The 1127986-nt window shown below is 45.7% G+C and overlaps 3 protein-coding genes and 4 long non-coding RNA genes across 15 annotated transcripts; 3 read left to right on the top strand and 4 right to left on the bottom strand.

Moving 5' to 3' along the window:
- Positions 1–102261: 102261 nt before the first annotated feature.
- Positions 102262–106561, bottom strand: LOC125755285 (uncharacterized). Its single transcript, XR_007411274.1, has 3 exons — positions 106348–106561; positions 104893–105144; positions 102262–103463 (listed from the first exon to the last, which is right to left on the bottom strand). It is a non-coding gene; the product is annotated as an uncharacterized LOC125755285 (long non-coding RNA).
- Positions 106562–161775: 55214 nt separating this feature from the next.
- Positions 161776–173769, top strand: LOC125755204 (uncharacterized). Its single transcript, XR_007411069.1, has 3 exons — positions 161776–162062; positions 163510–163793; positions 170280–173769. It is a non-coding gene; the product is annotated as an uncharacterized LOC125755204 (long non-coding RNA).
- Positions 173770–448636: 274867 nt separating this feature from the next.
- GRIN2A (glutamate ionotropic receptor NMDA type subunit 2A) lies at positions 448637–995508 on the bottom strand. Of its 3 annotated transcripts, XR_004816765.2 has the most exons (15): positions 826295–826950; positions 825471–825661; positions 823596–824027; positions 603983–604575; positions 565571–565685; positions 528842–529047; positions 523103–523271; positions 522841–522994; positions 516440–516565; positions 512763–512992; positions 504830–504990; positions 487162–487349; positions 463937–464175; positions 457991–459902; positions 448637–457466 (listed from the first exon to the last, which is right to left on the bottom strand). XR_004816765.2 is itself a non-coding variant. In XM_025416531.3 (14 exons), exons 3-14 carry the CDS (start codon positions 824007–824009, stop codon positions 458103–458105), a joined length of 4395 nt encoding a protein of 1464 aa, XP_025272316.3. In that variant the 5' UTR covers positions 824010–824027; positions 825471–825661; positions 995070–995508; the 3' UTR covers positions 448637–458102. The 3 variants fall into 3 exon arrangements, 2 of the variants coding, with proteins under 2 accessions (XP_025272316.3, XP_025272315.3); XM_025416531.3 differs by lacking the exon at positions 826295–826950 and adding an exon at positions 995070–995508 and having other exon boundaries at positions 448637–459902; XM_025416530.3 differs by having other exon boundaries at positions 448637–459902.
- Positions 536372–542500, bottom strand: LOC112640389 (uncharacterized). Its single transcript, XR_003124013.3, has 3 exons — positions 540260–542500; positions 537653–537774; positions 536372–536606 (listed from the first exon to the last, which is right to left on the bottom strand). It is a non-coding gene; the product is annotated as an uncharacterized LOC112640389 (long non-coding RNA).
- Positions 618873–623723, top strand: LOC125755284 (uncharacterized). The gene is made up of 3 exons (XR_007411273.1): positions 618873–619042; positions 619333–619540; positions 619949–623723. It is a non-coding gene; the product is annotated as an uncharacterized LOC125755284 (long non-coding RNA).
- On the top strand, positions 993508–1048886 carry ATF7IP2 (activating transcription factor 7 interacting protein 2). Of its 6 annotated transcripts, none has more exons than XM_049111409.1 (11): positions 993508–993634; positions 1008914–1009758; positions 1010790–1010914; positions 1015026–1015160; positions 1015739–1015837; positions 1020295–1020452; positions 1036723–1036796; positions 1038110–1038175; positions 1038610–1038675; positions 1046485–1046570; positions 1047356–1048886. In XM_049111409.1, exons 2-11 carry the CDS (start codon positions 1008924–1008926, stop codon positions 1047767–1047769), a joined length of 2058 nt encoding a protein of 685 aa, XP_048967366.1. In that variant the 5' UTR covers positions 993508–993634; positions 1008914–1008923; the 3' UTR covers positions 1047770–1048886. The 6 variants fall into 6 exon arrangements, with proteins under 6 accessions (XP_048967366.1, XP_048967369.1, XP_048967368.1 ...); XM_049111411.1 differs by lacking the exon at positions 993508–993634 and adding an exon at positions 993753–993868; XM_049111410.1 differs by lacking the exon at positions 993508–993634 and adding an exon at positions 993875–993994.
- A 17744-nt stretch (positions 1048887–1066630) lies between these two features.
- EMP2 (epithelial membrane protein 2) lies at positions 1066631–1099552 on the bottom strand. 2 transcript variants are annotated; one of them, XM_025416528.3, is made up of 5 exons: positions 1099424–1099552; positions 1076262–1076394; positions 1073873–1073963; positions 1071463–1071609; positions 1066631–1070190 (listed from the first exon to the last, which is right to left on the bottom strand). In XM_025416528.3, the coding sequence occupies exons 2-5, from the start codon at positions 1076337–1076339 to the stop codon at positions 1070003–1070005; spliced, it is 504 nt and encodes a 167-aa protein (XP_025272313.1). In that variant the 5' UTR covers positions 1076340–1076394; positions 1099424–1099552; the 3' UTR covers positions 1066631–1070002. The 2 variants fall into 2 exon arrangements, with proteins under 2 accessions (XP_025272313.1, XP_035573995.1); XM_035718102.2 differs by lacking the exon at positions 1099424–1099552 and adding an exon at positions 1084607–1084756.
- Between the last annotated feature and the right edge of the window lie 28434 nt (positions 1099553–1127986).

The raw sequence follows: 1127986 nt of genomic DNA, 5'->3' as shown, positions 1-1127986 counted from the left end.
CTTGGGGGGAGTTGGGACAGGAAGGTCCCAGGTGAAGCTGCTTCCGCTGCTGAGCAGCCTCCTGGGTGCCTCCTGTGGGCAGCTGGGCGGGGAGCTGGACCTTTGCCCCCTCTCAACCCGGAACCGTGTTGCAGGACCTGTCCCTGTGCCGGGATAGGGCGGGGTGTGCCCACCACACCCCTGCACACCCTAAGTCTCCCTACCTTGTCTGGAGGTACTGGGTGTCCTTTATGAAACATTGTTATGTGTGTCCTGGCAAATACATCTGCCTGAAAAACAGTACACGGAAGGGACCCTTACCCGCCTGTGCAGACTGCATCCTGCGCCCCCAAAGTTGCTTGGAGAACATCCACCCTCCTCCCCATCGACCAGATGGGGAGCTGAGGCTTCAGTGACTCCTGGCTGCTGCCCTGTGCAGGGCCTGTGGCCACTGCCTGGAGGGCCAAGAGCTTGGTGCTTACGGTGTCCCCCATTTTGGCAACTTCTTGAGCAGCCTTGCCTCAGTTTCCCTGTCTGTAAAGAGGGTTGTGAGGAGGAACTGAGGTAATGCCGGAATGGGCGGGTCCCAGGCATGTGGCGGAGTAGTTAATCCTGGCACCGTGGCCATGAGAGCGGGTGCTCTGCAGTTTGTCCATTGCTCTCCCGAAGTGGGCTGGAAGCTGCCCCAGCGAGAGGAGCGCTCTGGGGGAGGAGGGGGTGTGCTGAGGTCAGCGGCCAGTGTAGGTGCAGCCAGTGTCACCCGGAACAGTTTAGGTGACACCCCTGGGGTCGGCACGGACCCACCTCAAAGGGCAGGAACTGTCTGTTCCCAGTGTTGCAAGGCCCTGACCTCGACCTCAACCTGCCCACAACGCAGGACCAGGGGGGCTCCCACAGAGCTGCCTCTGCTGGGACCTGACCCGCCCAAAGAAATCTGCCAAGTCAGCGCCCCAGCCGGGCTGCCTCCCTCCGTCCATCACGCGTGGGCTTCCCTCCAGGGGCGGAAGCCAGAGCGCAGACAGATGTGCCAGGCACGGGTAGCTGGCCAGTGTGGTCACCGGCCCAATGATGGCAGTCCTGCAATCCTGCGAGGCTCCCGGCCCAGCGGGGGGCGGGGAGTGCCTCGGGGGCGGTCAATTGTTTCCAGGCCCCCGGTGTGGAGCTGACTGGCCCTCTTTGAGGCCGGGAAGGACTGAGCTTGGGCCACATGTGCTGGCACCCGGGCTGGCCTTCCCAGCGGGTGCCAGCAGCGAGGATTTCCCGTCCTGGGTGTGACCCGGCAGGGCCTGGTGTCCACCCCGCTGGAACCTTCGGCACAGGCCTCTCCGTCCTTTAAACACTCAATTCGGGGGCTCTATCAGATGCAGTTCTCTGGCTTACATATGCCCCCGAGCTGCCCTTCTGCCCACTTTTTGAAAAGGCTGTCCTCTTTTCATTTCCACGTCCCCTCATGGGAGAGGCCCCCGACCTTCCACTCGTGCATTGTTGTCTCTGGTCATTGTTTCCCATTACGTCTTGAGATTTTATTTACTTATTTATTTATTTACTGGACTGCTTTTGTTTGGCGTCTGTCTTTCCCGCAGGCCGTGTGTGCTCTGGCTTGTCCCTGTGTCCGTTCGGGAAATAGACGATCAGTAAGTAGTGGTTGGAAGGATGAGGCCATCTCTGCCAAGAAAGGGTCAGGGAATGGCCAAACCAGGATCCTACCCCAGATCTGTCTGGCTCCCTTCCTGTCTCTAAGGGCGCTCTCGGGTTCAAAAATTCACTGGGACTGGGGAGGTCCCCTTAACCGAGCCTCAGTTTACTCTTATGTGAAGTAGGGATGACAAAGGTGACTCCCTGACAGTGCTGTGAGCATCTGTACATCATTCAGCGCATTCTTGGCGTGTGTTCCACAGCCCCTGATGTTGGGGGTCTGGCCAGGGACCCAAAGAGATCCCCGTGTGACCTGCCTGACCCTGGTCAACCCCCATGAACTTGGGTTGAGTTTGAGACCCTGTCACTTGCACGCCAGCTTGTGACGCAAGCAGAGGCTGAAATCTTGTCCCACTCCCCGTTGAGCCAAGCACCCCGCAAAGGCCTGACCCCCACAGGGGGACCCCTGGTTGCCCTTGAGCGGCTCCCTAAGGCCGGGAGCCCTGCATTCTCCTGCCATGACTCACTTCCTGTTTGGGCCTGGAATTTGGAAGACTGAGAAACTGCTCAGCGAGCTCCATGGTAACAGCTGGGCCCGCCCACCAGAGCCTTAAAGGGACTGTCCTCCTGGGCCAGGGCTCCTCGGGGGTGATGGTGGGTCGGGTGTTGCTGAAGTTAGGATTTGAGCCCAGCAAGTCTGCTGCCAGGTCCCACAGCCCTCCTCTTTGCCCCTAAGGACCCTCCTCCCCTGCTGCGATGCCCCATCCAGTGGCCGGGCCAGTTGGGAAGGGCCAAGCTTGCAGCCTATCTTGTCCTTCGTCACCTCTCCCTCTCCCACGAGGCTGGGTAACAATATCCCAGGCTGATGGTAACAGTCCCACCAGATCGGCACACACTCTGGACGCTGCCGGGGACAGGGGAGTGGAGCTGGCACCCCAGAGACGGCTGTGGATTGCAGGCTGCAGGTCTCCTTTAGGACACTCACACTCAGGTGTTTGTCCCTCTGAGGCCCTGTGCACGAGGCTGACCTGGGCCTGCCTTGGTCAGGGCCTCAGGAGAATGTGTGGGTGGATGCCTTCCTAGGCTCCTTCAGAAGCTGCTGCCTGGTTCCCTGGGCCTCACCTTGTCCACCTGTAAAATGGCTTTGGGGTCTGGGATACCGGGCAGTCAGGGGTCTGAAACTTGCAGATACATGTCCTCAGGGTTCAGACCCTGCCCCTCCACCTCCACCTCCCTCTGTGTCCCAGGGTGTACCACATGGGGTGCTGGCCTTGCTCTGGGCCTGGCCTGCCTAGGTTCCTGCTGTGGCTGCAGTTCTTCCCTTAGCCTTTGGCAGAAGGTAAACTGCGGCTACGGACGATGCAGGCTCCACGATGCAGGCTCCGGCCTCTCTGTGTGCTGCCAGCTGGGGACCAGACACAGGAACGGACCCTGCCAATCCTGCAGGAATTGGTGTGATGGGCACAGGAGAGGGGCCAGGCCACCCTCCTACCCCCATTTTTCAACGGTTTTTGGGTGCTTTATGTGCAAATCCCATCATCCCATCGTAAGCTTGCCAACCCCCGAGTCCTGCATGGAAGGACCTGTTTTGCCATTGGAGAAGCTATGCCTCAGAGAGGTTGAGGGACTTGTTGGGGAGGTGCCCACCTCAAACATTTGTTTTTCTAAAAAGTCTTGACTCTCTTCTCCCGTGTGACTTTCCTTACCTGAAAAAGGGCACAATCCGATTTCCTTTGAACAGGAGACCCAGTGGGCAGTGTGACGTTGGCATCATTTTACATGCTTTACTTTTTTTTATTCACTCCAGTGAAATGATGATGTTTTGTGGTCTCAGCATAAGGAGAGAAAAATCGTTTCTTTTTCCATGCAGCCATACTTTTTCTTTATTATAAGAAAGGAATTCTGGGGCAGCCCGGGTGGCTCAGCGGTTTAGCTCTGCTTTCAGTCCAGGGTGTGATCCTGGAGACCCGGGATCGAGTCCCACGTCGGGCTTCCTGTGTGGAGCCTGCTTCTCCCTCTGCCTGTGTCTCTGCCTCTCTTTCTCTCTCTCTGTGTCTCTAATGAATAAATGAAATCTTAAAACACAAAAGAATGGAATTCTTGGGGCGCCTGGGTTGCTCAGCTGGTTGGGCATCCGCCTTCAGCTCAGGTCCTGATCTCAGGGTCCTGCAATCCAGCCCTGCTTGGGGCTCCTTGCTCAGTGGGGAGCCTGCTTCTCCTCTCCCTACCACTCTCCCTGCTTGTGCTCGCTCTCTTTCTTTCAAATAAATGAAATCATATATATATATATATAATGGAATTTTTTATTAAAATTGGTGGTTTAGAATATTAGAAGCACACTATTTAAGGAAGTAGAACACCTCCAAAGGCCTTTAAAAAAGTAACACTGATACACAGTCTCCAGACGTAGCCTGCCTGATGTGAACCCCGGCTCAACCAGGGACGAGCTGTGTGACCTTGAGCAAACCCACTTAACCTGTCTGTGCCTCCGTGTCCTCACCTATAAGACGTGGACAATGGTAGTTTCTGTTTCGAGTTATTAGGAGGCTTAGGTGAGTTTAGTGAGTCATAAACTCCTTAGGATGGCATTTGCCATAGTTAACACAGAGCTTGACATGAAGCAGAGCTAGTGGCCTCTGTCTCCCAAGCCCCAATCCTGGTTCTTTTGCAGAGGCAACCTCATATTGTTAGCTGTCCTTCTACCCCAGGAGTCCACAGACTATAGCCTGAGGGCCAAATCCAGCCCACTGCCTGTTTTTGTAGTTTTATTTAGACTTGTGTGTTTTGCATTACTGTCCAGGGCTGCTTTGGCGCTATGAGGGCATTTGTGACAGGCTCCTTATGGTTCGCTGAGTCCCGAAGGTATGGACTGTCTGGTCCTTTATAGAAAGCTTTTGCTGCCTTCTGCTCCCGGAGCATGTCCTGTGATTTTTAAAAAAATTATTAATATTTTATTTGAGTGAGAGTAGGAATGGGGGGGTTCTCAAGAGGGGGGCAGGAGGAGAGGGAGAAGCAGACCCTCCACTGAGCAGGGAGCCCAATGCAGGGCTGGATCCCAGGACCCTGGGACCAGAACCCAAACCCAAGGCAGACATTTAACCAACTGAGCCACAGAAGTGGCCCACATGCGCTATGATTGATTGGTTGATTTATTTTTAAAAGATTTTATTCATTCATGAGAGACACAGAGAGGCAAAGAGACACAGGCAGAGGGAGAAGCAGGCTCCATGCGGGGAGCCCAATGCGGGACTCGACCCCAGGACCCCAGGATCACTCCCTGAGCGGAAGGCAGATGCTCAACCACTGAGCCACCCAGGTGCCCCGTGGCCCATATTTTTAAAATAAAAGCTTGGGGGGCGCCCACGTGGCTCATTTGGTTAAGCATCTGATAGGAGCTCAGTGTGATCTCAGGGTCAAGACCGAGCTCAGCGGGCAGTCTTGGCCCTCTGTCCCTCCCCTTGCTTGTGCTCTCTCGCTCACCCTTTCTCAAAATCTTTTTTTTAAAGTTTAAAATAAAAGCTTGATTGTAAGTAAACATCACCGATAGAAATAAAAATTGAAAAAGGAAAAAGGAACTGTGACAAGGATGACAGATTTAATCTCTCTGTGTATATCTCCATGGTTACCTACATACACGTGTGCAATATGCACATATGCAAATAAGGAGTATGCCCAAAAAGGAGAAATGGACCCAAAGACATGCACAGGGAGTTTTCAGAAGCAGAAATACAAGTGACCAGTCAATATTATGAATCAAAAGTTCAACTTTAAAAAAAAAAAGTTCGACCTTACTTTGTGAAATTCAGATTTGAAAAGGAGCCTCTGTGTTCTGACTTCGCTTTTGAAAAGAAAAGTTGCTACTACCTCGCCCCGGGAAGCCTGACATGATGGGGCCTGGCACACGCTGTTCCTGATGGGCACCTGGCTGTCACGCTGAAAAGGAGGTTGGTCTATAGGAGGATCTTTAAAATCATTCCTAGTCTCCTGTCCTCTAAGCTCCATTTCTAAGTATTAATCCCAACAGGGGGGAAAACCAACTGTAAAAGGCGTTTCTTAAGCAACAATACAAAGTGCAGTATTTGGATTAACAAGACCCCATAAACCTAACGATTGGGAACTGAGCAAACATACCGGCTTCACCAGGCTGCTATTTATAAATATATGGAGCGTGCTCTGACGGTTATTTCAAGAAACGGGGGAATGCTCTTCATACAGTAAATGTGTACAGCATGGTCTTAATTGGACTAGAACGGCGCCAGGCAGCAAGTTTTCAATACACGTCAGCTACTCTTCATTATGAAGGATTTCAAACCTTCTAGTGACCCTTCATTCATTCATTCATTCGTTCATTCATGTAATTCATTGGCCGGGTGACGTGCATCTGAGCGTCTCCCCGGGTCGGTGAGCCGGGAAGGGCTGTGAGGCGTGTCCCTGGCTTCCCTCCTCCCCAACTCGCCGGCTCCCTGGGACTTCCACTGGCTCTGTTTCTGGCTGGGCACTGCCATCTAGAGGCCCCGGGCCCACAGGACAGCTGCCCCTTGCAGGTCCCTTGCAGCCCCTCACACCGACTCTGGGCGCAGCTGCCCAGACCCTCTCTCACTGCACACGCGCTGCCTGGGAGAGCTGCTTGTTTTCTGGAAGCCTCGGAGGACCGTCACCGCGAGGAAGACCCCCTCCAGTTCCCTTGTGGCAAGATCTTTGTATGGATCAAGGAAGCCTTGGGGGCATGTTTCTTAAAATGTGGTCCTTGAACCCTCATTAGTGTCGGTAGGTGGGGACCCTGATAGTAAAGACCCAGGGCCCATCCCATTGCCCCTGAATCAGACCTCCTTGGGGCAGGGGAGGCAGGGATACTGAATGTTTAGAATTCTACCTCCCCCCCTCCACCCCAAGTGATTCTGATACAGGCTGAAGTTGAAGAGCCATCCACCCAGACCAGTGATACTTTATAACGAAATGGGGCTGGGGCTGGGGCTTGGTGCTGAGCCTTTGACTTTCTCCTTTGAAACATACACATAGGGATGCCTGGGTGGTTGCGCATCTGCCTCTGGCTCAGGTCCTGATCCTGGATCGAGTACGTTGGGCTCCCCGTGGGGAGCCTGCCTCTCCCTCTGCCTGTGTCTCTGCTTCTCATGAATAAATAAAATCTTAAAAAGAAACACATAGATAAATTGTTTAAGAGGTTCCTTGACTATTTTTTTAAAGATTTATTTATTCAGAGAGAGCGGCAGAGACACAGGCAGAGGGAGAAGCAGGCTCCACACAGGGAGCCCGACTTGGGACTCGATCCCAGGTTTCCAGGATCACACCCCGGGCTTCAGGTGGTGCTAAACCGCTGCGCCACCGGGGCTGCCCCTTCCTTGACTATTTTAAGGTTTCTTTTTAAATTAAAAATTACCTCCCCCCCTTTTTTAGTGATCTCTACACCCAGTGTAGGGCTTGAGCTCACAACCCCAAGATCAAGAGTCACATGCTTCTCTGACAGAGCTAGCCAAGCACACCTCCCCTAAGACTTTTTTTTTTAAAGAGTATTTTTAGGTTTACAGCAAAATCGAGAGGAGGTACAGAGATTTCTCATACACACCCTACCCCACCCCTGATGCTCAGCCTCCCGCACTATCCACCCCACCAGAGTGGGACGTGTGTTACGGTCGATGAACCTACACTGACTGCATCATCACCCAAACTTACAGTTTGCATACGTGTTCACCTAGGTGGTGGACCTTCCATGGGTTTGGCCACGTGTATAATGACGTGTATCCGTCATTATGGCATCATACAGACTCATTTCACCGTCCTGAATATCTCCACGGGCTTCACCTATTCATCAGCCTCTGGCGACCACAGTGATCCTTTTACTGTCTCCAAACTTTGCCTTTTCCAGAGTGTCCTGTAGTTGGAGACACACAGTATGTAGCCTTTGCAGCCTGGCTTGTTTCACTTGGTGATGTGCATTGAACTTTCCTCCTTGTCTTTTCATGGCTTAAAGTTCCTTTCTTAGTGATGAATAACATCCCATTGCCTGGATGTACCACAGTTTGTGAATAAAGCTGCTGCAAACAGCCACGTGCAGGATTTTGTGTGGACATAAGCATTCAGCTCCTCTGGGTAAATACCAAGGGATGCAATTGCTGGATCACGTGGTAGGAGTATGGTTAGTGGTGTAGGAAACTGCCAGATTCTCTTCCAAAGTCGCTGTTCGATTTTTTGTTCCTGTGAATGAACAAGGGTGCCAGCTGTTCCACGTCCTTGCCAGTATTTCATGTTTTTGGTGTTCAGATTTTGGCCATTCTAACAGGTATGTGCTGGTATCTCACTATTGTTATAATTTGACATGCCTGATGATATGTGATGAGGAGCATCTTTTCTTTTATAAAGATTTTATGGGGGATCCCTGGGTGGCCCAGCGGTTTAGCACCTGCCTTCGGCCCGGGGCGAGGTCCTGGAGTCCCGGGATCGAGTCCCACATTAGGCAGAGACACAGGCAGAGGGAGAAGCAGGCTCCCTGTGGGAGCCCGATGTGGGACTCGACCCAGGGAATCCGGGATCATGACCTGAGCTGAAGGCAGATGCTCAACAGCTGAGCCCCCCAGGCACCCCAGGAGCATCTTTTCATATGCTTATTTTCCATCTGTATATCTTCTTTGGTGAAGTGTCTGTTAAGTTCTTTGGCCCTTTTTAAAATCAGGTTGTTTCTTTACTCTTGAATATTTTCTTTTCTTTTTCTTTTTCTTTTTAAATAAAATAGATTTTATTTTTAAGTAATCTCCACACCCAGCGTGGGACTGGAACTCATAATCCTGAGATCAAAAGTCGTAGTCTCCACGGAATCAGCCAGCTGAGTGCTCCCTTATTGTTGAGTTTTAAGAGCTCTTTGTCTCTTTTGGATAACAGTCCTTTATCAGATATGTCCTTTGCAATATTTTCTCTCAGTGTGTGGCTTGTCTTTTAATTCTCTCTCTCTCTTTTTTAAAAAAAGATTTTATTTATTTATTCATGAGAGACACACAGAGAGAGGCAGAGACACAGGCAGAGGGAGAAGCAGGCCCCATTCCGGGAGCCGGATATGGGACTCTATCCCGGGACCCCAGGATCACGCCCTGAGCGGAAGGCAGACGCTCAACCACTGAGCCACCCAGGTGCCCCTCAAACTTTAAAAGTGCAGTATCTCTGTGGCAGAGAAGAATAAGCAGAATAGCAAAAAATAGGTTTCCTCCTTTTCTAGGGGATATAGGCGAATGAACCAGCCCCCCTCACATCCCAGGGGGTTTGCTAGCAACGGATGGATCCTGCTATCCAGGGCTCACTGTGGCCATGTCTGCAGCACCTGACACCCTTCACAAAAATTAACCCAAGTTTTTTTTGTAACCACAGACTTATATGTAAAATGTAAAACTATCAAACTCCCAGAAGATAGCAGAGGGGAACCCAGATAGATGAACTTGGGCATGGTGATGAACTTTAGTTTTATAGTAATGATTTTCAGATACAACACCAAAAGCACGATCCATGAAATAAATAATTGATAAACCGGTCTTCATTAAAAATCAAAAATATAATAAAAAGAATCAAAAATTTCTGTCCCACATCCCACAGGGTCACCTGGGTGCCTCCGTCAGCTGAACATCTGACTCTTGATTTTTGGCTCAGGTCGTGATCTCAATGTTGTGGGATCGAGCCCCGCATCAGGCTCCACACTCAGTGGGGAGCCTGCTTGTCCCTCTCCCTCCACTCTTGCTCGCTCTCAAGTCTAAAAAATATTGAAAAAAACTTCTGCTCTACAAAAAACAACATCAAGAAAATTAAAAGACATAGGACACCTGGGTGGCTCAGTGGTTGAGCATCTGCCTTTGGTTCAGGTCATGATCCTGGGGTCCTGAGATCGAGTCCCCGCAGGGAGCCTGCTTCTCCCTCTGCCTATGTCTCTGCCTCTCTCTGTGTGTGTCTTTCGTGAATAAATAAATAAAATCTTAAAAAAGATTCTATTTGATAAAATAAGCAATGATTTGAGCGTAAAAGAGTAGAATTGTCAGTGCACTGTTTTTGTAAAATTTCTGTCTTCTGAGCAACATAGAAGAGTTAATTACTAATACCTTATCAATGCCAGGTGCATGAGAAAAAGTATCACAAAATAGGATTTTGCTGTGACCTGGGTCAAGTCACTAACTTCTAAGTCTTCTCATCTGTACAAGAGAATGAACAACTGTACCTTACTGTGGCAAAGGCTGCTCATTATCTCCCAGGATACTTTCTCCCTCTGTTTTTAGCTGGGGCACATAGCTGCACGGAATAATGACTACACTTTCCAGCCTCCCTTGCAGCTATAGCCGTATAACTGCGTAGCCATGTGACCAAGTTCTGGCCAATGGGGCAGAGATAAAAGTGGAATAGAAAACTTCTGGGGAGTGTTGCCTTTCTCTTCTTTCCTCCATCGCCTGAGCTGGATTACAGGTGTAATGGCTGGAGCTGGAGCAGCCCTCTGGAATATGAGGTCCTTTTAGGAATGAAGAATGGAGAGCATGCATAAAAGACCGTGAAGAAAGTCATTTCCCTGACACCATGGAACTGCCACACCAGTCCTGGATCACTTCATCTCAGACTTTTATATCACAGGAAAATAAATATCATCTCATTTAGGTTACTGTCATTTTAGGTTTCTATTACCTATAAACTGAACTTAAGTCGTTTTTTTTTTTTTTAAGATTTTATTTATTTATTCATGAGACACAGAGAGAGAGAGGCAGAGACACAGGCAGAGGGAGAAGCAGGCTCCATGCAGGAAGCCCGATGTGGGACTCGATCCCAGGACTCCAGGATCACACCCTGGGCCAAAGGCAGGCACCAAACCGCTGAGCCACCCAGAGAGCCCACCTGAACTTATTCTTAATAAATGCATGACCTCATCGATGTCTTGGGGAGATTCAATGAGATACTGTATACAACTCACCTATCACAGTACCTGGCACAGTGTAAAAACTCAGGACATGTTAACTCCTTATTAGTACCTTCTGAAGCGTTTGGGTGAAATAACCATCCCGCATTTCTGGGGAGAGCTTTAAAGAGGAGTTCTGCAAAGGAAAACGATCAACTTCTTTTCGGTTCCAAACAATTGCAAAAAAAGATATCCTCAACAACTAATTCCACTAGAAATAATTTCATTTAAGTTCCTCTGCTCTGTTTACTGTTCAAGCTGACAAAGCCCTGCCTTACAAATTGGCATGGTATTTTAATTGGGTGATAAGTCACACATTCTTTTAAATAGCTGTGTTTACAAACACATAGCTCAGTCGTTCCACATTTGAAACCCAGCCTTTCAAAACAATTTAGTTCCATTCTTCTTGGCTTCCTCTGTCTCAAAACACTAGTGGGAATATTTTTCAGGAATCAGTGGCCCCTGTTCAGCTTTGTGCTCTGTCACGGTGGATGGTTCATTGGTCAACTATTTAATTCTACTGTGTCTAATTAATGTCTCTTGACTTGACTGCCCCTAAGGTCCTGTTTACCTGGAAAAAAGACAGGTTAATTTTTTTTTATTTTTTTAAATTTTTATTTATTTATGATAGTCACAGAGAGAGAGAGAGAGAGAGAGGCAGAGACACAGAGGCAGAGACTCAGGCAGAGGGAGAAGCAGGCTCCATGCAGGGAACCTGACATGGGACTCGATCCCGGGTCTCCAGGATCACGCCCTGGGCCGAAGGTGGCACTAAACCGCTGAGCCACCCAGGCTGCCCGACTTGATCACTTTTTCTTAAATTTCTATTTATTTATTCATAGAGACATAGAGAAAGAGAGAGAGGCAGAGACACAGGCAGGCTCCATGCAGGGAGCCCGACGCAGGACACGACCCCGGGTCTCCAGGATCACGCCCCAGGCTGCAGGCAGCGCTAAACCGCTGAGCCCCCCTCATCATTTGTATACGTTACGATCCACACTGTAAGTGAGTCGGTCACCACACAAAGTCACTACAATATTATTGACTGTATCCCCTGTGCTATGTTCCCCACCCTCAAGACTTACTTTGTTTTTTAAAGATTTTATTTATCATGAGAGACACACAGAGAGAGGCAGAGATCCAGGCAGAGGGAGAAGGAGGCTCCCTGCGGGGAGCCCGATGCAGGACTCGATCCCAGGACCCTGGGATCACGCCCTGAGCCGAAGGCAGACAGATGCTCAATGGCTGAGCCCCCCAGGTGCCCACCCAAGACTTACTTTGTAACTAGAAGTTTGTATCTCTTAATCCCCTCCGCCTATTTTGCCTTCCTCCCTCCTCAGCTCTCCCCACGCCTGCTTTCCAGCAGTCTCCTGGATCCATGGGCCTGTTCCTGTTTTGTCTTGGTTGTTTGTTTTGTGTCTCAGATTCTGCACCTAAGTGAATTCATAGCGCTGTTTGTCTTTCTGTGTCTAACTTGTTTCCCTTAGCGCGACATCCGCCAGGCCCATCCACGTTCTCCCAAAATGGCAAGGTTTTCCTCCTCCTGATTTACACCTGCTTAGTTTTCTTTAGGCAAACGTGTATCAGGGTGTCAGCTGCCTTTCCGTGCAAGACAGGGGCTGAATCCTTTCAACCTGCTAGATAAGGCACGCATCCTTAGTCACAAGGTTTTTTGGTTGTTATTAAAGTGTGCTGGGGGGTCGGGGGGCTGTGTTGCCTGGGTGGCTCCTTCGGTGAAACACCTGCCTTCGGCCCAGGGCATGATCGTAGAGACCCGGGATCGAGTCCCATATCAGGTTCCCTGCATGAAGCCTGCTTCTCCCTCTGCCTGTGTCTCTGCCCCTCTCTCTCTGAGTCTGTGTCTCTCATGAATAAATAAATAAATCTTAAAAAAAAATTAAGGACACCAGTCTTCCTGAATTAAGGGCTCACTGTCACGACCTCATCGTAACCTGGTTACTTACCTCTGTTGGTCAGACAGTGGCCTATATGGTCACGTTCTAAAGCCCTGAGAGTTAGGGTCTCAACATTTCTTTTGGTCTCAGCCAGTTCAACCAGTTCAACCCATAACATCCACCCTCTTTAAGGGAGATCCCACAACGGACAGTGTGGCATGCTTGAAGTCCCCCCAGCTGTCTCTGACTTTCCCCATTCCACATCGTGGCTCTCTAAAAGTTTGAGCTCAGTGTTATCCGTGCAGAAGGGGAGCAGTCGCATGCGATGTTCACGGAGGAATCCCCGAGGGATCCTTGAACGAGTCTCCAGATGGCCTCCATTCTGGGCAAGCAGGTTGAGGACAGAGAACCTGCTCAAGGTCCCCTGGACCCAAGGACAGAACAGGATTCGGAGGAAAGGCTTTGCTTGAGAGCCTGCATAGCCAACTGGTAGAGACGGGATACCCTGGGGACTGGAATTCCAGCCTGCCTAGCCTGGAATCCGGCTCTGGACCGTGTAGCTAAGTGACCTTGGGCAAGTCACATGACCTCGGTGTGTCTTAGTTCCCCTGTCTTTAAAGGGGTCGATGACATTACTAATCACAGAGAGTCACTGTGAGGCTTAACGACCATGCCTTCATTGGGGACATATTTATTGGGATCCTTTACTAGATACTCTAGGGTCTATCTAGAGATAAAGCATTGAACAGGTTCAGGAGGGAATTATTTAAGTAAGTTGGAAGGACTGTAAGTGCTACCAGCAAAAACAAAGCAGAGAATGGGGAAGAGAGAGGGTGGTGGGTTTTGTAAATGGACCTCGGAACAAAGACCTGAAGGGGAAGAGGGAGGGAACTGTGAGGACACAGGAAGTGCAAAGGCCCTGGGGCAGGCATGTGCCCGGTTGGTTTGAGGGCAGCACAGAAGCCAGTGTGGCTGGAACACAGCAGGGAAGTGGAAAGGAGGAGGTGAAGGCAGAGATGTTGGAACTTTGACCCTACAAAGAGGTCAAGTTTAACCATTGGAAACACGGCACACGATTTTGGGGGCACTGCTTTCCCTGGGGACCATACTGGGTGTTGGGGCCTCAAAGAACTCAGCCCTGCACTTGGGGCCATTGGAGGTTTGCAAAGAGGCTTTCTGGGGAGTCCCTGGGGCTGCATCTGGAGCTGCTTAGTTCATGAACCAGGAACGGGTGCTCGGAAAGCCTTTGGAAGCAGAACAAATGCACGCTTTCAGAGTCTTGTGGCTTATTTATTGGAAGTGACTTAAAAATTTCTCCTGTAAAAAAAAAATTTTTTTTTTTTCTCCTGTGAGGGTGAAGCCCGTTGCTTGCCTGGGTTTCTTTCTCCCCTGTGCACACTGGCGGCTGGAGCTTGGCTCACCTGCTTCTCCGGCAGCAAGTCCAGCAAACGCTACCAGCCTTTGGATGGGCACAGATAATATATATTCTTTTGAAGCACATTTTTATTATTACTCAAATCTTTGAAATGCGAGGCTGTTGAATTTGGAGCTTGGCTCCGATGGGGCCGCTGGACGATGGGGCTGCTCGACGGAGCTCTTCCCTGCTACCCCCCCACCCCCCCACCCCCCAGTGGCCCAGCAGTTACCTTCCTGGTTCCCTCTGCTCTGCAGGATGACAGTTCCTGTACCTGTGCCTCTGGATCCTTCCCTTGTTCTGCTCTGTCCCCTTGTCTCTGCCTTGACTCCAGGAACGTTGACACTGGGGCTGGGAGCTTCTGTGTTCGCAGCGTCCCTGCCTACCCCCACCCCCCCAGGTGCCAGGGGCATCTCCCCCTCCCTTCTTCATCTGTCTGTGTCTCTCATTAACCTTTCCTCTCTCTGTCTCTGGCCAACACGAGTCACGGGTTGGGGCTGACCTGTCCCTGGGGCCGGGAAGCCGGGCTGCACCCCGAAACCCCGTGTCTGTCCTGGGTGTGCTCTGCCTCCCGCTCCGCTTCCATGGGGTGGGGTCGTGAGCTGGCGGAGGGGTGGGAGGGCGGCGGGGGGCCAGGGGGACTGTGGGAGCTTCTCCTTGCCGAGTCTGCAGAACCCAGAGGGTGGGGTGAACTCCACCCTCCAGGGATATGTGTTCGAGACCCATCGTTTTGGGCTTTGGACAAACCTGGGTGATAGTGGCCTGTGTCCTGCGTCCAGGACCCCAAAAGAGCAGCCGAGTAACCGCTGGCTACGTCGGGCCCTCCCGCCTCTCACCGGAACCTGAGTCTGTGACTCAGTCGAGTGGCAGGTGTCTCCTGAGTTCTCCTGGCCTGCACCTGGCCCGTCACCTCTACGCGATCAGGTGAGCGCGGCTGGCCCAGGACCCCGAGCGTGTGCCTGCTTCGTGTCCTGGCCGTACTCACGCCCGCTCACAGCCGACGGCCTTGCCAGCGCGGTCACCTCCCGCTCCCCGAACTGCCACATCTGACCCTGACTCCCTTCCCAGGGGAGCTGCTGCCAAGGGGCTGGTCCAGAAGCCTGGGGTGTCAGCCCCCTGGTGTCCCTGAACCACAGAGGGAAGGGGCCACGGCAGGTGCTGCAGGCTGCACGATGGCAGAGCAGAAAGGGCCCACAGACCTGATGCCGAGTCTGTGTGACCTTAAGCAGATCATTTCGCCTCTCTGAGCCTCCGTTTCCTCTTCTGTAGAATAGGGATGACAGCGGGGCACCTGGGGGGCTCAGGGAGTGAGCGCCTGCCTTCGGCCCAGGCCGTGATCCTGGAGACCCGAATTGAGTCCCACATGGTACTCCCTGCAGGGAGCCTGCTTCTCTCTCTGCCTGTGTCTCTGCCTCTCTCTCTGTGTCTCTCATGAGTAAATAAATAAAATCTTAAAAAAAATAGAATAAGGATGATACCACCCAGTGGTATATGTGGCTTATATGACACCCAGAGTGGCTCATTTTTGACACCCTTTACTTACTTTCTTTTCTTTTTTTTTTTTCCGGGGGTGTGTGTGACAACTTTATTCAGAAACAATTCACATACTCAATGCTTCATCCCCTGAAGGTAAAATTAGATGGTGTTGGGCATACGACATGACATTTAAATATTTGTCATAAGAATATATATCACACACAAAAAAGAATATATATCACATAACATGCACCATTTTGACCATGTTTAAGCATGCAGATCAGTGGCGGTGATTACAGTAGCGACAAAATGATCTGCGAGAGTCAGCAGCGATCACAGATGCTTGATTGGTCCTTTCATCATTAGAAATTTATTTTAAAAATTAAAATTTTAATTGAAGTACAGTTGACACATACTATGAGTCTCGGATGCAAACCATAGAGATTTGACATTTATGTGCATTATGAAGACGCTCAGCATGACAAGTGTATTTACCATCTGTCACCGTACAGTGTTATTACAGTATTATTGACTACGTCTCTCCGAGCTGACTCGTTTATTTTATAACTGGAAATTTGTACCTCTTCATCCTTATCCTTCCCCTATTTGGCCCATCCCTGCCACCCCACTCCTCCCTCCTTTCCTTTTAAAAACAAAGGATTAACAGCTAAAAGAGAAGCAGCCATTTCAATTTGAAAGCTGTTACTCTGGGAGGCACTACCCTGTTCCACCGTGAATTGGAATTTGCATTTACAGAATAAAAATAGCTCACCCCACAAGAGCCCACCTTTTCAGGGGCCTAGGCTGTAAACACAAATAAAACCCCCCAAGTTATGTGCCAACAGAATGACAGAGAATGGAAGTAGCCCCAGCTCTGTGTCCCTGTCACTGAGCCCTCTGCGAGTGTGTTAACGCTGCCGCTTGCAAGCAAGGACACAACACCACCGTCCGGGTGTTGGAGACGCGCACTGCACCCAGACAGAGCCCCGAGAATCCACAGCCACCCCGATTTTTCTCTCCAAACAAATGTGGGAGCCGGGTCTATTTGGTTGTGTAGCTGGGCATTCTCAGAATGAACTTCCGGAGAATTCAGTGTTTAAGAAGGGGTAAGTAAGGGACGCCTGGGTGGCCCAGTGGTTTGGCACCTGCCTTCGGCCCAGGTCATGACCCTGGAGACCTGGGATAGAGTCCCAGGTCGGTCTCCCTGCAGGGAGCCTCCTTCTCCCTCTGCCTGTGTCTCTGCCTCTTTCTGTGTGTCTCTCATGAATAAATGAAATCTTAAAAAAAAAGGAGTAAGTGATAAAAATGTGCTGATTTGAAGTTTATGTATATATATTATTAAATCTCAACAGAGCACAGAATAATGTATAGAATTGTGGGATCACTATGTTGTACATCTGGGACTAATATAACATTGTGTGTATCAATTATACCGCCCCCCCCCATCCCCAACAAAAACCCAGTGCTGTTTGCATCAAGTGTTCAGAACTTAGACCATGGGAGGTATTTTGGGGGGAAGAGGATTGTGGGGCTCGCATGGTAATGATAAAGAGCAGTCCAGCTTGTGGTTGGTTTTATTCCTTTTTTAAAAAAAAGATTAATTAATTAATTCATGAGGTGCCATGCAGGCAGTTTCTCCAGGCTTGTTCTGCACCCCTTGACTGTTGCAAGTCTGGGGCTGGCTTTGCTGGACGTCTGTTTGGGTGTCCTTGCTGCCCCCATGCGTGGGCCCTGCATCCATGTCCTCGGGCTGCCAGAAGAAAAGACCACAAGTGGGGTGGTTTATTTTTTATTTTATTATTATTATTTTTTAATTTATTTTTTCATGAGAGACACATAGAGGGAGAGGCAGAGACACGCAGAGGGAGAAGCAGGCTCCATGCAGGGAGCCCGATGTGGGACTCGATCCCCGGTCTCCAGGATCATGCCTTAGGCTGAAGGCGGCACTAAAGCCCTGAGCCACCCAGGCTGCCCTATTTTTTATTTTTTATTTATTTTTTACATTTTTAAAAAGTTTAAATTCAATTTGCCTACTTATAGTATCATACCCAGTGCTCATCCCATCAAGTGCCCTCCTCAGCACCTGTCACCCAGTCACCCCATTTCCTCACCCACCTTCCCTTCTGTAACCCTTTGTTTCCCAGAGTTACGAATCTCTCATGGTTTGTCTTCCTCTCTGATTTTTTGCTGCTCAATGTCCCCCCTTCCCTTATGGTGCCTTTCACTATTTCTTATATTCCGTGTATGAGTGAAACCATATGATAATTGTCCTGCTCTGACTGACTTCCTTCACTCAGTGTAATACCCTCCAGTGTAATACCCACCAGGTCCCAGGATGATAATTCATGGAGTGTGAGTGGGGCTTGGGCAGGGGGATTGCGGTTGAAATATTGTCCCCGGGTCCTGCCTCCGACAGCCTGCCTCTCTCCCATTACCCTGGTGACTGCAGTGATAAATCCTGGCCACCGGATTCTGGGTGCCCCGCTGCGGCCACGCTGGGCCCTACTCCAGCCCTCCCTCCCCTCGGAGTGGACTCTGGGCCTTCTCCCCTCTGCCCAGTCCCTCCTGTCCCTGCTTCTGCAGGACAGAGGAGCCAGGTGCCCTACGGCTCTGTTCTGGGCTACACTGTGCGCCCCCTGCACTCATGTGCGGAAACCCTAGCCCCCAGCACCTCAGGATGGGGCTGTATTTGGAGATGGGGTTTTTATTGTAATTTATTTATTTATTTGCATTTTATTTATTTATTTGAGACAGAAAGAGAGCACAGCAGGGGGAGCAACAGAGGGAGAAGCAGGCTCACTCCCAGGACCCTGACATCAGGACCTGAGCCGAAGGCAGATGCTTAACCAAGTGAACCTCCCAGGCGCCCCCGGAGAGGGGGTTTTTAGGGAGATAATTAAGTAGCAGGAGGTCACTAGGGTAGCCCCTCATCCAGGGTGCCTGGGGTCCTTACAAGAAGAGGAAATTTGGACATAGACTCGCCTGGAAGGAGGGAGCCATGGAAACACGCAGACGGCCGTGCCCACCGGCCACGCACCGAGGCCACACAAGAATCCAGGCTGCCGGCATCCTTCCCTGGACTCCCAGCCTCCAGGATCGTGGGGGATAAGTCGCCACTGTTTAAGCTGTGAGGTCAGCAGTGGCTGGAGCCCATGACCTCGGCCCTGGGACCTGGGGGCCAGCTCAGAATGCACCCCTGCAGCTCGCGCTCGTCCAAGTGTCACTTGCCAGCTTTCTTTCCTTAACTGCACAGCCGAATTTTCCAGGTGAAACCTTACACGGCTCCGCATTCCGTGTAACGGAAAAGCAGGGTCGGTCTGGTGGCCAGGTGCCGTGGGAGGGGCTCCCTGGCTCCTTTGTTTGGCATCCTCATTCTCACCTAACCTCTGGCGGCCCTGGGCACCACTTTGGGGGCCCCCTGGGGGACGCTTCAAACCCCACCACCCAGAGGAGTGATACTCATTTTGCAGAAGACCTGTCAGTGTGGGATGGGCAGGAGCAACCCCTGCAGAGAAACGTGGGGAATGCGTTACTTCCTCCCTGCTGGGTGCTGCTACGACTGGGTGTCATCCCTACAGAGAACCAGTTCGGTCCGGGGCCGGGAGCTGCATTCTGGAACGGCACCCTGGGTTTGCAGGCGGTGCTGGGGTCCAAGTCCCCTCCTCCCCACGTGCTGGCTGAGTGCCGTTTGAACAAGTCCCCTGAGCTTATGAGCCACGTTCTCTCCTCTGTCAGGTGGGAGAAGATGCTGAGAATGTGAGCCTGCAGGGAACCTGGCGAGTTTCAGAGCCAGACAGGTCTGTGCTCGAACCCAACTCTGCTGCCTCTTAGCTGTGTGGCCTCGGGTGAGTCGAATGACCTCGCTGAGCTCGTTTCGCGTGTTGCAAAAGATTCTATTGATTTTTTTAAATTAAGTTTTTAATTTTAATTCCAGTGTCGTTAACACACAGGGTCCTATTAGTTTACAGGTGTGCAGTGTAGTGATTCAACAGCTCTATACATTGCTCGGTGCTCTCATCATGGTAAGTCTACTCTTGGTTTTTAAAATACCGACAAAAATGGAAAAGTTGGGGCACCTGGGCGGCTTAGTGGTTGAGTGTCTGCCTTCAACTCAGGGCGTGATCCCGGGGTCCTGGGATCGAGTCCCACATCGGGCTCCCTGCGAGGAGCCTGCTTCTCCCTCTGCCTGTGTCTCTGCCTCTCTCTCTGTGTGTCTCTCATGAATAAATAAAATCTTAAAAAAAAAAAAAAGGAAAAGTCATACATACCTAGGCCTTGCCCAAAAACACAGTGGGCTACATTTGGCTGGTGGGCCGGGGTTGCTGACCTGCGGGTTAGACTGTGAATTCCTCCAAAGCGTGTGCAATGTCCCTTAGGTTCTCAAGGCCTCACAGGAGGGCCTACTCCTCGTAGCGTCTTTCCACCTCCTAGAGATAGGATTGTGGCTATTGGTGGGGAATACATACACAAACGGCAGGCCTGTGGCAGGTACTGAAGATGATTCTGGAAAGACGGAAGTCCCTTCCAGGGGAATCTGCACGTTAACCAAGGAGTCAGGGAGATCTTGAGGTTTCTGCGATTCTGGCTGCACTGGCCAGGTGCAGTAAGCCTTTTCCAGCTGAGCCAGCAGGGGGCACTGGGGGACCGCTTTCCTCTGCGAGTCTGGGCAGCCGGGAAGCCTGGGCATCGGGGCCCTGCCAGGAGGGGGGACCCACCCTGGATGGCCCAGATGACCTCCGAGTGTCTTTCCTGCCCATTGAATCTCGGCTCTTTTTGCAGAGGAAGGCATGGGGATGAGCTGCTCGGAGCTAGCTGGCAGCAGCCGGGAGCTCAGCAGGAGCGGCCCCCCAGCCCTAGAAAAGAGGTAAAATGAGGACATGTTTGCAGGGGGGCGGTCATCCTGGGGTGTCAGCGTTTCAGAATTCCAGAGAAAAGACAGGGCTTTCTTTTACAGGCCCAGGAAGCACATGGCAAACAGCAGACAGAAAGATGGGCAGGTGTGGGCCCTGAGCTCCCACCAATGACACTTCTAGCCTTGAAAACCTCAAAGAAAGCCCCCTGCGGCTGCCTGAACCATGTGGGTGGGTGCTCGAATGTGATCTGCTCCTTGGTTCCTCGTGTCCCTGTGTTGTGCCCAAGATTGTGAATCCGAGAGACCACCAAGGAGCCGAAACCGATGCAAGCGCACGAGGGTTTATTAGTAAGCTCGAGCTTGGGTCCAAGTATACCTGACACAGCGGAGCAGGGACTTGGACCCCGAAGTGGGTTACAGCTGGGTTTTTTATAGGAAGGTCTAGGGGATTTTCAGAAGGGGTGGAGGTATTTCTCAAGTTCTGTTTACATTCTGATAGGGCATTGAGCTCTGTTCTCATTCTAATATGGGGCTTTCTACCACCGGTGTGGGCTCTGTTGTCTTTCTGATATGGGATTCCCTGCCGAGGACATTCTGCAGTTTTTCCTGTAAAGTTCAGCTCTTATTCACAGGGGCCTAAGATGGCTGTACTTGTGCTAATGCTAAACTTTAGGTGGAATGGCCTTAATTTTTCTCGGCCTCCACACCTGTCTGTCCACGAGGGAGGAAAGATCACAGACAGGCCCACCGCATAGGGCGGTGTCTCCAAAGCATGGATCCCCACCAGCAGCCCTTGAGCTCACTAGGAGCTGCTCAGAAGTGCATATCCCGGGCCCCACCCCAGGGACCCCTGCATCAGACACTGACCCCCGACAAGCCCTCCAGGTGAGTCTGATCTGTGGGTGACCTGCACCCTGGGATCCCTTGGCTTTCAGGCCTCGGTTGGGGGACCGCACCCCAGACCGATTGCATCAGACCCTCTGGGGTTGGGACCTGCACCTGTAGTTGATTCCAATACAACCAAGGTCAAGCCCAGTGGTGTAGTGGAAAGTGGTCTTGGGGTCCGCCAGACTCAAGTTCAACTCCCAGCTTTCGCACTCGCTGGCTGTTTGACCCTGGGCAGGCACACCCCTTTTCTGGCCCACAGGAGCTCATGTTCTGGAGAAGTGAGCTCATCTGTCCCGCCTTACAGAATTGTTTGAAAATTGGGCAAAGCGTCCCGTGCATGGAAGCACCTAGAACAATATCTGGTGCCCTGAGAGTGTTCAGCACATGATGGTTCCCCTTTCTCTGCTCCCTTCTGTTGTACTGCGGGATTTTTCCAGAATGGGAACCACATCATAGTTACCCTTGCATCCCCAGGGAATAATGGACTCGTGTGCGTCCCACACTTCGGGGAGAGAGCTGGGGCAGCGGGCGTGTGACACACGGCGCTCGTGGACTTCTTCCCCCACAGCCTGGCTGCGATGAGCTCCGTGACCTTTCTCTGTGTCATCTCAACTAAGGTCAACCCCGATGTCTATTTAAATTACAAACGCTCAGTCTCCCTGACCTTTAGGAACCTATGCTGGTAAAAACAGAATGCTAGAATATGTATGCCCAGTTACTTGTTGGTGCGTTGTCTGCCCCGGGGTAATAACTGGAAAAATAACTTTAGGGATGCCTGGGTGGCTCAGTGGGTGAGCATCTGCCTTCAGCTCAGGGTGTGATCCCAAGGTCCTGGGATCAAGTTCCGCATCGGGCTCCTCCCCGCAGGGAGCCTGCTTCTCCCTCTGCCTGGGTCTCTGCCTCTCTCTCTCTCTGTGTCTCTCATGAATAAATAAATAAAATCTTAAAAAAAGAGAGACATAACTTTACCTATAAGTGAATAATAGAATAAATCATGGCACATTCAGCATCATGAAACTGGGAAGGAACTGGGAAGAGTTTTGTCTTGGATTTTTTCCTGTGAACCCAGAAGAACCGTTCTGACTTTCCATGGTTTGTAAAGTCAGATGTCTACAGGCCTGCTGAAGCAGGCTGAGCAGCCTGGATGGGGTGGAGGAAGTTGTTACTTGGCTCTGGGGATTTGATGCTATCTGGCAGTGCAGGAAATGTTGCAAGAGAAGACCTATAGGTAGTGATCTAAGAGATGTACTATATATGGTGAAGTGATAAAGCAAATTGCTGATTCATGCCTGTGACACGATTCCTTTTTTTTTTCTATTGAGGAAGAAGAGCCTCATACTCTGCGTGCATGTGTGTGTGTGTGTGTGTGTGTGTGTGTGTCGCGGGCTGGGTGTGGGCATAAAGCTTAAGCAAAGGAGGGAAGAATTTACCTTGTGGGATTGCAGACAAGGGACAAATCCATTTGTTCATTTGTTCTTTCCTGTTTTTTTTTTTTTCTCAATTAATATTATTTAAGGTCTGCTACGTGTCAGGCTTGGAGCTCTGGGGATACGGTCGTGAACAAAACACACTGAGCCCCTGCTTTCTTGCAGCTGGTGTGACCGAATGTCCAGTGTCCCAGGACGCTCCTCGGTCCTGAGCAAACTAGGATTGGAGTGGGGGTGGGGGTCTCCCAAGGAGCTTGCGTTCCAGCCCAGGAAGGACAGGTGAACACCTGCTAGAGCTGGGCGGGTATTTTGGTGGGAAACTGGCTGTTTTGGGGGCTCTTCTGATTTGCTTACAGCGAGAGCATCCCTCCTTGAGGTTCCGATTGGCTGTCAGGGATGGAGGGGTGCTCTGAGCCATCCGAACGCCCCCAGGGTCATTGGCTCCCTCTCGGTTTTGCTGAGTTGGCGGCAGGACCTAATTTGTTAATTAAGAGTAGATGGCGAGCTGTCCTCGTATGTTGATTAACCTAATGGCCTTCCCAGCACGACTCGGGTTTAGCTGCAGACCTCGCTGCAACTTCTAATGAAATGATCTGGAGGGCCACGAGGAGGCACTTCTGGTTATTAGGAGGCTCATCTGCACAGATCACCGCCTGGCCGCCAGCCGGGCTTTGGGTTTTCAGGCCCGACCCTTAATCTTGTAGTCGAGCCTGATGGGTCGCCGGCCTTTTCGGCTTTCACCCAATTTGCTCTCCATTGGAAGCGCAGCAAGGAGACTAGGTCTCCCGAGCTCAGAGGCTGCGGCAGCGCAGCTGGGGTCCTGCCCGGGGCCCCCCCGGCCTCCCCACCCCACCCTGGAGACTCTGCACGGGGGCTTCGTCCCCGGCCTGGGCATGGCTGGAAGTGCTGGGGTGGGGGGTATTGTTGGGAGTCGAATTGTGTCCCCGGCCAAAGATGCCTAAGCCATAACCCCCAGGACATAGGAACGTTGCAGATGTCAAGTTCAGATGAGGTCACGGGCCCGAATCCGGTGTGACTGTGTCCTTATAAAAGGGGAAAATCTGGACGCAGCGGCGGACCGCAGAGATGCGGTGTGAACAGGGAGGCCGAGGTCTCCGTGATGCACGCGCCCCCCCCCCCACCGCCAGCAAACCCCCCCCCCCCCCCCCCCCCCCCCCCCGCCAGGACGGAGGCGCGGAGCCCCAGCCCTGCACACACCCTGACCCAGGCTTCCAGCCTCCAGGACTTCATTGCAGAGGCCACAGGAGACGAGGAGGGGGAGTCAGCACCCCCCCCAACATCCTTCCAGCAGGGGAGTCAGCAGGTAAATACCCCGGAGGGTGCTGGGTCTCCTGGAGGCCCCGGCGGGGTGCAGCCCCCTGCCCACGGCACCACCTGTTGACAAGCACAGCCTGCGCTGAGGGCCCTGCCTTCTTCCTCGTTCCCCTACCTCCGGGTGCTGGTGGGCTCATGGGCACATGTGTGCGTGCATGCCTCTGCGCGCCCCTGGGTACATGCGCTTGCGTGTGTACACCATGAGTGGTAAGATGCCAGTTCGCGGCCTCCGATGTGCAGGGAAAGGAACTCTGTCTTCTGAGCACTCCACGCTGGTGACACGTGACACGCGAGGGCACAGAGCTGGCACTGGGCTGGGGGCGGCCAGGCCTCAGGACGGGGTGTGTCTGCACGGATGCCTCCACCGTCCGCACCCCTGTTCCCCGTTCTCTCTGTCCCGCGGCACCAGCCAGGACTGACATTCCTGGATGGGATCACAGCTGAGAGGCCCTGGGACAAGGGGCAGGACCTGCTCCCTTGGACCCATGATGGGGCTCAGGGTCATCGGAACTTTGCAAACTATGTCATTACTGTTCAAATATATGGAAAACAATAGCGTGGAAACATTTGGAGTCAAGAATGGGAGTGGGAATTCACCTTGTCTGTTGGTGATAGTTCCTTTTTTTTTTTTTTAAGATTTTATTTATTTATTCATGATAAACACACACACACACACACACACACACACACACACACACAGAGGCAGAGACACAGGCAGAGGGAGAAGCAGGCTCCCTGCAGGGAGCCCGATGCGGGACTCAATCCCAGGACCCCAGGATCACGCCCTGAGCCCAAGCCAGATGCTCAATCGCTGAGCCACCCAGACGTCCCAGATTGTGTATGTTTAAATATACATGTCATTGTGCCGTCTTTGTGGTCTGGCCACTCTCTGTTACACTACACAGGTGTCTTGAACGTTTCCTGAAACAAGAACATCTATACCCACTGACTCTTTTTTTTTTTTTTTTTTTTTTTTTTAAATTTTTTTTTTATTTATTTATGATAGGCACACAGTGAGAGAGAGAGAGGCAGAGACACAGGCAGAGGGAGAAGCAGGCTCCATGCACCGGGAGCCCGATGTGGGATTCGATCCCGGGTCTCCAGGATCGCGCCCTGGGCCAAAGGCAGGCGCCAAACCGCTGCGCCACCCAGGGATCCCCCCCACTGACTCTTTTCATCCAGTCCCCTGTTAGTTAACAATTGTGTTGCTCCCATTTCTCCTGCAGGTTTCCCTACAATGCTGCAACACACATATTTTAACAAACAGGCAGATCTTTTTGTATTTGTGCAAGGGTTTCTGTAGGACAGATTCCTGGAAGTCGAGTCCCTGAGTTCAAAGGTAAGGGCTTTTAAAACTTGGGGAGATATTATCCAGTTGCCCTCCGGGAGAGGTTGATCCAATTTATGCTCCCAGAGTAATTTAATTTGAATATTAAAAAGGACCATGACCTTGTTTTGTGTGTTGAGCTGGTGGAGTGGGCTGATCAGTGACATGTAAATAGGTTATGGATCAAGCAGGGCTCAACCGGTTCCCACTCGTCAGGGCTTTGTTGTTTGCTTCCACTGCATGCACTTGAAAGAGAAAATAAACTGCACTTCTTTCATATGTTTTATAATTTAAAATTCCTCTGAGAGATGCAAGACTTTCCATCATGGCCATGAAAAATATGCCCTAGCTGCCCTTACTTTCCAAGGAGTGGAATTAATGCGGAGCAGAGTCATTGTGGGCCCTTGTCGCTTTGAGCTTGATGCAGAGCTGCCCCAGCTGAGTGTGTAGACCGTCACTTGGTACTGTGTATGTGTGTGTCTCTAGGGATGTTTGTTATGCAGCAGTAGCTGACTGATACAGAACTTTCCCCCTGTGCTCTCACTGACCATCCATGTTTACCCCATGATCGCTCTTCCTAAGAAACATTATAATGACTCATTTACTTCTCTAACATCTCTACGAGACTGTTTGTTCCAAGTAGGCAGAAATCGTGTGTATCTTGTTCACCTAAGACTCTACCTGGTACGTGGCAGGAGCTCGTAAAGTGCAGTCATCCACCCTTATTTGTGGATCCACCTTATTTGGTGACCCATGGTTGACTGTGGTCTGGAAGCAGATGCTCCTTCTCCTGACACACCATCAGAGACGGACAGTGTAGCCTAGCGCTTTGTCGCAACCCCTAAAAAATTCCCCTCACCTCATTGCCTCATGGAGACATTTTTTTAAAAGATTTTATTTATTTATTCATGAGACACACACACACACAGAGGCAGAGACACAGGCAGAGGGAGAAGCAGGCTCCATGCAGGGAGCCTGATGTGGGACTCGATCCCGGGACTCCAGGATCACGCCCTGGGCCGAAGGCAGGCGCTAAACCTCTGAGCCACCCAGGGATCCCTGGAGGCATTTTTTAAAAAAGATTTTATCTCTTGATTTGACAGAGAGAGAGAGAGAGCGCGAGAGAGCAGAAGCAGGGGGAACAGCAGAGGGAGAGGGAGAAGCAGGGTCCCCACTGAGCAGGGAGCCCGATGTGGGGCTCCATCCCAGGACCATGACCTGAGCCGAAGGCAGACGCTCACCTGGCTGAGCCACCCAGGTGTCCCTTATGTAGGCATTTTATCATCTCACATCATCTCAGGATGAAGGGTGAGTACAGGACAATCGGATATTTTGAGATAGACCACATTCACGTAGCTTTTAGTACAGAACATTGTTATAACCATTTTATTTTATTATTAGATATTGTGGTTCATCTTTGACTGTGCCCAATTCATAAATTAAACTTTATTGTAGGGTATGTATAGGGAGAAAACAGTATATGTGGGATTTGGTGCTATCTGCACTTTCAGGCATCCACTGGGGGTCTTGGAATGTACCCCCCGAGAATAAGGGGGAACCCCTGTACCTACTGGATGGAGGGATGAATGAATGAGAATAAGGATAAATTCTATATGTTGGCAAATTGAACACCAATAAAAAATAAATTTATATATAAAAAAAGAATAAGGATAAATGAGCTGAGGTTGCCCCAATTCCTTGGCTGTCCTTGGATCCTCCCAACGACACTTTCTTCTTTCTTTTTGAAAAATTACTCTGATTTTGGCCAGCGTCAGGTTTTATTATCCACCAAAATCAAACGTGCACAAAACCCAAAGCTTACCCAATATGCACGCGCTCTGCACTCTACCCTCGACTTTGCTTTATTTCCCTTTGACAACGGTCTTGTGAGGTGTCATTCCTCCCCCTTTCCTGGGAGACCCCGAGAATCACACAGGCCATGACTCGGTGTCGTCTCCCCGGCTGGCACCTGCATCTGTCCCTCCTGCTCTAGGCTCTTCCCCCAGCTGCCTCCCTTCCCAGGGCGGCGGGGGGGGGGGGGGGCGGGGGGCTGCCCCTCACCGAAACGACCGGAGGGGTCCTTCTCTGAGAACATATGCGTCCTGTTTGAGTCTGATCTTCTCTCCAAGAATGTGTCTTTGTCCCCTGGGGTGCAGGAGAATAGAGTGCTACTTTTTTATGGCCGGGAAAACATTAATGAAAAATGAACCATCAGTGAAATTAATTTCAAAGATTTATGCATTCTCCGTGACTAACAAGCCTGCACCTGTTCATTTGACACCCTTTAACAGCTCCCTGCTCTCCCCCCCTTCCCAGCTCCTTAAAATTCTCCTCTGTCCCTGAAGGCACCTGGTTGGTGCGTTGAGCAGTGAAATAAATGTACAGGGGGATAGAGACACGACTTGTTAATTAAAAAGGCTTCTCTGCCACTTTACAGTTAGGAAGCGATGAGCCAGGCCGAGCAGCAGGAGTTACTGACGAGGAGACACCGGCTGGGATGTTCTGTGCACGGAAAAGGCCCTGGTGCAATGGGATGAGAACGCATGGTCCTTAGCTTTCCAGGCCCTGAGCTCCCTCACCTGCCCACACCAGCTCACCTTCCCCCTGCAGCGGTCATGACGGGCACTCTTGTCGGGTAAACGTGCAGCGAGAGGGTCACCTGTCCCTTTTCTCCATCCCACCCCCCCAGCCATCGTTGGCTCCAGCATCTTTTTTTCTCCCTGCCCCTGCCCCTACGTCTTGTCATATTTCCTTGTGCACGTTGATGGGTGGACAACGTCTCCAAGAGATCGACTCAATGGCTCCTTTCTGGTTGGCCGCTCTCAGAGGTCAGAAGCTTGCCTTTTAGTTTTTGTAAAAAGCGACGCAGAAATGCAGAATTTCGATCTGTGACAACCAGACATGGCCCCGTGCCTGCGCACTTCACCCTCAACCACCTTCTTTCAGCAACATGAAAAGAGCAACGATTTGCTCTTTGTTTCTAGAGCAAATCGAACTCCAATAAAAAAAAAAAATACACACACAAAAGAAAATGTTTCTAGAAATTTCTCATTTTCTAGGGTTTGTGTGATCTTTGGCCGGAGGAGGATTACCCATCCCCCTCCTTTTTAATTTTAATTTTAATTTTATTTTATTTAATTTTATTTATTTTTTTAAAGATTTATTTATTTTATTCAGAGAGAGAGAGAGACTGAGAGGCAGAGACACAGGCAGAGGGAGAAGCAGGTTCGATTTGGGATTCGATCCCAGGACTCCGGGGCCACACCCTGAGCTGAGGGCAGATGCTCAACCACTGAGCCACCTAGGTGTCCCATCTATCTCTCTCCTTTAAAAAAAAAAACAAAAAAACAACTTGATGTTTAAATCATATCAGGAAAAAAAAACTTGAAGTTGAGAGATAACATACACGCAGCGTGTATAAAATGTACACCTCTTAGTGTGCAGCTGGATGGATGTTTACATACGTGTGCACCTGTGCACCCACAACCCAGATCAGGATGGCATATGCAGTACTTCCACTTTCCCCAGAAAGTTCCCTCAAGCATATAATTGAAGGTGTCGGAAGTCAGAAGAGTGGTTCTTTCTGGGGAAGAAGCTATTGATGAAAGTTTCTGAGACTTTCTGAAGAGCTAGTTCAGTAAGTTTTAAAAAACCTCAGAAACTTTTGTCATGGTCAATTAGAGGTCATGGCAGGGAGTGGGGTTTTTTCCTCTGATGTACATGGGTTTCTTCTGTGACCATAGATCCTTCTCCTGGCAGGTGTGATCCCTTGTGTGACCTAAGAATAACCCGGATAAGAAAAAGACAGAGCTGGTTGGAAGTAATTCTGAAAACGTTATTGCCTCTGTGAAGTCAAGTCACTTTTCTGGGTGAGAGCCAAGTGAACTTCAAGTTTGCCTAAAGGGACGCCTTTTGGCTTAGGTCTATTTGAATCACGGAGCCTCCTTTCAAATTCAAAGACCATGAAGACTGCATTCTCCGGAGTCGGATTCTTTATGACACCGTGGCTAGCATTGACTCCTGATGCTTCCTTCTCTCTCAAAGCTTCTGAAAGTTATCTCTCTCTCTCTCTCTCTCTCTCTCTTTTTTTTTTTGTGATCTCAATCTTTTCATGCCAGAGGGGATTCTAGGTCTTTGGTGACCAAAGGCTACGTATCAAGAAGGGAAGAAGAGTTAGCAGGCATGTCCTGAAGTCATTGGACCAATGGAAGAAACCAAAGGGAAGTCTACAGGCCGCATGTCTGAGCATTGAAGCCCGTCCGCCCAAATCCCATGCATGGAGTGTGGTTGAGAGTTATGAAATATTGCTGCTGACCTGCAGGGTTAATTTAGAATGTTTTAGAATATTAGGCTTCTGTAATTTGAATACAGGTTTGCAGCCCTTAGACACGGGGTTGGGGGCAGGAGTGAAGCTATTACAATGCCCTCCACGAGATGCGTGGAGAGAAAACATGGACACGGGCAGGCAGGAAGGTGGGAGAGATCTGGGATAGTCCTTTGTCTTTCTTCCCTCTGCGTTCTGGAAATGTGCTCACACGGGGAATTGTAAACGGTGGAGAACTGAGGGCTCATGGCTGGATGGTTGCTCTCTGTACATACCCTGTATTTGAGTCCTGTCTACATCCTTCTCCCCTGGATGGGCTCTAGGCTGTTCTTCTTGGGTTTGGAGGAAGAACCTAGGATGTAGTGACCTGTAGAGACCCCCAGGAGCCAGGGAGCATCATATCTGGTGCTGGGGGCCCTTGCTAGAGGAGCAGCAGCCAGTTCTCCACGGTGGGAGAGACTCCAGGGGTGGGGAATGGAGCACAGGCTTCGAACCAATCTGCACAAGCTTGAATCCCAGCCCCACCACCAGGAAGCTGCTCCTCCTCTCTATTCTTCATCCATGAAATGGGACGATGATAATAACAGGACCTGTCTCATGGGGTCGTGGTGTGGCTGAAACAAGCGTCGTGAACACTGTAAATTTCTGGTCCTGTTATTTAGTTTTGGGCTAATGCAGACTCAGTTTCAATCCCAGGTTCAACATTTGTCAGCTGTACGACCTTGGGCAAGTCCCAGTTCAGAGGAAGCAATCGTAAATCTCACAGGATTGCGGTAACAACGCAAACAAGGCTACCACCATCAAGGAGTGCGCAGCGGGGACTCAAGAGAGAGATCGCTCCTCACCAAACTCATGAGTGGGTTGAGTTCTAAAATTGTGTTCGAGGGCCATGTTTCCCATTAGAAACCAGGCTCCAATGGATTGGTAGTGTCCCAAGAGAGCCCACTACATTCTGTTTTTAAGGTTGAGAACATTTTCATAATGAAATATTTCAAATCTTCAAGAAAAGTACAGGAAATAATATGACACCCATGTACCCACCCCCTGGAGTTAACAGATGTCAACATTTTGTCATATTTGCTTCAGCTCCCTCCTTTACGAGAGGAAGGAAAAATACTCTAGTTATAGCTACGACAAGCTATTTAATCAAGAATATGGCTGAGATCTGGTTCTCATGAGCGTGGTCCTTTGCAGGTACTGGGGACACCAATACGAATGGATGAGTCCCCGGCCTCCGTGAGCTCACAGACCAGGGAACAGGAAGTATAAGACGAGAACAGACTGTTGTCCCACAGTGGGACGAGTGACACACACAGCAGTGGCATGCCCAAGAGCATGGTGCTGGTGAGAGCACGGGCGGTCAGAGAAGGTTCCCTGGACAAAGTGACATCTGAGTTGTGCCTTGAAAAATTGAGTAGACTTTCATTGGGCGGATTAAGGGAGAAATAGGCTTTTCCAGGTGGAGGGAACAGCATGTGCCAAGTCAGGGAGGCCGGAAGTCCTGACTTTTTTGCACTGTGAGATGTATCCGTTCTCTAGGGTTTCCATAACAAATTAGCACAAACCGAATGGCCTCAACAAACAGAAATGTATTGTCTCATAGTTCTCGAGGCCGGAAGTCCTAGCTCAAGGTGTCATCAGGGGCATCTTCCCTCTGGAGCCTCTGGGATGGTCCATATTTTATTTTTCCTGGCATCTGGTGATTGCCTGAAATCCCTGGCGTTCCTTGGCTTGTTGCTGCCTCACTCCTGCTTCCACCATCACACAGCCACCTCTTCTCTCTGACTCTCATATTCTCCTCTTCCCCATCTTATGAGGACATTGGTCATATTGGATTAAGGCCAATCCTACTCCACTATGACCTCGTCTTTTTTTTTTAATTTTTTAAAGATCTGTTTATTTATTTTAGAGTGAGAGCACACATGGGAAGGGGCGACGGAGAGAGGGAGAGAGAATCCCAAGCAGACTCCATGCTGGGCGCAGAGCCCCACGTGGGGCTCAATCTCGTGACCCTGAGATCACGACCCAAGCTGAAACCAAGAGTGAGATGCTTAACTGACAAGCCACCCGGGCGCCCCAACCTATGACCTCATCTTCACTCAACTACTTACATCTGCAACTGCTCTAGGAGCTCAAGGATTTTTTTCCCGCAGGATGCCCCTCCCCATACCGTGGGTACATGCTCCTGTTTGTCTATCCTCATGTACGCATGCATGGACGGAAATACGTATTTTATGTTTTGCTTGTGCTCTTCTACCTGCTGCCATTCTACTTGATAGGCACAGAGACATATTTGTAGCCCTCCTAAATTTCAAGAGCATGAATTCTTGGCTTGGTTTTGCATTATTTAAAAAAAAGATTTTATTTATTTATTCATGAGACACAGAGAGAGATGCAAAGACACAGGCAGAGGGAGAAGCAGGCTCCATGAAGGGAGCTCGACATAGGATTCAATCCCGGGACCCCAGGATCACACCCTGGGCTGAAGGCAGGGGCTAAACTGCTGAACCACCCTGGGCTGCCCTTTTTTAAAAAAAAAAAACAACAACAGAGATTTTGCCTGTGGATTTTGCCAAGCCCAGCCACGGAATCTAATGGATTAGGGGGCGTGTCTGGGACTTGGTCTGGTTAATCCGGTATTTCTGGGCATCTGCTAGGTGCCACATGATTAAGCTGTGGTTGATTCCTTTGTGCCATTTTTAGGCGGCTGATGAATATTCCAGGTGTCAGAAAGACCTAATTCATAAAAATGGGCTTGCGGTATGGTCTGAAAGTAGATGAATGCCAAGTGTGGGCAGATGGTTTCTGGAGTGTTTACGGGTCTGAGACAGTGCACATAAAAGAGCTGAATTTTGGGGAGTTGAAGCAAGCGTCTGGAACTGTCAACACCTGAGGACCGTCTGGGGAAGGCACAATGCTCCATAACAAGGCGCCAGCATACCTGCTCATCTGCGCAGCACTTTGCGGTTTACAAAGACATTGATTTCGCACCTGTTGTCCCTGGGCCCCGCACCATCTCTGTGATGTAAGCGGTTGCATATTTTATGGTTCGTTCCAGGGGTGGGGAAACTGAGACCAGAGAGGTGATATTGTGGAACGGGGGGCGGGGGGGACTTTTTTCTAGGTGATTATGTGGGGGTGTTTGTGCCCTTCCCCCCCTTTCCACATCCTAATGGTAGGCCCCGGGGCCCTGTCTTCCAGAGTCCGGGAAGAGGTGTTGGCTGTGGTCTCAGGATGGGCTCCCAGGAAGGACCCCTCTTTGTCACAGGTTTGGGGCATCCCAGGGCTCCTCTCAATGTCTCTTTCCTGCCAGCCAGGACCCCCTGCCTATTCCCTCCATGCCTCCTCACATCCCCTCCCACCACATTTCCTCAATGAAGATCTAGGGGGTCATCCCCCCAACCCCTCCATGCACCAGGCACAGTGCAGAGCACTTTATATCCATTTTAAACCTTACCACATCACTGACCGGAGGGGACCGTTGCTTCTGTTTTATAGATGGAGAGATCGGGACAATGATAAAAGATGCTTATCTGAAACCACTTAACTGGATTAGAACCTGTTTCAGTGAGGCAGGGTAAGCAGGCTAAGTGTGCGCTAGCTGGGATAATTAGGGTGGGCTCTGGGGCATAAGGACTGCCCCCCAAGTATCCGGTACACGGTCCTGGAGTGGTTCGGGCAAGGGCTGGTGACCCAGAGGGAGTGTTCGAGCCTGAAAAAGGAGGTGGTTGGGGGATGGGCCCTGGACTGGCCAGTTTGCATGTGGAATGTGTGCTTGAAGGCGAGTTGTTTGCCACCTTTAGGAACCAACTAACCCTGGGAAGGTCGGTCCCTTCTGAATCAGCAAGGCTCCACGATGTCAAATCATCAAAAATATAGAAGAAAAACAGGCATGATTAATACCGAGCCCAATCCTTTGGAGTACAAAGCCACATCCTTTCTCCTGCACCCATCCATCCTTGTCAGGGACCAGAGGATACTTCCTTGAGACCAAGAAGAAAGCAGCATCCTTTTTTTTTTCTTTTTCTTTTTGGCCCATGAATAATTATTTCCATGTTCCAGAGTGCGCGTGTTGCCTCTCTGCATCTTTCTCTTCCTGCGATCACTTTCTGTGTGATGTCCAGCACAGCCCCTGTCTGTGCTGGGCCCAGACTGGGTAGCTGTCAGGGCTCTGGTTAGAAAGAAAGCATAACACACTGGCCAAAGGCGTCAGGACAATAGTAACGAACAGACGAAGGATGTTCAAACCTTTCAAGCACTTGCCGCATCTCTTTCCTAGGGCTGTACTGCAGTATTAACTCTTCCAGGCCGGCAGGCAGCAGGATTCTGGAAATCCGAGGCTTTCTCTGCCGCATGCTTGGAGGTGAACTCCAGAGGCTTTGGCTGCCCCGCTGGGCAGCAGAGAAGGGGCCGAGAGACCTAGCTCTGGAACTAGAGCCTGCGTTCGGAGCATCTGCACATTCCCATCGATCCTTGCTCCCTCCGTGAGTCGCGTAGTAATAACGAGCATGATAGTTTACCTTTATGGAGCTCTTCTCATGGGCTAAGCACTCTCCAAGCATCATTTGCTGAATTCTCACATTGACTCTAGGTGGTAGGCGTGGTTATTGCCTCCGTTGTGCAGAGGAGACCAAGGTGTAGAGGGACAGAGGACGTGCAAATAGCAATTAATTGGTGGAGGCATGATTCAGACTCAGGCAAGCTGTCAGGTGGACCCCAGCTCTGAATGCCATTTAACAGATGAAGAGCCAAGACTACAAGGTTAAGTAAGTGACTGTTGGAAGTGAGCATAGTAAGTGCTTCCAACAGCAGTATGTGCTATTGGAAGTGAGCATAGTAAGCGACTTAGTTCCTGAAGATTCTTAACCCTTAGAATCCCTCAGGGGTGATTTTGTCCCCACTCCCATTTTGCAATGTCAGGACAAATTTCGGTTGTCACCATAGGTAAAGGATGAGGGATGCTACTGGGTGGAGGCCAGGGGTGCTGCTATGTACCCTATGGTGCATAGGACAGTTCCCACTACAAAGAATGATCCAACCATGAATATCAATAACACCGGGGGGTTGGGGGGAGAACCTCTGCCTTAAGGTCACATGCTTAGAGCCAAGCCAGGACCTGAGTTCTGGACCCCAGGCCCCTAGCACAGTGCTCACTATATTACTCCAAGCACAGCTGGTCAGTTGTTACCCTCTGCTTGTGCCAGGGCTGGTTATTGGTTCTCCACTCAAGGGAGAGCCTGCAACTCTCCCAGGGGACTCTCCACCCCCTGTGGTCCCAGTTCCTTGCTGGGGGAAGGAATTGTCATAGTGCTCATAACTTTGTCTCTGTTTATTCTCCCTGCTGGACAGTAAACCTTTGAGGGAGAGGCTGGATGATGATGGTGGTGATATGGTGATGATGGTGGTGATGGTGGTGGTGATGATGGTGATGGTGATGATGATGATAATGGTGAGGATGGTGATGATGGTGGTGATGATGGTGATGGTGATGATGGTGATGGTGGTGGTGGTAATGATAGTGATGGTGATGGTGGTGGTGATGATGGTGACGGTGGTAAGGATGGTGATGATGATGATGATGGTGATGATGGTGATGATGGCGGTGATGGTGATGATGGTGGTAATGATGGTGATGGTGGTGGCGACGGTGGTGATGATGGTGATGGTGATGATGGTGGTGGCGATGATGGTGGTGGTGATAATTATGCTATGATGAGTCTTCCTGGAAGTCAAGAGGGAAGCATCTGGAATGAGGATATAAATTTTTTTAAATTTTTATTTATTTATGATAGTCACACACACACACACACAGAGAGAGAGAGAGAGAGAGAGAGAGAGGCAGAGACATAGGCAGAGGGAGAAGCAGGCTCCATGCACCGGGAGCCTGATGTGGGATTCGATCCTGGGTCTCCAGGATCGCGCCCTGGGCCAAAGGCAGGCGCCAAACCGCTGCGCCACCCAGGGATCCCCTGGAATGAGGATATAGAATGCAGAAGGCTCTATCAAGGCGAAGCCTAGCCCTCTTGCTGTTGCTTGGGAGCTTTCTCCCTGTGTGATCTGTGTCCTCCTCCCCTGTCAGACTAGTCAGACCTCACTTTTTCCCCGTCCCTCAGGACCCTGTAGTCTGTCTTAAGCCAGTGGCATCTGCTGGTAAAAAAGTATTTGGCACAGCCCAGGGGTTATGGCCTGGAAAGTGACGTGCGTGAGCCTGGTTTAATTTTCCACTACATTAATATTAATAGGAGACGGTTGGCTCTGGATGCAGTTGTGAGGGGGGAACCCACAGAACAAAGAGTTCAGGGTTCAGGGAGTTGGGAAGGCACAAGAGTCTTGGCAGGGGCTCCACTTCCTCACTGCGGGCCTCAGGTTAACCCTGTGTAAGATGGGGGTGCTGGTTCAGAAGATATTCCTCTCTCCCCTGTCTGTTCTATTCTGACGTTTTGTCTTAGTCTGGCCCCCACCATCTAATGTGCAGGTCTCGAGGATGAGTGATTATCAGGATGTACGTTGGCTCCTTCTAGTGACAGAGAACTCACCACCTTTCTAGAACAGCTCCTTCTTCTGAAGCACAGCCATGAACTTTGCAATTGTTGTTGACAGTAATAGTAATAGTACTGCCTGTGGGATGCTGAGCACTTTGTGGCATGGTTCTTCTTGGCCTTAAAGCAATGCCTTATGGGAGACGTGATGAGACTGAGAAAGGTCAAGAAAGTGACCCACGATTGTACTTGGAGGAAATAGCAGTCAGGACCTTAACCCTAGCTGGTTTGACTTCAAAACCTTGGCGTTTATGTACGTGAATTAACTGTAGGACACAGGTGCCCACATGGGTAATGGAGGGAAGGTAAGTCCCAGCATCCTTGGATAATGGCACTGTCCCTGATGGGTGGCAGCAGAAGGGTGGAGAAGGCAGGGCCTTGGTGTGATCCTACTGAGTCACCCTGACTGAGCACCTACTATGTGCCAGGTACTGTACTAAGCACTCTGTACATTGTACCATTTAATTTCTCCAATACCACCAGGAGGCAGGTACCATTGTTTATGCCTGTTGTCTTAGCTTTCTTCTTTTTCTTCTTCTTTTTTTTTTAAGATTATTTATTCATTCATTCATTCATTCATTCATTCATTCATTCATGAGATACAGAGAGAGGGGCAGAGACGCAGGCAGAGGGAGAAGCAGGCTCCTTGCAAGGAGCCTGATGTGGGACTCGATCCCAGGACCCTGGGACCATGCCCTGAGCGGAAGGCAGATGCTCAACCGCTGAACCACCCAGGTGTCCCTGTTTTAACTTTCTATGGCTGTGATGACAAAAGCCACACACTCGGTGGCCTGAGCAACACAAATATATTATCTTACAGTTCTGGAGGTCAGAAGTCTCAAATGTCTCATTGGACTAAAATCGAGGTGTCAGCAGGGCTGTGTTCCTTCTGGAGGCTCCAGGGGAGAATCAGTTTCTTCCCACTTCCCATCTCTAGGGGCCACCTCCACTCCTTGGCTCATGGCCCCTTCCTCTATCTTCAAAGCCAGCAGCGTGGCAGCCTCAGAGCGCTTTCCTCTCTGACCTCAGCTTATTCCTTCTTGGACTCTGACCCTCCTGCTGCCTCCTAAGGACGCTGTGATTTCCCTGGGCCATCGGGTCATCTAAGATACTCTCCGCATCTCAAGACCCTTAACTTACTCTTACCTACACAGCCTCTTTTGCCATATAGGGCAACGTATTCATAGGTTCTGGGGATGAGGACAAGGACCTTGGGGGGCCATGATTCTGTCTACCGCATCCATTTGACAGGCGAGGAAACCCAGGCCCAGAGAGGTTAGGGGATTTGCTTGGAGCTGCACCGCCCATAGGCCAGGATTGTAAGAGTCGGGTCCTGATGTAGGTGGTCTCACACCACCAAGTGTGTCTCCTACCTGGGATGTCACCACTGCTCCTGGGAAAGCTGTGTTCACAGTGCAATACCTGCACTTGACCTTCCAGTTGGCTGGGAATGGTGGGTATTTTTGAATGGACACTCTCATACTTGGATATAATGGTGGCCCCCTGGGACTATTTATGTGGTTCATTCAGAAAATATTTACTGGGGCTCTTGCTGTACAACAGAGAAAGATCCCTGTTGCTGTGGAGTTTGCAGTCTGGACGAGGGGGCACTAGGCCGAAGGCCAAATAAATAAGCAGATCATCTAGCAAGGTGGAGGCGATGGGCTCGGGTGAGCACCTAGGGGGGATGGGTTGAGCCCTTCTGACCAATGGGCTCTGCTAGGGGCCGGGGTGGGCTTTGCCTCAGAAGGGCCCCTCCCACCCCACCCCACCCCCCTGCCTGGCAGGGAAGGGTGGGGGTGGGCACTGCCCCAGCTTGACTCTTGTGAGCCAGGTCACTAGAAGCAGCAGGTGACTCTGATAGAGCCCAAGACTGATGCTCTCGTTTGTTTTGGAGAGAGCTGGAAACTGCTGTGGTTTATAACTGTCAGCGTCTGCTGCTGCGCAGAACGGCTTTGCTGAGGCCACTCTTTCTGGGAAAAGGAGAAAAATGACATTTCCGATAGCCGCCTCCCCCTCTTCATGGAGGCAAGCGTCACATACCCAGAAGCTGCCTCGAAGAGCTGGTACTGAATTACTTCTGACTTTGCAGATGACAAGAGAGACAGGTTCAAGGTGAAGGTGCATTGGGCCTGACCTTGTGCAGAAATGTCTTCCTCTTCGAACAGGACCCTTTGGAAAAGGTTTGGGCTGTGGGGTCAAAGGCACCTGAATTTGAATCCCAGCTCTGCCATGGGCACTGAACAACTGCCTTGCCTCTCTGGGGCTCCGTTTTCTCATCAACAGTGTGGGGAGGGCTCCGTGACACCATGTATGAAATGACCAGTGTCATGCTAGGGGAGTATGGGAGGGGAGACAAAGTCTAATGCAGGAGGCAGATAAAAATAAGCAAATAAACACAGAAAACCAATGATTCATAAGCACTCATTAGGATAACATGCACTGCCTTAGAGTCTAGGGGGGTGGGAACCTACACCTACTCAGGAGGAGTCTCCTATATGAAGGGAGATTGAAGGGGAAACCTGGAGGGTGAGATGTAGTCAGTCACGGGAATATTGAGGAAATGAAGACAGCACATGCAAAGGCCCTGGGGCTGGCAAGGCACGAGCTCATTCTAGTAATGGATAAAAAGCAGTGGGTGAGGGAGACGGGACATGAGATGAAGTAGGACACCAGGCAGGGAAAAGTCATGCAGCACCTTATGAGGTTTTAGATTTTAATCTAAGTAGGATGGAATTGTACCTTGAAGGGTTTTAAGCAGATGGAGTGTCATGACCCAAATTATGCGTTGAAAATAACGCACTGGCTGCTGGGTACTGGATGGATTGGAGGCAGGCAGTTGGACATGGGTCCTACAGCCCAGGTGTGGGGTGCTGGTGACACGGGCTGGACTGAAGGGGTGGAGATGGACAGCAATGTTTAAGTTCAGGTGTGTTTTAGGGTAGAATCAGTACGGCTCAGTGTCTGTTATTGACTCTTTTCAATAACAGGCTGGTATTGTTTTTATAATAATTTTTTAATGATTTTATTTGTTTATTCCTGAGAGACACACAGAGAGAGGCAGAGACACAGGCAGAGGGAGAAGCAGGCTCCCTGTGGAGATCCTCATGTGGGACTCGATCCCAGGACCCTGGGACCACAACCTGAGCCAAAGGCAGACGCTCAACCACTGAGCCGCCCCGGCGCCCCTCTTTTTATAATAATTTTCAACCCACATCATTGAAATCAAAGACCATGACCTTGCTCTTGACAGTGGGATTACATGAACAGCTTTGCGTTGGTGCCGGGCTTCGCTCTGCATGGTTCCGGTAATGACAGTGACAACAATGGGGTCACCATGGTCCCTAGAGCTCACGCTGGTTGTGGTTATGGTGGCAGACACTGGCCTAATCCCTGAACAGGGTTAACTGCCTTAATCTTCCTAACGTAAACTGTAAGTTTCGTTGTTACCCCCATTCTACAGATGAAGAAGCAGAGGCGCAGAGAGGGGAAGCCGGGGAGAGGCTCACCCAGCCTCACACAGATGCTGAGCGGGGGTGGGGAGATCCGAACCCCATGTGCTCAAGGGCGAGTGCTTGTCCTCACATCAGGAGGTGGCCCCCCAAAGGGTGTTAAGAAGAAAGCAGCCCGGAGGATTTGCGCAGAAGAAATGTGACCCTGGAGGCCAAGTGCAAGGAGGCCGAAGGCAGGGAGACCCAGGTGTGGAGGTAGGAGCTCCCAGGCTCTGCCCCAGAGGCAGCCTGCCTGCGAGAATGGGGCTGCTCATTCATTCATTCATTCATTCATTCGTTCAGTCCTTCGTCCACTTCACGGCTCTTTCTGGAGGACTTCTGTGCACCTGATGCTGTCCCCAGGCACCAGGCACGACGCCGTTTATAATCTAGTGGGATGAGACAGACGCACAAAACCAACATAGCAGAACAGCGGTTGAACCATCGTGCACACCAGCCACCCCCAGAAATGCCGATCTGTGCTGGCAAGTTCTACCAAATAGATGAGGATCGTGGAGGCGGATGGGAGCGAAGGGGACCGTCCTCCAGGTGGGGTGGCCGGGGGCTCTCTGAGGCGGTGGCTTTCAGGCCGAGGCGGTGGCTTTCAGGCCGAGGCTGTGGAAGGCAGAGGGGCTGCCCAGGGGAAGGCCGGGGAGGGGGTATTCTAGGGTGAAAAAAACCTCTCCAGCCAGAATGACTTGGGCTGTTCTAGAAGGAATTGGGAGGCTGGCGCTGGGGAGTGGAGGTGGCTGGGGACTTGTGGGCTAAGGCCAGGAAGTTGGCTTCTAGTCTAAGTGCCAGGAGGAGCCAGTTTGGCGTTTGGAGAGTTTTAAGCAGGAGGGTGTTGTTGGCAGGGTTAGGGGTGGAGAGGCCTCTCTGGTGGGTGCTGGGACAACGGACCATTCTCTGGGAGCTCCTGCCACCGATGCTGTGGGGGCACCCGGGAGATGTGGCTGAGCTCAGCTCCAGCCCAGAATACCCTGTAAGCTGCTGGGAGGAGGGCTTTGGTCTCCCATTAGGAGACGTGACCCCACCGCCGCTTCCACAAGGTCCAAAGGCATCGCCCTCAGATCCCCTAGAGCTGCCTGGAGAGCAACCCCTTCCCACCTCCAGGAAGTCGAAAGCAGGGGTCACGCCCGGCGGGGGCACCTGCACACAGTTCCCCCACCCCACCTCCAGGACCTCCCAGCAGCAAAGTCACGGGGCCTCATCTACCACCAACACATCTGCCGCCTGGAACCTTCCTCGCCGATTCTATTTCTGCTCCCCTTGGCAGCTCTGTGGAAATTAAAAGGCTATTTGCAGTGACTAATGTTGCTAATTCTGATCAAACAATTTAAAATTCATCCTTCGCCATATCGGAGACCCGCTAGGGAACAGAATTAACACATCATTCGTGGCAATTTCTATGACGGTTGGTGGAAAACAAAACAAAAAAAAAAAGACGTGAAAACTGGTTTTAATTCGAACCACTGCTCATTAAACTGCCTTCTCTAGAATATCCCATCTTGATCCATATGATCGCTCCCCGTCTGCTCCCAGCTTAGTAACTGAGAGCAAGACTTGCGGATGTGGACAAGCGGGCTCCAAGGCCCTGGAAACTTGCCTGCAATCTGGCGGGGATGCAGCCTCCAGCCAGGTCCACCTGCCTTTGAGCCACCCTGTCCTGAGACGGGATGTGGCCCCTGTGGCCATAAGTTAAAATTCAGGAAGCCAAGTATTAGACTCGAGCTTCCCTGTGTCCCCCCAAACTTGACTTGTTCGCGTACCCTGTGCCATCTTGCCCACGACCATGTTCTATTATTTCCTTAATCAAAACCAACCCCTTTAAAAATGCTATGAATCCATGAATGTAATTTATACAAAATAATTTAATTCGTCTTTATAACGTGGATAATACATATTGATTAAATTCATAGATTCATTGCATTTTAAATAGAGAACTTGAGAGCGTTATTATAAATGGAAAGGCAACATCACAAATGATAAATAAACACCAAGGGTAAAAATAGATATCATGTTTTAAAAACATTTGGCAGGTGATTTTTTTTTTTTTTTACCCCCTTGGGTTGTGTGTGTGATAAAATGGGCAATTTAAGTGTAATTAAATACCTATCTGCAAGCCTTTTGGCCCTTAGGTAAATGTGCAAAAATAAAAAGCAATAACATGACAGTTGAAACATAAAAGCTTAGGTGTGAAACAACCAAGAACACAACTAAGAACAAGGGAAAAAGAAACAAGGTCTTAGATGCTAGCTGGATACATTTGCCAGTGAAGGCCACTTAGGGAAGCCAAGGGGTAGAGCACAGCCTTCTCTGGAGGACCCGGGAAGACTTCCTGGAGGAGGTGACCTCCCATCCCCGTGACTGTGTCTCTTTGGGGTCCCCAGGGAGGCCTTTCAGCCAGCAGAATCTTAACGATTTAATTGACTTCTTTTTGGGGGGGGGGTGGGAGATCTCAATTACCCAGTGCTGGCAATTACCCAGTTGTACCTGCCGTGGGCAGGTGTGTGTGTGTGGAAAGTGACATAGATTTTCTAAGCTCCAGCATTATGATAATGTCTAGTCTTCTCCAAAGCTGCCCTTCGCATCACCATGGCAACCACAAAACAAAAAAGCCAGGAGGAACCGGTGTTTGATCTTATCTTGCCTGGGGCTTTGTCCAGTCCTTTTATATTCCTGCCCACCCAGCACCTCGAGGAAGTTCAGCATCGTGTGCCTAATACCCCCGGTTACCTGGGTTACCTGGGATTTATTCCTTCCTCGTACTGAATCCCATCCGGGAGGTGCTGGGAGGAATGATGTCGTGGCAGAGCAATTAGCTGGAAATCACAGGAAAGCCATCATGCAAATTGAGGCGGGCTGTGTTTTCCAGAGACCGTGCCCCCTGGCCCAGACGCTGGGCTAGAACCTCGCCAGCCCCATCAAGAGTCTCTGTCCATGTGACCTGGGGCCGGCCCTGGTGGCTGTCCTGACCCACGCAGAATGGCAGAAATGCTGGCATACGATTTTGGGGCATAAAGATGCAACGCACATCCACCTGTGCTCATCCTTGGAAAGTGGCCACCGTGCTGGGAGGAAGCCCAGCCGGCGGGCGGCGTCCTGAGAGGCCTGGGTGAGGGGGAAACGGCTGTCCCCGGCCCCCAGCCCTGGCCCAATCCCAGCACACCCTACCCGGCTGCCTCATGGGAGCTGGGGCGTTCCGACTGACCCCTACCTAGATTATATATGTGCGAGCAAAGAAGAAAAAAAAAAAACACTGCAGTTTGAAGCCACTAAGTTTTGGGGTGCTTTGCTACTTGGCGATGGATAATCCAAACCAGTGCGTGTCCCACAAGGGTTGTTGGCTTTGCGGAGATAGAGATGTGCCAGGTTTCTACCTCTCCGTGTGCGCTTCCAATTCTGTTTTAAAATCAGGCCTCCTAGGGGCACCAGTGCAGATTCAGTCGGTTAAGCGGCTGCCTTCGGCCTGGTGGATGATCCCCGGGTCCTGGGATGGAGAGTCCAGCCTAAGGCTCCCTGCTCAGTGGGGAATCTGCTTCTTTCTCCCTCTCGCCCTCCCCCCATGCACGCACTCTCTCTCTCCCTTCCTTTCCCGGCCCATCCTCGCAAAAATAAATAAAAATCTCCAAAATCAGACTTCCTTATGATGCCTGATGATAGTTCTCCACAGTGGGACCTGGGCAGGGGTTTGAGCTGGGAGGAAGACTGGGGAGTGGCTCTGCGGGGTGACAGGCGCTGCTGGGACAGAGGCACCAAGCGCAGGAGCGCAGGGAGCTCCAAGCCATCAGGGGTTTCTGCAGGGTGGGTGGGTGGGGGCAGCAGAGAAGAAGGGATGAGGATGCACCCATCAGCAGGGCCCCAGCCTGGAGATCCTGCTGGGGATGAGGATAGTCAGAGGAAACTCACGTGGGTCTGGTTCCCAGTTCTGGGTCCCCTGCCCCACAGCACGGATGGGACCTTACCTGCCGTTTTCGGTTCCTTCAAGGCCCTAGAAGGCTTGGAGTGGAAAAAGGACGAGGGTCCTGCGGGGACACAACCGTGACTTTGAGCTCCTAGTTCAACGCCAGCTCCCCACTGTGTCTGCCAGGTGACACACAACTAGTCCCTGGCCGCTCCGTTTCCTCACTTCCAAAGCAGAGGTGACTATGGGCGCATATACCTCACATAAGGCTGTTTTGCAGATTCCACGAATTCACTGACATCAAACATTCAGCACATAGTAGGTGCTCAATAAATGCAGCTCTTACACCTTCGGAGGTTGTGGGGGGGGGGACGGAGGGAGGATAGGAGACGTTAGGGAGGGCGGACACTGAAGACAATCAAGCCTGTAGATAGAAACCTGCTCGTTGGGAAACAAAACGGTGTTCTGATATCTCTGTGACGTCTTTTCAGATTTTCGACACGTTTCAGAGTTGAGATGAGGTGAACAATGGACTCTCGAGGAGGAAATGCAATCTCACGCTCGCAAGAAACAGCCTGCCCTGTGGAAGGAGGCTGTGCTTGATTATTTAATTGAGGTTAGACAGTCCACACAGAGCTCCGACTTCCCTCCCGACCCAGGAATGTGACCCCTGGGGAAATCTGTGCTTTTTAGATCCCTCCCTGGAAGGCTGCTTAATGGACTTTCATTGTCTTGGAGGTGAAATGCGATTCTTTTTGCATGAAAATGGAGATGTGACTTGCAGTTCGCACCCTGTGCAGAGGGAGAATGCTCCTCCAGGGCCAGGACCTGAAACCAGGCCAGGAAAGGTCCTTTCACCCTTCCCGGGGGTGGGGGGTGGGGGTGGGGGTTGCTCATCACCCGCAGGAATGGCAGGAGGGGTGGGATGAATGAGCGATAGGATGAGGTCATGAATGGGTGGGTAAGTTAGAGAGCGAGTCAGCAGCTGGTGAACCCCTGCTTTGCTGATACTTTGCTCCAAGCCACCCTTGGTTTTCCCCTGTTCTCCACCCCCTCGAGGCCTGACCTGGGTTGGAATAGTCCCAAAAGTGGGGCCTGAGGCGGGGGCTTGGGCACAGGTAGGTTGTTGGGTAAGAGACGGGGACAGGTTTTTGGAGCTGTGGGCACGCTGCGGGCAAGGGGAGGAGTTCTGGAGGAGCTGCCGACAGCATCTTAGAAGGGCTCACCAGAGGAGGGGGGCAGGAGTGTCCCCCAGCCCCGGACGGTTGCCCACCTCACGTCCAGGACCCGTGGCTCTCCTTGGGCAGGGAACAGAGCACACAACATCTCCAGGCAGCCCCGAGGTAGGCTGTGGCCGGCGCCCCTTACGGCTTGGCCGAACCGGGTGGCCCTGAGACAGCGCAGGGCAAGGCACCACAGGCTGTGGCTTTAGCATCTCTGCTCGGCTCCATTCTCAACCAGCCGCCTGATGATGGGACCATTCGATCATGGAAACCCCCGCCCCACTCCCTGGTTTAGAACGGTTCAAGGGATGCCCCTTTGTCTTGTGATAAGGACAAAATTTCTGCAGAGAGCCTGCAAGGCCCATTGTGGTCTCTCCCACGCCTACCTCTCCAGCCTCAGGCTCTGCTTCCCCCTTGTTCCCGGAATTCCAGCTACGCTGGCCTTTTTGCAAATCTCACCATACACACCTCCTTCCTCAGGACCTTTGCATATGCTCCTCCCTCTGTACCAAACGCTCTTTGGCCCATTAACTCAGTGTCCGCTGGGCCATTGGGACCAGCCCCTTGCCATTTGGGTTTCCTCATCTGTAAGACAGAGGTGGGGGCTCCACGCCAGGTTGCACGCCGCCTGCACGGACGACCTGCTGCCTCCCTTCCTGCCTCTTGCTCCCTCTTATTCCCAAGACCTCAGCTGGAGACAGGCGCGCAGGGGGTCGGCGGAGTCAGGAGAACGTGCTGGAAGATCTCAAGGGGCTCTCTTTTTACTCCCTCTCCTTGGCTATCGATTGCTGTAACACCTGCAATTTTTGCTTCTTTAAAAAAAAAAATCAATACTCCATTAGCTGGCACCCTTCCTAGGTTGTCTAATGCAGGCCCCTGGGGGCGAGGGCCCACCCGTGTGCCTGTGGGGCCAGGACCCATCCTTGGCTGTTTCAGAAGCAGCCACCTCTGGGGGCACAAGTTGCTGAGGGCTGCGTGGGACGTGGGTGTCTCATCCCAGCTGCCCTCGGCTGGGAACTCTCGCCAGCAATAAAGCAAGAGCTGTGGAAGGAAAACTTGGAAGGAATCCATTTATTTCACGAGTGTCGATGGGAGTTCCTACTCTGAAGGGAGTGGATTTGATGTGAGACACATGCAGGTTTCGCTCTGGGACCATCTCTGCTCTTCGGAGAACCTCTGGGGTTCCCGGCGTGTGCCTGGCATACAGCAGGCACCTGGTGGACAGGTGCTGAGGGAGGTTGCACCTCAGTCCTCCGTCTCTGAAATGGGCATAAGGGTAGCCTGTCCCCGGCGCTTGTTAGGGGATGCCACTCGTGATGGGCGGAGCGGGAACATTCAGGTTCTCTACAAGGGACAACTTGGGCTGCGATGGGGACTTGGGGTCTCTAGCAGAGAGGACCTGGAATCGCATTCTACTTGCACCTCCTCACTTCTGTGGCCCGGGATCCAAATCGTTTCTTCTCTTCTCTAATTACATCCATTTGCTTTTCTCTTTTCCTCTTGTTACATAATCTCAGATATTAGGCTCTTCGGCTGTGAAGATTGAATTTGCTTCTGATTATTAAAGAAATGGCTCACTCTTCTATTAGTTCTTTTTTATTTTTTAAAAAGATTTTATTTATTTATCTATTCATGAGAGACACACACACACAGAGGCAGAGACACAGGCAGAGGGAGAAGCAGGCTCCACGCAGGAGCCCGATGCGGGACTCCATCCCGGGACCCCGGGATCACGTCCTGAGCTGAAGGCAGACGCTCAACCGCTGAGCCACCCAGGCGTCCCCATGGTTTCTGGATTTGCCTCTGACCTGCAGACTTTCTCACTTTCCTGAGGCCGTGTTGTTTCCTCTGCGGGATCTTGTCTTCACGTCGTAGTGATCATCCCAGAAGCAAAGCTGGGCCTTCGAGGACCCATCTGAGGGATGGCTACACAGCTCATTCCTCCTTAGGTCTCCCAAGGAAACAGGAGGGAGGGAAGGCTTGGTGAAGTGGAGTCGAGGGAGGAGGAAGAGAAAGGCCTGACCATTCCCACCCTCTACACTGGAGCTCGGTTTCCCTACACACACCACTCCTGCATCTGCAGTCCCATGGGGGTTCCAGGCTGTGGCCCCATGCTCCAGATGATGAAAGAGAGGCAGGGCATGGAGGGGATATCAAGGGACCCCAGGTGGAGCCCAGGGGAGTTTTGCTGTCTTGGCTCTGCAGCCCCTCGCCTCTGATGCATGTCCAGGGTCTGTGCAGAAGGAAGCTGACAGCTGGCTGTCACCAGATCCCCGCACGGTGGGTCTTCGGCTCGCAGCCTGCAAGTCTTCCCCATCAGCCGGGTCCCCGGAGTAGCCGGAGGGTAGGAATGAGCAGGAGGGGACGAGACCTGTCCTTCCAAAGCCTTTCCTCTGGCGCTCAACACGTGCCCTCAGGGAGGGAGGAGGCTGCCCGCTGCAGGGAGGCTGAGGCCTCTGGAGGCCGTGCTAGCCTCCCTGGGCTCGAGCCCTGAGCAGCCTGTCTGCTCCGGATCTCAGCTCCGTCTGCAGCTTGCCAGGCTGGGGCTGGTGCTCTCCGCTGGGTTTGGAAGATGGGCTGTGTGTATGTGTGCGTGTGCATGAGTGTGCGTGTGTGTGCGCGTAAGGGAGGGAGCGGATGGTCCACTGAGGGAGAGGGAGCACCCAGGATTAAGAGGGAAAGAAGTAAGGAGGAGGAGAGGAGGGCAGCGGGGAAGGAAGGTGAAGGGAAGGAGAGAGGAAACAGAAAAAGAATCTCCCTTCTTGGGCCGTGTTCTTCCCTGCGCCCTGCAGACGGGAGGGGGTGCCACTGGGCACCCCGAGGCTGGGCCCTCCCTGAGCTACACATCTGGTCTTTCAGCTTCCGACGGAGGGAGCATGTCCGGTGGACCTGGTCATTGTTATTCTGCTCAGGAAGCAGGATGCTGCGGGCTCCGAGGAAGAATCTGGAAGCCCACGGGGCCCAGAGCCACAAGCCAGGCAGCCCGGCAGCCCCCGAGGCGCCTCCTGCGCTTGGTTGTTCGGGGCACAGAGTGGAGGAGGGAGGCAGGGCTGCGCGGTGGACCCCAGGCTCACTGGCTGCAGCGGCCGCCCGAGCGGGGACCGAGAACCTACAGATGTCAGAGTCTTGGAGGAGGGTGACCTTCCCGCAGCCTGGCCCGGCCCGGACCAAGGGGCCAGCTGCTGCCGGAGCGAGGCAGCTCCTTTTACTTCCAGCTGGTGTCTGGGGGCAGGGGCAGCCCGTGGGGTCACATCCCGGCTGTACCCCGTCCCAGCTGGGCAGGTCCCACGACTGCCTCCAGTCCCGCTTTCCTCGTTTGTCACGTGGGGAGGATCACAGTAAAAATGGACTTGCTGACATTTATGGAATACTTACTATTCCAGATGCTCTAGGGCATTAGCTCTAATTTATCCTCCTAACGAGGCTGTCTGGGTTTCTATTTCTGCAGAACTGAGTGGCGTGATCGCTGTCTGTCCCACTTCTGTGGGCGGGCTGGGCTCAGCGGGAGCTCCTGGCTTGGGGTCTGTCGTGCAGGTGCGGGGCAGGTGTAGGTGGAGCTGGAGTCACTCTGTCTCCCGAGGGGCAGGCTGGGCGGCCCCGGTGGTTATTTGCACCTGGGATGCTCCTAGCCTCTCTCTGTGGGCTCCCAGCCTCCCGGATGTGTCCTTGTGACCCTGTGTGTATGTGTGTGTGTGCTAGTTTCCTGTTACCCCTGTGACAAATGACCACGCATTTTGCAGCTTCAATAATACCCATTTATCAAGTCGCAGTTCTGGGGCCCAGAAGTCTGGGTGAGGTGGCTCCATGAGTCCCCTGATTAGTCTCACAAGGGCAAGATCAAGGTGTGGAGGGGCTGGTTCCTTTTGGAGCCTCTGAGAGTGAAGCTGCTTGAGGCGCATTGAGGTTGTTGGCTGAATTCACTACCGTGTGCTTGTAGGTCGGGGTCCCGGTTGCCAGCTGGGGGCTGGCCTTGGCTCCCCTCCAGCAACAGTGCGCCGAGTCCCTTCCCTGCTCCGAAGCTCGCTGACTTCTCTTTCTGCCGCGTGGCTGTGCTTCTAGCCAAAGAAAGTTCTCTGGAAAGTTCTATAACCTTAGCACATCTGTATGGTTCCCCCCCCCCTTTTTTAACAGAGAGAGAGAGAGAGAGAGAGAGAGAGGGGGAGACCTAGGTAGAGGGAGAAGCAGGCTCCATGCAGGGAGCCCGATGTGGGACTCGATTGGGTCCCCAGGATCACACCCTGGGCCAAAGGCAGATGCTCAGGCGCTGAGCCACCCAGGCATCCCCCCCTTTTTTTGGTCCCTTTTGTTTTTAAGGTAACATATTCACAGGGTCTGGGGATTAAATCTCTGGACAATTTGGGGGAGGCCTTCTGCACCACCCCCCACACGCCCCCCGCCCAAAGAAGTCTCAACATAGCTACATTCCTTCCGTGGCAGCAGGGTCCAGGGCCCGGGTCCCTTTTGCTGTGTTCTCTTGGGCAGAGCACCACGGGGCCCACCGAGATGGAGGAGGGCAGAGGGGTAGCCCGCATGTCTTGGTGGAGAGTCTCACCGCAGGGGAACATGCAAAGGGGGGGGCATATATTTTTTGGGGGGCCGTCTCTAGAATGTAAAACTGGCGACACCACCCTCGCTCCATCATATCTTCATTTGTAAGTGGGGAAATGGAGGCACAGAGAGGTTACACAACTGGCCTACAGTTCAACAATCTGTAAATGACAGGTGGGGCCTCAGGCAGGCGGGCTCAGCGCCCTTACTCTACACTGTCAGGCAGATAGGGATGCGTGTGAGGGTCTGAGCACAGAGCAAACGCACGACTGTCACCCGGAGTGTCCTTTATTAGCACTTGTAGGGAGACAGTTGGTGATTCTTGGCCTTTAAAAACTTTTTTTAAGACTTAAAAAAATTAATTTATTTGAGAGGGAGAGAGAAAGAACACAAGCAGGGGCTCCATCCCAGGACCCTGGGATCATGACATGAGCTGAAGGCAGGCACTTCACCGACTGAGCCACACGGGCGCCCCTGTGATTCCCAGTCCTCCCACCTTCTAGCTGTATGACCCAGAACGTGGAGGGTACAGCTGTTTCCCTCTGAGAGGGACGGTGCTGGGGATGAGACGGCCCACTGAAAAGGAACAGGTGGCGTTTCCAGGTGTAACAAGTATTTGGGTGGGGGATCGGCAGAGAGCTCTAGGGTGGAGGCTTCACCCATCCGGAGGAGACCGAGGGTCTTTCAGGGAAGGTTGACTTGAGGCCTTACAGCAGGGGGGGGAGGGGTCACAGAGGGAGAAATGCGGGAGGTTCTGGGCTCAGGCTGAGGTTAGTGTGTGTGTGTATGTGTGTGTGTAAATGTCTGACTTCTGGGATCATCCATTTGAGGCAGATGCAGTGGATTGAATAACGCCTCCGCCACCCCATGCCAAATTCATGGCCACCCAGAATCCCAGAATGGGGCCTTATTTGGAATAAGGGCCTCTGCAGATGGATTCGGTTCAGCAGCTCAGGAGGACGTTGCACTGGATTAGGATGGCTCTAAATCCAATGACAAGGGTCCTTAGAGAAGGAGGAGGAGCTCTCTGAGACACGGACACAGCGGCTAGTGGAGAGAGGACCACGGAAGGCCAAGGCTGAGTAGGGGATGGTGCTTCCATCAGCCAAGGAGTGCCCAGGATCGCGGCACCCACCAGAAGCTGAGACGGAGACAGGGAGCGGCTTCTCCCTTAGAGATCCCAGAAGGAAACAAAGTGGCCGACACCTTGATTTTGGACTTCTGGTCCCCTCCCTGTGGGAGGTGCTGTCCTGGAAACAGTGACTCCCCCTAACCCATGTCTTGCTGTGACATCTACACCTCTGGGGAGGCCCCTTCAGGGAAGGGGTCTCCCCAAGATTGAGGGGATGCCTCCAGTGCTGGGGGTGAGAGCCTCCTGGGTGGGCTCTGTTCCCTCCTTCAGTCCTGGGCGACAGGCATAACTGGTGAAGCCTCAGTAGCTTCTACGATGCCCCTGGGACAGACTTGCCAGGGACCATCTCTGCCTAATGACTGATGATCATGACACCAGCTGGGACCACATGTCCATCACCCCATCGGCAGATTTCATTGGCATGATCTGGTTCTCCTGCCGTCCTTTTGGTAGTGTGGCACTTCGGGGCTTTTGGGCACTATTAGCTAAATTTTGCAAACCGGCCTTGGCCACATCAAACAAACAAACCAGAGTTATCCAGGCTCCAGGGGACACATGCATTCCAGCCTCCTTGGGGCCCTCCGGGAGACGATCAAGAGTCAAGGCTCGCGCCTTTGGGAGAGGGGAACTGAGTTGCAGTGTTGGCTTTTCCATTTCCCAGCTGTGTGGCCTTGGACAGGTGGCTTTATCTCTCTGAGCCTCATCTTGCTCATCTGTAAAATGGGATCAACAACAGTAGGAGGAGGGGGCAGTGAGGTCAAGAAATGTATTCTCTTTGTTTCCTCCATGAAAGGTCAATCAGGGTCCAAATGCATCTCTTGACCAAGGGTCACAGCTCTGGGATAGGACCTGAGCCAAGACAGATGGTCAACCACTGAGCCACCCAGGTGCCCCTCTTTTGCATCCTTGCCCCTAAGCACTGGTTCCCTCTTACCTCCCTGGCTCTCTTGGGGCTTACCATCATCTTCCTCTGCTGGACCTTGGTCCTTGCCACCATGAGACAACGCTTCCTTGCAACCCACTTTCTGAGGAATCAGCTAACAGCAGATTCAAGCAGGGGCTCTCCCTCTGGGGTCTATGCATGCTGGAGGATTTTGCAACTGTCTACATTGTTCTAGAAAGAAGGTCCATAGCCTCTGCCTCCCTCCTTCTCAAACCATAAAAGAAGTTAAAGAACCACTGGATCTTAGGTACCTGTCACTTCTCCCGGGATCATCTGATTTTTACAGATGGCTTTTGGATAGCCAAAAGAATGAATCTTTAATGGTGGAATGATGAATTCTTTAGTGGTGGGAGCACATGGACGGCAGGGTGCGGGGCAGCCGGAGCCAGCTCAGCTGGCCCTACACGGACCATGCTTGCCTGACCGCTGGGCTAATGCAGTTTAATGCATAGCAACCGATTTATTTTATTATCCCAAAGTGGGAAAACGAAGTCTGAGAGATTCATGTGGGATTCTAAAGAGCCCACATTTACCATTCTCTAAAACTTTTCCAGAGTGAAGGAAAGAGGTCGATACTCATAAAAAAACAATAGGCTAAATTAAATGGACCAGAGAACAGCTAACACAGTCTATCCCACAACCAGGGAGTTTGGCTGGCCGACGTCGGCTGGAGAATATCTAAGAGGGGAGAGGCAAGGAAAAGGAAAGTTTCTCCCCTTTTTGCGGGGGTGATCTGATTTCTACCTCTAGAGGTTGGGAAGCAGAGAGCCCATTTCTTAGTGACATCATGTGGTCTGACATCAGGAGGAGGGTAGATCTTCGGGGGGCGGGGGGTGGAAATCTTCTTCCTTTTTTTGTCTCTTTGCCTTCTCCTCCTCCTCTCGCTCTCTCCTCTGTCTGTTTCTGTTTTTGTCTGTTGCAGAAAGCCCTGACAGGATGCTAGTTGTGGAGGAAGGCAATTTTACCAACACTGTCTCTGATTTGCAACTTGCCAGCTACCAGACCTTGGGCAGGTGATATTAAGCGAGCTGAGATTTAGTTTCTTTTGTGGGTGGAAGGGCTGTAGAACTTGCTTGAAACAATACATGGAGAGCCATTAGATATTGTCTAGGAGCCACAGTCAATTAATAAATGGGAGCTCTCCTCCTTTCTCCTTGTAACCAAATTAGCCAGCCCCTGCTGCATCTAATTAATAAATGTGCATTTGAAAGATACTGACACAATGAATAAGGAACTGTGTGTGTTCTCTTTCTGTAGCTGAGAAGAGGGTACCTGGACACAAAGAGGCTGAAGTTGCCTGTTTATAAATGTTGGGGGAAGGAGGGGTGGGATTGTGATTCTGGTTTTAAGGTGTAGAGTAGGCCGGGGTGGTTTTTGAAATGCAAATGTGCATTGTGTTGCCATGACAAAGATGTGGCAAGGAAATAGAAAATCACAGAACTTCAGAGGCAGAACAGACTTTCAAACAAAATACCTCTATTTTCTGGGCCCAGAGTGGGGCAGAGGGTCGAAGGGTACAAGTGTTCTTATGGGGACAGTAGGACAAAGCCATATTGTCTAGAGCTTGAGATGCTTTCTTTAAAACCTTTTAAGAGATCTGAAATTAAAATGCCTTTTGTGGGCATTTAATGTAGATTTTTTTTTTTTAATCTAGAAAAGCTGTTATAGTGCCCACTGTGTATCTTATGGGCAATGGTGTCTTAAAATCAAGCAAATAGGGTTCTGAAATCAAAGCAGCCCAAATCAATGATCAGTTCAAAATGAGGCCTCCTTATCCTCTTGGTATCCAAAGAGGTAGACCAGTTGTCCACTCAGTGTCCTCCTAGCGCTGGAGCGCAGAAGGTGTTGATGCTTTGCTTGCCCATCGTTATCCGTCTCTACACACCTCTGCCGTCCTGTGCTTGTGTTCTGAGGGCCCTTGGGGTTAACGGCGTGATCTGCCGGTGCATGGGGAAGGCTGGAAGTGCTAGGGAGTTGCCACCCCTCGAAGCAGCCCTCCACCGACAGGGACTGGGAGTGGGTGGGAATACTGCAGAGTCCTTGCCCCTTCGATGGGAAACTGAGAGGTGTCCAGCACCATCTGCCCACAGTTAGTTCCTCAGTGGTATCGAGCTCCACTTTGCATGCAGGGCATCTTTCTGGATAATGCATACTTTGGTTGTCTGTCTCTCTCTCCCCCGTCTCACTTTCCTGTCCATACACCTGCGATCCCTTCCCAGAGAAACGCCTTTCGCTAGAAAGGCTGTGTGATCGTTTATGTTAGATGTCAGCTTGACTGGGCCACCAGATGGCTGGTAAAATGATCTCTGGGTGTGTCTGTGACAGGGTTCCCAGATGAGATAGATGAGCATTTGACTTGGTAAGTAAAACTTATGGCCCTCCCCCATGTCGGGTGGGCATCATGCAGTCCATTTGAGGATCTGAATAGAATAAAATGGCAAAAAATTAATTGCCAACTTGCTCTCCTTCCTTCAGCACTCCTGGACTGTAAGCTTTCGGAGCTGGAGTGGAATCCTCACCATCAGTTATCTGACTCTCAGACAACCAAAGTACACTGTTGGTTTTTCCGGGTCTCTCTGGCTTGCAGATGGCAGACAGGGGGACTTCTAGGTCTCCATAATTGTGTGGGACAATCCCTTATATTAAATACATGTATTGGTTCTGTTCTCTGGAGAACCCTGACTAATGCATCTTGTCTCAGGTCTGCTCCTGGGGAACCAAGTGGAGACGGCTGGCCATCTGTGACTTTGTGGAAGCATCTTGACCTCAGGAAGGGGCACTGTGAACCTTTTTTTTAGGGGTTCTTGTCAATATTGAAGTAGCTGGGCAGCTGTAGAGTGGTAGATGGGAGATCTGCCTTTAAAGCTAGATGACTCCATTCAGATCCCAGAATTGCCTCTTACCACCTGTGTAGGCGTGGGCACTGTCTCAATCCTGGTGAAACCTCGTTTCCTCATTTGTAAAATGAAAGGAGTAATTTTCTTGACCAGGCTAGAGCAAAGCTCAGAAATAATGTCCTTGTATGTGAAAGGACTGTGTACATTGAAGAAGTGCATGCAGCATGAGCCTTGTAATTGAGAGGTATCATGACTCAGGAGGAGGATCCAGACCTTGGGGTCAGTCCCAGCTTTGTTCAGTCCCCGATTGGTGACATCTCATCTGCCTGCTCTTGGTCAAGTAGCTTAACCACTTTAAGACCCAGCTCCTCATCTGCTGAGTAGACATGCTCATTAGGGCACTAAAGGTGTATTAGTTAGGATACTAAGCTGTAACAAAGAGTCCCCCAAATGCAGTGATTTTAAGTAGATAGAAGATTATTTTCTCTCTTCCACAAGAGTCAAGGTGGGTGCTTCCAGGCTGACATCTCCATGATGTCATGCAGGAACCCAGGTTCCTTCTACTTTGTTGCTCTGCTAATATCAGTGTGGCCAAGTGGGCTCACCAGCAGTACCTCTATGGAATGGGGACCAGCAACTCCTTTGAAGGAGGTGACATGGAAACTCACCACCTCTGCTTAGTTCCCATTGGCAAGAGTTAGTCCCATGGTCACCCCTAGCTGCAAGAGAAGCTGGGAAATCTCATCTCTATCTGAGCTCCAAAGCTGTGTCTTGCTAAAATTTAGAGGGGGTTCTATTACCTCCTTGTCATGAAGCTTAAACTCGATCTTGTCTGCTAAGAGCTGTCACATGCTATATGTAGCCTGAATGGATTTAGTTATTATTTGTCTTTGTTGTTACAGCAGCAGACGGGGGTTCTGGGCCCTGAGGATAAATTGAGAAGAAGGCTTCTGTAATAAGCTGGGATCCTTTCAGAGACCTCTTTGCAAAGCCAGAACCCCTCACTTCCCCACCCTGCTCCCGGGCTACAGCCCTGTGAACATCCCAGCCCTGGTTGCTTGGAGCCCACCTTTGTGAGTGAACTTAATTTCAAGCCACGATTGGGCAGGACGGTGGACTCAACTGGAGGAATTCAACATTGGTGGGGATGACCGAGCACAAGGTATTAAATCCAGCCTCACCCATCTAGCCCACCAGCATCAGTGAAATCCCACCTGAGGGGACATTCATCTGTGGGCTGGCTGAGTGACGGAGAAAGGAGAGGCATATGGTAACTAAGCAAGGAGCCTGGAAACTAACTGAATTCTACTCCTTCCTCTGGCTTGAACCTGCTGAGAGACTCTAGGCATACCTTCGGGTCTTGGCTCTGTTTTTTTTTTATTTTTTTATTTTTTTATTTTTTATTTATGATAGTCAGAGAGAGAGAGAGAGGCAGAGACACAGGCAGAGGGAGAAGCAGGCTCCATGCACCGGGAGCCCGACGTGGGATTCGATCCCGGGTCTCCAGGATTGCGCCCTGGGCCAAAGGCAGGCGCTAAACCGCTGCGCCACCCAGGGATCCCCTTGGCTCTGATTTTTTATGAGTCTGAGGCAGACCAACCAACTAGTATTTATTCACCTCCCCTGGCCTGGCTTTTTCCAGGTTTCTTTGGCAGGCAAAATTCACATTTGGGTTTGGCTTAGCTTGGGATGTAGAAACGAGGTCCATGTGGTCATTTACTCCAGTGGCGTTTATTGAACATCGATGGGGTGCCAGGCTGTGGACTGTCGGCTCAAGTTGCTCAGGGGTAGAGGCAGGTGGAGAAACAAGCAGACTTCCCACACAATCCCATGAATGATGGAGGAGGGCTGTGGGAGTCAGGGCTGACGGTGCCCAAAGCCTTGAGGAGAGGCAGCGGTTTATATTAATAACATCAGGGGCTGCTGTTTGCTGAGTCTTTTCCATGTGCCATGAGAAGGCTGAGGATCAGAGAGGGTAAGTAACTTGCATCAAGTCACACAACTTCTAAGAGGCACAATTGAGACCTGAGGCCAGGCCCGTTGTCAGCAAACCGCAATCCCATGAGCCAAATCCTGGCCCATGGTTTGCTTTTGTAAATAAAGTTTTATTGGCACACAGACACGCCCATTCATTTGCATATTTTCTGCGGCTATTACTCTAGTGGCAGAGTTGGTCCTGCACGGAAAACCGAACCCTACTCTGTTATGTTCATTTATTTAATTCCCACAGCAGTCTGATGATCGCCTCCCCCACCTCCCTGCTTACACCAGGTGGGGAAACTGAGACACAGGCACTGTTGCGTGTCTGAGGTCATGCAGCAGAGCTCTGGCCACAGTCTGGTCTGGAAGTTATGCCGTGACCGTCCTGTCCTTCCAGTCCTCCCTGCAAGGGCTGCAACTTCTGTTTAATTTTCACATTTCATATAGCACAAGGAAGAGAAAAGGTACTTGTTAGAACCAGCTATGAGCAGATGTCAAAATATTTTCTGTAGCACCAGAAATGTGCATTGGGAAGGAAAATCTCGAGGACCGGAACCTTCAATATTTTTCTTTGTGGTGACCACACCTCAGGGACTGGGGAAGCTTTGGCAGCTTGCCTCAAATGGTCTGTCGGTGGGAGGCCATGGGGGCCGGGCTGGAAACCGCTGTGAATGACAGTGGTGTGACCTCTGTGCCATGATGGAGACAGCACTGAGGGCATGGGGTTGGCTGCAAGGGTTAACCAAGGTGACAAATGCCAGGGGTCCATGCATGCATTTGCTCTTCAGGTGTCCTGGAGCGGTTCCCAAGAATAGTCTTAGCTCAGGACAGTATCAGATTGGTGGTGGTGGGGGCTTCTCCCTGAGTTTTCTCACCCGCAAGCTGGCTCTCCTCCCGAGCTGGGCAGCCTCAGCTCGTTGTCGGGGTGTCCATCGTGTAGGCTGCTGGTGCACCTGCCCTCTATTATATGTTCATTGCAAATGTTCCTCCACTGGCCCCACCTAGACCTCCAGGCTGTAAGCTGCCCCAGGGCTCGGGGTGTATTTTAGCTTCCGGCAGCAGAGGGTGAGCCTGAGAAGGATGTGGGATGGAGGGATCCCCGGGGCTTTCTTGCTGCTGTTACTATTATTTTTGCTACTATTACTTCTACTTGGCCTCCAAGCGTGGATGCCAATCCGCAACTTTGGAAAAGGTTTATTTCCCACTCCTCTGGGGGCCAACCCCACACTTGCATCCTTACAGGGGCTTTAAAGAAACAAACCCCAGTTCACTTCTGAGACTTTGTCCCCGGCCAGCCGCATGAAAGCCTTAGAGAAGATAAAAGGGATGCCTCTTTTGAAGCAGGGTGATTACCTTACAGCCTTTAAAGCGATCAAATTATAGATCATCAAAGGGGAACGGATGGCGGGGGAGGGAGGGCGCTTGCTCCCATCGCCTTCCAGATGGCGCCACTTATTAATTCATGTGTCATTGTTCTGCAGGCACTAGGGCCCCCAGGGGAATGACAACCACACTTCCAAGTGCTGAGCTGGAGCAAACTGGATGGGATAAAGGAACTAATGAGTGGACATCACTTTGCACGGTGCAGGCACAGGGTAAATGCTTCATAACCGTGGGCCACTCTTCTTCCCTTGGAATGAAGGCAGCTCCTGCCTGGGGTGCCTTGGGTGCCTGCAAAGCCTTGACTGGCAGCTCCCCCCAAAGGTCCATTCCCCCAGAACAAGGGAATGTGGCCTTGTTTGGAGAAGGGGTTTTTGCAGGTATCATTCATTAAATTAAATTAAATTGAATTGAATTAAATTAAATTAAGGATCCTGAGGGGCTCCTGGGAGGCTCAGTGGTTGAGCGTTTGCCTTCGGCTCACGATGTGATCCCGGGGTCCAGGGATCGAGTCCCACATCAGCTTCCTGTGAGGAGCCTGCTTCTCCCTCTGCCTGCGTCTCTGCGGCTCTCTGTGTCTCTCATGAATAAAGAAATAAAATCTTGAAAAAAATAAGTTAAGGATCTTGAGATGAGATCATTCTGGGCTGTAAGGTTCATCCTGGCCCCAGACCCAATGGATGGTGAATTTGAAAGGGGAGAAGACACAGACCTAGAGGAGGGGATACAGAAGAGACCACTGTGCGATGATGGAGAAAGAGATGGGACTGGGCGTTGACACTCAGGTCCAGGAAGGACCAAAGATCGCGGCAGCCACCAGGGGCTAAAAGAGGAGCAGGAGACAGGTTCTCCCACCTAGGCCCAGAGGGCACCAGCCCGGCCCACGTCTGGATTCAGCTGTCTCATCTCTAGAACTCTGAGAGAACACATTTTTGTGTTTGAAGCTGCCCAGTTGCTGGTAATTTATTGCCAGGCCACAGGAAGCTAATATAGTACCTGGTTTGGACGGTGCGCTTTTCCTTTCAAGTAAACCTGTTTCCTGCTCGACCTGGGGTGTTTGGCTCCCAGTGTCACTCAGGGTCACACAGGGAATCACTTTACAAAAAAGCCACCAAGGGGCATGTCCACAAATTACCCTGTCTTCACAGATGGGGAGCCTGAGGCACAGAGAGGGTGGGTAAGATGTTTGAGGTCACACAGCAGGTGAGTGGTAGAGTCAGGATTTGTTTTTAAATATTTTATTTATTTATTCATGAGAGACACACAGAGAGAGGCAGAGACACAGGCAGAGGGAGAAGCGGACTCCCTGCAGGGAGCCCGATGCGGTACTCGATCTCAGGACTCTGGGATCACGATCTGAGCTGAAGGCAGATGCTCAACCACAGAGCCCCTCAGGCGTCTCTGCAAACTCTTAATTAAGAAAGTGCTCCTTTTTATAGTGTGGAAGTTGTTTTCTTCTGAGCTCCGGGCAGTGGTCCTCATCTTGCCTTCTGGGCTGAACAAGTGTGCAACTTTCCCCCCCTGACAGCCCCTCAGGGGCTTCACTGTGGTGATTTGCAATCCTTCCTCCCCACTAGAACCAATGGCTCAGCTCAGCAAACATTTATCAAGCCCCTGACATGCTGGGCTCACTGCCTGGAAGGTTATACCACGACAGAGATGTGCGGTGGCAGGTTTTTTCCTCTAAGACCCAAAGGAACTTCCCTGTTTCTTACGGTTTTCAGGGAATCGCTGTCCAGAGCCGAGTCTGTGACACACCTGATGCAGGTGGCCTCTCTGCGCTTCCAGGGAAACTTTCTCGGTGGCTCTCATTGGCTTTCCTTTTCTTTGTGGACAGACCGGGGGTCAAAGCTCCCTTGAACTGAGAGGGTGGCTCCGAGGATAAAGATATTGATGTAATTAGTCATCAGGGCAAAAAGGAGGCAGGTCTTTTCAGCTATGACAACAGTAACAGCAGTGGCAAGACGCTCATCATGCTTTTGCTTTCTCTTCGGAGTATCCCAAGGTCCTCCGGGATTGGTGTTCATTTCTACTTTATCAGGACGACAGAGTTGCAGCTGAGAGCGGTGGAGCGGCTTGCCCAAGGTCACACCTGGCAGGGGAGGGGCTGGGAGCTGGAGACTCACCTGTCTGGATCCTATAATATTTTTTTTTTAATTTTTTTATTTATTTATGATAGTCACAGAGAGAGAGAGAGAGGCAGAGACACAGGCAGAGGGAGAAGCAGGCTCCATGCACCGGGAGCCTGATGTGGGATTCGATCCTGGGTCTCCAGGATCGCGCCCTGGGCCAAAGGCAGGCGCCAAACCGCTGCGCCACCCAGGGATCCCCTCACCTGTCTGGATCCTAAACCTGTATTTCCCTCCCATGGAGATCCCAAGAAACTGCAATAGGAACTAAATCCTGCATTTTGGTTGCCCTCCCTCCCTCTGTTCTCTTGGACATTTATTCTCGCCAGGCCCAGGGGATACAAAGCAGGTACAGCCTCCCACCAGGAGCTGCGAGGGCGCAGAGCCACAGGCAGCAGCCACGGCTGACTTCAGATTCCCGTTCCTTGTTTACCATCATATTTGTAGCGATAACGGCCAGGCCTGGGGCCCCCCCTCCCACTGTAGAGCAATTCTCCCACCTGTAAAAGGGACGTGAAAAGAAAAAAAGGAAGAAGGAGGAAACTTGGGTCCAAGCTCACTTTGGGGCCAAAGCAAGGTCATGCTGGCGCAGTGTGCTGGGTAGGTGACGAGCCTTGTAGTGCAGGATGCTCATGTCCCTGATGGGGGCCACCAAGCTGCCTTGCATGAAGTCACTAACATTAGATCATCTTCAATCCTCATACATGGGGACTTCAATATGGTTTGACCCTCATTCTTGCTGAGGGTGTTGCCAGCCGACCATCCATCTGGTGCCATATGATGGCCAACATTTCCAAGTAGAGGCTGGGATCAGCCATCCCACGTAAGGCCTGATCTTCGAATAGAGTATCTAGACAAGAAAACGAAAGGAGCCACCCCAGAGAGGAAGACTGGTGTTTCTCAAAGTGGAGCATGTGTGCCATGCTGTGGGCACGGAGATCATTCCAGAGAGTTGGCCATCAGACCGGATATTAAATAACTTCAAATATTGTGGTGGAAAACCAATCTTTATTTTTTTTTTCAGTTATTATTTTTTTTTTCCCATTTCCCATTGGTAAATGGCTCAGAGCCGACCGTCTTGCCTGGCTCGGTGTCCTCGGTCTTGAACTCCTGCCCATCTCCCATTTAAATAAGACAGAGCAGGCCTCGGGCTCAGCTTATTTTTACAGCCGATTATGGAAAATCATGCCAGTTTTCCATTAATAGTGATAAAAGATCTTGTTGGAGAAGTTATTTATTTCAGTAAGAAAAGCAATTTGGTTTGAAGAACAGTATTAGGTAAGTAATTATAGACACTGCCCCAAAAGCTGATGGTGATACGAACCTTGTGATGTCGGGAGATAGTGCTCTAATTGAAGGCGTGCGTTGGAGTCTACACAGCCTATAAGTTTACTTTTCTGACCATACAGAAAGTCCCTGGGATGCAGGTGTTTATGAACCAAGGTAAATCATTTTGAACAGCAAACAGCAGTGCAAAATTAAAATCCCTGAGCAATTAAAGGGCAAAGCTGTCACCTGTTATGAAACACCCACTGGAATTAATAAAAACAGCAAGAAGGTAATTTTAGAGAGGCGTCGGAATGATACCAATGGCCCCAAACCTAAGCGAATTTTCTCTGCTCTTTGGGTTGGCGGAGGCCAGCCAGATGCCCTTCACTTGACTTGAAACCAAGCCAGTGAGGCCCGCCTTGTAGTTGGCGGCCACATTGCACGAGGGATGCGTGCAGAGAAGAGATAGGTGCCTTGAATCCTTTCTTAACTGGAGGATTGGAATTAAATCAGCTGTGTATAGGATGTTGACTGAGATCTCAAAATTGCAGGCAGAAGGGTGGGAAAGACATTGGGGAATTGATATGTTAAAGCCGTCTTGGGGCACCTGGGTGGCTCAGTGGTTGAGCATCTGTCTTCGGCTCAGGGCTTGATCCTGGGGTTTTGGGATTGAGTTCTACATCGGGGTCCCTGTAGGGAGCCTGCTTTTCCCTCTGCCTGTGGCTCTACCTCTCTCTCTGGGTCTCTCATGAATAAAGACATAAAATCTTGAAAAAAAAAAAGCTTTCTTGAAGAGCTGTGCCCCTTTCAGAAGGAGGGGGCCCTTGCACGAGACACAAGACAGCTAGCCTAGACGCTGAAGGAGCATCGATGAATGGAAGTAACCGCAAGGCAGCCAGAGGCCGTTCTCGGTTACTGAGACTAATGGGACATGATAACTAAGTGAAGTACATGAGCCTTGATTGGATTCTGGGTTAATTAATAAATCAAAAGAAAAGAACATTCCTGGGGGCATTGAGGGGAGATTTTCACCTGCGCTGCCTATAAGGTACTAAAACTGAATGACTTAAATCTCGTGGGTTGTGCTGATGGTACTATTGCACAGTGGTGATGTTGGCGAACGTACTTATTCTGGAGAAATATACGCTGAGGTATGTAGGGATGAAGTGTCATGATGCTACTAGTTATTTTTAAAAATATTTTATTTATTTATACATGAGAGACACAGAGAGAGGCAGAGACACAGGCAGAGGGAGAAGCAGGCTCCCCGTGGGGAGCCTGATGTGGAACTTGATCCCAGGACCCCGGGATCACTCCCTGAGCTGAAGGCAGATGCTCAACTGCTGAGCCACTTGGGTGCCCTGATGCTACCAGTTATTTTCAAATAGTTCAGAAAAAAAAATAAAAAGAATATATATATATATATATGGATAGAGATAAGCAAACATGACAAAGTGCTAACGATTGATAAATCTAGATGAATCTTGGTGTTTATGATCCTCCTATTATTTGAACTTTACTACAGGATGACAGATTTTCATAAAAAAAAGAGGTGGGAAAAATTTTTCCAACTGCACAAATGGGCTGCAAGGAGATGGGGTCAGACTCGTTGCTTCGTGGTTTTCTTTGCTTCCATGGAAATGAGCATTTGGTAGGTTCAGTGTATCCGAGGAATTCCTTAGAGGTTCTGGTTTCAGTGTTTTTTTCTTTAGCACACCCTCTGTGTGAACAAGGCTCGTAGTGGAAATGATTCTCTCCCTGCCTCCCAGGTATCTCAGGCTTATGGCATCTCCCTCTTGTACCAGGGTGAGGATCCTGAGTGTCTAAGCCGGGCTGGCAGATAAATATCACACCTGCTCATGCTCCCACTCCTGTATCCCCGGAAGACATCACTAATCAATTCCAACCCAATGCTCCAGCCAGTCACCACTAATCAATCATGGAGAGATAATCAATTGGACATTCTGGACAATTTCCCTCCCCAAAAGATTTCGACGAAAGCAAGTATAAACTTGAGTTCCTCTAGACATGTTACCAATGGTGTCATGGTCCTTGCGCAGTCACTCATCCCTCTTCTCCTACCAGTGTAATAAAATAGGACGTTATCTTGCCTAAAGTCACTTTTAAACACTTTGTGGGTGTTCTGTGGCTTATCGAGAGGTTGGCTTCCACATGTGGGGACTGCCACTGAGCTAATGGGTGCTGGTTCCCTCGGCCAGGGTACCTCTTGCCTATTTTTCTGACATTGGGATTTCTCTTAGCTGATCCACTGGGATTCTTGGTACCAACACTTAATATCCTGTATCATTCATCCATTTCAGGTGTATAGTTTGGTAATTTTTTTTTTTTTTTTTTTAGTGGGTTTAACAAGTTGTAAAGCTATTGCCACGGCCCTAATGACCCCATGCCCATTAAACGAGGCCTTCAGACTTGGACCCGGGGCTCACATGACTGGCTCTCCTGGTTCTCAGGTCTTTGGGTTTGGACTGGAACCATGCCGCTGGCTTTCCTGAGCCTCTAGCTGGCAGGTGGCAGATGGTGGGGCCTCTCTGTTCCAAAACCATGTGAGCCAGTCCCGCAGAATAAGCCTTCTTCTATCTACGTACATAGATCTCATTGGTCCTGTTCCTCTGGGGAGCCCTCCCTGACTGATACACAGGTCACAACTGGAGGACCGATCATTTCCTTTCCATCCCTGTGAGTCAACAGAAAGGGGCATGTGCTCTGGGCCTGCTTCAGGGCCGTCATGTGGCTGGAGTCTGCAGGAGGGCCCCGGGCTGGCCTGTGCCTCCGGTGGTGTTCACAAAGGCCTCCTCGTTGCTTGTTTTCCTGTGGCTAATCCTGGCAGGTGAATGCTCAGGCGACGCCCTGGCAGATGGACTGGAAGAGATGCCAGTGCAGAGAAATACCTGGAGGAACGGTCCATGGAAGGGAATCGGGGTCCTTTCATCCAAAGCAAACACCGTGGAATTACAGTATCTTGGAGCTGGAGGGCCCTGGGGCGTGCTGAGGAAGCTCCACAGATCAGCCTGGAACATTCACGAAGTCCCCGCTTGCTGTTTGCTCCGCCGTATTGCTTTCTTGCCCTGGGGAGCCTTATTTCGCTATCTGAGTCTGGATCACCCCTGTGGCATCCCTGAAGGATGATCTTCCTTCCTTGACTTGATCCCCTCCCGAGATGGGGTGCTCACTGCCTTACCTGGGTCTGGGTTGCTGAAACGATGCGCTTCTGCTCTTAAATGTCACCACATGCAGAAAGCGATGCCTGCATTTTGATGAGGAGCGTGAGGGAAAGAATGCATCTTTTTTCACTTACCTTTTCCAAATGCCAGGTTCCTATTAGAGGTGAGTATGCAGATGGCAGGGTTTGGATCTGTTTCCTCTGATGGTGTTATTTATTTTTTTCTTCCATTGGTAGTTTCCAGGACAATTTTTAAAATTTTGCTGCTGTTCTTGGTAATTTTCACTCCCACCTTCTTTAGAACAGTTTCTTCTCTTGGTTTCAGTGTCCATTTGCTCCCTTGGGTTTTTTTTTTTCTCCTTGTTCACTGACAGCTACTTTATAATTCCCTTTTCCTACTTCTTCTCCTCTGCCCCAGACAGAATCAGACACTTCTGCATTGACCCCTGGTTTCTCCTGGTGGAGAGCAGTATTTAAAGCCCACAGTCTGGATGCTGGTTGGGGGGGGGGGCGGCTTTTTTTTTTTTTTTGGAGATAAAATACATCTTGAGTTTATATGAGACTTTTAAAATTTTTATCTATTTATTTGTAAAGATTTTATTTATTCATGAGAGACACAGAGAGAGAGGCAGAGACACAGGCAGAGGGAGAAGCGGCTCCATGCAGGGAGCCCGATGTGGGACTCGATCCCGGGACCCCAGGATCATGCCCTGAGCCCAAGGCGGGTGCTCAACCACTGAGCCACCCAGCGTCCCGATTTTCTTTTATTTTTTTTAAATTTTTTTTATTGATTTAAAGACAACAAGTGGGGGAGGGGGAGAGGGAGAGAGAATCTCAAGCTGACTCCACGCTGAGCACGAAGCCCAACATGGGATCCCATCCCGTGACCCTGAGATCAAGACCTGACCCGAAACCAAGAGGCAGATGCTTAACCGACTGAGCCACCCAGGCGCCCCAATACCGAGACTTTCAATGCCAACTCAGGACTAGCGGGTTTTTTCTTAACTTCCTCGATCTTATACATGGATGTATATATATATATCCTTCCACATCCAGATTCCCAATTCCCCAGGAAACCAACGTAGTAACTCACTCGACTTATTTTATCACACACACAGAATGGTCTCTGGGAAAACAATAACACTCCCATCAGTGGTTTGACGAATGAAAACAGACTTTTGTTTGGCACCTTGTTTTTGTCCTTCCTGTATTTCTTACTAGGGATGCTTAAAATTTACTATGTTTTAAAGTCACTCGACTCGCCTTTTTCCCATGTGGTTATGCCACCAAGCTGATATACAGTTAGGCTCATTGGTTGTTTCATTTTGCTTTTAATTTTGAGGAGCTAAAACAATTAATTTTTAAGTTTAAATTAATTTTTTAAGGAGCTCCTGGGTGGCTCAGTTAGTTAAGGGTACGGCTCTTGATCTTGGCTCAGGTCATGATCTCAGGATCAGCACATAATCTCTATCCTGGGATGGAGCATGCTCAGTGGGGAGTCTGCTTGGGATTCTCTCCCTCCCTTGCTCACATGCTCTCAAATAAAATAAATAAGTAAAATCCTAAAGAAAAAAATTAAAAAAATATTTTATTTATTTATTTACGATAGAGAGAGAGGGAGAGAGACAGAGACAGAGACACAGGCAGAGGGAGAAGCAGGCTTCATGCTGGGAGCCTGACACAGGACTCAATCCTGGGACTCTAGGATCATGCACCAAAGGCAGGCGCTAAACCGCTGAGCCACCCAGGGTTCCCCCTAAAGAAAAATTTAAATTAATTTTTAAATTAAAAATATGTTATTCAAAATAGCACAATATTTTTAAAGTCAAATTGAAAATTAAAGTCCATTCCAGCAAAATCTAGTTTATATCTCTTCCCTCTTCTACTGTTTCCTCCCTCCCCTGGTGGGTAGTCATTCTTGTTTTTGCTTTATTTTCCCATTAAAAAAACATCTGTTCATATTTCAGCTCTTTCTGAGGTAAAAGGCGGCAAAATAGACACATTTTTTTCTCCACCTTGCTTTTTTCTTTAATAATACATCATGGCGATTATTCCGTAGCAGAATGGAAGACTCTGGACCTTGCTTTGGCAGCTGTGTTGCTGATGGGTTTGGGTCAACGTACCATATGAACTTAGCCAGGCTCCTTCTAATGCCCCAGTACAGGTGATGCCCAGTCTTGTGCTGTCATCAGTGATGTTGCAGTGACCATGAGCAGCCTCATGACCCCTTTCTTTGTCTTTTCTGCCAGTATATTTTGGGGATAGATGTTTAAGAGTCAGATTTGAGTCAGTGGATAAATGCATATGGAATTTTGCTAGGTATCGCCCAACTCCCCTCCCCGTAGGAGTGGGGCCCTTTCGCAAGCTGACACCTGAGAGGTGACACCTGAGACGACTGTTTCCCCCCGCAACCTACAACAGGAGGTTGTAAAACGTTGGGGATGTTTGCCACCCAGGTAGGAACAGAAGGCCCCAAGCTGGTCTTTGCTCCCACCGGGCGATATGCTCTGTCCACAGCAGCCAGGGAGCTGTGTTTATAATGTTCATGATGTCATGTCACTCCCTTGCCTTAAACCTTGGTGGCTTCCAATGTCAACATCCAACCCTATCACCCTGGCAGTTAAGAGTCCTACACGATCTAGCATCTTTCCCTGCCTGTGACATCATTATGTTACTCTCTCCCACTGGCCTGCTTCGTCCTGGCCAAACTGCCTTCTCTCTGTTCATCCCTCAGCAAGCACTGAGGTCATTCCCTTCTCGGGACCTTGGCATGCATATTGCTCTGCTTGGGACTACTTCCCCCCTTCACACAGTTGCAGCTTCTCGTGTTTGGATCCCAGCTCCTCTCCTGGAAGAAGCTTTGCCTGACCGACCATCCCCAGTAGTACTTTAATCATTCATCACCACCTCGTCCTATTTTTTTTTTGGTATGGAATGATTGATTGATTATAAGTTCCTTAAGAGAAGAATCTTCCTTCTGGGACACCTGGGTGGCTCCGTGGTTGAGAGTCTGCCTTTGACTCAGGGCATGATCCTGGAGTCCTGGGATCGAGTCCCACATCGGGCTCCCCGCATGGAGCCTGCTTCTCCCTCTGCCTGTGTCTCTGCCTCTCTCTCTGTGTCTCTCATGAATAAATAAATAAAATCTTAAAAAAAAGAGAAGAGGGGATCCCTGGGTGGCTCAGCAGTTTGGCGCCTGCCTTTGGCTCAGGGCGTGATCCTGGAGTCCCGAGATCGAGTTCCGCATCAGGCTCCCCGCATGGAGCCTGCTTCTCCCTCTGCCTGTGTCTCTCATGAATAAATAAATAAAATCTTAAAAAAAAAAAAGAGAGAAGACTCTTCTGACTTTTCATCCTAAGATCCCTGGTGCCTTGTACATAATAAAGGCTCGATACAGGTTAGTTCAATGGATGAATGAATGAACAGCAGAGTATCTTGCCTAGGGTAGGATCCTGGTGCTCATCCCCATGTCCCCCAGGAGAGGGCTCTCCTTGAAGACAGACTCACCGGTTGAATCCATCTCTGCAGCCCTAGAACCTCTTCGCCTGGTACTTAATAGGCACTCACGGAGGGCAAATCCAAATTTTGTGCAGCCTCGAGCTTCTACAGTTTGAGGGACGACATCTTCAAGTGAAAGAATACCAAATTACAAATATCAAATTAGGTAGAAGGCTTTGGAAGACACCCATCTGAGAGACAGCCCCTGAAGCTTAAAGACCGGTTGCTTTCAGGGAAACCCATCTCTAGGGCTCATTAAATGCCTGTTGAATGAGTAAATGAGTCAATGGTAGATTTTTAAATGCCTGATTTTTTACTGGTTTCATTTTCAGTGGGTAGAAGCACAAAGAAAGCTGTAGCAGCAGGACAGAATGACCCGCTTTACTTTATTCTTGCACATAATTAGGATATTTTTTATCTTTCCAATTTAAGGCTGCTTTCGACCTCCGGTTCGTACCCAACTGGGAAGAAAATAATCAGGCATTGTGGCATTTCACTGAGGCCACTCTGCTAGGCAGCTGTTATTCCGGCCTTTCTTCTTGTCATACTCCTTCCTTTTGTTAACAGCAAATCCATTTCCTTTCGGAGAATCATCTAGTGCCTCTTCATCCTTGTGGTTCAGGTGGGGCAGATCCAGGCTCCGGATAGAGGGATGTACCCCGGGCCTGTCAAATTAGCACATTTCAACCTCTAGCTCCACTGTTTTGATGAAGACTCGCCTCCATATCCTGTGGACTGTGGACTGGATGCTGTTCTAAGCATTTTACAAATGTACAGCGACCCATTAATTATTAATCACCACAAGCCTTTGAAGGAAGTACACTTATTAGCCCTATTTTGCAGATGGAAAAATGGAGGCACAGAAGGGTTAAGGCTGCTGTCCAAGGTACCTAGCGGGTCGGTGACGGAGCAGGGATTTGAGCCCAGGCAGTGTGGCTCTTGACCGCCACTTGGGTTACATCTCAGTTCGTCCAGGCAAGAGAGGAGAGAGAAGAGAGCCGAGCCAGTGCCCACGGTCTTGATCCCAAGCTTTCAAACTACAGCAGAGGATTTCTCTTTCTGTAGGACCCACTAATTTCACGTGGAAGCTGGAAGCTTCCAGGGCCACCCAGAGGAGGGAGGGACACCCTCTGGCAGAGACCCTGCTGCTGCCACCTGTTCTCAGCCCACGCGGGAAGATCTTCCACTGGGCTTCCCACACAGGTGACCAAGACATTCCCTTTACTGCTGAAGGGAATTTGAGGTGGGTTTTCCACTTTGTGCCACTAAACACAGTGCATCTTGGTTTCTGACCTCAATGACTTTCCATAAAAGGACTTGAGGAGGCAGAGCCTTTGGGGTCCCAGAAAGGAATGATGCTCTCTGACTCCTGGGTACCATCTTCCTGTGGGCAGCATGGCGTTTGGAGAGTATGGGTGGTGGGAGCAGGTGGCGGGGCTTTGATTCCTAGCTGTGTGACGCTGGGCGGGTCACTCAAGCTCTCTGAACCCCGGGGGAAGGGGGGAAGCTGCCTCAGTGGGTGGCAGGTGAGGCTTTACCAAGATAACACGGGCAAGAGGGACACCTGAGTGGCTCAGCAGTGGAGCATCTGCCTTCGGGCTGGGGCCTGGTCCTGGGGGTCCCGGGATCGAGTCCCGCATCGGGCTCCCTGCAGGGAGCCTGTTTCTCCCACTGCCTGTGTCTCTACTTCTCTCTTTTTGTCTCTCATGAATAAATAAATAAAATCTTTGAAAAAAAAGATAACATGGGCAAGAGCTCCAGGACCATAATGGTGCTTCATTCATGTGAGTCCTCTTGTTCTCTCTACCCTCTTGGGCTCTGTCTGTACTTGCTCCATTGGTTTTCCAGACATATATATTATATATATGAAAATATATAATAAATGTTATATAATATATATATAATCTCCTTTCTCTATATGAGGTATATATAAAATCCAATATATTTAAAATCTTTTTCTTTTTTTAATTATAAGGAATTGGTTCATACAATGATGAAGGCTGACAAATCCAAATCTGAAGGGCAGGCCAGTGGGCTGGAAGCTCAGGCAAGAGTGTTTATGCTGCAGGCTGGAGACAGAGTCTCTTCTCTAGGAAACCTCAGCTTCTGGTCTGAAAACCTTCAACTGATTAGACGAGGCCCACCCCACAATACAGAGGGTAATCTCTACCTAATGTCCACGCTGATCGTATCTACAGGATTATCTTCCCAGCAGCATCTCGACTAGCATTTGACCAAGACACCCAGACATCAGAGCTTAGTCAAGTCAACACAAAATCATCATATCTGCTAGTACCGTTCCTGTGGACCTCAGTTTTCTCATCTGTTAACTGGAGAACAGACCCAGTGAGTGGGTGAGTGAGGGAGAGGCCAGGAGCAGGACGGAGATAACTTCTGGACAGGGTGTCCTCAATGTTACGGGGTGGGAGAAACTGAAAGTGGAGGCCTTTTTTTTTTTTTTTAAAGATTTAATTTATTTATTCATGAGAGACACAGAGAGGCAGAGACATAGGCAGAAGAGGAAGCAGGCTCCCTGCAAGGAGCCCAATGCGGGACTCCATCTCAGGACCCCGGGATCATGCCCTTAGCCAAAGGCAGATGCTCAACTGCTGAGCCACCCAGGCGTCCCAAGAGGAGGCCTTTTGTTCCCCGGATCCCTGAGTTATTTCAGGGGAGGGCAGCATAACTTCAGAGCTTGAAGGTGTCTGTTGGCATGTACCAGAGCTATTTATATGACTTCCCAGATCTTCCATGAAGATAATTTCTGCTCCAGAGGGGAGAAAGCACAGCCCACCGTGTAGCTGCAGCTCTGAGCATGTAGACGTGCATGGTTGATCCACCACAATCCTCTGAGAGGCCTCCTTCCTCACCTGGATGCCCACGCTGGAGGGACAGCAGGATGGGGGAGGACGGGAACACAGATGTTTACCGGTTTTGCGGAAAAGGACACACACAGACGCATGGTCACACATATTTGTAAAGGGGAGAGAAAGGTTTGCACTTGCTTCTGACCTCCCCTTATTGTTCCGTCTTGGGCAGGCAAGTCACGGGAACATTCTGACCCTCCGTCTCTTCATCTGGGAATGGGGTCATGGTAAGAACACTTTGCAGCACTGGTGGGGGTGATGCTGCATAAAACACGTGCAGGGGCTTTCACTTCCTGCTGTCTTTACATGGCCTTGTGGAAAATCGGTAGCCCGGAGGGTTGGCTCCGGGCTGCATTTGGTCATGCCCCCTGGGCACCTGCTCTCAGGTCCCACCCAGTGCTGCTGCTGGCCTCTTGGGAGGTCAGGCTCAGGTCTCAGGCCCCCCCTGGGTCTTGCTGTTTATGTTTATTTTTAGCAGTGAATGTTATGGCAAAGGAGGGGAGAGCTATTAATGAACGTATTATTCAATAATGGGAGATCGTGAGCAGGTGCTCTAATTGTATTATGAGACTGTCACTTGAAGTTCCTACTGTGATTCAAGCTCAATGTTTGAAGTATTTTTAAGTGGGAAACCAGGTTTTCAAGTACAGAGGAAAAAAAAAGAGAAAAAGAACAATTACCTAAAAGTGGTAAAATTAGCATCCCTTCATTCCTGGCCTCCAGAAGAGCTTTCTGATTATATATCTTCACAGTTCATCCAGGCCACTGAGGCCAGGATATGGGACACTTTGGGAATGGCCACGTGATCAGAAGCTGCCATGGAATAATTCTTGATACCTGGAAAGGCCAGGTGGTGAGCATGACTGCATCTGGAATGGTTTGGAAGCCACAAGGCGCGCTTACCTCTATCCCAGCTGTTCCTCTCTGGGTGGCGAAAATCCTGAGCCGCAGGTGCTACTGTGCCCATTTTTCAGAAGGTGTTCACAGAGGCTCAGAGACATGATGTGACTCGTCTGAGGGGTGGGGCCTGTGCAGGGAGTTGTTCCAACCACACTCCTAGTCTGCCTGTGGGAGGCCCAAATTAGGTTAGAACAGAGGCATTTTGTCTCTCTGCTTTGTGGAGGGCCAAGCCATGGAAAATTATTGCCTCCTGCTGGCTCTTCCTCTCTGCTCCTAGAGATGGAGAGGGGTAGACAGGGGCAGAAGGAGGAAAAGCATTTTGAGCAGACTCCCTGCTGAGCATGGAGCTCGATGCAGGGTCAATCTCACAACCACGAGATCGTGACCCTGAGATTGTGACCTGAGCTGAAAACCAAGAGTCAGATCCTCAACCAACTGAGCCTCGCAGGCCTCCCTCCTAGTGGCTCTCCCTTAATGGTCCCAGGGTGGGGCGTGGTGTGCTTAGATCTGGCCTAGAGTGCACAGGCTAGCTGCAAATCAGTTCTGAGCTCCGATTCTATATCATCTGGTCCTTCCCCGTGTTCTAGCCCGTTTCCATTTGTCCAGAGTGACTAGATTTCCAAAACGTGCCAGCATCCCATTAGTAGGGTCTCCTCTCGTTCTGGCTTGGAAAATAGCTAGGCACTTATATTTATGGTTACCTTCTATTTATGGCCGAAAGCACTGGCTTTCCAATTAGGGTAGTGATATGCAATCTCATTTTACAGTAAATGCATTTAAGCCTTTTAAGAGTGTGTAGATATAAAAAATATTTAAATAGGTAGCAGACCACGGTGGCAGATATACTAACAATATGCAAAGGTTTATTGAGTGCTTACTGTGGGCCAGGCATGATTCTAGGTGCTTTCTACTTATTAGCTCACTTAGTCTCCACAACCGTTGGGCTTGGTTTTATAATTAGTCCCACTTTGCGAGTGAGCATTTGGAAGACTGAGACTTCACTATCTTGCCAAGGCTGCACGACAAGTGAGCACTGAAGACAGGATTCGAACCCAGACCCCAACTCCAGAGTCTGTGCTCCTGGTTATGCATGTGGGGTGTGAATGAGTGATGTTTGGGGGACACTGACCAGGGGGCTGTGGCTGGGGTGACCAGTGTGCCCTGTTTACCTGAGACATCCTATTTTTTAAAAAAGTTTTTTTTTTTTTTTTTTTTTATTATTTGGGAGAGAGAGAGCACAAGCAGGGGCAGCAGTGGGCAGAGGCCAAGGGAGAAGCAGATTGCCCGCTGAGCAGGGAGCCAGATGTGGGACTTGATCCCAGGACCCCGAGATCATGACTTGAGCCGAAGGCAGGTGCTCCACCAAAGGAGCCCCTCAGACCCCAAGACTTCCTGTGTTTTAAACCTGAACGTCCTGTGTCCAGGAGGCTCCTCATCCTGCTTGCTTACATCTCAAGTCGGCTCCAGAGTCTTCCGAGATTGTGTCACTGTATATGCCGGCGCTGTGAGCCAAGCATATGTAACCACCCCAAACATGCCAGGTCTGTACGGATTGCGAGGAGTAAACATACATAGCTCCCAACGACATACATAACATCCAGAAACCCTTGCCTAAAAATAACCGTAAAGCGCCCGATTGCTGTATATCGTACCAACAGTGACACTTGCCTTATTGGTATAAATAACAGAACGAAAACATCCTATATCTCTATCTATAGCAGAGTAAAAAGTGCCATCTCCGGATATACAGAAATACTGAGCCCTGGCATACTGGCATATATCATGCAGAATGAAGAGACCTCCCTGGCGTGTCGGAAATGAGACCAATGTTAAGAATGATAAAACTGGTGGTAGCTGCCCTGTATTTAGCATCCACTCTGCTCCAACAAAGTCCAGGCTTTATGTGCATTATCTTTAAATTTATTTTTATTTTTAAAATGTTATTTATTTATTCATGAGAGACACACACAGAGGCAGAGACACAGGCAGAGGAAGAAGCAGGCTCCCTGCGGGGAGCCTGAGGTGGGACTTGATCCCGGGACCCTGGGATCACAACCTGAGCCGAAGGCAGATGCTCAGCCACTGAGCCACCCAGGTGCCCCTGTGTGCATTATCTTAATTAATCCATGCAATCCCGGTGCGGTGGTCCTAGGGTTACCATTTCCATTTTACAGATGAGGAAACAGGCACAGAAGCTTTGGAAAATCACTGAGCTCATACAGCTAGGAAGTGATGAAGTAGAGGCTCTAACTCGGGCAGCCTTTCCCCGGGGGCTGGTGCTCTGAAGCCTGGGAGAGGGCATGGCCCACTGCATACATATGGCAGGTGAAAATGTGCTCTGCGGCTCTGCTTACTGCTTTTCATGTTTGTGAAATGTTCCTGAGTGTGGCTGTACTGTAGCTGATACATCTAGTTTCACGCTGATGGACATGCAGGTGGTTCCCATGGTTTTTTGGTCATAACTAGCTCTGTAGTGTGCATGCATGTGTCCATCTCCAGGTGTGTATTGTGGAATGTTTGTCTAGGATGGTGTGGCAGGTGGAGTCTTAAAGATGCTTCCAGATTGGGGCACTAAGGTGGCTTTGTCGGTTAAGCATCTGCCTTCTGCTCAGGTCATGATCTGGGGGTCCTGGGATCGAGCCCTTCATCCGGCTCCCTGCTCAGCGGGAAGCCTGCTTCTCCCTCTGCTCCCTTGCTTATGTGTGCTCTCTCTGTCAAATAAATAAATAAAATCTTGGGGCACCTCAGTGGTTCAGCAGTTGAGCATCTGCCTTCAGCTCAGGGAGTGATCCTGGGGCTCTGGGATTGAGTTCAACATTGGGCTCCCTGCGGGGAGCCTGCTTCTCCCTTTGCCTGTGTCTCTGCTCCTCTCTCTGTGTCTCTATGAATAAATAAACAAAATCTTAAAAAATAATAAAATCTTAAAAAAAAAAAGATGTTCTCAGAGTCCCATTGTCTGGCTATTCAGGCATGGGTCTCGGTGCTCCTGGGATGGGATATTGCAGATGTAATTCGAGTCCAACTCAGTTAACTTCAGGTATGAAGTTGATCCAGCGGCCCAATCTGAGTACACATGCCCTTTAAAAAGCAAAGCATGTTCCCCCGCTGGGAGCAAGTGAGAAAGTAGGAAGATGTGAAGCATGCAGAGGTCGGGGCACACTGTGCTGGTGTGAAGATGGAGAGGAAAACAAGTGGCCTCTAGAAGCTGAGAGGGCCCCGCAGTGGACAGCCAGCAAGGAATTGGGGACTGCAGTCCTACCACCACAAGGATCTGCATTTTGCCAGAAGCAAGAGTAAGTGTGGAAGAGGATCCTGAGCTCTGGATAAGACCACCGTGGCTGACAGACACCTTGATTTCCATCTGAGCAGGGACTCCAGTCACACCAGGCTGAAGTTCTGACCTAGGGAACTGGGAGCTGATACATGTAGGTGCTCTTTTGTTAATTTGTTAGGCAATGATAGAAAACAAGTACAGAGGATTTTCTTTCTTTCTTTTTTCTTTCTTTCTTTCTTTCTTTCTTTCTTTCTTTCTTTCTTTCTTTCTTTCTTTCTTTCTTTCTTTCTTTCTTTCTTTCCTCTTTAGATTTTATGTATTTATTCATGAGAGACACGCAGAGATAGGCAAAGACACAGGCAGAGGGAGAAGCAGGCTCTGTGCAGAGACCCTGATGTGGGACTTGATCCCAGGTCCCCAGGATCATGACCTGAGCCGAAGGCAGATGCTCAACCACTGAGCCATCCAGGTGCCCCAAGTATAGAGGGTTTCCTAAAAGTGAAGTCAAAGCTTAACTGGGTTTGAAATCTTGATTCTTTCAACAAATACGCATTGCCAACCAGGGGCAGACCTGCTCCAGGCTTTGGAGACCCAGCAGGAATAAGTAAGCCACAAAGTCCCCACCCTCCTGGTGCTGACATTCTATAGAGGGGCGTGTTGTGGGGAGACAGACAATAAACAAAGGAATACATAAAATGTATTTATTTCTGGTGATTTGTGGATGCTATGGGGGAAGAGAAGCAGAGAGGAGGGACAGAGAGGGGGGGAATTGTGAGTGTATCTGTGTGGGAATTAAAATACAGCTCCGGGTATGTGACCAAAGACTTAAAGGGAATGAGACATGCAGGAGACTGGGAAAGAGCATTCCAGGCAGAGGAGAGAGCGAGTGCAAAGACCCTGAGGCAAGGACATTCCTGGTGATTTCAAAGAAATTTTAAGGCAGAGTGAGCATGTGGGAGAGCTGTAGGAACTGAGGTCAGGAATGTAAGGGCATGCAGATCTGCTGGACTCCCCAAAGGGCTGTATCAGTGACACACCCCTCTGCCATGTGTGAGGGAAGCCCTCTCTCCACCCTCCTGCCCTTGCCAATACCTGTGAAGATCAGATGCAACATGTTTAATCAGTTGGATGGATGATAATGGTGCCTCTTCCTCCTACTTTGCATTTGGGGATCACTAGGGAGGTTGGGAACCCTTCCTGACCTGTGTTGGTCACGTGTGCCTCCTTTCCTTCCCGGGGCTCTACCCTCCATATGTGCACCTGTGTCTGTTACAAGGTAGAAAGCGTGACATTTCCGTGTGTATGTCACTGGGCGTGAGGCATGGAGAGGCTGTCCCGGGCTTTCCATTCCAGCCCTAAGTTCTCTTGTCCCCCTCCCGCTGGAGAAATGTAATCAGAATGCAGTGAGCGCGGCTGATGTTTCACAGGAATAACCTTGAATCGACTTGTACATATATTTGCAACATTTGGTACTTTATTATTAGCAACAGATTACTTGGTGATACACCTCACAAGTGCTCGCAGCACACCATACCTTGGTTGAGAATCGCTGGCAGAGCGTGGGTGGTGGGTGTGCATGGGCGCATGCATGTGTGTGCGAGTGTGTGTGTGAGTGAGTTAGAGAGAGAGAGAGAGAGAGAGTGAGAGCAGGCTGTCATACTCTCCTCCAGAGCCACGAGGTTGCTTCTTAGGTACTGGCTATTTCAACCTGCCTCATTAACCTGTATCAACATGCTCTGAGTGTTGGAAGTTGAATCTCTAAGAGCCTAGTTTAGGTGACCTTGGGACCTTCCTTTTTTTTTTTTTTTAAAGATTTTATTTCTTTGAGAGAGAGACAGAGAGCGCAGAAGCTGGGGGAGAGGCAGAGGGAGGGAGAAGCAGACTCTCCACTGAGCAGGGAGCCTGATGCAGGACTTGATCCCAGGACACTTGGATCACAACCCGGGCCAAAGGCAGATGCTCAACAGACTGAGCTCCCCAGGCACCCGGGGCCTTCTCTTTGCAGCCAGCTAGGACCCTTCCTGCGAGGTCTTCCCTGAGAACTCTTTTGGATTGGGGCCCCAAGAAGTCCCTTGCCAGCTGCCAAGTACCTTGGGACCCTGGTCATAGCTGTGGGAAGACAGAGGCGGAGAGCTGGGTTAACCCCCTACAAGCCAAGGAACACCAGGATGGCCCACAAACCACCAGAAGCTGGGAGAGAAGCCGGGAACAGGTTTGTCCTCGCAGCCCGCAGAGGGAACTGACCCTGCAGGCACCTTGATCCTAGGCTCTGGCCCCCAGATCATTTCTCTTGTTTAGATCATCTGGTTCGTGGTGCTCTGTTGTGGCAGCTCTAGGAGACGAACACACAGAGCATGAGTGCAAGTAGCTTGGAAGAGTGAAGTGCAGAGTTGGGCTGGGGGCATCTCAAGGACGTAAAGAAAGAGACAAGAGTCCTCCATGAGATTTAAAACATCAACCACCCACTCAGAGGAAGGGGAGTTATGGAGTGAGGGCAACCTGCCGTAGGAAGTCAGGGGAGAAGAAAAAAAAAAAAAAAGGCAAGCCAAAGGCTTTGGGATCAGGCTTGGATTCAAATCCTGAGTCCCCTGTGTGACCTTAGGCTGCTTACTTAGCTTCTCTGAGCCTCTGAGCACCCCTCTTTCCCAAAAGCACCATGCTATAAAGCAAGAGTTTGTTCTTAAGGCCCGTTTTAGAACATGAAATGCTGCTGAAATCAAGAACATAATAAAATAAAATAGCAGTCCATTCTACGTTTTTGCAGACTTTTGGTGAGAAATTCGAGCAAGGCACTTATTGTAAAGCTACAAGGTGACTGTTTCCTTTGGGGGCACCTTTTCTTCCTCCATGGGCAGGGCTGCCTGTGGCATTAAAAACGGGAATCTGAAGCCACATGGACTGACAAGACTGCCTTCTCCTGGTGACTCACCCTGCGGCCGGCGAAGTCATTCAGCATCCTGCCTTCCAGGAGTCCTTGGAACCATGTGCAAAATTAGGGTCACCTACCTGGAACGGATCAATGTCATTTGGACACACATGAATGTTTTTGAACGCCACAAAAGTTTTTGAACGGCAAGTGCCGGGTGGCATGGTTTCCATGGTGATATGGGAAGCCGGTGCCAGCACTGCAGGTGCTAAGAGCCGGTATTAAACACTTGTTTTTTGTTTTTAACTCGGGAGACCTCTTTGTAGGGGGAAATAGTCCAAAAAGTGTGTGGAAGGACAACTGGGCGGCTCAGTGGTTGACCGTCTGCAGCTCAGGTCGTGATCCCGGGGTCCTGAGATCTAGTCCCGCATAGGGCTCCCTGCAGGGAGCCTGCTTCTCCCTCTGCCTGTGCGTCTCTCTCTCTCTCTGTGTCTCTCATGAATAAATAAATAAAACTAAAAAAAAAAAAGTGTGTGGAATCATCATTCCAGGTGATGTGATTGGAGGTTCTCTTGTCCTCAGCGGCCTGTGTAGGGAGCCTTATGTGTCTCCTTGTATGTATGTGTGCAAGTGTGTATACGTGTGTCCAGGTACCTCTGAGTGTATGGGGTTGTGTGTACGTGTGTGTCCCTGTGGGCTCAGTCCCACCCCCAAAGCAGACCAATTCCTTCAAGCCCCTCTGCAGCGCGCCTCCTATGCTATAGCCCCGGGTGGGGGTTGACCACGAGAGGAAACCACTGTGCCTTCCTAGGTGTCCTGTGTCAGGTCACGCTGCTCAGACTGACACCTCATGCTTTCAGAGCCCTTCTTTTTATTCTCTGCCAGAAACTTTCTGTCTCAGGCAGTTCCCCGAGCCCATTCCTCCCTGGGCTTTTGAAGTTTTCTTCTCAGCTGACAGGGGAGCTGTTAAGCATATGGTTTCTGGAAGCAGCCTCCATGGGTTTAATGCTTGCTTTGCCACCTCTGAGTGGGGCAGCTCTGAGTAAATCGTTCCACTACGGAGCCTCACCCTCCTTATCTGCAATTTGCAGATGCTTAGACTGACATCTCCTCCCCTGGGCGGTGTGAGGGCAAAACAAGATCCTCCAGGTAAGGTCCCCAGCACCAAGTAAGCCCTCGATGATGAGCTACGCATGCTAAAGTGACGTTGATCACGTGCTGTGTGCTGGCGTTTCATGGGGCCGCCTTGCGGTCAGTGTCAGGGGGGTGACCTACACCTGCTATGGAGCTAGGCCTTGGGAGGTGGGGTGCCCATCACGGAGTACAAGGTGGGAGGTGGCTCCCCTGGAGTGGTGCCACTGGTGATGCTGTTTGCATGGATTGCCAGTCACGGGGGGACCAAAGCTTGCCTTACCCAGGAGACTGCATGCTCCTGGGGCGCAGAGGCTGTGCCCGAGTCACCACGGTATGCCCAGCGCCTCGCCCGGGGACGGCACACCCCAGGTGCTCAGCCAACGTGTGCAGTATGAATGGGGGAGCGGGCAAGGGCTGAGACACCCCCAATCTTTCTCCGGCAGGCCTGGATGGGGTCAGCGTTGAGGGTCAGTGACCAGGATAAATATTAAAAGTCACATGGAAGACGAATGTGGAAATAAAATCCACAGAAAACTTCACAGAAAATTTTATTTCAAGTGGAAATAAAATCGAACAGAAAAATTGAGACCTGGGGCACGTGGGGGGCTCAGCGGTGGAGCGTCTGCCTTCGGCCCAGGGTGTGATCCTGGGGTCCTGGGATCGAGTCCCGCATCGGGCTCCCCTCAGGGAGCTGCTTCTCCCTCGGCCTGTGTCTCTGCCTCTCTTTCAGTGTCTCTCATGAATAAATACATAAAATCTTAGGGAAAAAACCCCACTTCAGATCCAACCCTGTCCCCCTCAATCTCTGTCCAGGAGGCCATTGAACAAATAGTTCAACGGCTGCCCAGTGGCTTCCTTTAGTGACCTCGGCAGCCAGCCAGGGCGGGGGTTTCACCTCTGGCAGCACCGATGTTTGGGCCTGTGCTCTGCGGATGCCTAGCATCCACCGGATGCCAGGGGCAACCCCCCATGCCAGCCGCGGGACCAAAAAGGTCTCCAGACGTTGCCAAATATTCCCCGGAAGACCACCTGACCCCAGGTGAGAACCACTGGGTCACGACTCCGAGATCCCGGCTGGATGACAGCCACCTATAAATGAGGTAAAAGCTGGGAAAGACGAGCCGGTCATTCCACCCATGTAGTAAGCCAATAATTTAGAACATTCGAGGCAGGGCTGGGGGGTTGCTGAGAGTCCTCCCATGCCCTATCCAAAATCTTAGCCATGAACTTGGACCTTGGGGAACAAGGAGCTGTCGACTAAATGTAACGTCCCCGTTTGTGTTATCAAGTGAGTAGGGCCTAGGTTGTGTGGGGATGGGGAGCGAGCCGGGGAGGCGTGGGACGTTTCTGGGATTTGAGCGACTGTGCATTCTGGTTTGGGGTCAGGCCAACAAAACCTCTCTCTTCCCTTCTCCCCTTCCTTACCTGATTAATTCAGCTCTGTGGGCCCGGCTCAGGTCAGATCCTCTTGAAGGCTTCTCCGACACCTGTCCTCTCAAGCCGGCTGAGGGTCCTTCTGTGGTCCCCTCCACCCCCGTTCCCATGCTTATCCCATCACAGCCCATAATGTAGCAGGTTGTACCTGACGACCTGGGCCGGGCTCTGCTCTTTTGTCCACTTCTGCACTCCCAGGGCCCAGCACGAGGGCCCGTCACAGAGATGGCCATGTCTTCACTCGCTGAGGTTTGTTGATCACCGGCCAGGGGCTCCTGGGGGAGGCAGACACACAGTTAGATCATTTCCAGCCATGGAAACATCCATGAGGGGTGTCAACGCCCCCACAGAATGGGGACATCGAGTCTGTGGTCGGGGCTCAGGCTGTGTGTCCTGTAGGCTGACCAGTCTGCTCGGTTCCCCTAGAACTGAGGGGTTTCTTGGGACACCGAACATCAAGGTTAAAGCGGGCGAAGTCCTGGACAAATTGGGATGAGATGGTTATTCTAGTGCTCGCACCTGCCTGCAAGATTTACTTTCTAGCATGCAGTTTAAATCCTGGCACAACTCTACAAGTCAGCGCCAGAGTCAAACCCCGTTTGGCGGGGGAGAACCAGGCCCCAAAGATGAGTAGGGGAGCAGAGCAGGAATAGGAACCCCAGAAACAGAGAGGCTGGACTGATTTGTTGTCTGGATTCCTAGGAACTAAACAAAGGCGGTGCCCATTTTAGGGGCTCTTTCCCATGCGGGAGTCCTGAGTTTATCTCCACCGATCTCCTGGAATCTGTAGAAGAATCTGAGGGTCTGGGTGGCCCCCAGGCCAGAGAATGGAACCACTGGCTCAAAGGATGTCAGATTTATCTTTGCATCCCACGAGAAGCAGAACCTGTGAATACCACACCTATTTTGTAGAGGAAACTGAGACCCAGAGAAGTTAAGCGACTTGCCCAGGGTCACACAGTGAGTTGACGGCAGAGAGTGGACGAACTCAGGACTTTCAAGTCTTGATCCATTGCTTTGTTGGGGTTCTCAGTTAATACCCGGAGTCTGGAATTCAAATCCTGGCTCTGTCAGATACCAGCTCCATGACCTTGGCTAAGTCATTGAACTTTCCCACACCTTGGTTTCCCCAGCTGTAAAAGGGGTGTAATTCTGTGTTTCCTCTTAGGGTTCGAGGCATCAGGGAGATGGGCCAGGGAAAGAGAGCTCTCAGTAGCACATGGTAAAGCTCCCAGGACACAGTAGCTGCCACCCCTCCCCAAGCCCCCCAGATACACTTTCCTTTGCAGGGCCGGGCACCGAGGCTGGAACCCAAGGGATCCACCATCTCACACCTTCGAGGCCAGAACCAGCCTCCGGGTTCTAAAAGCTGCCCAACTTCCTGGGAACCACGCATCCCTCCTCCCTCCTGGGAGCCCAAATTCCAAGAAATGCAGCTAAAATTGGCCCTCGAACAGCTTTTGCAGAGCACGTCGCGGCTTTTTTTGGGTCTGGAGAGCCGGTTTCCATGATGAAAGTGGCACAGAAGGAGAGACCCAGCTAAAAACAGCCACCGCCCAGACTGGGTTGTTCGCAGGATGCCGCCTCCCCTCGCCTCTTCAGGGTTTGGAGGCCTCACTTCCGCAGCCGCAGGCCCCCCCAACCCCATCGCCACTGGGTGGCAGCATCGCAGCGCGCGGCGGGGACCAGAGGACCGGGGCCCAGAGCCGCTCCTGCAAAGGATGCCCAGAGAAGACGCACCCGCCACAAAATCCTCCATGGAATGGTCTCCCTTTTATTTGGGGGGCCTTGCAGGGGCTCTGCGGAAGCGTGTCTTCTAAGGGCTGCCCTGGCGTCCCCGAAGCACCGCCGGGGACGGGTCCCAGCGCCCAGGTGGCCCTGCAGCAGGGCACTCCCCCCAGCCGCCCGATCTAGCAGGTTCCTTATGCCTCGGGTCCAACCTCATAGCAGAGGTAGGAAATTTTCCAGGAGAGGTGGCCTAGCCTGGGGGTGGGGGTGAGGATGGGGGATGCACCAATTTGGGGCTTGCGGTCCTGCCCGGGGTGGCCCGTCGCTTCCCCCTGTGGGCCTCAGGGATGGAGTTTCGTCTCAGGAGTGTGGCTGCCCTGTGCTTAGGTCCGCAGGTCGCGTGGGGATTGGGACGCTGGTGGAACCCAGCTCCTGGGCCGCAGCGAGGAGTGAATGAGTCACGACAAGAACAGGACGGTGCCTGCCCCAACACGGGGACTCCAATCTGAGCGACTTTCATGTTTCCTCCGCGTCCCCTGGGGCTGGTATAATGGCCACCCCACAAATAGTAACCCAGTGGATCGCCTCGTACAGCCCTTGTTAGGGAGGCAAGAGGGGGAGGTGGGGACGATCCCCAAGGCCGTGATGCTCAAAGCCTAGTCCTGGGCCTGCAGCAGGCAACACAGCTGCGCCCTTAGAAACGCGGGGTCTTGGTGCCCACCCCAAGCCCACCCAGCCGCACTCTCCCTTCACAGCACCCCGGGGGCTTCGTGGTGCCCTGGAGTTGGAGGACACAGCCCCGAGGCACCTTCTGGACCTTCGCGCCCCCCTCCAGTCCTGCAGATTCGCATCCAGCGGAACTGTGGCCCCCATGCAAGCCCTGCCTTAGAACCTTTCCTCCTGCTTTTCTGCAGCTGCCTGGGTGCTTGGGTGTGGCGGGGGCTGGGGGGCAGGGGGGTGACATGCTGCCCTGGGCCCCGGCTCTGCTCCACACTCCCTGGGGCTCCCAGATCCTGCTGGCTCCCTGTGCCAGGCCTGGCCACAGCCATCCCCATCATCCCTGTGACCCTGGGACCAGGAACAGGCTTTGTCTTTGAGTCCCCCCACCACCGCCACCCCACCCTTGCCCCTCCTGCCCCTCAGCCCTGCAGATCTGCAGCCAGAGCGGCTCCCTCCTGTGTGACCCCCTCGCTCTGCTTCCCCGCCCTCCAACTCTCTGGGGACTCTCACCACATCTACCTGGCCCTGCCTGTCTCTACCCTGCCCCCACATCTCCTGATCACCGGTCCCCCAAGCCCCTGAGCCCTTCCCTCTGCTGTCCAAAGTCCTGCACCCGCTTGCTGCTGCTGTTTCAAGTCGGCTCCCCTTTGTTCGGGAGTGAGGGCCTCCCAGGGCCTGCTCGTGACCCCCGATCCGCCCCTGTGCCTTTCGTTCAGCCTCTTTCCCCTCTGGCTCCAGATCAGGAGGCTGGCTCGCGTGGGCGCATGCAGCTCCTGGCCCACGGCTGGCCTCTTCGTTCATTCATGGATCGACTGCGGAGGCTTCCACGTCCTCCAGAGCCTGAAATGCTTCCTCTCTTGGCCCTGGGCACGCTCTGGCCTTTGACACCCCCGAGCCCTCTCCCATTTCTGACGGTAGTGACCCTGCCCAGCCTCGGAAGTCTGGCTCCAGAGCAGCTGCCCTGGTCCTTCCTTGAGTGCGGTGACGGAGAGCCTACTGTGTGCCTGGCGTGTCGTGTGCAGGGACGGTGTCCTTGCTCCTAGGGTGCTCACGAGTTCCTGGCCCCCGCTGCTGATCAGAGGCATCTCAAGAGCTTTAATGTGACAGCTCAAGGCCTCCTGTTTCATTATCGCAGTGTTTTGATGGTCTGAGGCCACGGCCTGGCCCCTGATCCTGTAGCACTTAGCCCAGTGCTGGGCACATGAGTGTCAGGTCACACCGTGAGGGTCACGGTCACACGGTGGGGCCTTATAGTCCATTTGAATAAACAAATGAATCTCTCTCTCCTCCCCTGGATCTGTTTCTGAGTCATCGCCCTGGGGTCTGGACTCCGTCTCCCCCCTGCTTCCAGATGCTTCTTGAATCTTCTTTTAGGCCAGATGCTACTTGTCAGTGCGTCTCAAGCTTTCACATGCATGAGAATCGCCCAAGATCTTGTCAGCATGCAGACGCGGATGCTCTAGGTCTGGGACGGAGCCCAAGGCTCTGCGTTTTCTAGCGCGATCCGGATGGTGCGCCGGCCCACACTCGGAGCGGCGAAGATTGGCTCTCGCTTCTGGTTTCACCCTAGCATCACTTGGGGGCTTTCGCAAGCTCATGTCTGAGCCCTACCCCAGACCAAGTGGATCATGCAGGGGGGTGAGGTGGGGCCCCGTGTCTCCGGGTGATTTCACGGTGTGGCCACAGCCACCATCCTGGCACCACAAAGCTGCTTTTCAGATCTTGTCCCTTCACTTCCAACCTCACTGTCACCTTCACAGGGGTTCTCAGAAGTTCTCAGAGCAGCCGATCGGTGCCACCTGGGCACGTGTAGAAATGCAGGTACGCAGGTCCTACTCAGAGCCACTGCATCAGAACCGCTAGCAGGGAGGACCATGGCCCTGGAAATGCCTGGCCTTGGCTGCACCCATTAGCTCCGACCTGCCCTCCCTGCCTCCGGCCATGCCCATCCAGTTCATTCTTTATCTGGTTTATCTATGTGCTTCCAGAAACGCCAGTTGTCTAGATGCCTCTTCAGCTTAAAATATTCCTAGGTTCCACATTGCCCTCAAACCTTAGAGGCCCTTTGAGGTCCAAACCCTCCCAGCCTGCCTCATACAACATCCCGTGCCCTCTTCCCGCCTGAGCCCAGGAGCATGGAACGAGGGGCGGCCCCCAAAGTCAGAATGTGACTGGTCTCAAAGGACAAAAGTCAGGGAAGGGAGTTCTTTTTTTTTTTTTTTAATTTTTATTTATTTATGATAGTCACAGAGAGAGAGAGAGGCAGAGACACAGGCAGAGGGAGAAGCAGGCTCCATGCACCGGGAGCCTGACGTGGGATTCGATCCCGGGTCTCCAGGATCGCGCCCTGGGCCAAAGGCAGGCGCTAAACCACTGCGCCATCCAGGGATCCCGGGAAGGGAGTTCTTATTGGACGGGTGCTCTATGCTGCTGACCATTTTTAAAAAAAATTTTTTTATTATTATTTTTATCTATTTATTTATTTATTTGTGATCTGAAAAGAGTGAGTTTTCTGAGTTTCTCTGTGCTAACTAGAAATCCACCTCTGCAGAGCTCCTTATTCCCTTGCTATTGGAAAGTGGTTTTGGGGAAAAACTCTGGCTCCTTTATCTCTTGTTTACATTACCCTTCAAGCTGTTAGCAGGCTTTTTGGGGTCACCCGTGTAGGGAAAAGCCATCCACACAATTTTGCTCCCTCCAACTTCGTTTCTCTATCAGCCGTTAGCTCCGGATGTCTGTAACTTTGTCCGTTCATTGGAATCACCCAGGAGCTTATAAAAATGCTGACATCTGGGAGCTTATAAAAATACCCAGGGGTTCTGTTTTAGTTGGTTTTGGGGGCATTGCTATATTCTTTTTTAAGAACTGCATCCCCACTTCCGATGATCCCAGTGAACAGCCAAGGTTGGGGACTTCTGAATTTGGCCGGACACCTGTTCATTGAGTCCAGAAAGCGTATTTAGTAGGAGATGGAAGGATTATTTTCTTGTTCCTGCGGATTTGGGTGCCTGGGTCCAGCTGCTGGAACCCCAGTGCAGACGCCCGGGATCCCGATCTTGGAGGCCTTCACGCAAGCCCACCCCCAAGGCCACATTCCACCCGTATTGACTCTTTTGATTGTTAAGGACACCTGGCCAGGTGGATACCATCTTGATATCTCAGAGTAACCAGCCAGGGTTTGGAGAGCTTGCTCAAAGCTACCTTTCATCAAGAACGTCAACCTGTGCTAAGTGCTTTACATCCAATTCCTTATCAAGTTATCCCACAGATACTCTCATGGAACAGAAGCTCCAAGAAGCAAAACTGGAGGAGTCAGGTCACACGGCTCTTAGACACAAATAAATCTAGATTTGAGACCCTGTTTATTTATTTATTCATTCAGAGAGAGAGAGAGAGAGAGAGAGAGGCAGAGACACAGGCAGAGAGAGAAGCAGGCTCCACGCAGGGAGCCCGACGCGGGACTCGATCCGGGGTCTCCAGGATCATGCCCTGGGCTGTAGGCGGCGCTAAACCGCTGTGCCACCGGGGCTGTCCCTGTTTTTTTTTTTTTTTTAAATATTATATTTATTTACTCATTAGAGATACAGAGAGAGAGAGAGTGAGAGAGAGGCAGAAGGAGAAGCAGGCTCCATGCAGGGAGCCCGATGTGGGACTTGATCCCGGGACCCCCCAGGATCACACCCTGGGCTGAAGGCAGACGCTCAACCTCTGAGCTGCCGAGGGGTCCCTTGAGATCCCTTTTAAAAATGACTCCACTTTCCCAGACCTCTCTAACCTTCATCTCCAACACCGAGCCAACATTAGGAAAAAAACAACAACAAAAAACCCACCCAAACCCGTTAAGCTGAACACAAGGGATCTGCAACTTAGCCGAGGCCACTATCTGTATGCAAATTTCCCCTTATCAGTTGCAGCTATTGGGAGAGATTCTTTTTTTTTTTTAATTTATTTTTTATTGGTGTTCAATTTACTAACATACAGAATAACCCCCAGTGCCCGTCACCCATTCACTCCCACCCCCCGCCCTTCTCCCCTTCCACCACCCCTAGTTCGTTTCCCAGAGTTAGCAGTCTTTACGTTCTGTCTCCCTATCGGGAGAGATTCTAATCCTCTCTGAAGCACGCTGTTTGGAGTTGTGCTGGTAAAAATTACTTTATGTAATGAACTCTTAGATCAATTCTTATTGAAATGAGCTGGAATTAGATTTTTGCTCTTCCCATATGTAATGCTTTCAATTCAGTGATGAATTACCGGAGTCAGCAGCTCTCTGACATTTCAATGCGGAGCACACCGGGTTACAGCTTGCTTGTTTGCCGGCTCTTCGTCTGGGGGCGGGATGGGGGGGGGGAAGCAGACCTACTGGAGTGCATTTTTTAATTTAGTGGGACTGTTTGATAGAGTTTCTTTTTTTTCTTCATTCAGGGGGACATTTGCTGTCTTAACATTTAGATTCATTTGTTTTCACAAATCTCTCTTGGGTCACTGTGTGAATATTAACGATTACGTGCACACACAGATACACGATTCGTGTGACTTAGGGCCGGCCCCACGGCCTCCCTGCACTTTCTCTTTCTTCGTCTTTGAAACGGAAGGATTGCTATTTGCCCACATTCTCTAGATCTTAAGGTGCTAAGAAAAAGATTCGAGACATGTTGGGTTTGGCAAGGTCAGGACCTCTGCTTTCTCAGTGCGATCGGCTCCTTGATGCTTCTCGTGTTCGTGCCCTGCCGTGTAAAGGGAGAGCTCACCCCAACACGCCAGGCCTCTCGCGGGAGGTGTGGGAAGCAGCTCTGATCCAGCTCCTCCTTCAGGGGCCTGCAGAGCTGAGGACGGGCTGCTGGTCCGTGGATCCTTTTCTCCGGCTGTGGACACAGCAAAGGTAGAGAAACACCTGTAATACTTACTACAAAGGTAATTTCTCAGGTGCCCATTCTCTTAGGACTGTATCTTCCTGGTGAAGCGAAGGCTCATCATTCTCTGGTCCCTCTCTCTACCCCGAATCGTTTTTTTTTTTTTTTTTTTTTCTGACTTAGGAACCCTTTTATCTAATACCTATATGGCTACTCTACCTTTATCTTCTGGCGTTTGCCTGATGTGGCTTTCTCCATCCCTTTACCTTTCATCTTTTTGTGTTTGTCTGTGTTACCTTTTTATTTTTGGTTTTGATTTTTTTTAAAGGATTTTACTTATTTATTCATGAGAGACACACACAGAGAGGCAGAGACACAGGCAGAGGGAGAAGCAGGCTCCCTGCAGGGAGCCTGATGAGGGACTCGATCCCAGGACCCCAGGGTCACACCCTGGGCCCAGGGCAGACGCTTAACCACTGAACCACTCACGTGTCCCTCCCTGAAAAGTTCTTGTTTTGAAGCTTTATCCCTAATGTGCTGATGTGAGGACCTTGGCCTTGGGAGGGGTTAGTGTCCCTGTGCACGAGGGCCCCCAGGCCTCCCTACCTCCCTCTGCCACATGGGGACACAGGGAGAAGGTGGCCAGCCATGAACAAGGAAACCATATTTATATTTCTAGGAGAGTCTTCTATTTACGCTGGAGATTAGCCGAAAGATTCTCTGCTAGTTCTTGTGAGACAACAATTTAGAGTTAAACACTGACTCTAACAATGCGCCAGGGAGGGAAATATGATACGGCGGTGGGTCTGGACAACCCTACAGGTAGACACTGGGTAGTGGAGGAGGCTGTGGGGCCAGGAGCATCCTCTGCTCCTTTCCTGGAACATTCTTTTTTTTTTTTTTTTTTTTTCCTGGAACATTCTTGAGTGTGTTATGCTGAAGTGGGTTGGGGAATCCTGTTTCCAAGCAGCCTCAGAACTCCATGAGGAGTCTGGGTATATACACAGAGAGGAATTATTATTATTATCATTATTATTTTATTATTGAGCTTATTGTGCTGAGCTTATTGTGCCCCTGCATTGTTCTATGTGCAGTGGAGGAAGGATGAACAGGCAAAGTGCCTTTTCTCTTGGAGTTCTAGTGGAGGAGCTAGAGTCTCAGGAAGTAAAGAAGTCACAGGGTAGTTTTATTTTTTTAAATATTTATTTATTTATTCATGAAAGACAGAGAGAGAGGCAGAGACACAGGCAGAGGGAGAAGCAGGCTCCCTGCAGGGGGATCCCAGGACCCTGGGATCATGACCTGAGCCAAAGGCAGACGCTCCACCGCTGAGCCACCCAGGTGCCCCCACAGGGTAGTTTTACATGGTGGTTGTGAGGGGTGGGAGAGAAGGACATCTCTGTGAGCTGGAGGTGGAAGGAGGACGGGGAGGAGAAGGATCACTCCTGGCAGAGAGGGGTGAAGGGAGGGGAGGGGATGGCAGTACGGGCCCTGAGGTGGGAAGGCCTCCACCCTTCTCTGCAATTCTTCTTTCTGCAGTTTCGGTGGCCCACAGTCAACCGAGGCCTGGAAGCAGGCGATCCCCGTCCTGGTTGTTGTCAGAAGGTCCGTGGTGGCCTAATGCTACATCAGAGGGTTATGTCACCCCCCTTGCTTGCACCGTGTCATGTCACATGGTCACAAGAAGCAGGGTGAGCATGGGACAGCCAGCTATTTTGAGAGAGAGAGAGAGAGAGAGAGAGAGAGAGAGAGAGAGAGAGAGACCACATTCACTGTACCGCACTACAGCGTTCTAACTGTCCCATTTTATTATTAGTAATTGTTGTTAATCTCTTACTGTGCCTATTTATAAATTAGACTTTGTTGCACATATGTATGTATAGGAAAAAAACATAGCATGTGCAGGGTTTGGTGCTCTGCATGGTTTCGGGCATCCATTGGCGGGTCTTGGGACTCACCCCCCACAGATAAGGGGGAGGACCACCGTGCTTACAGCCAAGTGGTGAAACAAGACCTGCATGTCTGGTACTGTGTTCACTCTCTGTTGCTTCCTAACATTACCACAATCTTGGCTCAAAACCCCACACACTCACCATCTCGTTGAGGGCCAACAGGTCACAGATCTGACCAGGGCTCAGCTGGGTCCTCTGCTCAGGGTCCCACAAGGCTGCTGTCGGGGTGTCAGCCAGATGGCATTTTCATCACAAGGCTCAACTGGGGAAGGATCCTCTTCCAACCTCATTTAGGTTGTTGGCAGAGCCTGTTTCCTTATGGATGCGTGACCGAAGGCCCTGGCTTGTTGCTGGCTGCTGGCTGGAGGCAGCTCTCAGGTTTTAGAGTTTGAAGTTCTAGAGCCCCCTGCAGCCCTTTGCCATTTGGGCTTCCTCAACACGACTGTCCACCTCATCGAGCCAGCAGGGAGCAGAGACCCAGCCCTTCTTTTAAGGGCTTTCATCTCATCAAGCCAGGCCCACCCAAGAAGATCTAGCTGGTGACGAGCTCCATCTACATCAACTGGTTTGGGACCTTAATCACGGTTGCAAAATCTCTTCACTGTTGCCCTCTTGCACTATTGGCCAAAGCAAGTCCTGCCCATCCTCAAAGGGAGGAGGCTACATGGGATGTGAGCATCATGGGTCAGAGGTCATGGGGCCCATCTACTAATTCTACCTCCCATGGGCACACTATGAGTGAGAATGGCAGCCAAGTGGCAGGGGCTGCTGGTGGCCCTTATCAGTAAGGGCCTTTCTTCCTTATCAGGAAAGATAAGGATCTTTCTATTAATTTATAAATAGGCACAGCTAGGACTTTGTTCAGGAGGCAACATGCCCATTTTCCCAGGCTCCCTTGGGGCTACTACTGGTGCTATGGTAGGGTTCTGGCCAATGACTTGTAACAATCTTTTTTTTTTTTTTTGACTTGTAACAATCTAAGGAAAAGTTATCCATGTCCTGATGGAAAGGGACAGACCCAACTGGCATGCGCTTTTTCTCTTTTGGTTCTTTCCTTTCTTCCTGCCTGGAACTTAGACACAAAGCCTAGAGTTGAAGTCACCATCTTGTGACCATGAGGATGGCAGAGCAGGATGATAGAAGGAGCCTGGGTCTCCATGGGCATTCTGGAACTTCTCTGGGCCACTCTTGGACTTCTTGTCATGTGAGAAAAATCTCTCCCCTTTTGGTAATGCAAATATATTTAAATTTCTGTTATATGGAGCTGAACACAATCCTAACATGCAGCCATATTAGGCAGAAGTCAGGTTGTGGAGGTCCTTGTTGGATGCTTTATGGATTGGGTTTTATTCTTTATCGATATTGGCAAGATGTTGAATCAGGTGCCTGGATTGATTTGTATTTTGGAAAAATCTCCTGGATCCTTAGCAAAGAATGAATGCTGAGATGGCACATGTGTGCAAGGTTGGAAGTAGAGGCTCAGGGAAGCTGAGTAAGTGGCCCAAGGTAACACAGCTAGAGAGGGGCAAAAATAGGATCCAGACTGCATGTTTGTTTGTCTTGACAATACTGTTTTTGGCTGTTGTCTTGGATTTTGATCAAGGTCTCTTGTCTACCTGCTGTTGCTGGAGGAGCCCCCAAGCTACCGCTTTGCTCGATTGATCTTTGGGTGTTTCATTCTCTGAAAAATCTCATGATTTTCACAATCATAAAAGAGAAATTCATTCTGGGGCTGGAAATTTTTTCCAGATCAATCTGGGTCAACCTAATTAAAGCTAATGAAAGAAAGATGTATGTGTGTATGTGTGTGTTTGCATGCATATATGTGTGAGAGAGAACTTCTCTTTCTATTATGATTTGCTCACGATTTCTTTTAGGTCCCTATTGACTAATACCATCCAATACTAAATTACTAAAGCTTGGAAATAAAAATGATTCTGCAGCATAATCAGAACTCTAATCAGCTCTAACTGATGCTGAATGCCAAATGAGCTTGAAATGGGACACCTCCCTTGGATACATTGTCGAATTTCATCCAGGGGTTGCTAAGAGAATCATGCAAAACTTGACACAGTAAGGCAGGGTAGTGGCAAAGCATATTGACTTCAGCTCCCAGTTCCCACTGATTTACAAGGTGACTCTGGTAAAGTCACTTTCCTTCTGTGGTCCTCAGTCTTCCCATCTTTCAATTGGTGCTCCCAACCCAGAACAGAGGTTTCCAGTCCATGATCCCCCAAGTTGCTCCTGAAGAAGGAGCTGCCTCTTTGGATCAACTGAGTCTGGAACTGAAGGTCACTAGAGGACAGGGAAGGAGTTTCCTAAGTAGACACCTACAACCTTGTCCCTGAGAGAGCTCATTTTCTGTCATGGCTCTAGTGTTTTGCTCCAGGGGAAGAGGTGGGAAAAGAGAACAAAGCTCTGTAAGTCACAGAAAAAAGCATCTGCTCTAATTAGACCCATCATGGGTAGCAGGTGGCCCCCCTCCAGTCCTCTTGGGGTGCTGGAAGCTAGCCATATGCTTGCTTCCCATGAGAAAAGTCTCCTTTGCTTTCTAGATCTGTGGGCAAAACTGACTTGGTGAATCAGGGGGAGCTGGGGCAGCTCCTAGAGAAGAGGAACGAGGAAATGATGAAGAGATACAGTGAGAGGGCTAGGAAGAAATTCTCTAGAGCTTGGAAACATTAAATCTGTGTGAAAGGAGCCAGGAGGATGTAGGAGTGGGCTAGATGTGTGGGACAGTCCTCTGTAGGATACCAGCTATGGAGGGTCCTGAAGGTTTCATTCACTTCCTTCATAAATTCAATCTGGTCATGTCAACCCAACACAACCAATCCATCCCAACCCAACCAAACCAATCCAACCCAAACCAACCATCCTATTCTAACCTCACCCAACCCAATCCAATCTGTCCGTCCGTCCATCCATCCATCTATCCATCTATCCATCCATCCACCCACCTACTCTTTAATCTGTCCATCCATCCATCCATCCATCCATCCATCCATCCACCTATCCTTTGTTTCTCCACTCACGCATTCACTTACTCACTGGTCCATCCATTCATGCATTCATTCATTTGGCTGAACCACTTCCTATTTTCCTCTACGCCTTATTCATTTATTATTTCAACCATTCTATAAATATTTGCTAAGAACCTACTATATACCTGGTATGTAGAGGAAAATGAACTCTTTGAGTAGCTCATAGTCCCATGTTATAAACAGATATGCAAGCAAGTCTGAAGAGTGATTGTAACACAGGGAGGGGCAAAGTGCTATTAAGTTTGGAAGAAGGAGGAACTGTTTAGGGAGGTGAATCAGGGGAGACTTCAGCAATATCCAAACTGACTCCTGAAGGAGGAGCTTGAGTTTATTGGCTGGACAACCAGGGAAAAGTTTAATTTTGAAGGGTGTGGTCAGTTTGGGGATCTGAAGTCAGGCTCAGCCTTTGCAGACAGGATCAACTCTACTTCCCTTTTTCCTTCCTCCCAAGGTTCAAAAAAAAGTCTGGATTATTCAACTCAAATTTCTAAGCTATTGAAATTTGGGTCTAATTCAACAACTGATTGCTCTTGTTCAAAACATTGGAGGGGAAAAAACATTCAAGGAAAAAATCATAGAAGCTCATAGCAGGAAGTTACCTTAAGCAAACCTCTCTCTCTGTGTGGCATCTCCAGCAAGTGAGAAGCCAACAGCCATTCACTGTGCTGAGACGCCGTGTGTGTGTGTGTGTGTGTGTGTGTGTGTGTGTGTGCTTCTGAGCTAACTCTGCTTCCATCAGACTGTTTCTTAGGGTTTGGTGCTATCTTGCCGAAGGTGTCCCTTTTGTGCTAGCATGTCATATTGTCATCCAGCTCAACTCTTTAGCACATTCAACATTCACCTGTCCACCCACTCATCAATGTTCATTAGCCCTCTTCTGTCTTCCAGGCTTGACACTAGATGCTGAGGGCTGTACCTTGATAGACAACAAACAGAACAGAGTTTGTCCTTAGGGGGCCCACAGTCTAGTGTAAGGGTCAGTAAACTTTTTCTACAAAGGGCCAGAAAATACATATTTTGGGGCTTTGGGGCCCCATGGTCTTGGTCACCACCGTTTCATTCTGCTGTGGTAGTGTCAAAGCAGTCTTAAAGAATAGTAAGAGTAAGCATGGCCGTGTTTCAATAAAACTTTACCAAAACAGATGTGGTCCTCAGCTATAGTTCACTGGCCCCTCATCTAGTGGAGGTGACACACAAGTAACTGGATGATTATAAATTAGTGTGGCAAGCGCTGCCACGAGGTAAACACAGTGTCCTCTGAGAGCACAGAGCTGAGTCTCGGCCCAGGGCAGTGGGGAAGACTGCCTGGAGGAGATGGTGTGTAATCTTAGACTTGGCAGGAGCTGCATGGTGAAGGGCTGAGGGTAAATTTCTTGCAGACCATCTTTAAACTTTGCTGGAACTCTTGAGATGGTTGTGTTTCAACGCCTGCAATGACTTCATGCCTGTTGCCCTGGCCCATTCAATAATATTTTCCATCTTGCTGTGAATCCATGCATGTTGCTTGGAGCACAACTTCCTTGCTCTGTTTTGTGACACACCTACTTCTACTGACCAAGGGTCTTCTTTTATGGGAACAGAAGGCAGTGATTCCCATGTGTACCTGCCAGTGTTTCATTCACAGCCAAACCGTGATTGTATCTGCCTGGAGCTGCACTGGAGTATGGACACAAGGATCTGATTTGCTTAATTCACCATTGCTGTTTCTCTAAAATATCACACGGCCCCTGGCCCGCAATAGGTACCCAATGGAGAGCGGTTGAATGAATGCTAACCACGTGAGCTGTTCTAAAGCTTCGGTGTGCCAGACCAAGATCACTTGAGAATCACAAGGAGTAGTGGAAAGAGTGGAGACTCTGGGTCCTCAAACGTGGAATCTAGTCCCAACAGCACTACATCTCTTGGTGAGATGATCTTATTGAGTGGCCCCTTTCTCATTTCCTGATGGGCCTACTTTATACCTACCTCCCAGGGATTTTGTGCAAGTAAAATAATTAGCAGGCAGCAGGGTCCTCAATAAGAGGTATCTTATTCATAGTTACCAGGCAAGCACCTGGCATGGATCATTCCATGGAGTTGATCACCCAGTCACTACTATAGCTAGAGACTTCTCTAGACTCTCCTGGAGGGTACTATCTTTTTCGCTGTCTCTCTCTCTTTCTTTCTTTCTTTCTTTCTTTCTTTCTTTCTTTCTTTCTTTCTTTTCTTTTCTTTCCTTGACCCCCCCCCCAGGATTCTTTCCCCATTTGGGCCCCAGTCATATAAATCTGAACCTCAACATGCAGAGGGAAGCTCAAGCCAGTTCATGATATGTGTTTCCTACAGCATGTGGCATAGGAACTCTGGATGTTGGAGGCCGTAAGGAACTTAGCAAAACCCTGATTTGTCACCATCAGTGGACAAGGAAAAGTCTGAGGCTCAGAGAGGTTAAGTAATGTGCCCCAGGTTCACTCAGAGAGTCTGTAGTAAAGCCTCAACTTGATCTGAGATCTCCCGACTTCCAAACCCTTGTTCCCTTTCCTGCCCTGAGAGGCCAGTGGTTTCCATTTTGTGATTTAGTGACCAAAGCACAAATGCTGTTAAAGTTGAACCTATAGAGACCCACACAGCACTGCTTTCTGCAGTGTTAAATTAAGCCCCTGATTCAGCTCTTCGAGCCCTGATGGCCCCTTGTGAGGATGGGACGTGCATGGACTGCCATTTCCAGAACGGGCTTTTCAGAGCAGTGCTCCTTTGAAGAGCAGCTATGGCCTTGGCCTGGATATTCTTGTGCGGCAAGGTCAGCCTCTCCAACACGAGTTTTGCTGGTGGAGCTGCTTCCCTGCAGGAATGCAGCAGCTCCTGCTATGAACCCAGCCCCAGGACCCTGGGGTCCTCTTGGCCACATCCCCAGTCCTTACTCTGAGATGGGGGAACGCTTTATACTCAGGTCAGTTCTGAGATTTTGGCTTCCTGATGCCTCTTGAGAGGAAGAGGTTTGGGGGCCAGGCTTTCCCGGGTCAAAGCCCGGTTCCACTACTTGTAGCTGAGTGACCCAGGTGAGGCATCTAACCTCTGCCTCTGTCAGATGGAAGCACTTTCCCTGGGCTTGTGGTGAGTCGAAGCCAAGCAGCGCTTATAGTAGCATTCAGCACACAGTAAATGCTCAATAAGCATCTTTTTTTTTTTTCATCTGTTGTTAATAAACAGAGATGCTGGATCTCACCTTGATTTACATCTCAGCTCTGCTTCTCTGGCTCCTTGCCTGTGCGAGTCTGAGTGAGTTACCTGACTACTCTGAGCTACAACATCCTGTCATGATAATAGAGAAACAACACTGGGTACCTTCCGATTCCCGCATATACATCTTTGGGACAAACTGTCCTCCGGGGGCACACGCGTGGCTTCTTCAGCATGAGTTTGGGTTTTTGTACATCAGTTGATGCAAGGCTGTTTTGACATCTGTGTGATGATGCCTCTTGGCAAACATTTCCTCTCCAGGAGGGTCTCCACCTTTGTCTGTGCAGTAGCATTTGTGCCAAGGACTTTAATATTTTATTGCATTTTTGCAATTACTGTACAAAACCAAGCAGAAGAAGTGCTGATCCTACTGGTAAAGGAGCACAAATCTCATAAACTAAATTCAACTGAGCCAAAGAAAGAGAGGAAGAAAAAAAAAAAGAGATAAAAATCACAGAAGCCACCAGCACAGCAGATCTTTAACTTCAGCTGGAAGATCTCTGGGCTCAGCTTGCTGTCTGCCACTCAGTTGTGAAAGACAAGTATAAAAGGGAAGAACGAGTATGAAAATGCCAGGACTATATGGTCTAAGGCAGCACCAAAAAATGAGGCTTATTTTTTTCTATTTTATTTTTTTAAATTTTATTTTATTTTTTTTTTGATTAAAAAAATGAGGTTTAATGAAGCTTGCATACAGAGGTGATCTTTCCCTCCCCCAACAGGAACTGACTGTTCAGTTTTTTTAAAGAAGATTTTATTTACTTATTCATGAGAGACACACAGAGAGAGGCAGAGACACAGGAGAAGCAGGCTCCCTGCAGGGACCCTGATGTGGGACTCGATCCCAGGACCCCGGGATCATGCCCTGAGCCAAAGGGAGATGCTCAACCACTGAGCCACCCAGGCATCCCTGACTGTTCAATGTTTGTATGCATTCACAGCAGTTGCATTCCATATGTAAGCAGGGCTGGTGATCGCGTTTGAGGTGAAGGACCCCCCCCTCCGGTGCACAGTATGTAGGGGTCCCCCTTGGCTGTTTGGTGGTCATCCCCATCCTCATCCTCCTTATGCTTGTCCAAAAGATTCAGGGTCCAGTGAGTACAGACTGAAAGCCTGGAACATCAGCCATCACTTAGGTGATTCTGACAGTAATGATGATTTCCCTGACGAGTGTCCCCCTAGCTTCTCCCCCCTGGACTCCCCCAGTCTTGGGGAGCTCCTTGCCTACTCTGCAGCCCATCCTGTTTTTGGGTGTGGCTGAGTGAAGCTACTCTGTGTCAGCCTATGTCTCTGGGACAATTACCTACTCTTTACGGGGCCACAGAATCAATGAGACCTCTTTGCACACAGTAGGGCACCTGGACAGGCCACCCATCCCTTAAAAACTCATTCTTTCACTCACCTACAAACGTTTCCCAAGCACCTACTTTCGGCTGGCCTCTCAGCTCAGTGTTGGAGGCGTTCCAGGGCCCACGGAGGAGACAGACAATTGTAATCTGGAATGGTAATCACAGGGCAATTTCAATCTGGGAAGGGAGGGAAGCACCATGGAAGCCCCAAAGAGGCGCCAAGCCCAGCTGGGGGTGGTGGTTACAGAAGGCTTCTTGGAGGAAGGGACATCCGAGGTGAGTTGCAGAGGGTGGGTGGGAGGTGGGGACGGAGAAGAGGAAGGCATTTCTGATGGAATAGAGAGTGTGCACAAACAGATATGTAGCTCAAAAGACTGGGGGTTATGGGTAGAGATGCAGGTTCAGTGTGTGTTTGTGTTTGGAAGGTGTGGGGTGCTGAGGATGGAACCAGTGAGGTTGAAAGGTCTAGGAGAACCTTCATGCCAAGCTAGTTTGGACTTTATTTGGGGGATGTGGAGCTCCTCTGGCAACCCTTCTGGTCACCCTGACTCTGGCATGGGGCCCCCTCCTCTGGGCTAGCGCCCTCCTAGTGGGGTGCAGTTGGTCTCGGCTTTCTGTGTGATGGTTCTGCTGTCCCCACTTCCTTGGCCCCTCCCTCCCTCCATTCCTGCCAGTGGCACGAACTTAGTTTTGGAGCCAAAGACACCAGGGATAAGTCCCAGCTCTGCTGTTTCTAACTTCTGAGCCTCAGCCTGGCTCCTTGACCCCTGGGAACCTCAGTCACCTTGCTTGTAAGGTGGGGACATTTACAGGCAGTTGCGTGTGGCAGGCACTGCTCTAAGCATTTTGCAGGAATTACTCACTGAATCTTTACAGCATGTCTGTGAGTTTGGTACTATTACTACTCCCATTTTATAGATGAGAAGACCGAGGCACGAAGAGACCCAAAGCCTTCGATCTGGTAAGTGGCAGGGCCAGAAGCCACTAGAACCTCTCTGCTAGAGTTGACGTGAAGATGGGAAGAGCTAACACAAGCAAAGTCCTTGATGTGCAGCCTGGCCCAGCAGATACTCAGTAAGTGACAACTGTCATGGTTGCAAGGATGAGGAGAAACATACAGAAGCAGTCCTCAGAGTTCAGCAAATTCTTTCCATCCAGGGAACCCAGGGAAGGCCCACTTCAAGCTGACTCATGAACTCTAGACAATAGCCGATGACAGCTCAAGGCTTCGATGAAAAGATTGGGAGAGCCATTGATTCGAAGCCAGACTTCTTTCTTTCTTCCCCAGTGGATTGACCGACTTCTGAGGGCTCTTGCTGTGGACCTGGAGAGCTAACTGAGCTGTCAGGCATGTTCCCTTTACCTGTCATCATGGTGACGGTGCTGAGGACACCAGACAACCCATAGAGTTCCTCCTGCCCGGTCCCTCCGCTGGAACTCCAGCAGAGCGCTGCAAGGGAACTGAGCTCTCACCAAGGACTGAGTTTGTCGGCCCCTTAACCTTGTGCTTTCCAGCCTCCAGGCTACAAGGAATGTGTGTGTTACTTCAGCCACATGCTCCAGGGTGTTGAGTCACAGCAGCCCAAGCCAAGACAGGGCACTGCAGACAAGAATCGTGCCACACCTCACTCTTTCAGGGAGCTCCTGGAGGGGCGTCCTCTCCTCTCCCATCACCCCTGACTCACTCTCCCCAATGAGAAAAAGAGGGGCCTTTCCAGTAACTGGGGCTTGACGTCCACGGGCCATGCTGGCAGTGGGGGCAGTGACTGTCCCCGACAGTCAGGGAACGAGAGGCAAAGCAAGAAGCTGGCTTCTTCCATCTCTGGTGCTGACATCTCATGGGCCAGTGGTTCTCCTTGAGGATGTGGGGGGCCTCATCCAATCAGTTGAATGCCTTAAGAGCAAAAAGAGATTTTTTTTTTTTGGAAAAGGGAAAAATCTGCTTTAAGACCATAACATGGAACTCCTGCCTGAGTTTCCAACCTGCTGGCCGGCCCTGCTGGGTCCCTCCAGTTGCTGAGATAATTCCTTGAAATCTCTCTGTCTGTGTGTCTTGTTTTCTCTGTCACTCTCTCTGTCTGTGAATCTATCTATCATCTATATCCACCTAGCTATTATCTATCATCTATATCTATCTATCATCTATCTATATATATCTCCACCTATCATCTATATTCATCTATTATCATCTATCATTTCTATCAATCTATCAATCAATCAATCATCTATCATCTATCTCCACCTATCATCTATATCCACCTATTATCTATCATCTATCATTTCTACCAATCTATCATCTATCTATTTACCTATCTATCTAATCTTCATCATCATCATCATCATCATCATCATCATCTATGATACCCACCTACCATCTCTTGGTTCTTGCCTCAGTGTGTTCCAGCTGCCATAACAAAATACTGCAGCCTGAGTGACTTACAAACAGAAATGTCTTCCTCACAGTTCGAGAGGCTGGGAGTCCACAATCAGGTCACTGACAGAAGTGGTGTCTGGTGAGAGTCGGTGAGCCCACACCCATGGCTCCATTGGTTGTCTTTGTTAGTGTTTTAGAACACTTCTGGGGGCACAGATCCATTTAAGAAAATTATGCAGGACTTGGACTTTCCCTCCAGGAAAATGCTCATGCATACAGAACATCTCAGGCGGACTCAGGGATCCAGAGACCCCAGGTTAAAGACCCCTGGCCGGGATGCTGATGGATCCCTGGGCTCTATCCAGTCGACTGCTCTCCTGAACTCCAAACCTACTCAACATCTCGCCTCAGCTGCTTCTCGGAAGGCTCGACCCCAAGTCCAAATCAAGCACTTCATTTTTCTGCCCTACTGTTTGCCAGAGAACGGCACATCACCCTCCCAGGAGAGTGGTCTTGGGTCATCCCTGCATTCCCACCCCCACTCCCACTCCACTCACATCCAAACCATCACCAAGATCCATCAAATCCACATCCACTGCCAGGGCCAATCTTAAGCCACATCACCATCTTCACCCAGATGAACGCATTGGTCTCCTCCTCGGGACCCCGCTTCCAGCCCTGGTCACATCCAATCCGTTCCTTATTTGGAAGCTAGAGTTGAACTTGAAAATGAAGATTTTATTTTATATTTCTCCCACCTTTCTTGAGATACAGTTGGCACATACCATAGTATAAGTTGAAGGTGGTCAGTGTAATGATTTGATACACTTCCGGACTGTAAAGTGATCACCACCATAGCACTTGCTAACACCTCTAGCATGTCATGTAATTACAAACGAATAGGTAAAAAATTTGTTTCTGAACTATGTCTCTCCCCTGATGAAAACATTCTTCAGTGGTTCCACCTTGCCCTTGGGATATTGCAAAGTCAGACGTGGGTTAGGTGACTCTGTAGCTGGCTCTGTGTCTGTCCTCCCACCCTCACTGATGCCACTAACATTTGTTGAGCACTCCTGTGTGCCAGGCTCTGTGCTCCTGGACCTTTGACCTCTCTGTTGCAGAATTAATTATTCTTTCTTCTGGTCTTTACTTCCATATAAAAGATTAGTATCGTGCACATAATTTCACTGACCACATTGAATTATAGTTCTTTATGTACTTTGCTTTTGCACTTGGCTCTATGTATCCTTGTGAACTGGATCCCAATTGTAGTGCCAAGTGCGCAGTGGGTGCTCAGAATGGCTTGTGACATCGAAAGAATGAGTGGTAAAATGAAGATTCAAAACCTGGCTGTTTCAAGGTCCACCTTTATTTATTTATTTATTTTTAAAGATTTTATTTATTTATCCACAAAAGACACACACACAGAGAGGCAGAGACATAGGCAGAGGGAGAAACAGGCTCCCTGAGGGGAGGCCGATGCAGGACTCAATCCCAGGACCCCGGGGTAACGCCCTGGGCCGAAGGTAGATGCTCAACTGCTGAGCCACCCAGGTGCCCCAAGGACCACCTTTAAATATGGGTTTCTCTTAAGAGCGAAGTTGGGTTTTGACTTTGAGATGGCAGTTTTTAAATTTCTTCTTCTTCTTCTTCTTCTTCTTCTTCTTCTTCTTCTTCTTCTTCTTCTTCTTCTTCTTCTTCTTCTTCTTCTTCTTCTTCTTCTTCTTCTTCTTCTTCTTCTTCTTCTTCTTCTTCTTCAAAAGGCTCTGGGTCTTGAAACGTCTATAAGGAGAATTTGGGTTTAACAAAATTGATTTGCTGAATGGCTATAATCATTATAACCAGATATATAGTTCCCTGCAAAAGATGATGCCTGAGGACAGAAGTTAGCCCTTGCTCATATCAGAGATTTAGGGGAAATTTAAAGTAAAAGGATCATTTTGGATAAAATATGTAATAATGATGCATAAAAAGTGATAGAATATAAATGTGAAGAAGCTGGGGTTTATGTTATGCTTGGAGAAAAAAGGAAAAGAAAGAAAAAAGGAGAACCCAAGATTAAGTCTGTAAATGGATGGAGCGCTTGCCTTGAAAATACCCTCTCTCTCACCAGTGACTGACATCTACTCTGTGCCGGATACTAAGTCAAGCACTTACACACATGATCACCTTTAATCCTGACAAATCCCGTTTTACAAGGGAGGACATTCAAGTTCCGTGTATTTAGGTAATCAGCCCCAAGCTCAGGGAGCTAGGAAGCAGAAGAGGCAGGATTCGAATCCGATCTTCCTGATATCAAAGCTGTCGGCCTAAGGATGGAGCACAGACATTACTTCCCTAAAGGGAGTCCACGTGCCGACTCCACAAATAGTCCCAGCTGCTGGCCCCCAGCTCTTTTTTTTTTTTTTAAAGATTTATTTACTTATGATAGACAGAGAGAGAGAGAGAGAGGCAGAGACACAGGCAGAGGGAGAAGCAGGCTCCATGCCGGGAGCCTGACATGGGAGTCGATCCCGGGACTCCAGGATCTCGCCCTGGGCCAAAGGCAGGCGCTAAACCACTGAGCCACCCAGGGATCCCCGGCCCCGGCTCTTTAACCCCAGCGGCAGGACTGGCCCCGGGATCCTGGGAAGGCTGAGCTTCCTTGCCAAGTTCGAAGGATCAACTGGCAGATTCTTGGTAGGATCTGCAGGTGAAATGGTTTAGCTCTGAGGACAAATCCTGTTGGAGAAAATCCACTCCCAGGAGGGGTAGGATTGCTCGCTGTCCGCCTGGGGTTGATGACGGTGAGTGTGTGTAAGCACGCAAGAGTGAGGGTTATTTGCACGGGTGTGTAAACCCGTGTGCACTTGCACAAGGGGGCGTGCATGTCTCTCTGTGAATATCTATGTGTCTCCATGTGTATACTTTCGTGTGTGTCTTGGTGTTGCACGTCTCAGGATCATTTATGCCTCTGCATGTGTGCGCGTGCGTGTGCTCACGTGTGCCTGCATGTACAGACTTGTGGTTGACGTGTCAGTAAGTGCAGGCGTGTGTTGCTGTGTAGCCAGCAGGTGGATCTCAGTATGTTTACCAGTGTGACGCCCGTGTGAGCGCCCGCCTCTAACCCTGTGTGTATATTGTGAGTGTGTGTGCACGTGTAGAAAGACTTACAACAAGGAGGCGATGTGTATATAGATACCTCTGACTTCCTGCCAACCTATTTAACAGGTTTTGGAGAGTGTCTGTTTACCTCTTATTGGAACTGCACTGCAATTTCATTTTCCATTTGATCAAATGGGTTTTGTTTATCTTCCATAAATCTCGCTTTGGCAACTCCAGCTCTGCTGATTCCCACATCTCTCATGGTTCTCAACATTGGAGTGTCTTTTACGAGGTTTAATATTCCGCTGCAGCTTTCATGGGGTGTTCATTTCCTTCTGGGTTATGGCCCTGTTTGGTTGGCCTGGACATTAGGAGTCTGGCTTCAGTAGCTGATGAGCAGACCTGTCCTGTTACCTCTCCTGAAGTATAGAGATGACCTTGGGCTTTGGCAGATTTGGCATCATTGGAGGCAGCATGATATGAGGCACATATATGGGGTCTGAATTCAATGAAGCTATTTTCAATTCTGGCTCAGGAACTTACCAGATGAGTGACTTTGGGCAAGCTCCTTTTGTTTCCTCTCTGCAATGAAACCTCTTGTAAGAAGGAGAATTACACATTCCCAGTTGCAAGGAGCAGCATCATGTATTCAAAACACTGTTTACTTTGTCAGTGTATGGGATAGACATTGCTAGGCAACAAACCATTTCAAAGCTGGTGGTGGTGGTACTGGGGTGTCTGCTGGGCAGAGATCCTCCTCCCAGTGGGGCTCCCTCACATGCTGGTGGTCAGCTGAGTATTTGCTTGGTGGCATTTTTTCCCAGAGAGGTTGGCTTGCTGATGGCTGAGGTGGTCTCTGGATTTCCTTTCCACGTGGTCTCGGCCTCCAGAGGGCTCGCCTGCCTGTGTTCGGGGGGGAGGCGAGGGCCCCAAGACCTGCAGCCTGAATCAGCTCGGATCCACTGCATTCTACTGGCAGTTCAGGTGAAGGCCTTGAGACTACGGGGAAAGAGCCTCTACCCCTTGACAAGAGAAGCCACAGAGTCACATTGGAAAGTTTTGGAGGCAGGGAGGCTGTCACTGGGCAATCAATGCAATCCACCTACTGCAACGGGCACTCAGCGTTGAACCGCCTGGAAGCGAGGAGGCATTCCATGAATATTAATTAACGGCGCTTGGGGTAACCTGTATAAATCCGAATGTGCGTGTGTGTGTGTGTGTGTGTGTGTGCGTGTCTGTGTGTCTGTGTGTGTGGTCTAGTCTCAGCACAGATGTGCATTAAGAGAAATTGCACTAAGGGAATTTCTGGATGGAAGACCAGAAATTTTAATAGAGAAAAAAAACCCTCTTTCCTTGGTCTTTTAAAAATCTTTGGGGTGCCTGGGTGGCTCAGGCAGTTAAGCAACTGGCTCTTGATTTCAGCTCAGGTCACGATCTCAGGGTCCTGGGATTGAGCCCCATGTTGGGTTCCGTACTCAGTGGGCATTCTGCTTGAGGATCCTCTCCCTCCCTCTGCCTCTCCCCTTTCTCCTGCTCTTGCTATCTCTTTCAAATAAATAAACAAATCTTTTTTTTAAGGTTTTTTAAAAAAGATTTTATCTATTTATTCATGAGAGACATGGAGTGAGAGGCAGAGACACAGGCAGAGGGAGAAGCAGGCTCCCTGCAGGGAGCCTGATGTGGGACTTGATCCGGGTCTCCAGGATCATACCTGGAGCCAAAGGCAGATGCTCAACCGCTGAGCCACCCAGGCATCCCAATAAACAAATCTTTAAAAAAGAAATCTTCATGAGCACCTCTCTCAAATCTCTGTCTAAAACCCTGCCCTGGCATCTGGGATCACATCTCATCCTCTCTCCGTCCGTGCTCTTAATTTCTGAAGCCCTGACACACAGCTCAGGTAATTTTTGTCCTCTCCACTCTTGTCTCTGTCTCTGTTCTTTCCCTGTGGGTCAACTCCACCTTTCTGCCCTTTCAACAGAGGAATAGAGTAGGATCCAGGAACTGATCCTGGAGAAACGATCTCACTCTCTACAAATGGTCCAAAAGGAGGGAGAAGGGAAGAGGAAAGAGATAAAAAATACTGATAATAATTTCGTACTATTTTAATTTCTGCCAATGAAGTATCATTTAATTAATTAATTAATTAATTAATTTTTAAAGATTTTATTTATTTATTCATGAGAGACACAGAGAGAGGCAGAGACACAGGCAAAGGGAGAGGCAGGTCCATGCAGGGAACCTGGTGTGGGACTCAAACCCGGGGCCCCGGGATCACGTCCTGAGCCAAAAGCAGATGCTCAACCGCTGAACCACCCAGACATCCCTACTTTTTCTTTTTTTAAATAATATTTATTTATTTGAGAGAGAGAGGGAGCAGAGTGAGAGAACATGCCTGAGGAAGAGGGCAGAGGCAGAGGGAGAAGCAGGCTCTTTGGTTTGCAGCATGGGGCTCAATCCCAGGACCCCGAGATCATGACCTGAGTCAAAGGCAGACGTCTAACTGACTGGGCCACCCAGGCGCCCCAAGTATTGTTATATTTAAAACATCCTTATACTCACTGCTCCAGGCTATTTCTCCAGCCCCTTCTCTCTTTCCAGCTTGGTTGTTTTTGTCTACAGAAGAGTCTGCTGGCGGGTCAGTTCCCTGGGATCTAACATCAGGCACTGGGGTAAGCGTTCCCCAGAATGGTCAATGAGAAGGGTGGGAGAGGTGATGCCTCCAGGTTGTAGGCTGCTCACGGGGGTCCATTTCCTCCTTCCAGAAGGAGTATTCCTTCTCCATCACGTGGGAGCCCCCGGGCTCTCGACCACCTGGAGACAGTAAAGCATCACCTCGAGCGTGAAATATTACCCCTGAATCTCTCCCCAACATGGTCCCGCCTCATCCTCTCCCAGCCCCTACTCTGCTCTGGTTCCTCTGACCTTTCCCATCTGCTCCAGACATTTGTGGCCTTTTGATTTCCCTATTTCCCGCTGTTCTGCTGCACCCACACCTTCGGCTTGTTTCTTTCCTTCCCGCGTGGTAGGCATTGAGATGCGCCCTGGTATCTCATTTTTTCAGAATGATGAGAATAAAAAATATAGTTGGTGCCCACTCCTCTGGGCCCTGGGCTACACGCTTTGCTTGCATTATTAATCTTTCTCTTCCTGCAGCCCTGAGAAGGAGGCACCTTAGCCGTTCCCATGGTATGGGCAAGGGGGGGTGAAGTCACCTGTCCAAGGTCACTGAGCCAGCCCAGCTGGGATTCAAACCCCTGTCAGCCAGACTTACAGTCCATGCTCGAGGAACTCTGATAAACTGTGCCCGCTACCCACGATGACCCCCTCATCCCAGTTCTCTGTGGGAATTCTCTGGCTTTTAAACAGAAAGCCCTCCATCCTAGGAAATCACTCTGTCTTCGGCAAAGTGGGATGGTTATTCTACTCCAGCCGGAGACTCCTTGCCTGGGGCAGGCCTGGCCCCGCATCTAAGACCCCTCCTGCTTCCCTAGTCCCGATCGCTGGGAAGAGGAGGTTCCCATGCCCAGCTGTATCTCTTACTTCCCCTCCAATTCTGGATGCCTGACCTCCTTTACTGCTTGTTTCTGTCTATGCAGCCTTCTGTGCTGTCAACATCTGGTTTGTTCCACTTTGGCAATGCACAAGGCACCACAGGCTGCCTCCCCTGGGATTCCCTGGAGGCCTCCTTGAGCTCCCTAGTGATGAAACGAAGTAAGAATCCAAAATGGTTTGCAGAATCTTGGGAAGCTTGCTGTGTTGTTGATGCCCTCCCAGTCGCACCAGGGGTTGACATCTGTGACATCTTCCAGAAGTCCCCCGCACCACCCTCTACCCCAACCATCCCAATAAACCACAGCTATGAATAGGAAAGAAGGGAAAAAACAAATATCCAAAGGACCACCTCCCACCCACCCACCCGCACCCAATTAAACCTGTTCACCCTTAAGGATCTTATCTTCTTTTTATACATTTCGAGATTCTTAAAATAGGATGCTCCCGACAATTAGCACTCACGCACACCCAGGCGAACCAAGGACGACGAAGCTCAAGCCTCCAGAGCTACGGCTCAGAACCTGGTTCTCTCCCACATGCAGCATGGATGGCTGCCTGGTGTGGATCTGGAGAATGCCAAGGACGAGAAAAAAGGACGTCAGATGTCCCCAAGTGCCGCCTTAGCCACTGCAAAGACACAAAAGAACAAATCTATCAGAAACGCAAAGCCAGACAGGTCTGCTGCAGAGAAGCCATACAATGTGCCCTGTTCCAGGTGAGCAACTCTCCTCTCCAGCTTCTGCGAGCTCAACCTCCGAGGGATTTTGAAGATGCCCAGCAGAGCATGGGGGTGGGTGGTGGGTGGGCTGGGTGTGTGCAGGTGGGGGTTGTGGGGGAAGGACCCCTGTCTTGTGTATCAACCACAGCAATGATTTCTCTGCACACAACGTTCTTAACAAAGACATCTGGGAGACCAAGAGGTAGAGCCACCCCGAACCAATGCGACACGGGCCCTCAGATTGCTCAAAGTTGAAGAGTAAACAAAACCCTCCGTGCCCCATGTTGCTGGAGGCTGATGTGCATTTGTGACATAGAACAACGACAGGAGTCAAATCAATATTCACCTGGAGAAATGGATGAGGAATGAGTAGTTCCATACCTAGCCAAGCGTGCCCAGCTCTCCAGGGGGGTAGAAACGAAGGCTCTCCTCAGTCCTCTGTGCCATGCATGCCCCAAAGAGCACCTAACAGCTCCCCAGGGTTAACTCTGGAATAAATAAGACCTTTGGCAATTGCGATACGGTGAGAATTTCCACTGGATCAAGTTAATGCGGTTTTAAAAGTACTTTGTGGTCATGATTCGGTCCACATTGGGAAAATAGTGGCAAAAAAAATCTGGCAAAAGATGCTTTTCAAAATTAATGCAAAGTAATACTGGGAAGAGATTTCTGGAAATGGCCATGGTGTTGGGTGGACTTTCCATCATGCCAATTATGAGTATGGTTAACATCAAGAGTAATCAATCGGGACCGGCAGCCAACGGGAATCCAAGGAGCTGACTGGTCACGGAGCCCAGGGAGCTGGGGGAGTGCTGGCCTTACGCAGCACGTCAGCTTACTGCCCCATCTTGCTCACTTGCAGGAAAGATGGGGACAGCGCGTGCCTCCTGTCCCCCATTCAGAGTCAGAGTCACAGTCTCCAGGTGGGTGGGAAGCTAGAGGTTGGCAACCCTGCTCCTTCCCAGCATGGCTGCCCATTGGAAGTCCTTGGGAGATTTAAAAAATGCATTCTCAGAAATGCCTTCAGATGCCCCGAGTCACTGTCTTCGGGGTTGGGGTCCAGCAATCCGTGTGTGAAAAAAAAAATCACTATGTCAAAATAGCTACTACCTGGGGAGTGTGTGTGTGGATTACGTGTACCGCATTTAAGTAAACAATCTAGGTGATTCTGTAGCAGGAGCAGGTCTTTGGAGATACGGGGCCAGTCTCTTTTACAACTAAGGAAACCAAGTCCCCAGAGAAAAGGATTTGCTTAACATCACCTGCCACAAAGCCATAGCTACAGGCTTGTGTCTTAACTCAAAGTGAAGCCCTTCGGGTGTAGGCCAGGCCACACAGCTCATGCCGTAGCTCCGAAAACTTCTGGGAACTTACCCCCCTCCCCATGAAGGGCTTGAAACACATCCATGGAGGAGCTGGCTTATTTGGCAGGATAAAAGGCAGGTGTTACCAAGTCTGAGAGTCATTCTGCTGGATCATTTCCCCCCAGAAGCCCCCAAAGGCAGAGCTACGACCTCTTCCTCCCATTGAGTGCCCTCCATGGGCAACTGGACAAAGCAGAGTTCTGCAGCAGCCGATGGATTAGCACATAACGTTTATCGAGCATTTGCTACCTGACAGTCACTTTTCCATCCCCTTGAACCTCACATCAATATCCTGAGGACTAGGGATGTGAACACTATCTCACAAAGAGGCTCATTTTACAAAACTTACAAAACAGAGGACCAGAGAAGTAGAGGGTTTTAACCAAGATCACACAGCTCAAAGATTTATGGAATCGTTATGTTGTACATCTGACGTTAATATAATGTTCTATATTAATGATATCTCTTGAAATCAAAAGAATCTATTAAAAAAAAAACAACCCAAGCCACCCAATTCTACCAAAGATTCAAGCCCAGGTCCTCATGGCTTCTTTGCTTATATGGTGCCCTTCGTAACTCTGTTATCACACTCAAAAAATTCCAGTGACTCTTGCCTAGTGTAGAAGCCAACCCACTCTCTGGGTTAAAAAAAAAAAAAAATCTCTGAGTATCTTTTTTCAGGTCAAAGTAAGCTCCAGAGATGTTATTTAATACTTTATAAAATTTGCAAATGAATAAGGCAAGAAGGGAATAGGACCGTGCAGTGAACTCTTTCCAGTGGATCTCAAAGAGCTTTGAAATCAGAGAATTCTCGATTGTGAGCAGGGCTTGGTGAGGTCAGCGTCCGTGTTAATGAAGTTTTTCATGCATGTGACATTTTTTGAGTGTGGGGGTCAAATTCAGGCGTTTTGTAATCGGTTGATAAAAGACATGTGTGCGCGGCCACGTGGGAAATCTGTGCATATTATCAAATAATGATGTAGAGTATAATTAAGGTTGAGCTATTAAGCACTAATTAATTAAGCTGTCAGATTTTAATCAAGGAATTGATTGTTTCTGTATAGAGCGCTGATGCTTCTGCACCCTTGCAGAGGCCTGGAACCCTGATTTGCGAAGATTCACACACTAAAGGGCCACTCCAAGAGGCATTGAGCTTTTCAGCTTCCTGCAGTGCAGACCCAACAACTCTGTGATTCTTCCAGAAAGCCAATGAGGCAAGTGAGCTGTCTTGGGAAGGATCAGATCTGAAGGAAGCACTTCAAAATCAGTTCCTTGGTGTGATGCCTGGGTGGCTCAGTGGTTGAGCGTCTGTCTTTGGCTCAGGGCATGACCCCGGGGTCCTGGGATCGAGTCCCACATCGGGCTCCCCACAGGGAGCCTGCTTCTCCCTCTGCCTGTGTGTCTGCCTCTGTGTGTCTCTCATGAATAAATAAATAAAATCTTAAAAAAAAAAAACAGTTACTTGGTGGTCAGCATTCACATTCGAAGAAAGCTGTTTCCTGAGTGTCTACTGTGTGCTGGGAAATGCCTGGTCTCGCTTTATCCTCAGAGCACTCTGCTTTACAGAAGCGGATACTGAGGCAGGTGGACTTTCCACTTCCAGAGGCTGAACGCATCGTTCTCTGGTTTGGGAGGGGGTTCTCTTTTCTCATTGCACAGAGACCCCCCTGGCCCCATGGAAGACACCCCTGGTTTTGAAATCACTTTCGTCAGGGGTTAAATCTGGCTTTCCTACTTACTGGCTGTGGAAACTGGAATGTATTATTTTCATTCCACAGAGCCTCCTCTTTCTCATCTGCTAAATGGGAGCCAGGCCACCACCTTGCAGAGAGTGGGATGCTAGAACAGCACGTAGCCAGCGAGCACTTAAAATGTGGCTCATGCAACCGAGAGACAGAACTTTTTCTTTCCTTTCTTTTTTTTAAGATTTTATTTATTTATTCATGAGAGACACACAGAGAGAGGCAGAGACCCAGGCAAAGGGAGGAGCAGGCTCCCTGAGCCAAAGGCAGATGCTCAAACACTGAGCCACCCCGGCACCCCCGTGGACAGAACTTTAAATTTTCTTTAATTTTAGCAGATTTGTATGTATGTATGTATGTATGTATGTATGTATGTATTTATTTATTTATTTATTTATTTATTTATTTATTTATTTATTTATTTTAGTGGATTAACCTTTAAGAACATCCATGTGTGGCTGGTGGCTGCTGTCTGCTGTGTTAGCATGGCTCTAATGACAGGCACCCCATCCTCGTTTGCCAGATGAAGGCTCAGAGAGGCCTTGGGACCTGCCTTTAGGCCTACAGTTTATAAGTGGCGGAGCTGGGATTTGAACACAGGTGAGGTGGTTCCTAACCACCGCACGCCACCAGGTGGGAGCTGTTCAGGAGGCCAGGGCTTATGGAAGCGGGGGCGGAAGCACACCTCCTTGGCTAGTGTGCTGAGCCTCCCACCTGCTAGCTCGGGCGCTCTGGCCCTTCCGAAGAGCTGAGGGACCCCGCAGAGGCCAGGACATTTTGCCGCCTGCTGGGCCGCTCCTGCCACCAACCTCGATCGCCCTGGTGAGTCATCTGTGCACAGACAGGAGAGGGAATGGACATGGGCAGCAGGCCGGCTGTCAGGGCAGAGATGAGTTGCATGGGATGAATTGCATGTGCTTCTTGGCTGGGGTGATCCCATGCTTTGGCTTCCGGTCAGCTGGGGAAGGGGGCTGGTGTCACATGAATGCTGGGTGCGTGCTGGGTGCCGCGTGGGTCTTGTCCACGGACAGCCTCGCTGAGCACTGTTCGGCAGGTGTCTCAGAGATGAGACAACCAAAGCTCTCAGAGGCCCCATGACTTCCCCAAGGTCATGCTGCATGGAAGGGCCTACGTAGGGGTTTAGGGGCAGGCATTTGGCTCTGTAATATATATATATATTTAAAGATTTTATTTATTTATTCATGAGAGACACAGGGAGGGAGAGGCAGAGACACAGGCAGAGGGAGAAGCAGGCTCCATGCAGGGAACCTGACATAGGACTCGATCCCGGGTCTCCAGGATCACTCCCTGAGCCGAAGGCAGGCACTAAACCTGCTGAGCCACCCAGGCGTCCCAGGCTCTGTAATGTTTTACGTCTTCATTTGTTTTAGTCCTTTTCCCTGAGCTTTTCATCTCGGCCGCCTGTCCCTACCAGCCTAGGTCTAGCTTAGGGTGGGTAGGCCACTGGGGTCTACATCCGTAGGCAGCAAAGTAACAGAGGACATGGGGTTTTGTTGAACTTGGCTGTGGGAGCTGTGAGCAGGGGAGGGGAGGTGGGGGCTGAGGAGGGGTACGAGTGCTGGGGAAGAACACCAAAGAAGTCATTATTACAATAATAACGATAGTTACGCTGGTTCTCCAGCCCTCTCTCTGGACACCAGGACTCCCCTGTGTTCCCCGCAGTTCCCCTCCGCAGTTCCCCTCCGGAGCCGTGTGCAGGGACAGTATCTGTCATCCTCAGAGGGATCATTAGAAAAGACTGGCTGTCCTGTCCATGGCCAGTGGAAACGAAACTGCCAAGATTTAAGAAAATGTGTGTTCATTTAATACTCTGTTTCTCTTATGAAGCAATAAGAATGCCAAGATTTACGCATCTCGGGATTCCTAATTGAATCGTGTAAGTGTGGAAAATGTGAGCTCTGGGAATCTCGGGAAAAGCAGGCGGGCAGTTTGTCATCGTCGGGTTGCCACAAGTGCTCCCTTCTGGGACCGCTCGGGGCCGCACATGCGGCGGGTGGACAGTCATCTGCGCTGAGGCGTGTCTGCTGTGGCTCGATGCCTCCCAGGCTCCCTGGATCTCCTGCAGGGAACCTCCAGGGAAACAAAGGAAAGCAAAACAGGCTTTCGGCCCCGGGGAGGTGGTGCCTCCCTGCCTTCCGTCCTGGCCACACCTGACTTCCATGGCTATGGTTTTCTGAGATTTTGAGGCAGTGGGTGAGAGTCAAAGGCTTGGGACTTGCATGCTTGCTCTGCTATGTCCTTGCTGTGTGACTTTGTGCAGTTCCTCAGCCTCTCTGAGGCTCCTCATCTGATTCTGTACAATGAGGTGCATTAAAGTTTGCGACAGGTGAAATAAATGGTGGCCCTCCAAGAGGTCTGTTGAGGTCCTCACCTTCGGGTCCTGGTGAATGTGACCGTATTTGGAAATAGGGTCTTTGCAGATGGGATTTAGTACAGATGAGGTCATGTTGGGGTAGGGTGATCCGGTGATCCCTTAGTTTAGTGACTGACTGGTGTCCTTTTTTTTTTTTTTTTTTAAGATTTTATTTATTTAGTCATAAGAGACACACACAGAGAGAGGCAGAGACACAGGCAGAGGGAGAAGCAGGCTCCATGCAGGGAGCCCGATGTGGGACTCTATCCCAAGACTCTGGGATCACGCCCTGAACCAAAGGCAGACGCTCACCCACTGAGCCCCCCAGTGCCCGTAAAGGTAGGAGCTTTCAACTAGCAAACAAATAAGTTCTGGAAACCTAACGCACAGCTTACAGATCATAGTCCACAATACTGCATTGTAAACTTCAAAGCTGCTAAGAGCCTAGATCTTAATTGTTGTCAACACAAAAAGGAAATGGTAAGGACACGATCATGATGGAGGCGTGAGCTGAGCTACGGCGCTCATCCTACTGTCATATGTAAACGTATGGAACCAACAGGTAGGCCTTAACCTTGCACAATGTTCTATGTCAATCATGTCTCAAGAAGATAAATAAATGAAAAAAAGAAAAGGGTGTTCTGGAAACATCATGGGTTAAGACAAAAACTAGCCCACTTTGTAGTCTTGTCTAAATACAGACAAAACACAAGCATCGTCAAACTTCTTGACTCAAATGACCAAACAATCCCTCTTCCTGGCTAACTGGAGTGACTGCCTTTTTAAAATTTAATTTAATTTAATTTAATTTATTTTATATTTTATTTTATTTTATTTATTTTATTTTTTACCAATCACAGCTTTGGGCTCGGTTTGCTCTTCCCACCTTCTATATGAGACTAATTAAAATCATCCTAGAACACTCCCATTTCCTGATGGTATCCAGCCCAGAACAAAGCCTAGCTTCCTTAAAGGCTTTGTCAAATCACCTAACAGGAGCCCAAATCCTGTAGTACCTCTCCCCCTGACAGCCCTTCCTGTGTGCCCTCCTGATGCCCCACCGTGTGCCATCTTCCTTGTCGCCGGGAGGCCACAAGCCTACCCTTCCCAGCGGCAGGTGCTTTCAGGCAGTCTTTGGTGCTCGTGGCGACCCATGAGTCGGCACGCTCGTCACTCAGAGCAGTCCTGGGACACAGCCAGTGCTACGTAAGTGTTCCCTGGAATCGTGACTGTTGCAGTGACGCTCGAGTGCATTCCCTTCTCCTTTGGTAATGGTACTTCCCGATGCCCCAGGGAGCCCCCCACCCCTTCTCTCATGTCTTGTGCCTTGATGGGAGCCACCTGTTGCCTCTTCCACCTTGTGTAAATGACCTAACCTGGGTCTCTTGCTCTGCACGATGGGGACAAGGGAAGGGTCACCGGGAGGCCTGCCTGTGACAGCACCTTTGGAGCACCCAGCATTGTGCTGGTGCAGAACCGCTCATCCAGCGACCAACAGCTCTGACTCCAGCTGTGAGTGGGTCCACATCCCTTCTGTAAATGCCTGGTGATGGGTGCTCATTTTGGTCAGATGGTGTGGGTCATCCATGGAGGTTCTGGACATGCTCTTGCTTCCAGCTCAATTCCTCTGGCTGATTTGGGGAAGGTGTGGGGGATGTTGCCCCTCTGCATGTCCCACTCCTGCCCAGCTGCGCTCTGATCCTCCTTGTGACTCTGGGACTCAACTAACCGAAGGACCTGTGAGGAGCTGCAGCAGGCTGAGCCCGAGGCCTCAGATGAGCCCGGCCACAGCAGCAGGGGCTGGATGCCTCATGGACCTCGGACGTCCACCGGGTCCCACCTCTGCCTTCCTCCCCATTATTCGTGACACTGGAGTCGCCCAGCCCTGCTGCCTACAGAACATTCCAAACATGCTCTCAGCCCCTTGCCTTGGCAGTGCTTGGAACATTCTCCCTTCGGCTCTTCCCAGGACTCCCTCCTTCTCGTTCTTCAGCTCTTGGCTCAAACGTCACCTGTCTAGGCAAGATTTCCATGACCCCTGTCTAGTTCCAAGATGCCTCCTGCCCTGCAGGGCACTTAGAGCAAGTCCTGATTGGAGATGCATTTGCTGATGGCCTGTGTCCCCCAACAGGCTGGAGCCACGCCGGGTTCTGCTGTCTACTGTATCCCCAGCCCTGAGCACCCAGCCTGGCACGTGTGCCCGTGTATCTACATATGTGCACATGTGTGTGTTGTTCATGTGTCTATCTTAAGGTGTGCAGCCTGATAATTTGATATACGTATACATCGGGAAACGGTCACGACCGTCAAGTCAACACACCCATCACCTCACATAGTTACGTGTGTGTGTGTGTGTGTGGCGAGGACGCTTAAGATCTACCCTCAGCAGATTTCAAGGGCTCAGTAGAGGATTATTAACCATGGTCATCGGGATGAGCACTGGATCTCTACAACTTATTTGTGTTCTGGCTGAAAGTCTGTACCTTTTGACCGACATCTCCCCATTCCGCCTGGCCCCAACTCCTGACAAGCCCATTCTACTCTTTGGTTGCATGAGTTCGACTTTTTAAGACTGTACGTGTGAATAAGATCCTACGTACAGTAAGGTCCTGCTGTGTCTGGCTTACCTCACTCAGCACGATGTTCTCCAGGTTCATTCATGCTGTTGCAAATGGCAGGATCATCTTTTTTTAGGGCTGAATGATATTCCAGTGACTGTAGACACTGCATCTTCTGTACTGAACAACTCAGGGCTGGCTGAACAACCATGGCCCTTGGGCTGGCTGGTTGCTTTTGTAAATAAAGTTTTATTGGCACAGAGCCATGCCCGTTTGTGTACAAATTGTCTGTAGCTGCTTGGGTGCTTCTGCAGCTGAGCTGAGCGGTTGTACCAGAAACCACATGGCTGGCAAAGCCCAAGATGTTTGGCTCTCTACTGAAAAAGTTTGGCGACCCCCAGGCAGGGAATGCAGTTCTATTTCCGGCTGGGCCATGCAGAGGATTTTGTGGGGCAGGAAGGATGAGGCTGTAACTGTTGTTCTGATTCTGAGGAAGGCCAGGGGAGCTCAGGCGCGGGCTCCTTGGAACAGGCTGGGTTGTGTGCCCCGGGAAGGTTCTTTGGCGTCCACAAGGGGGGCAGATGAGGACTTCCCTGTCCTGCAGAGAGTTGTGTGGGGCCGTGTAGTGCAGTGGATGGAGTGTGGGTTTGGCACCAGACAGACATGGGTTACAAACCCGCCTACGGTTGTGTGACTTAACAGAGACTCGTTGCTGCTCTGAACTTCTGTTTGCAGGACGAGGACGATCACAATATTCGTATTCCAGTGTGATCACCAACAGTAGTATTTTGTTTCTGCCTCTGAGACCGCCCCCACCCCACACCCCCATTAGAATCCTTCAGTGTGACACAGTGTGCTTCTCAAATTGGGATCCACACAGCAGGACATAGCAGTGCTGGCGCCAGATGAGAGGTTCTCAAACTGGGGTGACTTTACCACCCAGGACGTCTGGTAATGTCTGGAGACATTTCGGGTTGTCATGACTCAGGGAGGAGAGGCTTTTCCGGCATCTCTTGGACACAGTCCAGGGAGGCTGCTAGACCTCCTACAGTGCGCAGGGCAGCGGCCCCTACAACAAGGAATCGTCTGGCCCCAAATGTCAATAGTGCCGAGGCAGATACCCCGGGACAGTGTCCCTTGTCCACATCTTGTGTTGTTGCTGTTGCTTGATGGTAAAAGGTTTAAGACATCATATTTATAACACATGCAAATATATTACGGAGGAGAAAGCACCATTGGCATGACTTTTTAAACAAAAAACCTGATATTCCAGAAATTACCCTCTGGGAGGGGGCTGCTTCGGGCTCTGCTCCTTCTTCCCCCACCTCCCGTGATTTGGATGCTGCGAAAGCTGCTGTCCTCGGGATGAATCCCAACTCGGTAATGCAGCCTAGGTGTCTTCCACACGCACTCCTTTGTTCCTCTCCCCAGTCTTGTCTGTCCTCGGGAATATTCTCTGTTCCTTCTAGATCACGTGATAATAGGAAGTATCATGTTTTCTATGGGACAGGCATCAGCTAAGCATTTTACCGACATTTTGTCCTTTATCCAAAATGCCAGGAGTGCTCCCCAAACAGACACTCATGTTTTTGCCTTTGAGCTCAAAAGTCCTCCATGGGGGTGCCTGAGTGGCTTAGTCGGTTGAACATCTGCCTTCGGCTCGGGTCATAATTCTGGGGTCCTGGGATCGAGCCTCACGTTGGGCTCCCTGCTCGATGGGGATCCTACTTCTCCCTCTCCCCTTGCTTGTGCTCTCTCTCTCTCTTTCTGTCAAATAAATAAAATCTTTAAAAAAGAGTTCTCTATGCCCCCTTTCTTGATCAAACAAACTCCTATGCATCCTTTAAAACCCAGTTCAGGCAAACTCTCCTCTGTCCAGTGGTTTCGAGCATGGGCCCTGAAGCCAGCTGCCCAGATTGACATCTTCCTTGGCCTTTTACTTGCTGTGTGTTTCTTGGCAGATTGCTTTACATCTCTGTGCTTCAGTTTTTCTTCTAAAGAAGGAGATGACAATAAGACTATTTCCCTTACAGCGATGGTGTGAGAATTAAATAAGATAATATGTGTATGAGCGCTTGGAATGCAAGGTGGCACATAATAGCTGCCTAATGAATGGCAGGCTTTCTCTGACCCCCTCCCCCATCACCGGTCCATCACACCTCGTGGGCCCTGGGTCTCAAAGGGCATCTCTGGGTTTGTTAGTAGGAGCTCATGGGTGTTTCTGGAAAGAAAGAACGGGATATGGAGGTGATATCCCTTAGTCACATTTTGTGGGAGGGAATGCTAAAACCTGAGCAAAAAATCCCAACCTTAAACCAATTTCTGAGCCCCAAATAGAGAGATTGGGCGTCACTGAGGACATCCTATTACAGAGTTGGCAAGAGATGCGCATAATCTGCTCTCAAGAGCCAACTACAGCACATCCAGTTAAATCTCTTATGGTAACTCTACTTCGTTATTCAGTGGTGGTGAGGGGTGGGTGGGTCCTGTAGCGTGGTGTTAAGAAAGCTCCTGAGGCTGTGTCTGGGTACGGACATAGAAAAAGACAGAGTGACATAGTCCCTCACTGCTGTCTGCCAGGGGCGACACCGGAGAGATGCACATACACGCAAGGTACTTACTACCTCTGGATTGATGCAACTACAGGCAGAGGTCCTATCAGGACCCAGCACCCAGTAGATGGTACGTGTTATAGCTGTGCTGACTCAGTTTCCCCATCTGACAAGAAGGGGCAACGTTATTGGGAGGATGGGTTATATGCACGAGGAGAAAGTGCGGGCCTGCGGGGCTCATGCTGGTGTCATGTGAGGGGCGCCTTCCTTCCTTCCTCCGATTCAGCCTGATACTGCAAATGCCTTGCTTGAGCGGCAGCCAAGTCAGCATCACAAATGCTGAAAATCCTGTGACTGATTTCCAAGCAGCGGCGGAACTCAAAATCACTCACAAGACTTCTCGCTCCACTTTAAATTTTCCCCTGAGTTATTCTTTTCCTTTTGCAAATAGAAAAAGAATAATATATATATATATATATATATATATATATATAGAGAGAGAGAGAGAGAGAGAGAGAGAGAGAGAGAGAAGGAGAGAGAGAGAGAGAGAGAGGAAAAAAATGCTCCTTACCCACACTCTGCAGATAAACATCCATAAGTAGTTCAAGTGCAGGCGCGGTCTTTAGTGAAGGACGGGGCAGGCTTGCTTGCGACACACGCTGCGTTCATTATAATCCCTGGACGATGCAAAGCAGGTTCCCAGAGAAGTGCTGACACAGGCCATCTCTGAGTGGCTACTTGTGATACATACAAATGTGTGATACACACACAGATCAGGTCCCGAAATATGGAAGCTGAGCTGGAAATGACCAAAATTCCTGCGTGTTTGGAGGGAGAGCATGGGTCACTGTGCTCTGCTGAGGGCCATCATGGATTTCCCTGATGGCTCACTAGACTCTCGGATTGTCCCTACAAGGTAGCCTCCTTTCCTCTTGGTAGGTGTGAGCTGGAGCTTGGGCTCAAGTAGAGGAGGTACTGCCTCAGTGACACGGATGCTCTGAAGCACAGCCCCGAGGAAGTGAGGGGACAGGTGCGTACACCTGGCCCGCGCGTGTCCTTTTGCTGTGTGCTGTTCAGACAGGTCACTTGGTAGTTCTGGTTACGACGAACCAGAACCTCTCGGCTGATTGGATCCATGGTCCTAAGTCTGCGTCTTGAACTGTGATGTGTACCTAAATCACATGGAGGTCCTGTTATCATGCAGATGCCAAGCAAGTGGGTCTAGGGTGGGCCCCGAGATGCTGCATATTTTTCTCTAAAAATGACAGAGCCGTTGGTTCCTTGCCGCTACTTTGACGAGCTGGGTTTGAAGATGCATGGAGGTGCTTTGTGCTGTTGTCAGGCGTTTAATATGGGAAACAGAGACGTGGAGCTCTTGTCAGCGGCGCAGCGAGGCTGTGCTTCCCCAGCACCTTGGAGCTGTCTGACAGTGCACTGGATTCAGAAGCAGTGGACTAGATGGTAAGTCCCTGCCTCCTCTAGCCTGGTGAGGGGGGAGAGAGAGCGCAAAGGTGTCGGCTCCAGACCGACCTCCGTCTGGACCCCAGCTTTGCTCTTTCACGGAAGTGTGCTCATAAGCAAGTCAGCTGATCTCCCCTGGCCTCAGTTTCTTGCATCTGCTAAGTGGGGATGACATCACCATCACAGGGGGAGCAGAGAGGCTCAAACAAGACGATGCATGCAAGGCGCCTGGCCCAGCACCTGGCACATGGTAGAGAGACACTCCTGCAGGTGTCACAGGCACTCACCTGCATGAGAGCCCAGACCCTTCGAGAGCCCAGCTTCCTCAAGTCAGGGATAAAAGAGGGGGGGCAGCAATATCCCCAAGGCACCCTTCAGCCATGCTTTGAATGAAGCAGAGTCCTCACAACCCTCAAGGCACGGATCTCATGAAGCTGCCCAACTACCAGTCAGGAAACTGAGGCTCAGAGACATTAACCAACGTGCCCAGGGGTGCAAAGCCGTCAAGGGGCAGAGTCACGTCGCGATCCCCAGGAGGCCCAGAGTTCAAAAGCTTAGCCACTAGACTCCATTGTCTCTCCATCAGTTTTCTTCAGAATCTACCATGGGGCAGGGCTGGGCTGGGCGTCGGGGAGCTGGGGGTGGGGGAGCGAGGACCACTGCTTGATGGGAAATAATTACAGGCATGTGTGCTTATTCTTGATGACTTTGCATCTGGGCTCCTTGTGTGATTTCTCTAACATCTTTCTACCAAACACCATGGTTGTGAGATCATACGCAAGTCAGCACACCTGACCTTGCTTGGCTTCGGCTTCCCATCTGTCAATGAGCATGACGGACGTCCCCATCCAAGCACAGCCGCCAGGTTGGGCAGTACAGTGGCTGCCAAGCTTGACCTACCGCACAAAGGCATTACCTCGACAGCTGAAGAATATGCTCAGTGGACGCCAGTGCTTCGTTATTCTTCCCTTCCCTGGACCCCAGCCCCCCGGATGACACTTCTCTTCCCTACAGTGTGTCTAAAAAAGATTGTCTGGAGCACAGCAAGGGGCTCAACAGTTGCAAGTTATATTATCCGAGCAGCAAGACCCGCACCGGGTGTCTCTAGTCCTGACTGTATCCTGTGTTGTCAGGGTGAACAGCTTCTGGGGACCTGTCGATCTTTCTAGAAAGGAAGAGAAACAGCCTTGGGATGCCTGGGTTGTGGGCAAGGCAGCCAACATGACAGCCTGCCGCAGACACCGGCTTGCTCTGCAGCCACGAGGCAGCGGTACAGCTTCCCAATGCTAAGGAGGTCTTGCTTCCCAGAGCACCGCTACGCATTGCAGCAAGTCATGACTAATAAAGCTGTCGGGGATGGGCTTCCTCCTGCCAGCACAGAAGCCTCACCCTCCCCAGGCTGACCACCGTGGGGCTGCCTTTGCTCTACCTACCTGGCCTCTGACTCGCCCTCAGGAACCTGCCGCAGAGAGGAAGCATCCCCATGTCCCTGGGGGTTAGGGAGGAGGTGGAGGCCAGAGGGCAGCAGCTCTGGACACTGACTCCAAGGAGCTTACCTCTATCCAGCCTTGGGTTTCTCATCTGCAAAATAGGGTCACAGGCCTTGATTCGGAGAGGCTGGGCAGTAGAGGGCAGGAGCTCGGCACGTCTGGATCCGGACCTTGGCTTGGCCACTTGTAAGCTGTGCCTTCCTGGGAGAGTTACTTCATCTCTCTGATCCCTGGATTGCTTTTCTGTGAGAAGGGAGATGATGGTATCAGATCTCAGAGTTATGTACAGATTAAAACAAAATAATGTGTGCAAAGCACTTGGCCTGTGACATGGCAAACTGTGACTGTTTGGTCTTGTCTTTCATGGACTTGTTCATTTATTCCTTCCAGATGGTTTGCTGGAGCCGGAGATGCAAAAGCAAAAAAGGCCAGTCAGCATCGAATGAATACTTCTAGAGTAGCTACAAGCAGTTAGGGGAGGTGATGCATGTGAAGGACCCAGCTCCTGTGCTCAGGAAGCCCTTGGGGTCAGCCCAGGCGTGTCCCTCTTACCCACTGTCACCTGCTGACAATCTAACAGTAACACGGAGCTAACCCTTCTATGGCTTGGACTATGGACCAGGTTGTTCTAAGCACCTTATAAATGCTAATTCATTTAATTTCACGGCATATGAGGTATGTATCATTATTATCCCCATTTTGTAGATGAGGAGACTGAGTCACAGGGAAATGAAGTAACCTGCCAGGGTTGCACAGCTGTTGAAAGATGAAGCCAAGAATACGAACCTGGTGGCTCCCTTGACCAGAGACAGAGGCCCAGGACAGTACGGCTGGGCTCCTGATATTGATTGACACATCTCCCCTCCTGTCTACTGCCCATGAGATCGTGCCATCCAAGAGGACTGCAGCCCTAAGGGGCCACCTATTCCAACTCAGTTCGATACCTGACCCGGTTCAAGGCGACTCAACTTGACTCAACACCGTTCAACATGTGCTCAGGGAATCTTAGGCCAGATGTGAGAGGCTCCAAGGAATGATGGAAAATTTGGAGGTCATCTTCCATGCTTGTTCCATTCAGAAGGGCCTGATGGGAATCCTATGTCCTCCATTCACAGAGAATAATAGGAAGGCATTGTGTGCACAAAGATTTTGAAATCGCTTTTGTTTTATAACACACGTGTGGTAAGCCACGCCCACTTGGAAATAAAGAAAAAAAGGAGATTATCATTTTGGTCAAGATTTTATTTATTTATTCATGAGAGACACAGAGAGAGGCAGAGACACAGGCTGAGGGAGAAGCACACTCATTGTGGGGAGCCCAACATGGGACTCGATCCCAGGACTCCGGAAGGCAGACGCTCAACCTCTGAGCCACCCAGGGGTCCTGAAAAAAAAAAAGAGCTTAGACAGAGATCATTTAATTCAAACACCTACTATTAACTGGGCAGCTACTGTGTTCTGGGCAGAGCGCTAGTTGTTCAGCCAACATTATCTCATTTAACCTGGCCCCTGGGGGAATGAGATTATTCTGGGTATTTTTACAGATAAGCTCTCTGATGTGTGGATCAGCTGAGTAACATTTCTGAGTCACAAAGCTGGTAGGAGGCTGAGTGGTTTCCAGAAGCTGTGCCTTCCAGAGCTCCCCCGACTCCATGGGCTGCTCAAGTTCAGGGAAATAGTCTTTACGTTGCCTCAAGAAACTGGGACGCAGGGGAATAAGGGATGACAAGACGCTTGTCCTTCTGTTACCCATGAGCCAGGATCTGAAGGCGCTGCTAGCTCTGTGCCAGCTGGAGGCAGGTTTCCTGCCCCTAAAGCAAGGGCTGCTTTGTGGACCTAGTGTGGTTTCACTCCCTATCCAAGCATAGGATCCTTGCCGAGTCGACACGATGCCTCTATTCGCGCTGTGAATGTCTTAGAGTTTGGGTTGGAGGGAGGCTACAGACCTGTGCCCTTGGCCTCCTTCCCCTGGGCTGTGCGGGCTATGGCCACCAGAGGGGACCCCCTCGAAGCCAGAGGAGCCGAGACCCCGGAGCTCAGGCCTCCACACAGTGTTCACCGGGGTTAATGAAATCAAAAGCTCTAGAAGGAAGGAGAGTTGAGATTTGGCTTTTAAAAACGAACATCAATCACATTATTGATCCTTTTTTCTTTTTTTCCTCCCTCTTTGTCTTTGGGGGCCCTGGGCTGTGCTTGCGGCAGGCTTCACATGCGATAAAAATGATGGTAATTAAAACGCTCACTTGGGCCGAAAAGGAGAGCTCACTGTGCAAAGGGGTAGAGTCCAGCGAGTGAGCCCAGGAAAGGCAAGGCCTCTGGCTTTGAGGTCCTCCCGCTTCAAAGGGAGGTGGCTTCGGCTGAGAACGGCTGCTCCAAGGCCCATCCTTTTTCTTTTTTTTCCTTTTGTCTGGATCCAAGTTCTCATTTCTCATTTGCTTTGAGACATTGGCTCCGGGAGGTGGCACGGCTCAGTGGAACAGCCACTTCAAACAGCCACTTCGAATCCCTTGCTCACTGTCTGTTCGACCATGTGATCTTGACCACGGTCCTTAACCTCCCTCTCTACTTAGCCTTCCTGTTCATTAAATTAGGGTGAGAAGTTCCCACATACTAGATTTCAGCACCTGCATGACTCAACAGTTGGCAATTCATTATTAATATTATTTTTTTTGGGGGGGGCAGGAGGCATCTTATAGCTATAGGACAATTTGATGGCAATAGAACAGATTTTCCCCCTGGGGAATATTTATAAGTTCCCTCTTGGCTCTTAAATTATGAAACATCTTTTTCCCCGCCGGGCCACCAAAAAACCTGGTGGAGCTTCAGACCTCACGGGGTCCGATCGGGAGCCAGATTTGTCAGTGAGAAGGCCTGACACGATGCAGAGGCTGTAGACATCCCCCGGCTGTGCACCAATGCTTTCTTTTTATGGGGCCACATTGTTGAGGTGGCAGGCGGCTCTGTCTCCTGCTGTTCGGTGAGGTTAGGGTTCCGTGAGCTCTTGGCTCGTGGATGATGCTGGTTCTCCCTCTGGCCCAGCCAAGAGTCTTCTCTTGCTTCTGTTCTTGCACACAACTGGTCTGATCCAGCACAGAAGCTAGAGAGCGAGGGAAGAGTTTGTCCCCCGTGTCCAGCCCGGCCTATGAACTCTCGGGAGCCATACAGCCTCTTGGTGATAAAATAAGGCAGAGGAGTCTGATCTTCCCCAGGGCTTTGTCATAGGGAGTACATGAAATGCACGTCAGACAAGCACTTAGCTGAAGACCTTCATGCTAGTTGTTATGATGTCTGTTTTTCTTTCTTCCTTCCTTTCTTTCTTTCTTTTAAGATTTTATTTATTTATTCATGAGAGACACATAGAGCAAGAGAGGCAGAGACACAGGCAGAGGGAGAAGCAGGCTCCATGCAGGGAGCCCGACGTGGGACTCGATCTCAGGACTCCAGGATCACACCCTGAGCTGAAGGCAGACGCTCAACTGTTGAGCCACCCGTGTACCCTAACGTCTGTTTTTTTTTTTTTTAACAAGAAACGATTTCCAGCTATTTCTTCGCCCAACTTGCTAAAATCTTCTGAGCTAGAACACAAAGAGATCCCTAAAAGAATGTTCGAGGTCAAGTACCACTGTGCATTTGCCTTGGTGGCCAGAAGGCCAGCAGGATCTCACTCTGCCATCTTCCTCATCCAACACACAAGATTCCATGTCGGCCAATGCTTTCGGACAGGATGGCAGTTGTCATTTGTATGAGAAATCAGTAGAGACTGGGTGTCAACGTCCTTGGCTGGGTTTTTAATACCATCCATGATCTGGCCCTCACCTGCCTTTTGGCCTCCTAGCCCTCTGCTCTGGCTCACGAGCACACAGCATGACTGCAACGTATGGGGTCACAGTCTCCCACTCCTCTGTGTTGTGACCACCCCTTGGAATGAATATCCTTCATCTTCACATTCATAAATCCAAATGGCTCCGTCTTGCCTTCTCTGTGACTTCCCTGGCTTCCCACAGAGAGGGGGCATCTGTTACATCGGCCTTCCTAAGTCCTTCTTCTTTTGGAAACATCCCTCCCCTAGAGAGTCAGCCTGGCATTGACCCTCATTTCCAGCTTACTGGAGTGGGCCCAATCAGAGCATTCCATTCTTGTGGCAGCAGGAAAAGGGAAAGGGATATCTTTCCTGTCAGCTCCTTCTAAAGAACCTTCCTGGAACTATCCCCTGCCCACGGGCCCCCCATCCCTGCCCCATAGCCTTTTACATCTCATTGGCCAGAATACAGTATGTGGCCACAGCTGGCAAAGGAGTCTGGGAAATGTAGTCTTCCAGCTGATTGCTGAATCTAGGTGTTGATACTGGCCCATAAGGGAAAATCAAAGAGGCACTGTGAGTTTACCCACCACACAGATAGCCAGCATGGTGGTGAAGGTTGGGGAGTCATTTGAAAATAATCTGGGAGCAAAGTGCTGGGAGTCAGGGCTGATATTTGGCTTTCCTCTTGCAGCCTCTTTGGAGACTGTAAATCAAACTGGCCCGGAGGAAAGCCCTCTGGAGTCGGTGACCTGGCGTCGATTCTTCCTTTCGTTGTGCATGGACTTGGGCACCCTCATGGCAGCGGGGGGAAGGAATGGTGGCCTCTCGGGTTCTTTCTATCCCTCTGGGATTCTCATGGAAGCACCCCTGCCTCTCTATCCTGGTTCCAAATTTCTGTTGTCCCTAAGCTTCTTACCATTGTCTTTGCCTCTCGCTTATAAATGTTTAAAAATATTCACTTGACGCACAGTGGGATTATAGACTCTCTCATTTCCGAAATGAAAAGCAGCTCATGCATTATTCAAGAAAAATATTGTATTATTGAACAAAGGATGTGTGCGTTCATCCCTTATTATGCATTCCAGTCTTTGCTATCTTATTAGTAGATATGTTCTGTGAGGATTTTACTGATGGGGTTAGTAAACAAAGGCAGAGATCAAACGCGGGGGTATTTCGATAGCAAGATTAAGAGATGATCATAAAGTTATCAGATTGCATGTCTGGGAGATCATCTGGTCCACCCAGTGCCTGGGTTTCTTCTCCCTCTTCCTATCAAGTGCAAGTCCACCTTTGGCTTAAACTCTTCCAGTGATGGGAAGCTCACTATCCTGATTACATCTTTGTGGAGTTTGTGAGGAGGTTCATCTCACATTGGGCTGAATTCTCTCTTCCTGTGGCCTCTGTTTAGTTACTGCAAAGAGCAACATTCCCCATGATAGCTCTTATGGGTAGATGGTGGTAGCCATAATACACCCGGGTCCTTTGAAAGACTAAATACTCCCTGATTCTTCAACCAAGTGCCCCTCGCAAGAAAGGGGAGTCAACTGGACCTAACAAATATCCAAAGAGCCTGCTCTTCATGTTCCAGGAACTTTGATAAGATGTTTGTAGCTTATAACACTCTGTAATTCAGGGGAGAATTTGTATTCAACTAGCAGGGTTCAAAATCCATGCCTGATCCACATCTCTGCAGCCCTGTTCTCCAGCAGTCTCCTCTCACCCCCCTTCTTCAGCCTCCCTGGCTTTCTAGTTTTCCAACACACAGAGCTCCTCCCTGATCAGGGCCTTTGCACATGCTCTTCTCCCTGGCTGGGATGCTTTCCCAAGGTCTTCGTAACTCTGCCCACATCTCACCATGTAGCTATCAACTGAAAGGACACCTGCTCTGAGAAGCTTCTTGGGCTTCTGTCTAAACCAGAATCTCAATCTTCTTGCTACCCTATCACTCTCTACCCTGTTACCCTGCTTTATTTTTGTGTAGCACTTTGTATTAAATCAGTCTATTCAACAAATCTTTACTGAGCACCTACTATGTGCCAGTGATTGCTAGGAACTTGGGCTACATTGGTGAATGTAACAATGATTCTTGCCTTCATGGAGCTTATATTCTCTCACGAGAGAGAAAATATGCAATAAGCATGGATGAATGATCATTACACCATTTCAGAGATGAGATTTGAGCAAGGACAATTGCAATATATGAAATACTCTTTTTTATTTGTTTATATATTCATTGTCTCTCCTCCCTAGGATTCAGATCTGTGAGGGTAGGGACCTTGTGTGTCTTGTTTCTATCTGTACCCAGTGCCCCGCACATAATAGGCACTTAGCAGATTTTTGTTGCATGACTGTCGAATATCTATATGAGAAAATAAGAGGTTGTGGCAGAGATTTTTGTTCAAGGTATCATATAAAATCCATGCCATTGTTGTCTGTGTCCTCTTTTCCCTGGGATTTGCTTATCTGTTTTTTGAAGGTGTTGCCTTTCTCCTTCCTTTCCCGCAGAATGGCAAGAAGGTGCAGCTGGGTGGCTCAGTGGTTGAGCATCTGCTTTCAGCTCAGGGCATGATCCCAGGGTCCTGGGATCGAGTCCCACATTGGGCTCCATGCATGGAGTCTGCTCCTCCCTCTGCCTGTGTCTCTGCCTCTCTCTCTCTGTTTCTCTCATGAGTAAATAAATAAAATCTTTTTTAAAAAAGAAGAAAGGAATTATTTCCATTTGTGGCTAGTACATCCCATGATGTGGCTAGGCAGAGCAAAGGCTAGCACTCCCATTCTGCAGATGAAGAAACTGAGACCAGAAAGGTCAGGGTCATGCAGGCTTAGTGGCAGAGAGTGGACTTGAACCAGAGTTCTCTCCACCAACAGGAAGACCAGCAGCAAGCCCACTCCCCCTGGCTTTTCCGCACAGGCCCCAGACCAGAGCTTCCTTGAGCTGCAGGAATGGTGCGTCCTCCACGGGGGACTCTCAGGAGAGTGGCCTCTGGGCTCCTCCTCCACGTCAAGCACCGAGGTAGAATTTTCCCCGAGAGTGAACTTGCTGCTTCATAGCTCCCTCTGAACCAGTCAGGTCAGGGCAAATCCTGCTCAGCCTGATGGATCCTCTTAAACAGATCCAAATAAATAAGCAGGAAGCTTTGAATAATTGGCTTTTGCTTCTCAAAGCCAATTGTTATCACAATGAATCCTTCATTCTGCTTCTCTCATTACATTTAACTAAATTGTCTTTGGGTCTCAGCAAAAAGCTTAACTCTTTTATTTCTAGATGTTTTCAGGGCAATATTCCCTACCCTTTCGATTTTTTAAAAAGGTTTTATTTATTTATTCATGAGGCACACACACACACACACACACACACAGAGAGAGAGAGAGAGAGAGAGAGGGAGGCAGAGACACAGGCAGAGGAGAAGCAGGCTCCATGCAGGGAGTCCAATGCGAGACTTGATCCCGGGATCAAGCCCTGGCGCTAAACCGCTGAGCCACCCAGGGATCCCCATTCCCTTCCCTTTCTACAGAATTTTAGGATTTACACAGTACTTTCATACAAATGATGGGACTTCAGTCCACAAAGTACACCATCCTGTGATGTATAAAGGCACTTTTAAAAACTGGGAATCCATGGATGGATGCATTCATTTTTCTGGCAACAAAAAGCTCATCTCCAATGGACATAAAAATAAAGGGAATTTACTGACAGAAAACGGAAATATCCAAAGGAAGTACCAGTTTTGGGTGCAATGTGATCATTACTATGGCTTGATTTCTCCGTATTTTTTATTTATTTATTTTTTAGTTATTTTGCAAGTCAGATTCTTTCTCAAGCTGGCTTCTTTCATGACTGCAATGTGGATACACCAAGTGGTGCTTCACGCGTTCTCCCCAGGGCCGAGAGAGGACTACTGTTTCCACATTCCATGCAAGAGGCTGGAGGCTCAGCTCCCTTGCACTTGCGGGGGTCACATGCCCTCCCCTGGGTGGTTGGAGGCTGACAGATGCTGATGGATGTCAGCCAGTCAGAGCTCCATCCTGTTTCAAGGCTTGGAGTCACGTTCCCTAAAAGCATATTGATGCTGTCAGGGAGAGGGGAGAGGGTACAGATGTTGGACAGGCAGGTGACACATTTGTACTATGGACCACGTGAGGACAGGAGAAAGTGATGAGTAAAGGATTTCTTGGAGGGCATTTGGTTACTTGGTAGTGGAGCAGAGACTAGAAGCCAGACTCACATCTTTGTAGTCCGGACATCAAATTCTCCTCATCCTTTGCCAGTGCTGAATGCATATCTTCCCTTTGTTCAGAGGCTGGGCAGTATCAGCAGAGTGAGATATTAGTGGTGAGGGGAGGCTCCCTTCATGTCTTGTGGAGACCAAAAATCCCACATGGTTACCTCCTTTTGGGTTCTAGCATTGCTCATTCAGTCATCAACAAATATCCACTGAGCTGGGAACACAGGCTGGCCTGGGCCATCTGGAAACCTGCCTTTTAATCAAGCGTTTTTTACTTGCAAGTAGTAGAAACCTATTCAAGCCAGTCTGAGAACAAAAAAAGGAGGGGCTTGACACTAAGTATAGGATTCTCCATCTCATCCCCGATTCTCCTACAAATTATAACATGGTCTTATATGCCGCAATGGTCACTAACTACACACGTTGCTGTGAAAAACTGATTGACTCTCGAGACCTCTATAGCCTGTTGAGTGACTCCTATTGGTCTTTCAGGGTGACACCCTGTTCCTGTCATTCTATCTGGGTTTAGGTGACTTGATTTTTTTAAAAGATTTTATTTATTTATTTAGAAAGAGAGAGAGAGAGAGAGAGAGAGAGAGAGAGTGAGTATGAGCAGAGGGAGTGGTTAGAAGGAGAGAGAGAATCCTAAACAGACTCCATGATGAGCACAGAGCCTGACTCAGGGCTCGATCTCATGACCCTGAGATCATGATCCGAGCCAAAACCAAGAATCAGATGCTTAGCCGACTGAGCCACCCAGGAGCCCTGGCTTAGCTGCCTTCAGATAAAACCTAACTCCATTTGCATAAACTCCAGCTAGCTCATTTAGGCTTAACTAGATGGATGTGTTCGAGAAGAGAGTAAGCCTGAACTTCTCAGGAAATGAAGCTGGGGATGAAGCAGAAATCTGGAAGGCAAAGTCTGCCCACCTCATTATCCAGCTTGGATGCTCTGAGGCCCTGACAGCGAGCCACTTCATACTGAGCTTGTTTTCTGGTTCTGATCCCACCAGCGCAAGCTGGAGACTACTGTAGACTGCCAGAAGGTGTGCTGGCTTTGTAAAATTTCTTCCACTCACTCTCATACGAGAGCTGGGACCATGTGAGTTTCTTGGCCATTCAGGTATTCAAATACCATCTAGACAGAGTAAGGTGACTTCTCCTTCTTCATGTCCTTATGAAGACACTGGACAGCCCTCTTCTGGGAATGGTAACAGAGTTGCCTTCCCCTACACCTGGATTAAACTATTTTGAATGACCCTTTCTGATTCATGGACTCCATAATTTCCTCTCCCTCCTCTGAAGGATCCCAACATCAAGACCACCCTAAGAGAACAGATCCCTCCCTCCAAGAATGAGTTAGTTCCTCCTATGCTTCCCCATTGAATCCTGTAGAGTTTTTGCTCCAGCTGCATAGCATCAGCATTAGCTAAGAGCTTGCTGCAAATGTAGGCTCTTCAATCCCATCCCAGACCTGGAAGCAGAATCTGTATTTTAGTAATATTCTCTGGGTCTCTCATGTGAACTTTCAGATGCACTGTTGTAGAAAATGCACCTCTATCCTGCAGTCTTCTGTTGTACTCGTAGGATCACTTACCCGTGTCCAGGAGAATAGCCAAGGTCATGTCTGTTCACCACTTATCCCCATCTCCTTGGAGAGGCTGGTATCTAGGGGGTATACTGTAGCTGTTGGACGGATAGATGGATGGATGGATAGATGGACGGATGGATGGATGGATGGATGGATGGATGGATGGATGGATAGATGGATGGACAAAGCAAGTTTCACTCCCTGTCAAGGAGGCCACCTGCCCTAGAGGAAGAGGAAAAGAGACAGGTCACTGAGCTGTTTTGCTTCCATCACTGTGTCTTGAGCACCCGACTTCTGAGAGATGGCTTACCTACATTTTATAATGAACATAGAACGTTACCAAGTGGCTATTGATATGACCATTTTGCTCTCGAGCAAGTGTTGGAGCTGCAATTTGAACCTGGAACAATGTTTTTTCTTCCCTGGTGCACTGCCAGCCACTCAGAACATGTGTAAGCTTGAGTTTGCCACCTGACCCCCAGGACTCTCTTTCTGCTTTGGTGCTCCACTCACCTTTTCCCCCCAGCACTTACAGTTCCTGACAACAGCTTCTGTCTGCAAGGAGACCGTGTCTCAGCCTGAGGGCATCCTCCAAGTCTTAGGAGTATGATTGGCCCAAATGTAAGGCAAGTCAGGAGCGTGGGGGATAGGACACCCCCAGGAGGAGCGCTCAACAAGCAGGAACAGGAGTCCCTGCAGAAATGCTGTGTGGGTGGTATAACTCTGGGGGCATGTTTTACCTTGTGTCCCAGAATCTCTTTTGGGATGGAGTCCCACTTGCCCACAGTGGTGACCTACTCAAAATATACCGTTAGTTCCCTTCCTTGTTTTTAATCCCTCTGGTGCTTCCTGGGGTCTCCTCACAAATACATGGAATTCAAATCCTTATCTTAGGATCTTCTCAGAAACCAAATATAAGATATCATCTTCTAATAAAAACCACTGCAGCCAACATGTTCTGATGGTCTGACATTGGAATAAGCACCTGTGTGCTTGATCTCATTTAATCTTTGCAACAGCCCTGGGAGGCAGGTGCTGCTAGATATCCAGACAAAGAAAAATGTGGCTCAGGCGGGCAGAGTGATGTGCTAAAGCTCCCCAGTGGGTAACATGTCGAGCCAAGGTTTGCACCTATTTATGTTTGGTGTCAAACCTCACAGTCTCTATATACTCACCTCCCAAGACTACTTGGAATATCACCTGAGATCATGGATGTGAAGATGCTTGGTGAAGATCAGAAGCACAGTTGTCATCACCGTGTTTCTAGAATAGGCTGACATTATGTCAAAATCTTTCTTTCCAAGGGGTTAGGACGAGTTGGCCAGGGCTTGGATTACAAGGGGTGTGATAAGGATACTTTGGAGGGTCCTAGTGTCAGGGTCTCCAGGGACCAGAGGAAAATGGGGAAGTGCCAAGTCTGGGGACAGGGGACATTTTGTTGAGAGAATAGGATGAGGTTGGATAGTGAAGGATAAGTTGGGGAAAAGCAGGAATGATCTGGGTCCCTCTGTGGACACATCCATGTATGGTGCTTAGGTGTTGGGGCACAGCTGAGGACTGTGATAGTGACTGTGACAAGTGGAGGTAGGATGCAGGATTTTGCATCGTCCATGGCAAAGTTGAGTGCCTGGTATGAACAAATTCTCCATGTCAGAATGGCCACCATCTTCTATCTCACATGTCAGCTCTTGGTAACTGACAGTGGCTTCCTGGAGCCTTGTATGGAGGGCAACTCCAAGGCTGCTTCCCCACCTCAGAGTGAAGGAAAGTCACGATTGATTAGCGATGTCTGCCGGGGGTACGGGCATGGAGGGTGGTGGCAACACCTGCTGCGTGGAGGCACAGACTGGATTCAACATGAGTCAGAAGTATTCTTCAGTTAGGACTGAAGCAGCATTTACATTTCAAGTAGGCTTCCACTTTTGAAAGGGATGATTTTTCCCTTGAAGAGAGTTTATCTTTAATTTGAACATATGTGGCTAAACCCAGGCAATATGCAAAATTAGAGCTTGATTATACCTCTCGAGGGGCAAGAGAGAGAAAAATCAGCACAATTTACTGAGTAGGATGCACATAGACAAGGAACCTGTATGCACTGAGTGGCTTTCTCTCTCTCCTTCCTTCCTTCCCTCCCTCCCTCCCTCCCTCCCTCCCCCCCTCCCTCCCCCCCTCTTCCTTCCTTCCTTCCTTCCTTCCTTCCTTCCTTCCTTCCTTCCTTCCTTCCTTCCTTCCTTCCTTCTTCCCTCCCTCCCTCCCTCCTTCTCTATCACAGTTCCCTCTGTGTTGAGTGGGCTTTGATGAAGCTGAGTCTTATCACAACCTTTTCCAAGTCTGTGATCTGCACCTCCAGGCACTACAGCTTCTTGGTCTCACCTAAGAAGCAGTGACAAGTCCTGATAGCTGGAGTTTTGTTTTCTTAACTTATTGCAGTTGAGGGAGGGAGGCAAAGCACCCCCCCAACACACACAGGTCACGGTGTATGGTGCAATTTGCCTGTGAGGAAAGCTGAACGGGAACTATAAATAATGTAGCCACCTCTGTCCTTGAGTTTGAAGCTTGTGTAGAATCTGCTGCATCACGAAACTTACTGAAGCTCAGCACAGACCTGTGTGGTGGGGAGTTTCAGGCGTACACTCATAGTTTAACCCAGGACCCGTGTCCTTGTTTTTTCAAAGTGACCTTGGGAACCACCTTCTGGCTCATGAGATGTTTTGAAATTCAGCTCAAATTTCCAAAGAGAATTCAAATATTTAGGTGAAGTCACCTGGAATGGGCTTGTCATGAATTCACATTGGGACAATTTCTGTTCATATTTAATTAATAATTGTCAGGTTAAATGGTTTCACAGTGCACTCCACACTCAGAGTCTATAATAGGAAGTGGCTTTTCTAAGACGAGCTTTGCATTCAGCAGATTAATGGGGGAGAGAGGAGATATTGTTATTCTGGTGCAAAAGGATGGTTTGGATTCTCAGCTAGATGGAGCACTGCCATAGAAGAAGGATGGGAAGTCGATTTCCTTGGTTGGCAGTGGATGGTTGGTACTTAAGTAAGTAAAGATAGAGGCTGAGGCTAGGATCAGTGGGATGGAATGCCAAGGTTGATTAGAAATATCTGCCATGGGCAAAGTTGGGGAAGAAACTGTACACTTGCATCTGTGTCATCCCTTCTCCAGGAGGAAGGTATCTAGAAAAATAGGGCATGTGGAACAGACACCAACTGTCCTGGAAGTGAAAAAGAATTGGACAAGGTTCATTCTGACCACCCATTACTGGAGGGAAAATTTTGATTTAGACATTCACAATCTTGAGAAAGAGCTCATCTCTCCATCCTCCACTGTTTCCTAAGAGGAATTGCCAAAAGAATTGTTTAAGACCTAATGCAAATGAGGTTTCCAGCCAGAGGAGAGACAAGAGAGAGAAAAGCAAATGCCTTCTTTTGGCACTGGCCACTGACTAGCAGAACCGTGAAAGAAATTGCTTTGTGGAACCACCTCAAGAATGGTGTTGTGATTTGCCTTGGAATTTGCATCTCTTCTAAAGTAATGACAGTGGAAATCGTTTCTTTGGCTTTGGATACGGATTCAAATACTGATTCCATCATCTATAGCCTGAGTAATGTTGGACGGCTTTTTATATTTTTTATTTTTATTTTTTAAAGACCTATTTATTTATTTGAGAGAGAGACAGCATGAGAGTATGAGAGCAGGGGGAGCAGCAGACAGAGAGGGAGAAGCAGATTCCCTGCTGAGCAGAGCCCGATGATATGGTGCTCAATCCTAGAATCCTGAGATCATGACCTGAGCCGAAACCCAGAGTCAGGGCTCAACCGACTGAGCCACCCAGGTGCCCTGTCACTTGAACTTTCTGAATCTAATTTTCTCTATGTATAAATTAAGACTAAAAATAAAAAAAAAACCACTTTTTGCCAAAAGTAGAATATTAATGCCTTCCATGTGGAATCGACAGATGTGGTTGCAACTAGCACAGGGTCAGGCACCTCGTATGTGACCAACAACATGAATTCACAAAGGGAAAACTCTAAGTTAGGGTCGGACAACCCTGGTTTTAGCCTCCTCTTTTGTTCCTACCCTTGTGGTCCTGGATCCCTTCTTCTCAGAGGTCATGCCTTCCAGAATGTCTCTAGAGAAAAGAAAAAGAGCTTTGGGTCTTGGTAGCTTTGGTTATTTTATCACCTCTATTGATTCAGGAGGTGCTGCAGGAAACAGCAGTGTGGCGGTTCAAGCTTATCTCAGAGGCGATGATTTGGCCATGCTGTCTGGATCATCAGATCCCCTCCTTTATGAATGTCCTGGCATTGGGCTTTAGTTCCTTGACTTCTGCGGTTGGGAGTGGGAGACTGGGACTGCCTCCTACCCACATCTCCATGAAGCTCCCAAGTAAGGCTCACTGCCAGATGTCTTCCTACTATCTCGTTCTTTCTGGAGCTCAAGTTCTGCATCTCATTTTTGAGGTTCTAGAATCATACATCTTTTATAGACCCAAGGAGAACGATGTTTCCGTCAGAGCCATAAAAGACCTCAGACAGGAAGGACCTGGGGGGGATTGGGAGGGCCATTCTTATCCAAGTAGCTCTGCTAGCAGAAGGAAGGCCTGTGCAGGTATGTGGTCCCACAACCCTCTCTGCCTCAAGGTGAGCGATGACTCTAGCAGCCAGTGGATGGGGAATTCAAGTGTTCCTAGCTTGGTGTTTCTACCACCATCCATTCTGGTTAAATATAGTTGAGCTTTTGTGCTAGGAAAAATCCAAATAGTAGATTTTTCTGCTGATACTGCACCCAAGACCCACCCGTCATCCCTCCATCCTTGGCCCTAGCTGTGTAGACACTAGGTCTACCGGAGCCCTTCCTTATTTTGGAATTTAAATCACAATAATTGTTTCTTTTTCCCCCTCCAGCCTGGCTATTGAGAAAAGATCAAGGCTGGCATCCAGCTGCTACCTCCTATTTCTCCCCTTGCAAGCTGAGAGGCCTGGAAATCTGTGTCCAGAGTCAGGCATCTGCTGGGATCGGCTTCAGGGTTGGGTTTATTCAAATGTCCTGCCCACGGAAAAGAAAGGCCCTGGTCTCTGCGCCTCTTTGAGAGCACTGAGACATGGAGCCTGGGAGGCATTTCCCCACGGCCAATCAAGGGAGAAGCTAAAGCCGATTTTTCTGTTTTCTGGCAGCAGACTTTGCTTGCCTTCTCCCTCTGGGGAAATTAGCTTGCTGGCTCAGAGAGAGGGAAAATAAACAAGTCTAACCTGAAATATGCATTAGAGTTTAACTATTTTTGGAGGTTTCCAAGCTTGAAAATGGCTGAAGGCTGACCAGAATGAACACTGGTCATCTGTCCCGAATGAACACTCAGAGGCTTTGCAGGGCCATCAAGGGGGCCTGTGTGCATCACAACACCCGGCTGAGGTTGGCCGTGATCTGTGGATCTGGTCAACAGAATCGGGGGCCGTACCCATCCTGTTCCTCTTAGTGGCTGGCTCCGAGAGGAGGTGGAGAAGGAAGCTGTGTTGAGATGGGTACATATGTTTGGAGTTCAAGGGCTAGTCGGGGCTCTCCACCTTGGCACTGATTATATTTCCCTGAGTGACAGAGTTGGAATTTTGGGCATGTTTTTGACCTTCTGTATCACAAGGGAGGGGAAGTGTCGTTCATCCACACTAGACTGTGCGTTTGCTAAAGGCAGGGATCACCTCTGCTGTGGACTGAATGCTGGTCCCCTGCCCCCCCCAAACTCATATGTTGAAGCCCTAATGTTATGGTATTGGGAGGTGGGCCTTTGGGAGGTGATTAGGTTACGAGGGTGGAGCCTCCTGTGGTGAGGAAGAGAACTAACCCTTCCTCTTTCTCCTCCTTGTGAGGATACAGCAAAAACAGCCGTCTGCAAACCAGGAAGAGGCCCTCAACAGACATCAGATCTGTTGGCACCCTGATCTTGGGCTTCCAGCCTCCAGAACCATGAGAAATCAATGTTTGTTGCTTTAAGTTCTCCCATCATCTGTGCTGTTTTGATACAGCAGCCCGAGCTAAGACAACCTCTCATTTCTCTCTGTACCCGCGGCCCTCTGTAAAATGCCTGGCATGTAGTAGGTGCTCAATAAATGTTTGTTGGGTATATGGGGGTGAAGGCTGGGAGGACAAGTACTGAGCATTGCTGTGGGCTTGCCTCTGTCACTTATTGTGCCTGTCCCCACCTTGGTGCCTGTCGCTCTCTGTGCGAGGGCCATCCCTCAGCCCACAAGCATCATGGGAGTTAAAGTCCCAGGAGCAATGATGGGTGTGGGATTGGAGGACGAATACCCCAGTTTCTTTTCCCTTCAGGTGAGGCAACTCAGTGGCATCATCTACACCATCTCGCAGAGCTGCCTGCTGGGTATCGGACCAGGTGCCTGTAGCAATGGGCTGCTTTTCAGTGTACCCTGTCTCGGCTTCTTCCCTTCCTGTCTCTCTTCTCCACACTTCCCCTTGGGCTCCTGGGATCACCTCCTGAATGCGTTAGTTGCTATGAAAGCCTTCTCTTGCTTGCTCCTGGGGGCTCCAGCCTGAGATTCAGAGGGGCTCTGTGGGCTGGCCCAGGGCATGGAACTGTTAGATAAGGGGTCAGAATGTGAACCAGGTGTGCTTCTCACTCTCCACCCCCTGTCCTTTCTCCCGTTCCTCCCCAAGGGGAAGCTGAGGAGCAGATGGAGTGCCTCTCAGTGCACACACGGGGCCCTCAGATGGCCCTTTCAACTCACCAGGGGGCTGACACACTCGCCGGGTTGCTGACACACTCGCCGGGGAGCCGACACACTCACGGGTTCTTTTTTTGACATGCTCACTAGGGAGGAGGAGCAGTGGCATCAGAAGTGACTTGCATGTGAATCAAGGGACAAGAGTCGAGCCTCAATCTCCCTCCCAGGGTTGTATGATTCCTCTGAGCCCCCTGTGCTCGCCGGACCTCACTTCCTCATCTTTAAAAGGAGGTGATGAAAAACAACCCAAATGTCCACTGGAGGATGAATGGATATACAGAATGTGCTAGATCTGTACTTGGGATATCTGGCCATGAGAAGGTATGAAGTCCTGACACGTGCTACAACGTGCATGAAACTTGAAAACATGATGCTATGTGAAGACACCAGACAGGCAAGGTAACAGGTTAGGGGATGTCGTTTCAGTGAAATTCCTGGAACAGATGAATCCATGGAGACAGAAAGTAGATGAGTGATTTCCAGGGGTTGGGGCAAAAGAGAATAAGGGGTACCTGCTTAATGGGCATGGGTTTCTTTTTGGGGTGTTGAACGTGTCTTGGAACTAGGTAGTGCAGATGGTTACATAATGTTGTGGAGATGCTAACTGCCATTGAATGGCTCACATGAAAATGGTTCATGGTTAATTTTATGTTAGGTGCATTTTCCCTTAAAAAGAAGGTTGTAGCTGGCTAACCCAGGGTGCTCCTTCCCTGGCTGCATATTTGGGTCACCTGGGAGCTTTAAAAATACCGACAACGGGCCCCATTCCAGATATTGTGATTCCATTAGAAAATTTTAAAAGTTCTTCCAGAGATCCTAACCTGCAGCAAGGTTCAGAATCACTGAACGGCGTCTGAGGATCTTGCCATCTCTGTGGTTCCCTGTGTAGAGTGTAGAGTGGATTTGAGTCAATATAACTCTCCTCTCGCACTATTTTAAATCTTCTTTGCTGATTGTGGACTAAAAGGCTTAAGAATTGTTACTGTCGTAAAGATGTTAGAGGCACGGGCTTGGAGGACAGGCAACTTTTGGTGTGGGGAGCGGTGTAGAAGAAGAGTTCCAGGCATCTGGAACCATCCATCTTCCAGACCCGGGGGTGGGTGGGCAGCTGCTTTCAGCCAGAGGAGAGTGTCCCTCCCAGCAGTGCCCTTATCCTCTGTAGGGTTAATACCTAAGAGCACATGGACAACTTCAACCACTTAAAGATATTCAGGCTGAAATGGATTCAGTTCAACCCAAACACTCATACTGAGGACCTACTGTGTGCCAGACAGTCCTGTGTGGGGACCTACTGTGTGCCAGGTGCCGGAGAGGAAGGGGGAGAGCAGCTGAGAGCAATTGGAACTCAGTTCACGAGCTCACCATTGAGTTGTGCAAGACAGAAACGTTGTACAAGAAAACAATGTTCCTAACAGTGGGTAACCCCAATTGACTAATATTTATGCATGCCAGACCCTTCCCTCAGACCATCTCATTCTGAGGTGGTTAAGCCACCTGCTCCAAATGGAGGTTAATTCTGTGTATCAACCTGAGTGAGCTAAGGGATGCCCACAGAGCTGGTAAAACCTTACTTCTGGGTGTGTCTGTGAGGGTGTTTCTGGAAGAGATTAGCTTTTGAATCAATTGAGTAAAGAAGATCGCCCTCACCCATGTGGGTGGGCATTGTCCAATCTGTTGAGGGCCCAAATTGAACAAAATGGCAGAGGAAGGGCAGATTTGCACTTTCTGTTTGAGCTCAGATGCCCATCTTCTTCTGCCCTCAGACACTGGCAAGCCTTGTTCTTGGGCCTTTGAACTTGGACTGGGATTTGCACCTTTGGCTCCCCAGTTTCTCAGGCCTTCAGGTTTGCACTGGAACTATACCTCTTGCTTCTCTAGGTCTCCAGCTTGTAGACAGCAGATTGTGGGGCTTCTCAGCCTTCTTAATTGCATGGGCTGATCCCTTATAATACCCCCCCCCCCACCTCCCTCTCTGTCTCTCTCTCTCCTATTGGTTCTGTTCCTCTCAAGAGCTCTGGTTACACAGCAGGGAAGTAGTTGTCACAGAAACTCAGCTCCTGACCACCATGTTTTCCTTCATGGGTTTCAGGGCTGACCCTGACCTTGCTGCTTGGAGACATGGGTGGTGTTACGAGCAGAGATGAGCAGGTGATTTGTTTCACATGAGGAGGACCTTCCTCAAGACCCCTGCCCACTGTGTAGTCACCTGGAGCTTTGCTGTCCAACATGGTGGCCACAGGCAGGTGGGAGGCAAGGCATTGTGTAAAAGCATTAGGGTGGACAGAGGGAAGGCTTTCTGGAGTTAGACTGCCTGAGTTTGAGTCTCACCTTGTGATCTCGAACAAACATCTCTGAGTGCCAGTTTCTTCACCTGTAAATGGAAATGATGAGAGGCAGAGGCATCACCATGGTAAAAATTAGAAGAGAATTCATGTAGAAGCTTGGCAGATTGTAAACCCTCAAATGTCAGTTACCATTTGGAAGCTAAAAATGCCTTCACATTACGATCTGAATGCGTTCTAGCTTTGGAAATAGCTCCAAATTCCATTTATGTTAAGAACCGCATTCTGTTCCCCATGCCTGTGTGTGTGACGGCCCCTGGGAGTTGGGTGGCCATCGGGTGCTGGGTGGAATGAAGTCCTGTCTGCTCTGAAGAGCGTGGCAGGAGGCTGGGTGACCCAAAGCAACTCCCTTCAGCTCTATGCTAATAGATTTTGGGACTCTGGAGGTCAAAAGCATGCTATGCTTCTACAAATCTAATAGAAATTCTTTCCGCATCTTGAGTGCAATGAAATTAGCTGGTACTGATGTATTTCAGGAAATTCCTAGAATTCCCGGGTTATAGGAGAATATATTTGGACCATTTTAACAATGCTTGAGTATTCTTTATGGTAGTCTGCTAAAATAGTCGTCCCTGTTTAAATGGCCCAGAGATAGCAATTGTACCATCTTTTAAATTAAGAAAAAAATGAATAGGTAATACATGTACATGGCATAAAATTTAAATTTATGCAGCCTCAGCAAAGCAGCTTCCCTGTCCAGAGTCAACTACTGATACTGGTTTCTTGTATGTTCTTCCAGATAGAATCTATGAATTTACGCTCTATCTGTTCCTCTCTCTCTCTCTCTATCTCCTGCACCCAACAGTCGCTTACTATATTCACCATTCTGTACCTGCTCCCACCCTCCTGGTCGATTTTTAACAATATGTCTTGGGGATTGTTCTATATTTCTCCAAAGCACTATTCCATTTTCAGGATGTACCATAATTTATCTTACCAAGAACTTATTTATAGTTTTTAGGTTATCCTCACTGTTTCGCTCTTGCAAGCAATACTGCAAATAACCTTTGTATTTACAGCATTTCCCAGGAGTCCAAGTGTGATTGTAGGATAACTTTTCCCAGTGGAATTTCTGGGTCACATAGTATGTGCATTTTTAATTTGAAAAGTTTGGGCCACTGTTCGTGGGAATGTAAATTGGTGCAACCACCATGGAACACACTATGGAGGTTCTTCAAAAAATTAAAAATAAAACTACCATATCATGCAGCAATCCCACTTCTGGGCACTTATTTAAAGGGAATAAAATCACTATATTGAAGAGATATCTGCATCCTCATGTCCATGGCAGCACTATTCACAAAAGTCAAGACATGGAGACAATCTCAGTTGTCCATCAGCAGATAAATGGATAAAGAAAACGTGATACACACACACTTGTAATTAGATATATTTTACCCACAGGTTAATGGATGGGTTAACTAACCTTCTTGCAGTGGTATTTCACAATATGTACATATATCAGAACAAATTTATGCCAAATTACTCTTCATAGAGCTTTATCAGTTTACCTCCCCAACAACACTGTTGGGGCTGGCTCTTTCCCCACAACCTCGATGACATTCTGTTATTAAACATTTTGATTTTTGCCAATTAGAAGTTCAAGACATGTGATTATAGTTCGTATTTACATGTATCTTGTAATTTGTGTGGGAGAGCATATTTTCAGATGTTCAAGAGCTATTCATATTTTGTTTTTAATTGAAGGACACTTGGTCCATTTTTCTATTGAGCTCTTGGCTTTTTTTGAATTATTTTTTTAAATTTTTATTTATTTATTTATTTATTTATTTATTTATTTATTTATTTATGATAGTCACAGAGAGAGAGAGAGACAGAGAGACAGAGACACAGGCAGAGGGAGAAGCAGGCTCCATGCACCGGGAGCCTGATGTGGGATTCAATCCCGGGTCTCCAGGATCACGCCCTGGGCCAAAGGCAGGCGCTAAACCACTGCGCCACCCAGGGATCCCTTTTTGAATTATTTACACGATTTTTTCTATTTAGGAAATGACCTTTGCTTCTGGTTTGCATAAATATTCCCCCCCTTTTTGTATCTTTTAAAACTTGGTTTTTAAAGGCAGAAATTGCTTATCTATTTGTTCAAATGTATCTTTCTTTTATATGTGGATTCTGAATTTTAGAAGTGCTTCAATGTTTTCTTTTCATCAAGATTTTATAGAAAAAGGAAACCCTTCATGTTTTCTTTTAGCATTTTAATGGTTCGATTATCTTATGTTTAAATCTTGGCTCTCCATCTGGAATTTGTTTTAATGCAAGGTGTGAGATGAGGATCCGCCTTTTTATCTCTCCAGATGCTTTCCCAGTTGTTCCCTTTATGGAGCAATCTATCTTTCTCCCACTGATATGAGTGTGATGCTACTATATATTAACATCTTGTATGTATCGGGGTCTGTTGCTGGATTTTTTTATCTGAAAATTTCCGCACTCAGTCTCTGCAGATGTCCAATATTTTTGTCCCAAGTCCTGCAAAATGTGACAAAGGAAGTTCCTGCATATTTGCCTGGATTCTGCTTTCATGGTGGCTTCTATTTGGGACCAAACTGATGCTGGAAGGGAGGACATATGGATCAGCAAATTCATCTCCTCCGTTAGGCACAGCCATAGCCTCTCAGAATTCAGTGGTTCCAAATTGCTGCATGGGAAGGATGGGATGAAAAATGGGTTGACCTCTTCTCTTGTAGAGAACCAGCTAATGATAATAATGATGACATCGATGATTATAAACTACCAGCCTAGAGGTGCTTGGCAGGCTAAATATGTTATTTCATCGATCCCTCCAGCAACTGGTAAGTTTGCATTTTTTATTCGTGTATTACAGAAGAGGGAAGTGAAGGGATGGGGGGCATCTCAGACAATACAAAATAGATATGGGATTCGGACTCATATATAACTGATTCCAAAGCTCGGGTCTTAGCCTTTCTGGAATGTGGGCTCTCTGGCACAACATAGCCAATGAAATCACACCTTGTTAACTTATTCCCTCTTTCGTGAATTCATTCCTTGATCACTTTGGAGCACTTGGTCACTATTAACAGGAGTCAGAAAATCATATACCTTCGGGGCAGGCAGATGACATAAATGAATGAAGTTGCCCAGATGGGATTAATAGGGAGCCATGAGGATGGTGGCAAACAAGAGTACACATGTCACGCCTAAAATTTGGCTCCTGTCCCTCAGCCCAGACCACTGTTGCTATGGAGGAAGATAAGCCTAGTGTTGCCAATCTTCAGATTTTTAAAAGGAACCAGAAATATAGATTTTTAAAAAGATTTATATATTTATTTTGAGAGAGAGAGAGAGAGAGAGAGTGAGCTCGTGAGTGTGGAGAGAGGGGCAGAGGGAGAGGGAGAAGTGGACTCCCTGCTGAGAATGGAGCCCGATGTAGGGCTCAATTCCAAGACCCATGAGATCATGACCTGAGCCCAAACCAAGAGTCAGAGGTTTAGCTGACTGAGCCACCCAGGGGCCCCAGAGATCTAGATTTTTATGGGGAAGCTCCCAATTATTAGATGTCAACGAATTATAAAAAAATGTATGTTCTTTAAAACTTAATACTTAATTCTTAAAGTTTCCTTGTAGAAAGTACATTAAACAAACATTTATTCAATCAAACATGACTCAGCAACAGAAGGGAATGAATTATTGGTACATGCAGAAAACACGAACGATTCTAATAAAATGAAGCGCTGAGCAGAAGGCAGACACTTAAAAGGACATGTGGGATACATCCACTTATTTGAAATTCTAGAACAAGCAAAATTCAGCAGTGATGAGGCCAAGGATTGACTGGGAAGGGAGAGAAGACCCTTTCAGAAGGGATTGAGGACCCCTTCAGGTCTTCCAAATCTTCACAGGGGTTTAGATTATGCTGATACATGCTTTTGTCAAAGCCTAGGGAATGTATGCTCAACACGTGCATATTTCAATGTATGTAAATCGTACACGAAAAAATCTAGAAACAAATATTGAACTCTCCTTAATGACAATCATGCCAAAGTATTTAGGAGGAAGTATACTGAGGTCTGCAACTTTGAAATGAGCTAAGAAGTAGGGGGATTAAGGGATGGATAGATGAGTGGAGGGACAAAGAGGTAAGTAGTACATCAAGTTTAGTAAAATGTTAATGAATCAATATTACTGTGCACTTGAAAATTTTCATCATAAATTGGTGGGGAACATGACTGAAATAAATAAAACTGTGTATGGGATAATAGGCACACACACCTGCTTCATTGTCTCTGACTTTTGCACCATGCCTCATGCTTCCCCACCATCCCATGACGTTATGTCATCCCAGCAAGTTCATTATCAGGGGATTGTTCCCACGGCCAAGCTCCTTATTGTTCCATCCACCTTGCACAAGGCTTGATAGATCTGGCACAGTTCAGTGAGGGAAGGTATAAGAAAATCCATCACCTGATGACATCATTAACATTTCTCCACCATGACCTGTCTGAGAGAGAGGGGAGCCTGGCCACCTTCTCATTAATCAACAGGAAAGAAGAAAACCATTTTGGCGACAGCTCCTTAGCTCTGTCTGCTAATTCATCTTGCTGCATCGGCGTTCTCTCTCCACGTGGCATTTAAATTCAGAGGGGACAAAGATTAGCCCAGAGCAGTCTCTTCATTAGAGAACAGGGTTTAGGAAGAGTGTTTGCAGGCTGTGCTGCTGTTGCCTGCACAGGTTGACCAGATACCATCTTCATAAATTGGCAGCCTTTTGGAGCAAGTGGCTATGTCTGTGTGTCCTGGGCCATGGTCAGGACAATAGAGACTATGCTCAAGGAGTATCGATGCTTGGAGGCACCATCAGAACCATGGGGAGAAAGGAACAGGGTGGGGGGGTGGTTTCCCTTCTAAACACACCCTCTGAAAGTGGCACCGTTTCAATAATTTTAAAAGGCAATTTGTCATCATCACAATTGTTAGGACTATGATGCATGAAGATCAGAGGAAGCAAGGGTCTGATATGTGATTGATCACCAGGGGTCAAACCTGCAGCCATTTAGATTGTTGTCAAAAGGGAGCACACCTGTCTATGGGCTTTCCTCCCTAAACTAGTTGAATAATTCCCTGGAATCTTTGCTTCCTCTTCCTGAAGGAGCCCAATGCTTCCCTCCCTCAATGATGTCATGCTTTTTGACTTCCTTTGGCCAATGAAATGTGAGCAGAAGTGACCTGAGTCACGTCTGAACAGAAGATTTAAGAGCCACATTTTTTTCCCCTCCCTGTGCCAATGTCAAGCCACAAATTGTGGCTGCTCCAGCAGCTTCGATCCTAGAAGAAGACCCAGAACACAGCCCTGGCTGGCTCTGATGGACACGTAACACGAGTGAGAGATGAATATTTTTGCTGTCAAGTCACTGAGCTTTTGGGGTCATTTGTTCCTATAGGATACCTAGCCTGTCAGCCTGTCCTAACTGATATGCTCCCAACCAGCAAAGGGGGATCCTGACCAAGTGCCACGGACATGGTTCTCTGGACATTAAAACTTCCCCATAAAACGTCTGTCTAGAATAATGAAAACGGCACAGTATAAACTACCTTGGATAAAGATAAAGATAAGACAATTTGGGTATCATGATGTGTTGGGAGGATGGTTGCTAAGCAGAGAGACTGGAGGGCTGGTGAGGATGGGATGGCTGTCAGAGACAAGAGAGCCTAGGGCAACGTAGAGCCCTGGACCTGCTTATTACTAGCTATGTGGCTTTGACCCAAGTCCTTGGCCTCTCTAATCCTCTATGCCTATAAGACGGGGTTGATATGAACTAAAGTCATATAGAAGAATTAGGTCAGTTGCAAGGTGTATGGTTGGGGTTCTTGTTGCTTTTTTTCTCCTCCTCCTCCTTCTCTTAATTGGCCTCAATACCATGGAGGAAGGGTGGGAGATCGTAAGTAGAACATGGCCAAGACAGGATGTGCCTGCAGACGGGAGTGGGCTCCAGCCCGCCCCGGGAAGGGGCCCCGTGCTCGAAGTTCCTGGCAGACGCATTTGGATGGCAGCTTGGCCATTCGCTAGCTTTCTTAAACTTTTTGGCAGCGTGGGCCAAATGGTAAGGTGGGTGAAGACAGATCTCATGTCTGTCTTCATTTTTTTTTTAAATGCATGAAATAAAAGAATCAGAATTACTTAGGGAACCCATTTTATTGCTGTCAAGATATTTGAACATACCAATTTGTGATAGAATTAATACACATATCTCCTTTTTTATTTATTTTTTATTTTTTTAATTTATTTTTTATTGGTGTTCAATTTACTAACATACAGAATAACCCCCAGTGCCCGTCACCCATTCACTCCCACCCCCAGCCCTCCTCCCCTTCTACCACCCCTAGTTCGTTTCCCAGAGTTAGCAGTCTTTACGTTCTGTCTCCCTTTCTGATATTTCCCACACATTTCTTCTCCCTTCCCTTATATTCCCTTTCACTATTATTTATATTCCCCAAATGAATGAGAACATATAATGTTTGTCCTTCTCCGACTGACTTACTTCACTCAGCATAATACCTTGTTAGTGCATTAAATGACTAGCTCTATTGGCAGATCTAGTAACTACCAATACTTCAGGGTTGCACTGAGCACAAACAATGTTACGACGTCTATAAGTATTGTAATGCGATGGGAAGATATGCCTGGTTTCTCCCGGTGACAAAGTCACGATAAAGTAAGTACTACAGAGCCAGTTTGTCTATGTTCAGTTGAAGGAAGTGAAAACTTCCAGGTAGAGGTCATTGAAAAATCTTCTCATTTGTTCCCATTCAAGTCTAGGGACTCGCAAAATTAGACCCAGGACATCTTGAGGGTCTGCAGACCCCAGGTTAAGGACTAGCTACATTAAAAAAAATATTTTATTAATTAATTCATGAGAAAGAGAGAGAGAGAGGGTGGAGGGCAGAGACATGGGCAGAGGGAGAAGCAGGCTCCTCACAGAGAGTCTGATGCCGGACTTGATCCCATGACCCCAGGATCACGGCCTGACCAAAGACAGATGCTCAACCACTGAACCACCCAGGTGCCCCACCAGCTGCATTTTCACAAGGATTTCACATCCTTTCTCTGAGCTTCAAGGTCCTTATGTGCAAGATGGTATTCTCTGTTTTTGGTGTTCTTTCTAAATGTAGAATTTATTTATCCTAGGGTGAGCAGCCCTCGAGGGGCCTTGATCCCCTGGAATAATGGGTTTCAGGGGATGGCACCAAGGTTAGGAATGAGCACACCCAGCCACTTCTCCTATTCCCTGAAGTCCCATGAAAGGACAAGAGAGGGAGCGAGGGACAGGGGAAACAATGAAAGGACATAAAGTAGCAGACCCGAAAACAAGAAAGGGTGACACCCACAAACCAGAATTTGAGAGGCATTCCTGCAGATCAAAACTACATTACGGATTTGTGGAAGGTCGGCCACTGGAAATCACAGCCGAGAAGATACTTAAAAGAAGACCTACATTTAGGGAGCACTTACTGTGTGCCACGCTTTATACTCCCATTGTCCATCTGAATCCTCCTAAGGAACCTATGATGCAAGTTCTGATACTGTCCCCAATTTATGGGAGAAGAAACTGAGGTTCGTTGGGTTCAAGTCCTTTGCCCAAGATCACACAACCAGGCAGCTTCAAAAATCCATAATTTCGTCTCGTCTACTGCACTTTCCCTGGTAGGTAACTGCTGCATTTAATTCTTACGCAGGGGGGGGAGGAGCAAGATGGCGGAAGAGTAGGGTCTCCAAATCACCTGTCTCCACCAAACTACCTAGAAAACCTTCAAATTATCCTGAAAATCTATGAATTCGGCCTGAGATTTAAAGAGAGACCAGCTGGAATGCTACAGTGAGAAGAGTTCGCGCTTCTATCAAGGTAGGAAGACGGGGAAAAAGAAATAAAGAAACAAAGGCCTCCAAGGGGGAGGGGCCCGCGAGGAGCCGGGCTGAGGCCGGGGCGAGTGTCCCCAGGACAGGAGAGCCCCGTCCCGGAGGAGCAGGAGCTGCACCGACCTTCCCGGGCGGAAAGGGGCTCGCGGGGAGGTGGAGCAGGACCCAGGAGGGCGGGGATGCCCTCGGGCTCCCCGGGACAGTAACAGCAACTGCGCGCCCAGGAGAGTGCGCCGAGCTCCCTAAGGGCTGCAGCGCGCACGGCGGGACCCGGCGGGACCCGGAACAGCTGGGGGGGCTCGGGCAGAGGAAGAGGCTCCGTGCGGAGGGGGCTGCGCGGTTCCAGGAGCAGCTCGGAGGGGCTCGGGCGGCAGCTCCGCGGAGGGGGCTGCGCGGTTCCAGGAGCAGCTCGGAGGGGCTCGGGCGGCAGCTCCGCGGAGGGGGCTGCGCGGTTCCAGGAGCAGCTCGGGGGGCTCAGGCGGCAGCTCCGCGGAGGGGGCTGCGCGGTTCCAGGAGCAGCTCGGAGGGGCTCGGGCGGCAGCTCCGCGGAGGGGGCTGCGCGGCCCGGGAGCGCGAATCCACCAGCGCAGGCTCCGGAGCACAGGGCGCCGGGACACAGCCCAGGATCCGGCCTCCCCCGGGACAGGCAGAGGCCGGGAGGGCCCAGGACAGCAAGGACGCTCCTGCCCCAGCTGAGCAGATCAGCGGCCCCGCCCCGGAGCCTCCAGGCCCTGCAGACGGAGAGCTCCGGAGTTCCTGCGGGGGCTGAATCCAGGTTTCCAGAGCTGCCCCGCCACTGGGGCTGTTCCTCCTGCGGCCTCACGGGGTAAACACCCCCCACTGAGCCCTGCACCAGGCAGGGGCACAGCAGCTCCCCCAACTGCTAACACCTGAAAACCAGCACAACAGGCCCCTCCCCCAGAAGACCAGCTGGACGGACAACTTCCAGAGGAAGCCAAGGGACTTAAAGTACACAGAATCAGAAGATACTGCCCCGTGGTTCTTTTTTTGTTTGTTTGTTTTTGTTTTTGTTTTTATTTTGTTTTGCTTTTTGATTTGTTTCCTTCCCCCACCCCCTTTTTTTCTCCTTTCTTTTTCTTTCTCTTTTTCTTTTTTTTTTTTCTTTTTTTTTTCTTTTTCTTCCCCTTTTTTTTTCTCTTTCTCTTTTCTTTCCTTCTTTCTCTCCTCTCTTTTCTCTTTTTCCCAATACAACTTGCTTTTGGCCACTCTGCACTGAGCAAAATGACTAGAAGGAAAACCTCACCTCAAAAGAAAGAATCAGAAACAGTCCTCTCTCCCACAGAGTTACAAAATCTGGATTACAATTCAATGTCAGAAAGCCAATTCAGAAGCACTATTATACAGCTACTGGTGGCTCTAGAAAAAAGTATAAAGGACTCAAGAGACTTCATGACTGCAGAATTTAGAGCTAATCAGGCAGAAATTAAAAATCAATTGAATGAGATGCAATCCAAACTAGAAGTCCTAACGACGAGGGTTAACGAGGTGGAAGAACGAGTGAGTGACCTAGAAGACAAGTTGATAGCAAAGAGGGAAACTGAGGAAAAAAGAGACAAACAATTAAAAGACCATGAAGATAGATTAAGGGAAATAAACGACAGCCTGAGGAAGAAAAACCTACGTTTAATTGGGGTTCCCGAGGGCGCCGAAAGGGACAGAGGGCCAGAATATGTATTTGAACAAATTCTAGCTGAAAACTTTCCTAATCTGGGAAGGGAAACAGGCATTCAGATCCAGGAAATAGAGAGATCCCCCCCCAAAATCAATAAAAACCGTTCAACACCTCGACATTTAATTGTGAAGCTTGCAAATTCCAAAGATAAGGAGAAGATCCTTAAAGCAGCAAGAGACAAGAAATCCCTGACTTTTATGGGGAGGAGTATTAGGGTAACAGCAGACCTCTCCACAGAGACCTGGCAGGCCAGAAAGGGCTGGCAGGATATATTCAGGGTCCTAAATGAGAAGAACATGCAACCAAGAATACTTTATCCAGCAAGGCTCTCATTCAAAATGGAAGGAGAGATAAAGAGCTTCCAAGACAGGCAGCAACTAAAAGAATATGTGACCTCCAAACCAGCTCTGCAAGAAATTTTAAGGGGGCCTCTTAAAATTCCCCTTTAAGAAGAAGTTCAGTGGAACAGTCCACAAAAACAAAGACTGAATAGATATCATGATGACACTAAACTCATATCTCTCAATAGTAACTCTGAATGTGAACGGGCTTAATGACCCCATCAAAAGGCGCAGGGTTTCAGACTGGATAAAAAAGCAGGACCCATCTCTTTGCTGTCTACAAGAGACTCATTTTAGACAGAAGGACACCTACAGCCTGAAAATAAAAGGTTGGAGAACCATTTACCATTCGAATGGTCCTCAAAAGAAAGCAGGGGTAGCCATCCTTATATCAGATAAACTAAAATTTACCCCAAAGACTGTAGTGAGAGATGAAGAGGGACACTATATCATACTTAAAGGATCTATTCAACAAGAGGACTTAACAATCCTCAATATATATGCTCCGAATGTGGGAGCTGCCAAATATATAAATCAATTATTAACCAAAGTGAAGAAATACTTAGATAATAATACACTTATACTTGGTGACTTCAATCTAGCTCTTTCTATACTCGATAGGTCTTCTAAGCAAAACATCTCCAAAGAAACGAGAGCTTTAAATGATACACTGGACCAGATGGATTTCACAGATATCTACAGAACTTTACATCCAAACTCAACTGAATACACATTCTTCTCAAGCGCACATGGAACTTTCTCCAGAATAGACCACATATTGGGTCACAAATCGGGTCTGAACCGATACCAAAAGATTGGGATTGTCCCCTGCATATTCTCGGACCATAATGCCTTGAAATTAGAACTAAATCACAACAAGAAGTTTGGAAGGACCTCAAACACATGGAGGTTAAGGACCATCCTGCTAAAAGATAAAAGGGTCAACCAGGAAATTAAGGAAGAATTAAAAAGATTCATGGAAACTAATGAGAATGAAGATACAACCGTTCAAAATCTTTGGGATGCAGCAAAAGCAGTCCTAAGGGGGAAATACATCGCAATACAAGCATCCATTCAAAAACTGGAAAGAACTCAAATACAAAAGCTAACCTTACACATAAAGGAGCTAGAGAAAAAACAGCAAATAGATCCTACACCCAAGAGAAGAAGGGAGTTAATAAAGATTCGAGCAGAACTTAACGAAATCGAGACCAGAAGAACTGTGGAACAGATCAACAGAACCAGGAGTTGGTTCTTTGAAAGAATTAATAAGATAGATAAACCATTAGCCAGCCTTATTAAAAAGAAGAGAGAGAAGACTCAAATTAATAAAATCATGAATGAGAAAGGAGAGATCACTACCAACACCAAGGAAATACAAACGATTTTAAAAACATATTATGAACAGCTATACGCCAATAAATTAGGCAATCTAGAAGAAATGGACGCATTCCTGGAAAGCCACAAACTACCAAAACTGGAACAGGAAGAAATAGAAAACCTGAACAGGCCAATAACCAGGGAGGAAATTGAAGCAGTCATCAAAAACCTCCCAAGACACAAGAGTCCAGGGCCAGATGGCTTCCCAGGGGAATTTTATCAAACGTTTAAAGAAGAAATCATACCTATTCTCCTAAAGCTGTTTGGAAAGATAGAAAGAGATGGAGTACTTCCAAATTCGTTCTATGAAGCCAGCATCACCTTAATTCCAAAGCCAGACAAAGACCCCGCCAAAAAGGAGAATTACAGACCAATATCCCTGATGAACATGGATGCAAAAATTCTCAACAAGATACTGGCCAATAGGATCCAACAGTACATTAAGAAAATTATTCACCATGACCAAGTAGGATTTATCCCTGGGACACAAGGCTGGTTCAACACCCGTAAAACAATCAATGTGATTCATCATATCAGCAAGAGAAAAACCAAGAACCATATGATCCTCTCATTGGATGCAGAGAAAGCATTTGACAAAATACAGCATCCATTCCTGATTAAAACTCTTCAGAGTGTAGGGATAGAGGGAACATTCCTCGACATCTTAAAAGCCATCTATGAAAAGCCCACAGCAAATATCATTCTCAATGGGGAAGCACTGGGAGCCTTTCCCCTAAGATCAGGAACAAGACAGGGATGTCCACTCTCACCACTGCTATTCAACATAGTACTGGAAGTCCTAGCCTCAGCAATCAGACAACAAAAAGACATTAAAGGCATTCAAATTGGCAAAGAAGAAGTCAAACTCTCTCTCTTCGCCGATGACATGATACTCTACATAGAAAACCCAAAAGTCTCCACCCCAAGATTGCTAGAACTCATACAGCAATTCGGTAGCGTGGCAGGATACAAAATCAATGCCCAGAAGTCAGTGGCATTTCTATACACTAACAATGAGACTGAAGAAAGAGAAATTAAGGAGTCAATCCCATTTACAATTGCACCCAAAAGCATAAGATACCTAGGAATAAACCTCACCAAAGATGTAAAGGATCTATACCCTCAAAACTATAGAACACTTCTGAAAGAAATTGAGGAAGACACAAAGAGATGGAAAAATATTCCATGCTCATGGATTGGCAGAATTAATATTGTGAAAATGTCAATGTTACCCAGGGCAATATACACGTTTAATGCAATCCCTATCAAAATACCATGGACTTTCTTCAGAGAGTTAGAACAAATTATTTTAAGATTTGTGTGGAATCAGAAAAGACCCCGAATAGCCAGGGGAATTTTAAAAAAGAAAACCATATCTGGGGGCATCACAATGCCAGATTTCAGGTTGTACTACAAAGCTGTGGTCATCAAGACAGTGTGGTACTGGCACAAAAACAGACACATAGATCAGTGGAACAGAATAGAGAATCCAGAAGTGGACCCTGAACTTTATGGGCAACTAATATTCGATAAAGGAGGAAAGACTATCCATTGGAAGAAAGACAGTCTCTTCAATAAATGGTGCTGGGAAAATTGGACATCCACATGCAGAAGAATGAAACTAGACCACGCTCTTTCACCATACACAAAGATAAACTCAAAATGGATGAAAGATCTAAATGTGAGACAAGATTCCATCAAAATCCTAGAGAAGAACACAGGCAACACCCTTTTTGAACTCGGCCATAGTAACTTCTTGCAAGATACATCCACAAAGGCAAAAGAAACAAAAGCAAAAATGAACTATTGGGACTTCATCAAGATAAGAAGCTTTTGCACAGCAAAGGATACAGTCAACAAAACTCAAAGACAACCTACAGAATGGGAGAAGATATTTGCAAATGACATATCAGATAAAGGGCTAGTTTCCAAGATCTATAAAGAACTTATTAAACTCAACACCAAAGAAACAAACAATCCAATCATGAAATGGGCAAAAGACATGAACAGAAATCTCACAGAGGAAGACATAGACATGGCCAACATGCATATGAGAAAATGCTCTGCATCACTTGCCATCAGGGAAATACAAATCAAAACTACAATGAGATACCACCTCACACCAGTGAGAATGGGGAAAATTAACAAGGCAGGAAACCACAAATGTTGGAGAGGATGCGGAGAAAAGGGAACCCTCCTACACTGTTGGTGGGAATGTGAACTGGTGCAGCCACTCTGGAAAACTGTGTGGAGGTTCCTCAAACAGTTAAAAATAGACCTGCCCTACGACCCAGCAATTGCACTGTTGGGGATTTACCCCAAAGATACAAATGCAATGAAACGCCGGGACACCTGCACCCCGATGTTTCTAGCAGCAATGGCCACTATAGCCAAACTGTGGAAGGAGCCTCGGTGTCCAACGAAAGATGAATGGATAAAGAAGATGTGGTTTATGTATACAATGGAATATTACTCAGCTATTAGAAATGACAAATACCCACCATTTGCTTCAACGTGGATGGAACTGGAGGGTATTATGCTGAGTGAAGTAAGTCAGTTGGAGAAGGACAAACATTATATGTTCTCATTCATTTGGGGAATATAAATAATAGTGAAAGGGAAAATAAGGGAAGGGAGAAGAAATGTGTGGGAAATATCAGAAAGGGAGACAGAACGTAAAGACTGCTAACTCTGGGAAACGAACTAGGGGTGGTAGAAGGGGAGGAGGGCGGGGGGTGGGAGTGAATGGGTGACGGGCACTGGGTGTTATTCTGTATGTTAGTAAATTGAACACCAATAAAAAAAAAAAAACAAAAACAAAACAAAAAAAAAAAAAAAAAATTCTTACGCAGGAAGAAGGCTTTTTTTTTTTTTTAAGTCCTGCTAGAATCTGGAGGCTTAAGAACTAGGATGTAAACTCTTCCGGCACCACTTCTGGGCTGGGAAAAGCTTAAGCTGCTCCATTCCATTTTCAGGGCAACGCTGTCCTCATTAACCCCTCTGCAGGTCAGGAATGCAAGGAGCCCGCTGACCCTGGGGGCCTCCGGGGAACCCGCGCTAATCCATTTGGGAATATCTGTGCTTGAACACAATTACCTCACTGTTTCTCTTCCTCTCTCCTCTGAACACCATTTGCCCTAAAAATACTCCTTGACATTATGCACAAACATTGGAGAGACACTTATCTGGCCCTGACCTTTGCCTGGTTCCTGCTAAAAGGATTCAGTGACACACAAAGGGGGCTGAATTATTTATAGGCCTGAGGGGAAGTCAAAGTTGCTTTTATTCCTATATTCAAAGTGTAGTAGAAGGCCAAAGGGCACCAAATTAGCTTTGGTGCCTCCCAGAGGGGCTCCAGCAAGACTCAAGGGTGCTTCTTATTAATGCGAGGGGTGCTCTCTCCATGGCTGGGTCTTTGGAGACCCCTATTAACCTGGGCCATTGTTCTTTTAGAATGCCTTGTTGGGGGGCAGAGGTCTGCACCCTCCTTGGCAAGAAGCTACCAGGATGAGAGAGAGTGGAGGCATAAGGAGAGTCTGGGAGCTCAAAGCACCCACACGGTTGGTCACTTATGAACGTATTGAGTAAGTCAAGTGACATTGATCGAGTGCCTACTTGAGGCTTGGGCGCTGGAGAGGGAGAGATAAATTCATTACCTCATTTGTCCAATGCTTCAACAAATATTTGTATGGCGTCTTCTCTTGCAAGTCTTCTACTGTTTTGGGCACTTGAGAAGGGTGTAGCAAGACCCACAACGTCTTGTAAGACACTGTTCCTGGCCTCAGGGAACTCAGCATAATGATGCCTCCTCCTCCTCTTCCTCCTTGTCATCAGCATTGGCATTATCCCATTTGTCTTCTTCATCATCATCATCTTTGACCTTTCTTTTTTAAAAAAAATATTTTATTTATTTATTCATGAGAGATACAGAGAGAGAGAGAGAGAGAGAGAGGCAGAGACACAGGCAGAGGGAGAAGCAGGCTCCTTGCGGGGAGCCCGATGGCAGGACTTGATCCCAGGACCCCGGGGTCACACTCTGAGCCGAAGGCAGATGCTCAACCATTGAGCCCCCGAGGTGCCCTATCATCTTCAGCATTTATTGAATCCTCATCACTTGTCAGGCCCTGTGAGGTTCTTAAAAGGAATAAATGACAAACCATGGGAATAATGTCTTCTTGGCGGGGCGTGAGGGGAGGGTTGAGGGGCACACTTTTTCCCTCCGTCTGTTCCTTCTTGGTGCATTCAGTTCCAAGCCCGATGGCCCAGAGCATCTCAAACTCAGCCTCAGAGGCCAATTTGCTTAGCCTTTGGGGCTGCCAGGCATCCCAGGAAGATTGTGATTTTCTGCACAAGCAGTATGTGGAAAGCTCTAGTGGGAAAACAGAAGAGCTCAATTCATTCTTTTCCATTGTTTATTTCTCTTAGAAGGGCAGAGTGGGGCAGAAATTTGTGATGGGGTCAAATTCTTGGGGGCTATGTCAATTCGGGGAGGAGCCCATAATCACAGTCGGACCTGGCATCAGCAACATGTTCCTTTGAGCTCACCAGCCCCAATTATCATTCCAGGCTAATTCCGTCTGACCCCAGGTTTGGGCTTCATTTCATTTGGCTTTTGGGTGAACACAAATCAGAATGGTGGGGATTTCCTTCTGGGGAAGGGCGCTGCTTTTCAAACTATTTAAATTTACTGATGGGAGCATCATGAGGAGAGGAGGGGGCTGGCCCTGAGCTTCAGAGAAGGCTGTATATGAACTGATTTGAGGCATTGGTTTACAACAGATGTGGGAGGGGAGAGGAATGCTGAACCCTCATTTCATGGCAAGGCAGCTACTTGAAAAGACGGAACTCAGTGTCTATCTTTTCCCCCAAAGGAGGAAGAGAACCCGTGTTGTTTGCGTGGATGTGGGGGTACTTGTTGGGATGAAACGCCAGGAGGTCATCTTTCCGGGGGCCCAGTGATCAGGGTTGGAGGCAGAAGGGATTCACTCAGCCTGGAGCTCCTTGGAGGCCGGGGGTGTGAGAATCATGCCTGTTTTGCACCATTGCTTTGGGCCTAACTACCAGGAAGTGGGATCTTTGTGAGACAAGGTGTCTTGTGTGCATTGGGGGTAGACGGTGAAGAGGTTACATTAATGCCTCTGGCACCCAGAAATCTCCACCCAGCACAATGGTCAAGGACAAAAAAATAGGATTCTGGAAACACTGTTGCTGCCCATGCCTCTTATGGTTACTTCACATCTGCTTTTCCCAGAAGATTGGTGACAAAATTCCTAATGCTTTTTGGAATAGTGGGGACACCCTAGCAAGCACTACAGGCAAGTTCCAGCGGGAAGCAGAGTTACCAAGGAATAGAGTGTGTGAGTGTGTATGTGTGTGTGTGTGTGTGAGTGTGTGAGAGTGGGAGGGGGTGGTGGTGGGAACTCTAAAATAACATCAAGTTAACAGTCACCGAGCTACGGGCAAGAAGCCCTTTCCTGTTCTTTCCCGTGACATTCTTGCCCGGCACGGTTTCTGGTACATTGCAGGTATTCAAAAAAAAATTTTTTTTTTGGATGAATGAATGATTAGAATAGAGCAAGGGGATAATAACACTGGCGAGTGAGGATTTATTGAACTCTCAGGATGTGCTAGGAATTGTGCAAGATGCTTACTCCTTGGTAACCCTATGAAGCATTATCATCAGCCCCATGTGATCGCTGTTGAAAGAAGCTAGAGCTCAGAAGCTCAGAGATGTCACAGAATATTCCCAAGGGCCACGGCCTCATGTGTGGGCTGGGGCTTCCAACCTCGGCTAGCATGATCTCAGAGTTCTGCTCCTTACTGCCGGGCTACAATGCAGAATAGAGACACCTGAAAATAGGGAGGGAGCATAGGAATGCAGCTGACGATCAAGGGAGCACCGTCGTCGATATTTTGGGGGAAAAGGAGAAGGTACGAAAGAAACGGGATCCCATTTCTGAGTTCTGAGCATTGGTTTATTTGGTAGAAGAAAGTTTAGAGCTCCACCCCACTGTGCATAAATTGTAAGTGTGGAATGATCGAGGAGCTCCATGCAAAATAAAAACCCAACTGAAAGCCCTTATATGTGACTAGGAAGGTAAGAAGGAACTACAGAAAAGTGTAAGAAGGATTACGCGTGACTTACTTTAGTCTATTTAAAAATATTTTTTATAAGCACCTGCTATTTTGAAACCGGGAAAGACACGGCAATCCATCTTCCCCCCCACCCCGCTTCCATTTCTTCCTGTTGTATTCTTCTGTTCCATCCCCTGCTCCTTCTCCTTCCCTCTTTTCCTTCCTGTCCTGTCCTGAAAAGAAACGATGAGCTCCCTGACACCCCTGGGGGCTGGGCCTGTGCATCTGTCAAGAGATGAGGAGCCAGGGCAGCCCGGGTGGCTCAGCGGTTTAGCGCCGCCTTCGGCCCCAGGCGTGATCCTAGAGACCTGGGATCGAGTCCCACGTCGGGCTCCCTGCATGGAGCCTGCTTCTCCCTCTGCCTGTGTCTCTGCCTCTCTCTCTCTCTCTGTCTCTCATGAATGAATAAATAAAATCTTAAAAAAAAAAAAGAGATGAGGAGCCAGAGTAAGGCGGGAGGGTGGGGTGTGCGGTGTCACTCTGCTGGCTGCTTTATGCTGGTCTTTTCTCATCGACATCCCAACCCTGCAGCTTCATCGCTCCTGTTCGCAGCATCCTTTATTTTGGCAGCAGAGGGCTTGGAGGCCGAGGGCAGGACACCTCTCCGAGGTGCATCTGCTCCCGGGTCTTTGGCGCCGCCTGCCCCGTGCTGTCCTCAAGGCCAAGTGAACACGGCTTCTGGAGCCTCGCCCCCACGTGCCTGCAGCCTTGGGAGCCTCTCAGCCTGGGCTCCTGAGAATCGAGGTGAAGTGCCTCTTTCACCATGGACACACACACACACACACTTGGTCCCCTACCTTGTCCATAGCCTTCGCCTGTGGGAAGTCCCGCTCTTCTCCTTGAGCTTGGGCCTCTTGGATTTGATCAGAGTCTGACCATAATGTTTACATCTCAGCTAAAAAAGAAAAAAAAAAAACAAAGCTGTAAGTCTCCCAGAACACATACTTGGCCCAGATTCTCCAAGGCAGGGGCGATTCCATGCAGAAATGCTGTCACACAGGGGGACCCAAATGGGAGCACCCAAGGGCCGAGGGGCGGGAGGGGAAAGGGTACAGCTGGCCGGTGGGTGGGGGCCGAGGGGAGGGGGGCTCCTGCAGCGATGCGGCGGCACACCTGTGTACCGCCTGTGCACCCGTGATTGTGCATTTGACCACAAACGATTGAACGTGTCCAGTGGGCCAGGCGGCGGGGGACTGAGCAGGGACCAAGATCCAGTGCCGGCTCCCTGGAGCTCATGGTCAAGTGGAGAGCTGCTGTGCCCTGTTGACACAGGTTGGTCAGAGCCACACGGGGCTGCGACGTGAGGAGAGGCACTCAGCCCGGGGGCGCTGGTGACCAGCACGTCTTCTGCACAAACTCTGAGCCTTCTCGCCAACGCCTCAACCTCGGCCCTGGACTTGAACAAGCACTAACATACTTTCTAACAGCTCAAGGCTGCGTTCCTGGGATGACTCCCGTCCCCTTAAAGTGCTACCTGGGAAGAACTCAAGGCTGCCAAGAGAATTCACTGTTCCGGCCAACACCTGATGACAGCCACCTGCCACCGCTGCCTGCCTCCCAGCCTCTGGGGGAGCGCAGCAGCCTGACTTTGGTGAGTACCGGGGAGCAAACCCCGATGGGGTTCACATGGACTGACCCGCCTTCCCTCCTCCTATAAGTTTTCACTGCCCTGTGTCTGCTCAAGCCCCTGCTACCCTGCAGTCACCTCCACACACATGCAAGGGCTTCAGCTCTTTCACCAGCTGGCAGCCGTTGCCAAATAAAATCCATTCTCACCGCTTCAGCTAATCTCTCATGGTGGGACGTGTGGTCAGGCAGGATGTGTGGATGAAGGGATGCTGCACCAGGGCCTGGGCAGGCCCCAGCTCATGCACAGGACACACGGAGTCCAAAGAACAGGAAGACGCTTGATGAGGGTGGAAAAGCCAGTCTGGAAGGGAATCAACCTGCTGAAGGAGCACCGGTACGGGCACCGTTTTGTGGCACTCAGTGTGCGCTGTGGAACAAGTGTGTTTCCCTCAGAGAGCATCAGCTGGAGAAACGGAGACTGTTTCTAGCTGGAAGAGAACCAGGATCAAGTCAGAATCCGTAGATCATTTAATAAACGTTCCTTTCTCCTCTCCTATTTTGCTTTCCTTTGTTCTCTGAGCTCTTCTGTATCGCGTGATGCTTGGTCTCCCCAATGCCTCTTGACTGGTGAGATTGCAATGTTGTGACCTCTTGGTGGTGGACATCCTTGGGGCCATGAAGTCTTCCTTTATAATATCACACCCCATAGTTTTGTCTATTCTTGTGATCCAGCTCCACTGGAAGCTGGCATCCTCAACCCATGACATCTCTAACTTCCCCAATACATGGTTCCCCATGAGTTCATCCTTCCCTCTCCGTTACCACACCACCTGCCACCTGCCCTGCACACTCCTCTTGGCTTGTTTGCACAATGAAGGGGTCTTGAAAGCCGTGGAGTTCCTTTCTCTTCTTGGGGAGTCTCTTGTTGTCACACTTCTCTTGGCATGCCCGATGCTTGGATGCCCTTGACTACCATACTCGACTCGACGAAGCTTCTGTTGAATTTCTTATCGATATCGTCAGGCACATATATTCCTGATTTTAAGAAAAACACTGTATGAAGTATGAGCATGTGGAATTGGTATCTAGGCCTTAGAACTCTTTTCACACACTGAGGCAATTTGGGGACCGGGACACATTTTTACAAGGTGGTCCCTCCCAGCAAAGTATAATATTGGTGCCCGCTTCTGGCAGTGCTAGCAATTATGTAAGCAGAGAAAGAGAGCTGAACTCCAAAATTTGAAAATGGAGTGTCAGGAGATTTGTGGCCTCGGAGATAATTTTGTTGCATGAATAAGATAATTCTTTTCCTGGCAAGAGAGAAAAGGGATTTTGGAATTCATGCAAAATATTGCAAAGCTCTGGAAAACTCCTCAAAAATCACTTGTCCTATTAACACCGCCAACAAAAAGCCGGAAACCTGGCCACCCATGGTATTTTTTTTTTTTTAATCGATGTTGAACTGCTTTTGTGCTTGGTTTCTGCAGGGAAAACCTATCTCCAGTTTTATAAGAAAGTCAATGAAGAAGCTGGATTTACTTTGCAGATCACTTTCCCGAAATATATCTCTTTGCTAAGGCAACAAGATGCCTACATGGAGATGAATAAAAATCAGTTCCTCCAAAGTCAACATTATCGAAATTGTCTAACGTCGTATTTTTTTGATTGTCACTTCTTCTCCAAGTTGTTCTGGAGACCCACCGTGGGCACCGGGGCACTCTTCAAGGAGACATCCCATTGCGAACATCAACGAAACATCTGGCTATGTTTGGAGATCAGCTGCTAAAAATACCTCCAAATGCCGAGGCCAGTCACCCATGTTGGGAGTGTGTCAGACTCTTTCAATAACACCCTGGCTTGAAGCGTGCATATGACAACTCTTGAAATTCAACCAATGGTCCAAGAATGAAGAGCCCAAGGGAACCCAGGAGCTTCGCCTCTGGAGTCCCCAAGTGGATGGCATGCAGTTCCAAGATGTGATTGGTCTCCAGTGACTATTTTTTCCCCACTTCGCTGCCCTTAGGTCCTGCCTTAAAGTTCCCATATGATATGATGATGTCTCCTGTGGTGGGTTGTGAGCTTCATGGAATTCTGGACTCATGCTCAGCTAGGATTCCACTGGCCAGTGAGCTGCTTACTACTAGGGTACTGTGTTTAGTACCTGACACACACCATCCCGTTGAACTCCTCCTCAACCCAAAGGATCAGGTGCTTGTGTTCCTTCCATGTTACAGATGAGAAAATAGAGGGACCGAGATTAAAGACTGTGAGTCAGTGGTGCAGCTGTCATTGGAACGCATCTCAGTCTGACTTCAGAGAAAAATGTATTGTGGATGGCTTCCCCATTTTTCCATAAATATCAATTAAGACAAGCTGGTTGATAGCATTGTTCAAATCCTCTAATACCCTTGTAATTTCCTGTCTACTTGTCACATTAATTATTAAGAGGACCTCTGACTGTAATTATAGATTTGTCTATTCCTTCTCGTAGTTCTATCAGTTTTGCTTCATATATTTTGAGCTCCGTTTTTGGTGATGAAAGCTTGGTATTGTTGTGTCTTCTTGATGAATCGACCCTTCTGTCTTTGTGGATGAACTTCCTTCTCCTGTAATGGGCTTTGCTTTGAAATCTACATTGTGTCATTTTTGACCAGTGTTAGCATGACCTGTCTTCTTCCATTCTTTTACCTTTGTATTCATCATTTCATTCGTGTAGGCAGCATATAGTTAAATTTCGCTTAAAAAAAATCCAACCTGATCATCCCTGCCGTTTAACTAGGGTGTTTAGACTATTTACATTAATGTGATTATTGATACTCCAGGTTTTGTTCATATTCTTGCTATTTATTTTCTACTTGTCTCATCTGAGAGCTGTTTCCTTTTTCCCTTTTTTCTGCCTTATTTGGGGTGCACTTTATGATTTCATTTTATTCCCTTTGTTGGTTCATTAGCTATAACTCTGTTGTTATACCTGCGGCTTGAGAATGGCAAGGCGACAAGATCTAGACTCTGCCCTCCAGTCCAGTCTCCAGCCTCCTATACCACACTCCTCACTTTGACAATGCCCAGTGAGCGGCGAGCTGGTTCCTCCTCCAGCTAACCTCAACCCCACACCTGCCCACGTATGGCTATTAAGATGTTGTCATGTTTCCTCTGAGTCCCATCAAAGCTCTCCTTTACATCCTGTTTTCAGTCACACTGTCTTGTTTTATCTAACATGACTTTTACCACTGTGATATTTTCCCATTCTCCCCTAGATTCCTCCCAATCCTTTATTTGTTCCTCCTTCACAGTTACATCAACTTTTCTTTGGTCTTTTCCTTATTTCTAATTTTAAGTTATCTCTTACCACCATCCTTTCATGGTGATCGCGAAGAACTCATCTTCTCTTTCCTTGGTTGATTCTTTCTTGAAACTGATATTTCTAAAAAAGTACCTTTAATCGTGCTCTCCTCCCTCCCCCTACCTTTTTTGGTGGTGGGGTGGGGATAGGTGTCATGATCTTTATTTTCTCATTAATTATAGATCCGAATACACCCAGAGCTGGATCAGTCTGCAGTTCTGATTTCTTTTGTCATTTCAAAGTCTCTTATGCAAAAGTCTGGTTTATTTTCTACTTTTTGGCTCTGTGGGTACATTCCCCATCACATTCTGTGCTCACTGCCCAGCTGTTTTGTTCCTGACCTCCTGTGTGGTCACCTGGCAACGTCTGTGCCTCCTGTTCACCTCATTCACCTCCAGCCCAGCAGTGTCTCTGGCTTGGTCACAGGCCATGACAATGACCTGTCTGCTATGTTTCACCTTCAACTTCACCTTCCTGACCACCTGGAGGGGGGCCACTGGGTCAGCACAGGACCCATTCTGTGACTGGATCATTCCTCTGGGTTTCGTCCCGATTAGAGATTTTTGTATTTATTTTTGGATCAGTCCTTTCATATCTGTGACATTTATTTTCAAGGAAATTGGTTTCCTGCTTGATGTCTGAGAAAGTATTTGTTGAGATTCAGTCCCACCAAAAATAATAATAATGGGCCTAGCATCTGCCAGGTGCATTGCCTACATTATCTCTAATTCCCCCAGCAGCCCCGCATGGTAAATATTATCTCTGTTTTGCAGATACATTTTATTTATACCCCACCATGTTCCAGGAAGGTTTCTAGAAGATTTTATAAGGATTCATAAAATGCAGCATCATAATGAAAGGTAAGGGTAGAGAAAATAGTTTTAAAAAATCAGTGTGGAAATGGATTCTCATTGCATTTAAGGATCTCGCCGGCAACCATAGAAATGTCCAGTAGCAGAACTGTGATTCGAACCTGGCTCTTGCAGCTGCTAAACAATCCGGTGTTTATGCTGAGCTGGACTGATTCAGACTGAGTAACAGGAAGACACGGGCAAACTTCAGAGGTCACACTTCCTGGGGGACAGGCTGCAGGTGGGTCATGAGCCATGCATGCCACACTGGGGTCTGTTTCTACTGTGCCCTGGGCTGGGCTGGGCCTCAGGAGACGCAAGGGCCACTCCCAGCTCCACGAGTCACTAGAACAGAGTCACAAAGTTCCTTTATAAAAGCCGTGCAATGACTGATCATCTACTGTGGTCAAGGCATGCCCTGATGGGTGCAGGCTCCAGATGTGAACAAGATAGGCATCGCCTCTGTCTTCGGGGAACTCACAGTCCAGTGGGTAAGGCAGATGTTACGGAAAGAAATATAAGCATAATAAACAAGTTACAGGTGCTATGAGGGGAAAAAGAAGCAGATTCATGGGACTAACATAGGGCTGATTTGGGGTAAGAACGGAGGTCAGGGGAGGGCTCTCTGAAGAGATATCATAGGATTGGACATTTTAGTTGACACCTGCTGTTTTTACTTGGACCTTCTCCCTTTCTTTGATAATAGAGCTTCTTTTGGGGAGACCCATTCATTCCATGTGGATTGGGTGTGATTGTCACCCTACTCTCAGATTTAAGAGTGTGACCCAGACCTGGTCAATCAGAATACTGTAATTCTCTGGCTGTGGTGATGGTCCAGGCAGAGGCAGGTGGTCTGAGTGAAATCAGAATCCATTCTGGGCTCTTCCTCCAATGGGGAAGATGTTGCCATCCCAAAGTGGTGCCACCATAACCATGTGAGTCTAGGGCTTCTGACAACCTTCCTGGACCCACATGCCCAAGAGACAGGGCAAGACTGAACACTGAGGGCCTGCTTCAAAACCCCATATCCAGCTTTGCCCGGAGACTGACTTTTTAGTTACAAGAATCAGTGGGTTTCCTGTGTTGGGGGGCTAAGCTGGTTTGAGTTGGGTTTCTGTTCCTAGTATCTGAAAGGAATCTGAAAGGAATCTGCAGACCTGCAACAGCAGAGATGAGCCACATGGATATTGGGAGGAAGTGTGTTGCAGGCAGAGGGAACAGCATGAGCATGTGTGAGGGGATGTCACTTGGTGGAGGAGGCCAGTGTGGCTAGAGCCAGTGGACAAATGAGCAGTACTGCTATTGGGCTTGTGCACTGTACAATGCTGCCTGGATGAGGGGCAAAGGGAGTCGGTGGAGCTATGCAGGGTTGACGAGTGTCCCCCACCCCCCGCCCTCCAAATTCGTGTCCTCTGGAGCCTCAGAGTGTGACCTTTTTTGTCAATACATCCTGCAGATATAATCGGTTCAGATGTAGTCACCACAGTGGATGAGGGCAGATGTCTGGTGTTTGGAGGAGGCCATGTGAAGACACAGAGGGATGCACGGGGCGAGGCTGCGGGGGAGGAACACCACGTGTCACAGAGATAAAGACTGGAGTGGTGTGGCTGCATGCCCAGGAATACCCAGAATTTCCAGCAATCTGCAGACCCTGGAAGAAGTCAGGAACAATTCCCCCCAACTTTCCCTGGAACCATCCAGAGGGTGGACACCTTGACTTCTAGCCTCCAGAGCTGAGAGGTAATATCCATTGTTTCAAGCCATCCTGTTAGTGGTACTTTGTTAGCAGCCCCTGGAAATGAAGACGGTAGGTAAATACCCCAGATTCTTCATGTCCCAGTGAGAGGACTGTGAGGCCTGTCGCATCGCCATCGTCATGGTCTCCAGAGGGTGGCGTGCTCATCATTGCCTCCTACGCTGGCTCTTCTCCCTTCTCCTTCACTCTACTTCCTGGGGTCACCTCCTAATGACGCTACTCCTGCCCAAATCCCTGGAATCCAAACAAAGCAGATGCCACTGAAGCCAGCAGAGGCCTGATGGAAAGGGCTTGGGAGGGATGCTGGTGAGGTTGGCTGGAGACACATTGCAGACAGATGAATGAGTTCGGGTTCAATCCTCAGCGTCGTAGGAAGAGCTGGGGAGCGGGATGATGTCTGATACTCCTTCTCCAAGGATCCACTGGCAGTCACTCGGACAATGGCTTGTCGAGCGGGGAGACAGTTGCAGGGGACCAATCACAGCGGCACTTCTCCTTTTCATAATTCACCATCCGAGGTCAAGGTCTCCTCTGGGGATGGAGTGAGATGTTCAGAAAGCTCAGCAAGAGGCAGTTTTCTCCCTGTGAGTCTTGGGGACCTCTTGTTATGCTGTAGACTCTCTTAGTTAACGCCCAATTGCTGAGTAGTTCTCATTACCTCTCTTCACCGACAGTGAGCAGCTGACAAGCTTGTCTTATACAACAAGACCCCCCATTAATGTGGCTTAGGATCGGAGCGAGAGGGGGGCACCCACCCCGGTGATGGAGCATTCTGGCGGTGTCGACAGGGATGGGGTGGGCTGACGGGACCGGGGAGTGAGGCAGAGGTGACCTTTTGGATCTGCTTCCCCCTTTGGTTCCCGTCACCCTTTCAGAAAGAAACCTAAGTGCAACCCCTTTGGAATTTGTGTATAATTTGCATTCGCGGTGACATGGGACACATGGGACACATTTTTCACTGGAGACTGGAATTGAATTGCAATCACATAGGAAATGGTCTGATCCAGAGTCTAAATCCAGAAGAGAATAGAAAGGTGATGACGATGTGCCTGTCGATGGAGTGCCAGGCACACAGTGGGCACTCAGTAAATCCAACCATCTGTCCTTCTCTTCCTCTGTTCTTTCCTTCCTTCTTTCTTTCCTTTCTGTGCCCCCCTGCTCACCTTCAAATTTTATTTCTGATGCTTCAATCACCTCTATGATAGACCCGTTAAATGGTATCCAGCCTCACTTACAATACTGCCAGTGACAGGGAAGTCACTCCTTCTCATTCCATCCCAGCTGGGCTCTGACAACGAGAAAACTCAGTTTTTAGATGCTGAGGGGCTATTTATCTCTCTGTATCTCCCACCTACGGGGTCTAATTATGCTTCCCAGTAGAGTCACAAAATGCATCTTGTTTCTCTTTCATTAGTGCTGCTCAGACATATGAAGACAGTGCTTATATCCCTGACAAGTCTTTTTTTGGAGGGAGGCAGACAGTTCTTCAGCCTTTCTGTCTGGTCTTCTACAAACAAATGACAATAGTCTTTATCTGTTTTGAAATGGTGGCCTTGACTCCTGAGGTAAGACCGCACACTGGAGGCCAGACATGGAATATAACTTCTTCTTCTTCTTTTTTTTTTTTCTTGGACACTATACCTCTATAGATGCAACCCAAGATAACATAAGTCTTTAAAATTTTTTTATGTTTAGTTTTTTTGGTGGTAGTTGCATTACCATGCTAGCTCATGTTTAGCTCAGCATCGACTAAGATCCTTAAATCAGGAGCTGAAAAGTCAAATACTGTCAGAGGCCAAGCAGGTAAAACAAATGAGCAAAGCATTCTGGGTGAGGCTTGTGGTGACCTGAAGCGTTCGTGCCTCTTTCATAATGGGCAGCAGCTCTTAGCTGCAGCTGACTGTTGCCATGTAGGGTGTAGGTTTGGTGTCAAAAATTAGGAACTTTCACATACAAAAAATCCAGACTTGGAACTTCTTTAAAAGGAAAAAAAACACCCCAAAGATTTGGCAACTTTGTGCTCATATTCCAACACAACTAGGGCTGAGCTGTGGCTGCCAGAGGCTCTTGGGCAATCCTACCAAAGCAGCCCAGAGAATGCTGGACCCTTTGTGTGTGACCACGCTGACTTCATCTGTCAAATGAGGTGGATCAAACAGTGCCCAGGCTCCTGGTGCAGCAGAGTTCAGAAGCTCAGTTTCCTGATGTCATTTATGGAAGTGATAGCAAAGGGAGAGTCCCCATCTGGGATGTTCTCGAGTCTTAGCATCTTTCACTTTATTATGAGAACTTCTGCAGGCTCATTACTTTAGGATCTCTGGTGGGGAATAGAAGGGAAGACATGATAAACATTTAAAATATCTGTTATAGAGTTGGGGAGAGATGAGGATTAGGATGAGACATAAAACAGGAAAGGAGGAAGTAGTAGAGGTGGGGTGGGGGCACTATTTAGAGAGGGAGTTCAGAGAAGGCTGCTTTGACAAGGTGACTTTGACTAGACACCTGAATGAAGGGAGCAAATAAGCCATGAAGATGGGATGGCAGGGGGGTGGAGGAGAGAAGAGAATGTTCAGGCAGCAGGTGCAAAGACACTGGGGTCAGAGTGCTCTTGGCGTGTTTAACAGTGAGGGACCTGTTACTGCGGAGTACGGTGAGGGCTGAGCAGTGCTGGAGGATGAGGTGGAAGGAGAGAGTGGGGGCAATGTCCTGTAGGGTTGTATGGGCCATGGTGATGATCTGGATTGTCAGTGTGATCCCAATATTCCATGAATATTCACGAGCTCCTATGTGCCAGGCCCTGTGCAAGGTGTTAGAGACACACCAGTGAGCGAAATGGACAAAATCCTTGCCCTCATGGGGCTTAGATTCTAGTGTAGGGAACACGCACGCGTGTGTGTGTGCCATATAAAATAAACAGGGAGTGTATGCAGTATAGACACAGAGAAAAATAAAGCAGGGAGAGGAGACTGATGTGATTTGGGGCCAGCATTTCTGCCTCTCTGAAGCTCAGTGTAGTTATTTTTAAATAACCCCAACAAGAGCTTCCTGTTGCCATCAGGTCTACCCAGCTCTGAAGACCTGTGTTCATTCTTCCAAGATCCAGCAGCCTCTGGATCAGGGCCCCTCCACCTCGGCACTGTTGACATCCGGGGCTGGATCATTCTCGATTGTGGGGGCTGCCCTGTGCGCTGCAGGAGGGTGAGCAGCGTCCCTGGTCTCACCCCCTCGACGCCAGGAGCACCTCCGCCCCCAGGCTGACAACCAGGAATGCCTCCGCCCACCACCAGGTGTTCAGCCGTTGCTGGGGAGCAACCCCCCCAGTTGAGAAGCACTGCCTTGTAGGGAACTGTTGTTTCTGACTTTCAAGGTTCCATGTAAAATCGGGTGAGTCTCAAGTGTTCCACAGGGTGGACAGTGTGTGCCCTGCTCCAGGCCCTCATGGGGAGTCTTTGGCCTGTCGAGAGGGTATGTGGAACGGGGACTCTAATTCACTGTGCCTGGGGTCTGCCCAGGGAGTGGGGGCCCATGAAGGTACCACAACGCCATCAGGGCATGAATAAGAAAACCACGACGCGGTGACAACCCCTGCCCCATCCTGGGAATGTGGCCTCCTACAATGTTTATCCTGGAGACTTCCAAACATACACAACGCGGAGTGAGCATTACCCAGCTCCAACAGCCATCCGCGTAGGGCCAGGCTTGTTTTGTCCTCATCCCCCTCTCCCTCGCCTCCAAAGGCTTCCCCTCCCAAGTTATTTTGGAGTTAATCCCAGAATTATATCCTTTAATTTATAAAGCTTTCAGTATGGATCTCTAAAAGGTAAGGACAATTAAGAACGTAGCCACAATACCATGATTGCAGCTAGGGAATTAATAGTTCTTATATCATCCAACATCCTGTCAGTGTCCGGGGGCTGTAATTGCTTCCTCTTCCTTCATCATCCTCCCACGTTCAATCTGGGAGTCCCGTCATCCTATCAACTCCAGACCCACCCTGATTCTGTCCATTCAGCGGCCTCTCTACAACCTCCAAGCCAGGCCCGTCCAGGGGGATCCCCGACCTCTGTCCACTTCTCGAGCTCACCTGCCCCCTCCCCCCTGCCTCCCCTACTCCCCGCCAGCCGCCAGCCGTGCTGGCCTCCCTGCTGGTCCCCAAACATGCCCCATGCTGTCTCTCCTCGGGGCCTCACGTTGGCCCTCACATCCTCCCCAGTGCTGGAATTCTCTTCAACCAGGACCCCATCCCCAATCTATCTAGGTCTCCGGAGTGTGTCGCTGTCTCAGGGAGACTCTCCTTGTTCACTCTGTATCCACTGTGTCTGAGACAGTCCGTATTAAATCCTCCATGAGTATTTGCTGAGTCAGTGGATTTACTGGGTGGATTCCTTTTTTTTTTTTTTTTTTTTTAAAGATTTTATTTATTTATTCATGAGAGACACAGAGAGAGGCAGAGACACAGGCAGAGGGAGAAGCAGGCTCCATGTGGGGAGCCCAATGCAGAACTTGATCCCAGGAACCCTGGGATCACGCCCTGAGCTGGAGGCAGACGCTCAACCACTGAGCCACCCAGGTGTCCCATGGGTAGATTCTTCTGCCCCAGGTAGACAGTGGCTGTATAGACATGCTACCAAACAGACAAGTACCCCCCTCTCCCTGCCCCAATATTGGGTAATTGAAGCAAAGAATCAGCCAGGTCTGGAAAGCAGCCTTCCTGGGTGGTTATAAGGACAGGCAAGGGTGTCCTCTTGGGTTTGGAGGCCTCATCTCCCAAAGGGAGGCTGGAGAAGCACTGGAGAGGTTGTGGCTCCTCTTACCACCTCATCTCCTGTCTTGAAAATGTCTCCAGCCTCCCAGGGGACCCTGGGCTGATGAATTCTGGCCACTCCTTGGGGACAGCCCACCCCAGTGTCTACTCCTGGACCAGAGAGAGGAGGGCAAAAGCTGTGGAGAGAATTCTTTTTTCCAAAGGTGCATTAGCTGTGGCCAAGACCCAACACGGCCCCAACCCCCACCCCAACCTGGCCCCAGCTTGGGAACCTGTGCTCCAGGGGTTAATGGTGTGTTGCATTAGCTAGCACCAGAATCTCCCATGAAATCCCCCCAAAAAGCAGTGGCCGGAACTCTCCCCTTAGACACAGGCTCAGGGGATCCACACAGGGGTCTCTGCTTTGAGCAGGCACCCTGGAGGCAGCTGAGCTGAGTGGTCCCCTGACCCCACAGTGAGGAACAACAGGCCAGAGCCAGTTCAGAGCTACAGTCCCATCTCTGTTGAACGCTGCTTCCCAGCAAACACAGGAGACTAATTATGCAGTGCTGTTGAGACCTTCCAGAAGTGCTCTGTTGCCTTGTTAATCGAAGCTCCACAAAACCAGGGCTGGAGGTTGGAATAAAAATAGCTTTGTGCAGGTTAAAAGGTAGAATGAACGTGGGCATCAGGAATTTATTTCTCAAGGTTGGGTGTGTGTGTGTGGGGGGGTGGTCAGAGACGTGAATGTTTGTGTCCTAGTATTTGTGTGGGTCATTTGGAACAGCTAAGCCATGTCAGCACGTGCAAACTGGAACAATGAGATATATTAATAACATAATGTATGAGTTTCTCGGGGCTGCCGTAACAAATGACCAGTAATGAGTGGCTTAAAACAACAGAAATTTATTCCGTCACAGCTCTGCAGTTTGGGACCCTGAAATAAGGGGTCGGTAGGGCCCTGTTTCCTCTGAAGTCGCTTGGGGAGACCCTGTTCATGCCTTTTGCTTGGTTACGAGTGTCAACAGGGCAGCCTTATGGACCTTACAGGCTGAGGCTGTGCCTGGTGCATTTAGGTAGTGAGACACATGCTCAGGCTCATCCCTTGTAAAGATGGGCAGAGTCGGGGTCCCTGGGTGGCTCAGTGGTTGAGCATCTATCTGCCTTTGGCCCAGGGCGTGATCCTGGGGTCCTGGGATGGAGTCCTACATTGGGGTCCCTGCAGGGAGCCTGCTTCTTCCTCTGCCTGTGTCTCTGCCTCTTTCTGTGTGTCTCTCATGAATAAATAAATAAAATCTTTAAAAAAAAAGGGAGGGGGGCAAAATCACCTGTGATGACCACCCACAGTTGCAGCCATGTTGACTCTGGTCCCAAGATCTTGGAGTCTCAAAAATGAAGGCAGATATTTCAATGTCAGTGTCTTAGGAGGTTTTGCTGACTGCACGACAGCCCTCCCATCTGGGGAATGAAAGTTGTGTTCCGGACTAAACGAGAGAGAGAGAGAGAGAGAGAGAGAGAGAGGCTTTTCCAAAGGCTATACGTTTCCAAATTAAATCATTTCCTGGATTTTCCTCCACCAGGCCGTGCCCTTCCCCACAGAAGAGCCTATGAGAAGACTGGTGTGTGTGGTGGGGAAAATGAGGGCACATCCGAACCCTCCAGCTACGTGGCCTTGTGTGATCTAACCCTTGTCTAATTCTGTTACCCTCTATTTATTGCTGAACAGATTCATTCAACGTTGGCTCAGGAAATATTCGAGCTTCTGCTCTAAGCCACCTGCTAGACAGCCACGTGGGGGCTGAGGCTACCACAGTGAACAGAACAGACCAAATCTCTGTACTTACGGAGGAGCCTTCACTCTACGGAGGAGCAGACGAGGAACCAAGGAATGAATGAGCCCCTTCTGTCGGCTTCCATCGTGTCCTAAGGAGCTGATATTCCAACAGGCCATGACCATGGGCCCCATGCCTTCCAGACCTGAGAGGGGAGAAGAGATGTGTGAGTCTCCTGCACACGCACCTGGCTGTGGGGAGGGCTGTGTGCCGGCCACATCCCACCCCGGGCAGGCCCGTCTGTGCAGAGGACAGCCTGTAGGCAGGGCCTCTCCCTTCCAAGCCACCTTTTCTTGAAGCACCTAGCTGCAAATTGGGAGCAGGGCCTCAAGGATGAACGTTTTCTGCTCTCTCTAATTTCACTATCGATCCTATTTTCATACCAGAACTGGGTGTGATTAATAAAATCCCAGCCGTGCAGTAGACCGCAGGCAGGGAGAAGGATGGGGAGACACCAAAGTGCACCTCAATTCAGCGTGCACCTCCCAGGGCCGAGCTGAGGGGGAGGTTAGTGAGGCCCTTGTCTGGGGTACAACATTTAAGGAGGTGCCCCAAAACATACCAATTAAGATAAATACGGTCTTAGCTCAGTATTTTATTTTTGTTTTTATTTTTTTTAGCACAGTATTTTAACAGATCAAAATGAATGCAGAAAAATCTCTGATGAACAAAATATCAGACTTTTAAGTGAGATCATAGAGGCAAAGCTCCTAGCTCCAGGCCTCACACATAGTAGGTACTCAGGAAATCCAACACAAGAATGGCAAAGTAGTAATAATACCATGTATGTCTAGTGTTTTTTATTTTTATTTTTATTTTTTCCAGTGTTTTTTTTTTTAAGGAATCCACATGTATATGCTCATTTCATCTTCACGACAATACCTGTGAGGTGGCTTTTATACCCCCATTTCATAGATGGGGAAAATGAAGGCATGCAGACGGGAAAGGATTATTCACATTTTTTAAAAAGATTTTATTCATTAATGAGAAACATACAGAGAGAGGCAAAAACATAGGCAGAGTCCTGCAGGGAGCCAATGCAGAACTCCATCCCAGACCCCGGGATCACGTCCACCCAGGTGCCCCGGATTATTCACATTCTTGCAGTAAGTTAAGGGCTGGAACCTTCACAGTACAGGGAATTCGGGCTTTAATGTATTTTTTGGGGGGACACAATCTACCCCATGGCACATGTATTTTCCTTGGAGAAGAATCAGAATTGAAACCTGGATAATCTGGTCCCAGCATCCATATGAATAACCATTTATACCACTGACGCTCACCGTGGAAGCAAAGGGACCCTAAAGTGTTCACTCTTTCTCTGAGTCCTGTTTTTGGACCAATCTGAACAGAATAAGGCCAATGGGGATATTTCCCAGTGCTTGAGAATAAATACAATTAAATAGTAGAAGGCATCTGTCTGGGACCCAAGAGCTCTGGAATACCTGTTAAAAGTGGAAGGAAGATAACCAGCTCCTGTTGGATTTGACATCAGCCTAATCGATGACACTATTGATTTGATTCATTGTGAGTCCCATGGCAGCGGCCACCAGAGAGGACGATACTCTCAGCAAGGAGGAGGAGGGGGCAAGGCACGAGGGCATGAGCAACTTAACCCCTCTCAGCTGCAGGTCCTGGGGAGAAGTGACCGCCTCTCTTCCAGGACAGAGCCCGCAGGTGGCAGGTCCTCAGCGACAGGATAGAAGAAAGAGGTGTCAGGGCTGACACGTCTCTGCATTAAGAACCAGAGCAGAATTTGGATTGAAAAATTCTGTTTTGGCCTCTTGGAAAGGCAGGGTGATAGGCACAGCCAGCAGCTTGGACGCAATGTCCCCATCTCTGTCAGAGCTCCTTGCTTAGCAACTTCATGGGACCCACCAGCTGGTTATTATTTAATGTGATGCAATTTCTTCACCTGCTTGCTTGTCTACCGCCCAGGCCCACAAGCCCCTGAAGCACTGGTGATCTGGAACACGCATGTCTTCCCAGGTCTGGACGGCAGTGTGGGAGCGTTTACACCTTGACCATGGGCCGCCCCTACAATTAAGGCTCCAACCCCTTAAATGTCCCATCCGTTGCTCTCTGTGAATGTGAATAATCAGGGGCACCTGGGTGGCTCAGTGGTTGAGCATCTTCCCTCAGTTCAGGGCATTGATCTTGGAGTCCCGGGATCGAGTCCCACGTCGGGCTCCTTGCAGGGAGCCTGCTTCTCCCTCTGCCTGTGTCTCTGCCTCTCTCTCTGTGTCCCTCATTAATGAATAAATAAAATCTTAAAAAAAAAAGAGAGAATGTGAATGATCCTTCCACTGCTACAGAACCGAGCTCCTTGGAGATGGACACCACCCTCTTGTCTTTCGGGGGCCGCTTTGCCTCTGGCTTAGGGCCAGGCACATAATTGGTGCTTGGGAAATACCCAAGTCAAGTGGCTTGAAAAGGCCACCGGAGGAGGGTTTGCACCATGGAGATCGGCAACCTGGAAGCTAGATGTCTCATTTGGCTCTTACTCTGAAGAAATCATTTCGACTCAGTTCTGTTATGCTGATTCTGTTGCTACCTTGCATCAGACCCCAGGGATCCGAGGTAGAAAAGTCATAGTTTCTTGCCCTGCAGAGGTCTGGGCGTGGGGTTCACGAGAGGGCCTGGGGACCCGTGACCCATACACTGTGGACAGTGGCCCGAGGACATGCTTGGGGACACAGGTAACAAAATGCTGGGTCAGACTCTCTGCCCATTTGCTGATTGTAACCACCCAGGGTGCACTCTCTGTTTAAGCATTGTGGTGTCAGCTAGAAGTGGACACACATCAGGCCCCGGAGGGCACGGACACCCAGCCCGATCTTGCTGAGCTGGGGGACCCTGGACAGCTTACTTGTCTGCGCCCCTTGCTCAGGTGGGAGGATAGAAATAAAAATAAATAAATAAAACTTACCCACAGGTGGTTTTAGAAGGATCACTAAAGAACAGATGTAAGGGGGATCCCTGGGTGGTGCAGCGGTTTAGCGCCTGTCTTTGGCCCAGGGCGTGATCCTGGAGACCCAGGATCGAATCCCACGTTGGGCTCCCGGTGCATGGAGCCTGCTTCTCCCTCTGCCTGTATCTCTGCCTCTCTCTCTCTCTCTCTCTCTGTGTGACTATCATTAAAAAAAAAAAAAAAAAGAACAGATGTAGGGATCCTTGGGGGTGGGGCTCAGTGGTTGAGCATCTGCCTCCGGCTCAGGTCATGATCCCGGGGTCCTGGGATCGAGTCCTGCATCAGGCTCCCGGCATGGAGCCTGCTTCTCCCTCTGCCTGTGTCTCTGCCTCTCTCTGTGTCTCTCATGAATAAATAAATAAAATCTTTAAAAAAAAAAAAAGAACAGATGTAAACACAGTAGATGCTCAATAAAGTACTCAGTGAGTTAAAATGTGATTGTCTGATGTGTTGGAAGAAGAATATTTTTCCCCTCAAATGCAACATATTCCATTCTCACGTTCTCTGTCTCTCTCCCTCCCTCTCCCCACCCTGATGTCCTCCCAGCATCACGGCATGCAGGGGCCCCAGTCCCCGCCCTCCTTCAGCTGTTTCTAGTCTGGGTCCTGGGTGCTGGGAGGTGGCACGTTCCCCTGGGTCCCACCAGCCTTGCTCCCTCTCCTGCACCGTCTGAATGGCAGGCGGAAGGGACGCTCTAATGTGCAAATGTGAATGTGCGGCTCCTCAGTTATGCAGGCTTCCCCTGGGCCCCAGGATCACGTCCAAAGTCCCGAGAGCATCCATGGCCCTCCCCAAGCTGACCTCCTCACCACCTTCCCTTCCTGCCTTGACACAGGCCTCGCCGAACTACACACAGGTTAAACTGTGCGATCCACCCCCTCCTGCCATACCCAGGCCTTGGCAGGGCCCATCCTCCGTGTGAACAATCCAGCTCCCCACCTTGCTTGGTGTTCTAGTCTCGGGGGGCACTGACCCTCCCTCTAGAAGGCTCCCTCCCCTACGAGCCTGGGCTCCTTGTTGTATGCTACAGAACTCCCCCCCGAACACACACACCTTGGCACGGTTAGTAACCCCATCTGTGGGTGCCACAGCTCTGACACTTTTGCACTAGAAACTGTGGCTTTTGGAGAGTCACAGAGTAGTTTGGGGAATACAAAGACAGAGCCACACACATACACACATACACCTATATACACCCATACATATATGTACACACAAGCACAACTCACACACACACACACACATACACAGACACACACGCATACATATGAGATAGCAGGTCTCGTGCAAGGCATGATGGAGACAGTGAAAGGAGTCTGTAAGTCAGGGAAGACTTCATGTAGGTAGTAGAACCAAGGCAAAGCACCAAGTGAAATTCGCCATCAAGCGATGTCTTACCTGAACAGCTTTCAAAGACCTGCTGTCCCTTGGCGTCCATGAATCCGTGCCATAACCTTTTAATAAGTGGTGGATTTGTGTTCACTCTTGCTTGGATTGTTTTCTACTTTGGATGACCAAACGTCCTTGGGAAACCCCCCCAGCCGCTCATTTGGTGCAGGACAGGGGCCACAGTGTCATGATCTACTGGAAAGAAGGAGCGTATCGTCCCACTTAAACATTCTATCGTTGGCTGAATTAGGTGAGAGGGTAGCTGTCCGAAGGATAGCAGGGGCTTCCAGAATTGGAGAAACACGTGTTGACATAGGCAGGAACCAAGGATGATTCCGAGGCCAGAGGGAAGCTGCCACGGCCAGAGTCATGTGTGGGGGCACGAGATGCTCCTGCAGTGCACCAAGCCTGGCCTTTGTCTTCAGGGGTGACAATGGGATCCCTTGGCCGTGGCTGGACCTGCACCTCGCCCCGGCATTCTGTTGTGGATTGGAATTCACACATGAAGGGGAATTCTTCTCAAGAGGCTCTCGTAAATCACAGGAAGATGGGTGGGCTTGGGAAAAAAAAAGTCAGAGGCCAGTGTCTGGTAAGGTGCTGCCTTCCCAGAGCCTTCCCGAGGGGCTGTAGGCACGTCCCGGGTCTCCTTGGTGTTTGCAGTGGTCTGTCTCCTGCTTAGAAATGGGGAGTGGACAGCAGGGCAAGTCTCAGAGCACCCTAGACCAGGAAGACAAAAAAAACCTCTTTATAGCCGAGTTCTTTTCCTACCTTATATAAACCAACTCCTAAGATTTGGTCTTGGCGATTTCTCGCTAGGGCTGAGTCGGGCATATTGACCTCTTGTTTGGTCCTTAGTAAATAGATCATCACCACAAAGAAAGAACTCATGACGGTGCAGCTTGCCATTCACCTCCTCCTGTCCTCTCTGGCCGCCCCATCCCGCACTCTGGCCCAAGGGCCACACGAGCCATGGTCCATGAGTGTCCGAGGACCTGGATCGAATCCTAGCTCCACCACTACAAAGCTGTGAGAATTTGGGTGATTCACTTAAGCTGTCGGAGCCTCTGTCCACCCACTGGTAAAACACTGTCTACTTTACAGGGTCGTGGTTAGGATGAAATAAAACAATGAGCCAGTGAACGGTGGGACACAGAGCAGAGGCTTAATAAATGGCGATTATTGTGATTATTGATAAATGCTTGTTGCAATCCCAAACCAACTGCTTGGTGTAGTAGAGTGAATACAGACTTTGCAATCAGATGGACCTGAGTTAGAGTCCAGGTTCTACAATTTGTTAGTTAGGTGAGTCAACATCTCCAGGCCTCAGCTTCTTGGTCTGTGAAATGGGTAGGATAATTTCTAGCTGCAGGACAGATACGACTCTCCTCCCCTTCTCATCTGCTCTGGGGGAACACCGGTTGCCATACTGTGAAGAAGGCACAGGCATCCTATGCAGAGCCTCCCTGCAGAGGTGAGGAAATGAGTTCGCTAGAGAGCAGTCGGTGAGGTCTCCAGTCCTGCCAACAAGCACGTGATTCACCTGGGAAGCACATGGTTTCCTGGTGGAGCCTTCAGGTGGTTACAGCTCCGGCTGACATCTTGAACTGAAACCTTACAAGACACTCTGAGCCTGAACCACCCTGCTAAGCGACTCCCAGATCCCTGACCCACAGAGATTGTAAGATAATGAATATTTGTTCAAGCTGTGAGATTTGGAGGGTACTTTGTTATGCAGCAATAGATAACTAACACATCAGCCGATTGACTTCTGCTTCCTTCTTATTGGTTGGCCTGTGTCACATGGTCATCCTATCCTCAAGGGAGGCTGGGAAATGTAGTTTTAAACCAGGCAGGTGGCCAATGTGAACCAAGCAAGGGCTCTGTTTAGCAAGGAAGAAAGGGAGATTGGATATGGCATCAAGTTATTTCTTTCCTGCTGTTTTGTTGTATTTCTTATAACCTAAAGTGACAAGGAGTTGAAAATGGGTGATGGATGACATCTCCCTTTTCCTTTCCTCTTTTTTTTTTCCTTTTTCTTTACTAGTTTGGAGTAGAGAGGCAGCGATTCGGCTTCCGTGAGATGGGAATGTTATGGCTTCATTTGCACTATTTCAAATAAATTTTGGGGACAAGATAAGTATGTAGAAGTCTTATCTCCCTGTAAATAAGTCAGTTGCAAAGACATCTGTATCATCCATCAACCATTTAATTTCTTAAGAGGATGTTAATTTAAGAACCTTTCTACTGGCCAATTGTATGGCTATGTACAGATTTGGAAGGATTTATAGTCTCTTAATTTTTCTAACTGGCACATTCTCTTTCGTTCCTTTTCAAGAGGAGAAGACTAAGATGCCATCATAATATTTCATGTCATCTCCTTGAATATCTGCCACAAGAACATTTTACTTATTTTTCCTAATTAAATAGGGGAGTGCAACCCAGTTTTTATGTTCTCATAAAACACATTAATCACACCAAAAGCCTTTTTGTACTGCTTTCCAGTGGGAAGGAAGCTAACATTTGCTGAAGACCTACTGTGTGCCAGGCACTTACATATATATATATATATATATATATATATATATATATATATATATGTAATCAGCTTTATACACAGCACAATACGCCTATGATAGGGGTCACTATTTTTATGTCTATTTTGTGGATGGAATTCATAGAATTTCTTGCCCAGGGAAAAGTTGAGGTTTGAATCCAGTGCTCTGGTTTCAAAGTCCTTCCATGGCACTAAATTATCACTTACCTTTGCTTCCTGCCGCCCATTTATGGATAAATTGATCCTTCATGACTAACATTTAACTTCCTTCTATTTGTTGGTTTCTTGACCCAGTTAAAAGAAAAGTTAAAGCCAAAACTTTTAGGCACTTGCATAGTACCTAATTGTATTTTTAATATTTGATGTGCTCAGAAACGTATGAAGAATTAGTGCTAATTCTGAGCTGATTATCACATTCTGGCATATTTTCTGGTATGTGATCTGCGGCCTTGGGGACATTCCTGAACTTTTCCCTCTAATTATCACTGGGTGGATGTGAATGATGCTGTTATCCAAGGATCCTGTCAGAACTTCATTTTTTTGTCATTAAATAAAAAAAGATTTAGGAGAAGATGGATCCGACTTTTCTGAAGATGTTGGCTGAATGTCTGATTGGTGGTATTCTGTTGTCTGTGATGGGTTTCCACTGTATTCCATCAAGAAGCCAACCTGTGCCCACATTGTATTTGGGTGGCAGGGTCATCTTTAGGCAAGATTTTATTTTTCTGTTTTTTCTTTAAGTTAAAAATTGTTGGGGAAATTGTTTTAGATTCACATTCAGTTTTAAGAAATAATTCAGAGAGATCCCTTGTATCTTCTACCCAGTTTCCCTCAATAGCAACATCCTGCAAAACTAGGACAATATCACGACCAGGATATTGACACTGATTGAGTCCAGATACAGAATAGTTCCATCACCACAAAGTTTCTTCCTGTTTTCCTTTTATGGCCATACCCAGTTAAGGGATTTTTGATTGCGAAGAATGAAGTCAACCCAGGAGAGCTTAAGAAAAAAATCTCTTGGAAGAAGTAGCTAATATCTGCTGTTGTCTGCCCATCACTTCCTGTTCCATTTCTTCTTTTTCAACTGGGTGAGTCTGATGCAGCTATCAGTCACGAACCCTGTTCCCATGGCCTTGGAGACAAGGTCAAGTGACCCAAACCAATCCAATCACAATAATCCATGCCCCTGCTGACTGGGATTGGTGGTGGGCTAACACCTCTTTGGTTTTGGCCTAGAGACGTTCCCTGGGACTTTCTGATGGGGAGCTGGAGAAGGGGTTTGCCTCTGGGATCCCAGAGCTAAAATGATGGGGAGTCGCTGCTTGCAGCCTATTTCTTACTATGTAGAAAAAGCCTGTCTGTAGGAAAAGGGCATGAATCCCCCACACAAATACGGATATTGGAAAGGTGGCAGATGAGCAAGTGATGGACATTGTGACATTGTTTCCTCTCTGGGCCCAGTATGCCTGAGGTCACCTCCTTCTCTGTACTTACTGGTATGTAAATCAGTAACGTGTATATGTTTTTTTTTAAATTTATTTTTTATTGGTGTTTAATTTACTAACATACAGAATAACCCCCAGTGCCCGTATATGTTAAGTTGGTTTGATTTCTGTCACTTTCCACCCAGAGAACGTCATGAATGCTGGAAGATCCCAGGAAGTCCTTGGATCCAAGAGCCACGAAGCTATTTGAGGGTCTGGAACCAGGAATTGAAGGCACGAGGACCCAGCAGGATGCTCTTCCTGGTTGTGTCCTGCTTCTTCCAATGTACTGGTCTCTTTCCTTTCTCAGCAGCCTGACTTTTTCATTTCCTCCTGCTCATGGCCAGCAGAAGATGGCCACTCCCTCAGCCTCTGCCAAGTGGATGTCTCCTAGCCCAGATTCCATGTTCCTGGGGAGAGAATCCACCTGGCCCAGCTACAGCCTGATGTCCAGCCCTGATGTATAGTTACAGATGCGGGGTCAGGGCCGTGTGCTGCCAGTGGTCCACCTTAGATGGCTGATGGGGATCAGTATGAAATTTGCTCTAGAGGGATGCCATATTGGCCACCCACATTAACATCCCAAGGGGAATCTGAAAATATTTATTTTGAGCACCATCCCCAGAGATTCTAATTTGATCGATTTGGGGTGGGGTCCAGGAATTGGAGCTTCTGAGATGATACCAATAGGAGGCCAAGGTAGAGAGGCATGGGGTAGTGGAGAAGTTTTAAAGGGGATCCAACAATACATCTGGAGCTCACCTGAACCACCTGATAAAGCAATGCGGAGCCCGAGTGCACTCTTCTGGTTCAATTTATCTTATTTTTTCGGTTCACAGGATGAACACAGATAACCACGATTACAGATGGCCAACTGGTACTCCTGCGTCTTCTAAACTCCTTCTCCACAGCTTGTTTTAGCTGACTTGTGGGATTTATGTAATTCTGGTGTTTCATTGATTACTGATGCTGGAACCAACATTCTGGGTAATAGCTGTGTCACCCAGGACCTTCCCGGGACTCGTGGAATGATGGGAGGGCTGAGAGTTCCAAGAGTTCATAAGAAAAAAAAATATCATTAGACCAGACTTCCAGGCACAAATACCCATGCAATGAAAACAAAGGTTGTCTCCTTTCTGATGAAGCCCCTGCTGGTTGTCATGGGATATTGGTTGCTATGGTGATGGAGTGTGGACTGAACCAGGAAGGGACTGTGATGAGAGGTTTTCAGAAATTTACATGTACCATGTCCAAATTCAGCTCCCCGAGTTAGGCATGACCCAGCCATAGCTGGGGCCTATGGTGTTTACTTATTTGGTGTCTTCTAAGACAGAGGAAGGACTGAAGCTCTCTTGTTCATTGTTTCCACTTGTTTATTGCTGCATGACAACTACCCCAAACCTAGTGCAGTAACAGAGCAACCACTTTACGGTGCTAACATATTGCAGGCCAGAAGTTCAGGGGATGGCTCATCTCTCCACCGTGATGTCTGTGGCCCTCATCTGTGTGACTCAGATGGCTGGGATGTCTTATTTGAAGCTATGTGTGTGGAGTGGCATATGCCTGAGGCTGCATGTGATAGATAGGCCACAGATGGGGCTTGAATGTCCATGGGGTGTCTTCAACATGCATCTGGAGCCTGGCTGGCTAGAACAGCTGGGGTCTGGCCACCACTGCCTTCTCTCCACACAGCCTCACCACTTGGCTAGCTTGAGCTTCATCACAACATGGCAGGCTCAGTACACTTAGACTTGTTACATGGCAGCTGGCTCCCTCCGGATCAGTCATTCCAAAACCCAGGAAGTGAAAGCTTCCAGTCTCTTAAAATCTGGGACAATATCACTTCCATAATTTATTGGTCAAGCCGCCACAGAACGCACCCAAAGATTGGGGCAGAGAGCTCCCGTCTCTTGAAGAGAAAAGCGTGAAGGATTTTGTAGCCCCTTGAAACCTATCTTTAGCACTTAGGAAAGGACTTTTATAAAAACACTCATGTGTTTTTGTTGAATGAATGATTCATGAGGTCAACAAACGCCCCATATACTGTGAGTTGGATTGGTCTTTATCTTAATAATTAATTGTCTTAATTAATTTGTCTTAATCCTCCAGGGGACCACAGTCCCTGAGGGAGTGGGGGAGGTCTTGTGCCACAGAAGACGGAAATGCTTTGGGGTCATATTGATCATGGGTCTGATACTTATATGTTGTGTAGCTTTGTGCCAATTACTTCTCCCCTCAGAGCCCCGGTTTCTTCAAAATGAAATGAAGGTAATAATGTCTACCTCTCAGCATTGTGTGGATTAAATAAGATAATATATAGAGAGCACCAAGTGTCTGGACTCTCCAATGGGTCGAACACATCACAGTTACTGCTAATCTGCCAGCTGTTTCACATCAAGGCAAATTACTCAACTTCTCTAAGCCTCTGCTTCCTCATCTGCCAAGTGGGTGTAGTGGGTAGGGTTGCTGTGAGGATGAGGTGGGATGGAATTTGCGGTGCTCTCAGCCAGCCACGTTTCTCTTTCTCAGTGTTCCTTCAGCTCCTCTTCACTTCCTTAACTTGTTTTAAATGGTCACCAACCTAAAGTGGAACTGGCTATAAAGAATAAAAGATGGAAACTTCTTTTTCTTAAAATGGAGACTGGTTCAATGGTCGTGTCCTTGTTGCTGTTGACTCATGTGACACCGACTGGTAACTGACAGGTCATTTGGAGATTGGCCAAGAGGCACCTCTCTACTATGGATACAATAGGCAGTGTTGGGTCCTGGTAAGTCCTTAAAAATGGTAAGGTTTCCCTCCTTCTCTATTTTACTCCTGTCTTCTCCTTTCTCCCTGCATCCTTCCATCCCTCCATCCTTCCTCTCTTCCCTCCATCCTTTCATTCCTCCATCCCTCCTTGTATCCCCTCCATCCCTCCCTGCATTCCTCATCCCTTACTCTCTCCATCCCTTCATCTCCCCCTGTATCCTTCCATTCCTCCATCCCTCTCTGCATCCCCCATCCCTTCCCCCCTCCATCCCTTCCTGCACCCCCTCCACCTCTCCCTCTTCCCCTCCCTCCCCCATCTTTCCATCTCTCTCCCTTCCTTCTCATCCATCCAACAAAAGCATCTCGTCACCTACCCTGGACATTCTGAATAAAGAACAGGGTCCAGAAATGACAAAGGTTGAGGTGTAAGGAGCAGGACAGGTGGAGGGATGGGGACACTTCCTCATTTATTAGGTATGTGAGGACAAGGGTTTCCTTTTCCTTCCCAACAAGAAGTAACCCTTTCCTCACCAAAGACATCCATTATTGCTATAAATTGATAACTTCTTTAACAGAGATTAGTCCTTACCTGGGTGCTCAGGGAGACACACGTTCACTGGGTCCTTTTGGCTCTGAAGGGGAACCATTTTTTCCTTTAAAGAATCAAGTGGGGGTGTTTGCCTTTTCTCTGCTGTCCAGAGGAATGTGAAGCAGGCTTTCTAGTCTGCTCCTGGCACTGAGGATATAACTGGGTTTTATTCCCAATAAGGATATTTTAAGAAATTCTAAAAATCAGTAATGAAAACTGTTTCCCTTTCTCTTACGTTCTGCAGCAAAAACACTTTTTTTCTGGCCAACCAGACTACATGTGATTGAGTTTAGAATTTCTCTGCTGTCTGTGTCATAATCACTGTACTGTTGAAACAACACATCCTGTGTTTAATTGCAGCAGACGCAGATCCAAAGGCTTAACACACAGGCAGAGGTGAGACTAAATGATCACCTTGCCCCGGGGAGCAAATGCATTAGTGCTCTGTGCCGAGTATGGAAATGGAGCCCCTGGGAATGGGGCGATTGCCAGAAGCAGGGCCTCCGAGCCCTAAGAAATGTCCACACCAGCCCTTTTGTGCTACTGTCCTTCCCCGGGTCCCCCCTGCCCAGAACACCTGAGGAGGCAACTTGCGGGATAGGGAGGGCCATGAGATTTCAGCTCCTTTAGCCTGTGGTTGCAACACGAGGGTCATGGTGTTCTGATAAACAGAAGGCACCAGGAGGGGCATTCACTTATGAATATACTACACTCGCCTGTGATACGCCAGGCACTGTGCTAGATTCCAGGGATGCATCTAAGGGAAGATCAAACCTGATATGAGAGACCTGGAGGCAGAAGCTGAGTCTAAAAGTTGCCCCTGCTCATGCCCCACCCCAACCTCGTGAGCTTCTACTTACCTTCAAAACTTTGCTTGGCATCACTCCCCGCCCCTGACAAATTTCCCCTGACATTTATCTTGCATGGAAGATTGCTTCCATTCTTCCATCATTTTTCTGTGTTCCATCATGGGACTCTGAACCTTTCTCTCTGTCTCTGTCTCTCTGTCTCTGTTTCTCTGTCTCTCTCTCTCTCTCACACGCCGCACGGTTCACACTGTGCGGCATCTGTTTGCTTACGTGTCAATCTCCCCCACTAGGCTTCCATGGGCTTTCTGAGGACAAGGCTAGTCTCTTATTTATTTCTGTATCCCTATTTTTAAAACTTGGTTCCTGGGATGGAGCAGGCACTCAAAAATGTTTGTTAAAGGAATGAATAAAAGTTTAATTTTGGATTTGTCCCATCCGTTTCTGGATTTTTCTGTCCTCAACTGCCCCAAATAAAACTTGTCGTGATAATCCCGAGGCCCCTGTAAAGCCCAACATCCTCTGAGTTTACAAAGTGCCAGCTTACTAGGTACTATCGTATCCTGGAGCCAATGGGGATGTGTTCCGTAGATCTCTGAGGATAGGAGGCATTGCACTTTGTGATGGAGGAAAAAAAAAAAGAAAAAGAAAAAAATGGCCCTTCAGGATGGCCTTGGCCTTATTGATGCCTCCTGGTGCATGTCCAGTGTACATCTTGAGACACAAGGTTACGTCCCTGGTGGTGATGTCAGTGGCATGATGGCAGACATTGCTGGATTCTCTTCTCCTTCCTAGACACATGGAAAGACACTTTTCTGGACCCCTTGAAATTAGATGGGACCATGCTGTTTGTTGAGGCTGGAAATGACGTATGGAAACTTCTTGGCTGAAGTACTTTGGAGATGGAGGCTGCTTCTGTCTTTCCCAGCTGTAGCAAACGACAAGCCCTCCTATCTCGATGGTGCAGCTTCAAAGCTGGTGGAGCCTCCAACGGCCTGAGTGACCATGTGGAGCAGAGTGCCCTGATGACCCAGTGCAACACATAGCCATGACTGGGAAATACAATTTTGTTGTGTCACACCACTGAGGTCGGGGCTGTTTGTTACAGCAGCAAACCTGGCCTATCTGACTGAGAGAAGCATGAAGCTGTTTATTGGCTCTTGACTAATGGGCTTGAAAGCCCTGACCCTTGACAGTGGCATCCTCCATGCTATAGCTAGTGCATCTCTGAAACACCTTGATGACATGCTCCACTCTCCATCAGCAAACTGCTAAGCCGAGGAAAGGGTGTATTTGATTATCTTGGGAGAGATGGACCAGGCAAGATCTTGGGGTGACTGTCATTGCAACAAGGAGTTTTGATCTGCCCCCTGTGAATCAGCTCATATATCCTGACCATGCTAGCCAGGTAACAGCTTTATTTCTAAGTGGCTGTGGAGTTGCTTATTTCTCCTTTCTGAACAAGGAGGGGCAGGCCACTTTTGTTAACAAACGAGTAAATCAGCTGGGTAGTAAATCAGTGTCCCAGAAAACAAGACCCAGAATTGGGAGTTTTAGGCCTGGGTTGAAGCTGGTACTCCAGAATGGGAGTCCAAACAGAATCCTTGTGGACCATGGAGAATCAGAAGTAGGGAAACAGGGATGCTGGGGTGGCTCAGCGGTTGAGCATCTGTCTTATGCTCAGGGCATGATCCCGGGGTCCTGGGATCGAGTCCCACATTGGGGTTCCCTGCAGGGAGTCTGCTTCTCCCTCTGCCTGTGTCTCTGCCTCTCTCTCTGTGTCTCCCATGAATGAATAAAAAAAAAAAAAAAAAGAAGAGGAAGTAGGGAACCAGACTGGAGCCTCATGCCTCGGGGCAGAGAAGACAGCAAGTCTGAGCTGGAGTCCCTGTTCAAATGACCCGAGTTCCGATCTCAGCTTCCCATTTTCCAGCTGTGTGACTTTAGGGACATTGCTTTAAGCCTCTGACCAGGGTTTCCTCAGGTGTCAAAGTGTTAGAATGATAAAACCGATGTGCTTGGACTGTTGTGGCTGTTACAGGGGGTGATGTCTTTGTGGCAGGTGGAAATCTACAGCTGCGCAGCGACCAAGCAGAAAAGTACCCTTTTCTCTACCTCCGTTTCATCTTTGTCACGTATGCCTCATAATGGCAGAGCTTCTCCACTTTTCCAGCCCTGACTGATATGCTCATACTGACCTCATCCCACAGGAAATCATCTGGCTACTTCCAGATCCAAGCTGTGGTAGACCGGGGCTTGGAGGCAGCCCCAGGTTCCTCCCTGGGTACCTTTCATGCCGTGTTAGGTGGCATGAAAAATTGCCCCAAACTTATCAGCTTAAAAGAAACAACCTGAGCAGTTATTGCCTCATGGTTTCTGAGAGTCAGAAATCTGCACGTAGCTGAGCTGGCTGGTCCTGGCTCAGGGTCTCAGAGAAGCTGCCTTCCAGGTGTTGGGGGGCCACAGACACCTCAACCTCACCCACCTGGGTGGTGATTGAGGGCCTCAAGCCCTTGCTGGCTGTTGGCCAGAGGCAGTTCCCTGCACGCGGACCTCTGCAGAGGGCAGCTCTGACACGGCAGCTGGCTTCCATGAGCTCGAGGAGAAGAGAACCCAAGACAGAAGCCACAATCTTTGGGTAACTGGACCTCAGATGTGGCATCTCATCGCCTCTGTCATGTTCTGTGCATTAGAAGCAGCTCAAGAATTCAAGCCAGGCTCGAGGGGAGGGCTTACACAAGGGCTGTGGTCTCCAGGAGGCAACAATGACTGGGGGGTTGTTTTAGGACTGGCTTTCCTCCAAGCTGCATCTGGGGAACAAGATACAGGTGCCTTCTCTCAGGGTCCCCGACCCACCCTCTCTCTCTGGCTCTCTTCCCCTGGGACAGGGCCTGGGAACGGATTCAGGGCTCTCTCAGAGACACAGCAGCATGCAAGCCCCCCTGCTCCCTACCACCCTGGCGATCTCCAACTTCTTGAATGCAGGAAAACCCACTCCCATTGATTACACATTCCCCCAAGTCTATTTTTTTTTTTATCAATGGCATCATTTCTGTGATTCTCTCACATTCTCGTTTCTGCCACGAGATTCAAGAGCTTGACTCGAAATTCAAGAGCAAAGAATGGATTCTTCTCGCCATCCTGGGTTTCTGCTGTCACCTCCTTCCCTGGAAGCAGGGAGCACAGAAAACCCGAGCATCCTGGGTCGGCAGGAATTTGGGGAGGGGTTAGAAACATGTCTGCTAAGACATGCGAATATTATTTTGTGAAGCACAGGGAGGACTTAGCATATTGCCAGGTACTATATCCATATCCTTTCTCCTCTCTGTCATCTTTGCTGGAAGTCAGCAGATTCTTAGGGTGAGTGGACCGTGAGGTTCACGGTTTGAAATGAAACTTTAGGGTCTTGTGCAGTAACTGGTTACTGGACTGGTGTTATCCAGGAGTGGGGGAGTCTGGCCAACTGCTGGCAACACAGAGGCCTGGCTGAGTGACATCGGACCCCATCTCCTCAAGGGGGTGACCAGCCCGAAGATGCACCCTTTACGGGCTTCTCTCCCTCCCTGTTTCATTATTCTCTGTGCCCCATCGCTGTCTTCCATGGTCACTTCCCGTACCAACTGGGTAGAGAGGACACAAATATCTAGTTTATAGCAATCACGCACTGAGTCTTCAGGACATCCGATGTGATAGGTGCTCTGACCTCCACTCTACAGGTGCACAAGCAGAGGCTCAGAGTTGAAATGACTCGGTCAAGGTCACACTGCCTGCACCAAGTGTCAGGGATGGGTTTCAGCCGGGATCAGTCTAACTCCATAAAGCATAGCTCCGAGTCTGCTCCCCTGCTTGGAATCGCACATCCCTGTTGGAGCCCAGTCGGTGCTGTGGTGTCTCCTTCTCGCCAAGGGTGCTGTACGTGATTGTTGTCTTTGTCCTACACCTGTGGCCTGTGTCTGCTCCCTGGGAACTGATGTTCTAAAATTGCAGATTCAGGACCATAGCCAAAGGCTGTAAGGCTCCCACCTTCTGAATTCTAAGTACTTTGAAACTCATCTGAGATTCACTGGCTGCTGAAAAAGGGGAAAATGTGCTTGACTTGCTCTTTTATTTTTCTTTTCTTAAAGAGACTCCAAAGTTATTCTGGTAGCGAGCCTGAGAGCCCTGGACCAGTCAGTTCCCGGCTGCTGACGTCGGCCCGGGCTGGCTTTGCTTTGCCCTTGCAAAGACCAAGTGAGTCCTGCTTTGAAAAGCCTCTCCGCGTCCTGTTCCTCTGCAGTGTTGACCTCTGGGATTCGAATCTCATCCCAGCTAGATTGGGATTCAGTCATTGGCATCTGCCAAGTGCCAGGAAACCTCCAACTTCCTAAGTGTCTCACCCCTGTGTGTTGCGGGGACTGCAGTTCCATCTTTCCTGGAGGCAGAAACCAGAATGTGGACAACATCAAGCCGGCTAGGCACTGTGGGTTTCATATGAAATTTCTCCTTCCAGCCTCATGTTCTCATTATACAGACAAGAACACCACAGCCCAGAGGGGATACCTGGCTTGGCTGAGACCACTGAGTACAGGGGTCAGCACCTGAACTAGAACCCTCAGCTTCTGGAGTCTAGACCTGTTCTACCTGCCTGTACTGCCTCTGCTTTCAGAGATTTCCCCCTTTGGATTAAGCCTTGCTCTCTCCCTGGGGGATGGTGAAGAGGTTTTGATGAGTGAATGCCTGCGAGTTCTCTGCATTAGGGAACGAGGGTCCCCAAACCAAGGCCGATGGCTAGAGCAACAATCCTACCAGGATCAGGCTCAGCCTTTGTCGGCGCCTAGGTCCCGTAGCATTGCAGATTTTTCAAAGCATGTAAGACCACAGCAGCCACTTTCCAGGAAGGGGTGATGCAATGCAGATAATTGATTTGAGCCCTGGGAGGGGCGAGGAGCCTTCTGGAAAGGACCATGCAATGCAGACAGCCAATTCCAGCCCTGGGAGCACGGAGGAATGCTCAGGTCCCAGAGCAGCAGAGTCTGCAGAGATGGGGAGTGTCAGAGTGTGGTCTGCGGACCAGCAGCATCTGCATCACCTGGGAGCTTGCTGGAAATAGAGAATCTCCTGAGGGCCCCAGACCTGCTGCATCAGAATCTGCATTTTAACAAGGGTTCTGGGTGACTTGAATGCACGATGATGTCCGAGAAGCTCTGGGCAGAGAGGCTAAGCCAGCAAGCCTCTGACCCTGCTCTGGACTGACGCTGTGTGCGTTCCAAGGAGCTCACACACCTCACCCAGTGGCCAAGGGCGGAGTCTACCAATGAATTATGTGGCCCAATTATGTGGCTTCCTCCATTTCTACTCTATTATTTAACCTTATGTATGTGGTTAACACACACATCGATGTGAACATTCTGCGACACTTTCCTCCATTAAGCCATTTTAATCCAGGATTTAATTTTCTCCACAGCTCAACTGAACAGTTTCCATTTTTTTCCCCATTAAAATCTTAATTTGTAACAAACTTATTTTCCTGGGATCAATTATTTTCTATTTAAAATTTACAACAAACATTTGATTCACCAATCTTTTTCCTCATACCAGCTTTCTGCTGGCTTTCATTTCTGCTATTTTAGGGTTTTCTGTTGGTTTGCTCGTTTGTTGCCTTTGTGGCCAATTTTTCTATCAAGTTCACATTTCCTGGATCAAGTTTTGCAGATTTAAATTTTGTCAGCAGTACTTGTTCTATTTATCTTTTTTTTTCCTGTCTATTTTCAGCCTTTTACAATTTCTTGTGTGCATCATTTTAGACCTGTTCGTTTCACGTGTCACTGATTAGTTCTGCCCGTGATCTATGGTAGAAATCATCACCAGAATGTACGTGAGGGAGGATTTCGGTCTCCTCTACTTCCTCCTCCTCCTTCTTCTTGCCTTATCTTCAGGTCCTAGACCAGTGCCTGATACAGCAGGTGCTCCATAAACATTTGTAGGCAGAATGAATAATAGCCACTCATAATTGAATCAAAGACTGATGGTTTGTCTGTGTTTGTTGGTAAGAAGTCTGTGGGCAACTTTAAGGGGCAGAGATAGGCGGAGACCACTGGGAAAGCAGAGGAGAAGGTGGAGAGACTACGCGTACACATGCTCACACACACGTGTGTTCACACACATATACATAGGTACACACGTGTACCGAAACACACATATACACTTAAAGACACATGTGCACATGGACGTTCCAGGCACACATATTCAGGTGTGCGCAAACACACATGTGTGCACACAGACATGCATGTGCACTACACGTGCATCTGCTCATATTCACACAGTCACACATATACACAAATGCACATTTGAACACACAGCATATATATGCACAGCATACGTATAGACACAGATGCACACATATGTATACATATATAGACACGTGCACATAGACACACTCACATACATATATGCACACGGCCTAAACTCTTTAATGCAGAGTAGAGCAAAATGTCTGTGGCTAAAGAACATTAAAATAAAACTTGTAGGGTAGCCCGGGTGGCTCACGGTTTAGCGCCGTCTTCAGCCCACGGTGTGATCCTGGAGACCCAGGATCGAGTCCCACATCAGGTTCCCTGCATGGAGCCTGCTTCTCCCTTCCATGTCTGTGTCTCTGCCTCTCTCTCTCTCTGTGTCTCTCATGAATAAATAAATAAAATCTTTAAAAAAAAAAGAATTAAAAAAATAAAATAAAACTTGCAGTGTTGGGGCACCTGGGTGAGCCAGTGGGGTCAGTGTGTACCTTTGGCTCGGGTCATGATCTCAGGGTCCTGGGATCCAGCTCCATGTTGCATCAGGCTCCCTGCTCAGCAGGGAATCTGCTTCTTCCTCTCCCTCTGCCTCTCACCCCAGCTTGCACGCTCTCTCTCTCTCTCTCTCCCTCTCAAATAAATAAGTAAAATCTCTAGGAAAATTGTAGAGTCAAAACCTGCCTAACACACTCCTCTCTGGGGTGTTCAGTGTCTCCATTTTACAACTGGTACTTCATTAAACACAGATCGAGGTGAATTGAATATCGGAAAACCAGTTGCCACTTTTGTGCGAATTTATTCAAAAGTTGTACTCGGTCCTTTCTGGGGGTCAGAGCCTCTGAAAATCACAGGATATTGGAGAGGAAGAGTGCTTGGTTCTTGTTCTCACAAGCTCCCAGTCTGCTGGGGAGGTGGATGTGGAAGCTGAGCAATTAAAATGCAGCCCGATAAGCGCTATGCAGAAAACTCCTCAGGGGGCAGTGGGAGCCAGAGCAGGGGTCTCGCGCAGATGATGGAGCGTGGTGGGAGCTGGGAAAGTCCGCGCCATCCCGCATTTCTGCTTGATTCCTTTTGGCGTGTTTGTTACCTAATTATAAAATAATTGTAATGAACACTGCAGGGGACGGGAAGGCGACTGAAAGGCAGAGGGAGGAGGATGTGCAGTTAGAGACCTCGGTCGCCCGCTCAACCTGCGTGAGTGGAGGCAAGCTGCCCTGCTCCCCTGGACCTCAGCACCTCAATTTACAAAACAGGGAATGAAAGCATCTCCCCCATAGGTTTGCTGTGAAGGCTAAATGAGAAAAAGCGTCCAAAAGAGCTCTGGGAATCAAAACACCACCAGCAAGCCGGTGTTGTTAATCAGGCGAGGCTGCAAAGATGTGGGCTCTGTTCTTTGACCAGCCGGTGTCTGCTGCAATAGCAGCGTGTAACAAACACGCCCCGAATCTTGCTGGCTCACCACCTCAAGCATTATTTCTCTCCCTCCTGAGTGTGTAGGTTGATTGGGGTTTGGCGAATCGTGGCTGGATGCAGCCGAGCCTGCCTCCAGGCTGGGGATTAGCTCCAAGTCTTCTCTGCTAGAGAACCAGGTTCTCCTTAACCTGGAATTTCAATCCCATGGTGCTGGGAGAAGTGTCAGGGGGTGAGCCGACCACACAGACACTTTGAAAGCCTACCAGCCCATCGGCCTGTAGTGGCCAAACCCTGCTCAGTATGCACCACCTCCTGTAGCTGCGGGACTGCAAAGTCACATGACCCAGGGAGGGCAGGTGGGACACGGTGTCACATACTGCGTCCCCCAGAAAGGGTGAGTGATGGTTACATGCCCGAGGTTGACAGACTGGGGCCCCATTCCTGGCAGTTCTCTCCCTCTTCCTAGCCATGAGACTTTGGATAAATTGACCCCTCTGACCCTCAGTTTCTTTATCTGTAAGATGGGCACAATAATAGTCCTTTATCTCAAAGAATTTCGGTGAAGACCGTCTGATTTACTACAGCAGCTTTCACCTTGCACCTCCTGTCACCTCCTCCCTGCATATCAGCTGGAGACACCCTTTAAGAGAGAAGTCATCCAGAAAGAGACCTCATGCCCATTTAAGCAGATTAGTGGCTGCCCGGGGCCGGACGGTGGAGAGAAGAAATGAGGAGTGACTGCTAATCAGTATGAGGTTTCTTTTTAGGGTGATGAAAATGTTCTGAAATTGATTGTGGTGATGGATGCACATCTCAGTGAATATGCAGTCTCTCTGCCTGGATGTCTTCTCCCAGATATTCACCCTCATGTCAGGTCCTGGCCTCAATATCATAACCTATCCTTTTTTTTTTTTAAGATTTTATTTATTTATTCATGAGAGACAAAGAGAGAGAGGCAGAGACACAGGCAGAGGGAGAAGCAGGCTCCCTGCGGGGATCCCCATGTGGGACTCGATCCCAGGACCCCGGGATCATGCCCTGAACTGAAGGCAGATGCTCAACTGCTGCCCCAATATCATGACCTATCCTATTCCAACTTGACTCCTCACTGCCGCTCCTGCTACACCTTCCCTGGTATCTGTGACGATCTGACGCATTTGCTAATTCACCTTATTATCTGTTCACTCCTCCTCCTGGCCCCTGCAATGGAGAAAGTAAACTTCATGAAGGCAGGACTGTTTATCTATTTGCTTTGAGGCTGATCCCCTGATGATGCCTGGCACATGTCAAGCCCTCTCTACATGTTTGTTGAATGGGTGATGTAAATAATATAATGTTTATTAAGTGCTCAGCATCTGGAAAGTACTAGGGGCGAATCAGTGCTTGTTTTTATCATCACCATTTATTGCAAATAAGCTACTTAATTGCCAAATTTTCTGTCTGAAGTGACTCTGAGTTGGAGTCAAATATACTCCCCCTGGGGAGTCCTTGCTTGCATACACGTGTGGGATAGACTCCTGTGGTGTCTGTAGATATGACTTTTCAGCCCCAGACTCCTTCCTGCCGGGCATAGCGAGCCGTGACATTTATAAATCTCTGGGCTCTTAATCCCCCGCTGATCCTCAGAGAGGAGTAGTGGTTTGTTGCTAAACACATTGCCCCATTTTGACCAAAGGAATGAAGAGATATCCAGGCATCGATCCAGGGCTGTGACATTGCCTCCACTCTAAGGGGGAGGACGCTGAAACTTGGGCATGTGAACCAACTTGCCCACAGCACCCAGCTGGGGAGGGGGCCCAGCCAAGCCAGAAGACATGCCTTCAGGGTCCTGGTCCTCCCACTGCAATCCTGGAGTTTTGGACAGATCTGTTTGTTTCAGGGCCTTTTCCTTATATTGAGCTGAGCTTAGTAAATCCTTTGTGTAATTCCTGCACATTTCTCACTACCAACTGCCTCGACTCCGTATCCTTTTAAAGAGGATGCTCTGGCACCATTAGAGCAATTCCCAGAGAATTGGGCCCGGAAGCCCCAGTTAGCATGCAAATATGCTACTTTGGAGCACATTCTGGTTGTCATTCGCGATGTGCAGTGTGGAGAGCTAAGCCGGGTCCCCCTGTAATCAGTCACCGTTAAATGGGAACCATGTGGCTGTGGATGGATGAGTTAGAGCCATGCAGGGCAGTGTGCCTGGCTTGTGGCTTGATGAGGAAGAGTGTGGGTGCCCTCGGCAGGTAAAGGCAGCATTTTATTTATATTATTTATTTTTATTTTTAAAAGATTTTATTTATTTTGAGAGAGAGAGAAAAAGCCAGAGACAGGGTAAGAGCAGAGGGGGAGGGCCAGAGAGAGAGAGAGAGAGAGCGGGAGAAGCAGACTCTCTGCTGAGCAGGTAGCCTGATGCAAAACTTGATCCCAGGACCCTGGGATAATGATCTGAGCTGAAGGCAGATGTTTAACTGACTGAGCCAAACATGGTGGCATTTTATTTTTATTTTTTTAAAAAGATTTTATTTATTTATTCATGAGACACACACACACACACAGAGGCAGAGACACAGGCAGAGGGAGAAGCAGGCTCCATGCAGGGAGCCCGACGTGGGACTTGATCCCGGGTCTCCAGGATCCCCTGGGCTGAAGGCGGCGCTAAACCACTGAGCCACCCGGTCTGCCCGATGATGGCATTTTAAAGGCTCCCCAAAGTCCACTGCAGTTGAACCATCAAGGATAAGTATGTAGGCACCAAATGGCAGCCATGGTGGGTTTGCACACCCACCATTTATGGGATGACCTCAAGACTGCATCTTCGGCCATCAGATGATTGCATCTCGCAGGACATGAAGCAGTGGAGAAAGCTGCAAACGCCGGATCAGACTCCAAACCATTTGCCTGCGAGTGGCCGGCCTGTATCAAACATCAAGCCACCTGGACCGGGATGAAGAGGCTACACAGCAGGCCTCAGATGGAGGCGGTTCACTTATCCTCAGGTCAGTTCAGGAAAACTCACTGTGTTCCATCAGTGGGCTGGGGCTGCAGACCAAGCCAGCTTCTCGTCCCCCAGAAATTCACAGCGCCACACAATAGAAAGGCTGCCCTACAGGATGTGTGGAGACACAGGACAGCAGACTTACATGTCATGAGACTGTGTGTAGAGAGACCTTCCTAAAGAATGATAAATATAACACCTGTTATAGGTAATCCTTGCTTTTCTTCGTTCTTGTTTCTTTTTCCCCTTTGCTTTTTTTAAAATTTTTTTTTTATTTATGATAGTAACACAGAGAGAGAGAGAGAGAGGCAGAGACACAGGCAGAGGGAGAAGCAGGCTCCGTGCCGGGAGCCCGACGTGGGATTCGATCCCGGGTCTCCAGGATCACACCCTGGGCCAAAGGCAGGCGCCAAACCGCTGCGCCACCCAGGGATCCCGCTTTTTTTTTTCTTTATGCTTTCTTGAGGTGTCATTGGCATCCCATAGAAGGCACCCAGTCCAAAGGCATCATTCAGTGGCCTTCAGTATTTTTACAGAGTTGTGCCACCATCACTACCATCTTATCTTACATAATTTCCATCACCCCAGAAAGAAAACTCTCTATTTCTTCCTTCAGTTTGAAGCAATCACTAATCTATTTTCTGTCTCTATAGATTTTGCTTTTCTAGACACTTTGTATAATGAAATTATACAATATGTGGTCTTTTGTGTCTGGTTTCATCCATTTAACATAGTGTTTTTGCGGCTCATCCATTAGACACTCAGAAGCAATGTTTCCAGCACCGATACAGACTTTAATTTTGTCCTTTTCCTTCACAATTGAAGCATGATTAACTGGCGCAAATCCGATGAAGCTGAAGACTCATCATCTGCAGCGTGCCTGCTTATTTCAATCTCGAGTGAGATTTGATCCCTGATCTTTAATAATGGTGCTTTTCCTTTTTTTGCTTTCAGTCGTTTCTTATGATGACTCAAATGCCGTGAAACAGCGAAGCGATCACCTCAACAAAGACAGGGACGGTGCCCGAGCCGCTAGTCGACTTGCCCAGGTGGCTCACAGGTAAGCAGTCACATGGTGCACGAAGTCATCCTCTGACCCAGGGGCATCCATGTGCATGGTGGGTGGAAGGGCAGCTGGTTCAGAGCTTGGAAGCGTGAGTTTTGGGGGCTCCCCTGGGTTCCCTGGGAATGTTTCCATCTTCCCCCTCCTCTGTCTTCTGCCTTGTTCTGCTCTGGTCCTCAACAGATCAGATGAGGCCCACCCCCCTCAGTGCTCTGCTGTCCTGAATGCTCTGATTCAAGTGCTAAGCTCATACCAAAACATCCTCATGGATTCACCCAGAAATTCTGGTTAGTCTGAGCACCCCATGGCCTGTCAAATCAACTCACAAAATTAATAAGGGTCAGTGAGTGGGCAGGCAAGGGAGGGACAAGCTCTTTGGATAGAGGGGACACTCTAAATAACTGTCTGGAGGTGCGAGATGGCAAAGGGTGAATTTGGTATTATAGGTAGGTCAAGGTGTCTGGATGGTAAAGGATGAGAGGAGCTGAAGGATGAATCTGGGGGTGGGATTAGAGCATGTTATGAATGTGTTCGGAGCCCGCTGGGGAGTGTGCCTTTATCATGAGAGCCATAGGGAGCTATTGAAGAATTTTATGTGCAGGTGTGATGGGAACCGATTTGAGTTTTATAAAGATGAGTTCCAGTGGGGATCCTGGTGCCTTGGATCCAGGGTAGCTATTCCAAGTAGCAGATGTGAGTCCCAAAATCCTTCAGAGCTGTGGCCAAGGTCTCCCCAGCAGACAGTCACAGTTTGGGGAGAGAGGAGGCTAACACGTGCCACGGAGGTCTTAGGGTTTCCAGAATCCCAGGCTGACATCTGTGGGACAGAACCTGACAGGGATCTAGGAATGGTCCAATCACGCTACCTGACCGAGCAGCCACTGACAACACATTCTCATTTCCTTAGCTAGCAAAGCCTTCCTGGTTCAAAGAGGTGTTTATGGTTTCTTTTATTAGAAGGGCATTCGAAGGTCCTGAGTTGGGAAGGCAGGTGTATGGAAACGTGATGTTCCTTCCCTTGTAAAAGTTAGGGCCTTCTCCCACTTTATAGTTGGCTTTGTTGATCAATATCTTTGCCTTCTGGGATCTGTGACCTTTGCAAGCGAGGATGCATGCCAGTTAAGGAGGTGATCTCAGTGTTCTACTGAATTACCAGAACGCTTCCCCAGCACGATGTGGCCTCAGGCAGATCATTTAGCGTCTCCAGGGTTCAGTTGCTTAGTCTATGAGATGGGAATGCAAACACCACCACGACTTACCTCTTAAAGGGGTCGTAGGCATTGCACGAGTGAATACTCACAGGACATTTGGAATAGTGTCTTGAATGTAGGAAGCCTACAAGTGTTTGTTCAATAAAAACATAGATTTTGAACCACAGCTGGCTCACGTTATGGAGAGCCAGTTAAATACCTGGCTGAGTGATGTCGGCCCATTACTTCCAGCTTCACCCGCCCTGGGGAATGAGGAGGCTGGAATGGGTGGTCTCCAAGACCTCTTTGGGTCTCTTAGCTCTGCCTCTTTTCTCCAGTTTATAAGTTTTACTTGTAAGCTTATAAACTGTCCAGGGAAAGAGGGAAGGTTTGTTTATGTGCCGTGGAAGCCAATGATGAAACAGATGTAGAGAGGTAATGCAATTTGCCAGAAGGCTGGGATTGGAACGAGCTCGAGATGAATGTTTCTTAGCCCTTTCTCCTCCCCGAGAAACATTCAGGGAGCTTCAAAAATGCTGATGCCAAGCCTTACCCCAGAGCAACTGACATAGAGTCTCTGGATGTGAGGTAGGGCTCCAGTACTTGAAAAAGTCTCTCTAGATAATTCTAATAGCAATCGGAGTTGGTTATCATTGGCTTGGATTAAAATTCAGGTCTAGAGGCCAAGCCTGTTATCTTCTAGTCACAAATTTGTGAGGATGGATGATGCTGGTCTGCCCAAAAGCAAAGTGTGATGGCTGGAGCTGATCAAGAGTGGAGTGTTCCTCTGAGTGGCAGCCAAGTACTGGACACAACTCCACACCACAGCCCATTTTACCCTCAAAGAGAAACCGTACGTTTGACAAATGAGGCTCTGAGAGGGGATAGGCACTTCTTAAGGTCCGGGGGTTAGTGGCGGGACCAGGTCCATCTGACCCAAAACTACTTAGCTGCTCACTGCCTCCCACCACCTTGGTAGATGACGCAGAGTGAGCCCCTTGGGGGAGATCATACCCTTGACTCTCGGGTGATTCAGGTCAGCATAGATTAAACCAGAAGTTTCCTAAGTGTGGTCTCTAGACCGCTAACATCAGTATCACCTGGAATTTGTTAGAAATGCAGATTCTCAGGCCCCGTCCAGGACTTGCTGCCCCAGAAGCTGAGCATGGGGCCCTGCAATCTGTGTTTTAATGTCCCCAGGGGACACTAATACTGGTTAAAGTTTGAAGACCACTGTTTCATACCCTGGCTGCAAATTATTATCACCCAGGGAGCTTCCAAACATACTCATACCTAGACCAGTTGGGGTGTCTGAGATGGGGTGGGGCCTGGGCACTGGTACTAAGAGAAACATCCTGGGGTAATTTTTTTTTTAATTTTTATTTATTTATTATAGTCACAGAAAGAGAGAGAGAGGCAGAGACACAGGCAGAGGGAGAAGCAGGCTCCATGTACCGGGAGCCCGACGTGGGATTTGATCCCGGGTCTCCAGGATCGCGCCCTGGGCCAAAGGCAGGCGCCAAACCGCTGCGCCACCCAGGGATCCCCATCCTGGGGTAATTTTAATGTGCAAGAAGTTTTGCCCAGTTTAGCCAACAGCAATGGCAGGCAAAAATGCTGAGAATGTGCCCAGTTAAATTTGAAATTCAGATACACAACAGATGCTTTTTTAGTATAAGTATGTGTCATGCAATATTTGGAACAATGCTATGTGTAATCAATGGTAAGAACCACTGGACTTAGAATCAAGATACTGAAACTTTAGAAAGACGGAGATAGAATAGGAAATTAGGAAATGCATGAATTTTATGTGTGCAGCTCAATGAAGTTTTACTTATAAATACCTGTGTAACTACTACTCAGATCCCTTGCTACTCAAAGAGTGATCTGCAGCAGCATCAAAATCACTTGGGAGCTTGTTAGGAATTCTGAATCTCAGGCTCTACCCCAGACCCACTGAATTGGAATCTGCATTTTCTCAAGGTCCCCAAATGATTTGTGTAAATATTAAGTCTGAGAAGCTCCCATCTAGTCTCTTTTTCGAGCTGCCACCGTTGAAGGGGCACCTGGGTGGCTCAGTCGACTGAGTGTCCAGCTCAGGTCATGCATGATCTCAGGGTTGGGAGATCGAACCTCACATCGGGCTCTGTGCTCAGTGCAGAGTCTGCTTGACCCTCTCCCTCTGCTCCTCTATCTACTCTCTCTCTCTCTCTATCAAATGAATGAATGAATGAATGAATGGATAAATAAATAAATCAAATCTTAAGAAAAAGAACTGCACTGTCCAAGATGGTAGCTACTAGCCTTATGGAGCTATTTAAATGAAAATTAATTAAAAGGAAATAAAATGTAAAAGCTAGTTCCTGAGCCATATTGTAAATGCTCATAAAATACGAGGCTAGTGGCCACTGTTTTGCAGAGTGCAGGTGCAGAACGTTTCGATCACGGTGGAAAGTTCTGGATGGCGCTGTTGTAGAAGTCACCCAAAGTACATTCTTGTGGGCATCAGGGCCTCTTTCAAAGACAAATACAAAAATGGCAATGGGTCAGAGGAGTAAAAGAGGCAGTCGTTCAGCAGAAATGCCCGAGTCATGTGAAAAAGGTAGAGGAAAACCCCAAAACCTCCTCTCAAGTCGGCCAAGCTCTTGGGCGAGCCTGTCACCACTCCGCCAGCAGAAGCACTCCAGCGATGTGGAGCGTTAAGTGCGTATGACATCCACATTATTACCGGATAAATTCATTAGGACGGATGCGATCACAGTGAATAGCAAATGAATTGGCAGAGGCAGGACAATAAATTAAAGTGTTACACAAACAGCGCTCACCCAGTGGGACGCCTCCCTCTGGCTGTCTCTGCCTGTCTGCAGGTGGCATGGGGGCAGGGAACGCATCCGGGGGCTGGCCACTGAAATGTCACGGCGCCTTGTTATGTACAGCAGGGACGTGAAGACATTTGAAAACCAAAAGGCTCTGGAGAATTTGGATCACAGCCTCGGAGTCAGTAGCAAGGAGGCTGGGGCTGTCAAGCGGCGATTATCACCTCTTGGATTTATGCGGGATTCGAGGTGGCAAGCGTTTTGTGCGTACATTTCCCTCATTCGATTGTCAGCTGCTTACAGGCTTTCGGTGAGAGAGACATCAGAGAAAAACCCTGAGAGCCAAAGATGCTTAGAAAAAATGCATTCTCTTCCCTGGGTTTCTGTTCTGGATGCATCACTAGGGAGCTGTGAGTTCTTGGGCAAAATGCGAGGCTCTCTGAGCCTCAGTTTCCTTGTCTCTAAAATTGTTAACTCGAAGGGGTGGTGGGTTGGTGGTAATACTCCGTGCTGGCTCAGCCAGTGGTAAGTGAATATTTTTAGGCTCCATCCATTTCCTGCGAACCTGCTGTGTACCAGGCATGGCAGCAAGGCCAAGATGGGCAAGACATGATTCTGGCCACGCGCAGATTGCTGCGGGTAAGCACAGTGTTCAGAGATCAGGATGGGGTAAAGGAGTTTATGGGGTGCCATGGAAACACGGAAAAGCACACAATTCTTCCTCCCCTGGATCTCCCATTAGGGCTGCTCGGGTCTTCTTGGGATGTGATGTCTGACTTGCCCCAGAGCAAGTGATCCTAGACGGAGCTAGGCAGGTGCTGCAATGTCTACTGTGGCCCAGCCCCAGAAGTCACATTTGTCATTTCCACTATACCCTTTAGGTTACCCAGGCCAGCCTAGCCAGTATGGGACTGACTACTGGGGCTACCTGAGCCCGTGAGTGTCACCAGATGAGAATCAGTGGGTCCATCCTGGAGGCGGCTACCTCCAGTAGGGTGAAGGATTACCCTCTTGCTCCCTTTTTACCCAAGGGAGACTGAGTCATGAAGCTGAGTGACTTTACCCAGGAATCTTGCAATTAGACATTGATGTTGTTTGTTGCCCTGCCCAGGGCCTTTTGATGAGCTCTTTCTTCTCCTTTCATTCCAAGTCATTTCATCAGGATAGAAATCAGGAGGCAGGTGTGGCTGGGATATCCGAGAACTTGGAATTCTCTGCGGGGAGGTCTAGGGAGATTAACGCTCGCAGAAGACCATCCTAATGTCCCACCCCAAACCTAGCATTCAGGCAAGAATAAAGTGTTAGGGAACCCCTGGGTGGCTCAGCGGTTGAGTGCCTGCCTTCAGCCCAGGGCGTGATCCTGGAGACCCAGGATCGAGTCCCACGTTGGGCTCCTTGCATGGAGCCTGCTTCTCCCTCTGTCTGTGTCTCTGCCTCTCTCTCTCTCTCTCTGTGTGTGTCTCTCATGAATAAATAAATAAAGTCTTTAAAAAAAAGAATAGAGTGTTAGGTTCAGACAGAGGCTGGTCTGTTGATGAATGTTAGTTTTTTAAAGGCTGGCTTATTAAGGTTGGATTTCAGGAAGCTCGTGCCGAAGCTAGAAAAATAACCTATCTAATTGTCTATCTGGACCTGTAGGTATAAAGATGGCTCCAGACTCAAGAGTAAACCCCTAATCGGGGTTACTTATTATAAAGTCCCAGCTGGCCTCACAGGGCCCACTGTTTGCTCTCTGCAGGCCTCCTGCCTCATCTGCCCCAATCAAGGCACTCTGGCCTCTGCACTGCTGCACACTCTCCTGTTCCTTTCCCTCTTCTGCACCCTTGCTGATCCCTCTGCCCAGACACCTCCACCTCCCCAGTGACGCCTTCCCCGCCAATCTCGCTAAATCCTTCCCCCCTCAGCTGCGTCTGTCTGTATGTCTGTCTCTTATTTGAGTATAGGTGTCCAGCTTAGTGATTCGATGAGTTTTGAGTTTACACCGTGGGCTATGTTCACCACAAGCATAGTTCCATCCATCCCGTTACATCATGGTCACAATGTCACGGACCATATTCTCCACCTTGTGCCTTTCATTCCCGTGATTTACTCACTCTTTAACTGAAAGCCTATATCTCGGCCTCCCCTTCACCCATTTCCCCCATCTCCCCCCGCTCCTCTCCCGTCTGGCTACCATCAGTTTGTTCTCTGTATTGATAGGTCTGACTCTGCCTTTTGTTTATTCACTTTTTCAGGTTCCACTTATGAGTGGAATTGTATGGCATTTGTCTTTCTCGGTTTGACTTAGTTTACTTAGTATAACACCCTCTGGGTCCATCCATGCTGTCTCCAATGGCACGTTGCATCCTTTTTTATGGCTGCATAATATTCTAATATATACACACATACGTATACACGGACACACATATATATCACATTTTCCTTATCCGTTCATCTGTTGGTGGACCCTTGGGCGGCTTCCATATCTTGGCTATTGTAAATCACACTATAATTAACATAGGGGTGCATATACTTTTGCAAATCAGTGTTTTCGTTTATGTTGCTTTAGGTACTTCTATTTTTAATTTTAAAAAATTATTTATTTATTTATTCATCAGAGACACACACACAGAGAGAGAGGCAGAAACAGAGGCAAAGGGAGAAGCAGGTTCCATGCAGGGAGCCCGATGTGGGACTCGATCCAGGGACTCCAGGATCACGCCCCGGGCCAAAGGCAGGTGCTAAACCGCTGAGCCACTCAGGGAGCCCCTATTTTTAATTTTTTGAAGAACCTCCATACTGTCTCCCACAGTGGCTGCACCAATTTACATTCCCGCCAGCAGCGCACCAGGATTCCTTTTTCCCTCCACCACGTTTTGTTCATGGCTGTGAGCCCAAGCTGCATGTGGAGTCAGCCTTCAATCTTTATTCATCAAATGAACAAACAGATGAGCAATGAATGGCAGTCAAGGCCTCTAGATTCTTCATCTCATTTGATCCAGGCATGCAGGTATGATTTATCCCTAGCCCCGTTCTCTAGAAGGGAGTTCTGGTCTAGAGAGATTCAGTGGTTGGCGCAGTCCCTGGATGAGCTCAGGCTGAAACCCAAGCTCATCTGTCTCCCTTATTGAAGCTGTTTGCTTCTCACCACCCGCGGCATCCTCTGGGATACGGGCCCCCTGCCTCTAGGCGGTGGGGATTCTGGAATGCCAATCTCAGATTCTAATTTTTCTCCTAATTGACCAAGGTGTCACAGAGGTGGCATAAGGAGGCAGCAGGAGGTGCAGAAAGCTGTTAATTTGTCTTTTCCTCTTTTTACTCCTTATCCAGAGTTTCTTTTTGAATGTCCTCTCACCAGGTCTTTAGTGATGACATCGGTCCTCAAACATGTCACTCCACACATGCTTGTGGAAACCTTGCTGGCTAAGTACTGTCAGCTCCAGAGGGACACTCTGGGAGAGGACCGATTCCTCTTATTTCTGCTCGGAGGTGACAAAGCCATTCATTCTTCTAGAAGGTAGTTGTGACACAAAATCACTGAGCTGCGGTTTTCTTCACTTTCCACTTTAAGGACAGCATGATTGCATTCTAGAAAGAGTTTTCGAATGGAAGGTCAGAGGTATTCCTAATTCTGCCCAATATCTCAGCAGCCCTGTTGAATCATGAGCATCCTCCAAGTTAGCAGACCTCTCCCGGTGACAGAACTGGATGAGATGTTCGTTGAGCAGTGTCACGGAGGGAGGCAGGGACAGAAGACCACTAACACACTCACACACACGCTCACACCCACAACCTGGAACTCACACCCGAGCCATGTGGAGTCAGGACTGGTCTTACCTGGTACATGATTCCCTGTGGAGAGAGCAAGTGATGAATAATAGCATTTACCCCCTGTTAAGACATTCACATTCACCATTCACATTTAATCTGGCAAGGTAGCTATTGTTTATTACTGTTCCATTTTACAGAAGGTGAAACTGAGTCTAACGAGGTTAATCGGTTGGTATTCTAGTCTATGGCTGAGCCGAAATTCTGTGGTTGCCCTTGGTGAAGGGGAAGCCACCAGACCATGAGCTTCTGCTTCATTTACAGGCTCATTCTCTTCTGTTGGCAGCGTGGCTCTCAATCTGGGGAGCTTCTATACAATGCTGGTGCCCTGGCCCAACCCTCGGGGGTTTTTATTTAATTAGCATGGGTGGGGGCAAGGGTTAGGGATTGCAATGTGCAGCCAATGTTGAAATCCACTGGGTTCAGTCTTGGCTGAGTTGGAGAGGCCACGGGTGAGATGCAAAGCCCCAGTCAGCTGCTGTCTACAGAACTGGGAGTGGGTACTAGGTTTCACACTTGGCTCTGGGCTCTCGCAGCGCTGGTATGGGGTGCACTCACACTGTGTCTCCTCCCAGAGCCCTGCTGGGTTGCCTTTTGAGAATAATAATGGCATCTATGGCTTGGCATCACCCACGAGTCTTTTTTTTTTTTTTTTTTTAAATTTTATTTATTTATTTATGATATTCACACAGAGAGAGAGAGAGAGAGGCAGAGACATAGGCAGAGGGAGAAGCAGGCTCCATGCACAGGGAGCCCGACGTGGGATTCGATCCTGGGTCTCCAGGATCGCGCCCTGGGCCAAAGGCAGGCGCTAAACCGCTGCGCCACCCAGGGATCCCTCACCCACGAGTCTTGATGGTGATGGAAAGAATATTCTCTTCCTGCCTGAATGTTCACCTTGTGCTTCCCCCAGGTAGGAGGAGAAGCATGGAAGGGTGGGGAGTTCACCCAGGGAACCTGCCTGAGGAAGTGATGGTGGGATAGCAAGGAGACAACCAGGCCCTGGGGGTTCTGAGGTGGAGTGGAGCTGAGGCAGGGGACCCCAAAGGCGGAAGGGAAACTTTGCCAAAGCAGGGACCATCTGTCTGCGTTTCACTCTATCTCCAGCTCCTGGGACAGTGCTTGGGACACAGTAGGCTCTGCGGCAGTTATTTGTTAACTGAATGATGAACACAGTTAAAAAATACCCCTATTGTGTTTTAAGAGTTTCTCTTTATTGGCCTCCAGGATTTGCCTCTTGATCTGTCTGGATATCAGGATAAAGATGATCCAGAACTAAGGGTGTGGCTCTACGGCTGGGAGGTGCTAGGAAGAGTAGAAGCATATGACCTCAGGCCATCACCATGGGCCAGGAATGGGATAGGGCATTTAAGATGTAAGGAGGTGGGAACCAACGCACATGCACACTCAGCTTTGCTGTGAGAACCTTCCAGATGAGACAAGATTGCCCCAAGGGCTGCAACCTGGAGGTCACACAGGAAATTGAGCCCGCAGCTCTTTTGTTTGGGACATCATTCTATTAATCATGTTTTTGTTTCATGACCGACACTGAACATTTGGGAGATTTCGGGGCATCTGGGTGGCTCAGTGGTTGAGCGTCTGCCTTCAGCTCAGGTTGTGACCCCGGGAGTCCTGGGATTGAGTCCCTGCTTCTCTCTCTGCCTAGGTCTCTGCCTCTCTCTGTGTCTACCATGAATAAATAAATAAAATCCTTAAAAATCAAAAAAACTAAAAAAACAAAAAACAAACAAACAAAAAAACCATTCAGGAGGTTTCCTTTAGAAATCTGGATTTCTGACTTCTCTTGAAAATCTAGCAGCTCCAACAGCCTCTGGCCAGAATTCCCAGTGGCAGTAACTGATTATTACAATTTTTATGACCAACTTGGCATTTGTAGGTATTTGAGTTTGAGACTCCACGTGTTATTTCTCTGCTTCTGTCTGGCTACCTCTGATTCTTTACCAGGTATGTATTTTGGGCTCCTTTCCTCACTGGGCACTTGGACCTCAGCCGGCCTGTTTCTCAGCATCTGCAAGTGGTTGCTTCATACCTAACCCAGCATCTGAGGAGTCTCCCCTGCCTATTGTGGCAGATCCTGTTGGGCATTTTGCCCAACACACATTCCCCCATCTTTGTCGTTGTTGTTAAAGGGGGAGTCAATGTGTTCAGCCTCAGGAGATGAGCCTCAGTTGGTTTAAATTATTTGTGGAAACTTCTTTTCACTTTGCCTGAGATTGGGTTAGGGGTGGGCACGTCTCAGTTCTGGCCAAGGGTATCTAAGGAGAGGTCTACTAGGAGATTCTGGCAAGGATTTTTTTCTCCTTTGTAAATGAAAGATTCCTTATTTTTGGAAGGCTGCCATGTGGGGATGTGATACTTGGAATTGGGGCTGCCATCCTATGACCATGAGGCAAAAGCTCATTCTCACAATGACAATAAAATAAGTCAGGAAGATCCAGGGGCTCTCATGATTAACTGAACTGTTTGACCAAATCTAGATCTCCTTATTACGGACTTCTTATTTTGGGAGCCACAAACGCACTTGTGGTTTAAGTCAGTGTGGGACTTTAAAGAATTATCAGTTAAAGCCCCAAATATTTCTAATCCTCACATCTCCCTTGCCAGGTAGGTTGTAAGCTCCAGGAAGGAAGGACTGCATTTGTTTGTCCACCGATACATAAGCTTAGCACAGTGTCTAACACCTGGCTGGCACCCTACAAATAGTTGTTGAATGGGTGAATTAATCCATTTCAGACGTTTCGAACTAACTGGGTATGAAGAAGGCAGAAATATCCAATTTTTGTGCTCTGGTCCAAGTATATAATATACATAAATAAAATTCAGGTTAGTCATCTCAGAGGAGTAATGTGAGGTGAGTAACCTATGTGACTTCATTTTACAGGTGAGAGTTTTGGGTCTCAGATTGAAGAAATTACTTGCCTATATCCCCAGCTAGAGCTGCAGCTGGAGAATAGTGGAGTCTGGGTGATTTAAGTGCAAAATCTGTACTCTGCAGACTCTGGCCCACGTGCTGAGCTCTGCTGCCTGCCATCCTCAAGGGAAGGAATAATGTCTATAGCAAATGAGATAGCTCCTACAGGTTTTGTCTTGCAAAATCCAACAGATGACAGAACTATCCAGCAGAACTTGGTTCCCATGAGCCCTGATTCACCAGATGCTATTTTTGGGCCATTTATGAGTAAAGCCGCAAAACTTGGCATCACGGAACCCAGCAGAAGAAAACTTTGGCTTCCATCCCTTTCAGCTGCCAGCCCACGAACCCACACTGTGGCAGCTAGAACGTGGGCCATGGAGACCAAACGGGCTTGCTTGCAAATCCCAGCTCTGCCGCTCCCAAGGTGTGTGACCTTGGCCATTCAAAGTTCAGCCCTTGGAGCCTCCATAAAAGGCAGGGTGGTCACAACGAGAGGAAATGCGGGACGTGCTTTGCACCACACCCAACACACAGTAGATGCTCGAAGCACATAAGTTTCCGTCTTTTCCACTGTTCCATCTCAGTTCTGAGGTCAACTCTAAGCAAATTTTTATGTTTAGAAAAGTTATTGCATTTTACATAGAAGGCAGATATAAAGGACGTGGAAAATTCTATTGAGGATTTCATAACCCTTCTTTCTAGGTTCTGTGCCAGAGAAAGAAGCCTCTGTTCACCCCACTGTAAAAGAGAAATGACTAAAACTGCCTTCCACCTAATGCACAGTAAAGCTGAGAAATTCTGTGACTTAATTAAAAGCTGCAGACTATCTTCGTATCTACAGATGAATGGCATTTAAATAGAAACCCGTGTTCAGCTACATCATCACCTCCATAGGTAACATACCCCCAGACAGCACGCCTTAGTAATTACTGTACACTTTTCTTAAATACCCTGTTTACTGATTGTCTTGTAGCCGGATAACATACATAGGTAATTTTATATTTATGGATAAGTGCTCTTTCCTGGCAACTTGAACATCTAAATCAGGCAGCACAAAATCAGGTAATTGCAGAGAAACATTTGTCATCTGGCATGTGTGATCTCCAGGTAAATAGCATAATTACGTGGTATCTGTTGGGAATCAATCAAAGGTGGGTGGCCTGATGTTTATCGGTTGTGTTTCTATAATCTCGTTTTTAAAAGCGAAACTCAAACTTACCTGAAGGAATGACTTCTAGCTTGGACAATTCTCATCAAATGTTTGTGCTCTTGCTTTTATAAGCCGATGTTCTTGGACACTGTAGGTACAAATGAACATGTGAAGTAGCTGCGGTTAAAAAAGACTGGCAAGATTTTGTGTCTCTCTTCATCTGATAATAGATCAGGCCAATGGGATTGGCATATGCCTCAGGTCTGACCAGTCACTGGGCTCTATTCCTCAGGCATTAGTAATCGGCTCAATGGGTGAGCATGTGGCCTTAGCAGAGCCAATGAGCATTCTTCCCTGGAATTGATGTATAGATGTTGGAGGAAAGACACTCTTGCTCTGGGCTGGAAATACAAAGGGAGGATGTGAGTTGTAGCTGCCGGCAGTTAGCTTTTTCCCCACCATGTAGAGAAGACCTGTCTGTACAGGTAATGAAGATGAGGAGAGAAGAGGGAAGTAATACACTGATGAGGAGAGAGAGAGAGAGAGAGAGAGAGAGAGAGAAGGTTCTGACAGTGTCAAGTCCAGGCCAATCCCATTGTCTGAGGGCCTCATCTCTGTAGCTCTGCTTTCAATTCTTTCCAAAGTATCCTTCCCAAGACACATGGACCAATAAATTTTATTCTCCGGTAGATGATGTAAGTTTAGTTTCAGCCCCATTTCCTGCAACAAAAGGAAGTTCTGACTTCTCTCACAAGTTCCCCACTCTGAGGCTGAGAGGATGTGCCCTCCACACTTCTCTCTCAGAGTGATCTGCTCTGAGCCCAGTGATCCAGGAGATCTTTGTGTGGCCTGTGAAAAGGCAAAATTAGTGAGTTCTTACTCATTTCCTCAGGGCCCTGGCCTCCCCCTAGGGATGGAGACTGGGTAATGGAAGTGTGACCACTGGGTCGATTTTGGTAAGACCATTTCTTTCCTTTCAAGTCTTTCTGGGTGAATCAAGGGCCTCACATATATTTTTGCCCTTGGACTCAGAAACTCCAATTCTTGGTCTCTATTCTGGAAATAGCACAAGATGGAACAAAGATTTATCCATAACGAGGCAGAGCAAGGCCCTGTCATGCAGCATATGGCATTTAACTTGTCCCATGAAGAATTTTAAATGATACTGTAAATATTTATGCTGTAATATTGGAACAAAAAAGTAAGGTGGAGGAACTGTGACAATCTACATTATGTAAAGAGTCCTGAGTACGACGCCTGGAAGGTAGCAGGCTGTTATTTGACTGCCACTGAATGGTGGGATTGCAAGGCAAATGTTGTCTGGCTTCCTTACATTTTTCATTGCCTTTCAAACTTCCTATAATGATGATGTATTACTTTTATAATCAGAAAGAGGAAGTAAAGCAAAAAATAATAAAGCAAAACAAACCTTGGCTTGACGGCACTCCACCTTCTCTCTGCTTGAGCGAAGGTGTCTGACTGCTTGCGCTTCTGGCTTGGGAATGGGAGCTGCGAAAGCAAATATCCTCTGTGACCTTTCAGCAAGCTCCTTGACATTTCTCTTCCCAGGCCCTTCGCCTATAAGTGGGGATGTGAATTCCTGCATGATTACGTTTCAAAAATGTAAGGAGAGTGAAAAGGTCCATCAATGAAATATTGAACACTAAGGGACTATATATCGGGCGCTGCTTTGCTGGAGGTAGGGGGATGTCTGTAGTGTTCCCTAGAAGTTCCCTGGGCTGAACAACAGGGGACACGTTTCCAGGATGGTGCTCAGGATGATGTCAAAATAGCCCCCACCCCCCTGGTATGCAGCATGCTGTTTTCACAGAGAGGGCATGAGATGAGGACCAAGGGTTCAGACGAGAGAGCATGGCGGCTCTAGCACCAGAGAGCCGCTCCCAGCCTGGTCGAGTGCTCACCCATTTGACTGGTCTCCCATCCATCCAGCAAGCATGGGTTACAGAGCAGTGAAGCAGCCAGAACTCTGGAGGGCCGATGGAGGAAGACAGCTCTGTGGAAACCAATTGATCAGACCAACGCTGTCAAACAGAAATATAAAGTGAGCCACAAATACAATTTTACGTAATTATAGAATTACATAATTTTATATGACTTTAAAATTCTCTTAGACACACGAAAAATGTAAAAAGAAACAGACGACATAAAAATTTAAGTAATGTGTTTTATTTAGCTTAATATAGCCAAAATATTATCATCGCCACATGGAACTGACATAAAAACATTATCTTTCATTCTCTTTTTTATAGCATTTTAAAAATAGACATTATTTTTTGGGCGCTTGGGTGGCGCAGTCGGTTGAGCGTCCAAGTCTTGGTTTCGGCTCAGCTCATGATCTCATGGATCGTGAGATCGAGCCCCGCCGCGACGAGCTCTGCGCTCAGTGGGAAGTCTGCTTGAAGATTCCTCCCTCTGCCCCTCCACCCATTCATGCTTTCTCTCAAATAAATAAATCTTTTTTTTTTTAAATAGACTTTATATTTTAGAGTGGTTTTGTTTTCACAGGATTATTGAGGAGAAGGTATGGAAATTCCTCATGCACCGCCTGCCCCCACACAGGCACAGCGTCTCTTACTATGAACATCCTCCACCAGCGTGGGACATTTGTTACAATGGATGAACCTACGTGGACACATCACAGCCACCCAAAGTCCATAATTTACCCTAGATTCATTCTTGGTGTTGTGCATCCTATGGGTTGTGGTTTATCCTATGGGGCGGATGTAAAATGACATGTGTCCAGCATCAAAGGACCATACGGAGTAGTCTCACTGTCTTGAAAATCCTCGTGCTTCACCTATTTGTCTCTCCCTTCACCCCCGGCAACCACTGATATTTTTATTTTTTCCGAAGTTTTGCCTTTTCCAGAATGTCCTATAGTTAGAATCAGTACGTAGCCTTTTCAGACTGGCTTCTTTCACTTAGTGATGTGTATTTAAGGTTCCTCCATGTCTTTTTTTTTTTTTTTAATGATCCTTCATCCCTATTTGTACTAAACCTTCAAAATCTGGTGTGTCTTTGACACTCGAAGCCCATCTCTGTTTGGAAAAGCCACACTTCCAGGGCTTATAGCCACGGGTGGCCCATGGCTCCCATACACTACAGGACTAGACTGTCTTCAGTGTCTCCTCTGAACATTTGCTGCTGTGATGACCATGAGCTCAGGACTAGGGGCACAGACCAGATACCACTGTGGAGATCCTGAGGGACACACAAGCAGATCCTAGCCCCTGGGGACCTAGGTGGGGAGGCTGGTGGTGGCTCCTGCAGAATGGGAAGTACTGAGGTGTGGATTTGGAATGACAGGTGGTGGCCAGACTGACACAAGAAGACTTGCTGTCTCACTAGACACTTTGATGCGCTTCTCAGCAAGGGATTTTGCAGAGAAAATATCAGCTTCCACCTGATAAAGCTAGGTGGCAGGATAATCTGAACTAATGATTTGGGATTGAACCCACCAGAACTGTAAGATCATACATGTGTGGTGTTTTAAGCCACTAAGTTTGTGGTCATTTGTGACAATGGCCCCAGGACACTACTATGCCAACCAAGCCAAGACTTTGAATGATGAAACATGGGGCTTCTTTGAGAAGCCTGGGAACTCCTGGAGAGAACGGGCAAGACTTTATTTGTTACTTCTACCTCCTTCTGCGGTGACAGAGGAGGGCTTTCAGAAAAAGAGAGTCTCCAGAATTGGAAGAGATGAAAGTGGCTCCAGTGGCTGGGGACGGTTGTGGGGCCCCTGGCTGATCAAGGGGGCAGATTTGAGGGGAGCTGCATAGCTGGTGAAGACCAGTGACCCTCTGGATGTCTGGGCAGAGGTGAAAACTGCAAGCAGGGTTGAGATCCTGTGTGGCTGGGCTGGTGGTCCTGGAAGAGGACACCCCTGGCCATTGCTACTGGAAGCCCATCAGGGCTTTGGAATCCAGGGATTGCAGAGAACCAGGTTCAGCGGGAGGTCTTAGAGCAGAAAGAGCAGTGCAGATCCCAAAGCCCACATCTGTGGCAGGTCCCTGCCCCTCCTCGGTTTTCCAGGAATCAGGTAAGGGGGGTGGGGGGAGAATTTCCCATGGAGGAGAGATGGCCAAACACCTAGAAAGTTCATTTCTTGCTGCCTCAGCAAATGTGAGCTCAGAGTTGGATTCAGTTTGATTTGGAAAAAATAAAATGTTTGTGACTATTTTGCCCCTGAGGGTTGCAGAGCATTTTCAAATGGATTTTGACCTTATTTTCTGTCTGCCGAGCTTCTGTCTTATAACCTAACACCAGGAGAGTTAGAAAAGGCATCCCTGTCCTGTGCTAGCAGCTCTTCTCAGCAGTGTAGGAAAAGGGAGGGAGTGAGTAATTCATTGGAGGGGCCCAGGGGTGTCTGAACCAGCATTTCCTAGAATAAAGAGGGAAAAAGAACGTATTCTGGTGAGAGGATGGACTTCTTTGAAGGAGCTTTGAAGTTGGAGACCAGGTCCTCTCCCCACCCCCCTCGCACTTCCTGGCTGTGTGGCCTTGAACAAATCACACCGACTCTCTGAGCTTCTGTTTTATTTGGTTGTGCGGAATAGATGCAATGAAATCTACTGCAGTGGATCAGGTTCCCTGGGAAAGACTCTGAGGTGGGGATTTGCATGCAGGTTTACTGGAGAACGTTCTAGAAGTCTATAGTTGCCAAAGAGTAAGGGAAGTTGATGGGGGAGAGGGAGGAGCTCAACCGTTAGGCAGTTGAGACTGAAACCTCAGCCTGTCACAATGTCACTGTCACCGGCTACCTGGAGCTGGGACACCCTGCAGAGTTGTCCCCACTCCTGGAGCCAGAAAGGCAGGGCCAGGCACTGGGTTCAGGTTGGCCTCCCGCCCAGGGAGGAAATGTGTGACCTTGGGAGCCTGGTCCCTTCCACTTGGAGGGTATAATTCCTGGGAAATTTGGCTGAGTTGTCAGCCAGCGATACTCCTAGGAACAGGAGCCAAGAGGGCCCCGGCCCCGAAGATGGGGGGGCACCACAGCATCTGCTACAAGTACCAACCTCAAGGGGAAGGGGAGGGGCTCTGATGCATTGAAGAACTCTACAGGATTGGCATAGAGCATGGCATATACTAGTGTCTCAATTAATGGTGGTTGATGATATTGTTATGATTATGATGATTATTCTGCTACCAAGAGTGTCTGTGAAGACGCTAATGGATAAAGGTGAATTCCAAGCAGCCCTGAAGTCGGGGAGATTCAGAGGAAATCATAATCCTCTGCAAGTTCGCTGGCCTTTGCAAAACCTCTAATCACCGAGGAGCTGACAGTAGATTTGCGCCCTGAAAGAGCCTGGAGTCTGCAAACAAAGGAACCAGGCTTGCCTTTGAAGGAGAAAACCGGAAGGAAGCAGAGGTTTCCACAAGGCCAGTTTGCATCTGAACCAGCCCCTGGTTTATGCTCCTCTGGAGACAACGGTGTTCCTGCAACCTACCAGAAGGTGCTGTTTGGTTTTCCTTGGGGCGGTTTTGCCCTGCAGCCTCACAAGGCCTGTGCTGCCTGGGACTTGGCGGATGATTTCCAGCGGGAACTCTGTGAACCCTGGAGCAGGGCCCTGAGCTGAATGCTTTGAATTTACACAGGACACCTTGAGGCCCCTACAGCAGGCTTTGTCCCTCATTCTTGGCCCATTGGGGCAGCCTGCAAGCCTCCCTGGAAAAAAGTACTGGGTCAGCAGGAATGTGCTCCTGGAACCTCAGGAGACACAAAAGAGTCCCTTAGAGCCACTAGGAGCTTGTCCTCAAAACTGCTGCCTTGTCCCCTCCCCTGGGAGCTCCCAGGGGCCTGGCCTCGAGGACTGGCTTGTCATCCATGAGCTCTAGGAGGACATGCCTTGCGGGTTGAGTTTATCATTTTATCCCCAGAATTAGCATGGGGCTCGGTATGTAGGAGAAGCTCAGTGAACACTTATTTATTAGATGAAAATGAACCAATGAACAAATGAATGAATGCATGCATGAAGGAATGAATGAATTCTTCCCCAGAAGGTACTGGAAGGCCCAAACTCACACTCCTGATGTTTGGGTCCTGGGAAGGTGAGCCTGGAGCCAAGCACAGAGATAGGACTGTCCATGCATTTGTCTCCTGGTGCTTCACTTCCCTGACCCCTCGGCCAGGGGGTTGGGTGGGGTGTGTGTGTGTTCTGGGGTCTCCCATGTGTGAAAGTTCTGTAGTGATGGAGAGGCGGAGTATGCCACTTTTCTCCATGTGCCAGAGCCTTTACGCATCCCCCCTCCTAGCCCCCTTCCCTCCTCCTGGCTCCTTCTCACTTACATAAGCCCGGATCATGCTGGGTCCAGCCCAGAGTTGCCTCCCATGGGAGACTTTGCCCCAGACCTCTACAGCCCCTGGATCTCTCTTGACTTCCCAACCCACACCCATCTGCGGGTTCTTTGAGGAAGGACAGAGTTGGATTGATCTCAAAGTCTGAATGGAGTCGGAATGGAGCAGGTGCTCTGTAAAAGGGGTCTTTTTTTTTTTTTTAAAGGAATGAATGAATGAGGTCAGAATGATGTCAGGAAATCCTGAACCTGGAAGCGGTCTGGAAGGGCAGGGGACGTGGACATTCCCAGAGGTCGGAGACAAATCACTCAGAGAACACCACGCTGGAGAGCCTGGGGCCTAGGGAGGCAGGTGGTCTGTGGGCCACACTTGCAGGAATTTGGCATCAGTCCTGCGAGCAATTAAAAAACAGTCCTTCTCTCTCGTTCGTACTCTTTGAACTTAAGGAGTGAGCGGAAATGGTTTCTTATGTAGGATCAAACAGACCATCTGAGGCTAGAGAGCAAGACGCTGGAGTGGATTCCTTCCCAGGGGAGCTGAGGGTGCATATGGTGACGAGTGGGAGGGGGAGGTCATGGCCCAGGAAAGAGGAAAGATGCAGCGGGGAAGTTAATGGGGGAGAAAAGATGGATAGAGGTCCCGGGTAGGTCCTGGAGTTGAACAGTTTTTCCCAGACTTGGAGTCAGGTGGCATTTCCCTTTTTTTTTTTTTTTAAAGACTTTATTTATTCATGAGACACACAGAGGCAGAGACACAAGCAGAGGGAGAAGCAGGCTCCATGCAGGGGGCCCGATGTGGGACTTGATCCTGGGACTCTGGGATCATGCCCTGAGCTGAAGACAGATGCTCAACCGCTGAGCCACCCAGGCATCCCTGAGGTGGCATTTCCATGCGATTGCACGCTAAGGCCACCTCAGTACTGAACTCACGGGACACAGACGCAGAGATGCAGACATGTTATTTCACGCTGCCTTGGCTTGACCCACGACTGCTTCCCGTTTTTCTGGAATCTAAGGGGGTGGGAGTGTCTGGGATGTTCATACCATGGGGAGCTCAACATTTGACAGCCCAGCTCCCAAGGACCATTTCCCTGTGTGTGCACTTTGTGGGGCCTCTCGGCGAAGTCATCCCTGCTGTCCCCTCCCTCACTCCTGCCCTTTGCCCAAAGAAGGAAAGACGAACTTTGCTCAAGAACGCACAGCTGGTGACTGGCACAGCTGCCATGGCAGGCATGGCCCACGGACCGCGTCTCCAGCCTGGTAGCCTTGACCCTGGTCCAGGCAGTCGCTACGAAGGAAACAGATGAAATCTCTCTTACTTCTCCTGGACCGAGAGCAAGATGGGGTGGTTCGCGTCCTGTGCTGTCCCCTGTCCAGCATGTGACCCTCTCTCCGGAGCGTCATGGCCAACAGCTGCTGTAATTTCTGGGACCTGTGACCTTTGCTCACCTCTATCCCATGCTCACCTCCTATCTTCTCCTGTGGGACTTCGCACGGCATCCTGTCTGGTGCTGGGCCTCGGCCCCTTGATCAGGAGGCCACATCCCCAGGTCCCGCTCTCCTGCAGACTCCCTTACAGCAGGACATTTCATCCTCGGCGCTCGGTGACATTCTGGGCAAATCATTCTTTGTGGCGAGGGCTGCCGTGTGCGTTGCAGGAGATGTAGCCGCATTCCTGGCCTCTACCCACTAGATGCCAGTAGCAGTCCCCGTCATACTTGTGTGGATCAAATAGATCTCCAGACACGGCCCGGATGTCCCGGAGGGGTTAGTTGGGCAAATCTGCCCCAGTTTGAAGTTCTGCTTTAGAGAGGCTTCTCCTCGGCCACGATGCCCATGCTTCAGGGCCAGCACACGTGGTTCACAGCACTGCGGCCAGGCTGAATGAAGGCGCTCATCAGGTATGGCCACTTCTGATTGGGAACCCATCAGTAGCTTCCTGCCGCCGCCAGGACAGGCTCCAAAGCTCCTCCTCGCCCTTCCAGAGCTCTTCTCTTCAGTGTCATCTCAGACCACGCGCTTCCCGGATCCCGTGGGATGGATCCTAGTGCAGGGAGTATTGAGAGCAGTGGCGCAGGTTGCAAGTACTTCTTGGGGGAATTGGGGCAGCTGGTACCACAGATGCTAGCACTTGACCTGCTGTTGCAGAGGCCAGCGGCCAGCGGCCTCGGCCTGGTCCCCGTCCCCATGCATGTGGATGGCTTCCTCTGACACTGGGAGGTGCTCTTGGGCTGCCCACTGGGTACTCTTGGCTGAGCCTTGAGCAGGCAAATATGCAAGACAGTGAACGTGCAGGAGCAATCTGAGACGGGTGAGGGGTGGGGGTGGGTGGGTAAGCGGCCAGCTTCCTTACTGCTTCGTGGAATCGTGCTGAAGTGTTTTTCAGACAGCCTCCAGTGGGAAGGAGCCCCTGTCACCCATCACAGGTCTTGCGAGAATGCACTCCACGTTCGTTTTCTCCCTGCCGAACCTCACTTCCTAGCTGCCCCACCGGCGCTTGCCATCACCCCCCAAATAAAGGATTTGCACCCAGGTCCTGTCTCAGACTTCATTTGTACATTCATCATCGAAGGGTGACAAATGCTGAGCATAACGTGGACCTGACCCAGCCCATCCATGTGGTTTGGAGCAGAGACCCCTCGGGACACCCAGCGGTCCTGAGAACGGCCTCACGCATCCCCCGTGGGGCCCACATGGCACGGATCCCCGCCAGAGCCTTTTCCAAAAACACGGAGGGTAACTGCAGATAGAGAGGCAGGCAAGTGTGGTGGGAAGGGGAGAGAAAGGAGCTGAGCGCCGGGTGTGAGCTGTGAGCCCTGCCTCTGTTATGTGACTTGGGGCAAGTTATTTCTCTCACCCCAATATTTTCCTCTCGAGGATCATCACAAGATTTGTCATCTAGACAGGGACACAGGGCACATGAGGACACTCTCAGCAATTATGTCAGAACCATGGGCATGAGCCAGGGATGTGAGGTCCTTTGACTTGTCTGCAAAGTGGGGGTGATAACACTGCCTTTGGGGAACCCAGATGAAGACATATGCAATTATTATAATCCCGGCACACAGGCTGAGACGTGGCACTGTCATCACCCCATTCGACAGATGAGTAAACTGACACCAAGGGGAGTTCACTAACCGGTCCAGGGTCCAGAACTTGCTCAAGTCCTGGTACAGATTTCATGCTCTGGACCATGATGCTGCAACGGTGGGGGGACAGGAGGTGCTGCTGGCGCTGCCAGGTGGCCGTCAGCTCTCCAAGCCCCACATCACACTTACCGATGACATCATCCTATTTGTCCTCACCACTGCCCTAGGGGGTCCAGAAGTGACTGTCATCCCCACTTGCAGGTCTAACCTCCAACCTCCACACTTGTCTGCTTGTTTCTGAGACTTCCTCCCGGTGTTCCCTGGAAAGAGGCTCCTGCAGTGCCCGTCGCGGTGGGCCTGGGGCCCTCCGGGGTCATTCCCAGGGCTCCTGGGAATCATGACTCTCTCCTCACTGAGCATGTGGATGGGCTGAGTCTACATCATGCTCAGCCATCAGTCGTGCTTTAAATATGAACGTATAAATTGAGCCTCTTTTAGTTTTCAAGGCGGTAAAACTATTTGTTTAAAATAGCTCCTGTTCAGCCCATCCTCACGGATAAACATAAATAAATCATAGCACTTTCCCATGAATTATGCATTAAATACATATCTGTAAAGCTTCCTCATCAATGGTAGGACTTTGAACATATGGGCTTTTAATTGGACACTAAATCAATTTTCCCCATCTCCATTGATGGAATTTAAAACTATTCCTAGCTCTATTTCAAATGTCTGTCCTTGTTACGTGATAAAATAAATAAATAAATAAATAAATAAATAAATAAATAAATAAAAAAAAACCCTGCCTCGAATCCCTGTCATCTGGATCCCGACTGCTCGCTTACTTTCTCTAATTCAAATTGCGGCCCAGGTACCTATGATAGAGAGATTAAAGTGGTTCTCGGCGAGCAGAGCCACAGAGCGTGCAGATAGCATTGGAGCGAGAGGTAGAAAAGTGATCGGATTACCGTGCATGTGCACGTGGGGGTGTGAGCAGAGGCACTGTAGCGCGGGTCCAGGTGGGGAGCGAGGTCTTGGCTGAGCAGGGATGTGGGGAGGGAGAGAGGCGTGCGCGCTGGGGGAGGCGAAATTGTCCCCTCTCTGCCGTGTTCTTCATCTCGTTCAGGTCATATTATTTGTCTTTTCATCCGATGAGGCACTGGCTCCATTCCACAGGTGAGAGATCTCAGGTTCAGGAAGGTCAAGCGATTTTCCCAAGGTCGTACCAAGTGGCAAAGCCAGGGCTCTGTCCTCCATGGTTCCGGCGCCCGAGCACTTGCTTTTGCTTGAATGGAACTCAGTGCTCCATTCTGCAAAATCCTTTTAGAGCCCCACTCCCCTGCTAGATGACAATGTATGGCTGCTTAATGTGTTGCGGGGACTTGACACAGGAGAACCTGCTTTGTTGGTCAGTTTCCGACTTAAACGCTATCGTTTCTCAGGGGTCTCTGGGGTAAGACATAAGATCTTGTATCTTGGGTGGAAATGAGCTCCCTGTCAATGGAAGTAATCAAGGAGAGCCTTCTGGTAACTGCTCCAGGATACTGTCGCGTGAACTCAGACGTCCCTGCAAGTGTACTAACAGTAGTAGTTTAGGCTCTCTGTTCAACCACGGGGGAGAAGGAGTGTTCTCCGGGTCCCTTCAAATCAGAGCCCTTTCCGCATCATTTAGGACGTTTGTTCTATTCACCTTTATGCTTGGGACAGTGTCAGGAATGTAAAGAACAAGCCTGACAGTGGAGATGGGAAAGGCCCGGCTGTGACTCCCTGCTGTGTGATTATGGCTGAGCTCCCACCGCAGCTCCAAGACTCAGTTTTCAACCTGGAAGATGGGGCAATAAGAGTACTGCATGTCTTAGGACACAGTATGTGTATTGCCCACATTCACGTCGATGTGTGAACCTCCCAGGACCTCAGGGTGTGACCGGATGTGGAGGGGGGCCCTTTACAGGACTAAGTCAAACAAAGGCATATGGGTGGGGCCCTGATCCATTCCGACAATGGGTGTCCTTCTAGGAGGAGGAAAACTGGATGGAGTCGGCCCTTGGGGTGCACAGTGGGGAGCCGGAGCCGCGTGAGGTCACAGCGAGAAGATGGCCATCTGCGAGCCGAGGAGGGAGGCCTCAGGGAAACCCGCCCCGCCGGCGCCTCGAGCTTGGACTCCTGTCTCCCGAGCGGTGAGAACACGTGCCCTTCTGTTGTTGAAGTCCCCAGGGTGTGCAATTGGTGATGGCAGGCCCAGAAGCCTCGGATGCCACCTCCAAGTGCTGTTTGGGGACTTCGGTAGGTCAAGGTGTGCCGACCACCCTCTCCCAGGGGGGCCCAGAGAGGTGCAGACCATATCTGGAGGTCACCCAGCCGGCGAGTGGCCGAGCTGGGACCGTGAGCCCCCCGGGGCCCCGGGCCGTCTGTGGCTCCTGCCACCTCGCTGCCCCCAGGCGACACCGAGGACCCCTCTCCCCTGAAGGCTGAGCCTCCTGGGAATGGCTGGCCTGCGTTCACATGCGAACCGGCCTGGAAGGGCCCCGATGCTTACTTAGCTCCTCATTATTTTGATTCTGAGCTTCTGCAAATTGAAGACTCGGCAGGACGAGGCTGAGGAAATTTTCTTGCCTCCTGCAATGGACTTCCTCCTGAATCGGTTGTCTCGAGACAATTATTTGAGGCCATCGGACTCCTCCCGCAGGCAATCAGACAGCGCGGCTTTGCACACTCACACACGGCTTAGGGCTCCTTTCACCCCTTGCATAGACTCACCAATGAGGGCAGGGAAAGGCACAGCAGCAACACAAGTGGCTTCTTGACCAGAGCGAGGGTCCTGCAAATGCAAATTTTCCGTGCAAAAAGCACGCATCGACTCCTATCTGCTCCTCCTAAATCCTCATGACACGGGCTCTACTATGTGCATTTTTCAACTGAATAAAACTGAGCAGCACAGAGGTGAAATAAAATGTCCCGGCGAAGAGAGCAAGAGGTAAATCGCCTCTTTCCTGGCTTGGCACTTACTGGGATGCAGGCTTATCTTTTATTTAACTGTTTTGGAGAGACAGCAGTGTGAGGAGGTTAAAAGGACGAGCTTTTGGGTCAGAGAGATGTGGGGTTTGGATGAGCCTCCACTTCTCATTAACAAGGTAACCTATTAGCTACTGAACTGCCCTGAGCTGGTTTCCTTTTCTGTAAAGTGGGGGCAAAAAGAGAACTTAACTCACAGAGTTCTTTGGGGGAGAAGAATGTTTTTAAAGTAGGGAGAACAGGTTCCTGCACATTACAGATACTCAGGAGAGCATAGCCCACCTTGTTGACGTGGCACTGCTGTCTGTGTCTGGAGCTTATGAAAGACGCCGAGTCGGATGTCCGGGTCTCAGATCTATGGTTGCAAATTCTAGCTGTGTGGCTTTGATCAAGATGCCCACATTCTCTGAGTTTCATTTTCTTTTAAGATTTTATTTTTTGGGGCAACTGGGTGGCTCAGTGGTTGAGCGTCTGTCTTCAGCTCAGGGTGTGATCCCAGGGTCCTGGGATCGAGTCCTGCATCGAGGTCCTTGCAGGGAGCCTGCTTCCCCCTCTGCCTGTGTCTCTGCCCTCTCTCTGTGTCTCTCATGAATAAATAAATAAAACTTAAAAAAAAAGATTTTATCTATTTGAGGGAGAGAGACATATTGAGAGAGAGAGAGAGAGAGAGAGCATGAGCAAGGGGGAGAGGGAGAAACAGGCTCCCTGCTGAAGGATCATGACCTGAGCTGAAGGGTGACCCTTCACCAATGGAGCCACCCAGGTGCCCCTGAGTTTTGGTTTTAATGTAAATTCTGTCCAATGGGGATATTGGGTTTGGCTCTGTTGGCTTGACAGGAGATTTGTAGGGGCTTCAGTGGCACCAAGGGAGCCCCCCATGGCCAATGGCCAAGAGACGTTTAACACAGGTGCATTGAACTAATGGATTAAGTCACTTCACACGAACATTTTTGAAAATCCCAAAGTTCTTTATAGGCATAAAGGGCTATATCAATATCAATATCAATAGCGTAAAGGGCTATATCAATATCAATAGCTAACACCGGGAAGGAAGGAGCTTTAGAGGAAATCGTAAGGGCACCTGCTTGTGTACCCGACGGTGGTGGCTGAGAGTCAGACCTGGAGTCCGACGCTTTGGCTTGATTCCCCACGTCACAATTTTCCAGCTGAGCTCTTGGATGCAGGACATATCCTTTCTGGGACTTTGTTTCCCCAACTCTAAAAGTGCACCAGTAATACATCTATCATAAGGCTGCTGTGAGGATGAATAAGACCATAACTGTGCCATGTTTACCACGGAGCCCCAGACACTGTTGGGCACTCAATATTGGGATTAGCAAGGTCACGGATGATTTTAGCAAAATCACACATTTTTGCTAAAGAAAAATCCTTATTTAATTCATATTTTTTTGGGAATCCTTATAGCAACCCAAGAGGGAGATGCCATAAGTATGCTCTGCGTGTTTACAGATAAGGCTCCAAGACTAAAGAGGAACAGAGTAGTTAACCCAACGATGCGCAACTGGGAAGTGGAAGAGTTAGTTTGATCCCTGGTCTGTCAGACTCCAAAGACCTTGGTCCCCACTCCTGGGTGCAAGGACAGGAGCTGAGGAGGAAGGACGGGCCGGGGCACAGGACCGGAGTGGCCCACACAGAGGCAGCTGCTGGGACTGGTCTTGTGTCACTGCGGAAAAACACTTCAATTTTGCTCCGAGCAACTGCCAGAGCTGTGATATTTTAAATACTTTCCTTTTTTAAAAGAGTCTATCAAGACTTTTACAACTTCTTGACCTTGGGAAGGCTCCTACAAATGCTTTGGAGCACAGCCCGTGAGGACAATATCTGATTCTCAAGCGGCAGTTGGAATGAGGGAGGCAGAGGGATCCTTGGTGTTGGTCTACAGAGAAGTGTCTTCCTTCATTTCATTGACCACCTGCCCAGTTCCTCACCTGGACCCCACCACCCACCTGCTCTTGCTGTCAGCTCTCCACACATTGTTCCAGCTGGTTCTGTGTCCTCACTGATGACTCTGAGCTTTCTAACATCCCAATATAAAGAACAGGGACAAGCAAAGAGTCAGGTTATTTTCAATGGGCTTTTTCCTTGATGCGTTCTCCACGAGTGGATCTGCTCAGGGCATTCTGACAGCCCTGAGAGTTGCTTTTGGGGTCCCCTGAATCAAGCCAGCTGTTTTGATATTCCCCCCATAGCTGTTAAATAGCAAGATACGACTGCTGAGGGCTGTGGCCATAAGGCACCCACAACCTGATGGCACAGTTTACGTGGGTAATCTTTTTGGATGTGTGCTTGAATGGCATAGAGGAAAAAAAGGAGGTTGTTTCCTTGCTTTTATTTAGAAATGTATATAGAAAATGTTCCTGCATCAAAAAGTTGAAAGGTCGGTGTCCACTTCTAAGGGACAGCCCCGAGCTCGGCTCAGAGTTCAAGCACTGTCTCACTGTGGCCGTGCACTGGGCCTTCTAGAGGAGAGGGGCTTATGTGACATGTATACTGACCTTTGCACCAGGGACTTGGGCTCACTCGTTTAATTTTCACAAGTCCCTGTAAAGACGGTATTCATCACCTCCAATTCATTATGGGGAGATTGGATTTTGGAGCCGGGAAGCTGAATTGCCCAAGGTCACACAGCTGGTGAGGAAAAGATGTTTATTTCAACCCAGATATAGAGGTAATGTTTCTTTGAGCTGAAGGGAACTGGCCAGGTGGCCAGCTGAGTGGGCACTGGGGCAGGGGTGCTGGCCATCCTGACTGGCAGCAGCTCCCAGCTGCTCACCTTCCCTGGTGCTCAGTCCCTTGCAATTCTAGGGGTCAGGCTCCCCTGTCCTGGAGCACCTCCACCCAGCCAGGATGAGGGCTGGAGGAGATATGTGGTGTCCTCTTTTAATTGGGAACATATTCTAGAAGCTGTGATTGGGTAATAGGTAGGAGGAAGGGAAAGATTCATGGCTTTCTTGTGTGGCATATAAATCCTGAGTATTTTGGGATTCTGGCATAGGATGCTGGAGGAAAACCCAAGTACCCTCGACACTCATAGTTGAGAGAGAGAAGTATGGCAGCAGATGGGGCTGCTAGACAGCTCCACTGGGGGGTACTGTATGTCAGATGTCTTAAGAATAGGAGAAGGATTTGAATTGTGCCATTAAAGATTCAAGTGTCAAATCATTTCTACCTCTCTTGCTATTGACTTGATTTTTTTTTAATTGGATGCAGTTTTTCAGTAACAGGATTTGGGGGGCATGGGGAGACATTTTGAGACCATAAGTCAATGTGGGTCAGAGTTCCTCTATGAAGTCTTTGTAGAAGTTTCCATAATGTGTCATTAAGGGCTTTAACGGTGTGTTAAATTCTTGGCTTAGCACCCAGCATCTGGTAAAGCGGGCATTAGATGTGTTAGCTCTTATTATTTTTGATACTTTCAAGGACTCAGATTTTGGAGTCAAGACAGATTTGTGCTCCAATGAAGCTTTGCCATTTGCCTGGTAGCAGAAGGTCAAGTTAATAACCCACTCTGAACCTCAGCCTCCCTGCCTGTAACATGACAACAACAACAATAAATATGTAACTTGCAGGCCTCTTGTGCATTTAAATGAAAGGCAGAGCTCATTACACACTTAAAAAACTGCTTGAACCCTGGAAGCACACAAGTTGTAATTGGCATGATTTTCTCTACTCTTGGTTTTGCTGGAAAAGGGGCCTAAAACCCCCAGGTTTTAGGAAATACTGGAGGTGAGTGAATATGCAGAAAATAGGAAAGTCACTGGTCTGTGTTCTCAGCATTGTCCAAAGAGCTGACGAGACCTCCTGAGGGGCCCAGTGTCCTCATGGTAGCAGGGAAGACAAGCATGTGTGAAGCACAGAGCCTGGTCTGTTTGCAGCATGTACCTCAGTGGGGCTCCTGGGACTGGGAGCAGGGTCGTGCATGGATCTGAGGTGTAGAGGGGAGGCTGGCTGGAGGAAATTCTGCGCATCTCTCTGCCACTCACCAGACATCTCAGCCCAAGAGTCACCTTTGAAGGAGAGGAAGATCCCACCGGGAGATGAACAGGCCTGTCGACTTGTGTTAATCAGGCAACGCATTGTAAAAATATAGACTGGGCTTCTAGGAGCTCCCTGTCAACTGTTTATGGATAAGGACACCACACCTGATGGGGTATGGACCCAGCAGGCCTGCTCCAACGCAATTATTTCTGGAATACCCTTGAGGATTTGGTCTTTGCAGCTCAACCATGTTGAGGGCATTGGGAAGGTACATGCATGTGAGTGTGTGTGCACGTGCATGCATGCGTGTGTAAGATCAGTTATTTTCAATTCCTGCTCCCTGGAGCCTCTCTTCTCTTGGCAGGAGCCCTCAGGGGCCACTTGGCAGATGGCTGCTGTTCCTTTTCTGCAAAGAGCTGTTAGTCACGAGGCAACTCAGGGCTGACAGTGTTTCACAAGGGTCCTTCTGCCACCTTAGGGCAATTGGAACTAGGAGGCTCCAGAGAAAAATTTAAAAAGGTGAAACAGACTCATACACACTGTAGGTTCTTCATCCAACACGTTACTGGAAACCACTAAGGTGGCTTCTTCCTCAAACTGTTAAAACAGCACTAATGATGGTTGTAGCACGGCAGTGTTCCCCCTTGACCACAGGCCACCCAGATACAGCTGGCTCAGTGACCTTGGCACCAAGCTTGTGGGGGTTGAGTGCCTTCATCAAGGAAGGTCTGTCCTGCACAAGTTTGGGGACAGTGGAAGGGAAGCCAAATTTAAATGAGTTAAATTCAAGAAAGGATGGGGCAGCCAGGGTGGCTCAGCGGTTTAATGCTTCCTTCAGCCCAGGGCCTGATCCTGGGGACCTGGGATCGAGTCCCACGTCAGGCTCCCTGCATGGAGCCTGCTTCTCCCTCTGCCTGTGTCTCTGCCTCTCTCTCTCTCTCTGTGTGTGTCTCTCATGAATAAATAAATAAAATATTTTAAAAAATCAAGAGAGTAGAATAGCAATGTTAATAAACCAAACAAAATCTCATAGAGTGGGGTGCTAAGACCAGGGGTCCGAGATCCCTGGGGGGCCAGTGACTTCACAGCAATCACAATGGTGATTATTCACTCGTCTGTTCACTCCAAAAAAATGTGTTGAAAACCTGCTTTGTGCCACATCCTGTTCTTGGTCCTGGGATTGCAGGCGTGTCCTGACCTTCACAGTCTAGCAGGGGAGACTGTCATTCAACAAATGATTTCACTAGTGGGTGTGATTACAGGGAAATGTTCATGGCACTTTGAGATTGCACAAAAGGGAATCAAGTCTAGGCTGGGGTTTAAGAAAGTGACATTTAAGGTGTTAACTATTACTGCAGCTCTTCTGTCACTATGGTGGCTAGGACCAGCCTGTTCCTCTCTCCTGTGTGGGTGAGGACACGCAGAAATGGAAATGTTAGGTAAGGGCCAGCCACATGGTTACAAGGTAAGAAATGCTGAATCCTTATTAAGTCTCATTTCCAGAGACAAGGGTGGATAATAACATGGACAGAGGAGGTTCCTGGAGGAAATCCAGGATGCTGGGGTCTTTCTCAAACTGACCCATTACTGATTCATTTCTTCCTCTTGTCTCTACACGGGGGCGGGGGGAGGGGCAAAAATAAGCCACATTTATTGGAATAGAACAGTGTTAGAATTGAAGTACAAAGAATCATATTTTATGGGCAGCTGTTGGGGACAAGACTGGCTCAGAATTTATGCCAAACTTGGAGACATATGGGTGAAGTTACCAAGAGATAAAACTGGAAGTCCACACATAGTCATCATGGAAGATCTGGGGAGGTTACCTTTGTTTGGTATTCTTGAATCTGGTCCCCACATTTTGACATACCAAAGATTTATTTAACTAGTGTTAATTCATCTTTACATGCCAGGCATTATGCTTAGGGCTTTGTCAGTATGATCTTAGTTAATTTGAATGCCAATTGATGAAGCAGGCACCATTGCTACCTTTACTCTCCAGATGAGGAATCTGAGCTGTAGGGTAGGTAAGCAGTTTCCCCAAGGTCAACGGACAATCCGTTGCCAAGCTGAGGTTTAAACCTGGCTCTGATTCATGCCGGTGACTAAACTCGTAACTGGTTACACAGTGTGGCCCTTGAATATTTTTGTTTGATGGTTAGTTTTTTTTTAAAAAAATGTTGGCCACTAGTTAAAAAATTGAAGATTTTACAAAAATCTGACCTTGGAACTCATCTTAAAAAATATGACCATCTACTAGCGCTGCATATTCCCACCTGGCCACACATGGCTGATCCTGAGCAGTAGCTGCCCTGCGCAGCATGGTGTTGTCACTCATCTATGTAACCTGCTTGGCACCTGCAGGTACCTGAGATTTCAACCTTTGGCCAAAACCGCTCTGGCATGTATATAGGTGGAGAGAGAAAAGGGGGAACAATGCCCGTATGTGTTTTGAACATTCTTCCTTTTGGATCCTCTACCTTGTGGGCAACATGACCCAATCTGACCTTGAGTTTGACCAATTCATCCTTGGGCTAAAAGGACGGGAGACTTCCTTGCCCATCACTGTGACTTCAGAGGTGTAGAAAAAGGTAGGAGTCTGGGCCGCCTTAGAAGCTAGTGAAAGGACTCAGGCATTCTCTCCAAATCTTCCTTTAGCTTTGGAAAAGTCCTGAGTTTCAGAATTCTATAGGTATCCTGAAGCTAGATGTCAGGTCTGGGTCAACCCCCTAACTATCACAGCCATAATTCTGGTGCCCAGAGGGAGCAAAGCCAGGTAAAAAGTGCTCCCGCCCGTTGGCTGAATTCTGTCTTAACAAGGCTTATTTATGTCTCTGTGTGCTATGGGTTACAGCAGCATTGTCTTTCCTGTACATAAATAATGTATAATTTGTGTTAAGTCACTGTGCATGCTTTTCAGTCCTCGGGGAGGCAGAAGGACGAAGGAATCAACCTTACACAAATACTTAGAGGATACACATCTCTACCCTTCTTGCACTTAACATAGCATTTGGCCCACTCTTGGAGAGTCATGAATTCAATGCAGTTGCCAGTTAAGGCCATAAACTCACTGCTGGGTGATGGGGATGGTGGTGACGATGATAATGAGATTGCGCCCCCACCGAGGGCACCTGTTATGTGCTATATTGGATGCTTTCTATGCATCACCTCCAAACTTCATGACAACCCCCAGCAGTCGGTCTTACTGTTTACACTTTGCAAGTGAGGAAGAGTTTATGGGTCTGAGGTTGTGAGCTAGAGAGAGAGAGTCATAGCTGTTACTCTAGAAACTTCCACATATGTAGATTCTCCAGCAATTTAAATTAAACTATTTGAGCTACCCAAGAGTACAGTTTGGAAGAGCTCCATCTACCTCATTTCCTAATTATCCAGTGAAAATCTGAGTCCAAGAGACTTCAAGCATTCATCACTGTATAAGGTTGGGGCAGCTTCAAGAAGTGTAGTCTTTAGAACTCATTTAGAATGAGCATGGTGAATTAGGGAGCTAGTGAGTGGTGGTGGGCCACTCCTCCCTCCCAAGATTACCCCTGACAATGCATGAACCCCTCTCCTTGACAGTGCTTTAATTAGGCAAAGCACAGAGAATGCATTCTGAAAATTGCTAAATGGTTTAGTGGCTGCTCTGTATTAAGAAATGTTAACCTTTTATCCAGAGGAGCTCAATTAGCACGAGTTAACCAGTGGTTAATAATAATAATAACATGGAATGATCACTGACTGAAAGGCTTGTATTTTCATTTCACAGAAATCATTTGTTAAATGCGAAGAGGCTTTGCTTTATCTCTAATTGAAGACAGAAGAAATGCCGTGAGTGTATCTCTTAAGATGATAGGGAAAGGGAGTAGGGGAGGGCACTTCATGAAATCCTTTCTTTGAAGCTCAGGATGGTGCTAAATAGATCTTTCTTCCTTTCTGCTTTCTTCCCCTCAGTGTATTTATGCATCACCACACATTGCCCCCTCTCTCCAGAGCTTGGGGCATCACACACCAGGAGCCTTGGCTCCCAGATGCTCAATGGAATGTCAAAGCCTTGAGTAGTGAGCCTTTAAGAGGGAGAACGAAAGAGTAAGGGGCTTTCCTCAGTCTCAAGTGAGTCAGGAGCAGGGTTGAGAGTGAAGGAAGTGCAGACCTCAGGTAGGTGAGGTGCCTTCTGACCTAGGCCTGGGGGAAGCAAGGGCCTCCCATTTCCTGACCACCTGCTCTATGTTGGGCTCTAGGTGTTTTAGAGATCCCTGTGCAAGGTGCTCTTATCCATAAATTATGGATAAGAAAACTAATAATTATTAATCCCCAGTGTCCCAGCCAAAGAAAAGTATAGCTGGATTCAAATTTAGGCCTTTTTCTGTGACTTGGTTCCCTCAAGCCCTTCAAGGGGATGCCTTCAGCTATGGGTGTGTCCTGTTCTAATCTTAGCAATAAAAGGAATGAAGCACTGACACATGGAAAAACTTGAGTTTTCGAATCTCAAAAAACATCATGCTGAGGGAAAGAAGCTATACAGGAAGATTGCATGTGCATAATTACATTTTTATGAAGTTCTAGAATGGAGAAGACTAACCAAGAGGAGGAAGATTGAGAGTCATGTTGGGGTAGGGATAGACTGGGAAAGGGCACAAGAAAATGTTCTGGGGGATAATCATATTTTATTTTTTTATAGGAGCTTGCATTACACAGATGAATGCGTTTGTCAAACCCACTGTATTGGTTTACTAGGGCTGCCATAGCAAAGCAGCACAGATTGAGGGCAGTAAGCAACAGGAAGTTATTTCTGGGAATTATGGAGGCTGGCAATCCACGATCAAGGTTTCAGCAGGGCTGGTTTCTTTTGAGGCTTCTCTCCTGGGCTTGTAGATAACCATCTTCTCCCTGTATCCCCTCTGTAGGTGCCTAGGTCTCAATTTCCCTTCTTTTGAGGACCCTGGTCATACCCAATCAGGGCCCATCCATATGACTCATTTTAACCAAATCACCTCTTTAAAGACCATGTCTCCAAATACAGTCACATCTGTGGTAGCAGGGACTAGGACAATTCAACATATGGATCTGGGGGAGACACAATTCAGCCCATAACGACCAGCAAATGTACTCTTAAGATTTGTACACCATGCTGCACATACATTTTCATCAAGAGAAAAAAATAACTGAGAACAAATATTGAAGTTAATGATGTGTATGCTGAAGTATTTAGGGGGAAGCTTACTGATATTTGCAATTTGCTTTGAAATGCTTCAGAATGTAAGATGGATTAATGGATGGATAGATAACAGAGTAGTTACATGATAAAGCAAATATAATATGATTTTAATGGTAGAATTTAGGTAGTGAGTATATGGCTTTTTATTTTAAAATTCTTTCAATTTTGCGATGTTCGAAAATTTTTATAATGAAATGTTGGAAAAATATGGATAATGTGGATAATGTGTGTCAGGTACTGAACAAAGTGGTCATAACTGAAAAATGAGCAAGAGAGACACGATTTCCGTCTTAATCTGTTTTAGCTGCTATATCCATAGACTGGGGCGGGGGTGCTTACACAATCATGACTTCTTTCTCATAGTTCTAGAAGCTGGGAGTTCAAGCTTAAGGCAATGGAAGATCCAGGGTCTGGTGAGAATCTGCTTCCTTCTCGTTGTGTCCTCACATAAGCAGAAGGGATAAAGGAGCTCTGTGGGGTCTCTTTTACAAGGGCATTAATTGCGTTAATGGGGGCTCCACCTCTATATCATCACCTCCCAAAGGCCCCATCCTGGGGGTTAGGCTTTCAACATGTGAATTTGGGGAGGACACAAACATTCATTCCAAAATAGTCTCAATCCTCACAAGGCTCACATTTGGTAATAATTCATTAGCAGTTGTGGTTTCCAGGGACGCATCCAGTGGCACATTCATTTATATGTCAGTCAGAGTTGGCCTGACCTCTATGGGCACCATGCACTTCACATTTAGCTGCTCAGTGAACACCAGCCCTTTGGTTCTCTGCCTCTACTCAGATGATGAATGCTACAGCAGCTTCTAGTTGTGCAAAGATAAATCACTCCAGATCCAAGTGGTAAACCACAGAAATAACAGCAATTTAGGTACACCACAGGAGTCCCTTGAGAGAACTCCTTCACTATTTACAATGCATAGTGATGAAAGTTCAAAACAAAAATGGGAGTGGCAACTTTATTTTATTACCATCTGCACCCCACAAAAGAAACCCAAATGGAAATGTGCACTGGAATGCCAGTTAGGTAGGAAACCACCACGACACAAAATTTATCATGGAGAAAAATGGGCATCCACACAAAGCTGCAGCAATATTTCCAATACTGGCGGAACGTTTCTGAATTGGAACAAAGGGATTTTTCAATACGCTCAGATGACTTCTGGGTTTATGGTCCACATCCCGGTGAGCACAATGTTGCACCAATTCAAGTCATGATAATAGAAAAGAAATCATTCTCCTGCCAGTGTTTACATTCAGGGGATTGGGAAACCTGGACTGAGCTGGAAAAACAAATCTTTGCATGATGCAGTATGAGTTTTCTGTGATGTTGTAACCTATGTGTTTGAATTCTCATTTTTGCCAGGCAAACTTAGGTAAGTTTCTTTGTTTCTTTAAGTCTCAGTTTCTTTACCTGCAAAATGGGGAGAAAACTACCCAGTCAGAATGTCCTAAGAATTGGAAACAAGGCACAGAGGATACTTAACACATCCTTAGTTCTCTCTGGCTTATCATTAGTATTAGGAAAGTGGTAGTGATGATGATGGTGATGGTGATGTTGGTAATGGTGATGGTGATGATAATGATGGTGATAAGGTGATGTTGGTGATGATGATGGTAGTGATGATGATGATGGTGATGGTGATGGTGATGGTGATGGTGATGATGATGGTGGTGATAATGGTGATGGTGATGATGGTGATGGTGGTCATGATGATGATGGTGATGATGGTGATGGTGGTGATGATGGTGGTGATGGTGATGATGATGATGGTGTTGGTGATGGTGGTGATGATAATGGCGGTGATGATGACGATGGTGATGACAATGATGATGGCGACCACCATGGCAATGCTGATAGTTAGGGCCACAAAGGTGGTGAAGTAGAGCAGCAGGACACGCAGATGGAAATTGCCTAAAGCAAACAAGGAGGCAGCTATTCTGTCTCTCAAGGAGTTAAGTGGCATGGAACCCACCAAGCTAATTTGGACAAAGGGACTTATGGCCAAAGGCTTGAGTTCAGGAAAAAGAACCAACAGAAGGAGACCATCTGATAGCTAAGGTACATGTGATTTCTCCTTAATTGTCAGTCTGCTTTACCCAGAGAGTGTTGTATGCTGTGGGTTAGGACAAGAGGCACAGAAACTTATGTGAGCTTCCAGAGTCCAATGAAGGAATCCCAAGCCAAGTTCTAATATTTTGCACTTATGGATACTCACATAGTTTAATATTATTTGGGTGTGTCTACCTGTTTGGTTTTGAGAAGAAGGGCCATCTATGTATTATTTATTAGTGCAAATATTAATAATGATTTATTACTTTAATATAAATATTAATAGTGACTTACTAAAAATCTTTATTCCCTTTTAATCTCTAGCACATAGACAATTCTCTGGTGCCTGGTGGATGTTGGATCAAATTAGAAATGTTCTAATTCTGATACTGAGTAGTCAGTACTTATAATATTATGTTCTGTTTGGAGTGGCGGGTATTAAGAACATTGAAACTTTCATCCCTCTGCATGGATGCATGAGGGAAGATGAACAAGGTGCTCTGCTAAAAATATTATGTGGAGTCTGTCCTGTCATTTGCTCTATAGCAATGAATCTTTGTAAAGATTCCAGTGGCTGGGTTTGCCATTCACCTTCCAAAGCTGTTTATTTCCTTCTCAAAAAACCCACCTTTGTTCTAGGGCAAGTTTGACTCAAAAGGGAAATTTTCACTAGATTCTACACGCAATAATGTTATAAGTTTTCCCGATTTCTTCCCATTTATAGTAATCCATATGGCACGGAGAGGGAGAATTGTTTATGATGCTTTTGTTTCCAGAGGCCTTATATTTGTCTCTCAGCATTCAAGATTTACAGCACCACTGAGGTAAGATCCTTCTGAAGGATTCAACCCAATGCCCCACAAATTATGAAGGTTTCCAGTTTGACGGGTAGCAACAGGCACTGTTCCCAGCCCTGTTTGAGTGCCAGGCACTGTTTTCTCTTTTTGGGTGATGCCTTCTGCAGCCTCACACCCAGGTAGGTGTTCAGTCCCAAGGGGACCCTCTACAGATCTCCGGGGCAGGTCTCTGCTCTCTGGTGTATCCTGCAATCTCTGGCTACCTCGGATTTGTGAACTCACGGTTCCTTCTTTCAACTGAAAGAGTCTCTGAGGCTCTGCCTTCCTCAGCTGCGTCTTGGAAAATCTCTCAGGGCAGCGAGAACCACAGAGCTGATCTTGTTTGTTTCTGGCCCCATAGGGATCATCAGACTTGATTGTCTGCTGTCCACTGTCTTTAAAACCGCTGTTTCTCATATCCTGTCTGGTTTTTACAGTTACTTTGGCCACAAGGGCGCACATCTGATCTGCGTTACTCCATCCTGGCTAGAAGTGAACTCAGAAGTAATAGTCTATGAATCTTTTCCAAGTTGTAAATCCTGGCACACAAAGGGGTCAATAAAAATGTGTTGATTTGGTTAGGTTTTCAATTTTATTTCAGCAAATGGCTCTGTAGATTTCTTCAGAAACCATCCCAGAAACCAGAGTCTCTGTAGGAAGCTGGAAGTTTCAAGGTCAACTTGTCCTGTCCTCTGAGGAGCTCATAGACACATTATGATGCTAGGTTCTGCTCTCTGTGACAGGCTTTTTTTTTTTTTTTAATTTTTTATTGGTGTTCAATTTACTAACATACAGAATAACGCCCAGTGCCTGTGTGACAGGCTTTTTAAAAACACACAAAGGCATCTGGTATGGAATAATCGTTTCCCTTCTTGCCTTCACTATCTTCACCTATGGGACGGGGGAGAAGAGATGCGGAGGCAGCACAGCGTGAGTTGTGACGTTAAAAACACCAGCTTTGAATGCTAGTTCCGGCTACTTGGTAGCTGTGTGACCTTAGGCACTGCACTTAGCCTCTCTGAATCTCTATGAAATGCAGAGAAAAACACTTCTTTGGAAGAGTGATCGAGAGTTGGAAAGGTGATATGTAATTGCCTTATGCTATGCCGGGAGCATAGTAGGTGCTCAACAGACAGTAGCTCATTTTTGGTATTATGGTTAGATAAGGGGAAGGCCCCCCCCAACTCCACCTCCCAGGCCTGACCCTTGAGGAGTCCTCGACGCCTCGGGAAGTGGGAAGACCACTTCTATGTGCCCTCATTGTAGCTTGTCCACAGCAGGGCTTGTCTCTGTGGAAAGACCGCTGAGTGAGCACAGGCAGGGGACATCAGCCCCCCTCCTCGGGAGGGCAGGAATCTGGGCACTGCTCAGCAGCAGGTAATGCCCAAAGCCAGGTAAAGCATACTCCTTCGTCCCCTCCTCACTAGACTTCATAACCGCATTAACACAGGCGGGGAGCTTAAATAAGCTCAGCTGGATTGGATGGCTCTGCTCTACCCCCGCCACCGGCCTGGGGGGCTGGTGCCACTGGCCTGCCTGGGACTGTCCTCTGGCTCCAGGGAAGTGAGCCTTCCAGCAATAACTCCTGCACCGGATGATGCCAGATTGCTACAGTTGTGGGAGCATCAGGACAGCCACCACTTTGTGAGTTCTTATGATGTGCGTTTCCACCTCTACCCTGTAGAATTCCTTCAACAAGCATTATTGGACCAATGTCCTCGTGGCTACTCTGGGATAGGTCACATCACCTCAATCCCTTACCTCAAAACCCTTCAGAACCTTCTACAAACCATCTCTTAGGCTTGAAATAAAATCCAAATTCCTAACCATGCCCTCAAAGTCCTACATGATCCGACCCTGCCACAAACAAAGTTTCTCCTCCCTCCCTCCTGCTTTCCCTGCTTCAGCCACACTGTTTTTCCTGATTCTTTTTTTTTTAAGATTTTATTTATTTATTCATGAGAGACACACACAGAGAGGCAGAGACATAGGCAGAGGGAGAAGTAGGCTCCCTGTGGGGAGCCCGATGCAGGACTTGATCCCAGGACTCTGGGATCAAGACCTGAGCCCAAGGCAGATGCTCAACCACTGAGCCATCCCAGCATCCCAGAGTCTTTTTTTTTTATTTAAGATTTTATTTATTTGTTTGAGACAGAGAGAAAGTATGCACATGTAAGCAAAGGGGGGGTGCAGAGGATCTCAAGCAGACTCTGTGCTGAGCACAGAGCTCAATGTGGGGCTCCATCCCACGACCCTGAGATCATGACCTGAGCCAAAATCAAGAATTGGACGCTTAACCAGCTGAACCACCCAGGTGCCTTGTCCTTCCTGATTCTTGAACGCACAACTCTTTTCTGCCCCAGGGCCTCTGCACCTGCTGTTCCCCTCCTGCCTGCCTAGGATATTCTTCTACGCGATTTTTGTATGTCTGACCTGGTCTCATCCCTCACATCTTGGTCAGGTGTCAGTGGCTTAAAGAGGTCTCCTCTGGGCATCTAAAGCTGCTGAGTGACTTGACTGATGCTGTGCAATTAGGAGCCATCATTACTTCCATTTCACAGGTGATAAAACTGAGGTTTGGAAAATTGATTGAGTCTGAAGGCAAGTGACTTTCTCATTGTTTTAGAGTAGGTTTGATGTTTATCGGGGAACCCTCCCTCCTTCTCTTCCTGGTGCTCCTCTTCTTCCTTTGTCATTCATGGTCTAGTTGATTCACACTGTATCTCCTTTGATGGGACACACTCAGAACATGTTTGAGTAGGGGTGTCGGCGAGCTTCCACACCCAGGTGGCAGCCTCTTCTCCTGCATGCCACTGTGCCTGTCAGTTCTCTCCTCATAGACAGGAATGGAACAGCATGCCATGGAGAGACCACAACTGCCAACACTAAACGTGCCTGCTTTCAAAAGCAGTTTGTGAAATAAAACGGGCAACGTTTTCTCTTCCCTGGGCCGCCCTCGTTTTGTATAAAGATAGATCTCGACTCCAAGTCCAGAAACTCCCAGGCTCCAAGACTTCTCTGTCTGTGGGGCCACCACCGTAGGACCCCCGTCCATTCCCATGCCCACTGAAGCCCAGATGCCTCTTCTTCTTCACTTCTCTTTACCACTGCCAAGATAGGTCAACAGTTGAGAACATCACTGCTGGATGTTGCCAGGAGATACATTTCTCCTTCTGCTGAACCCCTGGTGCTGCTGGGCTCTCAGGGGAGGTCAGCGTGAAGAGCATTGCATTGGGATCTGAAACCCCAAGTTCAAAGCTCAGAGCTTCTACTCTCCAGGGAAAGTGAATTTTCTCTTTCTGGGCCTCAGCTCCTTCATTACTTAATTACTGGGTAGTTAAAAGAAATAAAAAAGAAATACATTGGAAATTTCCTGGTCTACACTGTACTGAGATTGGGGCCATAGAAGGGTGGCCAGAGGCTCAACCACTGAGCACCCAGGTGCTGCTGCATAGAAAAGCCCTTTCCCTCTGTCTGGGATTTAGAAAGCAATAAACAAACATTATTATCATGTTTAACATTTTGCGACATTTTGCAAATATGTCAACAAATTTGTTTTTGGTTGTTGTTCACTCTGATTGTATTCTGTTTTGCCAGGATGCCAAGATCTGTCTCCATAACTAGGATGGAAGGAGATATGCATGATGGAGACTCATTTCCCCTCACCAACCCTGGGCTTCTGCCTTAGTTACTCTGTTCATTTAAGGTGAGTTGTTTCTCAGAGGACACTTTGTCTCCTTAGCAAGTAGACACCTGACCTGACCATCTGGACAGGTCCCAGCATACCAGGTCCCAGAAAATGCACAGCAGGGGCTTCCAACCCACAATACCAGTGTTCAATGTAACTTAGAGAGGGGGAGTGGTTTCTTTGAGAAGACGGCCTTCACCGCGAATCAAAATGCCCACTAATCATTCCATGGGCAACCCTGAGTGGAGAAACTGGCTCTGGATTAGCTCCCCTTTCTGTAAACACTGTAAAACAAAACAAAATGTATGGATCAGTTGCTTTACATCATTGGAGAGTCAGCATCCCAAGTCCATGATGCCTGAGTGCGGGGATGAACTCAGGAAGCAATGGTTGTGCTCCATGCGGGTGCTGGCTGCTGGGGAGAGCTGGCTTCTGGAAAGCAGGGCAGTGCTGCTGAGCCAATGAAGAGATATCACAGTTCGGGGCTGCAGGGGTAACTGAAGATCACAGGATAGGTTACGGGAGAGGAGGAAGCCACACAAAGAATATTCTAGAAATCTGTGTCAGGATTCCTCAACCATCTGGATGAAGGGCAAAGCTATGCAAGATTTATTAGGAGTTTTGCCCTGGGCAGAGAGAACAGAGCCCTGGAGGTCAAGGAGTCCTAGGAGATGTTGGGGTTCTGGCCTATCCAGAGGAAGAGACCTTGTTGACATCTTGGCCATCCAGCTAAAGAACCAGAAAGTTTATTCCTCAGGAATAAGAAATACCCCCCAGAATAAGGTCTACTTTAGACCTGAGCTAACCGAACTAAAATCTAGGCTGCCCAACATCTGGAGAAAAGTCTGCATTTGGAAGTTTGGTGCTTCTAAGTTAGAGGGGCCTGGGAAACATCTTAGGCTTTTATAGATCCATGCCACAGAGCATAAAATCAAGACTGCATGTGCTCCGGTGACTAGAATTTCTTCCCTCTAGAACAAAAATTGACATCTCTTCGGGGAAGTGAAAAGAATCCAGAGTGTCTAGGTTTTTCTTCTTTTGATGTCCAGTATACACTATAAAATTATTAGACATGAAAAGAAATGGGAAAATGTGAGTCACAATCAAGACAAAATGTAGGCAGTATAAATTGGCTCTGAGACAGCCTACGTGATGGATATTATGACAGAGAATATAAAGCATTGATTTAAGTATGCCCAAGGTCTTCAGGAGAAATAGAGTTTTCATGAGTAAACAGATATGGAATATCAAAAGAAAACTGGAAATCATATAAAAGAATAAAATAGAAATTCTTATTTAAAGACACAGTAATCAAAATTAAAAATTTACCAGATGGATTTGATAACAGTTTGGAAACCCATTTATGATTAAAATCTCTCGGGAAACATCATCTATTTGTCTAAAGGATATCTATGAGAGACCTAGAGTTAACATATTTAATGGTGGAATAGTACATACTTTCCTCTCTAATGTTAGACACAAGAAAGGAGTATCTGATCACTTTTATCAAACATTTTACTGGGTGGAGGAATTACTGCAGTAAGGCATCAAAAACAAAAACGAAAAGTATAGAAAATTGAAAGAGATGAGTAAAATTTTTCTTTTCTTTCAGATGATGTGATCATTAAGGTAGAAAATCTTACAAAAATTTCTGGAACTAAAAAAAAAAAAAAAAAAAAAAAAAAAAAAAAATTTCTGGAACTAATAAGTGAGTTCAGGGAGGTCACAAAATTCAAGGCCAATATATAAAATCATTGCTATTTCTATTTGCTAATACTAAGGAATTGGAAAATGAATTTAAAATACTAGTTTCAGTCTAATACAGCATTGTATGTTAACCAACTGGAATTAAAATAAAAATTTTAAAAAAAGAGTCTTAATATTTAAAAAAATTAAGTTTTGCTCATAGCTATGTGACCTTATGTATTTGTCTTTGATATCTTTTATTGTGACTTTGGTTAAACAGATAATTATTGTTTCATCATTTTAAAAAAATGCTAGTTTCAGGGACGCCTGGATGCCTTAGTGGTTGAGCGTCTGCCTTTGGCTTGGAGTGTGATCCCGGGATCCAGGATCGAGGCCCACATTGGGCTTCCTGCATGGAGCCTGCTTCTCCCTCTGCCTGTGCCTCTGCTTCTCTCTGTGTGTGTCTCTCATGAATCAATAAAATCTTAAAAAAAAATGTGAGTTTCAGTAACATCAACAATGAAATATTTAGGAATAAGTTCAATGAAAGATATGCCAAACTTCAGTGTCAAAACTAATAAGCATTGTTAAGAGAAATAGAAGGAGGAGGAGGAAGAGGAAGAGGAAGAGAGAGAGAGATCCTGTTTGTGGATTGGCATACTCAGTATTATTAAGGCAACTAACTTCTAAGATGGCTCCCAGTGGTCTCCACCTCCTATTAGACATGCCCTGTGTAATCCCTCTTCCCTCAGTATGGCTGGATTTAGTGAATTATTTCTCATGAAAAGAATACAACAAAGGTGATAGGATTGTACCTCTAAAATGAGATTATGAAAGACCATGCCTTCTATCTTCTTCTAACTCACCCCCTCTCTCTTGCTTATTTTGATGGAGTCACTCACCATGTTGTGAGCTTCAGCAGGGAAAGACCCACATGGCCAGGAACTGAGCGTGGCCTACAGCCAACAGCCAGCAAGGATGAGGTTCTCAATCCAACAATCTGTGAGGACCGGAATCTGGCCAACAACTATGGACTGAGCTTGGGAATGGATTTGGTCAAATATGGAGGTGACTGAAAAAAAAATATGGAGGTGACTGCACCCTTGTGAGGGACCCTCCCTGAACTCACTTATTAGTTCCAGAGCTGGAGGACCCTGCTAGATCATGGCCAGATTACTGACCCACCCGAACTGTGGGATTATGAATATCGTTGTTTCAAGTTTTGGGATAATTTGTTGCACAGCAATATATACCTAATAAAATCATGTTTGTTCTCCATGTTTGGAGGGCTTATCTATAGATTCAATATAATCTCAATCAAAACCCAAGCAGGCTTTTTTGAGTGCAAAAGACTTAGAATAGCCAAAACAATTTTGAAAAAAGAAGGGTAAAATTAGAGGAATTATACGACTTGATTTCTAGACTTATTATAAAATGACAGTAATCAAGTCTGTGCAGTATTGGTGTAAAGATAGAGTCCAAATATAACCTGCATGTATATAAGCAATTTTGGACAAAGGCACCCACAGCACTCACTTGGGGAGGGGAATGTTTTTTTTTTCAAGAAACAGTGACAGAAAAGCAAGATATTTTGAACCTCAATCTCTGCTTTACATTGTACATAAAAATTTCATTTAAAATGGACCATGGGCCTGAATACAAAAGCTAAAAATATAAAACTCTAAGATGAAAACAGGAGAAAAATTTCATGACCTTGAGGTAAGAAGAGATTTCTTAAGACTGAACACAAAAGAACAGTGACCATTAAAAAGAGGAGAAAATATGAGCAGAGCATATATCTGATAAAGAATTTGTGTCCAGAATAGGAAAAGAATCCTTACCACTCAATAAGAGGTCAGAAATCCAATTAAAAAACAGGCAAAAGACCTGAAGAGACACTTCACTAAATAAGATATAGAAATAGCCAATAAACATATGAAAGGGTGCCCGGCTATCTTGCTTGTTGGAAACAAGTAAATTAGAACCACAATATGCAGACCTATTGGAATGTCCAACATTAAACAGACTGACCACACTCAGTGTTGCTGAGGGTGCGGAACAGTGGGAACTGACTCACACACTTCTGGTGGGAATGTAAAATGGGTGCTACCACTTTGGAAAGGATTTGTCAGTTAGTTCAATGGTTAAGCATGCACTGTCATAAGGCCCAGCAATCCCGTCCTTAGCTATTTTTTACAGAGAAATGAAAATGTGAGCCTGCAAACAGACTTAGACATGAATGTGCACACCAGCCTTATTACTAATAGTCAAAAAACCCCACACATCTGTCAACAGGTGAATGCAGAAACAAATTCCGGAGCAGCACTGTACAGTTAAAAGGAGCAAACTACACACGGTGACATAGCTGGAACTCAAAAACATGCTGGGCGGAAGAAGTATCACATCAAAAGTAAATGCCGTATGATTCCATTTATAAGAAGTTCTAGAATAGGTCAGGCTAATCTATCCTGATCGAAATAACACCAATGGTTGCCTGGGTGGAGGGTTGAGGATTCATTTCTTTATTTCTTAAAAAAAAAAAAAAGAAGATTTATTTATTTATTTGAGAGAGAGAGAGAGAGAGAGAGAGCGAGAGAGCGCGAGAGAGCTTGCACATGTGTGGGAGGAGGAGCAGAGGGAGAGGGAGAAACTGTATCTGCTGAGCTCAGAGCCTGATCTCACAACCCTGAGATCATGACCTGAGCAGAAATCAAGAGTTGAACACTTAACCGACTAAGCTACCCACGTGGCCCAGGTTTTTTTTTTGGGGGGGGGGTAGGGGATGGGGTAGGGGGATTCATTTCAAAGGGGCCCATGGCAACTTTCTGGGTGTTGAAAATGCTACCTACCTTGATTAGGGTAACAGTGACTCATCCCAACCTAGAATACTTCTCCACAAAGGTACAAGAGAAAAAAAACACAATTTCATCATTGAATAGCCACTAAACCAGAGTGTGAAACACATCACAGGCAATCTGCTAGGAGATTTCAAATAAACAAAACCCCTCCCTGTTCTATCGGCAAGCAGATACAACCCATGACTTACATGTTCTCAAGATAAATGATAACTATGCTCAAGTAAGAGGACCCGACAGCACCATTTGTCACACGTAGTCCATCCTAGATTCACTGGTAATTGAGGTGGCCATCTGGGTGTGCTAATTGGCTTTATCCAAAGGAAAAATGAGCTTCTTATTCTGAGCATTTATGACAGAAGGTAAATGTGCTACTCGGAGGCGGGCTCCTACCCTCCCACAAGAAATGGGGAGATGGAGGCACCGTCTTCCTTGATGATGTATATTTCAAAGAGATGGTTCTCCTGTTGGTGAGAAAGACATCACTGGTTCCTAAAGCTGGCAACAGACTTATTTAGTCAAACGATTTACGCACGATTCGGAGTCAGAGAAAGAACTTAAACCTATGAGCTTCCTAAAGTAAATGTATACTCTAAGGAAAGGGACCAGAGGGAAGTCATGTCCCTAATTTCTAACACAGAGAATTAGGCCTCTTGTTTTTAACTTGTACTTGCCCTTACGTGACATAAGTGTATGTGTTTGTCCAAATTATCAGAGTGTACACTTAACATACACTTACGGTCATGAGCACCTGGGAATGGATAGAAGTGTTGAATCACTATACTGTACCCCTGAAACTAACAGAACGTTGTGCGTTAATTGTACTGGAATTATAACAAATAAAAAATAAAAAAAAATACAAGGCTGTAGTACACTTAAAGTGTGTACACATTTGTGTATGAAAGTTATATCTCAAAACAGGTGATTTAAATTATGCCACAAATCATCTGGAACACTCGCATGCTTTTACCCAGACTAGGGCACTTCGAAAAGCTTTCTATGCTTTCCTTGAAATTTTCACAAATTTCTCTGAGTTATTTCCACTGTCATAACAATGTAAGAAAAATTGTAGCTGCATTGAGCCAGGTACATAAACACTCACGGTAAAGAAATCCTCTTAAATTTTTGTGCTAATGAAGCCCAATCCTTTAAATAACAACAACAACAAAATACAATTCAAAAAGAACGTAGTGAAGAATCCTAAAATAATTTAATACCTACCATTTGATGAAACACATCGTAAACTGAGAATTTGCTTTTTCTCTCTCCCCCAAAATGTAACTGAGCGTCTACCATGGTCTATACTTTTGCCAGGAGCTAAGCATATAATGGTGAACAACATAAATATGGTCTCTACCACTGGGTCTCATCACAAGTGCCCCAGAAAGGATTTCCCTGACCATCCTATGCGAAGATATCCCTCTGTCACTCATTCCCTCCACGTTGCTTCCATGAGCCAGGTGATGTCAATGCTACCACACACAGACCACAATTTGAGTAGCAAGATTCTAAGGAATTCCCTTCCTTGGGGAGAGAAGAGAGGAAGGCATGAGGTTCGCATTTTTGTCAGTGGTCATTGTGACTGCAGGGAATGACATTGGTCTCTCTTTCTGTGGATTCTGTGAGCCAACAGCTCTGCCAGTCTCCCATCAAAAAAAAAAAAATTGTCATGGGACACCTGGGTGGCTCAGCGGTTGAGCATCTGCCTTTGACTCAGGGCATGATCCTGGAGTCCCGGGATCGAGTCCCACGTTGGGGTCCCTGCAGGGAGCCTGCTTCTCCCTCTGCCTGTGTCTCTGTCTCTCTCTCTCTCTCATGAATAAATAAATAAAATCTTAAAAAAAAAAAAACAGTCATCCCAACACTTGTGTCAAATGCTGAGCCATGTGCTTTTCTTACACTATTTCGTTTAATCCTTAAACCAACTCTCACTTGCCCTGGAGAAATCCAAAGGTCAGAGAGGTTCAGGGATCTCACAGCAAGGACGTGGTTGAGCAGAATGTCATTCCTGATTTGTTTGAAGCTAGAACTTTCCTCTTTCTACCATAGTTGACAGTCTCTTTGAAGTTGTACTTAATTTTTTTTTAGAGATTTTATTTATTTATTCATGAGACATACACACACACACAGAGGCAGAGACATAGGCCGAGGGAGAAGCAGGCTCCCTGTGGGGAGGACCCCAGGACCCTGGGATCACACCCTGAGCCAAAGGCAGATGCTAAACCACTGAGCCACCCAAGTGCCCCTGGAAGTTGTACTTTAAAACTGATTTTTCTCATGAGAGTCAAGTTGATGGACAATTTTCTAGGAAACTTAGAAAATATGTGGAGAACATCTCCCTGGGATTTACTAAACACTGTCACATCTGTGCCTCTATGGTCAGGACAACCTGTCAGGTGGGCTTGGACAATGGGATCGAAATTCCCATTTGAATCCCACCTGGTGAGGAAGTCATATAAGCCATCCAGTCTTGAATTCTTCACCCATACAATGGAACTGCTAATAGCCATTTCAAGATTTGCAAATATGAAACAGAAATGCAGGTTCACCATTAGGCAGAGTAGGCTTTGGATGGGTGATGGGTGGGTATTAGTTATCATTAAGTTCACACTTTTATTTTTATTTTTTTATTTTTTATTTTTATTTTTTAAGTTCACACTTAATGGCTGTCATTACGGTTAATGGTCAGCATCAATCCTATGCTCATTAGCAGAATCTCTTAGCCAATGTACTGGGCCAGGAGGACCCCATGGGGCACGGGTCACCGGGAGGTGAGTTAGTATAGCCACGGACACCTGTATCTCACCAGCCAAGTTGTAGCATGGCTCAGTTCATATCTCCCTTTGGTTACCAGATGCCAACCCTTGGAATGAGACCGTCACACGAATGAATTGTGTTGCTCTTGTGTTACATTTGTAAGACTCCAATCATTTCTGGCCCCACAGACACTACCACAATCTGTCTAACTGAACTCTTTGGCAAAAGGGTGATTTGTTCTCATCTTTGCCATCTGAATCAGAGGCACCCACGGATTGACCTGGCATTGTTTCAGGAGAGGCAGGGATGATTGATAAAGACAGCGACAACACAACCGTCTTTATGACCCGACATGCTTCTCATTTCTTTTCATTTGTCAAACAAATTAATCTGGATGTGTCTTTAAAACACAGCAGCGATGCTCACTCATAGAGCTGAGGATGGGGAAGATGGAGGAGATGTCCATTCTTCAGGCGGGGAGAGGGAAGTCCTGCCAAGTTTCACGCAATGATGAATGTTTCCAGTCTTTTATTCTTCTCTGATTGTTAGAGGATGTTCATTGTCTTAAAGCCCCTTAACATTTGATAGGATGCGTATCTCCGTCCCTGGGAAAACCATCTGGGATAGTGAAAATAAGTAAAAGCCTCTGTGTTTCCTTTTTATTTTATTTTATTATTTTATTTTATTATTCATGAGAGACACACACACAAAGAGAGAGACAGAGACAGAGACAGAGACAGAAACAGGCTCCATGCAGGGACCTTACATGGGACTCCATATCGGGTCTCCAGGATCAGGCCCTGGGATGAAGGTGGTGCTAAACCGCTGAGCCACCCAGGCTGCCCTGTGTTTCCTTTTTAAATTGTCAGGTCACACAAAGGCTACTTTGTTCGGTAAAAAAAGAAAATTCTTATACTGCAGTATGGTTGAAAACAGAATATGTTTGTCCATATTTTACTCAGTCTGCATAGAGGGCTAACAAATTTTGTCTTCGTTTCTTTTTTCTTACTCAAAAACAAGGGAATGGTAACAATATTGTTGCGTCCATCAACCAAAAAAACCCCAAAAACAAAAATACAAAAAACCCACCCCAGCTCATAATATTTTATTTTTATAGAGTTTACATGTTTAATAATTTGCCAGTGTTGAAAAGTATGAATTTTTAAATACAGAAGTATGGATTTCGGAATTGAAAAATGGGAGAAACTTGGCAAAACCTGGTCTTCCATTTTTATGTGGTAACATTTATCTGGAACTGAGCCAACTGCTTCCATTTGCCAGAGTAGGAACTCTCTGGTCTCCCAGAGTCCCCACTGTTCCCTATTGTTCTTATGCACAGCCTACAGAAGAACAGTATTTATTTGAGGGAGAGAGAGAGAAAGAAAGAGAGAGCGAGAGCATGAGCTGGGGGGTGGGGAAGGTGCAGAGGGAGAGGGAGAGGGAGAAACAGACTCCCCATGGAGCAGGGAGCCTGATATGGGACTCTGAGATGGTGACCTGACCCAAAGGTAGACGCTTAATGGACTGAGCCACCCAGGCGCTCCAGTAGATGTGTTTCTGACTCATTTTCTTCGATGGTCTTCTTTCCTCCTCTCCCCCTCCCTAACAGTGCCTGTGGTTTCTTAATTTTCCAGACTGACTTTTTTTTTGGCCAAGATGTCCGTGTTTAAGCTGACCCCAATTCCCCCCTGGCCGGGCTTGGAGACAGGTGGAAATCTGAGCTCCTTCAAGGGCTGTGTTGGAGGGAAGGCAAAGGTCTTTCCAGTTCTGCTTTGGGAAACAACTTTAAGACAAAGCTTTCCCCTGGTAATGACTGACCACCTCTTAGCATACGTGCAGCTTATCCCAGCCCTACAAGGGTCTCTGTCTTCTCTGCTTTCCCCGATGCACACCTTCTCATCTTAGCTTGAAGAAAGTCAAGATGCCAGAATTTTACCCAGTGGGAAGAATTTCATGTACTGGGAATGGAGTGAGTTGGAAGTTTTCATCATGTCACAGTAGAAACCTTGGAAAATATGAAAAATATTGGAAAGCAGAAAAAAAATCACTATTAAACACAATGCAAAATGTTGGCCACTCCAGTAATTTCCTGCGGTATCTTTTCATTTCTTTCCCCTAGATGGTTGAGGATAAAAGTAATACAATTTTGCATCTTCATTATTTTGCGTGTCATTGCTGAATAAGTATTTCCCCATGAAATTAAAAATGCTCATAAACATAATTTTAATGGCTGTGTAACTGTTCATCATATTAATGTATCCTCATTTATTTAACCAGCACCATGCTACTGGACAGCTGGGTTGTTTCCTATTCTCTACATTGTAAATAACATTGCCTACAAAACTGTCTGTGTTTCAGAATATTTCCTTATAATTTCTAGAAGGAGGATTTCTGGATTAAAAAGTTGGACATCGTAAAGCTTCTGGTTACCTTTGCCAAATTGAAGCTCACATTTTCGTACCTGTGGGAAGTATCTTAGTCGTACAGATATTGTGATTGGTATAATCCTCCAAGGGTCTAGATGAGCAAGGATGATTAAGAGAGATTCCGGCATTGGGATAATTGATGAGGGATGTTGGAGCTTTCTTGAATGTAAAGGATAGTCAGATTCTGAGGTCCTCCATGGAAGTGCCTTTCATTCCTGGCTAAATGATTTCCAGAAATTAGCTTCTTTGTTAGTTTCCTCTACTGTGGGCATGTCAGATCATTTTTGAAATCATGCCATGTTTCTGCCTGAATTTGACATAGAAATTCATCTTTCCTTCCTTCCTTCCTTCCTTCCTTCCTTCCTTCCTTCCTTCCTTCCTTCCTTCCTTCCTTCCTTCCCTTCCCTCCTTCCTTTCCTTCCCTCCTTCCTTTCCTTCCCTCCTTCCCTCCTTCCTACTTTCTTTCCTTCTATATATGCTCTAGGTCATTACCATGTGTTGAGTGCCTACAAAGGACCCTGGCACCACATGGATCTTGGCATCATTATTCATTCTATCCTTTCTACAACAGTACTGAGTGGCCATTTCCAACCCAATTTTATGAGCAGGGAAGCTGAAGTTTGGAGAGGTTTTCCAGTGTGTGGAATGCAATACTCCTGGCTGGTGAACAGGAGAACTGGACTCAGCTCTCAGCTCAAGCCCATACTGTCCCACCAAGCCCATCAATAAACCAGCTCATGGATCTAACCTGTGTTGGGTTAGTTGCCAGATGGCTGCCCCTCATCACTTCTTTGAGTGATGCATTACTGATGCTCTACTAGAGATGAATCCTGTCTGATATCCCTGAGAACAGAGGCTTGGTGTTATCATTTCTATGTCCTTGGTACCCAGCATGTAGTAAGCACTTGTTTTTTTTTTTTTTTTTTTTTTTTTTTTTTTTTTTTTTTTTAGTAAGCACTTTTAAATATCTATGAAATGTATTCTTCTGGACTACCTCAAAACCCCACTCATCACGCTCTTTGTAAGCCACTGGATTGATTGATTGACTGATTTGCATAAAGTCTAAAGTTCCTGAGTGGCTGCACCAGTTCCTCAAACAGTTAAAAATATACCTGCCCTACGACCCAGCAATTGCACTATTGGGGATTTACCCCAAAGATACAAATGCAATGAAACGCCGGGACACCTGCACCCCGATGTTTCTAGCAGCAATGGCCACGATAGCCAAACTGTGGAAGGAGCCTCGGTGTCCAACGAAAGATGAATGGATAAAGAAGATGTGGTTTATGTATACAATGGAATATTACTCAGTTATTAGAAATGACAAATACCCACCATTTGCTTCAACGTGGATGGAACTGGAGGGTATTATGCTGAGTGAAGTAAGTCAGTCGGAGAAGGACAAACATTATATGTTCTCATTCATTTGGGGAATATAAATAATAGTGAAAGGGAAAATAAGGGAAGGGAGAAGAAATGTGTGGGAAATATCAGAAAGGGAGACAGAACGTAAAAACTGCTAACTCTGGGAAACGAACTAGGGGTGGTAGAAGGGGAGGAGGGCGGGGGGTGGGAGTGAATGGGTGACGGGCACTGGGTGTTATTCTGTATGTTAGTAAATTGAACACCAATAAAAAAAAAAAAGTCTAAAGTTCCTGTTTAACCAGGCACACGGCAACTTCTGGAAGTTTTTCAACTCTTTTGCATCCAGCACCAGGAAGACCAAAAATGCTAAAGACTCATAATTAGTATGATCTTAGGAGCATGACAGTGATGGACTGTCATGTATTTCAGCTCTCATGTATCACAGCATTCCCCTCGCCTAAAAATAGGAGACTCTGGAGTGGATTGGCGTTTACAACCACAGACAAAATCCTTCTATTTAGAGAGCATGCAGCAGTCAGTGATGGCTGAAATGATTTTACAAGCACTTTTTAATTTTCCTCCCAGATTTCTCTGCTTATGAAAGGCAGGCTCTCAATAGGAGCAATTGTGAAGCTGATTCAGGCAGGTAGATCACACCTGTGCCTGGCAAACAGTTCTTGAAGTGAGTCCTGGTTTAGATCCAGGCTTTGTCACTTCCCAGAGTTATCGTTGGGACAGCAGAACCTCAGTTTCTTCATATCTGTATCTTGAACTACTGTAATAAAAATTTGATGTTATGAATGCAATTTATTTAGCAGGGAGTCTGGCATTAATTATTGATAAGACATTCCTATTATTCTATCTATCTATCTATCTATCTATCTATCTATCTATCATCTATCCATCCATTTTTTATCTACACACCTACCTACCTACCTACCTACTTATACATCTGTTTCACAACATTCTTTTGGGTGGTTTATCCTTCAATATTTTCTCTCTACTTAGTGGTATTTTCAGCAGAGGGACCGGCTCTATTTGCCTATAGGTGTTAAAACCAAGTTTTGCTTTCCTAGCTCCTTTCCTCCTGCTGGCACATCTTTATGTATAATATAGGGAGATGACAAATAAATAGATAAAATACTGCCATGAGCTGATGATGTTATGGAACAAAAATCAAGGTGAAGCTATGAAGGAGGCTAGGGTGATTTTTTTTTGAGGGTGATATTTTAGATCAAGTGATCAGGGAAGGCTTCTTACAGGAGGTGGCATTTGTACAAAGACTTGCATGAAGTGAGGGAGCACGCGTGTTCTGGGTTGGTGGAACAGAAGACACAGAAGGCAGAAGTGGAACTGGTAGGTTCCAGAAATATCCGTGAGGCAAGAGTGGCTGAAGTGGAGTCATATAAGATGATGTCAGGCGTGGGGAGGACTTGGTCCACACATAAGGAGGGTCCATAAGGGCTTGGGGAGGGAGGAATGGGATTTGGCTCCCTGCAGAAGCAGTGTTCTGGTGCTGAGTGGGTGGAAGGAGCAGCGTGGGTCTTCCAGAGATCCAGGCAGAAGATGAGGAGTGGCTTTTGCTACAGGGCTGTGATACTGCTGGTAAGGAGGGTCAGGTTGGGCTTGGGCACCTGCTTTTGTGGTTTTGTGTGAGTGTGTGTGTGTGTGTGTGTGTGAGAGAGAGAGAGAGAGAGAGAGAGAGAGAGATGGCTGGACTTGGAATCATGTCACAGGAGAAGGTGGGAATAGTTCAGCCAGTCTAGGGAGACTCAATATTCATGAATCCAGAAGAATGAAGAAACCCACCAAACTGCATCTTTCCTAAAATGCAATATAAATTCAGCAAATGGATAAGCTAGTGCTACTTTTTGTTTCTATTCAACGGAAGAACAATTACAGCTAAACACCTTGGAGAAAGTTACCCCTTCTCCAAGTTTGCTCATTCTGTTTCTAAAATGGCCCTGAAGTCTTCAATCACTCATGGTGGGGATAATTAAAACTAATGAAGTGAATTTAGGGGTGTGCATCAGAGACTGAGCAGAGAGAATGTGACAGTGATTACAGATGCTGTGGCTTCTTTGAAGGTAATTGTTGAGCGACCCTTCTTCATTTGTATTCATGGAGATAAGGAGCCATTTCTGTGAGGCTGGTAAACATTTCAGAGAAGCCATCCACATGTTACATTTTGGAATTTAGAATTCCTCATTATGTTTTAAGAGTTCCAGGATTTTACATACTGGTTACAAACGACTAAGCACGAGACAGTATATGTCTTATATCCTTATTCTGAAGGATGAATTTAAGACATGAGAAGCCAGATGGGAGGGACAAGAGGGAGAAAAGAAACCCATTTATGTATTTGAGGTATAAATATTTATTGAGCACTTAGCGCTAGACCCCATTGTGTGCCAGATTGTGCTCAAGGTAGTGAGGAAACATGAACAAAATAGACAAGGTCTCTCCTCCTCATATACTTACATTCTAGTTGAAAGAAGCACAGACAGGAAAAGATGTGAGTCGCTGACAGGTGTACACACGAATAAAAATAGGGAATGGCTCAGAGGGAGCTGGGTGGTCAGGGCAGAGGTGGTGACTTCTAGCCTGAGATTCAGTGCAAGAAGACAGACAGCTAGTAATCAAAGGGAGAGCCTTTGATGCTAAAGTAATGGGAAGCGTGGGCCCCGATTGGGCAAAGGGACCAGAGTGTGTGAGCCAGGAAGCTGTGGCCCACGGAAGGTGGGTTAGCACAAGTATGGACAGGTTGAAGGTAGGCTTGGAAGGGCAAGGACTTTGGATTTTATTTTAAATGTAAAGAGAGACCAACAGAGGCTCTCTTGTTGGGGAATAACAAGATGCGTTTTGTTTGCAGAAGCTCTCTTTGATGTTGCTCGGAGGGTAGACTGTAGAGGGGCGTGAGAGTAGACTGCGGGGGGCTGGGGGCAGGAAGCCAGGGAGGAGTCCTCCACAGCTGTCCAGCTGCAAGGTGATGGAGTAGAAGCCAGGGAGAGAAGTGAGCAGTCCATCACCGGGTGGGAAGGTGGCGTTGCCATGGAAACCACCTAAGTGTCCGTCCACAGATGAATGGGTAGCGAAGATGTGATCTATACACACACATATATATTTATATGACGGTTATCCAGCCATTAGAAAGAAGGAAATCCTTCCATTTGCAACAACACGGATGAACCTTGAGGGCATTATATCAACTTAGCTCAGTGAGCTAAGCCAGACAGAGAAAGACAAATACTGGATGATCTCACTTATATGTGAAATTTAAAAAGCCGAGTCTAAAAGTGGAACTGGTAAAGGAACAGAGTAGTTACCAGTCGGGGGGTGATGGTGGGGGGAGAAGAGGAGAGGTGTTGTTTGAGGGCACAAACTGGCAATGAGCAAATAAATAAATGCGGGAAATCTAATGCACGGCATAATGATTACAGTCGACAATACTATGTTGTAAGAAACCAACTTATTCAGAGATCAGATCTTTTTTTCTCTTTTTAAGAGAAGGAAGGGGTGAGGGGCAGAGGAAGAGGGAGAGAATCTTAGGCAGGCTCTGGGCTCAGTGCAGAGCATGATTCGGGGTTCAATCTCACGACCCCAAGATCATGACCTGAGCTGAAATTGAGAGTCAGTTTCTTAACCGACTGAGCCATCCAGGCACCCCACTAAGAGATGAGATCTTAATTATTCCCACCACAAAAGGAAAGGAATACTTAGGTGCCGTGATCGAGGTGTTAGCTAAGACTATAATGACAATTATATGCAACGTACAAATGACTGGATAATCAACATGCCCGAGTCTTAAGCATATATACAGTGTTATATGCCAAATATATTGTAATAAAAAAAGGGTGGAGCTACCATATTTGGAAATGAGAAAGAGAGGAATCAGGATGGCCCGTGAGTTTTTGGTGGTACGTGTTCAGCGGTGGGGTACCTTAGAGGAAGAGCGCACCGGGAGGGGTGGGTTCCAATCCCCTAGTCTGGGTTTAGCTATCTCAACACTGAGGTGCCAGTTACAATTTCAAGAGGGCAAGTTGAAATGAAATGATTCCGAGGGACAGGCACAAAGGCAGCAGAGAGGAGGAAAGAGACAAAGCAGAGATGCTAAGATACTCCAGGTTTTTTGTTTTTTTTTCTTGTGACACCTGAGCCCCTTTTCCCCTTGTCTTCACATTACAGGACACAGTATAGTGATTTAAGCTGTCCCTTCAAGTGCCCTGTCCTTATTCTCCAAAAAAAAAAAAAAAAATGTTCCCCAGTTTTTCCTGAGGAACTCTACTCAAAATTGTGGCTTTGGTGCCCTACCAGTGCCAGTTCAGATCCAAGGATTATCCCTTACTAGATGTGGGATATTAGGCAAGTAATCTAATCTATATCTGAGCCTCAGTTTCTTCAACTGTAAACTGGGAATAATAAGAAGACCTACCTCATAGGGTTCTTGAGATGGCAATGTGAGCCTTTAGTAAGCATTTTTGCATCATATGCATTATTGCACTTAATCTAGCACTCAGCTCTAGGAGGTAGGGGCTCTTGTTGCTCCCATTCTACAAGAGGAAATTGAGGCTCAGAGTTTGCATGACTGATCCAAGACTCCATATCTGGAAACAAGAAGCGATAAGGTGACTTTTCCAAGTTTCTGTCACTAGGCCAGTCTCTGACCTGATCTTCAAACTGGGCAGTTGCTCTTTTTTTTAGCACAGCACAGAATGAGGGCTCAGAACACAGGAGTTGCTCATTTTCCACTCTTCTTGCTTTTATTCCCAAGTCATATGGAAAATCCATGGACTGGTTTGCTTTCCCATCAGACTCAGTAATTGCTTGGGGGCAAGAGGTGTGACTCATCCTTGGGCCATGTCCCTGGTGCCCAACACAGTGTGGGGCACTCAGCAGGTGCGTGGCGGTAGATGCTGCTCAAATGAAAAACACAGCAACAGGGAGGCCAGGCCTGATCCCTTCCTCTGTGTGCAGGACTTCCGTGCAAGTGGACTTCCTCTGTGTTTGAGAGAACGCTCCCTCCCTTCCCAGATGGAACAAGCCATATCAGTCTGCAGCAGGTGAGGCAGAGAGGCAATAAATATTCCGGCAAGTTCTTCTTCCCCTGAGCTTTACCCTCAGTGAAGCAAGTGTCTCCTCAAAACAGGAATGAAAGCAGTAAGTGGCATGAGCCAAGTGCCCACACAAGTGCTAAACATAGCATAAGGGAGGGAAAGACTCTTCGAGGCAGAACAGGAAACTTCTAATTCATTCTGCTTCCAGCATGTGAGACAGTGAGTGTGTTGTGGGCAGGACAATTAAATTGAAATATGGCCCCGCTAAGCATAAGAGCTGTTCTAATGGGAAACTCAAGAAACGCAATGACAAACATGTGGGGGAGGTAAGCAGAATGAGTTCCCTGAGGTGAGGTCTGATGATCTTGGCCATGTCCATTTCAGAGCTGGGGGCTGGCCTAAAAAAACAACCACCCCAAATCCCCAAGTTCTAGTGAGATGGTTATTTAATAAGAGGAATGGAGGTGGTTGATTATAACTTTGCAATCAGTACGTGCATCCTAGGCCGCACATCTGAAGATGTGGGCTGTGCCTGTGTGTACCTCTCCTCCTGCAGTGTGGGTGGCTGTGAAGATGGCTAGTTGTAGGGGTGTGAGGGCAGGGAGAGGTAAAGCTGTGGCTCTCCCCTTTCTCCATGTCTCCTGAGATCCTTTGAGCACCCCAGAGAGGAAATGGATTGACCCGAAGCAGAGAGGAGAGCTTATGAATGTCAGGACCAGGGCATGGCTCAAACAATGACTCCTGGTACTTGGAGATGTGGGGGCGCAGAGCCAGCAGGGAGGGATGCAAAGCTCAGAGATGCACCTGCTCCTTGGAAGGGAAGGGCTAAATGTCCCCGAGGCTACTTGGGGGACATTCAGCCACCTGGTACTGGCTACACTCATCCATTGCTATGAATCTCAGACTCCTACTTGAGCCTCTTGTCTCTCCTCCTACACCCCACTGAGCCCCCAGCAGGCTCGATGTGGGAAGAGGAACAACTCATTTGGTGCCTTGGGGGAACCCCAAATCCATTTGGCCTGGATTCTACATGGCTCCTGTTCCTGCCTCTCTTCTCTCTCCTGACTCACAACACCACCACCACGGACTTAAAACCAGTTTTCTGGAATCGCAGAATTTTATAGCATCCAGGGACTTTAGAATGTGGTTCAAGTTCCAACCCAAAACTTGAACTTGGGGAACGTGAAGATGAGTGTTCATCTTTTGTTCAACTACCTCTAAGAAAGTATTCTTGGTCGGGACCAATGCCCAGGTCCCTGGCCTGCCTTCCTCTCTGCCTATGAACAGATCTACTTCGAAAAACGTCTTTTAGGTCAAACATTTTACAAGGGTAAGCTCAGCTCAGGGCCAGTGGGAAGGTAAATATTTGTTTTCTCTTGAGCTATTAAACCAAAGTTTGAATACACTGAAGGTCTCAGTTATAGGCTGAATTGTGTCTCTTCAAAATTCATATGCTGAAGCCCTAAAGCCCAGGACTTCAGTCTGTGTTTAGAAATAGGGCCTCGGAAGAGGTGATTAAGTTAAAATGAGGCCGTTAGGGTGGCTTCATCCAAGCTGACCTGTGTCCTTATAAGAAGAGATTTGGACACAGAGAGGGCACCAGGGATGTATCAGGGAGTAATGATTTGAGGATACAGTGAGAAAGTGGCCAACTGCAAGCCAAGGAGAGAGACCTCACCAGAAACCAAACTTCCTGCCACCTTGATCTTGGACTTCTAATGTCCAGAATTGAGAGAAATAAACGTCTGACCACTCTGTAGTGTTTTGCTATTGTAGCCCTAACAGACCAAGACAGTCCCTCTAACTTCCATAGTAATCCTAGCAGTAGTCACTGTCTACCTTCAAATGGAATTCCCACTTAACCTCCATAAAAACTCTGCAATAGAGGTGTGATTGTTTCTTTTTCACACATGAAGAAGAAACTGAGGCTAAAAGGAATAAGGATGGAGTGAAGCCTGTTGGAGATCCGAAGCCATGGGCTTTCTCATCACTGGGCTGCTGCAGTAAAACCCAGATAGGAGGGTCAGGAATGTTCAGAGCAGGGAGACCATGCTGGGCATCACTTCCTATGATACAGGAAATGGTGAGAGCAGTGGAAGCAAGCCAGAGGTGTGGGCCATCAGTCTCATGCCTTTCATCTGCCTCCTTTTGGATCTTTAGTCAACTCAAGAAATCCTTCTGGCTTCTACTGTGTGGCAAGCCCCAAGCTGTGCCCTGGGACCATAGCATTGAACACAACCAACAGGACTGGTGTTGCTGTCACAGAGCTTGGATCTAGGAGTCTTGCTGGTTTCTCTTTCTCTGCATTTTCCAACTTCTTAATGCTCTTCTTTCCCCAAGTTAGAGGGAAAAAAATGAGACAGTAGCCCTGCTTCTTTGACTGTTTTCCTTTCTTTCCATCTTCTGACAGCAATACCTCATGTCTGACAGGGGAAATGATACTTCTCGACAGTGATAAATTTATGAGTTTTGACTGTTTGTGAAGTTCCCTAATTAATTCTTTATAGACTTCTATTGGCAACCAAATTTGTGTTTTGAGTTAAAAATGGGAGTTCAGATGAAGTATCGTTGAACATTCTGCTCCCTTTGGAGAGCTCACACCCCGTGCTGTATGCTGTTTATCTCTTCGCTTTCCAATGGCACCATTTGTCTTGCAGGGATGCCCAGCAGGTGGTTACCATGGCACAAGATGAGAGTGCCAGCACTCATCCTGTTGTTGTTGAACCCTTGGGCCATTTCCTGAGCAACCTGGAGAGGGCTTCCAAACTGTCCATACCACCTCAGCACCACCAGGGTTGCTTTAGCATATTTTTGTGGGTGGCCTGAGATTTAGCCCTGAGTGGGAGGCTGATATGGCTAAACAAATATGGGGTAAGAGCTGCAATGAATCTCTGTCCAGAGGGGAGGAAGAGAGAGGGGGAGGGAAAGAGAGACAGAGAGAGACAAAGATACACAGTCAGAGAAAGAGAAAGGAAGAGAATGTACTTGAAATAAAGACACAGAGATCAAAGGGGATAGGAGAAATACATTATGATAATGATGGAGATGATGGTGGTGGTGATGATGATGGTGATAGTGATGATGATGATGGTGATAGTAACGGTGATGATGGTGATGATGATGATGGTGATGATGTTGGTGACAGTGATGATGATGATGATGGTGATAAACGAATGACTAACATTTATTTAGTCTCCGTCTGTGCCAGGCACTGTGCTAGATGCTCTACCTGAATTACCTCATTTATTTTTCATGAGACTGTATGAGGTAAATTCTGTTATTTTCCTTACTTCTAAAGTGAGAAAATGATCTCAGAGAGACTAAATCAATTATCCAGGTTCATACAATTCTTTTTTTTTTTTTTTTGGTTCATACAATTCTTAAAGTGGGGAGCCAATCTGCATTCAGGCAGACAGACCCAGAGGCTATCCTTTTAATTACTATGGTTGAGAGAGGATTTGAGAGATATAGAGACACTGAGAGAATTTACCCAGTCCCATAAGTACACACACAGGGGGAGGGAGGGAGGGAGGGAGAGAATGGTTAGAAAAAAGAGACAGAGTGAGACACAGAGATCCCGAGAAACAGAGAGGTAAAGACATATGCAGAAATGGACTGTGGTAATTGAGCCATATAGACGGGAGTTATGGACAGAGGTGGAGAGAGAGAACGTTTCCAAAGAGAATACTATCCCTTCATGTAAAATGAAGATATCTGGGCACAGCAATAGCAGGTATTGTGTGATCATCATATGGCAGACACTGATAGGCACTTTTGTCTTCTTTTTATTCTGCTCACATCATCCTTCACATTTGGGAATGCTGAAATTCACTACATAGCTTGTAGGATGCGTAGTCGGTTTTCAGAGGTGCAGGTGTCTGAATCCAGAGCTCTGACCCCATAACATGCATTTTCCCTAGTGGTTCTGAGTGTGGGGGTTGGGGTGCGGGGGAGGCCTGGGAGAGGCAGCACAATGTTTTGCAGGGGTGTGATGGGTGATGGAAGAGAAGGAGAAATGGCAGAGTGGAGGTCATCTGAGCTCCTCTACCCCCTGCAGAGGCCAAGCTGGCTGGTAACTGGAGAGCTCTGTAGGAGCACTGACACCCTGGGAGCCAAAACCTGGCCATTGGACACGAGGCATCTCATCTACTCCTCACAACAGATTTGTACATTTGGAATATCATCCTTATTATATAAATAAGAGGACTGAGGCTCAGAGGGGTTAACCAGCCTAAGTTCTCATGGCTTGTAGGTTGCAGAAGTGGGAATAGAGCCCAGCTGAGATCAAGAGCTCTTGGCTGTGAGCCTCCATTGAGGCCAAAGAACAGGAGGAGTACTGAGGGTTTGCAGCCCCTGGAGGAGCAGCTGCAGCACTTTTAAGCAGCCTCTCAGGCCCTGTTTGCAAGGAGACGCTGGAGGGCAGGGGCATCTATCATGCGAGCAGGTCAAATGCCTGGAAATTATAGTAAGGAAAATAAACCCACATTAATCAGAATGCAAACATTAGGAAATCTCTTTCTTTTAAAAAAGATTTATTTTGAGAGAGAGAGAGAAAGAAAGAGAGAGGGATTGTGTGAGTGGGGGGAGGGGCAGAGGGAAGAAGGAGAGAGAATCCCAAGGAGACTCCCTGCTGAGCGTGGAGCGTGATACAGGGCTCCATCCCAAGACCCTGAAATCATGACCTGAGCCAAAAGTCCAGAGTCAGATGCTTAAGGAGGGCACTTGATGTAATGAACACTGATGAATCACTAAATTCTACCTCTGAAATTAATTAAAAAAAGACATTAAAATTTTGTTTTAAATAAAAAAAGTCAGACACTTAATTAACTGAGCCACCCAGGTACCCCAACACTAGGACATTTCTAATTTCCCACAGCATAAAACCCAGCAATGCTGAACCCTCCACAAGTGTTGTTCACCATCATCCCTGACACCAAATGAAATATATGAGGTGTTTCCAGACAGTTTCCAGTTGAATCCTGTGATGCTGAACCAACAATCCACAATCCAAGGCAGGGTAAAAATCCATCTTCCATGTGTCCCTGACACTGATTGGAGGCATAATCAATTGAAAGGTCTCTATGTTAGGTCAACATGGGATCTGGAAACAGAAGACGATCACTGTCATCAACAAGAGTGAAGCCCAACACCAAGCCTAATTAACCTCTAACATACTAGGAAGGCAAGATTAGTAGAACTTGGCCACTGGGGAGCAGGACAGATGTGTTTTTGAACTTGTTGGACTCTGCCACTTATTTGCTGTGTGATCTCTGGCAAATGGCTAAACCTCTATGAAATGCAATTCGATTTCAAATTTCATGCTTTCAGCATCACACGAAACATGGAAGCTACCTGAAACATGGTCCTTGCTCCCGTGCAAACACGTGGTTATCTACTTAACTGTGGAGGTGAGAGCCACATCAAGACCATCCTCAAAGGTTGGGAAGATTGGTGAGGGAGTGGAATTCGGGATGAGATGGAACTTGAGCTGCACCCACTGACACTGACAACATTAACCACCAGTTCTTGAACCTTAGTTTTGAGCCAGCATGACACTACATGCTTCATATCGTCTACCTTTCTTTAGGCCTCAGAGCCACCTTGAATTATTTATCTCACTTTATGTAAGTGGAGCCTGAATCTCCAAGATGGAAGTTCCCCTGTTCAAGATCGTGGAGCTGGAAAATAGCAGAGAGAGAAGTTCCAATCCACCTGTGAAGTTCAGGTAGACCTCAGAACAGATGCTGATGTATTGCTTTACCCTCTAGCTGAATGTCTATGAAGTTTCTACGCCTTTTCACATTGGAATTGAGTTGTACTTTTCAACTGGTTTCTGTGCTGATCTTGGAGATAATTCATCTTCATCATCGGGATCTCTTCAACTTTTCAACTCTCTCCAGCTTTCCCAACTTCAGTTGATGTTATTTGTGGTCACGATGTTCTCTCAGCCTCACTGCCAAGTGGTTAATGGTGTATCAACACATGTTTCAGTGCCCCTGGGATCATGCTGCTAGATTTCCCTTTGGTGGAGTGACAATTTCCATTGCTCTGGGAGTGCAGGTCCCTGAATTCTCCGGAGAGCATGTCTATCAAAGACACATTTAACTGACACCAACACGCCACTGCTGCTCCACGGAAGAGTGTTTCCTGATTCCACTTCTCAGTAGAGCAGTCCCTCAGCATTTATTAATAAGATTCTTTAGTTTTCTAATAACAAAGTGTAACCTGAATCATCTTGTGCAAGAAGCAATTTGTTAGAAGGGTACTGGGGCATGGCAGAGAATCCAAGAATCCAATTGGGTTGCAAAAAAAAAAAAAAAAAAAAGGCGGAGAGGAAGAAATGCTTCAGGGACCTAAGCCCAAGGAGTTCATGGCCCTTTCTCTTAAATTCTGAAACAGATTGAGCTGAATGGGCTGGGTGGGCTTTTACTCTGGATCTTCCAGTATTTCCCATTTACTTTTAGTCACATGCTGGAGCCTAGCTTGAACCCGCTCACTAGGACCAATTATTAAATTTTCAGGAATTTTGTCACTGAGGTGTTTATACCATTGGTCACTTTAAATCAGCCATGGTTGCTGTGCCACGCCACAGAAGTTGGGAGATGCCACAAAGGAGGGAGGGATTTTTCTTTCTTGGAGTGATGGTTTACCAGTACTCCCTTCCCCCAACTATGACCATTATGTGCATTAGTTGTCCAAAGTCATGTTTAAGAATACGACATTTGAATCAGGCTCTGTGGGTGTGATTTCTAGCTGTGCTATTTCCCTACATTGTAACCATGAGCACATTTCTTAGCCTGTCTGGATCTCAGTTTCCTTTCTTCTAAGATACAATAATTCTACACCAAGTAAAGTTTGTCGTGAAGACTGAGTGAGCTAATCCATGGTGCTTGGCCCACGGAAAGCACTCTTTGCCATCCTCCATCTATTTGTTGACTCTTTTCCAGGGCCTTGACGTCCTACACAGTTCTTGGTAACAGTAAACACTGAAACTCTGGAAGAATGAGTAATTAAAGAAGGAAAGAAAGAGAGTGGGACCATGGGAAATATGCCCATCTGGCTCACTGGGATGTCCCCAGCCCCTAAAACTGTGTCTGACACATAGTTGGTGCTCAGCGAATATTTTTTTTTAAGGAGTTACCAGATGCCTAAGCCCTAAATCTTCTTTTGGATACTCTGTTATGTTCTTAATGTCAAGCGGACATCCTTCCCTTGTGTAAATTCTATTCATTATTCATGTTCCTACTCTTTAAATAACACGAATCGGGTCATTTCCTATCTTTGCATAACAATATTTTACATACTTGAAATAAGATATCTCTTCATGTTTTTATATCTCTGGGATGAGATTTTCAAAGAGTCGGTGCAGAGAGGGGGAAGTATATGTCTGTACTTTAGGGTGGGGCCCAAGTCATGGTGCCTTCATGACTCCTTAGAACTGGGCTTCCAATGGTACATTTCTGGATACATAGATTCAATATTTTCTCACTGTAATCTTCCCCAAGGCCCATTCATGGGGGTAGGTGGATGGACCTGCAGAGACTTCTGATCTCAGCCACCCTTCTTACCTGGAGCTAGACATACAACCAGCCCATCCTCTGCATCCCAGCATGAAGAGCCAAGGCACATTTTGTGACAAAGGCCCAAAGGAGAGACTTCCCAGGAGTTGATCATAAACCAGTTAAGATGAGAATAGTATAACAAAGGGACATTTGTGGGCACAGGGGTGTCAGCTCTGGGCTTGTGACATGCCAGGACCTTTCCTCTCACTGAGTAGACTCTCGAGGATCCTTAGAAACTCGAAAATACTAAGACAAAGCTGGCTCATAATGGTGGTGGAAATTGAATATCCATATCGAGTCTCTGGAGAGCCACGTGATGTCTTCGCAGACAAGATTTCCAGTCAGGATTCAGTGGATTCAGAAGTCTCTCTCCACACCAGCACAACATGGGAGGAAGCGGGGGGTCATTCTCATAGACTCAGACCTTCTTCCTATCAACTATGGGGTTTGACACCTTTCCTGATTATTTCCATCTTTCTGGGGCCAGGAGGGGCATCTGGGTTTAGAAGCTGTCATTTAAATTAAAACAACAACAACAACAACAACAACAACAACAAAACAAGCAAACTTTTACAGACCAGGAAGTAATGTAGGACCCTAGTGGGGCATAAGTGTTACAGGTGAAAAAGATATTAAAGATTATTAGGGAAATCCTCAAACCATTAGGATGGAACAAAAGGACTGGCTTCCTTCACGCTGGGAGAGTACTCACCAGGTGCCTCTGGCTTGGCTAGAAACTCCCACTCTTACCTCCTTGTCTGGTTACAGGAGCATGAGGTCAATATTCATGTCTCCACTATACAGACAAGGAAACTGAGTCACGGAGCACTTAAATAACTTTTCAAGGACACACAGCCAGCACATAGCAGAGACACAGACACAGACATATCTGATTCTAAAATCCATGTTTCTCCTCCTCTCCTTGGCGGCTTCTCTATATTTCATAGATCAACCACATTCCAGAGACTTCTCCGACTCCTTCGACCTGGATGCAGAATCTATAGGAAAAAATATGTACGTGCCTTTTGCGTTCAGAGTTTTAAACTCCAGGGAAGCGTTGTGGTGGTTGTGGCTGCTGTTTTCTTTTGTGACGTGAGGGAGGATACTGGAGAGGAATCGAGAAACAAACATTAGGGGCCATGGTGTAAGATGAAGCATATCTGTTACCTTCTGTGGGAAATGGCCACGTCTGGCAGCAGGCCGAGTACTCCCTAGGACTGTTTTCCAGGGAAGACACTTCCATTTCCAGAATGCAACCTGACAGCCACATGGGGCATGTTTCCACCCAGTGTTTAGAGATGGCAAAAACAGCCTAAACACCCCCTTGTGAGTCTGATGGTGCACTGGGGCTCACCAGGGTGGGAGAGAAACTGTCACCCTGGGTGACATCCTGGTGGAAAGGACACGATGAGATCCTTCATTTCGGCCTTCTGGACGGGGAGCTGGGATGCGGAGAAGTGAGAGGGGAGCCCCCCATTCCTTGCTTAGGAGCAGCATGAGCACATGGTTAACGCTCATTAAGTTAGTGAAGGGTAGGACTTCCATGGTAATGACATGAGGCCTGCACGCCCTGCACGTGGCCCAGTGAGATGCATCCCTGGTGCATCTATGGGCTTCCTTCACTGGCGCGGAGCCCCGGTGGCTAACTGAAGCCTACCTACCGTGTTTCTCCAGAGAAACCATCCGCGAATCTCATACCTGGCCAGACTCACGGTCTTGCTGCTAGTATTTATTCTTGAGTTGTTTCCTAGGAACCATCAGCTTGAGGGAGGAGGATCTTTTTTTCCCCCTCCAAAAAATGAACTTGTAGGCAATTTGTGAGGCTACAAAGCTAATGTCAGCCTGGACTAATTTTCTGGACATACAACCTGGGGTTTACTGTGTTAGGTTGTGAAAACGTATCCCAAACACGAGTTTGTGTGTAGATGCTGCGCTTTGGGGATAGAACTCGCTCTGCCTTAGCTAACCCTTCCACTGCTTTCCTTACCTCGAGGTTCAGTGGGATGCACTTAAGTACAGGTGTTTTGCTTGGTCCCAGATGGACTGGAAGCCACCGTGGGATGTGTTCAAATCTACTCGCACCAGCAACAAAACCCAGCTCCTCACCTTGTCAGCTTTGTGAGTCAGTTGTTAAACCACTGGTGGTTTCATGTTGGCCAGGGGAAGAGTTCTTACATCGTAGGAACTGGCAAATGACACAAGTTCAAGCTTTCTAATATCGGCTGGAGAGGTGGTTTACGGGCACACACACACCCCCTCTGAAGAATATTATTGCATAAACTACAGGGTCACATTTAAGGACCTGAGTGCTGGTGCCTGGCTGGCTTGGTTGGTAAGCGTCCGACTCTTGGTTTCTGCTCAGGCCATGATCTCAGGGTTGTGAGAAGGAGTCCTGCCTGCATGGGGTTCTGTACTGTGCGTGGAGCCTGCCGAAGATTCTCTCTCCCTCTCCTTCTGCCCCTTCCCTCATGTGTGTGTGTGCGCATGTGTACTCTCTCTCTCTCTCTCTCAAAAAAAAAAAAAAAAAAGTACATGAACTTTGGGATCAAGCTCTGGATTCGATACTTAGCTTTGGGGATAGTAAAAAGAAAATGAGTTTTGAGGATTTTAAGATTTGGGGTCCACATCTGGCACTATCATTTACCCACTTGACCTCAGGGAAATTATTTCACCTTGCCGAGCCTCCGTTTGTTCAAACGGAGGTTGGGGATGTTTTGTCATAATTACGATGGCAGTCACCTGAATGTGTACATTTATCCACAGACATGGAACCGTAATACACCACAAAAAAACCAATCATGTGACAGGATGGAGGCGTCAGCCAATGCCATGATGGTAATTCTGTAATATATAGATGTATCAAAACAACACATTGTATACCTCACACTTGCACAATGTTGTGTGACAAATGTATCTCAGTAAAGCCAGAGAAAAATTTTAATTATAACTGAATTAAAAAATATATATCTATTAAAAAAAAGGCCTTCACGGGTTGCCATGAGGTCAGGATGAAGCGACTGTCCAAGAGCTGCTTCTTAGCACCAGGCACTGTTCCAGGGTCTTGAAGAATATCTGAGGAACACCTGGGTCTTGCAAGACATGTGTCGAGTTGGGAAGGATTCAGGGATCCTACAGGATGGCATCAAGAACAGCACTAGGATTGATGAGCAATGTCTGTCCTGACCGCAGGTGTGGGAAGTGTGGAAAAGCAGAGGCCCAATGCCCCAGGCAGCAGGAGCAGAAAATGTAAATAACTAACATTAGGAGATGCTTGTGATATGCCAAACACTCTTCTAAGTGATTTATAATATGTAACATTACCCTGGTTTCTCCTCCTAAGAATCTAGTAAAGCAGTGGTTCCCAAATAGGAGTAACTTTGCCATCTCCCTGGCTCATCTCAGCTCCCAATTTCAATTCCCAGGGGATATTTAGGAACGTCTGGAGGCTTTTCTTGGTCATCATGACTAGGGTTGGCTAGCTGGTTGCCATGGGCATCTAGTGGGTAGGGACTGGGCATGAGGCTGAATGTCCCAGAACACACACAGGGCAGCCCGGCACAAAATCGTCTGACTCCAGGTGTCAGTGAAGTATGAAATACTATTATCCCCATTACACTGATGGGGAGAAGTGAGGCCCAGTGAAGCTCACGCAATTTCTCTAGGCTGTTCAGGCCGGAAACTGCTGATGTCGGATTCAGACCCAAAGCTCAGGCTCTTCCCCTCTGCGGCCACACAGCCTCTGGAGTTTAGAAAGGCAGGAGGTAGGGAGGAGGGAGAGGAAGGGGAGGAGATTGAGAGCGATTTCTGGGAGGTGAAAGGCCAGCTGCAGCGAGGGTGAGTTATTATCCTTAGCTTTTGCTTTGCCCGAATCTACAGCAGGCCTCCCCCCAGGCTTCCCCCCGACCCCAGGCTGGCTCCTCTGAGCCCCTGCTGAGAGAGTTCATTTCTGTCTCAAATTTCCTCTGGCATGGGGTCCCCCTTCCAGCTAGGCTGCTCCCAGCTCTCCTCCACCGCCAGCAGGGCTAGAGGCCGTGAGTGTGATTTGCTCTGACACGCTGCTGCTGCTGCGGCTGCTGCTGCTGCTGCGGCCTGTGTTGCTGGGAACCAAAGCTGAGCTGCATAGGAACAAAATACCATTGCTGTGCTTCTTCTGGAAGGAGGGCAGGGCTGGGCAGCCCTTGGGAGCCGCTCCTTGGGATGCTCCTGGGTGGCCTGGCTGGGTGGGTGGCTGCCCAGTACAGGGCCAGTGAGTCACCTGGAGTCTCTGGAGGCTGGAAGTGGGAGCCAGCCTCTCCTGAGGGCTGCCTTCAAGCTTCGAGCCTTTGCTCTATCCCCTCCTCCTGGGTGAGCAGGGAGTTTCGAATATCCTCAAATATTCGTTCTTTTTAAAATGAATAGAGGAGGAAGAGTGGTATAAGACCCGGGGAGCTGTGTGACAGCGAGTGAACTGCTGTACCTCTCTGAGCCTCATTCCTCAGCTACGCAATGGGGACGATGATGTTGTGAAGACCGCAACTTGCTACGTTGTTGTTGTGAGGATTACAACTTGTCACGTAAGGACATAAGCACAGATAATTGCTAAAACGTGAGAGGGCATCTAGAGTCCTCGGTTAGGAATGAAACCAGTTCCATGCTCTTCACGGCAGCTGCTGAACTGAGCAGGACCCAGAGGTCAGGCCCAGCTTCGTCAGGGAAGAGCATCTGATGGATGAGTGATGTCTGCCGTGGGTGTAAGCGTGGGGAGGGGCGGCAGGTGCACCTGCCATGTCCCCACGAGGCCCCGCCACAAGTAGATAGTCCGTGGACACCCAATGACCGCCGCTGTGGGTTATTTAAGTCACCGTAAGGGATGTGTTATTTAAGACAGGCTAGGGATTGATTTGAGAGTGAAGAGAAGTGGCCAATTTTCTCTTATACTGGCGATTCCTAGGAATGGAATGGTTCAGCTTCCAAGAAAGCTTTAACACGTTTTGACAGTGGGTGCAATTATCTGCCTCACTGACGATTCTGCTGCCCATGCAGGTTGGCAGTGACGCGGATGCTCCCTAATGACGGCCTCCTGGTGTTTCCCCCAGTGGAGGCGAAGGCTGCCGAGTGGCCGCCTGGGCCGCTGATCAAAGCAGACTTCTATTAACGGTTGATTTGGGGAAGGGTATTGATATTGAGGGGGAAAAACTTAAAAACACCCATAGTTGGTGAACGTGGACCAGAGTTTTTTCCATTTCCAGGTACTACTCTTTGGGTAAGGGCACCCACGTTTCAGTAGGGAACTGGCTCCTCTCCCAATCACGTGTGGGCTCCTGACGCAGGTCTGGCCAATTGGAACATGACATCCCTGGCCTCCGGGATAGGTTGAGGGATGGCCACACGGTCAAATCCAGTCTGAGAATTAGGTCCAGGAATTTTTCTGGAATGACTGGAAAACTTTCTTCCCGTCCTGTCAGCCTCGCTGAACAAACTGGCACTCTCTTAATTTGGAGTTGCTGAAGGCCATTGTTGTCAGGACAGGGGGATACCTTCCTGAATATAAGCCGAAGCAGAGCAAAGTGGAGATGAGGGATGGCGGGAAGCGGGTTTCTGACAACATTTGAGCGTCTGGATCCAGCCATGCCTCTGGATATTTGTGCTCTTCTGCTTTAACCAATTTATGATGAATCTTTTCCTTATCAATGACAAAAGACAGGATAATTCAAGTATATTGGGGATGCCCAGGTGGCTCAGCCAGCGAGGCTTCTTCTTTCGGCTCAGGTCATGATCTTAGGGTCCTGGGATCGAGCCCTGTGTCAGGCCCTCTGCTCAGTGGGGAGTCTGCTTCTCCCTCTCCCTCTCCTCCTCTCTGTTTGTGTTCACTCTCTTTTTGTTTCAAATAAATAAAAATCTTAAAAAAATAATTCTAGTAGATTCTCAATGAGAATAACTTCCATAAACCTAATACCTACTACGAAGTAAGCCTGAGCCAGGTGATTTTCACCGTTTTTACTAATTTAATAATAATCCCATAGCGTGCTCTGTTTTCCAGTTAGGGAAATCAAGAATCAAGGAATTAATGGATCCTGCCGCATGTTCCACAGCTGGTTACGTTACAGAGCTTAAATTTGCGTCCAGCTCTGTCGAGCTCCAAGATCCACGCTTCCAACTTTGCTCAGTATGGCCTGTTGAGAAAACATAAGACACTTACCATGGGCTTACCACGAGCCAGGCACAGGACTGGGCCCTCGGACAGGCTTTATTCTTTTGAGCGAGGTGACACTCAGGCCACAGAGATTGACAACCCAAAAGATCAAGAAATGAAAAATCTGTGGGCAGGAGGCACAAAATCTGCTCACCCAGAAGCACGGAGCTCATTATGCAACTTATGTTCAGATAATTGGTCGAATGCGGGTCATCAGCTACTGGGATACGCGGTGATGAGGGCGGGCCGTAGCGCACCTTTCATCTCTGGGCCCCACCGGCAACTCCAGGGAAGCCCACGAAGGATATTATTCCACGTTGCTACTCAAGCCATTCCTGGAGAGACTTGAGGAAGAGGTGGGACAGGTGATCCTGCTTCAAGCACTTTTTCATAGCAATTGAAATAACACCTGATCACCTCCCAAGGTGCAGGCCGGCTGGAAGCACTCACGGCTCCTGACGCTGGAAAAGCCTGTCTCAGCAGCCAGCCCGGACAGCTCCTTGACAGCTAACATGTCACTCTGTACTGAGCAATTTGTCCTGGGCTTGAATGAAAGCCAACCTCTCTTTCTTGAGACCTTTGAAGCACTGGTCTTAAACTACTCTCGGGGCAGGTGGGAGGGGGGTGCGTTTTCAGCTGCGACATCATAAATGTTTTCCAGCATCGTGAAAATTAGGTAACACCCGATCCAGTCTATGCCTTCTTGCATTTCTTTTTTTCTCACCTGGGTGTAATCTGACTTCAGAAAAGGGCAGCCACTGCTGGTGACTGGTGATGAGAGTTTCAGGCAGAGGAGAGGTTGCTGGGTCATTCTTGTTCTTATCACCTCACCTCTCGGGGTCTTTGCTAGAGGCTACGCCTCTGCCTCGACTTCTGTTTCCTCCCCAGCTTCTCTCCATCCTCCTGCCTTTGCATTTGCACCCAGTTTGCTGCTACTCCTTCAAATTCTAGGCTCATTTCCCAGATGAGCTCTCCTATTACACATTTTCTTAGTTCCTGCTGTTTCTCCCAAATCAATGTACCCCTTGGTGATTACATAATCCTGATTCTGTAATCTTTCTTTACAGCACGAGCTGGGTACGTACATGGGTGCACAGGCACGTGTGTGTGCTTACTTATGTCATTGTTCTGTTTTACAATTGCGTGTGTGGTGATGTCCAGCCCCATTTTGGAAGCTAAGCTCCACAAGAATGAACACTGTTGCATTTTTTTCTTTTTTTTTTGCTCACTATGATATTCCCAGGGCTGATCCAAGAGCCCGACATGTAGTCCGTCCTCAGTAAGTATTTGATGACACACCTATGCAATAGGCGGACGTAACTAGTCAGATATTATAGAGGAGGAAATAGAGGTGTGCAGGGAAGGCTGAATAATCTGCCACAGATTGAATCCAGTTCCATTTCCCACAAGCTCTGCCCCTCACCACTAGGCTAGTCTGACTCCTTCCGGATTCAACCCTGTTTAGTAGGGTTCAAAGAGCGAGGTGGCCATTGATGAGCCTGGAGACCTGTTTAAATATGTCCCTGATGGGACTCCTGGGTGGCTCAGTGGTTGAGCATCTGCCTTGGGCTCATCCTGGGATCGAGTCCCAAATTGGGCTTCCCGCAAGGAGCCTGCTTCTCCCTCTGCCTGTGTCTCTGCCTCTCTCTGTGTCTCTCATGAATCAGTAAATAAAATAAAAAAAAAATAGGTCTGCATGATGTCAGAAGTCTTCCTTTCTTCCTTTTTTTTTTTTTTTTTGGTTTTAGAATTCAAAGTCCAGATTCTTTAGATTGGTAACAAGACACTTGATAATCTGGTCCAGTGTTTCTCAAACTGGCAATTCACAGGAATCACATGGAGAGATTAAAAAAAAAAAACAAAAACAAACCACTGAGTCCTGAGTTCTGTGTTCCATCACCAAAAGATTTGGATTTAATTGGTTTGGGGTGGGAACTGGGCATTAGTATCTTTTTTTTTGTAATGTTCCCCAAATGATTCAACCGTGTACCAGGTTGAAAGTCACTGATGAAATCTTGCCTGACCTCCCGGGCCACCGTCCAGGCGCATCTGTGTGCCCACCCTTCCGCCTCCATGCCAACCTCCTTCTCCCACTAACGGTTTCCTAAGGAGAAGCCATATTTGCCTTTTCTCCTTCCATGTCTGCCGTTCTGCTTTCTCAGTTCTCCACCGACACCCTGTACCTGTTAGTTTCACGGTGCTTTCCCCCTGTATTCAAGCTCCTCACGTATCGTTCTGATTTAACTTTCTGGGGCAGCCCTAGTGGCCAGCAATCCAGTTGAGGTCACGGGCTGCATCTTATCCAAGGTAATACGTGAAGTGCCTTTGATAGGAACGCACGATTGACAGGTGAACAAAAAAGAGTCAGTGAATAATACATAAATGAAACGCGGGGATGATTTCATCTATTTTATCGTTCCCACCCTTTCCCACTTGAAGCACATGTCCCAACAGTCAAGAGATGTATCGAAGGCCATCGAGATAAAAGGTTTATAGCAGAACGGCTCTCTCTACTCATTCAAACGAACCCCGTTGCTAAAATCAGCATCTGGGTTTGGAAAGACTATTAGGGGTTTCAGGATTATTCAGATGTCTTGCCTGGAGATCTCATCTAGCCCAGTGGCTGGTTCCAAAACGGGCTGCCCACCCTACCCTGGTATTGGCTGGTAGTGACAGTGGTCGCCACCCTACCAACTGCCATATGCACACCTTGCGGGCCCCCTGTGCACCGGGAACCCAGGCATCTATCATATTTCAGGAGTTAGCGCAGGAATTCCGCACTCCACACACCCTGGGTTCTGACCATACTTTTCTTACTTATCACACATCGTCCTACAGACACATTCTAGAAACCTCAATTGGCTTTCTCTTCAAAAATGGAAAAGAAAACCCCCACTACGAAACACCATATTTTCTGAGTTTTTCTAACTGATCCTTTCTTGTCTCCATATGGTAAACACATTCATCACGCCTTTCATTAAAGAGCAAGAAAGGGAAGACGATTTTTTTTTAAGTGGACTTTTTCGGTTGTAGTCTGGCATAAATGTTTTGTTGCTGTTGTTTTGAGGATAAAAAAAAAAAGTCGAGTGTGGGAATATATTATTGATTCCTGCCTGTTTTTCAAGAGCATGCACTATTGATTAAAGCCCTCCACAGCCCTAACCTTTGCTCCCTCATCCCGAGGGAGCAAATTTGTAGAGCTGCCAATAACCAACCGAAACTCTGGCACGGAGATGCTGATGCTTAGTGAGCCAGCTAGACCGGAGATGCTCAGAAAATTCTCATCAGTAGTCTGAGAGGCTTCAGAGAGGGAGATGTAAGGGGCACAGACTGAGTGCTCACAGAAAGTTCTGTGATGCTAACAAAGCACACACCCGCCCAAGGATGGCCATGTCTTTCTCTGCAGGTATTTCAGTCTATGCATCCGGAGTGGCAGTGTGATGGGTATCTCTCCTCCTGTTGCAGGTGACAGACACTTGACTCTAACTGGCACCCACAAAGTCAACTGGGGCTTTCTTGGCTTATGTAAGTAGGGATAGCAGGGTAGAGCTAGTTGCATTAGGCACAGCTGGATCCAGGAGTCTGAAAATCCCAGCACTCTTTTTCCTCTTTTCTCTTCATTTTGATTTCATTTTCTCCTGCAGCAGACAGGCTTCTCCTCATAGTGGTTCTTGCTTCACAAGAATTCCAGATTTAATTGCTCCATCTCCTTTCTTGCAAACATACCCCTTACTCAAGTCCTCTGTATGTCACGGCTTACCGATGACATGAGGTTTCTAATTGGTGGCTCAGAACCAATCTCTCTCCCTTGGGAGATGATGAAGAAAGAACAATGCCAGGTTCAAGTTCTGGCAAGGCCACTAATGAGCTCTGAACCACCGGGAGACCACCTAACCTCTCCAAGCTTTGGATTTCCTCTTTCTTGTCCCACTTCCCACAGCCATGATGAGGATCAGATGGAAATTCATATTTGTGGGTAGCTTAGTGATGAAAACAAGATATCTTCGTATCTCCTCCCAACAACTAACCTGAGTGTTAGAAAGGAAGCCATCCTTTGGTAAGCAAACTATGAGATCAATGTACAGTGTAGATCAGGGCAGAGATAGACAGCAAAGAAAGAGCCCAAGTTTCTAGGCTGGAGAAAGACATAGTGAAGTTATTAATAACTAAAGACAAGGTGACAATAAATCGATGCTCTGGCAAGAAATAAAAATGCAAAGAAAAAAAAGAGTTTCAGAAAGGTAATTGGTCCTAGTAAAGCTAAAACAGGGTAGAGTGTTCTCACCAGTGGATGTTGAGTATTGGTTCTTGTGGTGTGAACATGGGTGCAGTTACCCTAATGGAGCCTGGTGCCATTACATGTGGGCAATAATATAATGGACCTGCCTCTGTTTGCCTTCAACCTTCTGTTGATACTCAGTCCAGGTCAGGCTGAGATGAAATGAGCATCTTCACATGTGGCTGGTATGCATATGCACACCCACATCATTTCCAGAGGGACAATTTGCGATGTGAATCCAGAGACTTGAAAGAGTTCTTACCTCATGACCCAAAATTCCACTGCTGAGGAGCTGATCACCAATGCGGACGAAAAGTTTTATATAGGAGACTATTCATCACAGAGTCATTTATCACAGCAAAAAAGTTGAGATGATCTCATTGTCTGACTGTAGGGGAATGGATAGATTCATTATGGGACAGTCTTAAGATCAAGTAGTGTAATTTTGGAGAAAACCAATGACATGTGGAAATACTGATGAACTATGCTATCTGAAGGTAATTTGTATAATTTTCATCCAAAAAAACCCAAGTAACAATGATGTGAAGCAAATACAAGTAAGATATGACGCAGCTATGTAATGTGATCCAGAACGTCATTGGTCATTTCCACCATGGCTGTTTCAACTATTTGCTTCCATAAATGACCGTCATCTACCACTGCCAGATGTCATTGTGTTTGTATAGGTGTGTTGGTGTAAAAATGGAAGGAAGTAACAACTTATACTTTTCTGTATTTGCCAGAATTTCCATGATGAATATGTGTTACTTTCACAACAGAAATATGTAATTTTCAGTTGTGGGATCATAAACTTCTCTGTAATAACCCCCTCAAGGTTCATGCTTATTTATGAGTCTTAAACTAATTAATGTACTCTGGCTAGAATTCAGTGCCCTCCATCAAGAGCACCTAGCTCTCTTCTTCCCCACTGTCCCTCAAAACTTCTTAGATTCAGCTGGGCTCACCACCTTTGGATCATTTAACACAAACTCTTACTAGGCTCACCACCTTTTGATCATTTAACACAAACTCTTACTAGACACACTCTGTGGTGTCTGCCCAGCCCAGAAACAATCATCCCTTTGCTGAGAACTGCCCTCAAACTCACCAATGGTCTTTTCTAGCCACAGTGCTGGTGATCCCTTGGATAAGCTCATTGTATGAAAGGTGGACTGTTGTCTCAGTCTGGGCCAATCAGATTCACTCTTTTGGGGACTTGAAGTTGAATGGAGAGGTAGTCATCTCCCACCTTGTGGAACAAGAAGCAAAGGAAGCTTGTCTGCTATGAAACAATCAAACAGGGAGGAAAGATGGAGGGTGCTGTCTTGGCATTTGAGTCCATGATTCCAATTAATGCCTGATTCAGTGGTGCACTACCATCTTGGGTACCATATTCTTATATTAAAATTGGAAACCTGTTTGGCCTAGGTTGACTTGAGTTGGTTACCGTTCCACAAAGTTAAAGAGATCTAACCATTATCAATTCCATGCTTAGATTTTTCTGAGAAAGGTATAATTCTAATTCCTTTCCTTTCAGGCAATCTGAATCCCACTCTTCCTGCAGCCCACTTCCTCTGGGGAGTCTTCCCTGATTAACGCTGTTCACGCTCATCTTCCAGTTGCTCATAATTGCCTCCATCTGTCTATACATCCACCTACCTCATTGTATGTTGGCATCTGCTGTTTCATAACTGTGCACTTTGTAGGCATCCTGGGAACTAAAAATTTGTCTTTTTCATTTCCTTTGAATACCACAACACCTACCACTCTGCCAGGCAGAAATTAATTTCCTGAATGGGAATAAAACTTCAGGACAATAGCTGAGAAAATGGCTAGGGAAGACTTCAGCCTGTGTTGACAACCCCACATAAGTCCTCTCTTACTTTCTGAACACATATTCTAAAAGTGCTCCCTGGCCAGTGCTTTAGCAGGCAGGTTGATTCGGCAAGCCCAGGTGGGTACTGGCATGTTGTGGTGGAGACAGTTTTTAAGAGTGAGTCAGATTCCCCCATTTCCTAGCTTTGTGATTATTTAATCTCACCGAGGTTCAACTGTTTTTTAAATCTTAAAAAGGAGCTGGTAATAACCCTCTCTTTACATTTTTTTGAGAATTAAATGAAACAACATATTTATCGTCAAATAGCGTGGTCCTTAAGAAGGCAGGTTCTGGGGATCCCTGGGTGGCTCAGTGGGTTAAGCGTCAGACTCTTTATTTTTTATTTTTTAAGCGTTGATTGATTTCAGCTCAGGTCTTGATCTCAGGGTTGTGAGATCAAGACCCATGCCCAGTATGGAGGCTGCTTCTGATTCTCTCTCTCTCTCTCTCTTTCTCTCTCTTCCTCTGCCCTTCCCTGCCTCCCCTAAAAGAATGCAGATTCTGGAGTCAGAATATCTGGATTGAAATCATATCCCTACCACTTGCTAGCTGTGAGATCTTAGATAAGTGCCTTAACCTTTCTGTGTCCAATGTAGTGATGGCCCTAGTGTATTCAGGCCTCTCTCTCTCTCTCTCTCTCTCTCTCTGCAATCCCTTCTGCTGGTTCTCTAGGATTAGCCATGTAACTTGCTCTGGCTAATGGCATCACAGCCAATGTGATGCAAGCAGAGGCTGAAGAAGCGCATGTCCACATTTGCTGCTTTGGGACACTGATTCCATGTAGGGAGCTCAAGCTAGCTGGCTGCATGGTGAGAGGGTGAGGATGCCTTGTCCCCTGGCCAAGAGCCTTCCACCTCCACTTACATCAAAATGGGTGAGGCTGTCCTACATCACCCAACCATCAGCCAACCAAAGGTGCATGAGAGAGCTCAGCCAAGATGAGCTGAGCTGGCTCAGATCATAAAACCCTCAACTGATTCACAGAACCATGAGCTACATAAATGCTTGAGTTTTAAGCTATCATGATTTGGGGATGTTTCTTAGCAGCACAAGATAACTGATAAGCTCTTCATGCCCAACTTTTCCTCATCTCAATAAATAATAATAGTACTTATTTATATAACCTTTTGTGAGAATTGAATGACTTAGTATGTGCACAGCACTTCCAAAATGTCCAGACAACATGGTGCATAGAATGCATTATTCATCATTCCATGCATACTCTTTGGGGTCCCTACTCTCTATTCAATCAGTATTCATTTCCTTTTCTCTTAAAATGTGTTCATTGATGAATTGAAGTACAAGTTAAACCTCAGGCTGATTTTCATCAACTTTTTTAGTCTAAGAGAAACCATGGGATTGCCACCAATGATGTTTCAACTAACCTGATCTGAAAGCGTCCATCATCTCCTGACAAGACCCTTGAATCAAACTCTTGAAGAGAGTCTGGCGTGATAAATGCCCACCCAGCTCTTTCTTCTCACCACTTCAGAGACAGCTGAGTGAATTGTGTGCAATCACCTTGGGCATCTGGGCAGCAGGCCTCTGAGATGAGCGGAGGGGGATATGTCAATCTTCAACTCACAATGAGCAAGAAGTCCTTTTATTTATTTATTTTTTAGATAACAAAAGATAAGGCAAGATACATATCTTAAAATCAAAGGGGATTGACAGGCAGGAAGCACAATTCTCTTTGTCCGGACATGTCTTGGTAGAGTCAGAGACAGAATGACCATCAGAAGGTCCTGACAGATGCAAACCTATTCCTTTTTTAGCTAACACATGTAACATGGGGGAGATTTACAACACCTTCTGTTTATTTGGTGGCTATAAAATCCCTCTGTTTCTGAGATTTAGAGTCATTGTTTTCAATCTGCCAAGAGGTTCTTTTCTCCAATGAGGTGTGATGAAGTCTCTCCAGAAAAATGGACTATTTATAAACCAGAGTGGTGTCAAGAAGAGGATGAAGCCCGTCTTACTCTGACCTATGAAAGTCTCCAGTCATATTCAACTGAGCAACTGTTAGGCATAAGAGCCTGGGTATTAAGAGCATTGTCTTTGAAGTCTGTCAAACCTAGACTTGAGGTCTGGCTCTGCCCTTCACAAGTTTAATGACCTTGGGCTGGTTGCTCAATGACTCTAAGCTGTGGTCTTCACATCTGTAGAGGTAAAAAGCAGGAGTTCGAACTAATTGAGATGTTATGCAGATTAAATAAGATAAATGAAGAATATTTGGCTCAGCACCTGGCAAACAGTTAGTGCTCAATAAATGATAGTTATTAATACTATTCTATCAAATAATTTTGGCATATCTATGGGGTACCAGCACTGATGCTGAGGGACATAAAAAAAATTATAACCTTTGTCCTAGAGCAGAGAGTTGGCAAATGTTTTCTTTATCTTTTTTTTAAGATTTCATTTATTTATTAATGAGAGGCACAGAGAGAGAAAGAGAGGTAGAGACACAAGCAGAGAGAGAAGCAGACTCCATGCAGGGAGCCTGACGTGGGACTCAATCCGGGGTCTCCAGAATCAGGCCCTGAGCTGAAGGCAGCGCTAAACCACTGAGCCACCACCAGGGCTGCCTGGCAAATGTTTTCAATAAAGGACTGGAGAGCAAATATTTTAGGCTTTGTGGGCCAGATGGTCTCTGTTACAAATGCTTAACTTGGACATTGTAGCAGAACGGCAGCCACAGACAACAAACAAATGGACATGGCTGTGTCTCAATAAAACTTTATTTACAAAAATAAACAGTGGGCTAGATTTAGCCCATGGGCTACAGTGTGCCAACTCCTGTCCTAGAGAATTGCACAGTTAGGAGTGCCTTTGACTGCATGTAACAGGAGAGACTCCTAACTCTGGGAAACGAACTAGGGGTGGTGGAAGGGGAGGTGGGTGGGGGGCGGGGATGACTGGGTGACAGGCACTGAGGGGGGCATTTGAGGGGATGAGCATTGGGTGTTAACACCAATAAAAAATAAATTTATAAAAAAATACATGTAACAGGAAACCCCACCAATATGAAATCTTGAGGTAGGCAGCTACTGATGTTGGTTCAATGCTCCAAAGATGTCAACAAGAATTTTTATGATTTTCTAGGTACTTCCTTTGTGCTTGTTAACCATATCACATCCACATTCAAGACAGGAGCCCCTTTTATAAGGAGAGCAAAGACTTTTTCCTCAAGATTTCCTTGCAGACTTCTGCTAGGTCAGACTTGGCTGGACCATGTCACACTCTTAGCTGCAGTGTAGGCTGAGGAGGTACAACTTTGTCACTTCTGTCATTTATAGTGAAGGTGGGCAGTGGGCAAAGAGAGGTGAGAATGGTGTTAGGTAAGTCAATGAAATGGTCTATTATACTACTGGGTAATGTCATTCATCCAGAGAGAGATGCATGTAGAATTACAATTACACTACAACATGCTTAATCATTTCTCTCTCTTTCTGTTTCTATCTCTCTCTCTAAAACACACACATACACACACCCACCCCAAAATGAAAGACATAATGGGAACTGAAAAGGGAGAACCTAATTCCTTGTTAATTCAGAATATCATAATTATGTATTCATTAAAAGTCTACTGGAACAAGGAAATGTTGCAGGTTTCTGCATGGAGACTAAAACATTTGATAAGCAAAATGAATTATAGCAAGACTGAGCATTATAGCAAGACTGTTAAATCGATGATGTACTGTTCAAAATACCTACTCCCTCCAACCTCCGTGAGAATAATATGCTCCCTGGACCTGTTAATGTTGGGTCTGGCCATGTAGCTTGCTTGGCTCCATAGAGCACAATATGTACTTGACCATGAGCTCAGTCCTCTGACTTGGCCAATGAGATGGTAGCAGGTGGCAGTCATGAAAGAGGCAGAGAGACTTGAAATGTGTTTTGGAAGTTAGGCTTGTCCTCCTGCACCTATGCCATCACCATGGGAAGAGTTTCCCCTTTGGTAACTACTGGCCCTTCAACGTGGGCCCAGAATGAATGTGCCTGGAGTAGACCTAAGTCAAACAAGCAGTGAGCAGTTGAGCCCACTCTGAGACACTGAGCTGCTCATCCGAGTTTAATAAACTCCTACCCTACCTACAGATACAGGTGCCTGAGGGGGAATATATGACTGTGATTTTTTAAAAGATTTTATTTATTTATTCATGAGAGACACACAGAGAGAGGAAGAGACACAGGCAGAGGGAGAAGCAGGCTCCCCATGGGGAGCCCGACGAGGGACTTGATCCCAGGACCCTGGGATCACGACCTGAGCCAAAGGCAGATGCTCAATCACTGAGCCACCAAGGTGTCCCAATGACTGTGATTTTAAACCACTGAGCTTTGGGGTGGTTTGTTACACAGCACCACCTAACTGATGTGACTGTGGGAAAGTATGTGAACCAAATGCACTAATCCAGACCTATGTTAGTGTGGACTGCCTTCATTCACCATGGTTTTGGGTGGCACATGACATTCTATACCTTCTGCTAAACTCTAGGGATACTAAGATATGCTAAATTTCAACACAGCATGGAATGTTTGAAAATACAAATGGAGATGAAAGACAGGTCTCTGAGAAAAGGGAGAATATTGTTAATTCTGTGGAGAAGATGAAAAAGAACCAGCCAGTAGGGAAGGCTTCTTGGAGGAAAGGAGTATCTGAATTGCCATTGAAAGTCAAGTAGAAGATCACGAGGCAGATGAGATGTGGGGAGACAGTGGGAGGGGGCCTTTCTGAGTAGAGAGATCAGCATTATGCACTGTCCAGGGGCAACAAGGAGCAACTTAAATGTGGGGGACCCATTAGCAATTTGGTATTTCCAGAAGGTCAGAGGCGAAGGGCAAAGTGGCCAGGGAAAAATCTCTTGAGGAGGGCCTCCTATGCGGTACCAAGGAATTTTTGCTTACCCACGAGGGTAACAGAGAGAATGTCCATGTTTTAATTTATTCAAATTAGTAATAATTATAGTAGCGACAGCAACATTTATACAGTGCTTCCTATGGTGCTGGGACCTGGGCCATGCACATGTATATCTCCCAGCAACTGTAAGTGGTAAATATCATTACTATTTCCTGTTTCATAGGTGAGAATCAGAGGCTTTAGATAGGTAAAATGTCTTGTCTGAAGTCACAGGGTAACTGCAGGGGTGGGGATTTGACCAAAGCTGCTCAGCTTTAGATTCTTTCTCCATAACCACCTATTAGTGCCTTTCTGTGAACCAAGGGTAGGAGGTGGTCAGGTCATTCAGGAAATTACTGCCAAGCACACCAGAACTCATATTCCTTATATCTACAATTTCAACACGCCTTACTGACTCAGGTTACATGAAAGTCACTGTGCTGGTCAATGACGGGTTCAAGTATGAACAAGACTTGATGTCTTCCCTTCAGAAATCTGAGTGACAGAAAAACAATACACAGTACCAAGAATTCTTATCTGTTCATGAAGGTCACTTCCTTGAGGCCATGGCTCCTGAACATGGCTCTGGGTCAAAGCACTTGAGCAGAGAAGGGTTTTATTTTGGTTTTTAAATATATAGCTTTCAGGCATCACCCCAGACCAATTGGAATAGAATCTCTGGGAAGCTAGTCTTGGAAACTCTCTATCTCTCTCTGTCCCTCCCTCCTTCTCTCTCTCTCCTTCCTCTTCTCAGATGATTCTCTAGTCCCCGTGGAGGTAAGTTTCCACACAGCACATTGGCAATTCCTGTTGGTTCTCCTTGGACTCTGACAATATGGCGTGCTTTGGCCCAGAGTGTCCTCCAGCCACTGGTCATGGATAACCAGTTGGCCACTTCATCTCAGGTGAGGGGTGGCTAGAAGCTGATCATAATGCCAAAGGCTCTCCACTGAATTCTGAGAACTCCCAACCTTTACTCTTTCTGTGGACCAGTTCTTTGAAAGTGCCCACTTGCCTCAAGCCATGTCAAACCCACAGCATAACATCTGGTATGACATTCCTCCCGGATTCACTTGTGGCTCCTCCAGTCATTTTGGGGTCAACAGTGTTCACCAGAGGAGGAATAATGGCAGAAGTCTCATTTGCAGTGCAATGAACACACAGACAGAGCTGTATCCAAATTAAGGTTTGCCGAAGTTCGCTGGACAGAGGAGGAACCAACTCCCTCTGGATGGAGAAGGGATACGCTCACTCTGCCATTCTAGTTGATTATCCTAGAGAGCAGGAAACAAAATTACCCACGCACGCTTTTTGTTCATGACTATCGTGGATTCGAAAGAACATTCTTTTTTAATACCAAAATATTTCTGGGACAACTAGCTTACTAACCAATCAGTATTTTCTAAGTTTGTACTAAATGATGCAAGCCAGAGCATGAGAATTTCGAGTCTGCATTTTCTTAAGAACGGTTTTAGAGCATCATCATTTCAGAAAAAATCCTATCCAAATAGTTGGAATGAAGGAGATTTTCCTATTATTTTACCAGCTTCATGAATGTAGAACCTCAGTGGGCTGAATGGTGCCCCTCCCCAAATACGTCTGTGTCCAAATCCCTGGAACCTGTGAATTTGGCCTTATTTGGAAAAAAAAAAATAAAAGAAGAGGTTTTGTAGATATAACTGAGTTAAGCTTATCTTGGATTATCTGGGTGGTCCCTAAATCCAATGATATGTGTCCTTATAAGTGTGACAGGAGAAGAGGAGGTGATGGGGCCACCAGAAACTGGAAAGTCAAAGAGCAGATCTTCCCTCCAGCCCTTGGAGGAAGTGTGACCCTGCTGACCACGTGATTTTGAACTTCTGACCTCCAGAGCTATGAGAACATGAATTTTCTGTTGTTTGGGGCCAACCAGTTTCTGGCAATTTGTTATAGGAGCCACAAGAAACCTATACAGGAACTGAACAAATCCCACGTACAGACCAAAAAGGGCTGAAAGAGTATGTGAGAGCAGGGGCACCTGGGTGGCTCAGTGGTTGAGCATCTGCCTTCAGCTCAGGACTTGATCCCAGGGTCCTGGGATCGAGTTCCACATCGGGCTCCCCGCAGGGAGCCTGCTTCTCCCTCTGCCTATGTCTCTGCCTCTCTCTCTCTCTCTCTCTCTCTGTGTGTCTCATGAATAAATAAAGAAAATCTTTAAAAATAGAAAGAGTATGTGAGAAAGCTTGGAGGGACTTGGGGATCCAATGGAGGTCCCTGATAATGATAAATAAAAACCAGACCGGGCAGACAGCTGAGTCCTTGAGGGAGAGGTGGACTCCCACATCGGGTGCAAGCCCAAAGGCTGTGGTGGGCTTCTTCGGCATGACCATCAGCTTCAGAGCTCTGGGAGTATTCTTGCTGCTTTCTCAAACAGGATCAAGTAAGGCAATCCGATTTTGCCTGGATATTTACATCCACAGTTAGAAGCCTGATTTCTGCTGATTCAATGAAAAACCTCTAAAAGAACCCACATCTGTACTCAGTCATATATTCGTAGGAGGATGGTTTTAACTCAGGTTCCAGTGTGTGGGCCTGCGTTCAGTAAAGTTTAATGAAATTTTGCTAAATGTCTATTCTTTTCCAGTCCCTGTCCTGAGCCTTGGATCTACTGAGACGAATAAGGCGTGGTCTCCACCTCAAGGAGGCCACAGTGCAGTGTCAGAGGTGATCGCTCAGTGCAGCACAGCACGCTTTCCGCATATTTGTGCCTATATGGCATGGATATGACTACACGGTAGTTTTGTATGTGTGTGCCATGCATGCATGCGTGTACCTGTTAATGCACGCCACACAGCTGCCTGTCCGTGTGTGGACGTGTGTGTGCCTGGTGTGCAGATCCATGTGTATTTTGCTTTTGTCCACGCAGCGTGTCTGTATCCATGTGCAATCTGCATGCGTGTTTTCCAAGATGAATATTTGAGCTGACCTATTAGAAAAGGTTTTGTGGTCTCTGCACAAAGACTACTGCTTTCCTCTTTCTTCCCATTGTCCAAGGTGGTCCCAACAAGGGCTGAGCACAGTAACTGACACCCACTCACCTTCAGCTAACAGTTCACTTATACACTGTCACATGAACTAACCAGATTGGCTGGTGGACTCGCCCAGTGGATAAGCCTCCCAGGTAACCCCTTTTTATCTCTCCTTCCCAAGACCCTCCTTCGCCTCTTGGTGTTGTCTAGAAGGTACAGATTCTACCGTTTGTCCCACTGTCTCGGCTGTGCCCTAGATAGGCTCAAGCATCATTGCCCTTGGGGTTTTTTGTTTTTGTTTTTTTCTGCTAATCTCCAGTTAGGAATGGATGGATATCCAGCCACTGAATTCAGGGAAGTTATATCCTTTGAGGACCCAACCCTGAACCTATAAATCATACCGTGCACAGCTGGTTAAGGGAGAAAGTTAAAGCATCCAAGGCCAGCCGAGGGCATCCAACCGAGGACCCTAAGCTCACTTGTGGTGTCTATATAATGGCAAAGTCACTAAAAGAATTTGCTGTTCGACATTTGAGAATAAAAGAAAAAAAATAGTGGAGGGGAGAGAAACCAACGAGGAGCAGACCTTTGCCAGGAAATGGCACTGGATAGAGGTCTGCTCTAGTCTTGGCTCTGCTTTGCGCTGCTGTGTGAACTTGAGCCAGTCATATCCCTCTCTGAGCTTTACAGGGCTTGGGCTAATCCAGCTAAGCCATTAGAAGCATCTGAAAGTACTGATTAAAAAAGAAAATTGCCTGGGCCCTACTCCAGGAGTACGGAATCAGAATCCTTAAGGGATGAGGTCCAAGGACCTGCATTTTTAATATGTTTTGCACATGATTCCTTTGCCCTCTGGAGTTTGGAAACAAATGGACAAGTCAGCCTCTCAAGTCCCTTTGAGATACTCAGGCTATTATTCTGGGAGAGAAAATATTGGCAGAGAACAGATGGGATTTTTCTCAAGGAAAGGAAATGAAAACCTTATATCTTGCAAGAAATAGAGGGAGGGAAAAACTATTTGAGGAAGAATCACATCAGGCCAGCAGGAGAGCGCCTAGGGCTGGGTGCCTGACCCAGAATGTTAAAGCCGGGCTGGCAGGGCTCCAGGACCAAGGACACTCTGCCAGCCTCTCCCTATTGATCCATCTCGCCAGCCCCCAGATCAGGGGAGCATTCTGCTCCTGGAAGCATTTTGCAGCAATAAATTAGAAACTCTGCAGTTTAATAAACAGCTGTATTGTCCCGATTTGTGCAACACACTGAAGTCTCATTTTCCAATTGTTGGTTTGTAAACTGGGTCACACAGGTGAGCCAGTCCCTCTGCATCATTAAACAGAACTAATAATAACAACAACTTAAGATTCATTGAACTTTTATCATATACCAAATGCTATGCCTAGCTTTCTACAGGAATTAACCCACTTAGTCCTTGCAGCAACTCTTTGAGATAGGTGCTATTATCATCCACATTCCAAAAACAAGAAAACTGAGGCCCAAAGAGGCTAAGTCACTTGCCCAAGGTAACCCAGCACAGGGCCTCTGGCAACCTAGAGGACTGTACGTGGAAAAAAAAAAAGACACTCCCTTTTGAACAAGGACAAAATACCTTTTTGGACAGGTAACAGCTCAATAGGTATATGGCTTGGGAAGTGATTAGCACCTTTATGTAAGAGAGAAGCATCTCCTCGATCCAGATGGAGCCAACCCCCAGCCAGCTTGCCTAGCTTGGCAAATACAGGGCAATCTGGATTTCAGCCCACAGTCACCTCTTCATCAGTATGCATGTTGTGCAGTGCACAACTTGCACAACTGCACTGACCTGGCCCACTACCACCTGGTGAAGCCAGGGTTTGACCCAAGCTGTCTGACTCAGAGCCGTATGCTTCTGACCATAACAAATTTCTCAATTCTTGGCAATATGTAAAAATTACATATACCTTTCTTTTACAACAGGGAGACAGATGAGAACTTTTCAGTGTGCATTAGGTGGGCATGCATAGAAGAGAGAAGAGATCAAATGGGAGTATTCACTGCTTAGTTGCCAGGTGGCTAATCACTTGGCAGTATGCTGGCTGCCAGAGAATTCTGACCACTGTAGTTTTAATTTATGTGTCTGTGTGCATTTTTAAAATCGGATATTTTTAAGGGATACCCACTGGACTGTTGATTTAAAGTAAGATATATAAAAGAGATTCTGAGACTGAACTATGCATCACTGAGAGGCATGATAATTCTGCAAAGGAGGCTTAAGGCGGTCTTTCCCCATGTCCACAGGCAGCATCCATCTGATCAGAATTCTGATTTGGCACACCCAGCATCTCAAAATGAATGTTAGAAAGAGAAATTCTTATTAAGAACTCTCACACTCCACAGCAGTGACACAAACAATCCTATTAGAAAATGGGCAAAAGACATCAAGAGCCATTTCACAAACAAGAGATACAGATGGCAAATACGCACATGGAAAGATGCTTAACATCATTAGCTAGTAGGGAAATGCAAATTAAAACCATAATGAAATTTCACTGCAAGCCTATCAGCAGGGCTAAAATAAAAAATAGTGACAACACCATGTGCTGGAGAAGATGCAGAGAAACTGGATCACTCATACATTGCTGGTGGGAGTGTAAAATGGTAAAGCCACTCTGGAAAACAGTTTGGTAGTTCCTTTTTTTTTTTTTTAATTTTATTCATGAGACAGAGAGAGAGAGAGCGGCAGAGACACAGGCAGAGGGAGAAGCAGGCTCCATGTCGGGAGCCCGCCGTGGGACTCGATCCCCGGTCTCCAGGATCAGGCCCTGGGCTGAAGGCGGCGCTAAATCGCTGAGCCACCCGGGCTGCCCAGTTTGGTAGTTTCTTACAGATTAAACACACACTTACCATACAATCCTGCAACTCCCCTGTGGGCAATTATGTCTGAGAAATGAAAACATGTTTATATAAAAACCTACATGTGAATTGTTCATAGAAGCTTTACTTATATTAGTCCCAAACTGGAAACAACCCAGTGTCCTTCAATGAGTGAATGGTTAAGTAGACTCTGGTACATCCATACCGTGGGATAGTATTCAGCAATAAAAAGGAATAACCTATGGATGCATCCAACACACTGAATGGATCTCAAGAGAATTATACAGAGTTAAAAAAAACTCAAATGCTATAATATGGTATAGTTACATTTAAAGATTTTATTTATTTATTTATTTACTTAGAGAGAGTGTGAGCCAGGGGGAGAGGCAGAGGGAGAGGGAGAAACTCAAGCAGACACCCCGTTGAGCATGGAGCCTGGTGTGGGAGCTCAATCCCAGGACCCTGAGATCTTGACCTGAGCTGAAATCAAGAGTTGGGTGCTCAACCGACTGAGCCACCCAGGTGCCCTGAATGAAGAAGATTTTTATGTACAAGCATGGAAAGGTATCAAAAATGTCCTTGGGTGAAACAGAGGGCTGATTTTCTTTTTTAACATTTTATTTATTTATTCATGAGCCACACACACACACACACACACACACACACACACACACACACAGGCAGGGGGTAAAGCAGGCTCCATGCGGGGAGCCTGATGAGGGACTCGATCCTGGGACCCCGGGATCACGCCCTGGGCTGAAGGCAGACGCTCAACCACTGAGCCACCCAGGTGCCCCCAGAAGACTTGCTTTTTATTTTTATTATTATTATTATTTTTAAGACTTGCTTTTTAAATGTTTAAAAGAACTTTTACTCATTAAAAAAAAAATCCCTATTTCCCCTTCCCCTCAGCACCTGGCCATCACCATGCTACTCCCTGCTGCCAGGAATCTATTTTAGATACAGAAAGTACACAAACAAAAGCACAAAAGATACAGAAACTCACACAAGAATTTGTCCTTCTGTGACTGGCTTGTCTCACTCCATGCAACGCCTTCCAGTTTCTTCCTTCTTGTTGCAAATGGCAGGATTTCCTTCTTTGTAAAGGCTGAATAATACCCCTTAATGCTCATTTCTCTCTCTTTCTCTGTTTCAGCTGCTCTATCAGCTCACATGGAGGAAGCCTTCCCTGACCTCTCTGTCATCTTTCTGAAGTCATCCTTCTATGTCACAGGTTCTCTTCCCACTGTGAACGTTTCCTTTGTGCCACTTCCTCTGCCCTAAACAGTATCCAGAGAACCAGCAGTGGAGTTAGCCATGTGATCCCTTTCTCTCCCTCTGGAAGGTGAGGTTCCATGAAGACAGAGGCCACATTTGCGCTGCTGAATGTGGAATCTCCAGTACCCCTCCCCACAGCCCTGCACAAAGCAGGTGCCCAATAAACCCGTTACATGGATCCTACATTAAAGATAAGATAAAGTTTTCATGGTATTACAACCATACTGAATATAATAAAATATTTGGTGATTCGGGATCTTGCTTTGTTTATTCACTTAAATGCTTTTTATCTTATTTATCCCCTACAATATTCTAGGTTTTTCTGAGCACTGGAATACCATTGGTGACAAAACAGATACCCAATTCTTGTCTTTAAAGGCAGAGTTTACCATCCAGGATGGAGGGGCCCCACAGTGGGCCTTGAGAAACTGAAACCTTGTATGAATGTTGCTCAGGGTGGACGCAGTGGGTCTACTGGGTGGGCCCAAGGGTCCCTGAGGCTGGCACCTGGCTTAGGGTCCACTTGTAGCCTTTCTAAGGTACCTAAAAGGCTCTCAGAAAAGCCCATGTGTAGTCTACCTCTCTCTCCTATCCCCCAATTATTAGGGCAATTTCACTGCTGCCTCAAAGTCCCCTTTGAGGGATCCCATTGGCACCATGGAAAAATACTCAGGTTTAAGCCAGAAAATAACTGGGAAAAATAACTGGATCCAGCCTTCCCGCTTAGAGCTTTGTGACTTTGGGGAAGTCACTCAGACCCTCTGAGCCTTTCTTTCTTCATTAGCAGAAACAGGTTGACATGTACATCATAGGGGTTTCGTGATGATTAACGAAGGCAATGCACATTATGTGTCAGGCTCATGGCTGGGGCCATAGAAACCACTTCAGGAGCTCCTGTGCCATTTCAGGCCTCAAGGAGGACCCTGAACATCCTGTTATCCACAGGGCAGAAAAGGAAACTCAACCCTAATTAAGCTTCTGGGACTTCTGATAGAGTTCACTCCTTGATCAGCACTCGCCTGGGTTTCGAGAAACAGAAAAATCCACGCGTCCATCTGGCTGCTATTTCAGCCTCCCACCCCCCTGCCCTGGAAGCTGATGTTCCTTAAGATGAAGAACCACTTTGTCACTGGAATGTCTAAGGATGGTGTTTATCTCCCTCCTTCCATCCTCCTCTTCTTTGTTCATTCATTCCTTCTACCTTTTTCTATTCCTTGTCATTTCTTGTCTCTGAGCTGATGACTAATATCCTGTCACCACCACCACCACCACCACCACCATCATCATCTCCTGGTTTTCCATTAGATACGTTTTTCGGGGAGTCGTATGACATAACATGATACTCCTTACAGAGGAACACATCAAACAAGTGGAGCATGACTAGATGAATCTGCTGGTACATTTTTATGCTCCCCTCTCTTATTCCTCAGTGCTTATAAGGAGAGAATGAATTGAAGCTAGGAACGAAAAGAAGAGAATTAGAGAAAATGCCTTTTCCAGACTCTTGTACAGATATGCTTGGCATATCCTCTGGGAGGACCAACAGGTATGTATCAAACTCAACCTCCACGCACCTGCTCCACCATATCCTTCCCATCTTTGAGGGCAACCACACCTTCCCAGGTGTCTGAGCTCATCTTCGAGCTCCCTTCTTTTCACACCCCACATACGGCCCATTAGTGCATCCTGTTGGCTCTACTTTCAAAACATGATCAGAATCCACCCCCTTTCAGCATTTTCGCTGCCCATACCATTCTCACCCGCAGCCGCCATCCCTCACCTGGGTTCCTCAAAGCCTCCCAAAGGGTTTCCCTGCAGTCTTTTTGGTCTTTCCTTCACGGTCTGTTCTCAGCACAACCACCTGAGCAAACCATTTAAAATGTAAGTCGGATTGCATTTTTCTTATTATCGTTCTTTGGTTTAAAACCTCGCAACGTCGCCCCAATTCGCTTAGTGTGAAAACCTAATTTCTTGCAGCATCTGGTGTCTCATTATCTCTCTGACCCATTTCTCACCCTCTGTAGTCATAATAATAGTAATACCTAAAGTTTATCATGTGCTTATTATGTGCCAGGTGCTTGGGTTTTATAGGTATTACTCACTCAATCCTATAATAATCCTATGATGCAGGTACTATGGCTATCCCATCAGTTTCACAGATAAGGAAACGGAGTCAACAGAATGATTAGGTGGCTTGCTTACAACCCACATCTTGGAAGTGATGGGTCAGGAGGTCACCCCCACATTCCCACCATTCTTAGCACTCACTAGGGGATCTTGCCCACAGCACTGATCATTGTGGTGTAAGAGGAATAGGTCTTGAACTCTAGCTTCACCACTCACTCATTGTGTAACCTTAGGCACATCGCTTCTCCCATAGAAATAGAATTTATAACAGGGTTGGTATTATCACAATGATAAATGAGAGCACTGGAAAAATGCTTGTCACATGTTAGGGACTCCATTAATACAAGATCTCTCTTGGCTCCTCTCTCCTTCTCCAAAGAAATGATGAAATGTTATACTCATCCAAGAGACAAGATACTAAAAAGAACATCGTTCTGATACCAGCTGCCAGGGTGCATGGAGATTTCAAGACTTCCAGCAACACAAAGCACTCCAGAGCTGCAAGTAGCCGTAGGAGCCTTCTTGCATCTTTGACAGAAGGACGTTTGGGGCTTCCTGTCCGTGCACCATAATGCACATTTTCTAGGGGGCATATCAATTATGCATTCTCTTGCCTCCATTAATATTTCAGGCTTCATAAGCATAAATAAAACATACATTAATTAGGAGTTTGCAATCAGACCATCCTTTCTCCATCTTCTCTCGCCACCAGCCTGATTTCCAAAGCCAAGAATTAGGGATGGATGGTCCATGGCCATAAATCATTGAGTGCTATCCTTCCACAGCAGGGGGTGTGCTCCCCTGCTGGGTCAGAACGATTGGTTCAAAGAACCCTGGTGTGCAGTCACCGAGCACCAACAGTGACCCCAATTCCATTGTGTTTCCTCTTTAGAAGAAATTAAAATTATTCATGAGGTGCCGCTTAGCTGAACACTTGGATCCTCCCCTCCCACAGCAGGGACAGGTTTCCTGGCCAGAAGTTGCTGCCGAAGAATTTAACATTGGTTAAAAGTGAAGATCTCCTCCAAGGGGGGACATTAATACACTTAATGTTTAGGGAGTCTTGGCATCTCTCGCTGAGAGGCTGCCAAACAAATTACATTAGGTAGGTACTTTTGCTCTTGATGGGATTAACAGGTGGCCCTGGGACATCAGGCCTATTTATTCATTTGGAGCAAGTGCAAGTAGGTGTGCACTATTCATACCTCCAACGCATGGATTGACCGGCGCTCTCGGTAGGTCTTTGGACAGGTCCACGTGCAAGTCGCCAGGTACAGCAGAACTTGTGCACCATTCTCACTTGTACCGGTAAGGGTCTGGGCACCTAGAGTAGTCTTCTCCCAGTTTGTGGACTTGGCAGAGGATGGGAAGGAAGCAGATTTTTGGCCTGGAGAGCCCCAATGGAAGGGTAGCTAACTCAGATGCCCACAGCCCTGCGATGGAAGCGAGCAAAGCAGGCCGAGGTTCAAAGCTGTGCAGGCAGCATCACCTCCCCCCAAATTCCCAGAACTGGTAGCCATCACTCCCAACATCTGCAGAATCCGAGAGAACAAAAAAAATCTCACCAAGGCAGGGCAGCTAGGACACACAGATCGCATGTGGTGGAGCTCGACTTTGAACGCAGACCTGTCTGGCTCCAGAGTTTTCAAAAACTCTTGTGTGCATGACCTGGATCATGCGATAAAGCGAGACAAGCCTCATAAATCAACACACGGCCAGAGAGTTCTGTTGTAAATCATTTCACGTGTCCAACTCTCTGAGGACAGATGAATGGTCATCCTCCCCGTTATGGACAGAAAAGACAGGGGTTTTGTGGCTGCGGGATTCATCCACGTTCTTCTGTTTCTGTCTCTTGCTCCTCTGAAGCGTTGTGCTCTGGGAGCTCCAACAAAGGCAGCGCTGCCACCTGCTACGTTCTCTCGTTGAAGGCATTCGGCCTTTGGAATACCTGGCTTTCTCCCTCCTCTGTGTGTGGACCTCAGCTTCAGTCACTCCTGCGCTGAGCGGAAGTTGGATGGAGCCCGCAAGGTCCCCTGCAAATTTCAGAGTTCCGAGTCTGACTACAGAAGCACAATAGCCCCCTGTGCACCCATCACTGAAGGCAGAGTGTTTTGACAGTCATCCTGCGCCCACTCTGGCTGAATGTCACCTGGGTGAATCCTGTATCAGTTCACCGATCAGTTTACCTGCCAGACCATCCTCGTCTCTGGCGTCCGAAATGCCATTGCTCAGCGACCCATGCCAGTCGGCAAGGACCTGGTTAAAATTCTTTACACAATGGGTGCTTTTATAAATTGCCAAGGGCTGGGGAAATTAGTGCAAACCTTTGGGGAAAAACAAGTTGGAATAGAAATCAAGGATTCTTAAAATTGTTCCACGGCCTTTTTCTCAGCAGTTGTGGGAATCCATCCTAAGGGAATCCTTCTTCTGTCCTTATACTATTTATTGAGCACCTTTTCTGTGCCAAGCCATAGTTTACATAAACATCTCATTTATATCCTCAACACCGCCGGGGGGCAGAAATAAATATCATAGTCCCAGAAAGCCAAGGAAAGTACGATTCAGAGAGGTTGAGTTCCTTGCCCAGTCCTTCAGCTGCTGGGTAAGAAAGGATCCAGTTTTCAGCCCAAAACACTTTTCCTTTAGACAGATTGGCCACACATTTGGCCACATTCCATAGCAATGCTATTTTGGAAGCTCCATTTAATAAGTTAAAATGAATTTTATGGGCAGCTGAGTAATTATCTGACTCGAACCCAATTAAAAATTGAGTCCATTCTGTCTGAGTTTGAGGGGTTTCTTTTGATTGATGCTGGACAAATGGATTTCTCCTTTTAACCAGAACTCCGAGGTCCAGATGGCCAGGCTGGCTTCTGTACAGAGCATCCACAACGAGGTTTGCAGGATGGACCCACACGTGCCCACTGGTCCATGTGACTATGTGGCATGCACGTGCACTGAGCACGAAAAAGACTCTTGACTCTTGTAACCATATATTTGATTTGCATTTCTAGCAGCCAAGTGGTTTAATGGAAACATATTTCTTCTCAGAAGGTCAGGGAAGCTCAAAGTGCATGGGCTATAAAATCCCCAGATCAGAGCTTGTAAACACGCCTGGCTGCTTGGCAGCTGTATGAACTTGGACGAGTCACTTTGCTTTCTTGGCAACATTTCTTTCATTGGTAAGTGATGGAATGAGTGGTTAGGGACTTTGGTTGTAGGAAGCAGAAGCTAAACACGGGTGTCCTAAGGAAGCTCACTACCAGAGGACCAGAGTTAGGTTCAAAGTTGTGCAGGTGGCATCACCTCCCCCCAAATTCCCAAAACTGCTGGCCGTCACTCCCAGCATCTCCCTGCAGCCTGTTTGGTCCTCAGCCCCAGCCCTGGATATGGGGCATGCTGTTGACCCAGGGCTCTTCATGGAAAATGGAAGAAGCCGCCACGATGGCCACCATCTATTATCAAAATGATTGCAAAATGTCCCCCATTTTTTGGGTGCCTGTAGCTCCAATTCCACTCTAGAGCAGACACAACAGATCGACAGAGGCTGGCAATCACCAAGACTGGAGGAAGTGGGTATTTGGCATCTTTGCCTTCTAAAGTGTGTGTGTTGCGGGGGGGGGGGGGGCGGACGGTGGGCTCTTCTTTAAAAGGTGGGGAAAATGCTCTGGTAACAGAAGGAGCTTCAGGTGCCAGATCGCCAAAATGAGAATGCCAGACACCTACTCCACATGGGAATAATCACGTCCATCTGCTTGGTCCCATCATTCCGTCACTCACTGCATACGTATTTATTGGGCACCTATTATGTGCGAAGCCTGGGGAAGCAGCCAAAGCAGGGGCTGACGGTGGAGATTTGCATTACTGTTCAGGACAACAACATCACTGACGCAGACTCTAGTTTTCGATCTTGTGCCAGGCACAACACTGGGCACTTGATGCCAATCGTCGCCCTCTGCAAGTTTACGAACCGTTATCTCCAAAAGATCACGGCACGGCGCTGCTGTGCCATGCTACACATGCAATAGCAGGTGGCCAATAAAAGTGAATTCTCTCTCTCCCTGGCCCAACGGGTTCAGCTTATGATCCCGAGAGATTAAGTTTTCTGGCTTTCCGTTTAGACATCAATAAGCTCACAACTCAAAACAGGGAAACCTGGTGATTGTGTCGAAATGCATGATGTCAGCTGCTCCAGCTCAATCATGGGTGACAGCTGCCAAGCAGGTGACAAATGGGATGAAGGGCGCCAGCGGCGTTGATGCGCAGCTTGCAAAGGTTTGCCACTTGCGGACTCAGATCATCCGTCGCCAGACCCCTCCCTGTGCTGAGTTAAACTGATATAATTACAGGCATGTTTCTATTTGGGAAGTGATGGACCGAGCTGGCTTTTGGGGCTTTCACATCCGTCATCCTGGCCTATTGCTGTCTGGGGACCTGGGCTCTGAGCACGGTTCTTCCTAAACTTTCAACCATCCTGGGACTCCATCAACTTATTCATAAAATTCTCACAAAGGCGATACCCCATGCTGTGGCTCATGAGAACTTCAAAGGGGTAAATGCCAGCAAAGTGCCTGGCTTAGGACATTGTAGGAGGCAGTTGCTCCTGCTGTTGTTGTTATTATTTGTCTGCCCCCGGCTCTGCCACTTGTGGCATGGGCTTAGTCAAATCACTTGTTCTTCTGTGCCTCAGTTTCCTCATATTAAGCTGAAATGCCTTTTCCAGTCCATCCCATGGAAACACCATTGATGTCCACCATTGATGGGCAAGTAGGGAAGGCAGATAGTCAACATTTTTAAATTACCTTATGAATATTGTGAAAATGTCTATGCTACCCAGGGCCATTTACACATTCAATGCAATCCCTATCAAAATACCATGGACTTTCTTCACAGGGTTGGAACAAATAAGATTTGTATGGAATCAGAAAAGACCCTGAATAGCCAGAGGGATATTGCAAAAGAAAACCAATGCCGGGGACATCACAATGCCAGATTTCAGGTTGTACTACAAAGCTGTGGTCATCAAGACAGTGTGGTACTGGCACAAAAACAGACACATAGATCAATGGAACAGAATAGGGAATCCAGAAGTGGACTCTCAACTCTATGGTTAACTAATATTCGACAAAGAAGGAACGAATATCCACTGGACAAAGAATAGTCTCTTCAATAAATGGTGCTGGGAAAATTGGACAGCCACGTGCAGAAAAATGAAACTAGACTATTCTCTTACACCAGACACAAAGGTAAACTCAAAATGGATGAAAGATCTAAATGTGAGACAAGAATCCATCAAAATCCTAGAGGAGAACACAGGCAACACCCTTTTTGAACTTGGCCACAGCAACTTCTTGCAAGATACATCTATGAAGGCAAGAGAAACAAAAGCAAAAATGAACTATTGGGACATAAGATAAAAAGCTTCTGCATAGCAAAGGAAACAGTCAACAAAACTCAAAGACAACCTACAGAATGGGAGAAGATATTTGCAAATGACGTATCAGATAAAGGGCTAGTATTCAAGATCTATAAAGAATTTATTAAACTCAGCAGCAAAGAAACAATCCAATCATGAAATGGGCAAAAGAAAGAACAGAAACTTCACCTGAGAAGACCTAGCTACCTACCTACACATGGCCAACAAGCACATGAGGAAATGCTCCGCATCACTGGCCATCAGGGAAATACAAGTCAAAACCACAACGAGATACCGCCTCACACCAGTGAGAATGGGGAAAATTAACAAGACAGGAAACAACAAATGTTGGAGAGGATGTGGAGAAAGGGGAACCCTCTTGCACTGATGATGGGAATGTGAACTGGTACAGCCACTCTGGAAAACTGTAGAGGTTCCTCAAAGAGTTAAAAATAGAGCTACCCTACGACTCAGCACCACACAGGGCTGTGGACCATGCTGAGCAGCATGGGGGCAAAGTATGGTGAGGGGAGCACTAGAGCATCAGCGTGCCATTGGCAACAGGTGCAGAGACTGATGTGAGGATCAATAGACACCATGCATTTCAAGCCCCACACCCACAAATCCTGGCTAATCAAAGCATTCCCCGTATCAGCTGTCACTGGCCAGTTTGGGATGGGGGTGAGGTGCTGCAAGTAGAAAAAAGAGCCAGTGCTCTGTGTTGAGCTAATTAATTACCACCTCCTTGCTAATGAAAAAAACCCCCAAAGCTGCCACTATTCTAAGCTTATTTTACTGTTGTTGTTTTTTAAAACACCATCGATACGATGGAAATTGTGGTATTTAGCACAGCAGGCTGTTTTAGGGAATGCATCCAGCACGTGGTAGTTGTCCCACAGGGAAGGCGATTTCCCCATCTCTCCTGGTGCCTCGTGTCACTCACTGTAGTGGCTGAACAATGGCACCCAAAGATAATCAGTTTCGAATCCCTGCAATGTGTAAATGTGACCTAATTTGGAAAAAAGGTCTTTGCAGATGTGGTTCGGCTAAGGGTCTTGTGACAAAGAGATGGTCCGGTGGGCCCTAAATGCAATCACAGGTGTCCTTATGGGGGAGAGGCACAGGGAGAGCCCGCAGACACACAGGAGAGGAGGCAGCAGTGGGTGTGAGTGGGGGGGAGAGGAGTGGCGCAGAGAGGTTGGCAGGCGCTGTCCTTGAAGACTGGAGGGGACCCGGGGTCCGACAGCCACCAGGAGCTAGAAGAGGCAGGAGGGGATCCTCCCAGGAGCCTCCGGAGAGAGCATGGCCCTGCCTACACGGTGGTTTCAGCCCAGTGACAAGTCCAAAAGCCCTGAAGTGTTAGCAAATGCATTTCTAAAAAAATAAAAAAGTAAAAAAATAAAAAATAAAGAAAATGCATTTCTGTTCTTTTAGACTACCAACTTTGCAGTGACTTGTTACAACGGCCACAGAAAACAAAGGCGTCCACCTCCATTTAGCAGCTTGCTGCATCCTTACTGCACCGCAGCAAAGAAATGCCCTGGCGGGAAGAAAGCAAATTCTCAGTCTCCTAGGCAGGCACGCGTTGTAGGAGGGATGATGCTCAGCCCCAACAGGGCATCTCCCAAGTGAGCAAAACCAGTTTGAAACAATTGTTGCATCATCTCAGCAACTGGCAGCCACCGGGAAGGTTCCTGACATCTTGTCCAGGTAAGACCTTCATCTGAGTCTATGTTTAATGACGGAGCTGCGACGCAGAGGCAACTTGTTTAGGGAATTTGGCTTCGTGGAGCAAATAGGAGGATCGAGGCGTGGACGAAACAGAAAAGTCGCAAGGGATATGTCATCGCTACCAAACATGCAGGACTCGGGGACCGGGTGTGGGAACCAGTGTGCCCAGAAGTCATATCCCTGCGATCATCTCATTCTTAATTTTCTAAGGTAAGGCGGTTCTCAATGAGGAATCTGAGGCTCAGTGAATCTGCCCAAGGTCACGAAGTTGGAAGGGCCAGAGCTGAGATTTATTCCCAGGTCCTGATTTGCACGGGCTTTCTCACAGTTGGCTGACGACTGAGGAAGGTCTCCCAGGTGTGCCTGCCTGGGGGTTGCACTTCTGTGTCCTTTCCCCACCTTGCACGTCTGCTTGCTGCACAGAGGCCTGGCTCTAGCGCTACTATTTTTCCGGTGTCTTTTTTAGGTGGACTTGTGCCAACACCGACGTCCAATTTTTTCTGGAAGTCCTTTGGGGCTGATTTATTATACTCGAGCTGAGGAAGAGTGCCCGTGCATGCATGTGCACACGTGTGCACGCATATTTGGTCTTATTAGCTCACTTGTCCGCGGCTGTGCTAAACTACCTTCTTTTGGAAAAGAACCACATTGCCGCTCGGTGTCACGCTGATTAATTCCTGTTGCAGCTACGATGAAAAACAAACCACATTTCTGTCCCAACCTTGTTACATTCTGCGTCTTTTGTGATTTCTTTCCCCCCTTCTTAATCTAGCTTCGGAATCTTAACGGCTTGTGTAATCTTCATTGGATTCTGTTGGACTTTCCTATGCGACTCTTTCTGAGAAAATTGGGGGAAAATTACATTTCTTGGGCTTCTTACAAATTCTCGGAGGTCATGCATAGTTCCTCAAATTACGGGCCGTTTCATCATAGTCTGATGCTATCATAATTTCCTAAACCCTGAGTTTAGGAAACCCTGGCAGTTCCCAACATATTTCGTGGAAAAGATCATCACAGCTAATAGAGAATCAACTGCTTAGCCCCTGTTGTATGCATTTTACATATATTGACTCATTTTAAACTACACAACTCTGTGAGGTGGGTACTCTTATTAACTGCATATTAGAGATGATACGGCTGAGGTTCAGAGAAGTGAAGAAACTTTCTCAAGGCCACACAGCTAGCTATTAATTCTAGGATGTGGATACAGGTGCTCAGGCTAAGAGTCCATGCTCCTGACCACTCTGCAAAGGTTCTATATTTACTCCAAAGCTGTTTTATTACATTATAAAGCAGCGAGCATGAGTGAGTCTTTATTATGTGCCAAATGTCTTGTGGGGTGCTTTATACACATGTTGGTTCCCAAGTCTGGTTGATTATCACAACTACCTGGGAACTTTAAAAAGATTCAGATGCTCTGGGTTCCATCTCTATCAGTTAGGAGAAGTGAGAACAGGAAATCTGTACATTTTGAATTCTAGGTTAGCCTGCCCACCAGACAGGTCCTGGACAACGTAGGAGGGAGAATAAGACAGCTTTCCTTCCTTCTGTTCTCGGGAAGAATGATCATAGCCCCTCAGTCACCCACAACTGGCTCAACTTGAAGAGGCCACTCCCAGTGGGGGAAGAAGCAACCCAGACTGAACACTCAGCTCCGGCCCCTTGTATCACCCATCTCCTCCACCACAATGCTCCAGCCATACACGTGCCTTCTTTCTGCCTCAGGGCCTTTGCACTGAAGATCTTCTTTCTGGACCACACAGGCTATCCCCATGGCTAGCTCCTGCTCCTCCAGGTTTCAGCTTTTTAAAAGTTGCATCCTCAGAAAGGCCTCCCTGGCCACTCTGCCTACATATATCCTCCCCCTGTCCCTTTCTCCTCCCTTTCAGAGGTTGGTAAATATGCTGCAAAAGGCCAGACAATAATACATCTTTTAGGCTTTGTGGGCTACCTAAGGTTCATGTTGCATTTTATTATTTTTGCTTACAACCCTTGAAAAATGTAAAAAAAAATCATTTTTAGCTTATAGTTTGCTGACCTTGATTTGACTAATTTGGCATCTAATTCATATTCTATCCATCACTGCCCTTCTCAGGTTGGTTCTCTGAGAGCTCATTACTTTATATTTACTGCCTGTCTTCCCCACTAGGCTATGGGCTAGGCTATGGGCTCCATGAGGGAGACTCTGTGTCAAGATCTCCAGTGAGCATGAGGCCTTGGTCTCGCGTCTGCCCACAGAGGATGGTTAGCAGATACTGGTTAAATAAAGGGATGGATGTGAGAATTATAAATCTGATGCCTCTATCCACTGCCCCAACCCCCCCCCCCCCCCCGCAAACACTGCAAGGAAGCTCCAGGCCAGGATGGCTTAGAGTTACCAGATATCTCTACTATGTTTCTCTGACCCCCATTCATTTCACAGTGAGGACTTAGAATACTTCTGTTGAACAAATGGGTTCCCAGCCTTTGGACTCATAGAAACCTGCCCATCCCCACAAATATAGGTAGAAGTGGGAAGAGAAGAGCGTAGACCCCTGCCTCACCCAATACTTCGATTTAGATGCCAACAACAAATGCTCAAATAACTCCCAACTTCCATTTATTTGAAAACCAGGTGGTCAACTCACTGACTTCTCTAGTTAGACTTCCTACAGTGGCTACCACTGGACATCAGACACCAACTATGCCACAAATATGGCAAAATTCAAGCATCCCAACCCGGCCACGACCTGAGTTTATTTGCAAAGATGAAGATGATGATGGCGATGACAAGAATGATGATGATGGATTTTTGTTTTCTCTTTGGAAGTGAATAAACTATTTTTTTTTATCACACAGATAATTTGTGTGACTTTAAGAAACTTTTACCTAATACAAGAAAGGATAAAAAGACAAATAGGTCACCCAAATTCCCATTGGACCTACATAACTTGTTGGCCACTTTCAATATCTTAAAGAGTGTATTTCTAGACATCTTTCTAGGGCTTAAAGAAACACACACTGAGGGAGGTACTTGATGGGATGAGCACCGGGTGTTATACTATATGCTGGCAAATCAAACTCCAATAAAAAATATACAAAAAAAAAAAAGCAAGCTGCTTCAAAAAAAGAAAGGAAGGAAGGAAGGAAGGAAGGAAGGAAGGAAGGAAGGAAAGAAAAGAAGAAAAGAAAAGAAAAGAAAAGAAAAGAAAGAAAGAAAGAAAGAAAGAAAGAAAGAAAGAAAGAAAGAAAGAAAGAAAGAAAGAAAGAAAGAAAGACACACCTGTATAATTTACATGAGTGGGATTATATGATGCGAGATGTTCTATAATTTTTTTTTTTTGCTCCGATGATGGTGATTTTAATGGACAAGTAAAGCAGAACCAGAATAGGGAAATATGTCCTCTATCAAAGTGACAAATACAAGCTCGAGGCTCTTGGTCTAAATGGAAGCACTGACCCCTGGGGGTGCAGCCAAGAAAAGAAGGAACATGTGCCAATTTCCTGGAGCTTACTCCCTGGATTCTCTGGCCAGAATTCACCGACCCCAATATCTGTACCTCAAACAAATGTCTTCCCGACTGCCCTCTCTCCGTGGCCATGCAAGCCCATACACTATTTACGTACGATGTGAGCCCCGATCATCTCCTTATCAGGGCAAACAGCTTCCAGAATTACTCTGGGCCCTCACAGACTGGGATCAGAGATAAAACAATGGAGGTGACTGCTGTCTCTTTGACTCAGGTGAAGCCTCTACACACTGCATCCCCGCAAAGTGTAAACAGGAAGGGTCAAAGATGACACGGGGGAGGCATCATCATTTAGGCCAGTTCCCAGGATTCTTCTGCCCAAATGGAATCCCCATCTGCATGCTCATTACCTCGTCCCCCCCCGCCCCCCCCCCCACAAAGAAGGTTTGGAAGTAGTCTTGATGGAAATAGGCACGTTCCTCAATTCAGGGAGGTCGCGGGGTGTAACAATCTGAATAACTGGTACTTATCTCCCCTTGGGTGTGTCTGGCGCTTGGAAAGCATCCTGCGTTTCACACCCAGGACACCCCATGTGGCAGTGCCCTCGTCTTCCACGCTGAACAGGAGAGACTGTGGGGCTCCAAGCAGGCAGGTGGCTGGCCCGGGGTGCCTGGCCAGCCAGCGGCCAAGCCAGGAGCTGGGCCCAGGCCTGTGGGAGTGAGTGTGAGCTGCACTCGGAACTGCTATGCTAGCACACACCCTCCTGATACGACTCAATCCATCCTGTCAGGGTCATCCGGCTGCTGTGTGTGTGTGTGTGTGTGTGTGTGTGTGTGTTGGGGCTGGAGGGGGGCGGGAGCACACAGACCACCAAGGGGCCTCCTGCAATTTCCAGAAGAGTCACAACAGGGTCCGTGGCCAGAGTGTGAGCACTGGGTGTGGCGAGGATCAGCTGGATTCTCTTTGTACTTTAAAAAAGAATCAATGGGGTTTTCTGATAAGACAGGTGGGGGGGGTGGATAAAGAGAAGATATAGGAACAAAATACTCCATCGTCGTCACGCCACTCCTCAGTATTGAGGTACAAATAATAAAAGAACAACCTGATCCCCTTGTCTCCTCTGGAGCAGAACAAGCCGGCCCTCACTCTTTGCTGTCCCGTGACCTCACCTCTCGGAACCACTCCTCCACCTGCTAAATCCATGGAGCCTCCACCAGAGCGTGTCAGTATGGCTACGTGCACGTAGCTTGGGCACTTGCGTGTGGTCAGTACAAACCGGGTGCTGGTCCTTAATCCTTTCTGGAGTCACAGCGGCCCATGCTTTTGTCATGAGCTGGAGTCCTCCCCGTGAGGTCACCGCCGGCCCCTGTGGAAGATGCGTCAGTTTAGCACCGTGGCTCAGATCCGAAATTAGAGACTCCAGGATCAATGAAAAGGCAGCCGCGGCTGTAACTGCTGGACCCCTGGGTCAGGGCGTTCAGGTCTTTTAGGCCTCAGTTTGCTCACCTATGAAATGGGAGACTAACAGCCTCCCTGCAGGGTTGCCAAGAGGACCAAACGAGGTGACACATGTGCCGAGCATGGAGCTGTCCCTCAATCACACCTGCCTCTCCTCTCCTTCCAGGTCACCGCTCTTGGTTGCCAAATACCTGCATTGAGACTTGCCCTCACCCTTCATGCCTCCCCCGGGTTGCAGGACATTATGCTCCTGTCTGCTAGCATTTGGAGCTGCAGCTGGTTCTGGGGCTGGGGATTTAACGTCTCTGCGGATTGCCTGGTCTGGCATGGACTGTCCTCTGCTTGTCCTGCGTCTGCTCCCACGCAGAGAGACAGCTGCAGGCTTTGTTCTGAGCAGCAGCCAGGCATGCTGCAGCCTGTTCGTCGGACATAACTGAGAGGAAGGACTGGGATTTTAAGTCACTTTAGTATTGGTTAGTGAGTCCCCTCCTCATCTCTTACCTGGGTGTGGTATCTAGTCTCCCAGACCCACGCTGGCTCCTTCTGCTCCCTTCCTCACTTGGCTGCCAGAGGCCCAGGGTACACTTGAAAATGCCTGAGCACATCACGGAGCTGCCCACACTCTTGCAGTGGCTTCCACTGGCCTCAGGAAAAAGACAAAGTCCTTCCCAAGGCTCATAAACAGTGTCCCCTCTCTCTCTAAATAAATAAATAAAATCTTTAAAAAGTTAAAATAAAATAATAGGAGACTGCATCATACAAATTTATTTCCTAAAATAACACACATTCATGCATCTCTCTAGACCCCTGATTTTCTGAAACCCTGAACTTGTACTTAATTTGCCAACTGGGAATTCCAGCAACTGGAGTCAAGTGTAGGCTTTTTAGAACAAGGAAGAAGAAGGTGTTAAAAGAGAGCAGAGCAATGAGTATTCGAAGAAGACAGTCTCCAGAACATCATCATCGTTTTTTAAAATAACGATGACCATAATGGTAAAGTCACCCATGCACTGGCAGGTGCTTCATTGACTCCTGCCCAGAACTCCTCAAGGAAGTATTCATATCCTCATTTTGTTGGCGAGAGACGCCAGAGACTCGTAGCCATTGTGTTGCCAGCTCTGGGTCCAAATTCCTTCTGCTTATAAGGACACCACTCCACTGACTCAGAGCCCATCTTCCTCTCCTGTGGCCTCACCGTAACTTGGTCACATCTACAGAGACCCTATTTCCAAATAAGGGCACGTTCGCAGGGATCGAGACTTCCATGTATCTTTTTTGGGACAAACGATCCAACCCATGACAAGGGGCGACAGCAGGGGTTTGGCCTCCTCCCCAGGCCACGTGGAGCGAGTGCCCCTGCTGTTTGCTAGTAGAAACTCCGGAGGCTCAGAGGATGGGAGTGGTTCCAAACAGTCTGGGGGCAGGTCCGGGACTGGCATCATAAAGGAAGAGGCAAACGGAGATGTGCAAGCGGGGATGACATGTCAGCTGTGGGCGCTCCCTGTCCACACCTCCTCTGCAGAGAACCTGCTTCCCGGGGTTCGATGGCTGTGGCACTTGTGGATCTACCACAGAGTCTGTGCTGGGGCTGTGTCCCCCAGAACCAGGCTCAGCCAGGGCCTGGTGTCCAGATCTCCGACCACTTGGCATGCAGCAGTGAAGTGTACCTGGCTGGGGACACCTGGCCCTGCCACCCTGCCACTCTCTGTTGTTGTAGGGGCTGAGGGAGGGATTTGGGCTCAGTGGTCCCTTCTCTACTGTATCCGAGGAGAAGGGTGTGTGCCAAAGGCACCAGTATCCAGGTGCGAATGGGTGGGATCCCCAGGGGGAGTGGGCTGGGGGCGGGGTGGAGGGGAGATCCCTGCCAGGGAGGCCACAAAGGCAAACAAGGCCCAGCCGCTCACTCATGTGTCCTTAAGGAGTTAATCTCTTTTCTTGTCTTTTAAAAAAATTCAAGTCCACTTTCTACATCCCCCCCCCAAAGGCCCGCATCTCCACCAGCTGAAAGTGAATCACCCCCCACACTCGGAGTACAATTGGGTGTCATGTTCTTTACTTAATATCAGCAGTAGTAACACTCGAGCACCAAAAAAGCCCAAGTAATTATACGTCTGTTTTCTCCGCTGTTATTATTTGCATGTAACCAAGGCACCTGCCATGTTAATTGTGCCCTTTTTATAAAGATCTTCTCCAGCCAACTGATTGAAAATGCGTTTTGAGGATGGATGGAGGAGGTAGGCCGGAAGGGAAGGATTCATCTTTACATCAGATCTTTAGATTTTTCCCTGAGTTCAGTGATGTGCTCATTCATGTGCCAAGCCTTCGCCCCGACTATCAGGGAAGATGATTCGCTGAACTTAAAAAGAGAAAAAAAGAGAGCAAGAAAATAAAGAATCCTTGGAGTAGGAGAATCTCGAAGGAAGTCAACCGAACCTCCCTGCCTGGCATTCAAAGTGCTAGCATCACAATGGGGAGGAGGTTTCCAGAAGGAAAATAGAGAAAAAGAAACATGCATGTCACAGCTGTATCATCCAGGCATTGTGAAATATTCCTTGACAGCTTCCCCCACCCCCAACTTATATATAGAAGCATAATGTACGGTAAAGGGCATGTATCTTAAGTTACAGTTTGATGACTTTTTGGGAAGATTTTTATTATGGTAAAATGTATAAAACCTAAGATCTGCCATTTTAACTATTTTTACCTGTAAAAGTCGGGGGCATTCAATTATAATCATAATATTGTACAACTGTCACCATCACTCTTCCTGAACTCTTTCATCATCCCAAACAGAAACCCTGTAACTATCACGTGTGATTAATATTTACATACATACAATGTGTAGCCCAAACCCAGATGGAGATAGAGAACGTTTCCAGCTTCCAGCAGTCTCTCTTGTGCTCCTCCCAGTTAAAACCCCACTGTTCTGACATCTGTCACCATGGATTAGTTTTGCCTGAAAATTCGTATAAATGGAATCAAACAGTGTGCACTGTTTGGTGCCTGACTTTGGTCACTCAGCAATGCCCGTAAGGTTTATCCATTCCTTCCCCTTGGCCATTGTGTTAGTCTGTGGGAGCTGCTGTAACAAAGTGCCACGGACCAGGCAGTTTAAATAATAGGAATTTATCTTCTCACCATTCTGGAGGCTGGAAGCCAAAGATCAAGGTGTCGGCAGGGACGGTTTCTGTGGACTCTTGGCTTGCAGATGGCAGGCTTCTCCCTGTATCTTCGTGGGGGTCTTCTCTCCATATATATCTGCATCTCAATCCCCTTTTCTTATAAGGGCACCAGTTATACTGCACTAGGTCCTACCCTACTGACCTAATTTAACCTAATTATCTCCTTAAAAATCATCTCTCCAGTTATAGTCACACCCTGAGGTTCTGGAAGTCAGGACTTCAACAGGTGAATTTTGGGGCACGGTGGCGGGGGGGGAGGGGACACAACTCAGCCCCAAACAGCCACAGTACTTAGGAGTGGCATCACTCGGTCACGAAGGTGCAAATATCCAGTGTTAACACACATTTCGAGTTGTTCAAAGTAACTGCACTGATGTAAAGCATGTGAGTTCTGGGTCCCCCGTATCCTTGACAGTACTGGATATTGTCAATCCTCACTTGATCTTGGCCGCTCTGGTGGGAGAGTGGCAGCCTCTCCTTATGGTTCCCCAAGCACTTTTTGAACAGTAACTGTGTCTGATTTGAGATTTCCTCTCTAGTTCACATACTATCAGAAAATATTTTGTGGTCATCCCTTGGAAGCTGCTTAGTTCACAAAGATCCTTGGGCCATGCTCTCCTTCACAAGTCTGGGAAGCGGGTGTGGGCCCCTGGCTGGTTGGAGAAGTTGTGAGTGATCTCAATTTACAGCTTTATATGTTTATGAAATTTCTCAAAACTCCTTCATTAGGGGATCCCTGGGTGGTTCAGCGGTTTGGCGCCTGCCTTTGGCCCAGGGCGTGATCCTGGAGTCCCGGGATTGAGTCCCACACTGGGCTTCCTGCATGGGGCCTGCTTCTCCTCTGTCTGTGTCTCTGCCTCTCTCTCTCTCTCTGTGTTTCCCATGAATAAATAAATAATAAAATCTTTAAAAAAACCCTCCTTAATTAGTGCATTTTACTTTCCTAAGGGTAGGAGAGAAGACTTATTTTAAAAAGGCAGGTGGAAACATCAGGTCTCCATGGGCATTCATGGCAGGAGCTCTGCAGAGGGGAGTCTGGAGTACAGTGATGACTGTGCTTTTTGATTGGTTTCCTTCTTCAAAGAGCTCAGTCATCAGAGAGCATCAGGCTACCCAGGTGCTATTGTAGAAGCTTCTGGAAGAAGACAGAAGCTGGAGCCTGATGGTTTGGGATGTGCATGCACACGTATGTCTATGTGCATAATGGTTTGGACACACATATACACTTTTTTTTGAATGACATGTAGCAGATGCTATGCTCAGAATCTCCTCAGTCATCTTCATAGCATTCTTGAGGAGATTTTTGGTAGCACATAGTCAACAGTAATAGTTATCATTGTTATTATTTATTGATATTTGGAGAGGTTAAATGACTCACCCAAGGTCACACAACTTATAAATGGCAGAGTTAGGGGGTTTGAACTGAGATCCACTTGGCTCTCATTTGATGATACCCTACTGCCTCCATGATGAGCCCGGGCCTTTCCCATGCTTTACCTATAGGCTCTTTAATGCTCATGCTGCTGCAGGGTAGGTGTTATTAAGGACCATTTTTAAGGACAAAGAAACAAAAGTACCTGCCCAAAGTCATGTGGTCAACTGGCAGTGCCAGGATTCAAACCCAGTTGGTATGCCTCCTGAGTGTGTGATTGCTATCATTATTCATGTTATTGCAAATCTCCATCCAGCTCTGGCACAGAGAATGCTGGCTTTGCACTCCCCTCAAGGGACAGGTCCCTCCAGCAGAAAGTTGTCCCTCGTATTGAGCCAAAATTGGCCTCCTTGCAACTTCACCCAATTGCTTCCAGTCCACAGCCCAGCACTTAGTACTTAATTATATCGTGTCTGCTATTATGTACTAATTGTCTCTTGTGGTTCCTCCCTTCTCCTCGGCTCGCTTGCCAACTCCTCCAGGGCAGAGACCAAGTCTTGTAGGCTGAACACCTTGCAGAGAAGCAGAGTAGGAGCTTATTAAATAAATACTTGTTGATGGAAAGTCCCACCAGACATTCCCCCCTGGGGCCTCATCCCAGGTGTGTGGAAGACAGTGCAGCAAGGTCACAAGGGATTTGCAATTTAAATATGCATGGAGTTTGTGTATCATTTGCATACTCCCTCAACAGACTGTACAGTCAACACTCAGCAATTTGCATTTAAAATGATATTGGTGGAAGGGGAGGAGGGCGGGGGGTGGGGATGAATGGGTGACGGGCACTGAGAGGGGCACTTGACGGGATGAGCACTGGGTGTTATTCTGTATGTTGGTAAATTGAACACCAATAAAAAATTAATTCATTAAAAAAATAAAATAAATAAAATAAAAGCCAAAAAAAATAAATAAAATGATATTGCTCCTCCGAAGACCATCATTTCTTCATCTCTCTCCTCTTACTTTGCTCAATACTGTGTTTGGATCAAATCAGAAACTGAGGAGTTGACATCCTACATGTAAAGTGAAAAGGGTTGCAGCAAAAGGGTCAGGGTGAAGTTGCCTGGGCTTTGACTGCCTTCTCAAGGCTAATTGTCACCTGTGTTTGCCAGGGCCCCCAGACACCATTACTCACTCCTGCATTACTTCATTCACACCACTAGTAGTACCCTTACACTGTGCATCCTGGCCAGAAACCAGCATGCTTTCTGTTGCAAATGATGGAATTTGTCCTCTGAGTGGTTTTGGCAAAGAAAGGGAGCTTGAGTTCACTGGCTTCTGATAAGTGAATAGTCTGGGGACTTCAGGCATGGCTGGATCTAGGGACTGAAGTAATGTCATCCGAGTTCTTCAGGATGTCTCTTCCTTTTTCCCCACTCTGCTTCCAGTCCCAGTGGAAAGAACTTCACTTGCCCAACAGATGAAGTTAAAAATCTCAAGACTGCACCTCATTGGTCTCACATGGGTCATATGACCATGTGTAAACCAATTACCATGGTTGGAGGCAAATTGATTGGCTAGATGTTGAGTGAGCCCCCCCATGCCCCCAGTCATGTGGTTGAGGAGTGAGTGAGAAGGAGTTTCCCAAAGGGTAGTCTAGGGGCTTTCATTAGACAAAGCACAGACATACCCACAGACGCCCACCTACAGCAGGTCTCTATGGCTAGCCTGGGGGCTCCTGGAGGGCAGGATGAAAGTGGGAGGCTCCCCATGACAACGTGTAAAGGGGTAGGAAAAAGAAAGCTTCAAGGCATCAGAGACCCCTTCCTTTCCCAACTGTGCATTGAGTGATAGGTACTGGATGATAATGGACAAACAGACGTGGTTGCTGCCCGCCACGGGGCTTACGGTTGCTGGTGAGGAATGCATGAGACTGATGTGAATAGAGAGCGATGTTCATTATGCTGGATCCGTGAACAAAGACTGTTGTTTGCAGCTTAGAGCACCTGAGATGATAGGATAAGAACAATACCATCTTATATTCTTCTCGTCAAGCTCTTTCGTAAACCTTCACAGAAACCTCTAGCACAGTCGAGGCCATAGGTTAGGAAAGGAGAGTCCAAAGGGAAGTTGATCTACATCGTGCCAGTAACCAGCAACACTATGCCCCTTCACATAGGTGACCCTTTTCTCATTAATCTTCCCAACAGCCTCACCAAATGTGATCTCATTTTATAGATGAGGAAACAGCACCTCAGAGGTGAAGAGAGGGCCTGGGCCCAGGTGATACAACTGAAATGCCCGGAGAAGCAACTCAGTGTCCCATGACACTTGAGTCTAGGTCAGGACTCACTGCCCGAGCTCACAGCTCCAAGTCCAGTGCTCATTCCTCAGCCCCACTGGGGGCCCCCTGCCCTCAAGCCTTGCCCCTCATCGGGGGTCATCCCAATAGGTCATTAGGTAATGACTCTCCCAACTGGGCAAACCATGATCAGCGGCAGCCTTGTCCCAGAGGGAGGAGCAAGATGTCCTTTCTGTTCCCCTTGCCAGAGTCTTGAAACCCTGCCCCAGAAATGCCAACCTCCTTTTCCCCAGGAGGTATTTCTGTCCCCTGCATCACTCATCGCTAACCCTGTCCCAGAAGCCAGGCAGTGACAGCAGCAGTGGCATGCAGCCAGCCCCACCAGGGCTTGGCTGGGTGCGTGTGGCAGCCGAGATCTGGCCTATTTTGTGCATGTGATGAGCAGCGGCCCGCTTGCTCTTCTGCTGGTGTGTAGTGAGAGAAAGGGAGGATTCAAGAATGACACCCACATTTTTTTTTTGTCTGGACAACTAGAAGTTGCTGCTCACTAAGATGGGGAGAAATTGGCCAAAGCAGATTTCTGAGCAGGGGCTGGCAGGGAAGGGGGGAGCTGGTGGTCAAGAGTTCACTTTTGTACCTGTTACGTTAAAGATGCTTGTTGGCCACCCAAGAGGAGGGATTTTGAGGCAACTGGATCTGGAAAGGGCATGGGACTGGAGCTTTCGCCCTGGAGCGTTGCAGCCTTGGACGACAGGAGGTGGCAGCTGGCAAAGACAGCAAAACCACCCATGGTTAGCCGGTGGGATGATAACCAGGAACAGGGCCAGGAAGCCAAGTGAACAAGGTGTTTCAAGAAGGGGGCGATTCGCTGCATCAAGTGCTGCTGCTAATTTGGTTGGATGGGGACTGAGGATTGACCTTGTTTTTAGTACATGGTGTGTCACTATGACCTTGGCAGGTGTGGCATTTTGGGAAATGAGGGGAAAAAGCAGGAGAGAGCTGGAAAAACACAGTGACCACCATTCTTTTGACATGTTTGCAGTAAAAGAAGAGCAAAGCAACGGGCCAGCGGCTGGACAGACCAGGGATGACTCTTCTCTAGATGAGATCCTGCAGCATGTGTGTGCTCTGATGGGAATGACACAGCCAAGGGGGACAGTTTATGATGCAAGGGGGGCGAAAAAATGGGGCAATTGCAAGAGCAGTGCCCCCAAGCAGATGGAAGGGGATGGGCTCAGCGGGGTTCAGTGGCCAAGCGGGGTGTCTGGTGTCCAAAGCTGCACTCTCCACTCTGCCAGGAGGCCTCTCCCTGCCAGGATGCGTTCTTGACTTCTCTCCCCAGAACTCTCCAGACGTCGTCATGCTGCCGAATGCTCAGGCTGGAGGGAACAAAGCCTAGGATGCTTGCTATTTCTGCTAGCGATAACCATGAATTAGAGGGAAGAGGGAAACAGGAGGTGGCAGGAGACTTTGAGCTGCTGAATTTAGGTGTGCACTGTGAGCGCGCTCACCAAATCACCTTGCCGGAGATGCTGTCAAGGTTGGAGGCAGTTTCGAAAGGAACCCGAGACAAAAATGGACAACCACCACCGAAATGTAAGCAGCAAAGCCATCTGGGATGTTTACAAATGACGCAGCATTTATATTCGTCTCTCCGACTTAAGAGCAGTTGGTATTTAAGAGGTTCCTTTCAAGGTCACCAATGCAACAGATGTCAACCAAGGCAGAGGACGAGGTCCTGGAGGCAGAGAGAAGAGATGGCCTTTGTCCTCAGGGAGATGCAAGCCCAGGAGGCAGCCCATGTTGTTGAGAGAGAGTTACAGATGCACAGGGCAGGGTGGGGTAACCCACGTAAGGTGGGAGGAGGCAAGGCTTAGGCCAGTGTCAGAGAGGACAGGACTCTAGGCTGGGAAGCATAAGGACAAGTGTGCTCCTGATACAGAGAACAGCATGTGCAAAATGTTTGTAATGTGACGTACCAGGGCCCGTTCGGGAAACTCTAAATCACTCCGGAGTGGGGACTTCATCTGGAGCACCCCGAGGATCTACTGCAAGATTTTAATTCAGGACCAATTGGGGTGGGCATGTTTAGAATTCAGAACATAGAAGAAATATAAAAGCTGTGGTCTGTTTCCAAGACGTTCCTCCGTGAATGAACAGGCTATCCTGCGTATCCTGTGGCAGAGCGGAGTTACAGAACCATCCAGGCCTTGGGGGCCTGGGGACAGGTGTGGAAAGGAGGAAGAGAGCTTTTCTGTTTCATGATCCTGTACCAAGCCAAGGTCTTGTGCACAATTGTGAAACAACCTTGCTTCAAACCAAGACTTAAAGTCAAGAACCAGGGCGCCTGGGTGGCTCAGTTGGTTAAGTGTCTGCCTTCAGCCCAGGTCATGATCCTGGGGTCCTGGGATGGAGCCCCAAGTCGGCTTCCCTGCTCAGCGGGGAGTCTGCTTTTCCTTCTCCCTTTGCCCCTCCCCCATTCAATGTTCTCTCGCTCATAAATAAACTCTTTCAAAAAATGAAGTTAAGAATCGAGTTTTCTAAGTACAAATCTCTAATCCCTGGGACATCTTCTTGTAATCATTTCTTGAACGCTTCCATGAGAAGTGCTCAGTTTGGTGCTAATCAATCCTCTTCTCCCATCTCTCTCTTTTTTTGTTTTTCCAGTTGCCTATGGTCCACGTACCTGGTCCATTGATGTGAAATGTCCTGAAAGGGCAAAGCTAAGTAAGTAGATCAGTAATTGCCTGGAGCTGGAGGTGGCCAAGGGGAGGGACTGAAATGGGCATGGTGTTTGCTTCTGGATGATGGGGAATGTTCTAAAAGTAGGTTGCGGTGATGGCTGCACAACTCCATAGATACACTAGAAATCGTTGACTAGCGCACTTGAAACAAGTTGATTTTATAGTCAGTAAATTATATGTCGACAAATCTGTTGAAAAACTGGTAGAGCGTGCGTGAAGGCCTGGAGTTTTGGAGGCATGGGGCCATGATGGTAGGATGGTTTTCAACCTGTGCCCCTCACACCTGCCCATGTTGAAGGAGAACATACGAGATTGTGGCCAATCAGGGCTGGCTCAACACCGCTCTGATCTGTTCTTGTTTTATAAACAGTTCATGGAGAAACATGGAAATAGCCAGAAATGAACAAAGCTCCCACCAGAGCAAAGGCTGGTTCGCCCTGCCCAGTACTGGCGGATGGCATAAACCATTGCATGGGGCCATTTCAAGTCTAGGTCTCATGGTTTATTTATGAAGGTGACTCATATCTTATTTATGATAAAAGAAAGGTCAACATGTAAACATCTTTGAATTAAACCTGGGGCACAGGGCAAGTGAGCGTACAGAACTTGGCTTTATGGGCATGGATGTGCATTTGTCACTCGTGCAGTGTCAGGACAGTGGCACCCATGGACTCTAACCCCTCTGCAGGTTGCGGAGTGTCCGATTTGGACTTTAGCTGATGAGTGCACTGGAGGACAAGGTCCCTAAGCTAAAAATGCTGGAGAACCCCTGGCTAGAAGACTCGGGGCGGACACCACCATCCCGGAGTTTGGTTTGGTTTTCTATACTTTCTGCAAATTGTAGTAATTACCATTTGTGATTTCCTTTATGGATAAGCAAATGAGGGCTCTGAAAGACAGCTGAGCGAATGACGGGGTAGGCCAGCCTCCCTCATGGAAATTCCATCTGCATGAGGCCGGCCCTCATTGTACATAGAGGCAACAGTTCTGGGGGAACTCGTCCCAGCTGCGGGTCCAGCCACCTCTGCATCCTCTGCATGCGGGGCTGGGGCTGTTCCCCAGCGGCAGCTTGCTGTCATTCAAGTGTCACCTCTTCAAGGGCCTTAGAGGAGAAAACTCTGCTAAAACCACAGCAATCCCTGGGAAACAGATAAATGAAACCACACCACCGAAGTCCCTCCGGTAGCTTTACCTGGTTAAGAATAAAGCCCACGTTATAACCTTACTGCATGGTAAGGTTCTCCACGATCTCCATCTGTGCCATCCACATGGGACAACCAACAATACGGACAGTCTATGTTCAGGTGCCCCGTTTTTTAAGCATTTGGAGTGAATAAGAATAAAAAATAATCTGAAATAGCTCATTAATAACTTTTAAACATTCTTACCATTGAAACAAAAAATATTATGACTATGTTGGCTTAAATAAAGTTGATAAGGGTTAATTTCATGCCCCCCCCCTTTTTTTTAAAGAAGTGGCTTCTGGGACATTTAAAATTGCATTTGTGAGTCTATCGCATTTCTATTCGGCAGTGCTGATCTGGCCCCTGCTCGTTCCCTAATAGTGACTCTGGCCCCTCATTTCTCCTTGAATGAGACAGTCATGCTCTGGGCTCTGGCACCTGCTCTTCACTAGTGGTGGAGAACACTTCCTTTTGATAACATAGCACATGGGTCCCTCCTTTGGCTCATCCAGGTCTCTGTCCTAATGTAATCTTAGCAGAGAAGGCTTCTCTGACTATTTTTCTAGAGAAGAAGCCTAATCACATCCAATTACTTTTTTTTGGTTTTGTTTTATAACTATCTTCATAGTACATGTTGTTGATGTTACGCTATACATCAATTTGTCTGTTTATTTCTATCTCTCCTGCCTGAACGTAAATTTTAAACAGAAGGGGCTTTGTTTGATCCACCACCGAATCTTCCAGTGCCTTGCACAGGTAGGTGAACTGCCTGCTTAAGTAGAGCTCTCTCTCAGAGGGAGCAATAAGGTGGAATAAGAAGATTTCTTGACTGCATTATGGTAAGTGTTAAAAGGAAGAGGTATAGCCTGCCAAGGTAGGCAGGGGAGGATGCTCTTCTTACTCGCCATCCATTCCCCATCTTCTTTAGCAAAAGAATCTCACTGTCCCCCAGGTATCCACACCTTCCCTACAGCCAAGGGATTCATGGGGAGGAGACCCTATCACCACATGGTCTGATTCTCCTTGCCAGTGATTGGTTCACAAGTGGAGATGTGACTCAACTCTGGCCAGTGAGGATGGGAGGACTGATCTAGGAGAGTCTGGGAGAATTATAGTCTTTCCCAAAAGAAGAGGTGGTCTCTCTTTTGTTTCTAAGCATCGTCATGTCTGGACATGATGCCTGGAACTTCTGCAACTATCTTGTGACAGCCTGAGTTTGAAGCCAGCACAGAAGATCAGTTGTATGATGGGGGAAGCATCTGGGTCTCTGAGAATGTCACTGAGCTAAGGCACTGGCTCACTGTGAAATCTGGATTAGTGTTGGATTCTCCAGAAGAGATGACCAATGTCGAAGTGCTTAAGCAGTTTTGAGCGAAGATTTTGGTAACGTGCAGGCAGAAGTCGCCTCAACCTACGTGACCTAGTTTTACGGGTTGTTGAAGAAGGCTTCTGGCTTCCATCATGTTCTCCAAGAGGTAGACTCTAAGTTGGAGATTTTCATGCAGAAGATTTATCAGGGAATTCCCTTGGGATCAGCACCTGTTGGGGAGTGAGGGAAATGGAATGAAAGGAGGGGAACTACAAAGGAGGTAAGCAACAAGACCTCAGCTGACCCCATTGGAAGCTCTGAAGCTGGGATGATTCCAAGAGTTGTACGCACTTGAGATGAAGGGGTAAGGTTGCTGTACAGCCAGGTGAACAATTAGTGGATGTGGACTGGCTCCAGAAGGGTGGAGTGACTTTGGGTGGGGCAGCTCCCTTTGGTTGAAGCCATTTCCTAGAGAGAGATGTTGGTGGAGTTGTCAGCCACTGACATACTAGTAGCAGGAGGTGAGCCTGGGTCACTGACCACAGCAGTGATGACGGCCCACTGGAAGAAGTGGTATCTGAGCTATGGTGTAGATAAGTAAGAGTGATCCCAGTGGAGGGTTGGGAAAATGGGGACCATCAAAAGAATAAGCAATAGTATTTGAAAATCCGGGAGAAAAAAAAAAAAAGAAAATCCGGGAGATAACAAAGAGCATGTGCACCCTGAGAATGGAGAAGTGACCCTTCCCCTCCCCCACCCTCTCAGGTTCAGTTGGGTTTCCTGTCACTTGAACTCAATGAGTCTTGATTGGCACATACAGTTTCTAGGTGGCAGAGTCAAGATTTGGAATCTGTTCTCTGTGACTCGAGAGCCCATGAGGTTATTCGATATGTCATATTGTCCCTCCAGTTAAACATTTCCCCGCATCTGAGTCACCTGAAGTGTCTCTCAGTGAGGTCTTCTTATGGCCACACTTTGAAAATAAGGTTAGATGACTCACTGCCAGTATATTGAATCCTACATTTTTTTGTTCCACATGTTTGCAAAGCAGCTTTTATTCCGCCTCTTCTAAATTTAATTTCTGTTTGTGAGCCTTTCTTTGTCCCATTCCTGTACAGCAGGAGTCATGGAAAGGGAGCACCATGGAAAAGGCTAGAAGGTCAGGCACTCAATCATAGCTGGAGTTCCATAAACTAATCCTAAGGATGGAAAGGGATTATTTCATTCACAGTAAATCAGTCACTTGCAGGCAGGGCTTTTGTCACCGCTGAAGGCCAAATGTGTTTTCTGGAGTGAGTTCATCAAGTAAAAGTAGCATCTAGAGGCCAATCAACATAATGTTGAGGGAAGCAAACATCCTGGCTCCCAGTGCCCTGGCTCTGCAGCGAATGTGTCACGAGGAGCTGTAGAATTTCCAGTAGGCTCATTAGCTGAGCACTTGCCCTCAAAGCAGCCACACACCCAGGTCCAGGGAAAGAACAGGCTCATCTCTGCAGTGAAAACCACGATCCAATATGTCCCCACCTCTAGACTTTTGTACATGCTGCTCCATCTAGAATGCCTTTCCCTTATGTTTAGAAAACTCCTACACATCCTTCAAGACCCAGCTTGTGAAACATCCCCCATTGCTCCCAAGGATAAGTCAGTCCTTTCCTTGGATCCTCCTCCGCAATTCTCATGGACCCTTACTACAGCATTTTTCCTTGGTACATGAGACAATGTGTTGTGGTTCTTGGTCTGGGCATCTGATTCTCCTCTAAACTATAAACTCTGTAGGGGAGGGACATAGGCCTTTGGTTGCTATGATCCCAAGGTTGCCAGATACATGATTTGTCTTCAGTAAGGCTTTGAAGGATGAATAGAGGGATGGATGAGTACGTGGCAGAGGGAATAGGTGTTGACAGTGCAGGAGTGAGAGTGCGTTGCCCTGATGGTGAGCGGACGACACCATGGCTGAATGGTGTGGTGGTGTGTGTGTCAGTGGGAGCTTGTGTTGAACCCCGAGTGAGGGAAGGATGATCCAGGTGATGAAGGCAAGTTTCTGAATGAGCACCAGACTATGGAGGTGGTCTTTAGCTCTGACCTTCTCATGGTTTTATTTCTTTGTTCCCAGACTTGGGCACTCCCTGTAACCACCAATCACCGCATCATTTAGTGTAATTAGGGCAAAACCGTTATTCTGTCTAAGCACTGGAAGAGTCTGCTTCCAGCGGTGAAGGAAGATGATGGGGCATGTCAAAGCAGGAGCTACTGTGGTTAGAGAAAAGCAAGAACCTCGAGCGGGTTGAGATGATAGAAAACCTGGAGATTGCTCCCAAAGTCCCTCAAGGTAAAGGCAAATACACCACTACTCCTGAATCCCTAAATGCTTAAATTTTGGGTTTTTTTGAGGCAGCTCCTTGGCAATAGGACAAACTCTATGGGTCTTCTCAAAAAGTACATATAAACACACCCAAACACACATACACACACACATGTCTAAACAGCTAAGACAGCTAAGGCTTCCCCTCAAACCTGGCTAAATGACACACAGGCCCTGATTTGGGGATTGCACATCTCTGTTGCAGCTTCCTATGGATTCTGAGGATGTATCACATAACACATAATATAGAGCAACAAGCATTTCTACCAAATTGGGTTGAATTGAAATTACCTAACTTGAGATACAAGGCATGGACAGCTGGCTTTCCCAGCCTCGTATACCCCAGGCATCCCCGAACTGCACACAGTGCGGCCCCAGGAACTGGCTCTGTGCTGATAAAATAATCTTTCTAGACACTTTCCATCTTCAACCCTCACCAGGACATGCAAGTCTTTCCTCCCAAAAGCCTCTTAGGGGAAAAGACAAGAGTATAAAATATGATTCACATCTGGATGAGCAAACAGAGCTCCGTGTTGGAAGAACCTAATTAATGGTGATGCCAAGCCCTTGGCTTTGTTTCTTCAGTGCCATATGCTATGCAAATAACACCCAGGCCTCTACTCCAAGCAGGACTCACTAAGCCCCAATCAAGAGAGGGCAGCCCAGATCAGTGAAAAAATTAACAGCTGAGGTGGAACGGAATGAAAATCCAATTTATCCTGAACCTGGCCCTTAATGAAGAGTGTTTAATTTCATTAATACAGTTTAGAGAGTCTTTCTGTTCAGAAGGATTTATATGAGGGCAAGATGAATAACTGTCAAGTCACTAGAGAGGCAGGATGGCAGAGATTGAAAATGACAGGAATGCGCGGTTGGGCCAGGATGTGGGAAACAGGCATCTCACATGCTGTTGGAAGGAATGTGAAATAAGCAGATATTTTGGAGAGCAATTTAGTATTATCTGTTAAAAAGGAAAAAAAAAAAAAGGGAGTGTCTGTCCTTTGATACAGACATCCCAGTATAAAGGTGTTTTCCTACAAATGTCCTCATACCTGTGTGCAATGAAGATGTTCATCGTCTCTAATAGCACAGACTGGAAGCAACATTAGTGTCCAACAATAGGGGACTGGCTATGGTGCATCCTCACAATGGCATTCGCTATGGCATTTGGGAAGGAGAGAAAATAGCCCCTCTGAAAGCCCAAATGAAGAGTAATATTCATGATATATTCTTTCAGTAGATAAAAAACAAGGTGCCACACGATACTTAGAGCTCACTTCTAGTCATGCAGACAGGGATATGTATAGGCTGGAAGCGTCTCAGGAAGGCTACACACACACACACACACACACACACACACATACACACATGTGCATGCACACACAATTTTCATGATGATTACTTCTAGAGAGAACTAGGGGAGGGACTCAGAGATGGAATGAATACTTCATTTTCATGGTACATGTTTTGTCTATTTTGAATTTTTGCTATGTGCATGTATTGCTTTTATCAATTAAAATCACGTTTTCTGAACAAGGAATTCGTTTTAAAAACAAGCACTGATTTCTTATATTCATCTGTTCATTCATTCACTTCAACACTGACTGAGATTGGATCATCCAGGCTTCCAAAAAAAAAAAAAAAAGTGACCCAGTATTCAACCCCTAAAAGAGTTGAGTGGAATGACATGCTTTTTACAATGCTCCCCAGTCACAACCATGTGGCGGGCCGCGTGTGTCCCCAGGTGCACTTGCACTGGGTACTCTGTTTACCACCTACCCACCCTGCTCTTGTCATCACCAAACCCCTAGCACCCAAGGCAGGGCCTGCATCTGATTGGGCTTATATATAAGGAAATGAATGAATGAATGAATTTATTTATTTGAATGAATTTAGAATGAATGAATGAATGAATGAATGAATGAATTTAGATGCATGGTCCCTCCAGGAAGACGAAACAAGTGGCCTGTAGGATGGCTAAACCTGGGGCTCAGAACTCCCACTGAGCTGCTGAGGGCAGGTTAAAAGAGTTGGCTTTTGTGGTGCCGTCTCTGGGGAAGTGTGTGCAAGCATCCCCCCCACCCTCTGCAACATTCATGCTCAGGTTCTGATCGAGGAAACCTCAGGCAGCGCGTCCCTAGGAGGCCTGTTAAATATTTTAACAGCATGTATTTTAAACATATATCTCTACCATATACTGGTCAGTTTCTATCCCCACTTATTATATGCTTTGAACCCGGAGGTTCTATCCACTTCCTGGAAGAGTTGCCTCTGTGGAAAACAGTCTTGCTTCTTCCAACAGATATTTGCTTTTATTAAGAATGTTGTAAAAAAAAAAAAAAGATTGTTGTTTGAGGGGCGCTTGGGTAGGGCAGTCGGTTAAGTGTCTGATTCTTGGTTTCAGCTCAGGTCGTGATCTCAGGGTCGTGAGATCGAGCCCCCCGTCAGACTCCGAGCTGGGTGTGGAGCCTGCTTGGGATTCTCTCTCCCTCCACCCTTCCCGCTCATGCTCTCTCTTTCTCTCTCAAATAAATAAACAAATCTAAAAAAAAAATGTTCAAGAAGTCACAATGGACCCTTTCTCTCTTTAAGAAATGCTTTACCCTCCTCTGGCCTTAATGTTTGCTCAGTGTGACTTGTGTTCGTTGCTTGGAGACACAGGGGATCATGGAAGAGTTTGAGGGTCTCTTTTCCCAACAGCTACTAGGAAGCTCAGTATCTAGCTGTGTTGTCTGTTTCTAGCACTTTCCATTTTGTCTATATAGCTGGCTCTCCAACTCTTCTCCGGCTTCACATGGCCCTTTCCTTAATCTTGTTTTATTGTGTGTTAAATGAACCCCACGAAGATCTTTGGGAACAAGCAGGTGTATTAGCTTGCCTAGGGTTGCTGTAACCAATACCCACTAACTGGGGGCTTCAAACAATACAGATTTATTCTCACACGATTCTGTGAGGTCAGAAGTCCAACATGAAGATGTTGGCAAAGATGGTTCATTCTGGAGACTCTGAGGGGGAAATGTCTTCTCTGCTGCTCTCCTGGCTCCTGGACTCATCACCTTGGTCTGTCTCCCCATCTGCAAATGGGAATAGTGGACAGGATGTCCTAGAATCTTCTGGTTCTGAAGTTCAGTGGCTTCTACAATGGGGAGGGCTGACTGACCGTCACTAGACTTTGTGGATTCATGTCTTGGGATATGGTTCTGAAGGCAGAGTAGGGAGGACTGTCTGAGCCAGATTGAGCAAGGCTTCCTGGTGGTCAAGGGACGTGGGTCAAGGTGAGCAGAGTGAGGGGAGAGACAGCACAATGACCATAAAGGGCAGCATCCTCCACTATATTCCCAAGGGTCTGCTGCACGGATGGAGTCCAAGAGCAGCACGGAGGGAGTCCAAGGGCAGCACCAAGGGAACACAAAATCCCGGGGCCAGGGGGCTGTCTGCCATGTTCTCAACTGCGAGTCTCTCGCAGAAAGTAGGGTTTCGAACAGTATCCGCTGACTGCCTGGCTGGGGAAATCACATAGATCTGCTCCAATTCTTGCCCACCTCTTGGACAGATGACTTTTTCAGCCTTGGGAGACATATCTGTAAAATGGGTACCACGATGGCTGCCTGGCAAGACTATTCAAGCCCCACACCTAGAATTTGGTGATTGAGAATCTTGGCTCCAAGGATGGATGGTCTGAGGTCCCATGCTACCTCTCGTGTGTATCAGCTGTTAGGTATTAGGTAAGACCCCCCAGACTTTCTGTGCCTTGGTTCCCTTATCTATAAAAAGATGAGGGGCCCCTGGGTGGCTCAGTCGGTGAAGCATCTGCCTTTGGCTCAGGTCATGATCTCCAGGTCCTGGGATCGAGCCCCACACTGGGCTCCCTGCTCAGTGGGGGTAGCTCCTCCTCCCCCCGCTGTGGTCTCTGTCAAATAAATAAAATCTTAGAAAAAAAGGTGATGCCATGCCATTGAGGATAAAATGAGACATGCAGAGGGCTGTAGAAGGGGAGGTGGGTGGGGGGATGGGGTAACTGAGTGACAGGCATTAAAGAGGGCACGTGATAAGATGAGCACTGGGTGTTACACTATATGTTGGCAAATTGAATATAATTTAAAAAATTGAAAGAAAACGAGTAAAATGAGATGTGAGTGTGATGTGCTCAGCCCAGGGCCTGGCCCTCTGTACATGCTCAATGATTCTCTTCTGTTCTTTACTTTGCCCGCGGGGATGCGGGGTGCGGGTGCAGGGGAGGCTTCCCTGCCGGCGCCGCACTTAGCCGAAGCAGGGGGAGACTTGTCCTCTCATGGCCCCCAGACCCCAGCTGACTCAGGATCCCCGCTCGCAGCCAGTAACCCTCTTGCTGGATCAGGAGGCTGGGGCGGCACCCTCTTAATAAAAACTGAGAAAAGAAGGGTTTTTTTCCTTAGATGGGCTCACTTGCTGAAGAACCCTCAGAAACCCATTAACTCCAGTATTACTGAACATCTGAATGCAATTTGCAAGCTATAATAACATCTCTCTAGTTAGCAAATGTTTATGCCTCTCTATAATTTTCTTTTCCATATGAAAATAGACCTGTCATACCAACGTGGTCGGCCAGCTGCCTCTATAATATCGTTAATAAGCAGGAAGGATCATCCTTTCTGCTGTGTGACGGGCTTGGTCTGCATTTCTGTCCCAGAGCGGGCTCAAGCACGGGTGGGCCTGCCGCTCTGGGGGTTACCACGCTTGGGTCACTCGATAGGTCGACAAGGTGGGACTCCCGGGGAGAAAAGGATTTAGGAGCTCAAGGTGTAGTCCCGACTGGCCGGGGAGATTGGAATTCACATTTTTAAAAGCCCCTCCTTTGTGCTGAGCAAGAGACTAGGCTTTTACGTATTTCAGTAAGGCCCCAAATTGTGTGTGTGTGTGTTCAAGTCCCTCGTGGGACTTCCTACAAATCCAGATTCCTGGGTTTTCACCCCAGACTTGCTGAATTAAAGACCCTGTGGGTGGTTTCTGGGCGTCTGTATTTTAAAACATTTCCTTGACCGCCTAGTGTTTTTTATGCATTTCAGAATATCAAGGGGCTGAATTCTTATAGCTCGGGGCGGGGGGGTGCGGGGCAGGAATACAGTTGTATTTCAGGGGCAAGGTTCCTTTTATTCAGCACATAGGGATCACTTAAACTTCCCCTGAACGTTGACTTCCCTTCAAATCCCTTGATATTTTAAATCCTGATTTGGTCTGATGCATCAGTTCAGCAAAACTGAGCGCCTACTGAATGCATATATATATATATATATATAAAGACATAGGCCCTGCCCTGAGGGAGCTCACCCTCCAGAACAGACAATTAGCACAAAATATAAACCGCGCAGCGGATGCCCGAGGAGGGCCACTGACCCAGTGTCAAGGGCCCAGGAAGGCCACTGAGAGGGAGTGACAGCGAAGCGACGCGGACGAGAAGGACAAGCAGCAGTTTGCCAGGGTAAGGGCGGGCGTGCCAGGTGGGAGGAGCGCCACGTGACTGGGTCCCAGGCCTAAAAGGAGCTTGGAAGGTCAGAGGGACCGCAAACTTGCTACAAGGCTGGCATGTGGAGTGAGAGACGGAAAGTGCTGAAAAATGAGCTCAGGCTGGAGGGGAGTTGGGGCGGCACGATGGGGAGCGCAGACTGTACCCCGGGGGCCGCGGGTAGAGGGGACAGCCCCGTCATGGGGCTGTGTTACCAAGATGACTGGGGTTGTTCTGTGGGGCATGACTGGCGGGCACAGGTCCAGCCTCTGGGAAACCATTGGGGTCGGAGGGAGCTGTTGCCACTGTCCCCGCGAAACAGGGAAGGGACCCGGGCCGCCACGGAGTGGAGACCAGTGTTCAGGCTCAGGTTACGCTGGAGGCGGCACCTGTGTCAGGTGTGTGATCGGGCGCCGGACAGTGTGGGAAAGTAACAAGGAAGCAGGATCGCCAACTGAGCCCCTTCCGAGGCGACGACGATGACCTCTACTCCTTCCCAAGCTCCAATTGTGTCTTTCTTCTCATTCCACATGGCGCCTCATGCGTGTCCCACACCACGGTAAACTCTTCATAAATGTTCCGGAGATCTGAACACGTGCGGTTCTGTTCAGTTTTGAAGAACACGCGGTGTACACCAAATGGCACACAGTCGGTGTCTACAGTGGGATGGGTCTGCATGCACGCAAAGACCGTGATACCATCGCCACCATCAAGGTAACAGGCACATCCAGCGCCTTCCAGAGCCGCCTTGTGTCCCTTTGTTTCTGTTCTTGTGGGAAGCACATGTGACAGGAGAGCTACCCTGTTACAGATTTCTAGGTGGTGTCAGCAGTAGGGACGGTGTTGTACACATTCATCTGGCATAACTGAAACTTCATACCTGGGGAGCAACAGTCCCCTCCTTCTTCTACCTTCTGGTCCCTGGAAGTCACCAGTATCCCCTGCACTTCAATGAGTCTATTTTAGTTCCCTGATGGAAGTGGGATCATGCAGCATTTGTCCTCCTGTGTCGGGCTTGTTTCACCTAGAATAATGCCCCCCAGGTTCATCCACGTTGTCACAAATGGCAGGATTTCTTTTTTTATAAAAAAGCTAAAAAAAAAAAAAAAGCTAAATAGTATTCCATTGTGTATGTACACATATATATTTGTATGTGCATCCATATATATACACCTATGTCTATATATACACTATATGTGTATATATATATTTTTTAAATATTTTATTTATTTTTTCATGAGAGACACAGAGAGACAGGCAGAGACACAGGCAGAGGGAGAAGCAGATTCCCTGCAAGGAGTCTGATGTGGGACTTGATCCCAGGACCCCAGGATCATAACCTGAGCTGAAGGCAGATGCTCGAACATGGAGCCACTGAGGTGCCCCTACACTATATTTTTTTTATCCATTCATCTGTTGATAAATATTTGTGTTGTTCCCATATACCACCATGATTTATTTAAACGATCCTTATTGCCAGACACTGAAGTTATTCACATATTATGTTTTACTGTAATAAAAAATGCTACGGTTACTATATTTTAAGTCACATCTTTCCCCATATTTTGGGTTCTTTTTGAGCATCCTCATTAGACACTATTAGAGAGGGCTTTTTTTAGAGGGGGAGGGGCAGAGGGAGAGAGAGAAAGAGAATCTCCAAGCAGATTCTGTGCTGAGCGTGGAGCCTGATGCAGGGCTCGATCTCATGACTCTGAGATCATGACCTGAGCTGACATCAAGAGTTAGACACTAAACCAACTGAGGGACCCAGGCGCCCCTTAGAGGTTTGTTTTTATTTTTTTATTTATTTTTATTTTTATTTTTGTTTTATTTTTATTTTTATTTTTTATTTATTAATTTTTTGTTTTTTGTTTTTGTTTGTTTTTAAAAGAAGGGAGCCTGGAGGGAACCCTGGGTGCTGGTTTTTTGGGCAGGCCCCTCCCCCTCTCCATCCAGCTTCCCCATCTCTGGGGCGGGGTTCTCCATGCAATGACCCCTGAGCAGCTTCCATCGCTGTCATTCTCTGCATCTGTTCAGACTTCAAGTGCAGGGCAGCTGCCCACCCTGACCCCTACTGGGGCTCTCAGGAGGTCATTCGGCTGGTCTTCCTCTGGCTGGCAGCTCCTACATGGGCCCAGATGAAGCACCGATGGGCTGAGGACCCAAAGTCAGAGTGGTGGAGAACATTCTGTACAATTAGACATGGGTCTGAATCCACTTACCAGCTGTGTAACCTAGGTCAGGCTTTTTAGCTTCCCCAACTCGGTTTCCTCATCTGTAAAATGGCTATAATGATAGGACTTAGTTTATTGGGTTATAATAAGGATCAGTGAGAAGGAGTATGGAAAGAGCCTGGCTGGGCCGCTGGAGTGCTGCAGTGGGTTTGGTGTCGGACTCCTGATTTCTGCTCAGGCCATTATCTCAGGCTCATGGGATGGAGCAGGGGGTCTGCTTGAGGCTTCTCTTCCCCTGCCACTTGCCCTACTTGTGCGTTCATGTGTGTGCTCTCTCTTTTCCTCTCTCTAATCAATAAATATATCTTAAAAAAAAAAGAAAAAGAGCCTGGCTGATTGCAGGCAACCAGTGAATATTAGCTCCTATTACTGTTGTTTTGGTCACAATACCTCCAGGGCTAAGCAGTAAGTCACTGCATTATTCGAGTGCAGACTCTGGGGTTCAAGTATAGGCTCTGCTGCTACTGGCCCCATGACCTTGGGCAACCTTTCTGAACCTCAGTTTCCTTGCACGTAAAAGGGAGAGGGTAACACACCGCCTTAAGGAGGGACTGTGAATTTTGGAATCTATTAAAGGATGTGAAGTGTGTGGGGTGCCTGCCACACCCAGAGTGCCAGGGTCGTGTGAGCTGAGAACTCATCTCCCTTCCAGCTGATGTGGGTGCTGCCTCAGGGGCAACCCCTGCTCCCGGTCAGGATGCTCACAGGCGGCACTCACGCCCCCCCCACGACAAAGAGCCGAGGCAGGAATTAGGAATCATCCTCCCTCGCAGACCCGGAGGGCAGGGTCAAGGTGAGATCACCTGACGGGCCCAAGATGCTGCTTTCAGAGGGAGGAGCTCTTTTTCATGACGGGCTCTGTGTCCTTCCTGCGACATCGTGCGACATCGTGCTTCCTGCTCCGGAGGAGTTCTGACCACTGCCTCCGAAGAGAGCCGGAGAGCTGCCAGGAGAATGGTGTCCTTGAAGCGGGGATGAAAAATGATCACTTTTCACTCTCCGAAGAGCCGGGATTCTAATTAAATTGCTGGTTCCCTTTGCCGAAGGCTGGTCCAAAGAACACCTGCTTCGTAAAACGACCCTCTGTGCCGGAGGGTCAGCCTGGGCCTTGGAATCTGTTGTATCTTTTTGAATCGGTGCCAGTGGTCTGATTTGCTGTCAGAGGCCTCCCGAATAAATGAGCCAGTTTACTCAACTACCCAGTAAGCTTGCCAGGACTGGGAGGAGGGGAAGAAAAAAATAACCAAAAAAACCAAAATAACAATAACATCTTCCACGTGGCTTTCAGGCTGCAGACAGCAAGAGGGACAAAGCCACACAGAAACAAGGAAGAACGAGAAGGGACAAGGAGAGAGGTATATCATGACACTGCTGAAGCTAGTTCGAGGCTTTTTTTTTTCTTCCAAATTTGCTACCACAAAATCCCAGATGAAGTTGTCAGCGTGGTAAACAGCAGCAGAAGAGTTTTGTGGCAAGAGGCCTGGGCAGGAGAAGCATTTTTGTAATTCATGACATGAAAGCAGCCCCTCGTCTGCCTGCCTCTATCCCAGCACCAGGTGCTCTGACTAACGGAGGCTCAAAATGAAGCAGGGGTCTGAATAAAGATTCAGATCAGCAGATGCCACGCGGGGAGGATGGCTTCGGAGTTAGGCAGACGGGTTATATCCCGGTTTTATCCCTTACTGGCTGTCTGGCATCGGGCACGGGCTTATTTACAGTTTCTTCTCTGGAAACTGCAAATATTCATACCGATCCTTCTAGGTTGGTCTGACAATTGCACTAGTGAATGCAAACAACATGCATGGCACAGAGCAGGTGCCTAATACATGTTGACAGATACCCAGGAATGTGCAGAGGTCCCCGGTTCTAATTTTTCAGGGTGGGAATGGGACCAGAAATTCCCTAAAAAACCTGGCTGCTTCAGTCTCTACAAATGTCAAGACTCCAGAGTCTCCTCTGCCAAGGCGTTTATGAAATATTTGTGAAAAATGGAAAGTCTATTTCCCTTCTGCTACTGAAGGGACCGCTTCTCCATCAACATCTGCCAGGATGAGGCCCGGGACCGAAAGGCGTGCCAGAGAATGGTTCTTGCTTCCAAAGGCAACACGGAATACGCCCGTTCAGAAGGGGAGCTTCCCCAGCTGGCTGTTACCCATCCCTCGGGTCCCAGCTCACTCATCACTTCTCCAAAGTGTGGTCCATGGGGCACCAGGGGCAGTAGCAGCAGCAGCACCCGTGCCTGGGCCTGTTATAAATACTGACTCCCAGCCCCAGCACAGACCTCAAGATGGAACCTGTGTGTTAATGAGGTCCCTGCTGAATCTCACAGGTGCTGAAGGAGCACTACCCTGAACCCTAGACTGGGCTGGGGCCCCCACGACCGCCTCTCAAGGATCCTGTGCGTCTCCTCTGTGGCATCCATCTCTCATGAAAACAATCAACAAATCTGGTGTTTTTTTGTTTTTTGTTTTTTGGTTTTTTTTTTTGCTTGATTTCTGCTTTTCCTTGCTAGACAGTTGACTCCCCCAAATCAAGCCCCATGTTTGTCTTACTCAGCTCTGTGTCTCCAGATGGTAGTATTCCTAAGGACGCACAAGGAGTCACTTGATTATTAGGGGAGGAAGGAAGGAAAGATGGAAGGAAGGAGGAAAGAATGAAAGGAAGGAATGGAGGGAGGAAGGATGGGAGGGTGAGCTTGAGGTTCCTGAAATGAATGAGATATTCATGCTCAGGGCTTCTAAATCTTCATCAGTGGGATAAAGGAGTAGCTGCCAAGACAGAAAAGCATCCAGGAATCCATCTTCTTCCTTATCCCCAACACACACAGCCCAGGAGCCTGGAGCATCTGAGCTTTGTGTGGGTGACACTGAGAAAAAAAACAGAGGAGAGGACCCCCCAGTATAAAAATGGTTTGTGAGTTTGGTCAAGGAAGGGTCATGCTGTGATAATACCACTGGTGTGTGGGGAGAAAGGACAGATTCCATGATATCTGGTGCACATCCCACGCCCTGGGTTTCCCATCTGTCAAAATGGAAATCCACACATGCCCCCGAAAACCCCACATGGTGTTTGCAAGGGTTCAAGGGTTCGTATGCAGTGGCAATCCCTAATAATTATTGCATGGTGTGACCATAAAAAGGAATAAAGTTCTGGGGCACCTGGATGGCTCAGTAGTTGAGCGTCTCCCTTCGGCTCAGGGTTTGATCCTGGGGTCCTAGGATCGAGTTCCGCATTGGGCTCCCCACAGGGAGCCTGCTTCTCCCTCTGCCTGTGTCTTTGACTCTCTCTCTATGTCTCTCATGAATAAATAAAATAAAAATTTTTTAAAAAAAAGAAATAAAGTTCTGATACCTGTGTAGGGAAGGAAAATGTCTTTCTTGGGCTGGTCTAATAATTAAATTGATATAAAACAGATTAAAAGTGGGGGGCACATTTCAATTTTCCTACATGTGGTTGCTCGTAGAATATATGAGCCTCAAGGAAGTGACCAAAACTGGCAGCTTTTAGACCTTTTAGACAAAGAAACGATACGTTTGTGAGGAACTGACCAGATGAAGAAGTTTGAGCTTGGGGTAGCAAACTGGTGAAGGAGTAATAAGGTTTGTTTACATAGCCTTCTTGGCTTTGAATTCTCTGCATCTCCAGTAATAAAGATGTCTCTCTACCCTCTGGTACAGGCAGGGCACCTTTCCCACAGGAGATTTATCTCCTCCTTTCAGGGCCGGGGGAGGGGGAGTGGCTGGGGGACCTAGGAGGTCAGAGTGTCCTTCTTGTACCAGCTGCCTCTTAAGTAACTTTAATTGAAGATAATCAATATGCCAGAGTGGCATATTTTAGGAGCAGTCTGCCCTGAACACCATCACCTGCTACAACACACTGATGAACCCTGAGAATATGCTGTGAAAAACATGAGACACAAAAGGCCATGCACTGTATGATTCCACCTTCACGCAACATCCAGAATAGGCAAATCCCTAGAGGTGGAAAGCAGACTGCAGGTTGCCAGGGCCTGGAGGGCAAGGGGATGCCGGTGAGTCAGGGGTTTCCTTTGGGGGCCTAAGAAACATTCTGAATCGGGATGGGGGGTGTGTGTGCACCGAATGGCCCTGAACTGTATACTTTATTTTTGAAAAGGATTTTTAAAGATTTTATTTGTTTATTCATGAGACAACACAGAAAGAGGCAGAGACATAGGCAGAGGGAGAAGTAGGCTCCCTGCGAGGACTCGATCCCTGGACCCCAGGATCACGACCTAAGCTGAAGGCAGACGCTCAACCACTGAGCCCCCAAGGTGTCCCAGAACCGTACACTTTAAAATGGTTCATCTTATGCTTTGTGAAGTTCACCCCAATTCAAAACAAAAATCACATGATGGGTTTTAAAATGCCAAGTGACCAAGCCCTCTGTCTACCCTGCTAATTTGGATTCTTCTGATCTGAAAAGAGACCCAGACACTGGTTATTTTACAAAGCTCCCCAGGAGGTGACAATGGGCCACCAGGGTTGAGAACGGAAGGCTTAAAGAAATACATTGTGGTGAAGATGGTGTGCAGCCCACCGGGTCGGGGTTCCACCCCCACCCCCTAATTGCTACTCCCCTGAACCTGTTTCCTCGTCTGTGAAAATGCAACCATAATGTTTACCACTGTGGTTTAAAAATCACATTCGAGCGCATCCCTGGGTGGCTCAGGGGTTTAGCGCCTGCCTTTGGCCCAGGGCGCGATCCTGGAGACCCGGGATCGAGTCCCACGTCGGGCTCCCTGCATGGAGCTTGCTTCTCCCTCTGCCTGTGTCTCTGCTTCTCTCTCTCTCTCATGAATAAATAAATAAAATCTTAAAAAAAATCACATTTGATCATGTTGGTAAAGCATGGGGAATGGGCATGTATGAGGCACAGAATAAATTATAGTTATAATAATTGACAGTTGTTGTGCAACTTGATTATAAAGGTTAGAAAGAGCCATTCAATATAAGGTGATTATTCCAGGACACGGGTCTCTGTCTGGGCTGGGAAGCGCAAAAGAGGAGTAAGGACACAAAGTTACCTAGCAAATTCTTTTCTCTGCATATCAAGGTGGGTTTGTAAAACCAGACGTATGGAGGAGAAAACATCCCATAAAGGCCCCTGGAGCTTTCTTTTGTCTTTGTAAAAAAAAAAAAAAAAAAAGAAAAAAAAAAAAGAAACAAAATAGCAAGCAGAGGGGACTCGCACTTCTTGGCACCGAGTTGGGGTTCCTTTTAAGGCAATTTTATTTTTTTTTTAATTTTTTTAAATTTTTATTTATTTATGATAGAGAGAGAGAGAGAGAGAGAGAGAGGCAGAGACACAGGCAGAGGGAGAAGCAGGCTCCATGCACTGGGAGCCCGACGTGGGATTCGATCCCGGGTCTCCAGGATCGCGCCCTGGGCCAAAGGCAGGCGCCAAACAGCTGCGCCACCCAGGGATCCCTTTTTAAGGCAATTTTAATCCCATTTTTAACATCTGCTTTCTTTCCTCTGCTTCAGGGTGGATGAGTTCAGTGGCAAACCCATTTCTCCTTCCACCCAATCTGAGGGCTCAGGACTGTTGTCCACGTGGCACATGGCTGCCTGATTTGAGATTGCACATCATGGAAAGACAGGACCCAGACAACCTTCCCTGTGTCCCTCTCCAGGATTCTCCTGGGGGAGCAAGGGATTTCTGGTAAAGGCGAGGAGACCATCAGACCTAAAGAATACATGGCTATAGGATGCTTTTGTCCTAGATCTGGTCTGTTGATTCCCTTCCTCCACTGGAAAGAGATTTATTAATAATAGCAATAGATGATATTTTTCAAGCACATACAATGAGTCGGGGATCATGTCGCGTGTTTTACGTATAACATCACATTTAAATCTCAAAGCCCAGCCCATGATATGGGCACTTTTTATTAATCCTGTGTTTTAACAACAAGGAAATTGAGGAGCTAAGAAACTTTCCCAAAAGTCACACAGCGAATTCATTTTAGGTTGGGTTTGAACCTAGGTGCCTCACCCTAGAACCTAGGCGCTTAACTATTGGGCAAGTATCTCTTCCTCACAATGATCTTTTTGTCCAAGCCCTTAGCTGGACAAAAGAGGCGACAGCTTTCCAAAGAGGGGATGTGACTTCCCCTGAGCCAGAGACAGGAACGAACCCAGAGCCAAAGCTAGAATGCAGGTGTCAAGTCTTGCTTTATTTGCCCCTTGGTATCATCCTGTAGCCAAGTTCCAAAGTGATATGCTTTTTTGTGGCAGGTACTATCTTCTGGAAATTTTTTGGATACTCCAGACTCCTTTCTTCTCTGATTTGTCCTGTCTATGCCATAATATGTAGAATTCAGATCTAGAGCCTCATGTTTGGGATTTGAGCTCATTTTTCTGGACTCATTCTCTATTAGAGGACACTTCTGCAAATATTTAGTACTGACTGCATTTAGGGCTCTACACAAAGTGTGGTCTGTCCTCTCATATGCCATTCAGGATCTTCTCTTCTCTAATGCCTTCTCTTAGTTCCTCAAGGACAGAGTGTTATTTAGGGCAGCACTAGTTGCTATAACTAATAGATCCAAAGTTATTTATTAGCTGAAACCCCAGTTGACATTTATTTTTTTCTCACATAACAGTTCAAGGAGATTCCAAATCCAAGGAGAGGTTCTATTCCATACTGTCACTTAGGGACCTGGGCCAGTGGAAGGTCTGCCTTTTCCAACACGGTATTCCAAGGTCACTCCAGAGAGAAGAGAAAGGGGATTTTAGTTCACAGGACACTGTCTTTGCCACAGAAAGCTAACTTCTTTCTTCTCTTTTGAACCCTAATTCTTCTACTGCATGCTGAATATCCGCATCTTATGACATCTTTCATCCCCAGGATTCTAGGTAGGTAGTTAGAACAAGGTCTTCTACTCTTTGGGAAGACCAGTCATCTTTGCTACCTTCTACCATCTTCTCATGGGCATTTCATTCTCTAGTGACCAACAGAGCCAAGATTCTGGCTGGGGGTGCTGGCAGTGAGAGACTCTCAAAGACTTGTGGTCCAGCTATAATTGTGAGGTGGAGACTATAGGGCATCTCTGGGAATGCCAGGGGCCTGGTGTTTTGGAGCAGCATTTGGGCATCCAGCATTCCTAACCACTCATCACATCTTGGATCTTAATTATCAGACCACTGTTGAGGAGGAAAAATTTTACTGTACCCTTCAAGGTTGTTTTGGCTGGCCCAAGAATTGAACTGACATGAGACGGATTAACAGAAGAAAATCAAATTTAACTACCCAAGAAGAGGAGGCCCACAGGCAGTCAGGCACTTAAGGCTTCTATGGCATCCAGAGCTAAGGAGAAGGGGTAGGTATCTGGGACTTCAAAGGCAGAGGGAGACAATTCACAGGAAGAAGTAATTGTTTGATAAACAAATGCTTGCTGGTCCCCTCAGAAGCAGTGGGACACAGAGAGGAATCATAGACTTTGCCAACTTCCTCCCCGTTTTCTGCACCTTGTTCCCATTATACTGTGGTTATCATGTGGATTGCTTCCTTCCTGCAGCTGGTCCTCTGTCTAAATTCCTTCAGGTAATTAGGGGTGAAGCTCACAGTTTCTTTCTGAGCCTTATGTTTCTTAAAAATAATCAGACTAGGAGCGCCTTGGTGGCTCAGTGGTTGAGCCTCTGCCTCTGGCTCAGGGCGTGATCCTGGGGTCCTGGGATTGAGTCCCTCAATGGGCTCCCGACGGGTAGCCTGCTTCTGCCTCTCTCTGTGTGTCTCTCATGAAATAAATAAAATCTTTAAAGAAAATAATCAGCCTAAAAGAAATCCACATGCCAAAGAGACACATTTTGGGGTGGCAAAGTTTGCTCCCCTACAGGGTTTAACTTTCAAGAACAAACCCAGCATCACTAAGCATCAGCACAGAGTACTGAAAAAAAAAAAAAAAAAAAGAAAAAAAAAAAAGAAAAGCAGCAATTTGCCGCAGCTGCTGTAGCTGGGCGCTCACCCCTTCCCAGACCTCCCCCTTTGGGGAAGGGGGGCTCAAGTGTAAGACAGTGCTGCAGGCACAGAAACAATATTAATTCAAAATCAGAAGAGAGGTGCTAGCTAAGCGCCCAGAGACCTGCCATTAAAACAGATTTGGAAATGAGCTCCGACCAAAAACTTCAAACTCACCAGAGTTCCCGATCCTCTGCCAAGCCTAATCAATTGAACAGCTGTGAATTGTGCATGGATTTCTTTTGTTCTTTCTACTGCCCAAATCAATTGTTTTAGAGACCTCTGCTATGACAAGTAATCCCTCCCACCACCACCCCCAACATATAGGACCCAATCCATTGATTTGTAAATTTTAGATACAGCACTTCTTCAGAAACCACTCTGATCTCAAAAATAATCACAGGATGAAAAAAAAAAAGCCTCTGGACAAGACGTCATCAGGAATTTGCTTAAAATGAAAATAGAAACCAACAAAAATTTTCGAATACTAATAGAAGTGGTTTTTTAAAGATTTTATTTATTTATTTGAGAGAGAGAAAAACTGAGGGAAAGCATGAGCAGGGGGACGGGCAAAGGGAGAAGCAGACTCTGTTGAGCAGGGAGCCTGATGCGGGGCTTAGACGCTTAACTGACTGAGCCCAGGTGCCCCTAGATGTTTGTTTTTTGTTTTGTTTTGTTTTGATTCCTAGCCTTGGAATAAATTTTAAAATTTGACTTAAGTTGCTTACATTTTAAGGCTACTTTCGTTCAAAAAAATAAACCATGATTTTTATTCCCTCTTTACTTTCTTCGCCATTGAAAACTCATGAGTCACTGTTGTTTGAGAGATGGGGACAGCTTTTACGACAGCAAGACAACTTAACTTGCTCCATTCAATCTGGGTTCTTATTTAAAACCACTGATACCAATTTTGGATTCTTGTGCCACAAAGCTTTCACAGTTTATATATTGTGATGGTGCTGACACTATTTTTACTTTTCAAGTAAGATTTGCCCTCACGGAAAGGAAGTGCTTGACTTAATAGCATTCCTATACTATTCCCTCACCTAGTCAGTATGACCGCGATATCGTTATAGTGCCAAGGAACTGCAAACATCATTCTTCTGCCCTGCAGTATTTTAAAGTAAAATGTGAATTTTACAAACCAAATAAAAGTTTGAGAAGGAAAAGAGGATCTGTCTTCTTCTCTGTATTCCATGGTGGCACAAGGGATGGAATTTAAAAGTTGCTATAATTTTGATGTGGAATAAAACTTGGTCAGAGCTTTTCTGTCTCAGCTTAGGTTTGGGGCATCTGATTCCACAGTGCTAGGGTCTCTAAAAGCTGAGAAATGTTCTTTGTATTATTGGAGGCTTCCTCAGGACAGTAACTGTGTGGAGGGTTCTGGTTGCTGCAATTCCCAGAAGGAAGGCCTCAGCTTCAAGGGCAGGGGACTACATCCCCATCATTGACAAAAGTCACCAGGACAGGATTTTTAAGAACAGCAGACATGCGGGGGATGTCAGGTGCAAACCTGACAATCTTAGCCTCAATCTTCCAGCAGATAAGACCTTCGGAGTCCCATTATGTATCCTCAAGCCTTGAACACTCTGTAGATAGATACCAGGGTTGCATTGCTAGGGCCTTTAACAGCCACTTCCTCTTCTCCTAGCTAGACCCTCCTACTCTTCCTTCAAAGTTCATTTCAGGCCAAGACTGCTAGATGAAGCCCTTGAATTATCCTCTACCCTTATCAGGCCATTCCACTCATAGCTACCCAGAGCCCAGAGACCGACTTTACTCGGGATTAAACACATCATGATAAACCCAAACTTTACATAACCATGCCTAGAAAAGTTTTTGCTTTGAAGTGATTTGCTATTTACTCCTCTACCTTTCTTAAAACATTTTCTCAAAAGTAGAAGAGACTGAGCTCAGGTTTTGTGGTGAGCAAGAGCCTTCCCTGTTTCCCCATCTGGGCATGTCACCGTGCTCTTAGAGCACACGCTGTTATATGACACTTCCACTTTCCATTCTCAACTCCTCTTGCCATCTATGAACTTCCATGCAGACCTTGAAATCACTAAGAATAATATATCTTAGCTACTCTCACGATTCCCACTTTACAGATGAGGATCTTACATATCTTTGGGCTTAGACATCATAGGACTTTCTGTGGAGAAGTCCGCCCAGCTGGGAGTGGTGTAGCCTAGTAGCTTCAAGTGCAGGCTGTAGAGTTAAACTGCCTGATTCAGAGCTTGGTGTTGTTACTTATCAGCTGTGTGGTGTTGGGCATGCTGCTTAACCTCTCTGAGCCTTGTTCCCTCACTAATAAAATAGGGATAATGTCAGCATGTACCTTTCGGCCTGAGGATCAAATGCATTAATGCATTAATGTCTGGAGGTCAACCCAGTGTCCAGTTCACCATAAATACCCCCAAAATGTCAGCTATCACAGCCCACGCTGAATAAGTGACTGGATCAGGCAATGAGGAGATCTCTAATCTTAAACCAAGAGCCTAAAGATGTCACTTTCTTCACCGTCAAAAATCTGTGTGGTGTTTAATGGCCAAGGCCCCAATTTATTCATGCTTTGATGTCAAATGGTTGGCCCCAAACATCAATCCTGATACATGTTAACACCCAGAGACAATCAACAAACATGAAGGGGAATCGTAGAATCCTTGCTTGAAGGGGACCTAAAAGGTCACTTGTTCCTTCTTCCTTTCTTCTCTTCCATGATCCCTTTTATTTACCTCATTCTAATGATGAAAACATTAATTTAAATGAGTACATCTCATTCGACGAGAACTGAGATTTTTCCCCAATGCCATGAATGGTAGATACTATTGACCTCCTATTGCCAACTAGGAAACGAGGCACAGAGAGGGTAAGCAGCTTCCCCTAGTTCACACAGCTCATCTGGAGCACATATGAGACCAAGCTCCAGGCTTCTCTGCCCTTGCGTGTTTCACTGCCTCCGTTGCCTTCAGAAAATGTAAAGCATTACTTGCTGAGCTGAATGAATAGTCTTTCCTCCCTTTAGAAATAGAGGCATGATAGTCAGAGCCTGGATTTCAGTAGAATGGCATTTTTAATGTCCTCTTCTGACCCCATTTACAGCCTCTCTCCTCTACTCTCCCGGGGAGCAGTTCATAAAGCAGCGTTTTCCTGGGTGACACTCTCCTCAATGCAGGGGTTGAAGTCCTTGGTCTCTGGGAAATAACCTGCTAATGAGAGTGTCCCTCTGAAGCCCGGGGGATAATAAATAGCCTTTTGTCCCTTCTCAGCAGCTCCTGCCTCCTCAATTTGAGTCAGATGGCAGCTGCCCCTGATACGGGTCTTCTGGAACATGCATGGAGCTCCCTACTCCTTGCAGTAGGGGGTGGCGATGCCGGGAGAAGCAGGCAGAGACATCGGCAGCCAGAGGACTTCTGTCCCAGCTCTGCTGCTTCTGAGCTCTGCAACTGTGGGAGAGTCACTTCGGCCCTCTGAGCCTTACCTGTAGTGCGAGGGATAATGTAACAGGTGTGCAGGTGCCGGGTGCTGTGCGGGGAGTGAATATAATCCCTATCCTGTTTTTTTTTGCAAATCCCCTATGCTTGGACAGCAGAGTTTGGGGGGAGAGGAACAAGAGCCCCACAGGGGTGTGGGCAAAACTGCAGGTGAGCCACGGCCCACAGGTGGAAGCAACATGGTGCTATGTGAACACTTAGCAGAGATGGACCAGGTCTGCGGGAGGGAGTGTTCACATCCATCCATCAAGTTGGGACCTCAAGGATGAAGAATAGTTAGCCAAGACGAGGTCGAAACTGAAATAATGCAGAGTGCCATGTCCGGCACTGTGGGCATGACCAGTGGTCACCATATGCTATGTCCCTCCACCCAGGGGCTCCCTTTCCTCTGGGTCGGAGTGGATGTGGCTCTGCCCGATGCTCTCCCTCCGTGATGGGGAAGTCCTCCCGGGAGGACATATCTACCTACATTTAGGTAAATTAATTTCTCTTTTGCTGTTCTTCAGCACATTGCACGAATATGGATAGATACTCTTCAACCACCCAGGTTTTGGAAGGTGCATTTGGAGTGGTTCAACAAAACACAGGTCATGCGGCATACAGGGAGTTCCTGCACAGAGGAAGAGCTGACGTGGAGAAGCATCTCGAAGAGGGAGCCAGCCAACCACCAAAGAAGCAGACCGAAATATAACCAGAAGCCAACAAGTCTGCAGACTGGGGCAGAAACACCGTATGTGCTTGGTGCGGAGGATGGAGGACGCAACTGTGGTTTCCAATGTGACCCCCTAGGTGTAGGTCAGGGCAGGCACCTACACTGCAGGGGTTGATCTGTGACTCAGCTGCTTCTCACTGGGCCATATCTGGGTCCCAGGCTCCAAGAAGTGGAGCAATAAGCATTAATTTATCTCACAGTTATCAGAAAAGGTAGCTAATTCCAAATGTGTTGAACCACAAGTATATTAATTCATTTATTTGCCAAACATCAGAGCATTTTCTCTGCGCCAATCCCTGCTGTTGGATGTGGATACGGAAATATAGACACTGTCCCCACCTTTAAAGAGAACACAGTTTGATTTGGGTATGAAGGCATTTGCCCTTCTGGAGGTTGAGCTGATATTGCAACTCAAAGCCCTCGCCCTAAATTGGATGGACAGACTATCCCCTGTGGCCAGTCTCCACCCTAAATCGCACCGTGTGACCCAAAGCCCCCAGGCAAACAAATAAACTATCAGGCATGCCATTCCAAGGGCTTAGAGATTATCCCTCAGAAGCCAAGGGCCAAGCCCAGACCTCTCTTTGGGCAAGGTTAAATTCTTTACTACCTACCATGTGACGAATGGCCACTTCTTTAGCTTCTTTGAGTCTTTGGATTTCCTTATTTGTAAGCCAGAAATGAATAGAACTACCTCACATATCTTATGGTGGTGATACGAAAGAGGGGATGTGAAGTTGCCACCCATCCCTAGTTTCAAAGATGGTACCCATGATGATGATGATGTTGATGATGATGATGATGACGACAATGATGGTGACCAGCGGGAGGAGGAGGCAATGCTGAAGGTGCTGATGATGTTGCTTAGGAGGTTCTCCCGGGAGGGGAAGACTGGGTCGAAGCCACTTCTCACCGCTCCAGCCTCACCCCTCTTGCACAACATCCTAAACCCTCATTCTCGTCCTTGGAGCCATGTGCCAGTGGGCTATTCAGGAAGCCTCCCCTCTATCTTCTCTTCACACAACTGTTCTAGAAACCATCTGCTCAACATGGTCCCGTCCCTATACACCAATGGCAGCTCACCCAACAAAAGGCACCTCAGAGAAATGGTCTTGCACCTCCTCACAGGAATACTGCTCACTTTTGCCAGGTTGGCTTATTACGGTCCATTGTCTGGCCCGCACAAAGGAAGCCTTAATGGGAGACACTCTTGGCAGAGGGATTTGTGCCTGAATGGTGTCTTTCTGCTGTTTTAAATGGGTGTTGAGGAGCCATTTCAAAGCTCCTCATTGGAACAGGCTCGAAGATAGTCTCTGTCTTAGCTGTTTCCAGGGTCTTCTCTCCAATGACAGTCGAGCCCTATCAACTCCCAACATCCCCTTCCATGTGGCTCAGGGGAGGCCCAGAGACCTGACCAGGTGGCACAGCCCGAGGCTGAGACACATAATGGACACCACACACAATGTCTTTACCACAATGCCGATGGCAGGCCACAGACAGCAGCGCTGCAAGCTGTCTGGGGGCCTCCAGGGAGAGGAGGAGCGGGCAGCAGAATGGCAATGACGAGACATGACCAGCTTTGTTCAGATGGGGCTGGCTTCCCACCCGAGTTCTGGAAATAACTCACTGGGTGACACAGCGGATCCTCTCATCTGTCAAATACAAATGTCTCACCGCACAGTGCAAAATGGGCTGCATGGGTTATTGAATTTGGTCCCCACATCACATCTTACGAGGAGGCAGGTGCTATGATTATTAGTCTCATTTTATAGATAAAGACATAGAGGCTGGAAAGAGAACGGACTTGCCCAAAGTCACAGCCATTCAGTGTTGGAATCCAAATTTGAACCCCGAGCTGTGGGAGTCAATCAGTTCCCATTATTTCTCACGTCACCTGTCTTTCCTCGCAAACCGGAACTCCTGTCCACACCCAGGTGGAGAATCTATGTTGGGTCAGATTGTCAGCTGGAAGTTGCCACCTGAACCCCATTTAAGACTCAGAACCTGCAGGGCAAGTTATCTGAGGGCAGCAGGGACACCAAAATCCAGTCAAAGACAAATTTTATTTTTTTAAAATATTTTATTTATTTATTTGAGAGAGAGAGAATGAGCAGGGAGGAGAGAGAAGCAGGCTTCCTCCTGAGCAGGAAGCCTGATGCGGGGCTTGATCCCAGGACCTTGAGATCATGACCTGAGCTGAAGGCGGATGCTTAACCCACTGAGCCACTGGGTGCCCCCAGATTTTGTTATTAACCAACATATCTAGGCAGAAGTTCCTCAAACGGACCTGTACTTCTACATCCATCAGGGTACTTAAAGTTAGCTATTGCACCAAATGAACCCTGAGGTCTGGGTGGAGCAACACAATAAAATTTTATTACACAAAACAAGATGTATCAAGACCCAACGCCACCACGGTCACTGTGACAAGGGGAGAGAGTGTTGGGCTCAGCTGGGTCTGAGATGTCCTTCCAGAGAGGTAAGGGGCACACAAGAATACCATGGTAGGTCAGTCAAAGCCTCTAGCCCAAGAACGTGGCTCAGTAAGAGGAATATAGCTCTGCAGTCAGGATAATTTCTAAGCAACTGGCTCTTCTCAGAGTAAGCTGCCTCTTTAGATCAATGTTTGGGGTGTGAGGTAAGAAATGCCTGACCAAGGTGCTCAGGGAAACCTCTCAGATACACATAGAGTGGCAGAGAGCCCCAAAAGCAATTCACAGGAGAGAACGGTTTATTCAGAAAAGAGGGGAGTGATGTCCAAGGCTGGAAACAGGCTCAGTTGCAACAGAGATTCCTTCTGCCTGCCCCTGTCAGGGCTCCTCTGCCATCTTCCTTGCTCCTTGCCAAGCCCCTGTGCACGTGGTGGCTTGTGGCACTCAAAGAGCCTGGGTTTTGGGGTCAGGATCTGAATTCCAGCTCCGCCATGTGCCAGCTGTGAGATTTTGTTTTATCTTAAATTTTATTTATTTCTTCATGAGAGACACACAGAGAGAGGCAGAGACAGAGGCAGAGGCAGAGGCAGAGGAAGACACAATCTCCTTATGGGCAGCCTGATGTGGAACTTGATCCCAGACCCCCAGGATCACGGGATCCCAACCTGAACCAAAGGCAGATGCTCAACCACTGAACCGCCCCTGTGTCCCGCAGCAGTGTTCTCTGTTCTCTGTGGTGCTGCTCAGGAATTAAATGAGCCACCTGACCCTGGTACCCAGCACGGTACCTGGTACACAGTAGGTGCCTAATAACATTTGGTCTCTCCCTTCATGATCCTTTCTTATTGCTGTCAAAAGTTCCTCCCCTATGTCCCATTGCCTCATTCTCCCAAAGTCCCACTATTCTCACCTTTGAGGATCCTTGCATCATGCTGGCTTCGTGGGCATACCACCTGTGTGGTCATTTAGGGTCCTGTGTTCAAAAGAGCTCCACACGTGGTTTAATCCTCTGTTGCTGCCATTTGGCAATTCTTAACTTTTGAACAGAGTGTCTTGCATTTTCATTTCGCACTGGGCCTTGCAAATCACGTAGCTGGTCCTGCCCAGCATCCTGTATCAAAGGCTGCTACCATGGGTCTGAGTCTCATCATATTTAATGAGTGTTATTCCTGAAGAGGAGAAAATTGTCCCCAATCTCTGACCTTTATAACTAAGACTGGATAAATGGGTCGGGCACAAACCATTAACCGTCTTCTTTCTCTAACTTCTAACCTAAGTGAGGCCCTCTGCTTTCTCCTTTTAGGAAAGTTGCTTTTTTAACTCTTCTCCCAATTTTTAGACTGTTGATATAGTAATTGCTCATGTAGGAATTTATCATAAGGAAATAATCACAAATGAAAACAACTGAGCATATATAAGGATGTTTAAGAAACCATTATTTGTGATAATGAGACTGGAAATATTCTACATGTCCAATAGAATAATACTAATTAGGTAATACTAATTAGTATTATGGGATATCCATATGACACAGTATTATGCAGCCATTGGAAATAATGTTTTCAATCCTTTTTATGAGATAGGCAGTGCTTACCAGCACTCTGCAACTTATGAGCTATATAAAAAGATATGCATCCTAATAAAATAGGATGGCAACAGCAACATTCCAATGATACAGTAATATATGGAAGGACTGTGGTTGATATTTTACTTTATTCCTTATTTGCCTTGATCTTCCAGGTTTTCTCCAATAAACACATATTGCTTTTGTAATTTAAATAAAGAACAGAGGCACTTGGGTGGCTCAGTCAGTTGAGCATCTCACTCTTGGTTTTGGCTCAGGTCATGGTCTCAGAGTTGTGAAGCCAAGGCCTGCATTGGGCTCTGTGTTCAAGACAGAGTCTATTTGAGAGTCTCCCTTTCCCTCTCCCTCTCCTCTGCCTCTGCCCCTCTCCCTCATTCATGCATGCTCTGTCTCTCAAATAAATAAAATCTTAAAAAAGAGAACAACAAAAGAACAAATAAAAATGGGCAGCCCCGGTGGCACAGCGGTTTAGCGCCGCCTGCAGCCTGGGGTGTGATCCTGGAGACTCAGGATCGAGTCCCATATCGGGCTTCCTGCAGGGAGCCTACTTCTCCCTCTGCCTGTGTCTCTGCCTCTCTCTTCGCTCTCTCTGAATGAATAAATAAATAAATCTTTTAAAAAAAAGAACAAATAAAAATAAAACCACATATATTTTGGGTTTGGAGGAGACTTATTAAGTGGAAGAGACAAGTTATCATTCTGAATCTTTAAGCAGGAGTAGTACTGGCTACCTCTGCAACCATGGGGCTGATTGCACAAAAGAAGGTTCCTTTTAAAAGTGATGCTGAGAAGCTCTGACAAGTGAGGCTGGAGACAGGTAGGCAGGTGCGATTTATCTGTCCTTTTCTCCCGAGTAACAAAGGAAGCTTGCCCAGCTCAGGGACTGGCCCCTTAGCTCTGGTTTCCTTATACTCATGCATCTACCCATCTATTCAACACTGTGTCTAGCACTTGTTTTGTGCTGGATATGTTGCCCAAAGCCCTTGAATTTAAATGGGGAACAATACTAGGAAGTCTTAATAACATATGTAACAAAGACTGCTTTTGTTCCTAATAATAAAGTGACTTGTAGATTCTGCACGAAGTCACTTAACCAGCTGTATGATCCAGTACAATCATTCTTATGTCCTTCATTCAGTCAATCAACATTCACAAAGCATACACAGTTTTGGGGATGAAGACAGCATTCTCAATATAAGAAGAGTACGTGATATACATGATATTCATGTGATGATTGCTAAAAATCCCTATTTCTAGGTGCAAGCTCTGGGGATTCTGATTCGATAGGTGTGAGTAGTCTGGGAAGCCACCTTTTCAGTAAGGGCCCCAGGTGACTGGAGCTGGCAACCTTACAGCACACTTGAGAAACTCTATGCTGGGCAGGCTGAAAATGCCCCCAAAATAACCAACAAAGAGTACTCTCCAGGAGCCTATAGTCTAGAGGGCCGTATCAACAATTGTTAATTTATTAGAAAATTCAACTCATGTGAAAACAACCCCAACAGCACAGCTAGAAAATCAGAACTACCTTTGACTTAAGACTTACTGTGAACCAGGAATTGTATGAAAAACACTTTATCCCATTTAATCCCCATAGCTACTCCAGAGTTGGGATTATTACTCTCATTTACAAAATGAGGAATGAATGAATTTACCCATGGAATACAGTTTATAAATGGAAGATCCAAGCTACAAGCTCAGGGTATCTCACACCAACACTGTGTTCTTAATCAGTCCAAGAGCCTGTGCTAGGAAACACAATGTGGTGAAAAATGGTTTGAATTAGGCACCCCTGGGGCCTGGGGAGCCTGAGAGTACTGGGGAGGCTTCAGGGCAGTGTGTCAAATGTCCAAGCTAAGTGTCGAAGATGAATTGGAGCTAGATGGGCAAAGAAGGGAGAGGTCAGGTTTGGGGCCAGGTCTGAGCTTGGCCCCGCTTTGAGAAGCTGCCAGGACTTGGAGAGAGCTGTACTCCAATGAATGCTAGGCAGATGCAGCTAGCAGGCTGGAGAAGGTGTGGAAATCCCAAGGTAATTTCTGTTACTGCTCTGGGGCTCTGGATCTTATACTGAAGACACCAGGGAGCAATGGAGTGAAAATCATCAATTTTAGTTTTTTGAAGGATCACTGGGCTGGGAACAATGACACAGACCTATCATTGTTTATAGGTAATGCGATTATCGAACCCAGAATAAGCCACCTGAAAACGTCTTGGAATCCAAAAGAAAAGACCGTAAAATGGCTGTGCATGCAACTAAATACACAGAAATCGATAGCTTTCTTATATGTTTGCAATAAGATGTTAGAAAATACAACGGAAAACAACCCCATTCTTTCCCCATCGCAGCAAAAGTAATTTGCAAAAATAATTTGTTTTTAAACCCTTAAGGAATAAGCTCGACTCAATGAAGAAAATTGCAAAACTTTACTGAGGAACATTGACAAATACCGCAGCTTCATGTAGAAACACATCATCTTCCTAAAAGGCAAGACTCGATATTATAAATAGTTTTTTCTTTTAATTAATTTACTGGTTTAATGCAATTACAATATAAATCCTGGGAGGGTGGGGTTTTTTTTGGGAAATGTGACAGTGACTCTAAAATGCATTTGGACCAATGGAGGGGTGAAAAGAGCCAAAATAAAGAAATGAAGGAAAGTAACAAGGTGGGATTATAAAAATATGTGTGAGTGCTGCGGGGGTGGGCAATAAATTTTAAGGGGTGGCACTTTTGCAAAAAGACAGATTACTGGACCAAAGGGAAGAGGGTAGCAACAGATACTAATAATACACACACACACACACACACGGAGTAAATTAGTGATAAAGGTGCTGTTTCAAATTGGTGTGGCACAGAAGGATTATTCAATCTATAGTGATTGAACAGTTGGTTAACTGGGGAAAAAATAGAAGGCTCTCTACCATAGCAATACACCAGGGAAAATCCCTGGTGGCTAACTTCACCATTCTTACGGAGTTTATAACTCACTTTCTCCAGTCATCTGAGTTTGGTACAACTCTATCCTGCTTGATAAATGCTATTGTGGGAATGGGCACATCTGCCTCCCTCTGGTCCATAAACCCAAGGAGGGCAAGATGGCTTAAACTTGGCAATTCCCAAGCACTATAAAGCATGCTTTAAATATAACTCTCAACAAGTATTTTTTAAAAAGATTTTATTTATTTATTCATGAGATCCACACAGAGGAGGCAGAGACATAGGCAGAGGGAGAAGCAGGCTCCCTGTGGGACTCGATCCCAGGACTCCAAGATCATGTCCTTGCCCGAAGGCAGGCACCAAACTGCTGAGCCATCCATGGATCCCCTCAACAACTATTAATTGAGTGCAAAGATCACAATCACATCAACAGCTGTTTCTCTTCTCAACTTTTTTTGAGCTTTTGTGTTGTTTATCATCTTAGCTATTGCTCTTTCATCTCCTGGGTGAATTTAAATAGATCAAGGATGGGAGGGACCCCAGGAAAAAACCCTTTCAGTATCTGGGACATATTCCTTCTTCACTCCTTCATTCAACACATGTATGTCAAGCACTTAGTACATGCTAAGTAGAGTTTTGAAAGCCAATGAGTCTAGGTTGTAATGGTCTGGGTTTGGGCAATTTTCTGTGTCTTTTCTCAGCTTTTTTTTCTATTTGCTGACTTCAGAAAATCATCAGTATTCCTGAGTCACTCTGTGATGTGTCTTCTTTTTGGGCCACAAGAAAGAGGAAAATCACCAGCAAAGTTCTTCATGCAGCAATAATATCCACTTGAAATGGCATCTTCTGGAAATTGCCTTGGTTTTATGGAGAAGCTTTCATCCTTCAGCTGGGGAGATGCCACTGATCAAAGCTTCAAAGCCACACAGGAGACGCTGGCATGCTTTCTCTTCTTTTAATCAGCAGATCCTTTCTTTGGTTCCTATCTGACATGGCTCGGTCACTCCCGGTCAGCATGGGCTTGCCTTCCACTTCCTGTAGAAATATCTCTTGATACCTTCATTGCTACTGGCTCTACAGCTCAGGCTCTGTGATCAAATTGCAGTGGCCAATTTATTGGAACACACGTACCCATGGGGGTCTTCTTTGGCCATAAACTCAAGGAAGGCAAGATGGTGCTTGGGAATTGCCAAGTGAACTGGATTCACGACAAGACATGAAGTGATTATATCTAAATTCTTTGTGTGTCTACATTGCAATCACCTTTACCTCTTTCATCACCTCCAGGGACTAAACAAGGAACCTGGGGCTCATTCTCAGAGATTTTCTTTATCATCATCATCATCACCTCCACCATCACTACTTGCCATGGGCTGAGCACTGCATGTACATTATGACCTTGAACACATTCAGTTCTCAATATTGCCTTAGGAAATGGACTGTTTTTGAGGCTATTAGCTTAATTTAGCCAATTTAATTTTTGATCTATCTTTGTATTATGTAATACATTCAGAGCAAGGTCATTTCCTCTGATTTCTATTTTAATTTTATTACCCTTATTTTCGTCAGGATCAATTCTTTGCATAAATATTGGTGAAAAATGTTCTAGCGTCATTGTGTTGCTGCCACTTTTGATCTTGTGAATATTTAATGCCATCATTCTTATCTGGTAAATATTCAACAATTTTGATGTGTGGGAAAATTTTCTGTATTTTTATTTTATTTTTAAAAAAGATTTTATTTATTGATTCATAAGAGACAGAGAGACATAGGCAGAGACACAGGCAGAGGGAGAAGCAGGCTCCCTATGGGGAGCCTGATGTGGGACTCAATCCCAGAATGCCCTGAGCAGAAGCCAGATGCTCAACCACTGAGCCACCCAGGCGTACCATTTATCTGTATTTTTAAATATAGATCTTCAATTAGAATTTTCCCCAAATGATCAATTTATGTTGATATGGCATTTTCTTTTATGAATTTTATTAAATCAGTTTATATCACCATTTTTCTATACAATTATTTTTTTCCCTAAAATTCTTTTTCCTTCTCTCTTTTCCTTCTTCCCTACCCTCTTCCTCCCTGACTTCCTCCCACTGGTTTGGATTGGAGCCAGTGGGTATGCACATGGTGAGGAGGCAACTCCTGTAAGGACCATAGCCTGGGTGGGATGAGAGAGGCATCTATATAGTAATGGTGGGAGATTGGCTATGTACAGGGAGTTTGAGCAAATACGTAAATGTATTTATGTATAATATGAGCATAGTTTCCTCTCTGTAGGATAAGGGCTTACAAATACAGAAAAGGAGAAAACCAGTATGAATATATACATATTTATATATTATAATTATATATTATATATTATGTTTTATAATATATTTATAAAGAAAAAATATATATCCTAGTTCTGCCTGGGAAAATAACACTCCAATCACAATAAGCACAGGAGGAAATATCTGACAAACCCAAATAGAGAGAAAGTTTACAAAATAATTGGTTTATAATCCTCAAAAGTATCAAGGTCATAGAGTCAAAGAAAGACTTTGGAATTGTTCTAGATTGAAAGAGACATTGTACCAAAAAGGTAGCACATGATTTTGGAGTTGATCCTTTTCAAGTAAAGGACATGCAATCAGAGAAAGACAATTATAGGATTTCACTCACATATGGAATTTAAAAAACAAAACAGAAGATCATAGGGGAAGAAATCAGAGATGGAGACAAACCATATGAGACTTTTAACTCTAGGAAACAATATATGCAACTGATGAATCACCAAACTCTACCTCTGAAACTAATAATACACTATATGTTAATTAATTGAATTAAAACAAATAAAATTTAAAAAAATAAATAAAAGAAATAAGAAAAGAAATGATTAGGATAATTGGCAAAACTAGAATAGCATCCGTTGAGTAGATGGCAAAAATGCATCAGTATTAATTCCTGATTTTGACAGCTGTAATATAATTATTTAAGAGAATATCTTTGCCTTGTAATATATTAAAATATTTGGGATTTGTGAAACATTACGTCTGCAAAGCATTTACAAATGTTTCAGAAAAGTCTTATCAGACTACTCCTACAATGTTTCTCTATGTTTTAAATTATTTTGAAATACAAAGTCCGAAATTCATTATTTTAATTGTTAAACTATTTTATATAAACCAAGAAATGTGCAGACAATAATTTCGCAGACAGACAGAAAAAGGAACCAAATAAGAAGCAGGGTAAAGTGAAATACATATTGAGGAACACAAACATTATGACCAAATTTTCTGGGTTCTATTCCACCATCTGCCTTTATTAGCTGTATGATCTATCTGGGCAAGTTTCCGAAAATCCCTCTGCCTCAGTTTCATAGGTGTAAAATGAGAGAATGTTACTATCAATCTTCCAGTCTTATTTGAGAATTGAGTAAAATAAATCACACACAGTGTCTGTCATATTGGCTGATCATAGACAGCGCTGATTAGTGCTCGCCATTTAAAAAACATCATTACAAATCTTTTTTTTTTAACCAAATCAAATTTTCCCAGGCAGAATTCTGCATGTCTACACTTTGTCAGGAATATTTGAGTCTGTCAACAATTCTCCCTCAACAACAGATTTTACCAGGCAGCACAATTTTAACTGTGACTAGTTGTACCTTCTTTTAACCCTCCTACCAAGTCTATTTTTTTTCCCTCGGGTCATCTGTCCTTTGCAGATTGCAGTGTTATTAAAAAGCTGTGATTCTTCAGTTTTTCTGCTATCACATATTTTGCCATGTGAAGATTTAACACTTGTCAGTTTTAGTTTGTGTTGTACGATTCTGTGAGTCCAACGTATTATGAGTGGTGTTTTATCCATCTCTTGTATTGGAAAAACACTCATCTAAAAACTGGGTGTGTAGACATAGATGCACACAAGAGTCAGGATGGCAGGCATGAAGCTTGTCCCATGTCCTATCATTCATCTGGGATGTAGAGGACTGACCAAGTGAGCTTTAAGATTCTTGTAATCCGAGATCTCAGGATGCCTATGGGAAATTTTGCACATACATTGGAAGGCTTCAGCGAGAAGCCTAGAAAGAGCTTCTAGATGATGATGATGATGATTCACGATGATTACCCTAGAAAGAGCCCTGGTTTTTGAATCCAATAGTCTTGATCGTAGATCCCAGGCCAACCGCACCTAAGCAACATGACATTGGGTGAGACCCTTGGCCTTCAAAGCACTAATCCCCTGAGCTGTAAATTGGGGAGAATGCTGTTTACCTATAGAATTTTGAGGATTGAGGGAGATAATATATGGAATGCATTATTCCTAGTGCTTGATAGACAATAGATGTTCAACGGTGGAACAAGAAAAAAGTCCTTCAACCATCACAGTGATGGGATGGCGTGACCAGATGTCGGTGACTACAAGACCTAGCCCTGCACTGTCCAAAAGAAGTTCCTGTGATGATGGAATGTTCTATATCAATATTGCCCAATATTGTTCCCATCAGACACATGAGACAATTATTGAGCATTTGAAATATGGCTAGGATGAATGGGGAACTGAATTTTTAGTATAATATAAACTGATTTAAATGTATATAGCCACAAATGAATTGGCTACAACATTGAACCACAGAATCATAGATGTATACACTTTCCAACTTCCCTCCAACACACTTACATCAATACCCCCAAATTGACTCATGTCGAACCACATAGACCCTGATGGAAGGGACCAAAAGTGCCACAATTTCAGGATTCCAACTATTTCATGAAATACCTACCATTCCACTTCTCTGTTTTCCATACACAGCAATATTTTGTGATGTGCTACAAGGCCCACTACAAGGTTCCAGAGAATGGCAGAAATAAACTCCAGAGTAGCCAACTGTTTCTGGGGGCTCCTGGGTGGTTCAGTCAGTAAAGTGTCTGACTTTGGCTCAGGTCATATCTCGGGGTCCTGGGATAGAGTTCCACATTGGGGTCCCTGCTGAGTAGGGAGCCTGCTTCTCCATCTCCTCTGTACCACACCCCTTTACACTCCCTCTCTCAGAAATAAATTAAATCTTAAAACAAACAAACAAAAAATCCAGAGTGGATACTTTCCAGGATATTGTGGTAAAAGTCACACTTGCTCAGCTCTTTGCTTGAGATCTGTGTCTTTCTATGGCCTCAGACAGGTAGGTCCCTTCTCCATTCCTGGTCTCAAGTGCCACACATTGACTGATTGATTGGTTCAGTCATTCATTCACCAAACATTCACTAGGAGGATATTATGTTTCAGGCATGGCATCAGGCATTGGAGAGAAATCAGAAAACACAAAAAGAGCTCTGTTATCATAAAACTTACAGTCTACTGGGGACTTGGCTTTAACAAATGCCTCTGATGCCCATAAGATTCCATGCATAACTCAAGTCTTAAATATTAAGGGCAGTGAATCATCTAAAAACTTAGTGGCTTAAAATCATCGTTTGTTCTTTCATGGCTTCTGTAGATCAGGAATTAGAGAACAGCTTGGGTTGGCAATCTGGCTCAGTAGGGGGTAGCAGGGGGTGGCGGGGGGCGGTGAAAGTCTCTCATGAAACTGTGGTTAGGTTGTAACTGAGGTGATGGTCAATTTTCCTTGGCCGTTGGTGCCAGAAGGACTCAAAGACATGGAGGCCAACGTAGCTTGGCCATCTCTCTCTGGCTCTGAGACTCTTCTACCTGGCAGCCACAGGGTCCATGGGCTCCTTGCTTGGCTTAGGCATCAAGGGCAGGAATGGAGAGAGGGGGAGAGAGCACCAATTGGATGCTTTTTTGTCTTTTATGACCTGGCCTTGGAAGTCATGCAGTATCACGTCTACTTTGTTGTATTGGTCAAGGTGGTTACAACGATCCACCCGCCATCCAATTTGAAGGAAAGGGGATAAAAAAAAAAAATGAAGGAAAGGGGATATAGATCCCAGTACTTGAAGGAGGATCGTCAATGTCACATGAGGAGGAGAACACGTGGGGCTAGATATACACTGGTGTGGTCATCTTTACCAAAAATAGTCTCCCATGGCTCCTGATTTTAGCCTCAGCTATAACAGACAGCTCTGTGTGACCTCAGAGTCACCTTGTGATGAAGATATCCCACCACTAGTATGCACCACGGGGTTTTCTGCTCTCTATCCCGGAACCTTCTCCATTGCTACAGGAAACCATTTGGCCCATGTGCAAGCAAAGCTTGGAAATGTGGGCAGTTAACACTCCTTCAGGGCACCTTCAACCCTTAGGGAATGGGAGCCGATGGCTACATGCCCCAACCAAAGTGTCTTTCTGGAGAACATTCTCTGGAGTCTTCAGAATGTCCTGTTGGAAAGGTCTGCTTAAAAAGCTTTGTCATTTACTAGCTGTGTGACTTTCCCTGTGCCTCAGGGCCTCATCCGTAAGATGGGGACAATAAAATGATCTACCTCCTAGGATTGCTGGCAGATTGATGGGATGATTCAGGCAAAGCCCTTGGCACATAACAGTTCAACAAGGGGGTGGCTGCTGTGGTGCTGACAATCCCTGGACTCTGGAGGGATTTCTAGAATTTCTCGTGGTTGGGAATACAGCCGCAGCTTCTAAGTGAGGGTCACTGTGTGTGACAGCGAGGAAGAAGCAAACTCCTCCTCCTGGCCCCCAGACTGATGACCTTGGAGCTCAAAGAAGTGAAGAAGGGGAGGTTGGCTCACAAGAACGACCTCTAAATCGGATTGGAAACTTAAGAGAGCCTCCCCCGCTGCCCCCACCTTCTGCTTGCTGAGAAGGAAAAACAGTTCTATGAAGATAAGAGAAAGGGGATTTAGTAACCACTGTGATATGCTCTCATGGTTTTATAAATACATTCTCTTATGGTAAGCAGTAGTTTATCACAATGTCTGGATTTGACAAACTATAAGGAGCTGGTTTATCAGATGATGCCTTTTGCATGAGCCCCATTTAATATTTCTGCAATAAGGAATGACGTATGTGCATTTCTAGCATTTTTATGACTTGAACAGATTATAAACCATATGTTTTGAAAGGCCTTGCAACTGATCAAACTGAATGGGGTGGGGGTGGCACCCAAATCCCAGGCATTCTCTTTGAGCTCTGTGACCTTGGAGACATCACATGGCTGCTAAGTCACATGATTTAGCCAAATGACCAAAATGGGCTTTGGAAATAGAAAATCTGGCTCAAATCTTGGATTTACCAGATTGCAGTTGTGTCGGCCTTGGGCAACATACCCAGCCCTCTGGGAACCTCACAGTTGTCAGCTGGTAAACAGAGAATGAGAACACCAACCTAGTATGATTGCCTTGTGGACACATTGAAATCAGGTGAAAACTGTAACAGTGTTTGACACCAAGCGGGGGCTCGATTAATGTCCATACTTTTGGTTCTCTTTTCTTTCATCAACGGCCCTGCCCCCCTCCCCAGCTATCTCCTCATCTTAAAAATGGGGCAATTTCTAAGTATCCTTTCAACCCAAAATAATTCTGGCTAATGTCTGGGGCTAATCTCTAAGATACAGATGGGTCATGCAGATGTGAAGGCACATCAGAAGCAAGATGGGATGGGGAAGGGGGAGCAGGTGTTAGGGGGGAGCAGGTGTTAGGTGGGTGCAAGTGTGAGGTTGAAAAAAGGCAGCTTGTAAGTGAACAGGATCAAAGATACATGGCAACAGTGACTATCTTTTTTATGGGGCAAAATGGATGCTTCAGCTGAAGCATCTTGGACCTAGAGAAATCAAGTGCAATGAGTAGTTAAATGGATGGGTCATGATATTATTATTATTATTATTATTATTATTATTATTATTATTACAGATGGAATAAGGCCTAGTTATTAGGTGCCTAGTTGAGATGAGACGTGTGCCAAATGAAGGCAGGGCCTGGCGGTCAGCATTCTTCATCAGTTAAGTGCCACAAAAGGAGACGCCTCCACAAGGCTTAAAAATTCACATAAGAACAAGCTAGATTCTTTCACGCATGGACGAGGCCTTGCTGCAAACCCATTATGTTAGTGACGTCATTCCTGACATTCACCTTGCAACACAGGTACCAGTATTGTACGAGGCATAGGAAACGACGTGGCCCAAGATCACAGAGCTTCCAACAGGTGCGGTGAGAACTCAGATCTTCTGGCTCCAAGGACCCGGCTTTTAACCACTGTTTCTGCAAATCATAGGACCTGTACACCTTTTAGAGCCATCGTGGGCTCAGGCTCCAGAGAGGTCTGCTTGGTGACCAGTGGCATTCAGTGGCCAGCCTTGGGAAGGATGCAGCTGGTCACATGAGCATCCACTCTGGTTGGGGCATTTGGGTTGTATCCATTTATCAAGCAGTGGGTCACCCAGTCAAGCAGCCAACAGGCTGAAAATCTGTGACATACCTTGCCCCTGACTGTCCTGTGGTGGACAGCTTCTCCCTGGATATGGTAGTTAATTCTAGCTTTTAGTAGCTAGTATTAGGGGGTCATCTCTAACAAAACTAAAGCCAGAGACATGCTCCCCATGCAGGTCCAGTCTCAAGGAGAAGGACATGACTGTGAGGCCATAAGTAACACACGTATCTGGAAGCTTATCTTACTCCCAATAAAACTGAAAACTTTCATTTGTGATGGAAGAGCCAGGAGAATGATCTTTCTATAAACCCCACATCCTTTCTGAGTAAGATTTTACAGGATTTTAGGAAGGGAATTAAATTTTATTTATTTTTACAAGATTTTACTTATTTGAGAGAGAGAGAGAGAAAGAGAGCGAGAGTGCATGAGCCAGGGGGAAGGGCAGAGGGAGAGGGAGAAACAGACTCCCTGCTGAGTGGGGAGCCCAATGCAGGACTCGATCCCAGGACCCCGAGATCGTGACCTGAGCCAAAGGGAGATGCTTCACCGATGGAACCACCCAGGTGCCCCAGGAAATAAAATTTTAAAAAGCAAAACTAATTTGAGTCCTTGGGGTTGGTTTTGACTCCCTGTTCTGTTATTTGTTAACACTGAAACCTCACTTTGCTTCCAAGGAACTTATTTCATGAATCAAATAACCCACATAAGTGGTATGTAGAAGCAGCCAGACATCTCGGGCCGAAGTCAGCAGAGAGAAGCGAAGTGGGTCATCCCGAGTACATCCCAGCAGCCCCCAGACTCCAGCAGAGGAGAACCCCTTCCTTCTGCTTCACTTAAGACCAGTTGGTAAGGGGCCCGACTCCTCCCCACAGATGGAGGTCAACGCGCGTGGTAAATGCAGAGCAATGCTTCTTAAATTTTCATGTGCATACCAATCACCTGGGGCTTTGTTAAAATGCAGGTTTTGATTCAGCCAATGTATTCATTTCCTTGGGGGTCGCTTTAACAAATTAACACACACTTGGTGGCTTAAAACAACAGAAATTTATTCTCTCACAGTTCCGGAGGCTCGAAGTCTGAAATCAAGAAGTTGGCAGGGCTGGTTGTGCCTGGAGAATCTGTTCCTTGCCTCTCTCCTGGCTTCTGGGGGTCACTGGGAATCCTGGGCGTGCTTGGCTTGTGTGTTTGCGTGTCCTCTCCTCTTCTGAGGACACTGGAGGGTGTGATTGGTCTCAAGATCCTGCAGGTAGTATCACCTGCAAAGACCCTTATTCTGAATAAGGTCACCTTCTGAGGTATCAGGTGGACAGATCTTTTTTTTTTTTAATTTGGGGGGGGACACTATTCTACTCCTTATGGAAGTTCTGGCGTGTGGCCTGGTGCTCTGCATTTCTAACGAGCTCCCGGGCACCGTGCAGTAGATTCACAGATCACACCCTTAGAAGCAGAGCTCTACAAGGGGCCACAATATTTGTTTTTGCAGCATTTCAGGTACATTACATATCACTTGGATGCACACACAGATCCCCTATAGGTTACAAGTTGTGTTAGCCAAAATTCTAGAACTTTTCAAGAGTGCAGAGTGAATGCACAGGGTGAGAACAGCAGAAGCATGATCTGAACAGGGATTTCTCGGGTCTCAGGCCTCCTCAAGTAACACTTGGCTTCTGATGACAATGTCCAAACAAGTAGGTCCTTGCCAAAATATGAAAGCAAGCAACAATCATGTTTCTGCTATTGTGTTTTTGTTCTTGGGGCTCAACAGGAATCTCTCCACCTGCCAGAGTAACTTTGACTAATAAGGTATGTGTTTCTATTAAAGGGGATGTTTAATACAAATATCCAAGTCTCTTGTTACTTAAATAAACTCGCATCAGCAAGGCCAGAATTTCATCTAAGAGAGAAGCCAGGATCAGCAGCCTGCTGTCCCTAGTTGAACCCACTGCCTGGGTTCAGATCCAGGCTCCGTCATTTATCAGCTGTGTTACATTGGTCAAGTTTATTGCCTTCTCTGTGTTAGTTTCATCATAGGAAAAATATGGAAAATAATAGTACTTATTTCATAGAACTGTTTGAAGGTGTAAGAGCTAATACATAGAAAGCATTTGGAATAGTGCCTAGTATGTAGTAAACATTCCCCAAACGTAGCCATTATGATTATTATATTTATTATTATTTCCTTGTAGTTCACTCTGTAGTTCTGATGTAATGCCACCTTCTTATCTAGGTGTTCTTCAAAAAAGATCTTATTTATTTATTCATGAGAGACACAGAGAGAGGCAGAGACAAAGGCAGAGGGAGAAGCAGGCTCCCCACAGGGAACTTGATGTGGGACTTTTCCCAGGACCCCAGGATCATGACTCAAGCCAAAGGCAAGATGCTCAACCACTGAGCCACCCAGGTGCCACTCTAGTTTTTTTTTAATAGAGAGTTTGGTCCAGGGACCACGATAAAAAAATCTATTTTCCTGTGCCTTTTAATATTTCATTTTTTATCTATTGATTTATCTCTCAGCTCATCCCCAGAAGGATATGAGGACAGTAGGAGCTCTGTAATCCATAACACTGACTATCTAGGGCTGGGTCATGGTTGTTTCCTGACCTTATTCCTTGGCATGTGTGAGTTGCCCATGGACATTTCATCCCAAGAGGTGCTACGTGGAGGAGATGATGCTGCCCCCCAATATTCGGGTTGACAGTAAGAAACTGGAGAAATGTTGACCTCTGATCCCTCGAGAGCTGGTATGGGGGAAGGGCTGTGACAAGCCTTTCCTAAAAATCTGTCTTTAGAGGGCATGTCCTAAGTGACAATCAGAAAGCGGCCGTGCTGCAGTAAGAAGCATCCGGAAGATGACCCCAGAAGATGGTCCCAGCCCAAACCTCTTCTTCCCTCCATGGTAAAGATTACTTTCAGATTGTTAAGTGTTCTATTACCCAGAATTCCTCCTTCTGGATATAGCTCTTGGGGGGATAGAGTGATGGATGGTCCATCCACTAAACTTTAAATATTGATAAACAGAAATATGGTTTCCATAATAACAAAATCTTTTAATTTATGGTGCATAAATTGTCTATTAGGGACAATACTAGACATCTTATATATGGATCCACATTTAATGCTCATTATAACTCTGTAAATTAGGCACACTGTGCTCATTCTGCAATGTAATAAATGAACTGTAGAGGATACATAAATTCCCCAAGATCATAGACTTTGCGCATAGAGGAACTGTTGTTTATTTTGTTTTCCTTTTTTGTTTCTTTAAAAAGATTTATTTATTTGAGAGACAGAGAGACACAGAGAGAGTGCATGAGCAGAGAGAGGGGCAGAGGGAGAAGGAGAAGCAGACTGCCAACTGAGCAGGGTGCTGGACATGGGGCCAATCCCAGGACCCTGGGATCATGACCTGAGCTGAAGGCAGATGCTTAACCAATTGAGTCACCCAGGTGCTCTGAAACCAATGTTTTTTTTAAGTTTATTTTTATTATTTTATTTATTTATTTTAAAGCTTTTATTTCTTTATTTGAGAGAGAGCATGCACACGAGTTGGGGGAGGGGCAGAGGAGAGGGAGAAGCAGACTCCCCGCTGAGCAGGGAGCTGGACAATGCTGAGCTTGATCCCAGGGCCCTGGGATCATGACCTGAGCTGAGATCAGATGCTTAACTGACTGAGCCACCCAGGCGCCTGCCTATCTATCTATCTATCTATCTATCTATCTATCTATCTATCTATCTCTATCATCTATTTATTTATTTTTAAAAAATAATCTCTACTCCCAATGTGAGGCTCAGACTCACAACCCCAAAATCAAGGGTCTCATGCTCTACTGACTGAGCCAGCCAGGCACCCTGGGAGGAACCTATATTTGAACCCATGGTGCCTGACTCAAAAACTTTTAGGTTGTAATACAGGATATAGTATATATAGCATCCAAAATGCAATGTATAACATATAATAATGCCCTGGATACAGTGTTTCAATCATATACTTTACATGATTCTGAATGCTTCCCCATTTGCTGTCATGCACATTTGTTATTTTTCTAATATATATCTGTATTTTAAATATATCTATTTTAATATGTATTTAAGATTCTAATATGTTTCAAATATAACGTATTTGTGTGTGTGTGTTATATATATATATAATTATATATTCTTTTCAGCACTTTAAAGCAACTAACACAAAGCCAACCTGACAGGAGATGGTGATGAATGATAAGCTTTTCATAAAATTCCAGGCAAATGAGGCTGAATTCACCTGCGGATTTCAGAAATAACCTGAACAGGCCATTGAGTTTCATGGTCTGCTCAAAGTCAGTGTCACAGTGCATGATGGATGCTTTTATATATTTGTTGCATATGAGCAATCAGTGGCTAACTGGTAAGAAAATTACCTGTCAGTTTCCAGAAAGAACAGATGTCAATAAGCAAACCATGCTGTCGTACACATTGGAATGACTCGAACTTACTAGACATGTTTTGGACAATTGCCTTCTCTTGGAGCTAGAAGTTTTGATTCAAACCATCTTTTGATTAGTGCAGTCAGGTGGACAAGAAGGAAGGAAAGAGAAATATGGTTACAAACATTTATTGAGTTTTTATTATATGTCAGATACTGTTCTGAGTGCTTTGTGTGTGGTAAAGCATTTACTTCTCACAAAAGATCCACTAAGTAGCTACCATTCTAGTTCCAGTTTTACATATAAGAAAACACATGTGCTGGATATTCTCTGTCCCTCCAGGCTCATTCATTCTCCATGTATCTCCACCCTGCTCTATGACCTGGACACTGAACACCATGAACTGCTTCTACTAGGTTCCCTGGCCACCTGGCTTCCGATCAGGTTTGGCCAATAAGAGGCATCAGCTAGAAACTGGGGTGTGGAAGGGAAGAGAAACTGGAGATATTTCTTCCCCTGCCCCATCCCGGGTGGGCTGTGTGTTGGCAGTGACTGAATTCCTTTGCTGAAGACCACAGTTCATGTCAGGTGGCCCTCTCTAAAGGTTCTTGCAAAATTCTGATAAATGTTCCCTCTTCCTATGCCTGCAGGGAGGGTGACTCTTTGCCTTTGCTGGTTCAGGGTATTTCAACATGCCTCATCAGGTTTTCTAAACCTTCCCATACCTTTGCACACACTTCCATCATTAGACTCTTCCATGGCTGCACCTTTTCTGACCATGGCCCCAAGAGTTAAGGGGAGCTTCCGGAAACTTCCCCAAGTGACACAGAGAGTGAATACAACAGGGAACACCAAAGAATGAGCAGATTTGGAAGTGAGAGGAAAGCTGAGTTAGATTTTGGACATGTTGGATTTGAACAACCTAGTGGAGGGTCTAGAGACAGCTCATACCAAGGTCTCAAGCCCTCAGAAGTGGACTGGGCTGAAGGACACAGACAGCAATGGAACGGAAGCCATGGGATGGTGTGAGACTCCTAGGAGCATGTTTCAGAAGAAGAAGAGTAGAGAGAACAGAACCAAGTCATGGGAAAAACCAACATCAAGGGCCCGGGAGGAGGATAGTCAGGGGTCCCTGGAGAGTGTAATAAAATAACACGCACCTTCAGGTCCTAGAAGTCAGTGGGATGAGAAGATGTCAAAGATGAAGGAGTGGTTAACAGAGTGGAATTTCCCAGAGTGGTCAAGTATACCAGGAATTGAGAAGATACCATGGCATGTTTAAAAATTGGGGTAAAATACACATACCATAAAATTTACCATTCCAACCACTTTAAAGTGTACAGTTCGATGTGAGTTTGCACAACTAGCCCATAATCTAGTTCCAGATATATCTGACTTATTACAAAGCTGTTTTATAAAACCCCATGGTAGCAGCACAATGAAACCCTTTTAAGTCAATGGTATGGTCTGCAGAGCCCAGAAATAGACCCAAACTTATATGGTCATAGATGTGAAAACGTTCCATAGGGAAAGAAAACTTTGGCCTCCTTCTTAAAACATATAAAAAAATTAGTTAGGGATGAACCACGAGCTTAAGCATAAAAGGCAAAAGTTTGAAGTTTTAGAAGAAAAGATATGCAAATAGTCACACAACCTGGAAGTGGTTAGAAATTTCTTAAGATAAAGAAAGAAAGAAAGAAAGAAAGAAAGAAAGAAAGAAAGACCTTCATCATCAAAATGAAATACTTTTGCTCATCAAAAATTGGAAAGAAATATTTTGCAAAACACCAATCCAACAAGAGACTTACATGAGAATATATAAGGATCTCCTGAAAGTCCATAATAAAGAAACAAACAATCCAGTTGAAAAGGGACAAAGCCTTCAGCACCCTCTTATAAGCAAAGATACATAGATGTCAAATAAGCACCTGAATATGTGCTCAACATCATCAGTCATTAGGCAAAAAAGTAAAGCTGCAGTGACATATCCCCACACCCTCACCTGACGGGCAAAACCAAACAAGATTGACAACATCGAGTGTTGGCAAGGATGTGGAGCAACCACAACCCTCATCCGTTGTTGGCAGACATGTAAAATGGTACGTCTACTTTGGAAAGAATTGGCAGCTTCTATGCAATAATGAAGCAATTCTACTCCTAGGTACAAACTGAAGAGAAATAAAAATACACATCCATGAACAAACTTGTTTAAGAATGCTGACAGGAGCCTCGTCGTAGCAAAAAGTTGGAAATAACCAAACTAGGCATAAACAGCAAAATGCATAAATAATTGGCATCATACTTACACAAGGGACTAACGACTCAGCAATAAATAGGAATGAACCATTTATCTATGTAACAACATAGATAAATCACTTCAATACGCTGGGTGAACATACTGGATGATTCCATTTACATAACGCTTTTTTTTTTTTAAAAAAAGATTTTATTTATTCATGAGAGACACACAGAGAGAGGCAGAGACACAGGCAGAGAGAATAGCAGGCTCCATACAGGGACCCCAGTGTAGGACTCGATCCCAGGACCCAGGGATCACACCCTGAGCCGAAGGCAGATGCTGAACCACTGAACCACCCAGGCGCCCCTACATGACATTTTAATATAAGTAAAACTTGTCTAGTGGTGAAAACCATCAGAAAAGTGGCTGCTTTTTGTGAAGAACTGACTAGAAACCGGGGCAGAAGGGAATATTTTCTGGTGTGATGGAAACGCTACATATATTGATAGGATTATAGATTCCACAGATGTATGTGTTTTCCAGAGTTCATGAATTATACATTTAAGATCTGTGCATTTCATTCTATGTAAATCTTACAAAAAAAAAAAGAATTAAAAACAAAATTTGAACTCTAGTTAATTGGTTTGCTTTTTATAGTGGCATGAGTTAGCAAGTCTGAAACTACTCTTGTGTATCTTGGACTCGAGCAAAAGAGTAAATATTTTGTGATAACGAGATCTAGGTTTCTCACTATTAGAAAGGGAAGCTGTAAATATGGGGGTGAGGATCCAGAACTTTCTCTGAGCTGTGGGATTAGAATTAGGAGTATCACTATAAACTCGTGGTTTGTTGTTGTTGTTATTTGTTTTTAAAGATTTTATTATTTATTCATGAGAGACACACAGAGAGAGGCAGAGACACAGGCAGAGGGAGAAGCAGGGAGCCTGATGCGAGACTCAATCCCAGGATCCCGGGATCATGCCTTGAGCCAAAGGCAGACGCTCAATCACTGAGCCACCCAGGTGCCCTAAACTCATGGTTTTTAATACAGGTGCATGTGTAGACATGTATATATTCTAGTTGTTTCTGCTGCAAAAGTCTAGGAGCAATGTGCACATTCAGACTCACATCTTTTTGGTTTTTTGTTTTGTTTTGTTTTGTTTTAGTTTTAGCCTAAATTTCAGTTAGTTAATATATGGTGTAATATTAGTTTCAGGTGTACAATATAGTGATTCAACACTTCCCAGATGTACATCTTGGTTTCCAAATATCATTATCCTCTGGAAGGCACTTGATTCCTTGGAGAAAAGGCCAATTCAGGGCTGGAGATCCATTTTGTGCCAAAAGATAAGGACATACTCAAGAGTGATGCGGATACGTCAAAAGGACATGGCCTCAACATGAAGGAGTTCCTGCTGGCTTAGTCTGGTACTGGTTGAGCAGGGAAATAAAAAATAATAATAGATTACAGCTCACTGAGTAAAGTAAGAATCCACGAGTCCAGAGTGATACAAATGATAAATGTATAAATAAACGCAGAAAATGGACAGAGTTTGAAAACCATCAATTAATGTTAAACCACAGTTGTGAACGTTTGATAAAGGAACAGGGTATGTACAGAGTTCCAAAGTATCTATGGACAAATGATGAATTTTAAAGGGAATTCAGTGCATGTGCCATGAAGAAATCTGGTAGGTACCACATTAACCAAGTGACTTTGAGGAACGTGCAACGAAGTAACCAATTGGAATCCTCAAAAGATTCAAGGTCAAGAGAGACAAAGACCGAGGAACATTCCAGATGAAAGACCAAAGAAACACAACCACTAAGTAAGTCAATGAGTGTGATCCTGGGTTGGAGGGTGGGGTGAAGTGGGGTGGGGGCTACAGGAGACATCACTGAGGAAACTGACAACATTTGAATACAGACCATGGATTTCACATGGTATTATGTTCACGTTATGTTTCTCAAATTTGCTAACTATTTATGCAAAAGAATATTCTTGATCTGAAGAAATACATTACAATTAATGACAAAGGGGTATGATGTCTCCAGCCTCTGCAATGCTTCAGAAAGAATACTTATGCAGCATGAGGAATGAGATGGGCACCATGTTAAGAATATGGTCAAAGGGTAGTAGGATTTTTCTTGGACTCGTCTTGCAGCCTTTCTGGAAGGTTGACATTATATCAAAACCAAAAGTTGAGGGAATGAAAGAGAGTACGGCCCAGGAGGGAACCCCTGAAGAACACGGCCTCAGGCCAGGCCCTTAAGCTCCATAAGCTCTGGCTAAATAAGACAAGGTGGAGCCTGGGTTGGCAGCTGCTGACAGGCAGAAATTGATGATTAGAAGTCTGTAAATCAGGGAGCTGGTCTAGACCATAAAATTGGAAGTTAAAGAAACGCATGTTGAGCTGTAGGCAATTTAATTCCTTTGCATATATTATTCTGACGGTTACTTTATAATTACAAGCATAATTAACACAAAGTTACATACTTTGTGGTTAAGGTTTTGTAGAGGAAGGAAAACGGTTAGCAGCTGGAGCTAGCGTTTCCATGCCTGTGTATGTGCCAGGCACCGGGAACCCACTTCTCTGGGTCTTCTGGACACCCGTCTCGGGGAGATGTCACCTGCATCGTCCAGAGCAGGGGTGTGTTTGCAAACTGGCCCCACACACCGAGGGCAGGGAGAGAAGTCGGCCACTCCAGGTAGCCAGGTGACAGGGTTAATAAGCAAGGAAACTTACTTAGGAGGCTTGTCCCAGGTGACACAAGATGAGTCCACACTTGCTGCTCAGAATCTTAAAAGATGATAGAGAGGCCTTAATGGGGTTCAGGTGCATCTATCTCCCAGATGGTCTCCACAACACATTGCTTTCTTAAGGCTGCATCCTTGAAAGTGGCTTCCCCTGTAGGACCAGGAAGGGGAACCCACCTTCCAGGAACTAGGGGATGGGGTGTGGAGCCTGGCATGTCTAGGAGCAGGTCCATCCATCAATCAGGGGTTGCATCCTCTCCATGACTGCCTCCAACAAGGGGAAAATTGATGCATTGGAAGCTGTTGTAGAAAATTGATGTTTTGAAAGTTGGTCCTGCCCAAGGTCACACAGCTAGAAAGTGTTTCAAGAAGGAGGTTGGGGGCGAGGGGGACTGCAGAGAGAATGGAAAATCGGGAGGCTTTTGACCTCATTACCTCCTCTGCAAGGTAAGGCCCAGGGAGTTAAGGGTCTTTGCCTACTCTGTTCAGGGATAGAAGTCAGAACCTAGAACAAACATCGCTCAAAGAAATGCTCAATAAGTAATTGCTGCATGAGTGAATGTACTCCCTCTTGGCTTTGGCTGGACCTAGGTCATTGTCAACTTCTGGTGACGGTCATTTGCAGTCAGGTGGCTCAAGGGGAGGATAAGAGGGAGTGAAGGCAATGAGTTAAGGCAACTCTTTTGAGGAACTTTGCTCAAAGGATGGAAGGGAAATTGGGCATTACCTGGACAGTGTGTGGGTCAGTGGAAGGAGGTCCTCTAGGACCTGTTACGTCGTATTTATATATCAGTGGGATGATCCAGTTAAGATGGAGAAATGACACAGGAGAGAAAGGGGATGCCAGGATCAGATGGGTTCCACAGTGACAGAATGTGGTCAGAAGGGACAGCATGAGAGCAGAACGTGCCCAAGTCTTTTTTTTTTAATTTTTATTTATTTATGATAGTCACAGAGAGAGAGAGAGAGAGAGAGAGAGAGAGAGGCAGAGACACAGGCAGAGGAGAAAGAAGCAGGCTCCATGCACCGGGAGCCCGATGTGGGACTCGATCCCGGGTCTCCAGGATCACACCCTGGACCAAAGGCAGGCGCCAAACCGCTGCGTCACCCAGGGATCCCCGTGTCCAAGTCTTAAATACAAGCTACGGTGGAGTGTGCATGTTGTCGGTGCCTAGCCCCTCAAAGCAAGCCACTCTACAAGTCCTGGGGAGGATGTCTAATGTCCCTGTGTTATGTTATGCCAGTCAAAAGTTACCTTCCTGGTTTCTTTTTCCTCGGGGAGAAAAAAATCCCATAAATGTCTCATTTCTCTAACAAGCTTCTGGAAACTTCAGTCTGAAAAAAAGAGCTTCCTTCCTGAATATGCATTTTCCTAGAATGTGTCAGGGTCATATCAGATGCCTCATTGAAACCCCACAGTGATTATTAGGAAGTCTGTATTATAAAACCCACTTAATGATGTGGAATCGGAAGGCTACAACATTCACTCACTCATTATTTTTTTATTTTTAAAGATTTTATTAATTTATTCACGAGAGACACAGAGAGAGAGGCAGAGACACAGGCAGAGGGAGAGGCAGGCTCCCTGTGGGGAGCTGATGCGGGACTTGACCCCAGGATCATGACCTAAGTCGAAGGCAGATGCTCAACCACTAAGCCACCCAGGTGCTGCCCCCCCCCTTTTTAGAGATTTTTATTTATTTATTCGTGAGAGACACACAAAGAGAGGCCACAACATTTAAAGAGCTTTCTAAACATCACATAGCTAAAAGTAACTTTCAGGAACTGACCCAAGTTTATCTGTCTGGGTCCATACTTTTCTATCACATCTTATGGGCTTTGTTGCTTATTTGTTGATGGCTTTTACGGGGTTCCCTGGACCAGAGAGCCCAGCCCAGAGGGAGAGCCCTGTGTGCTGCAGTGTGGCTCCAGAAGCTTCTGGCCAACCTGCTTCTCCGGTAAAAACCCCCAAGAGTTTGCCAGCATTTCCCCTGCCAACGTACTGGGGTAGGGCAAGCCAGACCCAGTGATTTTAATGTCACAGCGGGGGTGATATTTTTGCATCAATGGAACGAGCTTTCTTTCTATTTCTACAGAGAGCTTTCCAAATATCAGCATTTCGTCATTTATAATGTGCTTTCTCCCCACAGAGGAATGGAGGAACAACCTGAAGTCTATTCGTTCATAGAAAGAACCAACTACCCACATGTAAAAATACGAACGAGTCTCAAAAATATTATGTGGAGGGGCACCTGGGTGGCTCTGTTGGTTGAGCATCGGCCTTCAGCTCAGGTCATGATTCCAGGGTCCTGAGATCGAGTCCCACATTGGGCTCCCTGTGCAGCGGGGTGTCGGCTTCTCCCTTTCCCTCTGCCCCTCCTCCTGCTTGTGTTCTCTCTCTCTCTCTCTCAAATAAATAAATAAATAAAATCCTCAAAAACAGTATTATGTGGAGCAAAGGAGGAAGACACAAAAGCAGTGTGATTCCATTTACATAAAGTTCAAGGACAAGCAAAACCAGTCTACAGTGGTGGAAGTCAGAATAGGGATGGGTATTGATTGGCAGAGCTCAGGAATACATTTTCTGGTGTAGTGGGAATTTTCAATATTTTCATCTGGGTGGTGGGTTCACAGGGGTTTATATCCATACAAATTAATTGAGCTGAATCGTATATCTTGTAGGTCAACTATAGCTCTGTTTTAAAAGATTTTTTTCCCCTGAGAACATGGTCTTGGGGCCAGAAGGGTGAATATTCAGAAAAAGCATGGGGTGGACAGTCTTTCAGCAAAGGAGACATGAGACGGACTTGGGTGGTTAGGGGAACAAGCCAGGAGGGGGGTGTCTCTGCGGGCCACCAGGGCACTCCCAGGAGCTGGAATTCCCTGAATGGGAGCTGGGGACTGTCCGTGTCCTCAGCTTGGTCACTGGCGGGGCTGCTATCAGAACCAGAGGCCAGCAGAAGAGCTTCTCCCTTGTTCTGTGCCTTTGCACACTGCTGGGGAAGGAGAGACCTTGGAGCGCAGAGCTCTGTAGAGTCCATCAGGTTCAAAATCCGTGCAAGCACTGGGTGTTATTCTATATGTTGGCAAATTGAAGAAAGAAAGAAAAGAAAGAAAAGAAAGAAAGAAAGAAAGAAAGAAAGAAAGAAAGAAAGAAAGAAAGAAAGAAAGAAAGAAAAGAAAGAAAGAAAGAAAGAAAGAAAACGAGATAGAATTAAAAAAAAAAATCTGTGTTTGTGTTTAGGTGGCCCTGCTCCCAGGAAGCCACGGAGCTGCCCTGGGAAGCTCAGCAGAATGGGCTCTGGTCGGGGATCTCTGGGTGGCTCAGTGGTTTAGCACCTGCCTTTGACCCAGGGTGTGATCCTGGAGGCCCGGGATCGAGTCCCGCATCGGGCTCCCTGCATGGAGCCTGCTTCTCCCTCTGCCTCTCTCTCCCTCTATGTCTATCATAAATAAATAAATCTTAAAAAAAAAAAAAAGAATGGGCTCTGGTCAAATGCCCACACCCAACATGCGCGCCCTGTCCTCCTTTCTCCCTCCTTGATCCCTGGGTCACCAAGGTAGGTTTGGATGGGGTTTCAGCCGAACGCTCTCTCTTCGTCCACCTGGACGAGCCATTTTGTGGGACTTCATTCCAGAGTATTTTTCACAGAGCATTTCAAACAAGATCACAGGCTGTGCTTAGGACCTCAGAAGGGACGAGGAGCTGGGAGCAGGGGAAGCGGGAAGGAAGGGCAGGAGGGGGGCGGGCAGTGGGATGGAGGGGTGACAGGCAGCGAGGGGAGGATGGGCGGTCAGGGGAGGGGAGGAAGGGACGAGGGGGAGAGGACACACAGATTAGAGATGAGTCTGCTCTCCCTCTGCCCAAATCTTCTGCCCACGTCTCGCTCACACCCTGCCATCCTCACGTCCACGGGTAAAGAATAATATTCAGCCACAAGAGCCACTTGTGACCACATGGAGAGACGTTGAGGGCATTATGTTGAGTGCTATAAGCCAGAGAGAGAACAACAAATACTGCAGGATCCCACCTATATGTGGAATTAAGGAGGCCAACGTCGTAGAAACAGAGTAGAGTGGTGGTCACCTGGGGCAGGCAGGTGGGGGACTGCTTACACAGCATTGTAAAGTCCCCTGGTTTTTCCATCATGTTCATTAAGGGTTCCAGACAACAAAACCTTTTCAGACTCTTTGGAGGAGAGAGAAAGAAGAAAAGGATGCAAACCTTGGGCTACCTCATCTTTACAGCTCCTAGGAGTAAGGAATGAATGGCCAATTTTGCTTAACTTAAAATCTTCTCTCTCAATTGATGCTGAGCACCTCCCTGTGTCCACAGGTGCACATCGATTACATACTATATGCAGCCCTGACACGCTTCACTATGCGAAAGTACAAAAGAAATAAAAGGACTGATAAAGACACATATGTACACAGCGTATCAGTTACAACCACAAGCACAAGTAGATTTCTCTATTACGAGGCAAAAACTCCTTGTAAAATCTGTCTTAAAAACCCAAGTTATGTTGCTTGTGTCTTAAATGAGAAATAAAGGTGGCAAGTAGAAACTAGCAAGCAAACCTTAAGGAAAAAAATATTAAAAAGAAGGAAAGCAGACTTGGTCATATTACAAAATGGGCAATTTATTTATCTTTTTAAAGATTTTATGTATTTATTCCTGAGAGACACAGAGAGAGGCAGAGACACAGGCAGAGGGAGAAGCAGGCTCCATGCAGGGAGCCCGATGGGGGACTCAATCCCGGGACCCCGGGATCACAACCTGAGCCGAAGGCAGATGCTCAACAGCTGAGCCACCCAGATGCCCCCAAACCAGGCAATTTAAACAGTGTATCAGAATGAAAAGAATTTGGGTTTTGGACTTTGATCTCAGTTTCTATCTTCCCCTTGACTGATTATCAATCACCTTATTGAAAAAGTTAGGATTAAATAATACATTTCAGGCTTGTGATAATGAAAATGAATGATAAAGCACATGTATGGAACTCCCTAAGTATCTTGGCTCATGGTACCTCGCTCAGTATAGGGTGATATATACTGTTTCGATTATCACTATCTTAAAACTGATTCCTGCTCTAAAAAAGAGACGCAGTAGATCATCAACAATTTCAAGATCTAAGTCCTGAAATATGTACAAATCCTTAAATTCACACAGAACAACAACCAAACAAATAGTCCTTGTTATATATTTCTCTGAATGCTCACAAATAGACCAAACCCCAAAATGACAAGACCTCACATGATATCGAGCTACTAAAATCAGCTGTCTAGGCCAGGGACTGAAAAATCAAATCCATACAGAGATCAAGCTGGAAAGAAAATGAGCGAAACTGTCTGGGTAAGATGTATGCTTTCGACACAGACATACCGCATTTATATATTAAACACACAGGACGCATTTCAATTCCACAATCCTAAATTTTCTTGTGTTCTTGTGAGTCTGTATTTTGAAAGAAATGGGTGTAATAAATATTTCACTTTTCCCTTAATTATCCCAAAAGGAAAAGAACCCAAATGCGATTATAAACGTTAAGATGCACTTGAATTTAGGCTCAGAGAAGCAATAGGGAGTGGTGGGGAGTAGTGCAAATCAGTAAGTGAGACACCGTCACCTCCAAACAGGTGGTTGCCAAGTGGGTCTAGCCTTGCTAGATTTCTCAGTCTTTCCAAAGACACAGGAAATCTGGATTTTTATGGAGGAGGGGGTGTAACATTCCAATATTTAAATAAGGCTTTAAAAAAACAAACAAACATGATGTGGGCTGACATTTCATGAGCCAAACAAAATACGTTTATGGATGTCTGGCTGGCAAAGGTCCTTAATAAAAACCACATGGCCATGGAATCATCTTATAAAAAATCAGTTATTAATTTACTCCATACATAGGCACTTCTTCCTCCTGAGTTCCAAGCATTCATGCTAAACACCAGAGGAGGCCTCAGCCTGAGGACACTGGAGTAGAGTCTGCAACTATGGCTTTTGGAATCAGACATCCTTCTTTGGCACCTCAGCTGTGCCACCTCTGAGCTCTGTGTGCAACTGGGCGATATGCCCATCACCAACCAATAAAGTGGGAGTTATTCCTAATTTTTTAGGGTGTTATGACAAATGACATAACATGTCGATTGTTCGTAGCGAACCTATATTTGCTGACTGTTCACAGCCTGGCACAAATAAAGGCTTACCCGTATGATAATTCACAGCCCAGCCATAAAGTCCTGGCATTTTGTCCCATGTGTCTGTAATCTTCCACGGCCACCTTCCTGCCAGCTCTGGCTGGGGTTCCTTTTTCTTTTTGGATAATGCCCACTCATCCAGCTACCAACCAAATTAACACAGCTGATGGAGATACAGATGCCTCTTCTCTGGACATTTCGGCCGTCATGTTGAATTATGTGGCTCAAACCTCATCGTGCCACCATGCCTTGTAACAGGCTGTTACATCGGATGCCGTGAATCACCCAGGCCTGTTAGACCCAATTTATGTCCAGCTGCAGAGCTGTATTTTCTTGTGTCATGTCATGTTATATGCATCCTTTCTGGCTCACTGAGGCGGTGGCTGGAAGATCCCCTAAATTCAGAGTCCTGGAATGTGCTGCTGTATCAAGGAGCCCCTTCCCTTCCCTTCCTGGCTCCGTGCACCCATCCTCAGCGTTCCTGGAAGACTCCACCTTGTTCTTACTAGAAAGCTCACATTCTCAGGCCCTCTGATTCAGGCTAATTGCTTTCCTACTTCATGACTTCTCCAAAAGCTTGATGGATCTGCTTATCCATCTTGGGTAAAGAACTGATGCTGGCTGCATTCTAGATCGTATACACCCTTACATCTTCACGAATGCTCTTTCCGGCCCTTGTGTATTTTCCCCTATACTCTTATTCAATTTTGAGGACTTCCAGAACTCTTATTTTTATGACTTCTCTCATATTTGGGAAAAAGGATCATTTATGCGTACAGCATGACATAAAGAAAAGTCTAAAACCTCTGGGGTCAGGTAGCCATGCATTTTGAGCTCCACTTACGTGCCAGCTGTTTGACTTTGGGCGGGTTACTTTTCCCCTTGAGCTAAGACTCATCATCTGTTCAATGAGGTTGTTCATGTTACCTGATTCATACAGCTGTAGAGCCTGAGTGGACAGTGAGATTGACCATCAGCATTTCTGGCACATAATCAACACTTGACACATGTTTGCTTGCTCATTATAACAGGAAAAAATGCTTATTATAATATGCCACAGGATTTTAACTCCTGAGGGTAAGGACGATGACTTCATCCTTTCTGAACCTACTGGAGAGGCTAACATGTGAAGGAAGAGAGATGAGTGTGTGGACAGGAAGCCCTTCTAGAGGACACGAACCCATAATGCAAGCCCCTTGCTTCCCAAAGTAAACAGAGCTGTCAGAATCTTCCCACCCCCAGCACCCACAAACTTCCCTCCAAGTGTGGGCTGAATCCTTGTAACACTTACACTAATCACTCAGAGGACATCAGAATCACCTGCAGGGTTTGTTCAAACAGACAGGTCCTTAACAGGTCCTTAACCACCACCACCCATCTTCTGATTCAGTAGGTTTTGGGGGGACCAAATGGTTTGCTTTTCTAACATGTTCCCAGAGGTAGCTGCTGTTGCTCTAAGAAGCACACTTTTGAAAGCCATTGACATTTTTATCACCACTCCACTCTTCCTTAGTGGTTCTCAACCAGGGATCAATTCTGCACCTCCCAGAGGACATCTGGCAAAATCTGGAGACATTTTTGGTGGTCACAACTGGGTTGGTGGAGGTGCTATGATAGACAACCAGTGGGAGAGGCTGGAGATGCTGTCACACATCCTACAGGGCACAGGACAGCCCCCCATGACAGAGAATGTCACTTGTGTCCAGGTTGAAAAGCCCTGCTCTTCCTCCCCATCCCAGGAGGTATTCAGAATGACATCCACCCGGAGGTCAGCAGGCCTCCCCTGCTGGTCCCGTCTCATCCCCTCTGCCTTGCAGAGACAACACCATGGTCTCATTCCCCAGGGCTCCCCACTCTGCAGCCAGAGCCATCTGATCACACCACCAGCTTGCCTAGAGCCCTTCCGTGGCTCCTCGCTGCCCCTCTGACAAAGACTAAGACCCTGCCTGTGGGCCGGCCTCCTCTCCACACCCACCTCACCGACTTTATCCATCAGCCACTCAGATCTGCCCTCGGATTCTCGAACAGTATGAAGCTTCCTCTTACCCTGGACCTTAGCTCATTTGCTCACTGGTCTAGAATGTGCCTCCTCGGCTCTGGTACCAGTCTGCTAGAGCTGCCATAACAAAGCACCATAGTCTGGGTGGGTGGATTAAGCAAGAGAAATTTACTCTCTCGTAAGTACGGAGACTAGAAGTCTCCATATCAAGATCAAGGTGTTGTCAGGATTGGGTTCTCCTGAGGCCTCTCTTCTGGGCATAGAGATGGCCATCTTCTCCCTGTGTCCCCCCATGGTCTCCCTTCTGTATGTGCCTGTATCCTAGTCTCCCCTTATAAGAACACCAGTCAGATTAGATTAGGGACCACCCTAATGACTTCATTTTAACTTAACTGCCTCTTTACCTGACTTCATTTTAACCAAACTGCCTATTTAAAGACCCCAAAAGAGCCTCATTGGAGGTTCCGGGAATTAGGACTTCTGCATACGAATCTGGGGGCACACAGTTTAGTCCATGACAGTAGGTCACCAGAATTTTCCCTCAACTTCAACTTCCTCATCTCTCAAATAGGGACGATGATGGATGGAAAAGCCCTGGCCCGGAAGAGAAGTTTGGTGAATAAACATGTCCTTCCGAGTACCAACTCAACGGCCCATCATTTATCTAGCTTCTTTTCCAGGGGGGCCAGAGGTGGGAGGGTTGGAGGAGGGACAAGTGTCTCACGCAGCATCACCGTCTGGAATCCTGCTCCTTAGAGCGTGGTCACTGAACCGTCAGCCGCACCTGGGAGCTTGCTGGCAATCCAGACTCTCAGGCCCCCCCTCACCCCCCAGACCTATAGAGTCAGATGCAACATTTTAACAAGATCTTGTGGTGACCTGTGTGCATATTAAAATAAAGCAGTGCAGGTATAGGCAACGCACGGAGTCGTTCGATTGCCTCCCACTGCAACATGCCTCCCCGGCCCTGACTGCACTTCCAGAGCTAGGAGTTCTGTTTACCATGCTTTTCAAGTCCCTCTTCTTCTTCCTGTTGTCATTTCTCCCAGAAGACAAGAGGAGGAAACATTTTCTCAGAAAGACAAGGTTCGGTCCTGACATTTAAACCCTGGGGCCTGCAGCCTGTCAATCGGGGGAGGCCCGGAGGTCACCCACCTGATCTTCGTGTGGTTCGGGCCTCCTTGTCTGCTCTTGAGAAGGTCAGCAGGCCCAGCCTTCGAATTAACGCAGCAGAGAAGCAAAATCACCCAGGATGGGTCATTAACACGCAGCAGGCAGACAGCATGGCTAGGAATTCATGGTCCGGAATGTCAAACTGCTCTTAGACCTGTCAGGAGACATACTCCATTAATTCTGTCCTTTAACATCTGCCCGAGAAAGGTCTCTGCACAGAAGCGCAATCCACGCTACCAGGTCTCAGAGCTCACCTGCATGCTCCTGGCTTGGGCGTGTGCCCCCAGAATCTGGGGATGCTGGCTCCAGACACACCAGGCACATCCCACTACCAGCCAAGTGCTTTCAGCTGTGGCCACGCATTCGGAACCAGGAGAACTTCTGGCCCCAATTTCAAAAAGGCTGCCTCGTTTTTCAGCATGGCTTGGGTCCCACGGCTCCCCTAGGGCCGCTGTGCTCTCGGTAAACACGGCTAACCCCACAAAACAGATTAGCATCTCAGCCTGCTACGTTCTGCTGCCCAGACGCTGCCGTCTGTAGTCGGACCCAGCTGCAGCCACAGCAGCCACAGATGGAGCGGGTTAGGAGACAGGGACAGCCGTTTTGTGTCCCTGTGCATGGGGTTCTGAGCAGCCTGGATGAGCGGCTGAACAATTTCCTAAGGCTCTTCGGTCTGTTGCCCAGACACCTGGGGATCCCACTGCCGTGTTCTCTGCAATGCCTCATTTCTGGCAACCTACCACACACGCGCTGTTAAATATCCATCCCCAAATGTCAGCCAGGCCCTTGCCTGATATCCACATCTGAGGGTTTCATTCTGTGCACCATCTCAGGTACAAAATAGCCCCTCAACCCACGGGATGCAGCCCTTTGATTTGTACGTGATTCCCAGGTGGTGCTAGCACTGATGGGCGATGCTCTAAATATGTGCAGGAGCTACTTGACCTATGTCAGCACCTGTTTTTTATAAAGTTATTTTACTTTTAAAGATTTATTTATTTGAGAGGGGGAGAGAGAGAGAGAGAGATTGAATCTCAAGCAGACTCCCCACTGAGCACAGAGCCCAATGTGGGGCTTGATCTCACAACCCTGAGATCAGGACCTGAGCCAAAATCAAGAGTTGGACGCTTAACCAACTGAGCCACCAAGGCACCCCGCATCAGGTTTTTTGAATTAATTTTTAATTTTTTAATTTAAATTCAATTTGCCAACATAGAGTATGACACCCAGTGCTCATCCCATCAAGTGCCCTCCTCGGTGCCTGTCACTCAGTCATTTGATCACTTGATCCCCCCATCCCCCTCCCCTCCCACAACGCTTTGTTTCCCAGAGTTAGGAGTCTCTCATGGTTTGTCTTCCTCTCTCATTTTCCCCACTCAGTTTCCCTCCTTTCCCTTATGATCCCTTTCACTATTTCTTATATTCCGCATATGAGTGAAACCATATGATAATTGTCCTTCTCTGATTGACTTACCTCACTCAGCATAACACCCTCCAGGTCCATCCATGTTGATGTAAATGGTAGATATTCGTCCTTTCTGATGGCGGAGTAATATTCCATCGTGTATATAGACCATATCCTCTTTATCCATCATCTGTTGAAGGATGTCATGGCTCCTTCCACAGTTTGGTCATTGTGGACATTGCTGCTGTGAACATTGGGGTGCAGGTGTCCCAGCATTTCACTACATCTGTATCTTTGCGGTAAATACCCAATAGTGCAATTTCTGGGTCATAGGGTAGCTCTATTTTTAACTCTTTGAGGACCCTCCACACAGTTTTCCAGAGTGGCTGCACCAGCTCACCTCCCCACCAACAGTGCAAGAGGGTTCCCCTTTCTCCACATCCTCGCCAACATTCATTGTTTCCTGTCTTAATTTTCACCATTCTCACTGGTGTGAGGTGGTATCTCATTGTGGTTTTGATTTGTATTTCCCTGATGGTGAGTGTGTATTAGTTTTTTAAAAGGTGAATGGTTTTGATTGAATTTGTCTCCTTGGCCCCTCTGAAACGTTGTGAAGCTTAATCAATGGCAACCAAGTAACGGCAATGATGACTGGCAGATGTCTGGTGGTGTCGCGTGGTGCTTCCCAAGTGAAAATATTTCTGTACCACTTTTTTTTTTAATTAAACTTTTTTTTTAAATCAAACTTATGTGAATTCATGCAAAGTCGTAAGAATTCAGGCAGAGAGTTCCAGCATACCTTTCATCGAGTTTCCCCTAAGCGCAATGGCACCCAACACTATGTACAATATCACAACCGGGCTGTTGATACTGATACAACCAAGATACAGAGCACCTGTCCCCACAAGCATCCTTCGTGATGCCCTTTTATAGACATACCCGCTCTCTCTTCCCCCGTGTGACGCAAATATGTTGTGCTCCATTTCTAGAACTTGATCACTTCGAGGAAGTTATATAAATGGGATCATATAGTACCTAACCCTTTGAGATGGGCTTTTTTTTTTTTTTTTTTTTTCACTTAGAATCATTCTCTGGAGATTCGTCCAAGCTGTGTTTATGTGTCATTTGTTCCCTTTTATTGCTGGGCAATATTTCATGGTATAGATGTACCAACTTGTTTAACTAGCCACCCACTGAAGGACATCTGGGCTTTGGCTATAATAAATAAAGCTTATGTAAACATCTGTGTACAGATTTTGTGGGAACATATGTCTTCTTTTCTCTGGGATAAATGCCCAGCAGTGCAATCGTTGGGTTATATGGTAGCTGCCTGTTTGATCTTTTTTTAAAAGAAACTGCCAACTAGTGTTCCAGAGTGGCTGTACCATCCCTCACTCCCGCCAGCAATGCAGGAGTGATCCAGTTTCTCCACATCTTTCACAGCATTTGGTGGCGTTGCTGTCTCTTATTTTAGTCACTCTGACCGAAGTCAGAGATGTATCGTGATAGCCCATTTGTTTTCATTTGTATTTCCCCGCTGGCTGTTAATATTAAACATCTTTTCACGTGTTTATTTTTATCTGTTTATCCTCTTCGGTGTAACCTCTCTTTATAGCTTTTGCCCATTTTATATTTTTCTTTTCTTTTTTTTTACGGTTGAGTTTTGAAATTTCTTTATACATTCTAGATGCCAGTCTTCTGTCAGATGTGTGGTTTGCAAATATTCTCTCTCCATCAGTAGCTTATCTTTTCCTCCACTTACCAGGACCTTCCATAGAGCCAAAGTTCTTAATTTTGATAAAGTCAAAATTTGGTCTTTTTTTTTTAATGGATCATGTTTGTGGTATCAAGTCTAAGAATTGCCTGATCCTAGATCTCCAAGACGGTGTTTTATTATTTTTTAAATGGTTTTACATTTCAGACTATAGTTCATTTGGAATTTATATATAAAGTATAAGACTTTGGTGGAGATTCCTTTTTTATTTATTTTGCCTCTGAATGTTCAATGTCTCCAGGATCTTTCATTGAATCTTTCTCCATCAAATTACTTTTATGCTTCTGTCAGAATAAGTCAGGTGTATTTGTGGGAATCTATTTCCGCATCCTCCATTCTGTTCCACTGGTCTATGTGTTCATCTATCAATACCATCAATTTTTACTATAATTATTATAAAATATTATAAAATTATGTAATTATTATAGGCTATAGCTATATAACAAATCTTGAAATCAGGCTGATTACCTCACACAGTATTTTTCTTTTTCAAAAATGGTTTCACTTATTTTAGTTTCTTTGCTTTACATATACATTTTAGAATAATCTTGTCTCCCATAAACTTGCTGAACTCATTTATTAGTTCTAGGAGGTTTGTCTGATGGGGCTTTTTTGTTTTGTAAGTAATTTGGGGGTTTTCTCTATAATCATGTCATCTGCAAATAGGGACAGTGTTTTTTCTTGCCTTATTACATTTGCTGGAATTTGGAGCACAATGTTGGTTAATGAGGGTGAGAATAGATGTTCTTGCCTGGCTCCCGCTCTTGAAAAATATTCAGGATGTTCTAAAAAATTATGAAAGTTTGTTTCTAATCCCTTTTTCTGAGTTTTTCTTTAATCAAAAATAAGTGTTGAATCTTGTCAAATACTTTCTCTTTGCCAGTTGATATGATCATGTGATTTATTCTTTAATCTGTTACTATGGTGGATTACATTGATTGACTTTCAAATATTATATCCCTGAAATAAACCCCACTTGGCCAGGTGTGTAATGCTTTCTATATATTGTTGTTCTGTTGATTAATATTTTGTGAAAGATTTTTGTATTTATATTCATGAAGGATACTAGTATGTGCTTTTCCTGTTTTGTATTATCTTTTGTGTGGTTTCGGTATCCTGGTGTCAGGATAATATCAGCTTCTTAAAATGAATTTGTAAATTTTCCCTCCTCTGAAAGAGACTGCATAGATTTAAGGTTGTTTCTTCTTTAAATCTGTATTAGAATTCTCTAGGGAAAACATCAGGGCCTGGAGGTTTCTTTTTTAAGAATTTTATATTACAAATTCAATTTCCTTAATAGCTATAGGGCTATTCACATTATCTGTTTCATATTGAGTAAGTTGCAGTAATCTGTGTTTTTCAAAGAAGTGGTACATTTCATCTCAGTTGTCAAATTTGTGCGTATAGAGTTATTTATAGGGTTCCCTTATCCTTTTGATAGCTGTGGGGTCTCTAAGGATAGCCCCTGTTTTATTCCTGATTATGGTAATTTGTGGCTTCTCTCTTTTTTGCTTTTTTCAGTTTCACTAGCGGTGTATCGATTTATCTTTTCAAAGAACCAGTTGTTTCATCATCATCTCTATTGTTTTCCTGTTTTCAATTTCATTGATTTCCGCTGTTGTATTTATTATTTCCTTCCTCATGCTTGCTTTGGGTTTACTCTGCTCCTCTTTTAGCTTTTTGAAGTTGGAGCTTAAGTTATTGATACTTATGGATTAAATTATTGCTACTTCTCCTAATGTATGCATCCAGTGCTATACATTTCCCTCTCAGCACTGCTTTAGTTGCGGGCTACAAATTCTGATATTGTTGTATTATCATTTTCATTTAGATCAATATATTTTTAAAATCTCCCTTGATACTTTCTCTTTGCCCCATGGGTTATGCAGGAATGTGTTGTTTAGTTTCCAATTGCTTGGAGATTTTCCTGTTATCTTTCTGTTGATATCTTCTTTGATTCCATTGAAGTTGGAGGATGTACTCTGCATGATTTCAAACCTTTTCAATTACGTGAGGATTATTTTATGGTCCAGGACACAGCTGTCTTGGAACATGATTCCGCCAGGTATTTGAAAAGAATCTGTATTTCGTTGTCAGGTGGCATGTTATATAAATGTTGATTAGATCTTGTTAATTGATGATATTGTGTTCTCTCACATTCTCGCTAATTTTCTGTCTCACTATTCCAACAATTACAGAAGGAGAGGTGTGGATGTCTCAGCCATCATGATGGACTTGTCTCCTTTTATGTCTATCCATTTTTGCTTCACATACTTTGCAATTCTGTTGCTTAGTGTTTACATCTTTAGGACTGCTCTGTCTTCTCCTTTGAGGAACACTTTTACGTTTATATAATGTTAATGTCCATGTCTGTTTCTGCCCTTTTTTTTTTTTTTTGGTTTTTGCTATGACATCATTTTATCTGATATTAATATTGACATCCCTTTTCTTCTATTAATATTTATAGCATAGGGCAGCCCAGGTGGCTCAGTGGTTTAGCGCTGCCTTCAGCCCAGGGCCTGATCCTGGAGACCCAGGATCGAGTCCTGCGTTGGGCTCTTTGCATGGAGCCTGCTTTTCCCTCTGCCTGTGTCTCTGCCTCTCTCTCTCTCTCTCTCTCTGTGTCTCTCATGAATAAATAAATAAAATCTTTAAAAAAATTATAAAAAATATTTATAGCATATATCTTTTCTAACCACTTACTTTAAATCTGCCTATGTTGTTATATTTAAAATGAGTTTCTTGTAGATAACATGTATTTGGGTTATGCTTTTGAATCCACCCTGCCAATCTATGTCTTCTAATTGGTATATTTAGATGATGTGCATTTAATATAATTATTGTTTTGCTGGGGCTCTAGTCTTTTTTTTTTTTCCTGCTTTTTCTTTCTGCTTTTAATTTCTCTGTTTTCTTTTCTTTGCTTTTCTATAAGTTACATGAACATTTAGAATTCCATTTGGAAGTATCTATAATATTTATTAGTGTATTTCTTTGTACAGATATTTCAGTTGTGCTGTTTCACTCTCTATACAGAAATTATCACAATCTACTGCCGTCATCACTGTACCAGTATCTGCAAAGCATAGAAATCTTGCTTACCTTTATGCACATTTACCATCCCCATTTATAATGTCATTAGCCTCTGTTTTTTTTTTTTCTTTTTTAAGTCTGTGCCTACTGGCATTTCTGGGTTGCCAGCTCCTTCATCTCTGTATCTGAGAAGACATGCAGAAACCCCAGAGAACTCAGCCTTGAGTCATTCCTCGGTCTCCAGGGTCCTCAGCCAGTTTGTCTTCTCACCATCTTTCAGAATCTTCTTATACTTATTTTATATGTAACTTCTAGGATTTTTATTTGCACTTGATAAGAGGAATAGGGAAAGCAGGTCTACTCCATCTTTCCAGGAACAGATGTCTACCCTCATTATTTTTGTCATATTTCATCAACTCTAAGATGATTTTGTCACATATTTTTATAACAACCTTTTTGAGAACCTTATTCACATCCCATAAAATTGACTGTTTTAAGTGTTCAATTCATGGGTTTGGTGTATTAGGGAGTTGTGCAACTATCACCACAAACTGACTTTCGGACATTTTCATCACTCCCCAAAGAAACTCTATACCCATTAGCAGCTATTCCCCATTTCCCAGTCCCCACACCACTGGCAACCGCTAATCTACTTTCTGCTTCTGTGAGTTTACCTGTTTTGGACATTTTGTATAACTGGAATCGTACAACATGCAGTGGTTGGCTTTTTATTCATAATATTTTCAATGCTCATTAACATAGCAAGTATCAGTACATCATTCCTTTTCTTTATAGCTAAATAATATTCCATTGTACAAAGAACACGATATTTGTTTATCTGTTCTGCAGTTGATGTATGTTTAGATTATTTCTGTTTTTTGGCTATTACGAATAATGCTGCTATAAATATTCATGTACAAGTTTTCATATAGATATAAGCTTTCATTTTTCTTGAGTAAATACTCAGCAGTGGGACTCTGCTGGGTCATATGTTGACTCTATGTTTACCATTTTGAAGAACTGCCAGACTGTTTCCAAAACAGTTGCAAAACCATTTTGCATTCCCATCAGGAATGTCTAAGGCTTACATCATACATTTTTTAACATCTCTGAAGTTGGGATGTATCTTTTAATCGATGACACTCTAAAATGAGAATTGGCAATGTCTTTTTTCTTTCCTAATGGCAAATAAAATGACCCATTTTGCAATCCACAGCATCTTAGATTTGATGGTACATGGTAATTGTTCATCGTCGTATAGACATGACCAGTCTGGATAATAATGCAAAAGCACAGGTGATATAAATTGAGTGGTGGGTGAGGGAGCAGAGTTGATAGGTGGAATTTAGATTTCACCTCTGGTTGACAGAACAAGGAAAGAAGATATGTAGGGGATATTTACAATAAAGGGACTTATAAATGTGATATATTTGAGAGGAAGAAAGAGGTGAAGTAGTTTAAATGAAGCAGATCCTCATCTATCATAGCAAGGAATCAATAGATAATGCATAAAACTCATTGATCCATAAACAGCAGAATGAGCACATTACTTAGAAATATGGAATTAATGATCATAAGAAACAATGAAAGGTGACAAGGGTGGTTGGTGTCTTTGTCATCATGTATTCTAGGAGTGGGAGGAATGTGGGGTTGGTGATGTGCAGGGGCTACTCCTTTATAAGTCCTTTTGTTCTGTTTGTTGTTCGGCCATGTATATGGCTTTAATAAAAATGTCTAAAATCCATACTAAAATGAATTTTAAAAGACATTTTATGAAAGTAAACTCCTTGCGAACTTTGACAATGCAAAGAAATATAGGATGACAAAAAGGAAGGAAGTAATGCCTGCCAATAGATTGAACAAAATTGCCCACTACACAGACACTATTTATCCAATGCCAGTTCCATTATATCCATTACTTAGGCTATTTCTCCAAGACCCAAGGAGACCATAAGCTCAAGAAGAGAAAAAGAGAGAAGCATATTTTCAGTTTTACAACATACTAACGACTCCAAGTTTTGAGGTGGAGGAGGTTAACATTGGGATTCAGATTCTCTTCCCCGCATTACCCAGATGCATGATTAAGCTATTTAATCTCTCTGTGACTCAATTTTCTCATCCCTAAAATGGGGATAATACTCGACTTAGTTCACAAGACTGTTATGAAAATTAAACAAAACTGATGGTATAAAAATTCCTGGACAAGTATGGAGTGTGGGTAAGCATTCCTTGTTAAGGCTTCTTGCACATTACCAAAGTAGGCATTTGTAATTATGACATGGGACTCCCTAGGCTTTCCTGGGAATTATTAATATTTGACAATATGGAAGCTAAGCTTCCAGTTTTGCTTTGCTCCTCTTCCTTCAAAATATTAAATACAAAGAATCAAAGCATTCACAAATCATCTCTGTACGAGTCATGATGTAAGAAATGTATATGTCACATGCCAGTTGTCAATAAAGTGTGACTCTAAGGTCTTGTGTAGTGTTTCATGAACCAGGAAACATGCCTTGGGCATGTGTGAAATATTCTTGTGTGGCAAATGACTGAAGGCTTCTGTTTACATACATATTTTAAGATACTCCATCTGGTTCTTTCGTCCCAACTCAAATGGACATGGGGCATCACAAGCAATTCACCGTCGCCCACAGTAAGACTGAAAGCATTTTCTAGACGACGATCATTTTTTTGACTTTTAGAAACATATGTCATATGTCAGAACAGAGTTAGCTCTTCCTCTGTGGCCTCTGTGGACTCCAAGAGTGTAGGAATGAAAGTCTGTTGACATGTGTGGCATGCATACAATGAGCCTCAGCACTCAGCTTTTTGCTGGGCATGGAGCCTCTCATCTTACACAAATTTAAGGCATGCTGTTCATTCTCCCCACCTTACAAATGAGGAAGCAGGCTTAGAAAGATCGGCCAAATTGTTCAGAGTCAATGGACTAGAAAAGGAGAAGCCAGAAGTCAAGCACTACCTTGGAAGGCTGAGCTCTTAATCAGGTGGTGTGCACCCCTGTTGTGTACACCAGGAACTGACTGAAGATCCAAAGGGGAAGAGGCCTTAGTATCTATCATTTAATCTTTGCAGTAGCCCCGAGGGATTGATTTTATGATCACCATTACTCTTTTCTTCTCACCAATGAGAAAATAAAGAAGCAGAGACATGAGGAGAAGAGGGAAGTAAAACAGAGGCAGGGTCAGAAGTGATGGCCATGCAGTCCATGGGAGGTAGGGAGGAAAAAGCTGGAACAGTGTATTGGTGGGTGGAAGCCAAGAAGCAGGTAAGGGGTGTCAAGGATTCTGGCTCAATGCTCAGCTTATTATGATGTGCCCTGGCCTGGAAGTATCATGAGCCAACTTTATAGTGAAACCTGGAGTTGCCCATGGGACAATAAAGCTAGAAGGCAGTAAACATGGTGCTGGATGCCTCTTTGACCCCATTTGGGAAGTTGGTAATGAAGCCAACACAGAGGTCACCAGAGCCAAGAGATGGAGTGAGAAACATTCCTAATGATGTCATTTTGGCACCTGGATCCGGCTACGTGTGAGGTCACCACTGGACTCTGTCATGATGGCCAATGCCCTTCTCCCTTGTGCTTAGTCTGAAATGAGTTTCCATGCATCTAAGTTGCAAGAGTTCTGAAAACAGACGCCTACAGCTTTTCATGGCACAGATATCCAACTGTTCTATCCATAGGACCATGACGCTATCTGGGACGCTGTGGTGGACATGAGGGACTTCCCCAAGGTCACGCTGCCAAACACAGAGGCTGAGATTCAAGATCCAGAATTGCACTCCCGATCTCCACCTTCAACCTACAATTGGGACAAAATAAGGAGGCTTTTCACTATATGGATCTTGTTAATTTTCTTTTGGATTCTTTCGATCGTGTTCCACAACTAGAGTTTCGCAAGCAACTGGAGAGTAGCTCCTTTTTTGTAGTACTTGGGAAATCCTTTTGGGGAATAAATGGATGAGGCATTGTGTAGGCATTTGGGGAGAGATTATTTATCTCATTTATTTCTCAAATTAACTCTCAAAGAGGATTATTCTCATTTCCACAGGGTGGATGAAAAATACTAAGAGTCTAAACTCAGCCAGCTGATCCCATATCCCATACCTGTAACAGCTTCACTGTGGGGCTTTCTACACAGTGATATGGGGACGGGGGGTGGGGGGTGGCTGTCCTTGAGGAGCTCCTGCACATTCTGTATAACTTGTAGCAGAAAGCAGCTGCGAGATGAAGCTCATCTCGCCTCCATCTATCAGCCGTGATTTGGACAAGTGACATCACTTCTCTGAACCTCTCCGCTTCCCATCTGTAAATTTGGGATAAATCAAATACCTACGGGAGTGTTGTGAGAATTGATTAAATACACGTGCAGCTACAGTAATCCTCACCACCACAACAAAATAAAGGAACCGAGTGAAGTGATGGATATGCTAATTAGCTTGATTACAGTGATCATTTTCCAATGTATGCGTGTATCAAATCATCATGTTGCACATCTTAAACATATACAATTTTTATTTGTCAATTATATCTCTATAAAGCTCAGGGCGGGATGGGGGGTAGGGTGGAAATAGCTTACAGAGCATCTCCTGCATGCCAGCAGAAGACGGTGGGGGGGGGGGCATGATGGAAGCAGTGAACACAAGGGTGGGGAGTGGGTGTCCCGATGTTAAGGGAATTGATAGACAGGCTCAGGCACCTATAAGTTGAGCGATTTTGAGTAAATCCCCTGACATTCTTAGACTTCGTTTTCCTGCTATGTAATTCAGGGACAGTGGTATGATGAATGACACAGTGTGTATAAATCGCAAAGCCTGAGCCACATAGTATGGGACCTCTATTAGGTGTTGCTGCTACTCCCAGACATCAGCACTGGATGGGGGGGGGGGTTCTTCATCTTCGGCTGCCTGCATATGAAAGTCGCCTGGGGAGCTTTTAAAATTTTGATTCCCAGCCATACTAGGCCAACTAAATCATAACCTTCGAGGATGAAAGCCAGAGATCAATATTTTGTAAAGCTCCCAGGGTGACTCCAAGGTGTAGCCAAGATGTATCTTGTGGCATGGAATCAAAGATGATTTTAGGGAAGCTCGCCCTCCCTCTGGGAACCTCACAGTCTTCCTGAGAAGCCTGGCGCGTAATTAGATTATACAGACGGTGATTCTATATTCCAGGTACGGGCAAGGCAGGAGGAGAAAACTGCAGGAGGACTGGTCAGTACTAAGGTGTCTTTGAATCAAAGAGGCATAAAAAGTAAGGAAAAAAAAAAAAGAACCTCATACTATTTTTCTTGTTTTATATTCAGAAGAAAGTAACTGCCGTTGAGTCATATTCTGGAAGAAGGTGCTTTTTCATGAAAGTCACTAGGTCACTCCATCCCAGCCTGACTCCAGCCACCGGCAGTTACAGAGAGGTCCTGGGTGTCTGTTAACCTCTCGGGGCCTCGACTTGCTCCTTCATGAGGTGGGAGAGTAGCTGTAATGCTCTTTCTAGGGCCTGCCAGATGGTGAATCATTACCTGCCTCCAACAGGTGTTCAAAGAGAGCTGTGGAGCCCAGGAGACTCACCGCAATCCGCTCAGGGTGTCTGAGATCAGAACCATCCTCTGTGATCAACGCTGCCATCCCACCTGCACAGCCCACATTCCTCTGGTTCTTTTCAGTGAAAGACTCTTGATAAGTCAATGCTCAATTCAGAGTTCACACCAAGGACAAAGAAGCCTGATACCAACGACTCTTGATAAGTCAATGCTCAATTCAGAGTTCACACCAAGGACAAAGAAGCCTGATACCAACCCGTGTGGTGTTATGGGTTGAATTGTGTCTTCCGCCAAGAGATATGTGGACGTCTTGATCCTCAGGGCCTGTGAATGTGACGTTCTTTGAAAATAGGGTCTTTGCAGATGCAGGTCTTAGTGGATCCAGGTGGGCTCTACAGTAAGTGCTGCTGTCCTGATAAGGAGACGGAGGTATCGACGTGCAAGGGGAAGAGGCCAGGTGACAATAGAGGCACAGATCAGAGTGATCAGAGGCATGCCAAGGACTGCTGGTGGCACAAGCTAGAAGAGACAAGGGACCCTCCCCTGGACCCTTCAGGGACACCTTGATTTTGGACTTCAAGTCTCCAAAACCGTGAGCCAATACATCTCCGTTGTTTTCAGCCAGTCGGTTTTCTGGTCATTCGTCACTGCAGCCCTTGGAAACGACTACAGCCAGTGACCTCTCCCTTTTCAAACAGGAGCAAGAATCAGCGGAAGCCAACTAGCTCTGCCCAGAGAGCCTCAGAGCAGAAAGATCACTGTCCACTGGGGACTGAGATTGAGTGTGTTGGCTCTCGCAAGCCAGGATCTCAGGTGTCTCAAGCTTCCTAAGAATTGTTCGGAAGGCTCATTGCCTTTATTTTGCTCATGGCAGATGGAACATGGCTTTCAAAGAATTTGGTAAAATCAATTGGGTTTTTAAAAGACCTTTACTTTTAAAAGTGAAGATTTCTGGGGGGTCTGGGTAGCTCAGCTGGTCAAGCGGCTGCCTTCTACTCAAGGCATGATCCCGGGGTGCTGGGATTAAGCCCTGCATTGGGCTCCCTGCTCAGCAGGGAGTCTGTTCCTCCCCCTGCTTATGGTCATTCTAGCTTAAATAAATAAATAAATAAATAAATAAATAAATAAATAAATAATTTTTAAAGATTTTATCTATTTATTCATGAGAGACACACACAGAGAGAGAGAGAGGCAGAGACACAGGCAGAGGGAGAAGCAGGCTCCACGCAGGGAGCCCGATGTAGGACTTGGTCCTGGGTCTCCAGGATCAGGCCCTGGGCTGAAGGCAGACGCTAAACCACTAAGCCACCTGGGCTGCCCAATAACTTTTTTTAAAACATGAAGACTTCTGTTGGGTCATCTGGCCATAAAGGCACTAATAATAGCAGGACTCTCCCTACCCCCATAGTAAAGAAGGTCAAAGAACCTTCCCTTCCATTCCTTTAGCTTCTTGAAAGCAGACCATACTTGGCTTCAAGCCAGACTCAGCTTTACGATATTATCTCTGGTTTCTTCCCAGGCCCGCCCCCTTCAATAATCACAATTCATGACCAGAGTTCTGCATAAAATAGATGTTTCCACCTTTCTAGGACCTCCTGAACACTATGCAGACAGATTCGCTCACAATCCACAATCTAAGTCCTGTTATCCTATTTATGTCTAACACACCCTTATTTGTTCATTCAGACACGTTTATGGTGTCTTTTGTCTTCATAGAATGGAGGTAGATGCTGGGGATGGATGGAACAGAACAGAGCAGGCAAGCTCTCCATTCTCCTGGAGCTCGGGTTTGGCATTATCAGGAATCCTACAATATAGAGTCTGCAGATAACAAAGAGGGGCCGGTGAGACCCCTGTCAAGAGAGCTTTAATACAGGAGATAAGAGGAAAAGCATAGGTGGGAAAAAGGTATTTTAAAGTGCTTAGCTGGGAAAGCAGAGAGGAAGAGAAGGATCAATTATGGAAATAAAGGATTAGTTCTTGAGAAGTGTAGAGACGCTTGTTAGAACACAAAGGTAAGGGAGGGATCCCTGGGTGGCGCAGCGGTTTAGCGCCTGCCTTTGGCCCAGGGCGCGATCCTGGAGACCTGGGATCGAATCCCACATCAGGCTCCCGGTGCATGGAGCCTGCTTCTCCCTCTGCCTATGTCTCTGCCTCTCTCTCTCTTTGTGTGACTATCATAAATAAATGAAAAAAAATTAAAAAAAAAAAAGAACACAAAGGTAAGGGAGAGAGAGAGGTGTTTTTTCTTTTTTTCTTTTTTTTTTCTGGTCCTTCCTCTTGGGTCATTTCCATATGTTTGAATACCAAGCCCCAGACTGCTTGGTGGGATTACAGCTGGAGAATGCTGGTTTTCATACAGAGGGAGAGGTAGGAAGGCCAGGTGGGCAGGGAAGACCCAGTCTGGGCCTCACCCCTGCCAGCCCTGGGATTCCGATAATTTCCCTCACTTCTGGATACCTTGGTGTTCTCATCTATATGTATTTTTTCTGGAAGGACCTCCTTTAAAAACGAGATAACTTACTATACACAGCAGCTGGGAAGGACTCAAGGAGATAATGCCTATAAAATGCACCTCGGGTGGTTGGCAAATAATGTTAGGTATTCTTTTCACGGGTTGTATATGAAATATTTACCACGATAGCACTCCTATTGGGTGGCTTCGCTTGCCGTGCTTGGATTCACAAGCCCCTAATTTGTTTTCCCTGCAGATGCCAAGCACCGCCTTCCATTTCTCTTCTCACCTGATATCTGGAATCCAAGGTGAGTGGCTCCTCTCAAGAGAGAGAACAAGAAAATACACATAAAATAAGGACAGGTATCATTCAATGCTCCAAAAGACACACAAAGTGAACAGTAATTGTCGGACGCTACCGCACATTATCAGAGGCTGGGGGAGGGGGGGGTCCCAGGCCCCTGAAGACCACAGAAGTGGCATTGCAAGCTGAACTAATGCTGCAACACGGAGTGGTCTTCGTTTGGATGTTCATTAGCTATGACAGCATAGAGGTCACCACAGGCCTGCTGGTCACTCAGCAAAAGCAAACGCATGCGGGAGGCGAGGATTTTGCCAATAGCTCCTGTAAATTCTACCCTCTGATCTCCAGTTACATTTACCACCTTTGCTCTGACCCTTAGATGTATGTTTGCAAGAAGGAAGGAAGGACAGGAGGAAGAGGAGGAGGAGGCAGCAGCTAGCATGGCTGTTCAGAGATAAAACCTGCCTTGGTCTTTCTAAAAAGGTCATTGTGGGATTTTAATTTCTTCTCTAAGCAGTAAATGGAGATGAAGTTTGCCCCCCCCCCCAAATAATTTGAGAATATTGCTTCTTCATTTAATCAGGAAATTCCCGCAGAAGTATTTTCACTGAAAAAAAAGAATAACTCAGTTAAGTATAATCAAAGAAGATAAGCATGCAGATCTCGATGGAGGAGGCAACTCAAAGCTTGGTGGTGGAGGGAGACTCTCAAAGCCCTGGGAAGGCTCTCCAGTGACCCACGTCTGCCTCTCCTCTCCAGAAGCTCTGTCCTACCAATGACTTTCCTCTATCACCAGGTGGAGAGACCAGGGGGCTTTGGCAAAACGACAGGTGCCAGGGTGGTCAATGTTGGTGGATGGACTTTGACCACCTCTGGGTAAAGGGACCCCAGTGGTGCTCTGCCCTGGCCCGGATGACTGGACATCCTTTCTCCCCACCACCTTCACCTTTCTCCCCTTCACCACCTTCACAGCTCTTGGCATATATAAGATGCTGCTGCCCTGGGAGATGGTGTGCTGCGAAATGCCTTCAGAATAAGAAAAAAACCCTGCTTGGTCGCCTCCTCTGCCTTGGACTGTGAACCTTGCCTCTCAGGTGGTGTTTTCTGCTTTGTACAGTAGGGACCTGAACACGGGGATTAAGGAAACGTCAGCATGTGTGTCAATTATCTGGCACATAGTAGGTACTCAGTAAATGGTTTCCAGGGTCTTCATTGTTGACCTTAGAAAATAAGAGTCCAGCCATAGCCAGAGGGTCCTGAAAGCAGAGAGGGACTCACAGCTTGGCTGAGGGTGGGAAGATAACCAAAGCAGGAAGAAGAGAGATGCAGGAGTTTGAGTCCCTCTGTCTCTCTGGCCACCTGAGTCACTCTCCTAAGCTGCTTTAGCCTGTGCCCACCTGCTTTTGGAGATACAACAGAGATCTGAATGAGTGGGATGAACACTACCACCACCTTCCTATCCCTGCTTCTCTGATCTGTTATTTGACACTCACTGGTGCCAGAGGAAGTGGCTTCAAGTTCAGTTATGACAGTGACCTCCAGAGCAGGACTTTTCAGCTTTCAGGGGGATTCTTGCAAATAGCATTTCGTTGGATCATCACAAACATTTTTTTGAGACCTTGTTTGCCAGGTGGGTAACTGAGGCCCAGGACCACCAATGGACTCATGCCAGATCCAGAGAGATGCAGTCAGACTTGAACCCAGTTCTCAAGACCAAGGTGTCAAGCCAAAATCCCAAGTGAGAGCCTCTTTTTTTTTTAAATAAATATTTTATTTATTTATTCATGAGAGAGAGAGAGAGAGAGGCAGAGACACAGACAGAGAGAGAAGAAGGCTCCATGCAGGGAGCCCGATGTGGGACTCCATCCCCGGACCTGGGATCGTGCCCTGATCTGAAGGCAGATGCTCTACTGCTGAGCCACCCAGGCGTCCCCCAAATGAAGGCTTCTCCATGGTGCCTTGTGCCCAGCACACAGCAGCACACACCTCTGTTGAAGCCAAGTGAATCCATGCCAGAGGCCAACTCCAGAGGCATGAAGGAGAGCCACTGAACAACACTGTGGGACACACCTTTGTGGTTCTGAGGCCAGGGGAAGGAGAGCTGACGCTCACCTGGGCTTGCCTGCTCTTTCCTCAGTACACTTCTCCCATGTGGCACAGCTGCCATGTTCTGTGGCTTCTTTCTATGCCGTTGGCTTTGATTAATTGCACCTTTCATGATTCATATTGCCCAATTGCTTTCTAAATGGGTTATTCCTAGGTGGTAACCTTATGAGAGAGGTTTGTGGGTCTCCAGAGTGCCTTAAGTATGATGTTGCGAAGCTATAACTAAATGAGGCATGATCTCCTGATAGTACAAGGCAGACACAGGAAGGATGTTGCGTATTCTCCAGAGCAGTGCTGTTCCACAGAACCTTCTGCGTTGAGGGAAATATCAGACACTATCCAATGCAGCAGCTACCAGCCACATGTGGCCATTGAACACTTGAAATGCGTGGCACTCGATTTTTAATTTCATTGAATCGGAGTGATTTTAAATTTATATGTAAATAGCCACACGTGTCTGGGGGCCACCATATTCGACAGTGTAGCTTGAGAGTAATCAAAAGATTGATTTCGCAGAATGAGATTCGAATCCCAGCTCGGCCCATCACTGCCTGCATGACCTTGGACATGCCAGTTAAGCTCTCTGAGCTTCAGTTTTCTCGTCTATTAAGCAGGCTAAATAAATTTTTCCCCTGCAGCTCTCATAATAATTTGATCATATACTGTATATTAAAGGTCCTGATCAGTGCCAGGCACATAAAAATGGAAGCCATTCAGTGACAGCTGTTAATCTCACGCTTCCAACTGCAGGTGTTCCTTTTGGGCCCCAACATGAGAACAAATGTGGCTCTGACTCCCGTTAATTCAGGAGCTAAGGGACCAAGACCCTTACACTTAGGTATAAGTTGTTGAGCCTCAGAAATAGCCCTGCATGACTCCTGGGGGTGGGAGCATGTCCCCACATCCCTTCCCAATTCCCAGGCACTTATCATGTAGACAGCTATAGTAGAATGATTTACAACTACTCCGTGTTTTCCATCAGGAAGCTGAAAAATGTCACATATTTTGTAATACCAATTCCAGAGCCTCTCACACAAAGTGGCCACTGGTGACTTTCTGCAGACCTGCCTACCTTTGTCCCCGACCCACACATACTTTCTAATGAAGGGCTCAGCTGGCCCGTGGCAGTCCTGCCTTGACTTGGCTCTAAGCAGCAGGGAGGGACACACATTGAAACCACGGCAGTGTGGAGAAAAAGGTATACATTTGTGGGTTTTCTAAGTAATGAAATCTCCCTGCGTCTCCACTGGGCTTCACGTAGTTTATTAAACTTTCACATTCTCCTTCTTCATAACAAATGGACTCACTTAACAAATAAGGGTTAATACTTACCGAAGCTCTTTCATGTGCCGGATGGTGGGGACACTGAGCTGGAAAAAATACCCAGCTTCTGTCCCCACGTCTCGTTGGAGGGAGGGGGATGGCACGCTGCGCTGTGCGGTGTGATAGACATTATGGCAGGGTCAGGGTGGGGTGCTATGGGACACAAGGTTGGGAGGGGGCTCTTGCTCTGCTTGAGGAGATCTGGGAAGGCTTCACAGAGGAAGGGGGCATTTAGGTTGTGCGTCTGTGGCTTGCAAAAGTGAGAAGGCTGGAGGGAGGCGCAGGCAGGGGGAACAAATTTGGGACAGGCCTCGGGGGCATGGAAAGCTGCTTGTACCTGACCAGGCTGTGGCACCAATCACCTGATCAAACCCTAATCTAGGTGTTGCTCCAAGGGTGGGTTGGAGGTGGGAAACACCTATCGTCAGTCGATTCCAAGTAAAGGGGAGTATTGGCTATGATGTGAGTGGGCCTCCCTCAAGGAGCTTAAAGCGTGTAGGAGCCAAACCGAGGTTTTCTGCTGAAGAAATGCATCCTCAAGACTAGTACTAACCTCTGCCTGGGCTTACAGCTTGAGGGGCTGCTTTCTGGATTTCAGATCTACCGGCCCGCCAAGTCCTTGAGCTAAATCTCTCACAATGATCATGTCTACATCCTTCTCTTTTTCCCTCTTTGCCTCAGTTCTGTTCCTCCGCAGAGCCCTGGTTGGCAGACCCAGGTTGGGTGCTAGCTCTATTACCCACCAGCTGTGCAACCCGGATGAGGCTCCCCTGCTCTCTAGGCTTTGGGCTCCTCTTGCACACACGAGGGCACAACAGTCCCTGCCTTACAGGGTGGCATGGAGGATGAAGTAAGACAGGGCCTGTGCAGTTGTGCTGGGCATCTCCTTCTCCCACATCAACCCTCTCTGTGCTCCGAGAGCTGAAACCCCTCAGGCTGTGGCAGCCTGGGCTCCCTTGCCCCTTCAGGCTGAGTGGTCCCTGGTTTCTCAGTGGGCTAGCCCTGGGGTACCTCACCATATCTCTTAACTTGCCCCTATCCTTGTAAATGGGCCTCTTATTAAACTGAATTACCTCTTTGGTGTATGTCCACCACACTCCAATACTCCAATACATGGAGTTGTTATTATAATTATTATTCTTACCATATTATGTTTCTTATGATCAAATAGAGATACAAAGAGGACATTTGACTTGCTGAAAGTCCTAAAGAAGCTAATGTTTAGCGGGAACCCTGTGTCTGCTAACTGCCTCGCACACACAGGAACCTTCAGTCCTCATTGTTGGTCTCATTTCCACTGACAAGCAAGCAAACCGACGCACAGAGTGGTGAAGACACTTGCTTGAGTTTGCACAGCTAGTAAAGGGCAGACCCTGGGTTCAAACCCAGAACTTTGGGGGCTTGCCCCATCCCGCAGCGACATCACCTCTTCGCTCTGGCCACCCTGAAACAGCCAGAGCTCTACCCTGTGCTGTCCTCCTTCTTCCTTCACCTGCCAAGACATCTCTGCTTCCCATCACAGCCATCCCCACCTCTCAGCTGATAACATTAGACCACGAGTCCATCCGTCCGCAGGAGCCAGGAGGGCCTGGGAGGTGCGTGGGGTTGGGATGGGCCAGTCTCAGCCAAGTGTATCATTGGAATGAGGTCCCCCTTTCCTCTCCTGCCTGGGTTAGGTCACCTCCTCCCTTCCCTGGAATCAAACCAGTCTGCCGTCTCCAGATCTCCCCGAACATCCTCCCCGTCTCAATCATTCTAGATGCCTGGGAGGATTTGTCAGGTAGTTGGATGCGTCAGCTCCCCAGGATGAGGGCTCACAGGGTCAACCCTGGCCCCCCGGCTGACAGCCTCAGGGATTGGGTCTCTCATGTGAACAGTTTGAGTCAATACCGCGCTGTCATTAATTACGGGCCAAGGCTGGGCAGCTAGTTGTCCATCAGGCCTTCACAGGCCGGCCAGACCCGAATTGTCGGGATCCCGTGGCCCCTTCTGCTAGCCTAGGGCTTGAGCTCCTGCAGTCAGGATGCAAAAGCTCCTGTTCTATCCAATGATTTGAAATTTCTTTGCAGCTGAATTGTTGGTGTTTGTTGGGCTCTAGCTTCGTGAGTGTGTAATGTCAGAGCAATGGGATTTTGAGGTCCAGAAATTCCTTTAATTTCATTTCAATTTCTTTTCTTCTGTTATGTACAGGAGAAAATTTGCTTGCTTTGCTATTTCTTTATTTATGTAGGACACAGAGACCAACGCAAGGCCTGAACTCACGACCCTGAGATCAAGACCTGAGTTGAGACCAAGCGTCAGATGCTCAACTGACTGAGCCACCCAGGTGCCCCTGGAGAAAAATAATTTAATATTGTAGTTCCAAAAAGTCAGGATACTATGGTCCCTTTTTTATGAGCTTGTATCTATCTGTTGACCTCCTATCTATTAGTACATAAGCTTAGAAAGGTGTCCAAAGTGATCTTCCTCAAGCGTTAACCATGGCTGCTTCTGGATGGCAGGATTTGGGGGTAAGTCTGGCATTTATTTCTCCTCTCTACTTCTCTAAATTACTTAAATGTTTTACAACTGTTAAATATCATTTCTGAGAAGACCATCATAATTCTCTTGAGAGAGAGAGAGAGAGAGAGAGAGAGAGAAGTATAGGAGCTTATAGGTAAGAAGAGGGCCTCCAGAGTTTCTTTTTTTTTTTTTAATTTTTATTTATTTATGATAGTCACAGAGAGAGAGAGAGAGAGAAAGAGGCAGAGACATAGGCAGAGGGAGAAGCAGGCTCCATGCACCGGGAGCCTGATGTGGGATTCGATCCCGGGTCTCCAGGATCGCACCCTGGGCCAAAGGCAGGCGCTAAACCACTGCGCCACCCAGGGATCCCCGCCTCCAGAGTTTCAAGTTCACACTTCCATAACATAGATGAAGAAACAGAGGGTCAGAGTTACAGAGTTACCTCAGGTCATGTGGTAATTTGATTGGTGAAGCAAAGCTAGATCTTAGTCTGGACTTTCTCCAGTGTTCATGCATTCACTCATCAAACCTTTCATGAATATGTAGAGATAAGAGGAATCCAATGCCCTCAAAGAGAGAGGGCTGAATCAAGGTGTATATTGTAATCACTGAAATTATGGAGGAGGTCACAGAAGCATGAGGGGTGGACCTAGCCCAGGCAGGAGAGGAAAGGGGGGCCCCAGGAAAGCCTCATGGGGGAGAAGTTATAAGTAGCTACGTTAGATGAGGAAGGGGTCCAAGGCCAGAGAACGGCATGAGCACATCCATGGACGCTAGAGGGAACATGAGCCACTTATTTGAGAAGCAAGAATCACCATGTGGTTAAAACCATGTGAGAGCAGCAGTGAGGGCCAGGGGAGGTATCGAGCTGGAGGGGTGATGTGGAAAAGTTAGAGTGGATCTCCCTAGAATCGAGAGCACAGACTTTGTCTTTCTTATTCACTGCAGCATCCCCAGCTCCTACGATAGATGGGCAACAGATTTGTTACAGAAATAGCTTAGCAAAAACGGGTACCCCTTGCTGGAAGCCTTCTCAGCTCCCCCTCACTCCGGTGCCAAAATTAAACTTGCAAACAAAAAACAAAAACAAAAACAAAGAAACAAAATTAACCTCACTTCTATTCCTTAGACCTTTGTCAATTTATATCAACACCGATAATAATTTGTCTGGTAGAAGAGATTTTTTTTATTTTTATTTATTTATTTATTTATTTATTTATTTATTTTTGAGATTTTTTTAAAATGTCTGTCTTCCTCACTAAAAAAGAAATGCCTGATTCTCCTATGTATCACCCCAGAGTACCCAGCACACAGTAGGTACTCAATAAAAGTTTACTTTAAAAGAAAAAAAACAACACCTATAATTCCAAATCTTCCCTCCCAACTTACTCGGAGCCTTTCAGTACACGTGGCCACAGCGTCTAAAATTCTAAGCACCGACCTAAAGGGTTCCACTAGGATCTTCAGGAAGGAGGAAGGACTCTCCTGGGATGGTGAGGACTACAGTGGGTACCTATGGCTGCCACCTGTTTAGGGATCATCCCCCTTCTCTTGGTCACCAACACTTGTTTTCCTTTGGTGAGCTACCCATTGAATGCAGTTTTGGTGGGAATGTCAGTCTAGGGGATCCATCCAACCCTGACCTGTGGTTGACTGACAGGCTGGGCCAATTGACTCGTCTCTTCCAGGATTTTCAAAAGCACACAGAGTGATGCCCCCAAAAAATATTTGGAATGAATTCACCCCAAATGTGTTTCCCCATCCTTATGGCGAACAGAATCTGCTTCTGTGGACAAAGCCAATGAGATCAAGGGATGACTGAGTTTCGGGACAGGAACATGCTCTGTCATGTGGCCCTCAAAGGCCCCTGGGCCCCCAGCCTGTTGGAAAGTCAAGGTCCCGGTACTCACGCAGCAGATCAGTGCCGCCTGTATGACCCAGCTGGTCTTGAAACTGGAGGTGACCATCTTCTCCTCTAAGGCCAGGGAATCTATGACATTCTCACACTGTACTTGGTCTGCAGGGCAGAAAGGAGTATCGAGGGGGAGACATGTGCCCAGAGGCACAGGATGCATCCCTGGATGAGGACAGAGCCCCTTCAGCCTCCTCCACTGGCCTCAGTTCATCAACCGCCTCCAAAAGCGACTCTGTCATGGGGAGTGGGGCTGGGCCAAGGTTATAAAGCCTGGTCATACATCATGATCATGAAGCTCTGGAGCCAGACTGCCAGTGTTCAAGCCCTGACTTGGTCAGTCCTAACAGGGTGACCATGGGGAGACAAGCTAGTACCCCTGTACCTCAGTTTCTCCATCTGTATTGTCTGAGTTTTAAATCAAGAGTGTTTAGCAGAGTCTGGTACATAGGAAAATTCCAGGAAGAGCTAGCCATGATTGGGACACTTGGATGGCTCAGCCATTGAGCGCCTGCCTTCAGCTCAGGGCATGATCCTGGAGTACTGCAATCGAGTCTTGCATCAGCTCCCTGCATGGGGCCTGCTTCTCCCCCTGCCTGTGTCTCTGCCTCTCTCTCTCTCTGTGTGTATCTCTTATGAATAAATAAATAAAATTTAAAAAATACAAAGTAGCTAAGCATGATGGAATCTAATTACATGTTGTAGATGGGGATACAATGATGAGCTTTGTATTGTGGCCAGATGCTCATTGACTGGAACTACACTGGCTTTTTTCAATTTCTTGTTGTCACAATGCTCTTCTCTCCACAGGACCTTTGCATATGCTGTTCTTTTGAGTTCTCCAACCTTCTTCACCTCTTTAACACCTCATCATCCTTTGGTTCCCAGAATTAGCTTCATTTCCTCAGGGAAGTCCTCTCCAACTTCCTTACCTAGGTTAAAACTTTCTAGTATCATTTGCTACTACATCACAGCCCTTATCATACAGCCCTTTTACATATACTTTACAAACACTGGGTTACTACCTGCCTCTTCCAATAGACTTTAAGCAACACGGGAGGAAGACACTGGATTTTCTTTTACTAATCACTGTATCCCCAGGACCCAGTATGGTGTTGCATTCAGCAGGAGAAGAATATGCTTTTTTTTTTTTTTTTTTTTTTGTAAGAATGAACAAATAAGTGAATGAGTTTGGGATTCTCCCAGGATCTGCTTGGAGAGTTTGGTACTTTGGTTTCTAGCCTACATTCGGATGATAATTTGATTCCCATCTCTTAAATGTCACTATAACTTAAGCTCTGTGAGGACAGCGGGTCTTGTCTGCTTTGATCTGTTGTAACCCAACACTTGTCATGTTTTAGATCATAATTATTTTTTCCCATGCCACATCTCTTCACCACCTTTGAGACTCGGGGGAGCAGGCGTTAGATCCTGCCCCCTTGTGTGACCATGAGTCATAAACCTGGAACCAGAACTCAGTGATCCCGTGTCCCTGTTGCAGGGCACCGCTTGGAGCCCCTGCAGACAGTTTAACGTGGACGTCCTACTCAAAGTTGGACTCACCAGTCCCCTAAATCTTCACAGAGCTCACTCACTGACCAATGAAGACATGCAGGTTCCTCTGGTACCCAGATCTCCCTCGTTGTGTCACAAATGATGTACAAGAAGGCATGACCTCGCCCCTGCCACTGTACTATCACAGGGGCAGAGGATAAGAGTTCCAGGCAGCATGGAGAGGCAAGGATCTGAGTTCAAGCTACAACACTTCCACGCTACTAAAAACACTCTTATAACACATCTCTTTAACGCTACACACACACACACACAAAAAAAATAAATAAAAAAATAAATAAATAAAAGGAAGCAATTAGCCGCGAATGTGGTGTTAAGACCATCTTATATATGGTTTCATTCTATTGATAGTAAGTCTATAGAGCGGGCAATACTCTATATCATTTTAATAACTAGGAAATGGATATTCAGAGGTGAAAATCACTTACTCAAGGTCCTCCTGCTGTTAGCTGGTAGGGCAGAGAAGAGAACCCAGACCTCTCTGACCCCAAAGTGGGGCTCTTTCCTCGACACCAGCTTGCCTTCGACCCTGGCTGTTCGACCCTGAAGAAGCTGCTTAACCTCTCTGATCCTTCCCTTCCTCATCCGGTGACGGAGATGATCACCTCCAACGGCTGCCCTGAGGGTCCAATGATAAAGACAGCACGGATTTAAGGCAATTACAAATGTCAGTTACCGTGCTCAATGTCCACAGAGATCAGAAAGCATAAAGTCATTCGTTTGGTGTGTTTAAGACAGAAAGAGCTCTTACTATTCCTGAAAAAGTTATCACAGCCGGAGAAGCAGCAGTACGATTCCTGCAATAAAAGTGAATGTATTGGGGGTTGGGGGAAGGGAGGAGGGGGCTCCAAGGCAACACAGCTCTGTCTCTTCCAACCCAGCCTGGTTTCATTATTTATTTTATTTTATCTATTTATTTTTATTTTATTTTATTTTTTTTACCAAAATGCAATTTCAGATTAGATTGGTTATTCTTGGTTGGAGGTATGAGAGTTTACAGCCCAACTGTTGGGAGCAAGCGCAGAGTGTTAAACATTGCTCTGCACCCTGGCTCCCTGCCAGCCGCCCGACACACGGCTCAGCCCACCTCGCTCATCCCCCTGAAACTCTATCTCTGTGCTGCCTTCTGCTCTGTACCATGTGCCCCACCTTTCCCTGTGCGGGGCTGTTTTCCTACCTGTTGAAAGGGTCAGTCATAGTCACAAGGTTGGCAGTTAGCAGGATATCCAATTTGGACCCTAATGATGCTCCAAAGCTCCAGCACCTTACCTTGACTCAGTTTACCTGTTTCCTGAGAGTTGCTTCTGAATGAGTCCCCTGACCCACCACCGACCCCAGGGAGGTGGGGTTGTAAATGCTCACAATGCTCAGAAACCCAGTCTCTTTTTGCAGCATAGGGAAGACAAGAGAGCAAATAATGACCCCCGAGTGAACAGAGGGGAAGAGGCCACTTGACTGCCCTCAAAGAGTAGACCATTCACAAGAAGACAGTCATGCCATCACCTCCAGAGCTCAGCGTGGGCCAGGCATCGCTAAGTGTGTGAGGCAATTTACCACGTTTGAATTTCACAAGTCCAAGAGGAAGGTATCATGATTCCCCTCCTCATCTTACAGATAAGGAAACTGAGGCTAACTAAAATCGTGGCTCATACCAGGTGGGAGGAGGAAGCTGCACACCAAGAGTCTGTGCTCTTAACCACTCTAGTATAGCTTCTGTGATTACCGTAGCCTATCGTGTAGGCTTGATGGAGGGGAGTTTTAAAGACTGTGCGTGGACAAAGGGATTCCAGACAGAGGCAGCCACACACACATGCAAAGTCCCTGAGGTAGGTGCCAAAGGACCTGCAGAGATAGGGAACAAAAACCCAGCTCACGTCAGTGGGAGCATGACAAGGCATGGGGGAATGAGGAGATACAGATTCCATGAGACAGGAAGAGTGGGTGGTGGCCGAACCATCTGCTTTGGTCTCCTGCATTTGGAGAGAGACGGCGGGGCGGGGGGGCCCTCAGGATCCCGACCCCCCGGGGTGTCCCTCAGCCTGAAGGCCTGTGTCTTGGCAGTAGTGTGCCTGTAAGTAACCAATACGTGCTCATAGATTGGATTGCTAGTCCCGCAAGGGATGAGAGCTGGCCGGTGAGACCATGGGCAGAGAAGCCTGCTGCCCTTCCACGACTGAAACGTCTAATGATAACGTCAATTTTCTGGTTATTCGCAAAGGACAGAGAGCCACTCCCTAGCCCACAGGAACTCTGGAGGGCATCTGGGTTTTGCCTGCCTTGGGGGCAGGGGGCACCTGCCTGCCCCCCTCCCTTCCTCTGTGATGCTCACCGGGACTTGTCAGCCAGCTTCATTTCCCCCACGGTGACTGGCCCAGGGGTGCACATAGGCAAGGAGGATCAATCAAGAGTTCTGCTATGAAATCTGACCGATGGATACAGGGTCAGAGCCAGCCCCTGCTGGGACATGAAGCCAACACTCCCGACGTGCGTTAGGGAGTGAGCCTAAACACGAAGTGACATCCAGGGAAAGGGGACTGGGGACGGGGAACGATGGAATCTCCGTTATATAATTGAGCCCTATTGACACAGCTGAGCCTGAAGTCAACCCAGATCTATTTGCAAATTCACATCCCCTCTCCAAGGCCGCCAACAAATTAGAACTCAGTCTCACCGGCTCGTCCCCGTCCCCCAGTCAATCACTGAGGTCAAGGGGGTGGAATATGCTGGGTGGCCAGGCCTGAGTCACGTGACCCCTACTGAGGCCAGGTGCTGGGCCTGAGTTGGGCAGGGGGCGTTGGGGGGGTGGGGGTGGGCTACGGGCGTTGGGAGAACCACCACAACAGAATCACACAAATAGGAAGTCAGGGTCAGGGGCTTCCCAGGCAAAACCAAGGTCTTATTATGAGAAGAATGAGACATGGTTTCCGGGCTGGCAAGAAACAAGTCGTACTCTACAAACTTCTGCAGGACAAATGTTAAGGTGACATCAGTCTCTCACACTCAGGAGGCCTTAGACAAGAACTCCCAGGTGAGCACAGGTGGGATAGGAGGTAGGGGGGTGAATGGCTGTCTTCATCTCAACACCCCCCCTCCTCTGTTTTCAGCCCCATCTCCTCGTTACTCTGTCACCCAAAGCCACTGGGGTCAGCCAATACACAAAGTTTTGTTTCTGTGAGCCCGGGGCCTCTGCTTCTAACTTCTCCTGCCTTTGCCCTCACATTAGCATCCATGGACTCAGGCTGTCAGAGAGTCTCAGATAATTAGAGGCGATAAACAAATGCTAATTAGCACTCTGACTGTACCCAGAGGATGCCCCAGGCAGAGACCCAAGCCTGGTGTGTGCGTTTCCAGGATTCCTTGAATTCCCACATCTAACAACCCTTTACGAAGCTTCTTGATGCAAGAAGGCGCTCAGAGGCAGTACGGCATTTGGTGGAAGGCTTCTCCACCTCAGCTCGCTGCTTACTGATGCTAAATCTGTAGGCAAGTTACCCAGACTCGCCGAGTCTCAGTTGTCTTATCCATAAAATGGGAATAACAATCATCTCAACTTGAACATCTTTTTATTATGTGAACTAAATAACGCTTCCAATGTGTGCAGTACTTGGCACGTGACACTAATGTATCATTTAGCAAATGAGTTTCCGTGAGTTTATAGTAAAATACAAGGGGGAGGAGGACGGTGGTGATGGGAGGGGACACGTGAAGATCTGGGTGGAGAGTCCTCTGTGCTCCCTCCGTCCCCATCACCACTCTTTGGCTTGACGCGGTCACCGTTCATGTGTGGACCTCTGCAGCGTCCTTTGGTCTGGTTGCGATTCCTTCTCTATCTTCTCCCTCCAGATCGTTTTCTGTGTTTCCTAAGATTGCTGTGACAAAGTGCCATAAAACTGGCAGCTTAAAACAACATCAACGTGTTGTCTCGTGCTCTGGAGGCCAGAAGTGTGAAGGCAAGTTGTTGGCAGGGTTGATTCCTTCTGGAGGCTCTGAGGGAGATTCCATTCCTTGGTTCTCTTCCAGCTTCAGGTGGTTGCCAGAAATCCTTGGTGTTTCTTGGCTTGTGGACGCATGTCTCCAACCCCTGCTTTCTGACTCCACGTGGCCTTCTCTTCTTTCTGAGTCTTCCCCTCTCTGTCTAATCTCCTTCGAGACTCTGCCCTTAGAAGGACCCCTGTCATTGAGTTTGGGGCCCACCCAGGTAATCCAGGGTGATCTCAAATCAAGATCCTTTAATTACCATCTGCAAAGACCCTTTTTCCAAAATGGGTCATGGTCACAGGTTCTTGGGGTTGGCACGTGGACATATTTTCTTGGTGGTGGCTCAATTTTCCACCTACTACATGTCCCAAATGCCCCATCCCATTTCAAGGTTGATCTTTCCCAAAACCATCTGTGTTCCTGGCATCCCGCCACTAACATGCCAAGAAGTCCACAAAGACTTTTCACATTTTCAACCTAAAAGATCACGTTAGTCTTCCACATGAGGCCCTCCCAGAGCAGACCCCAAGCCTCTCCTCCCTTCATGCGCCCTTGACGGCAGGTGCTAAGCTTCTGCCTCCCCACTGTTTCCTCTTCCCACCTCTTCCGAGGTCCTTCCATCTAAGTTCCCATCCTGGGCTCTGAATTAATTTTCTTTTGCTGCAGACAAAACCACTGCTAATGGAGGCGCTTAACATGACATGCATTTGCTGTCTTATAGTCTCTGTGTGTCAGAAGTTTGGAGAGAGCATTGTTGGGCTCTTTGCTCAGAGTCTCACAAAAGCACAACAGGGTGTCAGCCAGGCCGTGTTCTCAGATGGAGGTTTGACTGGGGAAGAGTCCACCCCAAACTCATCCGGGGATTGGTGGAATCCATTTGCTTGCTCTGGAGGACTGAGGGCCCATGTTCTGCTGGCTGCTGGCTGGAGGCCACAAGGAGTTTGTAGAGGCCACCCTATTGACACACCATACGTCCTGCCCACCCTCAAAGGGAGAGGGTTGTATAGGACATGACAACCTGGAGGCTGGAATCTTGGGACCACCTTGGAGTCTGCCTGCCACTGGCTCACTTGTGCATCAAAGGGGAGCATCCCCCTCTACATCCCCAACGAGGCCACTCTTATCCAGCTGGATCATCTCTCCCTCTTCCTAAGTCCTGGTGGCTTTGTTTTTACCCTTCTTAAGGCATTTATCGATTTATTTAAGAGGCAGCAACACAACAGCAGACAAGAGTAAAGAATAAGATCTCAGGAGTCAGAGAGCCCTGGGTTCATCTGGATCCTCTACTTATGCAGTGTGGCCCTGGACTACTCACCTTTCAATGCCCAATTAGAAACATGCACAAGAATCTCTTCCTGGGTTGTTATAATGATTGGGGGTGCTAAATTATCATACAGTTTGCAGTGTCTAGTTCACAGGAAGGATCCAAGACAAGGTTATTTTGTACAGAGTCAGGACGGGCTAGGTTACACTGCAGTAACAAAAGGCCCCTGACCCAGAAAAACTCAGGGGCTTAAAACAAATATTCCTTTCTTCCCCCTGCTGCATGCCCACTGAAAGTTCGCAGGGGAGTTCTGTGCATGTTTCTCTCTTGGGGTCCCAGGCTGATGGAGTTCCCATCGCACTAAAAGTCGCTGGTTGCAGAGCTGAAGAAGAAAGAGACCAGGGTGGGTCTCACCAAGTGAATGAGTGGTCCAGCTCAGAAGTGAAGTGGGACACTCATGTCCACAGCTCGTTAGCCAGAATGAGTCACATGATCCCATCAGGGGGCCAGGAGATAATCCCGCCCCCATGTCCCTAAAGGAAGGAGACCCATATATAGGTGCTCATGATGGTATTTCTGTTAATTTCAAGCTCATTTCTCCATAAGGAAGAATAGGTTCTCACCACCCTTTATCCATAAAGGCGCTGACCACAGTGCCTAGCGCACAGGTTGGGTGTAAGAACCAAACGTCAGAAAGCCTAACTCTAAAAATAGAACAGTTCCAACGCACAGAAGCCACCATCGTCTTTATAATATAGTTTGAAGAGACAAAAGTTCCCATCTACCCTTAAATATTTCCCTTCTTCATGCACTCCCATGTCTCCTATTTCTGCCAGTAGCTTGATCCATTAGGGGTTTTCGAGGTACATTTGTACAGCCCAAGGCACTGCACTGTCCAGGCAGGGTAAGATATTTGCTAATACACCATTTGTTCAATTTAGCCTGTTACTGGGGCTGCCACACAATCCACCCAGTATTTGTTTAACTCGGTGCCAGGCGGCATGCTTGAAGCCAGGACAGTTTCCAACGCAGACCCAATCCTCGATCTTCAAGTAGCAGGCAGGGTCTCAAGAGGGGACAGGAGACTGATACATTTTGGAGGAGGAAATAACAGTGCCAGCTAATAATTACAAAGTGCTTGGCTAGGCAAACATGGATTTGTGAGACTTAACCTTCATAACAACCCTCAGCAGGGTGGAGGCTAGAATTTCCCTCTATAGGAGGCAGATGGGAGAGGATTTCCACTGCTCCTTCACAAGATGGGTCCTTCCAGGAGGTACGAGGATGTTCTCAGGACTCCAATAACGTGGGGGCAAGAGGACAGAGAACATGACATTAAAGTTTTCCAGAAGCTGCCTTTGCTACAAACCCTGCCGGCCCCTCACTAGCAGCGTGAACTTCTCTGGGTCCCAGAGTCTTTTATGGTCATTGTGGGCTCCTGAATTCTCCCCAGGGGTTTGGCCCTGGTGTTATTCTCAGACCAGGAAGAGCCACAACAGCACAGAGACACTGAACCAAATCCCTGGCTAAAAAACTTAAAAACTTTTGAATGATCGGGTAATTTTTTAAAAATTCATTTTTAAGGAGCGCCTGGGTGGTTCAGTCTGTTAAACGTCTGCCTTTAGCTTAGGTGCTTAGTGGGGAGGGACTCTGCTTGTCCGTCTCCCTCTGCCCCTCCCCCTTATGTTCAAATAAATAAATAAATAAATAAATAAATAAATAAAATCTTTTAAAAAATTCGTTTTTAAGACGATTTTCAAATAAGTTAAAAAATTATTTTCAGAGCTGTCTAATAGCACTGATTCAGACTGGGAATACTGGAGATGAAGTTTTGGAAAATGCAAGCTATTAAACTCTATTAAAGACCCCATGTGCATTTTTTATGTAGAGAAGCAATTCCAACAGTTGGGTGTTGATGTGTGATCAGGGCTGGGCTCCAGCACTTGGGGTGTTGGAACAGAAACCCCTGCAAACTGCAGAAAGCGCATTCGGCTTGCCTTGAGCGACACACAGATAATGTGCGCTCGATTGTTTGGGACTTGGCGGCAAGGAGCAGTGGAAATAATTCTTTGGGAACGAAGAGAATCAGCAAAACATGAGGCAAAAAATAGACAAACGGAGAGAGAAAATGGAACAAGAGAAAGACGGTCGGGAACGGGCCGGTTTTCTCTGCCTCACGCGGCTTTGGTGGCTTGCAGTAAATGAGTTCCTAACGATGTTTTTAAAGAACGGGTCTTATTTATCGGGGCTGACGCAGCTCCTGCAGCGTCTTGGGCTGTGTCCTGGGGAACCAGATGAAAGCAGGAGGGAGAAGCTTGGGCCTCGGCTGTCTTTCCCTTTGTCCTCCTGGGAAGGACCCCGGCCAGATGCTTGTCCCGTCCCCACTCGCAGCACTGGGTAGTTGAGCAGACCCTCCTCCTGTGTGCCCTCAGCCCTGACCCTGGAGATTCTCAGCATGTGTGTGAAAGCCACACAGACACACAGTGATAAAGCTGTGCTAAGAAGTGTTTCTTTGAATGACTGAGGGGTGCCAGGGGAGGTTATTTTTTGAATGAATGAACAAAGGAGTGAATGGATGTGTGAAGCACAAGGTACTCTGTGGGTCCGGAGATAGCGTGTGCTCACCTTGGGAGGAAGGAGGGAACACCGAAGGCTTCCTGGTGGAGGTGATGCAGGAGAACTCAGGAAAAGATGACACACATGGGAGTTTGAGGCAGAAGGGATGTTGAATGAATTCATGAAGGGCTATTGAAAAGCACATCCCAGTCCAGGAATTTCAGGTCAATCCCATCTGGGTAGAAGGTGTTGCGGGGAGGAAAAGTAATTTTTCCTCTACTCTTGTAGGTTCTTGTCTACCCCCTCCCCATGATGAAAGATTAATAGGAAACAAAGAAAAAGGAGCTAAATAACATGTATACGTCCTGTATACATGGGACCTACCCAGGAAAACTGAGTAATTCCCTGGAATGGCCCAAGCCACCAGCTTAAACACCCAGCTAAGGACAAAAGAAGACACTGGGGGGCTGGTGGGAGCCAGCAGTGGGGAGGCTGTCAGGAAAAGCATGGTAATCACAGGTGAGGTTGCTCTGCGGATTTAGATCCTTGTCTTCTTTGAAGAGAATTTCTAGAGATTTAGTTAGTCTCTCTTCCTGATACTGAGAGGAAGACACCCCTATGAATAGAGGTTTTCCCCAAAAATGTACCTTTCTCTTATAAAAGGGTAACTTCTACTTGCCTTGCCAGAGCTTCTCCTGTGTCTGCTGTTTCTTAAAAATAATCAGCCTAAAATAATCCTTATGCCAATGACGCTCACTTTGGGGTGGCACATTCTGCTCCCCTTCAAGGGTTTTAGAGGCAGGTGTTGGAAGCTGATAAGGATGGCCCTTATCAAGCACATGCTGTGTACCTGGGGACATCTGGCAATAGCTAGAGACAGTTTTTGGTTATCACAGCTAAAGCGAGGAAGGGGGTGCCACCGGCATCCAGAGGGATACAGGTCAGGGATGCCTCTAAGCCTCCTGCAGTGCTCAAGACAGCTAACTCCCGAGGCCAGATATGCACAGACTAAGGAAACTTGATGGATGCCAACCTTGGAGGGGAGGGGAACACAGCTCATGCTTCAAATCCTTTCATTCTCATCATAGCCCCATGAGTCATGGACTTATCCCCATTTCTCAGAAAGGAAAATGAGGCTCTGAGAACTTCAGTCACTTGCCTAAAGTCACAGGGTAAGAGGCAGAGTGTGGATTTGTACTCAGGCAGCCGAGCTCCAGCTCCCAGCTATTAATGACCACAACTGAGAAATCCATGGCCCTGCCGTGAAGGTCTCTGGATGTACGTTACAGGGTTTGGGTGTACACCTGTTCTGTAATTCCTAAATATTTTTTCATCTTCAGATTTGTCACCTTCTCACTCACTGGAGTACTTTCCCCCTAAGAGGTGAGTGCTGGAGTCAAGTGAATTTCCCATCTGTAAGCAGAGAGACAGAGCAGAGGATTTTTCCAACGTGTTCATCGAATTACGCTCCTCCCCGCCTCCCTCCTGCCAGGCCAGACAAGCTCTGGCCCATCACTAAATACAATGGCAAGAGCAACTGCCCGAATTTATTCAGAAAGTGCCTTAAAATGTAATTAATGGAAGTCTCCCACTGTGGCTTCAGGTTTTCCTTCCTGTGTGGTAGGAAACCGGAGTCCTAGTGTGTTCTGTTATTATGACATTTCCTTGAAACGGTAATCAGGTGCACAGCGATTTCTCTGCAGGTCCTTGCAGAGGTGCAGGATTCCAGTGCACACTTGTCAGGTCTGTTTTTCCTCCTAATGATGTCACATGGGCCAGCTTCCCCTGAGCAGCATAGGCCACTGCAGCTTAGAGAAGAGGAAGCTGCCTCGGGCCTCACGGCAGCAGGGACAAGCTCAGAGTTTTTGCAAGCAGACATCTAGAAACAGGACAGTGATGGCTCTTGCAGCCTTTGGTTGGATGCCAGCTTCAGTACGGGATCTTCTTGTGCTAATACCCCTAGTGTTCACCACAGTCTCGAGAGGCAGCAGTTAACCCTCCCACTGGACAGATTAGTAAACTGATCTCAAAGAACCCAAGTCATAAATGTCCCGCTGGCATGCAAACCTGGGCACTTCAACTAAGCACAGGGTGTAATGAACCAACAGGCTGGCCATTTATTTGTTTAAAGGCTTCGGAGCAGAAGCCCTTCTGGTTTTGTGTCCTGATCTTAGCACAGTGTCTTTGCTCAATAAAGATTATGTCAATCACATAAAGCAAACTTATCACAGACAGATGACCCCTGCAGGGAGGTTCTTGATTCTGATCTCATTCCTTTTTCTCTAAATATGTAACTCTAATAGGATGAGAGATTATGGTGAATTTCTCTATTTCGCAACTTGTTAAGAACACAGGCTCTGGTGAGAACCAGGTTTGGGTTTGAATCCTGGCCCTCACCCTCCCTGGCTGTGTGACATAGGGCTAGTGAATTCACCTCTCTGAGCCTATAAGATGGAGATGATAAACCCCCACTTTGCTGAGTTGCTATGAGATAAACCAAGAGAAGAGGAAATTCCTTTATTGACACTGTACTATGCACATGAAGTGATTATTTAATTCCCTAATCATATTTTCCTTAAGGCTTTTACTCATTTCAACACAAAGTTTTATATTCCCTTTGATAATTGAAGAAAGGCTCAGAGAGTTTATGTAACTTGCCTGGAGACACACAGCCAGAAGGTGCCATAGCTGGGATTTGAATGCAGAGCAATCAAACTCCGCATTTGCCACTTTCTGATATACCTTCTCAAGCCCTCCTACAAGGGCTTGAGAATTTGGAATTTTGATTCCAAATGTAGAGGGTTTGGCGGTGAAAGAAGGGGACAAGGAAGTATTTCAAATGAGTGGGAAGTAGATGAGGAAATATCTGTCTTTAAAAGTGAGCATTGATAAGTCTGAGTTTGAGGAAAGCTGATTCTGCTCTTGGTCTGTTGTATCTGGGGCTTTACTCTTTTGAGGGAGTAAGTACATTACATCAAATCCCTTCTCTGATGGGAAAGGATTATAGAACAACAAAAAGGGACACACAAGATAAGAACAGAAATATGTATTTCCTGGAATGAAACACTGACATGCAGTCTAGAGGAAAAAAAGGCTGAGGGGTTGAATGTCTGGTCTATAGAAACTTGTACCCATAATATATAAAGAACTCTTACAAGTCAACAATAAGACGACAATCTGATTTTTAAATTGGCAAGAGACTTGAATAGATATTTCTGCAAAGATGACATACAGACAGCCGGTAAGTACATGAAAAGGCTCAACAGCATTAGCCCTCGGGGAAAGGGCCTGAAGCCATGACGAGGTACCACTTCACACCCATGAAGATGGCTAAAATAAAAAAAGAGATAATAACCAGTGCTGGAGACTATGTGGAGAAATTAGGACCCTTACCCATTGCCAGTGGGAATATAAATGGATAAGTAGGATGCAGTCACTTTGAAAAATACTGTGACAGTTTCTCAAAATATTAAGTCTAACATTACCGCATGACCCAGCAATTTCATTCCTAGGTGAATTAAAAACATGTTTGTACAAAAGCTTGTACATGAATATGTGTAGCCGCATCCTTCATTACAATTGAAAAGTGGGAACAACCCAGACGTCCATCAAGTGATGAATGGATAAACAAAGCATGGTCCCTCCATACTGTGGAGTATCATTCAGCTGTGAAGAGGAAGGAAGAACTGGTATGTGCCACACATGGGTGAACCTCAGAGCATTTTTGCTAAGTGAAAGAATTTGGGCACAAAATGTATTTGGGCACAATACATTAATTCCATTTATATGAATTTTTCAGAAAAGGCAAACTTATTGAGACAAGTAGATGATGAGTAGTCACCTAAGAGATGGGGTGAAGGAGGGGGACTTGGAGAGTGACTGCTAATGGACATCAGATGTTTTTAAAGATTTATTTATTTATTCATGAGACACACACACACACAGAGAGAGAGAGAGAGAGAGAGGCAGAGATTCTCAGACTCAACCACTGAGCCACACAGGCATCCTAGGAGTGAAACTTTAAACATTAAAAAGAAATTAAGAAAGAGCTTGTTAGGGATTGATTTTTTTAAAGATTTTATTTATTTATTCATGAGAGACACAGAAAGAGAGAGAGGGGCAGAGACACAGGCAGAGGGAGAAGCAGGCTCTCTGCAGGGAGCCTGATGCAAGACTCGATCCCAGAACCCCAGGATCATGCCCTGAGCTGAAAGCAGATGCTCAACCGCTGAGCCACCCAGGCATCCCGGACATCAGATTTCTTTTGGGGGTGATGGTAAGATTCTAGTATTAGATTATGGTGATGGTTGCACAATTCCATAAGTGTGCTGGACATCACTGAAGTATATACTTAGAATGGATGAATTGTACCGTAGGCAAATTATATCTTAAGCTCTTAAAAGGGGTCTGGGCCATTACCCCGGCCAGTGAGTGTCACCCTGGACCCTAAGCGGTCTGACCCCACTCTTGTGTCCACCGCACAGCACAGCCCTCCTGCAGCGTGAGGCTACATTCTAAACTTACTTAGATCACAGAAGCTTTTTCTCATGGGGCCCAGGAACCCAACTTGGATGAAGTCAAGCTCCCGGTTTGTTCCCGAGGGAGTCATTACTACGGGGCGCTCCCAGGACAGTCACCAGCCAGTCCAGAGGCCAGAGGGGACCCTCCCCGGTAACATCTCTGGCATGATTAAGTCAGCAATCTCCAATGTGTCTGTTAGATTTGTATCAGGGCTCCCCCTACCCCCCCACCCCCCAGCCTGGCTGGCCATTCATCCAGGACTTTGTGGGATTGGGCCACCAACTGATTCATCGCTGTATCAACAAAACCCAGGGCTGGCCATCTTCTGATGAATTATATTGTTTAAATGAACTTAACAGCTGCATTAAAGAAAGAAAACAAGGGAAATCAATAAAGGAGAATTCCCTCCATCAAAGAGTCAGCATCTCTCGCGGACTGGAGGTCAGTGTGGAGATGAGCACTTAGCACACAGCGGAGATGCTGTTTGTCACTGGCAAGATGGTACCTTGCTTACACACAGGATCGTAAAACAAGAACAGCAGAGCCCTGGAGCCCAGGAGAAGCAGAATGGGGCTGGCATGAAGCCCAGACTCTGGAGTCCCTGAGACCTTGTTTCAAATACCAACAGCTCTACTTCCTAGCCATGGGTTGGGGCAAACCACCTAACCGGGGCCTTGCTTTCTTTTACCTGCAAAACAGGATGATAACAGAACCAATATCTCAGTGTTGGTATATCGAGTGTCAGGATTACGTTCGATAAATTGGAGTAACATCGTAGTTCTTGCTAAATAGGTGCTCGATGAAGGTGTTTGCCATTGACCGTGTAACATTTTTCTCATGTTAAGAGGCTTCCAGGAGCAGAGCCTCCTCCTTCCATCCTCCTCCATGACAGGTGACATAGTGGCTGCTTTTTAAATTTAATTTCTTGGGACGCCTGGGTGGCTCAGTGGTTGAGCAGATGCCTTAGGCTCAGGACGCAATCCCGGGGGTCCTGGGATCAAGTCTCGCATGGGGCTCCCTACAGGGAGCCTGTTTCTCCCTCTGCCTATGACACTGCCTCTCTCTGTGTCTCTCATGAATAAATAAAATCTTCTAAACATATTTTTAAAAATTTTTTTTAAAATTTAATTTCTTAAATCGACATACGTTCACATAGATGTTTTTGGTGTGAAGTTTTTTTTTTAAGATTTTATTTATTCATTCATGAGAGACAGAGAAAGACAGAAAGAGAGAGAGAGAAAGAGAGAGAGAGAGAGACAGGCAGAGGGAGAAACAGGCTCCTCACAGGGACCCTGGGATCACACCTTGAGCCAATGACAGACACTCAACCACTGAGCCACCCAGGCATCCCTTTGGTGTGAAGTTTTATGAATTTTAATACAAGTGTACATTTGTATAAACCACCAACCACAATCGTGTCTTAGTCTGCACGGGCTGCTACAACAAAACACCATGGATGGAGTGGCTCAAACAACAGACATTTATTTCTCACTGTTCTGGAGGCTGGAGGTTCAAGATCAAGGTGCCATCAGGGCCTGGTTTCCAGTTTCTCTCTCAGCTTTCGGACATTTTCAGACATTTTTCAGCCTTTTTACTCTGTCTTCATGGGTCAGACAGAGGAAGCTCTGGGGTCTCTGCCTCTCCTCGTAAGAGCACTAATTCCAACACAGGGGATCCACCTCCTAATACACTGTATATAGCAGGTGAGGATTAAAACATATGAATTTGGGGACACGGAAATGTGCAGTCCGTGACGATCTGTATACAGAACAGACAAACACCTGCTCCTACTTGTCTCAGGCTATCCTTCTGCAGTGACATCCTACCCTCTTCCTACACCTCGCCCCTGGCAACCACTGATCTGGCTCCATGCCCATAGCTTTAGCTTCTGGAGAATGCCCCAGAAACGGAATCACATAGCACACCGCATTCCAAAACCGGCTTTAGTTCGATTCTTTTTACTGCTGAGTAGTATCCCAGTATGTGTGGACGTACCATATGGTTTATCTGTTCATTCGCTGGAGAACATCTGGGCTGTTTAGGTTTGGGTCGTGACGAACAGAGCTACTCTAAATGTCAATGGACAGGTTTTTGTACATATGTTTTTGCTTCTCTAGGGTAAGTACCCAGGAGTGGGAACTCTGGGTGGGACACTAAATGTTGCAGTACATTAAAAACTACCACTCTGTTTTCCAAACAACATATTTCTTGGCCCTAGCAAACTATGAGTGTTCTTTTTTTTCAATGTTTAAGACCTTTCTCTTTTTTATTATTTTATTTTTAATAGGCTCCACACCCAACTGAGAGCTCAAAATCAAGACCTGGAGACCCAGAGTCACATGCCCTATCAACTTAGCCACCTGCCCTAATTTGTCCGAATCTAGGATTAGATATTGACAGTTCTGTCTACCTCAACCATCTCTATAATGTTTGGTAGTACTTTATTGTGCTTTTAAGTTGAATTTCCCTACTGGCTAATGATGCCAAACAAGTTTCCTGTGCTCACTTGCCTTCTATCTACCCTCCTCAGCAAGGTGTCTGTTCACATCTTTTGCCCATTTTGTAATGTGATTATTTGTCTTCTGGCAGTTGGAGCTGAGAGCTCTGTCTCTGTTGCGGGCATGGGTCCTTCATCAATTGCACCATCAGCAAACTCACGGTCTGTAAGTTTGTCTTCATTCTCTTCACAGCATCTTCCATGAACAAAGGATCTAAATTTTGATGAAGTGCAATTCATCAATTTATCTTTTATGGAGTGTGCTTTTAGCATCATGTCTACTTCTCCTCCTATATTTCCCTCTAAAAGTTTTATGGCTTTGCTTTTTACACCTTGATCTATCAGCCACTTAGGTTGATTTTTGTCTAAAGGTGTGAGGTGCAGGTCAAGGAGTACTTTCTTTGCACGTGCACATCCACCTGTTCCAATACCATTTGGTTGAAAAGACCACCCCTCTCCATGGAATGTCCTTGTCAGCTTTTTGAAAATCGCCCAGACACACTCATCTGGGTCTATTTCTGAGCTCTCTATTCTTGTTCATTGATCTATGTTTGTCTGTCCTTTTGCCAATCCCATAGCGTACTAATTATTGTATTTTCTCCCAGTAAATCTTAAAACAGGGTGGTATGATTCCTCTAGCTTTGTTTTTAAATTATTTTGGCTCTTTTACGTCTTTTGACTTCCCACATAAATTTTAGATTTGGGTCGAAAGATTGTTTCTTGGAAGGCTTTATTTTTTAAAAAAATTTTTGTTTTACTATGAATTTAATTTCTTTTATACAACTACATCCATTCAGATTATCTGTCTCAGCTTCGTGAATTTGGTAGCTCACACTTTTTAAGGAAATTGGTCCATTTCATCTAAATGCTTGAATTTATGCATATAGAGTTGTCTGTGAGGTTCTCATATTAGTCTTTTAATAGCCACAGGGTCTGTAGTGTTATTCCCTCATCCATCCCTAACATTGGTAATTTGTCTTCTTACATTTTTTTCTTTTCCCATCTTAGAGGTTTATCAAGATGCACTGATCTTTTTCAAAGGACCAGTATCTTTTGATCTCATTAGCTTTTTTTCTCCCCTATACTCCTTTTCTATTCTCAAGTCCACTGACTGCTACTCTTCCCTTAATCATTTCCTCATTGCAAGCAAATAGAATAGTGTTATAGAATAATGTTATTCTATTTGCTTTGAGATGTTTTGCTCATTATTTTCAAATTTTTTAAAGTGGAGGCTTAGGCTGTTGATTTGAGACGTTTCTTCTTTTTAATGCTATGAAGTTGCCTCCTGCATTATTCTGTTTCCATCCCACCAATTGTGCTGTGCTCTACTTTATTTCCATTCAGTTCCGGTATTATTTTCTGATTTTTCTTGATTCAAACCTTTTTGAGCATCCCATTTTCATTTATAAATTGTAGCTGAGTATATCTATTGTAAAATTTTGTTTTTGTAGCAGTTGCTCTAAAAATGCTTAACTTCACAGCTTATTTAGAGTCTTTTTTTTTTTTTTTTTACCATGCCAGGTGGAATATGGAAATACTGCTGCTGTACGGATCCCCTTGCCCTCTCTCTTCATGCTGGCGTGGCTTATGTATTGCATCTGCATACACTATAAATCCCACCAGACAATGGTATTTTGTTGGCTTTCAACAAGTCTACTTTAAAGAATTCAAGAGGAGAAGAGTAGATTATATTTCACCCAGATATTTTCTACTTCTGTAATGCTCCTTTCATTGCTAATGTTCCCAATTGTTTTTCCAGTTTAGTTCCTTTAGCCTAAAAGAATTTCCTTCAGCATTTTTTTTAAGGAAGATCTACTGACAACAGATTCCTATTTCTCCTTCATGTAAGAATGTCTGTATTTTACCCTCATTCTTGAGGGATATTTTCTCTATATATCAAGTTCTGAGTTGACAGTCCTTTCCATCCATGTTAAAAATATCGTTCTTCCTTTTGGCTTCCATAGTTTCTGATGAGAAATCCAGTCACTCAATGTGTTGCCTTATAAATAATATACTTCCCCCAGCTGTGTTCAAGATTTTTATTTTAATTAAAATTTTTTGAAGTATAAGTGACACACAATGTTACATTAGTTTCAAGTGTACAACGTAGTGACTTCAAGGGCCTGTAGGTTATGCTGCACTTACAAGTTCACCAAACAACTACCTCTGTTCACCAAACAACACTGTTACAATATCATGGACTGTGTTCTCTATGCTGTACCTTCATAAGATTAAGTTCCTTGACTTATTCTTTCCATAGCTGGAAACTTGTACCTCCTACTCCCCTCCACCCCTGTTGTCCACCTTCATTTTTAATTTTCTGAAGGTTATGATGTATCTGGACAAGACGTTTTAGGGGCTACCCTGCTTGGGGTTCACCAAGGTTTTGTAGGTTTATGTGGTCTGGGCAGGGGAAAGTTTTCAGTGATGATCTGAAATATTTTCTCCACTCCCCGTGTTCTTCCACTCATGATATGAATGGTACACGTTTTAGTATTACCTGTGTGAGTGTGTTCTGTTTCTAAAAATGTTATCTCTGTGGTTCAGATTGGATAATTTCCACTGATATGTCTGGAGAATCATGGACTTTTTCCTATTTCCATTCTGCTCTTACATCCTTCTGGAAAGCTTTTTAATTTTTTATTGTATTTTCAGGTCTGAAATTTCCACTGGGCTCTTCTTTCTAGCTTCTCTTTCTTTGCTGACACTTTTGATGTTTTCATTCATTTCAAGGGTGTGTGCCTATTGGAGTTTTGTCACAGATGCCTTAATGTCTTTTTCAAATAATTCCAACATTTGTGTCATCGTGGAGTTGGCATCTGTTGGAGGGTCTTTTCCCATGCAAGCTGAGTTTTTCCCAGTTTTTCATAGTCTTGGTAATTCTTGAGCATATCCTTGTATTACATTCTGAGACTGGACATTGTTTAGATCTTATCAAGAAGGTTGTATTTCTGTTTTAGTGGACTACTGACTCTGTTGGCTTGAGACCACATATTCCTACTGCCCATGTATAGCTTATGGTTCAACGTCACTTTACTTTCAAAGGATTTGCAGTGCTATTTGGAGCTGGCTCTTGCGTGCGCCACCCATAGTCAGTCTGGGATCTAGCCAGTGGTCTACTTTATCGTGAAGAACCAAACCCAACCCATGTGCAGCTCAGAGATGAGCCCAGGAGCTCCAACAACATTATGTGGGCATTTCTCTAAGCTCCCACCCTTCTGAAACCTTCTAGTACTTTCTGAAGCCTTTCTTCTTTTTTGGTCCTTCATCCAGGGAAATAGGGGTTGTTTTCCTCACTCTGCTGAACACTCTCATTGTTGTATGAAAGCAGAGAGGGAAGGAGCAAGTTTTTGCCTCGCTGCCCCAGAGGCTCCCTGCTGCTGCTGCTGCTCTTCATAGGAGACCCCTTTCCTGTTCTGGAGCCTGACCTACAGGACTTGTCCTGGTGCTGTCTTCACTGATGCTTGCATCCTGGTTTGGGGGCTATTTTGAGTCCAGGCTAGGGGATATCAGAAGAAATAAGGCCAAACTTCTTGACGATCCTGGGGTACCATCCAATTATAGTCTTCCCTCCAATCTGCCTGCTACTTTTTACTTTTCAGAGTCCTCAAATGCTGGTTCACACCATAGACTCAATTTTTATAGCTCTGTTCAGTCAGAGAGGCAGGGGTTTGGATACTCCCAGCGTACCCAGAATTGGAAACTTCTAGCTGTTTTGAAAGCACGGTGATACCCTTAGAGACTAGAAATAGTTAAGGGCTTATTCATTAGTGTCAATGTAACTTTGAAACCTGTTACAGGTTTGCCCAAATAACTTGTGAAATTAATTATAGAGAACACATTGATGGTCCCCAGAGGGGAGGTGGGTGGGTGGGGGATGGGGGAAACAGATGATGGGGATGAAGGTGAGCACTTGTGATGAGAACTGGGTGATGGATGGAAGTGTTGAATCACTATATTGTATGCTTGGAACTAACAGAACACTGTATGTTAGCTATACTGGAAACAAAACTTAAAAAAATGTTTAAAAGAATTACGCCATTTTGTGAGGGCTTACATAAACTAAGCAAATTCCCTGGAGCACACGGCTGGTCATTAGCATAAGTAGAATTTGAACCCAGCTCCTGCTAGGTCACAGACCCACTGTTCTTTCAGTACCACTTGCTGCTATCACAGAATTGGCTTTTTACCTACAAGCACAAAGCTTATGCTTACCTTTCTTAGAGAGTGGTGACTGATGGCAGCCCTTAAGTGCCACCATTGGATTATCAAGTCCCAACACAATTTTGTTCAATAAAACAATAAAAACCTAAGACAATTCATTGCTTTCTGAGCCTTTGTTCTTTCACAGAGATTTGTGAGGGGGAACGGCCACCTTCTCTGGCTTTATGCCTTATCCTTTGAAAATACAGCTGCCCTAGAATCCTGACCCTTTGCTCCAATTTTGCAGATATCCATTTTGGAAAAGAGAGCAGTCTCCTCGTGTTGAATGCAGGGAATATACTTAAGCAAAAACAATTCACTCTGTACTTGTGAAAATGAGGGACATGTAGCTAGCAGCTGAGACCCAGACAGAGATTCAGAAATTACTACGTGCTTTATCCCCCGTACATCTGCCCAATAGTTCTGTTCCCTTTGGAGCCAAAGGGTTCAACGAATATTGGTTGGTTTTAGGAGAAAAGGTGTTAATTCGCCTAAGCATCTTCCTGACCCACTGGAATATCTCAGTGAATTGATACCTTTTCATCTGATGTCAAGAAAGTCCTATTGTATTCAGACTACAGAGAATGACACTAAGGAGGAATGATGGAAAGCTCTGACATTCTTTCAGAAGAGAATGGGGCTCTGAAGTCTCTGCCAAGAAGTTTTAAAATCACAAATGCAAGGGGCAGAGCCCTAAAATAGAAGTCAGGAGGCTGCATAAGTTAGGATTATTTTAGTCGGTGTCAGAAACTAAATTAGCTTCAGGAAGGGAATAGAAAGTATTGACTGAAAAAAAATGTCTCTTTGCATTCTAGGAATGGTCCTAGCTTCAGGCACGGCTCAATCAAGGCGCTAGACAACAACAGGAGCTTCTCTACATACTTTCCTGTGTGCTGGCTTGATTCTTGAGATGACTGTCCACATACAAAGGCAAGGATGATCACCAGTAGCTCCTGACTTCCATCCCAGCTCTTCAGCAATCCTACCAGAAAGACAGCATGTCCATCTCAATAATTCCAGAAAAGGCTTTAGGGCAGACTCTCATGGACTGTTCTCAACCAGCCTGGGTTATACGACCACTTTCGACCATGACTGTGATCATGACGACGCATTTCTCTGATAACCCATGGCTAAGCCTGGATTATCCAGTCATTTCTGTAGCCTCCCCCTAGGAGGGACCAGGTCAACCTGAGTCACAAGGACAACGAAGGGAGAAGAGGTAGCATCCGAAGGAGAACTGAGGTCTTGCCAAACGAATGGAGAGGGCAATGGTGGTGCTAGGTAGTAGAATAAAATAGGAAGGCAGGGAGGAAAGGGGGGTGGGAGGAGAAAAAGAGAGAGAGAAAAGCCTATCTGCTACGTCTGCTGTCTGGTACTGGTGCTGCCGTGTACTACTTCCCTGCCGCCTTGAGCAGATCTGTTCCCATATTGACCTTCCATTTCTTCATGCGCAGAAATTAGGGATGTGGACAAGCATTTAAGATCCTTTCCAGAGATGCCTGGGTGACTCAGCGGTTGGGCGCCTGCTTTCGGCTCAGGCCATGATCCCGGAATCAGGGATCGAGTCCCACGTCAGGCTCCCTGTGAGGAGCCTGCTTCTCCCTCTGCCTGTGTCTCTGCCTCTCTCAGTCTGTGTCTCTCATGAATAAATAAATCTTTAAAAAAAAAAGATCCTTTCCAGTTCTAAGTATTCCTGATGACACACGATGTACACTCAGATGCTCCTCAAATCCCACATCACGGACAGTATGGGAGCCTGAAGCAGCACCACCCCTGGACCTTAAAAGGAGATGATTTAAAAAAAAATACAAGAACCACCTTCCTCGCAGAATTTATTGTTTGGAGAACACAGACTCTGGAGCTGAATGCTTAGGCTTGAATCCCAGATGACTGAGAAACTGTGGCAAGTGTTTAAACCCCAGTGCTGATGTGTACAGTGGATATCATAACAATACCCACCTCAGAGAGTGGTAATGAAGGGCATGGCACACAGAATCCTAAGATGGCCCTGTGGTTCCCACACCCTGGCACCTGTGCCCCTGCATATTCCCTCTGTATGAGAAGGAATCTGCCACCTGTTTTTTTTTTTTTTTTTAAGATTTTACTTATTTGAGAGAGAGAGAGAGCAAGCAGGGGAAGGGGCAGAGGGAGAAGCAGGGAGCCAGACACGGGGCTCAATCCCAGGACCCCGAGATCACAACCTGAGCCAAAGGCAGATGCTTAACCGATGGAGCCACCCAGGCACTTCCTGTGAGTTTGCTTCTATCCAACAGGGTATGGCAAAGGGGATGGGACAGTCACTCCTGTGCTTGTGTTGCATTATGTAAGGCCCCATCTAATACACAAAAAAGGAAAAAATCTAAAATTTTACCATTTGAGAGAAACTTAAAACACAGGTGGTTCCTACAGGTTTAGCCACCTGGTGCTAGAGTTTTTCCTGCTCTTCTTGTGGCAGGAAGCTGCTCTGCTAGGAGGGGAGGGGACCAGGACAGGGACCAGAGGACAGCCTCCAGGGCCTTCGAGAGGTCTCAGGCTGATGGCTGACAAGAATATAGGGACCTCAGTCCTATGAGGATGAGAATGTGGATTCTGCAAGAAGTACCTGGGGAAGGTTGGAAGTGAGCTCTTCCCCAGTCAAGACTCCAAATAGGAACGCAGTGTGACCAATACCTCAAATGCAGTCTTAGGAAATCCTGAATAGGGGACCCAGCAAAGCCTAGAATCCTAATCCTTGCGAAATGGGAGACAATGCACATTTGTTGTTTTAAGTCGCAAAATCCGTGGTAATTTGTTATGTAACAACAGAAAACTCATACAAAGGATAAATGAGATAATGCATGTAAAATGCATAAACTTAGATGGTGCGTAGCTAAGTATTCAATATTAGCTATTTTTTGGATTATAATGAAAGAGTCGGGTGTTGTAGATTCCAGACAATACCAGGCTATAAATCTCCCTGTGTCCTTCCGAGACAGCCTTCTGGGCTGCAGGGAGCCCACTCTGGGGCCATCCTTCAGTACAATGAACGCCATCTCCGCGGACATCTATACAGCCAAGTGATGGCCAAGGCGATGAGCCATTATTTGCAATATAATTTATTATCATCCAATTTCAGCAGAAACTGGCTCAGTACAGTGGGAAATGATCCAGAACATTAGTGCTGGAGGGGCACTGAGCCTCCATGGTGAGATGAGATGAGATCAGGTAAGGGAGGAACAGGTGCTTCAAACAAGCTCAGCTTAAAAATTCTAAAATTGGGTTCATCCAGGCTTTGCCGATGAGGAGAGCACAAAATAATATTCATCGAGCACCTGCCAGATGGCCTCAAACACATTATTGCCTTTAATACGAATCACCCAGAGGAAAGAAATTATCCTCTTCACTCTAAGGCTGGAAGAGATGAGAGGAAAGAAAGTGAGCCCAGGGAAGTTAAGTGACATGCTGAGGGGCACCTGAGTCTCATGGACACTGCTTGATGACTTTGACAACTGGGAGAATTGGGAGCCCACTGTGAAGGGGATTATAATGTGTGTATGGGAACAGCAGCTAGCTCACAAAGGGGGAAATGGGCATGCATGAGTAGGAGCAGAAGCCAAAACACCTTGATTTGAAAACTTTGAAAAAAAAAAAAAAGAAAACTTTGACATTTGGCTCAACTCGTATCAAGTCTGTCCCAAGAAAAGAACCATAAGGGAGACAACAGGACAATAGATGTATCCATTTCTGAAGCCTCAAGAGAAAGGGGACATGAAGAGCAGACACCTTCCTTATTGTTCATTTTACTGTAGTAAGAACACTTAATATGGAGATCTACGCTTTTAAGTTTTCAAGCGTACAGCACAGCATGGCTATATATAGACACAGTGTGGCACGGAAAGCTCTGGGTCTTCTTCATCCTGGTATAATGGAAGGTTTATACCCATCGGTTAGCAGCTCCTCGTCTCCTCCCCTCCTGGGGCCCTGGCAACACCATTCTATTTTTTGCTTCTATGGGTTTGACTCATTTAGATACTTCGTGTAAAGGGGATCATGTGGTGCTTGACCTTCTGTGACTGGGTTAGTGCACTGGGTCAGTCCACTCAGCATAGTGTCCCCAGTCTCCATCTGTGTTGCTACACATCACAGCCTCTCCTTCTTTTTAGGTGGAATAATATTCCATTGCTCATACACACCACATTTGCTTTACCCATTCTTTGGCCGATGGACACGTAGGTTGTTTCCATATCTTGGCTATTGTGAAGAGTGCTGCCATCAACATGGGAGTGATCTCTCTTCAAGACCCTGGCTTCAATTCTTTTTGGGTAAACACCCAGGGGTGGGATTGCTGGATCATAGGGTAGCTCTATTTTGAATTTTTTTGCAGAACCTCCATGCTCTTTTCCACTGTGGCCATATCATCTTGGATTCCTACCACCAGGGCACAAAGGTCCCCCCAATTCTCCCAATCCCTACCAATGCATTTTTTAAAAAAATAATCGTCATTTTAACAGGTGTGGGTTTTTTTTTTTTAAGATTTTGTTTATTTATTCAAGAGAGAGAGAGAGAGAGAAGCAGAGACAGAGGCAGAGGGAGAAACAGGCTCTCTGCAGGAAGCCTGATGTGGGACTCAAACCTGGGGCCCTGGGGTCACAACCTGAGTCCAAGGCAGATGTTCAATTGCTGAGCCACCCAGGTGTCCCAGAGTGTGGTTTTGATTTACATTTCCCTGTTGATTAGTGATGCTACATGCCTTTTCACATACTTGTTGGTCATTTGTAGGTCTTCTCTGAGGGAATGTCTATTTTAATCTTTTACCCATTTTTAAGTCAGATTAAAAAAACCACAGGTAACAAAAGCAAAAAAATATATTAAAAAAATAGAAAAGTGGTATAACACCAAGCTAAAAAACTTTTGCACACAGCCAGGTAAATAAGGAACAGAGTGTAAAGGTAACATATGGAATGGGAGAAAATATCTGCAACCCACGTATCTGATAAAGGGTTAACTTCCAAAAGATACCTTCCATTTCTAGGGTGCTTATTCCTCATTTTCTTGGTGGTAACCTCTATATTGAATTTTTTTCTTCCAAAATTTTTTTAATTGATCCCTGAGAATTGAAATGCTAGAGGCTGTCAGGTTCTTTTTTTTCTTTAATTTTGTATTAGAATGTTTCTATCCTAGCTTGTTTCAAACGGGATTTGAGGCAGATATGAAAGAAAATATACAATGTTTCACATATGATACATCATAACTAATTAAGAAGATGCAACCTCCCCCAAAACACACACACACACACACACACACACACACACACACACAAATCAGTCAAGTGAGGGAGAGCCATGGGCAAGATTTGTTATACAAAGTCTGTGCCTAGGAGTCCTGGATGCTTGCTGAATGCTGGCCACAAATTTGCGTCTGTACCTCCCAGCATCTAGCAGGATGAGGCAATGACAGTTATGAGTTACGTGTCTAAGCACAGGCACAGACAGTGGTGAGCTTTTACCGAGCACAGACTAAATCCCAGGCCTGTACACACTTTACCTCCTCTAGTCCTTACAACCAACCTGCCAGCTGAGTATCACTGTCCATGTTTGAAGGGGCCTGAGAGAGAGGCTCAGGTTTAAAGAGCTAAAAAGTGTTAAAGGAGGAAATTCACATCCAAATCCCATCCCTCCAAGACCTGACCCTTCCCACTGCCCTGTCCTGCGTCTCCCCACCAGCAAAGTGTAGCTTTCTCTTGTACTGAAAACCAAACAGAACTTCTCTGAGGGCTTCTCAGAGGGACAGCTCCATGTTAGGTAATGAGCTCTGCTGCCAACAGCAGCCTGAGAGCAAACACAGGAACCTGGTCCCTCAAAGCAAGTGGGTGGCATCACGCCAAGGTAAAGTTTGGCAAGAAGGCACCCCCACGGGGAGATATCCAAGACGTGATGGGTCATTCCTATTTTATTCTTTAAACATGCTGATGGGAAACCTACTCCAACAGAGAAACTTCTGGTCTGCTGCGAAGTCTCGGAGGCCCCTGCAATCGGAGTCCATGTTCCACGTCTGGCATCTGACTAATGAACCCCAGAGAGGTCAGCTCTGTTTCAGTTAGCACCTGCGGGGAGGTAATGAGCTGCAGCCGGGCCTGCAGTAATTACCCAGGTTAGAGGCAGAGGCTGAGCGGGGCCCGTTTCACTGGACACAGAGCTGCCAAGAGCAAGAGCATGATGGGTGTGGGTGAGAGGCAGGAGAGATGTGTCTGGGAGACCGCGGATTTCAATCAAGTGCAGGCTTCATTAGAACTGAAATGGCTAAAAAAGTAAAACATCTTCATGTACTCTCAGAATTACCAGCCATGTACATCCTCATCTTGGCCGGATCCTAGATTCCAGTGCTCTTCAATCACCTGTTCACAAAATACCTACTGTGCAGCCTCTGGGGGCACGGAGTGAGCCCTGCCCTCTTGGGGATCCCCTTCTAGAGCATCTGGGCTCTTATCCCTACCCCAGGCAGCTGGGAGGAGAGGGAAACACCTCAGGGAGACAGAATGGAGATGCACTTCGCTCCGATGGATGCAGATAAAGGGGTCTAGCTTTCTGGAGTGTCATGCACTTGGTACTCCTGAGCCTATGCACCCCGAATCTTGGGGATGGGGGACCAGCTTCCGTGTTGGGGGGTAACGAAGGCTGGGATTGGGCTCTAGTTTGGTCGGACTGGAAAGTCCGATTCCCTTCACAGCATCTCGCGGTGCTTGACGAGACGATCAGAGGTCTGGGTCATGATCCAGCACCTGCAATGGAAATGCCTCCCTTGAGCTATCTGTAGCCTTCCCCCTGGGGGAATCTCGAATGAAATAAAACCCCAAACCTTGTTATATAGATCTGATGTGTTGTTCGTATGCCAGTGGTCATTTTCAGAGCAATCTTGCCTATTCAAATCCTCAGTGAGAAGCAGGGATTAGCCAGCAACCTGACGCCAAAAAACAACAGAGGATCCCAAAGTAATGAGGCCAATATTGCTCAAAGCAAACCCTGGACTCTGAAGTCTGTGATGGAGGCAAGATCTCATGCTTTGAACTCGACCAAAGAAGGGGGTGAGGCGGAGCCTGGGGAAGCAGGTATAGAGGGGCAGCTGACAGCCCCACAGAGGAGGATTCAGAAAACCTGAAGAGTCCACACAGCTCAGAAAGCTCATTATTTCTAAAAGCCAGCCCACCCAGCCCTGGATATTTCCAAAGCCTCAGAGCATTATCGGACTTGGGGAAGTTGCCAGAGAGACTGTGTGCTGAATAGTAATAAGTCAGGGTTACCTGGGCATAGCATGACTTATACTGAGGTTCAATTATTAGTTAAAACAGGATTGGTATGGGGAAAAAAAATCCTGATTTTTTACAGCATCCCTGTAATGCCCCCCCACACACACACACAACTGATATTCTGATAGATATCTGATATTATCTCTAGGAAGATGACCATGCATGGCCATGTATTAACATGATTACTTTCATCCCTTTGGGCATTTCTGTTGCCCTAATTCCTTTAAAATACCTGTGTTATTCCAGGTGCCTGGGTGGCTCAATCGGTTAAGAGAGTCTGACTCTTGATTTTGGCTCAGATCGTGATCTCTGGGTCGGGAGATCAAGCCCCACGTGGGGCTCCCCACTCAGTGCTAAGTCTGCTTGAGATTCTCTCTCCTCCTCTCCCCTCTGCCCCTCCCCTTGCTCATGTGTGTGCACGCTCTCTCAATAAATAAACAAAATTTTTAAAAATAAAATACCTGTGGGCAGCCCAGGTAGCTCAGTGGTTTAGTTCCACCTTTGGCCCAGGGCATGATTCTGGAGACCCAGGATTAAGTCCCACGTCAGGCTCCCAGTGTGGAGCCTGCTTCTCCCTCTGCCTGTGTCTCTTTTTCTCTCTCTCAAGAATAAATAAATAAAATCATTAAAAAAATAAAATACCTGTATTATTTCCATTCACCCTTCAGATAGGTGCTTAGGCCCATCAATATGGAAAACATGGATTCATGGGGCATCCTCAGAGCACAGGACTGAAAGTAAGGGGTGGTGCCATAAACTTTGGAGGCATCAAAGGGGAGCTCCCCTGACCCATCACGTTGCCATGGTGATGAGAGCTTGGAGGAGACCAGGCAACATCACTAACCAATGCCATCTGGACAGAACCTCCTGGGCACCAGGCACTGTGCATTCAGCTTTAATCTGCAGAAAGACTCTCCCAGGGTCTGCTTTTTACAGATGAGGAAACCAAGGCATGGGAAGTTAAGTATCTCATGCAAAGCCTTGCATCTAGAGGATGCCACAAGCCAGGATCCAAAGCCAAGCAGTGTGGCTCCTGGTCACTGAGCCATCACTAGCTGCTGCCTAGAGAGGGGATGAAACGTGGCGATGCTCACACTATGGATGCACATGGTCCTCTCCGATTCCTGCTGCAGGACAGGTATGCTGGAGGCAGCAGCACCTCATACGGTGACCCTAGAACCACGAAGGGGCCGCCACGGCTCAGAGGATGGCTCCAAGGATGCTCATCACCTCGAGTGATGAACTGGATTCTTCCCTCTAAACTGTTCTGAAGGTAGGAAACCAGTGGGTGACAAAGGGGGACAGTCAAGGGAAAGAAGAAGAAAGTCCACGTGTTTTGGTTCCATGAGAAACCCCAGCAGACATTCCACAACGAGCGACACGTAGGGGTTCACACCTGTCGTCTTTTTTGGCAACACAAATTCTGGTTATTCTGGATCTGCTCAAAGAGAAGAGTGTACCGTAGGACCTGGCTGTTCCCCATCTAGATACTTACCCAGAAGAAATCAAAGCGTATGTCCAAACAAAGACTTGTGCGTGGACAGGGAACAGTGCCAGCCAACAACCCAAATGTCTCCCAATAGGTGAGAAGACGAATGCATCGTGCTGTATCTATTTGCTACGGGACAGTACGCAGTGCACCAGTCAGTCCATGGGGATAAAGTGCTGATACTTGCAGCAACCCAGATGAAGCTCAGAAAGACTCCAAGTGAAAGAAGCTAGACCCCAAAGAGCCCACCCATGCTGCAGGACTCTACTGATCTAAAATCCTAGAAAGTGCAAACCAGCCTCTAAAGGCACAAAGTGGACCTAGTGTCTTCCTGGGTGTGGGAGGCCTGCAGAGGGACAGGAGGGAGCATCTGGGGTGATGGGGAGGGGTGGTTCCTATGCTCCTCTAGATCGCAGCTATGGTTTTACAGGTGCATACGCTCATCAAAACTTCTCAAGCTGCACACTTGAAACAGTTGTATGCATGTCAGTTGTGTCTCAATAAGAGGACAAGCGTGCATGACAGGCCTTCTGGTAGAGGAAGCTGCTTGCAGGAAACAAGGGGTGGGAGGCCCAGTGGTGCAATGTGGAGCTTTAGTTCCAAAGGACTAGCTCGGAGAAAACAGAGTGGATGCAAGGAAGTCATAGAACCAAGCTGGGAGGCGGTGGGGTAATGTGGCCAGGGGTACTGGGGAAGCCGGCAAGGAGACAGATGCCGCCAAGGGATGGTGTTCTGGGGTGGCCCTGGGCACGTCAGATGGGGAGCAGACATTGAGGGGCAACAGGGGGCAAACTAGAAGTACCCCCGTGCTTCTGAAGTTTCCAGAAAGCTTCTCAGAGCCAGTGGGAGCTCGGTCAGCAGGCCAGAAGACCTGGCTGCTGGAACACAAAGCTTCCTCAAAGGGCTTTGCTTGTCCTTTTCATAGAACTGCTGTGTCCTTGAACTAGGGCAGTGTGGGTCACCCAAGGTCACCTGGGGAGAGGGAATCTCCAGCCACCGTGGATAATGCAGCCGGCATGCCTCTCCTGCAGTGACCACCACAGCTTCCTGAGGACTCAACATCTACCACCTCGAAGCCCTTCCAGAACATCCTGCCCCTCATGGGCTGTCTGTTCCACGAAGGTCTGCTTCACAAAGCAGTGGATGGACTGCCGGCTCCTCCCCAGGAGTGAGACAGACCCAGGTTGGGGGGGCAGGCCAAGGGTGGCCAGCGTCCTTTGGTGCCTTCATGCTCCCTAGGCCCAGGGAAGGAGCAGAGGCTCCAATATGCCTCCCAGCCGCCTCTCCACACAAATTCTGCAGGCAGCTCTTGGTCTAAAGCCACAGTTTCAAGGAAGTGTCTCTGGAAACGAAGGCAAACAGATCTAGCGAAGGTGGGGCTGGACCCGGAGGTCACATTCAGGTGTCGCTCAGCGATGGCCAGACTGAATCACTGACCTGTGCTTGCTCCCAACATGCAAATGCTTTGTCTTTCACCCCTCAAAAGAGTTTGTGTCTCTCTCTTGGGTTCTAAGAGCTAGAAAAGATCTTGGAAACACAATCTAGTCAACCATCGGTGAGGGCAAGGCAAGGAATCATGGAAAGCCATGGAGCAGTGGCTTCAACTCTGTAGATGGTGGGGCCTGGGTCGAGGTGGGGGTGGAGTCGCAGGGTGAGAGATGGGGAGGCCCCGAGTCACCAAGGGGCTGGTGTGCTTGCCTTGATCCTGAAAGCTTGGGAGTGATGCTCTCAGATTTGTACTTTGGAAGATCATGATGGCAGACTTGAGTAAGATAAAGCCAGTTCAAGAGGCGGGAAGACCATCAAAGTCCAGAGTCTGGTCTAAGGTCACAGAGGTACGTAGGTAGGGACACAGGAAGGGCCAGCATGTGTGCTGGCTGGCTCAGAGGTCATCCCCTTCAACCTGCCCACCTTCCTGGCTCTGCTCTCTGCCTGCAGCTTCTACTCCCTTCCTAGCCCTCCCTTACAATCTCCAGAGGCCCCAATTCCTCGGCTGGTCTGCCACAGGCCCTGACCTCTTCCCAATTAGCCTAAACCAGGGCCTCCCACATCGTTTCTCTGGCAGGAACTCCAAGAAATTCACCTGTCTAATGTCATCCTGTGGCTTGAGCCCTCTCAACACTAATACAAGCACACAAACCCTTTGGGGTCCCTCAAAGCACCAACCTCATTCCTGCCTCAGGACATTTGCACATGCTGTCCCTGCCTTGCCCATCTCTGCCTCGAATGACCTTCCACCTCACTGCTTCTGCAAATGTCTCATCCTTCAGGGCTTAACATTTATCTTCAAAGCAGACTTTTTTGGTTAAATCTCCCACTTTCCCACTCTCTACCCCAGCTGAATTAGATTTTTTTTTCAATTTAAATTCAATATATACTGTATTATTGGTTTCAGAGGTAGAGTTCAGTGATCCGTCAGTCCTAATAACACCCCAGGACTCGTTACATCCCCCAATTAGCCCATCCCCTACCCCCCTCCAGCAACCTCCTGTTTCCTTTTTTTTAAAATTTTTTTAAAAAGATTTTATTTATTTATTAGAGACACAGAGAGAGAAGGAGGCAGAGACACAGGCAGAGGGAGAAGCAGGCTCCATGCAGGGAGCTGCATGTGGGATTCGATCCCCGGTCTCCAGGATCACACCCTGGGCTAAAGGCGGCACTAAACCACTGAGCCACCAGGGCTGCCCTCCAGTTTGTTTCCTATGATTAAGAGTTTCTTATGATTTGTCTGCCTCTCTGATTTCGTCTTATTTTTCCCCTCCCTTTTCCCATGCCCCTCTAAGTTCCACATGAGTGAAATCATAATTGTTTTCTCTGATTTATTTTGCTTAGCATATACCCTCTAGTTCCATCCATGTTGTTGAAAATGGCAAGATCTAATTTTTTCTGATGGCTGAGTAATATTCCATTGTGTAGAGATATATAATAAATATAATATGTATATTATATATATAATATATATACCTCCCACATCTTTATATATCTCTATCTTTATATATATCTGAATATATCTAAATATTCCATTGTGTGTAAATATATCTACGTATATAGTATTTATATATATGTCTATATAGAACATATCTAAATATAATATATATTATACATATACATATCTATATATAGATATGTCGATGGACATCCTGGCTCCTTCCATAGTTTGGTTATTGTGGACATCGCTGCTATAAACACTGGAGCGCAGGTGCCCCTTCGGATCACTATGTATCTTTGGGGGTAAACACCGAGTAGTGCAATTGCTGGGTTGCAGGGTAGCTCTGTTCCCTTTGTTTTTCTTAATAACACTGTTCATAGTCTGAAATTATATGACCCATTTATTCTATGTTAACAACAGTCCTGTGTAGTAGACTACACAGGGCAGGGAGTATATCTGTTCTGTTCAGCTCTGCATCCCCAGCATTTATTTCCGTGCTTGGCATAGAGTCAATGCCCGATAAACGGTTGAATATTCAGGCCTATCCTGCAGCTTTGGTTCTGCTCCTCCCTTGTCTGACACACAATCAGTTACAGGAAATATCCTCAAGTGGTTTCTAATTATTATAACAGTCCTATTACAAAGGAAACCTATTTAGTGGACCTTTGGCATCCCCAAGACCTGGGTTCGAATCCCAGCTCTACCTCTGAGTGGGATCATTAATTTTTGAGTCTCAGGGTTCTCATGAGCAGAGTGCAAGATCTTTACTTTATCCATGTGGTTTCTCCAAGCTTCAAATACAACTATACATCCATCCCTCAGACAGTGCCCAACATCTATTAAGCATGTGGGAAAGGCGAGTCCCCTCTCCTCACGACCAGGTGTCACTGGCCAGGAAATGGCTTCTATTTAATAGAATTAAACATTGTGATATTGACCAGAACTAGAAAATACAATATTTGAATTCAGTTCCATGTAAAAAATAAAAGCAATTTCCTGATTCCCACCATAAGTGCATTAGCCACATTTTCAAGTACAGAAACCTTAAGTACACGCAACGGTTTATAAAACATGACTCTGTAACACATTTGCATTCATGCCATAAAATCGTATGTATCTGTAGCTTCAGCATGGGGCTTGAAATCTGACTGCCGCTCACAAGCTGAGGGACCTCAGCCCCTAGGAGCCCATTTCCTCAAATGCACAGTGCAGATGATCACTGACTTCACAGCAGTCAATCTGCACAGAAAGCAGAGAAGTGAGGTCTGACATGTAGAAAGTTCTAGGTGTATTTTGGGGCGATTAATACACTTCGGGACGGTGCCTGATGCACAGTAAATAGGACTCACGTGGGCTACGATCAACGTGCTTCTTGCTGAAGTCTGTTGGGTGGGATCCAGGAGCAGTGAGAAGCGGCAGGGCGAGGGGTCTCGGGCAGCTGGTCTACACAGGGCTGGGGGGCTGCTGTTGCTTTAAGAGAGAAAGTCAAGGATGCTTTTCCTCTAAAACCCACAAACAAGTGAGAACGTCAGGAGGAGACTGGGATTCAGATGCACACGTTTCACTTGACATGTTCTAACCTCACAAGTGTGAGCCCACGTCTCCTCTGTGGCGTACTTTCATGGATATATTAAGACTGTCTATCCAGGAGGTTTTGATTTTTTTTTTAAGCACTTGGAAATATTTAAGGCTTTCAAGCAAGAGCAAGAGAGTTTGGAGCGAAGGGTAGGAAAGAACCCTTATTTTCCCTCTGAGATCTTACAGCCGAGCCTCCTCCAGAGAAATAAAATGGGAGCAATTTGGTGGCCAGTGTCAGGGGCACGGCACCTCCATCCGGTTGAAATTGGTTTCTAGCTTCTAACTAGTAAACTAGCACATGCTTAGGCTGCCCGGGATGTAATTCTCTTTAATGACTGGTTTCCTTGGGCACCTCAGAGTGGCTCATCCGGGAGAAAAATTAGAGGTGCCAAAAGAACACTGCTGTTTGCTGGCTTCTGATGTCACGGGTGGGAGAGGCTATGCAGTGAGAAAGAGCTGGAACCCCGAGAGCCATTTTTCAGCTTTGCAGGGAGGAAACTGCAGCCTCAGAGGCCTCCAGGACATTGGGCAGATAAAGTAGCCTGAGCCAGCATCTGAACCCAGGACACTGGGGTCTCTGGGTCCAGGGCTATTTTCTCTGACACGTTGAAGTCTTTATTTATTGACCCTCCCACTCTTGGGGAATCACTGTCCAACAGCATCTCATCTATCTTGGTGCATGCATGCCATATCATGTGGTCTCAATTTGGGGAACCCCACCCTCACTTTGGAGGGCCAGACAAGTCCTCACATCGTGGACCTGACTTAGTGACACCCAGGATGGCATATACAGCCACTCCTCCCTCAACAAGCCTCCACTGAGCACCCAGAATGGAGCAGAGGAAATCGCTCAGATGGCTGCAGGTGCTATTTTCTTCACTAAGACAGGGAAGTCCATGAGCTCCCAGAACTTTACACTTTAGTGAGGGGACACGAGAATGAAGAGATGCCTACCATAATTTCAGATGGTGGTAAATGCCATGAACACAAAACAGAAGCAGGTCACGGAGAGAGACTGGAGATGGGGGGCCAAGGTATACAGAGCAGTCAAGGAGGGTCCCTGGGAGACACACGATGCTGGGGTGCACAGCTGAATGGATGGAAGGAAACAGAACATTCTTGGAGGTGAGAACAGCATTCCTAAGAATGAGCCTGGTGTGTTTGAGGAATAGTCATGAGCCCCCAGTGCCTGGAATGAGTGAGGGATGGGAGTCTGGTAGGCGATGGAGTCAGACACAGAGAGGCAGGAGCCTACTGCCTGTGAGGTTATAGTGGGTTGAGTGGAGGCCCTCCAAAAATATATGCCCACCTAGAACTTTATTTGAATGGGATCTTATTTGAAAACAAGACCTTTTCAGATATAATTAATCTTGAAATGGTATTACCCTGGATTAAGATGGGCCTTAAATCCAACAATTGTCCTTTATAAGAAAAAAAGAGGAGGAGAAGATACACAGATGAGAGAGCGATGTGAAGACTCAGGAAGAGATTGGAAGGATGCACTGAGAAGCAACCAGAAGCCAGGGGACAGCATGGAGCAGACCATCCCTCAGAGGCTCCAGAAGAAACCAACCCTGCTGACACATTGACTTTGGACTCCTGGCCTCCAGATTTGTAAGAGAAGCAGTTTCCTTGGTGTTAGGTCACCAAACATGGGGTAACTCCTTACAGAAGCCACAGGAAACCCACACAGGAGTCATGACTCAGGGCTGACTCCGAGAGCCCACCACTGTTCGGCTCCAAGCTGGTGCTAGGGGTCGGCACCCCATCCAGCTCCTGAGGAACCAGGTCAGACTCCCATCAGCTCGTCACCTCTCCCAGAAACATCTGCCTCTCCATTCGGAATGTTCTAGGAACGCTCAAGAGACCATCATCACTTGAATTCATGCACTTGGAAAGATGACATCTGTGTGTTTGAAAATTCAGCTCAATTGTTGAGTCCGCCTTGGCAGCCATCCTTGCACGGAGCTTAAATTATCTTTCTGGTATCATCGAAATTCAATAGCAGAATTGTGCTGGGTCCAGCTCTAAGGGCTTCAAATAATTATTAGCAATTGCTCATTATATCTTTCGGAAACCCTAAATATATACCTATTTTTTAAGACATTGGCCCATCAGGACGGGAAAGAGAAAGACTCAAACTCTTGGGACTGATGTGAATCGGGACATCATTAGGAAAGCGAAAGTTTGTGGGCTGCTGGATGCCAACTGGAAATATTGATGGTTGGGACATCAGCCTCAGCTTTCAGATGTGACACCCGAAATAAGACATGGGGGACGAGGAGGGAGCTGTTTCACTGTGTTCTCCAAGCCATCCAACTTTGTCTCGGGGATGCGTGCCCATCATTTGTCAGACCCCCACCATGTCCTACCTTAGAATGAGCGAGCTGGTCTCACACACGTACCCACGGTCAGCTGAGCAGGTGGCAGGGGCGGGTGGGTCTAGGATGAGCTCACTCACATGCCTGGTGGGCTGGCTGGTGGCTGGGGTGTCAGGGACTGGGTCACACGTCACTTGTCATTCCACAAGCTAGCTGGGCTTGCTCACAAGGCAGCTGGGTGAGTTTCCAAGAACAGGGGCGCGAGTCCTGGAGGCCTCAGCTCGGAACTGGCCCTATCACCCCCACTGCATGCTGTTTACTAAAGCACATCCTTGGGCCAGCCTGCACTCCAGGGGGTGCAGAACGGGCCTCCAGCTGTGGATGAGAGAATCTGCAAGGGCACCTGACAAAGTTATGGGTGCAGGGAGTGGGAAAGACTCAGGGACCATTTTGGAATCAATCTAGCACACACAGAGGTTCTAGATGAGGAAGGCGAGGCTCAGAGAGGCCCAAGGCCCTGGAATTCTGATCCAGGCAGTCTCAGCTCAGAGCTCAAGCCTGGAATATGACATTATCTGGTGGGCATGTCACTGCCCCTTCAGAGTCCCCATGGATGGGATCATCTTTGCCCAACTGGTAGAAGGTACATAAGGAAAGCTACTAGTTTCTCTGCCCCTGAATCTCTCAGTCTGCAAGGGGCTTCAATCTTGGGGAGGAGGAAGAGAACGGCTTTTGGACTTTAATGAAAGGATCCAGAATCAATCTAGGGACCGAGGGCAGAAACAGACACCGTGGGTTCTGCTCGCCCAGCCTCAGGTCCTGCACTGGCTTCCAGGACCCCGACTTTCCTTTGGGAAGCACCCCTGGCACACATTCCATCTCTTGTCCACACTGATGGATTTAATGAAGCCTGTCAGAGCCATTGAGAGTTAGCCCTGTGACCCTGGGCATCTTGGGGAAGGGAAACTCTCCTTCAGGTGGTTGCTGAGTTGCTACAGTGAAAGGGTGGCATCTCATCACCGCACATGGAGAGCACATGGCAAATAAAGCCAACACGGAGGAAAGCGAGGACAAGAGATGGAGGGAAATGCAAGATCCATCCGTGCCTGAAGCTGCACATTGCTGTTAGTTATACGAGCCGCTACAGTTCTGTCTCCCCCTCTAACAGTCTCTATTTCTCTCTTTCAGCTTATGCAAATTTTTTTTTTAAAGATTTTATTTATTCACAAGAGATGCACAGAGAGAGGCAGAGACACAGGCAGAGGGAGAAGCAGACTCCTCGCAGGGAGCCCGATGCAGGACTCGGTCCCAGGACCCCAGGATCATGACCAGAGCTGAAGGCAGATGCTTCACCACTGGGCCACCCGGGCGCCCCAGCTTATGCAAACTTAAGCTGTGTTTCCATCCACTGAAACCAGCAGCCGCACGCAACATGGAAATTCAGCCATAACTCCGTCAATCTTTCTACAATTTTTCTTAACCAAAAGTCCTTCTTTCTTCCCCAAATAAAATGGCCTTGCAAATCAATGAATGCCAAGAGTCTGGCGTGACCAGGAGAGGTGCAGCATAAAGAAGACGCGACCTGCAATCGGCTGTGTCTGAGCCACCCAAGATCCATACTTCTTACACACATACACATGCACACACAGACTCTTTCCCCTGGAAAGCAAGGTTAGATGAACTGAGGCACGTGGTTTCAGGTCCCATGACGTCTGTAGCCCTTCTGTGGGTTTTCTGTCAATCTGGGAGGGAAGGGGTGGTAGGATCTTGAGGTCACCTCTGACTTCAGGGTCCGAGTTCTCTCAAGCCTCCTCTGTTCCAGCCTTCCCTGAACAGTGCGAGATGCACGCCCTCCCGAAGTGTACACATACACACAGATACGAAGATACGAAGCACTTGTGATTATCGATTGAACAAACACAGAGACAACTGCACAAACAGCTTTAAATGGAGTGACACAGACCCTCTTCTTTCAAGTGTCCATCCTCTCCCCAGAATCTCCCCGCTGGCGCAGAGCCTCACACAGTCCTGGGCACTCCCCCTCCTTTCCTTTCCCGCTCCTTCTCCCGAGCTAGGAAACCTCCCTCATTCTTCCACACAAGGAGCGCCTCCCTCCCTGAACCACACCAATATCCCCAAGCTCATCTTCTACACCAAACAGCTCTCCATTGTATGATTTCAGATGCTAAAAGACATTCATGGCCAGATCTGAAGATAATATTTTCCCTTTATACCTTCCTGGAGAAACCTCAGATAAACTCTAACATATTAGCAGTAGTCAATTAGGTTATAGGTGGTTTTTATTTTCTCCTTTAAAGAATTGTATTCCTAACTAACTTGCAGTAGGTGATGTATTGCATTGTTGTATAAGTGTTCCGGAAGAGAACATAAATTAATCGGTTATTCTTAGACTCACAGAATGTGGGCTTTTCTGACAATACACGGGCTCAGGGAATGACACCTGAGCCACCTGATTCTAGCCTCATTTTCTAGAAGGACTTCAAGGACACTTTTTCCTGCTAAACACAGATACTCAGAGCTCAGAGAGGTCACGGAATTTCTCAGAGCTCAGAGAGGTCACGGAATTTCTCCGAGGTCACACAGCTGGAAAGAGGCAGAGCCCAGATTCAGACTCACACATCTGAGTCTGAAGACCATGATCTTTTCACTGTTGTACATCTCTGCCTGGAGACCCTGAAGCTGCAGGTTTCTCACAGGGCTCCCCAACATGACTATGAGTGCCCAGGCATGGGAATGTGCTGCTGGGGGTCGGATGATCTTCATGCTTCGCCCCCAAGCATGCCTGAGAAGATATGCCCAGCATTCCTCACCACCACTAGACACACTTCGCCTGTGTGACACAATGCTGGGGAGGGTCTCCAGGACAATTATTCCTACAAAATGTTGTGATTGAAACATGGCCTTTTAAAAATGAATGTAATCAGGCTGAATTTGGCTATAGTCATTTGAGACACTGACTCATCACACTTTTATTAGAACCAGAGGATGGTCTCCATGGTTTTCTGCCTGGGAGAGAGGCATCCCCCCCGCCCCCCCCCCTCCCCGCCACCATTCTGGAGCAAGAAGAATATAAGCTGTGGATGATGTGTGTCCGTCCATCCATGTGAATACTTGTGATTCTGCATTTCGTGTAGGGGCCAGGGAAACAGACCCCACCCTGGGAAGGCAGGCTCTCCTCCTCCAATCCCCTCTCTGAGTTTTGGGCTCTATTTTATCTAGAAGGCAATAAAACAAGCATCAAAGCCCAAAGTGATAAGGCCCTAATAATAACCATGCAGAAGATGGAAGCACAGTGATTAGAACTTGACTCAGGCGGGCTCCTTTGGTCAATTATTCCACAAATACTTATTGTACACCTACTATGTGCCAGTCACTAGACAGTACCCTTGCTTTCATGATGTTTCAGGTCACACTGAGGGAGAGAAATAGCTTATAAGCAAGGACCTAGCAATGGCATGGGGTGACAAGGGACAGAAACCCAGGGTGGGGTGACGAGGGGAGGGGGATGCAGGGCTTGGGGGCTGCTTTCACTGTGGTTGCAGGGGAGTGGTGGTGATCAGGGAAGATCCCTTTGTGGAATGGCTTTCAAGTGAGAACCTGGAGGATGAGAATCAGCCAAGATGAGAATTTCTGGCAGATGAATGCCATGTACTAGTTGTGACCTTGGGATAGCTCTGAACCCTGCAGGGCTCAGTGTCTCATTTACAAAATGGGAGTAATAAAAGACCACTGTTAAGACTGAATGCCATGACCCATCTGCAGGCCCAGCACCCCGCATGAGGCCTAACCATAGGAGATTAATGATGCCTGTTTCTGGCCCATAAGACGGCATGTTATATCATCCAACTATATCTCTGTTTAATTAATGACAACTATTACTATTCATCATTACTGTGTATTGAGCCCTGGCTATGTGCCAGACACAGTCTTGTTTACTTTTTCTTAATATGGCTTCTAAGCTCTACAATTTAACAAAGTACACATCATGAGCTGCATTTTCTAGACTAGGGAATCGAGGTTCAGAAGAGAAGTCATTTGCCCAAGGCCACAGGGTCAGTTACAGGGACTGTCTGTCCCCAAGCTGATGGTGCTCCAGCAAACCCCCTGCTGCCATGGCGGTTCCAACACAGCCGCCCAGAAGGGGCTCAAATGAGCCCCTTGGAAGCTGGTGCTGCTTCCCTACATCCAGGATGACCAGGAATGCCTTCAATAACCCTGAAGATCTCCCCAGGCATCCCATAAACTCACTTCCCAAGTGTCATTTCAAAAAGGCTATGGAAGTTTCCCTAAGTGGCATAACATCTGGGCTAGGATTTGTCACAAGTCTAAGATAGAAAACTCTAAACAAGCTTTAATTAACCCCGTGCACATGGAAACCATCCAGGAGGCTTTAAACAACGGGGATGCCTAGGTCCTGACCCCAGGGATCTGGATTTGATTGGGGCCAGCACAAGTATATATATATATATATATATATATATATATATATATATATATATATATATACATATACACACACACACACACACACCACACACACACATACATAACTCTCTCTCTCTGGAATATTACTCAGCCATCAAAAAGATCTTGCAGTTTGCAATGACATGGATGGAGCAAGTAAGTGAAAGGAGTCAGAGAAAGACAAATACCATATGATCTCACACACATGTGAAATTTAATAAATAAATGAGCAAAGGGGGAAAAAAGACAAATCAAGAAGCAAACTTTTCACTATGGAGAGCAGATGGTCACCAGAGGGGAGGTGGGTGGGTGGATGGGGGAAACGGGATGAAGGAGCACCCTTGCCATGATGAGCACGGGGTCATGTATGGAAGTGTCCAATCACTATATTGCACACTCAAAACTAACTCAACGCTGTATGTTAACTGAAATTCAAATAAAAACTTAAAAAACAAAAAACAACCCAGGACATTTCGTGTAAAGCTAAATAAACCAGCTTTGGACCAGTACTTCAGGACAACACTTCTGAGTTTCTCCTCTCTGCCCCAAGAGAAAGCTAGCAAAGGAGAAAACAGCATATTCCCTTGGTTAGGGGCAAGAATGTGCACTAAAAACCTGTGGGAACATGAAAGACTCCTAACTCTGGGAAATGAACTAGGGGTGGTGGGAGGTGGGCAGGGGGTGGGGGTCACTGGGTGACAGGCACTGAGGGGGGCACTTGACGGGATGAGCACTTGGTGTTATTCTATATGTTGGCAAATTGAACACCAATAAAAAATAAATTTATTAAAAAAATAAAAAAAATAAAAACCTGTGGAAGTCTGTTCCTGACCTGCTGTGTGACCATGAGCAGGTTACTGAACCTCTCAGATTTCAATTTCCTTATATGTATAATATGGACGGTGAACCTACCCTGTGAAGATACTAGTCTCTCTATATATGAAAACATATATACAATACGATAGTTATTCTGTAATATACACCTATCACATGTATCCTAAGTATATTATACAAATATGTTTATAATATGTAAATACACATTTCTAACATTACTGTATCTACTTAGCAATGTGCCTGCCTAACACATAGGAAATATTTAAGTAACAACAGATGCCATTTCTTAAAAGATATAGCAGGGGTTAGGAGGCAGCCATCCCCCTGGTTGCAGCAGCAGACATTTCTGGGTGATGGCACCCCAGACCATTCCTCCTGCTGTCCTGGAGCTGGGTGTCACTTCCATTTTACAAATAAGGAAACTGAGGCTCAGACTGGTTCCCTGGCTGTTGAGAGCACATGTTTCCCAATGGTGAAGCTGCAAACTGGATTCAGGCATAACTTTCAATTCTGCCACTGAGCCATTCAAAGACTTGGATTAAAATATAAAACATGAAATTACTCCTGGAGCCTGACCACGGGGGTCGGTTAACTGTTCCACCCGATGGCCGGGCTGAGCCTGCAGATCAAGAGCAACTGCATTGCCTTGGTGGACACCATATCTGAGGCAGGAAGGGATTCTTGGGCTTTTTCAGGTTTCCTACAATGAAGGCTAAAGCCGGAGGATGTCCCTCATTAAAATCTCTCCCACCTGTGCTTGCTCCAGGACGCCTCAGCTGTTACCAATTCATTTAGAGCCAGAGCTGAGTCCAGGTGAGCCAGAGAGGAACCGCACAGAATTAGGGGGAAATCTGAGATTCATCAGAATCGCCTGAGAGCCTTCCGGATGCTTTTAAATTCAGCATTGAGAAAGGACTTAGTAAGATATTCTCAGTACACACAGTTGGGGCCCTCGAGTCTGTTTTTACTGGGCACCCTGGGTCTGATGCCCATGTGAATGAACAAAGGCTGCCCAAAGGAAAATATCGGGCTTCTCTCTACAGGCTGTGCATTGTGCACTGCTTCTACAGACGTTCACTGAGCATCTATTACGTGCCAGCAGTGATACCAAATGTGGGAGATACAGACAGTAATGCCATTCCAGTTGAGTACATCATATTCACTGACTGGGGTTAAGTTTCTTCCTTCAGAATCTTTTATTTTTTCAGTTTTATTGAGATATAATTGACACTTAGGAATAGAGTGCATTTAAGATACCGAGCTTGACATTTTGACATGGGTCTACCTTGTGGAATGAGCATGATGATCAGGTCAGTTAAGGTACGCATTACCTCCATTGCCCTAGACTGTTACCTTCTGTTTTTTTTTTTTTTTTTTGTAGCGAGAACACTTAAAGTCCATCCCCCTAGCAAATTTCAAATATGCAATACAATATTGACAACTGTAATATTAGTTGGTAAATTGGCCCAGCACACACAAGGAGGGCAGGGGGTTAGGGGGTGGGGGGAGTGAAGAGAGAAGCAGGCAGCACCAAACCGGCAGGCACTGAGGTTGGTAAGCAAGGGGACTTACCTTCGAGGCCTGTCCTGGGTGCTGTGAGGCAGGCGGATCTCTGCACCTGCTGGAGGGTCTCTGCACCTGCCGGGGGAACCCTGATTTTACAGAGAGACCCTAGGGGGCCAGGCCACATCTATGATGGGAGGGTCTCCACCCCGCCTCACCCTCCAGGCTGCTTCCTTGCCCTGGCTCACACCCCCTGGGGCTGGGTCACCGGGGTTGTGCCCTCTGGCTGACCTCCTGCATCATCTTCTCCATGGCCAGGCCTGGCTTGGTCCCCAGCACCAAGGCCCCTCGGTGGGTCGGGGGGCCTGTGCACTCCTGGCCCGGTGCAGGGTGACCAAGGACCCCAGCGTCCCCTCCAGCTCGTGCACCCCGCGGGGTGGGCACGGAGCGCTGGCAGGCGGTGGGGCGCCCACCCTGGGGGCCGCGGATCGGAGGGTGCGCAGAGGCCTCATGGGGCTCGGCTGTCCGCATGCGGGTCGCCCCCCTGCCCCACACCTGACTCTCCCCAGGCCTGGGCCTGGCAATGCCTGCAGGGGGCAGGGGGTACAGCAGGCCTTCCAGAAAGGTCTGAACGGGGAGCCGCCCACCGCGGGGTCAAGCCCTCGCCGTGACCCGGTGCAACAAATCTGCATGCTGTTCTGAAGGCCTGCGGAGCTGGTTGGTCCGGCCTAACTGAAACTTCGTACATTTTACCACCATTCCCCCCACCCCGCCCCACCCCACCCCACCCCAAAAGCCACCCTTCTGTTCTCTCTGCCTCTGCGAGTCCAGCCACACAAACTCCTGCCTCTAAGCGAGTTGATTCAACATTCAGCCTTGTGCATCTGGCTTATTTCACCAGGCAAAATGTCCTACAGGTCCATCCTTGTTGTTCAAAAGGTAAAAATTCCTGCTTCTTAAATAACGTCATATTCCATTATCTATGCCTTTATCCGTTTGGCTGCTGATAGATGCTTGGGTTGTGTCCGTGCCTTGGCTGTTGTGAACATGGGCACACAGATAACTCCTCGAAATTCAGAGTTCATTTGCTTCGGGTAAATACCCAGAAGTGCGATTGCTGGGTCCTATGGTAGCTCAATCTTTAATTTTTTTCGAGGAACTTCCATGGTGCTTTCCACAGTGGCTGCACCAATTTGCATTCCCACCAACAGCGCACGAGGGCTCTGCACATGCTCACCAACACCTGTTGTCTCTAGCATTTTGAGGGCAGCCTTCCTAACAGGAATGAGATAAGAGCTCATTGTGGTTTTGATTTGCATTTCCCTAATGATGAGCGGTGTCTAGCATCTTTGCAGCTACCCTTTGGCCACACGTGTATGCACTTGTGTGTTTTCTTTTGAGAAATGTCTGTTCAGGTCCTTTGCCTCTCTTTTGGTTGGGTTATTTATCTTTTATTGCTATTGAGCTGTTTGAGTTCCTTATATATTTTGGATATCCACCCCTTACCAGCCAGCCTCATGGGCCGCAGATGGAAAAGCCGGGCTACCAGATGTACAGCCTGCCCCTTCCAGGTGAGAAGCTGAGGGCTGGGCTCTGTCGCTGGCCTGACTATGAGGAGGGGGTCATGCTTGCACCTGGATGTTTAAAGGCACCAGTCTGTTTTCTGTGGCCCTGGAAGGATGAGCGAGGGCTGGGCCATCAGCTTCAAGAGATATATGGGTTGGGAGCCAGTCCCTCGGGGAGCAGCTTAAAATGGATCCCTAGATGTGTGGTGCAAACCCCTTGGTTCTCAGTGACATGTTGACCGCCCTCTGCTGCATAGTGCATGATGGGAACTAGTGCTGCAGGCGGAAGGGGGGTGAAGGAGATATGGCCTTGCCCCCAGCAGCACGCACTGGCATGGATGAGAGCCCAGAGCGAGTAAGGACGTGCAAAATCCACTCAACCACTGCTGGGAAGGTACACCAGGGTCTCCAGGGACAGGGCGGGCAGGAGAGCCAGCGGGCTGCCAGGCCTCACCCCCTCACCTGCAAGGTGGGTTCATAATAGTACCTTTGTTGTGGCTTCAGAGTGACGATTGTCCTGAACAACAGATACATGGCTTGAGTCGCTGCCCCGCCCTGGATAGATCCTCCCTGATAGCAGGTGCCCCACCCTGTCTGGTGAGAGCAGGTTTTGACAATACATCATATGCTTTGGGCCAAATGGAGTTTTTACCTGGCTGTGTGCACAGCACATCTTGTCTGCATTACCATAGCTCACCTGGATTTGGGCACCTTTCAAAAATCCCATTTCAGGTGACTCAAGCAATATATTACTTTTCCTTGTCCCCTAGGACATCTGACATGGGCCAGATAGGCAGAGATGGAGACTACAAATCACTTCGCATTGATAGAAGTCAGTGGGGCTATTTATTCCCTGGGACTATCTTGCATTTGAAGCAATAATCATTAGCAATTTTATATAATCGCCATCTAGGAGACTTCGACCACAAATCCTCTGCACAGCTGTATGCATGTACTGTGGGCAAGGTGGCGAATTGGGAGTGGCTGTGCATTCCAGCCACATTTCCTCCTCAGGGCCTTTGCACAGGCTGTCCTCCACATACAGCACAATCTGCTCCAACCAGCTTTACCCAGTTAACTCTGCTCAGCCGTCCCTTCATCATGGATGATTTTCCTGTTCTCCTCATCTAGCTCAGGTTTCTTTGATAATCTCAGTTCCATAACCATGTTCTGCAATTAAGCACCAAGTAGTGAAATTGTTTGGTTCTTCTCCGTTAGACTGAGGACTGGCCATGGGAGCAGGGACAGTGGCTTCTTCTCACTGTATGGTTCCCAAAGCATGCGTGGTATTTGCTTCATAGAAGATGTTCACAAAATATCAATGAGAAGAAGGGAGGAAGAGAAGAAGGAGGGAAGTGGGGAGGGAGGAAGGGAAGGTGGTGGTTCATGATCATCTAAAATGGAAGCCCCAGGCATTTGGAAGCAAGACACATCGTTCTTGCTCTTTGGCCAGGAATTATCTTTCAGTTGTTTGTATCCTGAGATCACTGACCTAGAATGACTTAAAACGATACAATCCATTATCTGTAGCTGGCCAGAGTGGCATTCAAGGATTGGGTACCAGATAACAGGACAGTTTTATCATTAATCAAACATCTTTGGTGGGCTATGTCTGGGGTCAGACACTTTGCTCTGACCCTCTGTTTGTGCTGCAGTCAGCCCATTATTGCAGCACTTGCCATACTGGAGAGTAATTGTTTGTCAGTGTCCCCACCTAGATTCTCGGAGCACAAAGGCCTCGTCCAGGGGGTGCTGGGCTCCATCCTAAACATCTCTGTGCAGTAAATGAACGGGAATCAGATGGCTCCATCCTGTAGGGTAGCCATTAAAAAACAAAAAAGAGCGACCATCTCAGGGAAAGAGCCTCAAAGAGTTCAGAATTATGTCGTAAATAAATGAATGGCACACCGTGTAAACTGCCTTTGTGAAAAAGCCAAGAGTTTATCTGAAAAATCACAATTCTTTTTCCTCGCATGGGAGAGATGAGCAGAGAAGGCTGGCAATGCAATTGTTTGGTGAAGCTGCAAGCACCTGAGGGAGAAGGAAAAGAGAGCGACATACGTGACATTGAGCCCTACCAGGCACTCAAGCATCAGGCTGGTGCAGTGAACAGGTGTTGATTCTGGAGTCAGGATGACTTGGGTTCGAATCCTACTTCTACAACACCTGAACTCTGGGAGCCCTAGAGAAGTTACTAAGCGGTGTGGCTTTCTCCTAAAAGAGGGGGAAATTCGCCTATTTCGCTGAGTCATTGTAAAGTATAATCAATAATGAACGAGCGAAAAAACCCAATGATCAAACCAGAGAGCATATGCACAATGCCTTTGCACTGTGGATTATACCCCTGGGGAGGGTCTCTTTGAGAAGGTGACAATTAGCTTGAGGTGACAATTAGATCTAGAGGGTGAACCAGAGCCAATGGAGAAAGCAGGAGAAGAGGGGTCTTGGAGATTAAAGGCAGGTGGTGTGGAGGTCCAATGTGTAACAAAGGTTGGCATATTCAAAACCTGACTTTTGGCCAGTGCACTTGGAGCCCAGGGAGGCCAAGGGCTGTCTGACTCAGGCTAAGTCACTCCATGCCTTCAAGGTCCTTGATGGAGGCTGGCTTGCATTCTAAGGGACAAAGAACTAGATTCAGGGGGGGGGTCAACATAGAAGCAGAGAGAACCCAGCTGTTGCAGCGGAGGTCATGGTGGACGTGGTCGGAGGGAGGAGAGCAGGACGGGGCTGTGTGGTGGGTATGGGTGAGGCTGGGAGGGAATGCTGTGCTCTCTGTTGTGATCGCGGAGGCTGGAGGCACCGGCTGGCCTCTGCAGCGGGAAGGCTGTAGGATGAGTAACCGGACTTTGGGGAATGAGCTCAGGATTTCAGTTTGGGGAGTGTCAACTCTAAGATTATTGTTGGAAAGCCAAGTGGAAATGTCAGGTAGGCAGACGAAAATTGCCAGCCTGAAGCTCTCTGGGGAGGTCTAGACCAGAAATAGGAGTTTGAGAGTCGTCAGCCTATGGCGCGTGGCGAATGCCATGAGAGGGCCTCACAGACGGAGTCCGTGCAGAGAAGGAGACAGACCTTCATCTGTAGTTCAACACACACACCTGCTGTGAACAATGAACTTGGGGACACGGCTATTTGAATCCTGCCTCTGCCCTAACTTACAATTGTTGGAACTTTGGGCAAGTTATCCCACCTCTCGGACCCCACTTTTCCATAAAAGAGGAGAAGGTCTTCCGGGGGGTCAGAGATGATACGCCAGTGCTCCCCGGGCACGTGACCAGGGCACCGCAAATGAGAGTTGGTACGGGTTGCCCTAGACCCCCTCCCCAAACACCCCTCCCACATCCCCAGCCTTGCAGCTCCTTGGTTCACACCACACTTGCTCCTAATCTCATTCCAAACCTCCAGCAGCAAAAGGCAGACCATTGATAACTCTCTGTGGGGTTCCCAAGATTTCAGATATCCCTCCAATTTCCCTGCCTCTGAGTAATATCTGCCTCATCTGAGCAATCTCCAAACTTCTCATGTGGAAAAAGAATAGACTTTGGGGATGAGCCACTTTTGAAGCTGCATGCTAATAAGTGGCGTTCTTATTGTTATTATATTTGCTTTCAAATCAGCAAGAATTCTGATTAGATTGTGTGGATGGGGGACAATATTAGCCAGTGGTGTGAAGAAAATAAAAGCTATTCTTAGCAAATCTCTCTTGATTAGACCCTGCTGCTCATTGGGTAGTGGATAGTGTCAGTAGATGATCCGGAGAGGTGCTGGTGGGGAAGCTGAGGGGATGGTGAGGGTGGATATCTGAGTGTGGACCGGGGTGTGGCCTTCTGCAGGGCCACCTTCCCTCAGCAGTTGCTTCCAGGCCGGGACCCGCACCAGGCGCATCTGTTTTATTTTTTTATGTATTTTTAAAGATTTTATTTATTTATTTGAGAGTGAGCGAGCACGAGTGGGGGCAGGTGCAGAGACAGAGGGAAAAGCAGACTCCCCGCTGAGCAAGGAACCTGTTGTGGGGTTCCATCCCAGGACCCTGAGATCCTGGCCTGAGCTAAAGGCAGACGCCTAAATGACCGAGCCACCACCCAGGCACTGCCACCAGGCACATCTTCAATATCAATCGTGAGGCCGAGAGAGGACAATGAAGGGTTCAGGCTGGGGTCCACCCAGGATGGGTTCGATTGCAGTCTTTTCCAGTTGCTGTGACCTTGGCCAGGATACGAATCACCCAAGGTTTCTATGTCCTCTTCTGTATCACGGGAGACATGATGCCACCTGCCTTGTAGCTTTGTTGTGAGGATTAAAGGGGACAATTGTGGTAAATACTCAGGACTTTAGTAGGGGTTGGTGACTGCTCCATAAATGTTCCTTTTTATCATCTCATTATTTAGGATGGGTGCCAATATCATGTCACACAAACACACACCCCTGCCCCCGGCCCATCATCTCTTTGCTCAACTCACCCACAATGAAGCTCAAAGAGGTTAAGGACTGATCTGGAGATCTGGAGAAGATCCAAAGGGACGGTGTCTGATCTAAGATTTGTTTTTTTTTTTTTTTTATTTTTTATTTTTTTTATTTTTTTTTCTGATCTAAGATTTGAATCTGAGTCTTCCCTGACCGGGTCCGGCAGCCTTTCCACTACACCCATAACCGGAATATGTGCCAGAAAACCAGTGATGCGCCACCGTGGTGACCCGTAACTGACAGATGGTGGTGCTCTTGAGTGTGTGCAATCTGCCCAAAGACGGGCCTGTCATACTCAACACACACAATCTGCAAATACCAATTGAGCTCCCAGAAGTGCCGCCAGCTGGGCCAGACGCCAAGGGAGTCAACGTGTGTGTGTGTGTGTGTGTGTGTGTGTGTGTGTGTGTGTGTGTGTGTGTTGGGGAGGGTGGTGTGGAAGGTGATGCGAATCTCTGTCCTCCCACACTGTGTCCCTGACTCCCCGACCTAGCTGGAGGGCTCAGAGACAGCTTTCTTGAATAATTATAATAGTCATCACGTAATAATAATTATTAATGCATTTATCACATTACTATATGCCACTCTCTGGGTTTTCTTGTCCTGCTTTACCTATTATGCTCACAGCAGCCCTGTCGCATATCGCTACTGTGAGGCCCATTTTTAGAGATGATGGGGGATGCCTGGGTGGCTCAGTTGGTGAAGCGTCTGCCTTGGGCTCAGGTCATGATCCCGGGGTCCTGGGATTGAGCCCCGCATTGGGCCCCCTGCTCAGAGGGGGAGTCTGCTGCTCCTTCTGCCCCTCCCCTTGCTTGTGCTCTCTCTCTGTCTCTCAAATAAATAAATAAAATTTTTAAAAAGGAGAGATGAGGAAACTGAGACCCAGAAAGGTTCAGTTAATTATTTGCTCCAGGTCCCAAGACTGGCAAATGGCAGAGTGGGTCCAGGTGGCTGGCTCTGAGTCTGTGTCCTTAGCTGGGTGGAGGTGTGCAGGATGTGGAGGCACTAAGCAGGAAGGAGGGGAAGCAGAGGACGGCAAGCATGGACCCCTCCATAGTGGGGGGTGCAGACTGCCCAGGCCTGGGTGAGCTGGAGCTCATGAAGATAGGGGAGCCGTGGGACAGCAGGGGTCACTGCTGACAGGGGCACGGGTGGACCATGAAGCCCCGCAGGCCAGGTTAGGGGCTTTGGTCTCTAACCTAAGAACTGTGGGTGTTCATGCAGGATTTGCATTTTCCAGAGTTCACTGTGACTGCTTCATGAAGTACAGGTTGAGGAAGTAGCAGAAGCAGCAGCAGGGAGACCAGTGTTGAGAGAATCTCGTCCTTTTCCAGGGTCTGGTGACAGAGGCCCCGACTGCAGGGTGACCGCAGGGCCGCAGAAAAGGTGACACATGAAAACCCAGTGGGGGGTGACACAAACAGGGCTTGTGGGTAACCGGAGCTGTGGGTAGGAGTCCTGGATCAAGGGCATGGCGAGCGGGTCACCAAAGCCAACACTGGGAAGGAAGACGGAAATGGTTGTCAACAGTCTGTGATCTAAAAAGACCCAGTAGTTTCTAGTGTAACTGAAATAAGTATAAATTCTTAGAATCGTGCCCTAAGGGGTGCCTTGGTGGCTCAGTCAGTGAAGCGTCTGCCTTTGGCTCAGTTCATGATCCTAGGGTCCTGGGATTGAGTCCTGAGTCAGGCTCCCTACTCAGCACAGAGTCTGCTTCTCCCTCTCCCTCTTTAATTTCTCACTCTCTCTTCTTGTTCTTTCTCTCAAGTAAATAAAATCTTAAAAAAAAAAAAAAAAAAGAACGAGGCCCTAAATGTGCACCATTCAAGGAGGTGATGGGGACGTCATTTCTCATCAGAGCACATGGTGGGAAAGGCTTTGGGCACTGAATTAGCTGGAGATGGTGAATCGTGTGCACAACACAACCACCAAAAGAATCCCATTGTCTCAGGTTGTCCCGCCTGCAGGAGGGGACACGTACCCTTTTCTGAGATGATCAGAAGACACAGTGAGCATGACACACAATCCTGCATGGCATGCATTCAAGGAACCATCACACCCCAAGTGTTGGGACAGCATCCAGGATGCTGACAGGGAAACACATCCCCTCTTAGTCCGACCATTTATTCCATATCAAGCATTTGTGAGGCTCTTCACACATGTGGGCCCTAATTCTCTGAATCTTGTACTATGTTATTGCTGTTGACAAGGGGACAATGGGAGCTCAGATATTAAAGTGACTTATCAAAGCTGGGGCATCTCTTAAGAGACAAAGGAGAAACTGTAATTTGGGATCGCCTGGTTCAAATGTTTATGCTTTTTCTAGTATACTGTTTACAGTGGAAGGATGTTTAGCCTTGAAAATAAAGACTTGGTATTTATTTTGTGATACTTGCCCGAGGTTCCTCCTCTGTAAAATCGAGATGATGAGAATACCTAGCTTGTGGGATTATTTTAGGAGTAAATGACATAATGCTCATAAAACACCCAGTCTTGTGTCTGACACCTAATCCTTTAGAAACGTGAGTTCTTATTACCATTATTATTATTGGTGGCACAGTTGTCATTGTTGTTGAAAGGAAATTGAACTTATTTTAGGTGAGTCCAGAAGATGAAGGCAAAAAATGAAGGTAGATGTTACGGAGAAGTTGGTATGTCTCAGTGGGGGGCAGGCAAGTCTTTCAAATGGGTAGAGCCAACCCACAGTGCAAGGAACAGCCTCAGAAAGGGGTGAGCTCCCCATCCCAGGAGCTGCCCAAACCTCGGCTAGACAGCCACTCACAGCAATGACAAATGACAGATGTGCTCATCAGATTGAGTTATAGAACCTCCAGGGGCCCCTTAAACCGAAAATCTGATTCTACCCTCCCCCTGCTCTGAAGTGCCAATTTTATTGTGACGTCGAGTAAATCTAGGGCACCTGTACCAAAAATAGCCTCAGCGTAAGGCGGAAGGAGGGGTTGGGCTTGTGTACGTCACCTTCCCTTTGACTCCCTCCTCCTATATGTCACAAGGCCAGACGGGAGGCGGGAATTGACCAGTCCTTTTGCCCCATCCTCTGACATCCCGCAGCGCCTCACCTTGGGCAGGTGCCAGTCACTCCATCTGGCCCTGGGAGATCCAGTGTGGTGGCGGCTCCTAAGGGGCAGGCGCCTACCTCCGACTGAGGCGTCTGCCCCAGGGACTCTTGGCCTGCCCTCTCTAAGGTCCTGATTCCGAACATCAAGAAGCCATCACTCTAAAAGGAGGCCAGGCTTTTGCTCTTAAGACTTTAGGACTAATTCACCCTTAGGACTTCTTTGAGGCCTCACCTGGAGGATTCATTGATGTTAAGCAAAGCGAGGGCTCCTTGAAGCTAAAGGTTATATTTATTCCTCTTTGTAGGCCTTGCAGTTTAGTCTGGGGTCTTGCACATGATACATGCTCGGTGAACATATGTGAATGCACGTATGCAGTGATGAGCAAACGCTGAAACAGTGGGATCTAGTCATCTGACAAATACGGCTCTACTGTCTTCTAGTTCAGCTCGGTGTTGACAAGCAGAGGGGTGCAAGTTAATGCAAGTATTAGTGGGTGGCTACAGGTTCAGGCAACATCTTTAGGTGAGGAAGAGTTCCAAACTTGGGGAGTACAACTGATATTTACATTTCTATGGGCAGGGCTGGGACGGATGCAAGATCCACTCCTATGCAGCAAAGACCAGGAACAGAGCAAGGATTGAACCACCATGAATAAAGTCAGGTCAGATATACTTGACTCTTCTCCCATACTTGGCTCTCTCTGCCTTGATAGTGTGTCAACATATGGAAACAAATTCTTTGATATGCCTCATCGCAAAAAAGTGAGGCTTGATTCCCTCTTTTTGAATGTGGGTTGGGCGTAGTAACTTGCTTCTGTAGTGTAGGCTATGGTGCAAGAGCTGGGTGTCCACTTCTGAGGCTGTATTACAGAAGGCAGGGCAGCCTTACCACCCCTTCCCACCCCATCACTAGCCCCTCCTGGACCAGAGGATTTCACATCATGAGCACACTCAAGCAGCCTGCAGAGAGGCCCCTGGAGTAAGGAAAGGAGGTCTCCTGTGGTGGGTACATGAGTGAGCCTGGGGGTGCAATCTCCAGCCCCAGGCGAGCCTTCAGATGACCGGAGCCCTCCTTACCATCTTGACTACAGCCTCGTAAGAAAGCCTGATTTAAAACCACCCAGCCAAGCTGCTTTCAGATTCCTGACCCACTTTAAGGTAGTATGTGCCACTACTTGTTTGTACCCACTACATTTGGGGACAGTTGGTTTGGTAGAAATAGATACCGAATGCTGTTCTCTTTGCCATGCTTGGTGCCACATGTTGTGTTAGCCAAGACCCAATCAGATAAGGAGCACAGGAGATGGATTTGTTACAGGGACCTGAGCTTGTGTGGTTCTGGGGGCTGATTAAGGAGTGTCTGTGAGGTTTCTGTCCTCAGCTCTAATGCTGAAGTCTGAATTCTGCAGGAAAGGCCTCAAGGAGGGGAGGCTGATGTAAAGGGGGAGGGAAGGGAAGGGCAAGAGCAGTATGAAACCCATCAGCATGAGCCTGGGACCCTTGCCTTTGCCATGGAGCTCAACACCCACCTGGCTCCAGAGTCAGAGAAGCAAAGGGAGACCCAGGGGGTGGTGGAGCAGTTGCAGGGCAGCTGTGACCCACCCCAAAGAGGTGAGTAGCAGATGAGCAGCATGTAGGCATGACCCTGACCTTCCAAGTATAAATGTGATGACATCTCTCCCTCTCCATATCAACTTCTCTTTCTCTCACGGCCTATCCTGACTGGGGGGGGGGGGGGGCAAGGGGTGGGTGGGCGGAGGCCCAGTGCAAATCCAACCCACTCTTCCAAGTGGTGTTATCCACATCCTTGGCTTTAATTATGATCTGTATCTTAGTGGCTTCCGAATTACCTCCATCCTTCCCCTGTGCCTCGTATTGGTCACTATCTTTTTGTCAAATGCTTTATTGAGGTATGATCGACCTGGAAAGAGCTTTACATATTTAATGTGTACAGCTTGATGAGTTTGGGGATCAGCACACGCATGTGAAACCATCACCACCATCAAGATAATGACATATCTGTGGCCTCCCAAAGTTTCCTCCTGCTTCCTTCTTCTGCCTCTGCTTCCTTTTCTTCTTCTTTTCCTTCTTATCATTGTAAGAATATTTAACATAAGATCTATCCTCCTACAGGTGGCTGGGTGACTCAGCCAGTTGAGTGTCCTACTCCTGATTTCAGCTCAGGTCATGATCTCAGGGTCATGAGATTGAGTCCTGCATTGGGCTCTGTGCTCAGTGGGGAGCCTGCTTGAGATTCTCTCTCTCTCCTGGTCCCTCTGATCCTCCCCGCCTGCTCACACACACACTTTCTCCAAACACACACACACACACACACACACACACACACACACACTATCCTTCTAGAAAATTTAAAGTATGTAATCAGTGTTTTTAGCTATAGGCCCCATATAGTATAGTAAATATCCAGAACTTATTGACCTTGCATAAATTAGACTTCATATCCTCTGATGAGCATCTCCCCATTTCCCTGTCCTTAACCCCCATGCCCCTGGCAGTCACCATTCTACTCTCTGCTTCTATGGCTTTGACTGTTTTAGATTCCACATATGAGTGAGATCACACAATATTTGTCTTTCTGTCTCTGGCTTATTTCACTCAGCAAACGTCATCCAGGCCCATCCATGTTATTGTCGCACATGGTAAGATTTCCTTCTTTTTGAAGGCCAAGTAATATTTGATTGTATGAGCATGCACCGCATGTTCTTTACCCATTCACCCACTGTTGGACACTTACGTTGCATCCAGGTCTTGGCTGATGTGAACGATGCCGTGCAGAAGATTGGTGAGCAGATATCTATCTCTCCAAGGTAGTGATTTCCTTTTTTTTCTTTGGATCTATACCCAGGAGTGGGATTGCTGGATCAGGTGGCAGCTCTATTTTTGACTTCTGAGGAACTTCCTACTGCTTTCCATAGTGGCTGCACCAGTTTGCATCTCTACCAACAATGTAGAGGAGACCCTTTGCTCCATCTGCCCACCAATGAGTACCTCTCATCTTTTAATACTTGACATCCTGACAGGTGTGATGTGATCGCTCATTGTGGCTTTGATTGGTATTTCCCAGAAGAAGATTGATGGGGAGCATCTTTCCGAACCTACCTGTCGAGTCCCACAGGCCATTATCTTTAAGGGGACCCTACCAACAGGGGAGGGTAAACATGTAAAGGGACACGTGACACACTCCATTGGAGAAATGTGTGCACAGAAAGGCAGGGGTGTCCTGAAGACAGTGCCACTAAGTCTGGGGGAACAGAGAAAGGGCTCATGCAGGTGATGTGTGAGCCAGGATTTAAAGGCTATCCATGTGCTTGCCGGATGGTTACAGGTTATTTATGAAGAGGAAATAGTATTCGAGGACCCACTGGAGAGGTTCCGGAGGTTTGTTTTGGCTGGATCTGCATGTGCGTGCAAGGAAGCAGTGGGAGACGAGGTTGGGGGGTCAGTGTCTGCAAAAGCAGACCAGGAGCCTCCTTGCCAGACTCGTCACGGGTTTTCGTCTTCGCTTCTGGGCAATGGGGAGTGAACAGAAGAGTTTCAGTTGGGGATGACATGGTCGGAATTTTATTTTAGAGCAATTACTGTGGCAGACAGATGGAGAAAACTCAAAGGTGGGTCTGGATTGGAGGCAGGGAGACTGTCACTAGACCATCACCATCAGTCATGAGAGAGAAGGTCAGAGACAGAAGGCAGGACGTGGGGACGGAGGGCAGGGGACAGCTGGGTTGCAGAGACCAGGAGCATTAACCAGAGTAGGGGAGGGACAAGAGGACAAGGGAGGAAGGTCAGGACTTGGATCTAGTGGCTGGGGACTGATGCTGCTCCTCTGCTCTCACCCGGGGAGACTCTAAAGGGGAGAAGCAGGTGTTGGCCACAGCAGGAGGAGGATGCATTTCACTTGGAATGTGTTAGGTTTGGAGGGCCTTCAGGATATCTGGGAGGCAGCCAAAAGTATGTATGTGCATTATTGTTTTTACTTACCTTATCTTTGATGAATGAATGTGAGCTTCACGATCCTGAACTTTATCCCTTAAGGTCAAATGTGAAAAATGCCCCAGACCAGTTAAACACTTTCCCCATGCTGCAGGCAACACAGATGCTCATGCTTCCTCCTCTACATTGTCCTCCCCTGCAGCTTATGATGGCAGGGCTGGGGCCAGGGTAGGGGGGGGGTGGCGGGGGGAAATGTAGAATGGGCTTTGTGGGTAGTGGATTCAGAATGCCCTGGATTGCAAAGCCTCTTGTGTGTGTCATTTACACTGAAATAGGCTCGTGGTGCCACAGTTTGTATTCTGATGACCTTTAAAGATCTTTAAGTCCAAAGAACATGCTATGGTTCCATGAGCCGGACTGGACCCTGGCTTCTTTATATTACTCTGAGCATACAAGGGAGGCCACAGAGAATCACCTCCTTGAGCCACAGCATCATAATTTACAAGGGGAAATCCATTGTGTTCGGTGAAAGGGGAGACAGTGTGGTATCTGAGTGCCCATGGACAGGGGCTGGCCCCTCTTCTCTCTCTCTTTCTCTCTCTCACTGCACATCCCTATTCCTCAGCTCTTGTTCACATGAAAGGCCCCAAGCAATCAAAAGTACCAGCAGCAGTGAGCACATCTGATGCCGATTGTTCCTGGGCCCCCACCTCTGACACAGTGACCAGGGTTTCTTATCTGCTCAGGAAGGAATGGGAGAGAAGGAGGCTGTCCTTCAGATGGCAGGGCCGCCTGCAGCCCCGCTGAGTTAAGAAGAACAAGGCAGCTGCTGCTTCTTCCCGGGAGAGGCCCGGGAAAGAAAGGGGAACTCTGGCATGTCAGCAGGGGTTGGGACATGGGGGAGACTTGGACTCTTCTTCAAGAGAAAATAAGGAATTTCAAATGGAAAGTCACAGCACGGTCTGTTCCCGACGTCTGCCAGCATGCTCGCTGGATGGAGCTTCTTGCCAAACCAGCGTGTGTACGCCTTTGTATCAACATCCCCAGAAATTTTAGCACCTTGGGGCTTCCAGAAGCAAAAGTGGGGACCTCTTTTCTATCTGCCTTGGGGTGAAGGCTTTGCACACTGAGCCCTGGAGCTTACAGCACCCTGGAACGTTCAAGAACAAAGCTGGTGGCCACTTTTCTCTCTGTTCCCTGAGAAGAAAGGCATGATCCATGACCTCTGATTCATGGGTCATTTTTCCCTCCAGGGAAAGATACTCCTTGTCCCCAGTAGAGCTGGGGCCAGGTGGCATAGACTTCCAGCCACTTCATAAGGAAGCTGTTTTTCCTTGGACATGCCCTGAGCACAACTTTTAAGTTCTAGAACTAAAAAAAAAAAAAGTACAAAAGGGAGTTATCTTTTGCAAGGTATGGTTAGTAGTGTTTCTGCACATGCCTATGAGGAGAACAAGCTGGAGCTAGATGCTCACTTCAGAGATATGAATAAGAGGACCGTGTGAAGAAGCAGAGGAGGAGGGGACTGGCCAGAGGTCACGTGGCGAGGCTGTGGCCAAGGACCCAGACCTCCTGGCTCCTCTCTCAGCTCCTTGTTTACTGAAAAATATTTATCGAGCATTTATAGTGTATAAGGCATTAGGCACACAGGCAGTTCCTGTCCGCCCTCCACCAGAATCTACATGACAGTAAGCACAGAAGTAGAGATGAAAGATCACAGAGTGTGGAGTCCAGCTGACAGGTGCTCACCCCTGACCCCGGCGACACAGCTGCCCGGGTCACCCCAACTCTCTGAGCCTTGGTTTCCTTTTTTTTTTTTTTTTTTTTTTTTTTTTTTTTTTAATTTTTATTTATTTATTTATGATAGTCACAGAGAGAGAGAGAGAGGCAGAGACATAGGCAGAGGGAGAAGCAGGCTCCATGCACCGGGAGCCCGACGTGGGATTCGATCCCGGGTCTCCAGGATCACGCCCTGGGCCAAAGGCAGGCGCCAAACCACTGCGCCACCCAGGGATCCCTGAGCCTTGGTTTCCAAATATGTAAAATGGGGATTATAATCCCCACTGCAAAGGAGTGCTCTCAAGATTTAAAAAGGGTTCTTTACAAAGTCGGGTTGGTTTAATGACCTTGGGCAAGTTTCCTCAGCACTTTTGGAAAAGAAGGTAAATGACCCCCAAACTCCATGTATAGGAGAGGACTACAGGATCTTCCAAAGAGAGATCTTTCTGGTCCTCTGAACTATAGCAAATTTGACTGGTAAATGAGAGCTTTGCCCTCCCGCAGGACAGTCTGTTAATTAAGTTTGGTCTGCTGTCTGGTCATCTGACTTCAGCCAGCAGAATCTTGGGGTGGAAAAGAAAGAACCGAGCCATTCTGGAAAGCCACATCACTGGCAGAAGCCAGTGTCCCAAGTTCCAAGTATAAATCGCTTTCTAATTAGGAAATAATTATGCCCCCAAATGGGGCTACATGGATGTGAAGGCATCTCACAAATTGCCGATTAGTTTCATAGCAGTGATGGTATTTAGTGCCACTTCAGTTCATGGAAAAATGTGTTGGAAATGGCCCATCTTCAGCTGCTCAAAAAAAGTGAGAAAAGGTCAGGGATGAGAAGCCCAGAAGAGGGGGGATGAGGTAAGAGGACAGGGAAATGTCTGCATGTCTGCCTTCTTTTTTTTTTTTTTTTTTTTGGGAGTGTGCAGTCATGTCAGAGTGTAGGGCACAGAGTTATTACAGTGGGAAAGAATTTTGACTTTATTCTCGTTGTAATGGAAAGGTAGTGCAGCCTCGAGAGCAGGTGAGGGATAGGATCAGATACCTTTAAAAGATTACCCTGCTCCTGCTGGAGAATGGCCACATGTGGAGGGTTGGAGAGCTATTATAGTCATACACGTGGGAGGTGATGGAGCGGAGGGATGGTGGTAGAAGGGCTGAGAAGCAGTGGCTCCTGAGTGGATTTTAAAGATGATACAGACTGAGCTGGCCAAGGGGCTGGATGTGATGGGGAGAGAGGGATGAAGGGCAACCAGCAGGTGTTCGGTCTGAGAACCCAGGTCCATAGCTATGCCACTTCCTGCAATGGGAACACTGGGGAGGTCAGGTATCTGCTGGGAGGACTGGTCCTGAGGACTTTTCAAGGCATTTTGGAATGTGAATGGCTGTAACATCTCTAGGCGATGATGTCGGTAACATCTCTAGAAACTATAGATATGGATATAGGAGTTGAGAGTGTATGGAGGTGGTTGGGCCCAGATATAAAACTTTGGGGGTAATTGGTGGCATTTAAAGTCAAAGGATTGGGTGAGATATGGTAAATAAGGTAGAGAGTGAGGGAAACCAAGAGCAGGTCCCGAGGCCCTCCATCAGTCTGCCCCCCTGACCCCCACAGCCATCCCCTCACCCACCAGCCATCCACTCTTCCAACTAGCTGTCCCTCCATCCACCCAACAGTACTGAGGAAATGCCTTCTTTGAGTCCGATGCTGGTTGCTGGCATTCAGAGGTGAACAGTTATATACCCCTTGTCCTGGAAAAGCTCACAGATAGGGAGAGATAGCACACTTCACAAATATGGCAAACCTTGTGAGTGATTTGACAGACGCTTGTACATGGGGCTGGATTGTGGAGAAGTCACCTGTTAACTCTGCAGCAGGGGAGAGTTCAGAAAGGCTAAGGAGAGGTTTCGTTGAAGATACACCTCAGAGGGGGGTGACCAGTGTCCCAGGAAGATAGAGGAAGATAGATGCGGGAAGGGAGCTCATGGTGTCTCTGTGGAGGAGGAGGGTCACGAAGACCTTTGATGCAGAAGTAGTGTGAGGTACTCGGTAAGAAGGGGCCTGCCGGCGACCGGAGGCTTTGTGTGCTGGGCTCTGGAATCCAGGTTTTTCCTGTGGGCCACTGTTTTAAGCTGAAAAGGGGCAGTGGATGTGGCTGCATTTGGGTTTTAGGAATATGGCTTGATCTAGGGAAGAGAGGGGTCAGATCAAAATCCAATCTGGATTCCAGAAGGAGAGATTTTATGGAGGCAACTTATTTCAAGGGGGAGACGGGACTATTAAAATAGGGGGATAGGCAGTAAGAGGTTTTCTTCCACAGGGAGGAGGAAATGAAAGCAGAACAGGGGTTGAGAAGTGAGGTGAAGGGGGATGGCATGGGTGGACAGATCAGAGGATGTGGGGTCACCCTGGTCCCAGGGGAAGGGTGTGTGTTGACACAGGTCGACCATGTGCGGGGGCCTGGGAGGAGAGACACTTAACCATCACTTGGTTGACAAGCATATGGTTCCATCGAATGGTGGGGATATGAAGTTCAGCTAATCATTTGTGGGCAAAGACCTGGAGGGTCTGTGTCTGGCCATGACCTGAGGGTTGCCTGCGGGTCATATCAAAGTCAAATGGACTTTGAGGCAGTTCTTCGCAGTAAGCTGTTCCCTGGAATTCAGAAAGGAGGGGAGGTCTTTGACCACCACTTTTTTTTTTTCTTTTTTGCAGAACCAGGAGTCACAGAAGCTTGGTGAAGTTCAGCATTATCAGAGTCAAAGCTGCAAGCACAGGAACTGCACAGGAAGATGATAACCAGGTAAGGGACAGTGGCAAAGCTTGCTGCTAAAATCTGGAAGCCGAGCCGTGGCTTCTTTGCGGCGTCATGCTTCCATCTACACTCCTATACTGGACAGAGAGGGAAATTAAGGTCGTTGCCCTTTGTACAAATACTAAGCCTGCCTGAAACGTTAATGGTGCCCACCATGGCAGCGCCAAGGACAATAAAGACCACAACTCCATGTCTCGTTTTCATATCAATCGGCAGAAATTATTTTTATTAGAAAAATGAGATTTTCCTGTATTTACATTTTTACACCATTGGACTGGGCACTTTTGTTGCCTTGGGAGTTATGTACATATCAGTTTGCACACACATTTCAAACCCCATTCCTTAAAACAGTTGATAACACGTTGAACGAAAAGAAAAGACATACTACAAGAAGACGACCATAGTATATACTTCCTCTATCATAGAAAGGTGTTAAGCAAACGTGTAATTTTGTAGCTATGCTTGGAAATATTGAATACAGTTATCAGCACTTCCTCATGCAGTGGATTAAAACATGACAGGTATAAACTGCCGTGATTGGTAAGTGAATGTCTATTCCCAAATGAGAACCACCGAGTAGAGCATACAGCTTGCATGGGGCTCCACCATACAAGAGATCAAGCCAGTTCTGACGTGGGTTTTGGACTGTGTTTGAGTGTCACTGTGAATGGGAACCCTCTGCATATGGAGTTTGATCCTGCCCATGTTGGGTTAAGGATGGACTCGGACATGGGTCTTCAAAGCTGCTTTTATCCATGACTTCCTGTGGGCAATGACCAGCTTGTGTATTATGTACGCAACAGGTCTCATAACGTGACTCAAGGATATGAAGGGTTTACCCTCTTTTTTTTCTGTCTGAGAAGGCCACTGTTTGTGACTTATCTGTTTCTTATTCAAACCACCAGTGAGACTCACCTAATTCTTTCTGAATATTCAGCTTGAAATATATATACTATACATAGACACATACGCACAAACATTCTATTGTGATCAACTACAGTGAAGTCTACTGACTAAATAATTTGGCAAGTATATGCTTTTAAGTTGGCTTTAGCAGGGGAATGAACAAGATTAAGATTTGGAGCTCCAGAACAACCGGTAATGAAATCTTTGGAGAACTTCAGGCTTGGAAGGCATCTGAGCCACAGCTGGCCACATAATTAGTGGTATCGAGTAGTTTCCTGACTTTTCTATGAAAATGTTATCCTTGACCTTATCTCTGACTTGGGGGAAAAATAGGCAATTGGCCTCCTTTCCTAGTGAAAAACATGGGGAACGTGAATGTTACAAGTGCCCCTTTCATCTTTGCAAATCCACTAGAATTTTCAAAGATGATCACCTGAATTTGACCCAAAATAGTCTGAATCTTCAATTTCTCAACTGGAGCATTTCCTTAGCGGCCATGGCTTCAGAGCTGTGTCTACAAACCTAATAAACTTAAGAGTTTTTTTTTTTTTAAATAAAATGGGTTTTAAAAAGTCAATACTGCTCATTTATTTGAGTTAGCTAAACTGAGAATAGAAATAATTCAATAGGTCTTAGATGTAATGTAATGTTAAAACCTCAGTTGAATTCGAAAGGCTATGATTATTTTTCATGGAGAAAACTGACAATGTTTTTATATTTCTGGACCTTCACTATTTGCTCAGCTATCAATAGTCTTTGATTTGAGCCCTTTAAAAGCTTAAAACAGCAAAATGTCAGATCAATGAGAAGCATTTAAAATGGCAAAGACAAACTTATGTTTGCTGGAGAACAATTAACCTTATTAATTTAAAAGGCAGCTGTGGTATTGGCTACGTGTTACGTTAATATTCTTTTGAAGGCTCATCTTAAATCCTTCCCAAAGGTGTGGGAGAGAATTAACTGGAGGAGGTTATGACCCAGGGCTATGGCTAATGAGGAATGTTCTAGACTTGCAGAGATGCAAACTTATCGTTTCATGGACCTGGTACCTAAGAAGGATATATGAGTGATAATTTCAGTTTCGTTTTGTTTGTCTCTGCATACTGCTGACACCTTACTTGAGGAAGTTAATCTGAGAAACGAGTCCATTGGAAACAGTTTGGTTCTGGCTCCCTGGAGAGCTATGTGCTTTGAAATCCAGCCCCAGAGAAGAAAGCCTACTGGCCAGATGGTTCTTTTGAGTGGTCCAGTTTCTCCACAGCTCAACAGCCCTGGGAGGATGTTCTCGTTCACTTGCAGACCCAATGATGGGATCTCAAAATAGGTATCAAATAATGATAACTATTTTTTGGCTTATGAGACTTTTTACTGCCAGCTTGAAAGATGTCAACAGCTAAAGAATTTCTCGGGGACAATGACAACGGTGCTTGGTTAGATTAACTGACCCTCCAGAAGGACTGGATCACAGAACCTCCCAGAAAAACATCCCTTCGAGTCCCAGTTCAGTTTCCTCACCTATGAAATGGACCTAATGTGGCCCCAGTTCACAGAAAACAGAAATGCCTGGCAGGAGGAGTGTGGCTTAGGACACATGAGCAGTGCAAGAAAGGCATGCACAGGCTCAGTGTCGCTGCCTCCCCAACGCATAACGCATGCCACCATTTTGGACTCGTAGAAAGCCTAATGGAAACATTCCAATTTAGTGCTCTTGAGTGAGGCAAACTGAATGAGCACTCAGTGGTTCAGCAGTTATCTTGGTGCCAGTGATGACCTAGCAGGGACGGTCACTTGCAAATACCATGACCTTTCTGAAAATGGGCCACACTGTTTAGGAGAGCTTTGATTGGGGGGGGGGGTAGCAGAGGGAAGTGTGTGTGCCCACACACATGGGAGGGTCTACTACTTTGCAAATGTTTAATGGAATTAACCCTGATATCTACTGAGAAAAAGAAGAGAGATTTGGAAGGGGATAGTTAAAATTAGGCACATGCTAAGTAGACAAAATAACTCCCCAGGAACCAAACAAGTGAATGCAGAGTGCAAGCAGATGGGGAGAGACACAAACGGCATTCAAGTGTCAGAAGGGATGGGAACAGAGGTGAGATCCCCTGGAGTTCTCGATACACCCCAAACCAGACGACGAGGGGTGGGACACTAACAAACCTCCTCTCAACAGAGGCTGAAGCGCAAGAGAGAGCCCAGGGGACCTCAAAACAGCCTACCTCTCTTTCCAACTTTTATTCTGACCTCCCTGGGGGAGGTCAGGCACTTTGAGAATTCACCCAATGTTAGGGATTTATTAGCAAACTCCTGCTGCTGATGAGGCTGAGACCAACCTGAGCCTCAGTTTCCTTATCTATAAAATAGGAGCAACTGTACTTCTATCCTATGGTTATTTGGAGGATTTCAGTCTAGGATATGCCTGGAATCAGTCTACACTCAATGTGGATGCATCTTGATACTTCCAAACTCATGTGCTGACCCAAGGCATATACGTGGGATAAGCAGAGTATCTCACATTCTGGCAAGGCACGGGATAGGACGGACAGAGAAAAGAAGCTCCCTCTGCACCTTGCCATTTTCCCGAAACACATCTTGACTCCTTTCACCATCTCTATGCCCCATTTTGTCTCTAGGGAACCTGATACGCTCTCTTTTGTCAGCCAGACAGTAGGCACTTGGGACTCAAAGAGGATTTCCCCCCACTCCCTTCCCTGATACATTTATACCCTGAACAATCAAAGGTATTCTTCATAAGACAAAAATAAAAATCAAACAAAAAAGCTTTCAGGAAATAGGCTTTTTACATCGCGGTCTGTTTTCTAATCCCTTGGAGGATTTCTTTCAACCTCTTCTTGAAGCCCATGCCATAATGCAGGGCTGGAAGGAGGCAGGATCTGGCAAGGGCTGGAGAACCCAGTGGAACCACAAATGCAGAAGGGCAAGTCTGGTCACCTGTTTGGATGCTCCTGGGTTTCCCAGATACTGTCTTTGAATAATCAAGGTTCAAGAACCAAGGATATCTCTCCAGGAGCACCAACTATATTCTCCAGAGTTATGTACGGCTTTAGGGAAGGATGGGTTGTTGGATTGTTTGGTCATGGAACCAGATTTTCATTTCCTGGTAAGAACTTGATTTCTCATTTCTAGTTTTTACACACAGTCTGTGTTTGTGTTTCAAGGACCCTTAGTTGTCTTTAGTGTTAGGGAGCACAATTTCTAGACCGTAAGCTGCTTATGGGAAGAGACTATATTTTCTGTCCCCTTTGCATCTCCCAACCTCAAATTGGCCTTAAAAGGAGAGTAGATACTCAGTCAAGTGCTATCAGCTGATCAGTGTCCTTTGTTCATCCTTGGCTCGAGAGAACTAGAACTCTATTATCTCAATGATCACCACCAGCTTTCATCTTTGGTTTGAGGTTTTAAACTATATCCCTTGTTGGCTCTTCCCAGGGAATTAGGTCCCTGAGAAAAGTTTTCTCTTCTCCAGGATTCTGAGGCAGGGAGTACTGGGGAGCTTAAGAGAAAACCAAATCCAAAGGGGGATGTATGGGTCTGTATAAGGCAAGAGGCAAAGAAAGCAGGGGCAATTCTACGATGTTCTCTGGCTCTTATCCCAGAGGTACCTGGAGAGCACTTTTGAGAGAAACCTAGAACTGAGTCAGCCTGGCAAAGGGAACCAGGCGAGGAATTAATTGGATCATGCATGAAGGTCTTGGTTTCTAGACCTGGCTCTGATATTGTCAATCCAACGATCCCATAGCGATTCTGTCCCTTTGGGAGCCCAATCTCCTAGTTTTCTCATCTCCCTTCCCCCAGATCTTGGTGTAGTTCTGTAAGTTCTATTTTTCTAAGACCCTTCTGGACAGGCACCTTTAGCTGATGCCATATCGAGAGTACTTCCAGGCACAGAACAAGTGGGCATGGAGAAGAGGATAAGGAATTGAAACAGAGACTGTGCCCTTTGGTGGGTTTACAGAAATCACCCACGTGTCCATATCAGCATTGTCTTCAGAAGTTAATGTGAGCAGAACATGGGCCACACCCTTAACCCCAGATGTCTTTTTTTGAAAAGAGGCCAAGAACACCAGCACCCAAATCCCACTTGGGCCCTGCCATTCTCCCTCCCTAGAACTGAGATTATTATTTAAAAACAAAAACAAAACAAAAAGAAAAAAGAAAAAAAAAACCAATAGCGCCCTCTCTTCCTAATTATCAGCCCATTGATAATCAGAATGGGTTTTCCACATGGTAATAAGCATCATCATGACTTAATTTTTAACATAAACTTTACATTATATACAATTTTATTTGGATAATACACTTTACGTGTCAGTGGTAGAAATCAGGCATGTATAGTATGTACATGTGTACACGAGCATTGGTATTCACAGGATTAAGTGCATTTTCTCTCCTCCGATGTGTATCAGGTGGCAAGCTGCCCTCATTGCTACGACTAGATGTGAACACAGTACGATGTGTAGGGGTTGAATGGAAAAGCACAACCACGCGTTGGTGTAGACCCCACCAACCCTCTCATTCAGCACTTCCGACCCTGTTGGCCAAAAGAAAACGGGGCATCCAGAAGGTCTAATTTTGTCTCAAATGAAAATACTGCTTTTGCATTGAAAACCACCTTCACGTGGAATCCTTAACTCCTGTTAAACACCAACCAATGAGTTTTGTTCCCACATACTCATTTTTTTCTCCCCCTAGAACTCCCAATTCTGTCCACTATAGCCGCGATTCGTACAAACAGTTTCTGCTTCAGAAACAATTCATGTGCCCTCTGCAAGGATTCACAAGCCACATCTACGCACAAGGAAACAGTATGGGGATGTGCCTGAAGTTAACGAATATATTCAGCTCTTCTGAAAGATACTTAGGTTTCTCAAATTAGTATTTATTTAGGTCTTAAACTGTATGGGATTTCAGTGCAAGGTATTTATTTATATGACAACTGATTATTAGAGCTGCACTTTTTAGGTTTAAAGGAGATAAATTTTTAATCACCATTTAATTAACATCAACCTTTACCACCCCCCTTTTTCATTAGCAATTCTATTTGCAAAGAATTCAGGGCATTTGTCATTTCCTGAGAAGGACGTAGAATATTAAATACACATTGGCAGACATATCAAATAGAATAAACAATGCGGGACTATATGGCTGCTATGGATCTTTTGACTAATTAACTGCCTTGGCGAGAATCCCATTTAAGTGAAACTATTTCATTTGTAAACAAGGTATAATTTTCTTGTTTCTCCCTTGAAAATAACTGTGAGTCGATGTGACTGATTTTGCGGCACTGGGTGAATTTTAATGGTTCTCTCAGAGCAGCTGAATATGAAAACTTCTCAGGCTCTCTGCAATGGGGAAGAGAAACCAGGTATAGGCCACAAGACATCTGGTCATGGTGCTGGCTGCAGTTTCGAAGTAAGATTCGCAGAGGGCGGAGGAGGAGTGGGGAGGTTATAATCCTGCACCTCTCAGGAAAGCAAGCCACACTGGCAGAAAAAGAGACCCATTAGGGACTTGTCTTCTCAGAGCATTGAAGCCAGGAGTGGCCTGGGACCTGCAGGGGTAAGGACAATGAAGCTTATTTTCTGGGGGCTCCCCAAGGTTTCCAGGGTAGAATTCATCCCCTGGAAGACTCTTTTCTTACAACAGACTATTTTAAGTTGGGCCTGTGTGCACTGTTACCCGTCGACAGAAACGTGAGTGTCTGCATTTACGTGTACCTGTTGGGGCCCTCTCAAGGGGAGAAAGCCACGTAGAGTCATGGAAGTACCATTACGGATGCCAGCTCCGACTTGAGTCAGGTGAAACTCAGGCCTGGTTTTGGGTTCAGAAATTCTGACTCTTTGGCATCAACGGATCTCAGATCTCAGGCTGGGATGTCAGAGGAACCCTCTATAAGGGATCCGGAGTTGGGAGGGCTTTCTACTGATGTCTTGATATTCTTTTTCCAAAGAACAGAACTGACTTGAATCACTTTCAAATAGCTCTACATCAATATCTTTCATTTGAAAGACTGCCTGCCTGATTAATGGTCGATTTTTATATGCTTGGGATCATTACAATTGAGAGTCAATGAATTTGTGCAGGAAGAGAATTGTGTATTCATTATATATAGCATTCTAATCCTCAGTGTTTATTTAAAGAAAACAAAACACGTTGGGTTTGAAAGGAACCACATTACTGTCGGTTCTTCCCAAAGCCTAATTTTTGGTCTTTTTCTATGTGAAAAAAGCATGGGGTTAACAGAAATAATGCTGTTATTAGAAGGGCTTTTGATCTATGGAACAGTTCTGACTGTAATTTGCATTCTCCCTGGAGGTCCCTGTCTTTTGGCAGGTCCCCTGGGCTTTAAAGACATGAGAGGAAGAGAGAAAGCCTCTTTGGATTGATGACATAGCACTGTTCCATGTGCTGGGGAGATTTTTAAATTCATGTCATGTCATGACACGCCAGTCTTCTGGGGAAATGAGGTGATCCTGGCTGGGGGTGGGGACATAGGTCTGGAAAGCCATGGGAGGACAAAGGCAGGATGTTCTAAAAGACAAAATAATCAGGAGCGTGCCTAAGAGTAGATATGGGGGTGAGGCCCTTCAGTCTGGGCTTCTCTGTTGTTGGGTCTTGGGGCAGCAGAAGGGCCAACATCCAAGAAAGAAAATGCAGGGGTTGGATCCATTTGTCATCAATGTCTAGCCAGCCTCTTCTACCTGTCAACCTCAAAGATGACGAGAAGACTTTCTCACCCGTGGCCGCCTCTGCCTCCCCACCAATGATCCTGAAACTTCCTGCAGCCACTTCTCGCCATTACTGGGTGCGCTCGCCCAAAGATGGGGCCATTCGATGAATCTGAGCTCTGAGAGAATTACTCCCAACACCTGCCCCCTCAGAAGAGAACACTCCCTACAAAATAGGACATGCTATAAGTAAGAGAAACAGGGTAACGTTTCAACCTGTCACTCTGTCCGCCCACTCCAGGAACCTAGAGCAAAATGCAGAAGGAAGCCAGGAGATGACCAGGCTAGTTAGCCTCGGCTGCGTGTCGCCCAACGGACTCAGCTACACTACGAGACCTGATGGCTAGTTATCCTGGATGTCTCAGGGACCTTCAGGAATTTAAAATACACTGAATTAGAACTATATGGAAATGCTGGGCTAATACCATTTGTGGGTTTTACAATACTTAATTTTTAAACTACAATAGTCTGGTCTGTAGTGACACAACCACTACCTTTTTGTTTTTGGCACTTGGTGTGTGCCAGGCCCGTGCTAAGAGATTTCCGTGCTAAAGACTCCCCTCCTTCCTGAATGAGTATCATTCCAGATCACATAGGCACAGATCTGAGTAAAGTAAGAATGGGACAATAGGGGTGACTCGGAAATGACAAATGCTCTGAGGAATTTTTTTTTTTTTTAACATATCCCTGTCGGTGTCAGTGAAGCAGGTTGGCTCCAATGGAGCGAACGTTTCAGAAGAGTGAAATCACTTTCGCCACTAAAGTTGATCCACAATTTGGAGGATGCTCAGAGTGGATGCATGAGTGTCTCTCATGTTTTGAAGGCTTTTGATCTGAGGAGGTTGGGGTGGAAACGAGTGTCCAACCAAATCTCACAATGCTCAGGAAGAGAGACCTAGAACCATGCTAGCCTTCAGCGGACAGATGGCATTGTTACTTCCTACAGATCATAGTACACATATGGCTGCTGGCACATGCCACCACGTTAACCCGGGGAACGGCAACACACACTTAATTAGATGCCACCATGGCTGTTTGGGGACCAAACGGGCCATGGTCACTCGGGGAGGGGAGGGGTAACAGATACTATACAACCCTGAGTCGTCACCAGAAGGGGGGAAACACAAACTTACATATACGAGAGTCTTCAGGATAAACTACAACAGCCGCTGTGTCAGAGACAGGAGATCCAGAGATCAGAGAACGGAGACACGTTCTGTGTTTGTGCAGCTCTGAAGGAGACCATCGGGGCCAAGGGTGAGAGAGTGGTCTGTGGAACGCACGAGTCGACATCCAGAGAGATCCTCGTAGCTCTCCACCTGAGGGCCCTTCTGGCCTTTTATTCCAGATGTGTCTTGGAAATGGACTATAATGAAGGTAGTAGCATAGTTACTGTGCACACGGATTGGCTATTCTTTGGGGGAGCCTGGAGTTCTGGGGTTGGGCCTGGGCAGTGATGGGAGGCATAACAGTAAAGCTGAAACGGTTACAGAGCCAAACTTCCTAATCTCTTGCACATCCATCTCGCTACAACGCAGACGCATTCGTAACTGTTCTGTGTCAGGTGTACATGCATACCATATTGCTTATTCGGAATGAGAGAGACCGTTAGGCATTTCTGATGAGGAAATCACATGGTGGACTGGTCTGAATGGAATTTGCAATATAGGAAATCATAACATCACCATGGGCATCCAACGCATTCTTATTGCCAACATACCCAGCGGGCGTGTCCAGGAGACTTGCCCTTGTGTTTGTGTTTTTGGTTAAGGACTCACCTATCTGGTATCTGCCATGCTCAGCACACACCTCACAAGATTCCTTGAGTGGAAGACTACGGCATGGAGCCATGTGCAAAAGAACCAACAAAAAAAAAAAAAAAAAAAGTACCTTCCTAAATCCTCTTCCTCTTTGCAGGGCACCATCGGACATCCGACATTTACCCTCCGGAACAGTGGCCGTTACGTATGTTTCCCTATAGATAAAACATTAATGGAAGGTTTTAAACATCAGATTCAATACTAGGCATTTTCTTGTACACACGTCTATTGCTGCAGGAATTCAAAACCCTGGGGGTAGAGTACATACTGTTCTTATTCGCAGCATAAGGCATAACATGCTCTGAAATATACACATCGTTGTGGCCTCTACTGTCTCTGGAGCAGTACGATGCTGTCGACCTCAAGGACGACCGAAGGTAGCTGTCGTTCACGGCCGGGGATGGCAGCGAGTGTTTGTAAGGGTCTGAGGGACATCTCCCGATGACTAAGCGTTGGTCGTCCCCATAGCAACGGAGGAAGGGGTTATCGGAGGTGTGGTCTGGCAAAAGGGACTTGCTCCGCTTCCTGTCCTCCAGACCCTGGGGGAAGAGGGAGCTCTTGTTCCCCGAGAGTTTGCTTGAGGGGACGCTAAAGAGACTCCCGTACAGATTGCCCTCCAGGAGCCGTTCCCGGTCCTTGAGGCTTATGCTCCTGGAGGGCCGGCTAAGGTCCATCTCCCTGGGCTTGTCAACGATGTTATCGTAGGAATGCTGACGGCTGATCCTGAGCTTGTTCTTCTGGAACTGGAGGGTGCTGTTCTGCGCCCAGTCCTGCTGGTAGACCTCCTCCTGGGCGGCCGGGCTCCCGGTCTCCTGAAGCATCTGGTCTTCATCGATGTCGTAGAGGTTCCCCATCCGCAGGCAGGCGTCGCACTTGAAGGGGGACCTCACGGTGAAGTGGCCCGAGTAGGTGGGCAGGTTGGAGAGGCAGCTCCGGCAGTGCGTGGAGTTCTGCCGGTAGCGGTCGCTGCCCTCGCTGTGAGGGGAGCTCTTGTCCTTCAGGGTGAAGTGCTTGGAGTAGAATTTGTGTTTGTCGTTGTTGGGGAGCACGTCTTCATTGTGCGTGGGGTTCCTGTTCGTGGGCAGCGCCGGGTCCCCCTTGCGGAAGTTTTCGTTGGGGTCCTGGTACGGGTCTGGGAAGTCCACATTCTCGGGGAGGGCCATGTTCTCCACAAACTGGGGAGGGTCTAAGTGGAAACTGGGCTCCTTCTCACCATCGATGGTGTAGATCTTGTCCCTGGGGGAGCTCGCTTTGGTTTTCAGATAGGAGCGCTCAACCTCGCTGCAGTCCTTGGGGTATTTGGAGGCCGCCGACCTTTTGAAGTTGTCCTTGGTCTTGTGGTTCTTACTGTTGTCGGGCTCCCTGTGGCATGTGGCCCGACTTGAAGTTTCCGAAATGTCTGAGTGGGCCACCTCCTCCGGAAGGTACCGAGGACTCTTCAGGGAGTGGGTCCTGTTCTCTGCTGCAACCTCATCCCTCTGGGAGACTGGGTTCTGGCTCAGTGAATCCTGGCGGAGCGACTCCATGGATTTCTTCCAAAGCTGCCGGGGCCTGGAGTTCGCCTTGGACTCTGTGCTCACGGCCACCTCCACTGTGTTCGGGTTGGACTCGTTGAGAGTAAGAGGGTGCTGTCCCTGGAACACGTAGTTATTGAGATTGTCCTTGTGCCTGTTGGCCACGAACGTTTGCAGCTCATTCATGTTGTCCCCAAACATGTTGTCCTTCCCCTGAAAGGATCTGTTGTCTGAATATATCAAATTCCCTTTCTCGGAAACCATGTCCATGATGAGGGAACCTCTTTGGATGAAATCAGCAGCCCTTTTGGGGGAATCCATTCTGGAGGAGTTCACGTTGGACACGTCGGAGATGTTTTTGGCTGACCGAAGGAGTTTCAACATGTTGCTCTGTGATCCGGTCAGGTTGAAGTCTGGAGACTTCTTCTTCTCCTCGATGTGCACTCCATGAATGCAGCTGTAAATACCCTGTGGGAAGGAAAATGAGACATAATCAGCAGTAGCAGGAGCACGAAACCACCACACACTTGGTCTTTACCTGCGAAGGTGAGAGGTGTTCTTCTTGGAGGAGCCTTGGAAGGATCTTAAAGTCCAATCTGAATCCCGGGAATGTTCCTGAAATCTATGAGACCACAGTTGCCAGGCTTCTTTCGTCTCTCTGGCTCAAGATTATTACTTTTGTGGATGGTCATATATGTTGGGTTTGAGAAAGGGAATCAACTAATGCTTATGTATCTATAAAGGTCACAGTGCCCCCGAGTTGGCACGTAAGGAGATTGAGTTGATCCCTGGTTCACTAGCTCATCTTTTGCCAGAGTTTCCCAGGGTCATCTCTAGAGTCTGGATACCAGACTCAGCTATTAAACTGGGCTTAAAAGGACCACCAGTTATTAATTCTTCAGGGGAAATGGCACCTACCCACATACTGAAGCTATTGGTAAAGGCATGAGACCCAAGCAGGTCAACCAGAAATCCCTTTCTGGGTGCTTCAATGCTGGGCATAAAAATCCATGGAAGATCAATCAGCCATTTTGGGGAAGGAAAGCTGTAGAAGCTGGGCTAGAAGGAGCAGATGCAGGGGACTAGTCTTGCCACCATGTGGGATGTTAGCCTGAGAGTGAAACCATCATAGAAAGGAGCGGAGCACAGGGGATAGTTTGGACAACACTTGGGCCTTTTCACATATGCCACTTAATCTATTCTGTGTGTGTGTGTGTGTGTGTGTGTGTGTGTGTGTGTGTTCCACATGGTCAGAGTTGGGTGTTAGCCACTAGGAACAGTGAAGACTCCTGTGGACATAGGAATGAAGCACTAAAATTCATCCAGGGACGGAGTGACTTCAGGACTTCTGGGTGGCTCAGACATGATGGGTCTCTTGTTTTCCACTGCGCCTTGTTCCTTTCTTAAAAATAGCTGTTTACTCTGACTTCAAAGTAACTCGTGCTTCGTGGCACAACATAGGCAGGGCGGCTTCAGGGACATTGTGATTTATGTTCCCCTTCCCCACTGCTACCCCCAGATGGTGGCAGCCGGACATAATGGGGACAGTCTGAACAGGACTCCTGGGTCTGGGCTGGTCTCCCTAAGACTGACAGGAAACCAGCCCAAGAAGGGGTCTGGAAAGCAAACGTGGTGGCTGCTGCTGACCAGGGCATAAACCAGGAGATGCGTCATTTCAAGGAAATATAAGATGAAGCCAAAAGAGTCCTATTCCAACCTTTGGGGCCTCAGTTTCTCCATATCCACAGGATGGGTGTGATTACATCAAACTCACAGGTGTCGTAAGGATTAGAGAGGATGGAGGAAAGCTATCTGGCCCTGCCCTTATTCACACATGACATAATTCATTGTGGGGTTGTGGTCTTGCCTTTGTGGGAAGGTAGGTTCTCAGCTTGGGAATTGCCTGTGGAGATTTGTTCAAGTAAATGATTATGTGTGTACAATGAAGACACTTGTCTGTGTGTGCTCTCTGCTCTGTGTAAGGAATATACACGTAAGGTGGCATATGTGTGAATGCCCATAAGACAAGCTTTAGACGTGTGTTAGCCCTTGATGAGAAAGGAAGAGTGTTTATTTAGCAACCCAGAAGCCCCAGAAATGGGAGCTGAGCCCATTTCAAGTTCCCCTAACAAACGAGAGAGGCAGGAAAGTATATTAAATATGAAATCCTTCTATTCATGCATGTTGGGCTGTGCTAATTTTAAAAGACAGATATTATCTGTGGAGAAGGGTGGGTCAGTGCAGAAGTAGGGCTCCCTGCAGCCTTTGAGGACAGAGGAGTGATGGTGGCTGGGAGTCCCCAAAAGGGGCATAGAAATCCTTGCAGTGCTCCTATGAGACACAGGGTCTTCTCTCCCCCAGGGAGGGGAGACTAAAGTTCAGATTCCAGGATGCCTGCTCCTGTGTGCCCCAGTCCCCTCCAATCCCATCCCTCAAGATGCTTGGAAGGGAAGTGAGGATTTAGTTCATTTCTCATAACGACGATCCTCTCAGCCTGGCTTCCTTAGTGGTATCTCAGACAAAGGAAATGGTCTTCCAGATACAAGCAGGATTTACAAGGAAAAGCAACAGTGTGCATTTGCTCATGATAATCCCAGAGTCATTTGGATATGGAAAGCCTTTAGTAATTGGTGGAGAGAATTAGCTTAACGTTGGCATAATACCTAGCTATACGCATGCACGTTGTTATATTTAAGCAATCTGTGTGTTTAGACGCCATCAAGTTAATTAGGAAATATGTATTTGCACAGAATGCAAGTTAAGAGTGCCACTGAACAGAAAAAAATAAATCATCCTCACTAAGCTAATGTGTGCCTTCTGAATCTCCAAAGTTCTTAAAATCACCTAATGCTAAGAATATACAAATCCCCTTAGACATAATTGTTTTGTTTTCCCAATAACCATTAGCATATAAAACTAGGTGTTTTTAACCAAATGTGTTTCACCATGTTTCATATCCTCTTTAAATTTGTTCAGAGTAAAATCATTCCAAGGTGAGCAAATGGGAGAAATAGCTAGATAAATAGACAGGCAGATGGATGGATGGATGAATGGATGGGATGGATGAAATAGGTGGATGGATGGATGGAAAGATGATCGGCTGCACGACAGATAATGCCATGTTTTGTTAGAAGATGAGTGACTATGTACATACGATGCAACTAAGTGACAAGATTGTGTTGAATATGTAAACATGTCAGGTGTGTGCACATATGTGTTGCATAGTATAGATTTCTATCAAATCTCTTGTGTTGCTTGCATTGGATGTTCATTGCTTGTGTAAGAGCATGTGCTCTGGCTGGTACCACACCACCTAGATTTGAGTCCCAGCTTCACCAAGACTGTGCAGCTTTGAGCAATCATCTAACCCCATAACGTTGAGCTTCCCTATAATCTAGGGCTAATGACAGTTACCCACCTCACAGAGATAGTTTGTAGGTTAAACGAGCTGAGGAGTACACAGCCCTTACAGGGTGCCTGGCACATATAGGTGCTCCACAAATAATCATCATTTTCTGTGATTGTCATCATTACTGATGAATTGTAGGTGCTGTTTTATGGTAACATACACATGCTGCATTGTGCCACACGAGAGGGGTTACTTTGAATACTGTGTGAGCTCACTACAGCACGTGTGTTCTGTTGCTGTGGTTTATGCTGGGTTCAATGTTACTTTGGTTTCTATTTGATGTGCCAGGCATTTTCTCATGGTTCTTCCCATCTTTGTTCCATTTGAGACTATTGCATCGCACAGCCTACTTGTGTTTTGTTAGACGTGTATACACACAGCATGGTCTTGTGTGTAGATTTTGTTTTGGTATACATGTTCCACTGGAATGGCATGTTCCACTGGAATGGCATGTTCCACTGGAATGGCATGGTCCACTGGAATGCATGCATGAACTGTAATGTCTTGCATAAGGATTTTAGGAGCATCATAGAGCACATCCGGCTGCTAATGGTGGATGCCACATATAGACTGCTTTGTTTGGCCTACATGGTTTAAAAAAATTGAATTAGTTACTAATATTTAAAAATGGAAAGGTTTCACATAAAATCAGATGACTGCATTCTCTTTTAAAAACTAGAATACCTGATAATATTGCCCTTGCATTCCCATAGATAATACTCAGCAGGACTTGAGGAGGGCTGACCCCTTCAGGTGGGGCAGGGCAGGCATACTTAAGTGTTCCCTCACCCTGACGCCCAGGGGCATTTGCTGTTTTTTTTCATCGCATTTGTGCTATTTTGTTGTGCCCAGCTTGCTTTACCCCATCCTCCTCCCCTCTCTGGCCTCCACAGTCACCTGGGATTGCAGTGGCTGGGTTGTGAATGCACAGACCTGGATTCCTTTCCTACACGCCCAGGAAAGGTTGGTGAGCGAGGGGGAGGATGTGCTGACCGTCCCCACCCTGAAGTCAAGAATCCCGGATTCTCTGGAAGCCCCCGAGCTCCTGTGGACCTGCCCACAGCATTAGGAAGTAGCTGTCTGAGGTACTGACCCTGCTGATGGAGAAGAGGAGCCCTGGCCGGTCGGAGCACACGCCCGTGAAACAGAAGCGCAACTTCCAGTAGAAGAGGTGTTCCCAAATGAAGGTGATGAGGCTGAGGGCCATGGCGGCCGCCAGCATGTAGAACACGCCTGCCATGTTGTCGATGTCCAGCTGGCTGCTCATCACCTCGTTCTTCTCGTTGTGACAGATCCCCGTGAGCCACAGCGTCTCCAGCTCCTCCATCTCGCCTGCACAGAAGACAAGAAACACAGGCCGTGAGGGAGCAGGGCATGCACTCTGGGTCCCAGTCACTTACACTTCTGGGACCTTAAGGCAAGTGACTGAGCTCTCCAGGCCTGCGCATGCTCACTTGAGGGCTGACGCTAATCATGGTCAGGGTACCCACCTAATATTGTTGGAGGGAAGATGAAATAGGATGATGTATAGTTACGTCCAGTCCCTATTGTGTTTTCTTAATTATTGTCACTATGTTCTGCTTTACTCCACCTGTGTCCCCTGCCACCCACCCATGCCTGGAACAGGATGGGACATAAACTCGCAGCATGCTACCTCGGACACACTCGCCTTCCAGTTATGACTATATCATTCACTAGCTGTGTGACCTCAGAGCCACATCTCTCCCGTCTGGGAAATGAACAGAATAAAAGTGCGCACTTCCTAGAGTTCTGATGAGGACCAAAGGAGCTCGCGTATGCAAATACCCCAAAAGAATAAATTTTCATAAATAGTAGTGTTGACGGGATTGTTCCAGAGGAAGTGCCCAGCACAGTGCCTGACACACAACAGTCCTCAAATGTATTAATTTCTTCTTACATCTTCCTTTAGAATGTCTGGGATTGTTCCAAGATGCCACCCACTAGCAGTGCACTGAGGGCAGAAAACCTTGAAACGAGACATCCCAATCAACTCTTAATGGCCCCTTCTGAACTAAACACCTCCTCACTTCAGTAAGCAGGTAAAGAAGCAGGTGGAGTTTTCAGCGAGAAAGAAAAGGTAGGCCGTGCTTGGCGTTATTTTGTCTTTCTTTTGTGTGCATTTCATCCAGTTGCCATCTAGGAGGAATATCTCTGATCTGAATGTCTAGCAATTAAGCTGACTGTCTAGCAATTCACTAAACGATGGCACTTACGCTGTAATTCAGACGTTAAAAATTATTCTTCAAGGACAGTGAAAATCCAAGAGGATGCATGTACTGTTAAATGCAAAGTATGACTGGGTTGTGCGTGTTTGTGTGACTAAGATACAATATGAAACGTACAGAGGAAAGGAAACACTCCAAATGTTTCTTTGATTCTCCTTTGAAGAGGTTAGCATAATTACTGCTTTCATACTGCTGTCTTTTTTAAGTTTCGTGAAATTAGCGTGTCATGCTTTTGGCTTGTTCGCGCTCTGGAATGATTTGGCTGAACAGAGAAATCTAAGTTGCTCCTTCTTTTTCCTGGACCTTTTGAAGATGTTACTGAGTTTTCTTCTGATATAGATTATGGTTGTTGAGAAGTTGGCTAATAATCTAATTGTCACTACTCTCTATGCCATCTGTATTTTTTCTCTGATGGTTTTGGAGACTTTCATTTTGTCTTTGGTGTGGAAAGTAGGTGTGGACTTGCTTTATTTTTTGTTCTGCTCTGGACTCAGTGTCTTTCTTCAATGTCTGACTCATAACTTTAATTCTGGAAAAAAAAAAAACCTCACCCATTCTTACTTTGAATATCAACTCTCCCTATCCCTTTTTAAAAAAATATATTTTACTTATTTATTTTTTTAGAATAGTTTCAGGGTCATAGAAACATTGAACAGGAAGTACAGAGGCTACAGAGAGTTCCCATACACTCCTCCTCCCCATTGCCTCAGTTTCTCCTATTAACATACATCTGGCATTGGGGTGGTTTCTTTTGTTGTTGTTTTTTACAATTGATGAACAAATCTCAATACATTATTATTAACTAAAGCCCACAGTTTACATTAGGGTTCACACTTTGTGTTGTACCTTCTGTGGGTTTTGCCCGATGCTTAAAGCCATGTGCCCATCGTTACAGTATCATATGGAAGGAATAGTCTTGTTGCCTTAAAAGTCCCCTATAGGGCCCCTGGTTCAACTTTCTTCATGCCCCCATCCCAATGCCTGGCAACCACTGATCTTTTAATGGTCTCTATAGTTTTACCCTTTCCAGAACATCACATAGCTGGAACCACTGCATACATAGTAGCCATACATAGTAGCCAGAAGACTGGCTTCTTTCTTTCTTTCTGTTTTAAAAATATTTTATTTATTTACTCATGAGAGACACAGAAAGAGAGGCAGAGACACAGGCAGAGGGAGAAGCAGACTCTCTGCAAGGAGCCTGGTGCAGGACTCAATTCCAGGACCCTGGCATCACGCCCTGAGCTGAAGGCAGACGCTCAACCACTGAGCCACTCAGGTGCCTCCAGACTGGCTTCTTTGATGATAACAAGATTTTTTTTTTTTAATGTGAGCAATCATCTGATTTGTACAAAGATGAAAGAAAATTTAAAATGATATGAAATATCAAGTTCCAAACAACATCAAAAAGTGTACTTAATCATACTCAGCTCCTAAAAGAGCAAATGGATAAGAGGAATGATCCCTGGCAGTGCATTTTGCTATATGAACTGGCCACAGAAAAAGCTGATAAAGGGAGGTAGAGAAAATCCATCTTTGAAGAATTAGAACTGAGGGGCTCTGTAATCAGCTCTATAATCATCTCTTATGGTTAGAAATGTCCACGATGGGAACTCCAGGGATCTTTTGGATCCTTCCTTTAAGGTCCCTGTTACCTGTGGCCACAGTGTTAACACTTGTGCTGAGAACAATACGCGTTCAAGTTCCTCTACTTCTTTCCATGGCTTGACCACTTCCTTTTTTTTCTTTCTTTCTTTTTTTTTTTTTTTTGCAAACATTTTTCCATTACATAGATGGACAGTTTGCCTATCATTCACCTACTGAAGGACATCCTGGCTGCTTCCAAGTTTTGGCAATTATGAATAATGCTTCTCTGTACATCTGTGTGTGAGAGGTTTTGGTGGGGAATGAGTTTTCAATTCATTTGGGTAAATACCTAGGAGTACGGCTGCAGGATTGTGTGGTAAGGATATGCTTAGCTTTGTGGGGCACTGCCAGGCCCTCTTCCAAAGTGGCCGTGCCACTTTGTGTCCACACCAGCAATGAACAAGACTTCATATTGCTCCACATCCTCACCAGAATTTATTAGTGTTGTCAGTGTTTTGGATTTTAGCCATGCTAACCAGGTACGTTGTGCTATGGCATTGTTTTAATCTGCAAGCCCCTAAGAATGCATGATAATTCTATGTTTCCTTTTCTTCTAAAGAATGGTGTTTAGGATATTCTAACCCTTCTCATTCTATCCCTCTAGGTTATTAACTTTATTTTAATATTTTCCACTCCTTTATGCCTCTGTCCTACAGTTAGATGCTTCCCACAGATCTATTTTCCAGCTCATTTATTCTTTCATTAATAATATTTAGCCCTATGCTTTCATTTAATCTATTTTAATCAGATATTCATCTGGCCATCTTAAAGTTCTGCCCGTTGTTTTTATTGTAAAACAATAAATCTGCTCATTCTTCTCTTATGATTCTTAAAAAACTTTTAGACATTTAATCATTTCAAACCCACTGTCTTCCAGATTATTCTCTTGCTCTCCCTCCTCCCCACCACCTTAGTTCTTGGGATTCACATTTGTCTGCTTGCTGTGTGTGCTGGCTCTTATGGTGGATTTCTTTCTTGTGATGTTTTATGTTTTAACTTTTTGAGTATGAGCTCATCTTCAGCAAGGCTGGTCTCCCTCTAAGTCCCATGGGGCCCCCAAGCACACTGGGCTATAGAAATGTTCCTACAGCGGGTTCTGCCCGCTGCTCCTGCCACGGTTCCAGGAGCTTCAAACGTACCCGTTCTTGTAGGAGAAAAATGTGATTACCACTGCCACACTCTGTAGGTAGTATACATTTGGACTTCCATACTCATCTAGGTTTTAATTTCTCACCCAGAGCTTCAAACAGATGGTGAGACTTCTTGTACTTTCTTGGTTTTGATGGACAGTTTTCCCCAGTCTTTTCACAGATGCGCTGAGTCGCTCCCGATCTCAGATTCATGCAGTGGTATCATTTTCTACTCTGCATAGTTCAGGGCTCCCATGTGGATGCTAAAGCCTCGGTGTCCACCCCTGGGCTCTATGTCCTCTTAGGCTGCTGCACTCCACAGAGAGGTGCTGTGAGAATATTCCATTCCCCTCTGTTTCCAGCACCTGAAGAAAACTTCCCTTTGCTTCACTGTGCTTTGTGCATGCATGTGTGTAGGTATGAGCATGCAGTTCGTGTGTGTGTGCATGTGTAAGTGTACGTGCTTCTAATCCTGCCCTGCTTTGTGTTTGTAACATGAAAGGGGCTCCTGTCACTTTAGTCTCCCATCATGCCATGACCATATAGTCATGCATAACTTTTGTTATCATGGCTAAAAGAGAAAAAAATTCACATTGATGGGAGTTAAAAATGGGAAACCAAAAAAAAAAAAAAAAAAAAAAAAAAAAGGGAAACTTATCCCTTTGTAGATTCATAGCCCATAAGGAAGGATGCTGGTTAATCAGAGGTGCAGGCAAAGTTATGGGAAGGGATATCTTCGTCTCAATTCCTTTCCTTCCAGCAGCCTCTGGTCCTTTCTTCATACAGTCACACTTGTCCTGGGAGCCTCTGCTGTCCAGCCAGCAGCTCCACCTGCTTGTCCAAACTCATGTGCCTCAAGATTTACATCATTGGCTTCCTCTTCTCAAAACCACTGATGCCATCTCTTTGGAACTACAGCACACTGTTGACTTTTCTCTACCTTGGGAGTTTGCGAGGACACAGAAGTGGGTTTCCTCGCCATGTTTTTTTCCTGTTGGTGTCGTCCCAAAGATAGCCAAGTTTGTATGCCTAGAACAGGGTCAGTCTGGGTAGAAGAAATATCATTAGATTCTTTTCATGATGTAAATATACAGATCTTTCCTCTGCCTTCTGACCAAACACCTCTCTTTGAATAAGTCAATTTGGTAAACCAGACCCGCGTGGTGAGAGGAGGCCAAATGCACATTTCTCAATCCCAATTACAGCCTGTTCCAATCATTTTGCAGTTATTCATTTCCTGCCTTGTGGCCTTCCACTAGTGCACTGAACTGTAGTTCAAATACTTTCTTATTTCGTTTTTAATTTACTCAAGTATATTGTAATCTCCTTGGGGGCGATCAGGGACCGTGTTTTATGATTTTGATATTTCTCATAGCCTGCAGCACAGAGCGAGCACTGAATCCATATTTTCTGTTTCTATTTCTTTCCTTGCATTCTCGGGCTTAAATTAGGCAGCATTGCAAACATGTTCAGATCTGCCGGGTGAGTTTTTCTGCCATATAAATAGAAGGAAGTACAGATCAAAAGGGAACTTGCCACAGGCCTGGGAGTCAGAGGTGGTGAAGTCCGCATGTCCTTAGCTGGGGTGAAGCAGCAAAGGTCATTTTTCCAAGGAGCAGCTTTCAGATGCTCATTCTGTCGTCTGTTTCCTCCGTTACCAAGAGGCCATGATCTTTGTCAATGTGGTCCTGTGAACTGGAGCTGGTAAGTGGGACAATAAAATCTGTTTCCCGAAGCAGGCATTCTTGCTGGGAAGACAAAAGCTAAACGCTCTCCCGGGAGCCAAGGGAGCCTGAGCCGCTGTGGGTTTGCAGCCAGGCTACAGTCTTCCTGCCTACACCCAGGAGGACTGGTCCCTGCATGATGCCAGAAGGTCCCCCTTTCTCTATTTATACCTCTAAGGACAGGAAGCTCATGTGCACCAGAGAACACCTCTGCATCCGTGCAAGTCATGTCTGCTCAGGAGCCCTTCCTGGATCTGGCTTCAGGGGGAGCTGTTGCCTGCCACAGGTCCCCCTGCCGACCTCTGGGTTCCGTGCCATCCTGAGGAAGGCCATAAGGCCAGCACACAGAGCAGGAATCCCAGCTCCCTCCCTGTCCAACGCTGCTATTAAAAGGCAGACTGGTGGGGCTTTAAGAGGCAGGAGCCAGGAAGTTGTACAACCTAAAAGGGAATGCACAAGAATAATTGAGACGGCGTTGTGCATATGCCTGAGATGTGCTTCCGTTAGTGGCTGGGATGCTACGCAAGAGGCTGCATGGTACGCATCCCGCTACTTGCTCACTCACAAGGTACAAGCCATGGGTTTCTAATTTGCAAAAAAGGAATCGATGAAAATTCAAGTAGACACCATCCCAAAAATCACAAGATAGAATGTTTCAGGTAGAAAACACTGGAATGAGCCACAAAAGGGAGCGCCCTGCCCTGACGGGTTTGGGGAGCATGGCAAGTCAGTGTGTGAGATCTAGATGCCACAGGAGGTAGGATGAGGGTTGCCTGCTGGCACCCAGTGCCTTCACCCACTATGACTGGTCTGACCTTGGTCCAGGTACTCTACTTCCCTATCCATCCACTCATCCATTTCTTAATCTATTTTCCTATTCTGTGATTTAACAAAGTTACATAAATTCCATCCCATTTCAGGCACTGTACTAGGACTTTCAAAAATTAACCCATGAGGCCCTCCTAGGAACCCAATGTGGCTGGTGCCATTATCACGGCCGTTTACAGACGAGGCACACAGAGGCATTTGCTTGGCCTCTCTAGCATCTACTAACTGGAGCAAAACAGTATTTACCTCATACGAGTCGTGCTCGAATTAAACGAGGCTGCACTGCACACAGCGCCTGGCACATCCTGATTACTCAGTAAGTATCACTGGAGACACCTCTCTTTGCTGCCTGAAGCCAGGGCCGCCGGGGGTGGGGGGTGGATCGCATACCCCTCCCTGTGCCCTGCCAATTCGTGGAGTCTGTGATTCTGGAGAGGCATGTCCAGAGAGAGGGCTTAGCCCTCCAAGAAGAAATCTGTTATGTCCAAAGTAAGAGAAATCAGTTCCTGATTTGCCCTCAGACTCATTCTCTGTACTTCCAGAGGGACTGCAGTAGCTTTTCAGATTAGATTTCACTCTATTCCACAAGACTGTCTGAGAGCTGAGGGGATTACTCCAGGAAAGGATTTTATAGCATGCAATGTGACTAGCCTTCAGACTTCCTGAGCATTTCTCCCCCGAGGTCGGTTGTAAAAAGTTCATTTTGAACCTGTAGCCTTTAGGCTGTCCAGGGCCTGTGAATATGCTGGCTTGCATCTTCGACAGTCAGCCCACACAGAGACCCTAGCAGGCGCACATCTATATAGTGTTTGTCTTGTTTTCTGGCCAGAGCACCTGACCCTACGCAGTGATGGTACTGGGAGATACCATGTCTGGTTTTGAGAGGCTGGCTTTGTGTCCTGTCTCATTACCAGTCAGGGAAGCTAATGCTTTTTGGTTCTCAGAGGACTTCATTTGGTTTTAATCTTCTTTATCTCTCTCCCTCATTCATTCATTCACTGAATTCATTCATTCATTGGAAAAGGAACATTTCTAAAGCACTTAGCACACATGGACAGCGGCATCTCTGTATTTTCATAGGGAGACAAATTGCACCTAGTCTTTGGGCTCCATGAGCTCAGAGTTCTGTGGGAGAGAGCGTCCTGCAAGCCGGTCATTCTGGCCAGATGAGATGACTGAATCCGCATAGGGCTGGAGGCAGAAAGAAACATGGAACATTTGGACATCAGAGAGAGGTTCAGAATTTGGGGGAAGGAAGAAGTGATGAAAGGAGAGGCCAATTGCAAAGGACCCAGCCTTTGTGCTGAGGAGTTGGGGTATCCTGGGAATACTGGGCGGGGGGCAGTGGATGAGACCAGCTGTATGCTTGCTGGACCTACGATTCTTAGTTGTTGTGTTCTCACACAGAATATAAGGCAGGCTGTTACAGATGGGTGCTGTGGCAGATTTGAAGGACTCCATCCTTCTCCAGCAAACTCCATCCCACTGACATAATCACTGCGGGGTCCTGTGGTAGTCTCAGGGGCAGGCAGGACATGCAGTTGAAACTCTCCTGCTCCCAGGCTATGTGGTGACTAGAGAGAAACCCATTTGCAGGAAGTGACTGATAAGGATCCACTCTGAATTGTCATCCATATCACCGTCGCCCGTAACAATTTACTCTGGCTAGACCAGCTGCATGGTATCAGGCTGAAAACTTGCCGATGGCTACCTCTGGAGCACAGCTCAGAGGTCTCCACTTCCACGAAGTCTTCCCTGGGTGGACAAGGATGTGCGTATGAGACAGTTTCTCCTTTTACAACATCCTGGGTTTCTCATCAGTAGAGAATCTGTCACACTAGAGTCTAATCGCCATTTGCTCCTAAGTCCTTCCCTTTGGGAAGTGAGTTTATTCAAGGGTGGGCATCTTGCCATATTCTTTTTGTATCCCCAGTCCCTGGTGTGGGCTCGACACACAGTAGGGGGTCCATACAACTGTGTTGACTGCCAATGACACAAGACTCTTCCTCCTTGATCAGCTTGTGATACACTGTTCTGAGCATCAGCAAAAGCCTGAGAAAGGGAGGAATCTGTGAAGCCCCACACAGAGGGGTCAGGGATAATATCTGAAGCCCAGAAATCAAGGCTGACTCTCGGGGCAAGCAAGTTCCAATCAAAGATTCTAGCGGTAGAGTTTGGTGGTTCCCCACAGGGAACCGACTTCCATCTATAGCCGAAAGACGTCAGAATGATGTTGCTGCTGATCCCAGTAGGGTTCACTGTGAACACCAAGAGGGGAACTGACCCCGTTTCAGTCCTGTTTCATGTCTTGCCCAGGGATTGGGCACTCCAGGTTTCTCAGAAGCCCGAATGGAATTGGAAATGGCAAAGGAACAATATTCTTTGTAGAAAATCTAGGGCACCATCATCGACAGGCCCATGTTCTCGATGAGGACGGATTCAGGGGCTGTGAGCTCTGGAATGTGGTCCCTGGAGTGAGGACAGCTTGGGGGCTGCAGGGTTGAGGCCACGTGCTCTCCTTGCCTAGTTGTCCTGGAAGGAAACTGCTGGTCAGATCTGGGATGTAGTCTGTGGACTTGGAACAGGGTAAGATTAGCCAGTCCATTCAATTACTGACCTTGGTGTCTTAGCTTCATTCATCCTATACTCTTGACTCAAAGCCAAGTCACCTTGGATCTGGAAATAATAGCATTCTGGAGCCTCAGACCTCTGTATCCATGACCTATGAGGGTCACTGAACAATTTGCTGGAGAGAAAAAAAAATACCTTCAGGGGTTGTGGTGGTGGGTAGAGTCCAAGATTCTGGACACAGACTAAATCTGGAAGGCGCATCTCCCTTATTTAAATGTCAGAATATTCCATTTCTGTATATTGCTGAGAAGTCACAAAAGCAAAATAAAAATAGGGCTAAGCTTAAAAGTATCCAGTTAGATGCAGAGACAGGCTGTCTTTGGTATAAATGTTTTACTACCACCTTCCAGCTGAGGTCCGATGGCGCCCCAGCCCTGCCGGAGGCACTGCTGTTTGCCGCCATCTGGCTGGTGTTTCGCGGGCCACAAGATCAGCCATGCAGGTTGGAGTTGGGGCTTTTTGTGTGCACAGGTCCCCAACCTGTGTCTCTTGAAGAAGAAAAAAGGAAGAAGAGTGCTGAGGTTGGGTCTCCCCATCAAACACCAGACAACGTACTTGGTCACAATTTTCCAATGGGGGTTGGGGGGAGATTGGCGAGAAACAATTCTCTAGAGTAAGGCTACAGAAAAATGTCACTGATGAATTCTGTGTATGCCAAGCACCTCTGGAGTCTGCTTAGTCCATTTGTCTCACCCACAAATAGATGGTCAAGGTGCCATGACTTGGAAGGCACAGGTGCTGGCGTGCATAAACGAATTCGCAGTAACTTTAACAACTGTACCCTGTCTCCATCGACAGTCCTGAAAATCCTGTGATTCTTCGTGAAAGAGTGGAGTGCTTTTCAGTGCCACAGAGGGGTTCCTTGTGTTTTAAAAGGTTGTCGACATAAGGGGAAGGAGAAGAAAAGCATAGCAATAATCCAACATCCCAGGTTGAGAAAGCTCTTTCCTTCTTTGAGCAGGTAAAATGGCATCCCCACTTTTTGGTTCCTTTTTTTATTGAAGTGTGGTCAGTGAGCTTCCTGAGGCTATGGAGTCCTTAAGCAAAGGGATCACAGCCATTGTCCAGGATGGTGCAGGGACTTAAAGGCATTCAAGTCTTGGTTGTGGCATGGAGGAGAGAGAGGAGGAGAGGGTGGGGAGGGAAGCAGAGAGGGAGGCTGTGAGGGGAAGACAAAGAAGGCAGAAGAACAGAAAGGGGAAATGGGACCTTTATAGGAAGGACCCTGTATCTGCTGGCAGTGCTGCCCCTCACCAAAGCAGAAGGCAGGCTCAGTTTGTCTTTTTATGGAGAGAGTGGGTTACAACTTAAGAGAGCTCTAAGACCTCATTGATGACCGTCCTCTCCCCTCATTACAGGTGGCAGCGCTCCTCTGGCCTCTTCTTCCTTCTCCCAAGTTGGAATCACCAGGTAGGGGTGAGACCACTGCCAGGGATGAGTGGGAGAGTGTATGGGGATGGGAGTATGATTACATTCAGATGCCAACTCAGGAACGTGTTCAGGGCAGATACTACTGCATCTCCATTCTGCACAGGAAGGGAGATGGAGAACCATGGGCTACGATTGTACAACAACCTTCAACCACAGCCACTGATGACCACACCTACAGTTCAGGGACACAAGCCCCCTTTACCTCTCTCCTGGAAGGGAGAGTCAAGGCACTCAGAAATTACAGGGACCACATACTTTGCTGATGGGAACGTAAACTGGTCGTTCGTTCTCTTAAAATTCTTAGGAAGTATCTACTGGAACACAGTATAGGCAAGTTCTGTGACCCAACAATTTCACTCATAGGAATATTCCCAGTTAAGTGCCTACAATGCACTGAAAAGGTATGAGGATGTTCAAAGCAGACACAAGTGAAAAATAACACAAATGTCCATCAATAGCAAATGTATAAGTAAACTGCAGTGTGTTCGTACAATGGAACACTGTGCAGTAATAAATAGGAGTTATATGCATTGATGTGGATTAATGTCCTAAAGGATACAAATGAATAGATGTTGTTATGATTCCGCCATTTATTTACAATTCAAAAGGAGGCAAAGCCCATCCGTACTCATGAAGGTCAGAATGGTGGTTACCTTTGGGGGGAATATTGGCTGGAAGGGAGTTTTCTGGGTACTGGCCATGTTCTCAACTCTAAGTGGTAGTCATACAGTTGTATAAAAATTAATTGGACATGAGATTTGTGCAGTATAATGAATGTATATTATAATTTACAGAAGGAAAAAAAAAAGTAACGGGCATTCTTCCATTTTGGTTGTCAAGAGAGAAAATAAGAAGCAAAGGGGAAGAAAAAGGACTTTCTAACCCAGAAAGAGGAAAAAAAAATCCTCATTTCTTTTTTAGAAACATGACTTTTTTTTTTCACAAAGAAAAAGTTCTTAAAGGATAAAGAGGGATGAGTTATGTTAAATTCTTCCATATTGTTGTAATTATTTTAAAACAACATGTTGTATTTTTATTGTTAAAGCTAAAAGTCACCAACCTTTCTGAAGAGGTCTAATTAGTAAATATTCTCAGCTCTGTGGGCCCTGTCGTCTCTGTCCCAACTACCCCGCTCTGCCCCTGCAGCACAAGAGCATCCTTAGACACATACAGTGATGTGTCTGTGTCCTAATAAAACTTCATTGACCAAAACAGGCAACAGGGCAATGTGGGCCATAGTTAGCAGAATCGTGATTTAAGTGATTTTTTTAAAACATGATTTTTTAAAAAGTATATATATGAACAAGAATAAATCTCAATTTAAGGAGACTCGAATCTTTGTTATGATCTATGATAACGTGCTGAGTACCTACCGATGGGTACTATACCTAGCAGTTCTCATACATTATACCCTTCAACTTGTTGAGGTCGGTTCCATGACAATCCCTAATTTAAAGCGGAGGAATGTGGCCCTTACAAAGGGTAAATAACTTTCCCGAGACCATAGAGCTAGTAGAGATCAATTGTACATTTGAACTCGAAGCCTTTGGTCTCAACTATATCCTGTGCTGCTACATTTTTTTGCATGAAATACTACAATCGAGGGTTTAATAAATTACTACGATATACAAACTATTAAAATCTATAAAATATAAAGTATTTTCATATAAAATAAATATGAAATAAAGTATATTTTAGTATACTTTAGTATGAAAGTATAAAACTATAAAATAAAGGATATATAAAATATATACAAAGTATATAAAATATACCTTAGTTAAATGGTCAAAAAAGATGAAAAGACAACTCATTTTTTTTTTTCATTTTCATTGCTATTCCAAGGAATTCTAAGGCAATGCTGAGAGGCGCCTTCTAAAATAGCAGAAAGAACCATAATGCTCAAAGCTGCTTGACTGTTTTAAAATTGGTACATGGATTCATTATTAATAGTACTTTTAGATGGGAACAAACCTTTTGGGCATTCATATGACAGTAGAGATCAAGACTCCTGATGGTGTTTATAGCCATTAACCCTTCAAATTCTACATCTAAGAGTTTGTTACAATTAGACAATTCAAACAAAAAATGCGCATGAACATGTTCCTCCCATCATTATATATACATATACCAGCCAAAAAAAAGAACGTTTTAACATTAGGAAAAATAATGTAATGAATTATGGTTTAATAATGACTATGACATTTTATGCACAAATTAAAACAATTGTGGGGACCCGATTGTGTAATGACATAAACAAAAGTTCAAAACATAATGCAAGTGAAAATAATGCAATATAAAAGTGCCTATAACCAATCATTATATATATTTAAAGCAATGTGTCTGCAAGAAAAAGGTCCAGAAGGTAATATCTCCACTGAAAACAATTATGTTAAGGTAGTAGGCAGGGTGATTTTATATGGATATTATATTGCCTTTCCAAATAGGTGTTTACAAAATCATAGACTGAAAGGGATTTGAGGCCAGTGTTTATCCATCCCGTAATTCCCACATCAGATCCTCTGACATCAGCTTTTGACTTACCAGCGTGCCATTCATTATGTCTTATTTCAACGTTGATGGTTCTCTTGACATTTGACTTTCCCTGGTTGGAGCGATTCACTGCTTGTCAGGCACAAATCTGGCACCACTGATCTTGCTCTAATCCTGGCGTCGGATTGATAATAAACACTGCAGCTCTGAATCTCAGGAGACCTATCGGGGAAATTCACTGAGAACTTAACGCATATGAAAACCCTCAGCGCTCTCGAGCACACAGGGAAAGTCAATGGCCCTCCAGGATATTTATGGATTTTTATCTGTTTCTTAAGTAAGTGCTGTTCCATTATTATTCCAAATATGTCTCTAGTTAAAATTAGGAGGGAGATAAACAAGTCTAATTTTTATGATACCATCTGGTCACAGGCCAATGAAGAAGCAGTTAAACCCTTTATTGCTAATCTATGCTTAGGACCAACACATTTCTTCCTCTCAAAGCATTTCATTTCTGAATGAATAGTGTGCCATGGACATAGTTTTTAGGTCGTAGGAGGGTCAAAGTGACTTGGTTGCTGGGGGCATCAAAGTGGTCACTGGTCATCACCCTCTTTGGGGGGTTGTGGCATCAAAGCTGCTATTCTGTGTAGAAGTGAGGTTGGTGTGTGGATGTCAGAGTCATCTGCAAAGAGCATCACCTCTGTTCCTTATTGTGGGAGCTGTGCCAGCTGATGCTTACACGTTCCACACGATTTCTCTCTTGGGTTTTCACAATCTCCAAGGCCTCTCGATATGGAAAGCTAGTTAAGAACCTTGGGAGAGGAGAGTGGATAAAACTCAGGATAAAGATGCAATTTCATGGACCCTAAATGAGTGATCTGTTGGCCACTGGCACTTGTGTCCAGTACTTGGTAATTAGAGAATAATGCTTCTAAGTGCTAAATACTGTTATTCTAAGGAGTGGCTCTTAAATCTTACTGGGTATTAGGATATTCCAGAGGGTATGTAAAAAAAAATGCCACCATGGGGTCAAAGTTAGGAATCTATATTTTCAACAGGCTCTCCAAGTGAGTCTGATGGACACAGATGTGCCACAAGCACTTTATAAGGAAACTATTTGGGGCAAATAGAGCGGGAGCCTCTAATCATTTTTATATCCCACCACCTGGAGCTTAGAAGCTGCTCAGTTATTCTTTGTTGAATGAACGTCTAGAGGCAGAGTGAATGAATGAATGAACAACTGGGTTAATAAATCAGGGGGGCTTTGTCAATGGCACCCGGTCTCGCTAACTTGATTAGAAAGTTTGTGATTTATAGAGTAGCCTAGCTCAGACCAAACTGTGAGTTCTGCCTTTGAAGTCTCAATTTGATTAAAACACGTTTAGCAGGGAACAATAATTTTCTGAAATGCTGAGGATTATGCAGCTCGGAGGAGCTCTGTGGGGAACAAGCAATTCCGGCAACCAGGGATGGTCTTTGTGAACCTGGAGAGGCCGCTCTGCGAGCCTGTATCAGGGCCAAACATCTGACTCCTCTTAATTACATTCTGTCCTTGTTTCCTTCCTTCTCATCTTTGGCTTCTGGGTCCAGAGTTTTCCCCAAACTGCCAGGGCTGCATGATCTCAAAAATTAGGCTGAGCCTGTTCCCATGGTGCCAGGGCCTAGGGCATGGACAAGTCTCCTCCTCCATGGAAAAATGGGAAAAAGCATAGGGTCACTTGCTCTCCCACCCTCAGCCTCTGTTGCCAAGTTAATTCTGCCCAGAATCATCTGCAGGAGACTGATGCTATTCCTTCAGCAAAAGGAGGAACAAACAGTGAATCTGGATTCGGACCAATCTGCATGTAAATTGCAGCTTTGACCCTTTCCAGGTAGAGACAGAGAGAGACTGCTATGAGGGTTATAGCAAAGGAGAAACAATACTGCATCGTGGTTAAAGCAAAGGCCCTGTGGCCCATTTGACCAGTCCCAATCTCTCAGGTCTACCCCTTAGGAGCCACACCTTACTTAACCTGCCTGTGACTCAATTTCCTCATCTGCACACAGGGCTTAATGATCATAGCTCACGCCACCTAACCATTGTGAAGACTGAATGAATTAACACAGAGACAGAGATGATTCTGTGACCCCCAGTTATCCCTCCCTCTGCAAGTGTCCCCTCTTATTATGAATGTCGGTAACAGTGATCAGTGGGGCTGCTGAACAACTTCCCTTTGGAGAACTGGAAACCGTCTCTGCCACTCACATGGGGCCTCTCAGATCATCGGCACCTCCTCTCCCCCCAGCCCCACCCCGCCTCCCTCCAGTCCTTATTTTGGCGTTTATCTCTTTAAATGGGCTGAGGATGCTGGTTGCAATAGGGTGCTGCTGAGTCATCCAAGGACACGGGGACCTATGTCACGAAGAACTGCTGGCAGGGAAGCAGCGGGAGACAGATTAAGAGGCCTCGGAGGCAGAAGTGAGTCAGCCGGGGGTCTATGCCTCACTCCAGCACCGAGCCAGCTGAGATAGGGGTGGCCACTGGCTTGCAGACTTTTCCAGTTTCTGCTGCACCGAGGCTAATTGCTCTAGATCTGTGGACGCCCAGGCTGAGTCCTGCCTGCCCGGTGGCCCCTATACACCTCCCTCTGGTCTGCTCTCCTCCGCTCCTCTGTCTCCTCCTCCTCCTCCCTCCCCATCAGGCTTGCTCCTTCCCCATCCCTTAGGAGAACCGGACAGCGTAGGTTTTCCAGCCTTCTCTGCCCTTCTTGTCTCTCTCCAGACAGCCTACGAACAGAAGCCGTCACATTTTCTATGAGGGGCCAGACTGCAAATATTTGGACCTTGGCAGGCGGCGCAGTGGCTGTCGCGGCCACTCAACTGTGCCAGTGCAGGCTGAAGGCAGCCACAGGTGGTTCCTGAGCGAATGGATGTGGCTGTGTCCCAATAAAACTTTCTCTTCAAAAACAGGCAGTGGTTGGAGTCTGCGCCAGGGCCATACTTTGCCAAATCCAGAGGAAAACACCGGTTTTCCTGTCTACCTGCTTGACTCAGAGACGGTAAACTTGGTAACCATTTACAATGTACTGCAATTCTAAAAGCCAGGAAATACATAATCTTGCCAGTTATACCCATCCTAGAAAATCACGTTACAAAGAAAACGCAAATCCGATGTTTGACTACAAGAGCACGGAGAATAAACAGTGGAAGACTGTGCTTCTGTCTTACAGTGAATCCAGGGCTCAGAGGCTTGGGTAGATTTTCAGATTAGACAGTGAATTAGTGACTACTTCCCTGCGTCCCTCTCCCTAGAGGGACATCTCGTGTCCTTCCTAAAGGAAATGACGTTCCCTTCATCAGAGAAGATATTTAATTGTTGGAATAAGCCCTGCAAACATGCACCCGTGGCATTTTTGAATCCATTTGTTTGCCCATTCATCCATGAGTTCCATGTGAGCACCTACTGTGTACCAAAGTCAGTAGTGAGTCCTAAGGGAGACAAAAGGGGAACAAGAATGGGTATGATAGTGTCCGCCCTCCAGGGACTAAGAACGTAGTGCCCCTCGGTGGGTTTGGTGGGTCAGGGACAAGGGGAGGACAGCGGTGAGTGGGCATCTAATACGTGCTAAACACCAGGCTCTTTCTGTTTGCTTTCACATTTAATCCCCGAACAACTCCAACATAGAGATAAGAAAACTGGAACTCAGAGAAATTAATTTGCCCAAGATCATCCAGCTTGGAAGTTGTAGAACCTTCCATCTTTCCCTGTTACCGGTCGGGCTTTGCTAAATGGCACAAGAACACTGTAAGCATAGAGCTAAAAGGGTTCACAGTTTATAAACTTTAGTGTAAAGCTGTGATCTTTAAGGAAATCTTAAAGGAAGACATCGACAGAAGGATAGGTCAGATACCGAATTGGGAAATGGGTTTAGGAGGAGATAGAAGAAGGATTTTTTTTTTTTAAAGAGAGAGAATCTTAAGCAGACTCCACACCCAGCACAGAGCCCAAAGCGGGGCTCGATCTCACAACCCTGAGATCATGATCTGAGCTGAAACCAAGAGTCAGACTCTTAACTGACTTAGCCACCTACGTGCCCAGGAATTTCATTTTTAAAGGAGTTGCATAGAAGATTCCATGCTTATCTGAGAAAACTTCCAAGTAGTAGAACTGCAGACACTGTGGAAAGTGGAATGAGGAAAACATTTACGAGCTCCCCAGTGATCTCCTCAGCCAACACTGCCAAACATTCCTAAACCAGCCCCGGAAGACAGGCTGCAAAGGCCACTTAGGGAGGAGCCCAGCCTCGGAGTGGAGGCATGGGCAGTTATCACCACCCAAGCTGCGGGCATGTCCAGCTCTCCCCGAGACTCGGACATTAGCCCAAAGATATTAAGCTGAGAAGCTGGAGTTGGGCAGTGAGGAGGATATTAGCAACCCATCCAGTGGCTCAGAGCAATTTATGAGAATCCTAATTAGAGACACAAAGAGCTTCTGCAATCACACGCTCTCTACTCTGGCCAGCAGCATGGGGTCCCTCACCATCAAGAGCCATCCTGCATGCTTCAGTGAAAGAGAGGTCAACAAACAAGCAATCAGGAACTGTTAACACTGACTCACTTGGAAGCAGGGAGTGGGCTTCTCCCCTCCAGCACTCCCCACTCCAAGATCTGTGAGCATGAGCATTGTTATCCTGGAGTGGTGCTTTCCAAAGCTCTAGAGTCTATGGTAGCAAGGTGTCTTATTAATACAAGAGCAGAGGGTTAGGTCCCTTCCAATTTGTTATCAATCTGGAGGAGTCTTTATGGTTGCTTGAAAAATTGCAAAGTGTCCCAGAGTACCTATCCAACTGAAATGACATATATAGTATTTTTCAAATATTACCGTATGATACTCATATATACCCAAATAGGATATAACTGGGGTCACTAACTAGTTTTAAACTGAGCAAGTCCCAGCAAAATGGATTGAGTTAGTCACCCTATTCATATAATATTAGCATATAAATAAGGTATAAAGATATATGATAAATACATATATTTGGTTTTATTTGTCCACTGAATTCAGATGAGCTACCGGGGACAAGTAATGTATTTCTGGGTTTAAAAATAAACCAGCAACCATGAAAACTGAGCAAAGTACAAAGAGGAAGATTAAATGCTTCTTGATGCTGGAGCGTATTATTTATAGCTAAGGTGATCTGGCCACTAGCAACCAAGATTTTTTTCCCTGGAGCATGGTTTAATGGAAAGACGATCAGAACTGGAGTTACGTGAACTACAAAAATCCATACAGGGTGTTGTCCAGAGACCAGCAGCATCAGCATCACCTGAAGCTTGTTAGAAATGCCAAATCTCAGGCTCCCCATCCTCAGACCGACTGAAACAGAATCTGCATTTTAACAAGATCCCCAGGTGATTCCTGTTGACATTACAGTTTAAAAGTTGTGCTGTAGCTCATTTAACCCAATGGAGCCTCATTTTCCTGCTCTGTGACATGGAAATAATATGTACCTGAGAATACTGTATGAAGCGTTGGTAAGAATATTTGTGACTCACTTGGCACTGCACTGGGCCACTGAGTATGGGCTCAAAAACAATTATCTCCTTCCTTTTCCTCAGCATCATTTGCTGCTGAATAATATTATTATACACCCTTGTTCTCCTCAATTTCTTTTTGTTGGCCTCTATATGCCAAAAGAACTTTAACCTCTATGTCTTCCGTCTCTTCAAATCCCAGGATCACATTTAAAAAAAATTACAGAATCCATAAGATTGATGGGACCTAACAGATCTCCCATTCAACCTGATCTTTGAAGCTGGAAATGCCATTTTTTAGGTCCCAGACTGACTCATTCTTTATGTTCTCACTCAAGTGTCACCTGTTAGGTGCCAGGGAGATACCAGATACTCAATAGATATTTGCTGGTCACTGGATAAAGTAATGAATGACACTCTATGAACTCTGGCCCATTCTATTCTTCATTGAAATCTTACTTTTCTTTATGACTTACTCTACCTTTTCATCTTTCCATTAAAAAACCCTGTATCTCATATTTCTCCTTGATTCCTCTTTCACTTATCCAAGATAAGAATATATACACACATACGTATATATGAATTCACATATACGAATTATTATCAAATATGTTCATATTTTGAGATGAGATATTCTAAGTTTATATATTGCCAATCAACATGACTGTAAGTTCCTTGAAGGAGAGATGAAAAGGACCATGATATCCTCTTCTTGGAACATCAGTGTCTAGGAATGTATGTTTCTCAGTAAATGTTGGATACTGGTGATCAATGCTGAAAAGTACCCATGTGTTGTTACTAAAGTACTAAGAATTGAAGATCTCCATGGTGCACTCTACTATCTCAGAAAGGATACAACAATTAGACAAGGAAGGTAAGGTCTTACTGGGATCCTGTGTTAGAGAAATCAACAGTCCTTTTCCTAGGGAAATGCCTGGCAGGCTTCATGTAAGAGGTTCTCCCAATAACCAAACACTCCACTCAAAGGTTATATTTACACAGCTCATTAGGAAAATTTTTTATACTTTTGACACTCATTAGACTCGTAATCGTCCACTGAAGCTACTCTATAACAAGAGATAAACACTCCATTCTAGAGGATGAATAATAATTAGGTACTGCTTAGCACTGTGCTCTTTACAGGTCTAATTTTAGAGCATAATTAATCCTGCTGAAGCTGCATAAGATAAGTGAAATATTTATGCAGCTGTGTTAATTCATGTATTTACTCCTAGAGAGACATTCAGAATTGGACATGGCTTTCCGGGAAGATTATCTTAAGACACCCCCTGGAGCAATGTCATTTTCTCTCCAATGTCTTTGCTTCCAGATGGTCTCTAAAGATGAAGCTGAGAAGACACGTTTCCCAATCCCTACAGTCTGACCAGGGAAGCAATGAATTTAGATGCTCTGCTAGTACAAGGAACACACTTCTGGCCTATCTGGATGCCTTTACTTTGTATTTTTTATTTGCCACAAAGAGGACATTTTGTGTTTGGCATCATAAGTGTTGTTTTCATGATACTCTTAGCACCAATACCCAATACAACACTAAATAAGCTATATTGAATACTGAAGTTGTGGATGGACAATGAGGAGGAGAACGAGGTGGAAAATGGTGAATGATGATCATGCTGGTGATAAAATGATGGTAGTGTTGGTGATGGTGGTGATGACCATGATGATGATGATGATGATGATGATGGTGGTGGTGTTGGTTCTGATGGTAGTGGTAATGATGATGGTGATGATGATAGAGGTGACGGTGATGGGGGTGGGGGTCGGGGTGGTGGTGGTGGTAATGGTGATGGTGGTGGTGATGATGGTGGTGATGATGATGGTGGTGGTGGTGGTGATGATGGTGATGGTGGTGATAGTGATGATGATGATAGTCATGGTCATGATAATGATGATGGAAATGATAGTAATAGCTAGCATTTATTGAACCATTTCTATTTCCAGGTGCTGTGCTTAGCTAAGTTCTTTACATATATCCTCTCATTTCATCCTGACACCAACCCTATTAGGGAAATATTTCTGCATGTATTTATTCACAGATGAGTAAACAGAGGCTAAGAAAGATTACCCACTTCATAGAAGTATTTGTCAGTAGGACAATAGATTTAGTTCAGATATACACTAAATTACTCCTTTCTAAAGGATCTATAAATCTCAAGCACCTAATTAGCCAACTTCAATAGACATCCTAGGGAATTAAATGAAGCAGTTTTACATAATTGACCTGCTTCCAGAGCAAGGCCCCTGAAGTAGAAGCCCTACCACTTACTAGCTAGCTCTCTGAACTTCTGTTTTCCCCTCTGTAAAATGTGTAGAAGCAACAAAAAATTTCATAAAGTCATTATGAATATTGAAGAACATAGGTAATGTATCCAATATGGTAACTGGCATATCCCACTCCCTAAATATGTTGCTGTTCCATAGCAGATGCTGCCAGAGTAACAGCAAGGAGTTAACAGTAGGAATAGAGTTAGAACTCACTTATTTGACAGCTATCCATCATATTTAAGAGTTTCCTGTCAAATGAAATATATTTCAACACTGACCATTCACCTGTGCATGTGTTTGTTCATTCATTCCTTCATTGACCAGTTATCGGGTCAGGATAAGCTCAGGATTTTGTGGTATTTACTGATGGAAACAAGACTCATTTGTTGAATATTCACTCTGTTAGGGGGACTTGGGCGACCAGTGTGGTAGGTGGAGGAAACGGTCGCAATTGTTACCCCCACCCTTCTCTGCGTCCACATCCCTTGTCATTTAATTCCAAATTCCTCCTGTAAAAGGCAGAGTATACCTCTGATCCCTTTACTCTGGCGTCGGCCATTTGACTTGCTTTACATGGAAGTGTGTTCGTAGATGTGAACAAGGCAAAGCAGAGCCTTGAAATGCACATATACGATTAGGTATCCTCCTCTATGCCAGTGACATAAGCAAGAAAAGACCTTCTCCCAGGCGACTCTTACTCTCTTGGCCTGAGACCCAGAATAAACACATGCAGGGCAGACACCGCACATTTTAATCCATGGCTGCACAGCAGGGGACAGAGCCATCACGCCATCACAGCCTGAGACAGAGCTCCTCCACTCAACCTGCACTCCCCTGAGCAAAATAAATGCATAGTGGCGTATGCCTCTCAGATTTCACAGCCAGAGCTGACCGACACAGCCACAAATCACTGTTACACAATAGAGAACATGGCTCATGATCAGAAGAAGGTACAAATGCCCCATAGGGAATTTGGAGGATCAGATGTTCTTATTTGGGAGTTAAATATAAAACACATTTAGATGTTTTGATGGCACTTGGAGAATCCAGGGCTTAATTCTGGGAGCAGAGAGAGGAGAAGTTGCAAGGAGATAGGTACCTGGTTCAAATTCACACCACACTGTGCACTAATGTCAGTGCACTTCAGTGTTGTGTTTGACCCACAGTGGTTGCCGGATTCTCCTCTCCCAGCTCTGGAGAGCTACGACAGACTCTGCAACCATCTCTGAACATGGCCTCCAGCTGCCTTTGCATGCAGCTTCTGCCCTGGGCTTGAGCTTTTGTATCCCATTCACACTTACTCAAGTTCTCGGGATCAACCTGCCATTTCTGCTTTACCTTTCTCACTGTTGGGAATTCCAAAGGAAACCAACATGCCTTTTGAGCCAGGACAGTATCCTAAAAACCACGTTATGGAACTCCATGCAATGAGATCAGCAACTGGGAAGTACGAGGGCAGACTGAAGGCAATGCTGCTGGAGACATGGTCCACCCAAGTATCTATACTGCTCCCTAAATGCCATGGTCCCGTTAGACTGTAAGACCCATGGGGGTAAAAACTGTCTTTTGGCATGAGAAGCAGGTAGGTTTTAGTGGAAACCCAAGGGATTTCTGCTCATGTTCCTTTTCTAGAGATTGCTTCTCCTTCACTCCTCCACTGGATAATATCAGGAGCCTCTGTGTTAGTACAACATAACCCCACCCCTTAAGCACTCCTGATGGGTCCAGGAAAAAGTCTTCGATTCAAAAATGCACCAGGAATCCTTCCTCTTAAATTTGATATTTAGAATCTAGAGAGCAGAGATTAGGGCCAGAGCCAAGTCATGTAACATCATGGTTCCTCTACCCCAGAGCTACTAACCTTTGAGGTCAGACAATTTTGTGTGCTGAGATGAGGGGGCCGTCCTGGGCATTGTATGATGTTTGCCAGCATCCCCGGCCTCTCCTCACTTGATGCCAGTAGCAAACAGCCTCCCAATCATGACAAACAAAGATGTCTCCAGACATAGCCAAGTGCCCCCTGGGGGGCAAAATTGCCCCCATTGAGAATCACTGCCTCAGTACAAGACTTATGAATTCCTGCTATTAATATTCCAGGATTGCTCTGGTTCCTGTTTTATTTTTTTTCCTAAACCTATTTGCTCAACTCTTTCCTAAATTCACTGAGATAGACAGTTCTGCATCCTTAAAATAAATTTCTTTAGAAAATGTTGTTGTCTAAAATTGGTTTCCATTATAAGCAACCTAAAAAGCCATGGTATCGTGTGAGAGGCACCCAATAAATAGTGAGCAAACTCATCATACGAAAATCCATTGGAAAGCCAATCAGCAACAAGAAAGAGTGCAAGGGTGTCCAGTCCCCTGAGAGGGGGTCACCCAAGGTCTTACCATCACCCACAAACTGGAGCAGGGCCAGGTCAATCTGCCTCTTCCACGGGGAGCCCTTCTGGAGGGCAATCCCATAACCAGTGGTGGCAAAGATGTACCCACTCCCAATGGTCACCAGCTTGCAGCCTTCATCCCTCCCAGCCTTGTAATTCAAGACTGCCGCATCGTAGATGAAAGCGTCCAGTTTCCTGCAATGACAAGAAAAACAGGGGGTCATGGGCATGGCCAGGTACCGTTTTGGGGCCCAGCTCCCAAGGCCTGATCCAGCATCACACACTTCCTTTCACACTGTACAAGGTGACTCATGGCCACTCCATCCCCTCATCATAAAAGGATCTATTTTTAATGAGGAGATAAAAGCCAGAACCTTTTCTCTCCAAGTTACAAGAGGCAGCTAAATAAAGACATGAAGAATCCTTATGCCCAAGTGAGTAAACAGTTGAGTTTGCTGGTTTGCTAAGTGTTTGGCCTTAGCACTCCGAACAGTGGGGAACAGCGGCCTATTTAGAAAGGTTTGCATCAGACCAAAATAAACCATTAAGGTTCAGGAGATTTGGTGTAGGGTGCAGGAAAGCAGAATAAGTAAATAGGAATGATGTCTTACTTCCAAGGGACACATATTTACTATTTATATTACAAAAAATATTACATGATAATTTTTAGAAACTCAAATAATATAGAAAATATAAAAAATGCAATTGACATTTAAATTGCCTGATAATTCCATAATTCAGAGGCAACCTCTGTTAACCCATTGGTGAATAGCTTTCCAAATTTCTTATGTGTGTGTGTGTGCACGTGCATGTGCGCAAATGTGCACACCCCTTTTAGAATAGGAGTTGGCAAACTTTTTCTGTAAAGACTAGATAAATAGTTTAAGGTTTATGGGCCATACAGTCTGTATCACAACTATTCAACTCTGTTGCTGTGGTCCCTCCACCCCTCAAATCCGTATGTCGAAGACCTAACCCCCAGCACCTCAGAATATGATCTTATTTGGGAAAAGGTCATTGCAGATGTGATTAGCTAACATGAGATCACATGGGGGAAGGGTAGGCCCCCACCCCAAATGCTGGGGTGTTCTCATAAACAAAGAAGGAAATCAGACCACAAACGCACAAACAGGGAGACCACCACCATGTGAAGATTGGAGTTAAGACCCCTGCAAGCCACGCAACCACCAGAAGCAGGGAGAAGGACCGGAATAGATGCTACCCTCGTGCCTTCAGAGCAAGCACAGCCCTGCTAACACCTTAATCTCACACTTCCAGCCTTCCAGAACCATGAGATGGAAAGTCCCATTGTTTAAGCCTCTCTGTTTGTGGCACTTTGCTATGGTAGACCTACGCAGTGAATACACAGCACAAAAGCAGCCCTAGATAATACATAAATGAATGAATTCAGCTCTGTTCCATAAAAGGTTATTTACAAACACAGATTAGCCCATGGGCCGCAGTGTGTCCTTGTTTCAACCCCTAAAGCTTATTTCAAATCACATGTGAATGTATCTCTATGTCAATAAACATAAAGCCTTTTCCCCTTCATTGATGTGCTTATTTTTATTAACCTGCAACACATCTGCAATAAGTGGCGAGGTAAATTTTTGCATGTGTGTCCATCCTGGAAATCACCATGCAGATTAAAACATCGAATGTTATCACCTCAGAAGTCTTGCATGACCCAGCCCAGTTCTCACCCCCAAAAGGCAAGTGTTGAATCATCCCTAGATGGCATGGCTGTGACTTATTCATTACCTAGGTCACTACCAGTGGACCTGAGGACTTGTTCTCAATTTTTAGAGTTATTTCCCAAGGCTGGAGTGATCACTCTTGTGCATGGGGATGGATGGCTCAAAACTAGGTAGGGATGGGGTGGGGATAAGCTAAAGTAGGTTGGAAAACTAAAATGGAGATTACTCAAAGTCCTGACACTTTCTCAACGCTACTGCCTTTCTTTCTTTCTTTACCAAGAGCACATAAAACAGTGAAGCAAAGAAAAATAAAAATGGCAGGGAGAGGAGGTAAAATGTTGCATCCTTTCAGAGACAGCTGCCGAAGGCCTCCCGAAGGGAACAAAACTATTTGGAATGTTTGCGGCTGCATGCTTCATTTTAATTTTTCTGTTTTTGTGATGGTGAGAGGTAGGGCAAGACTACAAGGCTCATCTCACCAACACAAAGACTCTAAAGCCTTTCTCCCAAGGCTGTAGGATTGGAGGTTTGGTGTTATGCTTAGAGAGTATTAAAAGGAGATCAGATCATCCAAGCGGAAGGGGAAGGAAACGAAGCATTGTTAATGGTGATGGTAAACCAGAGCTGACGAACCGAGAGGAAACAGCCTTCTGGACAGCCAGCAACATCGAGAGCTTTGGAAATACGGAATGGGGAGTTAAAAGTAATTTGTATGTGACGGCAGGAGCTGTGTGATAGGAGCAGTTAGGAGGGGATCTGGTTTCTACTCTAGATTTGGATGGTGACAGGACCTCAGGAGAGTCCCTTCCTTTGGATTGCGGGTTCCTCATCTGTGACATGAGGTGGTCACTTTGGGCCTGTTGAGACACTCATCTAGCCATGGCATTTTGATTCCTCAAGCCAATAGTCACCTGCTGTGACTATTGACAAGAACACTGAGACACTAGATGACGAGTATCCTGAAGGCTTCAGGCCATGGATGGCATCTGTCCTTTTGATGAAGCTGGGGTGTTTGCAACGTCAATACCTAAACATATCAACGCTGCCATGGAGATGCCAGGAGCCCGGGTTTTACTGAGCCCTTCACACCTTCTTCTCTTCATTGCTTAAAAAATAAACAAATACACACATACCTGTGCACAGAGGCATTCAAATACTAAGGCCATCTGTTTGTATTCGTGTGGTAAAACCTTTCCCTGTCCTGCTAACCCACCACACACTGATGCACTTCTGGGGTGGAATTCTAAAACTGCACCTGGCAACCACACAAAAGTCACCCAACGGCAGCTTAAATCAGTATTTATGGACAGGCACAGATTTCTGCAAATCATTACCATATTTCATGACAAAATACTCTTTAGCTGAGAAACAGCCAGATGAGCAGAAAGAAAACAGGAAGTTTTCTCAGGCGACAAAGTTTACAAAAGTAAGATGCTGGCAAGTCAGAGGGAGGACAGTCACAAAAGATGTGAGCGAAGCAATTACACAGCGGCGTGCGTGGGGTGGGCTGGTGGCCACAGTGGGCCTGCCTTTCATGGGCTGACTGTGGTCTCGGGGCCACATCGGAACCAAAATGAGGATAGCACATGAGGAGAGCTGCAGAGTACGTGATGTTGGTTTCTCTCTGTCATCAATGATTCTAGAGAGCTGGGGTCTAAATGCAGTGGTCAGAGATGCCTGCATTTTACAAACATCCAGGGGTGGGACGCCTGGGTGGCTCAATGGTTGAGCATCTGCCTTTGGCTCAGGTCATGATCCCAGGGTCCTATGATCGAGTCCTGCCTCCCCAGGGGGAACCTGCTTCTCCCTCTGCCTGTGTCTCTGCTCCTCTCTCTGTGTCTCTCATGAATAAAATCTTTAAAAGAATAATAAAAAAAATAAAAACATCCTGGGGCTTGCACAGCCCCCTCTGATAGACAGGGCTTGTTTGCACAGTGCTTTACAAAAGCGAGTCCAGTGGAAAGATACACAATTATTATTATTATTATTTTCCTATGTTGTCTCTGAGCGGAGGAGGCTCCACGAAGCAGCCTGAAGCTCATCAGTATTATTTCTAAGTTCTGTATTGCAAACTCTCTATGACAGCGCTGTCTAGTACAGCTTGCTTGCTGAAAGAAATGCTCTAGATCTACGCTAATACAGCTATCATGCGCTTGAAATGTGGTTAGTGCGAACAGGGAACTGACTTTTTAATTTTATTTCATTGCATTAATTTCGATTCTGACATAAATGGTCACGCATGGCTGGTGGCTCCTCCAGTGGACAGCAGAGCTGTAAGCGGGCAGGGGAAAGCTCGGAGAGCAAGGCTCTGGGTTCCTTCCTCGCTCTGACTCAAAACGGTCTACTTGCTCTCTTCTCCATTGAAAGAAAAATGTTCCCATTGTTAAAAAGGAAAAACTAAGACTGGCTGATGTCTTCAAGAGTGCGCTCTGTTGGTCAAAGTCTTGGAGCAAGGGGCCTGTGTTTCCGAGCCCCAGTCTCCTCTCTGTAAAGCAGGGCAGACGATCTCTGCCCTCAGAGGGCTTTGGGAGTAAAGAGAAGGTAGGTAAGTGTGCACCACGCCTGGCACAAAACAAATGCTCAAAACATATGGGTGCATTCAATCAAATTTGGAATTTATGGCAGTGCTTATGGCGTTTCCCACACCATTCTACGCATCCTCTGTGACAGATCCAGTCCTGGATACTTTACACGCATTATCTCATCCCGTTGACTCCTACCAGCATAAGGATGAATGTGCTACTGCCCATCCCCACTGCCGGATAACGAAACTGAGTCACTAAGAGGTCAGGTGACTCAACGCCACCACCCAGCTTCCAGGTGTCACCGCAGCATTTGGACTTCCACAGTCTGATGTTAGAGGCCGCAGACATAACTGCTGTGACCACGATGTCCATGACACTTGTGGCATAAACAAAGGCAACTCTGTCTATTGCTCATGAAATTCAGACGGTGGTTAGAGCTCTAAGTCAAGCCTGGTGTAATGGAAACAGCAGCCAGGATGAGAGCTGAGCAGCCGGGTTTAAAGAGCTTTGATGGGTAGCTCAGCTTCATTTGTCTCTTTCCCAGCAGGTGCACAGCCACATAAGGGCCAGAGTCACCCCCCGCAGAAACCTTCTCTTGCCCCCAGCACAGCCTACGCCTGCCTTCTGGAGACATTTAGGCCTAGAAAGCCATAGCTCCTTGTGAGGGTAGAGGGTAAGGAAGAGGAAAGCCACCCGAAACTAAAGCCCAATTTAGGCCACAAGCATCTGGGGGACTGGAGCTGAGGTCATGGGAGACGGTGATGCATCAGGTTGCAGCCTGGTAATTGGCAGCCCCCGGTCTGGAGGAACACAGATTAAAGGCTGGCTCTGCAGGAGAGCAAGCCTCAGAGCTCCCAGCAGTCAGCTGGAGGCTGGCCTCCCAGGTAAGGAAGCCAGTTATGCTGCTCCGCTCTGTGTTTCTTGCTCCTGCTTTGCAAGAGGAAACCATCTCTGTCTCCACCTTCCCAGCTCCTGCCCATGTCCCACAACTGTCATCAGCTTAATAATAGCTGCTCCCACGGGCCCAGCGAGGCTCCCGGGAGTGGGTGTGAGAGCAGTGATGGGGACAAAGCACCCACCCAGGCCCATCTTTCTGCCTCCGCTCCGCACAGAAGGGGTCATCTCTTCTCCAAACATTTGTGACAAATGAAAGGACACCTCGGCTCCTCAGCCTGAGGGCCGGAACAGAATCGATGCTCGAAACGAAGGCCTGCCCTGCCTTGCTCTGGCCTCTGGTGCTATGCCGCGCTGGTGGCAAGATGTCCCCTCTGCCAGGCCTCGTGGGGGTGCCGAGGGTGTGTCATTCTCTCCCTGCCATGGGCAATCCTCAAGGAAAGCAAATGATTAAAAATGACAGTAATTCAGAGCAAGAGGGGGAAATAAGATCTCCTGTCTGCAAATTTGCGGAGAAGCAACGTAAGGAGTCACACGTGTCCCACACGACTTTCAGCTGGTGGTTTCCTGCCAGTGTTTTCGACAGCTCTCAAGAGCTGCTCTGGCTTCCTGGGGGGTGTCGATGTGACCCTGTTACTTCAGCCGGTCTCTGCTGGACCTGCGGTGATGGCCTGGAAGTTCACTCCCAGCCCCCAGAGGGTCTGGGGGCGCATCCGCTGCCCCCTCCACAAGGCAGGCCATGGCCCCTTTCGGGAAAGGAGCTTGTACCGTCAGGCAGCTTGACGTTTCCTAATCAAAAGTTTCCGGTTTTAGCTCATCATCTCCTTATGCGTGTTTTCAGATGCTCTCTGGGGGTCTCAGCACATTTAAGGCTAATTATATAGTTAAAGTTAATTATTCATTCATTAACATTCAAGAAGGCTTTAACAAGACACTGACTTGTTCTGATGAATTAATGAAACTGGAGTGTGCACGGGCGTGTGTGTGCGTGCGTGCGGGTGCGTGTGTGTTTTAGAGTCTAAAGTGTCATGAAAATTAAACATCTCTTTGATGATAACTGAGTGCACTTTTTAAGGTCCCATCAAAGCCTTGCACAGAAGGGAAAGGTATCAGCCAGCCATATGGGCCAGTCCGCACACCCAGGCCCCTCTCTGCCCGCTTGGTGGAGGAGGCCCCATCATGGGACTTCTCTGAGGTTCAGTTTTCTCATCTGTAAAAGGGGGAAATAGCATCTCTCTCCAGGGGTGGCTGTTGGGTGGATGAAGACGGAAGTGAAAGTGTTGTAGAGATTCAGGTGCAAATTCAGGACGCTGACATGGCAGTGACAACATCACCGTGCACAGAAGCAAGGGCAGTGTAATCCTTAGCCAGCACCTGGACACAGGCTGTTGAGGGGTGGAGGGTGTTTCTGCACCCAAGAAACAGGACCACTGAGGCATGACAGCCTTTGGACGTGCCTGCTTGGGGAGGAGACAGCGTGCTCAGAGACCATGTTGGCCATCAGCACAGGATGGCCTAGAACTGGCTTTAGGAAAATGTCCTGGAATCACATTTGAACTCTGAGTCTGTGAACACAAGCTGTAAAATCAGTGTTATATGGACATGGATGCATTTTCACCAGGGAAGCATTTTTGTTTGTTTGTTTTTTTGGGGGTTTTTTAGAGCAAACTCCATTAAGCTAATCTAATTCCTAAATTGATGTCTCCCACAGCCTAAACTGTTTCCTACATTTCTGGAAACCGTTTTCACTGGGATCAATTCCTTTGTGTTTAAAATTCTATAAGGATTTGATTCACTAATCAGTGTTGGGACCGCAACCAGCTTTACCAACTTATAGCTGCTGCCATTTGGAGCTTCTTACGTGGTTACGATTTCCACTGAGTTTAATTCTCCTGGGTCAAAATTGTGTAGAGACTCAAAGTTGCTGAGGAAGATTCAAGTCCTCTCTGGATATTTTGAGTCTGTAACAGGTCTCAGCCTGTGTGCTTTTAACTGTTGTCTGTTTAACTTGCATTGATCACATCTGCTGGTAATAGTCACTATGAGCAGGGTTTTAAAAAGACCCATGGTTAATATTTATTTTTTCACTGAGAACTTTCTTAGAGGTTTTGTGAGACAGAGAAAGGCAGAGAAGGATGGAGACTGAGAGGGAGGGAGAGAAGCAGAGGGAAGGAGGCACTGAGCAAAACAGGAAGACAGAGAAAGAACGAGAAAAGACGAAGTCAGAAAAAGAGATGAGGAGGGCGCCTGGGCGGCACAGTCGGTTAGGCGTCTACCTTTGGCTCAGGTTATGATCTCAGGGTCCTTGGATCGAGCCCTGCATTGGGCTCCCTGCTCAGTAGGGAGTCTGTTTCTCCCTCTCCTTCGGTGCTCCCCCCCACACCGCTAATAAGTAAAATTTTAAAAAGAGAAAGAGATGAGGAAGGGGGAGACAGAAAGACACAGACAAGGAGAAATCAGGGGCAGATGGATTTATGGAGAAAGAGAGAGAATGTGAGAGCAAACAGGGAGCTGGGATGTACCCCTTACCTATTGATTACTAACCTCTAAAGTAAGAAACAGTTTAAAAAATACAGCCAATCCTGCTTTGTTTCTGTTAAGTTTAACCCTGGACCCAAACCAGCTGTGTCCAAGGAGTTGGTAGGCCACACAATGCAGTCTTTTACTACTTCAGATAAGCAAATGGAGGCCCAGGGATCTTCGTGATAGGGTCCATGACTCACCCAAGCATGTGCCTTTGGGACACTGCTGCAGGGCCATCTCATGTGGGATGTGGGGTCAGAGGAACAAGGCTGTGGCACGTCGGGTGAGTGTCTTTCTCTAAGCCTTGAGTTCTCCACCTGACCAGAAGGAAAGCAGTCTCTCCCACACGGCTATATGCTGGTTGGATGACGTAACGACTGTAAATTTGCTTGGTGAGCTGTAAAGCACTAGGCATATGCTGTTCTTCACTCTACCGCTCATGACATTGGAAAAATATTGATTCCTTCTGGAATATAAATCTTTTATATAGAGTTCCTTAGATTACACTCCTCAAGGGGTGGGATCATGCTAACTGCCAATTCCATGGCACATAGCATATTATAAAGAACGTTCAGAAATGTGTTCCTTGGGATCCCTGGGTGGCGCAGTGGTTTAGTGCCTGCCTTTGGCCCGGGGCGCGATCCTGGAGACCCGGGATCGAATCCCACGTCGGGCTCCCGGTGCATGGAGCCTGCTTCTTCCTCTGCCTGTGTCTCTGCCTCTCTCTCTCTCTCTGTGTGACTATCATAAATAAATAAAAAAAATTTTTTTAAAATGTGTTCCTCGTTCAGACTTCTCTCGAATGTTTACCAGAGGCCAGACGCTACGTTGTTTCCTTGTCTATCTCATTTAACCCTGCAACGTTCTCCTAAGCAGAGGAGCCAAAATTAGCATCATTTTGTAAATAGGAAAACTGGAGTCTAAGAGGTTAATTAACTTGTCCAAGGCCCCACAGCTGGACCTCGGCAGAGGGGGCTCAGCTTAAAGCATCACACGATACTGCTGGTGGTGATAATGATGCTGTTGAACTTGTCACACACCAGAACTCAATGGTGGGGAATCCCAAATACCAAAAAATACCATGAAAATGAAAGAAAGAATGGAAAAAGGATCAACATTGGATAAAATGCTAGTGTGTGTCAAGATACACTGCTGAGCACTTTCCCTAAAGTCAATTCATTTAATTCCAGGGGACAGGATTGTACAGTTGGGGTAAAAGATCAGAGAGGTTATTTATTTGCCAATGGTCACACAGCTGGTCATTATCACAGCCAGGATATGAAGCTACTTATTTCTCCCTCCAAAGTTCATGTTCTGTACCACGTGTCCACTCATAAAATAAGCCAATCAATCATCTGCAGAAGACTAATGTTTTTCAAGAAGGTATATAAATACTTTGAGTCAGAAACTCTACTTCTCACAATCGTTCCTAGAGAATGAGTTGCAGAGGTGTGCAGAGGACTCATCACAGCCATGTGACCAACAGTCCCCAAAGGGAAATGGCTAAACAGACCTGATGTGTGTAGACCATGGAATTCTTCCCAGAAGAGAATGAAGACAAAAGACACCTACAGATACAGAAGATGTGTCAAAACATATTAATTAAACATCCAATTGTGATATACTGCATAGAGTTTGATAGCATCCCACAGAATGAATTGATTATTATATGTAGACATGTCAATACATGTGGATGCATAGAACAAAGGTCTAGGAGAAATGGCATGTACTAGCAAACAGATAATAGTGCCTACCTGGTTGTGTGTGGAAGGGTTGTTGTTGGTGGTGGTTTGGGATTGGGATGTAGTCAAAAGGGTACTTATTTTTCTGTATTTTTGATTTTTTACAAGGATTTATTTTTCAGTGAGAAGTAGTACAGCATAGTGGTTAAGGGCAAAAGTGCTAGAGCCAGTTTGAATCCCAGCTCTGAAGTTTATCAGCCCTCGCCTGGGCAAGAGCATGAACCGCCACAGTCGAGCCTTCCTGCCTCATGACAAAGGCATCCAACTCTCCCAGGATTGTTCACCTGCAGAGAGTTAGCATCCATGGGTAGAAAGAGATGTTGGGTTGAGTTTGAATGCCAGCTCTGACACTCACTTAACCCTTAGGCAAGTTTCCTCTGCTCCCCGAGCCTTGGTTTACTCTTCTGTAAAATGGAGAGAAGGCCTATTTGGCAGAGTCCAAAGCAGGATGAAATGAGATCGTATATTTGAAGTCTCCATGTGAGTTCAGGAAGCAGTAAGAGGAGGCAGTCCCTTGGGAGATGGAATCTTCCAGGGAGCTCCTGCCTCTCTTCATGGTCTCCAGGAGAAACTCTGAACCATGTGTATCCCAATATAAAAAATATATCCTTTTGGGGGGGGGGTTGTTTTGTCCTTGACTACATTTCTTCTCCCCATTTCAATGGAAAGAGAAATATTGCCCCCTTTCAAAGCAGCATTAAGATTGTCAAAGGAAACAAAAGACATTTTAAAGTTAAAATGTGAACAAAATTGGTTTGGTTTTGTATAATAGTGGGCAATTAGAAGCAGGCTAATTGTGCAATGTTACGGGAATGTTCATATTTATTATTTTGAATTGTGGCTCAAAGCCTGGGCTCTGGAGCAAGTGTGACCCAGACAAGCTATTTACTCTCTCTCTCTCTCTGCCTATTTCCTCCACTGTAAATAGGAAATCATGATAGTGGCTGTGTCACAGGGTTGCTGTGAGATTTGAATAATGCAGGCAAAAAATTCAGGACAGTACCTGGCATGTAGGTAAGCTCCCAATAAATGTTATCTGTTTGTTAGAAATGCCTTGCTTGGTTCCCAGAAGAATTCAGGTAGTTTATTACAATTGCAACAGAATAAGGTTTAAACAAACGGATAAAGCCATCTGATTGAGTTAAGGGAATTCAGAGGTAGGACAGTGGCTAAGGCCTTGGGCGAGTCAGGAAGCAGATATTCAGGTCACAAGCTCTCCACAGCTGCTAACAGCAGATCATAAATTGAGCTCTGAATTACAGCGTAGCCGAAGCAAGAAGGAAACTCCGAGGAGTTACAGGGATTGTGCTGTCCACCAGACAGAAGCACGCCTTCCAGGGGACTAGAGCAACACCGTTCATGGTGCAGACGTCTGAGAGATGGTGGAGGATGGTGTTCTTAGCGAATTGGTCTACAATAATAATATCAGCCAGCTCTCTAAAATAGCTATTTCTTGTAGGGGCCCCCAGCGCCAGCCGAAGGAGAATGAAAATGCAGAGCAATGCCAGGTAAATTAATTAATATTCCTTTCGCTCAGTGAAATATCTCCCAGTGGTTAAATGTGAAAACAGTCCAACAGAACAGTACAGGTTCAACTGGGAAAAGCAAAGCACGGATTTGCATGCACAGCACGGATTTGCACGCGCACCGATGTGTACAAACTGTAGGAACACCAGACACCAGGAGGAAATGAAGTGTTGTGTTCAGAAGAAACTTCTTTCCTGATGACTGCAAGTGATACTTTGGTTGCAGAATGTTTGTTACATGTACAAGGATATAAAGGAGACCATATAATCATCTAGCAGCATCTCTGATAACACTTTGGTGTAATTCATTCTTGCTTCCTTTATATCGCTCTGTCCTGCTCGCTCCATCTCTGGGTTTACAGAATTGGGACCTCACTCTAAACTTTCCCCCATTTGTTCCCCTTTTTAACGCTTTATGGGGTGGCCCTGAAAATCCACTAGGATCGTTGTAATCCAGTTTAACAAGAATTAATTGCAACCACATACACACATGCACAAAAAAAAGCTGCCTGTGCTTTCCTGAGTTTTTATTAAGAACAAAAAAATTCCTAATGCTGTGATGTGGTGGCAATTACTTCTAAGCTTTATTTGCAGTGTGGGGGTGGATCTCAGAAACCAGGTCACTGTCCATCTGATTTTCTCTGGAGATGATGCTGTCATCCCCTAAGATGACTTAGGAGAACGGCTCACCTCACCCTGACGTCTGTGCGTGCTCTTGAACACAGTAGCTGAAAATGAACCCTTTGAGTTTCATTCTACATGACTGATAAAATATAGCAAATAAAACCCACTTAAACAGCATCCTGAAAAGAACACACTCTGCATAGCAGCTCACTGTCTGGGAGGATCCTTATGCCTCCCCAGTCCACCTTTGCCTCGGCAATCTCCAAGTCTCTGGACCATTTCTTTTGAGGATGGAAATGAGAATGCTGTGACCTCATCAACTCTCAGATAGATAGTCAGTTGATACATATATAGCATAAAATAGATGTATGTTATATGCAGTATTAAATATGTATATATACTTATATAGATATAATACATAACTTGAGTCTCTAAATTCTTCCCTGAGCTCTAACCTCTTCCACCCAACTGCCAAGCTGGCACTGCCAAGTGGGGAGGCCAGCCCAATAATAATTCTTAATAATTCAAACAATATAATTACTTAGTCAAATAGCCTTAGTTAAGCTCAGCTTCTTCAACTCTTGAGAGAGATAATGATATCTAGCTCGTAAGAGTGCTGGGAGGAGGGGTGCCTGGATGTCTCAGCTGGTTAAGCATCCAACTCTTGATCTCAACTCAGGCCATGATCTCAGGGTCTGAGATTGAGGCCCATGTGGGGCTCTGCGCTTGCCAGGGAGTCTTGCCTGAGATTTTCTCTTGCTCTGCCCTGCCCACTCATGCTCTCTCTTAAATAAATCTTAAAAAAAAAAGTGCTATGAAGATTAAATGACATTATGCCTATGAAGCACCTGGGACTGCATCTTGGAAACTGTTAGGTTTCAATTAATGCAGGGATGAGATGGCTATTTGATGATGCTGTCTCAAAGGCACTTCCAATTGAACATTCCCAAACCGTCCTCTGGGCCTCCGCTCCTGCTATGCCCTCCTCCTGAAATGCCCTTCCTCTTCCCTGTCCTGTCCGCTCCAGACAGAACACCATTTCCACATATTCAACCAACAAACCTCTCAAAAGCCATGGACCACCTGTATCTGAGTCACCAGAAGTGCTAATAAAAACATGGATTCCTCGATCCCACAGGCTTGGAGACTCTGTGCTCCAGAATAGGGGTTCAGTGCTCACCCTTTATCACAAAAGCAGTTCTGAGGCATGCAAGAGGCTGTGACCACTCCCCTGATTTTATTCTTACAGACACATCACTGGGCACAATGCGAGCCTTGCAGTAAAGGCTTGTCAGTCAAAATGCAACCTTGCCTCCCAATTCTTCTCTCCAACTACTCAATATAAGGGAAGCCAAAAGATGCCAGCCTGTTTGCCAACATCATGGGGCTGGAAATGAAATCAGATAAATAGGGGACCAGGTGGCCAAGAGCTAAAGATGGATGCTTCTAAAGGAAATCACGACTTTTCATAAACTTATGTACAAATAACCGTACATGACCATCAGTTAAAATGAACATAAACCATCCCACTATGTCTTGAAATATTAGGCTCTTAGGAGTCCTGGGGATGTTGATTGTTTCATTTAAATCTGGCATAAATGCTTTGCTTGCAGTTCTGCCCACTTGCCAAAACTGCTTGGAGAACGTCAGCTTCTGATGACGGAGCATTTGTAAATCTAAATCTGCCTCCACTCATTTCAGTTTCAGCTCCCTCTTCTAGAGCAGATGTTCTCAAAATTGGATTAGTGCACGTCAGAATCACCTGAGGAGCTTGCTGAAGCATGCAGGTTCCCCGGGCCTGCCCCTGGAGATCTGGATTCTGCAGGCTTGGTGGGGCTCAGGAATCTACCTTTTTATTAGCACCCCTACTGACTCATTACTCAGGCCACCCTCTGGGAAATCCTGTTCTAGAAACCTGCGATCACAAACCACTTATCCGCCTTTGGTTCTGGAGAGCCCCACATGTCACAACAGACCTATTCCTATCGACGTTCGCACGTCAAATCTTGTTTTCTCATTGATTCGCCTGATAACCTCTGGAATGGTTTCTCTCCATTTATCTTAAGTTTTGATAAACAATGAAACTCAATTTAGTTTCAAGTTTCTCCCTACCTATGCTTTTAGAGCCATTATGAATCCCAGAGATAAGCTACATGGTTATATTGATTGGTCTACTTTTCTTATGTTGTCTCAATAAAACGTGTTTATGGAACTTACTCCTTCAGAACAGTACTTCTCAAAATTCAGCATGTGTCAGGATCACCTGGTGCTTGTTAAAATGCAGGCTCTCAGGCTCTAGCACCATGAGAGAAGGTCCTATGTCAGGCCCAGAAACTTGCATTGAACACGTAACCATGTGACTCGGGTAGAGTTGGTTCACTGGTCACGCGTAGAGACCCCCCCAGCCTTGGAGACTTATTCTACATCCTTTCTGCACAACTGACAGCATTTATATACGTGGCTTGTCTAGATTTTGTATTTTTGGAAAGTTCTAAATTAAGTACTCAAGCGTTCAACCCAAACAAGAGAGTATCAGGACCATTTCAGAGATCTAAGAATTCAGCGTTTTAACTTTTTAGATGGGAAACGGAGACTCTGAGACATGACATGATTAGCCCAAGGCCATGGCTGGCTAATGACAGAACCCAGGCTGAGACCAAGCTGGAACTCTTAACCATAATCCAAGGCCTCTGTTGTGTTCCAGGCTTTTCCAGGCTGTATAAGGGAGCCTCCACATCCATTGACCCTGGTGTATATGCCCACGTCTTCACTGAGCAGCAGATGTCACAGACCTGTGTGCACATAGGCAGGACCCAACAGCTGAACTATGCTCTGGTTTTCTAAGTCAGAGCTCACTGGATTTTAGGGTGCTGAGAGCCCCATATAGGGAATGCCCTCAAGTTTAACAATTCAGGGGCACACAAGGCATCTCTATCTTCCAGAGGGATAGAACCTTCCAGAGATGCTTTGGTGAAGGAGGGGAATGACTACATTTTTAAAGCCAGGTGGTGGGTACATGAGTTCGTTTTGTTATTATTATTCCTTCAACACTATATCCCCATGATATTTACTCTTGTAAAATTATTTCATACTATACATCATAAATTAAAATAACTTATTTCATGATGAAAAATTTAAAAAGGAAATGAGATATGAGAGGGACAGAAAAGATCAGAAGTTAAGCAGACACGTAAAGGACAGAAGTCTTGGAGGAGGAGGAATAGAAGCAGAGATGACCCACACAGAGTTGGGTGGATCTTGAGAGCAATTCTATGGTGGCATTTAGCTTCTCATTTTCACTTGAGATCACTTGAGGGGCTGTAGTCATAGCTCATGCTATCTACACCAAGAGGAAGTCAAAACATGAAAAATGTAATCAGAATAGAAGAAAACACCAAGAAAGTAACTTTCTGCCTTCAGAGTGGAGATGAACTTTTAAATTACGACTCACAATCCAGAAGCCTTAAAAAAAGATTGATAAATTTGACTGTAAAAAAAAAATAATAATAAAAATCAGCATGAAAAAAAAAAAACCATCTGGAAGCTCAAAAGATAAGAAAGCTGGGAACACCATTTGTAACTGCACCACCAACAAAGGGCTTATTTCTCCAATACATAAATTAATAAGAAAAAGACCAATAGACCCATAGAAGAAAAAATAATGAATGTTTTCAAAAAAAAAAAAAAAGGAACTGCAAAAGGCTTTTAATTACGCATTGATTGATCTGGAGGGACACAAGGACACTCAGGAAATGTGGTCACTGTGGGGAGCATTCGGCAGAAGAGAAACAGTGTGGGAGGAAGTTTCTTCACTGTTTAGCTTTTTATACAATACTTTTTGATTTTGTATTATGTAAATGTGTTCTCTATTCACAATTTAATTTAACTAATTTAAATAATTAACTAAGCTGCTCATTAAACTTGTAGTGAGTGGTTTTCCCAACCTCAACTCCACCAAAACTGAACCTTCTGGAATGATCATGGTTAAGCCTTCACCCTTATGGGCATGCAGAGTTATTTCTTTAAAAAAGACTCATAGCCCCTCTAGCTCTGAGTTTAATGTAACAGCACAAAACGTCCCCCACATGGAAGACTGAGTATAGGGTACACTCGCCATCTGCCCAAGTTTGCTGGGATGGATGTCATAATTATTACAGGGCTTCCAAAAAGCAATTTGTACAATTTATGGCCAGGAACTGTTTCCATTCCTCTACTCCGTTTTGTTCGTATTGTTTTTTAAAAAATGGAAAAAGAAAGAAAATGCAGTTTGTGCCCTGGGTGACAGATGGATAGAGAGGAGGCGAGCGAAGCTTCGCTGGTTGTTTCTAACCATTTTCATCTACGTTTGCGTTCACGGTCTGTCCGAAGTGATAGGACGTGTTGATGAAAAGACCATGGCAGAAACAAACAAACAGAACCCATACCTGGGGCTCAGCTGGAAAGTCATCAGAATTTTCTGGTATCTGTTAGAATCGAACATACATGTAACCTATAGCTTGGCAATTCCTGTCTTAGGTATATACCGAGAGCGGCGTGCTCACTCATGCAACCAGAGATGTGGTGAGAGTACGCCTAGAGGCCCTACTCGCCATGGCCCCGAAAGGGACACTACCCTGATGTTTACCAAGATTAGAAGAGAGGGGTGACCCCATCATGAAACATCATGCAGCAATGAGAATGGAAGACCTAGAATGACCTAGAATGACATGCAATGATGTCACAAACAGACCTGCAAGCTAGAAGATGGACAGAAAAAACGTCTGGTGTGATTTCATTTACATGTTAGAATAACAGGCCAAAAGCATCCTCAGCTTTAGAAGTGAGGCGGGCCACTGGGAAAAGGGTGTGCTGGGGTTTCTGGGGCCTGGCTACATCTTGGGAATTGACCTGGATGGTCCATTTTTACAGTCATCAAGCACTATACTTCATATGTGTCTCTTCTCTGTATCCCCATTATGCTTTAATAAAACATTTTTAAAAATCACCCCGGGGCCAGAATGAGCAGAATGAGTCTGGGATAAGTGACTGGCGCTCTCTCTCTCTCTGCTTCTCAAACCCCTGCTGAGGTCCCAAAGAGATTCCACAGAGACAGAAGGGACAAAATGCTACCAGCCAGAGATCCCAGGAATCATGCAGAGACGGGGCTGAGGGTTTAGGCGGGGCCCATCTGCCCTCCCAGACACCACGGAGGGGCCCCAGTGGGCCTGCAGAACAGCCGAGAGGGAGAGGCTGTGGATGAAGCTACAGGCTAACCCATGACAGTCATGTCTCCGAGTTCAAAAATCCCTGATGACTGACATGGCCCATGGAAATTCATTTTCTAGATAAGCAAAACTGCCCTCCTTCATTTAAAACAGAATTGTTTTTGATGGCACCTTCCCCAAAATGCACTTCGCATGTCCCCGACATTCTGAAGGTCCCATTATGATTTCCATCTTACAGACGAGGCTGAGAACAATGAGGTATCTGCCCAAAGTCGGAAACAATAGCAGCAGGGGGAGGAGAAGCACACTCCAGCTTCACATCCTAAACTGGCCTCTGTGAGGTCTTTTCATGACAGCTCCTTATTTCTAGTGTGCACGCTCTGTACCACCAGGAACATTAGCAGCAGCATTACAGAGGCCAAGTTCACATTGCTTTTCTCTCCCTATTTCCTTTCTCCTTCATCGATGGTATGCTACTGGCTTCCACACAAAGCTGTACCCCAAAAACTCCTACCTAAAATCAGATAAAAATCTACAGTGCTTTGTTTGCAGAACTTTAAATAAGCTAACAAACTCTTTAGATCTTTCTCTGTGGCTAACATATCCCATGGAGTTGGGCCAAGTTCTTTATCAGTCTAAGAAACCCCTCTGGTTCTCTGCATTTCAAAGTGTCCTGGATTTGCTTTTCCTTAACACAGCTCAGAAGGAAGCCTATGATGCTCATCAGGTTCACAAAAGCAGCCCTCAACTGGGGTTCAATCTTAACCACAGCTGCTTTCCAGAAAATACAGTGGTGAGGGCAGATAAGCACCAAGGCATGCAGAGAGTCATTTTCTGTGAGGTTTATGGGCTGGCAGGCCTGCGAGGGGAAAACAAAACAAAACAAAACAAAAAAAAAAAAACCAAAAAAAAACAACCAAACAAATCCCATCATCCTTACCCTGTTTTCAAGCTGACCAAGGCATCCTCCACTCCCTTCTGATTGAATTTGGTCATGTACTGATGCATGTAGGGGTAGTTATTACGAATGTTTCTCTCCGTACTGCCATTAGGCACCGTGCCAAATCGGAAAGGTGGGGAATAGTCGTGAGGTCTCTGAAACTGGAGAGAGACAGACAGACAGATGGAGAGACAGGACAGAGACAGAGAGAGAAAAGGAGGAGAAGTCAGCCACCATTCTGTCTTGTGTCAGGAGTTAAACATACGCCGCATGCCCTAGCACAGGACAGATGAAAAATCATTCATTTCTATGCTTCCTTTTTTTTTTTTTTTTTTTTTTTATTTAATCACACCTGCTACTGGCCTGTGAGCTCTAGGAGTTTGGAAACAATGTCTGCCTTGCTCCCATCTGTCCCCCAGTATCTAGCACAGGGCCTGGCTGGGTGTGCAAGAGATTTTTGTTGGATTGATTTTTCTGGCCCCATTCTAGACACTAGCCTTGTGGTTGGCACATGGGCCATGCTCGGGAAACACTAAGCTGGAATTAAGATATTACTTTAACTCAGTTTGTTTATCTACCTTCTGATGAAATTTCCTGTTTTCCTCACCAATCCCTCCCTTCTCTGAATCCCATTGACAATTACCATCACCTCCCCCAGGAAATGATGAAGAGCAACCGAACATGTCATCCCAAAATATGCCTCTTTGGCATAAGCATCCTCTTAGGCTGGTTATTTTTAAGAAACAGCAGAGACAGGAGAAGCTCTGAAGAGCAGATGTTAACCCTTTCGTAAGAGACATTTATACTGAGAAGGGAAAGCTCTACTTATAGGGATATCTTCCTCTCAGCACCTGGAAAAGGAATATGACTAAAACTCTAGAAACTCTTATCACTTTTGAAGGCACCAACTTCAATCTTCATGAATCTCACCCTAGTTTACTATGCTTTTCCTGACAACCTGGCCTCTCCACCCCAGCTCCCAACAATTCTCTTCTGTGGTTAGCTGGAGGTGGTGTTTAAGCTGGTGGCTTAGGCCATTTCAGGGAGTTACTTGGTTTTCCTGGGTATGTCTCATGTCTACAGAAAGGATCCATATTATTAAACTTGTTTGTTTCTCTCCTGTCAATCTGTCTAGATTAACCCAAGAACCTAAAAGAGTAGAGGGAAAATTATCTTTCCTCCCCTACAATGACTGTATGTTTGCCATTCACTCATTCTCCATGCATACAATACTTATGGGGGAGCCCTAATATATTCTAGGCATAATGGCATGCTCCATGAACATTTCTTGAGCTGAAATTCTTCCCAACCATTAGCTTCCTGAGGATGCCCATGTCTTGTACAGCTCTCATGCCTCAAAAAAGTTGGATGTCCATACTCTGCTTGTCTTTCCTCATTGACTGACATGGTTTGTTCACAACTTCAGTGTTTGGAGAAACTCAACCAGATTAAAAGTCAAGAATTCTAGGTCTACTGAGGTGCCTGGGTGGTTCAGTTGGTTAAGCATCTGCCTTTGGCTCAAGTCATGATCCCTGGGTCCTGGGATCGAGCCCTGTATCAGGCTCACTGCTCAGTTGAGAGTCTGCTTCTCCCTCTGCCCCTCACCCCATTTGTTCTCTCTCTCAAATAAATAAATAAAGCCTTAAGGGAAAAAAAGAGTACTAGGTCTGAGTCTCAGACATACAATTAAAATCTAGAGTCAGCACAGGGCAATAAGTTCAAGTGTGAGCTTAGGTTCAAAGGTTAAAAGTCAGATTCTACCATTAATAAACTGTGGGATCTTAGAGAAGGCACTTCACACTGCCTCCATTTATTTTCTGTCTCTACAGTGGAAAACATACCAGTACTTCCTTTGTAGGGTCAATGGGAAGTTCTAAAACTGCTAAAACTTTTTCAAGTAATTAAAATAGTACCTGGAACAGAGTAAGCACTCAAACATAAAAATTATTATTACTTTTTATTTTTACTATCAGAGTGGGCCAAAGAAAGGGGCTTCATTTTTTCCATGAAATACGAAATTCTGGAAGTATAAAGTAATTATAATAATGAGTAGCACTTTTTGAGGACTTGCGTGGGGCCAGATTTGCTAGATCACTTGCTAGATCATTTCATCCTCACGATGAACCTGTCAGGTAGCTAATCTCAGAGGCTCCATTTTACAGATGAAGAAATCAAGGTTCAGACCTATTTAGGATCTCTCATGAATAAATAAATAAAATCTTGAAAAAAAGAAAATCGTGTCCCCTAAATTAGGCATGCTGCCATGTAATAAGCAACCACCACTGCATTTGGGGGAAGTGGCCATACATTGTCCAAATGAGATCCTCCTTCTGGTGCCTTGCACTGCAAGAATGTGTGTGCATGTGTGTGTGCGTGTGTGTACACATGCAAATGAACAGCAAGATGCTCTTTGCACTCACTCTGGCAGGCAGTGCCTCAACTCATCACGAAAAGAGGAGGAGGCACCAGCCCCCGCTCGATGGCACAGCAGCCACCTGCTTTGGGGACAGAGGTAATGGTGTTGTTCATAAATCTAGGTGTTACAGCAGCTGCTCTAATCTCCAGAGGCATGCGAGATGGCCCATTTGACCAAATGCCTTCCACTTCACTCCCCATCTGCTGCAGAGGAGCCACGTAGCTCTTTAGATTTCCTTTCACCTCTACCTCTGGTTTGCACAGTGACAGAGATGGATATTTAGCCTCAATGATGAATCTCCACACTCCTCCGGCCTTGACTATACCCTCCCCCCACACACAATTCAGCCCAGCACTGAGACCCAAGAACCTTTCCTGCCGGGGTAAAGACTGTCAGACTTCTAGAAGCACGACTCTCAGTACTTGTCCCATGGACCAGGACATGTCTTCACGTCCACCCTGTCCACACACACATGCACACGTGTGCCACTGCAGAGCACTCTTTCTTTCACAGAGCACATGTGATATACTCTGATGTCATCCGCTACGGTCTATTTATTTTTTTAAATAGTCATGATCCTTAAAATAATTTCATGGCTCACTAAAAAGCCAGGACATACAGTGTGGAAAATAGGTAGGGGCAAGCATGGCTCATCTCTTAAATCCTGGGGCCTCCCACTGAGGGCATATTCCATGCAGCTTATAGGAATGTTTTCTAGTGCAACTTTCTCCCAGAGAGTTCTGTGTGCAAACAGGGAGGAACAACGGTGGGCTCTGGCAAAGGAAGGGGTGCTGCAGAGGTGTCCACGGTCAGCAAGACCACAGAGCAATGTCATCATGATGCCCAGGGTCTGGAGAACTCCCTGGGGTTTCTCTCTCCTTCAAGGCTCCCCTCACTCGTCATGTTAACTGGCTTCACCTGGTCTTGTGCTTAGACACTGCAGCTTCTCATCAGCCCCTTGGAAACTGAGTCATTTGGGGCAACTACTTAACCTCTCCGAGCCTCAGTTTCTCCATCCATAAGTGGAGGATTGCTTTTGCATGCAGTGCTTGAAAGAATACCTGGTATCCCATATTCTTGATACATATCACCTTGTCACCTGTTGTCACCCAAAGTGATGTTAGCCAAACAATGGAGCCAGTTTCCTTCTAACTGGAAAACAAAGGACTAGGAGATTATTTTCTAACATTTTTTTTGCCATTCACTAAGTGAACAGGTCTGAAAGTCATCCAAGAGCATAAGACATGGCAAGCCCTTCAGTTTGGAGGAAGTAGAGATGCAAAATATGGGGAAAATGTTTAGGGAAAACATGGCAATTGACCAGGACATTTCTGCCTTCCTCTGACACATCCTAAGTATACATTCATTAAAAATATCTGTCCTCCTGGGTGCCGGACACTGAGGTGGGCACTTGACGGGATGAGCACTGGGTGTTATTCTATATGTTGGCAAATTGAACACCAATAAAAAATAAATTTATAAAAAAAAAATCTGTCCTCTGTGGCTATAAATAAGGGGCATTGGCCCCTAAAGCGCTGTATTTCAAGTACAGTCTTCTCCCACTGTTGAACTGCTGCAAGCTTCTGGAGGTCAGCATCAAACAACCATGGCCCTGAGGAAGGAGGAGAGGCTCAGAGGCCTCTATTTAGCCAGTGACCCCTCGGCAGTAGAAGCACAGCGCTCAGAGATGGCACAGCTCCATGGGGACACACTCGTGGGCTCCTCTACCAATGGATGTTCCCCAATTATCCCATTGTCACCAAGGCCAATGAGTGCAGTGACACTTTAGACCCCAGAAGTGAGGAACAGCTTATCATACAGTGAGGCTGATAATGCGGAGGAGGTGGGTGATGAAGAGGAGGGGAAGGGGCAGTGGAGGAGGGGAGCAAGAGGAGGTGGAGGAAGAAGCACTTATAACAGGATTATCTACCCTGTGCCAGGCACTGTGTGAGGATTATTTTAAGCCTCATATCAACCTTGCCAGAAAGGTATTAATACCCGCCCCCACTCTTATTAGGAAATGAAGCCTTGGGGATACTGACATACTGAAGGCCACATGACCATTTTATGGCAAGGTCAAGATCTGAACGCAGGTTCATCTGACCCTGAATACAACATTGCTCTTCCCACTACATTAATCTGCCTCCCAGAGCTGGAGCTCATCTACCCTAGTGATCGCCGACACGTTGGAAAGCTTCCACACCAACATTTCAACTTTCCTTTAGTAACTCCTAGGGGAAGATCTACCCATGAATCTATTTATAATTGAAGCCCAGGCTCATCTGAGCTCACCGTGGGCTTCAAAGGTGCTTTTCCCAGCAAGCACTAAGACTGCAAAATGCTTTAAAAGCATCATAAACCTGAGTTGTTATACAGGTAATCATGATTAAAAAGAAAAAAATATGAAGAAAGTGAAAAACAAAACAAAACAAAAAAACAAAAAAAGCCCACTGTGTACAGTATTAAAATGAATTCATTCAATATAGATTTTTTTTTCATTTTGCAGACTTTCTTGGTGTATCCGCTATTAATCTTCTGGGATCACTTAGCTTATTTACTCCAAGAATTTTTCTGTTTACCTAATTGTATCAAACATTTAATTAAAAGAGCTATCTGCTTGCCACTAATGCTCCCAGCTTGGAAGCTGAGCTGCGTCCCGTGAGGATGTGGTATCTGTTCCTAGTTGTCTCCAACTCAGAGAAGGTCAGTCAAACTATTAGTGGTTCTAATTAGTTTTCCCACAAGCGGTCATGTTCCTTAGACTCAAAACTACGGAACAAGGGATTTCTTTTTCCGCCCTTGCCTTGGAAAATAGCAACAAGAAGCAAAACAGGTTGCCAACTACTTTCTTTTTTTTTTTTTTTTTTTTAGTTTTTTTTGTTTTGTTTTGTTTTTTAAAGCTCTATGTTTTTTTCTTTTAATTTTTATTTACTTATGATAGTCACACAGAGAGAGAGAGAGAGACAGAGACATAGGCAGAGGGACAAGCAGGCTCCATGCACCGGGAGCCCAATGTGGGATTCGATCCCAGGTCTCCAGGATCGCGTCCTGGGCCAAAGGCAGGCACCAAACTGCTGCGCCACCCAGGGATCCTGACAACTACTTTCTTGAAAAGCCCTCCACTGAGGACATGGTCCCCATTGCTTCTGCTGGAGCTCCTGCTGCTTCTTCGAGGAACTATCTTTTGCTCCCGCAGGGTGATGGGAGTCATGGACCCCCACTTTGTGGCCGTGGGGGATTTCATAGGCTACAAGGCACATTCACGATTGCTGTCTCCTCTCACGCCCACTCCTACCTCTTCTCCCAGATGGACAGGGAGGAACGAGGAGGCACGGCCAGGTTCTGTGACCATAAGAGCACCACACAGCCAGTACCTGGTAGAGGGGACAGGGACACAGCCTTCCTGACTTGATCTGCTGTCTCAGTGGCCACATGCTTTAGAAGCCAACCTAAGCCAAGGGTTGGGCGAACATGACTTAGTAAGTTAGGGCTCCCAGAGAAATCAGGAAGGGGGTGGAGGTAGGAGAGGAAGCCAGCCGAAGCTGTGATTTGGGGCCAAGTCTCTGTCTCCACCTGATCCCGCGGGGAGCCTCAGGGGGTTAACCCCACTCTGAGTTTGCCCCGCCTGGAAGCAACAGTGCGGCTGGGGTCTTGTGCTCTCACACTGGGGGTGGTTACAGGTAAGGGGTTGGGGGTACTCAAATATCCAGGTGTTCACTGTTCTAGGGCCCCAAGGTAAGCACCCTGGGAAGATCCCTGGTAGGAGCCTCTGTCAGCAGAAATGGGATGTGCACAGAGAACTGGAGTGGGGAGGCCAGGAGAGCCAGATAGGGTGCCTACCGTGTCCTACATGGCACGCATTTCTCACTCAGCACACAAGCGTGTCCTGAGCACCTACTAAGTGCCAGATAACTCTATCCTGAGCATTCTCCTTGTCAGCCCCTTCCCCAGCCACCTTTAACCTCATCAGTCTTATCTCCTTTATAACACTTGTTCCTGCCTGGAATGTTCTTCCCCATTTATGTTTACTTGCATATTGTCTGTTTCTTCCAACTAGAATTGGAGTTTCACGGGAGTAGGAGCTCAGGCTGTGAAGTTCGCCACAGTGGATGGGAGGACCTCTCCCAAGAGGTCATATATTTCCCTAAGACTTGAAAGTCATGGAGAAGCCAGCCATGAATAATGGGGAAAAAAATATTCCAGGCAGAGGATGTAACAAGTGCAAGATCACTGTGGTGGAAAGATGCTTGGGCTACTGAAGGGACATGATGGTGGTGGGGGATGCAGCTTGTGAGCAAGAGGGAGAGAACTGATAATTCAGGGCTCTGTGACCACGGGAAGCAGAGTGGCATTTACTCAAGCTGCAATGGGAAGCCGACAGAGAGAGGCCAACCACTAGCCCCCGCCCCTCATCATCTCTCTGATGACAGGCCTTCTCTGTACCCCTTTCAAGCCCAGCATATGTCACAGATAAGCTGTTAGGGCTTTTCATGGTTGATTTTCTATTCAGCAGTTTGTTGATGAATGCCAAAAGAATATACGTAGACTTATGTCAGCAAGACACGCTGGTGAGATTTTATAAAGAGAGACGATTAGCCACACGCACGAGACGGACAATCTTTGCCGTGTGGCAATCCCCACACTGCTGAGCTTAGCAAGTCAGGATTTGTTTCCTGAACTTAAAATTTCAATGGGAGGATGCACCCAGTTTACATCCTTTCTTCCTCCGTGTAGCTTTCTGAATAGCCACTCACATCCTGCACCCCTCGCGACACTCGAGCGGAGAAGGGAGACAGCAGGTGTGATTCCTGCCACCTTATTGATAGGGGATGCACAGCCCCATGGGGGAGGGCTGGAGATGTGTGTGTCAATGGAGCTGGTGGCGAATGAAAAGCCTCTCTGCTCCTTCTGTGTCCCCTGAGGAAATTTCAGGTGAGTCGGAAATGTAGGTAGTGGGGCTGCCTGGCTACTACCTGGGTAAAGAGGAGCTGCAAGTTTTGTCTCTGGGTAGGCCTTAGAGACAACTTTTTTCATGTCATAGGTGAGAAATCCAAGGCATGGAGTCTATTAGAGACTCAACCAAGGCCAGAGAACGGGGAGGTAGCTACAGCCTAGAGCACCCCACTTCACCCTTTCTCCTCGTCTAGGCTCATGGATCTTCTGCAACATCACACACTCTCTTGTAGGGAGAGCTCCAGCCAGGGCTCTAACATGAGTCACAGTGCCTTGGTAAGCATCACACTCATGATCCTATAAATAAGAGAAATGACCACTTGGGGAAACTATGCTTCCACATTGGATCTGGAATCTTTTAGAACTTGGAGGGCCAAGCTTAAGGTTCTGTTTCTAAAATTCTTAGAAATGTATCAACTCAAGTTAGGAGAAAAACCAAAACCCCTCTGGCTTTGTGTTTTTAGAGTCGGTGGGTTTGGATGATAGGAATCCGTGTGGTGCTCTGCTGAGGAGAGAGCATTTAAGATCTACTCCTTGGCATCGAGGAAAGCAAGGTGACCTTACCTTTTTGTCACTGAGGCCGGTTACTTGGTCCACAAATTCCTCCTGGATCATGAAAGCAGCTAGATTGGCTGTGTAGCTGGCCAGGAATATGACGGCAAAGAAGGCCCACACGGACACCATGATCTTGCTGGTGGTCCCTTTGGGGTTCTGGACAGGCACGGAGTTATTGAACACCAGGCCCCAGAGAAGCCATATAGCTTTTCCAATCGTAAAAGAAGGCCCGTGGGGTGCTGCAAATAACAGAAAGGGCATTCTCAGCATTTTCTCCTAAGGGCTACTTGGCAGCCTCCCGCAGCCCCGCCAGCTGCCAGAACACAGAACCGTCTCTTGTGCTTATACCCCCATCATTGCCCAGAACCAGAGCCACCACCGCTCCCTTGGTCTTTAAAAAACAAGCATTCTTCCCACATTTCTATCTGGCTGGATTTTTGCCACGTTTCTGAAAAGAAGGGGACATAAAAAATAAGCAAGAAAGGAAGAACAAATGGCCATGCAAAATGTGGGTCTGGATGAGAAGTCGCATTAGGGCCGGTTTTGAATTTGGATTCAATTCCATTTGGGGGAACCAATCACCTTAATAAACGTAACAAGCCTTTATGAAAATATGTGTGTGTGAGGGGGGGAGTGGGGGGGCGCTGCTTCAGTTCTCATCGGCTGCACTGCCGCTGCCGGGTAAAGACCGTGTAGTGGGACTGATGTGTGGGCCTCTAATCCGACGGTCCCTAGCAATTGCTCTCGTTCAAACTCAGATGCAGAGAGTGCACAATATAGTAATGAAGCCAAACTAAAACCCTCCACAAATGGAGACATCAAAAGACAGGACAACAGAGCTTAATTCTTCCATCACGTTGCAGATGGAAGACATTTAATTGCAGGTCATGGAAAATGAGCTCTGCTATCACAGCACTTTTTCTCCTTCTGTGTATCCTTGCAACAGCCACGGGTCCCTTTTAAGATTCTTAAATGTTCCTTGTAGCCTCTTAAGAGGCAGGACAACATGGCACCGTTTATTGGGGTGGGGAGTATGCACTCTGCAAAACGCACACGTTAGGGCTTTTGCATCTGTTTTGCACAAGGGGAAAAAAAATTCAATTTATGCCCTCATTTCATGGGAAAGAGGTCTTCCTTTAACAGAAGGTTAATTTTTATGTCATCTAAGTAAATGAAGATATGAATAAATGATCTACTCAGACTTCAGCTGGCAACGCAAGCAGAGCAGACAATAAATAAAATGGCAGAAGTGAATCACTGATGGAAGGTATGAAGTTCTGGGCAGGGAGCCTGGGAAAAGCAAGCTTTCTACATGTTGGAGGCCAAACTCTGGCTACAGCAATATTTATAATATCCCCGTACAGCACATTAAAGGGAAGGCAATTAATTCTGTTATGCTCAGTCTCAAACTCTTCTGTCTCTCCTTGCCTAGTTTTATAATCTTCTGGGCTTATTCCCAAGATGCCAAGAACTCTTAGGAAAAAAAAAAATAATTAGAGTCAATCCAGTTAACTGTATGAACTATTTAGTTTTATTAGGGACACATGTTGATCAGAAGTGACAGCTGTTTGGGAATCAGAAATAGGCACTTGCGGGGGTTCTGTCCAAGACTTTTGGGAATTCCCGATTCATGGATCCTATAATTGAGCTGTACATAAAAATCTTCCCCATAAAGTTCAGTGAAATGTAAAAGAAAACCATATTACACCAACAGACAAGTCACTATCATTTCTGGAGAGCTTCCACAAGCAGATGAGCAGGAAACAAAAAGCCTTGAGGTAATGGTTGGGCCGGGGAGTTGGCGTGCTAGATTCCTTGCTTTATGATAGTCTTTGAAGTGTGCGCTTCAGCCAAAGGAGGAACGACTGCATGTGATAGCCTCTGGATCTTTTTTTTTTTTTTTTGTCTCCCAAGATATATCCCTGATTTATCTACTTATCTCCAGCCAAGTCCAAACCACCGTAATCCTTTCTCTCAGAAAACTGACACCCTCTTAATAGAAAACTAACACCTAACTAACTCGCTCCATCCACTGCTACTTGCCCATCCTGTTGTCCTGACAGAGCAGCCCTAGTGATGTGACCTTCCCACATTGCATATGTTTCGTCCCACCTCTTCCCTTCATCTTGTATCACTGCCCACCTTACTCATTGACATCTTTTCTGTTCCATCAAGATTGATTCCCTGACAAGGCCTTTGCATTTGCTGTTCCCTCTGTGTGAAATGCTTTTCCTTCTGTTTTTCACTTGATGTCTCATCCTTCAGATCTCAGCTCAAATGTCATGTCTTCCAAAAGTTCTTCCCTGATTGGTCATCTCATCTAAAGTAATGGCCCCCTCCCTCATCACTTCACTTTGGTTTCTATTCCCCTTTTCCTTGAGATTTATTGTGTAAATAAATGTATAGATGTATGTGTTCACATGTGGTCTTCACAACTAAATCCTCAGCTCTCTGGGGGTCAGCAAGTCTCTATCCAACCTACCATGTTGTCCCCCTGCACTAGCACAGTGCCTGGCCCATTGTACTCACTCAGTAAATACTCATTAAAGAAATGCATGAATTCACAAACAGCACAAACTCCATAAATGTGAACACTGAGGTATGGTCACTCACAGAATACCATCTCAGGTCCCACTCTGTTGGGAGCTCCTTATAGGTTGGTTACATGACCCTCTTAGTGGAGGCTGAAAATTCTCCCATTTTAACACAAAATGATTATTTACAGCATTTTCACTGTGTTTGGTTGATGGGAGATGGTTTACGTAGTAACCACCACTTTTCAATGGTGAAGAAGTGGGAGGCTTTCTTTAAAACTAAGTTCCTAACAGATTGCCATGACCTGCTGGCTGTTTCCAATTCTGAATCTTCCAAGTGAAAACAGTACGTGGCAAATTCAAGTGCCTTGATTTTGCATGACTGTTATGAAAGGCCTGCTGTCTTCTACCAACTTAAGTCATGTTTTGGGAAAGAGATTTGGTCCTGGCAGCAGCCTTTGGAGCCATCCACTTAGGACTTGTTGTGCACGGAGGAACATTCACTCAGAGTGATGTAATGTGTTTATGTCTATAACATGAATATTAGTTTTGCATAGGAGCCTCTTAATAAGCTATAGCCAATGAGTGTCACCCAATGCAATTTACTATCTCCTGATGGCAGTTTTATCAAGTATAATGCACTAAGGTCAGGCACTGCCAAGAGGAAAATGTAATTCTTTGGGGGAAAGTACCACTTTATAATTATTTTTATCATCAAATGAACACAAGCGTGATTCAGTAGTCTGGAGAATGTTCTTAAGCTAGGTTCTATAAAAGCCATTTTCTCTGCATAGACTGAAGGCGAGATTCACTGCAATCTTAACATTTCTTTTGACACAGATTTTAAAAGTTAATTGCCAGAAAGACTTCTTCAAATCTGCTCTCTCGACAAATTGTCAGTAGTTTCCACCTAACAAGTACAGGTTCCACATGATAACAGGATGAAAATGTTTCATTTCGTTTGATCCCCTTTTCAGTTGGAGCAAGCAATCCACAATTGTATGGAATTATGAGTCATACTGGTGACCCAGCTCCATTCATATCATGGGATAGCAAGACAATACAGGGCAATGTGTTCTGAATCAGAAACCTTTGTGGGACATAAATTAAACAGCATCAACTTTGGGTCATACTTATGAGAGGGGGTCTCACCTTTCCCTTTGGCTAAGTTTCTGTTGTATCCAACAGGACTGAAGTACTCGAAGACAAAAACAGCGATGGCGGACACAATGAGCAGCATCACAAACATCATCACCCAGACGGAGGCGCTGAACGGTTCTGCGGGCGAACAGGCCAAAGGAGTGGGACATGGTCAGTTGGCGCATCCTCACAAGCAGGGCTGGCAGGAAGCCCAGAGGTCCACTTGCAGGCTCCCTGAGAAACCCTCCCTCACGTGCCTCCCATCATTCAAAAGAAGCTAGTCATTGTGGATTCATACATCTGCACCATCCTTCACTCCACAAAATATCTGAGGTATTTTATAAGGCTGTATATATAGTAGGATAAAAATAGAGAAAACTGTATGACATTTTCCAAATTGGGCCAAGGATAGTAAAAACAAAATGGGAGAAAGAATGCAAATAAAGAAGCCATCGGGTCCTATGTGATCATAGCATCATCCAGGGGATCAACACTCCGGGGAAAGCAAGATTAGATCCAAATGGTCAGTCCTAAGGCTTCTGCAGATCAGCAAGGGTTTAATTCTTATTTTCATTTTTATCCTTACATGCCAGAGGGATGAGGTGCAGGGAATTCCAGAAGGAAAGAGAGCATTACAGCCTGTTAGAAAAGGCTCATAAAATCATGGGGTTGACAGCAATATCAGAAGGTCATCATCTGCCACCATGACCACCACACTCCCCATCCTGCCCTGAGCTCTGGACCAATGAGATCTCTACAAGTTTAAAATCTTGTTGATGTTGGTCATGGCCTTCAATGTATTTGAAAAGTCATTTGAGGAGATTATGGTCATGGTAATTCAATGAGAAAGCATTGCTTCAAGAGTATAGGCAACTGAAATTATAGATGGATAAATGGTTATTTCTCCCCCAAGGAGTTTACGTCAGCTCATGTTCATTCAGATGTCTCAGAAGGGCAGGCCAAATCACAGGGTTCTAAATCTTAGAACACTCTAGAAAGTTAAGAGATTTTATGTAAAATAAATTAACATTTATATTCAGTCCAATTGAGGATATGAAAAATGAGCTGAATGGAGTCACTGTATCCGTATGTGACACAGATTTGCTAGAAAATTGACAGAGGCTAAAATTTTGAAAAATGAATATATCTCCACCTGAATGCATCATTGGGAAGAAACTGCCCTTGGATACCAATAAACTTATAATCCTTTTCATCATAAGCAAACATTTTCTGAAGGTAAAATATAAGAAGCCCAATAACACCTTTTGAATAGTAGACATTTTATTATTTTTAAATTGTTTTTCTGATGGAGGTGGTAATAATCATAAAGAACTAGACTGGTAGCAAGCCACCTTATGATTAAAGTCTGTGACTACCTAACACAGCTAGAGGTCATCATAAATTCCAATTTAATGAGCTTACTACATCACAAGAAACTAATATGTCCGAAGCTTTAACTACACAGGATAATTTAGAAACTGGAAGGAACGCTTTGCAATGCAGTTTCAAAAGTGCGAATATGTTAAAAAGGAACCCGTAACAACACAGCCTACTCAGTTTGAATAACACAAGATGAATTTGAAGAAATCAATGAGATTGCAACTATATTTTAGTTAAAATTACCTTGGGTAATAACAATATTACATCCCTGAAATCACTGCAATCACTGTAATGAGGTGTATCCAAAAAGGAGAACTAAAGGAATAATTAGGGGATTAAAAATACTGAATATTCAAGATAGGAATAAATGGTAAGGTAATTCTCCAAGTAGGGTATGTTAAAGGCCTGGTGTGTCTTACCAGATCACCATGAGGGGTAAATGAGCATGCACACGGAAAGCGTGTGGTGGTGTGTGTTGCACACTGTACACATGATAAATTAAATGGAATAGTTATCTGATTCTATGGTTAAAGCCAGACCCGATGGTGGTGGTGTGCTGTGTAGGGTCCTGAAAAAGGCATCTTGGTTTAAAACATTATTAACATTAAGTAATCCGGTAACTTCTTTTCTCTGCAGGCTGTGGTAACATTATGAAAACTATTAGGGGGCATCCTTCCTGAATTCTTCATTCACACGTCAGAATCTGTAAACCTGCAGTGGACTTCATTTGGCAGTTGATGCATCCTCATGGGGACACTTACTGTTCCAGAAATTGGGTGGGAGCCTGAACAAGCAACTGATTGTCCAGACGTTTTCCCATTTAGCAGTGACATCTGTCCCTTGAGTTGTGAGCATGGCAGGGGGATAAAAGGATTCTGCTGCACTGTTCTGGTTTTAGTAAGGTAGGTACCTAGGAGTGTCCTGAAGGATTGCTATTCTCTCTACTACCATCACCACCACCACTACCATGGAGAAAAGCGCTGGAATAATGGTGAAGCACCATCTATAATGTCTAAGGAGTACCCCAGAAATATCTTGGGTAGATATGGATTATATCCTCTACTGGTTTATTTTTTTAATATTTTATTTATTTATTCATGAGAGACACACAGAGAGAGGCAGAGACACGGCAGAGGGAGAAGCAAGCTCCTTGCAGGGAGCCCGATGTGGGACTCAATCCCGGGATGCCAGGATCATGCCCTGGGCCGAAGGCAGGCGCTAAACTGCTGAGCCATCCAGGGATTTCCCCCTCTACTGGTTTAAAAGCAAATACAACATTCATCCACAAAGGGACTTCAATCTAGGATACTCTGGGTTGGCATTTCTTTGGATCAAACAATCCAACCTGCTTGGAAAGCCTTTCGGAAGTAACTGAATGGAAATATTGCAAGAGATGCTGCCTCTGTCCTTGAAGAGCTGCTGGTTACATTTTTACACAAACGCTCAGAGGCATTACCTGCAAGTGTTTCCAATGTGAGTTAATGGAGTTTGCGGAGAGAGGATAGGAAATAATGACGAGCAATGCAATCAGATTTTGAATGTTTGGGTTCTTCCAGATGACTGAGCCAGTGAATGGAAAAATGTAGCTTAGCATGGTTGGTTCATTATGACTTTCAAAACCTGCAGATAATGACCATAAATAAGGGGGTGCACAATCGAATAGGGATGTAATTTAGTGACTGGAAAAAATATTAAGCCTACTGTGTCAAAACAGCTTTGAAAATAGTTTCCTCTGGCTACGATGTATTTTATTTTCTTTTTAAAGATACAGTAGGAAGAATAAGGAGGAAAGGAGGCTTGGCTTAACTTAGTAAAAATACCTGATTTGTTATGGAAATGCTGTACTAATGCAGGTAAGACAAAAATCTAGGGGGGGATCCCTGGGTGGCTCAGCAGGTTTAGTGCTGCCTTCAGCCCAGGGAATGATCCTGGAGACCCGGGATCGAGTCCCGCATCGGGCTTCCTGCGTGGAGCCTGCTTCTTTCTCTGCCTGTGTCTCTGCCTCACTCGCTCTGTGTGTGTGTGTCTCATGAATAAATAAATAAAATCTTTAAAAAAAAAAAATCTAGGGGAACCTGGGTTGAGGCCAGATTTTATATTAGCGACCCCCCCCCCGTTTTTTTTAATGAGCCAAGCCAGTTGATGGTATTTTTTTTTTCACTCTGTTTGAATTGGAAAAAACGTTCACTCTAGTTCACTATGGAGATATGTCAACAACTTGTGAAAAGAAACAGATCTCTGGGAGCGCCTGAATGGTTCAGTAGGTTGAGCGTCTGACTCTTGATTTTGGCTCAGGTCATGATCTCAGAGTCAAGATGGAGCCCCAAAATGGGCTCCATGCTGGGCGTAGAGCCTGCTTGGGATTCTCCTTCTCCCTTGTCCCTCCTGCTACTCGCTCTCTCTCTCAAAAAAAAAGATATGAGGAAGGGAAGAAGGAAGGAAGGTGGAAGGAAGGAAGGAAGGAAGGAAGGAAGGAAGGAAGGAAGGAAGGAAGGAGTGAAACTGAACTCTTTCCATTCTTTCCATGAACTCACTTCCTCTAAACTTTTTTTAACCTCCAGGGCCAAAGAGCCCTGTTAAAGGGTCTGCTAGGGAGTGGGACACCACGACAAGGAGAGTGGCTCATGCGCGAGGGTCCACCCAATCATTGTTAAGAATCTGCACGTTGTCTCTATCAGCTGCATTTTTCATGGTGCTGTGAGGCTCCTTTACTGAGAGAGGGGTCCCTTATCCATATCAGACCAAGACACAAAGGGAACATAATGAGGTGTGTATCTGTCAAGGTCCACATTATTCCAATAAAGGTGACGAGAATGGAAGCGGGGAGTGCAAAATCAAATCCACGGAGAGCGGTAAGGATTTCAACGGCTTAAATGGATTATCAAAAATGGAAATAGCAAATCCGTATGTCTCCGTGAGTGAGGCAGTATCCAAAATCCTGTTAGTCAACGTTTCACTCAAGAGAATGAATGAAGCACAGACAGCTTCCCTGGAAGCCATCGTGACATACCAAAGAAGATGGTAGGAGAACAAGACTGTGGGCTTGAAGCGTGTGTCCACAAAGTGCTAGCTCTCTAATAGACAAAGGTTCTTCTGTGTGGGTCTGGAAAAATGCAAGAAATTTACTGACTTTGATCTGGCTCCCCTGTATCATGCAATTTTCTTTTGGGGTCAGTGTTTGCCTTAGCCTTCCCAAATCTGGGACAAACCCACGGATGACGGGGGTGCTAAGGAGAATGAAATTTGAATCCTACAATCTTCAAGGTAGTCACTGTCAAAAACTGTTGATAACCAAACATCCCACACAATACTTTTCTTTAAAGAAAAAATAAGTAATGCTTGCCTTTGTCCCATGCAGTTTCTGCCTCTCTGACCAGGCCGCATCAGGCATATATACACACAGCGCTAAAGAAAACAAGATGAGGGACAGAGGGACACCTGGGTGGCTCTGCAGTTTAGTGTATGCCTTTGGCTCAGGATGTGATCCCAGAGTCCCAGAATTAAGTCCCACATTGGGCTCCCCTCAGGGAGCCGGCTTCTCCTTCTGCCTGTGTCTCTGTCTCTCTCCCTATGACTCTCATGAATAAATAAATAAAAATTTTTTAAAAAATTTAAAAAAAAAGAAAACAAGATGAAAGTCGAGCTCTACCTTGCTCTAAAAAAAGAAAGAAAAAAGAAAGAAAGAAAGAAAGAAAGAAAGAGAAAGAGAAAGAAAAGAAAGAAAAAGAAAGAAAGAGAAAGAAAGAAAGAAAGAGAAAGAAAGAAAGAAAGAAAGAAAGAAAGAAAGAAAGAAAGAAAGAAAGAAAGAAAGAAAGAAATCCTGCCCTACGACACAGCAATTGCACTGCTGGAGATTTACCACAAAGATACAGATGCAGTGAAACGCCGGGACACCTGCACCCCGATGTTTCTAGCAGCAATGTCCACAATAGCCAAACTGTGGAAGGAGCCTTGGTGTCCATTGAAAGATGAATGGATAAAAAAGATGTGGTTTATGTATACAATGGAACATTCCTCAGCCATCAGAAATGACAAATACCCACCATTTGCTTCAACGTGGATGGAACTGGAGGGTATTATGCTGAGTGAAGTAAGTCAATCGGAGAAGGACAAACATTATGTGGTCTCATTCATTTGGGGAATATAAAAAATAGTGACATGGAATAAAGGGGAAAGGAAAGAAAATGAGTGGGAAATATCAGAGAGGGAGACACAACATGAGAGACTCCTAACTCTGGGAAACGAACAAGGGGTAGTGGAAGGGGAGGTGGGCGGAGGGTTGGGGTGACTGGGTGATGGGCACTGAGGGGGGCACTTGACAGGATGAGCACTGGGTGATATGCTGTATGTTGGCAAATTGAAATCCAATAAAAATAATTAAAAAAGAAATCTTTTATATCAAAACATAAATTTATGAAATAGTTGAGAGTAAGGAATTTCATCCCTTACAAACCAGACAGCTTGAAGGATAGTCACATTTAAAGTATGATTCCATTAATTTTCAATCAGTGTATGCTCTTCAGACTACTTGTATTTTGTTTATCGGAGTGCTGGTATAAATCACTGCGTGGTCATCATCATTTCACCCTCACATCCAGTAAATAAATGGCTGTCATGCCAGCGAGGGATGGAGGATGGGAACGAGGATGCCGGATAAAGGCTTATGGGCTGATTTAAATGAACTGTGGACAGACAGGTTTATTTATTTTGTAACGTTTTCAAGGCTCTGAGACATATATCCACTGATCTACATTCTACACAATCAAGACCAGTATCTGAATATGTGATTGTGTTTTCAACAGATAGTTCCAAGTCAGAGAGAAATGAAAGATGTTAATGGCTGGGGCAGGGGCGGGGGTGGGGGGAGGATTGAATTGAAATGATTCAAATAGGACTCACTCTGGAGTGTGCTGATGGCGCTACATGGAACTGACCAAGGTCCTACCTGGTTCCATCCTTTGAGCAAAGACAAATAGCTACAATTGCTACAGTTCCCTATTAGGAAAACAGTAGTGACCGTGACGTTCACATACCTAGAAAAGCAGAAGGTGAGACAGTGCCGTTGCTTCTTGAAACCATGACACTGATCCCTGTCTCCACGAAGGGCACAGAGAAATCCACCACTTCAGAGCGCTCCTCATTGATGGTGAGGGAGCCAACGGCCATGACCGCCCGTTGGTAGACCACCTGTATGCAAGGCAAAGGAGGACAGGGATTTAATTTTTCCTTCCCACCACTCCCAAGCATCGCAGGTGTAGAGGCCGGATGGGAGCCCGCAGGAGGAAGGCCACTTACTTCGCCAATCATCCCGTTCCACACGTTGTTGACTTTCTTGCCATGCTTCCCGTTAGTCACCAGATAAAGGTCGTAGGTGAACTTCACGGTGCGGGAAAGCTTCTTCAGGATATCGATGCAGAAACCTTTGCAGCATTTTTTAACGTTCATTCCCTCATTGGTTGAATTGCTGTAGGAAAAACCCCGAGATTGTAGAGTATTAGCACCGCAAGATTTGTTCATAGTCATTACCAAACACACTTCCACTGTTTTCCGTGCGGGAAAACATGAGGAGGTGGCTTTTTCGAGGACATGCAGTAGTTTACGTCGGCAAAAGTAGAAAGTGTTCTTAATTGTGACAGCAGCCATGACAATGGCTAACTTTTACCGAGTTATTATTATTTTTACCGTGTACCATGCTTCCTAACCATTGTTGAAATAAACTTCAAGGTATTTCTCTTAGTTAATAATGTTTCCCCCATTGTACCGTTGAGAGTTGCCACCTCTTATTCTTAAGTTTATGACACCTACAGCATCTTTAGGCCAGAGTTCAGGCACAGGATCTCAGCAGAATTAAAAAGCTTACGGGAAAATGGAAAAGGGACAGAAGACATGAAATTCTCCACCGAAGGAGGGTTTTGCTTTATCCTATCACCGCAAATAGAGGTTTGCAACCAAAGAGAAGAAATAAAGGTGACTTACTTAGGGAAGGCACTTTCCTTCCTGAGGAAAATGTGGCTGAGAATCAGAAGACCCAGGATCCACCTGGTGCCTGACTCCATGGACTTAATGTGTCTTGATGGAGTCATCTGTCAAGTGCGGGCTCATTCCTAACACTTTCCCACCCTCCCTATATGGCAGGAAGTATACAAAGTGACACTATGAAATAGCAATGCCCTTTTGCAGGAAAAATCCCTATTACTGCAGTCTTAAAAGCCATCATCACCTACCAAGGTGACATACTTTGCTTTGTGCCAGCCACCTCACTTTATTTACCTGGCCAAGTCCTATTCAAAGGACGTATAAAAATCAGAAATGCCTTTAAAAAGGAAAGAAACAGGGTCTTCCCAATTAACAGCTACTACTTAGATGACTCATGGAGGAAGATCAAGACCTCTCTGGGCAATACACCCGGTCCACCTTGCGCTGGGGCATTTGGTTTAGCTCAACTCCCCGAGTCATGCATGTCATGAGATATGTGCTCTGGATATTCCATGGCTGGCACACCCACACATCAGATGGTTACCTAAGCACTACATTGATGTTTATGGAAATCCAACATCACAATAGGAAAATACTTCCATTTCCATATCACAGGGGAAAAAAAGTAGGTTACACAGTGTTACATACAGAACAGTCCTAGCTATATAAAAACAGATGAGCTTATGAAATATCTGGATGGAAAAACAATGAAATACAAAGCACAGCTATTTTTGAATGGTGAGAAATTACTTTTTCTCTTTTTCCTATTTTTAGGTTTTTCCCCCACAAATTAACTGCAGTGAGTATATACTACATATATAATTAGATATACACACACATCAAGTACCATTGATGTCTATCTATGCCCATGAAAGGGGGTAGATTTGACAATGTGACTTTGAGGAACGGAAACAGGTTGCAAAATGCCATAAACATGATAGAAATGTGTCCTAAGTACATTAAACCAATGACATGTCCAAATATGACCTCCTTGGTACCTATCTGTGGCTCATTAAAAAACATGCAAGAGCCAACTCTCTCTTTTTTCCTGGCCACCATGGGCCACACATTGATGCTCCTTCTCTACCTCTTCCCTCTGCTCCCTCCCTTCCTCTATCACAGGGTCTTCCTTCCCCTGGTCAGGATTCCTAGGAGAGTCTGGATAGGAGTTATGAACGCCCCTGGCTTAAGATCCAGGGTCACAGGCACACGGTGATATTCTTTGGCCTCATGGAGAACCTCAGCCAGTTAGTGAGTTGATTATCTCCCCATGTCTCCTAATGCCAGGTTTATTTCTAGATACAGCCATCATTAATACATTTTCAACCAACAAGCCACCACTGAGTACCCACTATGTATAAGACATGCAATTAAGCACTAAGGACAAGGGATGAGAAGACATGTAGCAAATGCGACAGATGAATTTCTCAGATTTCTCAGAGAGATTATGAAAACACAGACCAGCTTGTAATTGGCAACTTTCATTGGTTCCAATCACAGCCCTTGTGTACATGTGAAGGGGGGTGTCACTTGACTATACAAACATCTGAGAAATGGCGCTCGATGCATTCTTTCCCTGCTCCCACCAATCACCCGAAAGTAAAGGTGGCCCATAAAAGTCAATGTGGGGAAACGACTCCAATAAGGAATCTAGTTCAGCTCCAGTTTCCCAGCATGCCCAGTGGATAGGATCGCAGCCATGCAGGTTGACAGCACTGCCACCAGGTCCCAGGTCTGCTCCTAACAACCAAGAAGACACACATGAGTGTCTTCACTAATGAGCCTCAGTTTGCTCACTTGCAAACTGAGAAGGCTGATGCTTACCTTGCAGGATAGTCGGGGAGATTAAATAAAATAAAGCATCTAAAGCACGTCTCGCATAAATGCTTAGAAATACATTTCCTCTCTTCTCACCGACAATCTGACAGTTTGGGGGATTAATCGACAGTGTGGCCATTTCCCCTGACATATCAAGCCAGATCATTTTTCCTCAATTTTCTCTTCATGCCTTAACACCCAACTAACAGATGACGAGAGATGCTTGATTTCTCAGCTCATTTCCTCTTACCTATGTTTTTAGAAGACTGATGTGTGTCCTAAAGACCCCACCATTCACCAGAAGTGAGAGACAAAGAGTTTTCCCTGGGAGACTATCACCAAGAAAAATATAACCATGTTACCTAACAGAATCCTTCTTAGAGCCAATCAGCCTGCCTCAAAGATATTACCTGTAGGAAATGCAATTGATCTGATCTGTGTTAATGTTGGGATGAATGGGTCCCAGTGATTGCCTATGGCTTTCAAAGACTTTAATGACACCTAGATGTGCAGTCAACTTGTCATGTCGCCAAGTGGGGAAGGGAAGCTGCAAGCCGCCACCTCCCACAGCAACCAAAAATGTGCATTTGAACCTGTTAATCTGTTTATAGTCTCCAGTAAAGAAAAAGTCAATTCTTTTAAAGAGAGTAATTTATTGGGGGGTTCATTTTCTCCATACAAATGTGGCTCAGGGCTCACTGCCCTATGTTGTCAGCTCCAAGGCTTCTGATGTTAAAGATTTAAAGCTCCTATTACTGGCTGTGAAGCCCAAGAGGCTCTACTCGATTGGCCTTATTGAAACAAAGAAGGCGCTGCTGTCATAAAGGAGGTCCCCCTACAGAGGGAAGAGTCTTTGCTTTGTGACAATCTCTCTGCTTTCTTCATCTGACCAAGTTGTGCTCGAAGAACGCCCACCCCAATCAATATCTCCTTGGACAACTTTCCCACATTTACCCCTTCTGTCTCCTGCCCAGCTCATCACTCTCTGGCATTGCCCTGGGCTTCCTTTTGTTTCCCACACCTGCTGATCTCTTTCCTCCCCCAGGGCCTTTGCACCTGCTGCTCCCTCTACCCGGAAGGCTCTTCCCTCTGTTCTTCACATGTTCATCATCCTTTTCTACCTCATCTTACGCCTCACTGGTGTGAGCTAACGAAGCTCCACATACTTCAAGTTACTCTCTCATCACACTAGTTGTATCTTTCACAAGGTTTATCATAACATGGATATGATGTCCTGGTCTTTTATTGGTTGACTTGTTTTCTTCTTAACTGTGTACACTCCATACTGCAAGACCCTGGTCTTCTCTGTTCACTGATGTATGGTCTGTTCCCAGCACTGTGCTTAATGTATATTTATTTATTGACTAATCTATTCAGAATATTAACTCCAAAGAGGCTCCTCATTGATTAAAAAAAAAGAATTTTCTGCAAACGAAAATGTGCCTTCAAAATACATTTTGCAATCATATTTTTAAAAAATTATCTTTATCCCAAGTGCTGAGCTCTGGGGATCTGCATCTCGTATAATGACTTACATCAGAATTCAGAATGTGGGAAGATAAGTAGCCATTCACTTGTCTGTTTAAGCATTATCAACACTGGTGTGTCATATTTCATGCTTGTCACTGAGCATACAGACACGTAAGCCATGTTTCCAATATTTAGGTAGCTCATACTCCAGTGGGCAGGGGGAGGTGGGGCTTTATAGGCCATAAAAACAGGTGATAGAGAGATCCAACGGTATGCACTGAATGTTTGGGTTCCTTTGAATTCATATGTTGAAACCCTAAACTCCAGTGTGATAGTGTTAGGAGGTGGGGCCTTTGGGAGGTCCAGAGGTCAGAGGGTGAAGCCCTCATGAATGGGAGGAGCACCCTTAGAACAAGACAGGAGAGCTTGCTTCCTTTCTGTCTCCGCTCCAGCATGTGATGATACTGAGAGAAGAAGGCCGTCTGTAAACCAGACACCTTGCTGGTGGACTCCCAGCCCTCAGAATTATGAGAAACAAGTCTCTCTTTTTTTTTAAGCCACGTCATCTGTGGTGACTTGTCACAGTAGCCTGAACACACTAAGGCACAGAGACACACCCTGGGTTCTGTGGAATGAGGGACCACAAACTCAACTTGGGAAGGAACTTAAAGTTCACGGGAGAATTATCTGGATGACAGGAAGGGCTCAGAAAAATATGGATAGGGGTGCCTGGGTGATTCAGTGGTTGAGCATCTCCTTTGGTTCAGGTCGTGATCTCTAAGTCCTGGGATCGAGTCTCCCATCAGGCTCTCCTGCAGGGAAACTGCTTCTCCCTCTGCCTGTGTCTCTGCCTCTCTCTCTGTATTTCTCAACAATAAATAAATAAAATCTTTAAAAGAAAAGAAAATATGGACAAAAATACTCCAACGGTAGGCCTTTTCCTTTGGCAAAATCCCCACAAGGATGTGTCTTTATTTGTGTTTGCACTAGAAAGACTAGACTCGGGGTCATGGACTTGGTCATGAAGCTTTATGCTTCCCTAAAAGGCTGACAGGTTAAGGACAAACTTCACCAGAAGCTCTCACAAAAACTGTCAGTTCTTCCTTCGATTGTTAATAAAAGAGGAAACGGCACAGATGTGATACTGGCTTACTGTCGGTGAGCTAGGAAACCACCAGAAGGGCAGGTCTACACTGATCACATCAGAAAGTCATATGGAAGGTGTACAATGACCCCCAGCTGGAGAGAAGTTTTCAAAGTTTTTGAAGAGTTTGTATCTGGGATATATATTAAAAAAAAAAAAAAAGATGGAAGGGAGTAGATGGATGTGCAGGGTTGGAGGACGAACCAGCCAGAAAAATAAAAAAAGTAATAATAATTTAAGGTGAGACCGAAGGGGAAGTTTGAGTCAGCACAGTGGTTAAGAATATGGAGTTGGACGGAGCAGCGTCTGAGTCCTAGCTCATCCGTTCACTCATTGAATGGCTTTGAGCATTTTTCTGAATCTCCCCATAACTCAGTTTAAATACCTAAAACCACTTACCTCCTATTGCTGTTGCTGGAATTAAATGAAAGTAAGCCACCTGGCGCAATTCCAGTTATTTATTTCAGTCTTTAAAACACCCCTAATATCATAGATCATCATACAGTATTATAATGGTCTATTTTATATGACATTTTATTATGGTATTATGGACACCACCATTGTCGATGACACCGGCTATTTGTAAAGGATTGGGTGCGTTCACCCAATGGCCTCCCCAGACTCACTTGATCTTGACGAACTTCCGACATGGCACGGTGTTCCTCACACATGTCTCGGTCAGCGGGTCTATGTCTTCCACGATGACAAAGGGGGCTTCCTCTAGGGTGACGATGCTCAGATGGTTGTCGTCTGGCTCACAGTCTGAGAAGGATTTGTACCTCGGCCACACGGCATGCCTCAGGCTCAGGCTCTGGTTCTCCCACTTGCCCACCTGCATCAGAAAGACAAAGGCACATCTGTGCTTTCTGGCAGCGCCAACTTCTAGAAAGGTGAGTCCTTCCCCATAAGAGGAACGAGAACCCCTCCTGATCCTCAGGGCTTTGCTGCGACCTACTTCAACATATGCTTCTGTTTATATGCTAAGAAACATAAGGATAAAGGGAAAGCAGAATATTGGGCAGTCTCCATGCCCTGGCCTCCCCCAGGCTAATGAATACGGTGGTGGCGCCCATGCATGGAGAGGAGTAGAGCTTCCTCAGGCGACCCTCATGTCCTGCCAGAAGTCGGGGACCCCTGATGTCATGAGAGCAGCAGGGGCTTTCCTAATCAGAGAAGTCTTGCCTGGGATCGCCACCCTCTGCCACTTTCTAGCTACACAAACCCGGGGAAGCTCTGAACCACTGTGAACGTCTGTTTCCTCCTCTGTAAACAGCACACCTCCACCTGCTTTATAAGGACCTTGTGGCGATCAAATACGATGATCTGTGAACAGCACGCAGCCCAGTGCCCGGCACGTAGCAGGGACTCCATACTCTTAGGTACAGGAGGGAGATGGGGAGGAGATATTTTTAAAGATGCTAAAGCGAAGAGGAAGAGGAAGAAGAAGATGATATGGAAGAGCCAAAAAAAAAAAAAAAAGGCAGGAGGATTGACGGGAGAGTCGACACAAGGAGGACGCACAGGAGAGGAAATCAGGAGTGTCACATCGAGCTCAGATATGGTTCTATTTAAGTTGCAAAGTAACGTGAGCTGTTATTAATCTGGCCCGGAGCGGAGACTTCCAGCGCTCAGCACTGCACCAAGTCCTGTCAAAATAGGATCGATCTGTTCCCTCTGAGCAGCAGTCGGCATGTTAGTGAAATCAGATTGAAGGCTGTATGTTTTGAACCTTGATTTTATTTGACAGCTTATTGGCACTATTCATATACACACCGGGGAGGGAAAGCTGCTCCTAGCATTGCGCTTCCTCCTTCCTCCCGCTCCCAGGCGCAATTGCTTGACACCACAGGTCAGCGCTTTATTTGTAATACCAACCTCAAGGAAACACCTCGTCTGAAAAGCTAAGTGCCAAGTCCGGGCTTGTCTGTGTTGACGTGACTCACTGACCTCCCTTCCTGTAATGTGAGTGTCGCCAGAAATGAATTTCAGGCCCGTAAAGAGAATTCAGACACGCCGGGCACCCGAAGGGGTGATGGGGTGGGAGGAGATGCTCCCTCAGATTGCCTTGTCATTTGGACCTGGAAAATGTTTGCTGCTCTTACTGAAACATTCCACGTGGCCGATTACAAAACTGTCCGGCATCGCTGATACCCTCCCTTTTAAGACAGGAAAGGCAATAGAATGATTTGGTCAAACAGACACGTTCATCTCCCCGAGCTGGGATGTGTAACGCAGGCTGGAGAGAATGTGGAGCCCATCAGATTCATTAGTCACTCAACGCGGATTTACTGAACACCAACTATGTGTGTTTGGTAAGTTCGTGTTGAGTGTGAAGGAAGGGGTCAGATGATGCAAAGCCTTGCAGGTCCTCGTAGGGAGCTGAGACCGATGATGGATAAAACTGAATAATCCCTGCCTTGGCAAAGTCACTTGACCTCTCTGAACTTCACGTTCTCTACCTGCAAAATGCAACAGGATGTGCCCTTAAGGACTGTAAGGAGCTTCGTTCGGGTGAGCCAAAATGTCCAGGAAGCGTTGAGCCCGTAACATACACGGTAACTGCCATCATTTTATTATCGCTGTGGTTTGCATTTAAGACTTTGCTCAAATATCAACTGACCTCTAAGGGCATACCTGCCTTCCCTAGTAATAGAGAACTTTGCACCTGTCCACCCCAGCTCTTTGGCGCTATAATTATGACAGTGTCACTTTTGAGCTCTCCTTTGTAGTCAGGAAATGTATCGATATCGCCAGCTACTCTGAGCCCTACAGATCCCCAGGGTAAGGGCTGTTATTCCAACTTTGCAGTTCAGAGAACTGAAGCTGGGAAGCAGTTGGGACCAGGGCCACACCACAGGGCTGTGTGAATCCAAAGGTGCTTCTATTAAGTGACCCGTGGTAACCATGTTATGGCTCAGAGACCCTTGCTCCCCTGCAGAGACAGCCCTGAAAGTCCCAAGAAATGGAAATTAAGGCAAAGACCATTTAGCCTTTGATGATGTCATTGAGGGCGTCACTGTACCCTCACCTGTGGAGTCAGGCAAAGGTTCCCGCCCAAGGCCGACTGGCTCCTGGGAGAGAGGCCATGAAGGTTTATGAGTTCCTGGAGTTCAGTGACTCCCCAAATCTCCCCTAAGTTATTCTCTCCCTTCTCCTGGCTAAGTAAGCACCCACCAGTCAGCCAAGGAGGCTGGAAGCAAGCTATGAGTGGAAAAAGTTGAACAGAGCCAAAGCCTCTGTGTCAGGGCTGCGCTGCATCTCGAGAGGTCCCATCACCTCCTCTGAGTCCAACAGGCTGTCCATATAGGCTCCCCAAGTCCCCAAATCCCCGCTCCAGGATTCTATATACCCCCACATAAGGGTAGGAGGAGACTTTCCCCTTCTATGTGCACGTTCACAAGGGACTATAACTGAGTCAACCCAGTGCTTGTAGACAGGATTAAGAGGGATCCATTCAATCCATAAGGATTTGTGGAGTGGCTACTAGGTGTCAAGCAGCACATGAGACACCAAGGAGACCATGGAACACGCAATGAAGTTTTTACTTTGCACGGAATGTCTATGCTAATTGGGAAAACAGGCCTGAGTCAGATAATTGCACAAAGACACACCATACAACCTGGGTGGAAGAAAGAAAAAAAAAATGGGTCTAAGAGAACAGATGAGTGAAGGAAGGGGTCGGATGATGCAAAGCCTTGCAGGTCCTTGTAAGATGAGCACTAGGTGTTATTCTATATGTTGGCAAATTGAACACCAATAAAAAATAAATTTATAAAAATAAATAAATAAATAAAATTAAATAAAAAAAAAAAGCTAAGATTTACCCTACTAGTGTATCTAGTCTGTTAGCCAGGGTGGGAAAGCTGGATGGAAGCCACCAGGGATATGCGTCCATATGTAACCTGCCCGGAGTCTTATGTCCCCCTCAGTTCATCTCTGTCTTCTTTTTCATGATGGAAAATTTTAAACTCATACGAAAGCGGGAGAGTATAATGAATCTCCATGTTCCCATTATCTAGCTGCAATAATTACTAACTCATGACCAATCTCATTTCGTTTATACTGCCACCCACTTCTCCGGTATCATACTGAAGGAACTCCCAGACAGGGTAACATTTCATTCATAAATCCTTAAATCGATTTAAATATCTAATCTCTATTTGCTTAATAATATTATACCCCAACAAGCTATGTCTTTCTCTGATTAGATTACACTTCCCCAGCCTAGGAGGGATTCCACACAGGCAGTGATTGGTTTCTCTGAGGTCCACAGCTTCTAACTCAGGGCCCTGCACAAGAAGAGACTTAATGGGACAGGGACAGCTGTCGATGGAATGAAGGAACATTCGACCTGAATTTTTAAAAACGTCTATGAGTCAGAAGATACTAGTAGACTCGATCAGCCTGTCCATACTGGCCTCAGCTACGGGATCTTGCACTCTGAGAAAAATATTGAAATACCGAACCTGCATTCTCTCCCTCACTCATGCTTCACTTTGACTTCAGTCCCCCGGACGCAGAGCCATTGAGAGTGGCTGCCCAACAGCCTGTGTATACATTTTCCAGACAGAGCCGAGACCATCATGCCAATGCCGATTTAATAGGGGCTCCGGCCGCACTGAGGTGTTCAGGAGGATGGCAAGCTTCAATGGAATAAACTCTGAATTGAGAAGAAACTTCAGTCACACCATCTGGACTTGCCTCAGTGTCCACAGGCACTAAATGGATACAGAATATGAATGCTCCACATGCCTTTCTCTAAAAGTCATGTCCAAGACAGAAGAACCCTGTACCCTCTGAGGACAGTAGTAATCAATCTCTCTCCCTGCTCTCATCTTTGAGCTGATAGTGACTGTCCTGCTATGCTCTAAACTGAACCTTCTCCTGGCTCCCAAACCCCTCCAGAATCGTGCATGCCCCATGGGGCAGAGCCTGTAACTTTAGATCAGCAGTTACTGCCTGACCAGGAGGAGCTGTGCATTCCCAAGCTGCACCACATTTCCTCCCAGGGTAAGTTTTCTTTTTTTTCTTTCCCCCAGGGTAAGTTTTCAATGCATCAGAGCAAATGAAGTGATACAGTCTCTGTTGAACACACGGTCCTATTTCTGAAGCTCAAAGGGAAAATGAAGTCCCAGGAGGCCTTGCCTAGTCCACAAGACTAGGACAGGAAGGTGTACCTGTGTGTGTGTGTTGGATACAGGCACCTACGGATCCATCGACGTCCCAGGGATCAGCCTCATCCCTACGGGACCCTTCCCTTCTCTCCCTCACATGGAACAGAGGGAAAGTGTTCAGAATCATTAATACCATGATCTTCAGAAGAGTCAGACAGGTTCAAATCCCACCACGGCCCTTAGCTATGTGACCATGTGTGAGTCACATGATCTTTCCGAACTTCAGTTTCCCCAACCACCAAATGACAATATTTCAATTTTGTCATTGTGAGGGTTTTAAGTGACACAATGATGGCAAATGTCTCTGAATACACAGTTCCTGGCGCACAGCAAGTTCTCCATATGTGGCACTATTATCATCGATTCAACATCTTTTAAGCCTCTCTTTGGGAAATCGGGAAACCTCTGCATCAGAAGCACTCACTGAATTCCCATGACAACATGCCTTTGACCTTTAATCTCACTGGGTCTTGGTCTCCTCTCCTGTAACAGAGAGATGGGGGCTAAGGGTAGACTGATGATCTCTATAGTTTTTGGGACCCAAGGTTCTGTGCCAAGTGCAGGAAAAGTTGCCCTCTCAGCTTGCTCCTTACTGGGATCAGGGCAATGACTAGATCATTAGGAAGGGGTCAATGATGATAGCGTGGCTCACAACTTGATGTTTAATTCTGGAGAGTGGCCACGTGCCACCAGAGGCCGGGGAAATGACATGCCTCACTCTGAAGAAGACATGATAGTTCTGAGAACCAAGCTGGAAGACCAAGAAGAAAGAATGAGGTCACTAGAGCCTTCCTAGTTGGGAGTTCTCTCCTGCACAGGAGCTGGTACTGCTCAGACGTGAAGCTTCTCTCAAAGCTGACTCTTACTCATTCTGCACAGAGGAGTGTGGGTTCAAATCCTGACTTGGCCAAGTCCTAGCTGGGGCAAGTCAGACAATAAGGATCAAGTCAGTCGTTAACATTTATCAGGTGCTTTACTATGTGTTTCCAGGCTCAGCGCTGAGAGTTTATCATGTATTATCTGACTCAAATCTCAAAGCAACTCTAGGAGGTGGTGAACGACGACTACACTTATTGCTTGGTGGTAAAGTGAGGCTCAAAAAGATGAAGTATCTTGCTTAGGTCACAATGTAAAGGTCAAAGCAGGAATTTAAACTTGGTCAGTAAAGATGAGCACTGCTAGGGATGCCTGGGTGGCTCAGTCAGTTAAGCGTTTGCCTTTGGCTTAGGTCAGGATCCCGGGGTCCTGGGATCGAGCCCCAAATGGGGCTCCCCACTCAGCAGGGAGTTTGCTTCTCCCTCTGCCTGCTTGTATGCTTGCTGTCTGTCTCTGTCTCTCTCTCTCAAATAAATAAAATCTTTAAAAAAGAATAAGCACTGCTTCATCTCTACCTTCCTCTATGAAATTTGGTTTCTTCATATCTTAAAGGTAAATAATAGTGTCTACCTTATAGATTTGGCATAAGAATTACATAAGATCCTAAATTAAGTCTTTCTGAGGGCACCTGGGTGATGCAGTCAGTCAGTCAGTTGAGTGTCTGACTCTTTTTTTTTTTAAGATTTTATTTATTTATCCATGAAAGACAGAAAGAGAGAGAGAGAGAGAGAGAGGCAGAAACACAGGCAGAGAGAGAAGCAGGCTCCATGCAGGGAGCCCGATGTGGGACTCAATCCTGGGACTCCAGGATCATGCCCCGGGCTGAAGGCAGGTGCTAAACTGCTGAGCTACTCAGGGATCCCGAGTGTCCAACTCTTGACTTCAGATCAGATCATGATCTCAGGGTCATGAGACTGAGTCCTGTATCAGGCTCAGTGCTCAGCATAGAGTCTGCTTAAGATTTTCTCTCTCCCTCTCCCTTTGCCCCTCCTGCTCATGCTCTTTCTCACTAAAATAAATAAATAAATATTCTAAAAAAATAAGTATTTCTGTTTCCACTATTCTGGGAATTTTAAATATTAATTCATGTAATTCTAAAAAATAGACTGGTGAATAAGATATTATACTATTATCACTTCATTTTATGGATGAGGGGACTGAGGCATGGGGTTTAAGCAACTCGTTTAGTCCCTGCAGCATGGGTGGGAGAATCAGGATCTGAACCCAGGACTCACTTTTAAATAAGTGAGGAAATGCAATGAGAAGGTTTTGCTAGGGCAAAAGGGGGAGGGCAGGGAGAGGAGAAAACTTGGATAATGCAGAAACCTGACAATCAGCCAGATGGTTAAGGTCAATTCCAACAGGGATAGGTCATTTTGATAGTATGTGTGGTCTTCCTCCAAAAGCACATAACCTCACTCTGATCGTTAAGAAAAATATTGGAAATTTCCCAACTTTGGGGCATCTTTGAAAAGAGCTGACCAAAACTCCTCAAAACTGTGAAGGTCATCAGAATACAAGGAATGGCTGGGAAACTGTCACAGCCATGAGGAGTGTAAGGAGACCTTGTGATTGAATGTAGCGGGGTGTCCTAGATGAGACAGTAGGATGGCACAGAAAAAAGACAGTAGATAGAAACCAGTGAAATCTGAATGAAACATAGGCGTTAGTCAACAATAACGAATCAATACTGGCTCATGAATTGGGACACACACCATATTAGTGTCAGATGTTAGTAATCAGAGTAATGTGAGGCATGTGAGAACTCATTGTATTGCTTTCTCAATCTCTCTGTAAATCAAAAACTATTCAAAATACAAAGGTTAATTTTTTTTCTGAATTCGAAAGAGAGAATTTTTAAAAATAGCACATATACTCTCAGAGAGACAAGAGTAGGAGAGTTGCCACAAGTGTGAACTGTGGAACCAGGTGTCCTGGCTTCAGATCCCAGCTGTGCCACCTGGACATACAGTTGACCCTTGAACAACATGGTTTTGAGCTGTGTTATATGCAGCTGGTCTTTGATCAAGACAGCATGGTACCATAAGTGTATTTCCTCCTGCTTGTGATTTTCTCCATAACATTTTCTTTTCTCAAGCTTATTTTATTGTAAGAATGCAGTACGTAATAAATAGGACATGCAAAATACATGTTAATCAGCTGTTTATATCATCAGTAATGGTTTCAGTCAACAGGCCATTAGTTGTGAAGTTTTTGGGGGAATCAAAAGTTATACTTGGATTTTCAACTGCATGGCGTAGGGGGTAGGGTAGGCGCCCCTAACCCCTCTGTTCAAGGGTCAGGTGTATTGCTTGCTGTCTTTCTGCTTCAATAGCATCATCTGAAAAATACAATGATGATAGTAGTATAACTCATGTTTTTGCTGAGAGGACTAACTCGGTTACTCTATGTAAGACACAAGGAGAAATGGCCAGCCCAGGGGAAGGTGCTGTATGTCTTTTGTCGTGGCTTAAATCAATGACCAAAAAAAAAAAAAAAAAAAAAAAAAAAAAGCTTTTAAAGGGGAGTTCATATTGGGGTGCCTGGGTGGTACATTCAGTCAATCAGTGGACTCTTGGCTTCAGCTCAGGTCATGGTCTCAGGGTCATGAGCTGGAGTCTGCCTCTGCCTTTCTCTCTCTCTTTCTCAAAAAATAAACAAATCTAAAAAACTAAATAAGTAAAGGGGAGTTCATATCATTTCATGTTCTAACTCCATAAAAACATTTCTACTTTCTTTTTTTCATAAAGGCATTCCTGGATACTAACCTGAGTTAGTTTTTTTCCTCCCCCACAGCAGGGATTTTAGCAACATGTCACCATCTTCTCCACATTTCGCCCTAGGGTTCTGTAACAACCTTCTGCTTCGTGCATGCCCATTGTCAGTTTCCCGTGTTTTTAGGTGGCAGCATGTTGGCTTTCCTTCGTTGAGATCCCTGACTCTAATTTTGAGAACAGGCACGTGGCCCTTACATGGCACATCTGTGCATTTGGCCTCTGAGCCATAGTAATTTCGGCTCAGGAATGTGCATGTGACCTAGGCTGAGCCAATGGGAGTTTGTCCTGGGACTTTTGGGATGATTAACATAGGGTGGTCATGATGGAAGAACCTATCAGAGAAAGGCTGCAGAGCTAAGCAACAGGAGACAGCAATAAAATCTGAATGGCATTGCTTGAGCTCTTACAAAAATAAAAGCTGACATTCACAAGGCACTTAGTATGTATTAGGTGCTATTCTTAGCACTATTTTAATTCTTATAAATACTCTACACAGAATACATAGGTGCAAGCAGATGATTTTTACCTCTATCATGAATTTTTTAATAATTAAGAACAGTCCCAAACCCACCCAAATGTACTGTGTGGGAGGAGGAAAAAAAATCTTTACCTTCAAAATAAACTGGATTTTGGTGATAAACCTTTGAGCATTTTCGGCAAATATACTGAAGTCTTGAGGACAAAGAAAAATAATTGACCTCTGATGGAGAAAAGCGATTCTGTTAAAAAGAACTATAAAAGGGGGAAATTAACTTTGCAATGATTTTTTTATCCATTTTTATTAATAAAATTTAAATACAGTGCCTTTAGAAAGCTAATTGCTCTTCAGCTCTTGGAAAATGTTTTCTGAAAGGGCAGTGATTAGTTATCAAAATGTTCAGCCACTATTTTCTTAGAGCAGAGATAATTTCATGTCCAGAAATTGTCATAAGTTAATGTTCACCCCTTCATGGCTGGGTAGATTCAGAGAGATGTCACAGAGGCCGTACGGGGCTGGAAGAAATTAGGTTAATAGGTGTTTGTGGCTCTCCTCTCAAAGAGCTGTGTTTGATTTTTATTTGATCTGTTCATGAAATGCTTGCAAGAGACAATTAAAATCTCCTCGTAACTGGTCTCCTGAGCCACCCCCTAAAATCACATCAAAACACCAAAATCATGCCTCTACCCTCCCTCAAATCTTTCTATGACTCATAGAGTCCACAGAATCAAATGCAGACTCCCCTTAAGATGAATGGACTAACCAACGGATCTCACCACCTTCTCTGCTCTCTGCTTGCTCTCACTTTTCCTCTCTCTCAGACGCCCTATGCACACTCTCACACATGTAGGCATCCGAATGCACATATACTCACACCTACACATACTCATCTATGTGCACATGTACAGATATACATATCATTATACCAAAACATCTATACATAAACCCAAAGGCAAACCCACATCTATACAGACACATACTCATACCTGCCCAAACTTGCCATACGGCCATAGATGCACTCACATCCACCCACACATGCACAACTACACAGCTACACAGACATTGCACACACACTCACATGTCTACACATCCACAATACTAAGCCACAACAGTGCATACGCTTTCTGCTTCTCACCAGACACACCCAGGCTGACACCCACTTCCTTGCCTTTGCCAGCACTATTTCCTTCTCCTTGTCACCTCCACAAACTGAAGTCCTACCCGTGCTTTCCAGATCCAGCTCATATACCACTTCTTACATGAAGCCTGATTCTCCAGCTGGAATGCAATTTTGCATTTTCTGGGCTCCAGAACACCCTCTCTTGCCCTTGAATTCTCTCATGTGTTCATTTATGGCTCGATATGTGCATCTGGTGCTTGACACCATTGCAGGCACTGTAGGAGGCCCCAGGGCTACTACAATCATGAACAGTGCAGGCCTGGCCCCTGTCTTCAGCATTTCCACTCTGGTTGGAGAAGAGAAGTCAAAGCTCAACAGCAATAGAGAGAGATAATGGCCGCGCAGGGAGTGAGCACAGGATGAGAGAGTTTCCTGCTCTGGAAGGGGACCAAGAGATACTTCTAACAGGAAGTGACTTCCAACAATGAACCAGAGCCCACGTGTGGCTTGTTAAGGGGTTCCATCTTTATTTAGCCTTAGGATACTTTTTATCAGGGAGGGATAAAACCGGTCTGATGGATCAGAATGCTTCTTCTCAATGCAGTGCAGAGAAAGGGTTTGTGGCTAAAAGATTTTGGACATGGGGAGATAGGGCTAGGAGGCGGCTGCATTAATTTGGATGAGCAGGATGCAGGACCACCAGGATGAGGCTGGCATGAACTTGAGCTCTCCAAGTGGCCCAATCACCAGAACTCAGAGACTGACTGTATGACTGTGTGGGTATGGGGAAATGAAGGCCCAGTTTGTCTTGCGTGGTAGTTCTGTTAAAGGGTTGACCTGGCCAGTCTTGCGCAACCATGTCAGCCACATCAAGCTGCACCACAGTGCTCACCCACCAGTCAGCTTGATAAATATTTGCTGAATTGAACCTGATTCAGACTGCCGCACACCCTCCATTTTTACTCAGAATTCAAAGGTAAAAGAGGAGAGTAGAGTAGCCTGTTTACTCAGCTCCTCTCCTTGGAGACAAGACAATAGGGATTGCTAAATTAAAAATCAGAGAGGAAATTTATTAAAACCGACAATGGAAGCAGAGTTCACACTATCTAGGCTCCAGGTTGACTGGCCCCGCTTAGCTCATTTCATAACCAAGGGACAAACAGGCTTTAAAACAAACACTTGGCGTGTGCGAAACATCGGAACGCATTTCACTCCAGATAATAAGCAGTGATTTACTCCCAAGCTGGAGAAAATATGAGTAATTAACTCTTCAGGAAGATGAATTTAAGGAGAAAAACAAAGCAAACAAGAGGCCAATTTCTCTCTACCTGAAATATAAAGTCTTTCAAAGGACATGAGATGAATGGTCGTGAAGGGAATCTAAAATGATTTAATGTCCATATTTAGCATAAACAGCATCATCGATTAGCATCACTTCTTGCCTCAGCATGCAAATCTAATGCAAAAGCAAGCTGGTGGCAGCTTTACACACGAGTAATTCTATGTCTTGGGTTGTTCCTTGAAACCAAAAGCAGATCTGAATTTGATTGATCTGGAAATCACAACAAGGATGCCGGAGTCCCAACCATGGCCTAATAGGGAACTGAAATGCACTCTACCTGGAGCACTTTGCAGTTGAGCCCAAAGATTTTTGTTTTAAACCAAGATCCGACCTAAAGTTCATCCAAGGTGGCTAGGGTCTTCTGAAACCAGAAGTCACACCGGAATCCGCTTTCTCCTGCATGGTGTATGTGAACAAGCTTCTGCAAAGAAACCACTGAAGAGCAGTGGGGCCAAACCATTTTGTCTTTGATGCCACAGGGCCTCAGATGGGGCCAACTGGCAGAGTCAAACCAAGAGCTGCTTTTCAGTAATGAGGTACAATGTCTCGTTTTTTTTGGTAGTGTCCCCTTCTTTTGAATGCCTGGGTTTAAATGCCATTATCCAAGGTGGTGGTATCATGAAACTTTGGTGTGAATAAGACCCTTTCCTGGGGGGCTGATTCAGAATGCAGACCTAGATCTTTAGAGTGCCTGCATCAGTAGGTCTGGGATGAGGCCTGAGAGTCTGACTTTTCAACCAGGATCCTAGGGCGTTCTGCTTTAGGTGGTCTGAGGATCATATTTTGGGAAGCACCAAAAGGATCATACCTCTGGCCACCAGCAGGATTAAATCCGGGGAAAGTAAAAGACGGAAATCTTTCTTCTCGGGTTACTTATGTAACCAGTGGCAATTGCCAGCAGATCTAAAATAAGTTTAATCAGCTATTAGAGCCTTAATTAAATTCCTCTCAGTTGAAATTTCAGAATTGCCTAATTGTTACACAGCTCACATTAGAGCAGTTGCTTTTTTTTTTCCTCCCATAATAACTGCTCTCGAGATAATCTAATATCTTTATGGATAGCAGCATCAACTGTCTTAGAATCCAGCACTGATCTGGTAATTCATGGAGATGAGTTTTGATCGCTGCTATTTCCATAAACAACCTGCATATTTGCTTTCATTCTTCTCTTGAGGTTCAGCCAACGGAAGAAGAGCTCCAAGCTTGTTCGACCACAAATTTAAAAATGAAAGTCTCTGGAATGATGGGCCACCATTTTCTTCAGCAGTTCACTTAAAATACCTCATCCTCCAGAGTCCCTGTGTTCCCAGGTCCCGAGAGAGGGATAGAAGTTCTATTTCTTTGGTTTACTTTTTTGTGTGTGCTCTTAGAAGTGATGTGACCTGATAATTAGCTCAACAGTTAATCGCATTTTCTTTGTCTTCTTTGGCTCTACATCGGAATGATACAACATTAGAAACTTGAAAATTCAGCAAAACATAAAACAGAGCTAGCTTATAATTACTAATTAACTTTTTGCACATGCTCTTGGGATGTATCTGTCGGCCTTCCCTGGGCAGCAGTGATGATTATTAAATAATTAATAACTACAAGAACTGCATTTCTTGATGCCTTTTTTCATCTCACTCTGACAGCCCTGTAAGGAAGAGCCCATCATCACCCTCAACTGACCAGTTGAGAAATGGGGAGCTTACGTGGCTTGTGGCTTGCCCAAGATCAAACAGTGACTGTGACTTGAGAGCCTGGGGCCATTGTCACTGCCTGTCTTGTTCCCAAGGCTGCCATCATATTTGCTTCAGTAAATACGAGGACAGACAGGAGCAGTTTGCTCTGTTGAGGGAATATTCCATGGATCAATCGGAAAGACAGAAAAGAGCCATATCCTGGGCAGCTGGGACTCCTGAGAAGGAGAGAGAACAGCCAGAGGTGGTGGTCTCACAGGTCTCTTTCATGTATGGCAGTTTTCCTTCCTCAGTTTACCTAATAGCTAATTCTTCTAAGGACCCTGGACTCCTCCATGGGAAAGGCTCTAACAGCAGAACTGTAGTCAGCCCTTACACTGCTACCAACACCCCACATCCAAAAGGCGATTAGAATAATAATAGATCAGGGGGAGAAAAAAATCAACCGCTCAAATGTGAACTGAGTGACAATTAGGTAATTTGGGGATTTCGACCAAGAGGAATGTAATTAAGGCTCTAACAGCTGATTAGACTTTTTCTGTGCCTCTGTGGTAATCTCCAACCGTTACATAAGGAGCCATAGAAGGGAGGATTCCATCTTCCTTTTGTATCATGGTTACTTGGGATGCTGATGGTCAAGGCCTCGTGTCTCCAACTACAGTGCTGCATGGGTTATTATCAAAACTCAGACATAAACTTGGTGGAGATCCTTATAGGACTGTAGCCTTGGAGAAGAAAACCAGAGTGGATACAAGTCTGCAAATTCAGCTCAGAAAGAGACGTGATGGGGAAGGGGACAATCATAGCATCACGTGGGTGGCCAGGGCTGGGGAGGCTTGGGGGTGGGTAGGAGCAGTAGGCATAGAACACTGACCTAAGGAATAGAATAGGCATAGAATCTGACCTAAGGTCAATCCTCTGTAACAATAGCAGGGATAATCACTATCATTTTTAACACCTTCACAAGGACACTTTAGAAATACGCTCATGGTTTCCCTTTTGACCTTCCAATGTACTTTTTCTGGGTAAATTTCAGAGATCAGGGTGGTTTCTACCTGTGAGATAAATGAAATGCCATCTGTAATGTGGCAGAGTAAATAGCTCTTTCTTGATTGTTTTACCTGAATGATATTTAGCAGCTCTCACTGCCTTGGCAGAGTTGCCAGTAAACGTTAGGATGTGGTCAAGAGAGGCAGGCTCAGACCCAGACTGATACCTAGGAGGACAGCTCCTTGGTTGGGATTATCAAGTCATTCTTCATTCTCACTAGACTGAAAATTACGACAAGGCTGGGCATGAATATAGATGGGATGCCTCCTTTTCACCCTGGGTAACTTTTTTTTAAATGAAAACCTTGAAAAGTGGCAAACATTTTGGGCTGAGTGTGTAACAGTTTATAAAAGGAGATAAGTTCCAGGTAATTAAATTGCAGACCAAGGAAGCAAGGGACTTCAATGCATCAAACTTGACTTGAGGGATGGAACAGGCAAAACCTGATGGATTTCCTCACTCAGCATTATGTAAAAAAGCCAATTCCATTTGGATCTCGGCCCTGAACGAAGTTAACCTCATTGACAGTGTCTGCAGAGTTTTAAAATAAGGTTAAAAGACCTGAGGGTATCGATTAGCTGCAAAGCATTTCATCCCCTTGCCCGTGAAGTTCCTGGGTTGTCAAAGTGGGGTGCTCAGAACTTGGTGTCAGGTCTCTGATGGGCATTTGTTCTTCAGTATCTGGGGAAAAATAACAAATTTAAGTCTTTGAGCTGGACGGTTTCCTCCTTCCAGATGAAAAGGGAAAGCCAGGGGTTGGTGCCTGAGGCCCTGCTAGTTATTAGGAGGATGCTAACCTAAACTCCCCATATGTGGGTAAGACCTATTGCCGTAATGAAATGCACTGATCACAGTTCCAATTCTCCTTAGGTGAGACGGCGTTTTGACAATCGTTTTTCTTTGCTCAGCTCAGGCCCCAAACTACTTTGCTCCAGGCTTGTCTGAGCCCTAAAGTCTTCCAGCAAGAGGATGCTTTGAAATACTAAAGCCAACAGAAGATTTAATGGTGAGGAAACAGTAATAAGCTTATCCACAGCTTTGCCCACTATTAAAAACATGATTAGTAGGAGGCAGTGGGGGAGAGGAGGATCCCCTTAGGATCGGCTAGATAAGATTCACTATTTCAGAACACTGAGCATAAGTAACCCTCCACTGTCGATCCAATTTCACCCAAACCAATTATCCTCATCTTGGACACTAATGAACAATTCCAGAGCGCTGTCCATACTGGGACGAAATTCAGATCTTGGTGTCCAACCAGGCAGCTACTCAGCATTTCCTGTTGAATTATACTGGCAACCTCATAGTTTAAAAGGCTCCTGGAGTCAAAAGATCCAAGTGCAAGTTCAATAATGCTAAGTATGAGCTGTGTCACCAAGGTTAAATTAAAGCTTTTCAGACCCTCGCAAATTGTTTCCAAAGATTCTGAGCATCAACAACTGATAGGCAAAGCTAGTCTCTAGGCTTTCAGCCACTTAGGGTTGGAGTACATGGATTCATGGGTGACTTTATTCAACAAATGCTTACTGAGTGCCTAGCATGTGTCATAAACTGTTCGAACACTGGTGATACAGCACTTAGTAGGCTCAAAGCTGGGGAACGGTCAGCAAACTGCAGCCCAAAGGCCAACAATACTTGGATAGCCCATGAGCTAAGAATCGATTTTACATTTTTAAGTGGTTGAAAAAAAAATCAAAAGAATCGTATGCCATCACATATGAAAACTGTACAAGATCTGAATTTGTGTCCATAAATAAAGTTTGATTGGAACACAGCCATGCACATTCCCTTATGTGTTGTTTAAGGTCGTTTTCACACTAAAACAGCAGAACTGAGTACTTGCCATCTAGACAAATGGCCCACAAAGCCTACAATATTTACTAGCTGCCCTTTACAGAAAGTGTTTGCCAACCCCTGATCTAAGTTCCTATCTAGAAGAGACCCACTTACTAACCAGGAAAATGAAATAAAAGGCCACAGAATCAGTTTTAAAAAATATATTATGACAAGTGACAGAAGCAGAATGGTGAAATAAATTGGTAGGGGGTGGGCACCAGGAGTGGGAGAGCAGATCTCGTGGGAGAGATGAGAAGTTACAGGTAGAGGGTCAATGGGGGGAGGGGGAGTGGTGGTTTGCAGAGAAGGCGCAGAAGTTGGAAAACCAGAACGGGGAGAAGTGACTTCTAGGATGAATGAATTGCGTGGACAAAAGCATCACAATTTAGCCAAGGGACATGTTTGTTGAAGGAAGTTCAACAAATTGGATGAAAGGTAGTTGCCTGAATTGGATAAAAAGACACACGATATACAAAGGAGATGAGAGAGAAAGAGGGATAAAGGGATACATCAGAACGGGATGACAGAAACCCTGGGATGTTGGGCTCAAATACGTGTATGTTGGAATTTGGTTGCACATGAGTTCAAACTGGCAATTGGCCTTGGGGCCCCCGAAGGATTTGCTCAATACCCAGGGATAATATGGTGACTTTATCCACGTATGGCTGGTTTTTATCATCTCCTACATCTTTTGGAATTGTTGCATTTTCAAATTATTGTATCGTTTCCTTCATAAATACTTTCATACTTGTCGGACCATATGGATCCAGTTAGAGGTCAGTTTTATAACTTCCCTACATTGTCCCCTTCCAGTCCACTTTAGCCATCCTTCCTCATAGGGGGAAATTCACTTAGAATTGCTTGATTTTGATGACTTTAAATTTAGCTAATCCACAATTCCACAATGCCCTCCCTCGGCACAGGTCTTCCCTCGCATCCCTCTGGCATGTGTCCCTGGGGCACTCTATTTTTCTCCAATTGGTCTACTCACTCATGCCTTCACTTCCTCCCTGTTCCAAACTAGTCCTCTTCGTCCATCACATTGCTCGATGTTTTGCCTACCCACAATAATCCCATCCCTGCTCTGTCCCTCTGTCACACCCTCCTGGCATCACCCTCAGGTCATCAATCTAACCACTGACTTGGCTGTAAACCACTGAGTGCAGGTGGGGATCACATAACCACAGAGATCAATATCATTTCAAATGCAAGGAATCCCTCTCTGCCCCAAAATCCTGCTCTCCTTTCCTATCCCATTCCCTAAGAACTATTTCAAACCTTCACACCTGCCCACGAGACTGCAGCTCTGCCAGCTACATCCTCACTCCCGGGTGATGTATCTGTCTCTTATTTCATAAAGTCTTATGGACAAGCCACACAGCCCATAGGCTTACCTGCTGCGGGACACCTGTCTTCCTTCTTCTCTCCTTCAGTAATGAAAGAGGCCTTCTCCTCAAGCCTAACACCACCATTTGTCCTCTAGTCATTGTCCTTTTGTGCAACCAAGACCACCAGTGGCTTTCTCAACACCAAATCCAGCAGATGCACATGTGACCTTGAGAGACCCTCCCATCTTCCATGAGTCTCCTTGCTCTGGACAGTCACACTCCTACCCTTTCTCTGCACATTTTACACGTCCTGATCCTCCCCACTGGCCTCAGACCTCCATGTTCATGTTTCTCTTACTGCCCACTCCTTGAGTATCATCGCTCTGTTGACCACCCTCAGATCTGTCTTCCCTCAGTTACTCTCAACTGCCTTCAGGAAACTTCAAACTCAATAGACTTTGAGTAGAACTCACCATCTTACCTTCAGTTGAAAAATATGCATACTTTCTCTCCCAGAGGCCAAATATGAGTTCTGGGACTCCCAACCCTGGAAATATGCCTTAATTCACCTATCTCCCTGCACCACCATATATATTAAATCAATCAGCAATCCTTGATAGCCTTAATGTTTGAATAGTTTTCCTTGACCACTTCTTCCCTAGTTTAAGATCACTACTTCATGTTAGCCCTCACCACTCACTGGTTTCTGTCACAGCTTCCAGACTGGTTTCCCTGCCCCAGAGAGGGCCTTTCAGCCTATCCCTTCCACAGTAGCCCTAGCCAGCACTCTAAATATCTCTGCATATGTGATTGGTCCACTCTCTCCCTTAGAGCATTTTGATGGCTTCTCACTCCACTTGAAATAAAGCAGAAATGCCTGATCATAGTCTAATCAACCCTAGCCCATTCCCAGGTCTCTGTAGCTGGCTGCATTCATGCCAACATAATTTCTGACAACAAAATCCCCGTTCCACCCCTACCCCCTACACATTGACTCTTGAATCCCATTGAACTAATCATAGCCTTCCAAGTACATCTAACTCCTCCCGTGCTAGCTAATAATCAACACCTGCAACTCACCCTGCAAATAAAATACTTTCCCACTCTCTACCTGGCAGCCTCCTACTTGCCCTTTGAAACTCAACTTAGAAGGCAGCTCTTCTGGGAAGCAGTCCCTAACCCCACAAAACCGGCCAAGTGACCTCCTCTTTGCTTATGTCATCAAGGATTTTAAGTACCCATCAAGTCGCCTGTCTGCCCCAGCAGACTCACTGAGGGTAGGGACTGTGTTCTGTGCCTTAGCATCCCTTATATCCAGCCCAGAGCCTCTTGCAGAGTAGACACGTGTTTATTATGTAAACAATTGAATAAATAAATGTATCAGCATGGCCACCATCACCATGATCTTCCTGTAACCAATTGCCAATTTCCTGTGGTATCATCTGGTAAAACATACTGAGAGTAATGTGGATTCCAGAGTTGGCTGAACCTGAGCACCAGCTCTTCTGCTTCTTAGCTGTGTGACCTTGGCCTTTGCTTCCTCCTCTGTAAAGTGGGCATAACACAGGTAACCATATCCTATGATTACTGTAAGAATTTTTTTTAAATGCCTACAAAGACTTTATTATTCCATTTGTCATGTGGTCATAGTACAACCAGTATCAGGTGTTTTATGATATACAGGGCTCTGGAAAATATTACATGAATCCATTTAAATGAACCTTCCAGCCTGTTCCATCACAGGTATTCAATCAAGGTTAGGGCCATCATACCTACAGTGTGCACGTCTTCACGAAGTTGAAGTTAACCCCTGTATGTAAGTCCAGAACTGGAAAGAGCAAGGCACTAATTTTATCAGAACTCTTATTTACCAATATGACACTTAGGAAATGCATTTGCTCTTTTCCCCCTCAGGGGAGACAGATATGCTCATTCTTTACTGTTCTCTATTTTAGATGGAACGGGTATTGTCCTATTAATATAATTCTGTGCACAGAGAAGAAGGTCCTGCCAAGAGCAGCCTGGTGTTATTTTAGCTCTATCCATAAATCCAAAGGCCTGACAATTATTTTTAATTCCACTTGCTAGTTTGAGGTTCTGCGCAATTAATCCATACCATTAATTTCATAACTATAAATATAACCCAAGTTTTCCTGGATCCTTATGCCAAAAAGTGCAATCTTATGAATATACTTGTTAGTGTTCCACTGGCTAAGAAGCTATATTGGGGAAAAAAGAGAGAAAAGAATCAGAAAAAGGAAATTTCAGATAATAGACACACTTGGAAAAGCATCCTGGCTGGAGTGCTACGTGTCATTACATGGATAATAATATAAAATCCCAAGCTTACATAGCCTTTTATGGGCTACCAGTTGCTGTTTATTATCTCATGTTGTTTGAGTCTTATGGTGGATGGTCACATACAGAGAAGGAGATAGTATTACCATTTTTCAGAGTGGTAAACTAATGTACATTCAAGGAACGTGGACCAGAAAGTTCAGCACATTGATGAAAGAACTGGAGACAGTTTTCTGGCCACAGGCAGGACCTGTGTGATTGTATATTTTGGTATTCATCTTGTGTGGGGTGCAAAGAGAAAACAAGTGGACAATGATGCCTAAATATGTTCATCTTCAAAGTCTGAGCCTAGCTCCTCTGAGAAAAGAAAATGCTAGCAATAGGCTTCTAGAAATCTACTCAAAATGCAAAAAAAGTCCTAATAATCCCCATTTAAAAATCCATATTGCACTGTGCAGAATAGTTTCCATTTATTAAACTCCTTTTACTATATAGCAGGCCCTAGGCTAGATGCTTTATATACATTATTTATAATCCCCACAAGTTATGAAGTGCCTGGGTGACCATGTTCCAATGAATTACTTCACTGGTCCTCAACATTCTCATCTACAAAATAAAAATAATTATAATACTCACCATTTAGGGTTCTGGAGAACATAAAATGTGATCATGTATGTAGTATGTTTGGCTCAAAGCCTATGTCATGGTCAATGCTCAGACATTGTTATTAGGCTTTTTGTTTTCACTGTTTGAAATTATATAGAAAAAACTCCATGCTTTTCCCATTTGAACCCCCTGCCTCCTGCAACACTGGATGATGTCACCTGCATAATAGAATTTGGTTGGAAAAAAAAAAAAAAAGAACTAAGTGGCCAGAGCGTGGGTTTCAGAATCAGACAAATGGGGGTTCAAGCCCAGTTCAGATTCTTGGAAATTAACTTGTCCTCTATATTCTTCAGTTTTCTCATTTATGAGATGGAGATAATAATAGTACCAATCCCATAGAATTTTTGTGTGAATTAAGAGAAACTAAAAGCTCTTTCTGCTCACAGGAAGTATTTAATAAATGGTAGCATTAATATCCTCACAGGAAGCCTGTGGGGTGGATGATATCATTAGCTCCGTTTGACTAATAGAGACACTGATAATCTGAGAAATACAAAAATTGCCAACTCTTCAGGGTTGGTTTGGATCTCAGAACTAAGCATTACCCATGGCCAAACTCAATCCTGTAGAGTTGCTCAACACCCTCCCCCCCTTAAATGTCTCAGCTGCTAACCAGTGCCATGCTCTAAGGGGCAGGAATGGAAGAGGGCCTCCACCCATTTCTGCTGACCATGGTGGTGACCTCTCTTTGTGTGGATCACTCCCCTATCTTTTGAGAAGGATTTGGGATTGAGACTCTGGATTAGATACATCTTTGTCTTCAACTTCTTTTTTTTTTAAAGATTTTATTTATTTATTTATTCATTCATTCATTCATTCATTCATTCATTCATTCATGAGAGGCACACAGAGAGAGGCAGAGACATAGGCAGAGGGAGAAGCAGGCTCCCTGTGGGGAGCCCGATGCGGGACTCTATCCCAGAATGCCAGGATCATGACCTGAGCCGAAGGCAGACGCTCATCCACTGAGCCACTCAGGTGCCCTTGTCTTCAACTTCTGTCCTGATTGATTCATAGTATAACTTGATGACTATTCCATATTTTTTTTGTTCCATATTTTTTTGAAGGCTCATCCATTTTCAAAGAGACGACAATTCCTGAATGCACAGCCTAGGGTGTCATTTTGGTAATGGAATTCAAATCTGGCTGTGATGATTCAAGTTACCAGCTCAAATGCTATTTGGGGAGCGAAATGTGTTCAGTCCTTTCTGAGAAACCTTGAACAAGTCGCTTATTTTGCCTGAATCTCCATGTCCTCACCTGTTAAAAGGAGGGAAATGTTCCTGTTCTCCTTACAAAATTGGTGCTTGTTGGAGGTTGATCCAAATCTGATTTTTGCCCTCTTTTTCTACCTTATATCTGCTTGTCCTATTTTCTTCAAACACATTTTAATCATGAAAATAAAAATATAGATAGCATCAGCTCTAATCTGCTGGCACGCATAGAGGCTAGTGTGGTGGGAAATGACACGAAGAATCAAGATTCCTCCGACTCAGATTGTCCATTTCAACATGAAAATTAAACACAACATAAGAGAGAGGCTATTGGTTTCTTCACATCACTCTACAACTCCCTTCAAGGAAATAAAGGTTGATTATCTTGTCTTTTTCTCAGTTTCACATTTTTCTCCTATATGCATTTCCAATGGAGTCTTTATTTGCACACTGAGAGAAACCAAGATGGTTCAGCCCCTATCTCATTCCTTCTCAAACAGGTCCATTCAGTCTTTCTAATTTACAGAATTATAATTCAAATGGGAGGAAAATAGACTCTAAGAACTCTCTAGATGTGATTGTGATGAGTTTTAAAACACATTTTCGAGACAGTGGCTATAGATAACGAACCGTGTGGTAGAGTAATGAGGAATGAACAAGCAGCACCCTGCAGGAGTCAGGGGAATTTACATCTTCAGGTTTGCAGAGGGATGCTGACTGGTTTTGCACAAAGCTGCAAGAGACTGATTATGTGGCAGATTTGCATGAGGCTCAGTGGGATGCTCTGAGCAAAGCTCAGGAAGACTCCTGGTCCAGCAGGGAATCTTGTACCTGTAATAGCTCTTCTTGCAAACATTGGGAGCATGTCAGCCATGCAGGGATGGGGGACTCCCAATGTAGCTTGTCATAATTAAAGCAATGGCAACCTTTACTACTAACATACAAAGAACCTCTCTCTCTACCATATGGTGTTGTTGAAATCAAATGGACCTCAGCATCTAACACACATGAGCCAGAGTCTAGAAGTTGCCACTTCCTTGCTCTCTAACCTTGAGCAAGTCATCAATCCTCACAGAGCCTTGGTTTCTTTAGATATGAACTAGGGGAAAGACTAATAGTACTCTTGTTGAACTGCCTGTTAAAAAAGAATCAAAGTAATACATATAAATCCCCTAAGCTATAGCCAGGACACAATATTTTTTTCCATTGTTAATTATTTTATACAATGTGGGGAATTATCTTGAGGTACAGAAAGCTAGTTTCTTTGTCTTCAGAGTCTGAAAGCACCCTCAGTGCTTCCACAGCTTAGAGACCAACACTGGGAATATTCAAATCACTCTCTATCTCTGCCTCTCCCTCTGGCCCACCCAGGCTCCAATGCCAAGAAAAACAGCATAGTGGGGAGTGCAACCTCTGCTGCCAACAGTACAAATAAGAAAACCACACTGCAGCTACAGAAGGCAGCCTGACACAGCCACTTGTAGCCAGAAGCAGATTGCCGGGGTACACCACTTCACTGTTCTCTTTTCTAACAGACAAATGTCATTCCTGTCTGCACCAACAGCATGTACATGGGGAAATAAGAGAAACTGACAGAGACAATGTTGAGAAAGTCGAGAGCAGTTTCAGACAACAAACCACTGAGGTCTGGTAGTCGTAGGTGGGGTGGGAAGCAATCCAGCTGCTGCCAGCCAGATGAACTGTGAAATGAGAAAAATATGAGGAGCCTCTAATGTTTATGATTCAGTTCATAAAGTGGGTCAGATGACCCACTTGATGTCCCTTGGATAACTCTTCTCTATCCTTTAGGACTCAGGACACGTGTTAGCTCTTTCAGGAAGCCTTTGTTTGTTGCTTTCCTCACAGCCAGGGTGGGTAGACATTGGGCAGTGCCCGAGGCTTGCCTCTACTATTAGCACTCATCTTACTATGAGTATGCCGTAATAGAAAGTTCGTTTCAGGGCTCCTGGGTGGCTCAATGGATTAAGTGTCTGCCTCTTGATTTCAGCTCAGGTCAGGATAAAGCCCTGTGTCAGGCTCTGTGCTGGGCATGGAATCTACTTAAGATTTTCTCTCTCCTCCCTCTGCCACTCCCCGCTCCACTCTCTTTCTCTCTCAAACAAAGTTCATTTCTCCATGTCTCCCACTAGACTGTGAGCTTCCTGAGGTCAGGGACATTGTATTATTCATCTCTGCTTCACCCATAATTACCACAGTCTTGGCACAGGTCGGTAATCGATAAATACCCAGCAAAAGATCAGTAGGGGTAACTTGGTAGGTTCAAGAGTGGATGACCAACATGGATGGATGAGAGATGGTTTGTCAGATGAGTTGATGGATGGATGGACAGACAGATGGTTTATTACTGAACATTGGATGACTAGATGGATGAATGGGTGAATAACTGGATGGGTGGGTGAATAGTTCAATCGTATCACACACTCATAGTTAGTAGTTACTTTACCCCAAAGAGTAAGATTTGAATCTATGTAATAGGCTAGGTATTACACTAGCCTCCTAGCCCCCTCCACTCAACTTTCAAGGCAGATATAAGCCACAAGAATCTCTAGGCCCTTTATGAAAATTGGCATCATTCATCCTAGAAACTGTACAACATGATGGAACAAGCACCAGATGTGGAAACTCCTAAGACCTACATTTGAATCTTTTATCAGCTATTGATAAAAAATGTCACTGAATATCTCCAAGTATTCCCTACTCAAAAATCCGAGAGTACCAGCCACTTCACAAGATTATCACGCAGCTAAAATTAAATTGTAAATATGAAAGCCAACATTGTAAGGTTTGGCATAGAAGATTTGCATTATATTCAGAGGGCCATTAAAGTTGATCTCCTTTGTCTACTCATTTTCAAATTTGTTTTAGAAATATTCTATCTTTTCCCCAAATGAGAGCTCACTTGGAATACCAATATACCAATCAGACAGAGCATTACCATCTCTGGTTAAAGCTGGATCCTGTCTCATTAACCCCTATCCATTCAGAGACCACTGTGGCACTCTGGAAGAATCTGGCATCCCGGAGAACGCAGGAAAAAGCTCTCCCCTATATGATGCAGGGAAGTCTCATTCTATGTTCTGCAGTGTTGGGCTGAAACCCTGCTGTTCTACTTATCCTCCCTCTCCTTCTCTTCCCCCTTCTGTCAGAGGAGCACAGGGCTTTGCATTCATCTATGCAAAGAGGAGGTGATGACCCTGTCAGAAAATAAAAATGGTTTTCATCTGTCTCTTTAGGAGTTTCTAGAAATACTTCTGACTGAGAGGCTCTCTGAATAATTCACTCATCTGAGATCATTTAAATAATCTATTCACTCATTTTCATAATTGATGGCAATGGCACACTATCAAGGGTACAGCCTTTGCCTTACATTTATACCATCTATCAGCTTGATCATGCCCCCATCACCCTCAGATAGCTTCCTTATCAAGTTGGGTTTATGGGTTCCATAGACATGGATTCTCCAGATGACATCATGGTTGACTCTGGCTCTCTTGAGAGAGATACTGCTGGGGTTCCAATTCTACCCTTGCCACTGTCTCCTTGGGCAAGTCATTTATCCTATGCAGCTTCTGATTTCTCTCCTATGATATGGAACTCCAATTATAATTGAAGCTGGCGGGAACCCTGGGTGGCGCAGTGGTTTAGTGCCTGCCTTTGGCCCAGGGCGTGATCCTGGAGACCCAGGATCGAATCCCATGTCGGGCTCCCAGGGAATGGAGCCTGCGTCTCCCTCTGCCTGTGTCTCTGCCTCTCTCTCTCTCTGTGTGACTATCATAAATAAAAAAAAAATTTAAAAAAAAAAAAAAAAAAAAAAAATAATTGAAGCTGGCATTTACTGACCATCTACTTTGTGCCAGTCAGTATTATAGGCACTAGATAAACATATTTTTAAAATTTCCCAACAACCTATGAGGTATGTACTATTATTAGCTCCCTTTTAGATATAATAAAATGCAGAGAATGTTGTGATATTTAAACAAGATAATGCCCTGAAAACATTTAACTGCATCATATAATAGGAACTCAACTATTGGCACCTGTTACTATCATGACCCTCACATCAACCAACACCACTACCATCATCACCACCAAACATCCTTATTATTAACATTCCCATCAAAGCATGTTCCCACAGAGATATCTTGTCTGTAAACTGCTTTTTTCCCCTAACTTCTGAAATCGAGAAAATTTTTAGCAGAATGTTGCCTTGCAGGAGAGCACTGATTTAACTGCTATTCTTTTGGGAATTGTTTTGATGATACAAATGCAAAGAGAGAAAGAGAGAACCAATGCAAGACAGAAACAGAAACACACACACATGCATACACACACACACACACACACACACACAGAGGGAGACCGTACCACTTACCTCAGTTTCAAGTGTTAATTTGCTAGAGACCTACTATCTTTTCCCCACTGTGACCTAACATATTGTACTGTGTAGGTATTTAAAATAGCCACAATGCATGACTCTAGGGAAGTCAGATGATCATTTTAAATCTTCTGTGATGGCTTTACTTTCCCTCTCTAGGGCTCGCATCATTTGAAAAACTTAATGATCATTACATAAGGAAACAAGTCAAATTTCACACAGATTCTGCTAAGGCAGTGGAATCACCAAACCCATTTTACAAATGGGCTCTTGACTTTAGATGTGGCTTAGGAGGAAAAAGGAAAGGGACGCCTAGGCAGCTCAGCAGTTGAGCGCCTGCCTTCGGCCCAAGGCATGATCCTGGAGTCCCGGGATGGAGTTCCACATTGGGCTCCCTAAATAGAGCCTACTTCTTTCTCTGCCTGTGTCTTTGCTTCTCTCTCTGTCTCTTATGGATAAATAAATATCTTTTTTTTTAAAGGAGTAAAAAGGAAAGAAAGAGAGAAAAGGAAGCAGGGGTCAAGGGGGAATAAGGAAAGAAGGAAGACAAACAATGTCATTAATGGGCATGACAGATTTCTTCCAGAAATACTCAACCCAGAAATGCCTAAGGACAGACCCGAGCCTAAAAATTAAAAAAATATATATATCTGACTGATTCTGCTCTGTTATGAATCTCTCAGCCAATCATCCAGTGAATGCTATGTGCTTCCAATACCCTTCTGAGGTTCCTTTCAGATCCCACTGACACTGTCCTCTTCATACCTACACTTCCTTTAAACCAAGCTATTTAAACAGCCCCTGAGAATTTATTCCAAAGATCCCTACCAATCACCACTTCATTTTTAAAGCAGCAACAGAGTTCACGAGTTCACATCTAAGAGAACAGGCTGTGGCTCTGCAACCCTGTGCTAGTTATTGAATTTGTCTGGGCTTCATTCCCTAATTTATAAAAGAGGGTAACAACATCTGTATTCCAGTGTCCATGTGAGGACAAGATGAGTTTATATATTTGAATGCTTAGCGCCCTGCATGGTGCCTCGTCAATGCTAAACAAATGTTAGATATTACTAATCATTATTTTTCTGTTTTCTTCTCCTTCAATAGCGCTCCAACAATTACTGAATAAAGTCCTGCAGCCTAGAATTCACATTCCAGCACGGTGCTTCCTTCTCATCGTTTCTTCCCAACAATACATATTCATTTTCTGTTGTCGCGTAAAAAACGGCCTCCAACACTGTTCTGCAGGCCCAAAGTCCAGTGGGGCTTGACCGAACTCTCTGCTTGGGGTCTCACAAGGCCAAAATCAAGGTGTCAACCAGTCTGGACACATGGCTGGAGGATCTGGGAAGAATCCACTTCCAAACCCATTTAGGTCATTGGCCTAGTCCAGCTCTTTGAGGGCTGTGGGACTGAAGACCTTGCTTCCTTGCTGGCTGCTGGCCAGGGACAAAACTCAGCTCCCAGTGACCCCCGACAGGCTTTGTCACGTGGCCCCTCAGTCCTCAAGCCTAGCAGTCAAATCCTTCCTGTGCTAGAATCTGTCTGGCCTCTTCTGCTGTTGCAGAAAAGTCTCTACTTTTAAAAGTCTCATGTGATGACATTAGGCCCAGCCTGATAATCTCTCTCTTGATGAACTCAAAATCAGCTGACAACCCCTTTGGCTCCCTAACATAACAATGATGGAAGACCTATCTCATCATATCCACACACCCTCCAGGAGGGAAAGATTACAGGGGGCAAGGGGCATTGCCCCCTACCACGCAAGCTATTTCAAACACATTAGAATGTTGAATGTTGGAACATTAGAATGTTCCTTACCTTAGAATGTTGCCTACCACACAAGCTATTTCAAACACATTGAACTCCTTGATACTGGGCTTGCATTTATAATGTTCCTTCTACATGGAATGGCCTCCTACATATATTCAGAAGTCCAGATCATGCTTATTCTCTGACACTTGTTCAAATGAGAAGTCCTCTGTACAGATGCCCTCAATCTTTCTGCCTATACATAATGCATATCTTCTCTAAATATGATAGAGTTTTATCAAAACATCTTTTGTGGCACATATCACACTGTCTTGTGGTTATGAGTAATCCCTAGTGCCCTACTAGACTCTATGTATCTTGAAGACTGGTCCATGTGTTAACCACAACTCTCCACAATGACCTGCACACAGTAGCTATTTTGAACATCTTGTTTGATGGAGTACATGTATGAATGAATAAGCGTTATGCACCCCAAATCCAACCACCTCTGTTTATGCAGGACAGATTTAACAGAAAAATAAATCATTTAATAACAACAGTTATGGAGAATATACCAGGTGACAGGAACTGATCTACATTATTAAACAACATTTTCTTTGACATTGGTACAGTCTCATCAGAGATTACTCAAGGTGCAACAAAAAATCTCCTTATTTCCTTTTCTCTTAGGCTTTGCCACTAAATATTGTATTCCAAAGGAAGAAAGAAGTGCAAAGACTAAGAAGCAGAGAGTCCTAATAACTAGGATGACATAGATAAAACCATTTTTTCAGGGTCACAAAGAGTAGATCTATGCCCTAAAGCTGTGCTTCTAGGTCTTTCAGGGGCATGAGAATCATGAGGAGAGCTTGTGAAAAAAGCAGAATCGGAAATGATCATTCTGTAGGTTTGAAGTAGGGATAAGACCTCCACATCTTTCCCACAGTGATTCTGATACAGGGAGCCCCATGAACTATACCTGAATGACCAACCAACACTGAAAAATGCTCCTCGTATGGGAAAGTTCATGAAAACCAATCTTTCCATCCATTCTTACATCCATTCTACAAATACTGAGTCTCAGCATTTAAGCACCAAAAATCAAATGGTAAGAGAACAGTGAAAATCTGAGAACAGTGCTCTCTCAGGGCTAGTCATGGCCAGAGTGCATGGCTTCATCAATGGGCTGCCACTGTCTTCCAAGCAAAGTGAGCACATAGAAGAAGCCAGAATGTCCTTCTCCCTCCTTGTAGTATGTGTAAACCATGCTCTTCACTTTCAGCAATGCACACAATTGTTCTATCGATTAGTCATTTACTAGTGGTGTCTCAATTTTAATTTTCTTCCAAGACTTCATTCACATAATCACTGGAATATGTGTGTGCAGAAGCCAAGTACAATGTTTGCATAAATACTTCACTCCTTTAGCAGGATGAACCTGTTTGCAGATTATTGATATTACATGCAAATACACACACACAAGCAAACACATACTAGAAATCTTCTGCACATTCTCATGAGTTCTTGAGACTACTCACTGAGTCATTCTGGGCTAAACATGGTGGGTAACTGACAGTGGGGTAGTTGAAACACAGTGATCTAGAAGAGAGGGAGTTACAGCAATCTGCAATTAGGAATCACATCCTGTCACAATTGTACCCCATGCATACACCACTGTTGGTGAAAGCCTCCCTAGATCTCATCACCCACTGACATGCCATGTCAGAACTAGACATTCCAGACTTCAGTCTAAGCTTTTTCAAAGACCTCCTGTATCATATATGCACCAGGAATTCTTTAAGAGGCATCTCCTTCATTATGCACAAAAAACAAGGGACAGGGTATGATCCTGGAAGATGGAACTGCTATAGACCAGAATAAACCATGGCCTGTGAAGTATGATAAATATTTATCCCCCAAGTTCCAGTGAGTTGGGTTTGAGTGGAATCTGCTGCATCTCATGAGAAAAAGGAAGTGGATGTCACTCTAAGGTGGGGGGTAGAGGGAAGAACTCTCAATTTCTCCTCTAAAATATCCCTGTGCCACTGCCAGTCTTTCCTTAAGATATGATTAGGAATGCAGTCTTTGGGGTCAGGCCAACCTCCACTCATACTCTTTTTTTTTTTTTTAAGATTTTATTTATTTACTCATGAAAGATACACACACACACACACACAGAGAGAGAGAGAGAGAGAGAGAGAGAGAGAGACAGAGGCAGAGGGAGAAGCAGGCTCCATGCAGGGAGCCTGATGTGGGACTTGATCCCAGGTCTCCAGGATCACTCCCTGGGCTGAAAGCAGGTGTTAAACTGCTGAGCCACCTAGGGATCCCCTCATACTCTGCCTCTATTACATACTAGGCTGGGGGAATCTGAAACCAGTCATGCTAACATGAATTTCTGTTTGTGAGGCAGGAATAAGAAATGCCTCCTTGAGATGAGTTGTGGGAACCACTAAATGAGATCATGCATGTGAAATTCTCACATAGTTCTTGGTGCAGAGTAGCCCTAATGAATGGTAACTGTAATCTGAAGTCCTCATTACCAACAGATTGTACAGAGACCCTTCTGGATGCTAGAAACAAAGCCCTATGGCAAGGCTAAAGAAACATGGAAGGAACAGACCTTTTCTCAGGTGGGGCTGGTGGTCTAATCGGAGATAAATATGCAAGCAAACAATGACAATGCAAAGTGACACTCTTAGGAGTTAGTACACAGGTCTGTAGAAATGAAGTGGAAAGGGCCCCACCCACTTGAGATTATCCAGGAAGGTTGTCCTTGGCAAAATGAGAAAAACATTCAAAGGATCAAGGACATCAGGGAGCACAGCATAAGCCCATGACAACCGAATATGAGGGCATGCGGCGAGGGGAGGGGGGGCAGGGGGTTTGGTACTGGGAGGGTAAGAGTGAAGATGCCTGTGCTGGGACACAGGAGAATGACCATACCTTAGACAAGAGGAAGGTGGAGATCTGTGGGCTCTCTGAATGGGGGTGTTGTGCAAGCAAGAGTGGAGATCGGAGGTCTGGGCTGGTGCAAGGGATCTGGGAGTCATCCCATGTGGAAGGCAGCTGGCACCAAGGACATCAAAGAGAATGCAAACAGGGAGGAGGAGGAAGGGGAGGCAGATGCATCAGAGCATGGGAGCAGGACTTTTGGTTTGGGAAGACATGATGGGTCTCTCTCATGTCTTCTGGGGCATTGCTACCATCCTTAATTACTGCATCTCTAGAAAACAAAAGGATTATTTAACTTTAATATATATATGGGTTTGGTTCTCTTTATGCTTGAGGTCAAAAATTCAAAACTGCTTTCAAAATCTTTCTGTGAATCTCTCTCTCCCTGTCTCTCTTTCTAAATCTATCTCCATTTTAAAGCTAGTCTGTACATACGTGTATATATGTGTGTGCATATACACATACATATTTTCATTTTAAAGCAGTATAACCTGAATATGATGAGTAGAATTATTCCCAAAGCATTTTTTCAGGTCATTAATAAGAATATTATTCAATTTGGAGAAATCCTGTCTATGCTCAAACCCTAGCCCCGAAGGCCTTACCCTCTTGGAGACTACCCCAATGGGCTGAGTCAGGTTCAACCTTCTCACCCCAGTGAAGGCTTGGTTATGAGCCACTTGAAGAGAAGGATGGTTCCTACTCACCCTTGGATAAGTCCTAGTGCCTGATAGAATGATGGCCACAGAGTTGGTGCCCAGGGAGTACTGGTTGTACTGGCCTGGGCTGTCAATTGCCTTGCTTCCATGGTACTGTTTGCAAACATCTCTGGGAAGCCTTGGGCCCACCAAGCTCCAAGGCAGAGCAAAACCACTAGAGAAAAGGAGAGGCAAAGAACATGGAAACCCTGATTTATAAGAGGAAGCCTTCTTAGCACTGAATTCTATGTCTGCTGGACACAAGCATGCATTGGTCTTGGCCCTGGAGTAATCCACACCAGCCATACACAAGGGCCCAGCAGAAAGCAAATGCCCCTCCAAGAGCTTGTCATAATTTCCAAGACACCCTCATTACATGCTGCTGCTTCCAATGAGGCCAGAGATGACCTCAGAGATAAAAAGAAGTGGCAGCTGAGCCCCAGGATAACAGCTCCCTCCTTCCGTAGGCCATCCCCTCTGATGACCTGCTGAACCTCGGATGCTGCTGGCAGGCAGGCTTAAGGATAACATGACTGGTATTTACCTGCTCCACTGCCTTCCTCTTTCTTTAAGACAGAAGCACAAGGAGTTTTTTTCTGAAGCACCTGATCCCCTGAGTGCCAAGAGAATAGCCCAACTACAGGAAGCATTTGTACATTCTAAGCTCAATTCGGCAGTAATTCCCTGAGCTGCCTATTTGAGAAATTGTTGTATTTCAACAAGAATTTGAAGGAGGACACACAAAATATTAAAAGGCCATTTTCTGTTTCTGGAAGCGGAGGATGTCAGGGGCAGCTTTCTTTTGTGCAATGTTATCACCTGCGAGGCAGTGGTCTCCCTATAGACAGGCTCCCTGGCAAATGAGCTAGATCCAAAGGCAGCACTGACAATTCACAGGTGTGAGCCAAGTCTGACCCAGGACTGGTGAAATCCAGCCAAGGAGAACAATTTCACAGCTCCACAAGTGATCCTCAGGTTGTATAACTTCAAACAGCTGAAAAATAACCTCAAAAGGCAACACCATAAGGCAGAAAAGGCCCACATTCCCTCCCTCCTATTAAGAACAGGAAAAAAGTAATTTGCATTTGGCTTTGCCTTTGTAAGAAAGAAAATCCAGAAGTTGAAGGATGGATAAAAGAAGGTGCGGGTACAGGAAAACATTACACATTAAACAAAACAAAACAAAACCAGCATGTTCAGTGTCCCAGATGCACAAAGGAGCCCAGCTCTGTGATGGGGAGGTGGGCCACAGGGTATATCAGATGCCAGTTAAGTAGAACCCAAAGCTTTCCTCAAGCATCACTCAAGGCACAGACTCCTACCGCCCCCCTCCTGTACATACAGACTAGAATCTAAGTTTCATGAGTACAGAAATTATTTTTTTGTTCACTGATGGATTCCAAGCATCAAGAATAGTGCCTGGCATACAGTAGGCACTGAATAAATATTTGTTGAATGAATGAATGAAGTATAATTCAGTGCTGGGGTATATTACCTAGAGAAGAACTAGAGTAAGTGTTCAATAACTAGTATTCGTGTCCAGAAGTTAAATGCAAAAACTCAGTAAACACTGGTAGTTAATCGTGCTGGGTATCTCAATTTGAAGGGTTTCAAAATTGTTTTTAATTAAGATGTAATGACATGCAATAAAATAAACAGATCTTGAGTGATAATTTGATGAACTTTGACAAATGTTCATGATAGGAAATATTACCATAACTCTAGAAAGCTCCCTGTGCCCCCTTTCTGTTGATTGCCCTCCTCCACAAAAGCAGTCATTATTCTTGTATCTAATCCCATAGACTGGCTTTGCCTCTTCTTGAACTTCACATAAATGGAATTATACACTATATTCCTCAATGCCTGGCTTCTTTTGTTCAACATAACGTTTTGGCAACTCATCCATGTTCTAGGTATTACCACTTCATTTAATGAGCAGCATTCCATTTTATGAATATACCATAATTTATTTATCCATTCCTTGTTGATGGACATTGGCATTCCTTCTGATGTTTTGCTGTGATGAATAAAGTTGCAGTGAACATTTTTATACAAATATTACTTTTGGGGCATATGTTTACATTTCTTTATAGTAAATACCTAGGAATGTAATTGCTGGGTTGAAAGGTTTGTGTAAGTTTTTCACTTTGTGAGAAACTGCCAAACACTTTTACGTAATGGTTATAATTTTACATTTCCACCAGCCATACAGAAGTGATTCGGTTGCTCCATATCCTTACCAACACTTGTATTGTCAGTCTTTTTCATTTTTAGCCATTCAGCAGGTGTGAAATGATACATCATTCTGGCTTTAGTTTGCATGTCTCTGAAGGTCAATGATGGTAAGCACATTTGAGTGTCTAACTTAATTTTCTGTTTTTATGTTGTTTTACTTTTTATTGTTCTATAGTTCTTTATATATTCTTGATATGAGCCCTTTGGGATATACACAGAGAGTTAATATTTTTTTCCCCAATCTACGGCTTGCCTTTTCCTCTTCCAACTGTCAGTACATGAGCAAAATTTAACAATTTTTAAATTTTGATGGAGTCTATTATTTTTACTATACACTGAATGCCTTTTGCCTTCTGCTTTCTCAGATCACAGTAATATCCTCCTAAATTTTCTCCCAGAAATTTTACAATTTTAGCTTTTACATTTAGGTCCTAAATTTATTTTAAGTAATTTTTGTGTGTAATGTAAGCTATGGACATAGGTATTTTTTTTCTACATAGATATCTGGTTGATATAGCACCATTTATTAAAAAGATTTACTTTCAGGGTACCTGTATAGCTTAGTCAGCTAAGTGTCTCACTCTTGGTTTTGGCTCAGGTCATGATGTCAAGGTCATGAGATTGAGCCCCGTGTAGGGCTCCATGCTTACTGTGGTGTTTGCTTGAGACTTTCTGCCTCTCCTTATTCTTCTGTCCCTCCCCTACAGCTCATTCCCAAGCTCTCTCTGTCTCTCTAAAATAAATAAGTAAATCTTTTTGGGGCACCTGGGTGGTTCAGTAGTTGAGCGTCTGCCGTCGGCTCAGGTCATGACCCTGGGGTCCTGGGATCAAGTCCCACATCAGGCTCCCCACAGGGAGTCTGCTTCTCCCTCTGCCTGTGTGTCTGCCTCTCTCTCTTCCTGTGTTTCTCATGAATAAATAAATAAAATCTTAAATTTTCTTTCCTTTCCCCCATTGTCATAATTATTCATCAAAAAGCAATTGAATGCATGTTTGTGGATTTATTTTCATCATTTCATCACTATATGAGATGTCAGTTATAGGGTTTTCATAGATAACCTTTATCAGATTGAGAATTCTTCCTCCTTTATCATGAATGGATATATTGGATTTTGTCAAATGCTTTTTCTGCATCTAATGACATGACCATACAATTTTATCCTTTATTATATTAATATGGTAAGTTACATTGATTTATTTTTTGAATGTTAAACAAATCTTGTGTTCCCAAAATAAGTACCATTTATCCATGATGTATTATTTTTTAATATATTGCTGGATTATGATTACTAATATATTGAAACACTATGTAGATTGGTGTTATTTCTTTTTAAAATGTCTGATGGAATTCACATCAAGGCCATCTAGGTCAGGAGTTTTTCTTGTTTACGAAATGGGAAAGATTTTAGTTATGAATTCAACTTCTTAGCGAGCTTAGAAAGAGACTCCAGACTATTTCATTTTTAGGTCTTTTGGAAATTTTTAGGTTTTTTTTTTTTCAAAAACTATACCCATTTTATCTACATTGTAGAATTTGTTGGCATACATTATTCATAATGTTTTTTACCATTTTATTGTCTGTAGTATCTGTAATGTCTGTAGTGATATTCCCTCTTACTTTTTAGTATTTTTTAGTAGTATTTGTGCTTTCTCTGTGATCACTCTTGCTAGAAATTACAAATTTAATCTTTTCAAAGAAACTATCTTTTGGCTTTGTTGATTTTCTCTATATTTTGTGTTCTACTTTGATTTTTACTCTTATGTTTATTATTTTCTTCCTTCTATTTCATTTGGGTTTAATTTGCTCTTCTTTTTCTAGCTTCTTAATGTAGAAGTTTAAATTACTGACTTTACACTTTTCCTGTTTAATTATAAGCATTTAAAGCTATAAACATCCCCTGTAGTACATCTTCCACTTCATTCTTCAAATCTGGTATGTTGTGTTTTCATTGTCATTTCATTCAAAATAGTTGCTAATATCTTTTGACTTCTTCTTTGACCCACGGGCTATTCAGAAGTTTTATCTTGGGGACCTGGGTGGCTCAGTGGTTGAGCGTCTGCCTTTGGCTCAAATCATGATCCTGGAATGGAGTTCTGCATTGGGCTTCCCATGGGGAGCCTGCTTCTCCCTCTGCCTCTGTCTCTGCCTCTCTCCCATGTCTCTCATGAATAAATAAATAAGTAAAATCTTTTTTGAGAAGTTTTAACTAATTTCCAAACATCTGGGGATTCTCTGGATTTATTTTTATTATTAACTCTTATTTTAACAATATGTGGTCAAAGAATGCATTCTGTATTATTTCAGTCCTTTTAAATACATCGAGACTTGTTTTATCCTCCAGAACACAGTCGACTTTGGTGACTTTTCTAAGTACGCTTGAAGGAAAGTTTCTTTTGTAGCTGTTGGGTGTAGTGGGCAAAAATTTATCCAAAGCTTTCTCTTCATCTTCCCTTCTAGGAATCTATCACTGATCCCCCAAAGTCAATGCTTCTGTTTGCACAGTATTTTCTTCTGATCCTAGTTAATTATAGTATGGCTCCCACACCACATCCTGCATCTTCCTACCCCTAGGATCTCTCAAGCCTCCATCTGATGTGCAAAGTGAAGAGAAATCTCAAGCTGCTTGAAGCAGTTTAGAAGTCATGCCTTGCTTGTCAAAAAAGACAAGATAGCGACCCAGGCTTCCTTTTGATATCTTTTATTCTGCTCTGTATGTGATAGTGTGGTGACTAACTTGGGATTTGGTGGGAGAGAGGGCAAGTGGGGCAGATGTTGTCATCCTTCATGTGGGGTCATCTGTAAATCCCCTGTGACGTCTCCCCTGTCTGACTCAGGACACGGCTTGGGTGGGACGTGTGATGATTTTTTTCCTGCAGAGCTTTGTTTTATATTTTTATATTTTTTATTTTTTTTGTTTTATATCTTTAATAGTTAATACACATGTAGCTAGACAGTGTACTTCACAAACAACAGAACCTCCCTCTCCAACCTTTGATTTACAGAAGTGATACACTTATGTCCTGGAAATTATTTGACTTTAAATAAATGACTATGTAAATGAAAATACAGGGGTTCATCTCTATGGCCAAATGTGTAAATAGGGTACCTAATATGGGGTTTAGGAAAACTGGTGTGATCACTGCTATATAGTGAACATTTGCTATTACAACAATGTGAACCAAACTGTAGTCTTTAAATTATTTATTCTAAGTCCTTAAAGGACCCTTCCTAATGAGATTAGAAAAGCCAGCACGAGGATCAGCACACAGTTACCACAGTTTACCCAGAAAAAGCATTCCAGCTACACCTTACGATATTTGGTCCATCTCGTTCCAAGAATGATCTGCTTCTGGTCATGGGATGGGATCTGGAGCAGTTCAGCAGGAAATGTATTGGGAAAAGGAGTAAGTTGGCCACCTCTGTTGCCCATGCTTTCATCCCTCCCCGGCATCTTCATACATGCAGAAGGATGCTCACCTTTTCCCATTCTCGGTCCTTGTTCAGCACGATCACTACCAGCCTGGGGTGCACCTGGTAGCCTTCCTCAGTGAAGGACAAGTCTTTGCCATCCCATGTCACATTGACCATAAATCTAGAGAGGGGAAGAGAGAAAGACAAGATTTTAGGAAAGAAGGAAAGAGGTCAGACGAGTGGATGGCACCATCTGTGTAACACTCAGAAAGTGAAGCCTCACATGGCCATCATCACTCATGACAAGTGGCCTATACCTGTGTGGGTATTAGTACCCAGGCAGGCACTCATTTCCATGGGCCTATGCTCACCCTCAGAATCTCCCATCCTGCACAGATGTTATCAATTGACTGTAGTTAGCACATGGGATGGAAACTTTCTGTCCTGCCACATCCATAGACCTCTGTCCAAATGATACTACAGGAGGATCTTAAACCATGTTCTGTTAAGTTTAAACAAGTTTCCCTAAAGGAAGCTGATGGCTCATTAACCATATGGTATGCAACTTCAAAGAAATGGTATGCCACTAGTCATTCCACTAATGCTTATTAAACACTTGCTACATGCCAGGACTCAGCAACTTGGCTGAGGATGAATAAGGAAACAGATATGATCCCTCTCCTCATGAAGCTTAGAGTCTAAAGGAGAGGACAGGCATTAATTACAGATCTATGACAAGTGTTGTAATAATGAGGTGGATGTGCTATTTGGAAGTAAAAGAGGGGTCAGGCAAGGCTTCTGCAGGGAAGTGCAACTTCGCCCGAAGGATGAGTTAGCATTAGCTGGGTTAGAAAAAGAGACATGAGCAGATTCCAGGCAAAGCAGGCAGCATGTGCAAAGGCCCTGTGGCAATGCACACAAAGGACTGACTGCAAGCCAGTGAGACCAAAGCAGAGAGAGACAGAAGAATGTGGGATGTTGTGTGGCTAAGAAAGTGAATAGGGGAGATAGTGCAAAGCTTCTCAGGCCATGTTAAAGAGTTTTGTCTTTGTTTTAAAACGGTAGGAGCACACTGAAGGTTTTAATTAAGGAAGCAATACAATCAGACTTTTCTTTTCTTGTATAATATGCCCTGAAGGCTGTGTAGAGAATTGGTTGGAGGGGACCAGCGTGGATACAGGCGGGGGTAAGTTATGGGATGTTTATTATCCAGGTCAGAGCTGATGTTGGTTTTGGCTCTGTTGTGGCCCCAAAAGAGGAGGGGGAGAAGGGAAGAGTACAAGTCGTCATGAATAGGACCAAGTAGAGAATATTTAGCAGGTATGTAGTGATGTGAAGGTTGGGGAGAGAGAAGCAACAAGGACAATGCCTCAGCATCTGTCTTATATAACATCCGCAAGGTCAACCATCGGCCTAGTACATCAGTGCACATGACATTTACCTGCCTTATGGTATTCTTGCCTCCACCACTCCTCCAAGCCACCTTGCCTGGAGGCGGGCTGGACGCAGATGGGGAGGGAGGTAAGGCATAGCTCGCTTCCCAGGATTTGGGAGGGAGGGTCCCCGGGAGTCCACATCTCCTTGTAGCTTGAGAAAAAGGTGATATTGTTGGAGACTTCCAAGGGAATACACCACTTAACAGGTACTCAATTAATGCAGTACGGTGCATTGAAATATTCGGAGATCCCCCAGAGAGACAGGGTATCTCAAAACCGTGGCATTTTCTGCTTTGTGCTCCTTTAACACCAAAAGCAGCTGAAGAAGTAAAATATTAAGGAGGAGAAATAGACTATAAACAATTTCAAAAAGGAGATATGGACCTAACCGGTCACTGTGTGCCCCTGGACTGCCAGAGTGCAGGCTGTGTCTTGTGGATGGAGAGTCAGGTCTCCCAGGAGAAGTTAAAGAAATCAGGGAAAAAGGCAAAGAACAAATAATGCGTATCCATTCAATGAACTATTTGAGTTTTTAAAAATCATGTCTTTGATGACAAGTTAATGGCTAGGAGAAAATGCTCACTGATGTTAAACAAGCAGAAGAGGATAAAAATAGGGTTTGCTACGCATAAAAGGATTAAGGTACCTTTTATTCTCTTTTGTGTATCTTTGTTTTCTCCAGGTTTTCTGCAAAGTGTTTGTTTAAGAAACAGAAAAAAAAAAAAACCCACTGCAATTCTAGGAGCAGAGAGTAATCACTCTTCTATTTGGTACATGTGCGGTATCTGTGATCATTTCCTAGGAGGATATTTTGTTGATTCAACAACTATTTGCTGCATGTCTATTATGTGTCAGGCCCTATGGGGAGTCCTATAGATACAGAAATAAAAACCCCAGTGCCTGTCCGCCCTCCTACCCACATCTTCATCACTCAGTGACACAGGCATATAAACAATGACAGCACACAGAATGCTGCTGGTGCAGAGATACACAGTAAGTGGAAGAAGTGAGTGCAGAGAAGGCCCCTCACTCAACCTAAGGGATTTGGGGTGGGGGGGCTTCCTGGGGAATCTTGAAAAATGAAAGTATTAAGAAGAGGTGGGAGATGGGCACGTGGGTGACTCAGTCAGCTAAGGGTCCAACTCTTGGTCTAAGCTCAGGTCTTGATTTCAGGGTCATGAGCTCAAGCCCTCCACTGGGCTCAGGGCTGAGCATGAAGCCTACTTAAAAAAAAAAAAAAGAAGATGGGGCACCTGGGTGGCTCAGTGGTTGGGCATCTGCGTTTGGCTCAGAGTGTGATCCAGGGGTCCTGGAATCGAGTCCCACATTGGGCTCCCCACAGGGAGTCTGCTTCTCCCTCTGCCTATGTCTCTGCCTCTCTCTCTGTCTTTCATGAATAAATAAAAGTAAAATCTTTAAAAAAGAAAAAAGATGAAGGAGGAGGAGAAAAGAACTCTGAGCAAAGGAATCACCTTGAGTAAAGAAGAGTCAGCAAAGGTCGGCAGCATGACACATGCTGGGCAAAGCAGGGAATAGCTTTAGTAAGCTGAGGCGCAGTGGGATTTGTCTGGAGAGGATTCCTGAAGCCAGATCCTAAAGGAACTTGGATGCCATCCTAAAGGGTTTGGATTTTGTTCAGAAGGTCAGAGGGATCCATGAAAGATTTTAAATAAAGGAGTGATGCATAGATTTGCTGACAAGAGAGGCAGAAGTAAAAACGCTTCTATCTCTGCATCAGAGGACAACTTCCAACATTTACGTTTATGGTTGCTAACCTTTCATTAATGGGGGGGGCTAAATTAGGCTATTGATATTTTCCCAGTTGACTTTTTGTTTTGTTCCCCATGATTATTTTTAGGCTTGTTACATTGTCTGGTACACTGTAAGGCTGGAGTTCATGTCTGGTGGTTGAGTGTGTTGATAGATCACCAGAAGTGCCAACCATCCACGTCTACAACCAAGAGCCCATCCATCTTGTCCCTATGTCCATCTATCCATCCATCTGCCAATCCATCAATCTATCCATCCATCCATCAATATGTTCATCCATCTATCCATCCAATAGAAATACTTGCATACACCTACTATGTGTCATGACCTGTGCAAAGAACTGTGATAGGAAAAATGATACAAAAATAAACAAATATATTTCAATCAATAACTGCAGTACAGAACAGTAGGTGTAGGGACACCTGGGTAGCTCAATGGTTGAGTGTCTGCCTTTGACTCAGGGCATGATCCCAGAGTCCTAGGATCGAGTCCCACATCGGGCTTCCTGCGTGAAGCCTGCTTTTCCCTCTGCCTATGTCTCTGCCTCTCTCTCTGTGTCTCTCAAGAAGAGATAAATAAAATATTAAAAAAAACAGTAGGTGTAAAAGTAGAGATATGTATTAAGTAGGCTGGTGAAGAGCATTAAGAATAGAGTGGCCAGGGATCCCTGGGTGGCGCAGCGGTTTAGCGCCTGCCTTTGGCCCAGGGCGCGATCCTGGAGACCCAGGATCAAATCCCACGTCAGGCTCCCAGTGCATGGAGCCTGCTTCTCCCTCTGCCTGTGTCTCTGCCTCTCTCTCTCTCACTGTGTGCCTATCATAAATAAATAAAAATTAAAAAAAAATTAAAAAAAAATGCTTCATCAACTTTAAAAAAAAAAAAAGAATAGAGTGGCCAATTCTATTGCAGAGGCAGAGCTGGCAAAAGGAAACAAAGTGGAAGAGCATGGGCTGGCCGGGTGAATGGCCAGGGATAAGGGGTGGTGAGGCACTGCAGGGAGGAAACCGAAACGCCAAAGGCATAGAACAATGGAAGAGGATGGAATACTGTTCATGGAATCTCAACGTAAACACTGCAGACAAAGCAAGTAGTCTTTACGTGAGCTCACAGGCAATCAGTGATCAAGTCTCTGTATCTGCTACCCCAAACTCGGAGTTAGGTCAGCCAATTTGCTGAGGTTTTTAATTTATTATTCTTGTTGTTGTTGAATCAAGTTAGCTATCAAGCCAGGTTTTGATCTGTCCAACACTTTGGGATGGATTGAGTTCAGGTTGGATCTACCCAATGACCCAAAGGCGAATGAACTCAAATTGTCAGTCAATTCTCAAAAGGTTCAAAAACACCCAGTTTGTTATCTTTTTGGAAAAGGCAGACCAGAGAGCAAATGCTTTGGTTTTGACATAGACATGTGGCCCTGGCAAGAGCCATCTGCAGGGTTACATGTCGTGTGACCTGAACATCACAGTCATCTTTTTAATCAAGGAGCTAGCATGTACCACTGGGCATCCAGATCTTTTGATTTGCCAGTTGAATTTACTCAAACCTCCCTTTCTTTAATTCCCCATCTTTACTTTCTCTACTCAATCCCATCTTGTGGTGAAATCAGATGGAATGAGCAAGGTGACTATTTAGATGTGATCACTCCTCTTCAGATAGTATGGAAACCACTATATGGATGTGCTCCTTCATTGTCTGTGTTCCTTTAAGATTCAATATCCTGGACCGATAGGTCTGTATACTCCACATTAATATTATTTTTTGTTTCTCCTTTCTTGTTTTTTTTAGTGACAGTCTTCAGCCCCTTGTGTGTATTTGGGGGGGGGGGGGCTCTAACAGAATTTTTTGCTGAACAGTAATTTCATTGTGAAGTTGTCAGGATGCAAGCACCTATTACCTTAATTCCCCCATCCAATTTCTAGGAATGACAATCCATATTTTCTCAGACATTCCTCCCATTTAAACTAGCTCCAGAGCAAAATTCTTTACCTAGGGAAATCCCATTACACACCCCATTGCTTGGTCCCCATTAACACCTGCTGGGTACTTGTATTAAACAGTAAAATCTTATCACTGTTTTGTTTATCTCTCAAAAATGGATTATAAACTTTTAGTGACCAGATGAAATATTAGAAATTCTGGTGGCTGCTAAGCTTCAAATTACATCTTCAATATTTCCATTAGGAGCAATAAATACAGGAAAGCATGCTGGCAAAATGTGGCAGGATGGAGGCTCCAGGGGTTTGCAGAGGATTTTCTCCTGTGTTATTATCAACCATTGATAGTAAAGCCACGTAGTTGTTTTTTTTTTTTAATTGTCAATGACGTACATCACGTTAAACTAGAAAATATGTAAACTACATGACATACACACGTACAAGACTCCTTTGGTATCTACTTAGGTGTATGAAGCTAAGTTCAGGTGAAAGAAACACTTGTCTATTATTTGTATTCTGTGCCCCGTGAATGGCTGATGTGAGGGGATCAGAAATAACACTGAAGAACAGGCCATTTTTCCTAAATTATGACTGCAAAAGAAATTAGGCCTGAATTATCAAGTTCTCTCCAGACCTGTACTGTCTAATCTAATCTAGCAGCCGCCAACTACATGTGGCTATTGAGCACCTGGTTAGTCTGAATGGAGATGTGTCACCTGGGCATAATACACACTAGATTTGGAGACTCCATATAAAAAAAATCACGTAAAAAATCTCATAAATCATTTTATATTGACTTCACGTTGAAATATTTTAGACATCTTGGGTGAAATAAGACATATTATTAAAATTAATTTCATCTATTTCTTTTTATTTGTTTAATGTGATGCCAGAAAGTTTAAGATGACACGAGGCTTGCATTCTACTCCTGTTGGACAGCTGCTCCTTGACTGTCGTTGGCTTGGGTTTTTTTTTTTTTTTTTTTTTTTTTTTAACCAGTAGACAGTACGCATCATGAAGGCAGGGACCTCTTCCATGTTTAGTATCATATTTCCAGTGTCAAAGAGAGTGCCTGGCACACAGCTGGTGCTGATGAATAAAAGAATGAATTGCAATTTCCACGCCGTGGAAAACAGAACAGGGATCAAAGCCTGGCTCCATGCTCCCGTCTGTGTCACTTTGGGCAGTATATTCAAAATTCTCTGAGCCTTCATTTCTTTCCTTTTAAAAAATGGATCAGGTTAAACCGTATGAAGTAACCAAGACAGTCTCATGTGGTTTCAGCTAACTGTTACCTAACTCCTGGGTTTAGGGGTAGCACGAGGGATGGTACACTAAAAATGCCTGGCACCATGCCTGGTTTATGGCTGTCACCTAATAAACAGTAGCTAAGATTTACAGGCATTTCCTAGCATTTTTGTTGTTGTTTCTTTACTACTTTTCCAGCCTGTCATATTTTCTAATACCCCATCCCAGATGCAACCTGGTCTTTTTAAGGCCATGCTTATTGTGGCTACTCATGCGCTCCTTTCCAGGGTCCCTCTGTCCTCCCATCAAAAGTCAACCATATACAGGCTGCCGAAGTGCCTTGAACTCTCACTTAAAATGTCTCATTCCCTCTGATTTCTATTTTCTCTCTTTTGCCTTTACGGTCATAAGTCTCCCTTAACTTCCAAAATCTGATTATTTGAAATGTTCTCGAGACATATTTATTATTCACTATTTCCCTTCAGACTCTAATTCTCTTACTGTCTCACAAATGCCACTGTAACCCACTTAGTGTTTCTCAATTTTTGGTTAATTTCCCATCTGCTTTGCCATTTCCTACATTCCCCCTGGGTTTTGTTTTTTGTTATTTTCCCCAAGTCACGCGCTGCCTGAAGTGCCTCCTGGAACTGCTTTGGGTGTCACCCTTCTTCATCTGTCATGTAATTTACATGTTTCTGAAAACAGAGTCACTGTTCTCTGGAACCTCTTTTCACTCCTCAGGACACTCCCATCCTTTGCAAATGTTTTTTGCTCTCTGCAGCATCCTCGCAGTGTGTGGTTTGGAATCCCATCAACTCTGATGCAGCGTCTGAGGGCTCCCCCATCTTCCATTAACCCTTTCTCCATTACAGGCCAGACGCAGGGAGCTTTCACCAGCTCCCACCCATGCACTGGCCCTTCCCTGCACACACGCGTGCACCACTTCTTTCCAGTAAGCCTCCAGATGACCGTATTTCCCTCTTTGCCCTGGTGCTCGATTTCCAGGCTCATCGATGCTTTCCCACTTTCCCTGAACAAATACCAAAGGCATGACGGCAGAGCTACAACTTAATTGTCAGGACAGAAAGAAATGTAATCACTCCAACACACAGATCACCATATATTCTAGGCCAGTAGCATCTAGAACGGGCTTAGAAAAACAAGGAGGAAAAAAAATCTGGATTTAAAAAAAAAAAGAGGGAAGTATTTACTTTTTCAACTCAAATTCTATTGTGGCCCTTTACAAAAATAATAATGTCACTTGCCTTGACTGAGCAATACTGAATTTTTAAGAATTAGAACAGGAGATGGTAAGTTCCATAAAGGCAGGGATCTTTGTCTTGATCACTGCTTTTCTAAGACACCTAGAGAAGTATGGTTTGCAGCATGAACTGAAAAGCAGGCATAAAGAAATGAATGAATGGCAGACACAGGCATCCAAGACCTTGTGCATTTAAGGCTTATGTCCTATGCAACAGCCTGACCAGGGCGAGTCTGTGAGGCAACTGTTTAGTCTGGAATCAGCCTGGGTTAGAATGCTCTGCTGTTGCTTTCAATCACAGGTAAGTATCCTAAATTCTCAGAGCATCTGTCTCCTCCTTTGTAAGAACAAGGTTGTAATAGCCACGCCACTGTGTAATTATAGAGGTAAACTTAGATGGAATGTATCGGGGTAAATGAGTGCCATGGGCAGCAGAGTGTTTGGCACGTAATAAGTGATGGTGGCAGGGGTAATAGGAGTTGTCACAGTTTCACAAATTTATCTTTTTTCCTCTGAAAATTTGAGATTAAACAGCTTTCATCTTTTAGATGCTGGAGGACTATTTTGGTTGCTAATCCCAGTTGTCCAAGGGAAGTGATGTGCTCCCGTGGGCCCTTACACCTCAGGAAAGAGGAGAAGCTAGTCCAATGGCTCAGCGGCCACAGTACCCCTGGGCCAGGTTATGGGGCAAGGACAGTGACCCAGCTGCCAGCCTTCCCTTCACACCACCTGGGCTCCCCATCTCTCTTTGGTGAGCACGTCGGAACCAAAGGTGGCTTTTTGGGGACATGTCCCACATGCTGTCTTTTGTAACACAACCTCTAAGTCTAAAACTGGTAGTAAGTGAGGGCAAAGCTTTTTCTGTGAATATGACCATTCCCTCTGTCCTCATCGCCAGACAGCATACTTGAATCATCTTGCCAAGGATTACACTGGGAGCAGGAAATAGAGAGTAGGATCTAAGAGGCATGCCCTAATTATACTTTATCAGGAGTTTTTGGAAGCCCAAGCGTCCACTAATAGAGTGATTCTCAGAATCCCACATGTGCTTTTGTTCCTTATATGTGTACTTCTCTCACGAACCTGGTGGGGTTCTGGAAGTTTCTGAAATCCTGAATAGTATTTTTTTTTTAAGATTTTATTTATTTATTCATGAGACAGACACACACACACGGGGGGGGGGGGGTGGGCAGAGACACAGGCAGAGGGAGAAGCAGGCTCCATGTAGGGAGCCCAATGTGGGACTCAAACCCTGGCCTCCAGAATCAGGCCCTGGGCTGAAGGCAGTGCTAAATCACTGAGCCACCCGGGGCTGCCCCTGAATAGTATCATACACCACCACCAACATAGCACCAAATATATCACCATTAACTTCTAATGGCTCTGCCTCGCCTAACCATTTGGAACTGGCTGGCACAGGGTTAATGGAGCCATCTCATGTCACAAGCATCTATTCCAAGATAACCAAAGGAAATAAACAACAGGTAATGCGACAAGCAGTTTCCATGAGCTCATTCGATCACCTGTGTCTATGCAGTCACACTATTCAGGATCTCAAACAGGCAGTATACATGGGAGTTGCCTCCTCACCACCCCCAACCCCCAAACGTAATATGTAGAATGAGATGATGCGAATCAATTCAAAGTGCGATTTTACCCAAGAATTTCTGGATACCCCCAACTCTGGAATATAGGCCCCATAAGGACAAGGCATTTGTCTCTTGTTCTCAGCTGCACCCCATTCCAGAACTGGGAACTGTTCCTGGCATAAAGCAGATGCTCATTACCTGCCTACTGAGGGAACGAAAGGTCTGGGTTCTGTCCTATTTTCTCACTCTCTGACAATGAGCCCTACTTTATCTGTCTGTCCAGTGGGCGTCTACCTGGGGATCCGATGGATGAGGGAACTCAAAGACAGAGGAGAAAGACTGGGGGTGGGGGAAGCCAGTGGGCTTCTAGGATTCCCACCTCTGCCTGAATCACCCATACACTGCACTTCCTTATAAATTATTATTGGGAAAAAAATTCTACCACTCATATCAATCAATTAAACCAACAAGCCAGAAAACACTTAAGAAACTGTTCCTCCACACTGTAGCACACGAAGACCCTGGTCTTCAATTCAGCAGAAGCTCTTGTTCTACCTCCCCGGATATGTAATAACAATGACCTTTAAAAGTGGGGGGGGGGGGATGAAAACATATTTAGCACCGAATAGGTATTAAATGCTAGACCAGATACTTTCCATATGCTACCTGAATTTTTACCTGAAGAACTAAATGTGCATTATTCCATTTTACTGAGAAAGAACAGAGGCTCGGAGGATTCTATGATGGTGCCAAAGGCCACGCAGGGTGTCAGACTTTCTGGTTGTTCTTCAATATCCCTGCTTCTCAAAAAAAATATCCTTGCTTCTCTCCCACTTTAGTAATCAGAAACCCCCATTTTTAGCTGTGCACATAGTCTTCTATAATAAAGTTTACATTTTCTAGCCCTCCATGTAGCTAAGCATGATCATGTGGTTATGTTCTGGCCAAAGGCAAGGAGGAAAGCATGATATTTAAAACGTATACGGAGGGAATGAACCCTTCTTTGCTCCTTCTTCCTTCCTGCTGGTTGCAATGCAGACATGATGGCAGGAGCACTAGCAGCCAGTTTGGACTGTGAGGTGGAAGCCACTGGTTAGCCATGGCAAAGCCACAAGGCAGAGAAGCCTGGGTCCCTGACATAATGCAACACCAGGCAAGTCCTGGGGATAATGCCTATAAGTGGCCCACAACCCCTGAGTTCAGGGGTTGGAGCTAAACTGGAGTGGTAAAAAAATCAGAAGAATCCTACAAAGAAGAATGCTTCTGATACAATAAATAAAATTCTGTAACACAGTCCTCTTTGGACAATGGGAGTATGATGTCCTTGGAATGTATTTTTTTGGATGACATCTCGTCATCATTGATATATAGTTAGCGTGTTGATTGTTAGTCCTAGTGCTAGTCGGGTTATTGAGTTGAAGTGAAATCATATGATTAGGTTTATGATGTTATAAGAAGGGCTGAGAGAGCTCCTGTCAGTGCTCATGGACTTGGATTAACTATATGATATGCACGAGTTTGGTGGGTCATTAGGTGTTATCATGTAGATATAAACTTACTAGTAGGGTGAAGATGTAGGCTTGAATTAAGACTACAGTGAATTCAAGAATGGTTAATAGGATTAAAATAATAAAGGTAATAAGAGTTGTGGTAGTGCTAATATTTATTAAGGTGTGAGTAGCTCCTCCAATAAGGTGAATTAATAGGTGGCCTGCAGTGATGTTGGCTGTTAGTCGTACGGCCAGGGCTATGGGTTGAATAAATAGGCTGATAGTTTCGATGCCTACAAGTATTGGGATGAGAGGGAGAGATGTTCCTTGGGGAAGGAAATGTGCTAGGGATACCTCTGGACTTCATTTACAAGAGAGGCAATTCATTCAATGCCTATCCCATTGAAGCCACTTTTATGTTTTGGGCTTTCTGTCACTTGAAAACAAAATTGATCCTGACTGGTTTAGGTGGTATAGTGACTATCTGAACCAAAATAGAGTCCAAATCCTTTGAATTAAGCTTCACCAGTTCCTAGTTGGCCTCTCTGCATCTCAGTTAACCTTCTCTCAAAAGAATGGGCATAGTACTATATATTTCTTTGTTTCCTTCCTAGCTTCACAGTATTTGATCCTCTCTCCTGATTCCCCTCCCAGTACACAATGCATTTGGGCCTACTCCCCTCTTGCAGTATATGCTGTTCCTCTTGCTCAAAATGTCTTTCCCCTCCACTATCTTTAAACTAAACACAAGACTTCCTGGGGCAGGGTAAAGCTAAGTATCAAGCTCTATTTCTCCCATTGGTCTTTCCTGATAATCTTTCCTTCCTTAGTTCATTTTTTAAAAAGATTTATTTATTTTTATTTATGATAGACACAGAGAGAGACAAAGAGGCAGAGACACAGGAGGAGGGAGAAGCAGGCTCCATGCCGGGAGCCTGACGCGGGACTCAATCCCAGGACTCCAGGATCGCGCCCTGGGCCAAAGGCAGGCGTCAAATCACTGAGTCACCCAGGGATCCCCCCTTAGTTCATTTTAATCCACACCTCCTGTTATAGCCCTTAGCAATACATCAACCCTGACTGTTCCCTAAAAAATTCACACTCATACATTTGGTCTCAACAAAAGCAGAGAGCAGGTCTTGGCTTCAGTCATTCATGTTTATCTAGCGCCATGCTGTCGGGCACAGCATACTCAATAGTTATTGACTTTATTCACAAAGCAGTGTATTAATCTTCACCCCAGGATCACGTTTTCCCCACTTAACACCAAATCCAGGACTGAATGGTGACAATAAGCCAGGCCATATGTCTTTGTCCACACAATATTCGGTGGCTATAATTCCTTCTCATCTACCCCCCCCCCGACCATGTATACTGGCCACCCTTCAAGACCAACTCAAATAACATCTCCTCGACAAAGTCTTCCCTGACACCTCCAAATCAGATACACCCTCTCTCAGCTCTCAGCTGTATCAAGTAGTATGCTCCCCTCTTTGAGGACCTCCATTATTTATGTGTCATCCCAACCACTTGGAATGACTTTTTTAAAGACATCTATTTCAGAAGATCTTTGTGAGGGTTAATTTTATGTGACTGGGCTAAGGGATGCCCAGAGAGCACGTAAAACAATACTTTTGAATGTGGCAGTAAGGATGTCTCTGGAAGAGGTTAGCATTCAAGTTGGTAGAGTAAATAAATAAGACTGCCCTCACCAGTGTGGTGGGCACCATCCAATCCATCGAGAGAGTGTGAATTGAATAAAAAAGCAGAGGATGGGGAATCTGTTGTCTTTGCTTGAGCTTGGACGTGCATTTTCACCTGCCTTCATGGATCTACATGCCTGCTTCTCAGACATTTGGAGATGAACTGGCACCACAAACCACACCACTGGCTTTCCTGAGCCTCTAGCTTGCAGACAGCAGATCATGGAACCCCTCAGCTCCATATTCATGTGAATTAGTCCATCGTAATAAACCTCTTACTTTATAGCTTCTTGGTTTTGTTTCTCTGGAGGACCCTGGCTAATACAACCCTATACTACCATCTTCTAGAAAAATAGAAGAAAATCTCTGATGAATGTGATGTGAAGGGAAATTCCCAGGCTGGTGTTAATCATAACCTGCATGACTTCACCACCTATGCTAGACTAGAACCTTATTGAAGACAAGAGTTCATAACCCAGGACTCTGAACTCTTAGAACATTGTCAGGTAGAAGACAGAAGAGCAGGTGTAGGAGATGAACTGGGGTTGAGTTTTAAATCTACCATTACTGGCACTGTCCCCACAAGCAAGGCCTTTGAGATTCAGCTCAGTCCCATGTCAGATGGGGGGTAACACCACTGTCTTAGCCTGCTGTTCCTGCTATAACAAACTACCATAAATTGAGTGGCTTAAACGATGAGACTTTGTTTCTCACAGCTCTGAAGGCTGGAAATCCAAGATGGAACCCTGGTAGATTTGGAATCTGGTGAAAGCCTGCTTCCTGTTTATGAATGGCCATCTTCTCATCATGTCCTCATGTGTCAGTGAGGGACAGCATACTCTGGTCTCTCTGTCTCTTCTTCTAAGATCACTTATTCCATCAGGAGAGGTATGACTCTAAGACTTCCCCTCCAACTCACCTCTGAATCACATCACATTAGGGATTAGGGTTTTGACATATGATTTTTGGGAGGACACAAACATGCAGAGCATAGCACCCACACAGTGTAACTGAGAACTTTCAGGGCAGGACTATGAAGAGTGCAATGAGGGCCTAACATGAACACATTTCTTGACTGACTTCCATAAGTAATGTGAACAATTATCTCACTTTTCCCAGCACAGAGGGGTTTCCTGGGGCATGGCACATTCAGTGTTAAAACTTGGACCATAAGTTACAGACCATGAATTCAGAGCAATATCTCAAAAGCACACCTATTGAAATGCTTCAAATCCATTTTCTTAGCCAACACATTTGTTGAACCATCAGTTCAAATAAATATTGCTTGAGTACCTACTATTGGTTGATTGGTTAAGTACCTACTATATGCCAGCAACATGCAGGAGATAAGATGATAAGTAAAAAACTTGTGGTTCTTTCACCAAAGTCACTTAGAGTTTAGGGAAAAACAAATAATCATTATCAGGAAGTAATTATACCAACATAAATAATTACAACAAGTGTTAATATATTTGTAGCTGATGTCCCTGATGCCATAGCAGTATTAGTGGAAGATCTAATTGTCAGAATACTGGTTAGTCTTCCATTATCCCATTTCTACTTTTTTTTTTCCCCAGGGCAAACAACAAGTTGAGTTCTCAGAAGGAAACACAAACCCTCATGCTTTCTAGGATAGGGCAGGTAAAAATCCATGAGTAAAATGGGCCAGGTACAAGATTATCTATTGAGAGCAGTGAAAATCCCAGCTAGAGGTAACCAAATTCGTTTAAAAACAGTATTTTAAGTGAAATAAAACACATCTGTGGACCATTCATTTGAACTCTGTTCTAGTTTCAAACTTAAGAATTTTCATGTTCCTTCCCCTAGCAAAACCCGGGCTCTTCTCCTATGGTGGCTTATTGGTATGCAATAAGTCCTCTTCTTTGGGAAAGGCCTCCTCTATATAAACCTGAATGTTTATACGTCCTTCAGATATTAAAAATAGGTCTGGTGGGAGAAGGGGGTGCCCCTTCCCAAGCTGGATCCACCACACTCTCTCTCCTAAGAACTTGAAGACTGACAGGTAAGAGAGAGACTGGGAATTATTCATCAGACTTAGGACAATAGTAACTTTCCTCCATCAATGACTGTGCCTCACCTTCTGACCTTTCCAAAGCTGGGCCGCTCAACTTTTACTTTTTTTTTTTTTTTAATTTATTTTTTATTGGTGTTCAATTTACTAACATACAGTATAACCCAAACTAGAAGTCCTAACGACGAGGGTTAACGAGGTGGAAGAACGAGTGAGTGACATAGAAGACAAGTTGATAGCAAAGAGGGAAACTGAGGAAAAAAGAGACAAACAATTAAAAGACCATGAAGATAGATTAAGGGAAATAAACGACAGCCTGAGAAAGAAAAACCTACGTTTAATTGGGGTTCCCGAGGGCGCCGAAAGGGACAGAGGGCCAGAATATGTATTTGAACAAATTCTAGCTCAACTTTTACTTTGATTTGTTAAGATATCCCAGTCAAGCCCCAACATGTTTTCTATTATTCCTTCTTTATTGCCTACTATTGATTAAATTAAGGGAGTCAGAGTTCACTTCTGTTGCTTACCACCAGAACACCCAAAGCAGTACTCACTCTGCTCCAAGCCAGACCTTTATAACATCTTACCTGGCCCCCAGATTCCCTGTGTTATCATCCCCACACTCAAAATAAGTCTACCTGCCAGATAAATGTTCCTAAGGTTTGGTCCTGATTATGTAAAACTCTGCTCAAAAGCCTAAAATGGTTCCCTATTGTCCAGAAATAAAATTCATGCTCCTTAGCCAAATTTAACTTCCAACCTTACTTCCTAAAACTGTTCTTTACATATCCTGCATTGGAGCAAACCCAAACAACTCATGATGTCCTTGTGATTTCCCACTTCTTGGCTTCTGCTCCTACACTTCCTTCCATTGGGAAAGCAGTAATACCTTGTTGTTTCTGGCTACTTCCATTTCCTTATATCTTCCCCTACCCAGCCAAGAGGAGTATCTCTGACCATGATGATTGGTTCAGGGGTGGATACTTGACTCAACCTCATCCAATCAGATTCCTTCTCTGGGACTAGTTGCAGCTAGAGAGGATAATTATCTCTCTTGACTGAAGGAGATGTGGTAATAAAAGTATGTGAATCCACACCTAGATGATGTTCTTCCCCAACTCATGTTGGGAAACAGTGAACCATAACAGACAGAAACACAAAAGAGATAGATAGAGAGAGAGAGAGAGAGAGAGAGAGAGAGAGAGAGAGAGAGGTCTGAAAACATCATTTGAACCTGGATCTAGATATGCTAGATAACAAGCACACTCCATCCATTCCAGTTGAATGGGCGGATAAATCCTTCTGGTTTTGTTTTTCTTTTGCTTTTGCTGTCAATGAGAGTTGATTTTCTATCACTTAAAATCACAAAAGTCTCACCTAATACAAAGATTTTTATACCCTAAATATTCACATGTTCAGACCATCTAAAACTGAGTTTACCTCTTCCCAAAAGGTTCACTGAGATTCCAGCCTCCACTCCATCCTGAGAATTCTCATCACATTCTCTGCATCTCCCTTTCCACCTTGTTATTATAGTTTTTCACACACATGTACACACACACGCACACATACAATGTCCTTTGCGGGAGGCTAAACTCCGGGGGAACAGAGAGACCATGTCTGATTTTTGCTGTATACCCCACACCCTGAGCACAGCGTCCAGCATATGGTAGGGGATCAATGACCATTTGCTGAATGAACAGGAGCAGATTTTCATCTGGCCAGTGCTGGAGTCCTCAGCAGCATGAAGAATGTCCCGTTGTGCTGGATGACACCTCAGAACCATCAGGACAGAGTTAAATATGTCCTGGCCTAAATAGCAGTCTAAATGCTGCCCAGTCTCATAATGAAACTTGACAGCCCTGTGTAAATTCAGCAATAATAATGTCTCACATCCTGCCACGGATTTCTGGTGTGGAAATGTGTCCCCCAGAAGACTCAGCTTTGCAATCCCAGCCACTGCCCTGAAATTCCTATCTTCGCCCATAACTGCTAGGCTACTTCCCTGTTGGGGAAGAAAATGATGCATTTGCCTCCTAAAGAGCAAAGAAGAATGGCTAGACCAAGCAGGGACTTGGCAACTTTTTTCTTTCTGTATAAGTCATAGAAAGAATACAGTTTTTCTTGTTTCTTGTATCACTCTTCCTCCTACTTTTTTTCCAAATAGTTAAGGGTTAATTTTACAACTACAGGGAAGTAATTGTGGGGAGAACAGAAAGAAGAGTAAAAGGACAAAAGGAGGAAGAGAAGTTACTAAGAAGGAAAAGCTACAGAAAGAGAGAGCAAGACAGACAAGACAGTAGAGAGAAGCGGGATAAAGGAGGGGCCATGTCTTCTTACACTTGGATAACAAAACAACATGGAATGTGAAGCAGAGCAGGGCCCTTCAGGAAATCTGGAAAGTGCTATGTGGGAGGAGATCCTCGCATCAATAGCACAAGAGGGAGAGAGAGTGGCAAGATGGAGTGAGGCCAGAGCTGGCCGAGCAGCAAGCAGGAAGGGGAGCGGCGAGAGGAGGTCCCACGCTGTGGTTTGGCACCAAGCCCTCCCTGGTGACATTGGGAAAGTAGGTCAGTTTGAGAGCTGGCTGGGGGATGAATGGTCAGCCAGGAACAAGTGATAAGAAGTGCGGATGTTGAGTGAGAGATTGACCTAAGCATGGGATCTGGAGATAGGGTGCTTCCCTACTATAAGAAGAACAAAAGCCAACTCTAGAAAATACTGGCCAACTGACCTTTCCCCAAGGATGGAAAAGTCATATATTTTTGATGTCAGAGATGGTACCACTTGTCACCTGTGGCTATCGCACTTGAAATATGAACAGTATGACTGAGGAACTGAATTTTAAATCTTATTTCATTCTAATTAATTTAGATCTAAATAGTCACATGGCTAGTGGCTGCCATATTAGACAACTTAAATCTAGGGAAAGGAGCCATGTGGATCAAATTCAAGAAGGAATTGACGGCCAAGAGAAACCAAAAGGTTGTTTTCCTAGATGTCATCGGTGTGATTCAGGTGGTATACTGATGGGTACATTTAGATAGTACATGGGCTAGCTTTATTTTTAGAATTAAATTTGTTTTAATTAATGTATATTCTTATATGGAACCAATATATCAAACCCACTGTTTCATAGATTTCATTACTTAGGAAGAAATTACAGTGAAATTTTATATCTCTAAAAAAAGTAAATCAATGTAAATAAAAAGAACTATGTGAAAAATATTGCAGAGGGTTTGTTTACAGAGATGAAAAAAAGTAATAAACATATTTCATATAAGTGGAATCACAATATGTGGCCTTTTGTGTCTGACTGACTTCACTGAGCATACTATATCTTCAAGATTCATCCATGTCAGGGCAGGTATGAACATTTCATCCCTTTAGGGCTGAATAATCTTCCACTGCATGGATACACATTAAGCTTATCCATTCATCTGCCAATAGACATTGGAGTTGTTTATACCTTTGGGTTACTGTGAATAGTGCTGATATAAACATTCATGTACAAAATGGAAATTTTTATATGTATTTTGCCACAGTGAAAAATTATTTTTAAAAAAGCAATGAAGACAGTTAGTAGAGGCTGAATAGAGACTGAGCTAATTTGAATGATACAATAAATAGTCTAAATTGGGATGTAAGGTTAATCAGAGTTCCAAGTTATTTAGATTCAGCATTCTACCCAACAGTCATTTCTACAATACCTCCAACAGAAACATGAGCCTGGACACCAAAAGCACAAGCAACAAGAGAAAATAAAAAGCAAGTGGAACCACATCAAACTAAAAAGCTTCTGTAAAACAGTCAACAAAATGAAGAGGCAATCTACGAAATGGGAGAAAAGTCTTTGCAACCCACATATAAGGGGTTAATACCCAAAACATATAAGAAACTTACATGACTCAATAGCAAAAATAGTAATACTCCAACTTAACAATGAGAATAGTCATTTTTTTCAAAGGAGACATAAAAATGGCTCAGGAAAAGATGAACATTCCTCATCATCAGGGAAATGCAAATCAAAGCCACAGTGAGATAGCCCCTCACACCTGTCAGAATGGCTGTCATCAAAAAGATAAGCGATATGTGTTGGCAAGAATGTGGGGAAAAAAGGGAACCCTGGTGCACTGCTGGTGGAAACGTAATTGGTACAACTCTCCCACTTCTGGGAATACATCTGAAGCAAATGAAAAGAGAATCTCAAAGAGATACTATACTCCCATGTTCGTTGCAGCTTTACCCACAAGAGCCAAGACAGGGAAACAACCTAAGCGTCAACTGCAGATGAACAGATAGAGAAGATGTGAGACACACACACACACACACACACACACACACACACACACACACAAATAACTTTCAGCCACAAAAAAGGAATGAAATTCTTCCATTTGTGACAACATAGATATACTTTGAGGGCACTATGCTAAGTGAAATCAATCAGACAAATATCATGATCTCACATGTGGAATCTAGGAAACAAAACAATACAAACCAAACTTATAGATACAGAGAACAGGCTGGTAGTTGCCAGAGGCAAGGGGTAGAGGTAAGAGGTAGCAAAATGGGTGAAGGAGGGTAAGGGTAGAAATTTCCAGTTATAAAACAAAAAAGTCCCGGGGATGTAATGCTGTGGCATGGTGTACCATGATGACTGTAGTTAATAACACCTTACTGCATATTTGAAAGTTGCCAGGAGAGTAAATCTAAAAAGCTGTTATCACAAGAAAAAAAATTTTAACTATGAATGGTAGCAGATTAACTAGACATATATGTATATACAAATATATATTATATAATAAATAGAATCATCACAATATGTTAATTATTCTTCGAATAAAAATAAATACTTATGGGGCTGCTGTAAGCATTAGAAGAGGAAGGTACACAAAGCACCTTGTGCCAATCCTGGAACATCGTAACTGAAGAATAAATGTTAAGTTACACTGGTATCAATGGGCATAATCGAAGCTGAAGTGATCTGGGCCAGGAAACAAATGCTATGAATTTCCTATCGAAGGAGCAGTAAAAGCTGCGCTGTTGAGCAAAAGTGGATGGGAAGAGTCCAAAGCAGAAGGGTTATAGGGTTATTTATCTAAACTGAGGAACTACCTCTCCTCCACACATTGTACAACCCCTGTTGAGAAGCAATCATTGTCTGCGTGATATCCCCCCACTTCTGAGGAGGGTCCCTTTCACTGACAGCTCAAAGTGTTTAGCAAAGACTTCCTTCCACTGAGCCAGAATTATTTCCTCAGGAATTCAACCACTGGCTCTAGTTCTCTGTTATCAGTGAAAAAAACTTATGACAAACCCTCAAGATGCTGAAGATGACTTGCGTCACCCCTCAGAGGCCCCTTCTGTGGAATCTTTCACCCATTCCTCACACAGATATATATTAGACACGGTGCTGCTTCCTGTCCCAAAAACACACTTGTGGATTCTTCTCCCTTTTGTCTCGACAGGATCTAAAATTCTCAGAACATTTTCAGAATGAGATCCTATCCTAGGGGCCTTTTGGTAAAGATTTCTAGGCATTCACTGCAAAGAGCTACATATTCTTGTATTTCTGGCCAAAGAAGTAGTTGAAATGAGTTGCTTTATATTTCACCTCTATGTAGGATTAACAGTAATGTTAAATTGAGGGTCGAACATGTGCTGGGCTCCGTGCTGAGTGCTTAACATAAGTCGTCCCACTTCAGATTCCAATAGCTCCATAAGCTAATAAGCAGAAAATACAATCGAGAGTGTTCACGTGTTTTGGAAATTGGGTCTTGGATCCTGGAAAGGAGCTCTATTCTGTGCTTCATTTGCACTTCACTCATAAAAACACCCTTTGGTAAGAGCCATTTGATGTACAAGGTCCCTCTTTTTTAGCTTTTGGCTTTAACTAAGAGGTCACGTTTTGTGTTCTCTGACTCAGTCCTCAAAGGCTCTCAGCCTGCTTAAAAATGTAGAAGGCAGATCACATTGGTGAGGACTTGAAGGTGGGGGAAAACATTTTCTTCCCCATCTCTTCTTTGGGAGGGATATTGTTATTTTAGCCACAGGGGTTCTTTCTACTTGTTGCTGATGTTGAAAAGAAAAAAAGAAAGGAAGAAGAAAAAAATACAAAAATCTATTATGCGAGGACATTAAAATCGAGTGTGAGAAAACAATTTAGAAGAGGCTCTTGAAAACCTATGATTTAAAGAGAAATAGAAAATCATTCTTGGTCAAAAAGATAAGGCACTTGCAATATTAACATGAAATCAGAGACGAATTCCTTCTAGGTGAAATGGAGCTAGGAGTCAAAAATGCCAAGTCATCATTAAAAAGAAAAAAAAAAAGGGCAAATCTTCGCATCTCTCTGACGGAAACACCTAGAAAGACAATAAAACTTTACAGAACTGTCAATTTCCAACATGCTGGCAGCCAAACCCAGCAGATGTACAACAAGAAAGGCAGACCTAACCAGCCGAGCAGGGGCATCATTTGGCAAGTGGACGGCCTGCCACCATACTGGTTTCTATTTCAGACAACAAAATTGTCCAACACAGTCTAATAGAGTTAACTCAACCAGCTGTGTGGCTGACAGGTCTGCACCTGCTTGCAGCGTCAGAACTGGCTTCTGAACAGCACGGTCTATTCTGGTTCTTCTCACCATGGTAAAACACAGCACAAAATTTCCCAGTGTACAAATTCGAGAACTAGCTCAGTGCGTGTGATATGTTCTGGCACAGAAGTTAGGTTTATCAAAGATGTACAAAGGGCCCCAGAGTGAAAAGTACTAAGGGGCTTTCAGACCCAAGGCGGAGCGAGAAGTCGGTGACCCGAACTTGCTGTGAATGCCACGTTAGCTCCCTCACCTGGATATGAAAGCAGCAGTCAGACCAGCCCCCGGAGATGAAGAGCCTCAATTGGAAGCTGAAGCTTCACCCTTGCAAAGGCAGCTAAGCAGCAGAACAGCCAACAGCGACATTTCCCACATGCAGGGAGGTGCATATGTTTCCATTTATTTGCATCCTATTGACTATGCAGAATTCTTAATAAGGCAAGCGGAAGGAGCAGAAGCTGACAGCAAAATACAAGGCAAGAAAATAGGAATCAACTGGTTAAGGAACACATCAAAACCAGGAAGGCTGGAACTGAGGCTGCTATCCTTAACAACAGCAGCCGCCTTCCTTAGGAAGAAGGGCGGGGATCTATGCAACTACCCAAACATTCTGATTCTGGTAGAAGATACATTGAGGAGCAATTTTTTCTATGATGGCAGCTCCACAATCCGATTATTTATCATGGTGATTGCTTCTATTACTCGTTTCTATTTGTTTACATGGAAAGAACATAATGGCATCCTATTCCTAAAACTTTCTTCTTCTTCTTCTTCCTTTTTTTAATCAAGAGTGAGCAAAAAAATTCACAACCAGGAATATGCTTAATGCAATGAACTGGTGTGATTCCCATAAGCCAAAAGCATGCCCTCAGTGGAAGCAATGTAAGAGGTGATAATGATACCGTTAAACCGTTGGGGTCTGGGAACTATCTCTGCAATGTGACGATTATACAAACTGGGGGTGTTTCCTTTACCTCTTTGAGCCTCAACTTCTTCATCTGTTAAATGGACATAATAACACGTACTTCATGGTGGTGTTATGAGGACTGAGTTGGTTAATCAATAGAAAGAACGTAGCACGGTGTGCCAGGCACACTCTAGGCACTCAACCAATGCCCAATGTTGCAGAAGAAGTAATTCTGTTAGTTCATGTTATTCATAGGCATCTTTACTACCCCCCACCCCGGATTGTTGAGAGAGGTGGGACCACATCCCACTTCCACTGCTTTGCACCCTTTATCTTCTGGATTTGGAGGCAGAGAGTTGGGTCATTGTCTTTGTGTGATCTTGAAGACATGTCACCTCTGTGAACTTTATTACCTTCACTTGTTATGTGGGAATATATAACGTGTGACTTATAGAATTGTTACAAGGAGAAAAGGACCTTTGTATTTGAATCTCACAAGCTCTAACTAATACTATTGTGACTGTTGTTAACCGTGTCTATGCAGAAGCAGAATCAGGCAAAATGATGGTCGTGTTAGTCATAGATCCTCCCACATAATGCAAAGCTTCAGGATGTGAGTCCTTGGGAAAAGGAAAAAGGAAAGTGACATTAAAGTGCCACCCAACCTTTCAAGGGGTCGAAGGGATTGAGAATGAGAGCTTTCCCTATACCCTGAATCCGTGGCTATTTGTAAATGGCTGGGTCCTCTCACTCTGTGGTCCTCCTGTTGGGAGCGAAGATGCTGGAGGAAACCATTCTGGAGCTAAAAGGCACAACTTTAAGAGCCACAGGGGCAATGTGCCTTCCAGTTAGTGGATTAACAGAGACGTCTCATGTTCCAGCAGGGGGCTGGGAGCTGGTCCGAAAGGAATTATCCTCTGGAGGAGTAAGTTCTTGATGTGAGATGATGGACATCCCTCTGACAACCACTGCTCCATGGTCCTTTGTGCCTTTCACTCAAAAGCTCCTTCTGCAGAGGCAGGGTGGCCTCATGGTCAGAAAGATCTGGAAGGGAGTCTACCATCCTCACATTTTTTTTCATTTCCTTATACACACCGAAGTCTTTCTCAGCTCAGAGACTTTGCAAACTCTGTTCCCCTTGCCTGGAAGGACTTTCTCTGGCTTTGCTTTTTCTTCACCTAAGAAAGAAGTGCTCCTCCCATCCTTGATGTTCCTCATTTCAGGACCCCATATCCTTCCTTCTCAGCTGACATAATGAAGGACAGTTATTTTATTTATTTGATTCCCTTCTCATCTTCCTTAGAATTCCCTATGAGGCCATACTCTCATGAAGATAAGAACTATACTCTTGTTCTTCCGTCAACGATCCCCTTCCCTTGAGGACAGTGAACAGGAGTTAAGTTCTTCAAACAAATGGACGAATGCAATTGTGACTCTTGCCCACCAATGATATGATCTTGAAAAAGTCACTGAACTTTCCTGAACCTTGATTTTTTCATCTGTAATACAAGGGGATCACCAGTCTATAGGCCATTAGAGCACTGGACATGGTAGTCACTGTTACTCTAGTGACCCAATTTTAAGATGCCCATCTCCTGCATGCTAACCCTTTAAAAAAAAGATTTATTTATTTATTTGAGAGAGAGCAAAAGTGGGAAGAGCAGGGAGAGGGAGAAAGAATCTTAAGCAGACTCCACTCTGAGCACAGAATTCAGTGCGGGGCTCCATCTCAGAGTGGCGCTGAGATTACGACCTGAGCCAAAATCAAGAGTCTAATGCTCAACAAACTGAGCCACCCAGGCACCCTGCATGTTAACCTTTTTGAGATAAAGATCTTTTTATAATAGCTTGGGTCTTAGATTATATTCAATAGAGTAACATCTCACTCTTAGGCAGGACCCACATTCTCGTTGCACTTAATGAGGTCCTCTGGAAAGCCGTGGTGCTGTGGTTCCAGGCAACAGCTATTTCTCATTTAAGAAGGAAGTTAATATCAACACGAATGCATTCAACTCCACAATTTCACCATTGCCTCCCTCTAATTTCCCCTGTAAGTCCAGTCTCCTCTCTACTCTCTTAGTTAATGAGACGACTTTCCCAAATTTTTAAAATCTATTTTTCCTTCAAAAGCCCCAGGGAGTTAGAATAATGAAACACACTTAATTAAGCTATGCAGAACAGTCCTGCCATGTAGGTGGTATTTTTCGTCCCACTTTCCCTCGTTGTCCAGAGAATTTTTCTTCTTATGAAAGAACTAACATTCATAGCATCATGGAGCATGTGCCGGGCATCGAGCTAAATGCTTTTCATGCTTTACTAGATTCTCATAGACTCCCCACCATGAGTGAGGACCAGCACAATCTCTGTTGTACAGATGACAAAAATGAGGTCCAGATGTATTTAATTACTTCCTCAAGATCCCACAGCTAATATGTGGCCGAAAAAGTTAGGATCTGCTTCCAAAGGCTGTGGATTTATAGGCTGGTATCCTCCAGAGGCTACAAAACATGTATTGAGCACAAATTTTGTCCATCAAGGAGTTTTCTGTCTGCAATTATAGAGCTATACTTGTCTTGTATAAAATAATCTTTCTAAAATTTTTAGTTATAATATCCCTCTGTTGGTCAAATTCAGCTTTACCCAAAGCAACCACATTCATTTAAGGAGTATAATACATGAATTAATTAGCATACTACTCCAGATGAGCTGCCAAATACGCACATCCATCAAAATTCTTTTGGTTGCAAGTAGCAGGAAAGAAACTTGAACCAACTTAAACCAACAAGGAATCTGGTGGTTAATATCTGAAAGGATCAGTGTTAGGGTGAACTTCAGGTGCAGTTTGATCTTGTCTCTGGATTCTTCTTTTTGTTCTGTCTCATGTGTGAGTCACCTCTATCCTCAGCTTGATTGATATTTTTTCATGGAGGAAAAATGGCAGCAAAAATTCCATGCCTCTCCTCTGCACATTTCCCATATATCAAATGGATAGGATATATGACCTAGTAGACCAACTCAGATCTCATGTCTGCTCTTCAACCAACTGGCACAGTGAGATGGATGGGGTATTTCTTTATTAGCTGTGGCCAAATAGGAGCTGCCCACAGCACAGGCTGCATAATGCAGGTGGGGAAGAATGAAGAAGCAAGTGCCTTATACTCCACAGTAAGTAACACTTGTTGCTAACAGGAAAAGAAATGGCACAGGGGAAGAAAAAGACAAATGAGGCTCAGGATTCACTGTGGAAGCTTACCTCACAACCCTGCTAAAACTCTCCAGCACCTTCCCATGACACTTGAAACAAAGCCTGACACCTTACCCGTCGCCTCCAAGACCCTATAACTTGGTCTATCTCTCCACAGGCATGTTCTACTCACCCATCCCGCTTCTGCCACTTGGACCTTCCTGCTGTTCCTCAAACCATCCAGGCAGTTTTCCAGCTCTGGTCCGTGCCCGTGCTGGTCTCTCACCCAGAATATTCTTTCCCTAGCTTTCTTATTTACTTCATTCGGGTATCAGCCAAAACGTCACCTCCCCAACCACTGAATCTAAAATAACCCTTTTCATGATGGACATGATGAGGGCACTTGATAAATTAGTACTGGGTGTTATATGCAACTGACAAATCACTAAATTCTATCCCTGAAACTAATATTATACTATATGTTGACCTAACTGAATTTAAATAAAAAAATCAATATTGGAAAAACAAATAAAAAATAAAAGGGCCCCTTTCATTCTCTATCCCCTTACCCTGCCCTATTTTTCTTCCTATCCCATGTCCATCCCAACTTGACATTATATGTACAATCATCTATTTGTGGTCTCCCCACCAGAATGGGAGCTTTAGGTGGGGAGCCTTTGTCTGTTGTGCTTGTGGCTGCCTGTGTCTCATACCTACTATAGGGTTGACTACATGAGTGGGTCCATGCACAGAAACAAATGCAAGCATGCAGGAATGAATGAATGGACAAATGAAAGAATGAGATGCAGGCAGCCAGTAGATGAGCATGGATAATAGATGCCAGGGGGCCACTTTTGTTCTGATTGTTTTTGTTGTGTTGTGTTTTCAGCTGAAGACAAACACTTTCTCCCAGTCCTGTGTTCAGAGCTCAGAATCTATTTAAGAAAGGCTCTGTTTTGAAAGTGGAAGATTTCTTCAACTCAAGCTCTCTAAATGGCTTAGAGGCAGGCACGATAGCTTCTTCCCCCATCTCCTATACTGAGTGGAAGCTGTGAGCCGGTGGTTTGGCCTCCCTGCACGCATGTGAACACTTTAAAAAATCAAGGCAGGGGATCCCTGGGTGGCGCAGCGGTTTGGCGCCTGCCTTTGGCTCAGGGCGTGATCCTGGAGACCCGGGATCGAATCCCACGTCGGGCTCCCGGTGCGTGGAGCCTGCTTCTCCCTCTGCCTGTGTCTCTGCCTCTTTCTCTCTCTCTCTCTCTCTCTCTGTGACTGTCATAAATAAATAAAAATTAAAAAAAATATTAAAAAAAAAATCAAGGCAGATCACCCCCATTATGACCTGCCACACACCCAGTGTCAAAATTGAATATGGGTTTTCTCTTCCTTTCTGCCTTTTATTTTCTTCCCTCTGCCTAAGCCAGAATTACTGAGGCTCCCTTGTTGATGTTTTTTCGCTCAATTCTTTGCATCCAGTTAATATTTATTGGCACTCCTCAGAGATGCACAAAGTCTGAAGGGACTCATTCTAGAACTAATTTAAAGGGAGCTGATGACTCTGCAATTGAGCCTTTGACTATTCTCATAAAAATTCTCCCAGGAAAGGTCAACTTCCCCGCTTTGTTCTCCACTCTTTTTATTTTCAACAACGCCAACGCTCATCTCTATGCTAATGGCAATAATAATAATTGATGTTGATGATAAGGATATTAACATTTTTAGGAAAGTTTTGTGATTTATAAAATGAAGTCCCATGCATTGCATTTCTGTGAAAAGTTAACTTGCAAGACACTCAAGTGACTCCTGCCCACAATGGGCGGATCTCCGTACCTGCCTTGTTGCACTGGAAGACTCCCTAGGGCCTCCTGAAAACACATCTTGAAGGTCTCTTTCCTGGGGTGCCAGAGGGTCAGAGGAACAGGTGCTAAAACCAGAAAGGCAATCTTGGTCCTGGCTCTACCATTAAATAACCTGGGAAAGTCATTTTTATGAGATTTTTTTTTCTCATGCAAAAATGGGAATAACGGTAGCACAAGTTTCATGGAGTTGTGAGGATAAAATAAAATAATGCTTGTAAACATCCTTAATGTAGCATCCCAATAAGAGCCAGTGCTGCATTAGCAGCTATCATTATGCACCTACTGACATGCGTTTAAGTGTCTACACTATGCTAGGTAGTGGTATACACAGATAACATGGACAAAGTCCCTGGAGTTGTTCTTCATCATCATCATCATCATCATCACCATCACCACCAATACCACATTATTATTATTATTATTATTTCACAAAGGATCTAGAACGAAAGAGGACACAGGTGCAGTGGAAGCAACCCACTTAAGTCTGGGAGGAAGGGAACCTGTGTTTCATATGCCTCTGCCATTAACCAGTCTCCCATCAGTGAAAACTGAGCCCTGTATCTTTCAGGCCCCAAATTCCTCACCTGTAATAAAGCACAGAGAAGTAATGGACAATTTCAATGTTATAAAACTAGTTGAGAATAATTTGTAACAATTAATAATATATTTTGTGGATTTTGAGCCATAAAGAAGAAAAATCAGCTTAGAAACACATATTTTACAAGGTTTAAATGATAAAGTGGCCTTGTCAGCAGTGACCCTTGACACGTGGTATATAGGTTCCACCAGAGTCCCTTGTTTGCCATTTATTTGACAGATTTCAGGATACTGCAAAAAGCTGGAACCCATCCCTTTGCCTCACTACCACCCAGAAAAAGTATTTTCTTCCAGCTTCACAAGAACATCTACAACTTAATCTGAACTGATGGGTGGGAACTCCCTTTGGGTAATTTAGTAAGTTCTTGTCTTTCGGCAAAGTCACTATAAGCACAAACAATTCAAATTCCCATATGTAAGTTGAACAGAAAAGTAGGTTTATGAACTAGGGCCACAGAGAATGACTACTTAGTCCCTGATGACTATGTTCTAGGCACCCCCAGCTGGAACTTTAAAAGCCTGTTATGTTTTGAGAAAACGTGAGTGAGAGATTAGAGGCACCTCCCCAATATTGTGGGGCCTCTCATCACAGAGAATCACACACGAACAGTTTTTTATGTGATTTCACCAGAATGTCTGTCCAGTAATGCTGAAAGCATACAGAATGAGAGAGACTCATGCTTTCCATAGACCTAGTTGTACAGACCCAAGTCTAAAGATCTCTGGAGGTGAGATACCAAAACTTCCTGTTATCACTCATTCTAAATATCTACCAGCCTGAAGGTCCATCAAGTTCTTGTTTTGGTGATGATTATTAAGGATGATGATTACAACAAAGCAATAAAACAATATAAGATACCTTGTTACAAAGTAGAATGCTTAAAGAGGCCATAGATGTAATATGAATAAATGGTCCAGGTGAGGACTAAGATGAACTGGGAAGGGCTTCTTGACAACACCCAGTTGACTGCCTCCAGATAGGAGGAAGGTTCTGGTCCAAGATGGCAGCATAGAAGACTCCTGAACTCACCTCTTCCCATATACATCAAATCTAGAATTACATATGCAGCAATTACCTCTGAAAGAAATTCACAAACTAGCTCCATGACTCCTAGACGTCAAGTGAACAAGAAAATGCCCATATCAGAATGGGTAGGAAAGGCCAAGATGCTCTTTCCATAAACCCTACCACCTGCACAACAACATATAGTTAGGATGTGACTCACAACTCCCAGCTTCTCCTTGAGGAGGGAAGGGTTTGGACCTCAATACCTGGAGCTCCAACTTTGAAGACTTTGAAAGAGGAATGTGGAATTATCATTTTTTTTGTATTTTTCAAGATTAGCTGAAAATCTAATTTTTGGTGATATCTTTCCATTTTTAGACGTTGAGAGTTATTCAACTTTTGAAAACATCCTGTGAGTCAAACAAACAGAATAGGAAAATACCACAACTTCAGGTCAATTTGCAACCACAGGAAGGAGTATAATGGGATTTAGATCTACACAAAACTGGATTTGAATTCTAGCTCCATGTTATATTAGTTGTGTGGATTTTGTCAAGTTGTAGAACTTCCTCATCTTAATATAAGTTGTTAGGATTTATGATTTGACCTTCTGGTAGTCTATTCAGCATCCATTTTCCTTTCCTCTTTCCTTCCTCAAAAAAGGTGGCTGGAGTTAACAGAATTCACATTTGTTGAAACTTTATGCTTCCTGTAAGATTCGATAGGCTCTGGAGGGAGCTCACCCAATCCTCAGTTCTTTCTTAGAGTATATCTAGTTTGGCTTAATGTAATCCTATTTGCCTTTTCAGTGATTGGACTAGAAGTCCAGAATTAAGCCAGTCAGTACAGGGCGGTTTTAAAATGGCTCTTATTGGCTCAACGATAGGCATATGACCTAATTTGGCCATGAACAAAATAAGTCATCCCAGGTGTTGCTGACTGCCAACTTAAGGTCACAGAGGAAGATATTTGATAACAAAAACTATAATTTCCAAAGCACAGAGTCAAGAGATCATAGGGAAAAGAGCCAGAATCTTGATCACACTGCATCTGAAGTCTGTGCTACCTATGGAATTCCAATCAAGTAATTCAATCATATAACTGAATTTAACTGTTACCTGCAGCAAAAATATCCTAATTCATATCTGAAGAATTAAAGAGAATGTATTTAAAGTGACTAGCACATAATACATGAACGTTGTATCATTAAGGTTCTTTAAATTTTCCATTATATCATACTTTAAAATATATATGCTTCTGTAACATTATGTAACTTATAAAACTTGAAGTTTCTCTGCCCCTCCCACACACACATAATGATGTATTAATCAAACTGTTAAAACTTCCTTTTACTAACAGTGATGGAAACAAAAAGGAAATCAGTCCATGTCTCAGCAGAACTGTTCTCCATCACACAGGAAATGGAGTGGTGTGTGTATTTATTCCTTGTGTTTGGACAGGACTTAACCAAATGAAGCAAATCCTAAGGAACTGGCTGTGGGGATTTGGACAAGAGTACACCAGGCATCAGCAGGTCAGCCAGTTCAATCCCCAAACTGTGGGGCCTGGATAAAAATGTGGTTGGCCTCCCATGCCCGTTCCAAACCTAGCTAGTATCACCAACCTAACAGTGGCTCCTCCATCCCTGGGATCCAGAACAGGTACTGAGGTACCAGGAGGCTGCATGGGGGCTCAGTCACATCTGTAGGCAGGCAGTATCCATGTGAAGGCAAGAGAAGGGCAGAAGCTGAGAAGCAAGGGGACAAAAGCAGAGAATGGGTGGAAAGGCTCGTTCTGGCTGTCTAGCTCCCATCTGGAAGGGATGACAGGGAGGGCTTCTGTCCCACATGTGAGGAGGTGCACAGGCAAATGCTCTTCCAGAAGAGCAAACAAAAGACAGCTTGTAAATAAACCAGCCCTTCACACTGGACCACTGGGCCTCCCTTGTGCTGGAGAAAATTTTTGATTTGTTGCTTTGTGTGACTTTGGATGTTTTTCAGTTCATGCGAAGAAGGTAGCAAAAGCAGAGAATTTTTTCCTTCCCCTTTCTTGAAGTGTCATCTCCTCATCCCTCCTAATCTGAAGCTCAGCTTGCCATCCAATCCCTGGCTCCAGCCAAGTATATGGTACTGGTTTCCTAGAACTCCAAGAATTGGCTGCTCTGATGACCTGCCTGGCACTTCATCATGTGATAAGTTTTACTTTCTCCATGTATTGATTAAAACTGCTCGTAGGATTATTTAAATCTCTTGGGCTGCACTAAATCCAGGTATATTAGCAGTGGCCATAGATTATAGATCTTTGTAAGGCTCACCGTACCTGCCACGATGTCTAGCGTATGGCAGACACTCTACAGACACCCATCAAGCTCCATAACAAAAGTGGGGGGACAGACGGTCTCCATGGGAAAAAAAGGCGGCTGGAGTTCCCAGTCTGACCCTCTCTCCCTAGGATTCTTCTTTCCCTCGGGGGTTATTTGCCAATGAATGTGAAGTTCCTCGGGGTTTGAGTCCAGTCCCTCTTCTGATTTTTTATTTCCCCTCTCGGTGATGTTACCCGGTCCTGGGGCTTTAAACACCATCAACAAGCTCACAACCTGTGCCTTGCAATTTGCAGTCTGAACTCAGACTCTCCTCTTCAATTGCCTACTTGAGATTTCCACTTGAATGTCCAGAGTGTGTTCCCCTGAGCGTGTTTGAAACTGGGTGTTTCTCCTGACCTCCTCCTCCCCCAATCTGCTTTTTCTCTAGTTTTGTAAAAGGCACCATCATCTATTCAGCCATCCGAGTGAAAAATTATTAGTTGTTTTATCTCTTTTAACACTTCATATTCATTCATCTGTCGGGTCTTACTCATTTTACTCCAAAACATGCATGAAACTCACCCACTTCTCTCTGAATACCCGGCTATTACTCTCACCCAAGTCACCGCCTGCTCTCTCCTAGACTATGCCACGGTCTCCTAACTGGTCTCTGCGCTTACACATTAAGACCATCTGTTCCCAATATACTCTCTGTCAGCAGGTACCAGGGTAGGGAAGATGCTGTTTTTCTTTGCTTTATCTTTTCACAGAAGAGAATTGCAGCAAATTATTAGTATAGGTCACCGAATTAACAAGTCTGAAAATGAAAAGTGTCCTCCTGTTCAGCCCTGGAGGAAACAGATCAATAGATCTTTTTGTTAGGCATGCTGGTCCCCAAATCCAAAGACTTGCATCTGACTGAGGCAAATGCGAACAATTTGTGTGCTTTATGTATGACCCCAAAACAACCCAAACCACCTTTCCCTCAAGGCAAAGGCATGGCCAATTTCTGGTCCTTTCAACTTGCCAGCATCAGGTTTCCACCATTTGTCGAGCTATTCATTGGATGCCAGTTGGAAATGATTGACTTGCATTGCAGGGTTGGCATACGGTACTTTTGACTTCCAGCCAAAAAAAGAGATGTCTGTGTTCCAGGAGAGAGGCCACAAACAGAGATGATGCTGAAGAGAGGCTGTTGACTTAGCTGTCAGGCTGGACACCCACAGAGCACAGTCCACCTCTCCTGGGTCCATCAAGACATAGGCGAGGGCAGATCAAGCTGTGCATCTGGCCCAGGGAAGAAGGACAATTAACATCTGTAGGGTGCCAACTATAACGTAGATGCTTGGCTGAGTATATAACATGTATTTAAGTGTCACCATGGTTCTCTAGGGTTGGAATGATCTCTGTTTGCAATCAAAGAAGTGGAGGCTCAGAGAAGTTCAGTAACTTGCCCAAGATAACCGCAGTGAGAGGGTGTGACATGGCACCATCCAAGCCCACATTCCACAAAGTCACAGAGCCTGGTGGAATGTGCTTTGGGTTCTCAATTTGGCACATGCCCCTGGATCCTCTCATATCTCATTTCTACATACCTCTTGCTAATTTACTTTGAGGCTCAGCCTTCCCCCACCACCCGATTGCTGAGTCCAAAGTCTCACATTTACAGCACAAACCCACAGAATGGCTTGGTCTCCTGGGTAAGCGGTGCCATTGCCAGAAAGCTTGTGGTGCATATGGTGATCCCACAGATAAATATTTGCAAAGAGTTATCACGTTCACCCAGGGAAGTTTTCACTCTGGTCAAGCTCTGAGATTTAACTGAGTAGGCTCTTTTATTGGCATTAAAAAAAGAAACCAACAGTGATAATTTTGACTATCAAATAAAACTATGCCAACCCAGGTTAGTGCAGTCTCTTAATGGGTCATTAAGCCAGGAACTTTTCCTGTGGTTATTTTAGAAATGAAGATTGAAAAAAGTATCAAGGTAACTTGGATATGAATTAAACGCACATTCAGGTATATATCTTCCTTCCATTTCCTCTTCTGTCAGGGTAATAATTTACAGTGTTGTTGCTTCTTAATGCAGAAGCCTGACTTCATAAATCAAGGAGTTAATGTAAAGTACGTAAGTGGTCAAGCCAGGTATCATCAATTAAAGCCAAATAACTTCTCTTCAACATGAATCCATAACTCTCTCGGGAGAAGATGTTCTTTTCCTCCCTCATTTGTGCTATAGATCTCCTTGAACACCTCTGACTTCCAATGCACTCACCTCTCCACGTCCTACTCCCTTAACCAAAATAGGAGCCGCCATAGGACACACAAGTCATAATTCCACAGTTAAAAAACAAGGTAGAAATCTATTTCTCACTTCCCTGTGAATACCCCGCAGTACAATGAGTATAAATTAAATAAATAATAACAATGATCACTACCACAATAATAATAAGACAATAATGACATGACCATTATTTGTGAAATGTCTACTATATGCCAGGCACAATGGTGTTTTGCGTATGTGATTTCACCTAATTCTGATACAACAAGATGATTACAACACACATACACACACACAGACATAAGTGCACTTTAGAAAAATTCTGGGTTTAGGATGGTTAGTAACTTACACTTGGTAAGCCATATGTGGCTAATTCCAAGCCTGGCCATGTGGACTTTTCTATCACACTACCTTCTTCTTCACATGGGCTGTTCTCCTCCCAGGGCAATCCTTTAGTCAAAGGGTTTAGGCCTTAAAAACATCCACCTTCTCCCTTCTATGACCTCCTCCCTCCTCAGTGAGTGGCAATGTGTCCCCTGACATGTGGAAGAGGTAACACGTAGGAACACATACACACATGCACACACCGCTCACAACACAAATTTAATGTTTTGTGTCCTACAGAACTGCAGTCCTAAAATGTGACACGGACTTCTTCTGGTCTACAAGCTTGAGCCAAGAGACAGAGTGAGTCTTACCAAGTATTACTAGAGCTGTGGTATCAGAAGAAGGAATAAAGGCCACCAGGAAGAAGTCTGGGAAATATTAGCAGAGCATCGAGTCCTCCCAACTCCTGAGGTGTTCTGTTTCCCCAGAGGGACATAATACCCTTTCCTCCAACCTACTGATATGAACCTCTGCTATGGGACAGGTCCACTGACCCACAGGCCTCAGAGACAACAAGACACAAATGGTGACTCTGTCTCGCCTAATATTCACATGGGGGTTTCCTCTGTCTCACCATCTCTGGAGGGTTGGTGTCTCATGTAGGGAGGGTACTAAATACCTTTTTGGGGAATGAATAATTGGCAATGTTGTGAACTATGGTGTGCAGATACATTGGGCTCATTCACAACTTTATACCTGCAAGTTTTATCATAATAATAACGATTGATAGATTGCTTTCCATGTGCCAGGCTCTGGGACAAGAAGTAAACACTTTTCTTGTTCCCATTTACATCTCAGGAGGCAGACTTGGAGGAATTAAGGGACTTGCCCAAAGCCTTAGATCTAGAAGAGTTCTGACCCAGGATTTAAACCCAGGGAGGTTGGCTTCAGTGCCAGATGCTCCACTCTGATGTCACACTGCCTCCCAGGGGGCCCTGTCCACCTGCGGCCCAGAGGCACTCTCGGGACAGGACCGGACAGAACAGCTTTGGTTCCACGCCAGCAGAACAGGTAATGATCTACCGTCACGATTCCAGGAGTTACCAGTGATCTGCCCTGAGCCTGGGAAGGGACAGATGTTTAATAACTTTGCAGTAGCAAGGAGGAGGTTACATAACACGGCTGAGCTATTTTTGAACTTTATAAAATGCTGACTGCTCTTTTCAAAGTGCCTTCTGTAAAACCAGAAATATTAAACATAAAGAACATTTTCCCCTTTCCCCCACCTTTTTCCCCCCTGAAATCCCAGGGACAGAAACAGATCCACGTCATCCTCGGCAAGTAGTCTTTTCTACTAGGTCCCACATCATAAGCAGTAAGTCATGGTTACAGTGTCCTAAGTACACAAGCTCTGGGTAGATTACAAGCCATGTCCCTGACGACCACAGAGGGACATGTGTAACTGATTCCAAGATGGTGCACTCAACCAGTCAAAGCTGCACCCCAGACCCCCGCACCAGTGCACCAGGATACCCATTAGCATGAATTCATCAGAGCTCCTTCTGAAGCTTTGAGCATCCTCCTTACTACACAGGGGGAGTAATGGGAGCTGCTTGGCTATTGGATGCTTTGGAGAACCCTCAACTCCAGAGTCCTGGGCTTCTGCTGAATAAGCGGATGAATCCGACGCAGTCTACAGATACTAAAGATCCCTTACCAGTGACAACATAAAAGTCCATCAGAGGGGGATGATCAAACAAACAATGCAACAGTTATACAACAGAACACAAACAGCAACCATGATGAATGTACTAGAATGACATGGGTCCTCATAGATTCATCTTGAACCACAAGGCTGAGGTAAAGGAAACTTGAAGGTATCAGATACCACTCAGGTGCATTAAAAAGAACTGTGCGTATAAAGACATCTATACTAGAAGTACAAAACAGGCACACAGGTTTGGATCCCTACCAAATTCAGGACAGTGTTTTTCCCTCCCAAGGAGAGGAAGGGAAGAAAGTGGGACTCAGGAGAGAGAGAGAGAATCAGGACTGTTACATCATCAGTCATGTTTTATTTTTTAGAATTTTGAAACAAATGTGACACATTCACCTTTGTTCTCTGTGATGAGTGTTGGGGTGGGTGTTTTATCAGACTCTGTACTATTCTTTTTTTTTTTCTCTCACCCTAATATTTTTGAAGAAAGTCCTTGCTACCCGAGTTTGTCGTGAGACAAATTTCGTCTATCTTCACCAGATTGTGCATTCTTTGAGAAAAGAAGTTGTATCTTCATTCCTGTCTGTATTTCAGGGACCAGCACGGGGTCCATTTGATGGGAAGAATGACCAATGTAGGAGAGAATAGTGCCCTGAAGGCTCTTCTGAAAAACTGCTGTTTTGGGGGGGCGGTGGGGAAGCTTCCTCCAGCTCCCAGTCCCTTCCTTGCCTGGCAAGCTTCTCTGATTCCCTGGGTGAGTTTAAGAAACACCATGACAGTGGGCAAGTGTGGGAAGGAGCCACTGCCTATGCTGCATTCCAGCCTCATATGTGGGGTGAGCACTGTCAGTGCCCCATGGATGGAGAGATGTTTCATTAAACACCAGGCAGTGGGTGACGGCTTACCACACTTGATGCATTGCTACTCTGGGGCTGAAACACCATCTACAAAATTGCTGCATTCAAACATAACTCCTAGAAATAGCATGACAGCATTTCACAGCAGTAGGATTTTTTTTTTTTTTTTTAGAAATGGAATTCAGGGTGCTCACTGGAAGGAGCTTTGCATGCCTTGACGATTACCCTTCTCAAATTCCTTTTCCTGTATATATTATATTTCAATTGCCCTAAAATTGAGTTACGTTTTCATCAGAATTATACATTTCTGCATATTCCAGCTGTAGGGCACTTCTTATGGGAAGGAAGCATTCATTAGCCCAGCCCTTGTCTTTGGGCTGGCAGGAATCCTGCCTCCATAAGAGGCTTCCATGCCTCATACTGATTGATCTGAGTTCCTTCCTGATATTTAGACAATTATTTAAAATGCTGGAAGTGGTAATGTAGAAAGAGGATCCCTAGAGAGCAAATGAGGAGATGGGAGGGGAACATTTCAAAGGACCACAGGTTCTTAATTCAATAGTTCATTTTTTAGGTGTAAACCAATTTTAAAGAAGTATAATCTCTCTATCTTGTTATACACACACATACACACACATGTCTCCAGACTCCGCTCAGAGATAATGCCTGAACTGTAGCAAATTCAAAGTCATAAAACCTCCCAGAGACATTTGAGAGTGACGTGTTACTCTGCTGATAATCAATCAGCCCAGTCTGATGACTGTAATTTCTGTTGACCAAAAGCAACTTCACTGGTCATTCTACAGTTATTTGATAATCACTGGGTGCCAGGCACGGTGCTAAGCAGTACTTTTCATGCATCACTTAGGCCTATCTATAGAATATTGGTTCTCAATGCATGATCCTTAGACCAGCAATATTGAATCACTCAGGAACCTGCTGGAATTGCGAGTTCTGGGGGCCTACCCACCCCAGGGCTACTAAATTACAGACTGTGAAACCCAGCATTCCATGGTTTAGCAAATCCTCCTGGTGATTCTGATACATACGGAAGTTTGAGAAGCGCCACCTAGGAAGTAGTGCTATTATCATCACTTTGCAATGAGCAACTGAACCCTAAAAAGGTAAAATGATTGTCCTGAGGCACATAGGAAGTAGACAAGATTTGAACTCTAACAAATCCACCTCCAGATCCCAGTCCCCTCATCACAGAACTACACTGCTCATTATCTGAAGAAGGAGTGTGGATTCAATCACCAAACAACAGGCAAAGGCATGCAAAATGGATACAGGAATGATCATCCTAAATCTCAACAGCTGAGCCATAATGATGGGCCACAAAGAACAATGACATTTCTCAGAAATATAAAATTGAAATGTCTACCAAGATGGGAGTAGTTAAATAAATTAGAATGTACCCATAGGATGAAATATATGCAGCTTTAAAAGTGGTATTTGCCAAGATTCTCAATGACCTACAAAAACAGGACATAAAAAGGGAAGAAAGTCAGATGCAAACTCAGAGGATAGAAGCCCCAACATGGGCAGTCTTCCTGAAGTGTAACATGTTGGTGAGGATGTGGGAAATCTAGTGACTTCACAAACTGCTTGTGTGAATATAAATTGGTAGAGTTCCTTTGTAGGACAATTTGGTGACAGACACTTCAATTTTTAAATGCAGGTACTCTGTGACCCCAAGATTCTACCTCTTAGGATTCACCCTGAAGAAACAATTTGCACATGTGCACAGAGATGTGGGATGATGAGCACTGCAGCTTAGTTTCTAATGGAAAAAAATCAGAAAACACCTAAATTTTTTATCATTATGGAGACTGGATAAATAAATCATGGTATATCCCTGTTGAGAAATGCAATGCATAGGTTGCGACAGATACACACACACACATATATCTACACATACATATCTATCTATATACCTTCATACATGTGAATATTACGTATAATCCATACATGTGTGTCTGCATATAAAAATCCATCTATATCTATATATACACACACATCCACAGGCACACGTGATATATAGCTATAGATAGAAAATGGATAGAGAGATACATAGTTGGATACATAGACAGGTCTTGGGCATAGGTTTCCAAGGTAGATTGTTGAGTAAAAGAAAAAAGTTACAGAAAACAAAGTATGATGTAAGTTATAAACAAAAGAGGAGTCAACAGGAAGAGAGAAGAAGAGAGTAAACAAAAAGAATCCCATAAGCACACATGCAACATTGTCTACTTGTAGCGCACATTTCCAGTAGGAATTATGTACGAATTGCTCTGACTATTCACACACACAAACAAGCACACAAACAACAAAACTCCAGTCCCAATTGGGAGACAAGCAAAGATCGCCCTCTTACTGGTGCAGAGTGTGCAGTGGGGTCTCTGGCTTCTCCGTCTGTCCGTAGCAGCTGGCCTTGGCCTCAGGGATGTAGGAGAACTTCTCCAACATGGAATATGCGGCAGTGGTTAGGATGCCCAGGCCATCCCTCACTCTCGCCTCCAGGCTGTAGTCCCAATCATCGTAGGAGACTGAAATGAGTCCTGATGGAAACTCCTTAGGGATGAGTTCTGTGTTCCCAGAAACCAAGCTGGGAACAATCCAGAAGAAATCATATCCGGTGAGGCCCAGGGAGCGAGCCTCACTCAGGATGAGGACAGCCTCATCTTTGGAACAGTACAGCAAGATGACGGAAGAGTGGATCTTCTTCAACTGGACTTGCGTCTTTGCATCCTCAAAGGAAGTGTCCAAGGTGATCACATTCTGCATGTCCCAGCCCACAAAGCTGTTGTCCACTGTGGTCTTGATGAAGCTGATGAAGTCCCTGTAACCAGGGAAGATGGTGGTCACTAGGGAGAAGACATGCCAGTCGTAATCCTGCATGATCTTCAACATGACCGTAGCTTGTTGCTGGATGGACGCTCCAAACTGGAAGAAGGTTGATGTCGGATCCTGCCAACAACAGGTGTAAAAAAAAAAAAAAAAAAAAAAAGCAAAACAGAGGATGAGGCAGAAGGCGGTTTATATAGAACCATCTGTCTTTATAGGCTTAAAAAGCGCCTCCTGAGAAGGGAGGGAAAATACATCACACACCTATCCATTTGCAAACATTCCTGAGCACCTACTATATGCCACACTTTGGAACAGACACTGGAAATACAGAGGAGAGAGATCCTGAACTTGGAGTCTGCAGCCTCATGCATGAAGGACACCTGTTCTTTTTGCCTCTGGTTTATCCCATTCCTCCTGCCCTTTAGACCCATGTGGTTTCAAGCCCCATATAGTTTCAACACAACAAACTCTATCTGGCCCCTGGCTCAGGACTGAAAAATGTAAGCCAAGAGAGACAACATCAGGACATAGAGGCATCCAAATGATGACACACTTGGAGCACCCAGACTCTACCATTTACTCTGGATCTGTTGGTTAGAGAAGCCAATAAGTTCCTATGATCACAGGAGCCAGTTTGGGTAGGATTTCTGTCACTTGGACTCTAGACTCCTGTGTAACATGAAGTATAATAAAGGCTAGCTGGACACCTGTCTCAACATCTATCTAAATAAATGAGTATTTGTTGAACATCTAATTATGCAGAAATGCTATTTTAGAACTTGGGGAAACAATGATAGATAAGACAGACACAGACATGGTCTCTGCCTTCCTTCATAGATCTGGTAGGAATTTGAGGAAGAGCAATTTCCAGGGACTAGAGGCTGAGAGAAGTATAAGGGGATGCTGAAGGAGTATCCGGGTCAGGAGGAAGGGAAATGGGAGGACATTATAGTCAGAGGAGTTCTGTAGATACAATCTTGACTATTTTTAGGAGCTGGAAACAAATGCATATGGCTCATGAAGTTGGGGGGATGTGATGATGTTGAAGAGCTTGGCAGGAACCCTATCATGTATGGCCTCAGGGATTTGTTCAGAGGCTTAGAGCTTATTCAAGCATAAGGGGGAGCTGCTGAATGCTCTTACTCTGGAAAGTGGCATGGCAACTTGTGTTGGGTTAAAGGGCCTCTATCAGTTCTTTTCTTTTTAAGATTTTATTTGAGAGAGACAGAGAGAGAGAGGGGGTGGGGGAAGAGAGAGAGAAAGAGAGTGAACAAGTGCACCAGCAAGGGAGAGGGGCAGAGGGAGAAGGAGAAGCAGACTCCCTGCTGAGCAGGAAGCCCAACTCGGGGCTTGATCCCAGGACCCTAGGATCATGACCTGAGCTGAAGATAGATGCTCAACCCACCGAGGCACCCAGGCTCCCCAAGGGCCTCTAATAGTGCTAACACCTCCCTAAATCATGATCTGATCATGACAGCAATATTCCACTTAGAAGAGGCAGGCAGCATCAGGGAAATACAAATCAAAACCACAATGAGATACCACCTCACACTAGTGAGAATGGGGAAAATTAACAAGACAGGAAACAACAAATGTTGGAGAGGATGCGGAGAAAAGGGAACCCTCTTGTACTGTTGGTGGGAATGTGAACCAGTGCAGCCACTCTGGAAAACTGTGTGGAGGTTCCTCAAAGAGTTAAAAATAGATCTGCCCTACAACCCAGCAATTGCACTGCTGGGATTTACCCCAAAGATACAGATGCAGTGAAAAGCCGAGACATCTGCACCCCAATGTTTATAGCAGCGATGCCCACAATAGCCAAACAGTGCAAGGAGCCTCGGTGTCCATCGAAAGATGAATGGATAAAGATGTGGTTTATGTATACAATGGAATATTCCTCAGCCATTAGAAACGACAAATACCCACCATTTGCTTTGACGTGGATGGAACTGGAGGGTATTATGCTGAGTGAAGTAAGTCAATCGGAGAAGGACAAACATTATATGGTCTCATTATTTGGGGAATATAAAAAATAATGAAAGGGAATAAAGGGGAAAGGAGAGAAAATGAGTGGGAAATATCAGAGAGAGAGACACAACACAAGAGACTCCTAACTCTGGGAAACAAACAAGGGGTGGTGGGAAGGGAGGTGGGCAGGCGGTTGGGGCGACTGGGTGACAGGCACTGAGGGGGGCACTTGATGGGATAAGCACTGGGGGATATGCTATATGTTGGCAAATTGAACTCCAATTAAAAAAAAATGTTTTGACCACCGCTCCACAGCAACACCCTGAACTTACAATCAGGGGGTTATATAACATTGGGGAAAAAATTTCATGAAACAATAAAAAAGAAAGAAAGAAAGGGCAGGCAGGCAGCGCATACAGTTGTAGAATTTACAAACTACCTTCACACCCCTTAACACATAAAATTCCCATGATGACTCTATGAAGGTGGCGTTGTTGGCAGGGGGAAATGAGGCTCAAAATGAACTTGGGTTCTGGTTCCATGGCCAGCCCCCTTTCCAAAACACAGCCACAACTTTCTTGGGATCATTGAAGATCTGCAGATAGCAGATGCTTAAACCATGCTGTTGACGGACTGGCATGGTACAAAAATGCCAGCTAAACAGAAGGTATGTCTGCGTGTTACAGCAAAACACAATTTGACAAGTGCTGAGATATTATTTTTCTTTCCCTGGGACCTAAAAGAATTCTCAAGGAGTCATTATAGTGTAGCCATGCTTTCATTTTGCATTCTGTGGTTACCGTATGCATTAACCTCAATAGTAGGAATATGGGGATTCCATTGTATTTGTGTGTATTAAGAGTGGATTGATTCCATTCATCTTTCAAAACAATAAGGCTGTGCATGTCAACCCTTTCAAGAAGTGGGCAGAGTTTTCCCTATGGGTGTTCACTGAATAGAAAGTTTTATCCGAATGGGCCAAAAGCTATAGTTCTTCGAAATACTTCCCTTTTCTAAAATGCATAGGTTTGGGGGATAATTCAAGTGCAGCATGGCCTGAAGGCAGAGAGGGAAAAAAAACAACAACAGGAATAAATGCCTCTGGGCTCCTTCCAACAATACAATTTTATGAATTTTATCTAATTAAATCAATTAAAGTGGGTAACAGATTTAAAGACTTTGGATAATTATCTTTTTCCCTACAGTAGCTTTTGGAGAAATCCAATATTCTTGGATTGATTAATCATTTTTAAATCATGCCTCAACAAGACCATGAATGGCTCAAGGGCAGAGATTCTGCTGTCCTCGTCTCTGTCCCCAGAACCTGGCAGAAGGCTTGGCACATGACACATCAGGGAATGCAGCATGAGGGAATGCATGAGTAAATGAATGTGTGAATGAAATCTAAGAGGAATGTCCTTGCTTTAAAAAATATAACAGCAAAACAGTAGAATTCAGTGTCTGAGATTGTATTTTTTATGGCTCTTGAATGTCATGTCCAGAAAATAAAATCTTTCAACATCACCAACCTACCACTCCTCCATCCAATGTCTGAAATAAGGGGTGACCTTTATTGATCAGAAGAGGAATACAGGAGTCCTATAAGCCTCAACAGCTGTCCATAGGACCTCATTAAATACCAAAAAACAGCGACAACATAAATAACCCAACAATTGAAGAAGGCACAGAAGTCTCAAGGCAGTTATATTATCCATCAACCTTATGCGCTGTCAGGTGCTTCTTGGGATGGGACTGAGAAGTTCCAAACTTAATTACAAAGGATATGGAATAATTCCTATGGAGCAAGGAAGCTAGTGACCGGAGTCAACATTAGGACTGCAAAAGGCAAAGGGATCAGGGTCTTCTTGCACTGAGCACACGTGGAATGGAGAAAGATGTCAGGAGGGCAAATGCTAAGGGCACGATCAGAACCCAATTAAAAGGGTCTCTGGGATGATCCGTACATACACACTTCTTAGGAATAATCGGTATTAGTGTAGAGGTGAGGATGAAGCATGCTAGATGCGGGGGTTGGTGATGTTTGGGATGCTCCAACACCCCTGCTCTGTGTGCTATGAGCCAGACGTTACTGTATCTGTGAGCAGCTTTGTGCAACAGAGCAGAGCTGTAAGCAAGTGCAGCCTTATCTAATTCTCCATGTGGGGAGGAGGGCATGGCTGCATTGTGAACTTGGTGAAAGAGAAAGATAATTATAGGGACAGCAGTTCATTAGCCAAGAGCTCACTTGGCACAGCTATCTGTATAAGAATATGTTCCAGCTCCTTGCCTGTGCCATTCCTGCTCTCCGATCTTGCAGGGCTTTGTCCAAGCTGCATCTCTCCTATAACTCTCTCCTGATCCCCATTAGTACCTTCTCCCCAGGACGGACAACACTGTAGCTTCTGGGGTCATGCTATCCAGGTACCAGTCCTAATTGTGCGGACTGAAGTAGTGAAAAACTACTTCACCTTTCCAAGACTCAGTTTCCACATCTGTACAATGGGTAATGGCAATGCCAACAGTTATGCTAGTTAATGTGCCTACGAGAGTCATGCAGCTCAATGCTTTCAATGTAGTGTCTCATTTAATCCTACCCCCAACCACCTTCCTAAACTGGTACCAGCATTGTCCCCAACATACAAATGAAGAAACAGACCCAGAGGCAGGACACCTCTCCCAGGGTCATACAAGGCAGTGACTCAGGTTTGCCTGCTTTGGAGGTTCCAAGCTTTTCATCCCTACAGTATCTGGTTGGTGATGATAGCACTTCCTCATTGAGCTGTGAGGATTAAATGACCTTGTATAAAAGCAGCCAGTATAGTATCCATCACATATCAAGTACTCAACAAATAGACGTCACTGTTATTCTCCCCGTGGGTGAGGACTCTTGGTGTTTCACATCAGGGGCTCATGGTACCCACTCCCTCACAAGAGGCAATTCCCACTCTGGACTTGAGCATTCCAACAATTAACCCCATTCATGACTACCTGATTGAAGTTCCTGGTTGAACATTGCTTTAACCATGCCACTCTTCTCCACTATGGTCATCTGTGGCTCCCCTAGATAATCACATTAAGTATAAACTCTCCAGCCTCCCCCTTAATGCACACTAGTCATGTTATAGTTGAAATAGTGTGGGCCCTGGGGTGTATTGGACTCAAGTTGAAGTGCTGGCTCAGCACTTGCTAATCACGTGACTGTTAGTAAATTCTGAAACTCTCTGCATCTGAGTTTCTTTGCCTATAATGTGGGCATAAAAAGCACCATCCTGGGGGGGGGGGGCGCTGTCATGAAGAAGGGCTGAACCGGTAGGATGACAGGCTCATCTATCACCTACACCTGATTCCTAACAGTCTAGGAGCTGTCCTCTCCATGTCCGCAGTCCTCTAGACAACATGGACAGAGCCTGAAACCTAAAGGGATCCTGATCCTATTTCAGAAACCAGTATGTCCAGATCCACTGCCATGCAAGTGTCACATTGCCCCTCCCCTCCACACACTGGCCTACTCGCTCTGAGCCCAAGGAGATTGCATGAAGAGAAGGAACTGTCTCCTCAGTGATGAATCACGCTTTGGAGAGAAACTATCACTCATGTCCTTCATGGACTTCCCGCAGTTACCCTACACCACTGTCATTTCCATTGGCATCCGCATCTTCAAAACCCAGGATGGACCCAAGGCACTGTATGCCTTATGGAGGGATGGAAGCGAGAAGTTATTTTCAAAACATACGGCACCACAAGACACAGAAGAGGCTCACGTTTAGCTCTGGATTTTTCAAAGGTATTTTTATGGACTGGCAGGAGGTGATAGAGGAATTTGGCCACACTCCCAGGGCCTGGCATCTGATATGCCACATGGCCCTGTTTTCAAGGCCCTGAACATTCCTCCCGCTTCCTACCTGAGTAGCCGAGGATGTCTCTCCTGCACTCACCACCTCCTGCCATCCCTCAGCCTGTCCTTTTCGGATTCCACAGACCAGTCTCTGACCACCTCTGGCACCGGTTTCCTCGGCAGTGTGCAGCCGGGGGAGAGGAACAGATTTTAGACACCCACTTTGCTTCTGAAGCAAGAGCAGCTCTCTCCCCAGGCTCGCTGCTCTGCTGAAGACAGAACAAACTGTTTTAAACACAGAGCGAGGGAGGCAGGGGGGTGTGGGATTCTGGGATTCTGCTCTCAACTCTCCGCTTCAGTCCTATCCTAACTGAGGTCTCATGAGAGTTCCTGATCTAATGTTCCAGAATGTTCCAGAGCTTGCTGAGTGTTCAGGGTGAGACCTGACTCTGTGGGTATTAAGGCATGATGTTTAATAGAGTTTAATACCAACTTTCATTTCACTTACCCATTCACAAAGGCTATAAAGGACACTCACACTCATTGTCTCTTTGATTGTAACTACCCACGGGATGAGGTGTTGCAAGAAGTTATAACCCCCATGGATGGCATTTCTCATAAAGACACAGGAAGAGGGGTTAAGTGATTTCCCTAAAATCTACATGGCCCCATGCTGACAACAGTTTTGTTACAAGATGCAAGATGTCATCCAATGTTCCCTTGCACACACCAGTGGCTCTTGTTCCTGCCTGCACAGGAGAATCACTTTAGGGCTGTAAAAAAAAAGAAAAAAAGAAAAAGAAGAAAAAAGAAGAAAGAAAAGAAAGAAAGAAAATGCCCATGCTTGTGCTTCCTGCCAGTCCAAGTGAAGGTGAATTCCTGATCTAGGTATGTGAACCCCAATGCTGATTTGTTCGTTTTTCTCAGTCTTACCCCAACAACAGCATGAGTATTATTTAAGTTAGTATCTTCAGAGCCTAGCACAATGTCTGACACACAGTATGGGCTCAATATATATTTGGTGAGGAAATAAATGAGCGGGAAGCTCATCCCTAGGAAGCATGAGAGAATTGGTCACTGTTGTCAACCTTGCATCCATGTCCATAGCTTCTCTTTCTTTCTGCCTGCCAGGGTGGATACCAAAAAAAAAAAAAAAAAAAAAAGATAATGATGCAGGTGACCTAGCAAAAATCGAGAGGGGCTCCTTGGGAATTTTGTTTCTCTTGTGAGAGGATTGTCCTAGTGAGCCTTGGTGTGTTTTATGTCACTCTTATTGTGTATTAACTGAGCTTTTAAATATATTTTGTTTCTGCTTCCGTGGATGAGAGGAAAAATAAAGGCATCAGACTTGATAAGACTGAGGATTCAGAAGAATAGCATGCTCACATACATATAAGCTGGTTCTGTCCCACTGAAGGATCTCTATCCCATCATCAGCCATTCTTCTCCTCCTCTTCCATCACTACCTCCATTATCATCTACTGTCATATCCTCTGCCAGTATCATTATCCACAACCATCATCATCTATCACCACCACCACCATCATCATAATCCTCCAACTCTACTATCTACCATTATATCGTCTACCACCATCATTTTCCACAACCATCATCATGTACCACCACCATCATCACTTACCCTCATTCATCATCTACCATCATCATCATCCACTAGCACCATCATCATTATCCATCATCACATCCATTTTCCTCCTTCACCTCCTCCCTATCATCCACCACTGTCATCATCGTCATCCACCATCATTGTCCATCATCACATTCATTCATCCATCCATCCCTTTCCTCCTCATCAGAATGATCTTGACCGTCACCATGGTTATCATCACAGCTAACATTTACTGGGCATATTTGGTATAATGTAGCATGTAGCAAAAGGTCTTATTATTTTCCCTATGTTACAGATTCTAAAACTCCAGCTCAGAGAAGGTAACTTACCTAAACATTCACAGCTGGTACATGGTAGGGTCAGGATTCAAGACCAGGTAATGAATCTAGATGCTTAGCTAGTGGGAAACACAGATTCCAGGTGCAGAGAACAGGAAACAAGTAGGTAGGTAGGGGTGTGTGTGTGTGTGTGTGTGTGTGTGTGTGTGTTGAATAACCACCAGTCATTCTTCAGGCATCCAACTAGAAAAGAAAATGCCCAGAAATAGGAAACCAATGCCAGTGATCTCACATCAACTGTCAATCAATTGATGCAGAAAACTGGGGCTATAAGGAGAAATTGTACCCAGGGGCCATTGCCTCAAAACATATCAGCTCCATCAACCACAAACATGCAATTTCACTCCAGGCAACCTCCATTTATTGATTGTTTTATAATTTATGTTCTATCACTTATTTTTCTTCTTTCAAGATAGGAAGGATCTCTTCCCACATTTACTACTGCACTTAACCACCACTCAAACATAGAGGCTATCCATTATTTCTTTTTCCTTTCCCTGTTGTACCTGCCCACGTTCCAGACCCTTGGTGGTTCTCTCTCAAACAAGAGTGAGAACCTCCTGTATGGAGTCCCTACCAAGTCCTGTCCCTCTCCCACCCACCTTCCACACTGCTGCTCTAGTTACTTTTTTTAAAGTTCAAACTGGAGCATGATGTCCTCCTTCTTAAATTTTTTTTTCATTAGTTCTCACAACATTCAGGATAAAGTTAAAACACACACCAGTCCCATGACAGTCTGGACTCAAGTGTTTCGGGCTCAGTGCCCATCTCAGTACCTGAGAGAGGTCAGGTACCCCCACATACATGCAATAAAGCAAATTTCTCAGTGAGCTAATGAAGCCAAGTGATGTATACCTGGGAGGAAGACCAAAGAAAGTCTTCATATTTTACTCCTGTCCATCATTTCCCAAGAGGCACATCACCTCCCTCACCAACACCGAATTCCACTCTAAGCAACCTCCACTCATAGGACCATTTCATGATTTATACTCTCCCCCATTTTGCTTCTCCTGTGAGCTGATCCACCACCATTCTTCTAAAATAACCTAACACAACCTTTCTTTGTTCTCTCCTCCTCTCTGTTCAAATGAGAAGTTTAACCTTAAATATCTGGTGACTGGTGGGTTTCCAAAAAACTAGGGTGGCTGTCATGTTCTGAGTTGGAAACCAAGAGAGACACTCCAGTCTTAATTCAGTCTGTGAGCTAGGCTCTCAGACTCAGTGGGAGAAGATGGATATCATGTAAAGTAATTCCTAAGAAGAGCTCTATCATTGGAGATGAAATGAGGAATGGAACTTCTTACAATGACCAAGACTTCCACTTCATCCTAGCCTGGGTCTTCAATACAGCACCTACTGGCCACATGTGACAATTTAAACTTAATTTAAGAGTATTAATTATTTGGTTTCTCAGAAACACTAGCCAGCAGTCTTTAAACTTTAAAGCAGATGCTCTCCCACCCCCACCGGCCCCACACTTAAAGATGCCAACTGACTGGGTCTGGGATAGGGTCCAGGATTTTTAAAATTCCCTAGGTGAATGTGATGTGCAGCCAGGGTTGAAAACGCTAATCTAAGTCTTCAGTATCCAACCCTGTAGCTGTGCTCCCCTGGGGGGAGGGATTTCTCCTACCCTCAGATTTCCAGGCTCCAAGCCACCTCCATTGAACCAGAATCTTTATTTAGGAGTTCTAGAATATGTGTGTTCTCCAGAATATGCTGATATTCAGCAAGACTTAGTCCTGCTAAGTCCAATTTCTCTATCTATTTGCTAGGTGAGGAAATGAAGTTTCCAAAATCTTGCATGACTTACTCCATATTTCACATAATCAGTGGGGACCGCAGGAACAGAGACAGGGTCTCTCCCCCCAATTCAGTGCTATAATAATGTGTCATGACACCATCAAGTGTGAAACGTTTTCTACACAGAGAAACCACAAGGAATGGGGGCTGTGTAGGAAGAACATGGGCTTTGCTGGCAGCCTGAGCAGCATCTGCTTCTTTCTGCAAGGAAGTTGTTTGACCTAAGCCTCTGTTTCCCTACCTGATAAATGGAAATGACAATAGCAGGCACCACCTTGGAGGGTTTCTATGCATACATTGAGAGATGATGCACATAGAGCACTTGGCATGTAACACGGGCTCGGTCAAGCTGAGTTGGTGATGACAGTGGTATAGACAGTAGCCTTGACCGTCAAGCCCCAGCTCCCACATCCGTCATAGACTCCCTAGTACTCCCACTTCTGAATTTCCAGCACCTCTCCCTTTCTATCTCATTCCTCAGCCCTGAATTGTATGCGGTTGCTTAGTTACTGAGAGGCATGCATCTTGCCTGCTCCTCAGACTAGAATTCTTGAGGGCAAGGCACAGTGTCCTTCTGAGACATCCTCAGTACCTTGCATGGCACTGGGCCACTGCTTTGGGGATAAAACTGGGGGCATAATTCTGAGTCTGCAAGGATGCCACTGGCTGGAAAGAGAAACTAGCACTTTATGTATTTGAGCAGAACTGCCACATATACTGCTTGAGAAATGTTCATCTATTGATTGCTTTCCATCCACTCAATGAATCTAACAAACTCCAGCTATGTACCAGGCATTGTTCCAGGGGAGTGAATCTAGGGAAAGAGGATACCAGAAGTGAAGGTCCCTGCTTTTATGAAGGGAGCAGATACACCAAAAAAGAATGAACTCAACACACAGAATAACTTCAAGGAAATCAGATGATGTCACAGTTTGGGAATGGCACGGAGAAGAGCACCACCTTAGATCAGCTGGTCTGCTGCCCTAGTGCTGTTCAAAAAAGATATGAAGAAATCAGCCAGGCAAAGATGAGGTATGGGGCAGGGTAAGAAGAGCCATCCGAGAAGGAGGAGAAGCATGTAGTAGGAAGGAGCTTGGCAAGGTCAGGGAACAGGAGGAGCATCAAAACAGCTGAAGTTTGGGATCCCTGGGTGGCGCAGCGGTTTGGCGCCTGCCTTTGGCCCAGGGCGCGATCCTGGAGACCCGGGATCGAATCCCACGTCAGGCTCCTGTTGCATGGAGCCTGCTTCTCCCTCTGCCTATGTCTCTGCCTCTCTCTCTCTCTCTCTCTCTCTCTCTCTCTCTCTCTCTGTGACTATCATAAATAAATAAAAACTTAAAAAAAAAACAGCTGAAGTTTAATGACTGAGAGAGAGAGAAAGAGAGAGAGATGAGAGATGAGTTAGGACAGGAAGCAGAGACCACAGGGAGTGTCCTGAAGATCATGGTAAGGGGTCTTATTTAATTCCTAGGCCAATCTTATTCCAAATAATTCATCTACTAAATGCACCAAGTAGCATCTTCCATCTGGGGATGTTAGGGCTTTACGTGAACCAGCTCTATTCTCCCCTTTGGAATTCTGATCTGTGCCGAGAGGGGAGCCTGCATTCAAAGCGCAGTAAGGCACATAAATGTCTGCTATATTGTTCAATCAACTGGTATGCTAATCTCAGAGAGTGTGGCTTTAACTCCCATGTCTACCTGAGCATTCCAGACCTAGTTCATCATCCAGATGCAAGCTCTCCCTCTAGCAAGTAATGCAATGTTGAAGGCAAGAATTCACAAACGCATGGAGAGACGTATTCCTTGAGTCCCACTGCAACTAGTTAAAGACAGCCCAACGCTCTCTACATTCATCAAAACCACACGGTGATTGCTGCTCTTGGACCCAGCCCTGCTTTCTAGATCATTAGCAGGCTGACCAAGAAGAGACACCTGCTGAGCCTGAGGCTCTTATATCTATGCAAGGACAGAGAAGTCCCAAGCTGGCTTCACCCAGTGCTCTGTCAACCTGCGGGTGAGCGTCTGACTCAAGGCTTCAAAACAGGGTCGTTAGTGATGATGGATTAACCGAGGCCAGGTCCAGCCATTCCCACACAGAAAACCAAAGGGAAATTCTTTGAGTCAGGTCTCTGAGTTGCTGATAAACCCAAGTACAGGGATCTTTTTTGTTTTTTCCCCTGCCAGTCCCAACTGTGATTGAGCTACTGGCCTTGATCAATGCACCAGAAGCCATTTTTTTCAGATTTGTTTTCTTGGAGAACCACAAGCCTCTCTGAGATACACCATGGACATTTGTTATTCCAACCACTGAGCATCTTTCTTTCTTTGTTGGTAATAGTGAATTTTCATAGAGAGCCATCCTTTCCCCGCTGTCAGCCAACCCCATTGGCTCATCCAAACCCCATAATTCCAGCAATCAGTTCAAGGGTAGGAATGTGTCCTAAAAGGTCCAATCAGAATGACTCTCAGGGTTTCTGGAATACGTGACTAGGAAAAGACAGTTTCTCTTATTGTTAAACTTGAACCTGGAAGGATGTTCAGCCAGGATTTCTGGCAGCCATGATGCCACCATGTACCATCCTGAGAAGGAAACCATCACAGGCAAAGGCAAAGCTGAAAGATAAAGAGTTACCAAGTCCTGATATCTCTGTTGAGCACTTCGTTCAACCCATACCTGAAGCCATCTTACCCTGTCACTGCCATGTCCCAATTAATCATCTCATTTTGCTTATGACAATTTGAATCAGCTTTTCTGTCCTTAGCAACCAAAGATTCTGGACACCACTTTGGCTCAGGGAAAAAGTGGAGAACAATAGGACTCCTTCTGCTCTCATCTTCTGAACTTAGATTGGAAGACCTCAACAATGATGGAGTGGTGTATTGCCATTCACCATCCTCCCCTTTTCTGATCCATGCTTTTACCCTAGGGGCAGCTGCCTCCCTCCACATAGCTCTGTCTTCCCCACATGAGCTCTTCATCCTTCCTTTGTTTCTGTTTTGTTCTTCTTTAATAGGCTACTGAGATTGGTTTCCTCTCTGGGAGTCTGACAGCCACCACTGCCATGACCCAGACGAAAGACATGACAAGTTGCCGCCAATAATAATCGCTTGTCATTAGGCTGTTCCAGCAAGGAGAAAATGCAAACAAGGTCCTGTTCATTATGTTTTTGTCTCTAGCTGTCATACACACAGAGGCTACTGCTGGACTGAAGGAGGCAGCTTTATTTTTGGAAAGAGGAGAATTTCAGGCTTTCCCATAACCTCTGTGAGGGGCAGGTCCTGGCAGTAAACATTAGAGTAGAAATGTCCTCTTCAAAATGACTCTGTCCTCCAAGAAACACCTACAAACAGCTCTGAGAGCTGAACCTCGGGAGGTAATGGCTTCTCCCCTTGGGAGTCTGTATGCCGGTGGGATTGAAGGCACAGAGGCTGTCGTCACACAGACAGAGGGTTCAGTCTCAGCACCTCCTCTTACTGAAGTCAGGGCTTGTGCAAAATACATGGTATCTGCAAGGCTCCATTTTCTCATTTGTAAGATGAGGGGGATTTAGTCCCTACTTTAAGGAGGTTGTAGAGACTGAGATAATGCATGTGCCACTCTCTCCAGTCGAGAGATTGATTCATGAGGGCTACGATTATGAGGGCTGTTGTCCTCACAAAAGAACCAACCACGTTGGTGATGATGAAACCCAAAACAGTACAACCAGCCAGCACAGTGTCAGTGCAGATGTGAACAGTTCTCCTGTGGTTCCTCCCCACGTGGCTCCTAAACGTCCTAATAATGGCACTCCACTCCATGGGAGCTATTACTGTGTGCCAGGCATGAGCTGGGAGAAGGTGGACAACTCGTCCCAGGGTTAAAACCTGAAGTCCAGCACCCTGGAGCCCCTTGGCCCTGGGCAAACCAGGGCAAAACTGCAGCCATACAGAGAGCTCTGCATGCACTAACCTGTCAGGGAAGGTATTTCTGATCCCATTTTACAGGTGAGGAAGCTGAGGTTTATAGAGAGGTCCTTATTTATTTTAATGAGCCCAGGAATCACTGGGGGATCTAGTTCTACCACTGATTTGGATTCAGCACACAAGGGCTGCAGTGTTGCCAGCAAGCTTCCAGGTGGCACTGAAACAGCTGGTCCATGGACCGAGCTTTGAGTAGCAGCGCTACAGAGGTTTTCAGTCACATGCCCACAGCCACCCAGCATTTGGCAGAGCAGAGGCTCAGACCTACAGATCTGACCCCACAGAGGCCTCTGTCTTTCAGGGAAGAATGGGGAGTGATGCCAGACAGTGTCTGCTGACATCCTCACCTCCTTGTGCTTCCATCCAGCCTCCCCAGCTGAGACAGCCACATGTCACAGCCTGTCAGTCCCCTCATCTCAACCAACAAAGCACTTTGGGGAAGATGGGGGACCCCGTGAGGCAGAATGTACTATGGGGGAGCAAAGGCAGAGAGGCCTGCCTGGGGTGAACTGCTCCACTCCCGGGAGAGAGCCGGAGCCATCCAGGAACCAGGCAAGTGGTGGCCACCAGGCGGATGGTGCCCGCTCCCAGGTGCCACATGAGAAAGGACTCCACCGGGCATGCCACCCTCTCTCCCACACGCAGGCCCTTCTGCAAACCGGAGCCAGTCACTGAATCTCCCTGTACCTCCCTGTTTTTCATCCGTAAAGTGGACCTAGCGGGACTCTAGTTACCTGGAGGGGTGCTGGGTACCCAGGGCTTGGCGACGCACAAGAGCTCCATGAACCACAGAGCACAGACAAATGCCAGCTCACCCACTGCATGTCGAGCGGCTGCCACCTCTTCTGTCCTCCCTCCCCCACTCCACCCCCACGATGCTCCCAGAACACACTGTCCACGCCTGTGCTGTCGATCTCGTCAGCAGGTATTTTGAGTGTCTATTTAAATATCTGTCTCCATGCAACTAGATTCATGCGAACTAATTCATCCCCGCGGCAACAGTACCCAGCCCGGCTCCTAGTAGCTGATGGAGCTCAGAACACGTTAGCTGAAGGTATGAGTAAGCTGAGGCATGAATGAACGAGAGTGGAGGAAAGAAGGAATGTTTGGTGGAGAAACTGCGGCTGCGTTAGGAGCACGGATGGAGCTGGGGACGGGGGTGCCTGCGTGCTGTGCGATTGGGGGCGTAAGATGAAGGCGCTGGAGGTGGAGCTCAGAGTCTGAAACACAGGAATCCTTTGCTGCCCAAACTCCTGCGGGCAGGAAACAAATGCACAGTTTGGGGCGGGGGGAGACTGGGCCAGCCTTCCTCACTGTCTCAACTCTTGCTACTTGGCTCTCCAGAACTGGGGAACCAAACTGATGCAGACAGAAATGGTAGCCCCTGTCTACCCACGCCCCGGAATGGAACCTGTGTCCACACCGCTCAGGGCTTCCCCAGCCCACACCCGACTTCCGAGCGGCTCACCCGAGGTATCCCCAGCACAGGAGGCTGGACACAAAACACCTGCGTCTACTGCAAGGCTCCGATTATATGACACGTCTGCAACAGGTGAATCATAGAGGTGGGAAGCGTGGCAGTGCGTGCCAGGGGCTGGGAAGGAGAGAGGGACCAGAGATGGCCCAGGTGGAAGGAGGAAGCTCCTGGGGGTCTTGCGGAGAGCACACTGCCCACCCCCCAACCCCCTGCCTGAGTCCCCAAGTGTGCCAAGTTTCCAAGCAGCCCAGCGGTCATCACGCAGCCCCGACCTCGCGCTCCCCCCAACAGGAGCAGGCTCTCACATCAGCCTGCTCCAGACACGGCCCGTCCCCTTCTTTGACACACTCAAACAGGGCGGCTATGCTTGCTTTTCATGAGCACGGACCCAACGGCATCGTGGGAAGGGAGCTGGTGGGGTGGAAGGCACGGGGATCTGGGGATGAGACATATCTGAGCTCAAACCTCTGTTCTCCCACATAGCAGCTCTGTGGCCTTGAGAAGCTGACTCAACGCCGTGAAGCCTCTGTTTCCTCCCCTATGCGACAGGAAAAGCAACCGCCACCTACCTACCTTGTGGAGGCGATGAGCCACACACACAGCCGGGCAGCCCAGGGCCTGACCCACCGTGGCTACCGTCTCCCCGTTGTTGATGACGGTACCTCATTTTATCATGAGTACAAACACATGGAGTCAGCAGTATTCAGGTCAAAGTAATTTAAGTTGGATTTTGTTGGATCCCAAAGCACTTGCTCACCACCACTGAGCAATGGCACCTTCCTCTTCATCAGTTTTAACCTGCCAGGTTCCTTTCCTTCCACCTTTCCTTGATCCGTGTTCCTGCTGCATGTGTTCAGATACCACTGGAAGATCATCCCTTCCTGTCATCATCTCCTAGAAGTGATGCTTTCAGGTATTAGAATGAGGCCCAGGGACGGCTGGGCGGCTCAGTGGTGGAGCGTCTGCCTTCAGCTCAGTGTGTGATCCCAGGGTTCTGGGATCGAGTCCCGCATCGGGATCCCTGCATGGAGCCTGCTTCTCCCTCTGCTTGTGTCTCTGCTTCTCTCTGTGTGTCTCTCATGATTAAATAAATAAAATCTTTAAAAAAAAATGAGGCCTGGACCAACACCGAGAGATTAGCAACCGAATCTGCCCCGTGTCGCTGGGGCCTAACACTCTGCTTCCTAACTGCTTCTCCATGAAGCTAGTGGAATGTGGAGCCTCCTATACCATATGCAGACCTAGGAATTTTCAGAACATCAAATTTGTTCATCTCTCACACTTGGAAGACTAGTGGACCAAACAAAAAATACCACTGGCTCCTTTAAAAGAGCAACACTTGTTTCTCACGTGCGCATTTGTGCTCTGTGCGCACGCACACGGCAAAAAGCTACACCTGCTGGTTCCCTCCAACAAGGACTAAGCCAGGACCCACCAGAAGCTCAGAAAAAGAGGATGGACTAATTGGGACCAGAGTTCGCCATCACAGTTGAACCCCGAGCACAAAAGGCATTAGGAAACGTAAACAGGAGTGGGAAGGGAGAGATTTTAACAGAAAAATTGATGGTTTGAGTGTTTTCCTAAGAAGTGGCATAAAAGGGAAAATTGAATGTCAATTCAATGTGGATTCAAAGTGACGTGCAGCCTCTGAAAAGCGTTCCAAATGACTGTTGGAAAGGAGAAACACATAATCGATGATGGTCCATTTGTGCTCCTGCTCAGCCCCAGGGCCTCCAGTTCCGGCCATGCTCAGTGCTGGCTTCAGGCCAGGGCCCAGTCAGCTGCCCAGCTCTGCAGGCTGCAGAGTCATTGAGCACAGAAGCGACCCCTTCCTCGGGGTCTCCGAGGCAAGGAGTGTCCCAACGTATCACCCTCTGACCCTGCCCCAGTGAGGCCCTCACCCTCAGGTGGCAACCCTGAGACATTGGCAGATGGCTCTCCTTCTTCCCATTCTGTACATGAGAATATTGAGACTGGAGGGTCGGGGGGCTGGCTGGGTGGCCCCCTAGACTCACTCAGAGAGAAAGCCACAGGGCTCGGCTCCTCCTCAGGGAGCCCACAGTCCAGAAGGGCCGACAGCCGAGACCAGGGAATGAACACGGAACCAGGGGTGGATTCAGAAAGAGGGAATCCACCTGACCCAGCCAGTGGGGGGCATAAGGGCCCAGAGCTGGTGACCCCTAAGCTATTTCTGATTGGAAGGCAACTGGGCACAGGCCAGAGAGGTGTGGAGAGAACATCCTGTGCCAAGATGCAGAGGTACGAAGAGCATGGTGTGCACTGAGAACGGCGAGCAGCTTGCTGCCAAAGAAATGTAGGCAGAAAAGCCAAGAGCAGGGGAACCATGAGGCTGGGGGAGGAGGTGGGCCCAAGGGGAGACCTATGCTTCTGGCACAGAGGCGGAGTTCCACACAATCTGGTGTCAAAGCACACAACACCTTGAATGTGCCGTGGAATTCACACGATTTCCTTATCAGGCTTGTTGCTTCCTATATGGTCCCCGATAGAATATAAGCTCTATGAGGTCGGGAATATTTTGTTTGTTTGTTGATGTATCCAAAGCGCTTGTCGCAGAGCCTTCCGTGTGATGGGACTTAATAGATAATACCTGTGGAGCTGAATTGAAGATGCTCAAATCATTGCTGGAAGGATGGCCAGAGCTCAGAGTGACCCAAGGGACGGAAGGGGACCAGACGGCAGGAGACGGTAGAAGAAGCCCCAGCCTTCCTGTGCACCGTATCTGGAGGCAGAGAAGACCGCTCTCTGAGTTGGGGTTCAGGCCCCTGGCCATCCCACATCTCATGGCCTTCGTCGCTCTTCCCATCCGCCAGTCCTCCACGTCCTTCCTCCCAGGCTGGGCAAAGACACGCAGGCAGGAAAACACGAGAAGTTCTAAAGTAACGCCCTCCGCACCGAAGGACCCCGGGCTGACTGTTGTTCTGTTTGATTCTCAAATGCATGCTCGCAACACACAGCATCCAACGCTGAAGGCTGGCATTCCTCAGATCTTCGCTCTGGGCCTCTCTCTGTCCTTGCCGGACAAACAGACAACCTGGCCGTGCTCGGCTCCCAGACGCTCAAGTCCCTATAGCCAATTGCCTGAATCAGGAAACGGTTTCACCCTCTTGATACCATGAGTTTACCTCCATCTTGGCACTGACCCCTCAGTGTCAACTGGCTTTTGGGACAAATATCACAAACCACAGTGTGCATAATACCCTCCAGTTCCATCCACGTTGAAGCAAATGGTGGGTATTTGTCATTTCTAATGGCTGAGGAATATTCCATTGTATACATAAACCACATCTTCTTTATCCATTCATCTTTCAATGGACTCCAAGGCTCCTTCCACTGTTTGGCTATTGTGGACATTGTTGCTAGAAACATCGGGGTGCAGGGGTCCCGGCGTTTCATTGCATCTGTATCTTTGGGGTAAATCCCCAACAGTGCAATTGCTGGGTCGTAGGGCAGGTATATTTTTAACTCTTTGAGGAACCTCCACACAGTTTTCCAGAGTGGCTGCACCAGTTCACATTTCCCACCAACAGTGTAAGAGGGTTCCCTTTTCTCCGCATCCTCTCCAACATTTGTGGTTTCCTGCCTTGTTAATTTTCCCCATTCTCACTGGTGTGAGGTGGTATCTCATTGTGGTTTTGATTTGTATTTCCCTGATGGCAAGGGATGCAGAGCATTTTCTCATGTGCATGTTGGCCATGTCTATGTCCTCCTCTGTGAGATTTCTGTTCATGTCTTTTGCCCATTTCATGATTGGATTGTTTGTTTCTTTGGTGTTGAGTTTAAGAAGTTCTTTATAGATCTTGGAAACTAGCCCTTTATCTGATAGGTCATTTGCAAATATCTTCTCCCATTCTGTAGGTTGTCTTTTAGTTTTGTTGACTGTATCCTTTGCTGTGCAAAAGCTTCTTATCTTGATGAAGTCCCAATAGTTCATTTTTGCTTTTGTTTCTTTTGCCTTCGTGGATGTATCTTGCAAGACGTTACTGTGGCCGAGTTCAAAAAGGGTGTTGCCTGTGTTCTCCTCTAGGATTTTGATGGAATCTTGTCTCACATTTAGATCTTTCATCCATTTTGAGTTTATCTTTATAAGTCAATCGGAGAAGGACAAACATTATATGTTCTCATTCATTTGGGGAATATAAATAATAGTGAAAGGGAATAGAAAGGAAGGGAGAAGAAATGGGTAGGAAATATCAGAAAGGGAGACAGAACATAAAGACTCCTAACTCTGGGAAACGAACTAGGGGTGGTGGAAGGGGAGGAGGGCGGGGGGTGAGGGTGAATGGGTGACGGGCACTGAGGGGGGCACTTGACGGGATGAGCACTGGGTGTTATTCTGTATGTTGGCAAATTGAACACCAATACAAAATAAATTTATTATTAAAAAAATACAAACTGAGATCCTATATATGACATGTTTATACAAAATGGAAGATCATCAATGTATTAGTTTGGGTGTCAATGGATAAAGATTAAGAGAGAGATTGAGAGAGATGGGGAGGGACAATAGACACAGACTTTGGAGTAAACTTTTTTTTTGTTTGATCATTTCTGCATACACTCCAGATTCTTATGATAGTACAATTTAGGAAAGTATAGTTTGGTATGGAGCTGTTGGCTTCAATTCAGACTGGCCTGCCCAAGTCCACTTTCAGTAGAGTACTCAGATGAGCGTAACAATACTGTGAATCGGGACTTTTGTGATATGATGAAGCCAAAACAAAGAACAACAAAGAAATACATATAACCAATGCTGATGTAAGGCTACAACTGTTACCATTTACCTTGTTAAAAAATTAGTTCCTAAAAATAAAAAATAAAAATAAAAAAATAAAAAAACCACAGTGTGGCCTGTAGAGGCCAGCGGTGTCTGAACCCTGTTACCTTAGAGGCTCGTCTCACACCACACACTGCCTCAGTTTCTCCCCTCCCACTGCAGTAATCTCTCATGCCCTCATGTCTGCCACAGGGCCTTTGCTTGTACTGTTCCATTTCTCTTGGAAAGCTCCCCCTGTAGGCAGGTTGGGCGTCAGGGTTCCCAGAGAAAGAAAGACAAGACGTAGCTTCCTTAACATGAGAGAAATCATTTTAGGCCCCCAGCCGTTTTGTGCTTGATGCCTGACTGGCACTACTTGCCCAAGCCCGTTTCTTGCAGAACTTCCTGGGCTGTGTCAGAATTGCAGAAAAACAGACCTCAGTAGTTAATGATTTTAAGGGAACAACAACAACAAAAAATGCAAAAACAAACAGGACTACCAGGCCAGGAAATACCCTAACTGTATCAGAGATGATAAATCAGTGGCAAAATGCCCAGTGATGTTTCGAAAGTAAAGATTGACCTAACACACAATTTTGAGTCATTTTTGCAGGATTTAAGCCCCTTTGAGCACTTACTGCTGGACTAAATGGAGCCGGAAAATTCATGCGGTCAACTCTTGCCTGCCTCCCAGGGCTTTGGCCCACCAGGACCCTGGGCTTCGGCCCACCAGGACCTCAGGGCTTCGGCCCACCAGGACCCCGGGGCTTCAGCCCACCAGGACCTGGACTCTGTCAACTTACTGGATGACTTCTGCCTGATTCTAGACCTCCTTTGCCAAGCCCATCATGAATACGCATGCACCTTTAGCTTAAAACTTCCCCAATTTAAAAACAAAACAAAACAAAACAAAACAAAACTTCCCCAATTTTATTGTTCGGTGGGGACAACTGATTTTGGGAAAAATCATCGGTGGTCTCCCAGCTATTGCAAGTAAACCCCTTTCTCTCCCCAGTGTTTGGCTCAATTGTGTCTCTCAGCCCTACAGCAGCAAGAGGCGATCCCTGGTTCTGGTCACACCTTCTTCCTCATCCTTCCTTTCACTGCTGAATCACCAGTTTGTAAGGTATGCTTCTCCTGCCCTCCTTGATTAGGTAAACTTCCTCCCTTCTACTGCCCTTCCTTGTATTTTCATAGCACTTAATATGGCTGATAATTGACATTTATTTATGGGCTTCCTCTTGTGTGTGTGTGCGTCCCCCCTGGAATATACATCGACTGTACAGAGGCAGGTACCGTGTGTGATGTTTTATTTTGTTTGTTCAACTTCGTTTTACTAATTACTGTATCCAGCGCACAGAGGGGTCTGATCCAATTTTTGCTTTTGTTTTGGTTGACTGGTTTGTTTTGAATGAGGCTAGGAGTCCTGCCCAAGTGTGTCAGCGTGAATTAAGTCTTCTAGTCACACAGCACCAAGGAAGACACTTAATTCAGGCTCTCTCTCTCCACATCCAACTTCAATAAGCCAAGAAGCTCAGCCGGCTGCACAACCTTTGGGCAGAAATGCCCAGTGGCTCACATACACATCGTCATGCTGACAAATCTCAGCCAGGCATTGGGTGCTGGCTCCTACCATCATTCCATTATTTTCCACATTGTTCCTTAAAGTTGCTTGTGTCATGATCAGAAGGTGTTCCTGCCTCAAGCTGGTGGCAAGGTACAGAAGACAGAGATACAGAACCATTCCTGGGGCTGGAGTCAGCCCCTGCCCAAGCCTGCTGCCAGGTGAACACGAAGGTTTGTCCCAGGCAAATTAAAGGCAACAGTTAGTTGACCCAGAAGTAAAGAGCTCCATCCAAATCCATTGTCCTGTGTGCTTTGTTGTCTCTTTCAATTCTTGTTTTTGTTGTTGTATGCTTGTTTTAAGCTAAAATTTTAAGCTTCTACTTTTACTAATAAGCGACCTGATGCCCACTAGAACAAAATCTCAGATACTCCAGGGTTCCATACACCTTCCAGTTTATGAGGTGTGTGTTTGGGGAAATTTGATTCATGTCACTGATCCCAGAGCTTCAGTTTCTTCATGGGCATGACAAATAGCACAGGCTTTACCAACTTCCTAGAACTGCACCAAGGTCCAGATGTCAAGTTATCACTGAACAGTATAGTATCTTTCTTTAGTTAGTTAATTAATCAATTACTTCCATTTATTTATTCATCTCTATACCAGGCACCATGCTGAAGGCTGGAAATCCAGTGGTGAAAAAACAGCCATGGAATCTGTACCCACAGAGTTTATGGTCTCAAAGGGAAAGACAAAGATTAATCAAACAGTCACATGAATGTGAAATTGGTACTAACATTTGTATTTTGAAGGAAAGCTCTATGGTGTTTTAAGAACCCACAGTGAAGGAAACTGAACAATCTAGGTAGTCAGAGATACCCTTGAGGAAGGAGTAGGAATGATGTTGACAAAGAAGAGAAGAAACATCATCACATGCAAAGGCCCTGTGATTTCAAGCAAGTAGGAGGGTCTGAAAGGAAGCCATTGGGGCAAGGGTGGGAGAGAGCTGTTCTCCACTTATAAAATATAATTTTATCCCTTTATATACAGAATACAGGCTATTACCTTTCTCTCACTTCTCAGTTACCCAGGGATCTTTTCACAGTTTCTATTTAATTCTCTTTCAATAATTCCCTGGCTGCTAATCAGAGAAAAGGTGCTAATTACCTTATTAGCACTCTGCTTCTCTGTGATCACAAAATGCTCTTAACTTTCTCTACCATGGGAACTCCATTGGCTTGTCACTCTGGCCCTGCCCTCAGCCAGTTTTCAGCTAGGAGTGTCAGGAGTACCTGGCACCAGGCCCTAGTTTTACTCATGGGGAAGATGAGTTAAAGGACCTACCCCAGGTCAGCTCACCAATGATGGTTCCAGGCTGGCCCTACAAACAAATCCAGAGCTGCTTGGGCTGCATGACACAGCCACAACTTGCCCCATGGGCCATCCAAGGAGGGGCACGGTCTTTCACTTCCAAAAGACTCCTCGGCATTTGGATGCAAGACTGTGGTTTCCTTTAAGGAACCTTTTTTTTTTCATGCCTCCCCTTGTGAAACTCCAATTTACCTTGTAAGATGTTATCAGGAACAAAACTGCAATCCACAGTTTTTCTCTGATTACACTGGGCAACCAGAGTAGCAGAAATGAGGCAAATAGAAACCTCGAGGGGCAATTCCTAGAGGAAAGGAGATCACTAGAACAATGCAATTACATTGTGCCCAGAGACGGGGTGAGAATCCCCAGCCATGGGAAAGGCTGCAAGGGAGGGGGCAATGTCAAGTCTTCTTTGATTAGAGTCTGACAACACCAAGATGATCAAAGATGACTATGAAGGTCTAGGTGGCTCAGAAAGGTATTCCCTGAATCTCTCTGTACCTTACCCAAGAACTGTTCTATAGATCTAGGCAGGAGAACGTTGCCTGGACCTCTTCCTGGAGGTTTCTAGCAACCACACTCAGGGTTCCAGAGTGTGACACGGGTCACCCTCATGAGCAAATCTGCCAGTGAGATAAAAGTCCTCCTCAAAGGACAGGCTGGCTTGGTATTCACATTTTATGGTACATGTTTCTCTTATCTTTTCTCTCACTTATACTGGAAGGAAGGATATTGAGAAACTGCATTAGGATTCCAACTCTGTCATCTTCACGCTGGGCAACTTAAGGCTATTTGTTCAATCTCTCTGTGCCTTGGTTTCCTCCTCTGTCCGTGGACATAACAATTGTACATTATGCATAAGAGACTATGAGAAGAGGCAATGATGTAAAAGCACCTGGCATGCAATGAACTCCAAATACACTTAGCTATTACTATAACTGCCATTATATATAATCCAGCATTCCTTGAGCTTCCTACAAGTCCATCCTCCTTGAATGCTTACTGGCCACAGGACCATGGTTCCCCTTGCTGAAGTGGACAGTGTTGGGTCTCTAAAGCCATCTTTGCTGGCAAACCAGATTGTAAGCTGCCAAACTTACTATTGGGTACTCCTCAAATGTATCAAGGACCATACACACACACGCACACAGTTCAGTATGCTCTCCATATTTTTATCCATGATTCCCTATGGCCCTATTCCCATATATTTTATTTGGTATCAGTAGCCTGAGGTGTGGCACAGGAATCTTTATTAAAAGCAGATTCTGAGTCCTCTGGCCCTCAGATTGGCCCTAGGACCAACCCCGTGGGATAGAAGCATTCTTGCCAAAATGTATAGTCAGTTGGGAAAAGAGTATTTGCTTCATGTTAAGTATGTGTTGCACATTTTAACTTTCATCCAGATTGCAAAGTACTTGAGGGCAGAAATTGGCATTGAAGAGCTTCATACTTCTACCTCCCCCTGAGCCTCAGAGAACAGGTGCTCAATAAATATCTAAAGTATTTATTTAGACCATGGTTCTACCCGAGCAGACTACAAAGCTGTTTGTAGCTGTACTGGCTATGTGGGCACACAGGAGGTGTTCACATTTTACTGAATGAATTAATTAGCAGATGAATATAGTGGAACTGGTATAGAAAAGACAATGCAAAGAATCAGCATCAATTTATATTGGTATAGAAAAAATGCTCAAATATTCCCCTTGGCACACATTTTTACAGCCATCAAGCCTCCAGACAGCCTCATGAGTACCTGTTTCCATTCACATGTTTGGTCTTGAGTGTCACAAGGTTGAGTTGCCATCCAGACCAGAGAAATAGGCTGGATTTGCATTCATCTGCTGCAATGCCCAGAAATCTGTCTCACAGGATTCACAACCCTCTTGAAAAGATCTTCTTCAACCCCCTACGGGATACAAAGTCTAGCTTCAGTGGCCCATCCCTGACCCACCCACCAGCTCTCATCTCTGAACCTCAGGGGAAATTACCTGACATTTGTCTCCTCCTATCTCAATTTCTCATGCCTTGCACGTTCCACAAAAAGAGCTCATAATAGGCCTGCAGATGACACCTGATTCTGAAAATCAAGTTATGGCACTAGGGATTTGGAATCCCTTCAATCTATTTGCAGAGCAAGCCTTGTTAGTATTTAAATATGCAACCCGAGCTCCCGGTATGTGATATCTGAACTCCTCACCTGCAATGATATATTCCAGAGTCCCTGCTCCAATTTGTTACACAGGATTCCTGGTGAACAAAGCACAGACCCCAAGGGATATGTGGGGAATTGTTGATGGTGTTCTTGTGGTTTTTCTTCTTTTATTAATTAAAAAAAATAGCACAAAGCAGCAAAACTAGGAATTCATTAAAGGCACATAATCCAGGAATGCCAACACTCTAAGCAGGAGATGGTATGGCTTCCTGGTTGGGATCTAGCTACACTGACTCCAGTAGGGGACAGTAGAGCCTAATAGTAAAGAATATGAGTTTTGCATTGTATTCTGCACACAGGAGGGCTCAATAAATAATGTTGCACAGAAATAATCCATATATATCAGTTAGATGAGTACTGAATGAAATTCACGGGGAATCTGGGTGGCTCAGTTGGTTGGGAGTCTGCCTTTGGCCTAGGTCATAATTCCAGTGTCCTGGGATGGAGTCCTACATCAGGCTTTCCGCAGGGAACCTGCTTCTCCCTCTGCCTATGTCTCTGCCTCTCTCCATGTATCTCTCATGAATAAATAAATAAAATCTTTAAAGAAAAAAAAAGAAATTCACCATAGCCACTGAGTTTATAACAATCCAGGAAAACGTTACATGAAAAAGTAAGGTAAAATAATAAAGATGAGAGCAGAAATATATGAAATAGAACTAAAAAAACCACACACAAAAGAACAGTTCAATGAAATCAGGAGCTGGTACTTTGAAAAGAACAACAAAATTGATAAACCTTTATCCAGACTCCTCAAAAAAAAAAAAAGTGCTCAAATTAATAAACTCAGAAATGAAAGAAGAGAAATAACAACTGACACCACAGAAATACAAAGGATTATAAGAGAATATTATGAAAAGTTATATGTCAACAAATTGAACAAACTAGAAGAAATTGATAAGTTCCTAGAAACATATAACCTCCCAAAACTGAATCAGAAAGAAATAGAAAATTTGAACTGCCCCATAACCAGCAATGAAATTGAACCAGTCATCAAAAAACTCCCAAAAGACAAAAGCCCAGGACCAGATGGCTTCCCAGATGAATTCTACCAAACATTTAAAGAAGAATTAATGCCTATTCTTCTCAAACTATCCAAAAAATAGAAGTGGCAAGAAAGCTTCCAAATTCATTCTATGAGGCCAGCATTGCCCTGATATCAAAATCAGATAAAGACACTACAAAAAAAAGAGAACTCCAGGCCAATATCTCTGATCAACATGGATACAAAAATCTCCACAAAAATATTAGCAAACCAAATCCAATAATACATTTAAAAAATCATTCATTGCAATCAAGTGGGATTTATTCCTGGGATACAATGGGGACTCAACATTCACAAAATCAATCAATGTTACACACATCACATCAACAACAGAAAGGATAAAAACCAGAAAAAGTGTTTGACAAAGTACAACATACACTCATGATAAATACCCTCAATAAGTAGGTTTAGAGGGAACACATCTCAACTATGAAATTCCCACAGCTAACATCCTCAGTGGTGAAAAACTGAGCTTTTCCTCTAAAATGAGGAACAAGACCAGGATGTCCACTCTCACCACTTTTATTCAACATAGTACTGGAAATCTTAGCCATAGCAATCAGACAATAAAAAGAAATAAAAGGAATTTCTATTCCTTTTAAGGAATATGAACATGAAAGGAAAGAGGAAGTCAAACTTTCGCTGTTTCCTGACAGTATCATAGCATATGTAGAAAACCCTACAGAAGCCACCAAAAAGCTACTACAACTAGTAAATGAATTCGGTAAGATTGCAGGATACAAAATCAATACACAGAAATCATTGCATTTCTATACACTAATAATGAAGTGGCAGAAAGGCAAATTAAGAAAATAATCCCATATATAATTGTGGCAAAAATAATAAATTACCTAGGAATGAACTTATCCAAGGAGGTGAAAGACCTGTACTCTAAAAACTATAAAACTTTGATCAAAGAAATTGAGATGACACAAACAAATGGAAATATATCCTACGTTCATGGATTGGGAGAAGGAATATTGTTAAAATGTCTATACTACTCAAAGCAATCTACAGATTTAATGCTATCCCTATCAACACGCCAACAGCATTTTTTTCACAGAACTAGAACAAATAATCCTGAAATTTGTATGGAATCACAAAAAGAAAAAAAAAAAAAAAACCTGAAAAACCAAAGCAGTCTTGAAAAAGAACAAAACTGGAGATACCAAAATCCCAAATTTCATGATACATAACAAGGCTGTAATAATCAAGACAGTATAGTACTGGGACAAAAACAGACACATAGGTCAACAGAACAGAATAGAGAGCTCAGGAAAAAACTCACAATTACATGGTCAACTAGTCTTAGATAAAGGAGGCAAAAATATGCAATGGGAAACAGTCTCTTCAACAAATGAGAACTGGACAGCTACATGTAAAAGAATGAAACTGGACCACTTTCTTACACCATACACAAAAATAAATTCAAAGTGCATTAAAGACCTAAATGTGAGACCTGAAACCATAAAAATCCTGGAAGAGAACAAAGGCAGTAATTTTTCTGACATTGGCCATAACAAAATTTTCTAGCTATATCACCTACAGTAAAAGGAAACAAAAGCAAAAATAAACCACTGGGACTACATCAAAATAAAAAGTTTCTGCACAGCAAAGAAAACAATCAACAAAACAAAAAGACCACTACTGAATGGGAGAATATATTCGCAAATGATATATCTGATAAGGGACTCGTATCCAAAATATATAATGAACTTATAAAACGCAACACCAAAAAAACAACCCAATTAAAAATGAGAAGACAAAAACAGACTTTTTTCCAAAGAAGGCAAACAGATAAAACAACAAACACATAAAATTTACTCAACATCACTAATCATCAAGGAAATGCAAATCAAAACTGCAATAGGATATCACTTCACACCTGTCAGAATGGCTAAAATTTAAAAAAAAACAAAAAAAAAGAAACAAGTGTTCGTAAGGATATGGAAAAAAGGAATCTTCATGCATGGCTGGTGGGAATACAAACTGGTACAGCCACTGTGGAACAGAGCATGGAGGTTCCTCAAAAAAATCAAAATCAGAATTACCATATAATCCAGTAATTCCACTATTGGGTATTTACCCAAAGAATATGAAAACACTAAATTCAAAAAGATATATGCCCCCTTATGTTTATAGCAGCATTAGTTACAATAGTCAAATTATGGGAGCAACCCAAGTGTCCCTTGGCAGATGAATGGATAAAGAAGATGTGAGATATATATATATATATATATATATATATATATATATATATATATATATAATGAATATGACTCAGCCATAAAAAAGAATTAGATCTTGCCATTTGCAACATGAATGGACCTAGAGAGTATTATGCTAAGTGAAAGAAGTCACTCAGAGAAAGATGAATACCATATAATGTCATTCATTTACTGTGGAATTTAAGAAACAAAACAAAGAAAAGAGACAAAATAAACACAGATCTTAGCTATAGAGAACAAACGGATGGTTACCAAAGGGGAGGAGGGTGGGAGGATGGGTGAAATAGATGAAGACGATGAAAAGTACAATTATCATCATGAACATGGAGTCATATATGGAATGGTTGAATCACTATTGTACACCTGAAAATAATACAACACTGTGTTAATTATATTTGAAGTAAAATTAAGAAAAATATAAAAAGCAACAGAAAAAAAATAAATACAAACTTTTTCAAGCTTTAAAAAAAAGTAAGATAAAAATTTTACAGGTGCACCATGACCATAACTATATTTTAAAAACAAGTACTATGCTGTACATAGGAAATAATAAAAGATGTAACATACCCGAAAATATTAATAGTGATGGTCCCGGGTGGTGGCACAGAGATGCCAACATGGATTACCAACAATGGATTACCAACATCCATTCTATGTTTTCTTCCTCCTGCTTTTCTGTATTTCTCAAATTTTCTAATAATTACCCTGTTTGCTTTACAAAGGAGAAATCAATTTACTTTAAAAAGAGACAGCCCAGGGGTACCTTGGTGGCTCAGTCAGTTAAGCATCTGACTCTTGATTTCAGCTCAGGTTGTGATCAGTCATGAGATTGAGCCCCTCATGAGGCTCTTTGCTCAGCGTGGAGTCTGCTTGAGATACTCTGTCTCCTTCTCCCCATCCCTCCATGCATGATAGATAGATAGATAGATAGGTAGATAGATAGATAGATAGATAGATAGATAGATAGATAGATCTTTTTAAAAATCAAAATAAAATAGACAGCCCTGACTAGTGAGGAGAACATATTCATTGCAATCAACCAGTCTATCACTCTTTAGCATAGGATATGGGTCAAACCTGCCACTTTATTGGTCTCAATTTCCTGACTTATATACTAAGGATAATAACATCTACCATCTACCATTCAAGTGAGCTGTTGTTTTCATTTACATGAGACAATGAATGTAAACTGCTCAGCACTACAGTGTCTGGTATATGATAAACCCCCAATAGATGTTAGTGCTTGCTCATGTACTCATTTATTTAATGGCCCTTCATTAAGTCTCAATATGTACCAGCAGCCACTTTACCATTGAAGCTGTCACCCATGAGCCAGACACTCTGAGCTTGAATGACCACGTACCATTCAGATGTCTAGAAGGAGCCATAATGCAATGAAAGGCTCATCCTCTAGTCTGGGAGCTCATCTAAGAGAAAGGGGATCACTGGCCGAATGCAGAAATAAAAGAGCTTTCTGCATGCAACATTATGGATGAACCTCAAAAACATTACACTACATAAGAGAAGCCTGCCACAAAAAGAATGTATACTATACAGGTCATTTATAACAGAACAGGACAAAAATTTTATATAAAGCTCAAGAACAGTCAAAACTAATTTATGGTGATTGATTTCAGAGGAGTAGTGCTCTTGGGTTTGATGGGAAGGGAGTAAAAGAGAACTTTCTGGGGCACTGGAAATGTTGAGTATCTTGATCTGGGTGGTGATGTCATGGCTGTATACACATGTAAAAATCCAGTGAGTTGTACACTTCAGATTTGTATATTATACTATATATAAATTATACCTCCATAAATTATCATTGAAAAAATAAATAAAACACTTTTCAACAATTACTACAGGCTTACCAACATCCATTCTCTGTATATGTACTAAAAATGTGCTACTCACTAGGTCATCCATTCAACAGACATTTATTATGTACCTACTATGCTCCAGGCACTGTTCTAGGCACTGGCACACAGCAATGATGGGCGAGGCAGATCTAGTGCTACGTCCTGGTAAAGAGAGGCAGTGTGATCCACAAACTGGGAGAGCTCCGTCTGGTGGGAAGACAGACACAGGCAATACTGTACTGTGTGGAAGGTGCTGTGATAGGGCATGTGGACCTCTTTGATGCTACTGATACACAGGAAAAATGGGTCCTGTGGCCTGGCCGCAACTTTGGAGACACAACATAGCCTGAGTGGAGGGCTGTAGTGGAGCTTCCAGTGGATCTTTAGAGGAGACAGGACTATTCTCAATGGCGTGAATTCAAAAGCACAGCTGAAATGGTGGGGAATGGATGCTCAGGGATCCACATGGAGTTTGATACTGTGGCACCAACATGACATCTCTGTGCATGTGTGGCTCTGGGACCAAGAATCCAATCCTGGTTCTACAACTCGATAAACATGTAACATTGGGTGTTTACTCAGCCTTGGATTCCTCTTCCCAAAAACGTGACTAATATTAGTAGTTTTGAGTACTTTTGAGGTTTTTGAGGATTTATTGAGATCAACCATGGTGTATTAGTGTCCTCTTGCTGCTATAACAAGGTGCCTTGATGGCTTAAACAGTACAAGTTTGTTTGTTACAGTTCTGGTGGTCAGAGTCCAAAGAGGGTCTCTCTGAGCTAAAATCAAAGTGTTGGCAGGGTTGTATTCCTTTCCGGAGGCCCTAGAGTAGACTCCACTCCCCTCCCTTCCGGTTTCTAGAGGCACTGTATTCCTTAGCTCATGGCTCCTTCCTCCACCTTCAGAGCCAGTTGTGCAACATCTCTCTGACCTTTCTTCTGCTACCACACTTTTCTCTGATCACAGCCTAGAAAGGTCTTCTGCTTTTAAAGATTCATATGATTAAATGAGGCCCATCTGGATAATCCACAGTAATCTCTCCATCTCCACGAGAGTCACAACTGCAAAGTCCCTTTATGTCATGTAACATAAAGAATTCACAAATTGTGGAGATGAGGACATGGACAGCTTTGGGGAGCCATTGTGCCTACGGTATACAACACTACTTAGCACAATGGCTGGCTTACAGCAGTTGCTGGAGAATGCTTAGTTGTTATGATATCACTCTTGTTATTATGACGCCAGATTCAAAGAAGTATGAGAAGGAAATGCCCGAGCCACTTGGGGCCAGTAGGCATACAAACCTGAACCAAACTAGTTGTAAATCCTGGGCATGCTCAGGTCTTAATAAATGGCTCCAAAGGATGTACAAATCTGGAATTTCCATTTGGACAAAGTTCCTAATAAAGTAAAGACTTTCTCACTCGATACTCCCCATTGCATGCTCATATGCTGGCAGAACAAACACTGATGGTGTTTCAGCATTTCCATACCAACAGCAAGAACAGATTCCTCTCCTAACTCCCTATGCTGGATCAACCAGCTGGTCTTATCTGACTCATAAATGATGATGGCCTGGTGGTGGGTGACGAGAGCTCTGTGAGCCATTTGCAAAGAACCCCCAGCAACTGGTGGGGTGGAACTGAGAATGCTCCCCTAAACTGCCTCAATCTCTTTAAAAGTTGGGCAGTTAGGAAACTGGAAAATTGAGTGCAAGTATATTGGGCAGAGCTACAGAATAGATGCTCTTTGGGTAGCTAGTAAACTCTCTCCCCCACATTACGATGAGCCATTGCAATAGATTTCAACACTGTTCAACTATCTACACACACACACACACACACACACACACACACACACATACACTGGATGAGACCACAAGCCCCATAAGAGCAAGGACCTCCCCAGGAATCAGCAGTCATTCTCCCTGTGTGCCCAGTTCAGTGTCAGGCACATGGTTGAGACCTAATAAAAAGTGTTGAATTAAAGAAGGATGGATGGATGGATGGATGGATGGATGGATGGATGGATAGAGAATCACTGATGGGAAGATGAGCAAACCGGGATCACACCCAGGGATGACACTTAGATTCTAAAGCAGGAGTTGACAATCTGTCGCCCAAAGGCCAAATCTAGCATGCAGCCTGTTTTCTACGGCCCCAAAACACAGCCATGCTCACTCTGTAACACACTGTCTTTAACTGTTTTCTGCTACAGCAGCAGAGCATGTGGCCTCTTTGTCTGCCAAGCCTGGAATAATTACTGTCTGACCCTTTACAGAACACATGTGTGGACCTCTGCTTTACAATATATTATGGTGGCTCAAGAGAGTAACTGTGGGACAATTTAAATATGTAGTCACATAGGACCAGGATCTGTATTTACCTAGTTTTTCATGGTTGAGATTCTTTGCACTAAAAGAGTACCGAACTGATTTCACAAGGACATGGTTCTAAATGTTTATATTGAACCAAAATCACCCAAAAGGCTTGTGAAAACACAGGCTGACAGGCCCTACTCCCGAAGTTTCTGCCTCAGTAGGACTTCATTGTAGGCCCAAGAAGGTATACTTCTTAGTCCTGTCCTCGGCTGCTGCTGCTGCTGCTTATCTAGGGACCACACTTTGAGAACCACTGTATCCATCACTGTTCAAGCATCACTCATGTTCCACATTATCGGCAGCAGATTCTGGGTTGAGTGGAGGTGAAACATGGAGTGAATTCTTCCTGCAGCTCTGCGGCAATAAAGGGTAGAAACTTTGAATGCATGAGGAGGCTGAGGTAGCAAACTGTCAGAGAGATACTTAATGACTGTGGCTGAATTACTTTCGTAAAGTGTTTCATCCCCTACAAAGTTCATCTTCATCTATCACCTCATTTAAATCCCAGAACAGGGATGCCTGGGTGGCTCAGTGGTTGAGCGTCTGCCTTCAGTTCAGGGCATGATCCCAGGATCCAGGATCAAGTCCCACCCACATCGGGCTCCTTGCAGGGAGCCTGCTTCTCCCTCTGCCTGTATCTCTGCCTCTCTCTCTCTCTCTCTCTCTCTCTCTCTCTCTCTCGATGTGTCTCTCATGGATAAATAATTAAAATTAAAAAAATAATAAATCCTAGAACAACCCCATAGGGAGGCATTATTACTACATGATCCTCCTCCCCATTTTTCAGAATGAGGCTCAACAGGGTTGATGGTAGAGATGAGATCTCTCTCTTTCATGCCACCCACCTGACCAGTGGCAATCTTTCTAGGCCTGTCTTGCTTCATTCTTTCTTCCTAACTCACCTATCATTTCTTCTCTATTGACTCTTTTACCCTTGGCCTCAAACACGCCCAAATCTCCCTTCCTAAAAATAAACTTTGTTTATTTTACTCTGCCTCTTACCCTAAGATGACAAGGAAAACATAATGCCAGCCACATATGTAATTTTACATTGTATTGCACAAACAGGTGTAATCAATTTTAATCATGTATCTTATTCAACCCAATATATCCAAAATATTATCATTTCAATGTGCAATCACCATAAAAATGATTAATGAGATATTTTATGTTCTTTCTTTCTCATAGCAAATCTGAAATCCAATATGAATTTTATATTTATAGCATATCTCAGCTCAGTCGAGCCACATTTCCACTGCTCAGGAGCCACATGTAGTCAGCCGCAGTGTGGCCACCATATTGAAGATGAAATCTGGTAGATATATCCCATGAACCCTTTTCAGACATGGTATTAGTGAATCTGTCTTCTATCATCTCTTTTTACTCCTTGCCAACTCTTCTTCTAGTGTTTTCTGAAACACTTTCTTTCTCGTTATCCTTCTCCTACATCCATGATTATTTCTTCTTATGGGCACCTCTCTTCCTTCACTCACCTCTTAAAGAGTTGGTGGTGTTCCCAAAGGTTGTTTTCTGCCCATTGTTCCTCTCTTGGTTCATCATTTACTTTATCCATTCTTCATGGTTTTAACTATATGCTGATGAATCACAAATCCATATCAGTAGGCATTCATGGTACCCTAGAAGCTGACTGAATTCAACAGGCTCTAAAACTGACCGTATAATCCACAACTTAAGCCTGCTCAGTGAATGATATACCAATCCATGGGCCATCTAGACCAGAAACCCTCAAGCCATGGTTCTCAGCAGGGGATGATTAGACACCCCCCCCCCCAGGGGGGCATTTGGCATTATCTGGAGGCATATTTGGTTGTAGCTTTGGGGAAGGGGGTGCCACTGGTACTAATGGGTAAAGACCAGAGATGGTGCTAACCACCCTGCAGTGTTCAAAAAAACTCCATCCAATACAGAATTATGTGGTGAAATTGGGTTCTTATGCTAAACCATACAGAAAAAATCAACTCAAGATGGATTAAAGGCTTAAATGTAAGACCTGAAACTGTAAAATTCCTAGAAGAAAACATAAGGGAAAAGCTTCATGACACTGGTCTTGGCAGTGATTTCTTGGATATGACACCAAAGCACAGGCAACAAAAACAAAAATAGACAAGTAGGACTACATCAACCTAAAAAGCTTCTGCACAGCAAAGGGGAAAAAATCAACAGAGTGAAAAGGTGATCCCCAAAATGGGAGAAAATATTTACAAACTATATATCTAAACAAGAGTCAATTTCTAAAGCATATAAAAAAAGTTCTACAACTCAATACCAAGAGCTAAATAACCTGATTTTAAAATGGGCAAAGAACTTGAATAGACATTTCTCCAGAGGAGACATTTCTCCAAAGGACAAGAGGTATATAAAAAGATGCTCGACGTCACTTATCATCATGGAAATGCAAATCAAAACCATGAAATATCACCTCACACTTGTTAGCATGGCTATTATTGAAAAAACAAAAGATAACACCTTGGATGAAGAGAATTTGGAGAAAAGGGAACTCTGATATAGCTACTGTGAAAAACACTACGGTTGTTTTGCAAAAAAATAAATAAATAAAAATAGAACTACCATGCAATCCAGCAAGTCCACTTCTGGGAAACTTAACAAAGCCACTGAAATCCAGATCTCAAAGAGATACCTGCACTCCTATGTCCATCGCAGCATTATTCACGATAGCAAAGATCTGAAAACAACTTAAATGTCCATCAATAGATGAATAGGTAAAGAAAAATGTGACACATACATACAACAGAACATTACTCCACCTTAAAAAAGGAAATTCTGCCATTTGTGACAACATGGAAAAACCTGGAATACTATGGTGAATGAAATAAGCTAGACACAGAAGGACAAATATTGCATGACAGCACTCAAATGAAGAATCTAAAATGGTCAAAATCAGAGACGCAGAGAGTAAAATGGTGGTTGCCAGGGGCTGGTGGTGGTGGGAAATGGAGAGTAGTTGTTCCACAGGTATATTCTGTTATGCATGATGAATAAATCTAGAGATCTTCTGGATAATATTGTGTCTATGGTTAGCAATGCTGTACAGTACACTTAAAAATTTGGTAAGAGGGTTGATCTCATGTTATGCATTCTTACTATAATAATAATTTTAAAAGATTAAGCAGCCTAAAATGTCAAGAGTTCCACTGTTGAGAAACATTGCTTTAAAGCCTTGTCACTCAAAGAATAGCCTAGGGACCAAGTTGCTTTAGCATCATATGGGAGCCTAGTGGATATGCCATTCTTGGGCTCAACCCCAGACCTACTGGACTAGAATCTCTGGAGCGTGGCCCAGAATTAATGTTTTAACACATGATTTCAACCTTCAGAATCCAACCTCCTGGGCCTCCAGGTAAATAATTTGACTCTTTTTTCCATTTATTAGCATTATTCCAGAAGAATCAACTCATATGTTTCATGGTCCAAGGCAACTAGTATTTGATGCACAATCTGCTTCTTGGTCATGGAGCTCAGAGCTGATTTCTTCGAGTTTGAAACTGAGAGAGACAGAGAGAGAGAAGTGCTTGGTGCATTGCCCATTAGAGGGACCAATGCAGGAAAATGCTCAACTCTTTCCACCCTATTAAACTCAGCTTATACTCTAAAATATGAAAGGATGTGCTCTTGAGAAGTAGGATAAAGATGTAGCCTGGATATACTAAGGAAAATGGACCTTGAGGATTATTTAGATTTATTCAGCTGCCAGAGAACCCTAGAGGGAATTAACTTACAGAGAAATAAATCTGGAATCTACTTCTGGTTTTGCCAACTGACCATGTGAATTAAAAAAAATCATTCTCGTTCAAGAAATGTTTATTAAGCATTTCTGATGAGCCAGGCACTGGGAACATAATCAACAAAACACACATAGTCCCCCAACCTTAGGGAGGTTGCAGGCTGGCAAACTCTCAATTGAAGAAATGGTGGATGAATCAAATATGTTTGGTTACTTCCCTTGAGTAATTCAGACTAGTTGGTGAGGAAGACAAAGAGGTCTTGTAATTGCAGAACAATGTGAGAAATGCTGAGGTATGTACGAAGTGCTAATGATAACAGAGAATGGAAAGTTCATTAGCTCTGGGGAGTAAAGGAAGTCTTTCTCTCTCACTCTGCTCTCTCCCTCTCAAACAAATAAATTAAAAATCTTTAAGAAAATTAGCAGAGCAGTGTTTAACATACATGGGATTAAAGTGCCTGAAGAGTAAGAATGGGTTAGAAAACAATATCGAAGAATAATGGCTAAAACCCTCCCAAATTTAGTGGAAGACACAAATCTACAACTTCAAAAATCTCAGAGAACCCCAAACAGAATACATGTGAAAAAAACCATGCCAGGCACATTGAAGTCAAACTAATGAAAATCAAAAGAAAAAGAAAATCTTGAAACTTGCAAGAGAAAAAGGACATTCTATACAGAGCACAATGTTCCAGAATTTCAACAGACTTAGCATCAGAAATTATAGAGTCCAGAAGACAGTGGAATAATATCTTTAAGGTGCTGAAAGAAAACAAAATTCCATATTTCATGGAAATTCCCATCAAGAATGAAAGCAATTTAGGGCACCTAAGTGGCTCAGTCATTAATGGACAACTCTTGATTTTGGCTCAAGATTATGAGATCAAGCCCCGAGTCAGGCTCACATGGGGGGTGAAGCCTGCCTGGGATTCTCTCTCTCCCTCTACTCCCACCTCCCTGTCAAATGAATAAATAAATCTTTAAAAAAAAAAAAAAGAATGAAAACAAATTAAAGACTTCTCTGATAAAAGAAAATGAAAAGTATTCATTGCCAGCATACCAACACTCCAAGAAATGCTCAAGGAAGTTCTTTAAGCTGAAGGGAAATGATCACAGAGGGAAATCCAAATTCCTCCAGGGACAAATGAAGAGCATTAAAAATGGTAAATATCTCAGTAAGTGTAAAAGATTATTTGTCCTCAATTAAAAAAAAATACATATGCATATGACTGTTTAAAGCAAAAATTCTTATATCGTCTCCCGGGGTTTTAATGTATGTAGATGCTATGCATATCACACTATATGGTCCATAGAACTAGGAGGGGTGGTCATGGGCTTATATAGTGAAAGGTTTTTACATTTCACATTTCATGTGCAGTGGTACATTATTAACCCAATGCAGCCCTGTGAAAAGCTACGGATGTTTAACATAATCCCTAGATAGCCACTTTAAAAATACAAGACATATGGCTAAAACTGATAAACAAGTTAAAATGGAACTCTCAAATGTCCTAAAATTTTTTCTTTTTAATTTAAAAACAGGCGTTGTGGATAGAATGGTGCCCAAAGATGTCCATATCCTAATCCCTAGATCCTGCAAACATGTTGTACATGGAAAAGCGACTGCAGATGTATCTAAGGACCTTAAAAGCAGCAGGTTATCCTATTGTGCCCGGTCTAATCGCACGTGTCCTTAAAAGCAGAGATTTTCTGCATCTGAAAGCAGAGACATGTGGCAGAGAAGCTGGAGAAGTTTAGAAATGCCATGTGTGAGAGGAACGCAACCCACCGTTGCTGGAGGGGCCAAATGGAAAGACAGGGAGGGATGTCGGCAGCCTCCAGAGACCAGCTCCCAGCCCCACAGACAGCAAGTAAGCACGGACCTCAGACCCACAACCTTTTGCAGTTAATTTGTGACAGCAGCAATAGAAAATACCGCAGCAGGGCAGGGAGAAGGGAGGAAGGAAAAAAGTAATAAAATGGTCTATCTAATCCAAACACATCCACAGTCCCATTAAAAGGCAGTGGGCTAAAAAGACAGAGATTATCATAATGGATCCAAAAAGCAAGAGCAACTCTTTGCTCTCTCCAAGAGATGCACTTTTAATATAAAGACACAAACCAATTGAAAGTAAATTAATGGAAAAAGATACGCCACACCACAGGCAAGGCCGAAGCATCAGATAAAATAGACTTCAAGACAAAGGGGACAACCAGAGGGACATTTTGTGATGACAAAAGGGTCGATTCATCAGGAAGAGATGACCATCACAAAAGTGTATGCACTTAATAACAGAATCCCAAAATATATAGGATGGTATTAGAGGGAGAAAGAGACAACGCTACAATCAGTTTCTCTTCAGCTTAAATCCCAGACATTTGCCATTACTCATTATTGTTTCTAAATCAGCTCACTTTTTAAAATATAATTAAGATATTTTAATGCAAATTTTATTCCCATGCATAAATGGGAGACTGTGTCCCGTACATAAATAATCAATGTAAAAACAAAAATAATCAATGTAAAAAACAAAGCACACCGTATTATTAGATCCCAGAGTTACTGCAGGATACATGCCAGCTCTGTGAATCTGCGTTCTTTAATCTGGGGCAAACCCCCACGAAACCACGGCATTCACCAGATGTGTCCCATGTTCTGGGAAACACAAATGTAACCCAACTCCTTCACGTGTGCAAAGGGAGTAACTGACTGGACATGTCACAAACCATGTTATAACCAAACCCCCACCTCCTCGATCCTCTGCTGAGTGCTCCTTCCTCTGACCTGTTCAATCTCCTGCTCGTCGTAAGTGCACCCCAAGTCTCCCCCTTGAAGTCAGCATTTAGAGCCCAACAGAAACCCCAAGGTCCCGGAGCCAGAACCAACTTAGAGTCACCTATGGGTATTGCATAGACTTTTAATTTTCTGTATCTTAGGATGTTCTGACATCTTTAAAAAAAAAGCTTTCTAGCTCAGAAAACATTGCCGCTTCTGGGGCTACGCAATTCCTAGAGATGCCCAAGGGCTCAGTGGGAGCATGGCTTTGATAGGCAGCCCAGAGTCGTAGCTCCTCTATCTGGGCAGGACACACGAGGAAATAATACTCCTCGGCCTTGACCACCCCAGGACCAGGTACCAGGCAACTAGGGACCACCCCTGTAGCTCAGAGGCCACTGAAATTAGTCAAATTAGCCAATCCTACACTATCTACCCCATCCTGTCCTGCCTGTCCCCCAGAAACCTCCCAAAAAGCACTAGCCTGAATTTACCACTGCTTCCTAATCAAAAGCTGGTGCTCCTCCTCCATGGCAAGTCACGTGCCTCCATACGTAACGTGAGATTTTTCTTTCAATGGCAACGGCCTCTCTGTGACTCTACTCAGTCACCTTTACAAATTAAGACCAGGCACAGAACAGTCTTGGTAGCAGTCAGCATCCAAGAATACTCAGCGTCAAGTCTATGCTGTCTTTCTAATATGACCGATGTCATCAGTAGAGTTAACAGAAGACTGGGAGTGACCACTCCAGTCACAGAAGTGGACTCTCAGGCGAGCAACTCCTCCCCAACACCCCACAGGAACCTCACGAATGATGCATGCCCTCCGAAGCTGTTCAGTGGTGGGACGTGTGAATTGATCCTTGCGAGGAGGCCTTTATTCATCAGGTGGCCAGACTGGTGACACACAGGGTGAGGAATGAGACCTCAGAGTCCAAGGCTCATCAGGCAAAGGCTGCCACATGAGTGGAGCACAAAACAGCATGTCTTGCGTATGCTCAGCTCCCTCTTAGAAATGAACGGCGTCTGAGGCCTGAAACAGGAGAGCTTAAAACAAGATAGCTTCTGCTTCCAGTAACAAAGAGGGGCTTAACTCTCCTCCATGCCCCCCACTTGATCCATGATGGTGATTAATCTCCAATCAGCCACGTGGGTACCTGGCCCCACTCCACGGGAAGCTGGTATGCAAGGCACCAATTGGAAAAATTAAACAGACTGGGGTTTGAGTCCTGGGCCTGTCATTTGCTAATTGCGTGGTTTGGGGAAGCTGGCTAAATCTGCCAATCTCGATTCCTAATCTGAAAAGCTGAGGAAGTATTATTTATCCCACAGTAAATGGGAAAATTATAAGAAAAATTCATCACGTGCATTAAATGCCATCTGCCAGAAGCTGGGCCGAGACTTTTAGGTGTCCTGGAGCATGAATGCAGAATGTACAGGAGAGCTGTCTACACATCCAGGGGCTCAATGTACAATATATGGCCCAACCTGGGCTGTCTACACATCCAGGACTCACTGTACAGTATGCTGCCCAAATGCCGGCTATCTACATATCCAGGTGCTCACTGTAAAGTATGCTGCACAAACCAGGGCAGTCTACACATCCAGGTGCTCACTGTACAGTCTGCTGCCCAGACCCAGGACTGTCTACATATCCAGGTGCTCAGTGTACAGTCTTCTGCCCACCCCGGGGCTGTCTAAACATTCGGGTACTTATATTACAGTATTCTGTCCACACCCGGGACTGTCTGCATTTCCAGGTGCTCACTGTACAGTATGCTAACCAAACCCGGGGCTGTCTATACATCCAGGTACTTGCTATACGGTATGCTATCAATTCCGGGGTTGTCTACACATCCAGGTGCTTACTGTACAGTAGCCTGTGCATACCGGGACTGTCTACACATCTAGCTGCCCACTGTAGAGTGAGCCTGTCTATGCCTCCAAGTGTTCACTGTACAGAATGCTGCCCACACCCGGGCTGTCTACACATCCAGGCATCACTGTACAAAATGCTGGCCACATCCTGGGCTCTCTAACACCCAGGCACTCACTGGACAGAATGCTGCCCACACCCGGAACTGTCTACACGTTGAGGTGCTCACTGTACAGTATGCTGCCGAATTCTGAGCTGTCTACACATCCAGGTGCCCATTGTACAGGATGCTGCCCACACCCGGGACTGTCTACACACCCAGGTACTCACTGTACAGAATGCTGCCCACACCCAGGACTGTCTACACATCTAGGTGTTCACTGTACACTATGCTGCGCACACCCAGGCTATTTACACATCCAAGTACCCTTGTACACTATATGACACACACCTGGGTTGTCTACATATCCAGGGGCTCACTGTACATTATGCTGCCCACACATGGAGCTGATTACACATCCAGCTGCTCACTGTACCATATGCTGTCGAAATCTGGGCTGTCTACACATCCAGTTGTTCACTGTACAGTATGCAGACCACACCCAAGGTGTCTACACATCCAGGTGCTCACTGTACAGTATGCTGCACACACCCGGGCTGTCTACACAACAGGTGCCTACATTACAGTGTCCTGTCCACACCCGGACTGTCTACACCTCCAGGTGCTCACTGTACAGAATGCTGCCAACACCTGGGCTGTCTACACATCCAGGTGCTTACTGTACAGTATGCTGCATACATCCTGGGCTGTCTACATACCCAGGTGCTCACTGTACAGAATGCTGTACACAACCGGGGCTGTCTACACATCCAGGGGCTCACTGTACAGTACACTGCACACACCAGGGCCTGTCTACACATCCAGGTGCTCACTCTACAGTATGATGCCCACACACATGCTTTCTACACATCCAGGTGCTCATTGTACAGTCAGCTGCCCATACTCTGGGCTGTCTACACAACCATGTTCTTACTCTACAGTATGCTGCCCAAACCCCTGGCTGTCTACACATCAGTTGTTCACTGACTGCTTTATACCCACATTGGTGGTGTTGACAAGTCCAGGTGCTCACTCTACTGGATGCTGCTCACACCACGGGCTTTCTACACATCCAAGTGCTCACTGTACAGTATGTGCCCACACCTGGGGCTGTCTACACATCCAGGTACTTACTCTAAGTTATGCTGTCCACAACCTGACTGTCTACATATCCTGGTGCTCACTGTACAGTATGCTGCACAACCCAAAATGTCTACACATCCAGGTGCTCACTGTGCCGTATGCTGCCCACACCCGGGCTGTCAACACATCCAGTTGCTCACTGTACAGTCTGCAGCCAACACTGATTGGCTACACATCCAGGGGCTCACTGTACAGTATGCTGCCCACACCCCAACTTTCTACACATCAGGTGCTCACGGTACTGTCTGATGAACACACCAGGTCTGTCTTCACATCCAGCTGCTCACTGTACAGAATGTTGCCCACACCTGGAACTGTCTACACATCCAGGTGCACACTATGTAGTATGCTGCACCAACCGGGCTGTCTACCCATCCAGGGGCTCACTTTACACTATTCTGCCTACATCGGGCTGTCTACACATCCAAGTGCACACTGTACTGTATGCTACCCACACCTGGGCATCGATACATCCAGGTTCTCACTTTACAATATGCTGCCCACACTGGGTCTGCCTACACATCCAGTAGCTCACTGGACAGTATGCTGCACACACCCGAACTATCTACACATCACATACTCACTGTACCCTCTGATGCCCACACTGGGCCTGTCTACACATAATGGGCTCACTGTACTATCTGATGCCCACACCCGGAGCAGTCTACACATCCAGGTGCTCACTGTACAGTATGTGGCCACACCCGGGGCTGTCTATAGATCTAGGTGCTCACCGTACAGTATGCTGCTCACACCCAGGGCTGTCTACACATCCAGGTGCTCACTGTACAGAATGCTGCCAACACCCAGGCTGCCTACACATCCAGAAGCTCACTCTACAGTGCGATGCCACACCCGTGCTGTCTACACATCCAGGTACTCACACTACAGTCAGCTGCTCACACCCAGGACTGTCTACACACTATGGTGCTCACTCTACAGTATGATGCCCACATCCCTGGCTGTCTACACATTAGGTGCTCACTGACTAATTTATATCCACACTGGGGTGGCTTACATGTCCAGGTGTAGGCCACCCGGACAGTCTACTCTTCCAGGTCCTCACTCTACTATATGCTGCCCACACCTGGGCTGTCTACACATCCAAGTGTTCACTATAGAGTATGCTGCTCACACCACGAGCTGTCTACACATCCAGGTACTCACTATACAGTATGTGCCCACACCTGGGGCTGTCTACACATGCAGGTGCTTACTCAAAGTTATGCTGTCCACAGCTTGAATCTCTACACATCAAGATGCTCACTGTACAGTATGCTGCTCACACCGCAAGCTATCTACACATCCAGGTGCTCACAGTACAGTATACTGCCCACACCGGGGGCTGTCTCGACAAACTGGTGCTCACTGTAGAGGGTGCTGGCCACACCCGGGCTATCTACACATCCAGGTTCTCACTGTACACTTTGCTGCCAAAACCCGGGTTGTCTACACATCTAGATGCTCACTGTACAGTACGCTGCCCACACCTGGGGCTGTCTACACATCCACTGTACAGTCTGATGGCCACTTCCAGGATGTCTACACATCCAGGTGCTCATTGTACAATATGTTGCCCACATCTGGTCTGTCTACACATCCAGGTGTACACTGAACAGAATGCTGCACACACTTGGGGCTCTCTACTCATCCAAGTGCTCACTGTACAGTATGCTGTACACACCCAGGGCTGTCTACACATCCAGGTGCTCATTGTACAGTATGCTGCACACACCTGTGCTGTCTATACATCCGGGTGCTCACTGTCTGTCTAATGCCCACACCAGCTGTGCCTAGGCATCCAGGTGCTCACTGTTCACTCTGATGCCCACTCCCAGGTTGTCTACACATCCACGGGATCACTGTACAGTCTACTGCCCACATTCAGGCTGTCTATGCATTCAGGAACTCACTGTACAGTATGCTGTGCAACCCAGACTGTCTACGCATCCAGATGCTCACTGTACCGTATGCTGCCCACACTCAGAACTGTCTACACATTCAGGTGCTCACTGTAGAGTATGCTGCAGACACCCAGGGTTGTCTACACATCCAGGTGCTCACTCTACATTCTGCCTCCCACACCCAGGGCTGTCTACACATTCAGGTCCTCACTGTACAGTATGCTACCCACAACTGGGCTGTCTACACATCCAGGTGCTGATGGTACAGTATGCTGCCCACACCGGGGCTGTCTATACATTCAGGTGCTCACTGTACAGTGTCCTTCCCACACCGGTGTTGCCTTCACATCCAGGTACTTACTGTACATTATGCTGTGCATACCCAGACTGTCTACACGTCCAAGTGCTCACTGTAATTATGCTCTACACACCTGGACTGTCTACACGTCCAAGTGCTCACTGTACCATGTGCTGCCCACACCGGGGGTGTCTCCATATCTGGGTCCTCACTTTAGAGGATGCTTCCCAGACTGTGGGCTGTCTACACATCCAGGTACTCACTGTACAGTATGCAGCCCACACAGGAGCTGCCTACACATCCAGGTACTCACACGACAGTCAGCTGCCCAAACCTGGGGCTGTCTATACACCCTGGTGCTCACTCTACAGTATGATGCCCACACCCGTGCTATCTACACATCCAGGTGCTCACTGTATAGCATGTGGCCCACACCCAGGGCTGTCTACACATCCAGGTGCTCACTGTACTGTCCACAGCCCACAACCAGGGCTGTCGACACATCCAGTTATTTACTCTACTGGATATTGCCCACACCCCTAGCTGTCTACACATCAGGTGCCCACTGACTGTTTGATGCCCACAACCGGTTTCTCTACACGGCCAGCTGCTCACTAAACATTATGCTGCCCACACCCGGGACTGTTTAAACATCCAAGTACTCACTATACAGTATGCAACCCACACCTGGGACTGTATACACATCCAGATGCCCACTGTATACTATGCTGCCAACACCTGGACTGTCTATACATCCAGTTGCTCAAAGTACAGTATGCTGCATGTTCCTGTTCCTGGGCTGTCTACACACCCTTGTGCTCACTGTACAATCTGCTGCCCACACTCGGGTCTCTCTACACACCCAGGTGCTCACTGTACAATCTGCTGCCCACAACCAGGAGTTTCTACACATCCAGGTGCTCACTGTACAGTATGCTGCGCACAACCGGACTGTCTGCACATGCAGGTGCTCACTGTACAGTATGCTGCCCACACCCGAGCTGTCTACACATACAGGTGCTCACTGTAAGGTATGCTCTACAAGCTGGGGCTGTCTAAACATCCAGGTGCTCAATGTACAGTGTACTGCCCAGACCCAGGCTGTCTACACATCCCAGTACTCAAGGTACAGTATGCTGCCCACACTTGGGGCTGTCTACACATCCAGGTGCTCAGTGTATAGTATGCTGCTCACACCCAGTATGTCTACACATCCTGACGCTCACTATACAGTATGCTGAGCACACCTGGGGCTATCTAAAAATCCAGTTCCTCACTGTACAGTATGCTGCCCACATCCAGGCTGTCTACACATCCAGGTTCCCAAGGTACAGTATGCAGCTCACACCCATGCTGTCCACAAATCCAGACGCTCACCACAGTATGCTGCCCACAATGGAGCTGTCTACACACCCAGATTATCACTGTACAGTATCCTGCCTACACTCAGGGCTGTCTACACATCTAGGTGCTCACTGTACAGTATGCTGAGCACACCCGAATGTCTACACATCCTGATGCTCAGTGTACAGTATGCTGCCCACACCAAGGTGTTTACACATCCAGGTGCTCACTGTAGGGTATGTGGCTACACCTGGGCTGTCTACACTTCCAGGTGCTCACTGTACAGTATGCAGCCCACACCCAGGCTGTCTGCACATCCAAGTGCTAACTGTACAGTATGCTGCACACACCCAGGCTGCCTACACATCCTGATGATCAGTGTACAGAATGCACCCCACACCCGGGCTATCTATACATCCAGGTTCTCACTGTACAGTCTGCTGCCCTCACTGGGGCTGTCTACACATCCAGGTGTTCACTGTATAGTATTGTGTGCACGCCAGGACTGTCTACACATCCAGATGCACACTGTTCATTATGCTGCCCATACCCGGGCTTCTCTACACATGCAGGTGCTCACTGTACACTATCCTGCCCACACCTGGAGTTGTCTACACATCCAGGTGCTCACTGTTATCGTGGGCTGTGCACACTCAGGGCTGTCTACACATCCAGGTGCTCACTGTACATTATGCTGCTCTTACCCAGGCTGTCTGCACATCCAGGTGCTCACTGTACACCTGCGGACCCCACTCAGGACTGTCTAGACATTCAGGTGCTCACTGTACAGTATGCTGAGCACACCTGGGGCTCTCTACACATCCAGGTTCTCAGTGTATAGGCTGCTGCCAACTCCTGGGCTGTCTATACATCCAGTTCCTCACTGTACAGTATACTCCCACACCCAGGCTGTCTACACATCCAAGGGCTCACTACAGTATGCTGCGCACACCCGTACTTTCTACACATCCCTATGCTCAGTGTACAGTATGCTGCACACACCAAGGGCTGTCTACACATCCCAACACTCACTGTACAGGATGCTGAGCACACCTGGGGCTATCTACACATCCAGGTGCTCAGTGTAGAGTATGCTGCCCATTCCTGGGCTGTCTACACATCCAGGTGCTCGCTCTACCATATGCTGTGACAATTGGGCTGTCCAAACATCCAGGTGCTCACTGTACAGTATGCTGCTCACTCCATGGTCTGTCTACACATCCAGGTGCTCTCTGTACAGTCTGCTGCCCACATCTGGGCTGTCTACACATCAAGTACTCACTGTACTGTAAGCTACCCATTCTTGTGCTGTCTACACATCCAGGTGCTCAGTGTACAGTATGCTGCCCATTCTGGGGCTGTCTACACATCCAGGTGCTCACTGTACAGTATGTAGCCCACACCTGGGGTTTCTGAACCTCCAGGTGCTCCCTGTACACTATGCTGGACATACCTGGGCTGTCTACACAACCAGATACTCACTGTACAGTATTGTGTCCATACCTGGGCTGTCTACATATCCAGGTGCTCAGAGTACAGTCTGCTGCCCACACCCCGGGCTTTCTACACATCAGGTGCTCACTTACAGTTTGATGCCCACACCACAGGCTGTCTACACATCCAGGTGCTCACTCTACAGTATGCTGTCCACACTGGGGCTGAATGTGGGGGTAGAACTGTTCTTAGACTATCCGCCACTGAATTGTACCCAGCACATGTATAAATGTGCCTGGTCCCCACCTGCCCCCCCCATGTGTGCACGTGCACACACACACACCTCAACTTAGCTGCTTGGCTCTCCCCAGAGTAGACTGTGGTGACCACCTCACTTAGCCTATGTCCCCACTCCAAGAAACTGCAAATCCTCCCAGTTGAGAAAGGAAGGATGTCCTTAATTAGCCTGACGCTGGCGCTTAATCACACAGGAAATGAAACAGAAGACCTTTGGCAAGATCAAGGCAGCCATGGTTTGAGAAGGCAGTGAACGTGGAGTTAGGACTTGGCTCCTGGCTCGGCCGCTCATTAGCGGGGCAGTGGGGACACATTCTTCACCTTTCAGAGCCTCTTCTTGCGTGCAACATGAGACCGCAGGATGCTACATTTCTGGAATTGTATGATGCTACAGCATAAGCAGGCACCAACCCCTCCCTTCTCAAAGCACTTGTGGAGAAGCTGTGGGCTGCAGGGAAGAGTGGTGCACAGGCCACGTTTCACTTCCTGCTGTCTTGTGTGAACGTGGGCAGGACACTCACCTCACTTAGCCTCAACTTGTAGAAAGAGGATTATTAATGCCTAGCCTGGCTGGGGTTTTGTAAGGATTAATGTGAGTGTGTAAAGTGCTCCATAGGCACTATTCCTCCTCCTCCTCCACCTTCCTCCTCCTCCTCCACCTTCCTCCTCTTTCTCCACCTTCCTCCTCCTCCTCCTTCCTCCTTCCTCCTCCTCCTTCCTCCTTCCTCCTCCTCCTCCCTCCTCCTCCTCCCTCCTCCCTCCTCCTCCTCCCTCCTCCTCCTCCCTCCTCCTCCTCCTCCTCCTCCCTCTCCTCCTCCCTCCTCCTCTTCCTCTTTCCTCCTCCTCCACCTTCCTCCTCCTCCTCCTCCTCCTCCTCCTTCTCCTCCATAAAGGGAGCATCTACTCTCAGTGACCACATCACAGCTCTCTCCCTCTGCATCCCGGGTCAAGTTCACCATGAAAACAATCGTGTCAGTAGGAACATGCTCCAGAAGCCTTTCTATCACTTTCCTCTCTGAAGAAGGGCAAGCCGGGAATCAACAGTTGGCAGCTCCCACAGGATAAAAGTTGCTCCGTGTTCTGAGCTGAGGCTCCACCGGAATCAGAGTAATGCCTTCATCTCTGTTCTGATGACAACACGTGGCTTTGGTTCTTCATCTCAAATGGCAGGTTACTCAGCAAGACCGAGGGAGAGCAGCAGATGGATGTGACAGTAAATTCTGCTATGTACCCACAGACACTTCTAAGGCATTAAGAAGTTGTGCCCACATTTCCTACTCCCACGGCGGAACCCGTGAAGAAATCCTGATGTCAGTTGGAGGAGCACGTGGGATCTCGCTTCTCTCTGCCACACAAGGTGCCTCCCTCAGGTCACGTCACACGCAGCTGAAACTGACCTCTCTGGTTGTGAGAAAGGGAAGGCAAAAGGAGACCAAGGCTGTAAAGGGTTTATTTTGTCTGCCTGGTAGGAACACCAGATCTGGAGTCTCGGAGGAGACTTGGGGAAAGGATCTGAGCTTTTGTTCTGTGACTTGGTAGCAAGGATACGGGAGGGCTGCCTTAGGTGTGACATCTGTAAAAGGCGAGGAACGAGAGAACAGCCCCACATGGTTATTCTGAAGACCAGATTAGACCCCATCCCCTGGGCCACTCCCTGCTCATTGATGACACTCTAACCACCAGACTGCGACCGTTTCCATACTGTGACAGGCGGGTTCCTGGCTTAGCGGCTTTGCACTGGCTGTTCCCTCTGCCTGAAATGCTTTTCCCCCAGCTCTTCCCATCACTCGTGGCTCGTTTTCATGCTTCAGGTCTTAGCTGAAGTGTCACCTACTCTGAGAGGTCCTCCTCTTCTAGAGCACAGCCTCATGCCCATGAGTCTTGACCACAGGCTCTGCTTTTTTATTTCCCAGAACACTTCTCCGAATCTGCAATTTATTTACTTGCCTGTGTATCCATGTCTCCCTACACCAGAAAGTAAACTAGAGTCTAGTTTTTTCATACTGTATCCTCATAAACCAGTGCAGCGCCAGCTACCTAAGCATTTCATAAATAGTCACTGAGTGAATGAATGTACTAGAAAGCACGGGGGACCTGTAAAATCCTATATACGTGTAGGGGACGTCATATGCACACCCACATACCAGACGCAAAGTGAAATTACAGACTCATGCTGGTGATCTGGGAAGACTGGAGATCATTTCACCCAGGGGTCCCCCAGCACACGGGAACTTAGAAGAGGAACAGAGGGTGTCATGAGCTCCAGAATGAAAAGACACCAGTCTCAGCACTTGTCATGCACCCACCAGGAAATGCACAAATTAGCATTAGAATAAAAACTGAAATGCCATCCGGGCTGTCTGTTATTAACTTCCTGACTCCACGGATTCTCCTCTATAATCTGAAGGCAGCACAACCATGCCGTTCAGAGTCTCCAGAGATGTTTAAAAGAAATTGGGTTGGTGGATGCTTACCCATCTGCAAGGCTTTGTGATAGCCCCCTTAAGTCGTTTAGGGGAACGTTTACAGAAACTCAGGTCACTATATATTTTTTTTGAACTTGCTATCATGAGAAATGGCAAACACAGAAAAGAGAAAGAATATTATAATGAACTCCTGCATGCCCATCACCCAGCTTCAATAATTTTCCATTTCAGACGGTCTTGCTTTGTCCATATTCTTACCAATGTCCTCCTTTCCCTGGATTATTTTAAAGAGGACCCCCAGATGTCATGTTGGTTCCCATGTCAGTATTTCAGAATCTCTAAAAGCCAAGGACTGTGCTTTCCAGATATCACAACACCATCATCACACTGCAACATGTTTTTAAATCCTTAATATTATCAAGTATCTTTTCTGTGTTCACAATTTCCCTGATTCTCCTGAATATTAAAAAAAAAAAAATGGAGGCACCCCCGTGGTACAGTTGGTTAAGCTGATTAAGTATCTGACTCTTGGTTTTGGATCAGGTCATGATCTCAGGGTCATGGGATGGAGCCCCGTGCTGGGCTCTGTGGCATGGAAGCTGCTTGGATTCTCTCTCTCTCCCTTTGCCCCTCTCCCACAACCCCCTCTAAAAATAAATAAACTTTAAAAACTTTTTATTTCTTTTAATTAGACACAGAGTCCATAGAGTATGATTGGCCAATTTGGCTCAAATCTCTTTTATAGATTTAGATAGATATAGATAGTATAGCTAGATAGATAGATATAGATAGTATATTTAGATAGATAGATAGATAGATAGATAGATAGATAGATAGATAGATAGATAGATATAGATGATAGATAGATAGATAGATAGATAGATAGATAGATAGATAGATAGATATAGATAGTATATTTAGATAGCTATAGATAGTATAGCTCCTCATTCCACCTTTGTATTTCCTTGGTTGAGAAAACTGGGTCTTTTGTCTGTTTCTTGCCCTCTGGATTTTGCTGTTGGCATTCCTATGGTGGTGTTAAAAAGAAAACCACAGGCCCGAAATGGAAACACTCAGGCCAAATCACCAAACTAGACCTCAACACCTAATCCAACTGCAGTTTCAACAACCCCCAGAGCACTGGGTGTTATACTATATTTTGGCAAATTGAATTTAAATTAAAAAAAGACCCCCAGCTCTTCCCCCTAAGGGAAGGTGACCTTGCCTGGAGCAATCCTTTCTTTCCTTTTGCTAATAACTTCCTTGCTGCCCCCCTTCTTGGAAAAATCAATTTTCTTTAACTCTGGAGCTCCTCTCTACTTGCTGGATGGGATCCTCCTAGATTCATGAATTGCTTAACAAAGCCAATTAGATCTTCAAACAGCAGACACTGGAGAAGCCAAAGTTAAGTTGAATTTTTGTTCTTTAACAATGTCATTTATCAGATGTTTTCCCCCTCCTGTTGGAAATCGGTAGTTGAATCTAAAGGTTTGCTTGGATCCAGATTTCATTTGTTTTTCCAAGACTATCTCATAGGTGATATGTGTACTTTCTTTAGGTGACAAGAGTTTTCTAGTCTCTTTCTCTAACATTAACAAGCATTGATGATCATTGCCTAGATCCATTAATTCATTAGAGTTTGCAATGTAGTGACAGTCCAATTCTAACACCTTCTTCACTCATTACCTTGAAACAACGCCAACTGTCACCTTTGGAACAATGACAAAAAGAGAAACGCTGCCCTCATCAATATATTTGGTTAGCCTGAAGGACAGTTTATCTAAGAAAGACAGAATAAATGCAGAGTGTTTCCCTTTACATAGATTTTTAAAGCAAGGAGTTGGCTTTTTAGCATCCTCCAAAGGTTCCCATGAGTTATCTTTTAAAACATTTTATCATAAACTCAATGAATGTATTATTATAAACTCATGGATTTTGTAGGCTTCAATCCCTTGCAGTATCCTTATTGATGACCACATTGTTCCATCTCTGGCCAGTGGGGATTTCATGTTGGCTTCCATCTCTTTGGACCTGTCGTCTTTGCTAACTGCTGTGCTCTCTGCTATGGAAAGCCGCTCTGAGAAGGATCAGCCCCTCACCTTGAAACAGCCTCTTCCAATTTGAATGACTTTTATTTCTTTTTGTTGCCTGATTGCTGAGGCTAGGACTTCTAGTACTATGTTGAATAGCAGTGGTGAGAGTGGACATCCCTGTCTTGTTCCTGATCTTAGGGGAAAGGCTCCCAGTGCTTCCCCATTGAGAATAATATTTGCAGGGGGCTTTTTGTAGATGGCTTTTAAGATGCTAAGGAATGTTCCCTCTATCCCTACACTCTGAAGTGTCTGTCAGGCTCTGCCAGAAATGAAACTATTGACCAAAGTTACCTGATACTTCAGGTCTCTGACTATGCCCCTCAGCTGATCTCCTAGGGAGGTCAATTCCCTTGCTATCAGTAAGAACAAACCAAATGGTATTATTACAACATCCAGCTATGAGGCCAAATAATCTATATGTTCATTTCTATTTGGTTCTCTATATGGAATGGGAAGAAATTTCAACTTATCCTTCTGATTCCTATCTATCTTCATCACCAGCAAGTAATGTTTTATTACTAATACAAAGTGTTTTAAAAGGAAAATACATTGAATGAGGTTGTAACTTGGCCAAAACCATATGCAATCAGAGTCATTTTGCTCCTGGCTAATGGAGCGTTCTCAACCATTTGGCTGGGACAACAACTTTGAAAGAAAATAGTAGCATCCATTTTCCTTTGGGAACAGAAACCATCGACACCTCTATCCCTTCTGCCTGGGTACGAGGATATGCTGATAAGAAAGGAAATCCCCCTGATGGAATTTTCTATACCCAATAAAAAGGAATTCTACAACCAAGAAAGCAGTGTTGATGGAAAGGTTGTAGTAAGGGAAATGCTAAGATATTGGAGATTAAAAGCAGTATATGCACAAGACAATCTTAAAAGATGCTCATATGCAAAAAGAAACATTGAAAATTATACCAAAATGTTACAATAGAGATGGGATAACAAGTGATCTTTCTGCTCTGTTTTATAATACTTTCTATTTTTAACAACATGCATTTATTATAATAAACAAAAGGCTTTTTAAAGAAATAAAATATGCCAATTTTGTCAGCATTTTGTTCATTTTTCAAGATCTAGAAGTCATTCACCCTCTTCCACAAACCCTACAAGCCCACATAGGGATTTTCCATTCTCCAAATTTTGAAAGTGCTAAAAGCAGTAACTTGATAATTTGATGAACACCAATATCACTCAAATGAGCTCTTTAAAAGGTATATATCTGAGTTCCTCTCCAGTCCCACTGAATCAGGATCTCTGAACATGGTGCCCAGGACTTTGTATTTTGAACCAGCATATCTGGTATTATTGATGCAGGTGTTCCTGGACCCCACTTGGAGACACTGTGTTAAGGACCTGACTTTTCATAGGGCACACAATTTGATACTGGTATGGCTGTTTGTTATTGTGGAGTGTGTCTAGTGCCTATAACCAGGTTGATAATTATGGAAAAAAGAGCCACAACTTGTCCCTGAACCCTTTAAAATGATTCTGGGCAGCAGACCAATAAAGATGACCCCAAAATGTGCTCACCTCTTCCTTTTTTTATGGAGTTGCATATCAAAGTCTATTCACTTCCATCTGTAACTTAGAAACTACCAGAGTAGCAGAAAAACAGCTAGAATAATGTGATTTTATTTGTATACCTTTAGGCACATATGTGGAATCTACCTCTTTACTAAGAATAGTATCTGTCTGATAACGGCTAGTTTATGCCCTGTCCAGGTGCCGTAGAATAAACAAGGGCATGTGAAGGTAAACAAATATGCCCATACATATTTTAAAAGACGCATACTAAAAATATCTAGTCACCTCTGCCTTGAGCTAAGCTGAGAAAATAAAACCAACAGCCCCAAAAAAGAAGCAAACTATTAGACATTCAAGTTGTATACGTTTGGCTTCAACAAAGGCAAAAGAAAAAAAGACAGAGAAGTTGTCATTCGTATGAGATCTGTTTATTCTGCTGAGCCCAATTCAGAGGCAGTCGTCTTACATAGTTCTTGGGGTACCTAAACGAACTCACATCTAGACTGAATATATATGTACCCATTCTAGAAGGGGAGATTTCCCAAGCATGGAGCCAATTTAATAAACATCAAGAGGTTGCGCTTTATAAGTTGATGTCTTTCCAGACTGCAAGTAGGAGGATGACTCTACCCACTCTTAAATCCAAAAAGTGTAAGGCTAATATTTCAATGGCCAGCACTGTGCTAAATAGTTTACCTGAATCGTCTCTAATCCTCCAGCAACCATTCTGCAGACAAGACATCTGAGTCTTGTACAAAATAAATCCAAGGTTCGGACCTTAATTTCTCTGCCTCCAAGGTCCATGTGGCTTCCTCTTATACCAACCTACCACCTAACAGAAGCAGTGGAAGAATGCTGGGCCCAAAGGAAAATATGAGCCTAAGTCATATTCTTTGTCAGGGGCAGGAATCAATAGTGCAAGAAAGGAAGTGCCAAGATGTTCTGGGATTGTGTTTCTCCTGGACACTGAAGAAAGAGGTCCCTTGTTATAAATAGGCATGTGTGGGTGTGATAAATCTCACAGATACACATTTTTAGTAAAATTTTAGTACATGAGGATGGTGGACAAATTGTTACAGTATACCACTCAATTGATTTTTTACAGTGTGAACACACCCTTGTAACCACTTCCGAAAGCAAGTTACAGACAGAAACCTACCTCCAAGTCTATTCACTCAAAGGCTCTCTGTGGCTCTCTGGTCATCTCTTTCTCTCTCTCTCTCATCCTCTGTTTCTCTCTCTCCCTCTCAATCACACACACACACACACACACACACACACACATACACACATACACAATTTTTATAAGGACAAAGAATATCTAAAGAGCACCTTCTTGCAAGATACATCCATGAAGGCAAAAGAAACAAAAACAAAAATGAACTATTGGGACTTCATCAGGATAAGAAGCTTTTGCACAGCAAAGGATACAGTCAACAAAACTAAAAGACAACCTACAGAATGGGAGAAGATATTTGCAAACGACGTATCAGATAAAGGGCTAGTTTCCAAGATCTATAAAGAACTTATTAAACTCAACACCAAAGAAACAAACAATCCAATCATGAAATGGGCAAAAGACATGAACAGAAATCTCACAGAGGAATACATAGACATGGCCAATAAGCACATGAGAAAATGCTCCGCATCACTTGCCATCAGGGAAATACAAATCAAAACCACAATGAGATACCACCTCACACCAGTGAGAATGGGGAAAATTAACAAGGCAGGAAACCACAAATGTTGGAGAGGATGCAGAGAAAAGGGAACCCTCTTACACTGTTGGTGGGAATGTGAACTGGTGCAGCCACTCTGGAAAACTGTGTGGAGGTTCCTCAAAGAGTTAAAAATAGACCTGCCCTACGACCCAGCAATTGCACTGTTGGGGAGTTACCCCAAAGAGATGCAATGAAATGCCGGGACTCCTGCACCCCGCTGTTTCTAGCAGCAATGTCCACAATAGCCAAACTGTGGAAGGAGCCTTGGTGTCCATCAAAAGATGAATGGATAAAGAAGATGTGGTTTATGTATACAACAGAATATTCCTCAGCCATTAGAAATGACAAATACCCACCATTTGCTTCAACGTGGATGGAACTGGAGGGTATTATGCTGAGTGAAGTAAGTCAATCGGAGAAGGACAAACATGATATGCTCTCATTCATTTGGGGAATATAAATAATAGTGAAAGGGAATATAAGGGAAGGGAGAAGAAGTGTGTGGGAAATATCAGAAAGGGAGACAGAACATAAAGACTCCTAACTCTGGGAAACGAACTAGGGGTGGTGGAAGGGGAGGGGGGCAGGGGTGGGGGTGAATGGGTGACGGGCACTGAGGGGGCACTTGACGGGATGAGCACCGGGTGTTATTCTGTAAGTTGGCAAATTGAACACCAATAAAAAATAAATTTATTATAAAAAATAAAAAATAAAGAGCACCTTCAGTTCACCTCATTTTAACAACAGTCTTTTGAAAAAAATCATTGTTCCTCCATTATGACCAAGTGGGAATCAAGGCTCAAAGATGGCAAAGAAATTTCCCAGGATGATATAGTGAGAAATAAGCCAAGGCATGATCTGACCTCAAGTCAGACTAACCGCAAGCCCATGGCCTTTCCATACCACAGAGCCCCCAGTACGCCCCCTTTGGATGCAATGTAACCTAAGATCCCCAAAAACCAAATGTCGCCAACCAGAAAGATAAGAAGGAAGAACATATTATCAACATAGCTATCTAGCTAGGGGTGCCTGAATGGCTCAGCCGGTCAAGCACCTGCCTTCTGCTCAGTCATGATCCTGGAGTCCGGGATCTGGCCCTGCATTGGGTTCCCTGCTCATCAGAGAGCCTGCTTCCCCCTCTCCCTCTCCATCTGCCCCTCCCCTGGCTCATGCTCTCATTCACTTTTCTGTTTCAAATAAATAAATAAAATTTAAAAACAAAAACAAAACAAAAAACCCATACCTATCTAGCTAATAGTTTCCATCCTACAACCAGCCCTAATTTTTGCCATAAGTCAATGTGGAAAATTTAATATGTTGGTCCATTTTTCCTGACTTAATAAGGAGATGAAATCTGAATATGTGTGTATCTTGATGTGTGATGGTGACTCAGGCAGGAGTCTTACCCTGAACATCAATACTCTTTGCCGAGGGATCAAAAATACAGAGTTATGGTAAAAATGAGCACTGACACTAGATTCTGTCTAGACACAGAATGTTGACTACACTCTTAACATTGGCATTTCTTTCACCTGCCTTTCTCATAAAGGTCAAGTGTAGGAGAAATTTTGCCTAAAAGAGCTTGTAACGTAGGTGTTAGATAATACAGTTTTCTTGTTTTAACAAATAACCTGATATTTATAAGATGCCAATGTCCTCATTAAAAGAAAAAAAGGAAAAGGCAAGTGCCTGGCATTTCTTAATGAGGCTCTACACTCAGCATATCACAGAAGATCTGATTTAATGCTCCTAACAATCTAATATCAGGTACTATTTACTCCATTTGCAGTTTAGGAAAGACAAGCAATGACATCCGTGAGGTGGAGAAATAACCAAGCCTTGGTCGTTGGACCCCATAATCCAGTTCTGTATTATTAAGTGGCCTAACTGGTAAAAGACAGGCTGAAATTTCAAGTTGCAATCATAGTTCTTAGTATGAAGGCTTCTCAGATATTAAGATAGTTTACAGAGAGTGCTGGAAGAAGAGAAGACAGGGATTTATGTGCCTAGAAGCTCTTGGGCTTATGTTCCCATGTGAAGATAGAACAGAGAAGAGATATTCTATTTGCTCAGCAGAAAAAGGGTCAGCTTCCCTCTTGGCCAGTTAACTGCAAAGTGTTTGTGTCCTATTTCTTTGTGCCATCAAAGGTAAGAAACAGGTCAATATATTTCTCAGTTCCCAAAGTGAAGGAGAAGCTATCTGTGGCGAAAATAACCTGTTCTGTTTTAGCTCCTTCAACCAGAGGCAAAGTACAGGACCAACAAATTCACTTATTGTGAGTAATGTTCTGAGTATTTGCTGATGGGGCAGGTTATAAATTGCTCTTGATTTTGCACAGAGGTTCGCTTTGCATCAACCAAGGCTAATAAATCAGGCCAAAAAGGAATCAAAGCAGCCACACAAATTGCAGTTCATGGAGAAATGTTGACACGGGACAAATCTGAGACAGAGAGGCGATGCTCCGCTAAGTAACTGAGTGGTATGCAACAGAAAGTACAGTGGGTACCACACTCAGGCCCCAATTTATCTCCTTTCAGTCTTGTTTCCAACACTACTTCTTCCTGCAATAAATAATGATGGTAAACTCTCACAATGTTTTAAAGATTTTATTTATTTATTTATTTATTTATTTATTTATTTATTTATTCAAGAGACACAGAGAGAGATTGAGAGGCACAGACACAGGCAGAGGGAGAAGCAGGCTCCATGCAGGGAGCCCGACGTGGGACTCGATCCCGGGTCTCCAAGATTACACCCTGGCCGAAAGTGGTGCTAAACCACTGAGCCACCCAGGCTGCCCAAACTCTCACACTTAAAAATATATATATATATTGTTTCTCTAGGAGTGGAGACTCTTTGATTTCAAATTTCTCCCATTCATGGAATGTGCCTCCATCCTGTATTTCAGGTGATGACATAGAGACATGGGGCAATTGGATGACTTCCCTAAAGGCACCCAAAACACTCTTGTCAAAGGGAGAACTGGGGCCATAACCTAAACCCACCACATTGGCAACCCCCTCCCACAATGGTAAAGATCCTGGGCTCTGGATCAGTAGAGGCAAGAGGCCCCAGGGTGCATCAAGAATCAGGAGAGATGGCCTGTACAAAAAAGAGAATACAATCCTTGTCCTTGTTACTGCCCCAGATTTCAGAAGCATCATTGCCATTGTCTGATGTTCTGTTGTACTATCATTTCTACTCAGTTGCAAAGAGTAGTTTGCTATTGTACAGGAATTGTAGGTGGACTTATTCTCAAACATTCTGGAGCAAGGGAAGAAGAAATACATCACATGGATATCATCCTGCATCCTCTACCCTCACATCTTTAGCACAAGCGCCCAGCAGTAAGGGCTATACTGTGAAACACCTTTCCCACTTAAAAGAAAGTCTCTAGATCATCAATCTGGATCATTTTCCCAATTTCCAAGGCAAACTGCTAAAGGGGTCCTTGCACTTGTCAGAAGACAAAACCCATTTGTCAGCTCTTGGATAGTTTCTTTCAGTTATTTGAAGAGGTGACTTGGGTTACTCATCTCATATTGCCTGTGTCCATGCCTTGTATCTCCTTCTTTCCAAGGCAATAAAGCAAAATGTCATTGTTCGGGGGACCATGGAGCCCTCCGCATCCCCAGGTGAGAGGTGGAATGAAAGGTTCTCTGTGCAGGGATCCAATCAATTAGGAGGAAAACATTCTCTTAACTGAGTTCTGCCCCCAAGGATCGACTTCCCCAAGATGCTAACCTTTGTGTGCCAATGGAGAGGGGAGACTGGAGAGTTGGTCTACTTTTCTAAATGCAGGGGCAAGATGAAGGGAACTATTGATTTCTGTCAACATAGACAAAGAGCAAATAGAAGTGAAGACTATGGACAGGGATGGACTTGAATACAAATGGAAACCACCAGGTATAACATTGAGAGTTTCTGGGCTAAGTTTCATTTCAGGCCAGGGGCAACTACATCACCAGCAAACAAAAAAATATTAAGCAAAATGCCAGTCTCAACATCTCCATGTCAGTGGATTTCCAGTATCCTGAGAGCGTTTCCCATTGCCTGTAGTTGCTATGGTAATGAAGGTGTGCTTGGCCAGGATCTTGACAACAGTAAATAAGCAAACAAACAACCTAGTTTCAGCTAGTTATAAGGGTTAAGAAGCAAATAAATCAAGCTGATGGGATGGAGTGTGATAAGGGAGGGGGGCTCTTAGAGACTGATGAGACAGTACAGATGCCCAAGAGGTCCAGGGATGGGCTGCAGGAAGCTGAGAAATCCCTTGAAATTGGGGGTAACAAAAATCGATGTGAATACATGCATGTTCCTATACATCCTATACATCCAAGTTCCCAGCTTTTATCAAATGCTTCAAGATGTCTTCTCTCCCTCCCTAACCGCCCTCTACCACCAAAAAAAAAAAAAAAAAAAAAAAAAAAAAAAAGTTTAGGAATAACTTCAAGAAAGAATCATGAGATTCTCTGAGGGCCCAGATTACAAGAAGAAACCAAGCAGAGCTGGGGAAATACAAGGGAGAGTAAGGCTCAGCTGACATAGTTGATACAGTGATGGTCAAGAGAATTTAGGGAACAAACAGGAGATGAGAGACTTTTGAACAGGTTCATGGAAGGGATAGAGGAGATGATAGGATCTTAAAAAGACCTTCTAAGTGTTCATCTCCTCAGGAGCTTCAATAAAGAAGAATTTTGTTGTCACTTTGGCTAAGATATCACGAGGAACTCCCACTTTTTCCAGCTATACTGGCTAAATTCAAGAGGGAAGGCTGGGGCACATGTGAGCAAATGGAGGAAGGGTTCAAAAAACCAGTCTGACCCATGGCCAGAATAAAGCATCTCCAAATATATAAATGTACCCAAAGTCCTGGTCGCCTAATAACAAAACTTCCCATGTCCTTGTCTCCCCTAAGCTCACTCCAGCAACACAATGAGTAACACTGTGCTTAAAATGTTAATGATTCCTGCAATCCACATTCCCCAATGTTCTCACTTTTCTTTGAATGTATCTTCAGAATGCTTTTTCCATGCAAGGGGTTAATAGTCCCTAGAACTGTCACTGCCACCCATGGAGGGGTAATGAAGTAATAATGCTTGCAGGGTCCATGTGGTCCCTTGGATGGGTCTAAGATATGGGGGAGGGGGTGGAGCTTGTAGGGAGGGAGAGAAATAAAAGGAACAAAGATTGGGGATCCCTGGGTGGCACAGCGGTTTGGCGCCTGCCTTTGGCCCAGGGCGCGATCCTGGAGACCCGGGATCGAGTCCCACGTCGGGCTCCCGGTGCATGGAGCCTGCTTCTCCCTCTGCCTATGTCTCTGCCTCTCTTTCTCTCTCTCTCTGTGTGACTATCATAAATTAAAAAATTTTTAAAAAAAGGAACAAAGATTGTTGGGAGTACACTGAGCAAGGGTGAGAAAAGAGATCAAATAATAGACTAAGGAGAAAATGGGATGGGACCAAAAGAGGGCAGGGACAATCAGGGAAGAGAGAGGAAAGGAAGAGAATGGAAGGAAAGAGAAAGAGAAACATGTGAAAATAAAAGAATAAAAGCATGGAAGATGACGATGCCAGGAAAGGAAGAAGCAAGACTACCGAGAAACTCAGAGTTAGGCAAGGTGGAAGGTCATCTCCAACACTTAGGACCGACCATGTCATTCTGTGCTGCTTTCTGCCCCAATGAGTCAGCTGCGGACAGAGGAAATCCAAGTCTCTTCCACAATCATGCACCATGTCAGACCACGTCTGTCACCACTGCCATGACGCGTGTTCCCCCAAACAGCCAGTCACTCCGACTGGGGGGTGCATGGATTCTGAGTTCAACTAAATTCACACCAGACTCTGAAAGACAGGTTCCTGCTTTACCGTGGTCATTAAGAGAGAAAATAATTGTCTAAAGCCAGAGTGTGGAAGTCCAACTAGAGGTCTCTTCCCAAGACATGTGTCCCTGAGTGGATGCTGTGGGCACACCTGTAAGTTATAGTCCAAATTCATCTGTCTACACAGAATTTCCCTTGTTAAGATTTATAACCACATATACCATAGTTGTGGTGGTGGTTGTTGAATATCCATCTCCCCTAATACACTATAAACTCCATCCATGGGGACAAGCCATGGTTAATTTTTTTAATCCCTTAGCATTTTGTGCCTACTAACCACTCATTAAATAATTCTGAAGAATGGGAAAATGAATAGGGATGGAGATCCCAGCCCAGAACTCACAGTTATTGACAAGGAAAGCAGGCTAGAAGTATACTGCTCAATTTTCTGGTCTGATTCCTCTAACAGGTTTTTTTGTTTGCTTTGTTTTTAAATCTTAAGATTGTTGGAACGCCTGGGTGGCTCAGTTGGTTGAGAGTGTCCGGCTCTTGATTTGGGCCCAGGTCATGATCTCAGGGTGGTGAGATAGAGCTCCACATAGGGCTCTGTGCTGGGCATGGAGCCTACTTAGGATTCTCTCTCTTCCTCTCCCTCTGTCCCCACCCCAATCCCCCACCCCTGCTTGTGTGAGCTCTCCCTCTCTTTAAAAATAAAAAATCTTAAAATTATTTCTCCCACATTGAATAGTTAATTGCTATAAAGTTGCAAACAAATGGCGCCAATCTTTACACAATTCCGAAAGCTATGATCCTCCATTCTTTTTTAGCAAACCACAATTTTATCACCACCATCCCCCAAATTTATCATCCTGACAACACAGAAAGAACAACTTGATTAAACTTGGAAAACTTTCTCGAAAATCGAAACACTGATTGTTGAGTCAGACTCGAAACAGTAGATGTGTCCTGAACCGGCCTCTAGACTTTCTAACATGGGAACAAACCGATAATCACCAGCGTTGGAGATGCTATAATTAAAGTCGGTTCTTACAATGGGGAGAAGGCCGAATCTAAAATCTCTCACTGTTCGGCACTCCCCCACTCATGCTGTTCCGCTCCAAAGCGTAGAGTAATGATGTGATGGATGGTTTCACCCAAATTCCACCCCAGGGCATCTCAGTCTTTGTGGGCTTCCCTCTGTGCCTCTTTGTTGGTTTCTTTCTCTTTGTCTTTCCCTCTGTCTCTCTTTTTCCTTTCAATCTGATTCACTTACATGTACACATTCTGTATATAAATATATTCTTCTTTGGCAAACCCAGACATTGAGAGGCAAAGCTGAAGTCCCCTTGACCACCATCCCAATCCCAGGTCATCCCCCCACGGCAACCACTATTGTGTTCTTTATTTGTTGTATACCCAACCAAATCTCTGCCTGTGCATTTATGTCCCTACATTTATAGAGAGAGTTATATCACCCCATTTCATAACTTTTTGCATAAATAATAGGATATGCTTTTTGTTCTAGAACTTGCTGTTTTCACCCAAAATGGTGTCTGAGAGACCTCTCTACATCAGTCTAAGACTCTACTTCACTCTATCAAGTTTTTCCCCCCATGGTGCATAGTTTAGCCACAGCTCTACAATTCTCATAGTTTAGCCACAGCTCTACAATTAATATTTAGTCCACGTCTAGTTGTTGGTGTTGCCCTCGAAAATACTGTGCTACGGTGAAAGATGCCATTTATAGAAGTGCCCAGGTCAATGCATACAGACAGATCACAGACTGGTGGTTGTTAGGGGATAGGGGGAGGGAAGAAATAGTGAGTGACCACTTAATAGGCATGGGGTTTCCATTTGGGGTGATGCAAATGTTCTGGCTCTAGACAGGGGTGATGGCTGCTCAATATGGTGAACGTACTTAAATGCCACTGAATTGCACACTTTAAAAATGGTTAAAATATTAATCTTTATATTAGGGGTATTTTAGTAAAATAAAACTTGCTGGATTACAGAATATATGTTCCTTTAATTTTAATAAATATTGGTAAATTGCAAAATCTTACTCCTTTTCCCTGGTGTTTGTATGACCATGTATCCCTTTCTATATATCTTTCTCAATTGATTTCAGCGTCTGTCACTCCCTCTCCCTTTCCCCTGCCCCTCTCTCTTCGTCTCTCCCTTGCTCCCTTCCTTACCCCGCAATGCTATGTTCAGGAAACCCCCCTCTGACCTTCCTCTCTGCCTCTACAAATCGTTCTGATGATAGTCACATAGTCACAATTGCTCCTTCTGCCCCACAAAAAATTCAGATGACGTGTCGTTTGGAATTATATGTGTGGCCTTCCCCTCCCTGTGGCTCACAGCTGACTCCCTGGATGGCTGATTGAAGAACATAAACACGCTGAGTGTGAGGACACATGGAAAGCTTATCCCTGTAGTCAGGTCAGAATCAGGAGAAGCACTGCATCAGTAGAAGAACCTAAGTTAAATCAGAGGCCCCAGTGGGCCACAATTCCTGTTACACAAGTAAAGGATTTCCTTATCAACAGCACCAAACTCTGCATGTCAGGCAATTTCCCAGGTACCTGCTGGCCCAGAAAGGACATTTCAATGTCTAAAACTTTCCAGCTACAGTGCAGTGGTTAGGAACCCAGGTTCTGGTATCGAACTGCCTGGGTTCAAATCCTGACTCAATCACCTAACTAATGAAGAGACTCTAGGTATATTAATCTACCTCTCTGGGCAGTATTCGGCAATTTTTACGATGAAGGATGGATTACAAAGTAAGCAAGAATAATGTGTATAAAACATTGAGCACAGGCCCTGTCATGGGCTGTATCAGTTTCCAATCACTGCTGTAACAAATTACCATAAGCCTAGTGGCTTAAACCAACACATACTTCTTATCCGACAATTCTGGAAATTTTAGATTACAAATGAACCTCACTGGGCTAAAATCAAAGGGTCCACAGGGCCGTGTTCCTCTGGGTGCTCTAGAGCAGAATCCACTTCATTGATTTTTTTTCCAGCTTCTAGGATTTGCCACCTTCTTTGGGCCCTCCCCCATAACTTCCAGCATGCTCATTACTTGGACCTCTGCTTCTTCTGCTTCTGTCATCATGTCTCTTCCTCTGCTTCTGACCCTCCTGCCTCCTTCTTTCACCTAGAACAACCCGCGAGATCCCATGGGGCCCACTCAAATGATCCAGAATTATCTCCCCATTTCAAAATCCTTAACGTAATCACGTCTTCAAAGTCCCTTTTGCCATGTGAAGTAATATACCCACCATTCTGAGGACTAGAACATGGATAACTTTGGGAACCCATTATGGTGCCTACTACATATGGTGAGACTCATGTATTAGCTGCTGCTGTTTCTGTGTTCCTCCTACTACTACAGAGAAAGAGAATCTCTTGTCCTCCTGAAAGGAAAATGAGAAGCAGTCATGGCTCAGCTATCAAGAAACAATATCTTTCTCTCTTAAAATTCCTCTCAAATGACTTAATAAAACATTTCCTTCCTTTTTGCCAATGGGCCACCTGTTTGAAGTACTAAGCACTGAGTTATGTTCTAAGGCATTTTTAGTGGCCCTAAAGTACTTGAAGGTACTTTGGCATAAAATATCCAAGGGAAAAGAGAAGAAAGAAAAAGTGTTCTGGGTGTCTTGGCTTAGCTGAACCACACGAATTTCATTGTGTTAAAGAAGAGAGAAGGGCCCGGATTCTTCTTTTATTCCTCATGCTTCTTTTGTTTTAGATAGCATCTCATGAGCACCTTTTTCCTCTTTCTCTGGCCTTTTTCTTCTTTTTCCTTTTTCACTGTCTTCACTCACTCCCTTCTCTCTCACTTTTCAGAAACTGTTGCAATACTGGGTATCTCCAGCTTTCCATCCCTATTGCTTTGGTCCTAGTCTTGGCTACAATATGTAGGCAGACTCCACAAACAAACTCCAGACTCCTGCTGGTTCCAGGATGCCTATTCCATCACCCACTGTATCCATGATCTGTAGGCAAGGGCTCTAGATCAATGAGGAAAAAACAACATTTAACTAGTATGATAAACCAAAAAAAGAAAAAAAAAAGGAATAAAGGTGCTGTGATGTGAAAAAGAACAGTGCACTGGGGTCCAGCCCACCTTAGCCTTGAACTCCAATTGACTTGGACAAGTTCTTTTTCCTTTCTTGGCCTCAAGTTCCTTGTCTGTAAACATCACAGGCTGGACAGTACAATCTCAGTAGTCTCTTTCAGCTCTGAAATTCTATGATTCTATGGAAAGAAGGTCTATCCAAACCAAGCAAGGAAGAACAAATGGCATCGATTTGGGGGCTAGATGGTTCTGGGTTTGAATCATGGCCCCATTGCTTGCTACCTACTCATGTATCCATATCTGGTTGCAAATGACAGAAAATTCAAACCATCTTAAGCAATAAAGAAGATCATCAGCTCATGTGACTGTCATGCTATCATATGACTAGCAGCTCATTTGACCGAATGACCAGTGACAAAGATGGCTTCAGGATTATTTGAGTTGGTGGACCAATGCTGCCATCAAGATTTTGTTTTTTCCAACTCTTGTTCTGCATTCCTTATGCTAAAACCATGCTATAGGCACAACCATTCCATGAGCCACATGCATGCTCCTCCATGTCCTAGCTAATAAAAAGAGGGCTGCGTCAGAAGGTTCCCAGAATCCCCCTGACCAAATCTTCTCTGATGTCATTGTTTTAACAGTGATTCATGCTAAGCAAGGAACCAATCACTGCAGCCAGTGAATGAGAATTGCCCTGCTTGGTTTAAGCCTGAGACCCATGGTCTGTCTTCCCCAAAGGACAGGAACTGCATGGGGCGCAGATGGATATCCAAAGGAAAAATTATGGCAGTTACCAGAAGGCAGAGGAATCGGTTTTAGAGAAACAAACACAATGTCTACCACAATGGTCTCTGAGAATACATGTAACAGCTCTGAGCCTCAGTTTACTCATCTACAAACTAAGATAATACCTACCTTTAATTAGGGTTAGACACAATAATGCTTGTTAATCACTTATTCTGGCATATGGTTTACCCTGGCTGCAGTTTTCCAATAAAAGATAGCTACTAATATCATTATCATTATCAACACACAATTATCATTATAAAAGCTAACATAAATTCCTTTGGATCCTGCCAAGTGAACTTTGAGAAATCTCTCAGGTGTCCACATACATCATACTGGAGCTTCCAAATGGCATAAAATAACTAGATAAAGAATGTTAGAGGATGAAAAGGCATCCTCTGGTGCTTTATAATTAACACAGTGCAAATGTTGAATTACAGCCCTTAGTGGGCCTAAGCCCTTGGGAATGCAGTGGAAACAAGTCTGGGAGGGGTACAATAATCCACATCAATGCCCCATGAGTATACCTCCAACCAAAGGAGGTAAGAGATGAAAATGTTACTTCAATCTGCAGAGGAACTTCCTTCCAGGGAGAACTGATTATAGAAGGAATAGCTACATGGGAAGGTGATGAGCACATCACTGGAGGCTCAAAGACCGGATTCAAGATATAGGAAAGGGACATTCATGGATGAGGTGGGTGAGGGAGGGGTCAGTGTTGATGTCTATATGATGCCTTCCTCCTGTGAGCCCAGAAGACAAGCTGCAAACTCAGATGCCTACGTCAGGCAGATAACATAATTGAGCAAAGTAGGGTGGATAAATACCAGATCAAAATGAACCAAAGATTGCCACCTTATCCCCATGGGCAGCAAGTGCTCAACTCCAGCTATCTATGGCCATACAAGAATGCAAGCTTAATCTTACCAGATCTTTCAGTTTTTTAAAGATAACCCAGAAATCAGGGTTTTGTGTGAAATAATCCTATTTTAAAGGTTGGCAACTCACCCACATTTAAGATCTCATGAGAACCCACTGGTGAACCAGAAGCATCCAATGCCCCCCCCCATCTTGTGGCCTCTGTGAGAAAGATAATTTCCATAGATGACCCCATGAAGTCTTTTATTCATGTCAAAATTCATCAAAATTTATGAAATGTAATAAATTTTAAGCATTAACTACTAAAACTGGCATCTTGCTGCTGAGTAAGTATATAGCTGCAGGTACTGAGACTTATTGACATTAAGGCCCAACCTAGCTCTTGAGACACACTTATTTTTTTTTATTTTTTTTAAGATTTTATTTATTTATTCATGAGAGTTAGAGAGAGGCAGACACACAGGCAGAGGGAGCCTGATGTGGGACTCGATCCCGGATCTCCAGGATCAGGCCTGGGCTGAAATCGACACCAAACCGCTGAGCCGCCTGGGCTGCCCTTGAGACATATTTAAAGAGAAATAAAATATATAGCAGTCAATGTAAAATTAGAACCACATTTCTTGGGAGGCCTCCATGTGTCTTTGTATGTGGGGAATACAGAGTCCCTGATCCTCCATTCATTTCGATTGGTCCAGTCCAGATGTAAGGAAGCAGAAATAGAAACCCTGGATATGGAGTCCAATGGCAGAGGTGTGGAGTAGTCAAGAGTGGAAAGGAAGAGAGAGTAAAGCCCATGTTGAAGGGGTTGAAGGTAATTACTATAGAGGGACTTCAGATAGCAAATCCATTATATAGGAAAAGGAAAAGACAGGGTTAGGAGGAATTAAAGAACTAAGTTAGTAGATGCAGGAAAAACTGTATAGACCTGTTAAAACATTGATTAGAAAGAGATAAAAATGAACAGGCTTGACCACGGAATGGTTTGCACTATTTTGGCTCCAGGAGACACGATAACCAAAAACACAGTGGGAGCATCCCAGGTAGATCCGAGTTCTTGGACAAGACCAGAATTGTGCGTGCTGGCGCTTATGGTTGCCCTGGCAACGAGACTCCTACTTTATACTAATGACATTAGAATGAGTAAAACCCTAAGCAAAAGACTCCTACTTTATACAAATGACATTAGAATGAGTAAAACCCCACACTGTGATTAGAGGCATCTCCTGTGACATGTAGTCTAGATGAGAACACCATGGCAGAGGAAAGTTTAGAATATTGTTTGGCTGGGCCTGTCCAACAATGAATGAGGTCACAAAGGAAAGAAATGGAGTTAAGAATAAAAGGGGAAAATGCTTGAGAAAGACTGAGTTTTCCAGACCTGTTGGTTCTCCCACTGATTTGCGTCATTATAGATAACAGATCATATAGTCATGTTGTCCACATTGCCTCATCTGCTCTATTTTTCTGTGTCCCTCCTGGAACAGGAATCACAGAATGGGGAAAGATGGTGGCTTACTGTCCTAGTCTCCTGTGCACACTGCCTCACTGATACACCCAGAAAAGAGAGTCAAAAGGAACCTGGAAAAGTTTCATGGAGTGACTTATGAACACATAAAGAAACAGGCCTGTTATGGAATGTAATAGCTTCTTACAGCTGCTGTGACAAACTGCTACAAATTTGATGGCTTAAAACACCTTCTCCTATAGTTCTAAATGTCAGAAGTCCTCAATCAATTGCACTGGGTTGAAATCAAGGTGCCAGTACTCTCCAGAGGCTCTGGAGGAAAAGCCATTCCCTTGCCTTTTCCATCTCTGAAAGCTGTAGTCCTTTCGTTCCTTAGCTGGTGGCCCCTTTCTCCATCTTCAAAGCAAGAAGCATAGCATTTTATTTCAGCCATCAAATGCCTTCATCTCTTTCCATCACAGAAGCTCCCTCTGCCTTCCCCTTGTTAGGATATTTGTGATTGTATTACTGAGTCCACCTGCAAAGTCCAGGATAATCTCCCATCTCAAGATCCTTAATTCAAACACATCTGCAAAATCTCTTTTTGCCATATACAGTGACATATTCACAGAGTCCAGGGATTATGACATGGATATTTTAGGGTATTATTATCTAGCCTACAACATGGAGCAAGAGAGAGTAGACGCAGAGGGGAAAGGTGATTTTTATGAATCATTACTTAAAGTGCTTTATATTATAAATTATATCCTCATTAATTTGTTGGGAAGATACAAGTAAAGATGGGGATTTCTGTTAAATAACTGTTAATTATATTTCCTCTGAATTTGACGCAGTTCTGATACTGGACCACAAGCAGTGCCGGCATATATGTAGGTAACATACATTCATCAATTAAAATAATCATTTGGGGGAAATGACGTCCAGATACATGCATCACTTAAAGTAATCATTTCAAGTAATGACTTGTTTGCCAGCATTTATTTTAAATAAGTACTGATGTGCAAAGCAGCAAGATAAGATTTAGATATCAAGACACCTACTTATATTCCAAGCCAGTGTAATCTTAAATGTTACTCCCTCATCTGCTCTCTCTCAGATGTCTGCTGTGTGTATTGGTAACTGTAGGCAATTATATCAATTAACAAACATGGATATATTGTTTTTTATTACTCACATTACTGCCATGTCCCATTCTGAAGGGCAATGGATGAGAAATATCAGAACAAAGGTCACAAAACCAAACCCTATAGGAGCTAAGCATGTAACGTAAGTCCCGAAAGTGGGACAGGTGGGAAAAGTGGCAAACCCGGTGGGGTACGTGCCCTACCTAGAGAAAGAAGCCAGTACTCACCTTGATCTTGCTATAACCATTGCAAAAGGCAGTATCACCAGAGCTTTTAAATATTTGCAGGACATTAATATCCCAGAATTTCATGCAATATTTCCTGATTGTCAAATGTTGGAGACTGATTCAAAACACCATGCAGACCAAATAAAGCTCATGTTACCTGTGGCTTGACACTGTGTAAGCTCCACTGTAAGTTGTGCTAAGTATTTTTGACTTTTCAACCTGAAGATACAGAGATTTCACTGAGTGGCAAGATATGGCCATGTTTGTGTTAATTTTGTTATTTCTAATGCAACCACGTGCACGCACATATATGCACACACACACACACACACACACACACACACACACATCCCTACCTAGACCTACGATAGTGCAACTGCATCATTTCTGAAACCATAAATTCTTAAAGGATAGCTTTTCTCCTCACCTTACAGCTTTGGCCAGCACTGTCCAATAATTTGTTTGCCTACAGTGAAGATCTATTTAGGGCTATTGGTTGTTATAATAATAACCTACTTGATATAACAGAAAACAATCCTCCCAAATGCAATGTGACCAGCCTCAGAGGTCTATCTAGGCAAAAGGAGCCCAGAAACCTGCAGCCGAAGAGGTTACTAGCCATGTCCTCCTGACCTGTGGTTAGGTCTTAAATGGAACTGTCCTAGACATATAAGCATTCACTCAGATTTCAAAATCTAGGTTTCTTTTTTTTTTTTAAGTGACTCCAAAGTCCACACCAACAAATAAAACATGTGACCAATGAAAATGATTTTGTAAGATAGTGAGAAGAGCTCTGTGCAAGACAACATAGGGCACTGAGGTAGAATGTGATCAGAGGGGGAGGTCAAGAAAGATATGCCACTCCTGAGGAGGTGACATTCATGCTGTGAAAGAAACCAACCATGGAAAGATTAGGGAGCTAAATATTCTTGGCAGAGGGGAATAGAAATGCAAAGGCCCTGTGGCAGGAATGAGCCTGTAAACTCACATGGCAGAAAGAAAGCTATGGGACCTGGAGCAAGGTGGGAGAGGAAGCAAGTGGGATTAAAGTGGAATTAAGGCCATTGGCAAAGAACAGGTAAGAATATGGGAGTGCTCTCAACTGGAAGGTCTTCAGGAAGTCATTTTTGTCTTCTTTACATTTTTGGAAGAAGTAGAAGTCATTCTACTTCTTTGAGCCTCTGTTACACCCTCTCTAAGAATATTAGCCATAATATTCTTGTTTTATAGGACTCTTTAGACAGTTAAATTGGATCTTGAGCAGAAGGCATCCAACATACGGTAGGCGCACTATGAAAGTGAGCTGAACCTGTGCAAGTTGAGCAGTTAGAGCGCTAACTCCATGGAGAGGAGGTAGGGGCTGCAGGTAATGGAGGGAACAGCTCTCCTGATCCCTGATGGCCCCAGCTCCTAAGAGAGATTGTGATGGCATGGCAGGACCTCCCCACAGCCTGGACCTGATCCCTCATGCTACAGCTGTGCCCCAACTAGCATCCTACTGTGGCTTCCAACAGGAAAACTAATTTGGTTGTATGGTACTGAGAAATCCACCTTCTAATATAAATGTAACAGGTTAGCAGGCAAAGAATAGATTGCTGGGGACCACAGAGGTTAGCAAGACAGACTGGGCAAAGCTGAACAGGGGGCATCTGTTCTCTCCTCCCATCACTGCAGCTCTGCAGAGCCAAGAAAGGGGGTGGATTGTTTCTAACAGTAGCCACCAGCACACAGTGAAACAATGAGGCAGTATCTACTCCAAATCCCACCAACCACAATCTGTAACACAGCCCAGCAGTTCCCTTTTGTAGGGAATGTCCTGGAGGTGCTGAAACCTATAGACAGGGAGGTGTGTGCAAACATGTTCAGGGCATCTTATCTGTAATGGCAAGAGATGAGGAACAAGCTAGATGGTCATCAGAAGGGGACTGGTCACCTAGGTTAGGAGACATCCTCATCATGGATGTACATTCTCTGCAGCTGATTAGAAAGCAAAACTGGGCTGACAAAGAACAATTTGAGAAACACAGTGCTAGACAAGGAAGGCAAGGTCCAGACTGGTGTCAACAGACAGCCACCACTCGTTAGAGGAGTGAGAGGTCTATTCATCGATTGACTGAGAGCCTTTTTTGGTGCCAGGCACTGGGGCTACAGCACTGAGGCAAACAGACCGTGGCTGCATGGAGTTTACAAACTGATGAAGAAAGACAGACAAGCACAGGAAAATACATTATACATCAGGTGGTGAGAAAATACAGGTACCATATTTCTGCTTGAATTCAACTGAACCACATGAAATTGCCAGCATTCAACTACTCTGACCTATAAGGTAATTTCCGAAGGTCTAACCTATCACGTACACAGACAAAAATGATATAAAATGAACAGCGGGTCCTCCAGGTAGGGAGAGTAAGGAAGAGAAACGCTGGCTCTTCATGTGGTGGGCTGATTATTTTATCACACGTATGCATTGCCTATTCAAAACAAATAAATCTCTTAAAATATGTAATCATAGGAGGAGAGGAGACTTGGCACACAGAGAAGGAAAAGGTAGATATGAATGGAGTGAGGATTAAGAGCTAAAAAGAGGTGGAATATTTTAAATGCAAAAGTCAGCAGGTACAGTGACATAGTGTACAAGGGTATGCTCAGCTTGAAACTCAAAGTGGCCTTTGATTTGTGATTCAACTCAGCCCCCAAGGACAGCACAACCCCTAGACACAGATCAGGAGAGACCAGTGGCAACTGGGGAGAGACCTGGGCAGGATGGGGTGCAGTGGGCTCTGTGTCTAAGCTCACCAGTGCACCTGCTCCAGATGATCCTCGTCGTGGGTCTTTCTGACCTGCACTCGCGCTGATACCAGGAGGGATTACAAAAGGTCATTTCCCATTGTCACCCTCCACGTCCTCAGTGCCTCCCTCAAATGGGCAAACCTGCTAACCCATCTTTCCTGCAAGAAATGAAAACCAACATATATTGTTCCAGCACAGACCAGAGAGGCGTCCAAGCAGCAAGGTCTTGTGGCCAGAGGCAAGCTCCCCAGGGAGAGGTTCTTATGGGACCGAGGTGAGCAAGAGACGGAAATAAGATGGGATGACGGCCAGATACACACAGAGACTGGACATGAGGTTCCTGAAGATGCGGCCTGGCACGAAGCAGCCACTTATTCTGGGCCAGACACAAACCTAGTCCACTCTACCCTATGCGAGGGTGGTGACGCCTGATGAGACATGAAAACTTTGAACTCGGTCCACATTCCAGCTCTCTACTGCCTAGCTTTGTGCTCTGGGGCACACCAACAACCATCTCTGAGCCTCTCAGCTCCAGCCTAAAAGGCAGATAAACACAAGACCTATCTGATTGGTATCCTCATTTTATTATTAATTACCTAGTCATTCATTTTCACATGTATGTCTTGCTCTTTGTATAACTCTAAATGTTTATGCAAGAATAACCCCCACCTACGTGAATTCCCACATCCTTATTTTTCAGAGCCCTCCAGAACTTTTGAGGTAGGAGCTTATTCTAGAAACAAGACAGTATTTGGTCTTGAGAGGATTAACAATTGTACCTACCCCTGAAAATCATTGTAAAATGTATTGTAAATTATTTTACTTAGGTGCAGTTCCTAGCACTTAGTAGATTCTCAATAAAGGCTTCCCATCATTATTGCCCATCCAGGAATACCATGGGTATGCAGCATTAACAAGGGATAAGTGGGCCTGGGTGGCTCAGTTGGGTAAACATCTGACTCTTCGTTTCAGCTCAGGTCATGATCTCAGGGTCACAGGATCGAGCCCCACCTTGGGATCCACACTCAGTGGAGAGCTGGCTTAGGATTCTCTCTCTCTCCCTTTCTCTCAGAAGGCTGAGAGAAAGACTTCAGAGATTGTGAGAAACCTTACAAGTAATTAATAAAATCTTAAAAAAATAAATAATCAAGGGATAACTCAAGAGCAAACCTGAACCCTGGACACCCTTCTCTTGCCCATCTAAGGCCTTTACCCTGGTCCCCAGGGAAACTTTTGTGCATTTAGATTGTGCTGGTCTCTCAGCCAGGACTATTACTTTGCACAACTGTAGAGGGCAGCATTTAGATAGTATTCCATGAGCACAATCTCCCACAGGCATCTGGGGTTGTGCAACATGGCAGTCCTTGCATGCTAAAGCTTTGGGTTTGTTAGGTTATCACCATAGCATTTGCTTCCATGGTACCTCACCCTGACTCTTCACAGCCATCCATCAATGCCACACTCCTTCCTTAGCAACCATCACCCACCAGCAACTGGGCAGATACGGACCTATTTTTCTGATTCATGAATCAACTTGAAATTACCGGGAATATTTGTGCCTTTTATATGGAGATGGTTCTTAACATTAATTGCAGAAAAATGTTAAACTAACTTTTTGAATGCTATGATGATTTTGCCCGGGGCTTTATGCCAGATAGAGTTCTCAGCTGGGAGGTGAGAGGGGTCGTAAAGATGTTCCATGCTGTGCTCCCCACTTTAAGAGAAAAAAGTGAAGCCAAGGAAGGAAAATAGATTCGATCAACTCCACTGAGCTCACAACAACTCTCTGCACTATTCCACATCTCCAGCTCACCGTCCCATACTTAGATGATGAGGGACCTCAGGAGTCACTTGGGCCTCAACCTAAAAACCATTTCAAGTAAAAAGCTGACATCAGCATCCAACTCTTCTTGTATTAGTAGCAATATCCTATTTCCCTTTGGGAATCAACTCCCCCCAGTCACACCAGTAAAGGCATCAATCAAGGCACCTGCCCTCCCCAGGTCAAGGTGGGACCAATAAGACTCATTCCCCCAAGAATTCACATCTCAGAGGGAAGACATACGTTCAGAGCTGATTCACCCAGGCTGCTGAGTATTAATGTAACTGCCCATCAGATCCTGCCTCATTGGTCCCCAGAGAGACCCTCCTTCCTGCTCTTATAGAGGTGTGCTTTTTCAAAGCATCCCTGACACCTACCTGTGAATCATTTTTCAATCTGATCTAGCCAAGCCCTTTAACTCAGAGATCACCAAGGCAAATGTCTACAGTGGAGAGGTAGGTAAAGGAACTACATAAAACCCATTCAGGAGCCTAAAGGGGTGGCCACGTGGGGTGCATGGGATAATGGCCCCCAAAGATGTCCACATCCTGATCCCTGTTACATTACACGGCACCTTTTGCCATGCAAGGTAACATAAAACAGACCCAAGTACAGAGACCTGTGGCATACCACCAGAGACCTGCTTTCAGGTGACTTATTCAAGTCCGCGACAACGACTAGCTTCCTCAAGCAAGAAAAAAAAAGACTTCCTGCTGATTCTGAAAGCACTTCCAATGTCTGCATATACTTAAAATTGGAAAATCACTTTGCCCTTCTGCATGTAGTGTGCATTAGATTCATCTGCATGCATTTAACAGTGCGGTCTGAGCGTGCTAAGCCCTTCACCTGTTCCATCACCCTTCACTGCATTCCTTCAACAAACATTTACTGAGCATATACTATTTACCAGGCTCTGGCAACTGCAGCAGACAAGGGGGCAAAACCACTCAACCCCTGCTTACAGGGAGCTCAGGGGCAGTGAGGGAAACAGGCACCCAAGCAGATCCTCCATGTTGATGGAGCAGATAAAGCAAACGTTCAACACAATGCCTGGCACGTGACAGGGGTTCAGCATATGACAGCAATTGCTTATTTTCCTTTCCTAATCATTGCTATCATCACTTTTATTAGGCTGTGAGTATTAGAATTAGATCATGCATGTAAAAAAAAAAATCCATCAGTCTGGCACATGGCCAAAGCACAAGAAACGGTAGGCATCGTCCTAAGGGTGGTGGGGAGGAAACAGCAAAATCTGGGAGGCACTTTCAAGAGGAAAACTAAGATAGTATTTCTAAGAAGAATCTGTGGGGATACATCAATGTAAAGGCAAAATGCATTTCAGGGCGCCTGAGTAGCTCAGTGGGTTAAGTGTCTGACTCTTGATGTCAGCTCAGGTCGTGATCTCAGGGTCACAGGATAGAGCCCCAGGTTGGGCTAGGCACTGAGCGTGGAGCCTGCTTGAGGATTCTCTCTCTCCTACTCCCTTTGCCCCTCCTCTCTCTCTCTCTCTCTCTCAAAAAAAAAAAAAGAGAGACCGAAAAAACAAATTTATAATTAGTAGCGTTATTTGCACGTAAGACAACTTATCTACCCAAGGCAAAAACAAACACAAAAAACAAACAAACAAAAAAAAACCGGTTTGCTCTCAAGGGGATTAAACCACCCCCGCCTGTGCCCCAATTTCTCTTTCTGCTCATCTGCTTGGCCAGTGCTTTCCTCTGAGACTGCAGCCAGATCAACTTCAGCCTAGCACAGAAAGGACTCAGAACTACAGATGTCGGAAGTAATGACTCCTGGGTTTGCCTCACACTGACTCCCCTGCCAACTTAGAAATTACCTTGAAGACATGAAGAGTCTCCGTAGCTCCATGCCCAGGGTGTGACACCACAGAATTGTACTTTTCCCCCACAGGTGGCTGGTTTAGAACATTTAGTCTCTGATCTTAAAAGGAAGTTTGTCACCGATGCTACTGTGGGGCAGAAACTTGGGGGAATTGTTCCGTCTAGGAGGTGGTGCTATAAGACAGCGACCTGCGTTTTTCTGTGTTGGAGATGGTTCATCAATGAAGAGGGAGAAGAAAAAAAGCAGGCTCATGACACCCGGGCTGCTGAGCTTAGCGATGTTGGAATTGCAAAACTGGTCCAGCTGCTGGCTGGTCCAAGCTCTGCTTCTCTGCAAGTCCGTGAGGACACACACAAGCTGTCCCTGCAATTTCAGGGGCAGTCAGGCCTCCAGGGGCTGCCCAGACCTGACCTCCCCACCAAGTACTGACTTCCCCGTTCCTTTTCCTTTTCCACCATCCATCCAGGGGGCCAGGGAATGCACAAGGACTCCCATGGAAAGTGGCCTCCAATTAAGCAAAGGCACTTTCAAGATCCTCCAGAAGGAGAAGGCTGTCCCTGAGCTACTGGAAGGAAAAAAAAAATAGCCCTGAGCTGGGATTGGAGATGGTACTAGATCTGGCTTGACCATGAACCTAATCTCTCCAGCCCTCAGCTTCCCTGTCTGTGAGACATGGGGAAAATAGGGAATAATCTCCATCTGCCACCTCTCAAGAACTGTTTCCAGCAAAATATTGGACATAAGCATTCAAAAGCCATCTTAACCTTCACTTTAAAATATATATATATTTATTCATGAGAGAGAAAGAGTGAGGGGAGGGGCAGAGGGGGAAAAAAATCCAAAACAGACTTCTTACTGAGCAGAGCCTGATGCAGGGCTCAATCCCACAACCACAAGATCACTACGGAAGCCAAAACCAAGAGTCTGATGTTAAACAAACTGAGCCACCGAGGTAGGTACCCCATAGGGTACTTCTTAAAAATTCAGATGCCTGGGCCCCACTTCAGAAGCACTAAATCAGAAAGCCCTAGGGTTGCTAATGGGCACAAGGGGTAGGGAGCCACAAGGCAAGATAAAGACGAGGTAGTGCAGAAGCATGTGCCTCTCAAGGCATGCTGCCCCTCGTGAGGTCCACGGACCTGTTTGTTATGAGTCCTGGACAAGATGATACAGAAATTGAGACTAAAGTGTCTAGAAACTTTTATAAGCAATTTGGCACTGCTGCAATGTCCAGCTGTAGGATCATTTGTGTAGTAATTAATGTTGATTACATTTTACAAAAGTTCCTGACAATGAAGGATTAAGAATTTAAAAAATAAAAGTAGATCTCCTCTCCCTCTCCGCCCCGTAGCACAGAGTGATCAGCTGTGACCTCAGGTGAACCTCTATCCAGACCCAGGCTCGGTTTTCCTTCATGGCACTGAAGCTCCTTGGGTCCGCTTTCCTCATCTGGAAAACGGGAATCTGCATACGTGCCCTGTGTTATTTTTCTGACCAGCCCAGGAGTCATTTATGTAGAAAACACCTTTTGTGTGCAGATGACCAATAAATATAAAATTTAAGTTCTGCAGATTACTGCAGTACAAGGGGGAAGTTAAACACATAGGGCACATAGTAGGTGCTCAATAAATGTAAGGTTAGATTTTTCCCTGCTGAGTTTCTGAATAACCAAGGAGAGCTTGGACTCTGGAGTCAGGGGATCAAATGTGCTTACTAGCTCTACCATACAAGGTGAATTAATTCAGTGTTCCCATCCTCAGCTGCAAAATGAGGGTAAAATAATCATGGTATAACTAACCCATGATGTTATAAGGATGAAATAAAATTAAGTATATATGAAGCACCACGCATAGTGCTTGGCCCTGGTTACATGTTAAGTAAATAGCAGTACTGTACTGTGATGATAATCACAGATCTGGCCCGGGTCAGCCCCCCCGGGCCTAGAAGACCACGGATGCAGAGTCTGGCCACGTCACTGGGAGCCGCCGTGGGTCTCAGCCAGGGCCCCCGCACCTCTGCAGCCTTTGAGCAGTGCCATCCCATGGGCTTCTCTCTCTCACCTCTCAGTATGTGTGAAACAGCTTACCAGGCAGCTTCAGACTCATTAACATCTCATCAGTTGTAATTAGCTGCAATTCGGCAGACTGGGCTGTGGGAAACGTTCTCCTAGGGGGCAGGTGGCTGCTAAGATCCACACGGAAGGATACCCGTGGCCTTTGGGGACCAGCCACTTAGAGGATGAGAGAGGAAGACCAGAATTAGGTCCTTGAAGAAACTGTGCCTCCCCAGCTCTGAGGCAGCCACAGAACATAGGCATTGAAAGAGGGAGTGAAGGACACATTGACCAAGCGTGGGCCTGTTCACACATACTTACTGAGCACCTACTATATTCAGGTAGTGTACTAGGTACTGGTGGTACGGCCCATGAATAGAATGGATGGTTCCCTGCCCCCATGGAGTTGAGAGTCTTGTGGGGGAGATAGATCAGAAAGCAAGAGAACAAAGGCACTAAAATGACCAGCAAACATTGACCACCTATGGTGTGTCAGGTTCTGCTCTCCCAGAAGCCCTTCTTGAAGATCCTATGAGGAAAGGTGTACTATTAAACCCCCTTTTCAAGAAGATGAGAATGGAGCCCAGGAAGTTGGCCCAATCTCCCAGCAGCTGGTAAGTGGTGAAGCCAAGAGTCTCACCCCAGCAATCTGCCCCAGAATGAGCAACCACCAGATATCAAGATGGTAGATCCCAATAAGGCTGACCTCATACCACATTGTAAATAATAGGATGACCACCAGATGCTGTCAGTATTCCAGGTGCATTCCAATGCTAGACATTTCCAAATTTGGAGTGATTCAGCCAACAAAGGCAGTGGCTCTCTAAACACCACCAGGAGCCAAGGAGAAAATATGGGGTAGATACCACATGGCCTCTTTGCTATTTTCTCTAATACTTGTGATTTTTCATAATGACTCTTCAAAGTCTGTATTACGATTACAACTTTACAGATGAGGAAACTAAGGACGAGATTTGTTTAGTAATCTGGCAAAGCCTTAAAACCAGCTGAAGGGGACACACCAGGATTTAAACCCCAACACAAGCTCATTTTCTACTATTACCACTGATGGTTGAGAACTGAAAGTCCTCAGTAACCAGAGATGGAAGAACTATGTATGATGGAATTAACAGAGCAGAGAGAGCCTTCTGGAATTTCCTCTTGCCCTGGTTCAGTGACCTCTCCTGGGAGGAAAGTTGTCAGTGTGTGTTGATTATAAACAGGCATTGTCGTCTTGCTAGTTGAACCTGCAGACAGAAATAATATGAGCAGTACCAAGTCCACACATTTCCACAGGTGTTCCTAAGAGGGCTTTGATATATGGTGTGTCAGCTAATCGCCCCACGGCCCTGGGAGGTGGGCTCTGGTGCCATTTTATGAACAAAGGAAGTGAGATCCCAAAACGGTGAGAACAGTGATGACAAATTTATATTAAGTATGTGCCTTTGGGCAGGCACTTGGCACATAATGCCATTCAATCCGCTCATGTGAAGCTGTCATGGTATCCCCTTTTTAGAAGAGCAGAGTGGGGCTCAGGGAGGTTAAATGACTCACCCAAGGTCCTATAGGTGGTCATCAGAGCCAGAACTCTCACCCAAAGACATGCTCTTCACCAGCAAGGCCTCCCGCCTCTTCCCAAGACAGACAAGGGTTCACCCTGCATTCACCAGACTCCCAGCAGACACCTGCCAGTTTGTTTGGATTTGTGGCTCATTACAGACTTTTGTGAAGACTTCCTTGATGCCATACACAGTTCTGAACAAAGATGTATTTTGGTCTCAGCCAACCGAGGTCCTTGCCACCTCTTCCCTGTCTCCTGTTGCCTGCTGGAAACCGCATGATAGACCACAGGGGGCCCAGCTTTCAGAGACTTTCCTGTTGCAATCCCATTTGAGCCACAGAGTTAGAGTGGTACCCACATGAGAGGCCTCAACAATACTGGGGAGACCCGCATTCAGGCATCACCCCCCTATTCCCCGCTCACCGAAGATGCAGGCACAATAGCTTTCCCACTGCTTGGCATTATTTTATGTCAAGCGAGAATCATCGAGCGGCATGAGAGACCACTTGTAGACACAGAATAGCTCTTTGGTTGGTTGGTTGTTCATTTGTTGAGGAAACGGAAAGAGCTTTTAATTCCAACACAACCTCCAACAAACCAACCCAAGAGTGAACAAGAAGGAGGTGACAGCTGGAGTGAAGAGAGTCTGTGGAGACCAAAGGGTCTGACCGGGAGAGGGTCAGGGAGGAGGAAGAGTGACAGAGGGGTGAGGAGAGGAGACGGTGGGACGAGACCGTGCAGGAGAAAATAAAGAAATGTGGCAGAGACTGGGGGGCTGACAAGGAAAAAAAAGACATGATCCCTGGTGCAGCTGAATCATAAAACTTGCATGTTTATTAGAAACATGACTCCACCTCTGTGTGTGTGTGTGTGTGTGTGTGTCTCACGAATAAATCAATAAAATCTTTAAAAAGAAAAAAGAAAAAAGAAACGTGGCTCCAGGGTTTCACAAAAGGTGCAATGCCTCAACTTGCCAGACTGGGGAAGCACCAGGACTTCTGGAACATGCTGAAGTAAGGAGGCCAGAATGCCTTGTGATTGGACTCCAGGAGAAGGATGGTTTGCCCCAGAGGTGAAAATAAGGGCATAAAGTTAGCATAGGGAGCAGGGACCACCTGAGGGTACTCACAGGAGCCACCACCACGTAGTGTTGCCCGACTGTGAGAGGCAGGCCAGGGCGTGCAAAGGCTCACTGGCAGACACACAGTCTGGCTCCCGAGGAATCCTGCTGCAGACCCAGGAGACTCCCAGGCCAGGCTTTGGACAGGGTTGCAATGACGTTATGTATTCCAGGCAGTGGAAGTTTCCTCCAAAGGAAAAAGGGAGGCAAGAGGCTTAAGCAAGGCAGGCAAAGCACACTTGGGCAGCCAGAGCCCTGGAGTAGACCCCAAGGCAGCTTCTCCGACCCACAGTGCTGTCTGGCTCCATGGCATTGCCGTTCTCAGCCTCCTGCCTCCCCCCTGGTTGCAACAGCCCTGGACGCTCACCACGGAGAGCAGACACAAAGGCAGAAGGATGAGGAGAATGATGTCGGGAACCCCCAGCCACTGGCAGCCACAAGGACACAACTCAGCTGCTCAGGAGCTGGGTTCAAATCCAGACTTAGGTTCTCGCTAACTGGGTGATCTAGGGGAAAGGCACTTCACCTTCCTAGGCCTGTTTCCTCGTTGGTTCAATGGAAGTAACAAAATGTGGAAAAAATGAAATGCCTGATGCGCCGTCCAGCAGGTATAGGAAGCTACTGCTGTTATTGATTACTGTTCGTATTTGCACCTGTTCTTCCCTCTCTCGCAATGCTCTTCCTCAAGCACCTGCAGCGATCACACCTTCTCCTACTCGACCCATCTGCTCTCAAACGGCTCTTCTCAGAAGTCCCCTCTGATGGCTCTACTTAGAATCGAAACCCCCAATGCACCAGCACCCTAACCTTCCCTTTTGCCTTCCCAGCTCTGTCTCTCAGCTGATGTATCACACATTGTCTTTGCTTACGTCTCTCTACACCTTCTCCCTAATAGGCTGCAACCAAAAAAAAAAAAAGAGAGAGAGAGAGAGATTTTGCCTATTTTATGTCTCTGCAGCACTCAGAGCTGAAAGAGAGAGAGAGAAAAAAATAGTTGAGTTGTTTATAGCTCTGCATGAAGGTGTAAGGGAGCTCATACAGCAGCTGTCCATGTTACCAATGAGGAAACCAAGATCCAGGGAGGAGAAGGGACTGGTCCAAGGTCTCTCAGCAAAGTTTAGCAGTTCAGCTGGCAAGAACACTCTGATACCACTGTTTGAATGCACTGCATGTCCCCTCACTGCTTGGAGCAATGTTCATCTACCTCATCTCAGAAATGATGTCCAGTATCAAAGCAGCAGGGTGGGAGCCGGGCTGCCAGCCCCGGGTCTGCGCTGACCAGCTCTGTGTGGTTGGTGCATCCCTCAGTGATTCCATCTGGCCATCTGCACAATGGAACAGTAAATCCCGCCTTTACCACCAACCAGGGCTACACTGAGCATCAGTAGAATATTTTGGAAAGTTTCTCGGCTCCCGTGGCGGAAGAGAACCTAGTGAGACATGGGGCGCTCTTGCTGAGTGCCACAGGGAGTGCTAAAGTCAGTGTGCTCCCAGCAGGGCTGGCCTAGTGCCTCAGTGACTTCTCACTCAGACACTCCCCCGCCACTTGTCATAAGCAAGGGGATGTTGTCTCAGTAAAGGACAGAAGCAGGGGTGCTGCTGCACCCACGAACCAAGCACTCTCTGCCTGCCCACCTCTGCCTCTCCCCAGGCATTCCATAGACATCATGTGCCTTGGACAGAGGACCCTTCCACGCTCTGTCTGTCCCCACTGTCTTGGCCTGGATAAATCTCTCCAGGAAGCATACACACAGCTTCCCCCAGAGAAGAGCTCTAAAGGATGTTGCTCATACACCATTGGGGTTTTCTGGGAAGTCACTGGAAATGTCATCATGATCGTCGGTGACTGACTTTTCTGTCTGCCCCAGGCCAGACCTGTGCTAAGCACTGCACACAGCACAGAGGGTTCCTTGCTCCTACAACAATTCTAAGAGGTAGGCACTGTTGCTACATCCACTTCCAAGATGTGGAAACTGCACAGTGTTTGATTAAATTCCTCAAAGTTCCACAGTCAATAAGCAGCAGTGATGATTCAAAGTCAGGCATCCAGCATGGCCAGGAAAGAGTAGGGTGGTGACAGCTATCTGCCCAAAACAAATGTGTGCTCCCTATTACATAAATAGTATGGCCCCTGCGCTGGAGGCAGCTGCTCAGCCACGGACTACATTTCCCAGCATCCCTTGTACTTGGGCGTGGCCACGTGACTAGTTCTCACCAATAGGACGCGAGTCAGAGTTCTAAAAAAAGGTGAAAAGCCTTCTCCTCCCCTTCCTTGCTGCATTGGCTGGCTGTGGAGCACTGCAAGGTGTTGGAGGATGAGGGAGTCACAGGATGATAGGAACCGAGTCCTTAAATCCCCACATGATGGGAAGCTGCCTGCTGACCTGCCCTGGACCACTGGATGACTAAGAAATAAGTTTTATTTTATTTTTTTAATATTTATTTTATTGTTTATTTATTTTATTCTTAATCAGAGGTCAGCAAACTTTTTTCCCCGTAACAGGCCAGAGAGCAAATGTGTTCACCTTTATGGTTGACCTAACTGTGCCATTGTACCATGAATGCTTCTTTAGGCAGTCTGTAAATAAACAGGTATAGCTGCGTTCCAATAAAAACTTTATACACGAATAAAGCAGACCTCGGGCCAGATTTGGCCCACAGGCTGCAGTCTGCCAAACCCTGGGGTAAGCCATGGAAATGGGGGGTGGGGGGGAGCATTGGTCTTTGCAGCTAATGTTAATCGGGTATTATGGGGGAAGGGAGAGGAATGGTCATAGTCCTCATTGGTCCCCTGATCATCCATGACCCTACACACTCGAAAGGATCTCAGGGCACGGTCCCATGTCACCTCCCCTAAAGCTCGAGCAGGCCACGAATCCAGACCATAGGCTTCACCGCCTGTGGGAAACCAGAAGGGGGTGTCCCCAAAGAGGGCACTCCACTTCCCAGCCAGTTCGCACATTCTCCCAAAGGCTGCTGTCATGTGGATTCACATGAAAAAGAGCATTTTAAAAAGAGGACATGCTGAATAAAACGTTAAATAGGAGGGAAAAAAAAAAAAAAAAAACAAGCAAAAACCCAATGCAGCACTTAATGTTTCAACATTTACTTGGGGGATGAAGCATATGTCTCACCTCATCTGTGATTTAAAAGTTCCCTGCCTTACTCGGCACAGCGGCTTTTTGGTTGTTTGCGTCGTGCAGCCAATGAGAGTAGAAATAGTGGGTGGACTTTGCTGACTGTGATGGAAAGGGAGCACCAGCAAGGGGCTGCACCCTGCTGCCCGCAGGTGGGAAGAAATCCTTCCAGACCTCTCCGGAGTCATCTCTCCAGATGCCACCTCTCAGGAGGGGGGGCCACAGCTCTCCGCATTCGCATCCGGGGGCTCTGTGGGCAGCGGGCTGTGAAACCTGAGGGTGTTTCCTTTCCGGCTCCTGCCTGCACTTTCTTCTGCGGATCCAAGCCACCCCGGGGAAGGTCCCACACAAGCACCCAGACATTTTCATCTCAGGTTCCTTCTATGTGCACTCCATCTCAAGCCCATTGACTTTTTCTTTTGCACTTTTATAGTGATGAATGACCAAGGGGCCTCTCTCCCTTCCCTGTCTTCTTTCTAGCCATCGCCCCCTCTTTTCCAGCCAAACCTCCGCTCTCCAGCCAGGAGGGGTTACCTAGACATGTTAAGTGTAGGGTGATCATCTACTCGCTCAGCAAATAGTCCCTGATGTCTACAGTCTCACAGCCTACTTCAGCCTCGGAGGCACAGTGGTGAGCAAATCACAGCGGCCACCAAGACGCCTACACTCTGGTGGGGGAAAACAGTAAACGTCTAACGTGTCACCCCCAAAATGAAAAGTAATGCCTCCTTGGTTTCACCTTTCCTACACCTTTAGGGGATGGGCTTTGCTGCCCTGGCTTCTGGCATTAAAAAATGCTAGGGACCCAGGGAGAAATCCGAGCTTGGGAAAACAGCCTGGGGTGTCTTGGAATTGGAAGACTGAAAGGCCTCAGCTGGAGTCCTCCTGCCACTCCCTTCATGTCATTTCCCATTTCCACAGGCCTCTTCTCACTCCCTGAACAGAGTTGAAACCCTCAACATGGACTTCAAGACCCCCACGTGATCTGCTTCTGCTACTTCTCTGCACACACCCTCTATTCCCTCTCTCCGGCCCACTGGCTTCTTTCTTGTTCTATCCACACAGAGCTTGTTTCCGCCTCAGGGCCTTTGCACTTGCTGTGCCCTCCCCCTGGCTGCTCTTCCCCCAGATAGTCACAGGGCTGCTGCACTCACTTCACATGTCAGCATCTCAAGAAGTCTTTCCTATCTAAATGGCAGTTGAAAATTCATGTTGAAATCCTAACCCTCAGTGTGATAGTATTTGGAGGTGGGGCCTTTGGGAGGTGATGAATGGGATGGGTGCCTTTATGAAAAGACAGAAGAGCTTTCTGTCCCTCCCTCTCCTCTCTCTCTCTCTCACTCTCCTCGAGTCCCTCTCCTTCTCTGCTCTCTGTCACGTGAGGGCACGGCAAGGAGACACCATCTGCAAGCGAGGAAATGGGTCCTCACCAGGAGCTGAATCTGTCAGCACCTTGATCTTGGACTCCTCGGCCTCCAGCACTGAGAGAGGTAGGTGCTTGTTGTTCAGGCCACCCAGTCTATGGTAACAGGATGCAGCAGCCCATAAGGGCTAAGACACCAGCTTTCAGGTCTTCCCAGCCCACCTCTCTTCCTGCCACAGTATCCGTGCGCTCGCTGCTCTCTCTGGTGTCCTCCTCCTCCAGAACATCAGCTCTCGAAGGCTGATCCGTGGATGATGAATGCCGCTTAGCAGCTGTAACCTACTGTGCCCACTCTGCTCCCCTCCTGCCAGCTTTCCATGTGGCTGTCAGAGGATGCTTCCAGAAGGTACATCTGATGCTTATCACCACCCTCCATCATGTCTTTACAATCTTCAGTGGCTTCTCTCTGCTCTCAGGATACAGATACAACTTCCCAACGTGGCCCTCAAGCCTCTGCACCTGCCACCTCCATCCTCACCGTCCAAGCTCCAGAGTCTTCTGTGGCATTTTTTCAGGCTTTATGTTTGCTCCAGTCTCTCCTGCCACAGGGCCTTTGCCTGGGCTGCTCTCACCACTTGGGACACTCTTCTCTCCTCATCCAGTCATCACCTGCTCATCCTCATATCACAGCTTCTATCCGTGACCTTGGGAAACCTCTGACATCCCTGATGGGTCAAAGCCCTACCTCCTGCTTTCATGCCTGGGTTTCACAGGATTTGTTATGGGTATTGCACAGGATTTGTTATGGGTATTGCATTTTTATTTGAGTGATACTTTTTCCCATATCTGTCCCCTCTTCTGGACCATAAGCTCCAGGTGAGCAGAGAAAGCATTGCTCTTCCTCCCCATTTTATGCTCAGAACCTAGCACATAGTAGGCTTTCCAGAAACACGTGAACAAATAGCTAAAGGAACATGATTTTCAAACAAGCTACTTAATGCTTGCCAAGCCTTGGGCAGTAATGGCAGGGATGTGGGGGCCCTTGATGAGATAAAACTTAAAAATCAGGATAAAGCTTTGTAAATAGAAATAGGCATGCATCACACAAATTAACTGATTATTTAAAGACGTGGCCATCCTCCCCCAACATCTATGTGTGTTATCTGATCTACTGACTTTGAAAGCTTCCACAAGACTCATGAACCCACATAACCACCTCTGCTCAGTTTATCAGTCTTTTGCATATTAAAAATCAATATTTTAGAGGATCTCCTGGGGCTCAGTCAGTTAAGCGTATGATTCTTGATTTCAGCTCAGGGTCCTGAGATCAAACCCTGAATCTGGCTCTGCGCTTAGCACACAGAGTCTGCTTGTCCCTCTCCCTCTGCTTCTCCCCCAGCTCACAGGCTCTTTATCTATATATTTCTAAAATAAATAAATAAAATCTTAAAATAATTTTTTTTTCAGAGTATCTCCTCACCAAACCAGCAAGTTGAGCATTTACTGTGTGTCTTAAGTGCTTTACGTGATGAACACATTCAGCTCTTACGACCTATCTTTATTTTTGTTGTACAGATGGGGAAACTGAGGCATGCAGGAGAGAGAGGGCCTGCCAACACACACACACAACTGGAATGTGGTGGATTTGGGGTTTGAACCATCACCTAGCAGCAGTGGAAGTCACACGCAAATGACAAACAAGGAAACAGGCCTGGACAGGGTTTCTTGTCTGCCTGACTCAGAGTATGAAGCCACCATGCATGAAAGAGACTAATGTCCAATGTCCTCACCAGTGGGGAGCCCCTTGAACCCATCACTACAGCATCCTCCCTAGCATACCCAGGCTCCCTGGATGCCTGCGATGCCCCAGCCAGGCTGCACCTATGGGTGCAGTTCACCTGCACTCCTGGGCAAACACTTATACCTGTACTGGGTCACTTCTGCGACTCCCCCAGGTGCATGTACCGGGTGCCCCCACCTGTTAGGTCAAGCTCAGGCTGTAGTTCCATTCCATCAGCACCCATCAGGGTTCTACTACATGGAACAGGGCAGAGGGAAAAGGCTACAGTGTGAGGCTTTAGTCAGGCCTGTGTTCGAATGATCCATTCCTTCACTCCCTCATTCCTCTCTCTGTTGTGGAAGCCTGCCTACATGATGGGGCTGCACGATGCACTCAGGATACCAAGGTCAACCCACCAGGCAGGGGCAACTCAGAGCCACTGAGACACCACACACGCGAACACACAAGAAAATCAGTGGTTGTGCTTCACACAGGGATGGAGGTAAGCAAGGTGATGTGGCATGAGGAAACCAAGAGTGAAGGGTTGGAGAGATCTTTAAAACAGGGCCTGGGACCTGCCCGACATGTTCCATGCCTTTGGGCTAGTCACTTAACCCTCCAAGCCATGTTTTCCAGATCCTTGGGTGGGGATGGCAGTAGGTACTGCATAAGTAAAATGGCCAGAAACGAAAGCTACACTTTTCTTAAGCTGGGTGCTAGGCATTCAAGTGTGAGTAGGATATTTTCTGCAGCCCAGGAAGGGAGAGACCATAGGAAGGCATGTGCCACCAGCCTTTAGGGGACACCACAGTTGATCCTCCCAGGAGCCCTAGCCCCAGCTCCTCTCAGTGCGGCCTGCTGGGGAGAGTCCGTGCCTGTCCACCGCCCACCAGAACTGGCGAGCTCTCCAGGCCCACCCTGCCCAGCAGCCAGCCGTGAGAAAGGCAGCGTGACGCGCCTTCCTCCTCTCACCTTGCTGGGTCATTGAGCAAAGAGGAGACAGAGGCAGATGGGCCCACTTTCTGACTCTGTCTTGTTTTTTTCCTCTCGCCCCAGGTCAAAAAAGCCAGCAAGGAGTACCTGCTGAGAGACGTCATAGGAAGAGGCCAGAGCTTGGCATAGATGGATGTCTTCATGAAGCCAGGCTGCCATGAGAGCCGAGATTAGAAGGGTGACGGGCAGACAGCCCTACATTCTATCTGACCAAATCATATTCCTCCAGAAACAACAGCCCATCATTCTCTGCCTTCAGGCTGGGTCCGCGATCAGGGGAGCTTAGCAAATTGGGTCAAAACCGACTCAGATATGATAGAGCCAGGCTCTGGTGGCGGGGAAAGAATCGTGATTTGCTGTCTAATGGTCAAGGTCGAGAGATAAAGGATCACTCATCTTTTAATAGCCCCAGGTGGGAGAAAATGGGTATGTCTATTTGGGAGATTTGTTGGCTTGTGGTATTCTTAAAGATTCCCCAAATCAAGGCATTCTCGGCATCCCCACTACACACATATGCACATATACAGATACACATGCATGTATATAAAGGGATACAAACACATATGTACACACACACATATACATAGTGGATAGACACACACATGGCACATAGACACATATGCAAACATGTAAATACATACACGTTTCCACATATAATGATGTGTGTATATGCAAACACCAAGGGACATTATATGTAAAGACACATACATGTAGAGACAGAAAGACATATATGCATATAAATGCACGCGTATGTAGACATACACGCCCGCGCAGGCACTGCTGTCGTCTCGTATCACATTCACCCTAAAAAAAAACTTCAGTGTCCTCCATGAAGAATAAATTCCTCCTTGCCCTAAGACCTCCACAATTTGACCTCACCTTCCTTATACCCAACTGTTCCCTTTTTTAAGCATTTATACTTTCCTTTTTTTTTTTAAGATTTTATTTATTGGACAGAGTGATAGAACCTGAGAGCACAAGTGGGGGGAATGACAGAGGCAGAGGGAGAAGCAGGCTTCCTGCTGAGAGGGAGCCCCATGCGAGGCTCGATCCCAAGACCCCAGGATCATGACCTGAGCTGAAGGCAGACGCTTCATTGACTGAGCCACCCCGGCGCCCCAACATTTATACTTTTCATTGCATCTTCTACACTGGTATCTCCTCAACTTCTATCCTACAGAAACTACCTTTGTGATTTTTTTGCCGTGTGTTGCAAACCACCTGTTTTATTAGTGACTTAATATTTTTTTAGATTGGGTTAGGTTTCACCTAAATCAATTTATTCTGAAAGACAACTTTATTTGCAGTACAGTAAGTGAAAAGCCAGTGCCATTCACCATGACATCAAGGCAGCCATAAAAGTAAATGCAGTGAATATGAGAGAAAGCTGGTGAATTCCTGCTGGGGACAGGAGCCAGGCCAAGGCCCTCAGTCAGAGATCTGCTGAGGGTTTGCTAAGGAGGAGGAGGAAAAGCCAGTGCTGGAGGTGGGACACCTTCAAGTAGCACCTTTTCCTCAACATGATCTGGAAAACTGGAAAAAACTTGAAACGGGGGTCTGTGATTCTGCTGATCTAATCTGGTGTGGTGTGGCCCTTCCCTTCATCTCGAGAAGCACCAGACTTCAGCTTCCACTTCGAGAAACAGTGGCTGAGACGCGTCCTCGGTGACTTGTCGAGTGGAGCATCCTCACGTGCTCAGCCTTTCTGAGTGTCTTTTACACAAATTACCCATCGATGCTTCATCCTACAGCAATCGTCCTGAAACTCCTTCAGGGGCTCCCCATTAAATATGAGCTCTCCTGGCATTGGAATCCTTCACGACATGACAACGTCCTTGGCTTCCTCCTCACTTCTCACCGCGTGCCTTTACTAATTTCCACTCTCTTCTTCATGTGCTCCACCCCCGGGCAGACTGAGCTGCTCTGTTTCCCCTAAACGTGTCTCATGCTTCCACATCTTCCTGTCGCTGCACCATCTGAAATGTCCTTCCCTGGTCTTCCTGAAGCCCTACCCATCCTTCAAGGAGCATCTCCAGTGTCACCTCCATCACGAAGCTTCCCTGGCCTTCTCTTGGGTCTCAAGTACCCTGGGCCAGTGGCTCTCAACCTTGAGCATCTGGCAGCACCACTGGGGGTTTCTGTTGCAGGAGGGAGGCCCAAGAGCTTGCACTCCTCGATGATGCTGATGCTGCTGGTCTGGGGACCACACCTGGAGAACCACTGCACCAGGCGATTAATAGATTTCTGTAAATTTCATTTCCTTTCTGCCTCCTGCCTACAGGTGAAAGTGGCGACTGTGTGGTTGTTAGATCCTTCTTCTAACAACTCCTCGCTTGTGACACTGAGATCAGAGGGTCTTTCTGAAATACACCAGGACCTCCTCCGTCTGTGCATCCCGATATATTTGTTCCCAGTGCTGACAGAGCAAAGATCCACTAGTGAGTGGCTTGAACAACAGACACTTATTCTTTCACAGTCTGGAGGCTACAAGTCTATGATTAAGGTGTTGGCAGCATTGGTTCCTTGTGAGACTGGGAGGGAGAATCTATCACAGGTCCCTCTCCTGGCTTCTGGGGGCCTCAGGCATTCCTTGACTTGAATATGGTGCTCGCTCATTTAGGCCATTAAAAAAATATATTAGTACTTGCCTATTTTTAAAAAAATTATATATGTCTTGGGGCACCCGGATGGCTCAGTCGGTTAAGCATCTGCCTTCGGGACAGGTCATGATGCTGTGTCCTGGGACTGAGCCCCCAGTAGGGTTCTCTGCTCAGTAGGGGCCTGCTTCTCCCTCTCCCTCTGCCTCTGCTCATGCTCTCTCGCTCTCTCTTTATCTCAAATAAATAAAATCTTTTAAAAAATTATATATGTCTTCACATTACCTTCCCTCCATGCATGTCTAACTCTGTGTCCAAAATTCCCCTTTTTCTAAGGACACCAGTCATTTGGGACTATGGCCCACCCTCATGACCTCATCTGAACCTGATTCCCTCTGTAAACACCCCATCTCCAAATCAGGTCCCATCCTGAGGTCCTGAGGGCTAGGACTCCTACATGTATGAGGGGGAAAGGGGGTGGACACAATGGGACCCATGATACCCTGTCGGGTCATACCTATGATCCCAGGAGTCCCATGTTATGGAGACAAACAACTCACTTGCCTTGATGACACATCATCCCAAAGGGATCCCTCGTCACCAGTCCAAGCTCTGGGGTTTGGGCTACCGGAGAATTCTGCTCGAGTTAGCAAAAGCAAGTTGCTCATATTATTGTGCAATGTGCTGACCCGGTTGATAACTTCAATGAACGGGCGCTGGCAGCCATGCAAAACGTTGGACACACATCTCACCAACGCTTGTCTTTCCAGAGCTTTCTTCTTGAAATATAAAAACGACCCTGTTATGTAACTGCATTCCACAGCACTGAGTTAACTAAGCTGACTCTAAGCCCTTCTATGGAAACAGTGATTGCCTCTGGGCTGGCCTGCAGTAAGAGACCCCTGCCCAGGGGGCCAGCCCTGTCTCCTCCATCCCACTGGCCAGTTCCATTCCTCTCTCCCCTTGCCCCCCTCCTTGCAGAGTGACCTTTCTAAAACCAAACTTAATCATGACACTCCCCTGATGAAAACATTGTAGCAGACCACCTCACTCCAAGATAAAGGGACAGTCAAGCTCTTAGCAGGACAGTCAAGCGTCTTCCTTAACTCGCACATGACAACATCTCTATTCCCATTTCCAAGCCCTCCTCCACAGCCGGCAGCCCTTCCAGAAAGGCCCAGCTCCCTGAAGCTCCTCTCTCACAGTACCCGGAATGCCCTTCTCTTCTGTTTTGCCTGAGCCTGGAGCTTCTCAACTTAATATTGCCCACATTTAAGGCTGGGTAGTTGTGCCTTGTGAGGGGCTGTCCTGTGCGCTCCAGGATGGTTAGCAGCTTCCCCGGTCTCTATCCACTGAAGGCCAGTAGCAACTCTTCCCCACACTTGGTACTGACAACCAAAGATGTCCCTAGACATTGCCAAATGCCCCCTGGCCTGGATAATTCCAACCGGTCCTTCAAAAATCAAGGCAGTGTCAACTCCTCCAGAAAGCTCTTCAGTCCCTCCTCCAGGACCCAGTGTGCAATATCCCGCTTTTTACTGCGCCTAGCACACTGCTTTTTTCTTTTTAAAAATTTTGTTGATTGATTGATGAGAGACACAGAGAGATAGAGGCAGAGACACAGGCAGAGGGAGAAGCAGGCTCTCTGATGCAGGACTCCATCCCAGGACCCCAGGATGGACCTGAGCCAAAGGCAGATGCTCAACCCCCGAGCCACCCAAGTGCCCCTAGCACACTGTTTTGTGTTTACTTTGGGTCTCCCCCAAATTAGAATGGACTGTGTCTGCTTTATTTTGAGCCCCTGGTGCTAACACAGCACCTGCCTAGCAGGAGGCAGGTGTGTTTATGGACCAAGCCAATGAAAAAGCGGTGAGCAGAGAAGAAAAGGAGAGAAGGGGCTGGTCCTGCCCCCTGGTGCCAGGACTTAGGGAGGTCCTCGCTGTGTCTGCAGAGGCCTTCTGAGCTGTGCTCAGGCTCACCATTCAAAGGCAAATAAGGAGGTACCTGTATAAATCGCCTGCCAAGCCACACCACACCTGTTCTCTATCCCTGGGGTCTCAGATAAATGTTGCCTTGTTTCAACTACACTCACTAGATTTTCTTTTCTTTGCTTTTTAAAAATTTTAAAAATAGGTGTGATTTTTTTTTTAAGGCAAGAAGCTAAAGTCTTAAGGCTTTTGCTGAAGCTAATCTTCCCAGATGCAAAGATGGGAGCAAGGTTTATCAACGCTGCCACCTACAGAACAGTGCGGCCGCCAGGAGCATTACGGGAGAAGGAACGGGCTGGAGGGGCCAGGCAAGGACATCCTCCAGGAGTAGGGCCCAGGGTCAGCGCCGTGGAGAGGCAGGCTCCTGGTCCCTCAGCTAGTGGGAGGAGACTGTCTTGCAGAGAAGCTCTGAGAACAGGGCGAAAGGCAGAAATCAGTCCCCTCTCAGCCACAAAGGAGCTGGGCTAGAGGAGAGAGAGAGAGAGAGAGAGAAACCCATTGTCCCAACTCACTCAAAGGAAGGGTATGGGGGCAGCCACACACACACATTCACAACCCTCCCCCCCATATGCTCAGCACACAAAGAGTCAGACTCACACACACACTCACACACACACACAAACACACATCACAGGCAAAGCAGGAATGCTTTTGCATACACATTCACACAGATCACATATACACACAATACACTCATACTGTTGTGCCTTTCATTTTCTTTACATCTGCCTCTCCCGTCCTCAGAAAGCCCCTCTGGAGGCTGAGGTACAGCTGCGGGGTGAACGCAGCCATGGAGGGGGTGCTCTTGGAGGGTGTCCCACAGTGCTCCAGGCTGGGCTGCAGTCCAGGTTTGGCACGAGCAATCACAGCTCGTAACTTTCCCTTCTAATAGGTTTGTTTGGGTTTGGGTTTGGGTTTGGGTTTGGGTTTGGGTTTGGGTTTGGGTTGGAGCAGGGGGTTCTCTGCGCTTCCTGTGATCCCCTCCCAGCCTCTACCTGACACCAAAGCATCCTGGCAAAGTAATCACGGTTGACACACTCCCTCCTCCCTCTGATACTCTATTCCCATACACAAGGGATCTCCAAGTGAGTGGGTGGAGTTCCAGGTGTTAATTAACAACAATTAATGGGTTTTTACTTCAATAAACCTTATCATCTTTATAATTTTTTTAAAAATGAATTTAATTTTTAAGACCTCACATCCGCCATGAGACCTTCCCACTTTCACAAAACTAGTTTTTCAAAGCTAATTGTTCTAACAACCTTGTCCACAGAAGCTACAACACAGAGTAGGAATTCAGGGGGAGATATGTGCAAAGTAAATCTTAATAAATTTTGAATCATATTTTCAATGTGCTGGGTGGGGTGTGGGCTTGATAATTAGGGAGATTCTTTAGTAAAGGTTCAATAAAATGACAAATTCTTTTGTAAAGAGATTACTCACTGCTGTACCTACTCCCTAAAACTAAATTATTATATAAAAAGCCTGACTTCTAACAAGGTAGTCACGTTTCTTAAGGCAAGACGCTGGCTCCCAGGTTGGCTGAAACACAAGGATCCCATAAGCAAGTATTCTGAGTGGAGCCTCTCACCAGCGACTGGGGGAGCACTTGAAGTCAGGAGTTTGTTTCTCCATCTGTAAAATGCAGATAATATTGCCTGTCTCCCAGAAGTGTTATAAGGGTTAAAAATACCCATGTACCATGTGGTATTTTATTAGGTGTTCAATGAATGCTAGTTAACACGTTTGGCAAAGTCATGCTCCTCACCAGCCCCAATCCCCATCTCTGACCATAGATCTTCCAGTTCAAAGCCTACCTCCTCCAAGAAGTCTCTCCCTGAATGTGGAGAGATGTGAATGTGCTTATCTGAAGTAAACCAATTCCTTCTATAATCTACACCCACCCCTTAGCACTTCAGCTGTCTCGCTCCTGGGGCACCTTCAGCTTTCTAGATCATAATACAATTACCAGCATGTCTTACCACAATTACCAGAGTTCATGTCTAACTCACCCCTATGCCTCCCTCAGCACTCAGAACAATGAGATGCACTCAGATGCTCCATGTGGGTCATTTATATTAGTAGTAATAATAGCTTGGCAGGCATCATGGTTGGTTCCCCAATGTGCACTTTACCCCTGAACACTAGATAACTAGTTCTAAGACAATCATGGATTTTCTGTTGCACCATCCATGGGGTAGTTTTAAAATATGTCCCCCAAAATATTTACATACCACTCCTCCTTCAAAGAATGAAGACTGATCTCCTCCTATGCACTTAGTGATTCATTTCTAATGAATGGAAATGTGGTAGAAATAATAGAGACTACTGAGATGAGATCAACAAAAGCACTGTGGTTCCCTTCTCTCTCTCGTGGATCACTCATTCTGAAAATCAGCTGCCATGACCTGAGGACACTCAAGTAACCCCTTGAAAAGGTTTTCAAAGGGAATAAATGGAGCCCAATGCCAATAGCTGTGTGAGCAAGTCCATCTTGGCAGCAGATACTCCATCCTGGTCCAACCCTTACCCAACCGCAACCCTAACCAACGTACTGACCTCAACCTCGTGAAATACCCCAAACCAGAATCCACCAAGTTGTTTCTGAATTCCTTATCCACAGAATGTTTAAGATAATAAATGTTTGTTGTTGCAAACTAAGTTTGGGGATTGTTTGTTATGCACCAAGAGCTAGCTAACACATTCCATCAGCACATGGTTCCGAAATTTGGTCTGATCCTGGCCAATGATACACTTAGAGGAAACAGCTAAGGGAGAGAGGTCTGGAGAATACTTTTTTACTCATTTCTAAGGGGGTCATAGGAAGATAAAATCTCTCTTCTGCTACAAGATGTTTGTGTCTGGATGTGATGCCTTTTGGTACCAGTCTATGAGTGAAGCCAATACTGAGGATGGTAGGCAGCAAGAAGGAAGGAAGCTGGGTGATGACGGTGAACCACTATCTCCAACAATCCCAAAGCCTGATCCACTTCAGTTTCTGGTCACATGAGATAATAAACTGATACACTGAACAAGCTACTTTCAGTCAAACTTCTCTCACTTGCAAGTAAACACACCCCAACTCATTCAAAGAGCTACATGTAATGCACTTGTACTTTACATTAAACAATATTGTCCTTGACACTTCCTTGACACAAATTATTTCTAATCTCTCCGGGATCCTACAATCGTACAATTTAGATATTACCATCCCTATTTTATTTTATTTATTTACATATTTTTAAGGATTTTATTTTTTTTTATTTATTTGAGAGAGAAACTTTGCAAGTGGCGAGGGGTTGGGAGAGAAGCAGAGGGGGAGGGAGAGAGAATCTGAAGCAGATTCTGTCCACATTGGAGTGTGGACCCCAATGTACGGCTCAGTCTTATGACTGCGAGGTCATGACTAGAGCTGAAACCAAGAGTCAGACGCTTAACCGACTGAGCCACCCAGGCGCCCCTACAAACCCTATTTTAAAGATGAGGACATTAAAGCCCAAAAAGGTCAAGTAACTTGTCTGAGTTCACACAGCCAGTGAGAGGCACAGCTGGGATCCAGTATATGCCTTTACTGAAACTCCAAGTCCACATTCTTTCTAACACACCATCCCGATGAGCAAACGGAATGCTTAAACAGTTCCCCAGGATTCACTCAGACAGGCAGCCAGAACTACAACAGCAGCAAAACTGAACCTGACATGCTAACTCCTTATCTTTGTGTGTAGCTAAACACTGCCCTATGCCATGTAGCCTCCCAAAGCTGGACAGGTCTTGATGTGATTTTCCACTTCTCACTATATAAGGTATTATTTCTCAATATCCTACAAAGACACCACCAACCCTCAATTACCTCAGCTGGGTATGCTTCTGCAACCACTCTAACCCACGGAAGGCTCCCTGCTCTGAACCCCTACTGTATGACAACCAGAACTACATAGTTTCACACTGAAAGGGCTTTCAAATTGCTTCCAGCATCCAAACTTGCCTCCATCATCCCAGCTGTCTGCTTCTTTAGATCAAATCCCTGTGCGGAGTTCTTCTCTATCCGGAACCCAAGTCTATGTATCAAAGTATTAGGTATAATGTGGTGCCTAATACATGCTTTCACACTGTCTGATCAATGGAAAGGGGCTGCAATATTATTTTTTAAATCTTGTTTCCATGGCTTTTTGCTGCATCAAAAACTTTGACTTGTCTGCCCTCTGTGACACCTTTTGTTTTCCCCAGGCCTTTGCTCAACCCTTGTGAAATCTGTCCTAACACCATCCTCAACCCCCCCAAATTAAGTCAGTTTCCTTCTAGGCTATCATTGTGATATAGATATATATATATATATATATATATATATATATATATATATCTCTTTAATAAAGCAAAAATCCTATTGCTTTATGATTATCTGCCCTTGAAAAGCTCTTGGGGATTCAGGTATGTGAAAAGAAAAAAAAAATTTTCAATTCCCCAAGTACCAAAGGTTGGTATTTAGGTATTATGGTATTATGCTTAATAAGTATTGGTGAAATGAAACAAGCACATTTATGATTCAAATGATATCCAGTGTCTGCTATGCTTCGGCAACAGTGACCACCTGTCTCAACCCACTACGTTGCAATTATATGTGCGAGACTATCTCCTACACTGGACTGAGTTTCCAAAAGTAAAAACTGGATTATTTTTACCAGTGCAGCTCTAACATCAAGCATAGGGCACAAGGCAAGCATCCTTGCCTTGGTTGGAAGCAAGTGGTTGTTACCTGTCTAGTTAAGCATAAATGGTTGATTGTTCCTCAATCAGTCACCAGTGAATTTTTGGACAATACGAAGAAACTGGTCTTGAATTAAAAATTTACTATATACAATATCTGGTGGAAATAGTTCAAAAATTTTAGAAAATATTTTTTTGGGGGAGGACCATTAGTTGAGTCATAAACTTCTTTGAATCAGTTGACAGCTTCCTGCCAACTGGCCAAAACCTCGCATAGGAAGGCTGCAGACCTAACTCAAAGGTTCGTGATAAGGTCTGCCTATGAAAGTGTATCCCAGGAGTTTAGCAACACAAAGTGGCATTTGAAAAAAAATACAGATTCCCTCTGCCAGGAAATTATTATTTCCTTCCCTGCATAAAAGGAAGTTAGGGACACCTGGGTGGCTCAGCGGTAGAGCATCTGCCTTTGGCTCAGGGCGTGATCCTGCATCTGGGGATCGAGTCCTGCATCAGGCTCCTGTGAGGAGCCTGCTTCTCCCTCTGCCTATGTCTCTGCCTCTCTCTGTGTGTCTCTAATGAATAAATAAATAATTTTTTTAAAAAAAGAAGGAAGTTAAAAAATGTTCTTCCTCTAATGAGGTACTGTATGTTGGCTAATTGAATTTAAATGAATAGAGAGAGAAAAAAAAGAAAAAGAAAAGAAACGTTCTTCCTTTTCCTTATATTCACCAGGGGTCTCTCACTAGTCCTCCGCCCTTTGCATAGCAGGCTCCACCTCAAGCCTCCTGGAAACTGGTCGGAACTGCTCAGGCTGCAGAAGAGAGAGGTTCAAAGTGGGACACAGCTTCACCATCAATTAATCCTGACTGATCTCCTGCCAGAGGTGACGTCTTATCCTCGGGGTTTGGCAGCAAGCCTGATGGAGATAAGAAATGCCAGACTGGGTCAGACCAATGGCCTGTTCAGGCCACAGCAGTGTCTGACGGAGGCATCCAGAGATGTTTTGTAGAAAAGAACTGTATGTGTCTCCTGTGACATCAGTCACCAAAAATGTGCAAAGCCCTTCTGCAGCAGACTATCCTGGTGGCCCGTCCAACTTCTCTGCCTCCCTTCTTCCATGCTGATGGAGTCCCCATTTTGTTCAGGTGTCCATGCTCCCACTATGAAGGTTGGGATTCAATCCCTTTTGCCCCACACCAGAATTTGTTGACCTCTCCACTACTGATATTTTGAACCAGATAATTATTTGCTGTGGGGACTTTGTAGGATTGTGCATTACAAAACATTCCTCAGCATCCTTGTCACTTTGTGCAATATACTAATACAACCCCCATCCCAACACCAAATTGTGACAACCAAAAATATCCACAAACATTGCTCTGAGGGGGAAAGGAGACAAATATTCCTCCAGCTGAGAAACACTCTAAGCCAATATGGTAGCCCCACTGCCTTAGCCAGTCACTGGTTGAAGGGTGAACATATGAACCAGTTCTGAAAATGAAACATGAGGGTAAGTCATTTTCAGGGCATCTTATAACTACCCTGAATGCAGCCAGTGAAAAGGATGAAAAAGTTAAATTTTAGAAACCCTGGTTCCCCAACTGACTTGACCTACCTGACGGCCAGCATTCAAGAACTTCTTGTTACATGAAAGAATAAATGTAGTTATTGAGAAACAAATCTGAGTTGGGACTTTGTTACTTGCAGCCAAAAGCACACGAATAGATACACCTTCCTATCTTCTCCATAACCTACTTGGCCTCTAAGTAAATCAAAATGTCACCTTTGAATTCACTCAATAGCCACGTGGGATAGTTTCAAGGGCCCAGGATGTTGTTAGTAATCATAATGCAATACATGAAAGTATCAAACCAATGGGTGTACCTCAAATGTACACAACGTTATCTGTCAATTGCACCAGTAAAAAAAAAAAAAAAAAAAATTTTAAGGAGCCCTGGATTCGGAGTCAGACCGCTAAGTGCAAGCAGTAGCTCCACATACAGCTCTGGCATCTTCAGAAGTCACTTATTTTCCCTCATCTTTATGATGGTGAAAATATCATCAATTATGTATCCCTTTGGGATTTTATGATGGTCAAATGAGATCATGCACATAAATATGCTTTTGGTGAACTCTAAATTCTTCATGAGTATTCTTTTCTTTTCAATCCCTACCACTCTTTGAAGAGTGCCACATCCACACATTCATCACCAGTTATTGAGACATTCAGCTAACATTTATTAAGCCTGTACTCACCACTGTATAGATCAGTTTCCCAACCCCCAGCACTGTTGGCATTTGGGGGCAGATCATCCTGTGTTAGTTGAGGCTGTCTTGTGCATTGTGGGGGATTTAGCAGCATCTCTGGCTCTACCCACTAGATGCTGGTAGCAGCCACTCTCCCAGTCATGACAACCCAAGATGTCTCCAGAAGTGATAAATAGGGGACATTTGTCTCTGAAAGACAAAATGGCCCCTCACTAGAAACCACTGGTGTAGGGACACCTGGGTAGCTCAGTGGTTGAGCATCTGCCTTTGGCTCAGGGTGTGATCCCGGGGTCCTGGGATCGAGTCCTGCATCGGGCTCCCTGTATGGAGCCTGCTTCTCCCCCTGCCTGTGTCTCTGCCTCTCTCTCTCTGTCTCTCATGAATAAATAAATAAATTAAATCTTAAAAAAAAAAAAAAAAGAAACCACTGGGGTAGATGAGGGTGACATATAGATGAAAAGATTTGTTCCCTGACCTCAAGGAACTGACACTCTTGGGTAAATAATCATTTATTTTCATACTGTAAAACCAGTACAACTATTACTTGGGAGCACAGAGATCATAGATCTACATTCACTCTCTTACTAGCCTGGGGCATTACTGTCTCAAACTCAGTTTCCCTATCCAGAAAATGGGGGTAACAAGGCCTACCTCATCTGGATCATTTTCAGATTTAAATAAGATAGTGTGTGCAAAACGTCTAACAAAATGCTGAGCATACAGTTAGCACTTAATACATGTTGGGTTTGCTTATTATTATGTTCTTGGTTCAAAGATTGTCTGGTTTTAAGAATGAGGATTTAGTCCCTATTAACCCTCTTTACTTCATTCCATGTCTATACCGACTTGGGTCTCACACCTATAAAACAGATGTCGTTGGTGATCCACTGAAATACCATTTTGTCAAGGCTAGCTTGACTTCCCCTAGCCAGTACCTGCATCCTTGCAAGAGGGCAACCCTGCAGATGTTGGGCCCCACATTCCCCAGACCCTTCCGACCTCCATGCATCCTCCACTGGAATAGTTTTTAACTGATGACTGATAATGGGTGGGGGAGTATAAATACCCCCACTTACCTCATTCCTCTGCAGGGATAACTCTCAGGCATATGTTTTATATGGATTCCTAGAACTTCCCTGCAAGATAAACTTTTAGCTGCCTACCATGCTATCAGGCTTAATAACGTACCCATCTTGTATCACCTCTGCTCTCCCCCCGCTGGTGCTTCTGCATGCCCTAGATAAACCAACCATGTGCACTGCCCTTAGTCAGGGTCTGTTTCTAGGGGGGAATTTAAAAAAAAAAACACTCTCCTTTGAATTTAGTGATTAGGAGTCCAGCTCCTATACTGAGAGCTATACTGTCTGGTTAGAATTCCATTTCCAACATCCATTAGTTTTGCAGCCTTGGGAAAGCTATTTACCCTGTCTAGGGCATCATTTCTCTATGTAAAATTGAGAATATAATACCTACTTCATAAAGTTATTATGAGGACAAAACAGGTTAATATTTGTTAAATACTTAAAACAGTGCTGGATACCTAGTCAGTCCTACGTAAGCAATTATTCTTTAAATGCCTTCGTAATGAATCTCAGTCTCCTTGGCATTCTGGGTCAAGTTTCCAGGGTTTAGGATTGCTTCCCATCCTCTCAAGCCAAACACATCAAGACCTGTTTAAGAATCTAATTTTCAAACACAGTCAACAGCGAGAAGGAAGCTTCTTCCATTTGCCCCAAGCACAATCCCAGTCTTCCTTGGTGGAGACATATGTGGGGACATGTTGCTTGCATATTGTCTGGATTTCTGAACTTCAATTAACACTCAGGAAATATGCCTGGTTAAATATGCAACTGCTGAATAATCCCTCTGACATGGGAAAGACCAGAGATACCAGTGTCCCCAGAGGCTGACACACCCTACTACAGTACCTGGCAGACACAGGCATTCATTTCCCAGGTGGTGGAATGGGCAAGCAACCATCCATCCTGCAAGACAGCAATGCCACCACTCTTAACCTTTCTTGGGCTGGTCCTATCAGTAGCCCAAAATGTTTCAACCTAGAAAATATTTCTCTCCCCACTTCCTCTCTTCACTTCAACCCTGTAGGATCTCTATTTCCCAAAACCTTTCTACACTGCAGTTGGGATCTCAGTGCAAACTCCAGAGCCAAGTTCTACAAGTCTGTGATCTGCTGACATAGGGGAAGGAGCAAGAGAAGACTTCTCTGGCCCCAGTCTGTCCAATATTCTTTCATCAAAAACTTACTTTCCCTATTGTGAGTTATTTGCCTTCCACTTGTGGCTATTCCAAAAGAGAGCCAAATGGGAGGAAAATCTCTAATAGAATCTTAATTTTCTACTATGTCATACTCCATACTGAAATAGACCTTCCGAAGTTAAGAGTGCCTTTTGGCAAAAGTCCAGTGAATTTCAGTGAATCTTACCATCCTGAAAGACTGGATTTTGTTTTATGTGTGGTGGGATAACAATAAGGGGATAGATTACCTATTTATGTATTTAGCTTAATTTCTAACCTACATTTAAGAGAATTTACACTGTGCCAGGCACTGTCCTAAGCCCTTTACATTCATTATCTCAAATGTCACCTTCTCAGGGAGCTCCCAGCATTCTCCACTCTCCTCCCTGCCTTGATTTTCGTCCATCACACTCAGCACCCTCCAATATATTACATCATTTATGCCTTTGGGTTTTTTTAACTTCAAATTTTATTTCATTAACTTAGAAGGTGAACAAAATGTGTATTTCAAATCTTATTAAAGTCATTTATCTTAAAGGTGTTTACAAAGAGGACACACAGATACAAGATTTCAAGTAACTTATAGTAGAGTCCACTGTGCATTTAAAAATATGCTTCTTTCTTCCACAAAAGTGGCATTAAAAAGCAAAATAAAATAAAATAAAATAAAATAAAATAAAAACTTTCTTTTCTATTGCGTAAGAACTAGATGCAAACTTCTGCTGTAAATTTATTTCACTGTCAACTCTGATGCTGAAGCTGGGAGGCACACGCACTCATAGCTCAATTAAGTGATGCAAACAAAAAGCTTCTGTTTCTCAGGGCACCTGGGTGGCTCAGTCAGTTGAGCATTCAACTCTTGGTTATGGCTCAGGTCATGATCTCAGGGTCATGGGATTGACCCCCATGTCAGGCTCCACACTCAGCAGGGAGTCTGCTTGGGGATCTCTCTCCCTCTCTGTCTCTCTCAAATAAATAAATAAATAAATAAATAAATAAATAAATCTTTTAAAAAATAAGCTTCTGTTTCTTTCAACACAAATCAGAAGCCTCCATTCATGGATGTCTCACAATAGAATGATACATTTTATTCTCATAACAGGGCACTTCTTTCCTTCCACTTTCTCACTCCCCTCTCGTTGAAGACTTGGTTACTGCCTCGTGTTTTTGGGGGGGTCCTTGTGTTTAATTTAAGTATCATTTCCATGACATACAACTTGACCTGACTCACGATGTGAACTGTACAGGCGGAGGATGCCATCTTCCTATTTGAGCTGGACCTGGACTCTGCACTAGGACTGAACACAATTCCATTCGCTTGAGTACATGTTATTTTTCTGAAGAAATACATTAAGTACAACTGCTGAGCATGTGTCTTGAATCTCTGCAGCTGTAGGGGTTCAACAGCCTTACCTACAGGGATTTGCCTCCTCTCTCAGATGGTCTTCTTGTTATTAAAATAAGCAGGATAGATGCAAATGAATCTGTCCCAGTCAGTGCACAGCCCTCCTCACCGAGGCCCACATTGTACCAACCCAAGGCTAGCAGTGAAAACAGTCACAGTGATCCTGCTCCTTTACTTTGCTTGTCTATTTACCCTGATTAGAATGGAAACTCTATGAGGACAAGGAATTCTGTACTTTTTTGGGTGTGTGGGCAGTGCCCAGCTCATAGGAACCATTTGATTAACATCTACTGAATGAATGAATGAATGAATGAATGAATGAATGAATATCCTGGCACCCTTCCAACAACCCAATAGGAAAGCCAAGGTTATCATTATACCATATCATTTATATCGGCCAGGCAGGATGATGCGCCCTGCCTCCAACTAAAGATGTAATTACCCTAACAGCAGGAATCCATGAATATTACCTTACATGGCAAAAGAGAGTTTGCAGATGTGATTTAGGATCTTGATATGGGAAGGTTATCCTGAATTATCAGATTGGGCCCCATGTAATCACAAGTGTCCTTGTAAGAGGGAGGCAAGAGGGTCAGACAGAGACAGATATTTGGAGACAAGGTGGCTAGCTTTGAAGATAGAAGGAATCATGCATGAACCAAGGAATGAATGCAGGGGCCTTTAGAAGCCAGAAAGGGCAAGGAAGCCTGTTCTGTCCTTGTTACAGAGAAATACAGCCTCGCTTTTTACACACTTTGTTTTTCACCCAGTTAGATCCATTTTGGACCTCTGTCCTCTAGAACACATAACTTACGTGAAATAATAAATATGTGTCACTGGAGGTTAATATGTTTGTAGTCACCTGTTATAGCAGCAAGAGGAAACTGATACACCCATTACTCAGATGAGGAAGTCAGGACTAGGATCATATCCCAGGTCCTGCAGGCACTTAGGTGGTAGAGCACAGATGCAAACATAATCACCCAAACTACCCACCTCTCCCTCTTAATTTCTTTACAAAATAGAGCAGTTGGAGCTCAGCATTTTGGTCAAATGAAAAGAAATAAACTATGTGTAACACCCAGCTCCCAGGACATTCATACCATTACATTGATCATTCACTCTGCAGTTTCTACAGCACCTACTATGCCTTCAGGGCATACTTTTTCCTCTGTGTGCAGTTGTTCACCTCCTACTTCAAATGCCTGCAGCCAACAATGAAAATGCACAAGACACTGCCACATGTGATCTCAGAGTTTAGTGGAACAGACAGAGTCATAGATGAACAGCAGTAAAGCACCAGGAAGATAAATTCCATGGGTTCAGGGAGTCTGCCTTGTCATAGAGCCTAGATCAATGCCTGACACATATAGTAGGTGCTCAATGAATATTTGTTGAAGGAACAAATGAGTGAGTAGTACTCAAAGTAATCTTTTACAGCATGGCCACTTTTATTATAATGAGCTTTCTTTTTGGCAAATAACACTTCTTCTATGGTTGAAAGTTTCAATATGTATGTAATCCTTGATTCTCAACATTCCTTTGTTTAATTCTTGAGAATAAACCTGGAGTGATCATAAAATACCAGCAAGAGAGGGGCCATGGAATTCATAGAGTTTGTTTCTCTGTCTTCTCCCTTCCTTTTATAGAAAAGTCTACCTCCTTCTTGGACCTAAACAAACAATGTTAAGTTTGGCCATGCAGGAGGTCAATGTTCTAATCCTTGGGACTCACTTTTCCTTCCCCAACTATATTGACTTATAATTGACAAATAAATTTGTATACATCTAAAGTATACAATGTGAGGTTATATGTACACTCTGTGAAATTATTGCAATCAAGTTAATGAATACATCCATCACCTCACATAGTTACTTTTTCTTTTCCCCTTTATTGTCAGAACATTTAAGATTAAATGATTTAGCAAATTTCAAGTACACAGTACATTATTAACTATCATCACCATGTTTTATATTTGTTATAAAATACCAGCAAGACAGGGGCCATGGAATTCATAGAGTTTGTTTCTCTGTCTTCTCCCTTCCTTTTATAGAAAAGTCTACCTCCTTCTTGGACCTAAACAAACAATGTTAAGTTTGGCCATGCAGGAGGTCAATGTTCTAATCCTTGGGACTCACTTTTCCTTCCCCAACTATATTGACTTATAATTGACAAATAAATTTGTATACATCTAAAGTATACAATGTGAGGTTATATGTACACTCTGTGAACATATATTTATATGTTTTATAAATATATATTAGATCTTTTATATTAGATCCTCAGAACTTATTCATCTTATAACTAAAAGTTTGTGCACTCTGACCAGCATCTTCCCACTGCCCCCACCCCCCAGCTACTCTCTATTCTACTCTCTGTTTCTATGAATTTGAATTTTTTCCTTTTTTTTAAGATTCCACATATAAATGACACCTATGCAATATTTATCTTTCTATGTCAAGCTTATTTCACTTAGCAGAATGCCCTCCTGGTTTATTCATCAAAGTATTTTTATAGTGCTTTGGGCATGCAAAGCTGGAAGAGATTAATTCTGCCCTGGGTTTGTGTATGAATAGGGGCACAGGAAGGGGAGATATCAGGGAATGAGCCATTTGAAGTGAAATTCCCAAGACTCATAAGATTTGACCAGGAGAAAGGGCATTCCAAGCAGGGGAACAGCATAAACCCAGAGCAAAAGAGGTGGGAAAATGGTAGGGAAGGCAGGTTATTTCAGTGCAAGTTCAATACTGGGCAGGTGGCTCAAAACATGGGAGATGGGCTGACCAGGTGGTACCTGACCAGCCTGGCTGACCTGCTCCTGTCAGCCACCGGGCCAGCACAGATGTTCAAGCAGAAGGGCGATTGGTATTTTATAATAAAAAGACTACACGTGTAGCAATGTGGACATCATAATGATGCATTTTCATTTCTCATATCACTGTCAATTCAAAAAAACAAAACAAAAAAACAAACAAACAACCCTTTTTTTGTGTTGAGGGATACCAAGCTACCTGTTTTACTGAAGACTTTAGTAGAAAAACTGCAGAATCATAATGGGCTGGAAAGAGAAGTCCCTGAAGGACAAAGATTGAGGCCAGAAGACATCATGCATGCTGAAAACAATGTCGTCAGGAAATTCAAGAAGTTATTAAATCTTACCGTAGAGGAAAATAACAGAAAGGTAATCTTAATGATAGATGTATTCTTGCAATAATTTAAGCTATTTCCCATTTGGAATAGGAGAAAAGGAAATGACTCTTCAAAGAGCCTATGATGTTCAATCTTTCCCTGAAGACCAGTGAGGTAAACATAGCTATCACCATTTTATAGTTAAGAAGACTGAGCATCCACTATGGAAACAGCATGGAGGTTCCTCAAAATTTTAAAATAGAACTACCATATGATCTAGCAATTCCACTTCCGGGTATGAATCCAAAGGAAATGAAAACAGGATCTCAAAAAGATATCTGCACCCTGCCATTTTCAACACGGATGGAGCTTGGGCACATAAATCAGAGAAAGACAAATCTGTATGATATTACTTATATGTGTAATCTAAAAAAACAAAACAAAACAAAACAAAAACCGAACTTGTCCAAACAGAGAATACAGTGGTGATTACCAGGGGCTGGGAAGTAGGGAAATAGGGGATGTGTTGTTTAAGGGGACAAACTTGAAACTAATCAATAAGTAAGCCCTAGAGATCTAATGCACAGCAAATTACATCTAGCAATATTAAATTATAAACTTCCAAGCTGCTAGGAAGTTTATAAAACTTCCAATCTTAATTGCTCCCACCACAGGAAAGAAATTATACTTATGTGATGGGGTATTGACTAGCAATATGGTGGTCATCATATTGCAGTACATAAACATATTAAATCAACATACTATATACCTTAAATATACATAAAGTTTTATATCAACGGTATCTCAATAAAAATACATTTTTAAACCAGAAGAAGACTGAGAAGGTTGAGCCAGGTGTACCAGACCAGAGTCAGAATTTTAACCCAGGTAGTAACAAAGCCATGCACTACACCATAGCTATGGCTATCTATTCCATGCAAAACATTTAAAAAAAATTATAAGGAACTCAGTAATGTCAAACAAGATAGGTGAGACAGTATGTAGAAATTTTAAAACCTCATTGAATGACTTAAAATAGGTCCCAAATAAATAAATGAAAAAGCTATACCATATTCATGAATGGGAAAATTACCTACCGGATGTTGATTTGCTCTAAATTGATCTGTGAATTCAGTACAACTTTAATCAGTCAATGGAATCAGTGGAATGTTTTCTATAATACGACAAGCTGAGTGCAAAATTTATATCTAAGGATAAAGGCCAATGAAGAGCAAAGGAAATTATAATAAAGACAAACAAGGCAGAGGGACCTAACCTTAGAAAGTAAATCTTATTATAAAGCTATATTAATGCAAAAAATAAATAAATAAACCAATATGAAAAAGGTATGAGGATAAATAGTTCAATGGAACAAAAGAATCCAGAAAGAAGTGTATTACTGAGGAGTTATTACAAATTTGTGAGAAAATGATGTGATACTCAACAAACAGTGTGAAGTAATTGGCTCCCCATGTGAAAATTAGATCCCTATTTCACATCACATACAAAAGATATTCTAGATGATATAAATATCTAAATGTGAAATGCAAACCTTTAAACTTTAAAGGGTCTATCTCTATGCCACTGCAGTAGGAAATGAGTTCTTTTAAAGGATGCAGAAAGCAAAACCCATTAAGAAAAAGTTTCCTAAATTCTCATTTTTTAAATTATGAGACCCAATTTATAATTTTAAAAGATAAAGACTGGGATAAAAAAAATATCTGCAATGCATTCAGGAGATTCAAAACGTAATATCTATGATATATTTAAAAATGCCTATAAATCAATAAGAAAAAAATAAACACCCCAATAGAAAGGAAACCCAAATGGCCAATAAACATGAAAATATGTTCAATTTCCCAAGTAATAAGATAAATGCAAATTGAAAAAAACAATAAGACTCCATCTCACACCTATCCTATAAGCAAAAAGGGACAAGACAAGATTTGAAAAGAATGCATGAAAGTTGTATCATTTGTTCCTTGCTGTGGAAGTGAGCATAGCCTGGCTCAGTCATTTTGCAGAACAAATTGGCAATCTCCAGTGATGTTGAAGATGCCCACACCTTGTCTCTCAGAAACTCTATTTACAGGCAGATTTGCTTGAGAAAATCTCTTACATGTGCAAGGATTTTTCACTGCTTCGTAGCTCAAAATAACAAAAAGGTTGCCCACCACTCAGTTTGTGGATAGGTGAAATTTTTACACATGTGTACAATAGATACTATAAAACAGTGAAACCAACTGGAGCTAAACATAAATGAATCTCAATAACATATTATTGAGAAAAGAACAAGTTGCAGAAGTATATGTAAAATAGAATACTGTTCATAAAAAGCTTTAAAATATTAATACCATCTACTCTTTAGGTTTGCACACATAGGGAAAGACATGGTTATCCACTTCAGGGTAGAGGTCTCCTCTAATGAGGGAGACAAGGAAATGGCATGAAAGTGAAAGGCTTCAATGAGATATTTATATTTTTATATTCTGAAATAATTGTGACAAAAATGTTAACTTTTGTTACAGAGGTATTTGTTATTTTACTCCCTATAATTCTCTGTATGTCTGAAATATTCTAGCATTTATAAATCTTTTCTCCTTAGAGAGAAATAGAAAAGTCTTTAAGCACAATAGGACTACTTCTCTGAGACTTCCAAGTTCACATACCTGGACCAATGCTAAAGAATGCTCTGAGCAGACAAAACGTCTGAGATCTTTGGCATCTGATGAAGTGCATCCATCTGGCACCAGCCTGCAAACCTCCCTATTAAAAGAGTGCTGGCAAATGCAAATCGCTTAAATAGACAACATCAAAGCAGGTGCTTTTAAATTCAACTAAACCCTTCTCCAGACAAATAAAACCTTCAATAGAAATCAACACTCAAACTTTAGAATCATCAACACTGTAAAATTAATTGTTGTCCAATCTGAAATCATGAGAGCAAATGCGGATACCTATGGAGTATTTATCTGCCACCAGGTTTAAGATTTTAAATATATAACAACTAGGATATGAAACAGTTGTACCTATAAATATTTTTAGCTCCTAAACAACACAAATTATACCCAACATGTAATTTCTTAACAGAGTTGTTCCAAAAGCCAGAAACACATTCCAGTCTGGACATAAATCCAGACTGGTTATCACACCAAGTGAATACACACGCACACACACACACACACACCTCTCTGATGGAGGTTCACAAACCAGGAAAGCAATCAGTAGCCACTGCAGTGAATCTCTTAATGCAGAGAAAACAAGACAACAAATATTTAATAAGCACTTCCTGGGCAGCCCGGGTGGCTCAGTGGTTTAGCGCCACCTTCAGCCCAGGGCATGATCCTGGAGTCGCAGGATCAAGTCCCACATCAGGCTCCCTGCATGGAGCCTGCTTCTCCCTCTGCCTGTGTCTCTGCCTCTCTCTCTCTCTCCTCTCTGTGTGTTCTCATGAATAAATAAATAAAATCTTTTAAAAAAATAAATAAACTTTATTGAAAAAAAATAAGCACTTCCTAAACACAAAGTGTCATACTTTGTGTCAAGTATTACAAGTGTCATACTTGTAATAAAGACAGAGATAAACATACATGCCATGAATTCTACTACGAAGAATTTTATAATCTAATTGATTCATCCATCCATCCAACCAGCCATCTCTCCACTCATTTACCCTTCTACCCATCTAACTTTCCATTCAATCTGATATCCTTTATAATCATCCATACAACCTCTTCACCCATCCATCCTTCCACCCTTCCAACAACCTTGATCCTCCCTTAAAGTCTCCACTCACCCACTCAACTCCCTTCATTACTCCACACATCCATCCTTTCAACTCTCTAACCATCTTTACTGGGTTAAATAGTGTGCCTCCCAAATTCATCCCCACCCAGAATCTCAGAAGGTGACCTCATTTGGAAACAGAGTTTTTACAAGTTTAATTAGTTAAATTAAGATGATGTCATATTCAATCACAGTGGGTCCTGATCCAATGACTGGTGTCATTACGAGAGGAGAAAATAGACACAGAGAGACACACACACAAGGAAGCTGCCATATAACAAGGGCAAAGGTGAGAATGATGTGTCTACAAGCCAAGGAATGCCAAGAATTGTTGGCAACAACTAGAAACTAGGAGAGGCAAGGAAAGATCTTCCCTTAGAGTCCTCAGAGAGAGCACAGACCTACCAACACCTTGATTTTAGATTTCTGACCTCCAGAACTCTGGCACAATAAATTTCTATTGTTTTAGGCCACCAAATTTGTAGTACTTTGTTTCAGCACCCTTAGGAACCTAAAACACCACTCTTCCAACCAACTACTCCTTTCTACATCTCCAATCTCCAACCAGTGATTCTTCCAACTATCCAACTCTCCATCCATTCACTCTACCCAATATTCCTTCCATCCATCCCTCCATCCATCCATCCATCCATCCATCCATCCGCCCACCCAACCATCCATAGTCTATTTAGGGTCTATGTGCCAGGTATTGTTCTGTGCACTAGGTATACAGGTAACAATGGCAATAGCAAGATGATGTCATGAGTTCTGCCTCCCATAGATACCAACATCCCCACTAATATCACCAGATCCTAAGTATAAACTAAGTAAATATCATGACTTGCTAAGCAAGCAAGTTGAGCTCCAAGGCATGTTCCCTAGCCATCCCTGGCATCCCTAACCACAATGGTGGCACTTAGGCCCTTCCAAAATAAAAATTCTGATACTTCCACTAGGTGATGAGCAAAACATTTGTGTTTTCATCTCCTACAAAGACATTAAGCAAATAATCATACAAATAAATACATATTCGTAAGCCATGCTAAGTTCTTCGAAGGAAAAAATCTCAATTCTGTGAAGAAGACAGCAACACTGCACAGGCCAGGGTGCTAATTATAAATGAGAAGGACTCTAGGAGTTGGAAAATGAAGACAAACTCATAAAAAGTGACACATCCCCTCTCAAAGGGGCTTTATTGCAGGATCAAGGGTTTATTGGGTTTGCCAAACATATGAGTAAGTGCTACACACTTTTGAAGGAGGGGGAATCTGCTGTGGGATACAAAGACTTTTTGGAGAAAGATCTGCCTGGACCCTGAAAGAAAAATGGGATTGAAGGGGTGTGGGAGAGAGAGGGAGAGAGATGCTCCTATTCTTACGGGGGTGCTCAATAAATGAAAGTGCTCTCTCTCTCAAATAAATAAATAAAATCTTAAAAAATATATATTAAAAACAAGTGAAGAAGTTACTCATTCATTCCAAGGGAATGACTTGACTTTTTTCTGCCCAAGGACCACTTTGGCAGGCGGGTGAAGCCTTCAAACTCTTTCTCAGGACAAAGCTATTATGTGACTAAAAACACATCAAACTACAAAGGAAACCAGTTATATCAAAACACAGTTATATCAACAATTTAAAAAATAAGAAATTTATGAAATGTATATGTCTATATTAACATGTTAAATAAAAAGGTCTATGCTCTGTCTAGTAATGACAATGATCTCAAAGTAATCTGATGAAAGTATACAGTAATTCTAAGATATCTGCAACAATGGTGATGTGATATGAAAATATAAGTGATTTTTCTTGGTGAAAAGAATCAGGGAACTGTTACCATCACTGTGGTTTGTTACTGCCATTCAAAATGAAAGGAAATAGAATTTTCAGTTACAGGTGAGTGGAAATAGGTGGTTTCCCCCATATCCAAGTTATAGACCACTGAATTCTATCCACAGACCCCTTGGGGGCCCTTGGATCCCAGGTTCAGAACCCCTGACTACATGTTTAAATATTTATTCAGTGAACTACTCACTTATCCATTCATTTGCTTCCCAAATCCTGAGTGCTTATGACATGCTTGACTATGGGCTTAAGTGCTAGGAACACATTGGCACAAAAAAGACAGATGTGGTCTTTGCCCCAAGGAGCTTATATCCCAGGGGGCAGAAATAGTCAAGAAGCAGGTAAATATACAAGACAGTTAAAGAATGTGATGACTTCTGGGAAGGGAGTCTGCAAGTGACATAGTAGAGACAAACTACAGTAGGGACAGGGGAAGTACGCTTGGTGTGAGAACCCATGAGGCTTGAGCCATGCCAGAGCCCAAGCCACTGCCAACCAGGGAAGAACGCAGAACACAAAGGCCTAGAAGGGAGAGGAGCTTGGGATGTGAGGAACGGGAAGAAGGCTCGTCTCGTTGGAGTGATGACAGCAACAGGAGAGGTAGAAAGTGAAAACCAAGATGGAACAACTGGACTTTGCAGACCATGGGAACAGGTCTGGGTTGCACTTGAAATACAGTATATAACCACTGACGTTAAGCAGGGAAAGAAAAGGATCATGGAGCATTTGGGTGACTCAGTTAAGCATCTGACTCTTGATTTTAGCTCAGGGTCATGTTTGAGCCCCATGTGGGACTCCATGCTGGGCATGGAGTCTGCTTAAGATTCTCTCTCTCTCTCTCTCTCCCTCTGCCCCTTCTCCCCATGCTCACAGCCTCTCTCTCAAAAAGAAAAAAAAAAAAGGATCTGATCCTACTGCTTTAAAATATTTCTTTGGTTGCTGAGTGGAGAATGAATAGTACAAGAGAAAAGATAACTGGCAGGAGTGACCAGCTTAGAGGCCATTGTATTCATCCAAGTGAGAGGCAATGTGCGTTGTGTTGGGGCTTGGGCTGGGGCTGGGGCTGGGGCTGGGCTGGGGTGAGGTGAATGAGGCATCTAGGGTACAAAAGAAGTATCAAGGAAGCACTCACTCCCAGGGCTGTTCAAGTGCAGGGTTACAGGGTTCAGATAGCCACGGCTCGCACTGGTGGCAGAGATAGAAAAGTGTGGGCAGCTAGAAGATATATTTTGGAGGTAATGGGCAAGACAGAAAAAAAGAAATTATTCCGGGAATATAAAGTTCAGAAGTGAGTAATAATTTTAGAAAGGAGCTTACGCAACAGTATATGGAGGGTCTTGAATAATGGAGAAAGGAATCTTGACTTTCTCCAGTAGCAAATGAAGACTCACGGAATTAAATAAAATTATATGCGTTGTCCTGACCAAAGACTGTGGTGCTCCAACATCCATTTAGGAACATGCAGCAACTTCAATGACACAAACCATATACTTAGGAACACAAGAAATGCAGAATGGGCCTTGATCTATGATGACACCATGAAGCCATCATGGCAGCCTGACCACCTACCTCCAGGCTGCTTTGAGCTAGTAGAAAGTAAAGGAAGTAAACTTCTACTTCGTTTTAGCAACTCACTTCCAACCTGCCCGCTGGCAAATACAACTCCTAACCAATGCAGGAATGTGCCCACAATGGCTTCCTAAAATCCACATGAATAGAGATCCCTGTGCATACTCATTTCCACTCACTCATTCTGATTTTTTTTTTTTTTTTACTCATTCTGATTTAAATACAGTCAACTGTGTGTCTCACTTTGGTTGATTGAGTGTCATCAAAAGGAGACCTTTCTCCCTTGTTGCTTCAGAAAAAGACTCTCAAACCCAGAGTGAAATAACTCTGGGGCACAGAGAGGTGGTGTGATATTATATATGTCATTATAAACTCTAAGTGCCTCTTTTCCAACTCAGAGAAGGTTAGTAACAGCCAAGGCACCAAAAAGTCGCAGTGATGAATAGAACACGTTGGACCTAATGAATGCCAGCTCTGACAAATGCCAGTTGTCAATCCAAAATGAAGAAAGTAAGGCTTTCGCTCCAAAGGTGGGGAAGGGGACACCTTCACAAACAGAACACAAGGCAACACAAGGCAGCCAAATGGAACGTGCTCAATCCGTGCCTGGCATCTTGTCAGCCCATAAAATCAGCTTGTCTGCTGAAGTCAGCCAAGTTCTGCAAGGGACTTCTGGAATCAGTTGTTCAGTGTCCCCGTTCTGTGATGCAACGGAGGCCCAGACAGGGTAGCAGCCTGACCAAAGTCAAAAGGAAAATTAACGGACTAGGACAGGAGTCTGGGTCCCATACTTCCCTGTTTCTCCGTTGATATACTACCTCCTCGTGGATTGTGAGAATCAGCTTTTACCTAAGGCAGGAACTGCAAACCCCTCTGCAGCAGGTTTAGGTCTGAGAGCCCCAGGGTCTCCATGGCAACTCCCAACTCTGCTATTGGTGCAGTATGCACCCTAGCAAACAACTGGGTGTGGCTGTGTTCCAACAAAGTTTATTTAGAAAAACAGCTAGATTTGACCCACCATGGGCCAGAGGTTGCCACCCCCTTACTTAAGTCACTGTTATCCATGTGGGCCCTGCTTCAGCAGCATCAGCAACATCTAGAACTTGTTAAAAATGCGGATCCTCAGTCTCCCACCTCCAAACCTTCTGAATCATGAATTCCAAGGGTGACATCCAGAAATGTTTTTGTCACAAGCCCTCCAGATGATTCTGACACCACACCAAAGTTTGAAAACCATCAAGCTCAAACAGAATCACAGCAAATCACTGTCCTACAGAGTCATTCTTAGCACACAGTCTCCGGTGTTTGGATTCTAGTAGGTGCCTGAGAGAGCAACTACTAGTTCCCATCAAAAAAATCTATTCTACTCTTCTTCTTATTGTTAGAATCCCAAGTCTCAGCTGGACTTACAGCTACTCAGAAAAAAGCCTGCATTTCTACACTTTTCAGGTTCCCTTGCAGCTTGGTTTGGCCATATAACTAAATTCTGACCACTGATGTAAGGTTAAGTATTGAATGGCAGCTCCTGGGGAGCTCCATATAAAGAGAGCCTCTTTCTCCTCTTTCCGCTGTCTGAAATGTAGACATAATGGCTGGAGCTCTAGCAACCATACTGAACCATGAGGTGACCTTGGGAATAGAAGCCATGCAGTAAGGAACAACAGGATAGAAGAAACTTGTACTTTTGTCCTCATGTGGCCACTTTACAGGAATTGAGCTGTCTGCCAGATTTCCATTATTTGAGAGCAAAATAAAATTCTGTCTTGCTTCAGTCACTGTTAATTTTTCTATCATAAACCACCAAACCTAATCCAATTGGCTCATTGTCCGGTGAATATCTGTTGAATGAATAAATCAAATGCAAGTAAATGAAAAGAATATGGATGGCAAGTTACAGGGAAATTTGATTAGTATAAATGATTCTTCAAAGCAGAATGTCCACGGGGCCAAAATAAGAAGGACCACATTTGGTGGTGAAAACATTGGAAATTTCTATGCATATGGCAGGCTTCATTTCTTGCACTGCCCAAAGCCAGGCTGGTAATGGAACAAAATCCCCCTCCCTCAGGCTCCCAGAGGAGGGGTCCCCTATATCCCTGACCCAACAGTCCCTTCATCCTGGAAGTCCTTCCTAATTAGAGCATTCCTGGCATTCCAGGGTTTTGTGTCTCACAGCAATCCTATAGGATTGTTTTGTCCTGCTTCATTCAATTCCCACTGATCTGTCATTTTGCAGTGATTCTCAAATTACTTTTCAAGCAGAGAGCTTTTCTAACGCGTGGTAAGCTCTCAATCGATAACCTGTAGAATTGAACTAACTTTGTTGGGGACTGTTTTGTTTCTCTTGCCAGAACAGAAATTCCTTGAGAAGCTGGGACTGACTTTTCCATTTCCGAAGCAATGCCACCCCACTAGCCACAGCCACCTGCTTGAGCTCTGCCCCTGCAGGCATTCAATGAGTGGTCTTTGGTGCATGAGTGCTCCTGAGCACATCCCAACACTTCCCCTCCCCGGCCCATTTTCATGCACCAGAACAACTTTGACACTGACCTCTCCTCATCTCCACTTTCTGGAGACTGAGGTCTAGCCTGATCCCCAAAGCCCTAAACAGAGGTCCTCAAACATTTTCAATGATGACCTTAGATAGCAACCAGAAAAAAGTTAGCAATTTTGCTGTGCATCACACCAGCAACTACATCAAACCAATGCTTCTTTCTACTGCTCATGCCTTTACACTAGTGTTTCCCAGGCTTTTATAACCTATGTCACTTTAGTACACGTTTTCAATAGCTTTATTGAGATATAACTGATATACAACTGTATATACTGATATACAACAAACTGTACAGAAAGCATACAATGTGATGTTTGGATATATAGGTATACCTGTGAAACCACCACCACAATATCAAGGTAACTGCCTATGCATCACGTTGGTGTCTCCTTGTGTCCCATGTATGTTTTGTTTTGCTTATGGTTAGAACACTTATAACTTAAGAAGACAGATCTCGTGTCAAGTGCATAACACAGAACTATAGACCACAGGCACTACATCTCTAGAACTAATTCATCTTGCATAACCGACTTCACACCAGTTGGACAACTCCTCATTTCCCCCTCCTCTTGGCCCCTGATCACCATGGTTCTATTCCCTGCTTCTCTGAGTTTGACAATTTTAGGTACCTTATGTAAGGAGAATCATCCAGTATTTGTCCTTCCATGACTGGCTTATTTCACTTAGCATAACGCCCTCCAGGTTCATCCATGTCGTCACAAATGACAGAATTTCTTTCTTTTTTTTAAGGCTAAATATTCCACTGTTTTTTTCTTTTTTTTTTTTTTAGGATTTTATTTATTCATGAGACACACACACACACAGAGAAGCAGAGACACAGGCAGAGGGAGAAGCAGGCTCCATGCAGGGAGCCCAATGTAGGACTCAGTCCAGGGACTCTGGGATCACAACCTAAGCCAAAGTCTGACGCTCAGGTGCTGAGCCACCCAGGCATCCCTCCACTGTTTTTCTTTACTCATTTATCTTGATATACATTTTTCACTTGCACCTTCCTCCAATGCTATTTGAAATTTCAAGATAAATTAACATTGTGACTAAACATGTCAAGTCATGTCAATGTTCAGCAGCCTCTACAATCACGACCCAGGAACACTACACACATATGCCTCAACTAGAAAATCTTTGCTACATGTGCTATTCTTTGACTCTTGCTTGTTCAATCTGTTTGACTCCATAGACTAAAGCAGGGGAAAATCTCCAATGCTTAGGACAGAACTCATATCAGGCCAGTTGTTAGATAGTTGGCATCCATTCATTTGGTCAGTGCATCCATTCAAACTGACCAGTGCCTATGCATGACCAATTATTGTAACATGTAAGAAGACTCTCTACACATCTCCTCACACAGAATAAGAGTGTAATAGATCTCTGGTGCGACTGTGAATTCAAACAAGCCAGTAAGTTCTGTGCTTTATTTTAGCTTTTTTTTTTTTCTCTTAAGTTCCAGCATGGAGCCCAGTTTGGGGCTTGAACTCACAACCCTGTGATCAAGACCTGAACTGGAACAAGAGTCAGACACTTGACCATCTGAGCCACCCAGGCACTCCAAGTTTTGTGCTTATTTTAAATAAATATATATGCCTGCCGCTACCCACCTGGGAGCCCATTGTGTGGAGGTATCCACCAAAGAAACAACTAGTTAGCAAAATAATGCACCTGCAACTCAGAGCGTTTAGCCTTATGACTTCCTATTTAGGGCTCCTTGTTCAAACCAGTTTCTTTCTCCATCACTACCTATTTCTCCACAGTGGCTTCAGGGTCTGCTCACTCCCAAAGTTCATTGAATGTACATTTAGGTCACTGTCATTTGCTCCCTGTGTGGTCTTGGGCAATTTACTTAACCTCAGTTTCCTCATCTGTAAAATGGAACTAAGAATAGCCTCTACCTCATAGGGTTTTTAAAAGAGTTCAGTGGGATCATGGATCAGAAGCAGGCTTGGTGTGCAGCACATTTTCAATAGTGTTAGTACTTACAGGACATTTCGTTGGCCACTAAACCGGTAAAGGGTTGAATGTACCATTAACTGGAACCCTGGCCCATACTAAGACCATACTAACAGCATGCTGAGAGCTCCCTGTCCATTCCTTACAGGCTGTTCCTTGAGAGAACGTTTGGAAATGGACTGAAGCACCATGACTTCAACAGCCAGGAAATCATTTCTCCTGTCCTCCTGACATCTTCTATCACCACTCACACCCTCATCCCATCTCAGGAGCTGAGCAGAAACATCCTTCAGGCCCTGGAAAGCAGATGACACTCTGTCCTGCCACAAGATTTCATATCTCCCAGGGTCACAGCAGGAGCCTGACAGCCTTTGAAGTTCAGAATGTATCTCTCTCTATGTGCCTCTGGGGGTCTTCTGCTACACTGCACTCTGGGGAGGGCTAGCTAAATGCTAGCTCACAAAGTGGCCCCTGGGGTCCTTCCCAGATTCTGATCCTGTCTGTCTCATCGTGTCCTTCTTCCAAAAAGACCACTAACTTATTATCTCCCTGTCATAAAAAGGAAAGAGGGAAGGAGTGGCGGCAAGTTTCAAGGTTAGCCAATGTCTGTGGAGTCTAGATGGTATGTGGCGCAGCGGTTTGGCGCCTGCCTTTGGCCCAGGGCGCGGTCCTGGATATCCGGGATCGAATCCCGCGTCAGGCTCCCAGTGCATGGAGCCTGCTTCTCCCTCTACCTGTGTCTCTGCCTCTCTCTCTCTCTCACTGTGTACCTATCATAAATAAATAAATAAATAAATAAATAAATAAATAAATAAATAAATAAAAATAGTGATATGAAGCACATACTGGGCAACAGAAACTTTAAATACACACCCCTAACTGTTATACCAATGCTGAAAGGGGAATATACAGTCATCACCACCTCTCTGGGCCTCACTTTCACCTGATGGTAGTGCTGACCTCATAGGGCAGCTATGAGAGCTAAACAAGATCACCCGTGAGCAGGCATGGCATGCAGGAAGCTCCAAAGAAACTGGCTGTACCAGCAGCGAGCATATGCAGCTCACTCTCTCTCTCTGGCCCCTTCTAAGCTGCCTGCTGAAAGTGAGCAATCTCCACTCAAGACATTTGCTGTAGTTAGAAGGAAGGATGAGGACCCCCTGGGATACGCCCAACTCCCCTCTTCCAGGAAATTTTCCCTTATTGCCCCCAAGACAGGCCTTGAGGCCTTCCTCAGACTACCCTAGCCCCTATGCCTCCCTCTTCCCCACCATGACATACTGTGTCGTAATAAATGTTGACTTGTGTGTCTTCCACAGACACCTAGAACAAATTTGTACCCAACCCCCAGCACCACTACACTCCCTAGCATAGTATGTCTGATGGATGAACAGATGGACAGACAGATGAATGGGAGGATAGACAGAAAGACGGACAGAAGGATGGATGGATGGATGGATGGATGGATGGATGGATGGATGGATGGAAGGAAAGAAGGAAGAAAGGATAAATGAATGGGAAGGTGGGTGGATGGATGAGTGAACAAAAAAGGGAGTCCTACCCTCTAACTCCTCTGGGTAGGAGCTCACTCACATTCTCTTTCTGACATACATACTCCTTTTCTATGCCCTTATTCATCCCTTATACTTAATAAGACACTTGCCTTTGCAGCTTCTTCTGAAGCTCCATCTCTTGTACTTTAGAAGACATCTGTATTTGGGAGTGAATTTCATCTGCCCCTCCAAAAAGGCAGGAAATAAATTCTTACCTTAAAATCCACACAAAACACCCAAGAAAAATTCACACTTGTCCTTGAATGAAGAAAGTCTGAGCGTCTAGGCTGTTGTGGTGGTAGAGCCACACGTCTGTTTTGACAAGTTATCTCCTCATAAACACACTGGTTTATCTCATGCTAAACAATTAGACGTGCCATTTAGGCAAAGGAAAAAAAAAGTATTGCAAATTTTCTAGGCAGTCTGTTAGTGTCCATGCCAATGACACAAGCAGCTGACATAGGGCTGATGTTAAATAAACCAGAAAAGCAAATGTTTATTGCAACACTTGGAACACACCATCCATTTGCTGCATTCCCAGAAGGATACACAGGAAGTCTGCAGGAAACGATGGGATGAAGAAGAGCCCACAAGAAAAACAGTGGCTCTCTGTCTGAGAGGACTAGGACAGGCAGGGATCAAAGCAGGGGGCATAGGAGAGGCTGAAATTATCCACAAGCTGAGCTAGTGATCCTCAACCAGGGGCCAGTTTGGATCCCAACATTGAGAGGGTGGAGGCCAGGGGCTGTGTTAAATGTCCTAGAGTGCACAGGACAGCCACCTCTCCCACCCCACAACAAAGAATTATTTGGACCCAAAATTGTCATGCCAAGGTCAGGAAACCCTGGGCTAAGACTAAAGCAGATGCAAACCAGCTCTGCTGCTCAGTGGCTGTGTAACTTGGGCAGGCTGATCCAAGTCTCCAGGCCACAGCTGAACATGAGAGCAATCTGTGGGAGAGAGTAAATGAGACAGTAGGTGCGTAATGCACACAGTAGGTACTTCGATGAATGTGAGCCCCTTTCAAGCACTCATCCCTGTCCTCTGCTTTTGCAAAGCTTAGTTATTCACTAATTCATACTCTCTTTTAATCATTAGGTGTTGAGTATCTACTCAGAGCATAGACCTGGGCACTGAATATTCAACAGTGGACAAGGACGGCCGGATCCCTGCCCTCATAGAGCTAACAACCAAGCAGGAGAAGTAGACAATCAATGATGCACAGACCAAATTTCTGATCAATACCATGAAGGTAAACTACAGGTGTGAAATGCAGTGAGGTCCGTGAAAGTCTCTCTGAGGAAAAGATAGCAGAGGTCAGAAGGCAGCAGGAGCTAGCAGTAAAGACATACTTTTTTTTTTTTTTTGGTTGGTTCTAGGCCAAGGAACAGAGTCTACAAAAACTCTAAGAACACAGGATGTGTTCGGAAAGGAGAGAGAGCCAGTGCAGTGGGGCACAGATGGCAAAGGGAAGAGGGGTAAGAAATGTGGGGCTCTGAAGGTCAAGAGAAGGCATGGGGATTCCAGCCAAGAGGCCATGAGAAGTCTTCGAAGGCTATAAGAAGAGCAGTGACCTGGCTGCAGTGGGAAGGATGGACTGGAGAGGGATAGAGGTGGGAACAGAAAGACCAGTTAGAAGTGATTCTAGAGGTCCGTGGGAGAGATGATGGTGGTGGCAGTGGAGACAGGGAGGACTTTGAGATATATATTTGAAGGTGAATAATTATAAATTGCCCTAGACTGGGTATGAAAGAAGAGAGAAAGGGGATATCTCACTGTTCAGTGGGTGGTCAGGCTGCATGACCAAGTTTAAAAGACAGGTAAGTGTCACCCAGGGAAGAGATGAATGCATGACGCAAGGTCACTGAGAACAGAAAAAACATGCACACTGGGCTCAAATGGTCCAGTGCTTACTTACAGCAAGAGGAGAAAGAGAATGTACAAGATCCAGTCCTTTGCAATATGTCTGTCCCCATGGCCAGGGATCCATACCAGAGCCGATGCTGCAGTGTGGCTGCACCCACTTCATGCTGCAGGAAAGGATCCCAATCCCTCCCCACTGGGAATAAATAGAGCAGTGGGGGGTGGCCAGGTGCCATATGACACACATACATAAGCAGAACAAAGAAGTACATGTCAAGCTCAGAACAGGGAAAGATATGCCCAAGCAAGGACACAAATCCAGCACAGGCTGTGAGGGCTCTTTATCTCTTTGCAAGGAAATGTTCCAGGCCCACGGCTGCCCTTACGCAGCCATGCAGGAATAGTCCAAGCTATGCAGGCCTGAGAAAAAAGGTCAGCACTCAGGTCTCCGGTTTAAGCAGTTGGGGGAATGGTGGGTATAATTACTGAGCAGAGAAAGACTTGAGAAGACACAGTTGGGGGCAGGAGGAAAGACAATCAAGAAAAGTATCTATGTGTTCCTCCTCCCTGGCCACTCCCTACTCTCCTTCCTCCCTGGATCATCCCTCTGATCATCCCCTACTCTCCTTCCTCACTGACCATCTTCTACTCTCCTTCCTCCCTGACCATCCCCTACCCTTCCTCCTCCCTGACCATCCCCTACTCTCCCTCCTCCTCGACCATCCCCCACTCTCCCTCCTCCTCGACCATCCCCTACTCTCCCTCCTCCCTGACCATCCTCTACTCTCCCTCCTCCCTGACCATCCCCCACTCTCCCTCCTCCCTGGCCATCCCCTACTCCCCTTCCTCTTTGACCATCTCCTACTCTTCCTCCTCTCTTTCCCTAAGTAAGCTCAATGTCAATGTTCTCAACTCCAGCAGCCATGAGATTTTGAGAGCAACTTCTCTACCTGAGAAATAGCCAAAGAGGCTGATTCTTTACCCTCCCCTAGAGGAGTCTCCAAGCCCTCTCCTGGACAAGGACTCCAGAGATGCCAGCAATGCTTTCTGGGTACCTCAGTTGCTGCTATGCTACCAGGAAGGACCTCCACTCAGGCCCCTGCATCTGTTTATCAAGCATTCCTGTAGCCTCACTACTCATGGTGTGGTCCACAGACTGGCAGCACGGCATCGCCTGGGAGCTTCTTACAAATGCAGAGTCCCAGGCTCCATCTCAGATCTGCTGAACCAGAATCTGCATTTGAACCAGATCTCAGATTCGTGAGCACATTATAGTCTGAGAAGCGCTGGTCTACACAGCTCAGACGCCAGCCATCTATAACATTCCTATATGTCAGCTGTTTGTAATTATGGTAAAAAATGCTACCAGCGTGGCCTGAGATGATTTGTTCTTAAACTTCAAGCACCACCCGGGGGCCCAGGATCCTGGTGGCATGGAGATATTTATGTTATGAATTTTCCCCTCATGTGTTGTCTGAGCACTAATCATCAGATTTTCCAGATAGTAAATTTTAAGCAGGCCCTTCTTTTCCCTCTGCTCCCGTCGGGATCTCTGTGGCTTCTCTCTGAGATTTCATGAACTGGCTCAAATTGTTTGCTTGGGCTAGCCAGCTCTGCAAGCTGCCTCACACGCAGACCATCTGGGCCCGATGGTTTAAAAAAAAGACATGTTCCAAGTGTCCTCTTTCCTTTGCCTGCCTTTCTCGGGGGAACTTTCTCCTCCAAAAAGTCGGCTCCCTCTGTCTATTCAGGTTTGCCCTCCTCTCCCCACTCCTCTGCTTTTGGGAGAGCCGCTGGCATCAACATGGCAGCTCCCTGAGAGCTGCCCTGGATGTGGAGATCGTGGGGACTCCGTATCCTCCTAGAGTGACAACTGTCATTTATCCAACACTTTCCCGGTGCCAACAATGGGCGGCATTGATCAGAAGGGGAAATCTAGCATGTTGAAACTGGGAAATCAGTTAAAGTAATCATACGTAAAAGAACCATGGCCAAATGTTGAATACTGTTGAACAAAAACTTGGGGCTTGTGGTCGGTTTTATAAAAGTATAATCCTGTAGATGCATAAACTTGGAGATATTCTAAAAATTATGCTAGTAGAAATGCAATGTCGTTAATTTACTAGCTCAAAGAGAACATGTCATTGTCAGTCATTTGGATCACAGCCAGGTGAGGTAACGGCAGAGCCATAAAGAGTCTACACTCTACAATTGCAATACACTCAAACAGGATAGTTGGGAGTCTGACCAGGTGAGACATGATCTCGCCAAGAAGAGGGACACGTATCCCTTCTGGTTGCCTCAACAGGAACGGACCATCCTCACACTGTGGACATTATACTGAACAAAACTGCTAGTGCGTTAGACAGCCAAGATGGAGCTACATGGTGTTATCACAAGCTGTGCCTTCAGAGAGAGACTGTTGTGGAGTCTGGAAAGGTGTTAAATAGAGGGCAAATGATAGTCTCACCAGCAGGGCTGGGGCAGTAAATGAGAGGGACCTACCAAGCGTGTGCCCTTGAGAGCATTCTGGACGAGGTATCCAGCCATTGTTTCTATAGCTGGCATGGTCCCAAGCACCCCCCTGCCTGTCAACATTGCTGCTTGGAAGGTAGCCCTAGAGAAAGAAGGGGAATTGGCATCAGCCATGGGCTAAATATTTTACATGGATCATTTTGTTTTAATTCTTAAGACAATTCTTTTTTTTTTTTTTTCTTTCTCTCCGGAAGCTTAATCACATTCATCTATCTATTTGTTTGCTTATGTTTATTTTTATTTTATTGGAGAAAGAATGCTTCACATGAGATCTATCCTCATAAGACACTTTTAACTACACAATATAGGACTGCTGACTTATAGGTACAATGTTGTCCATTAGATCTCTAGAACCTATTCCTTCTGCTGAACTGAAACTTCATTCCCATTGATTAGTAACTCCCCATTTTCCCCTCACCCCAGCTCCTGGCAACCATCATTCCACTCTCTGATTCTATGAATTCGACTATTTTAGATTCCTCATATATTTGGAATCATGCAGTATTTGTGACTGGCTGGTTTCATTGAGCATAACATCCTCCAGATTCATCCAAGTTGGCCCATTGCAACGTTTCCTTCTTTTTTTAAGGCAATTATTCCATTATGTGTATATATTCTTTATCCATTCATCTACTTAAGACGGTTATTCAGTACCTTTTCTGTATCCCCACTACACAGATGAGAAAACAGACTCAGGGAGGACCTGTAGTCCACCCACCTAAGCAGGAGAGCTAAAATCCAAACCAGGCAGCTTGACTCCAAAGTCTACACTGTTTTTAATAATATATATTATTTATTAGAGAGAGAGAGAGAGAGCACGAGTAGGAGGAGGAGTAGGAGAGGGAGAACTAGACTCCTCACTGAGCAGGGGGCCTGACACAGAGCTCGATCCCAGGACCCTGAGATCCTGAGCAGAGAAGGCAGACGCTTCACCAACTGAGCCACCCATGCACCCCAAAAGTCCACATTCTTTTTTTTTTTTTAAAGTCCACATTCTTGACCACTTTGTAGGACATCATCCCCAGAAAGATCCTGGAGCCACAAGTTCACAATCAGAAGCTGACAATCCCTTTCTCTGGGGGTTTGGGATGTCAGTGGCTCCCTCAAAAAGCCCAGGTCAATCTAGTGCCATCATGAGAACGAGTAAAGATGTGTCAAGTGTTGTCCTGTGTGGTGAGCAAAGCATTGTCGTAGGAACTTGGAGATGTATACACCTGCCACCTCTTACAATCTTGTGCCCTCAAATCTGCAGCACAAGAATAAAAACCTGCAGCATAGGTAAAAGAGAAGAGTCAACCCCAGAGTCCCACTTACCTGAGTGGGTTAGAGGGCTCAGCAAAGGAAAACAGCACATAAAATTTACAGCTACCAGTGGAGGCAGATTATGTAACCTCTGATTTTCAGCCCTAGCTGCACCTTGGAGCCACCCAGGGAGCTTTAAAACCTGCTGATGCCTGGGTCCCACGCTCAGAGATTCCGATTTGACTGGTCCATGCTGTGGCGTGGCAGTCAAGAGGTTTTAAGATTCCCCAGGTGACTCTAATATGCGGCCAAGTTTGAGAACCATATCTGGGGCTTACCATATCTGGGGCCTCGGGACAAATTGGAGCATGTAGGTCAGCGCCTCTCAAAGATGTGGCCTGTACCCTCAACCCCACATCCTAATCGCCTGAGGATCTAGTTAAACACACACATCCCCCAGAAATTCAGATTCAGTGTTTCTGGGGAATGGCCCAGGCATCTGCAGGTTTATGAGCAAGTTTCCGGGGCGGGGGGGTTCTGACACATGTTGGGGTTTGGGACCCCCAAGAATTGAGTGCAGCCAGAGCCTGCAGTTGGTCTTCATCAAGGAGGCTGTGGGGACGCAGAGGAAAAATGAACTGTGATAGACGCAGACACAGACACAGACACAGACTGAGGAAATACAGGACAGGACCTCATAACTCTTTAGTGTTCCTGACATCTAGGGAGGGAGACAGAAAGTGCTTGCAGGTGAGGTCCAAGGGAGACAGGAAAAAACATTCACAGACAGATGCTTCCAAAGAATGGGCTGCTTCATCACACACTGATGTCAGGCAGGATTGGTCTAGGAAAAGGAATCTGAAGCCGGGGAAGTGATAGAGGCCACAAGGTGCTAGCTCTGAGTGACCACATGACCCCTCTCAGCCTGAGTCTGGGGTCCGCCAAAACACAGAGGGCTGGTCTTCTTCCTTCCAGCACCAGCAGAGCACTAGCAAGTTCCTAAGCCGCAGTCATGGATGAAGACAAGAAAATGGGACCAGAGCAGGAAGCAGATTGTAAACAGCAATACTAGGCAAGCTTCATCCAAGCTAAAAAGTTTCCCGCATCAAAGGACACTGTAGACAAGTGAAAAGACAACCCACAGAATGGAAGGACATATTCAAAATATCATATATCTGATAAGGGTCTACCATCCAGAACATATAAAGAACTCTTACAATTCAACAAAAGACAGGAAAAAAAAAAAAACAATTAAAAATAGGTCAAGCACAATGTCCTTCAACAGATGAATGGATAAAGAGGATGTGGTCTATCTATACAATAGAATATTACTCAGCCATCAGAAAGGATGAATATCTACCATTTACATTGACATGGATGGAACTGGAGGGAATTATGCTGAGTGACATAGGTCAATCAGAGAAAGACAATTATATCATTTCACTCATGTGGAAGGAATATCAGAAATAGTGAAAGGGACCATAAGGGAAGGGGGGGGGGACATTGAGCAGGGAAAAATCAGAGAGAAAGACAAACCATGAAAGACTCCAAACTCTGGGAAACAAAGGGTTGCAGAAGGGGAGATGGGTAGAGGGCTGGGGTGACTGGGTGACGGGCACTAAGGAGGGCACTGGATGGGCTGAGCACTGGATGTTATACTATATTGTTGGCAAACTGAATTTAAATAAAATATTTTAAAAAATAAAAAATAGGCCAAGGACCTCAGTAGACTTTTCTCAAAAGGCAAAATACAAATAGTCAAAAAGCACATGCAAAGATGCTCAACATCACTGTTGATGAGGGAAGTGCACTCCCACGTTCACTTCAGCATCATCCACAACAGCCAAGATGGGGAAACAAGCCAAGAGGCTGGAGATGGATGAGTGCATAAGGACAATGGGATATTATTGAGACTTTAAAAAGAGGGAAACCCTGCCATGTGCGACAATGTGGACGAACCCAGAGGACATTATTCTATGTGGAATAAGGCAGACACAGAAACACAAATATTGCTCATATGTGAAATCTAAGCATCATAATAATCATGAATAGTAAAAATAATAAAAGCTTAACTCAGTGAGTGAGAGTACAATGGTGGCTACTAGAAGCTAGGGTGTGGGAGAAGAGGGAGAGAGGGAGGGAAGGAGGAGGGAGGAGGCAGGTACAGGAGGCTGGAAGTAGGGAAATGGAGAGCAAGTGTCTCATGGGCACAGGGTTTCAGTTCTGCGGGATGAAGAGTCCTGTGGAGGCTGGTGGAGGTGGTCGCACAATATGATGGACTTAATGCTATGAAACTATGCACATCAGAATGGTTAAGATGTTAAATTTTACATTATGTATAGTTTACTACCATAAAAAAAATGAAAGAAAGAAAGAAAGAAAGAAAGAAAGAAAGAAAGAAAGAAAGAAAAAAGAAAGAGAAAGAAAGAAAGAAGAAGAAAGAAAGAAAGAAGAAAGAAAGAAAGAAAGAAAGAAAGAAAGAAAAAGAAAAAGAAAGAAAGAAAGAAAGAAAAAAGAAAGAAAGAAAGAAAGAAAGAAAGAAAGAAAGAAAGAAAGAAAGAAAGAAAGAAGGAAAGAAAGACACTCAGCCCTGACGTTGCTGGCTGTGGAGTGCTGCATCAGCCATCCTGTCTCTCTGTGCCTCAGTTTCCCATTCCATATACTGGAAGAAACATTAGTGTCCAGGACCTGGCACACAGTAAGCATCTAGTAAGTGCTGGTGATTATTTTCACAACCACATGCAATTGGGCAAGGAAACAGAGCCAGAGAGTTGACATGAGCAGTCTAAGATCCCAAGGCTAGCATGGACAGCTCAGAATGAAGGCTGGGGGACTCCGGAGACTGTTCTTAGCCATGGTGCTTCCAGAAGGACAGTGAGTGAGAGAATTCAAATGGTCGTAAGGAAGTGCATTCTGAGACCCACCTGCAAAGGTAAAGCGCGTGCCTGCTGTGCTCTGTGCTACCCTGGGAAGGCCCAGGAAAATCAGGAAGTTGCTTGTGCTCAGACACGGGGCAGACCTGAGCAGAGATTGCCCTCGTCCTGCATTTGGGATGTCAGCTAGCAAAGCGGGTGAAGGATCCCACCCCCACAGGCTTTCCTCTGAGTCCCCAGTAGGAAGTGCTCTCCTGCTGCTTGTTTTTATTTACCCTCTCCACTGTTAGGCACTGCTAAACTCTGCAGATTCACTCACGGCGGGATCCAGTGGGCCACAGAACTGGGCCTTGACCCAAAAACCATCCACAGGAGAATGTGCATGTGGCAACATCTGCTGCATCCGTCCCACAGAACCCCAAACCACAGTGCCAAGTCCATGTGCAGAGTGACAAAGGTGGGGACCTGACGGTCTGCCACTGGCTCTTAGGAGACCTGCCATCGCCACGAGGCCGGGCAGAGAATGGGTGTCGTTGGCTGTCCTGAGAGCTAGGCCCTGGATCTCCCTTGGGTCACAGATGAGTTTGGTGCAAAGTTGGTCTCAAACTATATTCATGTCACATTCTTTGGGGTGTGGCTCTCAGGAATAGAAAAAGGAAAAGACACAGGCTCTGTCCACACAGCGCTCAGAGTCTGGAGGACAAGGAGCCACAGGCATGGAACAAACAGGACATGCGAGTCCAAAAGAGCGGAGAGGACTGTGGGCCACCCCCCAAGCTGCAGCTTCAGCTATGCCTCCCCCCCCCGAAATCCAGACTCACACATCCAGCTGTCTCCCGACATCTCCACCTGGACACATGTGCCGGCTGGCAGGGCAATGACCCCAAATGAGTCCATGTACTAATCCCTGGAACCTGTGTGTTCATTACCTTACGGGGGCAGAGGGAGATCTGCAGCTGTGATTCAGAAAGAAAGAAAACGTTATGAAGAAAGTCATAAGGAAGAGAAAGTACATCTACGGTACTGTATTTACTAGGAAAAAAGAAAATCCATGTCTAAGTGGACCCAAGTAGTTCAAACCCATGTTGTTCAAGGGTCAGCTGTAACCACAAGGGTTCTTAGAAGCAGAGGGCCGCTCCCAGGTTTGGTTGGTGGCAGATGTGGCTGTCAGAGAAAGGCACAGGGATGCGATGTGCTGGCTCTAGAGATGGAGGGGGGAGCCATGGGCCAAGGGAGGCAGGCAGCCTCTAGAAGCTGGAAAAGGCAGATTCTCCCCTAGGATGTTCAGAAGGCACCCAGCCCTGCTGATACCTTGATTTCAGCCTGCAATGGATGCCCAGGGAAGACCTCACTCCATCCTATAAGGCCCTCTGCAGTCCAGCTACAGTCCTACCCTTCTGCTATCATCAGTTTCCCAAGCCATCCTGGCCTCTTTAATGGTCCTCAAGTGCCTCCACCTCAGGGCCTTTGCACATGCTGTTCTGCTTCTTAGAATGCTCTTCGGAATGGTCTACTCCCTCACCTCTGTGGGGTCTTTATTCAGATCTCCTCCTCCTTGACATCCTATTTAAAACTACAGCCTCATCTCCAACACCCTTCACCTCTAAGATGAATGTCTTAGGGCGTCTCTAACGTGAACATACACTTGTCCAAGCTGAGATGTTTCTGAGACTATCAACGATCACCCTGCAAAAACAGATCTAAACTTGGACAGAACCTGGAAACTCCCTCCCTGATTCATGTTTCTCCATAGCAGCTTTACAATGTTGTAACTACAGATTTACTCATCGATCTCATTTATCTTCTCCATCTTCCCCTTCCTCCTACTCAAGAAGAGAGACATCATAGGGGCAGGGATTTTTGCCCACCTGGTTCATTTCCCCAGCACATAGTAGCTGCTCAGTAAATATTTGCTGAAGAAAGAGAGGAATGGGCCTCAGGAGAGGGGTTCTCAACCCAAAGGGTGGGTCATGTCACAGAAGGCTTTTGGAGAAGGGAATGGCCTGAGAGCAAGGAGTGAAATAGTCACATGGAAGAGGGGGAGGGAGAGAGCAGAGGAGGTGGCCGCAAGAGGACAAGTTAGTTCGAGAGTAGGGACCAGGTGGGCAAACGTGTGGTTAGTAACCAAAACCACCACCACCAGCAGCGGTAACGGCACAGCATATCCTGGGGCCTTGGCTCCGGTCTGGACGCCATACTAAGCATTCATCGGGTGTTGCTGAGTCAGTGCACAGAACACACACACGGGTCAGTGCTACTACTATCCTCAGTGATGAAACCGAGAGCCCAGAGATTAAGAGACTTGTCCGAGGTCACGAAGCTGGCAAGCCGCAGAGGTGGGCATTAAACCAGGCAGCGTGGGGCAGCCCGGGTGGCGCAGCAGTTTAGTGCCGTCTTCGGCCCAGGGCCTGATCCTGGAGACCCGGGATCAAGTCCCACATCAGGCTCCCGGTGCATGGAGCCTGCTTCTCCCTCAACCTCTTTCTCTCTCTCTCTCTCATAAATAAATAAAATCTTAAAAAAAAAAAAAAAAAAAAACAGGCAGCGTGACTCCATGGACTAGCAGTTCAAGGAGATGGAGAAAAGATACTCTGGGTCGGGGAGGAGCAAGGAAGAGCAGTCCAAACAAATGCATGGAGTCTAAGAAAAGCACCCCAAAAGCATCCAGAGTGTGAGCGGAGAAACACGCACAGGATTTGGGGGAGGACCGTGCACAGGATCTGCACAGGCACCAGGTCCTGCAGTTTCCAGGACCTCCGGAGTCCAGCTCTGGGGAACTGGGATGCCACATCTAATAACACCCATCGGGTTTTCCCCAACATCCCCAGGTGCCACTGAGCTGAGGAGCCTGGAATCAGCCTATGGGTTTGGGACGCAACCAGTAGGTGATTACCTCCCTGAAAAGCCGGAAAGCTGTCGATCTAGACCACCACTCTGCCCTCACAGAGCTGCCCGTCTCATTGTTGTAAAGTGAGCTCACTGACATGGTGTCCAGCTTGCAGGCGGTAGCGGTATGGGCCAGGAGACCAACTGACGCCAACACAGCTCAGGTGGCTTTGCTCTTCAGCGCTGCAAACCGCCAAGCGGGTGTGAGCAATCGTGCCTCCTCCGACCGCAGCAGCAGGGAAATGTCCACTACCCAGGGAGGCGGTGGTGGGGAGCTCGGGCCCAGGTCAGGCAGTTCGGCCTCTGGCCACCAGGCAACCCAGGAGAAGCCACTTACGCCTCTCAGTCTCTGTTTTCCTCATCGGTAACAGAGGCACGCAAGAAGGCTTGCACAACGTCACAGTAATGGTTTCATCCGTGTGCGTGTGTGTCAACACTTGCAAAGTCGTACAGTTTTTTGCAGGTCAACTGTGCCTCAACAAAGCTGTTAAAATCACACTTTTAATAATACCGATAATGTAGTTATTCCAATACCTGAAACATTTTCATTAAATGTGAGATGCTAGGGGTGCCTGGGTGGCTCAGTCGGTTGAGTGACTGCCTTGGGCTCAGGTCATGATTTCTGGGTTCTGGGATCGAGACCCGCATCAGGACTCCCTGCTCAGTGGGGAGCCTGCTTCTCCCTCTCCCTCTGCCCCTCCTCCTGCTTGTGTTCTCTCTCTGTCTCTCTCTCTCCAAATAAATAAATCTTTAAAAAAAAATATGAGGTGCTGATTTGTTGTCATTAGTGGGATGGGACAGGCTCCATAGGATTTTATCAGCCAAGTGTCCCAGACAGTGCCGGGGAAATGTCAGCCCCATCCAGTCCTCACGACAGCACCATTGGTCACCATAATCCCCATCTCACAGGGGAACAGAGTGTGACTCAGAGGCCACATGGGTCGAATGTTCTAGAACAAAGTCCTGTTTCTGGCAGGTACTCGTGACAGATGATATAAGGCGTAAGAGAAGGAAGCAAATCAAGAGGCTGCAAAATAAGGTGCTGTGAGGGCGGCAGCCAATGGCACCAAGGATTCTCCGAGCACCGGACAGGTCCCCAGCTCCTGAAGTTCGGTCCTTAGGGAGAAAGCAGCCTGCACCCTCAGCTCTGTGCTGGGTCACTGCTGCCCTGCAGAGGCACCAGCACAGACTGAGATTCCCTCTTTTTCTCTGCCTGCAGCAGCTGCGTGGGATTCAGGGCACTGCCCCCTTCTCTGAGAGAAGGGTGGGGCAGGGCGGGGGGCAGCTGTCAGGGAGCTGATGTCTCTGTCACCCACAGAGTCATTGCAGAAGCAGAAACCTACCAAGCCACCCCACAGTTGGCAGACAGGCCCCCCCCCCTCCTGTCACCCTGGAGGAGAGGCGCACGCTGATGGGCTCTCTTGATCCTGGTTCTGCACTGCAATCCCAAATGTTCTGTTGTGCCTTCACAGTGTCCGATGTCTCACCTCTTCACCAGCCACAGTAATGAAGGTACTAACAAAGGCCACACAGCCTCCCACTCACGGCTTCATCCATCCTGACAACAAGGCATCCACGATGCCTGAGATTTGTCCTGTGCCTGTGTCCCTCCCCTGACCATGCACGAATATTTACCAAGGACCCACCACGCGCCAGGCTCCACCTTAGGGCTACAGATATGAAGGTCATTGAGATGCACGAGCTCCACACCTCCAGGAGCTTACATGCAGTGGGGATTGGCGGGGAGGGACAACTGGATTGAAGCGAACAAACCTGGGAACGCCACAATGCAACAAGGACTGTGAAGGAAATAAAGTGTTGAGCCACAGAACAAGAGGGAAGAGCTTAGCGGATACTCCGAGAAGGCCTGCGGAAGAGCTGGCCCTCAAGCTGAGCCCGGGAGGACGAGAAAGCCCCACCTCAGAGCTTGAGCAAGTTACCCTGCGTGTCCTACTGCTCTCAACTAGCAAATGAGGCACCCAAGTCCTCCAACTGTTGTGAAGACTGATCTAGTTAATTCGAGGGAAGTGCTTAAAACACAGCATGTAGTAAGTGCTCAATAAACGTCAGCTATTATTTCTATCACTCCCCTGCCTGGTTGCTGGGATTCGATACCAAAGAGCATGTTCAGGGCTTAGTGTTTAGCTCCGATTCACCTCTGCAAGATGCCCCCACTGAGTTCCTTGTTGTGGTTGTCGCTTACAAGGCAGTCGGTAAATATTTGTTGAATGAGCAAATAAATGAATGAGTGGGCTTCCTGATTACCTTATCTCTGAGCCACTGAAATGCACCATCAGGTCTCCTTATGATTAAGATTTCCTTTGTAAGCTCTGTGATCTGGCCTGGAGTGTTGTGTTCCTGGAATTTGCAGGAAGAGAGGGTGGAAGGGAGATGGTTATTAGCCACTGTCTCTGCAAACACCAGGCCATCTGCACCCCATTACCTAAGTACAGACCTCTGTGAGCACCGAACTTCAGAGCCCTGAAAGTTGGAAGGGATTCCGAGCTTGGATCCCTCGGGCTAGGCTATTCTTGGAAGCTGAGCACCGTGCCTGCCACAGGGAGATGACTCATGCACAGGGTAAAGGCTTGATGGATTTCTCCGCAAGCGCAGCTATTTATCGGCCGATCTGTGTGCCCCAGAGCCCCGGGACGGGACTGGACGCGAGGGGAGGGCTGGGTTCCGGCCTGATGCTGCTAAAGCATACCATCCTCGCCTGCATCCTTGCACTGTTACCAGGTAACACCAGGGACCCTCTCACCATGCACATGCCCACCTCAAGGAGGCCAAATGTGGTCCTTTGACATACTGCCCCCGGCCACATACGCGCAGCCCTTCGTAGAGCCGGAAAAGCAGTGCCTGGACACGGCTCCCCCCTTCACGCCATTCGTCAATTCCTATCTTGTGGGTTCTTTCCCCCTGAGGGCCCTCGCCTTCCTGTAGGGCTCTAAGATCTTCGAAGGTCTTGTATGCAGAGTTCACCATTGCTCATAAAACTCCACGTTGCGCCAGAAGGCAGAAATCACAGTGGTCTTACTTCGTTTATTTTTTGCCCAGTCCCAACTGTAGAAGAGAGTGACATGCCATAAACAGCGTGAAAGCCAATGATATAAATAGTCATTGGGGGGGGTGGGATCGGTTTCTTAAGATCCAGTTGTGTTGCCCCAAGTTCAGCATGAAGCACCCACACCCACCGCTCTGGCTTTGCACACTTGTCTCAGGGGACAGCGGGCTGGGCCTGGGATGGACAGGGGGCCCATGCACCTGATTTGGGCACCTGGTTAATCCCACCTGCCTGGTTTCCTCTGTGCTTTCCAAACTGCCTGGCGACGCGTCTCGGATGTCAGCCTCCGATGGCACTTCTGAAGTCCTGCTCCTCACATTTGCTCCCAGAAAGTTGCTCCAAGTGAAAGCGGCTTAATTAAAAACCACATTCAATCAAACTGTCACGTTGTTTATGAAAAAGTGTCGAGTGGCTGGAAATGGCAGGAACAAGCACTAAAGATTAATGCTCAAGATTTGTTCTGATTAAAAGTCCGATGGAGGCATTAAGAAAGAAAGCCTGTGAACCCGCGGGGGCCGTGAGCCCGACACCTGGCCGGCTCCAAACACAACTGGGGATGGCTGCAGATACAAATACAACTTTTCTCTGCCTAGAGGGTTTCTCTACCTTCATGCAAAGCATCGAGCTGCAACTCGATGAAAGGCAACATACCGGCCTGTGCCCACCGGTATCTCTCCCCACACCTGCCTGCTTCTTAAATGGCACATGTTCCAAAGGTGATGTTTGCTGGATCCGGGTGACACCGTGGAGCTGACATTACAACGAGGAGGGACCCCATGCCCCCTCTGACCCTACTCCCTCATCTCTCAGAGTGGGAAGCTGAGACCTAGGCACACAAGGCACAGACGGACACAGACCTGCAGTCGGGAGGCCCGAGGTTAGCTTCCCCTCCAGAACTGGTCAGCCTCTAGAGCCCTTGTTTCTCCCACAGGGTTACAAAGCCACTGCCCTATTTCTCCAGGAGAGTGACCAGTTCTAACAAAGCCCACCTAGAAACAGGTGGCTTTTACTTGGCTCCAAAAACAAGGGGTGCTTCTTCTGCTTCCACTTTACCCATATCTGAAAACCCCAAAATACTTGCATGCCATACGCCACCTCCTCTTACAATGGCATCAGGAGAGGGGTTCACGATACAGCTGTTCTCCAAGCCAAAGATCAGCAAGAAGAGGATAGTCTCTCCCTCCGGCTTAGGTTACCAGCTCTGGCGGGCAGAGTCCAAGCTGGCCCCCACCCTCACATGCTCATGGCTGGCTCCTGAATATGATGGGGAACCACTCCTGTGACTATACCACATCCTATGATAAAGGCGAAAAGATTGACAGATGTCACGCAGGGCCCTAATCGCTTAGCTTTGAGTAAATCCAAAGGGAGAATAACCTAGGTGGGCCTGACCTCCTCAGGTGAGTGCTTTAAAAGAGGGGTACGAGGGGTGCCTGGGTGGTGCAGTTGGTTGGAAGTCTGATGCTTGGTTTCAGCTCAGGGTGTGATCTCAGGGTCATGGAATGGATCCCCGCATTGGACCCTTGGCTCAGCGTGGGGTCTGCTTGAAGATTCTCTCTCCCTCCCCTTATGCCCCTTCCCTCCCACACTCCCTTTCTCTCTAAAAATAAATGCATACATCTTAAAAAAAAAAAAAGAGGGGCTAGACTTTCCCTTCTCTTCCCTCTACCCCTCCCTCCCTACTCCCCCTACCCCCCCCCACACACACACACACACAAGGCTAGTTTTGAAGAAGGACGCCTCTAGGAGCTCCGCACCCACAGGGAAATGATTCTTGCCACCTGCCAACCATCTTGTGAGCTTGGAAAAAGACCTGGGCCCCAGTGAGACCCCACGGACACCTGGATTGCAGCCCTGAACAGAAAACCCCGCTAAGCCACCTCCAACCTCCCGACAAAGTCTGTGAAATAATGAGTAGATGTCAACCACTACGTCTGGGGTAATTCGTTACACAGCATTGCACCAGCCGATGACCAACGATCCCTAAGGAGGCCAAGGTGGGGATGACGTCAGCAGTACCAAGATGAGGAACTAGCTAGCACTAGACATGCCCGGTGTGGACCTCCTCCAATTATAATAAAGCAGAAAAGACTTCAAAACCTAACTGGCCCATTTCCTTTACCAGTGGTTCTCTTTTTGAAAATTAAAGGCTAACACAGGCACCCCGGGCGGACTTGATCACAGCAGGAGTAGAGAAGCTTCTCCTAAGAGTTCAAAGGACTTTGTTAGCATAGGAGGAACAAGTTGCTCTTTGAGAGAGAGAGAGAGAAAGAGAGAGAGAGAGAGAGAGAGAGAAAAAAAAACATGTTTTCAAAAGGAAACATTTGAGTCTCAAACCTAAAAAAACAACAATTTGAGCCAAGAAGAAACTCCCACCATTTGGCATTTGCAGGAGCTAGAGGCGATGATGCAAAAGGGAACCAGCTCTGCGTGTGCAAATCTGACAGGTGTGCAAGACACAGCACTCCCTACATCGGGTCCTCTCATCCCAGGCCCCTAGCAGGTGCCTGGACACGTGAGCAGACAGGCCTGGCTGCTGGGAGGTGGGATGAAACTCGTGAGACAGTATTTAATGAAGTGCTAAACTGCTGGTCACTGGGTTTCAGCGGTGACCTTTGTGCGAAGCCAGTTTGATCATGGGATGCTTCCGTGTCGGCAATTACTTGTGTGGTTACCCAATGCCGTTGGGATGAGAGTCCAAGCGATGGAGCGAGGCCTCTAGAGCCCCTGGTGTGCTCCCCACCGCGCCCACCTCCCCGCCCCACCATCCTCACTGCTCGTGTCCGTGTCCGTTCTGTCCTGCAGGCTCACCAAGCTCTCTCGTGGAAGCAGCTTCCACTTACCATGTGCTTCCCAGCTCCAACCTCTCCCCACCTGGACAGATACTACTCCTTCCTCGAGACGTGCCTCAGTCACCACCTCCAGGAAGCCTTCTCGGACTTTCTACGATACCTAGATATCCCAGGATGGCCTGTGCCCAGTTTCCTTATCGGTCCAACCGTGACAAACAGCGCTTCAGCTGTAAAAATTAAATAAGTTCATCTATATCAAGTGCTTACGACCTGGCGACACATCTTCAGCGCTTAACGAGCCCTCGGTGAATATTTCTATTATTCGCTGAGCACCTACTAAGTATAAAATGTTATGCAGGCCGCTGAAGTGCAAAAGCAGGCGCTGGCCCTGCCCTTTCTCCCAGCACCAGGTGTGTGGGCCCAGCACAGGCCCCTGCACAGAGCAAGCCCTCCTCATGTCCTTGCCAGGGATCTGAAGCTGGGACAAAGGCCTTCCCGGAACCCATGACCCTAATGCCAATGCTGTTAAGTCCAGAACTAAGCCCGGGGTCCTGATCTCATTTGGAATCCGTTTATAGGAGCGGAGAAGGACAACGACGACGATACTGCAACGTTTCAGCAAGATCTCATTTGGGGACTGGATGTTGGGTACCAGCCTCCTATGGCTGTATCGTCACCTCGGCTGCTGGCAGCCCTTCTGGAGAGGCTTTCATAACCTCTGCTCATTAGGAATTCATCTCTCCCTCCTCTGACTTTTCTAGAGTCTGACTGGAACCTCTTGTGTACATTTCTTCCAAGCCCTAACCACCGGCTGCTGCATTATATATTTATTTGTCTGTTTTCTGTCCTTCCGTCCTCTGAACTGTAAGCTCCCCAGGGGCAAGGGTTTGGATGTGGCTCATTGTCCTGTGATGAGGACCCAGGTCAGAACTTGGACTTCAGTAGATGCTCAGTAAATATCTGTTGAGTGGATTATAGGAGAGGAACCAACACTTTGATAGTGCTGCCTCTGTACCAGGAACTGCTCTGAGGGCCTTCCGTAGATTTTGTAATATGGTGATATTAGCTCATTTAATCCATGCAACAACTCTGTGAGTGAGGCACTGTTATTAGCTGAGCCACAGGGCATTTCAGCCACTTGTCCTGTCAGACAGCCAGTGTGTTAGAATGAGGATGCAAACTCGGGCAGTGTGGCTCTAAAATGTATGCTCTTAATCACAACAGTGGAAAGAAAGAAGGAAAAGAAGGACGGAAGGGGGGATTCCTGGGGGGCTCAGCGGTTTAGCTCCTGCCTTCAGCCCAGGGCGTGATCTGGAGTCCCGGGATCGAGTCCTGCATCGGCTCCCTGCATGGAGCCTGCTTCTCCCTCTGTTTGTGTCTCTGCCTCTCTCTGTCTCTCATGAATAAATAAATAAAAATCTTAAAACAAAAAAGAAGGAAGGAAGGAAGGAAGGAAGGAAGGAAGGAAGGAAGGAAGGAAGGAAGGAAGGAAGGAAAAGGGAGGAAGGAAGGAAGGTAGTTGGCTGGTTTAAAAAGATATTATCAACGGGGTGACAGGCACTAAGGGCACACGATGAGATGAGCACTGGGTGTTATATGTTGGCAAATTGAATTTAAACAAAACAAAAATAAATAAATAAAAAGTTAATGTCTATCACATCTGCACATGTGATGCCTGGGGTTATTGGAGGATGTGCTTCTCTGCTCCCCAGGGGTCTTCCGGAACATCATAACCTCTACACGAAGCAAAATCCCATGCCTTGCACAGAGTAGGTACTCCGGAAGTGTTTCCTCAACTGGATCCCACCTGAGTCAGTACTTCCAGTTATGCTAAACACCTCTCCCTGCAAATCCCCAGCTTTCTTTCCCATGGAGATTCACAACACCTAGGCAACCAGATGCAGGGCTGCTGGTCCTTATCCAGAGCTTTGGACAACAAGCAAACCAAAGCCACAGTGCCTCACGGTGACACTGCCACCAACTTCTGGACCATAAGAGTGTTCGATACTTGCAGATGAGTTTGGAAGAGCAATGATGCCAATGGCAATCACCACTTCCTGAGCCTTCAGAATCTTCTCATTCTCCCTGAGGAGGGAATGTGCATTCCGCCTGCCCAGGAGGGGAGGCGAAGCTGCAAACACATAAGACGTCTGTGGCAAGAACCAGCAGGTTCCTGGCCAGACTCAACTGCAAGTGAGCAAATCCCACCATCTTCGCTGGCTCAGAAGCAGCTGCAACATCATGGTGGGTCCCCAGGAGAAGCTACACCATACAAAGGGGAGGAGCAGTCAGCGGAGAAGGGAAGCAGAGAAAAAAAAAAATCTGGCTACATATCTACCTGGGACAATCTGTTTTCCCAACAGCACAGAGGACTGTGTACCAGGACCAGGCAGGCAAAGCGCGGACATATGCCACTCCTGGGTTAATCCACGGACCGCGAGGAAGAGCAAGCAGCACTGCAAGGCTGCTGAGCTCTAAAAATACCCAGCACATTCCCACCATGGCACGAACAGTTAGCTCTCTCGGTGGACAGGAATCCTGCCAAACAAATGGCTAGCTGGACACTCCAGAATGAGTCTCCGGGCTGGGCACTCTGAAAACGTGGAAAGCAGCTAGGGAAGTGGTTTTCTCTTGAGCACTGTCAGGGATTGGTGAAGCTTTAAGAGACTGGTGTGTTTGGATTGCGCTGAGCTGGAGGGAGGGAGGAGGAGAGGGGGAGAGAGAAGCCTGCTGCCACAGGTTAAAGCCACAGGCTCTGGAGTCACATTGAGTCCATTTATACTGGGGATCCAGCACTTAATAATCACACAACACTAGAGAAAAATTCACTCCCTCTGAGCCTCTGTTTCCTCATCCATAAAAAGGGAAAGATAATAATAACATTAACTACCTCATTGATTTTTTTTTTAAGATTATTTATTTACTTGAGAGTGTGAGTGTGAGTGTGAGCAGGGGCAGAGCAGAGAGGAGAGAGAGAATTCCAAGCAGGCTCCATGCTGAGCACAGAGCCCAAGGCAGGGCTCGATCCCATGACCCTGAGATCATGTCCTGAGCTGAAATCCAGAGTCAGACACTCAACCGACTGAGCCACCCAGGCGCCCACGCTCATTGACTTCTATGAGTTCAATAGATTGCATTGTTGTTCAAATATTCACTGCCCCTTTCTGCAGGTCTGCAGGATCCCTCTGTACTGGGCAGCCAGAGTACCCCCTGATGTCAGATTCAGAGCCACTGGAAGTGATGTGTGCCACTTCCAAGAAGAACCTTTTTTTTTTTTTTTTTTTTTTTTAAGTAGCTCCAAACTGTAGGGGCCAAGACGGGGCTTGAACTCACAACTTGAGCTGAGATCGAGAGTTGGATGCTTAACTGACTGAGCGACCCAGGTACCCACAAGAAGAACCCTTAAGATCCATTTGATGGTCTATACTTTTCTCTTTTCCCTGTACCACGAGACTTGCAATGACCCACATAGGAGCTACTTGTGCAGCCCAAGTCCTGCCTCTAAGATATGAAGCAGAGCCACAACTAACTTAACATAACCTGTGGGCAAGAAATAAACTTGTTTTGTAAGCCATTGACATTTCGAAATTGTTTGTTACTGCAGCATAAATATGCTTAAATTGACTGATATAAGGATTAAAAGAGATAATGTATATAATGCTACATATCTGGCATTTTCTAAGCACTTAATAAAGCCTATTTATCATGACTATTATCCATATTGTCATCACTGGTTCTTACCCTTTTGGAGATGTCACATGCCTCATTGGGAAATGAGTGAAAGCTCTGGATCCTCTCCCTTAAAAAATGCATTTTCAGACCAAGTACGCACGCTGCTACAGGTGGCTCATGTGTCCCAGGCTGGGAGCCCCTGGTAGAGACATCCAGGCTGAGAAACTCATGGTGCAATCTTGAAACAGATTCCCCAAGCTCCAGCATGGAAATTGCCATCATAGCATATCAACCATTACCGGTACAGATGGGGAAAAATGCCACAGAGCCGCTTTCTATCCTAGATCAACAGGCCCAGACACACAGAGGACACAGATCAGTAGATATGGAAGGGAACTGGCCATGGCTAGGTCTCCACTGCTACACTCAGGTTGTCAGTGACGATGGCACAGAGAAGATTCCGGATCTCCCTGAGACCTGTCGCAATTCTTGCTCTGTTCCTGCAACACAGCTCCTGGCTCCTGATTCTGGTGCCCAGGACTCAATGGAGAACATGTAGCTCTCTGGTGTTTAGGTACCACTAGCTAATTTCTGTGTCCGATTTCAAAGGAACTGTTCTTCCCTGGAGGAGATTCTACTCAAGGGATATGCTATCTTTGGCTCCCACCTACTCAGCTTTGTTGTGGGAAGCCAGCATTTCCACTCACTCCATCCTAACCCTCCCTTTTACCCCACTTTGAGGCCACAGCATGGAAATCCAAACGTTCCCCAGACCTCTCCATAACCTTATAATCCCCTCCTCCCACCAAAAATGCAATTCAATACAGTGCAGAGGCCCTGTTTCCAACCAGAAACAAAAGGATCACTTCATTCATTCTGTTTATTTATTCACCTATTTTTTAAAACTAAATACTTATTGAAAAGCTTCTATATGCCATGGCATATTGCCTGCGTGACTTTGAGTGTACTACATAATCTCTTTTTCTCCATGCTTCAGTTTCTCATCTACAAAATGAGATGATATTAAGCCAGCAAGGCACAATAGTGATTAAATATATTAATATACATACAAGACTTGTTTGATATTTTGCAAGGCACTGTGCTAAGCCCTAGGGATCAAAATGATGAGTGAAAACAAATACAAATCCTGCCCCTATGAAGCTGAAGATTCCCTGGGAGAGATATATATTAATCAAATAATCATACTAATTAATATTTTAAAATGTAACTATCAGCAAGTGTTACCAAGAAGTACATGGTTCTATGAGGGTATATGATACGACAATGATCTAGGAGATTCTTCTCTAAGGAAGTGATGATGGAACTGAGGTCTGAAGGATGCTTACAAATTATGTACATGAGGATTTGAGGGTGGGGGTGATTCTACATGGGGGTGGGCATGCTGTTCCAGGCAGAAGGAGCAGCATGAACAAAGGTGTCTTTCCATATCCCACATTTTAGACATATAAAACCTTCTGACCTATAGCCTAAGTGGTAACTATACGATAGCACCAACAAGTTATCTTGATAAAGTTCTTCCCTCTCTCAAAAATTTATAATCAACACCACTTCAAGAATTTCCCAAATCCTCTAGGATCAATTCCATCCTCCTCCAGGAGCGGTGACAGGTGGGAAATGAAATTGAAAAGGACACTCAAGTATTATCACATTAGAGGATTTAAAAACCTTTGTGAATTTGTGAATTTCACACTCTCTGATTTGGTCCAGAATCTTTCCCTGCTCTCAAGGTACAGAGGGTGCTATGTGATCAAAAACTATCTTAGGATATATTTATCCATTTCCTTAACAGATATTTTAGAGTATTTAGGTTCTAGCAGGTAACACATGAGATACTAAAGATGTAGTGGACAGCAAGACATGTGCGGCCAGGGTCTCTATCTCCTGTCCTCCATTTTATCTTACCCACCCCAACCCCTAACAGACACTGCGGGAGGAGTCTCCAAGAGCTGCCGCAAAATAGACTAAAATAAACAGCTGAGGCAGCCTTCAAATAAAAATGATGGTAGTTAGAAGAAGTGAGGGCAAGAGGCAGAGACCGCTGTCCCCCAATGAGATGGAGGAGGCCTATAGCACCAGCAAGTCACCTTTTCTCTATAGCAGAAAGATGGAGCTGAAGTTAAATAATAAAATTCCATATGAAATTTAGGATTTTTCCCCTCTATTTCTGTGGAAAATGCCATTGAAATTTAATAGGTATTTCAAAAAATCACTTTGGGTAGTAGGGACATTTTCACAATTTGATTATAATGTGTCTTGGTGTAATAATCTTTGAGTTAATCTTGCTTAGAGTCTTTTGAGCTTCATGTACCTGGATATCCATATCTCTCCTAAGATTTGGGAGTTTTCAGCTATTATTTCTTTCAATAAAATTTCTGCCTCTTTCTCTATCTCTTCTTCTGGGACTCCCATGAGGCAAATGTTCATTCACTTGGTGATACCCCATAATTCACACAGTCTTTCTTCACTCATTTTCATAAAACTTATTTATTTTAAAATATCCTTAACTAGACTGACCAAGAAAATAGGAAAAGATTTCAAATTACTAAAATCAGGAGTGTAAGAAGATATCCCTATCAGCCATACAGAAATCAAATGGATTAAAAGGGAATATCATGAACAACACTATAGCAACAAATTTAACAACTTAAACGAAATGGACACATTCCTAGAAAGATACAAATTATGAAAACTGACTCAAGAAGAAATAGAAAATTTTAATAGCCCTATAGCAAGTAAGGAAATTGTATTAGTAACTAAGAATTTTCCTGGAAAAGTCTAAGCCTAGATGGCTTCACTGCTAAATTCTATCAATTATTTTAAAAATACATAGTACCAACCCTTCACAAACAGGGGAGGGCACACTCCCCAACTTATTCTATGAGGCCTGTGTTACCCTAATATTGAAACAAAATGTGGACAATAAAAGAAAACCACAGTCCAGTATCTCTTATGAATATAGATGTAAAAATCCTTAACAAGATATTAGCAAACTGAATTCAGCAATATGTTAAAAAGGATTATATACCATGACCAAGTTGGATTTTTCCCAAGAATGCAAGGTTTGTTAAATATCTCAAGTTCAATTAATGTAATATACCATATTAATAGAATTTTTTAAAAAGCTTCCTCATCATCTTCATAGACTCAGAAAAAGAATTTAACAAAATCCAAACCATTTATGGTAAAAACCCTCCAAAAGAGAAGAGAAGGTTACATTCTAAAACTGATAAAGGGCCTCTATAAAAAATCCACAGCTAACACTACACTCAATCGTAAAAAACTGAATGTTTTCCCTCCAAAGATCAGGAGCAAGGCAAGACTTTTTCCATTTCTATTCAGTATTGTCCTAGAGATTATGACCCATGCAATTTGATAAATAAACAATATTTAATTAGCTAATTAACTAAGGCCATCCAGATAAGAAAGGAAGCAGAATTGTCTTTATTCACAGATGACATAATACCAATGAAAATCGCAAAGAATCCAGAAAAAACAAGTTGCACTAATGAACTAATACTAGGAACAAAATTTAGAAAACAAGTCCATTCATAATAGCATCAAAAAAGAATAAAGTATTTGGGAAAGAATTTAACAAAAGAAGCGCAAGATTTGTACCCTGATGGTTGCACAATATTCTCTGAGAGGATTAGAGAATATCTAAATAAAAAGAATGACATCCCATGGTCATGAATTGGAAGACTATTAGATCCAATACAATCCCCATCCACATTCCAGCAGCAGACATTTTTGTAAAAATTGACAAGCAGATTCTAAAATTTATATGTAAATGTAAAAGATATGGGATAGCCAAAATACTTTTGAATAGAATAACAACGATGGAGGAATTACACTACCCAATTTCAGACTTAATATAAAGCTATGGTAGTCAATCAAGTGTAGTATTAAAGTAAGACTAGACATGTAGATCAGTGGAATATAACTAAAAGTTCAGAAATAAACCCTTATATTTATGTCAACTCATTTTTGACAAAGATGACTCAATTGGGAAAGAATAGTCTTTTCAGCAAATAACACAGGGAAAACTTAGTTTTCATATGTAAAACAGTGAACTGAAGTCTTATCTTAAGCCACACACATATATTAACTCAAAATGGATCATAAACATAAAAGTAGAAGCTATAACTACAGAGCTTTTAGGGGAAAAAAAACTGGAGAAAGTCTTTGTAACTCTGGGTTAAGCAATGAGTTCTTAGACATAGCACCATTTTTTATGAGCCAATATTTTTTATGAGAAAAAACATGGATAAATCAAGACTTCATTAAGCTTAAAAAAACCTTTGCTCTCCAAAAGACATCATTAAGAAAATGAAGACACACTACAGACTGGGAGAAAATATTTTCAAATCATGTATACGATAAAGGGCTTGTATCAAGAATATATAAAGAACTCTTACAGCTCAATAATAAGACAGACAAACAACTCAATTGAAAAATGGTTAAAAAGACTTAACAGGTATTTCACCAAAGACGACCTACAGGTGGCTAATAAGCCTATGAAAAGGTGCTCTCACTATCAGTCATTAGGAAAGGAAACTCAAAACCACCTTGAGGTACCAATTACACATTCAATAGAATGCCAAATAATAAAAAACTGGCAAGGAACTGAAATTCTCACTCATTGCTGATCGGAATGTGAAATGGTACAGCCACTGTAGAAAACAGTGTGACACTTTCTACTCCTAGGTGTCTACCCAAGAGAAATTAAAACATGTCCACACAAATAGTCATGCATGAATGTTTGTAGGAGGATTATTTATAACATACAAAAGGTAGAAAGCAACCCAAATGCCCATCGCCTAGTGGATGGATACACAAAATATTATATGTGCACACAACAGGATAATATTTGGCAACAGAAATGTATGAAACACTGATACATAGATACATACTATGACATGGATTAACCTCAGAAACATGATCCTAAGTGAAAGAAGCCAGACTCGAGAGACTACATGTTATATGACTACATTTATGTGAAACGTCCAGGAAAGGCAATTCCATATACAGAGAAAGCAGACCAGGGGTCATCAGTGGGTCGGAAGCAATAACTGACTATGTACAGGCTCGGGGGAATTTTGTAGAGCCGATAAAAATGTTCTAAAGCTTCCTAGGGTCATGGTGGCAAAATTCTGTAAATTTACTAAAAAATAAAAATCACTGAATTTACAGTAAGCGAATTTTATGACTTGTAAACTGCACAGCATTAAATGTGTGAAAACAGAGAAAATAATTAAGCTCCCCCCACTCCCACCCACAAGCCCACCCAAATAGTCTACTCCTCTGTGTGGCTTGCTGTAACCACCAACCTTTCCTTTCAACAAGGGGTAGGAGAGTCTAGTCAGAGGATGGGGTCTTTGAAGTTGGAGAGGTTCTTAACCTCTTTCTCTTTAAATAATCTTCCCCAAACAATATTTAGGAAGACTTTTTAAAAACTGACACAAACAGCACATGGTGTCAGCAGCAGAGTTACATATAATTTTAATCTCTTCAGCTCTAGAAAGGGAGTCTTATTACAGTCCAGCAAAACTCAGTCTTTATGCTGAATAATAAATCAGCATTTCAGCAAAAAGGCAATGTTGTGTGAGATCTTCCGGCGCCAGCATTTAGTCAGACCGCAGGGAACAGCAGCGCCTCCAGGGGGATGAGGAGCCAGGATGGGCAGCGTGAGCTTGGTAAATTCTTGACAAGTGCATTCTCTCTGAAATATCAGAGTGGAAGGGAACCTCTTTTATCTGATAAAATAACTTCTCAGTTCCAAAAGAAGAACTAGAGATTTTTTTTCTCTCTCTCAATGATTTGGCCTTTAATGATAACTAACTCTTAATCAATGCTTACTTTGTGTCAGTTATTGCTCTAAGCACTTTATTATTTATTTATTTATTTATTTATTTATTTATTTATTTATTTATTTATTTATTTATTTTTACTTTTGAGAGAGAGAATGTGCACGCATGCAGGAGCTGGAGGGCGAAGGGTGGCAGAGGGAGAGGAGGAGAGGATCCCAAGCAGGTTTTACACTCAGCGGAGTCCAACAGAGGACTCCAACTCACGACCCTGAGAACATGATCTGAGCCCAAATCAAGATACAGATGCCCAGCCGACTGAGCCATCCAGGCGCCCTCCACGCACTTTATATGTATTAACTAATTTAACACTCATAACAACCCTATGAGGCCAGTTCTATGTTATTCCCCTTTTACAAACGAGGAAATTAGAGCACAAAGAGCTTAAGTAACTTGCCTAAGATCACACAGCAGGGTGGTATAAAGGAACTAGTATTTGTACCAGGAAGATAACTAACTCTAGAGTCCCTTTTCTTAAGCCCTCCACCTCTTGTACTCAGAGGCAGTAAATCTCAAAGTGTAAGAAAAATATAAGTAATTTAAAAAATATATTGTATTTATTTACTAAAGAGAGGCAGAAGGAAAGGCAGGCTCCTTGCAGGAAGCCCAATGCGGGACTCGATCCAGAGACTCTGGGATCATACTCTGAGCCGAAGGCAGACGTTCAACCACTGAGCCACCCAGGCGTCCCCAAAATACAAGTATTTTTAATGCTATTTCCTATCCCTCTGAGACCTAGAAAGAAAAAAAATAATAAGTAAGTGGAAGTAAGAGTTACAGTTCCCCTGCCTTGTAGGCAGGATATGTATGTCATAATAGCAGACCAGGGTACGATAAGTGGTTCCAGCAGCCTGCAGGTCCCAGAAGAAGCCGTATCCCTTCCTCTTGCCTGGTCAGAACCCACCTATCCGAGGCACATCCTCCAGGGTAGTGTCCTCTTTCTCGCCGGGTCTTCCCAGATACTGGACCACTAACTTCAGACCTGACTTGCAGGAGGGGCCAGGCATCCATAGGTTCTAAAAATACACAGCTAACATTCGGTGTTACTCCCCTATTTGCCACACAGCGCTGGCACCTTAACTCCAGTACTGTATTACAGTCAGGTGGCATCAACCAGCTTTATATTTAAGACCTACAGTCTCTGGTTACTTTAGGGGACACCCTGGCAACCAGAAAAGCAAAGAGAGGAACCTTTTGTGGAAGATTATATTCTCAGCTCAATTCTTCGCTCCTTACTGTGTACGTATCCCTTGTTATGGGATTCTGTGGTCCTTTCCAAGAAAGGGGCGAGCAGGGGCTGTATTTCCTATCACTTTACTTTGGGGTTCAGCATGTGACCTGGTTTGGCCAATAGCATGAGACAAGAGTGACCAAGTGCTGGTTCCAAGCCTAGGCCTTATGAGACCTTGCATGTTTCTGCTTTGTTCTCTTAAGTCCCAAATTAATCATCAAGGGGAACTTCCCCAGAGAGCAGCTGCCTTCTCATCTAAGCCACAGAACAAACACACACCCCAGAGCAGCCCTGAGCCCAGTGCTCACAGTGCAGCTAAGCCAGGCCAAAATCAGTAAATTCCTGCCAACCCACAGGTACCCAAGTGATAATAGGTCATTATTGTTTTCAGGGTAGTTTGTTACGCAGCAATAGTTAACCAGTGTACTTTGTTACAATGTGGCTCTTGCTGAGGGGGGTCCAGGATGGGGATGGTCCTAGGGACCACTGACCAAGACATCGGCATAGGGCTCACACGGTTTGGTCTCTTTCCTTTTATAAAGGAAACATGTGGCCCAAAGAGGGGAACTGATGTGTCACCCAGTGATCTACATTGTAAACCCACATCCATCATCTGTCTTCCTAATCTAGCTTACCACCATCCGACATCCCAGATGTCAGTCAAATCATCTGAAACCCCAAGATTTTACTCAGCAGCATATTTGTTTGCTAGGGCTGCCATAACAAAGTATCACAGGTGAGAGGTCCTCAACAACAGGAATTTATTTTCTCATGGTCCTGGAGGCTAGAAATGTGAGATCAGCAAGGTGCCAACAAGGTTGGTTTCTCCTGAAGTCTTGACGTGCCTTGTCCTGTCCTCACTTGGTCTTCCCTCTGTACATATCTGTGTCCTAATCTCTGCTTCTTAAAAGGACACCAGGCATGGTTGACTGGGGTCCACCCTCTTGGCTTCTTTTTTAACTGAATTACCTCTTTAAAGACCCAGTCTCCAAATACAGTCACATTGTGGGATACTAAGGATTAGGATTTCAACATACAAGTTTGGGTGGAGCGAGGGGGAGGGACACATCAGCTTGTAACAAGAAGTTACCGTCTGCTCTGTGCTGTGACAAGTGTTATGAGGGAAACACATTATAATCAGAGACCCAGTCATGTTCTTTATTAGTACCTCCTCCATAGCACTTGGCATATTAACCTGTGATGGAGCAAATGAGTCACACCCCTGAGACAGTGAGACATATACACACCAAACAGTTAGGGGGCAGCAGGGTTTGGTTTTTGACAAGCGCAGCCCTGGCAATCAGGAGGTAAGAAAGGGTTGTCGGCTCAGGTCTGCCACGCGTCTGCTATGTGACTTCGAACAAATCCCTCCCCGTCTCTGTCCCGGCTTCCTCATCGACACAGTGTGGGCGTGCAGGAGGGGGTTGCTCAAGAACTATAGTTCTCGAATCTGGCAGCATTGTATTCTCACCTGGGGAGCATATTTTTAAAAAAGAACCCAGATGCCTAGAGAAATAACTGATGGCTGACTCCTGGGTTAATGCAAGGAAAGTACAAGATGAGCCTGAAACATCCTGTTGTTCCAGAAGGTAAGTATGCAAAAAACCAAGGGGCATGCTATGAAATGAACTGTGCCCCCCAAACCCCTCTGTTGATGCCCTCAACACCAATGTGACTTACCTTTTTTTATTTATTTATTTATTTATTTATTTATTTATTTATTTATTTATTGTGACTGTGTTTAGAGATAGGGCTTTTAGGAGGTAAAATTGAGGTTAAATGATATCATAAGGGCAGGTCCTAATCAGACAGGGCTGGCAGCCAGATAAGGATAGGAAGATATCTTTCTCTCTTTCTCTCTCTCTCCAGCCATCCCTTCACCCTGTCCATGCACAAGTTCATGCACCAAGGAAAGGCCATGTGAACACACAGCAAGCCAAACTCCAACCATCTCGGAACCCTGATCTTGGACCCCCAGCCTCTAGAACTATAACAGATAAATTTCTGTGGTTTAAACCATCCAGTCTAAGGTATTTTGTTATAGCAGCCCTTGCTAAGACAGTAACATGTCAAAAGAACACAAGAGCCGGGCTGAAGAGAGGCTGATTGGCCAAACCTGGGAAAATTTAAGCATAAAAATAAATTATAGTAGCAGACTATAGCCCATTGAAAAAATTAAGAATCCCAAGTCCATACTGATAAAAATAAATGAAGAAACTCTTCCTTTTTGCGGAAAACCAACAAAGAGAAGGAATGATGTACTCATAGCACAGCAATGGATGCTAAAACTAGTGAGCAAAAAAAAAAAAAAGAAGATGGGAAACAGGTGTATATTGTCACCTCCTCTCCCTGCAAATCTCTTATTAATTGCAAAGAGGAAAACAGTAACTTTGCAGTAAAGACAGCAAACCAGCAAACGCTACCTTAACCAAGTAATCGAAATGAGTCTCACCAATATTGGGACCAAGTGACATCGCATGCATCTTGATAGGAGGACAGCACATCACTTCAGTGATGTTCCTGCCGGAAATGTGTAAAGAAAATAGGGCAAAATGTAAATAGTTGGTGAATCTGGGTAAAGGGCATATAGAAATTCTTTCTACTATTCTTCCAACTTTTCAGTAAACCTGAATTACATCAAAATACGCAGTTTAAGAAAATATATGCATCCAGGGCCCATCCCAGACTCATATGCGATTGGATTCACTGGGTGTGGGGATGAGGCACGTATATATTTGTTTTTATGTGTGTTGTTTATGCTCCCCGGGTGACTGTAAAGTTCTTCCTGGGTTGAGAACTCCTATAGGTCACACGGAGGACCCTTACAAACTGACCTTCTCTGGAGCAGTGCACACCGAGGTGAACGGTCTACTTCAGTGCAGCTCACACTGCAGCCCCGAGCCAGCAGCAGCATCACCTGGGAACTTGTCAGAAATGCATATCCTTGGGCCGCACTCTGACCAATGAATCAGGCCCAGGGGAGGCTGTTTTAACAGGTCTTCTGGAAGGCTCTTCACACTAAAGTTTGAGAGTAATAGTTTGCACTCTTTCTCAGTTATTTTTAAGGTGACTGATTGTATTCCTCTTTTTCCTTGATTTTTTTTAAAAGATTTTATTTATTTATTCATGAGAGACACACGCAGAGGGAGAAGTAGGCTGGATCCCTGCAGGGAGCCCGATGTGGGACTCGATCCCGGGACTCTGGGATCACACTGCTGAGCCACCCAGGCATCCCTCTCCTTGATATGTTTTAACTTTTAGTTGGGGTTTTAAAAAAGACCACATAAGATAAAATTTACTGGCTTAACATTTTTTAATGTATAGTTCAGTAGCATTAAGTCTATTCACAGTGTCATGCAACAGGGCTCCAGAATTTTTTTTTCATCTTGCAAAACTGAAATGCTGTGCCTATGAAACAGCTGCCTGTTTCCCCCTCCCTACAGTCCCTGGCAACCACCTTATTTGTGTTTCTATGAATTCAACAACCTGAGATACTTTACCTAAGTGGGGTCACATGGTATCTGCCTTTCTGTGATTGGGTTATTTCACTTAGCAGAACATCCTCAAGGTTTATCCATATTATAGCATGCAACATGGTTCCATTCCTTTTTTAAGGCTGAATAATATTCCACTGTCTGCATATACCACATAATATTTTTCTTTTCATCTGTGGATGGGCACTTAAGTTACTTCCACTTCTTGGCTACTGTGAATAATGATGCCATGATCATGGGTGTGTAACCTCAACTGTAGTATTTATACAAATCACCTGTGAAGAGATCTTAAAATACAAGGGATCTTGGTGGGAACTCCCAGATTATGTATTTCTAACAAGCTCTGAGGCTGATACTGCTGGTCTACAGACCACATGTTGAACAGCAAAGGTCTAGACCCAGTGAGAGGAGAGAAAGGAGCTCAGAAAAGTTTTAACTCAGTGTAGACCCTAAGCCCCAGATCACCTTTCCCAAATGTCTCCCAAAGGACAAAGTCCAGATACAACAGTGCATTTGTGCATTTGGCTTCCACTATTCCAACCCATGCCAGATGCCCTCCTACCCATGCTACATACTCCATCTTTTTACTTTCCCTGTAGGTCAGTACCCCACGCACTGCCCGGCTACAATGACCACTGACTCCTTGAAACTAACCTGTCTTCTCCATCACTCTCATGCCAGGCACCCTGACATGAACAATAAAAACCAATCTACAGAATCACCTGATTCAGGGTTGTCTACTGGAAAAGGCTAGAACACTTTCCCAAGTGTGAGGCTGTAATACTGGTGTTAATGTGATGGTTTTTAGGTGGTACAAGAATGCAGAATAAAGTAACATCAAATCACCTGGTGACAAAGCCTCTCCCTCTCAAGTCTGTGTTCAACCCCTCTGAAAAAGGTCAAGGAAAGAGTCCCAAACACCAAACACTTGCCGATCTTCCTTTCGAACAGAGATCAGGCCTTGGGCTCAGGGCCTTAGGCAGGCGGCAGTCTCCAGCTAGAAATGAAAAGCATGTTTGGTCTTTGTTGTATTTATTTTTGCACTTACTTTCTATTTGTGGGAAGTGATCCTGATTTTCCATTTATGGCTCTGATGCCAAGTTGCTTTTTTTTAAAGTAAATGTACTCAAATTTAAAAGCAAGTGATTTAAGGCACACATTAAACAAATAATCGTAGAAATGTTTGAAGCTGGAAATCCGAAAGGAGGAAGACCTGGGCGTCTTCCCTGCCATGCTCACACCACACATGACCCTGTGTCTCACCACACACATGATCCTGCATCTCAGAGGTGGCATCCTCTCGTGATCTAACCTATAAAGCATCAGGGAAGGAACAGAGCCTCCAGCCTGCCTGGAGAGCACCTGTTCCAGTAGAGGAACCAGCAAAACCTGTTTTCACCCCTCCTTCTAGTCCCTGAAAATCAGGGGCTGGAGAAGGACCCTGACCCAAGTCTGCCACAGTGGGAAGACCCTCTATTCTGTGGAGCCCAGATGGACAGCAGTGGAGACAGGAGAAGGCTGACCCATGTGGTCAGATCCTTAAACTGCATGCGGGCTTCCCGCACATTCTCTCTTAAACTCCCCCATCTACAGGAATTTGGATCAGAGCAAAGAGGTTTCTAAAATTCTCCATACTGTGTGCATCTGACCAAAGATTTCCTCCTTGACCTTAAAGACTTATAAAGGGCATCATTATGGGTAATTGCAAAACCATTATGAAAATCAACTACCTATTTTGAGATGACTCCACATGTTCAGTATAAAAGATACTTACTCTAAAGCTTTTGGTGTTTTCATTCCAAAAGGAACTTCTTTTAATGCTGCGAGAGCAGCATTACAATTTTAAAAGAGAGGAACATTCTCAGTAATTAAATGCAAATCACCAGAGCTCCAAATTCAAGGCCCTGTCTCCGGGAGTGAGTGCACCTAGATTCAGCACTCAGGGGAAACAAATAACTCAGGAAAGAGGATGTTGTCCTACCTCCCTCTCTCCTACCCGCCTCCTCAGCTCACCGATGCTCCCGGGCTCAAGGAAAATGCGGAAGCAGGTGATCATTCATGAGGCCGATGTGAACTGGAGCTGCTTTCTTCCAAGAGCAGGATGGATCAGAAGAGACCCGTTCATACTCTGCTTCCCAGTCCTGCCACGTCTCTGAAGTCCTGATTTGTTGACTTGTTTACGAAGGCTAAGACACAGAATCCAAGTAACTGGCTTCAAAGGTTGGATTCCAATGCTCCTTCTTCCAGAATGCCATCAGGACCCTCCCTCACTACCACTTAAAGGGACTCTGCTTTCCATGGTGTGGAGTCAGAACGTTCTCTGTTCAAGCAACAGCGCTGGGACATCTTCCCTTTTCAATAAGTTCTGGTGCACCTGCTATGGGCAGAACACTATGCTGGGTGTGAGAAATCCAGCAGTGAGGACAAATAGGTAATTCTCTATCCTTCTGGAGCTTAGAGTGCAGGGAGACAGGAGCTAGTCAAATAAGTCGCCAAAGTATGTGGACCATCACAAATTGTAGTGAGTGCTGTTAAGATGCCGGAAAGGCATTTACTAGTCAAAGAGGAATAGTGGAAGGAATGCCAGGTGCCAATGGCCCGTGTCAGAAGGAAGCAAGGGACTGTGAGGGGAACTGCAGCGACAGTATGGCTTGTGCACAGAGCAAGGGAGCAGGGGAGACAAGCAGCTGGGGCAGCAGCTGAGAAGACCATGGAGACCCAGTTTATTCCAATCACCACAGTGAGGGAGTCATTGAAGGGGCATAAGCAGGGGAGCGATAGGACAGGTGTGTATTTGCTAAGATCCCCTGGCTTCAGCAGACAGGAGGATTGGAAAGAGGGGCTAAGACGCACGTGGGAGAGCAGTGTGAGGACCTGCAGTGGTTCTGGCAAGAGATGCTGAGGGGCTGGGCCACGGAGGTGATGGCGGAGATGGGGACCAGCATTTGCACAGTTTGTGCGAGGTCAGTCCGTCCCTCCTCTGCACCCTCCATTTCCCCACCTGTAGAGCAGGAATGACAACACCCACACCTCCTAATGAAACGAGATGACCTGTGGCAGCCGGTCTTCCGTTAGGACTCAATAAATGTCAATGATTTTTATAATGATGTTCTTCTCTGCACCTCTCGTAAGACCCTTGTCCATTATACCTTTTAAATGATCGTTTGGCCATGCTTCTCATTTCATCTGCGAGGCTCTACATTCTTCAAAGCCAAGGTCCCTGCTGGGTTCACTGGACAGCAAAGCAGGCTGCCCACCAGGGTGACTCGCATCCAGGCAGTGAATATGTGTGGAGGGAACTCTGCCAGCCTCCCTAATCTTTTTTTCCTCCTCCCTAATCTTTTGAGTTTACCCATCATAGACCGGCTGGCCTCCAGGTATGACTTCTATGGAGTTCCAGAACATGTTGCTCTGCCAGAGGAGCACAGTTCACTTGGCCTCCAATGAGAGTGCCCTCTAGATCATTTCCGCTTTGGAGCTGAGGCCACGCCTTACCCAGTAGTCCCCAGCCAGTGACCAAGCACAGTGGGAACACTGGGGCCTGGCCATTCCTGCCCAGTGTAGAACTCCTCCAATGGATGACCTCTGCTCCAGAGCTTTCTCTTGGGTTGGCTGAGACTTTGTCAGATCTGTATCTTGGTCTCCCCCTTTGCCCAATCCTGCTTGCTCCCCACCTCGTTTTATTTTTCGCAGGCATTTACCCTCATCTTACACTCTTGACTCTGACTCAGCCTCTGCTTCTTGGAGGAGGTAATGGGCCAACCTTGGGAGAAGAGAAACTAACTGCTACCACATGAAAGGCACAGAACAGAATGAGGTGAGCTAAGTAACCCAGCACTATCTGTTCGCTCAAAGGATTAAGAGCTCCAAGAGCTATAAAAGAGAATGGTCTAATTAATTAAGTTGGCTCAAATTACCAGGAAGCCTTCTGAGTAATAGCAGATGTTGGGGTTCCAGGAAAGATGGCTCCCTGCTTTTGGCCAGAAGCCCAGGGGTCATTTAGGGCTGTGATTAGGCAGTTCTCCCCTTCGGGCCAACACCTCTCAATCCATTATTTTGGATACTAATTATAAACTTGGGACAAAAGCCTAATCTTCCAGCAAAAAAATACTCAGGGATGTCAGTCTACTTTACCTCTGCCTGCCTTGAAAATCAGTGTGAGTCTCAAGCTAAGAGAAATCGGATGGGGAGACATAAAAAAACATAGATACACATCATACTACCATCCCTAAAAGACCCATCCCTAAAAGACCTTCCAAATCCCCTATTGGAGACAGAACACTACTCCAAGAAGGAATTGCCATTGCTAGAATTTGGGGGATAGTTTGGCAGGTTTGGGGGAATCCACTCAAAGTTTAGTCTAGTCTCACTTTCTAGGACATCAAGTCCCCATCGAGAAGGCAAAGGTGATAGGCTAAACTGGCAACAGGGTAGTAATCTTAAAGATAATATTTAGCAACTGGTGTTTCTGAAGCAAGCAGTATGTTTCTAGAACAGAGTGAGGTATTTTGACACACTTAACTCATCTATTCATCACAGGAACTTCCTGTCATTGGTGATCCTATCAGACATGTTTTCAATGAAGACACAAAGGCTCAGAGAGGTGAAATAACTTGTTTGAGGTCACAGAGCTCATAAGTAGTAGGGCTAGGATTCAAAGTGAGGTCTCTCCAGAATCAAAGACTACATTTATCATCCTTCTCTCATTGTCCTAGAGCTCTCCTTCTCTGGGATTTCACTTATTCTCTGAGACAGTCACCCACTCACAGACAGACATGGATGCTTTGGTTGCTGCATCATGTGACAAACATTTATTGTCTACTCTGAGCCACACCTTGTACTAGACAATGGAAAGAAAGGAATGAATGATCTCTGACACCGAGAAGCTCACAAACCAGTGGAGGAGATGCTATGCAGCAGTTTCTCTTATGCTCTCTCGTGGGAGACCCACCCTCAACTCCCAGGAGTTACATGTTTTTAAGGATGGAGAAACTGAAAAGGGAGGACACAGACTTGTCCAAAGATGAACATCGGGTCATAACAAAGCTATAAGCCCAAGCTAGGTGAGCCAACATATCCCAGCCTCTGGATCACCACCACCAAAAGAAACAACACATGTGGGGAGGGAGAAGGCTCTCCTTGCATAAGTCAGGATGCAACTTACAGATATTGTGTGGAACAGAAAACATGTGAGTGTCTGAAGAGTGGTGATCAATCATTTCAGCCAACTTAAGCGAGACCAGAATAGATCCAAAGAGAATCACAACTGCACATAATTCTAACAGTCAAGGGTATGAACTAACCTCCAGAATATCTCTTCTTGAAACTCTATGGCCATAGTTTTAGCAGTGGGGTGGATAACAAGAGATAGTAGTTTAGGTGGCTGAAGCAATATCTATCTATTAGATGGGACTATTGCCTGAAGTCCTAATAACCTCATAGAACTTGGGGGAAAAGAGAGGTTACACACACACACAAGTCAAACCTCATGCAAGAACACTCACTGGAGCCTCTGGGAGATATGCTCATTCAGACTATGACTCTCCAAAGACAAAGAACTCTAAACCATTGTTCTTTTCTATACTTTACAGAGCCAGATTCCATCTCTTCTGGGCTCTACTTCTTCCTTGAGCTTCTAGAGCACCATGGAACACATACAGACCTTCAAATAATCACATATAGCAAGCTACTCAGCCTTCTCCCTCCTTCATTTGTCTCCAATCCCAGAAACACACACACTTATCTTCCCATTGATGTTCCTAGGGAGCCATTTCCAGCAGCCTGTACCACCCCCCAGACATTTTCCTCTTAACAAGCTCAGTCTATCACTATCTTTAAAATACAAAACCCAGACTCAAATACAGCCAAAGAAATCGTATTTGTGAAGGTGCTTTGAAAACTATAATATATTAGATAGAAGCAAAAGAATTTTTCCTCCCCCTGGAACCAAGCAAGAATAAAAACAACAGTTCTCTGAATACAAACTGGTTTGAAGAAACTATGAAATTCATTCATTCATTTGTTCATTCATCTCGCAGATCTGTGCTGGTTATAAAACTGTGGACTAAAAGAGCACACCCCAAAACCATAAAGAAACTCAATCTGTTCTTTATTGGTCACCATCAATGCTCAGTCCATGATCCTCTTCTCTTCCCTCCTAGCGTGATCTTATCTGCCTCCAGCGAAGCTTCTGGAATGCTCACCAGCCACCCAGCTCTAGACTTCTGTCAGGATCACCCACAGCCTCCTCCAACCCAACAAGTTCAAAAAAGAACTCCTCGTTTCCCTCTCTTCAAACTAACCCCCCATCTCGGTGCACGGCACCACCATCCTGTCACGTGCCCAAGCTGAAACTCTGTGATTCTTGCCTCCTTCCTTTCCTTCACACTCATCCCCAGTCACTATGCCCCCTATTTACTATTCAGATCCATCCATCCACTTTTCTCATTTCTCTCATTCCCCAACTCCCCCCTGTAATCTCCAGGCTGAACATAATCAGTAACATCTGAGCCTTTCTTGCTCTTCCATGGTTTCCCCCTATAATCCTTCCCCCACCCAGCAACCAGGGAGATCTTTTAAAGAACAAAAATGTCAGGGTGACCTGGGTGGCTCAGTCAGTTAGTTAAATTCTACCTTTGGCTCAAATCATGATCCTAGAGTCCTGGGATTGAGCCCCAAAGTTGGGCTCCCTGCTCAGCTGGGAGTCTGCTTCTTCTTCCCCCTCTGCCCCTCCCCATCGCTGTTCTCTCTCTCTCTCTCTTTCTCTCTCAAATAAATAAAATCTTAAAAAAAAAAAAAAACAGACAATGTGATCAAGTCTGTTTCCTGCCTAAGTAAAACCTTCATGGATCTCCTCAAAGTTGCCTGCTTATCTCTACATGGCCTGGCCTCTCCAGAGGCCACCAGCATCATTCCATTCCTCTACTCTCAACTCCCTGATCTTCAGCATCATTATTTTGACCTTTTAATTCTTTAAACTCACCATATTCCTTCCAACCCCAGGGCCTTTGCACATGTTGGAATGTTCTGCCCCTTTGCCATTCTCTCCTCCAACCCTTGTCTTTACCTAGCTAACTCCTCACTGCCCTTCAGAAATGGTTCAAACATCACACTTCCTTAGAGAAGCCTTCCTTGAGCACCACCTTCTACCCTGAGACCTCCCCCCCCACACACACAGCAGTCTGTAATGCTCACGCATTGCAATACGGCAATTACAATTAAACAATTTGTTGCATTCTTCATTATGTGGTATTTCTCTCTGATGAGACTGGAAGTTCAATAAAGGCTGAGATTTGCATTCCTGTCTTGCATTCCTACAAATCACTCATGGCTAGCACCTTGCACTGTATATAAAATAGGTGATCAATAAAAGGACGAATAGAGGTACAAAGTCAGAAAATACAGGTATGGCAGATACACATACGAAAAAAAGTATGACTCAACTCCATCAAAAATAAAAAAGCTGGGTAAGAAAGTTGAGTCCAAACTTTTCCTCTTAACCACTTTATGTATATAGACACAGCCATGATTCAGACATGGCTATGAACTATTTATGTTTCAACCTGAGGCTCCCAAAAGAATCTCACCAAATATGATGCTCATTTTTCATAGCTCCTGGAGAAACTCTCTTTCCCCATCCTCTCCCAACTCCAAGAAAGAAAGAGAGTGGGAGGTGGGCAAGTGGGGAGAGAACCCAGAACACGCTGTTTGTTTGTGGGCTTTTTTGTGGAAGGATTTGAGGGAGAGGGACAAGCAGACTCTGCACCGAGTGCAGAGTACAGAGCCCGACGTGGGGCTTGATCTAATGACCCCAAGATCACAAGCTGAGCCGAAATCAAGAGTCGGACACTTAACTGACTGAGCCAACCCAGCACTCCCGCTTTTCTTTTGCCAAGAACCTGGCATGACAGTAATGCTCCTGCCTTTATCATTCTATTTCCCTACTGTGGATGAGTCTCTAAGTTCCATCTGTCTTGTTTACTGATGTATCCCCACCACCTCAAACAGCAGTAGACCCTCAATAAATATATGTTAAATGAACAATTTCAGACGTGAGAGTTGCACGAGGCTAAGAAAAAAATGTTTTCAATTTTGTTATTCCCGGTGCCTCGCAGGGGGGCCCTGAATATCATAGAAATCCCAAACATACTGTCGGGATAAATTGTTTCATGAAATAAATAATAAATATGTAAGCTACATTAATTCTCCTACGCCACCTAATTTCACTTAATGATAAAATGCCTTCTTCTATTTGGGGAGCTTGCATGTGCGTGATTTGAGCTGCAGGGAGGAATGGTGTCCCCCTCCGTGTGTGTATACGAGTCTATATGTATTTTCCGGTTACTGGATGCTTTGGGTCACCCGCATAACAATGCCAAGTTTCTATACCGAGTCCTGATTCCCTGGAGGAAAAGTGAAGGGAATACTTATAAATAAATAAATACCCAGCCTTAAAAATCGATAAAATGATCCCTCAGCCCCTGGCAGGTCAATACGTCAGACCCAACTGTGTGTGTGCAGGTACACCAGCAGATGCCTGGGATACAAAGAGAAACAGACATTTACACATCCTTCATGACCTCAAAGTCTCTGAGAAAGACCGATGGACAAGCCAAAATAAAATAAAATGAAAAGACAACACAGTGTGATAAGCAATATAAGAGAAGCACATGCTAAGTGTTATGGGAGCACAGAGGAGGCATAAAATAAAAGCCTGAAGTCAACTTTTAATTAATTGCCAAAAAAAGTCTTTGGTCTTCTCTGCCAAAATTAAAACAATGTTGCCCTGGGTCTACCACCAGCAATCATGGTCCCAAAGGAGCCAAGGTTCATCCTAAATCTTTTCTGTAGATGAAGCCCAGAGAAGTTGTTCACCAGAAGCAAGAAGGTTCTGAAACCCTGATAAAAAGCTTAGGGATCCTAAAAAAAAAAAAAAAAAAAGCTTAGGGATCCTTACCTAGCAACACCGACCATGACAGTTAAAAACTGAAGCTAATCCTCCAGAGAGGAAAAAGCCTTGCCCTTTAGTGAAGCTGCCAAAACTCTCCAAAGTTAGCAATTTGTACGGTGCTTTTTGCAGACACAGAAAAATGACAAGGGAGACCTAAGGGTCACATCAAAACCAGGAGAACATTGGGCTATGAGCCATCATCTCAGGCCTGGGCGGTAGGACCAGATGATCCAACGTTAATAGAGACACTAAAAATATACAAACAGAAGGAAACTACATTTAAAAGTCACAACGAGGGTGCCTGGGTGGCTCAGTCAGTTAAGCATCTCAGTCTTGGTTTCGGTTCAGGTCATGATCTCAAGGTCATAAGATTGAGCCCTGCACTCAGCACAGTCTGCTTGCAATTCTCTCTCTCCTTCTCTCCCCCCTCTCCTAGCTCATGCACTTGCTCTCTCTTAAAAAAAAAAAAAAAAAAAAGATCACAAGGGGGCGGTTGGTTAAATGTGTATGAACCAAGCCATAAGATAGAGCATGTGGCAGCTATGATAAACATAAGTAATTTTAATGCCACACAGGAATTCCTTATGACATCCTAAATAAATAAAGCAAGCTAAAAGTTATACAGCAGACCACTGTGTTAAAATTTTTTCTATAGCCAACCTTGTACACATGGAATTTTTTTATAGATTTTATCTATCTGTCTATCTATCTATCTGAGAGAGATGTAGAGAGCGCAAGCAGGGGGTTGGTTGGGGAGAGGGAGAAGCAGACTCCCCACTGAGCAGGGATTCCCAACTGGGGGCTGATCCCAGGACCCTGAGATCATGACCTGAGCTGAAGGCAAATGCTTAACCCACAGGTGCCCCTACACATGGAATTAGGAATGGAGAAAGACCTGCATTCCCAAGAACTCCGACTATAAAGTGAGACAAGCATAGCTCCCCATCTAAAACATCAAAGATGATGAGCATTCTAGAGAAAGAAATTCATGGGAAGTTTCTTTGGTTTGGGGTTTTCTTTTTCTTTTTTCTAAATCCCTATTACAAAATTTTTTTAAAGAAAAATTTTTTAAGTAAGACATAGTTCCCAAATGCCACCACCTGAACACAGCCATGCTGACTACACCAACACACAGGAGACAGTTTGTAGTGCCCTGCTCTAGGGCCCAACTCTAAGTTTCTTGATGGCAGGAGTGTGGCTAATTTGTCTCTGAATCCTTAGTGCCTGGAAGCAACCTGACACCAAGAAGGTGCCCACATCATGTTTGTTAGATGCAAGTGTGAAGGCAGAAGAGATGTGCTTTTTTAACAAAGTAAAATGGCATTCCAAGAAATGGAAGCCTGTTTCTCCACTTCTGGGGAAAGGAGGAGAATCAGAGGCAAAAATTCAAAATACTCTTGTGAAGATCCATGCGATCAGCAGGGTAGGTGTCCATGAAGGGAGAGAAGGGAGGAGAGAAAGGAGAAGGACTGTTCTTCTGGGGTTCACAAGATCCCGGAAGTTCCCTTCCCTGCACAGGGATCCCAGCAGTCTAGAAGATTCTTGAGAGGAAAATGAACAGCTCACCTGAGATAAGCTGTGCATGTGGAGTAAACCTGTGTATTATTCCATCCTGTGAAGAACCCTTCAAGGTAGGCATGCTGCCATCATTAAGTTCAGGTGGAGAAAACAAGATAAAGGAATCGGAATAAAGAGATAGTGTTCACAAATGGACATGTGGAAACCTGAACCCATGTCAGCCGGCTTCAGATCTATAAAACCCTAACCCTGAAGGAACATTGTGAAGCTAGAGCATGGTGCAGGGGGATTGCACCAAACTTCCCTACTGAAGGAACACTGAACCAAGCATGTGGGCAGCAATCCTAAGCCCACAGAGGAAAGTTCTTTCTGCATTTGCAAGGACCAGGTGTGTACAGCACTGTTCCTATGCCCTGCTCCTTCTCCTAGGGAACAGGACACGTTCATGTAGGAAGACGAAGAACAGCTCTATGGGTCTCCTAGCACCAAAGGAGACCTCTGGGCATGAACAGCAGCAGCCCCTCCCCTTCCCTGAGAACATGACACACACAACCTCTTTCCTCAGCTCTGGTATGGAAACTGCCAGGAACCAACTTTAAATTCATCACGGGTGGTTGCACGGAAAATACTTACAGGATCCTGCTGAGTCTGTTTTTTACGTTTTATCACTGAGTCCTGTAGCCTTAGAATAAATGCCAGTGCTCCTGTCAGGCCAAGTTAGCAAACAGCACAGTGCCATGTTTGGAATTTGCAAACCCAGGCTGGAGGAAGATGGGCATGCTCCTGTGAAAAGGAACTGTTCTTCTGGGGTTCACAAGATCTCAGAAGTTCCCTTCCCTACGCAGGGATCCCAGCAGTCTAGAAGATTCTTAGGAGGAAAATGAACAGCTCACCTGAGATAAGCTGGTGCCAGCAAAGATGACCAAAGGCTAAATTCTAAGGCTACTATTTACCTGCTGAGCTTTGGGGCACTGAAGGCAGAGCTCAGACTTCATAAATAAGCATTTTACAAGCGCTTCTAAGTGTCTGCTCTGAGCACACAGTTCTAGGTGGTGGGGATATAGAGGTAGGCAAAACATGTAAAGTGTCGGCCACAGGGGCATTTACCCTCTGGCAAGAGGAGCTGATGTCCTTAGGGATGGAGTCTGAGGGAGGAGTGCTCCATCCACACAGACAGACCCAGGGCTAGGTCTTCCTTAAGCGGGTCTCATGCAGGTCTCCCCAAAACCTCACAGTTGAGTACTCTGTCTATGAAATCATTTTACAGAAGAGAAAACTGGGGCTCAGAGAGGTCAGTGGTTGCCTCCAAGGTCAAACAGCCAGCAAGCTGGCAAAGACATAACTCACACCCCAGTCCTCCAGCTCACAGAGCCAGTGTTCTCCACTGCCACACTGCACAGCCCTCCTCTCGAAAGGATCAGAAACCATGAGAGAGGACTTTGTGACTCACAACATTTGTAACCCATGCCATTGCACGGAACTCTTGGCACTAGCATTCTGTGAGATGGGAGTAACAGTACCTGAGGCTTGTCACAGCAATCAAGAGAGTCCCCAAACCACCCCAGGCTGGCATGCTCTGGGTGCCCAGCTGGGCTCTCTCATTTACAAGCTTTTAGCAGCAATGATTCAGAGGATCTCATGCCATTTTTGTCAAAAATCATAAACATTCAGGGCAAAAATCAATTTCCCAAAATGTTCTCCACATAACTTTATTCTGCAAGATGCTTCCCAAAGAGCTTTTTTAAAAAGGCAGCCTGGGGCACCCGGGTAGCTCAGTTGGTTAAGCATCTGACTCTTGATTTCAGCTCAGGTCATGATCTCAGGGTGATAAGATCCAACCCCATGTTGGGCTCTGTGCTCATTGGGGAATCTGCTTGAGATTCTCTCCTTCTCCCTCTGCCCCTACCCCCAACATATGCTTTCTCATGCTCTCAAAAAAGAGAAAAGAAAAGCAGCCTGCATTTATTAAGCTCTTACTGTGTAACAGGAATTGTGCCGAAAACATATTAACTCATATATCTCCCACAATCCCATAAGTTTCTACTTTACAGATACAAAAACTGAGACCCAGTGAGGTTGGTCAACCAGTATGTGTCTAAGATCACATATCTAGTAAATGGTAAAGCTAAGATTCAAGTCCAGATTGGCCAACTCTAAAGCCTACTCTTAACCAGTAGTGTTATTCCAATACTCTCAGAAACTGCCATGTGTGTCCATGGAAATCTGCAAGGCACATTAGCGTGTTGGATAGAAATATTACTGTTCATGAATATCTGAAAATTATGTAACAGCAAAGGCACATAACAAACAGATGATGAGCAAATAAAGAATATAAGTACATATGCCACTTTAAGTAGAACGGAAACATTCTTCTGAGAAGACATTTAGGCAGACATGTAAATGAAAAATAACAGAAAAACACCAATGAAACCCAAAGATGGTTCTTTGAAAAAAATCAATTAAAACTGATACTTAGATTGATCAAGAAAAAGAGAAGACAGTAGTGAAAATAAAATAGGAGACATCATTACAGACCTTTCAGGTATTAAAAGGACAGCAAAGGAATATTATGAACAACTTAGAATATTCTGACAGCCTAGATGAAATGGACAAATTCCTTGAAAGATGCTCTTCTGGTGTTCTGAGACCAATTTCAATGTGTTTGGGCGGGCAGGCCCACTCCAACAAGCAATTCTTGGTCTCAGTAGAGTGTCTAAGAATTCAACTCAATTCAACTCCATTTTACCTCTTTTCTACCTGGATACTGCATCTGGTTCCACAGGTAAGAGTCCAGGTCCCACACAACTGCTCCCCACCCCTTTAGACACCCATCACAAGTCCAGGTAATCACCCACGCTTCAAAGCAACTGATTATACATCAGAGGTTCCCACAACATCCTCCCTCCTTTAATTAACTTGCTAGAGGGGCTCACATAACTCAGAGAAACAGTTTACCTACTAGATTACAGGTTCTTTACAAAGGATGTAACTCAGGTACAGCCAGATGAAAGAGAAACCTAAGGCAAGATCTGGGGAAAGAATGAAGAGCTTTCATGTCCTCTCCAGGCATACCTCTCCTGGAATCTCCACTAACCTGGAAGGTCTTTGCCTTTTTTATGGAGGCTTCATTACACAGGTATGACTGATGAAATCTCTGGTCCTTGATAACTGATTCAACCTCCATCCTCCTCTCCCCTTCCCAGAAGTTGTGGGGGATGGGACTGAAAATGTTCCAACCTTCCCAAATCACAAGGTTGGCTCCACTGGCAACTATCCCACCCCTCCTCAATCCCATGCCTATGCTTTCCAAAGGTCACCTGATTAACATAACTAAAGACACTTTTATCACACTTTACATTTAGAAAATTCCAAGGGCTTTAGGAGCTCTGCACCAGGAACAGGGTCAAAAACCAAAAATATATTTATTATAAATCATGGTGTCTCAAATGCAAATTACCAAAACTCTCCCAAGAACAAAAAAGCTGAATAGCCCTATACCAATTTTAAAAAACAAATTCATAATTTAAAACATTTCCACAAAGAAAATTTCAATCCCAGATGTCTTCCCTAATGAATTTTTATCAAACATTTAAGGTGGGAGGGACACAATCCCACACAAATTATTGCGTAAATCAGGGCGGGGAGGGAGGATACACTTCCTAGTTCATTTTATGAATCTAGTGTTACCCTTGAATCCAAAACCAGAAAAAGCCTTGGTAAGCAAACTAGAGATCAACATCCCTCATAAACATAGATGTAAAAATGCTTCACCAAATATTAGCAAATCAAATTTAAAAATATCAAAAGGTGACGCATCTTAACCAAGTGGGTTAATCCCATGAATGTAGGCTGAGATGGATAAGTCAGGGGATACTCTGGACAAAACCAACTAGATGTAGGAGATGAGAAGACATTGTGTAACAGGGTCTGGATAAGTGATCACAAAACCCACTTCCTTTCCTTATAAAGCCTCCTGTGCTCCTCCCCTCCCCTTCCATACTCTAGGTAGATGAGCCCAGTGGCCTCAGAAGCCACGTGGTGAAGCAGGCAGGGACAGGAAACAGAAGGAGCTGAGTCCCTAACTTGCCACTAGGCAAAAAAAAAAAAAAAAACTTTCCTCTGAACACAAACACCCTCATCAAACTTCAAGTGATTGAGAAAAAATTTCTACAGGGTTAAGTCCCTGATGTTCAGTGCTTTGCGTGGTATGACAACCATTCTTAACCTATTATTTAATCCAGAAAGAAATCAAGAAAAACTAGTTTACTGGCTTGACCAGTTGACCAAGTGGAGCTTTACTGTACCCTTACTTCAGCTCTTATAAGAAGAAATAAATGAATTTAACAGAAGTTAGACAGCGGACTCTCAAGAGATGAATTTGATCCCATGTCTAAAAGCAGTCTCTGCTGGGGAACCTTGGTGGCTCAATCAGTTAAGGGTCTGCCTTCTGCTCAGATCATGATCCCATTGTCCTGGGCTAGAACCCCATGTCCCCTGCCAATCAGGGAGCCTGCTTTTCTCTCTCCCTCTGCCTGCTGCTCCCCCTGCTTGTGCTCTCTCTCTGTCAAGTAAATTTTTAAAATCTTTTAAAAAAATAAAAGAAATCTATGCTAAAAAATAATGAGAAATATAAAGATTTATGCACAGGGACGTTTATGACAGTGTTATTTCTATTTAGCAAAAATGTCCATGCAAACAGCTGAGACATCCAACACTGGATAAGTGGTTAAACAGCACCATCAGGATATGGCCTTAGGCAGGCATTAAAAATGATGCTTACAGAGAATTTGATATTAAGTGAAAAAGGCAGATGCAAACTTTATGTATAAATTATTCTTAATTATTGGTTAATGTGTGTGTATAAACACGCATACGTGCATACACACACTCTGCTATGGACTGAACATTTCTGTCCCCCCAAAAATCACATTGAAAACCTAACTCCCGGGACGCCTGGGTGGCTCAGCAGTTAAGCACCGGCCTTCAGCCCAGGGTGTGATCCTGGAGTCCCGGGATCCAGTCCTGCATCAGGCTTCCTGCATGGAGCCTGCTTCTCCCTCTGCCTGTGTCTCTCTGTCTCTCTGTCTCTCTTTCTGTGTATGTGTCTCTCATGAACAAGTAAATAAAATCTTTAAAAAAAAAAAAAAAGAAAACCTAACCCCCAAGGTGATGGTATTAAGAGAGAGGTGGGGCATTTGAGAAGTGCCCAGGTCAAAAGAGTACAGTTCCCATGAATAGGATTAGTGTCCTTAAGAAGAGATCCCAGAGAGATCAAATGTCCTTTCTGTCATGTGAGGACATGAGGAACAGCTGGCCATCAAGGAGGCATGCCCTCATCAGACACCGACTCTGCCAGCACCATGAACTTGGACTTGCCAGGCTCACAAACTGTGAGAAATGAGTGTTTGTTGTTCACAAGCCACCCAGGTTATGGTATTCTTGTTACAGCAGCCTGATCAGACAAAAACACATACAGACACATACTGACACACACATCTATAGAAGGAAATGGGAGGAAAAATGCTTTTGTGTCTAATACGGATGGCAGGATTATTGATCATTTTAATTGTATTCTGTATCTCCCAAACAATGAAGATAAAACATTCTTGAGATCAGATGAAAATAAACTATATACAATGAAAAAAAAAAACTATATACAATGAATATCATTTTTGACTTTTATTATTTTTTATTTTTTATTTTTTTCATTTTTGACTTTTTAAAACACCATCTCATGACCTGGAGGAGTAGAGTCCTGAAGAGCATCTTAAGAAGTGGTTCAATCCTTCATAAAATCATAAAACTATAGAACAGGACCTAATGTCACTGTGCCCTGCAATACCGTTGCTGAAACGTGCTCTTGGGGAGCCTAAGCACAGGGGAACCTACTTGGATACTTGAGAGAGAGTTGAAGGAGTTATTTTTGATCTGCTCAACAAGGTATAGGTGTGCAAAGCCAAGAGAACTCCAGACTTAGAAGTTCCACCCTGGGTGAAATGAACCCAATGAAGCAGAGCAGAGAGAGGATGCTGTAGGCCACTCACCCACAGAGGAATCATAACCTTTGCTAGTCGATTGTGTAAACACATGACAGAGAGGAGGAAGATGTATCCTCTGTGCCCCAGCAGTCCCCAGGCCCCAGCCACATCGATCCCAGGATGTCCATGGCTGATTTGTTTTGGGAAGCTAAAAACAATGCCCACTCGCCAAAATAAAAGTGGCTTCTGCAAATAGTTATGCAGCCATCGATTCCTCCAGCAAGTATATCCCAGACAAAATCCAGACCTGTGCTCAAAAAATCTGGTGATCAAAACCGAGGAATTCACAAAAATGATAGTGTCCTACCGGAGTCAAGTTAGCACAACGGCCATGAATGAACTCATGCCTCCTTTGATGGGGCAAAGTCAGGCCCCCAATCTATCAGACCAACAAGCTGTTTTTAAGACTTTTTTGTTGGGACATGTGGGTGGCTCAGACGCTGAGCATCTGCCTTCGGCTCAGGGTGTGATTCTGGGGTCCCGGGATCCAGTCCTGCATCAGGTTCCCTGCATGGGGCTTGCTTCTCCCTCTGCCTGTGTCTCTGCCTCTCTCTGTGTCTCTCATGAATAAATAAATAAAATCTTTTTAAAAAAAAAATAAAACCTTATTGTTTAACAATTTTTTTAATGTAAAAGTAAGGTTATTTCATTTACAAATCTCAATTTCCAGTTTTTTTCTGAAAGATTGGAAAAGCTGACAACAGCAAGCCTGTATTCCCTGGTGGCACTGATCGGGTGACTGGCTTCTGGTCACTCAAAATTCGCCACTGTCTTCTTTAATTTTTTGAGTTTGCAGTCCCTACAGTAGGTGAGTTCCCTACCACTTAAAATGTGATGCTTCCAATCCTCTTCTGGAATTGTGTGCAAAGTCAGATGATTCTCCTTTGAATAAAGCACATAGACTTCAAGACTGTTGTTGCCCGTGATCTAAGATTCTTTTTTTCTCATCTTACTTTGTGATTTTTTTTTAAGATTTTATTTATTTATTTATTTGAGAAAGTGAGTAAGCAAGCATGAGGCCGGGGGTGGGGGGTGGGGTGGGAGGAGCAGAGGCAGAGGGAAAAGTGGAGTCCCCCTGGAGCAGAGAGCCCGATGTGGGGCTTGATCCCAGGACCCTGAGATCATGACCTGAGCCGAAGGCAGACACTTAACCAACTAAGCCACCCAGGTGCCCCTCTATCTTATCTTTTCTTTTCTTTTCTTTTCTTTCTTTTCTTTTCTTTTCTTTTCTTTTCTTTTCTTTTCTTTCTTTTCTTTTCTTTTCTTTCTTTCTTTCTTTCTTTCTTTCTTTCTTTCTTTCTTTCTTTCTTTCTTTCTTTCTTTCTTTCTTTCATTTTTTTTAACTTTGTGATTTTCTTACAGGTTCAAGGTGCCGGATAACTGGTCTCCAGGTTAGTGGAACACTGCTGGGACCCTTTAGTGAAGCTGCTGATTTCAACATCAACTTAGCATTTGCAAGCACATTTTCACTCATAAAGAGTAGGAAAGACACCTTTTAAAAGATTTTATTCATCTATTTAAGAAGGAGAGGGTGGGGGGGGAGGAGGAGCAAAGAGGGAGAGTGAGAAGCAGACTCCATACTGAGCAGAGTGCCCAACATGCGACTCAATCCCTGAGATCCGGACCTGAGCCAGAAGCAAGAGTCGGACATCTAACTGACCGAGCCCACCCCAGTACCCCAGGAAAGACACCTTTTTAGAAGATCACAATTCTTTGTCCTCAGGCTCAGCAGCAGTGAAGGACAAGAAGATGGGCTTCTCAGAGTAGCACTCAGATTACCCCATACGTAGCTTCCTCCTCTGGAGTCACAACTGAGGCTCTTATTCTGGGTCCCTGTGACCATGGCAATCGTACCAAGGCAGCTCTCTAGAAACTCCAGGAATACAAAGGCACAAGCTCATCGATTTCCATAACACCAACGCAAGCCAAGGCACCAGCCCGGCCCAGCCGCACATCAAGAATTTCCAGGCCACTGTGACTGAGTTGAAATCATCTTTCATTGCACAGGAACGTGGGGGTTTCTCAAAACTATGACTCATGGCAAAGCACCTAGGCAAACATGAAGAAAACCTTTCTTTCCTGGGAAAGGAGGTAAGCAAATGTTAAAACTTTTGACATTCTGATACAGCTCTGGCCTTGGCCAATTTGACTCGGTATGAAAGATTTCAAATAACAGGAATGCTGTCAGACAAAAAAAAAAGAGGTTGGGGTGGGGGAGAAAGCAGAATGTGCATAACATCTCCCATGGCCCTGCAAACAAGAGGGAAGCGTGATTTAATTAAAAGAAAGTAAAAGGCTGTTTCCAGGCTCCTGAGCACGCTTCCCACAGGTTTCGTGTCAGAGGGGCTTAGACACGACATCCAGCGGCATGGGCCCGGCTGCCACTCTCCCAACATCTTTTCTTTCTGGCCACTACCAGCTGTGAGATTGGTAACCTATTGATGAATATGTCCTTTTTCCAGCTGCACCCATCCTCAAGAGCTTAAGCAGCAAAACTCCCTAATAATACCTGGCCCCGAGTCAGAATGCATTATGCACCTCCTGTAGCCAGAGCCAGAAAAACGCAGAAGAGACCTGGCACCGTGCAAAAGGGCCCCTTTTTAGCATTGGCTGTCCCCTTGCAGTTCATTAGAGCTGGAGGAGTATTAATCCAAGTAAAATCTCTTTCAGGAGACTCTTGGTAAAGAAGCTACAAAGAGGGAGGGGGAGGGGGAGGAGCCCCAGGCTCTGCAAAGTAAAGGAACATTACAGCAGGTTAGGCTATTCAGAACGAGCTATTTTCTCCCAAATCCTGTAATTGCCTGGAGCACGTGATCTCTGTGAAGGTCATTAAAGACATGCTGCTGTCAGATTCCTCCCAGAAAGTTTCTGCTTTGATTACTTTCCTGATGCTTATTTCCTAAAAGGCTCTTTTTGTCCCTAAAAAAAAAAAAAAATGAGGAGCATTAAAATTTTGAAAAAGGAATTGGATGAATAACCTGCTAAACGGAACTTGGCAAGATGAAAAGAAACAGCAAAGTAATATGGAAATGGCACTGACCTTGCTAGGATCCCCCCACCCACCCCCTGCAGGCTCCTTAGAGACAGGGTCAGCAGAGCCCCTCCCCAAAACTAAGGTGCCTCCTAGGTACTTGACGTGAATCCTCTTCTACGCAAACCACCCATCCTTTTGACTTGAACGGGACCACAGACGTCGTTGGTAGAGCTGACGTGGCCTCACAGCCTCTGGGGCATTTATAGACTGGAAAAGATTTTTTTAAAAAGCCTCTCCCTGTGTATAAGGATGCAGGTGGCTCAGAGCATCTAGAAGGATCTAATGAAATAAAGAACTGCGAGCTCAGTGACTGACCATTGACAGCGATCGCATCTATAGCTCACCATGCCAATGTTCCGAATCAAAGAAGGAAACCAAAGTATCTCCTCCAGCACAGCAAGATGGAGCCAGTTCCTTTTGGATCAAAGACTCCTTTTGTGCTCGCCACATCTGCAGACATGTGAGTCACAGGCAGACCCAACGTGATAGTTACCTTTCCAGGCCGTGGAGACGCAGCTTGCCAAGAATCCACCAGCCATGTGGACGCCTGCAGCAATGCTAGCTCGGAGGCTCCCCGGTGGTTTGGATGTAAGACTGTGTCAATAGTGTCCTGGAGACTACAGCAGCCTCCTTTTATTATTATTTTTTTGTTAAGCCTTGGATCAACTCTGTAAGTTCCACTTGCTCTTATTTTTGTCGAAGGTACTAAATTAATTTGTCATCACTCATCCCTCGAGCAAAGGAGGCAACTGCTCGTTAACTCCATAATTTGTAAGATACTGAACTCACGGGCTGTCTTCCACAACCCACATGCCCTGAACCTCCAGCTTTTGACTTCATTAAGGCCCCACTTCCTTCACATTCACACGGCTTCTGGGGTGGCGCATCTCAGGCGTCACTGGCATATGGCACATGCATCACCACTGGGGGGATTTGCTAAAATGCAGATTCTGACCCAAATGTTCGAGGGCGAAGGCCTGATACCTGGCATTTCTAACACGCTCCCAGGGCTGCTGGGATCCCATGGATCACATCCTGAGGGGGTCAGAGCCTAGGAGGCTTTACTTAGCTAGTCAGTAGGTACATGGTGGTTGAGCCCGTGAGCCCTGAAATCAGGTTACCTGGGTATATCCGTATAAAGCACTCCACACAGCATGTGGCCCCCAGTAAGCACCCTGGATGTGGGCTGTTGCTGCTCTGGCATTTTTCCCCAGTCCCCTTGGGTCCCCTCCTTCCTTGCTGAAGGAAATCAGGGGAGTCCCAGAGGCAGAGGACGTGAAATTGAATGTTTCTGACCCTCACGACTCTAGCCACCGACTGGCTTAGTCCTTTTTGAAAAGTAAGGTGTTGCCAGGATGCTCACGACAGCATCCTAGTTTGAGAAGGTGTGAGTGTGCATGTCTTGCAAAAGCCAGGGCGCACCACAGAGTGGACAAACAGCATGGGCTTTGGAGTCGGGCAGCACCATGTGCAAATGGACCTCTGGCAACTTCTATATCCTCACCTGTGAGGTGGGGATGGTAAAACCTACGGTGGAGGGATGATGCATGCCAAGTGCCTATGCCACGTGCAGCAGACAGTCAGTAAATGGAGCTGGTAATGTGCTGCTACCAAAACCCCATGGGCGCAACGACAGGAGAGGGCACCAGTGTAACCGGCAACACAGCCTGGAGGACTCTGTCCACCCCGGGCAGGACTGCTCAGTGCCTGGGGGCAGAGCTTTTCCGTGACCTCTGATACAAGGGCACTGAAATGGGTGGATGCAAGTGGCTTCTCCCTGAGGCCCAGGCATGACTGAGCTGAGAGGGCAGGAAAGCTGTTTTCCTAGAGAGTTACCATTCATTCGTAATAATTTTGGGTTGGCCCTCGTGCCAGCTGCTCTACCAAACACCCAATGGTGAACGAGGCGGAGGCGCCACCCTCAAGGAGTGCCCATGTCACGGAGGACACAGAACCACATAAAGGAACGGGTAAGGGTCCGGTCTGCAGTGCAGGGCTCCTAGGAGGACAGCTAGCAGAAGTGTCATGGAGAGCCTCTCCGGGGAAAGGCATTTAAACAAGACAGGGAAAGGATGAGTCTCGAAGGATGGGAAGGAATCCACCTGGTGAAAAGTAGCAGAAGAATATTTTAGGCAGAGGGGACAGTAAGTGCAAAGGCCCTGGGGTTAGAAAGGAGAAGGAGGATGGTAGGAAACAAAGCCTCAAGCAGGTTTAAACAAAATGCCACACATCTGTCCTACAAACCCAGAGACTGAACACTGCAGGAATCAAGAAACCTTGGGGTCTGGCCTTGTCTTTTAAAAGCCTCTACATCCACGGCATCTGGGTGGCTCAGTTGGTAGGTTAAGTATCCAACTTTTGATCTCAGCTCTGGTCTTGATCTCAGGATCATGAATTCGAGCCCCGCATTGGGCTCCACACTGGGCATAAAGCCTACTTAATAAAAAAAAAAAAAAAAAAAAAAGAAGAGCCTCTACTTCCTCCCTCCTCCTAGGAATTGAAAGTCCTTGACCCTGGGGACACCATCCCAGTATGGAATTTCTTAGAGCCTTTTGCATTCAATAACAAAAGAACAGAGGAAGCAAAGTACTTTTGGAAGTCCCTGGAAGCTCTGGATAGATCTGCCCCAAAAGCTTGTTTGAGAAGTGAGCGCTCTGGGAGAAGGTGCTGAGCAAACACGCCGCTGACCATCCCTCCATCATGGGCTCTGCACTCCTATGGAGCAAGTAAATCCTGCCGTAAATTGCCCTGGCAGCCTCTTCAATTACACAAATCCAAGACATGACTGGTGAGCTGCAGAGAGATTCTCCTCCAGTGACTCAGAAAGCCCAGAGCAAAGCGGAAGAGCTAAAATCTAATCCCCACGCCATGAAGGAAGCAGGGCTCCCCAGGTCCCCTGGCCCCTGGCTGCGTAGCTCAGCCCTAGGTCTGTCTACCCGAGGCTGGGCGGTCAAGGGCAAAGCGGCCTCCTTACCCTCTACGGCGATGTTCCAGGCACTCTGGGAAAACGAGAGGGAGGGTACCTTCTTCCTCTGCCAAGAAACTCGGGCATCCTGCAGGGAGCAGGCCTAAGGGAAGAGGCTGGGGTAGGAGGAGGCTTGAAGGCGAGTCTTTCCCTGTCCTCAGCTCACTGGAGTATAGAGTTCTCTCCCACTCAGAACAGAAGGAGGTCTGACACATGCACACCTGCTGGGAAACCAGGGTGCAGGCAGTGGGAGACAAAAGGAGGGCACAGGAAGCTGTCAAACCACAGAGGGGAGGAGCCCAGACCTCCCTCCCCTCCCCTACGCCGCTTCCCACCAAAATGAAGTAGGAAGGCCTCGGAGAAAACCCCTTCCGACTGCCCTGTTTTGTGTGCTTGTGGTTTCGTGGTCCTTAAATTATAAATATAATACGGATCCCCTCTTAACACAGACTGTATTCACTGATTGACTTCTTTATTTTGTTTCAAAAATCTTGCATTATTAGTGGGCTTTAGCATTTTCTCAGGGGTTATTAACCTTTGCGTTTTTATTCTCTAACCGCTTATTAATTTTCCCGGCCTGTTTTTCATTTGGCACATTTGCCTTTTTCTTAATTTGTAAGTAAGCTTTTTGTATACAATACTAACCTTTGGCCAGTATCGCCAACTTTTTTTCCCCTCCTGTTTGTTGGTTCCTATTGCTTTTTCATGGCGTCTTGAACTCTCTGAAAGGACCACACAGCGGCCATCTAATTCTGCCAAAGAAATATTTTCTGTCTTTGAAATCTGATAATCACTCATCACCAGGGAAATACAAATCAAAACCATGAATGAGATACCACCTCACACCTGTCAGAATGGCTAAAATCAACGGCACAAGAAACGACAGGTGTTGGCGAGGATGCGGAGAAAGGGGAACTCTCGTGCACTGTTGGCGGGAATGCAAACTGGTGCAGCCACTCTGGAGAAGAGTCTAGAGGTTCCTCAGGAAGTTAAAAATAGAACTACCCTGAGATCCATCAATTGCTCTATTAGGTATTTACCCAAAGGATACAAAAATAGAAATTCTAAGGAATACATGCACCCCCGAGTTTATAGCATCATTATCAACAATAGCCCAACTATGGAGAGAGCCCAGATGTCCATCAACTGATGAATGGATAAAGAAGATGTGGTTATACATATAATGTGGTGTGTGTACACACACGTGCGTGCGTACACACACGCGCACACACGCTGAAATAGTACTCAGCCAGCAAAAAGAATGAAATCTTGCCATTTGCAACCACATGGATGGAGTCAGAGCATATTATGCTAAGTGAAAGAAGTCAGGTGGAGAAAGACAAATACGCTCATATGTGGAATTTAAGAAAGAAAACATGAATATATGGGAAGGGGGTAAAAAAAAAAGAGAGAGAGAGAGAAGGAAACAAGCCCTAAGAGACTCTTAACTCTAGAGAACAAACGGAGGGTTGATGGAGGAAGATGCGGGGGTGGGGAAAGGGCTAGATGGGGGATGGATATTAAAGAGGGCACCTGTTGTGATGAGCACTGGGTATTGTATGTAAGTGATGAATCACTGAATTCTACTCCAGATACCAATATTGCACTGTTTATTAGCTACCTAAAATTAAAAAAAAAAAAAATTGGGCATCCCGGGTGGCGCAGCAGTTTAGTGCCGCCTGCAGCCCAGGGTGTGATTCTGGAGACCCGGGATCAAGTCCTACATCGGGCTTCCTGTATGGAGCCTGTTTCTCCCTCTGCCTGTGTCTCTGCCTCTCTTTCTCTCTCTGTGTCTCTCATGAATAAATAAATAAAATCTTTTAAAAATAATTAATTAATTAATTTAAAATATTTTTAAAGAAATATGGTTTCAGAATCTCCATGAATCACCTCCCAGGCCCAAAACATCTCAGAAATCCTTTGCTTTTATAAACAACAGCGTGGTCCACAGCACCACTCTACACTTTTTCTTACCCTGTAGAGTTTATGACCACATCTGGGAAACTTCTGAATCACACTCCGAAGTCCTGAGGTCACTATAGACCAAGGACAGTTTTTTTGATAACTTGGTGATGCCCCAATGTCAATGAAAACCGCATCGCACTCAACCCCTTCTATTCACCTCCATTCCTTTTTGTCTAGAACACATCCTAACAGCAACAGGGTCAAGAATCCCTCACAGAAACCCCAGTTTCTTGGTTTCCATATCCAACTGCACTGGCACAAGATGGAGGAATCTCTGATAGTGTTTGTTGACCACACACTGAATATGAATCACCTGTGAGCTGTAGCCTCCAAAAAAATGCGGAGTGCTTCATGCTCATCATGTGCTTTCCCACCCCCACACCTTTGCAGTGATCTTCTTTTACCTAAATACCACCTCCCACTCCCATACACCACCTGGGTTGGCCACCTTCTAGTCATGTGTCCAATCTCAGATTAACCACCACAGCCTTTGGAAAGCCTTCACTGTCAGCCAGGCTGCAATAGCATCCCTCCACCAAGAACCCTTAGAATCATTTCTAGCACCATAACTGTATAATTATCTTCGAGTATAATTGCCTGTTTACCCATCTGTCTCCCCAGCCTTTGATGGCTTGAACTATGTCTTTCACCACTGTATCCCTAGCAACTAGCAAAGAGCCGGGCTCATGGCTCACAATCAATATACATTTGTGGAATCAATGGATCTTTTCAAGTGTTAGAACAAGAAAAGGGCTAGGCCCACTGCCATCTGCAAAAGTCCATATCAGGAATGTCAGGTTTAAAAAAAAAAAAAAAAGGAATGTCAGGTTTAACTTTTATGTAGTAAAGAATTAAATCTTGCCCAAAGGAGATCTGGTCTTTCCCTTGGCTTCTCACTAAATGCCTGGAAGGTCATGGCTGATGGGAGTGTTTCTGTCTCCCTGGGAACCTTGTCTCAGATTGGATAGTCTGTCTAACAATGTGATTTAGGGTGGGGACATTGAGTCCCACAGAATCAGCTCAACTGGAGACTGAGATGAGCCATGTGGGCAGTCAATCACTCAGTTAATCCTCTGAGCACTAAGGCTCCAGCAAGCTTCTCTGGTTGACAATACTACATGCTTATTGTCACACGTCTTTGCAGGAAAAGTAGCACTGTCCATGACTCCTTAGGAAACAGACAATGGGAGGCTCCATGTTTGGAACCTCCCCAAACTCTGTTCTGTGTGCTTCCCTTGGTCCATTTTAGTCTGGATCCTTAGCTGTAATAAAACACAACCGTGGGTATGACAGCCTCCAGTTCTGTGGGCTTCCAGCGAATTGTTGATGCTAAGGGTGGTCTTGAGGACTCCCCAACTTACAACTGGTACCAAAAGTGGGGGTGGTTCTGGAGACTGTGCCCCCCCACCCCCACTCCCAGATTTGCAGTTTCACTTCTAAGGACAGTCTGAAGGCGGTGGCTGTAATAATAACTCATCTGGAAAACGCGAACCATAAAGGGCAGGCCCCCACGTACAGAATGTCGAGACTGGCAAAGCCAACACTGTGGATGCTTCATTCATTAAAACCAGCCTTGGAATGCAGACTGTTCCTCTGTGTCCCACCCTTCCAGGATCAAGATGGGCAGCACCCTCCAGGCAAGAGAATGAATCATGAGTAGCTGTTCACTGCTCCCCCTCTCTCTGACAGATGACTGGGCAAAAATAGACGAGAATTCCTCCTTTATAAATATCTTTACATGCTAAATGTCTCCAAAAGGCACCATGTGCCAAGCTAGTCTGCTAAGACACAGATGCAGCACAGATGCAATGGCCCACCAGATAGCTGAGAAGTTAGAGGATTTTTATTCAACAAGAGGCAGAAAAGTTTCCTGGGAGCAAAATATGATTCAGGACAGCCTGAGGCAGCTAGTGAGCCACAGATAGTCTGGCTCCCAGCTATTAACATAGCATGTCTTACCAAGGCAGTTTCAAAGCATATACACATGTGTGTGTGTACTTTTATTACATCCCTGTGTTCACTCTTTATTCATTCATTTAGTAGATATTTATTAAGCATCTACTATATGCACAACTCTATTCTTGAAATAAAGGATATAGAGATATAGAGGTTACCATGACACGTAATTTCCCTGGTAGCGAAGGACACATTCTAATAGATAAAAATATGAACAGAATAGTGTTTCGATAGACCTGCGCAAGGAAGAAAACAGAGCTGATAACATAGTCATGCTGAAGGAGGAGGCAGCCTGAACTCGAGTGACCAAGAAAGGCCTGTGAGAGGCAGCAACAGGTGAGGTAAAACCTGAATGATGAGAAGAAGCTAACAGAGATCTGAGGGAAGACCATCCCGGCAGAGGAAACAGCAAGAGCAAAGGCCCCGAGGTAGGTGGGAGGATTGTTCCAGGAAGACAAAGAAGGAACAGGGGAAGGGAGAATAGGAATTGGTCTGGTAGATGATCAAGAGATTATGGCAGGCTTTCTGGGCCATGGCGAGGCATTGATTTTAATTCTTGGTAAAATGGAAAGCTGTAGGAAGGTTTTAGGATTAATGTGATTAGATTTATGGATTTTGTTGTTACTGTTCTTAATCACCCAGGCAGCTAGGTCATGCAGTGACTATAGGGTATTGAGACTGGAAACGGAGACCCTCTGAAGGTGTTGCTGTCATCGGTGGTGGCTTAAGTAGTTACAGCGTACATGGAGAAACATTTTATGGCTATGTTTTAAACGCAGAGCTAACCACGCTTGCTGATGATTTGGATGTAGCAAGTAAGGGAGAAAGAAATCAAAGACGACTCCTAGGCGTGTAGTCTGAACAGCTAAACAGAAAGGGGGGGCCATTTAACTCAGACAGGAAAGGTAGAGGGAGGCATAGATTTGGGGACAGACGAAATAAGAAATGAGACTCAGAAAAGCCAAGAGATTCGTTCAAGGTCACACAGCTGATGGGATCCCTGGGTGGCGCAGCGGTTTGGCGCCTGCCTTTGGCCCAGGGCGCGATCCTGGAGACCCGGGATCGAGTCCCATATCGGGCTCCAGATGCATGGAGCCTGCTTCTCCCTCTGCCTGTGTCTCTGCCTCTCTCTCTCTCTTCTGTGACTATCATAAGTAAATAAATAAAAATTTAAAAAAAAAAAAAAAAGGTCACACAGCTGGAACATGAGGGAGGCAGGGTTTGAACCCTGGTCCACGGGCCCCCCCGGGGGCAAAATCCAAAAGGCAGAAGCAAGTGGAATTTCCAAGCCAGGTTCAGAGAGGACTTGAAGGGAGAAATCAAGTCGGTAACCCAGGCAAATTCAGGGCACGCCACGTGGCAGATCTATTTTTAGCACCCACTCATGTGAAGGCTACTTGTAGAATCATACAATTAATAGAATTTTCGAGCTGAGCAGATCCTTAGGCTCAAAAGGGCACCTGCGTCTTTGCAAACATGATTCACCGAGCATCCCCTGAGTAGGCAGATGGGTCAGGCTGCTGAGTAGACTTTGCTTTGAATGGAGCTCTGGACACAGACCCATCTTCCCAACCATCCTATCCGCTTCCTCCCCCCACCTCCCCCGCTGTCAAAAGGAACAGGACATTATATAAACCTCCTGAAATGCCAAAAGGAGGAATTCTATATTTAACTCCCCTCCCAGCATCCAAACATCACGTGATGGAATGTTGAGGATCCAATTCAACAATATTGAGTAACGAAGAGATAACCCAAGGGACTCTCCCCTTCTCTCTTCTCCTCTGACTTCCTGTCTCCAGCCACCCACTGTCACATCTTCATTAAGGAAGTTCAGGAGCCGTGTGGCTCCGGCAGTTCCCCGGGAAAGCAAACAGCTGGGGGAGTCAGAAGGATTATGCTAATAGAGATGCTATTAACACAGGCGTCGCTACCGCTACCGGGGAGCTGGAACTCAGAGCCAACCGTGGGCTTTACCTCGCCAGCATTCCCGAGAAGTGTGGGAACTGAGGAATGAGAGGCAAGTAGGCTGCTAAATAAAAATCCAAGGCCCTCAAGGCTCAGGAGACAAATCAAATGGAACTTCAGCTCCTGCCATCTCCACTGCTGCTGGGACTTCAGTTAGAAAGGTGCAGGTACCAAAAAAAAAAAAAAGAAAGAAAGAAAAAGAAAAAGGTCAAGGCACGTCTACAAGGTCGCAAGAGAAGAGCTGGGGGACGGAAGAAGCATCAGGAACAGATCAAGAAGGCATGGAGAGAGGCTCCCAAACACACTTATTGACCAGACTGCATGCTGTGGGCGATCAATAAATATTCAACACAGATGCTGGTAGAAGAACAGGTTTTAATGAGGCCAGGAACACGGAGAGAGTGGGCTGTCGTGGGAAAGGGCCATGGAGATGCTAAGCAACCAGCTGCATCTCTGCGGTCCCATCCACGCCTTTCCCTGCAGTGCTCTTAGTCACAAAAGGAAAAAAGCAAACCAACTCTGGGGAAATTGGAAGCTGAGGGGCCTTCCCTGGCATAGCTCAGGTCTCATCCTGCCATTCATTTGATTAAAAAAAAAAAAATCCACAGGACAGAATAAATGAGAGACTGAGGGAAGCTCTACCTTCAGCAAGTTTCCAGGTCCCTGGGGCAGGTGCCAAGCATACTGATGATACTGGAGTAGGGAAGTACTTTGTGGTATACAAGCCCAGAGAGCAAGAGAATCCGTTCCAGCCAAGGTCAGGGAAGACTTCCAGGGAGAAGTGGCTTTGGAACAGAGAAATGAACCAAAGAGAGCAACCAATGTAAGCAGCAGAGAAGGCTGGTCCAAGTGGGGAACGTGGCATTTGCAAAGGCTTGGAGGACTTGCCTTCCCCACGTTACGTGCTCATACCCCTTGTGCACCACGGATCTTGTGTTCTTTCCCCCAGTGTCACTTTGCCGAGAATTCTATAACAGGTGAGTGATTCGTCATTGTTATTATATAAGTCAGTTGTCTTGTTATTACCATCACTATCATCATCATTATTATTCTATTAAGTGCCAGGAACTGTGCTAAGCATTTTACCCACATTTTTCTCTTTTAAGCCCCACGTCCCTATAACGACAGATACTACTGGCTTCCCCATTTGTTTATTTTTTATTTTTATTTTTAAAACATTTTATTTATTTATTCATGAGAGACACACAGAGGCAGAGACACAAGCAAAGGGAGAAGCAGGCTCCCTGCAGGGAGCCCAATGCGGGACTCAATCCCAGGACCCCGGAGTCATGACCTGAGCCAAAGGCATATGATCAACCACTGAGCCATCCAGGCATCCCTGGATGGTGAGGACAGACTCAGGCCAGAGAGGTAAAAGGTGACCCCACTGGTAAACATGGCAAACTGGATTTGAGCCAGGCGATGTGACTCCAGTGCCCTTGGACCTCTGCTCTCCCACTTGCCACTGAGCACCACACACACCTGTGCAAAGCCTCCCAGTGAACTCGGTCCTCACAGCCCTCCAGCCTGCCTGTGTGTGCCCCTCACGTCCCTCAGCATTTATCATTCGGGACCTCATCCATACATGCTGGAATCAGCTGGAGGTGGGGTTAAACCCCAGACCTCTACCTACGGGCTCCACCATTTTAGGCAAGCTCTCTAAACTCTGAAGGCTCCCATTTTCACAGTCACAAGGTGGGGACAACGAGGCCCCGATCCTGAAGGGCTGCTGAGAGCATCAACAAGATAACAAGTGCACCCGAAGGTCTAGCACTGGTTGTATTAGTTGCCTACCACTGTCATAAGAAGGCATCACAACCCCAAAACAATGTAAATCTATTATAGTTCTGGAGGTCGGAAGGCTACAATGGGCCCGTAGGGTTTCCTAGAACTTCCCTCTGAGGACTCTTGGGCAGAATCTTGCCTTTTCCAACTTCTGGAAGCTGCCTGTGTTCCTTGGCTCATGGCCACGTCTCTCTGAACCCTGCGCACACTATCACTGCTCCTTCTCTGACTCTGACCCCCTACTTTCCCATAAGGACCGCTGTGATTACGTTAGGTCCCCCAGGTAATCGAGGCTATGCTTCCCATCACAACATGGGGAGATTCTTCACTTGATCATACGTCAAAGTCTCTCTGCCATAAAAGTGAACATATTTTCAAGTTTCTGGGTATAGAAGGTGGCTATTTTGGGGGGCCTGTGATCCTGTTTACCACTGTCCACTATCTGCCCCCAAAAGGGTCACAACTGTCCCACTTTCAAAGTATATCCCTGAAGGTTTCAGCCTGTTACAGCATCAACTCAGAGTCCTAAAATCTCCTTTTAAATTTCATCAGCCCCATCATCTTACTTAGGTGTAAGTACGAGACTCTGGGATATGCCAACCTGGGGCCCAACTTCTCTCCATCTATGGACTTACAAAATTAAAAACAAATGATCTGCTCCCAACATCCTATTGTGGGGCAGGCACAGGATTCCAGTTATAGGGACACCTACATGGCTCAGTGGTTGGGTGACTGCTTTTGGCTCAGGTAATGATCCTGGGGTCCCAGGATCAAGTCCCACACTGGGCTTCCCACAGGGAGCCTGCTTTTCCCCCTGCCTGTGTCTCTGCCTCTCTCTATGTGTCTCTGATGAATAAATAAATAAAAAAATTTTTAAAAAAAGGACTCTAGTTATGGGCACTACTGATCTAAAAAAAAAAAAAAAAAAAAAAACCAGAAAGAAAAAAATATTTACAAAAAAAAACCCAACCAACCAAACAAACAAACAAAAACAAAACACCTAGTTACCACACCCAAGCAATGTGGAAATCCAGTTAGGCAAAGTAGCATTAGGGTTTCCAGGCCTGGGAATGATCCCCAGGGTCTCCTTGCTCTGCCTTCTGAGTGACCCTCCCTTTATGAGAAGGGGCAGCAGGTGTCTGAAGCCTCATATTTAGGAAGCCCGTCTCCTGCCTGTGGAATCTGGGAAGTGCCCGGCCTTCTTTCATCTCATCTTTTCCCTGTTTCTTTGGTCCAAGTTGGCAATGTTCCTGCTGGTATGAAATTTCAAGAACCTTGTGGGTCTTCTGTGTATTTCACAGGGATTCACTGCATCAGACATGAGACTCCGCCAGAAATCTCTCCTAGATAATTCTATCTCTAACCCGGCTTCTGGGTCGATGACCGAGGGGTCCATGAGTCACATACATAGTCTCTTTCAAGATCCCTCTGTATGATCAAATACTGTGACTTTTTGATCCTGTCCAGGTACTCGGAAAAATGTTACCTAGCCATGCCCTTGGTTTTCTCTCCAGAGTGCCTTTCCTGGCAGCGAGTCTCCTATTTTAGCATCTTTTATAATTTCGATAGGCTGAGACATTTCCCAGGTCAGCCCTTCTGTCTTACCAGTTCTCCCCTCAATCTATCTCTTCTCTCACATTTTATAAAAGCAGCAAGAAGAAATCAGGGCTGCGCCTCCAACATTTTGCTCAGAAATCTCAGCTAACTACCCAGGTTCATTGCTTGCAAGTTCAGATTCCCATATAACTGTAGGACACAATTCAGCTCCGTTTTCTGCCTCTACCTAACAAGTATCCTCTTTCCTCCAGTTTCCAAAAACATGTTCCTCACTTCCGTCTGAGCTAGCCCTCACAGGTAGGGCCTTTGATGTCTTTATTTCTACCAATAGTGTGTTCATGATGATTTAGGTATTCTCTAAGGTCATATGTGTTTTCTCTCTGATGCCCCTGTTCTTTCTAGTCCTTGATCCCAGAGTTGTTACTGCTCATATTTCTGCAACAGCATGTTCAGGAAAATCTAGGGTTTTTCTATGATGTGTCTCAAAATTCTTCCAGCCTCTGCCCACTGTCCAATGCCAAGGCCACTTCACTCTTATAAGTATATTTGTTACTGCAGCACCCTGCTCCTGGCCCTAAAATCTGTATGAGTCAGGGTTCAATCAGAGAAGCAGACCAGTAGGTGATATAGATAAGAAGACTTATCACAAGGCATTTGCCCGCATACTTGTGGGGAATGCACAGACACATCTGAAATCTGTAGGGCAGGCTGGAACCCTGGGACAGGAGCCGAGGCTTCTATCCTCAGGTGGAATTCCTTCTGGGAAGGCTCAGTTCCACTGGAGGCCTGTCACTGATTAAATCAGGCCCACCTAGATTATCTAGGATAATCTCCCCTGAAGTCAACTGATGACAGACTTTAATCACAACTACAGAACAGCTAATAATCCACACTGGATTAGTGTTTGATTAAATAACTGGTGAAAGTAGCCTAGCCACGTTGACCCATAAGACAGACACATAAAACCCATCAAGTGGGTGCTATCTTCATCATGCTATGTTCTTGACATTCAAGACAGCCTCTGATGCATTCCTACCTCCCCTTCCCAACATCCAGAACCCAGAATAAGCACACATTAGTCAAATGAGCAAGTTTACAAACAAATAAACTTCCTTTATCACTGCTTTTTATCACCCTACCACTCCTGCCCCACCACCCAAGCCCAACTGGCTTTGAAGATGCCCTGCAGTCCTTCCCTCCCAGCAGGTGCATCATCTTACAGGATGGGAAGCCAAAACTGCAAACACTGGAGCATAATAACCCACAGCATAAACCCTATAATCCCACCTCTTCAACAGATAAAAGCTAATGAAAATCCACGAGTAATTCTCTCTGGCCCCCAACAAGGACTGCAAGCTTGAATATCAACAGAAACTTCAAAGATGAGGTTCTTTTGCAATGAGGTTCTCACAAAACCAGTTCTTCTTGCAAGAAAATCAAAACAGGTAACTCAGAATGACCAAATGCAGATGCAGAAAGTACTTGACTAATCATATTCCCACAGACCTGCCATCTGTGGTGCTGAACAAGGACTGAAGGTTAAAAAAACTGATAAATAATTAATAAACTGTCTCCTTAAAAAAAAAAAAAAGAAACGATTTCAATACTTTGCTGCACACACGCTGGGTGACCTTTTCCTTCACATTTTTCTTCATAATTTTGGATGAACTTATCTGTCAGTGCAAATGTCTTGAAAGAATGAGCTCATTCTACCTTCAGAATGATGATGATGATGATGATGATGATGATGATGGTGATGATGGCCATGATAGCAGGTAGCATTTATCTTGTGCCAAGAGACTGTGCTAAGCACTTTAATATAGCATTTAATTTGATCATTTTAATAACCTGTCATATTTTGAGTTCTCCCAGCAGGAGACCCTGACACAAAGATACATCCAACACATCTGAGAAATGATCCCAGAAAACACTGGTGGAGGCACAGAGAAGAGAGACAGGGAAGGAAAGGGGAGCAATAAATGGTATTTTTTTAAAGCAAACTCTGAGCAACTGAACCTTATTACCACTGGGGGCATCTGGAATCTAGCATAGAACATCTACATCATGGTCATTCCACTTAAAAGGCGAAGGCCTGAGTACTTACCCACAGCTCCCTATCACTGGCTGCTTCCCTCCATTCACTCACCTGCACAGCCCGAGGTGCTGGGAAGACACTGGATGGAGAGTAAGAAGCCAGAGCCCAAATCTGGCTCTGCTGTTCTCTGGCCACATCAGTCTCAGACCCCAGTTCTGCCATCACCAAAGTGGGCAGAGCACCATCCTTAAGGTGGGAGCAATTAAAGACTCTGTTGATCATGTTCTGTGAATAGCGAGTTTCCTTCATCGAGCATGACTCATGTTCGTTCATACGTGTCATGGTTAAAAATGCAGACTCAGAAGTCAGAGAGAGCTGGGTTTGAATCCAGGTCCAATCACTTACCAGCTGTTTGCCAACTTGGTTTCATGTCGATGAGCCTCAGTTTTGTCATCTGCCAAATGGGGCTAGGAATACTGACAGCATCACAGTTAGTATGACGATTAAATGAGATATTTAAAGCACCTGGCACAATGCCTGGTGCATAGCAAATTCTCAGTACTTGCCAAATAGTAACATTACCATTATTATTAGTATGCCATCATTATCAGAATGCTTCGACTGAATGAAAGCTGAGAAAAGAACATTATCAGCTAAGGCCTGGCAGTGCCTGGATTTCAGAATTCTTCATATGGAAGTTCTCCGCTGGGGAAACAAAAAGCGTCGCAATTAAGAAACCTGAAAAAGAACAGAACAGGCCTGGCCAAATTGCCTAAGCCCAGTCATGTGTGAAATGCTTCAGAACACTTGATGGGGATAGAGCGGGGCAGCCTGTGCCAAAATTGAAATCATGAGAGAGGCCTGGGGGTCTGGAATTTGCAGAGATCGGAGGACCTGGGGTCAAGCCGGCCTTCTCCAACAGGGCAAGATCTCCAGCTGTTTAGAATCTTGAGCTTCACAGAGCGCCTTCCCCTGTCATCTGTGAGTGGCAGGAGGGATGGGACAGGTCTCTACTAGCAGTCAGGCAGGAGAGACAGGAAGAGGCCTGGGGCAAGGAATTTGGGGGAGGAACCATACTAAAATGAAAACAGAAAAGAGGTCAAATCAAAAGCCAATGTATGACACCGCTCCGTTCAAATGCAGATTCTGGTCTGGCTGGAGTAGGGTGGACATTTGCGATTTAAACAAGATACCCCAGGCAATACAGATCCTTCCAGTCCGTTGGCCACACTCAATAGCAAAGCTCAGATATTTCTTAGCCCAGCGTTTCCAAACCTCCTTTGTAAGTCACCTGGGAGTCTCTTGTTAAAAAGGCAACTATCCAGACTGAGCAAACCCACTGAATCAAAATGGGTGGGATTGGGGGCTGGGGCGGGGGCGGGGGGGTGGGGAAGCTATCCCAGAAGCTGTGTGTTTAAAAAGCAACGCCCAGGGGCCCCCGAGTGGCTCAGTTGGTTGACAGACCAAACTCTTGATCTTGATTTTGGTTCAGGTCATAATCTCAGGGTTGTAAGATGGAGCCCCAGGTCCCTTCGGCACTGAGCCCGGAGCCTGGTTAAAATTCTCTCTCCCTCTGCTCCTCCTCCGCTCTCACTCTCTCGCCCAATCTCTCGCTCTCTGTCTCTTAAAAAGAAATGAAGAAAGAAAGAAAAACAAAAAGGAACTCCCGGTTATTTTTAACATGAGGGAGGTTTAGAAAATGCTGATTTGGTCTGAGTCCTGTGCAGCAAATTCAAACACCCCAGAACCCATGATCTACAGTGTCCAGATGTAACAACAGGCAGGGACCGGGAGTGTACTTTGGAGCAGCATGCCTCGGTTAAAGGAGGCAGCCAGTTCTCTGCTAAATCAGACACTGCCAGGAGGAAACCCAGGCTGCATATTTCCAGATCTTTTGATTTTTCAGCAGAAACTCCAGATTCAGATTTTTCGGTGAACTGTCTTGACATATTTTAAGACTCCTGCATGAGCAAAACAAACACATCTGCAGGCAACCATCTGTAACTCCTGGGGCTCAGCAGATGAGAAACTGGGATCCCCGGCTGTGCTGAATATTCATAAATCTTGGCAGAATTCAGGCTGCCCTCTGGCCATTCCGAGGACTTCATCCCTCGGCCGCAGTGATTGGCTCAGTCGTGGTCACGGGGTGCAGAGAAGTCCAATCAGACTTAGCCCTGGCTCTTTTGATGGAGCTACCAGGAAGGAAACTCTGCACTCTGGTTTCTCAGAGTCATTTAACCAGTGGGGGGAAGATGCAAAGTTTCTGGCAACGATCTTGCCCCCCTGAGCACCAGGGTGAGGGGTATAATCCCTGGGAATGAAGCCAATCCAGAGAAGAGCCAAGCTGGGAAAGGGGAGAGACCAATGGCTTCTTCTAGCCAGACTAGAAGATGACTCCTGGCATTTCCAGGTCCATCACCCAGCTTCTGACTTTGTACAGCTGCCAGCGCTTAATAATAACTACAAAACTGATTTTTTTTTTTTTTTTGGTACTGAGATTTAGATTTTACAGATAAAGTTTGTTTGCATTATGGCGTGTCATCCTCAAAGCAACTCTGAGAGGTAAACAGGCTACGGGCTGTTTTCCACATTTTACAGATGAGATGCCAGGGCACAGAGGGGAGCATTGCCTTGCAGTAGGTCGCACAGCTCACCAAAGGCAGGACAGGGGCAATAAATCTAGTCTCATAACTCCAGTTCAGAGTGCTTCCCAGCTTCCACGCCTGCCTCAACTAGGAGACGTGTCCGTCTCTCCTTTAACACTCAACAAGGATGTGTCTGGGAGGCTGGCTCCGGCTCCAAGCTCCACTGCAAAATTCTTCCAGGCTGCTTGTTCTGAGATACGGAAAGAAGAACAGTACATCCCAAAAATGCCCATGTCCACACAGTCCAATTTGTGGAGGGACACGAACCCACAAGGAGAAGCTGGAAGATTTACCAAATCACAAGAAGACAAGAATAAAGTAAGTGCAACAAAGAAGACAGAGCCCAGAGTCGGAGTCAGCTGGAACAAACAGAGCTCAGATGCTTACGTTCAGAGTGGAGAGTAAATTTTAAAAACAAGTAAATAATAAGGACCCAGGGTGCCCCAAAGGCAAGAGCTGCCCAGACTCAAGTTCAACCAACCCTAGACATCCAGATGCTCTCCAGTTCCTTCCCTGGTGCACACAACCCCTGCCTCAGAGTCAGGCCCCCTAGCTCCGATGGTCCTCAATTGTGTTCCCGTGTAAAATTCTCGGGTCTCGTCCCTTTCCCAATTAGGTACTTAATACAACTTGGATCCTTGTGCCACCACATAATAATTTACACAGAACACTTAATTAGCTTCTTAGATAAAAATAACATGTAATTTGTTTGGTAATTATATGTTTCCACAACTGCTGAAAGCAACTCATTATAGGAATTTGGTACACTTAGGATAGATTACCTTAATTCTATTTTCTGTTTATCCAATTATATCTGTCGGTCTTAATTGTATTGTAAATTGTGTGGAGCTGGTGAAGGTGACTGTAAAGCTGTTGTTCCTTCAGATGTCGTGGCTGGTTTACAGGTCCCCGGTGTTCATGCCAGGCACCAACTGGCTCTGGCGGCATGGTGGGAACAAGGGCATGCTAAGACCCTTCCCATGAACAAAGAAGAAACTCGGTAGAACTTTCTGCCAAGTGCCTCCTTAACATGGCGGGTCCCAAAGTGAGGGTGTGTGGATATATTTTCTTTCAAAGTTTTTTAATAATTCAGTAGCTATTCTAATGTGCATGAGAAAAAATATAAATAGCATTTCCAAGCCATAATTCCAAGCAAATTGTTGCTTGGAATGAAGCTTCGGTAGGTATTTATGCTTAAAACATTGAGACAATTTATGTGTAACCGATGGTATTAAGGATTTATTACCTTTTTAAATGTAATAACAAAATTACATTTATATTCAACAAATGGAGCCCTTATCTTGTAAAATACATACTGGAATTTTATAATAAAATGATAATAATTCCCGCAACATGTTTTAAAATAATCGAGGTGGTGGGTATTGAGGAAGATAGGATATTAAGAAAACAAAATTAGCCATGAGTGAATGCTAGATTGATGGTACATGAGGGTTCATTATATTTTCTCTCTACGCTTTTGTGTTTGATAATTTCCACAATAATCATTTAAAAATCGAGTCAACCTAAAGAAAACATTGGTTAAATAATAATGTAGGCCAGAGGTCAGTATACTTTTCTGTAAAAGGCCAAAAAGTAAATATTTTAGGCTTTGGGAGTCATACAGACTCTGTGATGATTACTCAACTCTATAGAAGTATCATAAAAGCAGCCACAGATGCTATGTACATGAATGGGGACTGTTCTGTCCCAATAAAACTTTATTACCAAAAAAGGGACAGATCTTTGATTAGGTAACACACCAATATGGCAAAAATCATGAAGGTAGTACAGAAAAGACTGTTAAGAGGAAGAAAAGTGCTCAATTCTTGGAACCTTGAGACTCCTTCCTTTAGGGTAATCAGTTCTTATTGACTCAGTCTGAGACACAACTACCAGCCAGGTCCTGTGCTAGGCAGAGACACAGATAAAAGGGAAACAGGGATAAGGTGGGAGCAGAGCAGCATATCCATTCATCTGCTCATTCAACAACATTTCATAAAGGACGACATCATACCATGACACCACTAGGGGGTGGTGCAAGGGGACTTAACCCATTCCTTGTCACTTCCTGCTTCTGCTGAGACCAGCTCACAGATCTCCCTCCATTGTGTCTAATACTGTGGGAATAAAGGCTCCCCCACCGAGTATAAATTGGTACAGCTATTTCAGAGTGAGGGCTATTAATATTATTATTGTTCTGACTCTGAAAGTCCACTAATCTTTGGGTTTCCATCTAGAGGTGAAGGATAGGCATTGGGGAGGTGACTCTAGGGGATTTCAAGCACTAGCCTGAATACTAGAACCCACAGTTAATAGTCACACTTAAGAAAAAAAGCACCTGGGTGGCTCAGCCAGTTGGGTGTCTAACTCTTGATTTTGACTTGGGTCATGATCTCAGGGTTGTAGGATCAAGCCCTGCTTTGGGCTCCATGCTTAGCAAGGAGTCTGCTTGAGATTCTCTCTCCCTCTGCCCCTCCCCCTGTTCACACATGTATTTGTTCTCTCTCTCTCACTCAAAAACATAAATCTTAAAAAAAAAAAAAAAAAGATAAAGAGTTTCCTTAACTCTGATATCCACTTGCTTCTGGAGAAACTATGTGACAGTGGCCCTCCCAAGCTGCTGAAGGAGGTGTGAGGTGAGAGACCTCAACAGTCCAGAAATTGCATGAGAAGTGACACCAGGATGTGATTGTCTCCATGATGATGACTACATAGCCCTCTCAAGTGCAAATCCTGTATCCCCAGCAAAGATCAGACATCCTGAACTCTTCCCTGCAGACTTCCCTTCCTTCTCCATTGTGTCATCAATAAATCAAAACCCTGCTCACTCAACAAAATACTTACCAAGCCTTTAATACACAGCAGGCACAATATTAGGAACCAGAGAGATCTAGAAGAATGCACTGAGTTCCTGCCCTCCCAGGGCTCACCTTGTAACTCAGTGGTTCTCAATGAGGAGCGGTGGTGTCCCTAGGAAATATGTGGCAATGTCTCAACACACTTTTGTTTATCTTAACCAGGTGAGGGGGGTGCTATTGTCATCTAGTGGGTAGAGGCCAAAGATGCTTCTAAACGTGTTACAGTGCACAGAACAGCCCCCGCGGCAAAAAAATTATCCAGCACCAAATACAAATGCACTAAAGACTGAGAAACTCTGCCCTCATAGAAGACATGGATTTTAAATAAATGGCCACATGAAAGATTCAATTATAGAAGTGTGTACAGGGTACAAGGGCAGAAAATGGTAGAGATCGGCTCTGAAATACAAAGCTTCTACCTTAAAAACAGAAACAAAATCCCGTGTTTGATCCCATGCCCCTCTCTGGATAATTTCCATTTCTCGGTTCTCTTTTACAGCAAAAATGATCTGAGTTGTCTATAGCGACCACGGCTACTTCTTCATCTACCATTCTGTCCCCTACCAACTCCAGGCAGGTCTGGTCACCATGGAGCTGCTAAAAGGCTGTCATTAAGGGCCCTGCCACCTCCATGCTGTGAGATCCACCTGACATCTGACCCTGTGGATCCCTCCTTTCTGGGCTTCCTGCCCCCCTACTGGCGCAGACTCCTTGCTGATTCCTCCATGCCCTCCTGACCTCTCAACACTAGAGGCACCTAAGAGTTTACAGCCTGAGGGCCAAATCCAGTCTCCCGCCCTGTTTTTGTAAATCAAGTTTCATTAGACCCCAGCCATGCCCACTCATTTAGATATTGTCTAGACTGCTTTCTCTACACCGCAGGGTTGAGTTGTCACAACAGAGACTGTATGTTCTACAAAGCCTAAAACATTTTCTATTTAGCCCTCATAGAAAAGTGTGCCGACCCCTGGCCTAAATTATTGAATTTTATTATTTTTGCTTAAATTGACTCCATTTTTAAATGAATTTTTCATTAGAGAAATTATGAAATATACAAGAGTAGAGAATTCTATGATGTTAAGGAACACATAAATGCAGGCAGCAGTGTCTACAACCCAGGCTCTCTGCTGACTTCCCAATTCATGTAGCCAGCCAACTTATTTGACATCTATCTCCACTTGGATATAAAAATGACATGATACTATGGCCCAAGAAGAACTAGAGACTCTCCTTCTTCTCTATATCTTCTCCCATCTCAACAAATAGCAATTTCATCCACCATGTTAACCATATTAAAACTCTGGGATTTGGGGGCACCTGGGTGGCTCAGTCAGTTGAGCATCCGACTCTTGGTTTCAGCTCAGGTCATGATCTCTGAGTCGTAGGTTCTGGCCCCATGTCAGGCTCTGTGCTCAGCATGGAGTCTGCTTGAGATTCTCTCCCTCCCCCTCTCCCCTCCCCCCTTCTCTCTCTCTAAAATAAACAAAATCTTTTAAAAACCACCAACTCTGGGGTTTTACCCAGTAGGGAAAACCAGCTGAAAGGTATACTGAAATTGTCTGTATTACCTTTGCAACCTTTCTATAAATCTGAAATTATCTCCAAATAAAAAAGTTCACTAAGTAAAATTCTTAGGAGTCACTCTTCCTCTCTCATTCCTGATCCCTCTTTCTCTCATTCTGCATATCCAATCAGCCAGCAAGTAAGAGCAATCTACCTCCCAAGCAGATACCAAATCTGACCATTCTCATCATGCCCAACAGCACCTGCCAGCCCAAGTAACTCTCCCCAGCCACAGTCTAGTCTCACACCCGGATTACTGCAATACCCTCCCAACTGGCCTCCCTGGTGCTCTTCTTGTCCCCTCCTCACACTCTTCTACTGTCAACACAGCAGCCAGACTAATTTTTAAAAGCATAAATAAGGCTATGTCACCCTTTTGTTCAAATTCCTCTAATGGCCCACAAGTTCCATGGGAGCTGCCTCTGCCCACCTCCCAGAACCTGTCTCCTCCAACTTTCCATCTGATCACTCTGATCCAGTCGTCCAGATCTGTTCCCTTTATGTGCCAAGCCTTCCCACCACCACCCCAGGGGCTAGACACTTGCTGCCATCCTCTGTTCATCCTCCACACAATTCACTCCCCCTAACTCCGCAACTTAAGTCTCTACTGAGATGTCACCTCCTTCAGAGAGACCTTCCTTGGTCAGTCTATCTAAAATCCTCTACCTCGCCCATCCCCAGTACTCTGTCTCTCACCTCACCCTGCTTTATTTCCTTGCCCAGCACTTATGGCTACCTGAATTTATCTTCTATGGTTATTCATTCCTTCATTATTTATCTTCCCCACTAGAAAGTAAATTCCTTGTTGGCAGGGGCTTTGTCTATCTTGTTGATCGCTGCACCTGGTTGCTTTGAACATGCCTGGTGCATAGTAGATGCTCAAATATCTGTTCAATGTTACATATTGAACGAACTCTGCCTAGAGAAGTCAAAGAAACTTCCATGAGGAGATGACCATTGAGCTGGGGCCTGAAAGATGGTGAAATGCTCACATGTTAATTTCTTTGCCAGCAGAACAACCACCACTACCATGAATGAATGCCTTTGGGGAATCTTCACCCTTGCCATCCACCATCTTGGAGAATCTGTTACATGCCCTCCCCTGGTCAAGATCTGAGACATGGGATTGGGAGGGAGGGGTTTGTGTGGGTTTTGAGTCGCTTTTATTCCTCTAACTTCAGGAGCTGCTTTGGCCCTGCCCCTTCAGCCTCTCAATTTTATTTTATTTTATTTTATTTTTTTTTTTAGGACAGCCTCTCAATTTTAGATGCTAACCAACCTCTCTTCTCCTGGCCAGAGAATGTGCCTACAAGTGACTTTTACGATTGGGTGTGGAGGGGCATTCTAGACACAGGGAAGAACTTGACCAACTGTAGGAAGCATAACAAAAGGAAATGATGAGGCATGAAAATCAAGTCCCTTCAAGGTACAGACGTACTGTTTCCAAACTCTGAAACTCCCTAGGGATTTGATTCAAAAGCTGCAGAGCTATTTTCCTATAACATCTCTGACTCACAGAAAACAGGACATTTTCTGCAAGATCAATGTTGGGCCAGTATTTTTTGGGCCTCCATTTTTGCATCCTTAAAATGATATCCACTGGAGAGCTCAAACTTTCGTCTTATCTTTATCATAACTACTCTAACAGTCATTCCCATCTTGTTTGTCTAGTAATTTCAGTTTTTCAAAGAGCTTCCAAATCCACGAACACAGAGGTGCTTCCAAAGCCTCTGAGTTCAAGGCATTAAAATACCAACATGTTAAAACAAGAACAAAAACAAAAAACCCTCAAAGTCACCAAGAGAGCCCAGCTTTTTTGTGACCCCTGATCCTTCTTATCAGACACTGAAGCTTTTCTCAAGGAAGCTGCAGGTGAGACATTCATTCAAACCAGCAGGAAGGTAAATGCTGAGCCTGCACACTTAGAACCTTCTGCTGACTTAGTATCATGCCAACAGAGATGCTGAACTTGTCACTCATTCTGAGGAGTCACCACATGCCCAAGTGAGCCAGTCTCAGGCAGCTTCTCCCTGGCAGTGGCCACTAGGGAAGCTGGTACAAAGGTGTCTGAGTAAAGAGGCCCACAGGACTGGGTAAGCAGTTCCCAGAAAGTCAAGACACCTGGAAGATCCAGGAACATGTTTGGATCCTATTTCCATTTGTGTCAAATTAGAGTCAAAATCAAGAAGAGTTAGGGGTAAGATGCAAACACCCCATGCTCCAACCACAACCATCTATGTATTGTTCCCCTTATGCACCGTGTACTTGGCCGCCTACATCTTTATTCATGCTGTTTTCTTTTGCTGGAGAAGTGCAGGGAAATTGCTTATTTTTGCCAAAGTCAGCATTTAATATGGACATAATTAATGGTCAAACACCCATGTGGTGATCTCCTCCTCCCCAGCCCCAAGCTCCACAATTGAAATTCTACTCATCCATCAAGCCTGTTCTTCCTCCCCACAAGCTCTCACTCTAACCTGGTTCATTTCCCTGTGGCGTCAGCTAATTGTTCCTTAGCTTCATCATCCTCCTTGACTTGGTGTTCAACTCACCATTGCCTTTCCCAGATAAATTCACTCTTCCTCAAGTTACATCCATTTCACCAATCAATAGGCAATGGCCCTGAAGTCAGAACTCTTTCCATAGTCAAACCCTGAAAAATGGACAGCCTTCCCTTCCCTCAGCCAACCAGTCCATAAGCATTGGATGTACTGGTTGTCCATCACTTGCCAGGCACTCATCTAGGAGCTAGGGATACTCACTAAAGGAGACAGACACACCCCTGCCCTCTTGGAGTGTGCCAGGGAATCTGGACAGTGCTGGAGTCACTACAAAGACAATAACGCCATCAGGTATACACATGGGTAAGCACTGCCTTTCCTCTTTATATGCATTTAGTAAATATTATATGGTTAGAGTGACTTTGTATGTTTCTGTCTTGTTTCTTGGCTAAAACATAAGATCCTTGAATGAAAAGTCCTCAAAGAATGGGTCAAAGTAAATCATGTAGCCAGAGGCAAGCTGAATAAACTGATTCTATGTCCTTTAGCTGAAAGACTCCAATATGAAACATCATTGTTTGGGCTGGTTAGATGTTTTGTTCCCACAAACATGCATGTACCTCTATCTGTCACTTGGGCAACCAGAATAACAAGATCCCATAAATGCAGAAAGTCCTGTAATTCAAAATATTCATTCAACAAATATTGCCTGGTCACCTACTCATGCCAAACCCCTTTCTCCTCCATCATGACAACCAGCCACACTCCATGTGGCACTCCATGTGGCCCTGCCCACCTCAGTGCCCAAGTGAAGGAATGTGGAGCAGAGCTCTTCACTGACCCTCGGTGGAAATGCCGCGTAAATGAAAACTAAGCCTTCATTGTTATGAGCCACTGAGATATGGGGACTATTGTTTCTGATTGTTTCTGCAGTGTAACCTAACACATCCTAGCTGATGCAGCTTTTTGGAAATCCCTAAGCCAAAGGGCAACTCCAGTCATCCTCTGTGTCTTTTCTGGCATTTATCTTAACACTTACCACAATCTGACATTATCTAATTTGTCCTAAGTTCTTATTTTGTCCCCAGTCCCCTTGAATGTAAGCTCTCTGTCCACCCTCACCACCACCCCAATCCCCAGCATCCTGAGTACCTTCAACTGTGTGCCTGGACACAGGAGTCACAATATGTATTTATGGAATGATTCAGTGAGTGAATGAATAGAAATAGATAAGACATGGCTTCTATCCTCAGCAAGAATATCCTCAGCAGAAGCTACAAAAGCTCAGCAAATACATCTCATCCCATGGGGGTTAAGGGTGCAAGTTTTCCCAAAGGGCAGGACATCTAAGATGAGTTTTGAAGGATATGAGAGAAGCAGGAGCAGCAGCAGGGGCCAGTGCCAGAAAATGTGAAAGATGTCCAGCGTACTGAAGCCACCAGAGCAATGGTTTTGTTTTATTTTATCAAGCCAACAAGAACAAATGTTGTATAAAAAAACAAAAGGGGAGTTTTACGGTCAAATTGATGTAGGAAACAATTTAAACACAGTTTAAAAAATGTCTGTAGCACATGACTTCTCAGAACCTTGAATGGTCTAACATGTTTTGTAAATGTCTGAGGGTTTCCTGACATTCAGTACCTTCTTTTTTTTTTATTTTTATTTTTTTTTTATTTACTTATGATAGTCACAGAGAGAGAGAGAGAGAGAGGCAGAGACACAGGCAGAGGGAGAAGCAGGCTCCATGCATCGGAAGCCTGATATGGGATTCGATCCCGGGTCTCCAGGATCGCGCCCTGGGCCAAAGGCAGGCGCCAAACCGCTGCGCCACCCAGGGATCCCCATTCAGTACCTTCTAAACTTATTTTGGCTTAACCTCTTCTCTGGAGAGAACACCTTCTGGAACTCTCTCTCTGGGAAGTGTAGGACAAGAGCAAACCACAAAAGGGGGAGATAACTGAATAGCGGTGAGAGAGTGTTGGGCAGAGGTCAGAAATTAGGGAAAGGGGATTTGTATGGCCAGCAGTTTACAATTAATCTGAAAGCAATGTGGTGTAAGTGATGAGTTTGCAGCAAGAAGAGGTTTTTCTCACCAACCCCCATCATAGAAAAAGAGTGTCACTGCTGTCCCTTTCAATAACACCAGTAACCAACACCTGATGGGCCAAGAGGCTTGTGGCCTAGGACTCAGGGAGGAGGGGGCCTTTCAGCAAGTCCGTGAACCTCTTGGAGCCTCATATTCCACATCTGCCAGACGGTCCAGCTAAATACACTCTCTCTATGGACTCTGTCGATTAATGTGACTTCGATACCATCAACGATTATAGTGTGAGGTATAAAGGTCTAAGGAGCCGTCTTTCCCACTGAAAGAGCTCAAAGGCTCAAAAGATTTGAAAAGAAGCAAAGAGAGTAGATAATTAAGCAAATAATAATAATAATAAATACATTTTACGTGGAAGGGACCCCAGACAACGGAAGGGATGGCTTAGCCCGGAGACCAGAAGTGTTCGCTCTCCTCCCCACCTCCGCACCTGCACATGTACCTGCCTCCTGACTCCCCCGGGACGCCTGGGTCTCCGCGCGGTCAGGCGATTTTCAACACTCTTGCCACTCAGGGAGTCAGCCATTCTGTGGCTCCACCCAAACCTTCTGATGCAAAGAGCAAGAGGGAAAGAATCATGCCACGAGGCTGGGCTGCCTGCTAACTAAGTGTGGTCGGCGGTAGAGCACGATAGACATTTTCAAAGCGGAAATGATTAAATTGTCACCGTGTGCAACCAATAGGGCATGAAAAATCAGCAAAGAGGATGGAGCCAGGGCAGCTCCAGCTCCCTCCACTCCTGGTCCAGGAGACGAGACACTCTCTCGCCAGTTTGCTCTTTCAAACCACACGTACTAGGCTCTGGGGGCAAGAGCAATGGACAGGCTGCATCAAGGACAGACAAGGACTGCACTCAGCCACGTGGGGAGGCTCTTCTGTCTGTCATGTGGCACGAAAGACACCGAGGGCACAGCACACAGGGAAGGCAACTGCTTCGAACTTAAATGGAAAAGGCCCTGGAGCCCCTAACACTGAAAACCTACAGACCGAAGAAAAAGCAGGACCAGCAAGGACATGTTTTGCACTCGTATTTCTTTTTAGAGGGTTCGAGGTCTCATTTGATCTTCGTAAATCCTGAGAGTTAGGGACGCCTGGGAGACTCAGTGGTTGAGCACCTTTCTTCAGCTCAGGTCGTGATCCTGGGGTCATGGGATCTAGTCCTGCATTGGGCTCCCCACAGGGAGCCTGCTTCTCTCTCTGCCTGTATCTCTGCCTCTCTCTCTCTCTCTCTCTATCTGTCTCTCATGAATAAATGGGTAAAATATTTTTTTAAAAAATCCTGAGAGGTCAACTGAGATGAAGAGTGACACTGGTGAAGCGGGGTGGGGGAGGCCCTCAGGGACAGCATCAGAACAGTGGGACAAGCTCTCATTCACCTGATGGGGACAGAAAGAGCTGGAAATAGGGCAGATTGCAGTGATTCATGGGCACCAGGCTAAGGGTTTTTTTTTTTTTTTAAAGATTTTATTTATTTATTCATGAGAGACACAGAGAGAGAGAGAGAGAGAGAGAGGCAGAGACACAGGCTGAGGGAGGAGCAGGCTCCATGCAGAGAGCCCAACGTGGAACTCGATCCTGGGTCTCCAGGATCATGCCTGGGCTGAAGGCAGCGCTAAACCGCTGAGCCACCGGGGCTGCCCAGGCTAAGGGTTTAGATGTGACCCTGGAAATCATGGAGATACCACCAAAGCTGCAAGAGGCCAGAGCAATGTGCTCCAACCCCTCCTTATATGGTACGAGCAGTGACTGATGGTGGGCATGTGAGCAGGGATATTAGAAGACTGAAGGCAAAGTCAGGGTCGGAGCAAGAGGTGAGAAGGACCTGGTGACAAAGACAGGAAGGAGATCTCCACGAGGTGGGGGGATAGAACCTGAGGGCCAGGTGTGGTACAGAGATGCTTCCATCCTACGAGGCAGGCAGTAATATTAAAGCACAAGGGATAAAAGCCCTGATCCTTTTTTTGATCCCTCCAATTAGTTGATGAGAAAGTCTCATTTTTGGAGCTAAGAGATCTTCAACACCTTTCTAACACTTACTAAGCTCTCCTTTTTAAGGAGCATGTAACATGCTGAGTCTTTAGTAGGAAATGGCACCTAGTTATATTTTAATAGCACTGTTGCATTTCCTCTTTTTAAAATTTTCTTTTGAGGTTTTTTTTTTTTAATTTGTGTGATTTTTATTTGTTTGTTAGTTTACTGCTGCCATCTATTAATGGCAAGGGAAACTGGTTTCTGTTTTTGGTGATGGTATGGAATTTCCTTTTTAAATATATTTACTTTTCTTTTAAGATGTAAATTCTAGCATTGGTGGGGAGGCACAGTGGAGAAAAGGAATAAAAAAAAGTCAATCCCCCATCAATTCAACATAGCTTTACCATTTGACCCAGCAAGTCTACTGCCGGATATATACCCAAATAATTGAAAATAGGAGTTCACACACCTGCAAAATTGTATAAGAATGTTCACAGCAGCAGTATTCACAAAAGGTAGAAAAAAACATAAATGTCCACCAAGGTGTGAATGGGCAAACTAAATGTGGTCTACCCCCACAATGGAATGCTCTTCAGCCATAAAAGGGAATAAAGTTGCCCTGACACCTGCTACAGTGTGTTTGAACCTCGAAAACATCATGCTCGTTGAAAGACACCCGACACTAGAGGCCATGTAGTCTATGATTCCATTCCGTCAGGGATAAGTAAATCTACAGAGACAGAAAGTCTAGTGGACGCCAGGGCAACAGGGAAGGAAGCGGGGGGTCATGACTGATTAATGGTTATGGGGTCTCCATGTGGAGTGATGAAGATGTCCTGGAACCAGAGAGAGGCGAAGGGTCATACAATAGGGTCATACACTAAGCACCACTGAATCGTTCACTCAACCTATTTATTATTATGTGTTCTTTACCACAATTTTAAAAAATAGCCAAATGGCCCCAAAATTGTGAAGGTGGCATGGGAAGAACTGGAGCTTAAGAAGCTCTTGTGAGAGGGATTCCTGGGTGGCTCTTTTGTTAAGTGTCCAACTCTTGATTTTGGCTCAGGTCATGATTTCAGGAACGTGGGATTGAGCTCCACATCTGGCTCTATGCTCAGCACACAGTCGGCTCAGGATTCTCTCTCTCTCTCTCTCTCTCTCCTTCTACCCCTCCCTGCCACATGTGTGCACATGCATTCTCTCTCTCTCTCTCCCTCTCTCAAATAAATAAATCTTTAAAAAGGAAAAAAAGAAGCTCTTATGGGAAAAAACACAGGCTGTGGGGTCAGAAGACTGGAGTCCAAGTCCCAGGTCTATTACCTACTAGCTACATGACCAAGGGCAAGTAGTTACTACTCACTGGGCTTTACTTCCTTGCACACAATGAAGGTGGTGCTCCTCCATTACCAGCCAGCAGCATGCTGCCTGTACATCTAGGAGCTCAAGTTACATCCACCCGTCCTTCCCCTTCTGAAAGCATATGACTTGAATAGCAGAAACATCAATGACACAGGGGACCCATTATGAGGATGAGTCAGGAGGGGACAGGTTCTGGGCACGTTCAGTTTGAGATGCTCATGGTTCAGCAGCTCCTGCATGGCTTGTGGCTTGTGGATCACTGCACAGCATGTGCTACTTTATGTCAAGGGGAGGAGCCCACCAAGCAGCTGGGGGAATGGGACATAACCCAGGGCAAGAAGTTGGGACTACAGGTACAGACTGTGCATCTACACAGCTCCAGCTAAGGAATACCACATCTGGAGAGGAGCAGTTGTCAGAGATGTTTTGAGGGCCTCACCTGTACAGGGGCACAGGTCTCACTCACCTGTACAGGGGCACAGGTCCTGCCTCACCTGTACAGGGGCACAGGTCCTACTACCAAGTAGAAAGAAGGCAGATTATTATCAGCCAAGTTGGAGGGACTCCTGACCCCCAAGCAGCAGCAGATCCCCATTATCAAGGAGGGGCACTTAAACCAATCCCAATCCCATTTTAAAGATAAAGAAAGGTGAGGTCCAGAGAGGACAAAGAAACAAAGAAGATACACTACCAATGTGTGATTTCATAGATATAAAATTCCTTTTTGACAGGGGAAAATGTTGAAAGTCAGATGCCATCCTGGGTCTGCCTAACTCAATGGCCCCAAGTTTCTAATATGACCTGCTGTTCTCACCACACAGCTCACCCAGAGGAAGAAAGATGCTTAAGCTGGAAGAGCACTCAGCCCAACCTCCTCACCTACAAATGAGGAAACTGAGCCCCAGAGCTTTCCCAGCCTTCCCACCCAAGCTCACTCTACTAGCATGGTGGTGTGAAGGACATTCGCTAGCATGATCCTGCTGTGTGCCCTGTGATGAGTCAGTTATTATGACCCCTGTAGCCAGCTAACCCATGGCCTCTAAGATACCTGGGCCCTAATCCCTGGTAATTTGCAAGTGTTCCTTTAAATGCCAATAGATCCTGTAAGTGTGATTAAATTAGGGATCTTGGGGGGGCACCTGGCTGGCTCAGTTGATGGAACATGGAACTCCTGATCCTGAGTTCAAGTCCCACATTAGGTGTGGAGCATACATATATACATACATACATACATATTTGTTAGTTTATAAAAATAAATAAATTAAGGATCATGGGATGGAGGGAATATCGTGGATATTTGGATGAGCCTTAAATGTCATCACAAGAGTCCTTATGGGAGACACGACAAGGGAGGCAAGATGCTACACTGCTGGTTTTGGAGATGGAGGAAGGGGCCAGAAGCCAAGAAGTGCAGCTCTAGAAACTGGGGAAGGCCAGGAAACACATTCTGCCATAGAGCCTCCAGAGGCAGCACAGCCTTGCCAACACCCTGGTTTCAGCGTAGTGAGCCTGAATTCAGATTTCTGCCCTCTGGAGCTGTAAGAGGATGGCAATGTGTTGTTTTCAGACACTGAGTTTGTGATAACTTCTTTACAGCAGTGATGGGAAATGGATACAGTCCTGGCCCTAGCCCTTCCTACTTACCCACTATTTCTCGTAAACATCTACTGAGCACCTACCCTGCCTCAAACCAGTGTACTGGTTCCTGGGAATAGAGATCATAGATGGGGTCATAAATAGAATTGGGGTACAGTCCCCACAAACCAAGTAGGTGGGAGCACATGCCACAGGAGGGAGTGGACCTAATGCAGGTGAATGGTGGATGGGACATGGACTTGGGCAAGGCTAAGTCCAGCTTCTAAGTCCTGCCCCAACCAGGATGTGACTTTAGGAACAGAAGAGAAGGCTGCCTGAAAGGCCCTCATTAAAACTTACAATCTCAGTGGGATTCCTGATAACGGGTGGGATCAGAGATCTGTCTAGACCTCGCCTATTGTAACTGTGTGGCTGAGGATTCATATTCTTGCTACAACTGCTTGGAGGAGGACGTATGGTCAGAGAACAAAAGCTTTCCTGTGTGCAGTTGAGCCAGAGATCTTGGCTGCTTTAATGAATTCTTCCAACCAATTGCACTAACCCAAATCACCCATAAAAGTTAACAGATTCACTTAAGAAATAAAATTTGATCTCAATGTATTTTGGAGAGATGCCCAAATTTACAGAAAGCTCATTATTAATTAGTTTTTTTCTCTTTTCTCTTCCTCAAGTATCTTGAATTTCTTGACTCTTTTTTTTCCCCATCCAGGTCCAAGAATGATAGGGAAATTGCTCATGAAGAATTTGGTGGAGACACTTTTATTTTTCAGACAACTCCCCGTAAGGCCACGTGTGAGCTACATGAATCATCCCTCTCCAAAAGGATATTAAGCACCGATGTGCACAAGCGTCTGTGCCTTTTGCAATCTGCTCAGTGCCCTTACTCACTCTGCCTCATCGTTTCTCAGCTGCCAGAGAAGCCAACAAGAAGTGTTAACACACTTGCACAAAACGTCTCTCGTGGTCTTGACACCAGCCCTCAACTAGGGGAGTAGATTCCACAGGACACTGGTTTGGTAAAGAGATAGGAACATTAACTGACCCTTGTCTGTTCAGAGCTTTGCAGGTTTTATGAAACATGGAAGCCCAAGTGTAATGATGACTCTACTTATCGAGCACCTGCTGTGTGTGTTCAGTATCACACAGTGATCAGACCTTAAACCTTGGAACCATGCTTCTCAACCAGGGATGAAAGTCACCCCCAGAGAATATTGAGCAGCGTCTGGAGACAACTGGGGGCGGGGGGGATGCTACTGGAATCCAGTATGTGGAGACTAGGGATGCTGCTAAACATCCTGCAGTGTACAGAACAGCTGCCACAACAAGAAGTTATCCAGCCAACATGTCAGTAGTGCAAGTTTAAGAAACCTTGCCAGAATGCCAAACTAGCTGGGTTCCAATCCTGGCCTCCCCTACTTCCTGCCTGTGTGAATTCATGCAAATTATAATAACATAACTTTACCCATCAGGCTGTTGCAGGGATGAAAAGTGTTAATACATAGAATAGATTTGTATTAGAGCAGTGCTCACTACATGGCACGTCCTAGTGTGCTATACGCTTTTCAAAGATAATTGTTGGTCTTTACAACAACCTTGCAAGACATCCGTCTTGCCACCCATTTTATAGATAAGAAACTTGAGGCTCGGAGTAGTTAGGTGACTTGCCCAAGGATACAGAGCTAGTAAGTTCAGGAGCCAGGTTTTGAGTTGTCTGGATGGAAGGCACACACCCTTCCAGGATCCTCACATAGAGGTAGGCACAGCCCAGTGGTGCATACTTGCAAGGAACGAATATAGTAGAGTGTCCTAGAGTATTGATTTTGCTTGACTACTTGATGAAGGGATAAACTGAGACATCTATCTGGAAAGTCATTTTAAAATTGGGCAGCCCGGGTGGCTCAGCGGTTTAGCGCCACCTTCATCCCAGGGTGTGATCCCTGGAGACCCGGGATGGAGTCCCACGTCAGGCTCCCTGCATGGAGCCTCCTTCTCCCTCTGCCTGTGTCTCTGCCTCTCTCTCTCTGTTTGTCTCTCATGAATAAATAAATAAAATATTTAAATAAATAAAATAAAACTATTTTGGCTTTAATACCAACACAGTTATGTTATGAGATGGAGTGAATTTTCAAGGTCACGTGCTGAGAGAAGGCCACTTGGGGCACAGCCTGCCCTCCAGCACATGTTTACCAGATTCTCCCCTGTACTGGTTTCCAACAAATTACCAGAAACTTAGTGGCTTAAAGTGACACACATTTGTCCTCTTATAGCTCCAGAGGTCCAAAGTCTGGAATGGGCCTCACTGGACTGAAATCTAGGTGTCAATGAGGCGGTGTTGCTTCTGGAGGCTCCAGTGGACGATCTATTTCCTGGCGTTTCTCAGCTGCTGGGCCCCCCTGTGCTCCTTGGCTCATGGCCACTGCCTCCGTATTCACAGCAAATCACTCCACCCTGGGCTCTGTCATCATCTCTCCTTCTCTGGCTCTTCTAAAGATCCTTGTGATTACATTGGACCCACCCGATAATCCAAGAGAATCTCATTTGAAGATCCTTCACTTACTCCTATTCACAAAGTCCCTTCTGCCATATAAGGTAACGTATTTGTGGGTCCAGGCATGGGGACATCTTTGGAGGGCCATTATCCTATCATAGCCCCTAGAGTAAAAATTTTTAGGAAGCACTGAGCCTGGACATCCTAGACATGTCCCAGGAAGGATTCCAAGACAAGGACTTAGTTCTTCATGTGGGAACCCTGCTGCCAGAATGGAAACCTCACCATGGGAAGTCAGTTTTAGAGTGGATATGGGTCTGGGTTCTGAGCTGGGGCACTGTAACCTCCTCCCAGTTCGGTAGAAGAGCACTAAGGAGCCTTAGAACTGAGCTTCATGTACCTCCCCACCTCTCTGTACTGGTTTGCTGGGGCTGCCGTTAGAGAGTGCCAGACACTTGACAGCTCATAGAACAGTTTCAGAGGCTGGAAGTACAAGATTAAGGTGTCAGCAGGCTGGTTTCTCCTGAGGCCCCTCTCTTAGGTGTACAGACAGCCATTATCTTTTCTTTTTTTTTTTTAATTTTTTTTTTTATTGGAGTTCAATTTGCCAACACATAGCATAACATCCAGTGCTCATCCCACCAAGTGCCCCTCTCATTGCCCATCACCCAGTCACCCCAACCCCCCGCCCACTTCCCCTTCCACTACCCCTTGTTCATTTCCCAGAGTTAGGTCAGACAGCCATTTTCTCCCTGCATCTCCATATGATCTTTTCTCCATGCATGTCAGTGTCCTAATCTCTTCACATAGGGACATCAGTCATATTTTTTTAAGAGAGAGAAAGACAGAGTGAGCATGTGTGTGCATAAGCAGGGATGAAGGGGACGAGGGAGAGAGAGAATATTAAGCAGCTTCCACACCCAGTGTAGAGCCCAATATGGGGCTTGATCTCATGACCTTGAGATCATGACCTGAGCCAAAACCAAGAGTTGAGACACTTAACAGATTGAGCCACTTGGGTGCCCCACACCAGTCATATTGTATTAGGGCCCATTTTAACCCAAATTATAACCTCATTTTACCTTAATTATCTCTTTAAGGGCCCGAACACCAAGTACAGTCACATTCTGAGATACTGGGTGTTAGGACTTCAACATATGACTGTTAGGGTGACATAATTCAGCCCATAATCTCGCAAGCAATAAATTCCAACCCCAGGCTCCTCCTACCCTCAGATGAAGCCCGAGGTGTGCCACTTCCCCTGGAAATCACTAGAATTTTAAGACCTCTATGCACAAGCACAGGGGATGGAGAATTTCCCATTCTGAAGGACAAAGGGAAGCCACAGACACAACCAGCAAATCAAGTACATGATCTCATTAAGGTACATCCATGGCCTTATTTTGAGAATTGATCTTTAACAAAGCTTATTTAGGTTGCAGAGTATTTCCACTGAATTACAAGATTATTTTCTTGCCTCTGCAAGTGGCCACATCACACTCCAAAACCAGAGACTGAAACAGACCCTTTCATCCAACCCTAGGGAAAACAGGAGTTTCTTGGGAAGGTCTTACCCTGCAGGACAAGGGGGCAAGGGGCTGGAGACAAAAGCTGGCTTTGGTGTCTCACAGTTCTGGAGGCCAAAAGTCCAAGATCAAGGCACTGGCAGATTCAGTGTCTGATGACAGTTGACAGTCCATGTCCTGGTTCATAGATGACCATCTTCCTAGCGTGTCTTCACAGGGCAGAAGAGGTGAGGGAGCTCTGTGGGGTCTCTTTTATGAGGGCACTAATCTCATTGGTGAGGACTCCACCCTCATGACCTCATCACCTCTCAAAGGCTCACCTTCTGATACCACATCATTGGAGTTAGGATCTCAACATTCGATTGTGGGATGGGGCGCACATTCAGTCCCTACTAATGATCATTCTATACTAGTAGTTAAATATTTTGAAGACTCCCCCCACAACTGCTAATGGCAGTCCTAAATCCCTTCTACTTTCGTTTAAAATTCATTTCACTGCCCTCACCCCCGCCATGGGAAAGAACAGCTACTCATGCCGCCCACATGATATCCCTTTCAGATTACAGGGCAGCTACTGTCACATCATCACCCTGCCTTCGCTCTTCTAGAGAAAGGAACAGCCCACAGCTCCAGATCCCTAAGGTTCCCCACAAAACCCATGTCGCGAGCACATCCCAGGCCCGCTAGGACAAGGTTCTCTATCGCGCCTCCCAGCATATCATAATAGTCCAATCCCACAAAATGATTTTCTGCTGGGAAATCTTACATTGTAAAGCAATTCTTGAAGCAACATTGATACAGACACAATGGTTGAGCAATGCCTGGTGACTAAGAATGAATAATCACAGAACTCTCTGCCAGGCTTCAAAATATTTATTATTTTTTAGAAATTCAAATTATTTCACTGTACTTTATATTGGAATCCATCATTTTCTGAGGTTTTCCATTTACACAACGAAAAATATCAAAGAGGTGAAGATGTACAACACCTAGGGATATGAAAGTCTGACTAAATTAAAATATATTCCGCGGCAGGTGCCATAAAAGAGATGCAAATTAAGACAACGAATGAGGTAACATTTTCACGGAACCAATCGGGACAACTTCTGTTTCAAGAGCAGGCCAGAGTTAGGTGAAGGAGGTACTTCAGTGTAGCTACTCAAAGTGTCCGTTATCCAATCCTTCTGGAAACCAATTAGCAGGATGCATCATGAACCTTAAAATTATTCACACACAGTGATCCAGTGATTTCAGACATAGGATTTGATTCAAAACCAATAATTTGGGGTGCCTGGGTGGCTCAGTTGGTTAAATATCTGACTTTGGCTCAGGTCATGATCTCGGTGTCCTAGGATCAAGCCCATCGGGCTCTGCACTTGGTGGGGAGTCTGCTTATCCCTCTGCTCATCTCCCTGTGTGTGCGCATGCACTCTTTCTCTCTCTCATATAAATAAAATTTTTTTTTTAAAAAAAAGCCCAATAATCTGCAATTCAGACATTTCATTATGAAGATGTTCACTGGGGGGTTGTTTTTAACAGTAACAAATGTGAAGAAATCCAAATTATCAAAGAAATCATGTGCCCGTGGAATGGAAAAGTAGCAGGTAAGAATGCTTACAAATAATCTGAAATGCTCACGAAAAAATGGGAAGTAAATTAGAAGCCGTCCATGAAATTATGTGATTGATATGTATGTGTGTTTGTATAGCAGGTACAGAAAGGACTAGAAGGAAATACACCAAAATGGCGAGAGTAGCTGTCTGCGGTTAGGGACATCCAAGGTAATTTTTATTTTCTTTATACGTCTTTCAATCTTTCAAATCCTTTGTTAGATTACTTTTATGTTAGCCAAGGCTATTTTTTTTAATAGTTTGCAAAATTCTCTGGAGATGTACATCGACATATTTGTAGGTGAAATGAATAATGTCAGACCCGGTGGTGGGGCGACTGGGAGTTGAAACAAGAGCAGTCATGCGATGGTAACTGTTGATGCCAGGTGATGGGGACAGGAGGGCTCAGACAATTGTCTCTACTTCTGGGTGTGTTTGAAATTCTTCATGATAAAAGTGTTTCTTCGAACACTGCCAAAGAGCTTTACAAAGGAATGAAAAAACCAGACAATAACAGTACCAAAAACGAGTACCAATTAACCAGGGAAAAACCAAGAGCAATGAACTAAAGAGCAATTTGATTGTGAAGCTCGGTCTTCACCTGACGGCGCTGCCTCTTCCAGAATCCCGTTGGTAGAAGCATTGCTGACCACTCGGCGCCAGAGCTGCAGCAAGCCTGTCAGCTTCTAGAGCTTAGCACCCTCTCCCGCATTCTGGCTTCATTCACCCGAGTCAACCAATATTGCATTTCCCCAGCCCGACAAAGAGCTTTAAAACAATTCGTCTAGAAAATATGTTGTTTTTCAGCCCTAGGACTACAGACATGCAAGACAATATGGATTTCAAATGCCACTCACTCTTTCTGGCTAGAGTTTCCTAATTTGGAAGAGACGAGATAGAGCAGGAGACATCCAGCCATTTGTGACAACAGAACAGAAATCGGTGAAAAGCTCAATGTTTTGATTGTGAGAACTGCCATCCAGAGGAAAATTCACGAGCTATCAAAACAACACTCAAGCCTGGCAGCCTGGAACATGTCAACGGGAGGGAAAGGCCTAGACTATAAGCTGGCACCTGGGCCTCCGTGAGCTAGCCTCTTCCACTCTGCAGTTCATCCTCTGACGCCATGAATGTGACCTGCGGGGGCAGACATGTGGGATGCCAGCCTCTTCTGGCCTGGAGTTCTCAAATTCAACTCTAGACCACAGCCCTCCAGGGCACCTCCTTTGACAAGCCCCTACCTCATGCCTCTGGATGAGGTGCCCCTCTGCTCTGTTCCCACAGTCCCCTGGAGCAACCCCAATTACCGATACCTCGTTCTGGTCTTTAACTGCCAGTCTCCCCCAGCCAGGTGCCTATCAAACCAAATAATCTGATCACAGAGAGAGCTACAGAACATTTTTGGCACTGGGTACAGGCTCAATAAATGTTTGAAGAATGAACATATTAATAAACCAATAAATAAATAAATAAATAAATAAATAAATAAATAAATAAATAAATTCCAAGGAGATCTACAAATGGGTTCCAGAAGATCTACGAACCCCTAACAATTGCACATAATGTTGAATGCTTGCTTGGGAGTTGAGTGCACACTCCTCTGGAAAGGGTCTATAGCTTTTATTAGCGTATAAAATGATCATGACCCTACCTGACTCACTCTGAATTATCTTCTATTCCTTGGGTGAGTATGTGGCCCCAGCTTTGATTTTAAAGAAGTCAATCTTATATTCCAGAGTGAGTTTTTATTTTGTTTTGGGAAAACAAGCATAGTTGGGGACCCATAGAAAATGATTAACCTCTTCCAAGTCAGCAAGACTTTGGAAGAAAAGATCCTTGTAACATATCAACTCCAGCAAAAATTACAAATGGCAACAAGCTACCACTCCCGTTTCATATTTTTCCTCTTTGAACAGGTAATATGGTCACCTCCAGAGAGAGGAACATGTGTCCGAGGAGCTGCCATGCATGTGTTGAGCAAATATTCCTTCTCTTGGACTCTGTGTTGTTATTGTTTGGAGTTTTTTTTTACTCTAATTCTAATAAATAAATAATTAGAATATACACCATTTCCATCATATGGCACATTGTAAAATTTGAATGCAAAGACAAAGCGTTTGGAAAGCAACTCTGGATTTTGTTTTTTCTTGGGAGATGTGAAGGAGAAACAGGGAAGGGAGTAGGTAAACAATGACTAGCACCCAGAGCCATTACTGCCGTAAGGAAATGTTCAAAATGCAAGGGGTACAATAGACAAGAAAGAAAAACTTGACAACTGGAAGTTCAGAGAAGGTTCTGGCTCTCTCTTTAGGATATGAAAGTATTCTTACAATAACATGTACAAAAACGTGAATATACTTCAGTTAAGTAATCATGATTAACTGATGCAGTAGCAAAAGCTCCCCATTTGGAGATTGTTGGCAATTATTCTAAACATCGTCTTCAGTAGCTGTGCTTCTTAGCCAAAAACATTCCCACTAGTAAATATGACGCCGGCTGACCTACTTATGTTTATATTTATATATGTGTGTGTGAGTTGGTATATACATAGGTTTTCTGCTTTTCAAATACTGTCTACCCTTCAGGATGATGTAAAGTCCTTTGGGGATTTGAGGTGATGATGCTGGGATCATAAATTCGTCCCCCAAGCTGGGCAAATTTATACTGAATTACTCACACGCTTGCAGAAAGTGAGGATGTTGGTTTTCAGCCAAATCCAAAGGCCTAAAGTACCAGGACTTGGGGATTTAAAAAAAAAAAAATCGAGGGTTTAAGAGGTGCAGAGTCTCTGAGTTAGAAAGAATCTCAGAGGTGACCCCATCCAATCTTGCCACTAGGAATCCAGCTCGCCACCCCGTTCCTGACAGATGGGCAGTCACTCTAGGCTCAGGCACATCCGACAGACACTCATTCTATGAAACATCACAGCCTGCAGTCAGGGACCTAATTGCCAAAGCTGAGCCTCACATCAAGCTGAAACTTTACTCCTGATAATTTCATCTTCTGGCCTCAGTTCTGTGCCCAAAATAATAAAAACAAAAATTAGGACTAAACCTTCTACCTCATAAAAGCCCATCTTTCACATCCTCTCTGAGACTTCTCTTCCCCAGGCTGAATTACCCTAAATATTTATTTCTGAGACTCTTACCATATGTCATTTAGATCCTATGCAATCCCCAAAGCTTTATTGCCTCTGGACACACTAGTTTTTCAACACCCATCTTTAAATATTATCCACTAAAACAAAGGCAAGTCTACAGATCATGGTGCTTGTGTTGCTAGAGACATCATCAGTTGTATCACTTATCCATTGCTCCTACACTCCTGCTAACAGCAGCAATTTTTGCATTGGTGGCAATTATCCATTCTTGGAAAAGAATCTTGACTTTTAATCTCTACCAGTGATGTTCAAGGGGTGGCATGTGACCCAGTTCTGGCCAATGAAATGTAAGGGGACATCAACTCTGATGGAAGAAAAGAAGGCCTACAAGAAAGCTTCTTTTCCTCTCCTTTTTCTTCCCATTTTGAATGCTGGCGTGTGAAGATGTGATGGCCGGAACAGAAGCAGCCATCCTGTGACCAAGAGGCAACAACAGCTGAAAGAGGCAAAATAGAAAAATGGAAAGGACTTGAGTCCTTGATGGGTTACTGAGTCACTAAATCAGACCTGGGGCTCCTTGTTAAACAAAAAAACTACATGTTTTAATTGTTAGAGCTACCACTAGTCAAATATTCTGTAATTTGCAGCTAAAGGCACTCTTAACAACAGAAAAGGTATAATGGAGCTACCGCCTCTTTTGATTTGGACATTGTATTTCTAGAAATGTAGCCTTCACTTTTTTAAGAGTCATATCACTACTCAGAATCTGCTGTGCATCTGGTCCAAACCAAACAAGCAAATAAACAAAATCCCTATGACTGGAGATCACAATCTCAAATGCTTGCAGAGACCAAGCAATTAACATAAATGGGTGAATCTGGCTAGATGTGAGATAATAGAGAACAAGGACATTGAAATTCAAGCATTTTAAATACTATATTAGTGAAACAAAATACTAATATATCTATGAGGAAGATTTGGCAGGCAGTCCACCAGTTCATGACCCTTGCAAAAATCATCCTCAAGCTTGACAGCTACATATCCCCGTTCCTGTAAGAGTATCATTTCTTCTTAAATCCTCCAGTATAGCCTGTAGTTTAGTCTGAGTCTTTCATTTCAATCCAGAAATACAGTCCTGAATTTTAATTCTATCACCCAACATCTTAATCAATTTAGTTAAGACAACCAAAATATTAACATCAAAATCTACTGTCCCTCTTTAATCTAAGCCTCTTGCTTAAACCAGCAGGATTCACAATCGTTGATTTGAGAAGGCAATAAAATAAGAGTGTAAAGAATAAGCACATAAGGATTCTTTAACCAAATACCTTTGGGGCTGCCAGGTTCCCTGGGCTATCACTGAGTTATTTTATCCTTGGCAGAGACAAAATGAGAAACTATATCTGTCCACACCCTAAAGACCTAAGCCCGGTGCAAACATATGGTCCAATCGGGGGAGTTATTTACTGCAAAGCTCACTGAGACTGGCTCCTCTCGAGGTCATTTCTGCACTGGCAACATTTACCTTCAGTTTGCCGGGATAAAGCCCCTGGCAAATCTGAAGAACTAAAAGCTCCTGGTTGTCCCAGGAAATTCTTATTGCTATTCATGTTCATGTTAAGGAAATGTGAATCAGTTCGTGTTGGACTCGCCACTTCTGAGAGTTCTAGAGGATTCATCCCCGGTTGTTTGCAGGGCTTACCATCATATCCCCACGTCACCCTTCATCATTTCTCTAGTTCTTAAAAAGTACATGACCATTTGACAAAAACAAAAGCTAGAAAATACAAACACAATAACAAGAGCATTCCCATAGTATTTTTTATGAGCCAAGCAGTGAGCTATTCTATGAAATAGGTACCATTTCTGTCTCCTCTTTAAAAATGAAGACACTGGGGGTAGGCTGGGGCCAGAAACAAAGCAACAACAAAGACCCTAGGCTCAGAGCCATTCAGGAGCTTCCCCATGATCACCCATCTGGTAAGTGAAAGCTTAAATTTAAACCCAGACCACCTAACTCAAGGTTCAACTTATTAACCATGCTGGAATGACATTTTTTAGACGACTGAAATAGCCATAAGTCTATCACTCACAGATAACCACTGCTCACATGCTGGCATGTTTCTTGTCGGTCTTTTCTCGAAGGTGATTAAAATTTTCAGAGCTGGGAAGAGGCCTCAAAGATGGTATCATCCCAAACCTCATTTCACAGGAGAAACTAAGGCCCAGAAAGGTGAAGAGCCTTCCTCCAGGTCATACTGCTATTTGGAAATGGAATTTAGGCCCTCGGACCCTTCGTCTAAGGTTTTTCTGGGGCCTTCTGACTCAAATTGGTTGGCAGTGGCTTTCGGGAGTACCATGTTGAGAAGGGTTTAAGGCCTGTGGGCTCAGAGGTACTACAGTAGATTAGTGATGGCGACAGTGAACACAGCAGCATGGCCACATGCACATCAAGAATTTACCACCTACCAAGAAGCAGCCCCTGGAAGAGAAGGAGAATGTCCAGGAAAGGCTGCTTTTTTTTTTTTTTTTAGATTTTATTTATTTATTAGAGACACACACACACACACACAGAGAGAGAGAGAGAGAGAGAGAGAGAGAGAGAGACAGGCAGAGGGAGAAGCAGGCTCCATGCAGGAAACCCGACATGGAACTCAATCCCAGTTCTCCAGAATCACTCCCTGGGCTGAAGGCGGCACTAAACTGCTAAGCCACCAGGGCTGCCCAGGAAAGGCTTTCTTAACAAAGACCAGGTATGTTCTTCCCCTATGTCGGGGATCTCAAACCCCAGGGCCTTCAGGGCCAAGTCTCTAACATGAATGGGTGAAGTGGGCAAGTGCAGAAATGAACAAAGAAGAGCACCAGCCAGCTCCACTTCATCTCCAGCCAACTGTTGCCTCCCGAGGGGAAAGCTGGGGCCGATGCTCCCAGGCCTTCCTATTTTTTCCAATGAAGCATGAAATTCAGATTTTTTTTTTTTTTTTTTTAGAAATGTGATGTCTCCTAACTTTAATGCTGGCAACTAATTCAAATTGGAATAATAAACAGGCAGTGTAGGACAAACAAAGCACATCAGCTAATAACATTACAACCTCTTGTTTTCATGATGGCCTTACCAAAAGTTATCATTCTGTATTACAAACCCAAGATTCTATTTGTATTTTTCCTCCCCTTTTCTCTCACTCTCTCCTTTTCTACCTCCCTCCCACTCCCCTTTATCTTCCTCCACCATTCCATCTAGAGAAGCATCCTACCTGGGGCTACCAAAAAGAACATGGACACTGCCCCTTCCAAACCCACCAGAGCACAGCTATGGAGAGTCCAAGTGATTACCAATGACCCCGAGGACCATTTGGGAAGTTAGTCATGCCTCTTGGGGTGATGCCTTTTGCTCTCCGATGACTTATGTAAGGAGGAGTAGATGATTGCATCTGACATGCCTCATCGCAAAGGCTAAAGATAGGCCTCCCCACTCTCTCAGAAACTACCCGATGCCTCCATAGCAGGAGCTGAGTGGGCTCCACCAACATTCTGATGTGCGTGTCTGCCCTTTCCATGAGCTTTCAGTGTTTCACTCACAGTCGAACACCAGAGCTGCCAGGTTATCAGAGAAAGTTCCCCTCCTGCTGATGACCTATTACTCAGCAGCAGCAGCCGGGCCTTTTGTATGGAACCCCCCAATTTCTGTTAATCCCAAGGATGGCTAGTAATTATCTGCCCACTAAAAAGAAGAGGAGACTTGGCACACACCTATGAAATCAATCAGCATTTAGGGAACAAACACTGCATGGAAAGCCCTGAACCACAATGTGATAAGTTCATCTGGAAACTGCAGCAAGCAGGCATCAGAACCAATAACTTGATTCATTCATTCAATCAACAAACAATTACTAAGCAACAAATACAAAGGGCAAGATCAGAACAAGGTGTCAAAAAGAACACACTGTGAACAAGAAATCAACCTTACTAAAGGTAGAAAAATAGAAGTATTAGTTTCAATAATTGTGGTATAAACAGAATACTCCACAGCCATTTAAAATCATATTTGAGAAGTCTATCCAATAATAAGGGAAAATTTCATGAATACATAATCAGGTTTGAAAAAAATAAAAGCCAGATGTGAAATATAATTGGGTCAAAATCAGAGTGAACACACTGAGTAACCTCCCTTTTCTGTTCCTAAGACACAGAACTTATAGATAAATCTTTAGATGTTTTAAAATTTACATAGTGCTGCTTAGAAATAGGAAAAGGGAATCACAGATCAAAAATAAAGAGGACTCCCTGAAAATAAATGAATCAAAAGATAGGACTCTACAATTTCAAAATCAAAGCCACATAGTTCATGGGGGATGGGTCCAATATGAGCCATGGAAGCAAAGGTCCCAACATCTACCCAGGAAATAACAGGCAAAACTGTACCCAAAACCATACTGCTAGGAGTCACAGCCAAAAAATATGCCCCTGTCTGTGGCAAGGAGCCAAAATGAAGTAACTTACATGGGACTAGTACCCAAGCCCGCACCACAAGATATATAGAGCAACGAGAGAGCTCTGAGCGGCGATGTTGACATGAGCTTTAGTTTAAAAGCACATACCCTTGCGGACATAGGGCAGAAAAAAAATCACCTTAAAATTCACAAACAAAAATTAGAGGACATATGAAGACATCCAATGATCAGAATCTATAAAGTGAAAGAATTCATACCTGAAGAAACAAAGACACTAAAGCAATCAAAGAAGGACTTCACAGTATTTTATTCTTTAAAATCCTCAAAAGGACAGAGGAAGGATTTACATTCACAAGTGAAAAGAGTTTTTTATAAAACAAACAAACAAAAAAGCAGGAGGGTATAAAAAGGGGCCGATTATTTATCTTGGAAATATGTGAGCCACTGTTGAAATTAAAAGCTCAACAGATAGGCAAAATAAGACACCAGATACAAATAAAAAGAGTTGGTTAACTGGAATATAGAACTGAGGAAACCTTCCCAAACAATGCACGGAGAGATAGAGAATTGGAAAAAAAGATGTTTAATTTAAGATACCTGGAGGACTCATCGAGAAACTACATATGGAGAGAACAGAGAAAATGTTGGAGAGGAAACATCCAACACATAATGGCTGAGATTTTTCCGGAATTAAAGAAAACCCTGGATCTTCTGACTAAAAAAAGCCCACAGAGTGCAAAGTACCAAAAAAAAAAAAAAATCCATCCCATATATACAGTATAATCCTAAACTGATAACTAACTAAATGGAGCTTAGAAGGAAATAGACCCACATGTCCAACTGTGGTTACTCCTGGTGAGAGGACATAGAGGGGAGAAATTTATTTTTTCTTTAAACATTAATATACTAAGCCATCTACAATGAAAAATTATTTTTATAAACTGTGGAGGAGGAGTATTCATTATTTCAAATACACATAAACACACTTTAAAAAAAAAATTGTCCTCAAGGAATTTACTGTCTAGTAGAAGAGATGAGGCATGCATAGAAACATCATATAAAGCGAAGTCCATGTAGTAACTGACATGGATAGATGTAGCTGAAATCTAAGCCTTGCCTTTTCCCCCAGGGAGCCAACAGAAATAGAGGAGAGGGAGGAGGATGTGAGGACACCGAGCAGAAATGTGAAGGTTTAGTGCATATGCCTGATTTATTAGGGGCTATTGCTGCATCCAGAGTGTATTCCATTTGGAGAGGATCAAAATGGCCAAACCAAGATAGGATTAGAATTTTATCTCCATCAACCATTTATTTTTACTTCTAAATTAATTATATTTCAAGACCACCCATTGACAGGAGCAAAAATTAACATCTCTATTGTAAATTTACACCACAAAAATCTGCCACTTAACAGATTATTTCTATTTTTATATTTCAATTATTATAAGGCTTTGTTCTTTTTTTCATGGGTCAAGTAGACTGAGGGAAAGGTAAAAATAGTGTGGAGGGGGCAGCGTTCAATTTACATAATAATCAAATTAACTACCACTCCTATCCATGGGGGCACTATCAACTATCATGTTATCAATTTGGAAGTGAAAACAACACAGGTATGTTCTGGGCTTTACCAAATGAACATCTAAATCATAGCGGGAGACAGAAAGGCCTTTTCAGTTTGGGGAGATTCAGGCTTTGGGGTCATAACACCATTGGCACACTCAACCAAGCAAGGTAGGGTTTTAGGCAACGTCTCATGGCTGCTTCTTAAGAGCCAAACAAACTGCATGCAGCGTTCAGCTCCAAAAGAAACAGGTGGCAAAGGCACAAGCCAACTAGATGTGCTACTAATGGAAGGAAGGGCTGTTCACATCTCAGACAATCTCTTTCCTTTTTTAACACATCCAGGTTTCTCAAAATACCACTCTTTAACCCACCTCCTGTCAACATCACCTGCTCATCCCACACATGGGGCCCAACATATACCCCAACATTATCTGCGCTCACTTCTTTGATTCCCTGCCATCAAGACCAACTCGGAAAGCCTCGACAATAATGAGGAGTAACCAATTCCCTTCACCATTTTTGAATCAATGTACACTTTCTTTCCTCTCCCCTTTCTCCGCTCTTAAATCTCTCTCTAATCTTGATTTCTCTCAAAATGTCCTTTCTCATCTTCTGCTTGCCATTTCCTGATTCTCTTTTCCTTCTGTACTATTAAGTGGGATCACGCTCCTGTCCATTCTCCATAAAGCAGTTTCATTCTACAGGAGCAGAGAATGCTTCCACGCACATCCTCAAAACTCCCTCTTAATACCCCTTAAGGGAGGAACAGCTGCTGGTCCAGTAGGTCAGAGCCTGACATTCATGGTGGACAGGGTCACCGTATATCAAACAGGTGCCCAACTATGAGCCCGCTCTCTGTTCTTACTTCTTTGCATGGGTAGGTCCAGTAAGAGCCTGAGCTACACACCTGCCAACTCAGACCTCCCAGCCTCAAGACACCTCCTCTACGTCGGATTTCACCAGATTTCCTCTTGATTGTCCTGAGCCCTAGTCTATACATACGTTTCACTTTCAGCATGGCTACTATCTTTTGTGTGTTGCCTCTGTGGTCAAAACTTTAGAAGTGGAGGAGGAGTCGGGGGTAATATTTAGATCCCCAAATCATACTCTAAACCCCTACTAGGAACTGCATTCTTCTTCATGTCTTCATCAGAGGGCTGGTCATTCCTTATGCATAAGCCCTAGGCTCTGATTCACTGCACCTCTCCATGGCTTAGTACTTCCTATATAAAATGGAGATTAATTCCTTGACCCTCTTGAAGATGTGATGACAAAGTTAAAGAATAGGCTTAATTTGCTGGAATGTGAGATCACAGGTTGCAAACGGAAAACTGAGATCTAGTTCCATTGTCCACCATGTGGCCTCGGCCAAGTCATTACCTGCCCCCTATGCCTCAGGCACGCCATCTGAAAGTTGTAGAATGCTCTAGTAGATTCTAAGACCTTTCCCAGTTTGAACAACTGGTGGCAGGGCACAGCTGCTCCTTACTTTTTTCATCCTGGAAAGGAGCCCCCCACCCTGCCCCCAAAACTGAGAGATAGTTGGGAAAATGCTCAGCCACACGAAGGATTTCTGCTAGGCTGTAAACCATGTAAAATGAATGTTTAATAAGATACCGCATCGGTTGTATACTTGGGCTGAATGTGCTGCAGCCCAGGAGACCTGAAAGAATTAATACTGTTCCCAAAGGAGCTGGTGGGAATTGCTGAGGCAGAGGCAGCATCTGATTTGATGAATATAAAAGTGCTTTCAGAGCGTCAGAAGGAAAGTGCTCTGACAAATGTCTGCTCACTCCATTAGGATGTCTCCTGCTATCCAAGGAACACACTCCAAGAAGGTCTCAGGGCTGGGGCCCATGGCACACAAATACACCCACCCCCTCCTCCGTTCCTACCCCAGCTGGTCCTTTCCTGGGGCTCAGATGGAGATCCTGTGTGCCCCCGTAACTCCAATGTTTTTCTCCTTCCTCACCTTGCTTCTCCCTTCTGACCCTCTTCCGATCCTTCACTTCTGCCTGACTCTCAAACCAGGCCTTCATATAACCTCTCACCCCAGTCTTGGAATCTTTCTCTCCTCTTCCCCAAACCAACACTCTCAGACACTCCACAGAAAGACTTTACCTCTCATTCTAAGTCAAGGGCTGTGGACACACCTTCTTTCATTAGGACACTCTCCCAACTTCATGCCAAAACCCATCCTGGGGAGGCAACCCCTCCATCTGAGGTTCTGGGTGCCCCTGTCAGCCCCACTCGGGGAACATGTAGGAAAATGCTCAGGGTCTGCAGTCAATTGTCTCCACTCACTCCTTAGAGGAACATTCTCCTGGGCACCTCCAGCCCAGGGCTTCTCAAATTCTTTACCCCACTTCCCCCAACAGTAGACAGTCTATGGAAGCATGACATTTCTCTGCTCTTTTGTGCTTCACCTAAAAACTAGGCATTCTATTCCAATAACATACCCACATTTAATCTTTTTTTTAAAAATAGTTTTAGTCACTTACCACGGAGGGGGAAAAAATGACATTTTCCCACAAATCCGGTAAAATTGGTATCATAGAAATATGAGCCATAGTGTGGCAAGTGCCCCTGGCTCACCTCTGTGCACTACTTGGAAACCTCCAAGCATCCCACCACTTCATTACACATCTGCATCTTCCTGGCACACCCAAGGTGCCTCTGAGTACCCCACTTTCAGAACCAAGGGAAAAAGCATTGACATTCATTTCTGGGTTTGGAGAAGCAGGACTTGGCTCTCACCAGGGCCGAGCGGCCACGACCCTCTTTCAAATCCAAACAGATGCCAGAGGCTCCCAAAGACCTGTGGTGGCTGCGGTATGCTTGGCACACTCCCGGGTCCCGGCGGCCTATCACCTCTCCGACTTACCTTGTCAGCCATGATCATAGATGCGCCCCCGTGGATGCCCAGGATGGGGATGAAAGTCTGTGAAGAGATAAAATCCAGCATCTGAGCCACGGCCTCCTGGTCGGTGTCGTCTCCAAACACAAGGCCATGGATGCGCGCCCCAGACATGAGGTCGCACACATGCGTGATGAGGCTCTTGGGGTCTGTGCGGTTCATCAGCAGGGCTACCACGTTCACGTCCAGGGGCAGGCCTGTTGCCTGCTCAGGGCCCCACAGGTTTCGCAGTTCGCGCTCCGTCACGTCGTGGCTGTGACCCAGCAGCACCGCAATGTTCAGCGCCGGAGGACCCTTCTCCGCCGCCGTGCCCTGCGCCGGACCGCGCCAGACCAGAAGGGCCGGCAGCACCAGCAAGGTCCAATAACCCAGTCTGCCCATAGTCGCCACTTACGGTCCCTGCAAGGCGGAGAGGGAGAGTCAGGGCCGGGGAGCAACGGTTCTGGAAGGAAGGGATCACCGACCCAGCCCTTGCGCTAGGAGCCACGTGGAGAGCCCATCGCCCATCCCCAGAGCCCGCCGACAGAGTCACCCACTCCGCTCCCCATTCCCAACGCCATCCACATCCCTCCACCCAACTCTATCCATAACTCCAATCCGAGCTAATCCTCCAGCCCTGGCCCCATGTCCATCTTCGCATCCAACCTCCTCCCCCCCCCGTGTCTCCAGCCTCCTCTCCACACACCTAGCTCTGCCCACATCTCCCACCACACCCCCCAAGGTAGCTGGGGACCACAGCCCCCGAGCGTAGGCGCTCAGAGCAAACCCGGCACCCGCCCCCTCCTACCCGGCTAGTGCGGATCAAGTTACCGACCCCGCCCCCTGCTCCCGGCGAGGGGAGCGAACTACAGACCAGCCCCCGCGCGTGCGGAGGAGAGGAGGCGGAGGAGACGGTGCGGAGACTCCGCAGCCCCGCTCCCGCGCCGGGCTAGTTGGCTGACCCCGCCCCCTGCGAGCCCGCGGGGCGCAGCACAGGCCTGCCTCCGCGGGGCACCCCCTCCCAAGCGCAAGGCAGCGAGGACACTCGCTTGTGCGCCCCGGGGTCCGGGGTGCCTGGGGGGAATTTCGGGCCCGCGCCACCTCCCTTGGAGGGATCCCGAGGCGACTTCCACTCAACTGAAGGCGGGCTCCAGGGCCCGCCCCCTACACGCGTGCATGTGCACACACACACATACACACACACGCCCTCTCTCACGCTTGCCGCGTGCAATGCAGAATCCCGGAGAGGAGAGGAGGCGCGTCCGCCCCCCCCAGCCGTGGGCCGGCGCGTGGGAGCCGGCTGGGAACGTGCGTGGGGGGAAAGGTGGGCTCCTAAGCCGCTCTCCAACCGACGTGAACCCTACAGCCCCTCCCCAGGCTTTGCAGCCCAGATCCTGTTACCAAGTGTTAGGGGCACGTGGGCAGTGGGCTGCACAGCCTCTCAGGCACGCGCGCATTGCTGCGCACAGCCGCAGGCCGCCGTGGCGGTGCCCACGGCCATCCGGAGTCCGCACACGTCCTCGGCCGGTGCACACACATGTATCGCGCCAGGTGCACAACTGCGCGTGCCTGCAAATACCAGCACGGTCGTGCACGCGTGCACAGGCGCGCGCCCCTCGGGCCCCGCGCCCGCCGGAGCCAGGGGAAGTTGGGGAGAAGTCGTTCTGGCCGACGCGCTCTTCGGGGCGAGCGCCGCGGAGCGCGGAGCCGCAGCGCCCCCTGGTGCTCCTCCCGCGCCTTGCCGCAGATGCTCCCTCTCCCGCTCTCCTCTCCCTCGCTCTCCTGATCCTCCCGCTCTCTCTCCTCGGGTCGAGTCTTCCTCTTCCCCGGCCGGCCCAGCCCAGGTCTCCCGCTGGGACGTACCTGTAGCCGGAGAAGGTCGAGGATGCAGTGGGGCGCGCTGCGCGCACGAGCATCTCGGCCGCCTCAGCAGCCACCGGGTTTAGCGGGTTCCCGCATGCTGCGGCCCCCGCGCGCTCCCCTGGCTGTCCCGCGCTGTCCGCATCGCCCCCACGGGGGGCGGCTATCCCAGCCGGAGGCTCTGCAGCAGGGCTCTACCGGGGTGGAGAAGAAAGAGACAGAGAGGCAGGGTCAGCTCCCCGGCAGGGGAAGGGGAGCTGGGGGGGGGGGGTGCGGAGGGCAGGCTGCAGTCTGCAGTGCTCACGGCCCCCTGTGCGCACAGGGGGCTCGCCCAGAGAGGGGAAGCCGGACCTCAGTGCCCAAGACCCGCTGTGCGTACCCTCAGACCCCGCGGCCGATATGGAGAGCTCCGCTCCGGGGCGCACGGGAGAACCGGAGCCCCGGGCTGGCCACGCACGAGAAGCTAACTGGGCATCTCCACCCTCACCCCCTACCACCTCCCCGGCGGCGCCGGCTGCTGGGAGTTGTTCGGCCAGGAGCTGCTGCGCGAGGGGGGTAGGGAGAGAAAGAGGAGGGAAGGGGGGGTGGGGGCTGGCTGAGTTTGCGATGAGCCGGCAGGAGAGGGGGAGGGAAGGGCTCGGGCTCCCGCGGTCCCGGATCCCCGAGGGAGGGAGGTGCGATTATTCCCACACAGCGACCCTCTTGCGGTCCTGCCGCCCCCTCCCATCCAGGCCTCCCACCCTCTCTCTCCCCCCCACCCCCACCCCCACCTCCACCCCCACCCGCGAAGGGGCCGCCCAGGCCCCGCGTCCCGCGCCAGCACTCACCGCAGCCTCTCTCCACATAGTTCTCAGCAGTGGCCGCTCCTGGTCATCTCCAGGGCTGATGGCTGCGGCCGCGACTCTCAGCGCTCACCCAGCCCCATGCTCCGGCCAACCCCGCGGCGCCTCCCTCCAGGAGCCGGAGCTCGGCTTCCTGCCCCACTCCGGACAGCAGCTGCCCGGTCCTCTGTGCGCGCCCAGAGAGCCCTCTCCGCAGCCCAGGCTCGGGGCTGGTGGTGTGTGCGAGGGCGAGTGTGTGTGTGCGAGTGAGTGTGGGAGCGCGCGCGCGCGTGTGGCCGGGGATCCCCGCGGTCCCCGGCGGGGAGAGGCGCGGGCGGAGGATGGCAGCTCCCCCTCCGGGCCCTGCGCTGCGGGGCCGGCTCGCCGCCGGGCGGGCGTTCAGCTCCCCATTTCCCGACGGGAGTCCGGAGAGCGCCTAGCCACCCTGGATGCCGGCACTGGCCACGCTGGGCTTCTGGGGCGTGCTTCTGCTGCGGTCGCCTCGGAGGAAGGGGAGGAGGGGGGCAGGGGCGCCCCCCACGCCAACTTGGGGACTTGTTCCCGGTCGACTAGACGCAGCAGCCCCCGCGACAGCCAGGGAGGCTTGGAGCTCCGGTGGGCGAACGCATCTCCCGCCCGTGGCCGCCTCCCCGGGGGCGGGCCGGGGCTGACCCCGCAGTCCCTGGGCCGCGGGTTCCCGGAGCGCACGGCGGCGGCCAGGCCAGGCCCGGCGGCTGCCTGGCGGAGGGGGCGCCTGCGGCGGCGAGCCGCTGTCCGTGGTGCTGAAACCACGCTCTCCGCCCGCTCCCGAGCGTCTGGTGCGGCTGAAGAATCAATTATTCACATCTCTGCTACCGCTTCCTCCTCCCCCAGTGCCTCGCGCTGGGTACAGCAATCCCCCTCCACGCACAGGCGCGCCGACACACACACACACACACGCACACACACACACACACACACCCCACAGAATCTGCTCCAGTGCTTCTCCCTGTGCCTCGCCACCCCCGGAAGGGAACCCACTCCTCTGTCTCAGGGAGCCAGAATCCTAAAAGTAAAGACTTCTCAACATTCCCCCACTTGCTTCCTTCTTGTTTTCTAAGTTACATCAAACAAAAGTCGCCCTGAGGCTGCCACTTCTAAGCTACCAGCAGGGGTGAGCCAGAGAGCATGGGACTGCCTGGGTGTGTGGCGGGGCCTGGCTGGCAACCTGGCATGAATGAAGAACATTGTCAGATGAGGACCTTTGCCCCTTTTACACTCAACTGTATCTCTCCTTCCAATTCCCTGGTCCCTGTTTTCCTTACCTCAGGTTTGGAAAGAAAGAGGCCTTAAATTATAAGAGGTTTTCCCAATCACTGTTCTTTCTAACCCTGCATCCTCCACTCATCAGCCTGATGTCACCTTTCAGCTTGCTATATATTTAATCTTCCCTTATCAATTCCTAATCTGAAAAGTGAAAATATCTATTTCTCGGGGTTATCTCAAAAAGAAACTGAGATAGCCTTGGTAAAGCAGCCAACAAAACCCAGCACATAGTAAGTAGGTGCTTGATCAACATGGGGTCCCTAGAAGGTAGGTTAAGAGCACAGGGCCTCTTTCTGGGAATGCTCAATACTGATATAGAGACAAGAAAGGACACAGTTTAGAGAACTATGGGTTTGTTATCAAGATGGCTGTTGTATGTTAAGTCTCTGGAGTTTTATTATTCAAAAGACAGAAAGAATGGAAGAAAATCTGGAAGGAAAACGAAAATGGTGGGTTGTGTGAAATACAGCAAAGAACAGAGAAGCATTCCCTTTCTTGAGGCCGTAACTGGGCTGAGCTGGATTGACTGAAGACAACAATGCGGATTGTATCCATGGAGCTTTTTAAAATACAGGTAGTTGTACCCACTTTAGACCTACTCCTTCAAAGTCTACAGGGGTGAAGCCAAGCATGTCTATTTGTTTAACTTCCATAGCTGATTCTGAGTATGCCCTGCTTAATAACCCACCATACCTTCCATACTTGTATATCATCGTGGACCCTGAAATAGTCTCTGATAAAAATTATTGGCATGTAGAGCTTAAAGTCATTCGTGACCAGACCCATAGAAAGGTAGATCAAACAGGTGTGGTCTCTTTTGAATAGAGAAAGAAGACAGTCCTCCATTTGAAGGAACCATCTATCTCTGCAGACACAGGCAGCTACAGTTGCCCCAGGCTGGACATCTCCCCAGGGTGGAGAGCCTTTTAGGGCCAGACACTTCGAATTCCACCACACAGGTGAAGACTGTAACAGTGTGTATGTGATCACGACAATTTACCATGTTCTGTGCTGCAAAAACTAAACCTACCACAGAGCCAAGGACACTGAGCAGGATTTTGCTACTCAAGACTTTCAGATGAAAAACCTTCATAGCAGCTATGCTGACAAAAACTATGTGAAAAAAAAAAAAAAGAGCCCCTAGTCACACTGTTCTGCAGTCAATTTTGCCAATTGGTTTTATTGCCAGTCACATCATTAAAGTGACTGAAATTACCTAGTCTAGTCTTAAGGAACAAATTGTTTCAGTTGTTTTCAATTCGATTGATTTATCTCCAAATGCTTCACTAAAGAAATGACCCCCATGGTTGCCACTTGCTTTGAGCCACTTGAATGCTGTGGTTAGAAACCAACCACCATATCGTGTCATTTTACAGAGAAGTAAAATGAGCCAATCATTGATTGTGCTTCTGTTAATATCTCTATTCTCAAAGGAAACAAATAAAGAATGGCAGCATTTTAGCTGAAAGACCTTTAGAGATGATCCTGTACTGTGCATTCTGTTTTCAAGTTTAGGGAACTCTACTTACCTGAGTCACTTTAAAGTGAATTCTTACATTAAAGGATCTGAGAAGTCCTGTGGGTTAATGTGTTTATTAATCCAGCAATATTCCAAAAAAAAATTGATCATGGAAGCCTGCTTTATTTCACATAAAAGTTGCTGCCATCCTATGGAACTAATGTTTCTCTGAATGCTTTATTTTTTTTTAATTTTATTTATTTATGATAGTCACAGAGAGAGACAGAGACATAGGCAGAGGGAGAAGCAGGCTCCATGCAAGGAGCCCGACATGGGATTCGATCCCGGGTCTCCAGGATCGCGCCCTGGGCCAAAGGCAGGCGCCAAACCGCTGCGCCACCCAGGGATCCCTCTCTGAATGCTTTAAAAGAATTTCAGACCTAGCCCAAAACCTTTCTTTTGCATATGGGGAAAGTAAAACTAATGAACTTTAGTACTGTGAGATAAGAGGTCAAAGGCAAAATTTGAACCAAGATCCAAAACTTTTGTTTTATGTGTTTCTGTGTAAAATAAAATATAAGTGTGTTTGCGTTCTACAAGGCTATTGGGGTTCCAAAGCAGGGTGATAGAATCCTGAGAGAGAAAGAGTAAAAGAGAAATTTAGGGTGGCCAAGAAACCTGAAACACCAGCCTTGCCACCACCTTCAGTCCTTGTTTCATCACTGGTAATCTATCTGTACCATCCCTCCAAATTCCAGCCTGTGGGTCCACCTCTCATGCTAACCATGGTCCCTTCCTGATGTTATCTTTTACATACTAGCAGTTACATGTGTACCACATGGATATATACACAGGACTGGCGAGAGCACACTACTCACCTGTCCTGTCCTGTGCCAAGGCAGACATCATTAATCAATTTGTGAACTCTTTCTTTCAAAATTTTGATAGAACATCATAAGCTTGCTCAGTTCTAGGCATTCTGGGTGGCCCTGTCCATTGATCAGAACTGGCTCCACTTTGACATTCCTAATGGCAAGCTCTCATAGATATCTGAGTGTAGCATAATCTGACTCTGATTACCTATATCTCCTTTACTTTCTCTCGGATCCTTACTTCCATGTTACCAGGTGACCTTAAAGACTTTCTCCTCTTTAGATCTCAGTTTGTCCGTTTGTAAAACAAAGGTTTACACAAGCCATGATGACCTCAGAGCTGCCTTCCATGTTTGATGCTCAATGATTCTGTAACTTTTTTTTTTGAAGGTCTTGACTTTGGGATCAACCGAGGTGCTAGTTAACCCTCCCATAATATCCAAAAGGCTTTAAAAATCCCTTCCTGCTCCCATAACTCATTGAGATATCAATAGTTCTAATCAGAGAGTAAGGTTTTTTTCTAAACAAATCCACTGCTAGTCTTGAGAACTAAAATTAAGAGAGCAACAAAAGATTTTGTACCTTGTTGGTCTTCACCCAATGCAACCCAGTGTCCTACCTTAAACCAGACAGAGGCCTGGGAGACACCACAACATGCCATTGAGAAAGGAATAATTGTACATTCTACCACTTAGAGAAAAGTCATGAACCTTTCCAGGTCTCAGTTTTTTCATCAGTAAAATGGGAGTAAAATCACTCTGCCTCCCCCCAGCACCACAGTGAATGTTACATAAGAGTATGTTTTAGTGTGAATCCCTCCAATAGCCTAACGGTCCTACACCCAATTCCAAAGTTGGGGGTGGGTGTCCCCACACCACCAAGCAATCTTTGACACCAGTTGGGTGTCCTACAATTCAACTCAAATCTGACCCTACATGGAGATACCATCAGACTCCATAGGTTAAGGACTCAGTCCCTACCCTCCAGTTCAGATGTCAACTGCAAGTCCAGGCTGTTTCCTGTGTTTCTGATTGGCTATAAATCAGAGATTCCCACGGCCCCCTCCTTGGGTTTGATCAATTTGCTAGAGCAGCTCACAGAAGTTAGGAAACCCGTTTACTGACTAGATTACTGGTTTATTGCAATAGATATTAAAGGAATCAAATCAACAGCAGAGATATGCAGATATATAGACTATAGAATATAGATTATCATATATAGGGCAAGGTATGGGGGAAGGGTGCAAACCTTCCACATCATCCCCAGATGCACCACTCTCCCAGTATCTCCATGTTTCCACCAACCTGGAAGCTCTCCAAACCCTGTCCTTTGGATTTTTATGGAGGCTTCATGACATAAGCGTGATTGATTAAATCATTGGCCATTGGTGATTGAGTTCACATCTCCCCTCCCTCTCCCCTCCCTGGAGAGCCAGGGATGGGACCAAAAATTCCAACCTTCTAATCACGTGGTTGGCTCCACTGGGCAGGTAATCAGCTCCCATTCTTAGGGGCAAGGAAAAAAAAAAAAAACACCTTTTATCATAACAAAAGGCACCTTTGTGATCTTATCTCTTAGGAAATCCCAAAGATTTTGGGAGTTCCAAGCCAGAAACAGGAACAAAGAATATATATCTTATTATAAATCACCATATCACAAAAAGACCCTGAGATCAGGATCTGAGAACCTTAGTTTATTTGGGAGATGATCTAGAAAGCACAAAATGAAGTGGGAGAGGAGGAAGCCAATAAAAAGCATGTTTAAAGGAGAGGGGTCAATAGGGGCAACTCAGCCCCAATTCAGCTGAAGACCAGCTGAGAGACTGTGCACAACACACTCAGGATTATCACACTTCGTGGCAAGGAATGAGGGATGGAGGGCAGAATTAATCCACCCTCTCATCAGATGAAGCTATTAACTCTTCTATTAACCACCTTTCTAGTGTGCCCTGTATACAGACATACAGGAAGGCATTGAGGTCCACTTAGGCTTCCTACTAGTGACCCTATGGACAGGGTGGGCCAGGGAGATCTGAGTGGAGCTAGGACCATGCTGCCCAACCAATCACAGGGGCCTGGATCAAGTGAAGGCACCAAAGTGAGTGGGACAGAAGAGAAGGGCCAGAAGGAGAGAGATGGTCAGGCCCCTGATGTGAAATGAGCCTGAGCCTTATAACTCCTTGGGCTTCCGAGAGGAGGAAACCAAACATGTGTGTCACCTCTAAACAACCAGTCACCTTGCTCACTAGAAAGCATGGCTCCATCAGTGTTCTGAAATCTGACCAACCAAATCAGAAGCATCTTGTCCAAAAGAAAGAACAAGGAGGGGCTCCTGCACCCCCCTGCAGGCTACGCTGTTATACCCCAAGGAAGTGTCTTGGGTGCTCTTTCTTGCACTCACCAACACAGGGAAATTTCTGTGCTCAGAGGAAGGCAGGCCTCTCCTTTAGAAATTTCTTCCCTTCCCTCCGACTTCAGGGTGTGGAGAGTCCAGCCTGACGTCAAGCTCTCTCACTCGGCTGTGGCTGGGTCAGAGCAGTCCCTCAGAACAGGGCTTTGAAAGCCCTGCAGCCAGACCATTTGAGGCCAATTTCCCAAGGCCAGGAATACTCAAAAACTCTCATCACTCACCTCACAGATAGAGAGGGACACTCGGTCAATTATGATTCTGTCTGATTCATGAGTCTGCATGTAGGGAGAAGACTTCTCGGAGAAATGTCTGGATGCCAAGGAGAGAGGTCATATTTCCCGGTGCCTACAATCATTGAAGCATGCCATCTTGAAGCTTCAGGGGCCCATGGGGATCATCAAACCTCCAATACTGCTCTTTAAAGGTGAGGGCACCAAAGCCTAGAGATGTGAAGCTAGGTGCTGAAGGTCACACAGTTACTATGGGTCACACACAGCTTCTTATTTGGGTCTTTTTGTCACAGGGATGGCCCTTCTCTAACCCCGAACACAGACTCTGTGGGGCACGAATTGCAGTAGAGGTTGCCAGACGGAAAGTCTCTACAATTGTTCTTTGAGGTGGGGACAGTCTTTGGGTACCCCTGGTATCTGCATCTAACTGGGCAGGTCCAAAGACATTTGACTTGGAAATTAGGGCTGGGAGTGAGGAGGGGAAGGAAAGATGATCCAGTTACTGAGTTCTTTCACTAGAGGAGTAACTTGGGACATCACTATCCCTCTTAATGGTAGTAAAACAGTGCAACAGTGCAGTAGTCAAGAAGTCAAGTAGGCAAGTCAAACACTTGCCTCTGACCAAGAATGCCAAATAGTACCAGGCAGAGCTAGGGCTTGAACCCATTTGTGTCAGGCTCCAGAACCCGCATTTTGAACCACTGCATTGTCTAAGTCACCAATATGCTGGATCTATTTAGATGGGTCCCTTAGTCTCTCTAAGGCTTCTCTTCCTCCTCTTCTAGGATATAAGAAGGTCAGGTCAGCAATTGCTAATGCTCATATCCTGAGTAGCAGGACCCCTTCTGCATGCCATCCCTCACAGGAAGCAGTGAAGAGTGGTGCTTTGATCCCAGGTGGAAAGGGAGTAGGAGGTTCCTCGCCCCTTCCCCAACTCCACCCCCACCCACACATAGCTCCTGGAAGAATGCTAGGATTCTGATGAACGCAGTTTGGAAATGTGGTCCAACCCCTGCACTGTAGAGGAAGAGACTGAAGAACTATAAGGAGCAGGTGACCACACAGAATTGCTCATCAGGGAGTCACTGAGCCAAGATCAGAATCCAGGGCTCATGAGGCAGCCAAGCAGTAACAAATAGAATGTGAACCTGGCTCTTAAACGTATAAGCTGCGTGACTGTGGGTAGGTCCTGTAGCCTCTCTGTGCCTCAGTTTCCTCCTCTATAAAATAAGGATGATAATAATAGCACTTAATTAAATATGGGGCTTTGTAAGGAGTAAATTAGTGAGACAATACACAGCACTTAGAGCAGCCAGCCATAGTCAGAATTGTTAGTAAGCTTATTATTGCCTGACAGGAACCTTTGGGGGCTTAAAGAAGAGGTTCCCCTGGGATGATCTGTCCCCTGACAGATACTTCCCTCAACTGAACACTCCCCGTGTACGCTCAGGGAGGTGAGGCCCACAGGGCGGGGGAGGCAGCCATTGGCCGGCCCTGGCTCCCCCGGCTCAGTGCATCCCAGATGGTGCCCACAGGGGAGCTGGCCAGTGACACGTTGGCAGAGTCTCCCTTCCTTACACAGTTCACCGAGCCACGCAGGGCCCAGGAGCCTCGGGCTGTAGCCCACTGTGCCAAGGCGGCAGGCTGCCCAGCCAGGACTGATGGAGCCAGGCGTGGTAGGCCCCAGGGAGCTGCTTGTGCCTCTAGCCTCTGGAGAAGGTACAGGTAAGGCACTTGTCCGGCCACCTCCCCAACCTATCCCAGCACCCCAGCTTCTCTCTGAGAGGGAGAGGGAGGGACCGAGTCAGAAGCCAGCTCCTGCTCCACCTGACCTGGGTCCATGCCTATCTTTACACTTTTGCTGAAAGCAGTAGCTCTTAGAACACAACCATGCAGTGGAAGATGATGATCCTCTCCTTAGTCAAATGGCAAGTCAATGTCTTCAACCGTAAATGGAAATAAATACGATTCCCACCTCAGAGAGTCGCCTCGGGGATTGAGTGCTATATTGCATACAGTGAGTGGAAGAGTATATGCCACACAGATACGGGACTATATGTGGTGGCCACTGTCTGTGTCTGTGTTACATTCATATTTGTATCAATATAGTAGCACAGTGATAAAAAGCAGACTCTGGAACTCCTCTGCCCAGGCCCAATCTTGCATGTAACCCTTCCTATTTCTGTGGCTGCCCGCAAGTTGCTCCATGCCTGACCCCTCAATTTCCTGATCCACAAAATGGGGAGGATATCTGTACCTCCCTCCCTGATGGGATTGCTGAAATTAAAGCAGGTGATAGACATGAATTCTTTAACCACAGCACCTGATACACAAGAGATCGACAAGGAGAGGCTATCGCTATTATATTAATGAGCATTAATATTATTGCCCAACAGCCAGTTAGGACTAGAATTGGTGCCTCCTGCCTCCCTATTTGGTGCTCACTCTGCTACTTGCTGCTGTCTCTCCTCCAGTTGAAGTTCCTGGCTCTGCCCTCCGAGAGTCACTGTTCCTAAAAAAGAACTCCATTTTTACTGGGAAGTCACAAAACAAAGTGTCGCCAAGTCCAGCGGTTGGGTCCAAATTGCATAAAGAACATTTCTTTTCATTAGGCAAAGCCGCCCAAGGATCCAGGCTATAGGGAAAGGAGGAAAGACCGAAGTCCCAGCAACCAGACTCAGGTACCAACAGACCTGGCTGCAACCACACTTCTGTGCCTCCCCTCTGGTTGCACAAGTACAGGCAAGCCATCCTGCCTTCCGGGGCCTCAGTTTCCTTGTCTGTAAAATCACAGTGGCGGCGAGAATGAAATGAGGTAAAGCATCTGGCACATACTGGGTCTGTAATAAATGTAATAAAAGTAATCATACTTCATAGCTTTCTTTGTTGAATGTGATATTTGTGGGGCTTGGGGTTTTTTTTGTTTGTTTGTTTGTCTGTTTCATTTTGTTTTGCTCTTAGTGAAAAGATGGAGGATTTTTATGCTTTCTGCCGATGGGCGTGTTTTGCAGTTTCTAGGGCTCCTCAGCCCCTGGCAGACAGCTGGATCTCTTTCCATTGGAAGAGATGGGCCAGGTCAGCCAGAATGAGCTTTTCTGGAAAGCTCAGGGACATAGGCATGCTGGAGCCTGAGGCCCTGCCTTGGCCATGGAGATCCCTCCCCTTTGCTACCATCAGGGTGTTGCTTTAAGCACATCACCCATGCCTGCCCTGAGACTGTGAGCACGTGCAGACACCCACTCTCACACACCAACACAACCACCCACTACATCCTTGCCATCTTGGCCTTTTACTCATTTCTTTTTTTTTTTAAAGATTTAATTTATTTATTCATGAGAGACACACAGAGAGAAAGAGGCAGAGACACAGGCAGAGAGAGAAGCAGGCCCCATGCCAGGAGCCCAACGCGGGACTCGATTCCGGGTCTCCAGGATCACGCCCTGGGCTGGAGGCAGCACCAAACCGCTGAGCCATCCGGGCTGCCCATTTTTACTCATTTCTTAAACAAAAGGTAATATTTGTGCACGTCAAAGACAAACCAAGCCCTACAGCGAGAAGCAGCTCTCCTCTCTCACTTGTCTCTCTCTTTACTGTCCCTTTCTTTGCTCTCTTTTTTCCCTGCCCTGGGCACCTAGTTTCTCTCCCCAGAGGCAACCACTATTGCCACTTCCTCAACAAGTGGTTCAGTTTATGAAGCCTCTTTTACTTCCTCAGGTAAATACAGCACAGGAAAGGTGTCGCTAAGTGACTACTGAGGCTAGACTGTCAAAAAGCAATGTAATTCCACCTTGTTCTCATAGGACATTCACTCTTGGAAAGTGTAGCTGCCATGCTGTGAGGAAGCCCTAGCATCCAATGGAGAGGCTTCCATAAAGAAGAACCAAGGCCCACAGCCCAAAGCCTACAGTCCTGGCAGGAATCCTCACCAACAAGCACACTGATCTGCCAGCCACGTGAGTAAGTCACTTTGAAAGTGGATCCTACAGGCCCCAGCTGAGCTGCCCCAGCAAAGACAAGCTGTTACTGCTAAATGCTACCTGAGTTGAAGATTCATCAGCAAATTAACTATTGTTGTTTTAAGCCACTAAGATTTGGGGCAGTGTGTTACGCTGCACTTTTAACAAGCCTCCCACCTGTCATAGGTGACCAGAAGTTAATACTTTGGGAAGTTAATACTTTGGGAAGTTAATACTTGGCCAACCTCTGTGAACATGGGAGGCACCTTAGTGAATCCACTACAGGGTTTATAAACACCAAAGCCACCTTCACAGAGAAACTTTGAGAATCCCTTTTTCTACAATGGGGTTGATGAGCAAAACCTGGGCCTCCTTTGTACCCACATATGTTTGCACCAAAGGCTTTCCCAAGAATGCTTGCAGCTCTCCCCCCTTCTGAATAAGCAAAGTCAATTTCCCATCCATATTTGCAGAGGTATTTGTTACCTAAGCAAGAAGCAGGTTTGCAAATTCTTGGGTAAATAACACAAGTCCAAGAACAATACTCCCATGCCAGTAGCCACGAGATGCTGGAAATGACAGATCTCTTGGGGACCGCTCAATCTCACAGACTCAGCAAGGCACTGACTTCAAAGACTATGTGGCCCCTGCTACTCTCAGCAGAGCAGGAAGCTGAAGGCGAGACAGAGCACTATGATTAAACACGAGGACTTGTGTTTGCATCCTGGCTCTGTGACTCACTAGCTGTGTGACTTCAGGCAAGTTGCTTAACCTTTATGAACCTCAGTTTTTCACTATGCAAAATAACACTTTCCTCATTGGGTCACTATTAAGATAACCATGAGAATCATCTAGTGCAGGGTAGAACTTAGTACATACTCAGTAGATGGTAAGAGCTACTATTTTTTAACATGTTTTATTATTATATGCTGCCCAAATAAAAAGTAGGCAGAGGAGGCCCTGGGATGGAAGTCAGGAGACTTGGAGTCTTATGTTGTTTTTGTTACTTGCCTGCTCACCTATCCAGGCAAGGTGATTAACAATGCTGGAGGTAGTTGTAAAATAAGGTAGAGGGACCAGAAGGTGATCTCTAAGCTCTGGGAACACCCTAGCTTTCTCTTTCTTTGGACTCTGAAAGGGCCCTATTGCCTAATATCTCAGATATCTATCTATCATCTATCTATCTATTTATCTATCTATCATCTATCTATCTTATTTATTTTCAGATACCCTTTTAAATGGCAGAAACAACCTCAGAATCACTTAAGCCAAAAAAGGAGGGGGCGGAGCAGAGAAGGAGAAATGGTTGGCTCAGAGAAGCCAAAAATGGGTTGAACAGTCAAACCCCGAGATACAGTTTGATCCCAAGGACAGCTGGAATCTGGCTTCCACATGTCTCTCTCCCTCTTACTCACTGCATTCACCCTCCCTCACCAAACTGCCGTCCTCTATAGTCAGAGAGCGTATTTGTGCTCCCTGTTTCCAATAAACCCTAAACCCAGAGGAAAGAATGACTGACCACCCTCCCTCTCCGAGCCCAAACAGCCCAAGCCAATGATTCATTGGCCCAGCCTGCGTCAACTGCCTGACATCTTGACCAATCAACCGTGACACTGGGGTAGGGTCATGTTAGAACATGGCAGCTCTCCAGGAAAGCATACGCTGCTATCTCCCCAGCCAGGGCAGCACATCTGAACTTGCAACTCTTGCAGTGCACCCTAGAGGGGAGCTCTTATACCTCCATCATTTCTTTTTAAAGCGCTCCCACTTCTATCCCTATATAATCTTATAACAACCTCACATCAGAAATAGAAGTGACAGCTTTAAATCTGACATAATGCAGAAGGACACTGGGGCTTAGGGAAGCCAGACACCATGACCAAAGACACTTAGCCTGTCCATGGCAGAGGCAAATCTAGCTAGGAACCCAGGTGCCTGAATTCTCCTAGTGTCCTTTCCCAAAGGCACTGTGTCCTTTGCCTGATTTTTCTAGAATGAGCATGAATGCAGACCCAAGAACGGAATAGTTGGAGAATCCCATGTGTCCCTTACCCTGGCAACTACGAAGGCTCTCTAGAGGGCTGCTTTCTGGGTCTGATGTCTCCTTGCCTATAAATAGCAGACTCTGGAACTCTCAAGCCCAGACAAGGAAAAGCACAAGCTTCTTAGGGCCCTTCCAATCTGCTAAGAATGGAAGAAATGGAAGGAAAGCAGGAAAAAAAAAAGGTGAAGGAAAGCAGAAGGAAGCCCTGGAGATGTTCAGAACAGCTCCAAGCTCTGGCTCAAGGAGAGACTTAATCATTGTAGATGCCACTCGATCCCCTCCCTCCAGACTCCTCCCCAGGCATCATGGCAAGGTCCCCTCCCTGGAAGATGGCACTGAGTATCCCCAAGGGAAGGGGGAGTTGGCTTCCCTAACTTCCTCCTTAGTTTGCAGTGCCTCTTTCAGTTCTTTTAACACTGGGTGGTGGTTAAGCATGCTGGCTTGAGAGCCGGTCTGGCCAGCTCTCCAGCCCTGCCAAGTTATTTCACTTGTGTGCCTCATCTCCATCATTTATAAAATGATTGAATTTTTTTTAAAAAAGAGTGTTTATTCCTTGAGTTTATTGTGTGAATTATTTTCTTTAAGACTTTATTTATTTTTTTGAGAGAGAGAGCACGTGTCAAAGAGCATAAGCAGTGGAGAGGGAGAAGCAGGCTGCCCATGGAGCAGGGAGCCAGATGCAGGGCTCAATCCCTGGACCCTGGGATCATGGCCTGAGCCAAAGGCAGCTGCTTAACCCACTGAGCCACCCAGATGCCCCATTATGTGAATCTAATAAGATACTACAAATAAAGTGCTTAGACATGGCACATGTAGTTGCTATTGCTGCTTATGCAGTAGGGAGAGTGGCTGGGAACTACAGAGGTGGTATATTTTGTATCACATTGTTGTCCTATTATAAAAGCAACTAACCAGAAAGGAAAAGCTAATGCAGAAGCTGAGACATTCAGGGGAACACCTGGCTGGTCTGTGTTGTGCATGATTTTTTTTTTAAGATTTATTTGTTTATTTATTTGAGAAGGGGGAAGGGCATGAGCAGAGGGAGGGAGAGAATCTCAAGCAGACTCTGTGCTGAGCATGGAGCCCAATGCGGGGCTCAATCCCAGGACCCTGAGATCATGATTTGAGCCAAACCAAGAGCTTAACTGACTGATCCACCTAGGCACCCCCATCATATTATATATATTAATATATAATATATATTAATTATATATTGATATATTTTATATATTAATATATTTAATATATATTAAGGTACAAATGGGGAAATTTGAATATAGAGTATGTATCAGATAACATTAAGGAATTATTCCTCATTTTGTCAAATGTGATCATGGTATGATGATTAGGTAGGAAACTACTCTTATTTTTTTTAGAGATACATATTAAAATATCTAGGAAGAAAGTAGTATGATATCAGTAACTCTAAAATGTTTCACCCAAGGGGCACCTGGTTAAGCATCTGCCTTCAGCTCAGGTCATGATCCCAGAGTCCTAGGATCGAGCCCCACATCAGGCTCCCTGCTCAGCGGGGCATCTGCTTCTCCCTCTCCCTTCCCCTGCTCATGTTCTCTCCCACACACATGCTCTTTCACTCTCTCAAATAAAGAAATAAAATCTTTAGAAAAAATTTCACCCAAAAGAAAAATAAAGATGAATTGAATATGGCAAAATGTTAACAATCATTAAATCTAAGGGATGGGTTTATGTTCATAATATTTATTCATAATACTAGCCTCTCTATTTTTGGGTATGTTGGGAAATTTTCATAATAAATAAAACATACTTATGCAAAAAATTAAAACCTACAGAAACCACACTGAAGAAAATAGTAATTCTAACACATGAAGAAAAAAAATCACTAAAAATGTTCCACTGTATCTCCATCATGTTTTTATTCTGTTTTAACATCACTGCAATCACAAAGCACACGACATCCTGCGGTCTGCTTTTCGTAAACTTATCATAACCTGAGCATTTTTCCCTGTTATTAAACTGTCTTTGCAAACACCATTTTTAGTGGCTGCAGAATATTCTCTGAGGGGATGAACCAGGAAACTTTTTAATTCCTCCCCTTCTAGGCTTGGAATTATGATAGTTAAATATAATTTTAATTCAAATTATAATGATAATGAAAATGATGATTATGAAGATGATGATGATGGCTAATATTCACTGGGTGCTTACTATGTGCCTGGCACTTTAACAAAGGACACCCCTTTTAATCTTTGCAACCTGTGAAGTAGCTATTATTATTACCAACTAACACTCAGGGAAGTCTAGTGACTTATTCAGGGTCACACAGCTAGGAAGGGGCAGAGCACAGACTCCTATTCACAGGCACAAATGTAAGCTCGTATCTTTAATTTCATTCCTTTATTTATTCACCAAACATTAGTAGGGTCAGGTAAACGGCTGTGAACAAGGTCTGTGGCAGGAATGCTAACAATTTAAATCTGTCAGACCCAATGTCTCAAGAGCAGTGATTCCGGAGGCTACGATACCTGCACTCCTTCTCTGAATAAGCCAAATAAGCCAAATCCCAGACTTGTGGTAATGACTCTTCCTGTCCAGGGAAGAAGGGATCCCTGACAGCCAGAGAGAGGGTGGGGGTGGAGAATAATTTATCATTGATAATTCCTGACACCAGAAACCTTTTAATATTCAAATTATTTATTCTTAGTCCTGCCTGCCTGAACCAGCACTAATAGTTCGTTGTTAATGAGACTGAAGCATTTTTAAATCAACTTAATTGACATTTTTATGATGTTCAGAAGGGCCTAAACATAGGATTTTCAGTGGGGAGCTGAATGTGAGCTATGGGAAGGGACAGGACCCCCGGCGCCTGGTGCGGAGGAAGGTCACTAAGGAGGGGCCGAGGGGCAAGGAGCCTCATGGCTCCCCAGCTGGATCCAGGAATTCTAACCCATGGCTCCTTCTTGGTCCTCCACTTCGTTCCCATCACAACACTGCCCCTCCCTCCAGCCCTTGAGGTTCCGCTAGTTCTGCAATGTTGGGCATGGGACTGTAACTGCTCAGTGCCTCGATTTCCCCATCTGTAAAATGGGAATGAGAACAGTCCTTTCCTCACAAGGTTGTTATGAGGGTTTAAATGGGTTAACATATGGGATGAACTTAGAACCACATCCGGTACTTTGCTACTGTTGGTATCATTATTGTTTATAAAATGAATTTTATAAGGTTTCCATGGTTGATTTTGATGATGTCTTCCAAGGATTCTGGATTATCTCCTATGTGAGTTTTATGTCCCCACCCTACGGGACTCAGCAGTGGCCATGTGACTTGTTCTGGCTGCCGACATACAGGTGGAATGGACATGTGTCACTTCCAGGCAGATTTAACATTACTCACCACGTCTTCTTTTCCCCCCTCTCCTCAAAACTGGCATGTTCCACGCAGTGATACTTCCATCTGCCAGATCCCAGAGTGAAGATGACATGGAGAGAGGCCGTGGGTGGACAGGCGATGTGAGGAAGAAATGAACTTTTGCAGCTGGAGGTCACGAAGCTCTGGGGTTGTTTGTTACTGCAGCAAAACCCAGCCTATAGTAGCTGACACAGTATCTTGCCTTAAGGTGCCCTTGGTCCCAAGGGGAAGACATCATACACAGAGAGGGCTGTGACACTGGAGCTCAAAGGGGTGCCGGGATTCCCAAGGAAGAACACCAGACCCAGCCAGGAAGGACAGAGGGGGAAGAAACCAGCCTGCCAGTTTGAGCTGGGAAAAAGCATTACATCACAGGGCGGTACGCTAATGTTGATCGATTGCTTACTCTGCTCCAGATAGTTTTTCATGTTCTCCATTTAATCTTCAAAACAGCCCTAGGAAGTAGTTACTGTTATTGTGATGACTTCTTCTTTTTTTTTTTTTTTTTTTAAGTAGGGGTGATGAAACTTTAAAAGTTTCAGTAAGTAAGTAAGTAAATAAATAAATAAATAAATGTTTCCGTAATCTGCCCCAAGTCTCATAGGAGAGGATTGGGACTCAAGCAGAGTGTACAGACTTTCCACCACGTTGTATTGTCTCCTGTGCAGGCCCTCACCTTCCACCTGCATCTGAACCCCTGGGAGCATGGGGGCAGTCGGGTCATTAAAATGAAGATTTACAAGCCCATCCCAGGTCTGCCATAGGAGGCAGAATTTTCAGATGTCCTCACATGATTTCCACCCCCTGGTGTTATATTCCGTACAGTCCCCTCTCCTGAGTGTGACCAGGGTCTGTGACTTGCTTCTACCCAATAGAGTATGGTATCTGTAACTGGGTACCTTCATGTTCTCTAGAAAGTAGGAAATAGGGGCACCTGGGTGGCTCAGCGGTTGAGCGTCTGCCTTTGGCTCAGGTCATGATCCCAGAGTCCTGGGATCGAGTCCCACATCGGGTTCCTCGCAGGGAACCTGCTTCTCCCTCTGCCTGAGTCTCTGCCTCTTTCTGTGTGTCTCTCATGAATAAATAAATAAAATATTTTTTAAAAAAGAAAGTAGGAAATAAGGCTAAAGCTATAATTGATGGAGATGCAGCGGTCACTCATATTCACCAGGATGGGTTTGTAGCTTGGACACGCTTCCTGTTTTGTCTGTGTTCAGACAGGACTGCAGAGTGGTCTTCTCTGTCTTGACCCATCAGGGTCACAGAATGGCCTTGTCTGATGCCGGCGATCTATGAAACCTCTTCTGCTCAACAGAACACCGAGGCCCAGCTATGAGCACCAGGCCAGCTCCCAGCCAACAGGGGCTGCTTTCCTCTTGCTCAGAAAGGTGGAAAGTGAGGAACACAACAAGAGGGAGAGAGAGGCAAGAGCCAGTTGCACAGGGGCTTCCGCATGGAGACCTGGCCCCTTGGAGGCCGTTAAAGAGACAAGGTCTAGCTGTTTGGAGGCTCTCACTCCAAGCTTAGGGAGCAAGAGGAAGGATCTCTCCTTCCTTCCCTTCTCCTCACGGCTAGGAGCTGGCATCACTTAGGACTTGGGTTAGGAATTACAACCATGTCGTTGCTTGAGAAATAATGACCACCCAGCTGGGCTTTAGCTCTCCCCTCCTCCACCCCTGGAGACCAAACAGTTCTTGATTCCTTAATTCATGCATTCATTACTTTATCTAATATTTATTAAATGCCAACTGAGTGTCAGGCACTTTGCCTGAGCATTATTGATAGAACAGAAAACAAGACTGATGATTGTGCCAGCCAAGTGATTTTCAACAAAATCCCTTTTCCCCAAATTGCATGCTTTCCTCTTCTAGCCTCCAATGCTCTCACTCTTCTCCACACCCTGCCTATGAAAACCCCAACTATCCATCATTTGAGGTCCATCCCAGAAGCTTCCTCCTCCATGAGGATTTCTAGATCCATCCTGGCCCCGAACAGGACACTCCCCCATAAGACCCTTTCCCCAGAACCCTTTTGCATGAAGAGGTGCTGCATGATTGGACAAGGGTCTGATGGGCTTGATACTGGTTGGGTCTGAAAGACAGACAGCCTAAACCAACAAGAAGAGAGAGTGGGCCCAAGGGATCAGTGAGGGCTGATGGTCATCACTCCCTAATGAAAATGGAGAGACTTCACCAAAACTGGGAAGCCCCAGGAACTGGGCCACCAGGGAGCAGGTGACCAGTGAAGTGTGTTGGGGAGCCACCCACTTGCGGACTTTCATGAGTTGGAAGACAAGACTGAGACCTAAACGGAAGGGCTTCCTTGTGCATTCTACTAAACACTAATCATAGAGACTGTTGGGTGCGGCCCTCCCTCGGGTGCAGAGCTGGGTTCAGTGCATTCCGGAATCATGGTGGTTGCAAGGTCGAGTTCCCAGCATGCACAGCACTCTGGGCAAGACACCAGCCACCAGCCAAGTTGAGATCATGCCCCTGAGAGCTGAGACATTCACCCGAAGACTGGGGCTCCCAACACACTTTAAAGAGGCTCCTTTTCTGCTTCATCAGCCCAAGCTGGCTTCTATTAAGAACTCTAATGGGTACACCCACCATCCACCTACTCAGGGATGATCACCATTAACTCCACGGGGTTCAGATTTCCCAATCTTTTTCTGGTCATATATGAATTAACACTTTTTCATAAAAGTGGAACTGCATTTTATATAATGTTGTATAACCTACCAGAATTTATTTGAGCAATTCACTGATTGTTTGAAGCTTTTTTCCTACTAATCCTCTATTTTTGAACAATCTGATTGCTCCACCTAATCCTTGACTGTTTCCAGTGCTCACACAGAGGAGCACTGTCTGACTGATAATGGTTTACAAAAGAAGAAAAGCTCCTCACCACCTCTAGTTCTTTTAAGGCAGACAAAATATTAACGGCTGACTACCAGGTTTTTAGTGTTTATTTTTGTATCAGGGAATGTTCTAAATTCTTAACATATATTATCTCATTTAATCCTCACCAAAATCCAGCATGGGTTGTGAGAGGTGGGTCATTCTCCCCATTTTTTCTGGATGGGGAAGCTCAGACCTAGGGTAGGTCTGATGCTTGCCAAAGACCACACAGCCTGAATATATATATCTATATATTCAAATCTATATTTTCTGATAAAAATCTCTAGGCACACCACAGCAGGGAGGATCCCCATCTCTTGTGGATGTTTGGAAATATCCACGTAGGAACAGCTCATAGGCAGCTCTGACCCATCCACCATTTGCTTCAAATATCTGATAAGGTCTGACCGTTCACTCCTCTGAATTTCTTACTACCCCTGCCATTCCCTCCTCTCTTCCTCTCCGGGACTAACTCAGTAACGGAGAGAGCTGATACCACGCATACGCATGTCACTGCTCCCTTATCAAAAACCCACTGCAGACATTGCCAATCAATCATGTTCTTTTTCCTGATGGGTCTGAATGGACCTCAGAATCTTTCTTAACACAGTACCCCCAAGCACTGTCAATCGGTTAGAGTTGACATACGAGACAGAGCCTCTTTGCCATCTCTATTCTAGACTATGAGTATTTCCAGAGCAGGAACTGTACATTATTCAACCTTTTAATACAATTAAAAAAAAATACCGGCGACAACTACCATTTTATATGCTTTTAATGTACTTCAGACACTGTGTTTAGGGGCTTATAAATATCTTCTGCCTTAATCCTTAAGGAAGATATTTATAACGCCCATTTCTCAGATGAGGAAGGAAAGGCATGGTGAGCTTGACCGAACAAAGCATGAAAATTGTGCTGCTAATAAATGGTGGAGGCAAGACCACAACCTATGCCGTCTGAGTAGCAAAACACGCTCTTAATCATATGCACCATCGCCACTGCCCCACTTCCAAAGTCCCCAGGCTCCATCCAGCGCGTGGCACGCAGTAAACACAAACTCAGCATTCCATAAATGAATGCACGCACACATAAATAAATGGATTAGATCAAAGTCGGGCTCCAAGGGGGCAGGGCAAGGTGGTTATCAGCCTCTCCAGGAGGCTGGGCTGTGGGAGACGGTTTCTGACTCAGACCCAGCTCCCAAACCGGGCAGGAAGAGCTGCCTCCCTGCTTCTCAGCCTGAGATTCAAACCTTCCAAGATTATAATTATCTGGCTCGCCCCGCCCACGGCCCTGCTTCTCCATGGAGCCACCGCTCACGGCCTGGGGGCTCCAGAGGAGAGGGGGCGGCTGAGGGTTGGCAGAAGGGGGGCCTCCGGGGTTCTCTTAGTCAGAGAGGGAGAGGAATGAGCCAGAGGGGGCTGCAGCCCTGGGGTGGGGGAGGTAAGCCTTGGAGGAGCCACAGGTCATCAAGAGTCCCCTCGCATCCGCAGCTGATGCCAGGAGCAGGGGGTGGGGGCACACAGGCAAGGTGGCAAGCAGACACAGAGAGCCAGGACTCGGTGGGTGGGGCCCAGCTGTGCCCCACTAAGGCACCCGGTCTTCGATCGTTCATTTCTGCTACCCAGGCCTCCACTGGCCCATCCTGAAAAGTGGCAGAGGAGCAGGAGCCTAATGTTCTCTAACTGGCACATTTTTCATTGCACAGGAAGCACATGTGCTTTTCCCCCTCCTACCCCCACCCTGGCTCTCCCTTTGGATCCAGCCTGGAACCCTGGTGCTCAGACCTCCCCGCTCCCCGCCCTTCACCATCAGCATTTTCACCACCCAAAGCTGTCTAGGACCCACCTGAGTCGCCGCCGGTCCCTCCCTCACCAGGCATACACGGGGAGGCCACACAGTCTGGCACCACAGACCTTATTTGGGCACTTATTTTAGGCATGTATTTTAATATCAGTAAATCATCTTTTAGGCATTTTCGCCTTTGCTTCTGGACTTGGTGGCTACCCTACAGAAGGCACCCTTCACAAATGCGATGCTGGAAATCTCCTGGGCTTTGCCACCAAACAGGCTGAATTCCAAACCAATTCCCACACCGACTGCCTGCATGGTTTTGGGCTAATCTCCCCCTTCCAGAGTTTCGGCTTCCTCGTCTGCCCAAGGGAGACAGGACAGGTGCAAGGAGAACAGGTTTTTGTTACTAGACATACGGTAACTATCTTGCCTCCTCAGTCGTTTTGCTAACTCCTTTGCTAAGAGGTTTTTCCTACTCAAGACCAGGCAGGGTAGCAAAGGGCCCCCGCCCAACCCCCCCCCCCCCAGGAACAACCTCTAGTGAATCCCTGAGCTGCCCCCTTGAGCATCTGGGCGCACACCGTGTCAGGAACCGGGGAGAGCACACCTGCTCGATGCAGGGGAGCAGGTGATGTGTGATGGCTTGAAGCCCCGTTGTAGTAAACAGTTAATGTCAGCTGTAGCCATCATCAAGGGGGAGACGTGAGCCACCCGATGGAGCAGATAATCTGGCCACCTTCTGTGCTCACAGCATGTGTAAGTGGAATAAGAAGGAGAAGCAGGAAAAAAAAAAAAAAAAGAACGGAGTCCTCTGAGCATTGGTCTAGCCTGAAATGAGCCTAGAGGGACCAGGTTGCCAAGAATCTGTAGCTTTTCTGGCATTTCCGTCTGGCCATGGCCAGCCACTCTGCATCTCCTTTCAGCTAGCAGGAAGGGGAACGAGATGAAAATGCAGAGAGAGTCTCGGGAGACACAAGGAGAACGTCCTGGCTGCAGTGGAAAGCATGGGACTCCAGGCAACGGACACATGGCACGGGGTCTTCCGCGCATCCTTCCTCCCTCTGCCACCAGCTGTGGCTGCAGCTGCGCCTGACACCATCCCTCCTCAGGCTGCCATGGCCCTCCATATTTCTGTTTCGGGACTCTTTCCAGAATGATAGAAGCTCACTCAGTTGGGTCTCCACACACAGGGCAGTCTGGGCTTGCAGAGAAGTCACACCCTGGTGCGATCGTCAACCACCGAAAATCGGTGCCCAAGCTCCCGTGCTCCGGAGGGACAGCTCTGAAGTATATTTTGGGTCCAAGAAGCACCAAGGCCTAGGTGCCTACAGGTCAATAATACACTTCTTATTGGTTTCCTCCCTTCCAAGACATATCGTCCCTTGTCACCTCTGTCCTGTCTCCTGGGGTCCTCTCCCAAATGAAATACCTGCACCCACATCCTTGTGCCGGGTTCTACTTTCAGAAAAGCCTGAACTAGGACTAAACCTAGAGTGACATCACCTCTGTCCTCACTCCAGGACACCCCTGTTGACCTCAACCCCAGGCTGACTTGATCCTGCATCTCCAGCTCCGGCCAACATCTGTGCAGACATCCGCATGGTCCACCGCATCCCACTCTACAGTCTCAGGGCATCTGCGAGCTCACTCCTAGGTGCTTGCAGACCGAGACATCTCCTCATCACTGTAAGGCTAAAGGCACTCCTTATTCTATCGCAGTTGTGATCATCATTATCAACAGACACATCGGCTCTGGCAGCCTCTACACTGACATTTAGCTTTTTTCTAGAAGGTAATGTGGTGCTCTATGGAAAAAACAGAGTTGACAGTTAACTTGATTACCTGATTCTTAACTATTACCTGTGGATTCAATAAAGTAATAGTTACATGAAAAATGACAGCAACAGACTACTTTGCAGCCATTTATGATTTTAAAGTATTTTATTATAATAAATTTTGCTGAGCACTTAGGATATACCACACACTGGGGTAAAAGGTTTTAAATGCATTATTTCATTTGATCCCCACAATAACACTACCATATAGGTTCTGGTATTATTATCCTTATTATCATTGCTGTTACGTTACAAATGAAGAAATTGAATCTTTTATAAGATCGATGATTAATGCTCATAATGTAATATTGAGGTAAAAATTAGGATATAAATTTGTTTGATATGTCAGTTCTGTTTAAATATATATGTGGAGGGGAAAAAGACTAAAAGGTAATGTATTAAAATGTTAGCTGTTGTTGTCTCTGAATAATGAGATTATAGGCAACATTTCTTTCCTCTGAGTATATCTAGCTTGGAGATTATATATAATTAATGTCTTTGGGTTGGGTCCCAATGGCTCTATCTTCGTCTCCCTGAGATTCAGGATGGGTTCCCAGGGCTCCATCTTCTCCACCCTGAGATGCAGGCTGGATCTCCAGGGCTCCCTTCTCCTTGAGATGCAGGTGGATCCCCAGGGCTTCATCCTCTAGTCCCTGAGATTCTGGTTGGGTCCCCAGAGCTCCATCTTCTCCTCCCTGAGATGCAGGCCGGGTTCCCACAGCTCAATCTATTCCCTAAGATGCAGGTTGGGTCCCCAGGGCTCCATTTTCTCCTCCATAAGAAACAGGTGCCAGAGCCTATGAACCCTGAGAGTCCTGAGGAGCCTTCCTTGGTTAAATGTGCCAGAATTCTACAATTTCAGTGTCGAGAAGAAATTGCCAAGGAGCCAAGCAAGACCCAGCATACAAGAGAGGCTACAGCAATTATGCTGGTCAGACCACTGAAACAACTCACAAGACTCCCAACAAAAAAAGTCATGAAAGGCTTTGTTACAGGAAAAACTCAGAACAACAGGGTAAGGAAACTTGGAGGAACTTGAGGAAGATATGCCAACATCCATGAGCAGTTGCTAGGGCCCCTTGATCTCTAGACCATTATCACCTAGATGAAGGATCTCAGCCTCAGGGATGCCAAGACATAAGTTTCAATGAGACATTTGTTCATTTTATCTCCCCAGACTGGGCTGAGCTACCCCGCATAATAACTGAAACCAGGTGCAGACCATACATCTATGTTTTTACAATAAACTATGTAGCAAATTAGTACATGGCACCTCCAGGCAGTTTTGGACTTCAGACAGCGCACTATAAATCACTGATTAATACATCCCATCCCATCCTGGCCAAGTCTCTGGTTCTAGTGTCTCTGGAGATAAGCACAGAGTTACATAGACCAGCTGCAAATTGGCCCTATTCTTAGAAGGGCCAACACTGAAGATTCCTGGGTCCCAAAAAGCCACACCCAGCCATGCTCCAGATAGGAAGAGTGGCAAGTGTGCAAGAAATCTCCTGGTCATGGAGAAAGCATTAAAAAATGTCCCCCTAGTGCCTGGGTCCAGACTGGAGTGTCCCTTTCAGTCACCACTGCTCCTTCGATTCTGGCAAAGTAAGAGCAGTGGAAGTGAAGACAAAAACTATTTTCCTGCCTCTTCACTCCCACATCCTTTCCCACCTTCCCTCCCCATAGACCTCTGCCAACATCCCATGGCCTGGCAGAGGAGAGAAAGCTTGGGATGGAGTGGGAACCAATCAACCCGAATTCCATCTTCCTTCAAGGACGGTTAACTCTTCCCAGCGTGTCAAGAGCTGTGCCAGATGCCATTGAGTCCACGGGACTAGGCAGAGACCATCCCTATTTACATGGAACTTACAGCCTAGCAGGAAAGACAGATATTTAACATTCAAATAAATATATGACTTCAAATCCATACAAGGGAAAAGAAGCAGGTTGTCATAAGAGAGAATAAAGGGGGTTGGAGCCTGCAGGAGACCAGAGGCCAAGGGAAGTGATACTCCCTAAGGGACTGACACCTGAGACCTGAAGGACTGGCATAGATGAAGTGGGAGGGTAGGGCATTCCAGTGGGAGGAAATATCATGTGCAAAGGGCCTGCAGAGGGAATGCTTGTTAAGTTAAAAGAAGATGGCGGTGGGTGCGCAGTGTGGCCGAAAGGCAGCAGGTGCTGGGGAAAGCAGTAGAAGTGAGACTGGAATGATGAGAGCCCATCAGGCCTGGCCCTGCAGCCACAGTGAGGAGTTTGGATCTCACATCAGGCCTCACGATATTGTGAATTGAGTTCCCCAGAACTCAAGCAGAGCCTGAGACGAGGGTTTGGAGCAGGAGATTTATTGGGGAGATGACTTCAAGAAGTAGGAATGAGGCTGTGGAAAATCTGGGAGGGGAAAGCCATCCACCGCTGAGGGTAACAGAAGCCCAGAATGCTGTTGGGACCTCCAAGAAGTGAGCAAGGAGGCTCCCAGCAATTTCCTCCTGAAGGAGGGAGGGTAGTGCATCTTTTCTACCAGCTCCGCTGGTTAACAGATGCCTCCTGGACTGTTTACTCTTGCACTTTTGCACGGATTGAGTAGGTTCCGGCAGCATCTGAGAAGGCCCTGGGGCAGAAAGCAGAGGATGCTGGACATGCTCTTGAGGTGGACAGCTATGAACACGAGTGAGTCTCAGCTCAGAGGAGGACCACAGGGATAAGACGCAGGCACAAGGGATTTCTGCCACTGATGGGGAGTCTCGGAAAGTCTGTAAGCAGAAGAGGCCCATCTGATCTGCAAGGTAGAGGACATTTGCCCAGCTATGCAGGCCAAGGAAACAGGAAGAACCTTTCTGTGTATGAAGCATCTAGCCATGCACCAGTATTGGGACCTCTACACACATCATCTTTAATTCATCACAAGAGGAATATTATCCCCATTACAGATGTGGAAACTGAGACTCAGAGGCATGAACTGATTTGCAGGAGGTCTCACAGGGAGCAACGGAGCTAGGAGCCCCTCCTGGCCCCCACTCAGACAAGACTGAGCCTCTGACAAGAGCAGGGGGCCTGTGCCACTGTGTTCTCCTGGGGTGGGGGGGGGTCCACAGCCCATAGGCTCTGTCCAGCCCAGGTAGCACTGAGAAGCCAGCCCCCCAGACCCCCCCCAGGGCCTGCAGGTGTTTGCCTCCCCCACACACAGAACTGTGCCGCCAGGAAGACCAATTATAAATGCCGGGTATTTATAGTGACTTTCTCCACCCAGTACTTCCAGCACCTCCAAGGAACTATTTACGGAATCCTCCCAGCACCTCGGAGAGAAAGGCAGAGCCTCAAAGGGGAAACTGAGGTGAAGCTGAGGGGGCAGGGTGCCCCCGAGGAAGGACCCCGAGCTGAGGCGACTTTGCAGGTGTCCTCTGAGGGATCTGACAGGACAGCCGCAGGCAGAGAGCAAGCCAGAGGAAACCCGCAAATGCCCACGCGCCCACGGCCCTTCCCAAGCATCCGCCCCCTTAATCCCTCGGCCTTGACTTTCTCGCCTGTGACATGGGGCTGCCTCATCGACTTGTGAGATTTCAAGGAGCTCAAACAAGTACAGAACAACTCCTGGCAAGGCGTAAACCTCAGTAAATGTCAGCGATTTCTGATTTTCATTATGATCATCCTTACGACTAACCCGGTAAGGCAGGGAAGCGCTATGTGCAGGGTTTGAGCTTCAGAAAGCTAATGATCCTAATTAAGGTTTCCAGTTGTTTCCTCCATAACGTACGATTGTATATGAGGCTATTTGGGAACCAAATTAATAAAGGCCAAGGCAGGTCTTAATGCCTCCACCCAGAGCAGAGGACAAAGAAAAGTGGGGACGGTCAGGGGATACACAGACAGACTTGTTTCTGGCTCTATGCTGACGGCCAAAGCATGGTGACCCACACGGCATGTGACAGATGAGCTGGCAAAAATGAGAAACTGGGACAAGATCTTTGGGGGCAGCCACACAACCATACCTCCCACCTTGCAGCAGGGGCCAAGCTAAGAGCTAAGCACGGGTCACTCAAGTTTTCAGCTGCCAGCGAGGCTCCAGTGGCTGAACCAGAGAACTCTGGAGATCCTCCCCAAAATGTGCAGCATGAAGTGGTTACCATCTCCCACCTTTCAAGACCTAGTGAGGACAGGCCAATAACACACGTACAGAGTTACTGGTGCACGGTGTGGCTTTTCCAAAAACGGTCACCATTATTTCCTTTATGATTTGTTTCTTATCCAGTCTTTGGTGTCTTTTATATATGAAAACTATAATGTGTTTGGTATTAAAAACAACCCAAACTGTAAAGCAGGATGGAGGCAAGGGGGAAAAAAGGCCCCTCCTCCTTTCTCACCCCCAAATTGTCACTGATGTTGTTGCTATTATTTTTGCTTCCTTGGGTCGGGGCAGAAATCCTCAATCCAGAAAGGCAAGAGTCTGACTCCTCTCCTAGAATAACCAGCAACCCTCTGACCTACCTACCCCGTGCAAGCCATTTTCACTCCATGGGAATTGTCCTCTTCTGTGTCAGGAAGGAGGTGGATTAGACCAGCCATTCCTAAACTGTGCTGCACGTTAAAATCACCTGGGAGGTCTGAATGATCCCAACGCCCGGGCCACACACCAGGCAGATGAATCAGGTGGGACCTGGGCATCAGTGTGTTTTTCAAACTCTCTAGGTGGTTTCAATGAGCAGCTGTGGTTGTAGGGAACCACCCCAGGGCCTTCTCGGACTTCAGCATGTGTAGAGATTGTTCTAGGTCTTGGCTAAAATGCAGATTCTGATTCCTCAGATTCTAGGGTAGAGCCTGAGACTCTGAATTTCCAGCAAGCAGCCAGGCGATGCTCATGCTGCTGGCCCAGGGATCCTATTTAGAGCAGTGAGGGACTAGACTCCTGGTTGAAAAACTTTGTTAGCCTTGGACATTTTAAAGGAAGGAAATTTTACATGGAACTAGTCTGGATGAAGTAAGGAATAGGAAGCAGGGGTCCCACACTCAGACTTACCCCCAACCCCCGTGTAAGGGAGAATCATGGCCCCCAAAGACATCCTAATCCCTAGAACCTGTGAATATGTCCTGTTACATGCAAAGGGGAAATTGAGATTTCAGGTGAAATTAAAGGCTGATAATCAGCTGACCCTAAAATATGGAGACTATTCTGGATTATCTAGGTGGCCCCACTTCATCAAAGGATGTCCTTAAACGTGAAAGAGGTCAGAGATAAGAGATATGAGAACCCACCCCACTGTTGATGGCTTTGAAGATAGAAGAGGCCACGAACCAAGGAGTGCAAGCAGCCTCTGGAAGCCAGAAAGGACAAGGCAATGGAGTCTCCCCCCAAAGCCCCCAGAAAAGAACACCTTGATTTTAGCCAAGTGAGACCCATACCAGACTGCTGACCCCCCAATACTGTAAGATCAATTTGTGGGGTTTTTTATAAGGCAGTCAGAGTTTGTGTTACTTGATTACAGCAGCAATAGGAAACTAATACACGGCCGGCAGCATCTCCTGTGAAGTTCTAAATCACGAAGAACAGCTGGACTAGATGACCTTCATCACCACGGATCCGTGACGGGGCTGAAACACTCTAAGCTTGCCCTACACAGCGTCCTCCTGGGCAGGCAGTGTTCCAGGACTGCTAGCACATCCTAGTCCTGTGGAACCCGCTTCCTCGGGGCTCCAGGGCCCCCACTGCCCCTCTTTCTGGCAGGAGGGGAATCCCCAATAGACTCCTCAGCAAACTGGAAGTTATTTTCAGCTCAGCAGTTGAGCATTTCAGCAAAAAGCAGCTTGGAAGTGTCTCTTGGCCCCTCGGGGAGGCCTCTGTTGCTCTCCTTGTGGTGTACACACCAGATTTAGCCTAACACCTGCCCGCTCCCCACTACCATGCTGCCCAGAACATCTCTGGTCCAACCAACCAAGCCAGAGCAGGACTGGGTGAGGAGGAGACCCTGAGTCTGCCCTAGTCTGGTCTCTATTGCAGAGGTGGATGCTGAACTGTTCTGTAGAAGAGCAGGTGGACAGAGTCTCAGGGGTGTCCTGGAACAATGAAGCACTAGAACAGTGGTTCTCAGCTCTGCTACACACTAGATTCACCCAGGGGCATTCAGACTGATGATGTCCAGGTTGTGGCACCCCAACTCAGTTAAATCTGAATTTTTGGGGGTAGGGCCAAGGTGGCAAGTTATGGTTTGGTTTTGTTTTTTTTTTTTTTTAAGCTTTCATTGTGCAGTCAGGGCTGAGACCTGCTAGACCAATGGTTCTCAGAATGTGCATCACAGATCAACAAGGTGAACATCATCTGGAAGCTTGTTGGAACGGTAGAGTCTTAGACTCCAACCCAGACCCACCAGGATCAGACTCTGCATTTTAACAAGGTCCCCATGAGGGTCCTGAGTACATGAAGTTTGAGAAGCATGACTGCAGAGCTTAATAGTTAAGACTGCCAGCTCCGGGTCAGACTGCCTGAGTCAGTGGGAGGGTCTCTACCACCTCTTAGCCACCAGGCCTTGGGCACACAACCTCTCAGCAACTCTACCTTTGGCTTTTCCCCATGTCCCACATTGGGGTTGAGCCAGGAAACCCCAAGAGTCCACAACATTTCAGGAAGCCCAGGGGAGAAATCCGAAAGAACCCACAGCCTGTCTTGGAAGAAGAGGTTCAGGGGGACCCGAGCACCGAGACAATCTGGAGGCCCTCCCAGAGAAAACGAATCTGAAATCCCACATATAAAATCAGATGCATCAGGAAACGGGTCCAATTTTAAGTACTCTGCCCCTCTGACTCTTTAAGTACTCTGCACCCTCATCAGATTTCCTGTCCCGACTTCCGGTTCCCAGAAAACAGTCTTTTTGCGTATGCGTTGGATCCATAATCTCGGCCTCTGGAAAAATTAACAACCCATCTGTAGTAGCTGAAAAATACCAGAAGCTTCAGGATGTTCAAGGGAAGAAGGATTACGGAAAGCACTTAATTGAAGCACCTCCATTGATGTCATCGGGGACTAGAAGAATGTTGGAAAAGCCAGTGCTTCAGAGGGAGAACCAGGCAGCTCTCTGAAGAAATTTTTAAAGCAGGAACAAGGATTTCTCAGTTTGCAGGGCTCTCTGGAAGCGGGCCCTTTCGGATGAAGGCAGGCAGGCTATACTTAGAAAGAGACGCATGGTGAAGAGCAGTTCTGTTACTATAAATTCATCTCCAAAAGCCAAACATATGTGTGTGCGCACACATAAATACCATATATATGGAGGAGATAAATCAGCGTATGACATTTAGCCCTTCCTAAATTGGGAAATATATAAATTACTACTTTTCTCTCTCTCTCTCTCTCTCTGAGTGTGTGAATAAGAAAGAAGACCTCTCACTCCTGTAAGATCGATCTGATAGAGGATAATCTATATATCTGAGTGTAGCTCATTCATTGACTCATTCAGTCTGCAAATAGTTGAGAGCTTCCGTATGCCAGTGAGGAACAAGACTGACATAATTCCCGTCTTCGTGAAGACCGCAACCCGGTGCCCACCTCTCCAAGTGTGGTCCTGGACCTGTCAGCGTTGGCCTCTTCTGGGAGCTGGTTAAAATGCAGGTTCTCAGGGCCCGTCCTAGACCTACTAAATCAGAATCTGTACTTTATTTCAGCACGGTCTCCCAGAGGCGTGCATACACAGCAAGGCTGGAGAAGCACCGATCTAGTACAACCTAGTTTCCAAGTCTGCTTAGCCACAAAGGAAAGTTGATTTCACCTGCGAACCGCAGATAGGGTGTTGTTAAATGGGAAGATTAATAAAGTTAGCTATACCCAACCCGATCACTTGCCCCCACCGACGCAGATGATGAGTCCAAGACACTGCCGATTTATGTCCTCACAGAAGACGGTGGAAATTGGCAACAGCGATAAGGGAAGCCGGGACGTATTATACAACCATTTCATGATTCATGGGTCCAGGAACCCTCTCAGAAAGGAAGAGATGGGTTCAAGTTGCAGGGTGAGAGGGTTTGGAAGAAGAGCTTGCTTATCTTGGTACAGAAACTGAAAAGTGTCAGATTCCAACTCTGACACTCAAGCCCACTAATGGATGGACTGACTCCAAGTTCGGCAGGGTAACAGATGGAAGTGGAAGGAAAAAAAATATCATTTCCCCCAAACTTGCTGAGTCCGAGGAAGATGTCGGAAGATTTGGATGCAGCCAGCATGATTAATCTTACTGACTTTACCTTGAGCTTCGTTTTTGGCGGGGGAATGGCATCGGCTTAAAAGTTAATTACAAGCAAGAAACAAATCATGCAGCTGATGTGCACATTACAAACAAATTAAGTTCTTAAAATAGGCAACACACCACTTGGAACAATGGTTTATGAGCCCAAGGGTGCATGAAAATAATTGTGGAAGGTGAGCAAACTAATAGCTGATATAGATGGATTAAATGAGGGCAAATTGCAGATATTAACCAAAAAAGAAAGAGAAACATAGTCAGCCTCTCATTTTGTAAACAACAAGCCAAGCGGAACAATCCAGAATGCAACCCCCCTGTGGAATGGGGGGGGGCCTGCCAGAGACGAGGCTCCCCAAAGATGCGGAAGCAGCCGGAGAGCTGTGAATCAGGCCAGGAGGAGGGGCCGCCGGCAGGGGAAGCTCAGATCGGCGCTGGCAGGCAGCAGCCCACCAAGAGTAAATTCAGAGGTGTGTGGGAGAGAAAGTTTCTGTTGTACAAAGTTGGAAATTAAGCCCACAGTCCTCATCAGGAAATGAAACCAGGCACGGAGAGCAGAGGTAAATCTCCCAGGGTAGCAGAGCGAGTGTCAGAGTCCTGGCTCGAACCCCAGGCTGCCCTCCCCAAGCCGGACTTCCTTCTCATTCAGCAGGGACTGCAAATTCATGTGCAGGCATGCAAGAAGCTGGCCTGATGGGGGGGACCGCAGGCCGGCACCGTCCACAGAAATCTGCTGAACTTCATGGGCAAGAGAGCTCTCTGGAGACTCGAGTCTAAGGCACTAATCCCATCCGTGAGGGCTCCACCTTCATGACTTGAAAGCCTCTCAAAGGCCCCACCTCCTAATACCATCACCCTTGGAGGTTAGGATTTCAACAGATGAATTGGGAGCGGAGAGGGGACCTGAACCTTCAGACCACAGCACGGTGCTAGCCAGAACGGATCTGAGAATCATCATGGGGGCCACCGTCTCCCAACCTGCATCTTACACCAGGCTACCTCCTCACCCCCACAAAGAGCAACTTCTTTTTTTTTTAATGTTTTTTCTAGCAACTTCTTTAAATAAGCATCTTAAGCATCCTTAGGAACCTCATATGAATCATTAACCAACCACCCTTATTGATGAGTTCAAGTCTGACCCTGTCACTCCTCCACTACAGGAAATTTGGTGAGTTAACTTCTCTGGATGTCAGTTTTCTCCGAAATGGGAATAATCTCTTTCATGGGCATGTTTTAAGGGCCAAATGAGAAGATTAAATGGAAAAGCATCTCGTAACTGACAAAACACTGCCCAAACATAACGGCGGTGACTGAGACATCCTCGGAGACTAGGACATGGCTAATAGGGCATGCGATGCATCTGAGACCTCACCTGCCACCGTCACTGGGATTCCAAGCCCTGCCTGTCCACACCCCACCCCTGAAGTACAGAAGAGCCTTCTTCACCAAGAGTTCTCTGCCTTTCTAGGCCCCTTGTACCCCCTGTATTACATGCCAGGTGGACACAGATTCACTTGTTCACTCAACAAACAACCACTGAGCACGCACCTGGCATCAGTTGTTCTGGGAACGGAGGGTAGATGGTGTATGGACACTGTCCGTGTCCCCCTTATCAGGTCGCTGCTCCTCTCCCACATTCTGTGTGCCCAGCTCACTCCTGCCACCTTCTTCAGAGGACTGCCTTTGAGCTACAAGATCACCATCACCCATATCTCAGCAGCAGTGCCTGTGAACTGACATCCCCAGTGACTCACGTGGGCAGGCGTACACAAGCCCAGCTGCTCCTTGGCTCAAGAAGGGACAGACTCTAAGATGTCATTTATGCTCCAGAGCTCCCCAGGGATCAGTCTGAACTGGGTCTGAAATCTCATCCTTTTAGGCTGCATCCCCTTCCCTGTCCTATTTCCCCCCTTGCTGTCAATTTCTCCCTTGCTGAGAGCACATTCCTAATAAATCACGTGCTCAGGAATCCTTGTCCCAGGATCCGACTCTGGGGGAACCTGACAAGGACACACACGTTCACACACAGCCCCTGCCCTCAAGCAGCTCTCCAGCTAACTGGAGAGGCTGACGTGTCACAAACTGGAAAGCGTTTTTTTTTTTTTTTTAAGATTTTATTTATTGATTCATGAGACGCACAGAGAGACAGAGAGGCAGAGACACAGGCAGAGGGAGAAGTAGGCTCCATGCAGGGAGCCCGACATGGGACTCGACCCCGGGACTCCAGGATCACGCCCTGAGCTGAAGGTGGTGCTAAACCGCTGAGCCACCCAGGCTGCCCTGGAAAGAGTTTTATTCACCAGGATTCCCTTTGGGGAAAGTGCTATATTGGTTTGCAAGGATGCCTTAATAAATTCACCAGGGGCAACACTGATTCCCTGTGGGCATGAGTGACGCTGGTGCCAAGACTTCAATAGAAGAGGAAGAAAACTGCTCTGTGTGAGACCACAAGAAGGATTTGTTTCTTCCCCAGAGCAGAAAAGGAAGGAGGGTTCTGGGCATGGAGGGGAGGCCGGGAGCAGTGTGCTGTGGCATGATCCCCTCATCGTCCACAAGTTACAGAGCCAGCATGCGGACACAGGCACTAGAGACAGAAGAGACCACAAGGAACCGGCCCTTGAGAAATCACGCAGAGGGCTTTAAGCCATCTGAAACCACGGTATCAGGGATCTCTGAGGCAAGTTTGGGTGCTGCCACCAATACTCACTAGGAAGACTGCAGTAGGCTCCTATGCGGGCTCCTTCTTCTGTACCTGTCCCCCTTCCATACACGGTCAGTTCTCTACCAGTAGCCAGAGGGAACTTTTGAAATGCAACCAGGTCTTGATAGCTACCTTTAAAAAGTCCCCGAGTCCAGGGCTGTTTCAAACCCTGCCTTCCCATTGCATTTACAACAAAACCCTGAGTTCTCACCCTAGCCTTCATGACCCTGTAAAGTCCTCCTTTCTGTTCCTTGAAAAGACCCATCTTGTTACCACCCCAGGCCCTTTGCACTGGCTGTTTGTTCCACCTCGACCACTCTCTCAACTCCCATATCTTCCCAGGGCTGAGTGCTTCTCATCGTTCAGTTCTCAGCTCAACTATCACCTCCTTGCTCGAGTCTTTCTTCCTCAGCACTCTATGGACTTGGGCGCCTCCCCCTAATCTATAGCATGTATTCTATATCCGTGTCTTCAGAACACTATCATCTGAACTTGCACTATTGGCTCATGTGTTGCTTATTATCTCTCTGTCCCCAGAACATAAGCCTCATGAAGGGCAGAGACCTTATCTTATTTACCAATGGGTCTACAGGGTCTGACACTTAGTAGATGCTCAAGAAACACTTGTTGAGTGACAAAATGAGCTTCTGAGGGACAGGGGAGCCCCAAATGGCATTCAGATGGTGTGAACAAGTGATGTTGACAGAGAGTACGTGAAGGAAGGATGTACCAAGAGATACAGGGGGGCCAGAGAAGGTTCCCCAGAAGAGAGGGTATATGAGCGCAGCCTTGGCACGCTAGCCTTTGCCTTGTTCAGACTGTTCCTCAGAAGCACAGAGCTCCTTCTGATTCAGGCCTTTAGCAAATGCTGTTCCCTCTTTCTGGGAAGCTCCTCTCCATTCTTCACCTGGAGAATTTCTTATCACACTCCAAGTCTCAGTTGGAATGCCACTTGCTCAGCCAAACATTCATTCCTTGACCCACTCTCATCCAAATTAGATCTCCTTATTGTTCTCTCTCCAAAGATCCTATCTTCTTCATTCTCTTACTCTCTGGGGATCCTCTGTTTAATGGGCTCTCCCCATTAGACTATAAGTTCCATTAGGGCAAGAACTGTGTCTTCTTCACTATTGTATCCACCACTCCTAGAATGCCGCCCAGCACACAGTAGGTGTTCAATAATTTCACTAGCAAATGAATCAGTGAGAGAGTCCACAGGCAAGGCAGAGGAAAGGGAGATTCCCAAGAGAGTTAGAAGCATATGCAAAGCTAGTAAGCCTTTGGGAAGTCACACATTGTTGAGTGTGCCAAGAGAATAATGTGCACATGGAGAAACGACATGAGATGCGGTAAGAGAAGAAGGAAGATGTGAGATTGGGATGGAGATTTTCAATCACCCCTGTTTTCCCTGCCAGCTAGACAGGTCCCTACAATCACTGGCTGCATCTGCATCTTTGCATGATGACGGAAAGAGTGGGTTTGCTTGTCCAAGTTCTCCTGGGATAGTATATGTGCTGCCGAAGTGAGCACGGTTCTCCTGGGATAAAAGAAGAATCTTTGTGGCTACCAAGGGGAAGAAAAGTCCCATGTGCCAAGAAGGTGAAGATGCAGAAAGAGTCAACAGCTCTAATAAATTGTAGGTCACTATGGGTCTGGACCAATGAGACCAGGCAACACAGTCACCTAAGAAGAAGAGATCCAAACAAACTGCGATCCAAACAAATGTGGGTCAACCTGTGTCACTTTGGATCATCTACTTTTTCCTTGCGATGATGCTTTCTGAAAAGGAGTCAATCTGTGTTGAGAGAGATGACTGGATGGGAAATGGAGGACAGGAGATCCTGTGAGAAGTGTATGTAATAATCCCAGTCAGAGAAGATTTGGGTCCCAAAGGTACCTGTTGAGGTCGTCACCACCGATTCACCAGATGTTCTCCAGCTTCCGTCTTCCAGGTTCCTGGTGGAAGAGTACTTCTGGGACCTTTGCCACACGGTGGAGCCACATGACTAGTTCCACACAGTGAGTCATGCACACAATGGTATGTGTCACTTCTGGACTGGGACATTTAATTGACAGCACAAGACCTTCTATACCTCTCTTTACCTTGGTCTTTCTCCAGAATGCACCATTATTTCTGCTAAGCTCCCCTCTCTCTACCCCCCACCGCACAATCTAGGGAGAAGCCTCACTCTCCTCAAACTCCATTGCGATTTTGAGTGATTTCCCAATCACTCGGGAATTTTTCTGAATCCTTTTCATTCTCCCAATGGCTGAGACGTTTGAAAGCTAAACACTAAAGTCAGGCACTTGCAGACTTTCTTCTTTATACTGTCCCATATATTTTTTATACCATGCTATTCCTCCCCCCTAGGAAATAGCCCAGCCATCTGTTTAGCTTAGGGTAGAAGAAGCACGGAGAGAAAAAGGAAAAAGGAGAGAAAGTACATCAACTAATACTTCAAAAATACCATTGATCTATTTTCAAATTCCCTGACTCTTTCCTCTGTCATCTTTATTCTGCTGTTTTAACTCTTTGCCATGGATATTTTATTTCAGTTATTATACATTTTAGATCTAGAATCTCCATTTCCTTCTTTCCCATCATTTCTATTTTTGGCTGAGATTTCTTATCTTTTCATTTATCATGAGCAGATTTTCCTTTACATCACTGAGCACAGTTAGTCATGCATCCTTTAAAAATCCTTGTCCGCTAATTCCCACATCTGGGTCATCTTGGGCTCAGCCTCCATAGATTGTCTTTTCTTATGAGAATGAGTCACATTTTCCTATTTCTTTGCATTTCGAGTAATTTTGGATTGTATGCTAGATATTTCCAATGTTATGCTGCAGAGACTGGATTCTGTTCTTTCTCCCCCAAAGGGTGTTGATTTTTACATTTGTTTTAGGAGGCAGTGAACTTAATTGGACTCAAACTGCAAATTCTACCAGGTGGGCAGCAGTGCAAGTCTGGGTTCTTCTCTTTTAGCCTCATCAGAGCTGCTTAGGGATTGTCACAAGCAAGCATGCTTCAGAAGTCAGCCAGAGATTTGTGCAGATCCATCCATGGATTTGAGGCTCCCCACTCTGTCTCCTTTTCTTTGACAGCAGTTGCCCAGAACTCTGTCCTCTGTCTCTTCAGGTCACAAAGAGTCCAGGTTTCCTATCAGAGTTTCCTGCAGGAGTTGGAGGTTTTTTAATGTTTTTTCTCCGCCAGGGTTGATATTTGTTATCTATGGAAAGATCAGTTCAGTCAGCACTTACTACATACTTGGCCATTATTAATAGAGCAAAATTCCATATTTCACTTAAGAAAGGATTTTAAACTAAAAAAAAAATCCAAAGCACATCATCTCATAATAAAGGACAAGTCTTGAGAGACATATGTATCTTTATTAATAATTGAATACACGTTATTTTTCATTTTGTCGCAAACCTGTGAAAACATCTGGGATATATGAGAGTCAAAGAGAAAGTTTGGGAATGACTCTGAATTTGTAACCACTTCCCACCTCCCCTGTAGGTGTGGCTCCTCCCTAGAAACCAAAGGATGAAATTGATATTTGTAGGGTACTTTCTAAGTATCCAAGCCTTTGCTAGACAATTTGCCAGTTTAAGACACAGACTTGCCCTCATTATATCGATGATAAAACCTGGGCTTTGAGAGAATAAGTGGATTGGCAAAGTCTCAAAGTTACAGAGTGATGGACCTGGAGTTTGCCCTCAGGTGACAGGAGTATTCCATAAAGGTAGATGCTGTCATCAAAGAAGACACCTGCCAGGCACACACACCCTCCTCCACACTTGAAAAAGCCAGGTGTGTCTATCTTCTCTAAACAATACTACCCATGCTCAGCCAGAAATCACACAGCTAGAGGTGACTAAGCAGGTCAAGAGTGTTGGGATCCCTTCAATGTCATATTTAATGACGTTCCACATGATTCTACGTTGTGGTCCTATGTAAGCCACAAACTCAAAGAGATCCCAGTCCCACTCTGCCTGCTTTGAAATTTCTCCAGCATGCCCTTATAAATGACAAATATCAACCCTTTCCTTATTCTGCTGGTGGGGCTATAAATTGCCCTTTCTAGGGGACAATTTGGCAATACCTCATTAAAACTGTCCAGACCTTCTCACCAAGGAATTTCACTTCTAGGAACATAGCCTGAAGGCACAATCATAGAAGCACACTGAGATTTATATACAAAGATGAACACTGCAGTATCATTTATAATGGTGAAAAATTGCAAAAAATTGAAATGTCCAAAAGTAGGGAATGGCTAAATAAAATATGATACAGCCATACCATAGAATATTAATATGCAGCTGCTAAGAATCATGTTCTTGGAGAATATTTAAGAACATGGGGAAATGCCAATGGTATATAGTATTGAGCTAAATAAAATAATGCAGAACACAGGTCACTGTGTAATACAATCCCATGTATAGGTGTGTGTGTGTGTGTGTGTGTGTGAGCATATGGGTCTGTTTGTATATGCATATGTAGGTATGTATCTGTCGATCTCTAAATGTATCTGAAAGGACATACAACAAAACGTTAATGGTGATTATCCCTGGGGGTTGATATTACACATAACTTTAAAATTTTATCTCTCATACCATATCCTGAAGTGAGTATGTATAGTTCTTAAAACGAAATATTTAAATTGTAAATGCTATCAAGAGAAACCAGAGTGTCAAAGGGTAGAGAAGAGGGTAATATAGATTCTTAAATACTGGAATTTCAAATATTCAGGGAAGATAAGGGCATTTCAGATCAGATAATTAACAGCCATGTATCAGTTAACCTCTGCCACAGAATACCCATAAAACCTCAGGGTATGAGGTTGACGTATGACAGAAGGCATTCATTACATTCACCTGTCTGAGTGGACTAGGGTTGGCTGATGGAGGCTGAGCTCGCTACTGTACCCCTGGGCTGGCTGAGTTTGGGTGGCCTAGGTGGAGCTACAACAGCTGCATGGGGTAGCTACAGTGGCAAGGCTCTGCAAGTTCTTCCTATGCTGGTGGGAGTGTACAAGACAGCAAGTGCCTTCATGCAAACGATTTTGCCTCTCCGGGGACATTATATATGTTGCCATTCTATTGGCTAGAGTGGATCACATGACCAGACCCAAATTCAAGGGGCAATCCTGCCTCTTTAACAGGAGGAAGCGCAAAGGCATATGAATGGCCCCAATATGAAAAACTGGGGCCATTATTCTACTTACAAGTGGTCACCACCCTACTTGACAGATGCTTACGCGTGGTGTGAATTGGAAACCTTAACTTATGAGGGCCATTCTGTGTGGTCTGAGACAGACTGCCCAAGTCTACCAATTCCACATCCACTAAAGCCATCCAACTAATACTTTTTGTTCCACGGATATCAAGCATGCCAAGTTTCTCGATGACTGGTTGTTTGAATTTGTTTGTTGTTTGGTTTGTTGGTTGGTTGGCTTTGGCTTTTTTACATCATTCAAACCATTAATTATCTTTGAGATGCCTGTTAATTTGTCCCATTGCATGTTTCACTGTTGCATTCCTGATGACACAAAGAATAATAGCAGTGTTCTAAAAGTCACATGGCGTACTTGAGAAACACAGACGTGAAAACCACAACGTTTAGCCACACAGGCTGGGCACTGCAAGACTTCAGGGCAGTACTGTCCAAACAGTGGGTGCTACTGGAATTGAAACTTTAGCTAACTAAACTTAGGTGAGATTTCATTAAAATTAAATACAACTTAAAATGCTGTGTCTAGGTCGCACAAGACACATTCCAAATACTCGATGGCTACATGCGGCTGGCCGGTGGCTGCCCTACTAGACAGTGCAGAACAGAATAGATCCGTGTTTGCAGAAGGTGCTGATGGACAGCACTGCTCCAGATGACACCACAGACATAGACCATGGTGTGGATGGCGCCCCCTGGAGTTGTGCCATCCAGCAATCCTGATCCACCGACCCAGCTAACTTGTGCCTGGGTTTTTGAGCAACATTCATAAAGGCATTGGCTTCCTCCCTTCTTTCAATGTAACTGAAATGAACCTGCTGCCCTTTTAACTAAACTAGTTCCTGCCAACCCCGTTCATCCGGGATGTTTTTCAGAGAGTAATGGGTTTCTCTGACATTCTAGTTCCTTCACTTGGCAGCCCCAGCCCTGGAGCATCTTTCAGTTCTCATCCCCCAACACTCCTTACCTCATGCTCTTGCTCCAGCACTTTGTAGTTCAGCACATATGGTATATTGTTCTGTGTCTCTGGACTTGGGGACTTTTGGACATTCTGCCCCTGCAGCTAGAATGCTTTTCTTACTCATCACCTGGTCTTTTAAGACTGAATGCCAGCCTGCATCCTGGGGATGCTTTTCCTAACGACATTGATTCAGATGCTTCCCTCCACCCTCAGGTGCCCACAGTAACCTGGGTTTGCCTTTATCATTGGCCCTGTGCTCCACTGCCTGGCTTCCTTTCTAGGATGTGAGCTCCCTCAAGTCAGGACAGATTATCATGATTTTGTCCAATTCAGATTATTAAAATGGTCTGGAGCCAGACCCATCTGGATATGATTGCTCCTCTACCACTTGCTAGCTATGTAATCATAAACAAGTTGCTGTAGCTTATCTATGTCTCATTTTCCTCAACTGTAAAATGGGGATAATAATAGGGTGTTTTAGGGATGACTTGCAATGATACCAGAAGGAAACTTAGAACAGTACTACCCACACACTTTAAGTGCCTACTATGTGTCAGCTGTTTCTCCTTATATGGCAAGAGTCTAGCATATAAAAGGGACTCAGTTATTGCTGCTTGAATTAGCAAAATGATAGGAGACCCAAATTACTTTAAAAGAAGTCCCTGTGGATTATCATAGTGCTACAGAACAACCAGGCACTTTTAAATAATTCTCCCAAGAAAAGCTTAGAGCTTTCCCCCTAAGGTCAGGAACTAGACAAAGATGTCCACTCATCACTTTTATTTAACACAGTACTGGAAGTCTGTGATTGCCACAGCAATCAGACAACAAAAAGAAATAAAAGGAATCCAAATTGGTAAGGAAGAAATAAAACTTTCACTATTTGCAGATGACACAATACTATATATAGAAAACCCTGAAGACTTCACCCAAAATCTGCTAGAACTGATAAATGAATTCACTAAAGTCACAGGATACAAAATCAATGTACAGAAATCTGTTGCATTTCTATACACCAATAACGAAGTGGCAGAAGGAGATATTACGAAAACAATTCCATTTATGATTACAGCACAAATAATAAGATACCTAAAATAAACCTAATCAAAGAGGTGAAAGACCTGTACTCTGAAAACTATAAAACACTGATGAAAGAAATGCAAGACAACACAAAGAAGTGGAAAGACATTCCATGCTTATGACTTGAAAGAACAAATGTTAAAATGACTATACTACCCAAAGCAATCTATACACTTAGTGGAATCCATATCAAAGTACTAACAGCATTTTCCAAAGAACCAGGACAAACCATCTTAAAATTTGTAGAGACACAAAAGACCCTGAATAGCCAAAGCATTCTTGAAAAAGAAAAGGAAAGCTGGAGGCATCACAATTCCAGACTGCATGTTATATTACAAAGCTGTAGTAATCAAAACAGTATGACGCTGGCACGAAAATAGAATAGAATAGAAAAGCCAGGGGATCCCTGGGTGGCGCAGCAGTTTGGCGCCTGCCTTTGGCCCAGGGCGCGATCCTGGAGACCCGGGATCGAATCCCACGTCAGGCTTCCGGTGCATGGAGCCTGCTTCTCCCTCTGCCTGTGTCTCTGCCTCTCTCTCTCTCTCTCTCTCTCTCTCTCTCTGTGACTATCATAAATAAGTAAAAAAAAAAAAAAAGAATAGAAAAGCCAGAAATTAACCCATAACTATATGATTAATTAATCCTTGACAAAGCAAGAAAGAATATCCAATAGGAAAGATAATCTCTTCAACAAATGGTGTTGGGAAAACTGGACAGCAACATGAAAAAGAATGAACCTGGACCACTTTCTTACACCATACACAGAAATAAATTCAAAATGGATAAAAACCTAAATGTGAGACCCAAACCATAAAAATCCCAGAAAATAACAAAGGCAGTAACTTATTTGACATCATCTATAAAACTTCTTTCTAGACATTTCTCCTGAAGCAAGGGAAACAAAAGCAAAAATAAACTATTGGGACTTCATCAAAATAAATAATAGATTCTGCACAGCAAAGGAAACCAACAACAGGGACGCCTGGGTGGCTCAGCAGTTGAGCACCTGCCTTCAGCCAGGGCCTGATCCTGTAGTCCCAGGATCGAGTCCCACATTGGGCTCCTTGCATGGGGCCTGCTTCTCTCTCTGCCTATGTCTCTGCCTCTCTCTCTCTGTCTCTCATGAATAAACAAATAAAATCTTAAAAAAAAAAAAAAGGACACCAACAACAAAACTGAAAGGCAGCCAACTGAATGGGAGAAGATATTTGGAAATGACATTATCTGATAAAGGGCTAGTATAAAAAAATATATAAAGAACTTATAAAATTCAACACCTAGAAAAAATAATCCAAGTAAAAAATGAGCAGAAGACATGAATAGACATTTATCCAAAGAGGACTTCAGATGGCCAATAGACACATGAAGAGATGCTTGAGGCACCTGAGTGGCTCAGTTGGTTAAGCATCCAACTCTTGACTTTGGCTCAGGTTACGATCTCAGGGTCATGAGATCGAGCCCCGTGTCAGACTGCAGTGTGCATGGATTCACACTGTGCTTAAGATTCTCTCTCTCCTTTCCATCCACCCCTCCCTGCTCACATGCTCTCTCACTTTTTCTTTAAAGAAAAAGGGCAGGGGGAAGATGCTCAGCATCATTTATCACCAGGGAAGTGCAAATCAAAACTACCATGAGATACCACCCAACCCCTGTCAGGATGGCTAAAATCCATAACACAAGAAACAACAGGTATTGGTGAGGATGGGAAGCAGAACCCTCATGCACTGTTGATGGTAATGCAAACTGGTGCAACCACTAGGGAAAACAGTATGTAGGTTCCTCAGAAAGTTAAAAATAGAGCTACCCTACGATCCAGCAATCATACTCCTGGGTATTCACCCAAGGAATACAAGAACATTAATTCAAAGGGATACATGCACCCCTGTGTTTATAGCAGTATTATTTACAATAGCCGAGATATGGAACCAGCCCAAGTGTCCACTAAATATATGGATGGATAAAGATGTGGTGTGTCACACCACCGGGGGCATCATAATGCCAGATTTATGTATATATATATATATATATATATATATATATACACACACACAAACACACACACACACACACACACACACCACATAAACACATACACACACACAGAGGGATATTATTCAGCCATAAAAAAAAGAATGAAATCTCACCATTTGTAATGACATGGATGGATCTACAGAGTATAATGCTAAGTGAAATAAGTCAGAGAAAGACAAATATATGAGTTCACTTATACATGGATTTTAAGAAACAAAACAGGCAAAGGGGGAAAAATAAGAAAGATAAAGACACAAATCAAGAAACAGACTCTGAATTATAGAGAATTATAGAGCACACTGATGATAACCAGAGGGGAGGTGGTGGGGATATGGGTGAAACAGGTGATTGGAGACTAAAGAGTGTACTTGTTGCGATGAGCACTGAGTGATATGTGGAACTGCTGAATCACTATATTGTACACCTGAAACTAAAAGAACACTATATGTTAACTAACTGAAGTTAAATAAAAACTTTTTAAAAATTAAATTAAATTAAATTAATCCCCCTGAGACAAAGTACAGCATCCTTTCTTCTTCTTCTTTTTTTTTTTTTTTCAGCAGCCTTTCTTGATTAAAACTCCTCACAGTATAGGGATACAGGGAACATACCTCAATATCATAAAACCCATATATGAAAAGCCCACAGCAAATATCATTCTCAACAGGAAAAAACTGAGAGCTTTTCTCCTAAAGTCAGGATGTTCACTCTCACCACTGTTGTTCAACATAGTACTAGAAGTCCTAGCCTTGGCAATCAGACAACAAAAAGAAATAAAAGGCATTCAAACTGGCAAAGAAGAAGTCAAACTCTCACTCTTCACAGGTAGCATGATACTTCATGTGGAAAACCCAAAAGACTCCACCCCAAAACTGCTAGAACTCATACGAGAATTCAGCAACATGGCAAGTTACAGAAATCAGTTGCATTTCTATACACTAACAATGAGACAGAAGAAAGAGAAATTAAAGAGTCAGTCCCATTTACAATTGTACCAAAAACCATAAGATACCTAGGAATAAACCTAACCAAAGAAGCAAAGGATCTGTACTCAGAAAACTATAGAACACTCATGAAAGAAATTGAGGAACACAAAGAAATGGAAAAGTGTTCCACACTCATGGATTGGAAGAACAAATATGTTAAAACGTCTATGCTACCTAGAGCAATCTATGCATTCAATGCAATCCCTATCAAAATACCATCAGCATTTTTCACAGAGCTGGAACAAATAATTCTAAAATTTGTATGGAACCAGAAAAGACCCCAAATAGCCAGTGGAATGTGGGAAAAGAAAACCAGAGCCAGGGGGATCACAATGCCAGATTTCAAGTTGTACTACAAAGCTGTGATCATCAAGACAGTATGGTACTGGCACAAAAACAGACACATAGATCAGTGAAACAGAATACAGAACCCATACAGCCCTCGACTCTATGGTCAACTAATCCTCAACAAAGCAGGAAAGAATATCCAGTGGAAAAAAGAGTTTCTTCAACAAATGGTGTTGGGAAAATTGGACAGACATGTGCCGAAGAATAAAACTGGACCATTTTCTTATACCATACATATAAATCGACTCAAAATGAATGAAAGACCTAAATGTGAGACAGGAATCTACCAAAACCCTAGAGGAGAACACAGGCAGCAGCTTCTTTGACCTCAGCCACAGCAAGTTCTTGCTAGACACATCTCCAAAGGCAAGGGAAACAAAGGCAAAGATGAACTATTGGGACGTCATCAAAATAAAAGCTTCTGCACAGCAAAGGAAATAGTCAACAAAACAAAAAAACCTACAGGATGGGAGAAGATATTTGCAAATGTCTTATCAGATAAATGGCTAGTATCCAAGATTTCTAAAGAATTTATCAAACTCAACACCCAAAAAACAGTCTAGTCAAGAAATGGGCAGAAGACATGAACAGCCATTTCTCCAAAGAAGACCTACAAATAACCAAAAGACACATGAAAAAATGCTCATCACTCAGCATCAGGGAAATACAAACCAAAACCACAACAAGATGCCACCTCACACCAGTCAGAATGGCCAAAATTAACAAGTCAGGAAACAACAAATGTTGACAAGGAGGTGGATAAAGGGGAAATCCTCTTACACTGTTGGTGGGAATGCAAGCTGGTGCAGCCACTGTGGAAAACTGTGTGGAGGTTCTTTAAAAACAGAGCTACCCTGCAACCCAGCAATTGCACCACAAAGTATTTACCCCAAAGATACAAATGTAGTACTCCAAAGGGGCACCTGCACCCCAATATTCATAACAGCAATGTCCACAATAACCAAACTATAGAGAGAGCCACAATGTCCATCAACAGATAAATGGATAAAGAAGATGTGGTCTGTATAATGGAATATCAGCCATCAAAAACAATGAAATCTTGCCATTTGCAACAAAGTGGATGGATCATAGAGGGCATTATGCTAAGCGAAATAAGTCAAACAGAAAAGACAATTGTATGATTTCACTCATATGAGGAATTTAAGAAACAAAACAGAGGAGCATAGGGGAAGGTGGGGGAGATAAAACAAGATGAGATTAGAGGGGAGACAAACCATGAGAGACTTTTAATCATAAGGAAACAAACTGAGGGTTGCTGGAGGGGAAGTAGGGGGGATGGGGTAACTGTGTGAGGGCACTTGATGTAATGAGCACTGGGTATTATATACAATTGATGAATCACTGAATTCTACATCTGAAACTAATATACTAGATGTTAATTAACTGAATTTAAATTTTTAAAATAATTTAAAAATCCCCCCAAAAGGGATTGGGAACAAAAACTGCTGACTATTGCCAAGGAGAAAGCACAGCTCTTTGGGATGCTTTTCCCTTCAGGCTACCCTAACCAGGGAGAAGCTCCAGATTTTCTCAAGAGGTTAAGGAATTCCCAAAAGGACTTTTCTGGCAGCCTAGCTTTGAGATAGCTTAGGGTCCAATCAGAATAATAATCATAAAATGCCTATCATGTAATGGGCACTTACTATGTGCCAATGGTTCTTAAGTAAGAGCAATTTCTGCCCCCTTCCCCTGCTCCAATGGACACTTGTCCATGTCTAGAGACATCTTCAGTTGTCACAACTGGGAGTGGTGGTGCTGCTGGCACCTAGTGGGTAGAGTGCATGGGACAGCACCCCCACAGTGAAGAATGATCCAGCCCCAAATGTCAATGGTGTCAAGGCTGAGAAACCCAGTAATGTTCCAAGACACTGAGCATCAGAAGCATCATCTTATTGAACAATTTGTCAGTGAGGCACTGTTGCTACTTTCAGGGTTCCCACCTTCCAGCGAGGAAGCTGAGGTTCACTGATGCAAACTGTCCACAGTCACATAGCCAGAAAGTGGGAGAGACTTGATTTGACTCAGGCGCCCTGACACGGAGCCCATGCTCTTAGTATGTGCCACACAGTGGCAGGCACAACACGCTCTGATCCCTATGGGTTAGCAGAGAGAACCTGGGCCATCATCACTCAGACCTAGGTGGGAGGCCTCACTTGAGCCATGTGATCTTGGGCACACCACCTGGTAAGCCATCTAAGCTTCTATTTTCCCCATCTGTGCAATGGGGGAAGGATGCCCACCTCACGGGGTGGTTTAAGGCTTCCATCTGACGATGACTGTAAATGCCTGGGGAAGAGCCTGCCACTCATTAGATGGGAGCTGCTTCTGTACTGTTGTCCTCGTCAACATCACTATGATCATGCCCATTGCCTTGGAGGCCTGGACTCCCTCCCACCCGATCCTAAGGAAACAAGAACTCGGTTTTGTAGCTGGTCCCGGTGCGCCAGCTGGCAATCCAAGACCAGTGGGATGCTGCCTCCCCGGCGCCAGATTTCTCCCCTGTAGAAGGGGGCCTGTGCTTCGGGAAGCAGAAGCAGCTCAGAGGGAAAGAGGCATGTTGCTCACATGCTCAGGGCTGTGAGACCCCAAGCAGGCGGCTGGGCCACTTGGGCTGCGCCCTCTTTCCCAGATGGGGTTAGTTCTTTCTGGTCCCCCCACCCGGAAGCACTAGAGCCCTTCAATATGGGAAGTGGTGCTCCTTTGGCCCTGCCCCAGATTCATGCTGCCCTCAGAGGCTCCGTTCCCCAACACTGGGAGGGAGATGGTGGCCAAGGGGGAGAGTGGAATTCTTTGAAGAGAAAAATAATTTCTCTGCTAACTGTCTGGGAATGCCTGTCTTTTGGAAGGTGCCAAGAGAGTACAACAGCCAAACTGGAGAGAATATGCTAGAAAAGCTTCCAAAGCATGGGAGCCGGGGTTGATTAAGGCAGTGCTTCCATGAAGCCTCGCAGACCTAAGGCCAGCTTCACTTCATGTCTCTGTTAGTTAACAGAGAGAAGAAGATGATGAGCCACTGTGTGTGGGGTGGGGTGGGGTGGGAGGCACTGTTATAACTACTTCTCTTACTTCACCATCTCTAACCTTGTAATTGGCGTACCCCTTCAGAGGACGGACTGTTGTGTCATCACATAAACGTTGCCTTCAAGGGGGGCAAGATGACAACGTTCGCAATCAACATCAGCATCACTACAACAATTGCTACTATCACTGCCCTGCGAGGTAGGTATTGTCTCCGTGGAACAGCAGGGCAAACAGAGGCTCAGAGGGGCTGATTTGCCCAAGGCCGTGAAGGAGGCAGGAAAGCACAGTGGTGAGGCCAACATTCAAACCCTGATCTGGCTGTTTAGTAACCACATGCCAACCTGAGCAAGCTATCTCCCTCTCTGAGCCCTGGATGTCCCTCCTGCAAAAGGAAGGAATAGAATAAAGGCCAAAATGGTGATTCAACCTGCTTGTTTCATTATGGAAACTCATCTCTCCAGTACAGAAAGTGCAAATCAGACTGATGTTTTGTGAAGATTGAGCCTTCCCTGCCCTTACGGGGAAAAAAAAGAACCAATTTTGTGTGGCTAGTACTATGCAGGCTCCACTGTTAAGGGCCAGAGAGGATCATCTTGCCCCGCCTACCATAAAGGCCACCGTGGAAGACCGGAAGACAGGCAGGATCAGGGCCACTGAGGTGAAAGCGGTGGAGAAGGAATCCGACACAGGAGGCCCTGTACCAAAAGCAGTTCAGAGTGGTACCAATCCCTAGGAAATGCCAGGTGAGCAGGACCCTCTCTGCTAGACCAGAGGCTCTCCTGCTGCCGCCCCTCTTCGGCGGATCCTGGAAGGCAAGAGAGGCATCTGCCCCAGAGTCAAGGTCTTCATTTCTGCTGTGTGTTGATGGTGCAAGAACACACCCTTCCCCACCCCTCGACAGCCATAAAACCCAAGGCAACTTCTAGATGCCGAGAAGGGCAGTGAGAAAGACATACACACGCACGCACGCATGCATATAGGGTGAGTTAAAGTGATCCCACTTGGGTATTCCGAGATGAGACAGTGGAGCATGGATGCCCCCATCCCATTAACTGCTGTCATTGTCACTACCATTCATCATCCTCAGGCTGGGCTGCAGGTTGAAGAAGAATTCCCTGAACTCTGCTCTCAAGTCCCTCCAAAGCCTCTCTGACTCTCCAGCATTGACCTCTTTCCTCTGCTCATCCAGCCACCTGGAAGCAAAGCTGTCCGTGCTGCTTCTCTCCCCCACCCAGCGCTGCAGGCTGGTCAGCAAGCCCTCCCCTGGCAGGGAATGGGAGTGCAGGAAGTAGCCTGGGGCCCTGCTTGCTAAGCCTCTGAGGCAGGGGGTGGTGTTGGGGGAGGACAAGGCTTTTGTACACAAAGCAGATGCGCCAGAAACTCATACTCCCCGGGCACAGACACTCCGGGGGAAATGCTGCCGATTTTACCCACTCATTCCTCTGAAAATAACTGCACACACTACCTGCCAAGTTTCCGGAACAGAACAAGTGCTGAGGAATAGGGACCTGATGGAGAGATGGGAGTTTGGGGCGATAGGAAGTCAACCACACTGCTTTGCCCAACTGTAGGTCTCTGACAGAGAAGGATTTGTACTGGACTCTATTATGTCAACTGTTTTTAATAGCAGTGATACTAATTGCTACCATTTCTAAAGCAGCCATCCTGTCCTGGCTCTATACTTTACATACATGGTTCCATCTAACTCTGCTGGTACTGGTAGTGTTCCCATTTTCCCATTTTTACAGATGAGTTAAGTGAGGCTCTGACAGGTTAAGTAACTGGCCCAAGGTCATAGAGTAAAATATAATCATGATTCAAAGCCAGGTCTCCCTGACTTCTGAACCTGTCCTTTCGAAAGCTACCTCTCAAACAACCCATCCACCTGTGTTTCTCAATAACGGATGGATGGATGGATGGATGGATGGATGGATGGATGGATGGAATTAAGGACAGAGATAGATAAGAGAGAGATAAGTAAGTAGGTAGATAGGCTAAAGATAGATGGATACATAGATGATAGATGATTGATAGATAAATAGAGAGAGATATGAGAGAAAGAGAAAACTGAAAACTGTGATAAACATAAGACATATCTCAACCACCCACTTTTCTAGATGAGGCAGCTGAAGTGCCTAGGGGTTGAATAAAACTTGCTGCAAGTCTTATAGTCAGCTGAAATCAGAACCCATCCATCTTGTACTCAAGGACTACGTGCTGAGGGTCTACTTTGCGTCAGGCACAGCATTAGGCACTAGTGATGAGGTCTGCTCCCATGAAGTTTAAGTCTGACAGAGAGGACAGAGTTAAACAAGCAATAACAGCAAAGGTGGGTCTGTATTGCAATACAGACCCCAAGATAATGGGGGGTCTGGGAAGGCAGCCTTGATGAGGAAGGGCCCAGCCTAATAGTCTCTGGAAGAACAAGTGCTGGGGAAAGAGGGAAGGACTAGAGACAGCGGTCAGCTGGGGCGTCCGCCGGTAGGACCAGTGGCAGCAGAGAAGATTCAGTTAGCAGCCAGACCACACAGGACTGTAGGGGTTAAGCTTATGCCTCTGAACATGATCCTGACAGCACTGAATCCTTACTGGAGACTGCCAGCAGGCAGTTAGCATGACCAGTTTATGTTTAAGAAAGATCCCCTGGGATTCTGGGTGGCTGCAGAGGCCAGTTAGGAGGCTGCTGGAGTCATCCAGGTAAGGCACAAAAGTGGCTTGGAAAGGTTGGCAGCCGAGGGGATGAAAGGATAATGGGCACACTGGAAAACATCTAGAAGAGAAGAACTGCAAGATTTGGCTAGATATGGTGACCAGGTGTCCCATACATCTGAGGACCTTCCCACTTTGAATGCAATGTTCTATTATTTGACCTTATTGTCCCAGTTTTTGTTCAAAAATCTATAATCTGGGCAGCCCAGGTGGCTCAGCAGTTTTGTGCCACCTTCAGCCCAGGGCGTGATCCTGGAGACCCGGGATCGAGTCCCGCATCAGGCTTCCGACATGGAGCCTGCTTCTCCCTCTGCCTGCTTTCCCTCTGCCTGTGTCTCTGCCTCTCTCTCTGTTTCTTCAATAAATAAATAAAATCTTTTTAAAAAATTTTTAAAAAATCTATAATCCCCTTAAGGGACACCTGGGTGTCTCAGTGGTTAAGCGCCTGCCTTTGGCTTAGGGTGTGATCCTGGAGTCCTGGGATCGAGTCCCTTATCAGGCTCCCTACATGGAGCCTGCTTCTCCCTCTACCTATGTCTCTCATGAATAAATAAATAAAATTTAAAAATTTATAATCCCCTTAAATAGTTACAGGCAGGTGTCCCAACCCCTAGTTGAGTATTTATTCCTATCCTACTGCCCACTTTTGTATGAGGGGACACCCTCCATAGACAGAGATCTTTTGAGCAAATGTGAAAGCAGTTCCTCACAGGTGAAGCCCCACCATGGTCACAGAAGACTGCTCTTCGCCCAAGATGTTCACTTCCTAGTCCCCAGAACATGTAAATATGTTACCTTACCTGGCAAAGGGATTTAGAAAATGCAGTAAAGTAAGAATTTTGAGATGGAGAGATTATCCTGGATTATCCAGTTGGACCCAGTGTAATGCAGAGGTCCTTATAAGAGGAAGGTGGGAAGTTTAGAAAAAAGAGAAATGATGGGAGAAGCAGAGGTCAGAATGAGGGACTGAAAAGGTAGAGAAGGAGCCAGGAACCTGGGGAATGCAAGCAGGAACCCTCCAGCAGCTGGGAAAGACGAGGAGATGGATGGATTCTTCTCTGGAGCCTCCAGAAAGAATACAGCCCTGCCGACCCCTTGATTTTAGCCTCCCTCAAACTGACTTTGGACTTCTGACCAGAACGGTGAGATAATAAATTCGTGTTGTTTTAAGCCAATAACTTTGTGCTAATCTGTTACAGAAGCCATAGAAAAATAATAAATGGGTTTCCTGACTTAAAATAAAGCTGCATTTTGCAAAGAAGCAATTAAAACATTTTAAGTCTGCATTACATTCATGCAAGGGGAGATGCAAAGAAGCAGTGGTATGGGAGGAGATTCAGAAAGAAACAGATGCCACCACAAACAGAAACAAGAACAGAGTTCAATAGATACCTACTGTTACAGGGACTGAATTGTGTTTCCCCAGAAGAAGTATATTGAAGTCCTAACCCCCAGTACCTCCGAATGTGACCTTATTAGGAAATAGAGTCAATGACCCTAAGTCTCACTGGAATAGGATGGGCCTCTAATCCAATAGGACCGGTGACCCTATCAGGAGAGGGAAATACAGACAGAGGCACATCCACTGGGAGAAGTCCACATGATGGCAGAGGTAGAGACCAGAGGTGTACAGTCGCAAACCAGGGGAGGCCAAAGACCACCAGACACCACCAGAAGCTAGAGAGAGTTAAGAATGGATTGCTCCAGGTTTCAGAGGGAGGGTAGTTCTGCAAACACCTTGATCTCAGACTTCCAGCCTCCAGAAATACATGTTAGGGAACACATTTGTTTTAAGCCATCCAGTTTGTGGTCCTTTGTTAGGGCAGCTCTAGCAAAATACAACACCTGCTTTCATGAAGCCCCATCTACTGGATTTGGGGAATATTGTTACTAAATATGTTGCATTTTTGTAGCTATAGGCATAGACTTTTCAGCTCCCCCAAAATCAAAGTCTACCATACTTTCATGTTTCTGAAACTTCTTACCCCAACTATTTACATTTAATATAAACGTCTTCCTTTCTTTGTTTGTTCTTTTCTTTCTTTCTTTCTTTCTTTCTTTCTTTCTTTCTTTCTTTCTTTCTTTTTTTTTTTTTGTCTCTTTCTCTCCTTTGCTTTTACTACCAAAGGCCACCCTTCAATTAGTGGGTGCATCTTATAACCAAGAGCATTTTAGAATCAAGAATACAAAATAAGTGGATATCCAGGAGACCGTAAGCAACATGAATGCAGGATGCCTCTGAATCCCAGTACTTAGACCAAACACTGGCAGGTGGAAATCTTATTGGATAAGTGACTGTGTGTTGAAAGAGAGGCATGGAGGGAGGTCAGGGGGAAGGGAGAGAAAGAGAGTCTGGACTAGAAGGAACTGATCTAAGGCTGGATGAGGCCTCAAGCAGAAATATCCCCCACCTACATGAAATACTGGTTTCTTCTCTGAGTCTCATTAAGCTCTAGGACTCTGTAATTCTAACAGACCGTTAATTTCCTATTAAGAATTCCATGTGTTTACATAAACTCCCTTTAAAGTTGGAGAAATCCTCTAAAGCCTCATCAGTTTCTGAAGAACAGTGCTCTGGAAGTTGGGGGAAATGACAAGTCCCCTGGAGCTGGGAGAGGGGCTTGGGGCTAGGGAGTAAAACAGTTGGAAAAGTCTCAGAGGTGCATAAGCCCTGGGAGACATCCCCTGGGACGTGGCCCAGGACAGGAGGGCAATATGTGCAGACAAGTGGGCAGCTCAGCACCAGACCCAGACGTGGCCCTGTCCCTAGCCCAGTGGAAGATGACACCTGTTGGGGGCCTCAGGTCTTCATGTGTACAAGAAGGGTCTGAGACTAAGTTCAAGAGTGACAACTGGGGCCATGCCAGGGAAGTAGGTCAAATGTGAGGCTGGGAGTCAGGAGTGGCAGAGTTAATGGCTCATAAGCAGGGGTTCTCAACCTGGGACAATTATACCTCTCAGGGGACACTTAGAAATGTATGGAAACATTTTTTGGTTGTCACAGCTTGGGGAAGAGGTGCTACCAGCATCGAGTGAGAAGAGGCCAGGAGTGCTGCTCAACATCCTACAATGCACGGCCCCTTAGATGACAAGGAATTATCTGACCCAAGATGTCAGTCGTGCCAAATCTGAATAACCCTGGCCTGCAGTCTACTAGCATTCAGTTTGTTTTATTAAAAAAAAAAAAAAGTAGATGGAGGGGGGAGGTAGAAAGATACAATAGACGGATGGATGGACAGGTGGGTAGATGGATGGGTGGGTGGAGAGGTGGGTGGATAGATAGATCAAAAGAAAAACACAGAGAATGTCTGTGCCATCAGTCATCTGTTTGTAACTGGGACAGAGAAACTATCTCACATTCTACTTTGAGGACAAGCACATCCCAAGTAAGGTTACAAGACCTTCCACCGGGAAGAGGTCCTCACTTCCCAGGCTAACCCACAGCAAGGAGCTATTGGGGAGCAGGTCTGACTGGTTATGTCATCACAGCTGCCTCCATTTTGTGGGCTCATCTCCATTTGCCTCAGTTGCATGTGGAAAGGATGTGGGGTCAGGGAGCGGCCCAGAACACTTTGCCATTGGACAGGGAGTTGGGAAGGAGACACGCTCCCTAACAACCCCCCAACTTGAGTCAGGTCCCCCTTTTATGTGCCCCACTCTTCTGCATAGCACTTGCCACAGTGTGATTCAGTAACAACCGGTATTACCATTTAAGGATTATCTTCCTCCCGCCACAATACACCGCAAGTTCCATGACACTGACCCCTTACGTGTCCTGCCACTGCAGCATCTCCAGCAACCAGCAGGGTGCGTATTAGTTGTTGAGTGAACAAGTGACCACAGGTGATGAGTGCATGATGGGAACGAGAGCCCCATGAATGAATATAGCTCTGACAAACAAGATGCCCAGAGGAGGGCTGTAATCAAGGCTGCCTACCAGGATCTGAGTGGTCACATCGCCACCCGTGGGGGGTCACCTTTTCTTCTGTCTGCTTAGGGATCTGAGTGGTCACATCACCACCAGTAGGGGGTCACCTTTTCTTCTGTCGGCTTAGCTTCATCATCCGGTGCCTCAAAACCAAGGGGTCCACTTGGAGTCTCCCCCGTTCCCAGCCATATCTAACCCAGGGAGGACTGTGGAAAACAGTGCTTGAGAGAGCAAGTCGGAACATTCTGGGTCATGTGAAATCAGGGTCTGAAAAAACACAAGCGTAACTAAGACATGTGTGGACACGTTTGGCATCTTTGTTCTCCTTCTAAGGACCAATTATTCATCCTGGACCCAAATAGTGGCAAGTCTCCTTCCCAGGGGGACAGACGGCAGATGCCAGAGGACAGAGGTGGCACCCGGGGGTGGGCGAGGAGGGCACAGGATAGGAAGACTGGACGCCACCTTTGCCGGGGGAGGGAGAGCGGTGGGAGTGGCTACCCTCCAGGGCACCCTCCTGCAAGGTTATCTGTAGCACTGGCTTGAAAGGCTTGAAAGCCACGGGGCAATAAAAGTGAGTCATCGTCACCCAGCAAGAGCCGACTCAGCCGCCTGGGGCTCCGTGAAGCGTGTCCCCAGATGCAAAGTTACTCAAATGCTGGAATGAGTTTTGCCTGAATAAAGGGCATAAAAATGTCCAGGCCCATAAAGACCGGCTGCTGGGTATAGCCAGTGTGGCTGACTATGCCAGGGTGATCAGCTGACAGGCACCGCCTGAAATGCGCCTCATGCTGGAGACAGACAGTGTCATACCCTTTAGAGACATCTGTCCTGAGACGCCTAACCCAGCTCCCTGGCTGCCTAGCTGTACGACCTTGGGCAGGGATATCTCCTCTCTGATATTCGTGCTCCGCACCCCTAAATGATCCCTACAGTGCCCTTCATACTCTGAGACGCATGCAATAGCTATGAATAGCTCTGTGTATTATTCTTCCCAGGGCTGATGTTTGCATTTTAACCAGAAGTGTCTGCTCTCTCCAGGAGCCTACTGGTGAAAATCATAGATCCGAGAATCCATTTGTCCAGGTTCGAAGCCTGGCCTCATCGGTGGTTAGCTCTGTGACTTTAGGCAGATCACTCAACCTCTCTGAGCCTTCACTTCTTCATGCGAAGGGTAATATAACCAATGGAAGGGCAGGGAGTCTTCTCCCAAACCCCCAACTTTTGATTGGATTCCTCATGGTCCAACATCTTTGGGCTGAGGTTTCTGGGTGCTAATGTTTGGGGCAGAAGCCGGAGCATCATGATAACCAGGCCATTTGCTCCACAGATAACAGCTGGCAAAGGCCCTCCGCCAACATGCTTTCTTGCTCTCCTTCATTACTCTGTGTTATTTTTCTTTCTATGCCTATTCACACCCAGAATTATCTATTTCGTCTATTTACTCATTCGCTATGCACCTTCCTCCACTGGATTTCAGCTCCAGGAGATCATGGACTTAGTGTAATTCATGACTGTATTCCCAGCAACTAGCATATTGCCCGGCACATAGCAAGTGCTCAATAAACACCGGTCAGTGCATGAATGAAGAATGAAAGAATGAAGGAACTGCCATTCATCAGTGGCTTCTCACATCCACCTTCCCAAACTAAGTTTCTCTGTATCTCTGCTTTGCAGATGAAGGAACAGAGCCTCGTGGGGTGGGGAGGACCCAAGGTCACCTAGCAGTGACTGACACGCAGGTCTGCTTGCCTCCAAATCCCACATGGCAGCCCTTCCCAGGAATGGGTTTACCCTCTAACAAGAAAGCTTGGCGAAGGCAACAGCACTAAAGAGGTTATGGGGCGTGAGCTGTGAGCCTGCCAATCCCAGGTCGGCACTATGATAGACTCACTCGGGCAAGGGACTTTTTTTTTGGGGGGGGGGGACTTAGATAAGGATAAATTTATTTGAAAGGGTTATTATAAGAGAGAGAAACTGGCATGAATGCAGTAGGAGTGTAGGATGATGATCATGGGGAGAAGATTCAGACTGTGACCTGTAAGAGTTTCATAGGTTAAGCAGAAAAGCCTCTTGTTGGGACACCTGTGTGGCTCAGCGGTTAAGCATCTGCCTTTGGCTCAGGGCATGATCCTGGAGACCAGGGATCAAGTCCCATATCGGGCTCCCTGCATGGAGCCTGCTTCTCCCTCTGCCTGTGTCTCTGCCCCTCGCTCTCTGTGTGTCTCTCAAGAATGAATAAATAAATAAAATCTTAAAAAAAAGTCTCTTGTAAAGGGAACCTATAAACATGGTTTGAAAGAACCTAGAGTGAGCAACCTTGGTGGCTCAGTCTGTTGAGCATCTGATTATTGATCTCTGCTCAGGTTATGACCTCAGAGTACTGAGATCAAGCCCCATGTTCAAGCCCCATGTTGGACTCAGCACTCAGTGGGGAGCCTTTAAAGATTCTTTTCCAGGGGCAGGGCAAGATGGCAGAGGAGATCCCCAGGTCATCTATCCCCACCAACTTACCTAGATAACTTTCAAATCATCCTGAATACCTACGAATTCGTCCTGAGATGTAAAGAGAGAACTGCCTGAATGCTACAGAGAGAAGGGTTTTCGCTTCTAACAAGGTAGGAAGGCAGAAGAAAAATAAAAAAGCACCCAGTGGGGGTGGGGGGTGGCCCACGAGGACTTGGTCAAGGGACTTAACCTGGGCCTCAGTCTCCCCATGAGCAACGGGAGGATAATACTGCCAATATGTTCCTCTTAAGGCTGAGATTATCAGGACAGATTAAGCCCACTGTGCACACTGCACATAGTAGGCCCTCAATAAATGTTAGCTCGTATGTGTTACTACTTGTACTGCAGCCTTGTGGAGAACCCCACGGGCTGTTCCACTCCCCCTACAGAAGCACATGGGGGCCTGCCATAGCCCACACCACTCTGCTGTCCACATCAGGCCGTGCGCTCCCAATGATGGCCCCCTGGCCTCTGACCTCCCCAGCCACCTCCTGCACCCACCTGCATTCCCATCGGACCCACTCCTGTGGGAGGAGAGCCCCACCGCCACAGCTGATCAGGAGAGCAAACCTCACTGCCCCTGGCTCCTTAATCCACTGCCATCGGGCTTCCTCCCCAGGCTGCCCACACCTGCCCTAGCCAGGGCCATAATGCCTCCCACGCACCATGTCCCCCATCTTTCTTAGGTCCTGCGTGTCTCCTGGGAGGGAACACGTAATGTTGATGACCACCACCTCACCACCTACCTTATTCTGACTCCCTCCTCTCTCAACTGCTCTGACCCTGCCCACTCCGACTGTTCTGTCCCTTTCTGTCCAGACTCGCTCACTCCCACACTCTTCTAGTCAACTTTTAATGCGATCCTACCCTCAGCTGAACATTGCTGGGACATCATGAAGAACAGGGCAGACCCTGAGAACAATATGCTCCTATGGTAGGAGGTTGCATCAGGATCACCTGAGATCAACTCCCGGCTCTGCCAACCTGCAAGCTGTGTGTCATTGGGCAGCCCCCTTACCCTCTCGGAGCCTGTACTATACGGATGGAGGTTTCTGTGATTTGTCCTGCATAAGTGACCACCCAGACCCAAACATATGCAGGCAGGCTAAGAATGTTCATGAGGCTCGTGCTGCATGAATGATCTAGGGAGACCAGTTGTTTGAAATACATTATGTGGCCTCCAGGTCAGAACTGGCCCTTCTGCTCTGGATGCCAAGAGCTATAAATCTTGCCTTATACCCCCTCCTGCTCCAGGCTGGGCTGGCCCCTTAGGATGGAATTGGGGAGGGGAGATGGGCACACGTAGCCCAGGCTCCTTGAAAATGTAAAAGCCTGATAACATGGAAATGCAGCTCGCTCCAAACTGCATGTAGGAGAACAAATGCCTAACTTCAGACCCCATCATTTGCCCTATAAATTCGGCCCTTATGGGGAGGGTCAGCTGAAGTGTCAGCTGAGAGGAGGATGCTCTGCCCAGACCTCCAGCCTGGCTTTCCAGCTGGTGAGGCTGGAGGTTGTAAACACCTGACCTGATGTAACTCCGCCGCCGTAGTCTTGGGTCTCGCCCACTGTTACCTTCATCTGTGCATAGGTTCCTTTCCTCTTCTGTTTCTATTAGATTTTTAGAATATCAGTATTTTTCCCTTTTGAAACAGGAAGTATGGCTGTCATGAATCTTTTCTTTAGAACAGGTCCTCAATGACCTCCTCCATAAAATGGGGACTGACTGTGAGATTTACACGAGGCCCATAAAGCATTCAGTGTGGTGAGTTTCCATTATTGTCTTGTGCCACCTTAGCCCATTTTTTGCACAGCAGCCAGCATGATTTTGAAATATAAATTAGGTTTTGGCAATTGCTCACCTAAAGCCCCTCCAAAGGCTTCCTGTTGCTCTGAGCATAGAACCCAGACTCCTCACAATGGCTTGTGTGGCCCTGTGATCCTCTCACCTCGTGTTGGGCCATTCTTGCCTTGGTTCAGAAAATCCCAGCCTGGGATTCCTTCATTCCTTATCAGGACTAACGCAGTACTGTTCCCTCTGCTTGGAATGCTGAGCCCTGCCTTCTTGTCCCTCCATGTCCTGGGTCTCAGCTTCAACGCCACCTCCTCAGGGGCCTTCCCCGACCACTGGGGACAAATATTATTGTGTCCCATCCAGATCCCCATCACCAGGCCCTACAGGTACTGGCCACTCCTGGCTTACACCCAGAGGACTAGCCTTGGCCATAGGGAGCTGCCTCACCTGGAAATGCTGGCAGGTAATGCCCTCCCCAGGCCAGTGACTGATGGGACATGTAGGACCACAGCATCCTTGCCCCTGGGTGAGACCCCAGAGCCCATGGGAGCAGATCAAAGCTAGATTTCTCTTGCAGTAGCATCTTCATGCAGCTCCTTTCCTATCGTCCCTGGCATCCCTCACTGTCCTTTCTCCTGAGAGCATCCCTCAGTAAATTATTTCCCTGGGGATCCCCCATCTCAGTGTCTGCTTTTAGGGAGTCCAACTTAAGACAAGCTGGGTCTTGTTATTTACTTTGGTTTCTTTCAGAGCACTTCGTTATTAGCTCTACGGAATGTTTGGCACACATCTGTCTGTCTGCCCCACTACAGGGCAAGAATTGCACCTGTTCAATCCATCCCTTTGTGCCCAAGGCCCAGCATGAGGCATGCACGTAGGAGATACTGATAACTATTTCCTGGATTCAGGAAATGGTGTGTTACAGGCCATCCATAAATGGATTTTGGAGGATGACTTCTTCTCCACCTTCTCCTCTCTCAGCTGTCTTGTTGGTCCACAGTGTTTCCCCTTAGGTGACCTGCCAGGATCAGAACCAGGGGGTCCAGAGGAGAGTTGACCATCCACCCTTGGGAGAAGAGCTCTACCCCCGACTTCCCTACATCTGGCAGGAGCACCAGCTCTCCAGGACCAATGCCATAAAACGCGGATGTCCTTTCTGACTCGCTGAGGTTGGTCCTCCCTGCAGCTGGTTGGTGGCCCAGAGGTGTCCAAGCCAGCACATCCACATGGTCCTCTCTCCCATGCTCTGTGCTCATAGCCTTTGGGCCAGCTCCAGCCCACATATGAAAGTCCTGACAGTTCACAGAACCACGTTCCAGTGCTTTGCCTGAGTCTGGCATTCAAAGCTCCCAATAATAAATCCCCAAACCACCTCTTCCAGCCTTGTCTGTAATATTACTAAAGGTGAGAATAATAGCAATAGTGATAGAAAAGGCTTACAGAGCTATACTGTATGCCAGGTGGGACCACACACCTTTCTGAAACCCTGATAGCACCTGCCTCCCACATAACAGCTACTGGATATATATTCAATGAGGAAATTATTACAATGTGCTGGGCATGTTCTTCAGGTTAAATACAATCTGATTGTATTTAACCTGAAGAACAGCCTATGGGGTGAGGACACTGAGGCTCAGACACATGATCACTTCCCTCCAGCCAGAGCCGAAAGCCAGGGCCAACCAAGCCAGAAGCTGGGCACGGAATCGCTATGCTCCCAGCCACAGCTTCCCTGACCCATGGCTAAGCAGAACTAGCCTACCCATTCCCTAGCTCACACTCTACCCCACATTCATTCCCATGCCTTGTAAGCTTTGTTCAAACTGGGTATTTGCTTGCAAAGTCCTCTTATGTTTCTGTATACTCAGATTCTTTATAGCCTCTCTTGAAAATATCATGTCCATCAAGAATTCTTTTATATCTATCTCCAGCCATTGTGTCTTCCATAAAATCCCCAATGGATTTCTACCCAATCCTTGCTCATAGATTCACACAGTCATTCAACAAAAACATTACCTGAGCACCTACTCTGGGCCAGGTCCATACCTGGTGCTGGGCATAAAGAGATGGATCACAATCCCTGGGCCTCAAGTCAAATCCAGTAGTCCGTCCATCCATCCATCCATCCATCCAACCATCCATCCAACCAACCATCTATCCATTCATTTGGTAAATAATGACTGAGCTCCTACTATATGCTAGGTATTATCCAGGTTGAGTGGACAGCAGTGACAAAAATAGTCACAGTGTCTGCTCTCACAGAACTTGCATTTTAGTGGGAGAGACAGACAATAAATAATAACCCCTAATGTATGTGGAGGGCTGATGAGCTTACAGGCACTCTTCTAAATATGTCACACCCCATGCTGATTTGATCCTTACAACTAGAAGTGTCATTATCTCCATGTCACAGATAAAGACTGAGGCTTGGCACAATTCAGTAATGTGTTCAAATCACATCACTTGCAAATGCAAAGTGGACCCTAACCCAGACCATAGAATCTATGCTTGTAACCATGCTATACTGTTTCCCTAGTAATTATCCAAATAAACAAGGAACGTGTCAAATGGTGGGACATGCTCTGCACAAAAATAAAGTAACATGAAGGAGACTGGCAGGCCATGAGGGGTGGTCAGGGAAGGCCTCTCTGAGAAGATGACATCTGAGCCCAGCTCTGACTCACAAGAGAGAGCATATGGTTTTCAAACTCTGGGGCACCTCAGAATCCCTTAGGAATGTAAAAATACATAAATTCCTGAGGTTTACCCTGGATCTACTGTGTCAAAATCCAGTGATGAAGGCTGTATTTTTTTTTTTAACAAGCTTCCTAGGAAATTCTGTAGGGACACTTAGAATCCACAGGTCAAGGATCAGAGAGATGGATAAATGGACGGGAAGACTCATAAATCAATAAGTTGTGGGGTGCCTGGGTGACTCAGTCAGTTAAGTGTCCAACTCTCAATTTCAGCTCAGATCATGATCTCAGGGTCATGAGATTGACCCCTGCATTGAGCTCCACTCACTGGGGAGTCTGCTTGATATTCTCTCTGCTTCTCCTTCTGTCCCTCCCCTCTACCACACACTCTCTCTAAAATAAATAAATAAATTTATTAAAAAAAAAGTTGTAACAACGAATCCCAGAGCTATGTCTAAAGAGCCAAAAGCACAAAAGCACTGAAATTCTTTCTTTCTGGGAAACCCAGGAAGGTATTAAGGACGAAGGTCTTAAAGGATGAGTGGTGTGCTAAGGGAAAAGAGAAGGAAGTGAGCTCCAGATAGAGAGAGCAACCTGCAGCAGAGGCCCTGGGCTATGGCAAGAGAAGATCACCAACAGGGAGCCATGATTACATTAGGAGTCAGCGAAGGGCACAGGGGGCAGGTGGTGTGGGAAATATAACTGAGGCTGGAGTCGGGGCACTGAAGACCAGATGGGGAAGGGCTGTAGGGTCTCTTGATTAGGCTGGAGTTTGTTCTCACGTCACCAGGAGGCACCACAGGTCAAGCGCGGGATTGGCTGGAGTAGCTTCCCTTGGCTGGGAAGTGGCCCTGAGTGGGGTTGGTAGTGAGGTGGCTATAGCAGTGAAGAGTTCATAAAGAAATAAAAAGGCCTGAATGAGGGCCATAAATGCGATTTATAGCTTCCACAGCATGTCTTTTGGCCTGTGTTAGAATTAGTGTGTGCCAAAGATAAACTCAATATGGTTGAAAGATCTAAATGTGAGACAAGACTCCATCAAAATCCTAGAGGAGAACACAGGCAACAACCTCTTCGACCTCAGCCACAGCCACTTCTTGCTAGACACATCTCCAAGGCAAGGGAAACAAAAGCCAAAATGAACTATTGGGACTTCATCAAGACAAAAAGTTTCTGCACAGTAAAGGAAACGGCCAATAAAACTAAAAGACAAACTACAGAATGGGAGAAGATATTTGCAAATGACATATCAGATAAAGGGCTAGTATCCAAGATCTATAAAGAACATACCAAACTCAAAACCCAAGAAACAAACAATCCAGTCATGAAATGGGCAGAAGGCATGAACAGACATTTCTCCAACAAAGACATGGCCAACAAGCACATGAGAAAATGCTCCGCATCACTTGATCAGGGAAATACAAATCAAAACCACAGTGAGATACCACCTCACACCAGTGAGAATGGGGAAAATTAACAAGACAGGAAACAACAAATGTTGGCGAGGATGTGGAAAAAGGGGAACCCTCTTGCACTGTTGATGGGGATGTGAACTGGTATAGCCACTCTGGAAAACTGTGTGGAGGTTCCTCAAAGAGTTAAAAATAGAGCTACCCTACGACCCAGAAATTGCAATACTGGGGATTTACCCCAAAGGTAAATATAGTGAAACGACAGAACACTTATACCCCAATGTTCACAGCAGCAATGTCCACAAGAGCCAAACTGTGGAAGGAGCCGCAATGTCCTTCAACAGATGATGGATAAAGAAAATGTGGTCTATATATACAATGGAACATTATTCAGCTATCAGAAAGGATGAATACCGGGATGCCAGGATGGCTCAGGGGTTGAGCGTCTACCTTCTGCTCAGGTCCTGATCCTGGGATCCGGGATCGAGTCCCACATTGGACTCCTTGTGGAGAGTCTGCTTCTCCCTCTGCCTGTGTCTCTGCCTCTCTCTCTCTCTTCTCTCTCACTGTCTCTCATGAATAAATAAATAAAATCTTTAAAAAAAATATAAAGGATGAATACCTACCATTTATTCCGACATGGATGAACCTGGAGGGTATTATGTTGAGTGAAATAAGTCCATCAAAGACAGACAGCCATCATATGGTTTCACTCATATGTGGAATATAAGAAATAGTGAAAGGGATTATATGGGAAGGAGGGAAACTGAGCAGGGAAAAATTAGAGAGGGAGATAAACCATGAGAGACTGTTAACTCTGGGAAACAAACACAAGGTTACAGAACGGGATGTGGAGGTGGTTGGGGTAAATGGGTGACGGGCATTAAGGAGGGCACATGATGAGATGAGCACTGGGTGTTATACTATATGTTGGCAAATTGAATTTAAATAAAATACTAAAACATTCTTAAAAATTAGCGTGTGGGGACACTTGGGAGGCTCAGCAGTTGAGCATCTGCCGTCAGCTCAGGGCGTGATCCGGGATCTGGGATTGGTTCCGGCATTGGGCTCCCTGCAGGGAGTCTGCTTCTCCCTCTGCCTCTCTCTGTGTGTCTTTCATAAATAAATGAATAAAATCTTTTTAAAAAATTAGTATGTGCATTTGGCACATCTCTGCACTGACTCAGATGGAAGCAAAACTTGTATAAAGTATTGCCTAGAACAGGGTTTCTCAACGTTGGCACTGATGACATTGGGGGCTGATGCTTCTTGTGAGGATTGTCCTGCGCATTACATGATGTTTAGCAGCATCCCTGACATTCCCACTAGAGGCCAGTTGGTAATCCCATCTCAACTAGTGATGAGCAAAAATGTCTCCAGACATTGTCGCCTGTCCCCCTGAAGACAAAGTCCCCCTCAGTTGAGAACTTCTGGGTCTAAATGAAGGGCTGAGCGGTTCTACTCTGTCTTGGCTCTGCCACTTCCTGGCTAGGTGCCTTGAGCCGACGTCTGTCCCCATTTTACAGATGAGCAAACTGAAAGGCATCTCTCTGTGCCTCTGGTTCCTATCAAGTAGGGACAGTAAAGGATTGGCTTCATAGTCACTGTGAGAATTAAATGCTGTGATTGACGGGGAGGGCGCGCATGGTGAATGGCATCAGATCTCAAGGAAACGAGCGCTAGACATATAGGAAACCTTTAGCAAATGTTGGCCACTGTTGCTCCTGCCCTTATTTGCTTACTCATAACTGCACAGCTCCTCCTGGCACCTGGATGGGTCTTGCACATACACACTTGCCAAAGAAAACTCAGTGGATGGCAATGAGAGGGGAGGATGCCTACTTTCTAAGATGTGACCTTGCCCCTGCTGGTGGTGTCTCGCCACCTCTACGCACACTAATGCTGTGGGGGTGGCTATGATGCCTACGATGAGGCAACTACACCCCCAACCCAAGAACTCCCTAAAGGTGCATCCCAAGGGATACTAAACTCGAAAGGTATTTCTCCTAAAAACGGGTTTTCAGGCTGGAAAATGCAAGAGACCCCGTTCCTTTTTGAACCAACTAAGCGTGTTCAGTGAAAAAAGGCTCTGAGAGGCCCTTGATTTTAAGCTCTGGGAAGTCAGGGACCAAGCCTAGCTCACTACAGTATCCCTGCTCCTTGAATAATGCTGAACAAAAGGGGGCACTCAATGAGCATGTGATCAGTGAACGCATGAAATGAGTATTTACATGAATGAGCTTGTTTGTTAAAGAAGCCGGTTTGGCTGTGCCTTAAGCAGTGTTCTCAAACTTTTTAGATCACTCCGCCGTGCATAACATCCCCTACAACCAGAGTCGCCCCAGACCTGCTTTGGAAAATGTGACCCGTCCCTAGGATGGCAAAGCAAAGGTGAGAGACTACAAAGGCAGTACTCACTACTGGCTTCTACAATTCCCAAGGACTTTAGGTCCACCCAAAATAAATTGAAAACATTTTATTTTAGTTCCAAAATGAGCCCAGAGGGATTGAAAAGAAAATGCACTCTTAGGGACTCTTGACAAAAGGACTCTATTCTAAGAGGAACCTGGCACTCTGTGTGCCATTTTGTGTGCGGTGGAATGGCGAAGCAAGTGTCACCCATAGAGGTGATACCAACCTCACTCCTCATGTCCACAGCAAAAACCATAGCTCCTACACCCGAGAAGACTTAAGTTTTTCCCAAGTCCTGGTTCTATTCTATGGCAATTCTGCCCCATGGCACTTAGGGCAAAGGTCAAGACAACTACCAATGGCAAACTCAGTTCCGGGTTCTGATTTTTCAAGTATATGTGGTTAGACAAATGCCCCCCTTGTTTGCAGCTAAAATTTCCACCTGGATGCACAGTAAGCCAAACAAACCACTGTGGTAAATGTGCTCCAGAGGCATGAAGACTGTGCAACAGAAAAGGGGGAGAAGCGCGCTGTGCTCACTGTATGTCAGATCCCATCCCAGGTGCTTCACGGGCAACAAGCTCAGTCCTCCAAGCAGCCCTACAAGGCTGGGTCCTGGCATTGTTCCCATTTGACAGAGGGGTCCATTGCAGCTCTGAGACTAAAGTGACTGAGCCCAGGACAGGAGCTGGCATTTGGACCATAGTCAACACTACCCTCTATAACCGCAGGAACTTGCAGGAATCACCAATGCTGTTCTTGTTTTCGGGAAAAGCTTTAACATGCACTGAGGTGATCCCCTTATCAACTAAGGCCTGGGTTAATTATCTGCTAGGAATATGGAACGTGTAGGGAGAAAGAGTCCCTTTCCATCTCCAAGATCTACTAGATTCCTTCCGGTGCTTCATTGCCCTCTGACCTGGAGGACATACAAGGCAAGGTGTAGTTACCATTCAGCAGTAAGAGGCAGTTACCAAATCTATCCCTTCTTTCGTGCTCCTGGTATGGTCCAAAAAGGTTTAAAACAAACAGAAGATGTCTGGGATGCCAGCTCAACTTGCACAATTTTAACGAATCAATTCCCAAAAACATTCAGAACAGTTAACATCCCCACTTCATCCCCTGGCCTTCCTCTGCCCACCCCCCCCCCAAAAATTATTTGATCCCTTTATATACATTGGTGTAGTAACAACCTATGGTATCTCATTTAATCCCTGGCTTAATGGGAAAAGCAGAACATAGTCCCCATTTTACAGATGAAGAAACTAAGGTTCAGAGTGGCTAGATGCCTTGCCCAAAGTCACAACAGCTAAAGGACACAGGGAGGGTTCTAAGCCAGGTCTCTGTTTCCAAAATCTTCAGGTCCTGCTGTTTTATGGAGTCTAAGGTAAATTTACCCAAGAAAAAAAAGTGGGTTTGTTTTTTTTTAAAGTTTTTTTAAAAGCCCCAGAAAAAATTTTTTTTCTAGGCAAATGTCCTCATGAGAGCTGGAGATGTTGTAAATGTTACTGAACTTGAGATTCTGCTGGCTGGGAACTGTGACCAATTACATAGCTGTCTCTCTGTTCTGAGCTACATCAGGCTTGTCGATGAGACTGGCAGGTCAGCAGAGCGAAGGTAATAGTAACTCTGAGGCATAACACCAGGAATCTATGGGAGAAGACAGACCAGATCTGAAACCTAATATGGGTGGAGCCCAGGGTTGAGGCCAACAGCTGTAAATATACATTAATAGTAACACCTGTGATATCCTTCCCACCAATGAGAATGTTATGTGATGTGTAAAAAAATTTGATATGCTAAAAAAAAAGTATTATCTTTATTCATACAGATCAAATGGAGACATTAAACCTCTCTGTGGGTTTCATTTCTTTTGGGTACAAACACATTTTGTCATATTCAAACACAAAATCTCTGAGGCTGCTGCTTGCTCTCGAAAAACTAATAATAATGCATCAACTGCTACAAGCTATTCCTTGCTCTGGTTGAAAAATTTCAAAAATCTCCAGGGGGACCATTTTTTTTTTCACAGGGCTTTGTACAAGGTTGCTGCTCTTTCCAGGGTGCACATCCTGAAATGTGGGCATGAGGGTGAGGTTGGGGAAGGGTCAATGCCAGAGCTCTCATCTAAATATTTGAATCTGAATTTAAAACTTTATTTTTTAATTCAACAAACTGTTTCTGAGCGACTGCTGTGTACAAAGAACACTGCTCCTGACCCTGAGGCTTGAAGCAGGGGAAGAAGAGGACCAGGTCTGCCTCCTTGGAAGTTTATATCCTGGGGAGAAGGGGCAGGGTAAGCAATAAACCAGACAAACTCCCCTCTGTAATGGGTACAATTATGTCCCCCTAAAAGATATGTTCAAGTCCTAACACCCAGCACCTGTGAATATGACCTTATTTGGAAATAAGGTTTTTATGTCAAGTTCTGATGGGGTTCTGCTGGGTTTGGGTGGGCAATAAGCCCCTGCGATGGGCGTTCTTGTAAGACACAGGAAATTCAGGCACACACAGGGCAGAAGGCCATGTGAAGACAGAGGCAGAGACTGGAGTGATGCATCTAACGAACTAAGGAATACCAAGTACCAAGGATTGCTGGCAGCCACCAGAAGCCAGGTAGGAGAGAAGCAAGGAAGGGTGGTCCCTGGAGCCTCCAGAGGGAGCATGGCCAGGCTGACACCTTGGTTTCAGAACTCTGACCACCAGAACTACAAGAGAATAAACTTTTGTTGTTTTAAGCCACTCTGTTTGCAATACTTTCTTACCTTGGCCCCCCAAAAGGAATACAACAGCTAACATGCTACCAAAGAGTGCCAAATGGTATGAAGAAAAACAAGCAGGGTAAGGGGATGAAGAGTAACTGGGGAGGGACTATTTCCAATAACGGAGTCAAGGTGGGGGAGAGTGCACAAGGATGGGATTGTCGGGCCAGTGCCACAGGAGGCAGACATTATCCGAGCTCTGGCTGCCACGACAAAATACCATAGACCCGATGGCTTAAAGACAGACATTTATTTCTCAGTCTCCTGGAAGCTGGGAAGTAGCAGATCAAGGTGCCAGTAAGGTAGGTTTCATCCTGAGGCCTCTCCTCCGGACTTGTAGGAGGCCACCATCCACTGTGTGCTCACACGACAGCACACAGCACAAGTGTGTACCCTTTGTGTGAGTATGTAGCCCTAACTACTTCCTTACTGTAAATACGGCCACACTGGGGGGTCAGGGCTTCAACATTTGATTGGGGGGTGGTGGGAGGGGAGTGGGGTCAGCCACACATACATGACAGAGAATCTCATCCAAAAGCCAGCTCTACCAACGATGCAGAAGATACAGGTGCCCCTAAGACCCAGGTGAAGCCAGCAGGATTCCTCCGGCCCTTCCTTGTGCATTAGGACACACTCAGGCCTGGGATTTACATCCGAGGCCTCTAAGTGATTCCAGGCAGGACTACTTTTGTGATACAACAGCTCCATTTTATATCCAACAGTCTATTTTCCAAAAGTCTATTAATTCCAAGTTGGCTTATCATCAGTAAATTCAACCAGCCAGGGTTAGCCTGCTGGAAGCATTCTATACCAGGAAAAAGGCAGCGACCCAACGCCAACCTCCAGTACAACATATAATGAGGGATGCTCCGTCCAAGAATTACTGAAGAATTTCAAGATGATGACCACGGAACATTAAACAAAGTGGAGGGGGTCTAACCACAGACCCCCGTGTGACTGATGAGGCCTGGCCCTTATCTGTCTGTGGTGAATACCAGCAAGAGGAGCCAGGAGCTTGTTCACTAGGAGATCTGACCTTATCATGTCTTTCTTTTACTGTCTTCTCTTCCCCGGCTTCTCCAGGTGAAGGTGGAGGACTGACCAGCTGTAACCATTCTTCCCCAGGAGGCTCGCTGGGTGAGCTGGCCCTGGACCACAGCCTTCTGAGGAGGAGAAGGGCCATGAGAGGGCCCTGGGGCCTGGCAGACTGGGCCAAGGGCTTTGGCTGTACTCCGTGGCGATGAGACCTCATGGGCAGGCTTCCAGAGAGGAAGTCACATGATCTGACATTTCTGAATGCTAGTCCAGCTGTTGTTGTGAAGAATAACCAAGACCCTCCTTGTGATCCTGAGAGTTATAATTGTGGGACAAATGCCCAGAACTGCCATGCCCACCTAACAGCAGGTAACAAAAAGGTTCTGCGTTAGTGACCTGACTTTTAGATTTTACCTTCATTCTCGGGGCTAGCTATGTAATGTTTACCTCCCCCTGGTCAACCGTTAGCTCCAGGATCAAAGAAGTGTCTTGCATGCAACTGTCTCTAGTGCCCAGCACCTTGTCCCACACAAACTAATGCTCAATAAATACTTGTTAAATGAATTAGTCCTATTGAAGCCAAATGTTTTTGTTGTCATCTTTTTTTTTTCATTCTTAATTGTGGGAAATATTCATAAAATAAAATTTACTATTTTAACCATTTTCTAGTGGCATTAAAGTACATTCACAATGTTGTCTCTAGAACTTTCCAACAGCCTAACTGAAACTCTGTCCCCATTAAAAATAACTCTCATTATTCCCTCTCTTCTTGCCCCTAGTAATTATTGTCCTACATCCCGTCTTTATGAATTTGATTACTCTGAGTACCCCATATAAGTGGAATCATACAATACTTGCCCTCTTGTGTCTGGCTTATTTGATCTAGCGTAGTATCTTCAAAGTTCATCCGTGCTGTAACACTTACCAGAATTTCCTTCCCTTTTTAAAAGCTAAATGTTCACTGTATGGATAGACCACATTGTGTTTATCCATTCACCCATCGATGGACATCTGGGTTCTTTCTACCCTTTGGCTATTGTAAATAATGCTGCTAACATGGGTGTGGAAATATCTGCTTTGAGTCCCTGCTTTGGATTCTTTTTTGTGTGTATCTTTTTAAATTAAGCTTTTTACTTTGAAAAAAAAATTGAAAACCTCAGAAAAAATGCAAAATATCAAAATGAAACCCATGTACCCTGTGCTTCTATTCTTCATGTTAGATTGGAAACAAATCTTAATAGCTTTTCTCAGTTACCCTGGATTCAACTGGGGGGGTGAAGAGGAGGCTGGTAAGAGGGAGGGGGCTGAGGGGTTATTATTTGAAAGCAAGGAAGAAGTTTATGTTCTTGTGCAGAATGAGAATGGGGGTAGCCTGGGTGGCTCAGTGGTTTAGCGCTGCCTTCAGCTCAGGGCGTGACCCTGGAGACCCGGGATCAAGTCCCGCATCAGGTTCCCTGCACGGAGCCTGCTTCTCCCTCTGCCTGTGTCTCTGCCTTTCTCTCTCCCTTTTTGTGTCTCTCATGAGTAAATAAATAAAATCTTTAAAACAAACAAACAAAAAAAAGAATGAGAATGGTAGGCTGATGGGAGCAGCATAGGTGGGGGGTGATACAATTTCTCCAAGCCTCACTTCCCTGTATTGTAGAATGGGAATAACTCATAGAACTAATTCACAGGATCATTGAGAGAACCAAGATGATGTGGGTGCTGTCTTATCACAGTGTCTAATTACCCATAAGTGTCAGCCATTCTCATCACTAATTATGATTAGAGAACTGTTTCTTTCTTCCACCTGGTTTCATTTGAGGGCTCAGAAGAATTAGAAGTTTCCAAAGTCACAAGAGGCAGTCTGAGATTGGTGCACGGGTTCAAATGGTGGAAGAAGGCTGAGACTTGAACCCTTTGCTTTACATCTTTTGACATACTCTTGGCATTTGAGCAAAAAGGAGTTTCATTCTTTCCTAAAGGCTGTGTCCTTAAATCATATCTTGATGGGATTTGGATGGTCAAGCAGGACAAAAATAATACATTTTCAAGACAGAAGTGCTAAATATGACATATTTTCTCTTTGGAATAGGAGAATAATCAAAATCAGTAAGTATAAATTCCCTCTTTCATGTGAGCATGCACCCTGGAATCCTGAGTTTGTTTTTACCTAATCAACAACTTCAGGAGATTCAAAAAGTCATATAAGGCCATCAAGAGTGTAAAACATTTCTTGATATCCACATTAATTAATCAGACTCAGCAAGAGTGGCTGACCAAATTAGACAGGATAAACAATTAGGCAAACTGAGTTTTCACACTGGGAAACCGAAAAGCCAAAATTGTTTCCTCCAAGGACAATGAGCCATACCCATCATTGGGTACTGCTGATTAATCCAAAACTGACTCAGAGCAATTAGCAAGCTACAGCTGACAGATTTGGGCTCTTCCATAAAGGCATGTAACATTTGCACTTATACCTTGCTTGTAATTTTTAATCACTGGTTAGGATTATGTTAGATTAACTGTATGATTCACATGAGTTTGACTTGACATGTCAACTCTTTGCGCTAACACAATTTTCTTAAGGAAATTTCCCCAGGGATCCCTGGGTGGCGCAGCGGTTTAGCGCCTGCCTTTGGCCCAGGGCAGGATCCTGGAGACCCGGGATCGAATCCCACGTCGGGTTCCCGGTGCATGGAGCCTGCTTCTCCTTCTGCCTATGTCTCTGCCTCTCTCTCTCTCTCTCTCTCTCTCTGTGACTATCATAAATAAATAAAAATTTAAAAAAAAAAAAAGGAAATTTCCCCAAAGTGAAAATTACATAAAATTCTGAAACCAAAAGAAACTTTATAAGATTAAAGTTGATTTTTTTGGAAACTGAAATTTTGGAAGTGAGAAAAAAAGGTTTGCACCCTTAAAATTCTGATCCATATTGTCAAGTTGAACTTCCTTCAGAGAGTCTTAGCCACTTTCAGTGACACCAACACAGCATGAGCATGTCCCCTTCACACATACTCACACACTGGCTCTGGACTCAGTACTACCTTTGTCCACTGTGATCAGTAGAAAACAAACTCATTCATTAGTCTCAGTAGGAATAACGCGATAGTCTGGGGAAGAGAAATCAATCAAGTCTTTCCAAATTAGGATGCCACTTCCTTGAAGGGACCAGAAGAACATAGCAGCTGTCAATCAGCCATGTCCCTGTATCTGCCTTCCCAAAGGACCTAAGCATTGACACCTGCCGACCACCCATCTCAGTTATACCCAGCAACAACCCTTAGAAACACCAGACTTTCAGGACACCTGGGTGGCTCAGTGGTTGAGAGTCTGCCTTTGGCTCAGGGTGTGATTCCAGGGTCCTGGGATCGAATCTCTCACCAGGCTCCCCACAGGGAGCCTGCCTCTCCCTCTGCCAATGTCTCTCATGAATAAATAAACAAAATCATTAAAAATGAAAGAAAAAATAAAAATAAAAAGGAAAGAAAAAAGAAATACCAGACTTCCAATAAAAGTAGAAGGCTTTGGGCCAACTGAGAGTCCTGTGTATATAGGAGCCAGGGCACTGAACTATGTACAAGGCCATCAAGAGTGTTGATGCCCTGGTTTTGCTCTCTTGTGCCTGCCATTTCACTTCTCTGGGATATACAGTTCCAGGGACTACAGGTCATTCAGTCCAATGAAATGGTTCAAATGAAATGAATTTCAGAGACAACTCTGCAAGTCTCCAGCTTTACAAAGGAGGAAACCAAAGCTCAGAGCACTTAAAGTTCATCTTTTCTTCACTCAACAGGTATTTGTTGAGTGACTAACGTGCTCAGTGGCAGGCATGGTGCTAGGAGATTGGGACAGAGAGGGAGACTGGACAGGCTTGTTTCTGACCTCACAAAGTTCACAGCCTAGCGCCGCAAAAGAGGTGGGCCTTAACTTAATCTGGGGTCAGGGACCACTTGGAAAATCTAATGAACCCTACCCTCACATAAACACAAGTCAGCCTATGAATTCTGGTAGATGCACTGACTCCTAGAAGCCTATCCATGGATCCCCAATTTAAAAATTGTTCATTAACACGAAACACACTGTCATCACAGTAAGCCATTTTATTTGGAATCTTTACAACAACCCAGTAAGTAGATAGAGATTCATAGTCTCATTTTACGGAGGAAGAAACCAACACACAACAAAGTCAACGAACATGCTCAGATCATTTTGCAAGCTGTTGTTTACATTAGTTGCGTTCTTTCAGTGCAAGTAATAGGAATTTGCTCTGGCAAGCTGATGAAGAAAAGGAATGAATGGAGAAGATATCACATACCTTGAAGAATCAAAAAGAAGGCTATGGAATTGGGCTCAAAGCAATAGGAGTCAGGGTAGCTCTACAGTGATTGACCTCTGGGTATTATGACATTTTGCAGTTTAACAGACATAAGGTCATAAAAATAGTGGTTATAACAAAAAAAAAAATAGTGGCTATAGACAAGATGGTGTGTGTCCCTTATGCTAAGCCCCTGGTATCTCATTCCCTACTGGTTTTAAGATTATGATTCAAATCATTGATTCATCAACACTTGGTAACAGGTTATATGTTGGCTTTATGAGTAGTAGTTTTACTGAGTTAATCTGTCGTTTAATAAAATTTATGATCTAATTGATGATACAGGGTCCTATTGTTATGGCTAATAGCAAGAAGATGAGGGGTCCCACAGCAGCTGACACAAGGGTGGTGACCCATGGTGACCAGTTAAACAGGTTTTCGAACCACTTATTTTGTTATTTCATTATTTTTTTTAGCTTCGATTTTGTTTGTTCATTTTGACTAGAGACAGGCTCTTTTATTAGAGTTGTTAACATAAAAACAACAATTTTCTCCTAGGGCTACACAGAGGCCTCCTTGTTGGAGAAAAAGGAGGTCCAGGCCCCGTCTGTTTTATAAAACCATTTCTGCTAGAGGATTCACTTGGCTCTCAAGGTGTGAAATGGAACTTTCGAGGTGTCCTAAGTCAGCATCTATTTGAGTTGAAAGCTCACCAAAAAAAAAAAAAAAAACCTCACCAATACTGATGTTTCCTTTTATAAGGACTGAGGCCCCTATAGCTGTTGATCCTGCAATTTTGAGCCCGACAAGAATGGGCATTGGGATTGGGACTCATTTCCAGTGATATGAGGAGACGGTGCTAAATAGATAAGGGTTCTTTCTCCATCCCCATCATATAAGAGTATCTGGGGTAAAATGTAGACCAAAATACAGAGCCGGGGTTTTGATTGATTTGTAAATTGAGTAACGGCCACATATTTAGTGAGCACATTTGTACAGGCTAGCCAGGTTTGATTTGGAGCTTGATAAAGGGTTCCAGAGCTATTATTACTTATTAGAATAGTCTGATTGCAAGCTTAGGTATAAGGTAATTGCTGGAAATTATAGTGGGTTGAAATTAAACATGTTCCTGCTCCCTTTATGTCTCCCAATGTTCGTTTTGACTGTTCCCAATAAAAGTTTTTGGGGTTTTGGGTAGATGGGATGGGCCCAGGAAGGCCCATTCCTATATAATATGGTGGTTTTGAGTTAAAGCATAACCAGCAATCAGCTCCTAAACCTGGCTAGGAAGCATTTATAAGCCAATAGACAGTATCTAGTATATTTAGTAGAGGCGGTTCCCACGGGAAACCTAGATGGGGGCGGGGAGGGAGGCGGTAGTTGATTTTGGGGGCCAGGTTTAGACAGGGTAGTTTCTATAGAGGCTGTGGGTGGCCCAGTAGGGCTTTTGTTTATGGGTATTGGCAAAGCTAAGTCAGCAAGGGGCCCATTGGTCTCCTGAGCGAAGATGAGATTCTTTTTTGAATAGTAAATAGGGTTCCCAGGTCCCTTCCTGATACATAGAGTCTAATTCCCCATGTTTTTCCAGTTTCCCATGAGCCTGAAGCAGAGTAACCTTGTTTAGGTGTGAATTTCACCGGGTTATATTCTCCTATTTTACAAGCGGTGGGGATGGATTCCCGACTAAATTTTAGGTTGATATCCCCATTTTTGTGATACCCATAGACAGTTGATAGGGTTTCACAAGCCTGCATGGGCAGAAGTATTCTCCTGAGTTTAAACATCGAAAGTTAATCTTTTCTGTGCCCTGGCAAAGGTAGATTCCTATCCTTTGTAGCTTTTGTTTAGCCTTTTTAGTTCCACATCCCCAAGGTGCTCCTCATCCCTGCCCTATACCTATTTTTATGTAATTTCCGAACAAGGGGCAGAGGTCTGTTTTTAGATTAGTTTCTCCCCAAGTGGTTTGTGTAACATTTGTAAGTATTTCTCCAGTAATCCCATTTCTGAGTTCCCATATAGCCTGGGGTTTAGGCTGGTAAGGGTCTACAGATTTACTTGCACAGAATGTGATAAGGGTTAGGATTAGGGAACATGTGAGAGTCTTATCTTTAAAGGATCTTGGGTTTCCTGAACCTTCCATGTTGCTTTTTTCTTTTTGACACAGGACTGACGGAGCCAGATGGGGATGCCCCTGACTTTAACGGCAGTTGGCGTGGTTAAGACAACTGTGTGTGGTCCCTTCCAAGTGGGAGTTAGTCCCTGGGTGGTAAACTTCTTTATCCAAACTAAGTCTCCAGGCTGGAAAGAGTGTACTGGATCTGTTGATGATTCAGGCAAAGCTTCCTGGACTTGTTTACGAACCGCCTCCTGGGTGAGTTGTAGGGCCTGTACAAACTTGGTTAGAGAGTGATGATGAATTTTAGCCTTTAACTCCTCTTGGAGTTTGGGAAGAATAGGAGGGGTCTTGAGAACATAATTTTTTTTTGAGAACATAATTTTATGGGGGATGAACCCATCCCTATAGTAATAGGGGTACAGGAGGGCAAGAGGGAGTAGGGTGGTCCAGGTTTCACCAGTTTTCAGGGTGAGTTTTGTCTGGGTTTCCTTTAGAGTTCTACTCATTTGCTCTACCCAAACTTTAGGGGCGATACACACAATGTAATTTCCAATTAATATTTAGGGCTTTAGCAATGTCTTGGGAGATTTTAGCTGCAAAAGCAGGGCCATTATCTGAACCAATAGTTGTTGGTAAGCCAAATCTAGGAATGATTTCCTGGAGTAATTTCTTTAGTGCCACTGCTGTTTCCGCCCTTGTAGGACAGGTTTCTGCCCATCCAGAAAAGGTATCTACAAAGACCAGGAGATGTTTATATCCTGCTGTCGGGGGTTTTATTTCTGTGAAGTTTATTTTCCAAAATTCCCCTGGGGAGACTCCCCTTAACTGAATTCTAAGAGGAGCTTTCTTTCCTTGCATTGTGTTTACCTGTGCATAGATGGTACATCTAGAGACAAGGTGGTCTATTAGGCTGCTTAGGTTAGGAATATAATATCTATTTTTTAATAGTTCATTGAGCTTTGTTTGACCTAAATGTGTTGACTGGTGCAAACGGTTAATTAAAGTCCGACCTAGAGCCTCAGGGACCAGTAACCTTCCGTCTGGTAGGGTCCACCACCCATTTGTTTCCAGGCAGGCCCCTTTCCATGGGCCAGGATGTTTCTGCTTCCATGTAAGTAGGTGAGATAGGTAGTTCTGATCGGGTATAGTCATTAAGATCTGTAAAGGCCCCATTGGTTTTTGTGTGACCCCTCGGGCTACCTGGTCTACCATTCGATTTCCTCTGGCTTCAGTTGAGTCCCCCTTCTGATGTCCCTTGCAGTGGACTATGGCAACTGCCTTGGCAGCCATATGGCCTCTAGCTAGGCTAGAATTTCTTGTTCTTAACGTCCTTGCCTGCTGAGGCTAGCAGTCCCCTTCTCTTGATATATTGTGCCAAAGCCATGTGCTGTGGAGAATGCATACCTGTTATCACTATAGATGGTTACAGTCTTTTCTTTTGTATATTGGAGAGCCTGGATGAAGGTAACAGTTCAGCCTTTTGAGCTGAAGTTCCTCTGTTGAGGGCTTATGCCCAGATGATCTGATCCAAGGTTACTACTGCTGCCCCACGTACCTGATTCCTTCCTGGACATAATTGCTGCTGTCAGTGAATAACAGCTCATTGGAAGCAGGCAGTGGCGCATCCTTCAGGTTCAGGTGAGCAGTCTATACTATATCAATTGTTTCCAGGCAGTGGTGTATTGGTTCCTCCAGGTCATTATCTGGGAGCAAGTTTGCAGGATTTATACCCAGAGTTTTTTGAAACTTAATACAAGGCTGATCTAACTGAAGGGTCCTGAAACTGAGTAACATGAGCATTTGACATCCAACGTTCCAGTGCCCCTCGGAGTAGGGTTTCGACCGAGTTAATAAGAATTCTTGCCCCAACATCAGTTTGTCCACTTTTTTGACCAACAGGGCAACTGCAGCCACATCTCGGAGGCATGCTGGCCATCTGGCTGCAACTGGATCCAATCTTTTGGACAGGTAGGCCACGGGTCTCTTCCAGGGCCCCAGTGTTTGGGTTAGTATCCCTTTCATCATTCCCTGCCTTTCACGTATATAGAAATGGAAAGGCTTTGTGACATCCAGTAAGCCCAGTGCAGGGGCTGAGGTGAGAGCCCTTTTTAACTGTTCAAAGTCCAATCAATAAGTTTCAGTCCAGTCCAGGGGCTGGGTACCCCCATGTTGAAATATAGGGGCTTAGCAATCTCAGCGAACCCTGGAATCTATAGGTGGCAATATCCAACCACTCCCAGGAACTCCCATACCTGCCACTTTGTTTTAGGCATGGGAATTTGTAGGATGGCTTTGACACTATCAAGAGAAAGGGTCCGTTCACCCTTGCTGATATTGTATCCCAGGTATACAACTGTGGGGGAGCATAGCTGAGCCATTTTGGCCGAGACCGGGTAGCTCAGAGTCTGCAAGGTTTCTAAGAGATCCTCAGTAGCTTCTTGACAATTAGCCTCATTATCAGTGGCTAATAGAAGGTCATCCCCATACTGGAGTAGGGTGCATTTAGGATGTCCCTGTCGGAACATGTGGAGGTCTGAACTTAGAGCCTCGTCGAATAGGGTGGGAGAATTTTTGAATTCCTGTGGCAACCTAGTCCAAGTTAATTGTCCAGAGAAGCCTCCTTCTGGATCCATCCATCCAAAAGTAAAGATGGGCTGACTGATGGGTGCCAAGGGAATGCTAAAAAAAAAAAAAAAAAAAAAAAAAATCTTTTAAGTCTAAAACAGTATAGAACTTGCGTTCTGGAGTTAGGAGGCTTAATAAAGTATAAGGGTTAGGGACGGTGGGGCGTAAGTCTCTACTCGTTTGTTTACTTCTCTGAGGTCCTGCACCAGCCAATAGTCCCTAGTTCCTGGCTTCTGGACAGGAAGTAGAGGGGGATTCCAAGACACCTGGAGAGGGACTAGAATTCCTTCTTGTCCCAGTCTGGAGATATATATGGTGCTGCCTTTTTTTGCATCCAAACTCATGGAGCATTATTTTACCCGGACAGGAGTGGCGGTGGCTAATAGCTGCACTACCACTGGGGTCTGATGACTGGCCAGTCCCAGAGGGCTGTCTTCCACCCACACTCAGGGAAACTTTTCTCGGAGTTTTGAAAGATATTTGGAAGGCTCTGGAGGGCCAGTACTCACCCTTTCTTCTAGTATATATTCTGATAGTGGACAAGTGAGGAAGACCCACATTGGGGGTTGAGGAGTTTGTTCTGTGGGTTCCAGTCCCTGCCTGATGGTCAGGGTGGCCTTTGCCCTTTCAAATGAAATAGCAGCTTGGAGCTTTTGTAGGAGATCACGCCCGAGCAGGAGGTACAGGCATCTTGGAATGACTAAGAATAAGTGAGTGACTGTGTTTTTTCCTAGATCCACAGTTCGTAGCGTGGTCCATGGGCATGAGATGGATTGCTTGGTGGCCCTCTGAATGGAGGTTTTAGGAGAGGTCAAAGATCCCATCGGCTCAGTCAAGACTAAATGAGTTGCACCACTGTCTATTACAAAATTAACATGCTTGCCCCCTATCTGCATAGTGACCAGGGGCTCCCGAGGGCTCAGCAAAAAGGAGCACAGACCCCATCAGTTCTCTTAGGCTTAGGACTTTTGGTATCTATGCCTGTTGAAGGTCTCTTTTCTGTTGAGATACTCTTTTTTCCAACGTCCCTTCTCTTTACAATAGGCGCATTGGTCCTTCTTCAGCTGTATTTTAGGACCTTTGGGTATTTAATTTCCTTTTGTGTTTCCTTCCCCAGGTCAGTTTCTCTGATGGCTGTTACAAAATCTTTGCTATTTTCTTATCTTGTTTTTCCCCAGGGGTGTCCCTGTTGTTAAAAAACCTTCTGTGCGATTTCTACCAATTGAGATTGGTTTGTATCTTCGAACCCTTCCAATTTTTGTAGGGTGGACTGCATGACAAAGGCAACATTTATCGCCCTCTGATTCTCTGGAGCTTCTAGGCCTATTGGGGTGTAGACCCAGTATGCTTCTTAGAGGCCTTTTAGAAAAGCAGCAGGCAATTCCTGGAGTCCTGGGGTTGTTTCGGTAGCTTTTGACAAACTGGTTAGTTTGGGGGCTGCTGCTTTTAAACCTGATACAAGAATACAGTGAAAAGTGTCCAGAACATCCTTTCCAGCTACTGTTTTTGGGTCCCATTGTGGACGCAAAGAGGGGAAGCCTTCCTCAATTGTGTCTCTATTCTCCTTGAGTGACCCTCCTCTTGGCCCTAAGACCGCCTTTTTAGATTTCAGCTAGATTTTTTTCCCTTTCTTCAGATGTGAAAAGAGTAACCAAGACCTGCTGACAGTCATCCTAAGTGGGTTGATGTGTGTGAAAAACCAATTCTAACAGACTAGAGCATGTGATTTCTCTGAGAAAGGGGGATTTGGGGCTTTTCAATTGTAGAGGTCATAAGTAGAGAATGGGACATATACCATGAAAGGCCACCCTCCCAAGTCCCCATCCACCCAGGGAGCTTCCCTGAGGGGTAAGACAGCCTCTCCTCTACAGCTTTCCTGTGTATTTTCTTCCCGAGTGTGCGGGGATGAGATCACAAGTGTGCGGGGATGAGATCACAGACTCACTACCGTCATTTTTTTTTCTCTCCCTCTTGGCCTATCCCTGGCTGTTTGAGGGTTGTAAGGGGGCGGGAGGTCAGCCTCGTCGGGGTGTGACTGGAGGACAGAGGCTCCCTCTCGTGGGCTCCTCCTAGTTGCTAATTTTTGTTGTATTATGAGGACATGGGTTCCAGTTTTTAGAGCATATGTTTGTAACCAAGGGGATGGATTTGGACTAGGGTGAGCCATTGGTCAATATATGGGAACTGGTCTGGGTGGCCTAGCCTTCCATCACAACATTCCAAACAGCCTGTGCGAAATGGAAATCAAAAGATCCCACATCTGGTCAACCAACTCCAAAGGTGGGCCACTCAAGTTCGCATAGTGTCCTCAGAGTTCCTGGGGTTAACTTAACCCCATAATCACAGTTTTCCTCAAATGCCTGCTTGAAATGTCTTAACATGCATCCCAGTGGGGTTTTAGCCATGCTGGGGCATCCCCCCACCATGGAGACTGAGATCAGAAGGGGAAAGAGTTTGAGGGTTGTGGGTAGAGCCAGACTAGTCAGTCGTCCAGCATGGGCGGAATAAACGTCCTCCAGGAATTATATTAAGGTTCTGATAACATTCAGGAAAAAAACAGAAGAAGAACCAAAACAAAGGTCACGAAGATTCCAAGCAGGATCAGCCAGTTAGTTCATGAATGAGGAGACACAAAAGAGGAGCATGAACAGAAGGAGGAACTGGGTTCAGGTAGGGCCAACATTCCCTTATGATGGGAAGGGGGATTGACCGAACCCTTCACCTGAGTCTTAAGACCAGCAGCCACGCTACTCACTTTTAAATGGCTGACCCGCATTGGGTCCCTTAAGTAGAAGCCAGGAGGGACCCCCACTTGGGTCCCCTAAGCAGAATCCAGGAGGACCCCCATTGGGTTCCTTAAGTAGAAGCCAGGAGGACCCCCATTGGGTCCCATAAGTAGAAGCCAGAAGGACCCCCACTGGGGCCCTGCAAGGGGGCTCGTGAACTCCAAAATCTCGCAGCCGCCGGCTTTTAATAAAGACTCCTTAATTTGGCCTTCTGACTGTGGCGCCCATCTGTGTAACTCGTGGCTCTAGATATAACAAGTTTATCTTTTAACACTGTCCTCAAAATTTAAAGCCCTGTGCCACCGACCAAGGCTCTGTCCTTAACCAAGCTATAGTCAGGTTCCTCGGAAACCTCCTCTCAACTAGTCCCCAACCTCTGGGTGTCCTCACTCACCACAGCAGTGCTTTATTTGAGCAAAAATCCTGTCATGTCAGTGTAGCCTGAATCCACACCTTCCACATTTGATCAAATTCCTCACCTGCTGCCGTCCCCGGAGGCTTTCTGCTCACCTTGGGCTGCCTTCAGCGAGAATCCCATTAGGTCAGGTAAGCAAGAATTACCCTGTTTCTTCCACCCACTCCTTGCCTTAAATCCCCACGGTTCATGCTGCCTTTGGGGGTGAGCCCAATCTCTCCCCCCTGCTGCCCTGTCCCACCGCAGTGGTCCCTTGAATAAAGTCCTTGGTACTGTTCTTCAACAAGTGTCAGAATCATTGTTTTTTGACACTATGGGGCAGGTTCCCCTAGGTGGGTCAGGTGTACATCCACGGCTAGAGCATGGTCTTCACAAGGCTGTGTACTATGGGAAGGCAGATCTCTGAAAGGAAAGTGGAATGCATTAACTAAAACCAAAGTAGGGAGGCCATAAGGACCCACGAACTTACAGTAAAAAAAAGGCATGTGTAGAACCACAGTTTCAGAGCAAATCCAAAGAAGGTATCCCCACCCTCCTTTCAAGATTCTTTCATTTGAACAGAAGTCAAACTCACTGGTAATTAGTCATTGTATCTAATTAATGTTTCTCTCCACCCTGAATTCTTAATTCAATTATCCTAATGATATTCCAGAAACTTTGAGCCATCTCTGACCTGTGAGCTCTCAGAAAGTAAATCTAAAGCCAAATGCATTGTTAGGCTGCATCCCAGGCCTTGGATGACTCATGAATGTGCAGACGTCATGGAAGGATGTAGTTTTGCCTTCCCAGCATCTATCCCTCCTTCTGCTGATAACAGCATCCTGATTTTCCCCTGCTCTGTACTCCAGAGGGTGTATAGGAACCAGGCAGAAATAATCAGCATTAGTCCCAGGAATGAAAATATCGGGCAAAGTATTGGGAAACGCATGTGGTTTTTTCCCTAGGTTTGCTAGCCTAGAAGGCAGACTCAGGCTAATGGGTCATTATTTCATCATTTAAGCACCCTGATCCAGCCATACCTGAAGCTTTATGAACTTTTTTAGTTAGGTCATTTGATGTTGTGTGTGTGTATGTGTTTTAATATTAGGTTTATCACCTGGAAGCCTATTTATCTATCTATATATCTATCATCTATCTATCTATCTTACATGAGCGTATATGTATATTATATATACATATGTATATATAGGCTAATATAAAGGTTAAGTTTTACCATGTCTAATCATGTAGTGATACCAATGATTTTAGTTTGTTAGTACAGGTATTTTGTTTTGTTTTTTAAATTAATCACATAATATAGTATAAACATAGAACAGGAGAAACAGAAGAAAAAAAAAAGAAGAAGAAGAACAGGAGAAACACAAGAGAGCAAACACAAGACCAGCTCACTCTTCCTCTTCCATCCCTATTTCCAGGCTCCTTTTTTTATAGGCACCCAATATTATCAAGATGCTGGGTTATCCACCATTCACAACTTTTACTAACAAAATTAAATGACCAAGGACCCAAGATTTTAATGTATTTTTGTCACTGCAGTGGTTTGCATTTTAAGAGCCACCTTTAAGAAAGGGCAACATATCCAATGGAACCAATTAATAATGGTGGGATTTCAGGGGCGCCTGGGTGGCACAGTTAAGTATCCAGCTCTTGGTTTCAGCTCAGGTCATGACCTCAGGGTAGTGAGATCGAGTCTCGCATCAGGCTCTGCGCTCTGCGCTCTGCTTAAGATTCTCTCTCCCGGGGATCCCTGGGTGGCTCAGCGGTTTAGCACCTGTCTTTGGACCGGGGCATGATCCTGGAGACCAGGATCCCTGCATGGAGCCTGCTTCTCCCTCTGCCTCTCTCTCTCTCTCTCTCTCTCTCTCTCTCGTCTCTCGTCTCTCATGAATAAATAAATAAAATCTTTAAAAAAAAAAAGATTTCTCTCCCTCTGCCCCTCGCCCCACTTGCATGCATACACGCTTGCTCTCTCACTCTCTCAAACAAGTAAATTAATTAATTAATGGTGAACTTCAAGTATTTATCTAATACAATGGACTGAATGTTTATGTCCTACTCAAATTCATATTTTGAGATCCTAACCCCCAATGTGATGGCATTAGGAGGTGCAGCCTTTAGGAAGTGATTAGATCATGAGGGCAGTGTCCCCTTGAATGGGATTAGCACTCTCATAAAAGAGACCCCAGAGAGCTCCCTTGCCCCTTCCAGCTGGTGAGGACACAGCAAGAAGATGTTATCTGTGAACCAGCAAGTGGGTTCTCACCAGACACTGAAGCTGCCAGCATCTTGATCATCACCTCCAGAGCTGTGAGAAAGATGTTTGTGGTTTACATCACCTTGTGTGTGGAGTCTTTGTTATAGTAGCCCAAATAGACAAAGAGGACCTAATAAAGATTTACTGAGCATCTACCACGTGCCAGACAAGATACCATGATACAAGAGTATACAAATGTTCTCTTCTCGCAGAGAATTTGCAGACAACTTCAGAGAGCAGCTCCGTGTTAAGATGATGCTGTGAACACATTCCCTGGACACCTACCCTCTGGGAGAGGGAGACGGCCACCAGGAGCAGCTTCCTCTAACCTAGCACATTATTTCTAGTCTGAGCACAGCATCTAGCACACAGTGTCTGCTCTGTAAATATGAACTATGCAATGGAACAAGCTGGTGTGAGCCTGAGTGTTTTGGGGCTGCGGATCTGCCTCCTTTGGTGCTACACCTCAGCTCTCTCCAAAGGGCACACCATCAGGCTAGGCAGTGTTTTCCTCAGCCTCAGAGGGGCGGCCAATCTGCTCGCCTTGTTTACTCTGCTATGGTCTCTCTCCCAGTCACTACCATCCTCTTGTCAGGGTCGTAGGCTTTGGACTACCAGCAATTAGTCAGGAAGTTCTGCACAGGATAAACAAACAGGGAACTGCTTTAGAGCCAAACTCTGGCATCTGGAGTGGCAGTGTATGATTTTGAATACTTGAGGAGAGAAGGGTAGGTGATTTAGGTTGAGCTCTGGGCCTGGCTGCAGCTACCCTAGAACAATTACAAAGGAAACTGAGAAGGTAGAAACATAGTCCAGCAACCCCCTAATTATGTCTTTTTTTAAAAAAGATTTTATTTATTTATTCATGAGAGACACAGAGAAAGAGAGAAGCAGAGACACAGGCAGAGGGAGAAGCAGGCTCCACGCAAGGAACCCGACATGGGACTTGATCCCAGGGCTCCAGGATCACACCCTGGGCTGACGGCGGTGCTAAACTGCTGAGCCACTAGTGCTGCCCGGCCCCCTAATTATGTTGATCAAAGTTAATGAATTATGGTGAAAAGACACTGCTGTCAGCCAGGAGGATCCAGGGTAGATCCAACTGGCAGCACTTGTAATGTCCAAGATCAAATTCCACACGTTAAAAACAGCATACTTGAGTATTGCCAAGCAGAGGGAACAGAGATGCAGGACAGATTGGCAAAGACTCAGAGAGAAAAAAAGGAGGGAACACTCATGGAATTAGACAGAAGCTTCAGGTGTATAACGTGTGTGTGTGTGTGTGTGTGTGTGTGTGTGTTCGTTCCCCGTGCTCTAGTCAGGGTGGAACTCCCCATTAGGCACAGGGGTCACAATAACTAGGGCCCATGTTACTTGTAAGTATCATGTTTTCATTTTATTTTAAAATCAGAAATAAGAAATGAGTATGGCATTACTTATCCCAGTTTGGATTTCATTCACCTTGATACCAGCAGGGCTGCAAAATATGATTTCATTTTTTTAAAGATTTTATTTATTTATTCGTGAGACACACACACACACAGAGAGAGAGAGAGAGAGAGAGAGAGAGAGGCAGAGATGCAGGAAGAGGGAGAAGCAGGCTCCACGCAGGGAGCCCGATGTGGGACTCAATCCCGGGTCTCCAGGATCACACCCCGGGCTGCAGGCGGTGCTAAACTACTGCACCACCGGGGCTGCCCTGATTTTGTATTTTTTTTAATGGAGGAAAGGACCTATGACAGCAAAAGTTGCCTAGGGCCTATAAAGTCGTAACGTGGCCACGGCCCGCCTGTCTAGAACAGCTTCGCTCAATCACTACATACGAATTATGATCATCTGTTACCCTAATATTCCTTTCTTTCCCTGGCAATATCAGCTCCACTCCACAGAGGAGGCCACTGCTGCCCCAAAACAGGCAGATCTGCGGTGACAGGACAGGCTGGTGACAAAATGAGTGCTAGAACCCAGGCCCCACCTCCCACTTCAAGCTCTTTCTTAACACACTACGCTGTCAGAGCTTCAGCACCTGTTGGAAGGAGCCCTGAATACAAATCACTGCGGTAGGAGCATGTCTACCAATCAAGAGCAGCAGCTTATATGGGATGCACCACCACCGTTTCATCTCTCTGGTGATCGATGCCTCAACCCTCTGGTCCTGCTCAGCCCTGCACTGGCTTCTCCAGCCAGTGCTTATTAACCTCAGGGTTGGCTAGCACCAGAATCTCTATCTTCCGGGAGATTTTAGAACCATAAACTATTAGTAAGGAGCTGAATGTGTTGACTACCATGGTTCCACCCAGCTTGGAGCCACCTCGCTACTACCACCAGACACAGCCTGAATCCCATGGAGCAAGGTTTTAGAGTCAACACTTAAGATGACCAACACATGTGAGTAGAATTACCCTTGAAGGCTCCCACTCGGAGACCACTATCCTGCACGGTCTCCAGTAGGTCCAGTCCAGCCAGCATCGCTTGCTTCCAGTAAAGGGAGACATTGCTAGTTTCTTCCTTATGTGTTAGGTGGTATGGGTGAGCTGCACTTAGGGGCCAGGCTGTACCTTAACAATAAGCCATCTCTTAATACGTAGCAATCTGCTTATCTATTCCAACTCTGCATCTAGGAGAGCCATGCTGGCCCTGAGTGCCCAAGGGACTCGTGGTCACATCTCCCCACTGCACAATCGCCCCAGAGCACAGATCACAGAGTGGAATGTGGGATGCCCCACACTATTTTAAACTCTCTCCTTCCTTTTCTCCCTCCTTCTCCTCCTTGAGTGAGGATAGCTGAATTTACATATGTTATTTGCATCTAGGATACGACTTCATATTACTCAACAGAATGTGGTCTTTGGAGCAGTCACCCCTGGGTTCAAATCCAACTCTTCCACCTCCTAACTGAACCCTCAGAAAGGCAACTTTGCTCTGCCCTAAGCCTTAATGTCCTCATCTGTTAAGTGGGAATGATTCTCTGGGTCCACAGGTTGCTATGAAGGTTAAAAATAATTTATGCTTGGGCAGCCTGGGTGGCTCAGCAGTTGAGCCTCTGCCTTCGGCCCAGGACATGATCCCAGGGTCCTGGTATCGAGTCCCACATCGGGCTCCATCCATGGAGCCTGCTTCTCCCTCTGCCTGTGTCTCTGCCTTTCTCTTTCTGTCTCATGAATAAATAAATAAAATCTTAAAAAAAAATACCTTATGCTTTATTGTGTCCTTAGCAACAAAAGGGCATTATAGCACAGCAAACTCCATTCCCCAGGCCAAATTCAGCTTGCTGCCTGTTTTTGTGAAGAACGTTTCATTGGGACACAGCACATCTGTTTATTTATATATTGTCTATGGCTGCTTTCCTGCCACAACGGCAGAACTAAGTGATTGCAACAAAAACTGAACAGCCCACATGGACTAAAAGATTTTCTACCTGATTCTCTAAAGAAAATGTCTACTGACCCCAGGCACAGTTCATTGCAATAATAATGACATTAAATTAATTAAACAAGGACGCGGTTCTAATACCTTAGCAGCCTACATAAGTAAACCAAAACTTAACCCAGGCAATCAGAACCTGCCTGCTCAGGTGGGTACCTAACCTAACCTAAAGACTCTTTGTTATCCCGAATAAGGAAGGTCACCCTGCGTTAACCAGTGTTTGCCTAGGCTGACTTCCTTCTTTCTGCTTACCTTGGGCTATCAAACACTTGTTGCTTTGTCCGCTCTTCAGAGCTCCTTTCTATTTTCTAGACTGGATGCTTCCCAATTAATAAATTGCAAAATAAAGTCAACTAGATCTTGGGCTCCTGGGTGGCTCAGTCAGTTGGCATCTGCCTTCAGCTCAGGTCATGATCTCTGGGTACGAGCCCCACATCAGGGTCCCTGCTCAGCAGGGAGTCTGTTTCTCTCTCTCTCCCTCTACCTTTCCTGCCACCCCTCTCCCCCCTTGTGTACACTCTTTCTCTAATAAATAAATAAAATCTTAAAAAAAAAGTCAACTAGATCTAAAAATTAAGTATCTGTGGGATTTTATTTTAACAATGATAAAGATTTTTTTTTAATGTTTTCAGGTTCAAAAGAATGTAAAGACCTTTTCTAGAGGATCCAGTTGCTTTTGTGGGGGTTCAGAATGTCACCCCGAAATATGCCACTTTGGCATACTGATTATTTTGAATTAAAGACGTTTCAGAAACAGCCATTACAAGAAAAGCACTCTGACCCTCCTTTGTCCCCCTGAAAGCAGGAGATAAATCACTCAAATGAAAAGTACTCTCCCTGTGCCCCGAGGGTAGAAGGCATCACCAGAGACAGGGGATTTGGGGCCAAGAATTCTGTATAAACAAACAAAGCTTGTTACTTCTTCATTATTCTACTACTCCTAGACCAAACCCCTTCATCTTGTCAATTCTTCACAAATTGTTTCTTTGTCTAAAAGGTATAAAAGCCTCCTGCTTTGGTCACTTCTTTGAGACTTATATTTTTGTGGGGTTTCCATACATATGTCACTAAATTTGGCTTTCTCCTGTTAATTTGCCTTTATTATGGGGGAGAGTGGCAGTGTGTGGGGGAGGGGTTCTCTGCCAAGAACCTAGAAGGACAGAGGGAAAATTTTTTTCTCCCCTACACTTTCTGCAGGAATGTGGGGAATGTAAATGGAGCCCCTCCTCTGCCTCTTTCAGCTCTCTCAGTAAGTGAGTTCTTTTTTTTTTTTTTTTTTTTTTTTCTTGGCTTCTCAGCTCTTTTTTTTTTTTTTTTTTTTTTTTTTTTTTTTTTATTTTTTTTATTGGTGTTCAATTTACTAACATACAGAATAACACCCAGTGCCCGTCACCCATTCACTCCCACCCCCCGCCCTCCTCCCCTTCTACCACCCCTAGTTCGTTTCCCAGAGTTAGCAGTCTTTACGTTCTGTCTCCCTTTCTGATATTTCCCACACATTTCTTCTCCCTTCCCTTGTTTTCCCTTTCACTATTATTTATATTCCCCAAATGAATGAGAACATATAATGTTTGTCCTTCTCCGACTGACTTACTTCACTCAGCATAATACCCTCCAGTTCCATCCATGTTGAAGCAAATGGTGGGTATTTGTCATTTCTAATAGCTGAGTAATATTCCATTGTATACATAAACCACATCTTCTTTATCCATTCATTTTTCGTTGGACACCGAGGCTCCTTCCACAGTTTGGCTATCGTGGCCATTGCTGCTAGAAACATCGGGGTGCAGTAAGTGAGTTCAAATCTTGCCTCAATCATTCAGTTGTTTGGAAATCTGGACCAGGATGCTCAGTCCCTGGCATAGCCTCCTTGTCTTGGGAGTTACCTCAGATTAGTCCTCTATACCCCCAGCCCACCTAGAAGAGTCTTTCCAATGAGCATTATCGCCTCAAACCTCTGTGTTGGTCTTCCCTGCCTTGGGCCAGTTTTCAGTGTTTTTATTGCATCTGGCTCCCTAGAACAGACTTGAAAGGAAATTGGGTCCCCTGGGGGAAGAGGCTGGGGACAAAGAAAAGAGGTCTCTTGTCCAGTTTAAGGCAGACCAGTCAGCCCTCCCAAAAGGCCAGGAGTGGTCTTTATCATACTATAAGTGCCTTTTTCTTTTCTCCTTGAGTTGCATTATAAAAGACCTCCTGCTATCCTGGCAGGGTGGGGGTTGACTCAAGGACAGAGAGAAGGCTGGAGATGGAAATGAGGGGTGGAGTTTTCTGCCTCATTCTGTGTCACACAACTTCTGGCACACACAGTAGTGGCTGCCTTAACAGATTTGTACTTTGAGCCAGTCATGGTGCTAAGAACCTTCCTGTAGTCGTCATCCCAGCTCCACTTTGAAATTGGCTCTATTCTTATTCTTTTTCTTATGAATGAGGCCAAAGTGGTTAAATGATATGCTTCTGATCACAGAGCTACAGTGTCAGACCCCGGTCCTCAAAACCAGGATGGTTGAGGCCAAACCTTATACTCCATCAAAGCGTAAGTCTCCAAAGAACATTTTTTTAATAATTCTCATTCAAACAGATAATATGCACGTGTCCAAGTCTTATTTAGCTTATTTATGAGGGAAGCAAAATAATGACAAGCCTACTACGCTGTGAGAAATTGAAATGTTGTAGACACTTAAAAAAAAAAAGCTGAGATAGAATTGCTGTTACCAAATTAGACATAAAATTGGTTAATATCCTACAGGGCAATAAAACCATAACCTTTAGGTTAATCATCTCTATTAGACAGAAAAGTCATCACACCTTATTAATTCTATAAAATGATAAGGTATCTGGACACTAATCAGTTGTGCAAATAGAGTTGCTTTCCCCAGGGTATCAACTAAGCTTTAAGTAGGTTCTTTAGATGTCCTCGCAGGCTGTGATCATCTTTTTGCCTTATTTCCAAGTTTTAGATGGTTCTCCTTAGCAAATCTTAACCTCCATATTATTGTTATTGTAGATGAGAACAGGGCCCTGCTCCTTGGTCTTCTCAATGAATCCCCAACTATCCCTATGCTGGGGCTTTTCTGTGATCCCATTTCTCTATTGCTCCCAAGTTTGGTCAGGACCAAGATGTGGAACTTCTCATCAGGCAGTAATCAAGTCTGACACTTGGTCAGGAGCTGGGGACATGAACTTCCTTCCAGCTTTCAAGGATGTGACTCATAATGCAGAGAACAGGGAAACTTGCGTACCAGGATCTTTACCCTCTTGGCTCTGGCCACTCTTGTATTTAAAATGTCGTCTTCTCGCTGCCTGTCTCTATTAACCTCACTTTCTGTTGGAAAGTCAAATGCCTCCAAGGAAAGTCATCGTGTTCAGAGGCAAATGAGCAGAAAATCCGCTACTGGCTAATTGGGAAATGTACCGTGAGCAAAAAGTCGTCTGTTGAAAGGGGGCCCCTCTGGTCCTGCCCTTGTTTTCTGAGGAGGAAACTAAAGATGAAGTTGGGGGAGAAATGGCTTTTTTTTCCTCCCCTTGCTAAAGTTCACATTTTTCCCCTGGAATAATTTTAACTGTCCCCAGAATAATTTTAACTGTCATGTGATATGAATTTAAAATATTCATAACTTAATCCTGATGTTGTGGGGTCGCCAAGTACAACAGCCAAGAAAGAATTCTTGAGATGCTGTATGGTGTAACTTAGGAAACTTATTTAAGTAGCATGGGGATAGGACCTGTGAGCAGAAAGGGCTGCATCTTTGCTGTATGAAGCTGGTGGTTATGTGCTTAGTGCTCAAGAGGAAGGGGATGTGCAGGGAATATTAAATCAAGAATGTCTTCTTCAGGGGATCCCTGGGTGGCTCAGCGGTTCAGCGCCCACCTTTGGCCCAGGGCGTGGACCCGGGATCGAGTCCCGCATCGGGCTCCCTGCATGGAGCCTGCTTCTCCCTCTGCCTGTGTCTCTGCCTCTCTCCCTCCCTCTGTGTCTCTCATGAATAAATAAATAAAATCTTTAAAAAAAAAAAAAAAGAACGTCTTCTTTGAATTTCTACTCATAAAACTACTTTCACAAGATTTTTCTGGTGCTTATCACTCAGTTTGCTATTAACTTTCAGTGAGAAATACAAGCAGTTGTGAGACTCTTTAAGAGTGTAACACCCTGCGTGTATTTGATCTTCATCAAAACTACACAGGCTACCCGGTCAGCCTTCTGAACATTTTCTGCTTCTATTCTTCATCACTGGTGTTTCCTTTGATTCAGAAAATGGGCCTATGGATAAGGAAATAATATCTCATAATAATGCTCACAGTAAGGACAGGCACTGGCTTGTGAAGAAAAGAAACTCTACATTACAATGGCTTATAAGAGCAAACATGAAAGTATATTTTCCTTTCCCCTCCAAAAAATGCAAGCAGCTTTAGTGGTTCTGCTTTGCAAAGCTCTCAGGACCCTGGGAGCCTTTTATTTTTATTGTGCTTTTATCTCTAAGGTGTTATCCTTATTCTCCTGGCCCAAAGTCCACACTCCAATCAGTAGAAAGGTGAAAAATGACTAACAGAAGACACAGCTTACTTTATAAGGCAAAATCTAGAGGCTATTCACAGCACTTCCTCTCACAAACCATTGGACCAAAATGTAGTCACATGGACACACCTTATCACAAAGGAGCCTAGGAAATGTAGTTTTTATTCTGGAAAGCATGTCCAGCAAAAACCTAGTGGTCCTCTAAATAGAGGAGAGGGGAATGTCTTTTAGAGAAAGGCAGGCAGGTTTGTGCTATGGCGAGGTAGCTGAGTATTTGGCCATTTCCAGACCTCACTGATGATTTTCTCTTTGCAAGGGGCTTCTTTAAGAGAAATGCACCCAAGACAAAGTTGTTAAATACTTAGAATTCTTTCCAGTGAATTATATAACAAGTGAAAAAAGTGAGTTCTTTTTATGGATGTGTATGTGTGCGTGCATATGTGTGTGTGTGTGTGTGTGTGTGTACATATATATTTATCTGCCCTGGAAATTTCTGAAAGGATACTCCGGAGACTGTTAAAAATGGTTAACTTTGGAGAGTGGAACAGGCTGTGAAGAGGAGGGAGGCTTTACATTTCATTTTATTCCCTTCCATGCTGTTAAAGACACTTGCCATGTACATGGATTTCCTTTATAATAATGAGAACTAGTTAATAAAAATAAGTGAGATTCTGGCTTTGATTCAGAAGCATACAATTTAAAGTTGGAAAATGGGATTTAGCAGAAACTCAAGTTAAGATATACTATCAAATGGAGGGAAGCAGTTGAAGATTCAGTTTGACTACTATGATCCTGTTTGGGTTTTTAAATTATATGTAGGATATAAATATACACATGTGGGTGTGAATATAGATAGACATAGCTACATAAAAAATTGGAGGAGTACACATCAAATCATGAACTGTACTTATCTCTGGATGTTAATGATGTGGAGGAGTTTACTTCCTCTTTTATTTATTTTCGTAATAACATTATTATTATATTGGCTCACGTCTTAATAAGTAGAAAGACAACACCATAGATAAAAATGGAAAGATTCCAACAAGGGTTTTTTTTTTTTTTTTCAATTCCTTCTACAAAAGCTCTAGCATTCAGGCTCTCATTAAATAATTTCAATAAAGGAGAATTCTTTCATTTATTACAGAAAAATATATGAAATATGGCCCACCATGGTGGGCTCTAGGAATACAAAGATGAAATAAATCCAGAGGGGTCTTTGCTCTGGAGCTCCAAGCAGTCAAACAAGGATAAAAATGGAAGAGGAAGTGGGGACAAGGAGGTGGCAAGTCAAGAGAAGAGCACTATAAGGGTAGATCGTGCCTATCTTTCCATGGTTGCATCCCACTTCCTAGACTAGGAGCTAGCACATAATAGGTGCTCAGTAAATTTTTTTTAAATAAATGAGTAGCAGAGGAAGAAGAGATGGCAAATAATCTGATTTGTCAGATGGAAAGATCATTCTGTCAGCAGCGTAAGGAAGAATCAGGGATAGGATAAATGAAGGCAGCAGTCATGGTCAGTTAGGGGGCAGGGAATGCAGAACTGGATTTCTGAAGAAAACAAATGCAAAAGACATATGGGGTAACCTCTAATTCTGTCCTTTCTTTTGTCACATCTTCCTCCTTACACCTTCCAGTCATCTGTATTTTGCTATATAAATAAAGGTGTTATGCCGGTATGGTGATTAGAAAGTTAGTGATAGGGGCAGCCCGGGTGGCTCAGTGGTTTAGTGCCTGCCTTCGGCCCAGGGTGTGGTCCTGGAGTCCTGGGATCGAGTCCCACAGTGGGCTCCCTGCATGGAGCCTGCTTCTCCCTCTGCCTGTGTCTCTGCCTCTCTCTCTCTCTGGGTCTCTCATGAATGAATAAATAAAATCTTAAAAAAAAAAAGTTAGTGATAATTACAATTGCTTCCTTTGGTTCTCCTGCAATTAGACTAGATATTTCATGTGGTATATACATTTTATTCAATTATACTGAGCTGACTTTGATGATGGAAAAATACAAAAGAGTTCACTGATCATTATAACAGGATATTTAGCATAATTTCCAAGGAGTCCCAGATTTAGTTCATTCTTTTAGAGTGAACCTCAAAAGATGAGTTTGAGTCTCCTTACAATTTTTTTTACTTCAACAATCTCTCCACCATGAGATTGTGTTACCTCTATAATAATACTTTGTAGAAAAAACTGATAACAATAAAGCCACCAAAGATTTTACTTCTGTTCTAATCACACCAAAAGTTCTGGGGGCACTAAGTATCACCAGCAAAGGGGAAAAAAAGAATTTTCCAGGCTGCTACAATGGAAAGTGACCACTCCCCCTTCCTCTTGCCAGAATGTTTCCATGAGAAATCTACTGGTTATAAATCCTTTCTCTAACCTTTCAGTATGTCTGTAAATTTCCTTAGAGGTAAATAAGCTTCTTGCCCATTTTACAACCCGGAAACATTTTTGCAAAATTCTGGAATTCATCCCTTTTGAAATGTGAACTTCTGAAAAGGTAATAGCCCTGTCTCCCTGTCACCACGGGTACCATTCTCTGAGCTAGCAGGGGAAGGAAGAAAAGTCATACTGCAAATTTTCAGCCCCTCCAGGCAATGAAGCCCACTATCTTCACTATCTGTCTAAATAAAAGAAAAATTCTTTGATCCTTCAATACACTGTCAAACTTGCATGTACTCAGTGCCACTGGATATGGATAGGGTTCTCTACTCAGCACCTACAGCTTCAATCTCTCTGGCAAACCAGGTAAGATTTCTTACAGCTGAACTGGAAACAAGGAGTCTTAAATTGTAGTCTCAGCTCCACCACTGATAAGAAGAGGGATCACCTCTCAAAGGTATCCCTCTTCTTCAATTTCATTCTCCATACAGGGGAAGTGCTAAATCCTTTCCATTTAAATTACCAGAAGATTCATTCAGCCTTAGCTGGGCAGTATGTCTGGTATCTTTTCCTCCCACTTAAAGGAGACAGTGGATTGAATCTTCAACCAACATTAATATCCCACAAACCTCTGCCAAGAATTTGATTAATGTATGCCCCAAAGTGCTACAGACAACCAGTGCAAAAAGTACACGTTGGAATGCCCGGCCAACTCGAACGAATCCTCCTCCTCTAGGTAATGTCTTTTTGAGTACTCTAGACAAATAAGGGATTTATGACAAATAAGATGATGGTTTTCCTTTCTTGTCCAAAAACCTAGATGGTAATTACTGGCCAAACGATGCAAAAAGAAAGAGTGAATGGGTAGCATCATCCAAGCAGTTCCTACAAAGCCAGCACTTGGTGTTGAGTGGGCTGGTTAATGCTATAATAAATATTCATCATGTTTCTGGGAAATTCAATCTAGGAGAAATACAAATACAAAAAAAAAAAAACCCTACAGTTTTTTAATTTATCTCTTATCTCAGTTCAATGGTCTTTGCAAATAAAGAGCAAAATTTAGTGAAATGAATAAATCTAATACAAAGAATGAGGTAAGATGTATCTTAACCAAAAAGGTGTTCAAGAACAAGGACCAGATCAGGCCTCAGATGTCACTGGATGGTGATATTTGGAATAATATAAAAGAAACAGCAGGTCTATAAGATTCAGAGCTAATTAGTTTTGGTCAACATTTATGCAGTCAACAAATAATGAGCATGTATCACGTGCCTGACATGATGTGTGGTGCTGGAGTAAAACCAGACATGCCCCCGTCCTCAAGGAGCTTACTGTCACATAAGGGAGACAGACATTTATCAGACACCCAGATAAATGTTTTATCTCCTATGTCCTGAATGAAAGGGTCCCAGATAGGTGGTCTTAACCCAGAGAGAGCAGAGGAGGCTCTCTTGATGAAATGATGCTTATGAAGGATGAGAACCGAAAGTAAGAGGAAGCAAGAGTGATTAATAGAGGGGACTAGCAGTGCCAAAGTTGTGGCCAAAGGGAGAGGGACAAATACACAGGACAGAAGGAGCTCATGCGTGGGCAGAGCAGAGAGAGCTGGAAAGGGGACAAGGACAGCTGATTTGCATTTTAAAAGAACTCTCAAATAAGCTACCAAGCCCTGAAAAGACCCAGAGGAAACTTACATGCATATTACCAAGTGAAAGAAGTCAGTTTGAAAAGGTGAAAGTGAAAGAAGGGATGAGGGATGCCTGGGTGGTTCAACATTTGAGCGGCTGGCTTCTGCTCAGGGTGTGATCCCAGTCTGGGGTTCGAGTCCCACATTGGGCTCCCTGTGAGGAGCCTGTTTCTCCCTCTGCCTATGTCTCTGCCTTTCTCTGTGTCTCTCATGAAAAAATAAATAAAATCAAGAAAGAAAGAAAGAAGAAAGAAAGAAAGAAAGAAAGAAAGAAAGAAAGAGAAAGAAAGAAAGAAAGAAAGAAAGAAAGAAAGAAAGAAAGAAAGAAAGAAGAAAGAGAAGGGATGAGTAGATGGAACACAAAATATTTTCAAGGCAACGAAACTCATCTATATGATGCTGTGATGCTGGACACATGTCACCATGCCTTTGTCCAAACCTAGAGAACATCCCACACCAAGAGTGAATCCAAATGCAAGCTATGGACCCTGGATGATAATGAGGTGTCCATGCTGGTGTCAAAGGACATTAATTCCTACCTTTTCAAGGGTCTATCTAGCTAGACTAAGAATCAAATTGATATGAGATAAATTCCAGTAGAAAATAAAATTTAATAGCATAGGTATAGGAAATTCACACAGACATGAAAATGCCAAAGACAGGCAACATGAGGTATATATGTCATCCTGAACTAAGGACCAAGGGGCAGGCAGGGGTCTGAGATTGCAGAGAAAGGGAAAGCATTTCACAGGGTGATAAGAGCAGATGTTCCATAATGAGATGTTTGCCCTGCCATGAAGATGGGTCACTTGGATAAAATTTATCTCTGATAATAACCCTTATGCTGGGAAACACCCCCAGTTGAGATTCTTCTAGGTAGTTAAGGGAGGAGCAAAAGTTTCTCTTGAGGGGCACCTGGGTGCTGCAGTCAGTTGGACATTGACCTCTTGGTTTTGGCTCAGATCAGGCTCTTAGGGTCATGGGCTCAAATCCCAGATCGGGCTCTGTGCTCAGTGAGGAGTCTGCTTGAGATTCTCCCCCCTCTCTCCCTCTGCCCCTCCTCATTACACTCATGCTCTCTCTAAAAACAAATAGATAAATCTTAAAAAAAAAAAATTTCTCTTGAGCCTGCAAGATCCCAAATGCCTTCAGCTCAAAATAATCCACATGCCAAAGTAGCACGCTGGAGGGGGGAGGAGGGACTGTCTTGAACACCTTCATAGGTTCACCAATTATAACAAATGTGCCAATCTGATCGGAGTGTTGATAACATGGGAGGCTGTGCATGTGTGGGGACAGGGAGTGCACAGGAAATCTCTATCTTCTGCTCAGTTTGGCTGTGAACCTACAACTGCTCTGAAAAATAAAGTCTATTAAAAAAAAAAAAGAAAGGCACCTCTAGTTTCACAATCAAGAATGGGACAGGTGGGAAATTATGCAAAATGAAAGTTAGAAGGCATCTACAACATTCCAGGCAAGAGATGGTCACGTCTTAGACCAGGAAGGTGGAAATGAAGATGGAGAGAAGAGTACTGAAAAGTACTAACACATTTAGGAGATGAAATCATTAGGACTGGGTGATAGATGGATACAGAGGTTGGGGAGAGGCAGGAGGCATCAGCAATGGTGTGCAAGAGCCGATTCAGACTGTCTCATGAGAGCTGATAGTTACATTTCCAGAAATTCTGCAAGCTGATTGTTAAACAGCCACTATTAGAAGTTATAAAATTATAAAAATTATATTTCTTTTTTAAAAATTTTTTTTAATTTATTTATGATAGTCACACAGAGAGAGAGAGAGAGAGAGAGAGAGAGAGAGAGTCAGAGACACAGGCAGAGGGAGAAGCAGGCTCCATGCACTGGGAGCCCGACGTGGGATTCGATCCCGGGTCTCCAGGATCGCGCCCTGGGCCAGAGGCAGGCGCTAAACCGCTGCACCACCCAGGGATCCCTAAAAATTATATTTCTTGTTAAAAAACAAAATACTCAAAATTTATCACTTTCTAGTTATTTCACTACATTTTACTATTATCTACACTCCTGAGATTAGTTATGCTCACAGTATTTATGTGGTGGGAATATTACATCATGGGTGGCTCCTCTATGTTTCTTCCCAATTCCAAGTTCTGTGACATCATGTCAGTAGCTTGAAACTGGCTGTGGTGGAAATGTTTATGTCACAAAAGTTGGCAAAGGACACAAATCGAGTTTTTATTTTCCCTAAAGAGTAAGTTGTTGAACGTTTACTAGCAAACTACCGGTGAGGGAATAAAACAGCAGTGAGGGTTTCTGCAAATCCACAAGACAGAAGATCACTATAAAGTCTATACCAGAAACAAGAAACAAGTTATTACTGTGAATTATGATTACTCTACCACCAAACATTTACTAAGCTCTTGCCAGTGTTGTGTTCACTGCTCAACATGGAGTCTTGCTTTAGTCTTCATGGCAATCCTAGGAGACTGGCGCTCTTGGTGTTGTCCACTTTCCTGGTGAGAAAATCCAGGTTCAGATAGGTTGGGTGACTTGCCAGGGGCAACATGACAAGTAGGCAGCACAGCCAGGACTGGAGGCTGAGTCTGTCTCCCTAGAGTCCCGTTCTTTCTCTTAAGGGGATTAGAACCAAACTCGATTCTGAGGCATCTTGAGAACAGATCTAGGGCTCCTTAATTCAGAGAAAAGATGTATTCTAGAGTCTTCTATTCCCCTCCCCTTGTCTTTTCTTGTCTATGTCTTTCTCTCTTCCTTCCTCTCTCTGCTCCTTCCCCAATTCCCCCCATTTCTATTTCTCCCTGACTCTATGCCTTATAAAACAGCTCACAGGACACCTGAGTGGCTCAGGAGTTAAGTGTCTGCCCTCAGCTCAGGGCATGATCCCTGGGTCCTGGGATTGAGTCCTGCATTGGGCTCCCTCCATGGACTTGCTTCTCCCTCTGCCTGTGTCTCTGCCTCTCTCTCTCTCTCTCGCTCTCTCTCTCTCTGTCTCTCATGAATAAATAAATTAAATCTTTAACAATAAATAAGTAAGTAAAGAAATAAAGAAATCAGTTCACAATTTCCTCATGGGATAACTAAGAAATGCAGATTATCACTCTTTTATTCAATTCATAACAAGTATTAAAGCTATAAATTATCAATGCAAGTAACACCGAAAACAACTACACATCACAGAGGGTCAAATTTACTTCTGCTTAAAAACTGACAAATGAAAAAAAAATTGACAAATGAATCACATTTTTCTCGACAAAATGTGCATCTTTGCTAAATTTATCCCAGGAAAATAGAACTTGGCAGAAATAATGGTCTCAAAATGAAATCAATAGTAAGTTGTAATCAGTGTATGGGGGAAATAGTAGATTAAATAAAATTTGTCACAAAACTTAAGTGGAAAACAAGTGATTTGGAACGCCTGGGTGGCTCAGTGGTTTGGTGCCTGCCTTCAGCTCAGGTCATGATCCCGGGGTCCTGGGATCGAGTCCCACATCAGGCTCCCTGCATGGAACCTGCTTCTCCCTCTGCCTCTGTCTCTGGAGGCATGAATAAATGAATGAATAAATAAATAAAATCTTTTTTAAAAAATTGATTCCCAGTCCACTAATTTCAGCAAACTAAAAAAGAAAGAAGATTCAGGGAAAAGTAAGAATAACTTATTGACCCAGGTAGATCATTGATCACAGAATTAAGTTGACTTAATAGAACTCACTTTAGATAATGCTTTCTCATTAACAATTCATCCATGTTGATATCATTCTAATACAAACATTTACATTGAAAATATCCTTTGCATCACATTAGTGTGTAAAAGAGGGTAAAAACACTTTTCTCTGGCCCCTGAGACCAGTTCTACCCAGTTCAACATCCTTGCTTGTTTCTTAAGTCTCTTTCATCCCAAAGTGTCCTTACTAATCCAGAAGACAATGAAGATCTTTGGGCTTCCTGTAAAGGTATCTTTTTACAGTCAAAACTAAGTAGGAGTGGCAAAGCATCCCAGGGTCTTGGGAATCAACTCTGGCCCATTGCACTTCTGAAAGCTGAAGATGAATAAAGATTTTGCCCTTATTTACAGTAACTGGTATATAGTAGCTGTTCAAAAATGTTAGAAGGATACATGGCTGAATGGGCAAATGTATAGATTTACTGGGGGAACAACATACCCTTAAAAATCCATTTTTTGTCTTCTCTCCTTGGCTCACCATATAGTTATAAAAGTTAAGTATGGAGGTACCAAGACCATCCAGTCTAGCCAATAAAGTAAAACTCCTAGAGATATTAATGATTAGGTTAGCTAAAATGTCTAGACTGCTGATACTTCACATACCAAGAAAATTTGATGAAAAGTTTATTGCTCACACAAGGGACTTCTGGGGAGACCAGAGTAGACACTAGCAACTTGAGACTGGCTACAGGGAAGTAGAGAGAGCAAGTGGGACCTTTGTAGTGGCTAAGGGGTGAGGCTCAGGGAAAGTTCCTATGCACAGACTAGAAATTTGTAAAGTCTGAATTTCCTACCAGCCCCAAAACAGGAAGGACACATGGGCTTTATTGGCCTGTCCAGATGTGGGCCAAAGGAGAAAGGGAGGGTGAGGTCAAAAGAAGAACATCAAGGGGTTCCTAGGTGGCTCCATCAGTTGAGTGTCAAACTCTTGGTTTCAACTCAGGTCATGATCTCAGGGTCATGAGATGGAGCCCCATGTCAGGCTCCACACTTAGTACAGCGTCTGCTTGAGATTCTCTCTCTCCCTCTGCCCCACCCCTCCCACTTGTATTCTCTCTGCCAAATAAATAAATAACATTTTTTTTAAATGTATATGCTGTTAAAAAAAGAAGAATGGGATACCTGGGTGGCTCAGTGGTTGAGCATCTGCCTTCGGCTCAGGGCGTGATCCCCAGAGTCCTGGGATTGAGTCCCACGTGGGGCTCCTTGCATGGAGCCTGCTTCTCTTTTCTCTGCCTATGTCTCTGCCTCTCTCTATGCTTCTCATGAATACATAAATAAAATCTTTTAAGAAAAGAAGAAGAAGAAGAATGTCAAGAACTGGAGTCTATATTGTAACCAGAGCCCATGGGTGCAAGAGCACCTGGAGTCCCAAACAGACCAGGTTCAGCCATCCACCGCTGATAAAATCCAAAGACAGAGAGACGAGTGGTGGTGAAACAAGGAATTTATTTTAGGGAGGCCAACACCAGGAAGACAGTGGACTAGCATCTCAAAAACTGTCTCCAAAGTGCTGAAAATACTTCTATGTATATATTAGAATGGAGGACAAAAGTCAGTGGATACATGGAAATGGGAAGTAGAGGTCAGGTAAACCATTGTCTTGAGACCAATCAAGTGGGGTCTTCCTGGCATCAGAGCAGTTGTTATTGATGGAGGGGTAGTTTTTGTGCCCATCACGGATGCTTTGCCCACCAGTCTCTTGCCTCTTGCCTTAGTTAAGAGAAAACCTATAAAGAAGAACTTAATCAATTAGAAAGTACAGACTGAGGTCAAAGTGGAGGCAGCTGAAGTCCTCTTTCATTATCACAGTAACGTGTGTCCTACCTATCACACCAGCTATATGAAGATAAAAATGAGAAAATGTAGGTAGCTTTAATTTTTTATGAAATTTTTTTAATTTCATATTTGTGTGTGACTTCATCATTACCAACAATGCAACAGATGAAGGGTCGGTCACTAAATTTTTCTGTAAAAGGCCAGATGGTAAATTTGTTAGGTTTTGCGAGCCATTCAGTCCCTGGCGCAACAACTCAGCTCTGCTCTTGTACAAAAACCACCATGGATGATACCCAATAAAAGGGCATGGCTGTGTTCCTGCTAGCAAGGAGGCAACAGGAAGTTCTCAAATAAGAGGGCTGAACACTACAGCAGAAGAGAGGAGAGGAAGGGACAAAAGAAGGGAAGAAATGTGTTTCGGTTTGCAGAACCAATAGTTCCAGCCAAGGAGACACCCAAGTGTCTGATAGCCCTTTATGTGAGCCAGTTTGAGCCAGCCTGGAGTGAGAGTCTGCACCGAAGCCCCCCTGAGCTGACCTGAAGTTACCTTTAGCTCATTATAATACTAAGATCTCTTCACAGGGGCAGAGTTTTCAGCCATTTTTTGAACATGTGATGTATGCCCTCGCATGCTGGCACGTTAGGCATGTGCCTCTGCAAGCTCCCTGCCTCTGCCCCCATGCGCTGAATAAAAGTTTCCTGTACTAACCCCCGGGGGGTTTGCTTTGAGAGCTATCTCCCTGTCTCCTCACTTGTAACAAGTAATGAAAATTCTTGGCTTTCATCACTTCCTTGGGTTGTGTTCAATTTGGTATATGTGAAGCAGCAAGTCTCTTGAGTTTTGTTACATTCCTGTAAAACTGAAGGGGCTCAGAACAAGTCTTCCCAAAATGTGCCATTGTGGCAATGTGGCCTATTTTGAGCTGAAGATGACCAAGACTCCACAGTTTCAAAAAAAACCTTTTACCTCTCCCTAGAACTGTCACAAGAGATAACTACAAAAATATGGACTAAGTGTGATAAGTTGGTGGGAGCTCAGCAGAGCCTGGAAATGGGGTCCTCTCTGTACCCTACTGTTTCTATATGCCCAGCAAACATTTGTTTACCAAACATTTACTCTTTTTCATTTTTCTGTGCATTATATCTCTCTCCTTTGAAGTCTGAGACCTCCATCTCCGTCTCCTCAACTCTGGATGGCATATAAGCCTCAACTGCCTGACCATCTGTCTAATTTTAAGGAACCCTGGAACTGAATTTTTCTCCTATTAATTTGTCCTATGTTAATTTGATTACTAGGCTAGTAAAGAACCAAGAAAGGGAGAGAAAAAAAAATGTTTCCTCTAAAAGGAACTTGATTTATGGACACCGAAACTTGAATGTCATATAATTTTCACATGTCATGAAATCTCCTTTTTATTTTTTCAACCCTAAAAAAAAATGTAAAAACCATTCACAGCCCATAAGCCATACAAAAACAGATAGCACTGTTGAAATCAACAACACAAAAAAACAACAGGTGTTGGTGAGAATGTGGAGAAAAAGGAAACTCTCTTGCATTGTTGGTGAGAATGCAAACTGGTGCAGCCACTGTGGAAAGCTATATGGAGGTTTCTCAAAAAGTTAAAAATAGAACTACCCTACAATCCAATTCTTTGAGTATTCACCCAAAGAATATAAAAACATTCATTCAAAGGGATAGGTGCACCCCTATGTTTATAGCAGCATTATTTACAATTGCCAGGATTTTACAGAAATATATTTACAGATATTTACAGAAGCAGCCCAGGTGTCCATCAGTAGGTGAATACATAAAGTAGTGTATACACACACACACACACACACACACACACAGGAATATTCTTCAGCCACGAAGAGGAATGAAATCTTGCCATCTGCAACAACATGGATAAATCTAGAGAGTATAATGCTAAGTGAAAAAATTCAGTCGGAAAAAGACAAATACCACATGATTTCACTCATATGTGGAAATTAAGAAACAAAACAAATGAGCAAAAAAGGGAAAAAAACAGAGAGAGAAAGAGAGACAAACTCTTAACTATAGAAAACTAATGGTTATCAGAGGGGAAGTGGGTGGGGGATGGGTGAAATAGGTGATGAGGATTAAGGAGGACATTTGTCATGATGAGCACAGGGTGACTATGGAAATGTTGAATGACTGTATTATACACCTGAAACTAACATGTCACTGTATGTGAACTAACTGGAATTAAAATTAGAACTTTAGGGACGCCTGGGTGGCTCAGCAGTTGAGCATCTGCCTTTGGCTCAGGATGTGATTCTGGAGTCCCGGGATCAAGATCCACATCAGGCTTCCTGCAGGGAGCCTGCTTCTCCCTCTGCCTGTATCTCTGCCTCTCTCTCTGTGTCCCTCATGAATAAATAAATAAAATCTTTTTTAAAAATTAGAACTTTAAAAAAAGAAAGAAAAATAAAGAACTGGGTGGATGAATTATGAGAGCAAAGTATACAGTTGATTTCAAACAAAAAAAGAAACTTGTAATTACATATTTTTTTTCTCCTCCTCCACCATTTCCATTGATGGAGTATATTTCCCACCTCTACTGATGCTAGACTTGGCCATATGACTTGCTTTGGACAATGAGATATCAGCAACTATGGTGGATGTAAATAAAGATATGAAACTGTGATTTATAATAAGATATATGTGGGCAGCCCGGATGGCTCAGCAGGTTAGCGCCGCCTTCAGCCCAGGGTGTGATCCTGGAGACCCTGGATTCGAGTCCCACGTAGGTCTCCCTGCATGGGGCCTGCATCTCCCTCTGCCTGTGTCTCTGCCTCTCTCTCTCTCTCTCTCTCAGTCTCTCTCTCTCTGTCTCTCATTAATAAATAAATAAAATCTTAGAAGAAAAAAAAAGAAATATGTATTTTTGTCTTCATCCCCATTTCTGACACAGAGATCCTAAAATCCTTAAAATTTCCTAAGTGATAAAAGAAATAAAGCTTTCTTTTGTTATTCATAACAAGCCCCTTTCAACCACACCTGAGTTTGTATTAATGAGGTGACTTTTAGAAAGCCAAAAGGATGGAGGCTGGTTGCCAAGGGGATCAACCAGATGAGAAAGTTAGACCTTTCAGCCCCAACTCCCACAACCTCCAAGGAGGGAGGCCAAGTACCAGTGGCCAATGATTTAATTAATCATGCCTACAATATGAAGCTTCCAGAAAGATCCCTAATATATGGGGTTTACAGAGCTTCTGAACTGGTAAACATGCAAAGACGTGACACACCCAAAGAGGGCATGAAAGCTCTGCATCCCTCCCACGTACCTCGCCCTATGCACCTCTTCCATCTGGTTATTCCTCAGTTATGTCCTTGTATGATAACCAGGTACTCAAGTAAGTAAATTATTTTCCTTAGCTCTATGAGCCACCCAGGCAAACTAACTGAACCCAAGGAGTAGTTTAATGGGAACATCTTGGGCAGCCCAGGTGGCTCAGTGGTATAGCGCCGCCTTCACCCATGGCCTGATCCTGGAGACCTGGGATCAAGTCCCACATCAGGCTCCCTGCATGGAGCCTGCTTCTCCCTCTGCCTGTTTCTCTGCCTCTCTCTCTCTCTCATGAATAAATAAATAAAATCTTTTAAAAAATAATGGGAACATCTGATTTATAGCTGGTAAATCAGAATAGCCAGTCAGCATAAGTAACAACCTGGATTTGTGATTGGTGTTTGTGGGGGCATGGGATTGGGGTCAGGCATCCTTGTAGGACCAAAACTATAGGGGCCAAAGGCAGGCCACTCCAAGATGTCACTTTGGCATGCAGGCTGTTTTGAGCTAAAAGCAATCAAGTCCCTAAGGGCTCAAGATAAACTTTTTGCTCCTCCCTTAACTAAATAGAAGAATCTAAATTGGAGGTCTTCCCAGAATAAGGGTTATTAACAGAGATAAATTTTATCTGAGTGACCCATCTGTATGGAAGAGCAAAGATCTCTTCTTATTGCCCTGGGAACTGCATTTCTTTCTGCTGAAATCCCAAGAACTCCCTTCTCTTTAGTTCAGGATACCTACACACGTACCTCATTTTGCCTGTCTTTGGAATTTCCACATCTGTGGATTCCCCATACGTAGGCTATTGAATTTTATTTTCTCCTGTTATTTTGTCTCATGTCAATTTGATCCTTAGTCCAGCTAGGAGGACCTAGAAGGAGACGGAAAACTCTTGCTCCCCACAAACCTTGAGCCTGCAGGATCTAATGCTATTTCCAGGCAGACTGTGTCAGATGTGAGTTAAATTGTTGGACATCCAGTCCAGGTTTACTGAGAATTGGAGAATGGCTTGGTGGTACTGAGAAAACACCTCAGGAAAAGTTAAAAAGGCACTAGTAGAGTTATGCCATCACCTAAAAGGGCTTCTCATGGGTAGCTGTTGCCACGTGGCCTGGGCCCCAGAATGAACACACCTGAAGCAGCCCTAAAAATGTCAGCAAAAAACCAGGACCAGCTAGACCAGCTTCACAGCCTAAAGCAGAGCCACCAAAAAAGCTCATCAACCCCTAGCCAGACCTGCAGATGCCTGAGAAATAAATGCTTACTGTTGTATGCCACTGAGGCTCTGAAACTATTTGTTACTCGGCAACTGCTGACTGCTGACAAGCAACATCATTATTTTTAAAATATTATCTCTGCCATGCATTCACTTTATTGTTAGGCATCACATAGATTGCTTTATGTTATTTAATCTTCATTTCAGGAGATGAGTATTATTCCCCATCTTATAAATCAGAAAATTGAAGCTCAGAAGTTTCTAAGAGGCTTGAAGAACAGGAAACAAACCCAGCTGTATCTAGCCCCAAGGCTACTGTCTTTTCCATTAAGGTTTCAAATAATAGTAGTGCCACTCACCTGCTATCTAACATATTAACCTCTTTGAGGCTTTTTGCATCTGAAAAACCCAGGTAACAAATATAATAAACTTCAAAGGGTTCCTTTGATGACTAATTAGAAAATACCTATAAATCATTAATTTCATCACCTGATACACAGTAAGTGATAAATGGAGCTGCTATTGTTATGTTGAAATTATTATTAATAATAGTAGTATTGCCTACAAGTATCGTCTACACTGCTTCCTTTCCCTGCAATACCCTTCCTCCACATTCTTGAGTGGAATAACTCATTACTCGACCTTTAAGTTTCAACTCCCCTGAGCTCTCCTGGCCTCCTGGACTGACAACCTCACAACTCTTTATCCCCACTGCACTTGTATGAGCTTCTTTCTGACACCAATCAACTCTGACACCAACTGAATGTCCAGCAATTCAACCCAATTCTGACACTAACTCCAGATCCCACAAGTTCAAAGGGCTCCATCTCACAAGACTGCTCCCATATCAAATGTTAGTCATGAGCCCTGGGCCACCTGTACTCCAGACCAACCACATATAAAGCAGAGGTTCCCAGGACTCCCTCCCTCAGGTTTGAAAATTTGATAGAATGGCTCTCAGAACTCAGGAAAATACCTTACTTATGTTTACTAGTTTATTATAAAGGATACAAGTGAGGAACAGCCAAATGGAAGAGATGCAAAGGGCCAGTATGAGAAAAGTGTGCATAGAGCTTCTTGCCTTCTCTGGGTATCTCACATTCCTAGCACCTGGAAGTGTTCATCAACCTGGAAGTTTCTTGAACCTCATTCTTCAAGAGCTTTTATAGAGCTCAAAGTTCTGCCTCCTCTCCCAGTGTGGGGCAGATGGGGCTGAAAGTTCCCATCTTTAAACTACTTGCTCTTTCTGGCTATCAGCCCCATCCTGAGGCTATCTGGGGCCTCATCCTAAGTCAGCTCATTAGCATAAACTCAGGTATGATAGTAAAGAGCCCCTTATAAATAATAAGACATCCCTGTCACTCGGAAAATTCTAAGGGTTTTAAGAGCTGTATCAGCAACCACAGACAAAAACCAAATATATTTCTTATTCTTCCACAACATGGCTATTTGTTTCTCTTCCTCCTAGATGTTTGAATGCCCAAGGGATAAGTCTAGTTACTTTGAATTTCTACCGCCTGGCACACAGTTAGAATCAATATATAATTGTTGGTTTTATTAATCTCACCATGACAGTTGTTCTTTTATTAGTAGTATAATATCTACCTCGCAAGAAGTTACTATGGCCGAGTTCAAAAAGGGTGTTGCCTGTGTTCTTCTCTAGGATTTTGATGGAATCTTGTCTCACATTTAGATCTTTTATCCATTTTGAGTTTATTTTTGTGTATGGTGAAAGAGAGTGGTCTAGTTTCATTCTTCTGCATGTGGATGTCCAATTTTCCCAGCACCATTTATTGAAGAGACTGTCTTTCTTCCAATGGATAGTCTTTCCTCCTTTATCGAATATTAGTTGCCCATAAAGTTCAGGGTCCACTTCTGGATTCTCTATTCTGTTCCACTGATCTATGTGTCTGTTTTTGTGCCAGTACCACACTGTCTTGATGACCACAGCTTTGTAGTACAACCTGAAATCTGGCAACGTGATGCCCCCAGATATGGTTTTCTTTTTTAAAATTCCCCTGGCTATTCGGGGTCTTTTCTGATTCCACACAAATCTTAAAATAATTTGTTCTAACTCTCTGAAGAAAGTCCATGGTATTTTGATAGGGATTGCATTAAATGTGTATATTGCCCTGGGTAACATTGACATTTTCACAATATTAATTCTGCCAATCCATGAGCATGGAATATTTTTCCATCTCTTTGTGTCTTCCTCAATTTCTTTCAGAAGTGTTCTATAGTTTTGAGGGTATAGATCCTTTACATCTTTGGTTAGGTTTATTCCTAGGTATCTGGTGCAGCCACTCTGGAAAACTGTGTGGAGGTTCCTCAAAGAGTTAAAAATAGACCTGCCCTACGACCCAGCAATTGCACTGTTGGGGATTTACCCCAAAGATACAGATGCAGTGAAACGCCGGGACACCTGCACCCCGATGTTTATAGCAGCAATGGCCACGATAGCCAAACTGTGGAAGGAGCCTCGGTGTCCAACGAAAGATGAATGGATAAAGAAGCTGTGGTTTATGTATACAATGGAATATTACTCAGCTATTAGAAATGACAAATACCCACCATTTGCTTCAACGTGGATGGAACTGGAGGGTATCATGCTGAGTGAAGTAAGCCAGTCGGAGAAGGACAAACATTATATGTTCTCATTCATTTGGGGAATATAAATAATAGTGAAAGGGAATATAAGGGAAGGGGGAAGAAGTGTGTGGGAAATATCAGAAAGGGAGACAGAACGTAAAGACTGCTAACTCTGGGAAACGAACTAGGGGTGTTGGAAGGGGAGGAGGGCGGGGGGTGGGAGTGAATGGGTGACGGGCACTGGGGGTTATTCTGTATGTTAGTAAATTGAACACCAATAAAAAAAAAAAAACAAAAAAACAAAAAAAAAATATCTACCTCATGGTTGCTTAGTTCTTTCAGTGACATGAGCTCTGTGAAGTTATTTAGTAGAAGATTTAATGAATACTTTTCACTATCCTTTCCATGTAAGTCCAGAGAAAGCTACCTACTGTCTTGGCCAAGGCACCCTAACTCTTTGGAACAGAAATCAAATTTCTTGACTCTAGAGTACTCATTTGATTGCATGCTCAAAGATACCCAAAAAACTTTTTAGCATATTGGCCACTGAGACAAAAGAATTTCCAACCACAGTGACAGATCCCAACTCTGACTTCCTGATTCCCTTTTTCATCTTACTTTCCAAGGTCATCCTTTCCCCATGGCTGTATAAAATAGATGGAATCAAATGAACCCCATTATACCCACTGCTTCCCTCCACCAGGGCCAAGAGCAGCCCAGCTATACACTGCTCACTGAAGACAGACATTGGTCAAAGCGCTATACTCCTCTTTCCTTCAAACCAAAAACAAAAACAGCTGGCTGTCTCAGCCAGTAGAGCATGCAACTCTTGATTTGGGGGTTGTAATTTCGAGCCCCATGTTGGATATGGAGATTGCTTAAAAATAAAATCTTAAAAAAAAAAATGAGACATTACTTCTGTAGTCTTTCCCCCAAGAACTGATAACCTGTGGCTGATCATGAGAAAAATATGAGACAAAACCCAATAAAGAGACGTTCCGTAAAATACCTGACCAGTACTTCTCAAAACTGTCATCAAAAACAAGACAGTCTGAGAAAATATAAGAGTCCAGAGGAGGGGATCCCTGGGTGGCTCAGCGGTTTGGCGCCTGCCTTTGGCCCAGGGCGCGATCCTGGAGACCCAGGTTTGAATCCCACGTCGGGCTCCCGGTGCATGGAGCCTGCCTCTCCCTCTCCCTCTGCCTATGTCTCTGCCTCATTCTCTCTCTCTCTCTCTGTGACTATCACAAATAAATAAAAAAATTAAAAAAAAAAATAAAAGAGTCCAGAGGAGTCTAAAGAGACTAACAACTAAATACAATGTGGTATTTTGGATGGGTCCTAGAACAGAAAAGGGACACTAGGTAAAAACTAAGGAAATCTGTATAAAGTATGAATTCTATTTAATAATGATGCATCAATACTGGTTCATTAATTGCAACAAATGCGTTGTACTAATACAAGATAATGATGCGGAAAACTGACTGCAGGGAGTAGAGGCTGCTTTTAGACGATAGGCTTGAGGAATGCCTGGGTGGCTCAGTGGTTGAGCATCTGCCTTTGGCTCAGGGTGTGATCCTGTAGTTCCAGGATCGAGTCCCACATCGGGCTCCCTGCATGGAACCTGCTTCTCCCTCTGCCTATGTCTCTGTCTCTCTCTCTCTGTTTCTCTCTCTGTCTCTCTCTGTCTCTCTCTCTCTGTTTCTCATGAATAAATAAATAAAATCTTTAAAAATATAAAAATAAATAAAAAACAAAAACAAGACCATTTTTTAAAAATCTCTCAGAAGTATATCAATGTAAAATATTTCCTAAAATATTTACATTCAAGAAGGAGCTTCAGAATAGACCACATGAATAAAATATAGTAAAAGCTGCAGAGAAATTGATTTCTCTAGAGAGTAAGAAAATAATAGCCAGTACCTATTCAACAATACAAGGGATCAAAGAAAGAACATGCCAAAGGAAGGGAAATTATTCCAATTGGTCTCCTCCTGCAGAAACTATAAATATAAAGATGAAATTGTGCTATGAATCTCTCTTTGAAAAAGGGGAGGTGATCAATAGCTTACATCTAGTTTCACTGCCCCGCTGAGATGACACTGTTTCTAAAGGGGGAAAAACAAGCTGCCAATGAGAAAGCATTCAGATGACTAAGAAAGACATCATCTTGGGAACTTCTAAATGGAGTCTGACTGTTAATCCATTTGCAGAGTGGTTGTTATATGTCAGTTCTTCTCCAGAAGATGGAGCTTTAGTCTAAAATATGGATGCAAGACAAGTTGGCAAACAGAGCCAAGAATGATAAAGTTCAAAGAAAATGCATAAAAATGCAGTCTATATCAAGGAGGGTTTCACAAGGATCTTAAATCTCCTTGGAGATGAGTTCATTTGACCTGATTCTCCTACCCATTATAAACATCCATTGCTTCAACTGTTTTATCCAGGCAAAAATGAAAATTGTAGTGGGAGTCATAAAAATAATTATGTATCATCTTTTCCTATGGCATTTCTCTTCCCTGAAGTCTAAAGGCTCAATATTAACTTGTTGGGCACTTTTTATGTTGAAGGAGGTGACATTTAAGTTCACTGTTCTGGTAAATTTATGACACAGTTATGAATTTTCTCCAAAATATTCTGATGTAAAATTCATCTCTCACGCTTTATTCTAAAACAGATCGATCTGACCTGGCCCATATCTCAGTCATATTTTTCTCATTTCTAGCCTCCGTATATAACATATATGGGAAGAATTCTGATTGGCATTTGTTATTTACGAATATTTATGTCCCCACAAAATTCATGTGTTGAGATCCTAACCCCAACAGGATGGTATTAGGAGGTGGGGTATTTGGGAAATGATTAGGTCTTAAAGCCTCATAAATGAGATTAGTGCCCTTATCACAGAACCTCAGGGACCTCCCTTCTCTCTTCTACCACGCGAGGATACGTCTATGAACAAGAATGCAGGCTCTCTCACCAGACCTAATATGCCAGTGCCTTAATCTTGGAGTTCAGCTCCAGAGAATGAGAAACTGTGTTTTCCAGCCACCCAGTCTTTAGTATTCAATTAGAGCAAACTGGATGAAGTAAGACACATATCTTGATTTACCTGCTCATTTCAACTCATCACAGTTGACTATGGGAATGGTCCCATGAGGAGCCAGGATGGCTCATGTGCGCATTCCTACGTGTAGCCAGCAATGTGGGATAACATGACTGCCTACTGCCTACTTTCTTTGAGGCCAAGGAATCTGAACAAAATTTATATTCTGTTAGTTGGGAAGAAGGGATGGAAATAGATGTTTTTAGGCAATAAATAGTCCCCGCCATGTTCTTTCTATCCAGTGAGCAACCGCTGCACAACAAATTGCCCCAAAACTCAATAACTTAAAATAATAGGCATTGGAGTCTATATAGGTCAGCTGGGTGGGTCTGCTCATCTCAGCTGGGCTCACACCTGCATCCATGTTAGGTGCAATTAGGTAGGTGGCTTTGCTGATCTAGGTTGGGGTCTCACATGATGGGAGATGGGCTGGAAACAGAAGGAGATAGGTGCCTTGACTCATTTCCCAACACAGGCCTCCTTCTCTAGCAGGCTAACTTGGGGTTGTTCACATGACAGACAGGGTTCTAAGAGAAAGAGTAGTAGAGACCTTGGACCAAAACTGGCACACTCCCAATTCTACTGCATTCCATTAGCCAGAGCAAGACATCAGGCCATCCTATACTGAAGGGCCAGGAACATGGGGCACCTGGGTGGCTCAGTCAGTCAAACATCTAACTCCTGATTTCGGCTCAGGTCATGATCTCATGGTCATGAGACTGAGTACCACGCCGAGGTCCCCATGCAGTGAGGAGTCTGTAAGGAGTACCCCCTGCCCTCTCTCCCTCCCTCCCTCCCTCCCTAAAATAAATAAATAAATCTTTGAAGGGTCAGGGACAGTACTCTGTCTCTTGACAGGAGGAGCAGCAACGTTATGTTATAAGGCAGTTATGGAGAATGAGATAAAGAATTGTGGTTGTTTGCGCAATCAATGTACATTATGTTTTTTTTTCTTTTTCACATGATGTTTTTTATATAGAGTAAACTCTGAGCATGCTTGATCATATTTATAAGTATAGATGGATCACAACTGAATTGAAAGACTGATCATGCAAAAGGGAATTTCATTATCCTCACAACCCCCCTCCCAACACACACATATTATGCAATCATATCATTTGGAGCACTGCATTTTGGTGGAGGGTTTACTGCACTTTCACGCTGTATACACATGGTATATAAAGGTCGGCCATCAACTCTCCAAGGATCTCAGATAAAACCTGTTGACCGAGCAAAGCTGTTTATTGTGTCCACTGCAGTAAGGAAGAACATCATCTCGACAAGATCTTGATAGTATCTCAAGATGGAGAAATCAGTATCAGGGAGGAAAAACTTTTCCTCTACTGTCTTAAGTTTTTTATCTGGAGCCTGTGAGTTAAACTAGCAAAAGACAGATTAACAGGGGGAAAGTCACTGCATGCAGTAATGTTTGCATGCATGGGAGTTCACAGAAAAAAGTGAAAACTCAAAACAGTTGTTAGACCCAGGGGCTTATATACCCTTTTAACAAAGGAAAGAGGGTTTGGGCTCCAAGGGACAATAAAGTATGAGGAAAGGACAAGGAAATCTGTGAGAGAACTGATGCAGAAAAGAGTTATTTTAGTAGGATCTGTTCCTACAAATTCTTCTTGCTGTAGACTCCTCATCTATAATGGTAAAGATTGCTTTTCTCTCCCTGGTACTGGAGGGAAGGGGATAGTACCTTCTTCAAAGGACACTTGTGCCCTGCTCTCAGTCAGCTTAGGGGAGGGTAGTTACTTTTCCTGCATTTGTTGATTCTATTATTATTATTATTATTATTATTATTATTATTATTATTTTAAATGATCTCTCATGGGGCACAAACTCACAACCCCAAGATCAAGAGTCACATGCTCTATGGACTGTGACAGCCAGGTGCCCTCATTTGTTGATTCTTAATTGACTTGAGCACCAAATAATCCTTACACTAAAGTGGCATATTTTGGGGTGGCATATTCGGATACCCTTCATTAGCAAAGGGCATTTGTAGGATTTTAGGGCCCGGGGTTGGGTGATTTTCATGTGGGTTTCGCAAGGTAGGGATCCAACAAGGATTGAACATAGTTTATGATAGACTGCTCTGGATAGGTAGACCCTACTGAGGGGGAACACAGGGCTAGCTGAGGACAAGGCACGAGCCCAGGGCAGCACACTGACAAGTCCTTGAAACAGGCAGAGGGACATTCCTCTACGGACTCAACTGCCTCAATGTTCATACTTTGCTGAGGGCAAAAGGCAATCTTAGCCTGACCCTCAGGAGCCTGTAAGTCTGCTTTAACATAAAAAAATTCCTCTAGAAATTTCCCTTTATCTCTAAACCCCCAAGATTCGTGTTGGCGATCGTCCCCCAAGCACAAGGCCCACCGATACACATCTGAAGGGTCTCATGACTCAGGTCCTGTTAGACTGGTAACAAGTGACCTTTTCCCAACAACAGCTAGCCCCCTCAAGGTCCTGGAAACCTTGCTTCCAAAATTCCTTAGAGAGTCCGCTATCCTCAAACCCCTCCCAACTCCCAGGTATATAAGCAGCCTCCCCTCACAGGCCCAGGGCGGCCACTCTTCCTGCCCACGGATCCTGTCCTGCTTTCATAAAACTACCATTTTGCACCAAAGATGTCTCAAGAATTCCTTCTTGGTCATCGGCTCTGGACCTCACCTATATTCCAAAACTTCATCACTATGACTTGAAAGTTTTATTTATTTTTTTAAAAGATTTTTAAAAATTTATTTATTCATAAGAGACACATACAGAGAGAGGTAGAACCACAGGCAGAGGGAGAAGTAGGCTCCATGAAGGGAGCCCAATGTGGGACTTGATCCTGGATCTCCAGGATCACACCCCGGGTTAAAGGTGGAGCTAAACCTCTGGGCCACTGGGGCTGCCCGACTTGAAAGTTTTAAAGCAAATTCTGATCTTTTTCTGGTTCATAGTCTTATCTTCCAGGAAGACGTATTTCCTAAAATCAACAACTGAATGTTTATGCTTGGTCTCTGTATTATTTAATAGAGGCATAGCAGAGTATACCTGGCCCTAGTATGGTTTAATTCACGGACAGGAAATTATGTCAGTTTCCGTTCTCATATACATTCAACGTGTTTTATTGAGCCCCTACTTTTCTTTAACTCTGGCTGTGTCTGGGTATAATATCCCATGACCTCACCTCTTAAAAGCATAAGATGGTTTTGAACTGCAAACAAAGTTTAAATTCAGGCAAAACAGTCAACAAAATACTGAAAAAGCTAGCTCAGTTCCAAGTAGGGAATTAGTTGAAAGGCCTGATTTCACTATTTTTGCAAACAGGACACAGACTCCCACACAACCTCTTTTAAAAATCACTTCATCTTCAGAAAAGCCAATTTTCTCAACCAAGGTTCAGTACATTTTTACAGTAACACTGTAAAAAGCTCTGACATTGACAGATTCCAAAGAAAATGAGGCAAGATATAAAACTTAGAATACTACTCATTGAACATATGGCTAGACACTTTATTTAAAGGAAAAGACAAGGCATTCAGAAAGGCTATAATTAGAAGATGACTTCACGTATTGCTCATAGGAACAAGGAGTTTTCCTAGGACCCTGAACATTTGAGATAATGGCCTCTGACATTTTGAAAAATGGCCATATTTTATCAAGTCAATAAACATGAAAAGACACACTCTGTGAACAGAAAACTGGGTAATGTGACATACTTTTTGCTGTCTACTGATGGAGGAAGTTGATGGACTATTTTCTTTGTTCCTTTGACAATCATTTTCCTTTGTAGGATGGACAACTGTGCCATAATTTGGTGAGTTCAACCAAAGCCAAAACAAGTGAAGCAGGATGGGAATCTACCATCTTTTGCTGATATGATCAGGACGGCCTTCTATTCCCACCCAGCTCCATTCCATTCTTCAGGCAGCAGTAAGCACCATCCTCAACATGATCAATCATTCTCTACATAAGTCACACCGCTGTTTACAAAACCCATGAGTGTTGTCTCCTTGGATTAGCCTAACTCCATAACCTGGCCCCTGGATCTCTCACCAATTTTACTTTGTGCCAGTCTCCCTTGAACCAGTTTCTCATCACTGGAAGGTTTTGTCTACCCCTGCATAGCTGTTCCTTCTGCTCAGAATGGTCTCCCCACAGACCCCTGCATGGCTGACTTCTATTCCCCCCTCAAGTGGCAGGAAATTTTGCCTTTACAGAAAGGCCTTCCCTGCCACCCTAGGTACTCTAAGTCTTCCCTCAGCCCTTGCCTCTTTCAGCTCTCAGCTCTCCATTTGTTTTCACCATAATTACACCAAATTGTAAGAATATCATCTGTATCTCCATTCACTAATTTACTGTCCTTCTCTCCTAATAAAACATGACTCCCATGAGAATGGGGACGCTGTCAGCCTCGTTCATTGAAATATCCTCAGTGCCTGCCACATCTAAACTCAACAGTATTTCTTGAATAAGATAAATGGAATGATAAAGGTCCAGCCAGCAGAGAAATGAATGGAGAAAGGAGGGAGGAAGGAGAGAGAGAGGGTTATCTGATGGCATGATCTGAGCTGTGCCTGAATATAATGCCTGTAGGCTTTTCAATTAGGTGAGTCAAAAATTCTGTATTTACTGTTTAGGCCAGTCTGGCTTGTATTTCTGTCCTTTGCCATTGAAAAATCACTCTAAATCCATATTTTTGTTGTTGGTAGTGGTGGTGTATCCTTCAATCCTAATATCTTTCTATAGATTTGGTTTTTGAAATGGCCGCTATTGAATTCCCATGTGCAAGTAAGTTTTTTTTGTCTGGTTATAAGGTCTTTCCACACTCTCCAGAACTAGTTATGGAGGATGATCTTAGCTATAGATTTTTATTAATTCCGATTTTCTCCCTAGAAAAACACCTGTAGTCATATACAGGTGGGGGTGGAGGAAGGGGGCACTCTGGGAAGAGGAGAGAAACCTGTGACCTTGTCAGCATGAAAACTCAAAAGGAATGCAGAATTGTTATAAAATCCTTGGCTTTCCATGTGACCTCAGACTTCAAAAACGTATTAGAAGGGACCCCCAATAATATGACTTCTCAATCACCACTTCTCTCAAGCCCCTTTCTTTAAAGCAGCATGTTAATTCAGTTATTCTATTTAGGGGCAGCGGCTCTCCACCGGGAAAATAGATAATGAGCACTGTCTCTGAGGATAACAAATGTGGTCAGCCTTGGGTGGAAGGGAGTGGAAAAGATAAAAAGTCCTTGAAAAAAGGAAATAGGAGCTAAAAGGTATCACGTGTCTTTGAGAAAGAGAGAGATCACTATAGAACAAGATAAGCAAATACTGGGAGGCTTGGTTGGGATGGAAAACAGGACCTCACCTCTTGGGCAGGGAAAGGAGGAAGTGGTGGGGGTAGGTCTGCACCTCCTGGGAAGAACAACTTAGAGAAAAGAGAAGAGGTATCAGGGGTCTGTAAGCCATGTCTGCAGCTGCTTCCTGGACCTCAGGAGCAGGGATGTGTCTTCACTCCATCAGTTGGGAGACTGATGTAAAGTCTTCAAAATTAATAGCAAAACTAAGCCATATAGGGTTTACTGTGTGCCATGTATGATTCTAAGTGATTTTCAGACATATGCCCAGTTAGCCCCATCAAAGAAAACCCAGAGCTGGACAGTGAAGTGGCAAAAACCAATTTTATGCAGGAACTATCGTAACAGGGTGGCGAAGACCACAGTGTAAATCCAGGCTTGACTGCAAGGACAAGGAAGTGGGAATTTGTACCCCAGAAGCAGGGAGGAGGTTGGTTGAGTAAATTTTCTAAGAGGAAACATCAGAGGTCAGGGGGCATTCTGACTAACCCTACCTAACAGGACTCTGACTGAGAGCAGGTCAGGGTGTCAGACACCAGCTGGGGGTTCCCCAGGGATAAGGAATGTGGTTGGGTACCCATGATGATCAGATATTGAGAACAGGGATTCTGGGTCACCTGACTTCCTTGACAGGACCCTTGCTAAAATTGGAGAATGCAAAGAAGACTGAGGTCCAAAGTTGAGGCCTAGTAGCAAAGGGTCCGGAAGAGCTTGACTGAGGTTTGGTCAAGAAGAGAGTCTCTGTCAACCCTTCAAACAACAACCTGGATAAACAGTATTGTTCCTTCTACAAATGGGAACACTGGGGTGTTCACAGGCCTGCTTGCTGCAGATTGAGCATTCCGTGCTCAGCAGTGTAATTTAGAGTAGGTGTGGAAGGGGGCTGTTGATCTGTCATGCATATGGCTAGGTTTGGCCAATCAGCAGCATCCATGATGCTCCCCTTGTACCTCAGTGTCAGTGGTTTGGAGGATGACTACCTTCTTTAAGTATTCCCCGCAAGGCCTTCCGAAGTGAAATCTGTATGTTCTTCATCGCCTATTTTTCAAGTGAAGGGGATCGGGATATGTCACTTTGGCAAAAGAATTGAGCTGAACGAAAGGTATCTGTGTTCCTGAAATCCCTTATCTACTTAAAAGCAGCCGCGCCCAAAAGAACTTACTTTCCTAAGGACCCTCTCAACCACACCCAGACTGACGCCATCACAAGACTTTCCTGTCTCCCATCTGATCTCCTAAGGCCCCTTTATCATCCAAAAAAGCCATTTGCTTTTCAATAATAACCCTTTCTCCCCCTTCCCTTTGCCCTACCAAGTTGGGTGGACAGACCACAAATCCTAACTATGTCTTTGAACTATTCATCCCTTGGTACTCCCCCCTGTATGTGCCATGCATGTGCTAATAAACTTCTGTCAGATTCTTCTCTTGGCTTTTTATTTGTTTTACATTATTCTTTTGTTAATGTGTCTTTTGTCAGTCTAATTTACAGGGCCCCAGCTGTAGAAGCTATGATAGATAGAGGGAAAAGATTTTTTTTTCCTCCCCTATACAACCCAGAACATCTTAAACACACCTTCCATGTTTGGTGGAAATCCATCCAGTCTTTTTTGCCCAATTAAGTGAGTTAGGGACAAACGGAGCTAGGCAGGGCTAGGTAGGGGGCCACGGAATCAGGCTCACAAAAATTCCAAAAATGCTGAGGTGTAAGGAAACCAGAGATAAAGAAACAAGCCAGACCACTCTGCCCTAGCTGTGGATGGTCATCCATAACCAACAAAGAATAACCAGACCCCAAAGAAGAAGTAAGCCATTAAAGGTGTTATCACTGGTCCTTACTCAATGACCATATCAATAGATATGTTAAAAGGATTTAGGTTCCCTGGTTAGCTTTCAATAAAAGATCAACCCTACAAGCCCTCAGCGGCAACCCTATCGGGATCCCTCTCACTTCTGAGAGCTTTCTCTGTATATTTGCTTAATAAACTTCTCTTGCTTTACTCACTCTCTCCTTTGCGAGATTGATTCTTCAACTCCGTGAGACAAGAACCAAGCTCTCCCATATCAGAAACAACAAGTATTTTTGGAACCTGGTCTTATCTACACAGATGAGCACTCTCATGGCATGGCCACATTCCCTGATGTCTCAGCTCTGAGGTTTGGAGCCTAGAGGTTTGAGAGAATAAATTATACAGGGTGATACACTCTATTTCTTCAGATTTTAACCCCAAGTGGTACCCAAGTTTTATGATGCCTTTGCATTTTAAACTGTCTTAGCAGAACTGATCTGGAGAACTGTGTTATTTACTGACGTCTAACAAGACACCTCCAAACATAGTGCCTTAAAACAGCAATGAGTTAAGTTTTTTTTTTTTTTATCATTCTGTGAGATGGCTGTGATGAGGGAGCAGGGCTCGCTGAGGACAAAGCACAGCTGATTTCCCACAAACAACCCCCACCCAGGGTGGGCTCTGTGTGACATTCTTCAGGAAGCTTCCAGTTGTTTTAATGTTAATACCTTGCTAGAGGAAAAAGCAATCTTTAACTTGACAATGGCAAGGCCTCCAGTATTTTGTAGGTCCTACCTAGCATATGAAAATCCTTTTGGAATCTCCCTTTTGCTTACTTTCCCCAACTCCTGGGTATATAATCAGCCACTCCTCAGAGGGCCAGGACAGCAGCTCTTCCTGCCCACGGGTCCTGTCCCCGTGCCTTAATAAAACCACCATTTTCCACTGAAGACGTCTCAAGAATTCTTTCTTGGTCGTTGGCTCCGGACCTCACCTATATTCCAAAACTTCATCAGCTGGGCATTTTTGGCTGGCCTCACCCAGGGTCACTCAAGTGGCTGCATTCAGCTGGAGGGTCTACTGGACTAGATGGCCACAATGTCCCCACTCACATGTCTGCAACTGGTGCTACTGTTAGTTGAGGCACCTTTATCCTTCTCATCATTGCATCTGTCACCAGCAACTCGCTAACAAGCTCCGAACAAGCCACAATTACCCACTTTTTTAATCCTGCTTACAGGTGTTGCTTGTCATCAGAAACTAAGGCCAGATGACAGAAGCTACAAGCCCCAAAGAAGCCCCCATAACCCAATTTTCGACAGTTTGATCCAGTTCAGATGCCGCTAACCCTCCAGATGACCTTGAGATCATCACTATATAACTGTAATAACCAAAAAAAAAAAAAAAAACACACACACACACACACACCCATGAGAACCATGACAGATTCAACTGCACCCATTTGAGGGAAGAAAAGAGGTGGCACTCTGATTCCCAGAAACATCCTCTCCTTTCCTTAGAAAACCCCAAAATCAGCTTACTTACAAAACCCTTAATTACCCTGACCCCATAAAACCCTGTCCATGAGACCTAACTGCAGAGAAGGCGCCTTTAAAACATAAGGTCCCCTTCTCCATTTTGCCCATTGAATAAATTACCTCCTTGCCATCAAATACTGTTGGGGTTTTTTTTTTTGGCTAACAGTATGAAGTAGGAAAAGAACATTCCACCATGGTGACATAGCCATACTGTAGGCTCCATGAGCTTCCTCACAAGGTAGTCTCAAGGTAGCACTCGGAGAGAGCAAAACCTCCTGAGGCCTGGGCTCAAAAGTTAACACAGTTTCCATCACATTCTATTGATGAAGGCAAGTCACAGGCCAGTCCCCGTTTATGGGCAAGAGAAATAGATCCCACTTTTAGATGCAAAAAGGGTCCTATTGCAATGTGCGTATACAAAGCAAGGGGAGAAACTGTGGCAACCATTCTCAAAAACCACTGCAAATCACATGTACACTTACTTGATAGTGAATTTATTAGCAGAAGGAACCAACAAAAGCAAAAGGGTTTTTTCGGTCATAAAAAAGAATGAAATCCTGCCATTTGTGATAACATAGACAAACCTTGAGGGCATTACCCTAAATAAATCAGAAAGAAAAGAAGAATACCATAAGGTCTCATTTACATGTGGAACCTAAAAACAAAACAAAACCCCCAAAACCAAGGACACAGATATAGGGAACAACAGATTGGTGGTTGCCAGAGGTGGACGAGGGGGGCAAGTTGAGAAATGGGTGAAACACGTCAAAAGAGGCAAACTTCCAGTTATAAAATAACTCCTGGGGATGTGATGTGCAGCATGGTGACTACAGTTAATAGTGATGTGGAAAACAAAGGCAGAAGAAAAGTTATCAAGTTTCCTTACTACTGGGACACCTGGGTGGCTTAGCAGTTGAGCATCTGCCATTGGCTCAGGACATGATCCCAGGTGCAGGGATCTAGTCCTGCATCAGGCTCCCCACAGGGAACCACTCTCACTGTGTCTCTCGAATCAATAAATAAAATCTTTAAAAAAAATTTTTTTCCTTACTACCTACAGCCCACTGACATGTCCCTGAAATATGTGTATGACCCACTAATATGCATCTGAAAGGTCTCATACTAACGGTTTTATTAGACAATAATAAATGACCTTTTCCCAGCAATAACTAGCCCTCTCAAGGTCCTGGAAACCCTGCTTCCAAATTCCTTAGAGGCTTACGCTATCCCTAACCCCCTCCCATCTTGAAAGTATATGACAGGCCACTGCTCATGACCCCACTGCAGCTCTTTCTGCCCATCCATCCTGTCCCCATGCTGCACCAAAGATGTCTGAAGAATTCTTGGTCATCAGCTTCGAACCCTAACACCTTTTCCTACATCAATAGCACTGCATTGCATATTTGAAAATCACTAAAAAAGTAGATTTTAAAAGTTCTCATCATAAGAAAAAACTATGTAAGGTGACCGGAAATTATCTAGACTTATTGGGGTCGTCATTTCACAATGTATACAAATATCATATCATCATGTTGCACACCTGAAGCTAAGATAATGTTGTATATCAATTATATACAATTAAAAAAAAACAGAAAAAAGGTGATTTAATTTTTTGGACAATTTAATTTTTTTAAAGATTTTATTTATTCATTTGAGATGTAGAGATAGAGATGGAGAGAGAGTGAGAGAAAGAGAGAGAGAGAGAGAGCATGAACAGAGGCAGAAGGAGATTCCCTACTGAGCCTGGAGTGGAAATGGAGCTTCATCCCAGGACCCAGAGATCATGACCTGAGAAGAAGGTAGACACTTAGCTATCTGAGCCACCCAGGCACTCGTTTTGGACAATTTTAATCTTCTCAGCACATTCTCCTTTTCCAGCCACTTCCCACATCCTGGCTTCCTGGATAAATATACCACTATGAAAATTAAAGCCTGTTGAACACAGAACATATAAAATCTTTCTCCCTAAGCGGCTCTATTTGCAGCATTTTTCAACTCTTAACAGTACACAGATGTAACCACACATATCTGAATCTGAATCATAATTCCCTTGCCTCTCTGGCTTTTTTCTTGATTTGTTTTTAGCGGTTTCCTTTTCATTACATCAAATGTAATGGCTGCATCTGTTAGGATGCTCTGAATACCAAGGAACAGAGATCCGTATCTACCATCTTAAAAAATTAGCATCATGGGGACACCTGCATGTGATTCTTGATCTTATGATCATGAGTTTGAGCCCCATGTTGGGGGCAGAGTTTACTTTCAAAAATAATAAGAAAAAAATAGGAAGAATGTATTGCCCCACAAAATTAGTAAGCCCAGTGAAGAACAGACTTTAGCTGAGACCTAACAGAGCCACTCAGCAATGGCACCTATGATCTGATTTCTTTTGAACTATCTTTTAAAAAAAATATTATTTATTAAATGAAGTTTTGTACCGAACACCATTTTGTGGCAAAATCTATATGTATTTTCTTTTGAAACCTGTGTTGCATATTTTTTGAAGGTTTGTTGATTTTTTTTACTTTTTAGTAATTTCTATACCCAACGTGGGGCTTGAACTTACAACCCTGAGATCAAGGGACACGCACTCTTCCAACTGAGCTGGCCAGGTGTCCCTCTTTTGAAGTATCTTTGTCTTCTCTAAAACTGGCTTCAAGCTAAGGCCATAGAAGCATTCAGAACATGCCACCCCAAAATCTGCTGTAGGAGCAGAAAATTTTTCATTTTACCCTTCTACGTTCTTTGGATAGTCTAACAATAAAATGACAGAAAGTAGATTAAAAGGAGAAAAAAAATTTAATTTTATATGTATAGGAGTCCCACTAAAAATATGACGACATTCAGGGGCACCTGGGTGGTGCGGTCAGTTAAGCATCTGTTCTTTTTTTCAGCTCAGGTCATGATCTTAGGGTCCTGAGATCAAGCCCCATGCAGAAAGTCTGCCTGGGATTCTCTCTCCTTCTCCCTCTGCCCCACCCTGCTCTCTCAAAAGTAAATGAATCTTTTTTTAAAAAAGTGAGACCCCAGGGACGCCTGAGTGGCTCAGCGGTTGTGCATCTGCCTTTGGCTCAGGGTGTGATCCTGGAGTCCCGGGATCGAGTCCCACATCGGGCTCCCTGCATGGAGCCTGCTTCTCCTCCCCCTGCCTGTGTTTCTGCCTCTCTCTGTGTCTTGTATGAATAAATTAATTAAATCTTTAAAAAAAGAGAGAGAGAGAGACCCCAAAGCAGTCAGGCAGTTAAGGCTTACATAACATCCTGAGCTAGGGAATGCGACAGGGGTCTGGGGCTTCACAAGGGAGGAGAGTGATTCACAGGAAGATAAGAAGAGCAGATGTTTGGTAATTAGGTGAGTTGGATAAAATGTTACTCTCATTCTGGGCCAGGAACCCCATCTAAATTCTTGTAGACAGTTAAGAAAGAGGCAAAAGCTTTTCTTGAGTTTGCTAGGTCTTGATTATCTTCACTTCAAAATAATCCACTGCCAAAGTGGCCCATTTGGAGGTGGCATATTTCACTCTCCTCACCACGTTGGCATATTGATTACCTTGAGCTGAAGGCATTTGAGAAGCAGCAAATGCAGGAAGGGCTCTCTAACCTTTCTTTCTACCTAAAAGGAAGTTAAAAAATTTGGCATGAGAAAGTTACCCTCTCTGCACCAGGAAGAGGAGAACATTCTTTTTTTTTTTTTTAAAGATTTATTGATTTATTTATTCATGATAGACACAGAGATTGAGAGAGAGGCAGAGACACAGGAGGAGGGAGAAGCGGGCCCCATGCCGGGAGCCCGACGTGGGACTCGATCCCAGGACTCCAGGATCGCGCCCTGGGCCAAAGGCAGGCGCCAAACCGCTGAGCCACCCAGGGATCCCGAGGAGAACATTCTTATCACAAGACTGGTAGTCAATACCAACAAGGATCTGTCCAGACCAACCTGCTAACAGAATCCTTGTATTCATTTCATCAGCTTTCCCCCACATATTTCCTAGCTATTGTCTCACACTTTACTGCCCCTAGCCCAAGCCCCTTGGCCTCCTGTTACATCCCCACAATTTATTGCTCCTTGTGAACTTTTAGGTCTCATGGTTTCTTGGGGTCTTCATTTTCCTCATGAAGACTCCCATGTATACATGAAAATATTACATAAAATGTGTATACTTTTCTCCTTTAATCTATCTTATGTGAATTTAATTCTTAGCCCCAGCTACTGAACCTAAGAGGGGAGAGAAAGGTTTTCCCTCCCCATATCGGCCTCCAGTGTGGTCCCAAGATGACTGCAAGGACATCCAGGGCTATAGACTTCATCCCAATTAGAAGACGCCTCTTTCCCTGTACTGTGTTAGAAAAGAGAAGAAGCCTTTCCCAGAATTAACCAGCAGCTAATTGCCTCTTGTAGGGCAAATCTGGTCACATGGACATATATTCTTAAGGCAATCACAAGTCCTAGGAAGTGAAGTGGTTTTCGGCAATTGCATTAAACTGAGTGGGTACAGCCCCCGAATCTGTAGGTAGGATCTATCCAGTTATGACCAATGGGAAGGAATGGGTGCTAGGCAGCAAGCAATAAAGTTCAGTTATAATAGCTTAAATTTAATAATTATGAAATTCTTTAAACTATGTCTCTGCCTTCTAAAACATATTGGGACAAAAAAACCTTAAATATTGGTAGGAAGCTTTGTAAAAGTACTCCTATTCATATCACATGTGAATGAGGGAAAAATGCTGTCCTTGGTTTACCATATATTTCTCTCATTTCCTCCTAGAATATGCAAATAATAAAACAAGTCTTCTTTTTTTTTTTTTTTTTTTCATTTAAGTCATCAAATGACCCAGCTGGTCCTGTGCCCTTTTCCTATGTTAAATCTGTTTTGATGTCATGTGGACATGCTCATCTCATTGCTTTTCTTCTTAATTTATTGGGGAGAAATATCTCAGATCATTTCTCTTTCATAAGGAAGGTTATCTGGACTAGTCCTAGGATGCCAAGAATTCAGGATGAAGTATAGAAATGAGTTTATGGGCATTTTTGAGAAAATGCCCATAAGGGGTAGGTGGCTGAACACACAGACACTAAGTCTGGAATAGTGTTTATTAGAGGAGATGATAGAGATGGGGCAGTGGCAGGTGTGTGACCCCTCTCCCCTCCAGTGCTCACTGTCTTACCAGAGCCAAATAGGAGTGCAGGAGATGAACTCTAACCTCTGGACTTACCAGTTCTGTGGCTGAGGATACATAAGCCTCTCCTTGATGACCTTGGGCTGTGGTTCAATTCTTGTGGATACAGACATTTGATAGGACATACTACCTCAACCCAGTTTCACTACATCAGCATTCTGCCAGAGTGTTTATTCTTTTCACTCTCAGCTTTAACCAGCTTCTGTAACCCAAACAGACTCTGTCCACAGGAAGTCAACTTCCTCCCTAGGAAGCCTGTCTATGGGGAAGCAGTCTCTGGACATGTTTATCCTTGCCTCTCAATCCTTCTAATTTCAAAGGATAGCTGCTGCGTGTCATATTCCACTCTACCAGCAGACTTGTACCTGTCCCTGTTGAACCATAAGGATTGTGAGGCTACTACTGTCTGGTTTTGCTGTAGGAGACACTGAAAGATGATTAGAAAGGCAAGTAGGAAAAGGAAGATCCTAACACCTGAAGCCCTCCCCAAAACCAGAATTAAGGGATCCCAGAGCAGACAAGAGAAGAGGTTCTCGGTTGCTGATCAGCCATTCTACCTATTTCTAGATATAAGAGTCCAATTGCTCTACCTTGATACCAGTTTTGAACTAAACAATACAGTTGGGTCAGGATACAGTCCACCCCTTGGCTGGCCAACAATAGAGAGTAAGAAACAATTCTATTGTCTAAGACCACTCTGACCAAGACATCCAGACTGGCTTGCTTGCACCCTAAGGCTTGAGCCATTTCACCGGCTACTTGGTCTATTTAGCAGGGTGAGGATTCCCATAGGAATCTCTGCAATTAACAGCACCCCTAACCCAGAAATAAAGCCCCATATGAAGTTATATTATCATGTACAAAAAACAATTTTAGGCTTGAGGATGGTTGCAGATCCCAGGAGGGAGTCCTAGAAAACTTGGACTGGTCACCCCAGAGTGATGGAATGACCACCCCATAGTGCTCACCCCCAGAGTGATGATGAGATGCATTAAAGGCAGCCTGCAGATGACTATTGATCCAGATAGTTAGAACAGATACAATGAAGTATTCCAAGAGGCCAGGACAGCTGGGAGCAGACCCTGGGACAGTGGCCAACTTTCTCTCTCCACATGTAGTTCCAGACTGATGCCCCACCTTGGAGACCAACACACCTTCTCCCTAATAATCAACACAGTAAGTCTTCTCTCCAAGTTTAGATTAAGTTGTACATTCACGAACACCAGACGAAGTGCTTAGCTTGTGTCTGGAGGCATGCCGAACAAAAATAGCTGCTTTTCACATACTAGAGCCACATTCTGGGCAACAAGACATACATTCTATGACAAGCACCACTTCAGAAGTCAGGCTTGGGAGAAAATGCAGATTTCTATCTCCCAATTAAGCTCAGCTGGATGGGACACAGGTCAGCAAGTAGAAACCTGTGTAGAATCTGATGACGAAAAAAAATATAACTAAAGCCTTGGTATATAAAGGAAGCCATTTTAGATTTAGATTTTTTTTTCTAAGTCAGCATGACTGGACATAAACTTTATTTAAACCAAAAACTTGACTTATGGCCAGTCAAGCATGCATTGTGCATCTGCCTTGCAAATGAGTAGCCTAAGGAAACATCTTGTCCTTCAGATATTGATCAATGTCCCCACTCCTTACATTCCATGACGTTAATACTTGTGATTCCTGCCTACATGTTAATCTATAATCTTTTTGAACTTTTATAAGAATGTACTCCTAACATATTGACTTATGGCCCTTTCTGTAAAAAGTATATATAATCCCATAAAACGCGTTCATTCTGTGGAGCACTTTCCTCCCTCTAAAGATTGTGTTTTGCAGGCAGCTGTCCTACTAAGGCTCAAATAAAACTCTGTATCTCCTTCTTATATTACAGTTTTTTTCTGTTCACTTTATGTGAACATTTATTGGTGTACTCAGCAGTATATCACAGAAACCCACCTGAGGCCTTTCTGAGGTCCTCTAGAATCTGATAAATGGTTTCCATGTGTCCCTCCAGCTTCTCAGCAACCTTCCTGTAGATTGGTGAATTCTCCTGATACCCAGACATTCTTATTTTAACTTGATGGTCTTAACTTTCTTTTGAGCTGTTTTTAGACTGATTTTGTTTGTATTGGTATGATTTTCTAGCTAGGAAATCTAAAGGGAAGGGAGTAAAACTTGAGCTGGCTAATTCGTATTTGACCTTGATTTTGCAATAAAACTTCAAAGACTGTACAGTGCTGACTGGTCAGAAAATGAGAGACTGAATTATCCAGCTCTGAAGATAAAGGACACTTGCTCCTTCCAGCCAAAAGGCATCCTCAGGTGACTGAGAACTTAGTGAAAGGGTCTGGAGTTTATTCCTCTAGACAAGCAGTCCCATAGGGAATCCCATCTTCTTCACATAGTAAATAGTTTAGCTTGTCCAGAGACGCACATATAAGGGTTCATCATAGGATGCTCAGAGCCTCCATGGTGGTTTTAGACTATTAGTGGGAGAAACTAAGACTCCTAAAAGAATGCTTCACGGTCTTCTGGAATGATGCTCATAAATGGCACACTTCGATCCACTACATTCTCCTCTCCCAAGAGAACTGTCCAGATTTTATACTAAAACTCAAATCAAAAGAAAACAGAATCATGCTTTCAAAGCCTAACAGCTCCCAAACACACAACAGCCACCCACAGAAACTATAGCAGATTTTACACATAATACATACAGAATTTATATTTGCAAGTGTTTGAACAGGAAAATTCAACAAAAGATAATCTAAGTGTTAGAGGGCCAAAATGGCCAAAATTTAATTTACCAAAAATAGTTTTCTTGCAAGCACAACTGGAAAAAGCCAGCTATAAAGTTACACAAATGGAATGGCAAACTAATTTCTTCATTTACTTATTTATTTATTTTGTATTTTTTTAAATTGGAGTTCGATTTGACAACATATAGCATATCACCCAGTGCTCATCCCATCAAGTGCCCCCCTCAGCGCCCATCATCCAGTCACCCCATCTCCCTGTCCACCTTCCCTTCCACTACCCCTTGTTTGTTTCCGAGTTAGGAGTCTCATGTTGTGTCACCCTCTCTGGTTTTTCCCACTCATTTTCTCTCCTTTCCCCTATAATCCCTTTCATTATTTTTTATATTCCCCGTATGAGTGAACCCATATAATGATTGTCCTTCTCCGATTGACTTACTTCACTCAGCATAATACTCTCCAGTTCCATCTACGTCGAAGCACGTGGTGGGCATTCGTCATTTCTAATAGCTGAGGAATAGTCCATTGTATACATAAACCACATCTTCTCTACCCATTCATCTTTCCGTGGACACTGAGGCTCCTTCCACAGTTTGGCTATTGTGGACATTGCTGCTGTAAACATTGGGGGGGGGGGGCAGATGTCTTGACTTTTCACTGTGTCTGTATCTTTGGGGTAAATCCCCAGCAGTGCAATTGCTGGGTCGTAGGGTAGCTCTATTTTTAACTCTTTGAGGAACCTCCACACACTTTTCCAGAGTGGCTGCACCAGTTCACCTTCCCACCAACAGTGCAAGAGGGTCCCCCTTTCTCCACATAATCACCAACATTTGTTGTTTCCTGTCTCGTTAATTTTCCCCATTCTCACTGGTGTGAGGTGGTATCTCATTGTGGTTTTGATTTGTATTTCCCTGATGGCAAGGGATGTGGAGCATTTTCTCATGTGCTTGTTGGCCATGTCTATGTTTTCCTCTGCAAAATTTCTATTAATGTCTTTTGCCCATTTCATGATTGGATTGTTTGTCTTTTTGCTGTTGAGTTTAATAAGTTCTTTCTAGATCTTGGATACTAGCCCTTTATCTGATAGGTCATTTGCAAATATCTTCTCCCATTCTGTAGGTTGTCTTTTAGTTTTGTTGACTGTTTCTTTTGCTGTACAGAAGCTTTTTATCTTGATGAAGTCCCAATAGTTCATTTTTGCTTTTGTTTCCCTTGCCTTTATAGATGTATCTTGCAAGAAGTTGCTGTGGCCAAGTTCAAAAAGGGTGTTGCCTGTGTTCTCCTCTAGGATTCTGATGGGATCTTGTCTCACATTTAGATCTTTCATCCATTTTGAGTTTATCTTTGTGTATGGTGAAAGAGAATGGTCTAGTTCCATACTTCTACACGTGGCTGTCCCATTTTCCCAGCACCATTTATTGAAGAGACTGTCCTTTTTCCAGCAGATAGTTGTTCTTGTTTCGTCAAATATTAGTTGACCATAGAGTTGAGGGTCCATTTCTGGGTTTTCTATTCTGTTCCATTGATCTATGTGTCTGTTTTTGTGCCAGTACCACACTGTCTTGATGATCACAGCTTTGTAGTACAACTTGAAATCCGGCATTGTGATGCCCCTGGCTCTGGTTTTTTCTTTTCTTTCTTTCTCTTTCTTTCTTTATTCATTTATTTGTGAAAGACAGACAGAGAGAGAGAGAGAGAGAGAGGCAGAGGCACAGGCAGAAACACAGGCAGAGGGAGAAGCAGGCTCCACACCGGAAGCCTGATGTGGGACTCGATCTTGGGTCTCCAGGATCACGCCCTGGGCCAAAGGCAGGCGCTAAACCACTGAGCAACCCCGGGATCCCCATGGTTTTCTTTTGCAATATTCCCCTGGCTATTTGGGGTCTTTTCTGATTCCATACAAATTTTAAGATTATTTGTTCCAAATCTGTGAAGGAAGTCGATGGTATTTTGATAGGGATTGCCTTGAATGTGTAAATTGCCCTGGGTAGCATAGACATTTTCACAATATTAATTCTTCCAATTCAAGAGCATGGAATACTTTTCCATCTCTTTGTGTCTTCCTCAATTTCTTTCAGAAGTGTTCTGTAGTTTTTAGGGTATAGATCCTTTACCTCTTTGGTTAGGTTTATTCCTAGGTATCTTATGCTTTTGGGTGCAATTGTAAACGGGATTGTGGGGCAGCCTGGGTGGCTCAGTGGTTTAGCACAATCTTCAGACCAGAGCCTGATCCTGGAGACATGGGAGCGAGTCCCATGTCGGGCTCCCTGCATGGAGCCTGCTTCTCCTTCTGCCTGTGTCTCTGCCTCTCTGTCTCTCTCATTAATGAATAAATAAAATCTTTAAAAAAAAAAACTTGACTTAAAAAAAAAGTAAATGGGATTGACTCTTTAATTTCTCTTTCTTCAGTCTCATTGTTAGTATATCGAAATGCCACTGATTTCTGGGTATCGATTTTGTATCCTGCCACACTGCTGAATTGCTGTATGAACTCTAGCAATCTTGGGGTAGAGTCTTTTGGGTTTTCTATGTACAGTATCGTGTCTTCGCAGATGAGAGGGAGAGGGAGAGTTTGACTTCTTCTTTGTCAATTTGAATGCTTTTTATTTCTTCTTGTTGTCTTATTGCTGAGGCTAGGACTTCTAGTACTATGTTGAATAGCAGTGGTGAGAGTGGACATCCCTGTTGTGTTCCTGATCCTAGGGGAAAGGCTCTCAATGTTTTCCCCATTGAGAATGATATTTGCTGTGGGCTTTTCATAGATGGCGTTTAAGATGTTGAGGAATATTCTCTCTATCCCTACACTCTGAAGAGCTTTGATCAGGAATGGATGCTGTATTTTGTCAAATGCTTTCTCTGCATCTATTGAGAGGATCATATGGTTCTTGTTTTTTTTTCTCTTGTTGATGTGATCTATCACGTTGATTATTTTAGGAGTGCTGAAACACCCTTGCAGCCCAGGGATAAATCCCACTTGGTCATGGTGAATAATCTTCTTAATGTACTGTTGGATCCTAGTGGTATCTTGTTGAGAATTTTTACATCTGAGGATTGCTACCTCAGCTTTCTTTTGAGGACCATTTGAATGGTAAATGGTTCTCCAACCTTTCATTTTCAGGCTCGAGGTGTCCTTAGGACTAAAATGAATCTCTTGTAGACAGCAAATAGATGGGTCTTGTTTTATCCAGTCTGAAACCCTGTGTCTTTTGATGGGATCATTTAGCCCATTCACATTCAGAGTAACTACTGAAAGATATGAATTTAGTGTCATCGTAATACCTATTCAGTCCCAGTTTTTGTGGATTATTTCTTTGGGTTTCTTCTTTCTTTTACAGGGTCCCCCTTAATATTACTTGCAGAGCTGGTTTGGTGGTCACATATTCTTTCAGTTTCTGCCTATCTTGGAAGCTCTTTATCTCTCCTTCTATTCTGAATGAGAGCCTTGCTGGATAGAGTATTCTTGGCTGCCTGTTCTCATTTAGGCGCCTGAATACATCCTGCCAGCCCGTTCTGGCCTGCCAGATCTCTGTAGAGAGGTCTGCTGTTAATCTAATATTTCTCCCCATATAAGTTAAGAATCTCTTATCTCTTGCTGCTTTAAGGATTTTCTCTTTATCTTTGGAATTTGCAAGTTTCACTATTAAATGTCAAGGTGTTGAATGGTTTTTATTGATTTTGGGGGGGACCTCTCCATCTCCTGGATCTCAATACCTGTTTCCCTCCCCAAGTTAGAGAAGTTCTCAGCTATGATTTGTTCAAATATGCTTTCTGGAACCCCAATAATATGTAAATTCTTCCTTTTGAGGCTATCATTTATTTCCCTTAACCTTTCCTTATGGTCTTTTGCCTTTCTCTTCTTTACTCAGCTTCCTTCCTTGACATCAACTTGTCTTCTATGTCAGTCACTCTTTCTTCCACCTCATTAACCGTCATCGTTAGGACTTCCAGTTTGGATTGCATCTCATTTAATTGATGTTTAATTTCGGCCTAATTAGATCTAAATTCGGCAGTCATGAAGTCTTTTGAATCCTTTATACTTTTTTTCAGAGCCACCGGTAGCTTTCTAATTGTGCTTCTGAATTGGCTTTCTGACATCAAATTGTAATCCATATTCTATAACTCTGTGGCAGAGAGTAGTGTTTCTGATTTTTTCTTTTGTGGTGAGTTCTTCCTTCTAGTGATTTTGCTCAGTGCAGAGTGATTGTATGAGTGGGATGAGTCAAGAATATCAACCATGACCTAAGTAAATTTCACCGGAGATGATTCTTGCTAGAAGAAAAATGCTTCTCTTTCTTCCAGACATTCTCTCTTTAAATCTCAGGTCAAATTCATAGGTGTTCAGGATGATTTGAAAGTTATCTTACCTAGATAAGTTGTCTTACCTAGGTAAGTTGGTGGAGCCAGATGAGTTGAGGACCCCCTACTCTTCTGCCATCTTGCCCTGCCAGACTCAGGAAACTAAGTTAAAAATTTTAGAATCTACTGCTAAACTGATGAAAACTTTGGAAATGCCAGCTACTAGCTTTTCCCCACCTTTAGACCACTCTGGTCCTTTATATTCCCTTCTTCCTGAATTCCTCTGTCCTGAGGTATCTGCTTGGCCTCTACCTCCTTTCCCAAAGGAAGAAGCCCCCAAAATTTAAGGAATTAATAGAGAGGGACTAACAATTATTCCAGTCCCTGTTAAGGAAAAACCTGTGTTAGGGAGAGGTGAGGCAGCATTTACTTTCACCCCGCTGGATCAGAACAGAGCTTAAATATTTACCTAAATATTTCCTGGACCCTTTACAAGATCCCACAGGTATTGCTTGAGAATTCGATTTAACTGTTAGAGTATATGAACCTGGATATTCTGACCTATACCAGTCTGTACATGTGCTTATAGCTAAGAGTAAAACAAAGGAATGAATAAATAAGGCAGAATGGAAAGCACCAACGGATTTCCTGATACATGAGGCCTTGAAAAGTACAGAATTGCCATCCCTGAGGTTTTCCCTTAAAATTCAACAATATAAACAAAAACCTGGAGAAACCATTTTTTACTATTTTGAAAAATTCAAAAAATCATTTAAACAGCACTTTGGAATAACTCCTGAGAGTTTACAAAATCGACAGAATGATCCGCTCTTCAATGTGTCATTTCTAGAAGGTCTAGATGAAGAATTGGCTTTATTAGTAAAGCAATATTACATAGGATGGGCAACAATACCTCCTAAAGTACTTATTACCCTTGTGGATCAACTTTCTTAAAAAAAAGTTATTTAGCCATTTATTTGAGAGAAAGAGAGAAAAAGAGAGAGCACACACAGGGGAGGAGCAGATGAAGAGGGAGAGAGAGAACCCCAAGCAGACTCCCCGCTGGGGGTGGAGGCCTACACAGGGCTCAATCCCACGACCCTGAGATTACGACCTGAGCCAAAACCAAGAGTTGGACATTCAACTAACTAAGCCACTGAGGTGCCCTGGGGATCACCTTTCTAAGTCTTTACAAAAGAAAGAAAAGGAAAAAGAACCTTAAGTTATGAATTTACAATTACAACAGCTTAATGGTCCCACGAAGATGCCTTTCCAAAATCCCAAAGGCTTGAGAAGATGGGCTCTGCTGCCATTGCAAACAAAAACAAAAACAAAAACCCCTGAGCATTTCAAGCAAGACTGTCACAGGTTTAAGTGGGACACTGAGAATAATAAAATCAAAAAGACTAGGGATGCTCCTAATACCTTAGGAGAAGTCAACATCACTACTGGAGGGGACACTTCAAGGACCCGAACAGACACTTGGGTTACCTTATCTCTTCTCAGCCCTACTTTCTCACATTGCCCTCACCCTTGGAGTAAAAATTCAGTTCAAATGGTAGGGGTTTCAAATCTGACAATTTCAGCATTTGAATCAGAACCAATAACTTTCCATTTAGGAAATATGATGAAATCATGTCTTTGTGTAGTCTATGCCCCCAATTGTCTTATAGAGTGAGACCATTCAAACACATATAATGCTCAAACATTTCTCAAAAAGGTGAAATGATTTTAGATTTAGAAGGCACTGATGAAGACCACAATCTGGTTTCTGAAAACTTAATTATTACAAAACAAATAGACCAAACAATCCAACAGGAAGATAACCATTTATTATTATAAGTCCCCCACAAATTATGGTCTTCTTCTCCTTCTGATGCTGGAAAAGGTAATTTGGCAACTCCAAATTAGGTGACTGCCAATAATACTAAACCATGACCTAATATTTGACAACATCCACTCAAATCAGAACAAAATACCTCTGTAACGACATGGGAGAGCTTGGTTCTTGTCTCATGGAGGCAAAGAATTAATATTGCAGACAAAGGAGAGTGAGTAAAGCAAGAGAAGTTTATTAAGCAAATATACAGAGCAAGCTCTCAGAAGTGAGAGGGGACCCAACAGGGTTGCCACTGAGGGCTTGTAGGGTTGGTCTTTTATTGAAAGCTAACCAGGGAACCTAAGTCCTTTTTAACATTATTCATATCACCACTAAGGGCCAGTGACAACATCTTTAATGGTTCATGTCTTTGGGGTCTGGTTATTCTTTGTTGGTCAGTAATGACTGTCATAAAAAAGACACCCTCCCCACCCATACCTAGGGCAGGATGGTCTGGCTAGTTCCCTTATCTCTGGTTTCCCTACACCTCAGCATTTTTGGGATTTTTGCGAGCCTGATTCCATGGCCCCCTACCTAGCCCTGCCTAGCTCCGTTTGTCCCTATCTCAGTAATACTCCTTGATTTATTTTGTTAATGGGAGTACTTTTTTGTCATAATGCTACTGCTATATGGTGTAATACTGGCTTTGCAATTCACATTGCCTGATGCTAACAAAAACTATACTAATATTGATTTTGATGACTAAATATTTTGGGAGATAGAATTACAACCACTACAAGACGTACTACTATAGAAATTAGCTGGCCAGAAAATCGTTACAGATAGTAACAGAAAATTTATTTACCATTTTAGCCAATCAGCTCAAACAGATCACAAAGCACAAATAACTAGATGGAGGCAAACAGATACTCAAACTAGTCCAAGATCATCAAAATACATGTAACAAAATTTTTAGATGCTTCTATTTCTTATTTGTACCTACTCCCCACTGGTTGCTTCAAATGTTATTAATTGGGTTTTTACTATTATCTCTATATTTATGATTTAAATATGTTGCCAGGTAACCTGGGGACAGCCTGGGGCCCATGAGGCCTCGACAGAGCCCATCCCAAAGAGGTGACCAAAGGCTCTTGGTCTTGTCCCGAGACAGAATTCAAAAAGAGACACAATACTGCAGAGGAGGACACAGCAGGAAAGTACATGCTTGAGGTGTGAGAGCAGGAGCCCTCAAGAGAGGAGAGAAAACTGAATGCCCTGGGGATTGGATTGCTATCTCTTATGGACAGTTGTTATGTAAAGGGTGGAATATTCATTACTTAGGGTGAGGCTTTCTTGGAAGGGGTGTTTTTGTTCTTCCATATTTGGTCAGGGGTTTCCCGCCTACTTTGTCAGCTGTCTTGGGCCTGTCTGGTTTGATCCGGCTACTTGTGGCTTTGTTTGGAGTGCTGCCAGGACAGGCCTCTGAGTTTCCAGCTAGCCATGACTTCTTGGTTGGCTTCAAGGCATCCTGTGAGAACCTAACTGCCTCTACCATATGTTATCAAAAAACGCAATGGCAAAAACTCACCACAAAGCACACGTATGATGTTTGCATGACAATTCAATCTCACTGAAAATAAAAATAAATCAATTATAACATTCCTATGAAAGACTACACTGCTGACTCCCCAGTGTAGACTCCTGGGCAACTTACATTGGGCCTTGTGGTGAGAGTAAGATGGAGTCACCCATGTCAAGCAGTAACGTAGGTCAAAAAATGATGCAAGTGACCAAAGGAATCTCAGTGAAGACCACATTTTGCTGAAACTAGCACCAGCTAAGGACACAGTCCTCAGAACTGAGAACCAGCAGAACCAGAGAAGGTCTGCAAAGCCCAAAACTGATTAAATCCCTTTATAAAGGGAGGATTTATGCGGCAAACCATCCAACGTTCTAGGCACTGACCCTTTCACGTCTGACCACATAAAAAAGGCAACTGAAGGTTGTGCCCAGATGATCTCTAAACATAACAGAGATCCTCCATTGTAGGACCATAATAAGCAGCAAGTGCTGAGAGCAGACCTGGACCAGATCAGGGCTTCATCTTAGCTGGGTGCTCCCAGACTTGAAGTTTGGTTCATTAACTTCTTATCCCCCCACCCCCATGGCACCCACCCCATTCTATCTTATCTTTGTTGTGCAACTTGTCTTGTGCTTTGCTTTGTATGATGTGCAAGAAGCCAAGTTCAAACACACGGTAAAATATCACTGAGTTTGTAATCCTGAACCTGCTTTATAATTATGTTAACCTCTCTGTATGACCAAATAAAGCTAATGCTGTGAAAGGTACTATTTGTGTGTACCTTCGCAGATAGCATGCTCATGACACCTATCATCAAGGGATATGATGCAACCAGGGCAGATAAGATCCTTAGATCTTATCAAGGGACAAAATAATGATCATCAATGCTTTATATCAAAAGATTTTTTTAAAAGATTATATTTTTAATGAATTTTTGCACCCAACATGAGGCTTGAACTTAAAACCCCAAGATCAAGAGTCATAGGCTCTACTGACTTGAGCCAGCCAGGCGCCCCTCTGTTGAAAGATTATTGATCAGAAAGGAGGAAATGATGAGAGACAACCTTCTAAAGGCCTGATAAATAAGGGAAGCCATTTTATATCTAAGTCGACATAACTGTATATAAACTTTGTCTAAACTAAAAACCTGATTTATGGCTGGTCAAGCATGCATTGTTCATCTGCCTTGCAAATGAGTAGCCTAAGGGAAACATCATGTCCTTCAGATATTGATCAATGCCCCTAGTCCTTGCATTCTACAACATTAAAACTTGCAATTCCTGCTTACATGTTAATCTATAATTTTTTCGAACTTTTATAAGAATGAACCCTTGACATATTGATTTATGGCTCTTTACGTACAAAAAACACATAACCCCGTAAAAAATGTTCATTCTCTGGAGCACTTTCTTCCCTCTGAAGATCGTGTTTCCTGGGCAGCTGTCCTATACAGTTTCAAATAAAACTCTGTTTTCTTCTCAAATTAGAGTTCAAGTCAATTTGCATCAATACATCCTAATGTGGAAGGCGTGAGGTGGTATAAGAGAGGAAAGAATTTTCCTAGACCTTCTTAGGCCAGTCTCTGGCTGGATTTAAAAATTTGCTCAATGCAGATAGAAAGAGCAAAGAAATTGATGTAAAGTCTGTTTTACATGGCATGGGTGCCTTCATAGGGAAATGGGAACCCAAAGAAACAGACCTGAGCACCTTTATGTTGAGTACGTTTGATGAAGAATGGGCATCTTGGAGGGATAGGAAAGGTTAAGGAGCAGGAGGAAAGTATGATAAACCACGGACAGAAACTCAACGAGATCTGTTTGTTAGGATTCTTCTCTGCATCCCTCGAGTCAGCTCAGGATGTTCCCTTTCTCGAGGTAGCGGGGGAGGGCATCTCCCATAGGAAAGTGTGATGGCCTGTTTCAGAGAAGAAGGGCAGGAGGGGGAAGATCAGAGTGACCTTCCTGTTTCTGCCACTTTCTCAAACTCCTCCAGCTTAAAATATTCAATACACAAAGGTGCCATATTTTGGGGCAGCATGTCCTGAACTCCATTGGAGGCCGTCACCTTCCTGTCTTTCTTTATTAAGCAGAGAAAGTCTGATCACCTTTACCCTGTGGCTCCTGCTCGGTTCTTGCCTTTGCCTCAGCTCTCCCCAGACCTGATAAAGAAATGCACCTGAGGCAACTATTTGTGCAGAGAATTTGCCAAAGGGACAACTGAGGAGGAAATCCTACGCTTATTTCATCAGCGCGCCACACTGCAACAATTATTGTCACAGAGACTGCTATTAATCATGTTGTACAACAAATCACAAGAAAAGTGCCAGAATCTATTTTCTATGTATATATATATATATATATATATATATATATATATATATTTACACAATACACGAATGCAGAATACATTCCTGTAAAGTGTTTCTAAAAATATGCAAATGTGTAGGATTAAAAGATAAAGTCTCCTTTTTCCCCCTTCCTCCACCTGCCCCCCCACCTCTGCTTTCCCCTTCAGAGGAGACTCAGACTTTTTTTTTTTTTTTTTTGACTCAGACTTTTTTTATGCATAGCAAGAAACAAAGGCCCAAGTGGTCTGAGAGGTCCATCGAATCCTCTGGCTTCCTGGGTCTTTTGCCCCTCAAAGATGCACTTTGCCCTCCAATCAAGGCCCTCAGGTCATCAAAGGCTTCATGTGGTATGAAGATTCTTATTTATTTATAAGGAGCTTGACCTGAAAGTTGGACCTTGCCAGACACAAACCTCAACCCTTTGATCAATGACTTGCGATCTGTGGTGATAGGAAGGTGGGAGGGTGGGTCTAGTTAGGATTCTGGGCTTGTACAGAGGAACTGAGATGGATTAAAAGATATTAAGGATGCCCGTCCCCTGTCTCCCTTGTTTCTGGAAACCTTCCCAGCCAATCTCACATATTCCGGAGACTTCAATTACCACCTTCAGGATAATGACCCCAAAGCTCTGCCATGGAATCTGACCTTAGTCAAGAGTGATCCTCAAGAGATTTAGCAAGAGTGGCACCACCATCTACCCTACTGGTCCTAACAGAAGCCTGAGTGTCACACCCATCACCCTCTCCATGTCTCCCAATCAAATTGGCTGCCAAGCCCAGAGGCTTCTTCCTCCCTGACAGCTCTCACATCAGAGCTTCCCATCCAATGGGCCTGCACACTGGTATTGAGGCAGGAGACCTTGGTTCTATCTCACAGAGTTGAAGAATGAATCTCTAGGACAAAGGAGAGTGAGTAAAGCTGTATTAAGCAAGGATACAGAGAATGCTCTCAGAAGTGAGAGGGGACCCGACAGGGTTACCACTGAAAGTTTTCTGGCTGGAGATGATGGTCTTGAGATTCCTTGTGCCGTCTTAAGTGAATAACATATGGCTGGTTCTGAGTCTGGTCTCTGTGATTATTCTGTAGCCATCAAAGGAAGATACTCCCTAGCATTTTGGAGCCAGGTGGCCGGATCTACTTCTTTATCTCTGGTTTTGTTGCATCTCACTGTCCTTGAGATTTATGGGAGCCTGATTCTGGGGCCTCTTCTTATCTGTCCCTGCCGAGCTTTATCTGTCCCTTACTCAGTATCCCCCAGACTGGGTCAGGGTTACTGATGGAGCAGCTGGTGGGTGAGAGGCAGATTCCCAGGGCCAGCAGGGAAGCCTGCATCCATCTTGTTAGTACAGATGAAAGAATGAATACTAGAGCTCACATTGTGGTCCCCAGGCCTGGCCATACTTGCCAAGGAACACATAGGCCTAGGGTGATGGGGTTGCTTGCTTATCATTCAAAGGAATACATAGGAGGAATGCAACCTCACTAGCTTATGAGTAGTTAATCAGCACCACCCTAAAGATATAATCACCAGATATATCTAAAGAAATGTCTAACATACAGAACAAAGATATTTTTCAGATTCCAAGTCTCTTGAGATGGAACACAGTTCGAGGTAAGAGTTGAAGCCGTACTAAAAACTACGGAGTACCATTCGAGAACATGATCTCTTGGGCCTCCAATCAACAGCATCCGCCTTCTGGGAGACACCTGCCTCAAATTTTGCCTTTAAAAACCCTCACTTGGGGATCCCTGGGTGGCTCAGTGGTTTAGCGCTTGCCTTCCGTCCAGGGCGTGATCCCGGAGTTCCAGGATCGAGTCCCACATCGGGCTCCCTGAATGGAGCCTGCTTCTCCCTTTGCCTGTGTCTCTGCCTCTCTCTCTCTCTCTCTCTCTCTCTCATGAATGGATTAAAAATCTTTAAAAAAATAAAAAGAATAAAAACCCTCACTCATGCCCAGGGCACCTGGCTGGCTCAGTCAGTAGAATATGCGACTCTTGATCTCAGGGGTTGTAAGTCTGAGCCCCACGTTGGGTGGAGAGATTACTTCAAAATAAAATCTTAAAAAAATGAATAAATTAAAAACCCTCACTTGCGAGTCATCAAGGAATTTTAAGCCTTAGTTCCCCCTTCTCTTAGGGGGCACCATGCCAGTAAATACCTACTTTTCTTCACTGCAAAAGCACAGTGTCTGTTATTTATTGGCTAATTGTGTATTGGGTAGAGGAACTCTCCTTTGCTTTCATTACGGTGGCCTCAATCTGTGAGCTTGTGTCCGCAAGTACCCCAAACATACAGGATAAATATTAAATGATAAATCATTTTTCTCTGCATCCTGACACTTAAAAAGATGTGTCCTCTCTATCTCCACTGCTACCATGACTGTGGTCCCCACCATGTGACATTTCTGCTTCGGGCTGGCCATCACCCCATGCTCTACACCGGAGCTAGCGATCTGACCCTGACCCCGACAGCCACAGAATAAACTTCAAAATCTCAGGCCAGTAAATTGGGTTACAAGACTCTTCTTTACCCACTGACCTCCTTTTTTTCTCCCTACACACCGTCTTTCTTTCCCTACTTTCCAGGCAGGCCAAACTACAGTTCCATCAATCATCCCATAAAGGCAGTTTCAAAATCAAAATCCAAACTAGTCGTAACAACTAAAATTTCTTTCACAGTAAATTCACTTGCTACAAAGCCTGACTTTGGGCTACTTTGGTCTTAACTGTCATACACAGTGTGCCTATCTGTATATTTTTCTATGAATAAGTTAGTATTTTGCATTACTCATGTTAAAAAGAATACCATGGGCCCAATATGGAGTCATTTATGCTAGGGCACGTAACCAAATCGGAGCTTAATAACTAATCTAATTATACTTTCAATCTTCCCTAGAAATGTAGTCGTGACCAGTCAGTAAGGAATTTCCTGGTCAGAAACAGTAAGATTATCTGTCACATGGGCACTCTCTGTCCCCCAAAGAAAGCTGAGGTAATCAACTTACTAAGTCCCTTTTGTCCCTAAAAAAAAAGGTGACTTCCCTTGAAATAATCCCTTTTTTCTGGTTATAACATTCGTGTCCTGCCTTTTAAAAACCTTCCCTGGGATACCTGGGTGGCGCAGCGGTTTAGCGCCTGCCTTTGGCCCAGGGCGCGATCCTGGAGACCCGGGATCGAGTCCCACGTCGGGCTCCCGGTGCATGGAGCCTGCTTTTCCCTCTGCCTGTGTCTCTGTCTCTCTCTCTCTCTCTGTGACTATCATAAATAAATAAAAGTTAAAAAAAAAAGAAAAATAAATAAATAAAATCTTTAAAAATATAAAAATAAAAATAAAACCCTTCCCTTTCTGTAGCCCCTTGGAGCTCCCCTCTACTTGCTAGATGGGATGCTGACTGATTCAGGACTTGATTAATAAAGCAAATTAGAACCTTAAAATTTCAGTTGAATTTTTGTTAATACACACAGAGGATGTTATGAAAATATGGTATAAGTACCATATCAAAAATTCCAAATCCTAAAATTAAAAATCCTGAATTCTGAACTACAGCTCACCTTGAGGATTTTGAGTAAACGGGTGTGGGCCTGTAACAGATGTTAGAATTGGATGGGGCCCACAATACCCTTTTTATCTGGTTAACTGATAAGCTGCTATTGCTGGAGAACAAACCATCCTAAAGCTTAGAGGGTTGAAACAACAATCTTTTCTTTAGCTCACACATCTGCAGTTTGGTCGGGTTTCAGCAGAGAGCTTGGCTCTGTTTCAGACAGCATCGGCTGGCATGGGGTGGGGGGTGTTCCACAGGGACTGAAAGACCCATTTCTAGGATGGCTCACTCACATGGCTGGCAAGTGAGGCTGGCCCCTGGCTGAGAACTCAGCTGAGGCTGAGGGGTGGGGGCTTAGGGGCCCTCAGCTTCTTTCCACAGGAGCCTCTCCACCCACCTTTTCCACAGACTGCACTGCATGGGCTTCCTCACAGCATGGCAGTCGGGTTTTAAGAAAGTGTTTGAGGGACAGGAAATAGAAGCCACTCATTTCAAAAGCTGGGCCCAGAAATTGGCACAGCATCACTTCCACCTTATTCTGGTGATCAAGGAATATAAGGTACACACTGGCTGGCTGGTTTGTGCAAGCACACCCTGAGGGCCCCTGTCAATCACTATCTTGAAAATGTACAGATCCCATCCTTCCTCTATATTCCTATCAAACAGGATATGTAGAAAAACATGATCAGCATTCAAGGTCAGGGACTCCAGGGGTGGCCAACCTGGTACAGCTTCTTTGTAACAAAGAATGCTTGTACGGCAGGCCTTCCTCTCCTTGGAGCTGCTGCTGGCCACAGGTAGTTGCTGAGCCAGTTGCTGCAGCATAAAAACTGCTGGTGTAGATCCCAGCAGCGGATGTTATGTCAAGTCTGCTGCTTCTGGGCCTCCTGTAGGTAAGTAAGTTCCCCCAATAAATCACTGTCTCCATCACCATCTCCAGGACATTTTTTTGGTCTCACTCAGTCTTCACACACCCAAGGTATACAGTCTGCAAGAGTGTGGCTGCACAGTAGTCACAGGTCTTCAGGTGAGGAGTGTCACAGAATTTTGGAATCTTGGTTTAAATGGCCACACTACCCCTCCTCATTCTTCCACGAGCTGCTCCAACAGCATCAAGTATGAGACGTCTCTAGCACTCTTGAAAAAGAACAAAGCACCCCTCCTCTGTATTTGCCTACAGTGCTCAGAGAATTTCCTTTTTCACATCAACTTTAATGAGGTATAATTTACATACAATAAAATGCCCCTATTGTAAGTCTACAGTTTGATGGGTTTTGACAAATTGTATACACCTGCGTAAGCACTACCACAATCAAGATACAGATATTTTCATTACCCTAAAAAGTCCCCTCGAGCCCTATAGATTTCTTAAAGAGCTCTGTCAAGGCTCTCCTTGGTTTTGTTTGTTTGTCTCTGGCTAGGAAATATCAAAGAAAAACTGATTAGAAACCACTCTTCTGAATCCGGAAGTACATATAACCATGTATTTGTCAGCTACGGATAGCCACAAAAGTTTGGTAGTTCTGAGTGTTGCTATACTTTGCTCAAAGAGGAGTTAGGTAGAGTGAACAATGACAAATGAGCCCTACTTCTGCGGGCTCATATAAGTTAGATCTGATGATCTCTGGTTAAGGTACTCCAATGGTTTCCTATTGCCTTGAAAATGAAATCTAACCACCTTGTCCCAAATGATGCCACTGTGATCTGGCCTGTAGGAGTCACTATGCTTTGGTCATCTGGCCTTTTTCCAGGTACTCTAAATGTACCATGTACCCCTAGGCCTTTGCATTAGTTGTTTCCCCTTCTTGTCTGTCAGATATCTCTTTGAACGTTACCTCCTCAGAGAGGCTACCCCTGAATTCCTGATCCAAATACATTCCCTTGCATATCACCAAACCAAAAATTCCATATTTGAACAGGGAACACAGAAAGATCTAGATTTCATATCTTCTATCTAGAGTGTTCCTCTACTGTTTTGGCTGTGAGCTCTGTATCTTAGGACTAAGCACCCCTGGTGGCACTCTATTAGTGAAATTGAACTTGTGACACATCATGTGATCATAGCATTGATCAGACTATATTAAAGTTATTGATTTACTTGTCCACCTTAATTTCAGATGGCAAATCCCTTGAGGACATGGACTGGGTCCTGCTCATCGTGCCCTTGCATACATTAAATATGTGTTAAATGACTGAAGGAATAAATGAATAAAAACCCTGTAATTACAGATCTGACCAGTACAGTGTGCGAAGCCACTGTCACTGGTTGAGACTTTGAATTATGTCCTAACAAGAATATTTATAATTCTCCTGGCCTCCTACTCTAGTTGCTACAAGGTTATTTTATGTGTCACTTTGACTAGGCTAAGGATGCCCAGATAGCTGGTATGACAAATACATTTTTTTTGTCTCCTAATATCCAATTTGTGGCCCCTTATTCAGATACCTACACATATATACACAATACCACCAAGCTCTTTTACAAGGTGGTAGTACCATTTTACATTCCTGCTAGCAGTGTATAAGAATCCAGTTGCTGTATATCCTCACCAACACTCAGTGTGGTGAGTCTTTCAAATTTTTGCCATTCTATAGGGTGCATGATGACATCTTATCATGGTTTTATATGACATTTCCAATTATGTTGAGTGCTTTTACATGTTTTCATAGGTGATCCCTAGATGAAGTATAACAAGTTAACTTCAAAGACAAAAAAATAAATAAGCGAAAAAAATCACAAAAGAACACAAGCTTTTGAGAGAAAGAGAACTCTCACACATTCTTGGTAGGAATGCAAAATTGTACAACCACTATGGAAAACAGTATGGAGGTTCCTTTAAAAAAGTTAAAAGCCAGAACTACCATAGGATACAGCAATTCCACTTCTATTTATCAGAAGAAAACAAAAACACTAACTTGAAAAGTTATATGCACATTTATGTACATTGAAGCATTATTTACAATAACCAAGATATGGAAGTGACTGAAGTATCCATTAATAGATGAATGGGGAAAGGAGATGTGAATGTATATATATAAAATGTAATATTACTCAACCATAAAAAAGAATAGAATTTTGCCATGGGTGACAACATGGATGGACCTAGAGGGTATTATGCTAAGTGAAATCAGTCAGAGAAAGACAAATACTGTATGACTTCACTCATATATGTAATGGTCTAAAAAACAAAACAACACACACACACACACAAAGAAACAGACTCATAGAGAACAATCTAGAGGTATAGAGAACAATCTGATGATCACCAGAGGGAAATGGGGTAGGGGCATGAGCAAAATAGGGGAAGGGGGTTAAAAGATACAAATGTTCAGTTATGTTAACATTAAAAATTAAAAAAATGAAAGCAAATGTTCAGTTATAAAATAAATAAGATACACAATATAATGTTTGGCATAGGAAAGATAATTATATGTGACAACTTTGTATGATGACAGATGGTAGCTAGATTTATCTGGTGATCACTTGGAAAACACACACACACAAGAATACAACTTGTGCTCTGAAACTTCTAAACAATGACCTTAAAGGCCACATGCCTCTGCTAGGTAACTTTGTCCACTTCCTGAAGTTGAAAGGTGTAGTGAACACCTTCCTGTTCCCCAACTCCTAGAGATGAATATGCAATTTCTATCACGCAGTTAGCAAATACACTAGAACCACAGTCCTATATCCAAAATGCCTAACAAAATGGAACCAGATGTAGAGCAAACAACCTGTCATTCTTGCCCGGCTGCCCTCAGCATCATCATATAGATCAAGACTCCAGAGCAATATCTAGAGCTCATCCCACTGATGTGGATATTGTGCAAGTATTTCACTTGGAAATATTTATGGACTGTAAGTGAAATTACTGTGTTAACTATATATTGTCATATACTAAATATATTTCAGAAACTACTATATTTTCTTAAAAGAATCTTAAGTGTTAATTTTTTTCTCAGGTGTTTCTTCCATCTAATCAGCTGAAGATACTTGTGATTTTTTTTAATATGTATTTATTTGGTGGGGGGGGCAACTGGTTGGCTCAGTCATTTGAGCATCTGCCTTTGGCTCAGGTCATGATCTCAGGGTCCTGGCATCAAGCCCCATTTTGGGCTCCCTGCTCAGTGGGGAGTCTCCTTCTCCCATTCCTCTTTACCGCCTGCTTGTATGTGTGCTTGCTCTGTCTCTCTCTCAAATAAATAAATAAAATATTTTAAAAAAATAAATAAATAAAAATTAAAAATAAATATTTATTCATTTGGGGCACCTGGGTGGCTCAGCTGGTTGAGTATCTGCCTTCCACTGCCATCCACTCCAGTCCTAACCCTAGCAGGGCGTCTGCTTTTCCCACTTCCTCTGCCCCTACCCTTGCATGTGCACGTTCTCTCTCTCACTCACTCACTGTCTCTCAAAACTTTTTAAAAAAGATTTATTTAGAGAGTGCACACAAGCAGGGGGAGGGACCAAGGGGGAGAGAATCTCAAGCAGACTTCACACTGAGCATGGAAGCTGATGTGGGGCCTGATCTCATGACTCTGAGATCATACCCAAGCTGAAATCAAGAGTTGGCCACTCAACTGACTGAGCCACCAAGGCACCCTGCCTGCGAATTCTTAAGAAAGATTTCAAACTTCTTCAAAGAAGCTTTGACCAGATTCACAGGAGAGGATATTTTTGTTAGAGTTAAGTTATGAAAGGAGAAATAGCTCCAAATCAATTAAAAACAAAACAAAATAGGAATTAAAACAGATTGGATCTTGACAGGAACTCCATGGCTGTGAAATGATGTGGGTTTTGGACAAACACAAACTTGAGGCAGGAACTCGTGACATGAAGCAAGCCATGGCATGTGACAAACTTGTTCTGTAATCAAACTCGGTACATGCCTCATCTGAATGTATTCTTTGAGAGCAATTGTTTCTTCCTGCCACAAGAACAGGACCCTTGTTCAGTTTGGGTCCAGACACATCTGGCAGGAACAGAGCCATCAGTGACTTGCAACTGTTGTGAGCTGAACTGTATTCCCCCAAAAAGATAAAGCTTAGTCCCCAGTACCTGTGAGTGGGATCTTATTTGGAAAAGAGTCTTTGTAGGTACAAAGTTAAAATGAGAATGTACTAGAAATGGCCTTCAATCTAATTTGACTGGTGTCATCATAAGAAGAAAGAACATGGGGTGCCTGGGTGGCTTAATCAGTTAAGCATCTGTCTTTAGCTCATGTCATGATCTCAGGATCCTGGAAGAGTCCCACATCAGGCTCAGCAGGGAGCCTGCTTCTTCCTCTCCGTCTGCCTGCTACTCCTCTTGCTTGTGCTCTCTCCTCTCTATCAAATGAATAAATAAAAATCTTAAAAAAAAAAAAAAGAACAAGAAGAAGAGGAAGAGGAGAGAACACACAGGAGGTGCCTGGGTGGGTCAGTCAGTTAAGCATCTGACTCTTGGTTTCAGCTCAGGTCATGATCTCCTGGGTGGTAAGATCAAGCCCCACATAGTGGGCAGTATGCTTGAGATTCTCTCTCCCTGTCTCTCTGCCCCCACCCCTACTTGCCCACATTCTCTATTTCTAAGTAAATAAACCTTAAAAAAAAAAGAGAGAGAGAACACAGAGACATACATGGAAGAAGGCCATGTGACAATGCAGCCAGAGATCCAAGTGATACAGCTACAGCTTAGAACTCCAAGGACTGTTGGCAACCACTAGAAGCTAGGAAAGTATCTCCAGAAGACACCAACACTCCCAACACCTTGGTTTTGGAACTCTGGCCTCCAGAACTGTGAGAGGATAAATTTGTTGGTTAGCCACCCAGTTTGTGGTACTTTGTTATAGCAGCTCTGGGAAACTAATCTACTAGCCAGTGCAAACATGAGCAAGTGAGTGATTAGCCTTTGTTGCTGACATCACTGAGATGTTGGTGTCATGTTTGTTAAAAGTTAACATAGAAAACTGAAAAACACAGGAAAGAAAGTACACAAACCCTATCAACAGTCTTAAGCACTTGAGACTCTGAGGTGTCCTGCTAGGTCCTATGTGTGTATATACAGAACTAAGCAAATGTTTTTATTGAGTTAAGATTATACAGTATGCATCATACATTTTTACATATCACAATCATGAATATTTACCAATACAAAGTCCAAAAACCATGAGTATTTTGATAGCCAATGGTTTACTACACCAACTGAATCAGGAAAAAAAAAAAGGAAAGGATAAAAGAAATCCTGCCTTTTCTGGTGTGATGGCTAATTTTATGTGTTAACTTGACTGTTGGGATGCCTGGGTGGCTCAGCGGTTGAGCATCTGCCTTTAGGCCCAGGGTGTGATCCTGGAGACCCAGGATCGAGTCCCACATCGGGCTCCCTGTGTGGAGCCTGCCTCTCCCTCTGCCTGTCTCTGCCTCTCTTTCTGTGTGTGTGTCTCTCATAAATAAATAAAATATTAAAAAAAAAAAACTTGACTGGTAATAGAGTACCCAGATTGAACATTACTTCTAGGTGTTTATAGAACCAATTCCAATCATTCAATCAATCAATCAGTTCTGGTTATGTTCCTCTAGAATAATACTACTACCAATAGTAATAATTAGTAATTTCCTAATACACTTGGGAACAAAAATTTCATAAAAGACAAGAAAAAAAAATGTCAACGGGCCTCTATTCTCCAAAGAAGACATACAGATGGCTAACAGACACATGAAAAGATGCGATCCTCGTAACCACTTACCATCAGGGAAATGTAAATAAAAACTAAAATTAGATGTCACCTTATACCTGTCAGAATGGCTAAAATCAACAACACAAGAAACAACTTGTTGGCAAGGATGTGGAGAAGAAGGAACCCTCACGCGCCATTGGTGGGAATGCAAAATGGTGCAGCCACTGTGGAAAACAGTATGGAGGTTCCTCAAAAAGTTAATTTAAAAATAGAAATACCCTAAGATCCAGCAATCGCACTCCTGTGTGTTTAGCCAAAAAATACAAAAACACTCATTCAAAAGGATATGTGCACCTCTATATTTATAGCAGCATTATTTACAATAGCCGAGATACAGAAGTAGCTCAAATGTCCATCAACTGATGAATGGGTAAAGAAGATGTGGTATAAATAAATATACAATGGAATATTATTCAGTCATAAAAAAGAATGAAATCTTGCCATTTGCAACACACATGGATAGAGCTAGAAAGTATAATGCTAGGTGAAATAAGCCAATCAGAAAAAAACAAATACCATATGATTTCACTCATCTGTGGAATTTAAGAAACAAAACAAAATGAGCAAAGGGGAAAAAGAGAGAGAAACAAAATGAGAAACAGACTCTCAACTATGGAGAACAAACTGATGGTTACTAGAGAGGGTGAGCAGAGGGATAGGTGAAATAGGTGATGGGGATTAAGCAGTTCACTTATCATGATGAGCACTGAGTAATTTATGGAAGGGTTGAATCACTATATTGTACCCTGAAACTAATATAACACTATATGTTAACTAACTGGAATTAAAATTAAAACTTTAAAAAATGGGAACAGGTCTCCAGATAAGGATATTGACAGAATTACAAAGAAAATACTGCATTCCCTATGCTCAGTATTAAGTGAGATGTAAAGCAATAGAGTAGAATGATTTTAAGAGAATTAATTATCAGATTTTTAAAAAATTTATTAAGGCCCCCAGCCCCGCTCCAGATATTTTTTAAAAATATTGTCCAGAAGCTATGTTTCCATTGAATTATTTAACAGTATATTTCTACGGTATAACCAAAGGAGTTATATATGTGCAGTAATAGTTATCATCAAAGTGTAAATAGGATGTACATGTATGCCTACATCCCTCCCTGCCACTGACCTCCTGTACAAGTCCTGGCATTCACTGCCTAGAGGTAGCTCCACAGTTCCCACGTCCAAGATACTTCTTTTCTAGTTACTATTTTTTAAGTTATTTACACAGTCGTTAATTCACTACCTCTTCTTTTTATCATACATTTTCACCTCAAGACATCCAAAAAGCTTCGAAGTTGCAAAATAAAGACTGAGCTTTGTCCCCAGTAAACAGAGGCACCTTATAAAAAATTCACATGGAGAACTATGGACATAATCCCAAACTGTCCTCCAGGTGTGGAGACAATAGCAAAGGGCCCCTCTCGGCCCCCTTCCTTTTCGCCCTCTCCTACCACTGCAATGACTCAAGTTCAGAAACTCATCTAACACCAAGGGGTGGATGAACCAAAAATCCAATTTGGTGACTCCACTTTCGTCACTTACTTTCTTTAACAGCTAAAAAGACTAGGCATTGTAAAATTTGAACGTGTTGATCCTTTACATATACTATATACACCACAAATTAAAACAGAATGCACAGAACACAAAAGGATGACGGTTCCTCTTGTCTAACTATAAGCAGACTGGCATTGAGCCCTTGGCACTTCCTTCTCTTCCCTCTTCCCCGAACCAGCACGAACACAATGTGTTCTGCTCAGAGAGGTAGTCTGACCGTTCCATTTCCAAAATATACCACTTTGTGTGAATTTTAACAAAAGGATATTTATAAAATGTGTTATTTCGCTACCTCTGCTTTTAACGTACTTTATGTACTTCCAACCATCTAGAAGAGCTAATATGTTTCAAATAGGGACTTAAGTCTGCCCACTGTGTACACAGCAGTGTAGAATCAACTACACTACTGTGACAATAGTTATATCTGAAGGTGACTTCTGATTAGGGACGTTATAGCCCGGAATCCTTTGATTCCTTTTCTCCAAAAACGACCCACTGAACACGATGTGGTTTTATAATACCATTCCCAAAACCATTTCAGAAGACCATCTTTCTATGGACCCCTAACAACACAAAGTGAATAAAATCTGTTAGGTTACTAACTTTATGGTGGTCTCTGTTGGGGAAACAGAATTACAAATAAAATCTCCTCCCAACCCAGAAATCCTCTCCACCAAAAGTTTTTGAGAAAGAAAACAGCTTTATGACTGAATACGGATTAACCCAAGATGTGATGCTCATCACAGACAATCCACGGAGAGTCTAAAAAGACAGGAAGAAATCTCACCCTGTCTTCCTGGCAACACTTCTCACACCAACCAGATACAACCCATGACTTACATGTTCTAAAGATAAGTGATAATTATGCTCAAGTAAGAGGACCTGACAGCACCATTTGTCACACATAGTCCATCCTAGATTCACCTGGTAAATGAGGTGGCCATCTGGGTGTGCTAATTGGCTTTATCCAGAGGAAAAATAAACTTATTTCGAGCATTTATGACAGAAGGTAGTTTTGCAACTTGGTAGGCGCCCACTGAAGCTAGGCTCCTACCCTCCCACAGAAGCTGGGAGATATGGTGTGAGATCATAGAAAATATATATATTGGTCTCTGCCCCCAGTTCCTGGTACTGAGCTCCTGAAATCCTTTCGTTTCCTAAGTGATAAGAGCACTAGGAACATCTCCTGTTCTAATATTTGTCTTTAACTCTGTCCCTGACACAGAGCTTCTAAAACCCTTGTAAATTCCTAAGTGACTCTGGGTGGCCTCCTGGAGGGCTCTTGCTTGGGGGCTGGTCACCAGAAAGATGAAGCCAAGAGCAGAAGATTGGAAGTCTCAGCCCTATTCCCTATCCAACAGAGGAAATGGAGTTAATCATTGATCATGCCTATGTGAGACAGCCTCCTTGAAATCCCAATAGTGGGGACTTTGGGGAACTTCCAGATTGGCAAACATATCCATATACAGGGAGGGTAACGCAACCCAACTCATGGAGGCAAAAGCTCCTGCTCTTGGGACCCTCCCAGATCTGGTCCTATGTATTTCTTCACCCAGCTATTCAACTGTATCCTTTATCGTATCCTTCAATAAACTGGTAAACATAAGTACAGTAATCCCCCCCTTACCTGCAGGATATATATTCTGAGACCCCCCCACTGGATGCCTGAAACTCAGATAGTATCAAACCCTAAATATATTATGCTTTTTTCCTATACACATACACACTTATGATAAAGTTTAATTTATATATTAGGCACAGTAAGAGATGAACAACAATAACTAATAATAACATAGGACAATTATACCAGTAACTGTAATAAAAGTTACGTGAATGTGGTCTCTCTCTCAAAATACCTTAATGTACTGTATTTGCCCTTTTTCTTGGATGACATGAGGGGATAAAATGCCTACATGAGGAGATGAAGTAAGGGGGATGACTGTTGGCATTGTGATGTGCCCTTATGCTACTACTGACCTTCTGAGGATCCCTGAGAAGAAGGATCATCTGCTTCCCTACAGTGGTTGACTACTGGTCACTGAAACTGCTGAAAACCAAGCATTACTGAAAATGCTTCCCTGAATTTTGGGAGCTATTCTGGCAAATACTGGAACCTAAGAGAGAGGAGGTCATAGAAACCTCCGATTTGTGGCCAACTCACACAGGAGTTGTGGGTAACCTGGGGACCTGTCACTTACAGTTGGCATCTTAACTCAGAGGCGGTCTCATAGGACTGAACCCTTAACCTATGGGATCTAATGCTAACTCCAGGTAGACAGTGTCAGAATTGAGTTGAACTATAGGACACCTAACTGGTGTTACAGAATTACTTGGTGTGTGGGAAACCCCACAATTTGGTGACCAAAAAAAAAAAAAAAAAAAGAAAGAAAAAAATTTGGTGACCAGAAGTGTCATAAGAGAAGCATTCTGCATGAAAGTAAAGGAAACGAACAGAGAGAGAGAGTTGGAGGGTTTTCTGATACATATGGGCTACCACCCTTGATGGTTGCTTTTCAGAGATGGTTTCCAGGCCCTTGAAGAAGATAATCCTGGATGTACACACACTACAGCAAAGTTAAATGGAATGTATGTTACACACTGGGCAGTGTGTTACATGAAATCTTCTGGTATATGCCAGCAAAACACATCTTGCAATTTCTTTTCTCCCAAGACCCTCAACCCAAAACACAAGCCCCAAGAATCTACTGTTCACAGAGATAGTTTGACAATCCCATTTGCAAGAGATGATATATCTCTCATCAATTTTTAAAAACTGCTTATTGCAAAGCACCTGTGTGGCTCAGACACTTAAGCATCTGACTTCAGCTCAGGTCATGATCTCGGGGTCCTAGGATAGAGACCCATGTCTGCTTCCCTGCTCAGCGGGGAGTCTGCTTCTCCTGCCTCTCCCCCACCTCTCAACTGTGAGCTCTCTCTGTGTCAAATAAATAAATGAAATCTTTAAAAGAAAATAAAAAAACACTGCTTATTGTAGTAAAATATACATAACATTAAATTTACCATGTCTTAAAAAAAAAAAAAGGGAGTGGGGAGAGCCTGGCTGGTTCAGCCAGTGGAACATGCAACTCTTGATCTCAGGGTTGTAAGTTTGAGCCCCACACTGTGTATACACATTACTTAAAAATAAAATCTTTAAAATAATTGATCACATAAACATTTTAAAATCTCCAGTCCAGTGGCATAAAGTGAATTCACATTCTCATGCAACCATCACCAGCATCATCTCCGGAACTTTTTACCATCCCAAACTGAAATGCTGTACCCAGTCAACAAGAATTTCCATTAGCACAGTTCCCTCCAGCCCCTCATAACCACCATTCTACCTTCTATCTCTATGAATTTGATTATTCTAAATACTTCATATAAGTGGAATCATATAATATTCCCACCAATTTTCTTTTCCTTTTTTTTTTAAAGATTTTATTTACTTATTCATAAGAGACACACAGAGAGAGGCAGAGACGCAGGAAGAGGGAGAAGTAGGCTCCCTGCAGGGAGCCTGATGCAGAACTCGATTCCAGGACCCCGGGATCACGAACCTGAGCCCAAGGCAGACCCTCAAACGCTGAGCCACCCAGGCGTCCCATTCCCACCAATTTTCAAAAGCTATTTATAGGAGGGGAAAAGCTATTTAAAGGAGCTCCTTTGGTGGTTCAGTTGGTTAAGTGTCTGACTCTTGATTTTGGCTCAGATCTTGACCTCAAGGCTGTGAGTTCAAGCCCTGCATTGGGCTGTACACCTAACATGAAGCCTACCTAACAAATAAAGTAAATTTTTTAAAAAAGCTATTTACAGAACATTATTCTATCATTTCTAATTTTAGATCAAACACTTCTAAACATCCAGAAAGACTCGCTATTTCCAATAAGGACTGACTTATACACTACATATATACAGTACCGTTAAATAAAAGTGCACGCACTGAGCAATGGTTACAGCTGAGGTATCTTCTAAATGTGACCATTTGGGCCTTGAAATTCCTTCCTGACTTCCTTCTCTCCACCACAATTCAGTGGACAAGTACAAGCTTAGAGGTGGTTGAATAAATTCATATCCAAAAGTCATTTACAGAAAATAGGTTTCCCTGTACATTTCAACACAAACCGTACAAAATGTGCTAGTTTTTCTAAGTCTACTTTGCCATATTTTGGTGACCTCTTTACATCTAGAGACTAGATAGCATAAAATGAGGACTCATTTGTCTATTATACACCACTAGGTACACAGCAAAATAAGATGCACATAACATCCAAATACAGATTTGTCTGAAACTATCCAAATATGGACGTATTAGCATATCACTTTTTGTATTTCTTTTCCTCCTCAAAACTACTAAACAGGTATAGACAGTAGTATACTACTCACAGAGGTAGTTTAGCAATTAAATTTCTAAAAGGCAATATTTCCTATGAATTTTAGCACAAAGATACGTACATATTGATAGTTCACTACTTCTACTTTAAACATATGGCATTGGACACTGCAAAACATCTACACAGACTAGCTGTTTCACACAAGGACTACGTTTGTCCACTATATAGAGAGCAGTCCTGAGTAAATCGCACACATATAGCAACCTTTATAATCTAAAAGCATCTTCTACGTAATCTGAAAGTATCCTTTAGGTTCTGAGCTAGAACCCTTTATTCTTCTCTCTCCCCCCCACCAACCCAGTGTGTGGTACATGTTAGATGGCTGATTTGCACAAGCACACCCTGAATGCCCCTGTTAATCGCTATCTTGAGAATGTATGGATCCTGTGCTGTCTATATTCCCATCAAACAGAATATGTAGAAGAAAGTGTCATTCAGCTTTCAAGGTCAGGGGCTCTGGGGGTGGCTAACCCAGAGCATCTCCTTTGAAACAAAGAATGCCCAGATGGCAGGCCTTGATCTCACTGGAATGCTGGCCATGCAAGAAGGGAAAAGGCTACAGATAACTAACAAGGCTAATTGCTACACTATAAAACTTGCTACATGTAGATCTCAGCAGCAGATGTTTTTTCCAGTCAGATACTCCTGGTACCTAAGTTCCCCCAATACATGTATGTCTTCATTGCAGTCTCCAGGTCATTTCATAGGTCTTGTTGGGCCATCACCCACCCTTGACATAGACTCCAATGGAGTGTGGCTCTAAGTAGGCTATAAATGCTCAAATTCTCAGGAGACAGTCTTTCCTAGGAACTTTAACACAAAGCATACAAAATGTATTAGCCTAACATCTATATTCTAGTCATAAACTGCCAACCTCTTTAACATCCACAAAGACTAGATGCTGTAAACTAGGACTTGCTTGTCCATTACAGGCGCTGTTACACACACAGCAATGCAGAGCATAATGTTTGAACCAGAGGGATAATGGTTAATCCTAAGTATAAATACACTTGCATAGAGGCCTTTATATTTGCTTCGTCTGTCTTCTCCACCAAACTAGTGCCCAAACAATGTGTACTTAAGGAAGTGGTTTGGCCATTCCAAAACAAACAAGCGGTATTTCTTATTGTTAACCTTAACAACAACAACAACAACAACAAAAAAAAAAAAGAAAAGAAAAGAAAGAAAAAAGAAAAGAAAGCCCTAGCCAGTGATTTCAACAGCAAAATAGGTTTACTCAGGAATAGCAAAGAATTGCAATCCAGGACATGCATGCTACAGCAAAACCATGGGCAAATCTGAGCCAAAAAAGGAGAAGAACATTATTCCCTGGAGAAGAATGGGGAATTGGGAGGGATTGTTTTGAAGAAAGTCCACTGGAGAAAAGCAAGAATTCAGGGTGAGGACAGATTCTCATTGGCTGAGTGGCTGTGGCAGTCTATTGCTTATATAGGAGAGGCAATCACGTCTTTTCCTGTTGGGGCTTCTAATTGATGAGTCTTTCCTATTGACAATTCTTCCCCTCCAGTAATCGACCCAGAGTGGTACTGAAGCCAACATCCATCTTGTTAATTCAGATGAAAGAATGAACACTGGAGGCTAAATTGTCCCCAGGCACAGCTAGACTAGTTAAGGAACAAGCAGGCCTAGGTTCATGAGGCAGGCATGCTTGCTTAGGATTCAAGGAAACATGAAGGAATGCAACCCCACTAGTTTACCCATGTGTAGGTAATTAACTGGCACTACCCTAAAGATATAATCACCACATGTACCTAATAAAATTTCTTTTTTTTTTAAAGATTTTATTTATTTATTCATGAGAGACACGGAGAGAGCGAGAGAGGCAGAGACACAAAGGAGAAGCAGGCTCCATGCAGGGAGCCCGATGCAGGACTCGATCCCGGGACTTCAGGATCATGCCCTGGGCCGAAGGCAGGCACTAAACCGCTGAGCCACCCAGGGATCCCCCCCCTAATGAAATTTCTAACCTAATGGGCAAAGATATTTTTCAGATTCCAAGTTTCTTTTCCTTTATTATTTTTTAAATTTTTATTTTGAGAGAGAGAGAGATAGAAAGTGCAGGAAGGGTGGGGAGGGGCAGACAGATGGGGAGAGAACCTTAAGCAGACTCTGCACAGAATGCAGAGCGCGACTTGGGGCTCGGTTTCATGACCCTGAGATCATAACGTGGGCCAAAATCAAGTGTGGGATGCAAAACAGACTGAGCCACCCAGGTGCCCCCAGATTCCAAGCCTCTTGAGATAGAACAGACCTTTTTGTGACCAGATGAAGTGGCACCAGGAGTTACTAAGTAACATCTACTAACATGACTTTGTGGGCCTCCTATCAACATGGGACTCAGGAGACCATTGCCCTAAACTGTGCCTTTAAAATCAGGACTTCCTTCACTAAATCCTTCTTCTGGGTGGCACCACACCAATAAACAGCTTTCTACACTGCCAAAGCTCAGCGACAGTTTGGCTTTTTTATTGGCTTGCGGTGCATCAGGTTGACCAACCCTCCTTTTGTCCAGTTAGGGGATGAGCTCTCCTGTCTAGCTTCTTGCCTCCCTTTTAGTGAAGTTTCATTTTCATATTATACATTTGAACCAAAAAAATTTACGTAATGAATTATTGTACAAACTTCAGCCTTAACATATATCAGGCAGTTCTGGGCGTCTAAATAGAAAAGATAATTTAAGAAAAAGTACTAAGCACTGTCAACTGTACAAGGTGAGGAATAAAATATTACACACAGAACAATGGCTTTAATGTGATAGCATTTCCTGAATACAGCCGGCCTGACATAGAAGCTTCCTTTCTTTTTCCTCACACCCTTTGGCTTCACGTCCTCTAACCTGGGCGTGAACACAGAGGTGTGTAACACCTGACGTCGCTTCTAGAGGTCACCTAACAAGGCCTAGAGGTAGCAGAAACTTTCTTTTAAAAGGCTGGGGATGGGGCAGCCCATCCCAAGGGGTTTAGCACCTGCCTTCAGCCCAGGGCCTGATCCTGGAGAACCAGAATCAAGTCCCAAGTCGAACTCCCTGCATGGAGCCTGCTGCTCCCTCTGCCTGTGTCTCTGCCTCTCATAAATAAGTAAATAAGTAAATAAGTAAGTAAGTAAGTAAATAAATAAGGTGGAATAAATATTTTAAAAAAATAAAATAAAAAAATAAAAGGCTGGGGATGGGGGACAGGAGAGCCACTTTATCCTCTTTCGGGCACAGACCTTCTGTAATCAGCCAGCAGAGGCTCCCAAGGGGGGCAGCCCTGCCCACAGGCCCAGGGCGCTGCCTTCGGCCGCCACCTGCGGCCACCAACGGTTCCAGCTCCTGCTGCCATGTGGTCTGTGCACCTGCTGCTGGAAGGTCTCACCCACACGGTCTGGGATGGGGGTCATTAGCCTGATAGAGGTGGCCAGCTGGCGGCCCAGGCCCGCGCTCCCCTACCACTCTGCGTTCCTGAGTCTCTGGTCCACGTTCCCTGCCACTGACGACCACGTGTGTCCCTGGCGGCCCAACTGCGACCTGCCACCGCAGGTCCCTGGCGGTGGGATGGAGGGGTGGCCACCGCAGGCCTCGCATCTCCCCCTCATCCCGGTGCCTGTGCCCCCAAATGGGCATCCCTATTGTTCCTTTTTTAACTGCAGTGGAGCAAACACAATCCGCGGAAGTTGTTAGCACTGAATGACCTTGTGTTTCCACCCCACATTTTGGAGTCACTCTGGATTGGCAGGATCTGAGTCACTGCACTGGGGAAGTGAAAGGAAGCGAAGCTGGCATCCATGTGGTCAGAGCAGATGAAGGAATCAACACGCAAGGTCACACTGTCCCCAGGCTCGGCAGGGCCTGCCAAGGAACTTGTAGGGCTAGGTTCAGCAGATAGGAATGCTTGCATATTCAAAGAACATGTAGGAATGCAACCCCACGAGCTCAGGCCTATCAAAGCCCTTTAGGCAGCTTACCCACTTATAAGTAGCTCATCAGCACCACCCTAAAGATAGCATCAGCACAGTGTACCACTTTGACATTTTTAACCTAAAAAAACCAAAGCTATTTGTCAGATTCCAGGTCTCCTGTGATGGAACACACCTTCCTGCGACCAGATAAAGTGGTACCAAAAGTTATTAAGTAATATCTACTAACAGGATTTCAGGAGCTTCTCATCAATAGCATTTACCTTCTCAGGAGATCCATGCCCCAAATTATGCCCTTAAAAACTCTCACTTGCAAACTATGGGGGAGTTTGGGACTTTTAAGCATTTACTCCCATTCTCTTGGGTGATACCACGCCAATAAATGACCTTTCTTCACTTCAAAAGCTCAGTTGTCAATTATTATTGGTGTACTGAGCAACAGGAGGCAGTGGGGGTCAAGGAGGTTCTCATTTGGTTCAGTTACAGGAACACTATTTTGTGATGGCTAACTTTTTCTAGATTTTGGGTACTTTGGATTTTTTTTTTTCAAAGATTTTACTTATTCATGGAGACACACAGGGAGAGAGAGAGAGAGAGAGAGAGAGACAGAGACACAGGCAGAGGGAGAAGCAGGCTCCATGCAGGGAGCCTGATGTGGGACTCGATCCCATGACCCTGGGACCTCATCCCGAGCCAAAGGCAGATGCTTAACTGCTGAGCCACCCAGGCCTCCCAACTTTGGATTTTTTTCTGTTACTTGCAAAACAAATAAAATCTGCAAAACAGATAAAAATCTGTCTTCCTGGAACAACTTCCCTTTTAGAACACTTCCCTTTTTGAGCAACTTCCCATGAATCCATCATTTGGCAATTACTGTCAAAATCTGACATACAGAGAGCATTTAGCTGAAGACTTTTTTCACTCATAGGTCCTTAATTTCTAGAACTAGGAGGGCAAGACTGAAAAGATATTGATTATATGAGAAAAAAAGGAGGGCATCATTTCATGTCCTCTGATTAGCAATTGATTAAGTAAATTATGTCAACACAACAGCACACAGTACAGGTTTTAAGAATGAACTAGCTCTACACTGATGTGGAAAGAACATATTATATCTTGATTAATAAAAGGTAAGATGAGCCCATTCATGCAATAATAAAAACTCTAAATTTGTGTTTATGTATAGAAGTGTGTGCATGTAAATAGGAAAAAGTCTGGAAAGCATGTTAAGAAGGTTAGAGTAGGGATGTGGTTAAGCTCAGTTGTGAGTAAGGGATCTCAGGGGCACCTGGGTGGCTCAGTGGTCTGCCTTTGGCTCAGGTTGTGATCCCGAGGTTCTGGGATCAAGTCCCACTTTGGGTACCCCGCAGGGAGCCTGCTACTCCTTCTGCCTATGTCTCTGCCTCTCTCTCTGAGTCTCTTATGAATAAATAAATAAAAATCCTTAAAAATAAAAAAAGAAGAAGGGATTTCAATGTTGATTGTATAGAATGCTATATGCTTTGCATTTCATAAGGATGTATATGAATAATAACTGGGTACTTTTAAAAAATCAAAATCATATCATGTACTTGGGGTAGTTTTAAAATATGCCTCCAGGGGCACCTGGGTGACTCAGGTGGTCAAGCCTTTGACTCTTGATTTCAGCTCAGGTAATGAATGATCTCAGTCAGGGTTGCGAGATCAAGCCCCGTGTTGGCTCTGGCTCTGTGCTTGGGTGTGGAGCCTGCTTAGGATTCTCTCTCCTTCTGCCCCTCCACCTCCACCTCTCTCCCTTTTTCTCTCAAACAGACAAACAAAAAGAAACAAAACAAAACAAAACAAAACATGTCTACACATTCTAGAATATTCTTCCATTTAAGTGGTAAAATTTAATTCCCTTCCTCATGAATATCAGATGTTCCAGGTAACTTGTACTTTCCTGCATAGACCTGGAATCAACTATTTCTCCAAGAAGCTCTGGTTTCTTGCAGTGGGAAGTAATATATACAATGAACACTGGGAGAGTCAGTTGCCACTAGATTGGTCTTGTTTCTTGGCTTTTCTGTGGGGAAATTTAGAAATACATTATTTCTTTTTGTTTTCAAAAGAATTATAAATTCACAGTGTACAAAAAAGCTATTCGGATGAAGGTGCTTTTATGATGTAGATGAATAGACAATACCGCATTCTTTTTTCAATGGTATTTTTAAAGTTTAGTTGCTAAGGACACACCATCAAATAATTTTTTCTTGTGGTAATGAATCTTCTATTTTAGTTAGAAAGACAGAAACAATTATTCTCTCTTTTTCTAATATAGTTACTTGTCTCTGAATCATTCAAATTAAATTGAGCTGTTGCATAACCAAAATTAGTATCTTTTTTGGTCTAGCTAAATATTTTTAAAATAATATTTTTTGAGACGGAAAAGTAAAAAGAACAAAAGTATTCTACAATCCCGGCACTCAGAAGATTACTATTACTATTTTTAATAAAAATTATACATACACATGATAGACAGTACTTGTCAAAGTATTAACTATTTATGGATTGAAAGATTCAGTACTTTTAAGAGTCTCATGCTCTACCGACTGAGCTAGCCGGGCTGATTCAGTACTTTTAAGATGTCAATTCTCCCGTATTTGTCTATGTATTCAATATAGTCAAAATCAAAATCAGTGTACTTCTTTTTTTATATAAAGTAACAAGTGGATTTTATATTTTTATGGAAATGAGAAGGACCCAGGATAGGCAAGTGGTTTTGAAAAAGAAAAACAAACTTGGAGGATTTATACCCTCTAAATTTGAGACCTATTATAAGGCCATAGTAATCAAAACCATAGGATGCTGGCATGAGGATAAATATATAAATCAATAGGTACACATAGGGAGTCCAGAAACAGATCCATATACATATGGTCAATTGCATTTGATAAAGGTGCAGAGTAATTCAATGAGGGAATAGTGTTTTCAACAAATGTTACTAAAACAAGAAAAAACAGTATGAACAAAAGAATGACCCTTGATCCTAACCTCACACCATCTACAAAAATTAATGGAAAACTGATCTAGAACTAAATATAAAAACTATAGCTATGGGGTGCCTGGGTGGCTTAGTGGTTGAGCATCTGCCTTTGGCTCAGGGCATGATGCTGGGATGGAGTCCCTCATCGCGCTCCCTGCAGGGAGCCTGCTTCTCCTTCTGCCTATGTCTCTGCCTCTCTGTATCTCTCATAAATAAATAAAATAAAATCTTTTTTAATAAAGCTATAGCTATAAAATGTCTAAAAGAAAACATAGGGGATCCCTGGGTGGTGCAGTGGTTTGGCGCCTGCCTTTGGCCCAGGGCGCGATCCTGGAGACCCAGGATCGAATCCCACATCGGGCTCCCGGTGCATGGAGCCTGCTTCTCCCTCTGCCTGTGTCTCTGCCTCTCTCTCTCTCTGTGTGTGACTATCATAAATAAATAAAGAAAAAATAAAAATAAAAAATAAAAGAAAACATAGGAGTGTATCTTTGTAACCTTGATTGCCTGCATTCGGTGAACTATGGATGACTGACCATATCTGACCCACTACCCATTTTTGTAAATAAAATTTTATTGGAACACAGCCATGCTCATTCAATTATGTACTGCCTATAGCTGCTTTCACACTACAATAGCTGACTTGAGCAGTCGTAACAGAGATCATATGAACCACAAAGCCTAAAATATTTACTTTTTGGCCCTTAGAGAAAAACTTTTGCTGACCTTTAAAGTTAATGTATATTTATTATATATATTTAGCAGTTCCACTCCCAGGTAGGAAAAAGAAAAAAAACATATTCCCTGAAAGACTTAAACACAAATGTTCAGAGCAACTTTATTCATAATAGATAAAACTGGAAACAACTCAAATGCCTATCAGCAGGTAAATGGATAAACAAAGTGCAGTTCATCCATACAATAAAATGCTACTCCCCATTAAAACAGAAAAAAAAAAGTATTAAACACACAGCACATAGATGAATCTCAAAAATATTATGCTGGGGGCACCTAGGTGGCTCAGTGGTTGAGTGTCTGCTTTTGGCTCAGGTCATGATCCCAAGGTCCTGGGATTGAGTTCCGCATCTGGCTCCCTGCAGGGAGCCTGCTTCTCCCTCTGCCTGTGTCTCTGCCTCTCTCCGTATCTTTCATTAATAAATAAAATCTTTTTAAAAAATTATGCTGAATGAAAGATATAAAAGAGTATACACCATGTAATTCCATGTATATGAAGTTCTAGAATAGGAACAATGAATATATTTTGATTGAAAGCAAATCAGGGGTTTCCTGGGATGGGGAATCAGAGTTTGGGGGTGACTGCAAAGGACACAAGGGAATTTTGGGGAGGAGAATATTCTTGACAATGGTGGTGGTTACATTTCTCAGAACTCACTGTAATTTAAAATGTGTATTTTATGTTATTTTTATGTTCATAAAGTTGATTTTAAAAGTAAAAAAATGGGACGCTTGGGTGGCTCAGCGGTTAAGCGTCTGCCTTTGGCCCAGGACATGATCCTGAGTCTGGGGATCAAGTCCCACACTGGGCTCCCTGCATGGAGCCTGCTTTTCCCTCTGCCTGTGTCTCTGCCTCTCTCTCGCTCTGTGTCTCTCTTGAATAAATAAAATCTTTAAAAATAAAAAAATAAAAAACAAATAAAATAAAAGTAAAAAAAAAAAGTGAATGAATCAAACTTGAAATTCATACCATAGAAACAAATATTAAAGTCTCACTTAGTACAACACTTGTAATAATCTATGCAGAAACATATTTAAGTTCTGAAGCCTACTTCTGATATAATAAGCACCTTAGAGATTAACCTTGATCCCCTTGATCCCCTTGAATAAATGGTTAGGAATGTTCTGAGTAGGTTTGTGCTAGTTACCAACTGACAAGCATAAAATAACATAAATGTTTTGGGTTCTTTTTTTTTTTTTTTTTTTTTTTTTAATGTTTTGGGTTCTGCTGTAAAGATTTCCCATCAAACACACTGCAGATCAGAGACAGGAGAAGTAAATGGTAAACAGGCAGACATGTAACAGTCAGTCTTCCTCCTAGGGAGGGCCATAATGCTATAAAGACTCTCTCAAATCAGGAGAGGGAAAAAGAAAAGCTTCACAGAGTCCACATTCTAGTGCGGCTTTATCATCAATAGTCACACAACCATGGAGGATGTCCAGGGAACCAACACCTAGTATCGTTGCCTGTTTGCACAGTTATTAGCCTGTGGATGTTTCCATAAACTTTGCCATCAAAGACACCTTACGTTCCTAAACATCTTTGTGGCATCTTTGTGGCATCAAAGACACCTTACGTTCCTAAACATCTTTGTGGGCATCTTTTAATCACAGCACCCTCCCCAACTCTGATACCCATCTGTGGTGAATGCCCTAAAATGAGAACTTTGACAGGAATGGAATAATTTCAGAATTGGCAGGCTGAATGCATCCTAAACATATCTAAGCTCTTTCCATTTAAGTTGCTAAATGGATCATCCTTTATCAAGATTAGACTTGGATTATGTATGATTTGTTGTCTGTGAAGTCAGTAGGAAAGCACAAGTGTAGGAAAATTCTGTGGTCCTAATAGCCTTGTATTGATTCTATTTTCTGCTCTGTATTTCATCTATCTCTGCTCCGATTGTTATTATTTCTTCCTTCTGGTGGCTTTTTTTTTTTTTAAGATTTTATTTATTTATGAGAGACACAGAAAGAAAGAGAGAAGCAGAGACACTGGCAGAGGGAGAAGCAAGCTCCACGCAGGGAGCCCAATGTGGGACTTGATCCCAGGACCCCAGGATGACGCCCTGGGCCGAAGGCAGGCGCTAAACCGCTGAGCCACCCAGGGATCCCTAGCTTTTGGTTTTAGTTTAGGAACTTTTTCCAGTTCCTTAAGGTGTAAAGTTTGGTTATTTATTTGAGATCTTTCTTCTCACATAGGCATTTAGATCTCTAGATTTTTCTCAGAACCCTGTTTTCTCTGCAACTCCCCTCTCCCTCTCCCCGCAACCCCTAAGTTTTGGTTATTGTGTTTTCATTTTCACTCATGTCAAAGTATTTTCTGATTTCCTCTTTGGCCCATTGGTTGTTTAAGAACATGTTGGTTAAGTTGTACATACACGGGTGCTTTTCTGGTTTTCCTTCTATTACTGATTTCTAGTTTTATTTCACTGTGGCCAGAGGAGATCCTTTTGTGATTTCAATCTTTTTCAATGTTTCTAAGACTTGTATTGTGGCCTAACATCTGGTCTGTCCTGGAGAACTGTTCCGTGTGCATGTGAAGGTGATCATTTTCCTGTTTTGATATGGGATATCCTTCACAGGTCTGTTAGGTCTGGTTAATTTATACTGTTGTTCAAGCCCTCTATTTCCTTACTGACCTTCTTTCAGTTGTTCTAACCATTGTTGAAAGTGGCATCTCCCGTGACTGTTGCAGAATTGTCTATTTCTCCCTTGTGAGTGAATATGTTTATGACTGGATGGACCGATCTTTTTATTAATATTTAATATCCTTCTCTGTCTCTTGAAACAGTTCTTGACTATAAATCTATTTTGTCTAATATTGGTATAGCCACCCCACATGCTCTTTTGGTTGCTGTTTGCCTGGAATTACCTATTTTCAATCTACTTGTGTCTTTAGATCTCAGCTGAGTCTCTTAGCATATAATGGGGTCATGGTAATGGTTGTTTTTTAATCTATTCTGTCAAACTAGCTCTACTTTTTTTTCCCCTAAGATTTTACTTATTTATTTAGAGAGACTGAGCGGGGGGGGGGGTGGGGGTGGGGGGGTGGGGAGGAGCCGAGGGGAGATAGAGAGTCCGAGCAGACTCCCTGCTGATCATAGAGCCCAATGTGGGGCTTAATCTCACAACCCTGAGATCATGACCTGAGCTGAAAACAAGAGTTGGACACTGAACGGACTCAGCCACCCAGGTGCCCCAATCTATCTCTACCTTTAGAGAGTTTAATCCATTTACATTTAAAGTAGCTACTGATAAGGAAAATCTTATTGTTCTCCATTTGCTATTTCTCTCTTTTTTTCTTGTCATTCTTCAGTATCTCCAATCCTGCCTTCTTCTGTTTACATGATTTTTTTATAGTGTACCTTTTTTTTCCATTCTCATTTCCTTTTCTCTGAACATGTTAAACGTTATTGTCTTACTAGTTACCCTGGGAGATTATAGACTCTTAAACCTATTACAATCTATTTTGCATTAATATCACCTTAACTTCAATAGTACACAAACCCTGCTTTTATACAGCTCCTTCCCTCCCCTTGTATCTCAACACAAATTTCATCTTTACATATTGGCTTTATCTAAAGTCAACTGATTTGTAGCTATCATTAAATCTACAAAATATATTCACAACAAAATCTAGAATGGTATTTGATCAAACAACTGAGCACACAGCCTTGCCAAGTAGACACATAAAATTTAACCATCACAATAATCATACTAAAAACAAAAAAAAACAAAAAAAACTTCACGATAATAATAAATTGTCTAACTCCAGAAATGTTCTTCAGTCTACAGTATTGAGAACTATATATAATCCTGACTTCTTTTTTTTTTTTTTAAGATATATTTATTTTAGAAAGAGAATGAGAAAGAGCATGCACAATGCACACAAGGGGAGGGGCACAGGGAGAAAAGAATCTCAAGCAGACTCCCCCTGAGCATAGCCCCTGATGTAGGGCTTGAGTTCACCACCCTGAGATCATGACCTGAGCTAAAATTACCAGTCAGATATTCAGATATTTAACCAACTTAGCCACCCCAGCACCCTTATAATATTGACTTCAGACGTTGTATTTTATGGCTGCTAAAATTCTCCAGTAGATAAAGTAGTAACAATTTGTATGTTTTTTAAATATTTTTTTCTTAATTATGTAGGCTCTACACCCAGTGAGGCTCAAATCGACAACTTAGACATTGAGACGCACTCTCCACCAACTGAACCATCCAGGTACCCCAACGTGTATGTTAAGGTAGGAATGTTGACAGATAGGTTAGGAAAAAGGCAAAAAAAACTGGTTTTTAGTAGTGCCCATTTAGTAATCACATGAATAGCTCTCCACAAAAAAATAGTGATAAACATTCATTGAGCACCTACTGTGTGTTAAATGCTTTATTATAGGCTTTACATGGATTTAATCCATGTAATTTAATCCATGCAACAATTCTAAACGGTTGCTTCCCCCCCCCCCCTTTTTCTAAGAGGTAACTTTTTACTATATTTCTTGTATTGGTAATTTCCACTTTACAGATAAGGAAACTGAGGTATAGCTTAGAGTACAATCAAGAAAATAGAAACCACTGCAGAAATGTCAAGCATAATGATATTTTGTGCAGAGAATTTGGTGCTTAAAATTCTTTAGGAGGAAAAAAGCCTTTGGAAGGGCCAGAGGGGTGACTGTTACATTGGTTTTATTTGAGCCACAGCTTCTATGTTCTAAGGAGTAGGGAAGCTGATGCTGTTGCTGCCAAAAAAGTTCAGAAAAAAACACATTTGATTGTCACAGCTGCCTTATATCACTGAAGCAGGGACTGGCAGGGAAGAGAGCCAAAGCCCAAGCAAAATATACAGAATGGCAATTTATGTCTTTCTTCTACTTTCCAAAACTCAGAAAGCGTTGTCCTACTTGGCAAAATGACAATAAATCCAGAGCAGTGGCCATGGGGCATCTGGGAAACGCAGCTCCCAGGATTCTAGCCGTGGCCCTGGGATTGCTGAGAGGGGTATGAGAAAGAATGCTAGTATTAATTTTCTATTGTCCCCGTAACCAATCACTACAAATTTAGTGGCTTAAAACAATGCTCAGTTGTCGTGTCACAGTTTTATAAGTCGGAAGCCCAGTGGACTCAGCCTGTAGAGCATGTAACTCTTGATCTCAAGGTCGTGAGTTCACGTCCCATGTTGTGCATACAGCTTACTTTAAAATAAAAAAAAAAAAGGCACACAATTATACTATTACCCTAAATGGACATGACATTTCTAAAGGCTACTTCTCACTCTTTGAATTAAGTCCAAATTCTTTATCTGGCTCCAATTCACTTGCCTCCCATACCCTCTCTTTTTTTCTCAGCAACCCTATGTATACTCTTCAACTATATTGAAAATCATTTTTCCAAAACAAAAACAGTTGTGCAAGGATTGGCGCTGGTTTGCATTTTTCGCCCATTTCCTTAGTGTTTGACCTCAGATCATCGGATTCTCGTGTCTGTTTCTGCCTTTGTAGATGTTGCAATAGCACCTAACACTTTTCCAGAAATTTCTAGAAAAATCCACTGAACACACCTGAGACCACTGGAACGAAAATGGGAAAAAAAAAAAAAGGGGGGGGGGTAAGGGGGACAAATAACGTCTATTAAAAAAAAAATAGTATTGACTTTGCGGACACCCTCCCCCCCTTCCAGAATCCCTGGACCTGGTTTTGGGAACCCACTGGGTACTTTATTGTGCTCATGACCCAGCCTGCTGGAATGTCAGGCCTCCTCTCCTTTTTCTCGTGGCCAGTGACTGTTCCAAGGCAGGGCAGCTCTCTCTTGGCGACCAGAAGGGCTTTACCGCACAACTGACCCTTGTTCGTTGGGTCAGCCTCGAGCACAGAGAGGGCACTCAGGACTGCCTGGACGCACAGCAATCCCACCGAGGGCCATTAACCGCCTCAGGAAACCCAATGCAGCCTGGGGGCGGGGGGGTGCATGGTGGGTGGGGGATGGGGGGTGGGAGAGGGGCAGGTTCCCAGGACAAACTGCAGGAAACTCCAGAAAATGCCACTGGGTGGGCCTGGCCCGCCGGCCCGGCTCGCACAATTTAAGGAGCGGCCCCCCCCAACTCCGCAATCCCGGTAAATAAAATGCTAAAGGCCAGAGTGTGAACATTCAAATGGGTTTTTGCAAACAAGGTTGCCCTGGTAACGCCAACAGCGTCGCACGAGCTCCGCGGAGCAGCAGCCCGGCCCCGCCCCCTTCTCAGGCCCCGCCCCCTTCTCAGGCCCCGCCCCCGCCCCGGCGGCTATGGCGGGGAGCGAGCTGCCGGCACCCCGCAGCCGACTTCCACACCTCCGGCCGCGGCCCCCTCCCAGCCCCGCCCACCCCGCCCGGGCGCCCCTGATTGGCTGCGCCGCCGCATGTTGGCGCCGTCATTGGCTGCGCCTCCGGCGGGGGGCGGGCGCGGGCAGACTCACCTCGGCGCGCGCTGGCTGGAGCCTCATTGTGCGCGGCGATTGCCGTCGGCGGGGCTGCCGTGGCGGGAGGCGGCGGGCGAGCGCCGCCCGAGGTACGTTGGCGCCGGCGGGAGCCCCGCGCGAGCGGCGGTTGGCCGGGTCGGCGGTTGCGCGGGCCGCGCGCCTCTGCAGGGCCGGGCCGCAGTGACCCGGGGACGCCGCGCGAGCCGGGCGGTCGTGGTCGTGGTCGCGGTCGCGGCGGCGGCGGCGGCGGCGGGGCGGGGCGGAGCGGAGCGGCCCCGGGGCTCCCACTGGCGGAGGAGATGCCCGCGGCGGGCGGCTGCACGGTCCGCGGCGCTTCCCGAGGGGGCGGGCGGGGGGCGGCGGCGTGCGCCCCGCCGGGGCGGGCGGGGGAGGGGCGGGGTCGCGCCTCCCGAGGGACTCGGCGGCGGCCCGGGGATTCCAACTTCCGCGTAAGTACCGCGTCGGGGGCGCGGCTGGGCGGGCCAAGCGGGGGCCGGCGGGGCCGGGACAGACAGAGGGCGGTGGGGGGCGAGGCGAGGCGAGGCGGGCCCTGCTCTGGCCGGGGGTCCGACGGCGCGGCTGGGGCGCGGCTGGGGCGCGGCTGGGGCGGGGCTGGCGCGCACGTGGCTCCAGCCCTCGCCGACGGGGCCCTTCCGCCCTCGCTTTTAAGGCCCACGGTGAAGTCCGTGCCTACCTCCGCCTCTGAGATTGCTGTCTGCCCCCGACCATCCGCCCCCGCATCCATCCCCCCACCCACCCCCTTCCATCCCCTCACCCACCCCCCTCCACCACCCATCCACCCCATCTATCCCCCATTCTTCCCCGTCCACCCCCCTCCATCCCCCCATCTAGCCCCCTCATCCCCCATCCTTCTCCATCCAGCCCCCTCCATCCCCCATCCTTCCCCCCATCCAGCCCCCTCCATCCCCCATCCTTCCCCCATCCTTCCCCCATCCACCCGTCTCCATCCCCCATCCATCCCCTTCCATCCCCCATCCACCCCCCTCCATCACCCATCCACCCCATCTATCCCCCATTCTTCCCCGTCCACCCCCCTCCATCCCCCCATCCAGCCCCCTCATCCCCCATCCTTCTCCCATCCAGCCCCCTCCATCCCCCATCCTTCCCCCCATCCACCCTCCCTCCATCCCCATCCAGCCCCCTCCATCCCCCCTGCTTCCCCCATCCTTCCCCCATCCACCCGTCTCCATCCCATCCATCCCCTTCCATCCCCCATCCACCCCCTCCATCCCCCCTCCATCACCCATCCACCCCATCTATCCCCCATGCTTCCCCCGTCCACCCCCCTCCATCCCCCCATCCAGCCCCCTCATCCCCTATCCTCCCATCCAGCCCCCTCATCCCCCATCCTTCTCCCATCCAGCCCCCTCCATCCCCCATCCTTCCCCCTTCCCCCCCATCCATCCCCCATTCTTCCCCCATCCACCCGTCTCCATCCCATCCATCCCCTTCCACCCCCCATCCACCCCCCCCATTTATCCCTCCCCTCGTCCATCCCCCTACCGGCTCTGCCTCCCGTTCTGGCAAAGTTGGAGGCAGTGTGCAGTGCAGAGAGGACGAAGCGGTCGGTAGGGTTTGAAAAACGTGCCTTCCCGCGCCGCCTTGCCTGTTTGGGTGCCTGAAAGACGAAGCCGCTGCCTGTCGGGGGCTCCAAGCCGAGCTCGCTCCGCCGGCCCTAGCGACGCGTGTGTGCGCGAGGCCCCTTAGAAGGGAAGCGGTGCAAGGGCTTGCGTCCTGTCCTCCGCAGCCGGGCTGTGCGGTCTCGGCAGGCTGGGCGTCCGTGTTCGCCCCGCAAGGATTTTGTCCTGAGTCTGACTCGTAGCCCTTTAAGCCACCCGCAAGACGCAGGTGTTTGCAAAGCAAGCGGTGAAGAGCAGTCAAGGCGTAACTTCTGTCCCGCGAGAGCTATTGAGAATGCAAAAAGGCAGCGCCTCTGAATCGAGGATTGATTACGTGGAGTTCAGGCCTCTGTGAAGTAGGCCTGCGTAGTGGGCCCTGCAGTGCAGGTGGAGAGTTGTTGGGTCTGGCCCGAATCAAAGTCGACCTAACGCGCAGTCCTGTCTGCAGATTTTTACAGACCTCCTAGGGCCGACTTCTGCCCCCAAACAGAGAGGCACGGACAGTGCCGTGTCGGAAATGAATTCCGTCTTCCAAGACCTGGCGCGTCTGGCTGGGTACATCTTGAATTCTGCTGCTTTACCTTATTGACGCCTGTACGTCACCTCGGCTTTCTGTCCACTGTATTTCCTTGCTACTCAATATCTTGAATTTGGTATGAAAATACTGTGTGCCCCCCACACCTTTGCTTGTGCATGCCCTGTAATTATCTTGTAGTGGGTGGGTACAAATGTATTGCATTTCATGTAATCAGATTTTTCGTCATCTGTTACAAATAAAGATGAATTTTATAACTGAATGTGCAAGAGTGTTAATTCTCATTAAGTTGAGGAAGATTATAGTAAATCTAAAAAATAACTATACCTTATTTTGTCTCCTATTCTTGCATCACTTACATACTCAGTCCTCTGAGGTTTTTTTTTTTTTTTTTTTTTAAAGATGTTATTTAAGAAGAGAGCAGGAGCAGGGGAAGGAGGAGGGGCAGTATGAGAGGGACAAACAGAATTCCCTCCTGAGCGGGGGAAATTGACTGGTGACCTGTTCCTGGGACCCTTAACCAATGTAGCCACCCAGGCACCCCTGTTCTCTGAGTCTTAAACTTTGACATACACCTTTAAAATGTATTACTCTAGACTCAGGTACCTAACTTCTTATCACTCTTCAGCTTTACCAATCTCAGTAGGACAGAAAGATCGTAGTCAGGCAATATTTGGAGAGAAATAACTGACTCTCTGGTAGGGAGAGATAATAAGATGTAGTTTGAGTTTTTGAACTCCTGATTAAATTTCGTGGGATATGAAGGATGTTCATTGACAAACCTTCCTAAATTTAATGATGTAGATGCACTAAATGTATCTAATGCACTAAGTGTACTGTTAATATACTTCTGTGACTCTGTGGTGTACAGTGCTGCTGATGGGAAATAGCTATGGTAAAAGTTGCTGAGGGCTGTTTTTGGTACTTTAAGGGAAAAATAACCCTGGTTGGCTTTCCAGAAGTTAATTTTTATATGGTAGCATACATTTAATCAGCATTTTATAAAGCTGTATGAGCATCATCTTCCTTAGGATATAAAAGTAAATAAAACAGCTCTGCTCTCAAAGCTCATTACTAAAAATATGTTTGTAATGGAATATTCGCATAAGGAAGTCATTCTCTTGGAGGAAGGCGTTATTGAAGAGATGATCTTTAAACATGACCTTGAAGGAGTGGGGAAAAGGGAAAAGGATACTTGACAGTTGTGATTAATTTTAAAACAGTTAAGGATAGAATTATAGGAAATCAGGAGACAAATTATCAATAGCTTCAGGAAAAACAAGATCTAATAGGAAAGATAATGTAATCATGATACTCCGATTATATAGAAAATATTTGCCTAAAACTTAAATATTAGCTATAAATATGATAAGGCATATAGGGTGTAGAAAAGAGCTAAATCTCCTCTGTAAACATAGGGACTTAATAATGGTTAGAATTTGTAACTCCAGTAACTAGTGTGAACATATTTTAAAATCCTGAGATCTAAAACAAGTTGTTAAATCATTTAAAATTGATTGCCACTGGGCATTAAGGAATGCTGACAAGCAACTACTTCATTTTATTATGAACACCTTAGACTTTTATGGTATTGAATTGTTAAAATTTTGAAGTTAAAGCAAAATTCTGACAGCACTTAGAAAGTGGCTAATGCAGCTGGTCCATGGACCACACCTAGAGTTGTAAGGATTAGTTTATAATCATGAGATTGTCACTTGGGACAAGTTGGTCAAGTTTTGTCATTTTGTTGACCATTGTATACCCTGGAAGATAACCTTGTCTCTTCATAATTCCTTATCAGACTTAATCTTTCAATACAAGATTTGTTTGAGTCTTAAAATCTGAGGATTAAATGCTGGCTCCAAACTGTGTTTCCTTGAACAAGTTTTATAGGGTAGCTCAGTCTGGTTGGTTTTTTTAAGTTTCACTTTTTAGTAAAGGGAAGGTAAAGATTTGGTCCAGTGCATTTTTAAAAATAGAACAAGAATTGCTATTTTAGGGATCCCTGGGTGGCGCAGCGGTTTGGCGCCTGCCTTTGGCCCAGGGCGCGATCCTGGAGACCTAGGATCGAATCCCACATCAGGCTCCCGGTGCATGGAGCCTGCTTCTCCCTCTGCCTGTGTCTCTGCCTCTCTCTCTCTCTCTGTGACTATCATAAATAAAAAATAAAAAAAAAAAAAAAGAATTGCTATTTTAGGGTTGATAATGTACTATCAGCCAAAAGCATTATGAGAGATTTCGTAATCTCTCAATCCATCACCAGCAATAGAGAAAATAAATCAGTATCTACTAAATGCTTCAAATTATATAAAGGGAAAAAACACAATGATTAAAAGAGGTGGACAAACCCACAATCAGTGTTTTTAATAGCTGGAAGATTTTGAACAGCACAACAAAAAAATCTGAACTAGTTGCTAGTTGGTGTTTACATATAATAATACCACCCCCAATGATGTTAGAAGACATATTTGCTCAAGTATATATGGAGCTTTTGGAAAAATTAACCGTGAACTTAGACTCAACAAATAAGAAGATTGAAATCATTTTGGAGGATATTCTCCAATTATGGTACAATTAAGCTAACTTTCAACAGAAATATAAATAGGGAATCTGCAATTACCTTGATACTAATGTTTTAAAATAATCCACAGATCATAGAAGAAATTATAGTGGAAACTAGAAAATATTTTGAACCAAATGTTAAAATTGAGATAGGGTTTGTCAAAAAATGTGGGATTCAACTAAAGCAGAACTAGAGGAAAATGTTAATAGCTTTAAGTGTAAAGTAAGGAGGGGAAAAGAATGGAAAACTAAAGATCTGAGTTTTCATCCCAAGGTGGAAAAAGAACAAAACCTGAAGAAAATGGAGTTAAAGTGTTAACAGGAGGTTACCTGGGTGGCTAGGTTGGTTAAGTGCCTTTTACATGGATCATGATCTTGGGGTCCTGGGATTAAGTCTTGTGTCAAGCTCCCTTCTCAATGAGGAGTCTGCTTCTCTCTGTCCCTCTGCCCTGCCTCCCCCCCCCTTGTGTGCACACACTTTCTCTCAGATAAATATAATCTTTAAAGATAAAATGCCAACAGGAAATGATGAATACTGTGTACAGTAGGAAGTCAGAAAAGCCAAACATCAGTGCTTTGAAAGTATTGATTAAATGGACGAATTTCTAGTAAGAATGATGAAGGAAAAAAAACCCCACATCACTAATATCAAGGATAAAAAGAACACTACACCAGGCTCAGTGAAGCTTTGCTGGCTATAAGGGCAAAGGAGCAGTGGCAGCAGCAACAACAGCAGAGTCCCTGTGCCAGACAGCCACGGGCCAGAGTGACTTCAACCCGCTGAACCACTGGGGCTGGGCCTGCTGCAAAACCAACTTCCGGTGCCCATGGGTGCAAATATACTTTGACTTCACTCAGTGTGCTGACATCTGCCCAGATGAGAAGGCTGTGCAGGTGGTAAGACAGCTGGAGTCTGGCCTGCGCTGACACCACCCCCGTCCATTTTTTAAAAAGAAAAGTACTACAGATCTTGCAAATGTTACAAATATAGAGAATATTATGAAGAACTTTATAAATTTGAAATTCTTGTGAAAGGGAAAACAACTAAAAGGAACAAAAAGATGCAAAATATATTAATGGTTCTGTGTCTATCTTTAAAAATTCAATCATAGTTGAAAACCTTTATCACTAAGTTAACTCCAAGCCCAGATGGTATTATGGTGAATTATTTCTCACATTTAAGAAAGAAGTAATACCATCTGTAAACATAAACTCTTCAGAAAGTCTTTTATTTAGACTTTTACGAGGTCACCATAACCTTGGTGTAAAAACCCAGTAAAGGAAAATTAGACTCCTCTCTCTTAACATTGATACAAAATTCCTAAACACAATGTTAACAAATTGAATCCAGGAATATGGAATATCTAGGAATAAGATAGAGTAAATAATTTAAAATATGTATCAGTGTGATGCAAAATAATGGAAATTTATAAAATATATAATCTCATGAGATTATATGATCATCTAAATAGATATGAAAAGATTTGATTAAATACTACATTTATGATAATTAGGAATAAAGGTGTGATTATTAATGCAATAAAGTGTATCTCCAAAAATTATTACAAAAACCATATTTAGTGATGAAGTGCCACTTGTCAAAGTTTGATTTGATGAGAGAAACAACACTAACAGCATGCCTATTCATATATTGGAGGTTTTAAATGTAGAAAGAAAAAATAAGGATTAGCAAGAGAAAATCATGACATTACCTACATAGAAGATTCAAACAAGTGCATCTAATGAATTAATTGGAGATGTGATCAATTACAACACGGATTATATTTCTCTAATAAGCAGAACTGTGAAATTTTAAAGATTTTTTATTCATTTGAGAGAGTAGGAGCACAAGTAAGGGGGCAGGTGAGAGGGAAAAGTAGACTCCAAGCTGAGCAGGGAATCTAATGTGGGCCTTGATCCCAAGACCCCAGGATCATGACCTGAGCTGAAGGCAGATGCTCAACTGAGCCACTCAGGTGCCCCATAAATATGAAATCTCCATACCACTTACAAAGCATTTTAAGCTAATAACTAGGGCATTAAAGGAAGTAATAGAGAAGCAAAAGATGTTGGACATAAAAAAGCAAAAAGTAAAATGAGACATAAACTATCAATAATATCAAATGTGAATGGATTAAACAATCTAGTCATAGATTTTCAGACTGGAGGAAAAACGGCATCCAAGTATATGCGGTCTGCAGGAGATACACTTCAGTTTGAAGGATACAAATATGTTGAACATGAAAGGATAGAAAAAGATCTTTTGTCCAAAGAGCAACCATAAGAAAGTGTGGTTATATGGATTTCAGACAAAATAGACTTTAAAACAAAAATTTAACTAAAGATAAAGGAGGATGTTTTATAATAAAAGGACCAGTCAGTCCTTCAGAAGTTAGAACAGATATATATATATATATATCTGTATATATATATACACACACGCACACAGTTATATATATTTATATACACACATATACATATGTGTATATATGTGTGTGTGTGATATACCTAATAACACCACTAAAATATGTAAAGCAAGTATTGACAAGAATTGAAGGGAGAAATAGACAATTCAGTAATCATGACTGGCAGCCTCAATACAGCACTTTCATAATGGATTGAAAACTAGCCAGGAGATCAGTTAAGACTTGAATGACACTATGAACCAACTAGACCTAAGAGAACATCTTGTGAAACAGTAAACAAAATAACAGCAAAAAACATTCTTCTCCTGTATATAGGACATTTTCCAGTACAGACATACAGAGCCATAAAACAAACCTCAGCAAACTTAAAAGGATTGAAATGAATGAAGTACTTTCTCTGATCACGGAATGAAATTAGGATTCAGTGCCAAGAAGAAATTTTAGGAATTCAGAACTATATGGAAATTAAACAACCCCTGAATAACCACTGTGTCAAAGAACTCGTCAAAAGAAAATAGGAAATATTTTGAAATGAATATAAATGACATAACACACCAAAACATTGTAGTGAAATTAAAGCAATTCTTTGAATTGTAGTTAAGGAGCCTGAGTGGCTCAATCAGTTGGGTGTCTGACTCTTGGTTTCAGCTCAGGTCTCAATCTCAGGCCCTTAAATCAGGCCCTGTCCCTCATTGGGCTCTGCACTCCACAGGGAATCTGCTTAAATCCTCTCACCCTCTCCCCTGCTCGTGTTCACACACATTGTCTAAAATAATCATTTTTTTTCTTTATAAAGGAAATTTGTAGTGATGGATACCTATATTTAAAAAGGAGTTCTTGGGGCACCTGGGTGGCTCAGTCCGTTGAGCATCCAAATCTTGATCTCAGCTTGTCTTGATCTAAGGGTTGTGAGCTCAAGCCCCACGTTGGGCTCCATGCTGGACTCTCATTACTTTTTTTTGTTGTTGTTTAAGATTTTATTTATGTATTCATGAGAAACAGAGAGAGAGAGAGAGGTGGGGACAGGCAGAGGGAGAAGAAGCAGGCTTCTCGCAGGGAGCCCAATGCAGGACTTGATCCCTGGACTCAGGATGATGCCCTGAGCCGAAGGCAGACAATCACTGAGCCACCCAGGCATCTCTCCATTACTTTAAAAAAAAAAAAAAAAAAAGGTAAAAATAAAAGTTAAAAACCTCAAGTTAATAACCTTTTAATCTTAATACAAAAAGAAGAGCAAACTAAACCTAAGGAAATAAAGATTACAGCAGAAAATAATAAAGTTAAGAAAGAAAAATACGGAAAATCAAGAAAGCCAAAAATTGTTTTTCCAAAAAAGGTCAAAGATTGACAAACCTTTGCCTAGAATGACTATGAAAGAGATTCAAATAGCAAATCAAGACTGAAAGAGCATTAGTACTGACATTCCAGAAGTTAAAACAATTACGAGAATACTGTGGAACAAATCACTTCTATTCCAGCCAGTTAACTAGTTGAAATAGACCAATACTTAAAGAGACTCAAATGAACAAAAACAGACTCAAGAAGAAATAGAAAATCTGAACAGGCCTATAACAAGTATAGGGATTGAATTAGAACACAAAGAGAAGCTTCATATCAGGTAGCTTTATTGTTGAATTCTACAAAACACATAAAAATAACAATTCTTTACAGATTTTTTTTTTTTAAGAAACAGAAGAGGAAGGAAACCTTTCCCTAATCATTCTGTGAGGCTAGGAGGCCAGTATTTTCCTGATAACAAAATCAAAGACCTCGCAAGAAAACTACAGAACAATATCTCTTGTGAATATATGTAAGAATCACTAACAAAAAACTAAAAAATTCAATCCAGCAACAGAGAAAGGATTATACACCATGGCCAAGCAGGATTTATCCCAAGAATGCAAGGTTGGTTTCACAACCAAAAATAAATTAATCTACCATATCATTAGAATAAGGAACCAAGAAATATGATTATGATAATAGATGCTAAAACATTTCCTGACAAAATGCGATGCTCCTTTATGATAAAAACATTAAATAAAGTTGAGATAGTTGGGAAACTCCTTATCTTGATAAAGGGCATCTGTGAAAAATTCCACAGCTAAAGTATAAATGATTAAAGGTTTTTCCCCTGAGTCAGAACAAGAGGAGGATGTCAGCACTTTCCACTTCTATTCTCATTGTACAGGAGTTCCTAATCAGGATAGGCAAGAAAATGAAATAGAAGGCATCAAGACCGGGAAGGAAGAAATAAAACTACTGACACGTGATAGGATCTTTTTTGTAGGAAATCCTAAAGAACAACCCCTCCCCCCCCCAAAAAAAAACAGATAAAAACAAGGTCAACAATGCTGCAGGTCAGATCAATATATAGTATTGTTTGTATTTCTATTGTACTTGCAATGAACAGTCCAAAAATGAAATTAAGAAAAAAGTTTCACTTACAACAGTATCAAAATGAAGTGCAAAACTCTAAAAACTACAATATACCTTTGAAAAGAGATTAAACATCTAAATAAATGGAAAGACTTCCATGTTCCTGGATCAGAATACCTGATAGAATTGAGGTAGTTATACTCCCTAAATTGATCTATAGGTTCAACACAATTCACTGTTAAAGTCCAATAGGCTTCTTTGCAGAAGTTGTTGATCTGATCCTGGAATTCATGCACATATTCAAGGAACTCAGAATAGCCGAAACAATCCTCAAAAAACAAAACATAAAGTTGAGAACTCATCCTAAATTTAAAACTTAACAGCTACAGCAGTTGAGACCTATATATCAGTGGGATAAAATTGAGAATCCTGAAATAAACTTAATATTTAAATTACTTGGTTTTGACAAGAGTGTCAAAACAATTCAGTAGGGGAAAGAATGGCCGTTTTAAATGGTGCTGGAACACCTGTCCACATGCAAAAGAATAAATGGATCCTCTTCACGCTATTTAAAAATTAAAATGGATCAATAAAATTTTACAACTATTAAATATTCATGACCTTGGATTAAGCAGTGATTTTTTTTTTTAGATCTTATACCAAAAACTCAACAAATAAAAAACTTAATTGGATTTTATCAAAATTAAAAACTTGGGGCACCTGGATGGCACAATTGGTTAGGCCTCTGGCTCTTGGTTTTGGCTCAGGTAGTGGTCTCAAGGTTGTGAGGTCAAGCCCCACATTGGGCTCCACACTCAGCTTGCGGTCTGCTTAAGATTCCCTCTTCTCTGCCCCCCTCCATAAATAATTATATATTTTTAAAAAGTTAAAAACCTTAATTTTTCAAAGCATATCATCAAGAAATTGAAAATAGAATGTGTGAAAACATTTGCAAATCATATGTGAAATGGGACTGAAATATAGAATATATAGATAGAACTCTTATAAGTCAATAATAAAAAGGCAAATAACCCAGTTTTAAAGTGGGCAAATGACCAGAATAAATAAGATAAACAAGTGGCCAATAAACAGCATCATTAACCATCAGGGAAATGCAAATCAAAAGGACAGTGAGGTATCGCATCACTCATCAAAATGACTCTACTGGAAAAAGAGACAGTAACAAATGTCATGAAGAGATATTAAAATAAAATCACTCTTTTGCTCCCTATTGTGAAAATATTGGTCTAGATGCTTTTAAAACAGTTTGTTCCTCTGAAGGTTAAATATGGAGTTAAAGTATGATTCAGCAATTTCACATAAGGCATATAACTAAGAAAAATGAAAACATGTCTACACAGAAATTTATACCTGATTTTTATAGCAGATTTATTAATAATAGTCAATTTTGGCTCTGAAGCAGAATGTAAATATCCAGAATTCTTGAAGGTATATATAACATAAAAGTAAGGTAAAATCTGGGATGTAAAGTGTGAATACTTTTTATTTATTTAAGTAATCTCTACCCCCAACGTGGGGCTCAAATTCATGACCCAGAGATCAAGTCATATGCTTTTCCAACTGCACCAGCCAGGCACCCCTTGAATACTTTAAGATAATGTGTATTTAAATAATGTTTCACTTTTTACTTAAATGGTTATTGAGGGGATCCCTGGGTGGTGCAGCGGTTTAGCGCTTGCCTTTGGCCCAGGGTGCGATCCTGGAGATGTGGGATCGAATCCCCCGTTGGGCTCCCAGTGCATGGAGCTTGCTTCTCCCTCTGCCTGTGTCTCTGCCTCTCTCTCTCTCTTTCTCTCTATCATAAATAATAAAAAAAAAATTAAAAAAAATTAAATGGTTATTGAAACATTGGCTAAAATGTTTTTGGAAAACTTTAAAATATATTAGAATCCATGGAATCCTGAGGCATATGTAAGACTTTATAAAATAAAAAGGACATTTTCATAACAATAGAAAGTAAAATATAGCAGCAGAAAGCTATGAAGATCAGAAGGCAGGACACCAAGAATAAGTGGCATTATATTAAATGTAACTGGATTAAAATCTATTAAAAGATTCATTATGCTAAAATATTTTCATTGTTTAACAAGAGGCATCTAAAACAAATTAATGAAATAGACAACAGCATGTTCAGCAGGAGTCATATCATTGGATAAATAAAAGATAATTTTAAAGTTCAAAATTAATAGGACACTGTCCAACAACTATATACCTGAGGGCAAAATGAAATGAGATCCCTTACTCTCAGTATATTCTAAAATCAATTCTAGATGGATTAGACAGTCAAATTTGAAAGACAGATCTTTAAAACTTGAGAAAATATAGATGACTTCTCTTTTCAACCTTGTGCTGCTGGACAAGTACCATGATTCCAGAGATCTGTACAAAATGTGGCTTATTTGACAGCAAAGGATTCAAGCTGGTTGAAGAGAGAAGTTCTGTGATGGCAGGATCCCCTAATTAGACTGTCTTTTATTTTTATTTTCCCAGTAATAAATTTTACTAAACCTCTCTACAGTATGTTAAAGTCTCATTTACTTTAGAGGCAGTTACCAGTACTTAACTTCCCTGAGCCTTTTATTGGCAGTTTAACTTATTTTTCCCTAAGCATACTTCCACATGGAGTATCTCTCTGTAGTGCCCTATGTTTTATCAGCTAGCAAGGTGCACGCTGTTATGACCAATTTTCTCATATTTAATTTAATTTAATTTAATTCTCTCTGACCAAGTATTCCTATTATATATCCATTCAGGTCTGCTCTTAATATATTTTTAATTGCATAGTCATGGTACAGGTCTGTGTCTTGAGATGATCTCGATCAGAAGAAGGCTTCTGTACTATCAGAGGGCTTCATTATGTTACACATTACCTAGGGGTGGGAAAGGATTTTTCAAGAGTGATTAAACAATAACAGAAAAGAAATTATTAAAATTAGGAAGATCCAGGGGTACCTAGGTGGCTCAGTCAGTTAAGCATATGCCCTTTGGCTTAGGTCATGATCCCAGAACTCCAGGATTGAGCCCCATGTCGGGCTCCCTGGTCAGCAGAGTGTCTGCTTCTCCCTCTGCCTTTTACCGTGTTCTTGTGCTTTCTCACTTTCTCTCTCTCTCTCTCTCTCTCTCTCTCTCTCAAATATAGAAGTAAAATCTTTAAAAAATTAGGAAGATCTAAAGACAAGCCACAAATGAGAGAAGATACTTGCAACTCATACAACAAATGATTGGCAAAGGATTTCAACTGTAATCATTTAAGAATACTGTCTCTCTTCATCTTGACTTCTTACCTTTGTGTCACCTGGCAGTAGAATAGCTTCAGGCATTTTGTGATTGGGGATATACTTAGTGTAGGTTTAATAGGATACATTTGTGGTTCATAGTCAATTTTGAAAGTAGGTAGTTACTACCTGTTGGCTTTTGATGGGAATAGGGTCTGCAATGCCTGGTACCTGAAATATATGAGGAATAAAGAAGCCATGAATTGAAATTTATGAAGGTAGTCAGGAGAAATATTCCCCAATTACCTGATGTTTAAAACTAAGTAGAGGATTTAGTTCTCATGGATTTCCAGTCAAAAGAACTTCTCTGTTAGAAAAATAATAACATAGCATATTAAAAATTTACCATACTTTTTGTTGTTAGGAATCCTGCCTTTAAAAGAAAACAAGAATTTTTGTGTTTATAGGGCACACAGCTGTAGCAGTACCAAAAAGAAATGTCTTTACATGAAGCTGATTGTTTCATGCATTCTGATTATCAATTAAAATTTAATCACCTATGCTGTGCGGCACCAGAGTGGCTAAGTCGGTTAAACATCCAGTTCTTGATCTGGGCTCAGGTTTGTTGTGTTTTGTTTTTATTTTAAGGTTTTATTTATTTGAGAGAGAGAGAGAGCACAAGCAGGAGGAGCAGCAGAGGGAGAAGCAGACTCCCCACTGAGCAGGGAACCCGATGCAGAGCTCAATCCCAGGACCCAGGTATCATGGGTCCCAAGCCAAAGCAGACGCCTAATCAACTGAGCCACCCAGACACCCCCTAGACTCAGGTTTTGATCTCAGGGTCATGAGTTCAAACCATGTGTTGGGCTCCTCACTGCTGGGCAGGGAGCATACATTAAAAAAAAAAATTACGCTAGAAGATAGACTTAGTTTGTTCATTTTCTCTGGGAAATACTACAAAAATAGGTAATCAAATAGTCCTATAGGAAAAAAATCTTATATTGAATCAGGCCCTTAATGAAAGTATGCAGTTTTTTTGGTTTTTGTGATTTTTTAAAAATATATGACAGTTTTGTTTTTGTTTTGGAGGTGTTTGTTTATTTAAGTAGGTTCCATGCCCAGTGTGGAGCCCAAAATGGGGCTTGAACCCAGGACCCTGAGATGAAATGTTGGAGTTTACTGTCTGAGCCCCTGTAAATGACAGGTTTTTAAAATATGAATCAACAAATGTTGATTTTTTTTTTTTCTTGTTCTAAAGAAATATTTGCCTCAACCTTCAGGTCTCACAGATCCTGGGACTGTTCCTGATCAAATGATATGGTAAATAAAAAAATAAAGGAAAGCTCCAAGTAAGATATGTGATAAATGAAAAAATTATTCAGGTAGCTTTGACTGGTTATTTGTGCCTTAAAAAGTCCTAGCTTCTGTCATTTCAGTTTAAAAGTTCTCTATATTTTGTTAGATAACTGTCATGCCTGTATATATTTTTTTTCTTTTTCATTTCTTATGCCTTTGATTGCCTTGTAATTTGGCAGAGTAATTTCCTTTAAACTATATACCTACCTATAGTTTACATCAGACTTGATGTAGATCCTAAGAGATAAATTCTAAACTGTTTTTTTTGCTATGTAGGTTTTTACTAAATTATGAGAAATAATTATAAAATTTAAATTAGCTTTCTTGTTTGAACTGGCATCCTGTTGTGTATCTTTAGTGCTCATTTTATATTCCTATTGGGAATTACTCCTGCAGTACCACTTATTTTGGAAATATGAGCATTAGGAAAGAAAATGCAGGGATCCCTGGGTGGCGCAGCGGTTTAGCACCTGCCTTTGGCCCAGGGCGCGATCCTGGAGACCCGGGTTTGAATCCCATGTCAGGCTCCCGGTGCATGGAGCCTGCTTCTCCCTCTGCCTGTGACTCTGCCTCTCTCTCTCTCTCTCTCTCTCTCTCTCTCTCTCTCTGTGTGTGACTATCATAAATAAATAAAAATTAAAAAAAAAAAGAAAATGCAAAATTTTTTGCAAAAAATTGAGTTTTGTTTTTTTAGGAAATGGAATTTAATCTTTACATCATGTAAAGTATAGCCTGCTTGGATTATTGAAACTAGACTTTAATGGTTATGACAGTGAGGTGATAAAACAAAAAGTAGCCAGATAAAATTTTCAGGTTTTTATTAAGTAGAGGCTTACTAGCAATATAAAGTTTGAATTTATTTAGTTTAGATTTATAGAAAAGATTAAAGTTACTTGTACGTTTTCAGTGATAGGTAAGAATGGATATAATTTTCAAGAAAAATTATTATCTAAATCTTTAGAGGGGGCAGCCCCAGTGGCCCAGTGGTTTAGTGCCACCTTCAGCCTGGGGTGTGATCCGGGATCGAGTCCCTACATCAGGCTCCCTGCATGGAGCCTGCTTCTCTCTCTGCCTGTATCTCTGCCTCTTTCTCTCTCTGTGTCTCTCATGAATAAATAAATAAATAAAATCTTTAAAAAAAACTTTAGAGGGAGTCTGAACATTATTTTAATACACCAAATAAATAAACTTTTGTCTATTAGAGAAATGCATCTAAATATAGTACTTTAAATTCTAGGTTATAAAAGATGGCCAGTCCAGACAGAAGTAAGCGCAAGGTACTAAAAGCCAAAAAAACAATGCCTGCAAGTTGCCGGAAGCAAGTAGAGATCCTGAATAAGTCAAAGAATGTCGAAGCACTGAAAACAGCAACTGGGAATAATGTGTCAAGTGGTAATCAGAGTTTAAGTACTGGTGTCATAAGTAGCAAATATGGACATTCTGAAAATGATGCTTCCTTATTGGACTCCAACAAAAATTCAGTATGCTCAGAGAATAGTAAAGTATTTTCTCAGAATATTGTGAAACCACTAGAAATTGTTGCTTCAGAAACAAGATTGGAAAACTTTGAAGAGCAAGTTCTGTGCCCTTACCAAAAGTCAAGAAAAACAACAGAATTTTCCAAGAAGCTCTTTACACAAGAGGCAAAAGAGTCACAAAACACTTCTGAAAACCATTTTGAATGTCAGACAGATGTAACAAGATCTTGTTTTGAACAACTTGAAGATTATAATCTGAAACCCATTTATTGTCCATCTAGTGTATCTAGTGGTGTTGTTCAAATGCCAGAAACTACAGTAAACAGTGCCTTGGATGATAAGAGGATCAACAAAATGGTTTCCTGTTTAGAAAACTCCGGTTCTGAGTCATGTGATAAAAGACAAGATGACATTTTAAGTTCAAATACCCGTTTTGTGCCTGTTGATAAAGTACCTAAGTTGAACAATTCAGTCATTTCCAGTAACTATGCTGCTGCTATTTTGAAAAGTGAAGAATCCTGTAGGACCTGTCATTCTAGCATTTCAAGTTGTGAAAGTGTAGACTCAACACTGCTGGCAGCACTTGACACTGGTAGGAATAATAGTAAGTATATACTTATGCATCTTTTAGAGAAATTAAAATAGTCACTTTCCTTTTGGGGGATATTTTTAGCCTCAGATATAGAAATAGTAGAGCATATATAGCCAAGAGAAAAGTAAATCATGAAATAATTGTTTCAGAGTGTCTTGTTTCTGAACCATTTAGGGTGAGGAGGGGGAAACGGTATCCTCCATATCTGAAGGGAGGTAAATTCTGGCAAAGAAGGAATCAGTCACTTTGCCTTGAGAGTACAAAAAAAAAAAAAAAAAATCAAAAAGGTGACATAGGGCGATTGTTTGGTTTATTTCATCTACATCTTAATTTGAAGTTTTATTTATTAGATTAATGAGGCTAGTTGAAAGAGTTTTTTTTTTTTTTTAATCGTTGATGAACTCATTTCTTTCCATAGAATTAACCTGTAAATCATAGGCCAAATGTAAGGTGATAGATAATACATACATGTGTGCATGGAGTGACAGAAACATCGAATAACTAATGAAATTCTAGAATTATAAAATCATTAAAGTAACAAAAGTAAATTTCATTAAAAGTAGGATGTTTTTGTAAGTTAATGAAATAAAAAGAAAAAACATTTCTTAGGATAAAATTTTATTTGTGTTCTTATGTAGGTTACGTAGTCATTTAACAAGACGGATTTAAAATTGCTTAAAAATAATAACAGGATCACCTATTAAAAAAAATGTCAGACTGCGTAAGTAACTGTACTGTATAAAAATGATGTATGACTGCTTAAGTAACTAGAGGATTAAGTATTATAATTTATTCAGTTTTTGTTGGTATTAAATAGGTATTAAAGTTGAAAGGAAAGTGTATCTGAGACCAGAATCCTACCTAGGAACCTGATAGAATCATTTTTTGAAGGTTATATTTTGTCACAAGTTTTTAGACAATTACATTTGCTAAAAAATGCTGCCTGACATCACATTTTAGTTTATTTCCTTAGAGAGTCTGAATTCCCTTGTTTCCTTCCTTAGAAGGAATATTTTTACTTCTGATCTTTCCATTTCCCCAAGGCCATAATCAAAAGAAGAGGATGTTTTCAGAAAACAAAGAAAATGTTAAGCGCATGAAAACTTCAGAGCAAATTAATGAAAATATTTGTGTAACTCTGGAAAAGCATACAGCATTGCTAGAACAGGTAAAATATTGGGGCTTCAAACCTTCTGATTAGTAAAAAAATGGTAAAAGTTAATTGATCTCCATGGTGATTTAGTACAGATGACTTTCACTTGGTGCAAAGGTGGTGTATGAAAGTAGAATCAAACGATGGAGGTATTAGGGAAAGATAATTGTTTACATTACCAAAACATCTCCAGTTAATTGAAAATAATCTTATGCAGAGTAGCCTGGAGAATCCTGTTTAGGTAGAGTGCTGTAGTAGAAAGAATGGACCATTTTAGTCAACATTACATTTAAATCTCTTTGAAAGACATTGTCTGACCTTAAGTTTTGCTGAATAATTCAATCTCTTTTGTACTGGTCTTAGGGTTCTCTGATCTGCAGCTTCAGCTGTTTGTATACCTCATCACAATTGACCACTGTGTCATAAACTCAGACAACCCAGAAGTTCGTCATAAAGTCCTGTTGCATTCAGGTTTAGTGACCTAATTTCCAGGTTTACATGGATATGTTGCATTATCTGACTCTGCTTTATAACATCATTGAATGCACATTTTGCTTTCATTTTGCCCCATTTTATTTCATTGTACTCTAGTTTCCCATGTCTGATCAACTCTGAATTTAAGTGTGAGATTCAATTTTACTTTTTATCTTTTTTATGAGATTCAATTTTAATAGGTCCTGTAATGAGGACCTGTTTTAATGATGTTTTGCTATTTTACTACCACTAGAATTATTCAGCTAAAAGTCATTATATGATAGATTAATGTCTGTCACCTATAATAGGTCTTAATGTCAGAACCAAACTACCCTGCTGTTTTAGGAAGGAAAACACTACTGTTTTCTAAAACAGACCATTACAACTATATAGTTACTATATAGTTACGTGTTATATGGATATATACTCACATAATAAATAAATGGAAACCTTTTTGAAGGACTCTTGCAGAACCAGCATCTAAGGTGAGCCAGCAGTTTTTCCATTTCTACCTTGTCTTTTCTTCCAGGAAGACCAAAGGGAACAGTAAAATAAAGATGTCTAAGTCTTATTATTTGCTGGATAGGACTAATAGAATTACGGTGAACAAAGATCTAGCTTAAGAAAAAGGCTGTGTCTTACTCCCAGGAATTAGTAGCTGAATTTAGAAATAAATTCTGATAGGGACATATAAAGATAAAATTTAATCTGAATATTTTGGTTTCACTGGCATGGAAAAATTAGTTTTCATTCATTACTATTACCTCTCTCACAAAATACTTGGTTTGAGTTGACACAGAAAATGGTCCTTTCCAGTGAGGTTTAAGAAATGCAGTTTATTTTGTTTTCTCAACCACCACCACCACCCCTGGCAGAAGTTTCTTGCACATTCCTCAGAGACATTTGGTGTTTTAGCTAATTACTATCTTTTCACCTATCTCCTAATAGCTAGCTTTCCATAACTTGATATTTTAATTCCTGTCCAGAGACTTAAGTCTCTAAACCACATCTTTTTGGATTTTTTGTTTGAATCCCAGTGGAATAGGGATTATCATTCTGATGTTCTTCTCTGAGAGAGTCCCCTAGCTGTTGACTCTTCTGAGGTTTTATAAGGATCTTGGCCTCCTTGATTCCAATTGAGTTAATGAAGTATAGAGGAGTTTTTCTTCTAAAGTCCAAGTTTTTAATATTTATTTATTTTTAAGATTTTATTTATTTGACAGCACAGGTAGGTAGAGTAGCAGCCAGGGGGAGAGGGGAGAAGCAGGCTCACCCCTGAACAGAGAGCCAAACATGGGGGTCGATCTCAAGACTCTGGGATCATGACCTGAGCCAAAAACAGACACTTAACCAACTGAGCCACGAGGCGCTCCTTTAAAGTCCAAGTTCTTCATTCTACCTACTATCATAGAAAGTTGAGGCAGATTGGAAATATATAATTGCTAGTCTTTGTCCAATTTTTAGGATACTTTGGCTGTCATCTGCAAGTTGTACCTAGGATTTCCGTCTGATACCATAATTTTGGATATATTACTATCAGCAGAAGACATTTATGAGGTATTTTTTTGGTGGAGGTTATTGTGTCCTCTTTATGAGGAACATCACCACTAAATGAGAACAAATGTCCACTCTAATCAAGAGTAACAACCTATGGATGGGCATTTAGTACTTTTAAATAACCAGGTTTTAAGAGTCTGCCTCCATCTGAATTGTCCGGAGTGATTCAGACTTTCTTGCTTAAATTGTGGTTTATTGAGCTTACTAACAGTTGAAGACTGTCATTTTCGACTACTCTTTCCTCAGACTTACCTGATCAGAATTACTAGTGATGCCTGTTAATTAGATGGTTTTTCAGACCTTTTTCCAGGAAATTCTGTTTGGTGAATCCAGGTTAGGGCCTAGGAATCTATGATTTTAGCAAATGTCCCATGTGTTACCAGGAAAGTTTCACAAACACTGTGTGGCCTCCTCTTGTTAGCAAAACAGTATTTCCTTTTTTTTTTTTTTTTTTTAAATTATTTATTTATGATAGTCACACACACAGAGAGAGAGAGAGAGAGAGAGGCAGAGACAGGCAGAGGGAGAAGCAGGCTCCATGCACCGGGAGCCTGACGTGGGATTCGATCCCGGGTCCCCAGGATCGCGCCCTGGGCCAAAGGCAGGCGCTAAACCGCTGTGCCACCCAGAGATCCCCAAAACAGTATTTCCATACTCAAGACATTTAGAAAGTTTCTCCAAGATTCATCTGAGTATGAGCTTTACATATTGAGCCTAGCCATTGAACTAGCAAGCATGCAGGAAAAACCACACATGGGTAACAGGGGTCACCTATCAGTAAAAATAATGTGTTTTTGAGCACTTATTAAATACTTAAAAGTTTGTTAGTAAAAATGATAATGTTGAGAAACCATTGAAGAAATATTAAGCATTACAGAAAAAGTCAAGTACATGGTTATGTTGAAGAGCAAGAACAATGACAAATGAGAAGGAAAAACCTTAGGATTAATCAAATAAAATTGCTTAATATCCCTAATCATTCTGGTGATATCCATATAATAAAAGAGTTTAACATAGAAGGTTTGTGTTCCAATTTCAAACACCAAGAAGCAAGAATTTAGGGGAAAGATAGAAATATTACTAATAAGTACCTCAGATGTATCATGACAGGTTTTGTTATTGAGAGAGACGACCTACTCTGTTACGAAAGCAGTTTACGAGAGGATACTAATTCAGCAAAAAACTACAGTGGATGTTTCTGAATACATGGCTCAGCAGAGCTGTTTGTATCAGTGGGCATTGAGATTAATTATGCTCCCTGAAAATAGGTTCGTCTGTTTTCTAAAAAACAGCCAGATAATGAAATGCATTAATGTTTCATGTGACAGCTACTACACATTATTAGAATAGCATGCATTATGCCAAATAGCATTAGTCACTAACTAATTGTGCCTGGCTTCTTTCATTTTAACAATAAGAAAGTCACCCCCTAAAAAAGCTATTCAAGTAAAATAGATTATCTTCCTTTTTATCAATTCACTTTTTTCTGTTTTATGGAGCTCTTTCACATATTAACCTTTTATACTTTTACAAAAATCCTGTGAGCATCACACATTCAACATTGTATTATCTGCCCACATGTGAGCAAGGAAAATGAAGCAAAGTGTGTGACTTTCCAAAGGTCATACAGCTTTTGTTAATGGCCAGATCAAGGCTCAGACTTTCATAATTTGCATCGTAATCTACTACAGACCAAACCAACCATTTTCATTGGTCTCTGGCTTTCAGATTAGTGGAGTTCCTTTTTATGGAATATTTGGTTTCATTTATGCTCATTAGAAAAATAAATGTGATAGAGGCTTTTACCTTTAATATGTATTATGGAATTCAGCTGAAACTGTAAAAAACAAAAATTAGCCCTTGGAGAATAAGTTTATTTTCTAACATCAATATATTTAGATACTGGGTGTGTTTCGCTGAATTTGATATTCAAACTTCTATAAAACTTACTTGTAATATGAACATAAAATATGAAAAAATGTATTTTATCGGTTACAGTAAATCTAGAAAAGAACAAAGCTATTTTTAAGGAGTAGAAAATAAAATTGCTTTTAAATTTGAAATGGGTGTTTTGGTTTTTATTTTAAAATTCTAGGTCAAACATTTGATTCGACAGGAGATCTATAGTATAAATTACAAGCTATTTGATAGCAAACTGAAAGAATTGACCGAACGCATTGGGAAGACACAGTGCAGGAATAAACATGAAGCAATAGCTGATGAACTCTTTGTAAGTTTCTAATTTCATTTAATTTCATTTGAAGTAGATTTTTTTGCATGTTATGAAAGGAAAACAATAAAGCAGACCCAAATCTGATCTTTGCCCACAAGCCTGATATACTATACCATAAGTAACAGAATTTCTTAGCTGTATTGGCCCTCATGAAATACTTTTGGAAATACTATACTGTGTTCTTCTGTTGTCAATTATTTTGTGTCAACTGACAGGCATAATACATAAGCGGTTTCTTTTAATTAAAAATATATTCTGTGTTAGAGCTTGTACAACATATTTCAGACTGTTCTGGGGTTTTTATTTTGTTCTTATCCCTATAGGCTTACTTGCTGATTGCTGTTTCTACCAACATTAACTTTATCGTGGCTCCATTAGAAGTTTGATGTTTTTATCTTCCATTCTTATGTGCCATACTGGCATCAAACGTGATTTAAATTTTTGCTTATATAAGAATTTGTCATTTATTTGGGTGGATGCCTAAGTCTTATGAGACTGCTTTGGCAGATACATAGTTTTCCTTCAATCTCTATATATTATTTAGTGCGCTGGTTTTGTATTTTTCTTTTTTCTAGGCAAAAATATCAAAACTTCAAAGACGTATTAAAGCAGTATTGCAATGTCAAAAGAATTTCTTGGAAACAAATGTATTAACCAGTAATACAGCCTGTAAGGTTGGTATAAACCCATATGAGCTTTAATTAGCTCATTGACCCACTATTGTAGGTAGTTGGATTTTAAGAAATGAAATCTATTTCCAAACTAAGAAGGCTTTAAAGACAAATTTATATGTAGAATATTCCTGTGATACTATCTCTGGAGAAGATACTGTTAGGTAACCAAAAGTAAATGCCACTTGTATTTATTTCAAGTGAATAAGAGACAATTTGTGATCCCTACCATTTTATCATGAAACAGATAGTATATAGCAAAGTTGACCAAATTTTACAATGAACACTCATAGATGCAACACTTACATATTTTACCTTCACTATTTTAATATCTATATGTCTGTCAATCTGTTCATCTCCTAAGCCATCTTTATATTTTGTGTATTCATAAATACATTTTTTTGTATCAAAATACACTCTGCAGTATATGCTTCCAAAATATTTCAGCAGGGATATCATTAGAGTTTTGTATCTGTTTGTATTTTTTATATAAAATTTAAATATAATCTTCAGTATATATTCACTGAATTTTTTTCTTGTAGGATCTTTATTAGCTTTGGTATCATATTTATGCTAGCCTCAATAATTAAATTGGAAAGCACTCCCTCCCCTGTATTCTGGAAGTTTGTGTGTAAGATTTTTTTACTTCCTTAAATGTTTGATAGATTGCATCTCTGAAAACTATGTGTGGGCAAGGAGCTTTCTTTTGTAGGAAGACTTTTTCTTGAAATTCAATTCTTTAATAGGTATGGGGCAATTCAGATTTTTCTATTTCCTTTCCTCCTGTATGTTTTGTAAGTTATCTTCACAAGGAATGTGTCCCTTGTATCTATGTTGTTGAATTTGTTGACATAAATTATTGACAACATTTTTTTGTCCTTTTAATATTTGTAGATCTGTAATGATAGACTCTTTCATTTCTGATATTGGTAATCTATATTTTCTGTTTTTCTGGATGAGACTTGCTAGAGTCTTAAAAATCTTATTCTCAAAAAAAAATCTTATTCTTTGTTGTCTCTTCTATTTTTTTATAATTTTCTTTCTTATGTTTGATGTAATTTCTTTTTTCAATTTCTTCAGTGTTAATTTTAAATCATCTTTGTTACTAGAAAACATTTAAAGCTATAAATTTCCTTCTAAGCACTGCTTTTTCTAAGCATTTTCTATGCATCTTTTCAGTGATTAGACATTGTACTTTTGTTTTTCTTCAGTTGAAAATAATTTATAACTTCCCTTGTGGTATTGTTCTTTGACCTATGGGTTATTTAGAAGTATGTGTTTAATTTCCAGCATTTGGGACCTCTCTATTTTATTTTGGTCAGAGAACATACTGTGTAAAATTTCAGTCTTGAGAGTTACTGACACTTACTTTATAGCCCAAGATATGCTTTTCCTTCCTTAGTGAATGTTCCATGTACACTTGAATGTTGGATATAATGTTCTACAAATGTCACTTTTGTATTGAGTTTGCCACAGTGCTTGATAGTGGCGAATAATGATCCCTAAAAGCTATCCATGGCTTCATCCCCAGAACCTGTGAGTATGTTACTCTGCATGTTCAAAGAAGCTCATAGATGGGGAGATTATCCTTGTGGGATTAGTGTGATTATTTCAAAGGCAGAAGAAAGAGATGGGATGATGGAAGCAGAGGTTGGAATGATTGCACTGAAGATGGAGGAAGGGGCTAGGAGCCCAGGAATCCTGGCAGCTTCTAGAAGCTAGAAAAAGGAAACACTCCCTTGAAGCCTTCCAGAAAGGATGCAGCCCTGCCAACACTTGATCTTGGCATAGTGAAACTTGATTTCAAACTTCTAGCCTCCAGAACTGTTAAGGAATAAATTTCTGTTATTTTAAACCACCCAGTTTGTGGTAATTTGCTATAGCAGCCTTGGGAAACTAATAGAGAATGTGGTACCGGCAAGTGTGGGATACTACTGTAACAAACACCTAAAAATGTGCAAGTGGATTTGGAATGGGGTCATGGATGGAGACTGAAAGAATACTGATGAGCATGAGTTTTTAAAAGCCTGGATTGACTTTCAGTAGAAATACAGATGTTAAAGACTGCAAGCAAGTGCTCAGAAGACATGAGGAGTACCTAAGAGAAAATCTGCATTGCCCCAGAGAATACGTAAATATTCATAAACTGACAGTTGGTGGAAATTCGGACATTTATTTATTTTTAAAAGATTTTATTTATTTATTCATGAGAGACACAGAGCGAGAGGCAGAGACACAGGCAGAGGGAGAAGCAGGCTCCATGTAGGGAGCCCTATGCGGGACTCGATCCCGGGTCCCCAGGGCAACACCCTGGGCTGAAGGCAGGCTCTAAACCGCTGAGCCACCCGGGCTGCCCAAATTCGGACATTTAAAAGCACCATTGGTGAGGACCCTAAAGAAATGAGGAACATTACTAGAGACTGTAGGAAAGGAGATTCTTGTTACATAGTGGCAGAAAGCGTAGCTGAACCGTGTGCTACAGTGACATGGAAAACAATTTGTAAGTGATGGAATGGGATTTCATTAGGCAGATGAGATTTTTTAAAAAAAAAAGATTTACTTATTTGAGAGAGAAAGGAGGAGCAGAGGGAGAGGAAGGAGCAGACTCCCTGCTGAGCGTGAAGCCTGACCTAGGGTTCAATCCTAGGATCCTGAGATCATGACCTGAGCCAGAGTCAGATGCTTAACTGACTGAGCCACCCACGCACCCCAGGCCAATGAGATTTTTAAGCAGTGTTGAAGGTTTGGCTTGATTTCTTTCTTGTGAGAGGGAAGAGATCATTTGAAGGAGTTTCTATCTAACAAAAAGGAAGCACAACTTGATTGGGATATTCTGAGCCTACTCAGGTTATAGAAGACCCTAAAATTAGGAAGTTCACCATCAAAAAAACCATGTGCCAGAGAGAAAGCCAGTGGTGTATTGGATCCTTTGGCTAGTGCCTTACAAGGATCAAAAGGTCAGAGTATTCAGTCACACGTCACATGGAAGTTCTTTGAAGAGCTTAAGTATTTGACTCCTTATGCAGGCAGTTACCTGGTTTAGATTTAGCATACAGGTCCTGGACTCCTTCTGTGACTCCTTTTAGTCACAAAGACAGTTTACTTTTCAAAGCCCATAGAGTGCTGTTTTGGTTGGTTTCCTTCTTCTGGCTCCACTGGATCTCCTGTTCAATCCTTGCAGGTGCTCCCTGGGCATCCTGTTGACTTTGGGTGGGAATTTCAGGAAACAGCCTGTAGTCACTCCCATGGCAGTGGATGGGGCCTGCCACTGCCCCAGCGATGGAGTAGAAACAACACTGATGCTTCAGTAATCCTTGCCCAGGCTGTCCCAAATGAGGGTTGATAGTCCCGCCTCTGTTCCAGGTGTGGAGTCCTGGGATTTGGTCCCTGGCTGGGCTTTGCTAATACTGCTACTGTAGCTGGTTAGGTCCACTGTGCTCAGGTTGTCAGGTGGGGACCAAGATGACACAAATGCAGTGAATATGGCTGCTGGTTTTGCAGGTATGGAGTAGGGGTTCAGCCACCCCTGCTCTAGGTTTGGGGAGAAGGATGGGTCCCTGGCATTTGTGGCACCCATTGTGTAGGATATACGGATAGTAAAAACAGAGGGAGCTCACTGTGCTTTCTCTCTGCAATCTCACGATCCGCAGTCAGCCTGCCCTTTTCTTCCACCCTTCAGAGGCATTTTATGATGGATCTGTTATCTCCAGGGTTTTTCATTATACTTAGATGAGAACAGCAGGGAAAAGTGAGCCACTTTGTCCTGGAACTGAAAGGATACCAAATATTTTTTGCTATTGTTTTCCAATGTTGTTTGAACCTCTTTCTAACATACAGAATCTGCAAACTTAATAACATTTCAGAATTCTGTCTCTGTGTACGGTCGTCTTTGTTCATGTTACCCACCAGAAAGGCTCATGAGTTGGGCAATCAGCTTGATCCTTTTGTATTGATTAATAGACGTATATTTTAAATACTTCACATTCTCAACCAAATACGGACTAAGTGTTTCAGCTTCCAAGTTGTAAACAAAACTCAACTGGAAGAACAATTTGAAAATTAGTTTTATTTCTGGTCTTCACTTATTAGGAGTATAATGGAAGTACAAGTTTGCTTGTTAAGAGTCTAGTGTTTCTGAGTTCCTAAAACATAGTCTAACAGGAATAAAATGCTGTCTGAGTACTTAGGTATTTGTTTTTCCTTTCCACCCAAGCTAGGAAGTTGATTTGTACTATCATTATTTTTATTTCTTAGAAGTATTTTTTAAATTCATCTTGGCAGAGAAACTGCAAGCATTGTCATGAGCCATTGAAATACATATAATTTAACATATGTTTTGCCATTTGTATTCAAGAATATTTTGAAAACGTTTTCCAAGTGAAATTTTACCTATATCAATTTCGTGTAGAAGACAAGTGGTAACACTCCTTTTAACTGCTTTTTCTCCACCCAATTAACAGGTTATAAATTCAGAGACCATGAATTTGAATCAGAATCCAGAGTCAGTCAGTCCAGATGAAAGACAGACCTCTGTGAGTTCTGAAACTTCTGACCCTTCAGAAAAATCAAATGAGAAGGTTAACTTATCACGGGATCGTGATGAGGCTGTTTCAGAAAGGTAGGCATTTCTACAAAAATGCATAAACTTATCTAAGTATATGCTTGTAAACATACCATTTCTCAGTTAAGCATGAAACAGCTTAAAGGTTCGTATTCGTTCTTGCCTGTTATGAAGGAATGGGGTTGGTTATCCAGGGCTTTTATCATTGTTTTAACAGTACCAAGTATGGGTATACCTGGCTGACTCTCTCCATAGAGTATGCGACTCTTGATCCTCCAGTTACTGGGTTCGAGCCCCATTTGGGAATAGAGTTTACCTTTAAAAAAAAAGAAACTGTACTAAATAAAATTTTGTATTAGCTAGGGGATTGGATTTTGCATTGTGGTGTGTTTGGTATGCATCTTTGGTATGCTAATCCGAGTGATCACTTGATCATTCTCATGGTTTGTGTTCTACACTTGGAAAAGTCAATGTCCTATAAAACAGTGGCTTACAAAAGTTAGAAGAGGAAGGCTAAGAAAGTTAAGAGTAGGAAAGAAGTTCCTAAAAGTATTTGTTTCCTACAGGTTGAAAGCAGTATCATGAATCATGATAACATTAAACTGCAGCAAACAGGTTAATTTATTTGTCTAATCGAGTCAAAAAGCAGCCACGACACCTTAAGAGATTAAGGGCTGAATCTAGGAAAGAAATCATTTAGTTTAACAAAGGAACACGGTTTGTGATTCCCACCTAGATTGATGTTGCTGGGAGGGACATTTTAATGAATTGTTTTCTTTGGTCTGGTGATTTGCAACAGTTTGGAGCTTTATAGTATTATATATTTATTCTTAGCATTAACTCCATAAAATGTTTCTAAGGTTTTCCCTTTTATATGTTAAATTGTAATCCAGCTTTTAAAAAGAGAATATATAGCCCAAAATAAGGAATTATTTGAAGAATAACACCCTTTCCCCCATATCGCTACCCAGACTCAAGGGGGCGACAAAATGAAGTCTACAAATCTGTATCATCTGCAGTATATCCTTTGTTTTGAGGAATTTACATGCAGTTTTGACTCTTCCAAAGAAACCCGAATATTGCATGGTATTGAATCCTACATTTTAGTTTTGAACCAGGAAGCTGCTATGAAGAAGTCATTTATTTAGTTTGTGAAGGCAAGAGTCACATTTCAGTGAGTCTTTGTTGTTACCACTTTTTTTTTTTTTTTTTAAGATTTTATTTATTTATTCATGAGAGACAGAGAGAGGCAGAGACACAGGCAGAGGGAGAAGCAGGCTCCATTCAGGGAGCCCGACGTGGGACTAGATCCCTGGTCTCCAGGATCACGCCCTGGGCTGAAGGCCGCGCTAAACTGCAGAGCCACCTGGGCTGCCCATGTTGTTACCACTTCTTAATGTGTGTGCTGAAACTCAAAAAAGGGACAGAAAAGAAAACTAAAATGTTAGTGATAGAAGCAAAAAAGTGAAGACCCCATTAAAATAGCATTTTGTGGACTAATGTGTCAAATTTTTATCAGTGGCTTCTATCTATGTTATGAACAACCCACCTTATGCTCTATAATAAAGGAAGAACCTGCAATTTAAGAAACTTGTCCCAGGCAGCTGTGCTAACAAGAGAGTATATAACTTGAACCTGATGGGTGGATTCAATGGTGAGTTTTCTAAAACACTGAAGAAAGAACACCAATTTTAAACAAATTTCCAAAGAATAAGAAAAGAGGGAATATTTTTCAGTTCATTTTATGAGACTAGATACTAAAATCTAGTATATCTGTGATACTCTGATACTAAAATCAATTTTAACATTTTACAGAAATGGAAAATTACAATCCATTTTTACCCATAAAATAGATGTAGATATCCTAAACAAGACACTAGTAAAGCCAAGTTCAACATCTATAAAAGTTGAGTTTGTCTCAGGAATGCTGCAAGGTTGGTTCAATAATAATAATAAAAAAAAAATCAGTTAATGTAATTTTCCAGGACAAGAATCATTATTAACTCACAATAGAAGTAAGATTTGATAAAATACTTGTTTATGATTAAAAACAAATTCTTGGCAAACTTGGAATAGGGAGGTACTTCCTTAATCTGATAAAGAGTATCCAGAAAAACCCTAAGAGAGATCGGATGATCAAATATTGGAAGTATTTCCTTTGAGTACAAAATAGAAGAATGCCTCCTGTCACCACTTTAACATTATACTGTGGCTCTTGACTAATGAAAGAAAAAGAGGTTAATATAGAAAGGATTGAAAAAAAGGAATAAATATTATTGCTATTCATGGATGATTGGGGTAGGTATATAATGTAGGAAATCCAAAGTAACTTACAGATAAATTATTAGGATTAACAAGATGTTAGCAAGATTGCCATTCTCAAATATATAAGAAATTATATTCCTATATACCAGATACAAACAATTAGGGAATTAAAGAATGTTTTGAAAGGACATGATACCAATACTATAGCACCAAACCTAGGAATACATTTAATAAAACATGTAATAATTGAAGAAAATTATAAAACTTTGAGAGATAGTAATTCAGTGACGAAATGAACTATGTTTATGGGTTGGACAATGCAGTATTTATTAGAATGTTTTCACTTTTGTTCAAATTAATTTATAGAGTGCAATTTCAATCAGTTTTCTACTGTGTAATTTTGTGGAACTTGACAACTAATTTGATTCTAAAATGTATACATAAATGCAATGGATTAAGAGACCAAGATATCCATCAACTAGAGAAATTAAAAGGAAGAAATTTGCTATCAGATGTCAGGACACTACAAAACCACAGCAATTAAAATACTGTGATGTTATTCATCAATTCAAGTGATAGACAAATAGAGCCAGGGTCACAGAGAACCCAGAAACCCATGCATATGTGTATGTGTGATATGTGATGGAGGTTATATGGTGTACATCATTTAGGAAATGATTGATTTAGTAAATGGTGTAGTTACTTTGGTATTCATGTTGAGTGAAATATGAAAGATATTGGATCCCTATGTCAGACCACATTAAAATCAATCTGTGGATTAAGGAACTCAAAATCTAAAGGAAAGTTATAAAGCTTTTAGAAGGTAATATAGAATATCTTCATGAACGTTGGATAAGGAAGGATTTCTTTCTCTTTTTTTTTAAGGATTTTATTTATTCATTTATTTATTCACGAGAGACACACAGAGAGCCCAACGTGGGACTCCATCGCAGCACCCCGGGATCACAGCCTGAGCTGTGCTCAGCAGCTGAGCCACCCAGGCATCCCTAAGGAAGGATTTCTTAAGACACAAATACCTTTGCAATAAAAAAAAAATTGATCAGTTTTACAACATTAAAATTAGAAACTTCTCTTAAGCTGCTGTAATTTTAGTGAGAAGATAGGCTATCAAGTGAGAAAGACACTTGTACCACATAGAACCTCTAGAGGCCCAGGTCCCAGAGTATACATAAAGAACTTTAAATCAATGAGAAAAAGTCAGATAATACAAAAGAAAAATGGGCAAAAAGACTTGTGTATCTACTTCACAAAAGAGGAATTCCAAATGACCAATATGAAAAGGTGCTCATCTTCATTAGTAATCAGAAATGCAAGTTAAAGCCACAGTGAGATGCCTTTTCATATTGGTAAGGAAAAGTAAAGCATTTTAAAATCTGACAACACCAGGTGTATCGGTGAGGTTTTGAAATAACAGGAATTGATTTTATTTAACATTTTTGTTGTTAGAACAGTAAATTGGTGTAATGCTTTAGAAAAAATTTGGCAGAGGCACCTGGGTAGCTCAGTGGTTGAGCGTTTGCCTTTGGCTTAGGTTGTGATCCTGGGGTCCTGGGATAGAGTCCAACATCAGGCTCCTCGCAGGGAGCCTGTTTCTCCCTCTGCCTATGTTTCTGCCTCTCTCTCTGTGAATAAATAAATAAAATCCTTAAAAAAAAATTGGCATTATCTAAAAATATTTAAGATCTGAATATTCTTTGATCTCACAGGCCCACTTTTTATATTGATCCACTGAATGTGCAATAAATATATGTAGAGGAATGTTCATTAGCATTTTTTGTAATCAAAAACTAGAATGACAAAAACCCTATCTACAATTGAAAAGAAAATTACATTGTAATAAGTCCTTATAAAGGAATTCTGTATTTTAATGGAAATGGAAAAACTGTGGTCACAAGCAGCAATATGAGTTACTCCAAAAACATGGAAAAGCAGACACAAATAGTAGGATTCTGTTCAGTTAAAGGTCAAATATAGCCAGAAAGAAAGTACATTATGTAGGAAGTCAAGGGTAAATAGTAAATCTCCAAAACAAAGAATTTAGCACTACAAATGCCATTTATGGAGGAAATTTATGATACAGAATAGAGGTGTGTGTGTTTCTGAAGTGCTGATCGTGTAAACTGTATTTATCTGAGCGGCGGCTATATGCTTTGTAATTATTTCTTAAACTATACATGTGCTTTTAATCCAATTCAAAAAGTCTATTAGAAAATTTAGATTGTCTAATCTCACTGAGATGTGTGGGTTCATACTACTTGCTTGCTTTCATCTATTTTATGGGCCTTTTCCCCTGTCTGTCTGTCTCTATTTTAACCTTCTTTTGGGTTAATCTTTTTTCTTTTCCCATTACTTATTAATTATACATCTTTCATTGTTTCTTTAGAAATTATCCTTAAAAAAATCATGATTTTGATTCTCGACTCTAATAATTAGAATCCAATATGAATTACGTTGACCATTTTGTAGGTAATGTTTGACCTTAAAACCCTGTAATTCCATTTACTGCTTCCCCTCCATCTTTTGTGTGTTTTCACACAATTTTATATTACAGTTGACCATTGAACAACACAGCACCAACTCACACGTAATTTTTGACTCACCTTGAATTTAACTATTAATAGTCTACTGTTGACTGGAAGCCTTACTGATAATATAAACAGCCAATTAAGCATTTTGTATATGCTATATGGTATATACATAATTTTTTTAGTAACATAACTTAGAGAAAAGAAAATATTAAAAATTGTAAGAGAAAATGCACTTGAGTGTACTATACCTTATTCATTGAGAAAAAATCCATATACAGTTCGAACCCTTGTTGTTGGAGGTCAGCTATATTTTAAGTCTCAGAAGATGAAATCACAATTTTGTATAGTCATTATTCATTTAGAGCTATCTACCTATTTACCCTTCCTGTTGCTCTTCATATATTTCCATCTGGGAAAATTTTCCTTCTGCCTGTAGAACTTTGTTACTTCTTTTTTTAGTTTTGCTCAAGATAAATTCTGTCAAGTTTTTTTGGTCCGGAAATAATTCTATTTTGTCTTTATTTCTAAAGGATATTTTAACATAAGTATTGAATTGTAGGTATTTCCTTTCAGAACTTGCAAGATATCATTACATGTCTTGACTTCTATAATTTCTGTTGAAAAGTTAGCTTCATTCTTATTGTGGCTTCTTTGAAGATAATATCTGTATTTATGCTTTTAAGATATTCCACTTCTGTTTGGTTTTTCTTAATATACTGTATGGTGCTATTTGTGGGGACATGGATTTAATGTTTGTTTTTTTAAGTTATCTTGATTGGGGCTCACAGTTTTTCATGAATCTGGTTTTATGTCTTCCATTATCTTTGGAAAACTCTTCACCATTATCCTTCAGAAATTCCTTCAGCACCACTCCATCACTTCTCCCCTTCAGTATTCTAATTATATGCACACCATCCTTCAGTCTGGATATTTTCTACTGCACTGTTTTCCAGTTTATTAATGTTCCCTTCATCTGGATCCAAGTGGCTGTTAAACCCATGTATCAAATTGTCAATTTCATTTTGCTTAATTTTTAGTTCTTCCCTTCCCCTTTCCATTTTATTTTATTTTATTTTATTTTTAAGAGAGCAAGAGGGCATGCGCATTTGCGAGCAGTGGGGCAGGAACAAAGGATGAGGGAGGGAGGAAATCTTAAACAGGCTCCACACTGAACGCTAAGCCCGCTAAGCCAGATACTGGGTTTGATTGCACAACCCTGAGATCATGACCTGAGCTGAAATCCAGAATCAGATGCTTAACTGACAGTCACCTATGCAGCCCACCGTTGTATTCTTTTCTATAGATTGAGGTTCTCTGGTGATATTCTTTATCTTGTCCATGTGTTGAACATTTAAATCACTGTCATTTTCTGTTCCATTTATTATGACCCTTGTATCCAGCTCACCCTGAGCTCTGTTTCTATTTGGTATTTTTAAATTTTTATCCTATTTCTTATTGTAACTGCTAATTTTTTTATTTTAATCTTAAACATTGTGTATTGAAAATTGTAGAAATTCTAAATGAAGTTACCTTCCACCAGAGTAGATTTACCCTACACTCTGGCAGGCAGCAGATAGAGGGACAGACTCTGTTGATGGTCTTAAAATATGGGCACACATTCTTTGATATACTCTTCCTTTAAAAAAATGGAGTCTAATTTTTGTCTTGGGCTATACTTAGTGACAGCAGATAGAATATGGCATAAGTGACAATATGTAACACATCATAAAAAGCATCATAGCTTCCTTTTTCTCTCTTGGATTGCTTGCTCTGGGGCAAGTTAACTGCCATATTAACATGGCAGCAAACATAGGTTACTAGAGGACATCAAGCAGCCTGTGCAGAATCCCACATGGTAAGGCATTCTGCCAACAGCCATGAGTAAACCATTTTGGGAGCAGGACCTTCAGCCCTCATTGAGCCTTCAGTTGATTGCAGCTCCTGCCATCATCCTGACTGCAACCTCATGACCGATCCTGAGCCTAAAACCCCAACTATACTGCTCCATATTACATTACCCAGAGAAACTGAAATAATAAATATTTATTTTTTAAGCCATTATGTTAAATAACACATTTCAGTCTAATCAGGAATTGAACAGAACTGAAGCTTATTTGCAGTCTTTATAAGACTCCATCTATTTTGATTTTTACTCCATCCTCCATGTATGGCATAGCCTTCTATGACTTCCACCAGAAAGACTGGGATGTTACCTTTGGCTCCCCTTCTATTGCTGGTCATATGTTCCAATTTTTGCCTCCCCAGTACAGTCCATTGTAATATCAGCCACCATCTGCCTGGCTTCTCAGTATTCCTGAATGGTTTAGTTGACAGACGCCCTAAGAGGAACACCAGTGGCAAGTGTCTAGCCCACTTCTATATACACTCTCTCTCTGGAATCTCAGTTCTTTAAGTTGTCTTCTACTACAGCTTTCTGATGTCTTCAAAGATAGATATATGTGTGTACACACATACACTATCAAACAAATACATATAAAGTTACATTTCTTAAAAATTTTGTAAATAATACCTTCTCAAATTGTTCAAGTATAGGGGTTCCATCATAGCTGTTCTGTGTAACAGTTTATATACTACTTTGTGACTTATTTAAAATTTTTCAAAAAATATTTAAGAAATAAAGGAATTTTAAAAAGGAAAGCAAAAACATATTGTTCCCACTATTATTACAACTCTAGAGAAAGCCAGGAGGTTTTATGCCTGTTTTTTCTGCTAACCCCGAGTATTGAAGGAATTAATGCCACAACTATGTCTGTAATGGTTGGATTTAGAAGTGTAAGCATTTTTCTTCTGAGAATGTGAAGAAAATGGGAAAGGCAGTAATAGCTAAGCTGAAGAAGTTCAGAGCAGATAAGGCTTATGGACTAGAACACATGTTTGAAGGAAAGGAACTTGCTTAAATAGGAAGAAAATGCCTTTATATGCAGTCATTTCCAAAGATGAAAAGCAAGATCAAGGTGTAAGGCATCCAAGAACAGAGTATTTCACCAATGTTGATTGAATGAAACATTAATTATGCCTAAAACATAAGTGTGGATTGAATTTTATGAGAAATATTTGTAGAAATCAAAGGGTGAAAAGCCATTACCAGCCACAATATTTTAATATTTCCTACAATGTTGCATGTGCTCCTTCCTACTCATTCTTTATTAACATTAATTTAATCTTAAGAAAATTCTCCCTGTTTTACAGATGAAGAAACCAAGGCACAGTTTTTTGCCCAAAACACTCAGCTAGTAAGTGGCCAAGCCAGTAAAGCCACCAGTGCATTTAGACCCAGACAAATTTGTCTCCAGAACCCATGATTTTACATTATTATAACATTACCCAGAAAGTTGTAATTACTTTATCTATCTATCTATCTATCTATCTATCTATCTATCTATCTATTTATAATTACTCGTTTTAGACACAAATTTTTCTCTAAGGTAAAATGCAGGTAGAAAACATAGGTATATCTAGAATGAATATGAAAATCATCCCTGTCTTTGGTTTTCTTCTCAGATATGGTTCATTTAAAAAAATAACCATCATTGGGGCATCTGGGTGGCTCGGTTGGTTACGCGTCTGACTCTTGACTTCAGCTCAGATCATGAGATTGAGCCCTGTGTCATTCTGCACTGGGCATGGAACCTGCTTCAGAACTTCTCTCTCCTTCTCCACCCACTGCCTACATTCATACACTCTTGCTTTCTTTAAAAAAAAAAAAAAAAAAAAAAAAAAAGTTTAAAAAAAGAACAGCCCTTGGGGTGCCTGGCTGACTCAATTAGTTGGGTGTCCAACTCTTGATTTCAGCTCAGGTCATGATCTCAGGCTCATGGGATCTAGCTCCTCATTGGGCTCTAAGTTCAGTGGAGAATCTGCTTGATATTTCTCTCTCTCTCTCTCTCTCTCTCTGTATATATATCCCTCTGCCCCTCCCCCACCACTTGCTCTCTCACTCTTTCTCTAAAATAAATAAGTCTTAAAAAAACAAAAATAACAGCCATCATTGGTAGCAGTCAGTGGAACAGTTTTGTAAAAGTAATGTATCATATGCTCATAAAATTTCAGTCTTTAGTTTGCAGATAGATTTCTTGGGATAAATAGTAACAACTTTATATACACAAACACATGCCCTATATGTGTATAATTTTTTAAATAAAGTTAATTGAATAATACTCACTGAACTCTGCACAAACTGAGCATATCCCTTGGCAAATTTTGACAAAGTAAACACACTTTGTAAATATCTCCCAGATCAAATTAGTGGCATCTAATCTGCCTCATGTCCCACCCCTAGTCTCTAATCCCACCCCTACCACATTGACCTAAGTAACCACTATCTGAGCTTTAACACCATAAATTGTTTTTGTTTAGTTTTCAGGTTTATATAAATGGAGTCATACTCTGAACTCTTAGGTGTCTTTTTTGCCCAACACTGTGTGTTGTGAGGGTCACCTGTGCTGTTGCTTAGCTGTAATAATTTATTCATTCTTGTTGCTATATAGTACTCATCACACAAATAAACCTCAGTTTGCTTATTCACAACTGGGCATCTAGGTTGTTTGCAGATTGGGAAAATTTGAGAAGTGCTATTGTGAACATTCCATCACTTGTCTTTTGGTGAATGCACATACATTTCTGTTGGACACTTGCCTAGGAATGGAATTGATAGGTCATAGAATATGTATATTTTGAGGTTTAATAGATATTACCAAACACTTTACCAAGGAGAGATCATACCAAACCTACATTCCCATTAGATAGTATAATGAGGTTTTTTGTTTTTTCATGTCCTTGCCATCACTTAATATTAGCTGCCTTTTTTGCTTTAGCCACACTGCTATGTATATAGCATCATGTACTGAGTTTTGTTTTGTTTTTGTAAGATTTTATATATGTATTTGAGAGAGAGTCTGAGCAAGCATGAGCAGGGGAGGTGGGAGAGAGAGAGAAGCAGACTCCCTGCTGAGCAAGGAGCCCAGTGATGCAGAGCTGGATCCCAGGACCCCGGGATCATGACCAGAGCCAAAGGCAGATGCTCAACCATTTGAGCCATCCAGGGGCTCCCATATATTAGCTTTAATTTGTATTTCCTTCTGATAATGAAGGGAAGCACATTTTTATGTTAGTCATTTTGATACCTTTTATGACATTTCTCAAGACTTTTGTGTTTTCCCTTTGACTTGCCTATCTTAAGTTTTTTGTCTATATATTTACTATAAGTATCTTTTTCCATCCAAGTCTTTCCACTTTTCTAATAGTGTCTTTATGTGAATTGACTTCCTAATTTCACTGTAGTCTTTTTTTTTTTTCATAATTTCTACTTTTTAATGTGCATGTTTTATAACCCTAGCTTCAGGATCATCTATATAATGATTTCTGTTGTCTGTCCATTTCTGGTCATTTCAGTCTGTCTTTTGGCATGCTTGATAATTTCTGAAAAATTGGTGAGGCTATGGAATATCATCTTACTGTACACAAGGTTTATTCTCTCTGGCAGATTATGACCTGGTCACCTAATATACTTAGGGAAAGGTATAAATTGAGGCTTGTTGTTAATGTGGTAAGACTCCTACCCCTAGTTCACTGTGGCTCTTAAGACATAGACCTCCATGGATTCCCAGCTGAAAACCTGGAGCCTTCACTAGGATCCCTCCACCTTAATGGGTCCCTCTTTACTGCCTCAGCCCAATGAGAAAACCAGAAATTCCACTCTGCTCTTTAAGGTCTTTCTGCTTGGTTTCTTAAACTCCTAAATAATACTATATTTGATGTACTATAGCAGCAAGCAGAAATACTTAAAATACTAGAAATATTGGGACACCTGGTTGGCTCAGTTGGAGGAGCATGTGATTCTTGATCTTGGAGTTATACATTTGAGCCCCATGCTGGGAGTAGAGATTACTTAAATAAACTTTTAAAAAATAAAATATTAGAAATATTTTAGAAATGTTAAATGAAGAATTTTGAGATTGATAGGAGATTTTGACTGCAGTGTAATGAACATCTGAAAAGAATTGTTTATAATTAAGCAACAAAATATAGTCATCAGTCTTCCAGCCATATGATGACTATTTCTAGTAGAAAAAATATATATATATAAAATAAACTTTGTAAGTTTTGTTGGAGGCCAAAAATAGAAGAATGGAATATTCTTGATAAAATTTAGATCTAAACATTTGTTTTTGTTTACTGAACTTAGAAATAATGGCTACTAGAATTTCTTACTGATACATTTGGGAAAAATTATTGAATTAACTATGTTTTAAAATGTGCATGAAAAAAATAAAATGTGCTTGAAAACCAGTTGATTTCAGAAAACTAAAATGAACGTGTAGAAAATGTCTGCTTCTGCCCATGAAATATTAATTGCTACAGGAATTGTTCTTTTGTTGTCAACAAGTAGAAAACCAAAGTAAAAAAGAATTGTGTGCAGACATTGTTCAACAGGGAGCAAAAACTCTCTCCCTGGGAGAAGGGAAAGTGTGAAATGCACTCTACAATTGTTCAAGATTACTCCCTGGAGGCATTTCACAGGTTGAAGGACAAGGGCAGGAAGAGCTCAAACAGCCTTAGAGGTCTTACCACATTTATTTATTTTTTTAAAATTTTTTTAAAAGATTTTATTTATTTATTCATGAGAGACACACACAGAGAGAGAGGCAGAGACACAGGCAGAGGGAGAAGCAGGCTCCATGCAAGGAGCCCAATGTGGGACTCGATCCTGGGTCTCCAGGATCACACCCTGGGCTGCAGACGGCGCTAAACCGCTGCGCCACCGGGGCTGCCCCTCTTACCACATTTAGATCAGAGATTGGGGTGTCTGAGTTGGCTAAGACTTTGTGCGGAGGAACAATGAAGAAAGCAAATTGTGTAAAGGTAGAACTCGGTTGATCTCCAAAGAGAACCTCTTAAATCATTGGCTGAATACAGATCTATGCATGCAAAGACTGAAACTACAAGAGGCCAGGGGGAAAAAAAACATTGAAAAGAAGACCAAACATTTCTTGGATATTGTACAGGGCTGGGAACATTTTGTTTTCCCTACTAGCTATAATGAAAAAACTTATAATGTAGAGTAACAGTAAAGAGTCTTTAGGTAGACATAATAGTGAGGGTGACCTAGTCCTAGACTAAGGACTGCAGTGGGCCTACTCCCGAAAAGCTAAAAGGATACAGAGGATACAACTAATCCTGAGTAATTTAACTGCATACCAGAGTAAAGTCCAGCACTCTTTGAAAGAATGAAACATCATCCATCATTCATGTGAATTTTACAATGTCTGGCATCTAATCAAAAATTACCAGGCATGCAAAGTAGCAAAATATAGCAAGGAGAAAACAGATATGCTAGAAACAACGTTTGATGGACAACAATGATGTAAAGCAGCTATTATCAGGATAGTGTTCATGTCCCAACAGTAAAAAGGAAAATGTGAAAATAGAAGATGTTAAAAAGAAAAATTGAACTTCTAGAGACAAAAACTGAAGAGTCAAGAGTACATTGATTAGGATTAACAACAGGATAGGTAATTACTGATTTTTAAAGACAGTGGAATAGCAATATAAACTTTAAACAAAAGCATGGGGAGAAAAAAGACTAAAACGATGAACAGAACAGCAAAGACCTTTGGAACAGTATCAAGGAGTCTAATATTATATATATATCTTTGAAGTTTCACCAGTTGGGAGAAGAGAGCAAAGATGTTAAATCTAAAATTTTTCCAAATTTGTTAAAAATTCAAAACCCACAAATGTTAAAAAAAAAAAAAAAGTTATAAAGATTAAAGGAAAACCACATAATCAGACTGGTGAAAGCCAGTAGTGACAAGAAAATCTTAAAAACAGCCAGAGAGAAAAGACTCATCATACAGAAAGGAATAAAAAGATAAGACCAAGAAACTTCTTGATGTGCACTATTTAAACTAAAAGACATCTCTAAAGCATTGAAATACAGGGACATCTCTAAGACATTGAAAGAAAAACTACCCATTAAAATTTCTATACTCTGTGAAAATATCTTTCAGACATGTAGGGGAAAACACATTTTCACACTAAAAAAAAGGTGGTGGGGGGGGCGTGTGTAGAGAATACATCAGCAGGAGACCTGCATTGCAGGAATTGTTAAAGGAAGTTTTACAGGAAGAAGGAAAATAAAACTAGATGGAAATTTGCAAAGGTAAAGAGATGAAGAGTGCTGGATATTATAAATATGTGGGTAATAGAAAATATATTTCTGTGTATATATATATGTGTACATCACACTATTCCTGTATATTATGTGGGAGGGTGTATAAATCATACTATTTATAGTTTTTCTGTATATAGGCAACAAATAGTTGGAATTTAAAATTTTAAATCAATACTATTTACAATAACATTAAAGAACATGATATACAGAGGGATAAGATTATCAAAATATCTGTAAGACCTAACCTCAAAACTACAAAGTAGATTTCAGATTTGTGATCTAGCACATAAGGAGTCTTACAAACTGAAAAAACCAGCACCTCCTTTTAAATCCATTAGATAAGTAAAGTCACTGAGCAAAACACTGCCCCCAAAGTTGGAGCGACGACAGAGGCAGAAATGATAACCACAACATTTGGGAACGAGAGCAGAAACCCAAAAGCAGAAACTTCCATGGGAACCAGTGCCAGTTTAGGAAAACCTAAACTTAATTGCCGGAGGCTCAGAATAGACACATCAAGAGTTAAAAACTCCAGGGGAGCCCATAATTTTGTTTTACCTCCAGGAGCGCTACCAGGTCCTTACAGTGAATCCTGGAGAAAATACCTCCCACCTGCAGCAGCCAGTTGGTGAAAGGAGCCTTTGAAATGTACCAGACCACTCTGTTCTTAACAAGGCCTGTCCAGGGAGAAACTACTACTAGAGCCCAACTCCTGCTCCCGCTAGCCTTCCACATGGAGGAAGTGAATCCCCAACTCTAGCAGCTCCATCCATCCTGTCCCACCTAAAGCAGACGGGCAGTCAGAGAAGCACTGGTGAAGTTTACACTCCAGGGGTGTAGGCTTACTTAGAAGACAGAGCTAATCATAGGATTAGTAGAGCCACTACGTTACTAAAGGCCCGTTTATCATATTCCTTTTACCTAGTGTATCATGTCCACTGTTCAGCAAAATACCATAAAACATACTAAAAGGCAACCCCCCCCCCCCCAATTTGAAGAGACTAAATAAGCATCAGAAACAGAGTCAGGTATGACAGAAATGTTCACATTATCAGACCAAGAATTTTGAAAAAACTATTTGCAAAGGGCTTCAATGAAAAATGTAGGGGAAAAAAGGTAGATAGTATAAAAGAAATGGAAAAGGAAGGTACTTCACTTATTTGTGAAGCCGGATAGTATTATTTGAAAGTGGACTTGAGTTAGCTGTAAATGTATATTGCAAAAAGGAAGTAGAATTGATAGGCTAAGAAAGGAGAGGAGAATCCTATACAGTGCAATTTTATTCATAATTGCCAAAACTCGGATGCAACCAAGATGTCTCTCTGTAGGTGAATGGATAAATAAATCATTACATTGAGACAATGGAATGTTATTCAGTACTAAAAAAGAAATGAGCTATCAAAAGACACAGGAAACTTAAATGCATATTACAAAACGAAAAAAATCAAAATGAGAAGGCTACATACTGTATGAGTCCAACTACATGACATTCTAGAAAAGGCGAAACAATGGAGACAATAAAAAGATCCAATACTGCCAGGGCTTAATGGGGAGGAATGAATAGGCAGAGCAAAGGGATTTTTATCACACAGAAACTATTCTGTGTGATACTATGATGAATATACATCGTTGTACATTTATAGTATGTGGAATGTATACCCTAAGAGTGAACTCTATAGTAGACTGTGGAGTTTGATCATGATGGTGATGATGTATCAAGTGTAGGTTCATTCTTTGCGACAAGCATACCTGTGGTGTAGGATTTTGGTGGGGAAGCATGCGTGGGGCGGTTGGTTAGAGATGTAGGTTTATGGGGAACGCTCTGTACCTTCCAGTTAATTTTGCTATAAACCTAAAACTGTTCTTAAAATAGTTTAATTAATTTTTAAATATATAAAAAGTTGAGAAAAATGAAAGGAGACTTAAATATTTGGTGAGATATGTCATGTTTACAAATCAGAGAATTCATTATTAATGTTACATCACCCAAATCATTTTGTACATTTAATGCAATCTAAATCAAAATCTTGGCAGCCTTTTTTAAATAGAAAGTAACAAGCTGGGATCCCTGGGTGGCGCAGCGGTTTAGTGCCTGCCTTTGGCCCAGGGCACCATCCTGGAGACCTGGGATCGAATCCCATGTCAGGCTCCCGGTGCATAAAGCCTGCTTCTCCCTCTGCCTGTGTCTCTGCCCCTCTCTCTCTCTCTCTCTCTGTGACTATCATAAATAAAAAAAATAAAAAATAAAAAATAAATAAATAAACAATTAAAAAAAAAAGAAAGTAACAAGCTGATTAAAAACTTAATACGAAATGGAGTTGTTGAAGACCTACAAGAGGAAAACAGTGTTGGAAACAAAGTTGGAAGACACTACCTAAGTTTAAGACTTCTATAAAGTTAAAGTAATTAAGACAATAGTGTTGTCTTAGGATAGACCTACCAAATCCATGGACAGATTAGAAACTATTCTATATCATCCATCGGTTTTCAAAGAAGATGCCAAGGTAATTTGTTGAAGAAAAGATAGTTTTTTTTCAACAGCTGTTGCAGGAATATCCAGAGGGGAAGAGTGAACCTCCCTTCCTACCTCACACCATATACAAAAATAATTTGAAGTGGATCATAGACCTAAATACAAAAGCTAAAAATTAAAAACATCTATAAGAAAGTGGTATAACTCTGTGCATAGAAAATTCATCTAGCAATTTTATAGGCTCCATGAAGTCTGTGTCAAGATCTTAACAAAGATTCTGATGTGAATGTCAAACTCATGAAAGTAGAGTCAGGGTCAAATGGGAGCAGTAATCATAATCAGTGTCATTTACCATCTTTGCTTAGTTTAGCAAGTATGTGGTCAGTATTTCTACTGTAGTGATGTAACATAGAATTGTGGCAGGACTAATTTTTTAACAGCCTTATTTTTTACAGTCCTGTGTAAGAGTCAAAGTGTCTTACTGGGTTTTTTTCAATTACACTTTTCATTTTCATGAAGGCAAGTCTATGTGCTAGAGTGACTTTTGCATATTTTGTACATTTATGTGTATTGAATGCTTATAGGTTATATATTTGGATTCATTGTAAATGAGTTTCTAGTAAGTTTTAAGGATCCATTATATTGGACACTTTTGGTCATATAATTGGCAACACATAGGGTTTCTTGGGCATTTAGTTTTATCTCCAATTCCCCACCACAATTGTTAGATTAAAACTTGTCAGTTATGAAATGTTAAGTCAGAAGAATTCTAACCATTGATTGCATGTTTCATCTTGATAATACATGTTTAGTTTATTTTTGTTTTTAATTTTCTTATCATTTTAGTAACAATGATGATGTTATGTTGATTTCTCTGGAAAGTCCTAATTTGACAACTCCAATTACATCAAATCCAACAGGTATCTTAAGTTGATTAAAATATGATCTATGAAATTAGAAAGCCTCAAGTCAATATTTGTTTAAAATAGAGAATTGAACATTATCTTTCAATAAAAAACTCTACTTTCAAAAATGTTTTAATTTATATCTGTGACTAATATCTGAACAAATAAATGATTTCCTAACTATAATTGAGGGTTTTTTTTTTACCCTTGTGTTTATCAATTTATGACCTTTTGTTTGTTTACTGTGCTTAATGGATTTGTAAGTTAGAAAACTACTTAACCTTTCATATACATTATTCTCTGTTTGCTGTGGCCTGTGATGATGGTAATACTTTGGTTCTTGTTTATGTTTGTTTTATTTTAAGATTTAAAGTTTGACTATTCTTTAGCATCTTTTTTTTTTTTTTTTTGACTTTTGGCTTTTTGAGAGTACTTTGTTCCTCTTTGGTGTTTCTGTCTTACTACATTTACGTAAAAGTCTTTAACCTCAGGTTTCTAATAAAGTTCCTCTCTCTTAAAATGGCTCTCTTGTTGGCCTATAAGTTCTCATTCAAAATTCCCCATTTCCTTTTCTTTGTTTACTATTTTAGAGTATTTGTATCTTGATATGAGAAAGCTTTCCCATCACTTAAATAGCTATTCAATTGCCCCCAAGGCTTGGACTGTTAAGATCCTGAATCAGATAGTTACAAGGGATAATAAGCATTTATCTGAGGTTTTTCTCCTGTTCTAGATAGAATGCCCCTCAGCTATCTCGAGTCTGGTTTAGAGATACTATGAAGAAAAACTACATTTGGGCAGTCCTGGTAGCTCAGCTGGTTTAGCCCGCCTCCAGCCCAGGGCATGATCCCAGAGACCCGGGATCGAGTCCCACATCAGGCTCCCTGCATAGAGCCTGCTTCTCCTATGCCTGTGTCTCTGCCTCTCTCTCTCTCTCTGTGTCTCTATGAATAAATAAATAAAATGTTTAAAAAAAAAAAAAAGAAAAAGAAAAACTACATTTCCAAGTCCGTTTTCTCAAATGCCATATTAATTTACATATTAATTTACATATTAATTTACAGATGGATTTTCAGAAAAACTAATAGTTGTAAAGTTACAGGACAAAATCTTTTAAACTCAAATTACATTTTTTTTTGTTTCAATTGGTTCCTTGGTCTTTAGAATAGATAATGTCAATTGAATTACATTTTTGTGATTATGTAATAAATGGTTAATGCGAATCCTCATTATTATTGTGTTTCAGCATTCATATGTTATAAAGTTCATAAATATTTAATAGCTTAATAAATTTGCCAAATGTTGATATTTTAATAATTTTCTTTCAGATACTGGAAAAACTACATCAGGAAATTCTAACAATTCACTTGGTGCGGAAACAGAAGTTACGGTAGGTAATAAATATTGCCTCTGAACGTTGTTCATTTGAGTATGTTAGTTTTCTGGGAACTTTAGTGTTGCTACCTGGGAAAGATGGACTTAGTTTTGTCATTCGTTGTTTGGGAGATTCATTGTGTGTGAAATTAATGCTTGACTAGTTACTATACCCAGTTTCCAGTCTAGCTTAAACATTAAAGCAGATAGTTAGTGACAAACATATTTCAAAAGCCTACTTATTTACCAAGCTAACTCAGACTTTGCCTAGTCGTATTCTCAGAAACCATATAGTATTTCATGACCTTCTCTCTCCTAATAGTGTTAAACTGTAAGAATTTACAGGATAGTTAATCTCCCAGCTTATAAATGGTAATTTAAAATCTGTGTTTTCTTTTTCAAAAATATTTTGTGCTGAGGCAAAATCTTAGTTTTTTAACAACTTTTCAGGTAGTAGAGAAGAAGAAATTTGATTCTGTGGTTGATGTGACAAAAGAAGCCTTATCAAAGTACAACACAAGTAAGTGTTTCTTTTTAAGAAAGAGGGAAGGTGACTGTTCAAAAAGCATTTGACCCATTTATAAAGTTTGTTTTAATGTGTGTGTGTGTGTGTGCGCGCGCGCGCATATAGCTGTATGTAGTTTTATCATGTATAGATTGATGGAATGGTCACCACAATCAAATTACACAACTATCCTTGGGTGTTATATGATGATACAGTGTGTATCTTTTTGAGATTGGCCTCTTTTCCTTAGCATAATTCCCCCACGGTTCATCAAAGTTGCATATCAGTAGTATTCCTTTTTGTTGTTGAGTGGTATTCCATAGTATAGATGTATAATAGTTTATGTGTTCACTCACTGAAAGATAGCTGGGTTGTTTGGGGCTATTATGAATCTCATTTCTGGTACACACCTTTTTTCTTTAGATCATTAATACTATGAGAGGGTATTAGGGCATAATATGAAAATGTAGAAGAAGAATGATTACAGTGCCCTCTTTCTTAGATTTAAACAGGAAGAGGTAAAATTAAAGTCATTTGGAGCTAGTTATAAGTTATAAAGTTTCATCTCTTAATAATTGCCCTTGAATGTTCTTGATACTCTTGATAAAAATCTTAGAATATCACTTTTTTAGCATTGAAAAGTATATAATACTTAAAAATGGAGAGTAGCATAGGAAATACATAGCCAATTCCTTCTCCCCTTTCAACTGTGGATTCAAACAAAGGTTAGAACCATAGGAATCTCCAGGTACCTCATGATATAATTAAAAAACCCTTCAGTTTCCAGTTTCATGATGAAAATGAGAAATATACATTTGACAAATGAATTGGGAATCTAGAATAATCAGTTACTTTTTCATTAAGATTATTAAATCATTTCCACACTCGAGTACAGGATTTGAGATACAGTAAAATAAAAAGTAGGAACACCGATCCATTCAGTGCTTAATAAATCAGACCTCTAACTTGGGAGGGGGGCGTTAGTTTGAAATCTAACAGTTGGACATGCTGCTGACTCATAACAGCGTGGATCTGTTCACCTTGTAGAGTGTCCAGTTCTGAACGAAGGTATGGTTTGTCAGGTTGAACCTGGGCTGTTCCCATATTCCTTGATGAATGGTATCACCAGCTGGCCCAGCTTCCCTAAGCTAGACATGAAAGAGTCACTTTGGACTCTTTGATCTGCCTCATTCCACTGTGCAGTCAGTTTTCAAGGCCACCAATTCTGTCTCCTTTAAAGCTGACAGGTCTGGTCCATGTATTTCCTTATTTCAGAATTCCATCACTTTTTGTCTATTCTACTGCCATAACTTAGCAAGTAACCAATGTTTCTGCCCTAACTTAAACTGCTTCTTTTGAGTCTCCCAAGCTGCCACTGAAACGCTCCTTCCTATAGACAGATCTGATTTTGCTTTTATCTGTAGGATAAAATCCCAACTCCTTAGCAAGACAGACTCCATAATGACTTAGACCCTGAAAACTTTTCTAGCTTATGTTCTACAAACTCCTTACCTGTGCCTTAATAGCTTCTCAATAGGTAATGCTTCTCCTCTCCTTACCACCTCTGCATAGTTCTCTTTGCCAGGAATGCTGTCCTCTCTGTCTCTCCCCAGGTGTGTCTGATGACCCCACTCATCATTCTTTCATACTCCCTTTAGACACTTAGATTGTACTGTTACTTCTAGGTTCTCCTTACCATTGGTATTTAGTGCACACCTAGATTACAGCTGTATTACATTGCTCTGTAATTGTTTCTTTTCATCTGTCTTCCTGAGAGGACTTGAGATTCTTTTCAGCAGCATCAGACTTCCTAATCTGTAACTTTCCATCCTTTTAGTACAGTGCTTAGCCTATAGTATACTTTACCCCCCAATACTAAATTAATGCAGCAGATTTTCCACTGAAGAGTTTTAAAGGAACTGTAAGTATCCATACTCTGAATGGGAGTATAAATCTTTCTGGGGAGGTATTTTGTCAACATCAGAAACTTTAGAAATATACAAGCCTTTGACCCCCAAATTCTTTGAATAGTTACCTAAAGAAACTAAGGTTAAGTATATGGGGAAGTATGAAAATGTTCATCACAGTGCTATTTGTGAAAAATTAAACTTTGGAAACCCTTAAATTTCTAGAAATAAAGGACTAATTACACAAATTAGATTTATATGGTACAGCAGTATTCAACCATTAAAAATAACGTTGTAGAAGAAGTACACGTGTTGATGTAAACATGTTAGTAATGTAACGAGAAAAAAGTTATAAACATATTTTGAGAGAGTAGTAATGGGAGTAAAGAGCCCAGACATAACTTTTCTGCCATAAACAACTAGAAAACTAAATAAGATGTAATTAAAAAAAAAAAAAAACCTTTCCAGATATTGCAGTATAGGACTACAATCCCCGAGAGAAGGGAATGAGTGAGATGAACAGTATGGATTGCCCTAGCTTTCTTCCTAGACTGTGGTACAGTGGAGGAACTGCCAAGCAGAGAATGTCTGGCAGAGCGTGGCTGTCTTATTGAGGTCAAGAGACAGAGATTGGCATTCAGAGAGGCTGAGGCAACTAGAATGAAGGGGAAGAGCATAACATCAGGATGAGGAAGGCACTCAGAAAAAAACTCCCAAGAGATTAGCATAGAGTCCTCTTGAGTCCTTGCTCTGAAGTATTAAGCCCCACATGCGTAGAGTAAAACCCCATAAATATTGGCAAAGAATGACCAAAGAGCTTTATGCTCAGGGGTGAGAAATATTCAGTTCTGACCAGCTGTAGTGCCAGATTCTTACTGAATACCTGGGTGTAAACTCATCTTAGAACAAAGGCAACTATGGCCTTACCCTAATAAAACCTAAAAACAGGGCAGCCTGGGTGGCTCAGCGGTTTAGCACCGCCTTCAACCCAGGGCGTGATCCTGAAATACCCGGATCGAGTCCCGCGTCAGGCTACCTGCATGGAGCCTGCTTTTCTCTCTCTCTCTCTCTCTCTCTCTCTGACTCGCATGAATAAATAAATAAAATCTTTAAAAAAAAAAAACCTAAAAACAAACTTTGAAAGGATCAAATTGAACTACATATAACTCAATAGCTTATCACACAAAGCCCACTGTGTTCTGGAGAACGGAATTCAACCCACAACCATTTAAAATTTATAATATCCATCATCCAATTTTAAAAAATCACTAGAGATACAGAGACAAAAAATGGAATCTATGACCAGGAGAAAAATCAGTTAATGGAAACAAACTCAAACAACAGAGATGACAACTAATAGACCAGGACTTTGAAGGAGCTGATAGAAATATGCTCAAAGTGGGGTACCTGGCTGGTTTAGTCAGTAAAGCATGTAACTCTTGATCTTGAGGGCATGAGTTTGGGCCCCACACTGGGGGCCAAGATTACATAGAAAAATAAAATTTTAAAAATGTAATAAAAGAAGAAAGAGGGAATCCCTGGGTGGCTCAGTGGTCTAGCACCTAACTTTTTTTTTTTTAAAGATTTTATTTATTTATTCATGAGAATACACAGAGAAGAGAGAGAGAGAGAGGCAGAGACATAGGCCGAGGGAGAAGCAGGCTCCACGCAGGGAGCCCGACGTGGGACTCGATCCCGGGACTCCAGGATCACGCCCTGGGCTAAAGGCGGCGCTAAACCGCTGAGCCACCCGGGCTGCCCTAGCACCTAACTTTGACCCAGGGCATGATCCTGGAGCCCCAGGATCGAGTCCCACATCAGGCTCCCTGCGTGGAGCCTGCTTCTCCCTCGGCCTGTGTCTCTGCCTGCTTCTCTCTCTCTCTCTCTCTCTCTCATGAATAAATAAAATCTTTAAAAAAGAAAGAAATATGCTCAAAGATAAAAAGTAAACAAGAACATAATGAAATAAAAGATATAAAAAGAGAACCAAAAAATTTTTAAAATTCTATATATTTATTCATGAGAGACACAGAGAGAGAGAGAGAGGCAGAGACACAGGCAGAGGGAAAAGCAAGCTCCATGCAGGGAGCCTGATGTGGGACTCAATCCCGGGTCTCCAGGACCACAGCCTGGGCTGAAGACGGCGCTAAACTGCTGAGCCACCCAGGCTGCCCTAGAACCAAATTTTAAATTTTTTTTTTTTATGATAAGCACACAGTGAGAGAGAGAGAGAGGCAGAGACACAGGCAGAGGGAGAATCAGGCTCCATGCACCGGGAGCCCGACGTGGGATTCGATCCCGGATCTCCAGGATCGTGCCCTGGGCCAAAGGCCGGCGCTAAACCACTGCGCCACCCAGGGATCCCTAGAACCAAATTTGAAAAAAGAAAATACTTAAAGTTCCATGGATGGAATATAAACAGCTTATTACACACTGAAGAAGGACAAAACAAATTGGTAAACTGGAGGAAATAGTACCTGACCAAATAGTTTGGAAAGAAACTATCCAAGCTAAAGGAGGATTAAAAAGAGAAAAAGAAGGCTAGGAAAAGGGAATCAAACTTTAAATGAATGTGGGATAAAATCAAGTGATCCAACATAATTGTATGGTCAGAAGCCTTCTAAATTTAATGAAAAGTACAAATCCACATAATTAAGGACTTCAATAAATTCCAAGTGGGATAAATACAAAGAAAATCATATCAAGATACATCATAGTCTCCATTCCTGAAAACCAGTGATAAAGAGAAAAACCTTAAAAGCAAACAAAAAAAAAATTTTTTTTCTTAAAAGTTTTTTTTATATCATAAAATATAGAGAAGAACAAAGAATTCCATTTTATCAATTGGAACTATGGAAGCCAAATGATAGTCAAATGATATCATTGAGAGGCTAAAGAAACCCTTAACCTAGAATTCTATATCCACCAAGTATATCTTTCAAAAGTGAAAGCAAAATTAAGATTTTTTCAGATAAAGTTTGTTGCTGGCAAATCTTCATTATCAAAAAGAGGGGTGCCTGGGTGGTGCAGTTGGTTGATGTCTAACTCTTGGCCAACTCAGGTCATGATCTCATGGTCGTGAGATCAAGCCCCACACGGGCAATCTAAGCTTCTCTCTAGGGGGAAAAAAGAACAAATTAAATCCAAAGCAGGTAAAGGATACTTCACTGTAGAAGATGGGGGGAATGGCACAAGCCACAAGAAGACATTATCCTCATCATCGTTACTCACCAGGGAAATGGAGATGATGTGAGATGCCACAGCTTATCTAGTAGAATGATGAAAATGAAAACTGAAATACACAAAGTGTTGGCAGGATGTGGAGCAACCTGGAACTCTTAGGCTTTTGTGGGAGGAATGTGAAATGATAAAACTCCTTTGAAGTGGCTGAGCAGTTCCTCCAAATATTAACTATACTCTTACTATGTGACAGTGTTAGTCGTAGGTATTTACCTGAGAAATGAAAACCTATATCTACACAGACTCCTACACAACTTACTCAAAATTGTCCCGAACTGGAAGCAGCGCAAATGTCCACCAGCAGATAAATGGATAAATGGGTTGTGGCATATCTATCTGTACAGCCAATACTACTCAACAGTCCACAACACAATACGGGGTACCTGGCTGGCTCCATTGGTGGAGCACATGCCTCTTGATCTCCAGGTTGTGAGTTTGAGCCCCACACTAGGCATGGAGCTCACTTTAAAAACAATGAACAAGATGTTTTTATATGCAGCATGGATGAATCTCAGAAACATTATGTTGGGCCAAAGAATTCTCTGTACTGCGTGATTTGATTTTTATTAAATTTTATAGAAAAGTCAAATCTAGTCCATAGTGACAACAGTCCTGTGGTTTCACGGGGCCAGAGTGAGAGAGATCCCCTGAGAAGGGATCCTGAACAGCTTGGGGTCTGATGAAAACATTCTGTGTCCTGATTTTGGTGATGGCTTCACAAGGGCACATTTGTCAAAACTCAAGGAATCGCACATTTAAAATAAATACATTTTATTATATGTAAATTATATCTGAATGGTTCATTAAAAACCCAAATTTTTAAAACTTTTTATATTATAAGTATTTACATATGCTTGTGTGTGTGTGTGTGTGTGTGTGTGTACACATGAGCATATCCATGCGGCAGAGGATCTGGAAGGTCAAACATCAGAAGGTTAATTTGCAACCAGAGGTCACAGTTCTCACCTAGCAGCTTAAAGAGTAATCTTTATATAATGGGCTACTGGCTGCTGCTGCTTCAAGAATTCCAAGGACTGAAGTAATCCTTACTCATTTGTTTATAGATGAGGGTAAAAGCTAGAGAGTGCTTAGAAGGTGTGGGTGCTGATGGCACAGGGTATAAACAGGAGCAGGTTTGGGACCAAAGTTCTGTGTTGTCTCTTCTTACCATCCTGAAGTTGTGTTTCTATCTGGCCCTATTTTAAGGACCAGCTGACTTACCACCTTGGAAGAAGGAATGTTAGTTAGAGGGGGTTCTATTTGTTAGAATGTTTTGAGTATCGTTCACTGGATGTCCTCTGTGTCCTTCCGCCACCTTCCGGTTATGATCTCACAGGTCTAGCTCTAGTTGCATTAACCAGTTAGGGACCCTGTTACAGACTCATAATTAAAATTGAGAGGTCTTTACAACTCATACAAAGGTTCTTTACACCAGTAGATAAATTGACTAATGAATTAACTTTGAAACACAATGCAGAATCTGGATTATCCTTGTTAGTCACAAGAAAATATAAATTAAAAAAATTTTGTTTGGAGAGATTGAGAATGTATATTCAACGGTTATATCATTGTGCACACAGTGGATCAAAATGGTTTTGATGCTTATTAGACGCATTCAAACTTGCGAAGTTTTTAGCTTCCTGGCCTAACTACTTCCCAACAGGAGATCCTGTTTCTTAACCACCACCCATATAGCCTCTCCCCAGTTGTTTTAGACAATTCTAACACCTACTTAAACCTTCTTTCTCTCCCTGACGCCTACAGTTTCTCTATTTTTCCCTTTCTTCCCCTCACCATCTCTCTTCCATTGACCTGTTTGCCCCTCCTTCCTCCTCTCTCCCTTACCACAGTCCACAGTTTACACTTAACCACAATTTACATTTGACCCTGAGCAATGTGGGGTTAGGGTCACTGACCCCACATGCAGTTGAAAATCTGTATATAACTATTAACTCCCTCAAAACTTAACTACTGACAGCCACTGTTGACCAGAAACTTTACCAATAACATAACGTCAATTAACACCTATTTTGTATGCTGTATGGATTATATACTGTTTTCTCACAATAAAGTAAGCTAGAGAAAAAAATGTTCTTAAAATCACAAGGAAGAGAAAATAGATTTACAGTACTGTACTGAATTTAGTGAAATGAAAAACATCCATGTATAAGTGAATCCACACAGTTCAAGCCTTATGTTGTTCAAGGGTAAGCTGTATATCTGATTCCCTCCAGGCTAACACAGCCGCAGCAGCAGAGATTCCTTTAACCCTCAGACTGCCTGATATTTAGTTTGAATTCCCAGGACTTGCGTGTGTCACATATTTATATTGGATTGTAAATGGCTCTGTGTTTGCAAACATCCTGTTGACCTAAGAGCATAAGGCACCTCTAAGAACGCTGAGCAAGGGTCCCTCTCCCATGTATAACTTTTCCTAGTTCCAGGTTAAATAAAGACTTAGGTGTTTATCCTTAAGAGGGGAATTTCTGTCATATTAAAGGGAAATTCTCTATATTTGGCACCTTTGGTTCTTGAACTTTTATCAAAAATTAATTATCTTATTTCATAGTTTTGTAATTTTAGTTCACATTTAGTTACCACCTAAGTTGGTTTTGCTTAAAGGCTATGGAATTGATTATCGATGATAAATTTTACTTCTCAAACCTTGTGTTCACAGAAAGTTCAGTATCCACCCTGGAGTCACTTACAAAAGCTGCTCTGATTGCAAAAGAGACAACCCAAGTGGCACAAAACGCAGCCCAGGTACTGATATGAAATGCTCTATTAAGGGATATTCATTCTACATTGAGTGGAAGTACCCATTTTACTTATGCAGAAACATTTGGGTCATATTTCAGCTTGTGCCTTTTGAAAATGTATTATTGTGCATCTACTTATTTATGCAATCAAAATAATTTAATTTTCCAGAAACTAGAAGCTAAAACTATATATATATATATATTTTAACACAACAAAATATATTTTTTAAAGATTTTATTTATTTATTCATGAGAATACACAGAGAGGAGGGAGAGAGGCAGAGACCCCGGCAGAGGGAGAGGCAGGCTTCATGCAGGGAGCCTGATGTGGGACTCGATCCCGGGTCTCCAGGATCACACCCTGGGCTGCAGGAAGCGCTAAACCGCTGAGCCACCGGGGCTGCCCCCAACAAAATATTTATAAGAGTAGTTAGCCATTGTTGATGAGGGTGGAGGGGTGATGGGGTGTTCTTGTACACTCACACTTTTCATGCAAATTAGCACAGTGTTTGATCACTTTTAGGGAATGAGATGGAATATTTGTCCAGAGTGTCTGGGACCTAACCCTTTCTGGATTTGTGATATTCCAGAGTGTAGAAATCTTAATGCCAAAAGCAGCTTATGCTTGAAAAGAGTGGATCCAGCCCCACATATTTATGAAGCATCCTTTTGTTCTTATGATTTCAATAAATGGATCAAAGACTAGGAAATATATTTAGAACTGCAGTTGAGCCCTTTAATCAAAACCGGCCAGTTCAGCTTGCTAAACTTTACAAATGTGTTTCCTAGGTTCTTGAGTCCTTTGAGCACTTGCCACCTCTCCCAGAGCCACCACCACTCCTGCCTGAACTGGTAGACAAAATCCGAGACACACTTCCTCCCCAGAAGCCCGAGCTCAAAGTGAAACGGGTGCTGAGACCCAAGGGCATTGCCCTGACTTGGAACATCAGCAAAATCAATCCCAAGTGTGCTCCAGTGGAAAGCTATCACCTCTTTCTCTGTCATGAGAACCCCAATCATAAGTTGATTTGGAAGAAAATTGGAGAAATTAAAGCTTTGCCACTCCCAATGGCCTGTACTTTATCTCAATTTTTGGCTTCCAACAAATACTATTTTACTGTCCAGTCAAAAGACATTTTTGGGCGATATGGACCATTTTGTGATATAAAATCTATCCCAGGGTTTTCTGAAAATCTTACCTAGAAGGGAAAAGTCTCCAGTAATTATATATTGTACTACATTGCTTTGTTTTTTTCCTATTTGATTTGTTGGTTTACAGTGTTCTCTAACACTATTTGCCATCTTAAAAGGTCAATTCAGATTGTGAACCCTTTGTATGGGGACAGTCGTCTTCCCTATGTTGTAAATGGCCTTTCCTTTCATGAATTTCTGATATGCATTCAGTAAGTACTTCCAGTGGATATGTTCTGAAAGATACACTACCGTGCACCTGTGTCACTGAGCTGTGCCATGTACGATACCACTGGTCACTGTGGGCTGCTGCTTATTTATATCAAAGCCTTAGGTTATAAGCAGCCACAATTTCCTCTGCCAGCAATCCACTGTTGGTGACTTGCTCTTGTGGTCAGTGTAGGTCAGTAAAAAAAATCCGCTCTTTACTGAGGCAGGATCAGCCCTGACGTGCATCTGACCAAGATCTTACAAAACTGTCTTACTCTGTTTGAAATCTAAGGGCTATTAATTTGCTCTCTCCCTTATTTTTCCTTTTTGGCTATGTCAATCCCATGGGGAAAGAGTCTGGAGGTTTTCTCCTAAATCAGTTTGTATATTTAGGTACATAATAAAATTAGTCCAACAGTGTGTGCTGTGTACACAGAACATAGAGGATCTCTTGTAAAAGCATTCTCCAGCCCACTGTTTCAGCTCCAGAAAATGGAGTTGTCTGCCCTAGGTTTAAGGCCTTAATTTGTTGGTTCTTCCATGCTACTGGCTGTTCATCTCCTGGCTGTCATCAGTACTCGGAGAAAGAAAGTAAGGCGAAGGGACCCCGATAGATGCGTCCCGTGCACACCTCTGAGGGCACTGTAGTGAAGCTGTGGCTAGCACAAGCCACCTAAGAGACTCCGCGAGCAGCAGACTAGATAAGTGTGCGTCGAGGCCCGGTGGGATGTTGAGAAAACAAGCATGACTGTTGGTATGAAGAATAGTCTGTTCACAAGAGGTGTTCTTCCCCGATACGGAGTGAAAGTTCAGTCCTCAGGCTCTGAGATTTCAAAAATTGAATAAGGAATGGTTTTCTTTGGCATTTTGTAAATGTCTTCACATCTTCAGTCATAAATAAAGCTATTATTTTTCAGTCTCCTGTGTGTGTCTTCGAAAAACATTACAACTGGAAAGTCCAGATTCTGAGCTGACCCCGTGTGAGGTCTTGTTTCAGGCCCAGAGCAATGGTGGTCATCCTGTGGCACAGGACAAGGCTTCATTTTAGGGGATCGTTGCACCCTTGGGTTGGCGCAGACTAGACATTCATGTACATGCTCAGCGACGCCCAAAAACTTGACACCATAAGCAAGATTTGAGCGTGCGTCACCAAAGTGAGAATACATCCCCAACCAGCAAATCTGGAACGTCGGGTGCACAGGTCTTCAGCAGGAGCTTTCACAATAAGTTGAGTGAGGAGGGCTGGTAGCAAGCATTTTAGAGCTGGGGGCTCAAAAAGCATTCATTTTTCCTGCCTTGTGGAGAGTGTAGGAGCAAGATTCTCAACCTTTAACCTTGCAGTGGCACCAGAAGAGAGCCAGCCTCAGGACAGGAAGGACCGAGTACATAGTACAGTTGCATAGTACAAAGGGGAATGTCTGCCCTGATTCTAGGCAGGAAGAGGGAAAGCAAAGAGGTCTTCTGTGCCTGCTGTTTCTCAGTGACCTTCAGCTCACCACAACCCTTACGCCAGAGCAGCATATTTGGGGTGTGTTTGGATTTCCTTCAGCATGGATAGAAATATCAAGTAGTTGCGTGTATCCCCTAACAAAAAATCTATGAGGCTGAAAGATAGGAACTGATTGGATTTTAGAGCTGCATTAGAGGACCTTTTTTTTTTTTTAAGTTCAGTTTTACTCTACCTTCTGGATTTGTGGTAATGGGTTATATATAAAAGTGTTAATCTCTGAATTTCTGGCACTTCGGCTTCTATAAAGATTGCAGCAAGTTGAATCAGTCTCAAGGGACACAGCTATAGATGCTGTCACCAGCCAGATGTGTGTCAGCCCTTGTGGGGCAAGGACACATCTGGAAGTTCTTTTTCCTTCTTTGATGGAGGGAAATAATGTCTGATCTGTGAAGATAATATTTCTGTACTCAAGCCTTAGTTAATTAAAACTATTTTCCAACCCAATTCTTTTCCACTGGATTTGGGGGGGATCCTGTGTGTGCAGTTGCACAGACAGGATGGAATGGACTTAGGATAACACAAGAGGCAGAGGATAGTTGATTTTTGCAGCATAGAGTTTTAACTCTTTGGATGTAAGGAAATAGTTTGGGGGCGCACCTAATGATGGGAGTGATTTGTGGGCCTGACGTCCAGAGTGCCTTGAAGAAAGGGTGCAGACACGGCAGAGAGGGTGAAAGCCACACATGGGGGTAACTACTCAGGGCCACAGGGTATTTTCTGGCCTGTCTGCAAATGAACCTGGTCACCACCAGAACTTGAGGTCAGCTCCCATTGGGTGAACTGTGCTGCTCTGTCCATGAAAAAGAAGTTGTCCCATAGCTAGGGACCCTGCCTCTTGCTCACACACGGGGGCCCATGAGTGGCAAGCACAGATACTTGGGTAGTTCAGCAGTAGGATTTGGGACCTTGTTTCAGCCCAAACGGGCTCTGTATAAAACCAGTTTGGTAAATTTATGCGCACAGGTTATTCCTTAGAGCCGAATAGAGAGGCCAGGCTTGGGTAGGCTGGGGAGCAGCCCGACACCAAGGAGAAATTCTTAGCAGTTGTGCCAAGAGGTTTATGACATGGTAAAGGTTTGGAACATGAAGCTCAGCCAACCCAAAATTGTTTTCACCGATTCATTAAATTTTCCCAGTCAATTATTCATGTATTCATTCATCAAGGAATTATTGAACAGCTGCCATACGCCAGACACCAGGCCGGGGGCTAACATGGCAAACGAGTAGATACTGTCCCTGCCCTTTAGGAACGGACCTAAGGACATTACCAAGTAAAAGTAAACAAGATTTTCAGAGAGCGGCACAATGTGGTCCTTGAGGAAAAGGAGCAGAGAGATACAGGGGAGCGTGGTGGTGAGGCTACGTGAGACAAGCTAGTCAGGGAGAGCTTCTCGGAGGGGGCGGCCCTTAGGAAGAGGATTTGGGCCTAAGAGGGGATCCCGTGGGCTAACGAAATGCAGTGCATGATTCATGGTGGGTTCTGGATTCAGAAAAACAGCTGCAGAGGACAGTATTTGGACAACTGGCAAAGTCCCAAACTATAGGCTATATAAATAATAGTGCTGTGTCCGTGTTAAATGATGGACACTTAACTCCATGCCTTGACGGCAACTAACAAATGGTTCAAAAATACACACAGAAAGATGAGAGCAAATAAAACCACAGTGTTAATAGCTGGTGAATCTAAGTGGAAGGTGTATGGGTGTCATGTTATTCTTGCAACACTCCTGTAGGTTGAAACTTTTAAAAATAAAAAGGAGACAGCTCTTAGAGTCCATGTTGGGGTCCGGAAATCCTGATTGAGCCGAGATCTGCAAAATGGGTAGAGCTCACCAGGTTAAGAGCCCAGAGAAGAAAAGGTGCAGGATCATTGAGCGAGGCCTGCAGAGGTGAGCGTGACATGGACAACAGAGTGTGGAGTACCTCCCAGGCCACCTGGTCTCCTGCAGTACGGCCTTGCCTCTCCCCCAGCTAGCGGGGCAGTCTGTCTCTCCAGCCCCTTGACCCCGGGCAGGTCTGTGACTGCTTTGGCCACAGTGGAAACGGTGCTGTGGCAGCTCTTGGAGCTGGCCTGGCAGCTTCCACTCCCTGCTTCTTGGAAGCCAGCCACCGTCTAAGAAGTGCAGCCACCCTATGATCACCTTGCTGCTAGTAGCTTATGCCATGCGACCCTGGAGGACGAGATGTCACACACGGTGGCAGGGGGGCGGCCAGGGAGCCCTCAGGGGGCAGACCCACGAGTGAGGAAGCCGTCTTTGAAGGAGAAAAGCTGGGTTTCAGATGCCCCCGCTGAAGTCATGTGGGTCAGACAAGCAGCTCAGCTGAGCCCCATTCAAATTTCTGACCCACACAACTAAGCAAAACAAAAGTTATTTTAAGCCTCTAAGTTTGGGGCTTGTTTATGAGGCAGCAACAGCACCTGAGACACTGTTAGAGCCCAGCAGTCCCATGTTAGGAAGCAGGGCCATTATTATAAATAAATGCTGCTATAAACATAGGGGTGCACGTATCCCTTTGAATTTGTGTTTGTATTTTTTGGGTAAATACCCAGTAGGGCGGTGACTGGATCATAGGTGGTTCCATTCTTAACTTTTTGAGGAACCTCTATACTATAGCAGCATTATTTACAATAGCCAAACCTTGGAAGCAGCCCAGGTGTCCATCAATTGATGAATGGATGAAGATATGGTGTAAATATACAACAGAGTATTATTCGGCCATAAAAAGGAATGAAACCTTGCCAGGTGCAATGACACGGATGGAGCTAGAGAGTACAATGCTAAGCAAAATAAGTCCGTCTGAGAAAGACAAATACCATAGGAAATCATATTGCACTCATGTGTGATTTAACTGACACATGGACAAAGGAAAAAAAAAAAACAAATCAAGAAATAGACTCTTCACTATGGAGAGCACACCGATGATTACCCCAGGGGTGGGGGTGGGGGATGGGGGAAACAGGTGATGGGGATGAAGGAGCGGTGATGAGCACCAGGTGATGGATGGAAGTGTTGAATCTATATTGTACACCTGAAACTAATATAACGCTGTTAACTATACTGGAGTTAAAATTAAAACTTTAAAAAAAAAAAGAAGAAGAAGAAGAATCTGGGTCGTTATCTTGGGAGTGATGGAGAGCCAACAATGAAGACTTCAAACAAGATGGTAACAGGATCAGATGAAGTTGAGATCACTCTGGTTGCCGTGTAGAAGGTAAACTGGAGAATGGGTGGGAGTGGTGGGTAGACCAGGGGACCAGGGTGACTAACTGCAAGCCTGTTGCAATGTGCTGAACAACAGGACAGCAGCCGGCCTGGAGTCATGGAAGTCCCGTCCAAGGGCAGGAGACTCAAGAGGGTTTCTAGGGAACCCTCAGTGCATGTACCAGGCCGACCTCAGGATCCAGTTACTCTGCCCTGAGGCCACTGAGGAGGCCAGAGTAAAGATGCACACCGTCCTTCCTCCAGGAAAAATAACTCGGCAGAGGGAAATGTAGAATGACTGCGGAGGGAATCGCTTGGAATCGTTCCTCTTCTTTGGGGGGAATATCTGCTCTTACAAAAATAACTTTTATCGGACCAAACCAAATTGTTCTGGCTCATAATTGAGATTTTTGTTGACTATAGAGACGTCGGTATCCCAGGTCAAGAGCCGACTGCTTGAGAGCATTGGGATGTTTGCGTTTCACTACTACATTCAGGGTCACCAATCTCTTCCCTAAAAAGCCTCATCACACAATTTGGAAAAATAGCCACCAGGTGGCAGTACGCCTCTTCCCCATCTTTCTGAAATTGGAATTAAATCTTTTTTCTTGAAGCGTTGAAACCCATTGTAATAACGCTACTAATATATTTGAAATATGGTGCCAGTGTGGCCGGTCTTTTAGCTAACACCTAGATACAACATTGATTCTGAAGGGGCTCAGAACAAGGGTCCCTCAAAATGTGCCACTTTGGCACGGGGACCGTTTTGAGCTGAAGGCAATCAAGACCCAGCCAACTCAAGAAAAACTTTTACCTCTGCCTCAAACTACCTAAAAGAATTCAGGTAGGGGGTCTGGCCCAGAAAGAGAGCCATTACCAAGAGATAACTTTTTAATCTGAAATGACCTGTCCATACAGCAAAATTTCGTTTCGGCTAATTACCAAGCATTTGCTCTCCTTGCCCTGTGAGGCCCCCTCCCCCACTTTGAAGCCCCAGGACCTTGTCTCATTCATTGGCTCAAAATGACAGGCGAGCCTCAGTTGCCTGGCTTGTCCTTGGGTCTCACTGTCTTTGTGGGGCTCTGGTATGTACTAATTCAATTTATTTTTCTCCTGTTAATCTGTCCCATGTTAATTTGATTATTGGACCAATCCCAAGCAAACAAAGCCAAGAAGCGTAGGGGAAAAATGCTTGCTGGCAATCTCGATTTCAATTTTGAATTTGACTCACAAATTGCAACTGGAATTGTCACAGAAGTCAGCTTTTCAAAAGCCCTTCCCTGACTGTTCTCAATTTCAGAACTTCAGTTCTACCTAGACACAAAGCCTTTGGAGTGGGGGGCACCTGGGTGGCTCAGCGGTTGAGCATCTGCCTTGGGCCCAGGACGTGATCCTGGGGTCCTGGGATCGAGTTCCGCATCGGGCTTCCCGCATGGAGCCTGCTTCTCCCTCTGCCTGTGTCCCTGCCTCTCTCTTTGTCTCTCATTATAAATAAATAAAATCTGTTTCTTTTTTCTTTTTTTAAAAAAGCCATTGCAGGTGGATTTTATCACCTTCCCCAACCCTTCCCTCTTCCGCACTTTTGTCACATGGGAGTCAAATGATGCAGATTAAATCACTTTCTCGAAGCAGAACCCAGCACAAGTGGAAGACTCACCTCCGTAAGACTCTAGAGGCAGCGTTGCCTGTGTTGACCGCCATGAAGATGGGAAGCTTCGCTGGTGGACTGCGTTGAGTGGGGCAGGTGCATGGCGCAGCAGTGACTCCCATTCTCATCTCCACCTCAGCTCTTCCCCTCTCCCAAGACAAGACGAAGCTTTCCAGAACTTTGCAGCGACACTCAGATACACAGAGAGAGAGGCCTTCAGAGTTGCCAAGCAGACCAGAATTTAAGGAGTAGGGTTTAGAGAGGGATGGAAGGAGGGTCACATAACTGTGGTGTAGAGTAGGGCAGGCTCAGAACGGGGCACACATGAGATGCACCTGCTCCAGGGGGTAAATGCCAACAGGCTTTTCCACCCTCACCGAGCCGACGAGGGTCTACGAAAGAAACGATTGGCCTCACACGCAGCAAGACCTCTAAGTGACCTGCCCGTCAGATTGCCCACAGGGAGGGAGACGATTCTCCAAAAGGAATTCCGGGGTGTTGTTACCAAAGCAAGAGGGACCGTGTATGAGCCAAAAAAAAAAAAATATCAATAAATATCCAGATGATTAACAGGTATTTTGACAATCAACAGGCCATGTGTGGGAGGGGAGGTTCCCTTTTCATTTTTAATTTATCAGTCTTGGCTGGGCTGCACTCCCATCAGGTCACTGTGCCTCCAAGCCACCTTCGAGGTGCACTGTGACCTGATGGCACCCAGTGAGACGGAGCGGGGAGTGGCGGAGAGGAAAGGAGGTGGGGGGCTGGCAGGCCCAGACCTCCCCAGAAGCACTCCCGGCGCCGGCCCCCTGCTGCCTCCCTGGGGTCCCCAGAGCTTGTTAAGTGGCAGATTCCCGGGCCCCACCAACCAGGGTCAGGCTCAGCCTGGGGGGACCGGGACCCCAAGCTCAGCACCTGCCGACTTGAAATCGGCGGAGCTGCCAGCACCATGCGGCTGGTCACACGTCTTGCCCTGTCTTGCCCGCTGGGGCCAGGAGACAGGCCGAGCACAGTGGGGACTGGCAGGGGGCACTGAGCCATCACCCCCTCAACATGCACCTGGGTGCTGTGTCAGCGCCCCCCCCCCACCCCTGGGAAGCTCCCAGAGCTTCCATCCCCAAGGTCAGCTGAGCCCCCACCTCCTCCAGGAAGCCCCCCTGGATGCAGCCCTGCTCTTTGGGGGCTCTCACCCCTCTGGAGCCTTCAGCACTTCTCTGAACCACCCGTTGGACACTGTGGTGGTGTTTTAATTGTGATGAAAAATAAAACAGCTTCTTAAGGTCTTGACTGTCCACTATCATTCCCCATAAACACTATGTTGTATATGGGATTTCTAGAACTTTTTCAAAGCTGCATGAGTGAACCTCTGTCCCCTGGAACCCCAGCTTCCCCTCTCGCTTCCCCAGCTGCTGGCAACCACATCCTACTTTCTGTTCCTGTGAGTCTATTTGAGGTACCTGGTGAAGTGCTATCTAGAGGCGGTGACAAACTGAGTCCCCATCAACAACGCATAGTGGGGACGCCTGGGTGGCTCAGCAGTTGAGCACCTACCCTGGGATCCTGGGATCGAGTCCCACGTCGGGCTCCCTGCATGGAGCCTGCTTCTCCCTCTGCCTGTGTCCCTGCCCCCCCCCCCGTGTGTGTCTCTCATGAATAAATAAATGGAATCTTAAAAAAAAAAAACACTGAGTGTTTAAGAACACTGAGTGGATTAAGAAAAGATGGTGTGTACATACGATGGAGTATTAGGCGTAAAGAAGAAGTAATCCGGTGACGAGCAACATTGTGGACGGACCCGGAGGACGTTATGCTAAGTGAAGTTAGCCAGTCACAGAGGGTCAAATACTCTAGGGTCCTGACTTACTCGATCGCACCTGAGTTACAAGGCGGCCCCATCACAGGTTCTCCGCCTCGGGCTACCCGCTACCCGTTAGCATCACCTGGAGAACCTTAACAACCGCCCCACCCAGGCTGCTCCCCAGCCCAGTAAATGAGCACCTCTGTGGGATCTGGGTTCCAGGAGCACCCCCAGGGGCTCCAGCACGTGCCAAGGTTAAGAACCCGGGATGCGGGGTCAGCACATCTAACCCCAAGCCTTGAATCTGCCACTTACTTGGTAGGTGCCCTTGACAATAAGAAGAGATTAACGGCCCTCATTGAGCACTGACTGTATGCCCCCGGCAAGTATGCCACAGCCAGTCCCATTTTCCAGGACGCAGAGGCCCAGAGAAATCCAGCCGTTGGCTGTGCGGCACACAGCACGGGAACCACTGGGACCAGATTTGCATGGAGGCGGCCAGCTCAGCAGGGTCCTTAGCCCGGTGAGGCCAGGCTCCTGGGTCCTACAGAGGTAATTCCCCTTGATCTGGGTGCCACACCTCATTCTGAAAAGGTCTGGGGGGCTTCGCAGGATCCTTTTTTCTGGACAAAAGTCCCAGGATGCCATAGGATGACAAAGATGAAGGGTGGGCTTCAGAAAAAAGCAAACGTAGTGGGGCGCCCAGATGGCTCCATCGGGTGAGCATCTGCCTTCAGCTCAGGTCATGATCCCGGGGTCCTGGGATCGAGCCCCACGTTGGGCTCCCTGCTCAGAACAGAGCTTGCTTCTCCCTCTGCTCCTCATCCTGCTCTTGGTCTCTCTCTCTCTCTCAAATAAATAAAATCTTTTTTAAAAAAATGAAATAAAACTTAAAAAAAAAAAAGCTAAGAGCATAGAGGCATAGTGGCCCCTGTTAACACTCCTGTCCCCCGTCACCACTCGGGGTCAGACAAGGAAGGCGGCCGGCCTTCTGGCCGGGCTCTGGCTCCCGCAGCTCACTCAGCCACCATTCCCTTCTGGCCGAGGCAGCAGCACATCCTGGCAACTTAACTTCTCCTTCTGGGGGGAAAAGAAAAAAAAATCTGTTATTGAAGGTGACCCTGTGCCAAGGGCAGGTCACCCCTCTCTTTCCTCACCTGTGTCCAAGCTCCTGGTGAAATGACGCTATTATCCCTCTGCAAACACGGAGGAGCAATTTCCTCCTGGCTCCTCCCGCCTCTGTTTGTTCCACTGGATGACAAATATTGAGCAAATTTGCAGTTTGAGCTTGGGGACCAGGAACATCCCATGCTGTCCTCCCATGTATTCAGACAAGCCCAGGGCCACAGTGGGGCAAGGCCGTCATTGGCTCTGCCCTATTCTCCCGCGACGGTGTGAGCTGCATGGGGCTAGCCACCGTCAGAGCAGTTTCTAGCAGTGTCCTCGCCCTGGCAGCGTCCCCAGGATTGCCAGGCACCCTATTTCCTGGTATTTAAAACCCTACAGCAGGGGCTCCCAACTGGCGGCAGTTTGGCCTCCGCTCCCCAGGGGACTTTTCTTGCTGCCACAATTTGTGGGTGGTTGGGGGGGGTGTCTACTGGCATCTGATGGGGGGAAGCCAGGGCTGCCGCTGAGTGCCAGGTACACAGAAGGCAGTCCCCACAACAGAGCATGATCTGGTCCCCAAAGTCCATTGCGCCAACGCTGAGAAGCTTCAGTATGGACTCGGGAGCTCTTACAAGGATGAATTTTGAAAGGACACATTGACAGGTGCTTTTCATAATGTAAGTATTTACTTATTTATTTATTTTTAAGATTTTATTTATTTATTCATGAGAGACACAGAAGGAGAGAGAGGCAGAGACACAGGCAGAGGGAGAAGCAGGCCCCATGCAGGGAGCCCGACGTGGGACTTGATCCCAGGTCTCCAGGATCACACCCCAGCTGAAGGCGGCGCTAAACCGCTGAGCCACCAGGGCTCCCCCATAATGTAAGTATTTAAAACGGCTTCAAAGTAGTTTTGTGCTGAAGATACTCTTGTCTCATGGAAGGATGGTAACTTCTGGGGGTGCCTGGATGGCTCAGTGGTGGAGCATCTGCCTTTGCCCTAGGGCATGATCCCGGGGTCCCGGGATCGAGTCCTGCATCAGGCTCCCTGCATGGAGCCTGCTTCTCCCTCTGCCTGTGTCTCTCCCTCTCTCTCTATGTGTGTATCTCTCATGAATAAATAAATAAAATCTTTGGGGGAAAAAAAAAGGCAATAGTAGTGAGGCAGAGACCAGCAGCTACGATGGTCTTTCCTTCCCTTAAAAAAAAAAAAAAAAAGGTAACTTCTGTACTGACTCTCGGCTGTAAACTGCAAATCTGTCTCGAGGCTGTAATACTCTACCAACTGTCAACAAGAGTACAGAGGTCGCACGGCTAAACATTAACTAATTAAGCTAATGAAAATCGGTACAAAGCAATGCTCCGGTCGGATGGATCGAACTGCATAGTAATAGGGATCAACTCGCGTCAGCTTTGTCAGCTGTGTTGGGTTTGGCTAAACTGTATGTGAAAGAACCTTAGCTTCGCTATGGGGAGGAGGAGCTTCGTTGCTATGTTGTGTGGCCACACTGCACCCCTAGGGGGTGATAGTGTCACCCGCTCGTCCACTTTCTGGCCACTTAGCCTCCCGGAGTCCACGGAGCAAGTGCCTGGGGTGCTGGATAATTTTTGGATACATATTTTTTGGAGGGGTGGAGTACATAATGATATGCGTGCCCTGGTGTTTACCTCCAAATGTAAAATTAAAACTCCTCTGACTTTTATGTACATCGGTCTGACCCCTTAAAAGGATGGTTTGCCAACAGTGACCATCTGAAGAACCTGAAAGTCCTAAAATTCAGATCCTGGGTCAGTCCCTTTGAGATGTAACAGGTCTGGAATCTGCATTTTCGTGAGGATTCCCTAAATGGTGTGTGTTCTAGATGGTTCCATTGCCACACACACACACACACACACACCTTTCTCTATTTTATGGCCCTGAAGTCTGCACTAACGGATTGCATTAACGGCCTCAATACGTGGCTCCCTCCCGCCCTCACCTTCTCACCCCCATCCCCCGAGGTGACTGTGTGGTCCTGTCACTGAAGGAGGGTGTCGGTTTCCCCTCCCTTGCACCTAGGAGAGATCTGTAGCCGGCTTGGCCAAGAAAAGGCAGCGGAAGTGGTATCCCAGTCCCAAGCCTAAGAGAACGTATATGTTTCTGCTTGCTCTCCTGCATCTCCCCCATCACTGTGAGTCTATGCCTGGGTCAGTCTGATCCAGGACGAGGGATCTCTAGGACAAGGTTGAGTGCCCCAGCCATCTGCGGGAGGAGCCGCAGGCCTGTGTGAATCCCCTTCAGCCAGCGAGGACTTTGGCTTATGCTTTTTTTATACTGCTGTTATGAGGCAAATACCCCAAGGCCAGTCCTCATCAGCCAACCCCCAGACTTGAGGGCATGTCCAGCCAGAGCCAGCAGAGCTGCCCAGCCAACCCCCAGCTGAGCCTGGACCTGTGAACAATGAACACTCGCTGGTGTGTGCCAGCGTGCATTGTGGCTGCTTGTTATGCAGCTGTAGCTAGCACATCCACTCCCATCTTGCAGGTGTCCACCATCCGTCAAAGGAGGTGGCTCTGGGAAGAAGAGAGACCAATGGAAATGGCTTAGTCTCCTTGCTGTACTTCCCTGCTCCTCTTGTCACTCGCCCACCAATCAATTGAGGCCTCTCTACCTGACGGGACGAGAATCAAATGTAATGATACAATTCATGTGAAGGTGTTGTGCAAACCAGAGTTCTTTCTGGGTGTCTCTGCGGGTACTTAGCATCCTCCACATGGTGCCACATTGTCTTGCATGTGCCCTGAATGCCCACAACCCTGTGAAACAGCTGGTCCTATGGCCCCATCCCATCTGCCCTCAGCTCTTCTAACACAGGTCTTGGCATCAACATCATGTTAGCAACAAGTCCTCACCTGCCCTGAGTTGCTATCTTCCTGTCACACCATTTCCATGTCCACAGATTGCACTCCAATTTGTAGTTTTGTTCACCTTGCTTGTCGTCTGCTCCCCGCTGCAATGAAAGCTCCATGAGCGCATGGGATGTCTGGTACATCCCTGAGTCTCCATGCCTGCCCCAGTGTGTGGTGCCCAGTAGGTGCTCAACACGAATCAGCGGAACGGGAGACCAGAGGGACCAAGCATTACCCCATTTTGCAGATTAGGCCATGAGGTCTGCAGAGTCTAATAGCTGGGCAAGGCCTCTCCGTGACTAACTGCTGAGTTGGACTGGAACCTGGGCCTGTCTACTTCTGGGGTCCATGAAGTGACTTCCAGGTTCTTCAGATGGTCACCGTTGGCAAACCATCCTTTTAAGGGGTCAGACGGATGTACATAAGTCAGAGGAGTTTTAATTTTACATTTGGAGGTAAACACCAGGACACGCATATCAATATGTACTTCATGTTCCTTCACGTGGCCCAGCCTGGCCTCCCAGGCAGGGTTTGGTTGGTTGCAGAAGTCCTAGGCCATGGCCTTGGGTGGGAGCAAGAAATGCAGTGATCAGAAAAAGCCAAATCCTAGCTCCTGCTCCCCGGGGGCAATGAGTCAGAAACCTCAGCTCCTTAAAAAGCCAGACACGCTCTGTAATTAGTGCACTCCAGACCCCTGGCAGAGCAGCCGCTCCTGCCGGCCGTGCGGAATCACACAAGGCCCTCCTGGGTCACTGCCGCTCCAGAAGCTCGAGTGGGGCTTGTGGGCAAGGGGGGTGAGAGTACGGGGCACACGGGCTTCCGTGGAGGCTGGCAGCATCTGATTACACACCCAGGTGTGGCTAAACCCAAATGCCTATGTCTCATCTCCCATTGGATTGGGATGTATTACTAGGCCAGCTTGAAAGAGGTTCAGAAAGAGCAGGCTCAGGCAGTGCGGTAGGGAGGAGCCGCAGGCCTGTGTGAATCCCCTTCAGCCAGCGAGGACTTTGGCTTATGCTTTTTTTATACTGCTGTTATGAGGCAAATACCCCAAGTGGTACCCAACGAATCTAGGTAGCACCTGCAGACACCCCCACGGAGGGAGGCCACTGCCTTCTCTGTTCTCTTGTTAGCTTTCTGATTACATCAGGCAGCTATGGTCCTGATCATATATTAACACCTTCCCGTCTTTTCCTAGCCTCCTTTCTTGGGGAAGGACCAGTCCTCAGGTCAAAACCTCCACTGGACGACAGTTTGTACTAAACTCTTAAACGCATTCTTGTTTTAAATCGTATCTAGGTCACTTAGGACACCCGATGCCGATTTTCAACTTACCTTAGAGTTTCCCTCTGAATAAACGTATTTCTGTAAAGAAATAGTTTTTTAAAGAAAAATGTCCAGTAAATAATAGTGCAGGCTATCAGTGCCTGTAAGCAGAGTAACAGGCGAGAGATGGGTCAGTAAAGCTGGGAAGCATGAGCTCAGCTGTGGGTTAGCAGGGAATGGGATTCTGATAGGATGTAGCCGCCAGTTGTCATTGGGTTCGACTGCCCAGCACTTGAACTTCCGTCCTCTGTTGGGGAAATCCCTTCCTCCTGAGTCTTGGCAGGTTGCAACCTTACCTCCCACCACCAACGCTGAAAATGCCCACTAACTAGTTGCCAGCCTCCCTTGCAGCGAGGGCGTGGTCACATGACCCAGGCTTTGCCCATCGGATGGATGCACCTTGCCTCCGAAGGAGTAGGGATGGCATGGACTGTTGCCTTCCGTTGGAGCAATGGGCTGCACAAGATCAAGTTCCCAGCACGAAGGACCACCTTGCAGCGCCGGCGGTGGATTCCTTACCAAACTGTTCTGTGGAAGAATGTGAGGCAATCAACAGGGACTTGGCTGCCTACCTCCCAGCCTTGCCCCACCTGATTTCCTGTTACTGAATTCCTGTTCTGCGGAAGTCAGCCAGTCACTGTTGCTTGCAATGAAGAAGAGGAATGATACAAAATTTGGACGCTACAAGCAACAGACACTGTAGTGTGCAATTGGCCAGTCGAGGGGGCAGGGCCATGAGGGCCTGCTATTCCAGGCTGGGACGCGATGGCCCTTGCATGATCTTTGCAAGGCATTTGTTGGACATGAAGGCTCGGCAAGCTTTCCTGTAAAGGGCCAGATAGTCACTGCGTCAGGCTTAGGGGTCAGTATGGTCTCCTTGGCAGCCACTCACCTCTGCCTTTGAAAGCGGCCGCAAACGGTGTGTCAGCTGGTATGTGTGTGGCTGGTTGCCAAGATCATTTTGCTTACAAAATCATGTGGTGGGCCGGATTGGGCCCATGGATCAGATGTTTGACCCTGGTTTAAACTGTTGTGGAAACATATCTAGCTGCTGCCATGTTCAGCTTCCTAGAGTCTTCACCTCCTTCGAGAAAAAGTCAATCTTGAGCCACAGGTGGCTCATTGAGTGGCAAAAGTGGAAGACAGTAGGGGCATCACTGAGATTCTTTCTGCCTGAAGCCTTAACAATCTAAACTGATAAGTCCAGGGATTCAGAGGTTTGCGGGGACAGGCGACTCAAATTCTAAGCAGGAATTGGTGCGCTTGGCCCGTAAGGGCCAGACGGTAAAGAGCTCAGATGTTACAGGCCACATAAAGCCTTTGTTTGTTTCTTCTTCACATTTTTTTTGCAACTCTTTAAAAACAAAAAAGCAGGACACCTGGGTGGCTCAGAGGTTGAGCATCTACCTTTGGCTCCAGTCGTGAGCCCACAGTCCCAGGATCGAGTCCCACATCGGGCTCCCTGCATGGAGCCTGCTTCTCCCTCCGCCTCTGTCTCTGTCTCTGTCTCTCATGAATGAACAAATAAAATCTTTATAATAAAAAATAAAAATAAAAACAAAACACCATTCTTATCTCCTGGGCCATTAAAAAGCAGGCTATTGGCCAGCGAGCCTGTCATGTGCTAAACTGTGCTCTAAACTATACAGATCAGTGGTGTGGAGGCAGAAAGCGGAGTGGAATGGACGAGACATCTAGAAAAGATGCGCCAGGTCCTAGCCTTTTCCACCAGAGGGACAAGCCCAGGGACATAGCTTGGACTATGACAGCTTGAAGTTATTGCCTCAAGACATAGAGCCATGACACTAGGAGACAGCAATTCTCGAGCTCAAAGATTAGGCCCATCTCATAAGAGACCATAAGACAGAACCATCCAGCTATGCTGCGCCTGGATTACTGTCAAAACCTGTGCGACAGGAGCACCTGTGTGGCTCAGTGGGTGAGCACCTGCCTTCAGCTCAGGTCGTGATCCTGGGATCAGGGGATCGAGTTCCACATCGGGCTCCCTCTGCTTGTGTCTCTGCATCTCTCTCTGTGTCTCTCATGAATAAATGAATAAAATCTAAAACAAAACAAAAAAAAAAACCTGTGTGATAATAAATGCTTGTCGTTTGAAAAAAGAAAAGATCCAGGTACGATCTCTGGCTGACTTGCCCACTAACTAGTTGCCAGCCTCCCTTGCAGCGAGGGCATGGTCACATGACCCAGGCTTCGCCCATTGGATGGATGCACCTTTGGCCTTGCATGGCCAAAGGAACCTTATCTGTGACCAAACACATCCCATGAATGTCCTCCCCTGAGGCACTTCTGAGACACTGGGCCTCATGTCCACAGAAAGGAAGAAGGGGCTCGTCTCCACTGCCCATCTTGGGTATGACCTTGGAGCGCTGTGCCCGGGAGATGGTCCCCCTGAGTGGAATCAAAGGCCATGGACTGACCAACCACTGACCTCACTCTCCACCAGGGAGTGGTACTTGCAACTGACAAGGAACTTTGGCCACTGGGCATGGATTCTCCTTCTGCTCATCCATTTTCCAAAGGGGATCATCTGTTACAGGGATTCTGTTCCTTTTCCCCCATTATGTGTTGCTGCGTTGGGCGTATAGGACTTAGCTTTTCGTCATAGGTCACTGGGCCATGAGGAGCCACATCTGGATCTGACACAGGATAATCCATGTCACCAAATGATTCTGGAGCTGGAAGTACTAACTGGTTTTGGCGTCAGGGTGTGTACCTCTTGGGAAGGGGTTAGTTCACTTCATGAATATATAAGAATCTTAAAAATTCTTATGAAGTTGTGTGTGGATGTTGGGCAGCCCAGGGACAGACTGTGGCAGACCCTGTTGGTGGCCTCTTCTCTTCTCTAGGAGTGTGGTTGATAAGTATATCCCTCACTGAGAGACTCTAATGCCCAGCTTAGAGTTCAACACCAGTCGTGGTCATTTTAATTACCTCTCCCAGTGTTTGGGTTAAGCACGAAAATCGGAATCCTCAGGCATTGGGAAGAGTTTGCCAAAGGATTCTAAGAAAACTCTTCTTGTTCCTAAAAAGAGACACACACGAAAAAAGAGAGTACCCTTCTCATTTGATTAGACCAGGGAATGGCAAACATTTTCTGTAACAGGCCAGATAGTATTACAGGCTGCAGGCTGTGCGTGTTCTGTGGTAACCCTCCCGATGTAGCCTGAAATCAGCCTGCATGATATCTAAACAAAACAGCCACGCTCCAATAAAACCTTATAGATGGACGCTGAGATTTGAATTTCATGTAATTTTCATGTGTCACCAAGTATTCCTCTTTTCACTTCTGTTTTTTGTTGTTTGTTTGTTTGTTTGTTTTAAATTGGGAACTAAGATAAGTCTAGACAATGGCAGGGACTAAGTACCAAACACCCAGCACAACACTTATGCCATAATACATACACAAATACTTGGTGAATAAATATTTACAATACCCTCATGACGAATTGACCCCTTTAGCAGAAATATTAGTGCACCATCATTACTGCAACATCAGAGCACCTAGATATCAAGCAATAGTAACAGATCCAAGTAACAGATCCAAAGGGAGGGATACAGTAATAGTAGCAGACTTCAGTACCCCACCGTCAGCAATGGATAGATCATCCAGGCAGAAAATCAATAAGGAAACATTGGGTTTGAGCTAGACTTTAGACCAAATGGACCAGAAAACATCTATGGAACGTTCCCTCCGAGAGCAGCGGAATATACATTCTTCTCAAGCACGCAGGGAGCATTCTCCAGGATGAATCATGCTAGGCTACCAATACTTGGTGAATGAATGAATGACACGCTTCCTTCCAAGTGGAAGAAATATATAAAATTGAGTTCTCTGGGGTGCCCACCATCTATCTTCCACATGGACCAAAAACCAAACCAAACTGACCATGAAAAGACCCTAGAAACACAAAGAATACAGACAGTAAGTAAGCCTTGGAGGTTTTTAGTTTGCAACTCCTACATAGAGACAAGTGAACGCAGGTTCTCCATATAGATTGCCTTTACTACTTTTGGCATTCCTTCACTAAAAATTCAAGATCTCACTCTGTCTCCATCTATCATCTATCTATCCATCCATCCTGTCTGTCCATCCTATCTACCTATCCATCCTATTATCATCTATCTATCTATCTATCATCTATCTATCTTCTATCCATCCTATCTATCCATCCATCCTATCTACCCGCCTATCCATCTTATCTATCAACTATCTATCTATCTATCTATCTATCTATCTATCTATCTATCTATCCTGTCTACCCATCCTATCTAATCTACCTATCCATTCTATCTTCTATCTATCCATCCTACCTATCCATCCTATCTATCTATCTATCTATCATCTATCTATCTATCTCTACCTATCTATCATCATCATCAATCTATCCATCCTATCTACCTGCCTATCCTATCCTAGCTATCTACCTATCCATTCTATCTTCTATCTATCCATCCTACCTACCCATCCTATCATCTATCTATCTGCCTACCTACCAATGTATCTATCATCTCTTTCTTTCTTTCTGCTGAATTTTTCATTGTTTAGCAGAGTGTGCTGTAAAGATAGTCTGATATTCATCATCACCCAACCCTTTATTTTTTTTTATTTTTTTTTTTAAGATTTTATTTATTTATTCATGATAGTCACACAGAGAGAGAGAGAGGCAGAGACATAGGCAGAGGGAGAAGCAGGCTCCATGCAGGGAGCCCGATGTGGGATTCGATCCCGGGTCTCCAGGATCACGCCCTGGGCCAAAGGCAGGCGCCAAACCGCTGCGCCACCCAGGGATCCCTCACCCAACCCTTTAAAGCAGAAGTCTTCATTAAGCAAACTGGAGAAGAAGGTTGGCTATATGATTTTCAGGGACCCTGCAAATAGAAAATGTGAAGCCATTGGTTCAATATCACTAAGAATTTTAAGACGGCACCAGCAGATTGCTAACCAAACAGGGAGTCCTGAACAACTGCAGGTCATTCTTCCAGGAAGCTGGTTCCATGAGAGGCAAAGGGTTGGAAACTGTCCTGTGAGGAACTCTCAAACATCAGTTGCTCACTATGAAAACCGCACGATTATCTCGATGAGAAATCACGTGGTGCCCTGCCACTCAAAACGGTGGCAGTCTACCCTGGATGCTGGCACAGTTGGAACACTGGAGTCTGTTGCTCTGGGCCATTTGGTTCCAAACTTTATTTGCCATGTACAGTTTCACAGTATATAAAATATAGGAAATAAACTATTTGAAAGGCACGTGAAATAGAACATATCTAACCAAAGTCACATTTTGTCCCCAAACCAAGATTCAGATTTAGCCTCTAGGCCATTCCCTCACATTTCCCCCAAAACCACTACTCCCCCCAGTACACAAAACTGTCTAGTCTGCTGTACTATAAATAACCTTTCAACTATTAGCGAGTTGATTCCCCACTCAGGCAGATTTTAAATGAAGCCACAGCTACTATCAACCTTCCAGCTACTGTGTTTAGTGTGTGTATGTTTGGGCTTGGGGTCAGAGTTTCTGCATCATCAGTAAATACAGAGCATCAGGGGACTCCGATGCGCTCAGGCTCACAACCTACAGCAGAGAGCATGGGGGTGGGGGGACGTCGCCAACTTTCCTGTATTCACGTATGAATATACACATTCACTCAGAGCAACAAATCAATCCTACAAACTCATCTCAACAGAGACCCAAAGTCATTTTAATGCAAATAACAAAACAAATTAGTCTGTCTCCATCCATAGCCTCTCCACAAAAGAAGTACAGTACTTTATAAAAATGTTCTAAAATGCGCAAACTACAGTTCCTTCAAATACAATTGTTACGGGTAACACATTTGGTCCTAATATTTGCTTCCTGGATGTCTCAGCTAATTTTCTTCATTGGGGTTGTTCTTGAGTCACTGATAATAAGCACTGAGTGAGGGCTGGTTCTGCCTACAGGTAAGAAGTTTGGACAGTTTCCTCCTCCCACCATCACCTCTTCCTTGCTTCCCCGAAGGCATGTCACACCCGTGGGGGATGGAAAGTTGCTCTCACGTTTCACAAAACCTTGGTGTCACAGATGGGTGTGGACATTGAATGCTACATGGTAGTGGTGACCAGCCAGGAAAACCCATGGGGTCATTTTGGATGCTCACGGACCCCTCAAATTTTGGGGAAGGATGTTCACACACTACCTGGAGAGTAGGCTTTCCAGATTTCTGGCTCTGAGCGTTTTTGTTTCCAGTGTGGCTACAAGAAAAATCTGGAAGAGCCACCTGGGTGGAAAGCCCTGGGGGACTCAGGCCCACCTTCCTCCTTGAGGCTCAGATAGCATCTTGCAAACCCCAGGGGTGTGATCCACACTCCTACCCACAACAGGACTTAAAAGAGTTTTCCATGGAGACAGGAGGTGACAATGTGTCCCGTCCCTGTCCCTGTGTCACCTTCCACCGGGCTGGTGACCTCTCCATGAGGAGGGGGCCCTGTCTCAGAGAGCATGTCTGAATTTGCCTGCCCCGTGTGTTGAGAGCTTCACACAGTGCCTGGCACATAACAAGCATTTAATACTCTGTTGAAAATGCATGCACGAATGAGTGAATGGATGGGTGGATGGAGAGAAAACCTGATCTTGTCCTGGTGTCCACGGCGGCCCTGAAACCACTCAAACCAGACAGCCTCCCAGCTCCACGGGAACCGGGCTGATGACAGAGCATCACTGCACTTAGCAAAAGGTCAGGTGCACTCAGCAGAAGCACTCACATAGCGTCAGCGCAGAGGCGTGGCCATCAGGTCCACCCGCGGCCCCAGCCACATGTCCCCAGCAGCACGCTCAAAACCCAAGAGGCTAATAGGCAGCGAGGTGCAAAGAGCTTCTTCCACAGGTACTCCGGGGCCACCTGCCTTGCCACACATTCACAGGTGCTTTCACGCCTAAGGACAAACTCCCCACGGCTGCGTTCCGCAGGACAGTCTCAGAATCACCTGGAGCGCTCTTCACCCAGACCCTGGCAAAGCACGTTCCCAAGTGGCACGGTCCACGCTGCAGCTTGAGAGTCACGGCAATCTGGAAGCTTCTCACGGCTTCGTTTGCCATCGGGACCCCCAGACCCTCCAGGGAAGTGTCCTCTGGGTGTGAACCAGACACCATGGCCCAGCGAAGGCACTCTGAGGGGCTGGTGGCAGTGGTATTTTAGCCCATCTAAGTGAGCGTTTCACTTATAAATGCTCTCGTTTGAACCTGCGGTGTGTCCTCTGCAGCTTTCCTTGCAGCGTGTGATTACCTTCCCTACGTTTTCAATCTATCTCCGCCGCGGGATGGTGAGGCCCCGAGGACAGAGATTGTCCCCACGCGGCAGCCCCTGTGCCCAGCAGGCACCAAGCCCTCCGTGATGTATGCTGGCTGAATGAATGGCAGGTGGGTCCGTGGAGGCTCTAGGAATGGGGGTTTGCAGAGGCCGGCCAGCCTTAGAAGGCAGGGCAGGAGAAGATGGGCCTTCAGCACCCCTGGGCTGTCTGTCTGGACACAGGGCCCGGCTGCTGTTGGGATGGCCCATCTGTGAGCAGCCGTGAAGGCCGAGAGCTGATGGAGGCCAGGGGCGGCCGGCACCTCGCCATCTCCCCACAACTAGATCTTTAACGTTTAGGAGGCAGCTCCACTTGCCTGGCCCTGGGGCTGAGATTCTCGGCTTCACTGCACCTGCACATCCCCAGGGAGCTTGTCAGAAATGCAGGTGCCCAGGCCCCATCCTGAAGGCTCTGATTCCATAGGTCTAGGGAGGGGCCCCCTGCCAGTCTGCATCCTACTGCATCTGCTGGGGATCACATGCTGAGGTTCTTGGCCTCAGGGTGAGCCCAAATCTGACCTCAGGCTGAAGATCGCCTTCCCTAAGGCAAACAGGAAGCAAGTGACACTGTCAGCAAAGGTGGGTGACACTCTCTGGCCACCAGCCCATTACAGGAGGGTTGGGGCTCTGGTCTGGATAGACAGTAAAGCAGGGCCTACTACCCCTGTTTCTCACATGGAACTTGGCTAAACATCTGAGGAGGCTTCACCCCTCCCCTGGACTCCCCTCACCCCACCTCCAACACTAACACAGACCGAATGGGGAGGGAGGGCTGAGCTGAGACAGGGCAGGGGGGCTCGGCATGGCTCAAAACCTATGGAACGATGTCCCCCGAGACCTGGTGTTCTTGGTCTCCTGTCCCATCACATCACACCCCCACGGTTAAGAAACATCCTGCTGAACATTTATGGATTTGAGTATTGCTGAATTTTGGGCTTTGTGCCGCCGTTGAGACTTTCAGATGGACAGGAGTCCCGAATCCCAGCCTTCATAGTCTAATTCTCTGATCTCAAGAATGCAAAAACACTCTTCTCTCTCTCTCTCTCTCTCTCTCTCTCTCTCTCTCTCTTTTTTTTTTTTTTTTTTTGGCTTTTAAAGGAAACAATATGTTTGCTAGAAAAACCACACACACAAAAAATGGATTATATACAAAACGGTTATCTGAATGTGGATTCTGTACTGCAGCAAAAGCGACCTAGCTCCCCGGGTTCTATTTGCGCTTCCTCAAGATCAGGTACATGAGGCCGCTGATGAAGGTGAAGGCGAAGGCCACCCACGCCAGGATGAAGGAGTAGCCGTAGCTGCCTTCCAGGGTCAGGGAGTACCATCCCGGGTTGTTCTTGTGAAGGTCTTCACGCCGGTCTGTGTATATGGAGGCTGCAATCATGACACACAGGCCTGCCGAAAGCAAGCAGATAATTAAATCACAGACCACGTCACAGCGCGCACCATGGACCCGAGCGGACCGCGGCCGGACAGGAAGGCAAAGTCAGGCTCTGATTATTGGCGGGTATTCCTTTTAATCTATGGGAAAGATCACAAGTGGTAGTTTGTGGCAGGACATTGCTGCCTACCCTGGAGCCGCTTCACTTCCCGCTTGCTCCGGCTGAGCCCGATTTTGCCCGGGCAGCTGTACACCCAGCCCAGAGGCTAAGCCATAACTGGTCTAAGCCATGGGTCAGCCAGACAGAGAGTACTTTCGGGTTTGTGTGCCACACACATGCTCTGTCCCAACTACTCAGCTCAGCCCTACTGGCGTGGAAGTGGTGGTGTGGAAATAGCCAGAGGCAGTATGCAAATAAGAGGGCGGAGCTATGTTCCGGTAAAATGTCATTTACAAAAACAGGCAGCGAGCCAGATCTGGCCCCTGGACCATAGTCTGCCAACTGACCATCCCCCCACTACCCTACCCCACCCCAGGCAATCCTGTTCTTGTTTACTCGTAACAGTTTATGGATCCCTATGTGTCCCAGTTCTGGCCACAGAAAAATCCTAGAGTGAAAAAGACTACTCCCTAGAAAGACACAGATAGGGAGGAGAAGGCGTTTTTTGTTGCTGTACTTTCCCTTGTTTACTGCTTTAGATATTGTCAGGTCAGGATGAATGTCTGGAGCTGCAGCAGCCTTTCAGGGGCCATGAGGAGGTCATCACTGACACCCTGAAGATGAAAGCATCCGAGGATCAAGTAGAGGTTCTTGATGCTGCTCAGCTGCCAAACCTACAATGGCACCTCCCACCTTCAAGCTTCTTGTTGTATCAAAAAAGTAAAGGCCTTTGTGGCCAAAGTCATTGTTAACTGGCTTTTTTTTCTCTTACTCGAAGTCAAAAGCATCCTGAGTGAAGCACCAACAGACATTAGTGGGAGGATGAGGTCAAGTACCCTGATCTTCCTTGGGGAAACTGTGCCTTGTCCCTCGGTACCAAGACAGCACGTTCTCACAACCACTCCTCCTTACCCTACAGAGGCTGGCTCAGGCTTCGTGTCTTGGGCACGCTGGCCCCGACCCTCGGACCTGACCCTTCCAGACTCTGAAGTACAGGATGTCCCGCCGCAGCACGGCGGCCAACGTCCCCGTTCCAAATCCACACCTGCCCCGTGGCTCCTGACTCCCCCGACTCGGTGGCCGGGGAAGGAAGCGCTTCCTCCAGGAAGCCCGCCATTGTACTTACACGACATGAGCTGGATGATGGAGGTTAACACGAACCTCTCTCCCTGCTTGAGGCGGAAGAGCTGGAGCAAAAAGATCAGGAAGGCAATGCAGCAGAGGATGGTGGACAGGATCATGGTGGCCTGGACCGCCTGCATCGTGGAGTAATCTGTGGGGAGAGGGCGAGAGAGCATGAGGGAGGACAGCAGACACCCGGGGCCCCTCGGGGGGGTTCAGTGACGGTGCTGGCTCCAGAGTGAGGAGCAGAAGTAAATTTGCATAGCATGGGCTCGAGAACAGCCAAGCGATCTCCCCAACATCCCCTCCCTGTGGCGACCATCTGCGCGCGGGACCAGATGACCCCACTGGCCTTATCCGGGAAATGGAGCAAGCAGCACCTGCTCTGTCATTCGTCTCAGCCTGGTATTGCCCCCAAATGCGAAGCTCGTGGTCGGGGAATTTTTTTTTAATTTATTTTTTATTGGTGTTCAATTTACTAACATACAGAATAACCCCCAGTGCCCATCACCCATTCACTCCCACCCCCCGCCCTCCTCCCCTTCTACCACCCCTAGTTCGTTTCCCAGAGTTAGCAGTCTTTACGTTCTGTCTCCCTTTCTGATATTCCCCACACATTTCTTCTCCCTTCCCTTATATTCCCTTTCACTATTATTTATATTCCCCAAATGAATGAGAACATATAATGTTTGTCCTTCTCCGACTGACTTACTTCACTCAGCATAATACCCTCCAGTTCCATCCACGTTGAAGCAAATGGTGGGTATTTGTCATTTCTAATAGCTGAGGAATATTCCATTGTATACATAAACCACATCTTCTTTATCCATTCATCTTTCGTTGCAATGGCCACGATAGCCAAACTGTGGAAGGAGCCTCGGTGTTTTTTTTTTAAATGTACAAACGCTCAGGTTTCAATCTGGCCGATTATGGTTTGGGAGCTCAGGATGGATGAGGGATGATTAGGGATCTCCAGAGGAACTCTTGGGGGGATTTGGGGCTCACGGGGCTGAGTGACCTTCAGAACGTGCTCTGCAGACTACCTAACACCCCCTAAAAGGATGAGAGTTAGCCTTGCGAGTGCTGCTTAGGAAAAGAGAAAGGGAGGTTTCTCGGATTAGCCTCGGGGAGCGGGGCTCGGCGACGGAAGTCCCAGCAGAGAAAGGAGCCCGTCTTGGACGGAGGGCACCGCATGTGGGAAGGACCCGGCGGAAGGCACGCCCTGCAGGTGGAGAGAAGGGGTCAAGGGCACAGACCGGACCTCCTGCGTGGTCCTCAGTGTCCTCGCCTGAAAAAACAGGGATGGTAACAGCTTCCACTGCATCAGGCAGGGGAGGCAGAAAAAATTCATCCACTTGAATTTAGGGGGTGCTGCAAAAGGGGGGTTCCCGCGTAAGGGCTGAACCTTATCACCAGGATGGCAGCTAAGACAGGTGAGGGGACAGTGACCAAAGTTACCCAGGAAAATCTAAGAACCAACCTTCTTCTTTTTCCCCAATTTTGCCTGAAGCATAATTCGTAAGCATGTAATGAAAGGCTTGGTGCCACGGATCATGGTTCCTCTGGGCTGCACATCACGATCACCCCCAGAGCACCCAGGCCCTCGGCCTCGCCCCATTCCTCATGTTGAGGAAGGAAGCCCGACCCGCACACAAACACACACACACACAAGAGGAGGAGAAGGAGGAGGAGAAGGAGGAGGAGGAGAAGGAGGAGGAGGAGGAGAAGAAAGAAGAAGAAGGAAGAAGAAGAAAGAGAAGGAAGAAGCAAGGAAGAAGGAAGAAAGAAGAAGAAGAAAAAAAGAAGAAGAAGAAGAAGAAGAAGAAGAAGAAGAAGAAGAAGAAGAAGAAGAAGAAGAAGAAGAAGAAGAAGGAGAAGAAGAAGAAAGGAACAGACTCCTAGACCTCTCCCCCTGAGATTATGGTACAGTTGTTCTGGGATGGGCACCAGGAATCTGCATTTTGAAGTACCCCAGGTGACAGTGCCCATAGGGACCACTGTGGACGGCCTGGATCTCCTTAGAGTTCCTATGTTGCAATCCTAACCCCCAACAGGACGGCATTAGGACGGAGGTCATCGGGGCGCGAGGGCGGAGGCCTCGTGAATGGAAGGCACAGCAGCTTGTTTGGCTGTCTGCCCTCGGCCTTGGGAGGCCCCAGGGAGGAGGTGGCTGTGCACAAGCCAGGAAGAGAGGCCTCACCACACACAGCTCCACTGACCCCTGGTGACACACAGAAGCTCTGCCCAGAAATGGGGAAGGGGAAGGGTGCACCCAACTCAGCCCGGGCCCAGCCCCCCGGCCAGGCCCCTCTGGGCACCCAAGTGTGCAGGGGAGGGTGTGACAGCAGAGAACAGAGGAGCCCTTAGATTGAGCACTCCTTCACTGGGGGTTTCCGTATCAGCGGGGCACTCACCCTGAAAGTTGGCACCGATTTCTGTACAATTCGTGTTGTTGACACACACTCTCCAGACATCTGCAAAAAACTCTTCTCCTACCCACCAGGCCTGTAACGTAGGAAACACAGGGAGGGGCTGCGTGTTAATCATGAAAACGCTGCCTTCTACTCGAGTGTAAGGCACGGCGGTAAATAGATATTCGGGACCAGCGCTTCTCCATGTGCCGCGTGCACACGAGTCACCTGGGAATCGGGTTAGAGCGCGGGTTCTGATGTGAGGGGTCGGGGGTGGGGCCTGGGCTTCTGCATTTGCAACAGGCTCCCCAGTGAGCCCCATGCTGTGGGGCTGCTCAAAGGTAAGTCGCGGGCTGGGCCCTCACGGGGCGCAGGAGAGCGGCGAGGCTTAGCTGGTGATGACGAGTGTGCACAGTGGTAAATCCCCAAGAACTAGGGGGACGATGTCAAGCAGAGTCAGGAAGGCTGAAATCCAGGGCCAAGGCCTGTTACGGAGGGAATGACACAACTCTCCTATCAGAGGCCTTCTGCCTCTCTGCCTCTGCCTGCCTTCTCTGCCTTCCATCCATCCAGACTGGAATCTCCCCCTCCCTTCCTCCAGTCAACGGACGTTCACCGAACTCCTACTATGTGCCAGCCACATGCCAAGCCCAATTCCTAACTCAGATGAACAACACAGGAGTCCCTGGTGGGCAAAAAAAAAAAAAAAAAAAAGGCCCATCTGTGTCTTCTCGTAAGTGCCACAGCAACACAAACACCCAGCGGTGCCCCCAAAGGATTAACTGGTGCTGGGGCCAATGGCTTTTCTTTTCTTCCCCTAATGTCCGTCCATCCCTTTCAGGATCCCAAAGGGGTAGATGCAAGGCATAGAGAAAGGAGCCTCCAGAAGGACATTCACTACCGGGGCACCTGGGTGGCTCAGCGGTCGAGTGTCTGCCTTCAGCTCAGAGTGTGATCCCAGGGTCCTGGGATCGAGTCCTACATCAGGCTCCCCACAAGAAACCTGCTTTTCCCTCTATGTCTCTCTCTCCGTGTGTCTTTCATGAATAAATAAAATCTTAAAAAAAAAAAAAAAAGAACATTCACTACCATTTATTTCACAGAGCGTGGGCCCTCTGGATAATGGCAGTCCAAATACTTTAAGCCACAGCATCAGTGTGCTCTCTGCCCTGGCCACTCACAGCAACTTGAGAACTTGTAAGAACCCAAACCCATCACTGCATTTAACCCCCTTACGGGATCTAGGGTCAGGAGTGGTTCAAATCCCAGCTCCGCCACTCACTGCAGCAGAGACTCCACAGGTGTCCCAGCTGCCCCGAGGCGGTGCCAGAAGACAGCCCATCTCGTAGGCTTGAGGTGAGGACCAAATGAGCTGATGCAGGTAAAAGGGCCGAGCGCAGGACCTGGCTGGAGTGAGCACTCTCTAAGTGGCAGGGGTTGAGATGGTCTATGTTGCTCTGTGATGATTAATCAACAGGAGCCTAGATGTCGGCAGAGCTGTTGGCCACTCGTGGGGTGTGCTTGGTGGCTTTCTGGGCAGTGTTTCTGACTCGAGACGCCTCTGAGTTTGAAATGGTCAGGACTGAAGCCAGGCCTTTGGGTCAAGGTGTGGGCCACTGTCTGGCACAAAGCTTCATTTCCTGCTAGGAGAGACAGTAATCTATACCAATAGGTCATTTATCAAATGCATCCCTGCCATATGGCTGCAAAATGGATGCTAAAGTGAAACGTTCAATTTTCTAGGGGGGCATGGGCAGCCAGATTTCCAGCCATGAACTCTGCTGGGGAGGGCAGGGCAAGGTGACTATCAATTGGGTTCCTGATTTGTAAGAAGATGAAGGCAGGAGGGGTGGAGAGCACCTGGGATGGGTCACCTGGGGGGATCTGGAGCAGTGGTCCTCAGTGAGAGCGGTCTTGCTCCCCCTCAGGACATCTGGCCGTGTCCAAAGACATTTTTGGTTGTCACAAGTAGGGGTGGGAGGGGTTGCCATCTAGTGGGCAGGGACCAGAGATGCTGCTGAGCACCCTACAGGGCCCAGGAGGGCCCCAGAGCAAAGAATGATCCAGCCCCATATGGCACACTGCTGAGGCTGAGAAGTTTATCTAGAATTTTATCTCCAAGAGTTTGAGACACCAGAGGCACCACACCAGGCTCTGTGGGGGAATCAGGGATGAGAGCAGCCAGGTCCCCGCACATCCAGGCCTAACCAGAGACGCTCTGAACCTCCAACCTCCACACGTAGGCCGAGTCCTTGGGCCTGAGTCGAGATGGGCGTGTCTGGGTAGGGAGGACTGGCCCAAATCCTCATCCCCTTGGGGAAGCTCTCAATCCTGCCTCCAAGGACTACAGGACCCAGGGGCTCTGGGGTGGTCAGAAGGAAAGGGAACTTACATTGTCGATGGTGGCGATGAACAGCAATGCGGCAGAGGTGATGTGGAAGAGGATGATGAAAGCCAGGAGCACCAACATTTTCACGGGGCACTGTGGGGCGGGGGTCGCGCTTTAAAGCCTGGAGAGAGAGACGCTAGAGGGAGCATGAGACAGAGATACACTTGTCAATGCCAGAACAAAATTAAATGAAAAACAGGCAATTTTTAGTGGGGATTTTTAGAAAATCAAAAACTGGGCCACGTGAGTAGCTCAGTTGGTTGCGCATCTGACTCTCGATTTCGGCTCAGGTCATGATCTCAGAGGTCATGATCTCAGGGTCCTGAGATCAAGCCCTGAGTCAGGCTCCACGCTCAGTGGGGAGTTTGCTTGGGATTCTCTCTCCCTCTCCCTCTGCCCCTTCCCACACTTGCTCTCTCTCTCTCTCTCTCTCTCTCTCTCTCTCTCAATAAATAAATAAAATCGGGCAGCCTGGGTGGCTCAGCGGTTTAGTGCTGCCTTTGGCCCAGGGTGTGATCCTGGAGACCCAGGATGGAGTCCCACATTGGGCTCCCTGCATGGAGCCTGCTTCTCCCTTTGCCTGTGTCTTTGCCTCTCTCCCTCTCCGCGTCTTTCATGAATAAATAAATAAAAATCTTATAAATAAATAAATAAATAAATAGAATAAATCTTAAAAAGGAAAAAAAAAAAGAAAATCTAAAACGTCTCTTCTCATCATTCCTCCCCTGGAGAGACTTTACTGAACAAAATCTGGCCTAAGGAGCTGCTCCTTGTTGCACCCAGATGCCAAATATTCCTGGTGGAGGACAGGTGAGGACCAATTAAAATCCCCAGTTCAGAAAAGCATCGCACCTCCTCAGAGCTGGTGCCAGGGCAGGAAGAAGCTGCTCTGTATGGGCTAGAGGGCTGCTCCCCACCTGCCACCCACCAGGCAATGGTGGCAATGCCTTGGGCGGGGGTGGGGTGTCATGGCCTAAGGGGTGGCGGGAGGAGGTGCTGGGTCTGAGTATTCAGATCACAGCCACGGTGCATAACAAAGTAAAATCGATCCCAACACAAAACTATTCCCTAATGATACGGCCATCTGTCAAATTAATCCCCACGCAAACCCCCCTCCTCTTGACGTCTACCTCTAAGTGAAGACACAGTGTAGGGCCCACGGCTGCTGATTGACTTTCTTCTCCCGGGACCTGGAAGGGCTGCATATCCCAGGCTCCCCTGTGGTTAGACTGGAGCCTTGTGCCTAATTCTGGGCAATGAGCTGTAGCAACCCTGGTGCAAGGCATTTGGGGGCTGAAGAGCAGGTGTGAGCTCTCCCAAATCCCTCCCCTGGAAGCCTCACACTTTGGATTGATACTGTGATGGACAAACAAGCCTCTCTGGAGGTTAAAACACTGAGATTTCAGGGTACTTTTTTTTTTTTTTTTTTTTACTGTGGCTGGACGGTCTGAATAATATGCAATGGGAAGCAACTGCAAAGTTAAATTGGAAATCTTGCAAAAGAACTGGGGTTGTATCTGCTTTTTCAAAGTGATGCTGGAGAGCTCCTCAAAAGGTGCCAAAGGCATTCGCACAAGAGGCCTTGTCCTGTCTGACCATGCTGACTCTCACTCATGGGACTCATTCCGTCATGGGGACGGACGCTGGTGCGCTCGCACAGGGTGACTCCGTAAGACCCAGGACTCACTAACAACCAGCCAGGAGCCTTGGCTGCAGAGCTCCGCCTGGGGAGTCCCAGCTGTGAGTCTGCACACCATCACTTAGAAGAACCCAATGAACCAGCTTCGAGATGCTTCCAATTCTTTTTAAAAGGACAAATACTACTTTGTTTACGCCTGCATCATATTAAAAAAAAAGATTTTGCTTATTTATTTGATAGAGATAGAGCATGAGCGAGGAAGGGAGGGCCAGAGGGAAAGGGAGAAGCAGACTCCCTGCTGTGGGGCTCCATCCCAGGACCTATCAATCAATGTTCCATCCCAGGATCCTGGGACCCTGGGATCATGACCTGAGCCAAAGGCAGACGCTTAACCAACTGAACCACCCAGGTGCCACTTTTTAAAAAAGATTTTATTTGTTAGAGAGAGAGAGAGAGAGTTGGGGAAGGGGCAGAGGGAGAAGGAGAAGGAGAGAGAGAGGGAGAAGCAGACTCTTCACTGAGTGTGGAGCCAACTCGGGGCTCCATCCCAGGACCGTGAGATCATGACCTGAGCTGAAGGCAGACGCTTCCCTGACTGAGCCACCCAGGTGCCCACGCCACGCCATCATTCTTAACTGCCACCATGGGCTGCTTCCAAACAGATACATTTCTGACCCCTGCCAAAATGCCAACCAGAGCAGGCAGGGCCATCAACACCAGGGTGACAGCGGACTTCATATGTTATCCAGTTCAGATGACACAAGAGCATACAGACACATAACTAAAACCTTCCAGAAGAGGGGGGAAAAGTTCAAGCTCCGTTTTCTCCAAAGTGTGACGTTCAGATGCTCCAGGGCATGATTTGGTTGGAGCATTGATTGATAGGGCATTAAATTAACACTGAAACACATAGTGAGAAAGTCCCCATTCTAATCCTCCTCAGTCCATCAAGGAAAGAGACCCAGTTTGGTGCTAGCCTGACTCAACACTTGCCATTTTAAAAAAGGGGAAAAAAAGAAGGCAGGCGACACCTGGGTGGTTCAGTCGGTTATGGATCTGCCTTTGGCTCAGGTGATAATCCCAGGGTCCTGGAATTGAGCCCCACATTGTGCTCCCTGCTCAGAGGGGAGTCTGCTTCTCCCTCTCCCTACTGCTCTGCCCGTTTGCGTGCTCTTTCTCTGTCAAATAAGTAAATAAAATCTTAAAAAAAAAAAAGAAAAGAAAAAGAAAAAGCTGCACTTTAGGCAGATTATAGTGTGGCTAGAATTTAACAACGTTGTTTAGATTTTATTACATTTATTTTTAAGGTTCTTTCTGTTTATAAGAAGCAATGCTATTTATAGACAAATTTGAAGTTTTAAAAGTGAGTCACTTAAGAAAAATATTATGTCAACGAAAGGACAGGTGGCCTTGAGAGTTTACAAAAATCCTGAGGGTGGTTCTCGAATGCCTCACGTCTGGGAGGCACTGCTTTACCACCTGGGAGTGAGTCCAGCTGGAATTCCAGACTCTAGGAAGGAGCCCCTGCAGAGAAGAGGGTAAGTTTTTACAAGTGGTCTCGAGTCCAGTGTAAGAGAAAGATCTAGGAGCCTACGAGGTGGCGACAGATTGTCTTGAACGGTTAGACGTCCCGGAAGATTAGGACGCAGAGCAGTAAATGCTAACTACTAGGCGCTCCCCCATGATGATGTCTGGCTCTCTCACAAAAGGAAAATGGGGGTAAAAAGAGACCTTGTGGATCTAGAGCATTGCTAGTGACCTCATCAGAGGCTTGGGAGGAAATTATTCATAAGTACAAGAGATCCCTTGAACCTTCAAGAGGGACCCTTTGCTCCTGCATCTTTACACCAAGCATCCTTTAACCACTTTCCCTGAGGCCACCCTCCTCCTTCCCTCAGGGAACCGCTCTTCAGGTCTGCTGGGCGTCCTTCCAGAAGCATCCGCCAGGTGGAACTGCACCAGAGCGACAGGTGTGGCCTCATGCCCCGCCCCGCCCTCTCTCCTTGGCTCCTGAGGGAGCACCAGTGCCAGCCTTCCAGATTGGTGGAGCTCTCTGCATCTCTTCCCAACCCCGGGGAGCCGGACAGTCTGCTCAGCCCGAGTCCCGGGGTTCCCTGGGCTGGGGGTGGGGGGTCCCTGAGCTGCAGCGGGGCAGGGTGTGGAGCAGAGAGCCCATCCTCCAACCGAGCTTCTCATCCCACCAGGACCCCTCCGGGATGGTTCTCTTCCAGCCAGTCCACCTTGTTGCTGATGCCACAGTGTACTCACTGGTTCCCTGCTGGTGGCCACTTCGGTCCTTGCCGGACGTCCTTACATCCATCTGTCCTTCCTTCCCTCCTTCTTTCCTTTCTTCTCCTCCTCCTCTTTTCTTCTTCTTCTTCTTCTTCTTCTTCTTCTTCTTCTTCTTCTTCTTCTTCTTCTTCTTCCTCCTCCTCCTCCTCCTCCTCCTCCTCCTCCTCCTCCTCTTGTTCTTCTTCTTCTCCTTCTTTTTTTTTTTTTAATATTTTATTCTTAACTAATCTCTACTCCCAATGTGGGGCTTGAACTCAGGACCCCGAGATCAGGAGTCACTCACTCCTCTGCCTGAGCCAGCCAGACACCCCACTTACACTTATTTCTCTGCATGTTGGCATCAGTGTATCTGAAGGGCAGAGTCCTAGAAGTGAGGGGGCTGGGTCGAAGGATTTGCACCTGTAGCTGATTTTGCTCTTACTTTCTTTTTAAATTTAATTTTATTTTTATTTTTTAAAGATTTATTTATTCATGAGAGACACAGAGAGAGAGAGAGAGAGAGAGGGGCAGAGACACAGGCAGAGGGAGAAGCAGGCTCCATGCAGAGAGCCGGACGTGGGACTCGATACTGGGTCTCCGGGATCACGCCCTGGGCTGAAGGCGGCGCTAAACCACTGAGCCACCCAGGCTGTCCCTTTTACTTTCTTTCTAACTCAATTTAGTACCCGGGACACTTGGTGCTGTGACATCCTCCACCTTCAAAGGTGACCTACTGGACCAACTGCTGTGCATGGCCTGGGTGGGTGAAGAAGCCTGGCACAACCAGCTGCCTCTTCCAGCCCTTTATGGTCACGTCATTGACTTGTTACCACCCGAGTTCCCCAGGAAGTGTAATCCTCTGCCATCTCCTGGCCCTTCCCAGCGGAGCACCCCTTCCCGGGACACCGCCCTCCCCATCTTTCCCTCCTGTACCGGGTCTCCGTGCACCCTCTCTGGGGATCCTGAAAAGCAGACAGTGCCCTGAATTGGGGGCTGCATGAACAACCGCCCACCAAACCCAACATAGTGCCTAATTTACCCCTGCTGTTCACAGAGATTTGTTTTCCCCCTGACAAACGTCATACTCAGTGCAGATCCCTCCTGCTTCTCCTTGTCCTTGCGGGCTTCAGGGCTCTGCGGGGCTGGACTCCCTCCTCGCCACCGTCAGCTGGCTCTCCCTCCTACCGCCTGGGCCTCAATTCCAACACCCACCCTCAGGGAAGCGCCCGGATCACCTGCTCTGAAGCACCCACACCCCCTCCCATAGGGTCTATCCTGTGCCCCTGCTTTATTTTCTTCCAAGGACTTTCAGGGTCTCAGAGTATCTCCTTTGTTCATATGTGTATTATCTATCTCCTCTTCTGCTCGCTGCCGTGCCAGTGTATAGAAAGCTATGTCCTATCATTGGTAGTTTTAAAAACGTATTAACTGTGAAGGCTCTCGAAAAACTCAAGGCCCTGATCGTCCAGAGGCAGGAACGAGGCCAGGGTGGGCCACGCCTTGCCCGGATCCCACAGCAAAGCAGGAGCAAGGGCAGGACTGGAGGGTATCCTGGCCGCTGCTCTAACTGTCCCTTGGGCCTCAGTGGGAGACCCCGCAGAGGACGGGGGACGGTCTTCCAGCGTCAGCAAGCACTTCCCGGTGGCCTCTGCACGTGCCAGCACAACCTTCACCGGGTGGCGCGTGTCTTCAGGGGCCACACCAGCCCAGGCTCTGACAGGCCACCTGGCTTTGGGCGTTCACCTGTCCGAAGGTGGGAGGCCGCGCTGGGTGAGCTTTTCAAGTCCCTGCCTAGAAATCAAAGTCTTAGGACTTGCAGGGCTTCTCTTTTAAAAATACGTTTTGATCTACATAATACATGTGATGACAAAGAAAAAAAAACAAAAGATAAAAGAACCAAAGGCATGTGATAAAAAAAACCACAGCCTCTACCCTGCCTCCAGTCCGGACCTCCTCCGGAAGCCATCACTTTTAACCCTTTCAGTTGTGTTCCCGCCCCCCCCCCCAATTTTCCATGTTTCCAAACAATATTCATTTCTTGATTTCTATTTCTCGATTCCTCCACTGTAAATATCGACTTCCTGCCCACAGTAGAGTTTCTCTGCCACCATCACCACCCCCCCACCGACACCTGCCCATTCCCTTCTTTTCCTTGGCACAACCAGCTCCTCTTCCAGCCCTCGGTGGCTCCGTCTACTGTCCCCCACATCTTTGGTTCTCCCCACATTTGGATCGTTCCGAACCCTTGGTCGCAGAACACCAGATGCCAAGCAAAGGCACTGTCTCAGTCACCAGCCTGTGGTCAGATGTCCCTCGCAGGGTACGTGACCCGGCCAGGCCCTCTCTCCCAGCCCTGGTCCCCTCTGCTCTTGGCCATGTGCAGCCTCAGCAGCTGCCGCCACGGAGGACTAGCAAACTCGCCCCTGACCGTGACCAGGGCACAGGAATGCCCGCGGGACCCCAGGACATGTAGGAGGTAAAGCAGGTCCCGGATGGGGTGGGGTAGGGTGGGGCGGGGGTGCTCCAAGGGCTCATCCCACAAGACTCCTCATGACTAAAGCTGGAGCTGCAGTCTACACGGCAGGTCTTGTGTCGGACCTTCATGTCAACCCTGTGAAGCTGGCAGGGCGAGGTATCATTATCCCCACTTTACAGATGAAAAGATGGAGGCTCAGAAGGCGTCAGGTGATTTGTCAACGTTGGCAGAGATGCATTCCAACCCCGGGTTTTCCAAGTCTGGCTCCAGGACATTTTCTGCTACCCTCCTCCCTGCTCCCACATTTAGGGCCTGATGAAGATCACATGGTGGCCTAATTAGCATCAGGCAAGAGGGTGCAGGCGGTGTCTGCACCCACTACCTTTGGTGGGATGTCCCTCAAGCTCTGCAGGAGGCTGGAGGGCCCTGGGGAGGCGGCGTCCCTCTGCACTGACCCATTGGCTAAACTGGCATACGACCCTTCATTCATACTAAAAATAGTGTTTCCTGCAGTTTTGATCCTATTAGCTCACTGGCCCCACAGGAAGCGAGTGTTGTCTTTATTGATCTCCTTGGGAGATTGGTCTGGATGTGGGGGGAGAGCTTTTTCCTTGATCATTGAGAGGATTCATTCAGAAAGTACAGGGACTTGGGGCACCCAGTGGCTCAGCGGTTGAGCATTTGCCTTTGGCTCAGGGCGTGTTCCCAGGGTCCTGGGATTGAGTCCCACATCAGGCTCCCTGCATGGAGCTGCTTCTCCCTCCACATAGGTCTCTGCCTCTCTCTGTGTGTCTCTCATGAATAAATAAATAAAATATTTAAAATAAAATAGAAAGTATAGGGACTCGGTTCTGTTTGCTACATTTATCACAATGCCCCCTCCCCCACTTTCCACCTGGAAACTCAGGTGGCTCTTGCAGGGCACAACACCTGGACCCTCCAAGCTCGATCGAGGTGCAAGGCCATGAGAAAGTATCTTGAGATTGAAGGCCTAGAGGCTCTCCATTCTATAAAACACCCACAAAAATAATCACATAAAATAAGAGGGAACCTGGGGTATGAGAATTTAAGAACTCAAAAGAATTTTTTTTTTTTTTTTTTTTTTTTTAGGAAAGAAAGAGAAACGGTAGCTGGAGTAGGAGCAGTAGCTAGTGGGTTTCCGGAAGCAAGCACCCTCTGGGCAGCAGCGAGCGGGGGTGAAGCATGGGGGGTGGTTGTCAGGACTACGGAAACTCCGCACACCGAATGGAGCATTTGCAGCTCGGTGAGTTTTATGTTCTGACGGTGGACGGGACGAGGGACGGCACTCCCAGAGATGTCCAGCCAGACCTCAGGCAACAAACAGGACATGCCCCAAATTGGCACACGCTCACTGGCTCCTGGGCAGAGGCTCTGTCCTGCTGCGCCATGGTCCGATGTTTGCCTGAAGCATGTGTGCGTGCGTGCACGTGTGTGCGTGTGTGCACGTGTGTGTGTGCGCGCAGGCACGTCTACCCCTGGGTGTGGAGAATGTCCTGCTGGTGACTCACCGGCCCTCTCTTCCCCCAGGAGCAGCATCAGATCTGCTGTCGATGGTGGGACACGACCAGGACGTGTCGCGGGTGAAAAGAAGGCTGCGGAACCTGCCCAGGGCAGCGTCAGGGTCCCTCGTCTGGTCCCCTTCATGGAGACGCAGCTCCACACTGCAGCCCCTGCCTGTTGCTAAGAGGGAGCGGCTCTGGCACCTGCTCCGCTACGTGCCGTGCCGTGCCGGGGAGCAAGAGGGAGCAAGCCGGCCCGCCTCCCTGCTAAGATGACCACTCGCCACGGCCACCGCCACCCCCACCCCCTGGTTTCTATCCCCACCCTCGGGAGTTCTTCCTACAATTTAAACCACGGCCCAGTCTCAGCCTGAGTTGGAGCCCGTTCCCGGAATTGTAAGCAGGAGGACAATCCCGAGATGTGGGACTTTTCAAAACAGACCTGAGATGTTTGGCGTCTGGAGGTCCGGGGTAGTTCCTTCTACCCAGAAGCGCCCCACCCACAGCTCCGGCTGCAAAGGCCAAGGAGGCCCTGGGTGGAACCCCGGGGAGGGCCGCCCCGCCCGAGGGACTCCGAGGTCCGCTCTGGAGCTGGACTGCCACCCCAGGCTGGCTGGCTGCGAGCCAGGCCCCTCCCGCCACCCGCGGCACTCGGAGGGGACGGTGGCTTGGGCCTCCGTTTTCAGGAAGGCAGAGGTCAGCTCAGCCTCCTGCCTGGTATCTGGACACTGGCCATACTGGGACATCCAGGCGTCCGAGATGCCCTGGGGCTGGCGGAAGCCCCTTGGCCCCAGGCGGCCCAGCTTTGCGCTCCCTGTGGCTGGGGCTTCTGGGCACGGCGCCAACACTTGGCCTGGTGCAGAAAGGGCAACAGGCGGGACGCTGGGAGTTAGCAGTGCTCCGGGGCAGAAGCCGCTGGGGAGGATCCCGGCCGTGCAGGCCTGAGTCTTTCAGTCCATTGGAATAATCGCGACCACAACATCACTGATACTGGCAGCCAACATTTAGTGCCTACTGGATGCTAGGCAGTGTTCTAAGCTCTTACTCATTCCTCACAAAAACACTACGAGGTAGGTCCTGTAGTTAGCCTCATTTAATAGGTGAAGGCTCAGAGAGGTGAAGCAACTTCCCTAAGGTCACACAGCCAGGAAAGGCTGCATCTGGCAGTACAGAAACTACCATGTTGCCCACCTGAAATCTAAATTCCTCTTCCCTTGGGGGGGTCCTATTACTTTAAGGTCTGATCAGATTGCTCCAAGTTTCTGGGGTCACAGGTGGCCCTGGATGCTGGCCATCACTACACACCATTCCTCTAGGACCCACAAGGTGAGACACATTTTGTGAAACACCCTGGAGACAAAGTTCCCCAGGAGTCCCCCAGGCTGAAAGCATCTCTCTTTACTGCATGCAGGGTAAACGCCTGCCAGTGAGGAGACAGCCCCCCGTCATGAGGATGAGCAAGGGCTGGGACACCTGGGGGGCTCAGCGGTTGAGCACCTGCCTTCAGCCCAGGGCGTGATCTCGGGGTCCTGGGATCGAGTCCAGCATTGGGCTCCCTGCATGGAGCCTGCTTCTCCCTCTGCCTGTGTCTCTGCCTCTCTCTGTGTCTCTCATAAATAAATAATCTTGAAAAAAAAAAAAAAGAACAGGCAAAGGCTATGGTCCCCTTTGCAGGCTAGAAGTCCAACTCAGAGGATCTGCCCATATCATCAACTTAGCAGGTGGCAGAAGCAGGCTCAAAGCCCAGCCTGCTGCTCACTGCCTTAAAATGGAGCAGTTATCATATCACCAGAGCCCACCGGATACCGGGCTCTGGTGATACACAGATGAGTCAGGCAGGCCTGTGTCCCCCCGGAGCTGCTAGTCTGTGAAGAACCTGGGTGGATAAATAAACAAACATGACATGCTTTAACGCCCGATGTGAGAACACAGAGGAAGGTGTGAGCAGCCCCATGGGGGCAGCCTCGGCAGCTTCATGAAGGAAGTGACATCCCAGCTGGGTCTCCAAGGGGAAGGCGGGAGGACCGGCGGTTTGGCAGGAGAACCCTGGTGCTCGAGGCACCAAAGCACTAGTGTGAGCAGGGTGTGTGCTGGGCAGGGCCCGGAGCCTGGCCAGGAGCTTACTGGGCCTTGGAAGCTTGCACATTGTCCTAGAGGCCGTGGGGAGGGGCAGAGGCTTTTAGGAGGAACATACTGACATCTGACTCTGGAAGAAACACATTCCACTGTCAGAGGATGGGTTAGAAGGAGGCTAAGGGGCAGATCCTGGGGAGAAACGAGGGTCTGGACCAGGGTGAGCAGCGGGCTGGGGAGCAGAGGAGGGAGCAGGAGCTCCCCATGAACAGTCACCAGGCCTGGTGCTGGGCTGGGGGGATGGGTGGGGGGCTCAGCTGAGCAGAGCAGACACTGGTTCCCTAATGACCCTAGATCATGACCTGAGCCGAAGCAGACGCTTAACAGCTGAGCCCCACAGGCGCCCCGATGGTGCCCTGGATTTAGCCAAGTCTGGTAGCAATGCGGAAACATGCCCAGGAAGGTGGAAATATGGGCAGGACCTTCCCTCAGGAGAGAACAGGAGCGGCCAGCAGAGCCCCTGGGGTCATGGGGTGGGAGATGGAGCCCCTGGTGGGTATCAAATCCCACCTGGGAAGAAGACTGGGGGGTGGGCACAGAGTGGGGAGAAAACCAAGAGCTGATGGTGGGACGCAGAAGTAGAAGCCAAGAGAGATCTGAGAAGAGGGCATTGGGCAAAGTTGCTGATGACAATCTTCGTGACGTGAACTAAAGCCTTTCTGGGGACACTCGGGTGGCTCAGTGGTTGATCAGGCTCCCTGCTCAGTGGGGGATCACTTCTCCCTCTCCCTCTGCCCCTCCTCCCTGCCTGTGCATGCGCTCTCCGAATAAATAGACAAAATCTTAAAACAAAAACAACAAAACCTAAAGCCTTTCTTTATTCTTCCCCCGTAGCACCTGTCCTGGCTTGATGCTATGCTGCAGCTGTTGCCCTGCGTGCCCTCGCCCTCCCCTGCCATGGCAGCGGGGCCCTCGTGCAGGGACTCCCAGCACTCAGCACGGTGCCCGGCCTCCAAATGGTGCCCAGTAAGCATGTGCCAAAGGAAGAGCTGAACGAGCCAGGTTTCCAGGAGCTGAAGAGGTAAGAAGAAGAAACAGAGCTAGGCCTTTCTACCAAGTTTGGTAATGGAAGGAGGAAGAAATGTTTATCAAGGAGAACCCTTCCCCAAGATAAAACTCGGGGCCTGGGTGGCTTCACCGATGAACTCTGCCAAACATTCGAGGAAGAATAATGCCAACTCCATATGATACACACCTCCATAAAAATCAAAGAAGAGGGAGCACCCCCTCCTTGCACCCACATGCATGCTCTCATTCTATGAGGCCAGCATCATCCTGATTCCAAAAGCAGGTGAGACATCACAAGAAGAGAAAAATGCAGGGCCCAGTGGTTGAGCATCTGCCTTTGACTCAGGGCCTGATCCCGGGGTCCTTGGGATCAAGTCCTGCATCGGGCTCCCTGCAGGGAGCCTGCTTCTCCCTCTGCCTGTGTCTCTGCCTCTCTCTCTGTGTGTTTCTCATGAATAAATACACAAAATCTTTGAGAGAGAGAGAGAGAGAGAGAGAAATGCAGACCAACATCCTTCACATTCTCGAGTACAGAGGTTCTAACAAAATTTCAGCAAATCAAATCTTCCCTTGGAGGGAAGTGCCTGGGTGCCATCTAGGGGTGCCTGGGGGGCACATTCAGTTGAGCATCTAACTCTTGGTTTTGGCTCAGGCAGTGACCCCGAGGTCGTGGGATGGAGCCCTGGCATCATGCTCCACACTCAGCGCAGAGTCTCCTCAAGGTTGTCTCTCTCCCTCTGCCCCTCCCGCTCAAGCACGCTTTCTCTCTTTCTCTAAAATAAATAAATGAATCTTAAAAAAAAAAAAAAAAAAAGAGGTGGAATCTATTTCCCCACCCACTGAACCCTGGCTGCCCTCGTGGTTTCTTCTATCAATAAAAGGCAGTGGAAAAGAGACGGTGCCAATGCTGAGCCGGGGCCTCCAGAGGCCTCAAGCGCTTCCTCTCTCTCTCTCTGCTCAGCTACTGCATGAACAAGCCCGGCCTGGCCTGCTGCGGTAGGAGGGTAGGAGACCACACGGAGCCCAGACGAGCCTTTCCAGCAAGGACCACGCTGGACCAGCCAGTCCCCAGCTGACCCGCCAGCTGACCATAGACACGTGAGAGCGCCCAGCTGTGCCCAGCCCGCACTGGCCACCCGCAGAATCAGGAACTAGATCGCTGTCTTCTGTTATAAGCCATTACGTTTCAGAATGCTTTGTTACGCAGCAAGAGCTCACTGATACAGGGCAAACAGCGCTTTCACAGATTCAGTTCTCAAGGACAGAGATCATGCCTTACTCCTCTTCATCATGCCCAGGGCCCAAGGCTATTCATTAAATACTTGTTGAATGCCTGCTACCTTGGGCAGCTTTTGCAGAAGACCTAATAACCACCACTCTGCCAATGACTGTGCCTGACCCCGCAATTAAAGATCCCACTGCTGGCTGCTGTCATCCGAGGAGCTCCTTGTAATTATGTCACCCGGCAAACCCACACCCCAGCTCAAAGAAGGTTGGTGGTAGTACCTGCAGGCCTACATGTCTGCGTGGGGGTGGAGTGGGTTTGGATGAGGCGGCTAGGGGTGAAGCAGGTGTCAAATTCAGGGTGTTACCCATCCCCTATATTAGTGACTTTCAAATCATCCCTGGGTGATTCAGTGGCATTCACTTTAACAGCCTTGTCATCTTTCCTAAGTGACACGAGCTGTCATTTCTGTAGGCGCATTCTGCTGGCGAGTTAGGGACCAGGAATCACCTCCTACAACTTCGCCAGGTCCGAGGAGCCCCACGATCAGGAAAGCCAGGCTTGGGCCTCCAGACAGGTTAACACAGGAAGGTGGACAAAGGGGAGAAGGGTGGGCAGGGAGTAAGGTGTGCAGAGACAGGAGCAGCGACAGAGCCGGACGGAATGGACTGGAGCCTGGCATGTCAGTACCCTGTGCCCGTCTCCTCCCTGGCAAAAGGGGGACAGTGGCATGCCTACCTGCCAGGCCTCCTGGGAGATACAACAGTGGAGGAAGTGCTTAGAGCAGCGACTGGCACACAGCTGGTGCCAGATGCGCCACCCATCGTGGCCACTACCATGGCCAAGGAGCTCCTTAGAGCCGCCACCCCCAGGCCACTCCTGCCCACGGAGCCACATGCTCTCCTCCTGTCCCCACCACCACTCTCCAATGGGAGCCTCCACGTGGAAATCAAGCACTAGCATCTGTCTCCTCGGTCCAGAAGTGCAACCCGGCAACGGGCAGCTCAGGGCACGTGGACCATTAGAAGATGTTTCAGGCACCATCCCCACTAGGCTCCTGTACATTTCCCCAAATCCATCACTCCTGTGCCCGCCTTGAGAATCTCGGGCATTTCCACGTATTACCCTTGCTTCCTAGTAGGTCCCTCACTTTTTAAGGTCACATCCTTCATAAAAGGAAACCTGGGAGCAGGACTCGAACACAAAGTCAGCATTGCCTGCCATTAATCAAGGGGGCTGGGAAAAGAAAATGCAATGAAAACAACGTGGTTAGATGCCCAGCTAGACGTAGCGGCCGCTGAAAGCTCACGTCCAAGGCCAACTTTGTCTCTTTCCGTGCTGAAGCAGGATGTCACGTGTGTTTGGGAAGTGTTAAAGGACCTACTGGCACAGAACTGAGACTTTCTCCTTGGAAGGTTGGATGGGAATTCAAAAGGGAATGATTTTAAAGGGGATCTATCTTATGTCACACTGTGTGTCTACCTTACTTAAAACACAGCTGTGATCGTTAGTTGTATGTGTCAACTCAGTTGAGCCACTAGATTTCTCTGAGGGTGTCTTTGGATGCGATTAGCATTTAGATTATCCTCCCTTGTGTCAGGTGGGCCTCGTCCCATCAGGTGAAGGTGTGACCAGAGCACAAAGGCTAACCTTCTCCAAGGCCTGAAACTGCAGCATCAGCTCTTCCCTGGGTCTCCAGCCCGCCAGCCCACCCTGCAGACGTTGCACTCCCCAGCCTCCATGACTAGGTAAGCCGACTTCTTAAAACACGTCTCTACACACACACGCGCACACACACACACACACACACACACATCCTATTGGTTGTATTGGAATCACCGTGTAACATTTCCCCGCCGGGATGCCTGGGGAAGAGGGGGAGGATGGGCTGCGGAGCAAAGGCTATCCCCCCAAATCCCTCACCCTTCTGACTGGGGTGGCTCTGATGACCCGGCATCTGCAGCGATGACACCGTCAAGCCGTGGCATCGGGAAACTGACCCCACACAATGAGACTCGCGAACTCATGCAGTGTCAGCGGAAAGGCACCGTGCGATCCCGCAGAACCACCCCTGCCTGCCCACAGCCTCCGCCCGCATTATTTTTACAGCACCCGGTTTGCATTCGTATGTGCCCCAGGACTGGGGACCTCACCGCCCCTGACACTGCCTCCGATCACCGGGGCCCTGCATCGTAGGACAAGGTTGCCCCAAGCTTCGTTGGCCTGTCACCTCTGGAGCACCGCTGTGGGATCCTCCTGCATACTGGGCTTTAAATAAACCCACTCTCCAACAGAAACACACGCTATTTAAAAGAGGCCTTTTGGCTCCCTGGAAGCGGAAAATCGGCATCATTTGCCACAAATAGAGATTGATTGTGAAAGCAAACACCCCTTGCCCGCCCCCCTCCCCCCGGCCCACCGAAAGCTGCAAGTCCTGGCTCAGCGCTGCTGCTGTCAAAGGGCTCAGCCCGAGACCCACTCTGTCTGGTTCAAGAAGGCAAATGAAGTCGGAAAGGCATGAGACATGCCAGCACCGGCCAAGATGTGTCCGCAGTGGAATCAGAACTGTTGAATGAGGGCTGAAAAGGGGACCACGTTCTCACAGCGTGATTTAACGCCATTGAATGCTGTGTCCAGGGCCACCCAGAGTCCCTACGGCATCTGGGTTCCATTTCTACTTTGGGCAGCCCCCACCCAGGGGACCACAGAGCATGGGACCCCCTGTCCTTCCACACACACACTCCCTTCCCGCCCACTGAGCCAGGCCAGCAGGTCCCAGAACTTTTCGGGGGGTCCTCACTTAGCCCCAGCTCCCAGGAACCGGCTCGCGATCCATAGGAGCCTCACCAGCAGAGAGGCTCCCAGAGGAGCCAGAACTGAGGCCAGGCCCGGAGTCAGGATTAAATCCTGGGGAAGCAGAGAACCCGGAGCCCTCAGACATGCTGGGGGGACCGTGGCAAGGTGCAGCCACTTTGCAAAACAGTCCATCGGCTTCACACAATTACCCATGGTTGCCATAGGAACCCACAATCCCACTCCTGGGGCTGACCCAAGAGAACAGAAAACAAGGGTCCATATATGTATGCGAATGTTTACGGCAGCATTATTCACAACGGCCAGAAGGTGGAAACAGCCCACCTACCCCTCAACTCAGAGGTGGGTAAACAAAACTCGGTCTAGCCTCTCAGTAGGATGAGATTGGGCCCTAAAGAGGAATGAAGCCCCAACTCCCCCCAGAACACAGACAGCCCTTGAAGACGTTATGTGGAGTACAAGACGCCAGACACAAAGGGCCATGTAGTGTATGACCCCATTTATAGGACGTGTCCGCAATAGGCGGATCTGTAGAGAGAGAATACAGATTAGGGGCTGAGTTCCCCTTGCCAAGCAGCTGACATTTTACTAATGCACTTGAAAATAAATGTGAGCACACCACAGTTTGTACGCCGCACACTGCATCTCCAAATGCCTGTGGGCGTGCACCCCGCAGTCTGGGTGTGGCCGTGATGAAGCCTCTTTGGGGCTCTGGCCTAGAAGAATGTGACCCCGCGTCACACTGTATAAATGGACCCTGACCCTGCTGCCCGGGCCTGACATGGCTCCAGGCGACAGAGCCAGCTGCAGGAGGGTGAGGGAGCAGCTGCCCGGCCCCAGTTATCGCTCGCACTCCCCAAACCTCGCCCCTCCCTTCCCACCCCCTGCAGCCTCCAGCTGGGGCCCACCCACCCCTGGGGCCTCCTTCTGGGACTCCTCCCCTGGGACCGGCTGGAAAGCAGGGAGCCCAAGACTCCCGGTGACTCCCCGTCTCGGCTCTTCGGGTGCCAGAGATTCACTGCGTACCTACTACATACCTAGCTCTGTGGGTGCTGGAGGAGCCCCGGGGAGCTCAACAGACAGGGGTCCCTGCGTCCACCAGCCTTCCCTCCCTCAGGCAGGGGTCTGTCCTCGTGAGACAGGTTGGGGGGCAGAAAGCTCATGGCCAGGACCCTCGGGGCGGAGACGGCTGACTCTGGATGAAGAATCCCTGCCCTGGGACACCCCCAGAACATCTGTAACAAAGGAGCTTTCCTGAACCAAAGCACTGGGATTATTTCCAGGAGGACCCAGATGCCCGATTTTACAAAGACGGACGGGACGGGATACAGCAAACGCAGCAGGGGCCGTGAGCTCCGCCAGACTTGGATTCAAATCCAAACACAGCTACTGGGTGTTTTTTGTTTGTTTGTTTGCTTTTGTTTTTGTTTTTTTTTGTACTGGGTGGTTTTAAGCGAGAATTTTAAGGCTCCACCTTTCCATCTATAAATGGGCATAACAGAAGTCCCCACCTCATAGGGGCTGTTGCTCATTTTAAACGAGGCAAAGGATATCAAGCCGCAGCCCAGGAAACTGCCCTGCACCCCACAAATGCTACACTAACTGCAATGCTGGTCATCATTCTTGCTGAAATCTAAGTCGTTTTCTACTACCTTCAAATGCCAACCTGCAACCGCAGCTCCAGACCCAGGCCCTCGTGTGTCTCCAGATGCTCTTCAAAGCTCCAGGCTCCCATTCCCCATGGCGTCCTGGCCACCTTGCTGGGGTTCTCATCATGGCCCTGCTGGGGCCCACTGTGCCCATGTTGCCCCCTCTGCCCTTAACACCCACACAGGAGACCCATTACACCCACCAGGTGTCCACGGTGGGATGTTCCAAGGGGATGCTCTGGGGGGGGGGGGCGGGTGGCACCTCCCGAGCTAAGTCCCCATTACCTTGGCCCCTGGTGACCGTGCCGCCCCCACCCGCCCCTCTCCAGCAGGCAACCCAGCTCCCAAGGCTCCCCACCCCCACACCTGCAGCACCTGAGCGCCTTGCTGAATTCAGGGAAGACCATTTTACTATTATTCTTGAACTTCGGGTCCAGAGCAAGCTCGTGAGTACGTCCCCCCTGGTGTAGATGAGGCTGGAGTCCGTCTGTCCATGCTTTCCGCTGCTTCTCCTGCCCCTCCCCTCTCTCCAGAGGCAGCCACCTGACCTATTCTGATGTGTCCTTCCTGGTACGCACGTAACACATACGAGGCCATAGGAAACCCAGCGAGCTCTTGTTTGTTTTTTACATAAAAAGCTATTTTCTTTCCACCTATTGCTTAGCTACTTGCTTTTTTTTTTTTTTTTTTTTAAATTCAACAATGTCTCACAGATCTCTCTACACTGGTGCACACAGATGAACCTCGCTCCTCTTAACTTCTGCGAACGGTCCTGCTGTGATCGATGGATATTTAGGTCGCTTTCGGGTTACTCCCACATTTTCCCTGGCTCCTGTCTCCATTCCAACAATGCCGTGTGAACGTCACCGTGCCTGCCTCGCTCGCCAGGTCCCCCCACGGCGCCTCTCCGCCCTCTGGGCTCCGTGCCCCAGAGCTGCCCTCCCTTCACGCTCTGCACCTGCACAGCTCCCCCCGCAGGGTCCCTGCCAGCATCTTCTGCTTCTCTTCTCTCTTCCTGGCTGCACACCCCCCAGAGCCGGCGCTGCTTGGGGAAATCCTAGGGACTCTTCTGAGCCCGTCCCTGGTCCTATAGGCTTAAGGAAAGCCTTGCCTGCCACGGCCATGGGCTGCCCTGAAACCACATCTCCCATCCCCGGTCCTGGCGCACACGCATCCTTGGACCCATCATCCCCTCCCTAGCCGGCAGGCCTCCTTTGAGGAGAGAGATGCCCCTCTGCCTAGTGCTGCTCAGTAAGACCCATCAAGGTGAAAGCGGGCTAGCCAGCCTCTCGCTCGGCCTTCCTGGGTTCAAGCAAGCCACTTCCTTTTTGTTGTTGTTGTTGCTTTTTTAAAGATTCTATTTACTGATTCATGAGAGACGCAGAGAGAGAGGCAGAGACACAGGCAGAGGGAGAAGCAGGCTCCATGCAGGGAGCCTGATGCGGGACTCAAACCCAGGACCCCGGGATCATGCCCTGAGCTGAAGGCAGACGCTCCATCGCTGAGCACCCCCCCCCCCGTGCCCCAAGCAAGCCACTTCCATCTACACCACTATACCAACTCCTCTGATCCCTAGAATATCTTCCAAGTTCATGCGGGCACCACGACGACCCTCACTGAAGTGGGAGAGACTCCCTGGCAAGCCGAGTGGCCGCTGGGCCTGAAGCTGAACGCAGGGGCCTCTTTGCAGCAGAGGAGCTCGGGCGGGGGGCTCCTGGATGCCCCCCCATGGGCTGTGCTGCGGAAAGTGTGAACCGTGTCCACCCCATAAGCTACAGTTGTGCCACTTCCCAAATGTCAGTCACTCCAGGCCTAAAATTTTTGCCTCAGGTCACCTGTGCTTATTGACAAAATATTTTGATTATTGAAAAAAAAAGTTTTAAAGTTGGGGCGCCTGGGCGTCTCAGTTGGCCCAGCATCCGACTCTCCATCTAAGCTCAGGTCTTGATCTCAGGGTCGTCAGTTCAAGCCTGGCACTGGGCTCCATGCTGAGCATGGAGCTCACTTTAAAATTAAAAAAAAAAAAGTATATATATAAAAAAAACTTTTAAAGTTCAAAGTATCAACCTTAGTTTCACTCTACCAAACAGCATCTGTGAAATTACGGGTCTGGGTGCAGCTTATGTTTTTTTTGAAATACCAAGGGAGAAAAAGACACTAATTACTCTTTCTTGTTTTATATTCAGCTGCAGAAACTTTTAAAATGATCTTGCCTTGCCACCAGCGACAGCATGCTGTGAGAAGCATTCATGAGAACAAGATTAATGGGACAACTCCAGGTTGTATTTATTCACTGCAAATTTTTAGAAGTTAAATTTTTTTATTTTAATCTTTATTTATTTATTTATTTATTTTTTTAAGGAGAGGCCACTTGCCAGGTAAGCTGGCGATCAGAGGCGTCAGAACAAGAAATCCTCCAAGTGCCTCCTCTATGGGGAAGCAGTCTGCACTGAGGGACTTAACTTGTCCCTCCCTATGTTAGTTTATGCCTGTATTTCTCAAGATCACCTTGATGCTGAATGTCACCCTGGTGACCCTTCCTTAAGCCTGAGACCCGAGAGTGCTAGGAAGCTTCTAGAAGCTGAGGTCATCCAACCTGTCCCGAGAGGGCAGGAATGTGGGCAAGCTCTTCACCCTCAGTTCCCTTTCAGATCACCAGAAACCCTGCTTCCCAAGGACAGTGAGCTTCCTGAGGACAGTGATGACCCGAGGAATTCAATGATTCTGGTTAACAACTGCTCGTCAGGCAGTGGAGACACCGTGTGAACACAACCAACAGTGTCTTCAGATGGGAAGGAAGGAGGAACTCGGTTAGCCGGTTCCCCTCGAGCCCCCTCCTCCTTGCATCCTGCCCCAGGATGGGCCAACATCCCCAGAGCCCCACAGCTGTGCCCTGTGCCCCTGTGCAAAGTGACCCACTGCCTAAGCACGCCTCTTGCCCACCTTTCTCCCATCAGTACGTGAGTGTGGAAATTCAGCATCCCAGATGGAAGACACATGCCACAAGGGACCCTGGCCCTGGGGACCTGGCCTGGAGCCCCAGTGACCACTCCGAAGCCATTGAGCTCCTGGGCAGTGAATCCCAAGACCCAGATCTAGTCCTGGTTCTGCTGCCAACCTGCTGGGTGATCTTGGGTGAGCCACCCCCCACCTCTGTGCCCCTCATTGTCAAACCGGGACTTTCTAAGGTTCTCATGTCCTTGAAATTCCCCGACCTTAGCCCATGGCTGCCCGTGAGGAGTCACTGCCGGACTGCCGTGAGCTCTCACCCCCTCCAGGCCTCTGCCCCAGGTTTGGCTGCCTGGAAGAGCCCAAGTGACTGGAACAGAGCTTCGCTAGTTTTGCGTCAGAGGCACCACCACCAGCCCCCACCCTGGGTATCGGGTTTCTAGCCCAGCACTCTCTCTCGCTGGGTGGCAGCTCTGCCTCTGATATATTTAGACTCCCCCCTTGGCCTGTGCCTAACGAAAGCCAGATGCATCTGAAGAGGATTCCACTCTTTGCACTCTTTGGGTAGCTCCTGCAGGAAGCCAGACTCCATCACTCCTGGGGCAAGAAGGGGAGCCTCCTCTTCCTGCCACCCCCAGCCCACCCCCTAGTCCTTCCCAGTCCGTCTCTGGTGCCAGCTGCCTTCTTTCCCCATTCCAGCTGCTGCCTCCAATGGCCTGCTCTCCTAAGCCGTGTAAGACATCCAGAGCCCACTATCCCACCCAGGAGTCTCTCCCTGGACCTTCACCTGCCTCTTCTGGAAGGGCTCTGCTCCCCAGTCCCAGTGCCTGGGACCCCACCCTACTTTGGGGGGATGGCTGCCAACACTCCAGCTCTGCAGCTCCCCAGAGCCCGGGTCAGAGGCCCCACTTGTCCACGGAGTTGGGCACCAGCCACATGTTACAACACACACAGACACAATTATCTCCCCCCCCCCAAGGATGGTGGCTGGACTCTTCCTCCCAAACAAACACACCAACCAGCCAGCAATCCAACGCCATCCCCTCTGGCCTGGAAAGGCATTTACGTATTTTTGTCTTGACAGATTCCCTTCCTGGTCATGTCTGGCAGAGTTTACTATGACAAAGAGCCGGCCTCTGCTGTGACCCCATTAACCAGAGGGGCTGCAGAGAGGGACAAGAGAGTCCCTGGGGGTGAAAAATTGGCCAGTTGAGTCAACCTATAAATCACCTGTTGCCATGAAATTGAGAGTCTGGACACACATGTACGGGCTTTCAGCTCCTGCCTGAAATACATATGTGAGGCAGGGAAAGGAAACCTAGGTGAGCCTTCCGCTTCCACTCCAGGAAGAAAGGGCCTCATAAAATATCTGCATGTGGGGCAGGGTGACTGAGTGGACGTGCCCTGAATCCACGGTTAGATGCCAGGGAGTCCTGCAGGCCCCTCATGAGCTGTGCCATGTAATGGGGGCCACGCCACCAGACACGGTGCCACTTCTCCTCTGGGTGGGGCAGTGCAGTCGCAGCCCCAGGGCCTCCCCACCACGCTGGCCCCCTCCGAGGCTTCCACCACCAACACCTGTCCTCGGGTTTTACGTGAATCGCAGTTTCCCCACTTTGGGGACATAGGAGGCTCCAGGCTACGTGGCTTGCTCTCTGACTCTCTCTCCCACTCCCCAATTCCTGGCAGGGGTGGTGGCGGCAGATCCCAAATCCCTCAGTGGGAGAACAGGTTTGGCACCTTCCTGCCACCCCCATGCCCCTCCCTCGGCTGTGGGCTTGGCATCTGCCAAGGCCCCCCTGGGCATGGGCCCTGGTTTCTCCAGAAGGGTCTCCCTCTCTTTCCGGGAAACCCACCAGGGCATATCCAGGGGGACAAGGGAAGAGGCAGACGGGGGTTCAAAGTCGTGGCCCTTAGTGGCTCAGTGATCTTGAGAAACTGACTTAATGTCTCTGGCCTGGCCCTCCCCACTTGCCACCTGGGGAGCAGGGATGGCAGGAGCCACACCAGGGTTCCAGAAGTGGAGAGCGTGGGCGCCCTGCAAAAGCTCCATTAGCTTTGGTTCTAGCCTTGGTCCCTTCCTGATGCTGGGGAAACCCGGGCTCCTGGTCCCCCCCTCGGCCTCCTTCCACTTCCTTATACTGAGGCCAAATCCTGGGGACAGGTGGCCTGCAACAGTCAACAGCCTCGGGGATTCCTGACTAATTCAGACGAAGCATAGAGGGAACTGGAGACTTTTTTTTTTTTTTTAATTGTGGCAAAATATACATAACCTACTACCAATCATGTAACCACTTTAACTGCAGAATTCACATACGTTAAATACACCCCAAATGTCACGTAACCATCACCACTACCTATGTCCCAAATGTTTTCATCCTGCTGGACAGAAACTCCAGACCCATAAAGCAATGACTCCCACCTGCTTTGGCGCCTGGTGACCTGTACTTTCTGTTTCTGCCCCTATGAATCTGCCCCTCCTAGGCGCCCTGCCTCAGTGGGGTCACACAGGAGGTGGGCTGCAGGCTTCTCAAGCCCCTCACCTCTCCTCTGCCCTCCACTTTTCAGGCTGGTCTCTCCACTGCAGACACAGCTAGGTTAAGAGACCACTCCCGACCCCACCCCATGTCTTTGGAGCTTGGGAGGAGGCCAGTGCAGGTTTTTCCCAAACCCGAAACTGGGCTGTCTGCCTTGTTCCCAAATAATGTATTGGGTTCTGTGGCCTGGAGGGAGGGCTTTGCCCTGCGGGGTGTCCCTCCACTGGTCTCTGCTTGTGAGGTTTCCCCGTGGATTCAGCCCCAAATTAGGGCCTCCGTGGGGTGTGCTGAGGACCCTGGATTTGGAGAGTGTATGGCTCCTGTCTACGCGAGCTCTGCCTCTCCCTTCTCCGGAGCCCACGGCAGGGGGGGATCCTCAAAGCCCCCAACCCAACCAGAGTGGGGAGGGACCAGCGTGGGCCCTGCGGCGCCTCCAGGCTCCTCGGCCCCTCCAGACCTCAGGAAGTTGCTCCTGGTCGCTGGGGGGCGCCACGGAGCCGCCGCCGGGGAGAGCAGGGGACCGCTGACCCCGCCTGGGCGCAGCCCGCCCCGTCCGCTCGGCCAGGAGGGAGACTGCGCCCGGGGCGCCGGGACCTTCGCGACCAGGGGCTGCCCTGACTCCGGGAGCCCCGGGAGCGCAGTCCGGGCGCGAGGGGCGCCGCCCTGACTCCTCCCCAAACTTTTCCCGCCCGCCTCGGCGCAAAAGGCTCAGGAAGCAGTCCGGGGGTGGGGAGGTGGAATTCGGGGTCCGGGCGAGCTCGGCGCAGTGGGGGGACGGCCGCGCCCGGGGCGGCGGTACGGATGGGCCTCGGCCCCTCCCCACGGCGGGGGCTCCCTCGGTCCGCGGGTGCGGGGGCTCGCGGCCCCTCCCCGGGCGCACGCTGCCCGCAGCCCCCCCGTGGCCCCGCGCCCCGCGCCTCCCCGGGCGGCCGAGCCCCACTCACCCGGCGCTGGCGCGGCTGGACCGACGACGGGCTGGGCGCGAGGCGAGGCCGCCGGGCTGTTTTGAAGCTCTGGCTGGGACTGCGCGCCCTCCCTCCTCCCTCCTCCCTCCCCTCCCCTCCCCCCCCCCCCCGCGTCCCCTCCTTCCCGGATCCCGCCTCCCGGGGCGTGATGTCAGGGACCCGGAGAGCCGAGTGGGAGGGCCGGCGGCTGGCGGGAAAGGCCGCAGCCCGGGGGGCGCCCCCGGACCCCGCACCCCAGGGCCCCCGCCCTCCGGCCACCTCCCCCCGGCCCCGGACCTCGGGCTCCCGGTCCCCCGGCAGTGCCCCCGCCCCCCTCGGTACCCCGGCCCCCATCCCCCGGGGACGCCCCCGGACACCCATCCCCCCGGGGCGCCCCCGGACCCCAGGCCCCCGCCCTCCGGCCACCTCCCCACGCCACTCCGGCCCCTCCACCTCCGGCCCCCGGTCCCCCGGCAGTGCCCCGGCCCCCCTCGGTACCCCCGGCCCCCCACATCCCCCAGGGGCGCCCCCGGACCCCCAGACCCCAGGGCCCCCGCCCTCCGGCCACCTCCCCACGGCCCCGAACCTCGGGCTCCCGGTCCCCCGGCAGTGCCCCTGCCCCCCTCGGTACCCCGGCCCCCATCCCCCGGGGACGCCCCCGGACACCCATCCCCCCGGGGCGCCCCCGGACCCCAGGCCCCCGCCCTCCGGCCACCTCCCCACGACACTCCGGCCCCTCCACCTCCGGCCCCCGGTCCCCCGGCAGTGCCCCGGCCCCCCGCCCCCCATCCGATCCTCCAGCACCCCGGGACCCCGATTCCCGGGGAGCTCCCTCGGACCCCAACCCCCCAACCCACCCATCCAGTCCCCTGCTGCCTCCCCTCACCACTCCAGCCAAGTATGGGGCAGAGTTTGTGGCACAGTTGGAGAAAGAGGGAGAAAAGCTCCGCTGCTCCAGCCTGGACTCCCTCCTGGGTGCTCACCCTGACCTGCCTCCACTCCCTCCCCTGTCCCTCTGCTCCCGGATTCTCCCCTTCCCTTCCCGTGAGGATTAAGGATGAGGGTTCTAGAATCGGACTCCCAGCTTTAGAACACCTTCTCTGGTGCTTTTCTTCAGCTTCCTGACCTTACCCCTCGCGGTCCCTGCCTCAGTTCCCCCATCTGGAAACTGAGAGGACAAAAGTGCTCTGGAGGTTCTTGGGGGGATGGGGAGGAGGTCAGAGGGACCCGCCTCCCATCTCCGGAGTGGGGGAAGCAGTGAGCAAATTGAACAGTTGAAATTCCAAAACAGGCCCCCAATGGGTACGGTATATTTCAAGCTTTTAATTTAACAGGTAAAAAATAATAATAATAATTTAACAGGTGAGTGATATTCGCATACACCCCAAAATATAAGGCAAGAGATTGTGCTACGGAAGAGAGAATTAGAAACACTTTTAGGAAATACAAATATATTGCGCACTGGCTGGTGGGGCCAGGACGTGATGTTTAAATTGTCTGGTGCCTTTTTTCAATCCTGCTGGGATTGAGAGCCTCCCTGGGTAGAAACTGGAGATCTTTAGGAGATTAGAGACCCCCTCTAAAGGCCCTCCTCCCTCCTGCCGAGGTCCTGAGGTTCCTGGCTGTTCCTGTGGCCCACCTGTTCTCTCCCTTTGAATTCTGGGATTTAATGGCTGCTCCAGGCCACCAACCCCGATGCAGGGGACTCTCTGTAGGGCTGGAGGGGGTGGGGGCAGGAAGGTGTTCATTTGAACAGAGGCCCTGCCTTTAAAAGGGAAGAAAAGCAGAAGAGGATTAGAGTCCCATTGGCCACTTGGAAGACAGAGGAACTCAGGAAGTTCTCCCAGAATGGACAGCCCAGGTAGGGGCTGGAGCCGGTGGGTTTCCATCATCTCCGGAGTGTTTACTGTGTCCCAACACTTTGCAAACATTACCTTCAATATAACACAACAGCCCTATGAAAGAAGTTCTAACCATGAAGAAACTGAAGGTCAGAGAAGCTACCTAAGGAACCTGCTCAAAGGCCCCCCCATATGACACATGAAGGGTGGGTTTGAACCCCGACCAACTGCAGCAAGCCCCACTCTTCTGTTCTTACCACTTCACTGTTTACCAGATGCTAACCAAAGGCCAAGCCATCGTTCCTGCCATATCCAGGTGCCACCTGTACCAGCATTCACTTAATATTTTCTCTTTAAATCAACTGTTTATTTAACTCTATTCATTTCCAAAGGAAGCCCTATAGCATCCCAGTAAACAGGAAACCAGTGCCATTTACCCAACATAGAGGACTAACTCACAGATACAAACACTGCCCCCAAATACCCAGTGTTAGTATATTCCAGCCAGATCCTGTTGCCTGGAAGAGTCCGGGAACCTGGGGTTCAGAGTCTATCAGTCAGCCAGGGAGGGGTTGGGGACTCGCTAGCACAGAAGGACACTCTCCTTGGCGTCAGAATCATTGCAAGATCACCAGGAAAGGGAATCTCACTCTCACGCTGTGATTCAAAGCTAGGCGGTGCCTCCTCCTGTATCGTATCTCCTAAACCACCTCCCGTGTGCCGGCTCGTGGGGTGTGCCTCACCGTGGGAAGAACCTCACCAGACACCAGAGAGCCTCTCCAGGACTGAGAGAAAGGAGGGGATCCCCAGTGCCTCTCTATTGTCCCCAAAACCACTCCACAGCCCCACCTACCCTGCCATCCACCTGCAGCCTGCACCACCTTGTCCGGTTTCTTTAAATACAGTCCTGTCTCTCCGGTAAGACTTGAGGCAGACACCTGCCTTTACCCACTTCTATTTCCCTCCAAGTGTTTCCATAATAAACTTGAAACTTCAATGTGGTGCAGCGTGAGGTTGGGGTGGGGGGAACGGATAAGTGTGTTTTTCTGAGTTCTGGGTCCCGAATCTTCACCCTCTATACGGTGCATCCACACCTAGCCCCCATGGCCAGCAGAGCATGCATCCCCCCTTGACCTTGAGCTACGCCGTTGATAGGCTTTGGCCGGTGAGATATTAGCAGACGGGACACACACGCAAAGGCTGGGAATGTGCTTGGGCATTAGGGCTTGCCCTCTTGTGCTTTTGCCACGTCCATAAGCAGAACATACCTGCGGCAGCCCATTGTTCCCAGAAAAATGAAAGACATGGGGAGCAGAGCTACCCTCAGGGTGACCTATAGAACCTCCATCTGGGCTGCAGAGCTGTGCCAGCCAAGCTGCAGACACATAAATGAGAAATGCATGTCTGTTACTGTGTGTACTGAGGCATCATGGTTAGTTGTTTCATAGCAATAACTGGTTGATAAAAGGCTGGGGGTGAGGGTCGGGGTTGAGGAGACAAAGTCATTGAGAACTCCGTCCTCTTTCATGTGGCCTTTCTGGCTTGAATGTTTCAAGGTTCCACAAGTTGCTTCTAACCTGCTTTGTTGGCTCTTTTCTGTCGCTACAAGGGATGACTAGGGGTTGGAGCAGGATAAGTAACAGAGAACATGTGGGCTTTTGTCAAGGAAGGATGGAGACCTAAAGAAAATATCTAAATCCATAAAGCCGGGATGGGAATGGATCAAGTATGAATGAAGGTGATTTAGCCATGGAAACCTGCTTTTGGTTGATGGGCCAGTGTAATCTTGGCAGATGGCAGAGGGCTCCCCGACTTTCAACCAATAAATAGTTCCTTTGAAAACAAACTGGTGGATAGGCTGCTAGGGTGGCCCCATGTGGTCCTACCTCCTGTAGCCCACACCCTTCCGTAATGCCCCGCCCTGGAGACTTGGCGGGACACACAACTGGCTTTTCATGAATAGAGTAAGACAAACATGATGGATGTCACTTCCATGATTAGGTTGTAAGAACTGTGACTTCTGATCTGCTAGCAGACCGTCTATTGCCTTCTAGGCTTGCATGTTCTCATGAAGTAAGTGGCCGTGTTAGAGAGGCCCCATGGGCAAGCTCTGGCCAACAGCCAGCCAGGAACTGAGGCCTTAAGCTCACCACTCCCCGAGGACCAGGGTGCTGCCAACAACCATGTGAGCTTGGAAGCATATCCTTCCCCAGGTGAACCTCTAGATGGGACCCCAGATCTGGCCAACACCCTGACGGAAGCCTTCCGAGAAGCTCTGGGGCAAGGAACCCAGTTAAGCTGCGCTCAGGTCCCTGACCCACAGAAACTGTGAGTTAATACATGTGTGTTGCTTTAGGCTCCTACATTTTGGGGTAATTTGTCATGCAGGGATAAATAACTCACATGCAAAGGAAGTAATTAATATCTACTGCCTCGGATTTGGAAGGATGGTGTTTAGTTGTATCCCTGTATTGGGTTATGTCATGAGAAATGATCCCAAGATCTCTGCGGCTTGCAACCCAGGTATTGCTATATCTTGCTGTGTTACACGTCCATTATGGGTTGATCGTGACCATTGATCAATATCATCTTTACTGCAGGATGCAGGCTGATGGAGCAGCCTCTATGTGGGCCATTGTTGGTCTCAGGGAGGTAGGAAGATAGGGGAGCGAAGCACAAGCCGGCTATTAAAAGCTTCTGCATGCTCACATTTCAAGGGGAAAGCAAGTCATGAAGCCAAATGGCAAAAGAAATCTCCCACTAGCCATGTTATCCTGGCCAATCACTTCTTCTCTCAGGGTCCAACTCTATCTTTGACCTTGGCTTACAGCTCTAAATGCCTCTGGAAGTAGGAATGCAGCAAGCGCATTCAAGGAGCTCACAATCGACATCTTCTCTTGGCGACTCTTCCAGATGTGAAGCAGGACCCTCAGAGGAGAGCCACCCGGGAGAAATTCCAAGTGTCAAAGTTACAGGCAACTACTTTGGGGTCGAAGCCGCACCCCCACTGCTAGTCAAACGCCCTGCCATCAGCACTTCCAGGCATGGCTCAGCTAGCTGGCTGCCCATCTTGCCATAACAGAGACAGCTGGGAAAGCCTCTAGTGCCTTCTGTATGAAGAGCCAAGAAACCTGAATTCCTGGAGTGGGATCTGAGAAATACACTCTTTTGAGAGACCATTTCCTCCCTGTCGCCCACATCCACAGACTGGGTGGGGGTGGGCTGTAGACAATGGTTTCCAGCAGAGCAACAAGCCCTGGTGTCCTCTGGACCAGAGATAGCTCGGACCTCTGGATCTCATCGCTTTTCCCCATCATTAAACATCCTGCAAGTAAAAGAAGGATTCACAGTACAAATATTGTGCATTTGTCTTATGACTGAGAGATCTCTCACCAAAGTCAAAGGAGATACGGCTCACAGCCACGTCATCATGGGCTTTCACGTCTTTTAATGATACCACGTGTAATGAATGCAAATGGACAGTGAATAGAACAAACCTACCGGGTTGTGTCTGGGTTTTCCCCATCCTGGGAATGTCTGGCGCTGAGCCCCAGGGCATCTGGCGGCTTGACCGTAGGCCCCAATTTCTATCAGGAGGTTTGGCACCAGAGGGGCAGAGCTTGAATTTCCCTGAAATACAGTCAGAAAGAGGAACAGGAAGCCGGGGAGCTTGCTCTCTACCGCCAGCATCATTACCACCCAAACATCTGGAGCCCAGGTAGGGCCCGTGGGATGTTCTTGGCAAGTCACAGAAGAAAATCCTCTGGTGTCTCCCAGCGTGGCAAGGCGGGTAGAGGCCTGCTCTCCTAGCCCATCTTCTGAAGAGACAGAGTACAGTTTAACACTGAAAAGGCAGAGGAGAAGAAAAAAAGCTGCTGCTGTTAATAGTATCCCAGGGTGCGCTCTCATTTTCATGGGACCTCAAGCACAGCCATAAATATTATTCCTTCAGGCTTTGAGAGCATCCTTTGTGCTTTTCTAAATATTTTTAATTTAAAAAAAATCCCCCTTTTTCCCTCCTTCCTGCCAAACAATTGCTCATGGAAATAATATTTTTTCCAATCATTCACTTAAAGGATACTTGCTGTGAATGTCCCACCGCTTGAGGCCCTGGGAATATCACCTTGGACAAGCAGATCCTAGGTCTCATGGCACATACTGACCAACACTGATCTGCTCTCTTCATTACCCTGCTTGAAATGATACAGATTTTTTTTTCTTTGCATTTCTTCCTAAGATACCTGGATATCCTTGTTGGAGAGGGGAGGGGGGGGAGTTGACTCTTAGGCTGTAAGCTCATAGAAATATCCCCTAAGCTGAGTGACCCCTGGCCCAGCCAGGCAACCCCAGTCTCAGGACTCAGGTGAGACTCCCAAATCCGTATGAACTTTGGGTAGGGGGAAGTAAGGAAGTCTTCTGTTTCCAGAACACACACACATACACACATACCCCACTCATGATGCCTTAGTCCCAAACTCAAAGAATGACAACAACTTGGGAGGAAGGGGCCTAGAAATTCTTGTCCATTCCCAAGCTTCCAGGCATGAAGGTATGTGAACCATGCTGGGCCATTGAGATTCTCGATCTTGAAGTCCTTACACCTGAACAGCCTGGGAATTCCCTCCTTGTGTGGGATTCGGATCCTCTGGACACAGCCTGTTTCTGTTTGCTCTTGTTCCCTCCTCCCCTGCAGGATAACCCCTGAACATAGGTGGTCCTGGGTAGGCAGTCTACACCTCCTGACTCTGGCCTCTGCCTCTGAGGAGCCAGCACAGAGTAGGTGCTTAGCAGAAGGGCTTTTCTCCCAAAACACTGCTTACAATCTGTGGTTATATTTCTTAAATTTTTGTTTATGCACACTATTACTCATTGTCTTCATCCTCCAATAGAACACAAGCTCTGTAAGAGCAGAGGCCGTATCTCTCTTGCCCATGGTTTTTTCCCTACCGTCTGACACATAATGGGTGATGAATCAGGGTTTTCCGTTAGTCCCTACAGCTCTTTTATGAACATTTGAAAAAGCTGCCTCTTGCAAACCAATGATTTAGAAAAAGGCATCCTTTCATACAGGTAGCTTAGCACAAAGAGGTCACCTTTGTGCAAAGGAAAAACAAAACAAAGTGCCCGTCTCCAGGCAGACACAACCCCAAGCCAGGCATGTGGCTTGCAGGACCTACCTCTCAGCTAGGAACCCTTGTGCCATGCTCAAACTATGCGACAAGAGGTAGGAGCACTGGAATCAATAAATATTTGAGGAATAAATTAATAAAATTCAAATCCTTGGAGATAGGTGGTAGTTTCAAAACATGTCTGCAAATTCTCTGACACTCAGCCCTGTTGAGAGCTTGGGCTCACTGATTGGCGACCAATCAACCAATAGACTATGGTGGAAGCGATGTCATATCACTTTCAAGGGGACATCACAAATAACCATGCAGGATCTCCCTAGTTCTCTGGAGCCAGGTGCTGGAAGCACAATGATGAGCAGAAACAAGCAAAGCTCTGGTCCTTGTGGAGCTTACAGTCTGGTGGGGTGGCTACCCCTGGGACGACCATATAAACTATCATCCAGGGCAGCCTGGGTGGCTCAGCGGTTTAGTGCTGCCTTCAGCCCAGGGTGTGATCCTGGAGACCTGGGATTGGGTCCCACATTGGGCTCCCTGCATGGAGCCTGTTTCCCCCTCTGCCTGTGTCTCTGCCTTTCTTTCTCTATATGTCTCTCATGAATAAATAAATAAAATATTAAAAAAAAACTGTCATCCAAAGTAAGGCAATTTGAGAGTGAAGGGGGTGCTATTAATAATTGCAGTGGGACAATAATCATAAATCGGAGTTCCAGGGAAACTGGGGTGCACAATCACCCTAACTGTACTGAATTACTGAACTAAGTAATCACTCAGCTAAATGTGAACATGGTGGCGTGACAAGCAGGCTCTGAAGGAAGAGGTAGAGTGCTCTGAGAGCCTGCAGGAAGGGGATTTGACCCAGGCAGAGATATCAGGGAGGACTTCCCTGAGGAAGCGGTACCAGAGCTTAGGCCTGAGATCTGAAGGACACCTAGGAGTTGGCTTGGCAAAAGGGAAGAGAGAGGGCCCCAGGTAGAGAAGCAGCAAGTTCAAAGGCACTGTGATTGAACAGGAACATCTGAAAGAAGCCAGTGTGGCTAGAAAGGGAAAAGCAAGTTTGAGGTTGTGGAAGGCAGTGGGGCCAAGGTAGGATTGGGGGCTTCATTGCACCAGCTTCTTTCCAGATGGGTTGAGGGGCCCGTCCTCCCTGTTCGCTTATCACATCGAAGGAAGCAGAGTTATTCTCACAGTACCCACTCCTGTTTAATTAAGCCTTCTTCCTTGGGAGATTGGAGGTTACATGATATATTTTGTGGTCATAATCTGATGTGGCTCAAAAATTAGTATTGAATTTATAGCATGCGCAGAACAGTGAAATATTTTACGCATGTCCATAAAGGGAACACCTGTTCTCGCTCCACAGAGAATGGAAATTGGAAGTCAAACACCCTTTGTATTCCAAAACAGAGCCTCAACATAGTTTGAAGTTTTCATTTAAATTGTTAGAGGAGGGCAGCCCCGGTGGCGCAGTGGTTTGGCACCGCCTGCAGCCTGGGGTGTGATCCTGGAGACCCGGGATCGAGTCCCACATCGGGCTCCCTGCGTGGAGCCTGCTTCTCCCTCTCCCTCTGCCTGTGTCTCTGCCTCTCTCTCTCTCTGTGTCTATGAATAAATAAATAAAAATCTTTTAAAAAAAATTGTTAGAGGAGGTTTGGTGCTATTGGTTAATCTATCTTCCAGTACACCGTTTAATATAGCACTGAATCGATGATGCAAATTCCCAGTGGGGAATGATCAACCACTAGCTCTGCTAGTAAATGAACTATTTTTCTTCAATACAGTTGCATGAAATTAAAACAAGGAAAAGCAGCGACATGGTCCACGTGACTGCTGCATGGAGGTTGTCAGGGGTAGGGGGCGAGTGGGCTCAGGCAGAGAAATGATGAGGTGAGTAATGATAGGAATGTGGAATTCAAGACTGCACTCACACTTTAGAATGGCACCGGGTCTGGGAAAACTAAGGGTGAATGTGTAAGGAAAAAACATCATAGAGAAGCCTGAAGAGTCTGGGGCTCCGATGAACATCTGAGTGTGTGGGGCATGGTTTAGATCACTGGAGTATTTGCTGGTGCAGATATGGGCTGCAAAGATGGGCTGGGCTCGGGGACTGGTTGGCTCAAGGTGTAATAAGGAAGAATTCACCGGGTAGCTTCTATGTGGGCTGCACTTTGATGGCAGGTTCTTTGGCAAGAGGAGCATCAAAGGGGCAGGGTGGATCCCTAGGACACCTAGTCGCATATAAAGCCTAGTGTATTTACTCTACTCTCTGGTTTCCAAAGAAGTTTGAGGTGGCTTATGATCAAAGACACACAACAATAGAGCTGACACAAAAGGAAATAAAAACTATGTACATAGACTGAGGAGGAGGCAGATATATGACCCCAGAGACTTTGAAAGGTAGCACATATGAATCATCTGGGGAGCCTATGAACCATGCAACTCCCTGGGCCCGGTTTCCAAAGGTGCTGGAACAGGAGGTCTGGGGTGGAGTGTGTCTGCGTATTTTACAAGCTCTTTCCCTACCCTCAACTTCAGGTACCAGTGGTATGTGACCCACATTTTCCCTACCCTCAACTTCAGGTACCAGTGGTATGTGACCCACATTTTGAGAAACATATTAGTCCTTTAACCAAACATGGTCATAGTCACCGAGTATCCAACTTAACACTAGGCATGTGGTGAGTTGACATCTTGGTGGCAGAGGGCCACCTTACCTTCCCATAGACATGGGCCCCTGGGGAGTAACCGTCAGTTTAGCTGAACTTGTCCTACAGTTGTTCCTTTCTGTGTCCAGAGAGGGCTATGGGTGAGTCCGTGGGTGGGGTGGAAACCAGATATTGTCACCACAGCAGTGGGGAGTACCCACTTCTGGAACAGCCAGGCCAGGTGTGGTAAGCTGGTGGCTGTGCATGGTGAACTTTGCATTGAGAAGGGAGGCAACCTGGTGAGGCAGAGGCTAACTATCCCAGCCTTGGAACAGCCTACCACCTTGCTGGGAGAGACCTAGGGTGTGACTATCTTTGTTCAGGCCCCTAAGGTCCACACATGCTGGGTTGTATCCACTGGACACCTCTGAAAGCCTGGTGTGCCATTCTCAGCTAAGCTTCTGGAGCTTCATTAGCTCTGCACTCCCTCAAATTTCTCCTACTTCTTTACTAATCCTTTCTTGGGTTTCAATAGCCCCTTTCATGCTTCTGAAACACTAGAAACCTCTCTTCAGGCATTGGGACCAGAGAAAGGGGATGGATGAGGGTGGTGGGATGGACACACTTTACCTAGGATATTGCTAATTAAGGCAGGATCCAGAGGCTGGCAACATCCCATGAGAACCCTTGAAAAATGCAGACTCTCAGGCCCTACCTACCCACTTACTGAATCAGAATCTGCATTTTAGTAAACTCTCTAGGTGCATCACATGTACATTAAAGCTTAGAAGCATTGCTATCCTTGTTTCTTCATCTAACAACTGTTGACTGTGGGCTCCCTGCTAGGTGTTGAGAGATGAATGATACATACAGGTGAATGAAAATGACATGGTCCTTGACCCAATGGAGGGTACAATTTGGCAAGGGAGCCCTGAGATAACAAGTGAACAAACAAACAAACATATAATTATAAGTTGTGGCAACTGCTATTAAGGAAGTAAAGAAATACCAGTGGTCAGAGGGCCCAAAGAAGGGAAGGACACTCTGGAAAGGTGTGTGTTAAGCTTAGAAGGTGGCTAATCCTTGGAAAAGGAGTTGGAATATTCTAGAATGGATGCCCAAGGCTTGTCCGGGATCACGCAGTGAGTTAGAATCAGGTCATGGTCTCTTATGACCATGGGAGCAAGCCCCTCTTCGGGGTCATGCCCAACACAGAGACTGCTTGAGAGTCTCTCTCTCTCTGTCCTTCTCCCTTTGCCCCTCCCCCCACCTGCACATGCTCTCTCCCACTCTGTCTCTAAAATAAATAAAATCTTAAAAAAAAAAAATCCAAGCAGATCAGTAGAGCCAAGTGTTGGCCTGAAGAGTCTCAAGACGCTCAGTGGTCATGCAAAAGTCTAGGAGAGCCAACCACTGGGCATCATGAGGCCATGGGCTGTCCTAACTGGTCAGGTTTATATTCCTCAAAGCAAGGAGCATATACCCTGGCAGATATTCATACCATTAAATTACGGAGTAAGAATGCTATTTTCTTCTCAAGTCCTGTTCAGGCTCTCTGATGACCACAAGGAGAAAGTCTCAGTTGGGTGCTAGGATGCCTTCAGCACCTATGGATGGAGCGTGGTGGTTACATCTGGGTTCTGCATCTCTATGTAAGTCAGCTACTTAAACAAGACAAGTTGACTCCCTCACCATTCTGGAGGCTGGAGGTCCAATATCAAAGTGTCAGCAGGGTTGGTTTCCTCTGGGGCTTCTCTCCTTGGCTTGTCTTCTTCCTGAGTCTTGACATGACCTTCCCCTCTGTATGTGTGTCTGTGTTCCCATCTCCTCTTCTTTTTTTTTTTTTTTTTTTAAGATTTTATTTGTTTATTCATGAGAGACACAGATTGGGAGATTGGGACGCAGAGACACAGGCAGAGGGAGAAGTAGGCTCTCTGTAGGGACCCCAATGTGGGACTCAATCCCAGGACCCCCGGGATCATGACCTGAACCCAAGCAGATGCTCAACCACTGAACCACCCAGGCATCCCTCCATCTCCTCTTCTTATGAGAACGCCAGTCATATTGGATTAGGACCCACCCCAACAACTCCCTTTTAACTTTAATTGCCTCTCTAAAGACCCTGTCTCCAAACAGTCACACTCTGAAGTACTGAGGGTTAGGACTACACTGTATGAATTTCTGTGTGTGTGTGTGGGGGGGGGCACAATCCAGCCCATAACAACCTTCCCAGTAGTCTAATTTTCACAGACTTCTCAACTTCTCTGTGCCTCGATTTGCCTATCTGATAAAGGGGATGATGGTACCCACCTCATAGGACTATAGAGTTTAACAAATGGACACAGACGAAATGCCTAGAATAGCACTTGGCACCAAGCAAGCCCCACAAGGACAACACTCATTATAACTCATGGCATATTGAGCAGGTGCTCAATAATTGCCTGTTGCATAAATGAAAGAATCATATCTTTCTTTAGAAAGAGGGCTCAGGCCACAACTCAAAAGTTTGGTTAGGTAGGGGGCAAAACAGGCAAAGGTGATTAAGAGGTACAAAGTTCTAGTTATAAAATAAATAAGTTGTGGGGATATAACATACAGAACACAGGATATAGTCAGTAACCTTGTAATAACTTTGTATGGCGACAGGTGGTGACTAGACTTACCATGGGTATCATTTCATAATTTTACAAATATTGAAGTACTATGATACACATGTGAAACTAAGAGGGTATTATTTGTCAATTACACTTCAATAAAAACCTGAAACAAAAACAAAAAAGTAGTCTTCTTAGGCAAGAGGATGTAGGTAGAAATGAAAAATATTATTTTGCTTTCATTACATTTATTTTCTTTGTTGTTGTTGTTGTTTTGTTTTGTTTTCATTACATTTATTTTCATTCACAGGTAGGGAGTCTGGTTTTCTATTCATAGCAGTGATAAAATTTTCTCTCCCCGCCCCCCCCTTTTTTTTAGAGAGCCTGAGAGCAGGGGCGGGGGATAGCCGCAGAGGGAGAGGGAGAGAGAGAAGCTTAAGCACTCAGGGCAAAACCTGACCTGAGGATCAATCCCAGGACCCCGAGATCCTGACCTGAGCCAAAACCAAGAATCAGACACTTAACCAATTGAGCTACCCAGGTGCCCCAAAAGTTTCACTTTTAAGGAAGCCTATTTGAGTCAAAAACACAAGTTGATTTTTTTTTTTTAATGAAGCAAAATCAAGAGTCAGCACACTTTTTATGGCAAATATTTTTGACCCTGGGAGCACAGACCTCGGAGCTCTAAAGCCAATCCAAGATGAATAGGGGTGGCTGTGCACCAAGAAAAATAAAAGCAGGGACACCTGGGTGGCTCAGTGGTTGAGCCTCTGCCTTCGGCCCAGGGCCTGATCCTGGAGTCCCGGGATCGACTCCCACATCAGGGTCCCTGCATGGAGCCTGCTTCTCTCTCTGCCTGTGTCTCTGCCTCTGTGTGTGTGTGTCTCTCTCATGAATAAATAAATAAAATTAAAAAAAAAAAAAACTAAAAGCAGCCATGGGACTGCATTTGGCCCCCAGACAAAGTTTAACAAGCTCTGAAATGATAGCATGGGTCAGAGGTACAGAAATGACAGCAATAGTGAAGGTGATACTCAGAGGACGGAATTCAGGGAAACTTGTTCTAGAATAAATGTAAGTATAAGAAAAAGGAAGAGAGTCAATCTCGGGTCCTCTTCCCACAAGCAGCCCCCAGACCTTTCCCGGGCACATCATTGATCCTGTCCTTGTGCAGCCCGCACGTGGCAATGTATCACAGGATCCCCAGGGAAATGATGTAGGATGCTTCACTGTCTCCCCACTTTCCTCTTTCCAGTTGTGTGAGCTCCCGCCCATCCAATACACCCAGGGCCTGGTACTAGTGCTCTCAAGAGAGGTAGGAAAATACAGAAGGCCCCTTCTGGGCTTATCCCCACCTCCACCCCCACCCCAGGGGCTCTTCAGAGAATGTTCCTTTGGCTTCTCAAGCCATCGCTGATTAATATGTAAATATTCTTAGAAGGAGAACCTCATTAAGCCATTATCCTATTAGCTACAATCAGCCATTAACACCTTAGCTAGAGCCATTAGCAACCGCTTCCCAGAGGGACAGGTTAGAATCCGGAACTGGAAGGATCCAGAAGGGTGGGGCCCATCCCTACATTTCCTACACAAGGAAAGGAAAACTGCGTTAGGAGAAAAAGCAAGGGGTGTTATACTATATGTTGGCAGGTCGAACTCCAATAAAAAAATATACAGAAAGAGAAGAGAAGAGAAGAGAAGAGAAGAGAAGAGAAGAGAAGAGAAGAGAAGAGAAGAGAAGAGAAGAGAAAAAAAGAGAAAAAAGAGAAGAAAAGAAAAGAAAAGAAAAGAAAAGAAAAGAAAAGAAAAGAAAAGAAAAGAAAAGAAAAGAAGAAAAGAAAAAGCAAGGGTTGCAGGGAGCAAGATGGTCCTCAAAGCCATCCCCCCAAGCTCATTTTATTGAGCCAGTACTGAGCGCTAAGCACCTTACATGTCCTGGCTCATTTAATCCTCACACCACCATGAAGAGGTGAGGACTGTGGTCCCCCTTTCACACATGGGGAACCCGAGGCTCACAGGTTAAATAGGAGGCAGAGCCAGGATTCAAAGGTCTTTGTGGCTCGAAACACCCACCCCGTAGGTAAGGCCCCCACCGAGGCTTCTCTCCTCGCTGCCTCTTCCTCCAGCGGCTTATCTTGAGCCAATCTCTGTGCTCGGGGCCACTCCATTCAGCCCGATGTTTCCTCCTCGCCTTCCACCCATGAGCCGCTCTGGGGAAGCCCAGTCCCCCAGATCTGAGCCCAGCACCTCCCTGGCTCCTGGAAGGATGCCAGGGACTCTTCTCTGGTCTCCTGTTGATGGTCCCACACCGGCCTCAGTGCCGACGAGCCGGAGAGACGCTGGGAGGCCACCTGTCTTCCCGGAGCGCCTCTCCATCTCCAGGCTGGGGGTGTCACAGTTCACCGGCTGGCACCGTCACCGGCCCACACCCCACACTCACCCAACCAGTCAGACCACACCACCCACATGCCAGCCAGAGCCGCATGGACGGCTGTATGGCAGGACCCAGCTCGTCTGCCCGCCGCCTGTCCTCCCGGCCTCCCATCCTCCCACCCCGCAGGTGCGCTGGGGCTCCTCCGTCCACTTCGGGTTTCTCACAAAGAAGAGAAGCAAAGACTCCCTCCTGGACCCCCAAACCCATGCGTTCCCTTTGGAGGGAGCTGGGGCAGTCCTGCTTCCACAGGGAAGGAAGTCCAGGCTCAGAGAATCCTGATACGGCCTCTTCTCTCACCGACTGTCAATTTTCCCCTCTGCAAATAGGACCAAGAAGTCCCTCATGAATCTTGAAGTATTCCATATGAGGACTGCCTGGGGTTAGACTCACCCCGTTGCCTCATTCATTCATTCATTCATTCATTCATTCATTCATTCATTCAAACATTATTTCTTGAGCACCAGCCATGTGCCAGGGCCTCTTCCAGGCTCAGGGAAGTAAGACACCCAGAGAAGGGCTCTTCCAGGGTTTATGTGAGGGAAGGAAAACAGAAATGAACCAACAAATAGGTCGGCAAAATAACTGGAGCCATGGTTGTATGTCAGAAAGCAAATACAAAAAACAAACAAACAAAAAGAAAGCAAATACAACTGGAGGATACAGTAGGTACCGGGCAGGAGGGTGGGGCATGGGCTCAGCTGGGTGATCTTCGGAGGGTTCTCTGAGGACACCTTTGGTGAAGGCTGAAATGACAAAAAAAGAAGCTAGGAATGGGAAGGAAGGTCTGGAATGGAATGTTCCAAGCAGAGGGAACAGCAAGTGCAAATGCCCTGGGGCAAGGAGTTGCCCTGTCAGAGGAATAAAAGGGCGACAGGGTAGCCTGACCGTGGAGAGTGATGAGAAATGAGGTCAGAGGGCCATCTGTGGCTGCGGTGTCACCGTGGCGGGGCAGGGGGTGGGGTGGTGGTGGGGGTGGGGGGGGATCTGGAAGCAGGCATTGACTTCCTCTTTCCCTTCCTGCTTCCCCAAGCTGAAATTCCAATTTGGAGAGGGGAGCTGATTGGCCGAGATCAGGTTGCGTGGCCACCAGGGGAAGGTAGGACATTGTGCCCGGAGCCGCTGATTCTACATGGGGTGGCCAAGGGCTTGTTCCCAGCAGATAACGGGGCGCTGCCAGCAGATGGAGGGGCCCAACGCGACCCAAGCACTAACATGGGCACTCCACCCCACCTCCAAGTTCTGGCGCAGACCCTCATGCCTTTCCCTGCCATCGCCCCCGCCCCCGCCCTAGAGTCTATGTGACGCTTGCAGGTGACACTCATTTCTCACTTACTAGAATCACAAACTAGAGAGGGAGGCCCATCTTCTCCGTACTTTGGAAATGGAGAAACTGAGTCTGGGGTGGTAGGAAGCAGTTGGGGCTGCTGATTTCCCCCATCAGGGGGATGCTTCACTGTCTCCCCACTTTCCTCCTTCCAGTTGTGTGAGCGCCTGCCCATCCAATACACCCAGGGCTTGGTACTAGTGCTCTGGAGAGAGGTAGGAGAAAGCAGGAAGCCCCTCCTGGGCTTATCCCCACCCCTGCCTCCACGGGGGGTGGGTGGGGGGCTCTGCGGAGATGTTCCCTTGGCTTCTCAAGCTGTTGCTGATTAATATGCAAATATTCTTAGATGGGGAACCTCATTAAGCCATTATCTTAATGGCTCCTCTTTCCATCAGGGTCTGGAGAGAACCCCTTGTCCCCCGACCCCTGCCCTCTGCAGCCTGGGGTCTGGGGTGGGAGTGGCCACCGTATAATGGAGTGGATTTCCTCTGCCTGTGCAACCAAGCCAGCCGAGCCGTATGCCCCTGCTGTCTCCTCAGGGGCCGTAGGTACATACAGCATAGGGAGCTGGCTACGCCTGGGTCTGACCAGCGGTGTGACCTTGGCCAGGTCACTAACCTCTCCGTGTCTTCATTTTCTCGTCTGTAAGATGCAAATACTGCTACTTAGTAGCATTCAGCTCCCTCACAGGGTGGTTGCAAGAGAAAGTGGGTTCACATACGTAATCCCCAAGATCACCCCTGGCACGCACGTATTGCGGTTGGGATGGCGACGTGTGCAGTCTCCAACCCTGACAGTACCTTGCCCGCCCTGCATGCTTTGAAACTCTATCACTTTCTTTTGTCCATTTCTTCAGCCAAAACTTACTGAGCATTTGTCAGGCCCAGGAACTCAGAGCAAAAAGGCCAGAAAAGGTCCCAGCCCTTGAGGAGTTTACTTTCTAGAGACAGATCATAAACTTAAAAACCAAAGTTCACAAATAAGACAGTTTTAATTGTGATCAGTGTTGGGGAGAAACAAAACAGACTGACAGAGACAGTGATGGAGGGGGGGCTATTTTAGACAGAGTGATCTGGTCTGGGAAGGTCTCTTTCTGAAGGGTAACAGGGAGAACAGAAGAATGACCAGCCATGGGAAGAGTGTTTCATGTAGAGGGAAGAAATAGCAAGTCCCAAGGCCCTGGGGTAGGAAAGAGTTCAGTGAGGAAAGGCCAGCTGTTGTACTCAGGATGAGCAAGGGGGAGGGGAGAAATCAGAGAGCCTGGGGCCACATCAAGCAGCTCTCATGGGCCGTAGTAGGAGTCGGGATTTATCTTTAGGGCAGCAGGGAGCCCATGAACAGTTTAAACAGTGGAGTGATGGATCCAGCTCCGGTTTTCCCAAGAACATGCTGGCTGCCTTGAGGAAAACAAATGGAAGGGGCAAGATTGGAAGGGGTGAGATCAGTGGTGAGGCTCTCAGCTGTGAGAGATGGTGAGGATAGAGACTTGCCCTTAGATCCCTACAGAGCATTTACACAGCCACCTGGGAGCGTGGCCCACCAGCCAGAAGCCTGGGCCTTGTCTGAAAGGAGGCGGCATTACTCCAGGGGGAAAGAGAGCTCGCTGCACTCGGGGTGCCCCCGGCAGACAGCTGGAGCCGAGCATTCCTGCCTGGAACTCTGGCAGGATCGGCCCCATCCACGGCTCCTTCGCACCTCCCACCTCCAGGGAGTGCCCAGGGCAGAAATCCGGCCCTGCCCACCCTGCACTGTGCTCTGATAACCTCCCCGAAGGGGAAGCCGGTTGTTTGGAAGGAAATGGTACAGAATGAGGCAGTGGCCACGCTGAAAATAGGGCTGGGGCCTGTTTCCAGGGCTGACCTGGGAGCTTGAAGGCCGCAATTCCAGTTGAGGAATCGGGAGGCCTTCCCGGGGCTGTGGCGGGGGAGACTGAGTGAGGCACCTGCTCCATGGGGCCCCAAGGGGCTCAGAGCACCGCGCCGAGCAAGGAGGGATGTGATGGCTCTTAATCCTCAGTTCTGGGCGCCTGGGTGGCTCAGTGGGTGAAGCGTCTGCCCTCAGCTCGGGTCATGGTCTCAGGGTCCCAGGATCCAGCCCCACGTCCGGCTCCCTGCTCATCGGGGTCTGCTTCTCCCTCTGCCTCTGCGGTGCTCTCTCTCAAATAAATAAAATCTTTAAAAAGAAAAAATCTTTAGTCCCGTGAAGTGGGTTCAGGAGAAAGATCACAGGGGATGATGTGGGAGGGGGGTCCTTGGGGCTGACCCAGAATGCAGGTTGACCCTCCCTGCCCCTGCCTCCTTCAACCTGGCATCCCACCCGGTGTGAAGGGGAAAAGAACCGGATATGTAATTACAATCCTAGGACTGCACATTGGCAACCCCTGGAGAGATTTTAAAGGGGACCCCACCCCTACCCAATTCAGTTAGGCCCTGGAGTGGGGCCCGGACACTTGTCTTTAAAAAAAAAATCTCCGCCCCCACCAAAAAAAAAGAAAAAAGAAAAAAAATCTCCCCAGAGCATCCTCCTGTGCAGCCAAAGTCAAGAACGTCTGCTTTAGAAAGTTTAAATTCTGTGCTTCTCAACCCTGAGGGATCAGCCCAATCTCCTTGGCAGATTTTTTTTTTTTAAATAAACCCCCATCTGGACTTCTCCCCAGACTATGTAGGCTGGGATCCCTGAGTATGGGGTGCACTCCTGGGGTTCTGTTGCCTCACAGGGCAGTTTACTTTGAGCTCATTAAAGGGGGCCGCTCCCCAGGTGAGCCAAGCCTAGTCACATGGGCCCCCTAGAACCAAGACGTCTCCCCTGGCAGGTGGTGGGGCGGAGCAGGGTCATTGGACTCAAGTGGGCATTGGAGGACTTGCTTTGCCAGTGTCAGCTTGGGAAATGGGGCCACGGGAGAAGGCAGAGAGCGTCCCCCACCCCGGGGACAGCCAGCAGGGAGACAGGGACCACAGAGCAGCCGCCAGCAACCACACTCTGTTGTCGGCAAGCAGAGTGAGCTTGGAAGCAGATTCCCCTCCGGGGTCTCCATGTAAAGGCCGACCCCCTGAATCCAGACCCCCGGGGGGCCTAGAGAAGGGAACCTGCCACGCCTGGCCTTCTCACCTACAGGGGATTTGCGATGCTGCGGTGGAGACCCAATGTACTCCCCGCAGCTGGAGGAGAAGCCTGACCCACTCCCAGATCCCCCTCCAAAGCCAGGCTTTCCCCAAGGCACCCGGGAAAGGAGAGACCGTGAGGATGAAGTCAGAGGGCTGTTGCCAGAGAGGCCAGGCAGATGGAGCAGCCAAGGGGTAGGTGACAACAGGTGGGCATGGAGCTCAGCCAGGGCCCCACGCCGCCAGGGACACACCAAGGGTGATGCCGCTCCCCGTCCTCCTGCCCCACCCCCTTCCAGCTCAACTCAGACAAGGGGGCATGAATGAGGGGATGGCGTGGGCACAGGTGTGGGACACGGGCCAGGGGTCAATACTGTCCCACAGACCCCTCCCCATGCCTGGGGTGAGATCTGGGGCCCTGGGGAACCTAAGCCCCCTACAGGGCAGGACCTCACCTCCTCTTGCACTTGGGAGGTGGAGCAGCTGCGGCCCTCCAGGGTGCAAGCAAGCAGACAGCAAAGCCAGGCTTGAACTTGATCAGGACAGAGCCCCCTGCCTGGAGTGGCCTCTCCCTCTCTGTCCTTCTTTCTTCCCCTGAGGGCTTCTAGGACGGCTGTCTGTGCCTGGTTATGTTGTCTAACCCCCGCCTTCTCCTGTGGGTAGCATCTTGCACGCCCAAGCCCACCCACCTGGGTCCCCCAGACTTTCACCCAGAGCTCCAGGAGGTCCTGAGGCTCCCAGGGGCCTGAGTTCAAAGGTGAAGTGAAGGAGGGTGAGGCCAATGGCCCTGACGGCTCCAGGGGAGACATTCCTGTGCTGAAATCCCCAGAGCTTGGTGCTCACCAAGCCATTTTTCGGTGAAGGGCCAGTTTGCTTGTTTTTTTGGGGGGGGGATCCATTCATCACGAGCCCATTCCATACCATGCAATAAAAACAATGAAACCCGCCACAGGCCTGCACGTTGCTAACGGCTAACAGCTCCCCAGATTTCCGAAGCTGGACTCCACGTGTGGTGCTCGGCACTCGGTGGGCTGGGAGCAGTTCGTGAGATGTGTGGATGGACAACGTGCTGTCTGGACACACGGACGGTGGCGTGAGTGGGCAAGTGCTGGCTGCTACAAGGCCCCAGATATGTGCCCGGAGGCCGGGGGCAGCACGATGGGGGACCTGGTGAGGGGAGGTCACAGTGTGTGACCCCGACAGGAAGGAGCCAGGGTGGGAACCAGGAGAAAAACCCCAGGAAGTGGGGCTCATGGCGGGGAGCAGGCTTGGTGTGGGGGGGTCCCCAGCCCAGAATCCATGTCCAGGGGAAGTTTTGCAGGGCGGGGAGCAGACCTGCCCTGGCCCGGGCTTGTCACCGCCACTCCACTTTGGCCTGGAGTCCTTAAACTCCTCTGGAGTTGTTTGTCAAGTGCGTCCTGGCGCAGATTCCAGTCCTAGAGGAATGCACACTAAGGACAGGAAAGCAGGGTCGGAGGCCTCGCAGCTCCCTGGGCCCAGCCTGGGGACAGCTGGCTTCAGCGGGGGGCCGGGCAGCAGGCAGGGTGGGGTGGCGATGCTGTCCCTGCCCAGTGTGCCCCAGGGATGGCAGCCCGCATCGCCCCGCCCTGCCCCTCCCTGGGTTCCCAAGGAGCCCCAGACACAGAGGGAGGGGAGATCGAAACTCTCCCCACACCTTCGAGAGCCGGCTGACCCCCGCGCCCCAGGGCTGGCTGCCACAGCTTCTGGGCAGGGAGCTCCCCACCTCCTGCACACAGTAGGCGCTCAAGCACTTAGCCAGGCCTGCATGGAACCCGACCCCCGCCCGGCGTCACCTCCCGGGCCTCCTCAGGCCTGTGGTGGCTGCATTGTTCCAATTCCTCTCGGGTTTGGAATGTCTCTGTTTACCATCAGTGTCAACCTGACTCAAGAACATCCAGCTCCGAGAGGCCTGCTGGGGTCCAAGGGGGAACATGGGCCGGGGGGACGGGAGCAGCCCCCAGCCCCCTACAAGGCCTGCGAGGTCAGAAGCCCCACACCAGGCACAGGCCTCTCCGGGCCTTGGGATAGAGTAGCCAGGTGGGTGGTGGTGGGGGTTCCCTGGGTCCTCGCAGTTCTCTGCCTGGGCCCCCAGCCCCTCTTCTCTCCTCCCTTCTTCAGAGGGGCGCAAGGAATAACGGCTCCTCCTCCAAAGACGGCCCCTCCTCGGTCCCGGACCACACAGGGCTCTCCACCCAGCAGGACACGACAGGACACGACCTCGCCCACCTCCATCGTTGCAAACCCACCGTGTGAGATCTCAGCTCTTATGGCTGGCCGGCTGGGATCTCAATCCACCCCCCACCCTTTCTAGCTGTGCCACCTTGGGCAAGTCACTCGACCTCTCCGTGCTTCTATTTCCTCATCTGTGACGTGAGAAAAGTCGGGAACGTCTCTCACATCCGTGGCCACCTGTCATCTTCGGATAACCCTCCGTCTCTGGGGAAGGGCTCGTGGTAGGAGCCCACCCTCGCTGGCGTGGAAGTAGAACCCAAGTTTGCAGCCCCCTTGGACCTCGGACCAAGCGCTGTATCATAAACAGATGCAGCCACAAGAGACTTCCACGGGAAGGGGATTAGATAACTCGGGCGTTGTCTTTGCTTTTGGTGGACTTGGTGGCAGGGGCACCTGGATTTCTGGGAATGGCTGTGGCGGTACCCATGTGTCCACAGCAGCTCTGCCTGTTGGGGCGGTTGTGTGCTTGTTAGAGCGTCCCCCACGCTAAGTGTTACGTGTAAGCCGTGTGCTGTATAAACCCAGTTTGTCTCCCCCACCCTGAGTTCGCAGAGCTACCTATTTTTTTTAAGGAAAACCTTTCCCAGGGGCACTTGGGTGACTCAGTCAGTTAAGCATCTGACTCTTGGTTTCGGCTCAGGTGGTGATCTCAGGGTCGTGGGATCGAGCCCCAGGTCAGGCTCTGTGCTCAGCATAGTCTGCTTAAGTCTGTCTGTCTCTCTCTCTCTCTCTAATCCTTTTTGAAAAAGGAAAGAAAAAAGAAAAGAAAAAGAGAAAGAAAAACCTTTTCTGCTTAAATTAGTCAGAGTGGATTCTGTTACTTGCAACCAAGACCTTAAATGAATTCATGGGGGCAATAGTAATGTCTACCTCCCAGGGCGGTTGTGAGGATGAAGCAACCCCACAGCCTTGCTGAGGACTCAAGAGGAAGCCAGGTCAGCACTGAGCACCGTCCCTGTGTCTGGGGTGTCCAGCTCCACGGTTTGGGGACAGAGTGCTACGCCTATGTCCTGGAGCACAGCTCCCTCACAGATGGGTTGGTTTTCCCTGCCCTCCCCTTCAAGGAGGCCAAGAACCCGGAGGGGGGGGGTGCGTACACATATGACCGCATGCCCAAGGACCCCATGCTCTGAACCCAGGATTGAAATAAGATGTGCTTCCTACAGACACCGGGAGCTCCTGCAGCTGGGAGCAGCCCCCATCCCCAAGGGGAGTTCAGTGACACCTGAGAAGCACTGAGTTTCCTGACGCAGGGGCACATCCCCAGCCCCAGAAACCACTGTCTGGAGTAGGACTGGGATCCCAGGGTCCTAGCTAGTTAGGCACTCAGCCAGTCCTGGCATGTGGTTCCCATACCCACGGTCACTTCCCTGGGGCTGCAAGCTCACCCACGGGGGGTTTGGTGGAGGCAAGACTTAGAACCTCTGCCTTGCAGCCCCAGAGCTAATGTGCCCAACCTTCTGCTCACGGGGAGCTCCCCCCACACGGCCACTCTGGGGCAGGGCTGGCCTCCCAGGCATCCTGAAACAACCTAGTGGTCACTGAAAGAACTGACAGAAGCCCATGTCGGGCTATGTCCATGCTGCTGCTTCTCCCCTCCTGCCTCTTTTATTCTCCAAAACAGGTCACCCGGAAGACCTCCTTTGCTCTACTCAAGGAGATCCCGGTGCTGAGATGGCCAGTGTCCTTCCCAAAATCATGTCTACCCAGAGCCTCACAACACAACCTTATTAGGAAATAGGGTCTCAGAAATACAAATCAAAACCACGATGGGACACCACCTCACACCTGTCGGAATGGCTAAAATTAACAACAGAGGAAATAACAGGTGTTGGCGAGGACACAGAGAAAGGGTAACCCTCTTGCACTGGTGGTGGGAACACAAACTGGTGCAGCCACCTTGGAGAACAGTGGGGAGATCCTCAAAGAGTTAAAAATAGAGCTACCCCATGACCCAGAAATTGCACTACTAGGTATTTACCCAAAGATTATAAAAATACTGATTCAGAGGGATACGTACACCCCCAGGTTTCTAGCAGCATTATCTACAATAGCCAAGCACGGAAATGGCCCAAATGTCCATCGATAGACCAACAGTAAAGACGACATGGGGGGGACCTGGGTGGCTCAGTGGTTGAGTGTCCACCTTCGGCTCTGGGTGTGATCCCGGGGTCCTGGGATCGAGTCCTGCATGGGGTCCCTGCATGGAGCTGCTTCTCCCTCTGCCTGTGTCTCTCATGAATAAATAAATAAAATCTTTTTTTTTAAAGAATATGTGGCATATATACACAATGGAATATTGCTAAGCTATCAAAAGGAATGAACTCTTGCCATTTGTAGCAACATGGACAGAGCTAGAGGGTGTAATGGTAAGTGAAATAAGTCAGAGAAAGACAAATACCATATACCAGATGCCATTTCACTCTGATGTAGAATTTAAGAAAGAAAACAGATGAACATAGGAGACAGGGGGGACAGAAACAGAGGAAAGCAGGGGATCCCTGGGTGGCTCAGTGGCTTAGAGCCTGCCTTCGGCCCAGGGCGTGATCCTGGAGTCCCGAGATCGAGTCCCACATCGGGCTTCCTGTGAGGAGCCTGCTTCTCCTTCTGCCTGTGTCTCTGCCTCTCTCTCTCTCTCTCATAAATAAATAAAATCTTAAAACACACACACACACACACACACACACACAGAGGAAAGCAAACCGTAAGAGACTCTCAACTGTAGAGGAAAAACAGGGTTGATGGCAGGAGGTGGGCGGGGATGAGGATTAACCAGGGCACTTGTGATGAGCACGGAGTCCTATTTGTAAGTGATGAATCACTAAATCCTACTCCTGAAATCAATATTACACCAAATGTTAACTAACTAGAATTTAAATAAAAACTTGAAATATACACAAAAGAAACAGGATATCACTAGTTAATAATTACAAAGTTCACGCTGGGGGCACCTGGATGGCTCAGTGTGGTAAGCGTTTGACTTTTGATTTCAGCTCAGGTCATAATCTCAGGGTCGGGCTCTGCGACGGGCGTGGAGCCTGCTTAGGATTCTCTCTCTCCTCCTCCCTCAGCCCCCACTCCTGCAACTCACGTTTTCTCTCTCAAAAAAAAAAGTTACACTAAAAAGGGAATTTGGGGGGCACCTGGGTGGCTCAGCAGTTGAGCACCTGCCTTCAGCTCAGGGTGTGATCCTGGGGACCTGGAATCGAGTCCCACATTGGGCTCCCCACAGGGAGCCTGCTTCTCCCTCTGCCTATGACACTGCCTCTGTGTCTCTCTCATGAATAAACAAAATATTAAAAATAAATAAAAAGGGAATTTTGGACACACACAAGGGAGAAGACCATGTGGTGGCGAGAGCAGATGGGGTGATGTAGTGCAAGCCCAGGGACCCCAAGGACTGCCGGCTGCCAGCAGAAGCTGGGAACAGACACTCCCCAGAGCCGGGAGGAACCGGCTCTGCCCACATCTTTATTTCTAACTTGTGGCCCCCAGAATGAGAGAGATCAACACTGTTGCCCTTCTCAGCCCCCTCCTTGTGAGAACTTGTGAGCAGCCCCAGGAGACTCATACAGTTCCCTTTTCTATTAATAGGAGGCTGGGGAAGAGGGAGCTGCTAGTGGTATTCTTCTGACGGGGGTCTGTAGGTGCATGAAGAGGAGTCTCCCATCCCTGCGTCCCAGGAGGTCTGTACCTTAAAGGTACCTAGGATACAGTTAGGAAATTTTGGAAAAGGGATTTGGATTGGATTTGGATTCCCTCTGAGAAGGAAGTAATCGAGATGCTGTCCAATAAAAAGAGAATATATATTTTATATTTTCTAGTATATATATAGAATATAATTTTATATTTTCTAGTAGCCATGTTAAAAAATGGCAAGATTCAACTGAATAATACATTTTCTTTAACCTAAGAGATCACAATTATTGCAGCATGCAACTGAGATGCAGCCTCCCAATAAGATATTTTACATCTCTCTTTTTTAAAACTAAGTCTGAAAAAAATAAAAAATAAACTAAGTTTTCAGGGGCACCTAGGTGCCCCCATTTGTTCAGCATCTGCCTTTGGCTCAGCTCATGATCCCAGGGTCCTGGTATCAAACCCTGCATGAGGCTCCACTACTCAGCAGGGAGCCTGCTTCTCCCTCTCCTGCTCTCCCTGCTTGTACTTTATTTCTGTCAAATAAAATCTTTTTTAAAAAAAACAAAAACCTAAGTCTTCAAATTCACACCAGCCACACATCAGGCACTCAGGGGCCACCTCCGGCTGTGGTGTGCATTACCGACAGTGCAGCCTGATTCTGAGCTGCAAATGTAGTGGTGTTTGGTCTGGTGGCGAATGGGACAATTCCTTTTCCATGCTGGTCTGTGGGATGGCCCCGGCGGCCTGTGGGGCAGGCTGGTAAGTCTGGCTGCTTATCTGCAAGCCTTGGTAAGTGATCGCATGCCAATCTTCTGTGTCGTAAGCAGTGGGAGTGGGCTGCACACGGTTCCTTCCCCTAATACCCATCCCGCCCCCCCCCCCCCCAGTCTGTTTCATCCAAACTTGCACAGCCAGCAGGGAAACAGGTTCTACGCGGACCTGGCACCTTCAGCTGCATGTAGGAGGGTAGGGCAGGTAGAGAGGGTGTGGAAGGGGAGGGGCTGAGGTGTCCAGGCTCCCACTTGGGAGTCTAGACTACACATTCGGGGAAGGAGAGCCCCATGTGCGGTCTTGGTGTTGGAAGACGTTACACTGAGTAAGCTGGAGGTGGATCTGTCCACGGTCACTCAGGACCACGGATAAAGAACTGAGCCTTTGGACTCCCCCAGCCCAGAGCTGTTTGCTAGCACGCCACCCAGTTACTCTGAGCACCCAGGGACTAAAGCATTGCTTCTCAGAGCATGGTCCCAGGACCACCAATGAGGGACTCCCACCTGTGTGGGGGCCAGGGGAACGCTTGTGAGAACATAGAATCTTGAACCTCGGGCAACAGGGTTGAGGAACCTGCATTTTTAATTAATTCCCCAAGTGGTTTCTGGAGACACTGACATTTCACATACAAAAACACATAAATGTCGTGTAATTTGCTGTGTGACTATGGGTGGTTGCCTTTCTGGGACTCAGTTTACCTGCATGTAAAATAAAGGTGTGGAAATCAATTTCTAAGCGACTTTCTAACACTACTTTCTAGGGCGATGTTGGTGGTGGGGGGGTCAATTCCACCCCTACTCCCACCCCCACCCCTGGGCCAGGCAGTGTAACCCGCAGGGGTAAATGCACCCTTCCTGTAGCATATCCCATCTGGACAACTGCTGCCATGTTGGGAATGTGGGCCCCAGGCACCCACACTTCCAATTATCCAAGAGGGAGCCAGGAGCCAGATCTTTCTGTTAAATGTCTCGATTTAAATATTGCATCTGGGATGCCTGGGTGGCTCAGTGGTTGAGCATCTGCCTTCAGCCAAGGGTGTGATCCCAGGGTCCTGGGATCAAGTTCCGCATCGGGCTCCTCCCCACAGGGAGCCTGCTTCTCCCTCTGCCTGTGTCTCTGCCTCTCTCCATGTGTCTCTAATGAATTAAAAAGGAATCTTAAAAAACATACCTATTGCATCTAATTTCTAAAATGCAAAGGTTTGTGTCTAAAATTTTAAAAACTGGAGAAGTCGGTTTGGGCCCTATCATTTTTATGAAGCATCTGGCCAAGAATTAATGGCATAATAACCATTTCCCAGCCACAGATAGGGTGCTTCCCTCATCTATACTTGGCAAAAGGATCCCTCCTTTATGGGAGCAGTTTCACCAGTGACCCTGCATAAGTGACCTAACCACTTTGTACCTCTCTTCCCTCATCTGTGACACAGAGATAATAAAGGTCATCCCCTCCTAGGGCTGTCATTAAGATAAAGAGAATGAATTTTGTGAAGGGCTCAAAGAGTAAGCCCTCGGTAGATATTTGCTCTCTTATTGTTATTAGTGGCTTAAATGGCTTGGAGCAGGGACAGTCTGTGTCCCTCCTGCCCCACCACTCCCGGTGTGTGGGGAGCTCAGCAAGGCACATGCGCTCCTATAAAGAGGGAGATGACACGCTGCTTCGGGGAGGATGGGATGCAGCCTTCCCAGACTCTGTGCCCAAAAGCCGCTGCATCTGCAAAGCTATAGTTGAAGACTAAGGGTAGGGATGCTGAAAGGGTCAGGGTGGTCCCTGCTCAACAATGGGTGGAGGGGCCCCTGGCTTCCCAGAGGAAGGGGAAGAAAGGGCTGCTTGCGAGTGAGAGGTGTGGCTGGGATGGTGGAGGTTGGGGAGTGACGGCTCAGGCTCCGTGCCAGCCCACCCCCACCCCAAGGTGCACGCTGGTCAGTACGTCGGTCTGCATCCTTGCTTGACATCATTCAATACCTCCTAAGCTCTCAGGCGAAGTCCCGTTCCTCAGCGTTCAGGACTTTCCTGGGCTGCTCCCCTCCTCTATTGCCATCTGTGTCCACTGGCTTTGAACCTGACGCTGGAGTCCCCTTCATTAGACGCCCTCCGTCATGCACACCAGTTTGCACCTGCGGTTTCTTTCCTCTGCTCAGAAAGCTCTTTCCCAGCCGGTCTCACCTGGCTGGGATTCTTGTCGTCCTTACAGCACCTCCTCCAGGAAGGCTTCCGGACCCTCCCCACGGGGGTCAACATTCTTCTATGATGAGGAGGCAATTTCTGTTCCAGTGGCCATGTCCCCTGTCTAAGCTGTCAGCATCAAGGCAGGGATACTGTTGGGGTGGGGCTGAAGAATCCCAAAGGGGTGCTTTCCATTCCCTGTCCCCCCAACCTTGACTTTAAACACTGCCTTGCAGGGGTGCTTTGAGCCGATCTGTGCTCCCCTCTCAAATTCATCTGTGGGTGTCCTAAACCCCAGCACCTCAGACTGTGACTGTATTTGGAGACAAGGGTCTTTGAGGAGGGGATTAAGGAAAAATGAGGTCATGTGAGTGGGTCCTCATCGAAGGGACTGGGGTCCTTACAGGAGATTCCAACACAGGCATAGCAGAAAATAAGACGATACCACTGTAAGAGCCCAGAAACCGATGTGGATGAATGACATGATCCCTGGATCCAGGAACTGGAAAGGCCCCTTGGTGTCCCCTACCTGTCCTGGTAAATGAGGAGACTGAGGCCAAGTAGGGGCAAGGGACCTGCCCAAGGTCTCCTGGTAATGGGAGAGCCTCCGGGGCTGGAGCAGAGCCTCCAGGCTGAGCGCCAGCCACACCATCCTGTTAGTTGCGG

Source organism: Canis lupus, chromosome 6 (genome assembly GCF_003254725.2).
Source record: "Canis lupus dingo isolate Sandy chromosome 6, ASM325472v2, whole genome shotgun sequence".
Lineage (NCBI taxonomy): Eukaryota > Metazoa > Chordata > Mammalia > Carnivora > Canidae > Canis > Canis lupus.
This window is presented reverse-complemented; position numbering and strand designations above follow the sequence as displayed.

Bases quoted from the DNA above. Each gene is read 5' to 3' on its own strand.
- ATF7IP2 (XM_049111409.1), top strand. From the start codon at position 1,008,924: ATGGCCAGTCCAGACAGAAGTAAGCGCAAGGTACTAAAAGCCAAAAAA. The intron at 1,009,759-1,010,789 runs GTAAGTATATAC...CATTTCCCCAAG, and splicing joins TGACACTGGTAGGAATAATA to GCCATAATCAAAAGAAGAGG. The intron at 1,015,838-1,020,294 runs GTTGGTATAAAC...CCCAATTAACAG, and splicing joins CCAGTAATACAGCCTGTAAG to GTTATAAATTCAGAGACCAT.
- EMP2 (XM_025416528.3), bottom strand. From the start codon at position 1,076,339: ATGTTGGTGCTCCTGGCTTTCATCATCCTCTTCCACATCACCTCTGCC. The intron at 1,073,964-1,076,261 runs GTAAGTTCCCTT...CCTACGTTACAG, and splicing joins TCATCGCCACCATCGACAAT to GCCTGGTGGGTAGGAGAAGA. The intron at 1,070,191-1,071,462 runs GTAAGTACAATG...TGCTTTCGGCAG, and splicing joins CATCATCCAGCTCATGTCGT to GCCTGTGTGTCATGATTGCA.
- GRIN2A (XM_025416531.3), bottom strand. From the start codon at position 824,009: ATGGGCAGACTGGGTTATTGGACCTTGCTGGTGCTGCCGGCCCTTCTG. The intron at 516,566-522,840 runs GTATGTGAACGT...GTTCGCCCGCAG, and splicing joins CTCACCTTCTGCTTTTCTAG to AACCGTTCAGCGCCTCCGTC. The intron at 504,991-512,762 runs GTAAGGTCACCT...GTCTCTCTCCAG, and splicing joins CCGGCCTCAGTGACAAAAAG to TTTCAGAGACCTCACGACTA.